Source organism: Vicugna pacos, chromosome 1 (assembly GCF_048564905.1).
Source record: "Vicugna pacos chromosome 1, VicPac4, whole genome shotgun sequence".
In the NCBI taxonomy this organism is placed as follows: domain Eukaryota; kingdom Metazoa; phylum Chordata; class Mammalia; order Artiodactyla; family Camelidae; genus Vicugna; species Vicugna pacos.
The window spans coordinates 55,984,097-57,137,529 of NC_132987.1; the positions used below are offsets into that span (position 1 = coordinate 55,984,097).

General features: G+C 41.4%; 2 protein-coding genes, 7 long non-coding RNA genes and 1 other non-coding gene across 19 annotated transcripts; 5 read left to right on the plus strand and 5 right to left on the minus strand.

The window, feature by feature from the left end:
• Positions 1–41,591: 41,591 nt before the first annotated feature.
• LPP (LIM domain containing preferred translocation partner in lipoma) lies at positions 41,592–670,906 on the plus strand. 8 transcript variants are annotated; one of them, XM_072962654.1, is made up of 12 exons: positions 41,594–41,738; positions 105,168–105,282; positions 202,986–203,046; positions 252,344–252,544; positions 318,872–318,984; positions 347,697–347,819; positions 424,333–425,025; positions 509,118–509,244; positions 559,980–560,149; positions 646,335–646,513; positions 652,009–652,129; positions 655,795–670,906. In XM_072962654.1, exons 4-12 carry the CDS (start codon positions 252,352–252,354, stop codon positions 655,921–655,923), a joined length of 1,848 nt encoding a protein of 615 aa, XP_072818755.1. In that variant the 5' UTR covers positions 41,594–41,738; positions 105,168–105,282; positions 202,986–203,046; positions 252,344–252,351; the 3' UTR covers positions 655,924–670,906. The 8 variants fall into 8 exon arrangements, with proteins under 8 accessions (XP_072818789.1, XP_072818755.1, XP_072818765.1 ...); XM_072962661.1 differs by lacking the exon at positions 41,594–41,738 and adding an exon at positions 41,783–41,919; XM_015236609.3 differs by lacking the exon at positions 41,594–41,738 and adding an exon at positions 93,788–93,924.
• LOC140696834 (uncharacterized) lies at positions 276,802–295,676 on the plus strand. Its single transcript, XR_012073382.1, has 2 exons — positions 276,802–276,940; positions 295,502–295,676. It is a non-coding gene; the product is annotated as an uncharacterized lncRNA (long non-coding RNA).
• On the plus strand, positions 480,421–485,330 carry LOC140696835 (uncharacterized). Its single transcript, XR_012073383.1, has 2 exons — positions 480,421–480,522; positions 485,084–485,330. It is a non-coding gene; the product is annotated as an uncharacterized lncRNA (long non-coding RNA).
• On the minus strand, positions 482,916–497,988 carry LOC140696833 (uncharacterized). The gene is made up of 3 exons (XR_012073381.1): positions 497,846–497,988; positions 489,570–489,686; positions 482,916–483,185 (listed from the first exon to the last, which is right to left on the minus strand). It is a non-coding gene; the product is annotated as an uncharacterized lncRNA (long non-coding RNA).
• On the minus strand, positions 642,640–652,950 carry LOC140696830 (uncharacterized). The gene is made up of 5 exons (XR_012073377.1): positions 652,842–652,950; positions 651,478–651,530; positions 651,038–651,187; positions 646,427–646,591; positions 642,640–644,447 (listed from the first exon to the last, which is right to left on the minus strand). It is a non-coding gene; the product is annotated as an uncharacterized lncRNA (long non-coding RNA).
• TRNAT-AGU (transfer RNA threonine (anticodon AGU)) lies at positions 643,747–643,821 on the minus strand. The gene has a single exon. It is a non-coding gene; the product is annotated as a tRNA-Thr (tRNA).
• Positions 670,907–692,107: 21,201 nt separating the features above from the next.
• Positions 692,108–714,140, minus strand: LOC116282523 (uncharacterized). The gene is made up of 3 exons (XR_012073380.1): positions 713,833–714,140; positions 697,464–697,534; positions 692,108–696,915 (listed from the first exon to the last, which is right to left on the minus strand). It is a non-coding gene; the product is annotated as an uncharacterized lncRNA (long non-coding RNA).
• Positions 714,141–746,797: 32,657 nt separating this feature from the next.
• On the minus strand, positions 746,798–752,200 carry LOC140697292 (uncharacterized). The gene is made up of 2 exons (XR_012074200.1): positions 751,182–752,200; positions 746,798–746,988 (listed from the first exon to the last, which is right to left on the minus strand). It is a non-coding gene; the product is annotated as an uncharacterized lncRNA (long non-coding RNA).
• Positions 752,201–895,244: 143,044 nt separating this feature from the next.
• On the plus strand, positions 895,245–1,020,147 carry TPRG1 (tumor protein p63 regulated 1). The gene is made up of 6 exons (XM_006200969.3): positions 895,245–895,437; positions 922,570–922,800; positions 931,946–932,037; positions 952,644–952,820; positions 1,006,079–1,006,232; positions 1,017,125–1,020,147. Exons 2-6 carry the CDS (start codon positions 922,579–922,581, stop codon positions 1,017,317–1,017,319), a joined length of 840 nt encoding a protein of 279 aa, XP_006201031.1. The 5' UTR covers positions 895,245–895,437; positions 922,570–922,578; the 3' UTR covers positions 1,017,320–1,020,147.
• Positions 1,020,148–1,026,651: 6,504 nt separating this feature from the next.
• Positions 1,026,652–1,028,772, plus strand: LOC140697308 (uncharacterized). Of its 3 annotated transcripts, XR_012074245.1 has the most exons (4): positions 1,026,652–1,027,122; positions 1,027,671–1,027,784; positions 1,028,410–1,028,489; positions 1,028,592–1,028,772. It is a non-coding gene; the product is annotated as an uncharacterized lncRNA (long non-coding RNA). The 3 variants fall into 3 exon arrangements; XR_012074251.1 differs by lacking the exon at positions 1,027,671–1,027,784 and having other exon boundaries at positions 1,026,658–1,027,122; XR_012074231.1 differs by lacking the exon at positions 1,026,652–1,027,122 and having other exon boundaries at positions 1,027,430–1,027,784.
• Positions 1,028,773–1,153,433: the final 124,661 nt, after the last annotated feature.

Genomic DNA, 1,153,433 nt, shown 5'->3' on the forward strand with positions numbered 1-1,153,433 from the left:
TTCCAGTTTCTCCTAAAGACAACTTTTCTTGCTTCCCACAGCCCTGAAGTACAGTCCTGACTTTGTTACTTGCATCAGTCAGGTTAAGTTAAGCTATGCTGCAGTAAAAGACAAACCCAATGTTACAGTGACTTGAAACAACAAAGCTTATTTCTCACTCTCATTACAAATCCACCTTTGGCAGCTGGGGATTCAGCTGCATGTCATTATTGTCCCTATTCTGAGACCCTGATTGATGAAGCAGCCACTATCTTGAAACACTGCTGAGGCTGTAGGAGAGAGAGGAGAGATCTCCAGAGGGTCTCACACGGACAGTTCAGTGTTTGCCTGGAGGTGGCAAAACTACTTCTGCTCACAGCTCATTGGGCAGAACTGATCCCATAACCCCACCCCCAGCTGGCCATGATCATATGGCCAAAAGGTGTGGACCTAGAAATATGCAGTGAACAGCATTAAGGACAATTTCATCACTCTTGCTTAAGAAGCAAGCAGATAACTTCCTCTGGTTTTCAGAATAAATGCAAAATGTCTCCGGCTTCAATATCTTCATCTTCTTCTCTAACTTCAAGTCACTATGCCAGCAGTATCTCCCCCTTTCTACATCACATCACAAGAAAAATAAACTACTTGATTTTAACTGCACAATGGCCCTCATGCACTGCTACCTCATGCTCCACATCTTTTGCTCCTGCTGTTCCTCCCATCAAGTTCTAGCCATTTATTTCTTCAGGCCAAATTCAAATGACGTCCCTTTCAGGAAACAGCCTACAACTCTCTCAGCCGGAATCAACCACTCCTTCATGTAACATCTTTGCAAGGGCCCAGTCTGTGCTTCTTTATGGTACTTAACACAATTTCTCTTTTATTATAAAGAAGAAGAGTTTTAATTAGTCATAAGGCTAAAAGGGACTTAAGAGATCACCTAATCTTTAAATCTTTCACACTGTTACCATCACACCAAGTCTTCCATCATCTGTTTAGGGGAACTCGCTACCTCCCAGGTAGTTCACCGACCCTTCCAAACTTGAACAGCGCTATTTAAAAAGCAACAATCAGAAGCAATTTTAAAGCCCTTCACCATATGAAGTCAGTACCTACATGTCTCGTTTCCAAACGAGGAAACCAAGGCACCATAAGAGAACAGGAAATGTTTTCTTAAGTAGCCAGGAAAGTAGCAAAGGAAAGTTCTGGTTTAATTTATCTCATTGTGCTGCTCAGAGACTTCTTGGCTTCTGGACTGTGATGCAAATAAACTCCTAAGAGGCTGAGAGGGATGGAAAGACACCAAGGCAACCGCTCTGCCTTGTTTACTGGAGAATGCAAGGGTGCCTCTCCACAGCTGTGCTGCGGGGAAGGGGCTAGACAGACAGCTGTGCGGCCCCAGCAGATGTGGCTGAGCCACAGCTCACTGTCACCCTGTCAGCCTGAACTGCTGGAACACCATGCAACATGCTCTGGGTGGCCCTCACAGAACTGTGAAGGGAGCCTGCAAAAGACAACCCCTCATCACCAAGCTAACCGAGGGCAAAAACCTATCTAACCAGCTACATGGCTGACTTCTGGTGGCAAAATACACCACCTCTGTCTAGAAAGCATCCTTGGAATTTTCTCGTGCCTTCTCCAGTTGTCTCCTGGAAGATCACTGTTCTTGAAAAGAACTCAGATTTAGAATCACTGCCGCTTACTTGCTGTGTGGCCCTCGATGAGTCACTTCACTTTAATGAAACTCACCTGTAAAACGGGGCATGTAATAGTTTCTGAGATTGTGATAAGGGTCAATGACAAACAGAAACTGACTTGCCATGGCCTGGCGCAATAAACCGTAGTTCCTTCTAGTCTTGCTTTAGACTAGAGCCACCTCGGCTCCTGGGTGGTCCAGCAGGACCTTGCCCTTTTGGGGCCCCAGACTGGCACACCTCCTGAACTCACTGCTAGAACCTTGCTTCCCCAGGTCTGTTCTTTGGGGGACAAAACATGAGGCTAGTGGGTGCACCCCCTAGACCAAGGGCAGCTGTGTGCATGGGGCAAGGAGGGGCTGGAGTGGGGAGCGGGTTGTGGGCGGGTCTTTGTCAGGAGGCCAGAGCCCGTGCGTTGTCAGTGCATGCATGCCGGGCACTCACACCGCATTAGCGAGCAGGGGTGGGGACAGGAGGAGGCAAGCGGCCAGACAGGGGCCTCATTTTGCACGCTTGCCTTAGACTTCACAAATGTTAGGGGTGGGCCTTATTCCCTGTCTTCCTTGCTTCTAATCCACATCTGAGCTAATCTCATCCAACCCAATCCAGTGCATGATTCTGCCAGCTAGAAGACTTCTTTTCTGTTTGTGGCTGAATACTATCCATTGTAGGTCTATGCCACAATTTGTTTATCCATTCATGCATTGATGAACATTTGGTTGTTTCCACTTTTTTGTCTATTGTGAGCAATGCCACTATGGACCCAGGTGTACAAGCTGCTTGAGTCCCCATATTCAACTCTTTTGGACATGTATGTAGAGGTAGAATTGCTGAGTCATGTGATAATTTTCTGTTTAACTTATTGTGGAACCACCAAATTGTATTCCACAGTGGCTGCATCATTTTACATTCCCATCAGCAATATACGAGGATTCCATTTCTCTCCAGCCTCACGAACACATGTTATTTTCCTTTTTTTTTTTTCCATTGTAGCCATTCTAGCGGGTGGGAAGTGGTATCACATTGTGGGGTTGATTTGCATTTCCCTGTTGACTAATAACACTGAGCATCTTCTCATGTGCTTGTTGGCTATTTACACATCTTCTTTGGAGTAGCATCAGAGATAACTTTTAAGGAGGTAACTGCCATTCTAGGAAAAATGAAAGGAAAGGAAAGCTAAGAATAGCCGAAAATTACTCCTCCCAGGATACCTCTGGGGTCTCTAACAGAGCCAGACCCCATCTTGCTCCTGGCCTGCCTCCCTGAGGCCAGAGGGGCAAGCCCCCCATCAGCAGAACCAATCAAGGATCTCCATGCCTTAGAGTTTGGGTGCACTGAACACCACTCGCTACAACCCACTGCACCTTACTCCCCACTCCCCTCCCCATTTTCAACCCTTGGTATGTGGTCTGGTCTAGGACTCCAACAAAACCATCCCACGGGCTGCCAGCTGCATGCCCTGCGAAGACTAGAATACCCAGGGTTAGTCACGGCCCATCCAGGTGGGCTGCCCCCGGCTCAGCTCCTGCTCGTTTCAACCTCTGCACACATCACTTGAAGAGAGAGTGGCCCACACCCCTCCCCTATCCATTTACCATATGGGGAAACTGAGACTCAGGGGATGAAGAACTTGCCCGACCAAGGCCACAGCTCAACACAAGTTTACAGCTTGGGTCCTCGACTTCCCAGACTTTGTTCCCAGAACACAATATGATACCACCAATGTTTAGATATTCTCTTTTTGGTTGGGGGGTGGGGGTGGGATTAAGTTTATTTACTTATTTTTAGTGGAGGTACTGGGGATTGAAACCAGGACCTCATGCATGCTAGGCATGCGTTCTACCACTGAGCTACACCCTACCCCTGAGACATTCTTAGGCCAACACCACCAATTCAGGCCATGATTTGGTCAAGATGAGTCTCTTCTGGGCCTTGATTTTCTCCCTAGAAAATGAGGCTGGCGATAACTACTCTTCCTTTCCCCTTAGGAGAACTAATAAAGTGTGTGTGTGTTTATATATGCTTTGGGCTCCCTGGGAGGCGGTAGCTATATAAATATATGTGTACGTTTGTACTTACACTTTTTTTCTTCATGACCTAGTTGAGGTGGAGAACTGTTTTGGGACTAGGTGAAAACAGCACATACTCATTCTCCCTGCTTTTTCCTGTGGGGTCTAGTCTAATGTGCTAGGTAAAATGAGTCCCTTCAACTCTAAAAAAAGAAAGCAGATTTTGTCTGATCAGGAGCATTCAAGTCACCCTCTGTGTGAGCCCACAACTGCGGGTCTACACTTGGGACCGGGGTCGTGCCAGTGAAAGTGACAGCTGGGGGACAAGCCACCCGATGGCCTGCCAGGAGCACTAGAATGGTACCCAGAGACCAGGGTTCAAGGACAGATGGGCCATCCAACAATTGGAGTGGAACCTTGAACAAGCTACTCCCTTGCTTGGGGCCTCAGTTTTTCCATCAGCAAAATGAAGGGGTGAGATTGGGCTAGAGGATTTCAATTTTTTTTTTCAACAGCAAAAATTCTCTTTAAAGAGGAAATTTCATGCAGATCTCCAGTATTATCTAAAAGCAGATAAAAATGGAACCACTCTGACTGAAGGGACCCTCCTCCAGCCCCATCTGGAGAGCTCAGCCTCCAGCTCATTGGAGTGAAGCACTTCTAATTACAATATTGTATGGTTCTCTGTCATGAGAGTCACTAGTTACATCTAGAAAAAAAAAAAAAAAGACAGCTCAATAGGGTAGTCAAATGACAAGGACCTGGGGTCTGGGGAGACCAGAGGGGGCAGGTTGTGGGAGAGTGAGAAAGGTTTGGGCACAGATGGAATTCTGAGATGGTAGCCTGGTTTTTCACCTCCAATTTCCCTAGAGGAAACTGAGGCTGGTCTGCTAAGGTATAAACTTTGTAACTTTTTGACCCAGGAAGTTTTGAGAATCATAATAAGGAAATGATTATAGCATGCTTTGAGCTCTTCAGAGACAAGCAGTATTTAAATACAAGGTATTATTACCTCCACAGAGCTCTCTTTTGATTACCACTGTGCTTGAAAATGTGGGCAGACCACTTTTATTTTTCAAAACTCAGGTGTTTAAAAAAAATATTCACATGTACAATGCCTACCCCATCGCCCTTATAAGTTAATTCTCAGCTTCCTTGTCACAGGATAATTTAAATGTTCAAAGAGATATTATACTAGCTTTATCAGCTAAATTGTCAGTCCCCTATTAAAGACGTCTATCCCTTCCAGCTCACTCTCCTCCCAGTATTTGAAGGACTGTTAAATGAACAGTGAAATAATATTATATTGGGGATTTTAAATGTCAGCATCAAAGATCACTCAACAGACGTACTAGGTAAGAACTTATCTATCATAGACTCTGAATAAATCAGGTTAGCCCTGGGGTATTTGGTTCTTTGATACAGAGCCTGCTGTTGAATCTCAGAAGTCATCCCCCCAAATTCAGAATGTTCCTCTTTCAGAACCGAGGGGCTTGAACGCTGAGCTTGTACTATGCTCACAGGACTCAAAGTCAGAAGGTGTGGTTCAAGTCCTATGCACGGACGGGTTGACCTGGGCCAGTCATTTCACCTTTTCACCTCTCTGGCCCTCAGTTTTCGCCTCTGTAAACTGGAGTAGTCTCCCCACCCTGCCGACTTCATAAGGCTGCTCTAATGATCGAAAAGAAGTGAGGCAGAAAGTCCTGGGCGACCGGGCTGAGTGGCAGCTAAGAGCACAGGCTCTGAGTAGAGTCAGACAGATCTTGGTTCAAATCCTGGTCCTGCTAATTCCTAACTACATGACCTGAGTGACCTAATATTTTTTAATTAAAAAAACTTTTTTGTTTTCATATTCATGCTTAAGATAAGTTGCTTATCTGCGCTGAACCTCAGGTTCCTCATCAGAGAAAAGAGGTTATGGATAGCATTTTTCTCATAGGGTTGTTTTGAGGATTGAAAGCCTCGCCCACAGTGATGGTTCAATCAGTGTGGGCACTTATTAAAAAGCTGTAACACTCCATGTGCCCAAGGGGTTACTGTTGTTTCTCCCTAGTTCTGCTTTCAGGGCACAGCCGACCTAAAGATAACCAAGCATCTATTGTCTCAGAGCCGCCTGGGTGCTCTTACTCAAATGAAAGGAAAAAGGAAATACACTGTGGCCCAGAATGGGGCTCCAGAGAAATTCAAACTGAGCTGCGGACTAAAAGCGACTTCTCTCCAAGCCTATTTTTAACCAGCTGTGAACTTCTCTAATACACAAAGAGTGGTGCTGGGCCCTCTGAATAGCTCCGCTGACGAGCTGCTGCCCGCTCCTGCTACTATGTGAATTTATGGAGTTCTGGTCTCACACTTCATTAAAGAAATATACGATGGTACTGAGGCAGGGGCCAGACACCTATAACTCCTGTCCCAATCTCTCAGTTGTAAATCTGAGCGCTTCCTTCACTGAAGAGCAACAACTAAAGAGGTGTTATCACTTGCTCCTTTGTAGTGGGCTCTCCTTTTTAAGCTGTTTGCAACAGACAACTTTATTAAGAGATCACCAAACAAAAGGCCTGGCCCACAACACATGCCCAGATTTGTTAAGAATGCTTTCGGTTGCAAATAACAGAAAACTCAACTCCACCAACTTAAATAATTGGAAGTTTCTTTTTCTCACATAAAATACTCACAAGTAGATCAACGATCGTTGGTGCTAGTTTAGAGGCTCAATAAAGTCATCACAATTCTATTAAGGTGAAATTCTCTGGGCTTTTTCCTCATGGTTACATTCTGGCTGCTGCAGCTACAACCATCATACATATAATCCAGTGAAAAGAAAAAGAAAGGGAAAATGGTGGCACCTAAGTCAGGGAATCAAAATATTTCTAGGACCCCTTCAGCCATTTTACCCATTTACCTTATTGACTAGAACTGGGTCAAATGATCACTCTTGTTTGGAATGTGATTAGGAATAAAAGTTGCAAGTGAAAGTTAGATCAACCAGGAGTGTTTGCCACAGCTCCCAGTAAAAGTCTGCTGTATGAAGGAACAAAAATGAATGATTGAATACTGACTAAAGAAGTGGTTGAGTGAACATTTGAAGTGGACACCTGCTCTTAGACTGACTCAGCTCAACTGTTACTTTTTCTAATCCTCTATCCAGGTGTCAGACATTCCTATCCCCTTGCTAGCTCTCCAATGTCCCATAATACCATTTTCCTCCTGTACTTACCTTCCTACTCACCTGTCTATTTTATTGACTAGTATTTAAGCCCCTTAGCAGCAAAGTGTGTGTCTTATTCATCACTAGTATGGTGCCTGGAATAGACTAGTTAATCCATACATAATTGTAGTTATATTTGTTGAATATGCTCTTAAGAAAAATTCCAGAAAACATAAGTGACATTGCTCAGCACACACATAAAAAAAGCCTTTTAAATCCCTCTTTGGGATTAGTCTACCTTAAAAAAAAAAAAATAGAACCAGAGTTGTTTAGGTGATGTGGTTAATTAAACATGAGAGTATGTTAATGTGGTTTCTCTTGCAAATCAAAGAAGTCACAGAAATTATTTTTATTTTGTTTAGTCTAAAATATTGTATATTTAGTTTCAGTGTTAAATCTGTTCCTGGTCCTGAAGTCTTTGATCTAAGCAAAGAGTAAGGTATCAAAACTGGAGAAATGTGTTAAAAATAAAAATTCATAAGAAGAGCCCTACAGGCAGGGTAGGAGAGTAGGGTACCTGGTAACGGGGCAAAGCGTCCCTGAACTGGGGATTGGCTCCCTTCCTTGTTTCTTTGTGGTGGCCCCCACCCCTTCTCTTCATTTCCCACTGACTCTGTCCCTCACCGGTCTCTTCATTGTGTTGGGCCTTGGGAAATAAGTAGGGCTGAATAAGCACACATGTGATAGGAACAGCATGAGAAAGGGCATGACACCAGGAAAGCACGGGATGAGAATGGTTACCTGGGATTCGAGCACATGAAGTTAGAGAGGGTGTAAAGGAGGAGACAGCTCTGGAGAAGGCAGCACATCAGGCTGGGCCCAACGGTATGTCTTTCCAAATATGGGCCTTCTTCTCTCCATCTTGAATGCAATGTATTCTTTCTGTCACATGATAGAATTTTTAAAAAGAACCCACTTTGGGGCTTTCTTTCTTCCCTCATCTGCAAATAAGGGGAAGTTATTCCAGGCTTGGCCTATGTCCAAAGACAGGGTGGAGGTTCTCCTGGGTCTGCTGGCTGTCCCGGCTGTCTGCCAGAGCTCTTCTCTACAGCCCTGGCCTGAGGGGCGGTGGTCTGTGCCGTGCGCCTCCGCCTCCCTGGCCCAGTGTCAACTGTCGCGTCCGTTCTCTGGGGTGGGCACTGCGGTGCGTTGAGGGGGAAACTGCTGCCTCGGCCACCCAGCCATCTCCCATGAAGAGGGGCGGGTATCTGTCACCTGACACGGTCCACATGTCTCCTCCTCTTGTCAATAACTCAAAAGAGAAAGGTCCAGGGTGCCGATAATTCATGGTGAAGCCGGTGCTCCTGGAGCAGATCACAGTTCCTCCTGACATGACTGGAACTGCCTTTTAATCCATGTTATTCCCTGGGGGGACAAAGTGAGTTTATACAGCAACATGGATGGACCTAGAGATTATCACACTAAGTGAATTAAGTCAGACAGACAAAGGCAAATATCATCTGATATCACCTATGTGTGGAATTTTAAAAAATGACACAAATGAACTTATTTACAAAACAGAAACAGACTCACAGAAATAGAAAAGAAATTTATAGTTACCAAAGGGGAAGATGGTGGGGGAGATAAATCAGGAGTTTGGGATTAGCAGATACAAACTACTTTATATAAAGTAGGTAAACAACAAGGACCTACTGTAGAGCACTGGAAACTACACTCAATATCTTTAATAACCTATAATGAAAAAGAAAATGGAAAAAGATCCATGTGTGTAACTGAAGCACTGTGCTGTACACCAGAAACTAACACAACGTTGTAAGTCAGCTGTGCTTCAGTTTAAGAAAAAGTGAGTTTAGGATCAAGACACCAATGGCCAAGCAACCCTGAATTAAGCATTTTTTCAGCAGTAGGAAGTATAAGGAGGAGTATGACAATTTTACAATTACATTTGGTCGAAACAAATGGGTCAACTCTCACTCCTCCACTCTGTAAAAAAATCAAGAACAAATGTTTCTTTCCAAGCCAGTCTCTTCCAGACCCCAAACCAGCTCTACACCAAGGTTTCAGCAGATGTTTCTGTGTGTGGACGTGGGATTACCCACTGCGTGTTGTCACTTGTAGCTTTGCCCGCCCCCCGCCTGTCCCCTGCCCTCTCTCTGTGTGGAAAGTGAGAAATTAACTGCAATGCTACTTTTTCCTCTTTCCTGCACCCCCACAGCATGCGGTGAACCAGAATCCGGAGGAGAACTTCAGACTCTCTCTGTGATGCTAATTGGGGCAGAGCACTCCCTACTCCCACTATCAGGTAGGTCACCTGCCCTCACCTTCTCTGCTTTCCCACCCTCCTCAGAGTGGCAGGAAAGAGAGAGGTCACGGCCCCACTCAGCTAGTTCTAGCCCGAAGAGATCAGAAATCCCTTTGGAAGCTTAGGGGAGGCAAAAGAAAAGCAAGCTCCTGTCTTTGAAAGGGTCCTAATAGGAAATGAAGCTTGACACAGGAGTGTGAAGTAGTAATAAAAAGAGATGAAAGGTGAGCGCCTCAGTCCATTCTTCAACTGCATCCTTCATCTTTAGACCCTGCTCCCTTCGGGTGGCAACCTAGCAGCTGTCTTTTTTCCCTCTTTGTTTCTTTTTCTTCTTTTCCTGAAACTCGTCTTGGAAAGAGAAAGACTTCCTAATGAGGCAAGACAAGCAAGACATTAGCCTCTAGCACCAGTTCTAGCACGGGCAGTTGAAACATCCCTGTTAGTCGGTGAACACTACCTGCAGGGCCATCTGATCGTCTTCTGAAATGTTTGGCCCTTGCTTTGAAACTTCTTTGGGTATAACCAAGCATCTCTTGATCAAAAGGGCTCTCTCTGGCAGAGGCAAGAGGCTGGGCTTTCTAAATACTCTTTTGCTCTGGGTAAGAGAAGAAAACAATGTTCCCAACTTTGACAACACGTAGTCCTCCATAGCATCTGGTTGGTTTGTCTGTCACTGTCTGAATGTGTGACACGTCCAAGGTGCTGGAGGGTAGAGAACCAGAGATGAGTTAGACACAATCCAGTACTTTACGAGTTTCGTCTGGAATGAGCAGAGAAAAGCACACACACAAATAACTTGAACACAAGGTAGAAAGTGAATGTGAAGCCCCCTCAGGGGCAGGGGCAGAAGAGGTGGGGTAAGAAAGCATTCCTCTTGAAATCACCGTAGGAGCCTTTTCAAAATCTGTTAAATTCCACCCCTCTTGTGCTTCGTATTCAGAATGATTTTGCTTATTTCTTTGTTGATTGTTTGCTTAGTTGAGGGTAGGTGGGGTGTGAGGAGCCTCAGTCTCTCTCTCTTTCTATACAGATGTGTGTGTGTGTGTATTAGAGGTAGATATATCTATATGTATAGATATCTTTATGTACCTATATTTCTTTATATAAATATTCAAGTCATACAGATATGGCCAGGTAACCATGGGAATTAACCCAGCTGCTGCATTCATTTATTCCCTCAAGAAATATTTATGGAGTACTTATAATGTGCCAGGCACTATGCACTGGTCATACAATGCTAACCATGTCTTTTTTCTCATGTGATTCAATATTTTTATAGACTATACTCCATTTAAAGTTATTATAAAATATTGGCTATATTCCTTGTGTAATATAACCTTGTAGCTTATATATTTTATATATAGCTAATCTCTTAATCCCATACTTTTCATACCCCTCCTCCTTTCCCTCTCCCCACTGATAACCATTAGTTTGTTCTCTGTATCTGTAAATGTATTTCTGTTTTATTAATTTTTCATATGTTTTATTATTTAGATTCCACATGTAAATGATAACATACAGCATTTGTCTTTCTCCGCCTGGCTTATTTCACTAATAATACTCTCTGGGTCCATCCATGTTGTTGCAAATAGCAGAACTTCATTCTTTTTTCTGGCTGAGTAATATTCCTGTGTGTGTATGTGTTTGTGTGTGTGTGCGTCTACCATATTTTCTTTATCCGTTCACCTGTTGATGAATACTTTGGTTGCTTCCATATCTTAGGTATTGTGAGTAATGCTGTATGAACATTGTGATGCATGTATCTTTTCAAATTAGTGTTTTCATTTTCTTCAAAAAAATACTCAAGAGTGAAATTGCTGAATCATATGGTAGTTCTATTTTTAATGTCTTGAGGAACCGCCATAGAGTTTTCTGAAGTGGCTGTACCAATTTACTTTCCCATCAATGTATTAGTGTACTAGGGGTCCCTCTTCTCCACATCCTTGCTTGGTGACCATGTCTTCATAGAACTTACACAAGGAATGGAGGAATAGGCTTTAGCCCAATAATTATGCAAATAAATATGCAATTACAAATAGAAAAATAAAATTTTAGAAGATCATAATTGAGGAGGAGGAATTGCTCCCAGACTGGGTATATGGGGACAGATATCCAAAAAAAGTTTCATAGAGAAATGTGCCAGTTTTGACAATTGTGTAAAATTTGGATATTGCATGTTGATTGGGAAAAGGGACTCCATTTAAATGGCATAGTGTGAGTGCAGCCAAACAGGAAAGGGTTTAGACTATGTTCTGGAGTAACGGGAGAGACTGAAGTTTTCTGAGTGGTGGAAACAGTAGCTACATTTGAGAAAATTAGTCTGACAGCATTGTAGGAAAAAAGAAAGCAGGGACAGGCAGGAGGAAGCTAGACTTTTGGGCAGCCCCCGAAATATAAAACAGAAGAATGGCGGCAGTGGGGATGACAAGTAGGAAATGGAAAAAAGAAGCATTGCTGACGTATAATCTATAGGATTTGGCATTAACTAGATGATGAGGGTCAAGGTAAAGCGGCTGGTAAGAGAGAGAGGAATAAAAGATAATCCCAATATTTCTAGCCTGGAAACATAGAGACTTTGGGGCTGGGACTGGGGGGTAGGGCAGTGGATTTATGGAGAAATTCCATCTGGGGAATACCAGCATGTCAACACAGATTCTGAGAAGGGGACACCCACCTTACAGCTGACCCTTCTCCTTGTTTTCTGTCTCTTCTTCTCCCACTTCTGCTACATTGCTCATTATAACAGATAATAGATTATAAATTGTCACAGTTTCGGAGAAATTTAAAAACTTATCCCAGAATATGATCAGTATCTTCATTTCTCATCCAGAGGTCTGGTTAGCAGTGGAGGAGGACTCTGGTGCAATTAGGCAGCCTACACCCAGCCAAGCACCTTTCAGCATTGCTCCATCCACCCCCTGGGGTCTTGGGCAAGTCACTTCACCTCCTGCATTTCACTTTCCTCATGTAGAGGACATTGGGTGTAATTATATCTAGTCCATCTGCCTCAACAGAGTGCTAAGTGCTTCAGAAAGAATCCAGAAGAGGTGATGAGTCTCTGCCTGAACAAAGCCAGGAGCAATCGAGGTGGAGAGCGATAAGCTCTGAAAGGCAGCTAAGTGGAGAGGAGGGCTGAAAGTGTTGTGTTAGGCCAGAATGGAAGGGTTAGAAGACAAGTAACTGTTACACTGAGAGTCCACATGCTTTTCCATTGTGTGTCAAAAGCAGGGTTTGAGAGTAGAACTTGGATTCTCAGAAGTCTATTTTAAAGAGAGAAAAAAAGATGGTCATTATTGGGCCAGAGTCTGTTAATTGCTTCCCAACATCTAGTGTCTCATTTTCAGTAATTACCCTAGTTTTTGACTGGGCACAGAAGCAGTCAGCTGGATTTCCCAGCCTGTCCTGCTGCTTGATGTGCCCAGATGACTAAGTCCTAGTCAGGGAAAAGTCAGCAGATGTATGCATGACTTCCAGAAATTCTCTTCAGAAGAAGAACTTCTCCTCTTTTCACCCTTTCTTCTACTCAGACTGTAGATGTAATGGTTGGAGCTCCAGCAGCCATTTTTGTCCTTGAGGCAACCTTGAGAGTGAATGTCACACATTAAAGCAATAAGCGAGAAGGCGCTTGGGTCCCTGATTCCTGGGACTATAACTCCCTATCTCAGGCTGCCTACTTCAAATGTCTTTTAAGTGATTGTATTAGTTTCTGATTGCTGCTCTCATGAATTACTCCAAATTACATGATTTCCAACATGATTTTTTCCCCATCACACAGTTCTATAGATCAGCAGTCTGACAGGGATTTCACTGGGCAAGATCATGGTATCAGCAGGGGGCATTCTTTTCTGAAGACAGAGGGGAAATTTTGTTTCCTTGTCTTTTCCAGTTTCTAGAAGCTGCCCACTTTCCTTGGATCATGGCCCTCTTGTTCTATCTTCAAAGCCAGCAGTGTCAGGCCAATCCTTCTTATGCTGCCATCACTCTGGGTTCCTCTTCCAGTTCCCACTTCCACTATTAAGGACCCTTGGGATTACACTGGGCCCACCTGGATCCTGGATGATCTCCATATTTTAAGGTCAGTTTATTAGCAATCTTAATTCCAACTGCCTCCTTAATTCCCCTTTGCTACCCAACCTAAGATATTCACAGGTTCTGGAGATTAGGACATGGATGTCTTTGTGAGGCCTATCCCACAGTGGCAGAGAAATAAATTTCTGTCTTGTACACACCACTGTTTTTCAGCTCTTTTTTGTCCATAGCTGAGCCTCATGCATTCTCGTAACAGACACTTGCTGAATACCCACTCTGCACATGGTGCTGCTGGGCCATGGTGGTGCTGGCTGTGGTCTGATAATCCTGGGTGATCCTGGTCTTCATGGTCCTCCAGTGGCTGTGAGACCCATCTTGCAATAGCACGTGGCCTCAGAAGCATCCACACGTCCACAGTGATGTTGCTCACTGCCACTGGAGCAGAAAGAGGCTGCTCACCTATGAACTGACCACAGCTCCTACTCCCCAGCATCTACAGACTTGCCTTAACACAGAGAAGGAAACTGAGGCTCAGAGCCACAAGGGACTTGCCAAAGTTCCCACAGAAGTTCATGACACTGTCAGGACTAAATACAGGTCTCTGAAACCCACTCCTGCATCACATTATTTTCCTGGGTTTTTCAAGGAAGGACATAGTGGGCATACTCCCACAGGTCCATGGTCCCAGGCACCTAGGTCACACATCTTGACACAAGCCAAAGACCATGTTTACCTCTGTCACAGTGATTCATATGGCATCAAATATTTCCAGCACTTGGCTGGATTTTCTATATTTTCCTTCTATCTCTGGGATATGCATAGTGAAATTCTCCGGTGTATAGATTATGTATTCTCCCATCCCTCACGCTCTCATGATCCATTTCTTCTATTTGTTAAATAGGGGCCTGTTAGGACTTAACAGGACTTACTAGGTTACGTGGATAGCTAAAGACCAAGTTAAGGGCTCAGGCTTGGGAAGTTATGCATTCCAGTGCCATCTTTGATTTTGCCCTCCTGTCTCTGGTTGTCAGCATTTCCATCTTTAAAAACACAGGGAAACAGCAAACGTGCTTCAGAACAATTGCAAAGACCAGCTAACCAAACTCATTGTGAAGCATGTTAGCACCATCCGCAGTGTCATCTGACTGCTTATAATAAAACACTGAGTAACTAGGAGTCCAGCTCACCCCATTTGGCTGTGAGTCATACTCCCTAGTAACATTGAGTGAAAGTGATGAGAACTTGAACCAGGCCAGGATACAGAGCCGGGAGGTGCCTGACAGCCAACCTAGCACAGACATATGCTTGAAAGCTAATGGGCTGGGAAGACCTTCACAAAGCCCTTTGCTAAAACTCTTCGCTCTGCTATTCTTGAAGATCTGATTTCCCAAGCTCTCTTTGGTAACTGTTCCTGGGTTACACACTTCAGATAGTTGGAAAGACTTTCCTTACGCAATTGAAGTGCATTTGCTTTGGCTCTGTCTTCAGTGGGAATGGAAAAAAGCTATTTACACACAGCCCCATACCCCAGTCCTTACAGTAATATCCTTTCTGATGCTTGACGGCTGGTATTGAGATAGCGCTTCCGTAGGATTTCCCAATGCTTATTGCATGTAAATGCAGTGACTTTACATATATATATGTTTTAATGTAAGGGGTTTTGCATTGAGTTAAAAATGCTAGAGTCTGAGAATTTCAGAGCTGGGTGAGATCTTAGAGATCATTTCTTCCAAACATCTAGATTTTACACATGAGAAGATCGTGGCTCCAATGTATGTGGTCTTGCTTACGTTTACACAGTTATAGTGCTGAGACAAAGAACTGTGGAAACGGCTGAAGGAATTTTGATAGTAACGTATCACTAAATAATGTTTAACTTATGCTAATTTCTGATTTTTGCATTCTTTGCATAATACCTTCTGATATTTGTAAGGCACTATGATAATTATTTTGAGCATAAGCAGTCATCCCCCCTTCTGTATAATGGCTGTTTGCTCTTCTTCTGTCAGGGAACTCATTTTCCCTCAATTAAGCATAATCCTGCACATTCATGTCAGCTTCTCTAATTCAAGGGGTCGTAGTGAATTGCAATTTGACTTTATCTGGCTTCATCTAGCATTATGGAGCAGCTCCTATAAGCCGGGCACTGTCACATAGCACCTCATTTGACCTATCTTGAGGACATTATCAACCACAACTTAGAGCTGAAATAAAGTGAAGCACCAGGAGGTTAAGCAGCAGAACTGGCTCACCCCCACCCCACCCCCAACCCCCGCCCTGGGCCTCCCACAGTGACTCAGGGCATTGCCACAGTTTTCTGAGGAAGAGGCTAAGCCAACACAAGTTCATGTTGAGGTCATGGTGATTGGGCCTAAGGTCACAGGGTTCATTTGCAAGAGTCAAATGAGCTTTGACTATGTAGCCCTAGAATCTTTAATTTTGGGGGAGGTGGTAATTAGGTTTGTTTACTTATTTGTTATTTTTTATTTTTTTAATGGAGGTACTGGGGATTGAACCCAGGATCTCATGCATGCTAAGCACGCACTGAACCACCAAGATATACCATCCCGCTCAGAATCTTTGTTTTTGAAAATCGCCCTTAACTCACTGCAGGTTGACCATCTAGAGAGACCCGAAGATACAGATTGGCTTCTCCAAGTCCCCTAACCACAATCACTGAGTCCCCAGTCTGTCACTCTGAGCACAAGTGATTTCTTACTATTAATAACAAGCCAGACAATGAAAGCCAAGATCCATTTCTTGAGAATCTCAGTCATTTCCATAGGACTCTGTTCTCCAAACTTGCGGATCACACCTTGGCTGGATTATTAAATACTAGCATCATCTTCCTGAGAGTTTTATTAATGGTTCTTTGTCCCACAAGTGAAGAGCGGGTCAAGTTCTCTAGTAAGAATCACAGGCAAGTTAATCACAATTAAAGCAACTAAGAAAAGAAAACAAACGAATCCTACTTTCCTAGTCACTTCTCCGTGGTCTCCCATGCTTCTATTTCACCAATGCGGCCTACCTCCATGGCCTAAAAATACCCAGACTTTCCCACTTGCAATCCTTTATTCATATCATTATGTCAGCCTGGAATGCCCCCCTTTCCTCATTCTCAGTCTATCAAAACCTTACTCATTGTTTAAAGGCTAGTTCAACATCACCCTGTGGGAAGAGTTCCTAATCCCCCACGTTGGGATGAAATTCTTCTTTCTCCACTTCTTTTTTCACTAAGTCTGTAGAGTGGATTTTTTTATTACATGTCTGTCTCCTACACTAAACTGTGACTTCTTGAGGACCCAAATCAAGTGGGATTCACGTGGGCCGGGTGCACAGGCTCACAATATGCACTTGACATATGTTTATTGAATGAATAAAATTATCATCAAATGCCATTTCCTCCTTTCCCTTTTCTTATCAGACATTCAAAGATATTCAACATCTCGAGTGTCTTCCTGCTCACAATCTGTACCTCCTTTTCTACAAATATTCCATAAGGGGTAAGCAAGCTGCCACTGTTATGAAACACTTGCCAGGGATTGCTAGAAATGGTGCACCGCTCACTAGTTCTGTTACATCTTAAGGGTTTCCTTTCTTTTTCTTTCTTACTTTTTTTCTTTTTTTAATTGCAGTTCAGCACAATCTTTTCGCTCCTTGTTAAGCACTAAGGAGGATGCTCACAGATCAGAAACCCCTGAATGTCAGAACCAGAGGAAAAAATCTAGTAATCTAGCCCAGCTTCTTTTATTAAGCAACAGGGAAAGAGAGTCTTAGAAAGAGCCAGTTACTTGCCCACTTATTTGCTGCAGTCACATAGCAAGTTCCTAGAACGCTGAGACGAGGTTGGAATCTCCTGTCCTCCAGGCCAATCCTCTTTCCAATTCTGGAAACTTGTTATATGGTTTAATCGCTAAATCAATATTTGACCCCATTCTCTACTCCTAGCTGTGAATTCCACTTCTTTGTTTGAGAATAGGGAATCCTAGCTCTCCATTTTTTAAATTTATTTATTTTTAATTTTTCTTTATGGAGGTACTGGGGATAGGTACTGGGCATTGAACCCAGGAACTCGTGCATGCTAAGCATACACTCTACCACTGAGCTATAAACGCCCCCAGGAATCCCAGCTTTCTGATGCATCCTCAGTCAGCCTGATGTTCCCAAGGCTCTCAAAGAGCAGGTCTGGCCAGTCCTGGCTGCCTGCTGCCCCACTTCTCTTCACCACAGCCCTGGCCAGATCGGATGCCCTCTCTTCTCATTGTCCTGTCACTCACACGCACACCTCACTCCAGCCTCCAGGCCTCTGCTTCAGCCCTTCTGTTATCAAGGAACTCCTCTCACCATGCTTCGATCATTTGTTAAACAAACTCATTTATTCCTCACAAAAAACTTATGAATCATGGAGCAGTCTTATCCCCACGTGACGTACAGAGAGATTAAGTCACTTAAGCTCAAGGTCACACAGTTTGCAAACAGTAGACCTGGTGGTCTAAGTTATAAACAGTGGAAAAAACGAGATGAGCCCAGGTCTTCCAACCCAGGGAGGTCCCTGCTTTTTCACATTCATTCCATTCTCTCAGGAGGTGAAATCACTCGTTTCCAAACTCTTCTTTCTTGAGTACATTTGGGAAACCGATTCTTACCCTAGAGAGTCCCTTTCTAGGGCAATTAGATGTGGGAGAGGTGGGTCTTCTGGCTTCAGAATTTTTTTTCCTGCTAAAAATGGCAAGCACAGTCACGATTTTTTAAAAATCTATAAATGGGCTATTCGCATTTCCTCATCAGAAAAATTCACCTTTAGGGTACAGTACTCTATGGAAAATTCCAGTGGAGAAAGGAAAATTTCTCAAAGAGTGGTGAGCAATCGTGAATAGAAATTTTGAAACAGACAGAAAGGCATTTGGTAACCTCTGGTATTTGTGACTGCAAGCACCAGGCCTTGCAGAGAGAATACCTTCAGAACAAATGAGTGTGTTAGTCAGACTTAAGAGGGATTTTGTACTGACTTTGGGTATCGACTTTCACAGAGAAAAATGTCTGATGGCCCAGTTCTTTAGAGTTGTGTTCTCGGACGGGCAAAGAAGCTGAAAGGCAGAATAAAGCATCCTGAAATTAGAGCGATATGTACTAGGTCTTTAGAGTAAGGACACTCTTTGTTCAGTTGATGAGCACCTGCAGCCCTGAGTTGGAAAATTCAGGAAGAAAGGAAGGAAGAAAAGAAGGAAAGGAGGGAGGGAAAGAAGAAAGGAGAGATAGAACAAAAAGAAAGATAGAAAGAAGGAAGGGAAGGAGGAAGAAAATAGTCAAATGCGGTTTCTCTTCTCACTCCATTAAAAATTCTCAACTATTCTAAGGATAAATTCTCTTCAATACTAAATTCTATTTTCCACCCATAATACTAACTCTGGTCTTTGTAACACACACACACACAAACACACACACACAGACACAGACACACACACACACAACTACCCAGGGAAGGATGAATAAGTAGAATTACCCCCAAAGAATGTGTAGTCTGTTTATTTGAAAACCACAGTGATGTGAGCTGCAGCTTATAAAACACCGACACTTTGCTTCGTGCTTGGAGAACCCTTCTTGCAGCCATGACAGGGTTGCACACCTTCCCGAGGCCCAGCTCGGAGTGAAGGTGGCGCTATGCATGGCAGGGCTGGTGCTCTGTGAGCTCAGTTCCAGCCTCTTTCCATCCCACAGCAGAGGGCACTGTCTCTAGTGGGACAGAAAGAACAGGCCCCCAGCGAGAAACAGGAGGTGACATGTATAATGAACAAGATAATCTTGCTGAGAAAGCGAGTTTAGTCTCAGCCTCGCTATCACTCACCTTGAGAGGTTAGGAACCAGTCCCCTTCTCAGGTTGCAGGAAAATGAAGGGGCATGGCCAGAGGCCCATAAGATTCTCTTCCAACTCTAATATTAAATGGTGGTTGTGATTCAAGTCACATATCTCACTGTTGTTGCACCTAGACTATGGCCAAGTTGGACCGAATGACCTCTAAGTGCCCTCTAGCTCTGGGAATCTGTGGCTTTATGACTAAATCAAGGATCACTAAACAGATGTTTGCCCGAACCATAAGGGATGCTCCCGATGCTCTAGCTTAGCCTAAGGCACAAGGTTTCCAGCAAGAGGTCAGAGGGCAAGAAGGTGAGACTTTCCACCAATTGGGCAGAGTGGGAGCTTCCCACATCTGAGATCACCATTCTCCCCCACAGCCCCTGCCTTCAGACCTGCTATTCCAGCAGCCCTGATCATCAGAAGACTGGATGGGCCTGGGTTTCACAACTCCGAGGACCTCCGAGGTCACCAACCCCAAACTTCTTCCCTGTGCATTCCTAGTAAACAGTTTTCCAGTTTCTGCCTGGAGGCAGTTTGTTCCATTTTTAAAGAGCTTCAATTACTGAGAAATGTCTTGGGTCAAGGTGGGGCAAAGTCTGTCTCCCTATAACTTCTACCATTGGTCAGATCTGTCCTCTGGGGCCTCCATGACAATCTATCCTCTCTTTCCCCATGGAAGCCCACCAGACCTTTGGAGACAACATGCAAGGCCTTATTACATCTTCTCCAGGATAAGAAACTCTAGTTCTTCTAATGACATGGTTTTCAGTTATATTACTCTCTTGGTCTGTAAATTCTCCAAACCATCAAAGATGACATGGGACTTGGGAGATAAAAGACCTAGATTTGAGGTGTGCATCTACCAATGGGCTGTATTTCATAAACATGAAGTTTGTTTGTTTGGTTTTTGTGTATTATTTTTATTGAAGTATAGTCAGTTTACAATGTTGTGTCAATTTTTGGTGTGCAGTACAGCACAATGCTTCGGTCATATATGCACATACATATATTTGTTTTCATATTTTTTCACCATAATTTACTACAAGACATTGAACATAGTTCCCTGTGCTATACAGTATGAACTTGTTGTTTATCTATTTTATATATACTAGTTAGTATCTGCAAATCTCGGACTCCCAGTTTATCCCTTCCCACCCCTTTCCCCTCCTGGTAACCGTAAGTTTGTATTCTATGTCTGTGAGTCTCTTTCTGTTTGTAAATAAGTTCGTTTGTCTTTTTTTCTTTCTTTTGAGATTCCACGTATAAGTGATATAATATGGTATTTTTCTTTCTCTTTCTGGCTTACTTCACTTAGAATGACATTCTCCAGATCAATCCATGTTGCTGCAAATGGTATTATGTTATTATTTTTTATGGCTGAATCATATTCCATTGTATTACTATATCACATCTTCTTTATCCAGTCACCTGTTGATGGACATTTAGGCTGTTTCCATGTCTTGGCTATTGAAAATAGTGCTGCTGTGAACACTGGGGTGCATGTATCTTTTTGAATTAAGGTTCCCTCTGGATATATGCCCAGGAGTGGGATTGCCGGGTCCTATGGTAAGTCTATTTTTAGTCTTTTGAGGAATCTCCATACTGTTTTCCATAATGGCTGCACCAAACCGCATTCCCACCAGCAGTGTAGGAGGGTTCCCTTTTCTCCACACCCTCTCCAACATTTATCGTTTGTGGACTTTTGAATGATGGCCATTCTGACTGGTGTGAGGTGATACCTCATTGTAGTTTGATTTGCATTTCTCTGATAATTAAAGATATTGAGCATTTTTTCATGTGCCTATTGGCCATTTATTTGTTTGTTTTTTAATTGAAGTGTTACAACATTGTGTTAGTTTCTGGTGTATAGGCTAGCGATTAAGTTATGCTTATTATACATGTTCTTTTTCATTATAGATTACTAGAAGCTGTTGAATACTGTTCCCTGTGCTGTACAGCAGGACCTTATTGTTTATCTATTTTACATATAGTAGTTAGTATCTGTAAATCCCAAACTCCTAATTTATCTTCCTCCTTTTTATGTAGGATAAATGAAATATTGGGCACAGAAAGCTTGTAAATGATAAAGTGCTTCATAAAAATTATTACTGCTGCTAGATATTACTGAAAATAACAACTACTACTATTAAAACAAGAATATAATCCAGCTGTGTTCCCAGAGTACCGAATAGGAAAGGGAGATCTCCCTGCTCTGGATATTATATTTGTATGCACTCATAGCTATTTTGGTAGGTGGAGTCTCAGAGTTAGTTCATCTTGAGTTCACAGAAAACCAAATACTGAAGATTTGTTACACACACTGTTGTGTTTCCCCACTTCTTGTTATTGTAAAGTTGAGGAATTTACTTTTGTCTCTGACATTTTGTCTTGTTGGTTCACCCTTTTCATACACTTTTGTACTATGATTCAGCCACCAAAAACAGTGCTTTCCAATCCTGGCTTCATATTAGAATCATTGTGGAATTTTTTAATCATAAACTTTCATCTCAAACTCTATTTTCAAGATTTTGATTCATTCGTTCTAGGGAAGGACCCAGGAAGCTATACCTAAAGCAAGCATCTTAGGTGGTTATCAACCAGCACATCAGGATCCATCAGCCTGGAATCCAAGGCATACCACAGCCTCCTCTGCTCATTCTCACTTGCATACCTGATAAGCATGATTTTTTGAGGGAACTGCCTAGAGGGTAAGGAGCTATCAACATGGAAGGGCAGACAATAGCTCTTCCATAGCTCTTGCATTCTGTTAATGTTCTTTTACAAATCATTTATCTCCTCATTCTATAAAAGAATGTAGATACAGCAACCCATAGGTGCACAGGGCATATGGGTTATCACATGCACAGAAGCTTCAGAATATCCTATTTCTTTTCTTTCCTGCCTATACCAGAAGTATGCAATCTGGCCAAAGAGAGAGTCTAAGAGCCAGAGAAGTTGACTATCTCCTTGGTCCATCTCCATCTTATTTTCCCACTGAAGCCCTCAGTTTGTATAACAGTTAAGAGATCTTAAATACATGTATCTTCTGGCTGATAGATGACACATGCAACCACTTGCTACTCCAGTGCCCATGACAGACATGGCTAATCAGTTGTAATCCTCTTTCTGACTAAGGTCAGATATGACCTCCAAATGCCTCCCAACCTAGAGCCCAACTCAGCTACTAGCCAGTAGGCAAGTAAATTGAAAATGATCATCCTCAATCTAGCTAACGCTTGACCACTTCATTTTATAGGAAAGCCTCAGAGAGATGAATTCACTTGCAAGTTCACACAGCCTTGCCTAAAATGATCTGGAAGAATTCTTCCTGGGCTGCGAGGAGCCCTATGTCGTCCTGATTCTGTTCTATAATTCATTTGTTCAGCAAACACCTACTGAGAATCCTCTATGTGCTAGGAAAGGTGGGGTCGGGGGTAGGGGGAGAAAAAGAAAGGAAAGAGTCATAGTTCTTTCTCTCATGCACAAAGTCTACTCAGCAGACCTACAAATAGTGAGCCAAGGTGGGTGGTGGATGGCTACCAATGAAACTCAAGGCAGAAAGAATCACACGACCATCATTTTAGGGAATAGTGTTTGTCTCATCTTTTAGCTAAAAAAATATGAATTCACCACAATAAGAAAATATGGTACATTAAATTCATGTCTGTGTCCATGAGATCCCTTCAAATCTCTTGTAAGGTAGGGACCCCATCACCTCTATTATCTCAATAACACTTAGGGTATTATTATGTATGCCCAGAATTTTGCCTCTACCCTCAGCCAAATCTTCTCATACTTAAGTCTGGACATATAAAAGCACAATTGTATTATTAAAGATCTTTTAAAATGTCTTAGCTCTATGACTACTGGATTTCTTCATACGTATCTGCATTAAAAGGCTCTTCCCCGCATTATGAAGGCTGTGGTCTGCTTCTTATTACGTCCCAGACAAGAACCTCCTTGTCCATAAATCCAGAGACCGTTTCTCTGGCCTGCTCAGGCCCTCAGAGCCCTACTCTAAGACCCTGAATTCATTGTTCTCAGAAATAGGCATTTCATAGAAAACAAGATGCCATTTTGTTTCTGGGGACAGGGCCTAAATTTTTCTTATTGCTTCTGGTGAGATGATATTCTGTTCTCCTTTCTCCATTTCAGTATAAAACATGCTGTAAAGTATGTGCTAATTAATACATCTGTTTGTCTGACAAAGTAGTTGAAAAGCATCTATTTAAACTGTGATTCACATTTTTCCTTTCATCCTGTCTTCAGATTTTTGTGCATGAATCAAATGGGGAGCCTGATTGCACTACTATTTTAAAGAGCCAATTAAAAAGTTCATTAAGTGATACTGGTGTGTTTTAGTGCAGGTAATAGAAGTGTAAAGTTATTCATGCTATTAACAAGCTGAAAGATACGACTGGATTTGACGGCAAAATTCATTTCTTCCCCTTTCTCAAATGCCCTCCAGAAGGAGAACTATGTCTCCACCAGAGACAGGCAGTGGGCATTTGGTCTGGACAAGGAATAATAAGGCATGATTAGGGTACAAAAAAGCAAGCCATATATACGTACTCAGAGAGTTCAGTGACTAAGGCTTTACAGTCACTCCTATAGAAGAAAGACTGGCTTGTTTTAAGTCCTCCAAGTCTAAACCACATCCCTTAAGCTTTAACTAGGACTTAGAATCTTTACTGAATGAGTATAGATGGAGGAAACATTTGCAGGTCAGGCAGTCAGAGCACCTACACAGGCACCAAACTGTTCCTGAAATATGATCTTGATTGTAGATCCTGCCTGTTGCCCAAGCTCATTCTTTCAGCCTCCCACTTATTTTGTGAGCCCCAATATCACTTCAGTATAGTACCTTTTCACATGAGACAACCAGAGTTTATTTCTATTGCTTGCAGCCAACAATCCTGATTAGTTCTAAAGGAGATAGTTCCTCCCTTAGAAAGCTTGATACAAGTGAATGATAGAAAGACTTCCTTTACTCAGTTACAGAGAGACTGCTGTCACGGTGTACTTTGCTGCCTAATTGCTGAACAAGATTGGGACTGGCTGCTACATTAAAGTGTTACATTTCCAGTTGCTAGAAAGGATGCAACAAAGAGGGAACAACCATTTGTCAGGGATGCTCTGGAAGGGATTCTTGGATTTGATTGGAGAATAGACTAGAATCTAGTCAATGGGTTTAATGAAAATGATTTTCAAGTGTTAAAAACCTATAGTCCTTTCAAGCTATGCCTCTCAGCTGGCTGTTCACTGAAGGTTCTCAGGCTGAAAGACTTGGGACCTGGGCTGAGCACTAGTGGGAAGAGCTGAGGTTAGCATCTTTCTCTGGTCTCCTTGAGTCCAGGTTGTTACTCTAAGTTAATTGCTTGATTGTTTGTGAGGGGTAGTGAATCTCGTTCTCAGTGATGAGTGGGTAGTCTCCTGAAGAGCCATTTTTGTCTAATTCAAGGAGTTTTCCAGTTGATTCCTTTCACATTCTCAAATAATACCTTTCTGCTCAATAAAGAGCAAAATCTATTCTGTTCCTGGGGTTGGAATCTTGGATTGGATAATCCATGATGTAGCTTATTCACAAACACACAGTCTACAAGGTGAACTAGACTAGCCCAAGATGACCTATTAGCCTGAAAGGTCCAAAAGACGTATTTTTATATCCAACTCTAAAGAACTGAAGTCTATAACCAACGAATCAAGTTGTGTGGTCATGCATAGGCCATCTTATTAGGTTCCCCGGCCATCTGTCAGCCCAAGTGCCTCCTTTCAGAGCAGAGAAAGGAGAGGGCAGGCAGAACCACGCCTTACCCAACAACACGCTCTTGAGTTGGGGTCCACGCTAGAAAGGCATCTCATGCCTACTAACACTATGCTCTTCCAGATGCCTCCCACTACAGTCCCTGTCACCTCCAGCCCCACCTGGCAGCCTGCTATCTTCTCAGCAAAGCTCTGCTCGCACCCCCTCGGGGAGGCATCTGTGACACTCGTGTGTTGAGGAAGCACTACCTCAGTCCCTGCTTATGCTAGAAACACCCTGGGAATAAACACAGGTCCCCACTCTCACACCTTCCACTCTTACCAAGTCTGCACATGAAAAAAAGAGTTTAAAAATAAAATTCACAGAGGTGGGGATTCTCTGCTATTGAAAGAAATTCCTTAACACACACTACTCAGGTAATAATTTCTTTGATTCCATGGAAATGATTAAGAGTAGAGATAGGGCTTAAGAAAGCAAGTAGTCCAAATCCTTCACTTAAAATGTGAGCAAACTGGAGCTCAGAGCAGAGAAGGGCATTGGGTCAGCCCAAGACGCTTTCCACTGAATCAGAACACTCTTTCCCCTTCCTTGGAGGCCTCCTGAGGTGGGAGGGCTTGCATGGATGGCACAGATTTAGTGGCTACAGAACACTGATAAATCATTCTTTGGGACTCCTGGGAAGAGAGTGAGCTGCTTTTACCCGAGCCTTCCTGTGGGGCTGCTGGGGTGAAAAGTGGCAGCTTTGAGCCAGCTGACCCCTTTTAGCAACGGGACCTGGGACAGGTTAACCTCTCCAGAGCTTCAGTTTACCTGTCTGCCAAAGAAGGAGAATAAAACCAGCTGTCTCTACGGTTGTCTGGAGGATTAAAGGAGATAACTTTTGCAAAGCCCCTAGTCCAGTGCCTGGCAAACCCTCAGGGATCAATACAAATTCCTTCCTTTCCTGCCCACTCCCACCTCACTTCTTCCCACCTTGGCATGAGTAAGAAAACAGAAATAGACAAAACCACAGGAGGGCTATTCCTCTTGTAGAAACCTGTCTCCCAAATACTGAAGACATTTGGCCAAGGGTATTTGAGACCCCTCAAGACCCTACATCTTTGGCGCAGTAGTGTGCACATGTGAGATTCAGCTGCCAGGCTAACTAGTCAGAACAAATGTTCTTTATGTTCTAAAAGAGTCCTGAATAAAGGGTTCCTGAGTGTTTGGAGAAGAGACACAACAGGCCTTTATTGGGGGGACAAGACTTTTCAGAGTCAATAAAAACAGTAATCCTCACTTAACACCAAGAGCCTTAGCTTTTATAAACTTCCTTATAGGAATCTGAGATGTCAGATTACCCAGTCTCCTGACTAGTCCTGGAGTTCCATCTGCATGATTCTGCATACCTTAGGGACAGAAGGTGCCAATTTTATGACAGCAATTAGGTTTAAAAAAAAGCATTTAAAAAATATAAACTATAATCTACCTCCTATCACATCCAACTTTTGAGTCTAACTTCTATACCTCTGGGGTCACAAGGGCAAGTTCATTCCTTTTCTGTGAGTTGCTAAAGAAAGAAAACCATTGCTTTTCTAATATTTGGGTGCAAGGGTTTCTACAAGAATGTTAAAACATAAGCTATTTCATTTGCTAAAAATTAATCATGAATCCTGGTTTATGATGACCATAAATGGGCAATTATATTCACATGGTGTATAATTTTTCTGTGGTTGAGCTTTAACTCAACAGAATTACCAGTTCCCAAACATCACTAGCAAGGGTGAAAGATGTGGGTTTAGAGTCAGTAAACTCATGTTAGAGGCTGGCCCCGTCTGACTGGTCTCAAGCAAGTATCTGAGCCCGGGTCCCTCACCTGTGGAAAGTGGAGATAACAGTGAAGCTGTAGGGTCTGTGGTAAAAACGTCTGAAAGTCTGAGTTCATGTGTATGTGTGGAAGGGGTGAGGACATTCACTTTAGTTTTAGTCTGTGAATGAGCTGTTTGAGCTATGTAAGTGTCATTGCACACATCTGTAGTCACTAAACGCTTCCTTCAAATGAAATCTTAATTGGATCTTCAGCATTTAAAATTGTTAAACAGGAAGTTTGGAGTTACAGCGCCCAGATTATTTCTAACTTGGTGATGCCAAGTTTGAAAACCTCTGAATTTAAGACTCTAATCAGCTGTGAAAAAAATTCTATTCCAAACCACAAGAGATATTATAGTTAAAAAGTATTTGGTAAACTATGAACTGGACTCAAAATATACAAATTATTTTGAATTATTTTGAGCCAAAGCCAAGCCTTTGTAAATTCTGAGTATGTAGTTACTGCATCCTCACGAAAAGCCAGTGCCTCTGTAGTGAAAAATCTGTCCCTCGAAACCACCCATTACATATTTTTTCTCTGTGGTAATCTTGTGCCTACATCCTTATAATGGCCACTTTTATCTCAGACCCTTTTAAAAAGGCTCAGGAGGCTTATCAATAGTCCAAATATCCTCACTGGACCAAAGGGTAGATTTTTTTCCCCAATGATGTGCACTGTGTGTATCAGTCAGTCTTTGCTGTGTAACAAACCAGTCCAAAAATTAAATGATTTAAAATAGTCATTCATTAGCTCACAATTCTCATGGTCAGTAATTTGGGCTGGGCTCAGCAGGCTATCATTCTAATGACCTTGCTTGGGTACAGTCCTGCAGCTATAGTCAACTGGCAGGTTGACTTGGAGCTGATTGCTGCCAGCTTCTGGCTAGGCTGTGTGCCTCCAGCATCTAGCAGGCTAGCTCAGGCTTTTTCAGCTGCAGCTGAGTTGTACACACAGCAAGAGAGGGTAAGACCAGAAGCTGCAAGTCTTCTCGAGGCCTAGGCTCAGAAGTTGCAAAATATTACTTCCTCTGTATTCTTCTATTGATCAAAGTCACAAGGCCAGCCTAGATTCAAAGGATGGGTAAGTAGACCCCACCTCTTTATGGGAGGGATAGCAGAGTCACATGGCAAAGAGATTATTGTGGCCATCTTAGTAAACATATTAGTGCCCTGACCAATACCAGTTATTGCTTGAAGATACTGCCCTTGGTTTCCTTACTCCCTGATATTTAAACAAAGTATAGCATATGAAAAATGCAGTTAGGGAACCAAAACATATACAAGTTGTAGAGAAAGTGAAAATAAATCAGAGTCCTTCACTCATCTGTGCTACTATAAAGCCTAATCTCCTGCCTGCAGCGTCTTCAGGTCTGGCCTGTGCACCCTCTGACCTCACTCACCTGAGGCTGCTGTTAGGATTCCAGTTTGACACACGTCCCCGGGAAAAGACCCGTGAAAGTTCCTCTGCTGGGGGACTCTCAACCCATGGTGTGGTTAGGCCAATGAAATGACCTGTGCTTGCTGCTTGCTGACAAAAATTACATGCCTATGAACGAACTCTGCCACAGAGAGAAGAAAGCGGTCAATTGTCAAAGCATAAAAATAAAACAATGCATGTACTAGTGTATATGCTTTGTAAGGATCACGGAGGGGTCTCGTTTATTAACCTAAATCCATTAGTTCCCCTAGGTCCCCTCATAAATAAGTGATACAAGTCTATGCACGTGGTTATGCTTCACATCAATAGAATTACATGTTTATGGTTTTTTATATTTAATCAGAAAGCAGCTCCCGGGCACAGGCTACCACTGGGGACAGTAACAGCTGACACACATAGCACCTACCACGTGCCAGGCACTCCTCGTGCTTATACATGTTGACTCATTTAAGCTCACAACGAGCCCATGAGGCAGGTACTGTTATATTACATCCTTATTTACATATTAAGTCCACGGTCATTAAGTGACTTGACGAAGGTCTTGCTTGTAAGTGGCAGAGCTGGGATGTGAACCTGGGCAGTCTGGCACGCCAGTGCCTGGGCTCTTAACCACTGTGTCTACCGTCTCTCAAGGGACATAAGACTTATGCATGTGGTCCCTGTCCTTCATGCAGATGTCCCTGGCTCCATATATGAAGCGCAAGGCTTTTTATAATTACAGATGCTCCTTAGAATGGGCTTTAGTGGGACTAGAGTAGGTATTCATAGAGTAGTATAGGGCATAAAATATGAACAGGAAGGAAAAATGTGGTAAGTGTTTTAAAATATAATAAAAATGAAAATATAATAGATGAGGTATAGGAAAAGTGCTAGGGGTATTCAGTAAAGGGAAGATATTTCTGGCTGGAGAGGTGGAGATGTAGAAAGACTTTACAGAAAAAGAAAACTCTGATTTGAACTTGGGCAGTTGAGATGATATATGGATATACTGAATGATCACCTACGGTTGAATGATCAAAATAGAATGTCTCCATCTCTGTCTGTGCAGAGAGCTGACTCCTGGATTCTGTTCTATGTTGGCCATGACAAAGCGTCACAAGCAACCCTCTCTTGCTACTTCTAAACTGCAACACATTTCAAAGTCAACTCAACAATCACTGATAATAAATTCTGGGTGATAATCTGGTACCCATGTATGTGGAAACCACCCATAAATTGCAAAATTGGAAATAAATGTTAGTTATTTGTGTTATGGTAGATTATGGTTACGTATCATCCACAGCTTACAAGGTATAACTATGTACCTAACAGATTATCAATAAAATGTCCATGGAATGAATTAAAAGTTGGTCACTTAATTGGATCTGGAGATACGCATGGTGAAACAAGTGGTACCTGCCTGACTCAGAACTAGTGTGCAAGAAAACTTAGTTGTTGACAGCTTGTCATGACGATAGGCTCTTTCAGAGGCTGGGATTGCTGAGTCATGGGGACTCACGCACAGGCGGGCAGGAGGAGGTTAACTGAGGACATCGCTGGTTGCAGAAGGCGTGCCTCCACTTGAGAAGGTAAACAGAGAGGAAGCCTTTGGCTTTACGTTGTTCTAGAAAGAAAAAAATAATACTGTAGCAGAGACAGGATGATGTGAGAACCAAGAAAGAATCAGATTGCACATGCTTGTAAATACTAAGCATTATTAACAGTTACAGTACTTTGACATTATAATATTTGAAACACAACAACCGAAGTCCCTAAAAGCCAAACTTGGCTTTACCATCGTTTTTAGGATTATAGAAGGTTAGATTTGAAAGGGGCCTTAGAGAGTTCTTAATCCAAACTCATTTCTTCTAATTTTAGAGCAAACAGTTCCTCTGGAGCTCAGGAAGCAAGTTGCCCAAGGCAGGATAGTAAGTTGTTCTAAATAAAGAAAGATACAACATGTTCTTTTGGTGTTTTTCAAAAAGAAACACTTAAGTATTTTCTTGGGTTTTCTATTTGCCAAGACTAAAAAGCTATTGATACTTAAACCACTCAGTTGCTATACCAAACGCACGCAAAGCAATGTTAACACAGCTGGTAAAAAGAGAAGAAATGGCATGATGTTTCCACCATCTTCTGGACCTGCCTCAAATCCTAGGACAAATGATGAATCTGTCACTTAACGATCACCTAATGATGCTTACTACAATTGAGGTATTTTCAAAACTCCAAAAGGCCTTGAAGAGCTCACAGTACAGCAAGGGCATTAGAATTTTACAACTAATACTATTATTACTACTAATAATAACATAATATGATATATAAAGTATTAAAGACCTGAAGAGACTTAGGGACTTGAAGGAGGGTTAGAATCCCAGTGGTTTTAAATATCAGGGAGGTCTTCATAGAGAAGGTGCCACCTGAACCAGCTTTGAAGGACTCTAGGATTTGTCCCCACAGACAGTTCTGGTAGGCTGCCAGAGGAGGATTTCCTGGTTAGCAAAGACACTGAGGTGATGTTACTGAAGGTAAGTCTGTGCGCCAGAAGCACCATGAGGCTGAACAAACCGAAACGTCGGAGTTTGGAGCAGAGAAAGGTTGACTGCAGGGCTGAGCAAGGAGGATGGGGTGGCTCATGCCCAGGAAAATCCCGGGGTGGGGGTGGGTTTCAGCAAAGCATATTTAAAGGCCAGGGGAGGGAGGGGGTTGCAGGGTACGTGATCAGCTCGTGCACAGTTCTCTGATTGGTTGATGTTGAGGTAACAGGGCGGTCAACACTATCAACCCCCAGGCACCAGAAGGTTCTGAGGGCCACATGCTCTCTGATCATCAAGTAGTTAATTTCTTCCCTTTGGTGGGTTTTATCATCTGAAAATCTCAGGAAATTTACATGAGGTACTATTATCTGGGTACTTCAGAGAGGAGCTGCAGCAAAGGATATGGGGGAGGGGTCTGACCCTGGAAGGTGCCACAAGTCCTGCTTGGTTACAGTGACAAAATATGAAGCAGGTTTGCTAGAACAGAAAGCAGGAAAGGGAACAATGAGAGAAAACGCTGGAAAGGAAGGCTTAGGGACAGTATTACATATATGTTATGATTTGCTTCCTGGTTTAGGTATTCTCATGATGCCAGAAAACATTTATTTTTTAAATCTGTAATAATCAGCTCATTCAAAAAATCTTGAAAAAGACAAAGATGTTTTTTAAAAATAATTTTTATTATTTAAAAACTGGCTCTATTTCCTTCCAATATTTTTTTAACAGACAGAGCTACTTTGATTTTTTTTAACATTGTTTTAATCATAATTGTTTTTCTCAATAATAAGCCTTACTTGAATGATGGACCTTGCGAGAGAAATTTCTTGTGTCTAATGAGAACGTTGGTCTCAAAAGAGATAAAAAAATGTCACAATGAAAGGGATACAAGGGAAACTTTGATCCAGACACAGCAGCGAGAGGGCACCAACCTTCCAACCAAACATCCATGCCGTTTCAGATGCTTTGTCCCATCTGTTCAGTCCCGGGTGTTCTTGACTGTGCTTCTCCGGAACCTCCTGATGAGGCGAGGTCTCTGCTGACGATTCAGAGCCGTCTGCCGATCATTTAAACCATCCCTTCTCCATACCTGGGTTCTTAACTTTGGTTCCGTTCTTGGTCTATAGCGTATGTCTTAAACCAGTGTTTCTCAGCATGCATAGGAATTACCTGCGGATCTGGCAAAAATGCAGATTCTAATTCAATAGGTCTAGGGTGGGCTGGAGACTCTGCATCCTAACAAGCTCCTAGATAATGCCGATGCTGCAGCGAGATCTTGGAGTATTTTCTTTCTCGTACCTAAGATGTCTTTCTGTTCACACAAGTAAAATACATTCACCTGGTCAAAACCCTTCTCCCACAAATCTATATAAATCTCATTTTATTTATGTTTAACATTTTATTATGGCCAAAAAAGCTGAGGCTAACGCGGTTTTTATTCCTTGCTGGGTAAACTCTTTTTGCCACCCAGATGTTGACGGGATTCCTTGTTGTTTTGCTTTACTTCCGTGTTACAAACATTTCGCCCTGGTATGTCTGCGTTATTTTTTTGCTTTCGCCTTGAATACAGTGTGGACCTGTATTCAGGTAACCTTATATACTCAAGTAACCTCTGCAGCTCAGGAAAGTTTCCTCTACTTATGCCCTAGTCAGCGCTTCTGACCAAGGATTGTTTCTGATCAAGGTCTTGCTTTCTTCCTAAGGAGTTACTCTCAGGTCGGATCTCTGGCCCCTGATTTACATAGATCATTTTCCCTTTTATTTTAATCTCTTTAGGCTTTTCTCCATAATCTAGGAGAGATTCTCAAGTTTATCCTCTATCTCACTGACTAAATTTTCCTGGGTCATTTCTGCCCCCAAATGGATGTTAATTCTGCTATCGTACTTTGAAAATTTCCTAAAATATTTTCCCATTTTACCCATTTCCCAGTTATTCAATTATTTTGTTGTCTTTTCATACTGGAATCTCTATTATTTATGCCCTTATTTCAAAAGGGACTGCCTTAAGATTTTAGAGACTGCCAGAAACTTCTTTCACATTTTCTTCTGGATAAAGTCAGCGGCCAGGATAGATCACGGGCTTCTCTACTGCACCCTAACGCCTCTCCCTATTCCTTTCTGTGAATTGTGTTCCCTCTCTACGTTGGTTCAGATTTTGCTAGATTTATTGCCTCTTCCCTCCTAAGCTCTTTTCTTATTCTGCCCCACTCTATACTCAGTCCATAATGAACTATTTTTAATTCCCTGATCCTACCATGATCTCACAGTTCTCAGTCTTTGCTCGTGCTCTGTCTCTTGAATGGAGCACGACTCCTTGTCCTGTACTTCTTCACCTAACTAGTGCCTGCTCTTCTTTTGGGTCTCATCTTTCCAGTTGTTTCTTTCAACAAATCTCTGCCTTCCTCCTCCCCAGGACCTAGGTGCTTCTCCTATGGGCTCCTATGCCCCTGGCTCATCCTTATCTTAACACAAATCATCCTCTGTAGTAATTGTGTGTGTGTGTGTATGTTTATAACCCCAACCAGCCTCTAGCAAACCCTCTACCTATGTCTTATTCCCTGTTGTATCCCTAATGTTTAGTCAAGTGCCTGCCTTGTAGTAGGTATGTGAAACTATTTGTGAAAAAATACAAGAATAATTAGAAGTTCCTCCCCAATGCTGAACATGCATAGCAGTTTAAAATACAATGAAGGAAAAAAAAAGAAAAAAGCCTGCTCTCTCTTCTGAGTGAGATGGTCCACACTCTGTCTATAGAGTCTGTATCTACTTTTGCTTTAAACTGAGCACCCAAACCCCACACCTCATGGCCTTGCTCTGGCCTTCTGACACAGCCTGCACTCTGTATATGGAGTATGTATCTCTCCGAAAAAATCTACCTTTACTCAAAACAAAACAAAACAATGACTTTCTTCTTTGTGTAAAGGAGTTATATATGGCTTATTAGACTCTGTTCTTTTAGAGTAGATCCATGACTCGTTCCAGTAAAGGTCATGTGCAGGGGCTTCCACGTTAATATGTACCCAAGAAGTCCTGTGCTTTACAATAACCAAAAAAATCAACTGTCCAGACTGGGCCACTTTTGAGAGTGAAAAGCAGTGGTATTAATTATTTCCCTGAGACAACAGGCATGAAGTTGGGATTGTCCAGGGCTGGTGGGACATATGATTATCTTACTCAGCTAGCAACACCCATTTGCCACATCATTAATAGTTGTTTTGTAGACTTTGATTTAAGATAAAAGGTTCTGGGTCAGGGAGAGCCTCTGGCCTCATACTCACGCTGTAAAAGGACAAATTCAGTATAAAAGCTCATCCTCTAATAATCAAACTGTCAGCAGTGAGTTAGCAACAGGGTCAGATAAACTGCCCAGGATTCTTGAGTCTCTTTTTTCTCTACCTCAGTGAATGCTATTTCCCTTTTGATTAAGGGGAGGAGTATGCAACAGGAGACATTGCAATTTAGATAATTTTTGAACTGTAATAATTAGTCATTAGAAAATAGAAGGAAACAAAATCAAATCTGTTTCTTTTACCACTGCCATGGTGATCAAGTATAATCCTCTAATTTTAATCAGAGGTAGGAATAAAATGTCAAAGCCATGCGCTTTAAAGAGTTTAATTGGAGACTCACCCATCATCCCAATGCAGCAACTGCTTTTTTTTTCTTTAAAGAAAAGCACTTGGGGTATTTAGGCATCAGTTCAGTAATCCTCCATTTAAGAGCTTGATGCTCTAGAAAGTCTTCCTATCTACCATCTATTTGGGGAAACCAAGGCTCAATATATATTGCATTTGGGTCATTTTGTGGTTTAGTAGATCTATTATTATCAGTAGGCTGACAAACCCAGGATCAAATAGACCGTGAGAGAATACTGGAGGCTAACGCTGAGAACAGTGTTGAAAAAGTTCAGTGGTAGGAAAAGCATTGCTAGGAATCATGGAAACAAACAACAATAGTTTCATTTATTTGTATAGCGTTTATAGTTGGCAGTGTGCTTTTACATTTTTTATTATTAGCAGACTTGGAGCTAGAACCCAAGTCTCTTGACTCCTAGCTCAAGCATCCTCCCCGGGCTCAGTTATATGGTTGAGTGCTTCATTGGTGCACAGCATGGGGGCCTAAAAAAATGTGACATGGCTTACTTGGAATTTGCACATGCAACCAAAAGCCATTTGCACTGCTTAGATTTCTGCTCAGGATATCCTGAAGGGTTTCGGTTCTTTCCCTGTTTATTATTCCACGTGTCGTAAGCAAAAAGAAAGCTTAGCATAAACTAGCCTGCTGAAAGGACGCTAGATCTTGTAGTCAGAGCCTTCTCAGTGCCTTCAGGTATCTAAGCCTCAAGTCACACAGATGCATCCACCTGGGTGATCTGGAACTAGGGAGGACCAGGATCTAAAGGTGAGATATTAAGGTAGTATGGTGTTCCATGAGTCAACCTGACAAATGAAATAATACCATGTATCTGACTGGGAAGTTGTAAGTTTCAAATGGATGGTGAAAACACCAGGCCTTTGGTTTTTTAAAAAAAAAATCATTTTAGGGATGCAAAATAAGTTGCTGACCTACTGTTCTCTATGGATATCTATTTATTTTTATTTTTATTTTTATTTTGGTAGAATTGCACTAATATAATATACTCAAAGTGCCTTTGAGTTTTTCTGGTAACCATACAATGGAGCTCCACGTAATGTTAGTGTTAGTGATGAAAATGAAAGCTTAAAGTGAAAATTTTTGCTTGAAATTATCCGTGAAAAATTCTTAGGAAGATGCCATGTTGGAGCCCAACCCAGCCTGTTTTTCCTTCAGCTTTGGGACTAAAAAATGCTCTTGTTTATTGGTTGAGCCCCAGAAGAAGCAGCTGGCTTTTAACTGGGGACCATGCATAACAAAAATGGGTATCTTTAAACAAAATCATAGAGGTGAGAGAGCTGATAACACAGGCAGGCAGAGACTGGGAGACCCCACGTGAGATAGCAGGTTCACATCTCACATCTCCTGCTCACAAGAACCCAGGTGCAGAGGACCACTAGGAGCATTTACGTTGTCACCTTCCTCCTCTCTGCTCTCAGGCTAAATCTGTGAATGCTAAATGCATCAATGATGGGACTACACTGTAATGTAATGAACCTGATCTCATGGAAGGGGACAAACGGAAGGGAACTTTTTAGGGCAGAACTGGCCAGACTTGACAACTCATTGAAGAGACAAACTAGGGGGAGAGAGAGGTCAAAGATGACCCTGTGAGATCTCAGCCAAGTGATCTCACCAACCCTTTCCCTTGGAATTGCTATGATGTATTATCTTTGTGTTAGCATGGAGAACAAGCACTGTGTCTCTTTTTCTTAACACTAATCCAAGGCCTAGAATAGTTAGCAAGTGTATAGTACATACTTATTAGCATAAAAAAGTGATATAAACTGTGTCTGTCTGTGTTTGAGTCTCTGTGAAACTTTTCATTGGTAGAGGACCCAAGACAGATTAAAGCTTCATCCGTCAACATCTGTACTACTGCAGACCAGCTCCCTGTCAGACCCAGCTGCCTGACCTCTGAGGTTTCCTTGGCTTCCAGGCGTGGTGGCAGCTCTGTGTTCTGTGCTTGCCAGCAGACTGGACAAGGCGCTGAGTTGGGATGGGCCAGGGTGCATTCAGATACTCCAATCCTGCGCTCTGGTAAAATGCAAACAATGATTACAGCATTCTGGCTGAAAACTGGGCTGCAAAGTGGGTAAAACTGTGTAAAAATTCACGGGCAGGTACAAGTCCAGGTTGGCTTGATTCCTCTAAATCAATACAGAAAGCTTGTGACACCATTTTCCCCTCAAGTAAAGACCTAGTATTCACAACAGGGAGAAAATATTCATCTAGGAAGCCTGAATATGTATTCTTTTTTACATGAAGATCATTTTATTTTCCCATTGTACAATGAGGTGTGAAGAACAGAGAGTAAACAAATCTTTTGTCAACTGCTTCATTATCTTCAATGCTGCAGTTACTAAAAGCCTACGACTCTTTTAACCACATCAAGTTTTCATCCCTCTACAAAAGGCTGATGCTCACCTGACCCAGCCAGAGGTCTTGCTTGTGTCCCAAGCTGGTACAACAGGCTTGAGAGAAAAAACTAAGCTCAGCTATAGAGCAACTTACATCAAATATTGAAACTGTCACTTGTGCTTAACTTTTCCTGGAAAATGATAACCTCGGGTATCTTTAAAAAGCATTTATTTGATATAAAGATGCAAAGTAACCGTTGCTTTCTGTGTTTCCTATAGCAGAACTATATCCTTAGATTTTATAAAACTGACATATGCTAAATGCGAGAAGGCCTAGAACTGTGCATTCAGGACAACTTGTAACAAATGACAAATATTAATTCTCTCCTAGCTGCCCAGAGTCATGGTCTAAAGTAACATGACAAATCTTGCAGAGAGAGGGCATTAACTGTGTTGCTTTTCTAGCCAAGATGAAGGACTCACTCATTCACTCACTCACTGGATAACATTTGGTTGTAAGTCCCAGGTGTTGCCATGGCTGCTGGGGAGGAGAAATAAAGACCATGTGGAGCCCACCGTGAAGGGCCATACGTTTGAGAGGAGTGGATCTCTGAAACACACTTCTGAAAAATTACAATGCAAGGAGACAATCAAGTGCATGCCTTTTTCAGAAGCTAGAGGAATTGTTTTCATAACAATGGAGGAGACTGGGAGGGAATGAGCCACAGGGAGGTGATTCCTGGAAGCGATATTGGCTGCACAGGTCAACTCTGCATTGGTGGAGGTGAGCCTGGGAAAGTATTTCAAGAAGAGGAAACTAAATGAGAAAAAGCCCAAAGGCAGGAAGTGAAGGAAGCTGTGTGTGTGTGTGTGTGTGTGTGTGTGTCTGTGTGTTGTGAGCGTGTGGTGGTGGTGATGGTGGAGGGTTGGAAGTGCAGTCTACAGTTGGAAAAGCTGATCATGGAACCAGGGAGGGGCAGCTAAGGTGTTTGGCCTTAACGTGGTTGATATCGTGGAACCTTTATATGTTTCAGAGTATTAAGAGTGGGGCGTGCTATGCTTTGGGAAGATGAATTTGGTCAACAGGTTGAAAGTAGTATCAAACCGAAGAACCGGGGGAGTGTTGGAGAACATTAAGTCTATGAGCCTAATCGAATGGATAAAGACACAGCCCAGAGAGGAGGTGACTTGCCATGAGCTTGTACAGCAACTTTAGGACAAGGGAAGGACTCCCAACCTGCTTCTCCTTTGCCTCCCCACGCCCTCCCTGCCTCTCCTTCCAGGTGGCCAGACTCCACTGACTCTTCCTCTCCCTTCCCAAGGGTCTGCTTCCATCCAGGTCTCATCTCTTAAGGACGTTATCTGACTTTACTTAGTGCCCAGTCATACACCTCTGCATCTTCCTCTGCCTTTGACCAGGAAGAAGAAGACCAAGAAGAATAAGAAGGGGGAAAAAAAAAACAACCCACAACAGCGAATGCCTACAATGGTGAAGGCAGGCAGTCTGTTAAAGATTCAGAGACAAATCATACCCTCAGTGCAGTAGTTGAGAAGTAGCAGAGGAGGGACAGGGTGCAGGGAGTGGGGATTCAGAGTGAAGGGAGTGCTCTGTAGGGGCAATGCATCCATCAGAGGTGGTGGTAGGCATAAAAAGTCCTCTTGGAAGAGGTGATATTGAAGGGGAGTCTGAAGAAGCTGGGTAAGGGTTGCCAGGTGTATGGAGAAGAAAAAGGTCTCCCCAGAGAAAGAAGAACCTGTATAAAGGCAGATAAGCAGGGACAGTTATGTGTCTGGGAAACCACGAGTCCTTCAACTGTCTGGAGGGCTGAGGACTGGCAGACCTGAGGCTGAAGGGCTACGCGCACCACACTAAGAAGTTTGGTCTGATGGATTTTGAGCTGGCAAGAGGCCACATCAGGTTGGTATTTACCTTCCATCTTCAATGCCCGCGTTCTTATTATTTCTCCAGCAGCCTCTTCATAGCTTTCCCTCTGGGTCAGCTGTGGCAGATTATGAGTTCTGCACATTGGAATGTTCAGACTGAGACCAGATGGTCACTCAGCAGCGGGGGAGCAAAGAGCCAGGCTGTCTGGGCTCAGAGGTGGGGGTCTCGGCTTACCCATGGACTAGCTCTGTGTTCAGAGCAGGCCATGTAACCTCCCTGGGCTTTACTTTCCTCTTGGGCAAAATAGACAAAATAATGCCAACCTCACAAGGGTTTTGTGAGGGTTAAATGAAATGCAGATGAAAAATCCTTGCAATGTTGTCGGTCACGTGTAAGCAAAGAGGAAGAGCTGACATGAACTTACACAGAGGCCTCTGGGTGAGAGCCTGTCATGGATGCAAGGAAACGGTGGGACCACATGCTCGCCTTGTTCAGTCTTGCGTGCCATCACTGGACCAAAGAGATGACACCTGTAGGCTATTACGCCACATGTATGCAATCCTCCAGTCACACGCCCTCTGCCCCACCCAAAATTCTGTGTTTCTTTCAGTCTGTGAATTGGTAAACCTGTATTTTTCTAGCATTGAGTCTGCACGTTTATACAGCCTTCCTTTCCTTCCCAAGTCCCTGCACGCAGCAGGTTTTAATAGGGTTGTTGAGAAAAGTGAGAATACAAAAGAAACCAGTACAGCAAATGCGAATGAGGCTTTTGATTTGGGTTTGCACTGATGACAACACCGCATGTGGTTCGCCAAGCATCCAATTTACGACTTCGCCTCTTATGCTCCTGGTGAGTGGCCTCATGAGTGGAAATGATCTTTTGTGATTAACTTTATATAATGCTTGTGCTAACACCATGCCCACCTGAGCAATTTATAAATATTTCAGGAGGAGAGACACAGTGATCTTCCTCAACACACTCATACAACAGTTTCAACATAATTGGGAGCATTTCTGGATCTAACACAGCACTCTTACAATGTGTATGATGAAGGAAATGAATGACTCTAATTATACCTTATTAAATCTTATTAATCCTCATTAGAACCTTATTATTCTGTATAAGTGGGTTACTGGGGAAGGAAAAAAAAAAGCAATGCTGGTCAAGTCCCGTTATATCCGATGGGGACTGAGTCAATTCATTCTTACTTTGTGTGTTATCAGGATTTTTTCCTATTAAAGAGCAGACTCAGAATGTGGGTTTGCTGAAATGCTGAGGACAGAGTAAGTGAATTGTGGTGTAATAGAATTTGATCTTTTTAAAGCCCCAGAACAGAATCTCTTTAGGAGCTGATATTTCCCATTTCCAGCTATATTAGTTGCACAGAGAAAAATATTTCATTATTGCATGGAATAGATACTCTTGGCTTTATCTCTCTGCTATTTTCATATTTTTGTCTGAGTAGATGAGACATTGAGAACAACAGAGACTGAGTTATTTGGATCCAGGAGCGTGTGAATGAAATCAAAAACCTTGCAACAAAGAAATGCCTGATAAATGGTTAAGGGCAAAAATAAGTATTTCTGCATGTTTCTTTAACTCATGGTCAAAAAATCCCACCAAATGCCCAAAGAACTAAGTTTTGGAGGTTTCATGAATTGGTAATTCAGAGTGTAGTCTCAACATTCACTAATGGGAATTAGGAGATAGTCTCCTTGTTAGGTGGAAAAAAATCATGAGATTAGTCAGGTGACCTGATGGGGGGAGGTGGGTTCAGGTGCTTGCTCTGTTGCTTATTTTGTGTTGGGCAAGTCATTTTCCCCGAGTTTTTTTCTCAAATGTAAACGGAGGGCTACAATTTGTCCTAACAAGACCTAATGAACCAGTGAGAAAGTGCTTTTGTGAAGCACTGAGGTGAGGAATGATAGTTTAGACATCAGTAGGACAGAAATACAAGGAAATGGAGTCCCCAGCCTTTGGAATGCCTTCCAGGCAATGGCTGCTGCACCTTATAACCCCTTGACATAGTAAACGGTGGCTCTCCTGGTTGCTCACATTTACAAATGTCCGAGGGAAAAAAAATCCGAATCAGACCTTCCATGAACAGGCTTGCCTTTATTCAAACCAGTTCACCCAGTTTGCAGATTTTTTTTTTTTTTTTGAAGTTATAAGCAGAGTAAGCTTTCTGGGCTTCCGGAAAGGACAGGACGGTGAGGTAAACGTTAAACTCCAGGGGTTCGTTTATTTGAGCACCGGACAGAGGAAGTTGCCTTGAAGCAACTGACCGGCATGGCTATTCAGGACTCCCTGGCAGTACGAACTTTCCAGAAACTGACTCCGTCCGGTGCCAAGGGAAGTTCAGAATCTCTTCCCAGGGTGGTCCGCGTTGCCCGCTGACGCTAGCTTGACTCACTGCTCGGTGGGAAGGAGGGAGTCAGGACCCTGCCTGGCGGCGGGAACACAGCTGGGAGGCTGAGCGTCCCCGTCCCGCGCCTGGATCTGTGGCGTGCATGACCTTGTACAAGTCATTTCTCTTCCGAGAGCTTCAGTTTTCCCATGTGTGAAGTGGACAGGTTGGAAGTTGGTCTTGGCCAGGTCTGACATCAAGTACGTTTGAGCCTTGCTGGGAATCAGGGGCGGGGCTCCCCAGCAAGATCTCGGAAGGGGATTCCATGGCAGGAGCTCGTCTGTTCGCCCTAATCTTCCGCCCTAACAGTGGATGCAGGTTCCCCCGTTTCTTCCGCAGCCCCTCGCCCTGGCCGCTTCCTCCTTCTGCGTCTCCTTCCTCTTCCTCCAGTACAGGCAAAGCCTCCACGCCTCCCTTTCCTTTCCTCCCTGGCGAGCTCCCCGCGTACCCGCGTCTCCTCCTCTTCCTCCCAGGAAATCAACTGCCTTCGGTGCGCCCACCTTGGGGCAGGGGCAAGGCCACGGTCCGGGCCGGGCGCCCCCTCCCCTGGCGGCGAGCGCGGCGGCCCCGCGGGCACCCGCCTTCCCATACCTTACATGGACAAATGCGTGCAGGCAAAGTCAGGAATTCAGGCCCCTGACGTCAGCCTCCAGCTCTCAGGGCACCGCACGGGAGACCGAGGGGAGGGGGTGGGGACGGTGGGGAGGAAGGAGGGGGAAAGGCACCAACCAGCAGCCACTCCAGCCCTGCCGAAGTTTCACTTTTTGTCTGTGGGTTCGCTCCCGGGCCCTGCGCGAGCTTTCCCGGGATAAGTAGCTTTAGCGAGCGGGGGAGAGCCGGCCGCTGCAAGGTAAGGGCTGGCTGCGCGGCTCAGGGCGCGGGGCTCGGGGCGCGGTGCGGGGCGCAGGGCCGGGCCTGGCCGGGGCTGGGGACAATGGGAGGGGGAGTGCCCGGGCACCTCCTCCTGCGCCGCTGCCTCCGCCTCCAGCCGCCGCCGCTGCCGCCGCTGCCCCGGCCGCCTCCTCCCCGAGGTATTGTTGCAAATTCTCCTTCCTTCCCCTCACCCTCCGCCCGCGGGCGCCTCGGGAACCCCCAGCCCTCCCCGGGCGCGAGCGCCTCCGGGGTGGCAGGAGCGCGGGGTGCGGGGCGCCGAGTGCGCGCTCGGCTCGGGCCGCAGGGCCCGCGGTGCGGAAGTGCCGGCCGCGGCGCGATCACGGGGTGCACGCATGGGGGAGGGGGACCCCGAATTTTTCGGGAAGCGTCAATTAGGGGCCGGGCGGCGTTGTAACTCTTCCCTGCGCGCCCCCTGCCCCTGCTTTTCTGGGCTCCCAGGGGGCGGGGCCACACCCAGCCGCGTAGAGCTTTCGCGGAATCCCAGTTGTCACAGAGGAAGGGGCCTAGGAACCTAGCCCTCAAGTTCCCCCATTTTCCAGTTGGGGCAACTGATGTCCAGAGAGAAGAAGAGCCCTAAGTCACTCACTAGTGGCCGAGCCGTAATTAAAATAGATGGCTTCCGACTCCTAGTTCCTTTCCTCCAAGCATTTCTGAGCACCCTCAGTGTGCCGGGCGCAGTGCTGGGCTGTTGGGTCAGAGAGACTATCAGGGCCCAGACCCTGACCTCAGGAAGCGTTCAGTCTACCGAGGAGCCAAACCTGATCCCAGATAGAAAAGTGCTAAGTGCTGGGGAAAACGCATGGATAAAGTTTTAAGGGGCTCAGGGAAAGGAGCTTGATTTCCTGGTCCCTGAGGAGGGATCAGAGGCTTTTGCAGGAGAGGGGCGTTTCCTGAAGCCAGCCAGCTGGGAGCCAGGCCCTTTGTTGGAGGGGGAACTACAGAGCAAGGAAGACTAGATAAAGGTGGAGAATGGAGGTGAAACTGTTTCTGTACTGGGGACATGGGAAGGGGGCGTGGGGTACATGAGATGAGATACAGTGGAATTGTGCCTGAGCACTTGGACAGAGGAATGTTTTGGGGACTTTGGGGTCCTGGGGGGCTGAAAGATCTCTGGTTTCCCTTCCCAGGGATCCACCGCCTTCTCTCCCTCAAGACAGAATGCAAAAATTTGGGTTCATGTTTGAGCTTCTTTTCTAGTACCAGACTCACTTAACTTTGCATCCAGTCCCCTCTCTTTACACCTCCTCCCCCTGTTTCTAAATTGCTTGCTTCCTAATAAAACTCTTTCTCACTAAGGTGTTAGTGACTTAATGGCTTACATTCCCCCTGCTCCACTGCATTATAAGAATGTCTTTATGTGGAAGGAGGGAAAACAGCTAACATCCTCTCCTTTCCCTATCCTCACCCTCCCTGCTTTTACATGTAGGGAAACAAAATTAATGTCTCAGAGAAGGTGGGTGCTGGTTCTAAGGCCTGCAGTGAATACTGGTGGATGGTGGGAGGCTGCAACTCCATTAGGGTTCTCTCTACACCATGACAGGCCTTCTCTCAGGGTCCCTGCCTGCCCCAGGCTCAGTTAAAAGAAGAATATCTTGCATTTAATCTGGGCAGGACCCCAACCCCAACAGCCAGGCTTTTACAGTTTAGAATGTGGACTCTAGATGGGAGATGAGTAGTTGGGGTTAGCTGTCTGAATGGTAGGGGTACAGGCCTGGGGCATTCTGGTCAGGCAGCCCCACAAAGTTCTCCTTGTAAGCAGTGGTGGGTGGGCCTAGAGCTGGCTTTGAGGATTGGCAGAGGCAGGAGAAACTGAGCTGTTGGACTGATTACTATGGTTGGGACTGAGTAGGACCCTTCTTGGAGTGACATATTCCAGTGGTCATTGCTCTAGGGGAGGTGGACAGTCAGTTTCAGGCAGTGCTTGGTGGGAGAGGAAACTTCGTTACGAAGGTCCTTAAAAATGCCAGGCTTGGATATGACATGAAGTCTTTGTTTGAGGGTTTTGAGCAGGCCAGGACATGAGTGAAGTGGGGGAAACTGGCACTGGGAAGCCTTCTGCTGCGGGTTTCAGTGAGAGAGGCAATAATTTCAGTAAGAGCACCTAAGAGTATTGTCAATGGGTGTGTGCCTATGTACTCCACGTATGTTAATGGCTGAGTATCTATTATGTGCCATTGGCAAATATGAACATTTTACGGCAGGTTCCTGCATTTTATTGAGACAAATTAATTATGATTCATCAGCACATTTTCACATTTTAATGTCACCGAAATTGGGTTGTTTGATAATCACAGATGTGTCCAGTTGAGCAGTTTTTCATTCTAACTTGATAATGGTATACCTTACAGTTGATAGTTTAGGATTGATGAAATTTGTTAATCATATCCTTTATGAACGTACAGTGCTTTGCACTTTATAAAAGCTTCTCATCTGATATTCCATTTGGATCTCAAAAATCCCCTGAGAATTGGGCCTGGTGACACTGTCATCTCATCTTAACTCTTGTGCAAGGTCACACAGCTCATTAGAGATGTGCTTAAAATTATGGAACTCTGGCTCTAGGTGTTAACATGTGACATCACTCTGCTGGGGAACTAGCACAGGTTGATTGGGAACCACGAAGATTTGATTTGATTTCACAACTATGGCTGAAGATGCTGGAATGATGATGGGTTTAGGCCAAGGGCAAGAGTGTAACTCATGAGGCCTGGGAAGCCCCCAAAGCCCAGAGATTTGCTGCATTAAATAGAAAATGGGCAGGGAGATAGAAGCCAGGTACCATAGGAAAACCAGAGGCCGGAGCACACTGCTATATTCCACACAGAAAGGAGTGGAACAGCGCATGAAGCACATGAGTTCTGAAGCCAGTCTGCTGTGGACCAGGAACTGGCTGGCCCTGGAGGTACAAAGATGAGGAGGACTCGGTCCCTGTTCTTCAGGAGCATGTGGGTCTGTGTGTGTGTCTGTGTGCTGTTCTAGGCATGTGTTTTGGCTGCACTGAGGAGGGTTAACTTCTGGGAAGCTTCCAGAGGGAGGGGTGTCCTTAGAGAGTCTTTAGGGCTGAATAGGAGTTGCCCAAGTGGAAGAAGGTCAAGTCAGAGAAGAACCTGCCAGGCACATGCAGGCACGTGTAGGAAAGAAGGGTGGTTGTTGAGGCTGGCTTTTGAATGGCCAGTGTGCAGTGGTGGTGGGAAACAGAGAAAAGGGAAATTTAAATAGACTTAAGTAGATTCAAATTTATCTTGCTGGCTCTAGGGGACATTAAAGGGATCTCTCGAGAGTTGCCTGAAAACCAGGCTGAGCAAGGGCTCTGGAACCATCAGTGGGATCAGGTACTGGTATGATAATGCAGGACAAAGAGCAACACATTTAGTAACTGGTTGAGTGAAGCTGAGACTTTGACCCCGGGCAGTAATTAGGTGTCCCAGCTCAGCGATTGCACTGGTGGGTGGGGATTTTTCCTGGAATGTGGCATTGGAAGGCTGCCCCTAGCTGGAAGAGACCGAGCTGAGGAAGGGGGAGGTACGTTGTGTTGCATGAGGGGAGCTCCCATCTGGGTGGATATCCGTGGGCTTGAAGGTATGTGTGAGGCAGAGGTGGGGAAGGGAAGAAGGAATGGAAGTGTGCTGTGGGAGTCCACTCTTGATGGCTTGTATGCCAGGAGGAAATGGCAGTATGTTCCTAATGCAAGTCACAGAAATGAGAGAGGACACTGATGTATGGACGAGGACCTCACCTCTCCTGACTTTCTACAAATAGAGTGGATGAGTGGACAGGGGGTTAATGGGATTCACGCTTGGAAACAGGTAAACCAGAAATGCAGCTAGAAAATATTTATCTTTCTTTTCTTCTTTCTTAATAATAGTAATAATAATAATAATAATAAATAATAATTTTGACACCATGCACTTATATAATTCTCTTACTGACTCATTCAAGTAGGTTTTGTGATTATCAGTCTCATTTTGCAGATGAGAAAATGAGTTTCGTTAAATAAGGTTGCACACCTATTAAATGAAATGGCTGAGTTTCGAACCTTTGCCTGATCTGTAGTCTGTCGCTCTTTTCTGGGCCCACAGAACGAAAAGTGCAAATCAACACTGTCTTTCAGTGTTCTTCCTTGGAATTTAATTCAGTGCACCTTGACTGGGTCCCAGCCGGATCACAGTCAAGTCAAGGGTTTACACGGGCGAGCAGGCTTCTCAGTTCCTTTTACTGGTGTTGCCCCGACCCCTTCTCTCTTGAGGTGCTACCATTCCCTCTACCCTTCGGGTGTCTTCTGTCTGCATAGGTAACTGGAGAGAACAGAGCTTTCCTAGCAAACTTCTGCCCTGTTGCCCCAGCATTGCCACCTCCCCAGTCTACTGGAGTGATAATGATTTGATGTACCCCATGCGGAGGCAGTTGAGGGAAGTGATGGAGGGTCTAGATCTCAGTCATTGCCCTTGATCTATGGCTCCTGGGACAAAATTCTCTGGAGTTGAGCCCAGTAGCTCCTGTTGGGTTCTGCTCATCCCTTGGTCTGGCAGACCCCTTCCTCTAAGAAGGCTTTCTGGTTCAGGACTCTGAGGGATCAACTCAGGTCCTTCCTGTGACTACCCACCCTCAGGTGGGTCATTGGCATTTCCATGACTCACAGATAAAACATTGTCAGTGAAAGGAGACAGACCCTAGGAATGGCACCCAGCAAAGCAAATAAGGCCTTGGCTTTCTCTTCTTCGAATCTCTTTCTTCTCTGATGTCCTGAAGGTGTTCAGTGAGTGCCAGTTAAATGAACGTGCAAGGTCTACTGCTGTAATTGTAAGCTCAGATCACCACTTAACCATATATATTTGCTAGACTTTGTCTGTCCCCCACTTAAGCTTCGCGAGGATGGCAAGGATACCTACTTTGTTAATGGCCACATTCCTGGGACCTGGAGGAGTGCCTGGCACATGGTAGGCATTCTGGAAACATTTGTTAGGTGAGGAAAGGGACTGACTTAGTTTACTGCAACCGCAAGATAGTGATGATGGGGGAGAGAAACTTTTTACTGACCCAGAAACTTCGGCCTGTGGGGTCCCAGGACTGGATTGAGACCTCCTATGCTGTGTAGCTGCCACAGGTGGTGCTGGGCAGTCCCACCCTCAGAGTCTAGCGTAGGCGACAGGAGTGTAGACTGAGTGTGTAAACTAGCTATGCCAAGAGTAACTGCAGTTGAAACTACTTTCCCCTTTCCCTCACAGCCTGGTGGTCGTGTTGTCCTTGAAGATTCCTCTGCTTTCTTGTCCATGCCTTTGCTTATGCTGTTTTCTCTACCTGGAGCTCCAAACATCTCTGCCTGTGGTATACCTATGACTTTTTTTTGAGTTCAAGGCCAAAACACACGTTGTGCCATGAAAGCAATCTCAGGCTCCTGGCCCTCTTCTAACCCACATACGAGTGTGTGATCACACACGCCTCAGGCTCTTGTATTCAGCTCAGCACATCATTTTAGGTCCTGAGTGATTACCACATGCTGGACAGAAATGCTGGAAACTCATCTTACAAGGACAGCTAAGGCTGTGTCTTCAAGGATCCTCATTCCAGCATTGGAGAGAGACTGAAATAGAACATGGTAAAGCTCTACTAGAGTGATGAACAAAGAGCTAACGGGAGCACCTAAGAAAGGAGTGACTAACCAACCACCTGGAAGGACAGGCAGAAATGCTTATGGAGAAGACACTGGGTTGGGTTTTGAAGAGTGAGTAGGAGTTCGTATATATGGTGGACAGAAGTAGAAGAGCTTTCTAGGCAGAGAGACCTTCATATATGCACAGGCCTGAGGCTCAAGAGTGTTTGGTGGGGGTGTTTGGGAATCACTGAGAAAGATGGGGCTGGCAGGGATTAGATGGTCAGGGGCTGGCAGGAGGAGCTAGGGATGATGGCAGTGGTGGTGGGAGTCGGGGCAGGAGGGCTTTGGTTACTTTTTGAGGAAAGGAGGGTGTTGTTGGATCTGTGTTTCAGAGCACTCCAGTGGCAGAGTGATAGCAGGTCAAGGCCAGAGGCAGGGACCCAGCTTAGGAGGCTGCTGAAGTGTTCCAGGGCAGGAAATACCGGGCCTGTACCGCGTCAGCAGAGTAGAGAGGGAAAAAGTTGTTTGCTGTTAGAATCTTATCAAGCAGCTTAGTTCCTATTCTTGTCCTTCTAAATGTTTGCCAGTTTTTCAGCCTAGACTGGAAAAACTGTTTTAGGGGCCCCAAAGCTTGTAGGCAGTAGAAGCAGCAGCTGGCAGCCAGTTCATGCCTTTGAAGTGTGGGCTGGGACCTTGGTGGCCAGAGATACCCGATCCCTCCTTGTGCTGGTGGGGAAACCCAGGCCCCAGGGAACGGACCGAAGTGCTCAGTCACACCCTTGTCAGCTGAGCTGGAGTTGGGCGGGGCCCTTACTCCCTTTCCTGCCCTCTTTTAAGGGTGTTTTTGATTCAGTTTCTGCTGAGCCTGGCCTGCGCATTCCTTCCCCACCCCGCCGCCACCCCACCCCCTCCCCGGGGGGCTTTGCTTGGGAGAATTTGGGAGGGGATGGAGCTTGGAGATCACTGTTACTGGGCCTGAACCTTGTGCTTTGCACTTTGCAACAAAATGATTAAGAAGGTTCAGTGTGAGTGAGCATGTGGTCAGGGGTCTTACAGCCATTTATACCTGTCGCATGTTTGCAAGAACCAAGCTTCTGACTCGATGACTTCAAGATTTCTTGTCTGTGGCAGCCCCCACCCCCATTTCCCTTTCTGTTTACTTATCTGTGCTTGCCTACAGGCTTGCAGGCTGCCAGTGTTAGATCATGGGGTAGATCCTGCTGTTTTTCTTTTCCGTCTTAAACCTGCCCTTCACAACCCGTCTCACAGGACCCGTTAGCATTTCACAGCCTTCACAGCACGTTTTTACAGTCGTTTTTATTACTTAGCTCTCAGCTGCCATCCGAGAGATGGGCCGGCAGGATCGCTCTTGTCTCGCAGAGTGTGGGACAGAGTTCCCGTGGGGTGCTCAGCCTGAACTGGCGGAGTGAGAATCAGATTCCCGGCTCCAGCATGCCTGCCCTGCCCCTTCCTTCTCTTCTGCAGGTGAGCAGGAGATAACTGATGGGAAAGTCCTTAGCAAGCCCTCTACGCAGGCGAGAAACTGTTCGTACTGCATGGTGTGCTAATTAGTAGCATTAGCTGCCTGTGTCTGGGACTTCAGGGTGGAGACCCCAGGGCATTGAGGGTCTGGACTTCAGATGTTATCATTTCAGCAGCACCATCACCAGCTTGGTTTTTGGTGTAAGAAAACAGACCTGGGATTGAGTCACCCACTAGCCCTGTGATCTGAAGCAATCCAGACTATTCCTGAGTCTCAGTTTACCTTCATATGGAGATCATATGCTCTATCCCCTTGTGTTTGTGAGAACCAGACATTTCCATGAGGGTGCTTTGTAAAGGGTCATCAGGTGTGTCACGTGGCCGTGTGGTGGGTCTGTGTGGCCAATTCAAGGTGCCTAGCACGGTGTCTGGACCACAGGCATGGCACCGTGTCCTACTGGAAAAAATTGCGTGATGTAGACCCAGGCAGCCCCAAGTTCAAGTCTTAGCTCTGCTGCTTAATGGAGGGTGCTCCCTGGGGTGGTCAGGGAGATTTGGTTTCCCGACTTCCTCATTGTTAGACATCTGATTCACGAGGGCACCATTGTTGAGAATAGTCACTCTGCCAAGTGGGCTGAGTGCCACAGACTTTTGCAGGCATTTCCAGGCAGTGCAGAGAGGTGGGCTGTCACCAGTGAATGGCCATGCAGTGTCCCTCCTTCCGTTGTGACCGCCCCCCTCTCCCGGGTTTTGTTCGTGTGTGTTTGTGTTTCGCTTCTACTGCAGTGATGGCTTCTGTCCTGGCCTCACATGACAGCCCCCTGAAGTTCACATGGGAAGCTGATGTGGAGGGGTGGGTCCAGGCCTTCCTCAGAAACTTGAATGGGGACCTTTCCTGGGGCAGGTCAGCAGGAGGATCAGGAAAGGCCAGGGTTATTTCACTGACCTTTGAGAAGTGTGTGTTGGCCTCATTCCACCCCCAGTATAAGCACTTTTCCCACCATAGCAGTTGTCAGCACTCCTTAGTCATTCAGGCCACCAGCCAGCAGCTCAGCGGCTTAGAGCAGACGGCCTCGAGAGGCAGAGGTACCTGCCCCACTCGGAGAAGATGGCCGTGGATGGATGTAGTGCGAGTTCCCTGGCATTTTTAGGAAACTGCTTTTTGGGTGTTAAGGGAATTCTGTCCTTAATGTCAGCCTGTTTCCTTGTCTGTAAAAATGGCTGTGGCAACAGTTCTTGCTTCAGAGGTCAAGGAACCAGACTCGGATTTCCCTAGGACAGCCCTGGTTTATGCCTGTGTCCTGGTGTAGTATTAACAATGTCCCCTTTCCTTCTCGGAGGTGTTCTGAGTCCCCCTACTCATCAGTATTGCGGGACACCTCATGTGTAAGTAAAAGTGATACGCACAAGGCCAGGCCTGCAGGAGAATCAGCAAACATCCATTGTTTTTGTTGGAGGAGATGATAAGTGCTCAAGAAATATCTGTTCAGTGGACTACTTTTATCAAGGTACAGTTGGAGGATGTTTGAAGAGGATGTCTAGCTTGTCAGCAGTTAGAGTTCATTAGGGCTGATAAACACGTGTTAATACCCTTTAGAATGTAAGATGGTGCCTCAGGAGCGGTACCGGCGGAGGACTTATGGAGTGTGTGAGTCCCCTGGAACGTGCGCACAAGCTGGATACAAGGGCTGGGCCTTGGGTTAAATACTGAAGGACAGAACGGCTTCGTCCGGGATGGGTATTTTAGCTGCGTTTTTAAATCTATTATTTTCCATTCAGTGGCCCATCTTTTTTTTTTTTTTTTTTTTTTACTGAAGTACAGTCAGTTACAATGTGTCAATCTCTGGTGTACAGCACAATGTCCCAGTCACGCACATACATACATATATTTTTTTTCATATTGCCCATCTTGATAAAGATCTCAAACTGTAACTGTGGACGCCCCGTGTGGTACCAGGTACTGTGCCAGAAAGGTCACTAGACTAACCTGTACTTACTCTTCCTACTGAGTTTCCAAAGAAGATGATTCTTGTTTAGTTCCCAGGAAGAAAAAAAAATCTTAATTGGCACCTGAGCTTCTGTTTTGTTTGGTATGAAAAGGAATCATTTTCAGGAACTGCACTGGGGAGTTGCTACCCAGAGGGCGGGGTGTGTGCCCTGACTCATGGGAAAAGCAAACTCTGCAGTGACCTAGAGAATGAACGGCACATTTTCTTAGAATGAGGTGAAAGGCGGGTCAGCTTTCCAGTAGTCTGGTAGTTTTCAACCTGGAGTTCTCTTCTTGGCTACATTAGCTTCGCTGGTAGACTATGAGTGTTCTAGTAATGACAGCTGGACAGGCCCTAAGGCTACATCTGTCCACTGGTTTGATACATTTGTGTCTTCATTCACATGACACCAGGTGCTAGGTGTACCAGTGAACGACTGACTGAAACTCTAGTCTGGGTTTAGGGGATGGAAACATGATTGCTGTGTGATCTCTGCCTCCAGAGGTCATTTAAATAATCAAGAGAGTATGTGAAAGTATTTATGTGCCAAAAATGCCTGGTGACTCTAATTGAACAATGACTAACTCCAGGGACCTGGGGGAAACTTTGCAGGTAAGAAGACTGTCATTTGATTGGACCCAGTAGGATGAGTGGGGATTTGTCTGGTGGACTAGAGGAGGAGGGAGTAACTGAACAAAGGAAATAACATGAACAGGGACATGGAGGTGAGGAAGTGCATGGGGCCTTGGAAAAATGGAGTCACTGGGGACAGACCGCAGACTAGAGCGGCTGTGGAGCTGAGGGAACCAGGGTGGGTTGGGGCTGAGATTGAGAAAGGTCTTGACTGCTGACTGAGGAGGTGAGACTGTGCTCTGAAAGGGGCATCAGTTAGGGAAGTGAGGTGGTTGGATCTGAGCCTTAGGAAAGTGCTGGGTGGATTGGAGGGGGCGGGGACTGGAGATGGTGAGAGGTGCTGCAGTCGTCCAGCCACAAGGTAAGTGGAAGCTGAATTTGAGCTGAGGAGATGGATAGGACGGACAGTTCACAGGTAGAATAGAGGTCACCCAATCTCCTCATTTAAACAAGAGGAAACCCAGGCCCTGAGAACACACAGTCCACAGCCCCAGGTCCAGCATATCCCGAGGTGATCCATCCTCTGCCCAGTGTCTTTAGAAGGGTGACAAGTGCTTAGTTGTTGAAATTGCTGTTTGACAAGAGGATGATCTCCGTCACTTTGTATCTTTTAAGAATTTCATGGAATCTCTTAATTCTGAGTGGAATTGGCTGAGAGTTATTGAATCTCTAATCATTGGAGATATTCAAGCAGTGGCTGGTGGGAACGTTATAGTGAAAATTCAGGCACTGGTCAAAGACTTGGTCTAGAATGTCTTTGAGGTCTATTTACCCTCTTTTTTTATCCCTTCCTTTCTCCCTCCCTTCCTCCCTCCCTTCCTCCCTTGGAAAATATACTTACAACAGTCTTCCCTGAGATTCCTCTATCCATGTGGCTCCTCAGGGTCGTTTTAATCAAGTTGGACAAAAGTCAGAAAGAGTTAAAAATGAGTGATCAGGTGCTAAGAATGGTGGCTATAGATCATGCAGAGTAGTGACGGTGCCAGTGAGTTAATATCGGGGAGATCTTTGTGGCCTAGGCCAGCCTGCATGATCCTGATCAACCATATAGTCATGGAATTCCATGTATGTAGCTATGACACTTTTTACCAGTCACCATTTTTATAGTGCTTTACAGTTAGTCATGTGTTTTCCTACCAGTTACAGGTAAATCCTCACAATAGCCCTGTGAGTAGTTATTATTCTTGTCCAGTTTTTACTGATCAGGAACATTAGGCTGAGATGAATGAAATGACTTGCCCAGGGCCCAAGCTAGCTGGACGCTGAACCATGCCTTCAACTTGAGTTTTCTATTAGCACAGTTTCAAAGTCCTCCTCGTCCCAGCCTGTGCAGATTCCTGGGACAGGCTCTCGCTTTTGTTCATATTCATATCCTTAAATCCTTTGTGGATCCTGATATGTGATGAGAATTTAACAAATGTTTGTTGAATGAACATACAAATGAATAATGTGAATGAGGTAATAAATGACAACTTGACTCTTAAGAGAAGCTTTAGTAATAGAAAAGCCTAATTGAGCTCCTTTAAACATTAATCAAAAGACAATGAGAAAGAACTCATTTAGAATACATTTACTCAACTTCATTAAAAAAAACACACACACACATCAAAAAAAACTCCCACCAAAACTCTTTCACCTGAATTCCGCTCTCTAATCTCTTAGGAGACCATCACCCTGATCTTAATCCCCAGAAGTGCATGTCCACTTCTTTGTATGTGTGCAGTGTTTCCTTCCACTTAGTATTACTACAAGAAAAGCTCTTCTTCTTTTTTTTTTTTCGCCTGGGCTTTAGATTTATCTTTTACATAACTAAAGAGATGTTAAAATTGACAAATCCTGCTTTCCACATTACCCATGTGGGCGCTTGGATACTTTTCAGTTTTTAAAGAAATTAAATGCAATTCAGTATGTTAAACATGCAGCATAAACATTAGTGGACAAATAGCTTTTACTTCCTACTAAATTATTTTCTGAAGACAATTTCTTTGGCACTCCCACTTTCCCTTACAGTGGTTACCGTTTTATTCCTTGTGTTACGTGGTTATGTGACTGTGTATCTTATCTCCTTGGGGATGTAGTAGAAAATGCATATATGGCTGAGGAGTCAGACAGTTGTGGGTTCAAATCATGGCACTGCCTCTTTTTTTTTTTTTTAATTGAAGTATGGTTGATTTATAATGTTGCATTAGTTTCTGGTGTACAGCATAGTGATTCAGTTATACATATATATTCTTTTTCATTATGGGTTATTACAAGCTATTAAATGTAGTTCCCTGTGCTATATAGTAGGATCTTGTTTTTTATTTATTTCATACATAGTAGTTAGTACCTGCAAATCCCAAACTCCTAATTCATCCCTCCCCTCTTCCCTTTTGGTAACCATAAATTTGTTTTCTGTGTCTGTGACTCTGTTTCTGTTGTTTCTGTTTTATAAATAAGTTCACCTGTGTTATTTTTTTAGATTCCACATATAAGTGATATCATATGATATTTATCTTTATCTGACTTCACTTAATATGATAATCTCTTGATCCATCCATATTGCTGCAGGTGACATTATTTCATTCTTTTTTATGGCTGAGTGATATTCCACAGCTTCTTTATCCAGCCATCTTTTGATGTACATCTAGGTTGCTTTCATGTCTTGACTATTGTAAATAGTGCTGCTGTGAACATTGGGGTGCATGTATCTTTTCAAATTAGAGTCTTCTCCAGATATATGCCCAAGAGTGGGATTGCTGGAACACATGGTAAGTCTATTTTTAGTTTTTTAAGGAATCTCCGTACTGTTTTCCATAGTGGTTGCACCAGACACTGCCTCTTGTTAGTCATGTAACTTGAACTGACTACTTAGCCTCTCTAAATCTCTAATTCCTCATCTGTGAAAGGGGATAACATTGCCTTCCATGTAATGTGGTTGTGGAAAGTATTCTGTGGTCATTGCAGGAAGGTACTGAAGCCTGCCACGTGTCTTATTTGCTCTCTGTCACACACCAGATGATAAGACCACCAAGATCTTTTCCCTTGTATTTCCCTGTAGAGTACGACATAGCGGGTAGACCTTAAATAAATGTTTATCAGCTGGTGAAGTAAGTTCTAAGTTCTTTCAAAGGAGAATCGTAGGCACAAAATACTGAATAGCTCTATTACTTTTCATACCAGTTACTATTCAGCCTCCAGAAAGACTATTCTAATTGCAGAGTCATTAGTAGTGTGTGAATCTACTTTGTTACTTCACATCTTCCCCAGGATTTACTTTTATAACTTGCATTTGTCTTTGCTAAGTTAATACGTAGGAAATCATATTTCATTATTGTTTCAATTTACGTTCCTTTAATCACTGAAAAAATTTCCCATGTAGTGATTTAGAGTTTGTGTTTCCCTTTGTGTGAATTGTCACGTGGCAATATTTAAAACTGGTCTGGGCTGGAGAAGCTTCGTGTGCACGGGATAAACATGTTCAGTTTTGAGTTGCGTAAACTTGAGTTTATATATATTCCTTCATTCAGTCAGTCAGTGTTAACTGAGCACCTACTATGTGCCAGGCACTCTTCCAGGGGCTATACATACTACAAAGAAAAAAATAAATGAATAAAGTCAGTGATCTTACTCCTCATTTAATACGTTTAATATATGCGGTGGCTGAGATCTAGAAGAAAGAGGTTAATTACCAAAGTCATTCAGTTTGTTCGGTAGCATAGCCAGCCATTTATTTGAACAGTAATTGTGATTTCATATGTTTTTTATCTGTAGCCTTTTAAACCATGGAAACATCCTGGAAGTTGCAGAGTTGTGATATCTAAACAACATCTCCAACCTGTATCTACATTGAGAAAGCAGAGTCCTGATTTTTGGTTTAGAAAATATGATCCCTTGGTTCTTCAATCTCATTTGTAACTCCTTCCTGGACCTCTTTGCCTCTACCATTTACATTCATTCTTAAATGAGTGAACTGATTATTAAAATAGGACTAGGAAACAAAATTACAGCATCTAAGCCGTTTAGACCAGATATGAAACTTTGTGGACGTGTTTTTGGTAGATGGGAAGAACAGATGACATATTTCTCTATCAAATAAAATAGTTCCATTTTAATAAGGCAGTTATCTTCAGGTAATAAAAATTCAACTAACTTGCCATAACTATCTTGTTTAAAGTCAATTAAGAGCCTCATATTCCTCACTTGCTGGGTAAAATTTAATAGAACTTCAGTTAAGCATTTATTGCTTATTTAATTCAAAATTAAGTTAATCACCACAGTTGGTAATAACCACTGAGTATTTAATTAACATTCAGCAAACTATCTTATTAAGTCTAAATTAGATACAGACAGGTCTTGTTTATCCCCATCAATTTGCAAACACCATTTCCCCACCTCCCACCCCAAAGGGACTTTGGTTTTCCCATGGCTTTCCTCCTCTCACTTCTCATCTTCATTTTCTTCTGGTTGACACCCAACTTGGGTGGAGGAGGGGGAGGGGAAGAGGTACGAGTCCATTGTGTTATGGGAACTTCTGGCTTGGAGCGTAGCTGAGAAATTTTTCTGTTCCATTCCATCCCATTGTATTCCATTCCATTCTTTAAGAATTATTACTGAGCACATTTTCTGTGTAAGACATTCTTTGAAACACTTAGGAAGATATAGAGGAGGTCATGTTGACACAGTTGGTTTTATTTTCTTATCTTAGAAATGAGAGGATTGGATTTAGTGCATTCATTTAACGTGTATTTTTTGCCCCCCAGTTTGTAAGGCACTCTGCTGGGTGTCAGGGATACCGTGATGATTTGGACGAGGTCCTTGCTGTTAAGGAAGACACCGAGAGGCATGAGAGGTGCACTAGGAGAAATCCTGCGTGAGGCGCTGCTGTAGGAGCACTGAGTTCCCTTAGTGTTCTATGAGAAAGGTCTTGTAGTCAAGAAAGCTGGTAAAAGTCTAGGCAGGTTAAACAAAAGTAAATGGGTATCTTTACTGTGGGATTTTTCCAAGTCTTGAGGAAATAAATGTGCAGTCTGACCTCCTAAGAGGTTTGCTCCCAGAGGTTTAGATCCCAGAATCTCTGCATCACCAACCTTTTCTTCCCTGCCTCCTCGCCATCAGGACATTTCTTGGGCTTAGTGTTTCAGCCTGCTTTGGGAAAAGCCACTGTGGGCCACAGATCCTGTCTCAGCATTTAAGCCTAGGAGGGGTATGCAGGCAAGCACCCTCATAACACGTACAGGGTTGGAGGTTCTAATCCGTGTGAAAGATGCGTGGGAAAAGTGGGTGATTTGAGGCATAGGGATTTCTGGCTTGGGTTGAAGGGGTGAAATCCAGGAAGACTTCCCTCACGGAGGAGAGCTGGGCTCTTGAGAGACATACGACTTCTATAAGTGGAGAGGACCGGAGGATGGTCGAAGAGTCATCGGGAACAGACAGAACAGCCGTGAAATTCTGGCATGACTGATTTGGTTGAAACACTCCAACACATGGACACAACTTAGACCAATTTTTGTGATAGCTTAAATCTGGAGAAGTAAGAAGTGGCAGACTTTTTTGGTGCAGAACTCTCTGCTTTTGGCCTTGTTCCAGCTGAGGGACTGCCCATCTGCAGAAGTGATCACTTCTGTGGGGCAGGCATCCCAACGCTGTACCTGGGAGAGCCCCCCTGCCTTGTGAAGAGTGAGCCTCGGCCCCCCTGGGAGACGGCTTCTTTCTGGAGGGTCTTACCCTGTCACAGCCCACTTTCTCCACCTTTCCTTCATCCCAGCGCCCCCTTGTTCTGATGAGTCACCTGTGTCTGCATTTTTCATTCTTATCCATCTGTATCATCCTTTCCATCTGAGGCAAGCTACCCTTTACATTCTTCCTGACAAGTCATTTACTTCACTTAAAATAGTGCTGCCACTTTTTTCTCTCCAGTAGCAACCAGCAGAAGGAACGTGCTACAAGCCTGGTCCCGCCTACCAGGGGGGATTTGCCCTCAGGCTGGGGTCTTTCAGGGCCCTCCTTGTTAACCACAGCTGTACAGAAAGGAGCACAAAGGAGTGGGGGGATCTGGGTTCTATTTCTGGGCATGAGTTTTTCTCTGTTGGAGCCTCAGTTTCTCCATCTGTGAAATGTTAGGTGTAGGTTAGGGGTCCTCGTAGGGTCCTTTTCAGCTAAATGTGTTGTGTTAACATCTGCTGAGTTAGCATACGCAGGGGTCAGTCTGGGTTGTTTGATCGGATATGTATCTTTGAGCCCCGCATTACGAGCAAGTGGGCATTGAGCAGAGCTCTGCGTCTGTCCACACGGAGGAGGCAGGGTTCTCCTGCGCCCACCTCCCACTGGGCTCATTTTCCTTATATCACCTGTGACTTTTTAGTCCTATCTCCTTCTGCTCTGCCACTCAAGCTTATCTGTTCTTTGCCAACATGCTCCCTGCTGTAAATGTCCCTTCCCGTTCCCCAGCTGGATAGCTCCCTCTCTGTCTCTTCCCAGGAGGAGACTGTCTGTTCTTCAGAACCACTTCTCAAATGGATTCTCTTCAGTGACTGAGACCAAGTCTTGGCCTTCGGGAGGCCACCCTGTATCTTTTTTTTTTTTTTAATGGAGGTACTGAGGATTGAACCTAGGACTTCATGCATGCTAAGCATGCTCTACCACTCAGCCATTTCCCTTCCCTCTGGGAGCCCACCTTGGAAGTGAGAAGTTTTCTGACTTCTCTTTGACACTTGATGGAAACCACAGCCAGTGAGGAAAATTATAAATTGGAGAAGAAGGTTTTTTGCTCTCTAGAACTGAGTAATGCACTGTTAGGTTCTTGGCGTGGATTCTTAAGCGTCTAGGAAAACTAATCACTTGGAAAGCTTAAGCTTGTATTGCAGACCTACCTGTTTCATTTCACCATCTACCTGGACAGACACTTTTGCGAAGGGGGAGACCGGAAGCCATAACATGTGCTGGTGGTGCAAATCATCAAGAGTGGTGTGTCAGGGACTCACAGACATAGAAAACAAATTTAGGATTACCAGGGGAGAAAGGGGAGGCGTGGAGGGATAAATTAGGAGTTCAGAATTTGCAGATACTAACTACTGTATATAAAATAGATAAACAAGGTCTTACAGTATAGAACAGGGAACTATATACAATACCTTCTAATGGCGTATAATGAAAAAGAATATGAACAGGAATATGTATGTATATGTGTGTAAATGAATCACTATGCTGTACATCAGAAGGTAACACATTGTAAACTGACTATACTTTAATAAAGAAGAAACAATAAATAAAAGAATGGCGTGTCAGGGACACAGCACAAGCCCAGAGATGTCCTTCACACGTGGCAATGCCATTAGTAACGGCAGTGAGGTTTCGTTCCCCTCCAGGGAAGGTCTTCCAAAGTTAGGAATTTACCTTGCAAGTCCTTTGTCGTCGTCTTCTTTGTATTAAAAAATAATCCTCACCTCGGTCTTTGTGATTAGTTTTTTGGGTTTTCCCAGTTATATATGCTTCCTTGAAAAATCCAGAAAAATTTTGAAAGCTTTGATCTGTGTAGCGCTGGGCTCGAGCTAGACTGCATCCTGGCTCTGCCAGGCTGCACCGTTACCACCTCGACTTGTTACTCAGTCTCTTCAGGCTTTTGCCTCATCCATAGAGAGAATAAGAAACGGACCTGTCTCCTTGTTGTGAGCATTAAGTGAGTTAATACATAACAAGCCCTTAAAATAGAACTTGCCACATGCTAAGCACCCGTTAAATATTAGCTACTGTTACTGTGGGTTATATTTATAAAGTCAGAAAATTGTGATTTGGAAAAGATGTTAGTTTTTTTTGGGAGGGTTTTTTTTTTGTCTTTTAAAATAAACTTCTCATTTTGGAACAGTTTCAGGTTTACAGAATAGTTGTAAATATTGTACAGAGAATTTCCATATGCCCCTCACTCCTTTTGTCTCATTTTGACATCTTACATGACTGAGGTACATTTGTCAAGACAAAGAAACTGACAGTGGTACATCACTATTACCTCAACTCCAGACTCTGTTTAGATTTCACCAGTTTTTCCATTCATGTCCTCTTTCTTTTGCAGGATGCAGCCCAGCCCACATTGCATTTAATTGATATCTCTGTAGCCTAGGGTGACTAAAACTTTCTTTTCTTTTCTTTTTTTAAATTAGCTAGGGAAGGATTCTTGTAGAAAAGACTGTTACAACCTGTAATGCTGAACGAATAAACTGGAGCGGCTGTGAGTGGATGAAATGGGGTAGGATGGGACCCATCTTCCCTGCTTTTTCTGTTTGAAGGGGCTCTGGCAAAGCAGGGCTTAAATACCACCATTATCCAGCTTCCTTGCTTCCAGGGAGGAGACTGAGGCTCCCAAATGGAGAGTAATGTTGTTGGATGAAGGTGGCAGCCTAGAGAAGGTGAAAAAAGGATAGTGGAAATGCCCTGATCTTGTCCCTGTTGTGGGATGGATGTGGGAGCAACAGTCAGCGACTCTGGAAGATCTGGGTTTCAATCCAGCCTCTTCCACTATACGCCTCAGTTTCCTTCCCTGTAAAGTGGGTTCAGTGGTCAGTGATACTTCACAGTACAAGTATTTACCTTGTGAAAGTTAAGTGAGCCAAGGTACTTGCTTTTAGCATAGCCCGAAATGTAGTAGGTTTTCAATATGTGAAAAAAGGAGCCTTCGAAATTAAGAAACTTTATCCTTAGAACTTATTTCAGGAAGATGTGAACACTTCGATGCAAAACAAGAAAAGTCATTCATAAGGAAATCTGTGACATTCAGCAATGGAACAGTGTTTGAGTTTCTGATAAGCAGATATACTGTCTGCGTTTATTCTTGGAGGCTTTTATCATACAATACTACATTATGTTGCAGTTTGACTTTCACACAAATTGGATCCCAAAACTTCTTACAGGAATTAAAAATACAAACTCGTGGGCAGTATGTGTTTTATAAATTACAGAAAACAGTAGTGTAACGACATGGCATAGTAAGTACAGTTAAGCCTGCGGCAGGCGCTGGTACCCAGGAGGAAGACATGGATGTGGCGGTGGAGATGGCCCGGGAGCTGGGAAGTGGGAGGAGGCGAGCAGGTGTGCAGCGCTGTGCTCAGTGCCAGGAGACATGGAGGGAGGCCATCTCCCGCGCGGAGCTGGGTGGAGAAGAAGCGGAGGGCAGAGAAGGCAGTGGCATAATCCTCTGTATATCCTTAAAACATTTAAAAAAATTTTAAGGACCTAATTTTTCACAGTAGTTTTATGTTCACAGCAAAACTGAAGGGAAAGGATAGAGATTTCCCATACACCCCTTGCTCTCACGTGTGCACAGCCTCCTCCATTATCACCAGCTCCCACCAGAGTGGTACCTTTGTTACAACTGATGACGAACCCTGCCTTGACGCATCATTATCATCTGAAGTCTGGAGTTTGTATAAGGGCTCACTCTCAGTGTTGCACTTTCTCTGGGTTTGGACAAATGTCTAATGACATGTATCCATCATTATGTCATACAGAGTATTTCACTGCCCTAAAAATTCTGTCATCGGCCTGTTCATACCTATCTCCCACCCCAACACTTGGCACCCACTGATCTTTTTACTATCTCCACTTATATTCTTCTTATCCTGCCATTTATGGTTGTGTTGAATGGGACCAGCTGACTTTTGGAACTTAACCTCTATTTTCCTCACCCTTGCCTTTGTCACAGCATTTTCTCAGTCTGGATTGCTGCTCTCTGCTGTCATCACCTGTTTGAATACAAATTGATCTTCAAAGTCCAGCACCTCCTCCATGAAGCAGGCCTCGATTTCCACCCTTTGCCCCTAAACAGGGAACAATCCCTTCCTCTTAATGATCTCCCATGGCTCTCTATCTGGACTGTGTGCAGGGCACTGAGCGCCGTTTACCTTCTCTTGTGGTTATCCGTGTGTTTGGATTATTTGGGTCTTTAACTTCTTCAGTGCATTCATTTCTATCTGGAATTTGGCAGACATATAGCATATACTTGTTGAGTGGATGGTCAGATGCATGAATGGTTGGATAAAAACATGGATGGATGGATGGATGATGGATGGATCATCTGTACTACACTCAAACTTGGTTTCCTTAGACTAGGATTTTAACTTGTTCATCTCTAGGTCACTCCACTACCAGCTCTGAGGGTGCCCATTCATTCATTCATTCACTCACTCATTCACTCCACAATAGACTTGCACACGCTGTTTCAGGTTACAGCAATGAACAGTCCATTTGTCAATAGTCTGCACAGAGAATAGAGAATTCTTTGGGATATGTTTTCATACTTGTAAGGTTTATCTGGAGTTTTTTTTTTTTTCTTTGACACAGCAGGACTAAGCAAGAAATGTTTTGTTTCATTTGCACGTGTCATGGTTGTACAAAGCAAATGCTCTCTTGTTCCGTCAGCTGGCTTGGCAGTGAAGGGAGGTCTCTGGGCTTCCAAAGGCACCGAAGTATATGGCTGTCCCTTACAAACTTCCCTTAGGGATAAGTCTTCCAGTTTTTTTTCCCCCCCAAAGGCATGAAAAGATGGACTGTATATTTTTGGAGTTGTATTCACATTGACTTTCTCTAGATCATGGAGTTGAGCCCCACCCGGCAGTTTTGCTTTCAGACTGTTCCAGCGCTGACGCTGGCTTGCTCTCCTTCATGGCTCGTTTTTTGTAGCTGGCGCTCTGGTGAGGGCCACTCGTGGTCTTGTTCCTGGTGCAGCCTGCTGTTTTGTGTCATCTACTATCACCGTGACACTTCTCCCTACTGACAATTATACATTCGCTGCAGTAATTATTTTTCTTTTTAATTTAAAAATATTTCAAGTATATAAGAGATGATAACAGAAATCCAGCTTTTCCACCATCCAGATTTAGTACATAATAACATCTTCCCGTAACTTCTTCAGACACTTTTAATGAAATACAACATTGCAGATACACTGGAGAGCCCCTTAACCCCCAGATCCCCTCAGGGATAAGCACTGGTAGTGTATGCCCACTTCTTCGTGTCTCTGCAAACAATGTGTTTTTAATAATTTACACAGATCTCTTTCCAGTGTTTTGAAAGGTGGTGCCAGGAGGCCACAGTGCTCGTGGTTGGGCTTGCCTGGTAATGTCTCTTAGTCTTATCTTTTTAATATAGTGGCAGGATGCGTACTGCTGAGTTGGTAAATGGGAAGGAGAAGTGTGGTGGAGTCAACTGTCTGTTCCTTGGGGCTTTCTGTATTCATCACAGGAGAAGGTGTCGGACATGGCCAGACCACAGAGCTCGCTGACTTCAGTTCGTGCCAGATCGAAATCAAAATTGGCAAAATTGGGAGGACTTTGATGATGCTGAATTGAGGAGGCTTCAGGTTCTCGGAGTGGTTAGGGCTGGAAGGATCAGATAGGTCATCCAGTATAGGGGTTCTCAGACTCACAGGAACACCAGAGTCATCCCGGAGGGTTTGCTGGAGCCCCATCCCACAGATGCTGATGCAGTGGATCATGAATCTGCATTTCCGACAAGCTCATGGGTTGTGTCGATGCTAATGAGAACCACTTGACCTAGTCCAACTGCTGGTCTGTTTGTTTTTTATAGATGGGGGAATGAGACCCAGAGATAGGGGGAAAGGACTTGCACAGAGTCGCACAGCCGTCAGGGACGAAGCTGGAGACAAAACCAGGAATCCTGGCTTGAAGTCAGCTCCACGCTGTCTCCAGAGACGGTCCAGGAGCAACTTTATTAGTTCTGCTGCAGGGTGGTGATTTGGTTTCACCAGCTTTGCCTAGTCTGGTCACAGATTTGTTTCTTAGGGTCTTCTGTTTAGCTCTCTCCAGCTACATTTTCTTATGCAGCTAACCCAGCTTTTCGATGACTGCTGTGCACTGGGAATTGCATTTGAGCCAGCGGTGGTGTAGCACTGTGGTGATCTAAGGCAAGCGCTTCAGCTAGTCTGACTTGAATAAATTACTTCTTCACTTTCTCATCTGAAAATAGGGACAGTAACACCTCCTAAGACTGCTGGTAGGGCACCGAGCATGTACCCTGTCCTCACTCTGTGACTGGTAGCTCTCACTGCCATTCGTATTGCTAAAGAGAGTAAGATGTGGTCTGCACCCTCTCCTGCATAGGTGGCTTCCTGAGCTCTGCAATTAAGAGAAAGTGGGAATTAGTAGAAGAGACACATGGCTTGGAATTAGAAGAGCTGAGTTCAAGTCCCAGCTTCGTCACTTTTTAGGTTGTGGTCTTGGGCAAGTCACCTGACCTCTCTGAGCGATAATTTGAAGCAGGTAAACTTAGTCTATGTAATAGAAGAGCATAATGAGCAAGAGGAAAGACAGAAATTGGGAAGGAGTGGAAATTTGTCTAGCAAGTCCAAGTGTTGGGTTGATGGGGAATGAGTCTTAATGAGGAAGAGGCCAGCAGAAGGAGTTGGGTGCCTGAGGCTTAGCGTTGGAAGGGGCAGTAGGCTTGGGGGTGGTCTGGTGTTGGTGCACTGGGCTGGCCAGCCCAGAGAGGGGCTTGCTCACAACCCAGGAGAGATGTCCTCACTCCCATATTTGGGTCCCCACCAGTGGAGAGCCACCAGGACTGGGAGGGAGAGCTGGTTGAAGTAAAGTGGGTACCAGCATTGGAGCTTGGCCAGAGTGATGGCATCTGCCTTGGACTGGGGCCTTGAGACACATTCACAGTTCTGCACTCTGGACCAGCATAGGAGGGTGAAAGATGGTGCAGTGATTGAAACCTTGGATTGACCTGACACCTTGATTTCTGTGTTTATTTAACAGCAAGGAGATTAGATTAGAAAGGTACTGGACATGATTGCTGTATTTCTCATGATTGGTTCTGGGAGAGGCCTGGCTAGAGATCAAGGTGGTCCTCAGGAAGATAAAGAAAAGGGCTCCCCTGAGCCTCAGTTTCCTTATCTGTAAAATGGGAGTGGTGATGGTGATTATGTTGATGTTGTCTGTTCTGTCTGGATCCAGGATGGAGGTCCCACTTGTCTGTGGGAAGGTGCTTCCTGATGCTGAAATACCGGAGACATGTGTGATGGTGTATTACAGGGGAGCTCCAGAGAGTGGCAGAGGCATGAGAGATGGAGAGGTGGAGCTGCCTCGGGGGGAGGACGGTAATGGCTGCTGCCCAGGCAGGACAGGGGTGCTGGGAGGCTGTGGCTGTGGCTGTGTGTGTGACGATTTGTTGGGTGTAAGAGTCCATGAAGATGTTGCTTGGCCTGGGCTGGTCCAGTGCACACTCTTTTCCTTTCACAGCCATGGAGCTTTTGGCACGGGTGGGTCTGGGGGCTCGATGGGGCGGACACTGCAGCACCCTCAGTTCACATGGGTGAGACGAGCGAGGCTCTTGTGGTCTCACTTCGACAGGGGTGTCTCGGCGGTGGCGGTGCTCCCGGAGTGTCCCAGCTCTCTATTTGCTTCATAACCAGTCTGTGCTTGGAGAGACCTCTGGGGTTCAGCCCATTTCACAGACCAGGGAGTGAGGTGCTTTGGGAAGTCTGTCCCCCGTCAAGTGCACCGCACGCCCATGGGAAGGGCCTCTGTGCCCCTCCCAGTCCCTCTCCCCTCGTGCTCCTCCTCCTTACTCTGGCAGGTTCCCCTCACACTGTAGCCCATTTAGGCCGAGCCCCATGTCTTCCTTCCTCTGCACGTCTTGACTGCTCTCTTCTCTGCTGCCCCAGGGCTACCTGGGCACCTGGCTGCTTGCTGCCACTTGCTTTTCCAGGGTCTTGGACTATCCCTTTCTTCAGATCTTCCCTCAAGACAATACAGTGTCATTCTTCCAGTGTTTGTCTTCTGCCCACCGCATCAAACCTCCCTCTTCCGTGGCTGGAATGCCATCCCAAGTGATCTCTTTGGTTCCCTCACCTCTGGGTCACGCTGTTGGTGAGCCAGAGTGAGAATCCATCAGGCACAAGGTTTTGCTTGCTGCATGGCCGACTGTGGGGCAGAGGACACGTGTCGACTCCACGTCCATTGTCTGCCTTTCCCAGGTCTGGGCGAAGAAGGTGAATCAGGTACTCTTTCGGCCACCTGGGAGGTTGTGGTCGACACAGGAAGCAGACATGCAAACCAGGCTGGGGCAGCGGGTGCAGCAGCGCCGTGTGGGTGTGCGCACAGTATGCAGAGGAAGCGTCGCAGCAGCGGGGTGATGGCGAGAGCCCGTCAGGGTTGCGGATCGCTGGCCCTATGGGCATGCAGACATGTTTGACCACCAAGAAAGAAAAAGACATTCTGAGAGCCTTGAGGTGGGCCCTGCATAGCCGCAGTCCTCCCTTCGCTGTTGATCGAGGAAGCGGGCTCAGCCCCAGGGCTTTTGAATCTGCCCCCGGAAGGCTGTGCTGAATCTCCTACAGCAGCCTCTCTCTCTGGCTCATATGTGAACCTCAGACGGGCAGCCCTGCACAAGCCAGCCCTGCGATCTCCTCCCGGGCTCTCACCTCAGCTCTGCAGCTCATTTCCCGCCTTGGCCCCAGGGCCCCTGGAGGCTGGGAGAGATGGCCCCTGTGTCCTGGTTTCCCCTGTGGTCGCGGAGTCCCTGTCCTCCTGGGGTGCCCATGTCTGAGACACATGTGTTTGTTCAAAGCAAGCTCTGTGCTTCCAGGTTCCTCCCTTTTTCCCATAGTTCCCCTTAAGTCCGTCTTGAGTGGGTCTGAGTGTCTCCTGTCAGCGCTGTTCCTTCTGGTTGACGGGAACCGCATGTCTCATCCTGCTGGGAAGCCAGGCATGCACAGAACTTCAGCACAGCCTCTCTGCAGCCTCTTCTCTCCAGGATCATGACCTCCGGCTGGAGAGGGGACCATCCCGGGCCTGTCTTATCTGACCTCCCACGTTCCCTACATGGAAGGCTTTCTTCCTCTTCCTCCTCATGCACTCAGCCCCCTGCCTTGGGTCCACTGGACAGAGTGGTACCCACAGGCGGTTCCTGTGCCTGGTGTCTGTGCCTGACGCTCAGGAGTGACTGGGAGGCAGCACAGAGGGCTGGCTGGGTCTAGTTTTAGGAGGGAGTCAGAACGGCCCCTGTTAATGCCTGGGACAATAAAAATGTGCTGGTTTGACTTTCTGATTAATTTTGTATCTAGGCACAAACATATGCACAGCCTTGCTAGGAGAAGGATCCTTGAAGAAGGATTGTTTCGTGAGTGGAACTCAGTGGGAAAACACTTACCTTCCAGTTTTGTCCCTGCTCTGCCCGGGCTTCAGTGATCCCCGCCTCTGCTTCAGGGCGGGTGTGTCTCCCCCAGCTTCCCGGCTGGCTGCCTGCCTTCTCTCCTCCTCCCATGGCCTGTGGGTAAAATCCCTCCCCGGGCACACCTCCACCTTTGCCTCGGTTCTAGGAGCGTCTTCTGCCGTCCCCTGCCCGTCACACTCTATGCTCCAGCCACCGCGAGTGTGTCACTGGTCACCCCGTCTCGCACGCCTGTGTGTCTTCGCTCGTGCTTTCTTCTTGGCTCAGGGCCCTTTGTTTCTAACTGGTGAGCATCTGCTCGTCCCTCAGAAGGTGGCACAGATGTCTCTTCTTCCCGAACCTCCTCTCAATCCCTCAGGAAGAACTGAAAGCAAAAAAACAAACCCACATTTTCTAAGTATTGCTCTAAGCACAGTACATGCTCATAATAAAATATTTCAAAGATACACAACCAAATAAAGACTGTGTCCCTGGGCGGCGAGGGACTCGGCAGCCTCGGTGCAGAGAACAGACGGGGTCACGTGCTGCTCTCCCCTTCCCTCCCATCTCTGCCCTCCTTCCTGGTCCCTGCATTTGGGGCTGTGACTGGAGAGACTTGACACCGTCCACAGCTCCAAGGGGCCGTGGCATCTAATGTCCTTCCCTCTGCAGAGTGGTGGGTGGACAGCACCCTTGAAGGCAGTAGTAAGGAATCTGCGTTCCCTCTGATTTTTCACTGTCCTCTCAGTGCCAGGGTTTTTAATGGGAAGTCTGGTCAGCCCTTGCTTCTAGTCACGCTAACCAGCAGCAAACAGAACGGGATGTTGGCTGAGGCTTTGCAAAGACCTCTTGCGGAAGGGTGGGCAGGCATCACGGAGGGGTCAGGGCTGCGGCAAGCCCTCTGATTCTGCAGCAGGCCGGAAGGGGAAACAGGAATAGAACGAATGACCAGGAGAGCTGCTGTTCATCGAGTGCGCACTGCGCCGGGCTCTCTGCCTGAGTGACATTTCCGTTACTCCTTTAGCAGCCCTGAGAGGCCTGCGGGGGTTCCATGCCCTCCCCCACGTGGCAGGCTGGGAGGTGGCCCCAGTTCTGCTTGATTCCCAAGTCCACGCTCTTAGTTGTCACGTGCCACTGCTTCCCCCACTGGTCCCTAGGAATTTAACTGAAAGGCCCAGGGGCAAAGATTGAACTCAGTATTTAAGAACATATGATAAGAGATGTTAAAAATGGTGTGGACTGCTTCAGGTGGTGCAAGGCTTCCGATCACTGGAGGTGCTCAGGGAGAGATGGTGTGCCTCTATTGGGAGGTTGTCAGATGCGGATTCGACCAGCCAGGATGTTGTGAATCTAACTGGAGGACCCAGTTATAAACAATAAAAAGTACGTGAGGTAAAAATTTGTAGATTGGGCCTGAGCGAGGCACTGAAGTTTTAAGTTTGTATGGCCTGCTTCTAGCTGTGGCAGCTGTGCTGCGGTGGTTTCTGAGTGCCTCCAACGTGCCACGATGGCTAGACGTCCCGAGGGTGAGGACCCACCCACCGGGAGCTTCCCGTCCGCCAGGGGTTGGAGGACACGCTCCCGTCACGCTCCCATGAAAAGATAGACTGTCCAAGACCAGACGGTGTGAGGAAGGCGAACGAGAGTGTGGGGACCTGTTCTCCTGAAGTGCTGGGCTTGGACTGGGCTTTGGAGGATGCTCAGGCTCCTTCAGGTGGAGCTCACTGGCTGTGTGCTGGAAAGGCAGGGCTGGAGGACCTTGGGTGATAAGGAACTGAAGACTGGATCTCTTGGGCTTCTTCCTAAAGTTAGAAAGGGATGTGTTAAAGCGTTTTTGTTTTGTTTTGTTTTGTTTTGTTTTGTTTTGTTTTTTGTTTTTGCAAAGTAGTGGAGAAAGGGCAGGGATGTCTTACCTATTTCTGTAAGCACCTGCTGTGTGGCCACTGTGGCTGGAGCAAGTAGAACTCACCTTATCTAAGGATGAGCAGATGTGAGCTGGAAGGAGAGGCCGGGCAGGGACCTATCGGAGAGGGAGCTGTGTGGGTGGAAGTGTGGGTGAACTGTGACTGTCTCAGTGCGATTGAGATGTGTAAGGGTGTGTAAGGTCCCACGTCTCTTTGTTCTCCTTGATCTTCACCTGGATTCAGTGCCGTGGTATGTAGAGCCAGAAAAAGCTGGAGAATTCTCAGTACTTTGGTCTCCCATCTCTCTGTCTGGTACCTTCTAGTAATTGAAAGCTGAGGAAGAGGAGTGACTTGAAGCTACAGGAAAAGTGCCTTTGTATCTTTATTTCCGCCCCCTCCTTCTTCAGCATGGAATAGATTCCACTGTGTATTACTAACCTATCAGGTGCTTCATCTTCCTCCCACCACTTCCACCTGGGAGACGTGCTAAGAGAACTAAAGTGTGTGTGCAGCTTTCTGTGCGAGCGGTCTGGGGATGCTGGCTTAGGGAAGGTGTGCATGGCTGCCCGTAAGGAGGCTGGGAAGCAGGAGTGGATGGCGTGGCTTTTGCTGTGCCAATACTTATCTAATAATTTGCTTATCCATGACTCCTATTAGGCTGAGTATTTTCAGGGAAGCCTTGATGTGTTACTCAGCTCTGTATCTAGACACTCACACAGCATAGTGTCTACACGGGCTAATTGCTCAGTACATTTTTGCCAGATGTACGAATGAAGGAATTACCTGTACTCATTACCTGAATCTCCTTCTTCTTTTTCACAGTAATTTAAAACCTCTTCCCACTTCCATTATGAATACATTAAAATGTCTTTATAGTATGTTGATGAAACAGATCTGGGGGAAACGTGTCTTTATAATAAAGTAGTTAATTCTAGCTCTCTCTGTTATTCATCAGCTTTTAAAAAATTTTTAAGAATTTGAAAATTATATGTTCTCTCCTATGGGCATTGCTTAAAAAAAGAAAAGAAAGGACTTCCCTCATCTGCCTTCATATGCTTATGCCCAATGGAAGTTACTTCTTACCTTCTGATGCAGTGTAAGACCATTAAGGATGGGTGACAGGATACCTGGGAAGTCCCCTTAAATTCACTGGCTGGAAAGTTTTGAAGAATTCATGGAAAATTCTCGTGGGAGTATCTGGGTAGCTGGTAGCCAGGTGGACACTTGCTAATGTGTGATAGATTTACAAACATGGGCCAAGGCATGCAAGGCACGGCTATATTTAAGTAGCTGATCTCAGTACCAACCTGGGTTTCGATTTCATGATGTCCAAATAAAGGACCAGGAGGGTTCATGTGTCTCCAAGGGTTGAGGTGAGAGGAATTGATCAGTGGTACGATGTAGGGAGAACACACCTCAGGCTGTGTTTCATTTGTTGAACACCAACCTCTAGTTTCTTTTTTGTACAGGATAGCAAAGCAGTGTCCCTAAGTCATGGAGTTACCCCATGTGATGGGGAAACTGGCACCACCAGTATCTGAGTTGGATCTCAAATCTTTATTCCATCACAAGGCCATGATCCAGCCCTATTTGAAGACTCCTTCCCCTGTACCTCTTCTTTTTCCCCAAACAGAGGAAATTTGGCATCACTCCTGTCAAGTTTCTGGGGGAAAGTTTTGGGTGGATATGCAGGGAAAATGAGCAGCTGGACACAGAACTACAAAAGGCAGACCTCCCTGATGCGTGTTTGAGAGACACGTGCCAGGCGAAGCAGCTGTCCCGAGCCACCCACCCAAGAAGCCTGGCTGTGTTTGGAGGGTCTCAGGTGCACGGATGCTGAGAATCCTTGGGCTCCTGACGTCGGCGCTCAGACCTGTGGGTGTGTGGGGTCTCCTGCTGTGTGATCCTTTCCTGCTTAAGGCCAGGACCCTGTGGAATGTCAAACCCTGGGAGATGACGGCTGAGCCTGGGCCCAGGTTGTGAAAGGCTCTAAATGCTGAGATGGTGACAGCTAAGGTGTTGGATGGTGTGAGGGGGAGCCCTTCAACACCGGCACAGCAAAATTTTGGAAATCCCTAAAAAATGGAAATCGTCAGAGTGGTGCTCTGAACTCTGAGAGATGTCCACACGTGGTCACTTAGCCCCCTGGCCTTGTTTGCAGAGACGCCTTCTTTTCCTATTCTTTTTGGTGGCACAGGAAGAAAAGGCGTGGTCTGGAGTTTGTGCCCAGTTTCTCTCCAGCTTCGTGACCTTGAGGAGGTTGTTCCTCCTCCCCGAGGTCCAGATTCTCCATCTTCTTCATCGGTAAAACCCTACTGGGTGGTCGCAGGGGTTGGAGGGAACGCCTGTTGGCAGCACTGTGTGCTTGAAGTTCTGTTTTCGCCCATCTTCTCGGTTGGCTCCCTGCGGTCAAGGTTCAGGTCTGATTCTTCCCTGCCCTCCCCGTGGCACTGGGTGCGTGCCTGGTGAATGGAGGGTGCCCAGGAAATGGGTCTTAGGTGACTAAAGATAAGAAGTGTTCAGACTGATGGCTGACATTCCCCTGGTTTTAGAAACCGAAGAGGGGAAGAAAAAATGGTTTAGGATGGAGTGTCAGGCCTGCGGGTTCCTGTTTCCTCATTCGGGGTGCAGCCTGGGATTGCCTGGAGCCACAGTTCCTTAGGACTTACCACCTCAGGCCTAAATCTGCCTCCTTTAATTACCTCCTTTCCAGGGAGCAGGAGTCCTTGTTGTCTGCCCAGAAGCGGCTAATTATAGCTCCAGCCTCCAGGCCCTGGTGCGCTTCTAGGCCGCAGGACTGCGCAGCCTGAGCTGTCTGTTGATTTTGGGGGCTTCCTCAGGGATTCTTTACATTTTCAAGCTTTCACTGGGGACTGCTTTTTATTTTGAAGCCAGTGGAGAAAGTGGAGGGGCACAGAGTGTTCAAAATTTTATAGGAAAATGTTAGGAGAGAGTTAAGGAGTTTGGGAAGTGAAAGGGAGAGGGGAGTTTTAAAAAAGAGGCCAAGAGACTTAAAAAGGGGACATTGGTTGTGCATTTAGTATCTCCACAAGAGTGACATTTGCTAATGGTTTTCCCAAGAAAGCCCCTTCACATTTGACCTCTGTGACCTCTGGGTCATGCTAGTTGGAGCAATTCCTTTTTCCTTTGAAATATTATTTAAAAAAATTTTTAAATGATGTACAAATAAATACTCACAGTAAAAATTAATAAAATACTACAGAGTGTTGATTAAAAAAAAAAACCTCGGGGGAGGGTATAGCTCAGTGGTAGAGTGCATTCTTAGCATGCACGAGATCCTGGGTTCAATCCCCTGTACCTCCTCTAAAAATAAAAGAACTAAGTAAACCTAATTACCCCCCCCAAAAACCTAAATAAATAAATTACTCTTCAAAAACAACAATAACAAAAAACCCCCAAACCCTAAAAAACTAAAAAGAAGAATTTCTTGTCCATCTCTCCCCACCCCAGTCCCTTCTCCGCATTTACAGTAACCGTTTTTGTTAGTAATTCTTCCAGTGGTTATTGTCATATCTCTAAATAGCTTTAGTTTTTGAGTTACTAGTTTTAGACGTGCCTGTGGGCTTTTACAATAGGCGAGGACTAGATCGTGCATCCGCTGGCGCTCCCATCCCCCTTCCCAGTGTTTGACTACCGGACATTTCTTTTGCTCTCTCTGGGTTCGTTTCCTTTACACATTTTATATAAGGTGCATAGGTCTCCATTTCTTGTCGCGTCAACTTCTGGCAGCGTCTGTTCGCCCACCATTGTGCACGGTGAAGACGCTGAGGTTTCTCTCTCCCTTTCCTCTCCTACTCTTATAATTTGTCAGTTATGTTTTATGTTACCTTTTGCACCTCCCGTTTTATAGCAGATGCGTGGCTATCTGCACTTCTATATGGTTTTGTAACCATAATTGAGTCTTCTGTGCTGTGTCTGTGGGTTGATTTCAAAAGCTGGAAAACAACAACATTTAGATGGTGATTTCTAGGTAAACATTGCTCAGTACAGGGCCAGTCATGTACTGTGGTTTCATTTCCTTTTCCAGGCTTCAGAGGTCACCATCTTTAAGCCTCTCACAGGGGATGAAACTTTACCTTCATCCCAGGTTGTTGTATTTCTGCGATGAGCGGCTTGGCTTTTTTTTTTTTTTTTTTTGGTTAATATTTTTGGGGTTTGTATTTTTTGGATTGGGAGAAGAAAATGAAGTAATAGAGTATTTTCTACCACATCCTATACATCTTTTGATTTCTCATTGTTTTCCTGCCTACTTGGAGTCTGTTCCGTGTTTCTTCTTAAAGTTCCATCAACTTTTTCTTCTATTTTGGACTGGTTTCTCCAAATTTGCGTCACGATTTCTCACGCAACCTTTTGGTTTTTTTTTTTTTTTTTTGGGAGTTTCTGATTGCCTTCTTCTATTTAAACCCCTGTATCTTTATCGTAGCTCCAGATATTTCCAGGCTGTCATGGAGGAGCCTGAGTCATGCCGTTAGCTGTTAGTCATCATCATTATTATTCAAAAGAAGGTATATTATTAAAATATTATCTACCAGTACTTTCTTACACTTATTCTTACTAGGCAGTTTGGTTTGCTCTTTTCTATCCTCCGATCAATATTCATAAACACTTTCAGATTATTTTATAATTCTCACATTTTTAATTGCCACATATTCCGTTGGGTGGAGGGACTATTCTACACTTTAGCCATTTACCTACTTTAGGATGTGGATTATGGCCAGTTCTTTTCTCTTCTAAACAATGCTGTTGTGAACATTTTCATGCATAAGGTCTTTTTCCTTAGTTTGTTTTATGAGAGCCTAGCAGGGAAGGAAAACTGGGAAACCTGTGTCATCATCTTTGAGGACGTATTCCAGTGACTCTGCTGGTGTTGGAGTCTCATAGGGCTCACCTGGCATTTCTTATTGAGAACCTTTTTTTTTTTTTGAAAAGAGTAGGGAAGCAGGAGAGAAGCATCCACCTCTGAATCAGCACGTTGAGTTTTCTTGGCAGCCTTAGGGAGATTTAGTGTGATTTATTGCGGGCCTGATACTGCCTAGAAATCCACTGACTCTTGCCTTCTTTAAGTGAGCCCTTCTTCAAGTCAGCTGTGGCTCGTGACTTAGGCCCGTGACGCTCTTATCACCCCAGGACTTCATGTGACAATTTTCTTGGCCAAGTATTATTCGGCCTGGTTGCCTGCAAGAAGATCACCTCTCTTATTCGCTGGGATTGTCTCTCAGTGAGTGTTGGAAAAATCAGAATCCATCTTCAAAATCAAAGAGTTCTTGCTGATTCCATTCCATTCCACTGAGAATTTTCTATAAGGTCTACAACTACTTCTACATATAGTTTATAAGGAAGGGATTTGAAGAATGGCAGGGTTATTAGAATAAAGGAACCACGGTGAAGAAATCCAGTCACAGGACGCCTGAATTTTGACATAGTGATGGGACTGCTGTATTGTTTTATTGTCATCCTGCAGCATGCATTAGTGTAAACTTCATCAGCTTGGCAGCATTTACTCTTATGTTATTTACAACGTCTGTGTGACATAATTACATACAAATGGGACCCTGGTCTTTAAAAAGCTTTACAGCTCATTGATGAACACTGATCACACAGTAAAGAACATACACCCTGTTGCACTATGGGAAAATTCCGAGCTTAACGAGTCACAGTCTAATTATTTTGGACAGTGGGTGATAATATTATATTGAAGGTGATGATGAGAAACACGCATCCAGCATATCCCAGCTTGGAGAGGATCTGTTCCAACAGTCCCATTTTAATATGAGAAACTGGAGACCAGGAGCAGGGAAGGACTCACTCAAGGTCATGCAAGTGGTTAGTGGCAGAACCAAGTCTAGGCTCCATATGCCCTCGCTTCTAGTCTCTTGTACTTTTCTTAGACCACCTCTTATAATTTAAAACATTTGCAGTTTTATTTCTAGGTGTGTAGATGGTAGTTCACGGGGCTGGAAAAACTAGAGAAAATTCCCATCATCTACAGAGATGCAGAATATTTAATAATGGAGAGACTGCACTTGCCTGGATTGGAATCAGCGAGACCTTAAGCTCTGAGACATAAGGAGTCATTCCTGAGATGAGAGGAAGTGGTGGGCAAGCCAGGGTCCTCTCTTAGGAGGTAACTGGAGCTGTGCTGTTGTTACTGATCTCTGGGGACCTTGGGGGTTTGTTCTCGGCTAAGACACTCCCATTCTCTAGAACACATATTCCCTGTCTATAAAATAAGGGAGTTGAACCTGGCTGGCTGGGCTTTGTAGACCTTTCAGCTCTGAGTTTTGTGAGCCCATGATTCTGTGTTATGGCCTATGTTCAAGATGACTTGGGGGAAAAAAAAAAGACCTTGCTGAATCACTCCCAGCATCACCTTCTTTGGTCTGGCTGGAAAGTAGGTCAGCGCTTGGCATACATGAAAATGTGGTCGTCTGCAGCTGTGAGCTCTGCCTGGGTCCCCCCTTGAAGACACCTGCCACAGGAATGCTCTGGGGGAGGGAAAGTCGCTTGGAGGTGGAGAAGTGCTTATGTGTGGGCCGGGTGCTGCAGGAGGCAGGGTGATGGCTAGGAGGAGACGTAGAGAAAGGGGACTGGCGTTTATTGACTGCTTATCTTGTGCGGAGCACTGGCCAATATTCTTTTTTTAAAAAACTCCTTCCAGACATACTGACAGTAGGTGTCATTATCTGGATTTTAAGGCTGAAGCGATGGAGGCTTGGAGAGGTTTAGTTATCTGTCCGTTGTTAGGCTGCTGGTAAGTGAGGGTGGAGGGAGTCAGTATTGGGTCTGACTCCAAATCCTCTTCTCTTTCACAGTCAAGTGGCCAGGCATGCTCTCATCTAGGTGCTGGGATGCCGTGATGAAGGAGACGGGCAGAGTCCGTGGCCTCATGTGGCTTGCAGTCTAGGCGCTGAGACAGGCAACAGACGAGCGTGAGAAGTGCTACGCGGGAGAATACAGCCGCCTTAGGACACAGCGGGTGACAGAGCTGTGTGCTGAGTTTTTATATCCTAGTCCATAAAATTGTGCATGAAAGAGATGTGCTTACCCAAGGAAACCAAACAGCTCTGGATGGAGATTCTTGAGGTTAGAATTTCAGTCGTGGCCGGTGTGACTCAGCTGTGTTAACGTGGCGAAGTCACCTCCCGTCACTAACGTTGGAGAAAGTATCCTTGTTCTTCCTACCTCACTGGATGATGAGGGAGGAGGAAGTGAATCAATTTGATGTCCAACCGTTTTTTAAACCTCAATAGGTTATAAAAATACAAGGAGCTGTTTTTAACAACTCTGGGTAACTTTTCAAGGGGTCACTTATATATATTCACTGCCCTTTGTGTACTTTGAGGAAACATGTTCCCTTTGGTCGTTTTCTTGTTCTGAGAAGGGGCTCAAGGATGAGGACCCCCATGCCAGTCTCAGGAGAGTGTGGATTGGATTTGTCAGTATCAGGGGACCCTTGGAGGTGTGGAGCAGAGCTGGCCTCTAGGTCGTGTCATTGGAAGTGGGTGAGGATGGCTGGAGGGGGAGCAGCTGGGGTCAGGGACATGGGTTGGGTAGCTGGAGGAGGCGAGAGTCCAGCTGGGCCTGACTCAAAAGCTGCACACAGCAGGGAAGTCGGGCAGCAAGTACTTATTGAAGGCCTACTATGTGTTGAGCTGCAGCTGAGGAGGGAGAGGTGTAGGAGACGCTGTGAACCACTTCAGCATTTGCTAAGGGTTTGCCCCGGTTGGAGTGTTCTAGATGCTGAGGAGTCACCTGCCTTTGACCCCCAAGGAGCATCCTATCCAGCAGTTAATACCTGTCCTGTTCCAAAAAGTCTGTAAGTCAACATTTAGTTTAGAGGTGAGTTACCCACAAACACAGAGGTGATATTTCTATATGTATAGTACCTTGGACTGAAGGGGTACCAGCTCTGAAAGGGAAACTTTTTTGTTGCTGGACTGGGGGAGAGGTTCAAGGGGTTGGAAGGAAGGGATTGGGAAAATTGAGGTGATGTGAGGCTATTTGGGGGCCTCCAAACAGAAGCTGTTTACCGATGGGCAAGGACATATTTACATATTTTAGCAATCTGTGTACTGATGAATATCAGCTTTGCATGCGGTTATTCAACCATCTTTTAGTGTCATCAGTGTGATAATTGATGTGCACACAAAGCACAGAGGAAAGAATGATTGGAAAGGCTTCATGGGGTCAATGATGCTTGAGCTGGGTTTTGTAACACGAATAGGAGTTTGGTTTAAAAAAAAACTTTCTAGGAAAAAAGGGAGAACATAGACAAGAGCACCAGTGTGTGAAACAGCACAGGACTTGACTGAATGGTTGAGGGGCTTAAGGGATTTTGTGTTCAGGTGACTGAGCACAGCTATGCCACTGAAAAGCGGGGTGGGGGATGAGAATAGTGGTAGAGTGTATGCTTAGCATGCATGAAGTCCTGGGTTCAATCCTCAGTACTTTGAGGCATTTAAAAAAAAAATAAGAAAGCAAGCAAGGAAGAAAGGTGCAGCACATCCATTTTATCCTTCCCACAACGAAAGAGAAAATATCCAGGGGCAGCAGGGTGTATCAGGCATTTTTCATTTTTTTATCAGGCTCAGTAGTTCTGACTTATCCACAGACCCCCAGTGGATGCCTGAAACCGTGGATCGCACTGAATCCTATATGTACACTTTTTTTTCTATACGTACATACCTATGATAAAGTTTAATCTATAAATTAGGCACAATAGGAGATTAACAAGAATCACCAACAATAAAACAGAACAATTGTAATAATATGCTGTAATGAAGGTTACATGAATGTGATCTGTCTTCCTCAGAATACATTATTGTATAAATGTAATGCCTTTTCCAACTTCGCTAAGTACTTATCACGCACTGTAGCCATAACTTCTGCAGTTTTGCAGTTAGCGTGGACTTCATTTTCCTTTTTCACAATTTCATGGATGAAAGATTTGTTCTTCTGTAGATCTTAGCAACCTCAGCATACATTTTTGTTTTCCTTATTAAGTAGAGAATTTTTCACCTTCCCACTTAAAGGAAGCTCTTCACGGCTTCTCTTTGGTGGATCTGAATTGCCAGAGTCACTGCTCCTGGCTTTGGACTGTTATTACGTAAAGGAAGGATGACTTGAACACAACACAGTGATACCCAGACAGTAGATCTGATAACGGAGGTGGCTACTGAGTGACTAAGAGGCAGGGTACGCTGGGTGAAGGCGGTGACGTGAATGATTCACTCTGGGGGCGACCGAGCAAGGTGGCGGGAGATTTCATCACGCTACTCAGAATGGCCCACAATTTAAAACCTAGGAATTGTTTATTTCTGGACTTTTCCACTCAATATTTTTGGACCACGTTGACCTTGGGTAACTGAAACCCGGATAAGGGGGAGGACTCTGGTTGCTGCTGGAGGCAGGTCTTAGGCTGTTCGCCAGGTTGTCTCTAATCTCCTGGTAACCCCATGAGGTAGGGTCGTTATCCTTCCCTGCTTCACAGGGTAGGAAGTCCAAAGTCGGCGTGTGACTCGCACAGCATCACAGGATCTGAACTCAGATTGGTCTGACTGCAGAGCCTGAATGTCCCACCCCCTACACTGTGTCGCTTCTGTGTCCCGTGAACTCAGAGTGACATCTGTGGGGAATGAGTGTCTTGTAACTTGTAACAAAACTGGGGGCCATGCATCTGCAAAATGGGGACGGGAGTCCCTGCTCAAGCCTTGGCTGCGCTCAGGGAAGACAGAGCCTAGGTCAGGGCCTCCCAGTCCCCGCAGCCTGACCCCTGTGGGGGCTGATGCTTCAGTCTGTCTTTCCTGCCATCTCTGAGCCTCTGACTTGACTTTCCCTCTCCTGAGACCACCTCCTGAGGGTGACCACCCCCTGAGGGGACATCTGATCCCACGGATGATGTGTATTTCTGGTCTCGTGACAGGGCTTTCTCAGCACAAATCACTAACTTGGTTCCTGGTTAAGATTTTGTCTCCTGTAACTTGACTTGAGGGAGAGAATGTGTTGGTGGTGTGCCCTTCATATTTCTTACTATCCATGATTGTGTTCTGGTACCTCTCCCACGACAGTGAAAAGAAGGAAGACAAACAAAACCAGCTGAGAGGCAGCGTGGCATGGAGGGAACGAGCACCAGCCCGGCGCCAGATTGCCTAGATTCAGTTCCTGGCTCCGCCACTTTGTCTACCCGGGCCTCAGTTTTCTTGTCTGTAAAATGGGAATAATGATAATAGTACCTACTTCCTAGGGATGGTTGGGAAGATTAAGTAACTAGTGTTTGTTAATTAAAAACTGCAGCAACATTTTATAAACTGGTCCTACCGTCCACTGCCAGGATGTATAAGAGCATTTTGGTTTTTCTTTAAAACCTGTAGGTGAGGGGACACATCTGACTTCTGCTGTGTGATTAGCATAGAAAGGTGATGCGTTCACATGTGTGGTCTGGTGGAGGCTGGTTGTGAGGGCCAGTTTGCCTGAAGAACTTTGCTGGCTGTGGAAAACATGTGGCTGAGAAATACCAAGTGGAATGATGATTTGTCTTTTGCTAGTAGAACAGAGTTTGGATGAAATGGCACTTACAGCTAAGTTTATCTGTTTTAAAATTTTTCCTGGTGTTGTCCTTTGCATATCCATCATTTTATCTGGCCGGGTCAGTCGGTGGGTAATTCTTAATTTGGCTTTTAAAGAAATCAGAGGACATAAAAGGAAACAACAAAAGATCTGGATTCTGGCCAACAGGGTTTAAGGCTGTGCCACTCACGTAATGTGACCCCAAGGGCAACCCCCTCCCTCCCCTCCCTCTCCCCCTCCCTCCCCTCCCTCTCCCCCTCCCCTTCCATCTCAGGGCCTCTGCTTCCTCTTCTGGTTCTTATTGTTTCTTCTCCACTAAAATTAGGTGCTGGATGGTCAGATGAGCTCCTTTGTCTGGGGTCTGTGAGTGGCCTTTATTATTGGTCAGTCAGCTGCAGAGTTTTTTGTTTGTTTGTTTGTTTGTTTTTTCCACTTTTTTATTGAAGTATAGTCAGTTTATGATGTGTCAATTTCTGGTGTACAGCATAGTGTTTCAGTCCTGCATATACATACATATATTCCTTTTCATACTCTTTTTCACTATAGGTTACTACAAGATATTGAATGTAGTTCCCTGTGCTATACAATATGAACTTGTTGTTTATCTGTTCTATATATTAGTTAGTATGTACAAATCTTAAATTCACAATTTATCCCTTCCCACCCCCTTTGCCCCCTGATAACCATAAGTTTGTTTTCTGTCTGTGAGTGTTTCTGTTTTGTAAATAAGTAAATTTGTGTCTTTTTCTTTTTTTAAGATTCCACATATGAGTGATATCATATGGTATTTTCCTCTCTTTCTGGCTTACTTTACTTAGAATGACAATCTCCAGATCCACCTATGTTGCTGCAAATGGAATTATTTTATTCTTTTTTATGGCTGAGTACTATTCCACTGTAGAAATGATTTTTAAAAATTTAAATCAGGTTTGTGGGTGGTGATCCTAGTCAGCAAAATGAACAAATTAATTTTTTTTCTTTCCACTTGGCAGTTGTGCCTTTAAGGAGTCTTCATTTCAGCCTCACACCATTTATCATCTCCCCCAATAGTCTATCTTATGCTCAAAAAGAAGAGTGAAATCAAATAGTTATCATCATTCAGCTCTTGGGAGTTGGGTTGAGTGAAAAAAATTTTAACTGTTAAACTGTAAGTGATGTCAGTCCCACACAGGACATTTTCTGTGTCTCATTGTGGAAAAGCCATTGAGCCATCAACCATACCATCTCCTTGGCTTGCCTATGTCCTGACCCGATACATTTAAGTCTCTACTTAAGGCTGGTGGTTTTTGAAAGGAGAAAGGAAGAATTGTGATGTTGGAAATTAAAATACTAATGTTAACATAACCACGCAGAGTTTTATTTATCTATGTATGTGTGCAAGTAGACACGATTCAAATTTATATTATAACTTTGTATGATGTGTGTTTATAATACAGGGAAAGTTTTGGGTGTTACCTTGCTTCTCTGTAATACTTTAGTGTTTTAACTATTTTGAGTTTTCAATGAATCAATGAGATATGTGGAGTTAGGGATATATTTTTATGGCAGGGAAAATGGAGGCACAGAGAGGTAAAGTGGCCTCCCTGAGATCAGTGTGAGTGATAGATCTTCTGACCAGTGTTTGATAGTTGTTTTGCTCTAAGAAAATTAGAGAGATTGACAATGTTTGTCATTTTTAAAGGAAGAGAGGAAGTTTAGAAGGAATGGAAGTTAGGCTGTTTATATTAATATTAAGCCATGACCCAAGACTAGAAATTTAAAGTATAGTTGATAAAGGCAAAGAAGCATAGAGACTTCACCAGTTTTCTCAGTGCAATGACAACCCATCCATCCTTCCATACATCACCTGTCCGTTCACTTCATCATATTAAAAAAAAAAAAACACATTCTGCCAGCTTTCCATGCTGAGTCCTGACTCGTCAAAATTAAATCAGAATGACATGTGGCTGTTGAGCTTTTCAAATACGGTCCAGTTCAAACTGAGATGTGCTGCAAGTGTCAAATACCAGACATCAAAAGTTTAGTCTAACAAAGATAAAAATTATCTTATTAATAAATGTTATGATCATTACTTATGAAACGAATATAGGTATATTGGGTTGAATAAAATATATTGTTAAAATTAGTTTTTGGTGGTTTCTTTTTGCTTTTTAAAATGGTAGCAGCAAGAAAATGACAAATTGCCTTTGTGGCTTACATTATGTGTCTCTTGGGCAACCCTGCTTTCCAAGTTTGTTGTCTCGTAGGGGAGTCAGCTACGTCCCCACATGCCCTTCTCTGACAACACGCCATCCCTCTTCTTTGCATCTGTCTTTACACTTGTCTCTATTTCCTCATCTTCTTTTGGCTTCTTAGCCCATTCCAGTCGGATGGGGCCAAATTCATTTCTTGTTAGCCCTGCTCTGATCTGGCCTTGGTGGTATGCTCACACTTAACTTCTTTTTTCCTTCTATCTTTCCCTCCATTTCTGTCTGTCCTCAAGGTTCCTTTGATGGCCCTTGTTCCTGCTCACATCCCGTAGCTATGGACCTTTGTTTTCAGCCTTCTTCTATGTCTGGGTGCTCATGACTCCTAGGGGGTTATATTGGGTTTGGAACTCCAGTGCTTTTCAGACGCTCTGATTGGAAACCTAATGTTATCTTTGTCTCTTAGCATTGTCACCTTGGTGAATGATATCAACGGCTATCTACTCGTCACCCAAGCCTGGAAACTGGGGCTCATTCTGGGTGCTTCCCCCTCACTCCTTCCCCCTTACCCTCACCTTTCTACCTATTCATCCTCAGATCTAACTGAGTCAAGCATGGTAACTACTCTTACCCACCCACTACAGGTAACTATACCTAGCTATCGGCTTCACCTTTGCTGCCCCACCTCAGTTCAAACCGTCAGCATCTCTCTTCTACAGGGTTGCAGTAATTCTCCACTGGCCTTTGTTTTCTATTCTCATGCTCCTCCATTCCATTCTCTGTTCTTCCAGAGTGATTTTCAAAAATGCAAATCCATTCATGCCAAATCTCTGTTTTGAAAATCCTTCAATGATTTCCTCATTCAGGGTAAAATCCAAAACCCTTTGCATATAAGAGAAGACTCTTAGGAATTTGGACCCTGCCTCTTTGCGTCCTCATCTCTAATCTCCAAGATGGAGCCTGTGCTCCAGGAATAGACATGGGATTCTCTGTAGCCTGCATGACTTCACATACTGTTTCCTTGTCAAAACATCGCTCCTCTCCCACCTTACCAAGGTAGCTCCATGTGCCTTTGCTCTGATACCACCTCTGCTTGGAATGTACCTGTGACCTCTGATAGCCCCGCTTCCCTATTTTTTTGTTATTTATTGCAGTTAGTTGCCTTTCCTTTCATTTCTCTATCCTCAAGTCCAATGTGGATATGCGAGAGATATTTGTTGAATAAATAAATGCTAAATAAAAAGGGGCAGAGACAAGGCATTGTGCAAGTTGTGATGGGAATTCCAGCCAGGTAGGGATGGGAGCAAGGAAGTCCCCAGGAGAGGCGGCCTTTGAGCTCTGCCTTCAAGTCTGGTGGCACTGGGTTAGGAGGATGCAGAGGAGACCCTGGTGGTCATCATCAGTGTGCCACGTTCTACAGCACACAGGAATGTGGAACGGCCCCCTCCCTGGTCAATACCACCATCACTGGAGTGAAATAAGGAGGGCAATTTCAGGGGTCCATCTGGGCCAGTGCCTGTCTTTGGTCCTGGGTGGGGCTGTATAACCCAGCAGGGCCTCCTTCCCTGAGCGCGCAGCTGGCGTGGCAGGCAGGCACGCCGTCCTTGCCGTGGAGGGAAGGAACACAGGATGGTTGCTTGCATCTTACCTTTACCTCTCCTCTGGAGCTGCATTTCTGGAGAGCAGAGAGGTGACCTCAGCAGCCAGAGATGGAAAGAGCAAAATGAGTCATCTCAGGCCCTAATGAGGTGCATGAGCGACCCTTCCTGGGAGTGAGGGTCAGGTGAGGTCATGCTGTGCCTGGGGTGAGTCTTGCCTCGGGGCTCCAGGCAGCACTGGAGCAGAGCTGAGCTAATTTTACCCACAGGAGCTGACTGTGCTGAAGGGCAGGGCTTATGACATTGGTCTTATCCTGTGATGCCCAGAGAGCTCCTGAGGTCCAGCCCCGTTCTGTCTGGGCTGTTCTTCCTCCTCCTGTTTAATGCCTTTTTCCATTAGGTGTGCATATTAGCAAGCAGGATGCCGAGGTGCAGATTCGGTGGGAGGCCATGGAGCTGGATTTGGATTCTGCCTCCGCCCCTTGCTTCCCAGCCATCTGACCTTGGGAAAGTCATAGAAACTGTCTCGGTTGCCTCATTTGTAAAACAGGACTGAGACCTGTGCCCTAAGTCTGCTTCTAGGTTACACACCAGGTGACACTTAGTACGCAGTACGTGTTGTAGCTGCCGGCTTCATAGTGATTCACTTAATCCTCTCAACAAACCTATGGGAAAGGTACTGTTTTTATCCTTATTTTATAAATAAGGAGACAAGGACAGAACAGACATCTCTGGAGGCCTACTCTGTGGGGCTGCACAGAGCAGATGGGCTAGGTGTGCAGCCGGTATGCCTTTGAGGTACTGAAGTGTTCAGTGGCAGATCTGGAAAACAAAGAGGTCATGCCAAAAATTCTCAGCGGAGAGTCAGTCATTATGCTAGAAGCATGCTTTGTTTTATAGGAATTAGAGTTTCTGTTGATCACACACTAGTCGGTGTCGTTCTGCTTAGTTTATGGCACTGCTCCTCACGTCCCTAGGTCCGTTTGGCTCAACACAGCAAAGTGAGAGTGTTTTTCTCCCCTTCACAGAGGCAAGGGAGAAGGTCTTAGGTGCAGACAGGGATAGGTCTTACCTGAGCAGATCAGAACTAGACGAATGGATGGTCAATTAATTGATCTATTGATTTTTCTCCCCTTCCTGCCTGTCCAGGCTTAAATGGAGGAAAGAAATGCCGCATAATTTCAAACGGAAAGGGATTCATTCAGGGAAAGAGATGCTAACAAAATTGTTGGAGAGGCTGGAGCAGTGGGAGCCAGGAGGCTACATCTGTACCAACTGAGTTAAGAATTTATTCCAGGGCCACAATCCAGAGTTAAGGAAGATGGGTGAGGAAGCCCTGCCGAGACCTTTGACACTTTTCTCAGGATCCTCATACTTGGTGGCGGGACGTGAGACTGCCAGACGGAGCGGCATTTTGACTCACGATTCCGAGGTGCTGCTTGCCAGAAGAAAGAGCAGCAGGAGGACTTAGCTTCCCTTCCACCTTCTGAGTCTCACACAAGTGCATTTTATTGCTGGAACCTAATTTACTAGCTTCAAGGCAGCGTGGGGAATGGAGTTCTTAGCAGTCTGCTTCTGCGCTGCAGGAAGGCACTTACGAGGGTGTAAGGGAACTCCGATTGAGCCAATTGAGAGAATATATCTGCTACCGACATGTTCATTAAAAAATACCCAGAGTTATCATCCCCAAATACTTAATGTGTACAATTAACTATAATACCGTAATATAATTGGTATACTATTCTACTTAATATTTGTTTATTTATATGCAACGTATAACATTAATATACTTACTATTCCGAAAAACAGGCCATTTGCTCAGTCTCAGTTTCTGAGATGAGTTCTCCTTCGTTTTGACAGTTCTCCTTCGTTCGGCTGATTTGTAATTTTCCAGCTCAATTTACTCTCCTCCTGAGAGTCATGCCCTGGACAGTTGTCTTGTTTACATAATTTGTTCATAAATGTTTATTAAACACTTACTATGAGCCTGATGCCAGGCTAGATTTGGCAGTGTGGGCAGAGATAAGTCATGGATTCTCCCAATGGGAGGCCTCCCTGGAAAGGGAATATGTCAAGTACATAGTGAGAACCCCAAGGAAGGTCACAATCAATGTCCTAGATAGCAGGCTGAGCAAGTTCAGAGAAGAGAGGCTGTTCTGGCGGGACTGAGACACAAGGGAGGTTTCATGCTGGTGACATTGTGGGGGTGATTCTCCGTTGGGGTCAGCAACATCGCTTTTAAGCAGTATCTGTGAATGTGATGGAGTGTTTTTTTGTTGTCTCGGTGCTGGAGGCCAGACCACCATTGTCATTTAGTGGTCGGGCTAGAGCTGCTAGGTATCCTGTACCATCTGAGACACTGAACAAATAACTGCCTTGCTTCCCAGTTGAGAACTATCAGCATTCCAGTTGAGAACGCTCGGTAGGCCTTGAGAAAGGTATAGGTTATCAGTATTTGACCTTGGCGTGGGGAAGGGTAGTAGGTCAAGCAAAGGCAACAAGAACTAAGAGTTCAGTCTGAAAAGATTATGTGCTGGTGGCAGCGGGGGTACTTTATAGTGGAAAGAGAAGACTGAGTCTGAGTTATTGATAAACTTGAGATATTAGGTAAGGTACTTGGACTTATTCCGTGGCCATTGGGAAGCCACTTAAGATGTTGGTACAGAGCCCTTGAGAGCAGAAACGTAGCCTCATCCTCTTGCTGTGCATTAAGGGGACATCAGTGAAGCGTTTTGATTGAATGAATGCCCCAGACAAATCATTTACAGGAGTTGGACCAGTTGCTGCCTGAGTTTTGCCAGATCTAGGACCTGTGGTCCCGGGAGAGCCTGGCAGTCAGCATTTGGGCTTGAGGAGGCTACCCAGAGAGGGATGGCGGCCTGCTGCAGAGATGCTGTCTCTACGTCCAGGCGAGAGTGCTGTGGTCAGGCAGCAGTTGTAGTTGCCTGTGCTAAAGAGAGAAGCTAGTGTCTCCAGAATCTTGAAGGAAAGAGGGGTTTTTCCATCGCCCTCCCTTGTGGAGCCCACAGGCTGTGAGGCGGGTAGGGCGTGCACTGTGCTGTCTGCATTAAGATGCTTGTGCATCTTGAGCTTATTAAAAATTGCCAGACAAACGAGCAGTTTGCTGACAAGGCTCATGCGCTGTGACCATGACGGCAGTGTTTCTTGGGGAGCGGCTTGCCGGTGTGCGTGGTGATGCTGCTGTCCTAAGTCGTGGTGGCTTTTTGACACTCGGGTCAGTCCCTCTTCCTTCTTTTGGGCTTTTGGGAGGGAGAGCTCGGGATGGAATTGACCAAACACATAGGTAAGACATTACCTTGCTAGTTTCTCTCTAAGGTTTCACTTCTGAAGTCTTTCAAGGGGAAGGAGAGGGGTGTGCAGATGTGAGGGATGACCTCAGAGCCCTCGTTTTATGGCTCAGAGAAGGAAAGTGAGGTGCCCTGGGCCATGCACTGAGCTGGCTGGGAGGCCGGCACCTCTTCTACCAGGGTTTCAGTTGCACTCTGCTCCTGGGGGAGAGTGTGGTGCAGAGGTCTGGAGCCAAAGCCCTGGGCTTGGCTGTCGGCTCAGCTGCTGACTGTGTTCTGGGCCCTCAGGGTCCTCATTTGTGAAATGGGTGTCATGCTCATATCTCACATTAAGCATTTAAAAAGGGGAGCATGTGAAGAGCTTTGTTTACAAAGAAATACAGAAATGTTTCTTCTTATCATGATGTGGGTATTTATGGACCAGTAATTGGTGGGACCATCTTTAGAGAAAGGATGGGACAGTGAAAACATGCTGACCACACTCGGATCGCAGGACACTCCCAAGGGTCCCTCTTCCCCACTGCACAGTAAGGAGGTCTTGCACTCAGATTTGGAGGCATGCCCATGGGGGGAAGCATGAAGTCCACATTTTTGGACTTGGGGGAAACTGGGGGTACAGTCTTCCCTGGAGCCAGGGATTCACCCCACAAATGTCATAGGAGATGTGGCTGGAAAGATGGGTTGAGGCTCGTCCTGGAGGCCGTGAGTGCTGGCCTGAGTGCAGTTCACAGCACTGATGAGGGGTCGGCTGGAAAAGCTGTGAAGTTGGGGGTTAATCTGGTGGCACCCTCAGGATGTTCAGGGAACCTGGGACAAAACTCGGGTGAGAGACAGGGAATCTTGTAGCTGGAGCAGGGGCCTCAGAACAGGGTAATTCTCAAGTTTTGGGCACATTCTAAGTAATTTTTTTCAGTGGTTCAACTTTTTACTTGCGGTTGTAATACAAATGATATTACTTGTACAGGTACAGAGCTGTGAAGCTGTCGAGCGTTTTCACACCCAGTAACTTCCTGGCTCTGTATAACATCACGGGGAGGCAGAAGGCGGGATGGGTCTCATCTCTATTTTACAGACCAGGAAACTGAGGCCCAGAGAGCAGGTGGGATTTCTCCAGCCACTAAACTGGTCGGTGTGGAAGCCAGGTCCTGGGATGCCAGATCTGACATGTTCTTTTGTACCCATGACCTAGGTCACTAGTTTTCTCAGACCCACTTTCTCCAACCTGGACCGTCTTGGTAGACATCCTTGGAGGCCTAAGATGGCCATGAGTTTCAAAGTTTCCAGAGGCAAGATGTAAGATTTTGAAAAATGAGTTACAGGGAATTTGTGTCCACAGTGCTGAGGACACAAAATGCATCCTTCCCTCCAGCTCTCTGTTGCCGTCCGATTGTTTATTTAGATTGAAAATGTCCAAGAGAGCAAGGAAGGAAAGAAATGGACCCCTGTCACTGACTGAGCATCTTCTTTGCCCTGGACACAGTGCTACCTGCTTTTCCATCTGTGGGCTTAGATACACTTATAGATGAAGTGGTCATAGCCCAGTATTTTTGTTGCATTCTACTCAGCAACTCATGCATATTTAATAATTAGTTAACTCTCATAAAAGCCTTAATAAGTCGATAACTATTATTTCCTATTTTATAGATGAGAAAAGTGAGGCTTAGCAATATTTAAATAAATAACTTGTGTATGAGAACACAGGTTCTAAACAGATTATCATCCAGGTTTTCTGATTCGAGACCTCTTTCTTCCCGGTTACACTACGTATTGCCTGTCTCGTTGCTGAAAATGCAGAGCTACCTGGCAAGGAGGAACATCTCAGACCTCGGAGGTTACCAGAGCTGGAAGGGACTGTGAAGTGCTCAGAGGCTGCGGGTTTCCAAGCTGTGCTCCTCTGAGCCTGGGAGACTCTGAGAGGGGCTTTGGGGTTGAAGTGTGGGGTGGGGAGGTGACGAGGGGGCAGAATAGTAGGAGGGAAGGGGGCTCTGGAGCCCAGGCTTAGCAGCTTGGCTTTTATCTTTGTTACAAGCTAAGCACCTGCAAAGCATTTTGCTTAAAGGAAAAGCTTCACTGCCAGGGGGCGAAAGTTTGAAAACCACTGTGCTAGCCCAGTTTATCCTCGCACTAAGGCTGAAGGCAAAGTGGCTTCTTGGCACAAGTCACAGTTGTGAGGGTTCAGGCGCGCTTTCTCTTTTTCAAGGAAATGTGTGTTCTGTCCACTTCTCTCTGAGGGGAAGCACCTCGGGAACACCGCTGCAGGTTCAAGGTCACGCAGCCCCTGAATGGCTCTGACTGCTATCTTTTAACTTGGCTACATCTCCCCTTTGGGCCTTGGGACCCTTGTTGAGATCACTTCCATTTCCATGCAGAAGGGAGTAGAAATTACAGCCAGTACTGTGTTATTTTCCTGGCCGAACCTTCAAAGACATTGTCTAACTGAATAACGTGCAAGTATTGATTGTCCACTGTGTGCACAGCGCTGAGAACACAGGCAAGTTTCCTGATTCCACGGGCTTCGTGGGGAGATGGAAGCAAATAAGGAATTTTGTCAACTGTTTTTGGTGATCGTTATGTTTGTTATACAGGATTATTATGTGTGATAGTGAGGATGAGTCTATCTCCTAGAAACGGGTTGGGGAGGGCCTGGACAATAGCAAGGAGGGTTAGAAATTAGAGAGCTCGGTCTAGAGTTGCAAGGGTTGCATCTGCACTGTGAGTTAGTTAAGCCTGGCCTCTTGCACTTCCTATGTCTAACACTGGGCACAGTTGACTTTTTCTTTAAGCCTTCATTTCCTCCTCTGTGTTAGGGAGCCAGGCTGCCCAGTCCACAGGGTTGCTGGTGGGATTAAACGGGACAGTGTCTGCAGCCTGCTGAGCACAGTGCTCAGCACAGATTAAGTACATTGTAGTTGCCATTGTTGTTATCTAGCAATGAGGAGCCAAAGAGATTAATTTTTAAGTCTGCCCAATGGTGTGATCAGAGATGGATTCTCAAAAAAACCCACTCTGCTTCTAGAAATGGAATCCAGTTACCCCAGCCTACAACAGTCATTTGGCTTCAGTTTACCTTGCTGGCTTCCTGTGCTTGTCTCTACCCACCTGCCCACCTCTCCTGCCAGTGGCCCGCATATCCTCTAAGCTTGCTGTTCACGGGACGTAATTCCTTATTTCCTGGGCTCAAATCTTTTCTTAGCCTGGAGTGTCCTTTATTCCTTTACCTCCCCTTTTCCCTGTCCTGTCCTACCCTCTTTTAATAGCTAGCCCAGAAGTCTGTCCCTCCCATGGAGGGGAACCCTACTGAAGTCTCTTGTCCTGGGTTATGGTCAGCCTTTGTCTTCCACGTTTGTGAGCTCCTTGAAGTTGTGTGCATCTCACAGCCCTTTGCCGTAGCATCCCTGAGGATGCAGGCACGCACCTACGGCTGGAATCGCACATCTAGGCGACACACTGATTTAGTGCCTTTCTCCAACGTTAAGCACAGGGAAACATGAAAAAATGCAAACCGGAAAACAATCCTCACTGAGCTGTGCACTCATCAGCCTTGGGGTTGGATTTCTGGGGAAGGCCTGGCCCCTCCTAAATGACCTTGATGTCTTGGGTCTTTGCAGAAGTTGAAGAGAATCCTGATGCCTAGCGCGTTGGGAGAGCCCTGAGGGAAGCCGGACCTGGGCTCTCAGAGCTTCCTGGGTGCCCTCTGTCCTCCCGGTGCCCTGCCGCGGGACCTCCAGCGTGTACGTGTGCTTCCCTGCTGCTTGGGCTCCCTGAACTCCAGGCGGAGCCTCTGTGAGCCGGGCTGACATTAATGGGTTGGAGATTTCTTTTGGAATCTGCAACTTGAAATATCCTGTGCCCTTGATTAATTCATGCTCGGGAGCTTTCTTCGTGCTCTCTGGTAAATAGCTCTGGACGGTAGGTTTATTTCCCCACGGGCTTGTTGCAGGGAGACTGGAGCCTGTGTTTCTAACAACTTCTCCAAGGAAAACACGGCAGGTCACGTTTCCGGAACCGAGCCTCTCAGGGGGTCTTCCCAACGCCCATCTCTATTACCTCCTTTTGGCCCGGCATTTGAAAAAGGAGAGTTTGTCTTGAGTGGTCCTTTAGACATTTGTGACTTGGCGGCTGAAAATCTGACAGTTGCTGCTGAGTTTCAGCTGCACGAGTGAAGAGCATATAGGCAAAGCCCTTAGAACACTGAATCATTTTCCTTCAATTCCCAGAGCCTTAATGTTTCTTTGTCTTGAGAATGACCTCACTGCTTTGTGTATTTGTAATGGGATGCACAGTCATTGACAAGTAATCACACAATAATCCCCTGCGCTTTTGTAACGCCTCCTGGTTTTCCAGACGGCTTTCACTGGAATTATCTCATTTGATCCTCATAACTGCTCTGAGAGGTAGGCAGAGGGGCTACTTTAATCTCTAATTTTCAGGTGTAGAAACTGAGGTTTAGGAAAGTTCAAACAGTTGGCCAGGGTTCATACATTTTGTCTGTGGCAGAACTGGAAGTGGAATCTTAAATAGTTTAACTCTTAAATCAATGTTCTTTCTACTACTTATTGTCAGCGTGACTTTGGAAATACAGGTAACCTCCCTGAGCCTCAGTTTTCCTATCATTTCATTGGATCTAAACCTCTAGGGGGGAGATGTCAGTAGAGATTAGATGAGACTGTCTGGGAAAGCATTTATTTGCTAAACAGTGAAGGATGCTGCTCATCTGAGACATCATTACTGCATGCACCTTGAATCCAAATAGTGCCATATCAGAACTGTGGCAGGAAAGAACACTTCCTGCTCCCCCTCCCCTTTTGCAAGGACACTGAGGTCCAGAATGGTCGTCAGGGATCCCGAGCTCCCCGCCCTGTGATCAGCAAGTTGTCCCTGCTGCCCTGCCTGCAGGCTGCTTTGATATTCTGAGAGCACTTTTGTTGGCAGGGTCCTCTTTTCCTCAGAGCTCTGTCTTAATGTTCCTTGGAACAGCCTTGCATCCTGGAGACAGTTTCAGGTCCGGGCTGGGGAGCAGGAGAGCGGAACTGGGAGTGGGGTCTGCATTCCTGAGCTTCGTCCACAAAGGGTGGGAATGTGGTGTAGTGATGGGGTCGAGGTGGATGAAGAACTGATCTCGAAGGCCCGTGTTCTCTCTTTTCTCAATGACCAGGATTTAATAGAGTATGTCTTGTGAACGCACAAGGCAGAATGGGTGGTGTAGCATGAACACTTGTTGGAAAAACCCAAAAAGGGTGGATCTCAAGTTGGCAACAGATACGTTAGGAGTTAGTGGTGTGATGTGTTCAGGAAGCAGCCTGAGTGACCGAGGGATAAGCTCTTGGATAACTTCATTCCTATATCCGAAATTCACTGACAAAAATTCCAGACCCGTGAGATAGACATAAGCTGTTTGCATGGTTCGAAGAGGCGGAACAAGGAGCCAGAGGTTGAAGGCCTGGGAGCCATATTTCTTTCCATATAAGGAAGAACTTTCTGTTGGAAAGACGGAATTTACAGCTGCAGAAGATAATGATCTCCACCTCATGGAGACCTCGGGGATGCCATGGGGATTCATAAGAAGGAAGGACATTGGGTTCAGCGACCTTTATGGCTCTTGAGGTCCCAGAGCCAGGGGTGCTTAGTGGTCAAGAGGAAGAAATTCACATATGCGTTAAGGGCTGAAGGGCCCTTTTATGGATGTGGAGACTGATCTTCACATACTGTTAGCAGAGCGCAGGGTGGCTGTAGACCTTCCTTTCTGGTTTATATGCCTCTCCCTGCAGCTCCCTCCTTGGACCTTGGTTGTTTCAGAGTTCCCAGGCCATCCGTGGGCTGCTATGTCCCATGGCATAGCTCTTTCCTCTACTGAAATGCTCCTGTTAGAATACCGAAAGGGACTCTGAGCTCCCGAAGAGAGGGCAATCTTTCTACAGAACCGCCAAGTCTGATGGCTGGTCTCGTCTCAGTTACAAACGAGGACCATCTCGGTCGGGGTTTCGTATGTGGCAGAGCAGCTGCCTTGCTGCAGTCTATTAAAAGTTAGCCCTCAACACAAGGGTTTGTTTATAATGAAAATTAAAACAAACAAAAAATAACAAACGAGGACCATCTCTTTACTGTCTTCAAGCCTGCCGCTGGGGCCTCCTGGGAGTACTGCAGTGGCAAGAATTCTGTGCTGAGTTCCGATTCTGGCACGTGGTGGAAGGTTTTCTGATCCTGTTTCCTTACGTCATTGAATAGTCACTTATATTTGTGTTCATTTGTTAAGCATGCAATAAATAAGAAATTCTTGCTATTTTTTCATGTACTGGTGGCACACTTGCAAAAATAGAAAAGAAGTGATCAAAATTACTGGCAGGACTATTTCAACAGCCTGGGTAGAAGCTGCTTTTAGAGCCCATAGTTGGACAATTTTGGGATATCTACCCAGTTTATAGATGAGAGAAAATAAGTTGCAAGAGGAGAACTGATTTATCCAAAGTGTTATGAAGCGACTGACCTGGACGTAAGGCTTGGAACCCCTGGCTCCCTGACCAGTGCTTTTTGTTTGTTGGAAATCCTCTGGGGATAAGAACAAGCAGCCTTATGTTGGGGGCCCAAAAGCCAGCAAGTGGGCGATGCTTCTCGAAAATGGCTCATCTGACCCACAGAAAGCCTTTGCGGCCAATAGGAGAACAAGATCGTGCTAAGAAACAGAACCACTGGGATGCCAAGACGTGGATTCCCTCTCTGAACAGACCCCTTCCTCCCCACATTCTTATTTCCCCCAGCATCTCACCTCTGTCTCCTTTCTCCTCCTCTAATTCAGTCTGGAGTCATTTTAGACCAGATTCATCCCTGATTGACTTCACTGGTTCAATTCAGTCATCAAACGCTTTTCTGGACCTTCAGATTGGCATTCATCTCACAAACAGAAGGAAATAATCTTATACATTTAATCAGGCATCTCACCCTTGTGTCCCTTCACTCCCCTGCGGTGTTCTCTGGAAGTCTGGTTTTGTCCTGGGTCTTCCTGCCTGGGGTCTATCCTATGAAGAACTCGCAGGACATTAAGTTCCCAAGAGAAGTTACGGCTCAAGGGGGTCAGGGGCTGGGGCCCGAGGGATGTTTCAGGGCCCATCTGCCGCTAAAGAACTGGGAGCTGGATTCTTCAGGTGCATCTTCCGAATCCCTCCCTCTCCCTCGAGTTACTAAATTGACCTCAGAAATGTAGCTTCATTCTAGATGGCCCTGTTCCTGGTGAACTTAAAGCCTCTCAAACCAGGGACTTCCTTGTCTGGGCAGGGGAGTCCTCCCCCTGTAACAGGAGAGCCTGTGAAATAGTTGAGACCCTGCTTCTTTGGGGGTTAATCATTTGCTCCGAGTAAGGAATTCTGTCTTCAGTGGGGCATGTTCTTCAAGTGCCAGAGGAGAGAAGGGTGATTTTTCTGACTTCCTCCAGCCTGCTTCTCCATATATGGAAATGTTTACCCACCACACTGATCTATTGGAAGGGAAGGAGGTGACTCAGGGTTTAGGAGAAGCAGGATTTGAATTCTTGTTTCCAGAAACAAAGTCGCCCCCTCCCCCCGCCCCTCCCCCTCCATTCCTTTGCCCCTTGCTCTGGGAGCTGAGGACAGAATGTCTCAGTGCTGTTCCCCTCAGGCCTGGGGACCACCTCCTTGCCGTGGGACTCAGGGTGTGTGAGAGCGAGTGAGGGCCAGCGGAGGGCCGGCTGCCTGTGGGGCCTGACGGCGCGTGAGTATCATTATTGCCAGAGCGAGTGGCATTTCTGTCTGTGGACGGGGGGCTCAGAGTCGCGAGGGCTGGGTGGCTTGCTTGGGGATGGGACATGTGGCTGGGAGCGCAGGCTCCTTTCCTTTGGGTGTGGACAGCTGCTTTCCCAGGGGAATACTTCTCACAGTGGGGTTTAGAGACGGGCTTAGCCTGAGGAAAAATTCTGTTTGTATGTAAAAATATTACACAGTTATTTCCTCCCACCTGAGGCCTGGCTTGAGTTGGGGAGGAAGATATTGGTGACTTGCTGCCTGTCTGATCGCCAGGGATAAAGCAACATTGTTAGGCAGAAGGGATGTTTGTGGACATTTGGGGAGAGATATTTTATCTTGAAAAGCAGAGTTATGGTCGGACTTAAGAGTATGCAAAATGTTGCTGTATAATATTTGCACAGCATCCACAGTCTGCAGTGAATGCCTGGTGTGCGGCACGTTGGGTAGGTGTGATGGACTGGTGAAGGGGTCTTAGATGCAGTTGATCTGTCTCATTTTACAGTGTGGTTGTGGGCGGGGAGGGGGACCCAGGAGCGCAGCTCACCAGGCTAATTAGGTGGGGTTACAACCTAGGTCTTTTTCACTGTCAGGTCATTCCTCCTTCCACTACACCGAAGCTGCCCCTTTAGGCAAAGGCTGAGAAGAAGCCCATTTGACAGATGAAGCTGGGACTCAGAGATGTCAGAGCTGTCCACACTTACTGATATAATTGGTGAGAAATTGAGAACTAGAACCAACTTCTCCCAGGTCAGACTTCTTTGTATCATGTTACATGGACTCAGATCCCTGAAAAAATTTTTTTTTTAAATTTTACTTTCTTTCCCTTCTCTGGTTTCTACTTACCTTTCTCTGCTTTCGGTCATGTGAATGTTGTTTGAGACTGAGTTGCTATCTTCCAACCTGCTTTGCTGCCTGCATCTCTTTCTTTCCTGAAAGGGGGCGATAGCTTGTCCAAAAGGGTGAGCTGACTAGCAGAGCCTTAATTTCAGTTTCTCCCGTGGGAGAATGATGCACAGGTCATGAAAGACACTGAGCAAGGCTTTCCTTCTAAGCCTCTTCCGCTGTTTCCGAAGCTGTAAGATTTCTGGAGTGTAATTCCTATTTAGAGGTGAGCCCTGATTCTGTATAGATTTTAGACACACACACACACACACACACTCACTCACTTCTTTAGCCTTCTTTGATGTGACAGCAGCATTCCTCAGAGACCAAGAGGGCACCAACCTATCTCAGTTCCCCAAATGTTACACGGCCATCACCAGTAACTCTGTAGTTAGACCAGTTTCCCATCAGCTTGGGGGCCCCTTTCTCCAAGGCAGGGAAGACTCTGGAGACGTGTTTTGGGGAAGTGCTTTGATGCTCCTGGTGTTAGGTGGCAGATCATAATAGAGAGAGACTGTGCTCTGAGACCCAAGTTTGTGTGGTCCGCGGGAGGGGAGGGGTGGGGAGGCCGCTCTCAAGCTGCTCTGAAGCGCTGGGGAGGCAGGGACTTGCCCAGGAGTCTGCACAAAACCTGTCTCCTCCTCCCCACCTGCGTCAGGGCTGTGATTGTAGACGCTGCTCCCCAGGTGGGCAGTAGGTGGGAAGAGGCTACCTTGAAGGGTGAAGGCTTGCGATGTTTCCCTGCTGCGGTGCTGACGACAGGGGCACCTAAGGGGCTAGGGTTGGCCGTGACAATGTGAAGGCTGTTACTGTGAACAAGGGGAGCTGATGTGCACGGACTGCTCTCTGGGTGCCAAGTGCCGGGCTAAGCCCTTGACCTACATTCATCTACCACCACAGCTACCTGTGTGTCGGTACTTTTTAAAAAATTTTATTTTTGATTTTGGTACATTGCACGTAACATTTACCACCTTACCCATTTTTGAGGGTACAGCTCAGTAGTGTTAACTATAGTTACATGTCATACAACCAGTCTCCAGAAGTCTTTTCATCTTGCAAAACTGTAACTCTGTCCCCATTTAAACAGTAACTCCTCATTCTCCCCTCCCCCGGCCCCTGACAACCAACATTCTACCTTCAGTCTCTATGAATATGACTACTTGTGGTATCTTACAGAAGTGGAGTCATACAGCATAGGTCCTTTTGTGGCCGGCTTATTTCACTCAGCATAATGCCCTCAAGGTTCATCCATGAGGGCAGATGTCAGAACTTCCTTCCTTTTTATGCTAGAATAATAATACATTGTTACATACATTATACAGATCACATTTTTGTGTATCCGTTTAGGAACTACTTTTTACCTCCATTTTGTAGCAGAAGAACCTGAGGCTTTGAGGGGTTAAGTAAGTTGCCCAGCGCCTCGCAGACAGTAGTGGAGCTGGGGTTTGAACCCAGGTAGTGTGACTTCAGAGTGCACGTGATCGGATTCAGCTGGCAAGAGTGAAAAACCAGGGTGGTTCTCATGGATGGTGACACCTCCTCTCACGTTACCGGGGCATTTTGGTAGCCAGGTGTTCCAAAGGACTGTACTTCCTCAGGTATTTTCCTTGGTTTATACTGGTGCCTGGGAAGCTCAGAGCCAAATGTGAAGCCCAAATGGAATGAGAGGTGTGGCTCTTATTTCTTGTAACCCTTATCCCTTTCCTTCACCTTATTTTTCCATCCTCCTTCCTGGTGAGCAGAGACTGAAGATGGGATTTTGTAACCTGGCTCTGCTGCAGACTCAGTGTCTACCTTGGGCGATGATGCATGTTCCTTTCTGAACCTCAGTTTTGCCAGCTGGAAGATGGGGTTGTAGTTGATGACAGTGAACGTGTCGCCTGCCGAGCCTTGCTCTAGGCGCTCCGCATGGTTTACCTCCTCCAGTTCTCCCAGCACTCCCACAAGGCAGTGCGGTTGTCCCCTTTTTACCTGAGAAAGGTAAGACCTCGGAAATGTGCCTGAACTCCTACAGCTCCTGCGTGCACGCATCAGTGCTCCACGGCGGACTCCAAAGCCTGGGCTGTTAGCCGCGGTGCTGGCCTGCTTGCCTTCAAGCAACCGTGAAGGTTTCTGTCATCTGTGGCACGCATTCCTCTAGTTTTACTAAATCTTTATTGGATTCCCACTTATGTACCTCGTACTGTTCCGGGCGCTGATCCAGTCCTGGGTTTAGAGTGAAGAAAAAGACTCACAAAACAGTGATCCCTTGGAACTTACAATCTAGTAGGTATGTGTGGAGGAGGCAGTTCATACACGAGCAGGTAAACAGCAGAGAACGGTAGGTGACACTCAGGAAGGTTCACAGAGGGTGGTCGGCCTGTGAGGGAGTGGAGGCAGGGCCCCGGAGTTATGTTGAAGCCGTGCTCTGAATGACAGTTGCATGGAGGAGGGCATTGCAGGCAGAGGGCATGCTCGTTGCCAGGGTGGGGAGTCGGAAAGGGTTTGTTTGAGGAACAGAGGAGCCCAGTGTGCTGGGGGGTAGTGGGCTGCAGGGAGAAGCATGAGATGAGGGCGAGGCAGGGCTGGTAGGTGTCAGTGAGCTGGGGAAGGGGCTTGGACCCTAGTCGAGGGGTCATGGGAAGTGTCTGAGTCATGTTTACCAGTATCGCTCCGGCCACTGTGGGGGACACGGATTGCAAGGAGGGGCAAGAGTAGAAACAGGAAGGAGAGGAGACGCAATCATCCAGGTGAGAGGTGGAGGTGACAGCGATTAGGGCGGCAAGGTGCAGCCGGAGAAAGCGGGTGGGTTCATGCTTTGGTGGGGACTGTCTACAGGATGTCAAGCCCAGTTTCCTCCAGAGAAATGTCAAACTCGAGTGGGCAGAAATCCCAGAGACCCTGACCCCGGTGAAAACACGTGCAGTTGGGGGGTGCCAAGACGTGCCGCTGGTCCGGACTGAGTCTTAGTGCTCGCTTCCCGCTTTGGTTTCTAACCTTGAGCTTCTGGCCGGGGAATGGAGGGCAGTGGCTTCCTGCCTCCGACTTCCTGGCTGGGAGCTGCTGGAACGCCCCAAAATAAGCCCCGCAGAACAAGCCGCTTCCTTTGCTCTCTCTGGGTATTTGGATAAAGCATTCTTTCCCACCAAGAATACGGAACATTCGGAGTGATGTTGACTTTATGGGCCATATTTAACATACTGTGTTTCCTTGATGTGTCCTCTGTTCTTGCAGAGACTCCTGCCTCCTGTAAACTCCGTGGTGAGGAGCCTCAACCACCCTGTACACTGGAAGGCTCAGTAAGGGTCTGGAAGAGCTGGGGTTTCAAAGTTTGGTTTGGGGACCGTGGTCTCAGGGCCCCCTCAGGCCCTCCTCTTTCATTTACACTTGAATTTACACTTGCTGGCCCTTGCCTGCTCCCTCCAATTCCTTTTAATGGGCCTGGGCTTTCCTGTAAATACTCCGTTTTTTAGTGGAGAAACTGGACTCAGAAAGGTTAGGTGATTTAGTCCGTGTAAGATAGTGGCCAAGTCAGATTTGGAATCTTAGATTCCTGACCCAGGCTTGTGCTCTGGCCTTCAGGCCAAAGTGACCTAGCATGAGACCTCATGCCCTTAGGTGTCGGTCTTGTACTGCGGTTGACCTAAGCCTGGGGATGCTCAGAGATCGTAAACTGTATCCTCTGAAATTCACTCCAGAGGCTTCTTCACAAATAGTCTGCAGTCTATAGTTACCAGTTTTTTTTTTTAAACTCTTTCACATCGTCTCTTAAAAACAATGCTTTGTTTTTGCTCACTCGAATTTCTTTTAAAATTTCTCTCATATTACCCATTCATCTAGTCAACAAACATTTACTGAGTTCTTACTGTATGCCAGGCATTGTGCTAGGTGCTGGAGATGGATTCAAAGATAATTTGGAGGCGTGTAGAAGGGGAGTGGATAATTACAGCACAGTGAGATAAGTGCTATAATAGAGGGATACATAAAGAGTTAGAAATAGCGCTCTGAATGGCATCTCCGAACAAATTGCCTTGTTTTTTCCTTTTGGATTATTCCCTTATGTATATTGCCCAAAGTGGGATTACTGGGTCATTTAAAAGATGAAAACAATTTGGCACAAAAAGATGTAATGACTTGCCTGGGGAATATAGCTCAATTTTCAACAGGGGGAAAAATTGTTGGCAATTCCAGATTTAGATACTTCTCCAAGAGGATTGGGTAATTTTTATGCTATTCCTACCAACGTGGTGGCTTTCAAGGGACGCACCTATTCTAAACATGTCACCCTGCATGTAGAAACACATATCCTTATATTTAGTTTTACAGATTTAGTGTTAATGCTCACAATAACCTAGCTATGTTAGTATGATCGTTTCCATTTTACAATGAGGAAACCATGCCTTCGTTAAAAGGAAGTGACTGGCTCAGAATTTTATTTTATTTTACACCTCCCGTCCTGTTCTCAGCGCTCTGTTCATCAGCAGTGGTGGTGGTGGGGGTGGGGGTACTTGTGCTCCAGCTAGGGCCTGGAATTCATTTAGTGATCTGTAGAAACTCTTTTCAAGAAGATCAGGATCCACGAGACAGGTTTTGAAGTCCAAACCTCCACAGGGTACAGTGTCCCTCTTACACTGACCTTCAAGGACCTGAAGGCCCATTATTCCTGACCCTGGCCCAGGTCCTGAAAGGTTAATGTGTGGCTTTGCACTGAAGCACAGAATCCCAAGTAAAGCTGAGACCATGTCACAGTCCTGCTTTGAAACATTTATTATTTTCCTGGTATATTCAGCTGTATGTCCCCTGACCATAGATTCAATTATCTTGTCATTCTTAACGTTTTCCTAGTATTTGGGGCATTTAAGTAAAAACCCCTGCCCCTGGGACTGAGGACTCTTCTTAACCAGACGGCAGTAACTGTCCAACGTGAGTGTCCTGGACGGTCCCACCCATTCATTCTTAAGCCAGCTGCCTGCCCTGCCACTCCCCAGACAGGCCCTGCGTCCTCTCACTTTCATGCTGTAATTCACGCTGTTCTTTTGCCTGAGATGACCTCCCCCATCTTCATCCATAGAACTCCTCCTCCTGTTAACTTTTGCAACGATGCCACCTTCTAAATGAAGTACCCTCTGATCACCATCCGCTCCTCACCATCCACGCTCCCCCACACCAGAAGTGCTCTCGGTGTTCTCTGTTCTGCTAACTCACAACATAATAGTCCGAGGCAAGGAAGTGTTAAGAGTAGGGTGCTTATAGGCATGGGATCTGGATTTGAATCTTGGCTGTGATGCTTCCTAGCTGTGCAATCTGTTGGGTCCATTAACCTGATGAGTTTCCTCATCTGTCAAGTGGGTACAAAGAATCACACCAACCCTCCGGGGCGTTACGAGAATGTGTATGGTTGTCTGTGCTTCTCTGGCACTTGCCATCTCCTACTTTATGTTTTAGTTCTCATTCTAGACTGGGAGCTCTTTAAGGGCAGGAAAGAAATTATATCTCTCTGTGCCTTTGACATCTGGGACATACCAGAAAGTCTCCTTTAAGGGAAAGGATTCTTTGTAATCTCACTGGTGGCATCAGTGCAGGCTCATTTCTAGGCCCCAGTCATGCGGTGCCAGGCCTGGCTGGGAGATCTGTGATATGGAGCTTTGAGCACACACTGTACGTGCTGGATTGGCCTCTGGCTCCTGCTTCGTGAGTGACACGGAAGAGACTAGAGCCTGTGTTTAGCCCATGTTCTTCTGATTCATCGAGTTGGATAGTGCTGGCACTCCCTTGATGGCAGAGTGGGCATCCTGCTTGGAACATGAGACTTGGTTTCCTTCCTGGGTCTTCTGTGGATGAGAGTTCCAGCCTAGAGGGGAGGGTCAGGGAAAGTGTGGGTTTGGGGCAGTTTGAGGGCTACCCCCTCCTCTGACTTCTCTGTGGGTGGGATCACAGAGAAGGAGTCCCAGAGGAAGCTTTCCTGTAGACACTCCCACCCTTGCTGTGCTCGGAAGCTGACCGTGGAAGGGGATTCAGTTCCAAAAGCTCTACCCTTTGACTTTCTCATGTGTCATTTTCCAAAATACAATACCCATAAGTCTCAAGAGCCAGTGTTTTAGCCTGGCACATGAGGTCCTCCATGTTCTGGCCACAGCATTCCTTTCCAGCCTCTGTCCCACCGCATCCCTCCATGTTTGCTGCCACTGGCCTCACCAGATTAGTCACTTTCTCCGAGAACACCCTGAACTCGTCTCAAGGCCTTAGCACGTCGTGTTCTCTGGGCCGATTTCCCTCCTCCTTGTACGTGGAAGTCCTCTTGGGCGTTCAGGCTCAGTTTAGAAGTCATCATCAACAGAGCTCTTTGTGACCCTTAAAAGACACTGAATATGCTGCTACTTTGCACACTTTTCCTGCTGTCTTGTGTATTTGAGTGAGTCTGCTGTGAGCCTGTGTGCTCTTTGAGAGCTCAAGGCATGTCTGAGTCAGCGCCCACGTCTGCTGGGCCCATACACTGTGCCTTCGGAAGAACAGGAGATGTTAGCAGATGTCCACTTTGTGCATCTCTGAATGCAGGGCACCTGACACCGTGTCGGCTAACAGTTGTGCCGAAGGGTGTTCAGAAGCTCATACAAAGGTTACCTGCGACTCGTCTGACCGTGAGTCCAGACATTTGAATTCTGCTTTTGAGTTGCCCTGATATCAGCTGGTTGCTAACCTTTCTCAGGCCTGCTTCCCTCCCACATGCCAGGGAGATGTCTGTGTAGTACCAGGGCTCTGAGCTTTTTATTTCACTTAAGAGCATACCAGGGCGGAAGGGGATGGGAAGGGATACACTGGGAGTCCGAGATCTGCAGATACTGACTGCTATATACCTAGAATAGATAAACCACAAGTTTCTACTGTAGAGTACAGGGAACTATATTCAGTATCTTTTAGTAACCTGTAATGAAAAAGAAAATGAAAAGGAATATATGTATGTATATGTATGACTGAAACACTATGCTGTGCACCAGAAATTGACACAACATTGTAAACTGACTATACGTCAATTAAAAAAAAATGAGGGAAAAAAAAGAACATAACAGTAAGGTGGTATTCAAGATGGATCTATCTGCCTTTAATGTGAACGTTTTTTAGTTTGAAAGTTCAGGTTTTGTTTTTTTTTAATCCCAAAACTCCTTAAAATGTGAATATAACAGAAGAGTTTTTTCAGGTACACATCCACGTCTAGCAGGATGGCTGTCCATATATGGTTGTAAGTGTAAAGTAATAAAACCCAGGTCATGCAGCTTGACTTTGAAGACTTGAGGTCAAGTCCTGGTGTTACCATTTACTAGCCCCCAAATCTTTGGTCAGTTGCCTGACCTCCCTGACCCTGAATTTTCTCAGCAGACCACTGGGAAATCTTTCTCATAGGGCTGATGGGACGTTTAAATGAGGTGCTGGGCATTAAATTGGGATTTTTTTTTTTTTTTTACTGTCTGGTTCATCAACTGGATTTGAAGGCCATTTTTAAATAGCAGTTCCAGACAGTTTGCTTTTGAAGGGAAAATTCCTGGGTGTGTAAGTTTTCATGCATGTGTTTTTTTTTTTTATTTTTTGAATGACAAAATACACGAATTTAGGGGGCACACAGCATCTAGCAGACTTAAGGAGCAAACATGGTTTATAAGCCTCAGTTGTAATCCTAATAAACTAGAACCACAGACCCACAGGCTTTGAGAAATTGTAGACAGAAACTTTGGGAGATGGGGGGTGAACATTGATTAATGCGTACTGCATGCAGGCTCTGTGCTTCCCAGGTTAGGAATGGAATCCCAAGAGGTGATTACATACACCCTGATGGGTAGGTGGTATCAGCCCCATTCTGTAGACAGGGAACTATGAGCTCAGGGGTGGTCAAATAATTTACACAAGTCCCACATCAAAGCCTTGAACTTTGTCCTGTACTCGTGATGGCCGCGAGAAATCCTTTCCCTTTACAGATGTGAGAAGACCTGCCTTTACTTTGTTATCCTTGACTCTCTGATTCCAAGGCAGCCGCAAACTCTGGGCCAGATAAAGCAGTGGGAATCGGCGGCCTTGATATCCCATCACTCGTTCAAGGCATCTGGAAGAGCGGCTTGACTTTTCCTGACAGGAGTCTGTTTTGAGCTCCTTTGGCCATGCTCCCTTATCAGCCTCTCCTTCCTTTTCTCGCTTTTGGGTGACGTTTGCCATTGCCCGGCCCTACTTCTGAGGTCAGGGGTGTATGTGAAGACGGCTACGTATTTTCTTTTAAAAAAAAATTACAGGTGGAGAATAAAATTCGTCGTGTATTTCCCATCATCCCCTCCAACACGTGGTGGTGGGACAAGGTGACGCGGGGCTGGGGGTTAGGGATTCTCGTCTTGAATCTGTCGCTGACCAGGGAGAGGACTTGGGCTCCTTTCCCTTTCTGGGTCTCAGTGCCTCCATCTGTAAACACTGAGGGCACTGTCAGATGACTTCCAAGATTTTAGAATTCTTCTTGTTTTGTGGTGTCAGAACCATCGGCTTCTGCTGAGCTACGTAATCCTGCAGCTGTTTCTCTGATACTTTTCAATCTTTAGGCTTAATCTATTCAACAATGTATAATTTTTTAAAGGGAAGCTTTTATAGATACTTCTGAAATATAAAATGGGGGGGGATAAATGGATGTTAAAAAATAGAAAACAACCAATTAAATAGTATAAAGTATGTAATTCTCCTTGGAAACTTACCACGAAATTGAGGAGCACTTTAACAACTGGTAATTTAAATTGCATTTGAACTCTGCTAATGGTTTGTTTGCATGGGAACTTCAATCATTTCACAGCGGTTCTTTAGCAAAACTGCTTGTTCTCTTTACGGAACAGAAGAAGAAAAAATCTTAAAAGAGAAGACTGCGGTAAAGGGGGACCATGTTCATTTGTGCGTGGAGGGAAGCTGGCAAGTGAAGGTGGAGAGCTTTCCCTTCAGCGGGAGTTGAAGCGTCTGGGACGTCAGCTAGCTGCCCTTTGCTGCCGTTGTAGAAACTGTTCTGATTTGTATCTCCCTCTGCGAGGAGAAGCTTGGGTTTCCTGGGGCATGGAGGTGGGGTCTTTTTTTTTTTAATGAGATTTTACTGTCCACAGGGCCAGTGCTGGCCCCCTCATACTCCATCCCTCAGCAAGTTTGAAATTATGCCTTTCTCACCGTCTAGAATTCCAGGGTCCTTGAAGATCGCTAGCTCTCAGGAAATATATTGCTTTGCTGGGCTCCTCTTGATTATCCTCCATTTTTCCGACTTAGTTTCTTTCTGCTGTCGGGCTGTACAGCAGGAGTTTTGAAGCAGGTGTTCTGAGGTCTGGGTGTGTAAGTTCTCGTTTTGCCCAAAGCTGATTGTGTGACCAAGGGCAAGTCTTTCTGGCCAGCTGGTGGTGGTGACCTCTTCTGTTAAAGTGGCCGTAACTCGGCCCAGTGGAGCAAGCCCCGAACTGGAGCCCTGGACTGCCTGCCACCCACTAATGGGGGGCTCCTGGGGTGGCCACTTCCCTCCTCTGGTCCCTGGGGTCTCCTCCTGTCAGTTGGAAGAGTTGAGGTGATTCATTTTTTAAGGTTGCTCCCAACTTTGAACTTGTATAGATATTTAAAAATTGAATGCGATAACATACACAAAACAGTTGTATGATTGGTTCAATAATGTTTAAAATGACAGCAATGAAAATGGGAGTAGCAGCTTTTTCTGGTATGTGGATCTTCCCTGCATATACAGAACTTTGTAACAACCTGCTACCCTGGAATACTTGTCTGTTGGAATAGATATCGCAGAGCCCTTAGCAAAATAGTAATGGTTCTTAATAAAATAAAGCCAGCAAATGCGGACTTACCAGGAAGCATCAAGATTGTCCAGTCCTCTGCTGCTCGCTGGCTCTCATTTTTCGGACAAGGAAGCACAGCGATCACTAGATCCCATAGTTGGAAATTTGTCTCCAAACTCATATTCCTTGTCTCTTTTTATATACTGTAGTTCAGATTTTGCTGTTGGTTTTTTCTTGCCTAAAATGTGAGTATCTGACTAATTGATTTCTCTCTTTCACTTTCGATACTATGATGAAGCTGTTTCCCACCCGCCCCCAAAAAGCTTATCTATGAACTCTAGGGTGCCAGCATTCTTTTTCCCTATTGTTCTGAGACAAATTAGTGAAACAGAAGTATTGGGAGCTGACTGGGGGCTGAGGAGGGACAGGGGTCAACCACTGGGTTTGTGGGTTTCAAGCCTGGCTTCATTCCCAATCTGGTTTACCCAGCAAGTTCATAAACCCAGGAAATTCTAAAGCTGATGAGATCCTAGAGGTTCATAAGCAACCTCTTCTCCCGTTTCCACAGGTGGGAACACTGAGGAAGCAGAGGCGAAGACGGAACTCAGTCACCTGAGTGCAGTTTAGTGCTCTTGCTGTTGTTCTGCCAGGCGTCGTCGGAGGGAAGAATTTTTCCTCAGTTGGTGAGTCCTACCCAGGAGAGAAGACTTTTCTCTTGTATAATCGATATGCATGTTTTATTGAGATTTAAAAATCAGTGCTTTCCATCTAGAGCATGAGCGCTAGGAACTAGGTTGCGGTAAGAACTAAGAAGAACAAAAATGTTCTTCCCTCCTTCTTGACGTGATGCCATTGGCAAAGGACGTGTTATAATAATGCTCATAAAATGTGTGGCAAAGCAAAGGCAGGACTCAGCTCTTGGAAGTAGCGGGAAGAGAAACTGGAAGAAAATTTGGAGCGATGATGATGTCAGGTTGCCAAGAATTGCACTGCTTCCTTCCTTCTCCTTTGGCATGGCGGGCCGGGGTCTCGAAGCTGGACGACCGGAATGAAAGTGTCCATGAACAAACAGCGCTGTGGGCACTTGCGGGGAGAGGAGGTCGCAGTACTGAGTGGTTCTTGCTTATCCCTGTGCAAGGTGCTTCTTTGATGATGGATCTGCACTTTGACAACAACACTTTGAAGTAGGGGGGGCTAAATTTGTGTAGGCCAGGGCGTGCCCCTCTGACTTAAAGAGCCTGCATGGGCTACACTGGGGTCTGAGTTTGAATCCTGTTGCATACTCCGAAAGGGCAGTGGTGACCCGGGCAGGTAAGCTTTCCCTTGTGTTTTAGAATCATGTTCCAGAAGATGGGGGTGGTGAGGAGACTCGGTGGTGTGGGATAGCATGGGCTGTGGGGGGATCTGAGGGGAACAGCTGGGGCGATCTTGGGAAGGCTTCTGTTTATAATTCTAGATCCGTGCTCTCCATCCCACGGCCCAGTCCCCATGTGCCCCACCTCTGGCTTTACACTGAGTAAATAATATGCCTTGCCATGTTCAGGGTATAGTTTTTCAAAAGTGAGTGGATGCTGTTGTGATGGGTAAAACCTAACTTCATTGAAAAGCGTGGCTGAATTTACTGTCACATTTTGTCACCCTTTCCTTTCTTAATCAGTGTATCTTAAAAGAACAACCGACTTTCTTTGCATCTACGGATCTGCAAAAGATAAAAGGCTGGAAAACACTGCTTTGACTCTTAAACGGTTCAGTCTGTTACCATTTCAAACATGGTCTTGACTGTTTTGCCCAAGTATATACACTTTAGGCAATGAATGTGAGCCTTTCTTATCCACTGTACCTCCTGAGTGTTTTCTGTGCTTACAGTTAAATCGCGATGACTCTGAAGCCTTGTGCTTGGACACAAACACAAAATCGAGTGTGTCATGACAGAGTGGGAGAGAGCACCCTTAAGCAGGAATAGGTTGGGAGAGGCTCAGAAGTGGCTGTTGTCCGTAAGGGGATTATGAGCCAGCAGTGGCCTTTGTCTTCTAAAATGCTGATGCAGCCTCAGATTGCGTGATGGAGGGAACAGCGTGGGTGAGTGACGCTGCTGGAGCCCGGCGAGCCCGGAGGTGAGGTGGGTCTGGTTTGAGCAGGACTCCTCTGATTCTATGCGGTGCTCCTTGCTCTGCCGTCTCCTGTGTGTGTGTGTGTGTATGTGTTGGCTTCACCCTCAGGATGCTTTCCCTCGTAGTCATAAGTAGCTGCCTGCCGTCATCTGGCAGCTTGTCCACTGTGTAGTGGACAATAACTAGTCCCTCAAAAGACTCCCCGGGTGCTGTTAGGAGGCGGAGAGAGGACTCATGCTTCATGGACAACTACGGACCTGCTTTGGACCCTCCTCTCGGAGCTCTCCTACGGTGCTGGGCTTTCGTCCTTGCCTTATCCTCTGAAAGGGACAGGGGCCGACTGGCCTCTCCCCACAAGGATGCTGAGAGGACCGGAAACACATCCCACCAGGAACCATTACAGGAACGAGACCTGAAAAAGGCAGGATGCAGGGCACACATGACAGTGGTCTTTAAGAATATAAAATATGTAAAATGTGGTCAGAAGAGGGATTGACCTGCTCCTGTGTGTATCCACACAGGCCAGTGGGACCTCTGGCACCTCGTAGGTGCAGAGTGCATTTCCTGGGATAGAAAGAATAAATCCAAAGGTAGTGACTGTCCCTTTTCCTGAGGGTGTTCTATCAGGCACTGGCCAATTCTCTGTTGGAAAGCTTTAGGAATTCCAGCACAGATCAGGCGGGACTGCATGGTTTTATGAGAATGAAACAAATGACTTGACAGAAATAGGCTTTGGGGGCCAGTATGGCTTAAGAAGTTTGTAAGCACGGAAAAATGCAGCAAATGTGGTGGGATGGGGTATCCGAAGGCCTGCCGGTTATTAGATGTGCAGCCCTAGACAAGCAACATCCCTTCATCTCCAGTTGCCTGACCTGAGGGTTAGGAATAATAGTCGTTGTCCTGACAACCTCTCGTGTTCTATAGAGCAAGTGGGTTCATAGATGGCAACCTGTTTTGCAAACTGTAAAGTTTGGTCCATCCATGATAGGTCGTTATAGTTGTTTTCTCCTTTAGCTTGAATATAAAGAGTATAAAGAGAAACAAGATCTTGATTATACAGAAAAGTATTGATCATGACTCTGAAGGAACATAAGACAGTGGGCTGTGCAGGTATGTGCTCAGTGTGTGTCCTTCCTTTCAACTCTGCACCCGTCGCCACCAGGGCCGGATGAGCGCTAACTTGTCCTCAGTCTTGGAAAGGAGTTACATCTGGTACCTGGCTTAATGATGATGGCTGAAGTTGAAATGACACTGTGTGTCCTTATTATTTTATATATGTAGATATATATGTTATAAAATATGTATCTATATCTATCTATCTATCTATCTATATTTTTTTGCTCTAGGAAGCAAGAGGTGGAGGAAGGAAGGTAGATTCAAAGTCTTGATGCTTGAGAAATTCCCTGGAAGTTCCAGTCTAGCCATTTGGGTCTTGCTTTGTTTGATTAGATAGTCACACCTTCTACTCTAGGCGTGGCTGGCCCAGCGGGAGTCAGGAAGGAAATTATCTTCCTCTGTTGATACTAGAATACAATTATTGATGGCAGCCAAGGGCTTTCAGTTTTAATATTTCCTCTTTGGTCTTGAGAAGAATCAGGTATTAGTCTCTGCCGGAAGCAAAGCATTGGTCACTTCCGTCAGAGGTGAAGGTCTTGGCTTCCTACGGTCAGTCAATCAGGTGGTTTCCGGGCATATGTGACCGTCTGCATAGCCAGCTTTCATTGCTTTTATGTTATTGCTTCAAAGGTTCTGACAGGGTTTGCTGGGTCTGAGCAGGGACCCCTCCAGCCTCCGGAGGCTTGGTGACTCCCCGGTAAACCAAGGATGTGTTATTGGAGGTGTTTGCTGTCCATGAAAGTAAAAGGGGGAGCGATCTCTCTTTTTCTTTTTTGCTGTCCTCCTTTTAATTCCACATTCTTCTATTTCTTGACCTCCACACAGTGGACTCTACCTTGGACAGGGCTCGGGGATGTCACGTGTTCTCAGGTTCTCCCTCACTGGGCTCCTGTGTGGTAGTAGGGGTCTGATGCCGAACGGAAGGAGAGCCCATGAGTCCTGTATAGATTGCTGCCAAACATTTACTCCTGGTTCACGGAGTGTGTGCTTGTTCTCCGCCTTGTTCCCACTCTTTGAAAGTCAGTGAAACTCAGGATCTTTAGGACATCCTGGTGGATTAGGCATAGTCCCTAACCTTGAGAAGCTGGTAGTCTAGTTGGAGAGAAGGACATGCATAAGAGTGAAATACACTTTGGAAAGGTATTGCTTACCACACACATTCAGTAATCATCAGACATGCTCCAGGTCTCATACCACATGCTCGAGGAATCTAGTTAAGTGAGTTACAGCTGCAGATCTCACGGGGCTTAAATGAAAGGTTGGAGGAGTGGAAAGAATTGGGAACACTGGGGAGGTTTTTAGGAGGAAGGCATCTGATCTCAGAACTCACTGAACCGTGATGCTGTGGTTTGGCTCACTAGGGCTGGACAGGTTCTGAGGGCAGTGTAGCTCATAGAAGAATACGGCTGGGCAGGTAAGGAGCCTCTCACCTTCCACGTGTGCTTCAGCCTCTGGTACATTTCTTGTCAACGTACTGCTGCTGAAAGTGTCCTCCTGACTTTGAGCTGCACCGATATTGTTTCCATGGTCATCTCTGGGTCCCAGAGCACGCCTGGGTATGTGTTCCCAGGCCAGCAGATCTCCACATTCTGGAGACAAGGGCTCCTTTCAAGAGTCCCTGAGAGCGCATCTCTTTAGTTCTACTTCCTAAGCCTCAAGAAAAATGGTGGAGTTTGTCGGAACCTTTAAGATAATCCAGGACTGGGTCTCTCAAATTCGAATGCTATCTTTCTTACCTATTGCCGCCTCACAAATTGCCCCAAACTTAGCACTTTAAAACGAGGAACGTTCATTATCTCTCACAGGTTTTGCGAGTCAGGAACCTGGGAGCAATTTAGAGGGCTGCCTCGGGGCTTCTCCTGAGGTTGCAGCCCAGGTGTCTGCTGACTGGCTTTCTCATCTGAAGGCTCTGCTGGGGCAGATCCACCACCAGGCCCATTCATGTTGTTGGCAGGATCCAGTTGCTCACGGGTGGTTGGGCTGAGGGCCTCAGTTCCTTGCAGACTGTTGGCTGGAGGCCGCCCTCAGTTCCTTGCCCTGTGGCCTCTCCATAGGCAGCTCACAACGTGGCGGCTGGCTTCCCTCAGAGCAAGCGAGCAAGACAGAGCCCCCTAGAAGTGAGCCACGGCCACAGCCTTTTTATAACCTAATCCTGGAGGTGACACTTCGTTCCCTCTGGCTCATTCTGCTTGCTTAAAGCAAGTCACTACAACCAGCCCACAGTCAAGGGGAAGGGCTGCACAAGGGCCCGAATAGCAGGAAGCAGACTTACAGGGGCCATCTTGGAGGCTGCCTGCCACAGACACCCAGCGTTACATGGCACGTGCTCAGGTGCACATACTCAGCACGCCTCTGTGGATCAGTTTTACTGCAAGACTCTTTTTGGGGAGAACTCCATTTGAAACCTGAATCTAAACACTGATGTATCATTGCACAGAATGCAAGACTGGCATGGCTTTTCAGAGGAAGAGCACAAATTTTTAAATAACGCTGGGCTCCTATACCTCTAAATTTTTACCCTTTTTAGCAGTTAGGACTGCTTTGGTGGAAATGTTTGAATGTTCTTGCTTGAGCTCTTTGCTGTGCAGATAAGACACCAAGACTCAGAGAAGGGACAGTCTTCTAGGGCCACAGAGGCAGGGCTGGCTGTGGAGGGACATCTAAGGCACCTTTGGCTCTGACCCAGCACTTTTCCCTCCACTTCTCTGCATAGTCTTTGTCTATGAATCAGTCCACACAACTTGTAGGCATGTTTTCTCTGCTGTTTGCAACCTCTATCCTGTTCCAGAAAGAGATTGGGGAAAATAGGTCAAAATTTGGAGCCTGGAGCCTTGATGTTGTCCCTTTAGTTAAATTTCAGGGTCTCCATCTCCTGTTGAGTCATGCTGTGTCCTGAAAAGTTGCATAAATCAGTATGGCTTGGCTCAGACAGTGTGTCTCTGCAGTTATGAATAACATTTGTATTAAGAACAGTGAGCCGATACACAACATTACTGTGAGACTGACAGGATCAGACAGAGAACCTCAGCCAATACTTTCTGTCTGGCAGAAAGCCCTTTTCCAGAGCATCCGTCTCCTCCCCCCACCAAAATAGTCTTTTTCTAAAACCAAGCTCGGCAGTACATTTTATAGAAGATGACAGGTTCCCTTAGAGCCCACCTTCACAGTCTTAAAAAATTAATGGAAATGGGAGACTTAAAATGATGGTCAAGCTCATTAGGAGCCCTGCAGACAAAATAAGGAAAGCCAGCTGTGGTCACTGAGACTGTCACCGGCCAGAGTGTTAATCCTACTCCCCTCCTTGGCCCCTTTTGGCTTTCCGTTATTTTTTTCTTTTTTAAATACTTTTGGTGCTTTTAAAGTGTTTCTTATCCATTATTTAACTTCTATTAGAAGTCCATAGTAGGAAATAACTTTTCATTGGGTGAAGGCAATGAGGTCAAGCGGAATTCGGAGTAGGAAGACTCATATATTAGCTGCGAATCTGTCTTAAGTCACTGAATCATTTTTAAAACTGGTTTCCATATCTGAAAAAAATGGTGCAAGGAGCGCCTACCTCAGAGACTCTTTTGTGCTCACAAAGCAGCATAATATAAAGTGCCAGTTGCGTGTGGTACTTAGTGCAGAGTTGGTGCCAATTAAACGTTGGTTTCCAACCTCCTTAACAGTCTGTAGCTGCTAGAAACCACCCTCGGTTCTTGTCTTTGTCGGGCCGTTATCTCAATGTCCCCACTTTGCACTGTCCCCTCAGCTTGGACCAGCCTTGCAGCATTTGCCTCTGTCACCCCTGATTTCATCTTTTCCTGAATAAGTAGAAGCCTTAACATTTATAATTTTGCTCGATGGCTCCCAGGAAATAAACACAGACATCATAATATGGTGATGTTTTCTGGTATTATAAACAGTCGTTCTGGGAACACAATATTCATACCCTGTGTTTCATGAGGAAGGTCTATTGGAAAGTGAGTGTTGGTTTTCATTGACGAGTCTGTCTGGTCCAGAGGCTGAGCCCCACCTGGCCGCCATCAGCCACCTCTTCATTTGTAAATGGAAGCTGCTCTGGGGCTGCCCAGGCCCGACCCTCCCTGGTTCCTCTTTGGACTCCTTTAGGATGACATCACCTCCCCCTGCTTCAGTGGTGACTGGCTTGAGTTATATCAGTTATTAAAAATGATCTAATATTTTCCTTGTAAATCTAGGGCCCTGGCTCATTCTATGATTAAGCTGGTGATTTATTTATAATATGGTACGAGACGGCTGCAGCCATCCCATGATGTAATCTAAGAATGACATGAAAACAGAATAGGCTTTTACATAATGAAAGTGTTCCTGTAATACAGTTTAGACCAAGGCTTTTTTTCTCCCCCCATTGAGAATGGAGATAAATTCTTTTCTTTCTCTTCACTCCTTTCTTATCCTCTTCCCATTTGTGAATCGTAAGGCCTTCAAGTCAATTAAAAAAGTCAGCTTTTAAAACACCGCAGAGTCTCTTGGTTGACTCTTGTAGTCTTGTCTTGTCATCATCCTCGCCCCACTGCTCTCCCTGGCTTTCGGCCCCTGCTCTGCTCAAGAGCCCACGGGCTCCTCTCTGCACACCACGGGCCTCACTCTTCCTTTGCTTATTCTCCTCCTGCTCCAGGAAATGCTTCCCCAGTGCTGAATTTTCTTCTGCTAAAGGCAGACCTAGCACACTGGTTCCCACAGAGAGCAGACTTCTTCAGGCCAGCTTGAATGCGCCTTTTCCTCCAGGCCTTCCCTGAAGCTTCTGCCTCTTACTTAGAAACCCTTTATCTGCAATCCTTAGAGAACTTAATACAGCAAGCTCCCCACTCCCCTTGTAAGGAACGCTGACAGAGTATCAGAAAAGGCGAAGGGACTCGGGATGTGGGGGAAGGGGCCTTTGTAGTTCTGGTTCTGCTTCTAACAATGAGACCTGGGGAGGTCGTGACAGTCTCTGAGCTTCAGTTTTCCTCATCTAAAGAATGAGGAGTTTGGATTTTGTTTCCTGTGGCCACATGGTGGATTGGTAGTGGCTCCTTGAGGAGCGGTATTGAGAAGGGTCCTGAAGCTGCATCTGACTGAGAAGGAAGGAGTTTTGTGATACTTTAGCAGTATCTGCTGTGGCTGTGGCAAGGGGAGGGAGGGTAGAGGTATACAAGAAGTCCCTGTGCAATTTTTGGACTGGATGATTTAGAAATCTCTTGTTGTTTTACCTTCTGAGATGCTTTGATTTGTGGACTTCAAGTGTCTTGCCCAAAGTCACACAGGTGAGTAGTGGCGAGAACCCAGTTCTCAGGTCTAGAGATGCTTGAAAACCACCTATTCAATCTCATCTTGTATTCACGCAGGCTGCCCATGGGAGTTGAGAAGCTGGGATCAACAGGATGAGAGGGGCCATGGTTTATTGGAGACTCAAGACCCCCCAGATTCTGTGTGTCCTTGGGGTGGTGTAGGGTCAAGAAAGATTCTTCACCTTCTTTGCTTCCAAAGAATTATAATGTCTGCATGATTCTAATCGGTGTCAAAGATGGCATTCGGAGGACAAGGTCAGAAAGTTCGGTTACTCTGCCAGGGTCCCCCTGGGTCAGGGCTCCCAGGGTTAACCCAAGTTCCTTAGGATCCTCTGTCCCCCTCTCCCCTACCCTAGACCAAATGCTCAGCCCTCTGCAGAATGCTAAATTTCTTGAACACTAGGTCAGCTCCATAAAAGGGCCTGGAACAGTGTGAGAGAGAGAGGGAGGAGGGAAGGGAAGGGGGGAAGTTTAGGATGGCTGATGACACCAGAAACCAGAGCCTCTGAGGGGTGAAAGAAGGAACTGGAAGTGGTTAGTGTGAAGAACAGAGAAGGGGGATGGAGGAGGGAGCAGAGCAGGACTCTGCCATGGAAGAGGACACGAACTCGCTCTTGGTGACCCCACAAGAAGTTCTGGGAGCAGTGGGTGGAAGCAACAGAAGAACAGTGTGAGGAAGAACTTTTTAATATTAAAAGAGCAGACCACAGTGCCATGGGCCTTTTCTGGGGTTAGTAGTTCCCCATCACTGGGAGTATCAGGTGGAGGCTGGTACTGATGGGTCCTCACCATCAGAAGATGGATGGGATGCCCTGTAAGATTCTCTCTGTCCTGAGAGCCTGGAATTTTCTGAAGACACAGTTCGTGTGCAAATTAAATAATTTCCATTTTAAAGAGAAGGCTTTGTGGAGGAAAGCGATTCTTCCGTTCTCCATGGTCTTGGCACACAGAAATGCTGACTTAATTTCGGGCCATCTTTTGTTTCACTTAGCATGATTGATGAAGGAAGGAGGCTAATTGAGGATGGCTCAGTACATGCTTGTACTGCATGTATTTTTGAGGATGATTTTTGTGCTTCTTTTCCTGATAGTTGCAGAGAATTCTGTTCTATTGGCCTCCTTCAATCTGCTCCCCGCCGACTCCTCTGTCCAATGTCAATAGTTTACTTTTTCTGTACTATCAGAGTGCTTTGTTTATACCTCCAGTAGAGCATTCAGGCCACTTTGCTATGTAAGCAGATTTCCAGTCTTCCTTCTCTACTAGTTCAGTTCATAGAAGCTTCTTAAGAGCATAAGTCCTGTCTTATTCTACAAAGAGGACCTGTGGAGCCCAGTGAAGTGGTTTGCAAATAATGATGATGACTCATTAGCATAACAACTGTGTATTAAGCACCTACTATGTGCTCAACACTATTCCAGGTGCAGGGAATAGAACTGTGAACAAAATCAGACAAACCTATTTGTTGGAGGCAGACAACACACAAATCAGTGAGTAAATAATACAATATTTAGGTTGTGATCTCTTTTCAGAAGAAAATTAAAGCAGGTTAAGGTACTGAGGTATGGCGGAGGGGAGGACCAAGATTTAAAATTCATTGGTCCGAGAAGGTCTTACTGATAAGAGTACCCAGGAGCAGGGAGCTGAATGCAATGAGGCAGCAGTAAGGTGGAGACGAAGGGAGGAAGGGTGTTTCAGACAGAAAGAAAGCAACTCCAAAGGCCCTGAGGCTGAACCATGCATGCCTGACACATTCCAGACAAGTGAGGAGCCCAGTGTGGCTGGAGTGGAGTGGCTGTTGGGGGAGAGCGCAGAAAAGGTCACCCATTGTCATCAAAATAGCTGCAAGAACAAATGTTTGTTAAGCACACAGTGAAGGTACTCAGCAGAAAACTTGCCTTTGTAATTTAAAGAATCCACAGAAATCTAAGACAAAAGTTATTTCTGGTTCTCAGCTTCAAGATACAGGGGCAGTGGATGCAGAGCTGGGCTAGTGCCAGGGGGCAGCTCAGGACAAGGCCAGCTGTGACGATACTGGTTTCCCTCCTGGCTATCACCCTCCCTGGCGGAGGACCCTCCTTTCCGAGTCTCTGCTCCTGTGTCTGGCGCACCTGCAGGGAGGCTGGGGCCCTGGGTGCAGATGGGCAATTGCATGCCTAATCACCCATTCAGGCACCCACTTATTTGTTTTCCACATGCAAATAGGGGTTTTTTGCAGATGGATTTAATATATTTGTTGCTTCCCCATTTTATTTAAAACAAAACAAACGACCAACCATGTCAGCTGAGGGCAACAAATAGAAACACGAGTATACCACGGGCTCTGCTGTCCGTGCTGATGACCTGGCTGAAGGGGGTCCTAGGCAAATCAGTCCTTTCTGCGCTCACGTTTATTTTTATTTTATGGTTCCTTCTTAATAGCATTGTATACAAATTAAAAAAATTTTTTCAAGAGGCATGTGGCATTCTTTACCCTAAATCATTTTCTCAATATTTCAGTCTCCGTATTTTTACTGTGTGGTTACAAATTTCACCTTTTTAGTTTCTGAACTTCTGGCCCATTGTTTAAAAAAAAAAAAAGTCATTATGGAATCTCCAAAGGCGCTTGGCAGGTGGTGCCTACAACTTCTTTAGCCTGGAAATAAACAAATAAACAAACACAAATTAGAAGTATTTGCCCCCATCCATGAGCTAATATTACTTATTGTGCAAGATCATGCAAACAGTCACCTCCATCTATCTGGGGGCCTGTAGGTAGACACCAGTACCAGAGGGAGGACTTTGGAGGGTGTCTGCTTTGATGTCTAATGACATTTCAGACCTCTAGAGTAGGATAACAGAATTGGTAGATATTTTGGTATTTATTGTATCTTGAATGCCTCACTTTACAGTTAGGGAAACTGAGGCCCGGAGAGATAACATGACTTGTTCAAGGTGTCAGAGAGTAAGAGACGGAGATTGGATTGGCCAGCTGGAGGTGACTGCCTCTCTGTGGGGGGCTGAAGAGACTGCTGGAGCCCACAGAGGATCTCATCTCAAGGTGAGGTCTGTGTGTGAATGGTGGCCATATGTCCTATTTTTTTGCTCATAAACTAGTTAAAAATTCCTCTTGGTACCAAATCTTGAGCAGAGAAGCAGTGATGGAGAATGTGGGTAGGAATTGCTTGAAGCTTGTCTAAATAACAAGGTTGTGGCTTGGATAGGAGGGATATTGGGGTGAGAGAGAGAGAGAGAGAGAGAGAGAGAGAGAGAGAGAGTGTGTGTGTGTGTGTGTGTGTGTGTGTGTCAGAGAGAGAGAGGATGGAGATGACCAAACTAAGAGGCAGAGGGCAGCCCACTTGGCAGTAGGAACTAAATAATTAGGCGCAGGGTGTCTGAGTCAGAAGGAAGCCTAAAGCTTATTGAATTGGACTGCTTTATTTTGTAGAAAAGGAAACTGATGTCCAGAGTGGTTGAGAGCATTGGCCTCAATCATCCACCTTTAACTGAGTACTTAGAGTGTTAAGCCAGCAACACTCTTTGATAGAAACTTTTATTTGAATTGTTTTTTTCCCCCTTAACAGAGGCACTGGCGATGGAACCCAGGACCTCGTGCACACCAAGCATGCGCTCTACCACTGAGCTGTATCCCCACCCAAAACTTTTATTTGAAGAAGTACCAATCATTACTATCAAATCATATTGACTAGTTAGCCAGTAGGGCTGCTTACGTGAGAGGAAGCATCTGCCTTCTCAGACGTGGTTTTGGCAGGAGAAGATTGTCAAGGGCTGTGAGAGTTCCAAGGACAGGTCTTCTCTGTTCTTGCAGACGCGACAAACAGCTACTCAGATATCAGATGAACGCTTAACTGACCTCCCCAATGGCCAGCTTCCAAATGATCCTCTGAAAAAGCTAGGTTTGGAGGTGAAGGCCAGTTAAGTAATGTCTTGAGGATGTTTTTAATTGTGCCTTAGTATAGGACCCTTTCACTTTTAAATGTTAAACCCTTGAATACTGGATTATGGGGGATGTATGCAAAATCCAAGTCGATGTTTTTGGAGGTAGCCGGAGAGCAGGAAGGTCCGTGTGTATGTAAAGGGCAGACCTGTCAGAATGTGTTGAGAGAGGGTGAACGGATGGTGGCTGCAGGAATGATGAATGGTTCTGGAGATAGCCTTGACCCCGAAGGCCCCTAGGAGCCCAGCGTGGTGCGCAAGGGCAGGACTATTGATAGAGCGTGCATTCAGCCTGCTGTGTCTGCTCCGTGCAGGGGCCCTCTCTGCAGCTGCCCGCCCCGGAGTACTCGCTGCCTTTTTCTCCTGCTGATACTGCGTGGCTTGATGTAAATGCTTCCCACTGTGCGCTGGACAATCTGGACACCTCCAGCAGCCTCTGGGCCCGTTCACACGAAGTATGTTAGGGGCCGAAGTGGCTCCGTCCGTATTCCCGTGTCTTTCTCCCCTCCCCCCTGCGCCCCCCACCACGCGTATCCACATCTCCCGTTGAGAAAAAAAATCATCCGAGTTATTTGGAGGTTCTTTTATGTTGATTTGTTTGTATTTTGTCACTCATTTGTTTCCTGTTGATGTCTCAAACGAATTCACTTTGTGAGACCACATTATAATTGACTTGATTTCTCTTTGGCTCTGTGGTTTTTCTTTTTTGTTTTACGTAAAAAGAAGTATTTTTCCTCCTCTCCTTGGACCTCCAGCTTTCTATAGACAATCTGCTTTTGAGGACTCTTTAGGGAGTTGTTGATTTCATAGAACTACTAGTATAGAAGCAATTCGGATGAGAGAATCCCACATTTTACTTGCTTTGTTCGAAACTATTTTTCTTTAGCTTCAAGGAGTAGCAGTGGGGAATAGGGCGTTCTGAAAATAAGAAAAATGTGCCAAATGAGTTGCTGATTTCCAGCAAGGCACATGGAAAAAAGGATTTTATTTCAGTGACCTCTCTGCTCATTGGAAAACTCTGGGCTGGTGGATTTCGTGACGCCAAGACTGAGTGCTCTCGGGTTACATGAGGGATGAGGGGACATCTCAGGATGGATGATGCTCTCTCACTGGGCTTGGGGGTGTTACGGAGACCTGCTGTCCTTTGGCACTGACACATCATTTCTTCCAGTTGGGTCATGTTTAAGGAATAGTTCCGCCAAAGCCCCAAGTATGTGGAGCACAGAAGGAATGCACAGCGTTTGGAGAGTCAGCCTGAACACAGGTTATGTTAGAGCATTGCCAGCAGCCAAACTTGATGTGTCCTGGATTTGTTCAACCCATTTCTTACGTCTAGACACAGACCTGTGTCTTATGCCCCTGCCCCACCAACCCCTATTTGGTGATGTCTCTATTTGATTCTTCTTGCATCTAGGTCTATATGTTATTATTAAAAATAACACTAAGTAAGAGGGCGGCTGAGCTGAGCTCTGACCTCTGCTCTGCCGCAACCACCTGCAGAACTACCCTCAAAATTTTCATTTATTCAACAAAAATTTAAATGAGCACGTTTTACACATCAGTTACCTGAGATACAAAAATGTGTGAGACACAGTTCTTACCTTGGCTATTTACAGTCAAGGGTAGAGGACCGAGTACACAAATAGATCACAAAGTGACTTCTCCTTTCTGGGCCTCCGTTGTAGCTATGGAAGAGCCAGGGCTGGGCAGGTGATGGTCACGGTCCCATCTGAGGCTTATACGCAAAATTCATGAAACCTCCAACAGTCACTTATCTAACTAAAAATTGGCAAACATTTCCTCTTTCTCCCCAGTTTATCGGAGGTGATGCTGAAGATGAATGAGGCAGTATCTACAAAATGCTTTAATAAGCAAGTTGGAAAAAGACATGCTATAAGTTTGAGGCATTATTATTAAGGGGAAAATGAAAACAAGGGCTGATGTTTTTAGAGAAAGAACAGATGGTTCCTTTGTTTAGAATTTGAGTATAAAGGAGAGAGAAAAAGAGATACTTGCCATATTGTTTAGGCCGTGAATGCGAGTGACTTTAAAATGCCAAAACAATCTGGTGAGGAAAGTCCCATGGATTCAAAATAGCTCCTACACCGATCAAACTATAATTAATTTAACAAAACAAAAATGACAGTAAGAAAAATTCTAATAAGAAATGCCACAGTGACAATCGACAGAACCTAACAAAAAAACTCCCATTTCTGCGTCAACTCTAGAAACTTAATTTTTCTGACGTTTAGGACTTACACCACACACAGCAGAACAAATTAGTGGGAACTGATTTAAAACTGTGTTTCTTTCTAGTCACCCCCGCCCCTTCGAGTTATTTCAGTTTCCCATGACTCATAAAGGAAATGTTCAGGATTCACAAGAAATTGGCAGTCCTCTCCCACCTTTGCTGTTGGATCTCAGGAGAAACACTGTATGAGATGGGGCCATTGAAAGGGAGAGCAAGCCTCCGGGGCTGCGGGGCGGTGTTGCAGAAGGCAGGGTCTGGGAGGGCTCTTTGAGAAATTAGTGGGCAAAGAGTTGTGAAATGGTTTCTTTCTCTCTTCCTTTCTTTCTTAATTTCTTATGATCTGTCTTTGCAATCCAGTTAATTCCTGTATCCTTTTGGTGTAATCCTTGCCCTTTTGTTGCCTGTCACTTTTTTAAGAGGATTTAAAATTTTCTTTGACAGTGTTTTTTTTTTTGTTTTGAGGGGTAAGTAATTAGGTTTACTTATTCATTTGTTTTTTATATATATATAACAAATATATATTATTAAATATTAAATTAAAAAATATATTTTTAATGGCAGTACTGGGGATTGAACCCAGGACTTCGTGCATGCTAGCACGCGCTCTACCACTGAGCTATACCCTCCCCCACTGCCACCTGTCACTCTTGAGTTGACAAAAAATGGGGGCTGTGAGATTGATGTCTTAAGCCACCAGGCCGTTCACCTCCTCTTAGGAGCCAGCTTGTGTGATAATACCTTCCGAACAATGATGGCTGCAGAGTAAACGTAATAATCAAAAAAGAAAGACTGTTTCTTTCTCCAACCCCTATATTTCTTGTAGGTCAAAATAACTGCTTTTGGGTGTGCCCTGCTTTAAAAAAATCAAATAATGGTAAATATATCAAGCTACTCTTCCTGTTTTCCTTTGTCCATGAAATCTTACTATGTTAGGGAAACAGATTTCTGTTATATGACTGTAATTGTTGAAATGTTTATTCAAAGTTTTCCATTTTTAAAAAAAAATTGGCTGATACCATAAAATAGTGTGACATGATGTGAGGGTTTTTCTAGTGGGGAAATGACTTCACGTATCCCTTGGGGGTTCTACCTGCTTATTAATTATTTTGTCATCTCAAGTAAATTTCTTTATCCCTTGTCATTTTTTCATCTCTAAAATGAGTATCAAACAAGTTGATCTCCACAACTTCTATTTTTTTCATTAACATTAAATCCATGGTACCTGGGAGCTTTGGGAAAGGACAGATATTTCTAGGCATCTATTCATTGTTCTGACCTTTAAGTAGAATGATGACTGGTAAACCCATGTAATCATCAAGCTCAGTAACTTTCAGAGGCCTCGAGGAAGCAGACACCTTGCACACCATTGCATTAATTTGTTTGTGATTAACATCCTCTGCCCTATCTCATTTTCCAGGCTCATGCTTTGAAATGTAATTATTGGGTATTCTCTTCTTGCACTAAATCTCTTGCTCGAAGTTACTCTATTGACATCTTACGGCTTTTCTTTCATTTTCTGGCCTTAGTTGAGAGCTTTTGGGGTCTCTGCCTTCTTTGCTAGAGGTTAGTGAACCACGACCTGAAGAGGGGACTCTGACTGTCTCCCGTCACCTGGACAAACCAGAACAGGAACTACATTCAGCCTATACGTAAGACCCAACAGGAAAGCCTCTGACTTTCAGAAATCACAGAGGCGTGTTGGTGTGGAGTGTGGAGCCTGAGTGTGACTAAGCTCAAATCACTTGAGCTTTCTGAGCCTCACTTGATCCATCTGTGAAATGGGGTAATTCACTTCTTTTCTGCATGAAGTGGGGAGGGAGGGTGTGCAGATGACTTCTGGAGAGCTCTTCCTACACTGGGATCTGTGATTCTGTGAGCAAGTACCACACCCAAGGTACTAGTTGCCAGTACTGGTTGAATGGCGGAAAAACAGGTGAGGCTAGTTTTAGAGCCTTAGCCTGTTTCTAGGCTATAAGGTAGCAGAGCAATACCTTTGAAAAGTTAAAGAATACTTTTATGTATTACATAGGAAGTTGATAAAAACTGATATTCTCATATGCGAAGTACCTTAAAATTTATCACTTTTTCTTCTTATAGACTGGTGAAACTGGTTTGTCACTTTTGCCATTTTAGTTTTGTGGAAACTGAGAGAAATAATATGATGCTATCAGTGTCAGTCTAAGGGCGCTGTCAAGCAGCAGATGGTTGAAGTTTTTCCTAGAGCTTAGCTGCTGCAGAGGAGTTTTGAATCTTCCAGTCCAGTGGTTTGCAAGTTTGGCCACCTATCAAAATCTCTGGAGGAATTAAAAAAAAAATGCTTTGCCCCTAAGCTGCTCACCTGAATTAAAATGTCTGACCTTCATTCTAATTTTAAAGCTCTTGGGAGAACCATTGATCTAGTCTTGATCTCCGATCTGTGTCTTGGTGGTGTTTTGGTAAACGTCTCTCTCCCTGGGCCGCACTTCCGGACTGTCACACCCCTGACACCCAAGGGAAACTGCTGGATGGCCAAGAATTTCACCCAAACAACATGAGCACACTAGAAACTCTACTAAGAGGCTTATAAATTCTGTGAGGCCTTGAAATAAATGTGCAAAGGATGAGAAGGAGTTAACATTTTTTAAATCGAGACGTGCTTTCTTTTATGCTTCTAAGAACGTTTAAAACGATTGCAAGGAATATATTTCATTGCTTTAATTGTTCAAGTTCTTTTTAAAGTATGTGCAATAAAATGCCATTTAAGCTAACTGACCTTTATATTTTAATGCTTTTTGGAAAGGAACAATACCTAGTATTCAGCTGCAGTATAATTTTTAATTTCATATATATATATTTTTTTTTTTCTTTTTTTCAGTTAGGGAGCCTGTTTTGGAATAAGAGGGCTGAGAGTTCTCCTGCCTTCCCAGATACTTTACCTGTTTCTGCTTAAACCTCAAGTTCTATTTGGTTGATGGTTCTTGACCTCATAATGTCTAACCTTCATGTCTCTTTTTTTCCTTTCCAAATTTATCTGGCAATGATAATGATTCACATTTTTTCCTTCTTCTGAGAAGTTCAGGTGTGTAGTGGAAGACAGCGCATGTGACCTAATCCATCCTTGGACAAAAGAGTGTTCCCTGCCCCACCCCTCCATGCATTTGGTGATACTTAACCTCAAAGGCCACAGCTGATAGATTTTTAAAAATTGATGCTGGCTATTACATTGTTAGGTATAGCTCATCTTCCAATTCTAAACTTGCTCTTTCTAGAAGGGAAATAGTACTCAGATTGCAAATGTGGTGAACTGGAATTTCAGAGGCTTGCATTGACCTACAAATCTTGTAATTGTAGCCCTGGTTACATATACACTGTGGCCTTAGACGTGGCAGGTATTGTTTACACCAAAGAGTTTTAAAAGAATAAATTATATTTTTTCATGTTAAGAAATTAAATTATACAAAATTCTCTGGGTAGCTATAAAACATATGTTCATATAAGTATTATGTGGAATAAAGTAGTTTGGGCTTAATTTATTTATTAGTTTCAAATCCTATTAGAAAATAGAGCTATTTCTTAATTGCTGTATTTTTTCTTCTCTTTTTTAGTGTTTTTTTAATTTAATTTTTTACTGTGATTTCAAACATAAAAAGAATAAGAATAGACCAAATAATACTTATATGCTTTAAAATTAAAAAAAAATTTTTTATTGAGGTAGAGTTGATGTACAATATTATGTAAGTTTCAGATCTACAACATTATGATCCACGATTTTTAAAGGTTGTACTCCATTTATAGTTATTATTAAATGTTGGCTTTTTTCTCTGTACTATATAATATATCCTTGTAGCATTTTATATATAGTAGTTTGTACATTGCAACCCTTTACCCCTATGTTGTTTCTTCCCCCTTCCCTCTTTCTACTGGTAATCACTAGTTTGTTCTCTGTATCTGTGAATCTGTTTCTTTTTTATTACATTGACTGGTTTGTTTTATTTTTTAGATTCCACATATAAGTGATATTGTACAGTATTTGGCTTTCTCTGTCTCTTTTATTCCATTAAGCATAATATCCTCCAGATCCATCCATGTTGTAGCAAATGGCAAAATTTCATTCTTTTTTATGGCCGAGTACTATTCCATTGTGTATATACACCACATCTTCTTTTTCCAGTCATCTGTTGATGGACACTTAAGTTGTTTCCATATCTTGGCTATTGTAAGTAATGCTGCTACGAACATTGGGGCGCATATATCTTTTCAAATCAGTGTTTTTATTTTCTTCAGATATATACCCAGGAGTAGAATTGCTGGGTCATATGGTAGAATACTCATATGCTCTTACCAGATGCATCTGTTGTTGACATTTTATCCCGTTTGCATTCTCCCCCCTCATTCTATCTTCTTACACACACACACACACACACACACACATACATACATATATTTTTTTCCCTACAATATTTTTTCTATAATATTTGAGAGGAAGTCGCACATGCCACTATACATCATGGCTCCCTACCCTTAAGTACAGTGTATATTTTCTAATGATAAGGATCATCTCTTCATATTCACATTATAGTTCTCAACTTCAGTACACTTAATTCTTTAATCTACTGTTTGTACTCCTGTTTTGTCAATTTGCCCACTTAGACTTTTGACAGCATTTTCCCCCTCTAGTGGAGAATCCAGCCTAGGATCAGCTAGTGCATTTAATTGTCATGTTTCTTTAGTCTCTTTTGATCTGGTGCATTCCTACAGCCTTTCTTCTTTTTTTATGGCATTGCCATTTTTGAAGAATACAGTGCTCCCTTTTAAGAAATGTAATAGTCCTCATTTTGTGTTTGTCAGTTGTTTCTTCATGTTTAGATTCAGTTATACACGCCCCCCAGAATCCTGCATAGGTGATGTGTCCTCCTCAGGAGTCATAGCTGGAGGCTCGCGATGTTGATTTTGACCACCTGGTCAAGGTGGTGTTCAATTTCTCCACCATATGGTTACCATTTTCCCCTTGCAATTATTAAGCATCCATGAGGAGATATTTCATTCTTGTTCCTCATCAAAAATTTCCTCGAAATTCTTGTCTAAACCACTCTTTACTATGATGGTTTTGCATCTTTAGTGCTTCCTTCATGTTTATTTTTTATTCAGCACTGTGTTCTACTTTAAGACTCCTTGTCTCTTTCTCTCTCGCTCTCGCTTGCTCTCTGTTTCAAGTGTATGAACTCCAGATTTCTATTTCAATCTTGCATAATTCCTAGTGCTATGCAATTACTTTGATGCTCAGATTGTCCCAGATTATTCCAGTGGGAGTCCCTTTAAGCAAAAATTCTGGGTCCTTGTGATATATCCCCACCTTTGTTGTTGTTAGTACTTACTTATCTCCTGGGATAAAAAGATGGCCTAGTTTGATCTTGTATCTTTTCTGCCTGAGCCTGAAATCAATCATTTCTTCAATATGTCCTGGTTCTTTTTAGTGGAGGATGGTATTAAGGACCAGTATTTGAGTGCTAGGTGTGCTCATGGCTCCCGTGGTGCCTTTGATCATAGGCTCTTTCAATGGCCAGAACCAAGAAATTTTACACATAAACGTACATAGGCATGTGTGTGTATATATAAAACAGCTTCATATACACATGCTTGTACTATATGGATGTGTATACATATATGTATAGGCAAATAATAATGATGATGGTAATTATTGTTATTATTATCATACACTCCCCAAAACAGACCTTCTAAAAGGAGTTCAAGGTTTGCTTGTGATCCTCTCCCGCAGCCAACCTCACTTTTTTTTTCTTAATTGACGTATAGTTGATTTACAGTGTTGTGTTTCACTGTTTTCTTGATTATCCTTCCTGTGTCTCTCACATTTCTTTTTTTCTTAAACAAAAGGTAACATACTATATATATATATGTATATATATATACACACACACACATATATATTCTTCTGTACTTTGCTTTCTGAGCTTTCTTTCTCTCTTCCTCCCTCTTTCTTTCTTTAGAACATCCTTCTTTCCTTCATTCCTTCCTTCTGTCTTTCTCTCTCTTTCTCCATCTCTCTCTTTCCTTCCTTCCTGTTTTCCATCTTTCTGCCTTCCCTTCTTTCCTTTTTTCTTCCTCTCTGTCTGTCTGTCTCTTTTATACAACTGATCTCCTATACTGGATAGTTGAGTAGTTTACTGCAATGAATAATATTATGCACATTTATTTTCATATTGTTGGAGGTGTATCTTCAGGCTGTATTCTTAGAAGTGGGAATGCAGGGTCAAAGGCAAATGTTTTGTTAGGTAGGTAGGGCCATATTCCTCTCCATGGGGTGTCACGCCAGCATCCTCAACCTTTGAGTGTACTGCTAAGTTTTTGGATTGCTGCCAATGTGATGGGTGAGAAATGATATCTCAGTGTAGTTTCAATTTGTGTATATCTTCTTACGAATGGAATTGAGTATCTTTTCATGTGCTTAAAGACCATATTTGTTAATTTTATAAACTTGAATATTCTGTCCATATCTTTTGCTCATTTTTTTCCATTTGAATTTTGGTCTTTTTTCCCTAAAAAAAACCCCTGTAAATTAGCCTTTAATTTATGAAATATATTATAAATATTTTCTCCCAATGTATTTGATTTTTGACTTTGTTTACAGTGCTTTTCTTTCTTTGTCATGATAAAAGGCAACATTTATTTTTATGTAGACACATTTAACAATCTATTCTTTTATTGCTTCTCTTCTTTGATCATAGTTAGAAAGCATTGCCTGACACCATAGTCCCTCATGCTACCTTCCATACCTGTATGGTTTCATTTTTTATATCTAGATCTCTGATTCATTTGCAGTTTATTCTTGTAGATGATGTGATGAATGGATGTAATTTTATCTTTATCCAAATGGCCATCTAGTGTCCCAACATCAGTTAGTGAGAAAATTCTTTGACCCTGTGATTTGACCTTTTTGCCTTATACCATGACGGGATATGAAGGAGTGTGAATGATGGTAAACGGTCGAGTAGGGTGATTAGAGGAAATTTTGATTCTGGCTAGATAATGACCGAGGGCAGATTGGAATCTAAATCTCCTTTCTACCCAGAACACTTGACCTTTTATACGTCAACCTCCTTAACCCATTGCTCCTGTCAATAAATCGCCTAACATATTTAACAGGAAAGATACTTAAAGCAGAAAAGGGGTTTAGGCATTATCTAGTGCCCTGCTTCTTCTCAGTGATCTGTAACCACTCCTCCTCCCTGAAATAGATTAGGAGAGCATGGCGTGCACTTTTTTGTGAGCACCTGTGACTCTGTGTCAGTCTCTAGCAGCTGGTCACACGCTGATTACTCACTGTGCCCTCTTCTGCCAACTGCCCACGTTTCAGTGGCTCCTCTGTTTGTAGCCCACAGCCACATTGGATGAGATGGGACTCCGGAAATTTGGGGTTTTGAGGGGCTGGCTTTCCAGCTCCATAATTCTCTAGCAAGTTGGAAAATATACCAATGTCTCTTTTTTCCCCTTAGATTTTGGGGAATGAAGAATTCCAAATAACTTAAGTTTCATACCTTCAAGAGTCATCTTTTAAAAATTTGTTAATTTTTATAGAAAGTATAATAAACTTCCCTGTCTTTTTAAAAAAAAGAACTCACCTGGTAATTCAGTTTTGATGGCACAGCCATTATTGTGCATTTTGCAAGCTGAGTTCCACTCAGTGTTAGCTTTCTTTGATCTGTTGATCGGTATTCCAAGAAAAGGGGAATTTTGTGGTCAAACATATTTGGGCAATGCCAGCTTATGCATATTTAGATATATTTCTTTGCTATAGGACGTCTCAGAGCTCTTAGTATGAATTTATCCAATTTATTTAATCAGGAACAAATCTCTGTCTCCCACCCCAACCCATTAACACCCAGTTGATAGCTTTGATACTTTGATGTGCCCAGTCAAGTTTATTGGGGCTGCAGTGTTGTATTATATAGTACCAGGATCCATATCCACTTCTTGGTTTTATTGCTTGCTCCTAATTCTTCTGAACTTACGCTCTGTGAAGGCAGGAACTGTACCTGTTTTACTTATTACTGTGGTACAAACACCTGTGGTGCCTCGAGTATAGTAGGTGCTCATTTAGTATTTCTGAGCTTGACGTGGTCAGCGCTCACTGACCTTGCACCAGTGTTTCTGGTTTGGTTACTTTTCCAAATGTATATGTTTTTTAAAAAGAAGTTTAAAAATTATTTCTTTATTGAAGTATAGGTGATTTACAGTGTTGTATTAGTTTCTGGGGTACAGCATAGTGATTCAGTTATACCTATATATGTTCTTTTTCATTAAATGTGTATGTTTTTAATAGCAGTTTCTTTCTTCTTGCTCTTAACAATCAGATAAACATTTGCAAAGATTTGTGTGTATAACTTCCTGGGCTCTCTAGAGGCGTAAAGCTTAATCATGAATCATTAGTACATAAATGATTTAATCATTGCTGGTTGTCACCCAGGAACAGGCACATAGAATTGCCCCTGGGAGAAGCAGCTACTTTATAAGGTAATGCCTGCGCTTGGGAGCTCTGCCCTTCTGCCTTTTCAATTTAGTACTCATACTGGAAACCACTGTTGGTTTTCTCTGTCTCATGCATCTTCTATGTTTGAATAGCTTTTCTGGTGAGCAGCCACTCCGATGTACTCTAGTTTTAGCTGCTCTGAAAGATGACCACCTGTCTCTTGGAACTTGGCCAGTCTTCCCTGCACCCCATCTCCCATCCCAATCAGGATCTTACAAAGGATCCAGTATTTTAGGTTAGTTGGTATTAACCATAAATGTGTGCTTATATGCATACATACATACACACACATATCTGAGTGAGGGGGCTGAGGTGTCAAATATCTAGGTTGAATACAGAAGCTCTTCAGGAGCTCAGAATTCTGAGCTATTAGTGTCCTTTATTTTCAACATTATATTGGTGCTTCTTTTGAATATACAAGTAATTAACATTCACTGTAGAACATTTGGAAAACATAGGAAAGTATAAGGAACAAAATGTAGATTGCCTGTAATCCTATTACCCGAAAATACATTATAGTGAATAATGTTCTATCCTGTGTGTATGTGTGTGTGTGTACCTGTGTACACTGCAGACTGCTGTGCTGAGGCTTGCTTTTTAAACCAGTCCTCCATTGTTAAATATATCCTGTACGTTTAACATTAAAATTAGCATTTATAATATTTATGTATTGCAGTGTTGAACAGTTAAGCTTTGCTTAGTGCCTACAAGGCAACTCATTGTGCTCCACGAGTCAACGGTTCTATCTTGATTCCCCTTCGTACTTCCAGGAGCCACTGCACTGCCCACCTGATTTCTGCTCAGTAAATGTCTGAAGAATTTAAGAGCCTAGACATTAAACTAGAACTGGATCTGCCCACCTTTTCTTCAGAAGTTAAACTCCACACATGATGTGTTCCAAAACCACAGGAGAAGGTGAGAGCCAGGACAGATGAAGCCGCCCTTATAAGGGCAAGATGAGCTCAGAAAGGTTGTACCACTCCAGTAAGTGTTACTTCTGGTGATTTGAGAGTGTTGGCCGGTTATGAGACAGAGCCTCAATCTGTTGTGTGGTCAGCACAGTTGTATGTGGTCCTCAGCATATTAGGTCTGGAACCTCCCACCCCCTTTTTGTAAACCAGTGACTCAAGGCTTCAGTCGTGGGACGGGGAGGAAACTGCCATCAGGCAGATGCGCGAAGCAGCCCAGGATAAACCCAGTGCGGTTTTCATACATGCCTGGGAGCGGGAGCTTTGCATTGTCTTGCCGGTGTCTGTGCTCTCCCTTGGATGCTGTGGGGATGGGATTGGTTGTGAGAAGCACCACGTGGTGAAGGAAGAATCAGAGTCAAGCATTTGGAGGATCTCAAGGAGAATGAATATTCGCTGCTTTGCAGGCATCTTCCTCTCTGGGGCCCCAGCAAGCTTATGCCCACCAGGCACAGTGGATAGAATCCCTTCCGCACCTCTGCTCAGGTGGAAGATGTGGCCTGTGTAGATGAATGACCAAAAACTGCCCAGGACAACCGTTACTGAAGGATCATCACCTTCCTGGAGTGTAACCTCCCAGCAGGACTTCTAAGAGAAATTGATACCTAAATATTTAGATCCAGGGAGGCTTCTCTTTCTCAGCCACACTCACCAGACGGAGCAGTGTCTCTCTCTCTTCTGGGTCGTGCTCGACAAACACAGTTAAACCCTCACATCCCGACTCAGCCCCACTTCATACTAGGGAGGTTATAAAATCTTTGAGGGGCTTACTTCAGTGTTGTTCCTGTCATGGCTTCTTGGGAAGGTACCTTCCGCCTTGACGGAGCTGTGAAAAGCATCTTGTTTGCTTCAGCAACAAGATTAAGAACCATTTTTTAGAACCATTTGGCTGAACTCGTGTACTGAGCATGTGAATGAGCACTGAGCAAGGAGAATACAGAATGCTGTATCCACAGCAGGGGCCTGTGCTCGATGCTGCCATAGACAGCTTATACAGTCTTTGCAATGCCTACTCAACAGATGAGGAAACTGAGGCTCAGATGTTTTATGTTGTTCTCGCAGGCCACAGAGGTAGTAGTCACAGAACTGAGATGCAGACCAGCTGCGGAGAGCCATGAAATTTGTGACTGTTCCTGTCCCTGCCACTCGACACTTTGTTGCAGAGCATCCCTGTTTCTCTGAGCTAGTTCATAGGTTCTGGATGTGCTATCTTAACACGCCACCCCCTCCAACACAGACTCCGTGCCAGACCTCTGTGAACGTGTGATGGTTAGTTGTGTACGTATTTGTCTCCTGTGCTGAGTCGGGAGTTCTAGGTATCTTACTTAGTGTATATCTGATTCGTGGCAGGCTTTCCATACATACATATTGAAAACTCTAGTTTTTGCTCCATGTTGTGTTTCCACATTAAAACACTAAAAACCTAGAAGTGCCATCTTAGAATTAGGCAACTCAGTTGCCTTTAAGGATACATTGACTTTGGTTTTTGCTTTATTTGGTGTAAAGATGCTCGTTGGCGTAGATCTCTGCTTCAGCCCTTGGAATGGTAAGAGAGCCAGATGCCCACATCATTAACATTTTGGGCATCTCTGAGTTTGTGCAGGAAGTGACCGAGTGCTAACATCACACAGGTTACTGTCATATCAGCATAAAACCATTCGTAATATGAACAAACATGTATTTCAGATTTGTTGTTCATAACCAGATATTACTTTCCAGTTAATACCTAGGCAATTAAGTTAATTTCCAGATTAAATAACCTTCAAATGTAGGAGAAACTTTTACGTGTAATTTGTGGTGAAAAGTCTTCTAAAAGTTATTTATACCCTGAAATTCTACAAATCAATTGAAATAAAAAGGTATCTATAAGAGCAAATTGCAACAGTATTTAATGATGACTGTGAACGCTATTAAATTTATGGGTCAAACAATTATTAAGAACTTTAAAATAGTTAAACAACGAAGGAAATAAATTGATAGTAAACACTAGTTTTAGATTAGTTAAATACTAATTAATAGAGTACATTAGCTAGATAACTTTGGGAAGAACATCATATCCTTTCTTAGCTAATAAGTGTTTATAAAAATATAAATTATAATAGAGGCATTATCGTGAGATTAAATTATATCATAATTCTAATCATTATAGGATTGGTTGATGAATGCACTTATCATTTAAAAAAATGACTATTAGAGACTGTTTTTAAGCTTTAGTATTTAATTTTACTTAAGGCCATGAATCTTTCCAGAAAAGTCCTATTTAAGAATTAATTTTTTAAAGATAAAAGTAGATTGCCAGCTTTATCCCCTCAACATTTTATGATCAGGAAAACTTCCAAAATCATGCACAACAAATCATTGATAAATTCTCTTCAACACAGAGCAATTTCGTATTTATTCTTGTGTAAAGGAAGTTCAGATGATGATGCTAATAGATTTTAGCCTCAGCTTTGGCTTAATATTGATTTTAATAGCCAACTATTTGGTATTTGACCCAAATGGGTAATGGGTACAAATCTTATTTTAATGGATTTTTATGCTTTTGTACTGGGAGGCAACATGTAGGTATCTCCAGGTCAGACTGGCACAAATCCCTCACATGTATCTACCATAAATTTGTTTATAAGTGGTTTCCATGGTCACCATCCACTAATTCTCCAGTGATCCTTAAGGAAGTCAGGGAGTATCATCTTATTACAGAGAGGGAACCTGTGGCTCAGAGAAGTGGAGGCATTAGTTGTGCAGGTGGTGGTGGAGCCTGCGCATTTGACCCCATCTCCATCCCCCTCCTTGGAATCCCCCAGACCTGGGTTTTAGACCTGCCTCTAGCATTGTCCCTGGCACACATAGAGTAAGATGTTTAATTTCCAAACTGCCTGTCTTATGCGGAGACGTGTTGGTAGACTTATTAACTCGGGTGTTTTTATAGTTCTATTCTGACCGTCAGTGGCCTCGAAGTTTAATTAAAATTGAAATTGACCGCCTTGTTGAGGACGGTCTTGCTCCCCACGTGCTGTGTGTCCCCAGCCAGCCTTGGTTTCCTCTCTTACCTGCACAGTAAGGCTGATGGTCATATCAGCTCCAGAGACCTTTCAGCTTTGCATTCTTTTGTGGGACAAGGGCTGAACAGAGGAAAGGCAAGTCCCAATGCCTGCTGGAGTCCAGGCGACCTGGTATTCTCTGTCAGGTACGACTGAGGGCGATAAATGAACATCTAGGTTTAAACAGACTACTTTTCAGTTAGCACTGAAAGTGTAAATAATACTTCTTCCTGGTCTATGAGATGAAAGTGGTTGTCTACCTCATATATTTCTCATTTTTGTCTTCAGTTCACGGTGAGGTCATGGAGTGCAATTTTGGTGCCATTTCAGGTTGGTTTTTTTGCTCAGTTGTGATGGTAATGATGTATTTGCTCTCGTTTAGTGAGCATCCAGTATGTACCAGAGTATGTCCACTCATCATTCTTAATCTTAGAAGAAAAACAACATGCAAGGCATATATTCTAATTTCCACTTCTCAGTAAGGAAATGCAGGATCAGAGAGATGCTTAAGTTCACGTAGAAAGTGGAAGAGTCAGCATTTACCTAATTGCAAAGCCTGTACCCACCCTATGTAAACTTGCACACTGCCTGGCGTTGAAGGCTGGGAACTGAGATGCACACACACTCCTCCTTCCCCCTGGCCTGTGACAGTGGTGGGTAGGACTTTGCAAGGGGCAGTGCTGGCTCCTGCTGCCCAGATGTCCCTGACTTGTGTTTTGATGCGTGGACACGCCTTCTTTGGTTACATGACGCCGATGACCTTCTCGTGGCATCTGTGGACAGACCCAAGGGAAGCTGACAGCCTGCTATGAAGAGCTCACCCCGGACTCCCCAGCCAGAGGGAAAGAGGCCCTGAAGAGGAGCCGGTGCGTGATTAGGGATTACTGTGCTGCGTGAGCTGAATGGTCAGCCTGTTCTTCTTTTATTTGCTGTCTTGCTCTCCTTTGAACATTTTATCCAAACTTTCAGCAGTGACTTTCAGTCCTGACCACACACTGAAATCACCCAGGGAGATGCTCATTATAGCCATGCCTGGGTTCCTCCTGTAGACATTTTGATTTGAATGGGCTGGGGTAGAGCCCTGAATATCAGCAATTAAAAAAAAAATACTCCAGAGGATTTTAATGTCCCGCCAAAACCAATGCTTCAGGGGCAGAAAAGCCCTCTCTCCACTCCTTCGTTGATGTGGTATGTTTTCTTCTGACCCCAGTGAACCTGCTATCTTATGATATTCTCACTCCATTGAGAGGTAGAATTTACTCACCAAAAGCATTCCTGCTTTTTTGAGGAGGCTTAGGCTGCAGAGAGGGTATTACAGGAATGGACACAGATGCTGAAGTCAGTGGCCTTAGAGGACAGGAAGGAGCCACGTTGGATTGGATCACTGGGAAGAATCAGAAGCTAGAGCCATGACTTTTGCCCTCTTCCCTCCTGACGCATCCTCCCTGCCCCCACTAGATGTTCAGCATTGAAGGAATGTGTTTCTGCTGATGGGGGATTCACAGTCATTTCCAACAATTTTACTCCTGAACCTCGTGTGGCTTATTTACACTAGCTTGGATGTATGTTTGTAGCCTCTTTACTTTTTGTTTATCGATCTAATTTTCTACTACATGTAGAAGAATGGCTTCAATTGAGACATCATCGTGCACACAGTCCACCTACAGAGGCACTCCGCCTTGCTCCAGAGGAAGTACACCCAGACTCCCAGCCTGGCCTTCAGCGTTCTCTCCATCATCTGACACCAGTCTTTCTCTCCAGAATTCAGGCCACTCTTTACTGTCCCTGGGCTCCAGCCAGCTGAACTGTGCCCTGGACCAGGACCTGCCTGATCCGTGCCCTTGTTCCTGTCTCGTCCTGCTGAAACATTACCTCTGTCCTGAAACCCCGTCCCTCATCCCAGTGGCCAGAAATAACCATTTCTTTCCTAGAACCCCACACTGCTTTGAGTGAGAACACTTTTAGAATTTATCACATTGTACCTTGAGCTATTCTTATTTATGCGGGTGTCTCATTCTCCCTCTCTGTTAGCTTCTGGAGGGTGAGGCAGCCTCTCAACTTTGATGTCTCCTGCCGTGCCAAGAATGTTGGAGGCATTCCTGAAATGTTTTTTGAATAAATGTGTGACTTTGAGTTCGGCTCAGCAGTTGTCCAAAATTAACCTCCTGAGATGTTGGTAGCTTTGGTGAGCATTTGGAGAGGTCTGCCGTGATGGAGTGAAATCCGGTGACCTAGTTACAGAAGATCCCCTGCAGGCTCCCTGGTGAGGAAGGCTCATGTTTAAACTCTGTGAAAGAAGAGCCTGGCTTATTTATGGTGGTGGTTGTTTACATGTCTTTTAAAATGACCCTCCCTCCCTTTTTTTTTTTTTAAATGTATAAAAGCAGTACATTCTCATGCAGAAAATTCAGAAAATTTCAGAAGGCTAAAGAGGAAAATAAAAACCACCTCTAGACATAAGATTTCATTATATGAAGTTCAAGAGCAGACAGAATTAATTTATGTTTGTTGTCTGCGGGGGGACTGAATGGAAGAGAAAACAGGAGAACTGTTGAAGCATAGAATATTATGTCACGATTGTGCTGTTGGTAATGTGAGTCTATGAATTTGTCAAAATCCATCAAATTGTCCATATAAGATTTGTGTTAGACTTTCTTTTTTTTTTGAGCTGAAGGAATCCACCAAGTTTAAAACTGCTATTCTTTTTTCTGTTGAGATTTATTTGAAAAAAAATGACAGAAAAATACTAAATAATAAATAGCATGAAAGTACACATCATGGGAGAGAAGCTGGACTCTCAAAAGTTAGCCGAATGCTCATAATTTAGTGTATTAGACTTTATTTCTATAAAATATAATAAACCCTAGTATCGCAGGGAAAAAGCCCACCTCTGATTTCTTCCCCGATTATGAATAAAACTCGTTTTATTTTAACAGTACGTGGTGATGTAGGGTGTTGTGCTTGGAGAAAGGAATTTGCTTCCTTGTATTTTTAATAACGAGAGTCAAGGCTGGTGTGTCCCGAGAGTGAGCCATTTTGTATCATTATTATCAGTATCATCATCATCATCATCGTCACTGAAGACGAACCAAAATAGATGTTGTCACCATCGCTACAGCCCCAAGAAGGACTTCATGGGCCACTCTATGATTAAGCACCTTATATTTTCTAAGTGCTTGTAGTTCTTTTTAGCAACTGTGCCTCAGCAACAGCTGTGTGAGGGAAGCCACGTCGCAGATGAAATCAGTGGAGCCGGTGTTGGGAAAGACTTGCCTGGAGGATGACGCTGATGTCCTGGCCGGGAGCGGGCCAGGCGGCGGGCCTGGCTAAGGGCAGCGAGAGGCTGGAAGCGCCTCCTGCAAGAGGCCCTGGGGTGCTTGCGCCTTTACTGGAAGGTGCCCCATTCCTGCAGCACAGATACCTTAGCGTCCATTGTCCTCACAGTACTTTTCACCAATAGTGATGGATTTCAGCTAATTAGGCAAAAAGAGGAGGAGGTGGTTTTGAAGACCGAGGGACCCTCTCTCACAGTGTATCATGTATACACCAGATATGGCTGTTGGGGCAGTAAGATCTGTGTTTAGAAAGTGTGTTTGGGCAAATGTATGGGCTGCTGGGTGCATTTTTATTTTCATTTTTCCTTCTTTTTAGGTTTTTCTTGTTCTGTCTTATGTTTCAATAATTATATTATTGTTTTAGAAAATATTTTCTAAATGTTTCCTAGCACCGAAGAGAATTTGAACAATGCAGAAAAGTACGAAGAAGAGAATAGAAATCTCTCCAAATCCACTCTTCAGTGATAGTCACTGTTCAAGTGTTGGAAACGCCTGTTAAAGCCTCTTTCTCCTCTCTGTGTAGATGTATATAAATATGTATGTGTGTATGTGTAGATACACGCACACAAGTCATATTTACATGAATGACTGCATTTACACTTACATGAATAGCTGCAGGCTTTTCTACGATGTACCTTTTCACCCAACAACACAGGCTGAAAACATTTTAATTTCAGTAAATATAGACCTCTCAGACTCACAAAGAGTCATTTTCTTTAAGAATGGCAGTAATATTTAGTCTTCTTTGCATGTATATGTATATACCTAGAATATATATGTGTATTTATGGCTTCATGATTTAAACATATTCTTCAGGTGTAATTGGATATTACCAGTTAGACCGCAGTAACAGTTCCAGGCAAGATCGTTCGTTACTTGAGGATGTATAGACTAAGCATTTAGAACGGAGCTGGCACCGCGTTGGGTGCAGGGTTTAACAGGCGCGGGAGACGCTGCCTCTGCCCTCCTGGGCGTGCCTGGCCAAAGCGTGCATTCTGCTCTTCATTTACAAAAATTAGAAGCCTGCTCCCACACGGTTAGTGAGCTGCTTGGACTCTCCTGATATTCCCTGCAAGTATGATTCTGGTTATTAGTAACATTAATTAATAGTAAAATTAATTTTTAAAACAGTAGTTCTTTTTTTCATGGTGAAAGTTAACGTGCCTTCATGTTGTAAATTTAGAATGTAGAGGAAAGTATAAAAAGAAGACGAAAACCACGTGTAATCTCACCCTTGACAGGTAACTACTCTGACATTTTATTTGTGGAAGTCTGTTTGGTTCTGTGACTCCAAGTTTTTTACTGACTTCACCCTCCAGAATGTAGTTCCCCGCTCGACTTTATATAACATTTTTAAAGGATTCAAGATTAAAAAAAATACCGCATTTCAACCAAAATGCACTTTCATCCCTTTTGACACCCCCCCAACCCCTCTCTCTCTCTCTCTCACACACACACACACACAGACACAGACACAGACACATATGCACATAAAGGATCGTCAAGTTTGTTGAGAACCAACCTCTCATTTTACAGATAGAAAAACTGAGGACTAGAACTTGTCCAAGATCATGTAAAAACAGTGGCAATCAACCCTTTAGTCCAGGTCTCCTGAATTTTGGTCCAGCGCTCTTTCTGCTCTACAGGGATACCTCCTTACTAGGTCATAGAAGCAGTGGTGGAGAGGGAAAAGGAGAAACACGTCAGTTCTAAAGAGTGCAGTGTTTTTCCCCTGCCTCTTTTCGCTGAGCTATTTTTGTGACTATTCAGTGCACGTACAGTGCCACCCCTCAGAGCCATCCGGCTGGACCAGGAGGCCATTCACTGCTGACTGCAGCCGTGCTGTCCCTCTGTGGCAGGCTCCTTGAAATCCTGGGCCCGGAGACGAGATGGGAACAGAGTTTTTCAATATAGAAATCAAATTTCAGGGTCTGAGTGTACACAGAGACAAATTACTGCACATCCTATTAAACTGTGTACATAACAATGAAACAGTGATAAATGAGTGTGTGACTGGCTGGGCGTGGGGCAGGAGGTGATGGGGTTGGTTCATCTTCATCTGTAATTCATTCATGAGCTCCAATAAATTTATACACAAATGCAAATTATTCACTTGTTATTCCAGCTCCCCAAATCTTCAGTTGTTTCCTTTTGCCTATAGGAAAAAGCATGGATTCCTGCTTGGCATTTGAGGCCCTGTATGATCTGTCCTTGATGTTGGTATAATATGGAGATGCCGTGATGTAGCAGTTAAGAGCCAGACTTTGCAGCTAGGCTGCCCCATCACCAATTAGCAGCCTTACCTGGTCAGGTTACTGAACCTCTCTGTGTTTCAGTTTCCTCATGTGTAAAATGGGAATAATATTATTCTGGGGATTAATGAGTTAGGATTTGTGAAGGTTTACCAGTGACTTGGTCATAATCCATCACATAAAAAGTGATTTATTAATTTATTTGTGTACCTTTCCAGCTCCTTCACCGATAGTGTTTCTCTCAGGTCATTCCTCAGATGGTCCCTTAATTTTCCTGCCTCTGTGCAGTTAGGACCCTCACCTTTAAAATATTGGCTCTCTCATCTCTGCCTGTCCAAATCTTAAACCATCCTTTTGAGGCCAGGCTCAAATGCGTCTTCATCCATTTCTTTCTTCACTCATTCACATATTCTTCATTCCTCTAACAGATTTTTTATAGAGCATCTGTTGTGTGCCAGGTGCCTTATCTAGGAAGGCTTCCATGGTCTTCTGAGCCAGGGGAGGTCCAGCATGTCTGCCACCCTTTGACATATCTCCGTCGACGTTGCTTTCCCGTTTCTGATGGGCTTGTTTGATCTCCTCTACTGTGTAGAATATTCGCTTTTGAGAGTAGGGTGCTTATTAGTAGGTGCTTATTAAGCTTCATTTAAATTGAATAAATGAATGAATAAAGAGTTACCCGTTGCAGGTGTTTATTACCTTCTAATAATGGGAAGAAAATAGAAACAACACTGTGTGTGTGTGTGTGTGTGTGTGAGAGAGAGAGAGAGAGACAGACAGACAGACAGACAGACAGAGAGTGGGAGACAGATTTTGAATGGGAAGAAGCAGGAGGCTAGTTCTGAGGGCAAAGCCGCTTCCAAGTTGAAGAAAGGCAAAAAGACCGGAATGAGAGGAAAGCTGCAGAAGTAGAGAGAAAAAGGATGAGAGAGTAGGTTATCCTCTGAACACGTAAGGCATCCGCTCCAAGAAATGGTTTTCCTTAAGTGGTATAAAATGCGAAGTGAGCTGGGTCTCACTTTTCCTTTCCCTCTTTGGGAGGTTGGAGCTGATTTTTAAAATGAGGTGGGGGAGGGAGGTGGAGTTTGGAGAAGGAAAGTGAAAACTTTTCTGAACCTCTCTCTGCCAAGTCATTCCCCCGGAGAGGGCTGAAGGGGAGGGCCCGCCAGAGCTGACCAGAGGCACGCAGACCCACTGGCTCTTTCTTTCATTATTGTCCTGGTCACGCTCCTATCCCTGTTCTCCACTTCCAAACACTTCCTTCTTTCATTCTTCTTCTTTTTCTTTTTTCTTTAAGCTGTTAAGTATTACAAGCGGGAAGCTGGGGGAAAACTTAAAGCAAAACACAAAGTAAGACCATTTCAGTCTACAGTTAGAGAAGTGATGTGTTTTAGATCTATTTACCTGATCTGGTTCCCCCTGGGAGCTCCCTTCCTGCCACCCCTCCTCATTTATTTTCCCAAACTTCTACCCACTTTATGACTCAGAGCCAGAGAGGAGACTCTGAGCACACAGTGGGATTTGAGAAGGGAGCAGGGCAGTTTTCAAGTGCTGACTCTAGAGGTTTAACATGAGCAAATTCCTGGCCTTTTTCTTCCGATGATTTTTCTGCTTTTTTTTTTTTAATGCCTCTTGAGCTTACTGCTAAAGATGCTTTGCTGTGGAAGGCACAAAGTCTCAGTGATGAGCCTGCACTGATTGAGTGCTTGCTGTATACAGACCTCGAACTCCATGGGGGAGGGGATGCTGCGATAGGAAAACTGGACCTCTGACTGCAAGGGCTTGGGAAGTGTGTGTGTGTGTGTGTGTGTGTGTGTGTGTACATGCACACAGTGGGTGCTGGTGGGAGACTGGTTTCTGGGGTGGGTCAGGGAGCAGGTAGATTGATGTGTGGATGACTGATGATCACCTGGAGGCTGGCTGTAAAGTGATCAATGACACGGGGGAGGGCAGAGGGTTCTGTTTGGTGCCACTGGGGAAGGCGCCCCTGGGGGATGTGGTCTGTAGTCCTGAAAGATGTCTAGGACTTCAATAAACAAGGAAGAGAGACATGTATCTTCAAGACAAAGGGAACAGCTGAGGCGTGAGAAGGCAGAGAGGCTTGGGGGGTGGCAGGCTGCGTCTGGAAGGCGTATGGAGCTGAGGTCAGGCGTGTGTGTTACATCACAGCAGCGGTAAATGCCCCCCAGCAGAAGTTCGGGGCTCGTATCCTCTGTGAGCGGTAGGGAGTGGTTCTGGGTTTTAAAAGGAGCTGCCATAGGATTACTCTGGTGCATGTGTGCATTTTGTTTTGCTTTTCCTTTTTAATTTTCCAAGTCTTTTTAGGAAATGTGAGGCAACCTTAACTCAGGGAAGTGTGCACTGCCTGCCTCTCTCCGTCTTTCTTTCCTCTTCCGGCCTGGCTCTGAGCCTCGTCTGGCTTCTGATCACGCAGTGTGGCAGGGCCGGCTCCTGGGAGGCGGTGTGAGGTCCCTGAGTGGACCCCGGGCCCGCTCTTCAAGGTTCGCCATCCTTCCTCCTCCTCCCCTTTCCCTCTCGCCAACCCCCAGCCGCAGCTGCCACTCTCCCCTCCCTAAACTAAATAAACCAGTCGCTCCAAAAGGTTCCAAGCACATTAGTCACATATCCCAGAAGTTTAATACAGAATTATTTTGACAGCGAGAACAAGAAGTGTTTTCTAGCTGAACGCACAGAACTTGCTGCTTCCAACTGGGCTTTCTGCCGCAGAGACAGATGATAGGGTTTTTAGATGGCTCGGCCGAGCAGGGGACTGCGTCGCTTCCCTTGGAAACATGACAGACTGCTCACTCCCGAAGTGGCTGGGGAAACGATGTGAAGTGAGGGAGAGAAAGAAAGAGAGAGAGAGGGAGGGAGAGAGAGAGAGACTGAAATTGCGTCCTGATTGAGAACATAACTTTCTCCCTAATAACTGCCGTCAGCCACTGAGAGATTTCTGTGTGTTTATTGACTTCTTTGGCCGCCCCTGGAGCTGTGAAGTCCTTTTTTAAACCCGGGCTCATGGGTGTTCTAAAAGATGAGGACAGAGCGAGTTACTGCCATGCGGGTGGCTCTCCAAGCATTCCAGTTGAATAGCTCTTCCAGAAATATTCCTTGACTCACTTATTTAGCACTGTCGGTTGCCGTTACTAAGCAGATTGGAGAGTCCTCCCCGTGCGTTCCCCAGGCTCGTCTCGGGCTGACGTGGACCTGCTGATTCCTGTTTGGCACGCGGAGAGGTGGAGGAATGCAAAGCTGAAGCCCCTGGTGCCCCACGGGAACTTTCACCTGAGCTGCCAGAGCACCATCTTGAAGAGCCAGAGGCAGAAGACGGGTGTGCTGTCCTTTCCCAGCTCCGTTCCCCCTTCTCCTTCAGGGCCCCATCGCCGAGCAGGGAGACCTTTCCACCGGGGTGTGAGGACCCAGGATGAGCTTGGAGGAGAGAGGTTAAGGACGTCCCAGACCAGGGATACCTGTTCCTTCTGGCTCCCATAATCCTTCTCCTCAGCCTTTCTGGGGACCGGGCTGAGCCCTCCAATTGTAGTACCCACTCTCTGGAGCTCTCTGACCTTCCTCGTTGTTTCTCATTAGCCCCTTATTCCCAGGCTTTGGTCCAAGAATTGCCTGTGGTCCAGACGTTAATGTCTGTATGACCTGGACAGTAGACTCACTGGGCTTTGGTGTTTTCAGAACCTTCTCCTTCGTGGAATTCTTTTTAAAACTCCTCATGAAGCACCATGAGAAATCCCAGTACAGGCTTCTCCTGCTTCAAAAGCAGAGCATTTCTAGAAAACCTTTCAGAGGCAGGGATGGAGCGAAGAGAAGAGGCAGCTGCAAACTCTGAGTGCTCTTTTTGCGTTTCGCCTCTTTTTGTGAAAGCGAAAATCCTCATCAGCTTTCTTTCTGTTAGGACAGGTACTCGTGTAGGTCTTTCAGAAAAGGGAAGTGGTGTAAAGAAAACTTTGGAAAAGTAGGGGAGACCTGTATGTAAAATAACCGAAGTATAATTATATGATGGTGCTGTCATTAAATGTCATTAAACGGTTAAAGAGGCTTCCATCCAGGGCCAAGTTATCACCCGGGACTCTGTGCCTCTGTGGAACCCACTTTGAAAACCGTTGTGTTAGAGGTGCTTCGAGAGCTCTGGCAACCCTGGTGACCGTGGTTCTGGCTTCTCAGGCTTTCTGCCTCTCTGGACCTCTCTCCAGGTTGAGAAAGTAGTGCCTGTACAGATGAGGAAGATGGGCCCCGTGGGAGATGTGACCCTTGCTGGCGTCCTCACCCTGGCTGTGAGACCCCGCGTGACGAAGGCCTTTCAGTTTGCTCACTTCTGGTGGTTGCTCTCAGGGGTCTTGTCAGCCCCCAGGCCTCCCCACCTGGGCCTGGACGTGTGCCTGCCTGTGGCCAGCCCCTCGTTAGTACCCGTTACACTGCGCTCAGCGGTCATCTCAGTAAATTCTTGCCACACTATTGGGCTTACAGTCTCTGTCTCCGAAACATGTTTGAGAGGAGTGAGTAACATGGCATTCAAGCCATTTTTAAGGGACCCTTTTTTTTCTTAAAGTGCTGATTTTTTTTTTTTTAATGAGAAAAGTGAAGAACAGGCCGTCTGTCATTCCTCCCCTGATATTTATGCAGAACCTACATTCTGGTGGCACTTTACAGTTCCCCAGAGAAGGGTCTGGCCTTTCTGATCATATTTTACATTTTCACATTGCAAGATGATTTCTAAAGAGCGTTTCCAACTAAGATCTCATTTGAACCTCACAATAACTCAGCAGGACTCAGCAAGGTAATACATGTGTGATCAGAGTTAGGCTCACAGTTCACAGTTAGGTGGAGAGGAATCGTGGGGTGTGAACCTGAGGCTCCCTGACTCACAGCATTGCCCCAAACCATTCCTGCTCCTTGTAGCAGGGATTATGAATGAATATGCTACTGTTTCTTTAGTGCCTATTTACATGTCAAACACTGCTGGGCAGACACTTTGTAAAAAGCTCGTTTAATTTCTTCATCTACTGTCTAAGGTGGAGATGATCATGTCCAGTTGGCAGATGAATCACTGGAGATATTGAGATGACAAATAACTTCCTCAAGGCTCTCCTTCATAGAATCCGTGAACCTCGTATTCTCACTGGGACGGCTTGCCTCCAGAGGCCTTTCAAATAGAGGCTGTGACCCTCTGCCTTCCTTGGTCCTCACTAAGGGGACAGAAGTGACAAAGCTAGTTTGTGGGCGACCACATGCTGCAGGGAGGGCTGCATACGGTTGAGGGTTATTAACGGGGCATTTTCTCTCTGCTCTTGGAGGCCATAATGTCTCATGCAGTCCTTTCGACTTTCTTTTTGTTTTTAATTTATTTTTATTATTTTTGTAGAGTATTTTTTTAGGGGGGGTGGTAATTAGGTTTATTTATTTATTTTTGGAGGTGGTGCTGGGGATTGAACCCAGGACCCTGTGCATGCTAAGCGTGTGCTCCACCACTTAAGCTATATACTTCCCCTGCTTTCTTTGGAGATTTTATGTGCTCTGTGTTGAAATTACCGATCTGCCTGCCATTGGGCAAGTCATTTCTATTTCTGGGTCCTTGGTTTCCCTTTCACTCAAAAGAACTATTCTATCCTCCTCTGGTCATTCTGTCCTTCTAAGTTTGCATGTCTGGGAAATGTGCTTCTTGAGGTCTCTTTGTATAAATCCTTTTAAAAATATTGTTGGGAATTATGGCTGCTTAGTAAATTCTTGATTTAAATTGAAATGATAATTGCAGGTTATCCCTATTTTCGAAGAGATTTTCAGCTTCTGAAATGCGATTAGCAAAAGTTTGAAAGTCTGACACCACATGAAGAGATAGCTAAGTCATATCGGGAAAGATGAATGCCTAATATTCTGATTGGTTCGCTTGTGGCATCCTAACCTTTTCAGTGTTAGTTTTGCCTTTCTAACTCTTACGTTAGGGCCACTATCCTCTCCTCCCCTGAACACATGTGTGTGCATTTCTCACTTCTTGAGAAAGAAGCTCTTTTCTATTTGTTAAACTTGTCACTTTCTCCACAGAATCTGGTTAGCATACCTTTGGGTGAGCACGAGAAAAATCTATTCCTCTGTGCCAAGTTCGGGGTGTGAATCAGTTCCCCCTGCCTTTTGCATTTTAGTAAATGTTTCCTAGATGGATTCATTGGATTTCCAGTAAAGACAAACAGCTCAGAAACCAGATTGCATTCATACCCAAGGCCTGAGTTTTGTGACCCAGACACTGGAGCCCAGTTCCATATATGGCCAAAAGAGAAACAGGAGCGCGGGTGCAGGGAGAATGCCAGACATAAAATGCATTCCTAAGAAATGTGCGTTCGCAACTGACAAAACAGGACCCTCACTGGTTTCCACCTTCTGCAGAATGTGAACTGTGACGTTTGCAGAAAGAAGCCAGTGTTCCAAGCATCTGCCACAGGGAACAGTTTATTTTCCCTTTTCTTTTTGGTCACATGTAGGTTTAATTTGGAGTCAGGGTTGAAGTCAATGCTAGCAAGGATTGAGGACTAAGAAATTATTCTTGGAGTCAGCAGATGTGGGTTCTCAGCCCAATATGACCGCCGTCCAGCTGCGAGACTCTTGCTGGCTTTCTTCTCAGTGTCAGAGTGGCAGGGCTGAATTTGATGATCTCTGAGATCTCTGCTATTTCTGTTTTTGTTGGTTCTAATTTTGCCTGAGATTTTCCAGTTCCTGTGGAATTCCCCACAGAAAGTAGTTTCTAATTCTTCCAAATACTCTCTGTGGTTTGAACTTAAAAAGACAAAATAAAAACCCTGGTCTTGAATTTTTCTTTGTGATTTCCTTAAATATATCTTGGACACATTATTGGCTTTCACTTGGCAGATCACTTCTTGCTGAGGGTGGAGATGATTGTATTTACTGCGTCTTCAAGTTCCTCCCCCTCTCCTCGTCCGTCTTGTTGGAGAAGACATTTGGGCGTGGCCGACGCAGAGCTCTATGGACAGGTGTGCACTTGGCAGACGCAGCCTTGTAATGGCCTTCTTAGTTGTCAGCTTCTCTTATCAATTCCGCCTTCTCTGTGGGAGAAGCAGGACCGGTAGGAGGCAGCTCTCGAAACTTCCTCACATCTCAGGAAATGGAACAAGGGATGTGAAATTGAGGTGTTGGCTTTCCAGTTAGTAATTGGATGAGTCATTTGCCTGTCACAGATGTTAAGAAGGTTAAGAAAAAATAAAAATGCGAAGTCCTGGCCCTAGAGAGGACGCCAGGAATTTCTACTTTATGAAACCATGCATGATTTCTAGTGCTCCTCTTTGCCTTTATAGATTCTGTAGTCTGTTGTCAACAGATTAGGAGAGTCTTGCTTCAAAAGTTTGTTGATTTTCCACTCTTTTGGGAAGGGGTTTTAACCAGAGTTGACCTCTACCCTTCCCGTTCCAAAAGCATGGCTTTAGTTTCTCAGCTGAGAGAAAGGGAGCTTTCTGTGCTCCTGGACGAAACGTTGCAGCCCTGGGATTTACTGTCTTGTTGGCAGCCTGTGCCCACCGGCCACTGAGGGACTGTGGAAAGGCGTTGCTCTGAGGAGGCCACTGTGGTTCGGCAGGCACTCGGGGAGGCCCTTCCTCCCCACTGAGGCTGCGCCCCAGTGCCCCTCTGCCTTGCTGCCACCGTGCTTTTGCCAGGAGCTGGCGTCTCCATAGAAGTCCGCCAAGGCTTGGGTGGAGAAGAAGGAAGCACCCAAGCACTGAGAAAGCAGAGAGCGACCGATCGAGGGAAACTGGGAGCTCAGAGGTCTGTGCTGTGATGGCACCTGGGCCGTGAGCTCGCTCCATGACTTGGTCAGGATGCTTTAAGTCTCTGGGCCTTCACTTCTCCATCTGGACAGTGAAGTGCTGGTGGTCTCTGGAGGTCTTTTCTACCCTTGAAAGCATGAGTTTAATTTGTGTTCAGATTGTCTCTTCGTGTCTCATGCCCCTCTTTCTTAATATCCCCGGTCATTCTGAGCTCGTCAACTTGCACAAAGCTCTGACCGTGCCTCCTTAACGTCAGAGAGAACACAGTCAAGATGTTCTTTCTGTGGGCTCCTGCTCGCTGTACTATTATGGCCAGATTCTTTAGTATATATTGGTCATAATAGTGTATATTATATGTATATATGTCCACGTATGTATGGTGCTTGTCTGTCCCCCTTCACAGTCTAGTTGCCACTGATGTTCTGCGTTGGGGGCTGGGGGCCGCAGCACCCTCTCCTGCACGTGTGGCCGTCACCCTGACTTTGAGCTTGCCGGGAGCCCTCTGGTGCCGTGGAGGTCGTGCTGTGCACGTGCAGAGAGGACATTGCGCCTGATGAGCAGGCAGCGTTCCTGGGGCTGGAGTGGAACTGAGAAGAATGCATCAGGGTTCTGGGGCTCTGTGGTCGAGTCTGCCAATAATTTAGGGGATATTAAAGGAAAGTGAGCAGAGCAGAAGTGAGTTCTGCTTTGGTAAACAGCATACATTTCAATGGTTACAAATGCTTGGTGCTATTATGAGAAAACCACAGGGAAGACCAATCTTATAAACAGTAATAACTTATTGCCAGTGACAAGTCCTTTGGGGAGTGTGATATGCGATGTAGGTTTCTACGTGGCTTTCCAGTGCATGAACCCCCTTCCCTGCCCATTAACTCATCAGATCCTCACAGGCAAGGCGGCAGGCTAAGGCATACACCCGCACTTCACTTAAGAGCAAAGCGATGCTCCAGTAAAGTTGAAGAGGTTGCCCAGGGCCACATGGTAAAGAGATGGCATAGTCAGGATTTGTCTAGTCCTCTTATGCCTGCACTGTGCTTCTTGCATTTTGATTTATCCAGTAAATCAGGATAAACACATACACACATGCACACACCCACTTCTCCCATCAGAGGCTTGTTGAGGCTGGTGTTTAATTAGTTGTGAATTGTGTGAGCCATAATATTTGGTGAATCAGTCTTGGTGATTAGTAAGGTGATGTGACAGTCAGTTTACTTTCACAGATGAATTCTCAACTAGGGCACCATGACAGAGAACAGAACTGAGGATTTTAGTTTTGGACTGTTTGGTTCTTGCATGTGTACTTTCATTTACTTAAGACAACAAAGGGCTAATGATTATCAAACATTTAATATGTGCCAGGCCTGGTGCTCTGTGCTAATCCGTAGACGTGAATCATAAACCAAGGGTTGGAAAGGACTTTAAAATTTATACGAAACACTCCATCTTCCCTCTCATCCATCAGCTCCTCCTCAGAGACTCTTGCCTGGTGATAAGCCCAACTGTACTGGACTGTTACTGTGATCTCTTACAGTAGTGGGTAGTTGCTTTAAATGCTGTCATCTTTAATGTTTAGAGATATAGTCAAACCTCCATCAGTGGTAATTCATGCATCTGTTAAGTGGCTTTACGAAGCGGAACCCTTTCAATTTGTGTTTTCTTCTTGGAGTAAGTTCCTTGGGTTGGCTATCTGCTCTTGAGAGAGATTATTAACTTTCATTTCTCCTAAAATTTCCTCTTATATGACTCTAGAAGTTGAACATTGGGGAAATAAGCCCATGCTGTATTCTTTCCTCTCGATTTCATTTTGGGGACCAGAATTATATCTATATAATTGCTCAGATTTTGGGTCATGTAGGAACATATTCCTGCACATGATATTTGAAACCTATTTATACTTTCTTAGAAACACAAAATCTTCAAGTTGGAAGGGACCATAGAGGTTCTCTCAAATAGTCCTAGATTATAAATTCCTTGAGGTTGGGAGCTGTGTCAGATTTATTTCTGTCCCCTTTCTTGCTGCAACTCCCAGTGCCAAGTGGCCTTGGTAGAAGAGTTGGATTGATTGCATTTGTCATTTTTTTGTGCTTTCTTTGCCCCTTACTCAACTTGTCCGGTCATTGGGAGGAGTTGCATGATGTGATAAATAAGTAAATGATGGGGTTTGCCCTCCTCCATAGGACTTTAGCTGTGTTTAGATTTGAGAATGCTGAGTAACTAATAAAACATGATTCCAAAGCACTCCGCAGATGGAAAATGCTTTACGTGTAATAAATTATAATGGTCTCTCAAGATTAGGAACAGGCCGACCTCGCAGGCTACAGGAATCTCTGACAGACCTCACGGTGGAAGAGTTGATGCTGACTGCTTTCATCATTTTGTAATTAGCTTTTCCATCTTCCAGTCACTGTCTGTTCCTCATTATGGGCAAAATTACTTTCTGAACTAGCTAGGAATTAAACCTTTTCCTTATCCTTAGAAGAGGGACTGAAGGAACACCGTGGAAATTGACACTCGGGTCTTCTAGACCAGACTTTAATTCAGTGCCTAAAGCCAGGCTTTTCTAGATCCTGTCCTCTTCCTCAACTGTTGTTTCTCTGAAGGAGTCTGTACTCACCGCTGCTGCAGTTCCAGAGCAGTGGTGTTGTCCAGAGTGGAAACTGGCATCGTTCTCTAAAGGAGACAGCGAAGTGCCAGGGCCCGTCCTGGCTTTGAAACACCAGTTTCAGATGGGTTCATCTGGGCAGTGGCCTGCCTTTCCTTTGTCCTGAAGTGTAGGTCAGTCTGATTCAAATTTGGTGAATATTTGGTTCCTGCCCACCAGGAGCCATGGCTCAGTATGTTTTCGCCTGTGATATCCCACCTTATTGAAGTGAGGGAACTGAAATATGAACAGAATCTTGCTATTTTTCTTGGTGTCTCTGAAAGCCTCTCTCTTCTCAGCATCAGTCACCCACTGCAGCTGAGCATTACGCAATCAGTAAATATTTATTCCGCACCTACTGTATTCCAGGAGCTCTTCTTGGTGCTGGTTGGTGAATAAAACAAAGCCATGTCAAGCTAAAATTTGAAGGATTTAATGAAAGTATGATTACAAAAAAAAAAAAAGACTTGGCAGACGTATGCTTAAAGAAAGAAATGCGACAAACAACACACCAGCTCTTTCTTTCTGACCTTTCCTCTTTCTCTTGTCTCTCATTTTTTTTTTCTTTTTGTAACCTGACTCAACCCACTTTGTTCTCTCACCGTGTCTTGTCAAAAAGCCCCTATTTTTTTCTCATTCCTTTCTTCATCTCCTCTTCATGTCTGCTTGTAATTTGTCCATAGAGGCGCAGCAGATGAAGCTTGAGGCCGCCTTGATCCCCATTTCCTGTTCCCTCCCTCTCTGCCCTGTGCTCCTCCTCCACCTCTAGGCGTGGGGTGTTTGGCTGTCAATTGGAACCTGGAGGGAGCAGTGGCTGGTGGCTCTGGGGCTTCTGGTTGCCCACCCGGCATCACTGCATTGTCAGGATCCCGCTGAAGAGACGGATGTGGCTCAAAAATCCTAGGTGCCCCAGCAGATTGTGAGCTCAAAGTGGCTTCTCTCAGGAAATCTTGCTTGATTTTTCTCCTCCCTTAATTCTTGCCGTGCGTCTCTGCCAGAAAGGGGCTCAGTAAATTTGGTTTCTTTTCCTTTTCTGAAGTCTCATGTCTCTTCATCTGGGCTTGACTTAATGGGACTTACTCTTTGATTTCATGGCTATTGTGTCCATTTCTTCCCTCCCTTGGAGGCATGGACTGTATGTCTGTGTGTGTCAAAGTGTGTTAAAATGAACTGGAGATGGGGGGGAGCATTTTCCTTCTATAAAAATTAAAAACAAATTCCTTGTTCTGGGATGAGGGTCTTGGAGTCATATTTAATACTCAGTCCTAGATTTCAGTGGTTCACATACAGAGAACTGACCTCTACATTGACTAAGTGGTTGACATTTCAAGTGCTCCTGGATTTCCACTCACATCTGAGGTTTGCAGATGCCTGACCATCTCTGGGTTATTATCATCCACCCCTAAAGTAGATATTTGGGAATGGGACCGTGATAACTTCCTAGTAGATACAAAGTAGAACTTGTGGGAAGACAGAGCTTTTCTTCTCTGTGCCAATGATCTTGACCTCTAACTTCACGCTTTACTTCTTGCCTTCTGTTTCTGTGCTGAATTCCAGCCCCCAGCCTCTCTGGCTAGCATGATAACCCTTGTTTCTTGCCCATGTACTAAATGTCAGGCACTGAGTAAGTTGCTTTCCATACTTCTTTTAATCCTCAAAGCCAGCCTGTAGAGTAGGTACTAGTATTTTCTATGTTGGATGGACGAGGAAACTGAGGCTTAGCGAGGTTTAAGTACCTTGCCCAACATCATACAACATGTGATGGCAGGCTCTGGGTTAGAAGCCAGATCTCTCAGACACCAGCTTTTGATTTCTGAATTACTCTGCTCACCCCTGGTTCCCTCTCCTGCCCTTCTTTGCTCACCTTGCATGTGAGAGCCGAGGACCATGTAGTGGCTGGAAGGGGTGCTCTGTCCCCACTTCTTTCTCCCACTGGCACCTGTAGCCAGAGCCCTTGAGTGTGTGCTCTCTTCTTCTGACCTCTCACCAGGTTTTAAATTGGCTCTCGAGGCTGAATTCGCTGACAAGCACCTTCTAATGGTTCATTGTTTTTCATGGTTTGCTTGGTTTATCACCAGTGAGGGACAGCTTGACATTTACTTTCTTGTCTGTTGGATTCAGATCTCTTCTCGGTGTTTCTCCACACTTAGCAAAGACTCCACGACCCTATGAATTGAAGCAAGTGCCATTCTGCAGATCCGTCATAATACAATATGTTAAAATAAGATCTGGACGCGTACTTGAGGATTTGGGAGCAGTCTAAGAGGTTTGGAGACAGTTGTGGCCTTCACATCTTCTGGTGGATGACGCTGGGCACAGCCTAGCCCCTTAAAATCATCATGCTCTCCAGGGACCTGCCTCAGCCCAGGGCACGTATATTATTGGCGCTTAGCATTTTTGTATTACTTTACATTTGCAAAGTGCTTTCCAGTGATTTATTAGCTGTTCCTGTTTTTAATAGCCCCTGGAGGTAAGCTGATATTCAGCCCTCTGAGAACACAAATGCACAGAGAAGGCTCATCTCATCAGATATTATTGGACCTGGGGTCAGGACTCTGACCTCCTGGGATAAGGCCATTTGGGGTTATTGCCTCATACGGATTAATAGGAGATCAAATGGACTTAACTTTAGCTCCAGAGTCTCTCAGGCAGGGGTGGAATGACGGCAGCTATTTAAGGAAATTGCATAGAAGTCATTGTCAAAAGACCTGGATTCCAGTCCTGACTCGGCTGTTGACCGTCTGTATTGACCTTGAGTAGTCGCTTTGCCTATGGCTTGGATTCACTGTCTGGTAAAACAAGAGCTGTCTCCCGAGTCCCTTTAGATCCAACATTGCATTAAATACAGTTCTATGACTTTGAACCCCTTTTTGGAAGGAGTAGCCAGTGAATTAGACGACAGGGAACCTGGATATAGATCCCAGCCAGGAGGGGATGTGTATTCTAAAGGCATTCACCTTCTTTTTTCCAGGATCCAAGGACAACTTGACAATGATAAGCTTTCACATTCGTTTTAAGAAGTGCATTGTCCTCATTCACTATAAAACTGAGGTAGTGAGCGGAGCTGCTAGAGAAAAGTCAGGCAACAGCCAAGACCATCAATCCTGCATCTTATGGATGTTGTAGAAAGCAATTAGCCGGCTTGATTGTCTCACTGGTTCAACACACGTTTTAGGGATGTGATGTAATGCGAGGAAACATTTAGTTGTCAGATTTTAGGGCTGCATCAAATTTATTCTTGCAGGAAAAGTCTAGTTGTCCTGGCAACCTGAAATTGATTTTCTTTTTGCTCTTGTCAGCTGAAACTGGTCCCCTTTGAATCATTCCTCTAATTTAATATAGAGAACTGTGTGTCCTCACCTGGTGACCAAATCGTTCTTAATGACAGGTAACCCCAGCAAATGGTTCCTCTCTCCTACCTCAGCCAGAGGCTGTAGTTTATTACTGCGTTCACCCTCTGTTGTTCGCTTTGTGCTTATTTATTTGTCCGTGAAGTCAGGTGTGGAAGTAAAGTGGCATTCAATTAATTAAGAGTTCAATCAGGCCTGTAGAGCAATGACGTAATTGGCAGCCAATCACAGCTTTGGCTTCCAGTTCCTTCCTGGGCAGGGGTGGGATTAGAATGGACTCCAGGAGAGGGAGTCCTTTAGCGGGGACATCTAGCATTCTGTGACCTAGGGAGGGTGATGTAATGGCCCAGATGACACAGAGAAGATGGGGGCTTCGTCTGTTTTCTGCCCCTGTCAGTCATCTCTCTCAAGGCAAGGGGGATGATGTTTAAGCTAGGGAAGGTAGAGTCAACATCATTAAGAAGAAATCGATGTCCATGGCAGAAGAGGAGGTTGCAAGAGAGCAGTTCGCTGTACTGAATGATTGCCAAGTTCATGGGCCATACGTACTCATCTCAGGATACAGAGGAGAGCATCTCATGGTGACTGTGGAAGGGCTGCCAGTAATTTTGAGGAAACCTGGAAACCAGCAGAAATGCCAGAAGTGAGAGATGAGGAAACAGGTATCAGTTATTAAAAAAAAAATGTCAACCAGTGTCCAGAGTCCAGAATCTGCTGACTTTATTACGATTCCTGGTATGAGTCTAGATTGGCTTCTTCGACAGATGATTTATGAGTCTCTGAAAGGAAGCTGTGCTCACCAGAAGCCAGAACAGGGTCACTTAGCCACTTAATCTCCTTTTGCTTGAGTTAATCAGCTGGTGGCTTAGAGTGATATCACAGACACAGTGTAGACGGTGCAGGCTCTGGAGTCATATTGCCTTGGTTTCAATCCAGAGTCCTCTGCTTAGTAGCCACCCCACCTTAGGCAAGTTGCTTAATTTCCATGACTTAACTTCCTCTTCTATAAAATGGGGCTAATGATGAGGACTGAGGAAGGATGCTGTGAAGACTCAATGAAATAATGCATGCGAAGTGCTTAAAACAACACCTTGCACATATGAAGCATTTAATAAATTTGCTCTCATTACTCTTAGCAGGGAGATATTTGAATTAAAAGAAACATTTAAAACTCTTAAATATTTATAGATAAGATGGAGACATAAAGTGGATTCTAAAATAGGCAGTGGGTTAATTTTTGGGTCCATGAATGCACACTTTTTAGTAACATGGGTAGAGAAGCTTCAAATTTATGCTGCAGGGGTGAGGATGCAGGCAGGGGTGAGTTTGTGACCCTTCTTCAACTTACCAAACCCCTTTCTAGTCCCTTATCCTTTTTTTTTTCCTCCCAGGAAGAAGCTAGCATTAAAAATCTAGTGTCTGTCTAGTTTTCCCCCATACATTTGTATTCCTATAAATATATATTTACTATTTGGTTTAAAAAACTCAAAAATTATTTGTACAAAGTTTACATTCTTTGTTCTTTCAGAAAATACGGTCAAAATGGAAACAGCCACCTGGAGCTGCGGTGCCACGGCTGACTGAACAGTCACCCTTGTGTCTGCAGGGAGGGTGCTACCTACGCTGTGTCCTCCCTGTGGCCTTGGGCGGCTCTGCGTTCTTTCTTCCTCTGTACCTTCCTTCCTTTACCTGCCCATCCCTTCCCTTCCCTTCCTTCCTACCTTCTCTCCCGCCCTTGCTAACCACCTCCTTACCTTTCTTCCTCTCTCTATTTTTTAAAAATCTCTGTCTCATCTGAAAGTGGGTCTTCGTGGCGACGCTTCATGTGATGTTTTAGGCCTTTGGAGAAGCAGGCTTTGGCCACCTGGTTCCAGCTCTGAAGTGTCAGGCTCCACCAGTATCCTTTCTTGGGCTTCTGTTTCCTTGTCTTCACACTGGAGTTGTGATAACACATCCAGCCTCAAGAGGCCATGTTGGGGCACGAGTGATGCGTGTCTCATGTGGTTCCTTGTTCTGTCGGTGGGTGATAGGAAGTTGGTTTGCATACATACACATATTCCTTAACTTTTTTGGAGGGGTGGGTTTTATTTTGGTGGTGCGCCCTGAGAGTAGTGAGCTCTGAGCCTCAGTCATGAGCCTTGCTGTGTGTTTTTCTGGCCTCTCAGTGTCCTTAATATACGTGATAAGTCTGCACAGGGCCCTACCCGATCTGACTTCAGGCTACCTTTCCACCTGCCGTCTGACTCCTCCCATCCACCCCATGCTCGTACTGTGCATCCTATGTGGGGGGCCATCCTGCGTGGCCGGCCGTGGATGCCAGGCCACATCCTTCCATACCCAGCTCAAACTGCCCCTTCTCAGAAACATCAGCTTTCTTGTTTGGATTCAGTCACTCCCCTCCTCTATTCCCCCTCCCATGTTTTGTATTTTCAGAAACACTTTCACAGACCACCTTGTATTTTAATGGGTGATGTCTGTATCTGAGCTCTGATCTCCAGAGGGCAGGTATCTCCGAGTCTTTCAGGCCTAGCTCAGTGGCTGGCATTTATAGGCACTCTGTAAATATGTTTTAAGTTGAATTACTAAGGAGGCCTGCAGGGTTGCAAGGTTATCAACAGTTAACCCAAGGAACTGCAGGGGCTCCTGGAACAGGTTTAGGAACATGTAGCTTTTAAGAGCGGCTATCAGCTTTTCCCTGGCTCCTTCTTAACCCTGCTTCTCTAGAGGCAGAGGGAAAGGTGACTTCTGCTTAAGATGCTGGTGACACGCCCAGTGAGATTAGGTCAGGATGCGCCATCTCTTCTCTGTCAGGTTCTCATCCCTATCTCTCAACTTGTCAGAGTAGCAACCTTCTTTCTACTGGAAAAGATTTGCTTTTGGAGAGGAGAAAGTGGTTGACAGGACGGCCTCTGAATTTCTGACTTTGATTATGAACCTTCTTGAAAAAGACTTCACAGTTGTCCCTGCTCTAAGGAAGGCGGATAAGCCAAGGTGCTGCGTTTGTGAACCTGAGTGAAATTCCAGTCTTGCTTTGTGACCCTGGCTCTCGGGAACAGCTCAGGGTCAGGCCGGGCTCACATGATGCGCTCTGGAAATCCACCTCCAACCATCAGCGTTGGCATCCCAACACGATTGGTTCTGTTGAAACACCTTTTCCTGACTTGCAGTGCAGATTCTGCATGTACTGTTGAATGTTGCTTCCAGTGACTCAGGCACAGAAAAAACATTTGTGTTTAACATGCCATAGATAGAGACTTTAGGTGGAAAGAAGATGTGTGATGCAGGGGAAAGACAAAAGGGCAAGTCCAGGACACCTGGACCAGAGATCCACTGTGTGGCCTTAGTTTCCTGATCTGTAAAATGGGACACTAATAATTACCTGGAAGGACTGTTATGTAAATGAACTGAGATTATTTAGGTGAAGCGTCTGGCAGGGCATTGGACACTTTCAAAGAACAGGGTATGCCAGTGAACGTGTATAGACTTGGGTAGGAGCTGAGGCTCCTGGAGCCGTTAGAATTAGGGTGATTTACATAACTTCAGTGAGACCGAATTCCTCAACCTGTCCAAGTCCCAGTTTAAATAGATTAAATATACCTTGACTGCCGAGTTGTGAAGATTTGAGAACATCTGTAAAAGGCTTAGCACAGTGGTGTTTCAGCATCTGGCCAGGGATGGACCCTGGCTTGTCTGGAGTGGTGATGTGTGCGCTCTGGGATGATGTGCGCGCTCTGGGGTGATGTGCCTCAGCGGTGTTGACTGAAGTTCCCCTTGTAGGCATCCTTCCTTCCTGTATGCAGGAAGGCACAGAGCCCTTCTCTCTAGACACTGGACCTGCAGAATAGGCTTGGTTATGGAGATGCTGATATTAGGAGGATCTAAGCCAGAGCCTGTATGGAGAAGTGCAGCCAGGAAGGTTGCAGGGTGTTTTATGAGCTCTCACAAGAAGAGCTGCGGAAGAGCTGGCAGTCTTTTACTTAGAGATGGATTTTGGGTGGGAGGGGAGGGTTGAGACTGGTGATGGAGAGATGAATTCGTGCTTGTCCAGGGTGGAGGTGACCATGCCTAACATAGGGGACTGATAGGTGAGAGTGAAGAAGCCAGGCTTAGCAGAGGATGGGAATTAGGAGGCTCAAGGAAGAGGTGGAGGGTTCCAGTCACAGTACTGAGGGCAGAGGCTGGAGATAACTTTGGGAACAGTTAGGGTGTAGCTGCGGGACTTCTCAGGGTAAGAAGGACAGGGGCTGTCTGTTGTCACCATCCCACTAGGGAAAAGAAGGCATGGTCCTAGGTGTGTGTGTGTGTTCACGCATGCATGCATCTATGCATGTACATGTATGTGTGTGCATGAGTGTGTATTAGTAACAGGACCAAAGAGGCTGGGGACTTACCCAAGGCCATACAGCTAGGAAACAGCTTTCATTTGCTTAAAGTGCTAAGTTTAGTAATGACTGTGAGTGACAGAAATGGGCAGGGGGAGCGTGTAGGGAAAGGGCCTCGGCCCCATTTCCTGCTCCCTCCCAGGCAGGTAGTGAGTAGGAGTTTTAAGTTTCACTGTTTGATAGCATCACCTCCTCTGCTTTCCCAGAAATTATTCCTCGAAGTATGACTCGAATCGTTACTCTGTTGGGAGATGTCTCAGTTCAGAGCTGACTTTCTGCTGTTGTTTACGAAAGACATGGTGGCCCTGGCAATTCAAAGGTGACATATTCAAGTGGAAAGAACAGGGGATCTGAGTGCTGGCCCTGCTTTTAGAGACCAGTTAGAATTGGACAAGTGATGACACTTCTTAGTGCCTCGCTTTCTCCTCCTGTAAATTGGAGGATAATGATTCCTAGTTGATACATTTGTTGTGGCAATGCTTTGCAAATTGCAGTATTGGCTCTGGTACAACAGAGATAAAGGGGTGTCTGGACTTGAATTTTGTTTCCACATGTGTGAAGCAGAGGGGAGGTGGTGAATCGGTCTGCTCCATGGCTGGTGCGGGTCTTTTTAATGGTAAATAATACCAGCATTTTCTGATTTTGGAGGCGGGGTGTTTTGGAACACTGTGATTAATGACTATAGAATCTACTGACTTCTTGGTTGACGCTGCCTTGGACTGATCACCTGTCCCAGCATTTCTCCCACTCCCCGGGCTGTGGGCTGAGGATCTCCTAGTTCTTGTGTTATCTGGGGGGAGTTTTGGAACTTCTAGGCCTTTATTTTTCCATCTGAAAAATGGGGATAATAATTAGCTCAGCTTTGTCTGCATTGCGAGGGTTTGCTGAAGAAAGGGATATGAAGACCCTCTGTAAGTTGTACTGAACTCTGTATTTTTCGAGTCTGTTTTCTCTCTCTTCTCCCTTCTGCTAAGGTCCAGGGGACAAGTTTGGTCTTGAAGAGGCTGAACGGCTCAGAGGAAGAAACGGGCTGATAGAGAAGGGTGACTCTCCAGGGCCCCAGACTGAATTGGAAGCCTGGGATCTGTGCCCAGTTTTCTCACAACAGGTCAGATTCCTCCATTCGGTGCAAGCCTGATTTGTCCACACGGAAGACCTAGCTAAGGGGAGAGAGAAACTTCTGGAAGGGATGTCAGCTCCTTGAAGCCTTGAAGTCGAGGGGTGCAGTCTCTGGTATGACTGCTGTGGGTATTGAGGCTCCTGTTCACTGCCCCTCATGTCCAGCATTGACTCGTAACTTGGGTATTTAGGTTTGAGATGTGTCAGCAGGCGCATGACCTGTGTGCACTTGGCAGACGGCTGGTGTTAGTCAGAAGGCAATCTTGAACCTGGCTTGTCTTGAACACAGAACCCACATGATCTGGATGGATGAGAGGGTCTGATGAGACTGGTCTGATCCTTGATTGATTATGGCAGCTTCGGGAACACAAGATTTTCTCTCGTACTGCTTTATGAGGTTCATAGGAGACTCAAAGGAGAGAAGGATTTTTTTGGTGAATAATACTGCGGTATTCAGATAGCATTCATTTCTGCTGCTGAAAACAGGCAGCTGACTTCCCTTCTTTACTCCTTCCCCGAGCTAATATATGGATCCCCAAAAAACCCAGTTAAATTCCTGAGAACAGTTGGTCAACAGTCCAGTCTTTTTTTTTTTTTTCTTTAAATCTGGTGTCTGAGGTCTCTGAATTTAAGCCTGGACCATTTCAAATATATATTGTGGATACTTGGTATGAAGGACCCACGTTAATGTAAGTCAAAGTCCAAGTTCAAAAATCCCAGGCTCTCCCTCCATGCCTACCTAGGCTCATAGCGTCCAGCTCTTCATGAGCCCTGGGGCTTTGGCCCTTATTTTTGGTGTTACCTGGGGAGATTCGCTTCTCCTGGAGATTTGATCATTGTTCTCAGAAGGTCCCTATTTCGGAAGCTGAGGAAAACTGAAGGTTTTCCATTGGGAAACGGGAAAGATCAGGGAGAGAAGCCAGCTCTTTGGATTCTCCATTCCCTGCTCTTTCTGACACATCAGTCTTCTCTCCTGTCAGGTGAAGAGAGAAGACAGATGGTTTGACAAACAGTTCTTGTCGCTGTCAATCTGCCTTCTCTCTCTGCTCAGAAAGGCAGTCCTTACCTTCCCTTTTTTAGGGGGGGAGGCTAGGTCGGGTGGGCAGAGAGGATGCCCAGAGGGTGAAGGAGGGAGACCTTTCCCTGCGGGTGCTTTCTGGGGCAGAGATGACCAGGAGGCTCTCATCTCTGTCGAGAAGCAACGCCAAGGCAATGAAGAATTGTCACCTTGCATTTAAGGCACAACGAGGCCTAGAAACGGCAGGCTGTATTAGGAGACAACATCGATTTCATATATATTCATCTGAAAAAAAACATGTTTAGGATGTCATATCCATAAATACTAATAAGGCTGTCTGATTCCAATTTTCAGGTAAGATTAGCATTTTATTGAGTATTTTATCTGTCAGATTCAATACTCGATGTTCCATCCTCCCAGGCTTATTAGCATAATTGCTGTGCTTAAGCAACAATAAAAAATGCAGCAGTAAAATAGCAGTTAGTGCAGGCAATTTGTTATCAAAAGCTTTTACTTAAGGACAGCTCCAGCCTGCGTTTGTTAGCGAGCTAGGGTTATAATTTATTTTTATTTGGAGAAACAAAAGGAGGGGGAGATTTTGCTTTTTTGTTTTGGAAATAATAGAGAAATTAAAAAGCATTGCCTCTCTGGAAAACTGTCTGCATCCCTTCTTCCTGTGCCGAAAGCAGCCTGGCCTAGGCCTAAATGCCGCTTGGGAGGCACGTGGCTCAGGCAGAAGTTGCTCTCCTCGGACTTGGAATAAACAGGTAGTAATGCCCATTTCTGTTTATACAGATGTTACCAAAACACTCTCACATCTCTTTTGTTGGTTAAGTCTCACACCGGTCCTGTGAGGGCTACCCTCTGAGCCTAGGGGACTGAGTTGAAATGGCTTGTTTCAGACAGGGCAGTTGAATGGCAGAACTGGGCTGCAAATCTGGTCTCCTAGCCCCTGGTGACCCCTCACCCAGCTGCCCCAAAGTCCTGGTGTGGCCCTCTTCCCTCTCCTGCCCTGTGGTGGGTGGTCTGCATCCCAGCTCTTTTGCATAAATACATACATGTGCATGGACATGTGCACACAGAGACACACACCTATACACAGAGTCGCCTGCGCACACGTACAGACATGTTTTTTTTTACTTTCTCCAAAGTTTAATGATGTACTTTTACATCTGTGTTTCCTTTGATGTCCTGGTTGAAGCAATTGAACTTACGAACTTTGTGTTTCTTGCATTTATAATCTCTCTCCCTCTTTCTTTTTCTCTCTTTTCCTCCCTTTCTCTGTCCCTCTCTCCTCTGTCTTGCTTACTAGTGACTGACTCAGGAAAGCCCTGTGACTGCCCTCTGTGAAAGAGTGAAGGTCCTGGTGCAAAATGTGATTTTATAAGTAATGTAGTCTTTGTAAAGAAGACAGACATAAGATTTAAAAATGTTGAGGTTGGGAAATCATTTTTCTTTATTTGTTGAGAAATATATCAGAACTAAGTAAGGACATGAAATTGAGGCTCTTTTGTGTGCTTTAGGCTTCAGTTATGGGTAATAATTTTCAAATTAAAGGTAACATTTTGAGTGAAAATGGACAACTAAAGCTCCCAAACTTTCAGAGAAGTTCACTCAGCGTCTCAGATTTTCTTTCCTCGGTAAGTTCAGAGAAAGATGATACAATCATTGACTCTGAACGTCTCTAGTGTGTGGAATATGTCCTGGCCGCTAGTCCCTGGGGCTTAGGGACTAGATCAGAGAGGGCTGTGAGACTCAAGACATGTTTAGACTATCGGAAAGGAAATTTATAACAGATAAAGGTCATTTTTGTTTTTGAGCAGCTCTTACATGATTGGAACCCTAGAAGGGACTTTTCTTAGGTTATGCCATTTTATTGTAATATTTCATTCATTATAAGTGAATTTTTATTGAGCACTTAATATGTCTTGGTCATTGTCATAATGTTTTACATGCATCATCATCTCGTTTAATTTCGATAACAATCCTCGAGGTGGTGGTGGGTACTATTATCATTGTTCTCATTGGTTAAATGAGGAAACTGAGGCACAGAGAGGCTCAATAACTTGTCCAAATCACACAGCTGGTAAGTGATGGGACCTCTGCGATCTTTCTGTCTCCTAAATGTGTGTTCTTTTCACTGCATCACTTGGCAAAAATGAATGAGTGGACAGCGAGGTAGACAGACAGTGTCCATGATGGTTAGAGGACTGTGTAGTTTGTTAATGTCAGAGCTGGGGCAGAACCTGGATGTCTACAGAGATCACTAAACTTGAAATTGGGCAGGAGTTCAAATCTTACTGTACTTCTTAGTGCACTTCTTAGTGCTTGTTAAAACCTTGGTTAACCTCTAAGGGTCTTCTTGTCTTTCTTTGAGTTAGGGATAATAGAATGTCTCTGCCAGTGTCACTGTGAGAATAAGTTAGAAAATGCATGTGAGAGCCTCCAGTGGCGCCCGGCTCCTGGTGGGTGTTCGGCCATTGTCAGGAGTACCCAGCAAGGGACGGCCTGCGGATGGCGAGGAACAGCCATCAGAGCCAGACTGTCCGCTCCATGAGGTTCTAGATCCTCAGGCAAACCACTCCATCTCTCTGTGCCTCAGTGTCCTCATCTACAGAATGTACTTACCTCATAGGGTCCTTGTGAGGGTCAAATAAGCTAAACAGTAATTTAAAAATACATGTAAAGTGCACCTAACGGTGTCTCCGCAGCAAGCCATCTGTAGGTGTTAGCTCTCACTATTCCATCCCACTGCAGGGAGCAAGGACAGACACCTGCAGGGGAACGGTTTCGGCTTGTTGTAGGACCCTGGCCTGGTCACTTAAGGACTGGGAATCAGATTAGCCTGGGACATAGGAATTGTGTTTGCACAGCCACTCATGACCTTGGAAAAGTTTTGGCTTCTCTGTCCTTGATCTTTGCTTATCTGTAGATCGTAGCTGAGAGAGTGGACTTCAGATGACGGAGTGTGCGTGGGGACTGGAAGGCGTGCGCGTCCTTCATAAACTGCTTCCTGGAGCGATGCCCTGCGGCTCCTGAGGGTCATTTTGCTGATTGATGATGGCCTGCAGGGTGGAGTTTTCCTGTGTCACCTAGGCAGGCTCTGTCTTCCCTGAGTCTGCATGTGCCTGGGTCCTGTCCTCAGAGCTGTCCCTATTTCCCTCATCTCCAGAAGGAGACTGGGGCCACCTCTTCCTTGGACCGTTTCTCCTGTACCAGAAGGAGGTGGGTGGGGGTTTTGGCATATCACTTTTTGAAAGGTGATATGCTCTAACACATTTCACACACCTTCAAAGCATAAGAATATGCTGAGAGACACTAATTTGGAAGTTGTGCTGCTGAGGATAGCGCAAAGATGGAAGATTCTTCGGGATCTGGTGCTCTCTTGGGCTGTTGTCCTACGCAGCACTTATCCTTACAAAGCTCATGTGTGTGTGTGTGTGTGTGAGAGAGAGAGAGAGAGAGAGAGAGAGAGAGAGGGAGAGAGAGAAGCTTCCTGGAACTGGTAGTGCTAATTTTGGGGGGTGTTTCCTTGGCTTATTCAAAATAGAAACAGAAAGGCAAAAGTGTTTGTTCATGTCATTTAAAAATGTCTTTATGGGAAAGGATGTTAAGATAATACCTTACCTTGTGAATACCTTACGTTGTATATGGGGCTTTATGGTTTTCAAAGCATTTACATACACATTTTCTTATGTGTGCCTTATGGCACCCCCATGAGTTAGGCAAGGTGGAGCTTGTCATTCATTTCCCTTTTAGAGGTGATGTAACTGAGGTTCAGAGAGATGAGATGAGTTTTCTTAAAACAGCGATGGATGCAAACTCAGAGCCTTTAACTTGGGGCTGCTTTCTGCTTCACCACCTTCATTCGAGTGTAATGAGGTCATTCGTACCAAGCTCTATCCAGTTTATACAGAGTTGTAATAAACTTGAAAAGTGCTCCCCATTATTTTTTCTTGTTTCCTTTGGTTAAAATGTTAACCATGATTTGATATTAACTTATTTCTCTCCAAGTATAAGCAGCAATGAATCCTTAACACTTTCTGTTAAAACAGCATGTGTTTTTTTAAAAAAAATCAAATGTCAAATTATTTCCTGAAACTCGCTTTAATGAACAAGAGAGGTGAAGGTAAAATCCCCTCCTCTTTTTTTTTTTTGGCATGAGGTAATTAGGAAACAGGATGTACCAAGTCACTATAGGAATTTAAAAAGGAACACTTGTACTGATGTACAAACTGGATGAATATATTAAAGAGAGTTTAGGCCTGGTAGAAATCTTAAGTGAAATAAATTCTAATGAAGTGTATCAATGGTTTTTGGTTTGCCCAAAAACCTAATATGTTGTATGAGTTGGATGCCAGAAAGGTATACATCTCAACAGTCCAAAAAACAGAAGCATGAGCTGGGCTTCTTGTTTTGATTGCAAAATGCCTTTATCTGGGAGCTTAAGTGTGTCCTTAGAATACAGGACAGAGGAATGGAAGATGTTCTTGAGCCTCTTAATGACTAGGAGTCAACTCTATGCTTGCTTAGTGGGTGGGAAGGACTGAGTTCTCTTTGGCAAATGTCTTTGAATCCCTTACTCACATGATACCAGATAAGCCCAGTGTTCTGTTATTAGACTCGTGTACCAGAGTATGGGTTAGATCCCATGTGTTTAGAAGCCTAATTCTTGCCTTCACAGCACATGGTTTCTTAGGTGGCTGCTTCTGAGTGGAATGCCAGCTTCCTGACAGTGTCTTGAAAAGCCTCTTTAGAAGGAAGCAGAAAGTGCCTTGGTTTGGATCAATGCCCCCCTTGAGACTTACCATCTTTGATGGTTACTTTTTTGGTCTACATCATCAGGTGATGTTACTCATGCGGGTGCTGATGTTGGCTCTGATTTTTCCTCCAGAAATAGATCATTTTGTGCTTTTTCGGGACATGGATAGCTATGAATTCTCTATCTCAACAAAAGTCTATGCACCATCTATGACTGTCATGTAATAATTGGCTCCCACTTTACAAATAAGGTTGGGAATGAATTCACCAGCATGGAAAATGAGATGTAAGAAGCTAGGGATTTCCATCTCTGAGTTCCTCTCACACCCTTAATTCTGTGAATCTGGTAGTGATTTATTTGTCCTGTGTGTATTCGCTTGGTCTCTTCTGCTAGATTTTGAACCCCTGTAGGGCAGATGTCGTGTCTCATTAATCATCATGATAGTGCCTGGCACATAGTAGGTGCTTATTACTAAATAGCTGGGTCCCATGTTAAGAAGCTGAACCAGGTGGTTTTCCTAGAGAGAGAAGAGGTTGCTCGTGTTGTTCCATCGGTGCATTTCCAGCGAGGCCGGGCACCTTGGGGAAGGCAGACACGCAAGATCTATGGCTCCTTCCTTAGGGAGCCACCATCTAGCTGTAGCACGTCAGTGACAGCTCTTTGTATTCGGTGGAACCACACACAGATGGGTCATCCTGATGACTTTTAATTTTAGAAAGGCTTCGGCTGCTAGGCTCTGTCACCTGCTTCCACATTTGTGAAGCCCCCACCACAGCACCAGTTACTTTCCATGTCTAATGGTGTAAGCGTGACTGGATTTGCCCATTATCTGCCAAACTGAGTGTGAAATAATCTGCTGTTCTTTGGTAGATGTATCTTATTTTAATTTAAAGCATAGTTGATTTACAATGTTGTGTTAGTTTCTGGTGTACAAAAAATACAGATGACCTTATTTACAAAACAGAAACAGACTCACAGACATAGAAAACAGACTCATGGTTACCAAAGAGGAAAGGGGGTGGGGAGGATAAATTAGGAGTATGGCATTAGGAGATACAAACTACTGTATATAAAATACATAAATAACATGGTAGATCTGTTTTATTTTGAAAAGGTGAATTGTGGAATGGAGAAGCAAAATTTGGTATATCCATAGAATAGAGTATTATTCAGCAATGAAAAGGAGTACAGAACTGATATATGCTACAACATGAATGGATCTTGAAACTGTTATGGTAACTAAAGGAAGCTCGTTATAAGAGGCCTCATGCTGTATGATTCCATTTATATGAAAAGTCCACAACAGGAAAATCCGTCGAGTCCATAAAGACAGCAGATTAGTGGTTGCTGGCAGAGGTAGGATGGGGGTTTGTTTTGGAGCCAGTGAAAGTGTTCTTAAAGTAGATTGTGGCAATGGCTGCACAATGGCTGTGAATACACTAAAAACTGAATTGTAGGCTTTAAATGGGTGAATTATGTAGGGTGTGAATCATATCTCAATAAAGCTGTTAAAAAAATCAGTACATTGCCTTTCAATCTACCATCTCTGAAGGTGGCTTCAGCAAATCAAATTGTCTGTAGTGCCAGGTTTTTAACTCACCTTGGTTTATTCTGGGCTAAGAAGTCATGCATACTCAACAACGGTGACCATTCCTAAGGACAAATTGGTAATACAACCAGAGCCACCAGACTTGAAATCTATTTCCCCGTAACTTCATGCACCATCTTTTCAGGAGCTTTAATATTTTATACTTCTAGAAATCTTGATTAGTGAGATATCTGATAAGAAATAACAGGGTACTGACAGCCCTGATTGTATAAACAGGCGTTTGGGATTGTGTTCATGGTTTGCTTGTCAGTACAAGAGAAATGTGTGATTATTTTGAATGATGGTTAATTTCCTTATCCACCTATTTGAAAAATACAGATGTACGGCTGAGAGACAGGTGCCCAGGGAGAAAAGGAGTCCTGCAGCTTTGGTAACGAGCTCCAGAAGGGAGCAAGTCTGTGTTGAGGAGTTGGCACTTGAGTCCTGGCCAGTATCAGGCAATAGCTGGTGAGTTAGGGAACTGTGGCCAGTACCATACAAAGGACTTACCATTTACTCTTTTTTTGCTTTTTGGTATGGAGGTACGGGGGATTGAGCCCAGGACCTTGCACATGCCAAGCACATGCTGTACCACTGAGCTCTACTTCTGGCCCCTGTCATTTCCTCTTGCTTTGTGCTTGTCTGGACAGCTTCCCCCCTCCTCCTTCCAGATCGTTGTCCCACCCTCTCTGACTGACTGACTGTGTCAACAGTGGGACAAGAGCAGCCAGGGCCTGTGTGTGGAGGCTGGGAGAAGGCTGTGCTTCCTGGTTTGTGTGTGAACAGTTCATACGCAAACACTCCTCTTTGATTAAGTATCCGGTGAAACCAACTCACATGAACTCCAATTAAACTTTAATGAACATGTGGGTGTATTAATATCAGCTGAGTAATGCAGGCAGCACGGATTCCAGTAAGTGACTCACTTCCCTGAGCAGCTCATTCCCCATGCACGGTTAGAGTTACTAGAAAGCTTCCAGCTATATTTGAGTGGATCTGGTCTGGGCCTTGTAACTCTAGCAATCCTCGGGGCTGGTTATTCATCCAGTGACAAAACCACAGGGATCCAGACCTCTGTTTTGAGAGAAAGGATTGGGGTTGGGGAGACTTTTTCATGTTGAGCAATTAGACCCTTCAGGGAACAGTGACCATAAGGACTTTTTATTTTTTCTCCATCATCTTTTTTTTTTAAAGTGAGTTTTTTTTTTTTTCCCTTAAACCTAGGGGCAAGTGTAGGTGAAGGTCAAGGTAGTGAAGTGGAACCCTCCCCTCCATTTTGAACTGAACTGAGTCCCCCTGAGTCTCACTTCCCCTCCCCAACTGCTCTTCTGCCCCAGGTTGACAAGCCACCCATAGTTACACCAGACACGGCAGGATGAGCTTAGCAGGATGAGCTGTGCTATCTGAGCACAGACCCTGTTCTTTCTGGAGAATGATAACTGTACCTACTTCCTAGGGACAATTAAAGAAGGTAATGGATACAGTGCTCTTAGTTTCATGCCTGGTGCATAATAAGTTCTCAATAAATGTCAGTTAACCCGTGCCAGTGGGGGAAGGCGGGGAAGATATGGAGATGACTGGGGCTTAGTCCTTGACAGTGAAGGAACTAAGACTCCCAGAGATTTGACTTACACTTAGAGACGTCTGTGATTACAAAGCGATACAGACCAAGAGAAAATGAGCAGTGAGGATTCATGGAAGGGAGAGACCACCAGGGCTGGCTGCATCTGAGAGGGTTGGGTGATCCTGGCCTGGGAATCAGGGTCGGGCGAGGGTAGGACTTGGAAAGGCTGTTGGAGGATGAACGAAGAGCAGGAGCAAAGGCTGAATCCCTGAGGTCCCTGCGTGCGAGGTAGGGTATGGTCAGTGTCCTTAGACGAGATGCTGTGTCGGGGCTTGAGGGGGTTCACTGGGACTGAACTCAGCCTCCACCTTGGCTCCCAAGCCTTCATTCCAGCTCCCTTTGCTCTTCTGCCTCCTTTTGTGTTCATCTGGAAACCAGTTGAAACTCAGCCATAAAGAAGAATGAAATAATGCCATTTGTAGCAACGTGGGTGGACCTAGAGATTACTGTACTAAGTGAGTAAGTCAGAGGAGAAAGACGAATATCATATGATATCACTTATATGTGGCATCTTAAAAAAATGACACAAATGAATTTATTTATAAAGTAGACTCACAGACATAGAAAACAAACTTATGGTCACCAAAGGGGAAGAGGGAGAGGGATAGATTAGGAGTTTGGGATTAGCAGATACTAACCCCTATATATAAAATAGATAAACAACAAGGTCCTACTGTATAGCATAGGGAACTATATTCAATAGCTTGTAGTGACCTGTAATGAAAGAGAATATGAAAAGGAATACACACACACACACCCACACATACACACACACAAAACGGAATCACTATGCTGTATACCAGAAATTAACACAACATTGTAAATCATCTATACTTCTATAAAAAAATAAAATCAAATGGAAACCAGTTGAAAGTAATGCAGCAGTCAGGCATCTGGAGGTCAAGATCCGGATGCAGAATGGGCTTTAGGCCTAGTAGCTCTGTGGGCTTGTTAACACAGCATCCTTGAATCGCAGTCACCCTCTTCCTCTCAGATGACTTCCACGTGTGACGACTCCCCGCTAGGGGACCGGGCCTGTAAATCCCTACCCTTGAGGAGCAGGGAGGGTGTGCTTCCAGCAGTCAGGCACGTCCCAAGATTGCGAGGAGGGGGCTGAGTTGCACCTGCCTGATTCCTTCTCCAGACTCAGTGATTAGATAACTCACCCCCTTCTTCCCTATGGATGAGGGTGGGTGGAGGGAGGCTAACATGAAAAAGTAAAAAAGGTAAAAAAGAGATGTTCTGCCATCCCCAGGTTCCTCACCTCCCACTCTCACCCAAATCCCAACACGGTTTTTTTCAGGGGCAGCAGTGGCAGGCTAGAAGGTAGGAGAGCTGCACTGTGATGTGAGGGACGGTTTTCTGAGCAGAGGATGATGTAACGTGGTCTGTCATTCAGGCTGGCTAATCTATTTAGGAAACAGTCCTTCTAAGTTGAAGGACACACTTAGAGAACTCAAACTAGAGTGAACAGATCGCCTGTAAAGCTCTCAAGGTCTGTGGTCTAGCAGCATGGAATCAGCCCCCATTTCAGAAACAGCAGCCTTTCTCTGTGTTAACTGCAGATCTCATGAGTGACTGTCGGACTCTTTGCTTCCCTCCGAGACTTCTTTTCAGAGAATGTCATAAGATAAAGAAATCCACAGGGTAAAGGCGTAACTTCCATAACAATAACAGGAGTGGGAGAATCTAATCAAGTAGATGAAGTCCATATTTGGAATTTTGGATAAAGCAGAAGAGAATCTTGCAAATCAGGGTCTGACTAGGTTGGTGATGCAAATTAGGAACTGTATGTTACTTAGAGAAAACAGAGGAATGCATATTAGATTTTAAATATGTTAAGTCCTTAGTTTATTTAGCAATCAGAGCTAGGCATTTCATTATTTGGCAACTGCCTAGTGTATTGTTTCTTCTTCTTTTTTTTAACGGAGTTACTGGGGATTGAACCTAGGACCTCATGCGTGCTAAACATGCACTCTCCCACTGAGCTATACCAACCCCCCTCGTGTATTATTTCCTTTTTCATACTATGGAGGGAAGTCTGTTATTCCCATTTTACAGATGAAACAGCAATAGACACATATGAAGATCATTATCCTGGGACACCTGGACTAGGTTTCATCAGTCAGATTAATCCTTAGCTTTGTATGGGGCTTTCACATTGAAGTGAGACAACAGGATTTGTTTATAGGGATTCATAAGATAAATGAACTGGACTCGGTTTTGACATCCAGAGGGATCAGGGAGATGTAATTAGCTAAGCGCTCTACTTTGCCTTGGCTGAAGAGATTTGTCATAGAACTTTAGCAGCCATGATGGATTATACGTCTTTGATTTGGGGGCCTGTGACAAATTCCTTCCAGTTCTGGGTTTATCCGGATCCTGTTGTTGTTACAGCAGTGTTTTAAGAAATGTGCAGAGGATATCTCATCTATTTTTATCTTGTCATTTTTCAAGATAATAAATTGAATATACTGTATAGATTGATTAATTAGCCTTCTTGAGGTGAATACCTTTTGCAAACCCATCCCTGCAAAACCTAAATCCTGTCCAAATTTCCCTGTTTTTCTCACTCCAGGGCTCCTAAGTGGATCCTCTTTCCTGGAGATCTCTGACAGATCAGACTGCTCTTCCCTCGGGGCATCCGTGCCTTGGGATGCCTGTCTGTTGCTGTCTGGTCCTCCTTTCTTCCCTTTGTCCACCATGAACACAGGTTACCCACTAGCCGCTTGGTCTTCCTGGGGACGGTAGCCTGGGTACCCCATTGCTTTCCTGAATTTCCACGTTGGTGATTGCTTTGTATAGTAGTAGTTTCTCACCTCAGTTTAAGTATCAGTATCACTTAGGGAAGTCTTTACCAGGATTCAGATTTGCACTTTGCATTCCTAAATCTCTGGGTGTGGACCTGGGCATTTGCATTTTGAAAATGTTTTTGGGTAATTCCAGTGGATACTTAAGTTTGCAATATGGTGTTCAGTGCTTAGAATTAAAGCTTTTAAAAAGGCATTTAATCCATGGGTTCCAGGATGGGAAGGATATGCTCAGAGCTTGAAAAGAGAGTCAAAGAAGGTGGAGAGAAAGCTGGATGAGGCTACAAGAGAAACAAGGCTCAGTGTCCTGACCACCTACTTCTCTTATTCCCCAGGCTCATTCCCATAATGAGTATTTATTCTGCCCAGCAGTGCTTTTGTATGAACTCTGTTTTAGAAGTTTCCACAGCAGGGAGATTGAGGGAGGAATTTTTAGCTCAGCCCCACTAAAGATGAGGCCAGTCCTGAGGCTCCATCTTATTCTAGAGGTTCTGACTTTTCTACAAAAACTCAACTCTCTTCTTGTGCCCAGGCCCCAGTCAGACCCAGCCTTTTTCTCTGTATATTTCCCACCTAATTAATCTGTCTTCTGCCTTTAGTGATACACCAGATTTTGTCATTTTCAGTTAATTCTTTAGGAAAAAAGTCCCGAATGGGCAGATTGCGCATTTGCTCCCTGGCTGAGGCGAGGTGGAGGCCAGTGTTTCTTCAGTGGGCATTTGACTCTCCTTGGACTTTTCTGAGTGTACTATGTGAAATCAGTGTTCTGACTTTTCAGTTCTACCTTCCCTATTTTAAAACTGCAGAGTTGACCTTACCCTTTTACTGGGGAGCACCTTGTCAGTAAATTCTAATGGAAAAAACTGTCTAATGAAAGGGGCAGGAGGGCGTAACAGCCCTACTGGTGAGTCATCCCAAGACCAGCAAGATTTGAGCTGTGGTGCTTCTTCGATGCTGATGCTAAACCTCCCTCAGCGTCTGTCGTCTTAAGCGGCTTTCGAATCTTTGTCTCAGATGTCCTTATCTGGGTCAGAATGTGTCTTTTTAAAAATTGTGCCTGGATGTCCACTTCATGGATTGGACTGGTCCCGTTAGGATAACTGGCTTTATATGCTTTGAAAATAGCAACAGTAGCACTTTTGTCCATCTTGAATAGTCTTACCTTCCTACTCTGGGGTGAGGAGCTAAGGAGCCCAGGTGTGCTTCTAGGTGCAGGTTATTTTTTATAGGATGTTGATACTTTGGGGTTGGGAGGAAAGAGAAACAATGTTGGAGCCCCTTTAGAAAAAAAGCCCAAGACAAAACTCTTTTCCTGGGATAAATGGTCCACTGTGAAGAGAGCGGCAGGGAACCAGGAAACCTTCAGTTGGGTCTACTCAGTCCCATTTCGCTGTATGAACTTGACTGCGCTGTCGATGGGGATCTTTGAACTCATCTCGCTGAGGTGTTGAATGGATCAGATGAGTTAATAATGCACATGAAAATACTCTGTAAATGGGACAATGAAACAAACCCTGCCTATTTGTTATTTTAGCATAGGTGCTGGACTTTACCCTAAAACAAAATAAGCCTTTCTTTTTCAGTTATAAAAGTTCTATGCAGACATTTTAGAAATTTAAAATGCACAAACGTATGAAGATAATGAACTCCACCCCAACCCTGTAACCCATCATCCAGAGATAAGCCTTGTTCTGCTTTACACATATAACCACTCTATTCTTTCTTTATTTTTTTCCTGTTTGGTGTGGATTCAGAAAGAACATTTTTGTTTTTAAACTGAAGTATATAGTTGGTTTATTTGTCTTATTTTGTCTTATTTTCTGGTGTACAACATAGTGATTCAGTTATACATATATATATATTCTTTCTCATTATAGCTTATTACAAGTTATTGAATGCAGTTCCCTGTGCTATACAGTAGGACCTTGTTTATCTATTCAGTGTATGGTACTTTGTACACTATTCTTTTTTTTAAAGAGGGATCACATTATACATATTTAGTTTTATATGTTTTCTTTAACACAATACTATAGTGTAAACATTTTCCCACGTCATTAAACATTCTTTAAAAGTACATGTTTTAATCACCACATGATATTGCATTATGTGAGTGGTGTATTCGCATTTATTGTGATATTTTTGACTTTTGTTGCCATTATTAAGTGCTGAATTTTTATGAAGAAAATTTGCTTTGAAACAAGGCAGGGGCTCTTGATACTGTTTTTACAGTAAAGGAATTTGACACATTTTATTTCTTATATTAAGATATACTGGAGTTGAGCAGTGCTTTTAGTTAAAATCTCATTTTAAAGGTAAAGTTACACCGTAGAATTGTTAATTTAAAGAATATCCTGATGGTAACAAAATCCATTAGGCCAAGTTCTCTTAATTAACGTAATTCTTTTTATTAATTAGAGAAACACTGGAACATAGTACAGGTAGTTTCATGAATGTTAGATAAGTTGCCTTACGCCTCTGGAAGACTTTTTGTTTTCTCTTATTAGGAGGATGTGGTAAATTTGTTTTGCCCAGAGAGTGCATTTTCCATTGCTGGACCTGTGCATAATGCTGCAGTTACCACACTTTTGGATGTAATGATGTAATGATGAAGAAAGACCATTGGGTATTTTTTAAAATGGAGACGTGAGGAGCAGTGGGCTAAAGAGGGAACTGTGTTATTTCAATTCCGAGAGTGATCTTTTTGTCACGGATTTACCTCTTTGCCTCTCTTTATGCATTCTGATGTGTCTGCTTAGCATCCTGTCATCTACATTTGCCTGAATTCTATTCCCCTTTGTGTCCACGCCCCCACCCGTCCGTCCTCCCCTTACCCACCCGATCATCCATCCCTGGCCATTCTAACCCCTCCTCTCATTTATCTCCCCCCGTCTTCATCACTCATCCATATCTATCTGTAAGGTGCATGGACACTATTTTGATGGAAGCATATGCATTTCTTTGTTTCATTTTACAGAGGGGAGCACAGGCACCAAAAGTCACAAGAACCAGAAAGTGAAAATGACTAGAACACGATCATTTTCGTTTCACCTTGAATTCGGGGGGATGTTCAAACTGACCTGATTACTTCTTCTTTGACGCTCATCAGGATGTTCTTAGTATATTGCATTTTGGGGAATGTTGTTACAACTAATATTTTGCTAAAGATCAGTCACCAGGAGATAGACTAAACAAGAGCTATTATATAGCTCTGAGTGGTAAGCTCAGAAGGGAAGAGAATTTTCTTGCATTTGAACTAAGAAAGAGTCAAGGGTGTACAAATGACATCTTTCCAAATTTATTGACTTAAGAATGTATTGTTACATTTTCAAGGAATTCATATATATCAAACAAGGGTATTTTTGAGGTATAGAGACCTAGGTTTCACTTGTTATTGGATAAAATGGAGAGGAACCAACTGTTACTGAAAACCTATTTTCTTCTGACTCTGAGAAACCTACTTTGCACTTAACAATCTTCTTAATTCTCACATCAGCCCTGTGATGTAATTTGTGTCATTCCCATTCAGTAGATAAGAAGCAGAGACTCAAAGAGGCTCAACAATTTCCCCAAGTTTCCATGGTTAACGGGTGGCACAGCTTTCTTGGAATCAAGACTTGTTTGACTCTAAAACTGTTACTCTTTGCAGTAAACCATACTGACCCTGTGTCGAAGACTTGTAAAACTGTAGCTGTGTACCAGCTCTCTACTTTAAATTTTATAGTAACTCAGGCCCTGCAAAGGATCCTGCAATTTTCAACTCCTTTCTTGAAAGATGAGAGGGTTACATATGAACATGGTAAAGAAGACACTTCTTAGGAGATGAATATAAGACTGAATCTATAAACTTGGCTTTGGTATTTGACAGAATGGGGTTTTCCTCATGTGCAGCTGTGTGTTTGTGTTTGACTTAACCTGAGTCTTATTAGTCAGCTTGATCCAAAAGACACAGAGTTCCCCTCCACAAGGTGCATCTTAGGATGGCTGACAAACCAATGAGATACAATAACAACTCTCCTCAGACTTTTGTAAGCTCTGGAAAGCCAGAAGACACAGCTATTGTCATTTATTTTGCCAGACTAGCTGTTATGAACAAAAAGAGGCCTGAAATAGTCATGACTTTTGAAGACACAGCATATTCATTCAGTTCTTAAGTTTTGCAGAGATTTGAAAACTTGTCCCCTCTCTTTTTATCATGCTGAACTGTAACATTGCTAGTAACTTTCTGGAAATCAGCTTTGTCATAACTAAGAACAAAAATAGAGACTGGGTAAAAGAGACTCTGCCTTGTGTGATTTTAGTTTTACTTTCCATCTTTCTTTTATTATCTTAGTATTTATTAATTGCTTACTGTCTACCAGGCACTGTGCTGTGTGGGAAGGATATACTGGAACAGGGGTCAGCAAACTTTTCTGTAAAGGGACAGATGGCAAATATTTTAGCCCTAAGGTCCGTAAGGTCCAATTGCAGTTACTCATTCTGCTCTCAGACAATACACAAAATACTCAACAGTGCCATAGACAACACGTGAACAATTGGATGTGGCCACGTTGCAATCAAACTTTTTACAAAAACATGCAGTGAATCAGGTTTGGTCTGTGGGCCACAGTTTGCCAACTCTGGTACTATAATGCCCAGGAAAGGGTGAACTCTGTCTCGCTCATTGCTGTGTCACCAGGGCCTAGAACAGTGCCTGGTGTGTGGTAGATGCTCAGTAAATATTTGTTGAGTAAATGAACTAATGACTGGATGAAAAGAATGAATCATTCATTAGTTTATTTGTCCAACAAATATTTTGAATAAGTGAGACTCTTTTCCTGACCTCTGAGAGTTCATAATCCAAGAGAGGAGAAGAGAAACAAGTGTATGAGAGTGTGGAGGGCTGTGGAGTCAGGGGGTGTTTTAACTGGCTCCTGAAGAACAGGTAAATATAAGTCACCAGCCATACGTGGGAGAAGCACGCTGCAGGCACAAGAAACACACAGAATAGGCAAGAAGCGGGACATTTGTGATGAGTAGTGCGGGGTTTAGATGTTCTGTGATAGGATTTCCCTGACCTGCCTAGTCATCGTAATCCCTTGTTATTAATAATACAGTCCCCATAGAAATTCTCCCTAGAAATTCTGATTTGGTAAAGTTGGGCCAATACTAGTTTATGAATAGAGGTTTGAAAGGAAGCAGTAGTGGGAGATGACACGGGACAGACATACTGGGGTCATTTCTGATGGGACTTTGAAGTTTTACTTTTCTTGCCAACAGAACCAGTATTGACTGATGGCAGCTGGACCTAGAATTAGCCTGTACTTTCTGTCCAGAGAGTGGAGGGGGATCCTTGGTAGATACTAGATATCCACCCTACTTATCTGCCCACCTTCACGTGCCCCCCCCCCATTGTAGCATATTCCAGCTTTTATGATGAAATGGCATGTAATTTAGTCAGCTGTGTAAATGATAATGAAAATGTCAAATTCTGTGTAGCTACTACATTCATAGCTCTTGAATTCTTGATTGACAAACATCTAAGAGGGCAAAAGGATTCAAACGACACCGTAGAGAACTTGCTTTCTGGCTGTAACTCAATTCAGAGGGTCATTTACTTGAATGCCCAGGTTTGTAGACTGTGACCACTGGGAAGGTCTCCTTTTAACGATGGGGGAAAATGAAGTCTAAAATATAGGCGATGACTTGCTCCAGTTCTGTCACCAAATTATTGGCAGAACCAGGGGTATAATGCAAATACCAAGTTATTCAGTATAGCTTTCTTGTCATAGTGCCATGCCACATTTATCAATGAAGTTCCTAATTTACATGATTTCTCTTCCTCTTGAGTCTTCACAGCCTTTTGCCCATACCTCTTCTATGCTGCTTATCATCAAGTTACATCCTAATATCTTCTCTTGGGCCCGTATCTCACTGTTACCCCAAATAAAAACTGAGTTCTGTTTCCCTGGAGAGCTTAACATAGTTCCTGGCACTTTAGCATGTATTCAGCAAGTGATTGTAGACTTGAACTATCTTGAGCATCTTTTCCTTTCTTGTGTGTTTTGACTCAAGTTTCTTTGCAGTTATACTGTCAAAAAAATCAGGCTTTCCCAGAATTGCTGAAATACAAAGATATTTTCTCTTAAACTTCCTTAAAAATTTTTGAATTCCCCATTATGGCTGAGACCTTTCTTAACAGCTCTTTTGATAGTTAAATGTCAGCAACTTCAAAAAAGAAATGTCAGTAAATTATCAGCAAAAGAAATTGCACATTTTTGGAGGGGTAGATATATTTTAATTGACCATTTAAAATGAAGATTATAGCAACATCCTGAGAAATTTCCTATCTTGCAAATTTCTCTCAACTGCCAGTTTTGGTTTGTATCTCTTAGGAGACTTAATTTTTATTTCTTCTGCATTATGGTTATATGTGTACATTTGTTTCTCCCAGTAGATGGTGAGCATCTTGAATCAAAGCTTTAAAAAAATTAATCTCTGCAGCTGCACAAAGCCCAGCTCTGTAGGTGTTTGTGCTAAGTATACATTTACTTAAAGAAACGTGGATAGAACAATCTTACCTTTACCTCTTCACTCAACTCACTCTTACTTTACATCTGACCTTGTATCTGGCTGTGTACTTAATCTTGGTGGTAGGGCTGGATTCAGGAAGGCGTATAAAAGTGAATAAAAGGTAGATTTTTTCTCTCAGGGAGTTCCAGTTTGGTGGGAGGTTGAGACATACCACATAAATATAATGTGATGTAGAAATCTTAGCGGCGAGTAGCCTGTGCTGGAATCTGGAGGAAGGCTAAATCTGACAAGGTGAAGCAAAGGAGGCTTCAGCAAAGAGACAGGGTTTGAGTGAAGCCTGAATGTGTGTTGCTTTTCCATTTTAGTTACCAGTTTTGAGCTTTGCGAACACAACACAGGTCCACACACTTCCACACAATGTGATGTTTTTCCTTTTTGCCGTCTGTTTGGCTGTAGATTTAAGAATAGAACTATGTTTACTTGGGACAAAAAGAATGAGGGAGCAGGTTTCATTGTGTCACCTGCAGGTTTCTCAAAAACTGGAAGACACAGATGGCCTCTGTCATTAGTGGCACGGACAGCAAGCACACTGACCAGAGAGAGGGTATCCTATTCTAAATGAATGGCGTCCTTTCCAAGCATTTCCCATCTAGTCATCGTTCTCAATAGTTAAATTACACTAAATCGTTCCCTGGGAGGGTGGAGGGAGCATCGTCTGGTGGAAGAAGTTTCGACTTTGACGTCAGACGGTTCTAGTTCCATACCTAGCGTTGCCATTGATTATTGATGCGATCCAAGGCTGTTGCTTATCCTTTCCAAGGTTCGGATTCCTCATCTTGAAAATGGTCGTAATGGAAAGTACACAGTTGTGGGATTAAAGGAGCTAATGTTTGCCAAGCTCCCATTTCTGTACCCAGGATATGAGAGGTCATCGCCTACAGAGCCCGGGGAGTGATGTAAAAGAGGGAACAGATGACGTGTCAGTTTCATGCTTTTGGCACAGACACGATGCATTGGCGCAGTTAATAGGCAGAGATCCTTGACTTCCACAAAGAAATGCTTCTAGTCCCTTTTCTTGAAACACAAAGCCCTTCTATTTGGCTTTCCTTTTCCCACTGTAGAGTCTTAGCTACAGGACATCTTTTGTTTTCCTTTTTATTGTAGGGGAAGATAATAGTGCAAGTGTGCTGATGCAGTATGGCTGGTCCTTGGCCACAGTCTAAGTGTGTGTTTTGGGGACAGAGTTGCAGGGCGTGGTGGGGAACATGGAGAGCTTGAGAGGGCTGTCTCTGAGAGGGATGGCCATTGTCTGGCCCTAATCAGTTACTGCATATGCATTGTCAGATTTTTTATGTGAAATATTTAGGTTTTCAAATGTTGGCAATTCATTTAAATGTTTTAAAAAACATCGCAAGAGATACCTCCTTGTGGAACGAGAAAAATGCAACTTACGATCTCACTCAGTACCATCAACAACAAAGCGCTTTAAAAGTCCACACTGTGCTTGGCAGACAAAACCCATCAATAGACCAGATTTGGCCTGCAGCTCCCCAGGTTGCATCTCCTCTGCATAGTTTTGACTGACAAAGGTAGCAGTAAATGATGGCCAACACTTCCTGGGTCCTTTCCATGTCCTAGGCACTCTTCTCTGGGCTTTGAATATACCATTTAATTCTTACAATAACCCAAAGAGGTGCTGTTACTACTGTTATCCCCATCTATAGATAAGGACACTGAGGCTCAGAGAGATTAGGTATCTTTCTTGAGATCACACATTTCACATGCAACAGGTGAGTTTCAATCCCAGGGCCGTTCATCTTCCAAACCAAGCACACCAGTTGTTCTCAGCCCTGAGTGTGTATTAGAATCCCTGGACTACTCTAAAAATATTGCTGCCCAAGCCACCTCCAAGCTACTCGAATCAGAGTATCTGGGGTTCGGACCCAGGCATGGGTATTTTTTAAAAAGTTCCAAATCAATGAGTAGAGGCAGAAGCAATTGACACAACAACCCCTGTCTCCATATCAAGCACTCCCTATATCCTGTACCCTATTTTATTTTTCTTTAAAGCATTTATTACTCTCTGAAAGTTATCTGTTCATTTCCCTGTTTTTGACTTTTCTGCCATCACCACTGGGATGTAAGCTCCATGACCACAGGAATTTAGTTGGGTTTTTGGTTTTGTTTGGTTTTGTTTTATTTTGCTGTATCCCTACCATCTAGATTAGTGGCTGACACACAGTAGGTACTTAGTAACATTAATTGGTATGAATAATGGGTCCTTCACTGCAGGGCACTTACATTCTAGTGAAGAAGACAGATAAATACACACTTGGTTCTCTGAGATTAGCCGATGGCAGTGATGGCCAAGCCGACTTCACTGAAACTTGGCATACTGCTGTTTTTCTCTTAGACGTTGTTAGGATAAATGACCTTGATATGTCCTGAATGGACTGTGGGGCATTTTTGCTCATCTCCTGTGCTGGGCTGGATCCATTCTCTGCTCTGGGCTGTGTGTATGTGTGTGAACTGAGTCAAAGGTAACACACTCATCTTACCCTGTTTGGGCACAGTGTTTTAATAGGACAGCCAGGGATTACAAACAGGGCATTCTGAGTTTTGGTACCCAGAACAGATTCAGGATTGATGGTTGAGGTTTACCCAGTTAAAGGGAATGCAGATGTTCTCGTCTCTTTCTAGGAATGCCAGCTTCTATAGGTCACTCTGCCCCCGCCATCCAGCAGTAGTTCTGAGCTTTTATTCCTTACAGATTCTATAAATGATGTTCATGTAATGGAACACCCTGGACTGTGACCAAGGGAAGGCAGGCTGGGGTTATAGGTAATAACTGGAGACCTAACAGTAACTCTCGCTCTTGCACTTAAGAAAGTCAGAGGGCGCGTGCATGACAGCATCCTAGGAATTACCTTGAAAGAGCACTAGTTTCTGAATAAACACAGTTTATTGGAACTTTAGGACTTTAACAATGACTAGTAACAAATTGCTTGTGACACATCTGACAACAGATGGACCCTGGTGATAGTGAAAATACTTAACCACTGGTACTGCCCAGGCACTGAGTGATCAAAACCGACCCCGCCAGAAAGAGTTGTGCCATCAAGTACGGCCTTGCTGGTGGAGTCATTGCGCGTCATGACGAGACAGCTAAGAGCCAGTGATGTGCGAGGATGGGGGGAGCCTCCGGGTTGCTTTCCTCGGGTTGGGCAGAGAGTGGAAGAGTCCTTGTTTCACGGAGATAAAACCTGGGTTGAGGACCTGTTCTTGCCAGTTATTCCTGGGGGCTTCTGGGCAATTCACTTGGCCCTTCTGAGCCTAAGTTTCTTCTAATACAAAAAGAGGGAGAGTAATTTTGGCATCCTGTATTTCTCAGATGTGATAGAGCAGTTAAGCCCCTGTGAAAGAGCTTCTCAGGATGAGGCACTGTGACCAAAGTAAGGGTGACCATGACGGGGACCGTGACAGCGGTAGTTTTTCTCCTGCTGTAGACTGACAACCCCTTTCCCTGTCCAAATTTAGCCCAAAATGAAGATTGAGAGGACTTTAGGGGAAAGGGGAGAAAAGCACAGGCAGGACTGGATTTTCTTGTGTGCGTCTCTGGAACAGTGATGTCCTGTGGAGTCCCAAAGATAACATTCGGGCAGTCTCTTTCAGAGTTAAGATGGTTTAATGCAATAAACTGGGTCTAAATAGGCTCACACCTCTATGATATTCATGAAAAGTGCCATGTCTGAGGTGGCCTGCTTGTTTTGAAAATGGGCTGATTTTGACAAAGGGGAAAAATTGGGATTCGTTTACTGTAAATTGCAAGTAAGAAACAACAGAAAGTTGAATATTAGAAGAACTTGGCTATCGCAAAAACCACACACTTTCACATCAGTAAAACATGGAGTTCTGATCTGAGTGAAATGTGAAACTCCTTGCAGACCACAGAGAGTAAAAAGGACTACTTTTGTTTCATTATTAATACCATTGTCCTTATTTCTCTAAATGAGAATTGATACCAACCGTAATAGAATCTTTCTCAAAGACCCAACACAGAAAGAAAAATAAAACAAGATAAACAAACACAAAAACCTCACCACCACCATCACCAGTAACACAACCCAGTGCGCCAGGGGTGCGCGGTCTCAGACTAGCCATTGTTAAGTCATCCGGCTCTAGAGAAAGGGCCCACGTGTCTTTCTGTCACCACGGAGCCTTCATTAAATTTTTTCTTTTTTTTCCTCCCTCGTCTGGAAGACTGGCAAAGTTGGCCTTTTATGCCACAGCAAGAAGGGTGATTTTGTCCTCTCGTGTTCAGGGGCATCTGAAGCAGACGACTGTGTGTACTGGGACTGTCCACATTCACCAGGAAAGAGAGGCCAGGGGTGCTGTGCTGAGGGGTGGGCTCTGAGTGCTGTAGAGGAAAGATGGAGCTCGCTGGAGTTAAAACAAGGTACCCTTTAAAAGTAAGAGGCCAGTGGAGTCGAAGGAAAGAGGCCTGCTCTTTGCTGACACATGACATGTGGTGAAAAGTCTGGAATGGAGGTCAATGGACTTGAGTTTTCATCCCTTGGGCCTGTCACTTAACTACAACTGGCCTCTGCTCATGTCTCAGCGAAATGTGCGAGTTGAGATAAATGGTTTCCAGTCATTGTCCTGACTGGTATTTAAAATTGGTGGTTATTTATTCAGCTCTTGTTTCATGGGGACTTGGGATGTTGTGGTGATGGAAAGGGAAGCCGAGGCCAGGGAGTGGGGGTGGGTGTTGGATTGAGTGTACGTGGTTGAGCAAAACAGCGCTTGAATTATTCTGGTTATTATTATTGTTGTTGTTGTTATTCATTTAGGAACAGTCCTTACAGTACCGGGAGCTAACTGTTTTTGAACATATATTCCTTGCCAGACCTTAAGCTAGGTGCTTTATATATGTTATCTTATTTAATTTTCACCACAGCTCTGCTGAGGTGTGAATTTTAGCTTTCTGTTTCACAGCTGTAGACACTGAGGTATTGCAAGAATAAAAACTTCCCCAAAGTCAAAGCTATTAAGTAGCTGCATTAGGCTTCAAACCGTGACACCTTTGTCATTCTCGTTCCCATGTGCCATATTTGGTTGCAGAGTTGGAAGTTTCCAGACCATCTAGCAGGCTTCCTTCCCCTGCATTTGAAGTTCTCATTGATGCATTGTTGGTCAGACTTTCTTTAAAGGAAACTAAAATTAATTTGAGTCAGCAACACAAAAAATATAGTGCAAAATTAAAAAGTTTCAGAAAGACATATAATGAAAAATAAATCTTTCTTTTCTCAATGTCTCATCTCCCTAATCCCCACAACCCTACCTCCCAAGAGGCAAACACTGTTACCATTTCCTTTTGTCCCCTTCTAAAAATAAACTGGGTATAAACAAGCATTATATGTATTTATATTCCTTTTTATTTCCAGTGTATACAGAATATTTACACAAAGGGGAGCGTCCGACACATTATTTGGCATCTTGCTTTTTTCATACAATTATATGTCTGGATGATCATTTCTGTATCAGTATCTTGTATCTGGTTTCTTGTAGTTTTCATTTGTGTTTCTGTTGTTTGGTGACTTTGGACATCATTTTAAACAGGCTCTCCCCATTTATGTTTTCTTTTTTGTGGATTGCCCTTTGCCTCCCTTTCTATTGGGTTGTTGTATTTTTGCTTATTGATTCATGATAGTTAAAAAAATGAACCCCGAGGCTGTGATAGGTGGAGCAATACACCATCATTTTGTGTTTGTCTTTTAACCTGCGGAACAAAATTTAAAAAATATATAGTCAATTCAGTCTTTTGGTTTTATAGTTTTTGGGTTTTATATAACACTTAGAAATACCTTCTTCCCTTTTTGATTAATTAAAAAAATCTAATTCTCCTTCTAGTTATTTCTTCTGATCTCTCTGTCTCTTTTCCATCTCCCGCTCCATCTCTCTCTCTTTCTCTCTCAGTTTCTGTCTCTCATCACTGATTTCATTGAAATTCTATTTTGGTGAAAGGTGTGAGGTAGGGATCCATTTGGATATTTTTTTAGATCCACCTGTACAAAAGCTATTTATTAAGTAGTCCATCTTCTCCACACTGATTTGAAAAGCCACCTTTATTATATGTTAAATTCCTTAATGCTTAAGTACTTAAATATTTAATACTTAGGAATTTGCCTCATTCTGGGTACCTTGTGTGCCATTCACCTGTCACTTCATGCATCATTATCCTGCTTTTAATTATTGTAGCTGTATAATATTTTTTGTTGCCTGATGGTGCTACTTTACTCCCATTAATTTCATTTCCCCCAAGTTTTTGTCTTCTAGCACTTGTTTATTTTTCCATGAACTTTAGAATGAACTTGTCCAGTTCTAAAAATAATGTCCTGTTGACATTTTTATGGAGACTGCTCTAAATGTATTCACTAACATCATACATTATGCATTGTAAGGATGTTATTTCTTTTTCTTAGAACACTATGCCTTCCCATTTGTTGAAGTCTTCTTTTAGGTCCTCAAGAGCACTTAAATTTTTCATGTAGACTATGCATATTTCTTATAGGTTTATTTTCTTAGATATTTTCTGCTTGCTGTAGTTAATGAAATTATTTCGTATTATACCATCTAACTAATTGGGATTGTGTGTGTGTGTATTTGTGTGTGGCCTCTTGGTTTGTTTATTTTCTACCTAGCCTCTTAACTAAATTCTTTCATTGCTTGAATAATTAAAATTTTTCAAAGTTTTTACTTAAGTAATCATATTTGCTAATAACTATAATTTACCTTTTTCTAACTTTTATAACTCTTACAACTTTCTTCTAATCGTATTATCTACTACCTGCGTAAGAGTGGATATTAAATAATAATGTTAAAATGAATGACCTCTTTTTCCTGTCTTTAACAGGAATGCTTATAATTTTCCCTATCAATTGTGATGTTGGATTTTGTTTTGAGAAATATATTGTGTTAAAAACTATCCATCCTTATTCAGAGAGTGTTTTATTATTGTTATTTTTTTTAAGCAGAGACTGGTTGTTAAATGTTTATCTATATCTCTTTGGAAACTATGGAAACAACATACATTGTCTCCTTTTCTCTTTTCTATGAAAATATCTTAGATTTTTCCCTTTTGTCCTATAGATTTGGTGTAATATATGAGCATATTTTTCAAAGAGGAAATCATGCTAGTGTTCCTGGAACAATATCCACGTGGTCATAGTTTGTGCATTATTTTATTTTATTTTTTAGTGTTGGTGGAATCTGGTGATCAGTAATTAACAACTCTTGCATCGATTTTCATAAGTGAGATGATTTGAAAATTCTGTTTGTGTTTATGTGTATGTATTTGTATTGTCAGATTCTAGTATCAATGTTATGCTTAAATCATCATTAAAATAATTTAGAGGGTTTTCTTTTTCTTTCTTTTTAAAATAGTTTAAATAACATTTATATCATTTATATGACTTATTCCTTAAAAATGTAGTAGAATTCCTTGGTGAAATGGCCTTGACCTGGTGCCTTTTTTGGAGGGGTGGAGGTGTGTACTTTTTAACAACTTTTCATTTGTTATATAGTAATTGGACCAATTTTCTTTTATGTTTTTTATGTTGTTACTTTTGTTAATTGTATTTTAAGAAAGTCACCTCTTTCAAATTGATTTGCATGGAGTTAAGTAATTTCTTATAGTTATTTTCATTTCCCCTGTGTTTATGGTGATTTCCACATTATTTAAAGTTGTGTGGTTTTGTGCACCCTCGTCCCCGCCACCCTTCTTCTGATTAGTTTAGCAAAAGTTTATTATTTATTTTAAAAAAACCAATTCTTTCTTTTCTCTATTTATTTCACTTTTCTTCATCTTCTCTTTCAAGTCACCAAAAATACATTTCTTATGCTTTGTCTACGTTTGTTTTGCTGTTTTCCTAATAGTTTGAGCTTGACTTTTAATTCATATATTTTTATTTCTGTTTTTTAATTAATATAAATAAGGTGCACATTTTACTTTAAGGCTTGCTCTAGCTGTCTGCCACAGATTTTGTTAAGCTGTGTTTTGGATTTAGTTCTTTGGCTATGCACAGTTTTTTTCAATGCCAGATCCAGTTATAATGTAAGCCTCGTGAGGACAGGAACCTTGTCTGTTGACTCGCTTTGAGCCTATCATAGTGCATGTCACCTAGCAAATGCTTCAGAAATATTTTTGTAGAAATGAATAAATCCCTGTGAAATAATTGTGGGATTTGTGGCCAGTTCCCTTCTGTTGCTCCTGTTCATCCCTGCCATCTTTGGACAGTCTCTCTCGGAATCTACTAATGTGGAGGCATAAGAAAATATTAGAAATGCTTTATGTTACATTTTCAGAGTATGTTATTCACAGAGTTATTTTTAAAGTCAACCAATATAGTTTCCCCCAAATCAAATAAACCCGAGTTTATTTCACAAAGATTTTTGTAAAGACCAGCCCAGAGAAAATGCAGTTGAGTAGAATCAGAATGTTAGAGCTGATGAGTTAGCAGAGGTCATGCCCATGATTTTTGTGGACTTGGGCCTTTTGTTCAAGCTAAATCTTGGAGACAGGCTCAAATCCAGGATGTGAAATGATAAAAACAGACCTGCTGTAGCAGTGGGGAGGGCATAGAGCCAGGGGAAGCCCAAAACCCTACTGCTGGCTGCCTTCCCTCCTGACCTCCTCCCATGTCTCATTCAAAAACCAATAGTTTAAGTTCAAAAACTCTCAATTTTCAGATGAGAATGAAAACAAAAATGCAAAGAAGGCAAATGATTCATTCAAAGTTACTCAGTGAATTAGAGGCATAACGTGCGACTACAACTCCAGCCTTCTGTCTCTGCATTTAGTGGTATTTCCAGGCTGCCTGGAAGCCTCCTGTACCTTGCTCCTGTGTGTGCATTATGATGGACCTGATATTTGATGACCCCCCCCCCCCCCCCGCCCCGTTTGGCAGGCCCAACAATCCTTGCTAAGGCATAGACTGCTTATTTGCTGATCCTGGAGGGGAAAGCTGTGATTCAGACTCTGAGGTCCAAGAATTGCAGACTTAGTTTCTAGTCTTCTGATGAAACTGCTAATCTGGGTGCCAGTGGTGTTTCTGCCGCACGGACACCTGCCCACACAGCATGATTAGAAATTATAATGACGACGACGATGAGTCTTCCAGGACACCCACGTTCTTTGCAAGATATTTCTGCTAATCGTCGCTACCAGAATCAGTTGGAGAACTTTTTTTTCTTTTCTCTTTTCTCTCTTTCTCTCTCTCTCTCTCTCTCTTTTTTTTTTTTTTTTTTAAATTTTTTACCCCTTTCTAAGTCAACTAAAAATTCTGGTCCAATTCTGATGTAGGTTAAAGATTTGACCTTGACATTCCTGGTGTGTCATTTGCTGTGCAGGGGACCCTAGAACCTTGGATGTGAGGGTAATGGAAAGCACCCTGGGCCACATATGAGAAGATTTGGATTCCAGTTTCAGCAGTGCCAGGAATTTCTTTTGAGCCCCTGGTAGAGGTTACTTCCCATCTCTGCAACTTTGCTTCCCCTTTGTTGAATTTCCCTCTATTAAATTCTCTTGTGCCTGTTTACTAGGATGGTGGGAATGAGATGACGTTGCTACGTAAGGAAATGCTTTATTAGCGCTGCACTGTCAATCAAGAAGGTTGTTACTGAAGTTATTATCGCGTAGTTGATCATTCAGTCTGTTAAGTTTATGTGTAGTATAGTACAGTCAAATGATACAGGTGTGAAAGCTGGGGAAGCATATTGTTGTATGAATCCAACACTGGTGAAGATTAGGTCAGATAAAGGACCTGAATAATGCCTGGAATTTGTAGTATATGGGCTCTGCCTTGAACCAGGAAAAATTACTGGCATGAAGGAGAGGTGCACAGGGAGAAAAGAGAGGATTTCAGGAACTAGAAGTCTCAATGGAGAAGTAAAAAGAAAACTTAGATATGAAATTATAGGAGGCTAGAGTCAGGGTGTGTGATGGCAGAGGAACAACCTAGAGGCGACAAAAGGTCACTAGAAAAAATGCCTGCAGTGGCTTTGGACCCTGTGTGTCTGGAGTGTGGAGGGACTGGCAGACACACATAGAGAGGCTGCAGGGAACACAGCATCCTCAGAGAAGACCATCTCCAAGAAAGCCCTCCTTGTGCCCCCCACGGAGCGTAGAAGCGATTCCAAGACACTGGGTCTGGTGATGGCCTTGTCGTCTCTGCTTGTCTCTGTACCCTCCTGCTAGCGTGGCACTTTTGTTCACAATACTTGCTTTTGAAAAAGAAACTGTTTTGGGCCTTGCATTTTAATTCAAGGTGTGAATATCTGAAGGAATGCTTAGGAGGGGTTCTGACAGGAAAGAGCTGATTTGGGTAATTCTGTTTCTCTTTTGGCGTCACTGTTTCCACACCCAGAAAGTGTTGGCTCCATGACTTGCTTTCTATAATGTTCACTACCTTTTTTGAAGGGAAAACACTTTTCTAAAACAAGGGCTAAAAAAATTTCTCAGTGAGTATGTTGATATTTTTGTGATAATGCTGAAGCTTTGGGAAGAAGTCAAATGTTTCTGAAAGTCCTTTTCCTTTACTAGGGGACTTCAGCTTGTATACTGGGCTCAGATAATCTTAGCTTTTATTCTCGTTATCTGTCTATCTATCTATCTATCTATCTATCTATCTATCTATCTATCTATCTATATTCCTATCAAATAATTTTAGCTTTTATTATTGTTTATCTGTCCATCCATCCATCCATCCATTTATCCATCCAACCAGCCACCCACACACCCACCTACCTACCTACCTACCTACGTACTTACTTACCTATCTCGGAAGATGGTAGAATTTAGTTTCTCTTATTCTTTTGATTTTTGTTGTTTTGGTGAATCAGGTCAACTGAGCTGAAAACAAAACTGACTTTTGAAAGAAAAATTAAAAAAAAAAAGTATCCTGTTTCCTTGAAAAAGATTTTTCCCAGGCTAGGTTACATAGTTTCACAGACACTTGGGATGGGGACAAAAAAGTCTGGACACACGGAATATCTGAAAACCCTGTGACTGTGTTGGCTAAGCTTTTTTTCTTCTTAGCACAGATAGAGACAGACTCTTTTGCAGTAAAAACAGAGCCAATACAATCTTTGAAACTTTCAAACGTGATTTAGGAAGATGATTCTCTGTATAATGCCAGTCCAATATAAAACAAAAAAATTTCAACAATTAGCAAAACTGTGAATTTTTCAATTTCTAGTGTTTTTTTTTTTTTTTTTGGCAAAGTTGGCCTTTCACATTCTATTCCTTTATTTATTTATTTATAATTTTAAAGAAGTCTTTTTAATTCAGCTGATTTCTAGCTTCCAGTGAACCTTTTAACTAATAAAATGCATTGGAAATGTTTTTTAATTTATTATAAGAACACCAAAATGCAAAAGGTCACTTTATGTAATGTCTTTTCTTGTAGTTCAGTGTTGTCAGCTCTTTTCCTGATTGAGGTTTGGTTGGGCTGGAAGCAGCCTGAGGGTGTTCATCCCCAGTAATGTTTACTTGTTGCTGTTGGCAACTCACAAAAATAGTGGAGAGAGTTCCTTTATGCACTTCACCCACCCGGCTTCTGCTAATGTCAATATCTCACGTTACCGGAGTACATTTATCACAGCTAAGAAGGTAGAATTGGTCCACACGATTAATTAACCTACAGCAGTTCCTTGAATTTCCCCACTTTTCCACTACTGCTTTATGTCTGCTCCACAATCCAATTCGGGTACTCCTCTGCATTTGGTCATCATCTCTTCTTAGTCTCCTGTCTGTAACTGTTTCTCAATCCTTCCTAGTTTTTCAAGACCTTGGCACTTTTAATGTGTATTGGGCAGTTATTTTGTAGACTGTCTCTCCATGAATTTACCTGATGTTTTCTCATAGTTAGACGGGGTTGTGGATTTGGGGAGAACCTCCATCGAGGTGAAGCCCCTCTCATGGCTTTGTATCAGGAGTACCTGATATTAACATGACCCATTCCTGGGATGCCAACATTGATGCGGATCAGTTTTGTCTTACCATGTTTTAACTAAAGACTGTTTGCCTGGGCTGTTAACACTCTGATTCCTTGGCATATTAGTGGTGGCCATCACTGACTAGTCTTCAAACTACCAGCTTCATTCTAATGGAAGGCCAAGACTCCCAAAGCAAGTGTCTCCCAAAACTCAATTAGAAAATGTGGTTCGGCCCCGAGGCCCTTGTTGGGGCTTGCTACGACTGCCTCTAGTCCTAACCCTGGGGCTTGCCTGATGGGGAGAGTTGAACCACAGTGCCAGCTTTGTGTATTCTTACCTGGTGAACAGCATGAGGATTGGGGCCTACCTCAGAAACCAAATCTTCACCAGAAAGGAGAACACTAGGGAAAGCAAAAAAGAGTGAGAGACAGGCTCTGCCAGACTTCTGAAGATGCCCCTTCACCTTAATTAGTATGGCTTAATGGATGCTAGCCATTATTGTCCCCCTTCCCATCCTGGAGGAAGAAGTGATGGAGATCGCTTTATAATTTGATAAAGGGAACAGAATCTTCCATATCCATGGACCAAAACCAGAAGGTATGAAAAGGGGAAGAGTTTCTTCTTTTTCTTGGTAGCTTCATACATGGATGCATTACCCATTTCCTGAATTTTCGCCTACCCTGTTTTATTCTCAGAGGATGCACAGTGGGGTTGGGAAGAAAAGTACCGATTGAAGAATCAGAAAACAAACCTTTATTCAAGCCACAAAAAATTGGAGGGTAGACTCTCAGTTCCTCTATGTGATGACACCCCTATCCCAGTAGGTAGAGTGGCTAAGTTGCTGTTTTGCTGGTAGGAACCCTTGGACCTGTTTGGTTTTCCTCATCCTCACATATGAGATGGAGCATTTTCTCTCTCTGACATTTGCCATCACAATGTTCAGCAGTCTCTTGGTCTTGAGTTATAGAGTTGAGAGAAATATTTTGCAATATTGGTTTGGTTAGATCTGCCCGTGAGAGTTTAAGTACCTTGATAACTATTGTAGAACTTGTCTCCTTTCTCCAACACACTGTTTCACTCTTTTCAGTTCCTAGGGGGTAAAGGTTGAGGAGCGGTTGGAGATGGGCTGGTCAATGTGGTAGCCACTAGCCATGTGGCCACTGAACACTTGAAATGTGGCTAATGCCACATGCTGAAAGGATAAAATTTTGTATCTATCTGTAAAGTAAATTTCTTTCTATTATTCTTTTAAAATGTGGTGACTAGAAAATTTAAAATTGCCTATGTGGCTCACATTGTATGTCCATTGGACAGTGGTTAGAACCTGGGAAGAGTGTGGAGCAGAGTGAATTGACCTTGTGTTCTCCTCTGAGTTCTAATAATGTTGGCATTAAAGGGAAAAGCTTCAGCAGTCATAATTTTCATTAAAAAAGTCTGATTCAGAAGAATTGGCTCATTTTACATTATTGCTTGGACTGGAGAAGAATCTGACATTTGGTATTTTCATAATTGAGAACATAACTTGCTGACTTAAAAAAATCACAACATTTTGTGCTTGGCCTTAGGTACCAGACTTTGAGCTCTTTGAAAATAGGGATTGTGTCCTTTCTCTTTCTACCATCCTTTCCCCTCAAACCACACACTAACTAACACACAGAAGGTGGTTAACTGGCATTTGTTGGGAAGCAAAATAACTTTTAAAGAAGTGAAAACCCTATGAAGCTACCCTATATTTATGGTTGGAAGAGAGAAATATCCACCTTTACAAGGCAACCCTTTTTCTTAAGTCAGCCATTGATGCAAATGTTTATTTACTTCTTGATTTAATTACCATTCTCATCAGGTGTCCCTGTCAGCTCTGCTTATGATAAAGAATCTTTTCAAAATGCTTAACCTCACCACCCCTCTGGGTGAGGGGAGACAGAAAAAGATGCTGCTTGTACAAATTAATCCTCACCTTGTTCAGATATAATGTCTAAAGGCCTGAAGACTGGATTATCCTTATTTCTCCTCCTGTTTGATCCTTTTCATCATCTGCCTATCCTGTGGAGGATCTGGGAATAATAATGAAAGATGGGTTTAAGCTTGGACTATATTAACTTTTCATTTGGTTTTTTAATTTTATTCTACTTCGAACTGAGCCAGAGCCTCTGTGAACGCATGACTTACTGTCCCCTACTCTGCCATTCCATTCATTCCCTTGAGTCTTCCTTCTTCAGTACCAGCCCTCGGGCCGGGTGAGAGAGCAGGCTGCGTGTGGTGGTGTTATTTGGCCTGAGCCCTATGCTGGAAAATTCAGGAGCCTCTGCAATTTTTGATTTTTACATCAAGCATGGTGCAGCCTCTGCTTCATCCCTGAGTCCAGACATAGTGAAGGGCATGTTGTCTTGGCCAGAGGCAAGACTTTTGGCATCTATGATGGCTTTGTTGCTCACTATTCCTAATAAAGTCCTCTTGGAAGAAGTTTTTTTTAGTATACACAGCCTTATTTCTAAGAAATATTTGAAGCTTTGATTCTTCTCCTGAACACAATGGAAAGTCATGGATTCTCTTGGAATCTCTTGTGCACAGGGCGTCTATGATGAGTGGAAAGAGCATTGGCTTTGGAGTCAGAAGAGCTGTGTTTACTTCCTAGCTTTGCTGTTTTCTAGTCGTCAGACTTGAGACAAGTAGCATATCATCTCTGAGCATGAATCTCTTCATGGGTCCCTGCTTCACAGGATTGTCAGCTGTTAATGAAGGTGGGGTACCTATTCTAGGGACTAGTCCTTAGACGTTATGAACACTAAATGAATTGTGATGTTGTTGGTGATAGACCAGTGGCCATCTTCTGTCTTCATTTGGAGGTGGGGGAGGAGGGCATCGGGTGATCGTGTGGTAAAATCCACTTTAATTCTCGCTGTGAGAAAAAGAGCAGGGAAAATTGTGGTAAGCAATTGCTTCTAAAAAGCTCGGACTAAAAGCACTTGATGGATTTGTGCTGGCTTCCCGGTAGACTCATCTCTGTACTGCCCGCATTGCACAATTAATAGTTATTACTCAAGAAGGAACAAATTAAAAAAAAGAGAGCAGGCATAAAAACATCCTTTCATCTTCCTGAAGATGGTCCCCCTTGTCAGGTCTGTGGAGCCATACCTGTGAATCATCCTGGGAAAGCACAGTGTGGGTGACTAGAAGGAAGATCTTGTGGTTCATTTCTTACCCACTTCCTGGGCTGGGAAATGTCTAAGCTCATCTTTCTTATCTGCTGATACCTTGTCAATATCTACTACCGTGCACTGCATCTTCACAAACGAGGGCCTCTTTCTCACACCCTCACGCCAAACATCTTGTGTAGAGAGCCTGTTACTCTCTGGGCAGAAGAAGTTGCAAAGCAAAAGCAGAATAAAGTTGAGAGGGTGAGCCTGGGGCCATGGAAAAGCATTGGAGTAGGTGTATAGAGATGTGAGTGTAAGCGTAATCACAGAAACATTCAATCCATGTTTGTTTCACGAGGGTATGAAATGAATCACCGTCCTGCCCCACAGTGGCCACACTGGCTGTGGGAGCTTTACTCCTGTGCTTCTAGAGTCCGTGAGTCAAGCTTTGCCACTTGCAGTCTTGAAGCTTAGTCAGACTAGAAGGAAACCCTGACTTTGGGGATGAATGCTCCAAGGGGACATCTAATTCTCCTTTAGATTCAACTTCATAGGCAGAATGAAGGTGAAGGTCGTGATTATAGGGTCTGTTGCTGTGTTGGAATCTAGCTGAAGCAGAGATTCTGGGAGAGCTCCATCATGTCTTCTGAGTTTCAGATTGGCCTTCGGTGAAGTAGGAATAGGGTTGCTGTCTGTCCTGTAGGGAGCACATGCTGTATTGTGCCTGGCACAGAATGAGTTCTCAGTAAATGACTGGTGTTGTGGTTGTCACTGTTATTTTTATTATCTGTCACCGCAATCATTTTCCTTGGCCCTATCTTATATAGGGATAGTTTGTGGCCACAGGAAATATTAGTGGTGGAAGTGCTTTGTACTAGAAAGATAGGAACAATCCATAGAGTGAACAAAGTCATTAAAGAAAGCTTGGAATCCATTCCACCATCTTCTTTTTTATTTGCACTCAAGGATAATTTGGCCTCAAGTCTTAGATGTTAACTTTTTGGCTACATCTCTGAGATTTTTTCCCTTTTCTCTAATCCACCTATTATCGCCCTTAGACAGCCTGTCATGGCCTCCTGCTTGACTGGTTTTCCTGCCTCCAGAACCGCCCAGATCCCTGGTTCTAAAATGTGGTTCCCTGAGCAGCAGCATTGCCATCAAGCCTCACAGTTTGCTAGATCTGCAGCATCTCCAGCCCCACCAAATGTGCTGAATCATGGGGCATGTTCCCTACCCTGCTGCAGGGCCAGTGTCCAACTCCATTTGCTACCACCTTTGCTCTGAGTACATGCTTGCCAGTGTGTATTTGTTCTGCCTACAGGATATTTCCTGATCTGATTGTTCTCACTCCCTCTTTGCAAGAGATGGTTGAGAGGGTAAGCATGGACCATGGAAAAGCACTGGAGTAGAATAGTGACCCAATCCGAGTCACCATTTATAACCTTGACTGTCACAACGGAGTCTCTGCAGTGGTCTTGGTACTTCTGTGATTTCCCCTCATGACCTTTCTCCACACCATGTGGAAAGATCTTCTAAAGATCTTCATATCACACCCACTGCCATATAGTGGCTTCCATGGTATCTGGAAACATTTGAAAGACCTTTATGTGGCCTGCAAGGCCCTGTGAAGTGGGCTCTGTCTTTTCCTTTATCTCCACCATGTAACCACTTTACTCAGTAAACTATAGACACACTGACCTTCCTAGTATATAAGCCAAGTTTCTTCCCACCTGACCTTCCTCTGATGCCGATGTGGTGTCATCATTCAAGGCTCAGTACAAATGTCATCCCTTTGGAGAGGTCTTCCTTCACCTATAGCTAAGGTAGTACCAGCCCCCACCATTGCTTCTTCCAGTATCTTGTTTTATTTTCCACATTATGGTTCTCCGACAGCAGGGTTAGGATGCCTTGTTTTCCTTATGAACACTGCAAACTCTTCTGGTGAGAGACACCTTAGTTATAATCACAATGGTGAAGGTTTGCTGAGTGTTCACTGTCTGCCAGGCACTGCTAATAGTCCGCTCTAATGGATCGGTTGGATTATTTCATTCTCTTAAAGGATTATATGTTGGTGTCTGTCTTCCTTTTGTCTTAGGATGTCAGCTCCCTAAAGGTGGGAGCCTTGTCTGTTGCCACTGTATTCCCAGCCTGTGGAAGACTGCCTGACTTAGGAGAGACTCTTAGGAAACGGTTATTTAGGGAATGAATGGGTCCCAGAAGATTATCATTTGGGAACAAATCTACATGCAAGAAAAGAACAGAACCTCTCTCATCCTCTATTCCAGACATGTTCTAGGAGAAAATAACCTTAAGTTGATCTCTATCTTTGGTCTATGAGACGGAGCAGGCATTGGAATCTGATTTAGGATTTGTTCTAGTGGCCTTGGGTGCATCTACAGATCCTGAAAATCTGGGAGAGAGGTTCTTGCGTGGCACCTTAATGAAAAAAAGTCCTTTCTAAAGCTTTAAGTTTGGCGCTTGGCCTGGGTGGAAATATAGGGCCTTCTGACATGTACGTTCTTTGTGCGCAAGTTGTTGATGTGCGTATGCGAACCTTTTATTATTATGGACTCAGTCGGCAGTAACCATGGTGAGTAGACCTATCACACAGCATTTTTCTGAGTCAGTTTAAAATGCTGACAATTAAATATACCGTACTCTTTTAAGCGATCCATCAGTCTCCCTTGTTGTCATGGTGACTGGAGTATATTTAGAAATGTGACAAGTACACTGAGTTCAATTGCACTTTTGCCAAAACATAGTTTTGCAGCTAAAATTGAATTTCCTGATTGAAGATCCAAGTGCTGTTAAGGGGGCATGATCGTTTCTATACATTATTCTGGAAGCATAACTTACATCATTCTATTAAATCAGCAGTTAAAGACTTACCGGGCTAGTAAGATACTGACATCAGAGGTGGTTATACTTAGAGTTGATGAAATAAAGTGAAATAAAGGCATCTTTTTTTTCTTTAAAAATGAAATTTGGGCCTCATCAATATAACAAATTTAATGATTAATTCCTTTATATATTTAAAAAAAATTATAGGGAAGTGTACATATGTGTATTCCTCCAGATTATGTTTTTTATTTAGAGAAATTTATCAAGGACCTCCTCTCTCCTACTTGTAATCTATTTTTAGTGATATCAGGGCATCTTTTTTCTTTTTGTCTAACCTCAGATTGATAAGCATCCTGATTTTTCCTCAACCTCATTCCTTTTGGGTTTCAAATGAAGTGGAGTAAAGAGATCAAATGAACATGACTTTTTGCTGAAACAAAGGAAGAATAAAGGTCTCTTTTGTCTAGTCAGGAACTTGGTTGGAACCCTCGTTTGCCTCTTGTCCTTTGTCCTGTCACCACAGTGCTGAGAATGATGCTGAGTGTGAACTGCTGGCTCATTTGACCACAAAACATTTGGGAACTTATGCAGTGGCTGGGTCATTATTTCATCTCTGATTTCATTCCTGGTTCCTGGTGAAAGACAGATTCTTTGTTCTTGAGATGAGAAACAAGTGCTCCTGGATACTTATGCTTTTCTGTTTCCATGGAGCTGAATGCTTCAGTAACAGGTTGATTTTAAGCCCCTGTAATATGTAAGTTAAAACTGTTGTTATTTCTTTATGCATACTTGGCAAATAGTCTGTTTTGGTAAGAGACATCCTCTTTATAATAATAATTGGTAAGATTTACTTAGTTTTTACCATGTACCAGATGCAGTGTATACTAAGCCCTTAGATGGATCATTTCAGTGGAGCTACCATGAGTAGGTCCTATTGTCATTGTCATTTTGCATTGAAGAAATAGGTTTAGAGAGGGTTTTTTTTTTTTTAATCTTAATCAAAAGCATGCCTTGAGTAGTAAAGGAGTCTGGATTCTGATCCATGTGCCATATTAACCAGTGTCAGCTCCACGGAAGGCACACAGTGAATATTTGTTGACTAATGAATGGCCTGCTCCATGGTGAAGTCATACAGATATTTCAGTGTTTCTAAATACTCACTAATATTGCAGCTACATACAGGTAAACTGGTAGCAGGATCTGAAGGAAAGTAGAAAAAGTAGCTCATTTACTCTGTATCTTCTTTAGAGGTTTAGAGGTTTAGAACCGAAGAAAGATACCACAAATCTGGATGGGAATAGACATAAATCCCATCTAGTCCAGTGGTTTAGTCTCGGGACCTATTTACACTCTTAAAACTGAGTTTTTATTTATGTGAGTGATAGTTAATGCTATTCATTATCTTGGAAATTTAACAAAAATAAAGCTGGTATTTTAATGAAAGATATGTGTATGAAAATAAGTACATTTTCCAAAACAAACAAGTACAAAATTAGTGAGGAAAATAGCAACTGGCTTCTTACCTGTGCATTAAATTTGTTGAGATACGTATTTTGATTAAAGTTTACGGAGAAAATCCAGAAAGGATTTACAGAAAGGCTTGGGAAAAAGAAGTGAAAAAAAGAGGTAATTGTGGATTTTATTCTTTGATACTACACCAAAACTTGACAAGTGGTAGTTTCTTAAAGTTTAGTTATAATGGCAAATCTGAAATCAGATCAATAAAACTTTACTTTTTTTTTATCATTTGTTATATTAAAATCCACTGGTCTAATTTTTACTTTGAATTGGTCTTCACCTATGATTATGTAACGTGATTTGTTGGTCATTTGGAAGATACTGGTTCATGGAGTTATGCATATCTTCCAAATGTTGACATGTTTCATTCTTTAGCATTCAAAAAAAGATCACATTCATTACTATGATCACTGATTTTATCAAGAGAATGTTTTAAGTATTAGAAAGTTACAAGTGTACAGTGGTAGAGAAAGGTTTTTAAAATCCTAATTTTCACTTTAACACTTGAGTTTTATCATTGACAATAAGTATGTTAATTGTTTTCCTTGGAATGGTAGGTTCTTTTAGCCTAGTTTTGAGAAAATGTCTGGCATGACCAAGTCTGAATGAGCACAGTTTGTTAGTCATTCCTTCAAAAGAAAAAAAAAAATGGTGTTTCATGCAAAGAACCGTTAGTTCAGCTCTCAATTCAGACAATCATACAAGTGCATTTCTTGGAGACAACCATTATAGTTTGGGGTTCAACAGGAGTTCTTCATGAATACTTCCTGTTATCTCACACAGGATATTTAAAAAAAGGTATCAATCTTACAACAAAGATATAAAAACATCAGAATTGAGATTGAATAAAATTAAGAATGTTTTTAATGCATTAAGGACAATCATAAATGGGACAACCCCCCTCAGCCCTCCCCCCCTTTACTGTGGGTTCTTGGTGATGAAAAGTACAATGACTTTCAGTACATTTTGATGCCACTTCCTTGATTCATATTAAAACTCCAGACATTTTTATTCACTTACTACTTTTGCACCATTGATGTAAATGTCCATACAGTGAAAAAGGTTCGTAACATCTTAGTATGATGAACTTGCAGTCCCCTGTAAAGGTCTAGAGGACCCACTCCGAGTTTGTGCATCACACATTGAGAGCCACTGATCTAACCCAGTCCATGCATTTGATAGGAGAGGAGAGCTGGAAGAGACCTACACAAGACAACTCCCCCACCGCTACTCCCCTAGGTAGTGGTGGAACAGGGACAAGAACTCAGTTGTTAGTGCATTCCTCGTTTTATTTTTCTTTTGATTTCCTGTTTCAGTTTCAGAAATTTCAAGGTAGATGTTTCTGATTTTTTTGGTTAATATGGTGATGCCAATATAGATTTATTGAACATATTTAAGAAGATTTCTATATTTTTTGCATATTAAACCCTTTGTGCATTTTCCCTACTCTGCACTCATCACTGCACCATTGCTCTCTCTTCTGCTTTTCAATATTTCAGTAGTAGCCATTGCTGTCTCTTGAAACAGAACATGCTTTGTCTTTGCCAAGATGGAGAGATGTTAAGGAGCAGTTGACTGCTTATTCATTTTCTGGTTTAGAATTCCAGCTTTGTGGGGAAAAAAGAATCATTGAGTTTGGGCTCAAGCAGCCACTTCCTCCTTCACCTAGATTAGTTAAAAAAATCACAGGAAAGTAAATTGTTCACACAAGCATTATCTTTCATATCACTGCAAGTCATCTCATTGGCCAATTACCCTCAACCTTCAATTCTCTATGAAAGCTTCTCTCTGTCACTCTCTCTCCCTCTCTCTCTTTTTCTCCATCTCTGCAAAGGGGAGGTTGTCCAATAAAAATTACTTTCTATTTTGTTTTTTCTTATGTTAATATTTTATGTGATCTGTTTTCTCCAATAAAAATTGGTCAAATTGTGAAATTGTAATGAAGGATGCTGAGAGAGGCAGTAGAACCAGACCCAGTTATTGCATTTTTCTCTTTAATACCTCCTTCCTGTTGTAGAGTAGCTTTTCAGGAGACTGAGGGTTGAAAGAGGTTGCACTGTATGAAAATGAGTAAATCTGGCAAACCGTGAAAGTAGATTTGCAGACTCTCAAATGTATTGTTCTCTCATTTTCGAGTAAGTTGGATGGTTCTTTTGCAAAATGTCATTTTTTCCTATTTCTCATCCAACTTTTGATCACTTTTCCTCACTTGTGAGCTTTGTCAGTTAAACTTTGTTTTCTAACCTCTGATTCTTCTCCCATGACTGTTTTTGTTACCTAAAAGTGTGATCAGATTTGGCCTTTGATCACGCCTGTGAATCAGCTCTTCCCTAAAGCTAGGCCTTCGGTAACTTCTTCTTCTTTCCACAGAACTGATGTTTCCTGATCTGCAAACCATTTAGTCTTTTTCTTTCTTTTTTAGACTTCTACTTATGGTTTTTCCTAGGCATTTATTAGGCTTGAAAATTGCCTAGCAACAGTTCTAACTCTTCACAGTGTGTTTTCTGCCTCCTTGTTGGAACGTCTGGAGCATGGGGACTGTCCTGTGCTTGGTGCCTCAGAGGAGCTCCATGGATGTGTTGAATGGATGTTATTTTTATCCAGAGGTCTCTTCTTCAAAGGACATTCTTCAGATTTTTATCTAGTGATCTGAGCTGTTGCTTATCTCTCAATCCTGGACAGCTAAATCTCTGAAGCACAGAGCTGCACTGGCCCATCTTCTAATGCCGACTCCCTCCCACTGCCGGGATGTCACGCATGCCTTTCCTGGCAGATGGCCACTCAGCCTCTGCTTGAACACGTCCAATTCTTTGTGAGGCAATTTGTTCTCCTGCTGGACAGCTTCATGTTGAATGTCCTCCTTTGCATTGCTCTGAAACTGGATTTTCCAACATTTCGACCCTAGTAGTTCTAAGTTGCAGATTTTTCAAAAGCATAATATGACTGACATAGGTCACACCCTCAGATAGCTGAAGATAGCTTTAATTTCCCCATCCACCTTCTTTCCTCCTTCAGTCTTTTTTCTCGCTACCTACATCCTAGGACCTAAGAAGGTTTGGATGCTCATATTTTTTATGCCTCCCTATTTTCACAGCACTTTCTAGATTTCCATCCTGCCCTCCCACTCAAAATGCCTCTTTCAGCCCCACTTCTTTTCTCTGTTACTGTAATGAAAGCAGTCTGAGTTTGGGGGCCTCCAAGTTGGGATATGAATTCTAGTATAACTGTGTGAACTTGATCAGGTTACTTACTCTTTCTAAGCATTCATTTACTCAGATGCAAAATGGATATGTAGTGATTTCCGAGAATATTTTTTAAGGATTAAAGTATGTGAAGTGCTTAGCTCAGTTACAGAAGCATAGCATGCTTAAAAAATATTACTTTTAACTTGGTCAACTTTTTCGCCTTTGATCCTTTTTTTTTTGCCCCAACACATGACTTGGTTTTTAGAATTTATTATTTCAAGAATTTCTCCTTCCTCCTTTCTCTTTCTTTCTCCATTTTCTCCTATTTGGATTTTATTTATACCTATAATCTTAAAAAATTCACATTACCCCTAGATTTGTTTCCCCCTTTGTTTTTTTTAATTTTATATCACTTAGCGTGTGGTTTTTCTCTATGTGAATTTTCTCAGCTCCTGCCTACATTTCTATTCATATGTTCAGCCTTTTTAATCCTTTTTGTGGAAGACACTTCTTCACCCCTCTAGTGGGTTAATGATGGCTGGGCCATTGCAGGTTACCGCACCACTCACTTAATAGATTTTAGAATCATTTAATTGAACAATATGTTTTTTTAAATGAACTGATGAATTCATTTCGGTTAACCTATTTACCAAGTGTTTCTTACCTGGCATGTATTGAGCTAAGTGCTACAGGAGTGACAGGGAACACTGTTATCATTTGTTCATGCAGCCATTCCATATACATTTTCTTGAGAACCTTCTAAGGACCAGATTCTGGATTTGGGGTTTGAAATAAAAAACCTGAGTTAGACGAGGTTTCTCTCTTCAAGACACCCAATCAAGTAAAAGTTACAAAACAGTTGCAGTAGTTTTAGTGATCTAGATGTGGAACTAGGCATTGTGACCATCTTCAGAAAGGCCTCTTCACCCAATCTTTTTGGGTCACGAAACGCTTCACAGCAGAGGAGATGTTTAATTGCTGAGAAGGAGCTCAGAGTCCACTGGAAAGATAAGACCCATACTAAGGTTTAGTTATGTCTGGTTATAGAGCCAGCCTCTAAGTACCATGCATTACCCTTGACTCCCCTGCCCCCACTCCCCAGAATTGCATCCGTGCAACATCTCCCTGTTTTCTGTTTAGGGGCCTTAGAACCAACTTTTGGGACCTAAGTGCTGTATGAGTGCGTATTTCTATTTTCCAAAGTAGGACCAATAACACAAACACATAAAAATAATCCCGTGATGGTAGGACACATTACAAAGTCTTCCTCTATCCATCATTCATTCACCTCTTGTAGAACAGCTTACTGCCTGTGGGTTTCCTAAGCGAATGTCTTAAGCACTGTTACTGATAGATATTAGCACAAGAATTAGCACTGAATAATTATGTATTGAGGATTTGCAAAGAATTTTTTCTCTCTTTATTCCTAAGTGATAACTGCTGTGTTGTCTGATTTTATTTAGATCACAAGACCAGCTCTGCCCATAACCAGGTATCAGAGAAAAGTCCCTGTTCCAGTCTGTGCCTCAGCTTTGTCCCTTGTCAAATGGGAATATTGCTACTATTACCAACAATAATACCACTTTCGCCTCATTGGATTGAGGTGAAGAGTAAAATCACTAGTCCATGTGGAAGCATAATATATGCAATGTATCACAGTTGTAAATACAAAGTGTACCTTTCGAGTGACCAGATTGTCAGCTATTTTGTTAAGCTAAGTTCAGCTTAATTTATTTTTCTTGTTTCTGCAAACTTTCTGAGGTGGCTTCATGCCTTACTTTCTTCTGTTTACCCAGTAGGGACTGCTGGCAAGTGCTATATATTCAATAAACATTTATTGATTGATTTTTTTTTTTTTTAAGTACTGATCTTCTGAAGTCCAGTGCTGGAAATTTGTGAGCTACTTAAGATTTCTGCTTAGGATTCCTAAAGCCTCTGATTTAATTTCTAGATTATAAGTTCCATTGATAGAACCCTTATAAATATCACATGAAGAAGTTGAGCATTACCTTTAGGCCAAAGCAATTTACTTCTTAAAAATCTGATTAATTTCAACACAATCAGCCAGGATGTCAGAATATCTCAGTGTCTTTGATAGATGCTGACAGGTGAGGAAATTAAAATCAGGGAGGGAAGCAATTAAATACTGGCAAACATTACTTTAATGAGACAACCAAATAGTTCATAAGCCATGGGGTATGTTGTATTCTTGATAAGTGTCTTGGGTATCAGGTGAGCATGCATTTAAAAATGTTCTTCACACTGTATTTGATGATGGGAGTGAGGGCCGTTCCATGTTTGTCACTTAATGCCTTTGGCCTAATCTCACATTTCAATTACTTTTGGGGTCAGACTACTTAATAATCATGTTTAAGATTAAGACATTATTCAATTTATAAGTGATCCTCTCACCATCACCTTTATCGATCCATAAAACTTGACAAAATTACACAGAAGCTAGACAAAATAATTCTTGGCCTTTTCATGGTGGTTTAGGAATAACCATGTTGACCCACGAAAAGAGAAACAGAAAAATGTATATTTCGTACAACTTCTAATGTAAAAGATTTGGGAATTGTGCTAAAGCCAGAGCCTAGGTTCTCAATCCCCATTCCAGTGTTCTTTTCAGGATAACACCCCCTTATTCAGAAAGAACATCTGGGGCCACAGGACTGAAGAGTTTGGAAGTTTCTACAGGGCTCTGTCAGCTGCTCCTTTGCGCAGCAGCACTTGTAAAGTGGCAAGCATTAAGGGACATCTGTACGTTGGTCTTAGTGAGTCTCATGCCAGTTGGCTGGGATTTTTGTTCATAATGTTAGGATCATCATCCTAGAATTATGTTGCTTAAAAATTGTCCTGGGGTGCAGTGGTCAAATCAAAGGTTACCGTGGTTTGTGAAAAACCTATTGAAACAGGTCTCTCTGCTCTCTTCATTTCCCATGTCCGTCCATTCCTTTCTTCTTTTTTCCTTATTCCCCATCATCTTTCTTTCCATTCTTTCTCTCTCTTTTTCTTCTTGGCTTCATTTGTCTTTCCAACCCCCCGCCCCATATAGTAGAAATTATCAATTATTTTGTACTAGTCCCAGCTAGGTCTAATGAGTCTTGCTTTTGCAAAGATTCTAATTAATAGGTTGAAATTTTGTGAGTTAGACTTTGAACATGCAGTTTTCTTTATTTTTGGTTGAAATTGTTTCTGAAGATGAGAACATTCTTCTTGGGAAAGGATGGGTGATTGGATAAAGGATGCAGACCTGCCAGGTTCTGGGTCAGCAGTCATAAAATACATGGAGGCAGCCAAAGATAACTGGCTTCATTACCGAGACTTTAGAGTGGGATTTGCCAGTCGTCCCAGACGTCTTTCTGGGTCTAGTAGAGACCTCCGTTGCACTGGGAAATAGTCAAGTTACTAAGGACCTGTGCCACTCCACCATGTGAGAAGAGGCCGGTGAGCTTCTTAGCTGGAACTTTGCAGCTTTCCTACAGCGTGAGATGAAACTTAACTGATGCAGACCCCTTCACGAAAATTCAGTGTACCGCCTTCTGTTTTCTGTGGCTTGCGTTTCGATAGCTTGCCCAAGGAGGCTGCAGCTCTGAAACTTCACTGGGGAGAGCTGAGAAAGTGTTCATGGTAACCCTGCCTCGAGCACCCCTCAGCTTAGTAATGTGTCACCTTCTGGTTAGACCACAGATGTGAAGTCTCTCTGCTTTCACTTAACAGTGAAGCAGGACTCAGTACTAAATGTGCTTTGGGGCCTTGACAATGGACTTCTGTAGGGTATATCCTCATTTCACCTTTTCCTCTAACTAGAGCATCTCCTGCAGTAGAAGGGGCCTTGCTTGTTTGGGGGTCGGGGTACAGGGTTAAACTTTTATCTGCTCCATATTAACCATGTGATCTTTGAAGTTTAGTTTCCTGATTGGTGAAATTGGGGTAATAAGGTTTCATTGGGGTTATGTCAAGGATGATTTGAGATGAAATGGTCATGAGATATTTTTCAAACTGTAAAGTATAATGTCAAAAGAGGATTAATGTTTTGATGTTTGTGGCATATGAAAAGAACTTCTTGCAGAGTATTCTATCAACCACGCCGTATGCATAATCTGATTTCAGTTCTGTATGAAGACGGGATATATTAATAAAGCTTCCCAGAGGTCTTTTACTTCTCAATAAACCTATCTGTATGTTAAAACAAACCCCTTTGTTCTTGCAGGCCTGTTGGAAGCTCTGTCTCTCTGAACCTAAGGCACGATCCAGGCACAAACTTTAGAGTGCCCTGCGGTACACCTGCAGCTCTTTCATCTAAAACAGTTTCTTTTGCTCTTTGGGGTTGTGGGGTCATATAATTCTTAAATTTTGAGGCTTTGACACTTGGAACCAAAGTTCTTTGTGCTGCTGTTAGGTGAGGCCATTTAAGATTAACGTAGATAAACAGTGTGATATTTTAAAACTCGGGGCACGAATCAAGGAGATACCCAACCCAGAGATATCCTCTAGCTTTGTGTGCTTAGAGTGTCATTCTTTGATCATATAAGCGTGGGCTCATAGGAAGATTGTTACCATTTTGTATACCATCCCGTCTGTACCTATAGATGTGAAATAATGGAGGAAAATCTTCCCAGAAAAGTTAATTGAAGTTTGACTATGAAGTGGATATTATAAGCCTCTTAACGTATAAGGAAATTGACACTCGGAGTTTAAGTAACTTGCCTAAGGAAGACAAGTCTGACTGGCTCTAAATCCCGTGTGTTTTTCCTACTCCCTCATGTCCATCATATAGCTGGTTTTATTCCATTATTCCCTCCTCCATTCAGTCTAGTAGATCAAGTCCATGAGCTGTTCATCCTTGTGTTTTCTCAACCTCGTATCCTAGGAGAGACTGAGGTATAAAGGAAAGGCCCCTGGACGAACAGGAGGAGCCCAGAGAGTCCGAACTTGCACCTGGCCATGTGCTGCACTGTGCAGTCTTGGGCACATTACCTACCTTGTCTGAACTTCAGTTCTCACATCTCTAAAATGAAGGCAATTATACCCGTTTCCCAGGACGTTTGTGAAGTTAATCAGGAGAGAGAAGTTAGTTCCCTTTTGATCCTCCTTACCCCTCTGTGAGCTTCTGTTTCCTCACCTATGAAGTGAGAAGCATAATCTCTTTCTTCACCAGGTTGTCATGGGGTGAAATGAGATAATGGATATGGAAGTGTTCTGCAAAACAAGAAACTGCTATGCAGATAAATGAGTTTATGATGATCGATGAATAAACAAAGCTTAGAATCGAAGAGTAACTTTTACCTGTTTCATTTACAGGCTAGCATTGCAGTCTGCTGAACCTCGTGTCCACTACCGTTCCAAGAGCTTGCTCTCCAAGGTAAGAGAGGCTTGGCATAAACACATTTATGAAGTGCAAATAGGCATCTTAGCCAATAATGCTGAAGGCTAACTCTACTCCCAACGGAAGAAATACAAAGCTGTTTCATGAGCACCAAAACCTGAAAAATGGCCACAACAGTGAATGTCCCCCCTTTTATGTCTTCTTGATTTAATTTCCCTTTCAATTCCTAGCTTTTTAAGGTTTCATACCAAAAGCACAAACATCTGGCGACACCAAAGATTCAGACCTAACTAATATTTAAGTTTTCATAATACACCATGTCCTAGGATGTTCTTGTCTGTTGCTGTCTTGTGTCCCTGGCTAGTATGTGGCAGGGGGCTTTCTCTCCAGTGTCCTGGCCTTTGATTGAGTGCATTTTTTACCACACTGTACTGCCAGAGTTACCTGGCTCTGAAGGGGCCAAACTTTACTAGTCAGGTCGGTTGCTGTCTCTTAACCGCCCAGAAAAACATCTTAAAAAGACACAATCTAAGGCTACAACAACACACAGCTTTTAAGAATACAGAAAAGCAGCTAGAGTCTTTTGAACCCCAGGACCCATAGCATCTGCACACCATGCTCCTGGGGAACCAGTATAAAGGAATAAGCCTTTGGCAGAAGAATTTATTCTTCATGAGTTTGTCAAGAAAACAGAGACTAGTTTAAAAAAAAAAGTATAATAGTTGTAAAATTTGCAAAATGTGAGTTTTCTTCTTCAGATAACCAGCTGTTATCTGTACTTCCCAGCTAGCTCTGCTCTGCTCTGTATAATCTTCTAGAAGTCATAGCCAAAAAGAGGTGAAGTGGTCAGTATAGTGTTCCTAACTGCGGGCCTTATAGAATAGCAGCTCTGTGGAAGATTTGATACCAGCATTTAAAGGACTTTAAACATTTGTTCGGCTGAATATTTATATTATCCCTTTGGTATGTTATTTCCATAATCTTCAACATGATTTTACTTACACAGACCTTTGAAAGAATTTAGGTTTGCTGCTCCTGCCCCATTATTTGTAGGAGTTAGCAATTTATAATATGAGTGGAAATTTTCACATTACATACGATCGTCAAGGCTGATACTCACCACACACATCGAATAAGAACAGGTCATGTGCAAACAAGGTAGGTGAAGGGACACATGGACTGTAAAATGCCCGTATCATTAGATCAGAGCAGCCCCTTGTGTTGTTTAAATTTTATTCTCATTCCTACAGAAGACAAGTCTATTAAAAACAAGACGGTAGCCACAGATACAGGAATGGCTCCAACTCATCTTTTGGTCCCTCTCCAGTCCATAAAATGTCCTGGAAAAACTCCTTTCCTGTGTATTCATATATTTTCATAGATAAACATATCAAAAAGTATGTACTGTAGACGTGTGATATCGTAGGTTTGGGTAGCTCTGTGAGGCAGAGATCTATATGTTCATTTAGAAACTGCAGTCATTATATTAGCTTTCCTCCAAATGCCAGTTGTTAAATATCATTAGAATAAATTTTGAACAGTGGTTAACTGTGTCCTCTTTGCCACTGATACCCATCTTAAAACTATATACTGGAGTTTAACCAAGATTTGAAAGGTCATGAAAAATTGCCCTTGAGAATTGCCCTTTCTTTCCTTCTTTCTTTCCTTTCCTTCCTTCCTTCCTTCCTTCCTTCCTTCCTTCCTTCCTTCCTTCCTTCCTTCCTTCCTTCCTTCCTTCCTTCCTTAGTGTATTTCATGGGGCAAGAAGGATTAAAAACTCAAATCACCTTTGGAAGACAGAGAAGTAAATATTCTGAACGCAGGCTACAGAAATTTAAAATACTCTTGTGGTAATAACTGGTATCAGTGGCAGTAAAGAAGAAAGAATAACAGTTTAAATAAATAATTAGACTTGACAGTACATGTGTCAACAGGTACCCACTTAATGAGTGTGATCATTGTCTGTCTCGGCTTTCAACGTTGAGCCACTGACTGTGGTGTGTTCCCTGTCCCACTTCCAAACCAAATCTATTTAAAGCTGTACTTCATGGAATCTGAAACTGTATACGCTGTTTACTATTTAGAGCTGATACCCGGTGTTCTTGAACGGGGAAGATCTGAACTTGAGCAAGACCAGGCTTCTGGCCTCGGGTAGACCGTTGATTGTCCCTGTTTTCCATAGGGTGGTTCATTAGCAAGGATGAATAATGCCCAAGTAATTCTTTTGGACTTGTCTATGTAGCTCAAATGAATCGTTTATTATTATTTGATGGAAACACTCCTATTCTGCCTTAAATAAGTCAGTTAGTATTTTTTGAGGTGGAGGCAGAGGCTGTAGTTAAAAGAGGAATTATTTTCTTGGTTACCTCGATCGAATCTCCAGTTTTGCAGAAGTGAAGCAATGTGTTATGTTCTATGAACCAGAAGCATGAGGATGTAATTCTACTCCCAGCTCTGGCTGTGCCACCTTGGACAAGTCACTTTCCCTCTCTGGGGTCCATTTTGGCATCTAACAACAGATAGAGTTGGACCTGTTGGTTATGGCATTACTTCTAGTCAAATGTCCTATAATCTATGTTTTTACTTCTTGGCCAATCTTTTCTTCCTCCTGCTACCATTTCCCCAAAGTCACAGGAGAATCCTGTGACTCTACCACTGAGCCAGTGTGTGAAAATACTTGGTCTTTTTAGTTTTTTGATTCTTGTACATACCAGGAGGGCAGTTAGTGATTTGAATTATATATACACTATGATTGGACATTTATGAAGTGATTGGTCCCTACCTCCAGCAACATTTAGTTTCTGGTTAGAAAGGGAAAAAAAATCCATCTTCCTCCGTGTTTCTCTGCTCTGTAATCTGGGTCTCAGTTTTAGAAGATCTGGGAAACTTCTCCACTGGTAACACTGAGAGGTTCCTCTTCTATTATTTGACTTTTTCAGGGCTGCGTCGGTGACCTGTAAGGAGAGATCAGAATGTCAAGGGTGGAGGAGACTTTGAGAACCAATCTAGCCAAATCCTTTCATTTCAGAGATGGAGGTTTTGGGGTCAGGGAGGGAATCTGATTGGTCTAAGGTTTTAGTGGCAGATCCTGGACTAGAATTCTTTTTTGGGGAGGACTCCATAGTTGTATTTCTGTTTTAGGAGATAAAGCTCTTCATGTGATGTGTCCTTTCTCTTTCCAGTATTTAAAGGGACATTTTCTTTCAGGCAAAACCAATTCCATTGTCAACACAGGGATGTGAGATGTCCTTGAAACATAGGTGGAGGTCAAGCATCTTCCTTCACTCTGTGAGGCACAGAATAGAAGATTCTGGCTGCTTTCTGCTCTCTGTGTCTGTTAGGAGACTGGATTCCCCTGCGGTTCTTCCTGTAAGAGATTACTTGACCCTGATATCACTACTGTTTGCTCCACCCGCCTTTTGCCCTTTTCTGATCCAACGAAGTATAGGAAGCTAAGGATGAGTTCCTAGCTGGCTGTGTATTGTGCATAGTTGGGAACATTAATAAAGAGAAGACAGATGCAGGATTAATAAGCAAGAGGACAGGAGAGTAATAGCCAGCACAGTGAAATCTAGTTCAAGGCCTGTGGTTCCCAGTCACTGCCCTACACAAGATTAATAGCAACATCTCTACTTCTTGCAGACCATTTCTCTGCCTCGTTCTTGTGGGACTACCTGGGCCTGAGAAGCAACTGGAATGAACTTTGCCAAAACCAAACTAATATTTTCATGAGATTTCCAAGTTTAGAGAAGAGAGTAGTAATTATCCGTCAGTTAGAAGATAACTTAGAGGCCAGTGGGTCTAAATATTTACCTTATACCTCATAATGCTGACATACAGAGTATGGAAATCATTTTACTGAGTCTCAGGTTCATATCCTACTTAATTTGCAGTGACTTTGGTGAAGACAGGACCTTCCTCTGAACCTCAGTTTCTCCATCTATGAGATGGGAGGAGGAGGGGGAGTGTGGTAAGATCCTGTAGCAACTTTGTAGCCAGGCTGAGTCTTGAGTTCAGAGCCGCTCTCTCTGGTTTGGAGTGTTCATCATGAGAACTTCCACTGACCGTGCTTTCTCAACTGCACGCTTGTAACTTTCAGCCTTGTTTTATTAAATAAACTTTTTCTCTCTCTGCTGACAATTCCCTTTCTGTCATGGGACTTGCCTAAGGGCCAGTAGTTATTAATGTCTGTGTGTGTATATATATATGTGTGTGTTCAGTGGTAGGGGAGATTATGGAATATTTGGAAATTCAGTTGAATCTATGAAATAGTTGGAAAATGCACATCTGCATAAGACGTTGTCTGTAATTTCATGAGATTTGTCAACCCTCTGAAGGCCGTACATAAGTTCTAGGTTAAACAAAAGATGTTTTTCAATGTGGGAAGTCTGAGATGACATTTGGGTAACATAATTTCCTTTGCTGTTGGATTTCTCACAGTTCACCCATTGTTCTGCTTGGAGTGTCAGACTCATTTATGAGCATGACTCTGGACATTTATATGTTTCAAATTGTTGAATGATGTTTTCATATTGAAGCTTATTCTTCTTGTTTCACTCACTCACTCACTCACTCACTCACACAAATGTACTTTTGCCTAGAATCTGCTAAATGCTGTATATTTTAATGCATCGTTCAATTTAATCTCCTAAAATAAGAAATTATTTTTTCCTGCTTTTCATATGTGGAAACTGAGCTCCAAGACATTGAGTAATCTGCCTGAAGTCCTACAGAAAATAAATGGCAAAGTCTGGGTTCAAATCGAGATTTGCTTCAGTATTTGTGAGTACCTCCAGAGATAACACTGAATATGAATAGGGACAATGAAACAGTTCTGTAAACTGTAGAGATTCCTGGTAGAAGATGGTCAGTGGGTCCTCAAGGAGTACAGTGAATATGTGCTATGGGCGTTCAGAGAGGGACAGGATCACATATCCTGAATCAATTATATGTTAATTCATTAATTAAACCCTCTTCTGGTACCTTACGGCAGACTAAGAAAAATTGCGCAGTTGTGTAAACTGCATTATAACAAACTCATATTTTTCCTTTTCTTTCAAACTTGTCAGGTTAGCGGTCTCGGTTTCTCCATTTTTGTAAGTGAGCAGAGGAGGAGACAGAGGTTCGGGCCATGGAGCTCTGGTCATACTGCAAGTTATCAGCTGAATTGGAATTTCAATACTTTGGGGAATCCGTTTGTTGTTTTCTCCCTGTGATATTGAGCGTGGGATTTTTACCAGAGAGAGACTTCTGGCCATGCACAGATCAGCACAAGTGCAGATGTGAGTAGCTAGAATTTGGATCATGCCAAGACGTAATGACTGCCATGTGTGAAGCTAATACTCAGGGCTTGGTGACCCACTGTGAGTCTATGTGGGAGCCGGGAGAGTGAAAGCTGGTGGGAGACAAGGAAGAGGCCTTGGAGATTGTCAGGTCAGCACTTCCAGAAGGGAAGATGGAGCCCCAAGAAGGGGTAGCAGTGGGTTTATAGTAGAACCAGAACCAGAATTCATACCAGCAGTCTACAGCAATAGTGCCTCAAATTTTGGCTCATCCTTACACTCGATAGGCAGATATACCTGGGTTGGGAACCCAGCATTATTAGTTATGTGACCTTGGATGCATTACTTGATTTCCTTGGGTCTCAGTTTTGTTGTCTGTAAAATGGAGATCACACCCTCTTGGCAGGACTGTTGTGAGGATAAGTGAATGCCATTGTGCTGCACAACACGCAGAAGTATTATTGTCAATATGATTAATAATCCTCATCATAGCCCCACGAGACAGGCACGCATGTCCTGGTTTTACAGCTTCTACCTCCTCACTTCATCTTGATACTTTTTAGGTCCTTGCTTCTCCAAGTTTGGTTTGAAGAGCAGAAGCATCAGCATCACTTGGGAGCTTGTGAGAAATGCAGACCATACTCAGATCATGCTCCTGACCTCCTGATCAGAATCTGCATTTTAATAAGATCCCCAGGTAGTTCCTCTGCTCATTAGAGTTTGAGAAGCATTGTTTTTCATCCTGGACCAGAGACCAACTTCGAGACGGCTGGCCGTGGCCTGTGGATCATGACTGGCTCCATGCCAGCGTTCCGGAGCATGCCTTCCCCGAGCCTTGAGAGACAGGAGGGAGCCCTGTGAAGTCACTCCCTGAGGATAATGGAAGGCAGGTTGAAGGAATCCAGCAGGCTTTATCTTTTCAACGCCCTTCATTTCCTCAGAAGTACTATTCAACAGGGGTCAAAGTGGGATTGCATCCCAAGTCTTCAGGCTCCCAACGTCCATGTTCTTTTCATTACACCATGATGTCTCAGTCAAGAGGAATGCTGGGCTGTGTGTGCGATAACTCTTCATTCCCCGTAGTGCGAGTATTTCCACACTGGCTGTTTCACTCTATTACTCAATTCCTAGAGGGGAAGAATTAAAAAAAAAAATCTTTTTTTTAAAAGCTTGAGTTGAAAGCCAGGATCCTGCAGCTTAATCAGTTATTTTCGTTTTTTAATGAGGGAGACTATTGTGAAATAAGTAATTATTAATTACTCAAACTAATGAAATATTTTAGTTTCCTTGCTAAAAAAGCATATGGAAGCTAAAAGAAAGCATATGGGTGTTTTTCGGGAAGCATATTGGTGAATGGACAAATTACAGTGGTGCCAATATGCCTTTGCTGTCTGGCTGGGGCCATCGCTGTGTGTGCTGGCATCTGAGTCCTTGTGTGTTTAAAGGGATTATTTCAAATTCCCATCTGATGTGTGCCTTGGGTTGCCTCTGGAGTTACACAGCTCTGCCTCATAAATCTTACTGCCGTGCTTTCACTCTGACATCACTAGGGGAGAGTCACTCAGTATAAAGCCTTTGCTGTAGGTGTCTGCTCTTCCTTTCCAGGTGCTTCTCTCCCTCTGCAGTAGACCAAGCGGACCTGCCCAGCCGATGGCTAGGTATTGAGACTTTGTCCATCTGACAGTTTGCCACAGCATCCTTTTAGACTGTAGAACTGGACCTCCTTGCTCCACTGGGCACTGTGTGTGAGAACCCAGGCCCCTCATGGGGTGTCTGAACTGCAGATTTATCCCTATAAAGCTAGAATGATGCTCCCAGTGCTTCTCGGCCCACTGGCATGGCTCTTGATGCAGTTCGTAGTCCATGCCCTTTGTTCCTCCTCTCCTTTTCTGTATGTCTTTTCTCCCTTGCTGCATGTTTACTCCATCTGGTAAATAGCTTGATGGAGGTGGGCTGCTCTGGGGATCGCATACGTCCAGGCTTGTGATGGTCAGGGGCAGCGTGATGTTGTTCTGGAGAATAGGTTCTTGTCTCATGCAGGACAGAATTCAAGTGCGGGGCATGATGCGGTGAAAGCAACTTTATTCAGAGAGATACATACTCCACAGACAGAGTTGGGGCCGGCTCAGAAGGCAGGAGACGTGGCCCTAGGAGATGTACGTTCCAGAGACAGAATGCTGTCCCTCTCGCTCGGAAGGGGGAGCCACCGGGAAGTGGGAGGGAGGTTAGTTTTTATGGGCCAGGTAATTTCATATGCCGACAAACGGGAGAATTATTCCAGCTGTTTTGGGGAAGGGGCAGGGATTTCCAGGAATTAGGGGCCCGCCTTTAACGGCCAGCCTGGGCACTGTCGTGGCGCCTGTGGGCGTGTCATTTAACATGCTAATGTATTACGATGAGCGTATAATGAGGCTCAAGGTCTACTGGGAGTCCAGTCTTCCGCCATCTTGGAACTAGTTGCTGCGTCATTCTTTTAACGGCCGTGCCCTGCCCCCTTCCCTCCTGCCTCAGTATGTTTGAGAAGGTACTTGGCCGAGTGTCAGAAAACCGAGGTGCAGACCAGCCTGAATTAAGAAGCATTTACTTAGCACCTACCAAGAAATGTGTCTTGCTAAGACATTGAAAGAGGGAGCTGGCAGGTGTGTGGAGGTGAGTTTGATTCAGGGCCAGCCAAGACTCAGTGTGATGTGTGGGCTCAGTAATTACACTCTGTGAGTGAGAGAATTTAGGGAACTCTATTTCTACCAGAGGTTTCTTGTAAAACCAGGGACTGGAATTGGCTTTGAAAGATGATTAGATGGACGTCCATGGGATGCTAGAGAGACTCAAGGGGGCATCTGTGGCAAGTAAGAATTAGCTTGAGGAAAGACCCAGAAGCAGGTGAGTACTGGCCATGCCCAGAGAACTGGACACAGATGGCAGAAACGTGTAATTGAGAGAAATCACGTCCTTTCTGGTGGACCTCCGGCTCCTCATCTGTAAACAGTGAGCTTTGAACAATTTGGCTCTCGAGAAGCCTCAGGAATTCCAAGTGGAATTCTACAAGATCTCCTGTTCCACAGCCAGATAAACCATTTAGCCAAACCCTGGCAGCTGGTAGTGGCAGTGGAGCAGGACTCAGAACCCAAGTGTCCTGTTCTCTGTTTCACTGCTTTTCCCACGACCCCCCCCCCCGCCCGAGCATCATGATGATGAGCAGGTGGGATGCCCATTATTATTGTAGCCTTTAATGCACGAAACACAGAATTTTAGAATCATTGAAAACATAAAACATAAGCTGTTTAACCATCTTACATACCTGATGACCCTCCCACTGGAGAGGGCCGGCTCTTGTAAAATGCTTCCTTCCTCTGTTTTGCTTGTATGGGTTTTGCTCCCCTGCCTGAAGGACCAGTACGAATCCCTCCTCCTAGAAAAGCCTTCTCTCTCCAGCCCTTGGCTCAGGAGTGGAGTCTCAGCATTGGACTTTGTTTCACAATTTAAATTTATTTTGCATTGCTGTCTTTTTATGTTTCCTCTTAGCCCCATTCCCCCAACATACACATATTATAAGGCTTCTGACTCCAAGGACTACTTTATTTTGCTTCTCTGAATTCCCTGTAGTTCCTGGCACAGTGCCTTTGACTTCATGCTCAATAAAGAAGCCCGCAACTGTGTTCTTCAATGGTTTTTCCCTCTGCTTTTTGCTTGTTTTTAAGATGGATATGACACTTAGAGGTTTGTCGAATTTCAGAACTGGAAAGGAACTTCGAAAAACTCTGCCTAGTTGAGTTCCCTCCCAGGAAAGAAATGGCTTGCCCTGCTTTGACCTGCTCAGTTAGTGGCAGGTCTGAGAATGGTGCCCCTACCTGACCAAGCAGTGGAGGGATGGCTGGGGCCTGAGCTCTTGCTCACCGGTCAGCGGGCCTTGGCCAGGTGCCTTCTTTCTATGAAGAATGTTAGGAATACAGGTGGCACTCGTGAGGCTGCTGCCGTGTGAAGCAAGCAGCCGCATGCTGCGTGTCTAGCATGGTATACCACGTGGCAGGCCCATGGCCGGTGCTCTCACATCGCTTAGCTTGGTCAGTCGTCATAAGCTGGAATTCCCACTCCTACACGAGGGAGACAGGTTGTGAACAGGACGTTTAGCAAAAGCCCTTTCCTGGAAGCTCGGAAGAGGGCACGGTAGTGGACAGGTGCGTACCTTCTAGGACGGGGGCGGAGGGCTCTGCAGAGCGGCACGTGTGACTGTTCTGAGGGCACCTGATGGGGAAGACAAGTGAAAACAAAGCTGAGGTTGCAGTTACAATTGTGGTGGGAGGACCTGTGTGCACCCGAGTGTGAGAGAGGACTCGTCGCTCCCCCTCTCCTTCACACGTGCCTCTCTGAGTCTTTGGAGGACTCGGACCTGAGAGCCTCCCACTTGGGTGTTGGCGGTATTGGCTTGTACCTGCTCCTGATCCGTCTTACTCCTCCTTTCCCCTCCCCTCCAACCCCAACGAGTCTTTTTCTCCCTCCTATTCATTCGGGCCCCCCCCCACCTCCTTCTCCTGAGTTAACCCTGGGTGGCCTCAGGTCCCGAAGGCTTTCCAATGGCAGAGTCCTCTGGACTGGACTGTGAAAATGCTGGCAGGGAAGACGATACACAAATCTGTTAAATACACAGTAAAAATAGCTTCTGATCTATGGGACTTGGTATTAAGCAAGATGATATTAACGAGGTTTGAGTGCTGTTCTGAAATGTGGCAGCTGCACACGCATCTTGGCTGCTTTTCGTCCCTACCCCTGGCAGCTTGCGAGCAGTGTTGCCATGACACTCCTTGGGCTCTGTTTAGATCAGCTATTTTCTGAAGGAGTGCCTGACCTTCCCCACAATAGAAACGGTCGATGTGGTCATGTCAGTGCCTCTCCTGGAGCTGTGTGACTGGTGGGCCCCTACTTGAGACTTGGAAACCATAGGTCAGGACACAGACATTGAACATTTAGGAGCAAGAAGGGCTTTTAAATATCCTTTAGTCTCCTTTGATGGGTGAGAATGCTGAGGCCCCTTGAGTGGAAGTGACTTGTCCAAGGTCACAGAGTGAAGTAGGGACAAGGCTGGGACAGGAAGTCAGGTCTCCTGATTCCTGGTCCTCTGTACTCCAACTGTGCCACCCTTACCCCTGCCTGAGGGTCCTTTTCAGCCCAGAAAGCTATGGATGGAGATGAGCCGGGCCTGGGGACATGGCTGTCCCTAGGAATGGGCGGAGGAGGTGCAGAGAGAGGGAGGAGCTCAGGACAGATTGGGAAATGAGGAAATGAGGAGGATGTGGGCAGCGCAGGGGTGGCAGAGGCCAGAGTAAACGTCCGAGTTGCTGCTCAGCAGTGCCCGTCCTCAGACTCTTTCCCTCTGGATTCCAGATTGGTCCACTGAGAACTAGATGCTCAAAGGGGCAGGGGAAGAATAAGGTCATGTTCTCTGTTGGTCTGACCCCTTCCCTGCCCTCATGTAAGACCTCACATAAAACTACCATTAAGAGCCATTGTCAGCATCATCCTTTTTTGAGTACTTTATTATATTGTTAAGCATTCTTCAGGGAGTTCCTATGTGAAATGCTGTCTCCTCCACAAGATAACAAGTTCCTAGGACCACAGAGACTGTGACTTACGGGGACCTCCCTCGCTTTCTTTTTCCTCCTTCCCTGCCTCCCCACCCCACCTTTCAATCACGGTGCCTGGCAGAGCCCTAAATCACATATGAGGAGCATCCAGTAAACTTTTGTTGAGTTGAACTTAGATGATTGTGGATAACCTCTTCACATTTTTATTGGTTGGTGGTGAAAGTTGGCGAATTATGATTTGGAAGGAGGGGCAGACAGTGTTCTCACCAATATGGATTCTGTAAGTTTTCTTGTATACTCCTAGTTAGCCTTCATAAAACCCAGTACTCTGTCTAGTATTATACAGTGAAGAAACAAAAGTCAAGTGACCCACTCAAATTCACTTCAAGTAATAAATGGTAGAGATTGGCTTCGCACCTGCATCTTCTGTCTTCATATGTTATCACAGTGATACCCTGCTCTTCCCCAGTGCCTATGGAAGGGGGTTATTCCACAGACAGTGGTTCAGCTTCTGTGGAGGAGAGTCCAATCTTTTAAGGTTGTAACTTACCCCCTGAAGAGTTTGGAAACAATAAATACGAGGCCTCAAGTTCAAGTTGATTTATTATAATGCTTTGAAAACCTTAGGCTGAATTTTTTTTCCCCAGTAAGGCAAGGGAAAAATAGTGCATTTCTATATTCTTTAATTTGCTTAGTTTGAAATAAACTTTGAAATAGAGAGTAAGACTCTTTTAACTTTTAATAAATTTGAATACATCCGGAATATGGGGGAAAAGGCCTTCTGCCTTAAATGAATGGACTAATTCAGCTCAGAACAAAATCAGAGCACTTGTACAAATGAGGGATGCAAGACTCTTTTGATGCTGTAGCTAAGCCCAGCTTTTGGTAAGTACTGATGTTTTGCAGGTTTTTCTCAGTATTTGCCATATTCATTAGGTGATATCCATTATGCTTTCCTGACTTTCACCGGATTTGGATGCATTTGACTGATAACATTCTGTCTCCTTTCTGAAAAACCGTAAATGTGGAGCAGTCTTCTTTTTTTAATGTATGTGATCAAGAAGAACTCTGTTGTCTAATTTAAATTTCAGTACAGAGGCAAAGCTTATTTGTAGTGAGTATAATATCTTGATAAATATAGATCTCATGTTTCCTTTTTGTGTCTAACTTCCCAGGTGTTCAAGGAAAATGAGTTGAATAATAATGGTATAATGTCCAGAGAGAAAATTGAATACATAAAACAAATATGCTTGTGGATCTATTTCTCTGTGTGTGTGTGTGTGCGCGTGCAATTAGTTCATATTCTTTTTGATGAAGTTCTCTATACTTTGAATGTATATAATAACTTTGGAATTACCAAAGAAAAAATTGAAATAAAAACTTGGATACTCAGGAGGATGAATATTTTATCTTTTGTTTTAGAGCTGTAGGTAAAGTGAAAAGTTAGATCATATTGGTGTTAGATGGAAACCAAACATGATCTTTATATTTTCTTCGTGAAGAAAGTTTGGCTTGGGAATCTGAATGTTCTGGCAAACTTTATATATAAATTTCTTCAGCCCCCATTGAAACCCATACTTTGCTGAATTCAGCTGAATCGGTTTACCCTGAACAATGGCTTAGAGAACATGCTATTTATTATAAGCAATGCACATACACACTGAGTAAATAAAGGGGAAAAAGCAGCAGCGCGTTGCACCTTTCTTATGCATTTGAAGCAGTCTGCCTTGCCTTAGAATCGCACATGTGTGTCTGTTTCTTTAAGTAGACTGGGAGCACCTTGAAGACAAAAGAAGTGTTTTATGCATGTCTGTGACAATGATTTTGTGAGCTCAGATGCAGTGAATCAAAACAACTTTGATAACATCCTTTGCTTGGAGTTGATAGGCTTATTCAGAATCTCTTTAGAAGTCATCCTATGACTTTTGAAATCCCTCTGCTTCAAAGATGTTCTGTGGAATGAAGAAACATTATCTGTCTGCCTACTTGCAAGAAAAATGGGTAGTTAAGGGGGAGTGCAATAGCCTGTTTACATACTGGCCCAAACTGTCACTGTACAAAAAGGTTTCGTATACGCTAAAATGTTACAGAGCTAGGAAAAATACACACACGTAACATATAGAGTGAATATATATGTACATATATATATGATCATATATATATGATCTGTTCCTTGTCACAATATTTAACCCAATGTGCTATTTACAGTAATGAATCAAAATGTCAGTTTTAAAAATATGAAGTGTCAAAGTGTTCCCACGTTGCAGGAAAGTTTGATGTGACAGTTTGTTAATCATATGACTGTTATATCAAATGTGTCTCACAGTGTTTTTTTACTCAGTGCTCTTTCTTGTAGGCTCCTCGCACGTTTTCAGTGAATTCCAAGTTCAAGTTACTAACCCAAGGAACACATTTGGGTTACGTGTCTCCCACACCTCACACAAATGCTGCTATGTTTTTCTGTACTTACAACTGAATGGATTTAACATCATTTTAGAGTAGTTTGATTTTGTGCCTGACACATTTATGTATAGAAGCTTTAAAAAAAAACCCCACACTACTGCGATTTTGTTGTTTTCACTGCAAAACCATCACATGAAACTTTAAACTGATAGAATGGGGTGTTTTGTGTTTCTCCAAGCTGGGTTTCCCAAGCTATAATTTAGATGTCCTTACTCTTTGACCTTGGGCACATTTTAGAGTTTTGCTTGGCACGTTGATTATACCAATTTCTTCATCCTTATGAAAGGGCAGAATCCTAGGACATAAATATTACGTATTTGGGAGAAGGCAGCATGGTTTCTTTCAGGAGAATTTGTGGCTCTGCTACTTAATAGTTCTAGGTACACGGACCACACTCTGTCTCTGGGCCTCAGTTTCCTCTGAAGAATTGTTAAGGCTGAAATTAGATTAGACTAGTGAATTTTTAAACTTATGCCTTCAAGGAGCCCAGAGTTCTGGGTGAATGTATGGCCATTCACCATGATGGGGTGCAGGGCGAGTGGGAAGTACTCTGGGTCCTTCTACCTGAGCAGGTCACTCTTAGACTTGTCTTAATTTAGTTTTATATACTATTTCATTTACGTAAAAGGTTCCACAGCTTAAATGACCGTATTGTCCATCTGTCGGCAGCCACTGTACTGGGTGATCTAGAGTCAGCATTCTGACTCTGGGGCTCATTTCCTGAGAGATTTCAGTGGGTACCACACCAACAGGTCTCGGCTGATCTGGCCTCGGGTTCTGCCTGTGCAACTACGTGGCCTCTGTGGAAGTCCTTTCAATGGCAAAGGATTCTCCATAGTGGGATTTGAGGGAAGGGCCACTGACTGAGGTCATATCTACATCTGATTTTAATCCTTGCCTCTTTTGAGTCTTAATAAACTTACTTGCCAGTTTAGCAAATTTTCAGTCTGCAAAGACTATTATTTAGAACAAGTACAGGCAGGGGAAGATACAGAAGCTTTGGCAGGTGTTTCATCTGCTTCTGATCAAGGATAGGAATGTTATTCTTCAAGCTGGAGTGTTTCAGCCAGTTTGGGGAGGAGGGTGAGCACCTCAATTTGAAGTTTTAATTCATCCATCATTTTCTTCTTCCCTCCCCCCCACACACACATGAAACTACCGCTACCACCTTGACACACTGTGCGGGGAATAGTCCTATGCATATTCCCCAGAATGATGAGTCAGGAAAATAAAAAGCTGTGAATTACAAATGAAGGAAGAGCCTGTAAGAAGGACATATGATCAAGGGACATGACTTGGTAGGACTTTAGAAAAGCCTTGACGTATGATCATAATAAAATCAAATTGGAGAAGATATTTCTCATAAATTAAAAAACATAAATGTCCTTAAGATGGGAGAGAGGATGCATGTCTATCTTGCCAGATGCAGAAGCATCATTTTCAGAGTTCCCCAGGGGTCAAATTATGGGATTAGTTTAACTCTTTTAAATTTTGAAGTTTTGAAGGGAGAGTATTGTCAAGTTTTGTCATGACACTTTCTTGTAGTGAAATGCCCCTTTGGCAACAAATCTCATAAAAACAGCATAAGCCCAGAAGCAGTAGCTGAATGTCCAAACAAAATGTTCTTTTATTGAGTCACATATCAGCCACTGGGGATGCGCCTGAGCTTACCGGGCTGGGGTTGAGGGGTGGACAAAATACATGTGTAGGAAAATTAGAAAAAACCCGAGAGTGATTCCTGACTCATCCCTTGAAGAAACTGGTGATGAGGCCAAATGTTCTGAACCAATGTTGAATGCTAGGGATACAGGTTTAAGTGGAACAGGAAGCATTTTGTGTATAGTTCTGGTCAAAGGAGAATGGTGTAACAAATTGTTGGGGCGGAGGGGATGGCACACGGATGAACCACAGTAAACCTCAACACGTTTGCTATCTTCTTTGTTCAGTCATTTTACTTTCGCGTGGACTCCCTCTGCCTCCTTCTCCTCCTCGCTAGACTGTGAGGGCTGAGAGCTCAGAGCCTTGTTAGTCGTCCTCTCTGGTTTCCAGTTGCCTGGAGTCACTCCTGGCTCATCTCTGAGCTCAATAAATATTTACTGAAAGAATGAGCGGTACTGAAAGATAGCATTACTGAGGAAAGAAACATAACATAAATCTGGAAAGTTCTGACCTGGTCACTTCTAACCCTGCCCTCCCTGGGACTTTTATTAAATGCTTATCGAGTTAGGTGTTATTCTGAGCACTCTGCAGCATTAACTCACTTAATCCTCACAACCACCCTCTGAGGGGAGGTATTGTTATTACTGTCATTTCACGGATGAAAAATTGAGAACAGAGATGTTACACAACTTACCTGAGGTCACATAGTTTGTAAGAGGTAAAGCCCAGGGCTTGAACTCAGGTAGTCTGGCTCCAGCAGCTGCTCTCTCAACCACTACCCTACGTTGTCTCCGTACTATGGGTATAATTACACCTGCCTATTCTATGTCCCAGCATGTTGTAAGGCTGAAACAAGATGATAGATGTGAAAGTGCTAGGAAAGGGGCGAACCAGCTGGTGAAGGTGAGACAGCACACACGTAACTGTAATTTAAAGTAGAAAGTAGAGACTTGCTGAGAAGTTTCCGAGAAGAAAAAGAGGGATCGCTTCCAACTGGGGTGGAGGGCAGAGGATTAAGGAAGGCTTCTTGGGGAAAGTGACATTTGAACGAGTGGGATTTTGATAAAGGGAGATGTTTTCTAATTTATTTTATTTTCTTTTTTTAGTTGAAGTACAGCCAGTTACAATGAGTCAGTCTCTGGTGTACAGCACAATGTCCCAGTCATGCATATACATACTTTTGTTTTCATATTTTAAAGGGACATGCTTTCTAAGCAAATGGAGTGAACAACGGAATAGAGGCACCATTCATTGTGCAGCGTGGTGAAAAGAAGCTGTTAGTTCATCAAATGCTGATTAGTTTAGCAGATTCTTTCCAAAACAGTGTGCACTGAGGGAACTGGGAAGGGAAGAGGCTTATGGATGAAGGGGAAGAACTGGTGAGTAAGGTAATGAATAGAAAGATGAAAAAGCATAACAAAAAACTACCGTATTAATTATCTTTCTGGGAGTTGACTCTAGGCAAATAGATGATCCTTGCCTTATCTATATCATGCTTTGAGTCATTGTTTTCTTGTGCATGGTCCATAAATGCTAGTCCAAGGAGATATCACTCTAAAAAGACTGGTCCCCATGAGCCTGGGGGATGTGGCATACTCTGGCGCCCTCTTAGGTGTTGACAATGTACTTTAGCTTGCTCAATCTTTCAGGAAGCTCTGTGGGACAGCAGTCAGCTTGCTTTCATTCGACTCCTGACCTTGGTTTTTCCCTATGAGCAACTCTAATTCACATCCCCTAGTAGACACACTCCTGGAGACCTCCAGCCAACCAGCTGGACTGATCTGTGTCTGCTTCCCAACAGGTCATCTAAGAGTAGAGCTAGATCCATTCTCAGAGCAGCCAAAAGTCCCATCTGAAAGAAGAAGTTACACAGAGCACTTTTGCCAGTAGAAATGGTTATGTGTCATTTAGAAAGAAAGCTGTGCTTAAGATAACCTTGAGAACCTGCAGCCCCTCTGAAAAAGTAAGAGTGAGAAAGCAGGAAGTGGAGGAGCCATAGGTCTTGAAAAGGAATGTGGCTGAGTGTGACAGTTCGCAACCACGGGAACTCCCCCAACAGACTGCCCTCTGAACATTTATGAGAAAACATCCTTCAAGTCAATAGCTTTCCAGCCAGCCTCGGAGAGGGCTCAGTGTCAGCTCACTCTTAGGGGCTGCATTGGCCTGGACAGGAAAGAAAGGCAGTGGACTGTGCTGAGTGTCCCCTCTGTGTCAGCGCATTTGGAGTCGTCACGTAAAATTATCTCACTTAATCCCGTCAGCAATACTGGGTTAGGATTATTATGCTCTTCTCTTATAGATGGGGACGCTGAATCCAGGGTGCCTCACTGGTGCTGAATAGAGCGTGTTGTTTTACATCTTGGAACTGTGCCCCTGTTGCTTTCTGCCCTTGTCTGTCTGGTGAACTTGTGTTTCTCCAGGTTGTAAAAGAGGCTCTCCTCTGAAGACTGTCTGAACCCCATGGGGCCTTTTGTCCTGGGATTGCATAATGCTTTTGTTCCTCAGGTCTACATGCTCTCTCCCAAGAGTCAAACCTCAGGCCAGGTGCCTCTAGAGCTGCACTACGCTGCCTGCTTTCAACCTTCTCTACTGGGTGACTTCATCGGAACTGCATTCAGACCCGTCCTTTACAGGATTCCCTCTCTCTAGCCCGTTGTTCTGGATCTTCTTCGCTGACATATTTTGAGTTTTCTGGACTCTGGGCCTCCTAATTTTTAATGTTATCCCCCCGAGCCTTCATTTTTCTGGAACCTGCCTGTTACCTTCTTGTTATTTGCTCAGGTCTGACCTTAACTTTCAAGCAACACTTTTCAAACTTGATTTGCTTGGAGTTACCTAGGGGTTCTCAGCCTCAGAGATTATGGTCCTGGAGGTCTGAGAACAGTGTGGGAGAATTTGTATTTCTAACAAGCTCTGAGATGACTCTGAAAGTGTCAGTTTGTGGGCTCACTTTGATTAGTATGCCTCTAAACTACAGTTCAAGACCCCTGTTTTCCAGGAAATTTAACTGTCTTTACCCAAAGTGGTTTTTTTTTTCTTCTTCTTCTCCTCTCCTTCTTTCTCTCTTTCTTTCATATTCTAATGGAACCCATCCAATGCCCTATCTGAATTAGATAACTTCTCATTCATGTAAGTCTATGCACCTCCATTATCAACTTCTTATGTCTGCTTAAACACTTTAGGTAAGAGAGACAACGTTGAATGCATGAACACAAGTCTGGATGGAGAATCACAAATCCTGAATTAACATCTTCTCATAGTTTCTTATGAACTGTGTGCTCTGGGGCAAATCACATCTCACAGAGTGGAGTTTCCTCATCTCTAAAATAATTATTCTGTTCCTCTTACAGAAGCTCATGGAAAGCATCAAATGAGAGAATGGCTATATAAAGTGCTATACAAATGCAGTGATGTTCACAGTAAATTATTGTTGGTGTTTTGTTTGTTTTGTGCATTTGACTCATTCACTTCATCATTAATGATGAGACATGAAGGAAATGCTGTTGGTTTTAGTGAGATGTGGAGTGGAGGATGGGGCTGAAGTGATGCTGAGATTTCAGGAAGGCTCTTTTCAGTTCCTGGAAATGATTTTCACACAAACAGTTGTGAACCTTTGCTTACGTCAGAAAAGCAGTGTGCATTTATATCATACTTTTTCTTCAGATAGACAGTGATAACGATTATGAAAATTGTGCTCATATTCTGAACTCATGTAAATTTGAGAAGACTGATGCAATATTAATAGTGGTTGTCACTTACAGGGGTTTGTAGGATGATTGCTAGTGGATGAATTTATAGGGCCTTAAATTTCTGTTTTCTGTAATAAGAATACCTAAGACAGGAAATGTTTTCTTCTAGGTTTTCTTAAGATAGCATATCTATTCCTTAAGCGCCTACTATGAAAAGCCTAGACCTGGCACTGAGGACTAAGAATACAGTTAGATGTAATTTTTTCTTTCATGGAGCATACAATCCAAACACAGACACATGCATAACTAGCTGTTTTACAAAGCAAAACAGCTTAGGTGACAAAGGAGAGGTACAGGTGGCATGCTGTGGGAACCCGGAGGAGGGTTTCAGTGGATGTGTGCATGGGGGAGGGACTCCTGAATGAGGTGGTGTTTGAGCACACCCTGAAGAACTGAAAGGATTTCGGCAATGAAACTGTAGGTCTGAGCAAGCCAGGTGAAGAAAGAGTATGTTAGTACTCTGGGTGTTTTCTGTAATGTTTTACAGCTGAAGTTATGGGAAAGGTGTGGAAGCACAGAAATGGAAGATCTTTGAAGATCCTCTACTGGCATTCTGGTCCATCTGGCTATGCTTATTTTGTTTCCTTTAGTATATTTGTCTCCTCCTTCTTTACAGGGTATTCCTTTTTACCACTTCCTTGCTGGCATTTTCTTTCCTGGTCATAATCACTCTCTCCTGCAAAGTTGACTCCCCCTTGTTACATATCATACTACTTTGGATCACCTGTTTCTCTGGTCCCCAACTATTTGAAAACCCCCTTCCATCCTCAGCTCTTGTTTTGATTTGCAGCATTAACGATGGCCTTTAAAAAAATTTCCCTGTATTGATTGGATTGATGTGCTTGCAGTATGAAGACATTGATTTGTCTCTTCTCCAGGCTTGGATTGCTAAGCCCTAACACCTAGTCTAGGCAATACTTACATGCATCTAGTGCCTATTGTGGCCCAGAGGAGATAAGGTCACAGCCAAAGGAAACAGGTTGTTAAAATCTTTGGAATGAAACATCAGGTGCCAGACTTGTCTGGGAATGCAATGTAGATTGACTTTACATTCTGTGGCTGGCATGTTAGAAGCTTTTGATGTTCAGAACCTTATATTTTGATACTTATAATAATGTAAGTTTATATCAACTGAATCCAGGCAATTTCAACATTCACTACTTTATTAATTCCAGATGGGAAAATTCATTAGGGCTCAAATTTTGTTTGAGGTCCAACTGTTTCTTAAATTATTATTACAATTATTATCTATTTATTTATTTTTTTACAACTGATGGGAAGGGAAATTTAACAGCTGTGTGATTAGCAGGGCATGAAATTAAAAATGTTTTGCACCGAATCAAGAGGTTGTTTACTACAGAATTCCTCATCTGAGAATTAAGTATCGTTAAGATTGGCCACAAGATGCTCCCTTTCATCTTTAAGTTTGATTTTTCACATCCACTTTTTTGCTAAAAGGCCTTTAACCTTTTCTGGGAGGAAAATACTGGCCAAATCATCACAAAGCATGTCGAATGTTAACAGGCAAGGTAACGACCCCATTTCTTTCACTCACAAAATAACAGAGCAACGAGAAGTTCAGCCTCACTGCCCTCAGCAAAGAGTGAGTAAGTTCCCGTTTGAGGAAGTCAGGTAAATTAGAAAAAGCTACAGCCCGATGGGTGGCTTTCGTCTTTTCCTTTCAAACTCCAAGAGTGTCACCTTTCTATGAATGCAGGTACAGACATCCAGAATATGACGTTTACCCTTAAAGTTTTCCTTACTGATATGATGTTACTTCTTGGGCCCTGTTGCAAGAACCCCTCCTTTGACTGGGTTCTGGAAAGTACATCCCTGTTCCTTTTGCAGAAGCAGTAGAGCGCGGTAGTCAAGCACATTAGCTCAAATCTCTTTGCTGAAGTCTGAAGCCAGCTCTCCTCTTTGCTTGGGCACATTGTGTGAGCTCTCTGCAGCTCATCTTCATCCCCTTATCAAATGGAGACAAAAACAGTACTTACTTTCAAGGTTGCTCTGAGGAATATGAGAGTTAATACCTAGAAAATGTTTCAGGCTCTACCTGCCTCATAGCTGATACTCAGTTAATGTTAGCTGCCTCCATTTTCTTTAAAGGCAATGTATTGTTCTGTGTGTGCAAGTCTTTAGTACATATCTGATGTGGACTTGCTTAACTTCTAGCCTGGGATCCTTCATCTATCCCTGTCTTTTTGTCGTTTATAGAGTCATTAATGTATGATAATTATTTATATGCTTCTCTTAATTCTTTCTTTAGACAGATTTTATCTTTATAGTCGATGAACTAACCCAGACCCAGTCTCTGCCCTTAAGGGATTTTTTGAACAGGAGATTGGAATTGATGAAAGTTACTGCAGATAACTTTTATTGGAGATGGACTAGAGATAGTTCCAATAAAAGTGAAGATATTTGGAGAGTATCCTGAAATATCCAGAGGTCTCATTAAGGAGTTTGTGGTTGTTAGAGGAGGGAGACATTAGTTTTGGATGGAGGTGGAGGCAAATGTAGAGAAAATGAAGGAAGTCTTCCTGGAGGAGGAGGGACTTGATCTGGGACCTGAATGCTGAGTGGAATTTGACCATACAGAAAGGGGAAAAAGACTTCCCAGGCTAAGTGAAGGGTATGAGTCGCACTTGGTTTGTCCGCATTTCCCTCGTGCTGACCCCCGGCCACCATCCAGCCCTTTGGAGAGCTGTTACTGCAGATGGGACCTTGATTGGGAAGCCAGTGAGTGTGTGAGGAGGCTTTCATAGTTTACAGGTCTTGTCTAAAAACTGGACAGGGCGGCCAACCCCCTGTGCTCTCTAATAAATGTCTTTTCAAGGGGAGGTAAGAGAGGAAGAATAGGAGAGACAAAGGCAGGAAATGTTGGATATTTGTAGAGGGATTATAATGAAGGCTACTGTGTGCTCTTGCTCTTTCTCAGATCACTTGTAGGGGAGATATAAGTGCTTTTGCTTTAAAAAAAAAATCAAAGTGTTACTCCCCCCCCTTTTTTTTTAAGGAGTTAGTAATAAAAAAACACCCTGTCCTCTGTCCTTAAAAATAAATCTGGATGGGGTTAGGCAAGAGAGTATTTCCTGGAATACATTATATGCTCGGCAGTAGATCTGGGTATTTAAATGCCTTTGCTGTAGGAGGTCAATAGAAGTCGGGACGCCACCAGCAACCCTGGGCTGGTTGGTGAGTGTATTCCAATAGTGTGGTTGCTCTGTATCAGTTCTCTGCCATGTCAAGGTGGTTTTAAATTTACTTTTAGCAAGTGACCTGATGAGACACCATAATGTGCACGTTGCTGGCCAAATATTATGTGGCATGGTTGCAAAGTAATGAGACTGGAGTTTTAGCCAACAGCCTGGAACGTGTAGATGCATGTAGTATAGTCATCCGAGCAGTGCTCCTTGTGGGGGTGCTGTTCCAGCACAGGGAGCATTTTCTAAGTTGCTCCCACTGCTCAGAGCATCCTTGGAATTGCCTTTGGAGATAATGATGAGCCACCCAAAAAAGCTTTAGAATCATGAGATGTGAGACCATGAAATCTACTTACCTCATTCTCAACGTGAGAAAATTGAGGCCCCCAGACAAATACTGTGGTATACAGCCAAGTACTTGTTATTTCTCTCTGCCTGGTATTTTCTCATTTGTTTCTCTGCCTTAAAGAAAATTGATTCTACGTTAAACCTGTGAATAATTGCAAAGAAAAAGAGAGAAAGACAGAGGAGAAAGTTCCCCTTAACATTGTGTAACATCACAGAGTGTACCCATAGCACAGGGAAAATCCAGCCCTCCAGGGCTGAGGCTCCTATATTTTCAAGACAGTCTCAAGAAATAGAAATTACATTGTCAAAGTTTTAAGTTGGTTACAGTTGCATCTATTATAAAATCTGGTGTAGATAAAGATGGAGTTAAACATACAAGTTTCTAATTGAATTGTAGACCTTACCTTGCCGGGGTAGGGTTGCTGTCAGGGATAAAGCCACGTCCTGTTATAATCCATTGGCAACATTTCCTAAAATGTGCTCCCTGCGATCCTAGCTCCACAAACAGTCAAATCAGTTTGGAAATCAGTTGCTTTTGTAGCAATCTCCATTTGGAGTATTCTTCACCCATCTTTAGCAAGATTAACTGAGAAGACCTATAGGTAAAGACAAAATAACCACAACATTCCTTTCTGTTATGTTAAATTCAGGTTTTGTCAAATTTATTTTATCATGGAACTGTTTTGTGGATGATTTTCCAGACTTGTGTTCTGTGGAACATTCTTTGGATAACATGGTTTTATTGTTAAAATTCTTAAGGTTCACATCTGTCATCTTGTAATAATCTTATGTGAAATATAAAGTTATTTGGGCTAAACTATAGACGTCCACCTTGTCTCCCTTCTCCATAGGAGAAATTACAGGTTTATTTCAGGATCAAACACTTTTCAAATGAAATGTTGTCAGGAGGGAAAAAAAAAAACACAAAAATTTTTTAGAGCCTAATAATTACAGAAAGAAGGCAGTGTTATACAAGCCAAACCCCGTTTTGTGAATTAGGGCCTTAACTCAAGAGAGTTGTTCCTGAAAATAGCTTGTTTTTAAGCAAAACTTTGTTGGCTTTTGGTGGTGGACTTTTTCACCATCAAAGGCATGAATATGGGTGAGTTTAAACTGACATGTTTCTTGCATTCAAAACCGGGGCTTGTGGAGGAAACAATGCTTTCTTTAACTTTTCTGAAACAGTTGGCCTGACCATCATGACATTTTTGTTTGTTTGTTTATTTAGGGTATTAGCACTTTTTTTTTTAATGCTGGAAGGGCCCTTTGCTGATCTTGTCCATGCCTGTTCTTGACAGATGAGGGACTAGAGGCCCAGAAGGCTTCAGCGACCTTTCTGGCCTCTTTACTAGCTAGTGATGAAACCAGAACTGAAGTCAGACCTCTCACTTACTGACTTACATTCAGTACAGCTTTTTTTTTTTTAACTGTACACTGCGTTAAAAACAAAGGACTTAATTGCTTCTGTTGGTTAGACGGTAGGTGGTTGGATAGATGTGGACGTCCCCAGATGATAGATGCCCGTAATTAGGACCTCTTTCACCCTCGAGGTAAGAAGACCCTTGACTGTCTCCTCTTTTAAAGAACTTCACCCACCTCAGGCCGGTTCTTTGATGCTGTTCACTTGAGAAACCAGTTCACTTCAATCTATGTTGAAGAGAGAGTCACGCCACACTTGTTTAGTCTGTTTGCCTTATTTGAGTCACTACCGCAAGGTGGTGTTCGGGGTTTCAGCATCAGGAGAACTGGCTCGTCGCCAGACGCCTGAGGGATGCGGCATCGTTGCACACCCCGCGTGGCTGTTTCTCGTGTCTTCCCGTCCCCTCTCTTCCCCCTCTCTCTTCTGTCTCCATTGCCGTGTCTTCAGCAGGAGGGCTGTCTCGCTTCAAAGACAGGAAAGAAAACCCAGCTCCAAGGAAGACATTCCTGCTAGGTTTCGCCCAGCTGTAGCAAAAGCCAAATGACACTCTTTTGCCTTTGAGTTTTCTCCTTTAGCTGAAAGGATTTGGTGGTTAGATATCTTAGGAAATCCCCCCCCGCCCCTTTACAAAGCTACGATGGCGCCTGGGATCTGGTGCTGCTGGTATCTGTGGTGTGGTGTCACATGAAGGCACCGGCAGTAACTCAGAAGTGGAGGATATGGGTTCTGGGCTGCACTTCTCTGTTAACTAGCTAGGGGATCCTGGGAAAACGGAGAACCCTCTGTGAGCTTCATTTGACCCAACCTCTTCACTGGGGCCTGGGGAATCATGATTCCTGGCGCTGTGCGGATTACATGAGATAATGGATATAAAAAGCCTTTTGTAGACTATGAAGCACCCTGTAAGTATGTGTAAGCATAATTATAGCAACCGGGTAAGCAATAATAATAGCAAGCACATCCACGCTGCTGTCATTGAGTCAGGTACCATGTTAAGCCTTGTACATCGATTAGCTCACAATTCTGACAGCAGCTCTATGTGTTTGTGACCAGCACCTGACATCGTAAATCAGCAGGCCTGGCTGCCTACCTGGATCGGCTGGCGATTTACTCGCTGGTTTACTCAGGGCACGTTTCTCCCTTCCCTGGGCCTGAGTTGTACTTTTTGTAGAAGAAGCACTTGAACTCTGGTTGAATGTAAGGGCCCTTCTGTTCTGGTGTTTGCGATTCTGTTAGGCAGTTTTCTTTTGCCCCGTATAGGCTCAGTTGCTGATCAGTAATCAGAGCTCACATTTAAACTGAGGGCTCTCATCATCTTCATTCTACAGATGTGGACACACATAAGCCCAGAGAGCTTACGAAACTTTCCCAAGGCTGCACTGCTGGTGAGTGGTGGAGCTGGGATTCAAACCCTGCTCTGGGTCCCAGAATCATGGCAGTCCCAGGTGTGTCATGCTGTCAGACTCCTCATCTAATCAGCTTCGTGATTATCATTTAGCTCTTGAGGTTTTTGGTGGTGGTTGTGATTTGACTCCACAGTTAGATTCCCAGCGTCTTGATTGCAGGTTTTCAGCGCTGGGATGTGTCTCCAGTGTCTGGCCAATGGCAGTGTCCCCCTGTATGTGTGCCATTTGTCTTCTGCCTGACCTTAGCTTCTTTGAACCCCTCAGGAACCCCTGCCATTGCCATTTCCTGAAACTATGTTTGACAGAGCGACCTTTTCACGTCAGAAGCCAGTTGAGGTTGCCGTGAGTTCAGGCCTCCACAGGGGATACGTGTTTCAAGTCGCAGTCTGTTTTGTGCGTGGCCTGCATGCTCTCCTTAACTTTGCCTGAGTGAGTCCTGGTTGAAGACGCTCTACCGGATTCTTCTGGCTCTTTCAGCTTGTTTAGGCTTTGCTGTTGTTTTATTTTTCTGAAGGCCTGGTTTTCTCTGGCTCTGCTTGGATACAACCCAAGATTTGTAGCCCAGTTGCATCTGGGAAGGGGTCACACGCACTGAAACTGGGAGAAGATTGACTCTTACAGCCCAAGGAAGTGGCCGTAAATCTTCGGTTGTGGACGTCTGCCACCTCTGATTCTGCCTTCCTTGTTTGTGTGGTGCTGTTCCAAGATCTCTTACTGGGAGCGGCTTTGCTGAAGGGTTGCCTTTAACTCATGAGCCATTCAGCGTGCTTATTTTACCATTAGCACACCTCTCCAGTGTCTAGTCTCTCCAGTCCCCATAGGTGACCCACTCTGGAGTGCATTTACTCATTCATCTACATACGAATTCTGTGGTATAACCTACTATCAGACACCATTGTGATACCAAAGTGAATTAGACGCCATCCCTGTTTATAAGGACCTAATACTTTGAAGGAGGAAGACTCACTAGTTTAGTCAAATGGTTTCTGAGTGCCCACCGCGACCAGGTACCAGGCCCTTAACCAGAGCTGTGGATACCAGAAAGATACAAGGCCTCTCATCACAGGACTTCTGGTCCAGGAGTGACAACTACCACATTCACAACTTCGTAGACAGTTGTGTTATTATGACTGTGATAGGTGCTGTAAAGCAAAGGTGCAGGGTGTGGTGGAATATTTAACAGGCTTTCCCCTGGCCTAGCAAGGTATGCCATCCCTAGAGAAGTAGAATTTAGCCAGGGAAGCTGGGCACAGGGGGTGGAGGGGCCTGGCTAGGACAGACATCTCTCATGTAAGGTAGAAAATGATCAATGCTCAGCTCAAGGGCTGCGGAAGTTGAGACGAAGAGGAACGTTTTAAAAGCGGAGTTGATGATAAACTTCTTTCAGAATATTTTCTTGCTATTTCCCTCTATAAATGGTGGGCTTTTATAGTTTCGTGACCTGGTTTAGTAATTGTAAATTGACTTAAGAGAAAAAAAAAACTTCTCTGTTTTCCTTACTACTTCTTAAATGTGTTAAAATAATTCACTGTATTTCATATGTACACCTAAAGTCCTTGAATCCAATTAGTAAGAAAAACACTTTCCATGTCTTTGTGAAGTAACACAAAAATAAATAACAGGTAGAGAAAAACTGAAATAGCAATGCCTGGAGCTTTCTCCTGGAATCTGGGAGTGTCTAATTTTAAGAAATGGTTTCAGATGTATCATTTTCATTCTGCATGAATTTATTTATCTGTTTGGAGTGCCTCCCTTGGGTCACATATTTTACTGGACTGTCGGGGGTGAGAAGGAGAAGGACAGAGCACAGCTGCTGGTTACTGCCGTGCAGATTAGGCCGTGTTCGAGGCAGGAGGGTAAGTGGACTCCAGTCCTGACCTCCCTCTATTTGCCAAGCCAAGACTGGGTGCGTTTTCCTACCGTGCGTCAAGAACCTCTTAGTTAGCCTGGGCCTGGAAATGTCTGACACAGGTTTATTTTTTTCTGAAAGCACTCATAGTTTATTAGGGGAAGCAGACGTGGGGATAACGCAACATAATTACGTTGCCAGCCAGAATGAAATATGTTGACCAGAGGTAGAAATGACTTGCTGAGGGGCTCAGTTGAAGGATTTTAATTCTGATGGGTGTGGGGAGAATCAATTTGTACAGCATTTGAAGAGCCAAGTTGGATGGGAAACTTTTTTCTTTTTAAATAATAGCTTTACTGAGATCTAATTCATATGTCATACAGTTAACTCAAAGTCTACAATTCAGTGGTTTTGGTTATATTCACAGAGTTGCACAACCATCACTGAAATCAATTTTGGAACATTTTCATCACCTCAAAAAAAAAAAAGCCCTGTACCTATTGGCAGTCACTCCTTTCCCCAGATCGCCTTTCACCTAGCCCTGAGCCGCCGCTCATATACTTCCTCCTCTGTAGAGCTGCCCAGCCTGAACATTTCGTATAAATACAGCCACACACTTTTGTGACTGGCTTCTTTCGCTTACTGTAATATTTTCCAGTTTTATCCATGCTGTCACGTGATGAGTAGGTTTTTGATGGCTGGAGAATGGAAGGAAGTTCACCCCCAAATGATGCATTAGGGTGAGGTGAGAGAAAGACCTTCTTAAGACAGTGTGGGCTGTGTTTGAGAGGTTGAAAGTCGAATACTGGGTCTACAGAGTAGGGCCTGTGGGGGACGTTATGGTAAAAGGAGTTGGAAATATAATCCGGGAGCAGATTATGAAAATCAGCAATCAGTTTGAACTTCTTTTAAGATGCAGATGTTTTTGAAAGGAGAGTAACATGACTTGATGAATGAAAGATGAAGAAACATTGGTAATTAAAACTGTAAGGTCCCTCAGTTTGGCTGTGGAGAATCAGTTGTGAAATCAAGAACTCCTCACTCCCAAGTAATTTTCCTTCATATTCTGGTGCCTCTTACTTTTTTATCTTTGTTAGCTGGAGTGAGTAGAAAAAGTACAGGTGAAGTTTTTGTTACAATAATTTTTTTTACAATAATTTTTTTAACTATTAGAAGCATGTGAAAAAGTAAATCTGTTTAGGTTATAATTTAAAATGTTGTTTGTTGGGCACTTGGGATAAGGCGGTATTTTTCATGTGAAGCCCACTGTGTTTATCACATCGTGAGGAAGCAGGCTGTTTTCTGGCCCTTTGGATGCCTCTGCAGTATCCTGTCACTATCGTTCTGAATGCAGAGTCTCTGTTATTACACTTGGACTGCCATAACCAAATACTGGACTGGATGGATTAAACAATAGAAATTTATTATTATTATTATTTGTTTACAGTTCTGGAGTCTGGAAGTCTGAGATCAGGGTACCAGGTTCTGGTGTGGTGTATTTTCCTAGCTTGTAGAAGGTCACCTTCTCCCTGTGTCCTCACATGGAAAGGGGAGAGAGAGCGAACTCTTCGGTGCCTTTTCTTATAAGGGCACTGATTCCATCATCAGGGCCCCATCCTCATCAAAACCCAATTACCTCCCAAAGGTCCTATCTCCAAATATCATCACTTCGGAGGTTGGGACTTTAACATGTCTGTTTTGTGGAGAACACAGTTCAGTCCGTAGCAGAGTCTTACTTTGTCTTGATTTCCTTTGAACTTGTGGCCTTGGCTGTGTTCCCTATATTCATTTGATTGATTCCTGCCAATCAAATAAAAGTCATAGGTATCCCAGATGTAGTTGGCCTTGCTTCTCCTAAAGCCTAGAGAAATTCCTCATTGCTTGTTTCTGAGCTGCTCATGTCACAGGCTTTTGCAGGAGAAGGGATTTTAGAGGTTATCTGGTTCACGGACTGTTAACTTAAGGGTTAGTGATCCATGAGCCTCCTGAAATTGTTTGCATAATTCTCTGAAATGTGTGTGTGGGCATATCCCCTTCCTCCAATACCCATAAGATTCTCATGTGGTTTGTGTCTCTCCAAAGAGGAAGAGTCTCTTACATACTAATCATATTGAGCTCCTTTACTTGTATCATTAAGTCTTTACAACTCATCCTCACGAGTTAGGAAACTGAGTTGTATAGCAGTTAAGTCAATGTATGGAGGGTCACAGAACTAGTAGGTGACAAAACCTAGACTCAGACCCTGCAGTCTGATGCCAGAGCCCATACTCCTCACTCTTATGCATTCTCACCCTGCATATCCTTTGCACCCCTCTATTTTACCTTTTCTTAGACTCTGGTTGACCCTAGGTAGTAGACGATCAGAGAGAAGTGAAACACATTCAAGATGGTGCTGTGATTAAAAACACATAGCTGTCAACATGTGGCAATAATATGAACAAACCTAAATCAAACATGGGACTTAATACCCATTTTAAAATTAAATTAAAGATGCTCCTTTTGGACCTTTGGTTCTGCTACTGACCCTCATCCTTTCTCTTCCCTCTTCTCTTCTTGTTTCCTTTTCCTTTTCCTCTTCCCTCTCCCTCTCTTCATTCCTCTCTCCCCTCCCTTGAGTCCTCCAACAAGCATTACTGAGCACTTACCTCATTGAGCTAAGATGGAATTATTAGTAATTGAGGGGTTTAATGTTCCTAAAATGTTTTTATGGTTGGGGGACCTGGGCACTATCCTACTCCTCTGTGGCCAACACCTCTCTACCTAGAAGGTCCTTAGTGGAGCTGTCACATAAGAAACATTGTTGAGGGAAGGCAATATACCTGAAGCCAATGCCTTTCCCTCCTACAAAGAGGCTCTCTGATTTCTGATTTTGGAGGCTGGCTGGTGCCAGTCACTGAAATAGGCAGTGTTGAAGGAAGCTCCACTGTTAATGTGGGAATAGGGGAGAATGGGAGTTTTTTTTAGCTTTTCACATTTGGGAGTTTTGCAAATAAATTATTGGATGTTCAAGGTTGGAACTTAGAAGAAAGGTTGGGATTAGAGCTGTTAGATTTCAAAGCAGCACAGTGGATGAGGTGGCTCCAGCGACTTTTGAAGGGAAAGAAAAAAGTCCTCTTCCTCCTTTGCTTTGAGAGAGTAGCGTACATTTCATGTCCCATTGCCTTCGTTACAGTGTCCCTTAGTCTCTGAACTCCTGTAAATCTCCTTCTGGGATTTAAACATGTTTGTCCAGCTCACATGTATGTTTACTAAAGCTGGAAGGGAGGTAGAACTCGTATTTATTTAGAGATGAGTAGAGCTGTTCTTTGAATCCAGGCTTTGTTACTTGCTATTTGAGTGATTGATTGACTGGTTCTCTCTCTATATCAAATTCTAAGTCTATAAAATTAGGTTAATAATAATGTCTACCCTATCTGTGTCACAGAGTTGGTGTTCATTTTTTTTTGTCTATTATAATGGTTGTGAAAGCTCTTTAAAAGGAATCTTTAAATAAGTTACTTTTTCCCAATGTTTATAATAATTATGATGTTTGTTTTCACTCTCCAGGTAAGCTCTAAGCTCCTTTGGATTTGTATATCCTTTTTGCTTTTACATACCTTTTTTTTTTAAGCTTCCTCAGTACTTATATGTATTAGATGTTCATTGCACAATAATAATTAGAATCTTAATTCTTTTCTTTTGCTTTTCCTTTTGTTGTTGTTGTTGTAGCATTTATTGAAGAGGTTTTCCCTGTACACTATGAGATGTTAACCTCTCCAAAAGTTTGTTCTTTGACTTTACTCGTCCCCTCACTTGTGTCTTACCCTCAGCTGGTGTGCCCTCCACCCGCCCTCTGGGGTGGGTCTCTCCTTATATCCTGATGTTCTCACTCTGCCCCAGCGATGATGCCATTGGTGTGTCTGCTGACACTTGAAGCCCTACAGGGACAGAGGGTCCAAAGCCTCATGGAAAACTAAGGCCCAGAGAGGGTTCATCCATGTCTGGTGCAGGTCAGCGTGGGGGCTGGTTTCCGATCGCTGCTCCTTGTGTGCTTCCCACTCAGGCTTGCTCGTGTTTAGCTGCTTCTTGCCTTTTCTTTTCTTTCTTTTTTTTCTTTCAGTTTTTAGGATGAAATTACTGACTTCTGTCACATTAAAATTTTACGAGGGTTGTATTTTTGAATCCTGTTCCTTTCTGTTCTACCTCAGATTGCACTCTCTTTTTTACCCCATTGTGGTGCATTTGTTCCTAGACAGAATCAGGGATGGCACCAGGCAGAGAAAGTAGCTTGCCATGTGTTAGTGGAAAATTTATGTGTTTATTTTATCGTGTTTGATGCCAGCAGTATGACCCACAGAATCCATTTTAATTGATTTTTTTTGTAAATAGTATTCTCACTTTACTTTCTTCTCATCTGCTTAGCAGGGTTTGCCACTTCGTAAAATTCATTTTTTTTTTTTAACCAGGCGCTGTATAAGATGCTCTTTGACTTGAAACCATGCTTAAGGGGTAGTTCTTGCCCTCAAGGAGCTTTACATCTGTTGCAAGAGACTGACATTGTAAAAGGAAGTTTCTGATACTGGCTGGGCTAGGATACTCCCACCATTAAAGGCACAAAAGTGTGCACTGGAGTATGTGAGAAGAAAAGATTAAACTCGAGTGGGGACTCTCAGGAAGTTGCCAGTACACCCAACTTTCATGGTGTATTTCACCCCCAAAGTCTTCTTGCTGAGGTAATTCTTTATATATAATACCAAACTTTATTTTAAAATAATACATACACACATATACATATATTTCTTTATATTACATAAAATTTTACCTGGCTTTTGCTTCATGCACTCCAACTCTTCAGTCTTTTAAGATTTATTTTATTGTAATTTGAATAATATCAAAGCAGAATGAAAGACTGGTGCTTTTTTTTTTCAGAAGAGGAACAAAAAAAGATACGAGGATGATTGATATGTATCTTGATGTTTAGAAAACCATGGGAATTAGGGAGAAGGACTCGTAGCATATCAGGAAACAGGAAACGAGCTCACCGTTGCTGGAGGTGGCTGCTCAGACGCTTGAAAAGTGTGCCTTCAGTAGATGATGCTTACATCCTAGTGCAAGTACACACACAAACGTGCACACACATGTCTCTCTAGCTTATTAACTGTTTATTCTCGACTCTCTTTTGTTTGACGATTTCTTTTACCTCGTTCCTTTCCAAATGTTACCTCCACTGGGACCTAATTAGAACCTCTCAGAATTCACAGAACATTAGAATACATGTGGGCTCCAAATGTTATCTTTAGGCATCACAGAGTATTAGAAGCTAATTCTGGTTATCCATTGTGTATACAGGTGTATAAATACCTCTTCAGCCAAATCTGCTGTCAGACTGCAGTGAGAAAACTCAAGGGGATGGTTCTCGTAGCTTCTGAATTTCGAGGGAATTCCCTCCCCTAGAGGGATAACACTGCAGGCTGAGACTTTGCTGTTCTAAAGCAAGTGTCCAAAGCTGAAGTTTTTTTTATTAAGTTAATGCTTAACTCAGCACTGAAATTGCTGTGTGTCTTTATAAGGAAATGACTGTTTCTATTAAACAAGCTTTTGTAGAAAATACATCCTTTGATGCCCTCTACTCTGTTGAATAGCCATGTTCAGAAAGAAAGTTTGATTCAGACTCTGGCATATTAAAGCCTTTTGTAGGATTTTTTAAAAGCAGTTGCTCCCTTAGAGAGGTAACTAAACATTGTTATTCTCATTAACTTTTTTGTAATATATACAAATATTAGAATGACCTCAGAGTTGGCTTTAGAAAAGTGACAACGCAAAATGCTGTGTAGGAAAATATACTACCTCTCCAGCCTGAGTTCCAGTCCCAGTTCTGCCTGTGACTTGATCTGTGGGCCTTAGAAGAGGCAGTTCACACAGCTAAGTCTCATTTTTCCACCTTTAGTCATGAAAGAATTGCAAACGTTAGATCTGGATGGCACCTAAAAATGGTACCCTTTAAAAAAAATTTACATGTTGCAACATTTTATCAGGCTCAGACCGTTGAGGAGGAAGAATGTCACCTGTAATTCTGCCACCTAGATACAGGTACAACCTATCATTTTCGTATATTCCCTTCCAGTCTTCAGCTATCAGCAGAAATGACCACAGTTCTGGGTACAACTGGCATCATATATTAAGCATTTTCTGTATTGCTGTGTATTCTTGAATGATTACAGTTTTAATATCTGTTTCATATTTCATTTAGTGGTTATGCCATATCTTAATTATTCCGTTATTTTTATATATTGTGATTTTTTTTTTACTTTTTTACATAAATATAGCTTATTGGTTCATCAAAAATCTCTGACACTTCAGAGGGTTGAGATCTCAGGGTCAGAGGTTAACGTTTATGGTTATTCGGATTCACTGATGACTTGTGTCTAAAAGGAGTATTTCTGTACCTCTGTAACAGGAAGGTGTGAGTGAGTCAGTGTCTCCCCCACTGTGCCAGCATTACATGCTTTGTCTTCTTGGTATTAGCATGTCTTTAGTTTTTTTGAGGTTAAACATGTTTTCTCATGTCTCATTTCTAGTTATATTTTGTTTATGTCATTTGAAAGTGAATACTTTGTGACCTATGAGAACCTATTCACAGCAAAACAAAGAGTAAATATTTTAATGAGAATTGTACAGGGCTTGTTTAAGAAAGTTCTAGAACTTTCTGAGTCATACAAAGGAGCCCTTGAAGAAATGAGAGACATACCTTATTCCTAAATGGAAGTATAAAGGCTGTTAACTAGTTACTTTCCACTACATTTTATGTAATCTCAATGCAACTCTCAAGTTAATTGTTCTTGAATCTTAACAAAAAAAAATATAAAATTCTCTTGATAGCAAACAGGCAAAATAGCTAAGAGATATTTGAAAAACAAGAGTAATGAGGAACAGGGACCAGCCTGGCCAGATGCTTAAGTAGATTATAAGGGAACCCCAGTTGAAGTGGTGAAGTGTTGGTGCTGGAATAGAGGAAGGCCATTTCCTTAACATGATACATCCAGAAACGGAGCAGGAGCACGTGGAATTGAATATGCAAAAAAGGGACCACTTTGAAACATTCTGAAAAGGGAGGGTTCTTCTCATGGCATTGGGATAATTGGTAGGCATTCTTGAAAAAGTTACATCATGAATACAGATCAAAATAGACTTTGATATGAATTAAAGATCATGCTAAAAAAAAAAAGACACCTAGCAAAAGCCTTTAATAAGAGAACAGGTTTATTATACCTGTTGTAATTGGAAACAAGAACTTTTTTTTTTTTTCCTCAAATTTTAGAACTGAGGTTGCAAAAATTTCCTGTAAAGGAACAGGTAGCAAATACTCTAGGCTCTGAGTTCGGAGCATCTCTGTCACAACTACTCAACTCTGCCATTGTGGCACCAAGGCAGTCATAGACAAGTCGTTGTACGTCTAATAAGGAGCTAGAGAATACATCTGTTTATAAAAAGAAACAAAATATTGTGAGTGTCAGCTTCCTCACACATCTGTTCCCAAAGTGAATTTTATGTATCTTTACATTTTTTGCCAAATTGTGTGTGAAAAGTAGTATCTCCTTGCTGGTTTAATTTGCATTTCTCTGCTGCCGAAGTAGTATACGTGTGCATTTTATTATTATTACCATTTACTGTGTCTGTTTGCCACTGAGGTCTCCTCGTCAGTGAATTACAGGTGGGGTTAATTTGTCTCTCTTGTTTCATCTTCTTATCACCCGATGTCCCATGGCCCTGGAGACCCGTGGTGTCTCCAGACCAGTGCAGACCAGCAGGGCGCCGTTTCGCCTCATGAATTATAGCTCTCCCTCCAGCTCCGTGCTCAAGGGCCCAGGACCAGATTTTCAGTTCAGATCTGACCTGTGTCCCTGGCTGGCTGCTTGCCAAAGAGACTGACACGGGGGGGACCACCTTGTCCCTCCGTCCTGAGTGGTTTTGGCTGTGTTGACCTACTGCTTGGCTGCCCCCGGCTCCTTTAGAGTGCGTTGTTGCCTGAATGTTACCTGAACCTGCCAACGTCCTATGGGCCCTGAAATCCAATTGTGGGCAAGGTCTGCCTTTGCATTTCTGTCCATCCTGGTGAGAAAATCTAGACCTAACTCTAACTGCATGACCCTAACTCTCCAACTGCATTACATTATAAAGAGCGATCAGAATTCTGTTTCGCTCCTGAGTGATGATAGATTGCTCGATTTGCCGAGAGATCTGACTGAGAAGGTGGTAGAGTCGCTTACACAGAAATGCTTGGAGGACGCACGCTGTGAGATTATGGTCATGGCAGAGGCGGGGTCATCGCTTTCTTGGTTTCGGCGTCTCCCTGTGCTGGCTGGGCTGCTTCTGCCCCTCCCCGCAGCCTTTCCATTGCTGTGTGTGTGCTGCAGGAACTGAGACCATCATGGCAGAGCTGAGCTGGTTTCTCTTCTCTTTTGGACATCATTGTTTGTCACATATCTGATCACCATTTCTTCCTCCCGATCATAAAATCGTAAAATCACTGCTATATTTATATTTCCTTTAGCTGCCTGAGCTCGCAAAGTACCCTTCACTGCTTTCCTTTGAAATTCCTTTACTAATAATCTTTCTTCATGTATATGTGTGTGTGTGTGTGTGTGTGTGTATAAAATCTGTTTATGAAATGCTCTAGTGTCCAGTATGTCACTTGATCCTCATAAGCACCTGTGACGTAAGCAGGGCAGAGACTGCTGTGTCCATTTTATAGATGAGGAAACGAAGGCCCAATGAGGTCTGGAAGACCCTGACCGAGGCCACCCTTGCAGCTGATAGCAGAACTTCCTTTAAATGCATGATCTTGACTCTCCTGACATTTTTCTTCCTGTTCACAGAACTGCTTCTCTTTTATGAGTTTCAGGGATTTTCTTGTCCAGACACGAAGAAATTAGTGGCTTTTTCTTGAGCGAGCTAACTGTGATTGCCTTTGTTGAATGCTTCTTGCAGTCTGCTATTGGTCTGAGTACTTTCAGAGAAGACAGTGCATGTAAATATTCCCCTTTTATTGAGACTGTAAGGCAGCATTTTCAAAGAAGACAGAGACCCTGAAGAAACTGTGTTTGTTGTCTGAGATTCCTAACAACCACTGCAACCATGATTTGGGGTTTTTTCCTGAGGTTTTCTAGTTGTAGGCTGCCACAGCACTTAGCATTTGGGGGTCACAGATTCCTGTTCCTATTTTAACACTATGAGGTTTGTGTGTTATGTGACCTTTGTGTTCTGACCTTCAGGTTTAGGGAACTGAAAATTTAGGAAGTTTTGTTAGGACCTGAATCCAAGTAAGTTCCCTGATAAGTACAGAGACTCATAGAGTTGTGGAATGTTAGAGTTTAAAGGGACTTTCATCCATCTGGCCCCCTGAATTTGAAAATGTGGCCAATTAGTGATAAAGCTGAGGCTGAGATGCCGGGGTCGGATTAGGCCTCCTGCTGCCTTGTGCCATGTCAGGACATGCCTCTCCTGCTGTGTCCTCCTCTTCCCGGCAGCTCTGAGGGCTGGCGCTGTGTCTACTCTGGGCCTGGCTCGGCTCCCTAGCGATGAGCAGAGGGCTTTGCAGAGACGTTGAAGATTTCTTTTCGCAGTGAGTGATTTGCACCTGTCTCTCACTGATAAAATATTGCTGTCTGTTGGCAAACAAAATTTTAAGGATATGGGGTGGGGGTTTGGTCAGGGTTGATGATGGGGAACAAATCACTCTAGATATTTTAAACACAAAGATTTTAATACAGGGTGTGAGGTGCTTCAAAATCACTGGAAGGATTGTTTAGAGCAGGCTGTTGGCTAAGCTCCCAGTAACGATCCCAGAACCATACAAAATTACTAGGTTTTCCATGATTGGGATATTGGAGATGCGTGAGGCTACCGTGGAACACAGTGGTGTCCAAGGCGGCAGCACTGTACCTGTGAACCAGAGGTTAAGAAGCCACGATTGGGAAGGTAGTAACTGGACCCTGAAACATGGAGTCCAACTACTCTCTCTGCTGCAGCTGCTTCTTGACAACCCCAAGGCTGAAGGCCAAATATGGGACTGTGGAGGCAGAAAAACCCCCATCTCCATGGCCGTGCTTCCAGCAGAAAGCACGCCAGAACCACGGATCATGGCCTCCACCTTACTTTTGTCTTCCAGGTCTCAAGTCGGCAGGTATGTTTTGCCAGATTTTTTTCGCAAACAAACCCTCCCCTCAAGGCAGCCTCTGCAATACGGCAAGGTCAAGTGCCATTCACCATACCCATCACAGTAAGGGCTATCGTTGTCACGTTTGGGGCATGTCTTCCGTAAGGCTCTGTGTGTGGCTGATACTAAATTGAGGATGGATTAGCACTTATGTTCCATTAGATCTCTATTTGTTAGTGTAATTAATTATATAACAGAAGGAAAGGCAACAGTTTTACTTTAGGGAATCCCTAAGGGGAATTCCTATTTGTCAGAAAAAAAAATGCCATAAGGAGGGAAGATCCTGAGCTGGGAGAGTATTCTAAACTGTTTTGGTTTCAAACATCTTGGAAAGTACTACAAGGAGACGTGCAGTATTACGATACAACAGTGCTTACCATGTCTGGGGGGAGTTCCCTCTTTGGCAAGGGTTGTCAACTTTCCGTCTTGAATGCTTCGCCTCTTCCCCCGCCCCTGTGGAATATACATTTAGACTTTGCAAGGGAAATAAATATAAAATAGCTTATTTGAAGTAAATTAAGTAGATGTATAGCCTATGGGCCTGCATTGAACTCTTTTGACTTCATCTCTCTTAACTCTTGTGTAACCCCTAGTTAAAAATGTAAAACATTTATAGGTAATCTCCTCCACCTTTAGTCTTGTACCCTAGTGAATACATTTGGACACATTTCATTTCTCTTTCTTGTCCACTCTCTAATCTTTCCTGTTCCAAATTAAGAATTAGGCAAACCCGTTGTCTTTCTACTTGAAACCAGGTAGACATGATAAAATCACTGGTAATATTGATGGTCATGGGGACAGGAGTGGGCAGGGGATAAAGCTATAATTGAAGAAAATAGTCTGATTTTCTTGGAATAGGCGATGTTCTTTGCGTCAGGAGAAAGAGGCCGAGTGAGTAGGGCAGTTGGTACCAGGTTCTTCTAGATTTCTGCCTGTCCTGTTCCTCTGCACGATCATTCTGCTCCATTTTCCCCTTCTTACTGGGAAGCATGTGCTTCCGGAGCAGGGAAACCCCCAAGACCTCCTCCATTCCCCTTGCTAGCCGCTCTGCCCTCGTGGCAATTGCAGTAATAAACTCAAAGTGTGGGAGGGCTTTGGCTGTGTGGAGAAGAAGCTATGTGCTCAATATTCTCTTGGATGCAGTGACCAAAACCTCATTTCTATCGTGTTAGAAGTAAAGTGACTGTGTAAAAGGCACTGCCTACATTGGGGCACTTTTGAGAGTGAAAGGGGGCACTATTAATAATTACATGGCAACAGCAGGCGTAAGTTGGATGTATGGTCACCCTAATTATAAGGGATTGTGGAGAACAGTGTTTGAAATGTGAACTGATATGATTCAGAAGCAGAACATAACTCTTTATATTCCCAAACCTTTAAGCTTATCTTCCCTTTTTCATAATAATCACTTGCTATGCACTGATGACAGAGTCTGTAGTCGTAGACGCCATTTTTGTTCTCTGTTTCCTCACAACCACTGCAGTATTTTAGAGCAGTGGGTTTTCAGCCTGTCCTCTAGCATAGTTCTCATAGGAGGACCAAGGAAGTAATACATTTTACACTCCCCCCACAACTGAAGTGTATGCTGCCGAAGGACGAAGATGGAAATAAAGTCCGAGGAACTGTTCTCTCAATTTGTCTGTTTTTATTCTTGAGGTTTTCTTACAGATTGGGCATGAAGAAACAGTCGTTTTGCCACAGAAAAGTCTGAAAACTACTGGTTCGAGATTTTAAATTTTACGTTATTGTTCTAAAGCTGTAAGGCCAATTGGGAAAAAAGAGAATAGGACTTTTTAAACTTAAAACACAGAAAAACATTACGTAGGAAAGCAAAGCAGTATTTTGGTTACCTATCCAGAGGGCTGCCATGTGTAAGTGGGCTTGTGATTCCAAGGCAAAGGCAGGACCAATCGGTGGCTCCTAGAGGAATGCAGGTTTCAGCCTTGGGTAACGTTCTAGTAGTTACAGCTCTTCTGCCATGGAAGGAAGGGGCCGGGCTGCCTTGTGAGGTAGTGACCTCCTGGTCACTGGTGTGGACAAGGAAACTCACAGAGGGTGGTTGCGTTTCAACTTCAGCTCTGCATTAGAAGGAATACCTTCATCAACAGTTTCTTGCTTCTTGGGCATTAAACTTCTGTATTGGCGAATGAGTCGTTGGCTGTCACCTCACATATGTCTGAAGTGTGTGTGTGTGTGTGTGTGTGTGTGTGTGTTTTATTCCTAATTTAATACACTCCTCATCTGTGGCGTTGTCTTTTTTGCGCGGTAGTCAGTAAACATGAGCACTCTCGTCGAGAGAAATTTGAAAGGGAATAGCATCCACTCATGTCATTCTGAAACTGATCCGAAACAGCCTGGCTCGTTTTTACTCAGCGGCTATTGGTCGATGCTTTTACAGATTTTTTTCCCTGTTTCAAAGTCTTGAAATAAAAGTGGAACAACTTCCAACACGAATTAAGAAGGTCCCTGATTGAAAATGGTTTCAATTGTTTTGCTATTAAATGTGAAGTTGCAAAACTAGACCCTCTTACACAGTTTGAATTTATAGCACATTCAAATGAGAAGCCTGTCTGTTTTTCATACCATTTCAAATACTGAGAAATTTCTCCAGGCTCTTGGATTTGTGATAAACAAAAAGTATTACTTCAGAGTATATAATGCAGGAAGTTGCATCTCTTTGTTTTTTAAAACTGTATCTCATGGTCCTTGAAGGGTGAACATTTGTACCTCTTCTCCCCACTTCCCCTTTATTTTTCCAATGACTGGGTATTTTAATTTAATTTAGCAATATCCTTATATTTTAACCATAGAATTAAATAGATTTTTGAGTTTAAGATAAATTTAAGATGAAAAGTAAGTATTAGAGAAATAAATTAATTTGGAAACTTTAATTTATAATAATCATACTATCTAAATTCAGTAATGTTGAATTGATTCAAATTGTAGTGCCCAAACTCTATGCAAAGGCCCTGAGCTAGTTTACAACTAGTAGTTGAAACAATAGGATACAAACAGCACGGTTGATGGGTGACAGTTTTGTGAGCAATATAACGTTCAGAAGGGTGAAGGGTGACGGTTCACTCTCTGTCCTGTGGCTGTGATGACTCTTCGCAGGTTATGTGGCCTGAGTAAACATTGCTTCACAGAGTCACACGTAGTAGTGTCAGATGTAAATATGGCCTGAGATTTGTCAACACTCTTATCTTCATTGAAGACAAAATATTTCTACTTTTTCAAATTCTATCTAACAGAGTTTTTTTCCCCTCTTATTCAATCTACTTTTATTGAGATATCAAAGTGAATTTATAATAAAGGAAAGTCCAAAATTATTTAAAAAGTTAAGATCAATGAAAACATCCCTCAAGTGCTAGTACTATTCAGTGACCTGTGTTAATGGTACAACAGACTTGTACACAGATAACTAATAAAATATGGTGCTCATGTGTTTTAACACAAGTTTGAACAAGGTGCCAAGGGAACGCAGACAATGAACAGCAATTCACTTGTGGACCTGCCCGCTTAGCAGTGAGTTTGGAACGAGAGGATTCCAGATACTACCAAGGAGACTGCCAGGCCTCGTTAGAGGTGATACTGGTGATTTTTCCCATGGCCACTGTTTCATCCTAGTGGAGGGGCAAGATATAAATCAGGGTTTTAAACCCTTGTGAATCAGACACTCAGATTCTCATTTTTGTAAATCCAGATTTCCACTTTTGGAAGTAGATTTACTGAGCTCCAGGGGCTCAAGGTATTGTTTACCTCTTTTTTTCTCGGCCTTGTACAGAAAAAGTCTGTTAGAATCAGGGACTTAAAAGAAACCTTTAAGAATTTTTTTTTTTTTTATGAGCACAGCACACTCCAAGACTAGCCATACCACTATAGAACATAACATGTTGAAAGAGGGTATTTTGGAGATCATCTTCCTAATGCTTGTTATTTTAGAGCTAGAGAGTTTGAGGTCCGGAGAGGGTAAATATTTTCTTGGTCACTTAGCCAAGGAGACCCATTGTCATTATATGTGACCTAGAGTGCAAGGTTGGGATCTCATGACTTCTGTGCTGATTTTCAGTGGTGTGGGTGCTGACTGTTCTGGAAGAGAAATTCTTTACTCTTGTGTCTATTTCTATGCCTCTTTCTAGTTATAATCCAGCCATCAGTGGAGCTTCTCACTTGTTTAATGAAACTTTGCCACTGCACATGCTTTCTGGAAGCAGAACAGCTGGGTTTGAATCTAGCCTTCAGCATGCACTGGCTGCTGTGTTACCTGCCATAGGCTCCGTCAGCTTTTCTAAATCTTGGTTGTTGAATATTCAAATTAGAAGGAACAGATTGGTCCCTAAGATTTCTCCAAGCTGTGACTCCCTGTGACTTCTTGGCCATGGAGTAGCCTGTCCTGGGTGTTGTCACCTGGTTGTGGCAAATAAAAACCAGCGAGTGAGTAATTGGTTTGGTTCTGTTCTCTCCCCTTTATCTTCTCCTGCAGTCCTGGTCTCCCAGTGCTGTTGCTTCCCTGTGGGGTTGATTGTTCCCTTTCCATGTGGCATTCTGAGTGTGAAGTGACAGTGCAGTGTGGAGTATGTCTCTGTTCTGCCTCACTTCTTTATCAGAGACAAGTGTTCACTTACATGGACTGACTGATGCCTCTCTGCTTCTTAGTTTACTGGGATCTGCAAACGTAGTTGGGTTTTTCTTGCCACCAGGTGTGTTGCTGGTTGCTGGGATGGTGCCGTAGCATTGACTTGTGTTCACACCAACTGGGTGCAAAGCAGGTTGGCATTTAGTATGTTGATTCCTTGCTTGCATCCCTTCACTCTACAATTGCTGGGCAGTGAGGTTCACAGGCGTGAAGACAGGTTTGTAAGAAACCTCAGCTCACTCAGCTGGCAGACGTGGAGGAGGAATCATGGAACGTGAGAGCTGGGAGGAATGGTAGTAGGCATCTAATCTTTAGTGCAAACACTGAGGCTCAAGGAGGTCAAGGGACTAATGTCCTAGAGCCAGTGCATGGCTGAGCTAGAAATTGCGCCCAAGTCCTCTGCCTCTCAGTCCGATGTTTTTTCCAGTATTTCCAACTGTCTCTCAGATAGTCTATATAAAGGTCTGGCATTTCTGTAGAGTGGTTCTCTAGTCACCCCTTCCGAGTGACGCCAGCTGTCCATGTGGAGAGCGGGGCACTTAGCCAGGGCCGGGCCAGAGCTGCCTGGAAAGAGGAGTAGAGCGAATGCACTGACATTTTCAGCCCATGGCTGGTCCTGCTTTGCCTTTCCGGCTCTCATCCGACCTGATGCTTCAGAGGAAGAGTGATTAGATTTGCTGTTCAACTAACAATTGTGTGCAATTTTCAGCCTGTCTTGTTCTTGAACGTTGTCTTCCCATGCTTCCATCACACGCCACAGAATATCTGCTTCGTAATTACACTTCTATGGTCTTACCTCCACCAGTTGGAAAAGGTTTGCCAAAAGTACTTATTTACTTGCACACAATAAATCTTGATTGATACCTTGGTAATCTCTGAGATCAATCTAAGATTCCCTCCCTCAAGGGGGAGGATCGAGGAGTCAGAGGAAAGGGTGACACAGAAAGAAGGGAAAAAACGGGGACCATGCTTTCTCACTGATGAGCTAAGAGGAGAGTTACAGATGACTTGGCTCTGTGGCCGACTTCTGCTTGTTTCTGTCCAGTTCTGCAGTCAGGGCCTTCCTTGGACAGGTGACTTTGTGAGTAGAGTCGCTGTTAATATTCATCTAATAATCTGCTGCATCATTTTTGAAGGAGGACACCGTGATCCCAGAGAGAGCAAAGGCAGCACTGTGAACTCATGGCATAGCTAAGACTGGAAGCTGCGTGTGAATTCAGAAGGTCAGGCATCCTCCAGCTGAGGACCAAGTTGCAGAAAAGGGTAATTAGCCCTAGCTTAGGGAGGGCAGCACACTGTACCATTTTAATAGACCCTTAGGAAAGCAGTTTTGAAATTCTAGGAAGACACTGACTTTTATATAAAGAGGGAAGATAGTGAAAAATCTCTGAAGGTAAAGGAAAGTGTTATTTAAATCTTAATTGCTTGTTTAAGTGGAGAAAATGTCGCTATGGAACATGAATCCTAAACTGTAGTTGGCCGTCAGCTACTTCTGATGTTTAAGTCACAAAGCCCCGCGGCCTCTCAGTTCTTCTGCCAATAAAATAGTGATGTTAACACCCGTCCCTTCCTTCAATATCGTTCATTTATTCAGCAAACATTGACCAAGAACCAGGCCTTGGGTTAATTGCCAAGGGAGATTTAAGGACTAATGCAACATGATTTAAAGATTAATATAAACGTTCTAAGTCAATTATTTGCAACCCTTTAATCAAGATACAGACATAAAGATTTCCTGATGAATCTAGTGTGCAGTTTTGAAAATCCCTTTTTTAAGCTCATCATACTTGGTGTTAGATAATACCATGCAATGGTTGGTTGTTTTTAAATTTTGGTGATCTGTGTAAATATTTAAAGAGTATGCTATTGATTTTAGAAAAGCAAAACTGGAGCAAACACTAGTTCATTCTATTTTTGTGGATGCCAGTGATTTGTCACTCACATGCTATCTTTTTTAAGTATTACATGTCACTTTCTCTGTAGCCCTAAGTTTTCCCACCTGTGGAGAAAGGGTCTTGGTCATCACATGGCCTTTTGCAGTTGTTTGCGTTTCGTTGTGCCAGATCAGGTTGGCCAGACTTTTGGATTCATCAGTGTGTGATCATCAGGGTCATGACAGCAAGATTTGACGGAAAGAAATAGAGAAGACATTATGGCAGGAAGGAACCAGAAGCTGGGAATGGAGATAAAAGCAAAATCTGCTGTTTCTCAGTGATCACTTTCTTTGGATTGTGATGTTTTCCTTTTTCCTCCAGATAGCTAGTAGTACCATGGTGAAGACCAAGGATTTGGGGTCAAAGACTTGTGCTCAGGCTTCAGCTCTGCTATTTGTTCAGCTTTGAGCAACTTGCTTAATTCTTACAGCCTTACTTTCTGTATCTGCTAAACGTGGAGAATGGTAACCCTACCCCATATAATAGTCAGGATAATTACATGGCCATTAGAAAATTGCTCGGCATACAGTTAGTCGTCAGAAAACACTTGCTGTTTCTATTCAGCCTGTAGCTTTCTTGTACCCACTGTACAGCTAGTAGGAGAAGACAGAAGAGTGACAGAGCGGCAAAAAGTGAAACCTCTTAGGTTCTTCTTAATTGCTTTGCATCTGATGACAGTTCCTGAAAGACCAGCGGTTCGGGAGCCCCAGCTCTTTAACTCGCTTCGGTTGTAGGCATCTTGCTTAGCTGAGGGCCACTTCTCTTGTTTTCCTCTCTTCTGATGGTGTTTGTGCATTTTCAGAGCCCCTGTGGAGATCTTCCCTTTCACTTCTTGCTTTCATGATGATTATAAGCTTAGAGTGAAACCAATCTAGAACCAGAGGAAGTAAGAGCAGGGTAAGTTTTGGTCCAGCAAAACTAGCTCTCACCAGTGCTTGTCTTTGTGTTTACAATGGGTCTCTTTCTGAGAAGCTGAGAAACCCCAGGGAAATGTTCTAGTTTGTCCGTTCACTAAACTTGTAAGGTTTTCTCAAACACATTTATCAAAATGAAGGGCTGTAATTAAGATTACAAGGAAGGAAAGTGCTACAGAATATTAGAGCTGATGGGGACTTTACATTCATTCTGCAAATGAGTATCCTCTCTTGTTAAAGGTCACACTGTCAAAGCTGCAACTGGAACTGGGGTCGCAGGGACTCTCTGTCTGTTCAACTGCATTTATCACCTTCCTTGGGTCCATCTTGCATGGATTTATTTTTCTTACGTAGAGTTTTCACTCCTGTTAGATTCCTGGTTCAAAGATAAAAATTCTAGCTTCTTACTTCTCTGTATAAGACCTTTAAAAAGTAAAGCTCATTTAATCTTCCCAATCTCTTCCCCCAGTATTTTCTTGAGTCCCTCATTTTGATAGAACTGGCCTGCTCCCTGTCCCACAGAAATGCTTTGCTTCTCCCTTCAGTTCACAGTATTTTTAGGCATGATCCTTGTTGCTTGTTCCATTTATCCTTCAGAGCCAGCCGGCTTTCAGAGTCCTTGCTAATGACAACCCCCGTGCTGGGATCCTGCGACGAATCGCAGTTGGTGTTTTGTTGTTGTTGTTGGGGGTAGGGGTATACCGTGTGTTACTCTCTTTTTACATAGAAGAAATGCGTCTTCCTCAGATAAGCATTATATTCCTTGAATACAGGATGACAATCTGATTTATCTGAGTACGGGATGAGACTTTGCTTCATCTTGAGTTCCAGTGCTAGGAATAAATGAATAAATGACTGAATGAATAAATAATGAATGAATAACAAACATTTTTATTGAGTGCATATCATGTTTTGGGCCCTGATTAGAGAATGATAATTACTTCTGCTCTCAAGAATTTAAGAGTTAATTTTGTGATAGGCAAGCAGAGAGACAGAGTGACATGTGATGAGTGTAATGACAGCAGTGTTCCGGGTGCTGTGGAAATGTGGTTAAAGGGTACATAACTTGAACTGGAGGATGGAGAATGTGAATTTTGCCTTTAAGGACTAGTGGGAATTGATGCTCAGGATCCAAATGATGCATAGTAGATGAGACATCATTTTACATTTTAGCTTGGATGAAGGGAATAGAAGTAAAGCCTAGAGGAAATGGATGAATTTCCAGCAGAATATAAAACTGAAAAATGATCTCAAAAGAAGTATAAAACTGCTACAATTATTGTAGAAGTTGTTGGAAATACAATTCAGCTCTGTTATTAAAGTCACACACCTAGGTGGCTTTCCACTGAATTCTGATAAACCTTTAAAGTTCAGATAGTTCTAATCTCATCATTAAACTAATCCAAACATTAGAAAAGGATGCAGAACTGCCATATCAAAACCTAACAATGATAAGTAAAACAAGTGGAGAAAAAACCACTAATGATCTTTACCAATGAGTATATGTACAAAAACTTTATATAAAAGAGCATATTTAATTCATCCATTTACCGAAACATTACAACTGTGACCGAGTAGGATTAATTGCTAGGAATTCAAAGATGGTTCAATACCTGGAAGTCTATGAACGTGATTCAGTTCACCCCTAAATTAAGAGAGGGGTAAAAGGGATGATAGTGTCAGTGGATGCTAAGAAGGGAGATACACAGATTCGAGAAAGGGAAGAGTAACCAAGGAGATCAACATTTATTCATTCACGCATTCATGCGTAACATATTTCTCTGAGGGCCTCCTTGCCAGGCACTGTGCTGGTATAGTGAGAGCACTTAGGAACTTCCAGTTTGTTGGGGCAGATGAGCAGGTGAATACCTAGCTTACGTGTGGACTGTTAGTATGGAACAAGTACTAGAAGAGCCTGGGAGTTAAGCTACTCTTTTTGGAGAGAGTTAGGGAAATGTTCACAGCATCAGGGTCATTTGAGCTGGGTCAAGATAAAAAAAAAAGTGGAATCTGGTAGAAAGTGAAGGGAGGTATATGGCATTGTATATGGTGGGCACAGCATGAGCAAAGATTCAGGGGCATCAAATTTCCTTGTAAATCCTGGGAATGGTGTCACTGGGTCATTGTTAACATAAGAAGAATGGTATGAAAAGATGCTGCTAAGGTCAAGTGGGGCAGATTCTTGGCCACACCCTGGCACATGCTGGAGATGTCACTGGAGTTGCCTGCAGGGCGAGTGCAGTGTCGCAGGGGTAATATATGGTGCTGGGGGTAGCTGAAAATATGATAGAGGCTATGCTTTGCATATGGATGCATACGTTTTCATTTTTCATACTTTCCCGGAAGTTTCCTGTTCCTTTATATGTATGGAATTTCTGAAAAGGCCAGGATTCTACAGTCGATTGGCAATGTGAGATTGCTCTGGAAATGTGCCTCTTTGCTTCAGAAGTCACTGTATCCTATATTAAACCATTTTTAATGTTTCTATTTTGGAATAACTTTAGATTTATGGAAAATTTGCAAGGATAATACTAACCCATTTAAAAAATCTACCAATAAACTTTCCACTACAAATGTGCGTGGTGCATTCACATTTCCAAGTGTTTATTTCATCCTACTTGTTCTCCACTGATACTCACCTGAGTCTTGTTGACAGTCGGACAGACACTTTATCCCTTTCTTAGAAGACTGAGGTTCAAGCAAGCAAATAAAACCAAAGTTGCTGTTTCTCAGCCTTGAGAGATGGGCTTGTTTTTGATATTGATTTAAAAAAAACTCAAAGAATTCTAAATATTCAGCCAGTTTTAAGAACCAGAAGTTAACCAGATTCATGGTTATTTTTCCATATGGGTTTAAGGCTGTATAAAATACAGTCCCCATGCTTCCAAAAGACTCTCAGTTGACCAGGTGTCTACAAGGTACGGGGAAGGAAGAGAAAAGAAGGCCCTGTGACCAGAGTGAAAAGCCAGTGTCACCACTGGCTTAGGTGACAGAACCCTTCTGATTCCTAATTTAGAGTCTTCCTCACTGATTCCTGTCATCCTCTTTCATTGAGAAACCTACACCTCCAACAGTTCTTCTCTGCTCACTTTGCTTAGCAGTTGACAGTATATGAAACAGTTTAGTGTTGTTATCTCATTGGTTGTTACAAAACTTGAGTTCAGGAGGACAAGGAGTGGAGGCAGCTGGTGCATCAGATGAAGGAAGCGGGGCTGTCAAGGGCATGTCACCCTCCTGCTGTGGCCTAGCGCTACCCAGGCAACACTGGGCCCCATCTCTCCCCCTTCACCCCCTCCTTCCATGGCCCTGCCATGTGCCGAGGACTTTATTTTCTCCTGCGTTTCCAGTTCTCTTTGTCATTATAGACATCTGGAGGTAATCATGGAGCCCTCTCAATTAATTCAGTTCAATTAATAAATTACTGGGTGGATTTGGGGCTGGGAGTGGGTGAGGGAGCCTTCCGGGCCTCCCTGCATTGGAGAGCTCTTGCAATCAGACTTGGAGAGCCCTCCTGAGCGGCAGTCTTTGAGGCTCAGCTCCAGCCTGCAGGCTGTCTGGAGGGGTGGTTGGCTTACCCTGACACAAGATGTCATTTTTTTTTCCTCACGGAGTGTATTTTAATCTGAGTAGAACAGCATCTGGGTTGGCTCATTTATCCCCTTCCTAGTTCAGATTTTCCTAAGGGTCCAGTATGGTATCAGCTAAAATAGCTCCTGATGGGTGTCCTGTGGGATGCCCTTGTATTATAGGGGTTGAATTTTAGCCCCTGGGCTCTAAATACCAGTACTCATCCCAGGTGTTGTGGCAGTGTCCTCTCCCCCCAATTTCCAGTGCTCCTCGGTGAGGAGCAGCACTGCTCCTGCCAGAGGGATCGTTGTAAAGTGTCCTGCCATGCACTTGCTGTGTCGTTATTTCAAGAAGAAGCTTTTGATGGTTCCTTAATGCCTGCAGAACTCAATCCAAACTCCTCAGGCTTGTGCACAAAGCTGTGCTTTGGTTGCACTCCCCCCCCCCCATTTTTAGTTCTTTTGCTTGCTCCTTTTCTGTATTCCCCCTCCAGCCACACTCAACTTGAGTGCCGTGTACTCTTCTGCGCATGCAACGTTGCCAACATTGTTCAGGCCCGACCTGTACTCAGCACTCAAGGCTCGGTCTAACGGTCGCCTCATTAATGAGGCCTTAGTTCTGCTCTGAGCAAGAAGTGACCTTATCTTTTTCTACATTCCAGAAACACTTTTATTTACTTTTGACCTCATTTAGATAATACCACCTCCCTTGGGTAACTTATATTGATGTGGGAATCATTTTAATAGATTATTAATAAAATTGAAGCTTTCTGCCAACCTTGCTCATATAAGATTCTCCTACCATAGAAGCTTCTTTAGGTTGGGGACCACTTCTTACTCACGTCTGTTTCCTGAAGAATGCTAGGGCAGCTATTTGCTAACTGTGGGGAGAGACGTATTCAAGGTTGGTTGAGGGGAGTGTTCAATTTTTCTTTTCCTCCAGTTAAGGCAGGTTTTTCATAACTTCCCTCCTTCTTCCTTCCTTCATCTTCTCGCTTCCTGTTATCAGAGTGCTTTTCAAGGTTTCATTAAGTACGGATAAAGAAGAGGTAACAACGATGTGAAGTATGTTGCCTTCATTTTTTCGTCTTTCTTCAAAAACAACCGTGTTTATTCCTTTTTAATTCTAGATTGCACAATGTCGCACCCATCTTGGCTGCCACCCAAAAGCACTGCTGAGCCCTTGGGCCATGTGCTTGCACGGATGGAGACCACCCATTCCTTTGGGACCCCCAGCATTTCAGTGTCCACACAGCAGCCACCCAAGAAGTTTGCCCCAGTCGTTGCTCCAAAGCCCAAGTACAACCCATACAAGCAACCTGGTGGTGAAGGTGAGTGTGAGGGTTGCGGAGGTGGGTGCCCCTGATGGGAGAGTTCAATATAATAAAAGTGATTTATATACAATTTGCTTAACAAAAGTGATGTGTACTATTATATTGTAGTACAACGTGATTAAAGTGGTTGGTTGTGTCGGGGAAAGGTAGCTCAAGAGTTTGCAGTGTGGCTGTCAAAAAGTATAGACTCTCAAAGTTGGAAGAACACCTAGTAACTGTCTAGGCAACTCTTTTAGGTATAAAGAGACTGAGACCTCTCAGGGATTATGTGACTATGGTGAGTTGGGGCCAGAGCTAAACCTAGAACCCCCCTCTCTCCATTCGTAGCTCAGTGCCCTTCTGCTGCTGTATCCTCCATCCCTGTCCCACTGTCTTGTAGAAGTGTCTACCACCCCCCCACTGCCATTGGACGAGGGTCCCCAAATGCTACCAAGCAGTGGTCTGATGGGAAACCCATACGAAGCGAACTGAGTAAGGCACCCAGAATTGTGCTGCCTTCTCTGGTTACTTTTCCACTCGTAGGCTACTGTGGCATAAAGTCGTCTGCAGGGCTCTGTGTGTTGAAACTCAGAGAACTTTGAGTGAAGCCTAGTTTTAGGGGCTTAGTAGTGGTGGTACATTTTACATCAAGGGGGATTTGAGGACCTCCGTGATCTCAGCACACCCGGTGTATCTGCATGGGCACAGCCACACGGTGGACCCCACAGGCAACGTAAAGGGTGCTGTACTCTGGTTGAAGAGGTTCCATATTTTTACCTATCAGTGCCGGCAGCTCATCCAAACCTGTGAAACACTAACTTACAGCTGTCAGTAGGTCGTTAGCCTTCTGGTTGCTGAGAGAAGAGGTGGTGAAAGAAGATTCAGCCCCCCTCTCTCTATTTTCTCCCCCATCCTACTTTTTAAAACAATCACCTCACCCTCTCCAAGATGTCTCTTACTCCTCGGATGACTTTCGTGCGTTTGTTTCAGCGATTTTGCATGTGACTGTTTCACATTCTGTGATACAGTTCAGTCTCTCTGTTTTCTTTCTACTCCTCTCCCCACCCACAGTGAACACTTCTCCAGTCTATTAGTATTTTAGGACCGATGTCCGAGACCTAGTCCAGATGTGTAGTTTGTGTCAGGTGGCTGGACCCTTAGGCAGGTGGTTGGGAGGAGGTCAGGCGTCGGCATGCCGCCCTGAGCTGTGGCCGTGGACCTGGGGTCTGCTTTGTCTGGAGAGGGCGAGGACAAGCCCGCCAGGCTGCTCTGGGGGAGCAGTCCATGCGGCCCGTGGCTCTGCGCAGCTCCGCGCGGGTCCCTGCAGCTTCGTCGGCCTCGCGGGAGCCCGCACCGCTGCAGTTAGTCAGGGGCTTGGCAGAACTGGTTTCCTCTGCCTTGCTGTTCTTTAGCGATCGCGGGGCTCAGGGCTGGGATGTGGGAGAGAGCCCCTCTAAACAAGACAGGAGGAGCCATTGTTGGCTTCCTCATCTGTTTTCTCCGTGTCTCCCTGGTCTCCTTACTAGGGGATTGTTACGTTGTCTCCCCATTTTTGGGGAGAGCTAAGATGGACTTCCTCTAACATGAAGGGAATAAGGGCAGAGTGTCCTAAGGAGGCAGACGTGTGAGGAAGGCTTAGTGGGTATGACAGTCAGTGCACACCCGAGGGTCAGGGTGGGGCAGGGCCTGTGTAAGAGGGAGGAGAGAAGCAGACTATGGTCGCCCTTCAGGCCCCTCCGCTCCGACTGCTGTGAACTGTGTGGTGGGTTGGCCCCCTGGCTGACTCCTCCGGCATTAAGATGCCCCATCCTCTTCACCGCACCACGCAGGGCTCTCCCACTGCCTGGCGTGTTCTCTGGGGACACTGGCGCCCTCTTTGATCCTCTGCAGCTCTTTGCTCAACTCTTTCTTTACTTGCCACCCACAGCCTTTTGTCACCTATCAAAACCCTGCTTGTGTCGCCTTCCCCAGTGTCCAGACATGGCCCAGATCAGAGGTGACAACTCCCTTCCCTGGGTTTCCACGAGCACCTTATGCTATCACGCTTCTACTTCTTTTGATGTTCCTCCTGCTCTTACTCTGCCGCTTGTGACTACACATTCCATGGGAGGCACTCTGTTTTTTCATTGTCATTTTAATATCTCCTCCTCTAACCCTAAGAACTGCTTTTGTTTTCACATAAAGTAATGGAGGCTTAGAGAAGAGAGGTGACATGCTCTCTGGTTTTGTGACTAGGTTTCCCAAGTGAGGCTGCCATCCTCACGCAGTGTGCTGTCCTGCTGGTCCCTGTCTTCATGGCATATGTGGCCCCATATGATGGTGATACTTCCCTACTTCCTTATAAGAATGTAAGCTTTGTTTCCCCATTTAAGCAACAAGACATGGTTTCTCACTCATCCTTCTGTTCCTCTTGGCTCTTATTATGCTACTGTGTTTTTAGTAGGAATGATTGTGTGTGGTCAAATGTATGTCTGTATGTTCTTATGTGTATATATATTTGGATGGGTGGCGGATGGCTGGATGGGTGAGTGCACTGCTCAGTAATTCTTCTCTTGCAATAAACAGTTTTGAATGTGGCATCCTCATTCGAAGCAACTCAGTCTCATTTAATTTCTGAAGTTGATTCTTGCAATTCTGCCGATCTCTTTCTCTCTTTTAATATAACCTTTTTTGAATACGTGAAGGAAGAAACTTCCCTTGCATAAATACATTTTAAAGACAAACATGGGTAAAGTTTCATGGATATTCAGACTTTTTAAAATGTAGCTCTGTCTCTTCATCTGCTATATATTATGACATGGTATTTGTTAGAGGTGTAAGATTTGCTTACTTTATATTTAATTTAAATGTTACTGCATCCTCTGTTGCTCTCAATGTTTTTATAATTCATGTTACTTTTTGTTTAATTTTTTATACATTTCTGAAGTTTATATCTATTTTCTTTTTCTTTCTTTCTTTCTTTTTTTTTTTTGGCCCATTTAGAATGTTCTGTACCATTAGTGAAATCCCCAGGTAGTAGGTAACACAGTTTTTATTTACAGGGTGAATTGACGATGCTAAGATCTCGTGCCTCAGCTCACGCTATTCTTGGCCTCTCGTACACACTTGCCTTCAATTTCTAGCCCATCAAGTCTTTATATTCATAGCTTAATTCAGAGCCTGGCTTCCAGGAACCTCAGCCACAAAGACAGAGCATTAGAACTGATGGAAATCATGCAGTCCACCCTTTTCTGGTGTAAAGGTGAGAAGTGCTGTGCAGACTATGTGAGTGATTTGCTTGGAGATGCACGGCCTGCTCATGGTCAAGTGGGCACCAGACCTCGGGTCCCCTCTGAGTCCCGGGTTATCCAGGACCTTGTGTTACAGTCTAGTGAGGATGTTGCTGCACCTCATAACCTCCATTCATCTCATACCATCCCCTTCACAACTAGCTCTAGTAGATTTACTTGCATATGCACCTGTCTCCTTCTGTAGACTTGGACCTTTTGGAGGCAGGGGCTGCCTGAGTCATGCCTTCACTCCAGACAGCATCCAGCAGGACACCTGACACACAGTAGGTCCTCAGTGATGTTTACTGTGACAGTTAAACCACAGCAACACAGATTTGAGCTTCTCATCGACTTGCTAGGTTGTGTGGTTCTGCAGCGCAGTGTACGTGTTTAAATTACTTTTACTGCCTCTGTCCATTCCTTGAGCTTTTAGCCCAGGATTTGTTTAACCACTGCTACCTTGAAGTTAGCACTTACATTTCTCACCATAATATAGGTATTATGTCTGTAATCTCTGGGGTTTGCTTTCTCATTTTTAAATTCTGACTGTGAAAATAGGAAAAGTACCCACGTGTTTTCCACATCGACTTATATTTACGTGATACCATGTGTTACAATTTTCTTTTATAAGGTATTCTGCTAATAACTTTCTCTGTGTGGCTTTGGCACATTTTAAGTGGGGTGTGCTTTTTTTCCCTGTTAGTAGCTCCTTAGGCCTTAGGGTCCTTTTATTTCACTACAATTGTTCTCATTTTTCATCAAAAAATTTTTTTCAACAACTTGTGTGTTTTGGAATGCCCCTGCACTTCCAAATCCTTTTTTCTGTCCTTTACTATATCCTTATGAGCCCATGTATATTTTTACTGCTTTGTTTTTTCACCATGTTGAGTGTCTGTGTCATTTTTTATGGAATAATGTTGGTGTGTATGTATGGTTTTGTCTCATCACCTTCTGTTCTAGGCTGATGAGTGCAATAAGATGATGCGATTTTTCTTCTGGTCTTTAAAGTACTAGCCAGTGGTGTTCTTTATCCTGTAATCTGAGTCCCCTCTCTGCTTCAGATTTGAAAAAAAAAAAAAGAAAAAGAAAAAGCCCAAAGCCTTAGACTTTGATGGCAGATCTTTCTTTTACTGTCCAGTAGATACCAAAGTCAGTGAGCTTTCCTACTTTACTAGCACATTATTTCTTTAAAATTGTTTTGAAATTTTCCCATTGTTACAACTTTGGCAAATGGAAACTACACCCACCTCCCCCCGCCCCTTTCTCTCTTTCGGTAATTTGGCTGAATGAAATTTGATAATGTTTCGTATCCATTATTAAAATAGATTATCATACAGAATGATTTGTAAATTTTGCAAGTTCGTAAAGTTAGGGTTGTGTTGTGGTCTAGAATTGACTTTCTCCAATGCCTGAAGTTTCTTTTAAGAGATACTTTTAATGTAAGATTTTTCTTAAAAAGTGAATCCGTAGGGTACAAATTCAAGGTAACCCTTTCAGTAGAATTCTTATCTGTATTCTGCCTTATGGTTTACCTAGCACTTCCATTTTCATTGCCGTTTAATTCTGAAAAGAGACTTCCTGCTGTAGCTCTCTGAGTCAGGTGAAACAGGTGTCATTGCAATTGTGCGGAGTGGTGGACTACCAGAAGTGGAATACCTTATGCAGTAATCGCATAGCTAGTAAAACTGTAGAGCTAAGCTCTAGTCTTTGTCCCTGGGGTTCTCGCTGATTTTAAAGGGCTCCATCTATCGGAGATTGGGCTAGACACCCTCACCTGTTCTAATTCCACTACTTTGTTACGGCATGGTTCTTCTTTGAAATTAATTTCAAAATGGTTGCTCTTTTCTCAAACTTGTACACGTCTATGTAATATAAACGAAACCATTGTTTTCCCGCTTTGCCTACAGTGCTTTACCTGGACTCATTGGGTCAGATCAGAATAGGTGAAATGAATTCTGTGCAGCCAGGGTCCTAAGCCTGCACATTTTTAGCTAGATCTGCTACTTGAGGTTATTAATCCGTCCTATGGAGAGGGAATCGTTGTAGGTGATCGCAGACTCACTGAAATATCAGGAACTCTGCTGAGACCCAAGTTTGACTGGCGTGTCCCTTTTCCGGTTCAGGGTAAGTGTCTTGGGCCTCCTCTATCACTGTGGAGTGCAGTGCACAAGTTTTAATTTTCAGAGCCTCAGGGAGGAAAATGGACAAGCTGTTCACTCATTAAAGGGTCAGGTAGTAACTGTATTAGTTTGATCTTTACATTGCATCTTCCTGAGGAGAAAATGACTTGTAATTCTTTGGATGGAATCAGATCTTCCTAAATATTCATAGGCCTTATTGATACTTAGAAGAGCCAAGGTTTGGTGCTGACTTGATGGTCAGGGCATTTACTTTCAAGCCCCAGTTTCACCACTTGATCTTGGGCATCACAATTTTCTATTCCACATTTTCTTAATTTATACAACTCGCTGGTGAAATAGAACACTGTAAACATGTTTTATAAAGCATAAAATACCTTATAACTAGAAATTACTATTGCATACTTATTCCACAAACATTTGCTTAAAACAGATTTTCTACAAGGCACTCTGAAGTAATGAGCGAAACAGAGATTGCTTTCTGCCCTCATGGAGTATACTTCTTGCTATAATTAAAATAACTAGTTGTTTTTATTAATATGAAGTAATATTGATAAAATTATTAAAGTATTTACTTAATAAGTACATTTCATAATTTTATACACAGTTACTAGAAATTATTCTAAATTATAATACTGGTACTATAAAAATAATACGTATGTAGTAATACAAATGTAATAATTACTAATGATTACTAATAAAGGTATTTAGCAATACTGATAAACAGTATTGACTTCTAATAACACTGATAGAAATCACAGTACCTTGGTAGTTTATATGCATATATATCATATATATAAAATGAAAGTACAAAATATAAATGTATAAAATATAAAAATATATTCATATATTATATAAAATATAAAATAAGATAGATATTTTTATATACATAAAATAAGATTTTTGAACCAGGTGAATCTTAACACTTATCTAATACAATGCCTTCATTTCTTTGGTAAGGAAGTTAGTTCCCTAATACATTTCTAGGAGGTGTAGGGCCTTTGCTCTAGGAATGCTGTAAATAACAAATCAGAATTGGCTGAGTACAAGCAGGAGTTATTACCTCGGTTTTAAAGGCTCAGAGAGGTCAGATGGCTTGTTCAGTGTTACAGAACAGTATGTGGTGAGGCTGACCCTGGATTCTGTCGACTGTCGACTCCTTGCATGACTGTCACAGTTCTGTGTCAACAAAGTGTTGTAGGTGACTTGTTTAGAATCTATAGTGATAGAATTAATACGTGTGCGCAGGGTGGCTTAGATGTTTTAGAACAAAAATAATTCATGTGTTGTTGACAGAATCTTGTTTATTTTGTAACCTATCAGCTTAATTAACTGCTGAGGTGAACTCCTTGATGAAGTGGTGGATTCCACATCCATATCTGACTCCAAAAACTGTGAATAATGCACTATTGAGTGGTGAGATGCTCTTTAATCGTCTTCATTTGTAGATTATATGAACGTGTAATACAATTTTCACCCCATATTTGAAATCTGAACACAGCTTAATTTCTTTTTCTAGAATAAAAATAAGTATAGAACAACAATAAGATATCACCACCCATCTATTAGAACAGCTAAAGTAAAAAATTGTATCATATTCTGGCAAAGATGTGGAGAAGCTGGAGCTATCATATATTGCTGATAGTTATGTGTAAAATGGTATAACCACTCTGGAAAACTTTTTAGTACCTTTTTTTTTTTTCTGTTAACCAAAGTAAAGGTGTATAACCATATGATCAAGCAGTTGAACCCCTAGGCATTGAATCTAGAGATGTGAAGAGTTATGTTCACCAAAAGAACCCTGTACATGAGTGTTCATGGCAGCTTTTTCCATAATGGCAAAATGCTGGAAAAATGTCTTTCGGTGGGTATATGTTTAAGCAGACTCTGGTACACCCATACAATGGCATAGTACTAGTCATTAATAAAAGGTAATGATCTATTGATACATGAAACAGCCTGGATTGATCTCAAGGGCATTATGCCTAATGAAAAAAGAAAAATCAATCTTGAAAGATTACATATACCATATGATTCCATTTATAAGATATTCTTGAGATGGCAAAACTCAAGAGATGGAGAACAGATTAGTGGTAGTTGGGGACAGAAAGGGGGATGGAGAGGGGCAGGGAATGGGTGCTCATACCAAGAAAAAGCAACAGGAGTCTTTCTGAGGTGGGGAAAGAGTTCTGTATCTCAGTTACGGTGGTGGTTACAGGAGTTTATACATTGGCTAAATTGCATAGACCTATATATACACACAAATGAATGCAGGTTAAAATATGGTGAAAACTGAATAAGGTCTGGTTAACAGTAAGGAAACCGTCGGTTTTCCTGACTTTAAAGTGTATTATATCCATATCAGATGTTACCACTGGGAGAAGCTGGGTAAGTGGTGCCTGGATCTTTATACTATTTTTACAATCTTCTGTGTCTATATTTCAAAATAAAAAGCTTAATAACAATAAGATACATACATACGTATTGATTTCTTAACTGTTTTCTTCTCCTTTGCACGGTGTTGTCTTATATGCACCATGCTTTGAAGATCACTGTTATAACAGTGATTTAGACCAGTGGTTTTCAAAACTGGCCAGACATCAGAAAAACTTGGGGAACATTAAACACACACACACACACACACTCACAAAATCCCTGGGCCTTATATCAGTCCTGCAGAATCAGAATCTCAGGGAATGGGCCCCAGAAATCTGCATTAAAACAAAATAAACTACAGGTCTCTCAATATTTCTGATTGATGCTCAGCCAAAGTTTAGGAACCATTTGTTTATTTCAGTAACTCCAAGGGCCAGTGTTTTAACACCCTTGAACCTTCTCCAGGTCCTGTGGATACAGGCTCTCTCCTTAATTAATGATAGTGGCTATTGAAGTCTTACGCATCTTTTATCATATGAACAACGTAGAGATTCAGGGACTCCAATCATCCTTCAGGTTGCTGTCCTTTCCGCTCCGTGCTTGCATCATAAATACCAATTTCCTGCATATATTGTCCCAAAGAATTTTAACGAGTCCAAAAACAGAAGATGTAAATAAAAAAAGAAAGATTCTTCTAGAATGCCTCAGTAATGCCCAAGCTTCTGCTCATAGAGCACTTGGTATTGTATAACTTCAGGTAGCGATGCCTGAAATCCCAGCCGATTTTGGGTCATGACAGGCCTATGTAAATCGTCTATAAATGGATTCATTATGGATATTACAAAAATATATCCAGCACCTAAGCCTTTGGGCAAATACACCTTTTAAAGAAATCATATCTTGGAACAATGAATGACCCCAGGAGCTGTAAAAGAAAAAAAAGATATGATGGTATTATATTTTTATCACCCTTCCTTCAGTTTACAGTATTCAGGGACAGGACTGCTGACGACAGCATTAGGGACAGAGGAGCACAGGTCTCTGACATGTGACACCTCGAGCCTCCTAGCATTTTGGCCCGCTAGCAGTCTCTCTTTGTTATCCATCCTGTGTGTTGTTTTGTATGTTGCTGTTTTCAAACAGAATAAATGGTCTGCTAGACATGTAATAGCCACCATATACCCATGAGGTTGCGTTCTGCAAATTAAGTACCATAAAAGAATACGAGGGATGTGTTGTAGGAGGGATTGGGGAAAGTTTCACAGAGGGGACATCTGAGCTAAGTCTTGGAGAGTGAGTTAGTGGTAAGCTGGGCAGAAAAGGGCAGTGGACAACATGACACACCAAGCAAAGGGAACAGCATGTGTGAAAGCAGAGAAAGGTGTCCGTTCTGACCCTTGTAATTCTAGCAGCTCTTTGCTGACGTCCTAAGGCAGTGCATCTGGGCTTTTGGGAGCTTTGCAATATGAGCAAACTAACTTCACTCTGAGCAGACTCAACATCTAGTGTGCTTTAACACATAGCTCTAGGAATAGCTCCAGGAAGTTGGGTAGCTACGGGGGGAAGCACCAAGAAACAAGAGCACACCTACCGATCTTATTACATACAGCATGGGCGAGCGGTACCATCCTGATGGTCCTGGGCAGAAGGATCATGCCACTTCAAGTGTCTATCGTGCTTGAGAATGAAATGTTTCCATATGTACAGATGCTAAGACAAAAAAGCAGGGGGCGGAAAACCAGTTCTCTCTTAGAATTCTCTCCAAACTAAGTCAAAGCAGCCTTTTTACCTAGGCAAACATGCGTCCTTAAGAATGTGAGATGTGAGCCACCTAAAAAAAACTTTTTTCCTGTTCTGGTTTAGCTCTTTTTTGGGGTGATCCTGGGAAAACAGGAAGCAGTGAAAAGCAGTGAAAGAAGGGCTTTATTAAGAAATATTCATTATAGCTTGCAACTTTGTGTGTGTGTGAAAATAGATTTCGAAGTACTTTCCCACATAATATCTAATCTAATCACCACCATATCCTATTAAGTTATTATAGTTCTATATTATTAAGGTTCCTAGAGTCAAATTAAAAATCTGAGATTCAGAGGACCCATGGTGAAGCTTATAAATGTAGAAGCCACATTTGACCAAATCTGAGTATTTTCCTGTAAGTGAAGCATCAGTAATATAGAGTAACAACTGTATAATAATTGTTTATTAGCAGACAGTTTACTAATAATTGCTATCAGTAAAACAATTTCTGTGGCAGAACGTTGTTGTAAGGATGTGAAACTTCTAAATGGATGTATTAATCTATTTCATCTGAAGTCTACTCTGCCTTACTGTTCACCTAATCTTTTCTGTTACACTAGAAAGGACAGGGATCATGACCCTCGATCTACAGAGAATATAATACAAAGTGAAACAGCCAGCGCAGGGCAGAGCTGGGATTTGAATCTTTGCTTCCTAACATCACCAGAGCTTCAGAGCTTTTCCTTGGTATTCCACTGCATCTCATGTTAATGCTATTACTATTTTTTATTATAAAGATGAAAAAAATTCTCACCATTACTTTTCCTGATCATTATCATTCAGAGCTGTCTGGAAATTAAATTTGTCCAAATAGCATGTGGAAATTACTTAGAATCACCTGTGCATGGATGTGTATAGGATAATGTACGAAAGTATAAAACAGTCAGAGTAATCTCTTTAAGTCATTACCAAGAAGACGTTATTTCAGAAAGCCTTTGGAATAACTATTTGAAATTTCCATTAATTCTGAGGAATTATGTCATATTGCTTAGACTTGTTGAATATCACTGGCAGTTTTGTTCGCATTAAGTGAAATTAAAATGACACTTAAATTTGCTGATATTTTTGCTATTGGTCTGTTTCTATATTATAATGACTGTGGATTTTTAAGTGCTTCCTTTGTAGAAGTTATTTATTGGGAAAGAGATCTCCAAGTGATATGATGTGTATCTAGAAATATCACCATTTGAAGTGTCATACATACCCACCCAGCGTGGTTCCCGGTAGATTGAATTTACGTTTTTCGTGTCTCACCCTCCGCATTTACTTCTGTTCCCCTACCCGGCCCAATTCATATGCATCTCATGCCATTTTTATTGAACAGAGCTCCATGATAGATAGGAAAAGAGTAAAAACACATGCTAGCCCTTAAGCAGTTTATATTTGCATCAGAACCCTGACATATGAAAATGATTAGGTAACTAACAATATAAAGCTATAAATTCTGTTTGTGAAGTGGCTTTATGGTTAACTTCTCAAAGGGTTTGGAAAGAAGAGTTTACTCGGGGCCAGGACAGGATCGGCAGGACAAGAAGGGGAGGCAGTGGTTAAACATGTAGACTCTTAACATCATACAGATCTGGGTTTGAATTTTAATTTTACCCCTGACTTCTCTAGGAACTTGGGCTACCTAAGTTAAGTAGCTACTGAAGCTCTCTCAATGTGGTTGTTGTTTTGTTTTTTTTGTTGTTCGTTTTTGGTTTTTAAATGGAGATACTGAGAATTGCACTGAGGACCTTGTGCATGCTAAGCACGTGCTCTACCACCTGAGCTATACCCTCCCCTCTCTCAATATGTTCTAACATCTAAAATAGAGATACGTGTATCTCAAAGAGTTGTTTTCAAAGTTAAGTGAATAAATTGATATAGTATGTGGCACAAAATAATGGTTAAGTCAGTAGAAGCTGCCACCATTAATGTTACTGTATTGTTAATTAAAATCAAAGTGTGAACATTAACCCTGAGGGTAATAAGCCATAGTTTTTTAATAGATAAATTTTTAATCTTAATTATCCAAATATAACTCTTTCTGGGCACTTCTGAAAATAACCCTGGTTTTATCCTTTTTTGTTCTATGGTAACGTTTCGCTAATTGACATTTTAGGACCAGCTTGTCTTATTCCTGCTGGAATTATGATGTGGATGATATGTCCTTTTCTGTGTTTGCAAAACATCTTTCTCAGAGAGAGACTTTACTTGGATTGTGTCAATATGGAAGAAAAATAATAGTCATATTTATGGTATCTTTTTAAGAAGGAGCACTTTTATTATTGAACTAGTATTACAGATAATAATGTAAGTGAACTTTATATAAGGCAAGTTGTGTAAGTAAACCAGTGATTTTTATTAATTTTTAAAATCTTTTGTTTTCCAAATTATCAAATGAGGCCGAGAGATTTTAGAGATGTTATTAATTATATCTTCACGGAAAAAAATAATTAATTAATTTGCTTAGGAATTTTATCTTGGGTTCTATTCATCTCTGGGATTCATACTTGGAATTTAGCCAGTCTCCTGAAATTGCGTTTAAACTTGGTCCATGTGTATGTCTATTTCAGAGAAAGGGTCCGTATGTCATCAAACCCTCAAAGAGTTGCTTAACTCACTCATTAAGAAAGATAACATCCCTTGCCTAAGAGGTCACCAGTCTCCCAAGCCAGTTATGTTAATACTGCTTAAATAAAAGCCAGGTTTTCATCTTCCTCTTGCCAAATGTAGGCGACATTCTCTCTAAAGAGAAATGAGTGTTTGGTGGTGATGGCAGTGGGGGTTCTAATAATTATACTAGAAAATACAGTGAATGTACAATACAACGTACAGTGTGTATGCACAATTATATCATGGTGTATGGTTTTGAAACATGTTCATATCTATTTGCACACCTCCTCCAGGTGGTATATATGTAAGCTGAGGCATGGAGATGGACAGGGCGTGGGTTCTGTCCTCTGAGAGGGAGGCCACGCAGAGGTATTCATACCCATTTGATAGTTGAGGAGTTGGAGGTTCTGTGATGAGACTGCTTGTCCCCAGTCCTACAGGTAGAAAAGAGTCAAGAGGGTATTCTTGAGTTCTTTTTAGTGCAATATACTTTCTGGTGCCTAGTATATAACTATTGCCCCTGCATTTTTACTTATTTCTCTTATATGTGAATTTAAAATGTCATATTTGTTCTGCTTCCATTATTGCAGTTTTGAATGATGATTCATCAGTGCAGTGGCCTATTTTAGTGAACCACAATAGCTTGGGTCGAAAGAAAAAAAAAAGATTTAACATACTCAGGAATGGAAAGCAGCCATCTTTTTATAGCTAAAATTGCAAACATCTGGCAATTACTCTAGTCTACCTCCCTTCATAAAAAGAAGACTCGTCCCTTCCACTGGAGCCTGCTGCTGTGTTTAATCAAGGCAGTTCTGCACGCCTCAAGGAGCAATAGGTTTTGATTCAAGGAGGCTATTGCCTAACCCAGTTGGCCAGAGTCTCTTTGGAAAGGATGCCATTTGATACTCCCTGTATGCTACTGTGTTATATAATGATAATAGTGGTAATATCGCAATTAATGACTGTAGAAAATCCCCTGTTGCCTTCCCGCCCTGGCTCATTTGTGGTGTTCTTATGGCAGCTTTTACATTTTGGAAGTTGACTGTTCAGGTCAAGCATGCTTCTCTTCATCCCCTGGAGCTTTCTGTGCTCCTGTACAGAAGGTTCAACTCCATCAACGCAAGCCACAATTATGGACTTGATTTTATTATAAACTGGTCTAGTAAAATGTTGAAGGAACAAATCCATTTCTTTTGAAAGCCTGACAGGGTTCTCATAGTCAAAAAGCAATCTCTCCGTGGTTATGATCCTTTCCTACCCCACCCTTCTTTCTTATTGTGATAATTGTTTGTGAAACTAGTTCTTCCCTCCCTGGCAAAAGTCAGCTCTGTTGGCAGGGGAAGTGAGAATGGCTGGTGGTTTGCAATAAGAGCTGAGAATCAGAACTTCTGCATTTTTTTCTTGGGGCCAGTGCCAGCTTTCACTCTGGCCTTGACCAATGCACTTACCTTTCTATTCCCCATTTACCTTTCTCTTCCTCTGAGCCACTGGAGGCGAGAGGTGAACTTTTCCCTTCCCAGGTTCTGCCAACCTTATTGCCACTGTTCCCTTTGGCTGTCGGGTATCTTGGTCAATAATCATTAGTAATGGTGGAGGGATGGAAAAGATGTAGTATGAATCAAAAAAAAAAAAGGTTCAAGGGCATGGTGATTTTCAAAAACAACTTCAAGTACTAAAAATAGCCTGTTTTCTAGTGTTATAGTGTTAGCATATTATGGTGCTTGGAAATCATCGACATTCAGTGGGGGCCTTGAGCTAATTTTACATTTGCTTTTATGCATTTGGTAGAATTGTGTTTCGTACTCAGAGCCACAGCTTTACTCTTGATATACTAATTTTGCTGAGCTCTCCCTCCGGCCAATCTTCCCAAAATCCCAGTGAATTTTGCAAACATCTCATTTACCTGAGTGCAGCTTTGAAAGAGATGAGATTGTGACTAGGGGGGTTTCTGGTTTAAAAAAAATAAATAAGAGAAGAAAAGGAGCAAAAACTCCTAACGACTCAGAACGCAGATCTTCCTGTCTCCTCCGACAAGGGGTTTCTCTGGCTTTTCTTGAATATTTCTAGTGCAGGAAACTGAAACTGCCCTTTCTGTCCTTGGGCAGCTCTGATGTTTTAGGCAAGTTTGTCTTTATTTTGACTTGAAATTTACTTTCATAAAATGTGAGCATATATCTTAGTCTTGTAAATTTATAATCTCTAGCCATGGAGTTTTGTTAGTACTTAAAGTTATGCAAGCTTGCCCTCGGGCGGGGGAGGTGGGGGATCTGTAACAATCTGATCGTTTCTCCCTAATTGTCATCCAGTCCTCATTAAGTAGGACCTCTCCCTTCACTCACTTTTGAGTTACAAATCTCTGGGAAAGGAATGGTGAAGAGCAAACAGAAACAAATAAAACAGGTGCTTATTCTAATGAGACATCATCAGAGTCATCTTGCCAACTAGCAGCTTTGGCCTTAAGAGCAGGGACTCTCTGATGGTCACCATTAAATGCACAATGTCTAACCCGGCTGAGCTGCAGAGGAATCATTCAATGAATATTTAATGAATAAATAATAAGTATGTAGTTTATTAAGGTGGCTCAGTTCAAATTAAATATACAACAACAGATAGCTTTAAATATAACAATTATTTAGAAAATATGGTGGTACAAGTTCCCTTTTGCAGAGAGAATAAAGCTCGAAATACTTAGGCATACATTTAATGAGAGATAAGAAACCTCTGCATCCACACAGCAGCAACAAAACAAAACAATAACTCCCAACCTCTCTGGAAGGACATAAGACTCAGCAGCAATTCCCCCGGTGCAGATCTGTCTGTTTAAGCAATCTCAAGTTTGCCTTGGCTTCAACATGTGGTGGAGGGAGTGGGTGTATTTTATTTATAGAGACACTCATGTTTCTTTTGAATTAAAAGATATTTTTCCATATTCAGGTGAACCCTGCTGCTCCACAAATCTACCTTTGGTCCTTGTACCCTTGCAGATTGCAAAGAAAAGTCCTTTTCCCTTTATGAGCCCTTCAAGCCTTACAAGATAGCAATGTGTTCCTCACTCCATCTTTGTGTATGTCCCTCACCGCACCTTCCTCCCCTCCTTCAAGCTGAACCGTTCCATTGCGCGATTCCTCAAGCTTTTAATTATTTTATTCAGCGTGTCTTAGAAAGCCTCATTTATCAGGACCCAGAACTGAATTTAATACTATTGGATGCAGATAGAAAATGGCAAAATTCTCTGAGGAATTCCTTTTCCTTATGAAAGGTGCAAGTACCAAGAATTGCCTTTACAATTTCAGCACAGGTTTTCAGGCTTACTTATAGGACTATTTTATGTGGTATTATTGTGGTTGACTTAAAAAAAAACTCATTATATTTTTGAAAATACTCTTTTTCCTTCACTTTAAGTGGAAAAGAATACAAAGCTTGGGGGAGTAGTAAGGCCAACAAAAGAATTTAGACCTTTCCTGTGATTAGGTTAAGTAGCTCAATTACAAGCTACTTTGTGATGGGCAAATAGGATTTATAGTTAAATAAATAAGTGGAAGTTCTCGGAACCCAAGCAAGTCTAAATTTTGAGGAAACAAACTGGAAAAGTTAAGAGTTCAGAATGAGTCATAGTGAAGGCAAAAGTAAGACTATTAAGAAGATTGTCAGAATTACTCATGTGATTTTTTTTTTTTTGTGATAGCTGTCCTTGGTTTAGCTTCTTCATGGGTTTAAACTGTTTTACAGTTATTTAATTTTTCTTCTGTTTACTGCGCTTTTCTTGAGAAAGGGCAGTCTGCTGCCTTCCCTCTGTCTATGCCAGGGATTTGTAATTTGGGTCTCCCAGTTACGTGCTATCCCTGCCTGGTTGTAGCATTCTTAACGCATGGGTTAACTGGAAAAGTGAGCATCAAAAACTCTTAAAACACAACCTTTAAGTGGAAGATGATGAAGTGGCAGCAGTCATTCCACAGTTATACTTACTTTTGTGATTTATAATCTCATGCATTTGTTGAGAATGTAAAGAACACACAGAGTAATAGGGGCAGGTGAGTCAACACCTGTAGATATGTGGAGAGAGGTGGTACAGGAGACATCATCTCTGCAAACGTCTAAGATCTCTCTGTGGCAACCTAAGAAGGCAGAGGCATAGCCATGGGCTTCAAACTCAAAGCCAGACAGACAAGGCCAAGTTCAATAAAGTTGAAAACAGTTTCATACCATCACTGATGGCACTGAGCCCTCCACCCTGCTCCTCCACCTCGATTTAGGTATTGGGGGGGGTTATATAGATTTTATTTGTTCTGATATTTCTCTTTCAATTCATCGAACCATGTCATAATTAAGTTTTTTTCTCCTCAGGCTTCCTGGATGCCCAATAATGTTATGTTTCAGAGAGCTTCAGCCATAGTTCCCTTTAAAGATAGAGTATTTTGAGGCATCACCTTTTGCAAGTAGTGCATCTATGGCATTCCTCAGCAGTGTATCTCACGCGGTTTGCTCTACATGGGATACAGCCCAGATGAAAGACAACCTGTATGGAGATATTGTCAGTTCTAGACTGAATTTGTTACGGGGCATTGCTGCCTCTTACCCTAGAGAACAGTCTCAGTCCAAGACTGAGGAAGGAGGCATCTTAGGACCTGTGCCCATTTTGGGGACCACCAAGGAATCTTCCTTCTCTGAAATAGCTGCCAGGACACTTGTTGGTAAGAGATCAGTTAGTTGGGCGTTTGCTGGAAGTTGAGGAAGCACAAAGCTAGGGTCATACAGGGGATCCCAGGGCAAAAGGCTCTTAGTGAGAATCTGGGCACCATTGTTGGAGTGTCCTTTAAGCATCCTGTTTTCAGAAATAAACTCACCCCTAGTAATATCTGTTATTTCTTCCCCAGAGTATGAAGAACCCAAATCTTAGTTAATAGCTAGGATCTATCATAAAGTGAGACTTTGTTTTGAATACAACCTCAGAATTGTGTGTACATGCTCCATTGACAGGAGAGAACAAATAACCTGCTAGAATAGAGGAAATTTTACCATTAGCTCTACCAGAAAGGAAGTGGTGGCTGGTCCAGAAGGCAGCCACTGTGCATGACAGGAGCTAAGCGGAAGGACATGTGGCCCAATGGAAAGGACATTTCTTCGTGGCACACCTATGGCCTACGTACATCACCAACACTCAGGATTGGTTTCCCCAATCGTAAGACAATAGATGGAACAATATTATCTCTTCACTTCCTTCCTGCTCCATATGAAAGTATGATTCAGCCACAAAAATTGCATAAAATTGGTTAATCCTGAAAGGCAGGGAGTACAATTGTTCCTGTAGAATATCATGATTGTGGTAAGGCTGTGAAATGGACCACACGCTCTCCATTCTGTGTGCTCTCAGCGTGTTCCTCTGCTGCCCCCATGCCCTCTCAGCTCTTCCATTCTAGGTTAATACCCTCAAACATTCTTTTTTTCTGACACCAGAGAAAAATATAAATTCATGTTCTTAACTACATACAGTTCACGAGGAAGCTAATATTTTATTTGTATCTACTGTATGCCAGGCATCTGATATATCATCTTTACATTGCTATTTGAAATGTGGTAAAAGTGGTACTATTATTTCAAATGTTCAAATTATGAAATTGAGGCTCAGAGAGAGAATCAATAAATTGCCTGATGTCCCATGGCTAATAAATAATGAATCTTTGGTTTGAATCCAGCCATCTCTAGATCTGAATTTCATGATCTATTATATTTTGTTTGCTGGCTCCCAAAACCTGTACAAGAAATATATGTTAAATGTGCTCACACTGAGATACAGGTATACAGATATATATCTATATCTATATATAGCTAATCTACCTATAGCTATATATTCCTGGCTAGCTAGCTAGCTATCCAAAAGACAGAGGTCTGCATCTTTGAGAGTGTGCCAAAGTGGAACTTTGCCAGAAGAACTTCTATTTTTAATAGAAATCAGAGCCTTAAATTGAAGGCATGAAGTTCTAATGGTAAATGTTTGGATATCAATTAGGGGAGGAATCTGGGGGGCATATACTACAGATGATATATGAACTTGGTCTTCTGGTAAGAGCATGTTAAAGAAAAAGTTCTTCCAAGTTAACCTCGTGGTGGGGAGAAGAGGACGGATGAGTGTCTGTCTGCCTGATTCTTATAGATAGTACAAAGGAAACATTAACTAGGGAAGGTACATTGGATGAAGATTCAGAATCTTTGTTACTTCTTTAAACTATTTATGTTTTTAAAAATCCTAGTCTGTTTTGAGGACATCAAAATCTTTTTTTTAAACATTTTTTATTGATTTATAATCATCTTACAATGTTGTGTCAAATTCCAGTGTTCTGCACAATTTTTCAGTCATTCATGGACATATACACACTCATTGTCACATTTGAGGACATCAAAATCTTTAGAGAGGAATCTGTAACCATTTCTTTTTCCTTTTACTGAAATGTGTGGGTTGGGGGAGTGGACAGAGCCTCCAGAGATGAGAAGAGTTTTTATCTGAACACTCATTTGTTTATTCATTCAGCAAACATCCATTGAGCACCTGGGACATTTAACGTGTCCCAAGAGCTGTGTAGGATAAGATAAACAAGCTGTGCACTTTACTTTGGCTGTGTGTTGGAGAAAAGGAAGGTAGACTGGGGGACTCTGGCCAAGAAGCTATTTAAGAGTTTCCTTGCAACTTTGCCTTTATCCAGGCTGGTGATGAACCCAGAACATTTTTGGTCTATTTGTTTACCTATGAAACAAAAAATTCATATTTATATATATTAACATGTGTTTTATATATATATATATATATATAAATAAGGAGGTGCCATGGAGCCTTTATTGAAAGGTATTTCAATATGAATATTGGCTGCTGTAATAATGAGTACAGTTGATCCATCATGACCACTGTTTAAATGAAGATGGGGAATCCTTAGAACCTTGTGAAAAATGACCCTGGAAATCTTGGTCCAATGGTTGTGAGAGGGTTAATGAGAATCCATCGTTTTATAGCCAGGCCCAGCGATCTTGCATGAGCCCTGTCAGGATGTTGTCTGCATGCCGTCTTTGCTGATCACAGTAATCGGGTCATAGGAGAAAGAGAAGTGATAGAGTGTCTCTTAGCAACCAACCCCGGGAGAAAGAGAAAATTACTCAAACCCGGCCATCCAGCCAGGGAAGTAGGAAAAAAATAGTCTGAAAGTCTGCTGAGAGTGCTCAGGAACATGACTCCTATGTGATGCCTCCCATAGGCTGGCGTGAGTCTCTTTAAAAAAAAAAAGAAAAGTAGGAAATAAATAAGAGTCAAATAAAAAAAAATTCTCTAAAACTGAAACCTCTTTTCTTTGCCTTCCTTCCTCTCTCTTGTGGTAATTTTTTTTTTTTTAAACTTAGAAAGAGGGAGAAAGGGGCAGAGGGTGGGCAGGGACCAAAGAATCTTTTTCTCCTAAAACAGGAACTTGGTAGTCCAAAGCACGAGTGCATGCTGGGGGTGGGAGGTGGCGTCACTTCACTGTGCCCGGTGCTTCCAGTTGAGAATTCCTGTGCAAGGAACAAGGATGGAAAGTCTGTAATCATTTTATAAGACCTGCTTTTGCCCACCCTGCTCGTTAACTGTATAGCAGTCAGCTCTGTCGATGTTACTATTTATCACTACAGACTTTGGCCCAAGTAGTGGCTTCCGAACTTTTTTTGACACAAATGGCAGTAAGGAATACATTTTACATTGATAATTACACAAAGATACAACAGAAAATTTTGCTTAACATTTTTCTATTCTATTTCACTTTTAAAAAATACTTTAGGCGATCCAGTAAACTGACTTTATAATTCATTAATGAGTTGCTTTCTCCGGCTTGAAAAACACTAGTCTAGGGTCAGCGTTTGCCTTCCATTTTAATTGTGTTAGAATGATGCCAAGCAGCAAGTCCAGCCCTGGTGAAGAGCCCTTGGCCAGCATTGTGATGTTCAGAGTAATGGTTATTTAAACCACATATTTTCTTGTTATGTGTCAGATAGATGCATCCTAAGATCCTGGCTTGAAATATAGGGAAATAAACATGAGGCATTTCCTCTTGTCTTCTCAGCAGTTTAGAAAAGGTGCCATAGTGTGTCCAGGAAGCCCTGAACTGGACTCAGGAGAGTTGGGTCCACTTGGACATACTCTGTTCTCACTCAGAGCCCCTTGTTTAGTGATGGGACTGCTTTAGATAATGTCATAAATTCCTTCTGACTGTAACATCTTGGAATTTACAGAAGGGGCCCCAGAAGCCATCCAGTCTAATCACTGTATTTCCGAGATTCAGCTGGAGGAAAAGAACACTGATAGACTTTCAGGTTCTGTGTTCGGAGCAATGTCCACAAAAGACTGTGTCCTGGTTTCTCATTTCAAAGTCTGGCCTTCCTAGAATGGCATATGCGTAAAGACAGGTACACAACTAAGTTCCAAAAAAGACACAATTTCTTACACACCACAGTGAGGGCAGAATTAAAATATAGAAGCTCAGAAGAAAGGCTAATTTAATCGGATTGGGAAGGTAAGGGCTGAAGGTACAGTAGTCTAGGAGAAGGAAGCTTTTGGGGGAAAAAAAAAGGTTCATACATGGAGAAATTGATGAGAGTGAGACATTCAGGTAGACTAAACATTGTAAGTAGTGGAAGAATGGCATCTCGGTTGCCTCCTCTGAGTTACGTTGTGTGACCTCTATGAACTCACCGGTATGAGTTCAGTACGGTGAACCCAGTACAGTGGGTTGATTCCTACCCCCAACCCCACCCTGAAATTTTCTCCCCAACTAATATGTCCCCTTAATAATGACCCGTTGCCCACTGCCTAGTGATAAGGCGAAGTTTGATTACATAATACCTGTACAGCACTAAGGAGTGCTGCTAAGAGACGCATGCTCGTATAAATACAAGGTGTTATTACAAAGCTTTCCCCCAGGAGTGGGGAAAGTAAATAAGGAGTTGCAAATTAACACCTATGATTTTTTTTTTCAGAACAAATAATGCTTGAATATTTTTCTTTTTCTGTCTTTTTTTTTTTTCTTTCTTCTTCTTCTTCTATTTGAGGCAGGACCTTATTTAGTTTGAGCTGATCTTTTTAGTGGTTTATAAGCCATGGAAATGCCCTGCACTATTGGGAATATTGGGAATAATGTTCTCAGTGATGTCATTTTCTGAATGAGACTGGTTTGGTTAAGTCAGTTAAGGGAATTAAGTGCAAAAGCCAGAATAAATCTGAGGACTTCATGCCTCTAATTTTGCTTCCATTTTGTGCCTTTCCTTGAGGAAGCTCCAGACACTCACACATCTTACTCAACCATCCGATTCTCTGAAGTTTTCTTATTGGTGCAATGAGACAGAAAGGCGTATTGGTCTCTTGAAGTTCATTTACCGATCAGCTTTCTCTCCATAGGCCTCTTCTAGAGTAACAATCCTACAGATTTTACTCCCCAGGCTTCCTCTGGCCCAAACTGAATATTAACAATTACAGGACTAAATAAAATTCCTTAATATTATGTGGGATTTTACATTCCAAGCATACATTCACAGCCATTATTGTATGTGATCCTCAGAACTCTTCCCTGATTGGCAAAGGGTGGGGGAGACTCTTCTTATTTCGTAGGTGACTAAGCTAAAGTATCCAGAGGTGATGTCATCTCATATCACTCACCAACCAAGTCGTGGGACCAAGACCAGAATAACAGGACTCCTGACTCCTGAGCCGAGGGAGATTGGGCAGATCGTGGAAGGTCACTGGTGACATACGGTTCAGTTGATCTGCTTGAATACTTTTAATTTTGCATGGGGAAACTGAGGCTGAGAGAAATGGAGTTAACTAGCGCTTTGGAGATCGGTATACAGGAGCAGATCTTTGGCTGCCTGTCTCCTGTGTCTGACAGTACCTCACAGAGTTAACTCTCTCCAGATCCTTTGTTCTGGTTACAGCAATGTACGGTGCTGGTATTACTTGAGAAGTATGTGTGCATTTCACAAATAACTCCTGTTTATGTTTGATATCTTTTATGTATAATTAATGCTCTTTTAAGCACATATTTACTCAGGACCTAATATTTGTCCAGTACCATTAATTGCATTGGGGAAAAACAGCAGCAGAAACTTAAGCCCTGGGATTTAGATCTGAAAGGCTCTAAAGTGCTTGTGGTGAGATTTAAAAAAAAAAATGATGAGCCAACTAGAAAATAATCCAGACTTTAAGTTCAATAGGAATTTTGAGAAAGAGTGTGTATTTCTAGGCCTGGATAGACAAAAGTAGGTGGGTTTTGAAGGTTGAATAGGTCTAGACTGGCTACGGGGTGAGCAACGGGGAGTGGGATGATAGGTGGTAAACAGGCAGAAACGGGGTGGAGTGGGGTGGTCCGTTGGAATACAGACCTGTGACTGTGATGGGAGTATGAGACGAGGCATCTCAGCCTGCAGGGGGTTCTGGTCTCCTGGGTGTGGAAGGGGTGATCAGAAAGAGGGCGGGTGACGATGCTGCAGCCTTTCAGCCTGGAGCCTAAAAGCACTGTGTGCGTTAAGGGTGTAAACCCCTTGGAATTAGGGACCACACCTCATCCAGCCATTGACACAGCCACTCACACAGTAATAATCAGAAATTAAGATGATGCTCTTTGATGTGAGCACCCTTCCTAAAGAGCACTTGAGGCTGCTGATGAACGCAACTTAGGCACGCTGCTTCTTCCGTGGGCTTCAGGCCTAGATGGATCTGGGAGGATATGAGAGCTTCCGTTCCAAAGTGCCTGCATTTGAGTGACATGCCAAGTAATGCCTGGATTTAGTTTTGGGAGTACTTGTGTATCCTTCAGAAGGGAAAGTTCCTGCTATTAGGATAATTTGTTATGCACTTGAAGTTTTCTAAAGCATTTCAATCATATAAATCCTTCTTAAGATGTTCTTTTCTTCATGGACTTTAGGTAAATTTGGAGATTTTTCATGTATATTTAAAAATGTGCATGCGTTTTTCCTAAGAACGAGAAAAATAAATTCATTAAAAGATATACCCACAATCCTGCCTTCCTAACACATCAGCCCTATTCTCTATGTACCGATTTAGGCTTCAGCAATATGGGTCTCTAGTTTTTAACAGTGCGTAATCAGAAGAGACACAATTTTGCATCTTTTTTTTTCATTTAATGTTATAGAATAAGAATTTCCTCTACCGTATTTAGCAATGGCATTACAGTCCTTGAAGTAGGTACTTGAAGTAGCAGAATTCATCCAGGTGTTGCCACTGTCATATGTGTTACTTCCAGCGTTCTCTGTTAGAGAACATAGTGATGGTCTTTGTGGCTCCAGCGTTTTGAGGAGACACCATGTTGAAGAAATTGGGAACATATTTATAACTAGCTTATTACTAGTACTTGCCAAAATATCCCTTTAATTAAATTCCATCCTGCAGTAAGTTCAACAGCTTCAGTGAGGTACTTAGGGGCCAGAAAGGATGTTTGGAACTGGTTAGTTTAGACCATTTTTATGTGTTTGAGGTGGGTGAGGATGGGATGGACACGTTGTTTCCTTAGCTGCACGTACTGAATTTAAATAGGCAATGGAGGCAGAGCAAACACAACGAGGGAAAAGTGGTCCAACTAGACTGCTTGGATATAATGTCCTTTGGGGCTGGAGCACGTGGTTCATTGTAGTCAGGACGGCAGGGCACAGTGATGCGTCTTAAGTGAGCGAGCAGACAGAGGCCAGTTGGCATGGAAGACCAGGGTTATAGCTGTGCAGCTGAGTCTGTTCCTGTGAAGAAAAGCCCTCCTCTTGCAAAGTGGGGTAAAAGTAATAATGAGAATACTAGTAAAATTTATGAAGTGTTATAGTCCAGATACTGTTTTAAACATCTCCTAATTACACATATATTGCTCATTTCATCCCCATATGAAATAGTGCTGTTATTCATTTCCATTTGTTGGATGTGGAAACTGAAGCACAGAGGCGTGAAATAACCTGCTGTTAAGTCACATGGTTATTACGTTGTAGAACTAGGCTTTGAACCCGGGCATTCTGGTTCTAGAGTGTGTACGCATGGGGAAGACACTGCGAGGCTGTGAAGTAATGAAGCTCTGAAGGCAGATGGGTTATGCCTTTAGAGTAGGACTAGAATCCCTTAGGTTTTTAAGCCTATTGGATTGACCTGAGGTTCTCAGCACTTCCTGAGGCTAATCTCTTTGCCTGAATGCCGATATAACCTGCAAACAATGTGAAGAGAGTTAGCCACAACAGTGAGCAGAGTTCAAGACATTTATTATAGTTATTATCTCCTGTATTTAGTTCTTTGTTTCTTAGGGAATATGAATCTGGAACATAGTGGCAGGTGCCCATTAAATACCTATTAACTTAAGGTTTGAAGGAAGGAATGAATGGATAAATGAATTATTTAATGTGTATGTCTATTTCTTGGAGGTCTCATCTTGACTTCAGAAACTTGGTTTAACGGTAATTAGCCCAGAGTCATTTTTTGCTAAAGCAAAATCTTCATGTAGGATTAAAAGTGTAGGATTGAGAGTAACCCTGCCAACTGTGAAAGGATGCTGTTAACTCGTTTCAAAATGTGTTAGTTAGTCTGATTTATTGTTACCTTTTTCTGATAAAGAAAGGGAGCAGTCTCCCCAAAAGTTTAGTGATTCAGTCACCAGCCGTCTTTTCTATTTTGGTAGTTGTGGTAATTGATGTTTCCTGGAAATTTTCCCCCCGTTCTATTAATACTGTCAAAGGGGGTTACAGCCATGAGTCACTTCAGGAAGTCAACCATCATTCGCTTCCTCAATCTCACCAAACAGTCCCCATGTACAAAATCAACGACTTCTGCAAATGAGTTATTTTCTAGCTCTCAAGAAAGTTCTAGATAATACAGCTTTTGTGGTTCACTCCGTACTTCCTGCCATAATGGGGAATAAAACAAAAGCTCATGTTTTGCTTCTTGGTATTCTTCAAATCACTGACCAGTTGGGTCACCGGTGTGGTCTCTCGGTTAGAGAGCTCCCACCTGCTGTCTAGCAAAAGTCCCTTGGCACTCATGTTTGCAAAGCTACACCCGGGTGCGGAGACTTTAGCAGTCAGGGAACTTGAGTTCATGAACTCCAGCACGGTCTGTACTTCTTAACAGCGTACACCCAGCTTTATGTTATTGTAGTCTGTCATTTGCTCTCTTTTTAATTAATTAAGACATTAATTCCTTCAACCCCTATTTCCATATTTCTTGAGCATGACTGTGTAGTAGACACCACCTTAGGCGTGAGGATACAGTGCAGACACCACCTGTCCTCAGGAAGCTTCCAGCCTCCTTACTGTGAACCGTCCTACTGAACCACCCACCCAGGAAACAGACGTGGAGAATACATAGCCCATAGGCTTATCCTTAAGAAATCAAGCCCCACTGACATATCTAAAGTTGTCAAGAGTAAGGCTATTCATTTAATTCTGTAAGTTTTTCTGCCTGGAAATCATCTCATTGCTGCCCTACTCCAACCCCGTCCACATATATATATAAACAGTGAGGTGGAACTTAACTGTGCATTTCTTGTGGCGCTTAACATTTCCTGCCTTGGATTATAGTGATTTATGCTCATGTCTTAGCTTTGCTGCAGATTCCGTGGGTAGAAGCAGTGTGTGACTCATTGCTGGACCAAGGATGTCTCCCGTTTGACTTTCCCCCTCCCCCACCTCTCCTGGCCTCCTAGCATCGTGTGGGATAAGTGGTGTTGTACAATATGTTTGTTCAGTGCTAGCTGTGTGATCTTAGACAAGTCAGTGGACTTCTCTGAATCTCAGTGTTCTCTTCTATGAAAAAGAGTATAATGCTCCCTACTTCCCAAGTTGTTGTGAAGGTTGGGTACTGTATCAAAAGTTCTTTTAATACTGTCTGGCACGTTGTAAGCACTTACTAAGTGTTATCGTGAATAAATGACTTTACTGCTGCTTATCAAGTGCTAGCATTTCCTTCTAGGATTTTCTTGCAGTTCTTTGTGATTGATAGAGGAGAGACGCAGTCGAGGGTTTTACGTCAGCCTTCTTTATATAGGAAACTAGATGTAAATGTACTGTTTCGGTTGTGTACATCTCGTATTCTTGTATGATTGCTGACGAAACATCAGGTGAAAATTATGCTAGCGTTGCCCCTCCATGTCAGTTCATGGTGTCATTGAAGTCTCAGAGTTTTTCCAGATACTTATTGCTGACAGCAGTTTTATAAGAGGTTATGTTAATTGGTGCCGTCATCTCGTGGTGCAGCTTGACCTTTGAGGTTTGACTCAGGCCCTTGGTCCTTCGTCCTTTGTTTATTCTTACTGTGAGCAGGGGAGTCAGGCAGAAAATCTTCAACATCCTGTTACCTCCCTCTCCCATCTCCTGCTGCCAGAGAAAATGTAAGGAAGAACAAGAGAGTGACTGAAAAATTGCTGTGATGAAAAAAATGTGTAACATAATGTGAAATCCAACTATATACATAATATGTATAAATACATGTATATATATGAGTATATGTGTGTATTTCATGTGTCTGTATATATCTCAGACTTTGGGGCTGACATATTTCTGTGTACCCGCAATATGCACTTTCCAAAATGTGTTTATACTCCACCGTCATCGAATCCTTGCACATCAACGCTGTCAAGTTGTCACAGCGGAGGTTGTGGTCTCCCTCTTACAGGCTGGAAGTTCAGAGTCAGCATCTAGTGTGTCCTAAGCTGAACCCAGAGCTTCGAAGTGTCCTGAGACAGGTGTAATCTTTTACCATGTTGTGTATCAGAATATATCAGATGACAATTTGGAAGCATGGATGTAGGCTGAAGTTGAACATTTACTTCTTCTTTTGTAATGTGGCTTAAGTTCCTGATCAAAATAAAACTGCAGTGAAGCTGTATGTGCCATGATTTAGGGGCCTTCACATTCCTTTTCTTATTTTTAACAGTTGCTCTGTGTTCTGATGATCGGTCCCCAGAAGGTTCAGTGTTAGAGTTGAGTGGATGTTTTCAAATCCTCTTAAATGTTTCCATCACAGCACTTGCCACAGTCTCTAACTGCTTATGCGTGCAGTTATTTGATCACTGCCCAGACTCAACTGTAAACTTCACAGGGACACGACTGCATCTTAGGGGTCTGAGCACAGTGGGTGACAGGCAGTAGGTGCTTGATAAATAACTGTTTGGTAAATGAATGGAGAAAAGACTGAGTGAGATGGATACACGCATCCTGAATCCAGAATGTTAGTGCTACAAGGAACCTTTGAAGTATTTAAGTTCAACTTAATAAAATATTACTAAAACCCTCCTCTGTTCCAACCACTGACATAGATGCTTTGCAGTTTAAATTGAGATATAAGACATGATTTCCATCCTCAAAAAATAATAATTTATGGGAGGGGGGTGTTAAAAATATGTGAAATGAATTCTAGCAGAGCTCCAGGCAAAGCCTGCTGGGAATAACAGAGAGCAGTAAGCTACAACTTCTCATCAGGGACACGGGGCAAGGCTTCCTGGAGATGTATTTCATCTGGACCTTTGTGAATGGGAACAATGTTAGGAAAGAACGGTATGTTTAGTTAATGGGTCATGGGGATGAGTCACTAGATCATAATGGAGGGACGATCAGGGCTCGGAGTGACTATGCAAAGTTAAAATGTGTTCATTATTCTTTCTCTCTCTCTCTCTCTCTCTCTCTCTCTCTCTCTCTTTTTTTTAAACAATTATTCTGTTTCTTTAAGCCCTCTCTTAACTGCCCACACCATTCTCGCCTTCTCTTCTCTCCCTCTGTCTTCCTTGCCACAGTCAGATACTTAGGTTGTTCGTATATTAACATGACAGGTGGGTGTCCTGGACAGCAACACACTTTCTGTAATTTGTAGCATGAGGCCAAGTGAGGTGCTTCCTGAAGTAGGTTGCTTTTCTTGCTCGGACTATTACGTGGCTTTGGCTTCAGTTCATACTTTCACTGTGCAGAGTTTCCCAAACTTCCGACTCAGGCTCTGCGTATGCAGTTTTTTATACAAACCCCCTTTTTAATGGAAACTGCTCTGCCAAGACGCCTAGTGTCTTTTACTGTCGTATGTCAAACTGAGGTGTTTTGTCCTGAGGATGCCACCTGGCTTTCCAAAGCAGCGGAGCATCTGAGTAACTCCAGAGGAACTCCCCCTGGCTCCCAGGGCCTCCTTGCTTCTGAACACACTGAAGGGGTTCATGTGTCTGTAAAACCGTTTGGAGATGACAAAAGGCGCTCTAAGACTGATACAGTTTTCTCCTGTTTCAAAGGCAGGCTGGAGGCCAGTGGATAAGTCATGAAAGCATGTTTGTGGTCTGTCCTCTCAGAACTTGATTTTCACTACTTGAACTTGATTTTCCATGCGTTTATGACCAATGCTCCTGTACACAAAGGAGCGCATATTCCTTGCTGAAAGTAGAAGAAGCCATTTCCATACTTGGGCTCCATGTTCTGCTTCATTCACTTACCCCTATCCCGACAACAGAAGCAGTGATCCCCGTTTGCTACTGAAAATATTGTAAGCAAAGTGGAAAAGCAAAAGGCAAGTTCTCACTGGTGCTGTTATTTAGTGCAGTATCTTACGGAAAAACGAAGTATTGGCCTGCTTTTGAGTCCTGGTTTTGTCACCTGCAGGCTCTGTGACAAGGGAGAGGTCGCTTACCCTACTGAAGTCGGTTTCCTGATTTATCAGACGAGGGTAAATAGTATGTTTCAGATGTTCAATATAGTTCAAATGGTAGTTGTGTGCAGAAGTGGGTTGTAAATTTCAAGTGAGCTGAACGCAGATGAAGGGCTGTTATCTTTTCGCTCCCTGGCTAAGGAGAAAATGGTAGAAATGGTCTTATGTACCTTTCTCTGCTATTTTGACTTCAGCAGCACAGAGAGCGTCAGAACTCCTTTTGCTGACATTCCTAATTAGCAATGCCGAATCTCAGCCTTGTATCAACCCTCCCTATCCTTAAGATGGAAACAAGTGTTCCTGTTATAGCTCTACCATGTGCATGACAGGAAAGAATGGTGTTGCCATCAGAACCTTAATTTATCAATCTTACTGACTTAAATTTTAAATTTGCCAGCTTAAGATGATTCATTAACAAAAGTATTTTTTTTCAAGCCTTAGCTTTTTCTCCAGGGAACAAAAGGCAGTGGCTCACTCTCGCACTTCTAATAAGCTCTCATTCAGCAAAGGATGGTGTGCCCTTAATTTTGTCAGCATGTGTATAAAGGATGTACTTTAAGTAGAGATTCTTCCCTCTGCAAATACAGTGCATAATTTTTCAAATACGCCTTTAAATCCGCCTCAAACCTGTTCAGAATGTGAGTTTTTCCTTCCTTCATGAAAATGTTCCAACCTGGAAATTTTGTCTTTAGAAATTCAGACATTTTTCAGTTCTTTTGAAGAGAACAACTAAATGATTTCAATTCTTTAAACTACAAGGATGACATGTTTTAAACCTGTAGAGCATTGATGAGGTTGAGCCGTATTCTTCTGATAATACAAATAATCCATTTGTATCTGTGTGGTTTGAATGTATATCTATGCAAGTATATCTTGAAAAGGTAAGTGGCAGAGAGGAAAATTTTGAGAAATTAAGATACAATGATGGACAAAATAGTCTTGTCACTTTAGCTATGCATCGAAATCCTAAATTTGAAATCAAAAGATTGTGTCTGCTTCTTTGATTACCTATTAAATAGGAAAATATATCTGTTATACTCAAACTAGATTGTTCTCAGGATTTTGTGAAGGAAAAGATGCAAGCATAAATTCATTATGAAAAAGAAAAAAAAACATTAATCCATTTATTTATCAGGCAATGTTTGAGAACCCGTTATGCACCAGGCACCACTGTTTTAGGATTGGGAATAAGCAATGAGCAAAGTTCTTGCCCTCCTGGATTTTACATTGTCAAAAGGAGAAGGACCGACTGTAAAGAAATAAATGATAATGGCTCAAGTGGTGAAAATCTCCTCACACACACGTAACACACACAGTGTGCTAGGCCTCAGTGCAAGAAGACAAAGAATGCCCCAGTCATTTGTGATTATAGAATAGACGTGATGGTTTGCCATCAGTTCTATCATCCTTTAGGGCCTCTCTTCTTGTAATGAATTACTTCATTTGTTCCTTCCGTGACCCATCTAGTGAGGAGTGGGAGTTGTCTGCCACCTTGGCACCTACTACTTTTAGTTTTCAGTAGAAACAGCTTTCTCATACTCTGCTTCAAGGTAGTGACCCTGCACGTGTGTTTTGTGCTTAATAATTTCAGGAGAGTCCTGTCCACAATACTTACCTTAAAAAGGCTTGTGGGGTACCACTGAAATGACTAGAATCAGCTCTCTTTAGTAAGCACCCTGGGATCATCTCATCATTTGAAGTCAGCCTACAGGTTTGGCTTCCCTCTGCTACTCAAATCTCACCTGGCCTTTATGAACCAGTGAAAGTAGCAGGTGGCGTTTGGCTTTTAGTTTTTCTGAAATATGTCTCTTTCTGCTACTCTCCAGGCTCTGTGCCAGTGGGCTATCAGGTCAACACTTCATGAGATGGACCACAGATCATTTCAGCTCTTTCTTTGTCAAAGTTTCTTTGTAACCTGTTGGTTACTGGGGATGACATTTTACTTCTCTACCTTTAACTCCACTGCTTCTACAACACGTCTGAAAGCTTCTTTGGGTGTTCTTTCCCTTTCTTTCTTTTCTTTTCTCTCTTTCTTTCTTTTCTTTTCTTTCTTTTCTTTTCTTTTCTTTTCTTTTCTTTTCCTTTCTTTTCTTTTCTTTCTTTCTTTCTTTCTTCTTTCTTTCTTTCTTTCTTTCTTCCTTCCTTTCTTCCTTTCTTTCCTTTCTTTCTCTCTCTTTCTCTCTCTCTCTCTCCTCCTTCCTTCCTTCCTCCCTCCCTTCCTTCCTTCCTTCCTTCCATCCTTCCTTCCTTCCTTCCTTCCTTCCTTCCTTCCTTTGGTTTGCTGTTTGTCTTTTTCATAATCTGGGCCCACTCTGTTTTTCTAACCTCATTTGTCTGAGCTTTCCTAATTTTTTACACTGATGAAGATATTGTGCTTGTTCAAACCTTGTCGGTTTCTCTCATTGTGCTGCATCCTTGCCATTCTCCAGGTCCCATCTCCCCTTCTCCGTCTTCAAAACCCTCTTCTTACTAACAGTTATGTTCTCCAAATGACAGTGAGGTAGTGGTCCAGAGTAGGGCTGGACAGTTTTTATTGCTTTTTTATTTTTAACATTTCTTCCATGCCCCCTTTCACCCTAGTTATCATTCCTAAGCTTTCTAGAAATGCCACAGAATGTCACAGAACTGCTGAACTGCTGTTTTCATGGTTGTTTTCTGAACTGCAGATGCAGGTGGTCACATGACTCATGGAGGAATAGATGGTGTCTCTCCTTTGATTATTGGCCTCAAAGAGGCTTTCTGAAGCACGGAGCCATGGGCGCTTCAGAAAGCTCGAAGTGGTGTTATGCCCTGATTCTTTTGGGTGGAGAACTGTATAAAGTCTTGAGAAAAAGTGGACGATCATCTGGGCCATCAACCCTGGCTATACCTTAGCATCAGGAATAGAGCTTTTATGAACTGTAAGTGGGAGGGCTTCTCCCTCCAGAGATTCTGATTTAATTAATCTGATTGAATTGTTCCGCATCAGTACTTTATAAAAATTTCTCATATGATTCTGTGAAACCAGGTTTGAGAAACACTTGAGTTTATCTCACCATCTGGTTTCACAGGTCCAGAGTGAAGGTGACTTGTCGGCTCCCACAGCAGTATGACCGTAGAGTAAGGACAAGAACTCTGTCTCCTGAGTTGCAGTCAGCACTGTTTTTTACTGCATCTACTACCATTTACTCTCATTTGGTGAGTCAGGTTGTCTACTCTGGGACTGGGTGATGGAGAGAATTCCCGAGCCTCCACCACACAGGAGAATAGACTGCAGGTTGTTCAGCGTTCCAACTATACAACGCTACAAATAGGGAGAGTTTGTGGGCTGTTGACTCAAGATGTAAGGGAGCTCACGGTGAAAAAAAAATGTGACAGTGAATATATATATGTTCATATATAACTGAAAAATTGTGCTCTACACTAGAATTTGACACATTGTAAAATGACTATTACTCAATAAAAAATGTTAAAAAAAAAAGATGTTAGGGGAATCTGGATGACTGAGTGTATAAAGACTTCCAAGGAGTGGTTCATAGGATTTAGCTTTAGGGTTTGATACTTCAAAATATGTGATGTGTTCATAAGAGGTATTTATGGTATATTGTAAAAATATGGGATTTTTTGACAAATATTTTGGGTGGGTTCAAGTTATGATTCTGGCTTTTTGAGGTCTGGGAACTTGGACAGACTCTGTTTCTTTTGAGCTTTCCATTTCCTTTTCTTTATAATGGATGTAAAATTCCTTTCTCCCCGGGTTTTAGGAAGTTTCCGTGAGATGACATGTGAAAGTTGACAGATGATAGATAAGCAGCGTTGATTGATTTGGGAGTAAGGCAGGTCTGTCGAACACTTGGCAGCAGGACTAAGTGTGTGGCCAAATCCCAAGGGTGTTTCAGTTTTGTCTAGGACATTCCCTGGGACTTGTACGGATAAGTCTCACCTCTTGAAACATGCCTGGCATGTGGTGCCAATGGGAGGAAGCAACTGAAACTCTGAGGCAACAGAATCTCCTCCAACATTTATATCACAAGTGCATTTTGCACTGTTTCTTAGTATAGCTGAGGCTTTTTATGTTCATAAAGAGCTCAGTGAGTCCTAGAATCATGCACTTCTTAGCGAGTTCAGCCTCCCGTCTAGAACTTGTATGCTGGATAAATGTTTGCGTAGACTCTGTTTGCACATCCAAGGTGATAAGTGATTCATTACTCCTCGGAGCCTGTTTATTTGTTGGGTGATTCATGTGCTGGAAACATATTTCTTTTACTGGGTCCTTCCTTCTTAAATCTTTTGCCTTCTGAGTTAACATAGAGCAAGTCTGCTCTCTTTTGCACTTCACGGACTGTCTTAGTCAAGAACTATGAAGTAGGAAGAAACAGAAACTAACTCACACTAGCCAAGGGAGGGTTGGTTTGCTGTATTCTAGAAAATCCGAGCGGTACAGAGCCACGGAGGTGGCGACCGTAGTAGCTCTGGCGTCCTTGGAAACCGGGATTTCAAGACTTTCACTCTACTGCACTTCTGTTGCCTGACGCCATGAGTATCTCTGCTCTTTCCTCCTCATATACATCAGATCCTTTAGACTGAATTAACTGTATGACTCCAAGGATGGTACATTTTCATGACTAGTCCCTGAAGAGCCCCTCTCTTGTTTTGTTTTTATTTTTATTTATTTATTTATTTTCATTTTTTTCTTTTCCTCATCCTTCATCCTCATTCCCATTTCTCTTCCTCCCCATAGATTCTTGCTTTAACATGCTTGGACTAGTCCTTATGTACACATGAGTCTTTAGAAATATATAGTATTTTAATTTACCTAATAATAATGCCTAATGTTTATTATCCATTTCCCATAGGCTAAGCTCTGTTCCAAGTCCTTTTCAGGTACTAACTCTAGTAATTTTCACAATAGATTCTAAAAGGCAGGGACTATTATCATATGTGTTTTATAGATTAGAAAACTGAGCACAGAGAAGTTACCTTTCCCAGAGTCACATAGCTGGCGAATTAGTAGCTAAGTCAGGATTCGAACCCAAGCACTCTGACTCTGCACGTCTCCCTCTTGGCTACTCTGGCTTCATGCCTACAGATCATGGTTACGTGCTGTAGACCTAGTCCTGTTTCTTATCTTTTTTGCTATTATTGTGGCTCAGCATGGTCCTGTTTTGATCCCCTGATTAAGTAGTATTTGTATTAATTATAATCCATTGATAACATTTGTAGACGGTTTAGGTTTTATCAGACATTATTTGTATGGGTTAGATTATTTGATTTGAATAGTTCTAAAATGTTGGTATTAATTTTTTTTTAACAGATGAGAAAAAATTGCCAACACTTCACAACTGGGCAAGCATGTGTGAGATGTATTTAATCCCATACACACTCAACACTCAGTGGGCATATGATATTTAGGACCCCTGCAGTATCTCTGATACATGCTCTGACCCCCAGAGTGGGAACTGCTGCTCCACTATGACTCACGGGTTAAACGCTTACATTACTTTGCATTTGTCTGTATGGCCAGCGTAGTCTTCTAAAGATGTATTTATACTCCAGCCCATCAGGGAGGGTTACTACTTCTGACACTGCGGAGTATGCCAGAGTGTGTATTCACTACATTTCAGGGATTCATTTTCCTCAAATATTTTCCTTCCTTAGACCTCAGAGCTGCCTCCGACTCCCTATTCCCACAAACCTGTGACCTGCAATGACCACCTTTGTACAAATGCTCTCAAGGCTTGGCAGCACTCAGCTCAGGTTTGTGGCTGCGAGCAGCGCACTTGGGCACAGTGCATTTTCGTACTCCATTTCACCAGGTTCTGCCAAGTGTTTTTACTTACAGGCTTCATTGGGATCCATTTCCCCCAGTAAAACATGAGATTCTTGTTTTCTCCAACACACGGTACCATGTGACTTTATAATTTGCACTATTACGATGGGTGTAGAGGGCTGACTTCCAGTTTCTGCTTCTGTTCTACACGTGATAAGCTGACTCATTCTGTCACAATTACTGGGGTGACACGTTTGTTTCCTAAAGGCGAAGTGTCCATTTCTGGTCAGATCGATCTCTAGGAGTGTGGTCATGAGAGGCGTGGTGCCAGCAGGGTTCGTGAGTGGGAACAGATTCTCTGAGAAGGTGGTGTTGTCGGGGCGGGCTATTCCGCTCACTGAGGGTTCCTGAGGGGTCTTTATTTCATTCCTCCATAGTTTGTTTGTTTGTTTAATTTATTGAGTGACAGCCATATCTGAGGAACTTTTCCAGGTACTTGGAAACACAATTGTGAGTGAAATAGACATGGCCTTTGATTTCTTGGAACCTCTAGTCTAGTTGTGGGAGAGCTGTGAATTGAGTACTCATGCCAGCATGAGCCGTGACCAGTGCTGTGAAGGGAAAGCAGACGCGGTTCTGCTGGGTAGTAGGGGTCACTGATGTACTTGTGCGCATTTGATGCAAGTGGATGCGGTTGCTGCAGGTCGAGAAAGTTACAGGATAAGGTGAAGTGGTGGGCAAGAGTATTCAGACAGAAAGGATGGTCTGTGCAGAGACTCAGAGATCAGAAGGAATCTAATATTGTCAATGAATGGAAAAAGCAATGTTGTTTTGCAGTCTTTTATTTGTTTATTTAGCACATTTTTGTTGGGCGCTTACTACAGTCAGAATATGGCAGCCGGCACGACATAGTGCTAGGGGTGAGTGAGAGGAACCTGGAACACAGGCAAGGGGCTGGATCCTGCCTCATCTACCTGATTTTCCTCTAACTCAGGCAGCCCATGTTCCAACAATCTTTTGTTTATTTGTTTGTTTTTTTAGTGATCTGATTTCAGATCTCTGTTAATCTTCTGTTTACCTTGATCAGGAGGTAGAACAGTTTGTCTTAAGACCCTCTTCAACAGGCCTATAAGATTTAAAGTCTTCCTGTCAAGAAGAGATGTATTCTTGACATTAGTTACGTTTCTTTGCTATTATCAGCAAATATCACTCCTTATCTTTCTTATTTTGCCATCAGCCCAGCAATACATTATGTGTTGTTCAAAGGCACATAATCTGTTTGTGTGGAATTGCTGTAAAAATAGATAGCCTTTGGGTTCTGAGCCTGCTGACTGATCTCCACACCTCTTGTTTCTCCTTATCCCCAGAAAAGCCACGCTTGCTACAGGGCGAAGTCAGGCTGTTTTCTGCTCACTCAGTATTGTCAGACAAAATGCTTAATAGTTCTTTGAGTTTATTTTTCCTTTAGCCAGGGGTGATGAAGTCTCCTTTTATTTTAATTGACATATGGTGTCAAGGGAAAACAACAAATAAATTTTGGGAAAACAATTTCCACCCACTTTTGACTTTCTGAACTTATAACTTAATGTTTTACGTCTACCACTTCTGCCCCCTGCCATCAGCTTGTGAGTGGAAAATGGCTGACGCGGAGGGAGGGAGATACTGTTACTGGCCCTTACTTCATTTCATAGGGTCAAAGTGTACAGAACACCTAATGCAAATAATCCGCATCAGGGGATAGAGCCCCATGGTTTTGTCTTGTCTTGTCTATTTGGTGGAGTTAGTTTGTGTTCTGTGAAGAACCCCTGCTTGGTCCCATCTTATTCATTCTCTATATCTCCTAAGTCTCTTTTCTCCAAGTACTCCCACAGTCCCGATTCCTTCCTTGATCCTGGATCTTTAGGTTCAGACTCACCTCTAACATTAAGTTAACTCACATACTCTACACGGGCGTGGTTCTCATTTGTGCCTACTGGCTTGCAGGAGGTAGACTGCAGTTGTCTGTTTAAGATTCCTTCTTAGATGGACCACCCCATGTGGGTTCTTTGGTTTCATCTCTTTTAAATCAGCTCCTCCTCAGGCATCTGTTTTTGACACTGCACAGCTGCATCATTTCTCTTTGACTCTTCCTTCTTGCTCGGGTGTTGAGGTCCACTTGCTCTACCCCCCACCCCCCCATCATTTCTGCTAATCCATGACATCACACTTCTCTATTTTTGGCAGCTGCTTTGTTTGGACCCTTTATGGACTCTGGAATTCCTTCTTTCCAGGCCCTGGGCCTCCAATTCCTCTGCACCTTGCACAGCTTCTTCTGAAATATTGACCTGATTCTGTTAATGCCTTCTTGCAACCTCTGTTGTAGCCACACATCTGTGGGAATAAGTCCCCATCCAGCTGAGAATCTGTGATCCCTTGCCGGTGGAGTCGGCTTGTTTAACCTCAGCTCTGACTGCTTCCCTTGGCACTCTGCACGGCCAGATCGGATTGGGTGCTGCCCTCTGAACACACGCCATGCTTTCCTTCCTCGCGTCTTCGCTCGAACGCTTCCCTCTGTCCAGAATACACTTCTCAATGTTTCGGCTTCCACAGATCTATTCTCAGTCTTTATCAAAATAATACCTTCTCTATGAAGCCTCCACTGATTCCTCAGCTGAAAGTTATTTTAATTTTCTTTGAGTATCTGTTACATTTTATGGAGGCTTCTGTTCTATTTCTTAGCATTTTACAGATGAGGAGGCAGGACTCTGTTTAAAGAACTCCAAGTCACAAATATAGCAGGTAGGAGTGTGGAGGTCGTAATTCACACTTTAAAGAGAAATGCCATATTCTGTCCACCTTACCTCATTCTTCCCATTTCACGTAGTTCTACCTTATGTAGCGCAGTTGAGGGCAGAGTACTGGACTAGTGAGCGCCTAATATATTCCAGACACTGCTTCCATATTTTATGTTTATTTAATCATTATAAAAATTCTTTAAGGCAAGTGATCATACTGTCCCCACTTTACATATAAGGAAGTGAGGCAGAGAGAGTTTGAGTAACTTGTGCAAGATTATGTAACCAGCACGTGACAGTCAGAAAGCCAACCCAGGAGTCTGGCTCCACGGCCTATGCCCTGAGCTTCCCTACAATGCTGCAGGTGAAAAAGAGCTCAAAATAGAAGCCTAGAGCCACTGACATTTTCAGTTAATAATATTTGAGAATTGTAGGCTATGCTATTTCTCAGTAATTTATCCCAATGGAAAACTAACATATTTCTTTGATTTGTGTTTCAAGACTTTAATATAGTCAAAGATTTCTCAGTTGTGGAATTTGAAATTTATAATTTGAGATAAATGAATGACTGTAACTTTTCTACCTGCAAATGATTCAGCCATAAAATCTTTATTTGCATTATTCAAAATCAACTGTAGTTATTAGGCATTATACACAAAGATGAGCTATTTGTCTTATGTTCTGGAAGGTATTTACAACATGTTATTGGAAAGCATTTGGAGAAGTCTCCTTTGTACAGGTGAGATGACGCAGATTGTTAATACCCTGTTTTTCTGTTTGTCTTTACAGGAGCTTAGCTAGAGCAGAATCATAGTTCTAAGGTGATACAGTTTAATAGGTAACATAGGTGCTACTCCATCAAATTGGATAGTTTCAGGGCAGTTCACACAGACCAGATTTTCAGTTGAGAGCCTGATAAAATCTCAAGACCAGTATTAACAACATCTGGGGACAAGCAAAGTGGTACCATGATAAGCACAGCCGAGGAGGGAAATGGAGAGGTACTGATCTGCTATTCTTGGCCTTCTGTTCCTAGAAAGATTTCTATATAGTTTATATAAAATGGAATCTATACTCATCCAGGAGAATGTGATTTCCTAGAAGCTGAAGACTAGGTTTTACACATTCCTGATAATAGGGCTCAGTTAATGTTTGGAATAAATAAAACATACTCAGAAATTATCATACTAAGGGCAGGAAGTCAGACAGAGAAAGACAAATATCATATGATATCACTTACATGTGGAATATAAAAATAATACAAATGAACTTATTTACAAAACAAAAACAGACTCACAGACATAGGAAAAAAAAAACCTTATGGTTACCAAAGGGGAAGAGGGCAAAGGATATATTAGGAGTATGGGGTTAACAGATACACACTACTATATATAAAATAGGTAAACAACAAGGATTTACTGTATAGCACAGGGAACTATATTTAATATTTTGTAGTAACCTATAATGGAAAAGAATCTGAAAAATAATATATATGTATTTATGTATATATATGTATATATATATATATATATATATCTCCCCAAATTACTTTGTTATACACCTGAAACTAACACAATATTGTAAATCAACTATACTTCAGTTAAAAAAAAACACACACTCAGAAGAGTGTTTAAATCGTTGGTTTCTTTGATTGGTGAAGTCATTGATATCATGTATGAAATTTAAGTCAGTGGAATTTTATCAACCACCTGCTCTATGTAGGACATAGGATATGGTTGAAAACAGTAGATACTGTACTTGATTTAAATATGAGGCTTAAAGTAAACTCTTTATCCTAATACACTGACTTGAGAAGAAGAGGGGCCATGTTGGTGAACTTTTTAGGGTAAAAAAATGAATGAGACCTGCTCTGGATATGGTAAATCTTAATAAACCCTATACTACGTACTACCAAGAGTGTTGGCAAAGTGCATCACAACCAATTAGTAGTTCATGTATCAGGTTAGTGGATTGTGATATGACCAGCAAAAATAAACACTTCACATGTAGTGAGGATGAGTATTGTTTCGGAAAACGTTCATTTCAGTTGTGTGTGTCGGGGGGGAGGTGGTGGTGCACCACGCACATGTACTAGGTTGTACTGGATCTGTGTAAAATACTTTTCTTTTTCTGGGTCACGGTCAAACATATCTGAAAAAGTGCTATGGGAGGACATATAAACTAATCATCATTTCCATCAGCAGGGAGGTATAGGTACAATTACAAGGCAGAAAGTGAAATTTCTATGCAGAAGACACAGATATGTACCATGAGAATGCCATGAAAACAGAAAATAATTTGAATGAAGAGCTCAGCAAAGGCTTGAAGGAGGAGATGACTTTCGTGCTGGACTTGAACTTTGGGTTAATTCTGAATGGGGTTTGCTTTATGGGAGTCAGGATGGGGCTTGGTGCGTGTCGATGTGGTTGAAGGCATGAAAACATTCCGCAGTATTTCGAAGAAACGTTGCATTTCTTTTGGCCACCGATGACAGAGCTAACCTTAGCTTCTGAGTTTAAGAAGAATCTGAGCACATTGAGCACATCAGTAGGCTGAACCAGTGGAGCTAGGACATTAGGAAATGCTGTGATTTACGAGAAGAGCAGCTAAGTCCAAGGAAGAAAGTACGTGAAGTGACATGATCATGGTCTATAGTTACTTTTAGGATTGCTTGTGTAGAGGAGGCAGCAATCACTTAGTCCCTGATTCTCTGAGGAAAGGCAGGAGGTAACAAGTCAGAGCTCCTTGCACAAATTTAGGCCGCTCTAGTATTTGCATTAACTCTTTGGAAACTCAAGCACTACCCTTTGGTATCCAAACCAGAAATTTACTAAAGAGTCACAAAATTTCACATCTGGAAAAGAACCATTTGAGAACCGTTAGAAAGAAGCATTCAGTTTTCTGAATAGATGGTCAATCCAAATGAATCTTTCCCAGAATTTGGTCCTGTTAAAAAATGGAGCAGGGTTCCCCAGAGGGTGCTGAAGTCTTTGGTATGGACAATACTATTCTGGGTGAGCTAGGAGAGCAGTTATTTCAGGAAGGTAAGAGGTTGGTGCCATGACATTCAAATCTTTTCTTACTCTGTAACTCACCCCATCCTAAATTCACTATCTTATTGTACAGTAAAACAATGTAAGTTTCAAAGGTTCTTAGTACACAGGAAAGATGTACTGGAATACTGAGGCATTTGGGTGCCAATCTAATTTCCATTCCATTTTTTTTTTAAAGAGAAAAAATCTTTAAAATGCTAGAATTTGCCTGTATGGAGTTTTCCCACTGAGAGTGAAATACTAGCTCTTCACTATGGTGGGTCTAAGTACATGAAATACTCTCAAATTTGGAATTGCATCGTTTAAGTGTCGTTTCTTCCAGCACTTGCACTCCTCAGGGGCGTGATTTGAGACTCAAATCAGATTGTGTTCCCCTCATCCTCTGAGGTCACTGCACCGGTGCTATACAAATAATGATGGTAATATTGATATAATGCACAGTGTATTGGAATTAAACTCTAAGCTGATATGTGGAGCAGTGGAGACTGTATTTTTAGTTCATTTCCTTAGGCAAATGCAAATACTGTACTTGCACAGTTACCTCAGGCGTTCACAAGTTAGAGTTCCAGTGCAAATGTTTTCTAGTAAATATGAACCGAGTGGTGCTATTAGTTTTGCATCCACCAGGCACCTTTTTAAGCTTCTGGAGAGATAATTGAAAGAGAGCTTGGATATGGGGTAAACTGGGTGTGTATATAGAAGATTCAGCAGGGATTTAAGGCACTTCCAACCTACATGAAACATTAAACATACTGGCTGAGACTGGCTTGAAGTTGGGCTTTTTCTTGATCCTGAAGAATTGTCTTTTTTATTTTGTAAAACAGGATGAGGGCAGCACATTTCACTAAGAAATGAGGTGAACACAGTTAAGCTGCATTACTTTTCTTAGCCTTAGGAGAGTGGGGCTTGCTATCATAACTTACACACTTTTCATTTTTTAAACAACTTACTATAGAAAAATTCGAACATACACAAAAGTAAAAGAATACTGTAATAAACCTCCATGAATGTCTTACCAGCTGCGGCAATGATTTGACTCAGGCCAGTCTTGTTTCATCTGTATTCCTTTCCCTTGAGCAAGATTATTTTGAAACTAACCCCAAATATTGTATAATTTAGTTTCTGTTGTAAAATTTTCACCGTTTGTAGTTGAGTCTAAAAAATTTCTGTCAACCATGAAGAACATGTTAGGAGGCCTTTTGAAAAATGTTTATTGATCTTGTGGCTTTTGTATGGGTATAGGAGTGGTACTGTTTTATGGAAGAGGAGATTAGAAAATGTGGTCTTTTGTTTTGCCTGTTTCTCCGTTTTCTGGAGGTAGGCTTAGCTCTAGGGGCACAGTGTAGGTGTGTTACAGGATTAGGGTTTAAACTTCAAGTGGTTGGGAGGGACAACAGGTTAGTCTAAGTTGTACTTACCTAGTCAGGTAAACTAGATTAACATTAGAGATTCTTTTGCATTGAAGCCCAAACAACTAGCATTCTTAAATTATCTAGAATATACTTTAGTATTACGTTTGTAGCAGAGTTGTCTTAATTTAAAAAGCACTGTAAGTAAAGGTACTGAAATAAGCCCAGGCTGAGCCCATTCTAAGCCTTGGCTACAGTGATTCCTCCCATGCCCTAAGTTGAGGAAGTGGGTCTTCTGTACCAAAGGAGGTGTCTTAGACTAGAACACAGAGCCTGAGGCAAAAGTGTACGTATGTATGTATGTTGCTTGATTGGAGGGAGCAGACCCAGGGAAGCAAGAAAGGAAAGCAGGGAAAAAGAAAAGTGAGACATCAGAGACCTACTGTAGAGCACAGGGAACTATATTCAATATCTTGTTATAGCCTATAACGGAAAAGGATCTGAAAAAGAATATACATATACACACTGAGTCACTTTGCTGTACACCTGAAACACTGTAAATCAACTACATCTCAATAAAAAAATTAAATTAAAAAAAAGAGATGGAGACACAGAAGGAGGGAGAGGGGCTATAAAGGCCACGTTACCAAGCTGGCCACGCTTTCTAACAAGTGAAACTGATTGCTTGGTTTTATAGCATGTCTTCACAAAAGCCCCCCACACCAGTGGGTCTCAGGAGAGCCCACTAGTAGGAGGAAGGGAGAAGAATTTATATAGTGGTTCCGCACGCCCCTGGCTCAGAGTGTGTTTCTATTGACTTTTCCAGGAAACCTGCTTCATTAGCTCTATTTTCCAAAATATTTTTTTTCAGTATGGCTTTGCCTTTTTGCTTTTTAAAATAAAACCATGGAAAAGGAAATTCTGGGAATCCACATTCATGGGGACCTTTCTAATCTAATGTGACCTCAAGGGAAAGATAGGGTTTCATAATATTGCACACCAGACCTATTTCTGAACTTTAATATCTGATTATCATCAGTAGAATCAGGTTCAGAGCATACTTATTTTCCCTTAGTAATATTTGTTGACTGTTCACTGGGGAATCCTTCATTTTGAGACCAGGATAATGCCCCTGTTAAATGTCCATGTTTTGTCTTAGTTAACAGTTTTTCATCTTTCTTGTGTTCATGAATCTCTTCCTAGAAATTGGAATGTCTACATTCAAGGAGAGATGGAGAGTTCGTTGATAATCTTACAGCAGCAGTTTGATGAAATCATTTCCTGCACATTGACTAATTGTGTAAAATTTCTAGCTTTAGTTTTGTCTGCCTTATGATGAAAATTTTTGGAAAATAAAGAGCTTCCTCATTAATTTGAAGACATCTTTCTATTCATCAACACTGACACCAACTTTATTGACTGTGCCTGCCTTTCCCCATTTTTTAATCTGAACAGGATCCATAAACAAAGTGTATATAGTTCTTAGAGTAGGGTGGGGTTGGAGTGCAGATATCAAGGCTATTCAGAGCTTCTCTCACAAATCATCCTTGTGCGCTTGCGAATGGCATCTCTACTTGAGATTCGGTTACTTCCATCATCTACAAAGAGACTGAACAAGATACTCCTTAAGTATTCTCTCTGCTTTGGTTTCTGAAGACTAAAGGACTGATCTCTGGATTAAACATCTCCTAGAGAGAGTAGTGGAACTTGAAAACCCAGCTTTGTCCGCTGCAGAAGACTTAACATTTTCAAGGGCCTGTGTTACCAACGGAACAGCATTCTTGTTAATCCTTTGCCCATTATCAGCACTGACTTTATTCCAGTGTGCAAGAATAGGCTATTCCAGATTCTGCATCTGTGAATTAAAAAGCATGGTAAAATTTCAGGAAACTGTTCATAGTTTCTACAACCATATGTGTAAGATTCACCTCTAAATTTTTATTTTGAAAGAACGTTGGTAAAGTGTTGAAGCAAGGGACATGATGAAGATGATAAGGAGCCAGTGGGGGCGGGGATGTCTGAAAGTGTGCGACTGGGCGTGTGTTCCTTGGATAGACGTGATAAGAATCAGCAGTACAGAGCAAGGGGAGTCCGTTAATGGAACAGAGTTTGCCTCATGTCTTAGTACACTCTCTCCTAGCCTGACCTCCACTGGGAAACTTTGGCATTCAATTCTAAGCACTCCAGTGTAAAATAGATATTGTCATCCAGAGAAAGCCAGCCAAGATGGAGAGAGTGCTTGACACCATGTCTTATGAGGAACTGTTGAAAGAAGCTGTAATGTAACCAGGACCGTACAGTGTTACCAAGTATTTTTAATCCATGTTCTTCATTTTTTGAGGCTTGAATAGCAATGCTTTCCCTGTGGATGACTTTTTATATATGCCAAGCCTTATCAAGTAAAGTAATTACAGGCAGAATTTTAATGTCCATGTAACTGGTATTCTCACATAGGAACTTCAGGTTGTTTTCAGTTTTTCACTATTGAAGTCTTTGGGCCTAGCTTCCCCACCCGCTCCATTCCCATCTCCACCCACATCATCCCACCCAGTATTTCAGATTGACTCTCATTTGTGGAATTATTAAATCTAACGGTAGGATGCATTTTTAAAACTCTGGATTAATTTCCCCCAATTTTAATCCTAAATTTAGTAAATTATGCTTCTATTAGTAATGCATGATAATGCCTATTTAACCATATGCTGGTAATGTTTTTAAAAATATGCTAATTTTATGAGAAACTTTTTTTTTCTTTTCTTGAATTATTAATACAGCAACTTTTCCCACCTATTTGTAAACCAGCTATACATTTGGTATGTATAGTCAGCTACTATGCTAAATTCTCTTTATTCATTACCTCTTCTACTTCTTTAAATTAACTTTTAAAATATGTGCTATTATTATTACTGTTACTTTTCATTTTTCTGATAGGGAAACTGAGAAACAAGACACTAAGCAATATGGCCAATGTAATGAAGTGAATTGGTGGCATGTTTGTGGTTCTAAATTCTATAGTCTTTAGCCTGATATTCTACTGTCCCTCATATGTTTATCCTTTCCATTGAAATTTTTTAAAATTGTGTATTGTTGTGTTAGTGTCTTTAGACAATTTGTGCGAGCTTTGTGTATGTGTATGTGTGCATTACCTTGCTGGGTGTTTATTTCCAATTTTGTTCCAATTTGGAAGCATGTACAAATTGATTTCCTTTTTTATTTATTTATTTTTAATAATATTCAGCTTTTAATCAAACTGGAACTAATTTTGGTTTAAAGTAAGGATCTAAATTAATTTTTTAAATGACTTATATGTGTATGTTTTTGCAGTTCCATTTAGTGAGTAAACTGACCGTTACTCGTTCACTTTGCTGTCTCTTTTACTGTTATGTGTATTTAGTGTGAATGCATGCATATTTTGTTCCGTTAATATCTGTCTGTCCTTGTGTAAACACCTCATCACCAATTCCATTTTAGATTTTCTTAGCCATCTTTGCAGTGTCTTTAAAAAGAAAGAGGCCTTGCAAGCATCCAGTTCTGCCCGACTTAGTTTTACTAAATGCTCTCCTCTGTGTGAGAGGACGTGAGCAGTGTGCTGGCTCGTCATGGCTAGGATACGACCTGGCTGAGTAGGATCTTTACACACTGTACAGACCTCTTGCTCTTCTACCTTTTGGTGAGATGGGTGGAGAGTAGACTCTAACCAGCCTTTGTTCACTGCCTGCCCTACGCTAGGCTTTCCTGAGAAACGCTTGCATGTTTTCTGTAACTTGATCGTCAGAACAGCCTCCTGAAGCGCGAGTGCCGTCTTGTGTGCTGTCTCAGGTCTACGACAAGCCGGGGCAGGACCAGCACTGGCACCTGTGCTGCTTCTTTCTTGTCATACTAGGACATTCACAGCCTCTCATTTGTAAGTGTGCTCAACACAGTATTGGGTCTGGAGCTTTGAGAGAAAGGAAGATGTAATTATTCTTCCCAAAGGTATTGCTCCATTTAAATAAATGGAAATGTAGGTGTGCATTCATGTTTCCAGCTCTTAACTTAAAATCTTTATACGGTTCAAGTTACTTGTTATTGAAATCTTGATTCAGATAGGAAAGTTGGATTTCTTGTTTTCATAGCAGAATTCTTTTTTTGTGGGGATGGGGAGTGGAACAAACCATTTTAAGTAAAATATGACTAAATATGTGAGGCCTGATGTGGACGCTGCAAATTTGAATTTGAATCTAAGTTAGTTAAACTTAAATTAAATTAAAAAATTTAGCCTCTCAGTCACTAGCCACATTTCAAGTGCCCAATAGCCACACTTGACGAGTATTGATTGACGCAGTATAGAACATTTCCCAAATTGCAGAAATTTCTATTGTACAATATTGGGGTACATGATTCTGCAGATGAAAGATTTAAGAAAAAGGGAGAACAAGTATTGAGGTGTACCTTACTGGTTTCTGTCAGTTTTAACCAAGGAACCCTTTCTTTGTTGATTGATGAGACAGTGAGATGTCATGATTTCACATGATTTTGCAGATAGTAATCAACAGAAAAACAAGATATATATACAGCATTGACTAATAGGATAGAGCCATACTTACACTTAGTTTATAACTGACGGGCTTACGAGGCACTCCACAGCCCAGCATTTTAGATACTAGGGAAACAAAGGCTGCTGGTGTTTGAATAAAATGTTGAGGTCTTTTTGTTTCTAGAAATGTGTAGTCTTCTTACAGTTGTACCTCTGATGGTTTGGGATGAACAGTCATTCTGAGCCCTTTAAATGTTAAGGAAGCTTAAAATGAGACTCTCAGAATTCCATACACCTGTCTAATTTCAGACCCAATTCAAGGCTGCAAAAGCCTTATAATGAAAACCAACCAACAGAACCAAACTAGAACCCAAGTGGATGCCATGATGTTTAATCCATGATCTTTTATTCAAAGAAAAATATGAAATTAGGACATGTGATATAATATGTTCTGGGAATTTATTATTTTAAGAAGATCCTGACTGAAATTTAAATAAAAATAAAACCAAGAGTATATCCCCCCTTTTAGGGACAGATAGAAAGGAAACCTCGTAGAATTCCAGCCACCAGCTCTCAGGATCTGGTGTTTGGTTTGTGACTAAGATGAGTGGGTGGGGGTTCACATGAGAAATTACACAGTGAATGAGTTGGAACCATTTGGCATTATGTCCAAGAAAGCTCACATATCCTAGTTAAGGATGTGTGAAGTGAAGTGGACCCTCATAATGTGGTGGCCCCAAAGATTGGGTTTAATCCTCTGGTGTTAAAGCTTTCACAAGTCTTTTTAAGAGCCTAAGCACCATAAAATACTCTCACAAAAGCCTTCATTCCAAAGAATGTGTGTGTCGACTCATGTCAGGAGCTCTTAGCAAAGAACAATGTGCCTAAAGCCGTAATCTAATAAACAAACATAATCTAGTTCAGTTTTGTCCAAGTAATATAATGTCTCTATCCAACGATTTCCTGCACCTTTAGCTCTATTCACAAGGAAAGTGTTCTGCGTGGGAACGTGTGTGTGTTTTCTCTGAACAGGAGGGCGCTGAGCGTCTGTGACTGGATGTCTTGTTTTTCCCTCCTGGGTAGCTCTAGTTGTTTACGGTGGGGATTTTCCGTCTTGGTAATTTGGTATTTTACTTGGTTTTATTGTAAGGGGTGGAAATGTGTACACCTTAATTTAAGAAATATCGTTGCATCACCTCCATCTCAGTTAACAAGGGCCAGGTCAGAAAGTTCTCACATGTTTTGAAGCCTTTCTAGCAGATTTTTATTCACCTATTAAGTGAACAAGTTTATGGATTCCCGAGGGAGAGGATTTGCAAGAATTGACAACCTAGGTGCTCCCCTTCACATCATTTGGTGAATGGTCATTTGTCCTTTGGAGAATTATGGCCTTACAGTGAGTAAAATACAACTTTTGGGGGAAATTCTGAATACAAATAGCTTCATTTTCAATGAGGCAGCGAGACATGGGAGTCAGGATCAGACCATGGGTTCTGTCTACATTACAAGATGCTTTTTGTGTGATCTTGCTTATTAGAGAATTACTTCCATGTCCTATCCTCAGTAAGCACCTACTTATAGTTAGGATAAGTGTCCTATCGAGGCATCAGAGGGCATTTTCTGACTGTACCCATGAAAAAGAAACCCGAGTCTCTTACTTACTGCCATTAATTGGCTCTTATTCTTTGAGTCATGGAATCATAAACTACCAGTGTTGAAAGGGCCTTCAGAGAACATTGACTGGGTCTCTTGAATTTGTAAAGCTCAAATCTCCCTTATAATGTTCACATCAAGCAGTCTTCTCGCCCCTACTTGAGTACTTCTGATTTTTTGGCACTGACGCGTTCTCAAGCCAGATACTTTCTCTTCAGTTTTCACTTTTATGCCTTAGATTTGTAAATGCAGCTACGCTTTATTGATAGACCTTAGTTAATGTTTCTGTGAAATTCTGAATATTTTTTTCTAAACAAATACAACTTCTCTTTCTAAATCGTAATAACAGTAAAGACACGTATTTTTATGTCTTTTAGTCTCAGTTATATTTTTGTCTGAAGAGCTAAATATACTTGAAATGTTTCCAGCATCTCAGGTATATGCTGGATATATCTCCATCATTTTGCTAAATCATAATATTTACTTTTCTCAGAATAATAGATTTTCTCACCCTCCTTTTTAGGCATTGCCGTGTAGATCATTATCTTGAAAACACTGCCCTAACGTTCTTCATTCTGCTTATGTGGTTCAGAGAGATGAAGTCACTTTCTGTAGGCTTTAGTTGGGGTCTTTGAGGGCAGGTTCCTTGTCTTGCTGAGTTTCCTTATCCACAAAACTGCCCTAAGAGATGCAGTCCCACAGGGAGACTGTGAAATTCTAACTCAGACTTACTGTCTAAAATTCCTTACTTCATATTTAATTCTTTTCTTAAATGTGGTACCAACATGATGGTTGTAAAAAGAAAAGGACTATGTGTATGGAACAAAATGAAACTATTTTAAATAATACATTTAAATTAAAAAACATGGTGAAATATGATGGTATTTTTAGAAACTGGCTGGGAACTCCAGAAGACTTGTACCACGGAAGGGCTTTGTCTCTTGTCTACACTGTGCCCTCTGCTGATGCGTTGTCCTTTCAGGACATAACACTGTGTGAATACTTCCCTTCTTCATGACACCTTATGGTTAGCACAGTAATGGCTCCAAAGATGTCCACATCGTAATTTCCTGTGACTATGTCCGATTACATAGCAAACGGGAAAAAAATTTGCTGATGGAATTAAGGTTGCTAACAGATAACTTTAAGATAGAGAAATTACCCTGCAGGATCTGAGTAGGCCCAGCGATATGCCGAGGGTCCTTAGAAATGGATGGTGGAGACAGAAGAGGTCTTTGGGGTGATAAGATTTGAGAAAGAACTCAGTAGCCTTTGCTGGCTTTGAACATGGAGGAAAGGGGCCACAAGCCAAGGAATGAGGGCAGCCTTCAGAAGCAGGAAAAGACAAGGGAATAGGTTTTCCCTAGAGATTCCAGCAAGGTAGGCAACCCTGCTGACACCTTGATTTTAGCCTGGTGAGATTCATGACAACCTTCTTATTTATAGAACTGTGAGATAGTAAATGTATGTTGTTTTAAATAGTTGTTTGTGGTTTATGCAGCAACAATAGAAAACTAATACAATATTATGTTGAAATTATCATGTGTATGTCTGTCCTCTCCTCTAGACAGCAAATTTCTCAAGGGCAACAATGCTGTCTTTAAAAAAGGAAAATCTGAGCACTGTTCCACATTAAAGGAACTTAAAATTTCCTGTCAACCACTGGACAGATCTAGTATTTCCTGAGTGTGTATGCACCATATGCCTAGCATTGCCCTGATCATTGTGCTTTGGATATTTTACTTACTCCCTAAGAACAGTGTTCAACCTTACTGAATTTTAATCTTCTCATCTGTAAAATGAGTTCAAGGACTAGAACGGAGTTGGCAAATTTTTCTGTAAGTCTAGATAGAAAATATTTGAGGTTTTGCAGGCTATAAGTCTTTGTCTCAGTTACTCAATTCTGCCAATAGAACACAGACAATAAAAAAGCCATAGACAATAACTAAGTTAATGATTGTCGCTGTGTTCCAATAAAACTTGATTTACAAAATAGGAGTTGGTCTGGATTGGGCCATTTGGCCATTGTTTGCTGACCCATAGACCAGCAGAACCTCCTTATTCCATTCTAATTTCTTTCTAATCTGAAGATTTTGTGAGTTTATACAGTTGTACCATTCATGCCAGTTAAGCCACGAAAGTGCCAGTAGGACTTGGAGAGGTAATGCAAATAACGGGATGGTTCTGTTTATAAGAAGCAGCGTGATACTGCAGACTCAGGTGCCAGGAAGGAAACTGCCATCATGTCCTTGGCAAATGGACCTGGGACAAATGCTCTTAAGGATGAGACGTAAGGAGAACCTTGAATGCCAAGGCTGAGCTCACTGAACTTGAAACTCAGAGAAGTGGAACTGGTGTTGGAGAAATAAAAGAGAGCCATAAATCCGTTGCCCTTTGGAATGAAAGCCCTTCCGAGGCAGCTGGCCCAGTGAAGCAGGCAGGAGTAGGGGGGGAGGTCCGCACTCAGCTGAGTTATGTTTTTGGGCAGCCGGACCAGGTCTGCTGAAATAACACGGTGCCTGAACTTCTGCCCAGAACACGTCACCAAGCTTTGCATTTGTGAACTGTCTCCTATCATGTGACTTCCTAATCTGAGGAAGTGGAGAAAGCGGACTGAATGAAATACATGGAATGAGGTTTTTCTTGGAGTGCCTCCCTAGGGACGAAACTTGATTTATCAGGAGATTATGTTTTGAATTCTCTATTCTAATTAAAAAGATGTAAGTTCATGGACTAATAGATTTTGGAGGGCCTTTGGGGTTTGCCGGTGATGCTGGGCTTGCACGTTGGTTGTGGGTGTGAGGGTGTCGCTGTGCGTGTCCGCGTGGGCCATGACACGCCACCCAGAGCTGCACAGAGGGCGCTGGGGTTTGGGGATGTTCCTGTTCGTCTGGCTGCCTGGTAGTGGTGGTGGTGGTGGTGGTGGTGGTGGTGGTGGTGGTGGTGGTGGTGGTGGTGGTGGTGGTTTCGCCTTGGCTGTCTGACCGGGTGCTCAGGACAAAACCGACCTCTTCGATTGATTCATCACAATAGCTTGTTTATGTCTTACAAATTGTTCAAGAACAGTTTGTCCATAATAAAAGTGACCTCGTAATACTCCGAGACCCAAGGAAACGTCGGGTTAATCAGTAGCAGAAGCACTTGATGTGCCAAGTTAGTGCCACCTCAGGGCTCTCTGTGTGGTTCCTTTCCAAGATTTCTAAACATTCCAGAGAGAGCAAAGTGTTTGTTTATTTGGCTGCTAGGACTTCATTTTGCTATTGTTTTAGTTACAGTTGTATGCCCCTCTCTCTGTCTCCCTCACACACACACACACACACACCCACCACACACATACACCTATTTTGAGATTGATGGCCACTCAGGTTCGTCCTTTAAAAAATAACTTAATTTGGGTAGGATTCAATTTGTGGTTGTCAAGAATCGTGCATATACCACTCCACACATATTTTCTTAACTCTTTTCCGTCTCAGCTCTCTGAGGCATGGGAAGAGGTACTTCTGAGCTTGAGCGATGAATCATACATGACATGTGCCCTCAAGGAACACACAGTGCGGGTAAACGGCTCCCATATTCTCAGTAAGATGCCTCGTGCACATGCTCTAGAGGAGCTACAGAAGTGCCTTTGTCAGGGGCAGCTGAGGAAGGCTGGGTAGGGTTGGCAGGCGACATGCGCCTCCAGGAATAGCTTGGGTTTTGAAATGAAGACACGGTGAGGAGGGAAGTCCTGATGGAGACAAAGACACGAGCATAGTCTTGGAGCCAAGGAAGGTAGTGGGATAGATGACTGGGTAGGTGGCTTAGCAAAGCGCACATTGTGAAGTGCAGAACTTGCAGAGCTGCCACTGCAGCAGTCATCTCAGAGAAGGCATACTCACCGGAACTCTCTAGGAGGGTGGATGGTGGAGCAGACTTGTCAAGCTGCTCTCCGTGTTCTCCAAAGAGGCCCATCTTGTTTCAGGATTCTGCCTGTGAGGGATGAGGTCCTTTCAGGTCTTGAAAAGCCTGGAGCAGGGGCTTTACCAGCACTCTGGTATTCCCAAACCATCTAAAACTCCAGCACAGCTGCCACTGACTCAGTTGGCCATGTCTGTGAGGGTTTGTTTCCAGGCTCTCTGTTCTAATTCATTGATCCTTAAGTCTGCCCTCATCCCAGCACCACACTGTATTGATTACTGTAACTTTGTGGTGAGTTTTGAAACCAGGAAAAGAAGAGTTCTCCAACTTTGTCCTTTTTACCCCCAAGATTGTTTTGGCTATTTAGGGGCAATGGAAGTTTTCAATCTGGCAACAATGTGTAAGATTCGCTGGAAAAGACTAGGTTGGGAGAAATGGAAACTATTTAGGTTGTTTCATAAGTCTGGATATGAGTCCTTAGTATTTTGGTGGCAGTAGAGTTGGAGAGCAGTAAATGGGTTTGAAAAATTTGGAATGATTTAATATGGCTTGCTATAGTCAGTGTGAATGAATGAGACAAGAAAGGAAAAAGGGGTTTTCTCCTAACATTTGTAATTGGGAGAATTGTCCTGAAGTAAATAGAAAAATAGAGGACACAAGAGGAGGTGAGCAGGTCTGTGGGTTAGAGGATCTGAATTCAGTTTTGAGCCTTGAGCTAGGTTCAGACGAGGATGCCCAGCCATCGGTTACAGATGCAGACATGGAATAAATGAGTGCTGTGATTATTCTGGGTCTTCTGTTGCTTATAAATGGCATGTTCATTTAGAATTGCTTTTATAATGTGATGCATTTACGGTTACCATGGTGGCAAGAGCCAAATGAAGGGACGTGGTTGGAGAGAGCAGCAAAGATGGAGATCTGGGAAGAGGTAATTTCATGAAGCTTCTGTGTGTTGCCTTAGCTAAAAGGAAAGAGGATGCTCAGTGCTGTTGACATGTGTCTTATTTTGAAGTGACTGTTATTACTAGGGTCTGCAGTCCTTAGCCTTGATCTCTTGGAGCCTAATGTTCCTGTCCTCCAGCTGAGAGAGACTAATTCACCATCTTGTGTTGTAAACACTCGCTCATTTTAACTGATTACACCTCCAATGATTCTCAAATCACTAAAATTACTAATTGCTATTCCTTACACATCAAAGAATGAATCCTGAATAATTAACCCCAAATAAAATTAGATGAATTGGCCCTTTTAATTAGAGTCCCTGCTGCTGTTTGTTCTGAGCTTCCTTTTCTTACTGTTAAAGAGACTTTCAGAATGATTAAAACTGTTTAAGACTTAAACAGCCAGTGACCTTTTAATACAATATAAATCCGTGAAAGCAATATTTCAGCTAGCAGGTGGTGAAGTAAATTTTTAGAGCAAGTACCTGTCAGCTCCAGTATTCTTTTGGAAAAAAAAAATCCATGCCAAAAAACAACCACCTTGAAATGAAATGGGTGTCTCTATTTGATTATTTTTAAAACATTTATGCGTTTGCTAAGCCTCAGTCTCGATGAAATGGCAAGGATGAAGGAGAGTGAGTAATGGTTGGCATCATTTTATATAAATAGTAACAAGAATTTCTCAGCGAGAAGAATTGGAAGTCATTTGTGCACGAAAGATGAAGCCTGGAGAAATCACAGAAGGGCCCTGGTCTCACACAGCCCTTCTTGTCCTCAGGATGTCTCCTGAGGCAGGGAAATGGGCTCCACTAGTGGGGCCAAGGAAGCTGGATGGGATTTCATCACCTCTGACCGTGGAGCTAGGGTTCCGGGCCTGTCCGCGCTGTGCTCGGCCTGGATGTTACTGAAGGCATTTCACGCCTCTCTGATCATCTAATCCAAATCCCATTTTCATCGTCTTCTGAAGCTGTAGAGGCCGACCAGGTTTCCCCCTCATTCCTGAGCAGTCTCAGCTTCTCACACTGAGTTTGCCACGTCTTGTGGTAGAGGTGCCCTCAGCCCGAAGTTAGGAGGCAGAGGGTCGCAGTAGAGTTCCTGCTATGGTTCTACATACTCTTTGTTTTTCTTTAACCACACTGGTTGAAAGTTTCTCTGTCTGTGCAAGAAAGTTATTGGACTAGACCAATGCCTAATGCATAATGTTTCAGTCATACATATACATACATATATTTGTCTTCATGTTCTTTTTTCATTATAGGTTACTACAAGATTTTGAATATAGTTCCTGTGCTATAATAGAATTTATTATTTATCTATTTGATATATAGTAGTTAGTATCTGCAAATCTCAAACTTCCAATTTAGCCTTTTTTTCCCTTAAAATTTAAAAATAAAATTTTCCTTCTCATTTTGAAATGATTTCAGACTCGACACAAACGTTGAAAAATAGTATAAAGGGTTCTCACTTTTCCCCAAATGTTGATATCTTACATAATTATAGCACAGTTACCCAACCAGGTGATTAACACACTGACACAGTACTTCTTGCTGATACATAGAATTTATTCAGATTTCATCAGTTGTCCTATTCATTTCCTTTTTCTGGTCTAGGATTGTATCCAGAATCACATTTAGTTGCCTTGCCTTCTTAGTCTTCTTTAAGCAAGGATAACTTATCAGTCTTACCTTGTCTCATGGAGGTCACTGGCTCTGAACCAGGCTGCATGTCAGAATCTTGCGAGGAGCCTGCCAAGGTACTTGTGTCTGGGTCCCAGCCCCAAAGATTCTGCTCTAAGCATTCTAAAGTGGGGCCTCACTGCATGTGCTAAAAGCAAGTGCTTCATGAGATACTGATGCATACCTTTGTTTAAAAATCAGAGCTGTTTCAACATTTTAAGCACTAACATTGTGGGTTTCTATCCATATGACTTCTCTCCTTCCACTCCCTTCATTTTTCTGTTCTTCCATTATGGGCAGAAACTTGACCCTCCAAAATTCTTGGAGGATTTGAAGGAGTCTCTAGATACCTTGTGGGATATAGTCATTATTCGGACCTGTCTACAGGCCTTTGATTGCAGAAGAAAGATCAAGTACAGTGCACATGCTTGCAGTGATTACTGAGGCTAAGGTGTGCCCTTAACCAGGGGTGACTTAGGGACGAGAACTTAGGGCCTGGATCCTGAAGACCTGCTCTGGTAAGTTAATGTGTAAAAACAATGACAACAACAGTGACAACAGTAACAACAGCAATGTCGTTACTAGACCGATGTCATTAACAGTCCATCTGTGAACATCCTGCAGGACCTGTAGCCCACCAGCGCTGTAACATATTGGCCTCATGTCAATCACTGGAAAGGGGCAAAATGGTCCATGGTGTAAATACACACGATCATCTTTTCAGAGTTCAATTCAGTTTATAGACTTATAATAATAATCATTTATAATGGTAATATTACTGCTACTTACCATGCATCTCCTATGTGCTGTATATGCTCCTTAAAACAGACAGCTTGCCCTCAAGGTGCTTATAGTCTAGTAGGAGAAAACAACAGATAAGCAATTAAATTAGCAGAGGGCAGAATATGTGCTCCAATAGAGCAAAATCAGGAAGGAGCAATATGTTGTCCCTGGAAGTGAGGATGGTTCGCTCCACCCAGACATAGCAGGAGTGGAATAAGCTAAGTGAGCTATTTAAAGTACTTTTTATTCTGAAACCACATTCCTTCTGGCTCCATTACCATCTTTGGAGGGAAGGTAACCTTCTGGCCTCAATGACCGCCACAGGATACTGTCCCATCTCTAAGAAAAAAGGATATTTTTGAAATAGTCTCTCAGCACACTGTTATTTTTTTGCCAGCTTTCTTTTTCAGCGGTAAGTTAAGATTTTTTCTTTTGTTTTGTTTCCGTAGATTGTTGCCTAATTCTCTGTCCACAACATGAAATTTTTATTTTAATTTTATTTTTAAACTGAGAGAATTTCACTTTTTGGTATTGGAGCTGAAAGTGTCTCAATAGCTGGTAGAAGACTGATGCTCAGGCTTAAATCATTGCACCATTTATTTTGAATGCTCATCTTTGGAAGTCAAACTGTATGGTGTGGTTTGTTGTCTGGGTGGCAGTTACTTCGTTTTTGTAAGACGAATGACAGTTGGTGGACTCACAAATGCTATTTGGTTTTAGTCCATTTGCAGAACAAGACTCTCCTCCTGATTTCATATTACTTGAAAATCATTCAATGTTTTTTGACTAAGAAATCAAATTTATTTTTCAGCAAATAGAAACCACTATGTGATAGAGAAATGCAGTATGCATGGATATGATGCCTTAAGGTGTTTCACCTTCACACAGAGCGTTTATTTGTACTTAAGCCTGAGGACTGTTGAACTCAGTGAAGATATAGGGATTCTGTATTAGATCGATATAGAGTGAAACTGTCCATTTGAAAATCAGGGAGACTTCATCTACTTTAGGATAATCATTCTTGTGCTTTTAATTTGAGAATCTTAAAGAGCATTTCAAGCTAAGTTATTTAGAAAGATGACGGAGACATTACATTTTGGCTTGGGTAAATATAGTGGTGCATTATAATTAAACACTGGCTTAAGTAGATTCTGCAATTCATTTCAAAGTATCTTCCTTTTGATTTTTAAAAAAATGCATGCCTATAATTCACATTTATTGTATAATAATTAAATCCAAAGGAGAACGCATTAAAAAACAAACAAACAAAACACTTGTCATCCCATGAGCTATAGACCATTGTTAACATATACAAACTGTTTATACAGAAATTATGCCATATGATAAACACTATTGAGTAGCCCACTTTTCCCCTCGCGAGCTAATATATCAGAAACAGTTTTTCATGTTCTCTTCCCAGGTACTCCATGACTCACACCCTCAGTAGATTTAATTCTTCGTTCAAATATCACCTCCAAGAGGCATTCTCCCACCTTTCTCTTTAAACTGGCAACATTCCATCATCACCCTAGCAGTCCATTCCCCTTTCCTTGTCATATATATTTGTATAGTACTTATCAAGATTTGATACTAAGTATGTTTTATGTAATTTAATTTTTAAATTAAATTGAGCATTCTTCTGCTGGAGTGTAAATTCCATGAGTGCAGCACTTTGTGTTTCTTTTATTATTTGCTTGTTTGATTTTTTTGCCTTCTTGTGTCTAGAATAACACTTGGCACATAGAAGACACCAAATCAATGAAATTGGTGTCAGATCTAGATCAACATCATCATTTTGATGGCAACACAATTTCCTAGTGTGTGACTGACAACAAATGACTTTTTTGTTTTGCCAATACTTTATTGATTAACAGTCTGATCGTTTCCATTATATTTCATTGTGATGAAGATTCTTTAACATACTTCCCTGTATATACTTCAGTTAATTCTTTGGTAGGATAATTTATTAAAAGGGCTTAATTTCCAGAATATATAAACAGCTCATACCACTGAATAACAACCACCTCCTCCACAAAAAACTCAACCCAATTCAAAACTGGGCAGAAGACCTGAACAAGCAATTCTCAAATGAAGACATACAAATGGCCAATAGGCACATGAAAAAATGCTCAATATTGCTAATTATCAGAGAATTGCAAATCGAAACCACAATGAAGTATCACCTCACACCAGTCAGAATGGCCATGGTTAGGAAGTCCACAAATGATAAATGTTGGAGAGGGTGTGGAAAAAAGGGAACCCTCCTACACCGCTGGTGGGAATGTAGTTTGGTACAGCCATTGTGGAAAACAGTACGGAGATTCCTCAAAAAACTAAAACTAGAGTTACCCTATGATCCAGCAACCCCATTCTTGGGCATATATCCAGAAGGAACTCTAATTCAAAAAGGTACATGCACCCCAGTGTTCATATCAGCACTATTTACAATAGCCAAGGCATGGAAACAACCTAAATGTCCATCAACAGATGACTGGATAAAGAAACTGTGGTATATTTATACAATGGAATACCACTCAGCCATTAAAAAGAATAAAATAATGCCATTTGCAGTAACATGAATAGACCTGGAGATCATCATTCTATGTGAAGTAAGCCAGAAAAAGAAAGAAAAAATACGATATGCTATCACTTACATGTGGAATATAAAAAAAAGACTAATTAACTCATTTATAAAATAGAGACAGACTCACAGACATAGGAGACAAACTTATGGTTACCAGGGGGTAAAGGGGATAAGAAGCGCTAAATTGGGAGTTTGAGATTTGCAGATACTGAGTACTGTATATAAAATAGATAAATAATAAATTCTATTATAGTACAGGAACTATATTCAAAATCCTGTAGTAACCTACAATGAAAAAAGAACATGAAAACAAATATATGTATGTATATTTATGACTGAAACATGCTGTACATCAGAAGTTGACACAACATTGTAAACTAACTATACTTCAATAAAACAAAACAAAACAAAGAGCTTCAAAATAAAAAAAAAGTGTTATTGCTGCATGAAAGTGTAGAAATATTTTTAAGGCTTTTGATACCTATTACCAAATTTTCTTGAGAAAAATTTTATCTTTAACACTCCTACTTTATACAAGAAGCATACAGGAGTGCTGAATTTCCTGTATCACCTTATACCTACATTGTGCTTCATCACTATTTTTAATCTTAGTCCTTTCATTTAGGAAACTAAGTACTATCAGAGTCAACAATTTTTTTTTTTTAGTTAAGCAGCTGAAAATAAAAATGGAAGAAAAATAAGAAGGCGCTTTTCTAATGTATAATTATACATAATAAAAGCCTGAACTCCAAAACTGTCTAGTGTGAGAACTAAAGAACTGAAGTTACTTGGTTAGGTTACATATCTTCTCATTTATGGAACCAGGGATTCCCTGCCTTGCCCTGATAATTATCACTTCTCCCAGAGAGTCCTCAAAAGGGCTGCATACTCAGGGAACAGGAGCAAAATGGGAATCCAGGAGCAGCCTCTTTATTGCTGAGCACTTAATCTATAAGACAGAGGTCTGTAGTCACGCTGAGATGGTGCTTAGGCTTTGGCTCTGGAATTAAGCAGGTTTTGATTCTATCTCTAATAAGAACAACACATTGAGTAAATCAGAGCAGTTCCTTTTATGTTTTTAGTTATAACAACCAATGGGCAGTAAATAGATCCAGAAGGAAGAGAGGTGATGCTTTAAATGGGACTTACCCTCAGTGATTTCTTGACCTCTGCCTATTGCGGTATTTCCTGGTGGTTTTTAAAATTTTATTCGGCTCAATATTTGCAGATGACACATTCCTAGATACTGAACATTCTCTTGAATTGTGTGCATGTGTTACTTTAAAATTTTAAGTGGGTAGAACAATGGCAGGTTAAAATTTTGTATAATGGAGAGTGAATTTCTCTTCCAGTCTTGTTTCCCAGTTACAAAATGTAGCTGCTTCTTAGAGGCCTCTTGCTGGTAACAATTTTGGGGGAATCTACTTAAAAGATAGTCTGTGATAATATAGGCATGTATGTATATGTATTATCACATAAATAACATTTACATGCTGTCCTAAACCTTGAGTACTTCACTTTAAAAATAGTTTACTCAATCTGCTTTCTGATGTAGTTTTCTTGGTGGCACATGTGTTTTAATGCTAAGTAAAGATGGATTGGAGGGTAAACTTGTAAATAAAATCTTCAATTGCTCAGTTAAATAATAAATTGCCTCTCGTCTGTAGGAGAATGTTGCGGCTGTGACATAACTCTCACCTTACGGAGACCATCACTCCTGTTATTTACATCTGTTTTATCTATCCACTTGATCTCTTTACTCAATCTTGCTGAGAGAGGTTCTTCTCACATTTGTTCTCCTCTACTATTTGAGCAAGTTTAGACTCAGCTGTCATTTTGTGTATAAGTGAAAAGGAAAAAAAAGATGTCATTTATCAGGTACACATTGTACAAGAGTCTTACATATAATTTAGCTTAATGGTGTTCAGACTGTTGGTTGAGACCGTTTATGGTCACAGTCACTTTAGTGGGTCACAGGCAACACTTTTAAGATCAATAAACAGAAAATGTTAATGTACATTACATGCAATACACACGGCTTCATGAAACCCTAGTTTCAAATACACATGTACTTAATACATGTCCAGATAGTAGCTTTGCATCATGACATAAAAGGTTATTTGTTTGAGTTGTGGTCAAAAAAAAATTTATAGACTCAGTTTTAACTGCTTTCATCTGCAGAGTGACACTGTGAAGTGGTCAATGTCATCCTCATTTAATGGGTGAGGAAAACTGAACCTCAGATGGTTGCATCGCCTTTCTGAAGTAAGAGGTAGAAAGAACTAGGGTTTGTGTTTTAAGTTTCAGGGCTTGAAATTTTGTACTATATTCTTTGGAACTTATTTCCTTTCTCTGTTAGTTACTATTAGTGGAAAAGAATAACAATCTTTCCTTGAAGCTTAGATTTGGTCACCATAATTAATTTTATTTCACGTGTTTGTGTGTGTGTGTATGTGTGTTCGTGTTCCAACCCCATCTGTTGTGTACTCAGGATTTAAACTCTTAATTTGAGGAGCTCCTAAGTGACTTTATTTATATTTACCTTAAAGTTTAGGTTTTCCTCACACAACCAAAATTCTTCACTTAAAAAAGTGTGAGGGCCAACATCCGCCATCTGGAAGGGCCCTAGAGCAGTGCTCCTCCGTGTGCAGTCCACACATCTACTTCAGCATCACCTGGGAGCTTGTTTAAAATGCAGAATGTCAGGCCTCACCCTGGACCTGCTGAATCAGGCTCTGCATTTTATCTAGATCTTTTTAATGATTTGTACATTGATGTTTGAAAAGGATCTAAGGCATTAGGTCAAATTAAAAAAAAATCAATTGAGTGATTATATGTCTGTTTATTTATTTAGTTGTTCAACCTACGTTTGCTGAGGGATGGCATGGCGCAAACCTCATGCCAGCTGGTTATAAAGATAAATTATGAGTGAGCTCTGCCTGTTAGGAGCTTAAGTTCTAACTAGGAGAGAATGACCGTAAACACATAAATGCAATTAAGTATTCTAGGTGCTCTGATAGAACTGTGTATGTGGCACCATAGGGCTGTTATCTAAATCTGTGTGTAGGTTTACATGGACATTTGGATCTAGAAGAAAGAGAATGATGCTTGCTTTTATTTTTTTTTTAAACCATAGTAAATGAATCCAGACTTCATTGATGATGTGAGTTTAATTACTCCCTTGTGTTTTTGCACTACAATCATGCATAACCAGTAAACTTACCACCTTTGCTGGTAAATTCTTGTTATTTTTTTCCCTCTGATGAGGGACTTTGTCATGAAAGCCTAGGCAAGGTCTGCTTTTCGGTAGTAGATGCCTTTCGTCCGTGCCTGAGCCGTGTCACTAGGGCAACCACAGTGGGTAATAATCAGCTACTGCCAAGCAGCCACGTCTGCTTCTCGATGCCACTGCCTGTTTACCCCTAGACTAGGAAGGGTAGCTTGGGAAAATACGCATGCCTGGCTTTCTGGGAATTTTTCCTCACTCTCTTCTTTTTAAGTTGATGGTATGCATAGCAGTCTATTTTCTGATGCAAACTGGCATAAAGGAGTGTTTGGGAGTCAGGGATACAGTACTTTATTTGCCAGTCACCCTTTAACTGCCTCATGGTGCCACATCTGGCACAAAGCAAAACCTTTTGAATTTTAGCTGAATGAGGTGGGATGGTAGAGAGCAAGTCAAGCAAGATCTTACCTAGCTTCTCTCCAAGGCCTCGCAAGGATCTGTTTCCAGCTTTGTATTTCAGTAGCTGTGTAACTTTGGAGTAAACCGTTTTACGAGATAATCGGGGAATAAATGTGTTTTGCCTCTTGGGTTGGCTTTGGATGATAAGAAAAAGGGTAAGGAGGGAACCAGGCTTATAGACACAGGTCTGTGACTACCCCACTTCTTATAAAACCCAATGTTTCTCTCTTAGATTTTATGTATCACCGCACTCCCCAGTTGCCTGATGGCGTGTTCTTTTTTCGCTTGCCTGTTTCCTTTACTCAGTGATGCTGTAATTCACAGTGTCTGGCAGTTCACTTGGATTCCCCCAGCAAGCCTAGGCTAGGCAAAGCACGCACTAATGCCAAGGGCTACAGCTTAGCATTGCTGGTTGGAAGGTACTGTGGCTGATTCCTTTCAGATGCTTTTCTCTAGGAGGGTCACCACCCAAGCATGCAAGCCAGATGCTCTTTTATTGTTTGAAGACATCTACTAGATAGGGAAGGATCTCCCCCCACAGCCCCCAACATTTATGTTCTTTTTATTTTGCCATCTTCCTTAAACATGGAAAATGTGTGACTTCTCTCTTAAGCTAAACTTATTCTTACTGCAACTTGGAGGCCTTTCCCTTTGTTGATTTGTCTGTTGAAAGGCCAAGCCTTAAATCAGAATTCCCATAATAGTTCTTAGACTGATTTAAAGTAGTTATTAAGAATTTTTCATTTCAACTATCTTTACTAGTTATGCTTCCTTTCAAAGGACCTATTTTATATCCTTTACCATGTATCCATTTTCTAGATATTTACCCATTCCTCTACCTTGTTTTAAAATGTGAGCTCTACTGTAAAGAATGTAATGAGAAGCCTATGATGATTGAACTTGAAAACTGAAAAACTTTGGCAAAAAAAAGGAAAACCTTGGTCTCACTTAATAACTGATCAAAATAGGCATATAATTATTATGAGGTTATTATTATGACTTTAAAATTCGCCTAATCTTACCTAGAATACATGGTCTAGATTTATGTTGTTTTCAAGATATTTCTTTTTTTTTTGTAATTTTATTTTTTATTGCAGTGTAGTTGATTTACAATGTTAGTTTCAGGTGTACAGCAAAGCAATTCAGTTCTACATGTATATAATACATATTTTTCACCATTGTATGTTATTACAAGAAACTTGAGTATAGTTCTCTGTTCTCTACAGTAGGTCCTTGTTGTTTATCTATTTTATATATAGTAATGTGTACCTCTTAATCCCAAACTCCTAATGTATCCCTCCCTGACCCTTTCTCTTTTGGTAACCATAGTATTTCTTTTAAAAAAGACATTCCATGTTCTTTTTCAGCTCCTTTTCACCCTCTCAGGATCTCATCAACCTGTACCTCACTGTATTTAATTTCTATGACAGAAGTATGGTCAGGATGGGTATAGTTTGAAAGCACCTCAGAGACAGGCAGTTGTGCTTTTTATTCTAAGACAAATCTGCTGTGAGAATTTGGACTGTTCATGTGGCTTTTGTGGGCCTGTTTTTACCTTTATAATAGGATCTCCAAGATTTCATTCAGTCTGACTCAGTTTAATGGTTTGACAATTCTCTATGACAGAAAGAATACGGTAAAGTATAATAAGGTGCTCAAATATCCTCTTTTAAATTGGGTATGAAGAAGACATAGGTCCAGATAGAACATTCGAGCCTGAAATTTAAGCTGTGAAGTAGTATTTAGTTGTTAAGTCTCCATCAGCCTAGATTTCTTTGCCGATCACTTGAAACCTTATTTTGAGCTTTTGTCTCATACATTATGACTTTAAAGGTAGAAAAGATCTTGGTGGCAATTCTTTCTAGTTAACAGGTGTTAAATGTTTTTTTCAGGGCAGTGTTTGGCCAAATGAAGGCCAGTGAGTTTCTCAATCCTGGACGCGTGTTGGAATTATCTGGGTTTTAAAGGAATACGGGCATCTGAGCCTTCTTCCCCATTCCCTTTCCTCATCCCCAAGATGCTAAATGCGTTGGTATCAGATAGAGTTTTGGCATCAACGTATTTAGATAAGCTTCCTTGGTGATTCTAGTAATGTAGCCAATGATTAGAACTACTGGGTAGAGTTAATAAATGTTTATGAGACTTATAATCTTAATAAAGATATAGACAAAGTATGTCTCCAGATGTGCACATCCAGGAGGATAAGAGGAGTAGAAATTTTTCTATATGACATATTATTGAACCTTTCCAATCCCATGGGTTCTAAAGTAGGAATAATACAGTACTTTGCTTTTATGCAGTGGTTCTCAAAGTGTGGTCCTAGCATCACCTGGGGTTTTATTAGGAATGCAGATTATTAGGTCCCAACTCAGACTTACTGAATCAAAACCTCTGGGGAGTAGTACCCAGCAATCTGTGTTTTAACCAGACCTTCTAGAGATCCTCATGAACTCTAAAGTTTCAGAACCATCAGCATAGAGAGTTGTGGGAATAAGAGGCAGCCTAGGAAAATCCTACCACAGTGCCTGGTGCATAGTGAGAGTCTAAAAAGCAAATTACTCTAAAGATAGCGTGCTTGACTTTTTGGTAGTCTGAATATGGCTAGGAGCTCGACTTGACAGCAGTTAGCTACTCTTCCAACTCTAAGACTATTATTCAGAAAGCAAATGGAACTCAAGTGAGCAATCTTAAAGATGTATCAGAAGAACCAGCCCAAATCACCGTCCTTCCACTATGGGATGTAGGCGCTTTCTTTTCTGAAGACCTACGTTGTCTTGTTTCTGTGCTATCCAGAAGTGCCTCACTGAGTGACAGACACTGCAGCTCTCCCACTACGTGCTGAACAGCTGAAATGCAAGGAGAAGCTGTTTACCCATAGAGGAGTACAGTCCCTCGAAACATCAAAAAGGAAAAGGACAACTAGAGAATTTTTTTTTTAATGAATGTTTTCTCTTTTAATAGAATTTGTTGCAGAGAGTATTTTAAAAGATTCCATACCATGAACCCATAGCGCTGTTGGGTTTCCTGGTATCCCAAAGCCTGGACTGTATATAGATTTCTAAGTTGGATGCTTTTTAATTCCGGTTTCTCATAATCTGTCCTGCACATACTTTTAGGTTAGTTTTTAGTAAATCGTAGTCTTACAAGTGTTTCCTTCTCAGAAATCCTTAACAGACCCTCACTGCATGCATGTTAACATTCAGACTCTTTGCTTTGCACTCAGTGTGCAACACACGTAAAAACTTATTTTCACATTGCTTTAATTTTTATAACCTACCAGTGTTATTTTACATTCTTATGTTTATGCTATATTGTAACATGCCCTTTATTTTTTAGGTCCTGATCTGATTTCTTTTTATTTTTTATTTTTTATTTTTTTTACCATTATGCGTTCATTTCCCTTTCTGCCTAGCATGGGCTTGCTCTCTTCATCATAATTTTCAGGGACAATTTAAATGCTCCAGTATAGCTCCCGTGCTCTTCCAACTGGAAGTAAGATTTCCTTTGTCCCAGCTTCCAGAAGAGTATGTTTGTAGATCTTAGGAGATTTTATCTTGTGTTCTCCTTACCTGTTTACACATTTCCCCCCTCTACTTGACTGAAAATTTAGGGCAAGTAACAAGTCTCAGACACTTCAGTAATCCACCACTTCAAGCACCTTCTCTGTTCTGACTGTACTCCATCCCTCTACACTAGCTTTTATGTCACTTCTCAGTGTCAAATCTGGTTCTCATTCTTCTGAAAGTTAGACTGCTAATTAAACTGAAGAGAACTAAGATAGAGAATAATTGCTAAGCAGGACAAAAATTGTGTGTCAAAGCCAATTGCAAAGCAGCAAAATGCCAGCTAATACAGATCTTCCTTGACTTGCAGTGGGGTTACATCCTGATAAACCCATTGTAAATTGAAAATATTGTTAAGTTGAAAATGCATTTAATACATGTAACCTACCAGATCATATAGCTTAGCCTAGCCTACCTTAAACATGCTTGGAATGCTTACATTAGCCTACAGTTGGGCAAAAATCATCTATCACAAAGCCTATTTTATAATAAAGTGTTGAATATCTTATATAATTTATTGGACATTGTACTGAAAGTGAAGAACAGAATGGTTATTTGGGTTCAGAATGGTTGTAAGTGTATTGGCTATTCACTCTTTTTGTGTGTATATATATATTTTATTAAAGTATAGTCATTTTACAATGTTGTGTCAATTTCTGGTGTACAGCATCATGCCATGTGTAGCAACATGGATGTACCTGGAGATGGTCATTCTAAGTGAAGTAAGCCAGAAAGAGAAAGAAAAATACCATATGATATCACTTATATGTGGAATCTGAAACAAAACAAATGAACTTATTTACAAAACAGAAACAGACTCACAGATGGAGAAAACAAACTTATGGTTACCAGGGGGACAGTGGTGGGAAGGGATAAACTGGGAGTTCAAGATTTGCAGATACTAACTAATATATATAAAACAGAGAAACAACAAGTTTATACTGTATAGCACAGGGAACTATGTTCAGTATCTTGTGGTAGCTTATGGTGAAAAAGAATAGAAGTAGGCTGTTCACGCTTGTGATCCCACGGCTGGCTGGGAGCTGCGGCTTGGTGTCGTCACCCAGCGTCATGAGAGTATTGGGCTGCACGTGGAAGCCCAGGAATAGATCAAAACTCAAAGTACGTTTTCTACTGAATGGCCACCACTTTTGCAACACAGTCGAGTCAAGAAATTAAAGGTCAAATCATCGTAAGTTGGGAACTGTCTATGTTTTTTAAGAGTGCTGTAAAATTGTGTCCTGTTAACTTAACGTGTGTGTTTCCTTTCTGCAGGTGACTTCCTTCCACCCCCACCTCCACCTCTCGATGATCCCATTGCTGTTCCTTCTGGCTCTGGAAACTTCCCTCCTCCACCACCCCTTGATGAAGGTGCTTTCAGGGCACAGGTAAGATCTATGGTTAAAGTCGTGTGTTTATAAGCCATGCTAGGAATCATGAATTCTGAGATTGTTTCTGTGGTGGATAAACATTTATCCAGAGCCTACAGAGAGCTTTACAACTCACAAAGAGCTAAGGCACTTTAATGCAAAATGCCCAGCTCAAGCTTCTCAGAGTTCTGCCGGCTTGCACTCTGAAGCCTTGGAAATCCTTTTACCTACTAATTTTATTTTGAAACTGAAAGCCATTCTTTAGGAATGCCATTTGAGAAGTTCACATTTCCTTGTTTTCCTGGGGACACACAACCATGCTTTTTCATTGCCTCTTTTTCTCTATCCATAAACGGTTGCATTCTAAATGAGTAAGGCTGGTATTTTAAGGCTCTGATTGGTCACAGTGGGAACTAATTGGTCAGCAACATATTTTTAGCGGAAGCAGCAGCAAAAATTCTTAGCGTTTCTCCTCTGAGTGAGGTCAGGGATGCACAGGTTAGTGTATATTGACACTTAGAAGTATTGTGCTCCAGGGAGTGTTGACAGCAAAGTGCCTCAGAGCTGGAATCAGAAGCAACAGTAGAAGTTCTCAGCCTGTGATCATTTAGGGGCACCGGTGACCAGCAGCCACTGTTTAGGCAGCTAAGTACCAGTTATGTCAGGAAGGAAAATTAAATAATAATGTCATAGAATTACTGTCATATTTTGGGGGTGATGATGTTAATGAAGATACGTTAAAGAAGAAAAATTCTTAGTTTTTAGAGAAATGTCAGCAGGATTTGTGAATGAAATGGAATAGTGTCTGGTACTTGCTTCAAGATAATAAGAATAGGGAGCTACTGAGTGAGATTATAGGTGAGAAAAGATTCGCTATGAGTTGATAATTGTTGGGTGCATGGAGGTTTATTTCCTTATTTGTCCTACCTCTGTATGTGTTTAAAATTTCCCAGAGTAAGTTTTAAAGAGGAAAAGCCATAGAGAGTAACTGCTGTAATAGTTCAGTTGGTTGTCTGGCTTTCTTTCTCCTAAATTTCAGGGTGGGGCAGACAAAGGAAGAAAGGATTCATTCATTCATTCAACAAATAGAAATTGTATAGCGAAAAAGACAGACAGGGTTCTGCTTTCATGAGACTCATATGTTAGTGGAACGAGTGGAACAAAATACTTGCGTTACAAAATCCATCAGAATGAGATCAAGGCCATGGGTCATGAGAAGGGGAAAGTGATATGGCCTACTGAGGTTGGGCATGAGGCGGTGACATCTATACACAGACGTGGAGGATGAGAGGAAAGAGCAAGCCATGTGGATTTCTCGGGGTCTGTGCTTTCATCTAGCAGATCTTAAGCAGTAGAGTAAGCTTTGGGTATTATCGGCCAGTTGAAAGTCGGAAGTTCCACTTATAACCAGTAAGCAGCTCCAGTTCAGTCTTCTAAAGGCTATTAAAAATGGTATGTCTTAGACACATATGTCATAAATTTTCTACCTTTTATCTTGCCATAGCTGTGAAGATCAAAGATCATGTGCCAGAAATGGACAACAATCCTACAACATATCTACTTATTTTATGCATTAGATAGATCCCTTGTCAAATAAGAATTACATGATTGATTTCCATTGTTTTCAGTCATTTTTTAAATTAACAGTGAAAAAAGAAAAAGCTTAAAGCTTGCCTTTTATATTTCTGTGCTCTCATTTTGTTGGGAGCTGTTCTTTGCCATTGTTTAATTTATACAGTGAAACACTACTTTGTCTTCTCTCTTGAATCGTTATGGGACTATTTTGTAAGCAGTTAAAATCTTGAGTTTTAAAAATTCACTTGACCTTGTGACAGAAGACTTATGTTTGTATACTGGTTGAGCCGCTCATTCTAGTCACGTGATCTTGAGCAGGTCACACTAAGATGCAGTTTCCTCATAATTAAAAATAAGGTAACTGTATCTAATAGTTACATGAAATAGAGAGGGATTTGAAAGTGCTCAAATATAATCACTGTACAGATATTTTGATGTTATAATTGTCACCGTATAAAAATAACGGCTGTAAGAATAATAAAAAGGCTTGCCAAAGGGTTCCAGTAAGAAAAATTCAAACATGGGGCTTTCATAAAATTGCAAGAAGTCTTTTTCTGTATGGACCTTGTCCTGGTAACTATCTCAAAACCGTGACTTTGTTTTTGAAAAAGAAGGAAATAAACAAAAATCCTGTTGCCATGTTGGCTTATGTTCTCTGTAAAACAGAAGGAAGAAGGATAAAAAATAAAATAGAGTTTGCCAAATGGAAAAGGGCAAATCTGGTAGAAGAGGCGTGTTGTTCTTGAATATATGGAAGATTGTTGGCAAGTTCAAAAGAAAATGGTCACATCCTTTCCTTGGGTGGGAGTGACGTGATGTGCTGATGGCGTGGCCCCACGCTGGCCGTATTCGCACCCCCTTTAACCATGAGCTACAGTGGAGCCCAGGGTAATCTAAGCACTGGAGAGAATCCTGCACTTTTTCCCCTCAGCCATGGTGAAAACTCTTGTTGCCAAGCCCAAATTATAGCTGGTAAATGTGTGTTTTTATGTAGAAGTCTGTTTATATTTCCAGCCAGATTTTCAGGTCAGAGCCAGAAGTACGTCTACTAAGTGTGAGTATAAGAATTATAAGATCTTCAGAGCTGAAAGGGGCCTAAGGGATCATTTAGTCGAACCCTGGCACCGGTCATCTAGTTACAGCCTTCGCAAGTACTTGCCAAATGAGTTAATTCCCTCTCTTTGCAAATGGGGGAACTGAGACCCAAGAAGGGGTCGACCCTGTAGCTTCTGACAGAACTCTTTGGAGAAATCTTATGTCTCGATCTGTTCTTCTGCTCACTGGGCACATGGTTTTGCTTCAACCCTTTCAAGGCTCTGAGGTTCAGACGAGGGGGGACATGCTTTCGTTTGGAAGGCCCAGGTGTTGCTTGACTCAGTATTTTTGATATATGGTGTAAACGTTTTCTCTTATCAAAAGGCAGATATCTAGTGTCAAGAATTTTTGTTTTGAGAATTCTCATTTTTATAGGAAAGTATGAATCTTAGGAAATCAAGGAGACATTTTCTTTTCTGTCAGTATCAGTTTGAACTCAATGCCTGTCAGGTCTGGGGTGACCATTTAGTAGTTACTTCATTCAATCACGATAAACTAAATACCTTCTACAAGTCGGGCACATGTGCTCTAGGGGTGATAGCCTTCCCACTTGGCATCACAGATCTAGTGCCCTGAGTCCCAGCTTTGGGGCTATTAGACTTGTTCAAGCTGATGCCACAGTTGGTAACTTTTTCCTATTTCAGCCACCCAGTGGGCAGGTATATAGCCTTGTTTAAAGTACTTTCAAAGGGGGAGAATACGTCCTAGAATTTCAGGTTTGCAAGGGAATTTGAGAGCTCATAACTCAAGTGCCTTTCTGTTGTTTGAATCTCCTAATTCTTTTCAATTTAGTGAAATGTTTCTGGGTGACTATTACTGGTAACGCAATGTTGAGGGATAAGCAGTGGATCAGATACAACCTCAAGTTTGGGAGATGCATATATACACAAATTCCAAATTAAAATTAAATTATACCTTAGTCATCATGCTTAGCTTAGAAGCACAATCTAAGTCCTATATTGTGGTGGAAGGTGAGGGAAATAAATTAACTATGACTAGAGACATTAAAGAAGGAATCTTGGAAACAGTTTCAACTAAACTGAAGTTTCATGGCTAATTAGGATCTTAATTTTCAGATGGAGGATAGACTTTAGGCAATAAATTAACAAGAATAAGAATACAGAATATTCCTAAGAATATTCTGAAATCATTCCAGTGTTTGCTATTATTTTAAATATAAGGTTGACATACATCCCCAGATCTGTTGTCGGATGTCAAGTGGTGCTTTTAACGCACCATCAGACAAAATAAACTGCCCTTGTGGGAAGCCCTATGCAAATAGCTCTGAGTAGTCTGGTAGACTTCCTTGAGCTCCTCCGGAATTTACCTGCTGATACCTGATGGCTTTGAGTTCAAATGCCCCATACTTAACTTCCTCTTTTCATGACATCTTTGCTTGACTTCTGTTCATGAGCTCTAGTTGACGCCTGCTCACTCTGCTTCTCTCATTGTGACCCAGGTTGCTTGCTTTTATGTGTCTGTAGTCTTACCCTTCCTGTTCTCATCTCCTTTTCCATTCATTCCGGCAGGGTGGCTGCCTTTGCTAGTCTGACTCCAGCCCCTCCTTCTCAGAAAACAGACTGGTTTGTCCATCTCTGGTTACTCCAGATATTAAAAACCTCTTTTCTCTTGTTGAACTGAGATTTGCCCCTTTATAACTTCCTCACACTGATTTTCTTCCTACCCTCTGAGAGAGTGATACACATTTAAAAGGACAGTCAGGCCAGGTGAGAGAGATGTGGTAGTGGCCTCAAGGGGGTGGGCAGTAAAGCTCCTGCAAGAGGTGAGCTTTTCTGAAGAGAGAGTGAAAACGGTCATGTGAGCTGGGCACCGACCTTGGGGAAATACCCAGAGTTTGTTGAAAAGAGAAGAAGAAAAATTTCTGAATTCATTAATGGTTTGTCTTCAAATCAGTCTTTGAAAGTTTGTAGGCCAACTCATTTCTATTCTTGTGAAGACATTTCAAAGCTCTTATTTGTGTTGGGTGAACAGTGGATTATAGATTATAGTGTATTAATCCACTTACCCATTTTATGTATTGCATGTATCAATAGCAGCTTAAAAATCTACTGATGTTTTAATAGAACTGGCCCTGGAATCTGTGTCTTATGACTCTTAACTAGTACCATCATGGTAATTGGTGTGAAATGATAGCATTTTACTTGTAGACATAGGGAACTCAGGCCCACAGCCATGGGCATAGTCATTCACGAGCTTGCAGAAAGAGGCAGCTGGCCTTGGTTTATATGGTTTGGATGTACCCCACCAGAGAGGTCACCCCTTCTTCTGCCTGGTAGTGGGGTGAGGAAGGAAGAAGCTGGCTGAAAAAGGAGATCCAGGCTATAAAAATTAAGAGTTGAGATGCAGTATTGCCAGAGCAAGACTAGAACAGTCAGCAAAAGCTTTAGTCCACTCTGAAGGCTTGCCCTTCCTGTGCAGTGAGGATGCAAGGACGTCTTGGTCCATGGAAACATACCAATGGAGTGCCTGGGAGGCTTATTTCTTCCTGGCCCTTTGCCGTGTGTCTTTGGGCCTTGGGTGAGCAAGGAGCCCCAGCTGATCTGTAGGGGTGTTTGTGACCGTGGCAACGGCAGGAGCAGCAGCTTGCTTTGTGATTATCACCTCCTTTTACGGTCTACACATATAGGTCAGTGTATGTTTAGGGACTGGTGGGTTCTTAGGCGTGTCGCTGGCTCTGGTCAACGTGACTTTCTAGAAGCAAATGTCAAAGTTTTCCTGTTTGCCTTTCGCTCTGAATCATCCTCCGATTGGGTATTCAGACGAGAAAAGAGAGATATTTTTGGAGTCTAGACTTATTAAAACTTCTTTGAAAGTAGCAGACTAAAGCCGATAGGAAGTATTTCAATGTTTCATTTAGTAATTTGACCCTTTTTCATGGAATGTCATAGTTTCTCTTGTTTTTTAAGAATCTATTTTAAAAGGTGAAACTTTTCCCTGGGATCAGTAGTGGAGTATGTGTACACACACACTTGTTCAACCATATCAACCCAATTACCACTGCTGCCACCACCTTGAAATAATCTAGGACTCATCGCATGCTTTCTGCAATGGAAGACTGGCTGATTGCTGGACAGGAAACGTCTTATGGGGACAGTGGTTGTGGTCATTTCTGCTTGTGTGTTGGGATAACCAGTGAGGTTAAGTTTGCTTTAACTCCTGAGTTCCTTTATAGGGAGTAATTTACAATATTTGCATATTTCAGAGAAGTTTCTTTGCCCAAAGTTAAGTGAAACTTCAGTTGGTTCTTTCTGAGTGAGTGAGAATTTGTATCCCATTTTGTCTGCCCCGTCAAGAATCTTCATCATTCCTTCAAAACTGAAATACATTTGTTTTTTCCTATGTCTAAAAAGTAATTCATGTTTTTTTCTAGTGCTAAGTAAATCAAATGGTATGGATTACCTAGTTTCAAACATGTTTCTCTATCAAGGAAAATTTATGATATGTGCATATGTAACTCCACCTCCAGTATATTTTCCATATCAAGTTGGAGCACTCTTCTCCCTGCTTCATTCAAAGTATTATTAACACAGTTTGGAGAATGTGTTGAAATATTTTGAACTTTGTAACACCTCTTTTTAAAGAGTCATCTCTCACATTAAATTGTACCACCACATTATTAATAAACTATAGTGGTCATTTGTTTATTGCATCCTTTCTTGTTTGCTGTTTCTTTTTTTTTTTTTGAATTTATTATCCTGATTTTCTTCTGTTTTTTTTTCTTCCTCCTATAGTAGTACTTTATTAAATAATTTTTTAAAGAAAGGCTACATGGGTGATATATTTTCTGAGCCCTTGTGGATCTGAAAATGACTTTTTTTAGGTGAAAGTTTGGCTGCAAGTAGAATTCAAGGGTCAAATTTCCCTAGCCTCAATCAATATCAACAAAGATTTCTATATTATCACTGAGCATCATTTAGTCTTTAGTGTTGCAGATCAGAAATCTGATGCCAGTCTGATTCTTTTTCCAATTTAGAAACTTTTTCTTATTTGGTCTGTAATCTTTATTTGTGGGATTCAGCAATTTTACTACTCTGTTTCTCAGTGCAGTTTCCCTCACTCTCACTCTGGTAATTCTACTCAGCATTCTGTGAGGTCAAAATAAAGGATGGTGGAAGCACACAACACAACAAAATGCAAACAACAAACCTAGTCCTTTCGAGAAAACTCCTCAGGGTCCCCTGCGTGGTTCAATCACGCTGCTCATTAAACGAGTCGTTGTAATCCTGTCAGCCCAACCTTCTAGGTGCCAAGATTTCCTTTTGAAGAGAAAAGGGTCTTGGTGGGCCAGCTTTGCAGAAAGGTAAACATTTGGAAGCCAGGAGGGGGTTTTCTGGTGTTGAAGATCTGGTTTCTTCTAAATTGAGAGGCCCTCCCCCTCAACCATACACACACTTTTTTGGGTGGTTGAAAATATTTTTAAAATTTACTTTAATTTTTTAGTTTGTGACTGATCAGAGTTAACTTTTATTTAGCTAAGGGGAATTTTTTTGTGGTGTTGGGAAAATGTATTCTAATTTTTCATTTGCCTTTTCTTCCTGATGGAACTCCTGTTTCATGGTTTTAGATTTTCTCTCCATCCTTCACAATGGTATTCTTTTTCAGTAGTTTTACTATATGGAAGAACCCCTATGGCTTTCTTTCTTTTTTTATTTTTAATTTTTGTGGTGATGGTGTACTCTCGACTTATAAATCCTATATACTTCTGAACTTAGGGAGAAAATGTGCCTCTGGGTGGCTCTGGATTTGTTCTGGTAGACCTAGCTAGCTTGCACTCCAAACTTTATCTTTTATCTAGGTCAGGAACATATAGTCCTTTAAATACCAGAGCTGCCATAGGGTATGTGCATCTGGTCTTCGCCTGTGTGTGTAACTAGGGGAGGCAGGCCAGGGAATGGTTTCCCTTAGATACACAAGCCAAGAGCTGAACAAGTGTCAAGGCTGTTTATTAGTTATGAAGACCCACTGGCAGGTAGTAAAGCCCCTATTTTACGTGCCCCGCGTATAGGCCCAGTGAGGGCAGCAGTAGGCTGTGGCCAGCCCTTCTGTGGGGTGGTCTCTGCTGAGTTCTCCAGCTTTTTCCTCCCTCTCTATTTCCCCATTCATGCCTTTTGATGACTGTCACCAGGAGTGTCAGGGAATGTGGCAAAGTATCTTTTATTAGAAAGGATGAACTCATTATGTGATTTCACTGCTGTTCTGTCTGGCTTTTATTATAGACCCCAAACTTGCTTTTCGAAGAGGCTCCCCAACCCCTTACTTTTTTTGCTGTGGCAGCTTGAAGTCAGCTTAGATATTGCTACCCTTTGCTATTTATCTCAGGCTCAACCTGCTGCCCTTGAGGGCACCACCACAGAAAAGCCCTCCCTGATTGCATCATCTGGGCCAAGTAAAACCTCAAGGACAGCACAGAATGATGACAAACACTGTTAAGTGCTGATCCAGACTTCCCGAGTTCACACGTGGCTTCCCCACTCACTAGCTACGAGACCATGCCCATGTTATTTAACCTTTTCATGCCCCTGTTTGCTTGTCTGTAAAATGAGAATAATTACTATTCTTACCTCTTTGGGTTGTTGTGAGGTTACACAGAGAATATTGTATGTCCCTGACACGGCCTGGGGCTTAGTACATGTTTGCTGTTGATGCTACTACGGTTAGACTGTCCTTGGCTGGCTGATCGCTGCTTCGTACCCCACCTCCCCACGTTTCACTGATGATGCCATCCCTTGCTCTTACATGTGTGGAGATTTTAAGGCGTTTTATCAAAGAAATACTTCCACGAACTCTTTCTGCAAAATGAATGATAGAATTAAATAATTTTTAGATCTCTTATGGCTCTAAAATTCAGTGCCTTGGTAATAAAATATTAGCTCTTTATAATTCCGTAGTTACTTACAAACTGCAGAACACTTTGTATTACCAAATTTGATCTTCTCAAGTAAGTATAGCACACATTTAACAAATACAAAAAATATTAAGGCTCAAAGCATTGAGGCGACTTGTTTAGATTGCACAAGTGTCATGGAAGCAGTGATTTATTTTTAAATGGATAAAAAAGCAAAACAAAATGCATTTTGGGGACTTTAAGCCTCTTGGCTTCGTATCAATTCCCTTATAAACGAGAGAAGGCAGATCATCTTTAAATTCTCAAGAAGCAGCCAAAGTCCTCAACAATATGTGTTCATGGCTAGTGGCCAGGGGCCACCGAGGTAGCTTTCTTTGTACTTCTTTGGTGGAAACAAGCGCATCTTCCATCTCCGCCTCAGGCATGTTCTCTGACGATCCCCTCACGGTTGTACCATGTACTTCTTATCCATGCATTTGGTAAGGAAGCCCTATTGGGCTCACAAATCCTTTGTAATTTACATAATCCACTCAATATAGGCACAAAACAACTTTATCTGAAAGAAGGGGTAAAAGTGGTAATGAAGGATGCCAAAACCGAAAACCTAGGGCATTAATTAAGTCATATTTTATTTTTGAAACTCTAATGTTTTAGGGAAGTTTTCTGTGCATTACTGATTTGAGTTGATCCACTCAAAAGTCACGTATTTAAAACTGAAAGTATCTTGTTGCAGGCAATACTTATATGAATCCTTAAGGGGTGAAGCTATTATTACCATTATTTTATCATTAACTTCTGTGAGTTTGACCTGTCCAAGACTCCTGCCCTGTACATTTCCAATTCCAAAATCGATGTTGAGTTTTCTTCTTTCTTTGTTTAAATGAAAGACTTTCATATACTTTATCTCACTTGAGCCTTTGAGTAACTTATAAAGAGGAAAGGTAGGGATAATTCTCTACCCTGTGCAAGTGAAAGGACTGGGGCTCAGAGACGTTAGGTGATACTCCCAGTTTTCATGGTGTTAAGTGTCCTTGGTGGCGATGACACCCTGCGTTACTCTGAGTCATGCCAGTCCATTTCTTTCTCTTTTGTCATCGTTGCTTGATTGTTACTCTTCCTTTATGTTGTTTTCCAGTGAAGGACACACAACACCAGTTGTCATCTTCCTCTCCAAGTAGTTTCATTAATCAGTAGCCCATGCTCTTATGACTTCTGTTGTAGAATCCTCTATAGCCTTCAGCCTTTTTAAAATTGTCTGTAGCTTTACAGATTGGAAGAATGTACTTTGACATTAAAATATAGGAAAGCTATTTGTAGATCTTTAAAACGGAGTTATTTCCAAACTTTTGTTTGTTTGTTTTTATATTTATCTTATCAATTAACCTAAGTAACGTTATCAACTTGTGTTACTGTAGAAGAAAGTAAAATTGGTGGCACCTGGAATAAAAAATGTTTCTGTGGCAGTTTTTTTTTTTTTTTAATGGGGGATGAACTAACATAAGAGAGAGGATTTAAGTTGTAAGAAATATAATTTTGCTGTTATCTTTGGAGGTAAAGGGTTTGGTTCATGAGAGCCTCCCACTCACTTGCACTGCCCACCTACCCCCCCGCCAAAAAAAAAGAGAGAGAGAGAGAGACATAGCAGGAGCTCTGACATCCCTTCTTTCCCCATAGTTTGTTTCATTCCCTTTAGCGCTTAAAAGAGTATGTGCCCGTCCTACAGTCACCTTTTTTTTTTTTCTTCAACTGTAAATGACACAACTAGATGATATGTGATTTGGAGCAGATCATTCCTAAGAGCCAAATCTCTCAATTTTTCCAGTCCTAGATCTAGTATAATATTTCTATTTCTTTCATCTTTTGGGATTTTTTAAAACATTTTTTATTGATTTATAATCATTTTACAATGTTGTGTCAAATTCCAGTGTTCAGCAGAATTTTTCAGTTATACATGAACACATATATATTGATTGTTACATTTTTTTTCTCTTTGAGCTACCATAAGACTTTGTGTATATTTCCCTGTGCTATACAGTATAATCTTGTTTATGTATTCTACAATTTTGAAATCCCATCTATCCCTTCCCACCCTCTGCCCCCTTGGTAACCACAAGTTTGTATTCTATGTCTGTGAATCTATTTCTGTTTTTTATTTACGCTTTTTTTTGTTTGTTTGTTTTTGTTTTTTAGATTCCATATCTGAATGATCTCATATGGTATTTTTCTTTCTCTTTCTGGCTTACTTCACTTAGAATGACATTCTCCAGGAGGATTTTTTGACACTCAGATGAACATTAACCCTTTGATAGTACTTTCTAAATTAGAAAGTAAAGGATTTACCTTAAAATATGTATATTTTTATAATATTATTTTAACATCCTTGAACTTTAATTCTTTCTACGGAAATTATATATTTGAAGCCATGAATAACTGCATACCTTAAATGGTATAGTTGATGACTGACTTGTCTCACAAAGAGAATGGCAAACTGTCCCGAGAACTGAGACGTATGGATTCAGCCATAGCTTACTATGATATGTGCACGTAAGAGTCTCAGAACTTCACAGAGTAATTGTCTGGCTCAGACTGAGGTGTCTCATGAAGAGATGATTAAATAATTACGTAAAAAATACAGCGACCAGAAGAGAATTTCACTGTGCACGTCCAGGAGACTTCATCATTTTTACTATCATTCTACATCAAGCCATTTTGTAAGTTGGAATGTTGCGTTGTTTTCATTTCCGTTCAGCTCATTGAAAGTCATACAGTGTCACTTCAGTAATTCTCTTCTGACCCAGTGGGGATAGAAACTAGTTTGGGGCCATGGCAGCTACTACAGAGAAGTATTCCCATAGTTACAGATTCAGTACCTAAGGCGCTCCTCCTTCCCCCCACCTCCACCATGTTTTTCTCCGTAACCAGGGATTTGAGTCAGTGACCTACCATGAACTTGTTGCAACTCTACTGAAATGGCTTTTGTACCTGTCTGCCACCCGCTCTGTTCCCCAGTGACTGTTATTTTTCTGACACATTCTTCTTCCTTTTTCAGGTAAGGAACACTCTTGAGGATTTCAACCTCCTTGCTTCCTCCTTTGATTTTCATTAAAAAGAACTTCCTAGTTCCTAGATCTGCAGCTATTCCTTCTCTCTCTCAGAACCCCCTTCTTTGCTTCTGCCCCTCATTTTTTAGGTGCCCACTCAGTGCTCTCCCTTCTGACTTTCTATCTTCTCTCAGTAGAATTCACAACTCTTACAACGTCAACTCTGGTATCTGTCTAATGACTAGAACTGGTTAGGACTCCTGGCACTGTGTCTTCCTTTGATGAAGATTGTGCCGTTTATCCCTAGAAAGTCTTTCCACAGGAAAAGCCTTCACATTCATCACATTCAACTTGCGCACACATTTTACTCATTGTCTTCTCCCAGTTAGAGGTACCACCACATCTCCTTGTCTCCCCAGTTCTAAACTCTGTGGTCCTTGTTGATATGTCTAAATGTATGTTACCAACAGCTTATATTTTTTGGTTCAGTGACTCTCAGGTTTGCTCGAGTCTCGTCATTTTCCAGTTTGATGTCCTGGCTCATTCTTTTCCCATCTCGCAATAGACTCATTGCTCTGTGCTGCCCCCCAACTTCCACCCCCTTTTAGCTGCATTTCCCCAAGCAATTAGTCTTCCAAAAATGTTATTTCCACGTTTCCCTCTCTTGGTTGATTTTCTGAGTACTTCATGACCTACCTCATTCTTTAAAGTACACCTTATCCCCCACTGTGCTCTTTCCGTGTTTGCTCTCGTGAGGCTGATGTCCTCATTGTCAGCGTCCCGTGTCTTCCTTGCTGCCTGAAGCATCCTCATCTCTCAGCTGATCAGAAATTCTTCCATTTTTTAAAAGCCTAATCATACCTTTTGACACTGCCGTCTCATCCCGATCTCTCCGTTCTTTGCATCCTGACTCTGATGTCTGGGTGGTGTGGTGTCGTTGCGTGAACCTGAGGCTTAGTGCCAGGAAGCCCTGCTCTACTGATTACCAGTGGTATTACCCATCTTTACATGCAAACTAGGAATGATGGCTTAGAAAGTTATTTTGAGGATTAATTAAGATAAAGAGTATAAAGTATGTAGTAGTATCTGGTTCATAGTAAAGGCTGCAGTGAGTCAGTTAATGGATAAATCAATCAGTCACGCTTCATTTTCCTTCCACTGAATACGTGCCTTTTTGTGTAATTGAGCATGTGCCTCTAAACTGTATGTTGTAAAGCCAGAATCAAAACATGACATGGAGGAGACCTGTAGGAGTCACTTAACATCAAAAAGCATAGAGCCTCAGCTTTGAAAGGATCATAGTCCAGCTCACCTTTCCTGTGATGAGGAAATGGGGGCCCAGATTTCTTAAGTCAACTGCTCAATGTGACACAGTACTTAGTGGGAGAGCTGGCTCCAACCCTGACTGGAGGTTTCTGAACTCCCCGGTTTGAATGCTTTCTATTATTCTATTATCCTCTTGTTTACCCCATTTTAGAAACTGAATCCAGTCTGAAGGCTGGATTATAGCTCACATTCCTGTATAATCCATAGGGTTTTTTTTTCCTCATTGAGGAATATTTGGTTGAAATTTGTGGATTGATTGATTCATTCTTTGTCTTGGCAATTAAAGAATTCAATAGAAACATCTATGGAGTTTGTGCTGTCCATGGGCTTATCACCCTTTTGCTGCTTTTGCTGCTGATGTAAACATGCAAGGGGTCCAACATGTACGCCACTGTGCACTAGCTCGGCGTTGTGGGGAAAGGAAACTGGAGAGGAAGTTATATACATCTTGAGCAAATCAAGCTTTTCTATTTTTAGTCCTTGCTACTGTTTGGAAAGTACAGCCCTGCTCATGGCAGTCTGGCATGCGTTTCCTTAGTGCCATTTCCAAAAAGGAAAAAAATAAATACGGGAATTTTTTGTAGTAAAAATAGTTACTCAGTGAAATCACATAAGTTCCTTCTTTTTTCTCTTGATGAAACCTCAAACCCACTAGGCACAGATTCCTCAACCTCAACTATGCATGTCAAAGGCTCATGCAGAGGAGGAGACTCGAGTCAGCAAAACCCAGTACAGCAAGATGTACTCTGGTGCCTGAGGGAGACGGCAGAGAAGGCAGGGGAGGGAGAGGGACACTCGCCATCCGTGGCGTCTTGGTCGGCTACCAGATGTCGCTCCCTGGAGAAAGCTGGACCCTGAACTACATAAAGAGACACACTGTTACAGCCCTTGCGTAAACTGTTCCTTCTACCTGAGTGTCTCTCTCTGCTCTCTTTCTTTCCCTGAGTGCCTTACAGCAACTCCCTGAGTTCAAACAAATGAATTACTTCTCTTTAGTCCTTCACATGACAGTTTGGGGGTTTTCCTAAGGTGAAGATCTATTGGTTATCAGTAGGGGATAATAAGCAACCTTATGAAGGAGGATAAAATTATCTGACCTCTGTTTAGATGGATTTCTATAGTACAGCAAGCCTTGACTGGTCAGAGGTGGCAACAGTAGAATGGTTTGGAGTCGACTGCAGGAGTCTAACGAGGCAGATCAGAGCCTGAACTGGGGCGATGGCCATGGCCATGGCGAGGGGGAGCTGGAATCCAAGGCGATGTGGGAAGAGGGGGCGATGGGAAATGGAGGAGTCCAAGGTGCTTTGCAGGATCCTGATTTTATTCAGGAAAGAGAGATTTGCTTCCTGTCCTAGTGTTTGCCAAGCAGAAAGTTCCTCTGAGAAATCAGAACTCCATGGCAAGTGTAGTGTGAACTTGATTGGAGAAAATGTTGATACCCCTGAGCAGAGACTGGCCTGCCTTAATGCGAGGGAACATAACCTGCTGCTGAGCTAAAGCGGTGCTGCCGGGGTGAGCGGAGTCCATGCTGTAATGCATGCTAATTTGTGGGTGTCGCTGCATTGTTGTCATTGGTTTTTAATTGAATATGTATTAAGCTCCAACAGGGTGCTGTGAATAATGCCAACTTGTAGTTGATTTATGAGAACACTCAGAAGACTCTATAAACACCAGTAAATGGAAACTCACAGCACCCCTTCGAGGTGGTAAACGCTGTTGCTGTTTCCACAGATGAGGAGGAGTGAAGGGGATGGTGTTTGCTGGCACCGGGGATGAGAACACAGAACTGTGGGATGAGAGCGAAGTCTTTTCCCTGTTCCCGGGAACTGGGTCAGAATACATCAGTAAAGAGTGCTCCCTCAAGGTGTGCAGAGTTGCAGGACTTTAATTAAATCGCGCCAGGTACTGTTAGCACTTGCACTAGCACTTGATAACCAAATTCTAGGCCAGCGGATTTGAAATCGAGTGTGGGAAAGAATTGGAGGGGGAGGGCAAAGGGCTTGTTAAATGCAGGTTGCTAGGCTCACGCCCAGAGGTTCAGGTCTGATAAACCTGGAAGAGGTTTTAGAGAATTTTCCCGTTTAATGGGTGTCTGAGCTGCTTCTGTCCTCAGAGGAGGCTCAACTTCCCTTTAAAATCTTAGCCTTTTCCTTCTTATAGGATCTGTCTTTCGCCACCAAAATCTAGGGTCACTCTGAGATCAGGACTTTTTAATTTAATATCTTATTAAATTGAGGCCTAATTATTTAGGGCTCTTAGAACTCACCCAGTATAATCTTGCAGTCCTCTCATTTACAGAACACCCTATGAGCCAACACTCACAGAAGACCTACTGTGTTCTTAGCATTCTGTAGGACACGCGGTTCTCAAGTGGTTTTCAAAGTGTCCCTGTGGGGTTTGAATTATTATTCCTCTATTTCACAGTGGGCGCTAAAGCTGAGAGGGGATATGACTCGGTGAGATATCTCATTGCTTTCAGTTTTTGTGATTTAAATCCAGATGGGGCCCAGATTCCACTTTGAACAACAGATGAAGACAGGACTTCTAGAAGTGTTTAAGTGGAATGTGTCATAAAAGAAAAAGCTCAGGGTGGAGTAAGGATGAGGACGGCAGGAATGGCAGAAACGGCACATGTGGATTTTCATTATTTCTTGGTTATTTGTCCTGGTTCTTTAATATAGACTAGGTATTGAACTGTTGCTAAGTAAATAGTAGCCAGTAAATATTGCTTGACTTTGAATAGCCTATGAAAAGGAAACATTTCTCAGGAAAGCCCGAAAAGAGGCATGAGCAGAATTCTGGAATAGAGGGAAGCTTTTTAATTGGAAATGAGAACAGGGAGGCTTGAGGTAGCACCATCTTTTGCTTCCTTTGGCTTCTTCACCCTCTACCTGGAGACATGACAGTCTTTTTGCAGCAGTCTATTAATTTGTAGTCCCGAGGTCGAAGGTAGAAATGTTTGTTGTCCTGTAGATCTCCCATTCATTCCCCATTAAGGTGAAATCAACTTTCTGCTGTGATTCTGTACTTTCTCTTTATCAGTGGTGACCTTTCTGTAAAAATAGGAACTCCTCCTGGGAGTGTCACTAATGTAAGTTGTCTGTGCACGGCCTAAAATATGTGTAATTCATGCCATGTGTCTGTTCCCACCTCAGCACTAGGTCCCAAGGTATAATTACCCTGCCCACTCTCTCCTTTTGTCTTGAGGACCGTGTTTATCCTTTGGATATCTGTACCCTGGATACCTGCCAAGCTCCTTCTATGCCTCAGGTTTGCACACCTGCATAATCTGACCACAGCTGACCCTCTGAGCCTGACCTTCCTCTGTTTCTACCTGAAAGAGCACTTGTATTTGCCAAGTGTTAGTGCACGTCGCGGTGTTCCTCCTGTATTTTCGTGCTCGCATGGTAAATAATTTTTCTCCATCCAAAATCTCAATTCTCATTGCATCCATGTAGTACTCTCTGATTTCTCTATTTTTTTTTTTTTGCTCTAGCGTCTTGTGTTTTGTGTACTTACTTGACTTTATTCAGCCCTATAATGTGGTTATTTGTGGACAGACTAACCCCTATAATGCAATTGTAAGTACCTGAAGGACAGAGAACCAATGATTTTCCTTTTTAAAAAAAAATAATTCCTATCCTTTATATCAGTGTACACTGAATATTTGATATGTACTTATGGAAAAGTGAGTGAAAACTGTGCTAAATGGGGAAGTAGAAGGAGAAAGAGAGGGTTGGAGCTTGACTCTTAGCTGTAGCTGGAGCCATGACCTACTTCGTGGTAACCTAACAGGCCCCCATAAACTCCCTTTGATGCTTGAAAAGACGACCTTGCCCCTTTTGCATTTCCAGCCCAGTGTCATGGAAAGTGCAAGAGTTAGAGCTTTGAAGCGAAATGTTTGAGTCCCAAATTCTAATGCTTCCCTTTCTACCTGAGCGACATGGAAAAGTCTCTTTTTCTCTGACTGTTGGTATCCTCTTTTGTAAAATAAGAATAATCTCTACTAATGTGTAGCATTGCTGGGAGAATCCAACGAGATCATTTGCACGAAAGTGCTCTTCTAAGCTGAGGCAGTCGTCTGTTGCTAGTGGCAGGAGCTGAGCCCAGGCTGCGCGCAGTGGACGGGGTGGCTGGTCCGCAGTGCTGCTGGTTCATAGGATATTGCCCAGAGCCGTCTGGGAACAGAAAGCTTGACCAGGAGAAAATGGGGAACACATCTGGAATGAGTATTAGGGAACTGATGCATCTTTTATTGTTAGAAAATATAATTCCTGCCATTTTAGGTGATTGCCACCCCTCCCATCTTTCACTGTTAGCCTTTGAGATGAGACAGAATATCTATTTTGTCTTTTCCTCTACTGTCTGCTTGCTGGGTTGGTGTCACTCTCACCCGTCTTTTTCTATTTCTATTAGTCAGCTAGTGACTCTGACGACAATGCCGTTTCTGCTCTTAACAGTTATCAGTAACTCCATTTTTGAAATGGGTGTTTCAAATCCTATTGTGTTAGCATCGACGCTATATCTTCTGTATTTTCAACTATCAAAGTACACTTAAACTAAATAGAAACAGGGTAATTTCGTTCTAGTAAGTGGTGATAAGTGAAAAAAAATATCAACAGCAACAATGAAAAGCTGTAAACGCCTTATAATGTTAGGTAGATTGTATTTATGTGAATGTGTTAGAATAACAGAACTTCTAAACTAAAAGGAAACACAAAGATTGAGTCTGAACCCACCATCTTGTCATTGAGAAAACAGCTGAGAAAGGGAAAGCGATTTGCCCGGGGTCGCCCTACTGAATTAAGGCAGAACCAGGACAAAATGCCTAGTTTATTTCTTCTCTACTCTCCTTGCCAACACATTCAGCTCCCTGCTCACTAAAAGGAATTCTGTGGTTGGGCTGGGTAGGTAATAGGTCACTTTTCTGGGTCAACGTTTGTAAATATTCAGTCATCTTCTGACATCAGGGCACTTGTGAGTTTCTTAGGAGAACTACAATGCTGTCTTCTTTTGCTTGACAGTGAGCTTTGAGTGGGACGACTGGGACCAGCAAGCACTGATTCAGGTCTCCCTGTCCCATCCTGATCACCTGGTTGTTTCACCAGAGTAAAGCACTTATGCTTTCTGGTCCTCTGTTTCCTTCTTTGGTACGATTATGGTGTCATAACAGGTGCTAGCTAAGGTTCTTCCCACCCCCAGTATCTACGGACCCAAGTGTCCCCATCCGTTCTGACGTCTCTCTTCTAGGAATTTCCGTATTGCTGGTTTGCACCTGTGTGCCAGTACTGCACCCTCAGCCTGCTGGAGGATGGGCTCTTCCCCGTCTTTAGTTTTGTTGACCGTGTCCCATTAGTGAGACTGGAGACCCTCAGACAGCGCCTGTGCTCCTCTCTTACACCGAGTTTCCTCATCTGGAAGATGGGGCGAGAGTAACTTCCTGCTCATTTCATAGGTTCTTAAGAAGAACAATTGAAGTAGTATATGAGAGATTGCTTTGGAGATGTTTCAGAGTATAAAGTGTTCAGATTTTAGACCTATTTCAGTCCCTTCACTGTCCCAGACACCTGAATCAGTTCTCTGAGGGGGATTTTATTATGGTTAAATAGAAATATTGGAATAACTGCTTAAAGTCCCCTTCAGTTCTAATATTTCATGAGACTGAGTTACCTTTTCTGTGCTGTTCATCTATAATCTATTCACACTTTCCCAAACATCTTTGGTCTGTAAGTCGTGGTGGATGGTGCTTAGCCCGTAGAATCAGATCCACAGGAGCTTAGAGGAACTTCTTACCCCTTACCCACTTCGATGACATGGCCTTTTGTTTTATAGCTTTGGCTGCCAGACATGGAATCCTTGACTTGGGAACTGAACACTTTCCTTGGTTTTCCACTTTGGCAGCATTTTGAGGGGTCATGAAAGGATTCAAGGGAAAACGGGTGAGGATAATAAGCCAATATATAAAGTTAATATCAAATGTCTAAGTATTTGAACGTCTGCTTCTGGTTATTTCTATTGCATTATTGGCGAGTGTGAGAAAGGGCTTTCTGGAACTTATCGTGCCCCAATTCACTGGTCCTGGGTTATCAGAATGCAAAGTAAAAAACTGTCTTCCCTGAGGTTTTGAGAGAAAATCAACAGCAAGAGTACCCGGCACGGTCTGTCTTCTACCGCACGCTGCCGTGCGGCCCGAAGACGGCGCCGCCATTCTCGCTGTTCCATAGGTTCAAACAGTTACGGTTCTTCTCCTCCCTCCCCGCTCCCAAGTGTTGTTTCCTTCGTGGAAAACCAAACTCGTTCTTTTGCTACCTTTTCGAACTTCTGCTGGTATTACTCTGTGTTGATTGTGTGAGGCGCCGCGCCCCTGGGACCAGGAGCACCGTGTGATTCTATGGATACGTGTATAGTTGTTCCAGGCGGGTGTCCCTGCTTCTTACATGCACACAGGCATGCAGAGTGCAGACGGGGCAGCCTGGCAGAGTGCTTGCTGAGCTGTGAACGTGGACTGACTGGCAGGGCGGCTCATTTTGAGGATGCTGCTTCTTCATCTGTAGCTCGCCCAGAAAGTCTGCAGCAGTGATCTTCCAGCCACCTTTCACGGAAGTGCTTCAGGAGGCGTGACTGGAGGCCAAGGGAAACCCCAGTGGGTTGAACCCTGTGCTTCCTTGCTTGTACTTGAACCAGAGCAGCTGTTTTTTAATCCGTTTTAAATAATGGGGTTCCGTGTATGACTTCATTTTTGCCGTGGGGTTCTGTTACTTAAAAAAGGCGTGCCCAATGTCTCTTTTACTGTCAAATAATTAATCTTATTGTGGTTATTTTTATGGTTCTTATTTTATTGATGGATAGATAGATACTGTGTGTATTTTTCCATCTTATTATATAGCTATTCTCATACAAAGTAACCTCTATTTTAATTGTAAGGGATTACTTTAAGAGTACATTATCAATATTATTTTTATTTTGTAAAGATTTGAATTCAGTAAAAGTAATTCAATGAGTAGATCAATACAATGAAAAGTGAAGTTTTTTTTTTCCTAATTTGTGGGGGTGTGTGTGTGTGTATATTTTGCTTTCTTATCTAAAGAGAGCACTGAACAAAGGGGCTGCCTGTGTGTTCCCAAACACAGACCGCTTTAGCCATGCCTCTGTTCTTACTTAATCTGAGTTGGCTTAAACTCTGCGTGGGCCTCACTCTGCTGAGTTTGGGTCTGGTTGCCAGTAGGCAACAAAGATAATGGCTGACAAGCTGTGAAATGTCATTATAGAGTCATGCAATATGAGAGCTATAAAAAATAAAAAAGGACCTGGAAGGTTTGTACCCCTCATTTTACAGAGGTAAAAGTTGGGTTTCAGAAAGGAAAAGTGACGGCGTCACAAGTAGACCTGGCCTCCCACTGTCATCCCTGTGGATGGAAGGGTCTTGTGCTGGCTGCTTCAGTAAGGCTGACTATGGCGCAGAGGCCCCTTGGGGTGTCTGTATATAAAAGAGTTTATCTTGAGGATCCGTGGCTGAGACCTGGCACCAGAAGGCTCAGGGATGGGGCCATCTCTCTCTCCTTTGCATTCTCCCTTTTCTCTCTCCCTCCTTCTCCTCCCTCTCTGGTCCTTTGCTTTTCTGTTATTTACATGTCCATTATTTTCCTCTCTCCAATAGTTGCATCTTCTTGCATGTTCTGATTATTGGCCATGAACATGGCCCTTTTGGTTTCTCATCGTCCCCATGGCAGGTTTGGCACCTGCTGCTTGTTAGTTCACATTTATAGGGAAGGAGGTTTATTAGCCTAGCTTGTCTTTCTGTCACAGGCCACATTTTGGTTCACCAGCCTGTTTGTGGACAGGCTGTCCAGCCTTGCTTCTACGTGTCACAGTGTTTTGAAGAGGAGTCTCATGGCTCTTGGCAGCAGGGCTGGGACAGGACTGTTTCCTTTAAAGAGATGGAGGCTGACCAAGTATTACCCACTTTGGGTGAGTGCGCTAACACTGAAGAGGGTGGGATGATAGGGACTAAGAGAGAAAACATCGAGGCGTGTAGCGAGCCCAGTGTTGACGCTCTCCCGGGGTGCTTTTCACTTCAAGTGTACTAGGACCATGACAACACTTTGTCTCCTGTCGCTGCTTTCTGCTTATTCATCGCCAGGCTCTCGGTTGCCAAGCTATTATTCTGCTTTAAATTGTGAAAATGTTGTCCCTATTTTGAGTGTTATATTGCTTGCTCCAAAGATGGCTTTTTGTGGCACCTTTTCTCACTGTCCTTAACCTGTGGGGTAGATAATAATGAGACTTGAGTTTTCGCCTGGCTTTTGTATGTTAGAAAAGTCGAATTATATTTCTGTCAGCCGTTGGATAATAAGCTTCTTAAATCTCTGTCTCCTCCACGTGGTTTTACAAAGACTCTCAAAGAACATAATGTATCTGATATCACTAGGCAGATGTGAGAGTCATGTTAGCCAGTGGATTGTAACTTCCTCAAGGCTGAGGATCGTGCCTTCCGCAGGCTGTTTGCTGCTTAGCACAAACGATTTCACGGAGCAGCTTGGGAGAAGAGCCACTCACAGGAACCAGCAGTGGGAGCTGCCCTATGAGCAGTGCTGTCGGAGAGAACTGGACAAAGAAGAGTCATTTATCAGATAAGCAGGGGCATCAGTGATGTCTTCACGGAGGAGAGTACGTATGATAAGATAGAGGGGTTTTTGAAAAGGTATGTCCTTCAACTAAGTGACTGGGAAGAAGAGTGTACAACCGTGAACTACAGCATTTTTTTTCTTTTCCAACATTTTGGGTCTCTTTCAATAAAGTGACATTTCTTTTAGATAAAATTGGTCATGTTTTGTGTAGTCTCACTACTGAATGCTGCCTGTCTAACTCAACATTGCTGGAATAAGGGTGCTCGTATTATTTAGCATGGGGGATTAGATTAAGAAACAATGCTAGTTTCCATTTTATTTTTGTCCAGATCTCTCTTACCCATTATATGAATTGCCTGTCGGCATTTTTATGGCTTTCTGAGCCATGTAGAGCACATACTCTCACCCTTTTAAATGTTCGTTGTGTTAGAAACGTCCTTAGAGCAGTGGTTCTCAAAGTGTGGTCCTCAGCCCAGCGCCATCAACATCACTTGGGAACTTGTTAGAAATGTAAGTTCTTGGGCCTCACCCAAGATACACAGAATCAGACACTCTGGGGTGGGATCCAGTACTCTGTGCTTTAGCCAGCTTTCCAGGTGGTTCTGTACAGGCTGAAGTCTGAGAACCACTGATCTAGGAACATGTTCTTCACAGTTAATTCCTAGCACCATCATGTGTTAAGAAGCACAGGGGCACCCAGCTAACTGAAGGCCCTGGCTGGTGATTTTTACGTTGAGTCAAATTCTTTTTAAAGTCACATACTCAGCTGACTGACCATGTTAGCCAAAATATTTATTTTGAGACTGTGATCAAGGTAATAATTGAGTAGCTGTTGTTTATTGAGTGCATAAGATGTGAACAGTACTTGACTTGTATGAACTCATTCAGTCCTGGCAACAGCTGTGTGACAAACTGAGACCCAGAGAGCTCAGGCCGATTGCTGAAGGTCCCAAAACTGGCAAGCGGCAGGTCCAGGTTTCAAACCTTTCCAGTCTGACTCCAGACCCTCTACCATTATCTTTTTTTTTTCCTTCCTTTTTTGGTTAGAGGTGCTTTGGGGGGAAAATTTAATAAAAATGATCACAAAGAAATTCACTGATTATATTCTCAAGCTCATCAAAGATAGAAGGATGATAGATGAACGATAGACACTTAGTTTTGTTGCTCAGAGATGATACAGTTTTCTCGTAGCCCTTTTGTTATCACCGTTTTCTTTTTAACATTGTTATTAGAAATAAGGGAATAATGAACTTTACTGACCATAAATGAAAACAAAAATGAAGCAAAATTCCTGCTTTCTCACTAATACTCAGACAGTACTACTGAAAAGAACATCAAAATTGCATGTGAAAAGAATACACTGTTTTGCACTCCTAGCCCCCTAGGGCTCTTTCAGATGAGATAGTTTTATATTCCTAAACTGTCCGGGGGAGCTTTCCTTTTTCTGATGAATCACAGGGAACTCCTGGCCTGAGCAGAGGTGGAGATGTCACACATGGTGTCACACATGGGGTCTGCCCCGAGGAGCTCTGTGAGCTTTGTGAAGCACAATTTAAATATCACAAATTTAGTACCTCTAACGTCAAGTTTTCTCTCTGATTATTGGTTCCTTTCTCAGGTATATTTTTGAGCAGTCACACTCAGATCTTGGCCCCTCAAACCCCCTTCTGTGATGTGTCAGTGTGATGGCCGGGCCACCTCAGAGCTTCTGGAGGCTGCTGAGGATTCGGTCAGCCCACGTGTGTTTTGAGTGTGACACTGGGTATTGGCTCTAATTCTAGGATGTGAACTTCCTCAGGCAGAGAATGGTTCTTAATTAACTAGACCATCTTCTGATCCTTTGTTTTTCTTTAACAGCCTGAACAAGAACTCTCTCTTTAACAATGTTGATTTGATCATTAGGTTCCTGATGTTTTTTCATAACAGAGGACTTTGCAGTTAGCCCTGTTCCCTACCTCAATATGGAAATGAATACTTAACAAGTAAATTTTTATGCTAAGCGGGGTCCATTTAGTTCCATTCATCAATAATGTCTTCCTCCTGAAGACATCACTGATGACACTGCTTATCTGATAAATGACTCTTCTTTGTCCAGTTCTTTCTGACAAGAATGCTTATAGGGTAGCTCTCATTATTGGTTCCTGTGAGTGGCTCTGACCATTTTGCAACCACTAGTGTAGTCATCCATTCAGTCAAGGATTGTCTCTGGATGATAAAACCATTGGGTAAAAGTGTTCATGATGAGCAGAGAATATTGGCAGAGCCTCAAAGTGTCACCCCACGATAATGTATTGATTTAGAAGAGGCATTTGTGCAATGGGGAAATCTGGCGAACACTCCTTAACCAGGCCATCAAAGTTGTCACCACCAAATGGCCAGACAGCATCATGAGCTTCCTGATGTGACACAATGGGAAGGAAATGGCATCACGCATCGACTTTGCCTGCCAAGATGGTGTAATCTGAATCTAACCATCAGACAAAGCCAGATTGTTCACATTTTATAAGACACCTGGCCTGAATTCTTTTTAAAAGTCAGTTTCATGAAAGAAATAGGCTGGGGCCTGTTCTAAATTATAAGAGACTAAGAAGACATGTCACCTCAATTTGTGATCTTTGGTTGGATTGTGGATGGAAATTACCAACAATAGATGAAAGGACATTCCTGGGACTGCTGGTGAGACGTGAGCATGCGTGCATGTTAGATAACTGCACCCATGGTAAATTTCTTGGGTGTGATAATGGTGTTGAAAAATTAGGAGTTCTTAGGAGAGGCCAGCTGAAGTGTACAGAGGAGGAGTTCCTGCAACTTCTTGCAAGTGGTTAAACTACAATAACAAACAAGCAGATATATTTGTATTTGTTATGTTTGGATGTGAAGAGTGAATAAATGCATCAATATAAATGAATGCTGTTTCATGACTCAGCACTGGTACTCCTGGCAGTGAGTGGATTAGCAGTGTGACGCATACGGCATCGCATGCTGTCCATTTTGATTCTGGGCTCTGTTTTAAGGGTATTCCTACATATTTACAGTGGGGGAGACATCATCCCTTAATTCTACTAGTGGCACTGAGAATCATGATTTTCCAAATTATAATAAGCCTCAATTGTGATTTGGTGAGCTTTTATTATATACATATTTATTGAATGAATGAAATTGTCTTGTAGAAAATAATATGTAATGAATGGCTCATTCACACGAGCTTCATAGCTGTTAGCAAAAGTACACAGTCCCTGGACACCCTCTGTACTCTACCTGTCATCCTCTCGTCCCACCTTGAGACACGGGTCATTGCTACAGTAACCACCCCTGAGAGGGAGGACCTGGCAGCACCTTGTCTCAGATGCAAAACCCTTCTCTCACTTTCCATCCTGGGACTTTTCTGCTAGCACTGTGCTTCCTGGGGCAAGTATGAGGGCGTCTGTGACCCTGTAGGTGATTCTAAACCAATGGAGAACTACAGCCAGAGAATAAATACTCTGTTCTCTCATTCCCTAGGTGGGAAGATCTCAGGCACATTTCACGGGACTCCTCAGAGGGCTCCCAGGAGAATGGAGCCCTGGTTGTCCATATTGGTGACCAGCTCAATTCAGCACCTTTGAATTGACTTTCCCTCGTCCCCTGTTTAACTCGTCCAGTCCTTCAGTACTGTTTCTGGGGAATCATTCCCCAAATCAGTGGCCTGCACACAAGTCTTTGTCTTAGGCTTTGTTTTTGGCAGAACTTGGACTCAGACAATGGAATCTCTCTGGTTATGGTTGAAGAGTGTGAGAATCTAAAGATTATTACAATGACTGCTTTATGGGTGATCGGGTGGTATTTAGAAAAAGGATTAGGCAAAGAGTTAGGACACTTTCCCTTGTTGTTACTTGGACTTGGGCAGGTCATTTTACCATCAAGTGACCTGCAAGGCTTCAGTGATAGGGAGTTAAGGAGAAGACACTTTGTAAGTGTAGGATTCTGTTGCTGGTTAGAGGACTGTCTCCTCTGGTATACAGTGGAAAGCGTTGAGAAGAGCAAAGTAGTTCCTGGATCTAAAGGTGCTGTGGTGGTAGATGAAGTACCAGGAGAAGGGCTGGTAGGACTCGGGCAGGACTTTAGTTATTTGAACTGAGATATTAAATAGAGACTCAGTGGTGAGAAGGAAGTCTGTCCTAAACCGGAGAGGAGATGGAAACGTAGAAACAAAGCCATTATTAGAAGGCCAGGTAGGGCAGCAAGGGGCGATCTTGGGTGCAAAATCTCACAACCTTAAGCTGGAACTTGTTCAATTGCATCAACCTAACGTGAGAAATTAGAAATGGAGAGTAGTCCTGACTCACAGGGAAGGGAGAACGAAGTGGTACGTGCACAGGCTGGTCGTACGCTATAATTACTTGTTTCATTGCATGGCTCAGGGTGATTCTGTGACTTTGGACTCTCCGTGGTATCCAGTACTTAGGGCTTGGGCAGTTGCTGTGCTGTCTGCTAAAGTACAGATGTTGAAGACCTGATTAAATCCTGTCTCTTTATGGATCCCCCAGGGGAACACTTAATGAACGATGCTTCCCTTAAGAAGAATAATTAACAATAGGTATATTATTCATATTAATTTATAGTTACTGGTTGCTATAATTAACACTATTTATGAAAATCATCATAATTATAGCACTTTACAATTTATGGAGTATTTTCCCATCCATTTTCTTATCTGAATCTTGTAACATCCCTCTGGCTTAGATAGGGCAGGTGATATTCTGCTACTTTTATAGATGAGGGAATTTGGCCCAGGGAGGAATTTAACCAGGCTCCAGTCCACTGCCCTTACTAATGTTTTGTCCTGTCTATGAGTATATGGAAATACAGTGATCAAATTCATGTTAGTAATAATGTTTTATATTTGTGCATAAGAGAGTCCAGTTCACACAGTTCTCAGTTGCCTAAGCCCTACTTTTCTTTGTACCAGAATCCATTGCCAGAATGTTCCCAGGAATTTTAAATTTTTAAGGGATTTCTCCTTAATGCCAGAGTATTTCATAGCCATTAATACTCAGTGGGGTACAGGTAAGACAGAGGGATTAGCTCTTTGAACTTCCCTCGTCCTTGGGCAAAGACCCACTGGCCTTACAGCGTTTGGTCAGACCGGAAATTCAGACTCTGATAAAACATGACAGGCTGTCATTTCATTGTTTCCCCATTTCTGGCTATGGCAGGGGAGCTGAGAGAAGCCTCTCAGTTTTCACAAGGACGACCTTCACGTCTGGGCCATACCGTGTGAAATACACAGACACACAGAGGTGTGCGCGCGCGCACACACACACACACTCTCATGCACGTGAGCCTTTTGCTTCTGTTCACACCCACTGATCCTGTTGTACCTCCAGCTGCTTTTACTCACAAGTTCAGTGAAGAAGGTTACTGGCTGGACCTCTTGCAGGGTCTGTTATTATTTATTCATTTATTTACTCAAATTGTTGATTGAACATTTCCATGGATTGGGAGCAAGATTCTGAGAAAATAGCGAGGAGGGAAACAGTCGCGTTTCTTGCCCTCATGAAGCTTACATTCTCCTGGGGATACTGATGAGAGACAGACAAATATACATAAAAGATAATGGTAGATGGTGATAGATGTTATGAGAAAAATAAGCAAAACAGGGTGAGGGGATAGGTTTTCTTAGATGAGTCATACAGGTGCATCCAGGATGAGAAAATGATGAGAAGATTGTTTTAGGTCATGTGATAAAAGGTACCCTGCTTAAAGCGGGCTCACGAGGAAGGATGCCACGGGCTCTAGGCCAGGCAGCAGTCTCTGGGTTTGGCTCCGAGGGGCTGGGCTACAGCTTCACAGACCGTGATGTTATCCATGTGCCTGGGATGGATCAGGTCCAGACGGATTAACTCATTTGGCTAAATTTTCAAGAGATTGACCAGAACACGAGATCCCATCAGAGCCTTTTCACAGAGAGTTAAATTAGTTTAAGGATGCAGGGGAGGCAGGAAAAGAAGCCAGTGGCCTCCATGTTCTCCACAGGCAGTGCTGTTACGCTGTCACTGCCTGGTGCGGAGTGCTCATTAAAAAGGTGCATTCACTTAGAGAATTGCGAGATTTCAGTGCTGCCTTGTCAGGGTATCTTAGTTTTTGTTGTTGCTGAGGAAACTCTGGTTTCTTGGCTCTTTCTAATCTCTTCCAGACGCTGTGCTGATATTTATCCTCCTGAGACAAGGTCGGTAGGGCGGGTTAGATTACACTAACTCCCGTCATTTCATCCCTGTTGGGCCTTAAATGCAGATTCACTTTGATTTCTTGCTGGAGCCATAAGAGACACACGTCCAAGATCATTATAACATTGTCACCTTAAAATATGATTTTAACTCACCCTGCTTCCAAATTCTAGGGCTGCCTTAATATTTCCTTTGTATTTCACAGTGTATTTCCTTGCCTTAAGCTCTAGGCACACTGTTGGCTTGCTTTTCCCAAGCATGTTCCTTCTTCTTAGGAGTGCCCTTGTGGTGGTGTCATTGCCCTCTGGTCATTCCATGTTGATGCTGAGTGTAGATGAAAGTTGGTGTTCCTGACAACATGGGACAGTGGCATGTGAAATCCGTAGATTCCCCCAATTCATAGTCAGTGGTCACCGCCACATGCTTCCTCTGCAGCCTGTCGGCCAGGACCCTGAGCAGCCTTATTCTAGCTCGTCTTTCAGGGGCATCACTTGGAGCTTGCCGTCTCTCTGTCATACAGACACGCCTAGTCCACTGGTCTCCCACGGCTTCCTCTTTCTGAACTGGAAGCTCTCACCCTTGCCCTTTCCTGCTCCAACTAAAATGTCGTCATTCTGTTTGGTGGTTTCTGAACATGGAATTTGCAGTGTCTCCCCATTTGGATCTGTTCCTTGAGTGCAGGAAAAGAGACATCTATTTCCTTTAACTTGTATATTCTTCAAAGAAAATATCCTCTAAATAAGAGCATGACTTTAGGAGAATCACCTGATATATTTCAGTTTTCTTGTTTATCAAAATGCGATTGTTCTACTGCAGCCTTCATCAGTGAGATTTTTTTGAAGCTAAAAATAAAATAAAATTTAAAAATATTTTTTAAAAAATGAACTACAGAAAAGCTTGGACACAGCCACAGTATGACTTGAGAAATTTGAACTCAGACTGATATGGAAACTGAAAATTTCCCTTTTTAACATGTCCGTGTTGCGTCTAACAGGGAAATCCTGGAGGCAAGACCCTTGAGGAGAGACGCTCCAGCCTGGATGCTGAGATCGACTCACTGACGAGTATCTTGGCTGACCTGGAGTGCAGCTCCCCCTACAAGCCTCGGCCCCCGCAGGTGAGAGCTCTCCACAAGTGTGTCCCCATTGCCAGCCACAGATAGCCTGCAGCCATCTGAAAGAGCAGGCTGCTTCTGTAGCCCTTCCGTTTTCTCTTGGTTTCCTCAGAGTCAACAGTCTAAGTTGTCTTTTTATTTAATATCAACGTATGTTAGTCAACACACAGAAACTTCTTAAACTGACTTACTAGTATTTTCTTTAAGGTAACACAGCAGCATTATACAAAAATGTTACAAACATAGAATCTCTTCTTACTCCATTGCCCTGCTCTTTTTCTGGCTTTGCCTAGGTACGGTATTTTGTTACATGTTGGTATAATCTTCACAAATAGGATTTAGCATGGCTATGGTGAAGTTAAGGTGAGGGCTACATCTTTTGTAAAGAAATTCCTTAAGTTGGATATCGAGGTGGCTTCCCTTTTTGGGTTGTTGTTGTAAATAATGCCACAAGGGACATGTTTGTGTAGCTTTTCTTTGGAGCTATTTCCCTGCTTCAGATTTTTTTTGGAATGGAATTTCTACATGGGGGGGTTATGATCACTTTTTTTTTGCAGGAAGGGGGAGGAAGTAATTAAGTTTTTAATTTATTTTTAATTAATTAGTTAGTTAATTAATTAATTAATTATATAATTTATTTAACGGAGGTACTGGGTTTTGAACCCAGGACCTTGTGCATGCTAAGCACACACTCTACCACTGAGCTATACCCTCTGCCCCATGACCATTTTCTTTACTTTTCTTTCCAGGGGTTGTGAATAGCTTATACTGGTACCAACAGTTTGAATATGTCAATTTCTCCTCAGTCTCACGAGAATTTGGTGGCAGCCATTAATCTGATTTTTTTTAAGAATGCAAATGATATCTGGTTATCTGTTCTTCTTTGCATCTCTTGGATTACTTTGGAGCTTGGCTGTTCTTCTGCAGTTTCATTTATTATCTGCATTTCAGAAGCTGATCTTCCATTGCTAGTGGTCATTTCCTGCCCCTCTCAGGTCTTGAGATAGTACTGGCAAGTTGATTTCAGGGCTTGTGAGTCCTCAGAAGACAGCCAGCAGAACTCTGCATGCAGACCTAGGACTGGCACCGTTGTCATGGTGTTGTTTGACTCCTGTGTGGTGTTCGTTTGGTTAAGTGGCAGTGCCTGCAGCACTCCCGTTCTTCAACAGCAGCTCGTCTGTTCACAGTGGTTCCTTTCATGAATGAGAACCAGTCCTGCCTCTCTGCTGTCAGTCATTTCAACACTGAACTGCATAAGGTGCTTTCCTCTGTAGACATATTGATATTACCTTTTCTAGACATGTAATGGGACTGTCAGCTCTGTGGGGGCACAAGGAAAAATACACTAGAGCTTAGCTCTTCCACAGCTGCCATCACTCTTGGCTCCACTAGACCTGTCAGTAGTGAAAGTGCACTTTGTTTCTGTAAACACGTGCTGAACTGCAGGTAGGGAGCAGGAGCTGTGGTCTTGTAGGGGGACTGTTAGGAGAAGGAAAGAGGATGGTTGAAAGGGAGTCAAATAGGACATGGTTGTTATAAGTTATACAGCAGCAGATAGAATCACAAGGAAAAGACTGAGATATTCTTTTAAAGGTGGCAGCATCTGAGGTTTATTTGAAGACTTGCATGTTCAGCTGAGAGACGGGGGAGTAACGATGTTGGTTGAGACAAGTGGGGAGAGAGCAGCCTGAGCCACAGGGCAGGAAGGCATTCAGAGCCCTGCAAGCAGCCTGGTGGCTGCAGACGAGGCCACTGAAGGCCTCAAGTGGGCCTTGGGCCTGGGAGGTTTCCTGTTGGCAGCCTGTGGACAAGTTTGAATGCCAGATTAAGATATTGGCCTGTCTTTTATAGATAATGGGAGATAGTTGAAGATTTCCAAGCAGGGCAAAGCTACAATTCATTATGAAAAAGTTGCTTAGGTAAGAAGACAGACTCTGGAAAGATGTGAGAGGATGGGCCCAGATCTCAGAAATGTTCCCCAGCACCCCTTGCTTGCTTTATAGTTTCTAACCATTGTTTGATGTTAAGCATATTTTCAGTTCTATCCAAGCAAATCTCTCAAGCCCAGTTTCTCAGGAGGACAAGACCACTGACTTTGCCACTGGACGTATCCTAGTTGAACTTAAATTCTTTTATATGCCCTCTTCCATTTTTAAAATAGAGTTTTTGTTTAGTCTTTTCCTTTTCTTTCTTTCTTTTTTTTTTTTACTTCTAAATTCTCATACCCTAGTATATACTGGGGAGATTTGGCTTAGAGGTTTTTGCTCAATATGGCCTTCATTCTTTGAGGCTGTGTCTACACATGCCTCCTGTAAGCCACTGCATTTTAATGGGTGTATTCAGCAGCCACATTTCTGTTTGTGCAATCTCTCACTGTGCACGTGGGCTCATCCTCACCGATGTTTGGACAGTGCTTTCCTGATGGTGAAGCACTTTCACACATACGCAGACGAGTGCAATATAGATGCCTCAACTCTGAGATACAGGTAATGTGCTTGTTTTGTGCATGAAGACGCTAAGAGTTAGCAAGTAAGTGACTTGCCCTGTGACGTATCACTGCACTGTGAGCACAGCTGGACCTTGAACTTAGGCCTGTGTTTGGTTTTCAAATTCTGCAACCGGATGGAACATGTCCCTCTGAATGTTTTTCTTTTTAGGAGGAAAGCTGCACTCCAGGGACACTCTCACTCATGTGACCGGTCAGGGTCCCTTGAATACGGCTTTCACATAAAAAGAAAACCATCCAAATGGTTAAAACAATTAAGGGGGAGGGGCATTACAGGCGTTGGGGAGTGGTTGGTACAACTCTTGGGTATAAGATAGGCTCAAGGATATATTGTACAATGTGGGGAATATAGCTAATATCTTGTAATAACAGTAAATGGAAAGTAGCCTTTAAAAACTGTAAAAAATTTTTAAAAATAAAAAAATTAATTATGATAACCCTTAGTAGAACAAGTTGATGTCTGCTTTCCATGTGCCTGCTCCCTTCAGAAATTAAAGAGCGAACCATTCTAACTTCTTTATGATTCTAATTTTGGAAAGCAAGAGTTAATTGGGAGATACAGCTCATTCTTCTGAATTATCTTCACTCTGATGGAACTGAATTAGATGCGTTAGTATTTATTGGTTAACATAATTATATGCTGTGAGAACAATAATCACACACTTACAATATTAAAAATGCGTGCCAAGAGAAGATGATTCTGCAGTAGACTGTGTTGTGTTGTAATTAAAAGGTACTTGAAAAGTCTTGGAAATGTAGACTGTTAATGCCCAACTTTGATGTTTCCATTTTTGATCCAAAGCAAATTGCAAAACCTGTTGAGTCACCTGACTGACTACTCAAAGTAGGCTAGTAGGTCTGTGATTTCTCATCATTTGAGCACGTGTTGTGTGCTTTCTCAGCCCCACCTCTGAGTCACCTTTGTAAGGTTGCTTTGACTTGTGGGTCCAGGAGAAAATGATCATATACATGGAATGTTTGCACAGTAAGAGGTCCAAAGTTGCTCTCTTCACATAACAACTTCCAAAAATGTCTGAGCTCCTGAAAATCAATTTTATGGGATATTTTCTTTTTCCAAAGGAGCATTTTCTCCTCTCAGATTTCCCGACTTTATTTCTGTTCACTTATTTACTTGTACTGTTATTTGGGAAGTATGGCTTCATTTCCCATTTTCATTCCTTTGACTAACATTTACTGAGATCCCACTGTGGATTAGGCATTGGAAATACAAAGGTTAAAATCAACATGGCCTTGTTCTAGAGTAATTCCTAGTCTTACAGAAGTGACAAGCACATGAACAATTCAAAAGGACACAAGAGGAGGGCTTCGATGTGCTGCTACTGTAAGTTATCATGTGAGTCACCAGATATTGAAGTTGTGGGGGAATCAAACATAGGGATATCAGCTGTATTCTTTATGCTTCTCTAGGGAAGTGTCAGGCAGGAATGCACAGGGCAGGCAGAGCTTGAATTCCCTTGGCAGCATGTGCCGTGGGAAGGGGCATGGGAGTCAAGGTGCGAGAATCACAGGAAAGAGAAAGTCAAGGAATATTGAAAGTGAATGCTTTGTTGGAAGAATAAGATAGTTCAATGTGGTATGTGGTATTTGGAGTTCAAAGTGAATGGCAGATGAAATCACATGCACTATTACCTTCTTGATGCTCGAGGACTCTCATAGTAAGAGGGGAAATTTGGTGGGGGGTATAGCAACAGGGTTTTTGGCTATAGTGGGTTTGGGGGTAATGCCTTTAGCAAATTTTACAGAAGATATAAAAATATACATCTGTGCCAGCCACTGCACAAAGTAATGAAATTAAACTACCTTAGTGTTTAGCACTGAAATTTCTAGTCACTTTAAAACATGGGTATTAGGGAGTAGTTTTAGAAGAACAGGAGTGAAAAGTATGGAGGTGCTTGTGGGGTGAACTGCAGACTCACTGTGATCTTAGAGCGTCACAGCTTAGAGGTCTTGTGGCCAAACTCTTCGTTTACAGAAGGAAGATTTTGTCTAGAGAGAGAAAGAGAATTGCTCAGTGAGGCTCAATCAGAGGCACGATCGATGATTTTTGTTTGTTTGTTTTCCCTGAACTGTGACATAATGGTTCTCTGTGGCTGCTTAGCTCAAGCAAGGGGCAGTTTGGGTCCCTTTAGTATAATTAGTTTATTCCAAAGTGTCTCTCTTTTGTGGTACTTTCTTTAAAATACCGCTTGGAAACAAAGAAGTGGGCAAATCAAAAGCGTAACTTAAAGGTAAATAGAAATTTTATGACAGTATATAGTGTCTTTGAATTAGCGTGTATCTAGAATTAGTATATATCTAGACCCCAACCACCTGACATCCTGCTGTTAGTAAAAGTGCAGCTGCAACACAGGAAACTCTCTTGATTTCTTAGAAGACAAAGGGTAAATCCATGGGCTTATGATTTCATTTCGCTTCTCTTGACAAAACCAGGGCCGGAGTGCTGGTCTTCTAATTCCTGCTACAAAGCTGCCTTTTCTTCCCTGCACTGAGTTTGGTAGGTTGAAGCTGGTACCTAGGTGACTTGGAAGAACTTTCAGATATTTTGTATTAATGGTAACTGGAGATTTAGTATTTTTGGATCAAGTTGCTTTGGAATTGGACCAGTGTGATTTCACTATCCTCATTTAGGCTAGTATTAAAAAATTTGGAGAGATTCCGGGGAAAAGGATAGGGTTGAACATAGTTTGATAGCCTAGACCCCACATTTGCCATTAAGAGGAGCACTGTCTTCTCAGTTGCATGTGGTCACCTCTCTAAAAAGAGCTCCAGTTGTGCAGATTCTCCACATCGCCAGTCTGAGCTTCCTTTTCTTTACTTCTAAAGTGAGCATGCTAACTACAGTTTTTCCCCTTTGGCAGAGATACCATATTATTCTAGAGTTACAAGGAGTAAGATGTTAGCTTTGAGCAGCAGTCCACTCAATCCTTCCCATTCTGTTTAGGGACTGTTAGCTTGTGTCTGGAGCTTACTTTAAAAGCTTTGGGTCTTTGAAGGTTTAGGGCTTTTCCTTTCTGAATGCTGGGCACCCTGTCAATGATATATTTATTTTTTTCATTTAAAGCATTTAAAAAATATTATAATTTCTTAGTCTGTCTGGAAACTGAGTGCATACATGCTGTTTGGTCACATGGACACGTCTTAAATTGCAACCCAGTGCTCCCACACTGAGTTCCTTTCTTAAAGCAATAATCTATGAAGCAACCTGAGAAATTATTTCAGGTGTGTCTGTGTTGTATGGAAGGCTTTTTATTAGGAATTCATGTGGCCTGAGGGCTTGCAGGCAGCATAATCAGGGTGGAGTCTTGTGGTGCCATGGATCTGTTCTCTTGTGCTCCATGTTCTAGCTTGTGAAAGCCATGAGCAGCTGCAGGGGAGATTAATTAGTAATTAAATGTTTAATATTCCATATTATTCTGTGCAACCCAAACATGTTGGCTACTGGGAGATGAAAGCTACAACTGGCTGATACTATGTAATGAAATGTGGACTGTCCCTGCAGATGGGACTTGCTGGTTCTTTGTTTGGTTTCTTGGGAATGGAGATAGGAATGGGTCTTCTACTATTGAAAAAGAGAGACATGTGAATAGTGTCACCATCCTTTTCCAGTATTCCCCTGGGAAAGAAATTAGGTGCATACTGTGATTTGCTTTAAAACAAAAACAAAAACAAAAACAAAAACGCCCAGATTTGTCTATGTGTCTGTATTGTCTGCTTACTAATAGCTTTCTTTGAGAGCTATGATAGAGGTTGAAATAGTGTAGAAACCTCATGTATAAGACACTAAATGGAGCACAGTAAAATAAAAGTTGCAAAAATACCATTTTAAAAGAAAAAGGGGATCTCATTCTTTGCAGTGTCCATATTTAGAAGATCTGGGTTATTTTGAATTAGCCTGTACTTGCCAGGAAACCTCAACAGTTAAATAACAATGAGGTGGGGGTGGAGGAGTGGTTAGCTGACTCAGAGCTGCATGCCAGGAGTTTGATGACGGGCAATTAATTTTTAGATTGTATATAATTGCATCTCAATAACATTTATACCTCCTCCTCCTTTTTTAGAAGATGATGTTTGTGTTTGTATCTTGTGTGACGAGCATAATAAAGTTAGCTTTTAATCTTTGTTTGGAGTGCCAGGAAAATATAACATTTCAGCGTGGAACTTCAGGATGAACATCTACCTTGGACTGCACCTTTACAAAACTTTTGCCCCCAAATGCCCATTTTACTCGCCCCAGTGAGTGTGCGGTGTTGGTTAGCTTCCAGTAGTGAAAAGGGAGGAATTAAAGCAGGCAGCTGCTGCTGAATACCCAGGAGAAGCCAGCTCAGTTGGAGCCTAGGGTGAGGAAGGGGGTGTCTTCTGTCGTTCCCTGGCCATGGTCCCTGGGGTAACCTTTAGCTGTGACTTGTTTGCAAGACCTTGGCCCAGAGATGATTGACTTAGGTTACACTGAGTCACTCATTCCAGGCACTGGTTTAAAAAGAAACTCACAAAGCTGCCTGTTGAGTGTCTCCATTTTACAGCAGCATCTTAGTGGGAATAATTAGCCCCATGCCCATGCAGAAGCACACATCACATTTGTAAAATTAAAGGGCTTTCCTGCCAGGACTGGTGTCCCCACTCCTTTCCTCCTCTCCCACCGCTTAGATACCTGTTTTGGTAGGAGCCTTGGTCTGAAGCCCCATGGTCCCCTTTATGTCCTTCTTCTTCTTCTTCTTCTTCTTTTTTTCTTAATTTAAAAGCAAATAAACAACAAAATACAAATCCAGCTATACTTTTTTTTCCTTTTAAACTCAAGATGATTAGATTTTACCATGGCAAATACATAGGAATGTTGTCTTAACAGAAAAAGCCATATCTCAGATAAGATATTGTTACTGTTTTGTGGACACCCGATTCCTTTATATGCTTTATAGCCAAACTGAAGTATAACGATGAAATAAAATGGTCTCTCTAGACAGAAGGTTGGAGGTGGTTAATAACCAATCCTACATATCACCATTTGTCATGGTGAGTAACTGGTCTGTCCTCCCCACAAAATACCACTTTGGAGTATAAGTGCTAAGGCTCTTTTCACACCGTGGAAAAATTATCCAGAAAGTTACACATTGCCTTTCAGTGAATACACTAACTACAAACACGACACTTTAATTTGTTATGTTCCGTAATGTGAACATACGTATTTCCAGTTTACATAAAACTGCAAGCTGGAATTTTCTTGAAATAAGAGATACAAGTTGGGCACTTACTGCTGTTGAACTAGCAGGTGTAATTTTCAGTGCAGACAGGGCTTGGGATTTGGAATTTGTCTCTTTGTGAATTTGACTTCTCTGAGGTCCCTGGGCCCTCACCCAAATATGTACCCAATTTTGCTGTCATATTGGGGTTCAAGACCCCAGAAGAGAATTGGATTATGTTTTGTTGTTCTAAGTTGCAGATTACTCAAATGTAAAGCAAAAATTCTAATGACTTTACCTCACAGAGTGTACCTTATAGAGACCATATAAAAATGCAGAATGCCTTAAGCTTGAACAGCAGAGAAATAATTGTGATAAATACAAGACTGTGAAGTCCTCGAGGAGAGATTATCTGTTGTTTCCTGGCACACAAGGGGCATGCAAATTCATATTTGCTGAATAAAGAAGTAAATGTTGTCATCAAATCCGGTAATGCTGTCAGTATTCATACCCTAGAAATCTGCTAGAGAACCCGAACCGGAATTGCCACTGAGTTAGTGCATGACATAATTATAACTGCTTTCTGATTTTTCCATAATTAACAAGTATTTGCACCAATAAAAAATTAGTCCAGCTGAGGCAAATGAGTTTTGTAAGGACAGCTTAATGGTAGCTGCTGAATCAGCTAAAATGTTTACACTGCCTTATATCACTTGAAGGCAGTGCATTTGGTTGAAATGATGATGTTATCAGGGGTTATAATTCAATACTATAACCATTCTCTTAATATTGGGATGATATAAAAACAGACATCAAATTCTTCTCTGTATCCTCTACAGAACTGCTAAAAAGAGAGGACCATTATGTTACTCAGTGTTTCCTAATACAGAGATCAATGTGGTAAATTCTTTAAATTCAAAGATAAGAGAAAGAAAAGTTACCTAACTGATAAACCGATATATGCTTCCTTTCTTCAGAAAAAAGAAAGAAAGAAAGAAAGAAAAAATCTGCAGAATTATCATGACTCATTCACTTGAGCCTCCATGATTCATCTCCTTCCTTTCCGCATTATTTCTGATACCTCCTGACCCGATGTTTGAAACGTTATAAGTATATGCCAATTATAAGCCATTTCAAAACTAATTAATTGGCTTAATATAATGTGTGCTTTTAAAAAGGAAATAAATTTTCTACCTATATGTACCCATGAACATCCTTAAAACTATGTAACCTTCAGACTTATTTTAAAGAGAGAATTTAATTCTAGATGGGTTCTTTGCATATATTGATGGTAAACAATGGGTCCATTAAAGTAACATATTCTGCTAGTAGAAGTAAAATACAAGAATTAAAGTGGTCTAAAGAGATAGGATATTTAGTTGTCCCTTTTAAGAAATGTGTTTCAGAAAGCTTGAAGTACTAGCAGGCGGACGTTTAAGCCCATTACCTGAATCATTTATAAAGCGTCTTGAACCGTTTCTGATCCCATCTTGATACTGTGCTGGTTGTATGAAAATACTGAAAAACGTGACTTCTTAGGTACTGCTAGAGGTGCTAAGCTTCTTAGCAATGAGGAATCTTCTGGCTTTCTCTGCCACCCAACCTGCACAGAGTGATGGTTCATTTCCTAAATGGCCGGTTTATGTTAAATTGACCCTTACCAAGGCAGGCGAAGCCAGAGAACAGATTTTATTAAATAGCATCCCGGATGACTTAATATTCTATGTAATCCCAATTTTAGGGCTCCTTTTCTCCCCAGCCAGCCTAGCATAGCTAAATGTTATGATGCTTAACATTGTTTGGGGGAAGTCTACAACTAGCAAGTAGAGAGAAAAAGAGGGAGGGTCTGGGTGATCTGTTTGCAGCTGTGTTAGAACAAGTGTCGTGGAGTACCTTCTGAAGAAAGGGTGTGAAGGGAGGTGCGTCGTTCAGGTCATCACCTCTCTACCACATTCCATCATATCAATGGACAGGAGAGAAAGAAACAATATAATTTATGATAAAAAATTTCAGGAAAAGATTGAAATGTATCTTGAAAACTGGGACTAGTAAAAGGTGGCTTCCTGAAAAGAGAAATGTGATTTCAGAAGGTGGCCACTGTGTACGTTTTTTAAGAGCTGCTTGGAATCTCTCTCTCTCTCTCTTTTATTCATTGATTAGTTTGCTCACTCATTTATTTATTTATTTTTCTTTTAGTCACTGATTATAACTGAACATAAATCTGTTGAGTTGTTGCATGAGATGAAAGAATACTCAGGCAAATGGAAAGATGCTCTGTGTTCATTGCTTGGAAGACATAATATTGTTAAGATGGCATGTTCCCCAGATTGATCTGTAAATTTAATTCCTGTCAGAACTCCAGCTCTCTTCTGTATAGAAATTGACAGGTGAATTATAAAATTCATATGGAAATTCAGAGGACCCAGAATAGCCAAAACAGTTTTGCAAAAATATGTAGAGACTCACACCTCCTAATTCCAAAACTTATGACAAAGTTATAGGAATCAAGCAGTGTGGTACTGGCATAAAGTATACATCTAGGCTGATGGAATAGAATTGGGGGTCCAGAAATAAACCATTACATTTATGGCAGTTGATTTTCAACAGAGTTACCCAGATATTCAATGAAGGAAGAATAGTTTTTTTTGTTTCAACAGATACTGCTGAGACAACTGAGTATACACAAGTAAAAGAATAAAGTTGGATTCCTACCTCATAGCATATATAAAAATTAACTTCACGGATCAAAGGCATAAATACAAGAAGTAAAACTATAAAACTTTTAGAAGAAAACACAGGAGCAATCTTCATGATCTTGGATTAGCCAGTGGCACCAAAACCACAAACAGCTAAAAAAAATTTGATACATTGGACCTTTTCAAAATTAAACACTTTTGTGCTTCAAATACCACCATCAAGGAAATGAATAAGCAACCCATAGACTGGGAGAATACGTTTTTATATCACATATCTGATCAAGGATTTGTATGTAGAATATATTGACTCTTACAACTCAATAAGAAGAACACAAATAATGCAACTAAAAAATTAAGAAAGGCTCTTAATAGACATTTCTCCAAAGATAAACAAAAAGCTGATATGCATAGGAAAAGATGTTTGATGTTATTAGGCATCCAGGAAATAACCAAATCAAGACTATAATGAGATACCACGTCACATGCACTAAGATGGTTATAATACAAACGACAGACACACGTTTGCAAGAATGTAGTCAAATAGGAATTGTCATACGTTGCTGGTGGATTGTAAAATGGTGTAGCCACTTTGGAAAGAGTCTAGCACTTCCTCAAAACATTAGACATAGAGTTATCATATGATCAAGCAGCTCTAATCTTAAGTATATATCCAAGAGAACTGAAATATTTATCCACACAAAAACCTGTAAATGAATGTGCATAGCAGCATTATTCATAATAGCCCCAAAGTAAAAACAAATATCCATTAATTGAAGAATGAACAAATAAAATGTAGTATGTCAATACAATTGAATATTATTAATCATAAATTATAATGAAATACTGATACATGCTATATAACATGTATGAGTCATGAAAATTATGCTATATGAAAGAAGCCCAACACAAAAGACTTCATATTGCATGGTTCTATTTATATGATAGGCTGAGGAGAGACGAGAACAGGGAGTGACTACTAGTGGGGACAGTGGTTATTTTGGGGATGATCAAAATAGTCTGGAAATTAGACAGTGCTATTGATTGCACAATTCCTTGAATGCACTAAAGACCACCGATTGTACATTTTTAAAGAGTGGATTTAGTGATATGTTAATTATATCTCACTTAAAAAACTTTAAAGTAAAGCTCCATATTGAGCAGTATGCCTGGAATACAGATACAATTTTGCATGTTCCCCACTTTAAGGAAGCTCACAGTCTATTGGGAGAATACAGACTGACAATTATAGCATGGAGCGTACATGATAAGAAGGAAGCTCATATAGGATGCTGCTTGATGAGAAAGAGGTAGAACTCATCCTGGAAGTCGTGGAAGCGTTCTGTGCCTCCTACCTTACTTGGATAGGAATCTCTGCAGATAGTGTCAGGCTTCCATGGAGCTCAAGTGAGCAGAACAGAGACTAGTATTTAGAAGCCAAGAGAGGCAGTCAGCACTATAATATAAGGAGAGTACCTTCTTAACTGTAAGGACGGTTGAAGTTCAATGTAGGCTGTCTCGGAAGATGGCAAGTCTGCCTTCTTAGAGCCATTTGAAATGATACTCTAGCATTTACCAAGTGAGTTTTTTAAACTCCCTAAAACCTCTGTTATTAACCTGAGTTAATACTACATCTTAGAATTTAAATGAGGACTAGATGAAATAATGGGTGTAGATATAATATGTGAATATGCTATCTTGCACATAATAACACTATTATTATTGTTGCTCTCACCACCATCATTATCGATGAATTTTGGCAATAATGCTGGGAAAAGAATTCAGGCAACAGATGGGAGAATTGATTTGGATGATGCTAGGATTTTATGGTACTCTCATTCTTGGTCACAGGGTTTGGAGTTTTCTGTTCCCTGATATAAAACTTGGAAGGAAAGACAGACCTTGGTTCTATTCCAGGCCTCCAAATTGACTATTTCTGTGCCTAAGGCAAACTACTCAGCCTCAATAATGATTTTTTGCCATTTGCTGTGATAGCTAGTATAGATAGATGTGTGATTTATTAGAATTTTTACTGACAAGAACCTTCAATGACCTTGGAAGGTGGTCATAATGAACATCAGTAGAGCTCTGGTGAATACTGAGAAGGGTTATAGATGAACCAGAGTGAGGATCAAGCAGAAAGAGATGACTTCTTCAACCTTACAAAAACATGTCACCTCTTAAACAAGTGGAACAACTTGGTTGCACCACTAGAAACAATTATTTAAGATGTTTTAAGAGGTCCAGAAATTCTGTGATTGGCCAAGAGATCCAGTGGATAGTCCCTACCTCTCTCTGGGTCTGTTTCAATATCTGTAAATTGGACCTGACGAATGAGATGATCTCTCATGGTGATTCTAGCTTTGAGTTGATATGGCTTTTGCCTTGTTTTAAAAGAAGAAAATACATATTGATTTTTCTTTCTGTCTTTTTATTCTTTCACCATAGAAGATTTTTCTGTAAGACTGGGTTGAAGTTGTTGGGAGTCATTATGTGCAACCAGAGGGAAGTGTCTGCAAATTGAAGGGACGAGTTCATGTTTTTCAAGATAATGCGGAACCAGATTCATAGTGTTCAGGATGATTTGGAGCCAACCTCATAGAGTTTAAGATTATTCACATTGGAGTATATTGTAGTGATTAAAATCATGGATTCTAGGAGCAGACTGCCTTTAGTTAAAATCCCAACTGTACCACTTTCTGTGTGACCTAGGATCAGTCATTGAAACTTTTTGTGCCTCAGTTTATTCATCTCTGTAATGAAGACAATTATAGTATCTATTTCATAGGATTATAATGGGGAATAAATGAGTTACCATGTATAAAGTACTTAAAACAGTGTTTGGCATATAGTTAGCACCGTTTGCATTAGCAGGTCTTATTGTTGGGAATTAAACCCTTATTTTGAAATTGTCTGTTATTGCTTTTATGTAAGAAGATTGATTTATAAATTTGGTCTGTGATAACCGTACAACTCTCTGAACAGGTTATCTCTGTCACATAAACTGAACGTCATTTTTACAGTACCCCCGAAGAGGGTGGGTCTAACTGTTTCTGAGCCTTTGTCCAGTCCTTTTGTTTATTTTCATGGCTTCTAATGCACAGACTCCAAAGCCAAGACTAGAGTGATAGCGTTTCATTTGACACTGCATGAATCATCAACATCTGTTTCTGTGGATTACAAGGTAATCCCTCTGATAACTGAATAAGGCTCACTTTAGAAACAAAAATCATGACTCATAGATTGTGAACTTGTCACAATGTAATAAGCTAACCTTGGACTATTGATCTAATTTATTCTTATAATGTCTCACCTGCACAGAGACTGAGCGTGGACATCTGTGGTCAAGTTGCTCTTCTTCCAGATGCCCTGGAGGGCTTGTTAAGCACAGAGCGCTGGCCTCCACTCCCTGAGTTTCTGTTGCAGTAGGTCTGCAGTGGGGATCAAAGATTTGTATTTCTAAGAAGTTCCCAGATGGTGCTGATGTTGGGACCACGCTTTTGAGAAATCTTCAAAGCTGCTTGTCAGTCAAATGTTTTGTAAGCAGCATCCTCTTCCTCGTTTGTCTCATGTCTACAGCTGTATCCTCAAGGCTTGTTCTAGCATCAACAATGGACACTAGTCTAACATCTTCATTTTCCAGAAGGGAAGTCCCTAACTCAGAGAAGTGTTTTCCCCTGGTTGATTGATAGAATCTGGAAGATTTTATTTTTAATTGAGTAAAAATTCTTCCATTCTTAGACTAAACATTTAGGTTTAGAAGACTAGCATTCTAATTCCAGCTCTGCTGTGTTAGGAAGTATGAATTTCAGGTGCTTTATCTCTCTGAACCTCATTTTCCTCATCCATGATATGAATACCCCTTCTACTTACCATATATGGTTTTGTGAGGGGTAAAAGGCATACCGTGCATTAAAGGGCTTTGTAAGATATGAAGTGCTATACAAATATTTTTCAAACTCATCCCAGTTATCACATGCAATAGTATCATATTAAACATAATACATTTTGTTATAGGCACATCATTTTCCCACTCATCTAAGGTAAATATTAACCTTTCTGTTTTTGGAAGGAGGTAGTACATTATAAACTTGTCACTTTTTTGCGTAGAATTTTTTTTTAATTTCCTTCCTACATTGATTCCCTCCTAATATACTTTTGAAAATAAGCAATTATAATTTGTCATTTAGCTGTTGATGCATCTGAATACTTACCATGCATGGGATGTGGTCACACACATATGCACATACTATGAATTTTTCTCCTAGTATCCTTTTGTGTAAGATACCCTACAAGTCCCATTGATTAAGAATGAAATAAGTGAATTGCTATTTTGCTTGAAATGAAATTTTTTTTTTTACATTTGCATTGGAAACAACTGAGTTGACCCAACAGAAATGGATTCTGCTCCCAGTTCTGCAATTAACAAGTTGTGTGAAGTCAGTCGGCTCCTCTCTCTAAGCCTCAGGTCCCCACTTGTAAATGAGGCCAGATCTTACTCATTCCTTCCACTCACACTGTCTACAGTATTAGAATTAAAAGGCAGCTTTAACATTTTGTCCCTCACCTTCTTGATCAACTATGAACAAAGTATCCACAGTGACCTGAGTTTATTCTAATAAGATATTTTCCTTTTTATGCCTCAAGTCTAACTGCTATTTTCATTTCATCCAGTGCAGTAAAACTCCTCCATACCTTTCCTTCAGGATATGGCTGGCTTTCTTAGGGCTGTGTTTCTGTTGGTATGATTGAAAATATAACAAGACTGTGTCTTGTTTTTGATCCCCTGAGATGGAGATGTTGGATGGTGGGTGTGGGGACAAGCTTTCATGTTTTTAGTGAGTTTTTCCCTTCAGTGATACTCCGAAGATCTCTCTTATGCATAGTAAAAAATATTAGTTCTCTATTCCTGTGCCCAAAGTGCTTAAGAACCTAGATGCCTAAAACATGCACACATGCACTTGCATGCATGCACACACACACACTTTCATTATTTTTTGTGGGCCAGGAATCTGGACACAGCTGTTGGACCATTAGTTCACAAGTCTGCAATGAAGGTATTGGCCCAGAGTCTACAGTCTCATCTGAAGGCTTAACTGGGGAGTGATTTGCTTCCAGGCTCAGGTGGTTGTTGTCAGGCTCCAATTTCTCCTGAGCTGTTGCAGTGAGGGGCTTTGCAGTTCATATAAATACAGATGATTCTGTTTCTATTCTCCACATCAGTCATCTATTGGTACATGATAAACTACTCCCAAATGTATTTTTCTCACAGAGCTACAATTTTGGTGGTGGTCCACGAGGATCGCTTCTCTCTGTTCTGTGAAATCCGCCCAGGTGGCTTGACTTGGGGGTGGAGGATTCACTTTCAAGATACATGACTGTTGGTAGGCAGGTTGGTGCTGGGAGCGTGGCTAGAGCTGTTCATTGAAGATCATTGTTTGTCCCCATGTGGATCCACAGACTACTAGGGCTTCCTTAGAACATGATGACTGAATTCCAAGAGCAAACGCCTCCAGAGAACATGATGGAAATGCATGCATTTTTTTATGACCTTATTTTAGAAGTCAGATATAGTGTCATTTCCACTGTACATTGTGGGCTGTGCTAGTTGCAAAGACTTGTCCCGGTTCAAGGACAAGGGATATAGATTCCACCTTTTAAGGCAGTTGTGGCAAGGTTCTAGAAGAGCATATGTGCAAGAGATAATGATCGTGGCCACCTTTGGAAAATATAATCTGCTGATGTGTTGTGTTGTAATCGTACTGTACTGTATTGTTTTGTATTGTATCATGTTGTAGATTATCCTATCATATTAAGATGGCTTATATTATATTATGCTGGCTTCCAATGTTGAGTACTTACTAAGTGCCAGACGTGTGATAAGTTCTGTAATTCTCATAGAGTTCACTTAATTTATACAACAAACTTGTAAGGTAGTCATTATTCTCATTTTCCAAGGTGAGAAAACCGAGACACAAAGATGTAAAGTAAGTTGACTAAGGTCAAAGCAGACCATAAGTGACTGAATTCAGATTCTAATCCAGGTGATGTGGTTCTGAAACCTATACTTTTACTCACTCTGCCAGATCACTTCTTTGTTTTTATCTATATCTCAAATCCATGTCCATACCATGCTCTTAGCCACACCTTTCCCCTCCCCATCTTCATCAGTCTGCCTTAAAAAGAGTGAGTAGACAGAGAAGTGGACTTAGTAGGTAGGAATCACATGCAGGAGCAGTATTGCCTTTGACAGTGATGGGTCCAAGCCTACCCCTAGGTGCTCCAGGAGCCAGCTCTAGGAGACTCAAGAAGAGAAGCAACATGCCACTGCTTCCATCTAAAGTTTGCAGTGGTCATGATGATTTGCCTTTAATTTAAAAAGACATTTGGGAGCTTTGATCATTAAGAGAAGAATGGAGAAATTATAGCTTGTGGGCTTTGGGGTGTGGGACCGGGTGGTGGCTGTTGAAGGGTCACTTTCTGCCAAGGAAGTCATTCTCCACTGAAAAAAGTCATGTCTGATCCTGGCCTTTATTAACTGGTCAACTGTAGGCATTCGGTGAGGCTGGCTGGCATGATGCTCCAGGAGCAGAGATCTCCAGCATAAGCAATTTCAGGAAACCCCGAGCAATTTAGCTTTTCATTTGGAGTAGAGTACAAGCAGGAAGAAATGGTTAAAGTTCAAGCTGGAAAGATGTAATACCATCCTGAAGATCCTTGCAAGTCTGGTAGAAAAGCTTGTGCAGACAGTTTGAATATTCACTGATTAACTGAGAGAAAACTGCACTGTATCCATGGAGCCTTCCCATCCCTGAGCTTCAGTTTCCTCATCTGCCAAACGAAAGTCTTTACTCTGTGATCTCCAAGTTGTGACTCTGATCTCTGATGTTTCATTATTCCTTGAATTATTTAAACCTTAACTTCCTACTGAGAGTTATTTATTCAGTGTGTATCTGTACTAGAACTGCAGTGATTTCTACAGTACGTCTACAGCACCCTGTGTGAGGTGCCAAGGAGTTGGCACTGAATAAACTCAAGTTATGAGAAGTCCAGTGGGAACTGGGGTTGGGAGGATAGTCATGTATTGCTGCTTTAAATATGATCTGGAAAACTCTATGAGAAGTAAGTAGAGGATGCTCTGAGGACCATTACCTACTCATGAAGCACCGTGAGCAAAGGCCAGAAAGTAGATGTGAGCTTGGTGTATGTATTAGTTTTCTGTTATTGCTATAACAGAATATCACCAACTTGGTGACTTAGAACAACCAGTTTATTTATTACCTTTTGAGTCTGTAGTCCAGAACAGGTCTCCATCGCTAAAATGAAAGTGTGGGCGGAGCTGCATTCTTTTCCCGAGGCTCTAGGAGAGAGTCACTTCCCTTGCCTTCTCTAGCTTCTAGAGGACACTGTATTTCTCGACTTGTGGCCAATTTTTCTCAAAAGGAAATTCCTATTCCTTTCAAGGCCAGCAACACTGCATCTCTTTGAGCATTCTTCTAGAGTCATGCTGATTACAGCTCAGAAAGATTCTCTGCTTTTAAGGTCATGTGATTAAATTAGGGCCACCTAGATAATTCAGGATAATCTGTCCATTTCATGATCTTTTGTCTTAATCACATCTGCAAGGTCTCTTTTGCCAAATAAAGTAATGCGTTCACAGGTTCCAGGAATTAGAGTATGGACATCTACAGGGGAACCATTATTCTGTCTACCACAGTCTGTTTATGGAATGTAAATAATTTCACATTGCTAATAATGCATAGAGACTGAGGATGTGAGTGAGAAAAGATAAAGTAGTCAGATCATAAAGTGTGTTCTGTGCTTTATGTAAAGAGTTCTAAAGTTATCCTGGTGGCAACAGGGAGCTCTTCAATTCTTTTTAGCATGAGAATGTTTAATCTATAATGGAGTTGAATTATTGCAGTAAGTAGCTTGGTGGTACCCAACAATTCTTTGCATTTATTTCTATGGGAAAACTAACTCTTATTTTTTGACTTTGTATACTAGGACACCTTTCAGTGTCACGTACATATTATTGTGTTCCCCATTCCTTTTCTTTTCTACCCTCTCCCTCTACTTAGTTCTTCTGGAGCCTGAAGAAAGCCATTCATGGTCCATGATTTGTTGGGTGAAAAGTTCAGCATGGCTTTCATTGGTCAAAGATATTTCAGATTTTGGAAACTGGAACTTGGTAGCAGTGAGGAGTGCCTAGGAGGACAAAGAGATGCTCACTCTTTGGAATAGCAGTACCTCGAACTCCTGCTTCTTGGAACTGACAGCTTGAGTGAGGAGGTGGATGGCCTCTTCACATATTCAACCCAAGAGCAGCACCCAGCCTTCTCTGAGGTCCCCAAGGAACAGATCTAGGACGTCTAATGAAAGAATTAGCATTGCTTCCCTATACCTTTAATGTAAAAGTGGGCAGTTAACTTGTGTGCTTGTGCAAGAATGATTCGTAATGCCAAGGAGGAGCTGGTGACTAGAAGGAGCCTCATAAATTACAAGATTCTCCTGATGGAACAGGGAAATTGAGATTTATTGTTCAGTCAGTTCCAATTACCCTATTGTGTTGTAGAGGAGAGCAGCTAAACAGGATGTTGGCTGGTAACACCACCAAGGTGGAATCAACCTCAGAGGAGATGGTGTCAAAGCCATGTTCAAAGCCTGAGCTTCTGCTGAGTGAGTCACTTGTGAGAAGATGTCCTAACACAGATAGAATCAAGGTGCGCACATTATATCTGATCACAGAAATGTTCATGCAGAAGAGCAAACTGACTTTGATCTTCACGGGATTACAGGCTGGGGAATAAAGAAGGGGGTGCATTTTTAAAGGTCATCTCTACTACTTATGAGAAAACACATTTTGTGTGTATGTGAGACTGCATATCAAGAATGGGAAATGAGCATATTTGAAGGAAAACTGCAAGTTGTTTTCCATGTGTGAATTTCGTGTGCATGTGTGTTTCGCACGTGTGTGTGCATGCGCATATGTGTGTGTGTGTGTTTCTGGAAGAGTTTCGCATCCTGAATATGCGTTCCTTCTATGTTGTAGTTGATAAGATCTAACATCCACTGTGGTAGAGGGAGAGGAAGAGGCTCCTGCCTCCCACTTTAGCTGTTAATTACATAACGTATTTTTTCAGAAAAGGCATGCGGTTTCAAACGTGACTTCTTTCCTGATTTGCAAGTAGATTTGACAACAGTGAAATGATCTTCTGTACACAAACTCAGAAAGGGTATGTTTTGAACAAGTGGTAGTTGAATTTCATACCAAACCATAGCACGTTAGAGATTTGAGGTACATTGTTCTTTATTGGTGAACTAGGAGAGCCCGCAGGGTGAGGCTGCTTGTCTGAGGTCATGCAGTAGGTCAGTGGCACTGCCAAGGCTGGAACCATCATCACCTAACTCCCAGTTACTTTCTTTCCAGTCCAGCACAGCTGCCTCCCAAGTTTAATAGTCTATGACTCACAGTCCAAATCTATGGTGACATATAATATGTTACTTTGATTCTAAATCAACAAGCCACTTTTAGAAGTGCTTACACTGCTGCATTACTTTTTATGCTATTGGATTCTTCAAGTTGGGTCTTATTTCTAGAACTCCAATAAGAGAAACAAAAGAAGCCATTTATTCATTATCATGACAAGTATTTATTGAACACTTGTTGGGTGGCGAGTCTCTTCCAGAGGGTGAGGGTGCAGCTATGAATAAAGCAAAGTTTATTTCCTCAGAGAGTTCATTTTCCTCAGGGAAGAGGCAAAATCAGCAGATAAACAAGTAAATGCTGAAGTCTGATGGAGTTAAGTGCTGTTAAGAAAACTAAAGCAAGATTAAGAAGAGAAAGGGTGCTTTGGTTGGAGTGGAATGATTGTTGCTGTTTTACATAAGGCAGTCAGAGAAGGCCTTGTGAAGAGACAGATATTTGAGCAGAAATCTCAAGCAGGTGAGGGAGTGAGCCATGCAGGCATCTGGGACAGAGGGAAGTGTGCTCCTGGCAGAGGAAGGTGCAAGTGTGAGAGCAGTGGGGGAGAAGCCTGGTGGCAACTGGCTTGATTAACTAAGAGAGTGAAGGTGGGAAGGGAAGCTGGAGCTGAGTGGTCTTAAGGGGAGTAAGGAAATACTAGGGCAGGGAGGTAATGCGCACCATTACACAGGGCCATGTAGGCTGTCATGAGGTCTTTGACCTTTACTCTGAGTGAGGTGGGGAACATTTGGAGTCATGTGACTTACATTAAAGATCACTCTGGCAACTTTATGGAAATTAGAATGTAGGCTAGAAATAATCACAGATTGGTTGGTATGGGGCAGGTGCTAAGAAGAGATGGGGTTCTGGATATATTTTGTTGGTAACACCAGCAAGTTTTGTGGACAGATTAGATGTAGAATATGAGAGCAAAAGAAGAATCAAGAATGACTGCTAGTATTCCATTTTATATGTACAACTTCTTTATCTGGCCATCTGTCGATGGACATTTAGGTTGCTTCCATGTCTTGGCTATTGTGAACAGTGCTGCTGTGAACATTGGAGTGCTTGCACCTTTTCAAATTAGAGGTTTTTTTCTGAATATATGCCCAGGGGTGGGATTGCTGGATCGTAGGGTAACTCTAATTTTATTATTTTTAAGGAATCTCCATACTGTTTCCCATAGTTGGTTGCACCAATTTACATTCCCACCAACAGTGTAGGAGGATTCCCTTTTCTCCGCACACTCTTCAGTATTTATCATTTGTGAACTCTTTAATGATGGCCATTACTATGTATAAAATAGATAAACCACAAGGTTCTACTGGTAGCACATGGAACTATATCAATAGCTTATAATAACATATTATGAAAAAGAATATATATATATATATATATAACTGAATTACTATGCTGTACACCAGAAACTAACACAATGTTGTAAATCAACTATACTTCAAAAAAAAAAAAAAAAGACTGCTGGGTTTTTTCAGCCTGAGCAGTTAAGATGAAAGAAGGATGGACATGCCATTAGAAAGATGTCAGGAGGACAGCAAGATAATTAGTTCTGTTTGCTTGTTTGTTTTGAGTAGAAGGGTGATCAGGAATTTGCTTTCAGATATGTTAAATTTGAGCTAACTGTTAGCCTTCCATGTAGCGGCTGAGTAGACAGTTACATATTTGAATCTGGAGTTCAAGAGCGAAGTATTGACTTTGTATAGGTTAGATATAGGAGTCAGTAGGTGTAAATTTAGAAACTTGCTCTTGAGTGACATTATCTAAGATGATGGATTAAGCCCTGGGGCCAAGACTTTGCTGTCTCTTGGAGGAACCATTAAAGATGTCATGAACAGGGACATTGAGGTAGGAGGAGGATCAAGAGACAGAGCTGTCCAGAAGTATAATGACAAACAGTACTTTAGGAGTGAGCGAGTGAGCAAGTTATCTGCACTGTCGAATCAAATGCCATGAGGATTAAAATTTGCACCACTGGATTTAGACCTTTGGTGGGGGTTGCCTTGAAACAAACAGCCTTCACCATCCTTCGGAGCTGTTGGCTCACACTTGTTTTACTTTCCCTTTGTCCAGTGGAGCCCACACTAAATAATATGGTTAAGTGTGAGGGCTCTGGAGTGACACTGTCTGGAATCCAGTCCTAGTTCCTTGTTACTAGTTGGTTAAGCTTGGGCAACTTATTTGCCCTTCCTCTGTGCTTCTTTTTAAAGGAAATAAATGATATTATCCAGCTCATAGGGTTATTGGGAGGACTGAATGAGAGAAACACTTAGCGTAGTACCTGTCACCTCATAAATGACCCATAAATGGTAGCTCTAATGATTAGGAGTAAAACAATCCGTGAAATTAACAAAAATAAACCTGCCTTTGACACAACATTGTAAAATGATTATAAATCAATAAAAAATGTTAAAAAAAAACCTGCCTTATATTTTTCCTCTTATCCTGAAAATCACAAAACCTCTCTCTAGAGTTGAGCCTGAATTGATTGTCCTACTTTATGTCCTCTGGTTTCTCTTTTAATTTTTTTGGGGGGGTGCATTTGTCTCATCATTACACGAATTGACCACATTGTAATTTTATGTACTTCCATGTAGTTCTTCCCTCTAGATTGTAAGCTCCCTGAGAAGCTCTATCCTGTTCATATCTCAAAACTTTTGGCACTTTGGGCTCCAAATGAAAGTTCCTGAGTGTCCTGGAGCTTGATCAGAGTGTCACCTGCAGGGTCGTTCTAATGCTCAAGGTAGTGATGCTAGGATTGAAACCTCATTGCTGGAATTTCTTAGAGAGGAATTGTAATTTCTTGAAATAATTTCATAGTGTCTTTTGAATTGTATTCCCTTCCTCTCCAGGAAATGTATAAGTGAAAACGCATAAGCAAACCTGTTTAATGTTCTCACCCCTGTCAAAATGGACCCTGAGCTGCTGCTCAGCAGGCTGGCCTGTGGGGTGGGAGGCTGCCCTGCGATGAGCCCCTCTGTGCAGACAGCACTTTCTCTTCTGAGCACCTAGAACTCAGAGTAGCCCTCGCTGTGGATTCTCCCCCTCCCAGTTCCAGAAGCTCAAATAACAGGGTCTTTGACAGTTTCGGAAGTGTCTTCATGAATTAGAAAAAAAAATGGTAGGTTTGACATTGGTTTCTTCTCTCTTATTTGAAATATAAAGGTAGCTCTTTACAAATTCGAAATGCACCAAGACCGTGTTTACTGCATTCTTACAGCAGTTTCTAAATCTGCATCACCCTGGGCTGAGGGAGGGCACTGAGCAACAACTCCAGCAGTGAGTGATGCATTTTAAGAGCTGTGTCTGTGGACAGAATGGGATGCCATGAACAAACACCTGCCCAAATTCCCGCACCTTCACTTCCCAGCTGGAAAAATGGCACCAGGTGTTTCTTGCCTTTTTTTTAAGTAGCTTTCGGCTGGGTGGTAAAGTAGTGCCTTCATGTCCTCACAGCACTCCCTGGTGAAGAGGCCGTGTCTGCACTTCCCACCGGCCTGTCCTTCCTCAGAACCCTGTGTGCCCCACTGCGCAAGCACAGCTCACTGGCCCCATTTTCCTGAGGATGAGTAAGAGTCAAGAAGAACCTGGAGGGAGTCAGAGATTGTAAAAGTCACATTTTATTGTTGTTAATGCCGTAACTTATTCAAGATATTATCGAGTCCCTGGAATGTGCTTATGAGCGCTCCAGTGTCCTCTTTCCTGTGCTTGTAATTATACAGTAAGCAAAACCTTAAAGGACATGAGAGTAGAGGGGGACCAGTTTCAAACTTTCATGTTGTAAATCGTCAAACAGGTGCCAAGAAGTGAACTGCCTTGTGCCATCAACTGATAGCCAGTGGAGATGATCGGTGTTCTGGAGCAGAAAGCATGCAAGTGTGTGCGGACACTTGCTTGTTCATTACCCCATAGACATTCCAACAAAATGTTATCTCCAGTCCTGGCCAGGGAGTTTCTGTCTGTCTCCTCAGTTCTTTTGTCCTTCTACAGAAATACAAGCCCTTCCCTTAAACTGACTCTTTCATTCGGGGTGAACTATTATATACGAAAAACAGCAGATGAAAACCTGTCCCTTCACACCTTGCCCTCCCACCTCACCGAGCTGGACTTTGTTGAGCCCGCAGTCTCTCTGACAGCGCACCTGTCCAGTGGGCTTTCTGATTTTCTCGCTCCTGGACTTTCCTCTGTCAGCGTTTTCTGTCTATCATGTCTCTTTATCACTGTCTCCCTGCCACTCTCGTCCTTCACCCTTTCCTGGACTTTGTCTCCCACGCCATTGGACTTGACTTCTCTGGCACTTGTCACGTTCTGAGCTTTGTGACAATTGTGGTCAGCCATGTACTTTCTGCTTCTCTGACTAGACTGGAGATGTGTTAAGGGTAGGGATGTGTTTCTAGGTTTTCCATCGTATGTAACACCCTGGTACTTGGTATGGGTTAGGCTCTCCGTGGATGTCTGCTAAACACATGAAGACAAAGGGGAGGACAAATTAAACGTGCAACTCTTTTTAAAACAACTCAGTGAAGGAGCGTTACCTGGACTGCCAGGCCATAGTCCCTATGACATTTTCACCTCCCCTTTGCTGTGCTAAATGCAAACAAAATAAAAGCACTGGTTCTCCAAAGGTTAGAAATGAATGCGATCATTTAGAGGATAATGGGCCACACTGACTACGTTTGACTAACTTTCTGTCTTCCGAGGGAGGTGTGCATAGGACTCTGCTTGTCTCAGTGTAGCAGAACCTTTGTTCTACTCTGAATTCATGGGGGAAAGAAGAGTTATTGATACAACAAAGCGCTTGACTTTTTGTCTCTGATGAGAGACAAGAGGGTCTCACAGAGATTAGGAAACAAAATACATGTTCTGCTGTGTTCTCTGCCTCGGCCCTATGTGACTTTCAACATGTCCCTGCCCCGTCTGGGCCTTAGTCTCCCCAGATGTAACGTGAGGGAGCTCAAGTAGTTAATTTCCACTGCTTCCTCCAGCCTGGAATTCTCGGATGGGATTGAGGAGTAATCCCTTCTGGTGACACATGGCCCAGCCTTCAGTTCTTAATTGGCCCTCCATCATGATCACAAGTACCTGATTATTCACGTATTTTTGAATATATGAACTGCATAAAGCTGTTCAATGATGGTGAAAATTGAGTCCTAAATATTCTTATCAGATGTGTATGTAATGTAACCTCTTCAGGATCTCAGCAGAGTGTAAAACGGTAAGTGAAATACGCACCAAGCGAGAAAAACTCGGAGCATTACGATGAGGGAGCCATACGGTTTGACTTCTATGAGGTCCAGGGATCGGGACCTGGAGCTGGAGTCTGTCATACTGTCTCTGGTTAGGAAACCCAGTGAGGAGGCGCTGTTTTCATTCTTGTATTTCTGTGCTCACAGAATCCACGATTTCACTCAAAACTGGAAAACAAAGTTTCCTGCCAGCCCCTTTGTCCAGGTCATTCTGGCTCCTTACTCATGCCGGTTGTATTTATAGGTGTGCATATTTTATTATTCTTTTACCACAGCAGTGCCACAAAGAGAAATATTTTTACTTTGAAAAAGGTACCCAGAATCCCCCAGTTTCTCAACAGAGAAAATAACACTTACCTCGCATAAACTCACTTCAGAAAACATGAATGTAACACTGTTCCCAAACCACCTTCTCCTCTGCATGCCGGCTGTCCACACGGCAGCTCTCCTGACCTCCTGCTTCTGGCCCCTCAGACCCTTCCGCCAGCTGGGCTGGGACAGGGATGGGGCCGCTCACGTGGCAAAGCACCAAGAGCTCCTGGTCTCACTCTGGCATCTGGGACTTGGATTCTTGTTCTACCACCGAGCAGCTCTGTGAGTGCTGGAAGGATATTCAACTTCTCTAGATCCTGATTTCCTCATTGGTAAGAGAGGAATGATTGCATTTACTTTTTGATGTGTCTGGACTATAAGAAAGAATGCACAGAGAGCATCCATCCTGCGACCCCTAGGATGTGCAGGTGTGCGTCCCCTCCTTCAGATGGCCTGTGGTCTCTGTTGCTTCACCTGGTTTTTCTCTGTGCTACACTATTCCCGAGGGATAAGATAGGAAAAATGGCCGGCAGCCATTCCTCAGGATCCCATCCAATTTAATGAGGCCTGAGATCAGTCCCCAGCAGTTCCTGCAGCACTGTGATGTCAGTTTCCTTGTGTGTTTCTCAGGCTTCTGTTGTTTCATAGTGTCCATAATGTAGGGTGGGATCCACCAGACCTGGACTCCAGGTCTCAGATTAACCTAGTCTTTGACCTAAGCAAACTCATTTCCTTTTACATATTTAAATGACAGTCCTATCCCTTACATCTCACTGGAGCTGCACAGATTATTAATTTATCCTTTTGTTTTTTGGCTATTGAAGTACAGAGGACCATCCCCTCTTGTCTTTCCCTCCTTTCCTAGGATTCACAATTTACATGTTCCCACTGTTACCTTTGAAATAGTCTTCAGGTAACATTTCTCAGCCTGGCTGATGTAGGCAGCTCTTGAAGGACTGATCTTTCTTCCTGATAATGATAATTCAGTGTTCCCCCTTGATAGCTTAGAATTTACAAAATATCTTATTCCTTAGTATTGAAGTGTCACAATAACTCTCAAAGATGGGGATTCCTATCCACATCTTAGACATGAGGAAATGGGCTGAGAGGTGAAATGGTTTGCTCAGGGGTCCTAAGTAGGTGCTGCACAGCCTCAACTTCAGGCGCCATCCTTCGTCTCCCAGGCCAGTGTCCCGGCCTTTGTTCTCAGTGCAGACAAGACTTCCAACCTGATTTAGGGTGTCTGTGTGCTTATTAGTCCCCGAACAAATCTGTCTTTTCTTAATGAATATAAATTGAAACTTTCAGACATTTTCTGACGCTTATAGGATCTACATTCCCTCCTTCTCCAATCTATTCCTAGTTTTAAATTCCTTGTTAAGATCAAAGGACATTTTACTCCACCATAGAAATTCACTGTTACCAGTGGCTTGTGCGGAATTCTTAGGAGAGCACATCTTTTAATTCTGATGGGCAAGAGAGGTCCACTTGGTAGCTGAAAGCACACTGCCTTGGGTACAATCTCAAGAGGCAATCACTGTAAGAGAAAGCACACTTGTTTTAATAAGCACCCTTGGTTTTTCTCCCTTCTGTTTAATGGAGTGTCATCCCATCCTTACTGACCCACTGAGCTTGTCAGTACATGTCCCTGTCATTACTCAAGAATGTGAGGAACAGCATGGTGTAGAAAGAGCGAGCACTGGGCTCAAAGTCAGAAGAGCAGATTTCAAACCCTCCTCTCCCACTAATTACTTGATTTTGGAAAAGCACTGCACTTATCTGAACATCTAGTTTGTCTTTTATAAAGTATTGAGACAGATCATTTCTAAGGTTCTTTTCCACTCTAGTGATCGGTAAGTTCACCAGTATGTTGTTTTCCTTCCTAATTTTGGAATGCTATCCTTCATTGTTTTTATTTCCCAAGGAAATGCTTGTTATATACAAAATTAGGCTTTGCAGCCACTTACTGAGTACAGACTATGTGAAATATAATTAAATTATCATAGAAGTTTGGAAGAGGGAGACATCCAGAAGAGGACACTATGAGTAATAATGGGACAGTCTGAAAGCACAAGCCTGCTGAGAATGGGGCATCACCGAGCATCAGTATGCGTGAAGGGGAGCAGCTAGAGATGAGGTTGTGAGGAAGGATGGTTTGTCCTGAGTTTGGAGGATCTCTGTAGTGTGTATGTACTACATGCATGTGTACACACACACACACACACACACACACACCCCTTCTCAGAATCTCCTGACTGTTGCTCTTTTACTTTAGTAAGCAGATAAACTGCCAAGATTAAGTAGATTCTTACATTTGAGAAGTAACTCCTTTAAAAAGATGGGGAAAATCAGGGATACCAGCATCTGAGCCATGTGAGTATCACTGGGGGGGTGTAAGAGTTTTATCTCCCCTGGTAACTGTGACTTCCTGCAGGACAGAATTTTTAAATATTTTTTTCTTGAATTTTCAGCCTTAAGCATGGTTCCACCACGGTTCGTTGGTACTCGGTAGTAAATGCTTGTTGCACTGAATTGCTGCCTGCTTAAGTTCCTAGGAAGGACGGGAGGTAGGTAGGTGGTTTTTCATATATAGAATGACTAGGAGAATTTTTTTTTTTAATGAGCTACCAGTAACAAGATAAAACCGCCATGAAGGAATTGAAAGCCTGGATCTGTAATCTGCCTGACCGGACAATTAAAAGAACTTATTACTGTGTCAGTCTGCCAGATGGATCTCCTTGAAGTGCAGCGTGAGGCGCATCTGAGCGCGATTCAAGTGCAGGCTTCCTTTTCTCCCCACTTTCTGTTTGTTGAGCTTGGGAAAGAAGCAGTTTTATGTGAACTAAACCCACTCATCTCAAGTGTGTTTAATGACAGCAGTATGTGACAGAGAAAATAAAATCCTACGGCCTCATTTGATGTTTGTTTTAATTTCAGACCTTAATGAAAGGAGGCAGAGGAGATAAAACAATGTGGCTCAAAGGGAGGGGTTTAAAACAAATTATCTCTGATCACAAACCTGTCTGTTTCTCTCCAGAGAAATTTGAGAGGTCAAATAATACAAACACTTCTAGTGGTAGCTGAGATTTATAGAGTGCTAGGCAGCTTGTAGAGCGGCTTTCTGTTCATATCTCTTCCCATCCTGACATCAAGTCTGTGAGTTTGCCTGGCCAGAAATTACTGTCCGTTTACTACATATAGCATTGAATGGATTGCTCCCAAACCTCTACTTCTAAAGTGGTTCTGTTGATTCTGACTTTGATTTTGAATCCAATGATGCCTCCAATTTTCCATGCTGGCCCAGCAGTCAAATAATGTGTGCAGTACACTGAAGGCATCCTGTTCCTTAACTTTATTGAAACACTTATATGAATGGAGTATGTACATAAATCCTCAACACAACATCCCCCAAATCAGAAATACATTGGCTAGAGCTTCAGAGTCATCCCTCACTGACCACTCTATTTATTTCTTCTCTAACTTCACCAACTCCACACTTTCTTCATAAAGTAATCACTGTAGTTTTGTACATCTTCCCAGCTTTTTTTAAAGGTGTTATTATCAGCACTTTTATTTTTTTATCTTTATTTCTTGTCTTTCTCTGTGATTTATTTCACTGAGCATAGTCCATCCATGTTGTTACAAATGGCAGATTTCCATTCTTTTCATACTTTTTTATGACTAATTGTATATTACATATATATACCACATCTTCTTTATCTATTCACCTATTGATGGGCACTTAGTTGCTTCCATATCTTGGCTATTGTAAATAGTGCTGGTGTGAACATTGTATCTTCCCAGCTTTTTACTGCTGGATTAGTATATACGGCTACAGCTATACAAGTAGCATTTATTCTAGACATCAGTGGTATATTATCGCTTATCTCCAGTTTGCTCTTTTCCTTCTAGATCTTTTTATGTCAGTAAATAGAGATTTGCCATATTGTTTTTAATACCTGTATGCTCCATAGTTGGAACGTACCTCTTCTGCACTGATGGGCATTCAGGATGGGCTTCACCTCTTCTTTGTTATAAATAACGTTGAGATGAGCTTCCTTGCATGCATGTCTTTGATTTTGTGCGAATCCAGGAATAAATGTCCAGAATTGGAGTTGCTGTTTTTTGAGGTTTATCTGAAGTCACTTTCAACCACCGTCCCAAATGTTAGTATCCTCAAATTAGCTCATGTTATAGACCCAAGCTTCCACTCAGTTGTTCAGGGATGTGTTTTTCAGACCAATCTAGACACTTCTCTAAACAGATACTTGTGGCCAGGAGAGTTAGTGTTGGGGAGGTGGTTTTCCATTGCTCTGTGGTTTGGATACAGGCGGTGCTCTCCATGGAAGAAGAGCAGGGCATTCTTGTGACAGTTTTGTTTACTTAAAACAGTCACATTCTTCACTCGTCTCGAATAAGGTACTTAATGCAGTAAAAATATCTACCATAATTAAAAATGCAAATGGTGCCATGCACTAAAAAATACCGTTAGCTTATTCTTTGTTAAGAAGTACGTATTTTGCATAACCAAGCTTGAAAAAATGTGATTAAACTTAGAATATGATTAAACTTTCTGTACCAATTGTATGCTATGAATGTCCAGAGAGTCAGTTCTGCCTCCCAAGCCATCCTGTCTTTTTCCACATTTTCTCACTGCTTCCTTCAGAAGAAAATTAATAGGAACTAAAATCTGAGAATGTGGGTATGGAAGAGAACGGAGCTCTTACGTGGTATTATAGATTTGCAGAAAAGCATTCTCACAGGTATTTCCAAAATCACAGATAATGTGTTGCAAGCAGAGACACAAAATAAACTGCCCCTTCCCCATCCTTCTGTTTTCTTTTTCATCATGAAAAAGCTTAGTTATTTTTAAAACCATAACATACGATATGGGTCAGAATTGTGTTTGCCCAAGTTCTTTTAAAATAAAGAAACTGTTTCTCAGATTTGTTGTCTGTAGGTACCTTCCGGTTGCAGGAAGCCAAGATGTGCTTAAAGTTACCTCAGTTGATATTAGATGATGAGAATTTATAGTAAGGATGCAAAGAGAAGGAGAGAAGTCCAAAAACCATGTCAGCAGCCAGACAACCAGGCCCCGTGGAAACTTGGAAGATCACGGAGGACATGCCAGTAGCTGATTTTGTCATCCCTTCCAAGTAAACACCCTGTGTTTCTCGATCCGGCGGGTCTCCATTCTGGAGACTTAGCTTCGCTCAGGTTTCTCTCTGTTTCCTGCTGCTGCTGCTGTTGGTGATTCTGTTTAGACTTTTCCTGGACACCATGATGTTCACGATGCAACGCCGCCTCCCGCTTTAGGGCTTCCTCATACAGCTCTGTGTATGTCTCGCTTTTGCTTCATTCTGTTTCTGCTACCAACTGTTCTTTCTCTGTATGCCCTGCACTCAAAGCAGTGGGACCCAGTATTTTACCTGGTTCCTGTCCAGTACAAACTGGGAAGGACTTCTTCCTCCAGCACATCTCATGGAGCTGGCTTTGGTTCAATCTCTGATCCAGTGTGTTGTGGGCCGGATTCAGAATTACCTGTTTACAAAGCTGTGGTAATGGACTTATTAAAAACAAACAAACGACTTTTTGAGGCTCTCGCCTTACACAGAGCTGTGGGTGTGGTGGAGACTCAGCGCTGTATGCACTCCTCACCGTAGTGCGGTTTTAACTCAACCAGATGGAAGGGGTTGAAGGCGCAGCATGCAAGTCCACATGCTCAAGAGACATTCAGAAGACTTAGATGCTGGTCCTCATGTTACTCTAACCAGCAGTGGAATTTCTTTGAGTTTAGCTCTCATTTCTAAGTTTTAGTTTTTTCCATTTTTTCAAGAAGTTTGCTGTGAAAAAGGAAAAAAGCTAGCTTAAGAGAAGGGGAGACTAAGGCTAAGTGCCCACTGTTTTCCTCCCCCAAGTACAAGTGAGACCTGTGCTCACATGGGAAGGCACTGGTGGGGTGGGAGCCGTGGAAGATACTAATGAGCGTGCAGAGGGGGTGAATGAGGGAAGCGGGTTCTGGAAGACGCGGTAAGGGCTGGAATCAAGAACATGGCTGGAGAGATGTGGTTGGCGTGGAGATTGGGCATTCTTTCCTGTGTTCCTGTAGAGAGAGACAAGTACGGCTGTGGAAATAGAGAAGGCGTGACTAGGGGAGAACATTTATAGTACAGAGCCTCACTCTTCTTGGAAGTAGGGAGGGAAGTTATGTGTGGAAAGAGGGCATGGAAGTGTGTGAGGTGAAGGACATTTAGATAGACCCCTGGATATGCAGTGAAGGGATCCATGGAAAGGTTGTGGTGTAGCATTGAGGCCCACTTGAAATCTGATGACCATGTCTGCAGAGTTTCTTGGCTTTCTCAAGAATCTGTACACTCCATGAGCTACGGCGGAGGAGGAGGAAGAGGAAGAGGAAGACATTGTGAGTGACTGAGTTAAAGGCTAGCAGAAAGTCTGTGTGAAAAACAAGGGAACAAGGCTCCTTGAGAACTCACTGTTGTGATTTCAGGGAACACAATAAATACACACAATGGCTTCTCTACCCATGTTCAGAAGCCACTGAGGAATAGAGGAATCAGACAGATGGAACCCACAATGTCAGCCTCGTGACGGATAAAAGCACTGGGGACGGCTGGCTCTGGCTTTAGGTCCAAGGGAATTACTCCTGCTTTACCTCTGCGTGGACAGATTTGCCCTTTGATAGTGGTCAGCACTGGTCACCTGCAGCTGCTCCTGTGGTGGGGCTTTCTTTTACCACCTGCTCCCCTCCCCCTAAACAATTTAGAGTCTGAAGAATTAGAGAAGGCATGATCTTGCAGGCAGCAGATTCTGAGCAGGACTCTGAAAGGGGCTGCACCGTGCCTGCCCTGTTTCTTTCCTCAGAGTCCCCAGTCAGTTCAGTCGCTGCTCCTCATCAGGAGGATGAGTCGGGCAGAGACTGATGCTATGAGTGTTTCTCCACAGAAGGTCCCTCCACGTGGAAGACTCGCGAGCAGGGACTGAACCTCCCCCTTCATTTAGTGATGGCAGTTGCGGATGGGGCTTTCAGGGACTAGACAAGGTGGAGCGATTTCATAAAAGCAGAGAGACTCCCAGTGGCTGAAGCGAAGATGATTGAAAGGGGCACCTGTTCTGGTGGTGGTGTTGTGAGGGGTGGAGGTGAGGTCTGGAAAGTCGCTGGGTGGTGCTGCTGAGCAGACACCAGTGGCCAGTGGGGCAGGAAAGAGGGAGGAACTACGAAGTCAGGGCGAACCAGCAATCTGCGGCGGGGCTCCTCCCCAACACTTGCAAGTTGGCAGGTTCTGTCACGTGGAGATCTTCTCTCATTTTCCTGCTGCCTGTGCCTCTGCCTTGGGCTCCGTGTTCGTGTTCCGCTTGTGCTCCGTTTTCACTGTGGTTTCAAAACCTGTGTATCTCTGACACTGCTGGGTAGCAAAGACACCAATTTTTTTATGTTTGCTGAAAGGCGGTGCAGACAGTATGATTTTTACCTAATGTTCCAGTTTATACAAAAGCACGCGTGGGCTTGCCTCCAACGGCGGTGTCACCTCACGGCCTGGTCCCCTTATCTGCAATAAGATGTGTCTACTTTCACAGACTTTAAAGTGAGTTTGTAAAATAGTCATTTTGGCTGATCCAGACATTAGAAGAAATGCTTAGGTTCTGATGTGCAGTCTCGGTGAAATGTAGCTAGCATCTAAAATGGAAATTTTCCCATAAGAGCATGATTAATAAAGGAAATTACTGTCATTACTAAAGATTTGTATTTCAAGTAGTGTTCACATCTTAATGACTCTTTAGGGTGTACAAGAACAACTTTTGATAGTTGCCTTTTTTACAGAATGTAGAGCTAACAGCCAAAGAGGTTTAGTCAAAGCTCATATAGTAAAATCCTTGCAGGAGAAACTGGCTCCCCTGACACTTCCGCATTATGAACTGCATCGTGTGAAACAGCGAGTTCCTCACCGATGGAGTGTGCCCCTTCACACACAGACACACCTGTGAACGTACACCTATGTGCAGAGGGCAAGTGAGTTCCTGTCCAAGTAAACCTTTCTTTGGAATGCCAATATTTTTTAAAAGGGATGAGTTAGCAAGACACACGCACTTTGCAAATTTCCACTGAGGAGAATCAGCACAGGGGGGAGCCCCTTAGAAAACCGCCGTGAGGCAGCCTTAGGGCTTTGACACCTCGCCGAGAGTTGTAGTTTATTTCTGTCCATTCAAAGCAGAAATTTCTAGTAGTAGTTTTTGAAAATGATCAATAGAATTTTTATTTGTTCACAAATAGGTTATCGAATGCATCATGTGTCTGATGGATTGTGGGAAGATAATCAAAAAACCAAATAGAATGAGACATATTTGATATTAAAGTAATTGAAAGCAAGCAACATTTGATGACTCCAAAGAGGCTTTTACTATGCCTTAAGGTTACTTCTATAAATACATATTATTGGAAAATGTATAGGAGTTCCTTTACCCACAGACTTTCGGACTTTTGCAGATGTGGGTGAACCTGTTTGCCAGAATGTGCAAATCGTCTCCACCTGCCACTCAGAGATGGTGTGGGGAGGGGATTGGGTACTATCACTTGGGGTTTAGAGACAAAGGGATTTAGGAATGGCATCTAGTTCTTAACCTCTGTATGAGGATGGGGATTTTTACAGTGTAGTTAATAGAACTTCTCATGTGATAGAAAAATGGATTCCCAAGGTTTAAATTTATATTCTCAATAACTTTTTAAGTAGCCAAGATCTTTGATGAGGACCAATTACAGAAGTAAACAATTGCATTTCTTTTCAGTCTTCCTCTATAAGACAATATGAAGGGCCTTACACCTTGATTGCTTTTCCTAATAATTATGTTAGCATTTTACAGGTGATTTTGAATCAGGACTCCACAAACAACTTTACTGTACTTTGAGGGATTTCACACGTAAAAGAACATTGTTTTGAAAATGAGCATTGATGGGTACTGTGCTCTTTTTACTGTGCCATATTTCATATGTTAGGTTCACTAGCTATTTCTTGTAACCTCACCAAATAACTCAGAATTTTTTTTTTAATCTCAATTATGATCATCAGCCTAAGAATAATGATCAAATCCTGGTACCATCACAGTCACATCTCTGAACGTGTTGTATGTGTTGTTTTTGACTCCTCTTCCCCCACCATACCTACCACACCCCTGGATTTTTTGGTTTAGTACAAAAAGTCGAGCTCTCTCTTTATGTAAATTACATCAAGATTGCCACTAATCATATTCGGGAAGCTAACGATAATATATGCTTGAGTTGTGTTTTTTTTATTTTTTAATATCATGCTGAGAGATAGGATGCCAAATCAGATCTCCTTTTTGTTTTTAATTAGTCAGCAATGTTTATTTAATGCCTACTAAGCTCAGAGCAAAAAGGGTGAAGAGTAGGGAAGGGCAGAAAGTAGATCTAAACCAAATGGTCTGCCATCTCCAGAAGAGCTGCCTGTGTCTTTATGGATACAGAAAACAGATAAATGAAAGGATTAAGAAAACTTAAGAGCAAAATCTAAATGAGTGCAAATTGGTCTGGGAAAAACTGAGTTATATAAATGCAAAGAGTATGCAAATTAAGACAACTTGAAGTTCAGTATTTAAAACTGGTGTCTTTCTACTTTTATTTTTATAATACTTTGCCATGAGAATTGTTAGAATTCTATACATCATACACAGTGAGGGATGTTTCCTGGTTCAGTTGTGTCATTTAGAAAAGCAAACCTAATTCTTGATATTTTATGGAGAGCTGAAGTTGTAGACTTTCACGAGTCCCTGTTAATCTTTTCTCATCATCATTAAAACTCAGTGTGTAACCTTAGACAAGTTACTTAACCTCTCTGTCCCTCAGTTTTCACATCTGTAAAATGGGGATGATAGTAAGGCCTATCTCATAGAATTGTTAGGAGTATTAAATGTATAAAACTCTATTTCTTCTATTTTATGAAACACCCTTTTTTCCCATGGTTTAATTTCCTTGAGATTGATATGTAATTGATTTGATAAAAAAATCACTGTTACAGATTAATGGGCACTGATTATTTCTTTCTTAGTAAAAAAATAATAATGTATCTGAAAATAAAAGGTGTCATGTTGCATGTGTGAAGTGCTTATTAGAACAGAGCCTGGTCCACAGTAGGCCTTATAGTGATACTGTTATCACTGTCTGAATACCATGGTTGTAGTTTGTAAGACTTTTGCACCTAACCTCATTGATTTCTGCACTATGAGGCAGATATGCTTCTGATTCCTGATTTTTATTTGAGGAAATCGAGCCTGGAATATTTGCCAGAGATCACACAACTGGGAAGTGAAAGACCTAGGTCATGAAGTCAGGTTGTTTTATTTATACTACAGTTATCTCACCTTTACTGAGTCCTGTGACGTGTGAACTCTGGGTTCAAAGGATGAGAGGTAACCAAGGCAGATGAGGTTTTTGCTCTGACTGACCTTAAATGCTGAAGAGAGGTTAGGGGAACGTAAGACGTGAAAGAGTCAGTAAACAAGCTGAGACAGTGAAACAGGATAAAAGGTGCAGATGGGAGTCTCCGGAATGATGTTTGCCGGGAAGGTTAGGCAGTGCTTCTCTGAGGAGCTGGCTTCTGAAGGGACACCTCAGTGTCGAGTTGAGAACTTGCACTTGTGGAACAACGTGTGTGCCTGAGACAGGAATGAACTTGGATCCTTTAAGGAGCTGGGGTGGGCTGGGGAATCGATGCCTACAGTCAGTCCTAAGGTATAACAGTGATTTTAGACTTCAGATCGCAGGTGCTGAGTTTTGTCTCTCAGGAGTCAAGGATTTGGGTCTTCTTTACCATATCTGATAAGCTTGTAGGTTTTGAGTGCTTTAGGGTGGTTCTTACAGTCCAGAAAGAGATGTGACATCGTAGATTGTTTTATCCTCTTTTCTAGATGAGTACACTGAAGAACAAGACATGAAACGACTTCCCCTAGTTAGTTCTCTAACGTTGTACAGTACTACTGACATCTGGTTGACTCACATATGTACACCTAGGGTCAGTTTTGGAGGATTTTTAGAAGTCTAAAATCTTCCTAGTGGAAATTTTTAATACTACGAATCCTTAAGTGGTAATTTTTCACAGTGTACAGAATTGTTCCAATAAAATAAATCATTAGTGATTTTTTTCCACTTCTGTGGTCCTTTGGTATTGCCTGTCTTGGTATCAGCCATTTAGAAATATCAGTTCTGTCTTGAAATAGCCCATCAAGTAATGACTCATGTCAGCCAAGAGTTTATTTCCCTTTTCATGATTATCAACACCTGTTTAATCTGATCACATTTAAAAAAAAAACTGATGATCTATTTATTTCCAAACATAGCTTTTAACACCAGTATTTGGTGCTGGCATAGTCCACACACATAACTAAATCCGACTTCAGCAATGGCGTGCATCTTTCTAAGTCAGACACCATTAATGATGTTGATTTGGGAGGACACATTCTTTTGGGATCCTATCCACATGATCTTGGGTAATTCACTTCTTTTACTGAGACTAATTCCTTATTTATAAAATGTTGATGTTGAAATAAATGAATTTTCTGGCTGTATGATTTGTGATATTACTATTAATTTACTTACTGAGAAGCATCATATAAATTGGTCATTTGTAGAAAGTGGTTCAGTGGCTAAGAATCTGGCATAACATTTCTATTAAATCTCAGCTGATATAATTGAGTATCTTCTAGGGACCAGGCTCCACAATAGGGATGCAAGCATATAAGACCTCTGTCCTGGAACTGAGAGGTTAAGCTACAGTGAAAATTATAGATTGGTAACTCCAATTTTTTTGTAATAGATTTTTTTTTGATACGTGATTCACTTACTGCTATGCAAGTCACCAACTCAAATTATTTTTAAAGGAGATGATTACTACATTTACTCAAGTGTTTTATGAGCACCTGCCATGTGCCAGGGACCTCCTCGGTTCTGGGGTTGTAGAAACTGACAGTAATTCTGCAAAAGCTGACCTTTCACAGAATGTCCATCAGCACTCTTTTCTATACGGTGTTGAAGAGCAACAGCTGGGTTCAGCAAAGGGCTCTCTGGGAACACATCAGGGGGACAAGGAAAACCCATCCTTGGGAGGCCTGGGGAGGTGTCTGAGAGGTGGTCTTCTCTAAACAGAAGGCTGAGAAGCCCGTGGGGGTTTGCTGGGTTGATGACCTGGGGACAGTAAAGGAGAAGAGTTTTTCAGGAAGAAGTAAGAAAATAACGCCATCATACGGAGGTAAGACACAGGCAAGCCACAGCAGCTCAGTAGGCTTGGAATGGGAGACAGTCTGGGAAGGAAGTTTCTCCTGGGCCTGAAGGTCAGAGAGTCTGTCAGCATGGGCGTTCACAGACATGCCTGTGTCTTACTGTGAGGTCACAGAGGAGGATGAGGTCAGCTAGAGGATGTGACATTTGAGCTGGGTCACAAAGAATGTCTAGGAGTTTTCTGAGGTAGTCCTGGCTGAAGAAACTACAACTGTAGAGATAAACGTGTGTAAAAGAATGGTGTTTTCAGCTGGGAAAGGAATGGAAGTACTTGGAAGATGAGGTGAGTGAAACAGAAAGAATATAGCCCGAATCATACATTGGTGAGGGTTGAATGGCAGCTTATAAATGGATTCTGGGCAGTGCAATGGATTTGTACACTGTGCTCTTCATCCTGCCGGCAGCCGAGGGTGGTAGGGTTTGAGAGAAGACAGGAACATTTGAAGATTTTCGAAAAGAAATCAGAAGTATGCTTTAGAGAGAGGACTCTGGATATACTTGAATTGGAGGAGCCCTGGATCATAAATGAAACTCAGAAGTGTGTCTTTCTGTCATTCAGCATGGTGCTTACCTGGTTAACATTGCCTATAAGATTCTACCTATCAGTTGTCCTTTGCAGCAATGGTCAGTCATTTCTGCTACTAAGAAACTATATTTAAACATATGGAGCAATAACGAACATTCGTTGAGAACTATGTCATGTCCATGTATTAATTCACTTGATCCTCACAACAGCCCAGTGAGGCAGCCTGTCCTTCCCCCCGTTTTACAGATAAGGAGGTCGTGGCCCAGAGACATGAAACCTGGAGCTAGTGAGTGGCAGACCTGGTGTTTGAGCCACGACAGTCTAACTTCTAAGCCTAGTTATATGAATCAATGACTGAATGCATAATCAAAAATACTAACAGTAGTTGTGTGGGTGAGGAGGGATCTGGGGCAGTTTTTCGTTTGTTTTTTTACAGCTCAATGATTCAATGATTTTGCAGCCATTACCCTGACCTAATTTTACAGCATTTCTTCCGTTCCGAAAAGAAATCTCACACCCGATTGTAGTCACCCTCTGTTCTCACCTCCAACTTTATGTAACCTCGAATCTGCTTCAGTGGTAATCAGTCTTTCGATGAATGTGACTTCAGTTTAGTGACAGTTTGTTTTGAATGGCAGCCATCTAATAGCCTCACTCAGTAACTTGGGAGTATAACATAGTTTGAAATTCTAATTTCTAACATCTGCATGCAAGTAATGTCCTCTGTTCATAATTTAGGGTAGAGAAGGGTAAAAGTGCCAGCCCTGCATCGGTCATTGGTCACACGCACGTGAGTAAGACTGTCCCAGGCCCCACACTTGAGTTCTCCATCTGTCCTTTGGAGAGGCTGACACTTGAATAGACACATGATAGAACAACACTGGAGAATGGAATTCTTCTAGAAACACAGGACTTGTGTTAAACTTCTTTCTGCTGGAAGCCACTGAATTGTTTTCAAAAATCTAGTCTGTACGAAGCATTTGGAATGCTTGGCATTTTGAGAATAAAACCCACCTCAATTTTAAATAAAGTAAAAATTCCCCATCCACAGTAGAGTAGTAATTGCCAGACATAAAATAGCCCAGCTGTGGAGTGACTTAAGGACAGTTGGTCTCAGACAGAGAGCACCAGATAGGTGGCTGCTACACAAGGAACTGTAAGGCCTGAATTACTGTACCTATTTGGTAGCACAGACGTGTAAAATGGCTTAAAATAAAAATTGCAAATGTACCAGATTTGATCAATCTTAGCATTCTTTTTCTTATTCTCTCAGTCCCCAGTTAAAAATAAAATCCGCCTGCCTCATTTTCCTGTGCGCAAGTTAGTTAGGATTAACTGGAGTTCTCAATAGGAAAGCAGTAGGTACAGTAGACGGCATTGTGTAGTGGGTGAGAGCCGGTAGAGATAATTACACAGTCACTCCCACTATATTACCCTTCAAAGAAACTGAGCCTAATATTCTCCTCCTAAGCAATTTAACCAACTTCGGAAAAAAAAAAAGGTGGAAGATATTATTTAGAGAATGAAATAGCTACTGTATATAGTCAGGAGGGAGAATTATAGCAAATTATAATACTCATTTGGTAAGTGTATAAAGAGCTAAGCTCAAAGCTTTGTGTTGTACCTCTTAAGTAATTGTTCAGTTGTGCTGTCCTTTATAAAGGAGAAGAGATAAAAAACTGCTAAAAAAAATCAATTGTTATACTTGTTCAGTAAGCTTGTCCCCTCTGGGCATAGATTAAGTCTAATTTCATGCTCTGTGAGGATCAAGCACACATTTGGTCTTCAAATATTTAACAGTGGTGATTTCTTTGCTTCTCCTATGATAATATCCATGTAGGAACATAGACACTAATAAAACTAAATACAATAAAAATGTGTTTTAAGAGCTACAGCATGCATGTCTGTGTAGGTATAGATATCATATATCTGTGTTCATTGCACGTACATCCCAATATTTTACAAAGATATTTAAGGCTGCATGCAGATTATTTCAGTAATTCTTTGACGATAACCAAAAGGAGGCCCAGACATCTGCTAAATTGTCCATTTAGTATATAAAAGAATTGGCAGTAATGCAAGAGTCGATTTCCCTTTGGTTTGCTTTAAACAAAACAGCCCAATGTGTAAACTTTAAAAGACTTCAGTGTTTGAGCACTTTCCTTTGCACTCATAATTCTTATGCCTCCACTGTCAAAAAAAAAAAAGTACTTATCTGATTGCTGTAATGAGAAGCTGTACCACGTAGTGCCTACGAGCAGTTACTCAAAAGATGGTTCTGGATCCTCCACTTACTAGCCTTGTGCCCTTCAGCAGGCAGCGGGTATCTTCTGCCTCAGTTCGACATGGCTGTGCTAATAGAGTGCCCGCTACATGCCCCTGTTACGAGTAGTCAGTCACTACTGTACATAGATCGGTAAAGCGCTGCGTCTCTCACATACTTACATTTTGTCAATTCTAAAGCCCATATTCACAACCTGAACATTGCTGACTAATTACTGTTGGTGAGTAATTAACAATAACATAGTTGTCATTGTTGCAAATGCACATCAAAACTTCTTTGGAAGAAAACCCTGTGGTGATGATGGAACCCTCTTTTCTTACTGCTCTTGAAGATCCAGAGAACATTTTTATGGGGAAAAAAATAGAACTCCTATGATTTTCAGCTGAAAAATGGTTCAAAGGGCTGAACTCTAAATACAAAGAGACTTTAGAAATACTTCAATTTGTTTCAACTTATATATATTTTTGTATATATGCAGTGAGATACGTCTATGATTTTAAGAAAAATTGTCTTATTTAGTTTCTTTCAGTATAACATAAATTCTACGTAGTAGTTAAACACTATATCATAAGTTACAGTATTGTTTGATTCTTGTGGTGCAGTGGTACATTTTATAATCAGCGACACCTTTTTTGATGGGACATTGCAGTAAATTCTCAGAAATGTTAGCAGTTCTAATTAGTATTTGGGTTGAGGTTAATGTGGGTAGGTACATTGTCAAAGTTAAGGGTCCTGAGGCCTTTGAATCTGAGTTGAGTGGATTAAAAGAATACCTGGAGTTTACCAAAAGTCTCGAGAATTTGCCTTGCATCTGTATCAATATGACTTGACTTGCCCACATTCATTCAGTGGATATTGCAATAGCTTGGGCTGAAATTCACATCTGCTAAATACATATAACGCTGCCCTTCTCTCTTGATTGTGAGGGTTCCATTGAATAATAGAAGTGAATGCACTTTGTAAGAAGTATCAGTCAGGGATGGTCCAGAGAATGCTGTGCTCACAAATATTCTCCAAATTTAGCTTTTCAAACAAAGGTTTATTTTTTTGCTCATGTTACTTGTTCACCGTGGGCCAGAAGGACTTCTTTGCAGGTGACTGGAATATCTACCATCTCTAACACTGCTGGCCCCCTCCCAGAGTAAAAGGGCTCTCTCAGGGTCGTGACCCAGCAGGTGCGTGCTCTGGCCTGTAAGTACCACATGTGGACTTGTATTCACGACTTGTTAGCCAAAATGCTTCACACAGCTCCACCTCGCCATAAGGGAGCCAGAAAGCAGAGAGCTGGAAATATTTAGAAAGCAGCCCTGATGACTACCACAAAGTTTGTAGTGATAATAATAATGATTAGCAGTCGATGAGCGCTTCCCATATACCAAGAACTATTGCAAGTGCCTTTCATGTGTTGCGTCCTTCAGCCCTCATGAAGTAGGTATGCTCTTGGTCTCCATTGTACAAGTGGGAAACTGAGGCACAAAAAGGTAAACTAACCCGTGCAAAGAGACAACAGGGCTTTTGCAAGATCTGTTGTATTAATATGTATATCGTTGAATGATATATTTTGAATTGAATGTATCTTTTTAAACTATAAGGGGAATTGAATGTATCTTTTTAAACTGTAAAAGGAAGATACAGTTGAGAATTCTATTCTGAAAAATGGAGACTGGACTACGTGATTCCTAAAGTTCCCTAAAATTTCACCTGAATCCTAAAATGACCTATACAAAAGGTGACTCCCATGTTTCTTTGGAGCCTCATCTTCAGAATCCAGCACACTTCCCTACTATCTCAGGAGAGGAGTGTTGTTCCAGTAAATGGGCTGCTAGAGTTTCTGTGAATGTTCCCCCTTTAACTTCTTCCAACTTTCCATTTAAGAATTTCAAACATACGTAAAAGTAGAAGAATATAGTGAATCCAATTAACCAGATTATCAGTTATCCATACACAATTATCAATGCCCACACAATCCTGCTTGACTTAGCTTTGTAAGTTACTGGCCATTCCATCAAGGAGAGCTTTGAACACAGACTGAGTGCCTTTGGGGATGCTTAGCGAGGGAAGACGTGGGGGCGACGGGATAGAAGAGATCCATTTGCAGAGAGGGCATTGCTAATCAATACCTTGGACAAGTTTTCAAGCTGAGGATAAGTAATAGGTTAATCATTCATGGGACACTCTTGCAAGGTAAGGGGAGCAGGGAGAGATTTGCTGTTAATGTGTGTCAAAGTTATTACTTTTCTCCCCAGCTAAAACTGTAATCTTGCCTGTCACTGAGATGGTTAATAAACAGAGAGAGCTGGCCATCTGACATCTGTTTTGGGGCAGCACAGGAGAGCTCTTGCCAGGCAGAGAATCCACTGAACTAGAAGGCACTGTGCCTGACCATCCTGACCTCCCAGGTCAGTGACATCCAGGGGGCCCTGGGGCACTGAACCTCCCTGTCTCTTTTTGAAAGATGCGTATACTAACCGCCCTGGTGCCCCACCAACCTATTATAACATTCAGTTAACAACTGTTCCTCAAATGCTGTGAGCTCCCTGTTCGAATAGATGTGACTGAAATGTAAAGTACCTTTCACTGCCTTATTTATTGCTCCAGCGAACACGCTATATGTTGGCACCATTTATCTTCATTTTAATTTTATCTCCAACAAATATAGGCATTAATTTAAATCACATACAGAACATAACAGTTTTTATAGAGGCAAACTTATTCCAGTGAGCTGCATTTTAATATCACACTTTACCATCTTTTCTCACTTGATTCAAGAATAGTATCTCTTCCTGCCTCAGCATTTAATCTGAGGACAACAGAAACTTTTTTTTTGTGCGTGCGTGTTCTTGCTCTCAAACTTCACCGCTCTGCTGTTGGCTGCCTAGAAGTTTGTGAGTGTGAGCACAGGCGTGTGTTAGTGATTCTCTTTCTCCTCTGTCAGCTTAACTTCCCGTCGGGGGCTGCGGAACCCAATGTGATGGGTTTTAGAGCTTATTCACCATCGGGTACCTGCTCTAACGGGAACAGAAGCAACGCAAGGTACGCCGCTCCTGAAATTCATGCACTGGATCTTTTTAAAGGGTTCCTGTTTTCTGATCTGCCTTTCATTCGAAAGGAAAATCTCCCTCTTTCTTCACAGCTGTCGCTTGTGCAGCAGCTCATTCTTTCCCCGGAGGGGAAGCAAGCTAAACGGGCGGCTGTGTTTATGGCTGCGAACCATTCCACTTGGCTGCTACCCCGTCAGTAATGGCGAGTTCCCAATCCTTAATGTGTGGCCTGAAAAGCTGCGTCTCTCCTCAATTAAGACTTGCCGGATTGCCTCTGACGTAGCAGCGTCTTCCCAGAAGTCAGGGCCGTGGGGGCAGGAACAACACGAACACGACCGTGAGACAACATGGTTTTAAGCTATTCCAGGCTCCTTTGAGAAGCTCTGAGGGACTTCCCCTCCAAAGCAGTACACCGAAAAAAATACGAAAAACAAACAAAGCCTTATTTTTCTAGTTTGTCAGGCCTCTGAATATCTAGGTTCAGAGACATCTGTCAGAGCCCCCTCCTTTTTTTTTTTAACATTTAGTTGGGGTTTAAAGTGTACCAATTACTGTTTAAGTTCCCTTTTTTATCCTTGTAACAGCCCTCTGAGACAGACACCATGGTTATGCTCATTTTACAGATGAGGAGACAAGGCCCAGAGAAGTTAAGGGTTTTTTTTTTTTTTTCTGAATTCCCCAAGCTGGGATGTGGCAAAGCTGGGAGTTTTGAATCCAGTCTGCTTTCACTTATGTGCTTTTGGTATAGCTAGCTCTCTTCAGCCTGAATTCTTGACCGCTTGTTTGATGCTGACTTTCCCCAAACCCTTAATCTTTGTGCTACTAGGTGCATTGTATCTATGGCAAGAGTTTGGTTACCCTGGAAACCCTGTAGCTAGAATGGCAGCCCAATTATAGCAGCCCCGCTCTGGTTTTATTAAATCAGCATTGCTGGCGACATGGGCTTCTTGATGGAAGGACGCTAAGGTCTGCGTTCTCACCAGTTGTTCTTGCCTCTTAGGACCATTTTGTATCATTCTTTCCTACTCCACCAAACAAACAAAAAGATACTTCTTTGAGTGATTGATTGGATTTGAGAGATACGTTAGGATTGCCTTTCTGGACCATGGACTTCCAGCAGTGGCTGGAGATGCATTCAAGTGCGTGGAAAAGAGACCTGACTGGATTTGCCTGCCCTTTGAGTCGCCTACCCCACCCCACAACAGTCTGCTGATTTGGGGCGCTGATCTGAATGGCTGAGGCTCATGGTCATCTGTTTCCATGGTTCTTATTCCACTTCAGCCCATGAGTTTATGTCCAGACTTGGTGCAGGAAAAGAGGCAGCTTTTTGATATTCTTTGGGCCTTTGCAGACTTCAGATGGACCAAGAATTTGTTGTGATTCAGTGAGTTTCCTTTAAATACACAGAGTTTAAATAGAATTGAATATAGTTGGTGCTTAGTCCAGAGACACCAGCGTGGAGAAAATGATGTTCTTTATGCTAGTGGGCTGTTGGCTCCTTGAGGTGGTAACTGGCAGGCTGGTAGAATGTTGTGTTACTTCCTTCCACGTATCACACACTGTGCCAGGCGCATTACCTGTTACCTCTGTGAATATCATCAGCTCTATTATTAGCTCCATTTTACTGAGGAGCAAAGGAAAAGCTAGAAGAGATGGTTTGCTCATTTGCAGGGCTGTTCAGTGATGGTGAGATGTGAGCAGAAGTTCCTAACTTGCAGTCCAGTGTTCTTTTCTTTATACTGTAGTGTGTCAAGGTCGACTTCTATATCTCAGAAAACAAAACGAGGATTAAAAACACAATTCTTGAAGTTCTATTACTGGAATGATTTTTGTCTTGAAAAAATGAATGTCTGCACGTCCTGTCTAAAACAATAGGACTCAGAGGAGACGGGGCTGCACCCTCCTATGCACACCTGGGGAGGTGATGTTCCCGTGACTACCTCCCTCACCAGTGAGCAGATTTCCAGAAATTCAAAATGGTGAGGAGAATTATGCATCTTTAAAAACCACTATGCATTCTGTGTTAGCTCTTCCACCTGTACATAGACATTCATTGAAGTCCTGGCTCCACCGTTTACTGGCTTGGTGACTTTAACTAGTATAGTTGGTGTCTCCGTGCCTCATTTCCTCATGAGAAAAAGTGGAACAATTATGATATTGGAGTAAAATGCTGACTTGTAAAGAAATGAGTGAGAAGCGTTTTATCAGCTGCAGAGTGGGAATCTCATGCGAGGTAGCAGTGTTACTCCCATGACGACCCAGCCGTCTCCCACGTTCACTCCTCTCTACCCCAGTACCTTCTAGTCGTATAAACTTAATCTGAGAGTATCTTGGATATTCCTTACGTATAATTGTAGGGACTCAGAGGTTAAAATCCTAATTCTGTTTTTGTTTCCCTGACAGTAGCAAACTTTTCTCTAATTCACTCTGTGAAAGGAGAAAAAAGACCCTAGATACTTGCACATCTCTTACTTAGAGATGAGTCTATGTATTACTTGAATTGTGACATGTATTTTCATACACATACAAATACATATGTGTATTTTATAACATTTAAAGTGATAGATACACTAACAGTTATTTCTGGGGTCATAGGAGATAAGACTTCTTATACTTTTCTGCATATTTTTAAAACTCCTATAATTAGCCTACTTTACTTTTGTTTTACATGTATATTGTAATTTATAGAAGTGGTTTGGTAAGTGTATATGTAATGTTTATTTTCATAAATTTGTGTAAGTATCATATGTACGTACATACACACATGCAGTATTTTAGCAAAGTAAGACACCTTTTAACAATAAACGTCTACAAGGGTGAATTAAAAAGCTATTAAATTTTTCCATCCTTCGCTCTCTTCCTCCCACCCTCTCCTTCCCTTCTTCCCTCTTCTCTCCAAATTGTCTTAGCTATCTATCGATCGATCTAATCTATCTAATCATCTTTCTTTCTATCTTTCTATCTAATCGCTCCCTCCACCGGTTTTCTTTCCTTTGCCCCTGCCCAGCACCTTTTTAACACCTTCCAGAATAGAGACTGAAACAGTCTTGATCTTAAATACAATGTTTTAGAAAACTGGAGAGCATTTTTTGAGTGAGGCGGCTTGTCCTTCTATCCACCTATCACTGTCATACTTGAACTTACCTCAGAACAAAAGTAGAACTATGATTTTTAACACTAATTTCAGGATTTAATGAATAGAATGCCTTTCCTTCCCAACCACCCTGATGAGAGAGAACAGAACACTTAGCGCACATCTGGTGGTTCTAGTAACACACTTCCAAGCTGAGGGCCCTTTATGGTCCCAGCAGCCCTTATGATTTCTTTTCCTTTCTTTTCAAGTTTGTAGGATCGTGGTTGATTTGCTTTGGGTCCCAACAACTAAAGCGTACACACTTTGTTTTCTGTCTCCAGATGTCTGCTCTGAGTGTGAATTTTATTCCTTCCTCCTGGGACCACCATTGGGCTACTGATAATTTTTCTTCGTGTGATGCTTCCCTCATCAGTCTAGGTTGTGCTGTTAATTTTAGTTATTATATTAATTTAATCCAGAGTGAAGGGGGCAAGTGTTTGTCTGTCTTTCTGAGTTTTTTAAGGGGAAACATTATTTCCCACTTACAGAGACTGACTTCAGCAGTCCATCCTCTCACCTTTTTTCTTTTTTCAATTTGATCTGTCCAACTAAGGGGACCACATTTAGTACTTGCTAGTTGAGACTTGTGTTCTACAATTCTGAGTGAGTTCCTCCTCTGGCCCCCACTCCCCACGGTGCACTGAGTCACAATGCGATCACCAGCTGCTTGTGTGTTGTGTACGCGGCACATTAGATAGTGGGGAAGCCGAGGTTCAGCCTGGGAAGTACTTTCAGGAAAGGGTGGAGACTCATTCTTCACTCTGATTATCTTTGAATGGCTTATTGGAGCTGGTATTAGTGATATAAATGATCATCCCTAAGTCTGTCTCAGTTCCAGCCCAGATGGAGTTTTGATTTTAGAAAATCATTCAGTGAAATGTATTTCCTGTGCCTGGTAGTCAATGATCACTTACCAAAAAAGGGGGTGGTGGGAGAATAAAAATAAACTTATGATAATTCACATACACTTAACCTTTACCGAGTGAGTAATACCAAAAAGGGAATGAAGTAGGCTCTGCTGACCAGCATTTGCAAACGGATTCCAGGAATGTAGTTAGAGTTGCCAGAGCCATCTCTGAAGCCTGCCAAAAGCATCCCTTGGGATTTTGTTAAGGGTAGGGAAGTGGGAGATATGGAGGTGTGTATGTGGATGTGTTTTAGAGCTTTCTTGCCCAGCAGTGTGTGGTGGAAAGAACACTGGCAAAAAGCTGAGAAACTTGCATTCTGGACCTGGTTTCGTTTCACCTAATCTTCATCATACTGGAAGCATCACTTGGAACTTCAGTTATCGTGTGCCAAATCAAGATGTCAGACTAAGATCTTTCATTATTGACACTCAGATTATTCCCTAATAGAAAGGCCATGCATGTCCATCATATCTGTTAACTACACTAAAATAAATGGCAAAAAAAAGCAATCGCATTTTTTAAAAATGAAAAAAATAGTATTTCTAGTTAGCCAAGACATAATTCTGAATCTAACTAGATTTTTAAAGGCCCTGTTAAGAGTTCAGGTTCAAACCATGACTATGCCAACTGTAATACTGTTTTCCATACAATTGACAAGGCACCAAGGGCTGTTTTGCCAAAAGTCCTCTCATATTTCTCAGGAGAGTAATACTACAATTCTTTTTCTCAATAAATCTCTCCTTTCCCAATTAAAAAAAAATGACCCAAAGCATTCAGTGTATAGTTATAATTATAAGCAGTGATAACCTATAAAGGATCGATGCATCAGTAATGTCTATTACCTCTGCCTTTTCAATCATATGTTTTTCTCCATTGTTATTACTGTTATTCCCCTGTTCCTGATTTTAATTACTCCACTTTGTATGTAGAGTATGAAGACTTCTTTTTTTTAACCTTTCTATGTCTTGTAATTGCTCCCTCCCTTCTTGAGGGACAACTGAAATCTTCCAAAGGATCCAGGAGTCCCCATCTTACTGAAAAGCCCTTGGGGAAATATATTCCTAGTAATTTTGGCTTATAGTAGGAAAGCATTTTTTTTTCCCCAGAAGCAACCTTACAGTCTGTTTAGGGTAGAAATCAGCGTGCAGCAAGAATGGTCTACATATAGCCTTGCAGCAACATTAGCAGACCTTATGAATGTTTTGTTTTCTACCAAAAGTCAAAGATCAGACAGTGGGACTGGGGATGCCTATTAGTCAGTGTTTTACCAGAGCAGGTAGGAGATAAATACCAAGAGGTTTATTGCAAGGAATTAGCTGACATGAATATATGGGCTGGCTTGATGGTCCCACTTCTGTACTGAAGGCTATGAGGAAGGGCAGGCTGCTACTTGACTATAGGAGCTGATGTTAGTGTCCACAGGTAGGATTTCTTCTCTTTTAAAGAAGTCTCAGCTTTGCTCTCAAGGCCTTTCAACTTTCAGTCAGGCCAACCCAGATTATCTAGGATAATCCCTCTTACTTAAAGTCAACTGATTATGAACTTCAATTACTTACACAAAATACCTTTGCAGCCATACCTAGAAGAGTGTTTGATTGAATACCTAGGGATACTGTACTAGAAAAATTGACACCAAAAACTGATCATTCCAGAAGGCTGGCCATTTTCTACAAAAGATCAATCTGTGGTCCAGAAACCATGGGCCCTGAGAGGTCAGTAACAGGAAAAGTAGAAAAACTGTGGGAGAAACCCTGAGACTGGGTCAACACTGGGACTGGTGGCTGGAAGTGATGACAGACGTAGAGGGCAGTAAATGTGGACAAACTAGTGTTCTTACCTCACGCATGTTGAGACCTGAAAAGGCTTTGCCTACCTACCCTGGGAATAGAACTATTGCTTCTCAGATAGTTCCTTTGTGTTAGTTCTAAGTTCCAAACAGCAGAGTTGATTGCAGTTTCTTTTGCTTTCTTAATTGATTTGTGATTTAGTAACATGCATATGCTTCTTCAAGGTTGAAAACATTTGACTAAAATGCTTTTTCCTCCAGATTACTATCATTGCCTAATCCCCTGATCCTGGCTGTCATTCACTGACCACTTGGCAAATGGTCCTCTGTCTCCCCTCTGTGTCCAAGCTTTCAGTCTTGTTGGAAGATTTCAGGGCTCAACTTGTTTTTGGTCCCTTGACCTCTAATCTCCTGTGACTCTGATTTCCATTCAACTGTAGCCACCACTCCCAGGGTTCCACACCTGGATCTTGTTGTTGCCTGGCCCGTGAATCAAAGAATTAAAGAAACAAAACAACAACAGCCCCCTGTATTCTTCCAACTTGGTTAGGCTTCTACTCTACTCCATTATTTTTAATTCTATTTCCCCATCAGTCTCTGCCTGTATTTCTTCTTACCCAACTTAGACTGTATGATTCCATACTTGAGCCTACTCTCCCCACTGTTGACTTTCTCTCCTCCCAGAGTTTCACTTTGTGTATCTGCCCTGTTTAAGCCTGCAGCACGCTTAGGGCATCTGGCCAACTTTTCTAAGGTTTTGCACACCGTGCTCTCTTGGTTTTCTTCCTACCTTTCTGAGCAGTTCCACTTTTAGGAATCTTCTTAGTTCCTCTTCTTCTGCCTTCCCTTGGATGTTGTAGATGGTGGTTTTCTTTGGTGGTGGTGATGGTTGGGATGAGGGCATCTTTCCCAGGATCTCTTCTTCTTCTACTTCCCATATTTGGTTTGGAGACTCTCGCTTCTGCGGCCTCAACTACCTGTGCTGTGATGTTGTTATAAAGATCTGTTTCAGCAAGTTTTCTTGCAGTTCAGATCCAGACCTTTCTAAATGCTTCTTGACCAGGGGCATTTGCATATATCACAGAATACTTAGTCTGAACATGCCTCAAATAAATTCATCAACTTCTCTCCAGAATTCCTTCTCCTTCTGTGTGGTTAAACTGAATAGTGACACCATCCAACCATTTCCCTAAGCCAGCAGCCTGGGTAGTATTTCTACACTTCTCTCTTTCCCTTATGGTCAATTTTGCATCCCAAGTATTCCATAAACCTTTCTACTTCTCCCCGTGTCCACTGCCTCTGAAGGATTTCACATGGACCACATTTGCATGGCATTGGTAATGCACTCCTCACTGGTTTCCTTGTAGCCCCTTGCCTGCCACCCAGTCTCTCTTAAAATGTACATCTCACTGTACTATTGTCTTGTCCAACATCTTATTTTTTTCAGCCTGGTCATATAACAGAGTGATTAAGAAAACAGATCTTGAAAGCAAATAGAAGTGGGCTTAAATCTCACTTCCATGCTGTGTGATCTTGGACAAGGAACCGTTTTTGGCTTGTCCCCATATGTAAAATAGGAAGAGTAATAGCACTTTTTTAAAAAATATTTTTTAATTTTATTTTTAGGTGTTTTATGCCTTTTGGCTTCTTTTACCACTGTCTCTCTTACGCTCCATGAAGACACACTGGACTTGTCTCAGATCGCCGAGGGCACTGCGCTGCCCCTGGACAGTCCCATGCATTTCCTTTCCCTGGGACACTGTCCACACCCCCAGCCCTCTGCTCGTGTCTCAGGGTTGGTGTCACTTCCCTTGAGAAATGTCCAGCAGCCTCCTCTGCTCTTGTGCAGTGTCAGTGCCCTTGCTATGGGTTCCTGTATCTTTTCCCCTTGAACTTCCTCATCCTCACACTTTCTTCCCTGTCCTGTAAGTGCTCCTTTACTCACCGCCTCCTCCTCCCCCCGAGCGATCACTGTACACCCACTGTAAGTTCCAGGAGGACGTTGACCCTTGACCTTGACCATCCTGGTGAACTTCCTGTCCCTGATGCCCAGGGCCTCTTCGCACAGTGTCTAGCGAAGATTGGGCACTCAGCAACTATTTGATGAATGAATGAGACCTCACTAATTCACCGATGTTTCTGACAAAGTGATCACATTCTTGCTTCTGCGGGAGAAAACGGACGATAGAAATATGTTTCCAGCCTGGGTGATGGCTCCCTAGGAACCTGCCTGCTTCTAAAGGGCTGTTTACACAATCAAATCAAGTGGTATCCTGCTAGGAGGGAAAGCCCCAGGACAAGTCCCTGGTCCTGACCGCAAAGTTCTGTGTTTTCTGCCTCTCCTCTTGAAGTCTTGGTTTCAGCAAAGTAGCATTTTTTATCTTCCCCCCATAATCCTGTAAATGTAATATAGAAATGTGTGTACACTAAACCCCCAATAGATTATAACGTTAGGCCTCAGGCGGGGCAGCAGACAACAAACCTATTTTTAGCATTACTTGGAAGGAAGTTTCTAGGTGTGTAGCTAAGGAGCGTTCATGGAGAGCGGCTTTACTTTTCTGTTGAGCTTTTGGGGGATTTTTTTTTTTTAACAGTTCTACATACTGAAAGAAAGTTCACAAATTTTAAAAGGAAATGTGGCCCTTTTCATTAGCTCCTTTTACCTCATGCTGAGTCATGGATGAGAGAGAATTTGTAGGCGGCTGAGCTGCAGGAAAAGTCATCCTGTCATTTACACTTGCAGGCTGCTATGCTTTCCAGAAAACTTTTTCCGTAGGTTGTGAAAGTGATTAATCTGCTGTTAAAACTGACAAAGAAGGTTCTCTGATAAGAGCAAGAGTTAAATGAGGGTTTTTTTTTTCTTTAAAAAGTAAGCTCCTATTTCCAGTTTTAGGCCAGGAAAAAATAGGTTTAGATGTTGTTTTTTCCTTTTAGTCTTTTTGCGTCTGTGTGAATTTGGTCACGGCTTAAAACTATCACAGGACACTTTCTATTTAAATTATGTCTATTTATTGGCATGGTTCATGCCTTATGTTTTATATCTAAATTATTCATTTCTACATCCTGTTCCTTTGGGTTTTTTTTTTTCATATCTCTATATCTGGATCTTACTTTTTAATACTCTACACATCATCTTACTTCTCAAACCCAGATGTCTTCAACCAACTTCTTTTCGAAGACGGTCCCCATTCCTTCTGTGATGTGAACTCCTCCCTCTGAAAATTTGTGTTCATGTAACAGTTCTACAACCATTTACAACCCTTGAACAAAAGTTGTTTGGTATAATTGACATGAAACATCATTGCCTTAAGAGTTTAAAAAATATATTTTTATCTTTTATTCACAAAATGACTCTGAGATGTCAAGCTTTTCCACTGAGTTCTGGCAAACATACATGTCAGTTGAACTTTTCTCTTGGGTCCCCACATTTCACTACCAACCTAAAGGAACACATAGATAAATCACATGGCATAAGTTAGACTTTTTATAATTCCACAGAGAAGCAGTGACTCATTTAGAGAAATCAGAGTCCTCAAGACAGTTAAATAACATGTTAAAAGTTTATTAAATATGCTACCTTTAGCATTTTAATGCCTGTTTGTTTATTTTTAAATAACAAGTTCATATGGGCAGTTAAAATGCACTGGCTGGACCCTCTTTGTTTTACATTTTCCTTCTTCTAAGCCTGCCATTTATGTTAGGACGTGTCAGGTTATTTCCCTTTTATGTTCTTCTTCTTCTCCTTATTTTTTGAAGACTGACTTCTGAGCTTGAGCCATTCTGGCAGCTGGATGGATTCCTGGGAGTAGAGTGGAAAGAGGATTCTCTCCTAGCTCTGACGGCAGGGCCCCCAGTGAGACAGAGGAACTGTCCCTTCTCTAACCAGGTGGACCAGTCTAGGGGACTTGGCATTCTTCTTTCAGGCCTAACGTCTGAATATATATACTGCTTTTGCCCCTAGGCTTCAAATTCAGGTTTTAAAATTCTGAAGTTGAAAATGTCCAAACTGTTTACAGTTGAAAACCTGTTCACTATTTCTGTGTATTTTTATGGTTATTTCATGGGGGTCAAAAATCTAGGATATGTAGAGGTACTTATTTTGTATCTGAATTGCCAAGATTATTTCTATTCCTTCATTAAATGTGTGTGAAATATGTGCAGACACGCACATAAACACGTACCTGTGTATTTCTCTGTATTTGTAAATCTACACAAAGAATAGCATTATTAGGTAACACTTGTACAGTTTCTTCATCCATCTGCAAAGGCTGCCACATACTGCATCTTTTTCACTTTGGGGGGAGTTGGGGCATTAGGTCTATTTGTTTATTATTAGTTTTTTTTTTTTTTAATGAAGGTACTGAGGATTGAATCCAGGACCTTGTGCATGCTAAACACACACTCTACCACTGGGCTATACCTTCCCCCCACATTCTGCTTTTAAGAAGAGCAAAGTCATTGCTACCTGCAGAAGTGCCGGTTTTCACAGCAACATGGAATACCTTTTAAACCAGGAGGGCAAAAAAGCTTTTTTGTTGTTGTTCTTATTATTGTTGCTGAGATGAACTGATTTAATTTGACTATAGTGTTTTTAAATTAGGCACACTTTGACTTGGCATTTTTAAAAGGAAAAAGCTCTGTAGGTTTTATGGAAAAGTCTTTTTCTTAACCAAATGCCAGTGACAAAATGTAGACCAGAAAGTAGCCGTGAAGCAACAGTAGTGAGAGATGATCGTGGTTTAGTGGGAGGAAACGACCCTGTAGGGAGCGGTACAAGCGCAGTGAATTATGAGTCGCTACTAAATAGGTTTCATTAGTCCACCACTGACTGTGCTGAATTGATGTTAGAAAGGATTCTGGAAAACTTTGGAAAGTATGTGTATGAAACCTTGGTGTTCAGCTAAGAAGAGTCTTTAGAGTATCTGTTTTAAAAGTTAGAAGCAGTTGATTGTGTGTGAGGGTCCACAAGGCAGGGCCATGTCACTGACACATGCTTACAGGAAAGCTTTTTACGTCTCCTAAGAGAAGTGGACCCGCGGAATGCGGGGCAATGGAACACGTGACAGCTGCAGATGAGTTTCTCCCTTCATCCTAGATATTTCCCACAAAATATAATGGACCTTGAATGTTGCTCTGAAGTCAGTTGACTCTGCTGAGGACTGGAACACAAGAGGGCATTTATAGTGATTATTTTTATGTTGTTACTCTATGTGGTCTGCACAGCCCGGGTGCCAGATGCTAAATTCTGTCAACATAATGTATCTTTAATTAAATACTATATTTGCAATGCAATTAATAATGTGGTCTGTTTCCATAACTTTATTAAGAAATTACCATAATTTTTGTATAATAAGGTAATAAAAAGGCAGTGTGGTTTGAAGCAGCCTTTCCTAAAGTGGTTATGTGCTTTATGTCTGTTGAATTTTGAATTTAGGTTAAGAGACTGATGGCCAGGATTATCTGATGCAGTGCAGTCAAGACTTTACATTAGTAGGGGATCTTGTAGGATCTCATATTATTTTTTCTTTCTTTAAAATAAAATAGATTTCTTGCTTTTCAGTGGGCTCACTATTTAAATAAGAGGTGAGAAAATAATTCATCTATTGGCTTTGGGCTCTCTCCCTCCTCTAACTCTGAAAACCCCAAGCAGTATCAAATAATGTGAATTTTAAGTAGCATACAGTGCATTGGACTGTGATGGTCCCTAATGAATGGAAAGTCATGCTTCTGGTTCTATGGCTATCCTTGATGTTGTTTTAGTTTTCACAATGTGTTAACATGATAATTAAATTTCCCCAGTGTCCTGTGAGGAAAGAATTTTAAATGGCACCACACGTGGAGAAAAATCTTTGATATTTAAAAATAATATTATCTTTTAAACTGAGCTCATATGTGGATACAGAATAGTGTACCTAGCTATGACAATAGGGATTTATTAAAAAAAATTTTTGTAAGCTGCCTTTTTCAAGCTGTTTGAAAATGTCACCCTCAGCTAAACAGAAGCAATTTGCATCAGAGGTGTGTGTGTGTGTCCTTACTCTTAATGAAACAACAATCTCTCATCAGAAAGTAATTGTTCTCCTTGCAGTGCAGTTTTTTTCTCAGCACTGAGTGTCCCTCTCCTGCCCTTCTTTTGCCCTAAAACGTGTCCCTTAATTCTATCAGGTTAGTTGTCAACTAAAATTAAAGGCAGATGTTACCCTTCACAATCTGTCCTGATCTAATTTTGCTGCCTTGTCTTAGGTACTTACTTTTAGTGTAGAAGTGGCTAACAGAACAACTTTGGAACCACAAAGTGCAGGTTCAGACACCAATGTTAGATTATTCTGTGACCTTGGACAAATTGCTTAAGCTCACTAGACCTCAGTTTCCCCATCTATAAAGTGGGAATAAGAGACCCTTCCTCCATTGAAGGGAAAGCGCCTAGAAAAGGACTGGCTCATAGGATGTCTGAGCTGTTATTAAATTCCTGCCGCACTTGATTGCTCCTTCTGTGTGCCCTATCCTTTTGTCTGTGTTTCTGCTCACATCTTTTGGTTGAAACAGAATCCACCCTCCTCCTCCTCAAGGCGGGTGCGTGCAAATGCATAAGGTGAAGCCATCTTCATGTTCTAATTCTGCCCACCCCATGAGACAGCTCAGAGAGCCCCTCTCTGCCTGCCAGTTTGGGACTAATCCATCTGAAATCTTAATAACTTCTCTTCTGTTTCTTAGCATTCTCAACTCTAATGCTGTTGGCATTTACTAGTGTTATTTTGTCTCTCTTCCTGGTATGTGGACTGCTTGAATCCAGGGAACTCATGTGATGAATTTCTCCCTCCTCCAAAGAGCCCGCTGCCTTGTGATCTGCTGTGCCTATTAGCAAAGAGTGCTTTTCTTTACATTTTATTTGAAACACTTTTGAACGTACATGATGTGTTCTCTTATTTTTCCATTAATCCTATCACTTCTGGGCATTGACAAAGGTCAGAAAATTAGGAGGAACAAAAATAGACACTTTTAGTCCATTTAAGCAATACGCGAGTTCCTCTTGTGTTTCCTTCCTTCATTTAGCTCTCGGTAGTTTCGCAAAAGAATGACGAATTCCTTATTAAAGGAAAATGAAAGCAAATTTGTTACTTCTATTGTATAAGTGACATTCTTTATCAATTGATAACTAGGTATAATATTTAAATATATACAGTCAATGCACATGTGTACTGTATTTATGAAGACTACAAGAAACTCTGAGGGCTGTATTTTTTTTTTGCAATTTTTTTCTTGCAATGTTCATATGGGTTATAAACCAATAGTTACATTCTGGAAACTCTAATTATGTCTTTAACGTAACTCCGTTATGTCTTTAAAATATTATATTTGGAAATAATATTTTAACACTATATTCCACGATAAAAATTATGTTGCATTATTTCTTTACTGCTGAAAGCTTGTGAAGCTTAAAATAGTTTAATCTTTGTACATTAAAGCTCTTGATTATATTTTAAAAACAAATCATGAAATCATTAAACAGGTTAGTTTTGCCAGTTCTATTGGGAAATATTTTATTATTAGACTTTTCAAAGATGGTAGACTATTAAAAATAACAGATTTTGAATTAAAGACATGAAATGCATTACTTGTATAACTCCATTTAAAAATATGAAGGTTTTAGTATTTGCATCATTTTGGCTTGATTTTATTTTTGTTTCCACTTTCTTTTGCATTGTTTGTTTTTGCAGCAGTGTTTGCATGTCTTTTTCTTGTTTCTATTGCATTGCACAGCACTCTTTTACATAGATTTAAATAACCATTATGTTTCCGCAGTGCTCAGTGATAGTTCATTTATTCTAGGGCAGTCATTTCAATATCATAGATCCAAGTGAGTGATCGAAGCAGACCAAACAGTATGGCTTATTTCATAGTGTTAGGTTAGGTTAGGTTTACTCTTTATAGATGCTTCTTGTTTCCGTAGAGTGCACTTAAGAATAATTTACATTTTCTTCCATATTTCTTAAAGCAAATATTTTTTCTCCATTTTTTAAATAGACAAGTTATTACAAAAGAAATATTTCACTTTTATTAGAGGAAAGACCACACTGTAAGCAATGAGATAAACGGCACCTGAGATAATGAGATAATTGGCACCTGATTTCTGGCTGGGGAGCACTCCTAGGGGTGGTGGGGCATTCGGCAGCTTTAACCAAAGCTGCATCGTAGCAGAGCACTCAGTGTTGCTAGATCCCTGGGACTGAGTTCTGTGTAAATGGCCTGTGACCTCTGAGACCTTTCATCTGTGAGATGTGACACCACTGGAAAACAGTCCGTTTACTGCTTTATTTAACAAAGCCAAGTTGATCAGGCTTTTCTATCTCCAAATCCCAATTTTAGTTAAACTATTTAGATGAAGTCTACTAAGTATGTGAAATAGATATGGTATTATTGGGGGGGGGGTTCGCTGTTTTTTGTTTATTTTCTCCTTCCTCTAAGGGTTTACATAGGAATCTCCACAACCAGATGATAACTCATCAAATCAGAGGCCAGATTATATCTTTGGATTTTGGCCAGAAGGTAGATCATTCAGGTCACTTGGACACATGTATTGTGCTTCCCCACTAAATTGTCTAACCCTTCTGTTCAGACACGTGCATGACTACTGTAATCCTTGAATTTCCCAAGAGAAAGAAATCACCCTCTCTCTTAATGGGACCATAGACTACTTGATGGGAATAACATCACTTGATTCTGACTACCAGAATTGAAGCCTTCACTTTTTACAGCATGATTCCATGATTCCATTTCTCTGTATTCAGACACCCTAGGTATCTGAACAATGATTGTTTTCAAGCATATTTTCTTGGTTTCCATTAAATTGGCCACACCATTGGATCTCATTTGCTGTGTACCTATTCATATTTGGAAATAGCATTGTACAAAATAAAAGATTCCAGAAAAAAACGATCTGCTGGGACACAATGTGTACAGGTGTAAGCTCTCCAGTTAATGCTCTGGGAGCCTTTTTCCTCTGAGCTTTGTCTCTCATTAGGGCCTCACCACTTCTTGCCTGGATTATTGCCATAACTCCTCATCTGGCTTCCTTTATGCCCTTTATAAACGTATGGCTTCCAGATTAAGAATTCTTCAACACAGCCCTGGTCCTGTCCTTCTACTTTTGGCTTCCTAACAATCTACCTGTTTTGGAAATAGAAGGAATGTGATACTCATAATGGTAACAATGATAGTAACAGTAATAATACCTGGATGCTCTTAGATGCTCCATCTCAAATATCAAGTGTCTTGAGACAAGGAGAGTTTTGGAATTCAGTCTCAGAGGGTTTCACATTGAGGTATTTGGCGTGAATCTGAATTGCATGTGTCTAGTGTGGCTGATTGAAAGGAGATCATCTGATGTACATGAGAAGTGAGTAGGTGGGGGGTTGACATTTTGGTAGAAGTGCTTGCTTGGAGTTTTGATAAACCACTGCACGTCCTCAGATCTTTGTTATCAGAAACAGACTTCTTTGCGAAGAAAATACAGCATCATTCAGGACAGTGGGAAAATCTTAGTGCTTTCCATCCTGGTCTTGGTTTTACAATTAAATATATATGCTAATTGGTAAGTTATCATGTTTGAATGTTCATATCTGTTAAAGCAGATTGACTACTTGGTTGCCACATTTAAATAGCTTTTTTGAAGAAGTTTAAAATTTATTATCTATGATATGTTAAAAGAAAAGGTAAGATATATAAAAAAAAGCATTCATATTTAAGCACCAGCACTCATACCAACCACACATATATATGCACATGTGCACACATATACACAAACATACTCAGACACACACACACACACACACACATACACATAAATGCATAGGGGAAAAAAGCTTGGAAATTTACTGAAACTTAACAGTTATTATTAAGGTTTTTAATTATGAGTGTTTTCCAGTTTCTTTATTAATCTTGTTCTTGTTTCCCCTATTTTCTACAATGAGTATTACTGTTTTGATGAAGAAACTGAAGCTTAATGAGGGCTTGCCTAACACTGCCACTCACAACTCAAAGAAACAGTGAATGATATCATTTTGTTCAACCATTGCTAAGAAATCATGGAGAGTCATGGAAATAAATATAGTCAAAGTTGAATTATATCCTTATAATAATAAAATAACTTACTGAATAGTTCCGCTGCCTGCCATCTATGAAGATTATTTTTGGGAAATTGTATGTTTTTCTGCTTTTCTTTTTAGCTACACGGGTGTTGAGTGAAGAAACCTACCAATAAAATGAAAAGCTTTATAGATTACATCTCTAATGCCTGGGATCATTTGTAATTTTTCCCTTTTTATTTTTGTAATTTTCCCCTTTTCTCACCAAATAGTGATGTAGTTGGTGCCCAGAACTCACAAGAGCAGACACACACACACACACACACACACACAATAAAGAAAATAGGGGATGACTTCATACTTGAATATATTTATTCATTAATGCATTAATTCCTTAATGATATTTTGATAGCCTTTTGTGATTTAATCTTCACGCTACCTTGTTCTAAGTGTTACGAAAGGATGAATAGATGAGCAGTAGAACACGGTCCCTACTCTCAACTTACATCATTTGTACAACTCCAGCTAAAGAATGCGTAAATTACCTAAGATGATGGCATTTATCTGAGATACATACTATATCAGAGGAATAACAGACTAGGGTGAGATGCTAGAATTCAGCTGCTTCTGTGATGTTCAAAAAAGGAAGCATTTCTTAGCCAGCATCTGGATGGGGATGGAGCTGAGGAATGGAGAAGACAGCCACTCACCTAACGTCTTTCAGTAGTTTCAGAGCAGAGTGGAGGACCCTGGCCCTTGGTCTCTGAAGACAGTGCCTTTTGGCTGGCTAGAACTCAGCTCTATGTTTAAAGAATGAATGGGTTGCAGTAGAGTAATGTCTTCCAAGTAGAGTTTGTCAGACTTCTGGGAATCTGAGAAGTTTCCACTGGTTTTCTGAATGTTTACCCCACTATAGTTGAATTCATTAAGACCAGGAACCATAACTTGTTACCTAGCAGTTGGCAAAATCCCTGGTATTTAGAAGGTGGTCAGTTAATGGTTGATGACTATATGAATGACACCATTTGTCAAGAAAAAATTCTAAAGTCATATATTCAGAGGCAACTAATATCATATTTCTTTGCTTTTGGATGACTTGGGGGTGATTCAGTATGTTCTTTAAAAGGAAAAGATATTTGGAGTTATGATTCTTTGTAAATAAAGCTATTGTATTTTAAATATAAGTATATAAGTTTATTTTATAAAAGAAAATGAAGGGGGAAAATAAAACCTATATTCTTAATAATAACCACTCAGTCGTTTTTGTTTTTCTTATTCAAATATTAGATTAAAATCGTGCTATATGTACAAGTTTATGTCCTTTTATTTTCTTGGAACTTTATAACAAAAGGGGTTAAGCATTCTGTAACATATATGGATCTTGAGATGTATCAAAATGAATCTTGCAGCAGTATCAGAATGAAAAGTGTCTCAGTTTATATGCCATTCCAGAGGACCTCGGGTATCAGAGTTCACAGGATCAAAGGCGGTCCTGGGATGTTCTGAGCTACCAGAGGTCTTTGAATTCTTCCATTCAAAGCCCTTTATCTTAGAAAGAGGAAATTGAGACCCAAAGAACAAAATTAAATGGAATTGTTTCGACCCAGAGCTTTCAGATCTTGTTGTCCCAATTTAAATTCGGGTCCTGAAGAATATTTGTCTTTGATATTGTTACTGTTTTCTACTTTGTATTTCTAAAAAGAAAGAAAAACGGATAAAATAACTCTTCATTTTACCTTCAGAAGGAAGTTCCACTGGAGAAATGAGCCCCCAAGTGTTTGAATGGTCAGCCTTGTGTAGGATTTCAACTGTTGAAGGATTTCAGTGGTGGTGCTCATTCCCTGATTGTGGCCTAGCCACCCTTCTCTTGCTTTTCCATAAAGTGTGGCCACCGTGGGCCGTAGTCAAAATAATGGTGTCTCTCCCATAAGCTATCCTCAAATTTCCAGCTGATAGTGTCTTACTAGAAAAGAAAAAAAAAACATAAATTCTCAACTACTTCAGATTCCAGCACATTTAGTGCACTGCATGATCTAAAACATCAGATGGACTCTGTCTGCAAAGCTTTCACAAATATACACGGACAAAATAGCAAGGGGTATTTGGGGACCAATCACACTAGGACTACTGTCCCTGTTGTCATTGGTGTTTTTAAGAAGACCTTCCATAGGTTGCGAAACACTGTGCCAATTTCTCTTCACTTCTGAGGTTATAAGCTCAATCCTATTACCTAAGTCATTGCCCAGAGAAAGTGAGAAGGGAGCTACCTTAACTGTGTACTCTGTGATTGAGTGACAAAGACAGGCGTGAGAGAGACCTTTGCTTCCAGCTCAACTCCTCCATTGCCTCGCCCTTTTCAGGCCACACCAACTACCAGAAATGAATCTACCCCATGTGGTCACTGCAGGATTTATCCGGGCATTTGCTGAACCTGCTTGCAATTTATTTTTATGTCTTCCGATAGACATGGATTTGGCACAGGAGAGTGAATTCTTTCTGGAACAGCAGATGTGCCTGGTACACTCATTTGCTATAACCATTTGTGCTGTGGTTGAAAAAAAAATTTTTTTTTTAAGAGTGCAGAATTGTTGAAGGGGGAGGGTTAAAAAACCAGAACCATTTTAGCGATTATGCAAAGTTGGAATGTGAGTAATTTTGCTGCAGTTAGTCATTATGTGCTTTCATAGCTTGTTTTACAAGGATAAAGGGATATATACAGGTTTGGTGAACAGAGCTCTTATTTGTCCCTAATAGTCGCTTTTTATGAAAACATTTTCTACCCTGTCTCCTACTCTGTGGCAAAAGTGCTTTCTCCTTAGAAATTATACCCTTGTGTGATTCAGCCCTTTTATCCGTCTACAATAAGTGGACAAACAGCCTCCATTTCTGAGAACAAATATGTTAGGAGAAGAGAAACTTCATTTTCCCATACAATGTATAATGCAGATGATGTATGTTTGACTCATAATAATCTAGTGATCATTTAAAAATGAGCATATTTTCTGCAAAAATAAAAAAAGTAACTGAGCAGACGTCTAGTGGCTGTGCTCTGAGCTTAACATGCTCTAAATATGCTGCCCTTCCAGCGTTTTATTTGACAGATTTGGTCGTCTTCGCGAGTTTGGCTCGCTGTGTTCTCCGAGGACTGTAACACACCACCTAGTCCTTTTTTGCTGTGCTTTCGGTCACCCAAATTCCTTTGGACATATGTGAACGAAGGTCTGTTTGTTTCCACTGAAGCAAATATAGCCACTTGCTCACACTGGTGGCTTCCCTCGCTGAGTTCCACTACTATTTTGGAAACTCCTGTATGAAAACACAGCAACCCAACCTGTCCCCGCTGAGCCTTGTGGGTGATTTCCGTGCCGTGCTGCCCAATGTCTGTAAACTGAGGTTCACTTTTGTTAAACAAAACTGGGTTTGTTGCCTTTTTGTAGGCTTGTTGCTAAGTCAGGTCATTTCTGGTGTGATGGCAGGAACGCTGCCATCCGAGTGCCAGCAGTGGTCTTGGAGAACTGGGTTCTGGTGCTGACCTATCAAGGCCGTATCACCTTTGCCGAATCTTTCCTGAGTCTAGTTTCCTTGAGGAGATAGTAGACATTTATAACCTTCAGATTCCTTCAAATTCTAATACTTTGTGATTCTCTAAAGAATAATGCGTATTTTAATGATGTACAAATAAGTCAACTTTATTTCTTCCTTCTCAGTATTTCCTTTGTGCCTGAGATCACTCTTTTCAGACTGTCTCAAAAGTGGCCACGTTTTAACTTCCACCCTTAACAGGCAAATTTTCACAATGAGAAACCCTTATAGGACTTGGGGGTTTCCTGAGAGAAGGGTTCTTACCCTTTTATTCATCTTTTTTTTGTCTTTTACTGGCTTCTGAGAAGCAATAATAGACTGGAATGGCATGGTTGGTTCTATTATGTTAGTAAATTATAACCAAAAACTACTGAACCAGGCTCACCACATTTCCTGTTACCTTCAGCTACAAAACCTGAAATGCATAAATGAACTCAGAATATTTTTAAAAATTGAATTGAATTACAAAATCCTCTATCATACTTAAATACTTCTTGGATAAATAACTAAGGGTTTGGCTTCACAAAGTTGGCGGAAGAATAGAAAATGTGAAACAGGTATTATTTAGCCAATTGCTGCCCTTCATGTTTCATTTTATTAAATATCTCTCATAGAATTTATCAATAATGCATTATTGAAATAATTTTATTCATTAAATAAGTACACGTGGTGTATATGTTTGCTGAACACTAAGGATATTGTCTTGGATGAGAAAGACAAAGTCTTTGCGCGTACGAAGCTTAGAGGGGATGAGAACATTAAAGAAGTAATTACAAAACAGTAGGCAGGGGTTATCACAAGAGAAGGACAGTCTCTTAAGGGAACACAATGATGGGCACTGTACCTAGACAAGGAGGCTTGGGGCTGGCTTTGAAACCTGAAGGCTGTGTATTAGGAGTCAGGAGATGGAGCGTGTTGAAAAGTGTTCATGTCGGGTAACTGCAGGAAGACTGGGGCACAGTGTCTCAAGGGAGGGAAGGAAGAGAGGAGGCTAGAAGGCGAAGTGATGGTTCTATCAGGAAAAATATTTGAACTTCATCCTAAGAGCAATGAGAACCTTTGGGAGATTTTAATAAAAGATTGAGTTGGGCTTTAGAAATATTCTCATTGCCGCATAGAGAATTTACTGGTGAACAATAAGAGGTCATTAAAAATAACGTATATCAACATATGTGTATGTGTGTGCTCTCCCTCTCTCTATATATATTGCAGTAAACTAAGGCACTAAAGATAGTGGACAGAACTAGGGTTTCAATAAGTTGACAGTGAGACTAAGAAGATTAAAGGTGATTAGGAGACAGAATCAACAACCTTTACAATACCAAGGGGAGAAAAAATAGTATGGCCATGTTTATAACGGCCAATCATATTACCATACACAACGCTTCGGAATACCTACTAACCGTAATGTGTTCCTGGTTTATAAAAGTTTTATCCGTATGCGTATGCACCCTTATTTTCCTTTACTTTGTAGGCTGTTATTTCTGATACATATTCCCTTGCTCACCAGCTGCATAACATTCCATCAGATCGATGCACTGTGATTTTTCTCAACCATTCTTTAATATTATTTTTAAACACACAATCAACACAGGTTATGGGCATTTTAATGGCTCATCATTGCCAGTTTACCCACCAAAGGATTATTCCAGCTTCCAGTGCTGCCAGTCATGTTACAAGGCGCTTGTACTATCATGTTCTCACAGAGACTGTTTTATTATTTCCTGAGTCATTGATTCATCTCCAGGTGCTTTTAACTACCCCCTGGCCTGACTGTAGGAAAGTACATTGGCCCTTGAGGGGACGGCTCAGCGTGAGAGCACTTGCTGTGGAAATGGGCTCCTTTGTCGCTGCATCCCTAGGTGATAGAACACACTCAGGTTGAATTAACCCTCTTCACAATGCATTTCAGCCAGGGCCAGCCTCATGCGTGCTAGGGACTAAGTGTTCTGGGCTGTATGGGTGTTTACATAAATGGGAGCCTCGGAGACCTCCCCAGTTCGAAACTGTTGACATACCAACTCATTGGATGGTTACTGAGGGGAAAAACACTCCTTCAGATACTGGCTTTCTTGGTTTTCACATGATGGCGTGCTAGCTTTATGAGATTATGGGTGCAGGGCCCCACCTGGATCCTTGGTTCTCTGTTTACTAGTTAGGGATTAAGAAATGAGGATGTAAGGCAGCAGCTTGGTGTTCGCAATTGCCTTGATCTTATCTGTGGGAAAACAAGGTGACGTAGTGGCATCCACGACTTCAGGAGTCCCGGGAGCCACTTGTCTTCAAAGTGTCTTACCTCCATTCAGAATGTTGTGAATATTAATTAAGTGGAGAAGTTTGTGAGACAAAAAGTGCTTTGGAGAACTACGCCAGGCCACACTGCTTTTGCAACATCAGTCTCCGGAGGGCTTGAGGAATGCCCCTCGCTAGATGGTGTGGGTATTGGCGGAGCGCCGCACTGTGAAGTGAATGAGTGCTGATATGCTGCGCGGAAGGGAGACATCTTTGTCTGCACCTCTCTGGCAGGAACTCTTTGGGGCGCTTGTCAGATGTACGTGTGTAGTTTAGATGTCCATCAGTAACGGAAAATCAGTGTAATAGTAGTGTCCTTGCGCTGGCAGCAGTATTTTGAACTCAGTGGCACCAATTAAAATCCTGTGGTTTTAATTTCAAAGGTAACCTTTGACATCATTTTAACCCCTGTTTTCATCTACCATTCATGAGGTGACTTTTTTCTTTAATGTAGAAAATACTGAAACATGAAGATGAAAACAAAAATTTCTGTTAATTGTATCAGTTGATGCAATTTTTAAACTTTTAAAGGTATTTTTAAATCACTTTAAATTTTTTACCATGTCCCTTTGTTTTTTTCTACGTACACACACATACGATACTACAATATTATTTTTGGTGTGTATTAATTTTAAAAAATAATTTATTATTTTATATACATTATTTTAAAATATATTTACATATGTGTGTGTATGCATATATACATACATCAGAGGAAGATTACGTATGTCTTTCTCCAGTTAAAAAAGTAATACGTGACTGTGTTAGACACTTTGCAAAGTAGGAAAAGTATATACTCCAAAGTCACACCCTTAAAATAACCATGATTATCAATTTGAGAATAAGCCCTTCTAGCTCTGTAAGTACGTGTGTGTATGAGAGATATAGATAGAATGCATTTATTGATTAACAGACATAAAATTATATTCCCTAACCTGAATTTAAAATACATAAAATTGTTGATTTTTACTTCTCTTCCTTCCTTCCTTCCTTCGCAAAGTAAGCTGTATATAACAAAATTCACCACCTTAACCATTTAAAAAAAAATACGTTTAAGTGACATTAAGTGCATTCACTTCATTGTGCCATCATCACCACCATCCATCTCAAGAACTTTTCTTTTTAATTTTCTCAAACTGAAAATCTTTATTTATCAAATAATTACTCCCCATCTCTCCCTCCCCTGACCGCCTTGGTAACCACATTCTACTTTGTCTTCATATATCTGATTGCTCTTAAGTACCTTATATTATCGGAATCAGTATATGTCCTTTTGTAACTGGCTTAATTTATCTTAGCATAATGTCTTTGTGGTTCATCTGTGTTTTAGCGTGTGTCAGAATTTCTTATTTTAGGCTGAATATTACAACGTTGTGTATTTGTACTGTATGTTGTTTGTTCAATCATCTATCAGGTGGTGGCTTCCACGTTTTAGGTGTTGTGAACAATGCTGTGTGAACGCGAGTGTACAGATGCTTGTTAGAGCCCCTTCCTGCCTTGGTTCTCTGGGGCACATATCCAGAGGTGGGATCGCTAGACCGCTGATATGTTTTGAAACATGTTAATGATAATAGTTTTTATTTGTTGTGTAGTATTCTGTCATATGAATGTACTATCATTTATTTAGCAGCCCCCATGCATTGATTATTTAAATTGCTTATATTTTATTTTTATGAATTTACTTTGCCATGAACATTTTTTGAAACTAAAGATTTATGCTATCTGTGGTTATTTCCTTAGGTTAAATTCCTAGAAATAAAAGGTATGAGGGGGCAGGTGTAGCTCAAGTGGTAGAGCACAAACTTAGCTTGCATGAGGTCCTGGGTTCAATCTCTGATATCTCCTCTGAAAATAAATAGACCTAATTACCTCTCCTCTGCCAAAAAAAAATAAAAATATGGACTTTGTTAGGGCTTCTGTTACATATCACCAAATTAACCCACAAGTTGCCCATAAGAAACAAATATTACCTTGGTGCCTAAGTCTAAGTTATATAAACATTATCCTTTGAAGACAATGGGGATAACCCCCTCCCATCACTCATAACCCCCAAACCAGTTATGGGTCCCTATTCTACTTTAACAACAGTACCTAAAAGTGTGGTTCTTAATTCTGGTTTCAACAAAAAAAATCATTTGTTTCTCCCCTTTTTCATTTCCATATTTCACTCTCTAAGTGGATAAGTCTAAAATCATTAGTGTCTAAGAAGTTCTAAATGAAAGATACTTTGTATTTTAAAAGACCTCAATGATTTTTGTTGTGCAGTCAGACTGAAAAAGTACTTCTCTATATGGAGTAGTATATTCCTATATTGTACTCTTAGTCTGTGGGGTTGTTTCCTAGCTCATAGGGTCAGCTATCAGGTGGACACTGTGTGTCCCAAATGAGTGAGGAATGGAGCTGTGTGTATTAAATCCTGAATTATGGAAGATAATCAGTGAGGGAACTCAAGAAAGCAAAATTAAGTTATTCCTCTGTTACGGACTTGGAGAAAATGATGAATTTTTATTAAGCAAAAACCAAGTAGCAAATAATGTATGGCATTATGACTGAAATAGGTAAGCCGTATTTTCACTTTTTCACACTGTACAAACCCACACACCAAGTCTGTCCATTCATCTATCCAACTGTAAGTTAAGTGTTTCCCGGTGTGAATCCTTAGTGATGAGATCAAGCTCTTTCTGGACATTAAAACTCATTGCAGATGTACAGAATTTACTCTTGGAATCACTGGATTCTGAATGCCATTACATCTTCTATTGTAGAGGAAGATTATTAAAAGAACAAGAAATATATGGGTGTGTTCTCCTCTGTCCTGTGCCTGATCCAGTGAAGCTCATTTTTAGAATCTGGGTTATAGGAAGCCTCTTATTTGAAGAAAAGAATGACTACTCATTTAAAGAGGAGAAGGAGAAAAGAACAGTACTCCTAGGTCTTCTTTTTTGTTCAGATGAGGAGTCAGCCTGGGGAAGTAGCATGAAGTTTTCAGTGTTGCTTAGCTCTAAACAGTGGCAAAGCTGGATTTCCCCACCCTGGAGTTCCACCACGTGACCCTTCAATTTAATTGATCATCCTCCCTGGTGCTATTTCTACTTGTCAGTGTTCTTAACTTAGAATGGAAGTTGCTAAAAGCACCTCATGCACTACGGCTGGCCAGCAGACATCCTTCGTTTGGCTTCCTGGTGTTTGCAACAACAACAAAAAAAGAGCAAAGCTGTAAAGTCAGAAGAGGAACATCGGATCAATTTTTCACACAGTAATCAGCTGGCAGAGAGTAGCAGCCGCCTTAGAGTATGACTTTTGTTTCATGCAGTCACTCTATTGTTTTCCAGATAATGATGCCGAGTATCACTGGCTGTCTGTTGCCCCATTTACTCCTTTATTTTTCTTCTAGGAGAGAAATATTTTCCTGAACCCAAGTAGACTGCGAGGGCCTCTTGTTGGACTTTTTCTCCCCCATCACAAGTAGTCTGTTTCGCTTTGTCTTTACCTTAGCGAGGTAGAATGGTTTCTAAAACTTCAAACTGCAGAAGTAGGCTACCTGGATTGAATCCTGGATCTGCCACCTGCTGGCTGTGTAACCTTGGGCAGTTACTTAATTTCTCTATGCTTCAGTATCTTCATCTGGAAAATGGGGATAGATAATAGTTTCCATCTAAAGGGTATTTGTGAGTATTAAATATAAACTATGTTGAACACAAAATGTTTACACAAAGTAAATGTTACACAAAGTAAATGATGCATAAATGTTTCTATTACCATACTTTTTTTTTTGGATACCAGTAGGTATTTTAGTTTGTTTTTTCTGCCACAAAGATACACAGACAAAATAGAAAACTACAAGTGACAAATGGTGATCGATCAGGTCTGGTTCAAATGACTTAAAACAATTGTCATGAAAATAAAATTGAAGTTGAAATATTCATAATGCTTTCTTCTACCAAGCCAATCATCTCTCTTTCCATAGTTTGTCTAGTCCTTGTCCATATGGAAATACCATTCTGTGTAGCCTCAACTGTATTGCACATATGATTGATGTCACATTCTGTGTTTTTCATTTAACGTTTATATTTTCATTTAACATCTTAAGCATATTTTCATGGCTTTATAAATAGCTGGAATCAAAATGCAGTGAAGGGGCTTTGAGTTTTATGTTGTTGTTTCTATGTTAGGCTTCAGCTTTTGTATATTTTTTCCTTTCTGTTACCTTAGAGAGTTTCCTTTCTAAATTGAAATCGTTTTTGCTCATTACAGAAAATTTTGTCCAAAAAATTAAACTAAGAATTCTGTGAGTGTAGTGACTCCGATTCCCTTTGTCTTATTGTGGTTTAGCAGCTAGCTTAGTGCCTGGCACATAGCAGACGTCTAGTAAATTTTTATCGACTAAATAATTTGAATTTATTAAATTTGGGTGTTTGGGGTATTGTAATTATTTGATAGTTAATTCAAAACATATTTCTTTTCACTACGTGTTGTTAAAGATTATTGTAAAATGCATTACTCTCCTTTCATGATATGTTTATTTAAAATTTGTTTCTTGACTATTTCTGTAAGAATTTGAGCCAGCATCATGTAGAACTTACATATACAATCTGGCCATTAAGATTAAAATAAGCATCTCAAATGCTTCTTTGCAAGATAGTAGTATTAATAAATTCAAAAAGTAAAGTTCTTAAACTATTTAGAGGGAGGGAGAGACTAATAGATTACTGTAATTAAGTATGCATTAAATGTATCACAGATTCCTTGATTGGCAAATAGGAAGAGAAATGAAGGAGCTCATATTTTGCATATTTGGTTGCAATCTGATAAGAGAAATGCATTTTGGTGGGGAGACCATTACTTGTCCATTCAAATGTTTGTTAAATGCCTGCTATGTACTACGACTTGAAAAAGCCAGTGGAAAAGCAATAGTGAATAAAACGGACAGTCCCTAACCCTGTGAACACAGACATGTACAAGTGTGACGTGTGCAGAAGGGGAGGGGGGAGAGTGCTCGCTGTGCCAGAGGACTTGGGCAGTGTCTACTGAGGATCCTGACACCCAGGCTGAGATTTCAGGGGTTCTTAGGAATTAGTTAGACATAGTGTCCTGAGAGAGCTGGGAGAGCATAGAGGTGTAATCCACAAGATGGGAGAGAGCCTAGCACGTTGCATATGAAAGAAAGTGAGCGTCACGAAGTGACATGGCACGTGCCTCTTAAGGAGAGGCAGAAGAATTTGAGTCCAAATCACTGAACTGAATAATTGAAGACTTTTAAGCAGGAAAGTAATGTGATTGGATCTGCATTTGAGAGAAATCACTCTTTCTACAGAATGCAGGATTCATTGAAGGGGAACAAAGACAGACACTGGGAGACCAGTTTGGATGCTGTTGGGTAACCCTTGGTGAGAGTGGTGCTATCTTGGAATTGAGCTACAGCCAAGGAAATGGTGAAATGTGGACATATTTGAGGGTTATAGAATTTTGTACTTGGGGAATAGGATTGACAGGGTTTAGTGCTTGAATGGGATGTGAAGGAGAGGCTCAAGAATGACTCCTAGTGTTCTCATGTGAACAACACTGGGATGGATGAGAAAATCAGATGGAAAGCATGAAAAGCAGATTCAAGGAAGATGATAAAATGGTTTTTAACATCTTGAGCCTGAAAAGCATATGAGGCAGTCAAGTAAACACATGAAATAATTGAATATTTGGGCCTAGCATTTTGAATACAGATGGATTCTAGAGATAGAAAATCAAAAGAGACTTCATAACATAGGAGGTATTTCAAGTTGTGGGCATGGTCCTAGAGAGAGTTAATGAAGAGAGAGGAGAGGAGGTCCTGTGTCAGATAAAGAGGATCATTATTCAGGGGCCACTGGGCAATATGTTGACTCATGTTGTCAGGAGCACTTTTATAGAAAGATCAGAGAAGTACTTCTAACAGAAAGCTAGAAAGAGCCCGAGTCCCTGCTGTCAGTGCTGAGCAGACACAGTGGCTCTTGGCTGCCCTTTCTGTTACAAAAGACAAATCTCTATCTGTTTCAGACCATGATAATTTGATTTTCTGAAGTTTAAAGTTTAACTTCTTCCCAACTTGTAAAGCATGCAAGTCAATTATTAAAACACCGTTAAGGTAGTTGTGCTAATGGAGGCATGTACAGGGCTCACTGGGAGTGTAACTGAAGGACCATTAAAAAAAAAAAAAACTTAAAGTCGTTCCAGGGGATTGTAATGTATGTTTATTTTTTTTTATTTCTCCATTAATTATTTGCTAAGCGTCTTCAGCATGTAAACTTCAGTGAGGTTAATGGGAGGAGGACAGTGTCCTAGGATGTCTCACTTTCCCCAAGGAGTTTATAGTCTGGTTGAGGGGTTAATACATAATAACAATTTAATGGATGTTTCCAGAGTTCCAGAAAGACGTAACAGAAGAGGCACCATTTGATCTGAGGCTTGAAGAATCGGGAGGCAACTGCCAGGCAGAAGATGGCTATGTCTGAGCGGCAGGGGAGAAACATGGTGGAGAATCCTATGGAATGAATCCTCACTGACAGGAGTCCACACGTGTGTGGTCTACTCCAGTCTCTACATAAGCCTGACATTGCTGGAGTGTATGCTGTGCGTGATGGAGGAAAGAAGGAGGTGGCTGGACAAAAGGCAGGGCCTGGATTAGAAGGTCCTTATAAAGCATATGAGAGAGAGAGAGAGAATGAGCAATATCATAAAAAGAGTTCAGCACAGGGCAGAGTCATTGGCAAATCTGGATCAGCAGAGCGCCGTATCAGACACTTGCGTTAGAGAGATCACTGTGACAGGGTTGAGGAGGAGATATGGGAGAGGAGTGAGGTTAGATAATGGCAATAAACAGCTAGGGAAGTGATGATGAGGGCCAGAACCAGGGAGAAGGTGAGACTGGGGTAAAGTACAGAGATGTGAGAAATAATCAGGGCATGGTAGTAGGTTGGGCTGGGGGTGTGTGTGTATATGTGAGCATGGGGCTGTGTTCAGGGAATGGGTGCATCAGAGGTAAGACAGAGGAATGTAAGATGTTATCCTGACTTGGGCAAAAAGGAGGCTGAGGACCTGCTCCCAACTGAGGAGAAGTGGTGCTGTCACAGCTCCCTGTCTGTTCCTGTCTCATGGCCACAGACAGTTCTGCCTGGTGATGGGGACATCTCTTCAACAGCTATTGATTGTTATCAGCCCCTCGACTAGAATACAAACTCCTGGGGGACAGGTAGACACACACTATTCATCCTAGGACACCGTCCTCCCATTACTAACCTCGCTGAGCTTTACATGCTGAAGATGCTTGGAAAATAATTAATGGAAAAATACAAACATAAAAAGACTGCTACAGAGATTCAAGTCGCAGGACAAAAAATATGTATATACATATATATGTATATCCATGTAAGTATAATTTTTAAAATGTGCTTGATTTTTAAAATGAAAATGTTAAATCATGATAAAGCTTCAAGAGCTCTTGCAAAAACAAAAAAAGAAATGAAATGCCAAAAATAAATATTTGGAAGTGCCAACTAATCCGTAAGTAGAAAAGATTTGCTGTGTATTTAGCTGAATGTGCGGGCCAGGAAGTGTCGCCATAGCTTTCTTTTACCATGAAGAACATAAATAAATGTGCCTTAACATCATTCCTGCTCTTTACCCCATCCACCTCCAGTGAGGTAAAGAATTTCAAATCACAGAGCTGAGGTGGGTAGAGGGGAGGAAGACATAGCTAAACATACTATTTTCACACACGTTATTATGAAACAGAAAATACTCAGAAACATGCCAGCACAGACAGAGCAGAATTCATAATGAAGTTGTGAGAAACCTTCTCATGTAGTGAGATATTTCCTAGACGAAAGCACTGGCTCCTGAAACTGCACCCTGATGCCTCCCTTCAAAGACTTTAGGGATGTTTAAGTAGTGTGTGTGTGTGTGTGTGTGTGTGTGTGTGTTCACCAACAGAGAAAAAGTGAAAGAGAAGTTTGTTGAAAAAAGTTACTTCTAAGGAATTAGGTCTACACTGATTATTTTTTGTTTACTTTATGAATGTGATTGGTTTTCATCTTTAGAGTATGAGACTTTTGAAGTGTCTGGGGGCAGACTTCTGTACAGCTGCGCGGTGTGTCTGTCGTGAGTCCAGTTGCTCAGTCACTGTCTCCATTTATAGTTGGGTTTGTAAAGTGTTCAAAATAGGAACTCTGGGTTTCTGCTGATCTTGAGTCATCAAAGAAAAGCAAAGCTTTATTCCTTCTTACATTCAATTCCATCTATGCTGACATTTTTTAGGACTGACATGGCTAACTAGAAAAATCTAACCTTACATTTTTTTCTAGGTTCAAACTAACTCTTCCATGTTATCTAATACAGAATGTCAGGGTCTTATTGAGTATTTATGTAGGAACTTCTTCAGGATATATATTTTAACACACTGCTTAATGTGGAAACTGCATCTCCTTCTATGGGGTACTGTTGGGACCACCCTCACATAGAAGAGAAAGGCTACTCCACCAGGAAAAGAATACTCAGGTTGCTTAAATTGCAAAAGTAAATGGCAAGATTGCCTCCCTTGAGAGGCTACCAAAAGCGGGGTGGGGAAGATAACTCTATTCAACAGCCTTCTGTAACTTAACAGAGAGCTATATCTAAAATTACAAAATCACTAGAAAAGGACAATTGAGATAAATATGTGGAAAAGACAGCTGTCACAGTCAGGATCCTAACCAAAATGATAGCACACTGAAACTAGCTCTTCTCCAGGAGCTGATTTATAAATGCATTGTGTACATTGTCCCACTTGGTTATAGAGAAGCCATAAGGCACAAAGTGGTAATCTGGGACTAGCAGAGTCACTGCTGTTGTCTCCCTTGGCTCAAGAGGACCCAGAGAAAGAGCAGTTGTTTGAATAGGAAGGAGAGAGTATCATAGAGGAGAGATCCTAGAGAGGACCAGTGACCCTCCTTGGCTGACAGCTGGGAATTTCACAATCAGGTTACCAGAAGACATGCAGCTCAAGAGTTTATTGGTGTCTCTTAACAGGGAAACTGTCATCATCTTGGGCTTGACAATGATGTGTTTTTGCCCTCTACCCATTTAATGAGAGTAGCATCCCCTATGACAATAAAATATACCACCACTCATTTCCAAGCTCTCCCTGGTCACTAGATGGTTTCCTCTCCAGTTGAGAACCACTCTGTGTTAACCAAATGTCCCTGGGAATGATTTGATCTTTATCTCTGGATCAACCTACATCAATAGAAAGCTATCCTCAGAAAGCCATATGCCTAGATCAATAGACTTGTGTAGGGGGTGGGGGCAGGATAGCTGCACCATCTCCAGCCTCACAGCCACATCCCATGCAGGAAAGAGGGCAGGGAAGGAGTAGGAAGGGATGATGTTATGTCAGGAGAGCCCTAGTTTTTCCAGTAATTCTTAGCATACATCTCATAAAGTAATCTTGGGAAGTATGGGCACATTGCTGACAAATTGAAATTCTTTGCGTAACAAAGAAGGGGAATTTGTATGAGGAAGAATTAGCACCTGCCCCACTTGTATATATCCCTAGGGGCTTGGTGTGAGTAAATGACACGAGTAATATAAAGTCTTGCATCCCTTCTTCCTATACGTAGTAAAATTTGCCTGGAAATTAATAAACAACAGAATTAGAGTGTGGGTCATTCACTTTTTATATCAACAAATCTAATCATAGTAACTCAGAGCAAAATTAAAACACTGTGTCACCATCATGTTTACAGATTCCCTAATAGACTAATGCCTTAGAAAGAATGTTTGAATCTCTAAGCCTTCCCTCAGCCTTTAGTTAACCCCAGCCTAACCAAGACTTCTCAAAGTTCAGCAAATGTCTTTTCGCCTTTGTGCCCTTAGAACATTTTTAGGGCATTCAGTAAGTTCTGAATTGAACAAATGAATGTGACAGAAATCAGGAAGATATAAAGGAGGCAGCGGCTGCATTTATCTTTGGTAAATCACTCTTTGATAGGAATTTTTGATCTAAAATTTAGCATTTCTTTGGTTGTGCCAGGGGTATTTGTTTCTCTCAACACCCGTCTTTGCTTTCTTTGTTCCCTCTGCCCAGTCCCTCAGCTCTCTATCTCTAGTACCTCCTTTTAGCAGTATGGTGACTGACTCTTTTGCTAGTTTGACTGAAATCACATTGTTCAATTTATCTATTTTCTTTTGGTGCTGGTACTTTATATATATATAATGTCAATGCCAAATCCAATGTCATGAAGTTTTTCCTCTGTATTTTTGAATTATATAGTTTTGAGAGTTTTATAGTTCGTAGCTCTATAAATTTAAAGCTAAAATTTTGGGTTACTTTGTATATGGTATAAAGTAATGATCCAATTTCATTCTTTTTCATGTGAATGTCCAGTATTTCCAGCACCATTTGGTGAAAAGTGAAAATTCTTTCCTCATCAAATGGTCTTGGCATCCAGATCAAAAATCAAATGACCATGTATGCAAGCAAGGGTTTATTTATGGCTTTCTATTCTATTCTTTTGGTCTATGTTTGTCTTTATGCAAACATGTTTTGATTATTGTAGCTCTGTAATAAATTATGAAGTTGCATAGTGAGACCTCCAATCTTCTTTTTCAAGATAGTTTTGGCTATTCAGAGTCTCTAAGATTCCATATGGATTTTTTTCTTTTTGCAGAAAAGTGACATTGGGGTTTTGACAGGGATTGCATTAAATCTATAGATTGCTCTGAGTCGGATTAACACTTTACAATATCAAGTCTTCCAGTCCATGAACATGGGATGCCTTTCCATTTATTTTTGTCTTTTTTAATTTATTAGCAACATTTTGTACTTTTCAGTGTATGACTCTTTTGCTTCTTTGGTTAAGTTCATTCTAAGGTGTTCTTTTTTTTTATGTTATTGTAAATGGAATTGTTTCCTTAATTTCTTTTCATTGATAGTATACAGAAATGCAACTGTCCTTTGTGTTAGTCTGTGAACTCTTAGAAGGCAGGAACGAAGCCTTATTTGTATTTTGCAATGTTAATACAAAAATAATAATAGCAGTTATTAATAATTGTTCACTTATGTATTTTTCCTTTTCATTATTAGTAATCTTTGTCTCTTTTTTTTTTTCCTCCTTTTTCTCTCTTCCACTTTAGGGCTCTGTTAGTTCAACAACAGCTTCTCCTCCCGTCTCCACCCCAGTCACAGGACATAAGAGAATGGTCATACCAAACCAACCCCCTCTAACGGCAACCAAAAAGTCTACATTAAAACCACAACCTGCACCTCAGGCTGGACCCATCCCCGTGGCTCCAATTGGAACACTAAAACCCCAGCCTCAGCCAGTCCCAGCCTCCTACACTACGGCATCCACCCCTTCAAGGCCTACCTTCAATGTGCAGGTGAAGTCAGCCCAGCCCAGCTCTCATTACATGGCTGCCCCTTCACCGGGACAATTTTATGGTCCAGGGCCAGGGGCCCAGGGCTATAATGTGCAACCAGTTTCTATCCCTGGGCAGGGTCCACCTCCTTCTACACGGGGAGGCATGGATTATGCATATGTCCCACCACCAGGACTTCAGCCTGAGCCTGGGTATGGGTATGCCCCCAGTCAAGGACGCTACTATGAAGGCTATTCCCCAGCGGGGCCTGGCTATGGGAGCAAAAATGACTCTGATCCTGCCTATAGTCAACAAGGTCACCCAAATACGTGGAAGCGAGAACAAGGGTATACTCCTTCTGGAGCAGGGAACCAGAACCCTGCTGGGATGTATCCAGTTCCTGGTCCCAAGAAGACTTATATCACAGATCCTGTTCCAGCCTCCTGTGCACCACCACTGCAGCCAAAGGTAGGGGACTCATTAACATAGTGATGGGAATAAAGGGGTACCTATCATGGGCTGCCTTCTCCAGAAAGCAGAGCCTAAGGCAAAAGTATTTGTACTAGTTTTATTTCATTACAAAGCACAATCCTAAGAAAGTGCACGAGTGAAGCAGGAAAAATAGGGGATCCTGTTTGAGGATATGGGGATTTGTTACCAATAAGGCTCCTGTTTAGCATCGAGTGCAACTAATTGTTCAATCTTGAGGAATCATCTTCCAAAAGACCATATGAACCATAGCAGTTCAGGACAGTCTTTTCAAAGGGAAGACAGGAAAATAATTTATCTTCTAAATCTTGTTTCCTGTTGGTCACAGCTTCCTTTTGTGGGTCAGAGACTTTCTCACCCTTACATGTTGCATTTACTTGCGCACCAAACAGATCTGCAGCATTTTATGCCTCAGCAGGCATAGGGAATCCCTCGATCTGGGGGTGAGAGAGGTGCAGGACAGCATGTGATGAACTGCTGTCAGGCTGGGCTCATGCGAAGGCAGTCAGAACCCAAGCATTGTTGGTACCACAGTGACTGCTGGGGAAGAACAGGTGGATAAGGGCCCAGGAGACAGGTGAGGCTAAAGGAATCTAAGGTAATACAGGTACTTTGTCTAGTTTTCTTTGGCAGGGGGCTGCAGTATAATAACACTTGTTTGTTACCCCTTGTGTATCTACATTAATGATCCTCCAGGAAGAGTATTACTGTCCAATTACTTGCCAACACTCTAGGCAACTTTAAAAATTATTTATTATAGTAATCTTTTCATTTTTTTAAGAATTTCAAGCATGTATGTATTTTAAGTCAACACATTCAGCTACTTCCTGTGAATAAGTTAGATATATTACTATACACACCAATTCACCTACAACTTGGATTTTTTGTGAGTACAAGAACCAACATGATAATGTTTCCTCCCACCATGAAAAGTGCAACCAAGGAGAGTTATTTGGAAGGAGCGAGATGGAGAAACTAATCTAGTTCTCAGCCATTGTGTTAGAACTGAGCCTTCCCTTTCTTTTGTTAGGGCTGTAAGAAATCAGAAGTTGAAGCCCTTGATTAGCTAGAAGTTCAGTGGTAACTTTGGGGGATGAATTGGGCAGAAGATTGGACTATATGTTTGTTTTATTTTAATCCTTTGCACATTAGAGATTGTCAATTTCCAAGCATCTCCAATCTCATTTTCAACATTATAACAAAAGTTAGTGAGGTCCTTACTCTCTGGGTAGTGAGTCCACTAAATCACTTTTCTCACATGAAAACATCTGCTCTGTTAATGGTGCAGATGGATTTTAGTTTCCTTAGAGGAAAAGAACCCTTTCCAATAAGTGGGGCTTGTGGGTAGCTGGAGGCATCCATCAACCTTATGAATGTCCATTGCATGAAAGTGGACCAGCCATGATCATTTTCCAACACAAAGATTCCAAGTTAAAATGTTAAGTGTTTTCGAAACATTACTCTTGGAAGGGCTTTCTTTCCACAATCTCTTTATGAAAAGAGATGTTATTAAGGGGTTTTTGTTTTGTTTTGTTTTTAAAATAAATATTGCCCCAAATAGCCCAACTGGACAGCCTTGCCCTTTGTTAACATTGCAGCATATTTGCATTAGTCCCTCCTGGCCCCAGAGCAACCAGTTCAGAAAAAAATGAGGTTATTCAACTTTACCTCATTTTGGTACAACCGCAACAAATTCCCTTACAGAAGATTAAAAGTTTAGGTTGGGACAATGGCCATCAGCATTTAAGTTCAGATGGTATGAATTTTTTCCCTGTCCAAAACAGCCCAACTGACAAATTGGCTGAATGATGTTCCTAAGGGGAGGAGATGGGCCCTGAGTTGTTTAAGGATCCTCTTGCCCGACCTGGGGAAACAGACATGAGACAGAGCAAAAGTATGTCTAGGTGGAGAGAGTGATCTGGTGAGAAATACTGAGCCAGTCTTTGAGTTTTCCTGTTTTCCCATCATGTCACTGGGCACTCTGGAACCAGTCCAGTGGTGTAGGGAAGAGCCAGCACCCACTCCAAGACCTGGAGCTAAGATGTTAGGTGCAGACACATCACTTGCATTTGGTCTGTCTTCACCAACCTACTTGGGGTGACAGAATGAACTTTTATTAACCGTGCTCCATAAAACAAAAACTTTATTTTCCTTCTTACTGAAATAAGATAATTATTCAAGATGATCTATTACATTATTACAGATTTTGGGTATCAGTGGATTTCATGTCATTTTCTAAAATTATGAAATGTTTGTTTTTCAACAGTGTCATGTGTTTTAACATCATATTGTACATTTAAAAAATGAAAATCAAATCACGTACTTTTTTGCTGTGATTATTAAGGAGAATGGTTAGAGGTTGATATTTAGCCATCTGTCTGTGTTTTGGGAAAGGGGGAAGAGGCTGATGAAGCTACGGATACAGTCTGTGTGTGTGCTGGGGGCACTGGTGGGTGAAGAGGTGGGCTCTTTCACAGTTGGTCTTTGAGCAGAACACTGCCGTATTCAACCACACCTGTGCACAGAAGACCTTATTGTCTCAAATACTGACTTTGCTTGGCTTAGGGATGTGACTACTGGCTTGAGAAATGAGCTCCTAATTCTAATCCCAGTTCCTCCCTTGACATTCTTCTTTCAGTTTGAGGAAAGCCTCCAGACCTCTTTATGTCACGCTCCCAGCCTCCGTAAAGCAGGATGTCATCTTCCTTAATTAATGAATGATTGCAAAGGGCTTGGAAATTTCCAAGGGCTGCATAATTGCCAAGTGAGGACTATTCAGCTTTTTCACTTGGCTTTCATTTATTTCTCATCTTTTTGTCACTGATGGAAAACTTACCTTCCTGCCTTAAAACAATGATCTTTTGTTACCTTGAGAAGTTCTTAGCAATTTGGCATTTAACCCACTGAGGGTAAAGATTTTAAACGATGAAATCTATCTATCTCCCTTATATTTGAGATGAGCTGCTTTAATTTTTTAATGTCATAGTGTAATATAAAAGAAGAAGGAGAAGAAGGGAAGGGAAAAAATAGAAGGAAAGAAAGAAAAGGAATAAAAGGAAGGAAAGGAAGAAAAGAATGAAGAAAGGAAAGAAATGGAATCAGAGCCTGCAAGACAGGGGATCGATCATGGTTATACTTGTGTTCCCATAATGAATTTGTATGCTGCAGGAGAGCATAATGTGTTTCCTGGACCCTCTGGGCTGAGTTCCTTTAAAATATTGTTATAAGCAAGTCTTTATAAGAGAGAACTGTTCCCTTCTCACTAGAAATCCTCTTAAAGACACAGTGAAATCTGTTCTCTCTGCCATTTTCTAAAAGCTAGTAGCTGCTGGTTGCTGTGTAGCTCACAGAGCTCTGGTCCAGTGCAGTATCTTCACATATGTATCTTCTCCACTATTCAGATAAGCCCCGGGGCCAGGACCTGCAGGCCAGCCATCACTCTCAGGTCCACAATGGCAGGTGGCTTTAGCTTCCACTTCCATGTCATCAACCTAATCTGTGTCAGCCTTGGCTCTGGTAAAGAGACAGGCATTTGCTCTGTAAATGGTAAAAATCGCTGGTGTCATGCATCTCAGGCAAGTTGCTAGAGGACACCTCATGTGGGGGTTAGGCTCCATTGTAAAATCATCTATTAAAATTTCCTTGGAAAATTCTTCAAGAAGGTGAGACCTGGGAGATCAATGAACCACCTTTCAATAAATCCAACAGGAAGTTTTTCTTATCCAGTGATAGATCAGATCACAGCTCTTCATTTAGTGTTTGAATCTGGGGGATATTTTATGGGTCAGAGAGGATAAAGAAGGTAATGAACCTCTAGGGTCAGTGTTGAAGGGTCCCCAAGATTGGTCAGTTGTTGAGATTAAGAAAATATTTGAGAATGTTGATGCAGTAATGTTTTAAGTATTCAAATAATATCAACATGTTTAAATTTCATTTCATTGTAGAAAAGAGAATGATGTACATATTGGGTGTACTGCAGAGAATTGGTGACATTTGAGAGAAAACTGGTAATCTTTTTGCTAAATACCGCTGAAGTCCAGGATCAGAGAAACAAACAAGAGAGAGTTAGGGTGGGGAGAGGGATGGATGCAGATATGGGCCTCAGGTCAGATGCTGATAATATCTGGACATGTATAAAGCTGAGGATAAAAGAGATTGCTTGAGGATGACAGTGACTGTAATAATAGTAATTCCCCTTTCCACAGGGTTTTTCAGTTTCCAAAGTGTTTTGTGGACCTCACAAATCCATGATCGTTAAGCACAGATCAAGATTTCTGTCTTTCACTGATGGGGGTTCAAAGGCTCAGCAATGAGAGTCACTCACCTGAGGTCATACGTCAGATTCATGTGCGAGCCACGGTCCAAGTCAGGTCTTCTGAAGATTGTCCTCGTGCTTTCCATCTGGTAAACGATGGATGTTGGTTTGGTGTTTGGGTGGGGCGAGTGCCATGTCAGCATCACCACCACTGGATGTGGCTCCGCTGTGGGCCAGGTCAAGGCAGACGTGGGCTCAGGCAGTCGTGGTGCTGTGTCATGAGATCGACAGTGGAGGGGAAGCACCGGTTAAGTCCCTGCTGGGTTCCCAGGCTCCGACCCGAAACGGTGGAGCTGTGCTTCCTCTTCCCCATCACCCATGCGCAATTTATCCCGGTCTTTCTCCCTTCATGGTATCTCAAATCTACTTTCTTATCTAAATCCCCTTGCTACTGTCCTGGTTCAGTTGTCCTCCTTTCCCACCTGAGCCAATGAAATGATCTTTTTTTTTTCTTTTTTGTTAATTGAAGTATAGTTGATTTACAATGTTGTGTTAGTTTCTGGTACAGCAAAGTAATTCAGTTATATACATATATATATATTCTTTTTTCATATGCTTTTCCATTAGAGGTTATTACAAGACATTGAATACAGTTCCCTGTGCTATATAATAGGTCCTTGTTGTTTGTCTGTTTTATATATAGTAGTATGTATCTGCTAATCCCAAACTCCTAATTTATCCTCCCCCCACCATCCCCTTTGGTAACCATAAGTTTGTTTTCTATGTCTCTAAGTCTGTTTCTGTTTTGTAAATAAGTTCATTTGTATCATATTTTAGATTTCACATAAAGAGATATCATATGATATTTGTCTTACTTCACTTAATATGATAATCTCTAGGTCTATCCATGTTGCTACAAATGGCATTATTTCATTCTTTTTTGTTGCTGAGTAGTATTTCATTGTATGCATATACCACATCTTCTTTATCCAGTCATCCAATCATTCCAATCAACAGTGGACATTTAGGTTGCTTCCATGTTTTGGCTATTGTAAGTAGTGCTGCTGTGAACATTGGGGTGCATGTTATCTTTTCAAAGTAGAGTTCCTTCCAGATATATGCCCAGAATTGGGATTGCTGGAACATACAGTAGGTCTATTTTTAGTTTTTTAAAGAAACCTCCGTACTGTTTTCCATAGTGGATGCACCAATCTACATTCTCACCAATAGTGTAGGAGGGGTCCCTTTTCTCCACACCCTCTCCAGCTGAAATGGTCTCTTTATCCTACACCAGGATGAACCATTCTACCAGATTAATCTTTCTACAGCTTTGTCTTTGTCACTAATTGCCTTTTTTCAAAAATCTTCAGAAGTTCCCAGCCAGTTATGGAATTCATTGAAACTGTAGCCTAGATTTCCAGTTTTCTCTCCCCACTTAAGCATCCCAGCTTCCAGCTGAGAAGTTACATTCCTTCCTAGGCGTTTCTCATCTATATAGCTTTTCTCTTGGAGCTTCTACTTCCTAAAATGCCTTCCCAGGCCTCCCCCCAAATAAATGAAGTATTTGCATATCTGATGTGACCCATTAAGGCTGAGCTAAACTGTTCATCTCTCTTGTGAAGGCTTCTCTTTCTAAAATTAACTTGTGCATTATTTCACCCTCTCCTGTGGAAATGTTCACACTCTTACTGTACTAGAGGCATTTATCTACCTGTATTCCACCAAGCTGTGCCCCAGCATATATTATACTCAAGATTTAGGGAATGTAGATGGTATCTGAACACTGTTTCCTCCAGAGGAGCTAAGTATTTGATACATTCTTGTTTAATGAAGATACTTGAAGAAACTTACTATTTCCTAATAAAATCTGCTTTAGAACTCGGCAGATTGTTCATCAAAATGCCAAAGCCGAAGCCTATACTACCAAATCAGCTTAGGTGAACTCAGTAACATGCACATTATCACATCAGAAACTCAGTATCCAAAGTATCTAGGTATTTTCTCATGTTGGCAGTTGTGCTAGTATTTTACATTCTTTCTGGGATACCTGTGTGTATGTTGTTATGTACACAGTCTTTTTTACTTTCCGCATGTGCCAAAGTCCATAGAATTTGCTGATTCATATTCTTTAATTACCTTTTTGAGGTTAATTTATATAGAATTAAATGTGCCCATTGGGAATGCATAAGGCAGTTGTATGCACCTGGGTAACCACCATCACAGCCAAGATAGACAACATTTCCAGTGCCCTACGGAGCTCCCTCAGGCCCTGTTGCAGTCAGCCCCCTTTACCCTCAGCCCTAGGCACCCTTCCTGCTTTCTAACATAGATTATTTTTACCCTTTCTAGAATTCCATGTAAATAGAATCATCAGTATACACTCTTGCGTCTAGGCTCCTTTTAATCACTGTAATTTTTTGCAGTTCATTTATATACATGTCCGTTGTATGAGTGGAGTGCATTTTGTTCATCCATTCACTTGTTTGGGGACAGTTATTTTTTTCATTTCTAATTATGAGTAAAGCTGCTATGAACAAGTCTTTATATGAACATAGTTTTCATTTCTCTTGGATAAATACCTAGCAGAGGTCGCATGGTAACTAACTTTGGAAGAGACTGCCAAACTGTGTTCCTACATGTACCATTTCAAGTTCCCACTAGCCAAGTCTGAGAGGTCCAGTTGCTCCCTAATTCTGACAATACTTGGCATGTTGGTCTTTTTGATTTTACCTGTTTTCATGGTGTATAGATGTATCTGATTGAGGGTTATGTTTACATATTCCTTTTGGCTAATGATGTGGAACATTTACTAGTCACGCACTTACTGGCTATTTGTATATCTTCTTTTGTGAAGTATCATCAAATTTTTGGCCCATTGTTTAATTGGATTTTTTAAATGGTAAGAATATATTATATATTCTGAATAAAAGTCCTTAGACATACGCATTGCTAGTATTTGTTCCCAGTCTGTGACTTGACTTTTCATTTTCTTGATGTTATTTTCTGAAAGCAGAAGTTTTTAATTTTGATGAAGATCAATTTGCCACTTTTATCTTCTATAGTTCATGCTTTCTATTTCCTTAGACATTCGTGTCTTCTCGCAAAGATTTTATTCTATGCTTTCTTTTTGATGTTTTACTGGTAAATGTAGGGCTTTAATTCTCTTCAAATTAAACTTTGTGTATGGTGTGAGATGAGGGTCAAAGTTCATTTTCCCCCCTTGGGATAACAGTTTTTCCATCGTTATTTGTTGAAAAAGTCTTTTCTTCCATTGACATACCTTGATACCTTTGACGAAAATCAACTGAGCACGAATGTGTGGGTCTATCTGGACTCTATTCTGTTCCGTTACTTTATATATCTATCCTCAAGCCAGTACTACACTATCTTGATCACTTTTATAGATTTTTTGATCACTCAATGTAAGTTTTCTATCTTGTTCTCTTTCAAAAGTGTTTTGATTGTTCTAAATATTTTGTATTTCCTCAAAAATTTTAGCATCAGCTTGTCAATCTCCACAAAATAGCTTGCTCTGATTTCGACTGAGATCTTGTTTAATCTACAGATCAATTTGAAAACAGCTGAAATCTTAACAATATTGAGTCTTCAACCCATGAACGTGGTATAGCTCTCATTTTATTTATGCTGTTAATAATTTCTCTCCACAATATATTGTAGTTTTACACATATTTTGTTAAACTATTTTGTGTTCTGGGTGCTATTGTAAATGGTATTTTTTAAAAATTCTTAATTTGCAGCCATTTGTTAGTATACACAGATACCATTGATTTTTTAATACTGATCTTGCATTTTATGACTCGTTAAATTTAAGAGTTTTACTAGCTTTTTTAGGGCTCCTTAGGCTTTTCTACCTGATCATTTCACCTACAATAAATTCTTGATTCAATTGTTCATTTCCTTTATGGATAAGAGTCTATTCATCAACTTTCTACGCTTGGAATATTTGCTTCTTGATTGAACAGTTTCCCACAAATTTGAAGGAAGTAAATTGGAAAATATAATAAATCTTTACTCTCTGCTTCCCTGGACTAGCCTTTCGAAGCTGTGAGACATCGCTGTTATCTTCAGAATCACTGGGTCATAATTCCTTCAAATTACAAATGGGAAAACTGAGGCCTGAGGAGTTGCAGTGACTTGGAGAGGTAGTTACACAGTTAGTCAGTGGCACATTTGAGGAGAAAATTAATGCTTTTTTCTAAATCACGATTTTTCCCTGCTTCAGTTCAAGACCAGTGAAAACAGGAGTATAAACGAGCTTTAAAAGGTGTAATAACTGTTGTCAAAAGGAGCTGATCCCCCAGCCCTAGACACCCACATCAGTTCTGTGCGGCCTCTGAATGACAGAAAATGGCAGCCGTTCTGCTGTCCTCATCTCCCGGTTGCTCCTGTGAGAGGACGAGTTCTGACGGTCCATGTGGTTTTAACTCAGTCCATCATCTCTCCTTCCCCTGATTTTAAAAGTTATATGAGGGTGGATGTCCTCTTATACTAAGACATGTCTGTGAATATGATGTATTCATTTTACTTGTCTAATCCTTTTCATAGATTTAGATGTTTAAAAATATCTCAGGTCCCTAGTCTTTTTAGAACATTTAGGTTATTTTAATAAACGATCCTAGCATTGTGTAATTTTTTTTGTGTGTAAAAGCGAGAGAAGTCATTTTGCAAGTGGAGTCATTGATATGTCCCTCTAGGAACCTTCTTTCCTTCTTGGCCAGCTGAACACACCCCTGCTGTCCTATTTCAGACCAGAAATGATAGTTGTTCTCCCCAGCAAACAAAGAAACTTGACTACAGTTGATGTACAATAATTAGTGATGAATATAAAAACTGTGGCAGACTGCGCACAGAGTATTGGGAAGTATCTCAAAGTGAAAGTCAAATAGTTGACTTTCCAAGAGTGCTATTGTCCTAAAAATATATACTTGTTAACTCTTTGATTTTCAGGAATATGGAAAACCCAACTTTCAGACATAACCTTAGCAAATAATATGGTGTTTGCTCTACTTCATCCTCAGAATTCAGTCGATCTTCTTCAAAAAATACAGTTTGGTTTATTTCAGAAGATTACTTAAATAATAGCATCTTAAATTATATAATATTAACATGTAACATTTTTATAACCCCTTAAGAAAACTTACCAAACACTTTCATATGTGGGGAAAACTCTGTAACATGCGGGAGGCAACTTGCCTAGTAACATACCAATACCTAAGGTCAGAGGAAGGATGAGCTCTTAGGCCTTCTGACTGCCAGACCACTGTTCTTTCCACTCCGTGACACTTGCCTCCATTCACAGCTGTCTGTGTTTACACGTGTTAGCTCATTGTACAGTTATCCAAACACCAAATATTCCTTGGGCTCAACAGTTTAGGGAATAAAACTTTATAGAGCTGTATTTCTGGGATATAACATGTATTTAACCTTTGAAACCCAAGATTCAGTCAACACTATATCAAGAATCAAGGAGTTGAAACTATGCCCTTAATACAAGTTCCGGATAATAGACTCTGTTTTATTCAGTCTATAAATATTTGGTGTATTTATTCCTCCAGCGCAGACACCTTGTTCATTTTTGATGTGGCTTTAGAGGTTATCGTGAAAAGGTCGGATAAGAGGGTGTAGGTGTGCTAGTTGCATTCTTTATGGATCTGTTAGCTGTTACTTATTTTTCATGGTGCATATATGCAGTCTTTAACACAAATCTGGATAGAGTTCCTATAACAATGATACTTTTAATCTTTACCAGATGAAATCGTATTTTTAATCCTGCTATTCATCCTATCCAAAGGACACCAAGTATTAGGCAGGCTGTGTAGGAGACAGCTGAAGCTGGTGATCCTTGTGGAGGCAGGAAAATTGATAGTAACCAGCAGAGAACCAAAAAAGAGCTAAAGAAGGCAGGTGGGGAATATGAACTAGGACTAGCTTATGGGCCAGATCTCACCTAGCACCTGGTTTTATAAATAATGTGTTACTGAAACTCAGCTATATTCATTTCTTGTATGTTATCTATGGCTGCCTTCATACTACAGCAGTAGAGCTGAGACAGCGCAACAGTAGCTGTTATGTTACTGTGTGCAACAAGTTCATACATGTGCTTTTTACAAATTGTCATGATCTAAGTTTTGTTTGGAAAAAAAAATTCTTCAAAAGCCCCAAATATTTACTATATGCCCCTTTATAGAAAAAGTTTACCAACCCCTTATCTAAAATATGGGAAAAACTTTGCAAATTTAGGTTCTTATTAAAATTGATTGAATATTTCTCAGCTATTTTTTTCTTACCCAGTATATCGTGCATCAGGAGCTAGAGGTTGTTTGTGGAGCTTTGAGGGGAACAGAAGAATTAAATATCTAAACCAAAAAGTAACCTGCTATTTGCAGAATTCTGCAATTTGTAACCATCAACACTATCAATTTTCTCATCCCAGAAAAAAACTCCTTACTCATCGGCAGTCACTCCTCGTTTCCCTCAAAACCTCCAGCCCTTGGTAACCCCTAATCTACTTTCTGTATCTGTAAATTGCCAATTCTGGACATTTGGAGTTATGCAATATATGGTCTTTTGTTACTGGATTTTTAACACAATGTTTTATAGTTCCATAAATGCAGTAGCATGTATGAGTACTTCATTCCTTTTCATTGTTGAATAATATTCCACTGTATCAATCTACTGCACTATGTTTATTCTCTCATCAGTTGATAGATTCTTGTTTTTTTCCCCACTTTGACTATTATGATTGATGTTATCAATATTTGAATACAAGTTTTTGTATGGACATTTGCTTTTAGTTCTTTTGGGTATATTCCTAGAAATGGACTTGCTGGGTTATATGGTAACTTTTTGTTTAATCTTTTGAAGAATTGTTGGACTGCTTTCCAAAGGGGCTACATCATGTTGCATTTTCACCAGCAGTGTGTGAGTATTCCATGCCCTCCATATTTTCACATCCCGTTTGATTTTAATCACATTATGTCTACCTTCCCACATATAGACATCTATGTTCAAGAAGGGTGTGAATCGTGTATAACTCAGCTTTATTTCTTGTACACCTCACATAATATCTTGCATGTGTCAGGCACTCATGAATCAATCAATCAATCAAGGTGAAGTGACATTGACTTTATGTGGACCCACATACAGTTCTTATTACCTAGAGTTCTTTATGTGTTTTTTAAATAATTTTGCTTTTACAGGTGTTTTATTTTTTATCCCAGTTATGTTCCTGGTCTCTTCTAGTCTTTGGCTCCTAGCTTATACTAACAATGGATTAATCCTTCACATGCAGCCCATTTTAGTCCCTGAGGCTAATTTCCCAGCCTACATTCTTACAGTTTTTCTCTTTTTTGCTGTGGTCAGTTAGAACTGCTCATCTCTGTCTCACGCAACATGTGTGATATGTAAACCTGATGAGGCTTTTTTCCATCTCTGAGGGAAATACGGCCTTCTGTCCTCACCCCTGCCCAAGCCTGCTCCTGCACAGGGAGTTGTGGCCCTTTTCAGAAACGATTCTGCTCTCCCAAAAGCTCAGGCCTAGAGCATGAAGTCTTGCTTGTCTCCTCTTTTCTCTCACGCAGCAAATGCATTCATCTCCACCTTGAAAGTCTGTCTAAAATCTGATTTTGTCTCAGCGCCTCCATCGCCTGCACATGCCCAGGCCCCATCCCATCTTGCCTCGGTTACCACCACCCCCTCCCCCTGCTCTGCTCTTCCCATCTTTGTCCCACCTTGACCTGTTTTCAACACAGAGTGATCCTAAATGTCACATTCTTTCACTGTCCTGCTCAAAACTTGACAGCAGCTTCTTGCCTCAGAAAATCCGTGCTCAGAAAAAACTGCTCACATGGTCCAACTCTGTCTGATCACATCTCCCCCTCCCCACCCCACCCCCTCTTCACCCTCCTCCAGCCACACTCCTGTTTCAGGGCCTTTGTTTCGCTGTGCCCTCTGTCTGGAATGCTTTTCCCCAGATATCCACATGGCCTGTTCTCTCACCTCCTGCAGGACCTCACTTAGAGGTGACTTTGCTGGAGACGTCTTCCCTGACCACCCTAAAAGACGTCCCCTGCCCCACAGTGTCCCTATCCAACTTTACTTCATTTTTACTATAACAGTTAGCACCATCTAACATACTTTATATTCTAATCATTTGGTTTTTTGTTTCTCTCCCCCTAGAATGTATCACAAGAGCAGAGTGTTTTGTTTTGTTTTGCTTTGTTTTGTTTTCTGTTTAGTTAACTGCTCTACAGAGAACAGTACCTGGCAAGTAATAAGTCCTCAGAAAAGATGTGACAATTAATGAATGAGCAAGTGCTGGGCACAGACTCATTCCCTCAGATAACTTTCTTATGCAAGTAACTCTGCAGTGGTGCGACAGTGACTTTTATTATCTGAAAAGGGTGCAAAGCCTCAGGGTCCTCCAGTCTATGACTCCTGCTTTATGCATGATTTCCCCGAAGTGTGTATCCCTTGTCCCTCCCACCTGCTACCACCGAAGCTCCTCAGCCCTCCTTTTACCACCACATGTTGTCTACTTTGGTGATGTTTACAGTTCCAAACTCCAGAGAAAGTCGGATGTGATGACAGATGTAGACGTACCCTGTCTATAAAATACTACACCTATTTAAGAGGTTACTATTATATTTTAAAGGACTTAGAATAAAGGTGGGGGACTAAAAATCTATGTGATAGATGGGGCTGTTAAGTATTTTAAAGCTGTATGGATTAATAGCTGCTAACACTGATTAAGCATTGTATCAGGTACTGTGCTAAGTGCTTTCCGTGGATGAGCTCATGCTGTCTTCTCAGTAAGACTTGCAGGGAAATAGAGTTATTATTTTCATTTTGCAGATAAAACCTGAGTCTTGGAAAAATTAAGTGGCTTGCTCAGTCCAGAAACTCTTTCTTCTATAAATTTTCATGTGTAAAGGCAAAGTTAAGTGTTAAAGCAAAGAGTATCTTTTTCATTAGATGCCAACATGTGGTTTTGTTTGTTTCTTTGTTCATTCATTTAAAAATTATTCAACACCATACTAGCTACTATATATAAAATAGATAAATAAGTTTCTACTGTATAGCACAGGGAACTATATTCACTATCTTATAGTAACCTGTGATGAAAAAGAATATATGTATGTATATGTATCTGAAACATTATACTATACACCAGAAATTGACACAACATTGGAAACTGACTATACTTCATTAAAATTTCTTGGAAGCTCAAAAAAAAAAAAAAACAGAGCGAAACTTGAAAAAAAGTATTCAACGCCTGTCTTTGGGTGCTGCGTTAGAGTCAGAAAGAGGTTAAGACTGCATTCCTCTTAAAGCTTATAGTCTAATAACGTTTTCAGAAGAGAGGCAATAAGATGTAATTTTAGGCAGTGATACTTGCTCTGAATGAAATAAAAGATTTTAATAATGGAACAGAGAGTGACTGGTTTTGGTAGCCAACTCAGGGAAGTCGTTGAAGAAATGACATTTAAGTTGAAACCTGAATAATGATCAAGGTCCAGGTATTCTAAGATCTGTGTGAAGAGTATTCCAAGCAGAGGACGGCAAGGATGAGTCCTCTCAGCTTGGCATTTACAGGAATAGAAAGCAAGCCAGTGAGGCTGGAACTTAGGTGGCAGAAGAGAATGAATAAAATGAGGTGGGAAAGGTGAGGAGGGTCCAGATCTTATGGACCGTGGTGAACAGTTTGTCCTTATTCTAAGCAAAGTGGAAATTCACTGGAGCGTTTTTGCAAGGGAGCGATAGGGTCTGGTTTTGTTTTAAGATAATCCCAGCCTCTGTGTAAGATCAAAGTGGATGTACGAAGATTTGTTAGGCTCTGATGCTTCTGTGGTTTCCCTTAAAGCTATTGAAAAGATGGGCTTATGAACTTCTTACGAATAAAGATAGAAATAGAAGTAGAAGAGCTTTTATATTAAGAAATGTGAAGGTATGGGCCACTTTATTAGCATAGATTTTATATCTCCAGATTCCTATAGTTGTATACTTAAACAGACACAGCCTCCCGTTCTGGGAGCAGTGGAGGAGTATGGTTGTTGAATGAGAAGTGAAAATAGAAAAGACGCACCACTTACTCTCTCACGAGTGGCAGGGAAAGTCCTCAAGACAAGTAGTAATGGAAGCCATGATGGTTCAAAATGTAAGATTTTGGGTGATGAACTAGAGTCTCATGTTTTTATAAATGTTCTGGTTTTAATTACTTCACCAAGAATGATAAAGTATGACACTACTCCATTTTTTTTTAATGGCACCTCAGCATTTAAAAACTGAGTATTCTTAAGTGAGGGACAGCGTGAACACAGGTGAGGGATGAGGGTTTCATCTACTTCTGCTGCTATGACAGGGTCAGTAGGTTAGCGGGAACATTCTTCTGAGAAGCCAGGGATCCTACTGGTCTTCTCATCCAGTCTCCACCTCGGGTGGCAATATAATCAGTAACAGGCAAATGGGTGGCATCTCTTCTTCAAGACTTTCTGTTCACATCATGTCATTCGCCTTGACGTGTACGTCTCACCAGCTGAGTTTCTTTCGCCCTTCTCTTTCACGTTATCCTTTTCAAATTATCCCTTTGCCTTGAAATGACTACTGCAGTACTTTGTAGTCTTCATAATGGTTCTTTGTATAATTGGCCTGAAGTGTTTATCAATAGGGGGTAGCTTTTCCAGCATCTGCAATTTTGTGGCATCTTAAGGTCTTTCTGTGCAGCTCAAGAACTGCTTACAAAGTACCAGTGTCACTATATTGCTGTGTAGAACTATTTTTCTTAAAATTTTACTTTCAATATATAACTTATTCCATCTAGATGCCATATTTCTAAACACCAAAGGACATGCAAAAATCGATTAAAATTTAGCTCATCATCAAAGAGCTTAACATCTGATATGGAAGATGAGATAGATATTATTGGTAACACTGGCCTCTGACTACTCTTACCTTCTTATTGATCAGTGTGAAATATTATACAAAAAAAAAAATAGAGCTAACATCCCCACTTGTTTAGAGAGTAGAGCATTTCCCGCCATGATCAGATTCTTATAGACAGATAGTTCACACAAAACAGGCATCGTAAATGTTAAAAGAAAGCCCTTGAGAAAGTTCTAATGATCTTCAGAAGAGGTGAGTGAATCAGTTTTGCAAAGGTTCATGTTGGACGTGACCTCGATTAGTCTTGAACTGATGGAAATGAAGGGTGAGAAAGTAGGCAAGATCAATTGTGTAATTGTCCAGAGCCTCTAATGGCTGAGGCATAAAAGATCTTCCTTAACTTAGATTTGTTTCAGTATTAATTGACTGCCATTCTGATTCTCCATGTTTCTAGCCGTCTACCTCTAAAAATGAGATCAGTTTAAAGTCTGGCCCACCATTTGTATCTTTGCATGTGATAGCATAAAGACAAGCGTGCATAGTAAAGACCCTAACATAACTTTTGTTAATTGCCAAAGTTAGTAGGTAAGTAATACCTAATGAATGTTCTATATTAACAAGAGTGATTTTTAATTACTGGAAGCCCATGTCTCCTTAGGAAGCATATTCTAATCACTTGGGGAACTTCATGCTTAAAATGCTAGTGTGGAAAAATGGCTGTGTAGTCTGAAGTTTTAAAACCTGCTCTGAAGTATGAATACTAGATACCACCTAAGACAAGTTATGATTTTTCTTTGTAATGCTTTCATGGTTACTGGCTCATTCAGTCTTTGCAGAAGGTATATTAGAAAATACTGTTAATATCCTGAGTTTTCACTGAGTGGGAAGCTGAGACAGAGAGGGATTATGCTGCTTGCCCGAGACCACATGACCCAAGCTCTTATTGTGATACTGCACTGTCTCTCTGTGAAAGGTTGTTAGCAAGCATCCTCACCGATGTGCAGCAACCCAGATTTAAACCTTGAATCAAGTTCTCTTCTGATCTTGAGTAGGACCCATCCTTCTTCTTAGCATGAGGCTATTGGGAGGTTATCTGCCAGGAGATCTTCCTAATTATTTTCCTAGTAGATGACTTAAGCTCATCTCTTAGCTCATCTACTGGTCTGTCCTGCCAGGCACTTATGAAGCAACTGGCAGCATGAGGGGTGTGATGGTGGGTTATGGGATTGAGCTAAATGAAATGTCATAGATGAGAATCCAGCCAATAACCCTGAACCTCAGGGAGGAAGGTACTACTGAGCTCTGAGAGATGCAAGACAAGTTGCATGAAGATGAAGGTCTCCTCAAAGCCAATGTGTGGCATCAGCACAGTGTTTCCAAGTGAGGAAGAAAGACGTGTAACAAAACTAACATGCCCAGGTTTTCAGGTGTGATATGATTTCCCCCAAAACATGTGAACTGCTTGCCAAATGCCATGGGTGACACTGTTTTGTACATTTGCCTGAATAATTGATGTTGTCGGTGAAGAGCTGGTCAGAAGAGGGTAAGCAGAAAGAAAACGTTAAAAATAAGCTGTAAAGCCCAGCCCATTTATATCTGAAGTGTAAAGTCAGATGAAGTGAATGTTCCATTTACTCATGATGTTCACCATTGATCCACGATGAGCCTGTCCTGAGAGAGGATTAAATCCATCAGTAAATATCCCAAACTGTCCTTCTTGAAACCCTTGGGGAGAACACTGAGTCGCATTCCTACAGAAGAAATGCCAACTGAGTGAGCCTAGGCCAAGTTTGGTTGGAAAGCCTTATTTAGACAACCGTGGAAGTGTGGACTTGACCACGTGAGACACCAGGGCTGTTCAGCCTTCTGCGGCGGTTCTGCACGTTCTGGTACCGGGCTATTAATAGGGAGTCAGGCACAAGTGCTGTTACTGCTGCTTGCTTTCTTGCCTTTTTTTTTAACTGCATGGATCATGTTTACAAAGAACCCTCTCCTTTTGTAAGACATTATCCTGTGAGGACGTCATTGTTCTCCATTTTATATCCTCTGGTTCTATGCTTATATCCATGCTTTTAATGTTAGCATTTTCTATTAAAAACAGAAGTCTAGTTTTCTACTTCAAGTGTTAACCAATTACAAAGTCAAAGGGACATAAAAATTTACTACAAAAGTTTTCTCAGCGATGAGGAGTTCATAGATTTTTTTAGGCTGTCGGAGATGAAACAAATGTGTTCCTTTGATTTCCTAAGAAACCATCCTGCCCATTTACAAGAAATTAAGACCCAGAGAATGACTGTCCAAGGTCTCACAGCAGAGGTAGGACTTCAAAACAATTCTTAAACCTCTAAATTTGGGAGACTGAGGACGATTCTGTGTCTACATTGATAGGTAATTTATCATTGCCTTTGATAAATTAACAGTGAACTTTTAAATGTGACGTATTTTCATATCCATTATCTCATCTGCTTCTGAAAACAAAACAAAACTTGTTGAGGTGGACAGAGAATAGACGGTTACCCTCTTTTACAGATGATGACACAATTTTGGAGAAATTGAGTCACTTCCCAATTTGCGCACTATGTAAATCATAGAATCCTTATTCCTTATCTATAAAATCCATGGCATGAAATGCAGAGCTAAAAGAAATTGCAGTTCCCAGCGTTTTTGTTTACAGAACGCCTCCTTTGGTTGCTCAACATTTAGACTGAAATATAAGAAATTCACTAAACAGGACAGTGAGTAAAGGGCTTGGGCTGATATCTGGTGATAGTACTTGGTCTGAGAAGGGTCTGCGGGCAGTGACTCTGTAGATGATAAGGTTACACAAACCTCAGAAGCCAAATAAACCTTTCGATTAAATGATTGAACCCTGTTGACCATGTAGTGGTTACTACAAAATAAAAGGCTGTTCAGGATGGAAAGATTTTATCAACAAGTGTGTATAACAAATAAGAATTTCTGACAAAACAGCATTAGCTTTAACCTCTACAGTTAATATACCGAAAGGTGAATAGTGAAGCATGTGTGTGTGTGTGTGTGTGTGTGTTGAGATATATTCAAATTCTGTGGGACCTAAACTCTGAAGCTTACCACTTTGGGGGCACTTCTTTTAAAAACACAAAACTGTGATCAGAAAGTCACTGCGTTAGCTTGCTAGGGCTGCCATAGCAAAGTAGCGCAGACTGGGTGGCTTAATCCACGGAAATGAATTTTCTCACGTTTCTGGGGGCTTGGATTCTGAGGTCGGGGTGTTGGCAGGATTGGCTGCTTCTGAGCCCTCTCTCCTCGGCTTATGGAGGGGTGTCTTCTCGTGGCCTCGCTTGTTCTGTCTCTGTGTGCACCTGGGTCCTGGTCTCCTCCTCTTAGAGTGACATCAGGATCAGGCCCAACCTCATAATCTCATTTTAACATCATTGTCTCTTTGAAGACCCCTTTTCCAAATTACAGTGACATTCTACAGTCCTGGGGTACTTCATATGAATTTGAGGGGGGACCTCATTCATCCCATAACAATTATGTTAGAAAAGGAATATTTATTTCAAAAGAGAAAAGCAAATGAAACACATTTTAAATTGATTTTAAAAAGCTGTGAAATGTGACCAACATCATAAAATCCAGAAGAATATCATTTTAGTTAATTAATTAAATGTCGGGTGACTTTTTCTTACATTTTGTGGCTACATGCTCTCTGGTTAGCTCTCCATGAAACCTAATTTGGCAATATTTTCTGTGGGAAGAAAGATATGTAGAAAGATAATTTTACCCTTTCCTCTAGCATGGTTGATATAAATATATTACTTATTATTATTAAAAGTTTGGAAATCTTTCTTTAATCTGTACAACTTTTATTGGTAATGTCATAAAACTTAAGATGATTGTCAAATTTGGGGAAACTGCTATCAAGTTTCTTTAACCTGAAAGCTGTTACAAAAATACTTGTACTATTGCTGTGAGTTCATACATGGATAAATTCCATTTTGTGAAATCCACATCACAAAAGAAAATTGTCAGTGGCGCATTTATAATTGCTCCCAGTGCACTGTTGAGGCCATTCCTGATAAGAGAAAGCATCCTTTTTTTGCATCACTGAGTAGAGTCGTCCTCCCTGTGTGTCTGCTTTTACACATCTGACAATTGGTAGAACGTTCAACTGACATAGCGGCATAGCTTCTGGCTGCATACATTTCACACCCTGTTTCTCTCCTCTACTAGCATAATCCCTATGCTGGGTGTTATAGGACACATTCATGTCATTTCTGGCTCCAGATCCCTGAGTCCTATAGCTGAGAGAGGAGTAGGCCCAGGGGCATTAATAGTATGCCAGGAAGTCGTTCCTACACAGTAATCATTGGCGATACCTGACGATCACACCATAGTGACAGCAAACCATGTAAATGTATCCCACTATATGCTCAACTAAATGCGCCCTCCACTCATCTCATCAGAATGGAAAGAGACAGCAGGGAGTGCACTGCTTGGGCCCCTCCCGGGACCTTAGAAGGGGCCAAAGGAAGTGAGGGGCCCTGAAGTTTGATTTTCTTTCTTGTCAATCTGCTTTCGCTTGAAGGTGTTTTTTCTACTCTGGGTATTTGCTTGGGAAGAGTTACTCCCCGCCTTCCCTCCTCCTTCCCTCCTTGCATATCTCTCTTTCTCAAATATTTACTCCATGCATCCCACATTTCAGACCCCGTGTTGGGAGAGATGAGACGCATATGATGATGTCTACAGCACAGGTATAAAGTGATGGGTAACCAAAGCTGTTAAAGATAAAATCTACTGGCATCAGATAATTTAGGGTCACATTCAGCGGAGTGATCAGGGAAGGCTTTATGAGGAAGCAGCATTTGGACTGGCCTAAAGGATGAGTGGGATTGGGATTGGTGATACTTGGAAACCAAAACAGCCTTCCAGAGACCTGATGCTGCAAATGGCTGCACCTCTACAAAGTTTTCTGTGTCTAACATTGCAAGTTTTGTTTGGTTGCATGATCAAAACAAACGAGCTAAGGGAAATCACTGATTTGGTGGCCACTTCAGTGCTTTTGAGAAGTGTCCTCCAGGGTGTGATGCCTCTTTGAAGACTCAAGGTTCAGGACATCGGATCACATCCCATAAGTCGTTTCTGCGACAGCATCTGAAGGAATTAAGCTAATAGCTTTGTCCTCTTCACCAGAAATAGACTTCAGACAACCCTTTCACTAAGACCCCGGTTTCAATGCTAGCACCCATGGAGGAGTAGAATCTATTCTTTGATGATATTTGGTAGCAACATTAATGCTCCATTTTTGACTTGCTGTTTTTCTCTCTCACTTGTTCTCAACTCTCCCAAGTTTAGCATTTGCTTGTGTTGTCTTCTTTTCCTCACCCTCCTGTGCTCCTTTGTTTTGGATATTCTAGTAACCCTTCTCTCTCCCATGGAGTCCAGGCATGGCCTTCTTTCTGAGCTTTCTGTGGCCCAGAGGGAAAACAGTCTAGCTAAGTGTCACATCCACATGCCGTGTGAGGCAGGTGGTTGGCCCAGCATCACCTCGTGTGACCTGGTCTCAGAACCAGCAGGAACCAGAAGGGACCTGTGAATGTTCAGTCATCTTCGCATGATTCTGCCAAGTCATATAGAAATGTTGGTTACTTTAGTCTTTGAGAAAAAGGCGTTTTGCTGTCAACATACTAGATTGTGAGTCGCTTGAGAGTAAGGAACTGTGTGGTGAAATACACCGTATCTTGGTGAGTGGGAGTGCACAGGCACCAGCCAGTGTAAACAGAACCCGGCCAGGTTGCCCCCCACTTCACTGCTGGAACACAGGTCTTTGCACAGAGCATGTGTTCAGCAAATGTATTGATTTTGTCTTGGCTTCCATGACTGTCCTTACTGCAATTTGAAGAGTAAAAGTAATGATGAATCAGTTGCTGACAAAACTAGTATTGTCAGGTTTAATGGTGACAGATAGCAGACCTGTGAGCACTGTTAATACTGCTCTTTGGTGAGAATGGCTGTCTGTGTACTGAGTTTTTAGGACTAATAATAGGAAGGACTATCCAGAGACTACTCTTCCATTTATAGTGAATGAACACTCTTGTCTCAGACGCATTTAGATCTTACATAATTTTACTCCCTGTGGTAATTTTTTTTCCAGATAACTTATTCTAATGGCATGAGTACATTAAAATAAAGTTGGGTGGGGTGAAGGGAATATGCCAATAAAAAGAATCCATCACTCTTCTGACAAATGGCAAGTCATGCAGTCACAATATTTACAAGTAAAATGGCAGGGATATAATTGAAAAATGTATCCGTATATCACTCATATAGCAATCCTTCAAACTGTCACAGGTCTGTCTTTGATGCCTCATCAAAATATTCTATAATGCAATACAGCGTTCTTCCTTTTCACTCTTTCGCTCTTGGTCATGCGAATTTGTTTAAAGGCTTTTAGCTCTGTGATCTCATGTTTTGCTCTGTTCCAGACATGGCTCACTCTCTGCCGTGGGACTGGCAGATAAACCGCGCAGCTCGATGAGACCGGAACAGTACTGCCTGCTTCCATCAGTCTAGCGGTTCAGCCCAAGATACTCTCTGAGGGAATCTGTACAAAAGACTGAATGAAAATGTTCCACGTAAAGTGTAGTTACATAAACCGTAATAAAAGAAAGGCACCGGGAAGCACTTAGGGCCTCAGATTCCGGAATCCAAGCTTTCTTCCTTGTCCTCCCTTTTCCCCGACATTTGAGTAGCCACCCTGATATTTTCTGGACTGAACTAAACTTGAGCCTGAGAGAGGGGTTTTATGCAGCTGGGTGCTGCATGTACCCAAATGGAGGAGATACAGTCCCTGCTCACAGATGTCGGTCGGTGAGAAGTAGGCAAGGAAACTAATGCTTGGAGCCATGCGCTCCAGGCCACGTAGGCGTAGAAGACAGACCGGAGACGAGAACAGGGTCTCCCAGCCCGCCGTTCGGCCCTGGCTATCCGCGGCCTCTCCATCTCCCTAACCGAGGACATCGCAGAGACTTTGTAGCTGGACTGAAGTTATTCTTGTTCCTGGTTACAAACTTCATAGGCTCCATGTTGAAACTCTGCACTTAAAATATGCATTCTTTTGTGTGTGGTCAGTGTTCATTTCATAGACATCTGGAAGGCTGTTGTGAGCTTTCAGAAGCCTCTGATCTCACATCCTGGGTTGTTAGAAGGTTCCCTTTTGTGACAGAGCTCCTTGGGTAGCTTGGAAAGCCTGCATTGCCTCCACCCAGGCAGAGTTTGGATGTGTTTTGCAAGCACTTTCTTTTGAATTGTGGAGCATGGGTCTCACAAGACAGCTTGTTCTCGAGAGGTTCCCAGTACGTTTGGTTCTAGTCCCCCCCTAAATATTGTGAGGGCAGGCTTTGTCAGACTATTGTGACATGCTCAGACAGGGCGTTCCGAACCGTGTGAGGGCTGAACACGTGCATTCCAGGGAAATACAGACAACGCTCCTTGAGTCCCTGGGGTGCTCCACTCCGAGTATGCAGCGCCTGGGAATTGCCTCAGGAAACCAGCATCCCGTATACCATTTCTGATATACTGAAATATAGAAGTGCTCTTTTTTTGTAATTTGATGCCATGAGGAATGAGAGGATGCCTTCAGGGATGGAAGAATGGTGTGTACCTCTACTGAAATAACAAACAGTTATTCCTCAACTTAGACTCTCTCAAATGGCACAGTAAACTCTCAGTAAATGTTGGTTAAGTCCATTTAAATACTGGTTAAGTGACCAAGCTGAATTTACAAAATGAAGTGGTGTGGGATGTAGGAAAGAGAACTCTTCTATTTCAAAAGTCCTGGACTCTAGTTCCAGTTAATAATCCATAAATGATTTTAGGCAAATCATCTCTCTTTTCCACTGTTTTGTAAAACAAGGAGACCGGACACTTTTCTTTTTTTAAACAAGTGCCTAAAGAAGCGATGAGTCTACATGCTTAGTATTTACCTCAGATTCATTGAGAACTTCTGTAAGTAGAGTACCAAGGAAATAGCAGTGCTAATGTGTCAAGTGATGCTATTCTAGTTGTTCTTTTTTCTTTTTAAGTTTTTTATTGACATGTAATTGATTTACAATGTTGTAAAAATCCATAGTTCTTAACTTCTTATAACCAAAGTCCAGGTTTATATCTCATTTCATTCATGTTTCTAGTACCTAGCACATTTCTGAGCACCTAGCCAGTACCTCGTACACATTTGTTAAATGACTACAGTGGAATGAGATGATTGTGATTTACCCCGTTTCCTAAACGCAGGCCTATATGAGACTACACTGAGAAGCGGCAGGAAAGTGATGGACTCTTTTGTGTTTGTGGTAGAGGGACAATATGCTACTAGTCACCTGCTCTACCCAGTGCCTAGCCCGGGTCTGTGACATGAAAGGTGAATGGTATTACAGATTGAGAGCTGGATCCCTAATGACAGCCCATGAAAGTCACCTTAAAAGGTGAAGTTCAACCCATTCAACTTGGTTACTTTTTTTTTTACAGCATAAATGATTTACACAGGAACACTTTCAGTGGAAGAATTCTCATTGCTTTTCGGACAACTCCATTTTTTACTTGAATCAGTCAGAATGACAGTAACTTGCAGCAGATAGAAGAAAAAGCTTTAACCTCAGGTCAAAGACCAGTCTTTTGTTGTTATTGTTGTTTTTAATTTTTTAAAAAAATCTTTTTTGTAGTTTTTTTGGGGTAGGGAAGGCAGTATTAAGGTTTATTTGTTTGTTTATTTTTAATGGAGGGACTAGGGATTGAACCCAGGACCTCGTGCATGCAAAGCAAGTGCTCTACCACTGGGCTATCCAGCACCCACCCCAGTACCCCCCGCCACCAAAGACCAGTCTTGATGTCCATACCGCGCCAGAGATTATTAATAGCCCAAGATTCCCTCACCTCGACCACAGCTTCCCATCTAGCAGTTACTCTCCATTTGTGTTTTTCCTGAGTAAAGAAAGTCTAAATGCCATGATGTGTTTGTTTAGAAAAAGTAGAACATACTGTTAAAATGATATGAGTGCACGCTCTATCTCATCCCAGTTTGTTCCACATGAATAATCGGAAGTTAGTTTTCTAAATGTCGCCAATCTCAAGGGAGGAGGGTACATTTGCAGTGGATTTTTCTCAGTAGGTTAAGTCTAAAGAAGTAATTAAGAATCCATATTTCTGATTTGCAGGAAACGGTATTATGCATTTCCCTTGGATGAGAGTAAGTAAGGAGGATAAAGGAAGACTCTCAAATTGCAGTCTGTGTGACCTGTTTTTGAATAAACATCATCATATTCCACAGTCAATTATCTCCAAAGTACAGTGTGTTCTCTAGCCAGAGAGAGAGGGAGAGAGGGAGAGAGGGGGAGAGCTAGAGAGCGAGAGAGTTAAGGATAGAAACTGTCGATTAGAAGTGGTTAGAGAAAAGGACACATGCATTGCAGTGTACATTAATCTATTGTCCTCAGAATAATTTCATACAATTTGGGAAGGAGTAATAGGGAAGATTATACATGATTTTTATGTGATTTCATAAATATCGAATTGCAGTCATCAGTGAAAGAGACAAGCATGGCTAGGAAAACAAAATGAGGTATGTTATGTTCAGCACAGTAAATAGGGCTCCTAATACCAGAGGAAAAACAAGCCATTAGTTACAGCCATTGAATGGAAGTGGTCTAATCGGAGCAGCAGGATAAGTATCCCATTTTATTACGGCTTCGTTATGTGTTTTGCAAGACTCTCTGGCTCTCCATTAAAATTATTTTCTACAGCAACACTGTGCGGGTTCAGAACCCATGAGCGTAACTATTATTTTTGCTTACACCACGCTGCTCTGCTGGGAGAGTAAGTAGTATTTTGAGTTTTGTTTGTTTCTTTTATCCCTTTCCTTTCTCTTCATCTATGAAAAGATCAAAGTTGGAGAGAAGTATTTGTTGGAGAACGATCTTAAAAGAAGCTTAAGTTTGATCAAAATAGAGTTGGCCACAGTGAAGACAGGTACCTGACCATTGCCTCTATAATCGGTTCAGGTTGTTTTTTTTTTCTTTTTCTTTTTCTTCTTCTTCTTCTTCTTCTTCTTTTTTTTTTTTTTTTTCCTTTTGAGGTAAAGTTGGCAGCAAAGGAAGGTTTCAGATGGACAAAGGGCAGACACAAGGCTTCTGTTAATTCACGTGGGGCAGGGCAACCTCCCACAAAAGCTATGACATTTGGCCTGTTCTGATAGAAACCCTTTTCTTTCTGTGTGGCCTGGGATTTGAATCTGGAGCCTCTGATCCTTGGCCTCTCTCCTGGCTGGTTGCTGGGTGGGGTGACTGCAATCATTCGTTCTCCCAAAAAGGCCTGTTACCATCAGAAGCAAACCACATGTTTGCTTTTACAGTAGTTACGCTTGATAATGATTGGTGATACTTGCCTCTGCCTACTCTTACTTTCTTATTCCTGAGCCCCAAAGTATTATTTAAAAAAAAGTTAGCATCTTGCTTTTGGGGGGATTAGAGCATTTCCCCCGCATTAAACCCTAAGGTTTACTGTGGAACACCGACAGTGGAGAGTGCCCTGCTCATTTGCCAACAAATCCTCACAAATTATTTATTTCCCATTTTAGACATTGGACAGTGACTCAGTGTGCCCTGGAAATACTATCACTGTAGTAATTTTCTTGTGTGGCTCAGCTTAATGTTAGAGAAATGGGTAGTTACAAGTCCAGACACTATAAAGATGGAGCTAAATATTCTTCTAAAAATAGGATGTTTGGTTAACGTTTAGTAGTCAACAACTTTCCTGCAGCCACACACAGTGCAGGACTAAGAAATGGAATAAATGTCCTTTTGCAGGGTTTGGTAAGGTCTCTTGTTTGGAGATTAACTTTGAATATTAAGGATTTGGGATATGTTGGCTTCATCTGTGAGGCTTTGCCCTATGGCATGATGCTGTTTTTAAATCAAGGGATCGGCAATTGGCAGGGAACACATTGCTTATGCGTGATAGATGGCATGAAACTGACTGGAGACAAATTCATTGACTCAACAAACGGAAAACCAGTTCTTTTGAATCTTATGTTTGTTGGGACGATCCATTCCTAGGTGGCTGTGGCCAGATGTAGGGTGCAGAGAAGAGAAGGAACAAAAAGAAAGAAGTTAGTCTAAATTTTAAAATCAGGCAGAATTGGGCTCAAAATTTTCTCTGCCTTCTATTAACTGTGTGGCATTAAGCTTCAGCTTTCTTTTTTGTAAAATGGCATCATAGCATCTACCTATAGGATTACAATAAAAATACATGTAAACAGCCCAGTTTGACACATACTGTATACTCAGTTAATGGTTACTTTAGTTATTATAAACTTTATTATTTACAGTGATGAGATGTTTATTACCTTCCAAAACAATTCATCCCATCTTTTAATAGATCTATTCTGCTTTTATTAAGTTGAAAGTTTTTCCTGTTATTTCTAAACCTTGGTCCTACTTCTAAGCTCTGGGACTTTTTTTTTCTAATATTGGAGGAGGGAACAAAAGGAAGGAAGGAAGGGAAAGAAGGAAGGGCGTACATGTCTACATGACATTCTTTTAATATATTGAAGACAATACTCACAAATGCCTTCAATGTTCTCTTCATCTGGGTGACCACTGCCAGTTCTTAAATGAGTCTTTATTACTGTGGTTTTGAGGACCATCGGTATTTAGGGTATTGTTCTCATCCCTGTTAAGGAGTGTATGGCTCAGAATCAGATGTCATCTTTGAGGTGTGGACTCACCAGTGGAGTGCAGTGTCACTTTCTTCTTACTAGGTGATAGGTGCCCAACGATAGCTGTTGTGTAGGAATCTGGATCCTTCTAACATCAGTTTTGCCGTATGATCTCTTGCAACTGAGTGTAGCATCAGTTAACCCTACTGAGCCCTTCTCTCCTGCTCATAGGAAAATATTTATAAAGAGCTAGTACATTTAGAAGAAATGTGTTGCATACATCCTTTACCAATACCAAATATCATTCCTTGAATAACTAAAAAGGAAGGGAATCCTCCCCACCTCCCCAAAAAATCTTGTAATAATTTAGATCAAAAGAATGAATGTGGTTCTAAACAAAATGGGCAGAAAATAAAATTTTCTAGCCATTAGGTAAATGTTGAGTACCAAACTTATCTTTATATCATATATCTTTGCCCGTATCTCCCAAACTTTGGATTTCCATTTTCCTAAATTTAAATAAAGAATTAAAATTAAATCATTTCTAATCTTTCTTCTGATTTTGACGTTAGATATGTTCCCTTACTTGTAAAGTGGAGAAAATATTCTTTCCCTGTATCAGAGGGTTGTTGTCAGGAAGGAATGATATTGTTGATACGATAAAATATTATGCTTGGGAAATACACCATATAATTTCAGTCATTCACCCTAGGATCCTGGTAGCTATCTGCCCTCCATGTTCCTTTAGGATTTACCCAGGGGAGTGGCCAACGATGGCCAATCAGAGCCTCAGTCAGTTACCTGGAGCAGCATATTTCAGATAGAACCATACTCAGCATTCTGCATACTGACACAATTCTGGAACCCTACAAGACAACCTTTGGAGGAGCAAGAATGCTGATAATATTTAGAAAATAACTCGTGTATACCACGTACTTTAAACTTATTTGATGCTCCCTGCAAATTTGGGCTAGTTAAGGTAGGATTATTATTGTCTCTATTTTACTGGTAAGCCAGTTGAAGCTCATGGAAGTAAGGCTGCTCATAAAGGTAAGGATATCGAATGGAGTCACCCATGGTAAACTGGTATGCTGTGAAGCATGACTTCAGAACCACTGGTGGCTTGCTGCATTCAGGTAGAGAAAGCCTCTGGAGTTCCATAGAATTGGAACATTACTAGATCTGAAATGTTCCTTAGAAATCATCTCATCGGATGCTCCCATTTGGTAGAAGAAGTCCAAAGAGTTCCTGAGATGGAAACAAAACACATGTTCTTGTTATATCACATTGTGCTGAGGGTTAGATGCATAAACCCAGGAAATCATCAGGAAACTATAAAAGCACCAAGGACAGTCTTTGGAATCATTGGGACCTCAGTGCAAATCTTATTGCCACTTCCTGGGCATTTCTGTATAGCTAGGTTGCTTCCCCTCCCTGAGCCTCAGTGTGAATAATGTGTGCCAGTGGGGAGGGCATAGCTCAAGTGGAGGAGTGCATGCTTAGCATACACAAGATCCTGGGCTCAATCCCCGGGATTGAATCCTCTAAAAATAAATAAATAAGCAAACCTAGTCCCTCTCCCCCTGCCCCATAAATAAATTAATTATAAAACATAATGCATACCAAGCAAATTGTGGGCCTTTATTAAGCGAGATAACATGTTAGTGCCTGGCTTCATGCTTGGCCCATAATGGATGCTCCACTACTGTTTACTTCCTTTCCTTCCCTCATTCCTCCTCTCACACTATTAGGATGGCTGTTTGGGGCTATTCATTTCTGGATTTCCCTGTGTAACCTCACTTGGGGATGAGCACAGTGTGCCTCCCATGCCCCAGCGCCACCCTGATGACTCTGGTCTGTTCTCTTCGGGACACTGTCTGCCTTGGGATGCGAGCTGTGGTCCTCATGCACTGTTTACCGTGTCAGGGGGCCTCGCCCTTCTGGCTAAGGGGCTTCTGCTACAGAGCCTGGTGCAAAGCACTTACCTACATAGGAGATAGGGCTTTATGAATGGGTCTTTCATTGGTGACAAAATATTTGCCAGGAAGGACTGTAAACAGAAGAGAAGACTTGATTCACTTGCTCCTTTTCTCTTGCCCTCTCTTAGTTTTTGTTTAATTTACTGTGTTTATACCTCAGGACACAGCTGGTACTGAGGCTCTTCCAAGGGTAAGAGAAACCTTTCTCTGCCATCCCCCCGCATTCTGTCCCCCCGCCTTTGGACATCTTTAAAAGACAATAAAAGAGGTATGAGTATGAGACAGAGTGTGTGTTCACATGAGTCCTGGTTATTACGGGTCCTAAGCCCAAGCATTACCTCCCTCTGGCCACAAAGATTTAATAGAGACCATCTGAGCACCCGAATTTCCCTCAAGCACATTCTTTTAAGAAAAGGGTCATTGCCGGTCATTTCCCTAATGTATCACTGCTGTCCTGACCTGATCCTTTTCTGCTCTGCCTTGGCTACCCAAGCATATTTTTCACTTCTCAAAAAGTGTTACTCTTTCATAATTAAAGACGAGGCAGCTCCGGCAAAGAGAACGGGTCGGTTTGTGGCCAGCACACTGGGCCTGTGGTCAGAAGATACGACTTCAGTTATTTGGTCTTATTGGGCTTCGATGTTTTGACTTGGAAATCCGGGGTACTTATATTTGCCTTGTCTATTTCACTCTGCTATGGGGAGGTTAAATGTGAGACTCGGTGAGAAAGTGCTTCATAGACAATAGAGCACTGTATAAATAGGAAAAGTTTTCCTGAGCTTCTCTTGTGTTCCATTAATACATTGGCACTCTGCGTCGATCTGAGCACATGATGCAGTTGACTTCAGATTAAACTTCACCTAAGAATTACTTGGAGAAGATGAACTGTCAGTGTCCTCTGTGGGCTGTGCAAACCAGACAAAGGGTGGTGAGTTCTTTCCACCCCCAATGTGAGCCCCCAAAGGACTGTGCCCTATTTCCACCCTACAGATGATGTGCACAGGCCCCTGGAATCCACTGAGCTCACAGGGATTTACCTGATGCCTAATCAGGATGGGAAGTTAGATCCTGGTTAGTGCTCACGATTGGCTCATGGGGCCTTGTCAGATAATGAATATTCACCAAGGAAGATTGCTGGGGAGGGAACCACAAAATAATTGTAGGCCTGACTCAGCTCATCAAGACCTCAGCTTTGGCCATTGCAAAGAAAGCTTTGTCCTCTGTCCTGTGGTCTCCCTTTTTTTCTATTCCTCCTGTTGCTCTCTGCAGCCCCCATGCTTCTAGAATTGTTTTGTGCGTGGTGCCCGTATTTTAAATAAATGGTATCCTCGTTTAGGTATTTGTTCCCAGTGTTTCTGAGGCTGGGAGATTTCTCCAGAGTTTACTGCTGACTTTGGTGCTCAAGCACCGAGAAGATTTCCACTTGAGGTGGCTCTGGCATTAGAGGCTTTATTTTTCTCCCTTTCTATTTTATTGTTGGCCAGTTTGGGCCAGCATGTTGCTAGGTTGTATTGGTTTCTTAGCTCTTACAACTAAGCTAAGATGCACATGTCAAAAGTGTGTTTTCTTTCTCTCTGAAAAGGTCTTCCCTCTTTTCTGTAATGCTTCAGGATGGGAAAAGGAGTGTTTGCTTCATTCTAATTCTGGCATATGAAGTGTTTGCTGTAAAATGTTTGTATCACCCTGTTATCTTGTCAAAGTGCTATCGTCATTGTCATTTTCAGCCTAATAGCAGGAATGTTCTATTTGTATCAAGGGTATTACCTATTTTAAGTCAATTCAACAAAGGAAATTTCAAATGCAAAAAAAAAATTGATAATGAGAAGCTAATTAGTTTTATAGTCCTCAAAACCCTAAAGTTAAAATAGCTTTAAGCTGCCAGTGCATCATGCTCTGACAGGACCATTTACAGGTAAAAGATGATGCTTCTTCACCCAGACTATTGTTAAATTGTAAACTACTCAGGCAATCAATCAATCAATAGAAATAAAATAAGAGGTGTGGTTAGGGCTATTTGCTTGGAGTGGCCTTCAGGCTTTGGATGACAGTTGAGACACTTCGATTTAATGCTTCTTTAGTTTTAAGAGTGGCAACCAAACCAGCCTTCTTCTCAGCTACCCCAAAGGAGATTGGCCTGGAGCACAGGAGAAGTCAGAGCTCCCACAGTGAAACCCAGCTCCTGTGGGACATGATAAACGCAGGTGAAATTGTGAGCTAGATGAAGGCCGTCTTTCTAGAACTAAGGTGACAGCAAAATCCCTATGTTCCTCTGTCAGGCATCCAAAATCTTTTAGTCTTCAAATAATTACAGAGGCATTTACTATATCAGGCCTTGCAAAGAGCCACTGAGACAGAGATAGAAGATGAGACAATTATGATTCCTGAGTCAACTCTGATTCCTGTCTTCGGAGAGCTCATCATCTAGGACATGCGTGTGAACTGCTACTTCCAAATTTGTAAACTAAGTATAATGAACGGGATGTGGAGGAACCATATAGGAGACTGATGAGCTCTTCCTGAAGGAATTTGCCTCAGCCATAAATTATCTTGTCTTTTTTCCATATCTCTATGGCCATTTAATATTTGTAGCGTATCTATCTATCTATCTATCTATATCAATCAATATCGAGTTACTACTTAATGATAGGTTTCCTATTGGGAAAGATTTGTCACTTCATAACACAGTCTGACTGGTACTTTGCATCCATCTATCTATCAATCTGTCCATCTATGCATCCATCCATTCATCCATCCTTTCATTCTAGAAAAGTATATTCTCTCTATGTGACACTTTGCTAAATCCTAAAGGAAATAAAGAATTTGATTAGGCAGTAACATATAATTTAGTAATGGAGACACAAACGGCTGAGTAAATGGCATGGATCCATGAAAGAGAAAGAGACATGTAGAATTCTTGAAGGTGATGTCATTATAATCATCAACTCAGGCAGTTCCCACTGAGTATGATGCCTATGAACCAGAATCACGTTTTCTCATCATCTGTCCATGAGTGTTTACTGTGGATTCGTTCCCAGTCAGACACCGCACTAGCATACAGTGGGGACATACATTCTCTGAGATCATGAGACGTTGTTTCTAACCCTGAGTGCTTCCCGTTGTGATTATGCCTTTACTTCTGCTCCTCCTAGCCAAGAGATGTACACGTTGGCTACAGTTTATCTTTCCTACAATCCTCTGTCTTTGTGGTTGGGTTTCAGTGGACATACACTAGGTGCTGTCAGAAGATAAGAGACTAAAAATCAAGACACAAGCATTTTCACAAGTGTTAAGCATTTAGTTGCAACTTAGGATTGGCTGTTGGAGCAATAGGGCATTTGATGCATAACATTTCACATTAGCTAAGTGACAGAACTGTTGGAAATAGTAGAAAAAATGATTTATGTATCTAGAGCAGGGGTCAGCAAAGTATGGTTCATGGGCCAAATCCAGTCCACTACCTGTGTTTGTAAATATTTATCAAAATTCAGTCATACCCATTTGTTTGTGTGTTGTCTGTAGCTGATTTCTCTCTACCCAGAAGAGTTGAGTAGTTGGGACAGAGACCAAATGGCCCACAAACCTTACAGTATTTCCTGTCTGGCTCTTTATAGAAGAAGTTTGTTAATCTCAGGAAACTTATTACTCTCTGAAGGAGAGCAAACAAAGAAAAAAAAATTCTAATGTCCCAAACCATACTTTTCAATTTATGCAATGTGAGATTCTGAAACTCTCCATCAATAAAACTCAGAACAATTAAAGAGAGGAGGGAAAAAAAAAACTTTAAAAGTCCAAGCTAAGAGATGATGGATAAGAAATCCATAAAATACAATTACCCATCTTCTTCACCCAACTTTTTCTGAGGTTACTGTATGTTTCAGGAATTTCTGCCAGATGCTGGATATCAGGTAAATGCAATACAATCTGAGCTCTCAGTCTGTTGGCAGAGATGGACATGTGAATCAGCAAATGCCCCTCCTAGTGATAGATGCTATATGGGAGGTAGGATAAAGAGGCATAGACTAGGGGTGGCCTGCCTTCTTGGAATTCCGGGAAAGATATCACAGGGTTATTGAGATTTCACTTGTGTCTGAAAGGATGAACCTTGATAGATGAACAAGCTTAGAAACAAATATTTTATTTCTGGTGACTTCAGTTCTACCTTGAAATAATTTGGTAAGCTGATAACTGCATCACAGTTTATGAAATGCTGTTCTCATCCATTATCCATTTGTCCTTATAGCAGAGGTTGGTTATCATAGTTTTTTACATTTGATTAAGACCTGAGGGTTGATAAGGGCAGGTAAGTTACTTGCTCCAAGTTCTATTGCTTGTAAACAGTAAAACTGACCTGCCTCTTACTCTTCTGGCTCCAAAGCCACAAGACTGTCCCCTTGAGTCAAACTTCCCTGACTTATGTCTACAAATATTCCTTGGAACTTGTAATTGGTCTGAAAGACAGGAGAAAAGGGCCTTTGACTTTACTTGCACTAGAGTAACCTGCTGTATTTCAGACACTGCCAAGAAATGTTTCTTGCACCTGAAATTATTGCACATGCTGCTGACTGAATTAGCCACAGCCTGGACTCCATATGCCTTCCTCTTACATACGTAGGTGTGCCTTCGTTAGGTTGTCTTACGGTTCTCTTACTCTCAACGTACTTGGAGATTTTTCTACTTTCAATCCTCCTTTTCCCCTCCCTTGATGTAGCTACTAGCTCATAGACCCTCTACACCCGTTGTGCCCCCTCATCACACAGTTCCCTCCTTCACTAATGGAGGTTTGGACAGTGGGTGGGGAATCTGTTGAAATGCCAACACATTGGGGTATGTGAGAGAAGAGGGTGGGGCCTCACCTCCCACTGTCACCCGAGTCCCATTTATCACACTGCTGGCAACCGTAGACTCCATCCTTATGTTCACTCCCCTTACCAAGTACTATTTCAGATGCCTCTTCGACATTTATGTGCTCAGTCCTCTCTCCAGATCTCTAGCTTCAGATTCAAGCTCTTCACTCCCCAGAACCTCTGTTTTCTCCTTGGCTGTCTGACGTGGGCCATGGAAACACTGCACTGTAAATGTGTGTTGGAAGCGTCTCTTTTCCTACTGCTCCTCCACAGCTAAAGGTACAGATTCTCTTGCCAATTCTTGCCCCAACAAGAGTGGTCTTGCAAGTTGAAGCTTTCAATACATGTCTCCTTAGCCAGAAGTAATAACGCATAGAAGTTAAGCCATGGGCTCTGGAATTAGACTGTCAGGATTCCAATCTTGCTGCTTAACTTGCTGGCCGGGACCTTAAGCACCTCTCCTAACCTCTCTGGGCTGGACTCTCCTTATTGGGCTGTTGTAAGGATTAAATGAGTGCCCTGTAAGTTCTCAGAGCAGTTCTGGCTGTGTAAGTTTTGGTTACTATTGTTATTAACATTATTTTCCTCTTCACCTCATACAGTGTCTCTATTTTGGGTTCAGAAAACATGGTTCACATACTCCCAGGTTTAATAGGGCTTTTGGATTAGACTTGGAACCTAACCTCCAACTGTAGCACTGTCTTTATGAAGGGATGAATTTATGGTTTCCAGGAGATGAGTTACAGGGAAACTCTTGGGCTGAAGTCACTCATCTGGAAGAAATGGTCCAACTTGGAGAGGGAGCCTGATGGTGAAAGACAACAAAGTCTGCGAAACTTTCTAAAGCACCTCTCCCAATCATGGTCATGTATACGGTCCTCAGTCATTTGTTTTATGAAGTGAATTTATTTAACTTGCTATTTTTTGCTTTTATACACTTTGATCTTGTCTTTCTCTCATTTATTAGGAGATGATAGTCAGCAGTGGGATGGCATCTGCTCATTAGTTTCAAATATAAAACCGACAGGTCTTTAACTGGTTGTCCTATCATATCTGTCCTCAGGCTTGTAAACTGAGCTCAGTTAGTGATTTGCAGCCATTGTCATTGCTCAGGGCTGGAATGGAGTGAGAGACTATCATATCAGCATCCGTGTCCTCTGTGAGCTTAGACTCAAAGAAGATATTTCACTGCTTGCTTTATAAAATGTCCATGACTCTTATTTTATACTTTAGAAATAAAGTCGTGCTAGATTTTCTGAGGACCCCATGATATGCCTGGAACTAGAAAAAATACTGTGGTTTTTGCAAAAGATAAAACCAATTGATTTGCACCAATCCACAAATGCATATAGAAAGTCAAGTGTATCAAGTACCACCAGGAGGAACGATGTCCTTTGGGGGTTGAGAGGGGTTCAAGAGGGGAGTGGTGTAGATGGGGTCTTACCGACTGAGCTTGGGCAATCAGCGACCTCAGGCTGGGGAGCATTAAGAGAGTGATGTTCCTGACAGAGGAAATAGTATGAGTACACTTAGGGAGGTGGGAAATTCTGGAGATTAAATTGCCTGTGTTTGTTAGTATGGCTTACAATTGGCACCTCTTATTAATATAGCCACATTTTACTTCAAGATTCCCAAATGCTTTAGGGTGAAAATCAGCAAAACCCTTAACATACAAACTCTCTGTCTTTGAATTGTGTGTGTACACGTACACGCACACACGCAAACTCCACGTTTCCACAAATCAATGACAATACCAAATGGAGCAATTTTCCACAATTTTCTGCAGAGAACTGCCTGCTTAAGCACTGCACTCAGCAAAATGATGAAGTCCATCAATATTTCTCAGTCCTGCTGAGTTTCTTCATGGTCTGCAAAAGCTTAGCCAGTCCCTTCCTGGATTCGTGGCTAAGGATAGGAGATTCTGCATCAGCAAGTGCAAGGATCCCTTCACAGGTGAACTTTCGACCGCGCCAACGCGCTGCACGTTTAATCAGCCAGTAATTAAGAAGATAGCTTCAATTTGGTTACACCAGTAGGGAGAAAATAATCCTAATCATACTCAGAGAGCAGACCAATAGAATAATTTCAGTCTAGGAGTTTCATGGTGTTGGGCTGGCATCCTGTAAAAGGGGGGAACTGCCCTGGGGTCAGGTGGGAGGGGACATAATTTATATGGAAGAAACATATATAGCTATAAAATAAAATGGTAGAAGTGATTAACTGGGGGAAGGCAGGTTTATTATTGGGAAGCCAACTATAAGCAGATGATAGGAAATGAAGTATTCTTAGGCGTATGTTTTGTTTTGCAGTGAAGGGGACGAGGTTCTATCCCTTTGACTGACACATCGGCATGATCTAGTCATCACTATCAGTGTGGGTCTAAAGTTTGCCCCTGTGCCTCTCTTAACTTCAGAAGAGAAGTTCCGAAGAGAAGGTCTGGTTCTTGGTAGCATCTAGAAAAGAGCCCAGAGCTTGGTAAGCACTGTCAGGCTCCAGATGAGGGGAGGATATTAGAAAAGGATAGAATTAGAAAAGCCCAGTCCTGCTGGGCTTCTAGGAAGGAAGGAAGGCTAAAGCGGGCTTTAAAAAATGAGTAAGACAAAATTGGCAGACAGAATTAGAGATACTGCTTAATAAATGTGACAATATAACGGGGATAGGTGGAAGGGGACATGGAAGGGACATAGATTATCTCAGCGACAGGAAAGCCAAAACATAGCTGTCTGAAAGAAGGCTCCGTTGCTCTTGGAAATAGTGAGATTTCCACCTCTGGAGAGGCTGGAAGACTGCACTGGGGATGCACCAAATGAAGCAGAGCTTGGAGGTTAAATAGATCACCACAGAGGTTGTTTCCAGCCTGTAGATTCTAAAATTCTAGTAGTTTAATCAGAGTTCTTCTCAAAGGACAGAGAAAGATATCTGCTAGAGGTTGGAGAGAATTGGCCCAACTATCAGTTTATTTATATTAGATAATCCTGATATTGCTCTGAACTTTTCAGGCAAAATCTACTGTATGCCCCTTTTAACTGTGACTTTGGAAAACATCACCCTGTGCTGTTAATGTTTCCTTGCACAAACATCAAGCAGTAAAAATCTCACATTTGGAAAACACTTTGGTTTAAGAAGAGGCCCCGTGCCAAAGAGGTCCCAGACGCTGCCAGGCCTCTAAGTGAGGATCCTGAAGACAAAACTTGAGGGCTCCTTCCTCTTGCGACGCCTGCAAATATTCGTAGCTTTAATGCTCTCAGTGTCTGACAGCTCGCTGGTTTCGTTTCTTGAAGCTGATCTTCAAAGCCGTGAAGCAACAGCAAACTGTTTGAGATCCCAAATCAAAGAACAGATTGTGTAGACTCAAAAGAAGCAAACAAACAATTACGTTTAAAAACAGTGTTGGGGAATAACAACGACAACCTTTTTGCTCACCTGCCAAGGCCTCGCAGCTAAGCTTCTGCTTTTCCCCAATTACAGCAAATGACATCAGACTGTGTCCTGCCGACAGGTGAGCCATTTGTAGTGGTTAAATCTGGAAGGAGTTTGGAACCTTCACTTTTAATGTGACTTTCCCACTGGCTGGAGGTATGACGGTGAGCCAGTCAAGCTCATTTTCTCAGTTTGGGATGATGGTTCCATGAAAGCTCTCCACTTGAGAGACTTTCTCTGGATCACAGGACCAGTAAAGTATGGAGCAGAATTCAAGCCCAGACTTCCCAGTATTGCATCACTTGTTCTTTCTGCTACATGACCCATGATTCTGTTCCTAGCTAGCCACCCATTCAATAGCTCTTGGAAAGGAGATTCTGTTACCTCCTTTGAAGATGATACCTGATTCCTACTTTCTCACAGGGCTTTCCAAAAACAGTCCATGCTGGCCCATTTCCATGGGATATTTTGCAGGTTTTCAGGTATTTTATTAATTGCCTAATTGTTTGAGTGGTTTAAGTTATCCCAGGATATCATATCTGAATTCAATTATTTCTCTCCTCTTTCCCCTCCAATGCGCACATTGTCCTTAATACTCTAGTGGTGTGTTCGTTTCCCAGAGCTATCAAGGAATGCATAACCAAAAACAGAGCATGGGAAACATTTGTAATAGTTGTTCGATCTGGGTAAGAAACAATATAAAAAGGCAAAGAATTTGGTGACTGTCATTACAACCTTAACTTCAAAAATGTTTGCCCTGATTATGTGCAACACTTGGCCTTCTTCAGTGTTTTACATCATTGGTCACAGGCTGGTATGAATTCAGCCTTACTACCACTTACTTTATGTTTTATATGCCGTTTCATTTTGCTTTAGTCACTCTGCTACTCATCACTTTAGCTTTGAACAGCTTCCCAGGACCATGGCAGACGCCTGCACCCCAGGGCCTGATAGCCGTGGGCTCTGTTGCTGCCTCTCCAGTCTTCCTTCCTGATTTTCCTTCACAGTCCCCACAGTTGCCCCAGCCCAAACAAAGAGCCGGTCCTTAAGCACGCTACCCCATCCCACCCATTTCTCTGCTTTTAATCAAATTGTTCCTCTGTGGAGAGTACCTTGTTTTTTTTAATGTAGGTTAGCTAAGCTCAAAAATGCCACCTCTGTGACACCTTCAGGGACTTCTTCAGAAGGAAATAATTTTTTCCTTTGCAAAATAACCACAGTCCGTTCCCAGACCTCCCTTATAGCCCTGTGAGAGTGTGCTCCGCAAACTCAACAGTGGCAGATAGTGAAATATAGCTCTCTGTGTATGGAATGGTGTGCCTGACAGGGAGACAGTCTTAATAGCCCTACTAAATGTTGATAATTTTTGACCTCCTTGGGGTTACCTGGCATATTTATTTATTAATCATCGCAGTAACAACGATGATGAATCAGCAGCCAATGCCCTTTTCATTTAAATGGTCCACGTTTCTCATGGCCTTTTTTTCTCTCTTTTTTATTAAAATATTTCATTCTCCTAGTTTAACAAATCTAATAGGATGGATGGGTGTAAAATAAACAGTACCACTTTTATGCCCCACCCCTTTCCAATCTCCTGGTCCTACTTTGCAAAAAAACTTTTTATCTGCTTCTCCCCAGCATTTGCATCGCTCCATATTAAAAAAAAAAAAAGGCATGCTTTCTATCTGAGGACTCAGGAATTTTAGACAGTATCTGTGGATTAACAATTCAGAGGATAGGAATGTCATCTCTGTGTGTGTGTGACTTTTTAGAGCCTCCTACTTTGGGCTACGTTAGCCCTGCCCCCTCCAAGATCGGGAGGCGGTGACCTTTCTTGCCCCTGGCTTCATTGCTGACCTGCTGACCTGGTGTTTTAGGCTGATTATGGTTGCCTCTGAGCCAAGAGAGTTCCTTGATGACCCTTTAGGGCCCCTTTTCCGCACAGCATTTAGGCTTGAAAGTTGCAGGAGAGATAATGGTAGGACGACTTGGAAATTCTGAATGTCCTCACAAGAAACACAGGGCGCTCTTCCCACCACAGAGCTGGGGGCCTGGCCTGCATCTCGACTTTGTTAACAAATAGTCTGGATACTTAAAACATGCTACCAAATAATAGTGTATCTTGATAGATTCTTTATGATATAAAATAAGCTATTAGATATTGGGAATAATTAATTATATGCGATATATTTCTCTGCCTCCCGGGGACTTAATGATTTTTGTTGACAGCTGATTGGAATAATGATACAATGGCTAAAATATTATTATTTCAGTCCAGAGACCTGGACTCAGCTGCTTTCTAGCCAGGCGATCTCCACATGTTTCATCTTTTTTCAGTGCCCCGGTTTTCACCGATAAAGTAGAATTACTAATCCTTTCCCTGGAATCATGTTTGTGCGACGGTCAAGTGAGCTAGTATATTTGGTTATCTCTGTGGCTCACAAGTTGCTAATGAAGGAAGGAATCTGGGGTGGCCTTTAGTACATCATTTTGCCATTCATTTATTCATGTATTTAACAAATGTTTCCGCTCTGGTCTTGCAAAGTTCAATTTATACTGAATAAGAGTCTGGCAGACAAGCAGGTGTGCTGGGAGCTTGGGGAGAGGCCAGGCTAGAACCCAGAAGTGCAGCCAGAGTCTTGCCCACCCGGGATTCTCCAGATCCTTCCTCCATCTCATAGCTTGACAAAGGTTCTCACCAGAAGGCCTCCTGTGTTGCCCAGATAAATATATGAGTAGTTTATTCAGTTTTAATTTTATATCATTGGTTCTGCCTTGTGGATTGCCTACCCACACACTGACACACTCTCACATGCCACACACAGTTTGAGAGCTGGGAAGGGTTTTGCAATCCCCCTACCCTTTGTCTTGAATCCGTCTTGTTTCTCATTTCCCTTCATTCTTCATCTCTTGCCCAAGTGGTTTTCACTTTACATGGGACAGAAGTGAGTTGATTCTTGATGATGTTGGTTAGATCTTTTAAGGCATAAGGATGTGAGAATAAATAGATACGGAATGACACGTGGCACAACTCACTCACACACATGTGCATTTGTGTACTCACGTTTCCTTTTACACCCCCAACCTCCTTACTCCTGCCTCCGTCCTCAGGGTGGGTGAGAATCCTTCTCAGACCACCAATCACTGGGTTGTCATTCCCGCCTCCAGTTTTATTTCCCCACAGTGAATTCATGATATCTGTTTCTGCATACGCAAATGGAAAACCTAAGCTCTTTGGAACCAGTTCTTTAAGGAAGTTACAGCAACCACCTAAAAGCAGAACCATTCAGTAATGCATGCGTGCTTTGAAGTGTGTGGAACATGTGTGTCCATTATCTCATTTTCATGCTCAGAAAATTCCTTACAGGTCAGTATTTGGTCCTATCTTACAGATGTGGAGATTGTTAGAGAATTTGTTAAACAGCTAGTGAAGATCAGAACCAGAAGTCAAATCCATCCTTTCTCTCTTAAAAACCCCTTTCTTTCAACTATTTTAAGCTCCAATACTAACCATCATAGTGTTTCTCATCCTTCCCTGAATGAAGTGAATTTCCAAAGATATGCATGTGTGTCTGTGTATGTATGTATGTATGTATTTTAAAAAGACTTTACGTTTTGTAGCAATTTGGGGCTCACAACAAAATTGAGCAGGAAGATCAGAGACTTCACGTACCGTCTCACTCTGTGCACACACAGCCTCCCCCACCATCAACATCCTGCACCACAATGGTATGTGTGTTATAATCAGTGGACCTACGTTGATACATCACAGTCGCCCAAGTTCATGTAACATTCACACTTGATGTTGTACAGTCTCAGTAACCGGACATGTATATAATGATATGTATCTACTGTTATAGTGTCCGACTGAATAGTTTCACTGTTAAAATAAAAAATCTTCACTAAAAATCCTCTGTACTCTGTTTCCTCTGATTTCTTCCATCCCTTCTTCCTCTAACTTCTAGCAACCGCCCACCTTTTTACAGTCTTCATAGTTTTACCTTTTCCAGACCGTCATATCATTGGAATCATACAGCAGTGTAGCCATTGCAGACTGGCTTGTTTTCCACTTGGTAATATGCACTGAAGTTTCTTCCATGTCTTTACATGGCTTGATGTCTCATTTCCTTTTAGTGCTGAATCATATTCCATTGTCTAGACTTACTACAGTTTATTTAGCCATGTACCCCCTGAAGGATATCTTGGTTGCTTTTAAGTTTAGGCAATTATGGATAAAGCTGCTACAAACATCCATGTGCAGGTTTTTGTGTGGACATAAGTTTTCACATCATGTATGGAAATACCAAGGAGTGTGATTGTCAAATCTTAGGGTTAAGAATATGTCTGTTTTTGTAGGGAACTGTCAAACTGTCTTCCACAGTGGCTATACCATTTTGCTTTCTGCAGCAACGAAAGAAAGTTCCTGTTGCTCCATTCCCTGGACAGCATTTGGTGTTGCTGTTGGTGTTTCAGATTTTGACCATTCTAACAGATATGTAGTGTACCTCATTGTTACTTTAATTTGCAAATCCCTAGTAACTTAAGATGTTTAGCATCTTTTCATATACTTATTTACCATCTGTATATCTTTTTTTTTGGTGAGGTCTCTGTTCAGGTCTTTTGCAATTTTTAATCAGATCATTCATTTTCTTATTGAATTTTATGAGCTCTTTGTACATTTTAAATAAGTTATTTTTTTAATCAGAGATGATGTTTGCAGGTATTTTCTCTCCATCTGTGGCTTTTCTTCTCAAACTCTTGACAAAGATATGTTTTTGGCCACCCATATTTGCTTCAATATACCCTCCCTCATCTGTATCTTATACCAACATAGGTTTAAAAGATTAACTTGAGAGCAGCTGACTTTTCTTAGAGTACCTGTATTCCTCTTCTCTTCGATTCACATAATAGACAGCAGCCTTGGTGGGATAAAAGAGTATTCTGATGCTCAGTGAGTGCTTCATCTCTTTTTTTTTTTTTTAACTCTTGAGTAAAATTCTTGACTATCGTTACAATAATCCAACTTGTACACACATGATGAGATTTCACCGCCTGCTCTTAGTGTCATCAGAAAGAGAGAGGGGAGAGAGAAAGGAAAAGAAGGGAGAGTCATTGCCTCAATCCTCTGCCTATATGGAACATTGATAATATTTAAATAATTGCTCTCAGTTACGCAGACAAGTTTCTTATTTATTTCTTCCGAAACGGTGAGCTCCCAAAGAAAGGATTTATCTCAGAGAATCTGAGTGCCCAGCAGGTCCTAGGCAGTTAGGCAATGTCTCTTAAAGTAGACTGGCTAGCTTTACATATTCTAAAACGATATGGCATCGTTGGGCTTGCAGTTACCATCTTAATAGGCTCAACAGGCACAGAAGATCATAAAGATTCGAGGGAGCAGATGGGTAGTGCGTACTATGCATTTCCCCGAGTTCCAGTTTTTTCAATTTCATTATACTTGGAAATCCTTCCTTTTGGCAAGGTTATGTGATTGAGGATTGATACATCAATTAATATTTGTTTCATTCATGTTTGTTTTTATTCTTCAAAAAAGCATAATAGAAAACCCCTGCTTAATGAGATAACAAATAGAGGAAAATAACTTTGAAAATTGAACTTACTATTTAAATTTAAAGGTTAATGTTATTGTAGCTGTTAATGATGGCAAACATCTTATTAAAAACCCAGAGCTTAATTACATAATGAACTTCTTATTGCCACTCCCCTGCCCCCTTTCCTTCTCCATCCCCCTCACAACACAGACACAAAAATCAAAGCAGTTGAGGGCTCTGTGAATCAGCATATTGCCTATATCGGATTTATCTTTCCACAATGCACACATTCCTGAATTTCTCAAAGGCATATGACTTTCAAGGATTCTTTAAATATGTAAATAATATCATAAAGTCTCTGATGAATTCCAGACATACTGCATTATTCTAGGTGTCTCAGTGATGCAAAGAAAGGCTCAAATTCCCTGCTGAATTACCCGTTTCGCATGTTACATTAATAAACATCAGTCAGCTTGCAAAAATGGTGTGTTATCTGAATTTAATGAACTTCTGAACTGAACGGAGTGCATCTAATTGACAAGGAAGGTGTCATCAAATGGAACAGAAGACAATGTAAGTCCCCTGAAAAACCACAGGGAAAGGAGAAGCAAGAGGGAAAAAACCTAGGACAAACAGTGGGGATGGGATGAAAATCCCTGGAAGGCATCTCTGTCTCTGAACGTGGACCTGTGCACGGATGCCGCATTCTTGTTTCATGTGCAGGCATCTCAGATCTGGATGATTAAAGGGCCCTGATGTCTCTGGCTGTGAGGCTTCCTATTTCCTTTCATTGCAGTATACAAACTCCAAAAGGGAGGGGGGAGAGTCACATTAGTGTTAATCTGCAGTAAAGATTTCAAGCTGTTAGGTAAATGAAATACTTCTAAAGGAGGCTTTTTTTTTTTTTTTGGCTTCCTAAATCCCTTTGCACCTAATGAATTATAGATAAATTCTTTCAAGCAAGTATTTGTTATTTTCTTCTCCACCCTATTTTGTCATGTTAAGTATCAACCACATTGCTGGTTAAAACTACAAGTAGGACAGCTATTATACAGGATATGTGTGCACATAATAAGTACTACACGTATGTCCAGAACGCAATGCTCTGGCCTTGTTTTCTGATGCAGTGTGAAAAACTATCTTTAAGTGGGGAAACGCAAAATACTGTCATTTGTGTCTTCAGGATGATTTTTTTGAAGACTGTCATTGGGGCAAATGAATTTGTAAGGTACCAAATGAAATTAAATTGGCTGCATAATGTTTACCGTTAAATGTTACCTGGTTTGCGCACTCAGTTCATTACACGTATCACCACATACCATACTAGACAGCGTGGCAGTGGAGGGGTTTCAGTGGGGAGAGCAGGAAAGTTTAGTTTTCAGGTGCCACCTTGCCTGTAAGCCTTTTCAGGTCCTTGCCCTAGAAGTGAATGTCCCCTCTCTGAATCCACGTTGCCCTTGGTCATTCACCTTTGGTGGAAGTTTTCGTCTCCTGCTTCATATTGAAGTTATGTGCCTGTATGTCTTACCCTTCTTAGACATAAAGCTCTGTGAAAATGAGCTTTTTACTGACTCATTTTGGTGTGCTGCTAAGTGCCTAGAACCTAGAAGGTGTTCCATAACCTTGTTTGAATGAATGAACAAAGAAAATCACATAGTGTTTCAAGTTGACCAGTTTCTCTGACTATCAGGATGTCTGCTTTTATTAAAACTGTGAAGTTCAAGGCCTGTGTATTCAACATTTTCATATACTCAGTGGCCTGATCAAAACAATTTTAAAAATTTTACTTACTCATACCATTTGAGAAAGAGAGAGAAGTGGGAAGAGAGAGAAACCCATTGACCCACTGGTTCTGTCCCCTAATTACGTGAGAAAATTTTAAAAACTTAAATAATTTTAAGACTGTTGGTATCTTCCAGTTTGCATTTTGTGTTACTGGTCTTTTTGATCAAAGATTGATTTTTCAGGTGAAAGGTGTATTAGGGTCTTCCAGAGAAACAGAAGCAACAGGATTTGAAGGAATTGGCTCAAGGAATTACAGTGGCTGAGAAGTCCCACAATCTGCTGTCTGAAAGCCAGAGAACCAATAGTGCTGGTGTAATTCAGTCTGAATTTAAAGGTCTAAGAGTAGAAGGGGATGGGGATGGGAGGCACTGGTGGTCTGAGTCCCGGTCCGAGTCTGAAGGCTTAGAACCAGGGGCACTGGTACCAGAGGGCAGGAGACGGTGGGTGTCCCAGCTCAAGCAGAGAGCACTCACCCTTCCTCCTTCTTGTTCTGCTCAGGCCCTCAGTGCCTTGGGTGAGGCCCACCCATACTGGTGAGGGCAAATCTTCTTTGCTTGTTTACTGAGTCACATGCTCCTGTTCCAGAGACACCTTCACAGACAAACCCAGACAAAATCTGCTACCAGCTATCTGGGCATCCCTTAGCGCAGTCAAGCTGACACATCAAATTAACCATCACAATAGCTACAGAAATATAACCAGGGATCAAAATCATGGAAAACTGGAGAGTAGTCTGGTATTTTTCAACTGTTTACATTAGGGCAAGAGACTTCCTTATTTTTTGGCAAAGTCTGGTGTGTGGCAACACATTAACATTCTTGGTCCCTGCCCACTACATGCCAGCACACACACACCCATTGTGACACCGCCAGGGCATGAAGCCCCCGGGAAGCGGCGATCCTCTCACTCCCGTGTCTTTGGAGAACCACTGTCTGGATCTGTGGAGCCCTAAGACTGATTGCGATTAAGGGTTGCCTGAGGACAGTGCCCTGTTTTTCTTTTCTCTGAATTCCTCTCAAATTCAGATTTTGTTACTGTGTGCCCTGTTTGACCCATCAAACTATCATTTTAATGGAATTGAATGTGCTGAGTGTTACAAATAACACATGCCCTTTTTCTGTGCTGAATATTCTTAAATTCTAGAAAATATAAAATTTCCAGACAATCTAAAGGGTGAGATTTTAGGACAAAAGAAAGGTTCTGGTGAATCACTTGATTTCATCATAGTTCCTACAATTCATGTTTGAGTAGTTACTGTTTTATTAGAAAATTGTAATTTCCTCTAAATATAGCTAACATATTATTTCTTTCCTAAACACAATTTTAAAAATACACGTCTTGAGGCCAACTCTCCTTTTCCTTTGTAACGTGGATCCATTTTGTTGAAGAAGTAAAATGAGTGCCTATGAATTTTGCATTTAATGCATAATTTTATCTTAATCTCTGCCTTATTTAGAAGGATCTGACCCATCATATAATTCTGAAGTCAGTGTTTTCCCAGAAATGCAGTCATTTACATTTATCCCGCTAAGATTTTATCATTCTTATTCATTTCTCCAGTCATTCAGTCTCAAAATGCCAGCTATACCAGACACTGTTTATCAAGCGCTGGCCAATCCACTCATGAGTAGGTGAGTAATGCCCTGACTAAAGGCGCTTACGAAACAGGAATCATAATGTCAGTCACTATTAATATTTCTCTAGTGTTGTAGAGCTTACAAAGCAAGGTCACATATTCCCATCTGTACTCAAGAGACCCGAGAACACACACATTCTTACTTCGCCATTGACTCACTTACGACTTGATCTCTTTTGATCCAGGGACTCTCTGAATTGTATTTTGAACCCATCCTTCCAGGTGTGGAACTTGAAAGACCAGAAAGATTCACAGCCTTGTCTGTGGTCAAATTAGTTGATCCATGCCTTCCAACTTGTAAGGCTCATCGAGGCATCATGGCTTAGCAGAAAGAACAGAAAACTGTCAGTGGGGTGGGATCCTACTTCAGGCACTCTCTGGCTACGCAAACTTAGGTAAGGTGCTAATTCGGAACATGGTGTTTTCTCATTTGGGAAAGAGCATACCTCACAGATCTTTAGGACAGTGATTTTTCAATAGGGAAGAGAGAAAGGGGTATAACTGAATGAGCCTGTCACTTCTTTACCAGTAATAAATATTTTTGAGTGCCTCTTCTAAGCACTGGAGATACAGTATTGAACATAATAATAAAAAAATACCTGCCTCCTGGGAGCTTACCTTCTAACTGTGTTATATTGGGGGCCCCAGCTTTTCAAAGGAACTGGTATCTAAGTCCTTGCCCAAATCCTAAAACCTCCTCCACTCCACTCTTCCCACCTGCCCATCCGCAGTGGAGACGTCTCCCTTTAAAGGCAGTCACTGTTTCTGGTCATTGCCTGTTCTGTCCCTCAGGTGTGCCCACACAGAAGATGTATTGATGAAAGGTACCATCCCAAGGTTTTCCTAAGATTCTCTTAAAATTGATGTACATTATTTGTGATTGAGCAAAATAAAAATTGTGTTCTGGTTACATAGGATTGTTTAAAAATCCATGAAAATTTTTTGAAATTGAACCTGAAGGGGAGCAAGACTGTTCCCTCCATTTTATCGTCAGGTGAACTAGGCTCAGGCACAGGAAGGGGAGAGCGTGCACCTTGAACGCCTTGGGGGCGCTTTATTTATTCTGACGCCTCCTACCTCGCAGCTCTGTGCCGTAGTTACTGGCAAGCACGTCTTGCAGATACGGAAACTGAGGCTCAGAGATACTATGAAGCCAGTTAGTGGGGGAGCTGAGGTGAAAACTTAGGGTCTCCAACCACCGTCCAGTGCTTTATGTGTTTTCTCCGGGAACACGTATCATCTGTGACCTGCTGAGACTGAGTTAACTAGAGGCGTTTTCATAGCTGTTCTCTTCCCTGAATTCTTCGTGTCAATTTAAAACATGTACAAGAATCTGAAAAGAGAGTTTCTGAGAAATTTGTGCAGCTCTTACTTCAAAGAAAAGATAGATTTCTCTCGAAGCCTTGATGGCAGCAAATTTAGACAAAAACTGAAAGCAAAACAGCCTACTCAGGGTTAGACAGTGACTCAAGTCATTCCATGCTCTTAAACAATATTTAGGATGACCCCGTGTAAACTTGCATTATCACTTAAAAGCCAGCATAAAAATACTCCCCATCTGCTGTGCTGGTCCTGCTGCCGCCGCCGCCACAGTTCTCTGACAAGCTGTTACCTCAGTATAGAGAGCGAGTATACATTTTGAAATCCGGAGTTTGAGTTTGGAAAAAAAATAAAATGGTATCTGGTACATATGGACTAGGTTCTGCTCTTCCAAATGTAGATTTGTAACCTCATTTATTCTCAAAGATGATGTGTTAAATTCAGGGCTTTATTTATTTTTTCTATTTCCTCTTTCTTTGACTCTGAAGATGGAAACTCTTGTAATTGTATGCCCACGACATGAACAAGGTACAGTGGGGGGTCATTTAGTTTATACCCACCGTGTGCTATGCGGAGTGGGGGTTGGGGGGGGGGTGTTTGTCTCAAACACAGTAACTAAGTGGTGTCGTGTCCCCGTGAACTAGGTAACTTTTCAGGTTTTAAATAGCTGTTAGGTGAATTAGGAAGTGCAGTGTGTGCAATCACTTACAAACAAGTGATTTTCAGTGCTGAACGACTCTTAATTCCAGAACCACTGGTGGCACTGAAACAACCAGGATGTAATAGGCCTCCTTAAAGGTGTTTGAGCATAAGAGGCAAGCCTGGAAGTTAGGTCCTCAGAGCTCATCCTTGTGTCTCTGATGCATGATCTCTGGATAAAGCCTTCCACTAGGAATCACAACCTGGCTGGAAATGCAGGATCACTGAGTGATTTGCTGATTCTTCCATGGGACAGTTACTTCTTTTTGTACCAATTGCCAAAGAAATATCCAGAAATAAAATTAAAAAATCATAGGAGCAGCAATATAGAATCTTATTTGGTATTTATTGTTAATACTTCCTTCCAGATTTTTCTGGAAATATAATCTGCTTTGTTACTCAAAAACTCTTGACATTTCATTCATTCCTTCACTCCACAAATATTTGTCCAATGACCATTATTTGTAAGATCCTGGACTAGGAACTCTATCAAATGCAAACGTGAGTCTAGCAGAATATTTAAGTGGTATATAGACCAGGAGAGAAGGAACATGTAAACGTATAATTTTAGGAAAACTGCCAAGGAAAGTAGGGAGCCTTTTGATACCAGGCAGCAGCAGTGGGATCATAATAGAGAAAAAACATTTTCAATTCCATGTTGACCCTGAGGCGGTAGCAGAGTCTTACCTCCTCAGAGCATGCAGCATATGAAGTCAGATTATTAGAGTTAAAAGACCTGCTCGAAATTGTCTTCTCAAAGCTCCTTGTTTACAGATGAGAAAAGCAAGAGTCTAGGTGAGGAAGGGATTTGCCAATGGCCACATAGATGTTGAATATGACTTAATGAAAAACACAGGATGAGAACCCAGGTTTCCCGTCATTCAAGCAAATAGTCTCCAGCTGCTTTAGTTTTTTATTTGTGTCCACTGTTAGCCAAGGCTACTTCAGGCCAGCCAGTAGGGTTTGAACCAATTCCAGATGAGGGCATTTTTGAGACAGGGATCTCCTGTTGAACTAAGCTCACCTCCTTGTTGGCATACACCTTACTTCCTCTTCTCTTTATAATTATGCTATTGGATATAATGCATGTGGTTGGAGCTAAGACCTTTACCACAAACATATTTGAAGATTATAGTTATTTTTGGATGCAGCTTTCTTTGCCTCCAAACTGGATAGGGATGGGAGTGGAAGAATGGGGAGCAGAATGAAGTCAAGGGATTCTGAACTGTCACATCTCATGGCCACAGGCTTTTTATTTCAGTCAGTACTGTTATTACTGCTGGCCCCACTGCCATCCTCAGTCTTCCCTAATTGTCTTTCATTACCTTCTTGGCTTTGGCTTCCATTGGTGCTATTTGTCAGGTACATGTTTCTAACCTAATGGGCCAGTTGCAGTCTCCCTTGCTCCCCACGTATTCCACATCAGTTGCCTTTCCCCCACACATTTGTTCATGCAGTTTAACTCTCTCTGGATTGCTCTCTCTACCTTTTAAAATCCCTCCAGTTATTAAGTCTCAGATCAAACACCACCCAGGCTAAAATAGTTCTGCCTCTTTATGGCCTTTATTCAAGCCAACCTTGGGTGATAGTTGTTGTACTGACCCTGGATATTGAAACCTTAAAAAAAGAAATAGTTTGTATTCATAGTTACTGTCCCCATTGGATGTACCATTGTCTCTTTTTCACCTAATAAATACATGGGGGATCAATTATTTTGGCATAATACGCCTCATTCCTACAAATTTCACATGACTTTCCTTGCAATCAAATTAAAAACTCTTAAAAGTTGACATCTAGATGTGTTAGCAGAGCTGTCAGCATGTCCTTCAGTTTATCATGCTTCAATATTTACTTAACCGAAACAGAAAAAAATTAGCCATTTTCTCAACAAAAAGCACAAATCCAGTTGATTAATGCCCTCCCCCTCCCCCTTTCCTTCACAACAGCAATAGGAAAAATTGCATCTTAACATAATAAAAGGAGAAACATTTTTGCTGATATTAGTCATTTGTCCCATTGCCCCCTTCATCCACAAATTCATGAATTCTAAGAATCTAGCCTGGATCACGCTTCAGACTTGAGTGACACTAGAGTGAAATGGGTCAAGGCAGCACTGATCAGTGTTAAATCTCACAGCTTCTCCATCAGAACTGCTTGATTAGACAGTGGAAGTAAAGTGGTATATTCTGAAAATGTAACTTTCATGCCACCTGAAATGAAGGTTGGTCTAGGGGGTCACTGAGGCTCTGTGCAGCTCTGGTATCATAAAGGTTATTGGATTAATATCACTCTTAATAAATCAAATGCTCTTGGCCTTCTCCTTTTAGTGATAACTAACATTATAGCCCTTAGTGGCTGATCTGATTGCAGCTTCCTTGAAAGGTGTCTAACATGCATGCCCTAGTATTTTAGAGTTTATATGATCTGTAGTCTACGCATAGGCAACCCTCATTTTCTGTTTTGCCCTTTTAAATGCATTGAGTATTACAGTGCCTCACACAAAGTTGTCATTCAATATGGTTTGAATGAATGAATGCCCTTAAGACCCAGGAACTTGATTATGTTGTTGGTTGAATGCTTTGGATGCTACATCCATCCCCACCTTACTTGTCTAGATCCTTCCATCTTTTAAGGACCTGAACTAAATTTTAGCTCCTGCCGTATGGTAGGCATTGTCCTAGGTGCTGAAGTTTTCACCCCAGCAGTGAAAAAATTAAAATTCCTGCTCTCATGGAGCTTACATTCTAGAGGGTAGAAACAGTCAATTGAAACACACACACCCAGTGGGTTCAATGATACTAAATAACAGAAAGAAAAATAAATAAGAAGATGGAGCATGGATGCAGTAGGGTAGATTTCAGAAGTGCTGTTTTGATTAGGTGCATTTGTACTGAGACTAGAATGATGTGTAGGAATATGAAGTATCTGGTGAAGAGCATGACAGGTAGAGGAAACAGAAATGCAAGGCTCTGAGGCCCAAGCGTTTGAAATATGCAGGAGCAAGAAAAGCCTGGTGCCTGGAATGCAGTGATGGAGGAGAATTGCAGGACACGAGATCAGAGAGGCAGCCAAGAGCCAGACGCTGTGGGGTCTTATAAGACAGGCTGAAGACTTGGATTTTATGTTGAATGAGGTAAGAAGGTATTATTATGTTTTGAGCTGAGGCATGACATGAGCTGACTGATTTTTCTCAAGGGAATGCCTGGCTGCTCTGGGGAGAATAATCTGTAGGGTTAAAGACCAGAAGTGAGAGAACAGTTAAGAAGCTATTACCATAGACTGAGCAAGAGCTGATGGTGTCTAGACTAAGGTGGTCGCTGAGGTACTCAGATAGACAGTGGGCATATTTCAAAGGTAGATGACAGGATTTGCTACTGGAATGTGTGTGGGATGGGAAAGGCAAAGAGGAATCAAAGATGTCACCATTTTCTGCACGAGACTGGCAGAGTGCCTTCTTATTCTGAGTTCTGTAGTATTTTTATAGATGTTTAAGATTACTTACCACTTCCTATCTAATGTTCCCAGTAATAACTGAGTTTTGGGAAAACCCTAGGACTAAAACGTAGCTGTGGGACACAGACCCTCTCTGTTGAACAAGTCGCTGTCTTGTCCCTGTACTTGGACACTTCTGCAGTGACTGGTGTCACTCGTGTCTTTTGATTCCACGCACAGTATTATCTAGCACAAGGTCTTTTGCATGTAGAGGTGCAATAAGTATCTCATAAAAGAGTGAATTAACTTGAATACCCATATATTACCTATTTTTTAAAAGAGTCCTAGTAATCTGCCCCATACCAAACACAATTTGCCTTCTGAAGTGAAGATAACATAATTAACACTTTCACTGAGCACGGGTATGCACACGTGTCTGTGTGCAAATGTGTTTGTATGGATGTGGGTTTAAATAAAGGAAATAACTTACTGGAAAACAATGAAGAGATAGGGCAGATGTTATTTTTTGTGGGGGAAAAGCTTTACTTAATTCTCTAATGTTTCTTATTTGCATTTTGAAATGTGACTGATGTAGCAGGGTTGACCCATTCTCTCTGGAAAACAAGAAGTCTGCTTGAGACAAATTACTGGAATAGGCTCCTGCATTCAATGAAATACAGAACCCTTCAGGCTTAGAATGGCCGTGATACCAGAGGTAGCATTTGAATGTAACGTCAACTAATTATTTAACCATAAATGACAGCTCTGAACATTGTGCTCTTTTTGCATCATTTACTGCATTTGTGGGACATCCGATTATGAAAAAAATAAATATTCTTCAGTGTCTCTAGCAACACTGCCACAGAAGAACAAGAACACACTCTGTGCAAAACATTGTTTAAATAGAAGTGCTTGAAAATCCTCCATTAATCTTCATTTTTGCATTTTGAATGCTTTCCTGCTCGCATTTTTGGTATCAAGGGACTGAACGAGTCTGAACTGACTGTACAAGAATTTAAGTAAGAACTTGGAGGAGCAGAAATGAGGAAGCTATTTGCATTCCTGGAAGGCACAAGTCAGGTTTATTACAATCTTTCATGGCACTTTATAAAAGGCAGTCTGTTTTCTAAATGCTGTTTAGGGTGAGCCTTTTGTCTTTAATTTTAAAATTGTTATAAAAGATAATTTTTTTAATCACCAATGCAAAAAAATACATGAAAGAAAAAGTGGGAGACTCTCATAGCCCCCTTCCCTCCCCAGGGTTCGACCCTTTTGAATTTGGTGTATTATCTTCTAGGCTCTTATTTTGTCTTAATATATGCAACTTTTTTGATTAGTTGATTTGTGTTTGTTTGTTTGTTTGTTATTGTATGGATTCAGTTAAAAGACCTGAGTAAAAATACCTTTTTTTAAACAGTTTTTATTGATTTATAATCATTTTACAATGTTGTGTCAAATTCCAGTGGAGAGCACAATTTTTCAGTTATACATGAACATGCATATATTCATTGTCACATTCCTTTCTCTGTGAGCTACCACAAGATCTTGTATATATTTCCCTGTGCTATACAGTATAATCTTGTTTATCTCTTCTACAATTTTGAAACCTTTTGTCCGTTCTCACACTGTGCGTGCCTGTGTAGGGTGAAAGGAGAGTGATTTTACGTGCGCCATCTTGTTTCTGTTTGCTGCTGCCAACTCCCCTCCCCCCAACTCCGGGAGCTGCAGGCAAGCGCCTTTCTCCTTCTCCCTGACACTGAAGCTCTACGCCTTCACTGCTCTTCAGTCACCTGTTCTTTCCACACAAAAGTTTGTTCATTCTCTTCACTGCTTTGACAGTACCTTCTGGGGCTGCTCTCTGAGCTTCCGCAAGGTGATAGCAAGGTTTCTCTTCTAACCGTCTGGACCCTGATGGGAGAGGAGCTGGAGGATCTGAGTGGGTACAGTGTATGAATCGCTGTAGACTTCATTACATAACATCAATTCTATATCTGAGGACAGAACTTTTTTTTTTCATATTTTTGGTTTTGCTTCCATTCACCACTCCTTTACTGAGAATCCCCAAGCTGTCTCAAGTCCCACTGAGGGCACTGATATGGAGACAACCTGGTCTGTTTGTTCAAATAGAAGAAATGAAATATCATATAAACAACTTTCCTACAAGGGATGAGTATGCTGGAGGACACAAATAGAACAACCTGTGGAGGTCCAAGCGAAAGAAGGCTCTTTGCTAGCCGGGAATTCAACTTGAGCTGAGCGAATTTGTGATGAGGAAGGCCCTCTTTTCTTCTTTTCACTCTGAGGGCCCCTGGGAGCTTGGTCAGCTTACATCACCTCTTGAATGACTGAGGGCCCTCCACATGGAAATACACAAACAATAACCAACTATAGAATAGCGGCAAAGATAAAGATGTGTTCACCCATATCAACATTTGCATAAATTATTAAATATTTATAAAATGGATTGACAGTACACAGCCCGTACAATTAATGGACATAGCACCCTATGATAGCTTCTCATCTTAAATTAGGATCAACAGTATCATTGATAATTACACTCGTGTTTTCTGTGTCTCTGAAGCTTTGAAGCCATCATGGGGGAGAAGTCACTTGGTAGAAGTCAGTTACCAGCTAAGGGTTAGTTTAACCCATTGAGCTTGACTACTCCAGCTCTCTCTGAAGCTGTGGTTCTGGATTCTGTGCTCCTTCTTGCCCCTCCTAGGATCAAAGAAATGGACCATGTTGCTGCTGCTTTGTATTGAGGACAGGAAATGAAAGCTTAGTGTGTGCTGCTGAAACTGGAGTGAAAGGTGGGGCGGGGACTGGTGGAGTGACTGAAAGAGGCAAATTGGAATATGGCGAAGACCAACACCCAATCTCTTGAGGAAAATTAGAGCCTCCTTTTTTTTTTTTTGTAATTATTTTCCTTTTCTTTGTCTTGCCTTCAAAGAAGATTGAGTAAGATTCAGTCTCTCCAGGAGATGACTGATGAAATATATCCCTTGGGGGTTTTTGCATCTCATTCCTGTGGAGTGTAAGGAAGAACATTCCTAAGCCATTATCGTCATGGGCATGTCATAACAAACACAACAGCTTTTTGGAATATACTGTTGAACTCTTGGTCTACTAAATTAGCTTAACAGCCCTCCTTATTTAACCATCCCATTCTGAGCCAGTCATCTTTGGTTCACTGAGTCCACTCTGGGACTCTAGGTTTACAAAAATGTAGCTGGAAACTTTTGAACTCTTAATTTTGGCACAAAGGATTTCCCAACTTTCAAGTTCCTAATAATCTTTCTTACTACTACTGTTCAGTTTGTTTCCCATTTTCTTTCTTGTGAATGCTTTGGGTAATTTTTTTTTTTTACTATTTTATGTTTGATTTCTTTCCCTTCTTTCTTCTCACTTTTCATTTATAGCAGAAACGACTTGGCATTTCTCCTTCTTTTCTATCCTGCCTGGAGACACAGTAATGCATTTACATCTTTTAGCTTACCACAATGTGATTTAGGTTAGGAAACTTTTCCTTTGTAAACCTCACTTGGTTTTATTGATAGTTCTGTGCCCAAATTCTGAGTTAACTTGATGCCACAGTCTCAGTAAAGATAAGGAAGGGAAGCTAACATATGAGCACCTAGTTTGCAGCAGACATTGCAGTAGGCTTCTTCTTATACAGTTTCTTATTTAATCTTCATGGTAACCCTGCTAAGCCTGGGGTATTTCACACTGCAATTTCACATTGCTATGTGGAATCTGCAGCCCGGAGATATTAGGTGTTTTGCCTGAGGATACATGTCTAAGGTAAGCTATGAATCCAGACATCTTTGACTTCCAGGTCCATGCTCTTTTCACACCACAGAAAACCACACAGAAGACCAAGATGGAGCCTTCAGAGGTTATGGCATGTTTATTACTCCAACATCTATCATTCCAGAGCATGAATCCTGCTTTAGCAACTAGAGATATGTAAGTGAAGTATTAGTGTTGTGTTGTGTAAGTCATTGGCACAATGGCCATTTTGGTGCCATTCTGATTTTGTTTAAAATAATTATGGATCATGAGGGCATCAGAATAATCAAGAAATTTTACAGCAATTCTACATGCTTAGTGTTAGGCTTAGTTATTTTGTATAATATAAAATAAGAAAAAATAGCCCTTCTGGAGGGTAAATTAACAAATGGAAGTCCTGAAACAATTAAATAACTTAACTGGTACTGATTGGGTTCATTTATGGAGAGTAGGCAGTGTGTCAGGTCGCTCATGGCTGGGTGTAGGGAGAAGGTGGGTATTAACCAGTCTTGAGGAATAGTGAGATCTAAAAATGTACCCGAAATCTCCAATTCCATCATTTGACTTCCTTACCTGCTCAAAAAGTTGACATAAAAACACAGGTGGAAAGGAAGGAAGATAGGAAGGGAAGGAGGGAGGGAAGGAGGAAGGGAGGAAGGGGGAGAGGGAGAAAGAGAGAGACTGAATAGCACAAGCAAACTGGAGAAATATCTTCAAGTCTCTGTTTCCTGGGGTATGTATGTATGTTTGTGTATGAAGGACAACACATCACAAAGTGGTGGCGGCAAAGTCTGTTAAATCTAGAAGCCAAGTGTATTAATTTTAGCTCCAGCTCTACCATCAAGTTACTTTGTAGTCTTAGGCAAGTTATATAACCTCTCAGCTCCCCAGTGTCCTCCTGGAATTGTAAGGATTAGGCTAGATGATCATAAACTCTTATTTCAGCTCTATCTAGCATTTAATAATTTTAAATTTCTTAATGTGCTTTGATGGCCCATTGCATTACATGGGCATATATTAAAGTCTACATCAAAGAATTGTGCTCTTTCTCCTCAAAAATGTAAAAGGTTGATCTTGTTATAAGAAAATAGTCTGTAATCATGCTTTCAAAATTCTTAATTTTCAGTTTTCCTTCTTTTACAATAATGTCTCTGCTGCTGTGTTCCTCTTTCTTACAGTAGAAGCCAGTTTTAAGTTTTGGTATGTTCTTCTCTTTTACATTGGAAGCCAGATTTAAGTTTCGATGATTAAAATCTCCTTTTTTTGTTAAAGAGAAAGCATACTAGGAGCGGAAGATTACTCATCTCTAATTCAGAATTTGAGATAGACTGGACAAAAAGATAGTATTTTTAAGAGGAAAGCATTAAAAAAGGCAACATGTTGGAGAAAAAGTAGATAGCAGTCACTACGATATTTGGATGGAATCCAGTCTTTGAATTTTTGCCTATTCGTGGAATGCTCTAGATAAAATCCTGCCTTATACTTTTTGAGAGGATACACCACGTTGTTGAAACAGCTACATTTTATCCCAAGGGCAGGTTGTACCAACTCTCAACTGTTTTCACTCATCTACCTGGTGTTTCTCATCTCTTAGGTGATTTGAAGTGGGTACAGGCCTGGCCATTAGCACTGAAGTTGAGTCCAGAACTGGACTTCAAAACAGAATTAATACATCTTTCAAAACCCTTGAGTTTTCTGACTCTGCACAGAGGTTATACTGTGAAGCACTTGAAACAAAAACAACAACAAAAATATTTTCTCCATTCTTTATCGTGTGTCTTTGTGCTTAGCAGAGGAAAAAAATACCTGTTCTGTATCAGGCAAATCATGACAGGATAAAATCTTTAGAAATACCATCAATTTCTTCTCAGAAAATGAAAGCACCTCTCTTGCATTTAAGACCACTGCGACCTCATGGCCAAATGCTTACGCAGAAGGCAGGGAATGTCACGGAGGCATGCAGACCCTAAGGTGGCTCCCAATTACCCCCACGTCCTGGTGTTCACACCTTTGTGTTTGTCACTGCCCTTGGGAGTGGACAAGACCTGTGACTTAGCAACAGAGTAGAGCAAAGGTAATGGCGTGTACAAGGTTATTCATACAGGAGTATGTTTCACAAGCCTGTAACATCCATCCTATGAGAAGACTCTCTCCCTTGGTGGCTTTGAAGAAACAAGCTGCCATGTTGTGAGCTGCCATTTGGAAAGGGCCACGTGGCAGGGGGTTCAGGGCAGCCAGGAGCTAAAAGAAACTGAAGCTTTCGGTCCAGCAGCCTGTAGCCAGCAACCATGTAAACCTGACAGCAGACCCTTCCTCAGCTGAATCTAGGGGTGAGACCACAGCCCAGGCGGACAGCTTGCTTGCAGCCTTGAGGCAGAGGAGCCGGCTAAGCCAGGCTGGTACTCAGGACCCACAGAAACTGACATAATAAATGTATGTTATTTCACTCCGCTAAGTTTTTATTGTACAATGATAGATAATGAATGCAAGCATGTTGTTTTTAGAATCCACCACTTTTTTCTTCATTATTCATTCTCTTTAGAATAGTTACTAAGTGAAAGTGGCTTTTTTCAGCATCTTCAAAATCATTGAAGGTATTTTTATTTAAGAGTTGGTTTATCTGTGGCTTTGTGTTGGTCATAAATGTGCCCCTCAGTTTCTGGTATCTCTTCAAAGGAGATGGCCCTTGGCTCTGTTTTAAAAAGAAGTTGGATAAGGTTGAAAATTACTGATACATGCTTGCTGAATCCAGCTGCATTATGTGAAGATGAGTTTCTCTGAGAGCCGTTTTTCAGTCCTTCTGTTGCTGTGCCTTAGATGGTGTATCATAACTTCTCCTGCTGGGAAATGGGGTGGGGAGATCATTCTCTTAGTTTCTCTGTTACTTTCATTCTAGTGAATTCAGTTTAAAAACATCATGATCATAGGAGCCTTAAAATGAAGCCACGATCTTACAGGGCCACTCTTGAGCCAGAAGAAAGTTCTGGAACTGGACCAGGAACCATACTGGCCAAAAGAAGGATGTGTCCGTATCAGACCTGCCTCTTTCACCTCTCCCAGAGCGAGGTGACCCCCTGGTGTAATTTGCTGGAAGACAGGGACGTGACAATTTGGAAATGATGGAGGACCCTAATACTCTGAAACAAGATGGGGCCCCGTGTGATCATGCCTCTTCTAATTTACATGGGAAATTACCAAACCCTCAACCATGCTCTCTAGTATTTCTTTATTTACCCAACCAAATGGAAGATAAAAAGCTATTTGGAAAGTTCCCAGAAATAGTACTTTCTTTATAACTCTTATCTCATCTTTCTAGCTTCTGTTTCAGTATCAGCCCAAGTCCTTCTTTTTTGGAGCCTCTGTTTCCATCACGGTGCTGTCTTACAGCAAGTTTCCTTCAATTCTGAATGAATGAGTGGAAAAAGGAATGAATGAGCAGATGAGGATGCTTAAATGTTACTAAAACAAATCAATCCCTTCTTCCCTTGAGGGACATTACATTTGGTGTAGCGACATATAGCTCAGATCTATTTAATGAGCTAAGCATTTTGTTAAACTATTTCTAAAACATTCTGAATGGGTCACCCAACAGAATATGGGGAAATCTATTGGACTGTAGCTTGACCAAGAAAGTATTGATTATCTCCTGGGTTCAGAATATGTCATATAGCTCTGCATCAGCAGTTAGCAGAGAACTCCTGAGGCTTGTGAAGACTTTCCCAAGGACACATAGCTCAAAATAGCAGAGAAGAGCTATAAAGCCTAAATCTCTCTGATCCCAACTTTCTACTTTTTCCATTATGCACAAACATATATTCAGTGAGATTACAAATCTGCTGACCTAGTTAGGTGGCTTGACCTTTCTGAGAGCTGTTCCCTCGTGTGAGGAATAGGGGTTAATAATCTGCTTTCCAGACTGGTTGGGAAGATTGAATGAGAAAACGCGTGAAGTGGTTGTCATTGAACAGACAACCCCTAATAGGGTAGCAAGAGGAGCTTTGGGGGATCTGCAGTAGAGAGGCCCCTGAGCAAGGCAGGAGCAGTGCTGGCCAGAGGAAGGTGTGCGGTGGGAACTCAGTGACCTGGACTCCCGTCACCCAGAAGCCTTGTGACTGGGGCCGACGACTAGCTGCACAGACACCTCGGACAGCTAGGTGGGAAATGGATCTCACTGGAAGGCCCAGCTCACACGGTGGTTAGAAGAAAATGCAGATGTGACTCAGGTGTGGTTGTAAATCCTGAAAATCGATGTGAAAGTTCACTTTATTTATTTTTTTTTTAACTATCAGGACTATGATGGGAGCCCCTTTCTCTAAGATTGTGTTCTTTCACCCGTTTTTAAAATCATGGCTATTCCTACATCCACTCTAGCCAAGCAAAGAGCATTCCTGTCTTTGTCATTATCTTACTTTAGTTTGCCAAGACTTTTAATACTGGTGTGTGTGTGTGTGTGTGTGTGTGACAAAGAGAAAGAGAGAGAGAGAGAGAAATATATTTAGCCTCAATGGGGAATTGGTGAATTTGTATGTACTCACAAATGTGTTCTATATGTGCTCTGTAAAGTCACTGTGTACCTTACACTTTAAAGCTTAAGCTTTCTCTTCCATCAGAGACAAAATTAATAATAATAATAATAATAATAATAATAATAATAATAATAATAATAATAGTAAGAAATTGTAATGGCTTATTTTGAAAACCTTATTAAAATGCATTTCCTATTTCTGTCCTTCCATAGAGGCCATGCGAAGCATTTGAAACCTCTTGATGAGTCAAGGTCACCGTCCTGACCATCTATTGTTGTGCTCTGCTGGAATGCAGTAATCCCTCTCTCCTGTCCCCTCAGGCTGTCAGCTGCCATTTCTGCTGTCACTGCTCTGCCTCTCACAGTCTTTCCCACCACCTTCTAATGTTTATTGGTTCTAATCTCCTCTGGTATGAGGAAGCAGCGGCAAAATGGTCATTAAAATTGTTGGTGAATATGAGCCAATAAGCACTGAATGCTCATTGCTCCCGAAGGAGCATCCATCAGAGCGAAGAATCGCTTTATTCTGGCTTTTTTTTTTTAATCGCTGTTTTACAAACACAGAGCTGAGGCTCCCCCTCCTTCCCCTCCTTCATCATCACCGTCTTTTTCCTTCCTCTTCCATCTCTCAAGGAAATGGGAGTCGTGGGCTCTGACAATATGCTTTCCTACCCTCTGCTCAGGTTTCGTTCTTAGATCCTAACAATTAGAGGAGTGTCTCTAAATTGAATTGCTGCTGATTGTCTCAGTTCGCTGTGGCTTTAAGAACAAGCTGGTCTGAAGCCACATACTGTTGGCAGCTTTCAGCCATTTATTTGGACTATCAAGCAGGAATGCTCACAATCTTTCAAATGAAAGAAGACATCTTTATTTCCAGTTCACACCCTTCATAATAAGAAGGGTGTTTGAAATAAAGCCAAAAAGCATAACTTCTCTAACTTCACGTTACAGTAATGGAAGAACACTTCCTTACTTTACTACCCGGCCTTCTCCCCAAATCAGCGGAAAATGACAGTGATGCCTTCAGGCTCAAACAGCTACAAGGGAAAAAAGAGAATCATTTGCTTAAATTTATAGGAAAGGCCTCGGCTTTCCTGAAAGTCTGTCTTTAGGAAGTAAATAGAGGTGCCGACCCAAGAGAAGAAGATGCCTTTACTTGTCACTTAACTTCGAAGTCATCTTTGAAAGGGCCATTGTGCCTTTGTTACTGAAAAGGATAAGGGTTACCAAAAACTTTGCAACTGGGGAAGGCTCATTATGAGACACAGATCTTGTTTCACTCTGGTTAAGACCAGAACTTGGAGGCTTCAGAGCTAAGTTCCCCAGCAGAAGCGAGGACTTTCAGTTGCAGGGCAAGTGGAGCTGAGAACATTACGCAGGCTGATAGTCCATGCTGGGGCTGGCGGATACCCATGCCGTCCTCCTAGGTTCATTTCCCTTTTAGTTACTGGGAGCCAGCCCGGGTCCCAAGTCCACGTTAGGACATGCTCCTACTGCTTCCTCCTTCCATTCTGCCCGGGACAGCCCTCCCACCCCAGGCTTTGCCTCCCCCTCACCTCCGGGAACTGCTTCCCGAGCGGTTTCCCTCCCAAGTGGAAATGACCTCTCTGTGGGGAACCTCCGTGGCATTTGCCCCCCTCTTCTCTGTGACAGCTTTTATCACCATGTATCTAGGATGGCGGTAACCAATGCAATGCCTTCTCTCCGTGCCATCTGCAAGCTTCCTGAAGGCGGGAGCTGCTTCTAATGTATCTGCTTCCCTTAGGAACCTGCACCCCAATGCAATTCTCAAAGTACACTTTTAACTAATAGTTATGGAAGGAAGGAAAGAAGGAAGGAGGGAGAGAGGAAAGAAAGGATGCATTACAAGTACAGAAAGCTTACAGCTAGGGTTCTAATGCAATAGTGCTAGATAACGCTTTTGTATGCCATTTTACCATTTAGTTTATTCTGCATGTATTTCCATAGCATCTGTCACTTTGCTGGTATTGTGTGCATGGGTGTATAGTGTCTATCTGCACATGTGTCTTTTTAATGAGTGTGTATATTGCTCCTCTCTCCCTCTCTCTCTCCCACACGCACGCACACATTGTGCACACAGGTAAACGAAAGCTCTCTGAGGGCAAGGACATTGTTGCATTTATGACTGTATCCGCAGCTCCTTGAATAGCGCCTGACAAAGAGGGGGAAATCGATGAACATTTGTTAGATGAGTGAATGAAGATAATCACCTCTGGTCTTCGTCACAACTTTGTGGGGCGAATACAACACCATGCTATGTCTTCCTATTTTGCAGATAGCAAAACTGAGGCTTTGCGACCTCCCAAGGTTGCCTGGCTTGTTATTGGCAAAATCAAGGCTTGAACTCAGATTTTCTGTTCCCATATTCTTTTCTTTCTGTCTTCTGGGAATCTGCTACATTAGTAGCAGAGCAAGAAATGTCACATGAGGAAAATTTGTTTCCAAATTTAAATGCATGATGCGTACACAAGAAATCACTGACTTTCCGATCCAATGATAACACAGATTGTGTGATTTTTAGGAGGAAAGGCCTTTCTTTCCCATCCTCTTGCCTTTATTAGCATATGTGTCAGTGCGCGCGCGTGCACACACACACAAGGCAGCTCGCAGCTTGTGCTTTTCCAGTCTCTTGTTACTCCCTCTTATAGGCCCTCCCTGCCCCGACCATCCCAGTGTCCATCAGGGCCGCTGCTTGGTCAGGCCAAGGCCACGCGACGCGCAGCAGAGTTGTTATGATCCGTTTGCCAAGTGCAGAGGGCTTGTGGGGATTGGAACAGCCGGCAGTTCAGGAGTGGGACCAGGCTGGGCTGTTGTCGAAAGTTTATGTTCACATTGGCAAACGAAGTAAATATCCATACAAATTACTGAATTGTACTGAGTGTCCCAGGGATGTCAACAATCACCATGAGATCCGAGTGAAATACCATTTTCTAGTGAAACCGAAGCCAGGCACCGCACGCCGTCTCCCCCTCTCCCTGCAGACAGACTTGGTGCGTACACATCAGCCGGGAGAGGACACCCCTCAGGGCCCTAACGCGTGGAAGGAAATGGAAACACTTGGCAGCAAAACTGAGGCGTAGCAACAGTCACTTTCTGTTCTCAGGCACTGCTCTGTTTTCTTTTATCTTAGATCAGGCTGACTACAAAGGGGAGGAAGGTATACAGTGATGCAGGCGCCTGCATTAAAGTGCGAGAGAAAACAAGCATCGCTCGTACCGAAGCCCATGCGGGGAGAGATGAGTCAGTAAAACCGTACAAAGGAGCTCTTGAGTCTCGCATTGTCACAGACTCTGCGGCAGTGGCAGTGGGTAGCCCACGACCTCCCCAAGCCTCTTTTCTTGTTCACTCAGACAGAAAGGGGTGAAAGGGTGTCTGCACACGTTCAGGAGTCTGATTCCCCACTTGCCCATGAGTCAGGCTGCAGTCCATGCACTTGGGCTGCTCAGTCCCTTTTCCTTTCTCATAAATGACTCAGGAGACTCGCTGGAGCCCCACGTGTGCTCCTCTTTCCGGAATTATCGCTGTGGAAGTGCATGTCCTCCGAGCTTACTGGCTTCGCCCAGTGAAACACGCCTCCGCTGTGATTGCGTGGGGTTTGCAGAGATGGGCTGTCGGGGTTTCCCACTCGTCCATGACTCGAAGTTTCTATTTCCACATTTTGACTGCCAGTTCTATATTTGGTCAAAATCCTGCTTTTTGCCTGGTTTCCTAGGGAAACAGAGTGTCAAACTGCTGCTTTTTGTCCATCTGCCTTGCCCACTTGGGTTTTTGATGGTGCAGTCTGATTATTTCCTAATCTGACAGAAAGGCACAAGGCCCAAACTGAGGGCAAAACCCTTGAAATTTCTTAACATAAGTTGATGAAAACGAATGAATGGTCGGTTAGGAAATCACAATCACTTTAGGGGGGTAGGGAGGACGGTGTTCATGTGTTTCTCGTTGTCTATATGTTTACAGCAAGTAAGCCAATAAGCAAGCAGTGGGGGGGGGGTTAAGAAGTCTTCTTCTATAGATGCAAAGACATTACACGTAAAATATAAGCAGACACAGTAACATCCCTGCAGGGACCATCCAGTCAGAGGTATCAGCTATTGTGCAGTTAAACTCCAAAGTCAGGAAACCTGCGTTTTTGTGCCATTTTAATCTCAGGCTAGTTCTTTTCATCAACACAAGGACCTCGTTTTCCTTTTGGAATTAGGACCCCTCGTGCTGAAGATTCTGTCCACAAACTGCATTTATTAAGGAAATGTGCGTTCCTTTTTCCAGTTTTTCTATTCTGAGCACATACACATCAACCAATCAGAACTGTGTAGAGCGATGTAACCAATGTCACTGCTACATTGAGTTGATAATCTATCAATTAACAGTCTAACTCCAGATAAATGTCTGTATATATTTAGGCTTTTTACAATTTGAAATCAACCTGAAGCTTTATTATACAGGTACTGTGGGCACACCAGTCTCTGGGGGCAATAGATGGAGAACCAGGAACCTAGACAGCTTCCGAAGTCTTCTCCAGGTTCTTAGTTGCTAAATTCTCTCTCGAACTTTTTTGGGGAGAGAAAGCTGGCAGAGAAGGAGAAGGAAGTATGCCTTCTTACATTATGGAACACACATGTTGACCTTGCCCGTGGAGTTAGGTCAGTGGGTCTAATGCCTGCCAGGTTCTTGCACATACCTAGGATAATTCTGTATTCCTGAAGTCATCAGGGAGCCAGGTCCTTCACTGGGGCTCATGGATAGACTGTCTGGGGGAGCAGCTGTCCAGGTCTTTTTTCAATACATTGTCACACACCTAGCATTGGAAACAAAGCCCTCAGCAGATAGAATCTGTTGTTTCACTTAATTACTTTTGAAGATGCCATTACCAAAAATTTTATGTAAATACATATTTTATCCCCTGAGGCATGTTAATATGAGACCAAAATTATACAACATCGCAAGGAAAACAAAATTTCCCCTTTGCTAGTTTTCTGCTATATGCTATTGGGAACATGCTAGAGGGTAAAAAAGATGCTCAAACTTAGCCAGGGCCTCTTTCTTTGCTGTTCAGTTTGCAGAACCACAGGAATGTGGTATTGATGTTCAATAGTTGAACACAATTCAATTCAGTGAACATTCACCGTTTGCCTTCTCTAGGTCAAGTGCTGAGTCCATGTTGTAAAAGTCTGGACACGACTAACGAAGCAAACACTCAAGAGTTCGCATAATGTGCCACAAGCATGTAACTACACCACTGGCTAGACACTAGTTGTTGCCACATAAGAAATACTTACTTATTTACCGAGTACTTATACTGCACTTCTTGTCTGTCAGGTACAGTTCTATGTAGTTTGTTAACTCACATCATCCTCGGAACAGCCTTTTGAAATGTGAGTGCTGTCATTATCTCCATTTTTCACTGATGCACAGAGAGGGTAAGTAACCTGCCCAAAGTTACACAGTTAATAGCAATGGGTCCAGGCAGTAGGCTCAGGTGTGCATACTCTTAACCACTCTGTGCTGCTCTGAGAGGCAAGAGGAGAAAGAAGTTGCTTAGCGTTCCATGGATCAAGAAACGAGGCACCTGAAGGAGCATTTGAAGTCTAGTAGCACTAACCCTCCAGAGGATGTTTGGGAATGCCTGGCCCTTGGCGTTCATCCCAGTGGACATAATATGGATGGTAGGCTTGAAGTGGAAAATGGTCTCCGTGGTTGTGTTGAGAGAACAGTAGTGGAAGATAAGGTTGAAAATAAAGCTTAGTGCCAGAATAGGAGGGACTTTGAAAGACAAAGATCTTATCCACCTCATCTAATTTGTCTCCATGGGGCCACTAGGCAGTTGTAGGTCTGAGACCGGCATGGCGAGCAGAGCACGGCTGTGTCCACTGCAGCACTCTGCTCCGGGTCAGGAAGCTCACTGCCAACACCTGCGGCCCTTAGAGCACTCTCAGCTGCATAAACCCAGTGTACAAACTGGACCACTTCCTGAAGAAGTACTCACCTCTCCACTGGTGAAGGAAGCTTCTCAAATTCAGCCCATTTGCTCTGGTACAACCCACGCCCCATTGGAACCAAGGAATTCTGAGTTACAGACATTTATTTTTGCTCCCTTGGTCAACCTTCTCTACTATTCTTAAAAGAATTTCTGGGTCACCCCTTCCTGGGTAGGGATAAGTGTCCGCTGAGAAAAGGATAGCCAGGAGAAGGAGCCCACCGGAGGGGTGCCCGTTAGCAGGGCTCAGTGCTGAGGAAAGCCTCTGCCCCCCACCTTCTTCGGGGCGTCCGTTGTCTTTGCTCACACACAGCTGCAGCCGCTCTTCCTTCCTCCTCGGAGCTGGCTCGATCAGCCAGCAGGATGAGCCCACTGCCTGGGAGCTGCACAGCTCACCTTTTCACATGCCTCTTGAATCTCTTGGAAACACACTTGATATCACAGCCTGCACTGACTGTAGCCGCCATGCTTACTTTGTCACCTATGCTTTAAAAATATCTTAACTTACCAACTGATTTTCCTCTACAGATTTTCTTTCTTCCCCCAACCACCTCCTCCCTTTTCTTCACTCATTTACCCTTCGTTTAGGCCAGGGCCAGGGGTGTTATCTGGCACCTGAACAGGTCCCAAGGATGACTTCTTACTCTTGGGGTCAAATATTCCCATCCTGAGGTCTCATTTTCCCTCCATCTTTGTGAAGACAGTGATGCAGTCAGGGTGTCACCACAGCTAACATATATGATTACCGGCTTTGGAGCCACGCAGCCCTGGGCCAGAGTGTATCATCCATTGTTCACTTCATTGAGCCTCAGTTTCTTATCTGTACAATGGGGATGTTAACTATACTTGCCTCACAGGGATTTCTGGACTAAATGCAATAATCTGTATAAAATACGTAGCCCAGTGCCTGCACACTCTAAGTGTCCAATAAATGTAGCCATGATTATTATTGAAAACAGCATGAAGCTTTGAGGATGAATCATACCAGTCAAGGTACATGGCTCTTCTCTGGATGATTTTATTGTAGCCGCAGACCTGTACCAAAGGCAGTAATGATAAAGGGAAGTCATAGAAAGTGCGAGGCTCTTTTAAACTAAGGTGGTGGCTCCAGTTTGTCCACATGGCCACTCTTGCAGCTCTTACCCTGATGGATGTCTCTGGGGAGAAATCTAATGGGCATGATGGATGCAGGGGGCACAGATGCTTCCCTGCAGAATGCAAGGCAGTAAACAAGAGAGAAGCTGACTTGGTGTATGACTCCCAGTGTTCAAACCAGCACTCACTCTTGTCCCCACGTGCTTGTCAGAATCATCTGGGAAGCCTTTTAACCACACCAGTTCCTGAGATTCACCCCCAGAGATGCTGATTTAATTGTTCTTGGGTGGGGAGTGGGCATTATTATTTTATAAGCTTCCTGGGTGATTCTAATGGACAGCCAGGCTTGAGAACCCCTGACTTAGAGGATGGGCCAGCCGAGGGAGGAAATGGAAACACTCTGCCGGCAACCACGAGACGAATCAACGCGGGACACGCTCACCAAGCGCTCAGCGAGCTGGGACGCTGCTTCTGTCTGCTCTCTCATCTCGGTGCCGCGTTTGCAGGCAGTACAAAAAGGGGGGCGGGGGGAGACATCAACATCAAGGATGTGAAAGTTGCTTCTAATCTTCAAATAGACTTTAGGCAGGGGCTTTCAGACTTTAGTCTGGGGACCAGCAGAGGCACCTGGTATATGCGCGCTGAGGTGAAATAGATGTACGGATGTGAGAACTCAGTGTTGGGCTCCATGAAAGGACAGAGGTTTTCTTAGCTTTACTTGCTGTCAAAATAATAAAGGAATGTTGTGGCTTTCTTAGAAGGTTTTAGAGCTGTATGCTTGGTTACATACAGCTTGTCTCTTTTCTCCACGCTTTCTTATTTCCAGTTTCCAAATTACGGGAATTCATCAGGTTCAGTTCCAGCTGCCTCATTTTAGAGCCATCTGACAGCCTGATAGGAGCAGACCTCTTCTGTCCTCGGGCCGTGCACCACGGTCTACTCAATACCAAGGTCAAGGATGGAAGGACCAACTTAGGAGTGTCTCCAAATTTCTTACTGTCTCTTTCTGATTTCTTGACCAAAACCTGGAATATTCTCATGCCTAACCAGGTGTCTTATTTTCAAAGATGGCTGAAGTTTCTTCTTTTTGAAAACTTAGTTCTTACCTTAACTGCCCCAGGCACCACTGCAGAGGAACCATGACCTTGCTGAGAGCCACTGCATGCCAAATGAGACTTAATTTTCCCTAAGTACTTAGGAGAAGAAAAACAATGTATATGATGGGCTTTTGGCCCGTACCCATATCCTCTAGGAGAAGATAGAATTTGGCACAGCTCATATTCCGATTTAAAGAAAAATGTTTTGTTCTGATGTCATTTGTGTAATTAGTAGTAAAAAGGGATTGAGTTTTTCCTATGCAATGTCATCTAGCCTTTGAGATTTTAAAGTAGGGTGGTTCCAATCAACTGTCTTCTGTGAAGCCTCCTAAAGCATATATCTAACCTTGGTGTTCACAAGGCATGATTATATTCAGGGCAAATACATAGCACAGATCTATCCCTTCCCATATGTGTTTGTTCATTCATTGAACATCAGTTGAATACCATCGAGATGCCCAGGTGGTCAGAGGATAGGGAGGTGGTATGCAGGGCATGTGGAGGGGATCAGATTGTGGAAGTTGAGGCTGCGAAGGCAGGACCGCAAAGAACTTTTTAAAGTAATTCTCAGGGAACTGGCAAAGAGCAGCCAGCAGAGGTGTGTGAGAACAGAGAACTGATACAATGAGACTTGTATTTTAAGAGACAAAACATCTGGTGATGGTTTATCCATTCAGCAGACACTGATTGAGCACCTTCTGCATGGTAGATTCCACACTTGGCTCTGAAGATACAAGAAAGAATTTTAAAAAATGGCCCTTGCCCTCAAGGAGCTCACAGTCTATTGAGTTGCCTTTCTGCCTTTCCCACTAGATTTTGAGCTCCTGGAGGGCAGGCACGTTTGTTCAACTGAAAAAAAGTGCAAGTTTCAGAGTTAAACCTGGATTACAATCTCACTCTGTTATTTTCTCTACATGCCCCTCAGTAACTGATCTGTAAATCAGGGCTAAAAGTGCCTGTCTCACTGAGGATATGGAAAGATTAAATGGGCGGATAGGATGCATTCAGCATCTCTGGAGCTTTGTAAAACTGTTCCTTTCTTTATCATAATGCCTGGCACATGGTAGGCATTCAGTATACGTCTGCTCTCTGTCTGGAGGGCCTGTGTACTTTGGAGCCTGAGGGTTGGGGACATTTCAGCCTGTGTTCTGTAGCTAGCAGATTCCTTCTCGGCTCTGTCAGTGGTCAAATTGCTTACTGTAGGCTGTGAACTACAGTCAGGACTTGTGTTGGGTTCTGAATCCTTAGTTCTTGAATCTCAGGCATGCATTTTGCAAAAAGTCAGGCCCAAAGTCAAAGGAAAATGATGAAATTTTCTCTGGGTCCAAAATACTAACATTTGACCAAGGACAACAAATCTTGGCAGGAGAAGTTGACTTGCTTGTGCTTGTATAATCAACTGTCTTTGCAAGTGATTGAGTCCTTCTCACCGAGGCTTAAAGACGTGGTGTTGGCTGTCCCTGGCCTTTGTGTGACGTTTCGTTGTTTTCAGAACATTTTCACAATTCATGATCTCATTGCTAATAAAATCTCTCTGAGGTCCACAAGGTATGACTTTGTACTCTGCACTATGTTCATTCAGTCTCTAGGGAGCTTGACACCTGCAGAAGGAAACTGACTTGCCCAAAGTCATCTAGGTGTTTGTGCTATGTGTTTGTAAGAGGTTTGCTGTTACATCAGAGAAACCGTGAGAAAGGTATCAGTACTTTTTTGTCTTGTCTTCTTAGCACATGGTGGTATATCAGGAGATCTGAGTTCATTTTTTGGCTCAGTGTGTGAGTTTAGGAAATGCAGAATGGGATTCTTAAGATTGATAGGTTCCTCTGACCTGTGAAATCACTGTGTCTCTTCCCCTGACTGATCACAAGGTAAACCTATTCCATCATAGGCCGTGTCTTCTATTCTTGATATTGTCAATATTTTCATTTGACCAACCCTTAAAGATTTATAGAGTGCTTCCAATTGTAGTATCTTTAAATCTACCCACCTGGTCCAGAACAGGCAAGTGAGGTCTAGAGAGATGATGTGGCATGTGCTAGGTCATGTGAATAGTATGTGGTCGATTTAGGGCTGAAATCCTAGTCCCCGGCTTCTGAGTCCCACGTTTGCTATGGCACATGACACCCAGTCTCCATCTGATCGCCTTGCTGTCTCCTGTGGGTTGGGCTTTTCCTTTGGAAGTTAGAACTGAGTAAACCTCAACCTGTAAGCTTCTAAATTTGCCATAGCCATGCTGGTATGAAGCACCCTTCAACGCGAAGAATACATTGCTTCAAAGGGACTGCTCCAACTTGTTGAAAGAGAAGTTTCCATTTGTTTCCCAATTTTACCTCTAGTTTTTTTAATGTCCCCCAAAATGTTCCAGGTTTCTTTAACCTACAAGTTGGAAGTGAGAGGTTGGCCTAATTTCTGTGTTCCCTTCAAGCACAAGCAATAGCACATTTTAAAAGATGATAAATAGCGGTGTGAAATATAGATGGGTTCTATAAATACTCACCGAAGTCCCTGTAGTCAGAGCCAGGTGGAATAAGAGAATAGTCACAGCCTGCTTCTCTCCTTCCATGTCACCCTCCCTCTTCTCCAGGGAGTTTCGTGGTCAAGAGCACAAGCACTGGAGCCGGCCAGACCAGGATCTGAGTCATGGCTCTTCCTGTCCCGCCTGCAAGACTTTAGACAATCTACTTAGCTTCCCTGGGCCTCTGTTATCCTCATGTGTAGAAAGAGGTCTGATGATACCCTATGTAATTTGTAGAACATTCATTTAGTACAATGCCTGCACCTTTTTGGTTGGTAATTATGGTTACCTCTTATCGCTGTGTTTATCTTCATCCAAGATCCTTTTTTTAATTTTTTTTTTAAGGGTATGTCTAGCCATGTCTTCTCCATAGAGAAGAAACAGTGTTCCTACGTCTGACGGCAGTTCACGCTGCTGGGCCGTGGGGCGTTTAGCGTTTCTGATTGCACCCTCCCCTCTCTAATCCAAGTGCTGACTGACGCCGTGCCTGCCACCTTGAGCCTGCTCAGTAAATATGATCTGGATAAACAAATTTCAACTTTTAGTTATGAGAGCAACATAAAACATAGCCGAAGTTTAGAAAACAGAGAAGAGAAAACAGACACCCAGAATGCAGCACTTACAGTAGCACACGGGGGTAGCAGGCACGGCCACGAACTGTCATCGTGTTTGAATCCTGGCTGCAATGCCTGAGCTCTCTACGTACAATCCAGGGCTTCAGTGTCTCCACCGCTGAGCAAGGGCAGTAGGAGGAACTGCCTAAGCAGGGGAGTGGGGGATGAGGTGCATTGAAGCATCGATTTATTGACTGGCTTAAAGAATCCTTGCTGTGATGATGATGAAGAGGAGGAGGATAAAGAGAATTTGTGTGTTTCCTTTATGCTTGTTCTGTTCCCAAATTACTCGAGTAATTTTACTTCTCTTTCCCCCTTTGTTTGCCACAAGGAACATATGCGTTAGGAGATTGAGGAATATCCCCACTGGAGGGGACCAGACCCAGAGAGGAGAAATTACTATCTAGATTGCACTCAGCACGTTGATGGCAAAGTGGGATCTAAAACTCCCCACCACCAGGCTGCTCTGCCCTTGCTTCCTGTTTATATTTCTTAGTTGGGGTGAGTAACTCTTGACTCCTAGTTACTATCTGAGACTGCAGATTGAGCTCCAGAGACAGTAAAGCACACTGAGGTTTTCCAGTCTGGTTTTTATGGTGATGTGGACTTTGTGTGACAGTGTTTCACATCCATGGTTTAGGACAGAGATACAAAGGGGCAAATGGAGGGGACTCCTGAAAATGTACAACCAAGCTTTATATAAAGACAGCACATCCCTCTGTGGAACCTGGAAAACAAGCAAGTAAATAAATAAACAGCTTCCCTCATGATTCTCATCTCTGCTGGATCGGCACAGCCCTGGCAGCAAAACCCCAGGGCACCCATGTTTCTCTGTCCTGACCTTGCTCTAAGCACTGAGCTGTTAGCATCAGAAACAATCACAGCCACCTCGATGCTCATTTTCTTCAGCCTCTCACAATAGCAATTTTTTTTTTTTAAAGATCAGCCAAAAGCAAACATTTCAGGGAGTGATGTTGGCCTGAGTTTGGAGGCTTGTAAGCTGAGTCCGTAACATTAAGCATCGTCAGAAAGTTCGAGGCCCTGCTGAATGGCCCCGGTCAGTCACTGCAATGCACCTCTTGATTAGAAAAAGAACACAGCCAGTAATAACTTGCTTTCTGCCTATTACCGAGGGTAGAACGACAGAGATGGTGAAACATACAGAGTTTGATGATGTTCGTGGTGGTGTGATAACAATAACCCTTTGTGGGTTTGTGGCACTTAATTATATCAAACCTACGTCTTTCTTATTCGAGTGGCACTTTTGAGCCCATCCTTCCGGGTCTCAATCTCCAGTTACTAGAACTTGGGGGGCGGTTTGTAGAGTCAGTGTGGCTGAGCACAAATCCAGCTCCGTGACTTGCAGCCAGCCCTGTCGGTTCTCTGTGTCTGTTTCCTCATCTGTCAAGTGAGATAGCCACAGTACTCTTGTCCCTGGATTATTTCAGAGGTTCAAGGAGATAAATCAGGTACAGAGTGGTGACTCCATGGGTGTTACTGTTGTAATCCCCAGGCATTGCATCAGGTCTTGGGTCAAGAAAATTCTCACCAGAAAGAAGTAGTTCTTTCTGAAAGACATGTGTGTCCTTAAGAAACAACAAATAAGACAAAAAGAGAAGGGAGAGATTGAGGCCAGCTTGGCTAGGACTCTGGGCTCACCTGTAACAAGAAGTGGCTCAAGGAGTCTGCGTCACGTGAGGAGAAACAGCCTTTGTTAAGTCGAACAGGAGACCGGCCCGGGGACGGCACCAGCACAGCCAGCAGACTCCTCTGTGGACCACATCTGTTCGTGCCAGCTGTTGTCAGTCTGTGTAGGCTCGCCGAGAATAACAGCCCTGATTTTCGCTTTACAGCAGCTTCCATCTCGGGATCTCAGAATGCTGCCTCAATGCAGATGAGGGCTCCCAAAGTTCTGCCAAGAACAAACATACTTTGTAGGGCATCGAGGATGCATCACTGTTCTGAGTGACTCTTTCCTAGTGGGAAAAGAACTCTCTCGTTTCAAAATAACCCTACTTTCCTGATCTGAGCCCTTCTTCTTGATTCTGCCTCTCATTTTCCTTGGTGACCTGGGACAACTCAGTTCCCCTCCTTGACTCTCAGTTTCCTCATTATAAATGAAGGGATTCCTCTACCACTGAATGATCTCCAATATGTCTTTTGTTTTTGAAATGCTCGGAGAGTGCAAGGATCTACAGTTACCTCCCAGATAGACGACGGGGTAGCACATGTTGGTGGAGCCCAAGTTTTTGCAGAACAGAATATTTCATAGTATTTTATTCATGCCTATGCTGTAACCCAGCAAGGAAAAAAAAAAAAAGATTACTTCGGTCACTAGGAAGTGGTACTATCTTTTAGCTTTTAATATTAGAGTATTGGTGTCCCTTTATGTGACTTTCCCTCTGCCCACCTCTAGCACGGTGCTATATATTATTTCCTTTTACCCGTTTAAGATTTAGCATTTTCCCTCCAGCTCATATGGATATGGATATGGATATGGATATGGATATGGATAAAGGAAGCAGTCTTTGGAAGAGAAGTTCTAATTCTCTTGCTGAATCATGAGTGAGGACATCAAAAATGGCCATGTCGCTCTCAGTCTTGTCTGTGTCAATTCTGTCGACCTGTGTTAGAATTACCCAGGGTGTTTGTTGTTTTCTTGGTTGCCATGTTTCTACACAGGTGAAATCATGTCATAAAATGTAGTACTGGTCACTACGGAAGTTTCCTTTGGTAGCTCAAGATTTATCATACAGGGTTAAATTCTCCTAAACATAAGGAGATAAGTCATAAAATTCCACTGAAAAAAAGGTAAGTGGGCTGAGATGCTGAGGTGGTTTGTGTGATGGTTAAGCTTGCACTTTCTAGAGCTGACGACTAGATTCAAACTCCAAGTTCTCAGCTGCTGGCAAGGTGATCTCTGTGCCTCCGTTTTCTCATTTGTAAAATCAGACTGTGCAATCGGATGGGGTTGCTGTGGTGATGAAGTGAGTTAACGTAACATTTTGAACATTGTCTGGCCCCTGCTAAACCCTCAGTCTACCTTAGTTTTCAGTCTCATAAACCAGAGCTCAATCAATAAATTAAACACCTGTGTGTTTCTACCTTTCAGAGTGTAGGGAAAGGGATAGTCCTTCAATAGAATCACTGTTGTTTGAATCAAGGTTGCTGCTCAGTTAGAAACATTAAATGCTTTTGGCCTTTAGAGTCAGTATCAGAGCACGCGCTTTCTTCCCCTCTGCCGCAGTGCCGATGAACAACACTGAGTCATTCATGTTCCCTCATCCACCTTCCTGCCACATTTGAAAGGCCTCCGTAGCTCAGATTTGACAGACTGCTTATGAGCATTTAGTACAGGTCATGAGCCCCTATTAAATATTAGCACATGCTACGTACCATCTCAGGTATGACTCACATGGCCCTGGAATGGAAGCACCCCCACTTCCCTGCCTGCCCCCGACCCCATTTACTGATGGAGACATTTATGCTAAGACAAGTTTTAAAAAACTTGTGAAATGTTATGCAAAACAAGTCATATAACTTGGCATTTGAACCAGCTTTTTTTCTGCTTCCGAAGCCCACACTTTCTCCATTACACCACAATCAGTGTTTCTGAAAGTAAATGGGACCACATTGGTCTCCAACCTCTGGTGTAATTAGCATCATGCTTTAATCAGTGAGGTTGACTGTCTTGATTAACCTTTATGACAGATCATGTAAGTTTCATATTTCTAAATGAATATATAGAGGCAGCTGGAAATTAGTGGAAAAACACTGAGCTTGGATCGGAAGACTCATGTTTTAACTCCTGGCTCTGCCGCTGCCTATGGGTGTGATTTCCACAAAGCTACCTAACATCGTCACTTAACAAATAACTAACTTGCTTTGTCTCTTTGTACAAAAAACACATTCCTGCTTTGGAAAGTATTCAGTGAAATGTAGCGTGAGTGTTGCACACACACTTGTGGCCTGTAGAGGAGCATGGAAATGTGAAGGCTTTTCTTCCTTTCCTTCAAGTCCTAAGCCACCCTGCCCTTATCCCACCAGCATGTTTTTGATAGGCTCCAGTCTACTGTCTAAATCTGTATCATCCATTGATGTGGATCATGTGATGTCTATCACAGTATGACAGATCTTTAAGGATAAGTAAATGTTCTTAATCAGCGCAGGCAGTAAATGACTGACATAGTCCATCTCTTTATTCATGAGGTCAGTCCTAGTGACCCCACTTTATGGTTTAGGCAACTAATATTTAGTAAAAGGAAGCATCTTTCCCTGAGTCACACAATTTGAATTAGTGGATGTAGGATTTAAACCCAAGCAGGTAGCCCCGAGAGCCTACGCTCTGAGCCATGTTGAACTGTCAACGATCAGTTTTCATGCTTTATTTCTCCCCCTACATGGGGAGAAATACCTTGATTTCTTCACTGGATTATAAGTTCCTTGAACTGGAATTTTAGTTCCAGTAATTGGGGTATTGAATATATCTCATTAACTTGTTGACTGCCATAATACCCAATTTCTAGTGCTTGTGGCTGATTTAACTTAGGTGTCACCAAGGCCGCAGTTTTCCACACTGTTCCAACACCCGGGAGCAAGGACTTTCGACGCCTTCCTCTTCTGTCTCCAGAGGCTTGTCTTCCCACCGTGTTGCGCTACTTTGATTTGATCTTCACAGGTCAAACAAAAAACCTTTTCTCCGTTATTCCCACGGAGACGCTGCCTGCCTCCCCACCGAGGAGCAGAAATCCAGTGTGATCAGCGCATCTGTCAGAGGGCGGACTTGTTTGCTGCGGGTGGCATTGTTACTGAACAAAACACATGCCCTTTCTTAGCATCCAAAGTGCCTTGGATCGCTGAGCAAGAACCTTTCTGACTCAAATGAAAACCACCTCATGTTAGGTGAAATATGGGGAGTTAACCATTTGTTTGCCGGCATGCATTTCCCACGAAAATCTCAAAAACAGAAATTTACCTCAGCCATGGAAAGTGATGTGCCAAGCGTCATATTTGCATATTAAAACCGAAAACTGATTTGCATGTTATTTCAGTGTCTTGTGTCACGTTCAGGCATCTGTCAAGCCCACTTAGATAGAAACAGCTTGTATAGTAGGAAAGTGTTTCTGTGCATATCAGACTGAAAAATCTAGGTGTCTGTATTTTTTTGGACAAATTGTCCCCACTTTAGGTTGTTCATTTTCTTCTGGCTTCGTATCTGAAAATACTAAAGAAAAGACTGAAATCCTATGTTTTATGTAGTTGTTATTTTCTAAGAGCCATTCATGTTTTATTATATTCTATTTAGACGATTTAAAAATTGAAGAGAAAAAAATGAACTTGCTTGTATGCCCATGGCCCTAACATGAACTCTTAACATTTTGGTATATTTCCTTCTAGTATCTGGCTTTTTATACCTCCACAGACATACACACCAGCTCTCTTAGATATGTACTTATATACTCTTGTAGTTATCGACTAGTATTATTTTAATGTCCTCCTGGGTTTTACATAATAACCAGAATTGTGAGATGATCAAAATATCTAACAATAAGGAATTGGTAAAACCTCATTTTGAACCCAGTGAATTAGAGCCATGGTGGGGGCTGGAGCCCTGGTAGAGAAATGTGAGGATGTCTGGTTGAGGATAGCTTTTCCACAGGACAAAGTATGGAAAGCAGTGCAGTGTGGTAACACCTTTCTTCCCAGTGTTGGAGCAGCTGTCCTTTTGCATCATTCCAGGCAACCGAACAAAGATGTCTTATCAGCGGAAGTCGCTGCCAAGTACTAGTAGGGCATAGCCAAGACCAAGACCTGGGTTTACTTTGAAAACACAGCCATGAACATTTCATCCCATTCATCAAACTTTTGTGTCTTGAGCCTTGTTGAGGTGAAGGCTGCCAATGGAAATAATGTCTTATCATCGTCTTGCCTTTGTTATATCAAATCCCTTGTGTGTAACACACATAAAGCCTAATTAATGGGGGAAAGAAATGCATGTAGGTTTTAGCTGTAGTGTGATGGAAACAGCTTCTTTTAGCCTTGTGTAGGAATCATGTAAGGTGGTGTATAGGACGGGAGCAAATTGATAGAGATCTTATCACCTGCCACAGAGGCCACTGGCTTTCTCCTTTCAGGAGGGTTTGCCTTCTTAAAGTGTGGAGACCACAGAGAATATGGGAATATGGAGAGGAGCAGCCGTGAACTGAGAACTTGGATGTAGGCTGGCGAGAGATCTTTGCTCTGGCTTCTCCCTGACCCTGAGGACCTGGGGCTCCTTCTTCTCACCTTCCCTACCTGCCTCCCAGGTGGGAGAGCACCTGCAGTTGTGCCGTTTTTTGCCTGGAGCTCATCTAGGCAGGAACGCATAAGGGAGGCTGCTTCGCTCTTAATAACCAAACATGAGCTCTGCTTCACCATTCGTCTTTGGCACCAAAGGCTACGGCGTAGAGAGTATAGCGATTTGAGGAGCCAGCAAAGCACATATTCCCCAAATGTCATGCATTTGAAGGTTTCTAGTTAAAAGAACTTAGAGTAATTACATCTCTTTTACAAAAATTGTAATTTTACAATTAATGTGAAATTCAAATAGATTAGACTGAAGTACCGGATCAGCAAATAGAAGAATGATGATTTACTGGAGAGACACTATCGCTCTGCAGACATGCCACTTCCAAGAAGAAAATCATCTTTGTTGGTGCTTTGTAAGGTGTCCTGCCTGGTGGTTGTAACTGTCATTTATTTGATGTTTGATATTTTAGAAAGATTCTTCCTATGAATTAGATATTATTATCTTCCAGTTATAGATGCGATAAACAGTAAAAGAGAATCAAGCCCTCAGGGAACTGAGATGGCACCTAGACATCAGGCTTAGGAGCAAGCATGGTCCAGGCCAGGGCACTCTTGAGGCTTCCCTGATGCTTGGGGACTGAGAGCGGTGGGTGCGGAGGGAGGCCACTTTCTCTCAGCTCAGCCCGCATCACTGTCACGCCCTGGTGTGCAGACACCACCTCCTCTTGGTGGGCACCCATACTTCCCTGGCTGCAGTGACGTCCTGCAGCTGCACCATGTCACAATTCAGAATCGTTAGTCCTTGGCTATGACTCCACATCTGGCCTGCGAAAAGTGATTTAGGGGCATCAGTGCATGGCATGAGAAAACAAATATGAAAAAGAAGTTGTGAAAAATCAAGCTTTTGAAAGTTGAAGACTAACTGGAATGGATTTCCAAGCTAGAATCAAATTTTAACGTCATATTTTCTGGGTGGTCTTCGTTGTGCCCATACCATTCATTCTCCAAGAAAAGGGACCTTAGCAGTAGAAGAACTAAGAGCATGGCTTTCTGCTCCCATGAACCTGGGAGAGGAATGTTCATTTGTGGGTTTCTGATTGTTAATAGGTGGTTCTCCTCCGCGCTTCCTTGTCTGTGACTCATTGCTTTACACGTGAAGTGGGCCAGGTGTCCAGCAAATCTTCTGCCCTTGGCCTGAGGTGGGGCTCCTTCCACTACCCAGTGAGACGTTATGCGTAGAAGGTGATAATTCAGTTAGAGTCAGAAAGTAGAAGCAGCCTCAGGAAGTTGCAGACTCCAAACTTGACACCGTTAAATAGGGGAAGAAAAAAAAGGACGAAAATATCAGAAATATATTTTTTCTGGCAGGCTTTCAGCTCCAAAATGGGGCTAATTCTACCTTTTGAAAGAAGATAATTTCAATGTTTCTTTTTTTTCAAGAACACATAATTGAAGTTATTTTCCCTCTGAGAGAAGGAACCTCTTGTACATCATCGCAAATGGACAAGAAAAATGAGCAGCTCTGGTACCCAGAGTGGTAGAGTATTCATTATCACGTAATCTCTCTGAATATCTTGGCTGCCTTCTCCTGGTGTTTCATCTGCCTGGGCGGTGCTTTTCTGGTAAGGTTCAGATTCGCACTAAGTTCAAGTTACCTGGCACTATGCAGCTAGGAAATCAACCGCGGATAAGGACTCCGGGAGGAAAATGAGCCACGCTGAGGTCAGGAGCAGAGTCACCCAGGAGGCTGATGTGATGACAGGTTGGGCAGCCATTTTGTGAAACGGAGCCTTAGCACACACCTTTCCGTAGTTAAACAGGTGGTGGCAAAGATTCCAGGTGGGGGGTGTTTTCCTGGGGGTCTTCGCTGTTAGCATCTTTCGTGCAGGCTGTTTACCACGCTGCCTTTTCTCTTCAGGAGGGACGGAATTCTCCTTTCTCCAGCCACAGAGGGGCAGTGGTCGGGAAGGGGGGTTAACCTTTGTGTGTTCTTGACTTCATGCCCCACATGTAGTGAAAGTTCAGCGGGCTGCAGAAAACCTGTGACCTGCCCGCTGCTTGCTCAGACTCGGAGTGCTGAATGAGGTTCTAGATTGTTTCAGGGGGTGCTGACAAGTGGTCTGAGTTCTCCTGTAAATGGAAATCTCTGTAGTAATGAGGTTTCCACTTACTCAGTGGGTGTCTGTTTCTGTAAACTACAAAGTATTCATAAATATGAATATCTGTGATTTCACTACAAATACCTGTAATGATATGTGTCTTGCCTATTATGGGCACAAAACTGTGACAGAGCAGAGTCAAAGGAGTCTTTGAAAACGCTATTTTGCACATAGAGATACCGAGGCTCAGGGAATAGAAATGATTTGATCACAATTACTGGACAAGTTAAAAGCAGAACTAGGATCGGAGAGATGAAGCGGCCTCTTGTAGGTGCCCAGGGGTTCGGATGTAGGAGTTCACACAGCACTTCCAACACATGACAGGTATTGTTTCTTGCGTCCTTCTTAACTGGGTGGAGTGCTCTCGCTCACCAAGCAGGTTCTGTCCGTGTGCATTTCATTTAAGGGGACCGTCCTCACTTTGGTGCAGTCTCGCCCATAACCTTGACCAGGGCCCTAGGCCCAAAGTTGGCCGCAGTACTCATATTAAGCCTCCCCTACGATGATAATCAGTTGGGTCCCTATCAAGAAAAGAACCATGGCAGAGAGAAGCTATTGTAGATACCAGGACATTTGTTTCCTGACACTTTCATGTCAGAGGGAGAAAAAAAAAAAAAAAATATATATATATATATATATATATATATATATATATATATTTCACATCTGAGGAAATATCTTCATTGTAGAGAAAGGAAAATATTTTTTAAAAAAGAATTTAAACCTCTGTCACATCACTATCACTTTCAACCATTAATCTCTGAGCATATTTCTTCCCAGGCTCCTTTCAGTAAGAGACAGGCCAGCTGGTCAGTGGATTGCTCGCCTCCACAGCGTAAGCTCCTTCCTTCTTGTGCCGCCTATGGCCGCATCTAACTCCAGGGGAGAATGGAAAATGTACTCTAGCTATGTGCTCAGAAGAGGGAAGAAACAAATTTTGGCGAGCAGTTAGCAGTCTCTGCCTCACTTAGTAAACATCAGTCCTTTTAAAGCATATTAGCCATTAAATTGCTCAGAAATACCATGACGTCTGGTTGCATTTTTTAAGGCATCGTTGGCTTTGGTGTTAAGATGTTTGCCAGCAGTCACATTTCAGAAGCATGACTTTAGTAAAGTCAGCCCACCATGTTTAAATCTCCTAATGATTCTCTGTTGCCTAAAACAGTCCTGACTTTGACCACAGCTCATTTTTCTAGCCTCATCCTAGCTCCATTCCTCCTCTGTTTCTTCACATATTTGCTAACCCACCTGTTCCTTTATACATAATGTTCTTGGAATGGCTTTTCTTTCTTTCTTTCTTCTTTTCTTTCTTCTTTTCTTTCTTTCTTTCTTTCTTTCTTTCTTTCTTTCTTTCTTTCTTTCTTTCTTTCTTTCTTTCTTTCTTTCTTTCTCTCTCTCTCTCTTTCTCTCTCTCTCTCTTTCTCTCTTTCTCTCTTTCTCTCTTTCCTTTCTTCTGGTGAAATCCAGTTTATCCTTTAGTATCACACTAAGTGGTCACCTCCTTTCTGTTCGTTTCTCCCATCACAGAACCCTGGATCACACCTGTGTTTTAGTATGTGCACTTTGTTGTAATTGTCTGTTTTCGTATCTCTTTCTTCCTAAGCTGAGTAGTCGGGAGCAGAAATCCTGAATAATTTGACGTTATAATGGTATTGCTTAGTGCTTGGCATTTCCTAAGGAAAGGTGTGTTAAGAGAATTTTGAAGGAGTTCTCTGAAATTTATTTCTCAATAACTGACCTTTGGGTCATATAATGTTTTTTGCCTTTAGTAGGGGTCAGGTATTTCAAAGAACACACATATTAGTGATGAATACTGATACTTATAAGAATGTCTTTTTCTTAGAAAAGGCTAGAGGCTATGTTTTTATTTGTTTTGCAGTGGTTTTGTTTCACTATTTAGCAGTAAGCCTCCACTCTGAGAAAAAAAAAATCTTTGCATAGATAATATGGTCAGTAGATTAAAATCCAAATTACTACAGAATAATAGAGCTAGTGGGCTTGGAGGCAATAGCATGGGAACCTGGAGAGGCATCGAAGTGGAGCAAAACACGCCCAACTCAGCACATCCGGTCTCATCTCAGTCAGGGCTCCGCCGTCCTTCAGGGCTGGGACTTCACACAGAGTGGCTCCTCATCTTCTCTGAGCCTCACTTTCCTCATCCATAAAATAAGAGTATATATTGTCCAGGGCTGTTGTATAAATATTCGTGATAACACATATATGAAAGCTGGCACCTTGAAAAGGGTCATACGGATACAAGGAATTATTATTTTGTCACAATGAATACATTGCTGCTTCTATTCACATTTCTACCTTTGAAGAAATAAAAAGAAAAAAACAAAGTAACATACAGCATCCCATGCCAACCCTCTCCCACCCCCACTAACAAATTTTCAGTCGTGTTCTATTGCCCAGACACAATTTTAGAAGCTGCTTATTAAACAATGAATTGGACACACTTACTAATTTTTCTTAGGATGTATTGAGTCTTAAGAACTCCTGGGAGAGAGAATTGAAAGAGATCTCATCATCCCAGTGAGAAAAGTATTAAACTACTGTTTACGAGCTTGAACCCGGAAGAAAGTCCTGGGTTATATCTTCCCAGGTGAGAGAGACAACTGGAAAGAGCCTATTTTTCACCGCTGTCGATTCCACACGTGTTAAGTATTACGCACCAGAAGTGGGAGGTGGGGAGACTTCTCTAGCCAAATAAGGCCCAGAAACACTGGAAGAGGTGATCTCTTGGGGTCTTTATTCATAAGAAATAGTAGGAATCCAAGATCAGTGTTATGTGAGATTAGAATCTAAAAGAAAAGAGCCTTTCCAAATGTGTTATTTCAGAAAGTATCACAAGCAAATGGGAGGGAGTATTTGTAGAATAAAAGGAATGATATACAAATTTTTTTCTTAAAATCTGTGGAATACTGACAAGGTAAGTGCTTTGAAATTAGACCTCTGCTTGAAATGTAGGTGCTCAGGGTAGAATCTGAATTACTGTCTTTTAGATTTACAGAGGACAGACTTGGCTTTCTTGCTGCCTATGTTTATGCCTAAAAGGGAAGCAAGCAGGTATTAGGGCCAAACAGTGATAAATTTGTGTCCATTCCCTGAGGATTCACCCTAACCCTGGAAGCAGGAGTTGTCAGATTTTCTTTACTAGTTAATTTAAATTAAAACAGCTAATACTATAAATATTTCAGACTTTTCTAACACTTAGTCTATGGAAAGCAATGCTTGGTTGGAAAAAAATGCATGGAATTTGGAATCAGATGACAACAAATACGGGGCTCACGATCTTTCTTAATTGCAAACGTGCAAAAAAGGATGTAAATGCTTTTCCCATCTCATCTTCAGTGTTGTCACCTGAACTAAAATAGTCCCCTCCCTCAGAGGCAGGTTGGGAGATCCAGAGACCCTTTGTTACCATGGCTTTAAAGTAGTTAAGCTGTATATGGTGTGAAATGCAAACTATCTCATTGTATTCTCACAAAGACTATGGGGTAGCATTGGCAAGCCCGCTTTACAGGAAGGAATCTGAAGCTCTGAAAGGTTCACAAACTCACCTAAGCTAAATCTGTCTCCAACCACAATGCCACTATCACAATGCATATCCACAAATAATTTTATGTTCTTATTTGAGTATTTCTGTAACATTTTCCTGAAAGTGGATAGCATATAAGAGCAATCTGAAGTTTAATAATACTAGGAATCACCCCTCCAATGTCCATATCTGCATACACTCCCACCAATAGAGTGTGCTTTTTATAATTAATCACTTGTGTACATTTCTCACCCCTACTAGACTCTAGGCCTTTCAAAGGCAAAGACTGTCTCTAATACATCTTTGTATTCTTCCCTGATGCTTGCAGAAGGTACACAAAATAGACGCTGTAAGAACGTGCAGATAAACAAGTAAACAAAAGAAATATGAATGATTTGAGAACATTTTTAACCCTCACACTAACTCTATAGGGCAGGCATTATTTGCAGTTTAGAGGAGTTTAACATTTAATGTTTATAAAATACATAAGTGACTCTAGGATGGGCTCTTATCCTGGCTTTATCATAATTAGCCCTGCCCTGATTTTTTTGGGTGTCAATTTCTTTATCCCGCAATGAAGTAGATTGAGGTAATGATTCTTCAGATGCCAGCATGCAGCTCTATTTTTTATGTCTCCTGCATCTTTTTTTTTTAATAAATATGCAACTGGCTCATAGTCACTGCTTAGCAGTGTTGAATGAAATAGAGTCCCGTTCTTTGTAAACATGGATTTCTAAAGCCCAATAGATGGCTCATTTGGATAAAGCAAGTGAATAAGGCGGTGCCTCCAAGGTCAGACACTGAGCAGCTGATAAAACCAATTTTAATCCCAGGCCTCCTAACAGCCACGTCCAGCGCTTGCCCCTCTACCGTGCAAACATGCTTGATTGCCTTGGTTGATGTCTAGCTTGCACTTAAAGGACTCTTGTTTTCTGCCTTTCAGGGTGGACAGACAGGGTCCCTGGGGCCTCCGGCGGCACCCCCCTCATTCCGCCCTGAAGATGAGCTTGAGCACCTGACCAAGAAGATGCTGTACGACATGGAAAATCCACCCGCCGATGAATACTTTGGTGAGTGGGGTCTGGAGCCGACTTTCCGAGTAAAGGTGCTGTTGTATTTTCCGTAATCAGTCACTAGGAGGGTTATCAGCTCCACTGGTAAAGGACCGGAGTCTGGACGCGCTGGAGGTGGCCCGCATGCGCTCACACCTGAGTGTTCCGGCCGTGGCTCTGAGAGACTGCCATAAATGTGTCTGCATGGCTTGTACTGAAATGGTAGGGCGATGTCGAGTTTCTTAAGATACAAATTTGACTTAAAAAATTAACTTTTGACAATTTACTAGCTTCTCACTGAGCAGGAAAATGGTTTCTGTGTGGGCTCAGGTCTCTCACTGATCTAAATATTTATTTACAAAATGTGGAATTGGGTACTATCTAAACTCTGTTCTCAATCCATTCCCAATTCAAGTTCAGGGAAAAATGTTCCTTTTGTATCTTTTTTTTTCAAATTCTCCCCTCTTCAAACCTGTGAATAATTATCAGTGGTTAATCCATCCAGTCCATTTCTGTAATGTGAGTTTATGAATTATATGCCAGTTATGAGGTGTGAAAGATATATAACCTGTCCTCAGGGAGGCTGTAATTATTCAGAAAAGATAAGAAGAATATAAGAAAGATAAGAAAAACACACAAACACATGATCTAGGTGGAAAGTTATAAGAGGCATAAGAGAGGCTTAGGTCAAGTGTTTAAAACTGTAAAAGCTCCATTCATCAAGAGCATCAGGATGCTTTGGAGAAGAATTAGTGGTTCTTGAACCTGGACCCTTTAAAGCAGTGCCTTTCGAATGTTCTGTTTCCTCCCTAAGCTGTTGAAGACCAGTATTTCCACAGAGTACAATTATAGTTAGTTACTAAGAAAATGAAATAAAAAATACAAAATGGAAGGCTGAGTTTTATCCTGACTAGATTTAACAGGAATAAATTACTCAATCAGATTACTATGCTATTTTTTAAACACTGTCTGTTTCTGTATTTGTCTCGTCAGAGTGTGAAGTTGTTCTTAGATAAGCATCTGTGGACCGCATTCCGAGCAGCACTGCTTTAAGGACGTGGAGAGAAAGGATATTACATTTGGGAAGCAGTGGGAGCAAAGGCACAGAGGTGGAAAAATTGCACAGAACTTTAACTTTTTCTAATATTTCCTATTTTCATGTTTTCCCACTGCTTCCCATTTGGGGATATGACGGATAATGATGGGTAAACTGATGGTGCTAGTCCAAGGCCACACCGTAAATGGACTGGGTTAAAATATGAAAGCCATGACATTTATTTGTATGCAGAAGACAGGGTAGCTTAGCTGAAAGAACACAAGAGTGGGGATAAAGAATCCTGGTTCTAGTTCCTTTTCTGCCTTTCACCAGCTAAGCAATATTGGCGCATTCTTTATCTGCCTCAGCCCCATTTCCCATCTTGGTAAATCAAAGATGAAGAGCAAGTATTCTCTAGTCTGTCTAGTGTGTCTGGAAGCAACATTAATCCGGAGGGTATGACAAAAGCTAAATGTGAGCAAAAATGCATGGAGAATAGTAAGAAAAAAAGTATCTAATTATATTAAAATATACGAAAAGTATATCATTGGCTTGTCATTGACATGAAGATGGGCATATATTGGAGCCTAAGATAACTTTTTAAAAAAGTATATTAAAATTGAATAAGGTTTCTGTATTAAGGTGTATTAAAAACAAAAAGCTAACATACCAAACATATATGCTTCAATTATCATAGCCACAAAGTAGATAGCAATAAAAAGCATCGAATGTAGATAGTAATTGTGTTAATGAACATTATTAAGCATTCTGGGAAACAGATATAATTAAGTATTATCTTTGCCTTCAAACACAGTCCTAGCTCTACAACTCACTAGCTTAGACAACTTAAATTGCTTACTCTCTCTATATTTTTGTTTTGTTTTATCTATAATATGGAAATAATGGCTAGTTTATACTGTTGCTGTGAGCATTGAATGAAATATTTATGGAAAGCACTTAACTAAGTTCTTGGCATGTAGAATATGCTCAGTAACCTAAGGTATCCCATGCTTTACTTAAGAAGACAAGATATGCCCATTAAAAACCCATTAATAATACTTGATTTAAACTTAAGTTCTCAGCAAAAATAGAACATATGTCACCAGTTGGTAAATAATCATTGCCAAATGAGTATTACAAACCATGAGAGAGAATGTGGAATAATGATTAACTTTCATTGAGTGATTACAATATGGCGGCACAATTATACAGTGTGTACTTTATAGGAATTAACTCATTTCATCCTTCCAGAAAAGACTGTAACCCTGTAAAGTAAGTGCTATTATTATTTCCAGGTTAGGAAATCAAGGCACAGAAACGTTAAGTAATCTGACCAGTATTAACAGCTAATAAATTGAAGGACTGGATTAGAATCCAAACTCTAGGTCTACACATTTTTTTTTCCATCTGAAAGCTTTTTCCACGGCTTTATTGAGGCACACAAAGAGCTACATATAATTAATGCAAACAATTTGGTGGGTTTGGATGTATGTATATACTTATATTGCCATCATCACAATCCAGGTAATAAACATATCCATCACTTCCAAAGTTTAGTCTGGGTATTTAGAAAAGGTTTTATGGAGGAAATAGAAAATAAGAGAAGGGTGTTCTCTTCTAAGTGGATAGAATGAACAAAATATGAGTTAAGGCCAGGATTATTTAAGGAAAATCACTTTATATGGACAACATTCGCCAAGGACCTACTATGTGCAGGCTACTCTGCTAGGTAGGTGTTGGAGGCACGTGGGGATAGGTAGACCTGGGTTGTACCTTTAAAGGTTCTTATAGTCTGATAGAGGATAGGTGCAGTGTGATTGCATCTAATCACAACACAAGACAGAAAGTGGCAAGTAACTTAATCTCTGTCCAGCCAAAGTCTTTTGAGAATTCAGAAAAAGGAGAGAGGACATTCCGAGACAGGAATGGAGAAGTGGTTATGGAGTGGATAGTCTTTGAGTTGTTTTTAAAATTATGGTAATAGAGATTCGGAAGCGGGATGAGAGTAGCGAAGTGATGTCATTTCTGATGAGTAGAATTTTAACATAATAGGGAATAAATTCATTGGAGTGAAGCACCCATGTGGGAGGAACAAATAAATACTGGGAGACAAAGTTGGAGAGATAGGTTAGGGCCAGTGTGGAGAAGTCTTTTAAGGCCTAAAGACTAAGGACTTTATCTTGTATAATGAGCCCTACATGTTGAGATCAAAGGTTATGGGACGGTTGCAGGAAATGTGGTTAAGAATGTGGGCTCCAGAGCCAGAATGCCTTAGTTCGAATGCCAGCTCTGACTCTTACGGGCTAGGTAAAAGCAGGAAGCAAAAGGATGAGTTAACAGAACTATCATTTGCTATTTCACTCTTTAAACATTAAACATTTCCTGAGCATGCCTGCCACTGTGCTGGGTGCAGGGAACGCCCAGATACAGAACCTGTGTCCTGAGGAATTCACAAGTTCCTGGGAAGGACAGGAGAGAGGCAGGCATGGAAGGGATGTCAGTGCAGCAAGGGATGCAGAGCAGTTTTGGGTCTGCCTGAGACACTCGGTGAGCAGAGAAGACAGAGTTAAATCTGCCTGAAGAAGAGGGAAGGAAGGTATATATATCAGTGTGTTCGCCATAGGAGGGCCTGACCCCGGAGAGATGAATGAGTTCTCCCTTGTTCTCCATCAGAATTTTACCTTCGTTCTTACTCTAGGCTAGAAGTAGCATAGCTACTCGCCACCCTAAAAGAACTTCTCGCTCTTGCATTAACGTCCCCAGCCCCACCTCAACCCCATTGCTACTTACTTTTTCTGTCACTTTGCCTATTTAATGCTGGAATGTTCATTATTTTTTAAAATAATACTGGAATTTTCATTGATACTCTAGCTGATTTGCTGAAGGTCACTAAATGCTTTCATGTCAAAGATCTCCTACTAGACTATGAGCTGCACCAGTCAGTACGAAGGAATAAAATGTAGATGAATGGTGTCAAAGGAGTAGACTCCTTTGTGGTCATGTTTTTTTGTTATTTTTCTTTGTTTTCATGCAGCCCCTATTTTCTTTTTTTCTTAAGTGGAATAATTCATGAATATATTTGTTTGTTGTTTTGTTTTGTTTTTCATTATAGAGTTTCCCATCACTCTTAGCAGTTTTTCTCTGTAATCAAAGAATAATAATTATGGTTCTTCCAAGTATGAGGAGGGTATCGAAAAATCACATCACAGGTGACTCAAGTACAAAAGTGTAAAGATACCGTCACAAAGAGAGAGTCTGGTGGAAACTTTCTTAATCCAAGTGATGAAGCTTAGCATCGCCAATAATGGGACGAACTGACAGGTGCCAGCTGAAGTGATGCAGTAGAAAGTACACAGCATCACCTATGTGATAGTCTCACTGAAATATTTAACCTGAATCCAACCATGAGGAAGTAGACAAATCCAGATGAGGTGCCATTCTTCAAGACATCTGTCCTGAATTCTTCAGAAATGTCAATGTTAGATAAGACTATTCAAGATTAAAGGAGATAAAAATGACATGCCATTCAAATGCAAGAAATGCATCTTGATTGGATCAAAAAGACTAAAGAATTTAGGGCAAGGTTAGAGAAATTTAAATGTGAATGAAATATTAGATAATACATCAATGTTAATTTTATGGGTATGCTAATGGCACTGTGGTTATATGGGACAGTATCCTTGTTTTGAAAAACAGAATGTTGAAGTATTTAGGGTGAAGTGTCATTATGTCAGCAACTTACTTTGAAACAGGAAAGGGAAAGCGATAGATGACAGATGGATATAGAGATACTGTGGGGAGGGCAGAATCGCTTCAGATCAGAACAGCAAGAGATGCTATAACTGCACAGCTACACAGGATATCCTTTCCCCACAAAGTACTGAATCCTGCCACAAATGAATTATCTTAAGACTCCCTTCTTGGATGGGAGGAGTAGAGAGTCATTCCTGTGTCTTCCTGTTTTGATGTCTACAGTGGACCTTTAAATTTTTCCTTTCTCACGTATCTGGTCCCTTGTTTTCTACTGGACACATACACTTTCTGTTGTTGGTGCAATGATAACCATTGTGGTGGTGATGACAGAAGCTGATATTTACCTAAAGCTCTACAAGTTTAAAAAGTTTACTCACAGCTGTGGTCTGACTGATGGGTCTGGCAACGATGTCTTCATTTTTCAGTTGAGGAAATGGAGATTCTGAGAGGCTCAGTTGTTCAAGGTCACATAACTAGTAAGTTTCAGGGTTTGGACTTATTCTTCTGATTTCAAGTCCATTTTGATTCATTACCATTACAGAAAGGCATATGCTGTTTCTAGGGTTGGCTGTTCCTGCCTCATGTCGTCCTTTTCCTTCTGAAGTCATGGCCTTCAGGTAAGAGACCACCCATTCCCAGGGCCTTAGGTTTGGGAGCCTGGACTTCAACATCACCAGCAACGTAGTTTAACTGTCTTTAACTCCTGAATTAACTGATGTGACACTAAGCATAGGCTTTTTGCCATGGCTCAGATGCGTACTGTAGGGAGACGGCACACCTAATACCTCTTTATCAACCGTGTTAGCTGACTGTGGCCCTTCTGTTGACCTTGACCGAAGGCAGGTCACTACAGCGACAGTTCATCTTGTTTTCTCAAGTCATCTCCTGGTAAAATATTACAAACTGGAACCTTCAACTGAGCCTCAGCTGACTTTTTTTTTAATGATTTCTTCTGAAAAGTTGCTAGTTTTAGTGTTTCCAGGTCCTTCCTTTTCCATCTTTCATCAAAAACTATAACTGTTGCATTGCAGTATTAGGCAAATGGTAAATTTACAAAGGATGAATCATAATAGAGCAGTATGGTAAGTCCAGATTTTGAAAGGAAGATAGCCTCTCTTCTGTGAATGTTTTCCATCTACTTGGACTTAAATTTTGGCTATAGCAGATTCCCAAGTATCTTTCTGTTGGCAATAGTGTACTTGAATGGGCCTCAACTATGCTGCAGGGAAGAGAGAGGAAATATAGAAGACAGTTGAAGATAGGAGAAATTCTCATCTAATTCAGTTAATCAGGCAGCAGATCTTCAGCCCAGATCATTTGCAACAAATGCCTTGGTTCAAGTGCTAGCTAGCATCTTGGAGCAACCTGTTTCCCTGGGCAACTAGAAAACTATGTTTATCCTAGAGGAGACTCCCCGTTCCAGAGACAGATACATAGAAAGAACAAGGGATGATGAACTATAAATTATTATAATTTATGGCAAAGTTTAGAACCTAAGATTGGAGAGGTAGAAATTTTAAATTAGTCTGTTAAAATTAATGGAGAAGAAAGGTGTCACTGTAGAAAACTGGGGAGCTGACAGGGCTAATGGCCAGCACTGGGGCTTATATTTTTCAAATAGTTTTGTGGGGGAAATATAAAAACAAAAGTTGAGTTTGTCTCTAGATATCCTTGAGCCATCTCTGAATTTATCCAGGGGTTCTCCATGTTGCTTGGTATACCCAGAGCCTCCAAGTCTTGTGCTTTCATTCATTTTGAAAGAGAGAGCATGCTTCTGTAGGTGAGTGGTTCCACATGTCTTAGTCTGTGACCGTGGCGTGGTTCTCTCCAAAATAATGGTGTTCTGGCTGTGAGACCCTAAGGCAGAAGACAACAGTCTTGGAATACAGCATCACTGGAAATGAATAATGTAATATATATGAGGGTGGACTGAAAATATCTACCAGCTTATTTTTAAGCATGAAGCTGTAATTATCTTGGCAATGTTTATATGGTGTTGTCTTATTCGTTCTTAAAAAATGAAGTGTGTGAGTCTTAAAATTGTTTAGTGAGCTATTTGAAGAATCCCTGTGTCTTTAGAACAGCACTAGGTAATTGTCTTCACAGAACTTGGTATTTATCTAAAAAAATTTTTTTTGATTTATCTCTTGAGTATTGTTAGTGAGGCATATTGAGAATCTTTGCGCAAAGCCAGAAGTTTGTTCTAGGGGAAATAGAAAGATAAGAGGCAGCGAGGACCTGGCGTGTGTTAAGCCTTAAGAGAAGAAAGGCATGGATGGGTGTGTGCTGTGATTATTTTACTAATAAAACCACATCACCATACTTAGTAGTATGTATATTCTTGATTGAGAACAAAATGGAGGTCCAGTGAATGTTCCTGAGTAAAGGCAGAATTCCCCAAACAATGGGGAAGATAATCTATTTCTCTTCTATACTAGTAAGACCAAAGGATAAGTGAGCATTTCTGCAGGACTTGGACTAAGATGTTTAGAAAACTGGAAACCACTATTTAAGGTACAGTTGGAGGTGTGGAGGAAAGAAAACCTGGAGCCCTGAATGCTGCTGGTGAACTGCCATGTTGAAAAAGAATTAAACTTGATTTGTATTATTCCAAACTTGGCAACAAAGGCAAGTGAGGGAAAGCTGGCAGATTTTCATTTGGTATAATGAACTAACTTTTTTAACAGACAGAAGAAATTTCTTGGAAGAGTCTAGGCCAAAACCCAACAACCCCTTCCTTGTTGGGGAAGCGATAATAGATTTTCAAGCATCCGATGGGCTATGAGATTAGATTTTGAAAGTGCTGTCCAACTCTGCTACTCAATGTCTTAAGCATCAAAACTTGCCTGGGTATCAGGCTTTTGCATCTAATTTCTAGTGATAACCTCAGCTTATTATTACTACAAGATTATAGACATTTATATAATGCTTTGCAAAGCACTTTTGTACCTGTTATATCATTTAAGCTAGACAGCAGCCCTGCAAAGCAGACAGTAGGTTTATTTCCATTTGGCATATGAGGAAACAGAGGACCTGAATGATTAAGGGGCTCCCCACTCCTCAGAGCCCTCTACCACCCCTACTAGCCGTAGATCCCATAAGCAGTGGAAGTGCACAGGGGCCCAGGCCTACTGGCTCCAGACTCTGTTCTCCTTCCAGCCCATCACACTCTCTGAGCACCATGTTACTGGATTGGTCATAGACTATGAGATAAATCAGTGAACATAGTCTATGTTTTAGCGTCTTCGTTGGTACAAGGAACAATATGAACACTTTGAAAAGTTTTTAGAGGGTCTCAACTGGCAGATGCTAAGTTATTTGCATTTCATGGTTTTTATAATTTTGTGTCAAGAAAATGTTTTCCTAAGTCCTCCTGTCAATTACAGACTACGAAGTGATTCCAATTGGGAGCTGCCTTTAGTACAGATAGAACCTAAGGCCTTAAGGATCTTATTTTCACAGAAAAATGACCTAATTAATTAAAAACCCCAAAACCACAATGGAAGAATAAGTAGAAAATAAGTGGTGTAGAGAAAAGGTGGTATTGATTTGGAAAAAAAATGGATTTCTTGGTTTTGCTTCTCTCCAGCTTTTTGTTTAAGGTATCTATGGGTCGTGGGAATAGAATGTTTTCTAGTTAATGAGACGTGTTAGATATATTTCCTTTTGTGGTAGTGATTTCTGGTAAAATGTTTGCCCCAGGCAATATATGATTACAGCACTAAATAAATTATCATCCTAAGCATCTTGTGTGTTCTATCTTAGTATACATTAATTTTTAATTAATTTGGCTGCATAGTGTGTTTTTGAGCATTGATTTGGAAACCTCAGCTTATAGTATCATAAAAAATAATTTAATCTTAGATACTATCTAGGACAACCTTTCATTTTCCAGAAAACTAAAGCCCAAATGACTCGTTCAAAGTCATACAGCTGAAGAGTGTTTTGAACTCTATGGCCAAAATCTCCTTTCTGAACAAAGAATAGAAATGAGTTGTTAGCAGGAAGAGGATTGTCAGGGCTGTTCACAAAGTTGAGGAAGTAGGTTGGGCCTGCTATTTCTGTGAGCCCAGACCTGGTTACTTTACACCTTATTCAAACTTGGGTTCAGAACACATTGCCTTTAAAATGATAAAAATGAAATAAACATCTTATAATGGCCTATGTACTTGTAACAGTCCTATCCCAATCTCCTTGATTTTCAAATATAAATGAACAGAAGAGATTGTCATTACCTTTTTATTTTCTCACACTCATCAAATTACTTACTTGCAGTATTGATGGTCTGCCTCACTAGAATGTAAGTCTGATGGAAGGCAGTTTTTGTTTCGTACACCACCATGTCCCCATCTTTGGTCCTAGAAAAATGCCTGGCATATAGAAGATATTTAATATTTCATTAATTAACCTATGAATAAGAATTGTGACCAGACATTCCATATCCACTGTGGCAGCACATGGTATATAGTAAACTACAGAGGGAAAACACTTCATGTACTTGGCAATATTTATTTAACACCTTATGGAATCATAAAATATTAGAGCTAGAAGGAATTTAGAGACTATCTAGGAAAATCCTCTCATTTTTAGGGATTGTGAAAATAAGGGGGTTTTCTAGGTTCACAAACTACTTAGTGACAGAGCCATGGATTGTAACTCAGACTTTCTCATTCCTTTCTGAAATCACTTAAAGGCACTAGAGAGTGGCTAAAGTACAGTAACACATGGTTGCTACATTCGTTGAACTTCAGTCACAATTAAATTGATATCCTTGAACTTGAGCTCTTTTGCGTGTATTTTCTGTGAAGATTAAAGATTGAAATTGGTCTGTGGATAGGTTACACAGTCTGGATTTTCTTTTTTAAGTTCTAGATCACATTTTTCCCGCTACAGGGTTTCCTTTGTGGTCTTTAGTTCCTAAGACAATCTCTTAACCTTCTCAATTTTCTTCTAATCTAATTGGGTCAGATGGGTAGGGCATCACATTGAGAAAAACATACTTTCCCCATGTTTACATGTGTTTACCATAGCAACCAGTTGTGAAAGGTCATTCTCTTATATGAGGCCCCTTCAAGGCTGGGAAGCGACATCCAGGATTTGTGTTTCATACTGTCTTCATACGTACAGCAGATACCCACTCATTCAGTTGCATTGGCATCACCATTCTCTTTATCAAAGAACGAAAAGTAGAAAAGAGATTTTTTTTTTAACTTTATAATCAAACATTCTTTGCCTTATAGCTATGGAAACAAGCTTCGTATCCTGGGAGAGGAAGAGCTGGTGGGGCGCACACTGTGTATGGCAAAAGAGAGTTTCAAGTCGTAGGTTGACTGTGGTTGTGTATTGAGACATGGTATAGCTGAGATCTGAACCTACAAGCGCTAATTATGCATTTTCTGATCTTAAATACACAAATACAGATAACTGTGAACTCAATCCCCTTTCCCCTCCAAACCACCCTTCTTTCCCCCAACCTGAACTTTCCCCACAACTTTCTCTAAAACATACAGATAATCATCTCCTTCCAGACTTTGAAGTGACATTAGAATTGTCAGAAGGCATAATTAATTGACTGTCAGCAAAGCCATTGTTTGAACATCTGCAGAGTTCTACTTGGTAGGCATCTGTTGTTCTTTTAATTGAACGATTCACTCATCTACAAATATTTATTGAGTGCCTGCTATACACCAATCATTGAAGTGTGTGCTATGGGAGATAAAAGAAATAAGGTAGCATAATGGCCAAAAAGGGAAAGTATTTATTTAGTTCTCTAGCACCAGGGACTTTGATGGAAAACAGATTTCATAACTGGCAGTGGAAAATACATTCTTTTTCATCCAGGTTCAGGGGCCTTTGCCACTACTGCCAGCTGACCTGTGCCAGATAAAATGCCAAAAGAGGCCATATAAGAGACACTTGTTGCTGGGGAATACACTGTTTGTAGATAGAGTTCTCAGCAAAGGCAGTTGAGTGCTTTAAAAGGAGAAGCAGAAAATATCCGAAGCTCACAACCTGGGAAATCCCAGAAGCTTATCCTCATTCTCTTTCCGACTCTGACTCTGACGTCAGTCATGTTACATTACATTCTCCCAAATTCATTACGGCACCGCACAGTTCTGATCTCAGTTCCCATTTGGTTCTCCGACTACAAAACTTCAATTTATGTGAGTCCTGGACCTGGCTCCACTCCTACCTGGAAATGAACATCATTTGTTATAAGTCAACAAGAAACAACAAAAACACTGTGCTGGAGTGAATTATTAAAGGAGGCTAAGATCGTGCAGTAGGCAGGAGGTAACGGAAAACAGTTATTAACCTCTATTGTGTCACTGTATCTCTCTGTTTCTCTCTCTTCTTCTCTCTCTCCCCCATCTCCTCACACACACACACCATTCAGCACTAGGATCATGGCAAAGTTAGAAAGCCAGTTATGAATCTTCTGACTTCAGAGCTTTCCATTCTTTGGTCACTGGAGGCCAAGTCATATTTCACCATATATGTAAATTATCTGTGCTATTATTTGCTTAATATTTTCGGTCAAATCAATTAATTTTTAACCTATTTTACCTTCAGCCATGTCGATAATACCATAATTTGATTTTACAGATTAAAAGACTTATATTGTTTTTTTCCCCTGACAGAGATAAAACTGGATACCATAATTAAATTGAAAATGTTTGCCCATGAACCCTCTAGTGTTCAAAATATTGAGCAATGTGAATATAATTCAACACCAAGACAAACTGATGGAATATTACAGTGAAACGATGTCCACGAGGTTTCCCATGAAGTTTTATTAAAAAACAATTTTTTTTACACTCAGCATCATGTTACCATGAGAGGCAGAGTAATGGTATACAGAGTCAGGCATCGAGCAGAGACCAGATTCTGGGCCAGCCACTGTCCCATTGATTTGCTGTAACATCTTGGGCCAGCCCCTTTTCCAGAGGCCTCATCTTTCTTGTTAGGAGATTAGACTTCATATATTAGGATTCTTTGGTCTTTTAACATATTTACCTCAAACACTTTTCAAATGTTGTCCTCTATACACCATTAAAACATAAGTGAATAGGAAAAAAAGCTGCCCTATGTAAAATTACAACATTGCTTGCTTCAAAAGAGTTGAAAAAGAAACTCAAGAATTATATTTCCCAGACCATTGTATACTCTTCTTAGTACTGTTCCTCATTTCCTATGGTTTATGAGAAATTTCACATCATTTAAAGTGGCTTCAAGTGTCAGTTAATAAAAATAAAATATGATTGTAAACGTAAGGAACACTGTGTACTGAGTTGGCTATTCTAGCATCACTGTTTAAGGATTTTCCTGGTTTAATATGTGTTTGCTAATGATACTTTGCATACACAAATAATATTAATATTGGTAACCATTAATGTGACAATGGTCTAAAGTGTGTATCATATAGTACTTTCATAAAAATAATTTGTCTTTTGTTACATGGCATAGTGAAACTAGCACTGGACTTGGAGTCAAGAAATCCATGTATAAGTCCTGTATCTTCTCTGTGTGATATTGGTGACATTTGACATTTGCAATGTGGTTTAGAACATATTATGCATTATTTTAAAAATATTCTTTTAGCAGTTTTAAGATTAGAGTTATCATTTTGCTAGAGAAATCAGTTTATCCAAGGACAGATTAAGAGAAGGAACCAAATTCTTAACGTAGGTTTTCTGGATTAAATTACATATACTCTAAGCAACTTTATATAACCTCTTAACCTTTTTGAGTTTCAGTTATTTCACTTATTAAAAAGATATTATCCCTATCTATTTTATAAAATTATTGTGTGGATCAAGTTAAATAAATAGATGTGAAAGTACATTCTCAACCGCAACAAATCAAAAATTTAAGAGATGCTAGTATTGCTTCCTGATGCAGCATCTAGCTTGATTTATGCCACTTATGATTAGTGTGTAATAATCAGCCCTTCTGAATTTTTAATGTCAGTGTTTGTCTCTATTTGAATTAACACTTCGTGTTTTTTTAATGATGTTCTCTTGTTATTGTAATATCATTACAAAAAATGTTTTTCAGTCATTGTGTGTGAGAAAGCAACACACACAGACATACCACAGTGTTCTCATTTGCTGAGCAAACTACTCTTGCTTTTTAATGTGGAATGCAGAAAAGCTAATTGAAAAGAGACAAAATATGTATTTTGACTCAGGTTATGCAGGATGAATCATAACCCACTTTCTCATCTGAGATGTGAGGAGGAAAAATTATAAAGCCAACCACCACACAGCTTTACTGTCAGTGTCAGCATAATCAACATAGAATGTTTTTTAGCAGAACAAAGAGTGCATTACTACTAGGCAAAGAACTGCAGATAGTAGAAAACATAATTGATTTTTTTCTTTGTCTATAGTCTGATTTTTTTCTTTGTCTATAGTCTGATTTTTTTTTTCCCTGCCTTGGTTAAAGCATTCCAATCAGGAGAGTTTGGGACCCTTCAGCAGCTGTCGTCCAGACCATTCAGAAATATACCTGTGATTGCTATTGAACAATTAGAGGCCAGTCAGAGACAGGACAAGCTTGGACCACATCTGATCCCAGCTTCCTTTTGTCAGTTCAGTAGGGAGCAGGGAGAACCCGGCCAGGGTAGAATTGCTGATTCTTTGAATTTAACTTACTTGAGTTATTGTTGTGAATGATTAAAAAAAAATGAAGGCTTTGTCCTGCTAGAGTCCAGGATCCAGATGTATAATCTACCTTCCTTGCAAATGTAGCTTGTTTTAAAAAGGGTTTTGTACAGACAAAGAAGTACTGTAATCTACTGTAGGATGTAGTCTCCAATTCCTAAGTCAGTTAATTTATTTTTGATTTTTGTTGCTGTTGCATTTTAGTTATAATTTTATGGCCTTTATTTCTCCTCTGTATATCCATACACACATATGTATACATGTTATATATACTATATGGTATCCATAATATATGTATATCTGTTTGTACCTTCTACTTTACTTAAGAGCATTGTGAAGGAAGACTGCATCTTCCTTATCTTGCTCTTCCCCGAAGAACAGCACAAGGAGACAGAGCGAGATGAGTTCTTAAATCTCTCTAGGCCATTCTATCAAGACCTTTGCTTGCAGTAGAGTTTCTCCAGTCTGACTTGATTCTAAACATTCTCGCTAATGGATCTGTTTAGCATAAACTGAACACTTGCTATATACTACAAGTTTTACATGCATTACACATATTTCTTGACTATACCCCTGTGAAATGTAGGTACTGTTATTTACAGATGAGAAAACTGAACCAAAAAGAAGTTAAATCATTTGCCCAGGGTCTAGTAATTATTGGAGTTGTTCTCTGAACCCAGAGCCTGCCTCCTAACCACTATGTGTCCTTTGTCTACAACTATAGGGTGCAGTAGGTCAGCTAACCAGGCCTGGCTGAAGACTGGGGCACGAAGCCTGCACTCATCTTGTGACTTCCTTGCCAAATTCCCTTCTATTTCTCCCTCTGCTTCTCTCGGGGGACTTTTTTTCAGTGTGATTTGACTTCCTCCGATTGAAGGGTCCCACCATTGACCAGGCAGCAGGTAGAAATCCCCGCACACCATCATTCTGTTTGCCCTATACCAGATGTCCGCAGGGACGCGGTCTCAGATCCCCTGTTACAAGGGTAACAGTGTCCACGTGGGCCACTTACTCCACATGATACAAGACGAGGGCTGAGGGTAAAATTATTTTTGTTAACAGCATTTGAAATATACATTTCTGCTCCTCTGTTCTCTTCTTGAACTTGAAACCTGGTTCTTGTGATTTTAGCATGATCTAAATCTAGAAACTCCCTTCTCCCAATGCTTCATCCCAATCCAGTGAAGCTTTCTTCTAATCTAGTGTGCCTTAAAAAAAGCCAAGTTCAGCCTCACTGCCAAAGTAGAAGTGAGAGAGAGCAAGGGGAAGGGAACTCATCTTCAAAATAAGGTCACCCTACTGACATTTCATCAGGCAGAAGAGTTCAGTGCGAGAGCTAGCGATTGGCTCACTCAGTCGGAAGTGGATGCTATTTTAGGCCGTCAGCAGGAGTGTCAACGTATCTGTGAATTTTGGCATTTTATTTCATTAAGATGGTTCAGGAAGCCAGACACTGATTAACTGATTCTTCGACTTAGTTCCCACTCCTAATTTTGGATGTGTGGTGTCTTCAGGCAGCTGCTGTGACACCCTGATTCTAAAGAAAACTTTTCTTGTGCTTCTAAAGCAATCCTGGGAACAGTCGACCCCACATCCTACTACCCTGGAATCTCCCACGCGCTACACCTCTGGTCTCAGGTGGTGTGGGGGTTCTGCTGCTTCCACTTCTACTCTGGCCGGCCAAGGAAATACGACTCAGGTGTGTGCATCTAGTTACCTTTCATAATTTGTCCGTCGTAGCAGGATTCTCACTGGTGCGTTAGCCTCAAGGTGGATGTTCATTTGGAGCTCACGTAAGAAGGTCCCTGTGGAAAGGATGGCCTCAGCACTGTCATTACGTTCAAAGTCAACAGGTATTCTAGACAGGCCACGAGGTGTGTTTACATAAGACTAGGAAAATTCTGAACTTTGTCTTGTTGTAAGGATTTGGGTTCTGATTTATCTACAAACATGCTTTAAGTGAGAATGATTTCTAGATAGGACATTTATGGTATTTGTTTGTTCCTTCGTTTCTTTATTTAACAGTTATTGAAGGCCTGCTATGTGCCAAGCACTGCGCTAGGCATGCCCATTAAACATTAGTTTCTAAAATTGAAACAGGAGCTTTCAAAATAATGGAATTACAGTATGATAAATGTATGACTCAAGTTAGTAAGAAGTACTAGGGGAGGGAGAAAGATAGAACGGCTTACTATGATTGGAAAAGTTGGGAAAGGTTTCCCAACATAGGTGATGTTAGGGCTGAATGTGGTGTAATTTCCCAGGTAAACCGTGAATTTAAGGGCATTTCAGACAAACAATTCAGTAGGTACAGAGAGACCAACAGAGACTTAGGAAAAATGCGGTATAACTAGGGTATTGGAGGGGAAAATGAGAATAAAAGGATGATCAGTGCTCCTGCTAAAGAGTCTGGAGTCTGTCCTGAAGGCCCTGTGGATCTATGAAGGATTTAAACAAGGGAACAACTTGACCTGATAGACATCAGCTAGAGGTCATGCTGGGTGCTCTTGGGGAGGTGGGTGTCGAGCCAGAAAGGATTTGGGAGACTGAAGGTTATTTGCATTAGTCTAAGGGGATGATGAAAAGCCTGTACCAAGGCTGTCATGTTGTGGCAACACAGGGGAGAGTAAGGGGAATGAGTGGAGGCTTAATCCTGGGCTTCTGTCTTAGATGGGTAATGACATTAAGTGAGGTGAGAAGACAGGAGAAGTTCAGTAGTGACGTGCCTTCAATCCCCAGAGATCCTCACTGGGAAGCAATGTAGTTCTATCTGACAGTGCTTATCGAGCACCCACTGCATGCTGGCACGGTTGCGGGCGTTGACGCAAAAGCAGGGGATAGAGCAGATGTGAAGCGCCTGTTACGGGCTTGCGTTCTAGTAAGGAAGGACAGCACATAAATAAGTCAAATGCACAGCATGTCAGTTGGTGAGAGACCCCATAGAGAAAAATTAAGCAGAAGAAGGGAGATAGTGAATGCTACAGTGGTGTGGGGGGTAGAAGTGACACAGTGAATAATGGGACAGATGTAATTGGGAGGCCCCTATCACTGGTGAAATCTGGTCCACCTAATTTTGTTTCCTTTCCATTTGTGTTTTATAAATGATGATTTCTCCTAAACAAAGGAAATAAACAGCAACGGCAGCATAAACATTTACAAACACATGAATGTACACACAGTGATTTGTGTTGCCAACATAACACATGCCAGGAAAAACAAAAGGAAACAGCAGCTAAATAAGTAAAAAAAAAAAAATTTAAGGAAAAAAAAATGGAGGCTCCCTCAGACACTAATCCTCGTCATTCAAAACACTGGATAGTATAAATTAGAAGGTCACAGAAAGGAGAGAGATAATATTCAAAACAGGATAATAATTCTGATATTTTAATGCTAGAGAACTTTAGATTCAATCCGAGTCGTTCAGCTTAGACAGAGAAACCATAGACCCGGAAAGAAAGCAGCTTATTTGAAGACACCTAAGTAGGTCTAGAATTCAGAATTCAGGTTTCCTTGGCAGCTCACCTAGGGCTCCTACCATTATCCACCGTACCAGACGGGCCCTCAGCTTGGGATCTGGGATCTGGCTTCTTGGGTTTGAATAGTATTTATGCTAGTGATTAAATAAGTTACTATTTATGTAAATTACTTACAGCTGTGCCTGACACACAGGTAGTGGTTTAGAAAATGTTTACTGGGTAGTGGGTACCCAAGGGTATTAGAATATCATGATATAGATTCTTTGGGCTTTGTGTGTTTGGGTGTAAACTCGAAGCCAATCTCTGGTAATGGCCATACATAAAATCTTCTAGAATTTCCTGTTAAGATATTAAAATATTAACCAGTTCCTCTGGGTCACCGAGTAAATACAAAATACATTAAGATAATTTTGATATTCATTTCACTCACAGTAGTTCTAGATATTTCATTCTAGAGCTGAGTTATATGAGATTCTGAACCAGAAGTGGAAGCCTACCCTTTCAAGACAGAGATACGTCTGATGGTGAACATCATGCACAGACTGGCCTTGTAACTGTTGACAGCCGGGTAGTAAGTACTGACTATGTTCCAAGCCCTACGCTGAATGTCTTACACAGCTGCTTATACTTAATCCCACTGCAGGGAGGCATTTGTAGCTGGATTTTACAGATGAAAAAATTCAGTCCACAGGCAGTTGAGTGCCTTGTGCCAGGTCACGCAAATAGGATAGTCAGAAGTACAGCTTAAATTTTCCTAAACCAGTTTCTGCTCTCATTTGCTTAGCAAACGGCTTTTTAATGATATACTTTTTTCTTAACTAGCTACCATATTCTGCAGTTAGTCTGCATTTTACACTCCTGACCTTTCTGGGCCACTTGTATCATTCATTCATAAAATAATAGAATCATAGATTGTTTTTGCTGGAGGGGTCTGGAGGAAGTTTCCCAGTTCTCAACTTGAAGACTGAGAATCACCTGAGGGAACTTCATCATTATACCTACACACCCACCCACACCCACCTTGTACGTATGTTGTGATTCTGACGTAGTCCCACCTCCACTGAAAAAATGCTATTTCTCTGAGAAAATTTAGCTGATGGAGTATGTCATATTGTGCAGGTGTGAAGGAAAGAAAAAAAAAGTTTGAGAATTACTGAAATTTTCATGTAATCAAACTTGAGAACCAGAGAGTAACAGTAACTTCCTCAAGGCACAGCTCGTTTGTGTCACATCTCTCTGTAGAACCGGTCCTTCGGACTTTCGGTATTAGGCACTTTCCTTGTTTATTCCTCAAAACTGCCTTTGTGGAATGTGCTGTGTCCTCCTTGATGGTTCTAGAGGACTGACTAGAGGACTGTAAGGCCAAACAAAGGGAGTGATTAATTTGCCCAAGATTTCATAACAGATCAGTTGGACAAGTGAGGATCAGTTCATTGTGATGCTGTTCTACACCTCTTCACCTGGTTCTAGTTAAGTAACAGCTCATCAGTGTGGAACGCACATTTTCAAGATAGTAGGTTTGTGGGTTGCATAGCTTTTTTTGTGTCTATTTTCAATTTCTGTTCCTTTGATAATGGAACAAATGGCAGAGATGATGAAACTCAGTAGGAGAATTATCTCCTAGATTTTCTGTGATCTTTCTTCTGTCATGAATCAGTATGTCTAGTAATGACACAGTAGATTATTAGGTTATTTGGTTTGTTTGTTAAGTAGGTTTTTATTGAGAGCCTACTATACATCACTGACATAGGTGGGCCGAATAAAGAGTTGCTATAAATCCATTCTGGAAAAAAAATGTGCTATAAATAATGAAATTGAGAAATCTCTGCTCCCAATTAATCCATAGACTACTAGACGTTAAAGAATCAAAACTATATAATGATCCTTTTACTATGTGATACGTGTTATAAAGGAGCTTTGTGCATGTGGCTATGAGAATGTCTGGGGGCCTTTGGGTGAGTCAGGAGATTACAGGGTGATCTCTGAGCCAAGTCTTCAAGGAGGGACAGAATTGTTTCAAGTAGAGAAGGAAGGGAAAGATGCTAGAGAAAAAACAGCATGTGCAAAAGGATAAAAGTAGGATGGCAGAATGTATTGGGGAACAGTAAGTTGTTGTAGATTTCAGAGCAGAGGTTCGCTGGGACTAAAGCAAAGCTGAGTTGAGAGAAGAATAGGACATGGGAGGATAGAGAACCTAAAGTCCAATGATGAAAGATCTGGTATGATACATCATAGGGTCTTTTGGATCTTTTCCTGCTGCAAAAACAGGAAATTGTTGACTATCATTACAAAGAGGACAATATCAGATTAGTTGTTTATAAAAAAATTGAGAAGATGGCCACTTTGATTGCCATGTAACACTGCTGGTGGCCTAGATAACTTTACAAAGTCACTTCACAAGGGATAATGGGGCTGGAAATTTCATGAGAACAGATTTAAGTGACTTGTGGCGGTGAGAAAACAGATATGGCTATCTTTTTACTCATAGTTGAAAACAGGAAGTGCGTAGGTATGCAGAAATGCAAGTCAAGTCAACTATGTTTTTGGTGTGTTTTGTGTGTGTTTTGCTTTTTGCACATCAGCAGTAATGTTGCTGAATACTGTGTGAAGAATTCACCAGATTCAGCTGAAGGAGGACCATCAGATTTTAAAAGTTGCATCATATGAATTTACACATTTAAAAATGACTCTCAACTTCCAAAAAATACACAGATCCTCAGAAAATCCTCATGTATCTGTGTGTGTGTGTGTGCGCATGTGTGTTGTTTGTGCTGGTCCCACCTTCAAGCAGAAAACTTTCCAAGGTCTTTATGCCTCCTTAAGAATTTAGAGTAGATGTAGTTATTTAGAGTAGAAAGCACCCTGAACTCATCTCCTAACTGTTACTTTTTTTGATGAAGAAAATGACATCCAGAGAGAAGCAGGAGTCCAAGTCATAACCACCAAGTGACAGTGCCCAAGTTAAAACTTTGTTCTTTCCATTATTGTAAATTCATTATAAAAAATTGAAACCTCATTTTTTTTGGTATCACTTATTTGCAGAGTGGTAGTTATGAATTGGGTAAATTATCCGAAAGTAACAGATATCTTGGTACTCATTTGTAAATGTAAAAACTCATTTGTAAATGTAGGTCAGAAGTGCAACAAGAGTCTCAATGGGCTAAAATAAAGATGTTAGGAGGGCTCCATTCCTTTCTGGAGGTTCCAGGAGAGAATCCTCCTTGCCTTTCCAACTTCTAGAGAGTGCTTGCATTCCTTAGCTTGTGGCCCCTTCCATCTTACATTTCTTTTCTTCCATCTTCTTCCTTCCATTTCTTCCATCTTCAAAGCCTGCAACATAGCATCACTGATCATTTCTCTATAGTCAAGTCTCCCTCTGACCACGGCTGGGAATGGTTCTGTAATTTTATGACCTGTGGGATTAGATTGGGCCACCTAGATCATCTCAGATCATGTCTTTATTTCAGGATCCTTAACTTAAACACATTAGTAAAATCCCTTTTTATTGTATATCATGTCATAAAATATTCACACATTCTAGGAATTAAGATATGGAAATTGTTATGCTTCCTACCAAAATTCCCTTCTGCTAAATTTCTAATGGTCTTCTAGAGATTACAATGCCAGGCTCACCCTTGCGACATGCATGGAGGCATGACCCCCTCAAAAGCCTATCTGTTAAAGGACCCAGCTCTTATAAGGATGCTAACCTTGGGGTAAAAGGAAACTTGAGATTTTCCTACAAATGTTATGGTGCTGATATGTCCACTGTGAAAAAAGTTATTCTGACTTAAATAACCATATGAAGGTCCTAGAGTATCTAAAACAAATTTGCTGATTCCCCAGTAAGCTTGATCCTTTTTTTTTTCTTTTTTTTTAAACAGCTTTATTGTGGTATGGTTCCTGTACAGTAAACTACTCATAGTTCAGATGTACACTTTGATGAGTTTTGATAGATATATATATACCAATGAAACCACTACCACAATCAAGATAGCTAACATTTCCATCACTCTCCAAGAGGTGCAATTTTCAAATTCCCAATTTATCCCTTCCCACACCCTTTAACCCCTGAAATAAGTTTGTTCTCTATGTCTGTGAGTCTGTTTCTGCTTTATTAAGTTTGTGGGTTTTTTTTTCAGATTCCACATATAAGTGATATCATGTGGCATTTTTTTTTCTCTTTCTGGCTTACTTCACTTAGAATGACAGTCTCTAGTTCTACCCATGTTGCTGCAAATGTCATTATTTTATTCTTTTTTGCAGCTGAGTAGTATTCCATTGTATGGGCTGTTTCCATATCTTGGCTATTGTAAATAGTGCTGTTACGATCATTGGGGTGCATGTGTCTTTTTAATTATATTTTTCTCTGGATATAAGCCCAGGAGTGGGATTACTGGATCATATGGTAACTCTATTTTTAGTTTTTTAAGGAACCTCACACTATCCTCCATAGTGGCTGCACCAATTTACATTCCCACCAACAGTGTAGGAGGGTTCCTTTTTCTCCACACTCTCTCCAGCATTTATCGTTTAAGCTTGATTCTTTTGATGGAACATTTAAGCTTATGTTATTAGAAGCCCTGCTTTGGTCTCCCTCAACTTTAGTCACTTATTTCCAGCCCTTCTCATACGGTATGTATCTAGTCTCTTCCTGTCCTTCATTTTTTCCTTCCTCCCTCCCTCCTTATCTGCCTTTCTTTCCTTCTTTTTATTTACATAAAAGCACTAGAAGAAAGGAAGGAGAGGATTAAGGGTAGAAAGATGAGGGGAAAATAAATGTTTTAAAGAGTAAATGGGTAAAGAGACGAGGTCAAGAGGAAAGGGTCACTGTCCCCAACCCCATGCCAGTCCCAGGTAGTCCTATAAAACAGTTTCGTCTTCTGAAAATAGTTAAGCTGAGAGTTCCAGAATTGAGCAGTAGCTCTATGGAAGACACTAAAGGGAAATAAGGAATCCTGTGGCTGATACCATGGGAAAGGGTGTGTTCATCAAAGCATAGGTTCTTTCAGACTTAGAAAACAAACATGGCTCCAAGTGGAAACGTTTATTTCCAACAGTAGGAATCAGGTCAGACACAATTCACAAATGAGTAAAGTTATCCTGAGATCTAGATTGGAGGAGAAATAAAGGGAGTGTGTTCTAATAGTCCTCAAGTTACATTTGGCATTTACATTCCAAAATTCCCTCTTCCAGGAACCACTACATTATAAATTGCCATGTTAATGCTGACTGATTATGATGATTAGACAAACCAATATTGATGATAAAAGAATATCCTACTGAAAAGAAAAGACAATAATGTTTAAGGTGTCTAATTCACATTTCTTCTTCATAAAATAAAGGTCAACTATATCTCCTACAGTACTGAAATATAGATCACACTGAATAGTATCAGTGAAAATGCTCTTGAGACTATTAGGGAATTATAAAAGTTCTATTTTCTGCTCCTCTTCATTCTAGTATCTCACCTTAGAGATAGTTTATTTTCTCTTACTTGGACCAGATAGGAAAGTTGGACTAGCCACGACTTTGGCCATGGGTATCAAAGTGGGAGAATCTCAAGTAGAAGTCAGACTTGGTGGGAAAGCGCCAGCACTGCCGTCCCTGAGGTCCTGCTGCCACAGTCGTGCGCACAGAGGGTCTGAGCTGTTGCTTGAGGGGTGATTACCTTTACGGAAGTCCTAAATTTTCCAGTCCAAGTCTCGTTGTTACTGTGTAATAGGCACGGCCTAAAGGGAACATTCGTATATTTCTGTGCTGCCCTGTGGCTGTATCTACAGTAAAGTATCCTCACCCTATCTTAGGAATTTTGTTTCCTTTCACCAAAAGTGTGTGTATATGGGTATACATATATATACTAATATGTATCAAGACACAAAAGTCTCTATAAAAACTGAGCAATTCTGTAATAATTCTCAAAAATGGTTTACTATTCGCGTGTTGCCCCATAATTCTGTACTCAGAATGTGTCCCCATAGATCTGTACTAGAGTCAATTTTTTAAAAATTAGGCTTCCCCATGGTATTCTTGCCCATTATTTAAATTTGGTTTCGTGCCCTTCAATACATTTTTATAATATTCTTCATTGAAGTCACATACCTTTCCTCAGTAACCTTATTCCAAGATAAATCAGTTTTTGTTGCTATTATGCAATCTTTTGTTTGTTTCCATTTCTAAATAGTAATGGCCTGAATAAAAGGAAGCTCTTGACTCTTACTTATCTGTCCAAACCCCCTACTGTATTACGTTATTAGTTCTATAACTCTTTTGTTGGGGTCACTTGGGTTCTTTTAAGTATATAGTGTTATTTACCAGTTTTGTATGTTCTTTCCCAGTGTTTATATTACTGATCTCATTTTCTTGTCTTACGGCTTTACTGTATTTTTTAAAATATTATTGAATGATAGCAGTGATATTAGACATCTCTTCTTGTTACGTATTTCGATAGCAATGCCTTTAGTTTTTCCTGTGTTGATGCATTTACTAGTAGCTTCAGTCAAATTTTTTTTTTATTATAGGCTACTTCATTCTACTTCTCTCTTACTTGGATTTTTAAAATTAGAAATGGCCATTAAATTTTACTAAATTTTTAGATTTACTCAGCCTTACTTACATTTTTTTCTTTTATCTGTTCATATAAATGATATATGTTAATGGAATTCCTAAAGTAGATCCATCCTTACCATTGTTCGTATAAGTTCTACTTTATAATTTTTACCACTTAATAATCTGATAGCTTCAAGTTGTTAATGCTATTCATTTAGAATCCTGTACCCATGTTCATAAATTATGATTCACCTATATGTTTCTTTTTGCACAACATTATATTTTGGTGTTAAGCCTAGGCTAACCTCCTAAAATCAGTTTGCAAGCCTCCCATTTTTAAATATCGTCTAGAATAGTTTGGTTCACTTAGAAATTAGATCTTCCTTAAACGGTAAAGTGAACTGACCTTTGAAGTCATATCTTTTTTATTGGTAAACCCTTAACAGACTTTTAAATTTCTTCAGTGATTATTGGGCTAATGAAGGTTTTTTTGTTTTTGTTTTGGTTTGGTTTCTATTTTTAAACTTCTAATGGCATTCACTCGGTAGTTTATACTCAAATGCTAGAAAAACCATCTATTTCATCAAGATTTTTAACTGTGTTAGCGTGATATAAGCATATTACCCACTTATAATTTTTAAAATATCTATACCTCTTTTTAAGAATTTTGTCTATTTTTCCTCTTTTCCTTTTAGCTAAGCTCTTCAAAGAGTTTTTTTATGTATATGTGTTTGTGGAGTTTTGTTTGTTATCTAGCGCAGTCCTTTTAGTGTGTAGCTTTATCAGTTTCTGCTTCCTACTTTAGTTCATTTAGTTATCCTTTGTTGTAGCATCTTAATCAGAAATGTTGGTTCAATTGTTCTCTGACTCTTTGTTTAATAATAAAAGTATTTTTTTGTAAATATCCCTCTAACTTCATCTGTGTCCATTGGTTTTGATATGACTTTTTAGATTTATTATAAATTTTATAATTCAGTTGTTCTTCCATCTATGTATTTATTTCCAAGTTATTTTTATCTTTTTATTTTTAGAAATTTATTTAGAAAATCATCTCCAACTTATTTTTATCTTTTTATTTTTCCAATTTTTTTTTAATTGAAAGAAATTAAGTCTTGGAATGTATTGCTGACATGTAAATTCCTGACTGAGCATTGTAAAATGTGTTCAGCTCATTGCTGAATTTGGTATTTTGTCAGCTGGGAACACTAAATACCCCCACTTAACTTGATATTTGTAAAGCTCAGAGCAGCATTGGGGTTCCTGTACACTTTGGCAATTGCCCCATGGCTAATCTGGCCAATTTCCAATTCCTCAGGGAGAGACAAAGAGTTGTCTCATTGCCACCTGCTATTAACTAAATACTTAGGATTCAGTGTCCTACGGGTGACTGGGAGACAGGGGAATGGATTATTGTGGCAGCCTGTGGAACCTCCTTCCCTGGGGAATTTTGAGAACAGCAAAGAACCATCTGTCTTGGGTGGTTTTAAGAGCAGCCCTGCCTAAAGGCAGGTGCACGGATTAGATGACCTGTGAAGATTGTCATCCATCCCAGTGACTTCAATGGAAAGGATGCATTTGCTGAGTTTGAAAAGAGTCCAGGAGAAACACTGATAGGTTTGAGGAGCATGTGGTCAAGAGCTCGAGGGTATTCAACCCTTCTTGAAATTGGAGCCACTCAGTGTCACCCTGTGCCCTGAATTAAAGAATACCATCCTCTGCATGTGAACCCATTATCCACTTATTCCACTGTACACTTTTGGCAACAGCCCAATGGCTAATTGAGAGTTATATGCATATGGAGTTCAAAATGGAGTAGTTTGAATCCGTGATCACAAGCAGAATTCTTTTTTTAAGAGATAGCTCAACTGATCCATACACATACATTTAAATGCACTGTTGAGCTTGACTCTTTTGGTTAAACCAGATCATCATGCACTGACCCGCTGACCTTGACTTTTCTAAACTTGTTCCTCAGAGGTTATTCTGTGTTTGTTTCAGGCAATTAAACGGCCTGATTAATCCTTCAGCAGAGCTGCCCTAAGTATATCAACAATAAATATATTATAGGTACAAGTTAAATCACCTGAATTGTGATCCAATTTTCATTGTATTTAATGTACTAATCAATTTTAAAGTCATAAAGGAAGAGAAATACCCCTACATCTTTCCAGCATGATATGTCAGGCATAAGGATTGGAGTTAGAAATCAGCAATGGACAGACAGCAAAGGTAGGAACGGGACAGGCCAACCGACTCACTGAGCCATTCCAGCAGAATTAGAGGGATTATGACGAAGGGTAGCCCTGCGTGCAAGAGGTGGTCCTGATGAGCGGAATGGGAGGAACGGACTAATTAGAAGAGGTAGACAGGACCAGCCACAAATCTCTCCTGAAAGTTTGAACTACTTTAAAAATAAGAGTTACGGCTTATCCAAAGAGTAGCACTTTCAGGAAGGAAAAAAAGAAGATAGTTCCATAACTCATAGTATCTACTCAATCCAGATGGATTAAAGAATTCAAACAACAATTTTTTTAAACCTAAGGTGAAATGTAATCTGAATGAAATGTAATCAGGTCTGAATTGATTTGATCTAGTATTGAAAAAGGATTTGCTTCATGCTTTATGCTTATAAAGCAATAAGGAACAGTAACAAAAGAAGTTACCATAGATTTGAGAAAAAAATGTAAAGTGTTTGTAAATGTCAGAGATAAAATTAAACAAATAAATGGGAATTATATTTGTAATAAATATGGTAAATAATTATTTGCAACACATATGATATATGTGGTATGAAAACTTTTACACAATTAGAGAAATTCCAGTAGGGAAACACAAAGGATGCAGACGGTTCTTAAAGGAGTAAATACAATGGATATTAACTTAAAAGAAATTTCATTCTCACTAAAATGAAAGTTAAAGCGTCTGAAGTCTAGTTTTTCATCTATGAAATCTGCAAAGATTTAGGAAAAGAAACTACTCTCATTTGCAGCTGGTAGGAGTGTAAATTGGCCCAACGATTCTAGAAGATTATCTGGCAATATTCCTCCAGAACTTTAAATGTTTCATAGCTCTCAATCCAAATAGACAGATGGACAGGCAGACAGAGAAATAGATGCCCATATAAAGAGATATATCATCTATCTATCCTAAGGAAATAGAAACATGAACAAAACCTGTTAACAAAGATGATCACTGTGGAACAATTTATAATGAGAACTAGAAAGTCTAAATGACCCAAAATAGGAGACTTGTTTTATAAAATATTGTAGATCCCAAATGGTGAGATATTATTACAATATTATATTTGAAGAATTTAATATACTTAGGAAAATGCTCTTCTATGGAGGAAGAATGGTTTAAACTTACGTATTTAGTATGATCAAACTTAAGTAAAAACACATTAAAATGCAGGCTGTTTCTCGATAATTAGATCGTATGAATATTATTTTCTTGATCATTTTTCTTAATTTTCAAATTACCTACAATGAACATGTGTCATTTTTATATTCATAAAATATTTGGGGGTAAAAGAGAGAGAGATAGAACTAACTAGCAAAATAAAAATGTAGGAAAGAACAAGGCAGGGAAGTTCTGAGTGGGATAGTGAAGAGATCCCTAGACTGGGAGTCAGGGAGCTTAGATTTTAGACTCCAGAGAGATCTTTGAGACTGTCTCTTCTGGCTCAAAGGTTCTGTGAGCCAGCATTTTACCCAAGAGCCCTTCCGTGTGTACCCATGGGCCTGCCAACTCTGGTAGACAGTAAACAGCCCAGATTAAATTTCCTGTGGATGAATTTCCAAGCTCCTGCCCATTGGGCATCCTTTTTTACTCTCCTGGAAGGGATCTAAGAAATTACTGGTGCCATGTGCCCCTTTCCCACTTCACGTCAGCTCTGAGATGGGGGAAGCACACATTCGGTAACATCTTTGGTCTCAGGCAGTTCTAGATCCAGACACCACTTCAGCATCAGGGTGTTTCTGTCTGTTTGTTGCTGAATATACCTATCATGGAGTTTTGAAATGTTTAGTGGCCTTCAGAAATGTGGCAGTGCCCTCTAAGTATGGGACTGAGGAAACCTAATTCCACTTTTTCCAACCCTGCCATTCAGATTGAAATTTTAGTCATTGTGTCCAGGCAACCTTTAGTTTAGAAAAATCCATGCTGCTTGAATAGTCTACAGCTTAGCCGTCATTTTAGCTCCTTATCAGCTCCAACCTACCTGTTCTAAGATATGGCCTTATTCCATTTAAACTGTTCTCATTTGCTTTTTTTTTTTTTTATATTCCAGACGTAAGTTGAAGTATCTTGTCTGTTGGAGCCTCCCTCCCCAACATTCATTCTCTTTTTCTTCCCTTTCCCCCACCCTCACTTTTTCCTGTTACTATTTTGGGTACCTGTAGAGTAGAGTCTGGGAGTGCATTTTTGTTCTTAGTCTAGCATGTTGATCGGTTATTATAAGGAAATTAAATTTTATAGCAAACAAGTCCTCAGCAGTGTGATTTCCAGATCATAAGGATCAGTCATGCAGGGAACCCGCAGACTCTCTGACAATAATAATAATAATAATAAAGATGCATTTATAGATTTTCGAGGTGCTGTCCAATGTTCTTTTTATGCATTGACTTATGTAATTACCACAGCAACTCTGATTAAGTATGATTATATCCTTTTAATATAAATAATATTTAATAAATATTAAATTATATATTTAATAATATTATTAGATAATAAAGCATTACATGTGTTTTACAGGTGAGAAAACTTATGCCCAGGTAGGTTAGGTGACTTGCCCAAGGACATACACCAGTAAGTGACAAAGCCAGGTTTTAAAGGCAGAGAATATGACTTCAGAAACCTTGCTCCTAAGTGTTCTTCTCTAAATATAGTAATGTGACTGAGACTCGCTGGAGAATTTTGGTCTACCCTAGTGGTGACGTTAAAGCTCTGTATTTTACTGTGGTGATTTATACAGATATGAGAGATCCCCATTTCTAAACATAGTCACTTTCTAGAATGTGGGCTGCTTTTAATGTAACTAGTTTCTTAGCTGCTAAGCCAAGCTTTCTGATGTCCCCCAATTCTTACCTTTGAACACTTAATTGGATCCCTGGTGCTATGTCTATTTGACTTTTGTTGTGAAAGTTATGTTCAAGTTACTCCTTCATTTGACACTGTCAAGACATAATTCCTATAAACCAAGCAATGATGTATCTTTCAGCTGTCACTATGAGAACATTAACTGGCATAAATATCAAACTGTTTCCTTTCAAAGACTTACTGTCCTGATTGTTTAAAAAATTCTCTTAAAAATGATGGTTTAGCACTGTTTATACTTACTTGAAGTCTTCCTGATATCAGGCATTGGTTGGGATCCACGTGGAGTGCGTGAATGAATGTTTTTGCTGTAAGGTTCCTCAAGATCTCATGGTGGGGATCAGGCAATTATACAAAGCCCTGTAACAGGATCTGAATTAGTATGATGTCCTGAAAAGAGTTAACATTTCTACAGTAATTTGAAGACATTAGATGTTCTGTATATTTTGCAAGTATAAAGAAAGGGTTCCTGAATAACCCAACAGAAACATGGGTCAAAATTTTAAACAGGCAATTCATAGAAGGGGAAATACTGCAGCATTTAAGAGAAAGAGAGTAGGAAAGGAAGGAGAGAGGGAGGAGAGAAAGAAGGAAAGGATTCTTGGCTGGCTTCTGTTAGAAAGCAGCATTTGAGACAGGACTTGGATAATTGCGGGTAATTATGATTGGTGAAGTCAGGATGCCGGGGCATGGAGAAGTAGGAGTAACATGAGCAAAGACATGGAGGCTGGGAAACGTGCAGCACCTGGGAAACACGTCAGGAGGGAAGCTCGCGTAATTCCCTGTGATGCTGAAGGGTCTGTGCTGGTTCTTAGGAGAGGCACAGAGATCACATTTTACAGCCCCGTAATGGAGAGCTTTTAGTTTCAACTGCCTGTTGTTGCATAATCCCTCAGGAGATAGAATTCTGGAAACTAGGGTAGGGGAGGGGGAGTGGGAGGGAGGATGATAAGGTAAATCTAGACGTTCTTGAAAATTTGTTCCATCTAATAGAAGAGGCTTATCACTGAAGATGGGAATTAGTTACTTCAGGGTCACAAATATTCTTGACAAACCAGTTTTGCATAGATGTAACTGTTATCTATGAGCCTACTAAAGACTAGAATTTTCCACAGCCCTTTGAGTTGCCTATCTTTATCTCCTGCTGAAGGCCGGAATCTGGAGTAATCCCTTACTCTTGCTTGATAATAAAATAGTTTGACTGACAGCAATGCCTTTTTATAATAATCTCTGAAAGTTGCTTCTTCGGTCTCCATGTGTATCTCACACTTCATGAAGGTAATGACCAATGATTATCATTCAGTGGCTATCATTGTCTTGAATTTGTTGATACTAAAAAGTAACTTAAAAAATTGGCTTTTGCTTCTAAAGCTGAATGTCCACAGAACTCTGCAAGGGTGTTATCTATATGTGTCCAGAGCCAAAATGTATTTCCATACGCACTAGCCGACTCCGGAAGATGATTTCCTCCAGGTTGTCAATAACAGAGCTAATGTGGACGTTAACACGGGCATCATCAAGCCAGTTACTCTGTTTACTAAATGCTACTTTTGCTAGGTACTGCAAATGGTATCTAATGGGCCCTGAGCCTTAATTTGCTCATAATAATGACAGTGAGTAAATGGATCTACCTGCAGACTTCAGAGTGTACTCCTGCATTTTAGGACTACAAGAAAAAAGTAATAGAGTAATATGTTTTATGCTCTGCTACATTCATATTTTCTATTAAAGCGTATCTTTCTAAGTCCAGTATCTGACATCAGTTTTGATAAGGAGAAATTACACTTAATTGTGTCTCTATCCTTTCACGTTAATCCATCATGAATATTTTATTCCACAGAATTAGAAAAATTACATTCACTTATTAGTAAAGAATATTCCTTTATAAGGAGTGCTTTACACTTCAGAACCTCATAACTTATTTTAAATATTTCAGGCATGATAAATGGTAAGAAAGGGAAAATAAGCTTAAATTCATTAGGGTAAAGACCATTTAGGAGTCTTTTGTCTTCAGATTTTGATCATACAGTTAAACTTATTTGATGTACTCAGTAGGTTGAAAAATTCCTATCTTTCTATAGTGATTTATGAGACATGGCTTCATCATCCTGAAACTCTTTTAAATTTGATTCTTATCACTTGTAAAGTGATTATCATCTTTCCCATACCAGGAAACAAAAAAGTATGTGGTTTTGTTTGTTTGTTTAACATTAAAAACCAGGTACCAATTCTGATCTCTTGACAGAATGTAAAATTTCTCTACTGATCATCTGACTCTACTCAGTTCACATGACCATGTATAATTATTGTTTTTAAGCAAATAAAAAAATTGAGGGAAAATATTAATTTATTTGAGAAGATATATATACAAATGTTCTTCTGGGGAAGAAAATAAATTAAAAGGCATTAGTATGTTTCATGGGTATGCACCTTTAAAAAAAAATCAAAACACTAATTTTTAGTATCTTTATAGAAGTTAGTAAAGGAAACATGATTTTTTCCTGACCATGTTATTTAAACAAGCAGCCTTGAAATTTTATAGAAAATTTTTATGGAAAAGAAATACAATAGAACCTTCTTCAATGCATTTGGGTCCACTGAGCTAATCAAATGACACTTTGAATTGGGGAATCCCAGTTGAGAGAAGAGAGAGATTACATAATTTAATTTTAACATTTTTATTTTGGTACTAGTCCCCCCACTGTTTTAATTACTGTAACCTTAGAAACAAATCTTTTTTTTTTCATTGAAGTACAGTCAGTTACACTGTGTCAATTTCTGGTGTACAGCACAATGTCTCAGTCATGCATATTCATACTTATATTTATTTTCATATTCTTTTTCATTAAAGATTATTATAAGATATTGAACATAGTTCCCTGTGCTATATAGAAGAAATGTTTTTAATCTGTTTTTATATATAGTGGCTAACATTTGTAAATCTCAAACTCCCAAATTTATCCCTTCTCACCCCCTTTCCTTGGTAACCAAAAGATTGTTTACTATTTCTGTGAGTCTGCTTCTGTTTTATAGATGAGTTCATAGTGTCCTTTTTTTTTTTTAGATTCCACATATGAGTGATATCATATGATATTTTTCTTTCTCTTTCTGGCTTACTTCACTTAGAACGATGAGCTCTGAGTCCATCCATGTTGCTGCAGATGGCATTATTTCATTCTTTTTTATGGCTGAGTAGTATTCCATTGTATAAATGTACCATAACTTCTTTATCCAGTCATCTGTCGATGGGAATTTAGGTTGCTTCCATGTCTTAGCCATTGTATATATTGCTGTGAACATTGAGGTGCATGTATCTTTTCAAGTTAGAGTTCCTTCCAGATATATACCCAGAAGTGGGATTGCTGGATTAGAAGCAAATCTTGTTATCAGAAAATGAAAGTCCTCCAACTTTGTTCTTTTAAAAAATTATTTGGACCATTCTGCATTCTTTGCATTTCCATGTAAAATTTACAATCAGTTTACCAATTTGTACCAATAAAATCTGGTAGGATTTACATTTGATAAATCGTACTGGGGAGAAATGACACCCTAACAATACTGTCTTCTAATACGTGAACATGGCATATTTTTCTCTTTATTTAGATCTTCTTGAATTTCTCTCAGCAGTGTTTTATGGTTCTGATTGTAAAGGTCTTGCACATATTTTGGGTCATAGACCTAAATGTCAAAGCTAAATTATAAAACTTCTACAGAAAAACATAGAAAATCCTTATGATGTTGAAGAAAGCAAAGATTTCCTAGAGAAGACACCAAAAAAAAAAAAACCCAAAAAAGAAAAACATGATCAATTGGATTTTATAAAAATTTTAAGACTTTGGCTTTTCAGAAAAACCTCAACTTAAAAATGAAATGAAGTTCTGGTCCAAGATGGCAGTGTAGGAAGGCCCTGAACTCACTTTATCCCACAGATATCCTACAGTTCCTCCTAAAGAACAAAGGACTGATTGAATGGCTTCTGCACAACAAACAATAGAGGGACCACACAGAGCTGGGTAGGACAGACAGAGATACAGGTATCGACAGGAACCTCACTTCCAAGGCAGCAGCCTGCAATGGGAAAGAATATCACTGAGGGGCCTACACACAGACTTACCCACCCTGAAGCACAGTTATAAAAGAGCAGTTTAAAGGGCACTTAGAGTACATGTGAAAGAAATCTATTCACTAACCCTAAAGCATCTGCCAAATGGCCAAGGAACTGCTTGGAGTTCCTTGTCTCTGTCCCAGACTGTCTCTGGAGTCCCAGAGAGTGTCATTTTTTGTATTCCTCCTCCACTTTATAGTACACACAGGAACATGGCCCAAGTGCTCTCACCCCAGCATGCCCCAGGTCCCTGGCCCACGCCAGCTCCAGCTGTTCCACCAAGGCAGCCCCCCATAGGTGCCCTCCCAGGATCACTCTGGCTTGTGCTCACTCCAGGGATCCCACCTAGGTGGTCCTGGCATGGCATGCTCCAAGACCCCTAGACCACGCCCCTTCCAGCTCCAGCTGGTCTGCCAAAGCCAATGGGCACATGCAGTCTATACAAGGCCACACCTTCAAGATTGGGAGAGGTAGCTGTCTTGCCTAATTAATAGTGAAAAAAACACAAAGTCAAGCAAAATGAGGAGAGGAATGTGTTCTAAATGAAAGGACAGTATAAAATCCCAAGGAAAAAAATGAAATAGAGATAAGTAATTTACCTGATGAAGAGTTCAAAAATGGCATAAAGATGCTCACTGAGCTGAAGAGAAGAGTGGATGAACTCAGTGAGAATGTTGGCAAATAGAAAATATTTTTTAAAAATCAGAACTGAAGAATACAATAACTAAAATGAAAAATATACTAGAGGGAATCAACAACAGATTAAATGATACAGAAGAATGGATCAGTGATCTAGAATACAGAATAGTGAACTTGCCTAATCAGAACAGCAAAAATAGGGGAAAAGATTACTGAGGATAGTTTAAGGGACCTCTGGGACAAAATCAAGCGTACTTACATTTCCATTATAGGGGTCCCAGAAGGAGAAGAAAGAAAGGTTCAGAAAACATATTTGAAAAAATAATGGCTGAAAACTTTCTTAACCTTGATTAGAAAACAGATGTCAGGTCTAAGAAGCATAGAGCCCCAAACAAGTTGAACTCTAATATAGCTACATCAAGTTATGTCATAATTTAAATGGTGAAAGCTAAATATAGAGAGTGTTTAAGGCAGCAAGACAAAAACAACTAGTCACATACAAGGGAACCCCCATTAAACTATCAACTAGGTTTTCAGCAGAAATTTTTCAGGCCAGAATGAAATAATAATGTATTTAAAGTGCAAGAAAAACAAAACTTGAAACCAAGAAGAGTCTTGCAAGGTTATCATTAAGAACTGAAGGAGAAATAATACTAGTTTCCCAGACGGAAAAAACCAAAGGGGTTCATCATCACTAAATTGGCCTTGCAAGAAATGTTCAAGTGTCTCAAGTCGAGTAGAAAAGCCATACTAGAAATAAGAAAATATATGACAGAAAAAAATCTCACAGATTAAGGCAAATACATAGTAAAGGCAGTGGATCAGCTACTTAAAAAGCTAGTATGAAGGTTTAAAGACAAAAGTAGTAAAATGAACTATAACTGCAATAAATAATTAGGGATACACAAAATTAAAATATGTAAAGTATGACGTCAAAAAATAAATATACAAAATTAAAATGCAGAAATTTGTTGCATTTTTATACACTCATAATGAACTATCAGAAAAGAAAGTGAAGAAAATAATTCCACTTACGAGTCCATCAAAAAGAATAAAATACCCAGGAATAAATTTAACCAAGGATGTGAAAGACCTGTTCTCTGGAAACTATTAAGACATTGATGAAAATAATTCTTATGGAAGAATACAGAAGAAATAAATGGAAAGATATACTGTGCTTGTGGATTGGAATTAATATTGTTAAAATGTCCAAGGCAATCTACAGATTTAGTGCAACTCCTATCAAAGTACCCATGGCATTTTTCACAGAAATAGAGCAAATAATTCTAAAATTTGTATGGAACCACAAAATACCCCAAATAGTCTAAGCAATCCTAAGAAAGAAGAACAAAACTGGAGATAACATCCACCCTGATTTCAAAATATACTGTAAAGCTATGGTAATCAAAACAGAATGGTATTGGACATATTAATCAATGGAATAAAGCTTAACTGGCCAATTGTCTATGACAAGGAGACAAGAATGTAACAATGGAAAAAAACAGTTTCTTCAATAAATGTTGAGAAAATTGTACAGCTACATGCAAAAGAATGAAAAAACCACTTTCTTACACCATAAACAAAAAGAAACTTAAAGTGAAGTAAAGACTTAAATATAAGATCTGAAACCATAAAACTTCTAGAAAAAAATCGGTCTTAGCAATATTTTGGGAGGATCTGTTTCCTCAGTTGAGGGCAACAAAAAGCAAAAATAAAGAAATGGGACTACATCAAATTTTTAAAATGTTTGCGCAGTGAAGAAAACTAACAAAATGAAAGCAACTTAATGAATAGAAGAAGATATTTTTAAATGATATGCTGATAAGCAATTAATATCCAAAATATATGAAGAACTCATACAATTCAATATCAAAAAACAACCTGTTTGAAAAATAGACAGTTAATCTGAATAGCCATTTCCCAGTGAAGAAATACAGATGGCCAGTAAACACATGAAATTACATTCAGCATCACTAATCATCAGTGAAATGCAAATCAAAACCACAGTGAGAGATACCACCTCACCCCTCTCAGAATGGCTATCATCAAAAAGACAAGAAATAATAAATGTTGGAGAGGTTGTGGGGGAAAGGGAACCCTGGTGCACTGATTGTGGGAATGCAAATTGGAACCGTCACTTATGGGCAACACTATGCAGTTTTCTCAAAAAATTAAAAATAGAGCTACCATACAATCCAGCAATTTCACTTCTAGATCTTTATACATAGAAAACAAAAACACTAATTCAAAAAAATATGCATCCTAATGTTCACTGCAGCATTATTTACAACAGCCAAGCAATCTACGTTCTTTGATAGATGAATGGATAAAAAAAAGAGTGGAACATTTCACAGTCATGAAAAAATCATGAAACCTTGCCATTTGCAACAGCAAGAATGGACCTAGAGAGTATTCTGCTGAGTGAAATAAGTTAGACATAGGACAAATACCGTATTATTTTACCTCCCTCCCCTCTTTAACCATCAGTGAATTTTTGATATTGAGCATGTTGTAGAGTATACAGATGTAGAAATATAATGTTGTGCACATGAAAGTTACCTAATGTTATAAACTAGTGTTACCTCAGTAAATGTATTAATGAAAGCTACATACAGGGAGAAAATAAGTGCAATTTATATGTATCTGACAAAGCACATATGTCCAGAATATAGAAAGAACTCTTAGCATCTCAAAATGAAGGCAAACAATTCAATTAAAAAAAAATAGGCAAAATATTTGAACAAATACTTATCGAAATTATACAAAACCAATGAACAAATAAAATATGCTCTAAATCTTTAGTCTTTAGAGAAGTACAAATTAAAATTTCATGAGGTACCTCTACACATTGATTAGAATGGCTAAGATTTAAAGGAATGACATTACCAAGTGTTAACTAGTACATGGAGCAACCGGAACTCTCATACATTGCTGGTGAGAATGTAAAATGGTACAATCACTTTAGAAAACACTCTGATAATGTCTTGAGAAGTTAAACACATGTTTATCATATGACCCAGCATTTTTCCTCCTATACTTTGACCCAAGGAAAATGAGAACTTATTTCCAAAGACTTATATACAAAAACTCATAGCAGCTTTATTTGCAATAGCCAAACCAACTTAGAAGTCCCTTAACAGGTGACAGAACAAGGTGTGCTATATTTTTAGAATGGAGAGCTTCTCATTAGTAATAAGGACATGAACTACCAATAAAGACAATGACATGGGAAAACCTCACACACTTTGTTGAGTGAAATGAACAAGATACCTCATGTCACCCCCCTCCCCACCAAAAAGAGTATCTACTATGTAATTTCGTTTTCATGAAACCATAGAAAAGGCAAATTTAGTCTATGTGACAGAAAGCAGTCAGTAGCTTTCTGAAGCTGGGAGAGATGTCTGACTCTAATGGGATACAAAGAACTTTTTGAAGTAGTAGGAATGTTCTAGAACTTGATTATGGTGATAGTTACAAAAGCCTATGAATTCCTTAAAATTTATCATAGTGCACATTTAAAGTGGGTTCATTTATTAGACATCAATTATATCTCAATTAAGTTTATTTTAATAAACAAACAACAAAATGCACATTTCGTCTTTTTTATTTTTTCAAATATGGACAAGACATTTTTAAATGAGGGCTGTGGGCTTTGCATCAGATGTGTGTCATAGTGCATAATGTTATAATGGGTCCTCTACAATTTACAATTTGGGTTTCTTCAAAGGAGAGCAGGAATTTAAAGACACTTGTGAAATGTTGTGAGTGCAGAATGCTTTACAACTTTTAAGGTTTTTTCTCCTAATATTTTAAAGTTGCTTATCCATACCTAACTGAATTTTTTTTTCCTAAGTGAAATGTCTCTATGGAACTTTTCTAAAACATTCTATTTAGATGTTATTTTTTAAAATAAAAACATTTTCACTGTTTTTTGTTAATTTACATAATAGTTAATTAAACAGTGTAATTACTATAACAATTGCAAATGGTATGAGTAAGTTTGAGATCAAATCCAGCTGACTCTGGTAGCCAGCTGGAGCAGGAGTCAGGCCGTGCTCATAGCAGTGTTAATGGGTTATGTACAAAGCCCCAGGACTGAATGGCTAATGGGATGGAAACTGAAGATCCCTAGCTTGACACACAGTGCCTGGCATAATAGTATGTGCTTGATATCTGCTTAATTTGAATGTTTACCTTCTGTATTCTCTCTCACGAGTCTTAAGGATTTCATAGCAGGTGTTCAATAAATGTTGAATTAAATTATTTTCAATCTCACAGGGAGTTACTTGGGTTAAGCCTCTATTCATTTATGAATGTTTGGCAATCCTATGTTAAAAATTACATTTGGAACATGGGTTCCACAAGGGCTTATCTGCCTTACAGCTGTGTCAGCTACATTGGCCCATAATAGGTTCTCAATACACATTTTGTGAAAGCATAACTTTAATGAGTCTCCTGCCTTCTCAGGAATCTTTTGAATAATAATGAGTCTAAAACCAATCTCTAATAACTTTCTCAAACTTTTAAGTCAGCAAATTCCTTGTGCAACCTGTTTTTTAAGTCAGTAAATCTCTGAAAATTTATTCTGAGGAAGCTGATGGTATAGAGATGAAACTGGTAAGAGGGCTCTGGTCTGTCACTACCCTCCTCCACTCCTCTTCCTATTCTAAGGTTCCGACATAGCTGAATCCTCAAAATCCTTAAGATTCTTTGGCGCATACTTTAAAATCTCTAATTCTGGCTCACACTTTAATTTACGAAAGAGGAATCTGAGGCCCCTGGGGGTTAAATGACCAGAAGTCACATAGCAGTGTAGGTATGGTAAAGAAAACCCACGTCTTCTGACTTTTATTCTGTTGTTTTCAGCTACCTTTCTGTTCCAATTTTGCTGTGTCCCATAGATAACATCTGATATATTTAAAAGTTTTCCTTCAATGAGAGTTTCTCTTCTCTTTAAGATACACCATCACTCCCAGTTTTGTCACCTGGACCATGCTGAATTATTCCTCGGTGTTTACACCTGTCAAGTATTTATAGGCCGTCATCATGACACTCCTTAGTCATCCCTCAGCCTCGTTATATGTCCATATTTAGCTCCTCTAATCTTTTTGTACAAATCAGTCTCTCTAGTGCCTTCATCATTTGTACCATTCTTCTCTCTAGCGCCTGTAAAAGAACAATTTGAGTATATTCCAGACGGGAAAAAAATAACCCCAACATGTTGTAACAGGGGGCAGAAAAACACACTGAATAGATGAAAGGAACAATCTACAGGTTAATTAGTAGTATGGCCACAAATATGTGCAGTTTTGTTTCAGAAATAAAGCAAGCTGTATTTGTTGTAACTATCTCTTCTTTGAACTTAACAGAATGTTGATAATGCCAAGCTGTGTTTACAGTCCACATTTTTGCTAAAGACCTTCAACTTTGCACTCCCCTTGTGTGGTATCTCTTGCCTAAGACAGAACTACAAATAAAAGTGCACAGCAGGAGCTGATGCAAAGACCCATTACTGGGCTTATCTGTTTTGATACAGTTGCTGTGGATTTACTTGGCTTCTGGGAGCGCCCTTTAAGCCCCAGGAAGGGAGAGCCCTTGATTTATCTTACTAGATATTAGGCACTTGGGTATCAGTCATCCTGTAAAAATTAAATGTTTACGGAATATGATCATCTAAAAATAGAAACTTTAGTACAAGAGGAATCATCCCGAAATCCTCTGCTGACATAAATAAGAACATTGCCTATTGCCTGGTTTGTTTCATTTCATAACTTTTATAGTTTTTCAACAAATTTGGAGTCTTGAAAAGCTATCCAAAAATTATCATTGAGCTTATTCTAATCCTTACCCTCAGGCAGACTTAATCTAACTTCAACTTGCATATTCAGCTTACAAAATTTATCTTAGAATGAAAAATCGAAGACTGGGAAGGTGCTTAGAAAAACACATGTTATAGAAAGTGATAGAGAGTGTATGCCCAGGTCCGTTTAGGAAATGTTCCATTTTTGTCTCAGACTCTCATGTGGTCCAGAGAGTGTTTCTTCAGACCCAACCAAATCCATCCTGTAGAATTTACTGTGCCTTTCCCATGCTGCTCTCTCATGACCTCACGGGACTATAAGGTTCAACAAGGTAGAAATGTGATTTCTTGTTCTGTTCTCTTTATAAAACATTGCCCTGCACCTCAGACATGATGACAGCCAGCAGAGTTTATTAGAATGGAATTTAAACTTTTGTGCCCTTAAACCCAGTGATTGTGCTGTTCTGGACGTGGCAAAGAAGGGTGACTGTTTCCTCTCTCACACAGAGCAAGATTGTGAAGGGACTTATTCTCTGAATGAAAGGAGAGAGGGGAAAAGTAGGAACCTTCTCATGTTTTATTCAGATGTTAACAAAGAAAATTGAGAAGTGTGTTTCCTTAAAATCGACACCATTTTTATCCCAAACATTCTGGTAAGTGATAGCAGACAACTGTGCAAGCTTTTTGAAAGAGAAGAGTTTCTCCAGGAGCTTAGTCCTGGTGGGAAGTATTACCTAAAAGCAGTACACTAATCACTTTCCATCTTGCATATTTTTGCATACTGTGTGCATACACACATGTATTAATAACTGTTCCCAAGACGTCACTTCAGCGCTCAGACAGCTCAGTGTTGCTATGAGAGAGCGAGAGATGGAATCCATGCCGACTGCAGTTTAGCAACAGGGACCTTACAGACACGCAAGGGCGACGATGGCCTGAGGTCTAAGACTTTGTGCCTGGGTCTCCCTCTGAGCCCAGACGTAGCATCATGTGTCAAATGTTCATGGTATCCATCTGCCTGAGAAGAGAAATGGCCCTGCCAGCATTTCCGAGAAGCTTAGATCCTTAAAATCTATCCACTCACATCCGTTCTGCATTCCTTCTGGGGCTTTGGCATAGGAATTCCTTAGAATGTGATCTCTGGATGCGAGCCCCAGATGTAGAAGTATTTTCTGTTCTATTGTACATGTGATTTGTATTAATATTCATAACAAAACTTATTTTACAGTGATATATTTTGAAGGAATTCCTTACATTTTATTGTCACTTGTAATTTAATGCATGTATTTCTCCCAGTATCACTTTATGAGTCACCTTGTTGCTTGCCCAAAATCACAGATATATATATGGTAGAGTTAGGGCTAGAACCTAATTCTTCTAACCGCGAATCTGCCACTTACTCTACTCAACGGGTTTGTGTCCTTAAAAATAATAATAATAAATAACAAAGTAAAACTGGCCATGTATCAAGTAAGTAATAAATATAGCCCCTTGTACAGAACAGATCAATTCAGACCAGCTATGGTCAGACAGGAACCAGAGCCTGGCCTTTTTTGGTCCCATCAGTGAAACCCAACACCCACATCCTGCTGCCATTTTTTTTTTTCAGAACACGCAAATGTTTAAATCCAAAATATACCCAGTGTTTCAGAGAGAAGTGGAATGATTATGCCGGGTCAGAGGGTAATGGGTGAGTTAACCTTGTTCTGGAATCATGTAGGCATCATCCTTGTGGCCTGCAGTTTGCCACAGGTTACTTCCATTTACAGTGAGACTCCCCTGTGTGGAGGGAGAAGTTCCTTATGCTCAGGCAACAGCGCCTACTAGTGGAAAGAAACTAATATTTCGCGGTCGTACACTGGGGAATAGGTTTCACAGCTGAGATCCTGCACTATGCTGAGAGCTGAGAGGCCCAGGTCCAGGTCTCCCCTCTGCTGTCGGCTTGCTGTAGGATCTTAATCAAGGCACTGCCTCTGACTGAGCTTCTGCTCTTTCATCTGTAAATGAGGCTGGACTGGATAGTTTCTACATTTTCACATGCTCTTACATTTTAGGACTCTTTTAATCTTCTGACAGTGACTGTGGGCAGTTCAGCACTAAGCAGGAACCCAAGCGAGACTAATTGCCTTCCCTGGGCTGTAGTGTCAGGCGAGCACATCACCCACTTCTGGGTCCAGCACCACGCATACACGTAATGTGGTCCAGCTCAAAGATCCCTGGATGCGGGGTTCGATGAACTGAGCTTAAATTCCAGCTCTGTTATGTACCTCTCAAGTCACGCACAAGATTATTCCTGAGTTAGCTCATTTGTTAAAAAAGGATGATTGTCTTATCTGACTTTCAGTTGTGAGATTCAAATGAGAACGTGGGAATGATGAAGTTTTATATGAACTTGCAGGATTCCTCTCCATCTATCAGAAATGTAAAAGAAGTGCTGTTAGTTATAGCTTTGATTTTGCTCCTTTTGGCGGCAGCAGGTGAGAAAGTGCATTCCCTCTTGTAAGTCAACAGATGAGAAGAGGAGAAAAGAAGGTGGCTATTGCTGTGCCCTGAAACACAACAGCTTCGGAGACACCCAGCATTAGCTTCGCTCTTTAAAACCCAGAGCACATTTGGAGATTTCCCACCAGTAAAACTGAAAGTAACGGGGCAGACTTTGTCGCTTTGCATGGAGCCTGTGGGAAACACAGATTCCCACGAGAGATGCCGCAGAGCTCATTCTTATCTTGTCACCAGTAATCCTTGCAGTAGCAGTTTTAACTGTACTCGTAAACAACGATTTTTTTTCCTGTTAACAGATCAATCCTGAAATAATTTTTAAATAGAGAAGAATAGATTAAGAATTCAGAGTTGAAAGTACAAAAATGCCCACGTGTCAAAATTAACTTGAAAGGGAATCTTGCTCTAGCCCAAAATACGTAACTAACATTCCTGTTAGGGTGGTTGTAAGGTTGAGGCAAGCTTGCTGCCGGGCCAGATGTTTTGAAGAATTTTGGAATTCTAAAACCAAAAGCCGGGTTAGAGGAAAGTTGAAGTGGGCTTTAAGGCCAAACTGCTTGGGCCCTGCTTCCAGCTTTGGTATTTAACTCCGTGGGCAAGTTACCGAATCTCTCTGGACGGCCACTTTTTCAACTGTAACGGAGATACTGAGAGGACCTGGTCATCAGGCTGTTGGAAGGATTACTTGGGACAATGTATTTAAATACTTAAACAGCGAACGATAAGTGCTGAAGAAATCTTGATGATTTTCATCACGCTGGGGTCCACAGACTTTTTCAGGACTGGGACTGAATTTCTAGCACTCAAAATTCTATTGGCACCATACTGGTAAATATGAATCTTACATAACTGCGTCACGGGCACAGCTGCCTCTCACCCCCACACCGACCACTGTCTTTAGAGGAGGGTCCGGAGTGCACATCTCTGGTTGTTGTCATGATGAGCCCTTCACTTCCAAGTTGTCAGAAAGAAGCAGGGCCTGTACTTGGCACTTGGCCGCTGTTCCTGTCACTGAACTTGGTGCCAGGTCATCAAGGCTGTCGTCATCATGGCCTTTCCACAGAGGCTGAGGAGAGGTCACCACTGTGCACAGTCCTTGGCACAGAATAGAGACTCAGTAAGTGTGTTTGTTGAAGGGTTAAAAGAACAACAGGACAGATGACCCAGCTACTTGTTTTGAAAACAAGGGACTTCAGGCTCAGAACATCTAGGTAGCTTGTCTGGGCTCCCACGGCTAGTGACCAACACAGGCAAGCCTCACAGCGTCCAAGGGGCACCGGGTAGCGTATCCCACACTGCGAAGCAGCGTTATTTCCTGTTTTGCTTTCGTTGTTGTTGTTTTCTGGTTGTTATGTTTGTTCTGCTCTTTCCGAGAATGGAAGTTGTTGTGAGAAAGTGATTGTCCTGACCACCGGGCACGTGTATGTTAGTTTAGGGAAGGTTGGGACCAGGGTGTGTGGTGTCCGGCTTGGTCCCTCTGTCACTGCTTTCTAAGAGCACTCTGGGGCAAACTCCACTTTGTAGAACACATAAGCACATGCTTCCCTTTAGAACACTGGTTCCCATCCCCACTGCCCTAGATTAAATAAATCAGACTCTGTGTGGTGTAACACGACCATCGGTATTGTTTTAAAAGCTTTCCTGGTGGGAAGCCAGCGTCGGAGGTTCAACACTTCAAGCTCTTCTCCTCCCTCCCTGCACTGACTTCCCCATCTGTAGCCGATCGTGACACCTTACTGAGCTCTCCCGAGGCTCGGGGGCGGTGGGGGGCGGTTGCTTAGACAAATGATGCTGTCCTGGCTCTGTTTTCCCTGGGAGTGGGAGCGGGCACGGGCCCCACTCCTAAGCGGTGCTGAAAACATCGCAATTACGACTGGGTGACGGCATGGATTCGTAGGAAACCACACGCTGGTTGAGTCGATGGTGGGTTCTAGAGGTCTGTCCTGGTTCCGACCCCAGCTCCACCTCATCTCCATCTCATTCTACCTCGCTCCTTGGCTGAGTAACCTAACCTCAGGTTTCTTATCTGTCAAATAAGCATAGGTAAGGGTTGATGGACTAAATGAGAGAATGCATGTAGCGTGCTCCAGGCAGTGCCTGGCACAAAGGAAGAAATACAGTAAATTTCTTTTATATTTTTGTGATGCTTCTTCGCAGTGCGGTGTACTTAAACCAGTGAAACATGCTTGCTTTTGCAGCCTTATGTGAGACTCCCCCTCCCAATGTACGTCCTTACCTGAAGGTCCAGCCTAAGCAAATATGTATCTATAAGTGATGTTTAGATCTCCTAATGACTTCCTTTTACCGGTAGGTGACTCGGTCCTCACTGCATCTCCTCAGGTTTGTCTCCCAGCTTCATCCACCCGTTCCTGAACCGTTCTCTCTGACGGTGTGGGGGTGTGTTTTCTTTATTTTGTTTTCTTGTTACTCAGCTTAATTTCTTGTTTTGTACTAAAACGCTTCTTATGTTGTCTTTTTCTGAAAGCTTCGTATGTCTGCCTCCAGTTCCAGTGCTGTTGTAGTCATTGCTCCTTTTCCTGTCATCTGTCTGTGCACGTGCATGTGTGTGCATGAGGGAGAGGGAGAGAGAGGATGAGAGGACAGGGGAGAGAAAGACAGAGGGGAACAGCTGTGTGCCACCTGCTTCTCCTTCCCATCCATGTGCCCTCTGAATCTGCAAGGACCGCCTAAGCAATAACCTAGTGAAGTAGCATAACACAGTGCTATACACACAGGCAGTGGCAAAATGAGAGGTGTCCTGCAGTCTGGCTTTTAATATATGATAAGGATTCCAGGATTCAAAGCTAAATAGCACTAGCAAAGGAAACGGAATACTGCTGCATTATTTAAAGGCAGAGTCCAAGAAAATAGTAAAAACTCGATTTGATGTGTGATGTACTGATACCACACCTTCAATGTCTACCCGATGGCATTCTTTGTGTATCCTGTATTGTTCAGGCTCTACAGCAGTGCCATGTGATAAATTTATTTATGACACAAAGGAGCCTGTTCTGTAGGAATGCTTGTAACCAATGTATGTGAACTGCTCTCTGGCTCAATGCTGGCTAAGTATTTTATGAGAAAACGTAGCTGATTCCGTTCATGTATGTTACCAGTGGGTGGAAAGCCACTGGGAACTCTTTAAACTAAGACATAAAGAGATAGCATCAGGGGAGTCACCGTTGTTGGTAAAAAGCAATATATGTTATGATGCTACAGAAATTAATTTTTTTCAGCCAACTCACTGTTAACCGTCTGTCCCCTAACTGTTTTGTATGAAGATGAAATCTGGGTGATACTTGTCAGCTGTTATCCTGACAGGCGGTACAGAAATAGGCACCCCTTGGAACAGTGGCTCAACTTGGCTGAACATTACAGTCCCCTGGAGTACTTTCTAAAATGCCAACCCTAAGACATCCCACCTCGGCCAAGGAAATCAGAATCTCTGGGGCTGGACCCAGAGAGCAGGATTATTTTTTTAATTCCCCAGGTGATTTCAACCCTCAGGCAAAGTTGAGAATCACTGTCCTAGGACTTAAGCAGTTTAAAAAACAGGTTGTCTATTATTATATGCATTAATATTACAGGATTCCATAAAGTAGAAGATTTGGTAAATAGACAGTGCCACCATCCTCGAACCCTCAGTGAGTGTCATGGACTTGTCACATGGAGTGCAAACTCGTTCTATTGTCCTTTCATACCTTCAGTGGAAGATAATTTCTGAATCAGCTTAATGGAGGATGACTCCAGTGGACAACATGTAGGATAAATTGGCCCAAGCTTTGTTTCCAGGGACAATTTGCCATCATTTCATGACCCTGATATGACCTTACTGATTCAACTTTTGAAACAGGACTTTGTTTGGGATATATTTTAGAAGGCACTTAATAAGAAAGCTGATATATCATACATTGGCTTGCAGAGTTTCAATTCATTACGGTATTTAAAGATAGAATATTAATTTTGCTTATACTTAAAATTGCTATTGTAAGTAGCAAAAAGGACATGAAGACCAATGTGACCTGGCTGTGTGTCTGCATGAATTTATTGTTTTACTTTTGATGTTGAAGAATGCACAGGTTTGGAAGTATGCCACTCCCCACTCCCCATCACCATGGCACCAGCTCTCAGAATGATATGGACATTTGTAAACAAGCAGTGTTTGCAAAAGAGGGTCTATGGCCTGTTGTATTCACGGTGTACTGGTCACAAGAACATCATGTTATTTATTTTTATTTTTTTGTGGAAGTATAGTCAGTTTACAATGTGTCAGTTTCTGGTGTACAGCATAATAGTTCAGTCATACATTTACATACATGCATTCTTTTTTATATTCTTTTTCATAATAGTATAGTTACCTGTGCTATACAGTAAAAACTTGTTGTTTATCTATTTTATATATGTAGTAGTCAGTATCTGCAAGTCTCGAACTCCCAGTTTATCCTTTCCCACCCGCTTCCTGCCTTGGTAACCCCAAGTTTGTTCTCTCTGTCTGTAAATCTGTTTGTGTTTTGTAAATAAGATCATCTTTAAATGGTATTTTATTTCCATATTACAAAATAAATAAATTCACATTGTGAAAAGAGAACGCTGGAACCAGTAAGTATGCAAACACACGTCTCACTCTTTCACCTCCCTCTCTTAACTTGTTGATTTGCCGGTCATGTCACCCTTCACCCATGCCATTCCTAAAATGACTTGTTCAAACCCTGTGTAAACTTCAAGACCTAGCGCAAGTACTGAGACGGCCACAAAGCCTTTCCATTTGTAAGACGAAGTAAATTAGAGACAGCAGAGCAATCAGGAAGCCATTGCAATGGCCCGTGAAAGATAAAGAGCCCAATGTGGGCAGCAGACGTGTGGTGGGAAAGAAGCATTTCAGAGACACTGCAGAGGTTGCTATAGTTGTAGTTGGGGGCGGGGTAGGGGATGGGTGAGAAGATTGTGTGACTGGCTCCACAGTGGGTATAAAGCAATATATATAACAAGTAGTAATATATGGACAAGCTTTTATGGGTTCAGGCATCTCAGTTCACTGACAAAATTCTCCCCAGGATGTCTAACCCTCTGTCATTGGATTTTTTTAAGTGACTGTGCTAAGCTTTGCCACTGAGTTCCTCCTACCAGCCCTGGGTCTGAAATTGACGCTGAGTTTCCCACTGGCCCCTAATCAATTGTTTCCTTCGTGCTCTGATGGCTTCAAGTCTGGTACCGCTCCCCTGGTTTTTCTTGTTGAAAAGTGCTGAGACACCTGTCTGCAAGATGGGCAGCAAGCAGGGCTGTGGGATGCTTTTAATGACGTGTAGCACAGGCCCCTCTAGGGGCCAGGATGCACTCTGCATGAGTGACTTTCCACTGTGAATATTTCCCTAAGAGGCATGGTTTGTAAGTTTTTGTTAATGCGAAAAGGGAACATTCGGGCACCTTTTCTGTCCTGCTGATGTGTAGGGCTATTTTTAATTTTTGTTCTTCACTCTTTTTCTGGGCTTGTGATTTTAAGGTGCCAGACTGACTGTCCTCGAGCCTGGTGTCCCCAATTTCTCCCAAGAATAGGAAAAACATGGGAGGCAGCAGAGTTGGCCGTGTCTGGGTCCAGCACATCAGCCTGACCCACTCAGGGAGAATATTCTCCTGGATATAAAGGAGAAGATTGTTTCTTCTGAACACCGTCCACCTGCTTTCATGGCCGAGAAGATAAAACCTTGTGGTGCTGCCGCCAAGTCACTGCAGGGATTTTGGATCCAGTAAGCTCAGCCACCCATCTCCTCTGTGGAAAATCGAGAATGTTTTCCTCTCTTCCATCCCCACCTGTCCAAATTCCATCCTTTAAGGCTGATCTTAAATGCCTCTTGCTCAACGAAGCCTTTTCTGAGCCCTCTCACACGTGAGTTTCCTCCCACATCTCCGTAGCCCTTCCTCATGTGACACCACATTTTGTCATGGGATTGTAGGGTGCATATAGTTTCATAATTGATGTAAAAGGCACTGACACTGTCAGATTTATTTCTGTGTATTGTACAGAATAGAGTACTGGGCAAAGAGTAAACACCTGGGGAATGCCTGTTTAATACAAAGAGAATTCCAAAGCTTAGCTTTTCGTCCTGACCTTTAGGGCTCTCCTCTGACCTTTCTCTCCCTTTAATCAGTAACTGAAATTTCCTCCCGGATCCTCATGGGTAGCTCTCAAACTCTCCATTAACCATGTGGGCTCAGTCTCCTGGATTCCAGATAGTGCAGCTCGGGCCACCATGGTCTGGATCATAATTGCTACCTCCACCTGCCTGATAGACCGCCATGACCGAGTGTCAGTAACATTTGGCTAGAACAATTTTCTTCCAAAGTGTAGTCCGCAGATCACTGGTAGTCCCTGGCAGAGTTATCAAGGAATCCAGTTTGATGTCGAGAGAAGAAAAGAGTAGTAAAAGTTATTTTGTAGATTTGCATTTAACAGATCTGAAATGTAGAAGTACAGTATTCACAGGAATCCAACATGCTCTTAATCAATCACCCTGTTCTTAAAGACTGCACGCGTACCACAGAACCTGGCGGCGCTTAGCCCGTGTTCAGTAACAGCGTTGATCAGTGTTGCTGATTGCTGCTGTTTACCTGATGTTCAGTAACAGTGCCATTCAGCTCAGAGCATTTTCATGTCATTAGTGTTTTTCTCTGCTGCTGTAAAACCTGCATTTTTTTATCATTGCTATTGTATTACACTGTTTCTTCAGTTCACCAAATAGATCAGTGATTTGAATGTGATTCTTAGAAGAAAATAGTGATAAAGAAAATGCCATAAATACCACTTCAGATTAATATTACAAAGGTAAATTTTAGTGAACGCAATTCCAATGTAAATATTGGAAATGAATCTGTATACACTGGGGTGATATGATGATTTTACACAAGCAATTGAAAAAGAAAACTCTGAATGCTCTGAGGATGATGTAATTTTTAAATTATATTTTATGGATTGGTGGTCCATTTGCCCGAAATCTCCAGTATGTTTTCTGTAATGAAGTGTTGTCAGATAATAGCATGAAGCTCTTAGAATTTTTAGCATCTTTTTTTTTTAATGTAAGTACTGAGGATTGAACCCAGGACCTTGTGCATATTAAGCACACGCTCCACCACTGAGCCATTTCCCTCCCTGCTAGCACATCCTTTTCAAAAATAGTAGAGTGAACTTTCTAGTAAGCCAATTAAGTTTTTAGAATAATCACCAAAGTAGTGCCATGTGGAAAATTTCATTTTATTACCAAAGGCAATGAAAGTCCAAAATTTTAAAGCACCTTCCTAATGTTATACATCTTATAACAAAAACAGATACAAGTTCACTCCTGAATAGAAGTTTGCAAATCAAGCCAGAAAGTTTATTACAAATATATAAAAGTTTTTATCAAATGTCGAGTATGATATAAAGACTGCATAAAAATATTAACTATGGTGGAGGCGGCTCCATTTCTAAGAGTTTAACCTTTTTTTTCAGCACCTGGTATTTCTTATTAGTTAGGGGGAAAACGATCTATAGTGTGGGCTGTATTTTAAAGATGCACTCAAATCCTGCAAGAAAATATACAAAAATACTTTCTAGGGCCAACACAACCTGAGAGAATTAGAAATACATTTGCTGCTTTTCTCCCAAGTTGAAACACGGAAAACTCTCCCCTCTTTTAGGTGTGAAGCGGTTGTCAATCCAACGTGATGGATTGCTGAAAGCAGCCTTTAGTGAGAAGTCTCTCCATAGTGCCAGCTGTGTTCAGTGCTGATGCACAGAACTCTGCAGAGCCAAGACAACATAGTGGTTAGGACCACCCACCCTGACGCTAGACTGCTTGGGTTAAAAGTGAGCTAACCAGTTTTGTAACCCAGTTTCCTCATCTGTCTTTTAAGGCCTCAGGAAATATGTCTCATAGTTTACACTCGACATCCACAGGAAAATCACAGTACCTGTTGTATCAGTTTTTGTGAATGTGAAGTAAGTTAATGCATCTGAAGCACCTCGAAAATGCCTGACACTTGTGCAGCAGGGGTGAGCTGTATTGTAGCTTCTCTGTAAAAGCCTGCCGGTTCTTGCTGACATTCCCAGTGACCTGCAGTTACTTGTTAAGACTTTTAACCTTTGTAGAAATAATAAAAAAACCTGAAAGTGGACCTGACCCGCGGCTCAAGATTCCCACAGTGAAGCCAGATCTGGGTACAGACTGCAGCCAGCGTAATGCCTCTTACTGACATACAGGGTTTCCTTAAATGACATTTTAATGTTATGATTCAAAACTTAATACATTTATTTCAACCTAAACACAATATCTGTTTGTGGTCAGAGGCCCCATGCATCAAATTAATGGTCTGGAAGTTTGCAAAATGCTGGGCTGGACAGTGACGACCAAGGTTCTGAGGGACTCAAAATTGTACTGTGCGTGAAACTGTTGCACAATTTAGAGCTGTTCAAACTATGAACAGACTTGGAGGCAATGATAACTAAACTGTAATATCTCAAAGAACGTCAAGTGTAAAAGAGGAGACGTATTTCATGAGGCCTTAAAAGACAGAACTGGAACTATTGGGTAACAGAATGAGGCAGCATTCCAGCTCACTATGAGAAAGAACTTTCTAGCAGTCAGCACTGCCTGGAAATAAAAGGGACCACTTTTTTATCTGTCTGTCACTGAGGGCTGGATGCAGAGATTTTGCAACCCAGGCTTTTGTGAAAGGAGTTGAAGTTTGAGTTTGGACCCAGTTCCCTGACAGTCACACTGGATGCAAGGTCTCTCCAGGGAGAAAGACTTTCCTGGACTACACCTTCCACGCCTACGCTCCTGAGTCATGTTCTCTTAACCCTTGTGTGTGAGACTAGAGGCAGAGCCCTGGCATTGACAACAGGAGACCTGAGTTCTTCTCTGTCACTTTCTGTGGGACCTTTGCTGTGATGGTCAACTCCTCAACTGACTCGTACAATCCCCATCATGCTGGCCTTGCAGGGGATGGTGGTGGCTGTAGTGGTCCTCTTGCTCATGATGTTGATGGTGGTATTGGTGGTCCTGTGGCTGCTGCTGGCATTAGGGATCTGCTGTCTCCTCCAAGCTGTCTTCTTTAGAAGGACAGAACATGTTCTTAACAGCCAACCCCCTTTTTCTTTCAGGCCGCTGTGCTCGCTGTGGGGAGAACGTCGTTGGGGAAGGTACAGGATGCACTGCCATGGATCAGGTCTTCCACGTGGACTGTTTCACCTGCATCATCTGTAACAACAAGCTCCGCGGGCAGCCCTTCTACGCGGTGGAGAAGAAAGCCTACTGCGAGCCTTGCTACATTGTAAGTTCAGACGTGGTCCTCCGGGTACTGGACAAAGACAGCTTCTGTCACTCCAGATCAGATGTAGCCATCAGATCTTTACTTCTCATCAGATTTCAAAATGTGTGTGTGTGTGTGTGTGTGTAAATTTACATACCTTCATTTTCATCCATACATCCGCTGTTCATATGAAGTCAAAAAGGTGCATCGGATGGGGCTACCCTTCAGTTAGTGGTCTGCTGAGAACACTATCACCCCCTGGCTTACAAGCATGTATGTACAAGCTAGCACGTTTCCCCTTGAAGCGTCAGAAGGCTTCCTGAGTAGCAGAGTCACCTCTAATTATTAAGTCTAACTCTATATTTGAAGCTGTAGAGAAACATCGCAGGGCCTTGAGAATTGTGAGTGCTCTTTCAAACTCCCGGGTCCTTTGAATCACCTTCCCCCCCCCCGCCACACCCAGAATGTTTCTTACCTGTCATACCCAGCAGGGTTTCAATGATGCATTTAGAGAAACTCTTTAGGATAGAGGACCTTAAAGGGAAAGAAATAGTCATGCTGACTGAGCGAATAGTTTTCTTTTTAAAATATGCAACTATATGTTAATAACATACTGGGCTACTAAGAAATCCTCGCAGTCACATTATCTTAGCTGTTTGCCAGGCTACTTAAATCTACACGCTCAGGTATCTTCTGACAGAGCAAGTTGATGAATGAACATAAACTTTTTAAATCTAAAGTAAATTTTCTTGCTATCCTGCATGACTTTAGCTCTCTGTTTAACACTTGTTAGTGGAAAAAAAGTAGTACTTTTTGCAAATCCACAAAAAAAGGGCATGATTTGGCCCTCAGTGTCCAGACATTTCAATATAAGAGAAGCCTCGGGTGCAAGCTATTGAGAGTCATACGTAACTTTGAAAATCCCCAAGGTTGAAGTTTATTGCAGAAGTTTCTGGCCTCATTGGTATTTTCCATAATCTGACAGCTCTAACTCATTGCAGCCCTGGAATCTGTAGCACAGGTCTGAAATTTCTTCACGAGTAAGATCTTACAGAATTAAATATTGTTTTGCATCTCTTAGGTTCAGTTTTATTTCACTTTTCTCCCCAAAGGCAAGGTAGACGCATACAGCATCATTATAGTGCCACATTATGTTGGAGCTGGAGGAAAAACAAAAAGCTTGAGATCATTTGTCTAACTCCTCTCTTCAGAAGTGAGAATACAGAGATACAGAGAGGGAGAAAGTGACTTCTTATGTTCTTTTATTGATGTCAGAGTCAGGACTGTATTCAGATGTTCAAACTCCTGGTCCCATATTCCTTGCAGACACAAGACTTAGTTTTTCCAGAACACAGGCACAAACATGGTGATGACCCATTGATTTGGAAGCAACAGTTGCATATCAGGGGAAGTCTAGTGCACAAAAACTTACCTCTGTAGGAAATGAGACTATTTCAAATATCACTGTTTGAAATCTTTGTTGAAAGAGAAAATTACAAAATTCCCTGCCATTGTAAACAGACTGTGTGACTGCCATTCACAGTGACCTAGGACCGCAGTGAAGTTATTTACGGCAGTGAGCTGTGGCAGTGACGTGAGCAGAGCCTCTGGAAGCACCTCCAGCTGTCTGTACACTAGGTGACCGCAGCCGGCTGTGTTTTTTTGTAGTTCTTGTGTCTGTTTTTCACCCTTTTTTTGACCGCATTGTTGATTCTTGCTACTTGAATGAGACTCCTGTGGCTGCCCCCTTCAGTTTTCCTTTTATTTCTTATGAGCCAGGAATCACATGAACAGTACTGGGAAACAATGTAACACTGTATGACGACCGGGAGTTTGAATTTGATTCCATCACTTAATACTTTGTCTCCTTGGGAAGGCGACATGATCTTTCTAAGCCTCAGTTTCCTCATACACATAGCGGTGACTGCAGGATTCTCCCCAAAGGCTCGCAAAGATGAAATGAGGCAGTCCTTGTAAGGCACACTTGGCTGGCTGAGGGAATGGTAATGGAATGAATGTTATTCTGAGATTAATTTTGAAAAGATTTCTGGCCTATTTAGCATTTCTGAAAGTGAGGACCTTACATGTTCAGTGAGATGCATCGGGCTTTGGGAAATCGTTCCAATCTCTCAGACGTTCTTAGATGCTTTGCTTGCTCTGTGGGTTTCTGCTGTGCTGAGGTGAGGTCTCCATCTCCACTCCGGGCACAGCAGCTCGGCAGTTCTTGAGGATGCATTTCCTTCTGCTTCGGTTACCCGTTCCTGTACTGTGCTCATGACAAGGAGCGCTATCTGGGTGATGTTTAATCACATCCTTGCAAGAAGTGAGTGAATTCAAGTAATGGAATTTCTTACCATCCTTTTTGACTTCACTCCCTCCTAAGAAACTTTAATCAAGATTTTTCTTTAATGAAATGTATCCGTGGTGACTCTAAATGTAATTTAATTCTTATCAGAATTCAGTTAAGCTTTACTCAAAGACCCTTGTTCGATACTGATTTCAGAGTTCAGCACAGACCCTCGAGCCTGCAGATGGATGTTTTAGCATTTTAATGTCTTCTGAACTTTCCTAAGTGCAATGAGCTACCATGCTAAAAATGTAAAGAGTTTCTCTTCAGGAGGTTGGGAAAGCTAGGAGAATAAAATGAGACAGCTTTGTTTTGAAGATAGAGTTTGTGTTAAGGAGGACCCTAGGGCTGTGTGACCTTAGACCAGGAAGCCCTGGGACCAGGAAGCACCCGTGATGTCATCCAGTCAAACTGCGTCTTGTTCCGTTAGTAGAAGCAAGATGTCTGAGACGTCCTGTACAAAGCAGAGGAAACCTAGGCCCTGGGCCTCTGTCTGGGCGCTTTTTTTTCATTGATAGAATCAGCATATTGAAGTTCGTTTAGTTAGTTAACTATTTCTGTGTAAGGACCACACTGTTTGATGCTCTGAGTTCTGGAAGGAGACCAGTCTGATACAAATTTAATTTATTTTATTTTTGCTTAAATTGGTACTGAAGAACTTAAGATCATGTTTAAATTAAATGTTTACATAATGTGGAGAGCAAATATACCAGCGATGGCTTTATCTTTGATTCATTGACTATTTGCATTTTCCTATGGTCTCCTGAATCCTTAATCCTTACATGTACATAGCTGTAATTAAACAAATTGGACTCAGTAAGGCATTGTAATTCTCTTTAATCACTTTATACATGCTTTCTTTTGAATTTTCCATTGATTGACCTCATATGAATATGTATATAGCTTTCCGCTGTTAATGATTTCCATTTTTAGCTTTTTATCTGCTAGCTGTACCTTATGCTTACATACTACATTTTAAAGCCATTTGCCACTAGAAAGATATCAGATATTCTCCAGTCTTTCAGTATTGTAAATAACATGCCTATAAGTAACTGAGTAGAAGTTTTTAATGTTATTTTACTTTGAATTACTTCCTTAGCATAAATTCTATGATTTATGCTACCAAGTTTACTTTATGGCAGTTTGGAGACCTTTTACTGGATTTCTTTAAAAAGATTTTTCCAATTTACAGAACCACCAGCAATAATGAGACCAAATGTTAAACTATACCTTATCCAGTGTTGAAGGGGTTTCTTTATGTTAATATTGCACCAATTTAATAAGTGAATTATGCAATAGTTATTTCAAGTTTTATAATTAGCAAAATCAATGAGATGCTTTTCTGCTTTGGTGATGGATCTCTTAAAGGCTTAGTTTTGATTATTCTTATGAGTTTGTAAGTGAACAGATTAAAATTAAGAGCACCAAGCTTCCTTGAGAAGAAAAGTGATGTAAATAGAATACATTGCTTTTAGTCCTTGCTCTCCTGGTGTGACGTTAGATAAGTCATTTAATTTATGAATACCAGTATCCTCGCTTATTAAAGGGAGGTGCTAACTTCCTCTCTGTCTTCAAAGGGAAGGAGTAAACAAGTGTAGTATTTTGTATATCATGAAGAAATTGTTTACTAATAGAAGGGCTTAACCTGGTTAATAACATTATTATCATTGCTTTTTCCCTTAGCGTAATCTGATAGAATTTAGAAATCCTCTAAGTTTGGGGTAATTTCGTAGCTGCAGTTGCTATGGAAATACTGAAATAAATAGATGTCATAGAAGGAATATGAGGACATACATGAGAAGAGGTTCATGTCTTGTTTAAGAAGATTTTTATGTTGGTGTGGGCAGCAACAGTGCCTCCCACTTCCATGTCCTTCTGCCCTTAATGAAACAGGTTTACTCATAAGTACAGATTTACCAAAGAACTGCTGTGTTCGTAACGTTGCCAAAGAGTCTGGGCCTAGAGACACAGTGCATCAGAAATTCTCAGCAAGTCTGTTTATGAAATGGCAGCCAAAGATCTTCCCCTAAACCAGGGCTCTTACTCAGAGTGGATCAAATCCAACTCCTAGCACTCCAGCAGTGGAAGTTGGTACAGACGTTTTTATTAGAGTTACAATCCAAGTGATTAAAAGACCTCAGGAAGTAGGAGGCCAACTCCACAGGAGACTAAACACTTTAAGGTTCCTGAATTTGATGCATTAGTGGCCAACACACTGACGGCCTTTTGCTCCTTATGTCACTAAATGGCTACAGTTAAAACATTCTAACTTTTCAACCTGCATTAAGAGGTTGGTTTTGTACCTCTGCAGGAAAGTTGTCCTTTTATATGCTCAACTCCTCCTAATAAAATGTTTTAAAAGCAGTTATGGCCAGTGCTTTATGTGGGTATTAGGAAAGGACCTGAGAGTTTGGACTGAACTTGAAAAAAATTCACATGAACTTCCCTCCTCCCCTCTTTTTTTACTACCCACCTCTGTTCTCTCATCTCCAAGGAGTGTTTGTCTGTCTGTCTTTCCCTCGCACTAGATCCTGCACACCATACACACACACACACGCATATGCACTTTCTTCTTAATGTTATGTTGTCATCCCACAAGCACTCTCCCAGGAAGGAGAAAAAATGATTCAAGAGAGAGGAAAATTTGTCAAGTAGTTCTTAACCGTGCTAACTGCTGTGAACAGCTCTCTCTTCCATTTGTGCAGCCCTGTATATTTTACAGTGTTCCTGGGCCTCTATTCCTGCACCCCACCATCCCTGTCAGAACCTTGTGAAGCAGACAAGGGGGAGGTTATTAGTCCCCTTTACAGCGGCTTTGATATTTTCAAAGTAAAAGACAGAATGAAGACTAGGGACAGCTCCTCTAACTTGAATTTTATGGCTGGATCCATACGACTGCCCCGCAGCGAGTGTTGAGCCTCCTAAAACTGTGCAGCTACTGACAGCCCCCTGGGAGTATAGCCATTGATTCTCACGATTTTAATTGACAACCACATGAATCATACCTTCCAGTATTACAGAACCTGAAATACTGAACTTCTACCAATGTAAAACCAAAGCCCTCGTCTTTTCTTAAGCATTTACATATTGCTCTCCCTGAAATGCCCCAAGTTTTAAGGCAAAAGCCCCTTTTTTATGGTTAAAAATAATCATAGTAATAACTAACATTCATTTAGTGCTTTAACTTTTTCAGAGCACTTTTCTTTTTCTCCTGTCACTCTCTAACGGTCTTAGAAAATAGGTACAATTATTATTTTCCTTCATTTCCACTATTAAGAAGTTGAGTTTTAGGGAAAAAAAAATCAGCTTGCTCATTTCCAAAGAATGTGAGTGTCAGATTCAAGACTTGACCCTGGCCTTTGAGTCTCAAGTCCAGCTCTTTCCACACATCCAACAAATCCCTGGAAATCTCATTTATTATTACTAGGTTTCCTTTTTTCTTATTTTTTTCTGTTACCATATTGAGCTTAGAATACTTTTTCTTGTAGTAGTAATTCTTTAAAAAATAATAACAAGAAACTCAGTTTTTAAGTGTGATAGGCTTATCAGAGAAAAATTAGAAAATATTTTTAAAAGGTATGTAACTCTCCTATCTAAATATTATAACAGCTTACATTTTACCACATATTCTTTTTCTATTTCAATGTACCTATGTATGGATATGTGTTTATAGATATAAGCGCATATTATGTAAATGTTTGCACACACACACTGAAATCATACCATCCATACTAATTAATAACTTGCTTTCATTATCTAACAGCATATCAAACTGCCTTCTACAGAAATAGTTTCTTTTAAATATTCCATGGACATTCAGAAAAGTTGTATATCACTTACATATCCTTTCTGAAAAACTGACTCAAAGAAATATTCCAGCAAACCAGTAAATTAATCAAAAAGTGTGTAGGAAGTCTGGAACAAATAAAATGGTGATAAGCCATGAATCAATAAAAGTAATAGTTAAGGATGTAGGGAAAGATGCAATGGCAAATTTAGACCAGAAAAAAATAATATTAATTACCTAGTAACTACAATATTAATAACAGACAAAGTACAATTCAGGACAAAACTATCAAATGAGCCAAAGAACATTATTTTATTGATAAATGTCACAGTTCCTGAAGAATAGCCCTGAGCCTTTTTTCATTAAAATAGCCTTACATTGAAATATATGATACAAAAATATTGAGGAAATACAAGATGAAAATGGTAAAACCATAGTCTTTATAAAACTTTAACACATTTCTTGCAGTCTCTGACAAAGCAATTATAGAAGTTGAATAATATGGTTAATATGATTGATTTAATCCATACAACCAAAGAGATTATATCTCTTTTCCAAATCTTCATGGAAGGTTTAGAAAAGCATCATATCATAATCTAAAAGGAAAATGTAGACAGTTCCTACTTTGGCTGGCAGAGCTATACATAGCAGTACAGTATGACAAGAAGTCTATAAAAAGATAAACAAATAAACACATGAGGTAAACAATTGTTGGAAAGTAGTGATAGTGGTAATGCTGCATGACAAGGAGAATGACGTGCAGCCAGAGTTGAATTCCAAGTAAAGGTAGAATCATTCATTGTAACAAAAAAAGAGTGCAAACATATGGACCTAAAAAAACTAGAAAAGGACAACAAAATTAACCCAAAGGTAGAAGGGATTAGTTAAAATAAAAGCACTTATTGATAAATTGAGAAATAGTAGAATTTTTAGGTCTAGGAGATGGTTTTTTGAAAAGCACAATAAAATAAACATCCAGTGAAGATAATCAAGGAAGAAAGGGAGAAACAAAAATTACAGAAAATTAGGAATGAAAAAGAAGCTTTTAGCATGGGTGTAGAAGACATTTTAAAATTATTGCAGTTAAAATTTTATATAAAAGAGGCTATTTTCTGTGTAAATCTAAATACAGGGGAAGAAGAGTTAAATAACCTCATAAACCTGGATGAAATGCAGAGCTACCGCCTGAGAAAGAACCAAGAAATTTCACTAACAGGATTCTTCAGATCTTTGAAGAACAACTGATTTCTATGCTATTTCAACTTCCAGAGCCCAGAAAGAGAAGATAAGCTTTTCAAATCATCTTGTAAAGCTAGCCTGATCCCGATTAATAATTCCTAACCTAGTTTGGCCCCCAGAGAACACTCTCTGCTAATCAACCTTTTATAAATGCAGAAATTCTAAATGAAATGTTAGCAAATTGAATGCCACGTAATGAAACATCCCAAGTTATTCCACGATTCCAATGTTAGGACAATGTCAGGAATATTGTAACATAATTCATTGTATTGATATATCAAATTTAAAAAAAAAAATAACAACCCTAGATAATCATCCCCATAGATGTCAAGGGGACATTTAACAACATTCATCACAACATTCTTGTTTAAAAGCAAAAACAACTGCAAAAACTCAACAAGCTCTAAGTAAAGTAGAAGAACAGGACAGATATGTTAAGTTTAAGGGAATAAAACAAACCAATGATAAGGCTTCTGCCTAGATTTTCCCAGGAAGGCACAAGATCCCTGCTATTAATATTATTCTTAACATTCTAGCCTTTGTAATGGAAATTTGGAAACAAAGGATATATACATATATATGCTTTTTTGTTTTATATATGTTATGTTTCAATTATATAATATTTCTAACACATCTAAAGATATAAAACATAATAAGATGGAATTCCATGTATCCACTATCTAACTTAAGGAATAAAATATTAGGAATTTAGTTGGCATCCCTTAGGTTCTTGTCCATAATCACAGCCTCAAGACTCCTGTACAGAGGCAGCTACTATGCTATGCTATGCTAAATTTGTTTTTTATCATATCCCTGCATTTCTTTATAGTTTTACACATATTTGTGTGCATATATACAGATATAGATAGATAGATAGATAGATAGATAGATAGAGTGTTGCTTATATATTGTGTGTTTTTTTTATTTTTATCAAAGTATAATTGATTTACAATGTTAGTTTCAGGTGAATAGCAAAGCAATTCAGTTACACATATACATACATATATATTTTTTCTTTTTAGGTTCTTTTCCATATATGTTATTACAAAATACTGAATATAGTTCCCTGTGCAATACAGTAGTTCCTTGTTGTTTATCTATTTTAAATATAGTAAATATCGTGTTTCTTAATTTTAAGTGAATTGCATTGTATCATCCCTACTTTTCTGAGACTTTTTCACTGAAAATTGTAAGACTAGGATGTATAAATATTTATAGATCATATGATTATTCTTCAAGGAAATTTAAAGTATCAGACCAACTAAAGTTTAGTAACCTAAGAAATTTAAAACTATAAATTTAGGTTTAGAAAATGTAACAGGAAAAAAAATCCTTACACAGAAGCAAACAAAAAGATAAAATACCTATTACGCTTTAAAAGCGTAAATGATCTAAGTGAAGAATGCTATAAAATTTTACAGGGATAATTAACTCATGAGCAGAATGATTTGGGGGTTGAACATGCTTTGGAAAGCACCTCTCACTTTAACAGGCATTTATATCATCACCCTGTAATTACACAACAGCCAGGCTTTCAGTGGGAGAATAGTTACTGCACCGGCCTTTGCTAATGGTTTTTGTTTAGCCCTTTTCCCCTAGTAGCTCCCAGCCCTTTGCTGATCTCGATTTCTGCCCCCCGCATCCCTGCAGGCTCCAAGGCAGTCTTCAGCAAGGACAGCGAGGCTCACGCCTGGAAGTAGACGGCCCAGAAAACCAGAGACCTGGCCGAACAGAACCCTTTCCTCCTCCAATTCCTACCCCAGATTATATTCATTTCAATTGTCATAGAATTAGAATGCTTTTTAAGGGCCAGGGGAAACCTTAGAAATTTAATAACGTCATTTTATAGCCGAGAAAACCTAAAGCCCGAGAAAGCTGACAGATTTGCCTGAGGTTATATGGTTTATTAATGTCAGAGGCAGGAATAGAAACCAGGAGCCTTGATGATACCTTCAAAGAACTGCTTTCTTTGGGACTGACATGAAGAGGTTTAACCATATGTGGCCACAGGCCCCAGAGAAACATCCCTAGAAAATGTTGGATTGCGTAAATTTTGGTTGGAGAGTTTAGAAATAGGACAGCCTTTGCTTCAGCCTAAACCAAGACAGAGAGTCTCAGATTTCCAGGTTAAATGCCTCTGAAACTTTATGCTAGAACCTTCCCGCTGCCCTAGTTTGTTTATTTTTAAATCAAGCATGAACTCACCACTCGGTGTTTGCCAGAGTTTGGATGAATGTCAGCATCAGGCCACTGTAATAATGGTTTAAGATTATTTAATCCTATTACTTATACACTTCATTAGGCTGAGTGAATTGTTGGCAGTGGTTCAGTAAACTTCCTACTTTAGAGATAAAAGGATGGAAAGAAAATAGGGAAGAAGTCTGTTCCTTGTTTTCTTTCATATTTATAACTCTTAAAGGGTAAAGGAATGATAAGTGCCCAGCTACAGCTTGGAGTCTGTATTAGTAGGGTCTTGTGAACTGTGCTGCACCCTTAAAAGAGAAAAGTGAAACATATTTTCAATTAGAAGAAAAAGGATTTGGCCAAGGAGTGTGTATGTGTGTGTGTGTGTGTGACAGAGAGATTATACTTTCGAATTGGTCTTAAAAATAGACATGGAAATAAGTTCAAGAGTCCTGGGTAAGACATCCTATCTTTCATTTAGAGGGCCTGGTGTGAGGCAGCAAATTATTTTAAAGAAAGAACATGGAATTTAAAGGCAGACCTCGTTCACACCCAGCTTGACCAGCTACTATTCTTCATTCCCCTTACTTCTTTTAGCTTATATTGCCTCACAAATAGAATGGAAGTGATATTTCTTACCTCGGTGGCTAAGTGAGGGTTCAAAGAGGCTGACAGAGCTAAGTAAAAAAGTAGGGGAGGTTTGAGCACTAAATAACTGCCCAGATCAAGCCTCAGGGATGTAGATACAAAACGTGCAAAGGAGAAGTTTGCCTCACTTGAGTCACCGAAGGACAGTTATCAGTCAGCATTGCAGTCTCCAGAATGTTACCTGCACACGGCCAGTTTGAGAACTCCAAGAGTCTGAGGGGCAGTGGCAAGTCATGAGACTCTGGAAGCTTGGTTTTCCCAAAATGTGTCATTTGGAATCATTACTCCATTATGGAAGCCCTCATTAAAAGTGAAACTCTGGACCACTCCCCAGAACTCCTGCACAAGGAGCCAAGAAATGAGCATCTTTTACGGGCTCTTGGGAAGATCCTTCTGCACGCGTAGGCTTGAGATCCAGCCCAGCTCATGTAAGAAGTAGTCCCCAGACACTTCTCTTTACCCCATCTCTCCTCTAGTTCCTTTACAGCACTTGGCCAAATGGACACTTCTCCTGGATGTTGCTGTCTTAGGCTGCTCTGTCTGCACCCAGGCTACTGTCTGTCTTGTGCCTTTCTCAGTCTCCATCATTTGGAAATCTGTGTCACTCAACCTGAAAAAGCTTTCCTGGAACTTGTCCAAATAGATGTGGCCTTTCCTGAACATGCAAGGCTTTTGTTTCTCCCTCTCTCATAGGATTTAACCCTCTGCAACTGATATTACAGTCGTTTGAGACTTAAGCACGTTCCCTTATTGATTTAAAACCCTTAGAGGGTGTGTGTATGGTGGGAGAGGTGTAGCACATTTTACTTTTTTTTTTTTCTTTTCTTTAATTCTTGCCCCAGCAGGCGAGCCTCTAACTATTTTGATACTTACGGGGAAGGGCAGGCTAGAGAAGGGCAGGGCTCCCCCCAGATCCCAGTGGCTCCTGAGAAACTCTTTGACTCTTTACCCTTTGCTATACCTTGGATTTGGGACTCTGTGTATATACAAAGCAAAGAAGAGAACTTGGCTCGGGAAGCCTCTGATCAGTCGTTGCTGAGATGTAAATGCGAAAGACTGAAAGGAAGGATGTGAGAGGGAAGCCAGCTGTCTGTCTTCCAGCTGTAGAATTATCTTAAGAGCCACTGCACTCAAGGTCAAACACACAGGCCCAACTTGCAGATGAAAATTGCCAGGGGGTTTGGGTGGAAGTTCTCTGATGTTCTTTGATGACTTTGAATGGGAGGTGGTAATTCCCTCCCACAGCTGAGCCTACTGAAAAAAAAAAAATCTGCTTCCTGGATCTCTCTTTTGCTCACCTCCCTGCAGAGTCAGGGGCTGCCAGGTGAGGTTGGCATCACCTTTACAGCAAGGCAAGTCCTCTTTTTGAGTACTTAATAGTGACTAGGCCCTGGTGTATCTGGTATAGCTGGCAGGTCTTCAAAACATACTTATTTTTTAACTTGAAGATTATTAAATAATTCAGTCTCCTACATTTACAGTTTGAGACAACAGGATGCTGAAAGAGGGAGAAAGACTTGCTCAGGGTGGATGATGCATCGATGATGCACTGAGAACTCCAGGAAATCTGAAACTCACAAATGCACATATGTGATGAGTTTTAAATTATCTTAATTTTGTTGGGTAATAAACATCTTCCACAGAAGGTGTTTTTGCTTTATGGACTCTTTAATAATGCTGAAAGATTTTTGAGGCCATTTATATCAATAAAACCACTGGAATACATTAGTTAAAATGAAACTGAATCTTCTAAAATGTATCTCCCCTAGAAAGTTAAAGTTTATATTTTTACTCTAGGCAAAAATTCTAAATAAATTATATTATAAAAGCATAACAAATACACAAATAGTTCTCCCACAAAATGAATAGCGTGGAGTGTTCTGGAGCCTCAGAGGAAAAACTGGGGGAAGAGAGTAGAGACATTTCGGGAAAAAGGAGAAATTTAACAAGAGTGTCTTCGTAGAGGAAGGGGCCTGTACTAGTGGGTCATATGGTAAATCTTAGTTTCTCCTAATACCATATATTCATTCTTTTTCTACCAGACAGGCGAGTAAAAACTGTTACTATCCCTTTTTACAAATTAACAAAATCAAGGCTTAGAAAACTGAGAGCTTTGGAAAATGAGGGGTTAGCTTAGGATTAAAGCAAAACTTTCAGCTCGTGCTCTCTAAATCTTAGCCCCTACCTTTCTCTTAAATAAATTCAAACTAACAGATGGCCTGTCATCCATCAGATAGGACTTTTTTCAATCAGCAAGGCTTTTCTTTTCACAGCCCTCGGGTCTCAGTTTGGTTACCACTATTTTGAGAATCCTTCCCCACGTCCTTCCAGCTGAAGATAAGCACGTCCTCCTCTGTCTCCCCCGAGCTTTTCTCTATACCTTCGTTTTAATCATTCACCTTTATTTTAACCCATTGCTGTCTCTACCTTATATTGGCAGGCAGCCTCACCCACATGCAGATAGACTGTCAACTTCTTAAGAAGCAAGCTCGTTTTTTCTAGTTTACTTTGTGTCCCTTTTCCCTATTCTTGCCCAAACCTTACTCCACATCTCCCCAAATAGTGCCCAGTGCAATACTTCTCACACTGAGCAGGATTGGATACTTAAAAAAAAAAAAAAAAGAATGCCTTAGTTTTCTCAGGTTGTCCATAGACTGTATGGCTTAAAAAACAGAAATTTCTCACAGTTCTGGAGGCTAGAAGTCAATGATCAAGGTGCCAGCATGGTGGGTTTCTGGTAAGCATTCTCTTCCTGGCTTCCAGAAGGTCATCTTCCCGCTGTGCCCTCCCCGACAGGCAGAGAGAAAGAGAGTGCCAGCTCTCTGGTTTCTGCTCTTACGGGGGCACTAGTTCCATCCTGAGGACCCCACCCTCTTACCTCATCTAAACCTAATTGTCTCCCAAAGGCCTCATCTGCAAATACTGTCACATTGTAAGTTAGGGCTTCAACATATGAATTTTAAGGGGACACAATTCAGTCCATAGTAATGAATTACACTTTTTGAGCACAGGTCTATAAATGCGTTCTGGGTGCTGGTTGGTGGAGTGGTGATTAGAATATCCTGTGTTTCTAGATACAGAAGCGATATACTGAGACATTTAACAGGTGTTTATTGAGTTCCCTGCTGCCTTTACAGAATTTGCATGGACCCTCAGTAGGGCCCTGATAATGATTAAAAAAAATCATATAGCTCTGATGCATTTGCCTTTAAGGTTATAATTTTACCCACTAGATCTTACCTCATTTTTCAGACCAGAGAAAAGAGAAAGACTTGGGTCTTTGGAAGGTTGTTGCACATTCCTATTAGATCATGAGGAAATTGGCACAAGTGGCAGGAAGCCAGACTGGCCCGCGTCTGGCCGGGCAATGTCTGCAGGTCATTCCAGAAAATCTGCCGGAATAACAATGTGTTCTCCCATAAAGTGCTTCTTGTCAAAGTCTCTTTTGGAGTTAACTCCTCATGCACAGATCAATAAGCCTCACCAACTGGCCGATGCAATTAAGAGGTGGCAGGTTAAGCATTACTATTAAGTGCAAAGTGAAATACAATGAAGAAGGTTGTTTTTGTGAAATTGTGTTGTCAGATATTGCTCAGGAGTGTTTCTGAGTTTTTATAGAAGAGAGTCCAGGAGACAGAGGGGATAACTGTCTCCCATTGCCTTGGGAAAAGCGAGCATTTAAATAGAGATCTCTTGAATATCTTTAACTGCAGAGTAGACTATTGGCCGATTGTGAGAGCCACCAAATGAGCACTATCTGTGTACAAAGGGCTGCATTCAGTGCTCTGGGGGAGACGAGCAGCTTGCTCCCACGGAGACTTCAGATGATCGAGAAGCACCAGACACTCACACGAGAGTGATGTAAGTCCCAGTCTGCCTGTGAGAGAGACCTGAGCAGTGATGAGAGCTCAGAAAGCACGGGGGTGGAGGGGACCAGCGCCAAGAAGGCCCTCCCAGGTGATGCAGCGGTTGAGCTGGGCCTTGAAAGTAGAGTCGGATATGATAGGAGGAAAAGAATGGCCCCAAACAATTCCAGTTTCTAAACATTTGTTTCCCATGTTAAACTCCTTTACAACTGCTGGGATAAAAGGAAAGGAACCAGACTGTTGGTAAATAAAGATTTGTTGAGCATTCGTTAAAATGTGGGAGCAGAGGAGGTAAAGAATATTTTTCTGGTTCATAGGTTTCTCTGCATATGTGACAAGAGAGTCTTGGACTCATTACCTTCCTCTGATGGCATCTTAATGGGATTCATTACAAAAGCCAAATTCCTTTCTCCCGAGACAAGAACCAGAAACCACGGGAGTAGCCATGTTGGTGCTGTCCTTCTTTCTCTGAAGAAGTGGATACTTCTTCAGAGAAAGAAGTGCTACTGTACCTCCAGACAGTTTGTCTGTTTTGTCAGTAGGATTGGGTGCAAGTCAATGCTGATGCCCCTGAAGCTGGAAAGGACCTTGATGACTCTCTATCCCAAGCCCCAGTTTTTGCACATTAGTGAACTGAAGTCCAGTCAGAGTGCAGTTTTTCCAGGTAGAAGAGAGCCAAGCGAACTTCCTAAGTCATTAGCAACCAGTTTATTGTCAGATATTTATGTTGCCTTGCGTGGAAGAGAACGATTATGCTTTCAGGAAGGAATAACTTCACTCCCGATTCCCTGAGTTACCATTGGATGGTATTAGTCAACAACACTTAATAATCTAGCTGTGTTGCACTATGATAATTATATGTCTTTTAGCATTTACCACCTGTACCAATTGCTTAGCATAATAATACCTTATACTTACATGCATGTGCCCAAAGTACTTTTATAGCTGTTTTTCATTTGATGCTCACAACAGTCCCGCAAGGCAGGTGCTATTCCTAGATTAAACATGAGAAAACTGAGCCTCAGAGAAGGCAGCCCATAGAGCGGAGAAACTGAAACAGGCGAAGAATCTAGTTTTCTTACCTCGGCATCTCAGTTGCCTGACTCAATGGTCTTCAGTCCTTTATCCTTCTCGTGAGTATTTACTGAGCGCCCTGTGTATTTCAAACATTGTAGTGGCCTTCGGGGTACAAGGTTAAAAAAGATACAAGCCCAAGTCCTTGGGGAGCTCACCGTTTGAAAGAGTAGCATGTTAAGTGCATACTGCATCTTTCAGGGAGGTGGGGACACGTAAGATTGGGGGAATAATTTCGTAGCTATTTATCTAAGCATGCCACAGTCCTGTCTCCCCAGCTAGATTGTGAGTGTCTTACCATGTCCCGTGTCCTGTTGCCTCCCCGAAGGCTTCTTGTACCGGCCTCGTACTCAGCTGGCGTTCACTCAGTATTTGTTGATGATGGTGATGACAATATAGATGATTTTTCCCTCGGACGTTTGCAACACTGGAGGTTTTCTGCTGGCCTTTGGGTATATTAGCATTTAATTTACAGGTCTGAGTTAGCCTTTTAAAAATCATTTTTAAGGAAAATAAACAACTTTCTGAGGTAGCTTCTAAAAACTAACATACTCAGTATAGCAGTGATACTGTTTTAACCAGTAGGTGCCCAACATTTGCAGTTTAGAGGGTTGTACTTGTATGACCGTTCTCTTCTGTCAGTGAATTGTAACCTTCATTAGCGGCCGTTAACACATCAAAACAGCCTTTAATCAGTCTTTAAGAATTCTAATTATTCCCAAGTATCTAATCATTACTGTTTCATTGATATTTTGAGTGGTATCAAACATTGCAACTGTTTTCCACAGGAAGAGGATGGAGTTCAGTGCTATTCGGTGGCAAAGAACACCCATATTTTCAAAATGATGGGGAAATTTTTCCTCCCAGCGAAGTTGTGATTAAATGTGTCAGTTGCACAAGCTTGGAATTCTGCTTCACAATTTCAACATTTTGTATTGCTTTAATTTGGCCATATATTACAAGCAGAGTATTTCCGAGCTCATTTATATTTCCTGGTTTCTGAAATTTTACTGGAAAGCTTTGTGAACAAATATTAACTTCAAAGATACTAGAAATAAAGCGAAAATGAGGTTTTCCTCTCACGTATCTAAACGAATTTCCTTTAATCATTAAATTCCTGATATGTAACTAGTCCAATTCTGCTTTAGATAGGAGCTCATCATAAAGGTTCTAGGTGAGCAGTCTTTCTAGCAGAAGTGACCTTTTTGATTGTCTCCCAGCATTTCCTAAAAATACTTGTATAGAGTGAATTGCAAGGTAAATGAGTAAGTCAAACACCAAGACTCACATGCATGTGTACACAGGAACACAAGCACAAGCACCACAGCCAGCAACCCTACCACAGAGCAGAACTCCATTTACTCTAAGGACAAGTAAAAATTTATGTCTACTACAAAATCGTTTTCTTGAAAAATAGTTTAGAAATTTATAAACAGACACTATGGCACTCATTTATCAACCAAATAACAATCTAAATGGGACTAGAAAAAGAGAAAGTGTAATTTAAATATTTTTGAGGGTGGTACTGGTTAAGAGTGTGTGTGTGTGCGCGCGCGCGCGTGCACGCACACGTGTGTGGAGGGATGTGTTGAATTTGAGAGTAATTTATGGAAAGTGCTGCCAGCATGGTATTTCAGATGCTCCACAATTTGAATTTAAACTGCTCAATGGGATCATTAAGATTATTATGCATGTTTTCCAAAGAGTTTGAATTCAAACGACAACTTTAAAAGAAAAAAAAGATGCCCTTTAAAAACTGAGAAATGTTACTGCACTTACAGAAATTCATGCAGTTTGAAGTAATTTGCTACCCTCTCTTCTGAAAAACTACCTGATGATAATGTTCTCAAGAGATGGGGATGTTGGAGAAAGTTCATATTGCAGACACATTCCCTTGATGAGGAAACCTAGATTGTAAAGCAGGCTTTATGGACAATGAATTATTTCGTCTTGTACAATGGACAACAGAAAAATCAGGAAGGGTCATGGATCAATGAAGGAGGGAGCCCAGAGATCTGAGGATGGCAGAAGCTCGCTTGAGTAGAACTTAGAAGCCCCTTTCAAACTCATCAAGTGTGCATTTGGTTCTCTTCTTTGGGTGGATCTCGGCATATAGAAGTCTACTTTCATTTTGTGCCAGTTAGCCAAATGAATGATTTATAAAAGAAACAAACAGAAGGGTGCTTACTCACTTTTGAAAAGAAGTCTTCTTGTAATGGATTTTGCAAAGTTGTTTTGCAATGGATTTACCATTATATTCTTTTAAATAAGCAGAGTTCCAATGATGGGGAATTTACTAGCTCTCAAGGCAGCTTTTCCTCTGTTGAACTCTCTAAAGGTTATAAAGTTACTTCTTATTTTGGATGGAAATCTGTTTCCTTACAACATCTACTCATCTCTCCACAAAGAAGACAGCTAATACATCTCCCATTCAAAAGCCCACTGGGTATTTGAAGACAGTTCTCAAGTCCATCTGAATATTCTCTTCGGGCTAAATTCGTCTGTCCTAATATCAAGGCCTCTTACCCTCCTGGCCACTTTCTTCTGGATTCGTCCAGCATATCAGTATCTTTCTGTACCGTAGTACTTAGAATTCCTGTTGTCTTTAATAAAGGAATTGACCCATCGAGATATGTAGAACTTGATTAAAAGACAAATAGGTAACAACATCAAAACCAAGACGATTCTGGGTTATGCATGTATTCAAGTTGAAGGAAAGTCTTGCCAGTTCTGGTGGAGTAGAAGTAAGATTGCTTGTTAGGTCTCGTTCTCGTCAGTCTGTTTTAAGCAGAAGTAAAATGAGATTTATGATGTTTATCATTTTCTAACTTACATTAAAGTTTATGTTTCATCTCTCTGTCCAGGGGTAGCTTACTCATTTCCCTGCACCTTTAGCCGTCAGCACTGTCTCGGTATAGGTGACATCCGTAAATTGTCTGGTGCTAAGAACAATAACAGCAGTAACTGCTTAGTGTTTTCCAGTTTATGAAACATTTCCAGTCTAAATTTGAGCTTGATGTAGGTTTTGTGTGTGTGTGTGTGTGTGTGTGTGTGTGTGTGTTGTTGTTGTTGTTGTTGAATTAGAGGAAATCAAGGCTCGGAAAGCTTGAGAGACTTGCCCAATAACAGAGAGCTGGTCAGAGGATTTGAATGTAAGACATTGTGGCTCTAAACTTTGTCATTTAGCCCAGAGTATCTGTTAGTCGATTATCACTTCCTTAGGTTTTGCCTGAGTAGGATGTATTTATAAACGCTTTGAGTGAGGGAGAGCTTTGATTTCTGCCCCTTGTCAGAGGTGTTATGCAAATTCAGGGACTTTGGCAAAGTTGAAGGCAGTCCTTTGGGTTTCTAGGCGCTGCGTTAGAGCAGCATTTCTTTGGAGCACCGCGGTCTCTCTATCCTATCCCAAATGAATCTGCAGTAACATGGGGACGGGCAGTCTATGAGGACCAGCACTGAGACAGTAAATAGAGCCTCTTTAAGGGTTGCCAGCAACAGGCTCATCTTGTCTCTAAATCCAGAAGCACAAGTGGAAGAAATGAGGCTTCGGTGAAGAGACTGATGTTCCAAATAAATCAGCTGTGGAGTCAGGGGAAGAGCTCAAGCTCGGAGCTCCGAGTCTCCAGTCAGTTTTTGCAGCTGCTGGGACACAGTCCTGTGGAAGCCCAGACTTGTGCTTAGTCTGGACGTTCAGTGAAAGTCCCGTGTGCCTACCTGTTTGCCCCTCCCATGGAAAAAGCCTCCTGCTCACTGCCTCCCTGACCTCACCACCGTCACCCCACACCCATCCCCGCTCAGTGTTGCCCGGGCACCTTCTCATCACACCATCCTGCTTCTGAATCCATGGACTTACCAAGTTGGGGCCCACTGCTTCTTTCAGAATGCTCCTGACAATTTCTGTATTTGATTCAGAGAACCAGTCATAAAGCCTTTTCCAGTAATCCCAGCAGTCCCAGTGCCAGTAACGGAGGAGACACTTCCAACTGTTAAGCAATGGCCACCCTTTCAAAGGAGATTGAGCAATTTCATTTTCAAGTTGTGTTTAAAGCATGAATCTGGAGGCTGAAAGGCCCTCCTGGACCCTGCCTGACGGGGCTGGAGAGCTTTCGGGTGAAAGGGCTGTGAGGCTGGCCCTGTGTGTGCTCATTGGGTAGGACTCACCGGGAGAGGTAAACGGGGTTTCCACTTCCTTCATTGTGCGAGATTACTATGATAATATGAAGGTTTTGTGAATATCAAATAGAACTTTTTAAGACAGTGGCTACTGCCTTTCATGAGACGTATTTTTGCCCTCAGCAATATGTACTGCGTTAAAAGGAAGGCAGACACTTGAGAAATACCCAGAGACTGAACAGACCATGTGAAACAGAGCATCTCGTCACTGGGGGAAGAGGGGCAGGTCTAGATGACCCCTCACCAGAGATGTGGTGGACAGGACTCTTGTCAAGGAAGGGGGAGTGGAGAAAATGTTCAATACCAGTCTCTTCAACATGGAATTGGAACACGGGGAGAGGCCTGTTTTCCATAAACCCCCGGGCATACTTGCACCAATGGCCCACGTGGTATATGTATCCTATCTTCTTGAAAGGTAGCAGAGTTATTCACATGCCCTGGATGGAAACTGTATGGCATTACCAGCCAATTCCTTTTGCAGTTAAGGGGCACTTAGCTTCACGTGCAACTGCAGATTCGCATCAGGAAGCATCAAGATGAACCCTCCAAACTCCCTGTCTCGTGACATTCAGACCGTTCTTGTCACTCGGCTCAGTTTCCCTGCACCTGAGCTGAAGGCCGCAAGGCAGTGCCCAGAGCTCGGCGTCACATCAAAGCAGAGTCTGAACCCAGACTCTGCTACTCCGTACTTCGTGACGGAGGTCAAGGTTATTCGGTTTTCTAAAGCAAGGCTGTAAAAGGACATTGATAGTACTTACTGTGTTGGACTCCTGGGAAGGTTAAATGAGTTCGTGTAAGTGCCAAGTACAGTGCCTTGCTCCTAGTAGTGGTTTCCTAGGTGCTAGCTGTCATTTCTGAGATTCGCTCAGTAGACGTTTACAATACCACACCTCCTCTGGAAAATAGATTTTAAGTATACTGTTAAGAATTTCCATCATAATGTCTTCCTTCTCTCAGTCCTTAGCTTTTCTCTCCTGTCCCTCTCTCCTGGCAGTACTGCAGTCTGGATGAACCCAGCCACTCGTCTTTTGCTCACCCAAGCAGCTGAACATTGCTGGGGAAAAGCACACGGTCAGGCATGTTGATATCAATGAGAAGTTGTGACCAAACTTGACCCTCCTCAACGCCTACGTTCTTACCCACTGCTCTCAGCATTTTCTACTCGACCCCGATTTCTAACTGCCACGCCATACCCAGTCCCTCCTCCCCAAGGGACGCGTGCCTCATTCTCCACAGCGAGAATGAAAGCCACCACATGACGCTCCCTCAGCTGCTGCCATCAAGTCTGTGCTGTCCTCTCTGTTCCTTCTGCTGCAGGGGCGGAAGAGCCCATCAGATTATCAAATACCGGGTGATCCAAACGTGTGTTCTGATCCCGTTCCCGTCCCCTCAGGACCCCCACCCCGCAGGTCATCTAGTCTTCATCCTGGATCCTCCTCCTGTCCTTCTTCCTGGACTCTTCTCATCGGCGTCCAGTTGTGTCCTGCATGGCGATCGTGTTCCCTCCAAGGACTGCTCAGCTCTCTCTGGCTATTGCATTATCTCCTCCTCACAGCCAGATTCTAGGAAGTTTTTCATTACACATGTTGCCTCCTTTTCCTTTCCTCACAGAGTCCTTCCTCCTGCTTGGCTTTTCTCCGCAGCCCTCCTTCCTCAACTACCCTGGCCAAGGACATCTGTGACTTGTGGCTTCCTTACTGCCAAAACCATCAGTCAGTATCATTGTTCATCTGACAGGACATCTCTGGGGGGATGGAAATTCATCCTTAAAAAACTATCCTCCCAGCTTCCTTGACATCGCCAGCTTTCTGATTTTCTATTTATCTACTTCTCATATTTTTTTTCCTGTCTTGCTCCCACTTCCATGCCCCCTAAATTACCCAGTTTTTCTTGACTGCATTTCTCCTCCAGTTCTCTCTGTAGTCACTGTCATTTCCTCCCAAGCTTTCATGTACCATCAACATGCTGACATGCCTCAAACAGGTGCCTTGATGGTACTGTTACTGTTTTTCACTTTAGCCATTCTGATGTGTATAGTGATATGTCATTATACTTCTTATTTCCATTTCCCTATTGGCCAGTGATGTTGGAATGCTGGAAAGGATGTGAATAAACTGGTACTTTGGGGATATAAAATGGTACAGCCACGCTGGAAAACAATTAGGAAATTTCTTTAAAAACTAAACACGCAGCTACCATATAAGCCAGAAATTGACTTGTGGGCTGTTATCCCAGAGAAATGAAGATGTATTTACTCAAAAATCTGTTCATAGCAGTTATATTCATAATAGCTCCAAACTAGAAACAACCCAGATGTCCTTCAACAGGTGGTATCTTTTTACCCTGAAATACTATTCAGCAATAAAAGGAGTGAATTATCGATACACACCACAACTTGGATGAATCTCAAGAGAATTATGCCAAGTAGAAAAAGCTAATCCCAAAAAGTTACATACTGTATAATTCTATTTATATAACATTCTTGAAAGGATGGTAGATACAGAGAATAGATGAGTGGTTGTCAGGGGTTAAGGTTGAAGGGGAGGAGTCAGGGGCTAAAAATGGGTAGGAGTAGATGTAGTTATAAAGGGGAAACAGGAGGGATCCTTGTGAGGGAACTGCTCTGTATCTTGGCTGTGGTGGTGGACTTATGAATCTATACATGTAACAAAATTGCCTAGAGGCAAGTATGTGCATATGTGCATGTGTGTACATGCACACACACACACATGTGCACATACTCACACACATCCAACTTTTGTTCCTTCTGCTGTCTCACCTCCTACTTACTACTCACCCCCTGCAATCCGGCTTCTGTCCCCACCTCTCCACTTACACTGCACTCCTCAGCATCACCAGTGGCCTCTTTGAAGCTAAATACACTGGGACCCTTCAGTCCTTATCTTTCTTGAGCCCTCTGTACCATTTAAAGCTATTGATACTATCTCCTCTAAACACTGTCTTGATTTGGCTTCTGGGACACCATCCACTCTGGTTTTTCCTCCTACCTCTCTACTCACAACTTTCCGCTCTTTTTATTATAACTATTATTAACAGATTTCCTTTCCCTTCTTCATTCCCTAAATTCAGTGTTTTTCTGTGTTCTGCCCTAATCCCCTTCTGGGCTCACTCCACACTCGCCCAAGTGGTTTCATCTGCTCCCATGACTACAGGGATCATCTACGTGCTGAAACCTCCATGCCCAAGATCTGCAGCTGAGGTCCCTCTCCGAGCTCCGGACTTTGTGCCTGCCCACTTACCAGTCTTCATAAACTGGCATAAACTGAACCCATGATTTTCCCTTTAAACCCGCTCTTTCCTGTCTTCCTCTTTGGTGAATGGCACCACTTGGCTGCCCTTGACTAAAAAGGCACAGAAGCTGTCCTGATTCCTGGTCTTTCTTCCCTCTCTCCTCTTACCCCCTCGCTCACCAAATTCTGATAGAACACTTTAGTTTTCTTTATATCTACCTTCAGAATCCTTCAGTGACTTTTCACTGCCTGTGTGTGAACGATGAAGTTCACACTCCTCCGACTGGCATGCAACACGCCCATAGCCACTTGCATGCATGAACACGTGCCACAGACACACACACAGACGCACACACGCTCGCTTCCAAGACAGGGAAGCTGTCTCTTACCTCGGGGGCTAAGCAAATACTTTCCCTTCTTGGAAAACATGACTTTCTCACTTCCATCTCCATCACCTAGCCAAGAATACTCCTCCCTAAGCCTTCACTAGACATGACTTTTCCCTCAAAAGTGAATGTGATCCTCATACCTTGGCCTCTCCCTGCTCCCCCCATGCACTGTGACAGCATCTCTTGCTTTATCCCTACCCTACCTCTTAGAAGATTGTATTTAAATTATCTATGTATTAGCTATAAGCTCCCCCAAAGGGCAGGGATGATACCTTGTTCCTCACTGCATCCTATAGTAAACACTCAATAAGTGCTTTTTGACCAATAGGCTGGACTGAACTGAACAAAGATGAGATCACTGACTACAAAGCCGTCCGCATAAGCGCTGAAGGGGCGGCCCTGGGATAAATGATTCCCTGCTGCACGGCCCCTGATTTCCAAACCTCTTAGTCATTTCCTCTCGGTCTTGCCAGCACTCTTCTCAAGTGCTTTTGCAAGTTCTCTCCTACACTGTATAGACCAGAATGACTCAGGGTCTACCAGTGCTGACAGTGTCAGCATCGTGAGTCTTTGGAGCGCCTTCTCTGTTTCTGTGGCTGCAGCTCTGAGGACTGGCTCATCGCAGTAGGGCCTGCTGGTCCTCCCCGTTGGTGGTCCCTCCAGCCCCCATGGTTACTTCACCAAATGTGTTACCCCATCCACAGTGAGTCTTTTGTTATTATTGTTTTTTAGTAGTTATTATGACACGTCTAGCATAATGGAAAGTACACCGAACTAGAAATCAGGAAAGCTGGGTCCAACTGTCCCTACACTGACTGGGGGGCTGCAATTAACCTGGAGTAATTGACCGACCATGCCTGTCCCTTTAAAGGGTGTCTAAACACCTATCTCATTGTGTCCCATCATGTGGCCAAGTTATGTATGTGCAGTGATTTGAAACACTCCAGTGAAGAAATCTTTTTTTTTAATGTCATTTTTTTTTCAGCTTAATATAATTTATTTATTTTGGAGGGATTTGGGGGAGGTAATTAGGTTTATTGTTTGTTTGTTTGTTTGAATGGAGGTAATGAGGATTGAACCCAGGACCTCGTACATGCTAAGCACACACTCTACCACTGAGCTGTACCCTCCCCCCGGAAATCTTGTAAAATGCAAGAATTACGTGTCTGCTGTGCTTTACGGTTCTCAATGTTCTTTCATATTCGTTATCTCATTTAAGCCTCACATTTGGAAACTGAGGCTTAGTGACTTGTTCATGTAGAGCCAGTAATTTTGATTATATATAAAGATCCCATGAAAATTGACTTAAAAGCATTGTCCATTAGACAAAAAGAGTGAGGACATCAATGGCAATTTGTAGAAGAGGCAATAAAAATAACTACAAAATCTATGAAAAGATGTTCAACTTTATTGTAGTTAAAGAAATGCAGTTTTAAATATCATTTTTCCCTTATCAGAATGGCCACGATTTACAACTTTAATATCTGGTTTGGGCAAAGGTGTGGGGAACACGTACTCTCATATGTTTTTGATTGGAGTACAAATTGATACAATCTTTTGGAAACAAAATTTAGTACTATCTTTCAAAATTTTAATTGTACCCATATTTTGACACTATGATTTAATTTCAAACAGTATGTTATTTGACAGATTTGCACAAGGGCACTGGCAATACCTGGTCAAAAATACACACTGTGGCATTGTTTGTAAAGTTGGAGAGATTAGTTAAATACAATTACAAAATAAATAAGTGGTGGGAAGGGTATAGCTCGGTAGTAGAGTGCATGCTTAGCATGCATGAGGTCCTGGGTTCAATCCCCAGACTCTCCATTAAAAATAAATAAATAAATACATACATACATACATACATACATACATACATACATACATACATACCTACCTAATTATCACCCCTAGAAATAAATAAATAAATACAAAATAAATAATACATGGCAAATTTATAAAGTAACATGGTGGCTACTAGAAAAACAAGGTAAATCTATATGTACTATAAAAAAAGATTCAAGAAAAACTAGTTTAAGAAAAAAACAAGGAGCAGAACAGTACATAAAGGATCTGATTTGTGTTTAAAGAAAAACTTTTTAAAAGGATGCTTATGTGTTAATGTGTACGTGTGTCCGTGTGCACCCACACACCCACCACGTTTGTACAAGCATAGAAGAATTGTAGGAATTGTCAACCCTTTTTGGTGGTTACTTCTGGGATGGTTTTTTTTTTTTACTTTTTGGCCTTCTATAACAATTTGACTTTTCAATGAGTATACATGTGTATACATATAAAAATTTGAAAAGCTATCATCCAGCTTAGACAGTTTTTCTTATTTCAGTGAGCTATTGTGGCTTTCATTGGTTTGCTCAATATAATTGCCTCCAAATAGAAAAACCTAAAAAACAAACCAACAACTGCTTTGGAAGCTTTAGATTAATATGACTTTTAAAGTAAAAAAAATTAATAATCCCACTCAGCAAGTCGGAATTCCCACCTTCACCCATGACAGCAAGCAGGTGACTGATCTTCGGCCTTTCCTGGTGACCTGTCAGCATTCATCGCGCGAGGCCTCAGAGTGGGAGGGCCACCCGTCACCTCTCAACACCAGCCTCCTGCGGATCAAGGCTCTGCATCTGAAACAAATGAGTGCCCATCCACTCTTTGCTCCCTCTGGCCCCTTGGCCACCTAGATTTGTGTGCTTGCTCCCTACTCCGGAATATCTTCGCGGTGGAAGAACGAATAACCTTTCTAAAGTTCAGACTTCGTCACGTTACTCCCCTATTTCAAAGCCTTCAGTGGGTTCCTCTTCCTAGTGCTCCCTGTCCCTAGATATTCTACATATAAAAGCCAAGCTCTTTAACATATTTTAATGTGCTTGTTCACGTGCCCTTTTGTCACTGGCCTTGAGCCAGTCACACTTGAATGAGTGTGCTCCTGCGACGACGTGGCTGAGATACAACAGACCTTTTGTAGCTCTCCAGTCTCACTCCGTCACTCTGCGCCCTCGTCACACTGGGCTGCTTGCAGTTTTCCAGGGGCACCGCGGTCGGTCCACCCCCAGCCCTCGGTGCACGGTCTTCTTCTGTCTCCGGTGCTCTTTCCCATCCCGTGCTTCAAGTCTCAGCTGGCTTTTCACTTCCTCCGTGGAGTCTGCCTGCCTCTCAAGGCTGTTTTGCCCTGCTGATCTGTGCAGTTCATAGCACCCTGGGTCTCCCTTCAGAGTACCCGTTACTTTTTAGTCTGGATTTGAGCTTTGCTTGTCCGCATCCCACCCTTTGAGGACGGGGAAGGTTTCTGTCCTCTGGTTGTACGAAGGCTCTGTCATATCCCCTGTCATGACCTGGTGCCTGACACATGAAGATGCTGTATCAGCGTGAACTGAGTGAATGTCCCAGACGAGACAGACCCCACGTCTTCTGAGCCTGCACTGGTTCTCTCCCACTGCCTTCCTCGTGTTCTGTTCCTTTGGCCCAAGCACTGTGCCCAGCCTCATCCTGTACATCCTCAGAGTTCTCAGGACAGGATAGGAGTTGACAGCTTAAAGTCTTTCAAGATTTTAATGGGGAAGGGATAGAATACTTGGTATTGTTCTCACTTTGAGAATTGTTCTCCATCCTGCCTGGTTTCCACTCCAATCCGGCGGATTCATTATGTGCCAGTCCTTATTTATGATTCTGGAGAGTGGCACCGTAATAACTTTTTCCTCCCACCCAGTGCAGGCTCGTTGCCCCTACCTTGGGTTGTATTGGGCATTACTGGTGTTGTCACTGGTGAGGAGTGGGGCCCATGAATCCTACCTTTCTGTCTAGGGTTTCAGTAAACCTCTTACTAAATCGTCATAAGAATTCAGATTTGCACTGGCAGGATCGTAGAGTGGCTTGTTCCCTCTTCTTCTGAAGGGCTTCTGTTCCTCTGGCAGGACCAACTTCTCCAACACAGTACAGTGGAAACCATCTAAAAGTTCACAGATTTCTTCTAGGAGTGAAGAAACCTACCTGGCTGACTCCGAGGCAGAGGAGAAATAGCCAAAAGCAAACAAGAATAGATTAGATGAATTTGACCCTCCTCTTCCCCAGTCACTCATAATGTGTGTTGAAATCAGAAATCAAGTAAAATCAAAGTAAGTTCCTCTGCTCAGTCACCCTAACCTGCCAACAAGGTCTCTGGGATACACAGATCTCCCATAGCCCATCCCTCCCATATGCACAGGTAGACCTCTGGGATTCATGAGACAACACGTTGAAGTATTAGCTGTATCTGTAGTGTAAGATAAAGGTGACACTACCTTTAGTTTAAAACTTCCTCACTTTCTGATGCAAGGGAAAATTTTTATAAAGAGTAGAAGCCACAGCATCTTGAAGCTTCTGTAGAGGGGAGGAAGTCAGGGCCGTGGACTGTGAGTGAGTGTGCCTCTAGTCCCTCTGGTGGGCACTGGTCCACATCACAGCGAGTCCAGCTGTGGTGGCTGTCAGCGTCAGAGGGGCTGGCAGACAGCAGTCAGAGGCACAGAAATGTTTCTCTGTATTTAGAACTCCAGGAGGACGAGATTAAAAAGATAAAGGACTCAAGTCTCCCTTTTCCATTGTGCTGGTAACAAAATCAAGGCCCAGAATGCGGGATGTAGCCTATCATTTCACTGATGTCCTGAAGCCATAATAACCACCAGCCCGCCCTTTAAGTGAGCCTGCTCGTCTGGGCCATGTGAGCTTTAATAATTAGCAAAGGGGCGTCCAGCTCTCTTGGAAGCCGTCCTCTTCCCCTGTGAGTGAGTGGCAGCTTTTCTAGTCTCTTATCCAACTGGGTTCAGTATCATTCAAAGAACCTGTAAAAAGACTTTGCACCGTTAGGTGCTTGGGGGCCAGTATTGTGGGTGTTGGAATAGAGTCAGGAGCAAGGTACACTGGTCCTTGCCCTCCTGGAGCTCACATCTCTTATCAGTGAAGAGCTCTGGGCTTCTCCTTGGCAATATGTAAAATGACTTGTTGGCATAATTTCCTCTGGAGGTGGTTTGCAGGACAAGTCCTTGTCTTAGCTGACCTCCAGCCAGGCCTTTCTCATCTCATTAAGACTCATCGTCAGCCTCCAATCTAGGGTGCTTGAATAATAAGTGAAAATCATGGCAAGAAAGTATTCTTTTCTTTTCTTCAGGTGCTGAATCTACCCTTAATTTAGGGGCTGTTTTGGACAGGAATCTTTGTAAGCGGTCTTACATGTTACTCCCAGCAGTATTGCTATCTAGATAATTTATACTGATAGTTGGCAGGTAGAGACGTATCTCACCATTTATCAGCTCGGGCTGTGCATTAGAATCATTAAAAAATTAGATAATTTTTTTAAACTGACGCTAAGTCCCATTCCAGAATGAAATCAGAATATTTAAAAGTCAGGCCCAAGCATTGGCAATCGATTACTTCAAATTACTTAATAATCAAATATCATATAAGGTGTTTAACGACTCATTTGCAAGTAAGTTCCCAAATACCACCAGCTTAACAGGCGAATTTTGATTTCTTTTCTTAAATTTTTTGGCATATTCTGCAACTGTAATTTAAGTGACCTGGTTGTCCCCTACCACTTTATCTTCCTTCCAATTTATGTTTAGCTGGATTTATATTAGAAGTGAAGGAGGAGCATCAGAGTTTTAAAACCCATTTCTTTAAGTATTGAAAGAATAAATTCATTGGAAAAAGCCATAGAGGAGTTTTGGGGTTCAGCCTAAGAAAGAATTTTGTAACAATTAATACAGGCTGAGAAGAGCCACCTCAAGGGGTCCTCTTGCGTTCTCTCTTTATGAAAGTCTTGGGCTAAGGCTATTGATAATCTGTGATGATAAGGATTGCTTTCTGCATTGGCTCAGAGTCAGACAGAATGGCCTTAAGATTGTGTCCAGTCCTGGGAATCTACAGTCATTGAAAAAGTGGAACAGTAGAACTGGGCAGAAAAGCCAGGTTACAAGTATATTCAATATCTTTAATAACCCTATAATGAAAAAGAACATGAAAAAATATATATGTATAACTGAATCATTGTGTTCTACACCAGAAACTAACACAACATTGTGAATCAACTATACTTCCATAAAAAATTTTTTTTAATTAAAAAAAAGCAGATTTGGAATCTACTCTTATGTTTTCACCTCAAATATTATGGAGAAAGATAACTCTAAAAATATAATTTTCTTAATGTCATGCCTTATGTATCAGTTTGGGCAAATAATGCTGACTGCTGTAGCCAATAAACCCCCAAATCTCAGTGATTTGTTTATTTCTCTTTGATAAAATCAGGTATTTGGCAGGTGCTTTCCATTTGGGGAATCGGAGGCTCTGCTTTATTCCATCCACCGGCTCTACCATTCCCTAGAGTTGGTGGGTCCTGTGCTAGATTCCCTGCATCTGTCAGATGAGAGAAGAGAGCACTGAGGATCTCCTGTGCTGGTGGTGAGGGTGCTTATGGACCAGACTGGGAAATGTGGTATAATGTTCCTTTCTACTCACATTCCAACTCAGTCATTTGGCTACAGTTGCAAAGAATGCTTGGAAATGTAGCCACTCTGTGCCCCAAAAGAAGAGGAAGTGGTCTGGTGTACATCTAGCTAGTCTCTGCCATGCTTTCAACATCATCATCATCGGTATACTTTCCTGGAATTTTCCAAATCCACGGTGGGTGAGTTAGCTTAACAAAGTATTATTTTGATTCCTCTCTGTGTTTTCTAACTTGGTCTGATTGAAAATAATAACTAACAAATTGATTCCATTTGCCCCAACTAGATCATTTAACCTCTCACTCCTCCATGTCTACAATTGGAGGATGTACCGTATTCACAGTGTTTGTTTAGTTATTCAACAAACATTAGAGGAATGCCCACCACACGTCAGCGACTGGATATTCAGTGGTGAGCAAAAGCACAAGCAGCTTGCTCTCAGAAAGTTTGTGTTCTATTAAGGGCGGTGGGCAGAGTGCTTTAGAAGAATATTGTCTTAAAAGAATTAAAACAAAGGATCCTGACCTAGATGGAGAGGTCAAAAAGCATTCCTGAGGAAGTGCTTCTCCACTGAGCCAGGAGGCCTGAGCAGGGTTTAGGCATCTCAGACGGTAGAGTCTGCTGACTTGAGGAACTGAAAGAGGCCAGCGTGGTTAGAGCTCAAAGGCCGAGGGAGAAGCATGATGTAAGATGAGTTTTCAGAGCTAGACCATGAGGGACTTGGGCCATGCTAAGGATTTTGGCCGTTCTCCCAAAAGTGAAGGGAAGCCCAGCCATTTCATTACTTCTTACACCACTCATCCGTCACTGGCGTTTCCTGAAAGGTCTTTGGCAATAGGGGAGATATGGAAGCAACGCCATGAGTCAGTAAATGGTGGTACCTTTCCCCTAAGTGCTGTGGTTTTTAGCCACATGTCTTGTATTCTCCCTCTCTCCAACCCCCCTCATCGTTTCCTAGAGCTGAGAAGAAGACAAGCTTGAAGGAAACATGGCTTCGTTAAGAGCACCACCTCAAGAGTGAAAGGTTTTCCCTCTTCCAAGTGTGATCCATACCTGCATTTTCTGCTACATGACTCAGTAGAAAGACACATTGGATTTGGAGTCATATGCCCAGGCCTTCCTTCCCGCTGCCAGCCAGTTCCATCTTATCAGCAACTTTCCAGTTCTTTCCAGAAATGGGTCTAGATTACAGCCTTCTGATTCTTAATCTGGTATACTTTCCATTTCTCCCCGCAGATCCCAATTGTAGCTCTCCCTTCTCCATCATCTTAAAAACATCCCTTCTGATTGAACCAGGCCACTTATTCTTCAGCCTTTTTTCTCCCCACTGAGATGATCTTTCTTTTCCTTCTAAAACTTCAATTAACTTTAAAATCGGAACTCAAGTCTCTCATCTCCACAAAATCTTCCCTGACGACAAATTTGTTTATTTTATTCTCCTCCCAGTAAATCGAAAAGCTGCTTGAAGGAATTGCCTTCAACTATTTTTCTTGAAAATATAACCCTGGGCTCTAGTGGGGAGTGTGGGCTTTGGTGATGTAACGAAGCCGGGGAAGACAGAAACTGACAGGACACGCGAAGGCAGTCTCTGTCTTGGATTTGCTAGAAAAGCGTGGTCAAGCGATTGTGTGTTCTTCCCCAGTTTAATACATGAGCTGGCGCATCCTGTGTACTACGATTCACACATAGTAATACTTCCTGTTCTAGAGGATTGAGGTTCACGGTGATTAAACGGTGGTAAGACATGTTGCAGTTAACCCAGTCCATCTTGTCTGTGCTGCCTGATGACTGTTTGTTTCTACAGATTAAATGTTGCCTAAAGGTTAAACTCATGGGATCTTCTAGACTTCTACTAGATATGGAAGAGTCGGGGAGGTCAAAGCCTTGCACGTGAACTGAATTATCCAGTCTCATCTCATCTCACAGATCTTACACTCCAGCCATCCTGACCTGCTTTTATTCCTCAAAAAAGCTCACCCTTTTCTGACCCTGTGCTTTTGTTCATTCTGTGCCCTGCGTTTAATTGCCTTTCCCCTCATCTTTTGCCAAAATCTTACATGGCCCGCTGCGGTGCCACTGCATCCCGGAAGTCCCCTTTTCTCTCACCAGGGGAGGTAACCGCTCCTTCTCCCGCTCACGTTGTGATGCGGCTCGTCTTCGTCTGTGTACTTAGTGTTTGTATGCATTTATGTGTGTATGTCGTACATTCTCCATAAGAGCAGCTTTTGAGAGAAGGGCCTGTAACTTATCCTCATGTTTGTGTTTCCTAGAGCTCCTTCTAGTGGGAAAAAGTGTTTTGAGGTCAGTAAGAATTCAGTTCAAATAGAGTTCTGTGACTAAAGCATGTATTTGTGGCCTGGGACAAGACTCTTAACCTATCTAAACCCCCTAAGTTCCTCACTAGGGGACCCTCAGTGGTAAGGAACAGATGAGAAGACTTACAGGAGAACTCCTGGTGTGGGGCTTACCTAGAGGAGACACTTAGAAAGGGTACTTTATATCCTGCTTACACTGATGCGGCTGTGGTTGGTGTCTAATGTTTATGCTTATATGTTAATAATAAGAATTTTAATATTCAGTAAACACTTACGTGGTGCATTTCATCCCATGAGGTGGGTACTCCAATCCATCCTATTTAATAAAGTAGAAAACTGAGACTTAGAAATACTTAGTAATTTGTCCAAAGTTGGCACGGATATTAGGGGTGGTGGAACTCAGACTCCTGCAGTCAGACTCTGGGACCTGTGGTCTTGACACTGCTTTCTTGATACTTTTTTCCATGCTGAATTATCACTCGAATAGACAATGCAACTCCTAAATCTAGCCCTGTCCAGGGGCATAATAAAGTCTGTTCACTCTCCCAGACATCTGAAGATAAATCTCAGTTCCTTCCTGCACTGCCTTCTCTGCAGGGCAAATAGCCCAAGTCCATCCATTCTTTCCTCACAGGTCAGATTTTCTGCTCTTTTCCTGTGTTCATCTTAGTCTCTCTGCCCTGGACAGGCTCCAGTTCTTTTGTGTGCCTCTTAAAGCGTAAGATTTAGCTGCTTTGAAATACTACTCAGAGAAATGGCAGAAACAGAAGATGCAGCTCCTGTTGTCAAGGAATACTTTCAGGAGACCCTGAAGTAGCCGCTCGCTGACGTGGGACAAGCGCTTACCATCACTGGGGCAGCCCAAGTGGGAAGATGCTGAATTGAAATAAGGGAAGGATGCTTAGGACAAGAGAGACTTCACCTCTGGGAAGCCTCTGCAGCTTTAGGTTTTATGAATGCTGTCACTTGCTAGGGAATGTTCTTGCTCAGTATGTTAAAATACAGCTGCGGTTGGGTTTCCACCCTCTTGACTTAGAACGGTGATTAACCATTTGTGATGAATAATTATTTAATTGCCAGTTCAGCTACATGTGTGTAGCTGTTTTGCTTCTTTCCCCTTCAGTGTAAGCCAAGTCTTCTCTAGAAAAAAAAAAATCCAGAATTAGTCAACTGCCTTTTAACAGGTTTTCCTTCAGCCTGGCACAGCGAGAAGGTTCCAATTTTACAACATCACCTTTAGCTGAAAAAAAAATAAATAAGAGCTCCCTCTCAACCAGGGAGTTTTTTTTTTAACTCTCACAACATCTTCTGTAACTGTTAATAAAGTCTTTACTTCATCTTGGACATCTTCCTCTAGCTCTGGATAGAAATTTCATCAGAAAGAATTACAGCTCCTTTAATACCCATTTAACCTTTGTATTCACAACGGATAAAAAACCGCTTAAAACTTAAACCTCTCTTTTTATGGGCTTGAACGCTGATCCTGTTCTGCTCAGAGATGTTCGTCATGAAGAGTTGTAGAAACATGACATGAGGGTCACTACAGACTTCCGGGCTCCACCCCTCACGCCCTCCATTTCTTCCCCTCTTCGCCTTATTATTTTCATAGTGCCTTGCTGTTTTAAAGAAGATCTTCATTAAGGCCACTGAGTCCCTTTCATTCTTGTTGAGATCCTTTTCTTTCCATCACAGAAGTGTTTAATGTCTCCTGTCTCAGAATGCGCAGAGGGCTTAGAGTCCCATACAGTGTGCCTGCCACACTTCATTTTACAGACTTTGCCAGCAAAAGGGTATGGAAGTGGGGTTTAGAACAGTCTTTTGCACTTCATGTATAATTTAGGTTAATATTTCTTCATTGAAGCAATTTTTATGTAGAAAGGCAGCATGCTATACAGTAGAATTATTTTTTTTAATTGTAAAAGTAATTGATCTTTTAGTAAAAAAACCAGATTCTGCAGAAATATCTGAAATAAAAAGTGGAATTCTTCCCAACTCCTCTCCCTAGAAGCCATTGTGAACAGTTCTGTGTATGTATTTTCAGAGTCCAGAATTTTTTATTCATTATAAACTCAGATGTGTACATATGTATTCACACAGAGAGACGTAGTATATACTACATCTCACTTCTGCTTTTTCCCAACAATGTATTTTTTATATCTTTCCAAAAGTAGTAGTAACATACATGTCTACCTTTGTCTTTGTAATGGTACTGCACGCACCATAACTTAGCCATTTTTCTGCTGATGGATATTTACACTGCTTCCATTTTTGCCATTAAAAGCAGATATCCTTGTGCAATTATCTGTATGCAAGTTTGAGGCCTTCTGTGGAATAGATTTCTAGAATGAACTTGCTGTGTCTAAAGTGTATGTGCATTTCCATTTCAACCCCTCCTGGAGTAGTCTTCCAAAAAGGGAGGTCCCGGTTGTTTCTTCTCCGTAGAATGTGAGAATATCTGATTCCACACACCCTCACTGACCTTGTACACGTTCATCTTTTGAATTTCTATCCCCCAGATCGGGTTCTCTTGTTTTCCCTTTCATGTGTGTCATTTTTAGTGGGTTTAGCATCATTTCAAATGCTTAGTGGCCACCTGCCTATTAACACCCTTTGTCCTTTTTTTCTTTTTTTTTTTTTTAATTGGCACGTCGGAAGTTATATGAATTTTAACCCTTGTCAGTGGTTATTTTGAAGCTGATCCACAGAGCCCTGCGGGTTCCTTGGAGAAGGGCCTGAGACGGGGAGAAGAGGCCTGGCTGGCCTGCTCTCCAGGGCCCTACCTGTCCCTTCTTACTACACCACACAGAAACACTGATCAGAGTACCCAATTTTAACTTGCATTTCATGTGGGACTTTGGGCTTGAGATTTTTTTTTTTAAAGGCTCCTGGGGCTAAAAACATATTGAAAAAACACTGCTGCAACAGAAAGAGCCCTAGAATTGTCATAAAGTGATTGTCTCAGGCTCTACAACTTAAGCATTTTCAAATTAGACGAGCCCATAGAGAGTGAACACTAAGTTCCAGTTTTATTACAAACACCTCGGTCATGCAAACTCTACTGTTAATATACGTTGATGCACATAACATGCTGACGGGTAGCTGTCATGAAGTCCATAATCCTTATGCTAATAAGCATTTTAGTCTTCGTAATAGCTTCAACATATATTTGAAGCTAGATGTATGCATGTGGCTACAGACAATGCTCAGGCCTTAGTATTATTATTTTATTTATTTATTATCTGGTACTCTACTTAGTCCATAGATGATGCATTCATTCATCTGAGGACTCTCCTGACTCAAGGCATAGCAGAAACCTGCCGCCCAGTTGTGAGTAGCTGATTGGGGCTAAGCCTTCAATTCTGTAAGTGGAGAGAGAATCTTTGAGGGCCTTCAGCTAGTTAATACCAGAGTGGCCCCAGGTCGTTGGTGTCCTGACCCCTGTTGCAGTGTACTTTTCCCCATTTTGCCGTTCTCTGCTGGTTAATCTTGGACAGATCGTAACATCTCTAGACCTCTGTTCTTTTCTCTCCCTTTCAGTGAGAGCACTAATGCACACATTATCCTCCAGACTCGGGTAAAGTGGAGGCATGATGAATGTTCTTGCCTTTTGTGACTAGCATAGCACCTTAGAAAACTGTGAGGAATAATCCAAGTACCTATTACCCTTTATTGTGGTGTTGAAAGAAGGACTGCACATTTGAACAGTAACTGCAGTAATTAAATGTGTTTGGTTTTTAATATATTCCCGTATCATGCAGACTGCATTGATATTTTAGCACTAATCTCCTCTGAAATGGGCTTGATTTTTCCTAGTCATTTTTTTTTAAGATTTGAAAGAAAAAAATATACAAAGAAAGATGTAGCTATGACTTTCACTCTTTTATTCTCTCCGAAATAAGAGTGGAATAATAACTCTAAATGGTCCAGGTAGTAGCCTGAGGGCATTCTTTTGACTGCTTCTTTCTGTGTTCGTTCATTTAAGAAGGGGCTAATTTCTACAGTCATCTACAGGACTCTTTTATACCAGTTTATTCATTAAATAAGACTTTGTGTAACAGACTTATTCAAAGACATATTTAACACAGATTTTTAAAATGGGAAAGTGGTGGATATTTTTATTATAAGATAATTTACTCTTGCATACTCAAAAATCTTCTTTATTCCTTTAAAAAATAGTTATCTACAGTCACTTCCCAATTACTCATTCAGTTCTTTCAGCAGGTACTCCAAGGTCTTTGAATGCATCAGAGGACAAAACAGCAGAAACCTCTGTGCTCCTGGTTCTGACATTCCAACAGAGAAAAACATACAACACATGATAAACCTAACATGAAAGTAAATTATGTAGCATATTTGAAAATGATATATGCAATGGAAAGGGCCGGGGGAAGCAGGGTGAGGGGAATCAAGAATGCAGTACAGGTGGAGGTTGCAATTTTTGACTAGGTGGTCAGGGTCAGACTTGAGAAGACGAACTTTGAGCTGTGTGTGGAAGATAAGATCGGTTTTGTATATGACTCTGTATTCTGTGACCTTATTAAACTAGTTTGTCAATTCTAATAGCTTTCTTTTTTAACGTGGGGGGATTTTCTGTGAAGGAGACCATTTATTTCATTTCTTTCTTTCAAACCTATGCCTTTTCTGTTTCTTGCCCTATTGCACTGGCTAGAACCTCCAGTGAGATGTTAAATAGAAATAGTAAAAGAGGACATTCTTGCCTGTTCCCAGTCTTAGGAGAAAGCTCTGAGTCCTTTGCCCTTAAGAATAAGGGATACTCTTTACCAAGTTGAGAGAGGTCCTCTTTTGCTTCTAGTTTTCTGAGAGTTTTAATCATGAAAAGGTGTTGAATTTTGTCAAATATTTTGTGCAGCATTTGGAATGACAATGATGTTTTTCTCCCATAGCCTATTAATATGATGATGTCATGATGAATTGTTTAATGTCGTATTAGCCTTGCGTCCCCAAGATTAACCCCACTTGGTCATGTTATACTAATCATTTAATGTATTGGTAGATTTAATTTGCTGGCTTTGTTAAATAAAGATCTTTGCATCTTTGTTCATGATGGATACTAATGTATAGTTTGTTGTTGTTGTTGTTGTTGTAATAGTAATGTGGTTGTCTGGATTTGGTATCAGGGTAATACTAGTCTCATAAAAGGTATTGGCAAGTGTTACCTCCTCTTAAATTCTGGAACAACTTGTGGAAATTGGTATTATTCCTTAAATGTTTGGCAAAATTTGCTAGTGAAGCCATCTGGACCTGGAATTTTCTTTGTTAGAAGACTTTCATCTACAAATTTAATTTATTCTAAGTGAACTTTAACAGTTTGTATCTCTCAAGAAATTGGTCTGTGTAATCTAAGTGGCTGCCATGTACAAGCACAATGATGGCTTGCAGTGTTCCCTATTACTATTTTAGCGTCTGTAGGAACTGTAGTATTGTTTTCTCTGTCATTCATGATATTTAAATTTGTGTCATATGATTTTTTTCCCTTGATCAATCTGGATAGAGTTTATCAATTTTATTGATTTTTCTTCTCAAAGGAATCAGCTTTTGGTTCCATCAATATTTTATTTTCTCTATTGTTTTTGTGCTCTCACTTTTATTGATTTCTGCTTTATTATTTTGTTTCTCTTTCTTGCCTTGGTTTTGACTTGCACATCTCTATTTCCTTAAAGTTAAAGCTTCAATCATCAGTTTGAGGTCCTTTGTCTTTTCTAATATAAACATTTAATTGATAAGGACTACTTCAACTGCCTACTAGAAATTTTGATGTGTTGTGCTTTGATTTTCATTCAAGATACTTTCTAATTCCCCTATGATTTCCTTTTGTCCCAGGGGTGATTCAGAAGTACACTATTTAATTTCTAAATATTTGGGTTATTTTTCTTTGCCTTTCTGTTAATGGCTTCTAGTCCATTTCCTTATAGACGATGAACATACTTTGTATTACTTCAGTTCTTTTAAATTTGTCAAGTTTTGTTTTATGTCTCAGAATGTGCTCTGTCTTGGTGATTATTCTATGCATTTCAAAAGTATTTGTATTCTTTTATTGTTGGGTGGAGTGTTGTGTAAATATCAATTAGATTAAACTGACTGATAGTATTGCTCATTTTTTTCTAGCCTTACTGGTTTTTTATCTGCTTACTCAATTACTGAGAGAGGAGTATTGAAACCTCTGACTATAACTGTAGATTTACTTCTCCAGTTAGTTGTGTATTTTTTGTTTAATGTATTTTGAAAGCTTGCTGTTAAGTGTATACACTTTAGGATTATTATTCTTTCTTGACCCTCAAATTGATCTTATTATCATTATATAATGTGTTTCCTTAATCCTGCGAATATTTTTGTTCTGAACTCTCTCATATTAATATAAATTTCTTTGATTAATTTTCATAGTATTTTTTCCAGCCTTTTTTTTTTCTTATCAATGCTTTTATGTTTGAAGTAGGTTACTTTAAGACAGCAAATAGTTGAGTCCTGCTTTTTTATCCGATCTGATAATCTCTGTATGTTAATATTCATGATATAGTTGGATTAAAATTCACCATTTTGTTACCTTTTTTAATGTTTTTCTGTCTATTCTTTTTATTTTCCTCTTTCTACCTTTTTTGGATTGCATTTTTTCACAATTATTTTATTTTTACTCTTTTTCAATTATTTATACTCTTGATTTTAATGTTAGTGTTGTCCTTTGATTTGCAACATACATCTTAGTTAATCAGAGTCTACCTTCAAATAATAATATATCACTATACGTACAGTGTTAGGACTTTCCAGTAGTATATTCCCACTCTCTCCTTGCCATTTTTTATCCTCTTACCATTCTTTTAACTTGCAGATATACTGTAAACACACAGCACGTTGCTGCTAATTTTGCTTTAGACAGTTTTTAGAGCAATTAACAATAAGAAAAAAATGTATTTATTTAGGCTTTTCTAGCACTCTTCCTTTTGTATGTTGTAAATCTGGATTTCTGTCTGATATCATATTCCTTCTGCCTGAAGAACTTCCTCTGACATTTCTTGCAGTGTAGGTCTGCTGGAAATGAGTTCCCTCTTGATTTTTTTTTTTTTTTGCCTGAAATAGTTTTTAATTCTCCTTCAGTTTGAAAGACACTTTTACTGAGTAGAGACATATTCACAACATTTTTCCTTTCATCACTCTGAAGATGTCACTCCATTATTGTCTCACTTGCATAGACAAGAAGTCTCTGTACAGTTTTCTTTCTTGCTTTCTATGCAGTATGTATTTTTTCTCCTCTGGTTTCAAGATTTTTTTTTCTTTGTTTTTCAATAGTTTGAAAATGTTATGTTTATAGGGGTTTTTCATTTATTTGTTTAGTTTTAGTTTTTATAGACATCCTGCTTGGTGGTCCCTTAATTTCTTGGATCTCAGATTTATACTTTGTTGTTTATCCTCAGTTTTGGAGACACTCAGCCATTATCTCTCCAAATTTTTGTGTGTTGCTTCGTTCCCTCTTTCTTCTCCTTCTGAGATTCTAACTACGTGTACGCTTAATATTACTGAACAGCTCTTTGGTGCTTTGTTCTTTTGCGCACTTTCCTTCTGTTTGTATGATTTCTACTGACCTATCTTCACCTTTTTAATGATTCTTTCCCCAGTTGTTGAGAGTGTGCAGGAGCCTATTGTAAGCTGTGTTTCTCATTTCTAGCACTTTCATTTTATTCTCATAAGAGACAACAAACCAGAATCTCATAGGACATAGTTCTGTGTCTGTTGATCATGCATATTTTCTGCCTTTTCCACTAAAGCATTTAACGTTAATCAGTTATTTTAAATTCCCTGACACTTCGGACATCTGTGTTCTGAATCTGTTTCTGTTGGTTGCTTTGTCTCTTGACAATGTGTTATTTTTGCTTTTTATATGCATTGTAAGTTTTTCCTGAAAGCCAGACGTCTTGTTTAGGATAGTAGAAACTTTGGCCAGTATATTTGCTGCCTGTAAATAGGCGTGTCTCTTCTTCTATCAGGCCTTTAGTGTAGGGTGTTTGAATCAGTCTAGTCATGAGCTGCCCTTAGCTTGAGGTATTTTTTTGTTTTTTTGCTTTGGTTACCCTCAGTGCACCACAGGTTTCAAATTCCTCAAATGTTGTCTTTGCAGTGGGGAGTGGTTTGCCAAAGGGATTTTCTCAATATCTGCCCCACCCTCAGATTCAGGTCTTCTCTTTGTGCCTGTTTCTCAGAGAAGTCTCGCTCTTGTCTCTTTCCCAGTACTATACTGCTGGTATGTTTTACTTGATGTTCATAAAGCCAGGGGAGTGCTCTCCATTCTGTTTCAACCTCAGTTTTAGGGAAATGCTGTGTCTCTGCGTCTCAAGAGTAGGCTGTCTCAATGATCCTGCCTCTCCCCAAGGACTGGAGTCTTACTTTATTTCCTTCCTTAGTCACAGTGGGTCTTCACTGGTGTTCTAAGGGCAGCGGGATTCACTGGCCTTTTCTCGGGGGCTTAAGGCATTGGTTCTGAAGGGAAACGTGGGAGAAGGATCTGGGCAGGGCTTTAAGCCTTTCACAGAGCTGCTGCTGCTGTCAGGACTCTCACCCTACCTCAAATTGTTCTTATGAGAAGCTGGTGAGAGATCAGCAGAGAAAATCCTGCAAAGCGGTGAAGGGGGCTGTGAATCAAACTTCCCTTTTTTCTGCACTGCCCAGGACTTCTACGTTCTTAAACTAGTCCACAACCAGCCTTAAACCATGTGTTCGTAATTTTAGGTGACTTCTTCTTACCAGATAGTATGGCATTCAAAAGCAATTCCCTCCACTAAGCAAGTGCTCACGTGTCCTCTCCTTGGAGGCATCTGTCTTTCCCCAGATTTCAAGCTAATTGGTTACTCTGCAGCCTCACTTCTCTAATGGGTTCCAAAAAAGTTGTGGGTTTGCAGACTGGCATATTTTGTTTTGTGTGTGTGTGTGTGTGTGTGTGTGTGTGTGTGCATGTGTGGTAAGGATGATAGCAGTGGTCCTTCCAGCTTTCTTTATCTCATGCAGAAGTCATACATCTCAGTTTATTCATCGTCACATGTGTATAGCTTTCCATTGTATGAAAAATACCACAATTGTTTCTATTACTAAGAGAAATCTGTATTATTTAGAGTTGGGTCCATTACTACAAATAATGCTTCTATGATCGCATGACTTTTGGTGCACACATATAAATATTTCTGTAAGGTACAGACATACAAGAATTGATAGGTTATAGAGTACATGTATATATATGCATTATAAGGTATATATGTATAATTTTGATAAAATATTTTATAAAAAGTTTCCATGATGTATAACTTATAGAAAAGTACACCCATCTTAAATGACCACAGGACATCTTTTAAAATATATAGATCCATGGCTATTCACATACTCAAACGTTAACTGAGAACCTTTTACATAATAGACACTTAGGAAATGAAAGGTGAAGAAGTCACTGCCATTGAGAAGCTTAAAAGATAAGATATGATCAAGTTCTGTACAAAAAAAAAAGAGTGGGAAGAGAGAAATCATGACTGGGAAAATCAGGAAAAGCATATTGGAGAACACGTCATTTGATTTGGATCTTCAAGTATAGTAATATAAATATCAGCTAAGAGCTGGAATCTGGAAATTTGGGCTTGGATCCTAGTTCTGCATATCCTAGCTGTGTGAGACTCCATCTTCCTCTCTTTAAAGTGTGAGTAATCATAAAAGCAACATAAATTAAATAATGTACCATCATGCACATCTCAGGTGCTCAAGAATGCTTAACTACCATCATCTTTATCAGCATCAGCATCATCCTACATTGGTTTGATCTTAGAATCATCTTCTTCAGAGATTTCATAGAATTTAGAGTCATTATGTCAGGAACAAAACATATGACCGTGTTTTATAGGAAATATTGAGGATATCTGGGGCTTTTATTCCTGGAAGAAAATAATCTTAGAACCATTCATTAAGAAATTACAGATCCTTAGGGATCACTGGGTCCACTAATCTTACTTACAGATGAGAAAACTAAAGCCCAGAGGAAAGAAGGGACTTGCCCAGTGTTGCACTCAGCTGAGATATGTACTTGCTGAAACTCCCCAGCTACGTTCAAAGTTCTGAGTGGTGAAACATTGTCTTTCTCATCTTTCTATTCTTCACAAAACCTTGTGTAGTGTAATTTGTGATTGTAGAAATTCTTATTCCCTTAAAATGCCCCCTGGCCTGTTCAAGGGCAGGGGTGAGCAAGTTTTTAAATACTTTGTAAATATCTTTTGTTGTCAAAACCAAGTGTAGTTTATACAGATGATGATCTAGACAACAGAAAATAAAGTAAAGCTTGGAGAATCCTGGTTACTCTCTTTTTCCTCTGTGTGTTTCAGGTACAAAATTCTTCATTATAATGCTTCCCAATTCCTTTTATTGGTGCTTGCGGTGCCAGTGGGCAAACAACATTCTTCATGCAACCAGAGAATTCTGAAAGCTTATTTCTTACAGATAGTATAAATCTCCAATTCCACAATGGTAGCAATGGTGTATTTTACCCAATGTTTTAATGGTGAATATAAGCAGAATGTAAAAAGATCTAAATGCATACTTTGAAGGACTTTGCAAGGATGACTAGGAGGATCCCAAAAAGCACAATTCAGTTTATTTCTTTTGCATCTGTATTTATTTTTTCACTTCTCTTGTGCATATTGAGGACTTTTTCAAGATTATATTTTAAAAACCAAGTAAATAGTTTCCAAAATATTCACTGATGAGGTAGATTAGGGTCTGCTTTGTAGATGTGATTATTAAATAATTCAAAAGGCTAACCCCAGAGTGACATTTTTTTTCACCTTATTCATGGGCAATTTTTAGGATTTCCTTCACTTCTAAGAGTCAATTATATTTTAGTGTTTTTGCATATTATATCTAACAAATTTTACTCCAGACAGCTAATGTTCCAAGTACAGGTTTGACTCAAGAGAAAAATTTATACTTCTCTTAGTGTCCTTGAAGTTTTCTGTTTAAATGAAAGTATCAATCAGTGAATGAGGGCAGAGGAAGAAGAGAATAAACCCAGACGAATAGGGGAGTTGGTGGGTGGTTCTGAACAAAACATAGCCTCTGAATCAGTGTGAAGTTTTCTGTCATTGCCCTCAATATCTAGAGCCAGTCCCAGCAACAGATGTAGCACTGAAAGCTCAAAGACTTGTGCCACCCAGATATATACGGAGTTCATGAATTAAATTTAAAAATGGCCTTTGAATAATAAGAATTATACCTGCATATAGTCTTAAATGCACGAACTTCGCCGCCAGTGAAATTAACAAATACTTTACCTATTTAATTGCAGTAACACCAACACCCATTTATTCAGTCATGCATGTCCCTCTGGGTTCTTCAATAACATCACCTACTGCATACTTTATTTTTTGCTAGTTTTTGTGCCGAGATTTTGCCTGCCAGCTTTTATTTAATTGTATCAGTGATCTATTAAATCAGCACCATTATTATGATTGTTTACTTGATATCAAAAGAGAAAAGGAGGTCACTGTTAAGTTAAAAAGCTAATAGGTAGTGAATTCTTAATCAGTACTCATTTGTTCATTCAGTGTATCCTTGGATGCCTACTGTGTGTCATGCAGTTCTAGATCCTCTTCTAATTGCAGTAATAAGCTCTCAGCTGAATAACTCTAGATATCACACAAGGCTACACCTTGCCTCTTGGAACCGCGAGGCTCCACAGGGTTAATGCTGCTGCAGAGTTTGGCTCACTTGAATGAAATGCAGCTTATTTTAAAGGAGCTAGTTCCCCGAGGGATTCTGGTTAGCAAAGCAACCATTTACTGTCTGGCATGGGCAGTGCATCCCAATATCACCTGAGGAGATGCTCACGGGCCTTCACCAGGGAGGTCATCTGGTCTAGCTTTCTCATTGAGTACGCGGGAAGGTGTCCAAAAGTGTACACTGAGGTGGTGACTGGGAAGACTAGCCACAATAAGGAGTCAGCTTGGGAACAATTCTACAACCTCACTTTCCCAGTATCATTGTATGGCACTGACTCAGCTCAGAAGTAGAGGTGAAGATAATTCGTACCCCAGAAGTAAATGTAAAATCTCCCTTCCCTCTCTCTCTATTATACCCTCACAGTATTACAGTCCACTCTTACGGAAATGGCGCTAGGTTAAAGGATTAAACATTTCTATTTACTTTGAATTGAAACTTCACTTAACTGCCCCCTCACCTGGATTCCCCATATTCCCTTCCAGATAAACTAAATGGCTTCTCCTGGGTCAAGTGGGATTAGAATTCCTCTTTGTTTTACCCCAATTCTTCCTTCCTCATTTGCAGTAGATTCGTTCTGGCTTGGATGAGAGTTGACTGTCCACATATGTTGTCAAAGCCAAAGTCTGCACATTGCATAAATCAAAGCAGAAATGTGAGTTTATTACAAGGCTTTTGACTTGCGGCTGGGGAAGCTCAAGGCTACAAGACCAATGAGTCCCAAGTTATTCGCAGGCTAAGGCATTTTTTGGGGATAAATGTGGAAGTTATTTGGCTTTTTCAGCTGATTGGTTGCCTAGTGGCCTTCTTTCTTATTTGGATCAGGGTAGCTGAGCCAGGGGGACAAGGAAGTCCAGAGATGCTGTGAACAGACTTGGCATTTGGAGATTGGCTGGTGTTCTGTGCTGATTTCTGAAAAGAGCTATAAATTCCTACAAGGTTAGGTGAAGTTTCCTTTTTGCATCTGTGTTGACCACCTTCATGTTGTCCGTGACGTAAGTGACTCCATTTTAGTTTGATTCTACAGTGTATTCTCCATCCCTCTTTCACTCTAATGTGCATACACCCACACATACGCACTAAGACGTAGACTACTCTGTAAGCTCTTGGAAGACTGAAATAGTGCTGATAATATGTCTTCCTTCCTTTAGGTAATTGTGAGGATTCAGTAAGAAAATACTTGCCAGGCAGTGCCTAACACCCACTAAGAGCTTAAAGAACATTAGCTGTTATGAAAATCACCCAACAGATATTAATCATCTGCAAAGATCCAGGCAGTTATTAATAAGTATGTATTCAGTCGACTAGAATTTAGTGCCCCTAACTCTGAATTCTGATGGCCACCATATGGATAACAAAGCTTCATTATGCCGTTTGGATTTTATTTCAAACCCAACCCTACCTCTTGTACTCAAGACAACTCCTAAGCCACCTGGATAACTTTTCTGGTATTTCGATAAATATTCTGATGTGATAGAGGCATAACTAGACTTTGCATCTATTCCCACAAGTATTTCGTAAGGAAAGCCAAGATGTTCGAGGGCTACACAGCCAGGTATAGGTTTGCTATTAAAGTACTTCAGCATAGACTCATTTCCCTTCTGGTCAATGTTGGTGAAAATAATCTAACTCTGGGCTTAAGATTATATCTCTGAATGAGACAAAATAAGAGGGGACTCTAAGTTCTTTAAAATACAAATAAGCAGTAATTGACTTTTATGTTTAGGCCAGGACTCTGCAGTGGATTTGTTGAAAACAGCAGTTGTTTTCATGGTTGTATATGGCAGTGTGGATTTTCTGTTGTTGCATGCATGTTTTGAAAGAAGACTGGATAAGCATTGTGATTTTCCAAGCAGCTAGTCTTCTCCTGGCATTGTGACAGGGTCAGTCTATTTCACTCTGATCAGACCATAATGTCGTAAACTGCTGGCTGTTCCTCTGGCAACTGTTCAGGTTAGACTAGCCACTTTCTCTGCCTTGCACCAATGGTGGGCTGCAGGCAGGCTCCTAGGGGCCACAGGGAAGCATCCACCTATCACTTATGTCCACTGTATTCAGAGAGAATCCAAAAGTAAATTTCACAAGGAAAAAAAAAGATGGATCTCTATCCTGACTTTATGACTTTTTAGTTTTGTGAGGTTTTTAAATTTCAAATAAGTAAAATTTCTGCCCACTTTTGACCTTGTCTTCTAGTGAGATCATTGATATGAAATCAGAACAATGATTTACAGGATTAAGTAATAAAATAAGTTTTATATAAATCAATAAAATGTCCCATAGGTGCTTTTCTACCTCATAGTCTTTGCTATCTCTCTTTCACTAAGCTGGAGCTCAAAATATCTCCTCGTTCCCTGGGAAGTCTTTCTGACTTTCTCTTCCAATTCCACCTCCTAAATCAGGCAGAGCTTATACCTTCCTCTACATATATTCAAATCAGTATAAATGAAACCTTTTTCTGCGATCTCCTTTTCTAAATCTGATGCCATTTGGCTTCAGTGTCAAACAAATTAATGTTGCTGTTTGTTTTTGTTTTAATCTACCTGCTGGGACATGAACAAAGCTTGAATATATTTGCAACGCTGAGACTGATATATGAAATAACTCATTTTGTGTTCCAAAATATAGTAAAAATCTTATGTAATCCCCAACACTTAGCACAGTGCTAAGCACCCAGTAGGGGTACCAAAAGTATTGCAATAAAACATTGGTAACAACTCCTTCATTGATAAAAGAAAAGCCACTCTCAATCTTTTTTCTCCTTCAAAACTAAGCCGTGAGAAGCAAGCGGTGCCCTGCTTCTTGGATTGTAGCATGGAAGCAGGCATTTGTAAATAATGGAGAGGGGGAAATGTAGCATCTTGAAAAGACAAGACTGTTTTCAAATAAATTTGAAATGAACTAATACAGAAACCAACACAAAGTCTTTAGGGCACATAAGCCCATTTCCTGTCATCTCTTCATTATTTGCAACCGTTTGTAGGAATGACCTGTGTTATGGGCATTGGCTACCAGAGTGGTGTGGTTGGAGGAGATGCTGGTACAGTTCCGCAGATCCTCCCAGCAGCACTTCCCCTGTTTTCCCAGAGCTTTAGCAAAGTTTGATGCAGACTCTGGTGTACAATGGGCCATGACCTCCCAGATGACCTTCCCGAACAAGAGCTAGCTTGAGCCAATGTATAGCTCTGAATGAATGGAAAACCCATTTCAGAAGGGCTGCTAAAGCACTTAGCTCTGTGCTGTCGAGATACATACATGAATATAACAAACTAGGTGCTACATCTGCAGCTGTTTCAGTGAGTATGCCAGGTTTTTCCATCCTTGCTACTCCTGGCAGCTCATCCCTCTTCTGCAACAAAATCACACTTTCTTCCATTTTACGAGTATTTTTCCCGATCCTGCTCCTGCTCCTACCCCTCCCCAGCCCAAAACAAAACCCAGCCCTGTTAGAATTCTTGTGGGCTTGTGGGATGGAGAGGAGTTCTCCTTGAATTCGAAATGGTGGTAACTTCACTTTGTATATAGAACAAAAGTGGAAAACCAGATCCTGTGTTTGTCTCACAACTGAAATTCCAAATCCTAACCGGAAGTGGAGACGCAGATGCTACGGTGCGGTGAGCTGTCTGGGCTCCCTTCAAAGGACAGCAGTGAGGAAACCACCTGCAGACGCCTACTTTAGGAGTTTACGTTCTTGGTCTTCCTTCTGATTCTTAACTTAGCATCAACAATGAGCGGATACCTTTAGGAAAGTGGTGTGGCTCATAATTTGATGCACATCAAATCATGTTCAGAGTGCAGGCATGAGCAGAGTCCGTCTTCATTGTGAGTGAGATCTTGTTGGTGTATCAGTTGGTAGCCTCAGGCTCACAGGATGTTAGACCCAAAGGGCGCATTGGAAATCATGTAATCAACCCCTTTATTGAACAAATGGGCAGCAGCAACCACTCAGCAAAGGAAAAGACAAGATACCCCAGCCAAGTCCGTGGTTTTCTGTATGAAATCGGAGTTTCATGACTGCTGATCAGTGATCTTTTTTGTTTTTCTAGCACATCTACTGATGCTTTTTTGTGCATAATAACATACAATGCATGTAATCCAACAGAGCTATTTAATAGCCGATGTCAGTAGGCGTCCTCACTGTAATAATTCTCAGGCTCTTCTGAGTGCTGTGACTCTTTCTATTGCTGTTTTCTCTCCTGAGCTATTTTGCCCCTTAAGTCTCTAAGCAAATGCCAGGGTTTTGTGGTTCCATGTCGATTGGACGGGTGTTGCTCTAAAGTGCCACAAAAAGAAAAGGTAGAATGAGAATCATTCTCTTTTCCTTCTTCGGCTAAATTCTTAACTAGGTGTACGTGAGAGGCAGCTAGGTGGAGTGGACAGACTATAGTTTTTTTTTTTATTCCATAGCCTAGGGTTTATACTGTTTTCTAGCAATGTGGCCTTGGGCAAATTTTTTACCTTTCTTAGTTTCAGTTTCTTCAAGTAAAAAAGGAAGATGGGGTTAAGTTTCTTCCTTGCAGTGTTACTATTGGATTATGTATGTGAAGTGCATGACTCCTTGTAAACACATAATACATGCCAGCTTCCTTCCCATCCTTGTACAGTCAGCATTTTTTCCCAACCCAGTTTGGGCTGTAGGAAGAGAAGGTCATTTGCCATGAAGATAATTGCCTGATAGTTGTCGTGAATTCAGTTGAAGCTAAGTTTAAGTATTTGTTTGCCTTCATCTCTAAAGAGTGGCAGCACATGTGTTATTTCTATATATGTGTAATTTATGAAATTTTTGCCATCTCTATTATTCCTCAATGACTCTATTTGATTAGTCTGGTTTTAAAAATCCAAGTACATTTCTTTAAAAAATATGTACTAAATACCTGTAGGGGCTACAAAACCCCACATGACAGGGTCGGCCTTTTGGGAGTTTGTAAGAGGAAGGAAAAAACTTAAGTTGTTTACCAAAAAAAAAAAATTTGAATTTGAAGGGTGTTATAATAGAAATATAAAATTGGGTGAGAATGGGATTCATTCTAACTAGGTACGCAGGGAATACTTTGGAGAGGAGGTGGGAACTGGGTGTTAAAGACAGTAGAAACTTCTACACAGAATGTTGGATGGAAAGAAGGAGAAAGACTGAAGAGGCTGAGCCAAGGTGTGGAGGTGGAAAAGATCAACACATGGGTGGTGATTATGCAGCCAGCAGGAACACAAAGGAACACAAGTAGGAAATAGAGGTAGGAAGACCATTTGGGGCTGGTTCAGGGAGGGTCTCGACTGGTGTGCTGGCCTTCAGGGGTCAACAGGAAGTGGAGAAGCATGACCAAACCTGGATTTTAAGCAACTAACTCTGCCAGCCATCAGTTTAAAAGCCTAAAGAGATTAAATTGTATATAGAAGAAAGAAAAGAAGGAAGAAAGGGAGGGAGGGAGGAAGGAAGGAAGGAAGGAAGGAAGGAAGGAAGGAAGGAAGGAAGGAAGGAAGGAAGAAAGAAAGAAAGAAAGAAAGAAGAAAGAAAGAAAGAAAGAAAAGAAAGGAAGGAAGGAGAAAGAAAGGAAAGAAAGAACAGAAGGAAAGAAAGAACAGAAGGAAGGAAGGAAGGAGGAAAGAAGAAGGGAAGGGAAGGGAAAAAGGAAAGAGGTAAGAAAACGAAAGAGGGAGGGAGGGAGGAAGAGAGGAAGGAAGGAAGGAATGGGGCTCTTGGGCCATCTTATCGGTCAGGTTGATTTTAGCAGATTTTCCCAAGGAAGTGCAGTAAGCACATTTCTAAAGCCCTCACATTAAGTACTGTTAGCAATAAATCATTGCTTCTGTGTGTTAAAGGTCAAAAATTTCCCTTCCTGGAACTTCCTTACTGTACTCCCTGGTGTGTTTTGCTCTCCTGTAAACCTGTGTGTATGTGCGGGAGGAGTGTGTGCACAGTTCGTGCATGTGTGTGCGTGTGCAGCTGAATAAAGATCAGAGGAGACTCGAGTTGAAATGTTCAACTTATTTCAAGTCAAATGTTTATAAATATATTTTGGAAATTACCACTGAAAAAAGGACACACGTCTAATTTTGTTTACAGCCATTTGAATCTGAGTGAGCCAATTCATATAAATGGTGGAGAGCAGTTCTCAAAAGTTCACATTGAATATTCTTTCCCAAAAACCTACTTTCATATTTGCTGATGTGAATTATTACATTCTCTGTTTGTATTTGCATCTCCCCGTGACACCCCACTCCCCAGTTTATCCCCAACTTAAATCTCCTAAATCTGGTCAATTTACATATCAGGAAGTGCTAAACTGAGAAATTAACTTCTGTGTTACAGATACATGGAAGTTCAATGAAAAGGATACACATTTTAGTCTTCTATGTTCTTGAATAAGCCTTTTTATTAGAAATAAATTATATATTATTAGAAATAAATTATATATTATTAGAAATAAATTATATATTATCATATATAATAAGTCCAGACCATTTAGCTCATTTGGCCACTGAAATGTTTCACAAAATTAAAATCTAACACTTTATATTTTGCTTTTATTTTTATCTTTGGCTTTTATGATAAGTTGGTGTAAGAAACTTTTATAAGAAAAGGTGTCTCTATTTTTTGAGAAACTGTTGTTAAAGATGTTTTCCACAATGTCCATGTCATTTTTTAAATGTGCAAGGTGATTTTCTCTTAGAATTTAGTTGTAGGCTTCTGTAATAGAAATTAATTATTTTTATTTTATACTAAATTTCCTCTGTTCTGGCCACCAGGAAGCTCCAGCCTAAACTTAATGCTGTGCTACTGTCACTGTCTTTTTTAAGTTTCTGGCACAGTTCTCTCTTTCATTATTCTCCTTAGTCTCATTTTTTTTTCAGATTTTAATTGCAATGATCCTAATGCATGTTACTTTTACTTGTACTACAAGTCAAATTCTTTTTGAACAGATATATTTAAAAATAAATAAAGCAAATGGTTGAAAAGAAACATTTTTAAAACAGTGGTTCCAAATGATAGCTGAACATTAGAATTACCTGGGTGCTTTTAAAGTCCTGATACCCAAGCCACATGGAGGTGAGTTCTAGGTAGGCATTAGTATTTTTTAATGCTCTCTAAGTGATCCCAGTGTGGGGAATTAGTCGCTTAAACCTTTTTTATTATGATCACCATTTTTTTTTTACAGAAACACATTTTTTAAAATACAAGGAAATTTCAAATTACATATAGTTCCATAATTCACTAATTACTATAAACACTTTGGAATAGCTCCCGTGCTAATCTTTTTTTTCCTTTTTTTAAAAACAAAATTGCAGTCAGGTATATTATGTATATGATCTTATCTTTATATATTACATAAAATTTATATATTTATGCTTATACTAAATACATATTTACATATTTAGGTGTAAATTGGTTATAATGTGTGTGTGTGCTTATTCCAAATCTCTGTTATTTCCAGGCACATTTTCCCATATATTCTGAAAAATATTCTCTAAGAACCTAGTTCTTAACAGTTGTGTAACATTTGTACTACATGATTACACCACGATTTGTTTATTCCTCTATTCTTATACATTAAGATTTCAGGAAACATCCTTAAACGATCTGTGGGCATTAATCCAGGTTTTGCCTTGGGAATATATTGAGTGACCTATTGATTCCTTTCTATGTGGACTGCCTTTTTCACTGGAAGGAGAGTAGGAGCTCCCTAATTGCTCTCTGGTGCCTCATTTCTTCCTGGCATTAAAAGGAATGGCTGTTTTCTGCTCTTCCTAAAGACCCAGAACTTAATACAGAACTGCCCTGAGTTTTAGAAGCATTGAACCTTGGCATTGAAAGAGTCCCTTCTAACTGACAAGGTTATCTTGGAAATGATTAGCTACTTTCTCCTCTGAGAAAAGAAACACAGCTCACGAAATGACAAAGGACTCTTTGAGGTGAAGTGGAAAAATATTGGGGAATGTGTCATATGAATGCTGTCTTCTCTGATATAGAAAGTTAAGGCTGTCTATTTAGACTAGGAGAAGTGAGCCTGAATTTGGAGGCTTCGGGCATCAGGAAGGTCTGAACCAAATTCTGGGAGAAATGGGTCAAGAGTGATAGAGGGAGCAGCAGATTGATGGGAGCGGTGACATTCCACGGGGTCTTGGGTCACCTGAGTTTCACATGGAAGCTGATTGTCCACTTGGAAAGTCATGGTTTAGGGTAGTGTATGATTCAGTTCCAAATTCAGTAGAAGAGTGTCCTGGTGGTCCCTACTCTTTACCACTCTGCTGCTCTTTCATTTGGCACAGCCTCCTAAACACTTAATTCTGTTCTTGTGGTCTCACCCCGCCTGATGCATGGCTTGTTTTTAAGACCATGTGAATGGGACCAAGTTTGTCATTGTGCCTGGGACACAGTGGGCATTGAGTAGATGTTTGTTGAATGAAAGAAGCAGGCACAATCACAGCTTTCCCTTCTGGTGATCTGCTTTATGATACAATTTCCAGGAATGCATTGTGTCTAAAATTGGGGACCATATGTACAGGAAATTCTTTCTTATGTCAATGTGAAATCCCTCCAAAGTAAATCCCCCATCATAGTTGTGTGTGTGTGTGTGTGTGGTGCATATGTGTGTGTATATATATATATATATACACACACATACATATATATGTATATATCTATACATACACACTATACACACACACACACACACAGAGAGAGAGAGAGAAAACTGTAAACCTTATACCAGAGTAGCTTTCTTGAGAGGGGAACAGTCTTGCACAAAGACTTAGGTGCAGGTTAGATAGTCTGTCTTTTTCTGTGAAAGTCTTGCTTGAACTTTTTTTTAATTGAATTATAGTCAGTTTACAATGCATCAATTATTTCTGGTGTGCAGCATAATGTTTCAATCATATATATACATACATATATTCATTTTCATATTCTTTTTCATTATAGGTTACTACAAGATATTGAATATAGTTCCCTGTGCCATACAGAAGAAACTGGTCATTCATCCATTTTATATATACTAGTTAATATTCACAGTCTTGCACTCCCAATTTATCCCTTCCCACCCCCTTTCCCCCAGTAACCATAAGATTGTTTACTGTGTCTATGAGTCTGTTTCTGTTTTGCAGATGAGTTCATTAGTGTCCTCTTTTTTTTTTTTAGACCCCACATAGGAGTGATATTATATGGTATTTCTCTTTCTCTTTCTGGCTTACTTCACTTAGAATGATGATCTCCAGGTCGATCCATGTTGCCGCCAGTGGCGTCATTTTATCCTTTTTTATGGCTGAGTAGTATTCTGTTATATAAACATACCACAGCTTCTTTATCCAGTCATCCATTGATAGACATTTAGGTTGTTTCCATGTCTTAGATATTATAAATAGTGCTATTGTGAACATTGAGGTACATGTATCTTTTCAAACTAGATTTCCCTCTGAATATATTACTTGGGCATTTTATAATTCAATTACGTACTTCCTTCTGAGAGTTCTGTTTGGAATTCCAGACTATCTGTGAGTCAGAGAGGAGCAAGCCAGGATTATAATCAAGATAATGTGGCCAAGAGGTGTGAGATTTCTCAGCCTTTCTAGAAGAGATGAGTGAGAAAAAATATTTTCAGGATCATAAGCAGCTTGCCCTGGTAGCCAGAAAGAGAGCATCCCAGACTTTGCTAAAGCTGGCCCTTCTCCTTTGACGGATCCTCTCCCAGTGCTGTCAAGGCTTGGAGAGCTCAGAGGGCTGCAGGGTGGTTTATCTCACTGTGTCAACTGTAAGTGCACCCGAGCATCAGTGTAAACCTTTGTTTTAAGGAGGGTTTACCAAGGGATATAAAATAAAATGGGATTTGAATGGAAACTTGGCATCCCAGTTTGGAAACATTTTTTATTGAGTACAGATTTGGGCGGGGGAAGGAAAAAACAAACACAATTTCTATGTTGTAAATGTTAATAAAACAAAGAACAAGTAAAACAAATTAAAATGGTTTGTTTTTAAGAGGCTTTTTTTGCGTTCTCATGACTCCTAAAATCCTTTTTGATTTTAAGACAATCCATAACTGCTTTTAGTATAGAAAGACGTAGAACAAATGAAATTAAATCAAGTCAGCAAATAGCAGAGGTCAGGTGCGGAACCATAGTAGGCAGCTGGCAAATTTCTAATGGGGGGGTGGGTTTCAGCATGTTTTTATTAGTCCCCAAAATTAGGCCATTAATTAATAATTTTTAATTTAGGATCCTCAAGTTATGTCTTCAACTTGCCAGTTTTGTCATTTGTTAGTCATAAAGTTTTATTTTCTGCCCTCTGTGTATCTGCCCGATCTTTGTGGCTGACCTTTTTGGTTGTTGTTGCTGCTGCTAATTCTTAAAACCATTAGATCTTAAGTATACTTTCCTATCAAAGTCATTGGTGTTAAGGAGAAAATAGGAAACTGATGGTCATGATTGGGCTCGTAATAATCTATTTGTATCATAATTTCATCTCAGAAATATGTAGTTAAGTGGAAGAAGAACCACAGTAATCAGGAAGTTTGTCTTATAATCCTGTCTCTGTTCTGGAACGGCTGTGCAATTTTAAGCAAGTAATTTACCCTCTGTAGCCTCATGCTGTCCTCTGGAAAGTGCATTCACTCATTCGAGTGAGGTGAGGTTCAAAGGAGCTGACTCATGGGAGGAGTAGAATGAATACGCTAGTCTAGACCCAGAACTGCATTGTTCAACATGGTAGCCACCAGCTACATGCAGCTTATCTGAATGTAAATTAATTAAAATTAACAATTCAACTCCTCAGTCCCATTAGCCACATTTCAAATGCTCAGTAGTCACAAATAACTAGTAGCTACCATGTTGGACAGGGCAGAACTCTTCCATCATTGCAAACAGTTCTGTTGGACAGCACTGATCTAGAATGACAGACCCTTCCAGGGGTTTTGGGAATTGCTCTGTAAGTTTGGATTCCATTCTGAGTCGGTCTGTGAGCCACTGGGAATAGAAAGAACTCTGTCTCTCCTTGAGCCACGTGCAAGATCGTGAAACTGTGGTGTACGGGGCAGTGGTTACGTTGTGTGAATGGCAGGTCAGCTGCATCAGCACGGGTGTGAACTCGGTGGGCATGCTCACTCTGAATTCCATCAGAATCATTTTTAAGTACCATATGTCCAGTGTCATCTTTGGCACACTTCTCCAGCTTCATCTGAGTTCCAAAATGAAGCCTCACAGTCTCCTTCATAAATTCAGCCATCAAAGGCCAAGGTGAGGGTGACGTACTGAGCTTTGGAAGCCTGAAGCAGAGTGGGATAATGGTTCTGGGAATGAGGGTTGAGGGGGCATCTGAGAATCAAGTTGCTATTATGGCTTGGCAGAAATTCATCTTAAGTGACCTGAAGCAGCTACATAATAAGCAGAAAACGTTTGCCCTTCTGCTTAAGGTTTGCTGCCTCTCCACATTCTATGCAAATGTCTGGTTTTGAAAGTTCTTTATGAACTATACAACCATATACCCAAGTTAGTATAGATTATTAATATCGTTAATTTTTTCTTAACAGCATTATAGTAAAGTTACAGAGCAGTGACCCCTATGCTGCCTTTACAATCTGAGGTTCATTTCAATATAGACGCAGTGGTGCCTGGGTATCTCTGGGAGGGGGGGTGCGAGAGCACACATACGCACTAGAGCTCACGTGTGTGTGTGTGTGTGTGTGTGTGTGTGTGTAAAGGTACATTTTCTTCTTTATGCACAGCAGCTTCACCTCTTTTTCCCAGAATGAACTGTGAAATTGTGTTCAGTTCCCAGTTCCACCACAGACTAGCCAGGTGGTCTTGGCAAAGTTACACACCTTCTTGATGTTTTAGTTTTCTTATCTAAAATGAGGATAGTAAGAGTTTCTATAAAAGGATTGGTATGGGGATTAAATGAGAGTGTCTGTGAGTATATGTGTCTACAAATACATACGGGAGGATTGGTTCCAGGACCCCCAACAGATACCAAAATCCACAGATGCTCATGTCCCTTATATAAAATGGCTTAGCGCACACCTCCTCCAGTATACTTTAAATCATCTCTAGATTACTTATAATACCTAATACAATGTAAATGCTATGTAAGTAGTTGTAAATACAATGTAAATGCTATGTAAATAGTTGCTAGCATGCTGCAAATTCAAGTTTTGCTTTTTGGAACTTTCTGGATTTTTTCCCAAATATTTTTGATCTGTGCTTGATTGAATCTGTGGATGTAGAACCTGCAGATATGAAGCACTGACTGTATATTCATACATATATACTCATTTACAGACATGTGTTTATATATGTGTGTATGTTCACATACATGTTTCTCAGGACAGTTCCTGGCACATTGTAATTGATATTAAGTATTAGCTGTAAATTAGCCATAATTCACTAATATGTTCACTAGAGGACCTACAAAGTCCATTGCTTGCTTTCTCCCCCAGAACCTTATGGTCTGCTGAACTGAGGAAGATAGCAAGGTGTCTGTCTCCATGTCCTGTCTCTGGAGAGTGTGAGCCACCTGGGTTGAGCCCTTCCTTTACAGGATATCCACTCAACCCTTGAGCTGATAGGATGCTACCTTCAAAACTAGGTAGCCCCAGTGCTCTGGGACCTTCACAATACCTCTCTCTGAACTTCTGCATCGTTAGCTTTCTTCACCACCACACTCCACTACCACCCCCACCAAACACACACACACGCGCGCGCCCTTGAACACACACATTCCAACTCTTTTTTCTTTTTCTTTTTCTTTTTTTTTTTTTTTTTTTTGCCAGATGCTTAAGATTTAAGGGCCTTGGAGATCTCTGCCCCTACCTTGACTGAGGCACAGAGATGTCCTGTTCCCATGCTGTTGATGTTGACAGAAGTAGGGCACGTTTTTCTTCCATGTGCCGCTGAACTCTCAAGCAGAATGTACAAGATGTTTTCTGGTTACCTAGGCTACGTGCTGGCATAATCCTACCTAGCCTTTCTTTCCTGTCTCCACCCCCTCAGCGTCTCCTCTCGCCCTCTCCTCCCCTGGGTCTCTGTGTGCCGCTCTCGGTGGAGTACAGCTTGTGCTCCAGAGCCTGCCACTTATTTTGGTTCAGAAGCAGCTGCCAGAGGACTAACTGAAGAGAACAGGACACTTGCAAACACTCCCAGACTCTCCAGTGGACAGCTTACCTCTTGAGAGAGAACAGCTCCTGCTTTCTTGTAGACTGAGGGGGTTTTGCCATTTGCAAGTGCATCCAGTTTGTGCTTGGTTTGGGTCGGGGTGCCAATAAAATACTCTCTGGTTTCCGCAGATTTACTTATCAGAGACATCTTGCTGTCCTCAGTGTAGATTCTTGCCCCATTAACTTTCAGTAGTAATTAGTTCAAGCTCTCATCTGGAAAGTTCTGCCCTATTAGTCCTCCTTGGTCAGTGTGTCGTAGGATAGACATTTTAATAAGCAGAAGACTGCAAAGAGGAATGTAGCTTAATGTATGGTGTCAAATGATATCTATCACATAATATCCAGTAATCCAGATTGGCATTCTAGGTCCTCCATGATCTGACTCCTAACTCTGCATCCCTGACTACCTTCATACTTCCCTCACATTGGCAATTAGTTTTCCCATCACTGTGTCTTTGCTTGTACTGTTGTCTCTGCCTGGAATTCCTTCACCAACACCACCATCACCACCGCCACTGACATGTATCTTATCCCTTAAAATCCAACTCAAATACCTCTTCCGCTGAAAACGTTTGGCCCTAATTTTTATATCTGAAAGTGACAGTCCTCTCCTCTGAACTCCCACTGTCATCTCTGTATCTCTCTCTTAAGAAATCTTCAACCACGTTTTGTCTTGTGTTACTTGTTTCCCAGCTGAATATGCCTTACCTCTCCTACTAGATATGAAATTCCTTGAGATGATGGTAGGAGCTCATCGTATCTTCTCTTGCCCCCTTCCTAACCAGGTCTAGGGCAGATTTATTTCCTCACAGTGTGGCTGTTCAAAGGCTACTGATCCAATAGGTGTATGAATAAATGGCAGAAACCATTTGTAGAGTGCTGGAGCAAGCAGTTGTATTGACTGGGGCTATTGAAAAGAGATTGATTATATAGGAGATTTGAGAAATGTTATTAATAATGGGACAGAATATTGGAGTTGGCTGGAACTTAAAAATCTAACCACCACCTCCCCTATCATACATTTTCGTTTTCAAGCGAGGAAACTATGATTTATACATGACGGGTCCAGATCACTTAGTAGGGGAATAATAGAGCTGGGACTTGTAGCTCAGATCTGGCAACCACCCAGGATATTCTTTTGAAACAAGGCTAGAATAAGTGACATAAACACACTACCTCCCAGACACATGATTGTGAGTAGACAGTCTCCCACCCCACAGCACACCACCCCATATATTTGTTACCAAGTAGCAACTTAAGAGGGGAAAATGATGACTTCCAGCTATGGTTGTTCTGCACAGCTGAATCAGAAGCCCAAGTAAGGAGAGAAGACAAGTCTTACTCAGTTCTGCACTTGGTAAAAGACTTCATGAGTGAAGTTCAGGCAGCCAGGTCATGGGCCACCAAAAAGGAAGTGGTAGCTGAGCTGGCTGACTTTCCCACGACAGGTAGAGGAGTAGAGAGGATGAAATGCTGGGAGTCCCTGCACTTCAGCCGTAGGAGGAGATGAGGCAGGAGCCAAATGGTAGGGCGGGAGGTGCGGGGATTCCTTCCTCCAGCTATGTGGCTGGGTTACGTGAGTGAATTCAGAGCTTTGAGTGTGTTCTGAGCTGAGTGCTTGCTGGAATGTGGACTGTAAATCTCTCTCATCAGCCTTTTCCTCACTGACCTGCAAACAACCCCTGTTCCTCCCATCTGCTTCCCCACCACCTGCTCTCAGTGTTTCTTTATCTACACAACTTTTTCCATTCTCTTCCTTTCCTCTCCGTCTACCTTTTCATGGTGAATCTCGTTCTTCTCCCAAATGTTTCCATCCGGCCACCTCTTCCCCAGCTATGAGACCCACAGTAGCATAATGTGATCTCTTAACATGTATTCATTTATCTGCTCGACAATTATTACTGAGGCCATTCTCAGTCCCGGGTGCTCTTCTAGTCTTTGAGATGATACAATGGTGAGCACAACAGTGAGCGGAAGAGACAAAAACCCTGCCTCTGGGGAGCTTCCACTCATAGGGAGAGATAACAAACCAAACAGCCATAAGTTATACAGAATCCTGGGGAGGCAATAAGTGCTAAGAGAAAAATAAACCAGGAGGGAAGAGGGAGAACTGGAAGAGAAGGGACAAGAGGTCTCAGCACCGAGTCAGACAGCTTGGGCTGGGGGTGATCACAGCTCCATTCGTCCCAGTGATGTGACCGGGCAGGTTAACTGACCTCTCTGGGCCTCAGGGTCCTCGTCTTCGTATCGGGGCTTATAAGAGAAATGGGTATCTTCTTCAGTTGCTGTGGGGATTACATGAGATGATACTTGTTAGGCACTCAACACAGGGCCCGGTCCCCTGTAAACACTTAATGATTGTTAGTTTGCGTTAGTGTGATATTGGCTATTGTGATATTGGCTATTGTATAACATATAAACATCATGCATTGTGTGTATGTTGTGTGCATGGTATTGCTATCTCACTTTGTGCCTGTAATATTCCATTGTTCTCAAAATTCCTGTATTTTTGTCTGTGTCTCTCCCCCTGAGATGAACCTTGGAAGACAATGACCACCTCTTTTGACACCTCTCTCCCTCGTAGTGCCCTGCACATCGAGGATTCTGTGTCTGCTTGCTAAATTAGAAACAAATGGGATATCCCTTTCCTAGACACAATGATCTTTTGTTGAAGCCAGTTTTTAGAATCCTTCCCTAATTCTCGCTGTTCTCATATCACATGTAAACAGGAACTGCATTCTCTTTCTACCTTTAACCACCATTCCTCCCCACCTCTTACAGAATGCCAAACTCATGGTCTGGGTCTCACTGACTTATGCACCACTCTGCTCCTTCACAGAAGCTTCTCGAAGATCATTTTACTATGAATCTAGCCAGTTCCTGTAGCCTTATTCCACCTTCACCCAGTCCTAACCATTTCTGTCTGTTGGGAGTCACTCACTTCCCTGCCAAAACCCATATGCATGCCCTATACCTCTAGTAATAATGTTTTCTACAGCTGTTTGACATTTTCTAGTAGAAGACCAATTTCATACATTTTCTCATTTGACGCTAAAAACAACTGTATGAGGTACAGACTTCAGATATTATCAGCTGCATGTTTCTGATAAGAAAACAGAAGCTCAGAGAGGTGAATGCAAGTACACATGGCTAAACATGGCAGAGTCACACCCGAATTCCTATCACCTGAAGCAATAATACTAAATTTGAAAACGTTCATGCCTGCCACTTGGACTAACCAGAATTCTCACCCCAGTTTTTCCATTTACTCACCTATGATCCTGGAAAATGCCTTAAAGTCTCAGTTGTGGCCATCAAGTGAGATAACGTCTATGCAAATGTTGTTGGCTGCACATCAGCAAATGATTGAAGGTGATTATTACTATTAAAATAATAGTCATTTGACAGTAAATATTTGTCAAAGCCGGTCCACACTTATGGAGACAGGCTCTCCAGGGAAGCTGCTGATGTGAAGATAGGGAGGAGACAGCCCCCGTTTGGAGTTGCATCACCGATCCTGGATTCCCCGCGGTACATTTCAGGTCTTGCTTCAGGAATTTGTTTTTTGTTTTGTTTGGAAGGAACAAGAAGGCCCTGGAGCCAATTATGTTGTCATCAAACTTCGTTGGTAATTAGGCTCCAAAGCAAACCTGTGGCAGCGAGATAGAGTTGAAACTTGAATTCCTTTCCACAGGTGGAGGGTTGGACCCTAGAGGCAGTGTATACAGCTTGGCTTTTTGTGTGCTTCTGCATGCAGGAAGGTTCAGGAGAATCTGGGGAGAGCAATTAGCGACGCTCTGTCTGCAGGCAGAACTGGTTTGAACATGTTCTTGAAGGGCTGTTGGAGCCTTGGCAGTTCAACTGATGAAAGATTTCACTAAGCAAAATGTCTTCACTTACAAATCCAGCCACTTTACACTCTCAGCCAGCCCCAACTCATTTATTTTCTTTAGAGTCCTTCCCACAGCCACGAACCACGATGAAGTACATTAATCCCCAGGAGCTCAAGAAATTATGAGGATGTTTAATCTGTCCATTCGGGGCTATCCCAGCAAAGCACTGCTGGTTCTTTTTGTTCAGCCTATTTATGTATTGTGATTCACCTCATTTAGAAGAGAAAAATGTTTATACATGTATTTTCAGGGTCTATGTAGTACCTATGCGTATATTGTATTACTATTAGAAGTATCACTACTTTACTGTAGATTTGTTCTGCCCACTTCAGGAAGAATAAAACCAAGGTCTTATTATTAAAGCCAAAATCTTCCACAAACCACTCCTTTTAAAAGCTTGGATTAGAAAAGGTTCAGTCAGCCAAATATCCACATAGCGTTTTATATTGGTCCCACAAAAGTGTTTCCTACCTTTGGTCTGAATCTTACCTGTCTCTGTACACACCCTGTTTCCTTGTCAGCATGATGATACATGTTGTGGTAGCAAGTGGCGGGAACGTATAGAAATGTGCTATCGGTTCTACGTTGTGTGTCTTAACTCTTTATCAAACCTACTTTGTTATTTCTTTGTTGATTTCAGTTTTCATTTTTTGTTTTTCTTGGTCTTGGGTTTTGGTTTTGGTTTGCTTTGCTTTGGTTTTTAGTTTGCAATCTAGACCTGAGGTCCGGTGCTAATCTGAAAGCTAGTATGAAATACATGCACCTGGTTCCTTGGAGTTCTCTGGCTGATGATCTCAGTTGTTCAGATGTCGTGCTACTGGCCTTCCCCACCAGAGAGGTTACCTGCTTCCTCATCTTTGATCCTAGAGAACTTTTCACCAACCTACCGTAAGTCCCATCTTGAAATGTTAACTTAATTCCTCAGTTTCCCCCACTAGGTGGTGAGCTCTTGCAATGCAGAGGACCTCCTTGTCGAGTTCATTACCACCCCAATGCCTGGCACAAGGCCATACAGAAAGCTGATGCTCCATAACTGCTCATATGTTCATTGGTTATACTTTTCTCATGGCCCAGAGAATGCAGTCTTAATTTTTGCTGTAGCATCTAGGACACTGAGTGAGAGGATCTGAATGGTCAGTGATGATCCGTGTGGGAAGCTCGCAAATTACAGGTGGATGATGTCCCAGTCCTTCAGAGATGAGTGAGTGTTCCCACTCACAGACCCTGACAGAATTCATTTTAGCCTGCCCTTTTCAGAGAGGAGGCAGTCAATCCTGAGAGAGGCTTTGCCTCACTGAGAGCCCTGGGAAGACTTTGTGGCAGAGCCACTTTCTACTTGGTTCAGTATATTTTCCTTTCTGTCTGTCCTCATTTTATCACAGACACATATCAATTAGTTGCATCCCTTAGCCGACAAGGAAACTCATCTAATCCAATGTTAGGTGAAATCTTTAATCACGGGTCCTGACGCTACTAGAGAATAAGCTGTAAGGCAAGTGAGAAAGAGCTCCAGCAGCCATCAGTGGTGGCAGCAAGAAAAGACATCTGCTGCTGCGAGGAGCGGCTCCCTGCACTGCGATGTCAGCGGAGCGCGCGTGGGCGGGGGGCTGTGCCCATCCCTACCTAAAGGGAGAGGTGTCTAATAAGGGAGCAGCTCTTGCATCAAGGGCGAGCCTCTCTGCCCAGTCCTCATAGGCAAGGACAATAGTTTGTGTTGCAGGGAAACCATTATAATTGCCTGACATGTGCATCTTGTTCCTGTGCACGTCTTTGCATTTTTGACAAAGAAAACAAGGGCTTTGGAACATATCTTGTGAACACCTGTCTGCCAGGATTTAGAACAAAGGCTTTCAGGCAATTTTGCCTTTTATTTCAGATAAATTTCATATATTACTTCTGTCCAGAACTGTAGGGTCATGTTAGCCTTTTCGAAACTCCAGGAAATGTTTATTTTCATCTTCTTTAAAGAAGGGGGAGAATAAAGAAAAATGTATCAAAAGCTTCCACTGCCAAACTACTGTTTTCATTTCTCTTTGTGTGAGCTTTGGCTTCCCCACATCTTCAGCCTGATACTCTTTGATGTTGTCCCTTTAAGCATAAAATAAAAGATAACTCTCTTTGGTCTATAGGCTTGGAGGAGGGCAAACACAAAACATTCCTGCGTGTTCCTATTTCTTTAGCAGCTCGTGGTGCTGGTCTTAGCGCTTTCCTATTTGCCCTAGACTTAGACAATAAGCATCTGGTGTGTGTGCCATGACTTCTCAGTTTTGCCAACTTTCCAGTGCTGTACGGAGTTCCTTCGTATTGTTTCTCTGTGAGCAACTTGACAAGGATGGCATCCATGAGCTGAATCCTCACTCTATCCCTGCGGTGCTTATAATTATGCTTTGCACACAATAGAGGCTCAGCGCATGAAGGAACGCATGGATGAATTTTCCGTTTGATTCTAGGAGCTCTTTAATTCTATTAGATGCACCACCTCGGTTTTCATAAGACATTTAATTGGTACATATTTCTTACTGCTCTTTAATACCTAAATAAATGGTTTGTGTTACTTTCAGTAGAGCCCAAATGAATAGAAATTAAAATATTTCCAACTATAGAGTTAATCTTTTCAAGATCTTCCCACAAATGGCATTGGGTCCATGAGACTCGATTCCTGGGTTTCGTGGCCAGTTTGGTTGCCTAATTTTGTGTTCATGTGGCAGAAAATCCTAAACTCTCGGAGCTGCACAGGCTTTTAGAGATCCTGTCTAAATCCTTATCATTTACAGATGAGGAAGCTGACAAATTTGCATTCTTTATGGTTAGTGAATGAATTAGGAGTTTGTACATTCCTTGATCAAGATATTCTGTGTATAGTCACAATATGGTTTTCAATAAAAATGTCGTATTACTCTGTTTTGGGGCTGTTCCTAGACTGACTGGTTCTAGTGGTAGAGAAGAACAAAGAAGCAATCTGGGCTACCTGCTTAACTGGCCGCGTTGCTACGCCCACTGTCAGGCAGGACCTCTGTCCTTGGTGCCTTTAGCTACATTGGGGTTGCTTTTGGGCAGGTGAGAGGAGAACAACAGTCATTTTCATCGTCAGCCGAGAAATTCAGTCTGTCCTGCTGTCCGTGTTCATATTTTCTGACAAATCTTGAAATTGCCCTTATTTCAAGCTTGCTGGCCAGTGACTGAGTGTTAAAGCCATCGTTTCCCTGTCCATGCCTGCAGCCCTGCTTTCCAAAATCTGTTCCACCTTAGAGGGCTCTCTAAGTATTGGCATTAGTTGGAGAAAAATTAAAAACTCGACAAGAGCAAGTAAGGAAATGTGAAGGGATGTGAAGAAAGGGAGGCAGAGCGGCTGTGAAATGAGTCTTGCTTGGGTTTATAAGATCTGGGTCTGAATCCTCACACCGTGTCCTTTTGGCTTTATGGCTTTGGGAAAGTCAGGAACCCAGGAAGCCTGGTCTCCCTGTCTGTCTCGTGTGGGAAAGTGTGGAACAGCTTTGGACCAGAGACCAACCTATGCAAGTTCATAGTATTAAAAGCCACTCTCTCTAGTGGTTCCTAGTCTGAGTCTTGTTTGGTCGGGTAGCTTCTGACGAGTAACTATCTCAAATGACGGTCAACATTTACTTAACACTTTATGGCTTACAAAGTACTTTATTAAAAATTTATCATTCTACTATTGCTAATATTACCTAGTGATATTCTAGTATTAAAATACATGTTCTCTTTTACTTTAATATTCTACTACTGAATAATAGAATGTACTAGAATGTTATATAGATATATTTTCTGTTCTACATAAATCTAGAATGTATTAAATAACAGAATGTAGTAGAATGTTGGATGTATTGTGATCTACATTTCATAGATAAAAGAAGAGAGATTCTAGGAGAATAAAAGACTTTGTGACATATTTGCTTCTGAATAATGGGGGAGATTGAAAGCCACATTTTGAAACTCCTAAACCCATATTCTTTCCTAAGGCTATGTAGGTCCTAAACATTTGACATGATCAGAGTCATACAGAAAGGTTATCCAGCCCCTCACCCCTGCCTGTCTCCTCTTTCTCTCAAAATACTCCAGAGAGGACTTTGTTCTTTGAAAATGTGCAGCCTTAAGTTGGAAATAGCTCCATTTCACATTAGTGGATTTTATTCCCCATTTAAAAATGTGAAATTCAGTTTCTTATAAGACTTTGGAAGTTAAACCTGGGGGGTAGGAGTCACGGTTTGCAGTGGTAGCTCCCACACCTCTGTCTGCTCACGGCTTGATAAGAATCTCCAAAGAAGATGTCTTCAGGAGAGAGAACCCTGACTGCTCCTACGAGCAGGGAAAGGCAATCGGGCTACACAAAGCCTCTGTGAACTCTGAAGCTGGTGGACAGTCTGGTGTGTAAACGGAGAAAATGTTTTATTGGTGCTTTTAATAGAGTCTTATCTAAATATCTAAAAGCTGTCTGCAAGTGTCAGTTGTTACCCTCGGTTAGATTTCAAGGCCTATAGCTCCCTTATGAAGCCAACGAAGATAACTGATGTTTATTCTGTACTTAGAGCCCCCAAGCCTCCAGCAAACATTTTGCACATCACTTCCAGGACTAGCAGTAAATGTGGTAATCATTGTCAAGACTGTGCTCACACATCTGCTAAAAGGGTTATTTTTTGAGTCAACAGCAAGAGAGAGGGGGGAAGCCATAAGACTGAATCAGACAGGCCTGCATACAAAACCCAGCTTCACCACGTAAATGTTAGACAGCTCATCCAGGATAAGTACTTCACTTTTCTGAACTTCAGTTTTACTGTCCACAAATAGTAAATGATAAATGTCTGCTTTACAAGATGTGAGGAAAAAAATGCACCAATCAAGTTACTTTAGGCTGTTCAGTGTTATTCCTGTCCTAGTTCCTAGAATACCCAAAACATAAAGATTTATCACTAGACAGACATAGCCCCACCATATGTTTTCCTATTCTTTCATAGTCTAAGAAACTCAAGATTTCCTTCCTTCTTCCAGCTCTTGGTAGAGGCAGGGAGTTCAGGTCTTTGTCTACCTGGGAACCAGTATCTGTGAATCCAAGGGGTAGTTGGGTGGGCAGCTGTGTTTTACCTACATGCAACCATGTCTTGCTCTCAGAGCTAGGGGACCAGACGTTGCAACTGGGAGAGGAAGCCATAACGCTGTTCCCCAGACTCGGGGAGATGTTATGCCACCCCTTGTCACAGTGAATCCCTGCCTGTGTAGAGGGCTGGACTTTGACTTCCACTGTGTCCTTCAGTTCTCTCCACCGCACAAAGGGACACTATTATCCTCGTTGTACAGATGAGGAAACCGCAGTGATGCTCCCTGCCCGTGATGTGAAATTGCATGAGCGAGTACTAGCATCCCGGCCTACGCTGGCATCCAGTAACGTTCTTCCCCACCTCCATCCAGCCTTGTTCCCGGCTCCCTCGGGCCCCCAGAGCAAGCTCAGGCTCAGTTTGCACCGAAGATGGAGCAGTCTGGTGGGGTGGTACCCAGACCTCGTGGGAAAATGGTGCTGTCTCTGGGATCTGCTTTTCTTCTTCTCAGGTCCCAAGGCGCCGTTACAGTGGGCTGTGGGGCCGTCACACCGTCCCTGGCCTGTCAGGAGAAGTAGGAGAGCACCAGGGCTGGCGTTACACTGCAGTTCCTTTATTAAGGCCAGCCTGGCAGTAAAATGTGCTTGTGAGTCACAGTCTGTGTCAGCTCACTTGGAAGACACATTAGAAAAGCAATCTGTGTAATTGTACGTGGATGCTTCTAGTATTCTTGGTGACAATGCTTTGTAAAGCTGGATGTCTGAAGGCAGGCTAGCTTTAAGACATCGCCCAAGGCCATGGGCCAGTGTGGTACAGTGAAAAGTGCTTATCCGAAAAACAGAAAACCAACTTCTAGTCCTGCCTCTTCTGGGGAAGTCACCTGCCCTTTCTGAATCTGTTTTCACAGCCACCCAGTTTTGTGCTTGAACCAGATGATTTCAAGCGTCCCTTCCTTCTCTGAAATTATTCTTTAGCTTTTCTGTGTAAGGAGTTGATTGAAAGAGCTGATTGAAAAAGCTGCAAATCTCATTATGAAAAAAGGTTACTTTATGAATAGGAGCTATTTAAGGCAGCAAAGAAATAGAGCGTCCCTTTCTAATGATGTCCGTCCTTAAAAAAAGAAAAAGCATAATTTTAGTTTCTCTCTTTGCACTTCGAGAGTTAAACCCTTGCTTAGCAAGGACATTCATTATGTTAAATGGGCTGTAAAATTAATGGTTTCCCTATTTTTATTTATTTTTTTTATATTTTGTATATTCTATAACATTTATTTATAATATCACTTGTTAATATCTTTCTTGCTTTCTTCTTGCCTTTTTTCATTTTTAATAGAGGCATAATTTACATGCAATGAAATACTCAGTTTATGAGTGTCTCTGTCAGTGGCCTCTAAACTGTCGATGAGATTTGACAGTTGTATCACCCCAGAAATTTCCCGCGTGACTCTCTCCAACTGATACCCACTTGCCATCCTCAAAGGCAACTACTTTCCAACCTCTGTCACCATAAATTATTTGTCTTTTAAAAGAACTCAGATAAATAGAATCATACCCTATTTATTTTTGCATCTGGATTCTTCATTCAACGTGCAGGTTTCTGAGATTCATCCATCCATTCATCCATGCTGTTGTATCATCAGTCTGTTCCTTTTTATTACTGAGAAGTATTCTACTGTATGAACATACCCCCAATTCCTTTACCCATTGTCCCCTTTTTTTATTTGGTCATGAGTTTATATAAGTGGGATATAAGTATTGAAACTTTAGGGCAAATCCACCTTCTGTTCAGTCCCAAGGGTCTCAGGTGTTGTCATGAGGAGCCCTGACAGCAACCTCAGCCACTAGGCATTTGCCTCTGCTTCTTGTAGTAGCTGTTTATTACTTCACTGTTTCCACTAGTGTCTCGTCGAAGTGGGAAGAACATTGGCCTGAGAGTCAAGAGACCTGTGTTCAGACAGCAGCTCTGTCCCCACTCAGTGGTGTAACTGGCCGCTTCATCACCAAGCCTCACCTCTCCGTCAGTAGAACAGTCTGGTTGAATTGGATAAGCCTTCAGCTCTTTGAGAGCAGCGATCCTACGGTTCTTTGCAAACCCCTCCTCTGGGCTCTAGACACCTCACTGTTCTCCATCAGTCCTGGGATTTCACTCCCTTGCATCTTTGTGGTGAAGTATCCAAGGCATCAGATTATTCAAGAAAATACCTCTGGTCTCTCTTCCTCTCCCATGCTCCACTCGCCCCTTTTCTAGACTTGGAGCAGAGAGAAGAAGTGTTGTCTGGAACTTGCCACAAGAAAGATTTCTCTTAAAAGTGTTGGGTCGTAAATTTTTACCTGTTTGTCAGGTTCTTAAATACTATTTATTTGCAAAGCTAATCAACGATGTCATCCTTTATTATAGCTTTTATTCTACTTCAAAACTACACTGTGAGGGGAGGGTACAGCTCAGTGGTAGAGAGTGTACTTAGCAGGCACGAGGTCGTGGGTTCAATCCCCAGTACCTCCATTAACATAAACAAACAAACAAACAAACAAACAAACCTAATCCCCCCCCAACAAAAAAAACCCCACATTGTGGATGTGTTCTTTCTGTCTCCCTCCCATACTTAACCATTGTCTTTGGTGGCAGCTTCTAAATTATTTTCTTCAGTGTTTTCCTTCTGTTTGTGCTAACAGTTGTGTCGTCTGAGTTTAGACACCAGCGTCCAAGTGCTGGTCTACCTGCATGTCAGCTGGTCCTGGGCTGGTACTATTCTCTTGGCAACGTCTGTTTTACTTTAGAACTCCGCTTACTAAATACCTCCTCTCCTTCTCGTCACAACTCACAGGGAAAAGAGCCTTTGAAACACAGTCCCTCTCCCTACGGGAAGTGCTTTCTATGAATTTTTTATTTTAAAGGCAAACTTTGCTTTGATTTAAGAAATAGTATCTGTCCCTGGAATGAAATGAGCTGGAGGGAGTTGGGCAGTGAAAGAGGAGGGTGTTTTTCCAGCTTTCCTTAAGTCAATAATATAATTATTTTGGAAACCAAGGGAGTTTAGAGGTTAGTATATTTACCCGTACATAGTGGAAAATTCAGAATTGCATCTCTAAGCAAAAATGGATTTGGGAAGTATCTATCATTTTTATTATCCATCTCCTTGGATACATTCTTTGCAGTAGTTTGGACAGGAAAGAGCATGGACTTGCAGAGTCAGAAAGGCTAATTTTTTATCTTGGCCCAGCTATGTTCCAGTTGAGCAAATTTGGAAAATCACTTAGCCTCTCTCAGCCTTAGTATTTTTATCTGTTAATTGGGAATAATAATATCTATTTTTCAAGGTTGTTTTGAGGATCTTAGGTAATACATATAAAATTCATGGCACGTAAGGTGGGAACCAGATGAAGGCTGTAATGCAGTTGCTTTGGAGTTGTCATTTCTGCTACTTCTCATTATGACATCAAAATTAAAGCCTAGAATTTTAATCTCTGACCTTGGAACTTCCAAAACAAAATTTAAACTTCACACTCACAGAATCTAAGACCTTTCGTTATTGTCTGATATCTTACCAAATTGTGATTAGCTCCAGAAGATCATATTTTAAAGGTTTTCCAGGGAAGGACCAGGAGGGCCGCGATCAGAATGTTTACTGAGTCACCACGCTCTGTGCTTCACGGCAGAGACAAGACCTCTGTTTGGGTAGATGTCTCCCGATTGTGTAGTTGAGGCCCACACAGCCCGAGCATCTGAAAATCACCCTCCTGTCACTCGAAAGTGTGAGGGCGGATGGTAAAATGCTTGGGAGAGATTTAAAAATTCAGTGGGCTTGAGGGAGGATTAGAGTGAATTGCAAAAAAAAGCCACACCATAAAGTGAATTTTTACTTGCAAGAGACGCATTATTTATCTGGAATTTTGGACTGTCCTCTCTTCAGGTCACTGTTTGGAACGCTTGTCATTTGTTCTTCTTGATCGCACACAAGTGAGACGCATATCTAAGCAAGTCTTTACATCCAGCTTCTTTCATAAATTTCCTCTGGTGTATCCTTGACAAGAAGAGCGCTGTTAATGGAGACAATGTGCTCTGACACGGGAGCTCTCTTGTCCCTGTCAAAGGCTGACTCTGTGACCCAGGAGCAAGTTGATTCAGACACAAGGTGAAGAAGGCCCTATCTGCAGTGGGCTGAGAGCCCATCCCAGAAAGATGCTGCCCAGCTGCAAAGTGTTTACTGTTGTGCTTGCCTCAGACAAGGAAGGTGGTTATAACTGCTGCCCGGACTTCCAGGCTAACCTTATGTCTTCTACGCCCAGCTTTTCTAGTTTTTACCAAACCAGAGGAGGATTTACACTGTTAACCTCAACAAAATCAACATACAGGCTTTTTTGCATTTGAGCTTCTATTTAGTCATTCATTAGTCAAAGTGTTCCTATTGCATCCTTGTTGTTTTGTACCAGACGCTGTGCCTGGGGAAGCCAAAGACGGGTAGGACTTGGTCCCTTTTCAAGAACCTCAAAACAGGGTGGGAGGGATAAATGTACACAAAAGCAGAACACAGTGTAAAAATACCACAAAAGCGTACCTGAAAATGTTTTATGGATGAAGAAGGAGGTAGCAGCCAGTTCTGCCTGAGACGGACTAACTCAGGGAAGACATCAGAAGAGGGCACATCTGGCTACCAAGGGGGTAAGTTTAGGACACGTTCAGGGAAAGGGAAGCGTCTGGTTTGGCTGGAATGTAGGTTACATAAGAGGAGTGGCTGGCTGAGTGTCCGGTAGTGTCAAAATTGTGAAAGTTCTTACCATGCTGCAAGGAGCTGGATTTCCCCTGTAGGCGTGGAGCGATCTTTTTATGGTTTCTAGGTAAGGCAGAGATGTGATGCTGTCCATGCTGTAGGAATACACTCAGACAGGGTAGCCCAGGGGATCAAGTAGAGTAGGGCAGAGGTCACACACTGGCTGCTGTCCTGTCAGATTCCAGGGGGATATGTTTTGGTTGATATTCCAAAGATTTTTTAAAAATTGTTCAACTAATTGCAAACTAAAATTTTGGAGATTTCACATAAAAATCCAGATCTCCAGCTTCTGCTAAAAAGCAGCATTCCCGATTTCTGCCTGGCCACAGTCAGCTAGAACTGAGAAGCACCTTCATCTGTGGCGAGGCAGGCATTCTGCAATTTGCCACAGTGCTCCGCCCCCACGGTTTATTTCTTACACATCACTCACTGATGTCTTTCTGGGTCTTGTATTTGAATATGAGACTTCTGGAGTCGAGCAAACCCTGTGTCAGAAAGACCCTTGATGGATGACGTTGCAGTTTGACAGCCAGGAATGATGGGACCCTGAATAGGGTGCAAGCAGTGGGGATGGAGAGGAGGACAAGGACGGATTGACTGATGGCTTGGATGCGTAAGGGATGGGAGGGATGAAGTCAAAGAAGACTCTCAGGTTTTTGTTTCGGATGATAAGTTGGATTCCCATAAAATCAGAAACACAGGCAGAAGAGAAGGCTTTGGAAAGATGACAGTGTATTCAGTGTGACCCTTTGTAGTTCAAGGCTTGGGAAAATATTGACAAGACTATTGAAAATACACTTGTAGGTCAGTAGCCTAGCTGGTTAGAAAGTACTGTACTAAAGGACAAAAGCTTATTATTATGACCGAAGGAGGCGATACATTTTTTCATTGTCTGTCTCATACCCTTCGTCTTGAACTCTAACAGGTTTTTCAGGGCAAATATCTGTCCTTGAAACCAAGAGAACAAGTAAGGAAACGGGGAGGTGTGAAATGCCCAGAGTGGGCTTATTACTGTAAATGATGTTTCATAGTGGAAACAGCAGAAACGGCCCTTAGTTCAGATGATGTGAAAGAAATGGGCAATGTTAAAATACAAATTTAAAATGGGTTATAGCTATTAGGCAGAATTTCTTAGGGGGGAAATATGTTAATACAAAACCTGCAGCAGGGCTGGGACTAGGGTAAGGGAAGCGAGGTCCCTGGGAACCAAACTGAGATTCTCAGGCACTTGGAGGACCCTGAAAGTGGCACCTCCTTAAATTTTGCTCCCTAGGTGCCTGACTTGCTTCACCTAATCCTGGCCCTGATAGGGAGATTTTGAACATGAGTCGTAAATGTTTATGATCATAAATCATAAAATGTTACTCTCCATCCCATGAGATTCCATGGGCATTGATTGCAATTAATCATTAGAGATTAATGATCTTGCCTAACTGTTATGTGTGTGTCCACCATGGAGTGACATAAACTTTGACTTGAGACCTATGGATACTGTTAAAGCCTCAAGTCTTACCTCATACGTTTCCAGGTGGGGCCTTGCCCGGTGCTTCAGTCTAGTGCTGCAGGTGTTCATTCCCATCTCCTTCCTCCTTCCTTCTTTAGATGTCCTCTAAGACAACCTCAGTTTCCCAGAAAGTAATTGAAAGGAATCGAAAATCCTTAACAAAACTCTTCTCCAGATACCCACAGTAAATTTATCTAAATGCACTCTCAGTTTTTTTGTTTGTTTGTTTGTTTGCTTTACAAAAACTCAAATTTCAGGCCATCCTGAACGGTCAGGAAGTTCTGGCACAGTCGGAGGACTTTTTTAAAGTGATGGATGCTTGAGCCCCGACCCCAGAGGTAATGGTTAAACAGGTCTGGGGGTGGCCTAGGAATCTTTCATTTTTAAAGCTGGCGGATGAGTCTGATGTGCTGAGATGTGGTAGGCAAATCAACACGGTGATAGGCTGGAGTAGAGAGAAACAGGCTGCTGTGATTGCCGAAGAGGGAGATGATGAAATAATATGGTAGAGACAGAGAAGGATGGGTGGAATTAAAACACGTAGTGGGCAAAAGGATACAGAACCTGGTGCTGACGGGACATAGGAAGAAGAAAGCCATGCTGACTTTTGGCGTCAGACATCTTTCAATGGTAGGAAAGTATAGCTCTTGAAGTTTATCTGACCTGAACTTACTGATTTAAGGTAAAGGGTGGGAGGAAAATAAACAAAATATGGTCACTAATATTACTAAAGCTTTTTACAAACATATGTATGACATATGCATGACTGGGACATTGTGCTGTACACCAGAAATTGACACACTGTAACTGAGTATACTTCTATATGTAGATAGAACTATATATATATAAAACTAAAGTTTTTAGTTATCTGGATCATGTCAAAAAAAGAAAAAAGATTTGTAGGAGAGACAGTCTGACCCCAAGATCAATAATAATAAGTGGGACCACAGAAAAGGAAGTGTACTCCACGGCTGCACTCCTGTAGAGAAGAGGAACCTGCGGCTCCTGGAGTCCTGTGTTTATTTCCGGGCCCCACACAGTGAAGGGAATCTGTGCAGAGGAGGGCGGTCAGGAGGGCAAGGCGACAGAAATCATGTCCCATAAGAAATTGTTGAAGGAATCCAGGTGTTTAATCTCAATAAAGAGAGGACTGAGGAGAGGGACGATTTTTTTCAGTACTCTGTTACATAGAAAAGGCAACAGACTTGTCCTTAGAGGGCAGCCAGCAGGGCTAATGAGGCTAACATTAGACCTACTGAAAGAATGGACACCTTCCGAGACGGTCTGCTGCGACTGGACGTGATGCAAGCAGTCCCAGGGGCTGGACGAGTGTTGACTGGCTGAGGATGTCACAGAGGGGATTTATGGATCAGATTGGCTGGGGCAGATGTCCCCTAAGGTCCTCCTCACTCTGGTGTTACTCCATGTTTTCTGTGACATTTTTAATTTCTTTGATTGTACAGTTAAATAGATAAGTCATCTTTATTAATTGATACCAATGCTAAAAGAAAGCGTTGTCTTTTCACATGTAGAGATGCTAAGAATAGTACTGGAAACTTTTGAAGAAAAGGAATTCTATACATATATTCAAGTACCAATTTATGCTCATGCTATTACTGGGAATAAACAGTAGCTTGCCAGATTTGAAAAATACATTGTCCCTTGTATGGAGGAGGAAGATCTATTTTGCATTCATATGGTTTGGACATTATTATTGCTCAGAGTGCCCTAGCTGTATAAACTTAACTAGCCTCATAAAGTTACAAGATGTTAATTTATGTGGACGTGTCCAAAAGTTAATATTCTTTCACTCAAGTATTTATTCAATAAACAATCTCTTCCATGTTTCATTCACCCTCTTTAGGGCTAGATACATATGTTTTAATCCTTATATTTGAAGAGCTCATAATCAAATATGGAAACTGTACTTACGTTTCAATTACTATGGCTACATGCCTAACCACTCTGAAGCTTAGTGGGTGAAGAGAACAATCACCATTTACTATCCCTCACAGTTTGGTGGGGCAGGAATTTGGTAGCATCTCAACTGAGGAATTCTGTCTTGAGGTCTCTTGTGAGATTCCTGGGTCTGAGTTCTCTTAAAGCCTTCTTCAGTGATATGTCTGGTGCCCCTTCTGGGGATACTTGAATAGCTCTTCTGGAACAACCAGGGTTCTCCAGGCTTCTCCCTCCATCTACATGTAATCTCCTCAATATGGCAGCTTCAAGGTAGCTCAGCTTCTAACATGGTAACTCAGGGCCTCAAAGGTATGTGTCTCAGAAAACCATATCACATTTATGAGTAGTATCAAGAGTCATAGGGCGTCACCTTTACAGCTTTCTATTGACTGAGCAGTTACAAATGCCCTCCCAAGCATTCATCTCTCTATGGACTGCCGATGTCACACTGGAAGAAGACTGTGTGGGATGAGATGTGTGCTGATGTCATCATCTTTGGAAGGTGCACTTGGTCATAGCGTTTTCCATAACATATAAACAGATGGACTACAGACAGAGTCCCTGATACAATGGCGGTGTGAGCAGTGCCGTGAAAGAACAGACAAGTAGGGGAATGATTAATAGGGGAGGTTGCATTTACGTGCCCTGGGCCTTGAAAGTTGAGCCAACTAACTTGTTAAGACATTTTCAAGGCAGAGACAATAGTGGATGTAAAAGCATGCAAGAACAAGGTGTGTGAAGTGTTAAAAAGCTTGGATTGACAGGAATGAAGACTGTGTTGGGGGAATGGTGGGATAGGTGCCTGGAAAGAGGAGGTAGGACAACATCCTGAAAGGCCTTGAGTGTCAAGCTTGAAAGTGTGGCACTGGGGAGCAGTCACTGGATTTAAGAGCATTGGCACATAGAATGATGTTCTTGTGTAATCTCTTCCATCCACATTCTTTCCTGCCTTTGATAGTAAACATATCATCTCTGTTAAAGTTTGCTTCCTAGCTTAAACTGAACACAGACTCTCAACCACCAAATCACTTTAGTGTTTTTTTTTTTAATCCACCACAAACAACTCTAGGATGGCATGCATTTGAACAAACCAAAAGTGATTTCGCTCTTCTAATTTTCAGTGCTTTTGGCTAGATGCAGAGTGAGAAATTCATACCTTTTTCAAGTAGCGTGGGTTCTTTTTTTTCCCAATTCCTCTCATCCATCTGGTTCTCTGGAGGTCTTGGAATCCAGGAAAGTGTTAGTTCACTGTGCTGAAATCCAAAAAAGACTGCTAAACTGTGAAAGAAAATTTGCATTCCAGAGATGCTGAAAGAGTTCGTCCGCCACCCTTTTGTAGCAGCAAAGAGAAAACATCTGTATTTTCTGTCCCCTTTGTGTTTCAGCAGATGCAGAATGGAAAACCCTATACTCTTTGTCTCTGCCTTTCTTATCTACTTAATGCAAACTATTTTTGGCATGGTGGGGTGGAGAGAGGAACAAAAACATGGAATTATTTTATTTCTAGTGTCAGAAAATATTACATCCAAGATACAGTTGAAGGGAAGCAAATCACTTCACCAGCTTCCCTGTGGGCTCTTAGGAAGGTCATGTTCTCATGAAGGGGTGCCAGAGCCCAGTGTTTGACTTACACGTCAGCAGTACTCTGCTCAGAAGGAAACTACACAGTTGCGGCCATGATGTTGGCATGTTGTTATGGCCTTTCTAAACTATGGTGCTGTCTTTTGTCTTCCACTGGCAGGAGTATAATTAGAAGGACTTGTTTTCAACAGAAGCCAAATCATTGCCAAATCTGTTCAAATGATCTCGGGAGAATGGAAGTTAGCTCATGGCCCTCTGGCTGTTCTCTTTGCCACTCCCAGGAGTTGAAGGCTTAAAGTTTTCTTTCTTTTGAAAGTGGATCACATTTGGTTCAAACAAGTTTTTCTGTTATCCCCAGAAGTACAAGGAGAGACCTTCTGTGACCTTGATTGTTTGGCTCAGACCACTTGTGGCTTGTTATAATTTAGGAAGTAATTGCAATTCATAAAGCCAGGTAGAAAATAAACATCTTGGCAGAGCTGAGTTTCAGGCAGCTCTGAAGGGAACCGACACGTGAGCGGAATGGTATTCTAGTCTCTGCTTGCAGATCTTGATTCTAATGGATGATTCACAGTGGATTTAATTCTGATCCAAAATGTGCAGGTGGGCAGTCATTACTATGTATACATGCAGCTGAAAACATCATCACTTACACCCAAGTTTTAGAGTTTGCCCCTGGCTGGGTCAGTTACCCACAGTAGACAAATACTGTAAGTCAAAAGACCATTGTCTTACCTAGTGTGTTGTGTGATTAACTTTGGATCACTTAGTAAAATTTGTAGCAATAATTTTTCTGAGAAATATACTCTTGCTGAGATAGAACCAAAGAACTCAAGAGCTGGAGGAGACCTTAGATGTTAGGTAATTTAATGTCATTTACTTTTTTCATTCAACAAATACTTTGTGCCTGTTCTATGTTAAGCACTGCTCCAAAGGCTGTGAGTGCAGTAGGGTCTTCCACAGACTGGCGGGGGGGGGGGGGGGGAGATAAGGAATACGCACGTCAGCAACATGCAGTTGGTGATATCAGACCGTGAATAAGGACTGTGAAGCTAGTACCAGGGCCAGAAGATCAGGAGACAGAGTCTGACTCAGGAGAGGTGGGGTGCTCACATAGGGTGGTGATGGAAGGCCATCTGAGGATGGTGATGGAATTTTGGGTATGTCTGTGGGAGTAGGCGCACTTGGATGACTCTTGGGAGTATTTATTCCCAGTCACTCATTATTGACTTAATATTTCTTGAGTTCCTTCTATGTGCCGGTCATTTTTCAGTGAACTGGGGATGAAGCAGTGAACAAGACACAGAGCCCTGCCCTGTTAAAAGTTCTGTTCAGCCCTCAAAGCTTCGAGGGACCAAGAGGTCTATTTACTTAAGTCTCTTATCTTATAGAAGAAGGAATTTAGGCCCAGAGAAGCAAATGCTTTGACAAGCCTCACTGCCAGTGGCTGGCCTCTGCAAGACTAGAGCGCAGCCCTTGGCTTGCAGTCATTTCTCTTGGTCACTGTACCAAACAGGGTTTCTATAAACATCTATTTTAATAACTCCAGTTTCATATTGTACTGGGGTTAGCATTGGGACCCAAAGAGAAGTCATTTCCCCATCAGGGCCTCCTGTGCACTCTAAATTGAAGACAACATTGAGGGTTGTCAAGATGGTGCCTCACGGGCACGGGGATCGGGGGCTTAGTTGATTAGCCATTAGCTGGAGACCCTGCCAAGTATGTGGTGGTAAACTCTACGAGACTTCTCTGTATACATTCTAAATGCATGATATGTAACTGGTCCATCACTTATTAGGATTTCCAGGTATGTAAAAATATAATAAGAAAAATACCTGTTGAAAATAAAACAACAAAAATGAAGGAAAAACACTATTTCTCAAACTCAGTATGCACAGGACGGTGGATGTCTGTGCGTACACATCGTGTTTTCTTCTCTTCAGTAATAAGAGTAATGCAAAGTAGGCTCAGTTGATTAGTCAGAAACTGAGGAACCAATAATTAGGGTCTCTCCTTACGTGAAACAGTAGTTTTGCCCAGAGAAAAGAACTGGATAACAGTATTTTTACATCTCTTTGCATTCTTGAAGAGTACATCTTACATTTCGTATCGCATTTAATTATCACAATTCTGGGAGGTGGACAGGACAGAATAATTATATCTCATTCTATAGACGAGAAAATTGACACTCAGATAATGGAATTTTGTTCAAGATGCTGTGAAATTCCAGCTACTCTGGAAAGTGTCTGCCTCAGTGGAACTAGTCTGAGTGTCTAATAATAACCTTTATTTACAAGTAACAAATAGCAAGAACTAAAAGCTGGACCCAAGACAGACCATAATGCTGAGTTTAAAATTAGTTCCTCTGCGTTACTGGCCGGAGAACACCCGTACTTATCAGTGTGAGACAACCGCCTTGTTTTGACAATGGCAAAAACCCAAGTAATGTAATATCCTCAACCTAATGATTTTCCACTGGCCATGTAAATAATTGTCAATAACTAATCAACAAGAGTTGTCATATTCTTATTGTTAACAAGGGCCAGAACACCAAAGAGAAGTTTTCATACTCCGAAAAGCATCTAGTGTGGGGTTTGGAAAGAGCACAATCTAGAAACCAAGGCACTGGGTCCTGACCTCAGCTCTTTCACTAGTTTACAACTTCAGGCAATCAGCTTCCTGAGTACAGTGTCCTAGGATGTAAGGGGAGGGAGGTGGACAAGATGATTTAAAAGTTTTTTTAAGCTCAAGCAAGCTATGTATCTGTGAAAGGCTATAGCTCAGCAGTTTGCTAAAGACGGATAACTGCATTCAGTGTGCAATCGCCATCACAGGGAACTACATAGAAAGACACAGGGAAGACTTGTTCATTGCAGGACAGTGCGGCATCGAAGAATGAACAAGGTTGTCTTTGGACGTAAAAGACGCAGGTTCAAACCCAACCACGTATATAGCCATGTGGCGTACAGCAGGGATATGAGTTCTTCCATTCTGCCTACTATGATAGCTTGTTGTGGAGATTAAATGAGATCCTGGTTGTGTACACTTAACTAAACTTCAGTTGTCCCAGAGTACCATACACAGGATTCCTTGAAGAATCCTTTTTCCCCTCTCACAGTAATCTCAGTGGAGTGCTGTGATCTTTTAATGTAGCTCTGGCACGAAGGTCTGACACACTCCTCAAATACGAGCTCCCTCACCCCAGCGTCTTTCAAGGGTTAGGAGATGTTCAAGGTGAGTGTTTTGGAAACACTAATGTCCTACAAGGGCTACACATTTTAAGGTAAAATAGCACCTCCCTGGGTCTTTAGATACAGACAAACTAAATGTTCTTTAGTGTTTTGTTTTGTTTTTTAATTCACTAAAGCTCTAATTGTAGTCCCAACTCAAGTGCTTCAGAATAAACAACAGGGCATTATTTACTTTGTGAAGAATGTGATTTGTGGTTCATGGCAAAATTGAACAAAATGATCTAATTGTCCTGATTTTTTTGTGCTTTCTATTGGCTTTTCCCCTTATGGTTTTAAGACACATTTCTTAATCTTAAATCCAGTTTATTCAGTCCAAGTATAAATAGAAACTCTTATAAGAATTGTTTTCCCAAGTTACTATGTTAATAGTCACGCATGTGATTTGTTTGTGTTAGTTTAACATATAGACAATAATCTCTGGCAACATTGAGTTCCCCTTCACCAATGTTGCCCAATATACTGATTTTGTTACAATATTCTTCCTGTGAAATGAATTTTCTCTTAACATAGGCATATCTGGGACTTCATGTATAATGAAGACCTTTATTATAACACAACATTAATTCCAAAGACTGTTAGAATGTGTTTTTTTTCCCCAAGAGCCAACTCAAATCCCACCTGGAACAGGTTCCCAGAATCATATACCACAACCATATCGCCTGTTCCCTCACCATTATAGGAAATCACTCTCTTCTCTGTGTTCCCATCACACATTACTCATTCCTCTGTAATAGCAATTTGTTGTGCCCTGTGCCTCTAATCAGCTATTTACAGAAGTGTCTACTTCTCCTGGTCCGGGAACCTCTGAGGGCAGCAGTGGTGTCTTTGTCTGTTCTCTCTTCCTCTGTCCCTGACAGGATGTGGAATGCTTTGTTCCCCTCTTTAGGCTTTCTGCAATGCTGAATTAAGTGGGAGGCAGCTCTGCTCATCAGAAAATCATGTGAAAAGTTTCTTTAAAGGGGATTTTTCAGAAACCTGAGATAACATAGGCTTTGGATGCCAAGAGTTGTGCTCGAAAAGATGAGCAGAAGTGAACGAAAACTAAGACTGTCAGAGTGCTTTCATAAATCATCGGTTACCTGTTTCATAGCTGTCATTTGTGGGGGGGGGTTAAATCCATCAGAAGAAAATACCTCTTAAGGGTTTGATGCCTTTGGATGAATTGACTCAAATTTTTTCCCTGTTTTGAAGAATCACAATTCCCATTAGCAGAGGAGGAATTCGCTTCTAACTGGAAAGCCATAGTCATAGGGATGGGAAGTCGCTAGGCTTACTATGACTTTTTTCAGTCTGTTTTAAAACACACGGTAGATATAAATACAGATACAATTGATTTAGATTAAGATATAGAAACAGGTGAAGGACACTTGGAAGGTGCCAGGAAACTTTCAGTAAGAAATGCCTGCCTCACTGGGGGGCAGAGCTGTACTGTAGGCTTCTAAGAAAAACTACCAAGATAAAATGATGTCTCCATCTACGAAGGAAACCCAAAAGTACTGTCATGATTTGTGAAGCCTTGATTATCAGAATCAAGAATAAGTTTGTATTCCAAAATTAAGATAGGGAATACAGTCATTTGAGCTTAAATAATGTCAGTGGCATTTCAGAGGAGCTTGCTCAGTCCCGGCCCTGTTCTCGTCTTCCTGCCCCGCATTGCTGTCGTGCTGCGAACACCTAGACTTGGACCGTGCTTTCCAGCCTTTTTTTCCATCATGATGCGTGTGGGAAATGACGGCCTTCACTCAGCACACTAGAATAAGTAGATGAGGCTTCTCCTGGCCCAAGGTGACTGCTCAGGGCCGATGGAACCTCCAAGTGTGGGACGCCCAGAAGCCACTCGAGGCACACTGTGTCTCAGCCTCCCCGTTGAGAACTCTGGACTAGAGAGCTGTTTTGCGTGGTTAAATAGAATAGTATTTTATGTCGAGTACTTATCCGCAGTTTATTAGCTCCTGAACTGACCGGTATTTGTGGAGCATCAGTTTTAGGCAAGGGTACTGTCATAGGTGCTGGGGATCCAACAGTGAGTTTCCTGCCTTACCCTGGCGGAGCCAATGAAATTGGCAGCAGACAGACTGTCTTCAGATTTCAACCTGTTCCCTCGATTTACATGCACGTAGCTTGCAGGTCGTCAGCCTGAATACCGTCTGTTTGTAATATGGAGCATATCTACTGAAATGTGTAGTAGGTGCAGTGTGATAAAGTACTGGGATCATCCACTGGGTGTGGAACTGGGAGACCTACACTCTAATTCAGAATCTCACACCAGCTCTTTTCTCTCTCTGCACCTTCCTGAATCTGGTAGTTGGACCAAATGGATGGGTTTTAAACTGTATTATCTGGATCCCTCATAGGCTGCATCCTTTCATGCTCTTCATGCAGAAGTGATTTTGGACACTCCTGGATGTGTTTCCTTGATAAACTGTTTCCCTGAACAAAGGATTGTGGAAAAGGGAGGCAAGTGAGGGGAGCTGAAAACTCTTGGACTAGAATAATCTCTAAAGACTTTAAAAAGTTTAGTATTTTATAACTCTCTCTCTTTTTTTCCCTCTTTATTCTTATCGCAACAAGACCAAAACTGTATCTAGAACATGAGATGTCACCCTTATCTTTCCAAGAGTCTTTTCTGTTCCAGTATTGCTTTCGTACCTAAAAAAAACAATAAAGACTGAATATAAGATCACATTTTAATTTTATGAAATGAAAATTTTAACATTTCTAAATGGCAATACTTTATAGTCTTCCAAATCTTCAAATACTTATGTCTCTTGATTTAAAGTACTCAACATTGAACACACATACACCTAAGAAATACATAAATTTTAGAAATACTATTTTCTCCATTAACTAGTAGTCAGTGCTCGTATTACCTGCATACTTCATTTATATTCACATGATCTCTCCAGCTCCTCTGCCTGTGAATTAGAGAAGTTATTTATACAATATCCAAGGATAGAAAAGCTACAACCAGATTGTATCTCAATTTTAAAAACAGTTGCACTTGGGAGTTTTATGTACAAGATTTGTTTGTGATTTGCTTTTTATTTTCACTTAACTTTCTGTTTTCAATCACAATTGTATTGCTATCGTTTCAGAAAAGTTGTGCCTTTTAGCAGTTACATGTTTTCTGCTACGCGAACATCTCTCTTTAACCATGCTTTCATTAGAGTAACTGCTTAAAACACTTCCTAAAAATCCTCAGTGTCTAGAATTTTTTAAAAAACATAAAATATAGACTCTTCCTTCAGCTTAATCTAGAAGGTGTTTCACATCTGATCACCTGCTGCTTCACGTGTGTCAGGGACGATGGAGGCCCTGGGCGGGCCGGGATTCTTCCTGCTGTGGGAGCTGGAGTGGTAGCCAGTTCCCTTCAGTCCTGGCTTGATGGTTCATAAATGAGTCCCTCTCTGGTAACCACCCTCAACTGACAGGAACTCTCCTCTTTGCAGGCAGGCTGTGTCCATTGGCACCGGGGTATAAATGCCCTACCCCCTAGCTTCAGGGGAGGACAGCTCGGCAGAGCCGCCTAGCCCAGAGTTCATAAACCCATCAGAGGCCTTAGTTGTAACTGCATCGTGGTTCAACTCCTCCCTCCACGCGGGTGCTCCCTGCTCTCACAGACACTCTTCAATAACTTCTTTTGTGCAGATCCCTGTTTCCCAGGAAACTCAGCGTAGGACTATGGCTCCGTATGGGGAGAGCGGGGCGGCCGCTGCTTGGTTGTGGCGGTTGACGTAGGCCGTCAGTCAAGTACGTTGCACTCGCTGACGGGGAAGAAGCCTCGCACAATCCGATGGGAGTGGCAGAAGCGGCTTGTTTTGCTTGGAGTATAACAAAGGGAGGCTTAGGAAAGGCTTCACAGAAGAGGTCACACTTGGGCTCAACTGTGAGGGAGGAGGAGGTATTTTCTAGACAAAGGAGGATGTGGGGCCTGGGCTCATAAAAGAACGCAGCTTGCTAAAGACGCAGCAGAGGGCGCAGGGTGGCAGCTGGAAGGTGGGGTCCACGAGAAGGGGCCGCAGAGGTGGCCGTGTCACGAAGCACGCTACTGATCTGGAAGGTGCTCTTCCTTCCTGACCCCCCGTCTAGCACACCTGGGACCCCTGCTTCACATGCAGGATGTGACTGAGTAGATGTACTTAAGAGACACCCTTCTTCTGCTTATTTGCTTGAAGACTTATTTCTCTGTCTATTTTCTTACATACTATTTTATTTATTAACCATTTCTTTTCACCTACTTTAGGAAAACCTCATGTTTATATAAAGAGTGCATCTTTTAGTCTGGCTTTACAATAATCTTCTATAAGAAGACACAAAGATCTTCCTTTATGGTGTGTAAAGTTCTACCGTTAGCAATTACTGGAGTTCCCGTTGTAAGGTGAAGTGAAGGTTGGGCTGCAGGCCAGGTGTCTCACACACGAGCCCTCCCTTCAAGCCTTGGATGAGGGGCTGTCCATTTGTTTCTAGGATGTCTCTAGTGATGGAAGCACTGACCTTTACCTGTTGTTGTTAATGCTGACATACCAGAGAGTAATACATTTGCAGAGCTGGAATTAACCATTGTTTTACAGATGAGAAAACCAAGGTCTAGAGAGAAGAAATCATTTACCTAAGGTCATCCAGGGGACGCTGACAAGTCCAGAGGGACAGTTCACATTCTTCATCTAACAACTCTGTCTCTCTCTCTGGCTACATAATGAAGGATTTTCTCCTTTCCATCTTCCACTGGTTCACCAGGACCCTCTGACATATCTTCTCTTAGAGGAAGGATAAAGACTCTTAAATACTCTAAGAGGAGGGCTCTGGGAGCTCCTCTAGTCCAGGCCTCTGATTTCATAGGTGAGAAAACCTGTGGACCTGGGGACTGATACAGCTGAGACCTGAGTCTCAGGGCATCCATCCTTTCCCCTTCATTACGGGGGGGGGGTGGGTTATTAGGTTTGCTTATTTATTTTTTTAATGGAGGTACCAGGGATTGAACCCAGGACCTCATGCATACTAGGCATGCGCTCTACCACTGAGCTATACCCTCTCCCCCGATTATGTGCCCTTTAAACAGCACTTCCATGGACTGTGAAGTCTTTCCTTAGAAACTGACTTTCCTTAGAAACTATGTTGCTGCTGGTTTTGAGTAAATGAGCTCAATTTTGCAGCCAGGCCTCAATGCAAACAAAAACATTTTCTGGTCAAGCATTTTCTGGTTTGTTCAACTCTGTTACAGGACTGGCTTTAAAAAAAATAAAAGTTAAAGCCCGCAGAAGAGCAAAACACAAACCCTGGGAAGCCAGTTTCCAGCCACATTAGCTCAGATCACCCGGGCAGAAAAGAAGCAGGGCCGTCATTGTCCAGACCATCAGCATCTCCAGACTCTCATCGTATGTTCCTCTGCTATTTTAGTTTCACCACTTCAAAATTGGGGGGGGGGATAGGTTAATAGTTTCCATGAGTTTAGACTGCGGCCAGAGGCGCACTAAGCAGTTTCAGAGCCTCCGACAACCGCAGCTCTGAGGAGAGGTTGGTGGCGTATTCACTGTCCTCTGGATTCCAAAGCTGGGGAGTCAGGCCAGCCTTGTGATGCCAGGGTGGGATGTAAACAATATTCATTTCTTCGTTCTTTTCTCACACACTCATCCTGGGTTTCTGTTTATTCCAGGTAGTGTACTGGGGGTAGCATGGGACAGAGAAATAGATTGTTAAGACATAGTCCCCACCCTTGAAGAAACTGCAGTATAGCAGAGGAGATGGACATACGTGCAGATAATTGTGAAACAGTGATCACTGTGAGTGCTGTAAACAGCACAAACTAAGTGCTCAGGAAGGAGAGAAAAAGAAGAGATTTAGTCCAACGGAAGGCACTGAGGAAGGCTTCCCTGGGGAGTTGCCTTCTGACCCATACCTTGAAAGGCATTAGCCAACGCACCAAAGTATGGAAGTTTCTCATAGGTCTGAAGAAGAGTGAGCAGTCTGAGACGTTAGGGGATCTGAGCCTAGAAAGGGAGGTTGCATGTCCGGTAAAGAACTAGCTCCGTGAAGGTTTTTCTAGCAGGAAACTTACTTCGTCACTTCTGGGTTTTGGGAAGGAAACTGGAAGTTTCTCTGAGGATGGGGAAGTGTTACAGGAGGAGACATGGAAACAAGGAAGCCAGTCAGAGGCCATGGCTACAGTTGAGTTATCAGCACACTAGTTACCTACCTACAGCGCTCCTTGCCTCTGCCCATTTAAATCTTCTCATAGGAAGAGGGAAATTACTCCTTGATTTCCACATCCCCTCTAGCTCTGTATCCGTCTAATCCCCATGCCAAGTTTAATCTAGCTTGTAAACTCAGTGAATCAGTCCAGACATCTCAGTTGGAATATAGCTTATTGCACGTGAAACATGGCTGTCTGCTAAGAGGGTACGGGATTCTAGGCAAGGATGGGAAGTGAACAGCTAATTTTATTGATCTTTCTGAGTCTTCTCTCAGTAAATGGTATCCCTTTTTAAGGGGGAGGGGATTTATTTTTAAAGCTGAGCATATTTTTAAAGCCAGATACATTGACTTTCTTAATTACCTTCTCAAGACTGGACCCCTCTAGGTTCAACATTTCCATCAAGGGTTCACAACACTAAGCTTGGTGACGGTGTTTGAACCAAGGCTTTAAATGATCACAAGCCTCGTTGATGATGCTGAGCTCTGACTGGGTTCTGCAACTAGCATGCTCTCTGCCAGTCTCAGTCATCAGACGAACCTCCCTCTAAAAATGTTAAGGTCCTTAGGGTTTTGATGACCACTCAAGTTCGGGAAGTAATAGTGGGATAAATTAGGACTTTGGGACTAGCATGTACACACTACTCTATATAAAACAGATAAACAACAAGGACCTACTGTATAGCAGAGGGAACTATATTCAATACCTTATAATCATCTATAATGGAAAAGAAATACTTTATATATATTGGAATCACTTTGCTGTGCACCTGAAACTAATACAACATTGTAAATCAACTGTACTTCAGTTTTTAAAAATTTAAAAAAAAAGAGAGAGAGAGAGAATAATGAAGTGTACTTCCAGTGGAGAACCCGGATTGTGTAGCTCAGGGGTCAATAAACTATAGCCATGGCCAAATCCATCCTGCTTCTGTAAGTTATGTCTCACTGGAACACAGTCATGCCATTTACTTACCCACTGTCTTTGGCTGCCTTCACACCTAACCAACAAAATTGAGTTGCTGTAACGAAGCCAGAAGTATTTACTACATGAGTCCTTACAGAAAAGCTTGCCATCACCCCTGCTATACTAGAAAGGAACAAGGGTAGAAGTCAGACAACATGAGTTCTAAATCCCAGCTAAGCCACGCAGTAGCTGGATAGCCTTAGGAAAGCCACTTGCTCCATCTAACTGTTTCCATCCCTCTGTAATAAAGATACACACTCTGCCTTCCTCCAAATGCTGTGATAAGCACAGGAGCCCGTGGGTTCTGCAGCAGTGCTTGTCAGGCTGTAAGTTACCACATAAATGGAGCTCAAGTCCCAGTCTAACACTGGCATTTTTCTTTTCCTCCCCAGAACACCCTGGAGCAGTGCAGCGTGTGCTCCAAGCCCATCATGGAGCGGATCCTCCGAGCCACTGGGAAGGCCTACCATCCTCACTGCTTTACCTGTGTGATGTGCCACCGCAGCCTGGATGGGATCCCGTTCACTGTGGACGCTGGCGGCCTCATCCACTGCATCGAGGACTTCCACAAGTAGGCAGCCACCTCTCCCTCCTGCAGCCCGCCTCGGGCTCTGTTCTTGCGCCTGGCGTCCGCGCTACCCATTCTTTCCTGGAACAATAGCGTCTCAGGATTTGGTGGGACCTTGAAAAGAGCTTATTTATCCCCCCCCTCCAATGCAGGAATTGCTAGCAGGTAATCCATATGGTCCTCCGGCCTGGCCTCTGCTTCAGGGCCTCCCTGGGGCTTGTCCATCACGTATTTGTGTGACCCTAATTGTAAGAAAGCTGACTCAGCCACAAAGTACGTGTATTGGAGAGAGGCAGGATCCTGGAGTAGCCCTCCCTGGCTGAAATGTGAACAAGAGGTGTGACAGTGGACAAACTGCCCAGTTTCTCTGAGCTCTTCAGTTTGATCATTAGACCAGGCCCGGTCTTGAAGCTTCCCATTTATGACAGCCTAGGGTTCTCTGTAGAGCTGACCTCTATGTCTGTGCCACTCTGCAGGTAAGGTTCTGGGGGAACTATTCAGTCTGTCTTGCTGATGCAACCCTCTTGCATATTTGGAGGCTGTTTTATGCCATTATCAACATAATTACAACCCCCTCCCCCAAGCTCCTCCCTCAGCCAGGTGTTCTCTTCCCCAGGATATGTTCTAATAAAATAAGTGAATACAGCGTGGTAGAATCTTTTGAGGATGATTAGAGAGTAGAACCTCAAGGTCAAGACCACTTACTGATGGGCCTGGAAAAACATGTCCCCACGTTCTCACTTCTTTCATGTGGAGATCCCTCTTTATTACAACTGGGATTTTCATGCAAGCTGTATAGTTTTGCATTTTACTTATTTGTATTTGGCCAGTTTGTTGGTCAGTGAATTGGTGGATCAGATTTGTTGCAGATTTCTAGGAACCATGTGAAAGCTATAGATATGATCTGTAAATGGCAGGCACAGAGGTTTCTGGCTTGTGTTTGCTGGACAGTGGCTTTAAGGACAGCCTGAGGCTCTCAAGGAGGTAAAGCTTGCATGGCTCACCAGTTTGGGTATCCGTTCTACAGCCTCCAGATGTGCAGCCTTGTGGGTTAATTTTCACCGCTCTGTTGATTGTCAACAACTGGGAAGTACTTGCCACAAGCAGTTTGGGGATCTGAGACTCCTATTTTAAAAAAGAATTTCCTGACCACTTTCCAAGTAGCAAAGAAAGTGAAAAACCTCACCAAAAAGATGTGAGGCTGAATGAATGAAAAAACCCCAGAGGCAGGAACTCTCAACCTGAATTAGACAAGGAAGGGCTCACTCTGAAAGGGCAGTCACAGCATAAATTGTACTTCACGTTATTGATATTTTTAGCTTGTAATTATACATGATAAAAAAAAAAAACCTGCATCTATGTAAAGGAGGTGAAAAGACACCAATGGGGAGTGGTTTCTGTCACTGCTTCTCTCCTTCCTTAGACTTACCCTCATCCAAGGAAGACTGATAGATGGAATCAGAGCACAGATGTTTCTGTTGCTGGAAAAGACTGATATATTACACCCCTCAGTTAAAACAGGAAATCAGTTCTGACACATGCAAGTTTATATCTATGCCATTTACCTTTCATTTCTAGGAGTGGGGGGCATAATTAGAGACTTGTGCCTGGTGATGTGTGTGGGTCTGAACGCTCCAGGAAGGCAGACTTGAGCAACTATAAGGGAAAAAGTAATCTGAAACCCCCAACTCTTCCCCGCCACCACTAATTCAATGGCCAGTTAAAACACATTTTTTTTTTAAGTTGTCAGCATGATTGGCAGGTATGCAGGAGGAAATGCTTTTTTATCTTTTTCCCATTTCCCAAAGAAAAATAAGAGAGAAACTTTACAGAACTCTGTTTCAGAGCCTTAAAAGTAGTGGAATGCAAAGCGGTTGAAAGTCCAGCCCAGGGAGGGCATCGCCAAGCTAAGGAGACGGGCGTACAGGTGGAGGGATACAGCCGCCTTCTGCAGATTCTTGGCCATAGTGGGCCTCCCTTCTGTGAGCTTTGGGGAAATGTATTTGAGTTCAGTGCAACTGCATCTATGAAGAGCCCTCTGTGTGCCAATCCCTGTGCTACGTGCTAAAGGACAGAGACCCCAGGAGAGAAACTCCACATCTCCGTAGCGAGGGGCCCTGTCGGTGCAGAGCTTGCCAGGAGGAGGGGAGAGAGTGAGTGTAGACTTTGTGTGGTATCAGGCAGAAAAGGCTACACGTGCCGAGGCGGGCACAGGCGAGGGCTCGAGCTGTCAGAGCCAGAAGAGATTACTCGGCCCTGGGGCCAGAGTAGGCTTCTGGAGGCAGAGTGTTTTCAGTGGGAAATAGAGATTCCTGGCAGGAGGAATAACGCAGGCAAGAAAGAAGGGTACAGAGTGAAGAAAGACTTCTCTACATTCAAGGAAGATCTGCTTGGCTGTAACTAGAGCAGCCTGGGAATAGAAGCTACAGCGAGATGCAGGAGGCCCAGGAGAAGGGATTTATCTCGCCTGCTTAGAATCCTGTTCTTTAAGCCAGGGCTTCCCAAACTTTAGCGTGCTTCTAAGTCACCGAGGGATCTTGTTAAACTGCAGACCTTAGTTCAGTAAGTCTGGGGTGGGGACCCAAGATTCTGCATTTCTGACAAGCTCCCAGGTGGTCTTGGACTGTACTCAGAGTAACGAGCATCTGAAATGCTATTTTTAAAGCCTTGCTAATGGGCCATCCCCTCCATAACCACTTTCAGTCAGCGTTGGCCCAAATCCTCCATCCTATTAGGCAGAAACTCTTTCCCATATGTCATTTCAGATGACTGCTCAAACTAGTGCCCTGGCCGACTGCCTGTATCCCACCCTCACCCTCAGCACGCGCACGCGCACGCGCACGCACACTCTCACGGTTACTTTCCTGTTTTACCTAAGTGGCCGTCTTTCAAGGACCCACTCAGTTACCATCTCCTCTAAGAAGCCTCCTGTGATCGCAGACTCTCCCTGTCCCCATGCTTGAATTTGTATCTCCTTTATGTTTTATAGTTTTGTAAATTTACTATAGATAGCACCCAGCACAGCCTGATTAGGAATAAAGAATACACATACACACAAACAGCTTTACAGTAACCACCTTAAATCATTTTTGCAATGTGATAGGATGCAATAGAACAAACGCAGAAATGCATAGAACTCCCTCACCCGTCTGACTGCCGGAGTCCTCATTTGTTTCTGTGTTCCCAGTGCCAGGACAGTGAGCTCCGAGAAGCAGATTTATTTAACTGACCCTTTCATTGTGTTGAGCCTTTATTCCACTCTCTGTGCTTTTCTTATCAGGGATGTTACGTGCATCCATTTATTTGTTTAATCAGCATTCATTTGTTGATTGCCAGAAATGTGCCAGGACACAAGATGATTAAGACCATTCCTCTCTAAGCTTTGGCTCCCAAAGCAGAAATGATAAAAGTATTTCTTCATAATACTGCTATCAGTAAAAAATAAGGTCAAGTGTATAAAGTGCTTAACGAGGCTCGGCACATAATAAGCACACAGTACATGGCCGCTATTTTAACCATGAGAAGTGTTTTTATCAAATTAATGTTATGATTATTGTCTGCTTAGTGAGCTGAGCCCTGAAATAGACCACCTGGGATTTTTAACAGTCCTCAAAATGCTGGCCAAGGAACACTGTAAGGACTGTGGAAGCCACGTTCTGTCTCTCCACTTTGCCTTTTCCCCTCACAGAAATGAGACCAATTGGTCAGAAGGAATCATTACTCAGCAAGAATACAATTTGCGCCTTTCCAAAGAGGAAGGACCTTGAGATTGAACATAAAGGCACAAGCAACGTCTTTTTACGAGAAATATGGCAAATACTTCATTTCATTAGATAGTGCCTGATTCTCTACTTTCTGCACCAGTCACAGTAGTTATTTCTAGAGACTCAGAAATAGAGCAAATCCTGTCCTTTGGAAGCTCACAGTTTTGAGGTCCCCAAAGATATGCAAATAATTAGGACTAAAATAGGCAAATTCAGTGAAAGCTATTTTATCCTAGAGGAATAAGTAATCCATCTTGGGGACATTGGGCAAGGCTCACAGACACAGTGATAGGCAAGACGTCCTCCTGACCTCACAGTTTACAGTCCCAGTGGGTCTGGGGAAAGGAAATTTTGCAGCTGATTCCAAAAGCCTGCTTATTTCACTACTGATGACCCAGATTCAAAACTAATCAGGTAGTCCAAAGCAATTTTTTTTACCACTGCGTATAAAAACTTCTTGCATAAAATACCAATTATAACAGCTCTGATTACTGCCGCAGTTGTACCATGATCCTTTTAATTTTTCTTTCATAGCAATCAATTGATCTGCTGCTTAATTCGTATTTATTTAGATTGCAGCCATACAGATGCCTTTTGGGTGCTGCCAGGAAAATTAATATGTACATATAGAGTATAATGTATGTAAAAATGCTTTGACAACCATAAAGTGCTCTGCAAAGTGTTAGATTACTATCATTATTTCTTTTTTAAGTCTCACTGTAAATAGATAAATTTTTAACATCATTAATCTTAAAACCATTACCATGAAAAAACTGTCTTCCTTTTCTTTTCATCTTTTCAGTGCTTATCCATGTCCATTTCAAATCTTGTCTTATTTCATACCTTCATAAATGCCACACCTCATTTCCAGAAGATACGGATGGATGTCTTTTTGTAGCCTGTTAAGCTGCTACTAGAAAAAAAAAAATGTTATGGCCATTGGTCATATTAAGGAATATTAAGAGATTAAGAAACATTAAAATTCCTCACCAACAGTTAACCTCAAGAACGTATGTGTGAGTGTGTGTGTTGTAGAGGGTGTTCACTCACACATACCTTCTGGAAGTGCTAAAATTCTTTAAAGGGCAAAGAACTGGACAGCTCTTTAACTTTTCTCTTTCAAATCAAAGTTTAACACAACCAAAATGTAAGAAGTGCAGACTTGGCCATAGTAGGTTTGGCATAACGGGGATTTGAACTCACCAAACTCTGCTGTTTTGAAAAGATATGCACTTGCGGTTTCTTGAGTTCATTTCCTAGAATGCAAGACACATTTCAAAGAAAGAGGCTTTAATCATTGGGAATGAGGCAAAGTTACCAACCTCAGAATATCTGGACAGGGCCTGGGGGGCACATACAGAGTCTAGGAGCAAAAGTCAGAAACAAGCAGGGGCCTCGAGGACCTGTGTTCTTCCCTCCGGCCGACCTGCCCAAGCCCCTGGTCTGTGTTTGCCATCTGTGCACAGGTGAATTCCACACCCCCTCACTCACTCCCCCACCTCACCAAACGTCATGAGATTTATGATCTGGAAGGACCTCAACAGTCTAAACCTCTTATTTCACAGCTGAGGAAGCAGGCGCAGGGAAGGCAAGTGATTTACTTGCTGGAGGACACCGAAGATGGCAGACCAGGCGGCCTGCCCCTTGGTGTACACCTTTTCTTTTCACCTCTGGGCCTCTCCTCTGTCGGTGTCTCTGCTCAGTGTCTAACCAGAGGTATCTTTTCATTTTTAGGAAATTTGCTCCCCGCTGTTCTGTGTGCAAGGAGCCCATCATGCCGGCCCCCGGCCAGGAGGAGACTGTCAGGATTGTGGCTCTGGATCGCGATTTCCACGTCCACTGCTACCGGTGTGAGGTCTGTGCTCAGCGCCCTCCAGCCTGCCGGGGCGTGGCAGGCATCAGAGGGACTCCTAGAGCCGGGTTTTCATAAATACAGCAGTTACTGCACCTGGGAGGGCCCCTTGGGTTTTAGATCTGATGCAGACATTCCATGCTAGGGACGTTGGTTAAGTCACTTCACCTCTCTCATTCTCAATTTCCCCACCTGTGAAAAGGACTCGGATTCTTATTAACTCCCCCAAATGCGGCTGTGCAGCTAAAACGCAAAGCTGTATGTTAAAGGACACGGTAAATCATAAAGAGCCAGAGATATGGTATCATCATGGTTCTTACTGTCATTATACAGAGACTCTGGCTCTGGTTTAGGACAGAGATGCCATTGTCACCCGCTGAGAAGAGTAAGAATTTATTCCTCTCAGAGGGGTTGGAACTTCATGTTCAAAGTCATGGAGATTCATTAATTTAGCAGGCACTGACCGAGCACTCACGGTAAGGGGTCAGGTGACTGCTGAGAGCTCTAAGAGGGTCAGGCACAAGGTGTCGTGGGAACACCTACCAGAGACCCGTAATCCAGCTCGAAGTGACAAGGAAGGCCTCTTGCCTGAGGGCCGTGTCGTCATTTATACAGCAAAAGGCAGCAAGTTTCTCCCCTAGAATCTAGGTAACCAAAGGCATCACATTCAGAAAGTGATTTTAAATCATTTTCCTATCCTAGTTTTATGACTTACCCAGAGCCCCTCTTTTGAAGCAGTTTTCTTGTTTTCCACCAGCTCTTCTCAGTATCGCAGGTATCAGCCCCCTCTTCTATCTGTGAGAGATGGTATGAACCTGCTTATTACCACCTCCTTATGAGACTGGCTCATCTAGTCCTGCTAGGAGACTTTCCCAAGACACAGGCTGGTGGCGCTGGCGGGGCTGGCGGGGCTGGCGGGACTGGCCGGGCTGGCCGTCTCCCCTGCCCTCCCAGACTGCAGTCACCCCGTTCCCTGCCTTAGCTGTGACTGACCAGCTGTTTTATGCAGTGTGCTTTGTTTTGCCCTCCAGCCCAAGTTACCTGCCTCTCTGACCTTAACGTGAGCAAAGAGAATAAAAAACTTCGGCTTTTACATGAGGTTTTTAGGACTACAGAGAAACAGTGATGTCCAGCCTTAAAACTGACCTGAATCATAAGTGTGAAAGAGCTAATAGACACCTTAGAGATCATTCTGCAGATCGGGAAACTGAGGCTTAAGGCATTCCAATATTCTTCCCACACTTGCTCTGGCTACATACATGCTTATTTCATGGTTTTGTTTTGTGTGTGAAGAGTTGCATGATACGTACCTTTTCTCCTCCCAAACTAAATGATAGCAGAGCAAAATAAGTTTGCTTTAAAAAGATAGTGCTTTTTTTCCCCTTTTTTTAACCCCAGAAACAACACTGTAGAATGGCAGGTACACTGAATTAAAAGTTTTTTGAAGATGCTCCATACTGTTCTACACAGTGGCTGCACCACCAGCAGTGTAGGAGCGTTCCCTTTTCCCACACCCTCTCCAGCATTTATTGTTTGTGGACTTTAATGATGGCCATTCGGACTGGTGTGAGGTGATACCTCATTGTAGTTTTGGTTTGCATTTCTCTAACAATAAGCGATGTTGAGCATCTTTTCATGGGGGGTGCTGGAAATGTTAGCTATCTTGATTGTGGTGGTGGTTTCATGGTGTATACATCTATCAAGATTCATCAAATTGTACATCTGAAATATGTGTAGTTTACTGTATAGAAATTATACCACAATAATGTTGTTTTAAAAAATTTTTTAAAAACTTAAAAATACCATTTTAACTTGTCAAATAAACAATATGAAAAGAAAAAAACGGAAAAAATATTAAAGAGGGCAGGACACTGCCTAACACTGGACGAATCACTTCCCTCTCTGCTGCTCGCTTCCCTGCCCATAAAGCCAGGTGGTTTTGGATTCCCCCATTGTGGCTCCTTTTGTTTCTAAGATTCAAGGCATTTTGGTTCCAGTGGTTGACTCTGGGCTCTTTAGAGTGCCCAGGTGACTGTCGGCATTCATTCATTGAATTCTTAAATCCATGTCATTCATGAACTTTTTTCTTTTTATTGCAATGAAAAGATTTCATTTAGCTCCATCGCTCAGTGTCCCAAATGCGTCTAGAGCTGCAAAATATCTGCCTATTCGTTTGGGTAAAGTTGACCTTCCCAGGAACATAACTATTGCTGCTGGTGCTGCTGCTCTGAGCGACACCCTTTTTGAACTTAAACTTCATTATCTGTCAGATTCAGATAGGAACCTCCATGACCCCCTTCCTGTCATGGTAGGCAGCGCAAGTGAGGGACACAGGCCCTGTGGTCTTTTAAAAGAGTTTCTACGAAATAAGTTCATTGGTGTCTTTTTTTTAGATTCCACATATGAGCGATCTCATATGGTATTTTTCTTTCTCTTTCTGGCTTACTTCACTTAGAATGACATTCTCCAGGTCCATCCATGTTGCTGCAAATGGCACTATTCCACCCTTCTTTTATGGCTGAAAAATATTCCATTGTATAAATATACCACAACTTCTTTATCCAGTCATCTGTTGAGGGACATTTAGGCTGTTTCCATGTCTTGGCTATTGTAAATAGTGCTGCTGTGATCATTGGAAATTGACACACTATTGTAAACTGACTATACTTCAATTAAAAAAAAAAAAGAATAAAAAAAGACTTTCTACTAATGGTAGCAAGGGCACACACCATGAGATGAAGCGCTATATTTTTCTTTTCCAAAGAAACTTCTGTTTCCTCCAGAGGTGAAGGCCAGCATTTAGCTGTCATGTAACACTTTCCAAAATGGATGCTCAGGGGTGCTGCCAACAGCAGTATAATTCCTTACCATTATGAAGCTGTTTGCATTTTTTTCAAAGGACACTCACACCCATTTTCCTCCTTTGTTCTCGCAATAGCTTCATAAGGTAGGAATTGCAGGAATTATTTCCAGAGTGGCTGTTGGCCCTCCTTGCCAGGACAGAGCTAGGGTGGTGCCCAGGGGCCCTGTCCCCCAGCCCCACCTTCATTCCTCTACACCACACTGTACCCTTTAGAAAGTATGACAGATCACTCCTCCCCACAAACCTTAGAGTTTCATCTTCTTTCTCAAGTTGGAGTGGGCATGCAGACCCACTGGTGGCCCTTCTGCTTAGCAGGAGTCCCTCTACAGTTTCTCTTTTACCCTGGAATTACCAAGAAATTCTGTCCCTCCATCTGTGTGTGTGTGTGTGTGTGTGTGTGTGTGTGTGTATATATTTTATTTTTTGAGAAAACCATAAGCTAATGTCAGCGGTAAAGGTGAGTGAAGTTCAGGATCTATTCTTGTTTTATTTTCTCTGGTTCTTGCGGCTGTTGCTGTTCGGGCAAGGGGAGCAGCTCCACCACTTGGAGACTTAGACCCTCGGGCTGGTCTCTTCCTGGACCTATATTCCCATTAAGTGACCTCAGGAGGGTCATTCCATTCACATTTATGTCCCTAATCTCTACTTCAACTTAACGCAAGACATAGCGTGCTATATCCTGGGGAAGAATTGGGGGGGTTGGTGGTGTGTGAAGAGGAAAGGTAGTAATTGGCCTTGAATGGAATGCAAAGACACATGTTAACATTTGCACTGACATCCTTGTCCTGTGTCTTCATTTTTCCAGGATTGTGGCGGTCTCCTGTCTGAGGGAGACAACCAAGGCTGCTACCCTTTGGATGGACACATTCTCTGCAAGACCTGCAACTCCGCCCGCATCAGGGTGCTGACCGCCAAGGCGAGCACTGACCTTTAAGTTCAGTTGCCTGTTTAGCCGTTAGTTGGTGGCTCTGAGAAAATGAGGAAAATGAAACACAAGAAAAACATAAGAAAAGATGTAGGAAAAGAGAGGAAAGGCAATCAAGCCATAGGGTGGTCTCTACTTCATCCACTATTAACCTTTCTTTAGAAACACACACAGTCTGAGACTTTTTGCTGTTGTTAAGTTCTTACCAAATACACATTTCACATTTAATCATGTAGGACCTTGATGGGCCTTTGTTCCCAAGGACTTCCACATTTTTGCACGGATTATGCTCCATCCCATTCACTTCTGCATTCCTTTAACTTTTAATCCCTGTGTTTGTCTCACTTTTCATCTGGTTGAATGGCTTGTTTTAGTGTGGTATTTGCTGTCACACAGTTTTCCCCGGGTGAGTCTGCCAGCTCACAGGTGCTTTTAGGCTTGAAGGCTCCATCTTATCACTTCCACATTGCCGGTGAACATAAAAGATAGCCATTCTTTTTACTGTGTATTGAAAAATAGATCTTTCTGTCACTCTAAACTGATCGTGTCCCTGGGGGGAAAATGCACAATTATATGTCAGGCTATAAAGCGTTTAAGCTACAAATTACATAGATTAAAACAAGTCCAAATTTAATTTACAGCCCTTTAAATTCAAAGTCTATAGTGACCAGTGGGGCCAGGGTTCATTTGAAAACAGATATTGGTGAGAGAAAACCAAACATCAGTCTTTTTCTAAAGAAACTATAGATGAAGTGTGCTGGATAAAGTGTTTGGGGCTTACATTTGAAAAGCTCATTATTACCCCCAAAATATGGATCTTAAGATTTTCCTTTTCCGTGCTAGCTGGACATAATAATACAAACTTGGTTCTCTCTAGAATGTAACATTTCCAATACTGTCCCACTTTTTCATAGCAGAAATATTGCCACTTTTTTTTCTAATTTCTAAACACAACTACCAAAATTGACTTTTTCTCTAGAAGAAGATAGCTATAAAGCACAGTTCAAATTCTTTTTTTTTTTTTTTCTCCTCCTGGCCCAGGTCCTTTTTGCTTGACAATTGCAAATCAGAGCACATAAAATTGTGTTAGTTTTCTTTAGTTTACTTTAAAAAGACAAGAAAGCTTGAAAAGATTGTGAAACCACAGTTTCATTATTTTTATAATCCTTCTGCAACTCAAATTACATATTGCAGAAGACATTTTCCTATCTTCGATGTGACATTTATACCACACTTTCAAAGACAATCACTGAAAAAAAAATGCCTTTTTGAGCTAAAAATATGCAGAGTCTCTGCCTGGAATCTTTATTCAAACTCTTATTGGGCAGTGGAATGCTTGCCTGCCAACTGCAGAACCACATCTGCTTTGTTAGGTTCCAACGTGTTTCTTTTAAGGAGTGATGCCTCTCTTAGTAGCAGGTTACCGCTTTGTAGACTAAGTATTTTGAATTAAGATTAGTTAAACTTTTCTTCAAACCTTCCACAAGTATATACTTTTAAATTATAAAGTATTTTAAATATACACAAAAATATAAATAATAATATAATGAATCTCTGTGACACCCAGTTTAAGAAACAAATGTAACAAATATAGTTAACATTTCCCTTTAAACCCTTCCCTGATTCCACAGGTATCTTTTTCATGATTAGAAAAAAGTGATAAAGTCAGTTTTCTAGTCTGACTTTTTTTAAATTTTTACTGTTAACACTCAGAAATGAAAAATTATTTGTGCATGTTTTGAATTACAACACTGGCCACAAGAATCGCGGTTAAATTTACTTTAGTAGGAATAATCATAAGGGTGGTTCCAAAAAAAAACATTTTTTTTTTCCAATGAGAAATTCTTAAGCCTGTGGCTCTTCTGAGTTAATCTGTGGCTCATTTGCTGGGGTCACCAGTTTTATTTTAGAGCCACCAGAATTGTAGCTTTTCAAAGTTTCCTTTGACCACTGCCCTTTCCTTACCTCGCAGCCCTTATGTCTTATATTTCTCATCATGTGAAATATAAGGGATTCACTACGGGCAGTGTGTGAATTTTAAGCTACAGTGGCAACTGTATTTCTGAACTTCTGATTTCCAAATTAAAAGCCAGAGCATGCTGATGACCTCAAGGAGCACTGATTATTAGACAATTGGGGTGATAATGTAATCTGCTTGAATTGCTTCAGTGACTTGTTTCCTATGACCTACTTGGAAGAAACTGTCTTTAGGTCAAAAGCAAAGAACCCGACTTATTGAGGGATGACCTTTATCTCTTGAAGTGCAGTCATCCCATTATGAATTTTGCCAAAAGAGGGAGAATTTATGAAATATTTATACTATAAAATGCAATAACATTCTACTTGTTTGTTACATCTAAGTCCTTATGTAACTGAATGTTTACATGCCAAAAAAAAAATGTTGTGAGAAATGCTGTCACAGACCCATCCCTGTGGCATTGCCAGAATCTGCTTGCTTACAATCTTTATAGTGCATTTTTATCACATAACCTCAGAGTATCTTTACCAAAGATTTTTAAAGTAAATCTCTTTTTAACATAGACTTATCATACTTTTATAATAATGAATGTGCACACAGACATATACAGAATATTTAGATTTAGATTTTTTTTTCTTTCACAAGGTATAATAAGGAAAGGATCCTAAAATATTTTATTTCAGGATTTCTTAACTCTATGATTTATATCGCTATCTTGTCTTCTATTAATTGTTTGGTGTCAGCAATGCCAAATCACTCTTTACTGTTTTAGTTACATGAAATTTTGCCTATAACAGAGATATAAAGATCTATCACCTTAAGGTTTATAATTCTATCTTTTGATGTATTGCCTTGATGGTTATCATTTAAATACATAAATAATGGAAAAGAATCAGAGAGTCTATAAGAGAAAGTTTGTAAAAGTATACTGATTTTTTTTTTTAAATTGTCAAGAACACAAATATTTGGTAGTTCCATGTAACGTGAGAGACGTTGGAAAAGGAAAAAAAACCCACTATGTCCTGGGCTCTGTGGACCATTTCAGAATGAGATTTCTCCATTGCCTGGATCCCCAGCTCAAGACAACTCTGTGGAGTCTTATCTGCAAGCAAATTGGCCTTTAAGACTCAAAAATAAGTCTTGTGTCCAAGCAAAATGCATGAGGGCTTTGAGATCTCAGATGTCTCTGCAGCCCAAAGATAGGGGTTCTTTTTCCTCTCATTAACACATTGTTTCTGTAGGAGCAGCTTCTCTGATCAAAATTACTTCATTGAGTGTATGCTGATTAACACAGTGGAGTTATCAGCCCTATCACTGTTGTCCCACTATGAAAGATTCTGCAAAGATGTTTTTGATGTTTCAAGTGTATAAAACTCTAACTCCATTTCAATAAGTATTTTATATTTGGGTGGAGAAGAAGGAAAAGAGCATTTTAGCACGGGGCTGTCAAGAGGGTTTATGGAATATGGACAGGACTCTGAAAGCACAACTTCCAATGGTTTTCCTAGTTAGTAAATATCCTATTAATGTGAACCAGCCAGGAATAACAGTGTTATTTCTATTTGATGTGGTTGGGGCTTCTCTTGTCAAATCTGCCTCGGCTGCCCCTTGGTCCCTCCACTATCAGGTTTTGAAGAGTGTTGGGGAAATGATGGCAGCTGCTAGGGAGATCAGGGAAACACTGATGTGACCTCACAGCCTCTCGCCGCTCCTCTTGGCTTGGGTAGGCCTTTTTTGCCATATACATTTCTAGAAGTATTGCTGTTCTACCTTAGGATTTCACATTTGTAGTTTAAACAAGCGATTGTCCATCTGTTGCCTGGAGCTACAGGACATGTGTGTTATGAATGAAATATGACAGCATGTTCCATACCCTGCTTTAGCCATCTGTAGGAAACCAGGAGGCTGAAAAAGATATACCTCTGTGAAATGTGCCTCAAGTCCATTTCCTGAGATCGCTCTTTTGGTGCACTTTCATGGGAGACAATCAGAGAGCCACGTGTACTTCTGCCTTATTTTTCAAGAACTTTACATTACTATGAATGCTCCACTCAAGTGTCTATCACGTAAATTACCACCCGCACATCTCAAAGATACACTGATCAAAAAGTCAAAATCCAGAGAAGTCTGAACCCTTCACCTTCGTGTATGCTAACAGTATTTCTGTCCTCGCCGTCTCTTGGAAGTGCCTTGTAGATTCCTAAACTAGGAAAGCATCCTTATACCACGAGGTGTGTCTTGGATGTTGTTGATGATTGGGTGGCCTGCCTTGGTGGCCTTCCTCTGGTTTTGTCCGATAATGAAGCCAGAGACTTCCGCTTGCGCCTTTAACACCCGTTCAGCCTATCCACTTCTTTAATTGCCATAACTTTTTGATTTGTCTGTTTTTGTTTTGTTTTGTTTTCTAATTTAATGGTGGACAGAACCAGCTGAGGATCTTGGTTCTGAGTCATTTTGATGGTGCAGTCATGAACATTTCAGGTCAAATTATTTCCTCCACAGGTAACTTTTCTTATGAGGCTGTTGTTAAGCTGACTTATTATTCCAAACCTTTAAAAAGTGATCTGATTAAAGCTATCTGACTTGATGAGAGTCCTTCCTCTTTCTTGCTTTCCCTCGTTTTCTCCCTCCCTCTTCCTTTCTTCCCTTCTTTCCTGCCTCCCTTTGTTCCTCCTGATTTCTACTCATTGATGCTATTCCGCTTGGACTGTTCACAAATAAATTAAATCAATGCATTAGGCTCCTTATGGAATTACGATCATATTAAGGGAAGACTTGTTCTACTGCAAGATATATGCAACCTCCACAAATCCTTCCTTTAAAAGGGCATATTTTCCAGATTGTGTTTATTCATAAAGTGAGGTGAGATAATAGAGTCTTTCAGTTTTATTTTAATGAGTTTTCGTCAGGGATTCAGATCATAGAGTTCTTGGCAAATTCACTTATGACTGCCCTACTTTTCCCAGCTATATGCAAAATGATCTTTCTAAGACTAGGTTAAGGTTCTTTTTTTTTTTTAATCCAAAGCATTTTGACCAACAAAACAATCATGTTTTTAAGTGGTGGCTGGTTATTTTAGATCAGTGAAACTTGAGAATTTTCCTTATGGCAGGGAAAAACGATTATCCTTCTAGAATTTTTACACATATCAGCCTTTTTCCCCGACAATAATATTACATCCTAATACTTGAACACTTGAAAACCTAATACACAGTATTTTTCAGGGGGTGGGGCAGCAGCAGAGGCTTTCCGGAAGCACAGATGACAGGCCTGCAGTCTGTTTATGAAAACAACCTGAGAAGAACAAGCTGGGTCTCTCCGTCAAGCATTTAGGTCTGAGATTCTTTTGAACTCTGACTAACACTGATAAAAACATGTCCTTTCTATCCATTTTTTTTAGTTTCTTTGGAAAAAGCTGATGATTTTAGGAATGTGTTTCCATTTTTGGTTTCTGTCCTCAGTTCCATTTTCTCCAAGTTGACCTTGATTTTCCTTTTTGGGAGGGTCACATGTGAGCAAAGTAAAAGCATACCCAGTACATACATAATTCAGCACATACGTGAATCTGCCCAGAATTAACGATAGTCTCAGTGGGTGTGTTGTTTTGATATATAGGCAGAGGTCGTTGTTTCTGTTTTGTTTTGTTTTTTAACCTGTCTCCAAGAAGAGAGGGACTCAGGAGGGAAGGAAGAATTCCAGTGAAGGGGCAGGTCAATTAAAACGATGACAAGAGAATTCTTGCATAGTCCCACTCTGAGAGTTTTCACAGGGGTTTTAATGATTAGCAATCATAGTTGTTTAAACACATAAAATATTTGTGTTTCCAAGTTTATGAGGCGTTTAAAAATCATTATGGCTAACAATGTATTTTTCCCTTGTCAGAAGAGAGTGAAATGAGAGCATCTTCTCAGCCCCGTGGTATGGCCGTAACTACATAGAACTTTCATAACCCACGTCCTTTCATCCCTCTGCGGGAGGGCTGTAGCTCAGTCTCTTTCTGATGGACGGCGGTGCGTGTTCTTACCTACTCTTGGGCAAGCCACGCTACACCCGAAGCATCTCGGAGGGTCAGATGTTTCTAGTTTCGCACCGCCGGTGTTTCATCCCTTTGCAGTGGGCTTACCTGGTGAGCACAGCGAGCAGTTTCTTCGGCCTGGGGTCTCTTGTTTAAATCCAGTCACCCGCTTTCTGTAATGTCTTGCCTAAACGGCTGCACTCGATTTGTACTGCTTTTCTCCTTTTTTACTTAAAGCACAGAAAACCAATTTTACCGTACTAAGTTTAAAAAGGAAGAAATATAGAATAACACATTTTCCCTTCAATCTAGACAGGGAGAACACTTACTCCTTTCTCTGTTTTACTTCCCCAGCCCTTCTGCAAAAAGTTGTAGACTCTATTTTTAGTTATTCAACATGCAAGTGGCTTATTTCATAGCCAGTTGGTAGAAGATGCATTTTATTAAACTCATTGACTTTTCCCCATTGATACTCCACAAAAAATTACTGGAATCTTTGCCCTTTATTTCTGATTGCTATTTAATTTACAGCAGTTTCTAACCAAACTATTCAGTATCTCTCATTCTAACCTTTGTTATAAGCATAAATTGATACTCTACTTGCAAAAAGTTATATATACTAGAAGGAACAGAGAAACCTACAGCTAATTCCTTTGTGATACTTTAAGATGGTTGCATAAGTCCTTCTCTGTGTGTGTCTTTGTTACTTTTTCCAAGATGCTCATCCATGTATGGGCAAGGGAAAACATCATTCATCTAACTCTGATACATTTACCTAACACACACAAATAGAAGTCTTATTAAATGACACTCACATTCAAGCAACTTGGTACTGAACACAGCTTCTAAATTCAGTTTTCAGCCCCAGGAGTAGAATGATCTACCAAGATTGAGCCAGGTTTCACTATGTCATCTTGTGTTCTGTACCAGTGTAGAGGGTCATAGCTGACCCCAAGCCCCAGTGCTGTTCTACACATAGACTCATGGGTCCTTTAAGGATCTGAATCTCCTGTTATTTTCCTGGCAAGTCACCCTCCCACATCTTCTAGACCTGGCTGGTATGTAGTACCATTCACAGCAGTCCTTTCTACCATTGGGGCAGCTTTTTCTATGAAAATTCTTCCATTTGTTAAATGAAACTCTGGCTCTGAAGCTACAAAAGAAGTCTAATGCCTAAATCTTGGTCTCTAGGTTGGATATTACTACTCTTTCAGCTTTCCTCATTTAGTGACATGGTATCAAGTCCGATCACCCTTCTGCTTCTCCTTTGAACAGTTGGACTCAACAATATTTCCTAATTTTATTTCAATCTACTCAATGAAATGTAGCAATCATTTTGGATCAGACCAGATAACACCACTTTCTTCAGGGCTGAAAGTAAGTAGAATTGGAATCATCCAAAGGAAACTGGCATTCAATGTGGACATCCTCCCAAGGACTCAGACCCAGGAGAGTGGAGGATGGAGGAGGGTAGGTCTCCCATGTGAGCAGAACAGGCATGGCCTTTACTGATTTTGATGTTACCAAGGTCAAAGTCAGTCTGAGACTAGGAAGCGAGCTGGTGCTTGTGTCATCCATGAAATTCCCACTTCTTGGTCAACGTTCACAAAGTCTTCCAGCCTTTTCCCTTTGTCTTTGTCTTTTCAAGAGTAAGACCTGTCTTGTCCATGTGCCCGTACTGCATATGCGAGAAGAGTCCTGGGTACTTCAAAATTTCCACATAAATGTTTCTGGCTGATTGATTTTTGAGACTAGCTTTCATTCTTCTTTGAACAAATGTTTGTATCTGGAGCTGCTATACTTCAGATCAAGTGAGCAACTTCCCTGCTCAGTCAGTCAGGAAGCGTCCTTAGCAGTCCACATTTTCTCTATACTTTTTTCTAAAATCTTTATCTTTTACTCATCTACTCAATTTAATAATCACTCTAAGGGAATCAGCCCGTAAGTAACTTCGATTCAGGCCAACTGCAGTGAGATCAAAGAGGTTCAATCTGTACTCCAGAGGAAGGAATGTAGCATCAGCAAAAGTAATTCTTCCCAGTGGCATCAGTGAGGCTTCCTGGAAGAGTGAAATTTATTAAGAAATCTTGTACTGATTCATCGGCTTGATTTAGAAGTTGAGAGAGGAATATTTAAGGCACCAGAAACAACAGGAGAGCATAGGTTATACCCATAGAAAACCCTCTGCTTTACGTATCACAGATTCTGGAAGGTCCTTATCAGGAGAAATGGCTTCCAGATACTTGGGGTCAGTGAGAAGTGAAAAGCATAGAGGAAGGTTGATTCAATTGTTACTTGCTTTTCCATATCTATATAACTGTAAGATAGGAAAAGCTGTCAAAATATAATCCAGTACATACATCATGAATCAGAAGCTTTTTTGATAATATACAAATGGATATTCGTATCAGCTCATAGCTACATACTGCACTCGTGAACAAACACCCTGTCTTTGAGCCCCCACAAGACTATGAACAAGATGCCTCTTTTCCTATTGCTTCTCGGTCCACTTGATGTTACAATTCCCTTACAGATTTATTGCTAAGGGATAATCCAGACTCTACTTAAACGTCACCTGCATCAAGAAGCTCATTACTTCTTAAGCTCTTCCATTTCCTCCATCCCACTTTGTTCCAGGCTCCAGAACCAGCCTCTGGGGCTTAGGTGCTCCTTGGTGCCACACAAAATTAATCTTTAGTACATAACAAAATGTGCTTCTTCCCTCTGTTTTCTTTCCAAATATATTTTGTTTTTAGCAACACATTTAAAAACAAAACTTTGATTCTTTTTTTTAGCTGAAGGATTATAAATATCCTTAAACATCCTTAAAAATAGTCTGAAGGATTTTCTGAGGGTCAGGTTTTGGAGGTTCTGAGTTTGGGGTTGTGGTTTTTACGTTCTTATTCAAAAGACAAACTGTTCTGACACTTGTTATGTAGCTCCTCCCAGTAACTAACCCATGGAATACACTCGTCATCCCACCTGCTGATAACGACCCTGAAAGGTGAGGAAATGTCAGTGTGTGATCTCCACTTCTAACAAGGAAAGCGCCAAAAGCAGAAGATCATGGTCCTGCTGAAATATATTACTTCTGGCCAGTCGTTCCGTGCGAAAGACGGAGGTTCTATTATGTTCTGGTTTTCTGCAGAAATGTGTAAATTCTTTCATTACTGTCCTGAGTTCCTGTGGAGCTGCAGCAGCATCCTCTGGTCTCTGAGAGAACCAGGCCTGCAGACTCTTCCACCCCTGCCTGGAATTCGAGAGCCCTGATGTCAGAACCTGTCACCAGTCCCCTGGGCAGGACCGGGAGGTGGCTTTCTGAGCTCTAAAATAATAACTCCTAAGAGAGCTTACAAACTGCTTTCGCACGTAGAACAGCCCTGGGAGGAAGGTTATTAATAGCCCTATCCTGGAAGAGAAAGCTGAGGCTCAGAATCGTTAAGTGACTTGCCAAAAGCGATAGAGCTGGTAAATGGCAGATTTGGGGACGCCCCCAGGTCTTGGCATTCCCGTGCCCTCTGCAGGCGTGGCTCTCAGGGCACAGAGAGCACGACGTGTGCGTCTCACAGACCCCCGTGCCCCCACAGGTCACTTCGCTGGCAGGTGGCACAGCCACGTGCGCACCGTGGTGTTCGAGACCATCTGGAGCTTGCGTTCCTTTTCTGTGTCATCCTGTGGGAAACTGCCAGGTGTTCTGTCTGATGGGCAGCGCGGTGGAGTCAGCGAGGACAGGCCACTGCTAGGAGCACACACAGCAGCCCTGAAGTTCACTGTGGCAAGTTTCCCCAGAGACAGTGGTTTGCTTTGCATTAACTGAAAAATTCTCTGGAAATGTGAGGTTCAGAATATCAGCCGAGACCGAATCATTTAGAATTCAGTGGAGTGTGGAGGTGACGTGACCCTTCAGACAAGCCTGTCTCCGGTGGGCCAGGGTGTGTGCCCCACAGAGGCAGGAACCACTGTGGGTAAACAGCGCAGATTCTCTCTCCGGCCACGCTTATTCGAGGCCCACCAAGAATATGACAGCATCAGGCATGATCGAGCCGACCGACCGACCCTGACCTCGAGATGCCTGTGAACAAATGCCCTGGGACTCGTTGCAGTCCTGTGACTTGGCTTTTGCCATTCGATAGCCTGGCTTCCCCAGCTGTTGTCGTTCTGTGATTTGTGTGTGCTTATCACGGGGAGTCTGGTACTGCGCGTTCCCAGCGGACTGACTTGGAAGCCTGAGCATGTTATTCTAGAGCCCGTTCCACGTGGCAGGTCCACAGCTGGGCGGTCCTTCCCTTGAGCTGCACCCCTCAGGAAGCTGTGACTTTTGATGTGTGCACTGGGGTTGTATTTCCTCCCCATGTCTCCTCATAGTTGTTTGGCTTTAAGTTAAAATCTGCTAACTGATAAATAGTATTTCTTTATCTGAGTCAAATCTACTGCAGGGAACCTTTAAGATGATCTTACCTATTAAGCTTTCTAAGCATTTTCCCTTCCTAGATCCACCATCCATCATGGAGGTCTCATCATCCACCTGCTTAATTTCCCTGGGATTCACGAGGGGCAGGTTGAATAACAGATGGCCTCTCACCCCTCTCCAATCTTCACACCTGGGAAATACAGGAGGTGCCGGTGGGGCCAACTAGGGAGTAGCCCTGGCTGAGCTGGCAACATTCAGACCCTGGAAAGGTGCTGCATCTTCCCGTGAGGTTTAATGAATGTTATGATTGACAGAGCAGAAAATGATTCCTGTGGAAGAAATGGCGTACCCCCAGCACAGGAGTGGCTTAGTAGAGGCAGCATTTTGAGAAATTTTCAGAATTATCTAGGTGAGTACTCCTGAGTCAGAGACTCACTTGGCTGGAACCTGTGATGTCTTGTTGGAATAAATGTGAGGCTGTGAATATGAAAAAGCAGCCCTTTAAATAAAAAATAAAAGGCGCCATAAACTCTGACTTATCTTTACATAGTATAAAAGAAATTACTCTTTTTTTTTTCCTTCCTCCATTCTACACAACATTGCCCCCCTCCTACTTAGGGAAAATACCACAGTGCTGTCTTCAAAATACACACCCATGCACGTGAGTGCCCACACGTGCACGCACACACACAAACTCACACACATACACACACAGGCATCTTCCAAGAGAGCTGATCTTTCAAAAAGGAAATCTTATTTTAAAACACTTGGATTTTTCAGGCCAAGAAACTAATAATTTCTAGACCTGACCCATTTTTGTGGCTGCCAAAAAAGAAAAGAAAAAGCTATTTAAATTTTGTATGGCTCCATTTATCTCTTAAAATATGCCAGAGCAATTTGAGGTGGGGGTGGAAACGAAGGTATTTATCCCTCCTGCTTGATTCTCTCTTTACATTTCTATCTGTTGGGAAAAGGATAAAGGATTATTCCTGGGCGATTAGTGTTGATGCATCGTGTCGCCACTTTGTTCGGGGTCTGCTTCGCTTCAGACTGAGGCGTAAGAAAAATCGTTGCTTTTTGGACTCCTTTCCCTCCATCACGAGGGAGTAAATATTAAGCCTGAATGTCTTTCCACGCCAAATTATTTCACTCCATTTCTGACGTCATTTAGAAAATGCAAAAGAGGGCGAAGTAGCTTTTCTTGGATGTATTTCTCCTGTTTTTTTTCTTTCTTGGAGACAAATCTAAAGGGAAAAAAAAACCCAGTTCCTTTTGATCTCTCTTTCTCTTTGGGTGACAGTGATGATCACTTAGTAATTATAAACCAGAAGTAGAAGAGCTCAGCCAGGTTGTGATGTATCTGCCAACATGTCTCATTCCTTCAAATACAGACTTTGAGAGGAAGAGATTTTATCATTTACATGCCAACAATAGGAATGGCCTCATATTTTAACTTTCAAACAGTAAAAGGCGAGTTGATACTTGGGCAGTGTTTGCATTTTACTAGGCCTGTACACCTTGTGCTGAGTGTGTAGGCGAATGCCACTCCATCAGCCTGTCCGGGTGAGCGTGCCAGGAAGTGTCAAAGTGCCTTGGACTCTCCTCACAAGGTGGCAGATCAGAACTGGTGTAGACTGTGCCAGCCTTCTTACTCAACTGAAATATCTGAACTGAGCTGTATCCTTGATGAAGGATATTTAGGGCCCTGGAAGCTAAGTCTCATCACCTACCAACAGTTTATAACGAAGCAGTCGCAAAGCCGTGGTGAAATGACTTTCTTCCTTTCAGTACCCGTTTATTCTGTTGGGAAAGCTGATGAACAAATGATCCAAGAATTATTTCTTCTTAAAGTGAGAACGCACACCTCCCCAATCTCTGAATTAGTCCTCATTCGTGTTCAGGAAGCAGATGAAAGAGCAAACAGAATTAAGGATGATATCGATTGTCTGATTATTTAGCATTAAAAAAATTACGTGATCTCATGTGCCTTAAGCAAAGATTCTAACTAGATGCAAAAGTGTCACCTCTGGATGTAGGGTGGGAATTTTACTATGTTACCTATGCAACTAATTACTCCATTTTTTGTTTTGCCTTTTAAATTTCACCTTTATTGTTAGTTTTGCAGATTTGGGGCTGGCTCTTTCTCTGCTGGGATTATGAGACGCGCCCCCTCAAAAAAGGAAGGGAAAAGGAAGAACTTTCTGGGTAGCAACTCTGTGCCGTCAAGTAGACGTGGCACAAAGACACAGAGCCTGAGGATGGTAATTTTCTCTGAGCCGCACACACCAGCTTTTATTTCATGGCTTTGTCACAGGCTTTTCTCCTTCTGTGCTGTCACCTTTGAGAAAAACGATTGCACCTTCTCCAAGTCTGCCTTTTAACAGCTACAGTTGAGTTGGCAAGACTTCCCCAGCTCTGAATAGAGCCATTTGCCGACTCCGGCCTCTTTGCGAGACTGACTCAAATCTGTGATCTTCTGTTCAGCATACACATCAGCAAAGTGAGAAGATGAGCACTAAATATAGGCTCTATTAACTTTACTTTTAGATTTACTGCCTTCAAAAAGTGCCTATTCTGAGAAACATAAACGTTATTCCTACATAAGTCTGTACACACGGCACCCAGAGTCAGACCGTGAAGCCTTCAAAAACACACCATCGAAAGGAGTAGGTGCTAAGATAAGGAAGCCTTGCCAAAGGGAAGAAAGTCACTCATTTCCAGTATCGCCTCCCGAGTGGCACCGTGGAACAGACTGCAAGCTCATTCCCTGCGCATCCCTTGCTGATACAGCCACTTTGTATTTATATCCTCCTGGATGGTGGCACAGCGCTGAGGCTTCCTGTCCTCTCCCTCAAGGGAATATGTGCTTTCTGGAATTGGAACATTCAGTCAGGAAAAAGAATTGTCGAAGAGAATTAATGAGCCAGGATCTGTATTAGGATATGTGTCATATGTGTGTTTTATAAACTAAGCATTGGTGGGTTTAGCATGTCGGCACATCGCTTCCCCTTTCCTCTCTCAGGCTAACGTCAGTGAAAACTAAAGTCTTGGCTCTGAGAATTGGAGGCTCAGGGGGCCAGATGCCCTTGCCAGATCCTGAGAGCATCTCTCTACTTTGATTCTTCAAAATAGTAGCACGTGTTGTCTAATGGCTTTTGTTTCCATGGTCTGTCCCTGGCACCGTGGCTGCAGCTCTTGTCCGTGGAGCAGGAGCACAGCCTAGGAAGACGGATTCTCCCCCAGCTGTGGCAGTGGGAGAGGGCTCCAGTAAGTGGGACGAGGTGGACGGTGTGTGATTTTAGGAAAAGGGTTGAAGGGAGGACGTGCTTCCAAAAAAGATCTTTCTCAATGTGTCGTCTGACTCAACCAGCTGGCAAATCCCACTTGCCAAGTCGCTCTCTTCCCTTCTAAGTCAGTTGGCTCCATGTTCACTTGGTTCCGCCTCTGCTTTGGGAAAGCAAGATACCTCCAGTTAGCCTGTTCCCAAGGAAGCTCTTGGCATCCTCTTGGTCGTAAAGTTGTCTCCTGTCTCACCCAGTTTCACCAAATGGAGGGGAAGGAGGATAAGGGGTGGAAGATGCTTTCTATGCCGTTGCAGGCAGCCTCCTTCTGTTTGCCATCTCAGGATCTCCACTACTTAAACTGGGGGGGGGGGGGTCACCGTTTCATTAATTTCAAGAAGATGGACCGCCTTCTCTGAGTTGTCATGTTATGAGACCATTTGTCTCCTTGGAGACAGTGATACTCTTCACAAAATCTGTCCAATCTTCCTGTTGATGTTCTTGTTCTGTTCTTACCTTATGCGATTTCAATACTAGTCAATTTCTACTTTTTAGAGAGATGTTAGTGTTAGATAAGAGCTCAAAAATCTCTATGTGATATCAGAAGGGGCATCAGGACACACAGAGTTTTTCCCACACAGTTTTTCCTCCTTGGATCCAAGATGGACCGGGAAAGAGCATCGCATGGCTTTGCTCCAGGTTTCAGTCTGATCGTGACTATGAGAGAGTTTTACGTTAAATGTTAAATGGTATTTATAAGTGGATAGATCAAGGAGAAGGGGGAGAAGAGGAGAAGCCAGGTTTTCTCTGTATTAAATGTGTCAAAGAGCAAGAACTTCCTCCTAAGTACAGGCATAGCCCCGCCATGATCAGCTGCTGGTCTGAGTGACATTCTTTGACTTAGAGAAAGCCACACAAAAAACATACACGGAATATGCCTTTTTTCATGTGTGTGCTACTGGCAGGGCCATGGTATTCCCAGAACACAGATTTCTCTTTTTTATTCTTAGCAAATTGCATTTCGCCACTACATCATGAACCATCACTGATCTACCCAAAATAGGCCTCCTGGTAAGAGAATAGAACCTGTTATAAGCAAGTGATTTGGGTATTTTCTTTTGTATTTATACATTACCAACTATATTAAATCACGTCTCTATTTACTTTCTATCAGTTTTTTCTATCAATTATGTTTTTCCAACGCTGTATAAGAATACATATGAAAATTATATTCCTTTTTTTCTGTTAAAGAATCGCAACTACGTCATTATATTTAGAAATCCAATAAACTCACTACGTTTACTTGCCTGCGTGTGGAATTCTTTCTGAGTGGGACAGCTCCCGCCTCCTTCCTTCCAGCCTCTTTTACTGTGATTCATTTTTTTTACCTCATTGCTTTCCATATGTTCTCCTGAGAGAGGGAACGTCTCTCAAAGCAAATGTGATGCCAACAAGCGTACGAAACACCTACTCTTCTCCACTCTTGAGCACAGACCTTCAAGTTAGACGTGTTCTAGAATTACTTGACCACTCTTTGTCTTAACCTTTCAGGGGAAGAACTTTTCCCTTTTAAAGTCGGATCCAAGTCAGTCAGTTCCTGTGAGGGGTGGGGGTAGGAATGAGGGATTCTCCACCTGCAGCGCTAACAGCTGGTTGACTTTTCGCACTTTTACTCCATCAGTGCTATGCATACTTTTCCGACCCTGAGACTCTGCTCTGTGCTAGGCATCTTGAAGGAGATGGATATAAATCAGACATCGCTCCTGCTTTCAAGAAGTCTGTAGTCTAGTAGAGCTGATGGTATGGATGCAAATAACTGGGAAGAAGAAAGGAAGAATCAGACACATGGGAGAGTGTAACTCAGCATTTTTTAAAGGCTTCACTGCTTACTATTAATAGCCCTGTGATCTGGAATGAGTTTACCCTCATTTTATAGATGAAAGTGTTAAGAATGTGAGAAATAAAGGTAACAACCCAAATGACCATACATATTTTTTCCCCTTTTTTAAAGGAAGAGGTCTGCAAGAGAAACCAGTACCCCGACCCCCAGCCTAGTCTGACTCAAGAGTGACTAGCAGTAGAGAGAACACGAAACTCCTTCCGTGACGTTCAGGAAAGGAGAGCCTTCTCCTTCCCACTTAGGCTTTGGGTTGGCTCTCCAGCCTCACGTTTCAGCCTACTAATGCCGAAGGGTCTGAGAGCCCAGGGGCCAGAGCTCTGTGAGGCGCTGCCATTTTCAAAGGTGCCAGGTGCACACAAAGGGCATCTCTGAAGTAACAGATGAGAGGAGCGTCGCTGGGGTGCGGGGAATTCGTGCCAGAAAGTTTTACACAAAGAAGAGCATGTAACATGCCCCCTTGGCTTTCCTTTCTCTTATTTTCTCAGGTTACTCACTTTATGTTCTTTGCCTCCCCCACTACTCCATATTTTAACACTGTACATACACGTATTTGCCCCTGTTCGTCAAATGTGAGAGCTCGAGGGTCCTTAGCATGTTCTCTGATTTTGTGAGGAAACACTAAGTCCCAGAGATAGGAAAGGATTCGCCTAAGGTCACAATATAATTTAATTACAAGGCTGGACCTTGTGTCCAGGGCTGACTCCCAGTCCTGCGCTATCATACTGACAACTTTAATAATGTGGAAGACAGTAGGAAAAGAATTTTATCTACAATTTCCATGTCTAAGAAAAAGAAAGACATTTAAAAAATGAACAAAAGCCGAAAGGGCTTAATGTCCATAGGCCCTAACTAAAAGGAATTCTAAAAGATACATGTCAGGAGGAAAGAAAATGAACCAGGAAGGAACATTGGTGATGCAACAAGAAATGGTAAGCAAAGACACTGGTAACCATACAGTTCAATCTCAAAGAAGCTGAGTTTATAGTTTATCCCAGGAATATGGGAGAAGCTAAACATGAGAACGTTGATTAATTCACCACTTTCACAAAACAAAATGGAAAAACGTTATGATCATAATTTCCTAATAGATGTAGGAAAAGAGTGTAACACAGTAAAACATTCATAAAAGAGCAACCCCTTAGCAAACTAGGAATAGAAAGAGACTTCCTTGACCAAAGTCTACCTATGCAAAAGCGGCTCCACGTAGTGAAACCTTAGAAGTAATTATTTCAAATCGTAAACAAGAGGATACCCGCTGTCAACACTTCCATTCAACTTTGCACTGAAGATTCCAACCAGTACGGTTATAACAGAAACATGAATAAAAGATACAAAGAAAAGAATGCAAGAAGCCAAACTGCCATTGCTCATAGATGATATAACCACAGAAAACTATACACAGAAACCCAAATATAACACACCAATAATTAACATTACACAGACTTATAGATCGAGCAAATTGGTGATGGCAAGAGGGGAGGGAGTGGGTGTTGGGTGAAATAAATGAAGGGGACCAAGAGGTACAAACTTCCAGTTACAAAGTAAGGCACAGTAACATACAGCATAAAAAATAATAATACCCTGGTAACTTCGTATAGTGACAGATGGTTACTGGACTTATTGTGGTGATCATTTCTTAATGCATCTGATTGCCAAATCACCATGCTGTACACCTAAAACTAACACAGTATTGTACATCAAGTATAATTTAAAAAAAATAAAAATTAAGTTTAGCAGGTTTGCTGGATATAACATTAATATACCGTAATTGCATCTTACTTCTGTGCAATAGCCACAAAGAGTTTGATAATGTATTTTTAACAAACCATATATAATGGTGACAAAAAAAGTAAAGTACCTAAGAATATCTTTTATAAAATATAAAATACCTTAATGAGGAAAACCACAGAACTTCACTGAAAGATATTAACGTAGATCTAAGTAAGTGGAAAGATATACCATCTTCAAAGATAGGGAAATAATGTCATAAAAATGTAAATTCTTCCTAAATTGATTCACAGATTTAATAGAATACTAATCTAAGTTTATGGACTTTGGCAAATTGATTCTAAAACTTACTAGGAAATACCCTACCCAAAATACCCAATAAATTTTTAAAGAATAAGGAAGGGTAATTTTCTTTACCAGATATGACTTTCTATAAAGCTACAGTAATAAAGGCAGTGTATTATTTGTATTAAAAAAAAAAGACGTATATAATCTAAATGGACGACAGCTGAGAACCTAAAATAAGACCATTCATTTACGGTAACAATATATGACATAAATGATATTGCAGATCACTGTGGCAAGGGGAGATGCTGGAATAACTGGTTTTCATGTGGAAAAATATAACACCCAGTGCCTGACTCCTTAAAGACAAAACTTTAAGACCTATTTAAAACGATCATGACCTTTAGGTTACAAAGGATTTCTTGAACCAAATAAAAAACATTAAAGCTGTAAATAAAATAATTAATAATTTAAATGCCATTAAAATTAAGAAATGGAGTTAATCAAAAGACTCATAATAGCTTCAAGCTGGGAAAAGCTACTTGCCAGACATAAAAAGACAGAGGATTACTCTCCAGAATATAACAAAGAATTTTTAAGAAAAAGAAAACTCAATAGAAAAATGGGCGCACGAACAGACATTTTAGGGAAGAGAAAATACAAAGGGCCAATTGACCTATGAAAGAACAATTACATTCGTCCTTAGGGAAATGCAGATGAAAACCAGTGTGGGTTACCATTTCACACCAACAGCAGCAGCAAAAATCTAAAAGGCTGATGATGTCAAGTACTGGAGATGATGTGGAGCAGTGGTATTTCTATACAATATCAGAGGAAGTATAAATAGCTAAAATCACTCTGGAAAATAAATTAGCATTATCTAATAAAGATGAAGATGTGGCAATCCAACGACCAGCAATTCTGCTCCTGCCCACGTGTCCCAAAGGCTTGTACCAAGATGCACAGAGTTGTCCTGTGAGTAACAGCCAAAAGCTGCAGATAACACAAATGCCCATCCAAGGAGAACTGCTAAGTAAATAAGAGTCTGTCTGCACCAGGATAATGTATAACAGTGAAATGAATCCACTACTGTTGAATAAATCTATATGGTCAATTCTCAGAAACATAATTAGAAGAAAGAAAGTCATAAAAGCATAGATATATTCCTATCATAGCATTTGTAGAAAAGTTTAAAACAAGCACAATCAATTATGCTAAGGAGATACATATACAGCCATACCTATCTATACAGATATAGAAATAGAAATACATCCTGTGGAGGCAGGACAAAAGGAGGGAGATGTGATGGGTGAAAGACATGACAGAGCTGTTATTAATGTTAATCTAATACGAATATTAGATTTCTTTAGCTGGATTGTAGGTTCATAGGCGTCCATTTTACTACTATAAATTATAGTTGGTATTGTGTATCATGTATTTCATGACGTAATAGTTAAAAGAGAAGGAAAGGGAAGAAATGCTTTCTGATAACTCCTTTTTCCGCTCCAGTGCAGAGTCAAGTGTTCAGTACAGCCTTAACGACCTTAAAGCTGCCTTAAAGGAACGCCAAGAGAAGCCCCTGTACTTATCCACCCTTTTTATATGAAATCCTAGAAGTAGGCTAAGGACAAATGGGAAATGGGGAGCAGAGCTCCCCATAAGGGCCATGCACTTAGAGGACACTTCCCCTCTCTCTTCCCACACTTCTCTGCCCTTGGCATCTTCTACAAAAACTTTTTCTTCCATAAGCTCTTTCTTTATTAAAACTGACTACTCCTGTCCTCTGTATTCCCATTACAGTGCAAACTAGCATACCACCGTTCCTCGTTATGTGCATGTCTGCACACCCTGTGTGACCCAGAGGACGTGGCAGACTGCTGGCATGACCATCCGTGACACTCATCATGATTTTTCTGGGAAGGACATGGTCTTATTAATTTAGATGCCCCCGAAGTATCTAGCACAGCCTGGCACATTACAGACCCTGGGTGAATTATTACCCAATGGAATTAAATTGATCTTCTTTCATTTTCACCCCAGATTCATGTCCAAAGCAAAGCATTTCACTTCTTTCTGCCTTGGCTATTACACTCGGGCGATAAATAAAATATTCATTACTTCCCTCTGATGACGTGAAACTAACAACGGCAGACAATTCTGCGTGAAGTATCACAAACAGGATTCCTAAATAGGTCAGACGGCTTCCTTCCTCCCAGCTCTCTTACGAAGGGAATGAGCCTGGTAAATCAGAAAAAGGAAGAAACAAACACAGCATGGTCATGTCAGCAGTCTGCCATGTCCTTTGGGTTATGCAGGGTTCAAACCTCAATTTTGTCCCAAATCCCTCCCTCTTCTTTCCTTATCTAATGACTCCCCGTATGCTGTCCCCTCCTTCTCAAATCCTCTCTCCTTCACTTTGTCCATGCTTCTTTCATCCGTTTAGGAAATCACCAGTCACCATGTATCTCTCTGTTTCAGTCTTTCTGAACCTAACACCGCACCAACCCTCTTCCACGGAGGCCAGCCTATTTCCAAGGCAAAAATTGGACCACGTTGCTTAACTGTCTTGGCCCAGGATTCAATCCAAATTCCTCAGCATGACCTTGAAGACTCTAGGTTATCTTTCCCTACTCATCTCCTCCCCCTCCTCCGACACACTGGCCGCTACACCATGTGCCATTCCCAAACAACGTACCTACTCACTTCTCCGGCCTCCGTACTCACTCCTCTGTGTGTACGCTGCCACCTGCCCTCCTGTCTGGCACGCTGAGGACTACAAAAGAACTCGGGCTCGGAGCTCCTTCCAAATCGCAGCACTAAGAGACTTGACCAACCCTAGCACGGCTGCTGGCGGCCTGAGGGTACATCCCGGGGAAAACTTTGAGTTCCTGTCTGCACAAGCTCAAAGCTATGAAAATGACTTAACTGTTTGTTCTGGCCGATACCTGCCGGTAGGCCCCTGACCTCCTCTTTCTTGGAGAATTTACTTTGAAAAGCTTACAATTGCAAATTCTTCCTCTGTCCTTTTGAGATATCTATATATAGATATATAGATATCTCTATATATTTATATCTCCAACCTGAGTGTCTTTCCCAAGGAAGTGGAAGCCAGCCCTCTGTAATCGTTAGGAAGGACGAGGCCGCTGCGGGAGGGTAGAAACCGCCCTCCGATGGTTGCCTCCAGCAGGCACAGCGGGCTCGACCACTTTTACACCCATCAGTCCTCTTACTTGCTTTTTGTAATTTCGTCCTGCCCCTGATGTTAACTGCAGCCCTGTCCGCTCCCCTCCCTGCTAGCTGGCTCTCCCTCTAACGTGCCCAGTCACCACTGCACCAATGGGAAGCTCTTGCCCCGCTGTCGGTAGTTACAGAACAAAATCTCTTTTTTCCACTTGAACTAACATCTGCCTTTGTTCACCTTTGATGCTACTCCCCCTTCCAGACCCAGAACCCACGTTACCTCCTCCAGGAATTTTTCTGTCTTTGACTTCCACTACGGTATTTGTCACGCTTACGTATGTAAGCCCATATGACTTCAGACAGACATATGGGAGGATGCTTACTGTATTAAACTAAAATTTTCCTTCTTTTCTTCTAGGCAGATTTCCATCTGGACTAAAACCCTGAAGGTTGGAAGTTGTGTTTTGCTCACCACTGGGCACATTGAGCCAGATATGTAACAGGCCTGAAGTACACGCGAACGAGGAGGAGGCTGGGTGAATGCACGGATGAGGGAGAGAGTGACTCCGCGCGATGGGAGGGTTAGGATAGGCTCTCTTTCTAGAGTTGTCCCTAAAGGAAACGGGCGCCGAGCAGTGTGGCTGCAGAGTCGGAGGGAAGCAGTCACACTTTCCCAGCAGGAGAGGCAGATGGACCAGTAGGGAGTTGCCCTTTCTGCCGCGGAGACATCTTCCACTCCCAGTTTCCTTTCCCGAGTCTTTCTGAGTTTGTACACAAATCTTTTTCTTTCAGCGGCTGTGAAGAACCACTTTGTATTCTTACTGTAACACAGGGGCGGGGAGGAATCCCTTCAAATACGGGACAAAATCTGCCCATTGAAAGGACTTCATCTAGTCCACAACCAAATGCAAGGGTGTAATGTGAAGCCAACCTAAACTATACCATTGTTTTCAAGTGTGACTAAGTACTGGTGAATATTACTTCCTCTGGCACTTTTTTTCTTTTTTTTTTTTTTTTTGACTCAGTAGAATGGAAAAGTTCCAGGCTGTTGTTACACGTCGCTATCTGGACAGAATGACTTCCTGCACCTCATAACCGCTTGAGAAAGAAAAACAAAATGGAAGAAGAAGGAAAAAAACTTCCCAAGGGGTCCCTTAAGTTTAGCAATGGTTTTTTGATCTTGGATTTTGTTGTTTTTGTTGTCCTGTGTTATTCCCAAAAGCAACAAAGAATTCAAGAATCCGAATTGGAAAGGACCTTGCCCAGGACATCTAGCTAGGAACGGACATCTTCCCTGCCCGTCCTGAGAGCTAGAGTCACCGGGACATCCCCGCCAAGACATCCCCACCCCACCCCACCCTCCACCAGTCTGTGCCATGTAAACACTCTTCCTTCAGGAGCTCCCTTCCTTCCAAAACAAGTCCTCACACCTTTGGGCTGCTGGCAGTTCCTCCGCCTCCCTGCAGACCTATTCCTTTTAGCTCTGCCTTCTGGGAAACAAGCCGTGTTTGCAGAGAGTTCAGGAGACTCTGAGCCTGTTCCACGGGGACTAGATCACCAGGGACAGCACGGGAACGACTTCTGTCAGAGAGAGAATGGAGACGTGAGCAGAACGCAAGCTCTGGCAATGTCTTCAAAGTGGAGACACAGAGGATGGACACCCATCAAGTGTGCCTCTGGAAGGTCGGAGGCGTCCCTTCCCCCTCACCATGGCAGATTATGGAGAGCTGAACTGGTCTAACCCGAGCCTCTCAGTCCCGGTATTCCCTCCGCTCTTGCTCTCCTTCCCAGACACGGGAAGCTGTCAGCCCTGCCGCACCCACATTTCTCTGGCTGCTGTTGCCGTCAGCTTCCACTTTGGGGCTTGGTTCTGAACAGTCAGCAGCCTCCGCTTCTCCTCTCCCCCAGCCAGGCTGGTGGCAGAGGACTGTCCATGCTACCTGCCATCCCCGGGCAAGGAGGAAAACTGCCCCCTCTGAGATTTTGCTCCTTTCATTGCAAGAAGCTGGACGCATTCACAAGGAGGCGCAGCGCTCCCCACCCCCCAAAAATCAACCAAAGCCCCTTCCAGCTGTGGGATGCACCTTTCTCACGGTGTGAGTCATTTCTATAACCTCTGAGTTTCCACCAGGTTTAGGGTCAAAGGAAAACCCGGTCCCCACAGGGCCTTTCAGCTCCCTGGGAATTGGGATGAACGACTCATTACATGGCAGAAATGAGCGCCTTTTTCTTTTCAACTATGATTGGTGGCCCAGAAACCACAGCCATCAAATACAGAGGCTCTGCTAAATCATCACTATTTCAGCTACTAATTAGGACTAATGTTCACGGCCAAGGAGTCTGTGGGGGCAATAAACCACTTCTTCAAGTGATTAAACTTCCAAGCAAACACACTTTGATTACCACAAGGACCATTCCCTGACAAAGGTCCTCCCAGGTAACTGCATCCTCAAGACATGGCTACACGAATGGGGGATAGGTAGCCCAGAATTCTGGGTGTGCAAGGCACCCCATCTCCTCTGGCCAGACCCCTGCTGCACCTCTGGTTCTGTCGCAATGCCTTGGGGGACCACATCCGTGACAATGTGAATAGCAGGTTCACTGGGTCAGCTGTGGGATGACACTGCCCAGAGGCTCAGAGCATGCAGGCAGAATGAGAAGGAACACCGCTGGGGAGAGAGACATTTGCTACTTCTGAGGACAGGGCTGCCTGCCCCTTGGCCCCAAGTTAGAGGACTGAGTTGAGAGAAAGTCACCGTGGTGGTGAAAGAACCGGAGGCACTGTGCTAAGTACTTTCATGTGAGTTAGCTCAGAGCAAAAATATAGGTATTTGCACCAGATCTTTTCCGAAAGTATTCTCTTAATGTGTTTACAAAAATGAACAAAAAGCTACACATGAACTACATGCTCATTGTAGAAAAAGTAGAAAATAAAGGGAAGTGAAAAAGAGAGCGTTAGTATTCCCTAAGCCTGTCATCTAGGGGAGGGCTTCTCGACCCCAGCACCACTGCCATTCAGAGCTGGGTGACCCTTGGTTGAGACGGCTGTCCTGTCCACTGTAGGGTGTTTAGTAACCCATGGCGTCCACCCACTGGCCGCCAGTAACACCCTGTTCCCACCCCACTAGGACATCAGATAGGTTCCCAGTCATTGCCATGTGCCGCCAGCAGCAAAATTACTCCCATTAAAAACCAAAACTCTAGGGGTGGGAATATAGCTCAAATGGTAAAAGCATGTGCTCAGCATACATGAGGTCCTGGGTCCAATCCCCTGTACCTCCATTACAAAAAAATTAATAAATAAAAAAACCAAAACTCTGGAGATAACCAGTAATGCCAATTTCCAGTCTTTCCTGCATACCAACAAGTGATCCATAGTTTTAAATAAAACTGTAATATATACGCTGTTTTGTATTTTCATTTTCTGCTTAACCAAAGATCCTGAACATTTTCCCATGTTGACACCTGCTCTTCACCATTACCATAACCTCTCCATTGTGCTCCATTGTCTGGTGGTGACATGACTTATTTTGCCTTCGATTTGGGGACACTTAGATTATTTCCAAGGGTAGTAAGAGTATTAAAACAAAAACCCAATGATTGTGCTTCTTCGGCCTTCTAAAATGGGAAGAGGTTGAAATAATGCGTATGAACGGAGAAATAAATCCTTCTATTGTATCTTTCCACTCACAGACACCACTGGGGAAGCAAGAAAGGGAGGTAAATCTTAAGACTCTTCGGTGCTGTTAATAGGTAAGACACCAAGTCGAGTCTACTCATGAGTCTCTGGTTAGTATGGGGTAGGAACTGGGGAGGAGAGAGCTGGATGAATGTGAGAAGTATTAGGGAGGAAGAGTGGCCTAGGGGTGAAGAGGAGGCCAAGAATGAGGGATCCTGGAAAACAAAGATGGGAAAAGGCTTAGAATGGAGGGATAGGTGCTGAGGAAGGTGGTTGTCCGCTGAACCCTTCACTGTCCAAACCCTTAGGACAGCTTGACCGCGCTCCTCGCTCCATGCTTCTTGCCAAGGTACTTGGGGAGAGAAGGGTGCCTGGGGTGGACCGTGTGATGCAGAGTGGGACTTTGCAGAAGAGGGGCTGCAGGTGCAGGTGCAGAATGCAGAGCAGGGATGGGGAATGAAATAGATTTTGGAGGAACTCACAGGACAAGAACCAGCAGCGATACTGGGATCAGGGTTACAGGGTTTTCCTTGCACATGAGAGGAGTGCCTGAGCCAATCTTGAAAGGCCAAAACGACCTCAGCAGGATGACGGACTTAGGGTGCATCCAGTCAGCAGACACTTAAATTACATTCTTTTGTTTTGGCTTTGACCAACACGAAATAGAATACCAAATTAGTAACTACTTGCAAACAATACTTATTTTTTTCTTTAGGCTAAATGTTAGAAATGAATTACTAGGTCCAAGAGAATGTACGTCCTCAAGGCTTCCAGTACGAGTTGTCAAACAGCCCTGGCAAGATTTTAATCCTAATTTGTGATTTTTGCCATACCGCCAAGAGTGTGACAGGTGCCTTTCCCCATTATTTCCTCAGCATTAATACTGTTCTTCCCATTTTACAGGAGGGATAAATGGGGCTTGTCCATGTTCACAGAGCCCACAGCTTTCCAACTCCAGTCCCGAGCTCTTCTCTGTCCACCATGCTGCCTCCTTTATCTGAACTGAGGGTATTTAACCCTTAAAAGACTCAGCCAGCATCAACCCTGACCCTGCTACTCCTCTCCTTAACCTCATCACTCTTAGATTAAAGCCTAAACTCTTTTACTGGCTAGGAAAGCCCTTCACAATCTAGTCCCTACTCACCTCTCCATCCTTCCCCTAACTGGAATTTTAAGCTCTTGCCATACAAAGTCTCTTTAAGTTCTCAAGTGTACATTGTTCTCTCTATCGCCTCAGGGCCTTTACACCTGCTCTTCCCTCTCTCCCGAGGCATCTTTGCCTGTGTAACTTCCTCTCGTCCTTCAGAGTGAACTTAAATATCAGAACCTTCATGACCTTTACATTCTGAATTATGAACCCCCATCACTCACATGTGCCCCTAGGGGACTCTGTACTTGCCCACGATGGTACCTACTGATTGTGTTGTCATTCTAATTGCCTGACTTCCCTCTTAGTGCTTCAGCTGAGGAGAACAAGATCCATGTTTGCCAAACCGAAACCAGTTCTCGCCGAGTAGAGCATTCCCCTTTAGACGCAACAGTGACACTCACAACCACTTCTGAGGGTTTCATACACAGTCCGTCTCACTCCTCTGGGTTCCCTGCTTGGCATCTGGAGCCATCCGAGTGCACCATCCTTGCAAGAGACATAGTTCCCGTCAATGCCAGGAAGAAACTTCCCACGTGAAGAGCTGTCCAACCACGGAGTAGGTCCTCTCTTCATGTTGCAAGATGATCTCCTGCACGTGCTTCTTAGTAACTCCCAACGTGACTGGAGGAGCCCGCCGCCCTCCCCACCAGGCCACCCTCCACGTGCCAGGTGGACTCGGAGTGTGTGTGTGTGGAGCCAAACTGAACTAAAAGACTGTCTTGGCAACAGATCACTTTCTCAGATTCAACAACTTGCTTCCAGCCCAGCCAAAGGCTTGCCGCTCCGAGGCAAATGTCACTGTGGTGGAGTTGTCTTAATGAGAAGGCATGCTCGCTTCTCTTCTGGGGGAGTTTCCTAGAGCAATGCTCTTAGAAACTCCTTGGCAGCAAGCCTGAGCCAGCCTTGGCATTGACAGCGTCCTCCTGCTGGCATTAACAAGCCTCTTATTTAAATGTAAATGAGCTCTCAGTGCCAGTTTGTGAGCGAAACACATCACTTGTGTTAAACCAGAGCTGGGAATGCTACAACACACCAAATGTCGGCTTGGTTTCCACTTCCCCACCGCACCCGGGGCTCTGGGGGGAGCTCTCTGTGCCTGGCCTTCTGCAGAGTTGTGCGTCCTCAGACAACCAGGAGAACTGTGCAGTCCGGGGGCCCCACTTATAGCCCTAAATCTCCTTCAATATGACCTTGATCAAGTGACTGAGAGTTGCCCCCCAAAGTTGGAACACTGTAAAATTGGGGTCACAGAACAAAGCCGAGTCCACAGAGAGCCCCACGAGGTCCTTCAGGTCCAGCAGAGGGTGTGAGCTGCCCCTTCTGCTTCACTGGCCATGTCAGCCCCAGTCCGCCGGGGCCTGCCCCGGCTGGAGGTGCCCTGATCCTCCGTGGGCTCTCCTGTTCCTCCTGCCTTGGTTCAGTTGCCGCCCAAATACACATTGTTCAGTGATCTTACCCCATGTCTGGCCCTACTTAGCCATCTGCTGCCCACTCAGTTTCCTCGCCTTTATTTGTCCACATGATACCCAATTTCCTGTTTGGGCATTTTTTTTCTTCATTTCCGATCTTTCTGGAATTGACTTGTGCCCTGCCGATGTCTGGATTCTAGCCATTTCTCCCCCAGACGCCACTACGGCCAGCATTTTTTCAGCATGTAGCAAGGTAGATGCTAAGTTGTTTCTGCTTTCATGTGTCCTGCACAGTTGGACATAAGTGCACCTAGAGGCCAAGGCCTGGGTCTCATCCATGCTGGTAGCCCCGGATCCCAGCCCCAGTCCTAATGAACAAATAGATGAAGGTGTGAAGGGGGAATCAGAGAAACTCCATGTTCCCTGGGATCTTGCAACGGGAAACCAACTAGAGCTCTGTCCCATTTCACCTTCCTTCAAACTGGCATATGATTTTTAGCCAAATGTTCATCTGGACAAAATCCACAGCATCAAAACAATTGAGTTAGCCTGGAGGAGATGCTAGAAACATAAAACACATGTATGATGGGGCCTCCCGTGGGAAGCCCAGAGAGCTGCATTTAGTGAGACACGCAAAGTGATAGGAAGGAAGCCCCCGACAGATCATGGGCAGTTTTACCTGCGGTGCTTTGAATTCACCAAAAAGTGCCTTTGTTACGAGGAGCAGCAAGGTCATCCGCTTTGCTGCCTAAACCTCTGAGTTTCTCTGCTGCCTCAGCCCAGGTCCTGGTGAAAAGTCACACTTCTGACTGCCAAGCCTGGACCAAGGTGGTGGAGACACCATGTCACACTCCCCTAGTCCCAGTCCTCGCCAACGACCCTTCACAGACTTGGCCCGGGGCCCGCCTGGGGAAGGGGATGCACGGAATCAGCGGTCCCTGCTGTCCTCACCAGCCCTCAGGCTGATTTGTGGCTCCGCTGGAGAGAAGGGCTTGAGACGGCAGGATCGGGAGGATTTACGCAAGCCTTTGTGAGACAGCACAGAGGACAGTGCAGAAGGCATGGGGGAGGGAGAAGACGCTTGCCTTCCTTCTGGGAATGATCTTGAAGCCTGCAGACTGGAAATATTGGAGACAGCAGTCTTGACGCCAAACTCGATGCTCTTGCAATGGCGGGTGGAGTTGCCGGGAGGTTTCTGCAGTTCTTTCTACAGGAATCAGTCATGGGCAGGTGGGAGGAGGGGCAAGGATTAAGACCCGTGCATGGCGGCTGTTGCAGACAGTCTGCTTTGTGGGTCCTGGTGACTCTCCTCTTCGGGGACTCCCAGCGATAGATGGGGGATACCTTAACAGAAGCTGATTTCTGGCAACCAGGCCAGTAGGAGTTTCTATTATCATACTTTCAGTAAAAATAAGCAGCACCCCCCAGCCTTTGCTTTTGGTAATCACAGACTGGTGAGCCCGGAGACTTACGCTGTCAGTAACACTCCAGGAGTAAAGAAAAGCAGCAGGGAGAGAGCCCTGTGTTCTTCTCCTGGAGTCAGAAATCTGGTGTTCAGTGCTGGCTCAGCCTCTAAGGACCGGGGTGATGCTGAGCAAACTTCTTTCCCCCAGGAATTCAGTTTTCTCATCTGTGAAATGAGGCAATTGAGCCACATAAGCCCAAAGGAGAATCTACTGAAAAGCAGACTAGAAACCAAATGTTCATTCATTCATTTAACCAGAAACTAACATAGTAAATCAACTACACAACAATAAAAAATTTTTGAAACAAACAAACAAACAAACAAGCAAATATTAAGCACCTGCTCAGTATCAGGGAATGTGCTAGGCTCTGGAGAAAGAATGGTGAAGAGAAGATGTGAGCCTTGTCTCTGTGAAAAGTTCAGTCAAGTGGGTGAGATAGCCATTGATTGAAGAATGAAAATAAGGAAAAAATCATAACTGTGATGATGCTATGAAGGTGAGAACGATGGCTTTTAGGGACTGCATATATATATAGAGAGAGAGAGAGAGAGAGAGAAATGTCAGGCACATGTATTCATGGTTCAGGAGAGCGAGAACATAGATGGTGGCAAGAGGGAGACAGGGTCAGATCAGAGAGAAAAAAATGGCGTCACCACAGCTGAGAGGGGAGAGTCCGACGTGAGGGGTTCAGTCAGAACTTGATGGGAAGGACTCTGTGCTGCTTTTTCCTCACTCCCCCTCTTCTCCCCACACAACTACGAGCGCAGTACAGAGTGGGTACTCCACGTATGCTTCGGGGAGAGATACATTCTTCTTAGCTATGCAAACAAGACCCAAGGGGAGAAATCAATTGTTCAAGGTCACTTAGTCTGTTGGTGGCTGGAGATAAAATTGACATCGAACTTTGAAATCACACAGTGCTTTAGAACAGAATTGTTTTCACAGCTGCAACCTCACACCCGATTCCTAAGCAACAATTCCACCTCCCCTGGAGGCACCAAGAGGAGAGGATCGTTGGACAGACAGCTCTTCAAGAGGCACGCACACCCCCTTCCTTCCTCGCTCCCTTCGACTGCTTGTTAATGTCATGCTACCACCTTTTGCCTTGTTCACCGACAGAGGAGGAAAAGGACCTTGCTGGAGACCGTCTCCCTCATCTCTGGCGCACTTTTTCTCCTCCTAATGGGACATCGGAGAGAAATGCCGCCTGGAAGCTGACAGCTGGGCAGCCACCAGATTTACAGCAGCATAGAAGAGGTCAGAGGCTAAGTGGAAAACTGTGCAGATATAAAACATCCGCTTCCTTGAAACAGTGTCTTCCTCTGTGAAATAGACATAGGAAGTGATCTGTGGTCTTTCGTTCTCTTCACTTAAGGAATTTCTGCCTCACCTTCTAAAAGCAAAACCTCCAAGCGGGCTGATGGCGGTTGGTCTGGTGAGGGACCAGGTCCTAGTGCTTCTGCAAACGAGAGCAAGAGGAGATGAGAAGACCCACCTCCGAGAGATCCCAGCGCAGCCAGGCTCAGGCTGTCCAGTCAGCCTTTGGTTTGAGCATTTGAATTATGGAAATGGCTTTCATATCAGCGGCTTTCATACTTGAAAATGTGCAGTACAGCCCGCTGTCCGTTCCATGTCCCTGGAACACCTCTGCTTCTTGTACTTTTCCAGATCAAGCAACTTTGGCCAGACAGCCTAAGAATCTACCTCACAGTTATTTGCATTCAACTAAATTGTATCCTCCAGTTGCCAGTATGGCACAATTGAACAATTTATCATCTGTGGATGTATATACATACAAACATATATAAAACATACATATATACATATACATATGCATATATATACATATGTTCATCCTAGGATGCGGATGTCTGCGGAGGACTGGAGGGTCTGTGGGGCAGATCAGCAGGTGCCTATTGGCAGCAGTGACCAAGAAACCTGCTGGGAAGGGAGGTTTCTAAGGGACAAGAGAGTAGGGTCCTCTAACAAAGGTCTGTAGAAAATGAGCTTTGGGAAAGGAGAGGGGCTATTCTCAGAACATTGTATCCATTAGTCTCTGGTCTGCCTGCTGCCTCAACTCATGCTGAAACTCGGGAGAGAAGATGCTCATAATAAATCGAAACAAGGTTTTACTAAAATCTGTTAGGATTAGGAGCACCAGGCAGCTCCAATATGGGGCCCATAGAACTTCGTCCTACGAAACAAAAGGAGGCAGCCCAAGCTCGCTCTCGTGCTCTGAGGGTAGACCTACGCGTGGGGTCTGCACCTTTGACAGCCACGTGCACTTGAATTTGCGGTGGCAGTGTGGAGATTGTGCCTCCAGTTCACTGTCAGAGTCAACAGAAGGAACTGGAAGGAGCAAAATGAAACCTTCCACACGATGCTGTGTATGAGAGCCCGTGTGAGTCACCCCCTCAGGCTGCTCGGATGTAGTCCAAGAGCACTGGATAGGGGATTCTAGACGTTGAGGTGCAGGTGCGACCAGGAGAGGACTGCCTGGGAACTCAGATCAAGTCCTCACACTTACTGCAAGGCTAGTGTTAGATGGAAAATGTGGGATTTGTTAGTATTATTATTGTTATAAATATATGCAAAATCTTTAATATAGTGCCTAGCATAAAATTGGCCAATGTTATATAATATCATAAAAATTTCTAATACTGACACATAATCAATGTGGATTTATTCCTTTGTCCAAAACTACAAGACACTATTTGCATTTGGGAACTATTTACCTTGTCTGTATATAAAACATATATTATAAAATACATAAATATATAATACATATTATATTCAATATATGATATAATATAATTATACTTAATGCATGTTATATAATTAATTAATATATAAATATATTATATAGTTTATACATAATTATTTATGAATTATTTAAATATATAACTTTCATATATATTTTCACATAAATATGCATATATATATTTCATATGTGTATTCATATACATATTCTTTAATCATTAATTGCATGCTGTGTTTCCTCCAACTGGAGCAAGAACCATAGCTCCCTTAGATGATCTACTAGGAATGATTTGACATGTGGTCTTGTATTTCCTTTTGGAAGAACATGATTAAAGTTCATGAACTTTAAAAATTGATGAGCTTCACAGAATCCCAGCTCCCATGTGCCTCTGCCTGACTTCCTTCTACCTTTCTCCCTATAGTAATATTTAGGAAAAAGAGCAGGAAATTATGGTTTTCATGGCAGCCATGTGGTCGTCACCGTTTGGGGATATGGTGACACTTAACCAAGGGAGGTGTGAACCTTCCCAGTACATCAGAGATGTCCCCTGCACATGTTTAGGAAGATCTCTAACATCTTCCTTTCTGGCTGCCACAGATCACCCAAAGCAACTGGGGGTTATGATGTAGAAAGAGAACCACGCAAGGACTCAGAGCCCAGTTATCACTCAAGAGCCATCTTTTACTAACTATGGCCAGAGCCACATCACTTAGCTTCTCCAAGTTTCAGTTTCCTCTCCTGTAAAATGACGATGATGACACCAGCCCCTGCTGCTTTACCAGACTGTGGGAAGATCTCACTAAAGTGTGAATGTGAAAGCCCTTTGAAAACTATAGCTTACCGAGGATGGAACACAGCATCACCATCCCTAGAGAAGCCCCTCGAGAGCAGCTGCTGCCTGTCTGGTACTATGGGGGTTTGCTGCCTGCTTTCCTATGGGAGGGGTCCTTCCCTGGTGGTCTGGTGCTTCTTGTCAGTCTGACTAGGTCAACATTCAAAACCTGATGACCGAGGTTCCCTTCCTTGTCCTCTGCCCTCCAGCAGATGTCCGAAAGCTGGGGCCCGGAATCTTGAAGTGTGGGATGCATTCTCAGGGTTGGAGAGCTCCGTGCTTCCCAGATGTCTGAGGACTGGGCTTCTCTCTTATTTTTCCTTTATTGCCAGTTCCTTCGTGCTTTCCCAGCTAAGTGGGTAAAGGTCTCGGTTTCAATCCTGCCCATTGTGTTATCCCAAATGAGTCATTTCCTAACTCGGGTGCCTCCGCTTCCTCAACTGAAAATCTGACCTTCTGCCTGCTGGCACCAGAGCAGCCCCACATTCACCTCTTTTTACAGAGGGTTGACTTTACAAAAAACTTCACGCAAAAAAGAAGCATTGCTAATTTCTCTAAGCCATTTGGACTAGATCTTTTTGTAAACCACAACTGATCTCTGATACCGTGGTTCCGCACATGTGGATTATGTAATTCCTTCCTGGGAAACTCTTAACCAACTATAAAATGGGGGTATTTGTACATTTTTAATTAACCAAGTTTGGAAGTAATGGCTGTGTAAGCACCCATGTGAAGGATCATTCTTATCAATGTTTCTCATCCCATCATGTTCTTCCAATGAATTTCAGTCTAACAGAATCTTGCCAAGAAACTCATAGGAAAAGCTACGCTTTCCCTGAAAATACAAAGATGTGTCAACCTCAGTGGGTTGGTTAAGTTTTCTGTTTCACTCAGAGTCTGGCATCAAATCCATTTAGCTTTGTGAGGCTTATCCATTAAAGACACTTGGACGATTTTACTGGCCACTGTGGCAAAGATGTAGTCCTTCGCAGAACATGCAGAATTTGGAACAATGAATAGTGGCCTTCTTATTGGTGTCCATATCCAAGAGATGATTTATCTTCCAGGGAACAACCAAGTAAATAACACATCAGCAGAGCCAGTATCCCACTGTGAATAATTATGGGGGCCTTTCAGATTTTAATTTGTATGAAAAGACATGGGAATACAGGAGGCTCACTCCTTTGCTCTTAGTCTAAACTTGACCTATAATTCTCTTTAACAGTCTCCTGGAAATCATAGTGTAGGGACAGGATGAGATGCTGTTTGTATTAACCCAGTGCATAGCAGTAATGCAGGAGGAAGAAGGACAGGATCTTCAAAGTTAAGATATCTGGGCACATTCTCCTTGGGGCAGAGACAAGTCCTTGCAAATGAGCTCAGTGTTGGTCTTTCCCTCGTGCTACAAAAGGAAGACCACAGTCAGAATCACGGAATTTCAGCTTTGGAAAAGTCTTAAGTAGTCAAATTGTTCAGCTATAACTGGCAGCTGGAATTCTTCCTAAAGCATCTCTTCCAAGTGGTTGTTGAACCATTGCTTGGTTATCTCCAGTGATGGGAAACTCAGCTTCTGAAAAGCTCTACTGTTGAACGGTTCTACAAAAATCATCTTTTTAGACTGAGCTATATATGACTTGAATTTCTACCCACTGATTCTAGTTACATCCTCTGATGCCACAGACAAAATAGCAGTTTGACAAACCTGCCTTTTCCTCCCATTATTATTAAACTTACCTTGATTTGAACATAGGGAACATCCCCTTTTAGGGAAAGAAATGAACTTTAGTAGGAAGAATTTCTACTATATGCCAGCTCTTACTGTTGCTTTCCATCATCCTCACTATTTTTGGATAGGGTTGGAATTACCAGTGTTCATTAGCCTAGTAAAGCTCTGAGAGGTAGAATTCTGCAGGGCCATCCAGCTTGAAGATGGCAGCTCAGGAATTCAGGACCAGCTCTGGAAAACTCAGATACTTTCCATCCTTTTTTGTTGCTTCCCAGCACAAAGGATCCTAGAAAGACCTCTGGACTTTTCTTTTTACATTTCCTACGTCAAAATAAACAAAGAAAACTAGAGAAGACACCTAGAATTCAGTGGTGGTCCTGACTGCCTATCTTGGTGTCGGAGATCCTCCAAAATCTGAGGGTCTGGAACTGGGCAGGAAACTCAGATACAAAATTCTGCTTGGACGCCAGCTCAGAAGGTTCCATTTCAGAGCTAGGCTGCTGCTCTCTGAGGCAGTAATCATTCTGTGGCAATATATGCAAGAGACAGTTAAAAAATATCTCTTCCCCATTTACTGCTTTAGAAACAGAATCCACTGCCTAATTGAGAATCCTTTCTGCCTAATTACTCCATTCCCAATTTTTTTTTAAGCAGCAGAGTTGCTGTGGAATTATGTACTGTATAATTTCATCATTTAGCAATATGTAAATTAGGAGAAGAAAGGAAGAGGGAGAGATGATCATCCTTCTGAGTTTCTATGTGCAGAGATGAGGGGTGAGATACGTGGACACAAGGACATGGCCACGTGGCAGAGCTGGGTCTGGGTTCCAGTTCCCCTGCTGGACAGCTCTGTGCTCCTAGACAAAATCCCATCATCTTCCTGAGCCTGTTTTCCCCTTTGCCATGTCTTGCACGTGTCTTCCCAGCATCTAGCCCAGCTCCTTGCCATTACCTAGTATCTACCCGGTGAATGAATGAGTACCTGTTTTGCCTCCTTTGCAGAGTTATTAGCAGGGTGAAGTGACACAAGGAATATGAAAATATCTAATAAACTATCAAATGATGACCGTGTATAGAGCGCTTTAAGCACTCATGGAGAAAATACTGTTTAATGCCAAAAATCAGAAAACCCCTTTTTCTTGCCTTGTTTATTGGAGAAATGATCTACTTCTTTAGAAGTAAGATAAAACAGTGATGTTCCAATATGCTGGTGTCTGTCAGTGATGAAATCACCTTTAATTGCCCTGGCTGCTCTGCCACGCTTTACAGAGGAAAAGGTGGGGGAACTGAGACTGTCTTTTTTCAGTGAGTTTAGGGAAGAAATCAAGTCCTGTGTCCCCTGGAGGCTGGCTAGATCTGGGGCTTTCTGGGTGGGTCCTCCCCTGGGGGCACCACTCAGGTTTACCTGTGGGCTCAGCCTGTTTCCAGCCCACCTGCACAGGGAGAGGCAATGGGGAGCTGGGGGCAGAGACCCTCAGGTTGTCCCACTCCTCAAGGGATGTGGCTTCAGTCCCCCTGGGCTCCTGATAGCATCCTTGCTGTGGGATTTGCTCTGAGGGATCTAGGGTTGCACTGCTCCCTCCCCTCAACTCCCTGAGATAAGGGCCTCTTATTCCTTGTTGCCTCATTAATTCAGGCTTTCCCCACCAGGTCAGGGCAAATGCAGGCCAGGCTCACATTTTTTTCCCTAAAACAGGAAATCCACTTTTGATTGCCCTTGTGTCTTTGTGAGACACTGAGAAGTTACGGTACAATGACTTAAATTAGATCTGGATTTGGGAAAACTCAAAAGTTACTTCCTCTTTGAGCATCAGTTTCTCCATTTCTGGGAAATGAGCTAAAAGTGGATGATACCTAAGTACTCTTATGTTTTCCACCGTTACGTTCTCACCCTCTGTGGCCAGAGACCCTGGGCCTCACTACCCAGAGTATTGACACGGTTGGACTGACCTTGCATTAATAGAGAAAAGAATTTAATGGCCCAGTGAATGCACCTGCTAAAGCCTGCATGAGAGAGGCAGCAACCGCAGACTGGAGAATTTGTCTTACACGCACTGTTTCTCACACGTACCGAGCTTTACCTGACTGGGGGCTAAGACTCTGTGAGGTCTAATGGGAAAGCATAGAACTTGGGATCAAGAGACCCGGAGTTTCGGCCACAGCTCTGTGACCCTGGGCTAATCACGTTACCTCTCTGAGCTTTAAGTTTTCTGACTTGTACAATAAGATAACTATAATTTCCCCTCCCCCACAGATGGTTGCAGAATCAAGTGAAAAATGCATTTTTTCTTTTTTTAAATTGAAAAAAATTTATTTAAAATTTTGTTTGAGAAAATGCATTTTCTTTTTTCTTCTCTTTTTTTTTTTAAGGGGGAAGAGGTAATTAGGTTTATTTATTTTATTTATTTTTAGAGGAGGTACTGGGGATTGAATCCAGAACCTCCTGCATGTTAAGCATGCACTCTCCCGCTTGAGCTATACCCTCCCCTGAGAAAATGCAACGATATATCAAAGAACAAGCCATTGCAGTAATGACGGGAACTGAAATTTCTATTTCTTTTCAGAATTTCCAAGGCATGCAGAATGAAATGTACAGTTGTACAGTTAGGAGAGAGAGAATTTTCTTAGAAATCATCCTTCTTACTTTCTGTTGTTTTTCTGTCTTATAGGTAGTCAAACACTCAGTGACTATCGAGTACCTAGAATATGACAAACACAAAATACGGAGCTACTGCTGAGAATCAGACAGGCAGAGTTCCTGCCCTAAAGATGTCTCATGCGTACTGGTTCAGCAGGCTTATGCCCCAGGGCGCGCTATTCTAGGTCTCTTCACTATGGTCCAAGTCGTCAGCACAACTGAGTTCAATAATAATTGGCTGAGCTCCAGCCATGTGAAAAGTATCCATAAGGGATGCTTTGGGAGTTTAGTAAGAACGGACCCCTGCCCACAAGGATGTCACACAAAGTCTGTTTAGTAAAGGGCGGGAGAGAGAGGAAGGGATAACATAAGTGCCCAACCAACTATTTTTAATCCATTCACCCTGCATTTAAGGAGCACTGACGGTGTTCAGGGCGTTATAAGGGGCTAGCGCTCACAGAAATGGATCAGGCGAAACCTACACTCTCAAGAAACTCTGAGTTTGGTGGAGAAGAGAGCCTTAAATACAAAAATGTTATAATACTGATTGCAATACTTATTAACACAGATGATTATACTAGATACTACAGGCAGGAAATCATTTAAAAATATAACTGGTGGTAGGGAGAGAGTATTATGTCCTTACAGGTGAATCATGGAAGGCTTTGCAGAGGAAGTGGCATCTTTCCCTTGATGGGAAAGAGAGAAAGCAATCTAAGTGGAAGGAGAGGCAATCGATCATGGAGGCAGGAAAGTAGAAGAGGGGTTGGGTTGAAACCCATACATGTGGAGGGGAGGGAACCCCCCCCCCAGATAGCTCTGTCTTCTCACCCACTCTTCCCTGCCTCTGCTCACAGCCTGAGCCCTGCACAGGCTGGCTTTGATCACGGGGACACAGGGGCTCTGTTCCTGTTTCTTTGAAGACAGCACGCACAATTGCTCCCTCATTGTGGCCCCCTGGAAACGTCATGTCTGAGAATCGCTAGCCTAGGGGTGGCAGTGCGTCTTCTTGTCATGATTCCTTTGATTTTGAGAACTGGAATTTCTGCCACATGATGACAATTCTCAGCACCTCATTTAAAAACTTATGTTAGCCGTGACCCTTGCACCAGACAGATGCGTGGCCGCCAGTGGTAAGTGACCGTCCAATTCTGAACCCCCACCGACCTGCTGGCATCTCCACTTGTGATGCCCCACAGGCACCTTGAATTCAACAGCATGTCCTAACCTGAAGCCCTCCCTTCCTCTCCCAAAACTCTTTTTCCTATACACACTTTGGCTAATGGTTCATCTAGTACAAGGGTATCAAGTTATTGTATTCATAGCTCTGTTTCTGCCAGGTTCCTCCTTCTATATGTAATTTAGCTCTTCAGTGTCACTATACCTCCCTCTCTTTTCCAGCCCCATTGCCAGTGGTTTAGGTCATCATCTTTTGGTCTGGCTACTACAACTTCAAATGGATTGCCTTACTCTTCTGCACCCTCATGTTGTCGTTAGAAGGACAGGATATTTCTAAAAAATGTTTGAGGACTCCCTGCGTAAAGAACACAAATAGATAAACAACAAGTTTTTATTGCATAGCACAGGGCACTATATTCAATATCTTGTAGTAACTTATGTTGAAAAAGAATATGAAAACGAATAAATGTATGTTCCTGTATGACTGAAGCATTGTGCTGTACACCAGAAATTGACACAACATTGTAAATTGACTATACTTCAATCAAGATATATTAAAATTTAAAAATTTTTAAATAAAAATTTTAAAAAATTTAAAAAAACGAACACAAATGGTTTCACGGGGCACTGGCAGCGATCCTCAGTTTGGCCTTGATGATTCCAGTAGCCTCTTTTGCCACTGCTTCCCTCCCATGATCTTGTATCTTATATTCTTAGATCTTATATTCCACTCTCACCCGATTATCTGTCATCATTTCCTTGGTCTTCTTGCCCTAGAAAATCCTACCTGTCCTTCAGGATCAATCCAAATGCTGCCTCCTTTGTGACGCCCTTCTGACCCCAAGCATCTTGCTGGAATTCACCGTGGCTTTCTTTGTCCTCCCAAAGCTTCTAACTGTTCCTTTATGTCCTCGACAGAATGATGGTCCCGGGCAGCGCCCATGTGCTAATCCCCAGAATCTGGGATCATGTTATCTCACCTGGCAAAAGGAAGTGTGCAGATGTTCTTAAATTAAGGATCTTGATTGAAATGGGAAAATTATCCTGGGTTCTCCAGGTGGATCCAGTGTAATCACAAGGGTCCTTATAAAAGAGCAGCAGGAGGTCAGAGAGCAGAGAGGCTGCTCCACCGCTGGCTTTGAAGACGGAGGAAGGAGGCAGGGAGCCAAGAAATGCAGTTGGCCGCTAGAAGCTGGAAAAGGTAAGGAAAGAGATTCTCCCCTGGAGCATCTGTAAACAACGCAGCCCAGCGGCCCCATTTTAAACTTCTGACTTCCAGAGCTAGCTGTCTAACAATAGATTTGTGTCAGTTAAAGCCATTAAGTGGGTGGTAATTTTTTAAAGCTGCAAGAGGAAACTAATATTCTCTACTTAACATTTATTTATTTGCCTGGTACTATCTTGTCTTTCATAATATAGCAAACTCCTTGAAAGCAAGGACCAATCAGATTAGTTGTCTTATCCCCTGGGCACCCAACACAGAGCTTTTCACATGTAGATACCTGCTATGCTTTTGAATTTAAATCCAATGCCCTCTTTGGGGTATTTGCATTTAAATCAAATAGTCTTTTGGGTGAAGTCCCAGAACTAGAATAAAACTGTTGTCTGTGTGAAGCCAGGTGGGCTGGAACTGCGACAGGGCGTCATTTCAGGTGGCTGGGTTTCCAGCAGGTTCGCAACACTGCGTTGCCAGGCCTGGTGTGGTGGGGGCACATCTATGCAGCATTTATTAAGCAGTGCCTGATAGTGATGCCTTGGGGCTTACGCCACTATTTAACCTTTCGTCTTCCAGACTCCATGATGTTTTTGTTCTCACTGAACTTTCTGAGAGAATACATATTAGAGGTCCGATAGGGAAGGATCCACAGAGACCAAGTTCTTGGCACCAAGGAGCAGGTTATCTCAGTTGAGTTGCATTTCCTGTCTCCCCAGGTCCCAAGTCAGTTGCGTCTTGACGTACCCATTTATTCCTCTATGCACACATGAGTTCAGCACATACCGCACACTGCTGTGTGCCTGGCAGTGTAAACGGCATTGAGGACACAGAAAGAAAAGATAAAGTCTTGGACATCAAGAAGGTTCTCATATCGGAGCAGCAGGAGCCGACAGACAAGGCAGACAGTAAGCGTGATTTAGGAGCAATGCCGGAGGTGCATCTACACGGCCTTTTGTTCATTCTGTTCCATTGGTTCTCTGGCATCTGTCACGTAGGTGAGACCACGGCAGCTGTGAAAGTTGTCCACTCTGTGCTCAAGGCTCAGAGGTGAGAATCTCCCCTTTTAAAGTGTTTCTTTAAGGCACATCCCACATACACAGCTGGGTCTCTGGGAGTCTTGACTCCCCATTCAACAGTGCAGCCTTCTAATGTCTCCTTGCTCAGGAGGATGGACAAAACGCATCCCTTTCTAAAGGGAAATCCACACCCCTCTTCTGTGGGACTTGGTGGGTCCAGATGACTAAACTTTGCTCCTCTCTTCTCCCAGCTCCAAATCCTGGCTGCTCTGCCACTAATTCACTGTGACTTGGGTGACCCACTCCTAGCCCCTGGGCCTGTTTCTTCTTCTGTCAAATGAGTGTGGTTGCCATTGCTGCCCTGCTTATGAGTTTTGTGAAAAGCAAATGCAGTAATGAGCGGTGAGACTGTCGTAGGCTAAAAACCGTTTACATCTGTTAGCTGTCCTTAAAATCATAGTAGTTATTGGAATATATATGTATACTAATAACTCCCACTGCTATTCTTATTATTTTTATCACTATTACTGTCGTGGGAGAGTTGTTAGCTGCTTCCAAGAATCAGGCAGCTGTCATTGCCAAGTGACTCAATCACCACATGATCAAAAATAGGCTAAATTAGGATGTGTTTGAAGCCCCCTTCCATAAAAAGCCATAGTCTTGCTTAGAGCTGCATTTTGCACAGCTTTCTCTCCCTCTCAGGGTCACTGTAGCCAGATTTAACGTATTCTGAAAGTGTCCTTGGTGGAAGGGGATGACCTGTCCCGAGTCTCTCCCAGGCTTGGTCCTCTGTCCCCCATCCAAATGGAGGATGCGCCCACAATGACCAGGGCCTTCTACGAGCACCTAGTTAGTCCTCCCAGCACCCAGTCTTACCGCACTGCAGACCCTGCTGATGTCAGGACGGGCCACACAGCTTCACTTTTGTCCTTCTGGTGGACATGGCAGACCTGCTTACCTCCTCAGCACCAGGGCTGCAGAGGAGGCCATGCTGGGGCATCCCAGTGTTATGTGATTCTCAGGAAGGAGATGTCCCTCTTCTCTTCACTGAGACCTCCAACTGCTGCTGGTTCCTCAGGAAGTTTTTGCTCCAAGTTAATTGCAGGTCCCAGACTAGCCTCTTTGATGACCTCCATCTCCCCGTTGATGAACTACGATCAAGGGAGTGGCAGTGTTATATGTGACGCTGCGGCTTAGCAACTGGGGCTCTCGCCCTTCACCCTGGAGTTCAGTCTACAAAGGCGACTGAGGAGAGTGTGGGCACTGTCAGGATGAGCGGGAGCTCCTGGGTACAGGGGCCCCTGGTGGGGCCCGAGCACTGACACAGCTGGCTCTTGGCCCTCCCTCTTGCTGACAGTGTGGTTATTCACTCCTCTTTTCTCCGTGTCTTCTGTAAAATGGGCATACACGACATTCTTCACAGTGAACATTGGATTATATGTGTGAGACTGAATAAATAATTAGACAATGCCATGCCACTATTAGGTAATATTAAAAGAGTCTGTTCTGGAAGATTTTAGAGCTTAAGATCAGACAGACGCTTATTCATCATGGAGCTTTCCTCCTCCCTGTCCCCATCAGTGGTGGGCCCGGGGGTGGGCAACAGTGGGAGTTGTTAGGAAGACCAAACAAGATGATAGAAGTGGAATATGTGCTTGGGGTTCCAAGAGCTTGGTTCCAACCATATTATGCTACTTACTCACTAATGTCATCTTGCCCAAGTGTCTCCTTTCTGAGCCTCAGCTTCATCATCTGAAAAAGGCTCTGCTACTAAAATAAAACAAAACAAACACTAAATAAGCAAATATCAGTGAGAATGTCATTGGACTGAACTATTTCTTAAGTCCCTTCCAGCTAGATAATAGAGTAACTTAAATAAAACATTTCGAAGAAATCAATGGGTTCTATGAAAATTTCATCCTTAAGTCTAGTCATGACATTTACCAGTTAGAGGACAGTTTGAGCAGGTCTGTGGCGGGCACAATTCTGGTCAGCTCATGATTTTATTTTTATTTTTAAATTTTTTTAAACTTTTATTGTATTTTATTTATTTTTTTAAATTGAAGTGTAGTTGGTTTACAATGTTAGCTTCTGGTATACAGCATATGAGTTCAGTTATACATATATATATATATATTCCTTTTCATACTCTCTTTTTCATTATAGGCTATTACAAGGTATTGAATATTGAATAGAGTCCCCTGTGCTCTACAGTAGGACCTTGTTGTTTATTTTATTTATTTATTTATTTATTTTTAATTTTCAACTTTTAATTTTTTAATTGAAATATAGTTAGTTTACAATGTTGTGTTAGTTTTTGGCGTACAGCATAGTGTTTCATACACCACACACACACACACACACACATATATATATATATATTCCTTTTCACATTTTTTTTCATTATACACTATTACAAGGTACTAAATATAGTTCCCTATAGCTTACGATTTTAGAAGCTCAGTGCCCTACAGAGGATGGGCGGGCAGACCTCCTGGCCCTGAGTCCAAGAGTAACCCTGGGAGACGCTCGGCCTTAAGTTTTCTTCTCATCAAACCAGAGCTTGGGCTCAGTGTTCCCTGGGGGGGTCTTCAGTCTGAAAGCCTATAAATCTAACTTCTGTGAGGCTCGCTTCTCACAAGTCCCGGGCTCAGGGAAGGGAGCTGGCCTCCTGTGTGCCGGAGACGCGCCTTGCTGGAGCAGATGGAGTGTGTCTATCGTGGCTGCGGAGTAACCAGTCTGGTCACTTCAGATGTCTCTCCAATTAACACTCGTGGCGGCAGCCAACTGCTCAGGCAGCAGAACGTGCTGGGGGAGAGGATGGCGGGGACTCCTGGGCCCGCTGCCACACCTCTTATCCCAGCCTGGGAGTGGGAGGGTCCGGCCAGACTTCGGGGTGTGTGGGAGGTGGGAGGAGGGGTGGGGAAAAGTGGGAGGTGGAGTGCGTGCGGGCAGACTTCTTTAGCTGTCGAGTCCTAGAAAGTCAGAAATGGAGACGGCTCCTCTACTCACAGCCCTTACTCTAGTCTTCGAGTTTGCGTCCTCTTTCACTCCCATCCTGCCTGGCAGGGGTGGCGACACCATCACCTCCCGTACTTGTTTCCTGAGTGATCTCCTCGCCTTCCACTTCTTCTCCTCTCCAAACCACGCCCTACAAGACAGCCAGCTTCGATTTCTAAAATACGAACGTGATGATCGTGTTCTCCGGCACTGCAGCATTTCCCCATTGCCTTCAGGAAAACGACGACAACAGGAAGGAAAGAGCAAAGCCCAGACGCTGAAACACAAGGAGATCTGATTTACCTCACCTCTTCCCTGCCTGCCCTTCTCACCCCGCAGCGCCTCGTCCTCCAGGAATTACTTGAAACCCTCCAGCCCACCAAACTCTCTCCTTTTCGTATTCTTCTCTGCATCTCCCTTTCCCTGCTCAGTGCTCAGCCTTCAAAATTCAACTGAGCTGTGACTTCTTCAGGGGCACAGACTGGAGGACCGGCCTCTCTGTGCCCACGTCACAGCAGGGAAGAGCTAACGGGGCATTCACCACGCTGTTAGGCGGTGATCCTTGGCCATCACACTTCCCTTCGCTGCACTGCGAGCTTACGAGGGGTGAGAACACCTCTCATTCATCTTCCTTCCAGAGGCAGGACTGCCTTTGACATCAGATACCCTGCTGACTCCAGAGTGAATTCCACTGATGGGGCTTCCATGCCATCCCTTGAGCTGTGAACTTGGTCAGGGAGAACCACTTCACCAGAGAGCAGGCATGTGGTCAATACTGGTTGAGAGAGTGAAGGCTCTCCCACATTTCATGGGTGAGGAAACAGGTTTGGAAAGAGGAACTGAGTCACCAGCCCTCACAGGGAGGGAGGGTCCGTGGGTGCTGGCTCCAGGGATTTCCTCTTCTGACTCCTGGCCTAGAGCTCACCCTGCTACCCGACAGGCTCAGATGGTGTTAACCAATCCTCCTCTTGGGTGAGGGGCAGCAGAGTGCCCTCTCTGAGTGGTGTGTGTGCCCATGACGGAGGCCCCCAGTTCAAGATGGACTTGCCACATCTCCAAGCAATTGTGGAATTCCTGGACCTGTGGGCTGGGTGTTGTCAGGTTGGCAAGTGGGAGAGCAAAGCCATTTAAAATATGTCAGGAAGCCCAGAGCCTTGGCCAGAGTGGGAGGTGTGTAGAGCAAAGAGAAGAAGCAGGGAGGAGCCATAGGTGCTGTCTCAGGTGTGGATCTTGTCTGTGCGTCTCACCGGCTGGACCGTGGCGTAGAGACCCAAACCCTTCATCTCTCAGCACATCGAAAATCCCTGCCTGTGTTGTTTTTGGGAGGGAAGGCTTGGCTTTGAGTAGATTTTCCTGAAAAATCAAAACAACTCGTCAGAGTGGGCCCGGCTTCCAGGGACAGCCTGGGTGTTAGCGCGCAAGTGTCTGGAGTGGAGGGGGCATCTGAGGGTCACACAGCAAGGAATCCAAACCTCTGAGCCTGATTTACAGCTCAGGGCATCAAATCTGTTCCCTCCCAGCCCACATAAACCCCCCAATTTCCTCCTCTGTGCGCCAGCCCTCCTCTGAGCTGGGAAATGAGATCGAACCAGTGGCTTTTTCTGGGCTTCTGGATGGCTTGTTCCCTGAGAGGATGGCAGGAAGGAACAGAAGTGGTTCTGGAAAATGTGGGCAGAAGAGTATCGTGGTGAGTCAGAGAAGAATGAGACCGAAGCAGCTTGGAGATCCTCCAGCTCAGAACCCTTGTCTTCTCTTCTTTCTTTCCTTTCCTTTCCTTTTCTATTCTTTGTTTCCCCCTTTCCTTTCCTTTCATTCCTTTTCTTGTTGTGGCTTCTCTGTAAAATCTTATATGGAAACCCAATGTGTCAAACTTAAAAATGGAAGTGCTCCAGGCAGCTGTGGGTAGGGGGTTTCTGGTCTCCCTTGTCTGACTCCCATAAAGGCCCATGGGCACCTGCTCAGATTGCTGGGCTTCACAGACAACAGTTTGGAAAGCTCTGCTGTGACCCAGCACCCCCTTTCACTCATGAGGTCTCTAAGGCCCAAGCTGGCGATGAGGTTTATGAAAGGCCAAGCAGGGATCTAGTGGTGGGTGCTCCCAGGCCCCTCCTGGCTCTCCAGCCTCCTTCCAGTAACTTGTACCAGATTCCACATAGAGCCGGTAAAGGCTCAGCCTGGCTCTAGTTACTGTGGTACACGAATCTTGTTTTTATTAAGGAAAAAATCAGTGTTTAAGAAGCCCTGGGTCAGTCGCTTTGGGAAATAAGCCCAAGGCAGCGTGGCTGCGCGTCCGCTTTGGCCCTGGTGCTGCGATTCCTGCCCTTAGAACCTAGGTCCAGTCTTGCTCTTCCTCCACCCGAGATCCTGCCTTCAAAACTCTTGGAATGGAATCCTGTCTTCCAGCTAATATCCTTGACTTCTCTTCCCCATCCTAGTGGGAGCTAGCCTGCCCCCAATCTGGCCCAGGTGTGGGAACTGTACCTGCCCCCAGGTCCCCCGACGCCCAGAACTACCAGAATCTCTGCTCACAGCTTGTCCCCAGTCACACAGCCATGCTCTGCTTGTCACCTGGGACCCGCAGGACCTCCCTGACTTACCACCCGGCCGGGTAGTTTTCTGCCTTTGCTTAGACTTGTGTTCTCCTGACAAGTGGGTTTCTTGTAGCCTTTGGGGGAAGAGATACGGAGGTGGGAGGGGTTAACTGTTGCTTGACCCTTCCAGGCCCTCCCAGTCTGTCCAGGACAGCTGCCCTAAGTCGTACTCTCACAGTCTGGTCCTTCCACCTGTGAGCTCCTGGATTTGTGCCATGAGAACTTGGCAGGACCCTGCCCAGCAGTGACCTCTCCTGCTTGACCCAAGAAAGCCCAGAATGAGGGACCTGTGGGCTTATTTCCAGAGACTGCAGGGAAGGAAGTGACTCCTGTAGGCCTCCAACCGAGTCCAGTCATGTTCCAGGCATTCCCCAATCCTTTCCCTCTCTCTGGGTGCTGGAGGATACATGGATTCTCTCTGAATGGCCTCCAGTTCAGATTGGTGCCCAGAACCCTCAAAGACACCTCAGACTTGAGGCCTGAAATTCTATGACTGTCCCTTTTCCTGCCCCAACCCTGCAGCCTTCACCCTGCTGAGGGGCAGTTCCTGCCCATCTCCGGCCCCAGAGATCCCTTCCATGGCCTGCGTACGGAGTCCCAGCCAGGAGCCCTGCCTGCCCTGGCTGCATCCAGTGGCCCTTTCAGAATGCCAGTGTCAGACTTAGATCCTTATTAGCCGCCGCCAGGGGCCATGGAGGCCAAGCTGCTCCTCCCTGAAGGCCCAGAGGCTGAGGATACAAGGGGCCTAAGCTGTAGCTTCTGCCCATCCCCTCCACATCCGTCCTCCTCCACAGCAGCCCTGAGCTGCTCCCCTCCGGTCCTCAGCCCTTCCTAGCTGTGCCTGGCCCCAGGTGATGGGCCCAGGCCTCAGTGCTGTTTTACAACCCAGGACCTGGGCCTAAGGTCATACAGCCGCAGACTGACTCCCTCAAACCCAGACCCGGAAGTCCCCGGCCGTGGTCGGAGAGGTGGGAGGAAGCTGTGAGCTACAAGCCCTCAGAGGCTCATGTCCCTTCCTGTGGCCCAGGTGGGAGCTGGAGAGCCCAAGGGCTGCCCTGAAGCATAGCTGTAGAAAGGGGAGCCACCTGGAGAGAGGAGGCCAGAGCCCTCTGCCAGGCCTGTGGGGACACCCACACCCTCCACTGGGGGAGCAGCCTGTGCTATCTGGGAGCCCAGCCTTGCCTCCAGGGCCTCCTCCAGATTCAGAGACTCAGTGAGATTCCTGGCATAAGGGTGTCTAGAGCCAGTGTCTCCTAATCCTTAACAGGAATCTACATCAAGTGCCCAGAGAGTAGAATGAACTCTGAGAAAAAGATGGCGCAGCCTCCTGAATCCTTAGAGAATGTGGCGGTTGCTTCACCTCCAGGATGACAGCCCTCTCTCCTGAGTCCTACCTTGCCCACAGACCAAAAGACCCTTCTAGAACCTATAGTAATGGTCCTCAGGTACACGCAGGGAACTGGGGTGCTCTCAGGTGAGGCCCTGGCCGGCTGGGAACCTGCACGAGCCGTGTCTGCCCAGCCTGGGTGAGACTGATGCTGGTGCACCACCTGGAGAGGGTGCCCTGCCACACGGAGAGCCTGGAGATTTGTCCTGGGTGTCACAGTCCCTGGCTGTATGCCCTTAGGCCCAGGTCCTGGGTTGCAAGGGCCCCCTCAAGTGGAGAAACCAGGAACAGACCGGAGAAGACAGACTCTCTGGACGTCTCCCCTAGGCTGGCAGCTGGGTTAGAGAAGGCCCTCCTGGAAGCCTCTAGAACCCCCTGGAGAGCAAGTGCTTTGCAGGAAGGGAGGGTGGTGGTGGGCTCACCACTTCTGGCCCAGCCTAGCCTGGAGCTCGGTTCTGATCCCCCATAGCTGGTTTCCTGGTCCGGTCACCACGAAGCCCAGGAGCTCAGACAGAGGAGATCTGGGCCTTTAATTCCAGGCAGGCTTGAGTAACTCACTTCGTCTTTCTCCGCTTCAGTCCTCATCTTGACAATGGGGTGAGAGGCACACCTGCCTCGCAGAGTTGTTGGGACTCAGCTAAGTGCCGTGAATCTCCCCCAGAAGCAGTAGGCCTTCAATGCCCATTTTCTGAATCTGGGTCTGAAAGGTGAAGCCCGAGGAGAGAACACAGGAGTCAGCACGGCTGTGCTCTGGGGTCCTGCGGGGAGGGCCTGGATTACAGCCCGCGGCCCCTCTGGGCTTGCTATTAAAGCTCACATCTATATGATGCATTCTATTCTAGAATAATGTGCTGGATTTTAACAAGTAGGACAGGAGGCAAGAGGCCAGAATTCCTCCCTGAGGGCTGCCCCAAAGCTGCTGACTTAGCTGCTTTGTGACTCAAAGTTCCAGACCAGGGGGAAATAAAACGATTCCTCCTCTTTGCAGCCCAATGTATGATAACAAAGGTCTCAAAATATACAGAGCCTCAGCGCGCCCCCAGTTGTAACACCCAGGATCTCCCCCGTTGATCACCAGCACCCTATGGGCTGACAAGGCAGGGTTTTGTCCCCATCTCACGGGGAGCAGCAGCCTGCCGTCCAGAGAAGTGACTCGTTCAGGGACCCGCAGCCACTGGGCAGCAGAAGCAGGCTTGGAGCACACACCCTCCTCCTACCTGCAGCTCTTTGTCTCTCTTCTTTCATTTCAGGCTTAAACGTTTATTTTGGCCTAAGCTGTGCCATCTCCAGTATGGCATGCCGTCCTTGCTCAGCCTCAGCGTCAGGCTAATCTGATGTGTCCTGGGCTCGGTCTGTGGGTGCTGAGAGCGAAGTCCCAGGGCCAAGGAGGCCTGAGACTCACGGTGGACGGGAGGAGACGAGGGGTGGGGTAGCTGGGGACTTCAGTGGACTCTGGGCATAGGTTCATGAGAAGATTGATGGGAAAAGGACTTAGTAACCATTCTGAAAGAAACAGCGTTGAGCATGTGAAAGGGCTGTGTTCCTCTCTGTTGGCGTCTGTTTATTTCTTCCATTCGGCGCGTTGTTCTAGGCTACAGGAAGGAGAGTGAAGAAAGAACTCTTGCTGGAGGCTTTTGGGCTTTTGTTTATGATGCAATCCAGAAACCACCAGTGGCAAAGCATAGAAGCTGACTGATTTGTAAAATATACTTAGTGTTTGGATTTTTATTAAGGTTAATAGAGCCACATGGTAAAAGCAACTGCAGGTAAAAACAGGGGTGACTTCGTGCTCCCCAGTGAGTGGTTTTTAATTTTCAGATGGGGAAGGTGTGGTTATCACAGCTAGAAAGGCCAAAGAAAGACTTCAGTGGGGACTAGGCTGACTCCTCCCTGAAGGCACATTATAAAGGCAATAGACTCCTGATTCATTCCTTTCCCTGCATGAGTCATTTTACTCAGAGGCAATGACTTCAAACCATCCTTGCTCTAGTCTTGATGGTGATTACCTCCACAACTCTAAATAATATGTGTATTAATACTATTATTTCTTATTTATTTACTTCCCTCGACAAAAATATGTATGAAGCATCTTCTGCGTGCTAAGCTATATTCTAGGCAGCCGAGGAGCTTATGTTGTAAATTGATGTTCTACTAAATTAGATGGAGATCTAGCTCAGTGAGAACAACCCCTCCTCTGGGTACAGTTCTGTCACTAATTTCATTGTAAAGGAAGGTATTTGAGAGAGGAAGGCAGTTCATCATGCAGAGGGAAGGTGAGAGGGAGGAGTGGTTCAGAAAGTAAGGGCATAATGTTATTTCTTGAATGTAGGGGACTTGGAGAGAAAAATTGGAAATAAGGCTCTGAGATGTCATCAGAGGCCTAGAGAACCATGGATGCTGAAACACCCTGGGGTCTGCAATTCCACAGCACTGAAAGTAGCACTGAAAGTCCTAAAGTGTGCTTGCCCAAGTGAGGCTGGAGTGGCACAAATAGTATATACACAGGCCTCAGACAAGGACCCCCAGGCCTGGAGAGGAGGCTGCTCACCTTACAGGTGTACCTTGGGAGGTTTCTGAAGCCCTTGGTAGTGTGTATTAGTCCGTCCTGGCTGCTGTAACAAATCAACCATAGACTGGATGGCTTAGACAACAAACATTCATTTCTCACAGTTCTGGAGGCTGGAAGACCAAGAACAAGTCTCTAGTGAGGGGCCTCTTCCTGGCTCATAGATGGCTGTCGTCTCCCTGTGTCCTCACATGGATGAAGGGTTAAGGGGTCTCTCTGGGGCCCCTTCTATAAGAACACTCATCCCGTTCATGAGGATTCCATCCTCAGTACCAAATCACCTCCCAAAAGCCCCACCTCCTAATACCGTCACACTAGGGATTACGTTTCAATATATGAATTTGGGGGTGGAGGGGACACAAACATTCAGTCTATAGCACAATGCCTGGGAGAAGAGAACCCAGCATATAGTCAGGGGTCCTGAGTTTGAGACCCAACTCTAGCACCAAATAATTCTTCATCTCTTTGCCTGCTTGGACCCTGATTTTCTTATGTGTAAATTGACAATGAGCCCAGCTTCTCTGGGTTGCTATAAGGATAAAATCATACACTGATGTACCAACTGTAAAATAGTACAGAGTAAATTCTTATTATTGGAGAGTATGTGCAAAGAATGCCTGAGTAAGATTCTATAAATACAATGTAATTGTGCGCTATTAATTTTCCTTTCTATAAATCCATGACTCCTGCCACTAATTTATCACAATAAAATGATTCTTATTCATACTCTGGATAATAAGAGGAATCACAATCACGTGTTCTGGTGGAATGACTCCTTTAGTCAAGTAAATCTCCAGAGGCTTAAAGAAGAGTTTTCCCTCTGGCTCTCTGAGATGGCTGGCCTGATCTGTCTAACAGTCACTTGGAAGACGTTTATTGGCTGGTTTAGCCTTTGGGGGTGGGCTCTCAACTGAAGCATAGGCAGGAAGTGATTTCACTCAGCTGTGTGAGAAGCGCAATTCAGGTAAACCAAAATTTACTGAAAGCTTCTTTCACAAGGAATTGTGTTGATGAAGGACTATGAGGATGATCAGAGATGAATGTGACCTTCACCCTGCCAGTTAGGGGTTTGCTCTGGTGAAGGGAGCAGATACACACACACAGTGTAACTAGAGATGATCAGTGATCAGTTCTAAAATGGAAGTAAAGTTTTACACAGTGGGAAACTCAAGAAATGTTAATTCCGAATTGAGGGTATCTGGGACATAGACGTGGGGAAGTTCAGTTTAAACAGTCTTGAAAATTTACTAGCACATCCACAGAGTGGAAAGAGGAGGGACCTGCCTGTGCAAAGGCCCAGGGGCAGGAGGACTCTGTGAGTAGCTAGGGAAAAGCAGGGCCTGAAATGTGGTGGAAGAGAGTATTGGAGAAGTGGTCTGCAGCATGGGGAGACAAGTGTGGAGGACCCTCGAGGCCCGGCTGAGGTTTGTTTCTATTTTCGCAGACACCAGCACCTTGGGAGGTGTCAAAGTAGAACTGATCAGAGTGCAGCTTTTGTGAGATAAGTGAATCCACCATAAGCAAATGCAGAGAACGTAATTTCCTTTCATGCTCCAGAGTAGGGTGGTTTTGGGGGGCAAGGCTGAGCAAAGTCTTCTGGAATAGTTCTGCTGGCCACTCCCAGAACCTACTCCCGACCTTCTCCTGTAAATACCAAATTACCTGTTCATTTCCCCAATTATCTAATCAGTGAAATCAAGTCAATCACTGTTAATTCTAACTTTAATAAACATTCTTCAGTTTACACATATAGGATGTGCTTCCTCAAACCATAAATAACTGCGTGATGTGTGTGAACTTTGCAAAGGAGGTTTCGGTGGGGGAAAAATAACACTCGATTAGCAAGCTCGTCAGAAGCTGAGTCATTATCAATGACAGGAAAGCACATTTGCAATAGTTAAAAAAAACAACTAAGTAGAATGCATTTTTTCTAGAAAGCCATTCCATAGTAATAAAGGGAAAAAGCCTATGTATCACATATCGGAACAAAGCAGGACGGTCCCCTGTGGGTTAATACCCACAACCACGGGATGCGCTACAGCAAGGTGGTGAGCGCGATGCTTCGAGTGTCAGACTCCCTGCGTTGAGCCCCGATTCTGCCCCTGTGAGTCACCTGGCCCCAGGTGTGTGCTTGGCTCACTGAGCCTCAGCTCATGCATCCATCACATGAGGATGAAAACAGTTGTGAAGCCATATAGGTAAGACTCCTAGCATGGGGCCTTCTGGGTCATAAGTGCGATTACTACTATTGTTGTTGTTATTGCTTCTTTTCTCTGGCCCTTTCAGGAAGGAAGGAAACCCATATGTTCGGGGACTTCCTCTGTGACAGACACTTTCACAGTTATTATCTCATTTAATTTAATGTTGATGACTCTTTTCCTTGGTTATCATTATTAACTACATTACATCGATAAGGAAATTGTGAGAAGTTAGGTCCTGTGTTGGAGTCACCTAGCCGAAGTGGCTCACGGAGACTGGAACCCAGGACGATCTGGCTCCAAGTTCCCATCCGTCAGAATGAACTCCCTTTATTTGAGAATGGTCCAGGCAAGGCGGGCTGATCCAGTTTTCTTTGATCAGCTTGACTGTGCTTCGTTGTGGATTATACCAATGGTGGGAACGAGTCTGCTTTCTTTCCTGTCTTATTGCTCTAACTTAAGCAGCGTGAGCAGCTCTCACAGACCGGAAGTGATGAGCAGTCCGGTGGTCCTTGGACATGTCAGTTTCATTGTAGACAGAGGCGGAGAGAAGGCAGCTGGAACAGGGAGGTCACTGTGTGGTCCTCAGAGAAAATGGAGCAGCAACTGAGGTCAAAGAAAATCCACCAACAGGCTTAATCAGTGCTTGATTATGATCTCTGATGTGTGGAGCACCCAAGAGCACAAAGTCCTTCGCCATATGCATATATCACCTAGTCCTCGGGACAGCTTGAGGACACTTAGCAGGGAAACCAAGTGGCTAGCGAGTGGCAAGGTGGGTTCTGAACTTGGGCCTTTTCCCGTCCAAATTTGCTGCCTCCCGTGGTAAGGAAAAGAATACCAACATCAAAGACAGAAATACTTTTGAAATTGAGACGAAAATAATGGGCAACACTTTGAGAGGTGAAGAGGGGTACTGTGGTCCTGCCCTAGGGTGGTGATGTCCTTGCTCCCATAGAAAGGCTCAAGCTGAACCCTCTGGGGCCTTAAAAAGAGCAAATGGCTTCTGCTGATCGTCAGCCACTAGGCAGGATCCCCGTTCGCCCCCGAAGTAGTCAAGTTTTCCAGGATATCGAGTGTGGGCCAGGGTTCAAAGTCACTCGCCTCTGACGGCAGACCCCCTTCTCTCCCTGCGCTCCTTTGATTCGAGCAGGAAGTCATTCTAGGAATTTCTGAAGCCGTGTCTTTGTCAGGAGTCATTTCAAAGCTTCCCTCCTGGCAGGTCTGTGAGGGGCGACTTCTGCAGCAGCAGGCCTCCCGAAGGAAGCAGCTGGTGGAGTGCTCATCCTGCCTTTGTTTTCTCTTTCAAGGAAAATCTCCTTGAGAGCTGAGCGTGTCTGCATCTGTCTGGCCTCACCCTCCCGGTGCCTGACCCTGGACGACTGGTGAGAAGCAATGTTCTCTCTGTCCACTGTCATGACGAACTAACCGTGGGGTCCCCCTCACCTTGGCAAATCCTTCCACACCAGTCTGACACTTGGCTGGGTTTCCTCCTTGTTTAAGTTTGAAAACACCTAGGGGTATAATCTTTCTGTCAGTCAAGTTCAAATTTCTACTGTGGGGAGAATTTTTTCTAGCTCTGTGTAGGGTTCTTGTTTATTTTTTTTCCTCTCCCAGGTTCCTCATTTCCTTGATCAGGACCCACGGCTCAGCATGGTCAGGGGGGACTGTGCTCTGGATACTTGGAGTGTGGGGTGGGAGAGAATTAAGTCTGGGTGACCCCAGGCTACATACACAGGTTGAAAGGGCAGAGCAGGAGGAGAGACTGTCAAAAAGCTCTTCAAATTTACAAAGGCAATTTTCCAGGATGTGAGAGCCATGCCTATAATTGTGCCAATAACTGAGTGACAAGCAGGTGTCCTCTGTTGCTCTATTTCCAGCAAAGGAGGCAGAAAGAGGGTTCTAGCATCCTGGAAGACTGGGGTGGTTGTCTGAGGCTCAGGCTGAGCGGTGGTGCAGGGAAAATGGAAGGGCATGTCCCAGGCATTCTCATGTAAGACTCACCAACTCCAGTACCCGCTCTGGGCAGCTGTTGCCTAAATCCACGTCTTAGTCCGGATCTCATTTCTGCTGCTCAGTTCCCGCCGATGGCGCTTCAGCACCTCAAACACCAGATGTCGATATCAAACTCTCTTACTTCATTCCCAAACTCCTCCCCCTTTTGCTGTGTTTACCATCTCAGCTCACAGCTCCATTCCCTTCAGCCAGACTCCCAGGTAGAAACTTGAGGGTTCTTGCTGGATGCTCCTTCCCCTGTCTCCTCACGTCTAATTCCTTTCACTCATTCTGCAGCCCTGTCTTTGATCTTTTCATTCCTACCCAGAGCTGCCCTGCTCAGACCCCCATCACTTTCTTCCCAGACACTTTAGCTGCCTCCTAACGATCTCTTTCAAGTTTCTCTTTCCACCAATCAATCCTTCAGAAAGGTTCGTGAGCCACTTTTTTAAGTTCCAGCTCTGATAATTTTATTTTTTTCCCTCAAGAACCATCAGTGGCCTTTCCTTGGTGTGTCATTTGTGGGGAACCCTGGTCTGCTCCTCCGGACCATTTCAGTCACTTCTGTCTGCACTTTTCCCCTTCCTTCCTTCCTTTCTTCTGATCATGCTGTTCCATCCTCCAGGCATTCTCTTCTTCTAAATCTCTCTTTGTCTGACTCTTTTTTCAAGGTCCGGCTCTAATCTGGAAGTGATGTTATGGTGATAAATAGGATTTAGCAGAGAGTATCACTGGGGAAATGGGTGTGTGAGGATCTTGCAGCAGGAAGGGAAGATTCTTGCCAATCCCTAAGGTCGGAATTGATTGCTCCGTCTCTTCTGTGCTCAGAGCCTCTGGCACCTGGGTGATCACGTGTATTGCCACCTGCTCTGTGTTAGACAAAACTGCCCAGTTTTATGTCATCCACCAGACCGAGGATTCTGCTTGGATAAGGACTGTGTTCTACTCATTTCATTCAACAATTCATTGGTCCAACAAGTTTTCAGCACACCTGGTATTTAGGTACCAGAGGCAGAAGTAGGCACCAGATATACCACGGTGAGTGAGGTATCCCAGTGCCTCTCACAGAGATTCAGTCTCCGTATCTACAGGACTTGGCGGAGTACTGATCACACAGTAGGGATTCAGGAAGAATATGGAACTGAGCATCCAGGAATACGTGCTTGTGTGATAACAAGAGCTTGGCTTCCCACTGAAACTGCTTATTAAAAATGCCCCGCACCCTGCAACAGTCTCCACTCCTCTAGGTCTTTGTGGAGACAAGGGACCCGGAACGTCTTGCAGAGGCCGCAGGGGCACATCCCTGGTCCTCTGCTCCAGTCTCCTGGAGGCACAGGCACAAACAGCCCCTTGGAGAGCAGACTGGCTGCCAGTTTCAAGTTGTTTGACCATGTTCTAGTCTGAGCTAATTTTGCAAGTCAAATTGCTTAAGAGTGAATATGAAATCTTTGACTGGAGCCCAAATATATAAATACCCATCACATTTCCTTCCTCCCCAATTTTGCAATCATCCAAAAAAGCTGTTCATGTTGTCCAGCGTAATTAGTTATTTATACACCCTCATGTGGTCCATTGTTGGGAATTAAGTTGTCTGGTGTACAGAGTTTCTCTTGCAAGGCTTGTTTTTGCCATTTTGCTGCTTTTTGGAAGCTGTTTGTAAATACGTCCTTGGGGAACCCTTGGGGAGACTTCTGAGCACCCCAACGGTTGTCGAGGGAATGAGCCAGTGCGTGTAAGTAAACGCGCCCTCCCGATGCCTCACACTGTCCTCTGTCGCTGAGCACAAAAATCACCATGCATTACCCATCCTTTTCTTGAAGACCCAGGGGGAATTCGAATGAACACAAAAATAGTCCCAGAGAGGTAGACGCGGACATCATCATGGAAACCTAGTCACTAGATCCTAGTGACTCCATTTTGCCCAAGAGGAAGCTAATTCCCAGAAAGGAGAAGTGAAAGGGTCTGGCCCACAGCCTCTTGTGGGTTAGTGGTGCAGCCAGGCCCAGACCCTCTTCAGCTGACTCCCATGCTCTTTCTGCTACACCACTGGGTGTGCTGTGGCAGGAGGGCCTCAGGCGGTCCTGGGCTGGTTATGCTTTGCCCCTGAACTGGATGGACCTGGACTGCTATGCTCTGGGCTCTTGTGTCTGTATTTTATAGCTCTTTTGTCTCCTCCCAAATGGCCTGGCAGCCAGTTATTACTGATGAGTGTTGCCCAACGCGAGGCAATTCTGCTTTCTCCTCTGTTCATGCTGTGGTCAGAGACTCCAGATGGCCCATCAATTTTATGTAAAATGAGGCTTGTTTCTGAGCGAGGGTCTGAAGGTCTCTGCTTCATGGGAGACACCCAGAAGGTTTATCACCCAGGATGTAGTCTATCTTGGTGAATGTGCCATGTGCACTTGAAAAGGATCTGCATTCTGCTCTTGGTGGGCAGAGTGTTCTATAAATGTCAATCAGAGCCAGTGGTTAATGATATTGTTTTGGTCTTCCACAGCCTTGTTGGTTTCCACCCATGAATTTTAGTTTGTGAAGTTTGTAACATTATCATTGATGGTTCAGAAGCCTTTTAAAATTTTCTTTCCATATGAGAGTATAAGAGCCTGGTTCTTAAAATGGGACTTTCTGGCCAGCCAGGTGAGGGATCGAAAACTGGATGTTTCTGGAATGTTTGGCCAGACACTGTGATTTGAAGAATCCTGAAATCTACCTCCTAACACACGTGTATTATCTGTCAGTACGCAAACCTACCACGACATGAACTTCCTATCTGAATCTCATTGGCTTAAGATCTACTATTTTACCTGAGAAATATCACATCAGCTAGCCAACACCATAACTTTTAAAACTCATTATCTTCCTATGTTATTATTCATAAAATCTCTAGATTTTCTACCATGATTACATATTAATATAAACGTAATTTATTAGATTTTAAATACACTTATTGCTTTATATTTTTATTTTAAATTATTAAACATGTAATCATACAGAAAAGCTCTAACAGATGTCATGTACTCACCATCAGAAAATGAACAGATGCTAACATTTTGCCATATTTGCTTCAGATCTCTTTTTTCTTAAAAGAAATTAAATGTAACACACATAGTTAAAGCCCCCACCTCCCGTTTCCTCGTCCTCCCTCCTCCTTTTCCTCCTGTTCTCTACCAAGCAAAACACTGTTTGAATTTGGTGGTTATCATTCCCATGAATGTTTTGGTACTTTGGCTCCAAATGAATGTATCCACAATTTATGGCCAAGACGATTTCATGGTTATTTATTAGTTTTTATAATCAGAGGGAAAAAGACTCATCTGTCATGTTCAGAAGCCCTGGGTCCGTTTAAATCTCTATTCCTTCCAACTGGATTTTGCTTTAATCCTGGTTTTTATGCTCTTTTTCTGCAATCTTCCCACCCAGCCTCATTTCCTCCTAGCTAACATCTTGTCTTGCTTTTACCAGAAATGGTGACTTGGACCTTTGTTCCCATGATTTGACCTTTCTGAAGCTGTGATCTATCTGCCCTTGGCTTTGCCCACCTCAAATCCCTGTACTCTGGCCCCTGGTTAGGACAACTCACTAGCCTCTATACCTGGATACCTGGTTGCCTGGTCTATGAATGGAGGTAGCCATTGTTGCCAGACCTGACCTGTTTGCTCAGCATTCCAGCACCAGTAGGTGGATTCTGTTCCCAGCCTGCCTTTCCTGTTCTGCTTAGATCTTCCAGGATGGGAACCCAGCCCCTTGAGAGAACACGTCAGGGGAAAGCTGAGACTGGGAGGGTGGAGGCTGATGAGTATAGTGATGCTGATTGATAGTAGCTAATATTCTTGAACAATATAATCAAAATGGTTAGACCTAAGGATGTGTTGTTCACAACCATAATAGCCTCTGTTTACAGAGCACCTCCTGAACATCGAGTGCTATGCTAGGTACTTTTGATCTTATTTATTCCTAAAAACAATCTCATATTTTATTAGACGAGAAGTCTGAAGCACAGAGAGGCAGTGTAGACCATGTTAGAAATTAATGGGATTTAGAATAAGACAGACCTGGGTTCAAACTGACACTGCCTTGGACCAGTTTCTTAACTTGTCTGAGTTTGGCACAAGATAGATGCCCAGCAATGAGGCTATTGTTACTGGAGAAGATCCAGCTTCTTGCCTAAGGTTACCCAGCTAGAGTGTGGTAGAACTGAGATTCAAGCCCAGGTCTGCTTCTCTCAAAGCTCCCCCCTTTTTTTTTTCAGGGAAAAAAATGAATGTTATATGTTATCATATGAACATTACTTCATTAAAGGGGGTATCATGGAGTATGGAAAGAGCACCTACCTTGCAATTTGAAGCTTTGGGTCCTGTTCTCCATCACAAATGAGCTTGGGCGACTTTGGACAATTCATTTCCTCTCTTTTTTTCTTTGGTTTTCTCATTTATAACAGAAACGAGTTGAACCGGATAACCTCTAGGTTCTGTTTGTTCCACCTTTGGCCTTCTGTGCCTCTGATCAAGAAACACAGCACCAAACTGCCATCCCGAGAGAGAGCGAGAAAGGCAAAGGCATTGATGTTTTAAAGAAGACTAAGATCAGAGAGCAGGCAAAGCGTCCATCAGCCAGATGCTTGTCCCAAATCCTGAACAACTGAAACCAGTTGGATTTCTTTTCTGCTTCCCAACTTGAGCTGGGAAGGGATCCAGGTCACAGAGGGTTTTAGAAGACAACAAAACCAGATCAAAACCAGTTGTTCACACTCATAACTTTCTTGGGTAACTTCTTTTCTTCCCTCTTTCTTTGGTCCCTTCCTTCTCTTCTTTTTTAATTTTTTTTTATAAAGAGAGGACTGAAACTAGAAGATGGCTAATTAAGGTAACTAAGTAAGAGATGGAGACTTATAGGAAGAATTTTATTTCTGCACCAGGTTTCTTCTTTTCCCTGTCCTCCTAGTTCTTTCTGATTTTATTTTCTAAAAATAGACAAATCTGAAAGATCATGAAACAAGTCCTGCTCGCCTGTTCAGTGAAATTTTAAGTCTTCTCTGTCATCCTGGGGACACCTGTTTGCTGAAGCGAATGGTAGGAAAAACTTTAGAGAATCCTTTGATGGCCTTTGGACCACTTAGGTGGACCATTTGGCCTCAGAATCAAGGGAACATTCATTTGCTCAGCAAGTCTTTATGGAGGTCCTACTATGTGTCAGTCTCTGTGGCCGACATGGGATAAATAAGAAAGTAAAGCCTCATACTGTCATCTCAAGGTAAAGAAAGAAACACAAAAGTAAATATACATTATGAAATCTGAGAGGTGCTATGAAGGAGTAGGAATCCACCCCAGTTCCTGCTGTTTTAGTTCTGACCCTGGAAAAACATTCCTCTGTTGTGTTTGCACTTCTGCTACCTGGGATTCTGCAGTCTGGCCAGGAATCATCATCCTGAGACTGTCCCCAGCACACCTTCCCTCCGTGTCATCACTGAGGCTCACAGGGCCCTCCTGGGCTCCCTGGAACTCTGCTGCCTGGCCTCCGGCTTACCTCCCCAGCCCTTCTCCGCCAGGCCATGTTCTCTGAAAGCTGGCCAGCTTGTGATTCTCCAAATATCTCCTTTCTATCCCTGCTTTGAGGTCTTTGCTCTTTCTGATCCCTTACCAGGAATGTATTTTTCTCACCTCTTGTCCACATCCTGCTCATTCATCCAGGTTGTGTTTATGCCTCTGTATCCTGGCTGCAGCCATTCCTGAACTCCTCTTTCTGCCTTGGGTAACTGCTTGTCCTTCCCTGATGCCTCATGGCATTTGGTTTATTGTGCTAATCAGAGCACTTATCACCCTCTGCCTGGTATTATATAGTTACACCTATCCTAGGCCTTATCTGCACACCCCCACCTTGAAGGCATGAATAGTATTTATCTCTGAATCTCAAAGAGGAAGCACAGTGAACACACAAGATTTACTGAATTGGCGCCCCAATAGTGAAGTTAATAATAAAGCATGTGAACAGCCCTATATAGTTTTACAAAGAATGTTCCTGTATGTTACCTAAGTTAATCCTCAGAACTACCCCGTGTGGGGGGAACTTTCCTAATCCCCTCTTACAGATAAGCAAATAATAATAGTCATTATTATTACTGGGTGCTGACAAGAGTGTCAGCTAGGCATTCTGCTAGGGGCTTTCCATGTATTACATCATTCAACCCTCATCTAATTCCAATAGAAAAGACAGCCATCTGTACTGAGCACTTACTGTGTGCCAGGCGCTATTTCCAGACCTTATCCATCAACTCATTTAATTTACACAACACTATAAGATAGGTACTTTTATTATCCTCATCTTATACATGAAGAAGTTGAGGCATGTGGTGGTTAAAACACTTACCCAGATTCCATAGCTGAATGTGGATTCCAAACTAGGCAGTGACTGTAGAGACATGCACTCTCATAGGAGCAGTCCCTTCCTTTCCCAGCTCAGCACAGCAAGTACTGCTCTGCACAACCTCTATGAAGTGCAGTCATGCCCATTTAATAGATGAAAATACTGAGAACTAGAGAGACCAAACAACTTCTCAGTATTGTACACCTGATCAAGGCAGAGCCCTGTCTTGTATATGCAAAGCTCATGTTCTTGAAACACTCATCTATGTTACCAAAGATATGTGACAAGGGCCTTCCTAGGTCCAAGGAAATACAAACTTCCTCGGCCATGTGAACGTTTTATGACTAACATTTCTGTGGGTCTGCTAAGCTCAGTGCATTGGGCTGGACTCTGTGTGTTGGGCAGGGTGGGGATTTACAAAGACTAAGATACAGTACCTTGCTTCTAAGAGGCAAATGAAAATGAAAATATCCTTCCCATCCATTCCCTGTCTCTTCTTTTTTTCAGCACGGTACTTGTTGCTACTTCATTATCCATCCATCTGGTGGAGATCTTGAGGGCACAGGGCAGACATAGGCAAAGAGGTAAGTTCAGAGTGGTCAGCAAAGGTGAGGGGCTAGGATAAGTCCCAGAGATGAGGAGACTGGCCTTGTTTTTTGGAGTCAGAAGCAGTGAGTGGGCTTGGAGACGTCTGGCCCTAGAGAAGGCAGCAGCTGTTCGTGCTTAGTTTCATGAGAGGGACTAGGATGGAGGTGAAAACATGGAAGCAGCGACCCAAGGTCATGGGGAGGGGAGGCCAGCGGCCAGCTGGACATACGCAGTTCACTTCTCTATACCTAGGTGGATCCTTGCTCCCTCTTGCAGACCACAGCATGAGTACTGGCCAAACGCAGGACAGTGGTGGGAGTTCTGGGTTTGGCTTCCAAGCTGGCCACTTATCCGCAGATGATGGTGAGCAAGTCACTTCCCCTTGTTGACACTCCGTTTCTGCAGGGACTCTGGGAGATGGACACACGACGTTCTACTGGGCTTGTGTGGCTTGGATTAGGTCACGCTACTCATGTGAGCACTCCGCTCACTGTGAGCCCAAGGCGCATGTGGGATGCTGAGGAAGACAAATCCAGGTTTCGCCTCCTCCGGAGTTCCTCACAACGCCGTTATGCTGACGGGAGGGCACATGGGGCTGACTCACACATAAGTGACAGGAAAATGAGCATGGTTTTCACGTTACCCAGGGTCCAGGCCTGGAACTATTAAACCTACCATTGAGAATCAGCGGGCACTAGCAAATGTTCTGTGTGGGAGTGGGTTGGAGATGGGGGCAGGATTGGGAGGAGTAGAAATACAGGTGCCAAGGATCCATGCATGGAAATGAATGTCACTGAAGTGAACCCCGCTCAGGTTCCAACTTAGAAAGGGAAAGGGAGAGGCCATGAGAAGAAGGGCTCTCCCAACTCCGCACTGACTCATCACATCACGTGCCCCGCGGTACATCCCAGAGTCTCTCCCAGCCTCAGTTTCTCCGTCTGTAAAGCAAGATGCTGCTTTCCCACAGCTTGAGAAGGCCCAAGGCTCTTCCCACTCACGGGGAATTTTCCAAGGCTGAATGCGAGACAGGAAAGGCCCCACAGTCTCTGTCCCAGGGCCCAGGCCTCCTAAACTGATTCCGGAACCACCTCCAGGGCGGGGGTAAGGGAGAGCCAGAGGATCCGTGCGGGTCGGTGAGGGTGCGTGCGTGCCGGAGAGCTTTTAAATGAATCACTTTGTATCGAGCAGGGCAGCACCTGCTCCTCAGCCTCCAAAGGCAGCGCGAGCAACACGATCATTCAAAAGCTGCCGCTTTCCATTCACGTCTATAATTAGCGCACGGGCTGCGGCAGCAGCTGGCGTCGCAGGGGGAGGGGCCTTGGGGCGGGCCTAATCCCCGACCCCGCCCCCTGCATTCCGCTCTCCGCCCTCCCCGTCCCCAGTCTCGGGCGGCCCCCACCCCACCCCACCCCACCCCCGCCCCGGGTCGGGGACTTGGCTTCAGCCGCAGGATGCCTTCTCTTATTGCCTGGACGCCAGGGCCCTCCGCACCCTCCCTTCGGGGTCGCTGTAGTGCAGTGAAGAAGCACCTTGGGGCTGCGCGTCCAGGAGGGCGGCTCTGTTTGAGGCGGCCTCCCCTTTACCCCGCCCCGCGGCTCCGGCGTCCCGCCCTCCCCGCTCGCGCCCGCTCCTCCTCCCTCCCCGCCGCCCCTCCCAACCTCCTCTCCCTCTTTGTCGCATTACATAGTAATCTGAGATGCATTGGATGAGCTCCAGGGAACAGAATGTACTTGGCAGAGACGCGGGGCTTGATGTCTGCAAAATGTCGGAAACGCAGCCAAGAGCTGCTAACTGGGTCATTAACCTCCAAAAGCAAAGCGAGGACTGTAGGCCCGCTCTGCCTCCCTTCATCTCGCCAATAACAGTGCCTCAGTGTGAGGGGAAGAAAGAGCCCCAGGTTGGCTGCTTTGATTTCTAGGCACCAAAGGCAGGCCCGGCCCCTCCTCCTGGCCCGGGCCCTCCGGCCGCCCCTGCGCGGCGTCTCAGTGTACAAGTGGGCTTTGAAAGGCCGGGCCACCCCCCGGGGCCAAGCTCGCGCCTCCGGAGAGACGTTACCCGGCAGCCCTTCCCTACCGCACAGCCTCAGGCCCATTTTATTGGGTCCAAGAGGAAAAATGGGAGTGAGGGGGGAAAGGATTAAGGGAGAAGGTTCTAGGTCCATCCCAGGCCCCACAACTAGAATGAAGGGTTTTGCCATCTCTCCTCTCCGATGCTGCCCATTCTTCCTCCCCTCCTCTCACTCCCCCTCCTCTCACTCCCCCTCCTCTTCCTCATGCCCTTCCTCTTCTCGCTGGTCTCGTTTCTGAGAGCAGGCTGTGGGGTGGCTGCCTGGGTGCATGGCCTGGCTCCAGGATACTTGAGCTCTGTCACTTGCTGTGTGACCTTGAATGAGTCACCCATTTGTCTGCTCCTTAATTCCCTTATATGTCAATTCTTGGCCGTAACACCTTCCTGACTTATCTCACAACATTTGTGAGGCTCAAATATGAAAGTCACAAACTGCAAAGCTCTGCCTAGTGTCACAGGCACAGGCACAGACTCCTCTGAAAGCCCCAAGGGCCACACTTCTGGACTCGACTGTACTCCTGAGAAACAGGAATATAAACAGCCTCACCACGAAGCGTCAAAGGTTTGAATACTCACGAGGGGATAGCCCCTAAAATCCACCCCCTGGAGCTGTCCGGCCCAGTTGGGTTGCCAAACAGACACTTCCCCACAATGTCCAAACCCACTTCTCCAGCGGCCGGTTGGAGAGAGAAAGTGCTTGGTACTGAAACCAGAAGAGGTCGTGCGGTTCCTCAAATGCTATCTCCCTCGCTTGTGGGAGGGAAGACAGTTGGCCTGGTGAGAACGGTGGCAGCCTATGCCCTGGGTGTCTGGACATCTGCGTAGTCTCACCCAGAGTCCCAGCCCGGGAAGAGTGATTTATGCAACCCCACCTAGGAAAGGAAGACAGCTCATCCCTGGTGGTGTCCACAAAATTAGAACCAAGTCCAATCGGCCATCAGCATTCTTCCTGCCCCATCCCAACCTGGTCTCACTCTGCCCCCACTGCAGCCACAGCAGACAGACTCTGCCCTTCACCATGTCCCACAGAGGTCTGTGCTGCCCTGCCACTGGGCCTGGCTGAGACTTCTTTTTAAAAATTGCCTAGAAGACTATTTGCCCTCTCATTACCACACATTAAAATCCTTTGCATCTCTCAAAACTCAGCTCAAATGGGACTCCACTCTCTAGATGTGATATCTTTCAATTCTTCTTGGGATTTTTTACTAAATAGTGTAACCAGCCAGCCTTGGGTAATGCCACCTTTGTGCTGATTATGCCCTCCTTATGGAGTGGATATTTCTCTATCGATAGGGACCCTTTATGGTTGATTTCAACTCTGAAGGTTAAGGTGACCATTTATCCTGATTTGTCTTCCTGCTTTACGCCTGTTGCCCTGGTATGGTTATTAATAGCTCCCTCTTTCACCCTGAAGTGCTCTGGTTTGGATCATACATTCTGTCGACCCTTAAGTTACTGAGGGTCTCTGTCCAAGTCCCTGGCGTGTAAACTTGCGAACTGCCATGAAGAACATGCACGAGCTGTTTCTGACCCGATTCCCCAGGGCATTTGTTTCTCTTCCTCTTCACTGGGGAAGAACGACAGAAGGGACCTGGTACCACTTTCTTTTTGACAAGCCTTTCCAGGATTACAAAATGCTCTAAGCTGACTAGAAGTGGCTTACCCCGGCTCTTCCCATGCCTCTCCGCCCCTAACAGTCAGACAGCTGTTGGATGTTGGGAACAGGTACCGAAGGCCAGAGAAGGTTACCCGGGCTGTGGGATGAAGCCCTCATTGCCAACCTCAGCTGGACTTGTGGTCTCGCCCAATTTCTTTAACAGTCCGACTCTTCAAAGTTACTTTCATTTATGCAGTTAGTTGCCTTAGGAGGTCACAACTTGGAAAACTCAGAGCGGCTTTATTACAAAATATGGTGTTAAACATTCTAGGTACAGCTCAGGGGTTAGGAAAGACCTGGTCTCTTGCTCTTTTTGTGTCAGAAGTTTTCTCAAAAGTAAGCCTGTTGGGCTGAGTGTTTGTTGACTTACTTTTGAAGATATCAAGCCTTTGGAAATAACAGCAGGCAAGATGCCTGGCTTTGAGGATGGAGCGCCGGCGTCAGGAAGCCTGGGTCTTCTTTCTCCTTCTCCTCTGACTCACTGCTTTCTGGAGCATGAATCACACGCCCTTTCTCAGCATTGGGTCTCACTTCCTTCATCTCCCCTTTAAAATGGGTGTATCTGCCAGTCCTGCCACACAGGAGGGGGCTCAGGCTTTAGGAGGCCTTGGTAATTAAACAAAAAATATTGAGAGTGAAAATGTGCTGTCGGTGTATTTTGGACTCTCCGAAGAGGCACACATGGAGGGTATGTGAGGCCGTTTCAGGATGCTGCTTTAGTTTCTGGGAGACCTGGGTTCCCTGGGAACAGCCTCTCAGAAGCTGGAAACAATGAGCAAGAGAGTCAGTCTCAAGGTGGAGGTGGGAACAAGTCTGGTCTGTCTGGCTGGGAACTGGAGTCCTGTGAGCAATCAAGAAGGGGAGCTGAAAGCAAACAGGATTATTCTGTGGAGGGCTTCAGTGCTGGGTGGGACACTTGCACTGTCTCCTGAGGGCCATGTGAGATAGGTGCAGGGGACTGAGCAGGGACATGACACCATCTGCAGTGGACACATCCGTCGAGGGAGAGGTGGACTCAGGAGTTGGCATCTGTCACATCCCAGTTTGGCCTTAAGCAAATGGTGGCTCCCCTTCATCTGAGCTTCCGTTTCCATCTCTGTAAAATACATGGGTAAAATGGCCCCAAATAGCTTTAACATGCTGTGATGAGATTCTGCAGCTTGCGTGTGTATGTGTATGTGTGAGGGGAAGAGGAGGTGACTGCTCTCTTAGACACAAAGCCACGTCTGGCAGCCTTTTTCTTCACGGAGGAAGGCTGACCAGTCTCAGGGTCTCCAGCAGGTCTGAAGGGCTCGCTGTGTGTCTAGAGCCCAGAGATCTTTCTTCAAGCCCCAACACGGCACATCTGTACTTAACGGCCTGGTCAGCAGCCTCTGTCTAGACTTGTCTGCTGCCTACTTCCCAGTCCGGCTGAGACAGCTGATACTGGAGAAGACTGTGTTGAGGTTCATGCTAACCAGCTGTTTCTCGAGATGCTTCAGCTCTCTCCTTATCCTGTATTAGGTTTCCAGGAAGCCTTCTACCACCCAGGACTACATGGCCTGGGGCCTCAGAACTCTGCCTTAAAAATACAACTTGACAACATGCCTTTGACATTTACCAAGGTCCACTGTAAGACTGACATGCAGAAGTTTCTTTATTACGAAAGTGTTATCCAGATATCATTTGTTAACTTATTTAATGGTTCTTATGTAAAGACATACACAGAAAATCCCTCAGTGAACTCATACAGTAAGGAAGAAAATATCATTAAAAGTTTGGGTTTTTATTTTGGGTCATTTAGGGGTTTGCAATAGTTCCCTTAGGTTCAAGGATAATTGCGTTTATGTTTCTGTCTTATAGTTGGGTTTAAAGTTACTTACGCTTTTTATTGTAAGCTTCCTCTAATGTTTTTCCACCTAGGTTTATTTAAGTAAGTAAGTAAATAAATAAGGGTTCAGTTGGACCCAATTCATTGTGTGAAGTGGAGAAATAAGCCCACTTCTGATTGGTGAACTGACAGGAGCCCCCCGGATTTCAGGTGAAGCAAAAAAGCCAAATATCAGAGCATCACGGGTGAAAGCAGCTGTCACTCAAACTTTTTTCTTAGTGCATTTATGTTTGACTTGCAGTTTGTGTGGGAAGATTTGAAGGGTTTGTGATTACCTATAAGCAGTACAAGGACCCAATAATAATTGAAAGAAGAAAATCTAAATAGTCCTGGACGGGACATTTAGCCCATAAGGACACCGTAATCCAGGTTGATTCTACCAGTTACTATGTTTCCTTGAGATCTACGTCTCAGCACTTATTAGATGATCAGGGGGGAACAGCTGAACTTCAAGGTCTCTTCTAGTGCTTATGGTCCATTTGCCTCAAAGTCAGAGTCTTATGTGAGTTGGTTGATCCATCTCCACAATCCATCTTGGAGTCCATAAACCAACTAAGAAATTAATGCTCTCTCCCTTACCCGTGGCTCCGCATCACACCCCCTCTGCTGGTGGCTGAAGGGCATATATGGATGGTCATGGGGATGTGGCTGGACACGTGTGCACACTGAATGATGAACTACTGAATGAATGAACATCTACCCTCCACCCAACTTGTATTTCCTAAAAATATTTTAAATGGTAATTCTAAGATTCTAGAAACCCACAGACTCAGAATATAAAATGTGAAGTGAATCTGACAGATTGTGTGGCTCAACTTCCTCACTTGATAGAAGAGGAAACTGAGGCTTAAAGAGACTTACCCGAGGGACTTGGCCCAAGACACAAAGCCAAGAAACCTCGGAGCCAGGGCTGGACCTCAGGTCTGCACTATTCCTCGGCACTCATTTTTCTCTCCTAGCTGGAGCTCTGTCTCTGGATTGCAATGGATAAATCTTTTGCTAGGCGACCTAGTTGCTAAGCTCTGATTGCATCATTCTTGGGCTCAAAAACCTTTGTGGATTTCTGCTACCCATTCCTAATTCAAGGTTCATTTTGTGTCATTATTTAGGCTCTGTCCATAATATCAGCCACCACTTTTTAAAAATTTAGGCATTCCCTTGTGGATGGTGAGGTAGGGAGAGGCAGACAGGTGATCTTGCTTAAGCTGCTTAGACTGTCTCTGACACACACCGAGCCTGGTTAACCTTTTCCTGATTTCTCAATTTTCAGCAGCTTTTCTGTGCAACTGCCTGGATGTCACATTTCCTAACTCATTTCCTATCTCTTAAGGATCAGTTAATTTTTTTTTTTTTAGATGGAAGTCATTTTTTTCTTGATAATGGAAGAGATGTAGAGCTGGAAAGTGGGGTCTTCAGCAGTTTAACTGGACTATGAGCAGAATTCTATTGGGCAAGGCAAGAAGGATCAATGATCCTTCAGGTCAGCCCAGAAGGCTCAGAAGATACTATGCCAGCCCTCTGGCGAAGGAGTTTGAGATTGTCCTCCCAGAACTGCCACCACCGTCCTTAATTCTGCTCCTAGAGCGCCCTCTGCTGGAATGGAGCAGGACCCAGCAGTCTCAACCATCTTGGAAATGGGGCCAACAGGAACTCTGAAAAGGATAAAAAAGGATCGGGGTTTCCTTGAGAGGTAGGTTCCCCATTCAGGGAAACACTGAGCTGCCCCTATTTAAACACAAGCTCAAAATAAGATGGAGCCATTCCATGAGGTGCTTTTGCCTCTCTATTTCTCATTCCCTCAATTTCAATTTCTTTCTCTTGTCTCATCTTGCTGATTAGTATCTGGGGAAAGAATCTGCTCCGGTAATTCAACCTAAAAGATCATCTTGTGGTAGAGAAATGGGATTTAAAGAGGGGAAAGGGGGTCTGGTGAAAAGGGCATAAAATTATGAATTCTGCTTTCTTCTTGAGGCCTAATGACCAGGTTACAAAAAGCAATTTCTTGGAATAACTCAATTTCTAATCTCAGATTGTATTACTCTTTAGGTTAAAAGCTTTCATCAGCCATTTGTTGCTCACTTAATTAAGTCAACATTCTTTACCTTACATTCAAGATGTATTTATAAATTCATAATGCATTATTTTGTTTGCATTTCATTTATCAAGGTTAATCACATGCTTATTTTAAATAGGAACTTTACCTTGATCTAGTTCTTAGGAAATGAAAATGTATTGAAATTTTCAAAAGTATATTTGAATATCAAAGTCATGCATTTCACATTAAAAACCAAGCTTAGCAAATACTTGATCTGCTTATAATTTTGAACAAGACAAAAGACCTTGCTTAAATAATTAGCTTTTTAAACAGAAGCAATAATTGATAGATTGAATCCTATCTTTAGCATCGAGTTTAGTGCTAACATGTTCTGTAGGAGGGAAACAAGGTGAGGCTCATTTGACATTAGAAAGTTTTGGAGGTTGATCATCTTTGAAGTACCACATAGACAAAGGGAGAGGCAGTGGCTAGGAATACACTTACTGAATAAACAGAGGCAGTAATGTGGTAAACACTGAAATGATGCCAAGAAATTGAAGATTAAAGGCGGATGAAACTTTAGAGAGGACTCCACCCTCTTATAATCTGGATGGTGTGATGAGACCTAGAAAGAAAAAATTTCCCAAGAGTTCATGGGCAGTTATTGGAAGAGCCTGAATTGGAATCTGGGCCATCTGATTCTCAATCCAGAGGCCTCACCACTCCCCAACACTACCTCCCGACAATGGCATGAAGGACGCACAGGTAAGAGATCTCAGCGTGAGTTTGGAAACGGCTGCCTAAATCCCAATGAAATCCAAAAGCATTTCCTAACTCAGGCTCTGTCCCATTTCCCCGTAGGCTTTAGAGGCTGAGAAATGAGGCATTCAGATCTCTTCATCACCCTGACCCTTCACTCTGTTTACACATGGGCTGGCCAGATGTTGGAGAAACAAAACAAACATTTGCAGCTGTCATGGGTGCTGGGGTAGGGTGGAGCCCACGAGGTTTCCAAGTTTTGATCCAACACATCACATCAGAGCACTTCTGATTTGTACTGCTGGCCTAGAGTTTACTGCCTTTCACTTCCTCTGTGAAGCCTGAAGGTTGTCACTTCAGGCTGAAGCCTGCCCTGAGAGATGCCAAGGGTTTCTGGAGCTAACTTCAGCCATTATCACAGTGGTCCAGGTAACCAAGGCAGCTCCTGCTCCATCACAGCTTCAGGGACCCCGCTCTCTCTCCTCATCCTCTGCATTCCCTGATGCTGGTTCTGTGGTTCTCCCTGGGCAGACAGAGGCCAGGAGGGGCACTGGCTGAGGGACAGTGCATTCTAGTCAGCAGAACATGGGCTGTGGGGTTATGTAAGACCTAATTTTAATCCTGGTCCAGTCACTCACTGGTCATGTGATTTTGAGTTAGCTGCCTTAAGTTCAAGCCTTATTAGTCTGCTTTTCTTTAAACTGGGAATACTGATACTTATTTGTCAAAGGGAACAAATTTAGCAACATAATGCATTTGAAGCTTCTAGTATGCAAGAGTGTCCAATATGTCATAGCTATTATTTCCTACGGGTTTTTCCTTCTTCCTGGAATCTATATGAATGATGTAGCTACTAATTTGTGAGAATCTAGGGACCAGCATTAGGCCTCTTGTCCTCATGCTCTTTCTTGAGAGCTTAAAAGATGTGATGACTTATTGTTATGATCAGTAATAGTCTCTATGTGTTAAAATGTTTTTCAAGCACTCATTTTTTTCCATTATATTGTGAAAATTTTTAAATCTGTAGATGAAATAATTTTATAGCACCCATATACCCACTTCTTAGAGTTTACTGTTAACTTTTTACCAAACTTGTTTTATCAGTTATCCATGCATTTATCCATCCATCAGTCTACGTTTCAAAAGTTATTTGCTGTAATAGTTTACTGTATTTCAAAGCTATTTGCAGACATCAGTACGCTTCTTAGATTCTTTGGCATGAGTATCATCGGCTAGAGATCAATATTTGTTGACTTTTTCCTTTTAATAAACATTTATATACAGCGAAATACACAGCCCTAGTTATAGAGTCATCGAATTTTGACAGCTGAGTACATCTGTATCCTGACGTGCTCTGTTACGGCATATAGCACATCAACATCACCCTGTAAGTTTCTCTCATGTCTCCTCCCAGCCAATCCTTGTCGTCCCCAACTAGGGGGGAACTCTGTTCTGATTTTTGTCCCCATAGATTCGTTTGACCTGCTCTTGCACTTCATACCAATGGCTTAATACGGTATGCACTTGTGTGTATAAGTCTTCTTTCACTCAGTACCATGTTTTTGACACTCATTCTTGTTGCTGGATGTACTGGCAGCTTGTTCATTTCCACTAAAAAGCTATCTGTAGTAAGTGGGTGTGCGTATCTCCTTGAGAATACTGAATTGGTGGGTCAAAACCAAAACCTTGGGCATGTGGACAAAAAGAAAAGATCTGGAAGGATAATCACCAAAATGTGTATAGCCTTTACCTCTGAGATACGCAACTGGAGCAAGAGGAGGAAATGGGGAACTTTGTTCTTGAATGCAGACACTTTTATATTGATTGAAAATTTTACACATATACAGAGATATAAAAATATAGAAAATAAATATAAGTATTTACAAATAAAGCAAAACAACTGAACTAAGGTCCTCGTGGGATGGGAAGAAGCTGCGGGTCTCGTGCTGACCTGAGCGGAGGGGCATGTGTCCGAGCTGTCCCCGTGCTCCAGGGGGGAACAGAGCCCAGAAAATGAGTAGAGTACTTAGAGAAAAGGTGCATCCGAAGCATAAAATATGGACTGGTTTTGAGGGGAACAAACGGTATAAAGCATCACTAAGATGGCTGAAAGAAACAAATCAGAAAGAAGGCTACTAGAATTAGAACAGCCCACCAAGCAGAGCCATGGGATCCTACAGCCATAGGCCTGTCAGAGGCTGTAAGGGATATTTACTGTGACTTCTTTGGGAAGGGACAGACTGGGGTTTCAAAATTGTAGAATAGATAAACAAGATTATACCGCATAGCACAGGGAGATATACACAAGATCTTATGGTAGCTCACAGCGAAAAAAATGTGACAATGAATATATATATGTTCATGTAGAACTGAAAAATTGTGCTCTACACTGGAATTTGACACAACATTGTAAAATGATTATAAATCAATAACAAATATTTAAAAAAAGCGCAAAATGAGGCCCTACTTAAGAAAATGACATGTAATCTCATTTAATAATCAAACTTTAGAGCTGACACCAAAGCTCTTGGAGATCATCAAAGTTCCCTGAGGACTGGTCCAAGTCTGTGTTTCCTGTGAACAGTGCCAGGTACTTAGGGGCTGTTTACGGAAAAAGTGAATCTAATCCTGGACTCCCATTTTACAGATATGGAAACTGGGGCATAAACTGACACTCGCTTAGAAGAACACGTATCTTACCCAGAGGATAACAGCCAATAACTACCAGTGTCTGCTGAGACACCACAATAAGAGATAGATTCAAATTACATTTGCAGGATCTAGGTTAAATATAAGGAAGACTTTCTTGGAAGAGAGGTTTCTTGTGAAATCTGTTTCTTAGAAATCTTTACGAATATAATAGTCTCCCATTGAAAGAGTTTAAATGTGACATTACTTACCAGGCTGGAAGATCTCGCATTTTCTCCCAATTAAAAAAAAAATGAAAAGAAAAGAAAAAAAAAAATCCCAGATTGGGTTCCTTCTTGCAAGTCTGACCCCTAGTGGTCATCATCTCTGGGTCATGCCAAAGGGAAGAAGGCCAAGAAAATGAAGACAACCCAGACTTTATTTTTGGAATAGGAAATGAACCTTAGAAATTTCCTAATTGTCAAATTGTCTAATGAATAATCAAACCAAGTGAACAGAAATGATTTCCAACATCAGTGACTTTGTAGGAAAGTTCGAAGTGGAACCCAGGACCTTTTTACAGTAGGTCCTGTAGTTTCAAGATCCAATTCCTACTTCTTCCAGAGTCTCTCGCCTTTATTGAATCTGGAAGCTGGACTCCGGCCAGATATTTGGGCTTCAAATATACTATGGTCCTGTTCACTTGCCATTAAAAAGAAGTTATTTTCTTAAGCTAGTGGAGTATAGAAAAATAATCTATTCTGTTCTGAGCACTGTCATGGGCAGATGACCTCAGACAAAGTGCCGCCCAATTTGGGTCTCAATTTATTAAAATAGAGGAAACCTCGCGATTACTAAGGGCTGGTCCAGAGCAAACGTTTAAGATTTTCAAGCGTACATTATATCTTGGCTGAGAGTTTCTCACAAGCGATGGTAATATTACCATTACAGAAAACACTCTTCCCTTTTAGACAGTAATCCCTACTCTGGGGTCAGCAGAAGCCTGTAAAATCAGGCTTCACGAGGAGATCAACGAGCTCCCTGAAGCTGCATGTCCATGTTAATGCATCTGTGCATTTCCTTGGAGGCAAACCTCCTTAGGTTTCATCAGAAGGGTCTAGCACCTCCTCAGCATTCATCCCAATCACTGAGGTAACCTAGGAATGAGGTTTCTGAGAAAGTGAAGGACGCAAGCTCTCACTCTTTTCAGAGTCAGACTTCGTGTCTCTTTAGCCGCTTGTTGACCGAGAGACAGCAGATACACACTGCTTCTGCATTCAGGGCACAGGAATTCCGTTCTCCTTCTCTCCTCCTCTTCTGTGCTGAGGAACGCTCATTAGTAGGAGTCACTCTGTAACTTAGCTGCAGAAGCCCTCCGTCCGTTTGTAAAGCGTTCGGACAGATGCGCGCAGCACACTAAATACTCAGGGCTGTTAGGCTGCTCTCTGGTGTTCTGGTGCCCGTCTCCTCCCAACAGCTGAGTTGTATGCTTACCAGGGGTCAGTTGATTTTTTTCCCCCCAAACCTGTTTATGCTAATTGCATTAGTTAGTGTAATTGTTTAATTCAAGTATTATGCAAACAGATGAAGTATGGGTGAAAATAAAAGATTGTTTCAATGAAAATTTAATCAGTTGCTTTGAAAAGGCTTAAAGGGGATGAGTTGCTCAAAAATACTCTACAATCAGTTTGTGGGTGAAGCACCTGCACAGGATGACGAAAAATTAAAATCTAGAAGAATTCGGCAAGTTTTTAAGGATTTCCTCTATTAAGACAAATAAAACCAAATAAAATAAAATAAAAACAAAACCACTTCTTGAAACTGGAAATAATGGAGGATATGTAATGGGAGTGGTTTAGACAAGAAAAATAAGAAGGAACTCATAATTGGAAGATGCATGCTTAAAAAAAGGGACTTGGCCTACTTGGCAAATGAACATCTTAAATTAAAATACATGCATTTGGGTGATCCCCAACTTTAACCGCCTTTTCTGATTAGCTGACCCTGGTGGCAGTGTGTTTCTTTAATATTAAGATAAAAACATCAAAGTGAAGTCCAAGAGCATCTCTTGAGGATTTGATTTTTCTAAACTTCCCATAAAGTTTCTTTTTATTCTTGTAAATCTGTTTCTTGCAGACACTTCTTCCAGACCTTTTTCCCCTTGACAGTCAAGCTTTGCTTTAGAGTCAAGTACCAAGAATTCAGCATTAAAGTAGTGTTTGTTCACCTTAGCAAACCAGTCATATTCACTCAAAATCTCTAGCCAGATTCATTATTCAGTGTCTTTAGATTTCAACAATGCAGGACCATCTGTGGCCACTGTCAACATTATAGTTTCCCTTTATAAATTGTATGAGCCACAAACGTGGACATGCCCTTTGCCTCAGCCTTGCCTTCTGGGGAATGCATGCTGTAGAAACAATATATCTGATAAGAAAAATGAACAGCACAAAGATGTTCACTGCAGCATTATATATAATAATAAATACACCAAAAACTGCTTAAATAATTTAGCGATGGGATAATCATTTTATTGTAATGAATTGGCCAAATATCATTTGGTAATTATTGCTGGTTGTTTATGTAGTCATGAAAATGATAATTACGAAGAATTTTAGCCATAATTGTTGAAAAAATAATATGATAGTAAATTAAGTGAAGAAAGAAAGATGCAAAATGGCAAAAAGCCTCATGATTATAAATGTAATAAATGTATACATGAAATTGGTAAGCTGGGGAAGAGTTGGAGTTTTTATCTTTTGCCTATTTTTCACTTGTTTCATTCTTTCAACAATTAGAAAATCCCACGTTATGCAACAGTTCACCAGTTTTCCAGCCTTGGTGTCCTGGGAGGCCTTGAGATGTCTGAGGCTTGACATAGAGTTGCTCAGGACCACAGAACTATCACCCAGAGGAGTGAGGATTAGGCCAGAGCTTTCTGAATTACAGGTGAACTGGATTGTAAAGTACCTCTGAGTTCATACTCCAATCCTCTCATTCTACAAATAAGATTAATTATAGCCCTTACTAACCATTTGACCTGAGCAAGTTACTTATCCACGCTATACCTTGGTTTCCTCATCTGCAAAATGGAATAATAGAAGTATCTATGCCCACTGTTTGCTGGGAGGTTCAAATGATATGAATACAGCGCATGACACGGACGGGAGTAAATCCTCAACCAGTGTTAGTTATTCACATGACAAAAGTTAGTGGTTGAGCCAGGACCGGAATTCAGGTTTCCTGACTCCGCTACAGGGGCTATTTCTATTGTACCCACACCCTTCATCTTAGTCCAGGCTGCAGCCCTTTGCTTTGCCGAGTACTAGGCAAGAAGAAGGCTATTCCAGTAACACTGAGGATACTGTGACTTCACTCAACTCTTGCCCATCAGGCGGCCAGCAGCATACACTGCAGTCAGGACTATGTATGGAAACTGTCAGGGGTATCGTAAGAAGACAGTACCTACGGAGCTGAAAATATGCTTGGGCTCAAATCCTGTGATTATTTGTGTTCTGCTTGACTTCTTCATCCGCTCTTGCTTTTAGGAGCCTTGGTTTTCTTGTTAGCAAAATGGGGATTAGCAGGGATAATCCTTCCCGGGCATCTGTGATGTAAGCTGCCATATGTGAAAGGCCTTTACAGGATGCAAAGTGGGAATACAATTCAAAGTGATGATTTTGTTATTTAAAATTATTTTTATTTTAAAAACACTTATATAGTGCATTTTATGTGCCAGGCCTTATTCCTAGGGCTTTACAAGAATTAATTAATTAAGAAGACTGTCCATACGGTCCTGTAAAGTCCTACTACTGTATTGTATTATGTCCTACGATTGGCCTAGCTTTACTCACGGAGGCACACGGGGGTCAAGAACCTACGTGACAGAGCTGGTAAGTGGCAGCACTGAGATTTGAACTTAGGGCCTAGGAGTCTGACCACAGAGTCCATGCATAGTTCTCAGCCTGCTTTACTAGCACTGAAGATGCCTTGACCTAAAAGTGAAGAGCTGGAGGTTCTAGGGTCCGCCCTCCTTCCTCACAAGGTTTAATTTCATATAGTCCAGTCCACTGCAGTCCCATCCCATAAGATCCAATCTTACTCAGTTCAATGCATTTGAACGCGAGAAACACTCTTTTAAATGTTTAGTTTGTGCCAGCAGTCACTGCACTAAGCGGTCTGGGAGTTAACAGAGAGGAGTAGGACCCAAGACACTTGGGTCTTGATGATCTTAAAATATAGACTGAATAAATTAGTCTCAAGAAAGGATGTCAAAGCTGGAACTGTGAGGGTCAGAATAAAGGGGCTTTGTAAAGTCTCACCTCTTCATTGTTCATTAAATAAAAACGGGCCCAGCCAGCGGGGAGATAGGGGTCTCCTGGAAACACAGAGTCTGGGTTGGAGAGGAGTTGGAAAAACAGGTACTCTGGACCCCTGGAAAGTAAACAGTCTTTGACTGGGTTTATGCCTTCAACACTGGGACCACTGCTGTCTGTCTGGTTCCAGACCTTGTTGCCAGCAGCCTTCATGCTGAGCTAAGTCATCTCAGTGTCCTGGTATGTGTGACTTTTTATTCTTCCTCCTCCACCAAGCATCCTGAAGGAAATCTCATATGGAAGGGATATTCTATCTTTTGAACATCAAGAGAAACAGTCCATATAAAGCACCCTGCAGCTACCTTGCCCAAAGTTGGTGCTCATGAGGTGGCACTTATTACATCATCATCCTAAAAACGTCATCTGATGCTTTCCCGTAATTCCTTCTGAGAGAGTCTGAATGGCCTCGCAGGCCGGGCTGCATAGGACAATCACTTGTCTCTTTTAGGGAGTTCTGTCTTTCTGTTCCAAGGCAAAAAGTGGGACAAACCAGGCTAAGCATTACAGATCATGCTCCGGCTCGTCCAGCGGTCACACGGCACAGAATATGAATATTCCCCAAGGGTAAACTGTTCCCTTACACAACATTTTTGATGTTACACAATTAAAAAGGCTTGCACATTACATTAAAATTTAAGGCATGTGTAAGAACCTCATAATTAACTGCTGTCTGTATAACCAGACAGCTCCAGCAAGTTAATTTGGTGTCTGTTGCGAGACTTAATAATTGTCAGTGATTTTTTAAAAAACAATTTACTGGTATAATCATTAACTATCCCTAGATTATCTTGTCAAATTGATAATTAAATGCCTCAAAAATTCATTACAGAGTCAGCGTATTAATAGGAATGTAATTAAGTAATATTTGCTTATGTAAGCTAGAGTTTATTATTTGCACATTTATTTATCTTTTCTACACTTACCAAATCTTCCTAAGGGCCTCTTCGGAATCAATAGAAAACCAAGAATCAATAATATGTCTTATTAGATCCAAATGAGCAACTTAATTGAGAGACTGTGAAATAAATGTGGGTTTTTCATACTTGAAGAGGGAGGAGAGATGGTTCCTGTTCCACGGTAGGGTTATCGGTTGGGAAAACAGAGACCACTTCATTCCTTCTTCTGTGTCCTCCTCCATCTTTCTTCCTTCTTCCTTTCCATCCCTTCTATCTTCCCTTCCTTTTCTTTCATCTTTCCCTCTCTTTCTTCCTTATTTTCCCTTTTCTTTCTTTCATCAAACCTTTACGTGCTTGCTATGGGCCAGCCATTGTGGGAGATGCTGAGCGTATATAAGGTATGATTCTAGTCTCTTATAGCCAAGGACAGAAACCTGTAGAAAACTACAGTGCAACCTTTATAGCTACCCTGGAGGTGTGCACAGCGCACTAAGGCGGGCACAGAGGCAGGAACAAGTAACAGCACTGGTGGTCGGGGAAGAGCTCTCAGAGAGGATGACATCTGAGCTTGCCAGAGATCAGGATGTAGGGGTTTTCCAGGGAGGAAAAGTCTGAGAGGGGCATTCCAGGTGCAGGGAATCGCATCTGCAGCAGAGAGCATGGACCACTCCGGAGTTAGATGGAAAGGGGTGAGTTTTACACTGCTGAGCATCAAGAGCAGAGCTGTGCTTTGAAGGACAGCTTTGGAGGTAAAAGGAGCTCTACCTGTAATTCTTACTCACACAGTTACAGGGTCCCGTAGCTTGCCCCAGGAGCCTTGAGTCTGCCAGATATGCATTCACATTGCAGCCCGGCTGGCCCTTCCCTTCCACATCCTCTCCTGACGCTCATCATGTGCCCAGGGTTTTACAGGTACATCAGATTTCTGCTCTGTTGTCACCGCAAAGATACTCATGCTTTTCAGATCACGTGCCCAAATTTTGAGTTGGATGCAAAACAACGTATTTCGACTCGGGCCTCCAAAAAGAGGAATCTGGGGTTCAGTTTGGTTATTCCCAGAAACTCTCTGACGTGCCCAGGAACAACAGAAATCAAACTCAAGGATATTTGGTTATATGAACAACCCTGGATAAGATTTAGGCGGCAAAGAGCCTCAAATGTAAATTGAAACTTTTCAAACCTCTATATAGAACTCAGTCACTCATCACCTTCTCAGCCTTCATAACTACTGAGACACACAGGAGCCAGTGGTGATAATTTTTGTCCTCACCAAGAGACAATCACTATAAAGTGTCTGCCTGTGTGCAGTTTCCCCTGGCAAGAAGGCTGGGTGTCTTTTGGTGAAGAAGGAAAAGACAGAGAGAGGGAGGGTGGAAATTAAAAGCAGATTATGATATTTAAAACTATACTGGCTACACTCGGCAGGTAGAAAATGTGTTCAAAGTCTCTGAAGACTTTCTCCTGATGCTTGGAGATCAGTCTCATGTCCTAACACTGTTCTCAAGCTCAGGCCCAGGGAAGAGTCTGCTTGGAGGGCTCTGCGGGTCCCAGGGAGTAAGGACGGTGGTGCATTTCTGACACCGACGTGCTGTGTGTGCACCAGGCCTCCCTCAGTGATGTGTCCTGTGACCAGCAATGTTTTAAAATGACTAAGATGATCACATTAGATGATCACTTTAGACAAGGTCAAGAGGGGATCAAAGGCAATGGCTAAGTAATCCTGAGTACAAAATTCTCTGCACTCTGAGCCTGAAAGCATTTGGAAGTAACAAAAGACACTCTATAAATTACAAAGTAGCTTTACTTAAAAAAATATATAGGTTTATGGAAAGCAGAACTTCGAAATCCTACTCTGAGATCTCTTATGACACATCTGCAGGTTTGACAAGAGAGGGTAATTCAGTTTGTTAAAGCTTCTAGTCCAAGATGCTAGATGATATTAATGAAGCCTGGACCCGAGTCTGATGATCTGGTCTGAAGTCCCTGATCTGCTACTTACTACACTTACTAAGTGGATGACTCGGGGCCAGCTGTCTTCTTTGGACCTCAGTTTCCTCAGATGTAAAATGGGGATAAGCCTCCTAGCCCCACTAATCTCACATCGCTGTTGGATCAAATGAGATCCCGAGTGTAAAATACCTTACAAACAGGTCACAAAACCCTACAGAAACATGAAGCGTAGTGTTATGATCGGAGCTAAAAGGTTGTAAACATTTAAGAGGAAAATATTCAGTCCTTAAGGCACATGGTTAGAGTCAGGTGCCACCTTATGCATCAGATGCTGGCTCCCAGGCACAGGTGAGCAGACTTCCCTGTTTCCGTTCTTGAGCGGGGTTACTCTTCCCAGTGCTCTCCGTAGAGGCAGTTTCTGTAACTCCCTGTAGACCTGTCTGCATCCTCGGTTAGTCTGTAAGTTCTGTGGGAGGAAGGATCCTGCCGGCTGGCAGTCCAGCATGGTGGTAAACCTGCCTGGTTTAGGGACAGGCAGCCCGGGCCAGTCCTAATCCCAGCCCTGGCTTTGCCACTTACTGTGTGACTCCGGACAAATTACTGAATTTCTTCAAGTCTTAGTTTTCTCCCCTGTAATACAAGATTAATAAATATGCCTACTTCATAGTGTGGTAAGAAGATTAAATGCGCGAGTACACGCCAAGTGCTTAATACAAAGCCTGAAACACAGGAAGCGCACGAGGAATGCTGGGAACTTGTTATTATTACTATCGCCATCGCTATTGTTATTCTTCCCTTCGTATCTCTAGGGCCTAGGACAGTGTTCAGCATTAATCGGTGTTCAATAAATAGGTCACAGAAGAATCAAAAAGTAAGCCCTTATCTCAGCAGATACTTATACTGAGATGGATAAATCCTAAAGGTCAGAAAATAATTGGAGAATGAGTGTGTTGTGTGGGCTGAGGGTTCAGACTTCGGGGCTCTCTCTACCATTATCTCTCCTGGTAATGAGAGCAGTTCTACCGTGCTAGAAATTCGTAGTATTGCTGTATCACTTGAGAGTTTATAAATAATTTTTAAAGGCAGTATCAGATTGGGTTCCCACACTAACCCTGTGGGACAGGTAACATTATATCACCCACTTCACAGATAAAAACACTGAGGTTCAGAGCAGGGGAGTATCCTGCCCATCCATCACGCCTCTGGTAAGAAGGAGCATTGAAATTAGGTTTTCTGGCTCATTCTTCTTTCATCTCCCTAGGAAGAGACTCAAGGCTGACCCACCCCAGGACTGGGTCTCTGATAGTGGCCAGGGAGAGTGTTCTGGAGAAGGGCCTGCTTTGTACTTTGGTTTTGAATCCTCATTTCCTTCACCTATGAAATTTCCTTCACTGTCATTTGAGCTTGGTTCTCCCCACTGAGAGCTAAGGGGCTCCAACCAGTCCCTGCTCTGAAGGTGGAAACCAGAAGCCCCGAAGGTCTTCCAACCTAGGCCATTTAGGCAAACCAGACATGGGAGTGTTATTACACCACTGTTCAACTTTATAAATCCCCCAGAGTGCCTGCAGGAAAAGTATTTCTCTCGAGAAATCTAAAACCCCTGATCATTTCTTCTGAGGAATTACCAGCACGTTGCAAAACTGGCATGATTATCCATTGTCTGACCTTTACTCCAGTCCCATTCTCTTGTATCTCTGCAGCATTGCATACTTTGGACACTCTCTCCTTCAGTGTTTCCTGAGACCCAGCATTACTCTGGTTCTTCTCAAACATCTTCATCCTGACCTTCTCCTGTTCTTTCACAGCTCCCTAACTTTGGACATTTCTCAAATCTAAGCCTGTGTCCTCTGTTTTTTATTGTCTCACTCCTTTCATCAGCTCTAGAGTTGCTTTTAAGCCAGGCACTGGGTATGTAAAGATGAATAAATTCGAATACCTGGCCTCAAGGAACCCACAGTCTGGTAGAGGGGAGATGGATGAGATGGGTGAGCAAAGACCACTAGGTCTAAAGAAGTGCTGTGCTTTGGCAGGGCTGCTTGGGGCTTGACTGGAGGGTCCAGTGCAGGGTGAAGGGCAGAAAAGTCTCTGTGGAAGGTGTCTTCAGGGATGTCTTAGAGGACAAGACGGTGCTCCTCATTTGAATAAGAAAAGGAAGGGTATCTGGGATTCTTGTACAAAAGAATCAAGGCGGGGGGAACTCTTGAGTTTTGCTTTCCAAATCTGAAAACGAGATAATAATATTTAACTTGCAATGCTGATAATGCACGCAAATAGAGCCGGGAAGTTAGTAGGTAATAAATGAATGGCCAATGAAGCAACAACAAGAACAATAATAGCAAGTCCCTTTCTCTTACTAGTCCTCGTGTTTCCTATTTTTGAGGGGTGGGGGTGAAAAATGGAATTGGGCTAGAAGATTTTTTTCTTAAAGGTCTTTCTGGATGTGACAGCCCAAGATGCCTTAAAATCCTCTGCGAAAATTCAACAACAGTGCAATTCCTTCCCCTCCATACATTTTCCCAGTGCTGGGCGAGCCTCAGCACCCCTTCCCTTGTGAGCACACAAAACATTTACTCTAAGAACCATCAGTTTTACCGACACATAAATGCCACCTTGTTATATATATTTCACCATCTCATGGACTGTCAGGTTTTGTGTGGTTGAGTTTTATACATGGCTCTCCTTATCTTCTCTTCTTGATTGTAACGAGGACAGGTGCTGCTGGATTTAGAGCCAGAACACAAGAGTCCAGTTCTGGCTCTGGTACCTACTGGCTCCCAGAGCTTGGGTCATTTCCTTCATCTCCATTTTCTCATATGCAAAATAGGGAACGTGATAAGGGCCAACTTTGGGAATTTTTATAATATTTAATGAGATACTATATATGATGATACTTTACAAAATCTAAAGCATTGTAAAGATGGAAATTTCATATTACATTTGTCTCTGCACCTGCACCCATCAAGACTCTTCTGATTGCAACTAACAGAAACCCAACTCAAAATAGACTAAGTGAAAAATCCCACTTTGGACACAGAACTGAAAAATTGCAACAGGGATTGTGAGAAAATCAGGGCAATGCTTCCTCATCTTCCTTCAGCTATGCTTTTCTCTGCATTGGCTTCTTTGTCAGGCATCTCTTTTCCTTTCTTTCTTTTTCTTTTTATTGATTTACAATGTTGTGTTAATTTCTGGTGTACAACATAGTGATTCTGTTGTGTATATATATATACTTTTTCATTATAGGTTATTGCAAGCTATTGAATATAGTTCCTTGTGCTATACAGTGGGAACTGTTTATCTATTTTATATATATTAGTTTGTATCTGCTAATTACAAACACCCTGTTGATCTCTTCCCTGCTTTTCCCCTGATGTTTCTCAGAAGCTTCATGTTTATATCCTATCAGTTAAAAAACCTTAACCAAAATCTGAGGTGTTCCCCCCAAGTAATTTTGGCAAAAATTCCACAATTAACTCTGCATAGACTGATACAGGCGTGTGCCCTCCAGTTCAGTCGTGTGGCCGGCAAGTGTAGGTGTGCGGATTGACCAAGCCTGGGTCTATTCCATAAGCAGAACCTAGAGGACTGAGGTCAGTTCCTCATGAACCACATGGATTGAGAGGGGGAGGGCTGGTTCTTTAAAGGAAAAGTCAAGTGCTGTTGCCAGAATAGGAGAAAGTAGGTGCTGGAAAGGCCAAAACAACAGAGATACTCTGTAGCACCCTTCACCACAGCCTGACCCATCAAAGCCACACACTTAAAAGACCTTAAAAGGCACACACTCTGACACCGCCACGCCGCACATGTAGGGAAGATACTGTGGCGAAGCAGAATATCAACTCGCTCCGCCACAACTCGGAAAGAAGGCAGGTGGTGGAAAGTTCCAAGGCGGGGATATTCGCAGGGCATACATTGGGAGTCCAACCAATGTTTAATAGCTTTGATTTTTGTTGATTTCAAACTGGCCTAGTTTTCTTACCCTGGCGTTGGTGAGCTGAGACCGTATTTTTAAACAAAGTCTTTTAAAATAAAACTTCCACTCATTTGAATACCTGTCTGAAAGCGGGAGGGCCTCTGATGAGTTCACCCCAGGACAAGCTCGGGGCTACGGAGCCAGGCCGCCGGGAGGGAGGCAGGAAAGGGCAGAGCCCAAGCGACAGGACCGTATTGTTTCCTGCCAGCTGGGGCTGCTCCCTCCTGCCCCGAGCCTCCAGGCAGCAGGGCCTCCTGGCCTTGGGTGTCCTTTCTGCTGGGCCCGGCGGGGGCTCACCTGGGGGCCCACGTTCAGTCCTCCATCCTAGCTCTGGTGACAACTGGCTAGATTCGCTGGCAGCCACTGGATGGAGTCTAGCGGAAGACTCAGAAAATGCCAGAAATGGCCCTGACCTTGAACTGCTGATACTCTGGGGAAACAAACTAAGCTATGAGAAGTTAGGGTCCTCCACGTCTCCTTTCTCTTCCTCCCTTCCCCACCTCCTCCCTGGCTTCCTTCTCCACTAATTTTTCTCCTTTTTCCTCCTCCCATTTGCCCCTTCTACTAGAATGAAATCCCCTTAAGGACAGAATGTATGTCTTAGTTACAGACAAAGGCCTGGCTGGGGGAAGATAGTAAGACAACTAACATGCGGATCATGTCTTTAAACGTCCACTGTATTAGCGGGAGCAGCCCCAGTGAAGCCAAACCAGAGGCAGGCAGTGGTGACCACCCCACCTCACTACAGGCACATCTGGTGGCTTGGGAGTTCAGGGGCAGAAGTAATTTCTGCTGAGAACTCCTGGGATGTTTTCGGAAGCAGGTTTTACTTAAGTTTTGAAGAGCACTCACTGAAAAGATACAAGTAAAACCTGGCAAATAAGAGCCAAGGACATGGGCACATCTACAAGAAAGCCTTAAGTTTTATGCATCGATGATTCTACAGCCTGCTGTTGGGCTACTGTCCTTCACTCAGAGCTCGACTAATTTTAGTTTGTACAAACTGCTAATGAATTTGGTTATGTACAAGTATCTATGAGACCCAAACCAGCAAATTAAAAGTGGGGAAGGGGCTACCACAGGCAGGCTCCTGAAAATGGAGAGACGTACAAGGCGGGCAGCTTGATAAGAGAGGAGGCAGGAAAACCAGCACAAAACTCCACCACAAATCCTCGAGAATCAGAAGATCACAGCGATGCAGATGGGGTGTGGAAGTCAAGCCGTCCTCTAGGCTGAAAGAGTCCTCTAGAGTGTCATCACACATTAGAGTTCAGTGAAGAAAAGGACAGCCTCCAGTCCCTTCAAAAACGGCTGGATTATATTCTTTATGCTTTGTGGTAGAGTACAGACAAATGCATAATCGATTTTAGAAAGAGTTCCATCCCAATTGAGTTATAATAAAATTTGTATTAAAGCCATAAACCTGCAGCATTTGGAATGCTACATTCTGGAGAAGGAATAATGTGGTTTGACTTTTAATAAACCTGAAAGTGCTGTGAGTCACTTTAGGTCCTACCCCCATCTCCTCATCATTTCTGCCTCCCTCATCCCTAAGGTTTCTTTTCCTCTTTCCCCAACTGTGGCTTTCAGCAGCTGGCTCCTGAGTCTGGCACACTGAGCCACTGTTGGTCCTTCTTTTGTAGCTTTTCCGGTATGGCGGGGAGGGGGTGGGGAGGGGCAGGGAGGGCGCGGGCGGGGCGCAGCGGAGAGGCCTGGGGATCTGGGCACTGGGCTTAGCTTCCCACCTAAGAGCTGGAGATTTTTGAAAAATCGCTTTCCTTCTTTGAATCTTTGTGCTTCCATTTGGAAAATGGGAATAATAACCCTTCTTCATGGAGCTGTTATGAAAACCAAAGACATGAATTGATGTGAGATTAAGTAAACTGCGCAGTGGTTCCATTCTCAGCCTATACATTGTGCTTCTAACTGCCCCCCTCCCCCCAGGATTTGCACACATGTCTGTCTCTCACATTTGATTGTTAGCTTACTTGAGGTTGTGTTTTCCTGGACTTTTTTTTTTTTGGTATCTCCTTGAAGAAAGGCTTTCTTGAATGACTCTGTAGGTCATGTGTACTGCCCAACGCTGGGGAAGGACAATACTTTATATGACCATGCTGTGAACAGTGTCCTCTGTGGCTGTGTGATGCATGGGCTCTGACCAGAATGCCTCGCAGGCTGCTGTCTCTGTACATGTTAAACACCAGCAATTCTGTTTTCTATTCCTAATACTTACTCCCTGTCCTAGGGCATAAAATAGGATTCAATACAGTATTTTGGGCACTGAATTGAAAATTTTGCACTCTATTATTCAGTTTTGGGTCCAGCTTTCAGCCTTGCATTTCACCTTTGATTGGACTGGACTGGCCATACCCTTGGCAGGATTTGCCAGCCACAGACGTTTTCTGGGGAAGAGAAGTTTCGGGCCATCAGGACTTCAGAGTCAAAGTCAGTAAAACACTTGGCAAGCCTGGTGTTTGGACTTGGGTGTTTTAATCCCGAAATCTTTGTAAATGAGGATATCTCAGCAGCCAGGCTTGACAGCAGGGGAAACATCACATATGTCTCTCCTACACGCCCTCACCCTACTCCAGTCATTAGGGAGATTTTATCGCATCGTGAAATGTTGTAGTCTGACCTCCGCTTGTTTCTTGACGGGCTTCCATTTCCTCATCTGCATATTGAGACAAATCATATGCTAAAGAGATGTCACACAAACACTTTGAGACACAAAGCTTGACCCCTATTACCTGCTCAAAAAAGGTAGGTGAATCAGACAACAGCCTTCCATTCTCTGGTAGTGTTTTTAGTTGTTGGATAGCTTTGACATAAAACTGTCTACCTCACAATGAGAGGGGAAAAAGAATCTATTTCTGGGTTACTTCCGCCTAGGAGACCCCTGAGCAGGGGAGAAGTGTCTTCTCAGTTTCCTGGCCTCCCCACTTGTGAGGACAGACAGCTGGGGGCTGCTGTGGTCAGAGGACCGAGGAGCCAGACAAGCCTCTGTGGTTACGCACTTATTTATTTCCTTATTTATTACTTTTGCAGCTAACATTTTTACAATCATGTTATTTTGTGGCTTGTTTGCAAAGCGCATTGTGAGCCAAGTTTGCTTCAAATGTTCTGAGTTGGAAGAGGGTTGCATCGGGGAGCCCAGTGAGAGGTGAGGGGAGGGCGTGAAAGCAGTAACCAAAGCATTATACAATTGATGTGTCTGTTCACGATCCTTTCTTTGTGATCAGGCTACCCAAGGCAGATGGAGAAATGAAAACTGAGACAGGCTCGTAGGCTCCAGGGTAGCAGTAGGAACAGACCCCCAGACCTCCGCAGTGAAAGGGGGCCGGCCTGGGGGCCTGGGGAGACAGCCCAAGGGGAAGCCCCACGCCTGCTTATGGACTCCCATGTGCCACATTGACACGTATGGAAAGACGCGGGGAGAAGGTAGAAGTTGGTTCTAGAGGAGTGATGAATAATGAATCAATTCATACATGTTATTATTACGGAGTCTATTATCATCAGTTTTTGAAGATTTTAAGAAAAACAAAAACCCAGTTTTCAGAAATTAGCTGAAACGGGGCTCCAGAGATGCTCTCCCTGAACGGCTTTTCTTTTCACCTCTGTACCCTTCCTTCCCTGCCCCCCGGCAATGGCAGATTCCTGAGAGGATGCCCTGTTGTTGCTGAAGCCCTTTTTGACTGTGTTCAAGCCTGTTCTTGTATTAGTCCATCTGGTTGCTCCCCAAACCACTTTCCTTTTTCATCTCCTTGTAAATATTTACATAAGAAGGTTTTTTGAAGGATTCTATACTGGTGGAAGGGCGCAAAAAGAGTCTTGATGTGCTTTATTCCTTTTATGAACAATTTGGTTAAGTGGATTTCCTCCCAGCTCATTAAAAAAAATCCTTTCGTTTTAATAACACCATCAGACACTAAATAGCATCAGAGGGAAAAATAAGTTTGCAATGTACAGCCTGGAGTGGCCATCGCTGTGTAGCTGTTAATGGTTGATGCAGGAACTGGTCATTGCCTGGAATGCCGCGTGCTTTTAAAGTCCTCCTCTCCCTAGGTGGACAAGGATCCGTGCTGTTTTCTGGGTTGGCTGGGTGGGTAAGAGATCAGATGACCAAATCAGGAGATCAAGATGCAGTTCCCAAACTTCAGACGCCAGCTCATCTTGCCACCCTCCCTAAAGCTTGGTCTTTGTTTGCTTTTTTTTTCTTTTTCTCTCTGCCTGCCCTCCGGGGCAAGTTTATCCTTGCCCACGGCTTGTAACAAATGCCTCTCTACAGTTAAAATCAAACCTCTCTCTTTAGCTTTGACCTCACTTCTGAACCCCAGTTCTGTACTTTTGGTGCTTCTAGACATTACAGCAAGAACCATCGCTACCCCAACTCAACAGGACCAAAGGCAACCTCATCTCCATCTGGGCCTGGTCCTCCTCTGGCTCCTGTGAATACATCCTCCCACCTCCACCCAGACTAGCAGCATTCCTCAGACACTTAGTTCCCAAATGGTCACCTTTGACTTCACCCTCCTTCTTCCCCAAATCGGATCTTCCCCAAGTTACTAAGTGCTGTTGATTTTCGCACCTCATGGAGACTTACCCGGGTTTATCTCTGTTCCTATCCTGGCTCTCAATTGCCCTAGGTTTCTTTATACTTTATAGATTTATTTATCCATATGTTCATCCGTTCAACACAGAAATTGATTGGATATATCCTCTGTGCTAGATTTCCTATATGCAGGTGCTGGCGAGACTGAAGTGGACAAGACAAAAAAGAGTCAGCACTTGCTCTCATGGGGGAAGATACATGTTAAACAATTTTAATCATAATCAGTATATTTAGTGTGACCACAGGGGAAAAACAAGGGAGGTCGTAGGTCTCTCTGTCCTCTGAATCTTTCAAGATCCTGCAACATACTGGTGCCATATTTACGTATCAGGCTGTGTCATATTCCTTCTCAAAGGCCATCAGTGCTCTTTGCCATCGCTCACTCATTTCATACCATTCATTCAGTCATCATTTATATATTCTCTCCCTCACACTGTGCTGTTTATTGCTCAGACTCTTACTGCTGTGGTTCCTTCTTCCTGTGTTACTTTCTTTTCCCCTCGCATCACCCAGCAATTCTTCACTTGGTTCATTAAATATGCCTTCACGAATGCAGGTATCAACGCTTCCAGGAAGACCTCTCCACTCGCTGCGGAAGTATACCATGCTCCCGGCTTCTCCCCCTTCCCTCATCCTGCTTCTTGGGCAGCTGTTCGGTCTTTAGGAAAGCATGATAGCATTGGACGTTGATTAATTCGGCTGTGAGCACTTGGTTCTGTGACACTAGCTTTGATCTAAATTTGGTATTTGCAGAATGTCTTCCTTGAGTTAAAACCCCTGCTATCTCTAACACACAGCCTTAGTCACTTTTGCCTGGGGTTAAGCCTGCCTCCTGTAAGCTGCCGTCCGCAGAAACTACTGTTAGCCTGGGCTCCTTGGTAAGTACTGCACTGTCCCAGATCCAAAACATGCAGAAGAGACAGTTTCCATATGACTCTCTCCTGTGTGACCTAGAACAAAAGGGCATTATAAAGCCGGACAGCAGTATCTTCATGAGAAATACTACTGCTCTGTGTTCCTTCTTTCTATTTGTCCAATTTGCTGATGGGGAAGGACACAGTGTAAAGAGCAGTATCTTGTATGTGTTAAAACGAATCAGAAGATATCAGAGAGGTGTTAGAAGTCAGTTTTTATGAACCTAAATTTTAATGTTTGACCTTCTGGGTGCATGGCTGCAAGAAAAATTGGTTAGCTGATGCAATGTTTTGTCCAGTTAGTCTACTTTGTTTTGATTCCATTCTATTTAGTATCCCCTCACCCCACCCCTTTTCGAAAAAAAAAAAAAAGATCAGGATTCCTGAGAACACAGAGCATCTGCTGTGGAGACATTGTGAACACCAGAGCAGCCCGAGGCTGTTGAGTAACACCTGCCTGCAGCTGGACCAAAGATGGGACTGGGTTCTGAGAAAGACTGCGCACTCTCCCTGTTGGAAAGACAGACATCATTTCGGGAAATATTCAATAAAAAGTTTTTGAGACACAGAGTCCCATTCATGGTAGGAGGGACTGAAGGGAGCTGTTTTCCCTCTTAAGGCTTGGCTCAGTCTGGAAGCATGCTATTTAACGTAACCCAGACTGATTATTTTGTTGATCATGTTTCAAAACCCCTGCCCTTTAAATGAGTTCCCAGAGTAAATTGAATGCAATTGTGGGAAGTTTAACTCAGAAGTAAAGTCTTTCTTTCTTTTTTTTTTTTTTTTGAGATTTGAGGGAGAGATTGACAGGAGAGGGTGAATGGAAACCTGCCCAAGGACCGAAAACAAAAAGGGGCTGGGGGTGCGGACGAATAGAGCAAAGAAAGAGGAGGATTCTGGGTCGGAAACTCTTGCTGAATGAGTCATCCCTCAGGGCAAATAAAACCTCACTCATCACCCTGTCTTCCTTCTCTGGAGCGAGAGAAGCAAACAGTGGGGCCCTGGAAAAACATCAGCGACTTCTTGTAGCATCTGTAGGTGGGGAAGGCTTCCAAGCCACAGAGAGGGCTGTGAACGCGCTTACCGGGGCTCCAGTTTTTCTCAGCCAAATAGGAAGAACCTCCAAATTGACCTTGGAAAAACATACTCACTGAAGGAAAAAAAATATTCTAAGCTCCCCCTGTGTATTTGTATTAAGAGATTTTTTTTTTTAAAGAAACAAATAGATTGCTTTCCAGTTTTCCATGAAAAGAGTCTGAATGCTCTCAGATTCGCAGTGGTGGAATCCTTGAAGTGGGTTATGAAAGGCTGCAGAGAGGACTTAGGCCTTGTCCCTTGTTAATGAATACAAGGTCATCACATAGGACAACCGTATTCATATTAAAAAAGCCAAAGAGGGAAGCATTCATGCCACTCCTTTCTGCAAAGATCGCAATTAGCATTTTTATGAAGAACATAAACTCTCTGTGTATCAAAGATGCACTTTTATGACTCTGAAACTGGCTCGAATACGCATCCCGCAAACGTTTGGCTCTTTCCCTTCCAGGAGGAAGCCAATTAAAACACAGTCTGTCTCCCTGCCAGCCCCTACCCACCCCTCAGTGGAGTAACAACAATACTGAGATGGTAGCGTTGGCGCCCTCAAAAGTGGCTGTTCAGTTATTGGACACCTGGAAGGAAAGTAATGATCCCTTGGCCGCCATCACACACGTACACACAAAAACAAAAACCCAGGGCTCATTTTACTGTTCCCTCGTCACGCCAGCTCTGAGTCGCTCAGTTCAGAAGGATGAACTTGCCACCAGTTGTGTCAGCTGTTTTCCCACCTCTGGGGCAGCAAGGCTCAAGGGAGAAAGGCAGTCGGCCGTGTCCTGGTGGCGCCCACAGGCTTTTACGCAGGGTAATTTCCTCTAGAAAGCAGCCCGTGCCAGTGGGCTGCTGCCTGGAGCAGAGACTCGCAGTTGCGCGGTCCCTCTGTGGCCACCATCTGACTGGGCCTTTTAACGTTCTTTCTTCAGGTATTTTCTGATGGGACCAGTGTGGGTTTCCTCTTCCAGGTGGACGCTTTATCATGGAGTTGGGGCAGAAGGTAGAAGTAACAGTGTCTGGCTGCTTTGCGAGCCAAAGGTACCAGGCCAGGTTTTACCTCATTCAGTTGGTTCTATTTGTCAGCCAAATGGGTCTCGCTAAACTATTTAGCCTCCATATGCACAATAAACAACCTTGAACCAGAGTCAGAAAAAAGTATAAATAAACCCAATATCCCTTTCAATGAAAACGCAATGAAACACAGTGTAAGTAGGTGATGCTCGGGAAATGTTTCAGGAGTGAACTGGTGCCCCAAGGCGAGGGAGGGACGACCTTCTACCAAATGACTTTAGATACATTTTAACGGTATTTTCCTAGTGTCCCTCTGTCTAGTTCCCTCCATTTTCTGAAATGTGATCAAATTCATTGTGGTGATTGCTATACTAATTTTACCTCTGACAAGGAATCTCCTGGATTTCAGACAAAGAGCTGGACTGACTTTATATGAAAACAGTTAAAGCTATGCTTGGAGGTGTGACAGGTTTGATGCTTTTGGCTGTAAACAGAGAAGACCTGTCAAAGCCAATCCAAACAACTCAGATTTATTAATAAAACTTACAAAATAAGGTGTCCAGAGATTATCAACTCTGGGGTTGGATCAGCAACTCATCAGTGTCCAAGGTGAAGACCAGTGTTCCTGGAATTTTCTTTTTCTTTCTTTCATGCTTTCAAGATGGCTGTTACAGTTCCAAGCATCGTGTCTTCATTGAATAATGTCTAAAGCACAACATAAGGGTTCTCTGAAAGACCTAAAAGATCTCTTGTTATACCTAATTCTCTGTAACAGGGCCATATGCAAAATATAAACGACTTTCCAGGATTGATTTAGACCCACTGGACTCGTTTCCCAAGGCTGCCATAACAGAGTGATGCCCGTAATGACACCTGGGTGGCTCAAACAACAGAGGTGCATTTTCTCATAATTTTGGAGGCTAGAAGTCCAAGATCAAAGTGTCATCAGAGTTGTTTTTTCCCAAGGCTTCTCTTCTTGGCTTGTAGATGACTGTCTTCTACCTGTGCATTATGTGGTTATTTTTTCTATGTGTGTGTGTGTCTCAGTCCCCTTTTCTCACAAAGATACCAGTCATAATGAATTAGGGCTTATTCTAATGCACTAATCACTTCATTTAAACTTGATTACCTCTTTAAAGGCCCAATCTCCAATATAGGCACTTTATGAGGTAATGGGGATTCAATATAGTCTGAGTTCTTGGGGGGCATACAATTTCGCCCATAGTACCCATCATGATTGATCCTTTGGGATTTGGCATATTACTACTCAGGGAATGCTCGGGTTTGGTTAACAAGAAAGAGGGAAGAATGATTGTAACTGATATCCTCAATTATTAGCATTGTTATTTTTTCATGTAATGATTATTAAGATGCATTTATTTCCCCCAAACAGAACCAATTTTAAACTGGTTGTAAATTCCTTTCTCCAGTTATCTGTCGATGGATATTTATGTTGCTTCCATGTCTTGGCTTTTGTAAATAGTGCTGCTGTGAACATTGGGGTGCATGTATCTTGTTGAATTAGAGCTTTTGTCTTTTTAGGACATATGCGTAAGAGTGGGATTGCTGGATCATATGGTAGGAGAGGATATACTTTTGTGTTGTGATAAGGAAAATAAATGGATTTCTTTAACAAATGGCAGAATTTCTCTTAAGGAAGAAAATGTCTTTGTTTAGGAAAATTCTTGACAAGCTGTTTATTGGAAAAGTGATACTCAGAGGTCATGGGCTACCAGGAGTCAAGACAACAAATAAGAAGGTGAAACTTCTTTGAATGAATGATGAACAGGAATTTGGGGATGTGGGGAGAAAAGTGGAGGAGTAAGAGGAAAAAGACAAGATGTTAGAAGGTAGCATATAGCTGAAGACCTTGGGAGAAAAGTGGACGGTGACAATGCACAGTTGTGGGAGAATCAAAGGCTTTCTAGAGCAAAGAAGCCTGGTATTCAGTTTTAATATATTTTTATTGGTGTCATGTCATTCTCTCTGTAGCCACCTTCACCTGATCATTAATAAAACATACTAAGCACACATCTATCTCAAGAGAGTAGAGTTTTAAAGAAGAGGCTGGGCTGCAACACATTGGATATGTCATGAGCAGAATTGGTAGATGACCACAGGTCGAACTGATTCAGTCAAACCAGGACTTTGAAACACAGGCATCTGTGAGCTTGAATCACTTTCTGCTCCTACCTCCAGGCAAGAGCAGAAATCTGGGGGAGACTTTCAATTTTTATAGAACACCACGAAGGGCATGAGAGTAAGGATGTATTTACTCAAGCTTATGCACACTTTAAGGGGCAGGGTGATCCCAGGTGTCATCTAGGTTACATATGAATTGTAACATCATTACTTTTTAGAAATAGTGGTTCAACCTTATCTGTACTATGCATGACTTTAAATGTTTCTACATTTATTATTCTTTATCTTCTAAATCTTTAGCTTTTATCACATATGATTACTGCAATATGAGAAAAACAGAATAAACTTAAAAAATGTTATATATTTATTTAAAAATTTATTTTGAGATAATTTAAAATTGACATGCATTTGTAAAAAATACAGCAAGATCCCATATACCCTTTACCCAATTTCTATGGATAACACCTTGCAAAACTGTAGTATAATATTACAACCAAGCTTTTGACATTTAGAGTCAAGATACAGAACATTCCATTCTCACAAGGATCCCTCTTGTTCCCCTTTTAGCCATACCCACTTCTCTCTTGCCCCCTCACCTCCTGCTCCCTATTTCTACAATTTTGTAATTCTGAGAATGTTATATAAATGGAATTATACCGTATGTAACTTTTGGGGTTTTTTTTTTTTCATTTAGTTTAATTTTCTGGAGACTCACCCAAGTTGCTGCCTGTATCAATAGTTTTCCCCCTTTCACTGCTCAGTAATATTCCATGGTATGGATGTACCAGTTTGTTTAAATATTTACCTATTGAAAGACATCGGGGTTGTTTCCAGTTATGAGATATCACAAATAAAGGTACTTGTTATGAATTGAATTATATCTCCCCAGAATCCATATATTCATGTCCTAATGCCCAGTACCTCAGAATATAACTGATCATTAGGCTAGGTCATGATCCAGTATGACTGGTGTTCTTGTAAAAAGGTAAATTTGGAGGTAGGCATGCACACAGAGAGAGAACCATGTGAAAATGAAGCCAGAGGTTACGGAGATGCTTCAGCAAGTCAAGAAACACCAAGAATTGCCAGCAAACCACCAGAAGCTAGGAAGGAGTCATGGAACAGTCTCTCTCACAACCCTCAGAAGGAAGCAACCCTGTTGATACCTTGATCTTGGATTTCGGCCTCCCAAACAGTGAGACAATAAATTTTTGTTGTTAAGGCCACCTAGTTTGTGGTACTTTGTTATGGCAGCACTAGAAATGAATACAGTGCCATAAACATTTGTGTGTAAGGTTTTGAATGAATACAAGTCTACATTTCTTTGGGATAAATGCCCGGGAGTGTGACTGCTGGTTTGTATGGTTAACTGCGTGTTTAGTTTTGAAAGAAATAGACAAGCTGTTTCTAGAGTGGCTGTGGCATTTTACAGTCCACCAGCAACACATGAAGGAACCAGTTTCTCTGCAGCTTGCTTCACCAGCATTTGGTGTGGTCACTGCTTTTTATTTAAGCCATTCTGATAGGTGTGTGGTGATATCTCATTACGGTATTATTTGCATTTCTTGGCAAATGACGGTGGACATCTTTCATATGCTTTGTTGTTTGTTTTTACTGTTGATTTGTGAGAGTTTTTATATACCATAGATAATAGTCCTTTGTTGTGTATGTGGTTTGTGAATATTTTTTCCCAGTCTGTAGCTTGTTCTATAATAGCCTAAATAGAGTCTTTCCTGGAGTAAGAGTTTAATTTTGAGGAAGTCTACTTTTTCATTTGTTTCCCATTATGGACCATGCTTTTAGTATCAATTATGAGAATTCTTGTCTAGCCCAAGATATCAAAGATTTTTTCCTATATTTTTAAAATAAAAGTTTTGTAGTTTTCTATTTTACATTTAAGTCCATCATCCATTTGAGTTAATTTCTATATAAGATGTGAGAATTATATTGAAGTTTATTTTATTTTGTTTATAGGTGTCCAATTACTTCAGCATTCTATGTTGAAAAGTGTTTTTTCCTTCATTGAATTTTTTTTGCATCTTTGTCAAAAATCAGTTGGACATATTTCTGTGAATCTAATTCTTGGTTCTCTATTTTATTCCTTTGATCTATGTGTCTATTCCTCCATCAGTACCAAACTGAGTTGATTACTGAAGGTTTATACTAAGACTTAATATCAGGTAGCATGATTTATATCACTTTATTATTTGCTTCTTCTCTTTCAATCTTTGCCTTTTATTAATATATTTAGCCCATTTACATTTACTATAATTATTGATATCCTAAGGTTAAGATTGCCATTTTTATCTGTTTAGTCCATTTTTTATGTTTCTGTTTTTGCTTTTCCTGATCTCCTCTGGATTAGTTGAAAGTTTCTTAGAATTTCATTTGGGTTTTTCTAGAGCTTTTTTGAATGTTATCTGTTTGTATAGCTGTTTTAGTGGTTGCTCCAGGCTTTATATTATATATAGATAACTTATCACTGTTTACTGGTGGCATTTTACTAGCCTGAGTGATGTATACAAACCTTACCTCCCTTTATAATTCTTAACCTTCCTCCACTTCAAATATAACTTTCTTAAATATTTTCTCTACATACCTTTAGATCCACATCACACAGTGTTATGATTTTTGTTTCAATTGTCAAAAACAATTTAGAAAACAAGAGTAATATAGAAAAAAGAGGGAAAATCTATTTTTATTTAACTATAAACAAACAAACAAATAAGTAAATAAATTAAAAAATACATGCTTACCATATACTTTCTTCCTTCCTGATATCCCAAGATTCCTTCTGTTATCATTTCTTTTCTGTTTAGAGAACTTCCATAGCCATTCTGTTATGGTAGGTTTTCTGGTTTCAAATTTTCTTAATTTTCCTGTTTCTGAGAATGTCTTGATTCCTCTTTCACTTTTGAAAGATATCTTCACTGGACATTGGATTCTGGATTGACAGTTCTTTTCTTTAAGCAGTTGAAAAATGTTGAGCAACTTCCTCTGGCTTCTGTGATTTCCTCTGAGAAATCCACTGTAACTTGAATGGTGTTTTTCATAGAGGATTGTTTTGTTTGTCTTTTGCTGCTTATATTTTTCCTTTGTCTTCAATTTTCATAGCTTTGACCATAATATGTCTTGTGAATGTCTTTGGGTTTTTCCCCTTTGGGTTTGCTCAGCTTCTTGAATCTGAAGGTTTATATGTGGTTTTTGTGTTTTTTCATTTTCTTTGAAAAATCTGGGAAGTTGTTAAGCATTAATTCATGAAGTATATTTTCACTTCATCCTTTTCCTCTTTTTCTTTTAGAACTCCAATTACATGAATGTTAGAACTATTGTTATATTCCCACAGAGATTTGAGGCTTTGCTCATTTTTTCTAGGTCTATTTTTCTCTTTCATTTAGTTAGGTAATTTCTACTGTAGTTAAAGTTCACTAATTAATCTGTCCCCTCCGTTTTTCTATTGAATTCATCTATTGAGGTTTTCATTTCAGTTATTATATTTGTAAGTTATAAAATTTTAATTTTTTTTGTATTTTTATTTCTTACCTAGACCTTCTACTTTTTGCTGGCCCTTTCTATTTTACCATGTGCTTGAACTGTGTTTATAATTGTTCACTGAGGCACTTTCATGATGGCTGCTTTACAGTATTTGTCAGATAATTCTAACGTCACTGTCATCTCAGGGTTGGCATCTATCGATTTTCTTCTTTCATTCAATTTGAGATCTTCTTGGTACTTGGCATAAATGTTTGTTTTTTAAAACTGAAACTTGGACACTTTGGTACTGTGTTATGAGAAACTGGGTCTTACTCAAACATTCTGTTCTAGCTTTCTTTTTATGACTCCACTTAGGCAGGGGGAGGGGAGGATGCTGTATTGTTACCGCCGCGTGGAGTTCCGAACTTGGTTTCCATTGACACACAGTGAGTGGGCTCCTCATTACTGATGGGTAGAACTGGGAGTTCCAGTTTTCTTTCCTTTTCCTTCTGGTTTCTCTCTCTTTCCAATTTCTTTGAACCATTTGGGAATAAGGTGCAAAACCTAACAACTTCTGTGTGTATGTCCTAAAAATAAAAACATTCTTTTACATAACCATGGTATATTATCAGCGTCAAGAAATTCACATTGATACAATATTATTTAATCTTACAGTTACCAATTGTACCATTTCCATTCTTTGCAGCTCAAGAAAAAATAAATCAGACATTTTATAGATGAGTGTGTTCTCTCATGTTGGATCCTGTATTTACTGTATTATTTTACTGGGTAATCAATCCTCTGATTCTCTTTCTCTTTTGTTCTTTTTCTCCATCAAACTCACCCTGATTCTTGATCTTTGAGGGTGGTTTATAGTAAACCAACCTAGAATCTCTTTACCTGTATCTTACTGGATCTAGACCTATACAAGTCTTTGTTAGAACAGGAAAATAGAATCAATGTAAGCAATGCAGGAAAATGCTTTATATAAAATATAAGTGTACACAACATTGAATTACATAGAGAATGTATGGAGTATTGGATTCTACATAGATTATAGAATAATATTTTAATATAGGGATTAGGGATTTTCTGGGAAAGGGAAGGTTGGCAAGGGTATAGTTAAAACATCAGCGAAACAGCCTGAAACCCTATAGTGAGTAGTTACAAAAATTTCACCAGGAAACGGATACAGCTCTTGAGTCTCAGGGAAAGCTCCCGAACAACTACATGATTGCCTATGTGACCTGCCTTTGGCCATCTGTGTGGTCACCTTGACCTCCTAAGCCACTCCTGCCTTCCAAAATCTCATGTGAGTTTGTCTCATTGGCAAACCTCTAGAATTATATAGCAAAGGGGATTCTGAGAAATGTAGTTAACTTGGGTCTGGTTTATCTAAATCTTCCAGATGAGTGAATAGTGCCCCATAATAGAAGAATAATGGACGAGAAAACATCCAACTGGCCCAGACAACTATCTTTCTGGAAAATCACTCAAAACAGTTAGAAACGCATTGCTAAATTTTGCCACTGAACCCATGATAGAGATAATTTGATATCCCTTTTTCACCAGAATGTTGAATTTGTTTTTGTTATTCTGACTTTATCCAAGTGATTCACCTTAAATTACTATCTAAACTAGGCACCTATAGTATTTTCTAATCTACACTCTTCATTTCTTTGTTTCTTCTCCCATTCCAACCAATTGGTTTTAGTTGGGACTACCATGATTTTAGTTAGGACTACCTGATCCCATTCTTGGCCATAGTTTATTGGTCCATGGATAGCATATTACTCAGATTGAGGCAGTCAGGGTGTTTTCTTATGTGGAAATGATTTATTGGTCTCAGTGTGGGTCCCTGATCAGACTAGGCAATCAGAATTATTTCTAGAATTTCTTGAAGTGTAATTGAGAAAGAGAGTAAGTCTTTGTCTTCTGGTGGAAAAATTCAAGACATCTTGGCAGCTCTGTTTCCTGTTCCAAACAAACCAGTTTGCAGTGAGAGGAAAGGAAAATGACACATAGAAAATAAAGAGCAAAAAAGAAAAAGACATGAAAAAGAGAGGAGTGTGGTCATGTTCAGGTTCCTGATTCTAGTTGTTCCAAAGTCCAGCTTCATCTCTCCTCTTCTCGTGGTTTGCTTACTCAAATCTTGCTTTATTTATATGAACCAATTACCATTCTCCTCCCACCTCCTTCTCTCTCTCTCTCTTTTTTTTTTTTTTACTTAATTAGTTCAAACCAGATTTCTGTCACTTGGAAACCCATATTATCATAACCTTGGAATAAGTGCAATATAACTCACATTTGTGAAGCTTCCTGAAACACTTGAAAGTGGTCATTTGGAAAGTGGTCATTTGTCCTTCTCACAAATATCACCTCTACATTTTCTGAAGGGTTCTGTCAACGATCAAAGTTGATGCTTCAGGTTTGAATGCTGTTGGTGTATGATGTGGACACTATATATATACTTTTATATATGTTATTTAAATCTCTTAACAAGCAAAGAGGTAAGTATTTTTGTTTGTATGTTAAAGATGAGAGGAAAAAAAGAAAACTTTAGAGAAGTTAAGTGATGTCTCATAGGACATCCAAAAAGTGCGATCAGCTTTCACATAAAGCACTTTTGTGTAAACTGGAGAAAGGTATCCACTATTGAGCACAGCACTGAACCTTGATGCACACTTGGTGAGAAAAGCATGGATTAGATTTTACACGTCACTTGTTCTTATTAGATGGTTGTCCTTGTGGATTGTAAAACCTTGGCAATCATTACACGATACCTGGCAGAGTTTATGTCTTAGCGTGGATTTGAACTTTTGACTTTAAGTTCAGTTATTTCTTTTTACATTCAGCCATGCTGCATCTGTTTTTCATTTCCACAAATGGCTTAATATTACGATACATCTAGAGCAAATGAAAACTATAGCAGTCAGTATAGACTAGGATATGCTGTGATAACAAACAACTCCAGAATTACAGTAATATATCAAAACAAAATTTTATCTAGTGCTCATTCAGATTCTACTAGAAGTCCTGGTGTTTCTCCAGGGCAACTGTCCCTTATGTGCTTGTTCAGTATCTTAGGCTGTTTAGATCTTATGGTATCTCCATATGGTTACATGTTTCTGCAATTCCTGTGGCAACAGAAGAGCCAAGCGATAGATTCAAGCATCTTCAATTAGATGTTTCTCCATGAAGACTATGCTTACCACTTCCTCTCACATTTCACCGTCAAATCAAATCACATGTTCATGCCCAACTTCAAGAGGCAGATTAGTGCAATCCTCCATGTATTCAGAAGTAGAGGATACCTAGCTATTGATGAATAGTAGTGGTCACCATATGAACTTATGACTATTCAGGTGGAGCTAATGATTAAGGTAAATGATAGAGTAATATTTATGCAGCCTACCACAAGAGGTTGTTGTAAACCTCAAATGAAATAATGATTACAAAAGGGCTGGGAATACTTTAATATTTTAAGGCTTACTGTTTTCTCTTTGGACTTCCATCAGGTGAATCTCTGATGGCTTTTCAGCTGAAAGCTGATTGGATGATCTGGCAGAGGGCACAAACCATTTCCAGACAACCTAAAGTCTCGTTTGGCAACAGATTCCCATAAATATTTATTTATTCAGTGGAAAACCTAGTTAAGTGTAGCAGGGTGGAATAGACCTGGGGTAGAAGGTTAAGAGTGATCAGGACAAGTTGGTGATAAGGGTGTGGCTCAGATGGAAAAATAAAGCATACTAGAGTATAAATGTGAGCCTGCTGAGATCTGCTCTGTGATTCTCTTTAATAACTGAGTCGAGAAGTGTTAATGAGCATGACACAGGGCACACAGCCATCAAGTGAATTAGTCATAGCTTGATTCTTTTATGTGCCTTGTCTAATGGCAAACATTACCCAGCAGTCACGGCAGCAGCACTCTCAGATGGAGCAGAAGGTGTGGAAGGGAGTAATGAGGCTGCCTAAAAACTGTTTTACAGAGCCTTGCACCAATTCACAACAGATAATAGAACTTGAAGCCAGACAGATAATAGAAGCAACAGCCATTTATTGCTAAGAGACTGTCTGAATATTTGTGTGTAAAACAGCCCACTCCAAGCTCTTTAATCACATTTCCCATGAAAAAGTGGCAAAAAGGAAAGCCACGTGGCAGGCTACTTCCATTAGTGTATTCTAAATGAGTATAAAGAAGGGGAATGAGTAGATACAAGGGAAAAGAATACTGACAGAGATGGCAGATCAGAAACAGAGCTCGGCTGTTTAAATCTAGCAAATTGGAACATGTTCTACTTGTGGGTAGGGCAGAGTATTGGGAAAAGAACTCGTCCTGCAGTTCTTTGATATTCAGCATTGTTAAAGAATCCTAGTTTACAATTCTTTGATTCCTGAAAGAGAGGATGGCTCATTCAAACCTCATTCTCTCTTACTTCATGCCTAGATTTTGGCACTTTATTTTTAGCATTGTGGATAGTGAATGGGGACAGATGTCTTTGGTTAAAGTCTGAAGGATGAAATGCACAGTTCTCCATATGCTTTTGTAAAGACTAACAGTCTTGTCTTTTGTCAAAAGATCTCCAAAAAGACGCCCAAAGGAAATATAATACAGGGCCCCTCTAATACAATGTGAAATTCAGAAACTTTGTTTTTCATATCTTTTCCCACTCCATCTGGCAATCATGTGCTCTGTTCTAGTGCCATATTTTAAGAGGGACATTAACCAGATGAAGTGCATCCAAAAGAAGATGTCCAAAACATCACTGAATGTGAAATCATATCAAATGGTAAGAGGGCCTGGAGAAGACTTTGACATGGGGAAGATTATGAGTATTATGACAACATATTCACAATAGCTAATTTCTTTCTTGTGAAAGAGGAACTGAATATGTTCCATAAGACTAGGGAGCAGAAAAGGTCAATAAAGTGAAGAAGAACTGGTTGACCTTAATCTAATCATAGGAAATGATGTGTCAGTGATAAGTGCTGTCTAGGAATTGAAAGCACTGTCTGGAGGAGTTGTGAGTTCCCTGTCAGTGGATATGTCCAAGTAGAAGCCAAGTAACCACTTATCAAGGATATTGCAGAGAAAAGTTAAGCTGGAGAGTGACCCAAATGATGGGAAGTCCACCTGAATCCATAAAGTCTGTGATATTCCTCTTGTTGTTAGTCTCCTCAGGGAAGTCTTTGATGTACTGTAACCTGGACTCCAGGAGATGAGCAGGGATGAAAAAATGGGAACTTTAAAGACTGTTTGAAATGGTTTTTCTTCTCTTCTGAAGTCAGAAAGACTTCAGGTTTTACATTATCACGGTTATAGAAGTAAGGGTTATTGTTGAGATAAATAGTAAATCACGATTCCTTGAGGTTTTGTACAATTCTCTGGTTTTCCTGGAGTTAATGATTGCCTTGTTTATTCATTTTTTTTCATTTTTAAGTATATATAACGAATTAACCCCCACATGCTCTAACAGCTTTGTAAAATACTCTGCATTATTATTTATATGTAGTCAAATGCACTAAGTCATCCACCAAGTCCACATGTAACAATTTAATACCAAGAACTATTAGCTGTGTATCTAAAATCTTCTCCCTTTCTTTTTTATTAATGGAAGCCTACTATTTGTTTAAGGAAACAATAAGTACAGCTTAAAAAAATTATTTACTGGTCTTTCTTGCAGCAAATATTGTTCATAAGATACTTGTAAGATCCATAAAATGCTTCCCCTTCTCTTTATCCTCTTTTTTTTTTCCTTCCTTCCTGAATATGCTGGTTTTATGTAAGGGATCAAACATCCTTTATATGACATGAAGCAACCAGGAGAATAAAATATACAAGGAACAGAAGACTAGAAAGAGACTGGAGTATTAATGACGTTACAAACCCCAATCCAAGAATTTTTATATTCAGATTTATGGTTAAATGTGGGAAAAAATCAAAACAAAACATCTATTTGATTTAATCACTTTGCCCAGGTTTCTAAGGTATTCAGCTAAATGTAACCCTAACTGATACCAATAACATTTCAAACCAATGAATTTCTCAATAAATTACATGGGGACAAGTACTTATTCATTTGGGAAAAAACAAAGTGGAATCTTTACTCCACTTTTTAAACAAAAATTAGTCTCAGATGGAGTAACAATATACATGTTAAGAAAAGTTTTAGAATAAAATGCAACATTCTATAAAATCTTGGATTATGGAAGGCTTGCCTCAATATTAACCAAACTTCTGAAATAAAACGACCACTAAATTTAACCACATAAAATTAAAAATTTTTATATAGAATGCTCAAATAAAACAAATGATTAATTAATAGGAAAATGGTGACCACACTGAACTATAGATCTAATATCCTTAATATATAATTTTTTAATAGCAACAAGAAAATTTTTCAGACAAATAGAAAATTTGGCAAGGAAAACAGACAATTTCAAGAAAATAGAAAAATGTATTTAAAAAGTCTCTCACAAAACAGAATAAATAAATAAATAAAATAACAAATACAAAGGAACTTGAAAAAAAAATCAGGCTTAATGGAAGAAGCCAACTAAAATATTTAAAATAATTTTCTCAGAGAGATAAGAGAAAATAAAACATCTTGGAAATAAGAAAACTATATTTCATATATTTGAAGACAAAACAAACAAAAACAACCAAAGAATAAGACAGGGCTTTTGAGAAATCAAAAATATGGCAATAATAATGTCTGAAAAATAGTTGAAATACCAATTTAAGAAAATAAGCCAGTAATTAGAATAAAAACACAGAGAACATCAATATAAGAGAAAACAAAAGAAAATTAGAAGACTAAATCATAAGGTCCATCCAACAACTAGGAACTCCAGAAAGACCAGAGTAAACAGTGGAGAAGAAGTTATTCAAGTAACAATTTTGTCAAATCACCCTAATCCAAAAGACGTGACACTTGAGATTGGAAGTGTACTTATGGTGCCCATCGTAATGGATAAGAAAGACCCAAAACATTGTGGACAAACAAGTATCTAAACGTTGCTAGATGGTAGAAATTATCATATACGAAGTATCAGAAATCAAAATGGTATATCCATCTATTCCTATTTCTTATTTTAGTATGACATTTAATCTGGAAAGAATGTTGAAATTTATCAAATACATTTTCTACTGAAATTGAATCTTAAATTATGAGAAGGTGGTCTTGCTGGTATTTCTTAGCTGTGAGCAACTGGACCACAAGAGAGACTTTGTGTGAGAGGGCAGATTGACTGGCATAGATTCCATCTTTATCAATAAGCTGGAAAAACAACTCAAAGGAGTTGAGGTTCATCAGTGCCAGTATGATATGCTTTTAAATTCAAATCATTTATCACTCTTTTTCCCTTGCTCCATTCATTTTTTTTTTTTCTTGTCAAACATCTTCAAGATTTGGCATGGGCAGGAGAATCTCTAGGCTGAGACGCACCAATTCTGTTTCCCTATATGTCACTTTCCCCCAGGGGCACTCTCACTGCAATCACACTGACACCATTGAGTGGTCTCTTTTAAATATTCTTAATTTCTGTATAGTACAGAAAGTTGTTCTTGGGATTTTTAAAAATGTCAAACTCTGAGGAAAGCTACAGGGAAATAAAGTCAAAGATAAATACAAAGTTTTGCTAACGAAGTACAGTGCAAAAGTTCTGATCTTTTAGGGTGACCAGTTGTTCTAGTTTGCCAGGCACTGAGGAGGTTTCTGGAATGTGGGGATTTCAGTTTTATAACTGGGACAATTTCAGGTAAACTGGTATGAGTTGGTCACCCTAGATTTTACCCAATTAGCTCACTGCCTAAGATCCTCACCCTCCTCAAAGAACTAGCACAACCCTTCAGGTTCCAGAAAAGAGTTCTTACCTCTCAAGCTCCTGGTAATATACCCAGGGAAGGAACATCTGAACAGCTGCCGTCCAGGAGCTGTCTCCTGTGCATCTCGTTGCGCATATCACCGGCTATAAAGAGGGAGGCTTTCTCCTTTGCAGTTCATCTGCAATCTTCCTTGTGTCCTCACACCCCCCACACCCCCCCGCCCTTCCCCCCTCCTCCTTCCCCCCGCCCTTCCCCCCTCCTCCTTCAACGTCTGGTTTGAGACATGTGACTCTCCTTTTCTTCTAGATAGACATAGACCCCTTTTCTACATACCAGGGCTTAACTTTACTCTCAGAAGTTGTGACATAATATAAAAATGTACTTGATCTTTGTCTCTGTTCCTGGCCTAAGAGCTCCCCAAACCCATGGGATTTCCTCAGTAATAGAATGTCTTTTATTTGTTCATAACACCTGAGTTTATGCTAATGAAGAGATTTGGGATAGGGCCCCTAGATAACTTAAGGATGGGGCTGGTCACAAGAAAGACCAAGAGAATAGAAGGCTGGGACTTTGAGCCTCACTCATGAATCTCCAGGAAGGGGTGGGTTGAGGCTGGAGATTGAGCTCTGTAATGATTTTTGAACAATGAGATTCAGAAAGCTTCCAGTTTATGACTCCACCAAGGGACTGGGAGGGTGGTTTGCCTGGAGAAGACCTGGCAGCTCTGTGCCCCGACTCCACCTTGTAATACTTTGTCCTATGCATCTCTTCCATTTGGTTGTTCCTGAGTTGTAGACTTTATAACAAACTGATAATAGTGAACAAAGCAGTTTCCTGAGCTACTGTATGTTGTTCTAGCAAATATTGAAACTTGTGGGGTGATTGGGATTGGGAAATGGTGATGGGAGCCCTCAAACTTGTATTCAAGTTAGAAGTGTGGGTAACTTGAGGATCCAACACCTGCGGCTGGCATCTGAAATGGGGGCAGTCTTGCGGGACTCAGCCCTTAAACCTGCGGAGTGTGACGCTAACTTGGTCAGAACTGAACTGTAAGACATCCAGTTGATGTTAGAATTGGTTAGTGTGTGAAAAAACACACATTTGGTGGCAGAAGTTTTGTGAGCGAAAACTGTTCAGGGGCAAATTTAAACAATCCATTTTCATTCACATTCATTGATTCACTCATTTGTTCATCTAAAAATGTATGGAATTTTTACTATGTGCCAGACACTATTTTAGGTTCTAGGGGTTTGATAGTATATATATATATGCTGCTATGGATCTTATGTTCTTGTTGGAGTGGATTAACACACAAACATATAAGTACAAGAGTAGAATAATTTAGATGTGAATAAAATCAAATGGTGAGGTGGGATAAAAAGTAATGAGGGGTATTTTAAATTGGATTTTAAGGAAAGACTTTTTGAGGAGGCAGAATTGGGCTGTGTAGCTGGACATTAGGAGGAGAAGTGAGTCTTGAGAAGATCTAGGAAAAGGAAGAGTGTGTATATAAAGACTCCCAAATGGAAAGGAGCTTGACTTGTTTGAAGAGCATTGAGAAGGTCAGTATGGCTGGAACACAGGAAGCAAACATGCCATTTTATGATATTAGAAAGGCAGGGAGGAACCAGAGCATGCTAGGGCTTTGACAGCCATAGTGAAGAATTTGGGGGAAGACACTATACGATTTTGAGTCAGAGAGTGATGTGGTCTGAATCACATTAAACTATGTCTTCTTGACTGCGGTGTGGGAAAGATCATAGGAGTTAAGAGTAGAAGCAGTGTGACCAAATTAGGGAGGTATTGAGATTGTTCAAAAGAATGTGGAAGCTGACTTGCTGTAGGTTAGGAACAGTGGAGGAAGGAAGTGGTCATAATTGGGTCATATCTTGGGCTCAGATAGTAGAACTTGCTGTTGGACTGAATGGGGAAGGGGTGAGAGATGAAGAAGAATGAAGGATGCCTCCTGAAGTTTTGGTGTGAGCAAAGAAGTGTCTGTTGGTGTCTGAACACTATTCATTGATTGTAGCACTCGTGGCATGCCTATAGAAAGAGCTACCAAAAAAGAGATACAATTCTGAAGTGAGGAAAGCATTTCTGCCTGGTATTAAATATTCCGTTACCACAATGTGGTCTTTGTACATGATGATTAAAAGCGGTACTATTGAACAGCTCTGCTCGACTTTGTACTCCATCCTGCTACTTACTAACTGTGGATCTAGGTCAAATTAACTTCTTTGCCCCAGTTTCCTCATGGAGGATAATAAGTAATATATATCTCATAGGATTTTGTGAGAATTAAATGAGTTAACACATATAAAGCCCTTAGAAAAATGTCTGGCAAGAAATGAAAGCTATTACATTTATTAAATAGCTTTAATGACACTATTATATCCATTATATGAATATCTTTCAGTTTATATAATTGATCTTCCCCTTTGTCAAAATTTAGATTATTACCAATAATCTCTATTAGCTATAGTTCTATAATAAACAAACAATACCTATTTTTCCATTTTAATTATATATTTAAGATAGATTCCCACAGTTGGATTTGCTGGCTCAAATAATCTGGAAAATGCAAGATTTAAGGCTTTTGCTACATATCGCCAAAGATTATACCAATTTTACTGCCACTAGCTGTGTATTTCCTCACACTGTAGGCAAATTTGGACAGTATTTTAAAAAAAAGGAAACACATTTACCACTTTGATGGAAAAAAATAACATGTCCTTATTGATTAAACTTATATTTAAAAAGTATTGAATAAACTGAAAGCTTTATATAAAAATTAGCCATTGACCATTGTTTTATTAGAGTATTTGATCTTTCTTTTTCTATTTGTAACAACTGTCACAATTGTGGAGGAAATATTTTCCCAATTTTTTTTTCTTTTGTGGCAAAATATCTCTCACAGAAAGTTTACCACCATCTTAACCATTTTTAAGTGTACAGTTCAGAGGCACTAAATACATTCATGATGTTGTGCAACCATCACCACCATCTGTCTCCATAACCATTTTCATCTTGTAAAACCAAAGCTCTTTACCCATTAAACAACTCCTCATTTGCCCCTCCTTTCAAACCCTAGCAACCACCAGTCTCCTCTGTCTCTATAATTTTGACTACTGTAAGTAACCCATATAAATGGAACCATACAGTATTTGTCTTCCTGTCACTGGCTTAATTCTTTTAGCATCATGTTCGGGTTTTATCTATGTTACAACATATTGAAGAATTATCTTCTTTTTTAAGGTTGAATACCATTCCATTATATGTATATACCACATTTTGCTTATCTGTTCATCTGTTGATGGACATTTAGGGTGCGTCTATGTTTTGCTATTGCAAATAATGCTGCTGTGAGTATGGGTGTACAAATCTCTCTTCAAGATTTCTGTTTTCACTTCTTTTGGGTATACATCCAGAAGCTGAATTGCCAAATCATCCATATGTTAATTTTATTTTAAGGTTTTTTTTTTTTTTTTTGAGGAACTGCTATACTGTTTTCCAAAGCAGCTATACCATTATAATTACCCACAAACAGTGCACAGGGGTTCCAATTTCTCCACATCCTCACCAACACTTGTTGTTTTTGTTTTTTGATAGTAGTCATTGTGTGTGTGAGAGTTTCAATTTGCATTTTTCTAATGATTGGTGATATTGAGCATCTTTTCATGTGCTTATTTATTATCATATGTCTTCTTTGTAGAAGTGTCTATTCAAGTCCTTTACCCATTTTTGAATTGAGTTGTTTGTTTTTTAATTGTTGAGTTTTAGGGGTTCTTTATATACCCAGGATATTAATTCCTTATCAGATATATAATTTTCAAATATTTGCTTTGCATTCCGTGGGTTGCCTTTTTACTCTATTGATGTTACCTGTTACTATATATCTTCATATACACATTTAAAAATATTCATGGAGTTCAATTTATCTTTTTTTTCTTTTGTTGTTTATGCCTCTTATGTCATATCCAATAAATCATTGCCAAATCCAATGTCATAAAGCTTTTGCCCTGTGTTATTTTCTAAGAGTTTTGCAGTTTTATGTCTTATGTTTAGGTCTTTGGTCCATTTGGAGTTCATTTTTGTATATGGTGTTAGGTAAGAGACCAACTTCATTCTTTTACATGTGAATCTCTAGAGCTATTTGTTGAAAAGACTGTCCTTCCTGCATTGAATTGTCTTGTTGCCCTTGTCAAAAATCAATTGATCATATACGTAAGAATTTATTCTTGGGATCTCTATTCTATTTCATTTGTTTATATGTCTTTTTTTATTCCAGTGCCACATTGTTTTGATTACGGTAGCTTTGTAGTAAGTTCAGAAATCAGGAGTCTTGCTTTGTTCTTTTTCAAGGTTGCTTTGGCTATTTGGGGTCCCCTGAGATTCCATATGTACTTTATGATGGGCTTTTCTATTTCTGCAAAAAAAATTATTGAAATTTTTGATAGAGATTGCATTGAGTCTGTAGATTGCTTTTGTACTATTAACATCTTAACAATATTAGATATTCCTATTCCTAAACAGAAGATTTGTTTCCATTTATTTATGTCTTTAGTTTCTTTCAGCAATATTTTGTGCTTTTGTTGTGCAACTCTTTTATTGTGCAAGTCTTTCACCTATTGGTTAAGTTAATTCCTAAATATTTTATTCTTTTTGATTATACTGCAAATGGACTTGGCTTTGTATTTCACTTAAGATTTTTCCTTCTGGTTTACAGAAGTGCAACTAATTTTTGCTTATTGACTTTGTATCCTGCTACTTTGCTAAATTTATTTATTAGTTCCAGTAGATTTTTTGTGGCATTGTTAGTGTTGTCTACATATAATATTATTTCATCTGAGAACAGAGATAATTTTACTTCTTCCTTTCAAATTATTGCATTCTGATTTGTTTTATTTAGAAGTGGTGAAAGCGGACATCCTGGCATTACTCTTGATCTTAAGGGGCAAGGTTTTACTGTTCCATCCTTGAGTATGTTGTAGGTTGTTCATATATGGCTGTGGGTTTTTCATATATGGCTTTTATTATGTTGAAATTGTTTCCTTTTATTTCTAGTTTGTTGAGTGCTTTTATTATGACAGAGTGTTGAATTTTGTCATATGCTTTTTCTACATCAATTGAGATAATCATGTTTGTTTTTCCTTCATTCTGTTAATGAAGTGTATTTTACTGATCAGTTTTCATCTCCTGAACTAACTTTGCATTCCAAGAACAAATTCTACTTGGTCATGGTGTATAATCCTTTTAATGTGCTGCTGAATTTGGTTTGCTAGTATTTTATTGAAGATTTTTGCATCAGTGTTTGTAAGGGATATTAATCTGTTTTGTTTTTTTCCTTGTTTTGACTTTGTCTGGCTTTGGAAGCAGGGTAACACTGGCCTCATAGAATGAGTTAGAAGATGCCCTCCTCTTCAGTTTTTTGAAAACTTTTGAGAAAGTTTTGAATTGGTTATTTAAATATTTGGTAGACTTCATCAGTGAAGCTCTCAAGTCCAGGGATTTTCATTGTTGGGAGACTTTTGATACTGATTCAAACTCATAATTAGTTATATAGATCAATTCAGATTTTCTATTTCTTCATGATTTAGTCTTGGTAGATTCTGTATTTCTAAAATTTGTTCATTTTATCTAGGTTATCAAATTTGTTTGCATACAATTATTCATAGTACCCTTTTATAATCCTTTTCATTTCTGTAGAATAGCTGGTAATGTCTCCACTTTCATATCTGATTTCAGTAATTAGAGTCTTCTCTCTTATTTTTTAGTCAAGCTAGCTAAATGTTTGTCAATTTTATTAATTTTTTCACTTTCAACCTATTTGTGTCTTTAGATTTAGAGTGAGTCTCCTATAAGCAGCATGTTGTTGGATAATTTTCTTTTATCTTTAATGATGATCTGTCTTTTGATTGGAGAATTGAATACATTTACATTTAACCACTGATAAGTAAGGACTTAAATTCTGTCATTTGCTATTTGTTTTCTACATGCCATATTTCCTATATTACTATCTTCTTTTATGTTTAATTTTTTTTGTATAATGAAATGTTTCAATTTTTCTCTCACTTCTTTTTGTGTGTATGCTATAGCTATTCTCTTTGAGGCTACCATGAAGATTACATTTTACATCCTACAGTTATAACATTGTTATTTGAATGTATACCAGTTTAATGAATTTCAGCTATTGATAGATGTACAGTTTAAAACATGGAGCAGAAATGTGACACTATAGGCACCAGAGATCTGGGTTGAAAATGTAATACTTTAAATCAAGGTGAATTTTTCAGTTTCCGGATTCACAGTATATAGGTAGGGCTACTGGACAAATTCCACATAATATATGGGCTTATACATATAGAAGTACCCCTATTTTATAGATGGAAACAGAGGACCAAAGAGGTAAACTAATTTTTCAAGGTCACTCCATGCTTCATTGAAGGATGATGCAGGCAAACCCTAGTTCAATGACTGGTGACCTGTGGAAGATTGAGTTCACTGAGAAGCACATTCTGATACAAAGATCAGTTACCAGGATATTTACTAGGGAGCATCTTTGGGATCAGTGCCTATGGGAGGGAGGGGGGCAAAGCAGGAGTGGCCAGAGGGAGAAGTTCCATGGGGGAACTCAGTTGACTAATAGTTTCAACTAACACCACAAGGAGCTCTGGAGATAAAATGGTCCATCAGAGTTGTTTCACTTTAATTGCAATGGTGAGTCCTTTACAGCCCAGCCTCCATCAATTCTTGGATATTTGCCACAGTAGGAAGGGAGTCATTTTGGGCAAGGCAGCTCTGCATGGGAGGCAATCCTGGGAGGGCTGACAGTGAAGGCGATCTGTGACAGCAATCTCAGCAACTTGGACGAAAAGACCCAAGTTGAAGGAATGGGAGGATTGGAGATTGTGTTCAAGTGTCAGCAACATTTGGCAGACTTGGATTTGAAATCAGGATTCTCTGGCTTCTAGTCCCTGTCTTTACCACTGTCCTTTGCTGTTAGAGTACAAACTCTTTTTTAGGAGTTTGTGATTTGGAGATATTTGTTATTCTTAAATACCAACTGTTGAACTGTGGAGAGTCTTGCCAATACGGTTGATTCAGTCTTTTTATCTTCATGCTCAACCACCACAACAAAAACATTTAAATCTATCCCTGAAGGTTTAATAGCTCTAGCTATAGAACAGAACACTTAATACCAGGCTCTCCAACTGTCTCTCCAAACTCCAAAATTGAAAAACACCAAACCAAAAAAACAAAGCAAAACAAAACTCTGCTTACTCCATTCTCGCTGTAGCTACACGTCGATAAATGATGATGAATGATGACACTAAGGAGTTTTTTGAATCTACATCTTTTGTGTCTGTAGACATCATCCTTCATCTGATGAATATTGAAGCAGAATTCTCCAGTACCATAAAGGATTAGAGGACATTTTGAGATCTTGCTCTGAACCAACACAGACTTCAGCCAAGACCTAAATTCAGTCGTCATATCCTACCTGCCCACTCCGTCGACATGTCAGTTTCTTGTTTTATTTTTAGGCACTTGCTCAAAGGCTACTTCCTCCAAGAGGATTAAATGACTTAATACATAAACAAACACTTAACCACACCTAGCATACACATGTAAGAATTCAACAATATTGCCTACTATTATTATCTTTTTAATGACTTTTGAATCTTCCAAATAAGTTCTGTAATGTGCACCCTACAGCTTATCCCCTTAGACGTGTTAAAGGCAAAATAGACACAAAGCGGCCAAGCAGTCTACTCCACCTCTGGATTACTGTTTTCAAACTTTCTTAACTGGGGACCCAGCTTTACTTTGGAACTCTCATCTAGCCTCCTAATTCTGTTCTTTGGTATCATATAGACCAAGTTTCTGCCCTTTTCTTTGAGATCATCCTTCAGAATTCATAGAGACCTATTGCAGTTAATCACTTTAGAAGGAAGCTGTAGAGCTGCGCTTTGTATGTTGACTGACTCCAAAGGAAAATCGGTGTTGCCTAGCTAACTGCCTCATTTTTGGTGTCCGTGTATGAACTGGAGGTTTAGTTCGCTCCTTGGATGGGTTGGTTTCACAGTTCCCTCTTACAGGCTAGTCTGGGAAGTCCTTTCTCATTCCCTCTGCTTACCCCAATGTGACTTTTTAAAAAGACCGTTCATGTATGCCAGAGAAGGCCATGGGTCAAAACTCACATCTGTTTCTTCCTCAGAGTTGTCCTTGCTACAATATTTTTTTAGGGATACCTATAGCTACATGCCTAGCATTTGCCATGCCTCCTCTGAGGAGCAGGGAGTTATAACAGTAGGCTAAGGATTTAGGAGTAAATCTTACCATGCGGTTCTTGCTCCAGATTTGATCTGCTCACATTTTTGTCTGAGCACAATTGAGTGAAAATAAACATTATCAGCAAAGCCCACAAAAAGAACTGATGGAAGGCAGGCTACTGGGATGCATGTGAGCACAGATTTTCTGTATGTTCATTTTAAAAGTTGCTATTTTGGGGAAATAGTAATACAGTTTTGCATAATGGTAAGAATATAGTAATGTGTTTCAAAAATCCAAACAGTGTTAACAGATATAAAAGGAAAGTCTGGCTTCCACCTTGTGTCTGTTCACTCTGTTTTCCCTTCCTCACTGTACTTTTTTTTTTGTACTTATTCTACCACTTACTTTTAAAATGACAAGCAAATATAAATGCATATTCTTATTTCTCCTATTTTTTTTTTTTTTTTTTAGTTTAGCACACTGAGTAGTTCCAGCAGAAACCAGTAATGCTTGCTAACGTTCATGCTCTCCTCCATCTAGGAAAGACTTTGAGTGTGTGTATTTGCGTGAGACACCGACAAGAAGCAAGTAATAAACTTACCAAGTTTTCTAGTGCATTGTAATGTCAAAGAAACTGTGACCCAGTATTGAAAAATGCCGTTTTATTTTCTTCAGGTTCTCCTATATATACCAGTAGGAAACTGGGTGTGAAATTTGGACTGCTCCAACAGAGCACAGACATTCACTTCAGACGTGGCCAGAGGGCGCGAGGAAGAACTTCCCAGAGGAGCCACAGTCGTAGAAACAAATGGGTGGGCAAGCTCTCCAAGGCAGCACCGACATCGAGTCAACACTTCTGCCTGGCTCCCATCTGTAGTAGGTGGTCTTCAAAGAGACTTCCTAGAGGCGTATAGGAATTAATAAGAATCCATCGTTTCTGCATGTCTCTTATTTTTCTTTTTTTCTGAATGAATATTTCTATTTTGGTAATCCTTCCATATTCTACCATTAGATATTCCACGTAGCTCATAGGTCACTGGACCATAAGGAGAGAGAGATCCAGAATGGTCAGAGAGGATGTATGTATGTTTAATACATTGAACAAAAGAAGTTTGACGGCCAGAACAGCACACTGTGGCGGAAGCTGCTGGTGTGTTAGTATTGATTTACTCTCCTCTTCCTGAGCGTATGGATACGTTTTTCTTGCCTTCCTGTGGTCCAGGGTGACCACATGAGTTACGACCAATGGAGTAAGAACAGAAGTAACGCGTCTACTTCCAGGCTTGGCCCTGTAAAACCTTTCTCATTGATTCTGTCTCTCCTAGCACTCACCCCCGGCTGAATGGTGAGGACCCCAGGGACGCAGAGGAGGGAAGAGTCACAAGACAGCGTGGACCCCTCAGTGACTGCATAGAGCAGAGCTTTCAGGAACCTGCTTTTCAGACTTCCTTTGGAGGCAGCTGGGGAAGCTTCCTCTTCATCTAGCCTTTATCTCCTCAAATGCCTGCCCAGAGGCCAGGACTCAGTAAAAATACACATACCCCTAGAAGTCTGGAGCTAGGGATTTGCCCTCAAAAGCTTTCTCTGCCTGTCCTGGTCCACCGTGTGCGTGCTTGCATGCTCTCCCTCCCTCTCTCTCTGGAATTTGAAGCCAGCGCCCCACGGCATACTTTAGAGTTTGCTTCAGAATTGTACATCTGCTCTTACTCATTAGATCATAAGCTGCTTGAGCTCATAGATCAGATTTTTTGCTTCTTTCCTCACCTCAGTGTCCAGTAAAGTGTCTGATACATCGTGGGGACTCATAGTCTTAATTAGTCAATTGCTGATTTCCCGGTGGAGCAGGTGAGAGGCGACTGGGGGGCTTGAATGAGGTGCCTCCAAACTAAGCTCTGAGGCGGAAGTTTTTGCCCTCTCCAGAGCTCTCTAGGGGTGTTTTGAGGTGTCCTCCAAGAAAAACTTTAAATCAAAATGAAATTATCATTTTAATTGATGATTCAGCCAAAGTTGAGTGTCTACTAATCGAGAAAATCCAGCTGTCTTTTAAGCATTAATGATTCTATAAGGAAAAAAAATATCGGCTGGGAGTTCTGTTCCCTCATTTAAAGCAGTTAACACACGTGTTTTGGGCATGTACACTTGGCTAAGGAGATTGACTTTGAGTTGGGAAGGAAATTCCCTCTATGCATTGTCTTTTTAAAAAGAAGTCATCTAATTTTCCTCTACCCTTGGGGAAATTTTCATTACTTTTAAAAGCTTTATGGTAGAAGGAAATTTTAAATTTAGGCCTATATAAGCAAATCGTTAGTAAACTAGTTAGTTAAATTCATTCAGCCTTAATTTAGCACCTGTTAAATTAAAGGCACTGTACCAAATACAATGAAGCAGACAATAGTGAATGAAAGCATGTGCAGAGTGGATAAGCAGCAGCAGCGATATTCACAGTGGAAGTAACAGCAGCTGCCATTGGAGCACTTATTAACTTTAGGAGTGTTCACCGGATGGCCTCAAATTCTCAAAATAATCCTGAAAGGTGTGTGTTTACTGGTATTCACATTGTTAGAGTTAAAGAAACAAAAATTCTGAGAGGTTGAATGACTCGCTCAAGATTACAAGTTACCAATTGAATTTCTTTTCTTTTTTTTTTTAAACATCAAAAACATTTATATTTAGAATTAGCCAGCTGGATACAGTTTGGATGATCCCAGTTTTGTTGGCAAAACCCAAAACACCGTAGTCAGGAGCCAGTCAAACACATGCCTTCTTCTCTCCATCAGGTCTGGTCTGGAAGCGTGTTGACCTTGGCTGCATCAGTGTCATGCAGCTTTTCCACGGCCTGTTTGATCTGGTGCTCTTTGGCCTTGCCATTCAAGATGAATGTGAGTGTGCTCTGGTCTTCTAGTTTCTTCCTGCCCTCTACCAAGAGAATTTGAATCCAGCTCTCCCTGAATCTGCGGGCAGTTTCCCAATTTCCCAAACACACTGTCTTGCAATCACAAGATCTGGATTCAAGTTTAGACTCTGCCTCTTAATGTTCAGTCATCTTGTTGAGTCTCGGTTTTCTCATCTTAACGTTCAGGTGGTGATCATCATGGCTCTACCCATCTCTCAAGGGGGTGTTCCAATCAAAGGGCCTAGTGCATATGAAAGAGAAGGTGAGCTGTAAATCACCACACACATGGCAAATGATGACAATAACAATAATGTAGTAAGTAGTAGTAATATTAGTTACCACAACTGTCCTCCCATTGCTTATGACCTGGAATGGGAGATAGAACAGGTAAAATAATAGTGTGAAAAGTGGCGTGTGATGTTTCAGGTACAGGGAAGGAGCTGAAAGCTTGCAGAGGGAGAGACCTCCCTGCTGGAAAATCAGAGAGGTGGATGTGGGCTCCTGGGGAGCAGCCATAGCCTTTGTCCTGGAAAAGTGGCTCAACTCAACAGCAGGAGTAAGCAGAGGAGAAGTACTCTGCAGCAAGCAAAGGCACTTGGAAAACTGTAACAGAATTCTTAAGATCACTGGTGTCAGAATCATTGTAGTGCCAGTTTAAAAAAAAACACATTTTAATTGCTTTATATGTCTTAGAGACTCTAAATCAGGGGTCAGTGAACTATAAGCTGGGCGCTTATTTTTATAAATAAAGTTTTATTGGAACACAGCCATGCCCATTCCTTACGTATTTTCTATGTTTTCTTTCTTGTTGCAATAGCACAAGTTGAGTAGCTGCTACAGGGGCTGTATGACTTACAAAGTCTAAAAGATTTACTGTCTGGCTCTTTAAAGAAAATCGTTAAAGAATCCTGCTCTCAATGGAGATAGCAGTCATTCTAAATAAACAACTCGATAAACAACAATTTTATACTGTACAGCACAGGGAACTATATTCAATATCTTGTAGTAACTTACGGGGAAAAAGAATATGAAAACAAATATATATATGTTCATGTATGACTCAAACATTATGCTGTACACCAGAAATTGACACAACATTGTAAACTGACTCTGCTTCAATAAAAATATATATATACAAAAATGAATGAATGAATGAATGAACGAATGAATAAGCAACTCATGCTAAGCATGTACCATCACGTATGTGAGTTGAAGGGGGCAGAGAGGGGAAGCTGGGGTGAGCAATGTGGGCAGGATCTACTCCTTTGTTCCCTGTCCGTGGGACCTACCTCCTCGACCATCACTAGGAGAGGCAGTACACTGTGATCAGTGGTTTGCAGGCTTGGTTGCATATTAGAATCAGCTGGGGATCTTTTAAAGCTCTTGGTACGCAGGCCATAGTCTACACCAATTAAATCAGAATCTCTTGGGGTATGACTGGACATCAGTAATTATTAAAGCTTTATAGATTCCACTGTGCAGCCAAGGTTGAGAATCATTAATGTAGTGGAAATAACCCTGGCCTGGGTTTCTGAAATATAGTACTAACCCAAGCTCTGGCACTATTTTATTTTAGCTAAATAGTAGAATATTTCGAGGAGAAATTAATTGGTATTCTATGTCTTCTTCCTTCTAAAGCAAGAATTTTTACTGACTTCCTCAGGCTGGGAGGATGCCTGGGAGGTGCTAAAGTAATGACACTCTTATTCTGGGTTTGCTCTTTGCTGTCAGAGATTGTTCTTGTTCCGCACACAAGGGATTGCAGAGTTTATGGACTCTGGAAGGCATCAAATGGGTATGGAAAAGGGAACAGTCGTGGGCAAGTCCATTTGGAATTTAAGATGTGCTAAGTCAAACAAAACAAAACAAAATCTGTTTGTTTGAGTAGAATCCTTAAGCACCAGGCTATATTGTCTCCCAGCAGAGCAAGGCGGAGGCATTTCAGTGCCCACTTTGTCTCTCCACGGCCTCTGACTCTTCCAGATTGAGAGTGAACAGATCAGCAAAGGTGGTTATGAGGAAGGTTAAGGGAATCAACTAGGGTTTTGCGGTTTGGTATGTGCTGTAGCTGTCTGTCTGATACCGCGAGACTAATTATTTACACCAGCACAGAGAAGAGATACTGAATAAGTGACCAGATACTGAATAGTGATTAGATGGCTGGTCTAGTCTCCCCCACCCCAACTTTCATGGACCACTGGCTAGCTCCAGGGCTAGAAAGTCCAAATTTTGTGAGTGTTTTGAAGACAGAATCAAAATTCAAATATATTAATTAGGGTTGTAGAGTACTTAACCCTGCTAACTATGGCCAGTTTATTTGCCTCACTTGAGAGAGAGGACATTGGCCCAGTGAATGTAAATGATGCTAAGGGTGGGTGCTAGACTAAGAAGTAAGGCTAGAATGGTGCTAACTGGGGAAGGCAGACCTATTGAGACCCTATAAGGAGGGACCTGGGAGACTGGATAGCTAGGGATTCTGTTCAGTGAGAATTTCTTCCCCCTTGGCTCCCATGAGTCCAAAACTAATACTTGATCACTGGAGAAAATTTGGAAATGCAGGGAAACACTAAAAAAAAAACAAAAAAAAAAACAAAAAAACCCCCACTAAACTAAAATCACCCTGTAATCTTTCCTCCTATCTATCAACCAGTTTTGGTCCTTTCTTTCTATTCCTTTATTAATGCAAAGTCCTTTGCCAACAGAAGTAAATTTAATATTTGTTTCTAATATTTACCTATCGTGTTATCTTGTGACTCTCAGATGGTCATGGCCCTAGTGCAGAAACTCTAAGCCAGTTTGCTGGTGTGCTTCTCAGGGGTCCTGATGAAACGGGAGCAGTGTGCTCAAGTGTGACGTGACTGGTTGCATGGACTCCAGTGACCCACGTCTCACCTGAAATCAGGGTAAGTGCAGGGAGCAGCTCGCTGACAGAGAGAGGGAAGGGACGTGGCGTAATCTAGCCTGTGCTCATCTTCTGGAATGTTCTCTAGAATATGTAAGAAGGTTGTCTTTTAAATATTTTGGAAAGCACTATCAGACCAGTCAACATGTCTACAGTTAAAAAAAACCCGAAACAACACAGTGCTGTATAATGACCCAGGAAAAAACACAGTAGACATGATATTAAAATACTGCAAGGTACTGTTCTTCCTCAGAAGTGCCTGCATTGTCTTGAATAGTGATTTTCTGAGGTTTTTTTTTATCCCTTCAAATTTTAGTCTGCTGTTAGTGCATTACCAAAATTTAAAGGCTCAAAAACCATCGTTGAACATAACATTGAGAATCCCTACCTTAAGAGGAAGAGAGAGGGCATTAGTCTGCTTGGGCTGCCACAGACTGGGTGGCTTGAACAAGGGAAATTTATTTTCTTATACTAGTGGAGGCTGGAAGTCCAAGATCAAGGTGCCAGTTGGTTTCTGCTGATGCTTCTCTTCCTGGCTCGCAAATGGCTGCCTCCTTGCTGTGTCCTCACCTGACCTTTCCTCAGTGTGTGCATCCCTGGGGTCTCTTCCTTTTCTTATAGGCACCAGACACATTGAATTTAGACACACCCTTATGACCTCATTTAACCTTAATTACCTTCTTAAAGGCCCTATCTCCAAATATAGACACATTTGGGGTTAGGGATTGAACATGAATTTGGAGGGATGCAATTCATTCTGTAACAGAGAGCATGCAGTTTTTGCACATTGGAGGGCAGGTGAAGTTTAGATTAGCCTTGGTCTTAAGGAGGGTTTCTTTTGCCCTGTGGATCAGATCATGGACTCAGGAAAATCAAAACCATGTTTTGGGAATGGGCAAGTTTAAGTTTAGCTGGAACATAAAAGTTGTGGAAGGAGTGATGCAGGAAATAGGTTGAAAAGGGAAGCTGAGAGAACATTTTAGAGCCTTGGGGTAGCAGGGTGAGGGTGTATCATTTGATCTGAGAAGACAGCTGAGAGCCACTGAAGAGTTTTGAGCTAGGGAATGATATGGGTCAAAGACGTCCTGCAGGCAGATCACGCTGGTAAAGGATGGGTGGAAGGTGGGGCTGTTAGATGGGCAGTAAGGAGGCCAGTTAGGAGGCCACTGAAATCAGAGATGGATGGTCCAGGGGCAGCGCGGTACAGTGTGGTTGTTAACAGCATCAACTCTAGAGTCAGGCTCTCTGGTTTTAAACCTGATTTATGTACTTGTATAACTGAGTAACTTCAGGCAAACAACTTAACTTCTCTGGGTGTTTGTTTCTTTGTAAGAAAGATGGGGCTGATGAAAGTGGTGTGAGTTTTAGACGAGGCAGTTTGTGTAAGGTGGTTACAAAAAGTACGCGGCAATGCAGAGCTATTTAACTGTTTGCTCATAAAATGAAGGTGGGAAAACACAGAACAAAAATCCCAAATCAATACTTTCTTTTTCCCTTGATCAACCTTACAAGGAAAGTTTTCACTTAATGACTCCTGTGGTTGCTGCAACATTTATATCAGGCCTGTTTTGTAAACAGTCAGATTTCCACTCAGCCTGCCCCACTCAGCCTCTGCTGACCCTGCCAAAAGAAACCCCAAATACAGCCCACCAGGGTTCAGAATGCTTGTAAGCCACCAAGAAATCCTTTGCATCTAAGGGATGCAGCTGTTCTAAAAGTTTACATCTGGACTAAGTGAGGTATGTAAATAGAAAGTCAGAACTATGCTTAAAAATCTCATTTTTCTTCATTCATTTGAATAACCAGGCTGTAATGAACCAAAACGTGGTACACCCTGCATAGGAATATAAACACAGGCATGGTGTATGCAGGACAAGCTCACAGAGGCAACATTATTGTGATTTAAAATACGGTCAGGTTGCAGTTTTCACTAGGTTTTCAGAGCCACAGAGATTTATGTGTTTTATATCCAATGCAACATTCCATGCTGCTGGTGGATGGTACTTGGACTCAGTTTGAGTCAGTCTATGTTTAGGATGAATTATGTAAAATCCCCAAATCATCTGTTTTGTAAACATAAGAAAGGAAGTGATTCCAATGAATGGGAAAAGTTGTTCCAAATTGGGAAAATGGAAAACCAGGGCCAGATGGAAGTGCGTTGGAAGGCTTAAAAACACTAACATTGCGAACAGTGAGCTCGGATCCTCCTCATGCCTTGAAGTGAAGGGAAATCTTATTTACATGCCTGAGAACTGAAGAAAGAGTCACATTTTTACTGTCCATTCATTTGCTCATTATTTTATCCGAGTGTTTATTATTGAGAACATACTGTGTGCCGGGTGCTGGGTTTCTCAGGAAACTCATATGCCCATCGATTATAGGAAGATACAGCTGGAAGAAAACTTAGATTCCGCACTTTGACCTCCTGCCTTTACCGATGGAGATGCTCTGGGAAATCACCGTCTCAGGACCAGGCTTCTAGCTCCCCAACCCCCATTCCAGTATCCTACTTGCCACATAACGCTGACCCTTAAGGTAGACTCTTGGGCATACTTCACACTGGCCACTGTGCAAAGATGGGGAAAACAGCAAAAGCCCAGGTGATCAAGTGTTGGAAGATGACCAGTGGTGTCTGTTAATGATCTCTTCTCCAGAGTATGTGGTCACTCTCTGCTGCCCTTGGAAGAGCGTGCTCTGCTCACGCACTCCTTGGCATTAAGTGAAGGATGGAGACGGATCACAATCGTGATCTCACATCTGAAGTCTTCACCCATTATAACTAATGATTAAGAGAACAGAACATGTGGAGCAAAGGATCTAGATTTAAGTTTCTGCCCCAGTGTTCTCTAGTTGTTTTTAATTACCCCTCTCCTCAAACCTCAGTTTTTTTTTAACCTGTAAGTGAGGTGTACCAATATTTCTTACTACTCAGTATTGTGACGTACTTTGGATAAGATGCCAAGCACGTTACCTGAAACCTGGTAGGTGCAATAAATGGTTGTTAGCCTGATCATTTGTTTCTGTGAACAGAGCGGTGCTAAACAAATGTAGTAATTTTTTATTACTGTATGTGTTAGGGTTCAACATAGTGCCCGCCCTCAGGGAGCTCCCATTCCAGCAGACAAGGCAGACACTGGCATAAATGACTTGTCTACAGAGAGATTATGACAAGCATTTCAGTGAAAACACCAAGTGTCTTCTAATAGAAGAACAAGGGAGACTAATTTAACTTTCTCCCTGTCCCCAGTCACGGTCTACTTCTTATTGAAGATGGAATTGAATAAGTGTTTTCAATGAAAAAAGCAAAATGATTTAGTGGGTTGGATGTGAGAGTTTATTTTAGGTAAATTGAACAGTTTGGGAAGAGGTTGAATGAAAATTGAACTTTTTTTCCTACCCTGAAGTTGTTAATATGATAATGTCCACTATCCTATGCTAAGCGAGCCCGAGGAAACAATACCTTTTTTATTGACATTTAACTGTGTTCAAGGAGGAAAAAAGAATCAATTTATGTCTGAGACGTGGCTTCTATAGTTGAAAACAGGCACGTGGAAATGTGGTTCACTTAGGGGTACAGTGTTTTATGTTGCTGCTGCTTCTAATACAAAGAGCAGAGAATAACCAGTACAAAATGTTGGTGCTATAAAACATCCCACGTGAGCTAACATCAGCAGAGATGAATAGAGTTTTAGCATAATTAATGCCACCCTGCCTTTGTGCTGCCGGTCATTGTAGAGCAGACAAAAGCAACTCAATAAGCTTTTCCGGAGCAGGCCTGTGGGATCCTAATTAATGGGTTAATGATTTTAGAAACAACAGCAAAGTAGTAGAGGTCTTCACAAATGACTGGGAAGCTGGATTCCAAGTTTAAAAAAGAGATTTTTGGATAACTGGGTCAGGGGATAAAGATCAGAGATGCTTCTCCTCATTTTACTTGTTTTTTTTTTAACTGAATACTCCTGACATTCTTTGTGCTTCACTTACGAAAAGACATCATAGGACCTGGGTTTGACTCTTGGATCTCATTTGCTAGATGTGGGAGACTTTATTTCACCATCAGTGTCACAGTTTCCCCATCATAAAAGGAGGGAATTGAATGAGATGATTATTGGAGTTTCTGCGTAGAGTTGTCAGATTTAACAAAAGACAAAAACAAAACTAAAACCAATGCACAGTTAAATTTAAATTTGATTTTAACTGAGCATCCTGTATTTCATCTGGCAACATTATCTCTGAGGCGTCAATCATATGCCTTTCTCAAATGAGTTTTGAATAGTCAGTGGACTCAGGAATCAAAAGACAATGGGCTTAGCTTTTTATTTTCCCTAATAAATCTGGATTGGATAATTTGGCTTTGAGTTGAAACCAAATGCAGTTTCCCATTCTTCCAATCATTATTCCCAGTTAAACTGAATAAAAATTAAATGTGGGCTAGTCTTTTGCAGGGGAAGAAGCAAAGAGAGAGTCTGGAAGGGTTACTCCAGTCACGCTCCCATGCACCATCCACCCCATTCCACCCCATTCCACCCAGGGAGTGGAGGGGACCACCTCTCTTAGAGGCAGGAGGAAGAGTTAATGACAGATGGCCATATGTGACAATCTCTCACGGGATGGGAGAGATTCCATCTTGCTACTGCTCATGCAAACTGTAGAGTAAAGTATAAGGGAAAGAAGATTTAATTTATTTATTTGAAATTGATTGAAGGCTTCACAAATGCCATTTTAAAAAATAATAACTAGCACATATAAAGCTTACTACTCACCAGAAACTATTTAAGTGCTCTGTGTTTATTAACTCATTTAATCTGTTCATAAGTCTTATCAGCTAGCTCCCATTATCACTATTATTCCATTTTGCAGATGAGGAAACTAAGGCATGCAGATGCTGAGTAGCTGGTCTAAGATCATACAGCTAGTAAGAGGCAGACTCAGCGTCTGAACCCAAACTATCTGGCTCCAGTGTCTGTGCTTGGAACCACAATATTAGAGGGCTACTGTCATCAGTGCCAGGACTTCAGCACCAATTGCTGGAGAAAATATTCAATACAAAATTAAAAGGGATACAGAAAACTGTGTAAAGTTGAAAAGTGGGCAAGACAAGTCCTATCAACCTTACAGGATACATGGTACACAGGTACCTGATACATGTATGATTGGTGTTATATATATATTTACACATTTATGTTGAGCCTTTTTACATGATGTGGATAGCTCTGGAAGTCTAGACATGCAATACTGAGAGGTAAACGAACATCTTCTCTAGTGTCTACATCCCTTATATTGTTGGCTTTTCCTTTTTCACGGTGGATGTCACATAAAGACCAATTCAGTGCTTCATTCGGCAAACTTTTACTGAGCAAATACTGTCTTCTATGCTTTGTTTTAGGCCCTTGAAATATAAATATGCACAAGATGGGGTTCTTTATTATTAATGCTATTGATGATTGGCTTGGTGGAGAGGTGGTTGAGACTAAGAAAGGAAGTTTCAGGCAACCCTTGATTGAGAAGTTGGGAGGCTGAGACTGTGTATGACATATTAAAAAGAGTTTTCCAAAGACCTTCTTCGCAAGCACTCTTGGAAGTAGTATCTTAACAAGAAAAGAAACAATAAAAAATAACAAAAGAAGCAATAATTAGAAGAAATTAATAGAATTTGGGAAGTAAGGAAATACTAGAATTTGGGTCTAGCTATGTGTCTGAAGTAACAGTTATTTAAATAAGGTGTTGTAGGTATAATAATGGTCCCTTCAAAGATCCTAATCTCTGTAACACATGAATATGTAACTAAACGGCAAAAGAGACTTTGCCTTTGGGATACAGTTGCAAATTTTAAAACAAAGAGATTGTCATGGATTCTATGGGACGGCTCAGCGTAATCACAAGAGTCCTTATAAGAAGGAGCCAGGCGGCTCAGACCAGAACAGGACATTTGATGACTGAAGGAGAGGCTGGAGTGATACAAAGAAGGGTCCATGATCCAAGGAATGCAGGTAACTTCTAGATGCTGAAAAAGGCAAGGAAATAGATTCTTCCTTAGGACCACCAGAAGGGATATGGCCCTGTCTACACCTTGAATTTAGGACTTTTGATGTTCAAAACTGTATGGTACTAAACTTATTTAATCCAGTTAGATTGTTACAGTTAGTTACAGGAGCAAGAGAAAACCAAAATACAAGAGATGAGTTATTTTTCTCTCACAAAAGAATTAAGTGGTAGTGGTCCAGGGTTGGTGAGATGGTTTTGCTTCATCAGGTTGCCAAAAATCCTGGATGTTTATATCTAATTAATCTTTTCTCTTAAGAATGTTGCTACCATTGATGGTCAAAAATGTCTCTTAACTAAAGTATGTTTCAAATAGCTGGATGAAAGAAGAGAAAAATAAAAGTCATGTCCCTTCTTTTAAAGAAAATGTTCCAAAATTTGCACATATCACTTCTCACATATCTTTGGCCAGAACTTTATCACAAAGTCATGCTTCAGATGAGGCTGGGGAATGCAGCCTTTATTTTGGGAGGCTGTGTGCTGAACTAAAAGCCAGGGGCTCTCTCACTGCAGGAAAGAGGGAAAATGGATACTAAAGACAACTAAGCAAGTAACTTAGTAAAATTGCTACCTCTTTTAGTAAAAGAAAAAAGTTATCAAGTAATCTATATATATGATGCTAACAAGGCTTGAGGAAATGCAGGAGGAGACAAAATGTTCAGAGAGCATGTAAAGTCATGGAAAATATATAGATATTCATTAGCCTTTAAAATGTTAGTGATTTAAATATAGGTATGTGTCTTGATAATTTAAGAATTATTTCATTATTCTATTTAAAATACAATGTATCATTTCCAAGTAACCAGAAGAAATTTTGATATATTCAATGATAGCTATATTGGGAGAAAAAATAGGAAATAAATAAAATTTTTATAAATAAAAAAACTGCACACAACAATTTGGCAGAAGTTAGTTCTAACAAAGTAGTAATTATAATAAATATAAATGGATTATACTCATCCTCCCCAAACAGATCTTTTCAGTTTGAATTAGAAGTGCCCATTTATTATCTATATAAGTTATATTTAAAGAAGAATATACAGGAATATTGAAAATAAAGACATAAAAGATACTAGACAAATACAATCTGTTAGTCAGAATAGCAATTTCAATTTTGAACAAATTAGAAATGGACAAAATTATCATCAGGAAAAAGGATAAATGTAATATACTGGTAACATGAACAACAGATGAAGATATACAGCAATCGTAAATATATTTGCTTCCAACATAACAACGTGTGTTCAAATGTATTAAGCAACAACTCACAGAACTATGGTGGAATAAAGGTAAATTACTGTCTGTAGATGGGCAGTCTGTTTCTTTTTCTTGAAAACTGTTAATTAAAATGGATAAAAGAAATCAAAAGCATAAAAGATTTAAACAACCACATTTAGAAGGAAATTTGATGTTTTAGAAACATCTATGAAAATAAAAACTTAAAGAAGTTCTCCACTGAAGAAGTAAAACAGCAACAGCTTAACATTATCCTATATAAATGATCAAAAAAAAAATAATAAAGAGAAGATAAAATTAATGAAATAAAGAACAATAACAATATATAGATGAGGACAAATAAATTTAAGTTTTAATGTTTAAATTTAAAGTTTAAATATGATATATAGGTACTTGGTAATACTGATAAAAAAAAAGAAAATGAAAATCAGCAAAACACAGAATGAAAAGATATACCTCTAGATGTAATGAACAGATGCATGATCATTATAAGTGTAATGCATAATTATAACATATAATTATAGGTGTAAAGGAGATTACACCAACAGCAAATACTATTAAAACCTATAAACTGATAAACCTAGATAGAATAGATACATTTTTGAAAAAAAAATTTCAAAAGTAGCAGAAGTAGAAATAGAAAATTTGAAATTAAAAAGAATTCCAAATTCAAACATCATTAAAGAAATTGAAGTGATTATTGGAAAAGTCCCCAGTTTCTATCCTCTACTAAAATGGTTTGTAAGTGATTTTGTTAAAAAAAAAAACCAAAAAACAAACAAAAGAAAACCTCTTTATACAAGTGTCCTAGATAATGAAAGAATAAGAAAGGCTGAGGTGCCTGAACTGCTTTTTGAGGCTAGTGTGGCATCAATTTCTGACTGTATAAAAATGTTATCTGTTAAAAAAGGCCAATTTTATTTATAAACATAGATGTGAAAATCGCAAAATAAGCATTAGATCACAATTTACATCATTTTTGGGAAAAAAATCACAATCTTATATGGTTTATCTCAATAATATAAGGAGGTTTTCACATCAAAAATTATCAATGTATAAAGAATTTATGGTATAGATACATAAAAGGGAATACTATTCAGCCATAGAAAAGAATAAAATAATGCCATTTGTAGCAACATGGATGGACCTGGAGATTGTCATACTAAATGAAGTAAGTCAGAAAGAGAAAGCAAAATACCATATGATATCACTTACATGTGGAATCTACAAAAATGAAACAAGTGAACTTATTTACAAAACAGAAACAGGCTCACAGACATAGAAAACAAATTTGTGGTTACTGGAGGGGAAAGGGTGGGGGGCATGAAGGAATAAATTAGGAGTTCAAGATTTGCAGATACACACTGCTACATATAAAACAGATAAACAGCAAGGTCCTACTGTATAGCACAGGGAACTATATTCATTACCTTGTAACAGCCTATAATGAAAAAGAATATGAAAAAATATAGATATATGTATAACTGAATCACTATGCTTTACACTAGAAATTAACACAACATTGTAAACTGACTATACTTCAATAAAAAAAGAATTGAAAAAAGATAAAATATAAAGTCAAAACAATTATCAACGTAACATACCATATTAATTTACTAAGGAAATAAATCATATGCCTAATTCAATAGAGGTTGAAAATTATCAAATAAAATTCAAATTTTGCTTATAATACAATTTTTTAAACAAAGATAGGCACAGGAAAGTACCCCATTAACTAACTAAAAGCTATATATGAAATATTTCCAGCGAATATTTTACTTAAAGAAGAAAATTTAGATATATTTCATGTAAGACAAGAAAGCCTTATGTCCCCACTACTAGTTAACTTAATGCTACAGAATATAACCAAAACAATAAAGCAAGAAACACAATGAAGTATTAATATTGGGAGGAGAGAGTTTCAGATGACATAATCATTTATGGAAACTAGCGCAATCTTTTACAATATTTGGTGTAAAGTCATAATTTGGATAAATGATGATCTTACAAATAACCAATAGCATTCTTCACACCAGAAATGAATAAGTAAAATATATTTGCCATTCACAGTATACCAATACAACTTTAAAATATAAATATGTTAACCTAATAAAAAGTGTACAAGATGACTTTGGAGACATTGATGTCTCTATCTAAAGGCATACAAGGAGATCTAAATAAAAGTAGAGACAAACTATCTTCATGGATGGGATAACTTAACATTTTAAAGATGTCAAATTTTCCCAGATTAAATAAACTGCACATGGAATTATAATCAAAACCTCTGCAGAGAAACCTGAAGTACTGGGTCCAAAATATATTTTGAAAAATCAAAGTCCCTAAGTAAATGATAATTTTGGAAAAGAAAAGCCAAAGGGTACATTTGCTCTACTCTGTATTACTATATAACCATAAAAGAAAATAATGTGGCCTATAATATAAACAGATAAATAGAATAATGGAACAAATTAAGGAGTCATAAACTATCCCATATGAAGTATGGTATAAAATTAAGGTGACTATTCCAATGTGTCTAGCAAAGTCCTAACTTTGTGCCTGTTGGCCTAGCAAAATTACAAATAATATCCCCTTTACTCTCAAATGTTTCCCAGTTGGGATTATAAATTATAAGATGTTCTTATATGTACTAGGCTAATACAAAAAAAATCAATGGAGGAAAGATGGATTTTTTTTCAGCCTATTGTATTGTCAAAAGTGGATTAATAAATAGGGAAAAATAAGAATCAATACAATATCTAATGCATGGAACTCCTAAATGTACAGATAAATTATAAACTAGTAAGAAAATATTGGAGGACAGCTTGGTGACCTTGAGGTGGGAAATGTTTCTCAAACAGAACCCCAAAAGTTCAAACCTTAATGGAAAAAATGGATCTGACTACATAAAAACTAAGAATTTCTCTTCAATGAAGGGCACTGTAGATAAAGGTAACAGATGGGAGACAGACTGGGAGAAGATAATTACAACATTTAAAACTGACAGGGGATTAATATCTAGAATAATTAAGCAATTCCTGCAAATCAACATCAACAAAAAAAGAGGAGTTGGCAAAGACTATGAATAGGCAATTCACAGAAGGGGAAGCCCAAATTACCTACATGTTCATGAAGAGATCCCCAACATCAGAAGCAATCAGAGAGATATAAATTAAAACCACAGTGAGACTCATTTCACACCCATCAGATTGGTAAAAATTAGAAAGTCAGATGGTACCGTTGCTGGCACAGATGTGGGGACACGAGAATCCCCATGCACGGCTGATGGGAGTGGAAACTGGTGGGCCATTCTGGAGAGCAATCTGTCAGGAAATTGAGTATATGTGTATCCCACGACCAGAAATCCCTTGTCTGGGTCTATACCCTAGAGAAACTTGCACAGAGCCATAGATGGTACATAGAAAGGTAGTCGGAGCATCATATTTTGGGGCAGGAGATTTTGCTCCCTGGAAACACCAGAGAGAAACAAAGCATAGTCAAGCTAGAGCTGGCTCTCTGAGTCTGCAGGCTTGCATTCTTTGCTGAATCTTTCCGCTCGGTAGGAAGGTGGATGTCCCATTCCACCTCAGTCCTAAGGGCATTGTCCACACCCACATATTGCCCCTTCCCTTGCACCTTCCAACTTTTCAGTGCTCTGCTGTGGAAACTATCTGGGAAGGTAACTCCATCAAAAATATTAGGAATATAGTGAAATATTTTAAAAAAGTGTTGTTACCACAGGATGAAGCCATGGTGACAGAATATAGATTTTAGTGACAGCCAAATAAAAGAAACACATGGCGTCCCTGAGAGCGGACATTTGGCGGCTCCACGGAGGTTTGGAGACCCCTTCCGCTCTTTCCCTTAAGGTAGAAAAGGGAAGCAACTCCACAAGTGAATATGGCTGTGAAAACGTGTACCCGGAGCCACAAGGGTTTTTCAATTTTAGCAGAACTCTAGTTTTGAACAGCAAGTTATTAAGAGAGAATTTTCACTTGCTTTCCTATCGTTTCAGGAAAACTAGAAAATAAGTGATGTTTGTCCCGACTCGGATGGAACCGCAGGAAGGAGCTCATTCTCACATCTCCCTCTCACTCCAGATTTTTCGATTTTTCGATTTTTCAAAGAACCACAGAACATTAGAGCTGGAAGCGGCTTTCAAGAAGTTAATTAACACAGCTCTAGCCTGCTGGGGAATTCTCTCCACCAATAGCCCTCCCCTAGCAAGCCAGCTGATTAAGTCGGCCTCCCTAGCAAGGCTCTATTGGAACCAGGCCATGGATCCATTACTTTAAGAGACATCCTCCCATCCTTAAGAGAGCTGTGTACACTCTGCTTGATAGAAGCTGTGACTGGGAAGCCACCTACCTGCTTCTCTGGGACCAGGTTATAAGTCTTGGATCTCACCTCCCATAAAGTGAGATCATGTTTCTTATAAATCTTATCTTCTACAGGACATCCTCATTGTGGTGGATGAATGAGATGAATTTTAATGAAGATGAGTTAATTTTAAAGAAGATTAAACAGACTTCCCTCTCTCCATAGGAATTCAAGAAAACAGTGAGATATTGGATGTCGACTCCTCTCTATCCACCCCCTCCCAGTCATTTCTAGATGTCCTCAGGGGTGCACCTGTGGATGCATAGATAGCTTCCTCGGTCTTGGCTGCCGAAGTGCCTGCTGCCCTGGTAGTTTCATCACTGTCCCTGTTGTTGCATGCTCTGTGGGCTGTGCCAAGGGTTCTCTTGGGCTCTCTCCTTGTCCCCTAAATCCCACCTCGGGCAAATTGCTTTGCTTCCTTGGCAACTGCTAATGGTATCAAAATGTCATGCTGTCCACCATTAAGAGGACTTCCGCGGCTTCCCTCTGAAGCTGATGGCGCTGCTGAAGCTGGTGCTACCGCTGGTGTCTGTAAGACGGAGGAAATCCCTCCCTCCCTCCTTTGTCCCCGTGGTGGTGTGACCCCTTACTCCCAAAGCCTTATGGGGACGATGGGTGAAAACACCCCATTAAGGGTTTACTTGCAGGTCTTCTTTCCCCACTATCTGGGCACAAGTCCTAAGGGACTGAGCTGAGTGAGGAGTCTATTCCTCCTCTCCAGCTCAGATGCAGTTTCAGGCATCTCTGCCTGGGCTCTGGCGACTATTCCTTAGACTGACTTATTTCCCCGGGGAGGTCTATTCAGTCCTGAGCACTCCCTCTAAAGATCCAGGATTCCCCAGACTCATCTTAATTTTAGGCTGAAAGCAGCGGCAGCTCGGACTGGGATCCCTTAGCCCTTTATCTGGATAACATCACAGCTCTGGGTGTGAGGATGAAGACAGAATCTGGGAGGGTGCTTGCAGCACAGACCAGCCTAGGCCACCTTAGGATAGCATGTCTCCTCTGCTTCCTCTCCCTTCCCTGCTCCCTCCCACTCGGTTAAGGAGGAGCTCAGCTCCCCCTGGAAGCTGGGTTATTTCCCAAGCTGCCTTCTCACATAGCATGATCGTTCCATTTCCTGAACTCTCTGCTGGGTTCAAGATGAACTAAAAGCTGTTTGAGTTATCCAGGAAACAGGAAAAACCCAGCCTTATGGCTAAGAATTTGAACTTTGAAATCAGAGTCTTGGATTCAAATCTTGCTTCTATCTCTTTCTAGCTGCGTGATTTGGGCACATTGTTTAACCACTCTCAGTCTTAGTTTTCTTATCCGTAAAACAATAATAGCAATAGTAACTCACAGGACTACCGGAAGGACTAAGTAAATAACGTATGTCATGTCACATCCACTATGTGGGAGATACTTTGTTATAAATTAGGGAGAAAACTGAAATCACACACAGGGCATGGGTGAGGTGCTCATGGCATCAACTGGTGGAACTTCCTAGCCTGAATCTTTCACTCAGATGCTGACAATTCTGCCCTATTACCTGGTGATGGGGCCCTCTGGTGGCAGAGGGGAGTGGCATTTCTCAATTTGAGCCGAATGTCTGCTGGGCTTTCAGATGGGGAGGAACCCAGCAGGTTCTGCAACTGCCCTGCACAGAGCCCTCACATTCACACACTGCGCCGTCTTGCTCTTATTGCTGCAGGCCTGTTTATTGCCTTATAATGCTGAATGGCAGATGTGACAGGAGTCATACATTTCAAGCCTAATAGTTTGAATTCTGATATAAAAGTCAAATTCCCCTCCCCCAACCCTGGGATGCTTCTGGGTCATTAATGCCACCCTTAGAGACCTGTTTCTGACAAAGAGGGGTGCTCCTTAAACAAATATTGAAATGAATTGAGTTACCTGAAGGGTATCAGGGCTGGTTAATTCCTTAAGAGACCCAAGACATTGGAAAACTAAAATGTTCTCGTCTTTAGGAATTGGGAAATCATCTTAAGTCATAAAATAAGTATCAGGAAATCAAAAGAAGATGAACTTTGATGACTTGATGACAGCTTTAATACATTTTTTGAACTATCGAAATAAATTTCTTTGCTAACTTTATGCTTTTTGGTTGCATTTATTTTTCTACTATCTTAGCATGTGTTTTAATCCCTCTGGGTCATCCAAGTCTGCTAGACATATAAGAAATTTGAAGTCAGAGGTGAATAAAGATATTGGTAATATTTTCCATCTATAAAGTATTTAATAATTTATAGTTTGTATAGTTTAGTTATAGTTTGTATAGTTTGTTTATAGTTTGTTTAGTTTGGCTACATCTCAAAAACCTCGCACCAACTGTGGTCCATTGTAGATTTTCAATAAATGGATTTTGAATGAAGAACCAGGAGGAAGGTGCCATCTTATGTCTGCAAATGAGAGGACAGAGCCCAGGAGAGGAGGGGTTATGTAAATAACTGGGCTAGCAGGTGTCAGAATTGGCCCTCACGTCCGAGGCTTCTGACTGCTTCTTTATATCATATCTCAGCTGCTCGGGGTACATATGATGATCCCTGGTGAAAATAATCTCAGCCTTGCCTGAAGAAATGTGTGCAACAAAACGGAAAATGAAAATCATTTCTTCAGGCATTTAGATAAAGCATCACATCACACCACGGAATCTGCTAAGGCTGGGAGGAACCTTACTTTACAGAGGAGGAAACTGATGCCCAGAGAGGGGAACAGTTGCTTGCATGAGATGCATGGTGGTTCACCAGCAGGACTGGACCCCTGGCCTTGGCACAAAGACCTATATAAAGGGGACATCGGAAACAAGCCAGATTAGGCCTGGTTCCCATCACCCCTTGTGACTGGTGACACTGATGGTACTGTCCATCCACTGTTTGTTCTCCTTTGCAAGGCAGAGGGGTATCTCTCGGCACCTACTAACGCCAAGGCCTTTCTGCTTTCACTTGGCTTTGGAGGTCACAATGAAGCGGGTCCTGCTCAGAAAACAGAAGCAGGAATAAATTCAGAGTAAACCCAAACTAAGAGATGAAGTAAATCTGAAGCATAAAATACTGGCTTGAATATAGGGCCAAATGATGTGAGTTTTTATGAAAATAACATTCTTTCTTTTAGGGGAAAATATGGAGAGGGTACAGATGGAAAGGAAGGGACACAAAAGGAGCATTGTGGAGACCCTGAGACTAGGGGTGAGGAGTATGAGGTTGTGGGAGGCTCCCAACACTTCCACTGGCTTTCTCTGTGACCCGGAGCAAGCAATTTCTTTCCGAGCCTCAGTTTTTCCGTCTGCCAACATGGCAAGGTTGGACCACGTATCACGCGGGCCTTTTATGGGCTCTGACCTTCTGTGACATTAAGTGTTCTCTTTATTTTTCATATTTTCCCCAGGTGAAAGAACAATTTGTTGACTTACTAAGAAGCAGACTGTCACCAAAGTCAATCCTCTGCTTAGCCTGTTGAAATTTTTTTGGGCGACAACTTCCTCCAGGGACTGGCTTGTGTATATTGAGAGCATGCCATTCACCACCTCAATTTCGGCGCTGGAATGGCCTTGGAATTCTGTGACGCCCACTCTTTTGAACTGGAGAAGGGCACGGTGACATTGGCATTTCTGCTTGGGGCTAGTGGTTGAATTGCCCTTTAAAACTAGTAGTTGGGTTGTGATCCAAAGATGGCCACTGACTGGAGCCAAAAGTTTCCACAAGGATGTCATTACGAAAAGTGACTTTCATTAGCAGAGGAGAAAGCCGGCTCTCTCTTGAAATAATGAGCTCTCTGAGTGATGAGTGCCATCTACAGCATCTGAGCTATTCCCGCGAGAGGAAATGTACCCACGGAACTCAGCTTTTTCTCAAGTCCCGTTTTTCTATCTCATGATCCAGTATTAGTGGTTTACTGGTGTCTGTTTTTTTCTATAAATGGTAGAACAAGGCAGATATCCAAGGAACGTTTAATAAATAAATAAATCTTGATGTCTAAAATCAGTCCACCTCCTCAAAGAGTTAGCAGTAAAAAGGAGGAGATGTACATAAGCTAATAAATACAAGGGAGCCGATGACCTGTCCTACAAGAAAGAGACCAGTATCACAGAGACTTCGGAGCTGGCAAGATTAGGAGGGACATCATGAAAAAGAAGGAATCCGAACTGAGCCTTGAAGGACAGGTATGTTTTCCATATGAAACGATGGTGAAGAGTAGGAGAGGATACCCAGGTTAAGAAAGGCAGAGCAAAGGCAGGAAGGAACCACTGTGTGTAGAAAGGAGCTGTGGTCTGGGAGGCAGGAGGTGGAGGAGAAATTTAAATCTGGCAGCTGGTGGTCTTCTTGGGAAGAAGCTAGAATGATAGAATCTGTGGACTTCTATCGCAAGTGGAGAGAGCCATTGGCTGTTTTTGAGAAGGGGCACAATGTGATCCGAACAAACATTAGAGTTCATTCATTTAAACCTATAATAGTACACCATAAAAGGGCCATAGTATTATATTTTATGTCAAAATGTGATTGCTCTTTGAAAGTGTAATGCTCATCCTGAGTGAAGAAAATGAACTCTTCCAAGCAATCAGAGTATTCATTAATATTCCTGGAAAATGACCAAATAAAACTCTGCTACCCTGAAAGATCTAATTTATCTTGCATAAGCAGAAATGTCCCCTTAGTGAGTTTATTTAACCGTGTCCTTCATTGGCTAAGGTCTATTTTTAATCAACGCTTGTATCTGTATTTTTAAAGCACTACAGTAAAGATAAACATCCTGCATGGCAAATATGATATTTCAGTTCTAAGAATGCTAAAGGACTTCTCAAACACATATGATTCTATTTTCAGCACTAATGCAATCTAATTGCCAACGCATAGCATTCTATTGCAAGAATTACAGTAGATTCATCTAGGTCCAGGCCCGATTTTTCATTTCATCTGAATGGACAAATGGTTTGTATAATTGCTATTCATCACTAGGAGAAAGAGGGGGTAGAAGTCTCAAAATGTTCTTCTAAGTAGCAAGATCAGAATTTGTACATTTTGCGGTATAAGTGGAAAAGAGGACAGCTATTGGGATTAGATGTCAGGATTCAGTTTTGACTGTCATTTATTAGTAGTAATATTGGAAGAGGTGACTTGACCTTGCTAAAGCTCAGTTCTTAATCTGTCAAATGGGAACACATTTGTATAGTGTGTGGGAGAGGAGCCGGCACAGAGTAACTATCTGTCAAACTGTAGGATTTTCATCGCTATCACTGTCAGTAATATTACATTGTATATCCACAGAGTGAAATGCTATTTGTGGGAATGGCTGAAACCATGTTGGGCTCCTGGGTATATATGGATCACAGTACCACGGACCGCGGTGGAGGGGACACATTTGGGATGGAATGGTTGGAGGCTGAGTCAACCTGTCTGCTGCTTTGGGCAGGCTGTGGTTTGCATTCAAGGGTGCAGTAGCCACACCAAGCTCAAGCAGGGGCTGGAGCCAGAAAGGGAAGGCTAAGGAAGAAGGTGGACAGTAAGGGAAAATCCAGCAGCTGGGAGGTGCTGCCCAGAGTTAGGCGGAGAGGCGGGATCTGGAGAGGGTGGGGCCTCAGCTAGGGCACAGCTCCCCTAACAGAACTGGCAGACAGATCAGCAGACTCCTGGGGCCTTGGGAAGAGGCAGGGTGTGGGGACTAGCAAGTTGTGGAAAGTGAGGCCAAAGCCTAGTTAAGTCTTGGTTGGGGATCAATGATTTCTCGTGTGTGCACTGCACTTCTAGGTCAGTGACAGCAAGATTTAACTTCAGGGTCTACTGGTGCTCTTGGACACTGAGTTACCCACAACCTGTGTGGACTCAGAGAACACAGTGCAGACCCAGAAAGGCTGATGATCAAGTCTGCCTCGCAGGACTCTTGCTAAGATCTGATGATTAAATATGTGAGGCAGAGCTAGCTGTTGCTCTGGGAAATATCTAGGAAAATTTTCCTGGCCTGAGTTGTGGGGAGTCGTTATGCAGGGAATTCTTTAAGTCAAAACCCCAGTAGGGAAATACAGTGAAAGGGGAATGATTCATCTGAGAAATGAGGGAAAATTCAAAGATTGTGTAACAGAAACATCACAACAGGGTTTTTTAAAGCTTCTCGAAAAGATTTACTGGTTTCTCTAAAAATGTTTGAAGATTCAAGATATTTTCCATTCTGTTCTCCCTGGGGTGGAAGCTGTCCAGGGAAGGCAATTTTTGTTTTATGGTTGTTAGTCAACACTTTCAACTGCCTCCCTCACCACCACCTCAGACCACCACAAAGAAAAACTGATACAAAAAGCCTGACTCTTTGTTGAACCCAGAAGGGAAGAAAAAAAGTGTCAGAACAAGGACAACTACTATTGAAGGCAGGGACAGATCTTGGAATCCAGGTAGTTTTTTAATTTAATTTAATTTTTTTCCTGAAAATATAGATATAGCTCTTTCTGTTAAGGCCAACCAGATGGAGAAGGATACTATAAAAATTAGTATCAAAGTAAGAGATTTAACATGTGTATTACTGAGACATGTGTGCATGTGTGTTCTTTTAAAAATATCTATTTGCCCTAACTAAACCATCTTTTCAAATAAAGTCTTACCTTGTATTTAGTTTTATAGTTCCTCTGGACCAAATTGAAGGTTCTATGTATGAAAGAAGAACTCATACCAGTCCTTCTCAAACTCTTCCAGAAGACTGAAAAAGAGGGAATACTCCCAAACTCATTCTATGAAGCCACCATCACCCTGATACCAAAACCAGGCTAAGACACCACCAAAAAATAGAATTAAAGACCAATATCACTGATGAATATAGATGCAAAAATCCTTACCAAAATACTAGCAAATAGAATCCAACAGCACATAAAAAAGTTTATACATCATGACCCAGTGGCGTTCATCCCAGGGACACAAGGAAGTTTCAATATATGCAAATCAATCAATGTAATACATCACATCAACAAGAGAAAGGACAAAATCCTCATGATCATCTCAATAGATGCAGAAAAAATTTTTGATAAAATTCAGCGCCCATTTATGATAAAAACTCTCACCAAAGTGGGTATAGAGGGAACATATCTCAATATTATAAAAGCTATATATGACAAACCTACAACCAGCATAGTACTCAATGGTGAAAAACTCAAAAGTGTCCCACTAAAATCTGGGACTAGACAAGGCTGCCCACTATCACCACTCCTATTCAACATAGTCTTGGAAGTCCTAGCCACAGCAATCAGGCAAGAGAGAGAAATAAAAGGGATCCAAATTGGAAAAGAAGAGGTAAAAGTGTCACTATATGCAGATGACATGATACTATATATAGAAAACCCTAAAAGATCCACACAAAAACTACTAGAAATAATCGAAGAATTCAGCAAGGTAGCAGGTTAGAAGATTAACGCTCAAAAATCAGTTGTATTTCTTTACACTAACGATGAATCAACAGAAAAAAAAAAGTAGACAAACAATCCCCTTTAAAACAGCACCCAAAGTAAAAATACCTAGGAGTAAATCTAACCAAGGAGGTGAAAGATTTATACACAGAAAACTATAAAACACTGATTAAGAAAATTGAAGAAGACTTAAAAAAATGGAAGGATATCCCATGCTCCTGGATTGGAAGGATCAATATTGTTAAAATGATCATACTGCCATTTAACTGTCAAAAGGTAATCTACAGATTTAATGCAATCCCTATCAAATTACCCAGGACATATTTCACAGAACTAGAACAAATCATAATAAAATTTATATGGAACCACAAAAGACCTAGAATTGCTAAAGCATTACTTAAGAAAATGAAAGAGGCTGGAGGATTCCCCCAGACTTCAGACAATACTACAGAGCTACAGTAATCAAGACAGCATGGTATTGGTACAAAAACAGACATGTGGACCAACGGAGCAGAATAGAGAGCCCAGAAATGAACCCACAAACTTTTGGTCAAGTAATCTTTGACAAAGGAGGCAAGAATAAATGATGGAATAAAGACAGTCTCTTCAGCAAATGGTGTTGGGAAAACTGGACAGCAGCATGTAAAGCAATGAAGCTAGAACACTCCCTTACACCATACACAAAAATATACTCAAAATGGATCAAAGACTTAAACATAAGACAAGATACAGTAAGCCTCCTGAAAGAAAATATAGGCAAAACATTATCTGACATACATCTCAAAAATGCTCGCCTAGGGCAGTGTACTCAAGCTATAGAAATAAAAGCAAGAATAAACAAATGGGACCTAATTAAACTTACAAGCTTCTGCACAGCAAAGGAAACCATAAATAAAACAAAACGACAACCTACAGAATGGGAGAAAATTTTTGCAAATGAAACTGACAGAGGCTTGATCTCCAGAATATATAAGCAGCTTATACGACTTAATAGGAAAAAAAACAAACAACCCAATCCAAAAATGGGCAGAGGACATAAACAAGCAATTCTCCAAGGAAGAAATACAAATAATCAATAGGCATATGAAAAAAATGCTCAATATCACTAATTATCAGAGAAATGCAAATCAAAACTACAATGAGGTTTCACCTCACACCAGTCAGAATGGCCATCATTCAAAAGTCCACAAATGACAAATGCTGGAGAGACTGTGGAGGTGGGAATGCAGTTTGGTGCAGCCACTGTGGAAAACAGTACAGAGATTTCTCAAAATACTAGGAATAGACTTACTGTATGACCCAGGAAACCCGCTCCTGGGCTTATATCTAGAAGGAATCCTACTTCAAAATGACACCTGCACCCCAATGTTCATAGCAGTACTATTTACAATAGCCAAGACATGGAAACAGCCTAAATGTCCATCAACAGATGAGTGGATAAAGAAGAGGTGGTATACTTATACAGTGGAATACTATTCAGCCATAAAAACCGACAACAAAATGCCATTTGCAGCAACATGGATGTTCCTGGAGAATGTCATTCTAAGTGAAGTAAGCCAGAAAGAGAAAGAAAAATACCATATGAGATTGCTCATATGTGGAATCTGAAAAAAAAAAACCCATAAATACAAAACAGAAACAGATTCATAGACATAGAATACAAAATTGTGGTTGCTAGGGGAATGGGAATTGGGAAGGGACAGACTGGTATTTCAAAATGTAGAAAAGATAAACAAGATTGTACTGTGTAGCACAGGGAAATATATACAGGATCTTGTGGTGGCTCACAGTGAAAGAGAATGTGACAATGAATGTTAGTATGTTCATGTATAACTGAAAAATTGTGCTGTACACTAGAATTTGATACAACATTGTAAAATGACTATAACTCAATAAAAAAGTTTAAAATAAATAAATAAATAAATAAATAAATAAATAAATAAATAAATAAATAAATAAATAAATAAATTCGTTCGTTCTATGTATGGACACTTAGGCCAGAAACTGGAGGTATTTTCTGAGGTTTCCAATTAGCTGTGGGATAACATCTCCACACTCCTAGTCTAAAGACATTGCTGCTGGAGTAGACTGCTTTACCTCTGGTAACATCTCACATCCCATCTTCTTTCTAAAACCATTCTAATGTTCCCTACTTGGGTTGGGATCCCCGAAGCAGACTTGGTGGCAAGAGTTCAGTTTTAAAGAATTAAAGTTTTAAGGATGTATTCCCAGGAGCAACTAGAAGGACCTAGAGAAAGTGGGACCCAGAAGGAGTGGGGGCCAAGCAGGGTACTTCACACCTACTCCCACTGCGGTAATACCAGAGATATTGCTGTCCTTTCTCCCTCGTGTGGATGCAGCTCCTTCTCGGCAGAGGGCTGAGCCCAGTAAATAGGTCTCAGTAAATGCTGAGCACATGAACGAACAGGGCGCCAAGCCTCCTTGCAGTTGAAGTAATCTGTCTTTCCTATGTGATGACATAATTTCCTTTGAATCATAATTATTTGTATGCATGTGCTAAATCTACTGCTGGTTTACAAGTTCCTTGAGATCAAGAATAATGTTGACTTCGTGATGGAGATTACTATGGGATTTTGAACATGATGGGGCCCAGACATTCCTAACTGAAATGGTTGAAACATTCTCTCAGTGCTGACAGATGGACAGCTTGAATGCAGAGTCCCGGACCAGGATGGAATTTTTAGTTTTCATTCTTGTTCACACCTATTCCTTTGGGGCTACGCCTTCTTGGACTACTAATCAAAATGATGGCAGAACTGTTGGAAAGCATCAATGCCGCACGAATACTGAAGAAGATACATAGTCTCAGATGCCTGTGATTTTCTACCCCCATTCACTCTTTACTCTTCCAACAGCATCTTGAGATTCCCCCTCCCGCCCTACCCAGAGGGATAATTTTTGAAGAGTAAGGATTAATCACTCTTGCTTCCCCCTTGAAGCATTGCTAAATTAATGGCTTGACATCTCATCTATCATGCTTTCTTTAAACTCTCTAAGGTCCACTAGGATTGGGGAGTTGCTGGGAGCATAGTACAGGCTGAGTAAGAAAAAATTCCTTGGGAATCAGTGAGTGAATCCAAAAATGCTCCACGCGCAGTGGCGTTCCAGGCCCTGGGCTTATTGCCGTTTGTGCTGCCAGCACGTGATACATGCTCCAGCCATGAGGGGCTTGCTGGTGTACCGTAGCCCTTTGGGTCTCAATCATTAAAGTGGAAAATATTCCCTCTGGGCTCGACCATGAAAGAGAAGATTTTGGGACTGGAAATGATTTTGTAAACCTGCAGCAATTTTATTTTGTCTACACACAAGGTAATAAAATGAAGGAAAATCATCAGAGATGATAATAAGATGACACGTGCAAGAAGATGTGCTCCCTACAGAGCCACGATCACTTTTTATACATTTTGTGGCCTCATTTCTACAGTCCCATCACCTGCAGATTCTTCAACCACACTCCTGTTTGGCCCAAGGAAATACTGTGGACATATCTTTCACTGAAAAAAGAAATTAAATAAAATGCCAGAAGAAATCGATCCACTGATAGAAGACAAGAGTGGGTTATTCTCATTTCTGAAGCACAGTACATATTTCTATGTGGGTATTAACAAGAAAATATATGTTATGTCAGGAATTTCTTCTGGACCTCCAAAGTGTAATTGAAACTCATTTGGTTTGGGCTATTCATTACCTGGACAGTGAGTACCCATAGATGGTTGCCCAGAAAGGGGCTTTAGAGATTACCTAATACACCCTCGCCTACACAACCCATACAAGAAGAATGAGGTCTTGAAGATGGCAAATGATTTAAATATTTGCTAGAGCCAAGGTTTTAACCTAGCATCCTAAGATCTTTTTACCACCACATATTTTGCCCTCTTTGGAGCCAGCTCTAACCAGTTTAACTCCTTCTGTGTGATCAAGGAGTGTAATCTTGGGACACAGCAAGTCTCTACAATGTAGTTTGGCTTCAACTGACAGGCAGAAGGTGAAGAATTTAGCTGTTTTTTAGCATAGCACCAAACACCCAATGTAACTGATTCAATTATGGGGCCCATAGAGCATCCTACTGCATCAATGAATTTAGAAGGGTTAAGCCTTTTACAGTCTCCACAAATAAGGATCCCCAAGAAAGAGGCATGCATCATGAAACTGTTTTAAGAAAAATAATCCTTAATGCTGTTTTTTTTTTTAAGCTGATGCTTTCTTGGGAAAACAGTAGGTTGTCTGTGAAGGTGATTTACCAAGGATGTGGCTAACTTACAACAGCTATATTTAAAACACATATTCAATCTTTATCCCTGAAGCTAGGGGAAAGATGGATGATTTATGCTCTTACCGGTCAGGCTGAGTTGGTGAAATGGGCCTCAAAATGTATCAACTAGAAGACACACTCAGAGGCTTTGAGAAAGACTCATATGTACAGAGATCAGTTCACAAGCAAGATTTAGCAAGCTCAGACTGAGGAAGTCTTCTTTACACAATACATCTTCTGTGAGCATATCTAGTTTTGCCCCTCTGAGTATCAGCACCAAGACTCCAAGATCATCAGGATGTTTCAGGGCAGATATGGACCAGATTTGGCTCCATCATTTACTAGCTCTGTGATCTTGGGCAAGTTATTTAATCTCTTCAAGCCTCAGTTTCCTAATATCCAAAATGTGGATAAGGATGTTATTTAATACACAGGGCTATTGTGAGGATTACATGACATACTCCCAAGTGTCTAGCACATATGGAGGTCTCAACAATAGCAATAAGAAAGGGGGGAGAGTATAGCTCAAGTGGTAGAGCGCATGCTTAGCATGCATGAGGTCCTGAGTTCAATCCCTGGTACCTCCTCTAAAAATAAGTAAACCTAATTACTTCCCTACCAAATAAAATAATTAAGTAATACACTAATAAATAAATATAAAAAAATAACAGTAGACAAGATCACTGACAGCAATAAGAATAAGAATAAAATTTACTGAGCACTTTTTATGTGCTAGACATAGTTTTAAGTGCTCTACATGAATAAACTCAGTCAAATACAACAACTCTGTGTCAGAGAAAACATTATTGCTTATTTTACAGATGAGGAAATTGAGACACAGAGAGGTTATGTAATTTACCTAAGGTTGTACAGCCAGTTGTTGTATAGCTGGGATTCAAACCTTGACTGTCTGGCTCCAGAGGCTCTTAACTGTTACTTCTTCTTAGGACAATATATAAGAACAAATTTGGACATTATGCTAATTGCATGTAGAGTAACTGAGCATTTAACAAGCCTACATGGAGGAAGGGAGGTTTTTCCAGCTTCAGGAAGGAGAGGGTCAGAGGAGTTAGTAGGTCAAGAAGAGTTGGATAAGCAAAGTATTCCAGGTGTGGTGTATCTTTGTGGAATATGGGGAGTCTGAGTTGACAATGCCTGACGTCATAGTCACAAAATGTAGGAGATAAGGCTTGAGAAGTCTTGAAGTTCATGAAGATCTTGTAATATGAAATCCTCATAAGGCGTCAGTCTTACCCTGCATTTGAAGAAGAATCAAGGAGAGGTGAGACTTGGTGAGAAGGAGAGGCTGGGTTGCAGTCACTCCATCTGAACCACCAGATCCAGCCGTGGCTGAGGTTTCCCTGTGAGCTTCCTAGTTACTGAAGTTAACACTTTTATTTGTACGCTGGTGCTAGATTGAGTTGGATTTCTGTCACTTGGGATGTAAAGAACCTTGACAAGACCAATCAGTTCAAAGACTGTATTATTTCAGGTAAGAAAATGTGAAGGCAGGATTTAGGTACGAACCAAAAGAAGACTACAAATTAGAGAAGTAGTTATTGAGTGTAAGGGGCTGATGGAGCCGTGCAGAATTCTTTAGGGGAATTTCTCTCCTCCATCGTGTGTAGCCTTGAAAGGCAGTTAATCAGAGAGCTCTGCTCTCTTTTGATCAAGAAATAGGTCCATAATAAGTGTAGGCAGAGGAGCATTTTTTTTTCTGGTAATTTGAGTCTTATTAGTAAAACCCAAAAATGGAACAAAAAATGTTTCCTTGTTAATTTATTTCAATAGTGAGACTGATGAGGTTCTCAGGATGTTTCTCCTACTGAGACTTCTGGAGTCATCTGTTTATGACCTATCAAATCCGATTCCTTCTCATGCTTCCCCCTTTTTCCCATTCCATGAGTGATCTGAAATAAAATTCTTAAAAAAATTTAGTTAGTCAATTTATTTTGCTCATGTCATGGTTCTAAGGGATATAGAAATTAATCCAGGAAGTGAGATGTTACAAGTGACGGACCAAAAGAAAAAAAAAATGTAGAACTGGCTGAGTTGGATGAAAGACAGAGTTCTTTTACTTTTCTGGGAAGTATGCAATACTTTTCTTGATGTTGTAGTCTACTTGCTAAATGTGGCCTCTAGCAAAGCTCTATAAGAAAGAGACCAGCGGAGATTAAAGCTGGCCTATTGGTGAAAAGAGAATGACACCTGGACGAGATGAGACAGATTTTATTCCTCTTTGCTAAACACAAGTATAAACCCTCTTACATTATTTAAGAGGCAACCAAAAGGAGAACTCTAAGGGGGTATGAAAAAGGCAAACTGGTTTAGGACCCCAGGACTGGAGGAAAAATACAGTGGCAAGATACCATATATTCTTCTCCTCACCAACAAGCACACAAAAACAGAAAAAAGAGACCCAGAATTTTGTGACCTCCAACCTGGTAACAGAGGGCAGCCCAGGTAGGCTTCTTCTTTTCTAGATTAAATAGGAGTCTCTGTGACAACATCAGGTGTGCTGGACATCACCAGCAAGAGCGACTGATCTGGAGCAGCTGAAGGAAGTGGTCTTTCTAGCTAGGCTTAAGAATTTCTTCCCCTGCCTAGACACATCAGGGTGTGCAGGTGGAACCAGGGAGAAAGACTTAGCCAAAAGAAGAGATCTGGCCTGGGGAGCCTCTTCGAACCTGAGAACCCACGATTCCCCTTTCTTGCCCAGAGACGCTGGGGAGCTGGGGAGCATGGGTAGGGAGATCTTATCGTAAGTGCCTGGATGGGAGAGCCTTTTGGTGTCCACAGGCCTGAAACTCTCCTCTCCTACCAGGAGACACTCAGTGGACCAGTCTGGTGAAATCCTTCTACCGCCTCAGGCAGCAAACTAGTAGGGACCAATAGAAGCCCCAATAACCACAAATAAAACAAACAGACAAAAGTAACATTGAAAGTGCTGTGCAAATTACACTATCATTAGAACTACAGCCCCCAAAGGTAGGGCAGAACCTACCAGCATGCTTAATCTAAACAAAATGATAATATTAAAAAATGTAATTAGGTCCTAGATTTCCCTAACAAAGTAGAAACAATGTCTAGAATACAGCAGAAAGTACTCATCATACTTAGAATGAAGAAAATCACAACATGTATGAGAGAGACAATCAACTGACACCAGCTCTGAGATGAATATGATGTTGGAATTATTTGACAAAGATTTGAAAACAGTCACACAAAAATGATTCAATATCAACTACAAATTCTCTTGAAACAAACAAAAAAAATGGAAAACTTCAGCAAAGAAATGGAATTTACAAAAAAGAAGTAAATGGAAATTACGGAACTGAAAAATAAAAGACATAAAAAAGCTTTATTAGATGAGCTGGAGAGTGATGGAGAATAGAAATCAGTGAACTTGGGGACAGATTGAGAGAATTCACCTAATCTGAACAACAAAAAGAAAACAGACCAACTGAAAAAAAGAAAACAAACAGAGCCTGTATGGGCCTGTATGACAATAGAAAAAAACAAAAAAACAAAAAAACCCCACCAGTCATATCATCAGAGTTCCAGAGAAGAGAACAAGAGAATGGGGTTGAAAAGAATATTCAAAGAAGTTATAGCTTAGAACTTTCCAAATTTGGCAAAAGCAGAAACTTACAATTTCAAGAAGCTGAGCAAATCACAAAACACAATAAATTCCCCCAAATTCACATCAAGACAGATCATAATTAAATTTCTGCAAACTAAAAACAAAAATCTCTTGTTTTTAAATTGGCTTCAACATCTGGAAAGCAGCCAGAGAGAAATGAGGCATTACTTATGAGGGACAGTAATCTGAATAGCAATAGATTTCTCATATGAAGCCACAGAGGTCAGAACAGAGGCTCCACATTTGTCAAGTGTTCAAAGGGAACGCTGTCAACTGCATATTTTTATCAGGCGAGACTGTTCTTTAAAAATAAAGAGGAAATTAAGACATTATCTGATGAAGAAAAATTAGGAGAATTTGTTGCTAGCAGATCCATTCTTTTAAAGATTGGCTAAAGGAAATGATAAAAAAAAAAAGAAAAATCTTAGAGTATTAGGAGGGAAAAAAAGAGCAAAAATATGAGTGCATTCAATAGACTACGTTTCTCCTCCTGAGTTTTCTAAATCATAAATTATGACAGAACAAAAATTCTAATATCATCTCAGGACAATGATATTTAAAAATGAGGAAGGTTAAGGAACCAAGTGGAAGAAAGGTTGCCAAGCTTCACTTGAAGTAGTAAAATGATGCCAGTAGAATGTGATGTGCTGTATGAGTTTGTTGTAATATCCTAAGAAACCCTACAAAAACTATAAAAAAAAATACTCTCAAAAACACTACACATAAATCAAGATGGAATCATAAAAAATACTTACATAAACACAGGAAGGCAAGAAAAGAGAAGCAGAGAAATAAGAACCAGAGAAAACAAACAGAAAACAAATAATAAAATGGCAGGTGTAAGTACTAGCATATTAAAAATTATCTTAAATGTAAATGGTCTAAATATACCAATCAAGGGCAAAGATTGGAGAATTAATTACAAAAAAGGAAACAACCCACCTATATGCTGTTTATAAGACGTACACTTCAAATTCAATGACATAGCTATATTGAAAGTAAAGGGATGCAAAAAAGACATACTATGCAAACATTAAGCAAAACAAAACAAATAGCACGAGTGGGTATATTAATATCTGATAAAGTGTAAGAAGAGTTAAATTATATATGAAAGGATCAATCTGCCATGAAGACATGATATCCTAAGTGTGTACACACCAAACAAAAGAACCTCAGAATACACGAAGCAGAAATTGATGGGGATGAAAGGAGAAATAGACAAATCTACGATTCAGGACTTCAACACCTCCTCTCAGCAACTAATAGAACTCCTGGACAGACAATCAGAAAGTTTATAAAATATATGAATAACACAATCAACCAACAGCATCTAATTGACATATATTGAATAAAAAACCTCCACTCAGCAGCAGCAGAATAAATTTTTTTTCTAAGTTTCTGTGAAACATTCACCAAGACAGACCATATCCTGGGCCATAAAATAGAATTCAATACATCGACAAGAATTGAAACCCAACAACATGTGTCCTTTGACCATAATGGAATCAAACTGGAAATAAATATCAGGAAGGCAATAGGAAAATCTCTAAATATGCAGTTAAATACTACATTTCTAAATAATTCATTGGTTAAAAAAAAGAAAAATCTCAAAGGAAATTAACAAAATACATAACCAAATTGTATTGATAAATATAATACATCAAAACATGTGAGATGCATCTGAAACAGTCCTGAGAGGAAAATTTATAGCATCAAAATGCTTACATTAGAAACAAGGTGTGTCAGGGGTTCCTAAGACCACCCCAGGTTTGGAGATTCACTGGAAGGACTCATAGGACTCAAGTTGTTATACTCATGATTCCAGTTCATCTTTATCCCTGGACAGAAGCAGATTCAGCGAAGGGAAAGGTGTATGGGACAAAGTCTGGAGGAAACCAGGTACAAGCTTCAAAGGGTCTTCTTCTGGTGAAGTCATAAAGGATGCCCTTAACTACTCCAGGAATGAACTGTGACTGCATACGTGAAGTGTTTACCAAGGATACTTGCCTGAGCCTGAAAGTTCAGTTTTCATTAGGTCCCTATTGGTACTGAAAATCACTCCAAAGAAAATGAAACACTTACGTGGATACACTTAACAAAACATGTGTTTTTCCCCAGTTTAATTGACATATAAGATTTCTAAGTTTAAGGTGAAAAACACAATGATTTGATATATGTATATGTTGCAAAACGATTACCACAGTAAGTTTAGTTAACATCCATCCCCTTGCATAGTTACAATTCTTTAAGAATATGAAAATTATAAAATGTTGATGAAGGAAATCAAGTAAGACCTAAATAAATGGAGAGGCATACTGTATTTATGGATTGGATGACTCAACATCTTAAAGATGCCAGTTCTCCTAAAATGGATCTATAGGTTTAATGGTATTTCTTTCAATATTCCAGCAATGTCTTCTGCAGACATAGACAAGCTTATTGTAAAATTTATATGGAAACCCACAGGGTCTAGAATAAGTGAAGGAATTTGAAAAGAAGAATAAAGTGAGAGGAATCACTCTACCTACTATTAAGGCATGTAGCTATGGTAATCATGTTAGTGTGGTATTGGTAGAAGGACAGACACCTAGCTCAGTGGTACAGAACTGAGAACTGACCCAAAGCAAGAACTTCAGGTCAGGGAACCCTGGGTATTTCTATTCAGTGGCACTGAGCTGAGAAGCATCACCACCAGGTGTGGTTCCCCATTTCCTCCTTTCCCAGATGGAAATTTAAAGCTCATCCTGGACAATTCAGTTAAATGAGTCAGTAAATGTCATTTTTGCCTAAACAATTTTCAGTTTGGTTTAATGTCATTTGCAATTAATAGATCCTTAATAGGTATTTGTACATCTACTTTATACTCAGCAGCGTGTAAGTTATATACACGTACATACAGAAGTACAGCCATGTAGAATCATTTATCCACAGGGGGTGTCCACACATCTGCACAGAGGCACGAACCCATACCTACAAGCACAGCGTGCATCTGTACACACACACGTATATGTGTGCATACACTGCCGAAAGAGACAGTCACACAAGTACAGAAAAATTCATTCACGGTGGCATGTATGTATACATACAGAGATTTCTCTACAAGAAAAACTATGATGAGTCATTCTCTGCCTCACGCCTTTGGTGTATCCTTAGCCTCAGGGCATTCACAGGCAGAGATGATGCACTTATTGCAATAAATTAATAAACAGAGCCACCCTTTTTTTTAGCTTCAAAAGATGATACGGGATTTTAACATAATGAAAGTTTCTAAGGTTCAAAATCTGTTAATTAGGTTGTGTGCTCAATCCAATCCAGCTTTGGTTCCTACGAATACAGTCAGGACCTGGATCTCCATGAAGGAGTCTCCATGGAGCTGGGTTCAGGCAGGCTGTTAGAGCCTTGTAACATCTCTCTCCTCCTTGGCGTGTGCATGAAGAATGAGGCTAAGCCTCAATTAATTCAGTAGTAATCAGGGAATGTGAGATGTTGGCCATATTGGACCTGATCAGGCAGCCTGGATAGCGGTGAAGGTGAAGGGGAAAAAATGAATATTTAATTTGAACTTGGATTCTAAAATACATGGAGGAAGAGGCATTATTATGGGCTTATCGCTCAAAGATTTCTCTTCTTCCATCAATATATTGAGGAAATTTAACATCGATACAATATTTCTATCTACAGATCATATTCCAGAATTGTCAATTGCCCTATAATGTCTTCAATGACTGTTATGTTCCCTCCAGTTCAGGACCCAGTCTACAGTCATGCATTGCATTTAGGTGTTGTGGCTGTTTATCTTCTTTTAATCGGGAACAGATCTTCAGCCATTCTTTGTTTTTTCTGTCGTTAATAATTTTGAAAAATACAGGTTCACTGTTTCAAAGATTATACCTCACTGTGAATTTTTCAGATGTTTCTTCATAAATGATATTGTGTCTTTCTCAGGGCTTTACATCCAGATGCATGCGATGTCCATTTCTCCTTCTTTGGTAATGTTAATTTTGATCACTTGGTTAAAGTAGTTTCTCCAGCTTTTTCCTTTTTTTAATTTATGAATAACTTGTGGTGATTACTTCTAGCCTTTGTAAGTTCTTGTTCCTATAAAAATACCTTCCTCTAGCCAAAATCCATTGTTGTTTTTTTGCCTAAATTCAATTTTTACTATAATAGTTTCAAATTATTTTCTGATTTCATCATTCCTTCTATATTTACCAGTTGGCATTCATCCATAAAGAAGCATTTCTTCTATTTATTTAACTATCTACCTATCCATCATCCATACATCCATTTATTTCTATCTATCCATCTACCTATTTATTATTATTATGGACTAATGGATTCTTTTTATACTCAACTTATAATCCTCAACAGTCCTGATTAATTTCCACACTCAAATTGTCCTAGATTTTAAAATGGCAGCCTTTTCAAGCAGGCCTCTGTGTATTGGTATATGCCTCCATATTTTCAGATACTTTTTAACTTTCTGGCACAAGATGTTCCATACTTATTTTGTACTTTCTCTGTTCCAATTCTTGAACCAGCCATTTTCCCAAGGAGCACTGGTTTCTTCAGTGAGAATGATATTTAGAATCCAAAATCTGGGCACTAGGTGTGTTCATTGCTATGGGAGTGTCATTATTTCAAGATCTTCCAGTGGACAGGTCCAGGAAATAGATATCCATAGGAAATCATGATTTTAAACTGGTTCCTCCAATTCCTTTCCACCCCAACAGAATTCTTCCTTACCATCCCCTGTTCCAGATTTGTATTCCTTCTTCCAGATAAGAACTTTAGCTCCCCCAACATATCAATATATTTACTTCTTTTTTTAATCCTGTAACACACACAAAAAATTTCAATATTGTTATAACACTGTGGAAACAAACCAATTTAAAAAGTTCAAGATTTGCCTTCAGTTCTTTTTTTTTTTCTTTAGATGAAAGGAATATAGACAAAGGACCATATCAAAAGTTACTTGAAAAGCTCTTCTTCTTTTCCACTTAGTGTGATTATGTTATTCACTTGATAAACACTCACATTCATTTATTTCTCTTTGTACTTGATTTTATTGTTACCTTTCCCATCTTTGTTGTTTTAATTTTATGTTTTGACTTTATAGGTGATTAACATGATCTCATGTGTTAAACATTACCCAAAAAGTATACTCATAGAAGTGTCACACTCTCCCTTGTCCCTTGTGCCCCTTGTAGATAAACAATGTGATTATTTTCTCATTTATCCTTTCAATGTTTCTTTTAGGGAAAAAAAGCATGAAAATGTGCTATTTCTTCTTTCTTATACAAAATATACAAAAAAGTAATATGTATGTTGCTGTATATACTGAAAAAATAGTATATATGCTACCATTATTTTCTTTTCCATTTTCCTTTTTGTACTTATCAATACATTCTAATTATATTCCACATTACCTCATATAGTTACCCTCATTTTTGAATGCTAGTTTAACAGAGATTAAAATTATGAATTTACTGTTTATTTTCATCAACACATTTAATACATCACACTATTTTTTTTAAATCTATTCATGCTGATGAGAAACCTGCCAACAGGATAACTGTTGCTATTTGTGGAGTTTGGCCTTTCTCTTAGTCCTTAAAATTCTGCAGAGTCATTCAGATGTGTTGTAGTATAGATTTGTATTTATTAATTCACACTGGTACTCTGAGTACTTTATATTCCAAGAATTTATTTTATGCTTCAAGTTGGGAAGTTTTTCTGGTAGTTTACTTGATTTTTTTCCATTCTCTTCTTCTGTAACTCCTATTAGTTGTATGTTGGCACATCTTTTTTTTTTTTCTCCATGGTTCTTAACTGTCCTTTGATAGTTCTATTTTTTTTAAATCTCTATACTGTTCTCTCTTTAACTATGTGTATATTGTCATCTACCTATCCTTGTATTACTTATGATTTTTAATATCTTTGGTTCATTTTAATTGTGTTATATCCTCACTTCTCTCTGTTTATCCTAACCTATCCTATTTCACAAAGAGTTAATCCATGTTCTTTTTTCCTTTTTTTTTTTGGGTAGAAAGGGACTATTGTTTTCTTAAAGTGCTTACAGTGTAGTCAATTCACAATGTTGTGTTAATTTCTGGTCTACAGCATAGTGATTCAGTTGTTCTCTTTCATATTCTCCTTCATTATAGATTATTACAAAGTATTGAATATAGTTCCTTGTCCTATACAGTAGGTTCTTGTTGTTTATCTATTTTACATGTAGTAGTTAGTATCTGCAAATCCTGAACTCCCAATTTAATCTCTCCTTGTTTCCTTTACCCCCTGGTAACCATAAGTTTGTTTTCTGTGTCTCTGAGTTTGTCTCTGTTTTGTAAATGAGTTCATTTGTGTCTTTTTAAAGAATTCCACATATAAGTGATATCAAATGGTATTTTTCTTTCTCTTTCTGGCTTACTTCACTTACTCTGATAACTTCTAGGTCCATCCATGTTGCTGCAAATGGCATTATTTTATTCTTTTTTATGGCTGAGTAGTATTTCATTGTATATGTAAGTATATTTATATATACTACAACTTATTTATCCAGTTATCTATTGATGGAAATTTAGGTTGATTCTAGGTCTTGGCTATTGTAAATAGTGCTGCTATGAACACTGGGGTGCATGTATCTTTTGAATTAAGAATTTCCTCTGGATATATGCCCAGGAGTGGGATTACTGGATCATATGGTAAGTCTATTTTCAGTTTTTAAAGGAATCTACATACTATTTTCCATAATGGCTGCACCAAACTACATTCCTACCAACAGTATAGGAGGGTTCCCTTTTCTCCATACCCACTCCAGCATTTATTGTTTTTTTGATTTTTAATGATGGTCATTCTGACTGATGTGGGGTGATACTTCATTGTGGTTTTGATTTACATTTCTCTGATAATTAGCGCTGTTGAGCATTTTTTTCATATGCCTGTTGACTATCTGTATGTCTTCATTGGAGAAATGTTTGTTTAAGTCTTTTGCCCAGTTTTGTATTGTTTTTTTTGTTGTTGTTGTTATTGAGTTGTATGAGTTGTTTGTGTATTCCAGAAATTAAGCCCTTGTTAGTCGCATCATTTGCAAATATTTTCTCCCATTCTGTAGGTTGTATTTTCATTTTGTTTATGGTTTTCTTTGCTATGCAAAAGCTTATAAGTTTAATTAGGTTTCATTTGTTTATTTTTGCTTTTATTTCTATTGCCTTGATAGACTGCCCGAGAATATTGCTACAATTTATATCAGAGAATATTTTGCCTGTGTTCTCTTCTAGGAGGTTTATGGTATCTTATGTTTAAGTCTTTAAGCCATTTTGAGTTTATTTTTGTGTATGATGTGAGGGAGTACTCTAATTTCATTGATTTACATGTGCCTGTAGTTAACTCGTGTTCTAGTCATTGATTTCATTGGTTGTCTTTATTGACTCCAGATTTCATCATCAGTTTTAAAATTGGGAATAATGGGCCCATTTGAGTCAGAAGGATTATTTTTCTCCCTAGTCAACATTTTCTTTAGTTTTACAAGTATTTGAAATGCCTTCCCTCCAGTGAGTCTAGTTTTTGTCACGCGTCTTACTTAGAACACTTTCATCATATTATTCATTGCTACTTCTGACTTCTAGCTCTGGAGGCCAGCAGGTCTTATGTTTTAACACCCCTCACCTCCCCAGTTTACAGTTCTGCTCTATTCTGAGTAATATGTTTATTGTCATCAACCTCAATTTTCAGTTGAGGATATTAAAATGTTAAGATGAAATGACTTGTCTAAATCCACATGGTTAATGAGTGAAAGTGCTGGGACTCAAATCCAGATTTCCTGGCTTCAAATCCACATTTTGTTGTATGTTAATTATACCACAATTGAAATAGAGAAACTGATATGTACTAGGCTCTGAATACAGTTGAGCCTGTCTATTGCTAGAGAAAAAAATTCACACCTTACACTTTCCAAGCACTCAGTATGAGTTAGATAGTTGTTGATTGATGTTTATTGATTTTCACTGAAATGCAAAGTGTCTCTTACTTACTAGATGTCTTCTTGGACTTTGTTTTAGTTGGAGAACAGAGAAATTACACTGTCAGCTTTACACCTGAACAGATCAAATGTATAGTGGTTCAAATGTAATGTGGTGTTCTTGAAGCAAAGCCAACATCTCTTCCAAACAAAGATGATCACAGAAATTTTCTCCAATAATCTTCTCTAAAGAACGCTGTTGATCTCATAACATTTCTCCTAAAACCATTTTCCTTGTGTTTCTATTAGAATGTCCTACAGATGCATTCTTGTTTTCCTCCATATCTCCTACTGAATAATGGAAGAAGAGGAAAATGAGATTAACAATGAAAGTTCTTTCCCCTGGCTTACTAAGTTCTGCCTTACTAAGTTCTATAAGCTCTTTATTGCTGTATAAATTCAGGGTTGTGTTGAAGTACAATAATCTGGTGGTGATGGATATATTGTGCTGCATTAGGTAGTTAGTAACTCCTGGCTCTGAATTTAGGCATACTTGGGTTTAAATATCTTGACTCTACCACACACCAGCTATATCTTTTAGATAAGTTTTCAATTTTCTGAATCTATGTTTTTATTTATTTACTTTTGTACAATAATAATATGTGATAATATGTTAATATTATCTGTTATTATTACCAAAAGTACCAAGTACCATAATTATCATCATACTGTGTTATTGTTTGTTTACTTATTGGTGTCCCCTACTAGATTGTAAGCATCTCAACGGCAGAGACCAGGATTTATATTTTTTCACTAGCACACCGCATAGTTCAAAAATAAATGCTCAATAAATGATTTTTTTTTCATTTTAAGAATCTCTTTTCATTATTAATTCAATAGCAATGTATCCTAATAGTAATATTTAAAAATTTAATGTTTGATCTTCAAAATCTTTTTGTTTTTCTTGGTTTTGTTTGACATTCTGTACTTCTACACCACAATACTGCCATATGTAATTCCTACAGTGAAAAAATAAACCAGCAGATATTTATCAACCTTCTGGACATAAACTCAGTCCTCTAAGCACATATTTAAAACCTCATCTCTTAGGGGAAAATGTTTAAATATGAATAGGAATTATTTTCTGTTACATTCACCTGTCCCTTAACAAAGTACTACTTTTTGTTGGTGCTTAACTTGTTTGTAGATACATTTTCCTACCCCTAAGATTGTAAATCCTTTGTACCCAATAGATTTTTGTGCTCTCCATCAATCTCCAAGACCTGATATGGTTGAATACACACTATATATACTAATAGACATCTATTGAATGAATGAACAAATGAGAAAAATTATTGCACAATTCCAGCCCGTATTTAGTAAAGGGCTACATTATGTGGTAACAGACAAAGACTGTTTGAACTAGAAAGGATATTTAAAGTTATCTAGTTCAACTTTGCTCAAGTCTAAACAGGGAAGCAGAAATGCTAACTCTTTAAATGGATGGAATTTCAACGTAAGAAATTGGTCATACCTGTGATAGAAGAGCTAAGAAACCAAACAGGGGCTGTTGAGGCAACCCAGAGAACAAGAACCACCCTTAGACTATAAGGACCAAAGGAAAGAGGTAGTTTCCAAACTTAAGAAGCTGGGACTGTCCATATTAGCTGAAGCCATGGAGGGGAAATAGCCATTGCTCGAGAAGCCATAGAGAGAATAAAAGAAGGAAAAGAAAAACACTGGCTTGCCTTCATCTTCTCCTTTAACCTTTTCCCATGCATCCTCAGGGCCAAAGCTACCTAAAAGCTAGAGGGCAAGTAGCCCTAGCAGAGAGAGCAAGGGAAGGGAGTGGATGATCCACGGGGCAAACTGGCAACTGACCAGCAGAGGTTCCTAAAGAAAGAGGAGCATGCATTAGGTCTTGAAGGTAAGTTGAATTTCAAGACTTGAAAGATCAAGAATAAGGCACTTGTGGAAAACGGGACCTATATGAGCAAAAACAAAGAGATGTGTGGCATATTTATCAACGGCAGAAGAAAGCCACTCTGGGTAGCTTAGAAAGTGCATGTTGAGATGTATTGGGATTAAACTAGTCAGACCATGGTATGGTGTGCTTTGAAAACCAGACTGAGAGCTTCAGAATTGTTAAAAAAAATAAAAAAAGGAATCATTACAGATATTTGAGTAGAGGAGTGACATGATGGAAAGGGTGTTAAAGGAAGAATTTCTGGCAGGGGTACGTGGGGTGGATTGGAGTAAGAAGAGATTAGAGACAAGGAAGCCACAAATCAAGCCACTGCAATAACTCACCTGTGGACCAGCAAGTCTTGGCAAGGGAATGGCAGTAGGTATAGCGAGGAATAAATAGACTTCAGTGTTTAGCAAACTTTTTAAATTACAGGAGGTGAGGATGAAGAATAAACTAAAAATGATGCCAATTTTTCAGCCTAGCTGGAAGAATAATTGTAATTGAGGTGAGCTGGTGAGAGAAGATGATGAGGACTCTTTGGATGAGTTGTATTTGAGCTAATGGAAAGATATGAACAGACAAATCTAGGAAAACAAAGAAGACATACTGGTGGTACATGGTTGAAAGAACAGAAGAGGCAATGTGGTTTTGGAGGTCATCAGCTGACTAGGAGAATGAAAAGGGAAGGAGAGAGCATGGGAGAGGGGCCGTTGTGAGAGTAAAGGACTAGCCGTGGCTAACGTCATAGAAGAGGCAAGAGACAAAAAGGAGGAGTTAGTCAAGGAAACAGAACGTAATTAAAAAGGCAGGAAGACAGATGGAACTTATGAAGGAGAGTGAAAAGACAAGCCAGGGCAGTTTGGGAAGTCAGTATTGCACAGGAACAGGAAATATGGTTCAATTAGTGAAGTATACTCACATAATGGGTAATCCAACATTTGTGTTTGAATAAAAGAATGGAAGAAAGGCAAAAAGTATGGTCTTAAACTGTTAAATAATAAAGAACACTTGATGAAAATACAGACCAAGAAGACATTTCACTAGATTTACTCTGTATCTTTTAGTAACAAAGACTAACTCTCTATTCTCATGTTTTGTTAAAATGTAGTGATGCATTTTTTCCATTAAAAAAAAATCCACCACATACACATACACACACTCAATATAACTATCTTCTCTTCCACCGTTTCTTTCCTTCTGAAAACTCTATGTTAAAATGTACATAACTTCCTAGAACATTAATGGGGTTACATTTGGGGGGTAATTCTGTGTTGATAAAACTTTCTTTTTGGAGAATTATGTATCTGTCTGCAGAGGTTGGAATTTGCCTGGAAGTCATCTAGGTTCAATTAATTTTTGTTCTGAGATCAAAAGAGACTTAGTAGGGGGTGAAACTCATTTGTAAAGAGTGGATGAGAAGCTGTCTACAGTCTACTGGCTCAGTGGCAACAGTAGAATGTAACTGTCTCTCCAGGGAGGAGTGCGCTAGTGGTGAGTGACAAGAGGGGGGCACTCATGGGTGAAAAGAGGGGAGAGGGTGTGTCTCATATGTGGAAGATGGTCTGGAGGTACATATGCGCACTGGAAAGCCATGCTATTTCACGTGAGAAGACCTGAGTCCTTGCCTGGCCCTGCCAGCCCTGGTGCATGATTTTGGACAGATCATTAATTAACCTCTCTGGGCCTTACATGACTTTTGGGAAGATTAACCAAGGGAAGATGAGTATGTGGACCATTTTTTAAAAATATGTACTTCATCCAGGAAGACAAAAACCTAGAAGTCTACTAGGCTTCTCATCAGAAGGTCAGACAACAACTAGTGGATTCTGCTGCCTACCTCCTCCAGGTTGCAGGCAGGCTTCTGGGCTTTATCTCTACACACCCCTGTTAACGGAGTCCCTACAGCTGATTCCAAGTCCAGGTCAAGACTTGTGACAGCTTATTCTTGAGCAACAGAGACAAGTACTCTCAGGGACTCTGTCACTCGCTGCAATTTGGTCAGACTGATTCTGTTTCAAGCTTTATAATTTACCTTGAATTTCTTGAGCTCAAAGAGATAAATTCCAGTGGTTAGAACTTTTACAAAGGCAGCTGTAGTAGCCATTAACTGTGTGACTGACACGTAAAAAGGCCAGCATATTAGTCCCAAGCATAACAGAATATTTGACTGCTTACAACATCCCTGCTGCATTTAAAGACATACACACACACACACACGCACACACACACGCACACACACGGAGCAAATGTTTATCTGTACTGTGTCCCATCACATGTAGCTGGGGGAAGAGAGGTGAAGTTTGGGTGGGGACAGAGCCTGGGAAAAGAAAGACAAGAAAAAGAGAGAAGATAGCCTGGTTCATTTCTTTATTTTTCCATTGACTGGGTTCGAGTGGCTATAATTAGTGTGGACTGGGGTGGGGGAGGGTGGGTGGAAGCCGGCAGATCTGTTTAAAAAATATTTTGTGAGACTCTTGGCATAAGCAGAACCTCTGAGGCCTGAGTGACCAAAGGTGGCACTGAGCTGGGGAGGAGGCGCTGCTCGCTGACGCTGCCTGGAAGCCGGCACAGCCGTGCAGACAGAGGCCTGGAAACTTTGACAGCTCTGGCTGGAAGGCTGGGTTCTAACTAGGACTAGAGCAGCAGTGGTGAGGCTTCTGGAGGGTTCGTGGGCCGCAGTGGAGAAGTAGCAGAACCCACAGAAGGAGATGGAAGGCACGGGTAGATGTCCCGGTCACTGTAGCTGAATGGCTAGTGCGTGGCTTGTCCAGGGACCTCTGGAACAGCTGCAGCAGAGATCATGAGGCAACTTTTCACATCCGTTTCGTCACTGACTTAGACCCTGTTGCCTTTGACAGGTCATCCTTTCTTTCTGGATCTAAGTTTTGTGGTCTAGGAAATGAGGAGTTTGGATCTGACCTTAAAGAACCTCCTAGGTCTAACAGTATCCATCTCCTAAGTGTATTGTTCCATTGTCAGTTAATTCAACAACTCCTTTCCAAGTGCTTATGTCAAGTTACTATTGACAAATTCTAGACGTGGAGTCATAAGCTCGTCGCTACCTGTGATGCTGGGCAGGTCCAGCTTCAAGTCCTGGTCTTGTCATTCACTGCTTCTGTGACTTGGGGCGAGCTTCTTCACCTCTGCCACCCTCAGCCTCCTCATCTTTGTCATAAGGATAGTGACACCTCCCTTCAGGTCGTTAGTGACAAACATACAGTGCATCTAGCACATAGTAGGTGGCCAGTAAGTGGTGCCCACTGCTAGTGTATTTTTAATTAGATATTCTAATAACAGACACTATCAATCTATGAATAAACATGTAACTTTATAAAGTGTACAAAGATGACTCATAAAATGGAGCTTCACAAGAGGACTTGCTAAATCAAAAAATTTTCTCCTGATGATATATTCTGTCCCCAAAATGAGGAGACATCCTTCTAAAATGCACTGCTCACTAGATATTTTACAATTCAACTTTGCCTCAGAATTCCTCTCAGGTTGTCACGCCTCATGTTTCTCTCAGCAAGGTCTCCTCCGTCCCTCCTCTGACAAGAATCTGAACAAAGTCCAGGGGTCTTCTCTGCCTTTGAAATTCATATTTTCCTCAACTGCATCCAAGTAGCATTTGCTTAATTAGGCTACATATAACTGCTTCCACTCCTGGTCAGCCTCTGAGGAAAGTGACTCCTTAGCGAAGGTTTCTGTCTCTCCCTGTGCGGCTCTCTCAGAACAGCCACCTCTCCTCACGTTTCTCAGGACTCTCCCTCCTCCCACCCTCCAGGCAGAACCTGCGACGTGGCCCAGACTGATGTGAGGTTCATAAGGCTGTTGTGATATCCTTACCAGATGCCAAGAGAACAGGGTACCTAGTAAATCGACACAGTTGCTGCAAATATGATGGTCTCCCTCCTTGTTTCAGGACAGGCTTTACATCCCTGGAGGAAGGCAACCACATTTTTGTCATTTTGGTTACCTCATAAATAGTAGTTGCTCAATAAAACATGGTAAATTGCGGTAAGAGAGAGTCCGTGCACACGCTTCACCGAGCATAGCCGTGAGCACTTTCTCGTGTGATCCGCACAGCAACTCTGTAAGGACAATGCTGTTTAACAAGTGTGGACACAAAGACTGAGTGATTCTGTCCACAATCACATAAATCATTAAGTGGTGCAGCCTAGACTCAAAAAACGAAAACATGACACAAAGCCCGGAACAGACTCTGTTAGCATGCGGGGCATATGTAAATTACAGCTCTGTGGGTGGAGAGGAGTGCAGGATCCACGATGCCCAGAGGCAAGTGTCTCCAGGAGCTACTCCAGAATGAGCTCTTCTCACCAACCAGAGACATACGACTCCTGTCCCACCGTATCTGGGAGCGAAAGGGAAAGATGGCTGGTAGTGATGGGTCCATAGTTTGCAGGAATGTTCTGCACATTCTTTGTATGTGTGTGTTTTTTTCTACCAAATTCCAGTAACTGGATGCCGCAGCTGAGCCCAGACGAACGTTTGCTTCACTTGCAGGAGATGGTTGATGACCTTGTCCTGGCTCATCCACCCCCGCTTCCGGGTGAGTCCCAACACACAGTTCCCTCCCCAAAATGGCTGGGAACTACCTTCCTCAGCTTCTTCCAGGGTCATCTGAAAAGTGGATTTCAAATACTGGACCAACAAAAGGCAGCATGTACCCTAAGATGACTACCTTCTGTCCAGTTTAAGAGTGGCACCAGTAGCTTTGTAGTTGAAAGATTTTCACTGCTCAGGAATAAGTGACTTGATACATATTGAAATATTGCTCCCTTTAGAAAACAAATTGAAAAAATCCACCCACACTTGGGAATAGCATTTATTTCATTTATTTTGACCTTAGTAAGAATCATGATATCATGAATCACTGAAGGGATTTTGTTCCTCGGCTGGAGTTGAAGCAAAGGTGGGTTTAGACAGTGCATTTTCTCCTTTGACTTGGAATTCAGGGTCCATTGGGGGCTATTTCCAAATTATACTTTGAATTCTATCTCCTTCTAACTTTCAAATGGAGTAAATGGTCCTTCCCAGATATGCGTTTGTATTCCTACCTTTAAAAAAAAATGCTATTCCATCAGTTTGAAACACTTTTCTTCATGTCCATATACACAAATCCTACCATTCTTCAGGATCAGCTCTAATTCCACGTTTTCTGTGCAGCCGTCTCATCTCTCTCCAGCTGAAAGAAGGCTCTCTCCTCTTCTGAACACTCTTTTCATTCATGCTATTCTCACTCTTCCTTGTGCTGTTGCTATGTCTTTTCTGTTCTCTCTTTCTTTTTTCTTTTCTTCTTTTTCTTAAACATCTTTTCCTCTTACCAAGTAGTAGACTCTTAAGAGAGGACGTTATCTGATTCATGTCCTCTTCAACCATCGCTGTGGTATAACTAAATTCTGCTAAAGGAAAACCTTGTGCTCATAGGAGTCATTGTTATGTGGGAAACACGTATATTCTGCTTTATGTATTTACCTGGAGGGGGCACAATTTTGAAGGATGTAACTAATTGTAATTGCTACATTGCATGGCGCTTATCACTGAGCCTAGCACATAGTACATACTCTAAATATTTGTTGAATGAGTAAGTGCATGGAAACAGCAAAGATGTTGGGCTACATTTTTTTTTTTAATTTTAATTGAAGTATAGTCAGTTTACAATGTTGTGTCAGTTTCTGGTGCACAGCACAATGCTTCAGTCATACATGAATATACATATATTCATCTTCATATATGTTTGATTATTTTTTAAACAAATCTTGGTATCCGACTTACAAGGGATATACAATCTTTTGCTTTGATTAATGACATTTTCACAATTGTTTCTTCCATTTTACTTTATGCTTTCCATTTATTATGAAGAGCAGTAGAGCAGAGTGTTATATAACCTGGCTCAGAGCTGCGGAATTTTCATACTGGATTTGTAACATTAGTTAAGGTACGTAAATTCTCTGTGCCTCAGTTTCTTCAATGATAAAATGAGAGTGACTATAATATCGCTAAATTCATTGACTTGTTGTAGAGATTAAGGAAACTGTTATATGTAAAGCATCTAAAACTCTGCCTGGGGAGGAGTCAGTCCTGAATAAATGTTAGCTATTTTTATCCTTATGCACTTTTTTCCCCTCAGGTGTATTTATTGAGTTAATCAAGATCGCTCCAACCCTCTTTTCTTCTTCTAGTGTTTTGGAAATGGTACATCCGATTTTTATTCTTCGAAGTTAACTTTGTACTTGTGACACATGCATTTATTATTTATTTTTATGTATTGACGTATATGGTGTACAGCATAATGTTTCAGTCATACATATGCATTCATGTATTTGTTTTCATATTCTTTTTCATTAGACACATGCATTTTTAATGTCAACTTTGTTGAAGTATCATTTACAAGCAATACAATAAATCCATTTATACACGCATTCAATCTTCACCACAATTGACATATAGAGCATTTGCATCACCCTCAGAATACCTTGTACCACTTTCTACACAGTACGTGTCCCACTCCCCACCCGTCTCCAGCTCCAGGTAACCACTGACATGCTCTCTGCCACTATGGATTAGATTTGTCTGTTTTAGAGTTAAATAGAATAAAGTCATACAGCTTGCAATCTTTTGTGATGTATATTTAAATGCACTTGCTATTATTACCCAGTTACCCAATACCTCTGTTTGCCCCCAAATGGGACCAGAACCTAAGCAGTGTTTCTCTTCCCTCCTCTCTCTTTTCCCTCTGCCACCTTCTATTTGGAGATTACCTTGGATTTTAGTTATAAATATTTTTAAATTATGTATCAGGAGTTATTCAAACCTAATCTAGGTTTCTTTCTTTATTTACTCAACACTCGTTCTTGTATCTTATATATTATTTAGTGTTTGATTTATTTCCTTCGTGCTTCACACAATTCTCCCCCACCCCACCCCGCTGCACCTGACCCATAGGGTAATTTTTCTGGTCTTTGCTAAATACATCTTTTTTTCACTTTCACTTTATTGATAATTTATATAATAAATACAGGATTTTCCTTTAATTTATTTTAAAGTCTAGTCTTGTCAATGAGAGCTCAGATGCAGTACTAAAAGAAACCACTTTGACTGGGGCTTTTAACATGCTAATTTTCAATTTAGCTAAATCTGGTTCTTCTTTTCTGCCTGCCAGTCATCTTCTTCCAATGATCAAAACTTCCAACACCAGGCCCTCTAACACAGGGCTCTACTAGCAGCAGTGGGCGTACAAATCACTGGTGTGTCTTGTAAAAATCCAGTTTTTGTTTTAGCCGTTCTGGGGAGAGGCCTGAGATTCTGCGTTTCTAGCAAGCTCCTGGGTCATGGTGATGTGGAGCACACTTGGAGAAGCAGGGCTCTGGCTGCTACTTTTTCATGGATGTGATATCCTCTTTAATCTTTCTGAGGCTATGAGTCATGAATTTTAAATGTCTTCCTCTGTATCCTCTATTTGTTTCTTGAATGTTAATACTTGTATTTGTTAAGTTTGTGGTTTCTCTCTTCTGATGTTGGTTTTTCTCAAAACTTATCTCTCCTTTCCTTCCTTTCCCTTTTCTTTCCTTCTTTTCTCCTTCTTTTTAAAGTTCTTGATTGTCAGAGTTACCTATAGCTTACCTGCTTCTGTGCATTGGCTGAGAAGCAAGCCTTCTACTTAGAGGAGTACGGGGTAGCGAGGATCGAGGTGTGGGGGTTCTAAATCCAGTCCTCTCCCAACTTCAGAGCAGACATTCACTGCTTTAGCACATGGGCAAAACCACTGCTACCAACTGGTTAGCACAAGCTGGGGGTAGGGCTGGCCAGCATGGCTAAGAGGTTAGAAACAGTTAAATTAACATTTTCAAGTGTCTGTGGCATGAAAGGCACTACTCCACGTGCTACCACGGATGAACTCATTTAATGGACGGAACTTGTCAAACTTTGAAAATCTAAAACACACCAACTCTTCCTTTCTGTACTTTCAGTCCCTCTAACTTACTTAGATTGAGAAGCACAATTTGTCTTTATTCTCATCATAAACTCTGCCTTCTTCATTTCTGAGAGTAAATGGAAGGATGCAGAAGACATCATCATTTAGATGAAATAGATCAAATATTCCAGGATGACTGAATAACATTTCAAAGCTAAACCCTGTAAAATGTGGAGGGAACAGAGTAAAGAGAATAAGAGAAAGGAGGAGAAGAGAGAAGAAACAAAAAGAAGTCAGAGAGAAAGTGTCAAAGAAGAGGAGACAGGGAAAAGAAAACAGAGTGAAGGTAAAATTTGCACAGCAGTGGGGAATTTAGCTGTGTTTTGCTTGGTGTTAGTTTTTGACCTTCCTTAAGTGCTTCCAAATCTCTGCAAACAAGAAGATTAATTGAGTAGCCCTTGACATTCAGAGAGAGCTCTGCTGTGGTGACCTTACAGACATAACCGGGGAGAACAGGGGGAATATTAATTTTGGCTTACAAAAAGGCAGATTTTCATATGTTTATAGGAGGGACATCTTGTTCTGTGCTGTATGGATTATTTCTGTGAGCTGAATAAAATGGTCTCTTATTTTGTGAGCGTATAGGGATTTCATTGGCAATATTTACCTAGATGCCAAAGAGGAGGCTGTTTAAATCTGAGCACCTGACTGATTTGAACTTGCAGCTTAATGTGATCTTTCATCTATGGGATTTTTCCTATAATTTTCCAGATGTGGATGGACAATCGAGAGACAGGTGAAACCATCTGTATTTTGGACTCAGGCTACTAATTTCCAGTATGTTGTGTTCTGGGAATTCTGAAGCTCACACACTTAAAAACATTTCCCGTTTTTTTTAAGGTATTTGTTTTGCAAAGGAAACACAATCCCAATTTTCTATATTTATCAAAATCTATTTCTTTAGAGTTTGATATTTACTGTGCCTCCAGGAGCTGTTCTAATTGTTTTTAATTAAGATCAAACAGTATCATTTTTAGTAAAGAAAGCATTCCAAAAGAAAGATATGGTCAGAGTAGCCCTTGGGCTGCTGGCTTTGTGTGCATCTACCTACACTTTTAATCAACTGTTCATTTTTCAGATTGTCACTTGAGTCTCACTCAAAAGACAGCCTTTAAACACACTGAGCTCCTACCATGGGCTTAACCCTACACTCTAGCCCTGGGACACAAAGATAATTTTGGGGTCCTCAGAGTCCTATAGGGAGGCAGACCTGGAAGTGGAGTGCTACGTATGACACATTATGTGTGCTGGAGGAGGGTTATGCACAGGGCATCATATGAGACAAGCAGAGTGAGGGGTCCTTCCTCCGCCTGAGTAAGTGAAAGTACAGGACAGACAACCTTCCACATGGGTCTCACAGGTGAATAGATGTTCTTCAGTACAATTAGGTCTTCCTTATACTTCCTCTTATACTCCATAATTGCCCCCGGCTTCTCCATAACTGCCCCCGGCTTCTCCATAACTGCCCCCGGCTTCTCCTGCTCACTCCTCTACTATCTGAATCCCCCACTTTTAAAGCTTTGTTTATAAACAACAACAATAAAAAAACCTATTGGAAGTGCTCTAAGATTATCTTTTACATGGTGCTTAGGAAGTCTTGGGTTGGACCAGACTGTTTCAAGCCCATGATTTTGGGATTCAACTTGCTATTTATCCTGCTGCAGTCCCTCTGCCTCCTCACTGATTCCTGCTTGCATCTTAAGTTTGCGTCATTTGTTCTGAGGAACACGATTCTGTGAGTTATGGCACCGAAGTTCACCTAGGCGTAATTAATTATCTCCTGGTGTCAGTTGTGTGGGTGGCCGATCCCTAAAAGGGGAAAGGTTTTAAATGTGAGTGTTTTTGGAGATGATGGGTAGGGCTGAATCTCTGTGCATGTCAGTGCTGTTAGGGGTGGTGAGAGAAGCACACAACATCCCTTTTTACGAGTGATAACCCCCTCACTGTCATCCATCACTGAAGCCTTCCTCCTTGCTCAGGTCAAGGTGGGGAGCAAGCCCATCCATCCTGGAGGAGCATACGGGGCGACTTTAGATGACTGGCATCAGTTCTGCAGGTTGCTCCTCCAGTTCCAGGGCATCATATCCGTCCTGTGTCATGTATATTGATTGTAGCCTTCCTCGCAGAGAAGCTGGCTCACAACTAGGGTACCAGCACAATTATTTTGGCCCCTGCCTGTTGAGAGAGGACAATGAGAGAGTGACAGAGGCTGTGTGAAGGTGAAACAGAGACTTGATCTGCAGTGGCTACTTGTCTCATTTGTCCTGGTTACCTACAAGGCTCTGTCTGCAGTGACACAGGTCACCTTGTGCCTTTTGATTGCCAGTTTAGGAGAGGCTGCCTGCAGTGGCAGATTTGAGTCCCAATCACTGACAAGATTTCTAATGGTGGGTAAGGGGAGAATGGGGAGTCAGACCAGAGCACAGATACTGTGTGGCATATTCCAAAATTGGGTCTTGGAAATGGCCAAGAGGTACATGAAAAGATGCTCAACATCATTAATCATGAGGGAAATGCAAATCAAAACCATAATGAGATATCACTTCATGCCTATTAGAATGGCTATTATCAAAAAGATAAGAGTCAAGTGTTGGTGAACCTGTGGAGAAAAAGAACTCTTGTGGACTGTTGAAGGCAATGTAAATTGGTGCAACCATACGAAAAATAATATGGAAATTCCTCAAAAAATTAAAAATAGAACTACTATATGATCCAGCAATTCTACTTCTGGGTAGATAACCAAACAAAATGAAATTACTGTCTTGAAAAGAGATCTGTACCCCCATGTTCATTGCAATACTATTCACAATAGCCAAGACATAGAAACAACCTAAGAGTCCATCAACATATGAATGCATAAAGAAAATGTGATATATATTTACAATGGAATATTATTCAGTCATAACAAAGAAGAGAATTCTGCCATTTACAACAACATGGATGGACCTTGAGGGCATTATGCTAAGTGAAATAAGTCAGACAGAGAAATACAAATACTGTAGGTTCTCCCTTATATGTGGAATCTAAAAAAAGTCAACCTCAAAGAGATAGAGAATAGAGTTGTGGTTGCCAGGGGCTGAGGGGTAGAGGAAATGGGAAGATGTCAGTCAAAGGGTACAAACTTCCAGCCAGAAGAAGAACAAGTTCTAGGAATCTAATGTAGAATGTGATGACTGTAATTAACAATACTGCCTCATATACTTGAAAGTTGTTAAGGGAGTAGATCTTAAAAGTCATCACTGCACACAAAAATATTGTAATTATCCAAGGGGATGAAGGTGTCAACTAACCTTATTGTGGTAATCATTTTTTGCAATATATATATATATATCAAATCATGTTGTATGCCTTAAACTTACATATGGTATATGCCAATACTGTCTTAATAAACGTGGAAAAAGCTTGGGTCTTGGTAGCCTATCTCTCCCTCACCCTTGCATTCAGAGTAGCTCATCAAACATTCATGGAATGTCTTCATTGTGATAGGCACTGTACTGAGTGTTGGGGACCCAGATACAAAGAAGACAGACTCCCACCCTTCAGGAGAGTTTGAATTCATGGATGAGTTCTCTGTATCTCTGTGTCTAATCAGTCTTCATCCTTTCAAAATCTCTTGAATCACTCACATCTTTTCCATCCCCTCTTGGAAGCTTCATCCTCCATGGTCCTCCCTGGGCTTTGTTTTAGGGCAGCATTACTCTCTCTCTGTCATGGTCGGGTGGGTCCCTCTCCCCTGATGCTTTTGTTCAAGAGTGTATGATGAAAAGAGGCATGTGTTTTCATCCCTGAGTTCTCATTGCTCCTCTCAGGGAGTGGGTGTTCAGAGGAAGTGGTTCAAGTGATAAATCTCAAAGCTTGTGTCCATCTCACCTTCTTTCATTCAGTGTCATTTCCAAGTCAGGACAGAGGAATCTCAGGCAAGACTTGACTTCAGACGAAATTCTCTGGTGACGGAGACCTTGATGCCAGGAGAGGGGAGATTGTTCAGGGCCCAGGTCTGCCTCTGATTTTCGCTTTGTATGAATCATCTGACTTTTCTTGGCTGCTAGTTATATCTGCAAAATTTTCTCACTTCCATTGTGGAGTGGGCATGATAAGACATAGACAAACCCACTTATGGCTTGGTAAATTCTTATTTTCATACATAGATTCATCTGACAAACATTTATTGGGCACCAACTGTCTAAGAGGCTCCTCCCATGAAACTTTGCATATGGAATCTCCATTGCTCCTATCAAAGTGCTTACTCTCCAATCAATAAATCTTCTGCTCTCCCGTCCCCATGCTCTTCCCTCTGCTTGGCAGGCATCAACCCCTGCCCAACCCCTCTGCCTCTATTTTTATTTTTTTTCCCTAAATGCTCAGTTTCTTTTTGGGCTTCTCGACTGTTATCTCCTCTGTGAAGACTTTTTTAGATCCTCTTTTTTCCACTCCCAGTGGAGCTCTGGTGGCACTCCATTTCTTCTCTCCAGTGGCACTTATGTGCTCAGTGCAGTTAGGGACCTTCATGTCTTACCCTCCTACTAGACCATGGGGTCAGTAAGAGCTGGCTCCCCCATAGGATTTAGCACTGAGCCTTACCCATCGAAGATGCTCAGCAATGAGTGTTGCACTGATTTATCCCTGCTTCCTCCTAGGACAGTCTACAGCAGTAGCACTCAAACATTTTGGCCTCAGGACTTCTTTGCATTCTTTAAAGTTACTGAGGACTCTAAACGTTTCTGCTTATATAAGTTATACCTACTCATATTTACTCTATTAGAAATTAAAACTGAGATGTTTAAAAAAAATCACCAATTCATGTATTTTCAAAAGAAAGATATCTTATTTTACATTTTTGTAAATCTCTTTAAAGTCTTGAGACTTGTCATTTTTCTTATCTTCTATTATATTCAATCTGCAATAATATGTTGTTTAGTTACAGTAGATGAAGGAAATTCTGCCTTAAACATACATGCAGAAGGGGTGGAATATTTAAATAATAGTGTTTTCAGATAATTGTAGATCTTTTCCTTTGCTACTACATCAAAAGTTCAGTATGTGGTGGTTTCATAAAGTTAGTAGCACTATGGAATCTGGAACCAATTTTGTACTCAGATATGTTAAAATCTACTAATCTATCTCGCATTTTAAGTGGACATTTTGCCACTGCATGGTTTTGTAACACCATGCATTGGCCATTTGGAAAATATTGGTTTACTGATGTATACTGATCTTTTAAATGTTGACACATTTCATCCTGAAATTCAAATAGTCACAGTTGTTACTATCACCATGGACCTAATCAGAAAAGTTTTAAGTATTGTGAAGCAGTGAAGTTTATGCTGGTGGATACACATTTTCCAACACTCTACATTTTGATCGAAAGCTTGAATGTATGATTGGCAAAAGGCATTGTCAATTTTGCCCTTGAAGTGACATCCTCACTTCGTTCATTATTAAGAAAACATCTGCCAAATACTGAGGTTTAAACAACCACAGTTTGTCAGCCCTTCTCTCAGGTAAAATTAGAAAAAGCAACTGGTGTAGCTCAGTTAGATCATATCACTACTTTTCCCTGAGACAATTATTATAATTAGGTAGGCAGCAAAAGTGCTTTACACACATTTCTCCTTTTGTCATGGAATAGAAAAAGATGTGTACTCAAGGTCCTAAGTTTAATAAAAAACAATTCTAACTGCTTCCTTAAAGGCATTCTTAAGGAAATTTATTTTTTTTAAAAAGTGTTGTTTGAAAAAAACATAGCAATGAAGATGACAGCGACGATGAGTCCAGTTTGCTTTCAATGCCCTGATATGTGCTAAGACCTCAGAAATTCGTCCTCACTGTGTTTTCTGTACCATTGATTCAAATATTGACACGGTGAAAATGGTAGATACTCTTAGCATTATGGTGAAAACAACTTTGACCTTGTAGGCCCTCTCAAAGAGTCTCAAAGTCCCTCAGGGGTCCTTGGATGATACTTTGAGAACCACTGATCTACAGGATTGGCATCTATATTTTGCCCCCCTTATATATGCATCTTTACTAGGAATGAAGAGACTCATTTGTGCTAGACCTCTACTGAAGATCTCGGGGAGAGAGATTTTTATCCTAGATTTGACTACTTTCTGCAATTTCATTCTTTCCTTGGTTTACACATTACATCTTTGGATTCAACAGGACCTGGTGACCTATTCAGAGGACCCCAGAGCTAAGACTTATCAAGTGACTGAGTGCCTGAGGCACATGGCGCATAAAAGAGTGGGGTCAGAGAAAGCACGGAGGAAACAAGGTTTGGAGAGAAATAACAGGAAAGACCTAAGGAGAGAAGGCAGGAAGGGAAAAAATGAAGAAAAAGACAGTAAGTGGAAAGAACAGAAGACAAAGGGAAGAGGGGCTCCCAGGGTGAGAGGCACGACGCAATCTGTTGAAAGGTCTGAATCTGGAGGTTGGGTTCAGTGGGACAACTTCTAGCCTTGATCTTTGCAGGAGTCAGCATCCTCTCCGGACCACACATTTCTCCTTCTGCAAAAGAAGGGAAGGAACGGTGCTGGAGGTGGACAAGAACATCCACAGATGGGCTCCAGGGGTCCCTGCACTCCCAAAGTTGTGAGCAAGATCTTGTGTATCCATGGGTTTTTTGTTTGTTTATTAATTTGTGTTTTAGGGCAGGGAGTGGGTTGTTTTCATCAGACACTCAAAGGTTTCTCTACCAATCTGAAGAACCACCAATTTGCTAGGTTCACGATCTTTTCTAGCCCTAAAACTTTATGATTCTTTTATGCAAGGGGACTCTGTAAACTGATCCTAAAATTGTTTCCCGACCTTAGAGGTTCACTTCCAGTGTCTGTGAATGTGAAATCTCTGGCCTCTCTAATGATTTGTTTTTTCTTATGGAGGAAAAAGGAAAGAAGCAATCCCTGGGAGTCTCGGACCCTGTCGCACCACAGTGCCCCGTAGGTAGGGCGGGTGGGGAATCCGAGTGTCCGGGGGCCCCGGAGCACAGCTGCTGGCCACGGTGTGCAGGCGAACAGAGATGGCTTTCCTCCGCGTGCCAGGGCTTCAGCTCCTCCGGTCTCAGCTTGTTGACTTAGTCCCAGGGAAGGAACAAAGCTGGCCAAGTCCAATGAATGGCCGGCAGTGGAAAAGCAGTGCTGCTGTCTGCTGGCAGCCGGGCGGCCGACACCACACGTGGTCGGCGCCCCCCCAGCGGCGCTCTCCCTCCCCCGCCATGGCTGGCTTTGGCAGGCGCTGCCAGGCCTGAGAATGCAGGAAGTTTTGGGTCACGGTGACCTCTAGTTGCTGATGCCAGATGAAATATGCCCTGGAGGTTCTCCAGGGTCACATGGTGTGTGGAGCAAGAGAAGGCAGGGCTGCTCTTGCGCTGACAGAGTGGATTTTGGCTCCAACATGGCACCCCTTGGGGAGTAGGAGGGGCTGTGGGTGGGAAAGGGAGGGCGGCCGGGGTGGTGGCGTGACAGTGGGTAACAGGGAGAAGCAGTCTTGCTTTCTTTTACCCTCTTTGGCCTCCCGGGAAGCCACTTGGTCCTAGAGGTGAAGACATAGCCCCCAGTCTGTGGCACAGAAACTCAGGGAAAGGTTTCTATGTATTTTTGTTGTTTCTATGACAGGATGGGCGAGCTTCTGGCTTTGTTCATGCTGGGCCTCATAGCTGGAAAAAAGCTCTGTAATAAGTGGGGCTTGACTTGCCCCTCAGGAGCTCAACTGCTCAACGTGGAAGGAGCACGGAGCACGCCCGCCCGGGGATCTGCTCTATCTGGTCCTGGACTGGCCTTCAGCCACCATCTGGGCAAACAAGGTCCCTGCCGTTCCTCCCTGCTGAATCTCTCTTCACCTTGTTCTTACATGTTGGGTTATCTAATCCCCTTCTTCTGAACCCCAGACCCCTAGAGGAGGCACAGCTGTACCCGAACGAGGCCTCCAGCAGAAGGCCAATGACGGACACCTGTCTTCCATCCCACCTAGACCCATGGCGCCCCAATACCACCAGTCCCTTTGCCTTGACCTGGGCAGAGGGAGGGAGCTTGGCTACTTTTGCTTTCAAGAATCAGGAACAGAGGCCTAAAATGGAAACAGCTGAGAAGAAAGACGCCAAGTCAAAAACAAGATCCAGCTGGAGGAGGTCAGGCCCGATAAGCAGGCTGACCACAGACTTGAAAAAGAGGTCAGGCCCCAGGAGCTGGGCTGGAGCAGCACGCAGTGTTTTTGCCAAGGGAAGACAATGGCCTGTGAGGTAGGTGGGCTCTGCTGTCCCACCCCACACCTTCTGAGTTAGCACAGGGGAGCCTTGCTGGTGTCCCCGTTCTCTGCTGACGGCCCGAATTCCTCATCTTGGTTCAAAGGGAGATGGGAAGGGTACGGCTGGGAATCTAGAGGACAGGGGTCTATGGGGAAAATGAAACACATCATTTGAAGGCCAACTCCACCTCCAAGAGCCCTTGCCGTGTCACTCCCCATGGGTCCTGGCTTCACCTCTCTACCCTACTCATTGTACTTCATAGTTTGTGTACAGCATATGACTCAGACTGTCACAGAGCAGATTATTTGGTAATAGTAGTGACCAATATTTCTAATGTATCGCTACTAGAATTTGTTTTCTTTTTTCTTTTTTTTAATTCTTTTTTTACATTTTTTAATTGAGTTATAGTCATTTTACAATGTTGTGTTCTTTCTTTTTTTTTTAACCGAGCATGACTTTAATTTTTTAAACATCATGGTGTGAAACTAGAAATCAACCACAGAAAGAGAAATAAGAAAGAAAAAAATAAAGATTGCATGGATTCTAGTAGAAAAATTGATTGCTTTTGCAAATATGAACTCTTTTATCCTTCCTCTGTGATGACCCTGAGAATCAGCTAGAACAGTTATTGGTAATCTGCTTTAAACAGAGGCAAGGTGGGAGGGTATATAGCTCAGTGGTAGAGTGCGTGCCTAGCATGCACAAGGTCATGGGTTCAGTCCCCAGTACCTCCACTTAAAAAATAATATAAGTAAGTTGAATTACCTTCCCCCACAAAAAAATAAAAGTATATAAAATAGAGGCAAACTAGTACAAAAAGCACAGATGTTGATTCCATCAGATAAGGGTTTGAATACAAATCTTATCCCTGGGTGACCAGGTGTCCTGGTCAATCCAGGCAGCAGCTGGTGTCCCCAAGAGAGACCCGTGCCTTCTTATTTGTTAGTGGAGTCACTAGCTTCCCCCACAAGCGACATTTTTGGTAAAAGAAAATCCTGCCCTGTGCATGCAGAAAAAGATTATTTTGGAGGTGTCGTATTTTTACCAGCATGCTGAGCAAATGCCATGGTTTTCTAGCATCAAAACAAGTTTATTCCAAAGTTTCTTTTGGAAATGTGAAGGCAGTGAACTCTGCCAGTCTTCACATTACAGCTCTCCTTGGCACCTGTGCCCCTGGGTCATTACCACTCGTCTGGACACATCCCTGCACCCCTGTCCCACTTTGACTTGTCTCTCTTTTCCCTTCTGTATGTTACCCCTTCCAACCATTTGCTTTGCTCCCTTGAAGCGTGCCTGTCCATGCTGACAAACTCACATTTTTAGTCTCTTCATTGAGTTACTTCTTTATTTTCTGCCTTAACTGAAAGCTGGTCTCGCCCGGGGGTACAGCTCGTCTGGATGTGCTCTTACTTGAACTTCCCACACTGTTTTCTTAAGTCTTACCCTGAAGTTAGAGCCTTGTGAACTTTTCCTATACCCCACAGTGCTGCCTCCAAATCATTGTTCTTTCTCCTATTCCCTGTTTCTTTCAAAGAAACACAGTATTTGGCTACACCATCCAGTTCCTCCACATTCCACCCCCACCCGCACTGCCAACCATGGCCCTCTTAATCTCTCTCCCCACTCGTTGGAGACTTAGGCACACAACTGCTGTTCTCCCTCCTGCTCTAAGTCCTGCCTCTGAACTGGGTGGTCCCTATCTAGAGGGCTGTCCAACTCCTTGACTTTCACAAACTTCAGGACTTCTTCCTTTGACCATAAACCTCTTATCTTTCCATCTCTCTCCCAGTTATATATATCTATCTTCAAGTTGGTCCTGCTGATTCTAATGTTTCAGTTGACCTCATTGCCTAAATTGAGGCCCTTATCACTTCATATCTGAACAATTGCAATATTTTTCTATGTAAAATTCCTGCCTCTACTTTTTATAGTCCTGAAAGATTATTAAAGAAAAAAAAGGAATCAGATGATACCTGACTGAGGATTTTAGGCAGATGATTTCTGCCTAAAATTCTTCCATGGATCCCCAAAGCTTTCAGGATAAAGGTTAGATTTCTTAGTGGATTGCTCCCCCCTGCCCCTGATATTCTTTTTGCTTCTCTGCTTTGTCTTATTTTTACTACTCTCCTAACTTTTTACTTTTTGCCCCAGTTGGTGGGAACTATTGGCAGTCTCTCAAGTGCCAGGGTCTCTCAAAGCTCACTGCATTGGTGAATGCTGCTTTTCCTAAGTGTTTCTTTTGCTGTGGCTAATTTCTGCTTGTGTTTGTTTAAAGACTCAGCTCAGGTACCATCTCTTGCAGGAATGTTTTTTCCTGATGCTCGTGGGATAGTTTGGTTTTTCCTCTGAGTTTCTAGATCACCTCACATCATGGTTCTGAACTTCATTTTGCCCCTAAACAACTAGACCCCAGAGTTGGTAAACTATGGCCCATGGACCAAATCTGGCATCTCAGTTGTTTTTGTAAATAAAGTTTTATTGGAACACAGGCACACTCATTCATGTATATATTCTCCATGGCTGTCTTGAGATTATAAGAGCAGAAGTGGTTGGTTGTGACAGTCTCCACAGTCCACATAACCAAAATATTTATCACCTGGCCCTTTGCAGAAAATGTTTGCAGACCCTGACCTTGCATCAGTTACTGTACTTCACTATAGTTGGATTCGCAGTCAGAGACGCCCATGCCTGGAAGGAGGAAGTGGATTGAGATCTTGCAGAGGATGTGTGGCAAGGGAAAGGGGTAGTGGGATGACTCAGATACATAAAGTAAGGGATCATGTCCCCACCCCACTGATAATGTTGTAATAGTCTATGTCCACACACATGTCCTTATGTAATACCTCTTAAGACTGTCATAAGGCAGGGACTGTGTGCTTTTCATCTCTGTGTCTTTCTTGCCTAGCACAGTAACAAGTCATTAGAAAGCTAATAAAGAAAAGGCAAGCTTAAGCAGAAAGACTTTTTGAAGGATCCTGGGATATGCTCATGGAGTCTAAGGTGGGTGACCAGAGAAAGACACAACAGTGGAGCAGACAGATGACTGCCATCAGGATCTGGTCTCTGTCTCATATCTCTGCTGTTCTCCACTGTGCCAGCTTCATGTTTCCCTTTCTCTGTGGACTTCTACCAGCTGGCAAAAATCATAGCCCACCTCAGCTCATTGGTATTTCACCTTATAGTTCCCAGCCATTGACCAGACTTTATTTTGATTTTCTCTTAGTCCCAAATCCCAAAATACTAAGTTAGTTGACCATCACTTGTGGTCAGAGAGTAGGGTTGGGTGAGAAAATGAAAGTTTGAATGATAGATAGATAGATAGATAGACAGACAGACAGACAGGCTGGAGAAAGGGGATGATCCCAAAATAAAAGTGGCACTGTTCAGATGAAGGGGTGCTGGACAGATAAAGCAGTAGTTACCTCCCATAGCAGCTCCCGGTAGGTTCCCCCTGAAGTAGCACCTGATTCGTGCCCCACTCTGTAGCTGCTTAACCAACATATGTTGACTCAATAAATGAATGACTTAACAAAATGAATAAGGAGTTAACCTCTCTGGGTCCCTTCTTCCTCTGCAAGATGAGAATAATTTTTATCTCACAGGCTTGTGTTGAGAATAAAGTGCTTACACAATACTCGGCAGACAGCAGACACTCAGTACATGCTGTCTACATTTTCAGTCCCTCGTCTGAGTTGGAATTGGAAGGGAGACTTAGGGGCACTTTATCATACATAGCATATTACTTTTTAAAATTTCATCAGCATGATACCCTGATAAAATCTCTCTTAGCCTCTTTGTCCCATCTTGTCTCCTGATCATACTCACATCAACATAAACAAAGCTCAGGACTCGCCCTTGACTCAGACTGAGTTGCCACATTGCTTAAGAAAAACTCTGGGGCATCACAGAACAAAGCCCTTGTTTGTACCAAAAAGGTACTATATTCATGTGTTCAGAAGACAAATAGAAACTCAAGGTTAAGAACCCCCGACCTACTAGATCAATGTTTATTTTTTCATGAGCAAAGCTCTAGCTTTCCTGTTCACCAAACGAGCTCACACAACGTGCACCCAAACTATTGATTCTTGCACTCTCTTGGATCACACTTGCTCTTTATTTCACATTAAAATGCCTTCTTCTGCCCCATTACCACTACTTTCGTTTGTAAAGCTCTTCAAACTTCAGTGTCTGCTCTGGCTCTGTAACTTTCCTGACCCATCACCCACCTACCTCTAGAAATTATAAAGCAACTTTTTCCCAGACCTGGTACAGAACACTTCTGCTCCTGACAGCTACCTGGGGCTCTCACCTCCTATTCCAATTTCCATTAACAAACTATTTTTTTCTAAATCCATACTGGGTAATGCTAAAGAAGATTTCTGATGAATGAAAATTCCTCCTTATTGATAAATACTTTGTAGAAACCATTTAGTGTTTACGAAACTCTCTACAACTCTCCACTGGTGGTCACATTACGGCCATCCTACTCTTGATTCCAGTGCTGGTCTCCTAAATGATTAAGAGCATTGGGAGATGAGGAGGAAGGATATAATTCAAGTGGTAAAGCACATGCTCAGCATACACAAGGTTCTGAGTTCAATCTCTTGTACCTCCTCTAAAAAATAAATAAATAAACCCAATTAAAAGAATATTTAACAAGCCTTTGGGGGGGAAAAAAGAGTTTTGGGAGATGAAACTTCTGTTTTACTGAGAATAGTTTCTTATATCTTTCTGTTAAGGAGGCAATTTTCAATGGCATCTCTCAGTGCTGGAAGACACTTTAGACAATGTCTACTACAGTGGACTTTACAGATACCTAAATCTTCTCTACATGTCCCAGAGGGATGGTCTAATCTGTCTTACATTTATGATTTACTTATGACTTTTAGAGGAATACCTTATTTTTCCCTCTGCAAAATCAGGCATCTCCCATTCTTATCCAGTTCTTTCTTATACTGAGGAACGTTTTGCCCTCTTGGAAACTGTAACCATGAAACCCTCCAGTGTCCATTGACAGCACTGGAAGTCTCCTCTTCTCCACACAACAGCTTGAGTAAGTGTCTGGGAACAAAATTTCTCTTTTCCGGCACCACCAACTTAGGACCTTACATTGTTGCTTACATGTTATAGTTTTGGGTCCACCTAGCTTTTCTCAGGCTAGAATCTGATTAATTTTCTTGATAAAATTCTTAATTATAACAGGCTGACTTTCTCTTTGAAGCCTACAGAATAGAGGACATGTAAAACGTCCTTTAGGCATAAGAAATACTAAATATACAGGGATGAGGATTTGCATTGGTTATAGAGTGTTTCTAAATTGGAAACATTTGTTGAGGAAAGACAGTTTAGCCTAAGTAAAAATCAGTGTGTCAATGTTCATAATTGTTCTAGTCTATTCTCAAAAGCAGTATGAGATCATCATCATGGGGCACGAACACAAAAACCGTCAATGGCAACCCTGGCTTTCTGCTAGTGCCTTGAATATGTAAGCTTTTTTTTTTTAACCTCAGGGCCTTTGCACATGCTTTCCCCTTTGCCTAGAGTACTCCCTGCAACCTCTTCCCCTCAAATTTTTGGCTGCCAACTCCTCATGCTTCAAGTCTCTGAGAAACTTTTCCTTGATGTCTTTACCCACCTTCCCCCCACCCCCCAGTCCCCATCTAAATCATGCCACCCATCATGATGTATTTTCCAACTTGCATTTAACTCTTCCTTTTGGCAAACATCACAATTTTAAATATGTTTATTTATATGATTATTTAGCACCTGTCTTCTACACTGCACTGTAAACTCCAGAAAGGTTGCAATTTTGCCTGCTCCATTTACTATGAAATTCCCTGGCACCTGGCAGAGAGCCTGGTTTATGTGGGGAATTCACGTATTTACTGAATGAATAAATGAATGAATGAAAGATTCCTGCAGCATACTGATTTCTTTCTTCCCTGCTTACTTTTGTATAGGCCTTGTTGCTTTCAAAGGGTTTTCGTGTTTCTGTCATTTTAGGTAGGGGAGGGTGGTTATTACCATCCCGATTTCCATCTGATGGAACTGAGGTCCAGAAAAAGGAACTGAGTAACACAGAATTACTCAGCTGGTGGCATGTGGAGCTATTATCAGAAGGCTGTATGTTGACTCTTAGTCTAGTGCTCTTTCCATCAGTAATTTTAAAGCATAAGGAGTTTCACTTAGAAATAACTTAAGTGCCCATAATGTAATTTTTTTTTAATCTTGGGAAAAATATTATCTGCTTCCTGGAAAGATCTAGATAAAATACAATCCCCTGAATTTTTTTTTTCCTAGTGAACTTTTTTGTTTGTTTTTATGTTTTTGTTTTTTTGAGGGAGGGGGGAGGCAATTTAGGTTTATTTATTTATTTACTCCTCTTTTAAATGGAGATACTGGGGATTGAACCCAGGACCTCATGTATACTAAGCATACACTCTACCACTGAGCTATACCCTATCCCCCAGACTTATTTTTTTAGAGCAGTTTTAGGTTCATGGCAAAATTAAACAAAAGGTACAGAGATCTTTTTCCATTTGCTCCCCACAACCTCATGACTTGATTTCTTCATATGACCTGTCGTAGAGAAGAATGTAAGAGGGGTATGTCACTGACTTAAGCCCGTTTCTTTGGAGTCCACAGGGCTTCAGGCAGGCTGTATGTAATACATACAATTAAAGGCAGGAAACAATGTCTCCATCTGAACACATTTAATGTATCTTCTTATGAGAGCAATTGGTCAAAATGAAAATATTAGTTTTTATCAAACCAAGGGCTTTAAACATTTAAAAATGCTCTTGAACAAAACTTGCGCTTCATAATATGCTTATTACAAATGATGCTTTTTCCTACGGATTCACTTCACTTTATTAGTCATTACATTTACTATAACACGTAGACTTGAAAGCAGTGCAACATCATTCCTTTACAGAAATGCCATACACCAGCCTTCCTTCCCCACTGAATTGTACTGCTCTTTCATGATTTCAATTACTAAAATCTGTTGTTCATTCTTTTGCACTCAGAAAACCACAGAATCCCAGAACGGTTGTGTAGCACACACTTACTTCAAATGAAAAGTTGTGTATAGCACAAATATTTTGCTGAATTGTTTATATTTTTTAAAAAAACCCTAATTTATATACTACCTCTGATTTATATCTTGGGTTATACAGTTTCTGAATAGGATATCATTATTTTCATTTCTGTGTGGAATCAGCCAGGCTTTGATTCATTAAGGAAGAGAAGTTTCCCATAAGGCAGGATTTTTTTCTCACTTCCTTGAAAAAAGGGAATTTCATAGACCCGTGAGGTCTTAAGGTGGCAGGAGATGTTCTAGGTCCTTTAGAACAACTGCCTTTGAATCTGCTCTGCAGTGTGTCCTCCGAAGTTGCTTCTTGCCTGCTTGAGTACTTTGGGACAGCCACTGCCTCGCTTCTAGTGTATACACCCAGGACGAAGCCAAGTTGGTTGCTTACCCAGCTAGATGTGGTCCCTCTAACCCACCAAGCTGCTGGCTTGTGAAACATGGGGCTTCATTATGTCCGAAGAGTAGCTTCCCCGAATCCCAAACATCTGGAGAGTGGGCTCTGCACTCACTCGGAGCCAGTGTGCAATTGTTTAGACTGGGAGCAGGGCAGGCTGACTTCATTTGGGGCTAGAGGCAGGGGTAAGCTGACAGCAGCTTCCAGAATATGGAGATTCCCAGCTAGCTGCTTGCCAGAAAAAGAATGTTTTAAGTGAGCTTAAGTTACCAGATGTCCCCCTCAAAAGTACATGATTGCCATTGGGGAGGATTAAAGAAGGAGAATATGTAATATGTGAATTAATTAGTCTTTTTCACTGATGATTTTTATTTAACGTTTGGCAGCACAGCTTTCATAAATTTTATTTTGTAGAGTCAGTCTCTCTTTCTTTCTTTCTTTCTTTCTTTCTTTCTTTCTTTCTTTCTTTCTTTCTTTCTTTCTTTCTTTCTTCTTTCCTTCTTTCTTTCCTTCTTTCTTTCTTTCTTTCTTTCTTTTTCTCTCTCTCTCTCTTTCTTCCTTCCTTCCTTCCTTCCTTGTTTCAGAATAATTGTGCAGTGCTGATAGACCCACAGTTTTTCGTAGTATGATTTTATGCTCATTCTTTTTCACTCATTGGTTCACATGTTATTCCTTATTTTCAAAAATCTTTCTGCTTTGCATTCCGTATGATAGCATACTTTTGTAACATAATAACATAATTTTAACCATGTCAGATCAAAACCCGCATTTATGATACCTTGTAAAATGATGTAGTTTGCTTGGGTCTGTCCATCTTCCTGTAAAGGAAACTGCAATAAAGGTAGCACCTTTAAAATTTTTTATCCAAGTGAGATGGAGTAATATTTTAAGATATCAATCTTATGGGGTTTTTTTTCCTACCAGTGTTTCCATTGCTCCACGCCTTTTCTGCACCCCCACAAGTTAACTCAGTACTTGATTGCCTGCAGGGAGGCAAGGAAAGGGCTGAACTCAGAAATAGCCTGCTAGGTTTTCTGACATTTGTCATGGAAAAGCCTAAGCCCTCAGGGGAACTTTGAGAGTTTTGTGGAGAAGGTAAGAAGTCGGTATTTAAGGATAGAGACAAAAGTATTTTGGCAGAAACAAGCAGCGGAGAGAGCAGAGTATTCCTCTGGGCACAGTGTAAGCTTGTGAGGGTGTGTGGATTGGGAGAGGAGGGGGAGGGAGAGAGAGGGAGAGAGAGAAGAAAAAGGAGAAAGAGAGGATGACTCAGAGAGCTCTGTGATCCAGAGAGAAAGACCCTGCCCCTGACTTCCCAGCAGCGCTGATGGGGCAGTAACGAGATCCTGCAGAGGAAATGGCTGCCTCATGCACGGAATACAATCTGAAAACTGATATGCAGCAGCCTTGCAAGAAAAATTCCCTTTCCCCAAGAGTGACAGGGAAACAGGGAGGCTTACCGGACATAATGAGCCATGCAACACGGGGCACTGGATGCAGAAGCTTGTGTGGACTTGCGACTATAGCTCTACTGTAACTGCCCTCTCACCCTGCTACTGCATCTGGAATCCTAACTACGGCATAGGCTTGGGAGAGACAGGATAAGGGGATGAATCTCAGGAAGAATTGACAGTGTTTGTCCATCCACCCAGCAGAATTGAAACTCAGGGTAGAAATATTACTTTGAATTATGGAAAATGAAAGTTGAGAGTATACCTGAGTTTGTAGACTGAGGCATACTTCATGTACAATCAAAAATTACTTTTTTCTCACTTAAAAAAATTAAGGTAAAATTTACAAATAGTAACATTCATCCTTTTAGTATACAGATCTGTAAGTTTTGGCAAACATTTAGTCTTGCAGTCACCACCACAATCATGACCTGGACAGTCTCTCACCCCACCAGATCCCCCAGTGTGGCTTTCTTGTCAATCCCTCTTCCCTGGAAATCAGTGATCAGTTTTTCTCTCTAAAGTTTTGGCTTCTCAAGAATGTCATATAAATGGAATAAAAAAAACTGTTGAAGACTTTAAATTTCTTTTTTATGAAGTATAGTCAGTTTACAATGTTGTGTTGATTTCTGGTGTACAGCACAATGCTTCAGTAATACATGAACATACATATATTCATTTTCATATTCTTTTTCACTGTAAGTCACTACAAGATATTGAATATAGTTTGCTGTGCTATACAGTATGACCTTGCTGTTTATCTCTTTTATATATATTAGTATCTGAAAATCTCAGATTCCCAGTTTATCCCATCCCACCCACTTCCCCTCTCCCTGGTAACCGTAAGTTTTTTTCTGAGTCTAGCTTCTTTCACTTAGAATAATGCATTTGGAATTCATCTGTGTTGTTGCATGTATCGATAGTTTTTTTTTTAAATTACTGAGTAGTATTTGATTGTATGTACCCATCATGGTTGTTTACAGTTTTGGGTGACTGCAAATAAAGCTGCTATCAACATTTACCTACAGGTTTCTGTGTGGCCATAGGTTTTCATTTCACTTGGGTTAAGACCTAGGAATAGGTTTGCTATATCGTGTGCTTTATGTTTAACTTTGTAAGATACCGCCGAATGGATTTCCAGATTGGCTGTAACAATTTACATTCTCATCAGCAATGTATGAGGAGTCCTACTTGCTCTATTTTATATTACCAATTTTTTTAAAAAAAATTTGCTAGTCTAATAAGTATGTAAAGGTATTACATTTTGGTTTAATCTGCATGACTTATTTGCCATTTTTATATCTTTCGTAAATTATCTGTTCAAATGTTTTATACACTTTTAAATTGTTTTTTTATTTAGTAGATGAATTTTGAGAGTTTTTTTTTAATGTATTCTGCCTACAAGTCCATGATCATACAAATCACTTGGAAATACTTTCTCCCAATCTATGCCTTGTATCATGCTCTTACCAGATGTTGTAAAGAGCAGAAGTTCTTACATTTGATAAAGTCCAATATATCAAAGTTTCTTTTATGGCTTATGCTTTATCTAAGAACGCTTTGCATATTCCAGAGATGTAAAGGTCCCCCTCTTCTCCACCCCCACAGACTTATTTTCTTAGAAGTTTTATAGTATTTGCATTTAAGTCTATGAACCATTTTGAGTTAAGTTTTACATAAGGTGCAATGTGCCCTAGATTTGTTTTTGTTTTTGCAAGTGGACATTCAGTTGTTCCAGGACTGTTTGTTAAAAAGATGACTCTCTGTTGACCTGCCTTTGTACCTTTCTTGAAACACAGTTGACCACGTGTGGATCTGTTTTGGTCTCTTTGTTGTGTTCCGTCAATTTATAAGTCTAACCTTTCTCTGATACCTTTTAGAGAATATCTTTTGACTATTATAATAATTGACTATATACAATATTGTAGGTTTTATAGTAAGTCTGAAAATTAGGTAGTATAAATCTTCTAGCTTTGTTTATTTTTTAAACATTGTTTCAATGCCACTTGTTTCTTTGCCTTTCTTTGTAAATTTTAGAATCAGTGTGTCAATTTCTAAAAATAAATTCTACTGGGATTTTGACTGGAATTGCATTAAATCTGTAGATCAGTTTGGGGGAAAATTAACCTCTTAACAATGGTGAGTAATCTGATCCATAAACAGTATATATCTCCATTTATGTTGGTCTTCTTTGATTTCTTTCATCAATGTTGTATACTTTTTAGCAAAAAGATCTTGCAGATAATTTGAAAGATATAAAGATATATACATAAGTAGTTCATGCTTTTTGCTGCTACTGTAAATAGGACTTTTAAAATTTAAGTTTCTGATTATCCATCATGTATTAGTTCTAGTAGCTTTTTTGGGTACATTTTGAGTTTCTCTCTTTAGGCAATTATGTTTCTTATGAATAGAGACTCTTATTTCTTCCTTTCCACCCCGTATGCCTTCTTTTCTTGCCTCGCTGTGCTAGTTTGTACTTTCAGTATAATATTTAATAAAAGTGGTGAGAACAGACATTCTTGTCTTGATCCTGGTCTTAGGAGAAAAGCATTAGGAGTAACGTATTTTATTATTAAGAATGATGTTAGCTTAGCTCTTTTGTGGGTATTTTTTAGCAGGTTGTAGAAGTTCTCTTTTCTGCTGAGAGTTTTTTTTTTTTAAATCAAAATGGGTGTCAGATTTTGTCAAAAATTCTCTATTATTTTTTGTTGTTTATTCTGTTGATATGATGAGTTACACTGACTGATATTTAAATGTTGAACCAGCCTTGCATTCTTTTGGTAAACTCTACTTGGTCATGATGAATATAAAAAGGATAATTGAATCCTTTTTAAACACTACTGAAGTCTATTTAATAGTACTTTGTAGAAATTTCTGCATCTATGTTCATAAGAGATATTGCTATATGATTTTATCTATTCCTTCTTTCCTTCTTCCCTCCCTTCCTTCTTCTTTTTTTTTTTTCTTTCTATCTTTTCCTCTTGTCTGATCCTTGGTATCAGGATACTGTTGGTCTCATAAAATTATTTAGAAAATGTTCCCTCCTATTTTATATTCTGGAAGAATTTCAGTAGAATTGGAATTATTTCTTGCTTAAATGGTATTTCTTGTGATGAAAACAATTCAGATATTTGTCTGGATTTGTTAATTTTTTTTCACATATCTGGCAGATAGCTAAAGTACCAAAAACATTTTATTATGGAGTTTATATCCATATAACTTTACTGTGGGGTGTTTGGGGAGAACACTAGTGATTGCAACTCCAATGGCACCACTTCTAGGGCAAGTTGTGCTGATTTTGATAGGGAAGGAAACCAATTTCTTGGCCACAAACTTTGTGCCAGACATGTAGGTGCTGTGTATTCTGGTTATGTTTTTGCCTTCAAAAATTAGACAGTAGGTACTAGTATTTCTCCCTTTTCATAGGGGAGGAAACGGTACCCTATAAAATCTGGTAATTTTCTTCTTATATGAACTTCTCCAAGTGATGGTACTACACTCTATTTTTTAAAAAATGCTCTAGTGTTCTTTTCTGATTTTAAAGGTAATGCATAGTTGTTATAGAATATTTAAATTAAAAGTAAAAATGATACATTTTATAAACTGGAAACTTCTAGTGTGATATACAGCAAAATTGCATTTGGAGATATTAAAGTGGGAAATGCTTTTATCTTTTTTAAGTTTTCCAGAGCCCTTTCCCAACCATTTAGGCAAAGGAGATAACTTTTCCTAAAGAACAAGATAATACTTTGAGAAAGTAAAGTGTATGTATGTTTTAATTCCAAATCTCTTCTTTAAATAACTCGAGCTCAAGTCTGAGAGAGTGAGATTATTGAGTTTATTCCATGAATGACACATAGGGTAAGAGTTTTCCACTCCAGTTTCCCCCAAATAACAGTTTGATGGACTGTCAGGAAGAAGAGGACGAGTGATGCCAAAACTAGATTCACTCTTGGCCTGTTTCATTGAGAGGGAGTCCAGTATCCCATTATTCACTTTGTCTAAGCCTTGATTCCTTGTACTTGGCCCATAAAGGTGGGTGACAGAAACTCTAGATAGATTATAGAGGTACATGAGAGCCAAATAGATTGTTAACTAGATTCCTCAGTTATAACCTTGAGGGACTGTAAGATTCAGACAAAAATTTCGACTGTAAGAGGACCACTGAGCTAAACCGTAACTATGGCTGAAGGAAGATGTAAGGAGAATTCTAATTCTACTGTGTGACTTTCTTAGAGATTTCTGTTTTTGCAAAAGGGAAGAGAGCACTTATCTTTGCTCCATGTCACCTACCCTTGGAGAGACTTGAGTGCAGGACAGACATGCCCTCTACTTTGTGGGAGCTTGTGGTTATATTCTCCGGCTCTGCTTGAGGCAGGCTATATGTGTTCAATTCAGGACTGGAGCATGAAGCTGAGGAGGAAGATAAGCCATTTCTATATGGTAAAACTGATGTTTTCATCTTTGATCATTCCTGAGTTATTTCTCAAATAGATCAGGTTTTGAGAGGAGAGAGAAGTGTTACATATTGCCTCCCACTGTGAAATCCAACATATTGGCACATGGGCTGGGAACCTTGAGAAATTGTCCCAAGGGCTAATATTTGGAGGCTGACCTCCAGGAGAAATTGATCCTTACACAGTAACTAAGTCAATTAGTGTAGGCTTTGATACTTTGGTAAGCCAAATTCTCTTGTGTATTTGACCTAGGTGATTGGCACTGGCTTATGTTTTATCCATATGCTGGATTTCCTCTTGTATAGACATTTACAGATTACCTTGGACCAAAGAAGGCATGGATTTGTACAATGCAGTTGTGCTTCATTATACAAGCCTTTAAAGTATTAATAATTCACCAGTGGTTCCCTGCACTGCATATGTTTCCAGGACTGTAGGTCTGCACTTTAAAATTACAAAAACTAAAGCTAATTCCACAAAGCTACAGTGGACGAGACATGGTGTCTAAATTGCATTAGGTGTTAGCATTTAGCATTATATCAACCTGCCTTAATTCTGTTACTCTTTATCTTATTTGGAAATGCATTCAGCTCTGGGGCGAAGGAGAGAGCAACAGAGTTCTAACTCTTATCACCATCCCTCTCTTTCTCTGTGAGACTTCCTTGGGCTCACCACCTATTTGAATCTACTAACAACTAAAAAAATCTCTTTTAAAAAAATCCTCTCAGGGAAATGCAAATCAAAACCACACTGAGATTCCACCTCAGACCCACTCGGTTGGCTGCTATAAAATAAAGAAAGAAAGAAATAATAAGTTTGAACAGGGATGAGGAGAAATTAGAGCACTTGTACACTCACTGTTGGTGGGAATGTAACATGGGGGAGCTCCTGTGGAAAACTGCATGACAGTTCCTCAGAAAATTAAACATAAAATTATTAGATGATCCAGCAATTCTACTTCTGGGTATATACAAGCAAGGTTTCAAAGAGGTATTTGTACACCATGTTCATTGAAGCATTATTCACAATAGCCAACGGGTGGAAGCCACCCAAGTGTCCACTGACAGGTAAAGGAATGAACAATGTGTAGTATATACACACAATGGAATAGTACTCAGCCTTAAGAAGAAAAGAAAACTCTGAAACATGCTCCAACATGCATGAACCTTGAAGACATCATGCAAAATGAAATAAACCAGTTGCAAAAAGACAAATGCTGTATGATTTCATATGTAGACTTCAAAGAGTTGAATTCATAGAGACAGAAAGTAGAATGGTTGTTGTCAGAGGCTGGGGGAGAGGGGAGTAGAGAGTTCTACAATGAGGGTAGAGTTGCAGTTTTATGAGATGAAAAGAGTTCTGGAGATTGGTTGCACAACAATGTGAATGTACTTACCTGTACTGAACTGTACGTTTAAAAATGGCTATAAGAGAAAGAAAATGCCATATGACATCATTTATCTGAGGAATCTAAAACGTAATAACAATAATAATAAGGACACAAATGAACTGCTTATTATTTATAACTAAGATGACTGATCTCTTGAACATGCGTAAGCACTTTTGACTGTCCTTTATGATTGCATTACCGCATTCTGTTGATTCTTATTTTGTAGTTGGCTTTATTCCTTTGATACCTATGTAAGTTTAAAAAGCTAAAGCTCTAATCTGTTCTTAGAAACAATAATTAGTACACATATATAAACTAAAAAATGTGCAGTATACTACTATATATATGTATTGACATGCAATATAATGTGTATGTGCAGTCCAACTAATAATTCTACATAATAAAACTGAAAAAAAGAGGAAAAAATAAATAAAAACGGCTATAGCACGGTAAATTTTATGTTCTACATACTTATCACAATTTCAAATAAAAATAATTTTAAAAAACACTAAAAATATTCTTCTCAAAGAGAAGTTAGGCTTGGCTGGATCTCCTTTTCCTTTCATATCAACTTGCCGGTCCTCCAAGGTCTCCAACCTTTCCTTAAGGAAATCTCTCTTTCTCCAGTTCAGTCTTACTTCCCTTAACCGAGGCAAATACTTTGCTGGGAGGTACAATCTCAAGCAGAGAGAGTGAAGGGAAAGAGGGTGAAGAGGAAAAGAAGGGAAGCAAATACAAGGTGGGAGTTACTGAACTCTCTACATCTTCATAAAAATCACCAATGATTAGCCAATCATGTGAACCATCTCTGGAAAGAGGAGCCGAGAGGAATTTATTTGCCAGCAATTCAGCACCACCTGTCACTCAATAGTCAAACTTCTCATTATAGAGAGAAATCCTTGCATTTTTAGATTGCATCGCCTGGCCCCTTTAAAGGAGCAGTCCTTGGGGAAACCAGTTTCCATGCCCTATGAGTTAGCACTGCTTGCAAGTTCTGGAGTGGGAGAAGGAACCAGCATCTTTGTGAGTTGGACCAGGTCCCAGTCCTAGAGTCTGGCTTCAGGAGCTACTCTGGTTCCAGCCACAGGAGGTGCAATGGAGGCCATGCCAGCAGGTGAGATGTTGGAGACTGCAGTGGCATCCTGAGCACCCTATGAGCAAGTAGCCAAGTATCTGGGAGACAAGTAAGAAAACATTAAACCTGGAAGGGCATTTTAACTGTGCCAGACACAGGGACAAAAAGGAAAATCCAGGAAGTCAACAAGAGGTGGTGTCTAGGCTTGATATAAATACTGATCTGATGAAACAATATGTTGAAAATGTGACCATGTGATGCTGGGAGATGTGGGCAGACCAGATGATTGAACATAAATGCAATTGGAAAACTCAGAACTCATGACATCATGACTTTATTATTAGTAAGGGTAAGGGATACCAGCTGCTGTAACAAACTCCCAAATATCAGTGTTTGGGTTCTAGATACTTTTACCATAAGCATCTTTGCTGCCAGCATTTTTGCCATAAATATTTGTGCTGTAGATATTTGTGCTATAAATATTTGTGCTAATTAGCCATAAGACAATTCTGCCATAAAAGATAAGATAATGAAAAATAAGACAGGGAATTAAGAAGGACATAGTGAAACATGAGAAATGAATAGCAGAGTTAAAAAGGCTTAGTTGTGAAATATAAAACGTTTGAATGCAGTTAAAACTTGTGGAGAATCATGGCACTACAGAGCCAAAAAACTGATTTTATTTTGTGGCTTGTACCTAAGCATTTGTCTTTCAAGTCTTTTGTTTGTAGTATTTATACTTTCTTTTTTGGCTTATTGATTTGACTTCTGGTTTGACATCACACTTTTTCTTTTTTGCTAAAATTTCTTCCTTCATTAAGAAAGATATCAGCTTCCAAATACTAGAATGCATGTTTGTAACGGAGCTTCCAATTGCATTGTGAGAATCTGTAATGTTTGTTCTTGGCATCTTGTCACATGTTTATTGACAAACATTCCAGAGTTCTATGGGAAATGTGGGTTCAACTCCGCATCCTTGAGGCCTGCAGCCTCTCTCCTCCAATGCAGTGTGTTTCAAAATAAGAAACCAACTCTTGGTGCAAACCATTGTCACCTGTCAGCTCGCTTAAACCATCAATAATGTCACTAACTGGAAGAAATATTAACACATTTCAACCAGCTGAAACCAAACTGTCAAACCAAAAACCATCAACCAGTTATTTTATCTTTTACAGCAAAGTTGCCGTAAGGCCGATTTTATGCAGTGTAATGTTTGGGGCAAAAATGTCTGTAGCAAAGGTGCTTACCACAAAAATAGCAGACACTCAGTGTTTGCCAGAGGCAGTGGCAATAGCCACTATGCTTAGAATGCCCGCTTAGAAGGGGATGTGGCGGCTGTCACTCCCAACCCAGTGCTGGAGTACCAGGAGCATGGGTGCAAAGTAGAGCTGGATATTTTTAGAGGCTTAATATGTTGGATTGACTAAAACAAACAAACTCAACAATGACCTGATGCCTGCAGCTGTTACCACTGAAAATTTCTAAACTTTGAAAAAAAAAGCAAGAAAAGTCATTCACTCTTTGAAGAAAAGTTGAGAGTATACATAAGTACATTCTTCCCACATGCAATTAGGGTAAATATCCTTATTCTTAATATAATGATAAGATATTTTATTCTTACCAGGTATAAGTTTCACGTTTTGTCCAGAGTAGACTCGGGACCGAGAGACTGGTACAGCTAAAAGGTGTGGATATTATTTTTTCTCTTTACTCCCCTTTACTCGGGTATCCTGGTTGTCTGCTTGTGTCTTCGCAACAGCTATGTGTGTCTTAATGTTCCATACCTTGAGATCTAGGGCATCATTTTGACTGGGATCTTTGTTCTAAGGGCTGGGATTTTTGCTTTTTTTTTAAATATATTTTGAGGGTGTGGAGCACCCTCAAAATATTTATATTGTGATAATATTTATATCTATTAACTTCCTGATGTTTTTAGCTAGTGGGGCAAGAGAAAATCTTGATTAGATTAATTTAATTTGAAAAGCATTTAAGGAACTACCCCTATTCTATTAGATAGTTCAGGCTGAGGATGATACAGGAACTCAGGCTCTGTCCAGGGTTCTGAGCCATCCGACACTCTGGATGAAATGAAAAAAGAAAAAAAGCATAGGGATGATTTTGTTTCATGGCACAAAACTTACAGTGAGAAAGGACATTCATTTCTGGACCTGGATTTCTCCATGAGAATTTGATAACAGATTGAAATTGTTGTTCAAATCTGGAACATTTTCATATTGCATTTTTCTTTTTAGTAATCTTTACTTTGACATTTATCTCATTGTCTCTATATGTACTGAATGATGCTAATAGGAACAATTCAGAATAACAAGAGGATGTTTGGTCTACAGTATAATATGGATTCCTTTTCTTATCTGTTTGAGTCTTTTATAGGCAAAAGCTAAACTGCCCACCTTGGTCCCAGACGATACACAAAGGAACAGCTTGGTGGATTGGGAGTAAGTCTTATGATGGTAGAAGCTTTATTATCACAAGAGTCTGCTGGTCTGTTCCCTCGAGGAGAATGGCCAGTCTGCCTTAGAGTGACCTGTAGAGAGGCTTGTGAAATGGTTAGAAGACTTCTCTATACTGCAAGTGTAATAATAAACAATATTCAATTTGAGTTATACACTATCTTGTGATTTATCCAGGAAAAGGACTGCTATCTCTACTTCCAAAAGAGAATAATCAAACACAGGGAGTAAGAATTTGCCAAAAGTCATGCATCTACTTTATTGTCTCTTAAGTATTTGTCACTGATCTTCTTAAGCAATTAAATGAAATGGGAGACAGACTAGGAACAGAGACTTGAAGGTAAGATTTGAATCAATATGGACACACGAGGACAGATTTGAAGATATAAAATCCTATTGTATGTTCAGATATAAAATTCTGCTGTATGTTGTATCTACACTGAATTCAACATGCATTTATAGGACATAATATCTACAACACATATTCAGGAGTCCCACTATGCATAGGGCAGTGAACTAAGTATTGAGAAATATACTGAATCAGAGCCCATTCCTTGTCTTTACGAGTTCACCATCTATTTAGAACCATAAGACAAAGACACTATGACACAAAGTCACGTATATTCAGTGCTATAAGAAAAGCCCAAAGCATTGTATGTGCTGTGATTGGAATATGATCACTTCTAATTTGAGGTGACCAGAACCAGCTTTGTGAAAGAAGAGATGTTTAAGTTTGCCTTGAAAGTCACCTCCCTTTTCCAAAGTTCATCCTTCTGAAACTTTCTTATTCCCATCTGCACGAGCTTCAGTTGTGATCACCAATTGCCAACACTGTTTGTCCTCCCTTAAAGGAATCTGAAATTTATTTAGCTACTACTTTTCCTTATTCATGCATTCATCTACTCATTCATTCAACAGACATGTTTTGAGGATCTAAATGGCTCTAGGAGATAGAGACACAACCCACCACCATCATCACTGCCACCACAACTCACTCTGTGTGTCAAGGAGCTTATAGTTCAGCGAGGAACACTGATCACCTGTCTATTTGCCACCCCCCCCACCAATTGATGCTTATAACACAGAGTGTGGCAAATACTGTGAGAAAGGTAAGAGCAGTGTAGTTTGAGCTTACATAAAAGGGACACCCAAACTGACTTTGGAGGCCAGGAAAGTCTTCCAGAAAACAGCGATACCTAGGTTTAGACCTGAAAGATGAATGAGGGTTGGTTGGCTAAATGGAGCTGGAGAGGCAGAAATGTTAAGAGAGCTCAGGGAATTTCCTCTAAATTACAGCCTGAGAAGCACACCTGGTCAGGATCAATGATGTGGGTCAACTGATTTCAGGGTTTTGAAATCTTCTGAATTTCTTCCCATGGTCAGACATCCCTATCTGACCCTAGGTTTTGTTGGGATCTCTGCAGTTTCAAAAGATGTGAGGAGAATGGGAAAACTTGATGAATAGTAAAGCATGTTATTCCATAATGAGAAAGGAGATCACCTGGTGGAAAGCTAAGGGTAAAGCAGTAACTTGTGCAGAACTGTGTATGCAAGTCTTTTGTCTCAGAATGAGGTAAGTGATGATTAAACCACAGATCTATATATTCTTATTTTCTTAGGGGGTGAAACCACAAGAACTGTAAGAAGAGTTTAATTATGGGTGGGTTTGCTCAGTTAGGTAGAGAACCCTGAGTGTGAAAAACCTCTTTCAATAGGATAGGTAATCTAATTTAGGTATCAGTTCTTGTGGCTTTGAGTTCACTGCACAACTTCCTCTTCCTGAATACCTTAGAAGGCTCCATCTCTCATCCTCCCCAGGGTTAGATTAGGACTGAGTTTGTGAGACTGAGTTTTAACCAATGGAATGTGAGTGAAAGAGATGTAAACCATAGGGTCTAAGCTTGGCCTGTAAAAATATCTCATATATTAGGTCTCCCTTTCTACAATATTATGCTTCTTGTAGCTAAAAAGCAGAAACAACTTGAATCCTTGACTCATGGCTTAGAAGAACCCCTGAGTAGAGCCACCCTGCACTGGATTGTAACATGAGCAAGAAGTAAATGTTTGTTGTGTTAAGCCACAGACATTCCAGGGCTTATTTGTTATTGAGTCGCAGCCTGGTGCATTCTGACAAATGTACTCCTCCGCTTGGAGGTCTTCCCATGCCCTTATTTGGGTTTCCTGAGGATGATTTACAACAGTAAGGTTTGATAACTCATTGGGCATAGAAGGTGAGGGAGTAGAGATCAAGAAAAACTATTGTGTTTTTTGGTTTGTATAGGTAAAATGGTGAGTTAAGATGAGTACATTTGAGGATTAAAGGTATTTAATTTTGGACATGTTATGCTGGAAAGATATTTCACCTTATATCACGAGTAATGCTATAAATAGGAGGGTATTTTGTGTATATACTGGTGGTCTTACAGTTTAATTCCCTGTAGAATCTACTACCTACTGTCTATATAACACCTACATTTGTTGATGGTTGGTTCCTTCACAGCTCAGCTGAATTCTGGAGGAGATTTCCTGACTTCTCCGGTCAATGAATTCCTCTGAGAGCTTGTGAAGATGCCTATTCTCTCTGTGCCTGGAATTGCCTTGAGTGGTCTACACACTCAAGGGAAGTAGCTTGTCTAAATCACAATAGCATGTTTATGCTGCTCCCCAGCTCCCCAAATCTTACATTTTCCTGAACATTGTTATGCAGCATTCTTTTGCTCTTTGTAAGGATATTTCTCATTAGGTAGATGGTCAAAGCCAACACCAAATATCAAATCCAAGTTTGTTGCACAAGCAGTTTGGAAGGTCAGAATGAGCTCCACAAGATGCATACCAGCAGCTAACTCAATTTTTGATTCCCCAAATGACTTTTTTCTTGTGAAATCTGGTTTTCAAATCTTCCCATGCTTTTCCCTTAATTGCCTGCGTTTATATTTCAAAAAACAAAACAACAAAATAAAAAAAAAACAAAAAAAGGGAAAGAAGCATTTTAGAAAAGTTATTGTTTTTGTTTTTCCTTGCAATCTCTTCCGTTAGTCCTTAGTGTTTTTCCTAGAAGAATATTTTGCATAAAGTGGATACTAAATAAGTATTTGTTGACTGGTTTAGAGATCTTAGTCTGGGCTGGAAAGAAATTTAGGGATCTAGTCCAAACCTGTCTGTTTGTAGGTGAGGAAACAAAAGCCTGGAGAACTGACATGTTTTGGCCAAGGTCACACGGGCTGATTAGCTGCAGACCTGCTGCTGTTACTAGTAAAAGCTACTCCTTTAATTATGTGCATAACTCAACAGTTCCACAAAGCCATCATTTGTCTCCTCTGATCCTTATAATAACTATGTGAGCTGGAAAACTCAGGCATTATCAGTCCTTTTGGTTTTTTCACAAACAAGGAAATTGAGGCTCAGAAAAACCAAGTCAAATTATTGAATTATCTTATTCATTTATTCCACAAATACTGACTGAGCCCCTGTAGTGGGCCAGGGACTGTTCTTGGTTTGTTTTGAATACGAACAAAACAAAGTCTCTGCCCTCCTTTTATCAGCGAGGAAGAGAGAGAGAACATTGTAATAAATAATCGTCAAAATGAACAAGCTTGCCTCTTGACTCCAATCCAGTGGTGTTTTTCTCTACATTTTTGTTAATTAATTAAAACAAATGAAATTTCTGATGGCTTGATTAATCCTCTTTTACTAAGGAGAAATAACCCCTTTAAAGAAATTATCCTGTAAAGAATGCAAAGCATTTCAGATGCGGCAATCAAAGGAGGGCTTCGGAGAGTTATATAATTTTATGTGCTCAAGAGAATATGGGAAAACATCAGTACGTGTTCCCTTTCTCCAGCTTTCAGATTTATGATTGGTCTGGTACAATAATAATAACAACTGAATACTGGCGCAAGAAATGTATTGGATTCAGTGGGCAACATCTGACAGCATTAACTTGTGAAATGTCGAGAAGTTCTCACAGGAAGCGCCGACAGAATATGTAATACACAAGAAGGTATTCAGGGAGCAAAAAAATAAAATCAAAGGAACCTGCTACCCAATCTGTTTCATTAAATATGAAAATTAAAATGCCTTAACAAAATGCTTTCTCTTCCTCTCTCCTCCCAACAAACAAAAGCTTTGGGAGGCAGCCTGAAATTGCTCATCAAGGAAAAAGACCAGACTCAGATGCTAAATGGCTTCTTTTGAATTAAGCAATTAATGCTAAAAGGAACATGTTGTCTCCTCAGCATTTGTAAGGTGAAGCATTCATTGTATTTCCTGGCACTCTCAAGACTTTCCTTGGCCAGAGCCAGCAGAAAAATGGTTTGCTGCCTGTGCTCTTGACCTCTGGTAATCAGGAGGACTTGGCTGATGAACTTGACAGCAGCCATTCTCCTTAGGACTGAGAACATGCCTGGGAACTCTTCTCTTGGGTCCATCTTGCCCAGACCCTGACTTGCTGGACTTGGCAGGCCCATCAAAGCTGGTGTCTCCTCCATTTGCAAAATAGAGATGTTACCCTGGGACGGTGGAGGCTTTGAGATACATTCGACTAATGCAACAGAACGTTATCTTTACTTAACTGTATTGGTCAGATCAGATTTTTCAAGAGTATTGCCTCTTTAAAGAATTTAAGACATTATCTGTCCTTTTGGTTTTTTCACAAACAAGGAAATTGAGGTTCTCTCACTAATTCATGTTTCCTCAAAACATGTAAACTAATGAATTCCAGAGTCTCAGAGACAGCGTGGGGACATAAAATAAAACACAGGACCTGTCCTCAGGGATTGCTTTGTCTGGTGGTGGGGAGTCAGGCAGGAAAATTCCTCATGACAATAAAACATGGTAGCTTAGAAGCGAGGCAGATGCAGTGCCACGGGAGCTCACGTGGGTGGAGGGTGCTCTCCTGTACAATGAATAAGCAGCGGTCCCCTACATGGACTCTGGCAGGAGGAGGCTGGACATGGGATGACCAGGAGGGCTTGGATTGCTCTTGTACAACCCCAGCCACCTCCTCCCTGCAACTGAAGACTTCCTCTTTTACTTACTTCATAGATACGTAACTCTTACAAGTTTTTTAGACCAAAGGGCTTTATCCAAAAATAGACACAAGCCATATAAGTGGTCTTTATTAACTTATTTAATGCTCTAATAAATATATCTAGTAGTGGGAGGCAAGGTCCTCCCCATTTTACATATGAGGGAAATACTCATCTGAAATAAATATTTGTTATTTCATAGTCAGGGCTAAAAATAGTGATCCTTGTTTCTTCCTCCATGAAACCACCTACTGAAGTATTTTCACATTCACCACATGTATTTTATTAGCCTTAAAGTTAAATAGACTTTCTACCAAAGCAACAATAGATTTTGCAATGAGATCCTGAGGGACTCACTTTGCTTCAGTTTAGTAGGTGATCTTTTATCACCTGCACTAAATGTTGGCTTATACTTTCTCTTTTCTGATCTTAGATGGTAGAAGTGGATTCTATTCATTTAATTAACTCCCGTGCAACTGCATAAAAAGTGTGCTGTTGCTCCAACAATAGGTGTTATTGTTTTCAACATTTATTTTATGATAATCATGTTGCACAATGAGGTGGGGGACCTATATTCTAGGGACAGAGAAAGTTGGTTCAAATTCTTGCTCTGCTACGAACTAGCTGTGTAACCTTGGCTGAGTTTCTCTCCTTCTCTGGGTTTTAGTTTTCTCAGATGTGAAATGGGGCTAATCCCCGCTGACTTCCCTTGCTATTTTTGAGAATCGAGAAGTGGTCTCACCGGAAGTGTACTGTGAACTATAAATAAAGCGCTGCATGAATGAAGGGGCTTATTATTCGTTGAGCCCTGGGCCTGCCAGACCATATGATCTTTTTCAGGGTTGTTTGTTTATAGTCGATTAATTCCTCCCCCTCCTTCTGCTCTTGGAGGTCCACAGAGGTGGGGGATTGGCAAAGAAATGAAAAGTCACAGTTTCATGTAAACAACTTCTCTCCCACTTAATCCTCCTTTGGTCTCCCTATTCATATGTCTTCTTAATCATGAGGCACAAAGGAAAGTAGCACCTTCCAGCTCCACGGCAGGATTCTGGCAGTTCTAGGGCCTCTGATCTCAGAGAAGACCATCCTCTTCTTTTGCAGGATTCTTCATGGCAGACTTTAAAAATATTTTTCAGTGAGAGATGTGATTGTCTGCTCAGAAAATGGAGCTTCTGGGTTGTTTTTTGTTGTTGTTCTATTTTGCTTTATTTTTAAAGTGTCTTAAATGATCAGCAAAATGCTTCCGCAGAAACTCACCCTCGTGATGTTCCATCTTCAGGGTCTCATGTTGGATTAACTTCCCTGACCAAGTGCAAGGTGGAGTTCTCCCTCCCAGCCTGACAGGCACTGCTGATGCCTGGAACAGAGCTCGGCTCTTTCCCTCAGTTCAGAGCATCGTTACAGATAATAAAAACTCTGGAAGCAGGACTTTGCTGGCAATTTAGGTTTAGGGGATGATGCATGAGACAGAAACGTCCATTTTGGGCTATGAGGTGCTGACATCAGGCAAACTCCTCGTTACAGATGAAATAAGTCAATTTGACTCAGAAGACACACGGAGGAGGCAGCCACACTCTTGTAAGGTGGCGTGGCCTTCTTCTAGTATTAACAAACATACAGCATTCTATTTTCAGACAGAAACTGAAGGTTATGCCTCTTTCTTTAGTTGAGGGAATCTGGTCATGGAACCAGACAACGAGTTTGGCTCCAGGTTTTGCCATTTTCTAGCTGGCCAAAAGTAAGTCTGATCTCTGTTTATTTATCAAGTGGGAATGAAAATATCTGCCTTATCATCCCCTGATGTGTGGTGAAGATGAAGTGACAGTTCCTTCATGGGGTGATGCTTTCTGACTTGAAAGCATTTTTACATGAGAGGAGAGTGCTTGAGAGCAGGGGTTTGTGGGGCAGCTTTATGTGTCTGAATCCCATTCCAGTTATTTCCCAGATTTGTGACCTTGTACAACTTGCTTGACTTTCCTGAGCATAGATTTCCTCACTGTTCAAGTGGGAATTGTAATACCAAGTTTACAGGGACATTAGAAGGATTAAATGACACATGGGAAGTCCTCGGTAACTGGCTGGTGATGGGCACTTTGTAAGCAGTTGCTAGTTACGTCTTGTTTGATTTCTACCCAATGCTGTGAGGAAAGAAGACCGGCTCTTCTTCATATGGTTTCCATTGTGAAACGATTGGTAACTTGAAGACCAGCAAGAGGAAATATGTTACTCTACTCGAATCCAGCAGGAACATCCCGTGGAGCATCATATAAACGTAGAGCTTGCGACTGCTGTTACTTAGAATAAAGCTGCATCTTCCCTTTGAGGAAGCAAACATCCTCCCTGAAGGTGACCTTGGGGAGAAGACACTCAGAGATTTCATGCTGTTGGTTCACAGGCAGTCTGCTACTGCTCGCTCAGTGGTGGTCTTAGGGCCTGGGACATCCCCGAGAGAAGGTTCTTGCTTTTAATCTTTCTAATACGGCTCCAAGGTGGCAAGAAGGAACAGGGGAGTCTCAGCCAAAAGAGAGATTGTGGTATCTGTGGGAAGCTGTTTTCAGTAGCCAGAAAGGTGTTGGCAGCACCAGACCATTACTCCGATGCCTGCTATCCCAGATGTCAGGGTCCCAGAGTTCAGAAGAGCAGAACTGGAAGAATCTTAGAAATCATCTAGACAATTATGCATGTGAATAAACAGATGGTATTTACCAATGCTAAACTCGTACCTGTAACAGTATGTGCTGTTACTAATGTGCCAAGTTAGTGGTTAATCTGAACCAGGACTTGGCCTCTCCACCTGGTTTAGAAAGTCTCACCTTTGCTTTGGAGGCACCATAGGAAATCTTGGCAGGAACATGACACAATCTTTGCCCTCAAAGCCAAAAATGGAGATACAAGGTGGATACATGTGGCTATAACCCCAGGTAAAGGTCTTAGTTCTTTTCAGAGTAACGTAGAGAGTCAGAAAAAACAAACCATACCTGCTTTGGAGAATCAGGGATGAAAACTCACGAGAGAGGTGGCCTTTGAGCAGAATCTCGATGACTGGATGCTATGGACAAGAAATAAGAATGGATGCAATGCAAGGCTTAGAGCAGAAAGATGGCTGTTTCCTTATGGGTTAGAGAGAGTCGGAATTCTTCAGCCTCAGCTTCTCAGGAAGGTGAGAATGGGCAGCCTGCCCCGTATGATCAGCTGGCATCTGTGAAAGTGTTGTGCTCCACTGCTCCTTCGTTTTCTCTTTCCCTTCTCCAACCACACACCCCAGAGATGGGTTATGGTGGTTCTGATTTCTCTTTGTGACTTAAAAATCTGCAAAAGACATACCATTGAGCTGTTTTGAGGGGTGAGTAATAGAAATACCCTAACAGTTTTAAAATACATTGTGCGTGATCACAAATCACAGAGAGAGAGAGGAAATTCTCCTGAGTCACACATTCCCCGTGAACTCACTTTGCCAGAGCCAGAGTCCTGATACTGGCTCACCTTCGTGGGTCTCTCCTGGAGCGTGTGTGATTCCCACAGCACTGTCACTGCCATGGCTCCTTCATCTCTGCCACCTGGAAGAGTTCCTCACAGTAGTGCCTGGTCTTTCGCGATCTTAACACTTTTGAAGAGCACCAATGAGTTATTTTGTAGAATGACCTTCAGTTTTGGCAAGTCTGCTGTTTCTTGTGATTGGATTGAAGGTTTTGGGAAGGGTCATGCTGAGGTGCTGCGTCCTTCTCAGGGCACATCAGATTGTGATAGATATGATTGGTAACACTAACCTTGATCACTTGATAAAGATGGCATCTGCTGGGTCTCTCCACTCTAAATTTATTGTTTTCTCCTCTGTAATTATTAAAGAATTTGAAAGGACATGCTTTAAGAAGATATAAATATCCTGTTTCTATTTAAACTTTTGCCAACTAATTTTAGCATCTCTTGCTGGATCTTGCTTACTGCCACAATTATTGTGGTATTCTGGTCATTTTCTATTTTTCTTATTCCTTCTATGTTTATTAATTGAAGTTCATCTGTAGAGAAAAGTTGTAGCTTCACTCTCATTTAAACGCAGTTATTGTAATTCTGAATTTATTGCTCTTGTCACTAACGCACAGGTGAAGGAGAATGTGAAAGAGTTTGGGTTACTGTAAAGGTCTGATTCTTTCAAGTACGCAGTGGAAAGGGGGTGGGTATTATTTTGTTCATTTCACAAGTATTGATCAAACCCTTATTTCTATAGAAGGCATTGTATGAGGCACTGTGAAGAAAAGAAAAATGTACACATCTCAAGGAGGCTGATAAATCAAAGATTATTACTTAAGGCACTCTTTATAAAAATGATAATGAAACTTTTCAACTGAATATTGAACTGATATATGATTACTGTGATGGTTATGGCAAGGACAGGTGTATTCATGATGCAGCTAGCAAGTCCTCACTGCAAGGTCAGCTCTGTGTGGTGTAGAACATCCCAACCAGGTGATCATGAGGTATATGCAGGACTTGGGTGCCTTAGTTCATAGAGTTATAAGCCCCTTAGCCTCTTTCTCCTAATTCATAGAGAGAAGAACCCAACTAGAAGATAACCTTTTGACTGTTTTGGGGACCCACCATTTCTTTCCTGCCTGAGGCAGACTATGAGGCTGCAGAGAATTCAAGCATTGATCCTCATTAGGAAACTGGGAATTAACTTATATATAATACTTGGAAAAGTTAAACTTCTGTTCTTGGTGTTTTCTTTCTTAGCAGGTGACTGGAACAGACCATTTAGGTATAATCCCAGTGACCCAAATATCATCAGAGGACGAAGGACTGACGTGGGCATACAATTTCCAAACCGTAACCTGTTTTAACCAGCAGTCAATAAAGCCAAAGGACAGCTGTAAAGCACTAGTTATTATTTTATGTGGAGCATAATGAGGTCCTTCTAGGGGCACATGTGGATTCTCCTTGTGCGGGTCAGTGGTTCACTATCGGATCTCCTGTCAGAGGGACCATTTGCATATGCAGGCATAGTGTGAATTGCTGAGGGCTCCCCATGAAGAAGGCTGATGTGACGAGAACCAGCTCTAACACCATTAAAAAAAAACGTCTTCCCAACAGTTGGGCTTATTTCAGCTACAACAGGCTTTCATTTACATTTGCACTTAAATACAGGTAAATCTGACACGGAGGTGATAGCCTGCATCTTAAAGATGCGGTTCAATGCCATTCTGTTATTTTTGCTAACAATGATGGATCCTGATCTTTGACCCGAATACTCTAATTCCGGATTGTGTATTTTTTTACCTTATGCAGTACTGCCTGTGGTCGGTGATGTTTCTACAATTTTTTATAACTGTAGATAGAGTGGTCACATGTCCCACTTTGCCCAGAGCAGCTCAGATTTATGCTTCTTGTCACAGCATAATGATCAATAGTATGACTTTCTACTCAAAACACATGCCCAGTTTTGGACCAGAGAACATATAGTTACCCTGTTTCTAGGAAGGCTCAGAGAAATTCCAACTTGGGCTACATTCAATCTTTAAACTTATGTTAAAGAAATCACTAATAAACTACTTAAATATTAAAAAAATAATTATCACTTAAATATATTCTGATGCATTCTGATGTTGGAATAGTATGCAGATATATAATGTATGCACACACACACATACACACACATAAAATAAAATATTTGATGACCTGGGAGAAAAAGCTCACACAAAAGAAAAAATTATAGTAATTTGGTTCTCGTATAAGCATGTGGTTATAGCTGGGTAACGAGATACAGTTCATTTTCTTTTTTAAAAATACATTTCTGGATTTCCAAATAGTCTACAATGAGCATGTGAAAAAATTTGTTTGCCAAAAATAATGTTCAAAATCTCTCATTTAGAATTAAGGGGTCTCTATGAACAGGAGAATATGAAATCATCATGTTGAAGAAAACAAGACCCCCACACGTAGGAGTCTAACGACATAATAATCCTTCTCACGAGTAGAACAGAGCTCTACATCACCAAGAACTTTCTGACCTTATTTTCTCATTTAAACTTGATAAGAATGCTCACAGTCAGTAAACTAATTCTCCATTTTGCAGGTGAAGCCAACGTGCAGATGTAGAGTGAATGAGGCCAGAGTGGGACCTCTGAGGTTGTCCTAGGTAAGACTCCACACCATTGACTTTTGTGCTAATCCTATTTCGGCTTTTAAAGCTATCAGTGAGCCACTGAGCTTACAGTTAGAGACTAATTCCTTTGCTTGCACCACTAGTCCCACCTCATGGGCAAAGCTAAAAGGAGAGCATAACGCTGGCATGGTACACCACAGGGGAGGTTAAGAGAAGCTTTTCCTTTCTTTAAGCCACCATTTGGCCAGCTGTTAATTTCCATCTCGAAGCATTCAAAAGTATACTGACTACTACTTAGGGACTTAGGTTCCCTGCCTGAGTTTGTTGTGACCGTGTCTGCCCTGTGATTTATGGTGACTTGCTTTTTCCCTCTGGTCCTGGATTTCTTCATCTGCAGAATGAGAGCTGGTAACCAGATCATCTCTATGGTTCTCTCTGGCTCTGATAGTGTGTGATTCCAGGCTTCCGAGCTTCTGGGGGAAAGAGTGGATTCCAAAGCTGTATTCCAGAAGCGCCCCGTCTAACTGGGGCTCTACTTTTCTTTGCATTTGGAATGAGCCCAAAGAAAAGGTCATTTTTGCAGACATCTTGAGGTTGTGCTCCAATGTCCTCATTAAATAACAGGAGGCCAGACTGCCAGGCTCAGGGGAATATTCAATCAAGGAGAAAAAGGCCAAGTCATTACCGGAACCCTATCATCAGGGCTGTAAACACATGCGTTTGGTCCCGGGCTTTAGCTGAAAGTCTGTGCAATCGTGCTCACTCTCTCCTTATACAGGTTCCGCTTGTCAAATGTGTGCGACCGTTCCGATGTCACCAGAGGCGGAGAGGGAGAAAGAGAAAGAAAGAAAATTGCAAGCATAAATAGACTCTGAACAAGAAAGATCAAAATAGACAGCCTCTGGCTTTGCTGAATGAGTCACTGCTGCAGCCCAGACCGCAAAAACAAGCGTGGCTGCTCCACGAAGCAGCCGTCTTCCTGTCTGGAGAGGAAGCGCTGCCCTGATTGGAGGCATTGGCCATTTTACAGACTTCAAAGCACCCTAGGCAACTGAGCAGACAAGAGGGGGAACAGGTAAAACAGCTTCTCCAAGTGCTTGTCTGGAGAACCAGCTACTCAACCCTGATTTGAAGCAGCATGGAAATGCTTTCATCTTCAGCTAACAGGTTTTTTTTGTTTTCTTGGTGTTTTTTTGTTTTCTTTGTATTTTTGATTTTTTTTTTTAAAGTATGGTGTTCTTCAGTTCTGGTATAGTGTCTATACCTTTCTTTCCTAAAATAATATGTTATTTTCCGGCTGAGACTTGGTTTTCAGGCACTAAGCTAAGTGCCGTGGGGGATGGACATGAGGACCATCTAATGAGGAAGTGGAATGAGTATACACATTATGATATTATGAAAGAAAATGTGTTCTGAAAAAAGGAAAAACATGAGACTATGAGGGTACAGAGGAAACAGAGGTGGACCTTGGTGAATGGTCTACCAGGGTGAGAGATGAGTGTGAAAAAAGACCCACGTGTACTCAGGATTCAGCAGTGAGTCCAGGTTTAGCTTGGCATGTGGTGTACTTAGGGGGGTTTAAGAAATAAAGGTTGAAAGACAGAGTAGAGCCAGATCCAAAAGGAGTTTTAATGCCAAGATGCAGCTTTGGGTCTTGTCCCGTATGCTGTGGAGATGGGGAGGGGGAGAAACAGTGATACTATGGGAAGATAACAACGCCAACTCTGGGAGAATAAAAGATGAAAGAAAAGCAAGATCCAGGAAGATCAGTTAGGAGACACTTGCTTAAATAAACTTTGGCCCCTGTGGCATAATAAGAAATATACACTATTGGATTTTCGTCCCTGGTTCTTGGCATAGAGCTCCTAAAACCCTTGTAATTTCTTGAGTAATAGAAGTGATACGAGCATCTTGACCTTCTGACACTCTGCATCCTTGGAATCTCCTGGGTGATAGCAATGTCTCTTTTTTGTAATGAGTTAGACTGGTGAATGGGGGTTCCCAGAGAGCTTCAGGATGAGGGCTGGTTGCCAGGGAGATCAAGATTTGATTAGAGGGTTGGAACTTTCAGACCTATCTCCTAGCCTCAGGAGAGGGAAGAGGGGCTGAAGCTTGAATAAATTGGGAGTTCAAGATTTGCAGATACTGACTACTGTGTATAGAACAGATAAACAACAAGTTTCTACTGTAGAGCACAGGGACCTATATGCAATATCTTGTAACCTATAATGAAAAAGAATATGAAAAGGAATATACATACGTATATGCATGACTAAACTCTTATGCTGTATACCAGAAATTGACACAACATTGTGAACTGACGATGCTTCAGTTAAAAAAAAAAAAAAAAAAAGGCCATTGATTTAATCAACCCTGCTAATATAAGGAAATCTCCATAAAAGCCCCTGAACAATAGGGTTTGGTGAGCTTCCAGGCTAATGGGCACATTGAGCTCCTGGGAGGGTAGAACAGCCGCAGGCATAAATGTCCCATGCTCCTCCCCCCATAAGTTATCCTATGCATCTCTTCCATCTGGTTTTTCCTGACCTGTATCCTTTATAATAAATCCATGATAGTAAGCAGTGTTTTCCGGAGTCCTGTGAGTTATTGTGACAAATTATCAAATGTGAGGAGAAGGCTGTGGGCACCCCGTGAATTTCTAACAGTTTGATCAGAAGTATACGTGGTAAGACTGGCATCTGAAGTGGGGACAGTCTTGTGGAAATGAGCTCTTAAACTGTGGGGTCTGCCCTAACTCTGAGTCGTGACTGTTAGATAGCTGGAGAATTGGTTGGTGTGTGAAACCCTCTCACATACATTTGGTATCAGAGTGTTGTGAGTGAAAACAGCTCATTGCTCCCTACCTAGAACACTCCCTCTGGGGTTAGAGAGGAGAGGATCTGCAAGAGAGGGTGAAGTTCGTATGTCTGAAGTTCTAATCTAGTCAGTGAGGAGATCAATATAAAAATGCTCACCATCATAGAATGTGTTAGTGTGTGTTGAAATCATTGAGCTGAGGAGTCAGGGTGACTCAGCTGTGGCCAGCGCAGTTTGACACAAATAAAGGAAGATCGCTCACTTTGTAGAAATGTGGGGCAGAGTTTGAGCTGGTCACTCTTACCTGAGCAGCCTTGCTTTGCTGAGAGGTGTTCTGAATACTATATGTTGGCTACTCAGCCATTTTTCTTCCCAGCCATGGTCCCAGCCTTTTTGGTCTCTGGAAGCCAATGATGCTTGGAATGAAGAACATGCATCTGTCTGCTGACGCTGCTCTGCTACCTGTCTGACCTTGGGTAAATCACCTCCCCTCCATGGGACTTGGTTTCCTAGCTGTAAAACAAGTCTGTTCCATGATTCAGTGTCCAGGGTGCCTTGAAGCCAACAGCTTAAGATGCATATTCAGAATAGGTGATCTTCATAGTTGATGTTATCTCTCTCCAGACAAACTCATCTCATTGAACCCTCCTGGCAACTTTGGGAATAAGAAGTGCAGGTATCATTATTTTAATGGGTTTCACAGATGTATGAATAGAGGCATCGTGACACATGGAAAGTAGGTAATTTTCTGAAGGACACGAGGTGACTTAATGATATAAAATACAGTCAGGACTGGGACCACGGCTACCTGCCTTTCAGCCCAGTGCTGTCTCAGCTCTCCCAGGCTTCACAGACACCTAGGAAGGGTCAATGAAGTGCACTGCGAGGAACACACTCAGTTTCCACGATGCCTCTTGAACATCCTGTATTTCCATTGTTCCTCCCAGTGAGGCTAGGACAGAAGAAACGGAGCCGTTTTACAGAATCATTGCAAAGTTTTACTAGTGAAAGACATTTCTTTAAAAACCACTTCCGTTCCCTGGGATGGTTGTGCAGATGGCAAACTCCTCTGTGGTCATTACTTCCATGACCAGCTGCAAGAGGTCATGTGCTTGCATGGGATCAGCAGGCAGAGATCGGACTGTCTACACTCCTCAACGTTGGGCCCTCTGGCCATAAAACCATACTAGCTCTGGGCCAGAAGGGACCTTGGAGTTCATCTGATCCAGTGCCCTGTCCAGTGCTTAATCTTTTCTATAATAGTTGGCCAGCATCATCTTGAACTACACGCTCACTTCTGGAACCTACCCCTGTACTGTCAGCTATTTGTTGATAACTTCACATGATTTGCCCAGAGTCAGCTCACATTCAACAGGACTGAAGCAAAACCTGTGTTATCTTCCTCACATATGTCTCTTCTCAAACTGCATTGCTATCCATTCAGTCCAACAAGCTAAAACCTGGTCCTTTAAAATCCGTTCCTCTTGGGCATTGCATCCTGATTATGTGTCTCTGAGTCTCTCACACGCATGCCCTTCTGTACTCACGTCCACTGCCCTCCTTCAGGTCTTCCACCATATTTCCTTGGACTGTCTATGTAACCTCCTAACTTATTTCTTGGAGACTTTGATAGGCAAACATGTATTTAAAATTTCTAAATGGGAATATAGGATGCATCTCCCAAACGTATTGGCCTTAGAACATTTTTTCCCAGAGCATCTTCTGGAAAATGCTATTTTAGCCTTTCCAGATGAATCGAACCTCCCCCTGCCCCATTGTCACATTTGTCCACCCCTCTTTGTCACGGCACTTGTTATTTCCTCTGCTTAGAATGCCCTTCTCCCAGACTCTTGCCATCTGGGGAAATCCTACGCATGTTTCACGGCCCAGTTCAAACATCTCCGACTGTCTAAAGCCTTCTTTGATCCTACGTCCCAGCATAACCTCTGAGCAATCAGAGAGCTGTGTACTTGTGTCAATTACAATGTTTAAATTGTATTCTAGTTGTGGCTGTTTGAGTCCATCTCCCAACACATTCTAAGCTCCTTAAGGGTTGGGAACTACACTTGACTCGTTTCTCTGTCACAAGTCCGGAACAGTTCTGTTTTCTTTCACTTCCTTAACATTGACTGAGTAACTTATGCTGGATGCTTGATGAATTTCATGCAATACACAAGCTTACAATTTTCGCACCCTGGTCTCCAGCCTCTTGACCCCGCCCCCCGCCTCTATTACCTGGTCTAGATGGCAACGGGTTGGGGTTATGTTGGGACATGGGGACATTGAGAAAGGCAGCTGGGACAAGTATCTTGGCAATTACAATACAAGATCCATTTGGGAGAGGACTTCTAGGAAAGGACAGCCATTCCTGGAGAGCAGATATTAGGGGAAATTCTGGAAGCTTCAGTATCTTACATTTTCTGAGCACCCTGCTCTGGGCAGGGCATTGTGCCAGACCTGTGGGGAAACATGCATTCTCAAGGAGCTTCTAGTAAGTGGTTGGATTGGTAAAGACGCCTGGTTTCCATGAACAGAAACCCAACTCTGCTAGCTGCGCTACAAAGGGGAATTCATTTCAAGGATGTGGGGGTGTCAGAATCCAAGGGCAAGGAAGTAGCTAGGCCTGGAACTGAGCTGGAAGCAGGGGATAGAGAGCCACAGGGCACCAAAGAAGTGGCTCTAGTTTTGCCCCTGTTCTCTCTGTGTGTCTGTTTTCATCTTTCTTACTGGAGAGCGGTGTCAATGCTTCCAGCTGTTTGTGACTCAGAAAGCTGTGTCGGAATGTGGCAAGCACTGAATATCACATCTAGCTGAGTTACCCTGGACACATCATCTTCTTAGTTCTCCCATCTATGAGGTGAAAGATTCGACCAGCTCAAACGCCAGCTGGGATGGTCTATTTTGGCAAGTTCTGCTTTAAGTCATTTTTCAGACTTGGTGGGATTAAAACTACATATAAAACATATTAAGAAATAATGACTCCTTGGGAAAATTTTTATCTGACTCTAGATTCCAACGACTTTGGCCAACCAATAAGATCTATTTTGCTAGAACAATTGAGCATAAGATTCCACTCTGATGCATAACTCTTTCCTGCTTAGGAGCATCCCAGGTCTCTCTCACACACTCTCCTCTTCTCACCTCTGTTAAGATAGCAAGTACCTCTCTGTCCTGTCTCCCAGCTGCGTTGCATCCCTGGGCCACTCCATGGATATTACGCATATTTGATATACATTTGCCAAAGTATCTTTCAGCATCTTAAGATAGCTAAGTAACTCTCGGTTTGGGGCCAGCCCTTGCATTCCCCATCTGTGCACTGAAAACGCTTTCCTGTGTATACCACTGCACGACTTTAAAGTATTTCTATATAGATGACTTTATTGGGTCTCCATATCAGCCAGTCAGTCGCTGAACAGTCATTAGTTTTTTGAGGGCCTACAACATACTAAGCACTTGGTACATTGAATTTTGAACAAAATAGACATGATCTCTGCCCTGATGGCACTTACAGTCTAAAGGGACAGAGTTCATAGTTTTATTCCTATTTTAGAGACAAGGAAACTAAGGGGAAGTGATGTGTCCAAGGTAGGTGGCATAGCTGGGACTCCCCTGGGCTGCCGGTCCCACCCCAGGACTCTGATTTTGCCATCTTTCTTCCTCACTGCCATTGGAAAATCCCTGAGCACTCTCTAAGAGTTAACGGGAGAAAAAAAAAAAACAGCTAATGCCGATGCAGATGGATGTGAGAGGGACACACAGAAAAGCCCACAGTAACAAACAGAAGACAGTAAGAAAATAGATCAGCATCTGACAATTCCCCGGGGGAGGGGAACAGATCTCAAACCAAAACAAAGACTAGCAGCACCAGCCCCTGGAGCTCTGGAAACAAGACCGTTGCGTTCCCTCAGAGCTGGAGCCCAGCAGGTGTCCTTCAGTTGTACAAAGCAGTGTTTGATGTGAGCATCGTGCCCCGTTGTGAACACGGCTCTACATCAAGGCAGACTTGATTGACAGACTGAGCTGGACTCAGATGTGAACAGGACACAGCTTTGCCTTGTGTCTTTCACAGGATGATCAATAGGGGTCTCGGTGGGGTGGCAAAGGGGGACGGGGTGAGCTGGGAGAGGGAGGAGGCCTCCATCCCCAGAGGCATCCTTTATATGCACAACACATTCTGTGGGCTTTTTTCAGGCCGGGACCCTCCCTGTCCTCACATCTCTGTAGGTATCAGGGCAGACCTCAGTTGGTGGATGCATAGAAAAGAAGATACAGTCTTTCTTTCCCTGAGCTGTAGTGAGAGACCCTGCAAAGGTAAGTGGGAATTTACATTTGCCTCTGTGCTCCTCCATCTTAAAGCTGGAGAAATAGCCCCCGGGCACCTCATCCTGCAGAGGATGGATAGAGGAAAACAGAAGCAAAAGAAGAGAAATGCTGTCTCAGACATCATTAAGGGTTTGAATGAGACAGTTTCTCTGCCTTAGGTGGAGGGAAATGTATGTTAACCATAATTCTGCTACAATCCGATCAGGGGCATGTACAAGTTTTGAGAAAACTCAAAAAAGAAAGTCATCAACTCCATCTGAGGGGCTCCTCAGAGCTGAGCCCTGGAAGAGGAAGTTTGCTCAGGAGAAAAGTATAGTTGGGGTCGAGGGGGGGCGGTCAGGCAAGCAGGGGAAAAAGTCACCATGGAAGCAAAGGCCTGGAGATGTGAACGTGCCTGGTGTCTTCGGGGAGGGATGGATGAGAAAACACACTGTATGTAGTGAGAAATTCAGTATCTTGTAATAAACTTTAATGAAAAAGAATATCAAAACGAATATATGTATATATATGCATGACTGAGACATTGTGCTGTACGCCAGAGATTGGCATGTTGTAACTGACTGTACTTCAATTTAAAAAAGATAAAATTAAAAAAATAGATGATTGCTTAGGTTTTAAGGTAGACTAGCTCTTTGACAACGGACCAGTTAACCTCAGTGGGTTGAAGAGTAGACTTTGCATTTCTCATTCAGTGCAGAGCACAGTGCAGTGCAGGCTGGCAGGGGGTTACACTCCTCGCAGCCACTCGGGGCCCAGGTTCCCTCCATCTGTGGCTCTGCCCTCCTGTGGGTCCCTGAGTCTTTGACACTCCACTAGTGGATGGAGGAAGAGCAGGAGGCTGGATTGTGCAAGTGCAGGAAACTTACAGGTTAAGACCAGGAAGGTGTGTATTTCACACCTGCTCACCTTCCTGTGGCCAGAACCTAGCCACGCCTGGCTGCAATGGGCTTCTGGGAATCAGCGGCTAAGGGGAGAACAGGTACTGATCAGCAGAACCACCTCTCCCATAGCTGGGAGTCTGGAGAACAGGAGGGTAGAGAGAATAAAGGCATTCTGCATCCTCGATGGGATTTGATGGAAGCCTTCTAACTTCCCTATGGGAAAGGCATGTGATAAAGGAGTCAGGGCAGCCTCTAGGTGAGAGGTGACCTGTAGCCACACTCATCAGAGAAGATGAGTGATTCTAACTGAAAAGCCCTTGTACCTAGACAAAAAGTTCTGCTCCGGCCATGAGATTATGGACAAGAAATCATTCAGCTCAGCTCTTAAAATGGGAAAAGAAACCCAGCCAAGTATACGGCTTATAACCCCAACATTTATAGAGCACCATGTGTTTACTGTATGCTCATACACCAGTTCTCAGCTGATCTGCACAATACCCTTGGGAAGAGAACCTGCTTGAGTCTTATCATCCCCATTTTAATACTCAGAGAAGTTAAGTGACTTATCCAGGGTTACACAGCAAATAAGAGACAGACCTGCAACTGAAACCCATTTTGTGTTCTTTCCACAATTCCACAGCTCTACCTGGGGATGGGGGAGATGCTGACCACAATGTGGGAAGCTGACCCAGATCCAGTCCTGGATGTGAAGCCAGGATCCTGGGGAAATTCTCCTCAATCACCTGGCCTTCTGTCGGCCTGACTTTTGGAATCCATGAACTAACTCTTCATTCAGAGAGCATGTACATGTTAGCTGTCAAACAGCGCATGCAGCCCCTGACAGCCCTAATATCACTGTTTGTATTATCAGACAATTACCAGCCGAGCTCGTATTCATAATTTGACTAACAACTCGCGACAATGATTATTTTTCCTTTCCTGGCAAAACAAATATAGCAGCATTTTCTTTTCAGCATCAGCGCTGATGCTCCTTGGCATTCTATCAGCTGAAGGATTTTTTTTTCGGAAAAAAAAAAATGTTAGTCGTACTCCCCCACATCTCGCTAACTTTACAGTCCCCCATGGCATCTGTGTGCAGTGAACTGAGCTGTTGAGACTAAATGTAATTTGCAATCAAGCTTCTGTTAACATGGAAATGTACCGGCTGGTCTGCTGCAATATGGGTTCTCATTCTGTCTAGCATATGGTTGCATTAAATCCAGTCTCCAGAATGTCTCTTGTTACCACATTGTCAATCCGTGCAGAGCAGAGAACCCTAAAAAACCACTAAAGGAACATATTTTTGGAATTGGCTCTTCTATTGGATCTTGACAAGAGCTGTCCAAAGACATACTTGGTTACTTGAAATGAACCAGCCCTGTCAGATCTATGCGCACACACACACACACAGACACACACACAGACACACAAGAAACTTGAAACCCGGTTAGATGCTCTGTACTCACGAGCATAGGAATTACACTGGAGGACAAAGGAAGACAGAGGGCCAAGGACTCATCTCCATTAGTTACATTTGAGCCCTGTTTATTGATTTTTTTTTCCTTGATCTCTCCGTATTCAAAAAGTCCAGAATTTCCGATTGGCAAGGGACTTTAGCAGTCTTTGGAGCTAAGAGCCCCGATCTGAATTCAGATGAACCTGGGCTTGAATCTGGAAGCCATCCCTGGCTTGGTGGCCTTGGGCACATTCTGAAGCTTCATGTGCCTCAGTTTCTCCATGGGTGAGATGGAGGGTAATAAGAGCACCCCCACAGCTCTGTGGAAGACCGAATGCCTAAGTGCACACCTGAGTCAGTCAGTGACGCTCGTGAGTGCCCGCTGCCTCTGTCCCCCCCCCCCCCCCCCCCCCCCGCTCCCAGCTCGATGCTTAGGTGTCTCCTCCCACATCACCCGCCATTGTTCTCTTGTTCTGGTCCTGTGCCCCTCCAGTGTCCAGGATGTCAGTCCCTCCCAAGGCAGCCCATTCTCTTCTGTACAACCTGTTTCACAGTTTTGCCTCATATTAAACACAATCCTTGATTGATCCTTTTTTCTGGGACAAACAACAAAAGTGGGGTTGGGTGGTAGCCCTTTGCTATTTGGAGAGGCTGTCAGACACCCTGCAAACACTCTCTGCTCTCCTTCAGCCCATCTTTTTCCTTCAGCTTCTTCACCTGGTGCAGCACTGAGTCTCCTGACAAGCCTGGCCTGTCTCCTCGGCCACGTCTGCGCTACCCTGAGCACGGTGTTTGGAGAAGACTTGTTATCAGCTGGGTCCTACCTGGCGGTGAGTGACAATCTGCCAGCTTACACTGAGCTTTACAAAATAGGCCTCTCCTTGGGAAATTCACGATGAGCAATGTTCAGTAAGTCCCGTGATGCTGTAAATTCAGTGAAGGAGGGGCACCTCATGCCTACAGTCTCTGCTGCATCCTGGGGACAAAAGCAATTTTTTTCAAGGAAGTCGATGCCCTTGTTGTGCATCTACTCTGTAAATCTGAAGTTTTATAGGTTTCACTGGATGTGTTCCAAACAGGATCACAGGCACAGAAAGTATAATATTCTTTCAGTATTTGAAGAGTATTTTGGAGGATCAGAACAGAATGGGAAAAGAGATTCTACTCATTCATTCATCCTATTAAAAATTGTTTGGGTGCCAGACACAGTGCTAGGTACCGGGGATGCAGTGGTAAACGACCCATTCCTGCCACAAGGAAGCTGGCAGACGGATTGAGCCAGTTAAGGTGTGGGGTGATAAGTTCTACCACAGTGCTGAGTGTGAGATGCTCTGGGGCCACCTCACCCAGTCCTGAGTAGCTCAGAAATCCAGAGATGGGGATAAATATGCAAGGAAGTTATTGCACTGCTGTGGAGTAAGGGTTACATTCAAAGATTGTACAAAGTACCCGAAGCACTTGGCAGGGAGAATTCGCTCGGCAAATAGTCACTGAAGGCCCGTGTGTGCTGGGTCTATGAAGAACCAAACATACAGCCCTTGAAAGTTATCAAAGTTATAGTCTTGAGTATTTGTGTGGACTTTAAAAAGTCTACACACAATTTCTTACTTATTACTCACTTAAAAGCTGCTGTAAGTGTAATGAAGGAAGAAAACAGGAATCTAGCAGATGATAAGATGGGGCTGTGATTTAGATGCAGCGGGGCATCAAGGAATGCTTCTCGGTGCTTTATTTAAGTGAACACTCGATAATAGCAAGAATGGGAGAGATCCAACAGTGCACGTGCGAAGACCTGGGGGAAGGGATGAGCTTGGAGAGCTTGAGGAATTGGGAGAAACACGTTGTCAGGAAGGAGTGATCAGGAAGGGAGCCCCACTAAGGATGATTCTTCAAGCCCAGAGGGAAAAACAGGGCATTTCAAAGAGAAGGGTCAGAGCACACACACACACACACACACACACACACACACACACACACACACACACGGCATGGTGTCGCGAGGGGACACACCGGGTCTGAGAGAAGCTCCATCCACGCCCCTTGAGTGCGTTGGCCAGAAGCTCAGGGAGTGGCCAGAAATGAAGAAGGAGGGATTGATTATATAGAGAGACACCACAGAAGCACTGAGGATGTTCTAAATTGTCTTTTAATTTTTAAAAATCATATCTATTTCCTCAACTTGTTCAACAGCTTGTATGAGGAAGGCAGAGGTATGCCTTTTACGTCTCTGTATCCTGCCCCACCTCCATGCTTCGTGAATGTTGATTAAATTAAATTCCATCTCGTCTTTGACACTTTGTTCCCAGCTCGGCTCCGTGATCTGGAGTGGCTTTCACTTTGCAGTTCTCTGTACCTCGCAGTGACATGGCGGTATTTGCGACCTGCTCCTGCTTTCTGATGGATGGGAAGGTTTCACCCAAAGGTGTGAAGGATGACTCACCCCATGACGCAGGTTATCTGCAGCTGCCAGTTGGCCATCTCTTACTGAGATCACAGAAATCTGAGGTTAGACCGCTTCGCCCAGCACTCAGGCTCAGTGGAGAAACTCGTTAACTACATTTAATTAAGGAAACCAAACACTTCCAAACCTACTTTACTGTCAGCCCACTTCCCACCACCTCATTAATATATTTTTAAAAATTTTGCACCTTTAATGTGGTAATGATTGCCTTAATTCTTTCTGCATCAGAACTCCATAGATCTGAGATATTTAGCTAGGCAACATGTAGAAAAATTATACAAGTGGTGGTCAGAATTCTTTGAACCAATATCTTTTGATATTACTAAATAAAACATATTTGGACTCAGGCTTCTGTGTGCAAGGTAGACAGAGGCAATATTTCAAGTTTACTCTTATACTATTGCAAATAATAAGAACATCTTAAAAAAATTTCAGAGCATTTTACAGTTTTCAGAAAGCTTTTACATTAATCAGTTGATTCTCATAAAATGCTGAACCCCAGTGGGGCAGGTAGAATCATCTCAATTTGACAGATGAGGAAAGATGTCTCAGGATGACAATTACGTGAGTCAGGTCTCTTCCTCCTGTCCCTCTCCCTCCTCAGCGTGGTAGGGGTTTGACAGTGAGACACAGATTTCAGGCTCAAGTGGCTTGAGACACAGTTCTATCAGTAACAGATAGGGATGACTGATTCTCTGCAAACAATTATAAATTCAGCTTAGTACGTGCTGAGTTTCAGTAGACTAGAGAACCCGGAGCTGGATGCATATCTGTATGGCTTTGTCTGTCTTTTCAGCCTGATGGGGATCAACGTTCTCCCTAAGTCAGAAACATTTCAAGTTTGCTCACAGGTAGAAAGTGGTCTCTTAATCCACCCTAACTATGTTCTTATTACCCACTGCTCTTCTCTTCAGGCTGACCCCCAACACAGACGCAGGTGTAGGTGGCACTGATTTGATAATGTGCTTTCATATTCTTAACCGCATTCGATGCTCATGGCACTTCTGTGAAATGTGACTTCTTGTTTCTGTCCCATCACTTAGGATGGAGTCCCTGCTGACATGTGAGATTTATTCGATGGCAAGCAGCCGATAATGAGCACCGGGGGCTTAAACCTTGGACCACTGTGACTTATTCTATTGCTTCCAGAGCAGCTCCCCGACCCTCTTACTTTTCCCTCCACTTTGCTTTCCCTGTAGCCTCCTCATCTTTCTTTAGAAATCTCTGGGAACACTTCCTTCAGTCTTCCAACAAGACCTGGTTTCTAGGAAGGCTCGAACCTCAGTCATATGTATTTTACTGTGAATTTAGAACTTTGAGCTCCATCTCCTAAAGGTATGTGTATTTTCATATTTTTATTTTTTAGTCTACAGCTGTTGCACCTTCCCCCATGTTCTGTAACAAATACTTCTCGAGCACTTACTATGCTCCTGGCACTGGGACCACGATGATGAACAAGCAAATATCACCCACAATCTCCTGGATGGAACATGTTGTGGCCAGAAAGCTGTTTTCTGTAAGTGGACTTCCGAGATCCACAAACCTCATAGGCAACGATTTATCCCTACAATTTTAAAAAGTTCTCAGCCTTTAATTCTGGGGTTAGGAAAATTTAGCCAAACACTCTGCCCGGTGACATAAAGGCACTTAAAAAAAAAAAAAAGGAACATGTGACATCACGCACCAAAATGAAGAAGAGGAGGTTCTGCCATCCTGCTGAACATTTGATGTTACTGAAGATGTTTCTCCATCGCCCTGGGAACAGATAGCATTTTGGCAAGTTCGTAAGAATTTCTCCTCTTAATGAAGGGATTAACTTGGCATCTTATCACAGGACTAAACACAGGACCCAGGAAATAATACAAGTTTTATCTAGATTCCTACTGAAATTCTGGAACAAATCACTACACAATTGATTTGTGGGCATTTAAAAGAAAAGACACTGATCCCTAGAAGTTAATGCAAGTTTACCACTAACAAGTCATGCTAGACACACTCCATTTCCTTATCTGATTGTGCCACTAAATCGGTAAACAAGCAGGATGAGGAAGTTGTAGCAACAGACTTCACATGGCTTCCTGTGATGTGATTGTTTACAAAACGGTGACATATGAGCAGAATCATGTCTTATTCACAGCTGGGTAAGAAAAATGTCTCTTAAGGGTTGCTAACTGCTCTACGTTGGCTAGAAAGAGGTCTCTGGTGATGAACAAAGCCCTTTTTCCTGGACAATATTTTTTTTCCAGTTATACATATATATACCCACACATATATATGTATTCTTTTTCAGGTTCTTTTCCATTATAGATTTTTACAAAATGTTGAATATAATGCCCTGTGCTATACAGTAGGTCCTTGTTGTTTATTTTATACACAGTAGTATGTATCTGTTAGTCCTCAACTTCTAATTTGTTCCTCCTCTCTTCGCTTTGGTAACCATGAGTTTGTTTCCTATGTCTGTCAGCCCGTTTGTTTTGTAAGTAAGTTCGTTTGCATCATAATTTAGATTCCACATATAAGTGACATCATATGGTGTTTGTTTTTCTCTTTCTGACTTACTTCACTTAGTATGATGATCTCTAGGTCCATCCATGTTGCCGCAAATGCTTTTGGCCAATATTTTTTATTCATGACTTGAAAGGTTCTCTAGAAGAAGAGATGTTCACATTTACAGATGACACCTAACTAAAATGAAAAGCAAATGCCACAGACTGGCACAAAAAGACAGCTTCGTACATACAGTGGAAGGAGCGCTGGCCATGGAGGAAGGCTGTGTTGACCTTGTCTCTTGTCTCTGACACCTATCAGCAAGGTCACATTGAACAGGGGTTAATCCCTGACGGCTCAGTCTCATCATCTGTAAAGAAGCAATATAGTCACTTGCCTTTTTAGTTCAATGAGTATTTAAAAAGAAGCCTAGTTTCAAGCTTAGCATATGTCTTTAATATATTAATGCAATATCAGTAATAACAATGGAGCATTAGTATCTAAAACGGTCTAGAGCTTCTAGAACATAGGACTGAAACCAACACAAAGAAATAAATTAGAACTTAAGGTATGCGTATGCTGGTGCTGTTGGGGGTATCAGGACTAAATTTATGACACTCAAAAAGCTGCTCAGAAGCACTCAGCATATGCTAGGCACTTAAAAATGTGTGTTAATGATGGCTTAATTAGCTGTGTGTGAAGAGAAAAAACACAGAGGAGAATTGTATATTGACATTACATTTGTCTGATGTCTTCATATATGTGAAGGGCTGCTGTGTTGAGGAGAATATGTATTTATTCTGCATTGTTCTAAAGAGCAAGATCAGGCTGAGATAGGTGGGAGTTCAAGGGAAGGGAACTTGGGATGACATTAGAAAACTTCCGTAGCAGTAGAGGTTTCCTACAACGGATCTGCGTGACGCGGCAGACGGTGGACCTTCTGTCCAATGAGCTAGTTTCCCCTGGGTCCTGGCTGAAGGGAGGGCAGCGCTGGTGGCCGGGGCTGTCTTCATTTGCGCATCACCGTTGCTGAATGACAGTTTTGTGCTGGCCACTGAGTCAAGTGCTGGGGGCCAAAGTAAAAGTATGTGGCCCTCATTTTCAATGAGATCACAGCTCAGCAAAAGAAGCCCCCAAGTCTCCTGGGGGCGGAGGCTGAGGAGGGCTTCTCGCAGGATGCCACCTTTAGGCAGAGGCTTGGAGGATTGGTAGCCTTTTCCAAGAAGGAGAGTATTCCATTAAAGTGCCAAGGTTAGAGGTATGAGACATCATAATGTATCCTCTGGAAGACAATTTCTTCTGGGAGTAGACACCGCCAGGAAGGCAACGGTTAGAGCGTTAAGGACTGACCATGCCTTGCAAGGTGCGTTGGGTCTCAAGTTCCTCCCCTCTGCATCTGCTGTATCATGTCCATGACCAGGTCAGAGCACGAATCCCACTGTAATATAATGGCTTATGGAGGGGCTCGTCCATGCACCGTGAGCTCCTTGAAGACAGAGACCATGTCTCATACATCCCGGTGTCCTCATGGCCTCCCCTGAATTTGCCACAGCTTATATACTCAGTTAAGTCCTCCTGAATGAAAGAATAAGTAAATGAAGGCAATACAGATCTCGTTTAAGGAATGAGTTCCGACATGATTCACGGAGAGCTTTTGGATTCTTGTACGTTTCAGCAGCTATGCTGAGTGCAACGCCATGAATTACTTCTAGGGAGCTGCGTCTTCTGTGGGGTATTTCTGCTAATGCTAGTTGCTGGCATTTATTTAGCACACCTTGCGTGGGTACGGAGCTAAACACTTTGCACGCCGTTATCATTTAATCGGCGCCACATCCCTCTGAGGTATGGAGACACTTTTCCCATTCTATAGATGAGGAAGCTAAGATTTGGAGAGGGTAGGCAATCCACCCAGGGTCAGTCACCCTGCTAGGATGTGATGGAGCCAGAATCCACCCAGATCTGCAGACTCCAGAACTTGTGTCTTAACCACCTGATTCTCCATTGGTTGAGGCATGTTGCCCAGGGTGGGGCAGGATTAGCCATCGAGTCCCATCTCCTGGGGAGAACCCCTTAGAACAGAGAGCCTTGTTTGGGTAAAAGAAGTTGAGCTCTCCAGAATCTTCTTGGCTCATAGTCCACTATAACCTCCTCTCTAGCACTGAAGGAAGGAGAGAGGTCCTTATGAACAGAACACCTCAGGAGGAGCTGGAGCATCTTGGACGATGGTAGAAACAACATGGAGGATCTCAAAGTTGCAGTCAGTGTAGACTCCTGCCTTCCTGGATGGTGGTGAGGAGAGAGATACACAGAAACAGAAGGAAGTGAAAAGATGAGGCTTTTTTTTTTTTTTTTTTGCCTTTGCTTTTTCAGTTTGGGAGATCTTTCAGGGATGTTTCTCATTGCTTTTCATTTAGACTGGGGACGTCTTTCATTTGGGAGTCCTTTGCTTCTGAGACACTCCGGAGCAGAGTGCACGTCCCCAGGTGAAGAGGTGAGGGATTCTGCACTCAGAACCCTTGCAGGTCCCCTGGCCTGACCAGTCTGCTGCTCTGGAGTGGGGAAAGAGGCCGGAACCCAGGGGAGATGCTGTCTTCAGAAGAAAGCTGGTGTGTTTGGCTGACTTTTGCTTGCTGCCTGGGTCTGACAGGTGGGGGTGGGCAGGGGGTTAAGGAACCTCAACAGACGGCAGCAATCAGTGGGTGTTGGTGGCCATTTTTCCTAAGTGCTGGAAAGATGGTCACCTTGTGCCTGTCACAGGCAAACTCAACGCCCAGCTCCTCCGTCTTAGAACACAAAACAGTATACTCGTTTCTCAGCCTTCGGGAGGAATGCTTTCGGAGAGCGGCGGTATCTAGGGAGCATAACGGCCGCCTGAGGTTCTGATTCAGCGACGTGAGTTCTCCCGCCCAGTCACAAGTCCCCGTGTCTGCAAAGATTTGTTTGTCCGCAAGGACAGAGAGAAAAGGCAACTTGCCGGAAACCGTCCCCTCCCTTCTGATTGGTAAGGGAAAAACGTCCACGCACTGCCATCTGGTGGGAGCTTCTGGTCGTTGCAGCTTGAATGAGAAGGTTCCCTCCACAAGCTCTGAGAAGGGGCCAGGCTTCCCTTCCGCTGGTTACCGAAGCAGCGATGAACAAAATACGGATCCTGCCCTTGAAGAGCTCCCAGCCTAATGGAAGACCGTGACCTACTGCCAAGTAGTTATGACTCGAAAAGCACCATTTTAAGAGTGCAAAGTGTGAGTTGTTAGTAGGCCGGCTGATGAGAAAGGACCATGGGAAAGAAGCTATAGACAGAAGCTGGAAGAAGGTTCGGCACCTGCCACTCTGGAGGGTCCCTTAGCTGACACGCTCATCCCTGCCCTGGTTTTTAGACGTAACTACATCCTGTCCCTCCTATGACATGAGTCTTCATATATTAGGTTCTAGATCTTTTTTCTGTCTTTTTAATTAATCAAAATGTTGTAATTTTTTATTTATTTAAATACTGCAATTTTTAAGAGTAGATTTATGTTCACAGCAAAATGAAGGGGAAGTTGCAAAGATTTCACATACACTCCCAGCCACCACACGTGCAGAGCCTCCCCCATTACCCTCACCCCTCACCAGAGCAGTACATTTGTTACACTGATGGACCTCACTGACACGGCGTGATCAACCGAAGTCCACAGTCTGCGTTAGGGTTCGCTCTTCGTGTTTCGCGTTCTGTGGGGGCGGGCAAAGGTGTAGAGACACATACCCACTACTACAGCATCATATAGAGCGTTTTCACTGCCCTGAAAATATTCCTGTGCTCTGCCTATTCACCCCTTCCCTACTCCTTGGCAACCACTGACCTTTTTACTGTCTCCGAAGTTTTGCCTTTTTCAGAGTATCATACAGTAATGTAGCCTTTTCAGATTGACTTCTTTCCTCTCCTTTTTACTAGAGCTGCTTGCAGTTCTGAAAACCTCATTTTATGGTAACCCCCATTTTATGAATAAATTAACTTACTTAAACTCATAGCTTATGTCCCCGAAGCCCGGCCCTCATTGCTAAAGGGCATATGTGGGAAGATGACTAAGGACCAGCCATCTCCGCAGCATCCTTTAAGCATCCTTTGTCTACCGTCTGATAGATTAACTCACATTCAGTATCTACAGCATAAGAGCCATCCATAACCCACAGACCATCTATGACGGAATTTTCAGAAGGCATCTTCTGGCTCTTACTAATGGCAGGCAAATTGTTTCTTTCATTCTAAAACTTGCACTCTGGGAAAGTGTTCAAGAGCCTTCTGACGAGTGGCTGAATGATGGAGAGCTGCAGGCCTTTCTGTTCTGTAAAGACATGTAGCCTCCGGGTGGCATTTGCCACCAGGAGAGAGATTTCAGTCCAAGGACTGCTCAGGAGCGACTGGCTCCCTGATGGCCAAACGCTGCTTTGCTGCACCAGCGTGGTTATCTTCCTGCCCTTTCTGATCTCCGCTTTCAGATGCAAAAACACAAATTCCACCCACCCGACAGCGTTTCCTCTCAGTCCTTCTCATGCTCCCTGTCTTTCCTCACGCCTTGCCCACTCTTTCTGCTCGATGGGGTCAGTTTGCTCTCACCTTCCCACACTAACTTCTCTGCTTCAAGCTTGTGTCCGGAACTGCCTCCCTCTTGCCATCTGGCGGTTGACATCTGCCACATCTTTCCAGCTCAGGCCCCCACCTTTTCTTGGAGGCTTTCACAAAAAGCTGTTCACGTCCCCTCAGACTTTTCCCAGTGCTTGATGGTTGACCCAGGATTTTTCACGTGGTCGAACCACAACATTTGCATCCACTCTTGCCTGCATCACTAGAGCTAATTGTTATTTTCCTGAGGACATGCTGGCCAGTGTCCTTTTAGGTACCCCGTGCCAAGTTCAATAAACATTATCCGAGTGAATATCACATTTTAGAATGAGTGGGTTAGGGCTTGTCTCTGTTTTATTAGAGAAAATGGAAACGAAACAGCCTATAGCCCTGGATGCGGAGCAGCAAGGCGGTGGTGGGGGGTCGCTGCTAGCTCGACGTTATGAGAACACCCGCCTCAGTCTCACTCACTTGTAACGGCTGTTTTCCACGCTTGTCTCTCTTCCTGAAACTCTCAGCTCCCTGAGGGAAGAAGATTTCCGTGCTTGGCTTGGAAACTGGCTTACAGTACGTGATCAATAACTGCTTAGTCAGTGGATTTTCACTGTATTTATAAGAACCCATATGGATATGGAAGAATTTGGACCCTCGGTAAAGTTTCCTTAACACCAAATGGGCACTTTTTTTTTTCTGGAATAATTTTGAAAATCAGTAAGCTGGGGAACACCATGCAGTGCTGGTCACATAATTACCCAGGGATGTTCAGCTGCCTCCGTAGCTCCCTGAGGGCGGGGATGAGTGGGTGTTGATGGAGAGAGCTGGGGCTGGATGCTGTGACATTTGTATTAGTGCCCTGGCTCTCCCAGTTTCTGCACACATGCCCCCAGGTTAGTCACCCATCTTAGGACCTCAATTTTCCCGTTTGTGAAATGAGGAAATTGATTTTCCAGGACCTTCCATCTCTGACAATGCCATGGATTTCTTTGGTTTTGTCTCAGGTATCAAAAAAGCCCCCATCTTTGGATTGAAACTGCTGAGTAATTTTCAATTAAGAAAAGTCCAGTGTTGGCTCCCATTCTTTTCTTGAAATGACTAGGCAAAGATCAGTGCAAGTAATTCAAATGGCAAAAGTACCTCCAAAATGAGTCCCTTAGTGCGCTGTGGGTCCTTGGCGCCCAGTGAGTCTGAGCGTTCAGAAGAGCAGGCGGGTCCTGCAGCCCCAGGACACTGCGTTGTTAGGCGCTCACCGATGCAGAAGAGGCCAGTTTGACTTGAGAGGCAGAGCTGACATTCCCGCATCAGTCTTCTCACTTCATAATGTAAGGACGTTGGAGATGTATTATGAAGAGTCAAAACTGGCCCTAAATACAGCTAAAACCAAGGCGTTGCAAAGGGCTTTAGAATAGGGCTCTACGTTGTACCTAGTTACTAAGCCTGTTAAGCTCCCTTGGTTGTGAGAAAGGGCATCTCACTCCAGGTAGATCGAGTCATGAAGGATTATTATTATTTTTTTTAGCACAGGGAACTATATTCAATGTCTTGTAGTAACCTATGATGAAAAAGAATATATATATGTGTGTGTGTAACTGAATCACTACGCTGTACACCAGAGACTAACACAGCATTGTGTGTCAACTGTAATTCATAAAAAAAGAAATCAAAGGATGAAGCATTAATTTTAAGGCTACGCACACATGGAAATAAGCCCCTGGGTTTCCTGGAAGCCAGGCAAACCCTACCCATCAGGCCTCACAGTGCCTGGAGTGGGCAGGTGTTCTGGACCTGCCAGACGGACCTAGCCCTGCTCCAGGGACACACCTCCCCTGACCTTGGGCTTCACCTTCGGTGCAACTCGGCTACCATCAGTTCTGCTTCTCATAGAACTGACTCTTTTCTCTTCATGCTGCCCAGCTTCGTCACTTAGTCCTTGTTACAAAGTCTGGAGAGACATAATCTGATGGCTGCGTCAATTACCAGGGCGGCTGGGTGGGGAGGTTGCTTTCTTCAAGTTGCTGATTCGCCTATATTTTGGCAACCCCTTGGGTCACGGGCACTTCCGGGTCTAGTCAGCTTCAGCCAGAAGCAGGTTCTAGCCTATACACATACCTGCTCCTAAACGCGGAGGGAAACTCCATCACTCAGTGAAGACGGCATGAGGGCAGCTTCCTTTACAAAGGACTGTGTGATGGTGAGGCCGTCACATCTGCTCCACTAGGCATGTTCACTGGGTGATGAGAACACCTAAGAAAAAGCTGGATTTCTACTCTACTTCTCTGCACAGCTATCTTATGACAGTGGTATCAGGCATGGCTCAGATCACCCTAGAGGGGAGAAACACGACAAAAGAACATGGCATATATTGGGCCAAAACTTTTCAGTTAAGGAAAATATTTCTTCTGACCGTCAGAGCACAACACAGATGGGGTGGGAGTCTATATCAGACAGTGAGTTTACGGTCCCCAAACTTTTACAAATATCATCCTTAGCACTGATTGGGCATTTATGTGCCCGGCATTGGCTACTATTGTTTCAGGTAAATATTTTATTTCTCCTCATCTTGTTGTCAGTCGAGATCTGTCTTAATTCCGGTTCCCTAGAAGCAGAAACCGAGACGGGATCTGAGTACACATGGCTCATCGAGGGCATGCTCTGCAGGACAGATCTCCAAGAGAATGAGGAGAGCAGCACAGGGCAGGGGAGAGCCGAGCAGCAACGTGATCGCAAGTGACCTCGAGATTTGTTCTGATTCGGGGGTGGTCTGACGTATAATTCATACTGGAGAGCGGTGCCAACTTGAAGCAAGAGGCCTGGGCTTCTTGACTCCTGGATCTGCCAGTCACTGAATGTAAGAGGTGAGGGATGGGATGACTTCCCAAGTGTCCCTGGGGGGTTGAAAATCAAGTGTGTAAGCTGTTGGCTGCATCGCCTGCAGGGGCTGGGCTGCAAGAGGGTGCCCCGGCTGGCAAATGGGATCTAGGTGGGGCGCGAGTCACCTCTATTCAAGGGCCCCCCACCCCGAGTCTACTGCAGGCGGCTTGACGGCAGGCAACTCAGATTCTGCTGGTGTCGACCACAGAGGAGCTAACTGGAAGGTTTAGAAGGCTGACTGATTCAGGAGAAGTAGTAGGAGCCAATTTGGACGGTTGGCAGAAGTCAAAGCAGCCTTAGAGCGCCAAGTGGACCTCTTAATGGCCCAAGAGGACCAAGTCTTAGAGGACGCTCAGTGCGGTGAGGGTCTTTCAGCCGTAACTGACCAGCCAGGAAAGCACCGTGTCCAGATGCCACTGGACCCTGCCAAAGCCACTAGGAGTAGATCCTATCAACCTTCCAAAGCCAGTCCTCTGATTAGAAGCGCTTGTTGGCCAAATCTAGATCATATATCCATTAACCAAATGAGAGGGAAACTCCTTTATTTCTTGAATGGGAAGAAGGCATTTCATCTCATCCATAACTCACATCGTGGGACATTTTTCAGAAATAGGAAGAAAGGTTGGGTGCAGAACACCTCCTGAAAAGCTTGCGAAATGAATTATTGTGACTCCCATTTTCCCCGTTACAAAAACTGAGGCTCAGAGAAGTAACTTCATTCATTGATTCAGAGAGGTTAAGACCCTTTATTTATTTATTCATCAGATATTTGTTGAGTGCCTACTGTGTGTTAGGTGTTCTAGGTGCTCATATTTCAGCTGTGAGCCAACGGGCAAAAATCCCTGCCCTCGTGCAGGCTGCATTGCTCTGTGCCTGTGTGTCTGTGGGGAGGGGAAAGAGGCAGAAAATAGCATATAGGTAAATCCTGAAGTATAAATCAAGATAAGTACTAGATAAAGAAAAATACTAGAAAGATAAATACTAGAAAGAAAAATGAATCAGGGAAGGAGAGGGGGGAAGTGACTGAATCATGAAGATCTTGCAGTTTTCAGTTGGGCAATCAAGCTAGGTCTTGCTAAGACAGTGACATTTCAGCAAAGACCTGCAGGAGAGACGAGGAGGGGCCGTGTGAGTCTCTGGAGAAGAGTGTCCCAGGTGGAGTGAGCAGCAGGGGGGGTCTGCTACGAGGCACGGGTGCACAGTCACACGTAGGGACCCACATGGAGGCCAGTGTGGTTGGGGCAGAGTGAGCAAGGGAGAGAGTGGCCAGAGAGGGGGACTGGGCCAGGTATGGGGGTTCTGGAGACCATAAAACATATGCAACAGAGGACCGACATGATCTGACTTACATTTCAAATGAATCACTCTGCTGCTGTTTCTAGAAAAAATCATGTGTGCACGGGGAGGGCAGTGATGGTAAAGGGATAGCAGAAGCAAGGAGACTGGTTAGGAGGTTACTGCAATAAACCAGGGGAGTGACGGTGGAGGCTGAGATCGGGGGAGTAGCTGTGGAGGTGCTGAGGAAACGGATCTGGGCTTTGTAGACTGAATCATGGCCCCAAATGTGTCCATGTTCTAATCCCCAGAGCCTTATGGCAAAAGGACTTTGCAGATATGGTTAAAGATCTTTGAGGTGAGGAGGTTGTTCTGGTCATTGGGTGAGCCTAATGTAGTTAATCGCAAGGTTCCTTACAAGAGGAAAGCAGCGGAGTTAAGAAAAGAATAGACGATGTGAGGAGAGAAGAGGCAGAGAGAGAAGATGCTATGCTGCCAGCTTTGGTGCTAGAGGAATGGACCATGGGGCCAGGAATGGAGCTGGCTTCTAGAAGCTTCTTTGAAAAGCCAAAAAAGAGGTATTCCCCCTCAAGCTTCCAAAAGGAATGCAGCCATGCAGACTTCTGACCTCCAGCACTATAAGACAAAAGGAATTGTGTCAAGTATAAACTATATTGTGGCGTTAAAGCCAGCAAGTTTACTGATGGAACTGATGCAAAATGGGAGAAAGAGAGAGTCGGGGGTAACTTCAAGAGTCGATGACGGAGCAACTGGGAGGAGGGAGTGTCCTTGACTGTGATGGGGAAGACCTGTTCTGTGCGACAGTGAGACCAGGTCCATCTGGCCGTGCCCTTTCGCTCGTGCTATGCCAGGGAGCTGAGCCAGGATGACATTCATGGAAGATGCACCCAGCTCGGCTGGTCAGATGGGTTTCTCCGCTGCCATCACCCTTCCCTGAATTTCCCGGCAGAGTTTCACACTCTCCCTGCAGCTTCTCTCCATCAGCACTTCCTCCCGTTCTCCGATGGCAGCAGGCAGCACTGAGCTGGATGAGATTAGACACATATATTTTATTTTAAGGCACAACTGAGAAAACACTCAGGAAATAAAAGTTGTTTTGACGTAAACTGTATTATCTGGAGGCCTGTTGATGGTCTGCTGATGGGATTCTCAGGCTGTGGGGTAGAGTCTTTGCACAGAGCATCACTGAGATGGCCACTTACAGGCACCGCACCTCTTTGGCCATCCTCAGCCAGGGATGAGGGTCACAGGAGAGTAGTGAGGGGAGCGACAGGCCAGGGAGATGGGATGCCCGGTTCTGACTCTGGCTCTGCTACTCCCCTGCTGTCACTCTCTCATTTGCAGCCTCAGTTTTCTCATCTGTAAATTGAGGATGCCTGAGCCAATGCTTTCCACACCCCCCTTGAGCCTGGTTCTCTGGTTGGCACTGGTATCAGCTGTGTGTCTTAGAGAGAAGCTTAAACGAGCATTCAGCCAGCTCCTCTGCTGACTTGGGTCCCGAGGAGCAGGCACTTTCCTCTTTTTCTCATCTCCTCTTCCCTGACATCCTATTGAGCTTTATTCTGATCCTGGAGCTCGCATTTCTTAGGCTGCATCACAGGGCTTGTTTCTATTCCAACTGGTCCATGATTCACACATCCGCAGGGCTGAGCAGTGAGACTCTATTCAATACAGTCCAAGGCAGATGGCCACACTTCCTTTCCAGACTGGACATCAAATGCCAGGAGCTCAGTGAGGGGCAGCCTCCTTCTGGCCTGGAGCTCCGTGAGGCAGACACGCAGGGCAGGTTCCGGCCACCTCCTGTTCTGATTTGCCTCGTGATGGCTTTTGGTGAAAGATAACAAGGAGTGGAAAAAGCAAAGAAGAAAGTGATGAGTCTGTCTAGGGAGTGCGGCAGGCATCCTTCACCCTCTGGGAGGATGTTTCCAGGAAAATAAAACACAAAACAAAACACTGTCCTGCAGCTTCCCGGGAGGATGGGCAGATCTGCCTTGTGCACATGCTCCCCATCTCCCCTCTGGGCCAGGTGGACACGCTGCAGCCTGCTGGGGCTACGTGACAGGAGCTCTCATAAATTCTTCCCTTCTCTCTCCTATGTGGCTGGGGGACCTGACCTGTCTAACAGCACCAGAGACTGAGTTACTGGTGCCACGGATTGTGCAATGCATTTTCTCCAGACTAATAAAGGCTTGAATAAATAAGCAAATGGATTAAAAGGATATTATCTATTTACTGTGGGACCTCATTAATGTGGTATCCCTCTTCTGGTTCTCAGGGACTGTATTTATAAAACAAAGGCTCTGGCCAAACCTTTCATAATGGAAAAGATACTGAATGTCAGCATCATCGTCATTCACCATCAGCACTGAGGAGTCCCTTGAACCAGGTCATGTAGGAAACAGTGACCAGCATTGTTTCCCAGTTTTCAAACTCTCCTTACTGATTTTTATCAGTCCCTCAGACAGCCCTTGCCAACTGGGCTTCAGTATTACCCTCTTTGAACAGCTGGGGAAACTGAGGCTGCAAGAGGTCAAGTGGATCTAAAGCCTTTTAGTACCTTCACATGGGAAGAGCAGGCACCACCTCTTTTAACCTATTGTTCCTCCTGACACGGAGCTGACCTGGCCTCCCTCTACTCAGCTCAGCGTGCCTCCATCACGTCAGGTTCCACCTCTTTCCCTTCTCTTCCCAGCTCTGCTGTCTTCTTTTCTCATCCCCTCTTCTGAGGAATAATTCAAATGACTCCTGTTTTCCCTGCAGAGCTTTGCCCACCTCCCTGAAGCTGTCCTCAGAAACACAGTTTCTATCCCAGGAGCCTATCAAGGTGTTTTTTTTTTCTTTTTGGCCTAGACAAAGGCAATTTTCTTCTGAAAAAGGTTTATTGTGAAAGCTGTTAAGATAATAAAGTTGATTGTCTCCAAAATTTTCTTCAAAGGAGCTGGCAGTTATTCCTACAATGATAAAATGTGCTTCACTCACACCACGTTTGCACTCTGCTGCCCGGGGTCTGTGCCAGTCTATGCTCACAACTTTTCCCTTCAATGCTAAATCAGAGTATACTCTTTAAAAGATACTTAAAATGGTAATTAATCTGAGCAATGCACTTAAATTAAGTTTCTTTCCAGCCTTTCAAATAAAAAGATAAGAAAGGGAAAAACCAACTCTGAGAATTACAAAAGGTTTCCCAGGGAAGAGGTCTGAGAGGGTAGCACACTTCACCAGGTAAAGGAAGAGATGGAGATGGCGTTTCAGGTAGTGGGAAGAGGAGGGGCAGAAGCAGAGAAGTGTGAATGAGCGTGGTATGTCAAGGTAATAGACGGGAAACGAGGGGGAAGTGAGAGATGGTTCTGGAGGAGCAGGCTGGGTAGAAGGAACGGCAGAGTTACACGCCCTGTTCTGGTAGTTTCTTAGAACGGACGGAAGGCCCAGTAGAGATGAGAGGTGGGAAGCTGTCATAGATTATAGACGGCTGCACTAACGCAGGGCGGCAGTGTTTGCTCACGCTGACACTGCTATCTATATGTCCTTGTCACGGTTATTACCAGCAACCTGAAGTCAGCCACGAGCCCCACCAGGAGTGATCTGATTCAGTGGCTGGTGTTCTGTAACTACTTTGTATGTTGTTCTTGGTCTTAGAAGTGCAACGTGGGACGCGAAATTAGACAAAGGACATCTGTTTTTCTCAGGTACTACAAATTCATACCCATGGCCCTGGGATAAACTCTAATACGGTAGGTGACGCTTTGATGGAATTTTTCTGTGGGGTTCATGAGTTGCAAAGATCCACAGCCATCTGTCTTGTGCGCATTGCAAAGGAGTACAGGAGGTGGCCTTCTCAGACATTGCCACACTCTGCTTTGTATCATAATAAACTCTGAAATTCAAGTTCTAAAGGAAGACCTCTGTGGTGGATGGGTGGGCAGATGGGTGAAGGGCTCGACTGAGTGCTGAGAAGGAAGTGGGTGGAGTTGTCAGCCTGAACCAAGACGGACTGCAGACTTGATTGGGACTTATCAATGTCTGGGCTGTAAGTTAGGACCTCTTGGCAAATGATCTATGAGTTGAATTTTTTAAAAGAAGAATGAAATTGAGTGGAAGGACCCTGGGCAGTCTGTGAGCTGATCCTGGGGATTTGATTGGGTGATTTCTTCTTCACTGTAGGAAGATAAACCTACATGGGTGTCAAGGGGGACCCCCTGCCAGGTGCTTGTATACTACTTAAGATGACCTTTGGCCAGGGGAATGCAGTAGAATTCGGTGCTCAGTAAACCCCTTCTTCGATTAGAAGCCTTGGGATCAGTCATCCATGCTGTGCTGTTGTTATTCGCTTTATTTACATTCAGGTTTTTCTCACTGTTTGGTAAATTTCATCTTGAATATGTCAGCCTGTCTCAGTTGCGCTAAGAAAAACAAGGAGAAAGATTATGCTCACCTTGAGCTGAGAAAAGAGAGGAAGTATTTCTTTCTCATCCTCCCGCCTCCTCAACCCAGGGAGATGGGGATTAGCTTGGTGGTGGCAACAGGAATCAAAATAAAAGAACTCCAGGGGAAGGTGAAAGCTCGGAGGGAGCGCTAGGACGTGGTGGTGTCCCCTCTCTCCTCCTGCCGGGCCTGTTTCCATGTACATTTTTCTCCGGGGGACAGAACTTTAGATCACCAAATGGGAAAGTCTTATTATGTCCTTCATATTCAAGACAATGAGTCCAGCTAGGGTGATTTTTTTTTTTTTGAGCTTCTGTATTCCTTTAATACAGCACTGATGCCTAGAATCTGTGGAGAAGAGGCAACGAGGTTTTATTAAAAGAGCATCTCTCTAGAACCGGGTTAGATTTTTGGCTTTGCACTGTGGCATGACCCTGGACCTATCACTGCACTTCAGATTCATCCGCATAATGACGTTTGTAACACCTACCTCGTGGGATGGTTGGTAAAATTTAGGACCATGTGTGTAAAGTACCTATTCGTGGACCAGCACATGGAGACACATAGGAGGTGTTAGCTTTTGTTTATTTATTACAGATAACTGCAGAAGTAATCTGGTGTGTGATCCTCGTGGAGGGCAGGGTTAGGGGAAGAGGCTTGCCTCTCTCCTCTTTCTTTTGTTACAAGAAACAGTAAACTAAGGGGAAACAGCACAGACTTTAGGATTAGACCATCTGAGTGCCTTGGGCAAGTTAGTCACTCTTGTTTCTCCAGCCATCAGCAGGAGAGCTGTTGTGAGAACCAAATGACACAAATACATTAACTGCTCAACAGAGCCTTTGCGCCCCACACTTAGTAAATAGTAAGTTCCTCCTTTTGTTTTGCTCACCCGCATCTGCCACCTCCCCTTACCAACGACTTTTTTTCAGGTACATGACTATACAAAATATTTCATTCCCTTGGTTCCAAAGCCAGGCAGTAGGTCTAAATGCAATGACTGTGCTTAGGTCTGGATCCGTTTTTTCACCTTTTATTTGTTCCATTTTGCACCGTTCCTTTCCATGAAATAAATGTTAATTGAGGACCTATTATATGCCAGGGATGACGGGGCTCATGGTGACTAATGTGACATTTCTTCTCTCAGAGAGCTCGCAGGTTAGTCAGGGAGTGGCACCGTCCAGAAATAATTATGAGACAGAGACAGTATGCGCTGGAAAAGAGATGAAAGGTTGTAAACAGTCAAAGTTCAGCAGGGAGCATATGAGCAGTAGAAGGATGGTGGCCATGGAGGAAGCTCCGTGGAGGAGGTAAGCTGGGAGCAGTCTTGGGACTGGGAAGGATTCCTTCAGCTGGAGGTGATGGAGAGGGACTCCAGGCAGAGGGAGCATCCTGAGAAAAGGCATGGGTATAGAAGCGTGTGAGACATATTTGAGGAGTCGTGACAGCTTCATTTGGCTGGAGTATATGAAATGTGAAGGGAAGTAATGAGGAATAATAGAGACACATTGTTGTTGGGCCTTTAATGACAGGGTGATAATTTTGTACTCAGTTTGATTTGCAGAGAGGAATCACTGAGAGCTTTTTTGAGCAGGACAAGAAAGGCACAGTAAGCTGTATCAGAAGTGGTGTTTATATCTGGCTCTAGCAACGGCCTGGTGATGGTATTTATCTGGGTCTCTGGTGGCTGATACAGGACAGAGAGAGTCACAGCCTTTCAAGTTCTAAGTCAAGGGGACAGTAAGGACACAGAGGTGGGAGGGCTTCAGGAATCATTTGAAAACAGATTAATCCAGGCTGCTATGAATATAAGATACAAGTAGGGGAATTTGGGCAGATGAACTTACAGTAAACATGATGGGTTTCTGAAGGTTCATATAAATGGTGCTGCTTTCCATTTTAAAGGAGACCAGAGTGCACGTAAGCCTATCAAAGAACCTCAATACATTTACTTTGATTAGTTTCTTTGAAGTCAGGTTTCTTGGAAGGTTCATGTATTATTAAAGTTTTTTTTAAATTTTTAAAAATTTACATAACACATAATTACCATTTTAACTATCAAGTGTATTCACATGTTGTACAATCATCATCTATTTAATTCCAGAATTTCTCCATCATCCCCAAAGGCAATCCATAACTATTAAGCCCCCTCCCCACTCCCTCCAGCCCCTGGCAAACACAGATGGATGAACTGATAAACAAAATCTGATATAGTCATACAGTAGAATATTATTCAGCCCCCAAAAGAAATGAAGGACCTGTATGTGCTACACCATGGTTGATGATCCTTGAAAACATTATGCTATAGAAGTTTTTAAACTTGGGGTTTTTCCTGCAATTTTAATTTAAAAATTACCACTTGCAATCTCAATTTTTATGCTATGCAGTGATAATTGACAGTTCAAAATATTTGCATAGGTCACAACAATTACATTTTAACTTAGTGATTTTTGAATAGGTCTCTGCAAACTCTTGGTAGTTTTTGATGTATTTCAGAGGTTCATGACAGTATTGTTTCTGTGTTTTTGTTTTTTTCTTATAAAAGGAGTCCATACATTTCTCAAGTTTGAAAAACTCTGAGGGTTCTGACAAAGATCTCTTGCCACAGGGAGCCTCTCAGAGCATCTTGTCCAAGAGCTCAGGCTCAGATGCTTTAAGGAGCAACACAAAAGCATGAAGCCGGCGGTGTGTGAGACGATGGCGAGGCAGGAACTGAGGCATCCTGAAAAGTGCGTGCCTCCTCTAAAGAGGGAAGCCTTTACCAGTCCTGAATTTTTCATTGAAATCTCTCAATTATTAGATTTTTGCATTTCATTCCAAAAAAAATTGTCAAAACACTGCAGGCAAAACAAGCAAAATCTGCAGGAGTCAATGGAAGGACTCTGCCTGAACATACATGATGTAGTGAGATAAGTCTGGTTTTGAATTCCAGCTCTGTCTTTTAGGTTCCATCATTTTGGGCATATTTTATAACCTCTCCGAGTCTCTTCCTTCAGCTGCAAAATGAGTCTAAAGACAACGTCTCCCTAATGGACTTGTCGTGTAAGTATTAACTCAGTGCTGGAGGAGCACTAGGGGAGTAGGTGGTCCTACCAGCTGATTGTTGACGATGAAATTAATGGCACTGATTCTAATTGATTCTGCTTGTGGGGGATCTTGGAGTAACTTCTGAGGAGTTTGGTGAAATACTCCTGATGGTGACATAGCATCCTTTATGTGGGATGTGACCTAGGACAGTGTCTTTGAGACTTGTCACACTGAAAAGCTGTGTGATAGTGGTAACTAAGGGTTACTTAGTCTCTTTGTGAGCAGTTTTTCTGCCTGTAAAAGGTGATGACACATAATACCTTCCCTCTTGTGTTGCTGGGGGGGATTCAATGGTTAATATTAGTGTAGAGCGCTGACAACAGTTCCCAGCATGTAGCAAGCACTGCCTACGTATTTGTTAAATCATTAGAAATAAATAGATAAAGGACACAAGTTGATCCAACATACGATTCTTATTAATACTTTTTCCTTCCGAGTGACTACTTCTCACTAAGGCATTGATTCAATTTGATGGCACCTTGCTTTAGCTGGGATTTTAAAATAAACTGTAGAATGTGCTAGCTCAAGTTATGTGTGTTGTGATTCAAGACGGAGCTGTGATCAACACTGACATTTTCAGCTACTCCGGAGACCTTTGAGAATGTCAGGCTTGTTCAGCGAGAAAAAGTTTTGTAATTTACCTTCAGTTTGTGATGATTTCTTCGTTGGCTGTTCTGGTTATTTTAGTGATTTACTAGTCTTAGGCTTAGGCCAAAACATGTCTAGGAGCTAAACAAGCATCTTTAATAAAATGATGAGAGTTCTGTGGGGCAATGAGCTCCAGTGGGAAAAGAAATACTGGATTGAAGCTAAAATACAACATATGCCTTTGTTGAAGTCACTTCTCCGTGTGTCTCAGTTTCCCAAAATGTACAATGAAAGAATTAGGCTTCTTTGTGCGTTTTTTGAGGCTCCCCCCGACTTCTTACAAGTGGAATATTATGAGTGCCTCCGGTATACACCCAGGGAGCAGCAGAGGTGCGCTGACTGACTCGGGACGGTACCCTTCAGCTCCACTCCCTTGGGCTCAGTCTGCGTCCTGTGGTCACCCACCCCGCACTGAGGCATCTTGGGGGGCCCTAGGGCTCCCTGAAACTCACTCTGGAGACAGCTGGGTAAAAGGACACTTTAAGCTAACAGACTGTGATTCTAAAAAATAGATCTTTTTTTCAAGTAAGGTAAACTTCTTTCTGCATAATAATTAAGTAAATAATAAACAAATACCTCCGTAAGTAAATTTACATGGATTTTACCCAGAGTTGGTGATTTTTCTATTTAAATGGGCCCCATAGTAAAATGAAGCACTCCTGCGTAGTATGAACGGCTCCTCGATGTCTTCTAAGTTCTGTGCTTTCCTCTTCCTCCTAAAGTGGGGCGCTCTGGGCATGAAACACAGTTGTGGAGACTTAGGAGTCTCGTTGCTCTGTTCAGTTGCTACTTTTCGAGGCACTGGCATTTGTCATTCTTTTTACCTCTCTTCAAAATCGGGCACATCTGAAAGAAAAAAAAAAAAACTTCCCTTTTTTTAAGAAAAAAAAAAAGGTATCTGAAATTTCCCAAAGTGTGCTGGCATCACAGCATCCCATGAATATTTAATCGTCATCATCAAGACAGGAGGCTGGAGAGAAAAATCAGGTTGTGATATTTGGGAACAGCAGGTGTGGGAAGGAGGGTGTTGACACCCTCTGAAAACGGATATGGCGTGTTGGGTGGCAGGTTCCCGCTGCCGTCCCCACGTCACCTGTGTGCTTTAGAAACCCTACGGAGCGGGAGCTTGTCCTCACCGGCCCCAGGCCCTACGCACAGCGGAGAACCTCCCGGGACGTGGGCGGCTGGCTGAACGCCTTCCTATCGCAAAAGCCCTCAGGCTTTCTCTTCTGTGCACTTTGCAGGTGGCTCCGGTCCCTGCCCCATGCACTTTTCCCCCTTGTTATCGTTGCTAAGTGAGTACCTCTCTCTCGTGTATAACAAGGCAGTGAGAGAACAGGTGTCCAGCTATCAGAACCTGCGATGGACAATGTTGGAACTGTTCACCTGGGAACTCTTGTATCCTACAGTCAGCAGCAGGACAGAGATAAAGGGCTGGGGATGCCTGTGTGCACGCTACTTGTCTTCTAGCTTTACCACACACCCCACTCTGCCTGCCGTCCAGCTGCATGGGTTCCACCCCCGCTTCCATGCAGCCGGGGCTGATTTCAGCCTCCAGGCTCCTGCCCCTGGGTTTTCCGCAGCCTGCTCCACTTTGGAGTTTTCTGACTGTCGATTGAGAATGTGGAATACACCATGTCTCAAACTTCTATGTGCATAACAGCTAGCTGGCAGGACTTCTGCACCTGGAGATTCCTGGACCCACCCTCCAGGGGTTCTCATCTAGTAAAAATCAAGGATGGGGCCTGAGAACATGCATTTTAATGAAAAGTTCTCAGGCAGGTGGTGCAGAGACCGCCCTCACATCAGATGTTATCCTCAGGCTTATCTTTCCTGCTAAAGGATGCCCTGGGGTGAAGGTCTGGCCTGGGACTGCAGTCACAAAGCCCACAGGGGAGGACTAGCTTTGGTTACTGATGTGCAAAGTCCCTCATGTTGTGGGAGTGTGGCTGAGTCAGGGACTAAGATGCACAGAAGGAACACGCCCTTCCTTTCCACCTGGGATCTGTGGAGGCTATTTGAGGCTGTCTGTTTGCAGTCTGGTCACAGCTCTCAGGAACTCATCAAATGTCAAGATAAATGAAACACAGTGCATTACAAAGATGAAAATTAAGAACAAACTTCCTGGCCTTGTGTTCAAGTCCCTCAGTAACATGGCCTTGGCCTCAGAGTCCACTGTTCTGTTCATTCTTCACGTAACAGAGCAGAATGACAGTTCAAGAGACCGAGCTTGCAGGATTGGGGATCGGGGTCGGTTCCAACTGAATCATCCAGGAGTGGGAGCCTCATTGCCCAGGGCCCCTCCTTGGACACCGGAGCCCTACGCACCCTGACGTGCTCTGTCACCTCAGGGTTGTGTTCTTCTCTCTTTGGCATCAGAAGAATTCTATAGAAGTTTCTTCTCTGGGTCACTCCCTATAGTCAGAAGTTCACTTTTTGAATTGAATTTTTTTTGCTGCTTTCATTATTTCGCCATGCCAACTTAGGTTCTAGAATGTTCTAGAATGTGCTCGTTATTTAAATGAAATTTTTTTATTTTACTTTTTTTTTTAAATAGAGGTACTGGAGATTAAACCCAGGACCTCGTGCATGCTAAGCATGTGCTCTACCACTGAGGCTCTGTCCCTCCCCTCTAGAATATGCTTTTACCCTGGAAATCAGTCTTTTAATCACGACACTGATATGGAGGTGATAAGACTTGATACTGAGAAGCACAGGATGCCAGCTCTGAAAGGGACTTCACTTTGAGTGTGTCCCATATTCTTCATATTGTTGACCAAGAAGCCAAAGGCCAGAGAGAGAAATTTTCCCAGGGACAGCCTTGCCTAGGAACACCCAGAGAGGTAGTGAACTTGGACTCTGAAGCAACTTTTTACACCCACACAGAGGGAGACTGCCTTTCATCCGACTAGTGTCCTTCCTACCTTCCTTAGAGTCTCAAGGTGGCCAAAGCTTGTCTTATTTGCACTGCAGTTCATCACACACTGTTTATTTACATGCTTACATTTTGTCGAGGTTCGCCTCCTCCTTTGATTTCCTTCCTGCTGAGATGTATGAAATGACTCAGACTATTAGAAAAACTTGGGAGAGGAGAAAAGAGCCATTGGTAATAATTTCATCTTGCTGCCCTAAATATATAGAAAGGGGAAGGAATCCAAAAGAGAACTGATGCTGAGAGCAAGCAGCCTGGCAAACCGGCTCACGGGGTGAGCTTGGGTCAGTCCCTTCTCTCATCTGGAGCATGTGTGTTTGTTTTGCTGATGAAGGAAGGGGGTTGTGGTGGCTGCCTGGGCTCTGCTCTAAGACCCTGTCCGGTTCTGCCATGTTGGGCAGTGTCTGGGTGGTTTCCCCATCTGCTCTGGGACAACCCACGTTTCCTCCTGCGCCCTGGGAGCAGGGAGGAGCCCAGGGCTTAGCAGGAATGGTGAGTCACACCCTGGCGTGAGTCAGACCCCCAACCCTCCCAAGTCGGAGAAGGGTGAGAGGGGTGGGGCCTATGGCAAGTTTCATGTCCTCCCACCTTGTCCTCTCTTTGGTTTTATATTCACAAGGAGGGAGTTCCATGGCAAGGCTCTGCGTTGGGGCACTGCCGTTCATGGCCGGCAAGCTGCACCATTATTTCCCTCTTCCTAAGGCGTCTTAATTTCATTGCTTTGAGGGAGTTGGGGTGGAAGCCAAGGGGCAGGACTAGCTGCAGAGTTTGTGGCCCCAGTGCAAAGTGAAAATGCAGTCCCCTTGTTCAAAAATTACAAATAATTTCAAGATGGTGACAGCAGAGCAAAACCAAGCATGGGATCCACCCATCTGCTGGTCCCTTGCAACTGCTCAGACTGCAGGCCCGTGAGGCTGCCCTGGGTTGGGGTGGCTCAGGGAGTGGGCTGGGGGTCTGGAGTGGAAGGTGAAGGGGCTGCTTCACTGGACCAGTAGACACCTGACCATCGCCTCGATCCGAAGCCGGAAGTGTTGAGGATTCTTCTCCGTCCGCACTGAATGTGGAAGATGGAACTAGGGCTACCACAGAACAGTGCCCTGGGGTTTCAAGCCGTTGCCCTTTGACTCTGTGCCAGTCAAGAGCAGACAGAATTTTGCAAAGGGGAAGCAGCCCAGGATCAAAAGGGTGATTCACTGAAGGTCACATCGCTCATTAGTGGCAAGTGGGAACTGCGTTTCAGGACTTCTCACTTCCGTGCCCCTCCTAGCCTTTGGGAAAGCTGAGACACAGCAAAATTGTGCTCGCTCGTTGTGGATTAAATTGGAACTTGGGACTCAGCGTGAGATGCAGGAAGGGAAATGAGATAAATGAGAATCGGATGGTGAAAACAACACAGTGGAGAATGCCAAGGCAGTTTGTCTGACTCCTATCTGATGCACAACACACAGCAAAGCAGACAAATGTCGGTGCAGCAAAACAGAACTGGAAGAAGACGCTATTTTCAAATAAAATACGCATATTTCCAACCAGCCTTGAGCTCATCTGATAAGGGACAGATTGTCCAGAGTAAATAGAGAGAAGAGAAAAAGATGCTTTGGGCTGAATTTAGTTCCATGTCAAAATCACGGGGGAACTTATTGCTTCTCTCTCTTCCGTTTGCCGTCTCCCCAGCGGCAAGGACTCCTAGAGCCGGAAAGGGAAACAGAGGAGATGGTATATTCCTGCATTTGTTTGTTCTGTCATCTATCCAACATCTCTTGAGCACCTCTGTGGCCTTACTGGGTGGCACTTCTAGCTCCTGGACCACGCTAGATCTTAAAAAGAATGTTTAAGACACTGCCCCTACCTCTAAGGAGAGTAGACACATAGGTATTGAGGGAGAAAACGAACCACAATAAAGAGTAATACTAGTGATGCCTGCTGTGCGCTATTGGAACTCAGGAGAAGAGAAAGCTCATGCTGCTGAAATTCCTCAGTTGACAGCGGGCTGCTAGTTTCTGTTTGCTCCAGTGGCTGTTGCCTGGATCTGTGCGCCGTCACTGTGCTCCTCTCTCCAAACGACTCCCGGGGAGGGTGCCCAGCTGGACGGCAGGGATGTGGGATTCTCACAGGCAGAACCCATTCACCATCAGTGATGCGTGTCTGTGGACCAATCCTCTGCACCAGAAGCAAACCAAGGGTGGGAGGTGGTTCCAGTTCAGACACAGTGAGAATCAGTACCTACCTGTGCGTTCCCCTCTCCCAACTGCTGCCCCCAGCACATCTGTAAGAGAACAGCCCTGCTGAGGCCAGGGTGAGAGCTGGCTGTGTGCTCATGGGGTGCTACTCCATCCGCATCTGAGAAACGGCAGGAGGAGAGGAGGTCTACTAAACCAGTGGTTGGAAACCCAAGTAAGTAGCAACCTACATTCTCTCTCAGGGATGACAGGATTGAAACAGAGGAGGAAAGGGGGCTAAACAGTAAAGGCTGTCACAGAAGAGAGAGAGGGGGCAACATACCAAGAGAAATGATCCCTAAGCACCTGCTTGTAAACATTTTCTCTGATTCTCTGCTCCTTGGCGTTGAGCGTGTTGACCTCCACCAGGAGATGTGTACGCAGCCTAGGACGTAGCTGGAAATAGTGGACACGAGATGAATCCCCTGATATACCCATCGCCATAGCACTGCTTGTTCATGCCTACAACCAGCATTGACAAAGCCGGTGAATTAACAAAGCTCCAGAACCTCACTGTCTCCCTCAACAGCCCAGGGAGATGGGTGGGTCTGTATGATAATTCCTAGTGCAAGGAAGAGGCGACTGAGGCCTGGGGGAGACTGAGCTATTTGCTGCTGATCCCAGGGAGTGGAGGACGAGGGACCAGAGTCCTTGTTTTCTCTGTGACATTCTCTCTTCTGCTTGTGTCCTTCCTGGATGTACTGTCTCCCGCTCCAGTTAGCACAGGGTGTGGGGGGACAGGAGCGCGGTGTGAGCTGGGAGAAGCGTTCAGCAGCCCCTGGAAATTAGTGATAATTAGATAGCTGCTACACGGACGTGCAATGTCTTTGTGTTGAGTCTCTTGCCCTTTAAACGAGCTCAATCCAGCAATAACTTCACACAGCAATGCATCGTTTGGTCCTACTCTTAAATGATCAGGCTGGGATCCAGCATCTCTCCGTTCCTCCTGCTTTTTACCCCCAACCTGAGCCATCATAAAGACATTTGGAGCTGAGTGGGCACAGTATTTGTTTCACAATTACTTCTAATTGCCCTGTAGTTTTGTGGCGTATAAGTGGTGTGACCTACATACCAGTTATATGAAACTCTTTTCATCCTAGAGTCTATATTAAGGAGGAGATAAATCAAGGAACAGTGGCTCAGTCCATCTCACAGTTAACATTTATATCCCTGCCACCATTGGTACTTGCTGAAATGCCAGCTCTTCTTAACAGCCCAGATCTAAGGCTGCCTCTTCCTCTGTGAAGCCTCCCTGGATTGTTCCTTCTTTCGGCTTCCCACAGCTCTTGTTCTGATCCTATCTGAGGTGCTCATCATTTTCTGCATATTTCATCTTCCTGAACTCCTTATGCCAGAGATCGTGTCTAGTTTATTTTTCGATCCTGCTCTGCTCTGAGAACTAAGAGTAGCCGAGGTCGTTGCTCAAATAGCAGAGGAGGAGGTCGTCACTCAGTTAAGCACTTACTGAGGGAAAGCATTCACCAAGCACGTTGCAGACATTGAGGGGGCTTGTGAAAAGAGCCGTGGCCCTGTGATCCTTTCCACAGTTCATCTTACTGTACACTGACTCTCGGCATACAGAAGTCTTACTTGGGTTTCAAAATCAATTCGTTGAGAATCAGTTAAATTTTCTAGCAATTGTTGCTGTATCAGGTCTTATCTTACGTTCATTTTCATATGCTGCCTTTCAGCTCTTACCTCCATCTCTGAAGGAGAAATAATATCCCCAATGTACAGAAATATCAGCTCAGAATGGTAAAAACATGCCTTGCCATAGGCTGTAAAGCCATTGAATGCAGATCAGGATTCATTAAATAGATATTGATTAATCACCATTCACTCAAAAAAATTCAATTTAGTGCTTGCCACATGCTGGGCACGGGGGGGGGGCTATATGGGAGAATAAGGTGGAGTTGTTACCTTCAAGGAGCTCACAGTCTACTGAGAGGGGCACACACTTAAATGGAAGCAACTGCGTGTGGCAAATACTCTAATGAGAACACTGACCTGAGACTGTTCTCATAAACACGTCCTTCTTGCTCTACATGACCTCCGCTCTCCTGATGTGAACGTGGTGGTGATGCTCAAAGTCACAAGTGTCCCCCAAATCAAGTCATCAAAAAAGAATGTTAATAAAGGAATATAGTCTTCAGATTTAAGCTTTGGACAGAAGCCTGCTCCTGCTCACCCCATCCGAAGATTTTCATCAAAGAGGGAGTTGGCAGAAAAATCTAGGACTTCTTGAAGGAGAGGATGGGAGGGAGAGGTGTGTCAGTCTGTAGAATGAGAAAGGCCCCGCCCGCTGCAGTTCCCCGTCTCTGACAGGTGGAGTTCCACCCTGTAAACACCCTCATCCTTTCGTGTGACCCTTTGTTGGAGGTTGAGCACTTCACTCTCAGCCGTCTCGGTGAGGCAAGGTTCAGACCGAGCTGGGTGGCAGCACGAGCGCATCCTCTTCTTTGGCTTCTTCTGGACCAGCCACACCAACACTGGCCACTGTCTGTGGTCTGGCCCCCTTCGTCCAACAAGAGAAGAAAATCCTTGAGGACCGGCCACAGTCTCGCCAGGTAAGGCCAGGTGGCTTGTCACTGGTTCTGCAAAGAGCTGGGGTTTTTCTCTCTGAGATGATTCCTCCTGTCCCCACCCTGTGTCTCTGGTCCCCTCCGCCACTGCCTCACAGTCCCATCTAGGCACCGGTTCTCCATGGCCCCGTGAAACTTCTGCTCTATCCTTTCTTATGTCTCAGGGTTGACGAGATTTGCAGACCAGCTTTTTTCAGCCTACAAACTCCCTGACACACCTACCTCTGTATTGATTTTGGTCTTAACTGCCCTGTGAGGACGGCAGGAGTGGTATAATTTTCTCTATTCAGTGGCTTAGGAACTGAGGCTCGGTGACTTGAGGTGATTTGTCTGAGTTTGATCTGAAGACTGAGGCCAAGATTAGATTTGATTCCTCCTTTTCTCTCCCTTTACCACCCCACCTAGCAGGTCATACCTTATCTCAAAAAGCCAAGAGGAGTGAAAGGGCTTCCTGAACTGTCAAATGGCAAACAGAAGGCACTCTTTTCTTGTAGGCAGATCGGGAGGGAGATTTTTGAATTCATCTGAGAGAGATTTTATCGTGACATATAGGCTCCATCAAATGTACTCTTTGGGGGGAACAAATGAGCATGTGTATGGAAAGAGGCCTTGGAAATTGAAAACCGATGTGTAACTTCCAGAAGATGACTACGTGGAGCCTGACACATGCTCTGGCTTCTATTTGGGGCTGAAATGACACTCTCCTAATGTTGACAGCAGTCGTACAAGGCGCTGATCACAAAGGCCCTGGGGAAACACTTTAGCTTATCCATCTTACTGTGGTGTATGGAAAAGCAAATTTCAATGGGGAGGGACACCCCCAAATCCTTTCAAACTGACTCCTGCAATTTCCTCTCTGATGACAGCTATCATTATACGGCATTGTTCTGCTGTTGTGAGAAAATCTCATCTTCAGTGATTATGTCGTTTATTTTTTAAGATGCTAATTTTAGCTATCATTTTTCTCTTCACGCTGTAAAGGTTGTATCGTTCTCAGTTGTAGAAGGAAATGTTTCCTTTGTGTGTGCGTGTGCGCGCGTGTGTCTGTTTGAGTTTGTTATGACAGTGCTAATGTTCATACCCCTGGGCCCCCCACAAGGCAGTGGGTTGCATTGCTACGTAATCTTTAGCAGGCTTCTGTATATTCTTAGTGTCTTTGTGGCTGTAAGGGTCTTGATGAAATCACTTAATCAATTATCTTATTCGAAATAAAGTAACCGAAGCCCAGAAAGATGACATGATGTGCATAAGACCAGGCAGCCGGTGATCACTGAGGCTGTAACCCTTACGTTGCCCACCACATGCAGTGAATGGTGCTGGGTATCCTTAAGTAGAAGCATGAGTTGTGTGCCGTTTTGGGGTCTGTACAGATGCCCTTTAAGACTCCTTTCAGTTACATGTTTTCGAGCACTTTGACCATTTTTAAGCATCCAGTGGAAATGTCATCCCACCCTGCAGAGTCGGGGACTTCTCCCAAGAAGCGTCTTTCCTTATTAACTTGACTCTTGTGAAATATTTGTTTTAACCAAATTTTGGAACTTCTCCTTAGGTATAGGGGTGGGAGATGGGCAAGCAATGGTGGTGTCTTCAATTGAACTAGTAGCAAATATTGACCATCCAGGAAATGTCTTGTAGAAGTTCAGGTATCTAATTTTTCAGGGAGATCGGAAGACCCATCAGCAGTGGCTGCACATTCGCGCCATCCGCTGGATCTGGGCAGCATGTGGTCCTTGTGGGGGGAGCCTGTGACCCCCAGTCCTCCACGGTCCCCATGGGACCTGACGGAGGCGCACAGGTATTTGGGTTTGTCGATACTTCTCTCTTCCAATCTCTGATGGGTTCAAATCATTCTCTTTCAAGGGAAACCTAGTTAGTTCCACATAATGAAAGGCCAGACCACAGATCAATGACGCCAGGGAGGAAATGAAATTAATTCTTTGGCCCTAACCTCTCATTATTTAAGAGGTAGGAAAAATGATGACTTCAACAGAATATGCCTTTGGCCCTGGTACCTATGCAGGATATTAAGCCAGATATCAAGGCTCAGTGACTTGAAAGCAGAAGTGTTAAACAAGATGACACAACTCCAACATCATCTCCAGGTTCAAGAGAAAAAGAAGGAAAATTGACAAATGATGAATAATACTCTACTCAATAGATCAATGACATAAAGATGAGAAAAGGTATTATGATGTATGCAAGCACATGGATAACAGCACAGTGCCTATATTCCCAAAGAGAACAAAACAAACTGCTGAAATCTTGGAATCTAGCCCAAAAGTCTGTTTGCTATAATGCACCCACTGATGACATCATCACCTCCTGATCACTTATGGTGGACATCACCCTAAGCACAGGGACTCAGGGATGAACAGCAATGACCCTTCCCCACAGGGGCTTCACTGGTATTGAAATGGTGTGCACACATAACTGCAGTCCAAGAGAAATAGGAGACATGCTGCAAGAGGAAGAAAGCAATGTTGCTTTACTGAACAAGGAGGGACTCATGACAATAGTCAGGTTGCCATTATAGGGGAGGTTGCAAGGAGGAAGTGACATTTGACCTGGGCTTTGGACAGATAGAGGTGAGAAGAGTTTCCAGCAAAAAACAAATTTAAACAAACTCATAAGTCAGTACTGTCTGAAAAGTACTTGAAAGATAACATTTACTGGGCTAGTGGGACTGACGGAGGAATGAGGCTGGCCGTTTGGGTCTGCACCAGATCCTGGGCGCTGAGTGGCAGGCTTAGGGCTTCAGACCAGGCATCACAGAGTGGATTTGAAGAGCAGGACAACTATCGGCTAGACATGTAGTTCAGGTTCATGACTATCCACGTCCATATTTTGGCAGTGTCAGAACACGTGTGTGGATACCACTGAGCTCAGCCTTAAGTTTTTCAGGAGAATTAACAGAAAAAAAAAAAAAACCCCACAGAACTGAGCACTTCTGAACACAGTGGACAGTATCAGATACTTAGCAAGGGAGGCCAGGTGGTAATATACAGTGAAATTAGAAAGATGGATGAAAATATTTTAAAAACACATTGAGCAACTTATAAAGGATATTTTATGAAAAAATATAACCAAATCTTTTTTTAGTAAGTCTATTCTGCTGGGTTATCTCAAAGTTAGAAAAGTGATATTGCATAAGTTCTTAACTTGTAGGGTGTGGTGAAGGCTTACTTTAGGTTGATAAGCTTTGTCATTTGGTCTGGGAACCTGTCATCTGGTAATGAATAGTTATAGAAGGTTCATGGATGCCCCAGGCCTGGCCTCTGCCATAATAAACACTTCTGGAGGACTTCACAAATATGTGAACACTTCGTTGTGGTTTACAGCATCCTCATGAGCTACAGGGAAGGTTCTCATCTTGTGAAGGACTCTACCAGTCATCAGAACAAGAGTTACACAGATATATTGGGTAACCAAACTTTTCTCATTTTCATGCACGTGGTTGTATGAGATTGGTTCAGAATTATCTCTCCTTGGTCTCTGCTTCAAGGGAACTAGGTGGGTGTTATGGCTCAGAGTAAAAGGAAGTATTTGAATAAGATTCATTCATTTGAAACTGTTTATTGAACATCTGTTCAATAGAAACATCAAGTTTCATTCATTCAAATCTACTTACTGAATCTGTGTTCTAGGGCTTGCAGCAGTGAAGAAAAAGAAAGTCTGTGCCCTCAGGTGGCTTATATTTCTAATGGAACAGATGGAAAAATAAATAAAATCAACCATTAAAATATATAATGTATGAGGTACAGAGGAAAAAGGACAAAGCAGGGGATAGGAAGTTTTGGGGAGTTGAGATTTGGGAGATGGTGCTTAGGGAGAAATAAGCTGTTATTTGAGTAAAGATGTTTACAATATGAGAGAGCAAAGCATGTAAATAACTGGTGAAACAGCATTCCAGGCAACTAGCACAGCAAGTGCAAAGGTCCTGAGGCAGAATCATGTCTTCTTGGCCCCTTTGAGAAAAAGGCATAGATTAAACTGAGAGACAAAAAAACCTTTGGAAATCAAATTAGAAAGATGATGGTGGAGTGGGGATGCCACAGTGACATGCAGGGTCCTGTGACAACCTGTGACATTCACTCCAAGTGAAATGGGAGCCATCTGCAAATTTTGGACAGAGGAATGACTTGGTGTGACTTCCATTTCAAAGGAATCTCTCTGTGTGTTGAGAATAGATGAAGGTGGTGTGGGGAGAAGGCAGGCAGAACGGGGAGATTCATTAGGAAGTTATTGCTATAACTCAGATGATTGCTGTGGAAGCTTGGGCACACACATAGTAGTGGAGGTGATGACAAGTTTGTCGATCTTATGTTTGATTGACTGAATGGGGAGTCATGAGACAGGAAGGAGGCAAGTAAGACTCCAAGATTTTTGGTGAGCAACTGGTAGAAAGGAGAGGCCTTTATCTGAGATGAAAACCATGAGAGGAACAGGTTTTTGAAGGTACATCAGGAACTTACTTTTAGACAGGAGGCCATCGGAGATGTCGAGTAGTGACTGAATATATGAATCTTGGATTCAGTGAGGATATATCTGAGCTGAAGATAAAAGCAGGAGTGATCGATACATACATGACATTTACAGCAAAGGAACTGAATGAGCTCTTCAAGGGAGTTGGTACAGACAGACGAGGGAGGAGGTTTCAGAGTGACCTTTGGGGTGCTGTAACATTTTGGGTTAGGAAAGTGGGGAGAATCTGGCCAATAGTGCACTAAAGGGGAAAGGGCATGGTGGGGGTGGTCCCATACTAGCAAAGGGAATTTTATCACTGACATTGTTTAGGATCCCCAGCACAAGGTAATAATGAAAAACATTTTCATTTACATTTTCTGTAGACAACAAACCCACCCCTTTGTCCTCTGCACCCTGGAGCAGACCACTCCTCCCACCCTCTCTCCCCTCTGGTTCCATGGGAACCAAGAAAGGAGATAGAGGAGGAGCAGCTGAAATGGTGGGTGAACACTAGGAGAGAGTGCTGTGTGCTGGGATCCCAAAGAAGGAGGCTTCCAAGGAGGAGGGGGGTCGGATGGCACAGATGCTGCCGAGAGGTGGAGGAGATGATGTCCGAGCATGGATCACGTGGCAGCACAGCATGGCTGGGTTGGGTTCAAGAGAGGAAGGGAGAAGGAGAAGTGGTGAATACATACTTGGCTTTCAAGGCTTGGCTCATTTGTAATCGGATCCAGAGAAATTGCGCGCAAGCTAGAAGGGAAAGACAGAGGCTTCTTTTCCCCTTAGGATGAGAGAAAGATGATAGACATACACTTCGGTAGAGACTGTGGCTTGATTGAAACAGAGATAAAAGCATTTGATTTTATCTCTTCCACTGCTGTAAGCAGTCCTGATAAAGGTGGTTGTCTTATATTTTCTCAGGGAAAGAAAATAAGGCTCAGGGGGTTGAAGTCACCTGCCCCAAATCCCACAGAAAATTAATAACAAGTAGGACTCAAACCTGGGTTCAAAAAGACAAATTCTCTTCACGGCCACCCCCTCATACAGATAATTCAGGGATCATTTACAGCTTTGGAACTCTCTGTGAAGCTCTGGAAACTTTTGCTTTGACACTGTTTAGGGACCTTTCACAAATCCCAGGAATTCGTGCTTCTCAGGTATGTCTCCCGAGCTGCAGGTGCTGTTGAACCAGAAGCAGGATGTCTGGGGCCCTGGGAGGGAGCTAGAACTCAACATCCGCATCCATGAAAACTTGACACTGTTCGGAAAGAGTCCTTCAAACATGGTCCTCACAGGGCTTCAGGGTGAGCCATCTGGCGCTGGAGGACGGGAACGCACGTTCTTACGCTTGTAACCTTGGACTTATTGTTGCATTGGCCTCTCCCTTTAGTTGTGAATTTGCATCTACTTACTGACATGATACGTCCTTAATGCTGTCTGCTTTCTGTCACTCGAGAATCACACGTTGTTAAAGCTCTGTTTACGCAGAGCCTTAACCACACCTTTTAGGGTCAACCCTGCCTGACCCCCTGTCGGGATAGTGCTAATATAGCTACTCTATACACAGGGATAGACTGAAACACCTATTATTTCATCCAGCCCAGGACAATGCATGTTGTTAACCAAGATTTCAGAAATGGAGACCTGACTGAAATAAAGAGAAGTTTATTTGGGGGTTGTTAGGACCGCAGCCTAGTTGATGCAGATTCGCAGACACTTGAACAGTGTTCCGCTGGACAACAAAATGCAGGAAGCTTAAAAAGGAAGAAGCCACAAGGCCGCTGTTGGTTACATAAGTTGTTTGTCAACAATCATAAGCAGCCGGCAAGAAGTGAGAATGCTTGTTAGGCAAGATCGGTTGGGGTCTAAAATGGTTGCATAGCTACGAGAGGGGACCTTGAGACCGTAAGGTGGCTGCTGGCAGATGCTGTTTGAATATGGCTGGTGGTGTCCTGGGGTAAAGAAAGTTCAAATTCTCAGTGATGCAGAATGTGTCTGAGACTAGGTCCTCAGGGGCCACCCGGCTCCGTTTCTGTGTACCTCAACTATGATTATTCCATTATAATTTCAACTTGACCTCAAGGTCCAGAATAGAAAGCTGTACACACCATTTGTCTCCCCGTGACTCCCCAGCCTCCTGTCTGGTGGCAGCTGTGCTCTTCAATCATTTTTTTTTTAAATTGAAGTATAGTCAGATTACAATGTGTCAGTTTCTGGTGTACAGCATAACACTTCAGTCATCCATCCATATATTTATATTCCTTTTCATATTCTTTTTCATTATAGGTTACTACAAGATACTGAATATAGTTCCCTGTGCTATACAGAATAATTTTTAAATGTATTTTATATATAGTCATTAATATTTGCAAATCTCAAGATTCCAATTTATCCCTTCCCACCCTCTTTCCTCCCAGTAACCATAAGATTATTTACTGTGTCTGTGAGTCTGTTTCTGTTTTGTAGATGAGTTCATTAGTGTCTTCTTTCTTCTTTATTTAGATTCCACATATGAGTGACATCATATGATATTTTTCTTTCTCTTTCTGGCTTACTTCACTTAGAATGACAATCTCCAGGTCCATCCATGTTGCTGCAAATGACATTATTTTATTCACTTTTATGGCTGTATAGTATTCCACTGTATATATATAACACATCTTCTTTATCCAGTCATCTGTTGATGGACATTTAGGTTGTTTCCATGTCTTGGCTATTGTAAATAGTGCTGCTGTGAGCATTGGGGTGCAGGTGTCTTTTTGAATTAAGGTTCCCTCTGGATATATGCCCAGGAGTGGGATTGCTGGATCATATGATAAGTCTATTTTTAGCTTTTTGAGGAATCTCCATACTATTTTTCTATAAAGGCTGCACCAAACTACATTCCCAACAAGGTGTAGGAGGGTTCCTTTTTCTCCACAGCCTCTCCAGCATTTATCATTTGTGGACTCTAACGATGGCCATTCTGACTGCTCCCATCATTCACAGCACCAAAAGGAAACTCCTGGAGTGAAATACAACCCTCACCTTTCAGTAGCAGGTCGTACTGGGCCCTTGGTGTCTGCTTTTCTTTGTGCAAGAGCTCCTTCGATCCATGTGTGTCCGGACAGCTCAGTGTGACTCTGCAGCCCCTCTGCAATGCTTCCATTGCACTTTGTGCAGATTACTATCTAGGCTTCATCCAGCCGTCTGGTAATTATCTACTTGCAGATCTAATTCTTTCACAGCGTACTCCTCAAAAACAGAAAGAAATTATATTTGTAGATTTTCTTCTACTCTATACCTCCCTCTCTTTTCCCTTGGCACAATGATTGGCACAGAGAAGGTCCTGCCCAAATGTGTGTGAATTAATCAATCTGTACCATGCCCCAGGGTTTCACTATGGAGGTTAATCTAAGTCATATAAGAAAAAAAGTGGAGTATCCAAGTTAAGATGTTCTTATAGATAGAATTAAGAAATCAGGACAATCAAATCTACAATTTGGAAGCCAACTGACGTGGTTCGTTTTGCTCAATAGTCAGGGAGATGTAAACTTGCGTAACTGATGTGTCCATTTTGAAGTTTCACACCATCGTTACTCATCCCTGGAACCCTCACTAGTGCCAGCACAACCATAATCAGTAACAGCTATTGATACCATAAACAGTTGTTTGATTGTTCATGATTTAATAAGTGAGAAATTCTTGTGGATGAATGAGACAAAAAAGATGAAACTAATGAAAATGTCCAAACATACACACTTCGTAAGCTTTTAAACTCACAACTCAAAGAAAAAAATTGCAAATTAAAACAAATATTGACTACTTTAAACTGTTAATTACTATATATATATATACACACACATGTATTTTAAATTATAAAACCCTCTCCAGACCTGCAGAAAAATGGGTTTAATGTTCTTTTTTATTTTTGTAATTTTTAAAGTATTGAGGTAAAATTGGCATCTAACATTATTTCAGGTGCATAGTGTAATGACTTGATATTTGTATATACTGGGAATTGATCACCACAATAAGTCCAGTTACCATCCATCACCACACAGTTACCATTTTTTTTCTTGTGATGAGATGTTTTAAGAGCTGCTTTCTTAGCAACTTTCAAATATACAATACAAATATGCAAATATGTATATACTGTGTATACAGTGTGGTGTTCATCATACTGTACATGACATCTCCAGGACTTACTCATTTTATGACTGAAAGTTTTTTTTTTTTTAGGATTCCAGAAATGGGCTTCATATTCTGCTGAGACTTAAAATGCTACAACATTTCTGGGAGGGGTAATTTAGACATATGTACAAAGAACCTTTAATCTTTGACCCAGCATTTCCCTTTCTAGGAATTTATACTACAGAAAAAAATAAAGGATTATGAAAAATTTACCTACAAGGGTCTTCAGTGTATTGTTATTATAGAAACAAAGGAAAAAAAGGAACATGAATAAGTAATGATAAGGGATGAGCTAACTAAATATGGGTGATCGTGTAATGGAACCCTATTGGAACCATCTTCATCCACTAACACATTGTTGCAGGAAATTATTTGTGAACTGAGGAGTGTAGCACTGTGCTGGAAAACAGGGGCTTGAGGTCCAAGAGATCTTTGATCAACTTAAAGCTCTTATTGCTGACTGTGCGACTTTGAACAAATTCCTCAACTTTTCTGAGTTTCAGCCTATTAATCTATAAAATGAGGTTAATTGTAACACCTGGACCATAGGGCTATGGTGAGTGTGAAATGAGCCAGTGCAGTTAAAGCCCAGTGTTGGGGCCACAGTAAGTGCATAATAAACATTACTACTATCATCAGTATCAGCATCCTCTTCAATCTGCTAGGTTAAAGGGCAACTTTTGGAGCAATACTTACAGCATAACTCAGTTTTTGAAGTAGAATAAATGACATTTACAGAGAAATGTAGAAGCCTGAAAGGATATACATTATAACACTTTACTCTCATTTTATCTAGATTTAAGGAAAGATTTCTTTTCCTTCTTTTACTTTTATGAGTGGCCTACAATGTAATAAAAAAAGTTAAATGTGTTGAAATAATCATTAACACCAATCTCTAGAGATAAATGAACTCTTATCAACGCAGTAGTCCTTTGCTTGTGTTATGACCCTGTTTTCCTCATTGTCAAATCACCAAAATCTCTCCGGACCATTGTCATCAAGGCCTGTATCCAGCAGCTGGAAGCTCTAGGTGATCACTCCAGGCCCCCTTGCCCCTCCATCCCATCCTTCTGCCATAGCCCACGTGGTGTGCATCAGAGACATTTACTAAGCGTCTGTTCTGTTCAGACACTTGGTGTTGGCAGTGGGGCGGGGTACAAAGCAGCCCAGAGGGTGGTTTCTGACCAAGAGGTGCTTGCAGCGCCCTGGAGGGGAAGGACACTTGCATGATGACGCATTACTCGCTTTGCCTTATTGAGAAGGGCCTTCTGTCGCAAGGCAGCTTTGGTGGCGAGGGGACACGTCTTTAAGGAGGTAGGGCTGTACTATTAGATGGGCTTCATTATTGTTATTTCTTATTTTTTTCAAGTTTTTTTGTGGGGGAAGTAATTAGATTTATTTATTTAATTATTTCCTTTAAATGGAGGTACTGGAGATTGAATTCAGGACCAGATGCACACTAAGCATGTGCTCTACCACTTGAGGTGCCCCCCCCCCGCATGGACTTTAGAAACAAGTACATTTCCATGGCCCACAGGGACAGTAATCTCTGACTAGGATGGAGCCCTTCCAAGCCCCTTATGTCACACTACCTTTGATGAGACTTTCTGTATGATTGCCTCTTGACCCACCACTTTCTGGGGGTCTTAGATTCTTACTCTCGTTCCGTCAATCCTTTTGTACCCATAGCCCAAGAACTCTGACTTGTATTCACTTAGTATGTTTCCTTGAAACATTTTCCCCTCAATCATAAGTACCATGTGTGTTTAATGCAAAAAGTAATTGGGAAAATTAGAAAGATGTAAATGAAAGTATAAATTATCCGCAAGCTGGTCATGCAGGGATAATCGTTTATAACATTTTGGTGCATGTGCTTCCAATGCATGTGTGGGTGATTTGTCATGTAATACTCTGTAATCTGCTTCATAATGATATGTCTTTTTGTGTCAATTAATATTTGTTTATACAATTATTATAGGACATTTTTTACAACCTCCCTCTGTTAAAGATAAACTCTTTTAACACTTCAATATATTAATTTCTAATACTTTTCTTTTGCTTATTTATATATAGTTTTGGTTTTGAAAATAAAACCATAGGGTATGTATAGCTTAGATCCTACTTTATCACTTAGCGTTATTCTGTAAATTTTTATCTGTCATTCAATTGTCTTAAAATATGATTCTAAGGGTTCCACTATGGATGTGCACACATAGGGTGAGGCAATAAGTACTTCTAATTAAGAATTGATGCTTAAATCAGTATCTCCTCTTCTAGGGTCTGAACTCCATGCAAGAAGATCTAGTTTTGATTCTTCTGTGAATTGTTTTCGTGTAGTCAACTGACAAAGATAAAATCCTTTGTTCTAGATGAGATGTGGAAGCTTTCACAGTGAGATGGGATTCAGGAAGCTATGACTGGGTAATTTCAGAGACCGGAGAAGAGGCTGTGACTCACAGGGCTGTGGCTGGTTGGGTGGGAGGGAGGATTTCACTGTGAATGGACCAGGTCTAGCTGGATGATGCCCCAGCCTAGGAAGGTCAGTCCTCTTTGAAGTGCCACTCTCACTGGTTAGGAGAAAGAGCTAATGAAACCAAACAAGAAGTACCTACCACCAACAACAAACAAGTACCCACCATCCAGTGTCCTCACCTGTTGAATTCAAAAACAAAAACAGACCAGGCACTTGTTCTCTTGTTCTCATGGATTTCTTATCCAGAGTGCTCTGTAAGATGCAATTTTCTATAAACGTATAACCAAGGACTAGAAAGTTTTGGTGTGTAATGGAATAAAGCTGATAAAATTAGATCTATTCCAACCTTATAATTTTGGATATTTGACCTGCCTTGTAGATGACCTCTTAGCTCTCCGCCTTGATTGAGAATGGAGGCTCCACACCAGGTCCTTGTGGAGTCCTAGACTAGCTGAGCCGGAAGGAAACTTGAGAGCCTACTAGTTCAATACCCTCCTAGTACATGTGCAAAAAAAGCAGTGCCCCAAGAGAAGAAACGACTCACGTCTGCACCCAGATTTCCTGCCTCCTATTACTTTAAGGCATTTCCCACCATCACTAGTTATCACACAGTCTTCTCCCAATTGTTCAAGTTGCTCTAACATAGATTCAGTTGATTATTAAACTTCTTCTAGCCTTCTTTTAAAACTAAAAAACTTTAAAACCATTTTGCAACCCCACTATATTTTAAGTACTTTGCTGGGCCTTTAGATCCATTAGTTCCTCTAATTCTTATACAGTCCTGCAAGGTAAATATTGGCTCCACTTCAAGTTTGAGAAAACTGAAGCTCAAGATTTTTAAATTGCTTCTCAATCTCAGTCAGCTGGTAAATTGCGGAGTCTGGGTTGCAGCCCAGGTCTGTCTAACTCCAAAGGTTTCTGTACTATGCCAGGCTATTTCCTGATACAGGAATTGATTACATGAAATGAATCACTTTATGACTTTACTGTCCTTTGTCCATTATCTTGTGGAAATATTGGCTTAATTAATTCTCCAAATGTATTGTGCCTTTGAGTTGTAGGTGAGTGATCTTGACACATCACCCACAAAGTTGCGTTTAAATCAGAAGTAAAGGCATCTTTCACGTTCCAATGGAGGAAGCTAAACTGTGCGGTTTGGCCACACCTACAGATTGGCTGAGCTCCCAAAAAGGACTGGAGCTGAACAAGCAAAAACAAACAAGAACTGACGTTTTGCAAAAGCCGAAGAGAATCAAAGCATGAAAAGAAAAGAAAGACAAAACCTTGTTCAGTATAGGTAGCATCTCTACTAAGAGAGAGAATACGTTTTAAGGAAAATCACGGATGTCAGAAGAGTCATGCAATAGTTAGTAGACGTGAAAGAAATGCAGGGTTAAGTTTGGGGATATGAGTTCCTTTGGCCAGGCATTTTCTCTTGACCTTTCCTCGAAGAAAGATGGGCTACATTATGATTTCTAACTCTTGGCGTGTCGTATGAGGAAAGAGGGAAAGTGTTTTACTCTAGTTGGTTTCAGACCACTGTTTCTGAGGCTGGCCTAGGTCAAGATCAGGATGGTGGGGAATGGCTCCCCTCCCCAGCTCCAAGATGACCCCTCCCCCCAATCACTCTTTAAAACAGGGTCATTGACACCCCTTCCCTCTCCAACTCCACAGTACTTCTGTGACCTTTTGCCGGAAAAAACTAGAACTTCTGCCAAATTATTCTGCCCAGTCCATCTGTAATAAGGGCTTTGTTCTCAGAGGATCTGTTCATTGGAGGCGCACTGGATTTATTTCTCTAAGATAAATATTTCTCCTACCTTTTCCCATTGCATAATTTATATAACGAGTTTGTAACTTCTCAGCCTACGTGGCAGTTTCATAACTCCTTGTGATAAAAGTTACCCAAGAGACATTATCTTTCTCCATCTCTCAAAGCTTCTTTGATTTTATTTCCTGAATGCAGCTTTTGCATATTAGTGGGCAGATTAAAGTTATCCCCCAATGATGCAACTATCTGTGTACCGGGAAGTCTTTATTTGGGTGTGAATTTTAGTCTTCTTCTGACTTTACTTTTTGAAGACTTTCTGAGGGCCAAATTTTGGTGTACTTACTGTATGAAACAACTTATTTTTAACTTGTACTGAGAATGGGAAATCTCTGATGAAAATGTGAGTGCCTCAAAAACCTTTAAGCCTTCAAATGTTTTTACTAGAGCTAACACTTTTTAAAAATTATATCCTCTTTATAACATTTTCAATGTAGAAAATTAGAAAATATAATTAAGTAAAAAAAAATCTGTAATCCAAATTATCCAGAGAAAACCGATGCTAACATTTTGGTGGATATTCCTGTAATACATATGTATTAGTTATACATAACCATATTATATTTTTAGAAAAGACTAAGATCATGCTATGTCCTATTTTATAACTTAAGAAAACATACCATGGATGTCTTTCTATTGTATTTGTACACAGTTGTTATAACAACCACATAATAGTCTATCTAAACTATGTTTAGGTAGCTTAGCTATTATAAATAGATTATGAATAAAAGAGTATTGCTGTTTTAAAAAGGATATTGGCATAAGGAATGCACTTGGGTTTGCCACTGAAAGATGAGGAATTGAAAACACAACTAGATATATCACTTGTTTTAAATAATCTCTATTTCATATGTTAAAATATACCAACACAGCTTCTAATGATGTACTAATTAATCCCACTTCCTTTGTCACGAGACCTAAATCCATAGATAGGTTACATTACTAGAGAACCAAAGTAACCATCTTAGCGATGCCTACTGGATGTGATATTGAACTAAGAGGCCAAAGGTCACTCCAAAATTAAAGTTTCTACATTCAGTCACTCCCAGCAGAAGAGCTGGTTTTAGCACTACTCTCCGTAGCATTTTCTAATACGTTTATTCACTGGCTGGGCTTTCATAGAGAATTACCGAGTTTCACCGTCGAATATTAACAGCATTTGAAGCCTGGTGTGGCCTGTTGGAGGTGGGGTGCAGGAGAAGAAGTCACGAGTGATATCAACGAGGAATTGTGCCGGATGTTGCGGAGTGGCCCCAGCTCATTAAGAAGGGAAGACAGAACTCCCCTCACAGATAACAGGGAATGTATTTTGGAGACGTGTCAAACATTTCAGTGATCTCTTTAAACACCGTGCTGTGTCACAGTTGAAGTTCTTAGATGCAGAGATACTGCCAAACAGTTAATACTGTGAGCTAACCTACTTTTGATGACACTTATCTCAAAAGAGAAGCGCTAAGGAGTGGTGAAACTTACCCACTCAGTTGAATTTCTCCATCACAAATAGGACACATACAAGCCATAGATTTTTTTTTGCACTGAAGGGATACTCGAGAGCAGGAATCGACCCAGGAGGTGTGTGTAGCAGTAACTCGGGCCGCATCGATTCTGGCCTTGTGGGCTTTGGTTTCTGTCTGGCCCCTGGGCTGGGTGGGGAGACGGCCTGCTGGAAGGTTGGCACATCCCTGGTTGAAACACCTTGCCTCTCCTGGCTATCACCCTCATACCTTCCCAGTAGTTCTGACTTTGTCAGTATAGAATCGACCACCTCTGAAAGCTTTGGGCTGCGCCACTCTCCCTCTGGCATCTTTGAGGGATTGCCAACAGCTCCTGCTCAAACACTATTTTATTGCCTCCTCCTCCTGTGATAATACACTAATGGCTCTTCAGAAGATGCACGATCAAGGCACTCCATCATTTACGAAGTACTTTCACAACATTTTCATTTGATCATCACAAAAGATCTCAGGAAGTAAGCAGGGCAGGTGCCCACATGCACATTTTCACAGATAAAGGAGTTGAGAGGATTGTTACAACATACTTGAACACTTCATATATGAAGATGACATGACTGAGCATACTTCATAATGGCTATTTTGGTTGCTCTTTCTCTGGTCTGTACTCCTACTCCTGTCTTGATTGCTCTGAATAAAGTCATACATTTACAGAAAGGCTGATCAAAACCAAACCTTATGTCTCCCCAGTAAACCAGCCTTGAGACACACATTCACAGAACCAAGGAAACGTGCATATCAAGCCAGTGTCTTAATTGTCTCAGCACATTTACTATTTATTCTGGCCAATGTTGCTCATTGCTTTAACAGGAGTTGTGTCAGGTCACACATAAGTATGCATGTATCCTTACTTTCTAATATTAGGCACTTATGTTCATATATAATTACATTCTTTAACACACACAATTTCCGTTTTGTTTCCTTGCTGAAATACAGAAAAAGAAATGGCTTTTATTGTGTGTGTGATGGATGTTATTGTTCTGTGTCTGTGTCTCTTACCTAACCACCTTCAGCAAGCTACTACAATTTTTTTTTAGTTTTTATTCCTTAGCATCCTAAATGGTCCACTTTTCTTAAACCATCTTCTAATGAATCTGAATGTCACTCTTGAAACAGAACTGCTTTCGTTTCTCCACACTGGCTCTCTGGCCTTCACCATTCGCAGGGGAGCCGTCCGTCTGCTCTAGCTCTCCTGCCTTCTCTCTCTCTGGGTAGGGCTCTGTGCACCTTGTAGAACCTCAGGTGTTTATATTCTCACCTAGAGGGAGTGAAAATGGGTCAAAGTTGCCTTAGAAGATTAGTCTAACACTTACTTATATCAATTGTTTTGTCCAATTAGGTGTCTTGTGTTGCATTCAACATTTTACAAACTCAGTGTATATTTCATTACTAAGACACAGATTGTCCTTCAGTTACGGTGACTGACAAGACGAGAAGTTAGCGGCATTGTTTTTATGACCCAAGGCTCCCCTTTCTGGTCTTGTTCTGCCGCTTTCAGGTGCCTTTGGTTTTCGGATAAACATTCCTCTGTTGCCTCCCTTCCGCTCATGAGAGAGGCTCTCATATATCTCATACCCTGCAGGGTAGCTTTAGGCAGAAGTAAGTTTTCCCTCATTCTGTCCATCTCCTGCAGTGCAGACATCTTCCGTGACATCCTCTGTGACTGAGCTCATGGTGCCAAGCACAGGGTTCGGCATTCTGTGGGCGTCCAAGAAGATGAAGGAGGGCATGGCTCCTTTCCTCATGGAGCTCACCATCTGCTCGTGGAGATCAGTTACAGGCAATGACTAAAGAGCTGGTAGGCAGAAGATCACGGTGCCTGGAAAGCACAGGAAAAACTGCATTTCGAGATTGCCATTTATGTGAAGCTTGAGGGACTGGTTGAGAAGGAAGGATTTCCAATCATCCTCTGTTAGGTCTGGTTCCATCACATCTGAGGAGAGAGACTCTCTAAGCTGAATCTGCTTTGCATTTTCGGCCACAGGTGATCCACATTTCCATGGAGTGTGGATTTTATTACTGATACATTTGTTCAGCTGATACATAATGGATGCTTTCTATGTGCCCTACTCGGTGCTGAGGCTACTGTAGTGAAAAGAAAGCCCTGTCTCTGTCATCCAGGATCTTATGTACTAGTGATGAGAATGTAAACATTAGGGCAAGTTTTTAGGTAGTGGATGAATACTGTGATAATGATATACACAATCTACAAGAAGAAACAGTTACATACATGAGGCATGTAACTCATGAGATGAGATTGGCCAAGGAAGCTTCTAGTTGCTTTCTAAGCTGAGACAAAAAAGGGAAACAGGGGTTAATCAAGTAGAAGAAATGAGAAGGACGTTGGTGGATTTATGAGACTAAAGGTAGAGTCGCATGGCTGAAGCACAGGATATAAGTGCTGTGGTGGGGCGAGAAAGATGGGAGAAGAAGATGGAGAAGGAAAGGGAGGGAAGAGACATGGTGAGATGGTCACCTCTACAGGTTAGTGGGAGTTCAGATCATGAAGATCTTGCCTACATGCTCAGGAGTCAGATTTTAATTTTGTGGGCAATGGGGATGCTTTGAAGGGTAAGTGGCCAGTGACACAATATGATTTGTATCTTAGGAAGATCAGTCTTCCTCCTGTGTGCTGCATAGATCGGAGAGATTAAAATCAGCTAGAAGACCTTTATGATGATCCTCAAGAGATGAACTAAGGCTGTGGCAAAGAGTGAAGCAAAGTACAGAATTCAGTGGCTATTAAGGAATTAAAGGCTGTAGGACTGGGTGCCTGATTGGTCAGTATTGGGCAAGAAGAGGGAATCAGGCAGCTCTCTGTCCTGGGCAACTGTACAGCTGTGATCTCATTCACTCAGCTTGGAACAAAAAGAGGGGACCAGGTCTATGGGGGAAGTGAGGAGATGATAAGTTCATCTTTGGACAAGAAGAGTTAAAAGTACCTGTGGGTCAACAAAGATGACAGGTCTAGTAGACGGTTGTGTAGATAGATCTGACTGTAGATATAGGTATAGGAATCATAGATCATAGTCATAGATCTACAGATTATGGTTAAACAAGGGGGAAAAAGGGGGATTTCTTAGGGAGAGCATCCAGAGTGATTTATGGCAAACAGCAGCATGGGAGATACGAGGGGATCTCCAAGAAACTACCAGCCACGAACCAGGAAGTAGAAAGAAAACTGGGAATCTGTCATTCCAAGGAACAGAAGGAAGCAAGCGCTTCAAGAGGCATGAGTCAGCGATCAAGACTGCCAAAGAGATCAAGGCGATAGAGAGTGCAAAGTGTCTATTGGATTCATTTATAAGAACTTCTGGACTGAGAAGAAGATGTCTGCAGATTAAGGTGTGGAGGAGATAAAATTAGAGACTTTTTTTTGAGAAGCTTGATCAGGAAATAGAAGAGATCCATTCATCCTTGTGATTTCTAAGGTCAAATGAAACAAATGTGCTCTTTTTCTCCTGGTAAGAATTTAGATATCTGAAGAGAGGTGAGAGAGCAGAGTTCTCCACATTTTCTCTCTGAACTGAATTTCTCCAGTTCCCTTTGCTGTTCCTCCTGTGGCACAGTTAGTGATCCCCACCAACCATGGGATAACTTCCTTAGCAAAGAGGAAGGTCCTCTCACAGGCCAGGTGTCCAAATGACCAGCCTGGTATGGAAACAGAAGAGGGAGAATTTGAAGTGCCTCTGTTGATCATGTGAAGTGTCTTTTCATTAATGCACTTAACAACTAGTTTACTGTGTGTTGGATATATACCAGGAGCTCTGACATAGGGAGGTGATGGTTTGTGTGGGTTTGAGGGCAGTGTCTTCAGGACAGCTTCTCAGAGCCTGGCTTTATGGGGACAGGAGAGAGCTGACCTCAGACTCCTGGAGAAAGGAGTCACCAAGCAAGTTTCTCTTACTCCACAGGCCAGCTAGGTCTTCTTAGGAACTGAAGGCAGTGTAAACAGGAAAGAGGAGCCTGGTACCCTGATACGTCCTCTGACTTGCTTTGTGACCTGAGGTAGTGACTTTCCTGCTCCCACGGAAGCATCTGGTTTCTTATTTATAAAATGAGGGTGTCGAGTTAAATGATATCTCAAATGTCTGGCAGCACTCTCAGATTCCATCTTGTGAAACCAACTGAATATTCACTCTGAGAAGAATAATTCCCTTGGGGTGCCAGTAATATGGTATTTCTTGATCTATGTGATGGTTCCATGAGTGTGTTTATTTTCATGATACTTCACTGATCGGTACATTTATGATATTTTGAATGTGTGTCATACTTCAATAAACATGTTTGTAATAAAAATGTCATTAAAAAAATTAAGGCTGTAGATTTTATCTGGAGGGGTGGGGAAAGACTGTCGTCAGCATTGAGATGAGTGTCTTCCCCTGAATTTCATGAAATCCGTACGGGAGAAGTCACATTTGGCATGCCTCGCAGGAAACCCCTTCTTTGGGGGGACTTCCTTAGGTAGAGCTCCCAGCCAGGAGCATCTGGTTGAGGAATGTAGGCTGATGGCCCTCCCTGGCACCAGGATTAATGCTGAGTATGTAGTCAGCCCCGGTACACATAATCCACACCCTCCCCTGGTATGTCCCAATAACAGGGGATGAGGCTGTTGCTAATTTCTAAGCATTGTCCCCATCTAGTTTCTGAATCAGCAAGTTCGAAATCAGGGATCTTATACATTTTGGAGAGAGAAGAGATGCTGTCGCAGGCTGATTTGTTGATCTTCATTAAGTTGTTTTTTTTTTTTTTTGATTTCTCTGCTTTTTTCTTTTTCATTTATACAGGAAAAAAAATATTTGAGTGTTTCGAGGCTCCAAAGTACATCGTTGGGACCAGTATTTTTATCCTGGTCAATTCCTTGCATGCTGCTTTGTTCTGTCTTTGGAGGGTGTAGGGAGGTTGATGATTTAGCCTTATTCATTGTCCTCCCCAGGAGGAGAATGCCACCGCTCTGCTGTGCCCTCCCTGCCTTGGGATCTTCCTGGCCAGGCCAATGGCAGAGTAGAAACTTCTTCCACTGTCTGAGAAAAGTCACTGCCCCTGACATCTGGTTTACTTCCATCTACTTTTTCAGACATATCTCCAGCCAGGTCTCCCCTGACTCACACATCCTGGTACAGGTTTATGTTAATAGCTACCTTCAGAATTTATCTTGGTGGGGGAATTCCATTTATTTGGGGATGTTGAAGGGGAGAACCCGGGGGCCCTGGATATGTGGATGAAATAGATATGTATCTATGTTTATGTCAAATAAGAAACACACACACAGAAAGCAGAAATTGTTACCCTGAAAAGAGGAGAAACAGATGAATGGTGCAAAGTTGCACCATACACAATATGACTCACCTCTCCATGGCTTCTCTGTCTTTAAGGAAGTTGTTAATCTCATGAAGTCCTTGAGACAAGTGGAATCTTGCAGAGTTAAGCCCAGACTCTGTATCTGGGTTGACTGGGGTGGAGGGGGGAGGACCTACCCATATGGGATGGAGGAGCGAGTGCAGAGACAAGGTAATATAAAGGACGTGTGAGGAGGGTTTCAGGCTGTCATCCTGTCAGAGAGCCGTTGTTTTAACCAGGTGCTACCAGCTCTTCAAGGAGCCAGGGCTGAAGGTGGGCAGCTATGTCTCCATTACATTCCCCGTGTTACCTGGCATCCTTTGAACAAACCCTCCTCTTCACACTTCACACCTTTGCTGGGAACATCCTCTCCCATCCTCTAACAAGCAGTCAGTTCCAAGGCACCTTTCTCTGCCCTCTAACTTTCCACCCTCTCCCCCATCTCTCTCCACTCACCCTTGTTACTCCCACCTTTTATTTCCATTGTGTTTTGCACACACTCTCCCATTCTGGTTCTATCACTTAAGTCTGCAGTCATCCCGTTTACATTTTCATCACCTCTACTGGGCAATGAGCTTCTGTGGACGAAAGACTGCGGCACATGTTCTGTCCGATGTGTGTCTGCGTGAGTGTGAGTGCACATGTTCGGAAGCTGTGCCCATTCATGCCTCACAAGAGCTTCATTACTCAGTCCACAAGCATTTACTGAGCCCTCTTGCATGAGGGCTGAGGTAATGCGCAAACCACAATGGATCACATGTTAAGACTTGTCCGCTGGTCTCAGACCCAACAGAGAAACAAGCGAGGCACCGTTCATCCGTCTGAGGACTTGTTCTTAGCGCCTGCTCTGTACCCTGCCCGTGGGCACCGTGCCTGTGCGGAGTGCTGGCTATAAGGGTGAGTGCAGCAGAGTCCCTGCCCTAGAGATGCTCACGGCCCAGGAGTGAAGACCAGAGAGTAAAGAAGATGATGGTTACAGAACAGCATGACAAACGCTACGGGGGTCAGGAACACAAGCCTTATCACAACCTTGACTGGATGAGTGGTGGAAGGGTTCATGGAAATGCGCTAAGTTAATTTCAAGGGCTCTGTCATCTCACTGAGTTCTCTAGTCAATGTCGTTATCTCAATCAACTCTTTTCTGTCTGTTTTTGAAGAAAGCCCACTAAAAATTTCTATTTTGTGTGAGAAGCTTGGCAAACCTCTCAATGTTTCCCTTCTTAGATGTAAGAATAGTTCCTGAGGCTTTAGCATGTCCCTGGCTCTGGCCCTGGCCCGGGTGGGGAGTCCAGCATCCCACTGTGGGGGTCCTGAGCATCTCTGGTGACTGTGGGTATCCACTTGCATTACAGAGAAGCCAGAATCTCCATGAAGCACACCCAGATTCATGACTACCATCACAGTCCTCCTCCTGTGACATCTCAGCGTCTAAATCACAAGGGAACTAACATACTCAGTTGGAGAGAAGGTGGGGTAAACCATACTGAGCAACCTCTGTTGGCTTAGATACAGAATATTTGGGGCACTAGAGAAAAATCAGTTAACTTTTGAGGAGTGATTGAGCTGGAAGGCAACATAGGAATAATTTAGTCCAACGACTTTCAGACTTCAACACATTTACCCCCAAAATGAGAACTTTGGAAGTCCAGAAACAGATACATGGATCAGTTTTGATTGAAATGGGCTATTTTTCAGGAGTACAATTTGCCAACCATAGAGTCTGGCCCCTCATTTTGTATGTGAGAAACCTGCCATGCGGGTGGGGAAACAGTTGCCCAGGGTTTCCCAGTGGAAGGGCGTGGGGACCCGCATTTCTTCATCTTGGCCCTGTGTCCTCCCTTCACCCCTTCCTCCGTCTGAGTGAAGGCTCCGGTGGCAGAGCAGAGGGCCCCACGTGGCAGAGGAGGAGCTGGGAAGAGAGAGACCCTCCATCAGTTCCACTTCCTCCCAGGACGCAGAGCAGGCCTGCTGGCATGTTATCACGAATGCACAAAACGGGAAATTGGAAAGGATTGTTTGCCGATTTTCTTATCTCAGTTGGCACAGAGGAGGGCTGGTTGGAGAGTTTCAAGGTGTTAATAGTTTATGCACTGCACATCCCTTGGCTGTTCGCAGAGAGACTCAGGAAAGGCTGCACACATAAATTCACATAAATTACCTTTACAAAATGTCAAAATTAAAAGTGGATTTTTATTTCGGGGATGAGCCTTAAGAAGGTTAACCCCTTCATGTGGGTAGAGATGTTACCATCAGAAACACACAGCTGACATCTTTGAATGCAACCCAGGGAAACGACGCCCACGCTTCCCCCCAGCCCAGCGCCGCCTCACCTGCCAGAGGGCGGCAGCACTTGTGAGCACACTGTAGAATTTTCTAAGCTCCTGGTTGGCCCACAAACATTCCTCTAGATAGTATATTTTTAATCCTTGGTGGCCATAACTTCATTCTTTATTCTCTTCAACTTTTTAAAAATTAAACTAAACTGAGAGTTCAGGGGACATATCAAGGCCTCAATTTCCTCGTTTACAAAACATACAGGTTAGAATAGATGAATGGTTCTTAACAAGGCATTCTGTCTTTCAGGGCTCCAGAGAGGTAGTAACAGGCACTATAAAATTTAATTTTTCTCTTCTGATGTTGAAATACATTAAAACACTTCCTGGGCCCCTAGAAGTTTTGTGGACTCAGGCCCTGGGCCTCACGTGCCTAAGAAAAAGTCAGCCTGATGTCCGGTGAAGGAGGAAGCTTAGCCCACAGGGCAGGATGCGGGGCTGCTGGTGGGGGGGGCAAAGCTGGGGAGGAGCCCTGCTTCACGGGAGCTGTATCTCCCGTCCCAGAGCAAAGCAAAGTGGACTGGCTGCAGATATGTGGCAAAAGTGTCTTCAGTTCACCCACGTGTAAGTTTGATAACTGTTCCTGCTTTTCTTCTAAAATGCTACCACTAGAAGCAGTGAACTAGAGTCCAGGAGTCTGATTTCATGTTTTGTTTCTATTTAGCGGTGTGACCCTGGGCAAGTCTTTTACATTAATGCTCTAAAATTTGCAAAATGAAGGAATTGGACTAGACAATAATTCTCCAGCTGTCATTTACTCCCCTCTATGCTTCTGAAATAGTCTTAGCAAAAGTCCCACGGAGATAGATGAAGGCATATACCCAGGGAGGCAGGTATACTTAGACCAGGATCCAGAAATAAGTTAGTTATTCCAATAGTGTATTAAATCTAGCTCTGAAATTGCTGGCAGCCGAAATACACAGAATTCTTACTGTCTGACCGAAGGAAGGGTGGCAATTCTTTAAGTATTTGCTTGGCATTGTTGGAGGAGGTCATCACGAGGAGTGGTTGCTAGTTGACCAGCAAGCTGGACTTGGGCGATAGGAGGCCTGTCTCCACCTGCCCCGTCCTTGGAATGTCCATTCTACCCATCGTTCCTTCAATGGGAGCCCTTTTCAAGGATGCAAGCTTGAGAGAGAAGTGTGGTGTTGGGACCATCAGGATTGAATACGTAACTGAACCCAGTTAAGGCCTCTCTAAGAACTTTAAAGATTCTGACGGACCAGTGTGAATCATCTTGCTGCCGTCCTAGACACGCCTTGGATGGAAGTTCCCTTGCTGATTAAACCTGCCACCTGCCGACCTGGAGTAGCCTGCCTCTTTCTGTAGTCTCTTCTGGCCCTCTCTGTGCAGGGGCCAGTTACTGTTCCTGAGTTTGTGAGCCAATACATTTATTCACACATTTTATTTTTTATTACAAAAGCCACACTAACATTTTAGCATGATTTAAAATTCGTTTAAAAAGCAAAAATTTAGGTGTAATCCAACTACCTCAATAAATCTAAATATTTCCCTTCTAGTCTTTACCAATGTAAAAAAATAATCATTTCCAGAGAAAAAATTCTTTGTTTTTTTTGGTTTTCTTGGCCCAAGAAGATACATCCTTACTCCACGATGCTGCAGTGCATGTACATGTCATTGTAAATGTCAGCTCCATATCAGGTGGGAGCTTAGTAATTCCTTGGCCATTAGGTGTTTAGTTGGTTTCCAATTTTTTATTACTACCTAGAATATGCAATTAATATCATAGGTAGTTCTTTTTTTTTTTAAGGATAATTTTCATTACACGATTTCCCTGAAATGAGAAAATTTGGTCAAAAAATATGGATGTAATTCTTTTCTAAGCCTTGATCCTTTGCTTCCCTTAGAAATTTATACTGCTTTTACTCTCCTGGGCACCACATGCTAAGATAAATTTACTGGGCAGTCTTAGGGAACAATGATCCTTTTCAATTCTAAATGGCTCTGGATGGGTCTGTTGCAAGGCATAATTTATCACTGTACAAGCTTTTAATATTTCAATGTATATAGCCTGGTTAAGCAGGGATAGGAGGGCAGGTTCTTACTGACTTGGGAAGAAGCGTGGTCTGGGCAGGTGGTGATGAGGGATGGAGGGGGCTGCTGGGAGGCACGGCACCCCTCTCCTTGGGGAGGTTGTTGTCATTATGTTCATTGTCCTTGTGAAGGTGTCCCCAGGCCTGAAACAGAGCTGGAATCCTTCCACGGGGAGATGGCTGGGCTCAACTCTTCCACTCATCACGGCTGTAAGAGTTTCGCTGGAGCTGAGGTTCCTTCTTTCCTGGACCTCAAAATCTCAGTCTCAAAGTGCCCTGCTTCCCTTCCCCAAGTGTTTCCAGAGAAGACAGCCTGAGAGAGACGCAGTGGTGCTAATTAAATCCTCCCTCTGTTTTCCAGGCACTGGAGCCTTTCACAGATGTCTGCTGTTAGGTTCCAGTTCCCAGAGTGCGGCAAATACAGAAGCAGGCTTTCCTTCCCCAAAGGCACAAACCCTCCTTCACAGGTTACAGGGAACTCTAGAAACACACTTCCTTCCAACACCCACCACAGCAGAGGTGGCAGACCTGCATAAACATGGCATGAGGCTGCCGGGGAGGCCACACACACTCACACACGCACAAAATTTCTCCTGCTTCTCCACACATGCCCTTGGATTTCTCACAGGCCAGTAACTTTAAAAAATTATCTGAAAGCCCAGTGAAGCCCTTCCCACTGTGAATCAGCCTGCAGCTTGGTGGAGACGTTGGACTCAGCCTGGTTGGAAGTCCTGGGTGGGAGTCCAGGTGCCGCCAATACTACCCAAGTGCACCTGGGTGAGTCCCACCAACCTGGGATCCCCAGAGAGATGGAGATGAAACCATCCTCCTAGGGCTGCTGGGAGAATCAGGCAAAACCACCTGCAGTGTGATCTGCCGGGGGCTTTTCATGGGGGAGTCCCCTAACCAGCTGTGTTTTCTGCTCCATTCAAGCCCTTTAGGGGGACTGGGTGTCCACGTTTGCCTGAGACAATGCCGGTTCACTCCCATCGCCCTGGCACAGTGGTTAATAGCGCCCTTTTCATACTCAAAAGTGTCCCGGGGGAGGCAGTGAACTACATGTTCATCCTATTTTTTATCTCTCTTAAGTAGTCTACTTATTCCCAGTTTCAATAACGTACACTTGCTGTGGATGGTGGCTGTTTCTCACTTTCTGGTGTTTCACAAGAACCGAGGAAATGGAATTTTGTCCCGGTAAGAACACAGGGACAGCCCTGAGAGTAGGATGGCATTCCCAGTCCCACGGTGCTGCTGGGCGGGCGGCCCTCCTCCCTTGTGGCATTGGTGGTGCGGCCGTGTGGCCTCAGCTTGAAAATGGCCACTCCACCGCTGGTGCTTTTCAGTAGCATGTGTCTTTTATTTGGTTTGGTTTCTTTGTGTCACTATATATTTATAAAATATACATAAATCTATTGTGTTTCTATTTATTTTAAATCAGGTGTAAGTCATTGTAAGCATCCAGAGATTTATGAAAACAAAATAAAAATAAAAATAAAAAATAAAGATATACCATATCATGCAGAGATAATCTTTTTTTTTTAAGTAAGGTATAGTAGATGTGCAATATTATACAACTTTCAGGTGTGCAGCATAGTGATTCGCAATTTTTTAAGGTTATATTTCATCCATAGTTATAAAATATTGGCTATATTCCCTGTTCTGTCCAGTATATCCTTGTAGCCTATTTATTTTATACATAGTGGTTGGTACCTCTTATTCCCCTGCCTTGTCTTGCCCCTCCCCACTGGTAACCACTTAGTTTGTCAGGGACAGTTATTGCTAATATTCCATTTTATTTTTTTTCCAGATTTTTTTCTAACCTCTATCCTACACACATATGCAAATCCAGGTTATTATTTCTTCCTTCCTTTCCTCTCTTTCTCTCTTCCTTCCTTCTTTCTTCCTGAATTATTTTAACAAATTTCAATAACGTTCTCATAATGTACCTTTTTTTGCATTGACAATATATTTTGGACATGATTCCATGGTAAAAATATATATCATATTTGCAATGACTACATGACACTCACTGTATGGTGTAACATGTCTTATTTAGCCAGTTCCTTACTGACAGATATTTTGTTTCACTATATTTTTTGTATTAGATGTAATGTTGTGTGAGTATCTACTGTTGCTATTAGACACAATGTTTTGCTATTGGACATTATGTGTTTTTTCTGCTGTTAGACACAACGTTGTCATGCACAACCTTCTATAGTTATGTCTTTGGGTATTTGTCTAAATTAGTTCCTTAGGATATATTTTCATTTTTTATTAAATTTTTTTTAAATTGAAGTATAGCTCACATACAATATTATGTAAGTTACAGGTGTACAATACAGTGATTCACACTTTTTAAAGGTTATACTCCATTTATAGTTATTATAAAATATTGGCTCTATTCCCCATGTTGTACAATATATCCTTGAGGATACATTTTTAGGATTGCAGTTTTGCAGTTGAAAACACACTCAGTTCTAAGTGCTTTTGTGCCCTTTTACTTCCCAAGAAGTACATAAGAAGGTGCATTATCATTGCTTTTAACTGTCAATGAAGCTTGCCGGCTGGTAGGTTTTCAAGCGAGAATGCTGTGAAATCTCAAAGAGGAATTATCTGATGATTATTTCACACCGGTCTTCCCTTGTGAAGATTCCTGTCCCCTGCGGTTAAAGATGGGGGAAGTGGAACTACTTGCAGCCTCCTTTTCTCTGTCCAGAGGGTCTCTGCTTCTTTCCCCTGGTACGTATCCCCGCAGGATTGTGGCGTCTGTGTTATCGAACTGCCGCCATCAGTGCCTCTGCTTAGCTAATGTGTGCTGTTGGGTGAGTTGGGCCGTTTCAGGAATGTCATTTGCTCATCATAGACTGTTTTGCCATAGCTAGGACACACGTGACTCTTTTTTTTTTCTCTGATGAGAAGATTGTTTCTTCTTTTGTTTTAGGTTGAAGACATGTCAACAATTGGGGATTTTGAAGGATTCCAGCCTGTGTCTCTGAAGCAAGAGGGAGATGACCAGCCCTCAGAGACTGACCCGTTGTCCACGGAGGAGGGAAGCTCAGGCAAGGACCCATCGCCAAGGCAGATTTCAAGGCTGTCGAGTGTGACGGAGTCGGCACTTTACCCCAATCCCTATCACCAGCATTATATCGCACGGAAGTACTTCGTTACACGGGTAAAACTGTAAAATCATTTGTGTTCTTAAATACTACGTAAGTCTTCTCCTTAAAATTCCCGAACATCCTTTCACGTACCACGTGTTCGACCAACTGTTTTCATATTTGTTGTCTTGTGTAATTGTCACAATAACTGTGACGTAGGCATCCTTATCCCCATGTTGCAGGTGAGGATCTGAATTTCAGAGGTTAAGGGTCTATTTTTGATCAGCAGGTAGGATCAAGGAGAAGCAAGTCCTCCAGCTTTTTTACTGAGGAGTCTTCAGCTCCTCAGTCCTGTATCCCTGCTACACCTGACCTTAGTAAATTGATGCTCTGTGAAGAGAACCAGACTGACTAGAGTGTAAATCCCTGAGCCCAGAGTATTTGGTGTACGTTTGGAGAAGACATGGGTGATGGAGTGGGAAGGGTTGCTGAGATTAGGCTGGACCTCAGGGGTCTCCACGGGCATGCTGGCACTGCAGTGTGGGACCAGGCACGTTAAATCCCAAACCTATAACTGCAGCCTCGAGCTGGGCTTCCCTGTGCATCAAAGCTGGGGAAATAAATGGATGGGTGTGTAACAAGGATGGGGTTTGCATATCTAGATATTAAAAATGCTCTAAACTTCTCACATTTGGATCCCGTAGAGTGTACTCCCTTGGGTTCTGGTACCTTTCTCTGTCTTGAACACTCCTTCCTACTTACAGATCTCCTCTCCCAGTCCTTCACCTTTCTTGTCAACACGGTAGCGGTGAGCTCATAGGTACAATCAGTTAGGGGGAAAATTGCAGGCTGTGCACTGTGGCAACAGAAACCACCTGAATTTTCAAGTGTATTTGGAACATCTTTTTGTTGAAACATTTTTTTTTTCCCAACTCAATCTCCTAAATAAGCGGCGACCAAGAGTTTGGGACAATTAACAATGCTTTAACTACTGACTCCTGATTTGTTAGGTTTTAAAACATATCTTTGGTTAAGATACAGTTTTAACTAAAGAGACTCAATGTGTGTGTGTGCGTGGGCACACGTGTGTTTGAAGATACATACCCATATTACTCATGTTCATTGACTCTTATGGGCAAAGTGCTTTGGTACATTCTATAGTGTGTATGCGTTTATGTGCTTTTTTGCACATGTAAAGCATTTGGTTTGCTTTCTAAAGTATGTGAACTTTATTGAATATACAAAGTGAATTTGTAAGGTATAGCTGTGAAGGAAATCCAAGCATCCCCTAAAGTGTCCTTATCTTTAATAGTGAAAATGTATCCATCAGTGTTTGATAAGAGAATTAGCTGTGAGTAATATAAGAGAGGAGGTTTATCACTGGAATCTGGTGCAGCTAAGAGAGCTGCCTGAGAAGTCTGTGCAAAGCTGTTGTCTTTGCATCTGATGATGGGCCTGAAGTTGCTATAGATCGACCAACTGGCAATTGTGAAGTAAGAATAGGGAATAGGGGAAAACTGGAAACTGTATGGACAAACTGGAAAGCCTTATGACCAAGTGGGACGCGTGAAGGAAAAGTGGGAAGCAGGTCTGTCTCCCACGTCTGAACTTGAAGATGTGAGTCCCTTTCAGGAGAAGCCAGTGCTCTTCCCCATCGAGCTGCACACTTCCCCAGCTAGCGAGGGGGGTGGTGGATCTGAGGGAGGGGGGCTGACTCTAACAGAAGGAGCTGTGGGTTTTGGGGCTGCCCCGTGCCGTCAAGTGAACAGAAGATGGGCGGCTGTGAACTTGAGCTGTGTCGACGCCTGGGGATCTTCAGCAAGGAACGTGACTGATGGTCCACCTCTCCCTTTCCAGTCTGACACAAATGCCTCTCGTGGCCAACCCTAATTTGGAAGTAGACAGGAAAAGGAATTCTAGAAAATGTAGCTCCAGCTTAGCTCAGCTGACACAGTCTAAAGCCACAACGGAGTATTTATTTATTTGTTTACACAATGCCCTTATTTGTGTGGCTCTGTGTAGCTTAGAAAATACAGCCCCTTGGAGCAGCACTGTGAGGTAGGCACGGAAGGGCTTATCGCTCTTGTTTTAATGGTAAACATCCTGAAGTTTCAGAGGAGGGAAGTGACCTGTCTGAGTCACATAATATTAGTGGAAGAGCTTTGGCTACAATCTGCATCTTCTGTCTCTGAGTTCAGCGTGCAGGGCCAGTTGAACCTAAGGCCCCTTTGTAAAGGTTTTTAACGACTGACTCCAACTCACGTGAAGAGCATCTTCTCCATCAGGTGTGTAGGAAACAACTTTCAGTTCTCAAAGGCTTGGGGGAGGAAAACCTTCTTATCTTATCAGTGAGTCCAAAATAGACATGTGGACTCTTCACGGGGTAGCTGTAAGGGCTGTATTCCCAAGGCACTCAGCCTTCACTTTTTTCAGACTAAAAGAGAAAATATGAATAGTTTTTTTTTTCCCATGTGAGTATAATGAACGTGCTTTAATGCATGTGAGGATAATGAAAATACAGTTGTTGGCTCAACTGAAACTTATAATGAGAAATATTATTTTGAATACATAAAGGGATGAGCCACCTTTACTACCTTGTAAACCACAGATCTGCTGATGTGGTGGTAGTTGAGAAAAATGTGGGGATGTATGTATGTGTGTGTGTATGTGTGTACACACATACGTACACATATACACACACATACACACACATATGTGTGAATGTATATGTATATATAAATTTTCTCATCTTCAAAGTGTGGATAAAACAGCAGTTTGACATGGGAATTTCAGTAAGCTAATCTTGTAAGAGTTCTTGTACAGTGTATGACACTTCTATTAACACGTGATAAGCAGCATTATTGCTATCCTAAATGCTCTCTCCCTCTTTTCTGTTGCTTTGGCATTCACATTTCTGTAATTGGTAATAAGGAATGATATTAAGATGCCCATGACCTCCAGGGTGAGACAAAAATGTAGACTTATAGGGTCTGTAGCAGGAAAGAGTTTGGAACAAAGGAAGCTAACTCATTTTCTCAAGGGATAATTAAATAAGATCAGGGCTCTGAATGACTCAGATCTATGAAACATTCATCATAAGGTATCACTTCTTAGAACTGAGATGGGATCTATGGATGATCTGGTCCAGTGCTTCTCAGTCTTTATCATGCAAACAAATCACCTGGAAATCCTGTTAAAATACAGGTCTGATTCAGTAGGTCTGGGGTGAGACCTTAGATTCTGCATTTATATGAAGTCTCTGGCAGTACTCATGATCTCTGTCCACACATCACACTTTGAACACTATGTGTGTAGTGAACACTATGTGTGTAGTTAACACTCACATTTTCAGAGGCAGCTAAGGCCCAGAGAGGAGCAGTTGCTCACCCAATGTCATAACAGTTAGTGAGCACTGACTTACCCAAGAGGCTAGTAAGTGGCAAGGCTAGGGTTAGAGCCAGTGTTTCCCAATTCTCATTCATAGTTCTGTGATCCCATGTAGTGATGAAACGAATCAGTTTATTACAGTGTAAGAACTTAAAAAATGCATGTTGCAAATTCAGAAGAGCAGTAAGTAACTAAGTAGAGAAGCTCCTTGGTCAAGCATTTTAGTTTATCAAAAGATTTTAAAATAATTTCACAGGAGGTGGTTTATTGAAAAAAATTGGAAAATGTGGCTAAGCAAGATTAAAGTCACCATATTTCCATATCTCAAAGTTAACCAAAATATATGAATGTGCTTTTATATATACATCTTGGTGCATATTTTTTCTTACTTTTTGTCTTCTATGTACATTTTATTGTGCAAAAATAGGATTATATGCCAAAAATTTCTGTCAATGGCTATACTTCCGTAACATCCTTTTTCACACTCTGTAGCATTTGCTCTGAAGATGTACTAAAATTTTTTTAAGTTTTGCTGGATACTTAGGCTGTTTCTTGTTCATATCCTTTACCCTGGGAAGGCAAGTGGCTTGCTCTGGCAGGATGGCCCTGAGCTTTTCAGCTGCCAGGAGTGGATGCCCAATGCTGTAAAAGCCGGAGGATCAACTACATGCATTTCAGGCTGCTTATGCAAAGATGTGACTGGTACGGAAGTATAAATCAAATTTAGGAGAATTCAGGACAAATATGAGACATTTTTAGCATCATAACATCCTGCATTAGATCACACTTTTGAATACCTGATCATAAAATTTGTCAGTCTGGTCCTTTAGATCTCTGGTGTTCTTTCGTGGGTCGCTCTGGGCTGTTGTTGTCTTCCCTCAGGCTTCCAGCCAATTATTTATTTACTGCAGCTTTGCCCTTCCAATATAGCTTAGCAGCATTCTTGCTAAGTTAGAGCCAGGAGTGACCTCAGAGAATATCCAAGCCCACTGCTAAGACGCACAAAGGAGATATGATTTATCCAAAGGCAACCAGCGCCTTTGGGGCCCTGGCAGGCCTGGAATCTGAGATTCCTGGCACTTCCCACCACCCATCCACTGCCTGTGACCTTGGACAATGAATGAGAAGTCACAGCAATGAAGGTCTGAACCACTCGTCATCCGCCTGCTTGGATAACCTTTTCCTCCTATTTTTTGTTCATCCGCTATTAATCTTTAGACATCTAAAAATGGCCTCCTGCCTTCTCTCAACAAAAGTACCCCTCAAGGCTAATAACTCGAGGTATATTATGATAATCACTTCAGTTGTGGAGAGTGATATTCAAAAGCAACTTCTTATGAAAGGAACAATACTTGATCTGCATGGGGAAAGATATATTTAAACTCCCTGTAGGACTCTATATTTGCAGACACCTTATCAGAAAGTTGAAAGCGATTAGAGATGGGGAATTATCTCTAAATTTATACTTAAGAATGTAAATTACATACAAACTAATGGGACTAAAACTATTTGATCTTTTAATATTTAATTAATGGTTCCCCATGGCCTTTTTATAGCCTGTGTTCTATTGTGAGCAACGAGACTTTAATAAGCAGGTTTGGGACTTCCCATTGTGTGGCAAGATGTCATTGCCTTCATGACACTAATTTGGCTTTCATACGCTCTCCTTTCCCCCTTCTCTCACCATAGGCTTCCCCGTGTCTCGCTCTTGCATTGGGAACAACTAAATATATTAGTTATATTGTTTTTGTCTGAGCTTCTCTGCTTTAGAAATTATATGTCTCTCTGGGCAAAAGATTTCTTGACTCCCCTCCTTACAGCGAAATCCTTTGAAGATTGTAATAAAGTTGACGTTTCTATCTGAGGGCAGACAATTAACAATAATAGAATCAGATGCATTTCCTTCATTGTCAGGGAGAGACCAATTTGCCTGGGATTTACCAACCACATTCAATTTAGAGCCGGTTTTCTTACCTTGTGGATTTTCCACAAAGCCAACCTGCTCTGGACATGAGGATGCCCATGAGAGCGCTCTCACCTTGTCTGAGCCCCCAGCAGCATCCCTTCTAGACCGCCCCCTCCTCTCACTGTCTACTAAGGAGTCCAGCCCATGGGGAAATATTAGCAGCCAATATGAGTGCCGTTCGTGTGACAACTGGCTCCAGGCTAGTCTAGCTCAAGGAAACACAAGGAAACGAATTTCCTCAGTACATTTGTTTTGACTGAAAATATTTAGGGCTAGACTCTTAGAGATGATAATGCCCATTATGCTATGTAGTGACTTATAAATGTGGATCCCCCGAATGACTTTTTTCTTAACATTTTATTTATTTATTTATTTTTAGTATTAGAAATGTATGTGTATTTCCTTGCTAAGCTTTCTTTTATCGGATGATGAGTACATATCATTCCATCACACTTTCCTATTCATTTTAGGCTGCAAGGAGTCTCAGAGCTAATTGTTCCACTGCAGCAACCATTTGATCCCCAAATCCCGGTACAACAATTTCCCTTCTATTTAATATTAACAAGAAGAATAATCATAAAGTCTGTTATTATTCAGCATTACCAAATGTTTTTGGAATTTCCTAGCTGCTCTAGTACAGATAATGTTATCTTTTCCATCTAATAAATGATAAACTGATGCCTGGAATGACAAGATGACTTAAGGTGGGTGTCACAGGAAGCAGAAAGGCTGAGATTTAAAACCTTGTCCTGGACACAAGGCAAAGTGTTCATGCACTGTACTTCATTTTTGACACTAAATAGCTGGAGTTAATTTATTATGGTAATCAATATGTCAGGATACACTGCACAACTGCTCCGTGCAGGCATGACTGATGCTCCTGCTGAAGGTAAGAATGCAGGCAGTGAGGACACGGACAGAACTCCAGAGACTTCCAAACCGTTCTGTAAATAGCACACTTCATTTTTAATGTTTAACTTTTGAAAAGGTGTACAGTAGAACAACATCTCCATCCATCAAGTTCCTTCCCTACCCTTAGGGTACCACTGTTAGCATTTTCTACATATCCTTCTACAGTGGCATGTACAAACAAACTTAAATACTTATTCTTATCCATTCTCCTTTTTACACAAAAAGGTAGCATACTGACCCTTCTGAATACTTCTGTCTTTCACTTAGTAATAAATTTTGAAAAATTTACCTATAAGTGTGTTTCTTCATTTTGTTAAACATATTTATCATATTTCATTGCATGGCTGTGTCCCATGATGTTATCTAACAAGTTTCCCATTGATAGATATTTGCATTATTTCCAAATTTTTGCTGTCCAAAAACAAGGCTACGAAGGACACTTTATACTTATGTCATTTTGTACACATGCAGGAGTGTCTACAGTATAACTTCACACAAATGGAATGTGTGGATTGAAGGACAGATCATTTTGGTAGATTTTGCCAAATGCTTCCCATAGGGAAGACAAGTAAGGTTTTGAAAAATTCTGCATTCTTACATTCATCTGCACATATTTTTGGCGAAGTGCCTGGTATAAAAACATTCAACAAAATGCTTATTTTAGGATTATTTCATTATTCTTCAGTTCCACTCAAATTTTTTCCTTCTAAAAAGTATTCATTTCACTACCAAGTTATATTAGCTTGAGGCAGAAATTATGTGACTATAGAAAGAGAGACAGGAAAAACAGCCATGATGAGTCACCAAAGAAAGTGTCATTTTTTAGAGCACTGACCAGTGGGCCTGGTAAAGCCAGGCTGCGTCACGAGGAGCTGAGGGTGGGTGACAAGACAATTGTCACGGAATCATAGGAAATATGCCTGCAGGGTAGACCCATCCTACTAGTGGGATCACTGGACATCAGTGATGTTGGCACAACCTCCTCTGTCAGTGGGAGCTCAAGGCATATTTGATTCATGTCTCAGAACTTACTGATTTCATGACACACAGGTTTCGGCAGGCCTAGGGTACCACATTAGCTCCCTGACAACTATTTAACCAGCAGCAGAGGATGACAAAAGAGTCAGAAATCATTCAGCCCACTGATTGACTGTCCAATTCAGCAGGAAACTTGTTAAAACTGAGAAGTCAGAATATCTTGGTATAAAGGCTATGATGGTATTTTCTTAAAGATTCCCAGGAGGTTTTGCTCATCATCTTGGCTCAGAAACTCTTGGTTCAGTCTACTCAGTTGTCTTACAGAGAAGGAAATGGAGCCCAAGTCAAACAATTGGCCGTAGGCCACAGAATTTATTCATGACAGATCTGGACGATGGACCCATGTCACTCAACTGTGGTCAGTTGTCCCGTCCATTTCCTGGATGACTTGGGCTGGGTGGTGTGAATTAGAGGGAGGTGGGGAGCTGCACAGATACAGTTCTACACCGCCTTCCACCACTTCATCTGGAGCAGCTTCATTCTTTTTCTATACTTTACACATGGACTCGTCTAAGATTTCTCTTAACCAATGCACTCTGTGGCCAACATCTTTCAAAGCCTTTTATCATAGCCTGAGAACACAGGCAAACCAGCATCCTACAATCACCTCCTCTCTGGGAGGAAAAGATACCTGCATGGGTCCTAGCCAGGCTAGTATCCCTGTTTCCTTTTGGGAGAGAACAGTCTCAGGCTAGGAGGGTTAGAAATGTTAATATTTATGGAAGAGTAGATATTTAGCATAAAACCCTTTTGTATAGAGAATATATGAGCACTTGAGAAGTACTTATCCCAGGTTTGGGCATGAGGCCATCACTGTGTTGTAGGCCTGGAAGTGGGGTGTCTGGGGTGCCTATCTGGTCTCTGTCACTTTTCAACTGAGTGAACTTGACAAGTTACTTCCCTACACAGACTCCTTCTTTCTGCACCTATAAAATGAAACAGCTTGTGATAGGTAAGCTCTGGGCTGCAGGGGTTCTCAGCCTTGGCTATACATTGGCGTCCTCTGGGATGCTTCCAGAAATCCTGATGAACTGTTAATGTGGGTCCCGTCCACTGAGTATCTGATATAATTGGCCTGGTGCACAGCTTGGGCATTAGGATCTTTACAAGCTCCCCTGGTGATTCTGATGAGTAGCCAAGATTGAGAATATCTGCCAGAGAACAATGGTTCTCATAGAAGAGTCCACACCCACAGCATCACCTGGGAACTTGTTGCAAATGCAGATTCTCAGGCTTACCCGAGAACCACTGAACCAGAAACTCTAGGGACAGAGTCCAGAAATCTGTGCTTAAAAACACACTTCAGGTGATTCTGATGTGCCCTGAAGTTTAAGAATCATTGAGCTAGAAGACCTATTAATTTCTTATTAAGATAGGTGTTAATCCATTTTTAAGCTAGAGATCGGCTCATCATAGGAATACCTATTTGGAGAAGGGTGAAGAAAGAGAAGTAAGGACACAAAAAATGTTCACTTCCCAGAGCCAGCTAAAAGTATACTCAGTGCACTGGAGGAAGGTTTCCCTTTTGTGTTTTAAAGCCATATACTCTTTGAAGAGAGGACAGTTTGATTTTTTTTAATGTATATATTGCTAAATGCATTGACCTTCCTGATAAACATGTTGTTTATCAGAAAAACTTGTTCCCTGAAAATGGCTGTCTCCATTTCTATGGGAAAGTATGAGCCAGATTATGGAAGCCTCACAGGACCCGATCACCTTTGACCCAAGGAGAGCAGCTTAATAAATACCAGAGTTTAAGGCAGCTTTCTGGAAGGCAGGGCCTACGAAAGCAGGCAAACCCAAGAACTACCTTTCCTGGTCAGCTTTCTGGAGGAGCTGCAGGGATACAGTAAATGATCATAAGCACAAAGAGAACTCAGTCTTCTCTAAACTAGGTATTTTCTTTTCCCACTCAGCCAGGGGCCATTGAGACCGCCATGGAAGACTTGAAAGGCCACGTTGACAAGACTTCTGGAGAGACTATTCAAGGCTTCTGGCTCTTGACAGAGTGAGTAGTTATGACTAAGCAAAAGGCAGTGGGAATCTACCATTTTCCTTGACAACACCATAATAGAATAGGAGATGGGTGTGTGGAAGAATTTATCCTGGATACTGTACTGTGTAAGGTAATCAATTGACATGCCCAGTTGGAGAGTAATGTTTCATGGTGCCTTATGGCTGATGGTACGGCCAGGTTTGACTTCTACAGCTGTTTTCCAGGCTAGTTGCTTCACTCAACCCCCCCCCCCAAGCCTACCTTAGGTCAGGCCCTCATCACTGCTCTCAAGGGCTATTGCATTAGCTTCCTAACTGATGTGTCTGGTTCCGTCTCTCTCTCTCTTGTAAGCACTCTTCCTCCAACCTCAGCAGGCTACTTACCATCCCACTCTGGGTACAGTAGAAATAAGCGTTAGGAAAGAGGGTGAATGAGGTCAACGTATTAGTTTGAAGTTTATCTTACGTACGGTAACATGAGCAGCAAAACAAGGGAACTCATGAAGGATAGGGAAGAGGGGCCACCTGTCCAGAGTTAGGATAAAAACCAAATCTAACGCTGACGTCCTATCCCTTTAATAGCTGCTCTCTTCACCCCCAATGCTTATCTCATCAACAGGGGTTTTCATTGCAAATGACACCATGAAGATGGTTACCTTTCTGTCCTATATGAAACTCTAGTGTCTGGGTGGCTTTTTTTTTTACCCACCAAGCAAATATTAGGATTGTCATGGTCTCTATAATCATAAGTAAAATATGTACATAATAATGGTAAGAGGCACCTCTTTTCTTCCACAGAATCCATACTATTAAATGAAGAATACAATTAGAACTCTATTTCAGATACTTAATTGGTTCTGTAAATTTCTTGTCAATATGATCATCACAGGTTCCAACAGAAAACTCAGTAATTTCTATACCTTGAGTGAAGAATCACTTAATCTTTCTCCTCTGGGCAGGACATCTTTAACTAAGTTTTAAGAGAGCAACACTGGAATGTTTAAACATCCAGGTGAGCAGAACAAATCCCTCAATGGAACACAGAATTAAATAACCGGTTCAGTCCATCTGTCTGACCACTATGTTGTATTATTGTATCAAATGAATTCCAAGAATTGAATTAAAATAAACTTTTGAAAACCTGACAGGTTCTGAGTACTTTTGTCTTCATCTATAAATTGGAGATAATGATATATAACTGAAGAGTTGTTATGAAGACTAAACAATATAACACTGTGAAATTCTAAACAAAGTCCCCAGAACACAGCGGATTTTCAATGGGCAGTACTGTCCTTCCTCTCATAAGTACTAACCATTGATAAAAGGTCCTTTTCTTTTGGTAGCCTCTACATTTATTTCTATCCTATCTGTCTCTATCCCTATCATCTCTGGGTTACCCTTTTTTTTTTTATTTGAAGTTATCTCTGGGTTACCTTTAATGAAAAGTCTATTCAGGCTTTTCATTTATTCACTTTTACCAACCTACATTTTATTCCCCACACTCCACCTCCCATTGCAGAGTGAAATAGGGCTTGTGCAAATGAAAAGTCTCCCTTGATTAGGACAAGTATCAACTTAAATGCTGAAGGACACATCAAAAGTAAACACCTGCTTTGTCTCTACAATGTATCTTACTTAGAAGAAAGAATGCACAAATGTGGTCTTTCAAAATCCAGGGTGGCAGTTTTTGAATTCTCACATAATAGAATCAGTCATTTCTTTAATGGTGCCTTTTTTTTTTTCTTTCGTATAGAACTTTGACTTGGTTTTTTGTTTGTTCGAATGTTTTTGTTCAGTGATTATAATGGCCTGTAGACAGCAATTGTCCAAATACAAATCTGATTATGTGATCTGCATTGAGGCTTAGCACCACAATTGTGTGCTTGATATAACATCGACTAGGAGGATGGCTAAAACCAGCCGTTTTCAGATAAATACAAACAGCTTTGCCCCAAAGACCCAAGTTTTGTATGTAGCTCTGCACCTAACAGGAACTCAAAGAGTTGATGAGGACTCTGGCAGCCAGTTTTCCATTTCTCTTTTGTTTGTGGTGCCCAATTAAATTAAGATCAAAGTGAGGCATACAGCCTGTGCATATAGAACTTCAAGCAATCACATTTGTTTATTTGTTGTCAGACTTTCTTCCTTTGCTCATTGGAACCCATCTCTCCTCTTTAAATAGTAATACTTTTGTGTTTGTTTTTGGTCATCCTTTCCACCAAAATTCTTTTACTCCTCCCCAAACCCTCCATCGAAGGGTACTTTCAAGAAAAGATCTGATTCCAATCATTTCTACCATAGTAAGAATCTGCCAGTTTCTTTTCCTTGCCTGTTAATTCTTAAAGCTGGATCAGACTGTATTCTTGTAATGGACAGAGCTACCGGTTGTAAAGAAGATGGTTCAGGAACCTGGGCTAAGTGAATAGGCTCCGAGTCACTGTGACTGTTTAAGCAGAAGATGGGAGGCTATTTATCGAAGGAGGGTCATGCATATAGGTTTTGAATGACTTTTCACACTTGAGTCCTGTTTGTTTGTAGCACAACAACATAGGGAAAGGCAGAAACAACAACAGCAAAAAACAATCAAACAAAACCCAAAACCTCCAGAATAACAACAGTAAAACTAAACAAAACAAACAGATAAACACACAGGCTCAGAAAGATGAGTGCTTGGGGCTGCTCCTGTCCGTTTCCTCTTTTTCCTGATGGACTGAGACCCAGCCACTCAGCTCTCATGAGTTACATGGCTGGGATATAGACCAATTTCCCCAGCACACAAGACTCTTCAATCATAACCCTTTTTGTATGTGTCAGAGATGACTGGATTTTATGTACATTAACTTTCAGCTCCTTTTGGGAAGATGAGAAATCCCTGACTGCTCATCTGGTGGGGTAAAGAACATCTGCTTTCAACCCAGGGTTCCTGTTTCAGAAAGATAAGGAGTAAGAACCTTTAAATGTAATATATAGCACATTTCAAAGTATCTTCATGGCCATGAACTTGCTTTATCTTCCCTGCATCCTTGCTGGTTTATGGTTCCCATTTTACAGATGAGAAGTGGAGACTAGGGAAGATGAAGTGGCCAGTTAAGATCACATAAGTGATGGAGCAGAAAAGATAGACTATAGCCCTGCATTATCTCAGTTCTGGTTCTTTCCCAAAGGATGTAAGATGTAGGTGAGGCGTGACTAATGAGCCCAGTTTAATCATTAGTCATGGTTGGCCAAACTCCTGGAGGTAGCTTGGTACAGGAGGGCCAGGTGGAAACTGTTGAGAGAGGAAACTTGAAAATTGTATCATGTTTAAGAACTTTGAGTCTATCCCTTAGGTGATAGGGAGGCATGGATGGGTGAGAAAGTGTGAGTGTATTTATATTTTTATGAAGATCACTAAAGGTCTACAATCCCTTATTCAAAATCCTTGGGACCACATGTGAATCAGGTTGAGAATTTCTTAGATTTTGGAAATGTTGTTTCTAAACAACAACAAACGATACATACATTGTTTATTTTAGGCCCCAGTGGAGATCTGTGCCAGCCCCCTACCTCAAACATTAATATCTTTGCTGGGAAACATATGATACTAAAAATAGAAAAAAATGGCCTCAGGCTGGTTCAGATCTGGTTTTACCACAAAGTGAGTTTGCACCAGGACTGCAATTTCAGAGCTTTGCTGAATTTGGAATTGGGAGTGAGGGTTTGTCGTGGCCTGTGAATAACTGAGATGTGGAGCATCAGTGAGTCAGGGGAGGCCAGGTGACGATTAGCTAGCTACCTGTGCAGTGCTGGTGAGGGACTGATCCAGTGGCGTGCCGGAGCTGGTTCACGCTGGCTCGTGAGAGGTGAATGCTATGTAGAACTTTGAGAATTTTAAAAGAGTCAGTTGTTAATTATTAAAATTGAATTATAGTTTCACAACTTAAGATTATACATAAAATCAAACTAAATTCACAGCAAATACATTAAATTTATTTATTTTTTTAACATTTTTTATTGATTTATAATCATTTTACAATGTTGTGTCAAATTCCAGTGTTCAGCACAATTTTTCAGTCATTCATGGACATATACACACTCATTGTCAAATTTTTTTCTCTGTGATTTATCATAACATTTTGTGTATATTTCCCTGTGCTATACAGTGTAATCTTGTTTATCTATTCTACAATTTTGAAATCCCAGTCTATCCCTTCCCACCCTCTACCCCCCTGGGGGTAGAGTACATTGGGGTACATTAAATTTAAACAAAGGTAATATACTCAAATATACTCAAAACCCCTCATCTTCCGATGATTTGACTTCGTTTTGCTGTTAGGCATGCTCTTGGGGTTATTTACGCCTGTTCTGTTTAGGGGTTGGAGATGCTATAAGACAGTGTGCTTCTGCTCACCTCTTACCAGCTGCACACTCAGTGAGGTCACGTTGGTAGCTTGGCACTGGCCCTGGTGGCAGCGACTACACCATGGAAATAAGCAAACCCTAGAGATCAGAGTTTAATTTACTGTTTTGTTGATCGTCTGAACTCAGGAAGGTAAAGGAAGGCATGTTAACAGCGCAGATTAAGTTTAAAGGTGTGTCGTGTCTGTGGCTGTGACATTGTCAGAGCACAAAATAAGTTGAGGAAATATCCTTCCAGCATTCAAAAACTATTATCCTGTTCAGTAAGAAAGTCAGCATTTTCACCGACCGTGAGGCGAAGTCTGGACAGGCAGCTGAGGAGAGATTAACACCAGGCAGGAGCTGCAAGCTTGCAGTGGGTCTGGGTTCGGGACCCGTGGCTGGGGCAGAGGCCATTGGCTGTTCTTACAACTTGTTTGTTATAGAGCATATCCTGAAGGGTGCGTTAGGAACTGGGAACTGACATGGCTGGACTTTGTGGATCTTTGTGTTGAATCATCTGGGGGAAGGGGTTCAGGGTAATTCTCAGGCTTTGGTCTGGAAAACAGATGGGTTGTCTGTGCCACTGTTCCAGGTGGAGAAGGGCATGATAACTCTACCTTACTGAGAAACCGCCATATGCCAGACACTGGAGAAGAAACTCTGTGCTCACAATCTCACTTAATCCTCCCAACAATCCTGTTATTCACTTTTTACAAAACTTGTTGAGTATAGTTTTGGGGGGAAAAATGTGTCTGAAGTGTTTATAGAGCCTCTCATGGTGGTGTTGAGTAGATGGCTTTACATTGGGGTCCAGATGCCATCTCCATTAGTAGTTTTCAAAAGAGATGGTAATTCTGACACATTTGTGTAGCCTTGCCTTTTATAGAAGCTAAGGACATGAAAAGTCATTCAGTTCGTCACGGCGTTTTCCAAGGGATGAACCGAATTGGTTCAGGTGAGCTTCTTTGTGATGTTCTAACTTTACACAGATATATCATTCAGCAAAATTATAAAAATGAGTTTGAAGGCACTTGGGTGGAGAATATGAGAAGGATGCACAGAGAGACCAAAAGGAGAACTGGAGAGATGGAATCAACTCCAGCAAGATCCCAGTTAGCTGAAACCAGGAAGGTGCCCTGTGGAGGTTCCAGTTAGGAGCCAGGTCTCCAACCAAGCCCATCTGGGAGGCTTATATGCCTCTGTAGCTATCATGACAGGATGGTGTTCAGCTCTCCTTTATCGCCTTCTCCCACTGTCTTTCTCGGCCCTTCTGGGAAAGGAGTTTTAGAATAAATAGCGTGTTCCCTTTTAGAAGCGATCCATTAAGCCAGCACCGAGGAGAACATCTTGACACTCCTTGGAGTCTCAAAAAGCACGATACAATGGCAATGAAGTGGCTCTTCAGTTGAATGTACTCAAGACGTCTTTGTCTGCGGCAGTTAAGGAGGTGGGAGGGGATGGGCTCTTCCCTCCACACACATTAGTGTGAAGTGGTGGTGGGGAGGATGCTGTTCTTACTCCTCTTATTCCTGAACGAAAAGACTTGCCTCTCGTGGCCGGGATCAAGTAGCTCTCGCTCTTCATCTTTGTAGAAGAGTCTTTCAACATGCGCCATTGTCTACCCCTCCCTAAACCCACCGAGGTTTCTATCCGAGGTCTTTGGTACAACGACTATGTGAAATCCAGCTAACTATCTGTGTTGAGCACATAGACAGCAGAATGAAAGCGAAGTCAAGGAAGCAGCCTGATGTCATAGAAAAGAGTCCTGAGCTTGGAATGAGATGACTCGACTTGGATTCCCGGCTCTGCTACTCATTATCAGCGTAGCTGGGTGAACTTGAGTAAGCTTTGCCTGTTTTTTTAAATTAGTGAGTTTTTCTTAGTAGATTCTTTACTCCATTAGAACGTCACTGCTCTTGAAAGAAGCACAATCACTGTTGATTTTTGGTATGTATCATTCCGGCTTTTCTCCACGCATTTTTGTCAAAGATGATTATAGCATTAATAGATAACGTTTATCGAGCACTTAAATTATACCAAGTGTGTGATAAGTGCTTTGCTTACATTTGCTTTTATATTGGTATAATGCATATAATTTTGATGATCTCTCCACAGAATTTCTCTTAGGTTTTGTCCCTCATATTTTTCTTGGTTATTATGTGGTTTTTGTAAAGTATTGGACAATTACTTTTAAACTGTCAATGGTGACACTAACTTAAAGGTTTATATTATTCTTTTGAAATTGAAACATCAAGTGAGAGATATTTACCAGTGGGCCAGAGTAGCATTCCACAGTGGGAAAGAGAAACAAAAATGTATAAGGCATTCTCTGTTGATTTTTTATACAAAATAATAAGCAGTATTTCTCTAGCACTTTATAGCTTAAAAATTACTCTTCTTCATCTAATTCAATCTTCACAGCAATTGTCTGAGGTAGGAAACATTAGCTCCAGTTTGCAGACGAGGAACTCCAGGCTCAGAAGCATAACGCAGCTCTAAAGTAGCAGAGCTAGAAATCCAATGCATTATGCTGCCCTGATTTTTGCTAAAATGGTCCTTTTGCTATTGTGCCCAGATTCCATGTGTGCCTCTTATCAGATTGTAACCTGTTGGAATAAAATCAGAAATTTTGTTTCTTGGGCTTGGTGGAGTAAGTGGAAGTGTGTAGGGCATCTCTGCTTAATTTAGAATGATTTCCCAAAAGAAAGAGTTTTCCTAAATGTTTAAAAAAAAAAAAAAAGAAGCATCCTGAGAGATGCAGGAGCACTGAGGCACAGGGAGACTGGGAATGATTTCCCAGGTACAGGATATGTCTGAAATGCACTGATCCCCAAATCAGCAATGCATGTGTTTGCTTTACACCTGCTCTCACATTTGATCCTCAAACAGACCCATGGGAGAAAGCAAGGAGGAACTATTGGCTTTATTTTATGGATGAAGAAACCCAGAGATTAAATGACCTGTCTGAGGGCAGCCACTTATTAAGGGTCACAGGAGGGCTCGACTTCACGGAACTTCTGTCCCAGCCTTGCTGTCTTCTCATTGCACTGCTCCTGCTGCCTTTTGTGATTTTTCATCTCCTGACACAGCCATCACCGCGGTTTAAATTGTTTACATGATCTTTGTGCCTGTGTCTGGTTTTTCTGTTGATTGTCTATTGTTTGCAGAGAGGAGGACAGAGCTGTTGGGCAGGTTCAGAGACCTTTTCCTCTTTTCCTCTCCGGATCTTTCTGGCCCTGTGTTGTGCATTTGACTTTATTTAGTTTTTCTTTTCCCATAATCAACTGAAAAAATCAGATACCTGCAGGGAATGCTGGATGTTGCTCTTGGGCTGAGGTCAATCATACTTTTATCTTGTGACATCTAATTAGAAGGTGTGCTCAACTACTTTTGTAATGAAAAAACTGCTCCTAATAATTAAAAACAAAAACAATCAATCAAACAAACAAACAAACAAAAAAACAAAACCCAAACAAATTGGGAGTCAGGGATTGCTAACCTTTTGGTCATGAATAGTAAACATACACAAATTAACAACCTGAAATGTATCTACTACCCAACCTCACTCATTTTTGCAAAGTGCCATCTATTCTAGGCTTTGCTGCTCAAAGTGTGACCTTGGAACCAGAAGCAGCAGCAGCATCTTGGAGTTTGCTAGCAACGCTGACCCTCAGGATCCACCCCAGTCACACTGCACCTGAGTGTGCATTTTCACACTGTCCTCAGTTGGTTCCTGTGATTAGATTTTGGGAAGCACTGGGCTAGATCACTCTCATGCTCATGACCTGAGGACATTAGTGGATTCTCACCACCTACATAACCTTCTGTGGCATCTTTAAGGCTCTGCATGCTGTAGACTGAATTGCCCTTTCCAGCCTTATTTACCATTATCCACTTAACAAATTCTATCAGTCAGCTTGAACTGCCTGCTGTCCCCTCAAAGTTCCTGACACAATGCCGTGGTCTCATGATTGTGCTCATCTGATTTGCTCTCTCTGGTATGCATTCTCTCCCTCCTGTTTATCCAGACCTTTCTTGTCCTTCAGAGATACTATGGCCATAAAGACTTTCCATATTAATTGAACTACCATTATCATCTCTCCCTTTTCTGCGCTCATGTTCTACAATGTAGAACAGTTCATTATGCACATTGTAAGGAAAGCATTCCTCACGTCAGGGCTTGGTTCTGGTTCACCTTCGTCCAAGCCCATCTCTGCCCGCCTCCCAGTACTTAGTATAGCGTCTGGCACAGGGCAGGGGCTCAAACCTATCAAGGACTTGACTTGCATTTAATTCTGATAGAGTCCTTTATTGTTTGAAGCTCATCCCTGACACTAGCAGGGCCATCCGTCCATCCATCCATTGAGTCCTGCCTCCATTACCCTGGGCCTCCAAGCAGCTCAAACTGCCACGAGGCTCCTCCATCCTTGGATGAAAGCACTCGGGCTGAAAAGTGCCTCAAATCTGTCAGGATGTTAATGACCTGTGGCAGGACTCTGGCAGCAACAAAAGCACCTCTGTTGCCAGAATCCATTTATACTGGGTGGGTGTTTTCGACAACCACTTAATTAAACACATTGCTTTTCTCTATAAATTCCCCCATGGCATCAGCCTCATCCAGATAGCTAATGGTCCCTGAGTAACTTGAATTATAGGACAATGAGGGCATTTAGTTACTGCAGTCACAAATGTGCTTGGAAGTGTCTGTTTTCCCAAGACTGCTACGAATTAGGGAGGAGTTGGGAAGACCCAAGAGGTGAAAAAAGTCAGATGCAGCTAAATGTTCAGCTCCACCACTTACTAGCTACGTGACCTTGGTTGTGCAAATCTTTCACATCCTCTGGGATTCAGATTTATCATTTGTAAAATGGGGATGTAAAAAGGGATATTGATTTAAGGATTAAATTATTGAATATATGTGCAATGTTTACACCAATTTTTGCCACACAGTATGTGCCATGTAAGAGTTGGCTTTATTATTATTATTATTATTATTATTATTATTATTATTAATATTCACTCATTTATACATCCATTTATGTATTTACAGAGCTCTTTCCCTAGGCCAGACACTGCCCTAAATGGTGAAAATACAGAAACAAATAAGACAAAATTTCCATCTTCAAGGAGCTCTCGGTCTTGTGGGGAAGGAGGATGTGTAAATGAAGTCAGAACATAGTATGATACATGCTGATACACAGTCCTGTAAATGATTCCGTGGGAGCACAGAACTCACTGCGTCTGTATTATTGACATAGGTCAAGGGATATCCAGGATTAAGGAATGAAGATAAATTTCCAAGAAGATATGATGGGGAAAAAAACATTCCGGGAAGAGAGAAGACTCTGTGCAGAGTGACAGAGACAGGCTCAGGGAACCACAAACAGTTCAGTGTGGCTGGATGGCAGTGAGAAAGAGTCAGATAACTAGAAACAAGCTGGAAAGGCAGGAAGGAGCCAGAAAGCAAAGACTTTTGAATGCCAGGCTAAGGAATTTAGATCATATTTTTTTCTGGAGTCACAAAGTGGAGATCCAGAAGCAATTTCCACCCTGCTCAGTATTTTTCAAAATTTCAATTTGAATGCTTTTAGATAAGGCATATGCCCCCAGTTTGCCAACACCTTACCACTCCCTATTGCCTTACACTGGTCCCTCTTCATATCCTGTGTGCTGGGCTCTCCCACTCATGGCAGCCAACTGTGCGTATCTCTTCAACTCCATGTCCAGTGACCTCACTTTGGTATGTTGACAGTCATGACAGGAGAATTTATAGCAAGGAAATAAAATCAAGTCAACATCATCATCATTATTATTATTATTATTATTATTATTATTATTATTATTATTATTTTAGAATGTGTTTACCATTTATACCACCCCACTGCCTTTATATTTCCTTCATGATCACTATATAGGCATTTCTGTCTTGAGTTATCAAATAGAGTGTTGACATTATTACAAAGACAATAGATTTCAGAAATAATCGGCTCATAATTTAAACTTAGTCTTGATTATTTAGGGGACTACCAATGTGTGTTTTACTAAAGAAAACAAGTAAGACTTGTATCTTAATATTGAGGCTATCAACACATGTAGGCCACTACAGCTGTTGTACAAACAACTATTATAATCTGTTACAAATGAACATGCTGCCTGATTCACAAACAGGAACTTGTCTCCACTCTTTGGGGATCCTGGGTTGTCCCCAAATGCCCCGTTGTGGGGAAAGTAAGTTGAGTCTGAAAAGAGTAATCAACGTGAAGAGGAGGGAGTATCTGCTTCCACTAGTATGTTCAATAGAAAGAAGTACACAGTTGAAGAATTGCTGTGGCTTCTGAAATGCTGTGCTATGAGCATTAATAAACGTGTAGACCTCTGAGCCAGGAAATTACCAGGGAAACTGAGAGGAAACTGCACAACATAAAAGGGTCCCTCCACCAAGAAGACAGAGCAAGCTCTAATGTGCATGCACCAAACAGTAAAGTTGCAAAAGATGCAACATAAAACCGATAGAACTGAAATGAGACATAGATAAATTCCTGATTACAGTTGAAGAATTCAAGGCCATTCTTTCAATAATTGGTATAAAAAATGGGCAGAAAGTCAGCAAGGATTTAGAAAAACCAAACAACACTAGGACCCAATCAATATTTATAGAACAGTCTACCAAGTAAAAGCAGAATACACGTTCTTTTGAAACACCCACGGAACATGTACCAAGATCTACTATGTCCTGAATCACAAAACAGACCTCATCAAACTTAAAAGAACTGCAGTCACACCAAAGTATGCTCTCTGATTACAACGGAATCAAACAAGAAATCAATAATAGCAAGAGAAAAGAAAAACCTCCAAACACTTAGAAACAAAACAACATACTTCTAAATAGGGGTACATTATTCAGGGGTCAAATAGAAAGCCTCAAAGGAATTAAAAAGTGCATTGAATGAAATGCAAATAAAAATACAACACATCACAGTGTGTGGGAGAAAATTAATGCAGGCCGGAGAAAGAAATTTCAGCACTAAAGGGAAAGTGCTCGATATAATTGAGGAAAAGTCTCAAGTCAATAATAGAAGCTCCTGCTGCAAGAAATTAGAAAAAGAAAATTCAAGGTGAGAAGAAAGAAGGAAAATAAAGATAAAAGTAGAAGTTAATAAAAATCAAAAATAATAGGGAAAATTAATGAAGCAAAAAACTGGTTCTCTGAAAAGTTCAATAAAATTGAAAAACTGCTAGCAAGGCTGACAAAGGCTAACAAAAAAAATTAGATACAAATTACTAATATTAGGAATGAAACAGGGGATAGCACTACAAACTCTGTTTGACAGCTTAGATGAAATGAACCATTTCCTCAATACACACAAACTACCACAACTCACCCAAGATAAAATCGATAATTTGAATAGCCTTATAACAATTAAGAAATTAAATTTGTAATTAAAACCTCCACAAAAAGAAGTCTCCAGCCCCAGATGGTTTCACTGGAGAATTCTATTAGATGTTCAGAGAAGAATGAATATCAATTTATATAATCTTAATAATAATAGAGGGAAACCTTTTTAATTTAATAAAGAACATCTTCACAAAACTTATAATTAACATCATGTAGTTGGGAAAAGATAATTATTTCCCCCTAAGACTGGGAACAGGACAGGTGTCCACTTTCACTACCAAATTTAACATAGTCCTAGAAGTTCTAGCCAGCATAATAAGGTAAGAAAAGGAAATAAAAGGCATACAGATCAAACAGGAAGAAATAAAACCTGTCCTAATTATAGATGGCCTGACAGTCTATGTAGAAAATTCCAAGGAATCTACCAAAAAATTCCCAGAACTAATAGATGAGTTTAATAAGTTTTCAAGGTACAAGATCAACATACAAAAATTAATTGTATTTCTACACACTAGCATTAAAGAAATGAAAACAAATTAAAAATACAATAACATTTATAATCATTCAAAAAAAGAAAAATAAGTGTAAATCTAAAAAAAAATGTATAGGATTTACACATTGAAAGGTAGAAAATACCGATGAAAGAAATCAAAGAAGATATAAATGAAAGGAGAAACATACCAAGTTCCTGTATTCATAGATTGGAAGGATCAATATAATAAAGATGTCAATTCTCCACAGATTTGACATACAGTTTTAACATAATTCCTTTTTATCGCAGCAAGATTTCTGTAGGTATAGACAAGGCAATTGTTGGAAAGATGAAGGAGTTAGAACAGTTAAAACAAGTCTGAAAAAGAATAAAGTGCTTCTCATCTGCAATCCCTCTTTTCTACTATATAACTTCAGCCCCTGGCCATAGCTGACTGGACAAAGAGGGGCTAATCCATTAGCTGACTGGAGACCCAAAAGACAACTCAAAGGAACAATCTGGATGAATGGAATGCCCTACCTGGAGAGTCTGAACTGGGAGGTGCTAGACTACAGAGGCTGGTTAGCTATAAGAGCAGACTGAAAATTCATGTATAGTCAGGACTAAGGAAACAAGGAAAGGTCCTCCGCAAGGCGGAATTAAAGAGGAACAACTCTGGCAGTAAGCAGAAGGAGAACATCAGACCCGAGGACCCAGATGAGATTTGTAGAGGGATACACAGAAATCAGGGGCGAGACAGCCCCCCACCCCCGTTCCCGAGAGTAGATTTCATTCCTTGTGACTTTCCAGGTTTCATAAAGCCCAGCTCTGCTACGGCTCCTGTTCTCAGGCTTCCGTGGCATTCCTCCAAGTATTTTTATAACACATCTCCTCTTCTTGGACTTGCCTGATGCGGGCTGCCTCCCCTGTACCCAAGGAGATGTAACTAACATAGTACAGTGAGCAAGTCTCTCTCCCATTTAAAAAAAAATTGAATAAAACAATAGAAGGGGCAAGATGTGAGCACGTGTTGTGTCTTGTCCCTCTGCTCTTCCCTCTCTGCCGCCTCCTCAAAATTAGTCCTCGTTCCCCTGCCAGCTTCTCTGGCTTCTGATCAAGTGAATCCCCTGAAGTGAATTCAGGGAAGCAGGGGAGGAGACAGCCCCTCAGGGGGTGGGTCTCTTGTTAGTGCCTGGTGTGCCTGAAGGACTTGAGCTTTTCAACAGCTATTTGGTCTGTTTGTGGGAAAGAGAGAAAGGAGGATGGGGTGTGCCCAGAGTCTTTTCTTTTGTGTAGGGTTTAAAATATCTTACTGATGGTACTGTGCTAGGGAGAGCACAATTGCCTGGCTGCAGAGACAAACTAAGAGGGAGAAGCAGCTTGATGGAGTGTATATGGACTGGGCGGGGCGGGGCGGGGCGGGGCGGGGCAGGAGAGGGGCTTTCAGAAGAGCTGGGTTCTCACCTTGGCTCTGTCATTCGTACCAGATGCACGTCTCTTTACTGAGGCATGGTCCCTCCACCTTTAAGTGGGGGATAATAACCATGTAGTGCAAAAACATTCACAAATTGCAAAGAAGCTGGTTATTCCTACATGTGATGTGGCTTCAGTTTGTATCTCCTTCCACTCTCCCCCTTGTTCCCTCTGCTTTAGTCGCACTGGCTTCCTTGCTGTTTCATAAAGCATGATGGAGCCCGTCTTGAGGACTTTGTTATCCAGAGGGAAAAACTGACCATTGTTTTTCTCTGCAATCAACTAGAGCAACATGAGAATTCAGCAAGGTAGCAGGTTACAAAATTAATGTTCAAAAATCAGTTGCATTTCTTTACACTAACGATAAATCAATAGAAAAAGAAAGTAAAGAAACAATCCCCTTTAAAATAGCACCCAAAGTAATAAAATATCTGGGAATAAATCTAACCAAGGAGGTGAAAGAATTATACATAGAAAACTATAAACCATTGATGAAGGAAATTAAAGAAGACTTTAAAAAATGGAAAGATATTCCATGCTCTTGGATTGGAAGAATCAATATTGTTAAAATGGTCACACTGCCCAAGGCAATCTACAGATTTAATAGAGCAATATGAAACTCCACAGTAGGACTCTTCTTACTCAAGAAAAAAACAGTCTTTGTGGGCACAAAATGGACGTTTCCAGGTGCATTCTGTCCATGTTTTATGGGGACGCTCCGTCCTATAGTGACACATGTTAAAGAGGTGTTGAAGAAATAAATAAATGTTCCTGAGATCTTTCTTTGTGTACGTTCCAGAGACTCTTCCGTACTTGGCAACTTGTGCTTTTCCAACACTGAGATCTTCACCAAAGAGCAGGAAATGAGATGTGGATAGGAGGGTGTTCTTTAAGAGCATCAAACAGATGCCTGGGTGCCTGCTCCTCAGCCCTGGGAGCAGTGGGCTGGGAATCAGGGTACCTGAGTCTGTGGACTTGTCAATCTGTGTTATCATTATGAAGTCTCATCACATCTTTGGGTACCACATTAACTCCTACTCTTCCTTAGATGCTTTTACCTCACATGTTAGAGAACTACATATTCTGTAAGATCTGAATGCTTCCCTCAGTCTTCCCAGCAGTGAGCACAAGGCCTGGTACCTGACTGGCTGCATGGGGTAGTGGGAAAAAAATGAACCACAGGAAGTCAAGTCAGGGGACAGGAACAGGGAAGATTTGTGGACATGACGTTTTTATTAGAACACTGAGTTTACTTGGAGGGTCCCCTATTTTAAACAAATTGGAGAGGCCCAGGGAAAGAGTAATCCAATGATTGAAAGAATTGCATGCGGGTTATTTAGCTAAAGGTTTTATAAGATTTCACTTAGTTCAGGGGGAGGGCAATTGCTTTGCTTCAATGCCATGCATTTTTTCATGTGTTCATGTTTGAATAGCAAACTCAAATTGAGTTCTCTTCAGGGCCTGGAACCCAGTGGGTACTCAGAGAGTAAGTGTGGAATGAATGATGCAATGTTTTCCTTCTGGGTTGCAGATTTCTGGCTGGCCAAGGTACTGTCTTCCTCTTCCAAGGGCTGGGTTATGTTATGCTAAGAGGCTAGAGGGGCACAGGACAGAAGACTGATTTGTAAATCAGGTATAATCTCTCTATTCAATATTAGGGAAGATTTCTTTACTGAGTGTTTGTGTGTGTGTGTGTGTGTGTGTGTGTGTGTCCGCTCACAAACACGCATGCTTCTGTGTACGTGTTCCAGGGAGTAACATTAGAAAAAATATTTTGGGAAGAAAAATCATTTCCAAACCACAAACTGATTTGACACAACCTTAAAAGAGCAACTGAGAGTATTGTTAGGCGTGGGGCTGGGGCCACTGGGGAGGCATCTGGGGCGATTTGAGTAACTAGGCGGGGGTCCTGGAAACTTGCTCCCATGGGTCCCGTCCCGCCTGTCATTGCTAGTTCGCTGTTGCCCTCTGCTGGCCAAATTGTTGTAATCCCCGGAAACGGAGGCAAGTCTCCCGGAGCAACTAGATTCCCACTTCAGTGAGGTCTAGGCCCCTTCCCCATCAAGCCGGGAAATGATGGCAGTGCTGAGGAACAGCGGCGGCGGGGAGGGGGATGTGGCAAATCCTCTGCCAGGAGAGATCGGCTTTCATCACTGAGGGGATGAATTTCGTGAGTCTTAGGCTTTATTCCATGCTCTGCTCAGTCGCTAAGACCATGCTCTCTCTTTGGCCTGTGCTGAGCCCAGTGAGGGGACCCACTGAGGACTAAGGCACTGTCTCTACACCAGAAGGTCTCCCATCAAATGTGGGGGGAATGGGGATACAAATACAGGAATCACCGTAATTTAAAGGAGACTGTGACCAGGGCCACAACTGAGGCACTGACCGAGGCTTGTGCGTATTTAAAGAAAAGGATGACTTCCACTTGCAGGTGAGGGAGGCGAGGGAAGGACCTCTGTAAATATTTTGCATTTAAGCTGGGAATCTGAAGGATGGGTGAACTTTTTATTTAAAAAAAATCTCTTTTACCATCAAAGTAGAATATGTTTATTGTAAAAAAAAAATCAACTCTGGCTAATAAAAGCATGAGAAGAAAGTCACTTGAAATCCTACCACTCAGAAATCATCAGTGTTAACATTCCAATCTATGTATTTTGTTGTTGTTACAAAATTGGAAGTATACTGAAGGTAACATCTTGTATCCTGCTCTTTCTCACTCTTACTGCATGAACAGTTTCCCGATGTTACTGATGATTTCTTGAAAATGTGCTACTTTGAGGGGGAGCGTTTCAATATGTACACCTGAAGACAGCATTCTTCAAGCAGCAAGAGGCAAGACATATAGTATGCACTGCACAAGAATAGTTAATTCTTCACTAATTCTTTTCAGATATATATTTTGGACACCTATTACCTTGGAGACACAATGTTAAGAACTGCTTCTGTCTTTGTGAGGTTTACAGGATAGAGAGGAGACAGACATTAATTCGGTAATCGTAGAAATAACTGTAAAATTGCATCTGGGATAAGTACTGAAAATGTGCAGTTCTATGAAAGTGTACATTAGAAAGAAAAGAAATAGTCACAGAGGGCTGGGCAGGCTTGCCAGAGTACGGAGTAATTGAGCTGAGCACTACAGGAGGTAAATAGGTAAAAAAAGATCAGGAAGAACATATCCCGCAGAGGGAACCACATGTGCAAAGTCCCTTCCGTACAAGTGGGTGTGGTGAGTGTGAGAAGCTGAAAGAAGGTCGAGGAGAATGGCATGTAGAGGCTTGGCTGGAAGTGAAGTTGAAGAAATAGGGAAGATCTGACCCTGCAGAGCCTCTTAGACCAGGTGAAAAATTTTTGTTGTCTCGTAAGAGCTATAGAAGAACCATTGAACTTTTTGAAGCCAGAGTCAGGGGGTAAAGGCCAGATTGTTTTTAAAAGGTCTACCTCATTACAGAATCATGGCAAGACTGGAGGGGAGCTGAGAATATGTCCATAAATCAAGTCCAAGGGACTAGTAGCCCAAGCCCACTGAGAAAGTCATTGCAATAGTCCAGGCAGGAGATATGGGAAGACTGGATTAGGATACTGAAAGTCTGGAGAGAAGTGGATGGTTTTGAGAGATGTTTAGGCAGTGAAGTGTTTAGGACTTGGCATATGAAGTGAGGAAATGGGATGGGTCCAGAAGGACGCCCGAGTCTCTAGCTTGCATCACTCGATGGAATGTGGGTTTTTCCCCTACGATAGGGAGCACTACTGGAAGTGGTCAAAGTTTAGAGGGGCCAGTCAAGGATAGTGTTTGGAGGGAGAGGTTTCCCACAGAGAATAATTTCAGCAGTGGCAGAGATCATCGCATCAGCTCCTTCCAGAGGTGGCTTTTACCATCTTCACATACGACACTGAAGGGTCCTCTATCTGGGGGGTGAGTGGTACCAGGGGTAAAGCCAACACTATCCCTGGATTTGGGGTCTCCATACCTGTTTGAGGTCTTTGAACTACTTCTTGCTAGGTGTAAAACATCAGGCAAGTCACTTTAGGGGTCTCTGGACCTTAGTTTCTTGTCTTTAAAATGAAGGTAAGTCCAAAGGATTGTTGGGAGGATTAAACGAGAGCATTGATGTTCAAGGGCTTTGTAAGCCTCCGTGAATGGCACAAAGAGTATATTCTTGTTATTCCTATGCCTCTGTTTGTTCTGGATATTATCACCAACCAAACATATTAATATTAGGGATATAAAATTCAGTGTTTTCTCCAAGAGTTCTTTGGGGGAAAAAAGGTGTGATTGAAGTCTAAATAAATAAATATACCACCCAGGAGCTAGAGATGGTGGCCCCAAACTATTTATAAGCCTGTGTGTTTACTTGGATTCAGACTTTTCCCGACATGTAAATTATGCAGTCTGTGTCACAGCAGAGCACTCTGTGTTCCTAAAAAGAATTCTCTTTTTTTTCCCTCCCCTCAGAATCCATCCTTTACCTTTTAAAATAAATCTCATTATGGAGTGCTGACATTTTCAGTAAAACCATTCAACCAAAATTGGAGGATTTTTTAGACTAAAAACAAGTCTGGTTTATTAGGCAGCAGCTTATAACTTGCTGCTAAGTAGATACAATCTATTTAGAGAAATGTATGTAGATATCTGATAAGACGTTTCTGAATCCCTGTCTCTTTCTGACTAAGACTGAGAGTGTTAAACAGATGATCAAGATTTCTCTCCTTCTCTCTGCGGAGTGGGAGTTGAGAATTGCAGCGTTGTCGGAGTGGATGGAAGCCACAGAACCAAGGTTTAAACTAGATCTCTCGGCGGCTACATCACTAACTCTACTACCGGATTCTAGCTGATTGATTTTAGACGTGACCTTCCCCAAAGGGTGGTGGGGACATGTAGGGCTAATACTTGTGCATACCTGATAGCTGGCATGTGTCATATAACAAGGTCTCCATCCATCTCATCTTTCTTTTCTTCCTTCTTGTGTTTCTCCCTACTTCCTCCTTCTTCATCTCCCTTTTTCCCTCCTTCGCGTCTCCTCCTGTTCCTCCTCCCATTGATTTAACTCCTAACTCTGTCTTGCCTGTCTGTCTCTTGACTACATTGAAGAATGGCATATATTGGGGTTACCCAAGGTCACCTAGTCACTTAGGTCCCTGCCAGTGATAATAACTGCTAATTTGCAAAGCCTTGGCTGAGAATCATATCCCTTAATTCTCTCCCCAGACTTGTGAGATGGTCATTAGTACCGTCTCCATTTCACAGATAAGGGATGTGAGCTACAGACGGGCTCGATGTCCAGTCTTACAGACTTAGTAACTGGTAGAGCTGGAAGTTTTCACCCCCTACACTCACCCAGCCCAAAGGCCTCCAAAATGGTTATGATTGACACTCATTTATTCACTCAGCAGATACTTATTTAGTGCAGGCTATTTGACAGGAACAGAGTACAGAGCCTCACAGGCAGTCCTCCTAGAACAGACACACACACACACACACTCACACACACTCACACTCTGACACATAGGGGTTATACTCAGACCACACTCACTGGCATTGCCCCACCCTGTAAACTGGGTGTTCATTCTGATTCGTCAGTGTTTATGTGGTACCCACTGCTGAACTTTTTACATATCATTCCTTCTTACAAACCATAATAGGTTTGGAAAAGGAAAAAGGATCAGCATGCTTTGAGAGAGTGTAACAGAGGGACGAGTTAATATAGGGGTTTAAGATAACTTCTTTGAATGAGGTACTTGAACCATGACTTGGACAATGAATTTTCTCAGTGTGCTTTGAGATGACGCTGGGCAGAGGCCAGACCATGCAGCGACCTGTAGTCCATGTCACGTAACTTGGATTTGATCCTGAAATCAGAAAGATGCTACGTAATACAGTAAACAGGGGAGTGGTATCATTCCTTTCATATTTTAGGAATAGCACCGTGATTACTATGAGAATGGATGGGAGCAGGGTGCTCAGACTATCTTTACATTAGATTGATGCTGTGTAGTGGGGATTCAGATATGAATCGGTCACAAATCATCCTTTCCAGCCTCTTAGGGAAGACGAAACATGTACTGAAACAATTATAGTAAAAGTCACGCAGTGCTATATACTAAAGGCTGCAGCAGACAGACAGCAGAAGTGCTGTGGCTGAGAGGAACTGCAGACCCTGCTGACTTTCTTTTCATCAGAAACCATTGCTTTGACATCTTTCTGTCCTCACTGTCGGAGAGATTCTTAACTCTCATAATTTTCCATGCATACCCTGAAGGGCTGTCAAATCTGAAGCAAATCAATTCAGGAAACACTCATCTATTGTCTGCTTTGTCTTTGGCTCATAAGAATCCTACTTCACTAGTTACACTATATTTCTACCACAAGAAATGATACAGTGAGTTTGAAATAGTGATGGCTTGGGTGGCAGTCAGCAGACCTGTATTCAAATCTCCCTTTTGTCTTTGGTTAGCAGCGCAAACTTTGGAGATTGGCATAAACTAGTGCTTAGTGAGTTGTCCAGACTGAGTTAGAACAGAGAGATATTTTTGGTGTCTTTGAGGAAGATGCACTCTATGAAGTTTTTCTAGAGAGCTGGGAAGATGTGGAGGAGCATGAATCAGTTGACTGCCAACATGATACAATCTTGCTCTTCCCCACTGGATCGCATTAATGGTAATCATCTCCGAGCTCTGTGTCCATAAAACATTTCCCTGTTATCTTCCACCTTCCTTCTCCCTTGGTCATGGGAGAGTGAGAGAGTGAGAGAGAAGAAATGGCATTCTTCAGCTCCTCTTTCTTCCAAGACGGTCCAACCTCTTCATTTCTCATGTTAGCAGAGATGTTTCAGTGAATGCCGTTATCTTTAACTTGGAAAGATTATGCCATTGACTTCTCTTCTCTGTGGTGATTTTACAGGATAGACCACTGGAACAATGAGAAGGAGAGGATTTTGCTGGTCACAGACAAGACTCTCTTGATCTGCAAATATGACTTCATCATGCTTAGCTGTGTGCAGTTGCAAAGGATTCCCCTGAGTGCTGTCTATCGCATCTGCCTGGGCAAGTTTTCCTTCCCTGGGATGTCCCTGGACAAGTGAGTATGATGTCTCAGACTTGAGAAAGTGGTGTCGTAGGTGTGGGGCTTGCGGGAAAAACAACCACGTAGTTCAGTTCAGTACTGTAAGCTGGGAGAACCCAGGGGAGAACAGTGAATATGTAGTTGAATTCTTTAAACAATCCTTGAGTTTTTAACTGTATGTCAGACAACAGGGATACAATTTTAAGTACATTTGCACTTTAATATGAGAACCTGACAAGTGAATGGTTACATGTAAAGTGGAACGAGCTGTGGGGGCATGGAGGAAATGTTCTCAACCTAATTTGCGTGGCAGAGAGCAGAGCAGCTTTCCCAGAGAAGCACTTGAGTTAATATTTGACATCGGGCAGGAGTTAGCCAAAGAAGAACAAAAGTTGAAGAACATTCCAAACAGAAGGAAGAACACAACCAAAGGAGGGGAGGTGGGGAAAAGTGTAATGCCTTTGAGCATGAAAATTAGTCTGTAAATCTTAATGGGCAGAACCCAAGATGGCTAATAGCGCTTCTTAAAAGAAGCCCCTTTGTGATCTCACCTAGAAGCTTAGTGGGGGGCAAATCAGGTCTCTCAGAGGTGTTGACAGTCCCCACGAGACCTGGCGAGGTCTGCAGAGGAGGCTTGCTGAACTGAGTAAGTGCTTGTTATGGTCTCAGAAGGACTTGACGTTCTTCAGCATTTTAAATCTAAGCCAGAAGGACAGCCGTCTTTCTCCTCAACCTCCGACTGTGAACTCTTCCCATGGCACTGTGAGCTCTTGGAGGGCAGGTACCTTTGTTGTCATTGTCAATGTTATTAAAGCACCTGGCGTTGGGCCTGGTATGCAGTAAGAACTGAAAAGTCTTTCTAAAATACTGAAACAAGCATAGGTGGATTAAATGATTGGTTTTCCTTACATAAAGCATATCACATCAAAGAACTGTTTTTCATTTGCTCTTTTCATGGATACTGGAAATGACTGATATTGTTCTTTAACTCCTTGAACTGGTGGATTTCTCAATAATACATGCACATTGTACATTTATTTTTCAACTTCACAAAAATTATTTACTATCAGAAAATCTCTCTCCTGCCCCAGACTCTCAGTTCTCCACAGGTATCTCCATAGGTAATAGTCAGCAGTTTCATGTTTTGCTTTTTTTTTTGAGAAACAGTCTGTAAATTTATAAGAATAAAAATGTCTTTATTTTTTATTTTTCATCCAGATGGCAGGCTAGATTTCTCAGCATCGTTTGTTTGGTACTCCAGTATCTCCCCTTTATCATATATATTTTACCATGTGTATTTGTGTCTATTGTTGGATTATCTATTCCATTTACCTGCTTATTAAAGTACAAAATGGTTTTAATTATTGTAACATTTTATTACATTTTAATATCTGGTAGTTACTCCCCTATCGTTTTCTTCTTTTAAGAATTTATGTTTACTTATGCATATTTATTTTTCCATCAGCTTGCCTAATTTAAAAAAGTAAGTGCTATTTTTATTAGGATTTTCAAATATCAAATCAACCTTGAGTCTTAAGATAAACACAGTTAGTCATGATGTATTATTGCCCTTTCTATATATCGCTGAATTCAGTTTGCTCGTATTTTATTAAGGAGTTTTGTGTCTACGTTTATGAGGATATTAGTCTACTTTTTTTTATTCTTTTGTAATGTTTTGGCCAGATTTTGGTGTTTGGGTTATGCTGGCCTCATAAAACCAGTTGGAAAGTGTTCCCGTTGCTGTAGCTTATTTTTTGATGTGCTGTTGTACACAGCATATAGTTGAATTTTACTTTGTGATCCAACCTGAGGGTCTTTTCTTTTAATTGTTAAGTTGAACCTATTTACACATTTTGATATGACAGTTACGATCTTAGTTCTGCCATCTTGATTTCTGTATGACTGTATTTTTCTAAATATATTACCATATTTTCTATATACCTTTTTACTTTTCATTGTGTGCAGTTTTCATTTAATAAGACTTATAGTCTTTTTCTACTAGTGACTATAAATGTAACTTAACACAGTATTTTTAATGCTATCTTTTTTGAATATTGTCTTTTGACTTCCTAACATACACTCATTTACAACCCATTTTTTCATCTTCTTTTTATACTTCTCTATCGTTCATTTTTTCAAGTTGCTTATAATTATCATCATTAGTTACATCAGTGATCAGTTATTTACATAATATGCTTCCCCTTGATATGCCATCATCAATAATGTATATTAAATCTCCATTGTGAAACATAAGGACTTTGCATAATCATACTATCCTCACATTCTCTCATCCTTCACCTCCCTTCTTTCATTAGCTTTATCGGACAAATTTCATTTTTTATAACATATTTTATTTTATTTATCATGAGGCACCCAGTTATTACCACAGACTTGATGTAATTCCCGCCCTCCTAATTCACTTGTGCTGCTTGATTCAGATTTTCATTCTGGGGTTAGAGTAAGGGAGCCTGTGCCAGCGGCTGACATGCTGTTAAAAATTAAAGGGTTTTCTTTGGGCCCCCGGGGGTAGGAACATAGTGTGATAAAGGGGTGGTTTTTAAAGTTCTGCTTCGTTTTTTTTAGCAAGCTTCCCTAGTAGAGCTCTGGACTTGGGGTAGAGTCCTGGATTTCAGCCCCAGTTTTACAGCTGTGAACTTTGTTCCCTTACCTCTCAAAGGTCATTCGTATTGTCACTCTTCTTCATTAACAGGCTTGTTGGGCGGCTCCAATGAGATAGCTTGAGAGCACTTTGTAATATGCCTCATACATATCAGGTGTCAACAAGTTCTGATTTTCTCCCAGATAAAAGCCTTTGTTAACATGGAACTAAGTAGATTAATTTGATTGCTATCGTTATTTCCAAGTCAGTTGGCCCTTCTTGGTTGGGTATTAAGTCACTATTATAAGTCAGAGGCCAGGCAGCAGCAGGCAGAGAAAGGAGGAAGAGGCAAGGGAAAACCAGCTCCTAAATATTTATAAACTGACTCCAGAGGAAAGCCTCAACAGAGTGAATAAATTCCCTTGTTAAAAGAAAATGCAGCGACAACATTAGCACCTGCCGGCTGTGGGTGGTGATGCTGACACCGTTCGTCAAGAGCTTCTGCCTCTCAACGCGACTTGACCTTCAACACCAAGAATAACTACCGCTGACTGACGACATCTTAGAGATGAGAGAAGTGAGACCAAGAGGGGTTCAGGGATTCAGGCACCATTAGTATTTAGTATTAGAGTTAGGTTTCAAAATCAGTTCTTCCAACTTCCTGTCCAGTGTTCTTTTCTTTAATAAATACTATTTTGTCTCCTTTATTTCTCTCTCTCCTCCCCTCCTTTTCCCTTCTTTGCCCTTCCCTCCCCTCTTTTTTATGATCTTGCCTCTGTTTTTTCATCCTCTGTCCTCTCCTTTCCTCCTGTCTGTCCCTCTGGGTGAAGATAACCTTTTAATGCAGCTTCTGCTTCTCTTAAGAAGCCACAGAGAGGACTGTTGGAACTTAGCAGCATATGCACCAGCGTATCCCAGGTACTTTGCTGACAAAACAGAGTTGTTTTGTTTTATTCACGGTTTTGCCTTTGGCTTAATGTGAAGGGAGAGAGTGGTGGCAAGAGATAATTACAGGCTATGGGTCATTTATTTGTGAGCTGAAGGAATAGTCCCTTAGAATTAGAACATTCACCAGACACAAACCAGGAAATGGGAAAAGGCCTGGTTTATCCTACAGGGTAACTTGCTTAACTAGTTGCTAGTATGTAGCTTTTGCTATTGTTCCTTATCTAAGATGAGAACACTAAATCTTACTTGTATCATAATTGGATTCATTCCCAGATTTTAATTAAAGTTGAATTTTCATAATCCTGTTGTGTCTGTAACCTCCCGGAAAAATGGAGGAGGAAGAGGAAAACTCAGTTTCTACAAGATTAACCGTGAGGTTAAAGCTATGACTAATCTTAACCACACCAATTTTCTCACTGTTTGAATTTGGACAATTCACTTTAATTCCTGGGCTCTCAATTCCCCATCTATAGAATGTCAAGAATAAAAATCCCTGTCAAGCCTAACACGTAAGTCATTATAATTTAAATGATGGATGTAGAAGTCTTTTGTAAATTGTCAAGTGCTAAAATAATTGCTACTTGCAGAGTTCTAAAAATCCGTATTTGCTTGCTAACTCTTCTGTTTTTTTTAAAATATGCCCACAAGAGACAATGGTAAGGAAACTGACTCCGAGTGGTCAAGGATCTTGTATAAAATCATGTAAATGGATGATGGTGAGGTCTGAACCGTGAGATCCTCGGATTCCAACTCTTCCCTTTGTCTTGTACCTATTTTGTTACTGGTCTTCAAATGTAATTGTTGAAGGTAAGTGGGACCCGTTTCGTGACCTCTGTTCCCATCTGAAGTCTGTAATGAGGAGGCCGAGTGTAGCTAGTCTAGAGCTTAGAGAGCAGGTTCTGAAGTCAAGCTGTCTGAGAGCCAATCCTAGATCTGCATCTGAGTGACATAGAGCAAGTCACACCACAATCCATGCCTAGGTCTCCTCATTTGTAAACTGGAGAGGGTACTACTATCTTAGTCTGTGTTGAGGATTAAATGAGATAATGCATATAAAATGCTTGGAAAAAATATCCAGTAGTTAGAAAGCACTTGAAGAATGCAAGCTTCTGCGAGAGGTTTGGGGGAAGGACACTGGTTTAGGATTCAGGGACCTGGGTCCTGATCCACTTTCCTGATCGAGAAAGCCTCCTCCCCTTGCTAAATTTCAGTTTCCTCCTTTATAAAAATCTCTAAAATTTTTTTTTTTGCTTTTTTGGTTTTGTTTGTTTGTTTTGAAATCCATGCTTTTGTGATACTCTCTTGTAGCAATTTTCCCCCAAATCATTCATCTTAGAGGGCTGAGTGATTTCACCTAATCAATTACTCCTAAAAAAATGTCTCAGAGAGGTTTTCTGCTGGAAAATACTGTTGCTGTCACAATGAGATGCCAACAAAAGCTGATAGGGAAGGTCAGGCTAACAGATGTCTTCCTGCAAGAGTAGGCATTGCATATTTATCTCTCCACACTGTTTAAAATTTGCATTCTGCAAAAAATGAGGGCTAGGTGATGCTCCAGGAGCGAGGCTCGGAAACCACTGGAGGTGGTCCCCCGTCATCCTGTCTGTGGAGATGCTGGTGACAGCGGGAGCTAGGAGCTGCACGAGGAAGGCGGGAGGAGGGCATCCCAGACATTACTCCATCATCACGTCAGCCTTGCTCCCTTGGCTCCAAAGGCCAGCGAGCTGCTCCGTGCCCCCAGAGTTCTAATTTGGCTTTCCTTTCTCAGACAAGAGCTTCAAAGGGCCTCTGATCGGCTCTGGGTGAAACCAGCCCGTGGCCCAGGCGGATTCTGCTGGCTTGGCGTCTGTCAGTGTGTTCTAATCACTGTTATAAGTGTGGATCTGCGGAACACCTTGTAAAATAGTTCCTTATTGCTCCAGCAACATCTCCTGTCTAGACAATCTAATTATGAGCACAGAGCAAACAACTGAAGTGTTTGCCGCCCCCAAGGGTTGCCTAACTCCAGGAGTGGGGGTGGGAGGACTGCGGAGGGGGTGTGGATGGCATTGGTTACCTTTTGTTGACTTGACCAGAAAATTGAGTGCTCCAAAAGAATCCCACTAACTTTTAATTAAAAAAGAAATGATCTGGTGGAAGCTGACGTTTTGTTGTTTTTCCAAACTCAGTGGAGGTTTAAAGGTAGCGATTCATTGCCCTCCAATCACATCTTTTTCTTGGCTTCAAAGGTGGTTTGTGGTCTCTTTGCTTTCAAAAAAAAAAAAAAGCCACTGATTTAATAATCTGTTCTCCCAGCAGCATTTTGAAAATAAAAAGCAGCTCCCTAAATGTATGTTCTTTCCAAGTAGTAATTCGATTACTTTCACTGTCTTTCCTGAGCTCTGGTGACGTGGCAGGCATGATGATGACAAAGTGACAAGACAAGGACTCTGTCCCCAGGATGTGTACGATCTCAGGGGAAGGCAGACACCCACACACTGACAATTTAATCCGGCTTTGATTAGTCCTCTGGTGGAGAGCCAGCCATGCTGTGGGCACAGGAAGGGGAGAGAGGATTTCTCCTGGGAGATACGGGAAGGTCTTCCAGGGCTGTGGAATCTGAGCAGACGTTTATAGGATGGGCAGCATTGGGGCAGAGAAAGAGTGAGGAGTAGGGCAATGCGGGCATAAGCAGATAAATGCCTGACTTGTGTGATCATGCCAAGTCTCCCCTGGGGCTCAGGTACAGCCACTGAGAAGGTATGGTGAAAGTTTCTGAGTGGTTTTGGATAATAATATGAGCTGTTTGGGCTTTAGTCATCTTGAGATCTGAGATGTTGAAGGTTTGGGAGGAGGCTTCTCAAACATTTGGCATTTTGCTTCAGGAAGGATGGTGACAATGTAAGAGATGATTTGGAGGAAACAACTAGAAAAAATGGGTGGCTAAGGGAGAGAGTCTCAGATTCTCCCAGGGTAGAGTTGGAAAATTCTAATGACCTGAGCTGGACCAGTAGATGAGAAAAGAAGGGCACAGGTGTGAGGAGACTTGGCTGCAGTAGAACCTTTCACATAGGATGACCCAACTGGGTGTTCCTGGTGTGGGAGGGGGCGAAGAGGAAGGGACCATGAGCCCATGAGTGGAAGATGCTCTTCATGTTTATTATTTGAGGTACCTGCTTGGCTATGGGAAAAGTCGATGGTTGGGATAAACTATTCACACAACTGACTTTATTGAGCATTTGCCATTACCAAGTGCCGGGCTGGGCACTGGGATGCCATTGTGCTAAAGGGGGAGTTTCTGCCCTCGTGGAGCTCACAGTCAAGGGGCAGTCAAATCGTCATACCAGTAAGTATAAAATTACAGCAGTGAAAGTGCTTTGCAGAAGAGATACATGGGGCATGTGAATTATCGATTGCTATGCAGCAAACTTATTTCAAAACTTGGTAGCATAAAATAAAGATCATTTGTTATTTCTCTGTTTCTGGGTTAGGAATATGGGTGTGGCTTAGCTGGGTCCTGTGGGTCAAGTCACTGGGGCCATAGCATCTCAAGTCTCCCTTACATGGTTGTCAGCAAGCTCAATTCCTCGCTGGAGGATGGCCAGAGATACCAGTTCCTGCCATGTGAGTCTTTTCTAAGGTACTTACAACATGGCTGCTGGCTTCCCTCTCAGGGAATAAGGGAGAGAGTGAGAGAAAACAAGAGAGGCTGAGCAAGGTAGAAGCCACAATCTTCAAGTAACCTAATCTTGGAAGGGACAGCTCATTACCTCTTCTATGTCTATTCACTGGCGGCAAGTCTCTAAATCCAGCTCACACTCGAGGCTGTCACACAAGGACATGCGTATTTAAATGTCCATCAGCAGATGACTAGATAAAGAAGTTATGGTATATTTATACAATGGAATACTACTCAGCCATAAAAAATAAAATAATAAAATAATGCCATTTGCTGCTACATGGATGAACCTGGAGAATGTCATTCTAAGTGAAGTAAGCCAGAAAGAGAAAGAAAAATACCATATGATATCACTCGTATGTGGAATCTAAAAAAAAAAAAAAGACAGACAAACTTATTTACAAAATAGAAACAGACTCACAGACATAGAAAACAAACTTTTGGTTAACAGGAGGGGAAAGGGGTAGGAAGGGATAAATTGGAAGTTCAAGATTTGCAGATACTAACTAATATATAAAAAATAGATAAACAACAAGTTTATACTGTATAGCACAGGGAACTATATTCAATATCTTGTAGTACCTTATGGTGAAAGAGATTATGAAAACAAATACATGTTTGTTCCTATATGACTGAACTGTTTATTGTACTGTACACCAGAAATTGACACAACATTGTAAACTGACTATACTTCAATAAAAATATATATAATTTAAAAATATTGTCTACAAGAAAAAGCTAAAAGAAAAAAAGAAAGAAAGTAGCCATTGTTGGAGGCCATCTGAGAGGTAGCCAACCACATACTGGAGCATTTAGTATAGGATTTACACCAAATTGGAAGGTGAAGATGAAGGAAGTTTCCTCTAGGGAAGGAATTCTGAAACTGGGATTTGAAGGATGAATAGGAGTTGACAAGGTGAAGGAGGTTATGGAGAGTACCCAGAGAGAGAGAAGCATGTGTGTGAAGGAGGGAGGGAGACTGGTACCTCCGAGGAACTCTCAATAGGCAACATGGCCTGCTAAACGTAAAAGGGGAGGGACACCAACATGGAGATGAGTTTTGTACTGAGATGTCAATAAGTGTTTTGAAGGAGTTAGAGTAATTCTGCTGTTTTCTGTCACTTGCACTGGGCATCTCTTAAGAGTGAATGGTTTCGCAGTTAAAACTAGTTTAAAAGCCCTTGCTCTAAATCATAGGACAGTTCCTGGAACTTCTGGGAAACGGGTCTGACTCAGTAGGTAAAATGAATAAAATTGCCCACTTATCTCTTAGGATAATTACTTTTTGTGTAATGAGATAATGTTCATAAATCACCCTGGGCTTCTTGGGGAAAGGCATTATATAAACACAAGGCCTTATCAGTGATAATGGAAACAGATTGGCGGTATTGAAATCAGATGTGCCTCTTGATGGTGTGACATTTTACACCAAACTAAGAGACCTATGAAGTTCCCATAAGTTCATGAGAAGGGCTTCAGTTAAGGCATGGAGGCAACACGTATGGGAGGTGGATGGAGTGGGTGTAGGCATGGAGAGGTAGGATGGGTGATGGGGAGGGCTCTCTTTTTAGCTCATTCACCCTGATATTTTTTTTAAACATTTTTTATTGAGTTATAGTCATTTTACAATGTTGTGTCAAATTCCAGTGTAGAGCACAATTTTTCAGTTATACATGAACATATGTACATTCATTGTCACGTTCTCTTTCACTGTGGGCCACCACAAGATCCTGTATATATTTCCCTGTGCTACACAGTACAATCTTGTTTATCTATTCTACATTTTGAAACCCCAGTCCCTTCCCACCCCCCCATCCCCCTGGCAACCACAAGTTTGTATTCTATGTCTATGAGTCTGTTTATTTTTTTCCTTAAATTTTTTCAGACTCTGCATATGAGCGATCTCTATGGTATTTTTCTTTCTCTTTCTGGGCGACAACATAATGCCATTTGCAGCAACATGGACGTTACTGGAGAATGTCATTCTAAGTGAAGTAAGTCATTCACCCTGATACTGAAGAGCACTTGCCTTTGTTAATCCTGGGTAAACGAGTGTGACTACTTAGAATGTAACATAGGAGCTCTTCCTCTGGGCTGAGAATAAGACAATCTGAATTCTTATATATTCTATCTTCAATGTTCTTGTCCTTGAAAAAAGTTGTTTCCCCTCTCAAAACCTTATTTTAGGTCCATGTAACATGAAAGGGGATTAAATTAGATGATCTTTAAAGTCTCTGCCATCTTGTGGACTGATTTTTTTTTTTCTTTTTGGATAAACCAAGTTATTTAATTAATTAATTTGTTTATTTATTTTTATTGAAGTATAGTTGATTTACAATGTCATGTTAGTTTCAGGAGTACAGAAAAGTGATTCAGTTATATATATATATTATATTATTAATAAATATATATATTAATATATATATGTTTCAGATTCTTTTCCACTACAAGTTGTTGACTCTAGTTCCTTGTGCTATACAAAAGGTTTTATTTTTTTATCTATTCTATATATAGTAGTGTATATGTTAATCCTAAACTCCTAATTTATCCCTCCCCCCAACCCCTTTCCCCTTTGGTAACCATAGTTTGTTTTCTATATCTCTGAGTCTATTTCTGGTTTGTAAATAAGTTCATTTGCATCATTTTTTTGATTCCATATATAAGTGATATCATATGATATTTATATTTCTCTCTTTGACTTACTTCACTTAATAAAATAATCTCTAGGTCCATCTATGTAGCTGTAAATGGCATTATTTTATTCTTTTTTATGACTGAGTAGTATTCCATTGTATTATATACCACATTTTCATTATCCAGTCATCCATTGATGGGCATTAGGTTGCTTCCATATCTTGGCTATTATAAATAGTGCTGCTATGAACACTGGGACATGTATCTTTTCCAATTAGACTTTTAGTCTTTTCCAGGTATGTACCTAAGAGTGGGATTACTGGGTCATATGGTAACTCTATTTTTAGATTTTTTAAGGAATCTCTGTACTGTTCTCCATAGTGGCTGCCCCAATTTACATTCCCACCTACAGTGTAGGAGGGTTGCCTTTTCTCCATACCCTCTCTAGCATTTATTATTTGTAGACTTTTTAATGATGGCCAATCTGACTGGTGTGAGGTGATACCCCATTGTGGTTTTGGTTTGCATTTCTCTAATAATTAGTGGGTCAATGATTTTATAACTGAGATTTTATAACCTCCTTTCCAGTATTGCCCCCATGAAATGAGAACAGTGAGTCAAGGAATATTATGACCAATGAGAGTTTTTCTTTTGGGAAAGTTTGACATTGGTGGCCAAACTTGAGCTTTTATGCATGTATTCTGCAGACCAAAGGAAAGATGGAACCAGAGGAGAGAAAATAGGCCAGAGCTGATGTTTGATAAGTATTTTTTTCCAGCTTCAACTAACATATTCTTCTCCTTTCTCCTCTTTTTTTATCCCCCTGCTCTTCTCTTAGTCTAAACTCTCTGGACCCAGCCATATAGTTCATATTTTTAATTTCATATTATTTCTCATTTTCTCTTTATTAAAAACATCCAAATAAGTATGAAGTAGGTTAAATTATTCTTTGTTCAGATTTGCCTGACTACTAGATTATCCATCCAACAGAAGTTTACCTCACCAAAGATGGTATATATATATTTTTTCACTTTTATTGAAGTGTAGTTGATTTACAATGTTAGTCTCAGGTATACAACAAAGTGATTCAGTTATACATATACATACATATATATTTTTTCAGATTATTTTCCATTATATGTTATTACAAGAAATTAAATATAGTTCCCTGTGCTCCACAGTAGGTCCTTGTTGTTTATCTATTTTATATGTAGTAATGTGTATCTGTTAATACCAAACTCCTAATTTATCCCTCCCCCACCCTTTCCCTTATGTGAACCATAGTTTGTTTTCTATGTCTGTGAGTCTATTTTTGGTTTGTAAATAAGATTTGTATTATTATTTTTTGGATTCCACATATAAATGATATCATATATTTGTCTTTCTCTGTCTGAGTTAACTACACTTAATATGATAATCTCTAGGTCCATCCATGTTGCTGCAAAAGGCATTATTTCATTCTTTTTTATGGCTGAGGGATATTCCATTGTATGTATGTGTGTGTGTATATATATATATGTGTGTGTGTGTGTGTGTGTATATATATATATGTGTGTGTGTGTGTGTGTGTGTGTGTGTGTGTGTGTGTATACTACATCAGGTGGAAATGAGGTGAGAGGTGGACAAGAGTCCAGTCTTCTGTCTTTCCTAAGGAGTAATTCCCTGGCTTCTCATCCCTTCCTTCCTCCAAATACTCTCTCAGCAAATAAGAGAATGTGGCACAGTACTTTTCTTTCCAAACTAATCATTATTTATGGAAGTAAGTCTACACTCCACAGGACTCAGGATTAGAAACCCTGAGAACAACTGAAATCCAAGAGAGATTATAGACAGCACTGGATTACCCAACAGGCAGGCAAGTGCAGGTGTGTGGCGACTGCAGAGCACAGCCAACAAACGAGGATAGAAGTTCAGTCTTATGTAACTTATTCAAAACTTTAAACCTATAAATCTTGAAAGAACCTTTTTCCTTTCCAGCATTCATGAAAATTTCCTGCTTTTTGTTTTAGTTTTATTTGTATTGTGACTCATACACAAGTAGTGAAGGCTGTCATCCTTACAGCGTGTACAGGGTCACAGAGTCCTCATGCGGCTGTCAGTGTGAGGAGGGTAGTGGGACTCGTAGGGAAGTGAGCCCTTGCTTCTGAAGGGTGGCATCAAAATCTAAAAAGAAAAAGAAAAAGACACAAATGAACTTATTTACAAAACAGAAACAGACTCACAGACATAGAAAACAGACTCATGGTTACCAGAGGGCAAAAAGGAATAGGAAGGTTTAAATTGGGAGTTTGAGATTTGCAGATACTAACCACTATCTATAAAATAGATAAACAACAAGTTTATACTGCACAGCACAGGGAAACATATTCAATATCTTGTAGTAACCTATAATGAAAAAGAATATGAAAAGGAATAGATGTATATTCATGTATGACTGAAACATTATGCTGTACACCAGAAACTGACACAAGATTGTAGACTGACAATACTTCAATTTAAAAAAACATTACAAGTATGGGAGTGAATAGCTCAAGTGATAGAGTGCATGCTTAGCATGCACAAGGTCCTGGGTTCAATCCCCAGTACCTCCTCTAAAAGTAAATAAATAGACCTAATTGCCTCCCCCCCACCAAAAAAATAAATAAATAAAATATTTATTTAAAAAAAAGTTACCAACCATAATTTTTTTAATTTAAAAAAGTTATATCAATGAAGACAGTGGAATAAAGTTATGTTAATGAAAAAAAAAAAAAAAGAATGGCATCAAGCTAAAGAGTGTCCCAGGGTTGCCTCATCTTCTCCTTCCACTCAGGCAAAAGCAACAACTTTTACCTTCTCTGTAGAGCGTCTTCAGGCATCAATAAAAGAGACCCAATTTTCTTTTTCTACTTTTCCCCTCTGCATTAGAATCATGAAAATTCTGCCTTTAAACCTTTAAATTAGCCTTTCGAGCAGGAGAAATACTGGCTAAACACAAATGGCCCGGGGTAATACTCTCCCATTTCTCTGTCTAAGAGGATCTTTCAATTGTTGGAGGCAGTTGTGTATCTAACTGAAACACTGCATTTCTTAGGCTCTCCTGAAGCTAAGTGTGCCCATTTGAGTACATTCTGGCCAGTGAGATGTAAGCAGAAGAAATGAGAGGCTCTTCTGAGAAGACTTCTCAAAAGGCAAGGAAGCACTCTCCTCTGTCCCTTTCTACTTCCTCCTCCTTCTGCTGATAACGTGTATGTGATGCTTCAGCCACCATCTTGGACCATGGATCCAAGGATCCAACCTAGAGGTGGCAGAAGGGGAAGCTGGAAGGAGCCTAGCTTCTGAATGACTTTGCAGAGCTGCTGTTCCACTCCTGAACTGCTCATTTCTGATCTTCTTGTATCGAGAATGTGTGGTTCATGGTAGTTGGGATTTTTCTGTTATATGCAGCCAAACATCCTTTTAATTGACAGAGCCATAGACTAGGAGAAGAGCTTCTGCCAACTCTGGAAGGCTGGGGATGGTGGAGGTGGCAGTTTCGTGTGGAAAAATGTTCATATGGCTCAGGATCCCATAGTCCCTGGTTCCAATTCCAGGCCTGTCACCTCTTTGCTTTACCATATAACTTTTCTGAGACTTGTGTTCTTAGCTCTAAAATGGAGTTAGTCATATCCACCCTGTAAAGTTGTGAGGATTAAAGGAGAACACTGAGCACTGCCAAGCTGGTGACTGCTATGGGTGCTCCAGACATATTATTTCCTTTCTACTTTCCAATTTGCTCTGATTTTTTTTTTATTAGGAAGGTGGCCCTCTACATGTATCCTTCAAAGTATTACAAAACACTCAGACATGGCTCCTGCCTGAACAGCAACTGGGTCCCTGAGCGGGGCATTGAGGACCAGAGATCTGCGTTGTAAGTTCCACAGGGAAAGAATGTGAATCATTCCCTCAACTCAAGGCCTGTTACTCCGTGGTAAACGAACGGAGTGTTGGAGCCTGTTTCCCAATAGGACAAGAACTCAGTGAGTTGTTTTGAGAAAACTCTGTTAGTGGGAGATAGGAGTCTATTTCTGAGAGCAGGGGAAGCGCAGGTTAAAATACTCCCAGGAACGAGATGATACTCCCAGTTCAGACCAACCAGGAGGCACGAATAAGAAGGGATGACTCCACAGGGATGCACAGAGAAGTGACCTTATACCCAGTACACGTCGCCTGCAACACCTAGGGTTATACTTTTTAAAATCTGATGGGGCAGCAGGTGGAGGAGGCTGGTTCTAGTGTAAAACCTAACTTAAAATTAAAAACATTAGGTAATTAATAATTTTTGATTTTTTCAATTAAAACATTATTTCAGCTATTTCATATAGTTATAGTCTTTGTGTGTTTCCCTTGCATTTTTTTTCTCCTTAATGGTAAATTGGATATTGCTGCACCCAGGTCCTAGAAATAAGATTTAGTTGTAATCCCAGTATTAATGTGATAATTCAACAAGTGGAGGACAGTAGCCTAGTAGTCTCTGTAGGGAAAGAGAGATGAATTATTTATCGGTCTTGCCCTCAAAAAGCCTGAGATCTAATTGGAAACAGAAAAAGTAAATCTAGTTTTCATAGAATACATAGCATGACCCTAAATGACCTAAATAAACCCTAAATGAAAGGTAGAAGCAATGAATTACAGGGACAAAGATGAGGTAATGGTTTTTTTTCAGGGTGGGAATTTTTGCTAAAGGGACAGACTGCTGAGTTTTGGTAGAGAACAGTCAGGTGCCGCGTACACTGGGGGAAGAGTATTATCAAAAGGTGTGATAATATAAAAGTGTGGAAAGTTGTTTCAGAAACCATGGCTACGTTCCTAGGTGGCTGGAGTATGCAGAGAGCGGTCGGGGAGGGGAAGGCTGTTCATGGAGAGGGTCAGATGGCAGAATAAGGAGGCTGTCTGTATTCTGATTGGCTGGTGGCAGTCGCAGAGGCTTCACTGCAGAGGTTTTATGCATCCTCACGTCCTTACAGCCTGCAGCACAACATCAGTCCGTGGCAGGTGCACAGCTGTGTACTCGGTGAACGGCGAGGACATGGTGAGGACCTGATCAAGACTGGTAGTGGTGTGTGGGATGGATTGGAGCACTGAGAAAAATCTGACCAGATCTTTGAATCAGTCCTGGTGAGAAGTGTTGGATGCTTGATCTAGGTGTAGAAAGGACAAGTCGTATATAAGAATCTGAGTATCATTCACTTGAGGGCAACACTGATTAATGGCCTCAGACTCCAATGGAGCAAAGTCACTTGAGATTTGCTTGGACGGAGATAAAGTCTGAAACCAGAATGGCCTCGGGGTTTACGGACCTACTACCCTCAGCAAGTATCAAGTTCCATCACACACTGTGATGAGCTGGGCAGCAGGCAAGGATTTTGTCACACATGCTCTTGACTTTGCCTTTGGGGATCTGTGCCAAGAATGCCCTGGATTTGATCTTGGGTGCGGTGCTGTCCACTCACTCATAATGCCCTGGGAGGCGTGTTGACAAGGATGGGTGGATGGTGGGGTTTTGCTGAGCTATTTCTTGGCAAACTTCTGGGAGGAGGCGTTCCCCAAATGCCACAATCCTGTTATTTTTGAGTAATGGACTGAACCCAGGTGCCTGATTGGACAGGGCCACTCCCAATTTCTTCTAGATAAATATTTGGTTGCCAGGAGGTTATATTTAAATGAGAAATACCTCCTTAGGAAGTTATTACCTAGGAATTCCTGCAGAGGGCAGGATCCCATCCCTGCTGGGAGATGCCTGAGAACCATCCCAAAACTTACAGGGCCCTCACTGTACACTTGGTGTGAGAGCATCCAGTTTGAGGTTCTCTGAAACTCTGCTGCTCTGAATAACAAGAAACCCCATCAGCGTTAGAGACTGCATTTCTTTGGGGGAAATTCTTCTGGTCTTTGGTGTTATCATGACAGGACTCTGAAGCACAAATGGAATCCAAGTCAGGGATTTGGCTTTAAAGAGAGAAATCAGTTCTCTGAAAAAGAATCTGATTCTTTCTGGAATCCAAACACAGAGTCTGGGAAGCCAGGACATTGGGATCTTTCAGACATAAGGCACTCTTGACTTTGTTTTGCTACTTGTAATCAGTGTTTGAATGTTGGTTTTTCAGGCCTCATTAGTGTAGCTCTTCTGGTCTCTCTTTGGGGATAAGTCTCTTATTTTATGTATTTTCTTTCCATTTTCACTGAATGAGACTATTAGGACCTAACAATTAAATCTTATAACTTTTTGGGGAATCATCTGCCTTTAGAAATTCGCAGTTAACATCCTCAGTGTTTTTGTTTGTTTGTTTGTTTGTTTTGTTTTTAAGAACTCAGAATGGGGCAGGGGGAAATAGCTCAGTGATAAAGTGTGTGCTTAGCATGTACGGGGTCTTGCGTTTGATCCCTAGTGCCTCCATTAAATAAATAAATAAAAATAAACTTAATTGCTCCCCTCTGGAAAAAAAAAAAGAACTCAGAACAAGACACATATGAAAACACACAGCAAAAAACAAGGTATAAGCAAAAATACAAGTAAAAGACCATCCCTCTAACGTTCCAGATCAAAAGTTACTGTTTTTGGTCCTCCTATCAAGAATCTGTCTTAAACATACATTCTCCCTAATAACATGTAGCATCAAACTGATATGCTATGACTCTCTCCATGATTTTCTGAATCATCTCTTAATCACCAGCCATATGTTATTTTTTGTTTTTAACCCTTTGGATGTTTTTCCATTAGAGGTTGTCCTAATATCCACCGACATAGATCAGCTCAGAGAGAGGCGACCTTACCCATGTGTACCAGCTTAAATACAGGTGAGGAGGGGCTTGTGCAACAGGTTGGACTGAACCCCCAGGCTCTGTAGGATCTGTTTTGGTGAGAATCCATCTGGAGGAATGACTGGGGGACACTTGACAGAGTCAAAATTCAAGATGTGTTTTTTCTGATTTACTGCAGGAGAAACTGCTGATGGTGATGTGTTTGAATTCTTTCAACTTGCTCTTCTTATAACTCAATAAATGAGGATGAGTTGTCAGAAATATAGGTTTTTGGAGTAGGAAAGATGTTTAGGTATCTAGGTCAATTGTCTTCATTTTATAGATGTAAACTGTGATCTTGGGGGACTGTGGTCCAGATCCCTGATGGCAAAGCTGAGCAGAGCTTAAAGGTGGGTTAAAAAAAAACTAAGGGGGTTGTTCATTCACTTAAGTCTGTAAGTCCTAACATCTTTAGTTTTTCTTCTCATTACATCATCAGAAGACAGGGAGTCGGTCTAGGGAATGGGCGCACTAGCCTGGTGGATAATAAATGTAGAGTAAAGGTCTTGCCTTTCCATAAATGAGCTCCCTGACATTACTATTGATTATCTTCTCTCTTCTCTGGACTCTTCTCATTGCTCTGGTTCTGTAGAGCAGTGAGAGCAGTCTCTGATCTTCCAGGTGTCCCTCAGAGCTAAAGTTCTATAATTTAAAATTATTTTCTGAATACTCTCAATAATAATAATAATGGTGATATACTGAGGCAAAAAAAAGTCAAAGGTCCAGGTAGTTTTACAGAAATTATCATATGGAAGAGAACATGCTTGGATATCAGCGTCAGGAGTCTTGAATTTGACCCAGTCCCAGCATTTAACCCCTCGTGCCTTTGTCAATTGTCACTGCTGGGGAAGAAGGTTTAAAAAAGGTTTCCCCTCCTCGCTTCTTAGAATTTTCCAATTACTATCTCTTGAAATTCTACTTTTCTGAAGTCCATGCAGTTCCCCTGGGCAGTTGCTGGGTGGCAGCAGACATGCTGAAGTGGTGGCCGATGAAACAAGCAGAATGACACAGTGGTAGTTTTCCGAGGCACATTTAGCCCTGGATGGATACCCTAGTCCTCACAGCAAGTGAGTGATGCAGCCGGGATGGTTGGTGGGGCTGGGCCTGGCAGGTGGGGGAGGAATCTTTCCTTTCCCATTGTTTGTCACTGGTCATTTGGAAAGGGTGGTCAATAATTACAGAAACCACTCTGATTTACGAAACAGCTGCCATGGACCAGACACTGTACTAGCTCTTCAGTGATGTTATTGTGAATTCAAATATCCCCATTAGCAAGATGTTATTATCCCCACTTTACAAATGAGGAAACTGAAGAAAAGAAAGATCATCTGAAATGTCCTCAAGGCCACAGAGCCGGCCAGTGCTTTATCTGGGATGAAACAGATCCTTATGGCACCAAAACCTACGCTTTTCCTACCACGAGACCACTGAAAAAAATAACAGATAAAGCCAACAACAAAAATTTCATCTCTGTTTCTGAGGGCGAGTGAATCCATAGGTCAGGCAAAATTTTGGCTCGAGAGACTAATAATGTCAACTCCTAGTACTTTAGTGTCTTGGAATCTGCAAGATCCTCGCACACTCATTATTTGATTGCATTTATACTGACACACACATACACACACAATCTCATAATAAATGCAGGAGGGTTGGTTAATTTTGAACTTTATAAAGGAAGAAACTGAGGCTCATTTGAAGGTGAAGTCATCTGGGCAAAGGCCTCAGTAAATACTGCAGAGCTGGGTCCCTGATCCCTAGGCTGGGACGTTCTCACTCAGCCACAGTGCCTTGAAGAGATGGGTGGTTTTCTCAACACGGGCTCTCCTCTAAGGTCAGCTGGACCAAAGGTAGAGGGACAGGCTCAGGCCTTAAATACATAGAATTGAGATGGTCTCCATCCACTTGATGACCCTTGTCTTCAACACTAGGTGACTGGTCTACATTAATGATGATGCCTGTGTAAGCAACAGCTGTTTACAGCGCTCTGTACACAGCCTATAGCTCACTTAGGCCAGCCCATCCTGCACATAAAGAATGGTGAATGCTCTGCTGGTGCCAACAACAGACAAACTTAGCTCAGTGAATCCTGGCAGAAAATATAAAAGAAAGTAATCTAGAAAGTTTGAACAGTGTGCACACTTATATTTTACATTTTTTGTTTTGGGATAGAATATATATAAGAGCTTATTTCAAATCTTGAATACTGGAAGTCGCATCAGAGAACTTCTGGAACTAGAATGGACCTTAAAGATGATGTAAGTCCAAAAGAGGGAAAGTTATTTAAGTCAAACTCATTCACGCAGTCCTGGATGTCCTGATCCCTTGGGATGAAGCTTGGACTTGAGAACCAAATAAGTCCGGATTTGAATCCTGTCTCTGTTATTTACTGGCAATATCACAGCAGGTTAACCACTTGATGTCTCTGAGCCCCAGTCTCATCTTTAAAAATAGAGAGAATTATAACTTGGCCGGGTAGTCGGTCAGTCTAAGTAGGCTGGTCTATCCAAAAGCCTTGTGCTTGTGCGCTTCGCCTTTCTTGTATACTCTGATGACCCAGTGTCTCTCATTTATTTGGTTTGGATTCTAATGAGATCATGTGTTTTGGAGTTTGCAGCACTGATGAACTACACGATACAGGATTACAGCTCAGGCCTCGATGGGAAAAATACGGTGCAATCAATCCGTTTACAATGTGCTCACGTCATGGGTTAACCATGTGATAGCATGCTTTTCCCATATGTAGTTTTAGCATCTATTATTACCTTGGGATCTGCTTTGACTTGTATTTCTGAACCTGTATAATTAAGTGTTATATTATAGTGGGCTTCACAGCATTGGGTAATGAAAAGAATTCTGGCCTGTAATCAGCGGAACTTGGTGCCAGCTCTACCAGGCACTAGCTGTGTGATTGCAGGCGTCTCCTTTGAGGACTGAATGTGAGCGTTGTAGTCCAGGTGATCTGTCAGGCTCTGAGAAGGTGTCCAGTTTGATCTGTCTCTGTTTCCTTCTACTCGTAGGTTTTGAGACCTCTCTGTAACGCTTCTAGTGGGCTGTGGGCAACTGTCATCCTTCTAACTCAAATCAACTCAATAGTAGAAAGACTCAGCAACATCCCAACCATACACCTCTCCTGCTAAACTGGGTGGGGTTTGGGGTTGTTTCTGTTTCTGTTTTTTCTTTTGTTTTCAATCGCACAGCCTCAATACTGAATAAGACCAGCTTGTTCACTAGCCAGCTCAGGCAAGGACAGATCTTTACAAAGTGCCACAGGTTACAGGAAGGTGGCACTAGAGACCCTTGTCTCAGAAAAATGATGAGGACTGGGATCTGGAACGGAACAGACTCATGGAATCCCTCAGTTAAAGACCACCCGAAGCAGACACCTTCTCTCCAGCAACCCTGACAGGTGGTTATCCAACCTCTGTTCGCAGGCGTTCTGACTTCTTGCCTTGCCTGTTCCACTCTGGTTAGAATGATCTTTCCTGTATTGAGGTGAAATAAGCTCCTCTTGAAGCCATCTGCTGTTGGTCCTAGTATTTTCCTCTGTAGCAACACAGAATCAAGAGTCGGTTCATTAATGCAACAAGTATTTAGTTCCTATTAGAAGTCAAACACTGTGCTGAGCTCTAGAGAGGCAGAATATGGTATCTTTTTTTCCCCTCAGGGGCTGATAGTATGGTTGAAGAGCAAGAAATATAAAATGTCAGTTACAGTATGATGTAGCAATTGCTGCTATGTGAAAACACGGAAGTCCTGTGGGGACCCAGAGGAGAGCCTCTTACTCAGATGAGGAGAGCAGGAAAGATAGTCTCAAAGAGTTTGAAAATCAAGTTTTTGTGTCCTCCTTCATCGCTATCCTCTGCAGGTTGACTGTACCTCTAGGATGTGACAGGCAGTGCAAATTTGGAAGTCACAGACCAACTCAGGAGACTTGAGGTCTAACGCCAGTTTTTCTGTATTGTCCTTGTGAGACATGGAACACATCAACCCATTTCCCATGGTAGAGGATGCAAATGGTACCATTTCGTGTACTAGTCCTTGATATGTTAAAATGAACAGTCGGTGCACTTATCTGATGAATCTCCCAGTATTGTCCTCCTCTTTATTTCTATTCCTCACTGGTCAGCTAGAATAGCAAATCAGCCCTTAATTCTCCCTGTATCCTGGCCTTATCAAGTCTCACTGAGACAGCTCTTCCACAGTTTGTACCTGCATTGGGGTGACCCTTAGCTTGTGCCTGAACTGTTCTCAGTATTAAATTAAAAAGCATTGAATTAAAAGCACATTTAGAGAAACCCACAGAAATTTTAAATGTGCCCAGGCAAATGGCAAGTTGCCCCTGGGATCTTTCCATTGACCAGTACAAAAAAGATGACTAAGGCAGTGTCTGCCCACTCCTATGTGGAAATAATGTTGTGTTTGTCTAGAAGCCAGTGAAAAATATGTATGTTGAAGATGGCCTGAATGATAGGTTATTTTGTACCCCAAATGCCTTGATCCCTCAAATCCTTTTTTTGAAAATTCTCGCACTACAATTTTTTCCCACTCATCCTTGGAGGGATTTTTAGAGAAAGGGCTAATGCCCCCAACTCAGGGGTCTGAAAACTCTTTGAGACTTGAGAAGTCATTGAGAAGTCTGAATTAGGTATTACTCCTACCTGCTTCAGCCAAGCTCTTCCAGCTAAAGTGAAATGAAAATATTGGGTGAATGGAACATCCCACAATCACTGGACAGAAATCCTTTCATAATGAGATGTGGAATCCAGTCTCCAAGTCCTGTTACATAAAATATTATTTTCCTAGGAATAGGAAAAAAAATATAATTGCCATTTGTCCAGCCTATGTGGGTAAATTTCAAGGTTATCACCTATCTTTCTTGGGAGTTTTTTTTGAAACATCTTTATTGTGGTATGGTTCTTATACAGTAAACTATACATATTTCAGATGTACAATTTGATGAATTTTGATATATGTATACACCAATGAAACCACCACCACAATCAAGATAGCTAACATTCGGGAGTTTTTTATATTCTGCAGGACTGCAATGAGAACATGGACTCAAAGGGACAGTGAACTCATTGATTTTCGGATTTTGAATGACTCATGTGTGTGGTGGGGAGAGTAGTAATTTAGGCATGGGACTGAGGTAGGAGCAGTGAGTATTCTCTGAAACTATGTCATCAGAATATAGATTTCCCAGTGTAATTTCAGTAAACTCTCACCATTGATTCAATTTTTTTTTGCCAAAGAATCCCCAGGATTTGCTACCTCCTCTTATTTTGTCTTCCCCTCTAGATTCAGGGAAATGAAGCTTGTCCTTCAACTTGGCAATCAGTATTTCTCATCAATTGTTTTGGAGAGAGTTGACTCATTTTGATCATATTTGATAACATAAGAATAGCTTTCAATTCCTACCTTACAATGAATTGTGATCTATATTTCTTATAAAACAAATGAGAGCCACCAAGTTTTCTCAAGAGCCTATCTTGGGAATTTAGTGAATTTTGATGTATGTATAAAAGTGAAGGTCATTATTGACTGTGATAATTATAAGCCACAGAACTATTCATTTATCAAATATTTATTGAGGGTAAGGCACTGCACAGATTTATGGCTTTTGGCTCTAGGAAGAAGAGAATGGGACACACATCACCCACAGGGAGGCTTGAAACCTTTTCCGTTTTGACTGAACTCCTCCAAAATCAAGCTTCTGTTTGATAATTTGGCTCAGATAATGAGCAGCATGCATAAAAATAGTATTTCAAGCCAGGTTCAAATGATCTGTTCAGATAGAATAAGCATGCATTGGGTATGAATACATGTGTGTCACTCTGTTGCGTGTCGTAGTGACATAGAGCTAAGGGACATGGTCTCTGCTCTAAAAGGTGCATTTGCAGGAGCTAACTTGAGTATATGAACAACTCTACTTTAAGGTGAAGGAAGCTTATGCTATTGAAAAGGAGCGGACACCAAAGAGAGAATCCATACAGCTGTGGCTGTATTTGGGGAACATAATGGAAGTAATATATGACACGACTTTGAAGAAAGGGAGCTGGGATGTAAAGAGAGGTTTGGGGAAGAGGTTGGCCCCGGTTGAAGGTGCAGCAAGAAGAAAGCCACGTGGTTAGGAAAGAGCAGCAGAAGACAGAGAATAGTGAGTGGATGTAGTTTTGCTTGAGTATAATGAATGCATAGGGAATGATAAGGCTAGAGATGGGGCCAGATAAAGGAGGGAGGATTTGAACGCCAGTATACAGTGTTTGTACTTGCTTGGTGGCAATGGAGCTACTACTGAATTTTACATGAGAAAGTCCATCCATTTACCAAAAAATTGTTGAAATGCCCTGTATATGTCAGGCAATATATAAACTATTGAGAATTCAAAGAAAGAAAATGGGCAATCTCAAACCTCCACGTCTTCAGCAAGGAGAGGCAAATACACTTATTTTAATATAGTTATGAGTATTAAGAGGGACATCTTATTCATATAACTAGGGGATTATGGAAGGTTTCTTAAAGGGAATGAACCTTAAGGATTGGATAAGGATTATCCAGCTGGAGAAAATGAGTTCTGCTCCAATAAGACCTTGACATAGTTTACATGATCATTGACACAAGGAACACTGGGAAGAGAGAGCTGAGCGTGGGGATGGGACAGGGGGATGGGGGAGGGAGGCAGGGAGGCCACTTAGGAGGCTGCTGTAACACAGTAGGTAAGTGAGGATAGCCTGGACTATTGCGATGGCTGTGAGGATGAAGAGGTGATGACCGCTGTGGAAGAAGCAGCAGCTGCGGATCTTGATTTGATGCTGGAAGTGAGGAGGGGGTAAGAATTGCAGGAGTGGAAGAGAATGAGGAAAGGAGTTAAAAATGGCAACAATTGGAAGTCTGGGAGGCCAGGAAGACCATGCTACTATTGTTGGGGAGTGTAGCAGTCAGGAGAAGCTGGTTCAGGGGAAGTATGTGGACTTCAGTGCTGAGTGACTACCGAAAAGCAGAAAAAGCAAATTCCATAAAACCGGGCCGTGAGCAAAATGCTTGGGTTATGATGTCATAGTTTCACCTTCTTCTCTCCTGGAAAGTTTCAGGCCATAGGATAAGTGGCCAAATATAGCCTGGAGCTCATTTTAAAGTGTTGTTGTCTAAGGCCAAACGATCACATATATTAACTGTAAAGTGTAAAAACCAGATCTTGTTAAAAATTCCTTGCCTTGGCTCTGGATGTTCTAAATAGCACCTTGGGACTGTTTATGATGACAGGTTTGGCCCTCTTCTCGGAACATGTGCATGCCCCCTTAAGCAAACTGCTTCCTCAGGAAGAGACCAACAGAGGCAGAGTTTTCTTCAAACACCTAATTTTCATTTCTTTCTCCTTTTTTTTTTTAACTTAGTGGGTAAAATTAGTGATTACTGGACCACGTACGTACATTTAATGACCCCACATGCTTTAGGGATGAATCACAGTGGCCTCCTCTCTCTGCCTCCTCATTACTTCACTTCCAACTCCATTTCTGTCTCCACTGTAATTGCAGCACTGGGTGAGACGCTGCTGGAGGAGGAATTAGCTGAACTCTGGTGGTTTGGCAACAGAAAGATAGAGAGGAAATAACATGGAACAGGAGGTCTATGTGAAACATGTAGCCTTGTGGCTTTCTGCCCAACCAAGGCAGCTTCCCCTATGGTTCCCAGCCTTCCTAGGGCTTTCAAGGCATTGAGTGTGAGATGGTGGTAAGGCCATATGCTGCTTTTGTCCCAACTATAATCATCTGGCTATGAAGGGCCACCTTAAAGATGCATGTATGCACACACAACACCCTCTACTCTGAGATCCAGGGGGATTTCAAAACCATGTACATGTTTCAGAAAAACACTACATTCAAAGTAAGGAGAAGAACTGATGTGGGTTGTCGGAAAGTTTGGTGGAGAAAAGAACGCAGATAGTAGGGTGAAGTTAAGAATGGGAACACGATACTGCTCTACTCCAGTAGAAGCAAACTTTTTTTTTAATGTGTGTTTTTTATTTGTAACTCAAGCCTCCCCAAATCAAAGTGTGGCAGTAACTAGGACTCCACAGTGTGCACATGTTAAACCAATGGACAGAATATAGAAGATTAAATGAACATTTATGGCTTGAAATACTCCTGAAAGCACATTAATCCACTTGGGAGATCAATTAATGGAAAACCATGTATGGGCAACCTCAAAGCAAACGCACTGAGGGGCATGGGTAGCATCGGTCCATGGATTAGAGTGTACTTTTCAGCTTTACTAGTCCGGGTCCATAGTCTATGTTGGAGTCGCTCTTAGCCGGCAGAGGGAGAGTCGTGTCTGCTCCGATGTGCTCAGAGTTGGGGAACTCACTACCTCCTCAAGCAGCCTGTTCCATTTTTAATGACGTATAACTCTGAGAAACTTCTGTTTTGCCAAATCTGCCCCATCAGGGCTTCTTTTGCCTCTGTAGCCAAATGGAAGCCTAACTCTTCATATCCGTAAACGTGTTTCTGATTTGGGAGCATATGATTTCTCAGGCTTTCTGTCTCCAGTCTGACTGACCCTCTTTGAAGAGGACAGTCCCGTATATCACAGGCCTCTAGTGCTGTGCCCTTCCTCATGCCCCTGCTTGCTTGATTTAGGCTTGGCGCCTTCTAGTGATGTTCTGTCTTTGTGGAGAAAAATGGTGCCATGACTCCAAGGCTCAGGAGCAGCAAAGGGCCTGGGTAACTTACTGTCTGGATCATCAGATCAAGTGTCCCTAAGGCGAGCATTTGGGTGGTGGTCGCCACTCTCCTGGGTGAGGTGAGAGCAGCAGGGATCCGGGGATCAGCAGGAGTCTTGGGTCTTCTAGCCCAGGGTGAGGTGCCAGAAGCTGAAGCTGGGAAATGGATTGACTTACAGACTGAGCACATTGTCCATCCGGATCCATAAGGCCCCATGTCAGTAATGTGGGAAATGAAGCAATGAGGAATACCTGTTTCTCTCCATCTCATTATCACCCATGTGCTCGTTAAATCAGGTTGGATGTGGCATCAAGGAAGGACAGAAGTGTGAGCACCTCTGCTCGGTGTTCTTAGGAAGTGTGTACGTCGGATAAAAAAACCATAAAATTCCACAAGTCCATTCCATGAAATTCCAAACCTTTCAAGATATACCTGAGGTCAAGTATGTTCCAGGCTGGAAGCCAGCAAACGTTTTCTCTTACTAAAGGATTAGGTCGTAAACATTTTTTACTTTATGGACCATAGTTTCTATCACACGACTCAACTTTGCTGTTATAGAGTAAAAGCAGCCATAGACAATACATAAATAAATGGATGTGGCTGTGTGCCAAGAAAGCTTTTTTTCAATAACAACAGGCAGTGGGACAGATTCAGCTGTAGACCTTGGTTTGTCAACCCCTGCTCTAGAGGGTGGACAGTTAGTGCAGTGGAGGGTAGTCCTGGCTGCTCAAAGCAAGGTCCTGTTCTGTCCTGTTCAGCATTCCCGTGCATGATTCAGCTGAAGGCAGAGGGCACACCGACCGGGTAAGTATACAGATTTCAGGCAATCGAGGATGTTCTCTAATCTCTTTTGCAATGTGATTAGGGTGCAGCAAAAGGCAGGTATAACCCAGTGGCTAAGAGCACTGCCTTTGGAGTTAGGTGGACCCATATTTAAACTGTGGCTCTGCCACTTTCTGTTTGGAGGAATTCTTCCTAGATCGTGTGAGTTATTTAGCTTCTTTGAGTTTTATTTTCCTCATCTGTAAAATAGGCATGTTTTTCCTTGTCTAAAGGGTTGTTGTAAGGATTAAGTAAATGATGTATATAAAGTATTTAATATGTCAGGCACATAGTAAGCCCTCAATGAAAGGTAGCATGAAAAACCTCACTGATTCAGCTATGAAAACAAAGGAAGCTGTCCAGTCTGGAGGAGAAATGACGTAAGCTGATTCATCACACAGCGGCAGAATCCCGACTGCTTACTCCACACTGTGTCTAGAGACATCAACCTGTAGATTGTAACTTTGAATGGAACGGAGAGGTGATTTCCTTCTTAGCGAGGTGTTTAAGGAAAGTTACGGAGAAGGAATGCATGAATGAAAGGATAAACTGTGTGTAGTCCTTCAGATAGGCAAAGCAATTAGAAGAAGAGATCTCTAAAGAAGGAGTTAGAATATTCTGAATATTCTATTTAACCACATGTCTTCATCCAGAAGGTCTCTGAGCTGGATCTGCAGCTTCCTGTGATCTCAGTGGTTGGGTGGGATTCCTATTGCAGAGGACAGGAAGGATTAGTCGTATGAATACACTTTCTTTTCTGCTACTTGGGGATTTTGCTGTTACTATAAATCCTATATCAGTGCCAGCTGTTTACGGAACTCTCACCATGTTAGACCAAAAGATATTTCAGATGATGGAGTGAGTTCTACATAGCTTTGGGCCCATCGAGCCTTTCAAAGTATAGGGGGAAAAATGTACTTGAAATAATAGTTAGGAAAAAATATATATCATAGCCCATGGGATGCAGTAAATTTTAGAAGGACATGTGGCCTAGTCAGCAAAGCTTTTCATATGTTCATTACAAAAAAGAAACTATTTAAAAATTACCTAGTTCTCATATTTGTAAAACAGAGAAACAACATTAAAGTAAAAAAGAAAAGGAGAGAAAATAAAAATTAATAAAAATAACAGTAGAAGTAAGTGCAATAAACAAACAAATCATCTAAAACTTGATTCATTTTAAGGGAAAAAAAGGAAGACAAAGCTATCACTAATATGAAAGCAGAATATTAGGCGCAAAAATCACTAATGTGAGGCAAAAATTGCTAAAATTAGGAATGAAGAAGAGACAGGACCACTGTTGGAGAAGAGGTTAAAATAATCATAAGAAAACAGCACAAACGATTCCATGGGAAAATACTTGACATCTGAAAGGAACAGGTGATTTCTTGCTAACATATAAAATGCACACACTAAGTCAGGAAGAGGAGAACTTGGTAAGACTTATCATCATGGAATATATTAGAAAAATAAGTCAAGGTCTATCAAAAGTGCATCAAAATTCGTATCATTTCTTTCTTATTTGTAAGCACCTAAGATACTTCTGATGCCTTTTCAGCTTTTAGGGAAAAAAAATGTGAGTGTTGTGAGTGAAATGAGGCTCAAACCTAGTTCGTTTTATAGATGTATTAATAATAAGAACTGAAGAACTTGCGGCTCTTTTTTATGTCCTTCTCACCCACTTCTCCCATCTTCCTACTATCCTAAGTTGTAGCATAGAGACAAGGACGTACATCCTTTCCACACAGGCCTGCCTAGGGCTAAAGGAAAGCTGTGCAAATGGAGACTTGGAGAAGCCTTGGACGGTCCACTAAAGTGGAGCTGACGGGCATAATGGCGAGAACACGGGACTTGCAAGCAGCCTGGTCTAGAGTACCAGCCCTACCATTGCTACTTCCATTACCTTAGGCACGTCAACCGCTCTGAACCTTAGAGTCTCTGTAGCATGGGGATGCTGAGATCTGCGTTATGGGGCCGTAATAAGGACTGATGGGTGTGATTCCGGTAGCAACCACTGTCAACTGCCTGCCCAGCCACCACTTACCCTCTTCATCTATTCTAGGTGGAACCAACTTTATTTACTATTGATGTTCTTCTGAGAAGTTGTGTGATTCAGAGCAGGTGATCTCTAGCCCTTGAGAGGAATGACTGGCAAACGTCCTCTCTTGGTAATGAAGGCTTGAGGCACGAATGTATGACCCAATTCAGGCCCAACAGCTAACACATGGTAGGACTTGCTGTGGACCAGATGCTGTTAGGAGGCTTTACATACATTTACATACATCCTACGAGGTAAATACTATTAATTAACCTCATTTTGTGAATGAGGAAACTGATGAACAGAGAGGTTAAGTAACTGATCTGAAGAAACACAGTTAATAAGTAAGTGGTAGATCTGGGTTTAAACCCAGGAGTCTGGCCCCAAATTCTGTTCTCCTAAATACCAAACAATACTGCTTCTCACATATGTGGAAGTCTGGGAGGACCATATATAATTTTATAAATATAAAATCAAAATGTAATTTTTTTTCATCTTCAGTCCTTTCTAAATATAGATCAAATATTCATTGTAAGCCTGGGTTTCACAAGGATGGAGCACTAGTTGAGTAGGCCAATTTTGTCCTCAATAACTTCAGCTTTCTGATTTGATTCTTTTTCCTGCTCAGGTGTCTACTAGCTTTATATTTTATCTTCTTTCCCCTGGGTCCAAGCCAGCAGCCAGGAAAGACCTTGAAAGTCACCCACAAGGAAATTATCAATGGTTGCAAACAGGCTAGAAGAGTCCCTAACCCAGAGCCATGTCAGTAGGCATCACAGTGCTTTCCAAAATAAATGAAGCACAGACAGCGGAACTTTAAGCATCAGCCAGTGGATGAATGGTATTATTTTGGGCAGCGGGTCATCCAGGCGCTCCTGAAGTCAAATCTTGTAGGCGGTTTGTGTGCTCTTTCAGGATGCCAGGCCAACTCTGGTTGCTGCTTCTGCACACCTTAATCTGCCTGGACACGCAGTTCCAAAAACAGAGAGTGTGGGGGAGAGGGCATTAGACACGTGGTTTTCAGCCTTATTTTGTTTTTGTCTCATTTCTCCTTGGATCTCTTTCCTCTATCTTATTCTTTGTCTCTAAGCCTCTTTTGGCAGTTACTTCTCTCTCCCCCTCTCTCAGTCATCCTCTCACTCTCTCTCTCTCTCCCTCGTTCTCTCTTCATCTCTCTCTGTTTCAATCTGTCTTCTTTTCTGCCTTTCTTTTGTAGCTGCTCTAAAGAAATCATAATTTCTAGATTTTCTACCAAACTATCTTGCGGGCACTTCAAGGACTATCTTTCCCATCTCCTTGTTTTGATTACTGCAAATAGGTATACACAGCTGGCCCCTTTTCTTTTCCAGTGAAACCACAACCCACTCAGCAAATCACTGCCTTTCGTTTTGCTGGCTGGAGAGAGAAAGGATCAGATAGGTGAGATGAGGATGTGGAAGGGCGATGGGAAGATAATGACAGATTTCATGTTAATTAATATTTTCTGTGTCTGAATAGTGAAAGTCCCGTCCAAGTCCCCCAGCCAAGCCCAAGTTAAACTCTTGGTGTGTGGGTTTAAGAGCTTTGCAACCTGGCATGCTGGGGCTGGTTTAGAGGGAGTGATGCTGTATACGTGGAATTTTGTGGTTGTCTTTTATTATTATTACTGAGTAAACCATGCATATCTAAAAAGGAAACTTTAAGTCAACCCACTCTCAAGGTGAATTAATGTATTCAGTCTGAGTTACCTCGCCCATAATTTAAATTACCAGAAGGTCTATGTCTTAATTATTAAAGGCTTTGGAGTTCCTCAATCATTCACTTTCATTTTTATATCAAACCTCAATTATTTGTGCCTCATGTTTGTGCCTATTTTTTGAAGTAGTGGGACATCTTAGACCCGACAGACTGCTAATAATTTTCAGTTCCGTTAAATAGGTATTCAGCTTCTTTCAGAGTTTAGTACTTGGAATGCCTCTTATGTGACTCTTAGGTTTTATTCTGGATTTTCTTTCAAAAAGCCAATGAATCTTTTCTTTTATATCAATAATGAAAATAAATGAACAAAATATGATTTTGTTGTAATATGATTTTTTTTTGGAAATTTCAATGCTATGAATTAGAATGCTTTATTTTTTTAATTAATTTTTTATTGAAGTATAGTCAGTTAAAATGTGTCTATTTCTGGTGCACAGCAAACGTCCCAGTCATGTGTGTATATATACATGTATTCCTTTTCATATTCTTTTTTATTAAAGGTCACTATAAGATATTGAATATAGTTCCCTGCTAGAGTGCTCTATTTTTTAACAAATATGCTTTACTATTCTACTATATAGAGAGTAAGTGAATGCAGTTAGAGTTTCCTGATTATGAAATTTATGTTTTCAACAATTTCCTTAAAAACAATATTGAATACAGTCATGGAAGTCAAGAGAGAAGATATTTTCATGATGGAGAATGGTTGGCAGTGGCCAGTCCGTCATTCCATGAACATCTGTTAAAACTGAGCATAGTAGTCACACCCACTGTTTCATTTAATCCTCATGACAACCCTGGGAGCTAAAAATTATTCTCTTCTTACTAGAAACAAGAAAAGTAACGCATGGGGAGATTAAGTAACTTGCTTAGTTCACAGAGCTAGAAACTAGCAGAGCCAGGATCCAAACCCAACTTGTGTGTGAAATAAATCAAAGATCTGGAAAGAGGGATTAATGCTTTAGACTCTGCCGGTTTTTTTGCAACAGATGAGATTACTGGAGACATCCTTCATTCTCCTATGACCAGAAGCGTATTGAAAGCAGGGCAGATCAAGGACATTCAACAAAAGATGGATGCACAGGTATTACGAGGGCAGGTATCCGATGTGGTCCAACTCATGTTCCTTAGTTCTTGATCAATGTTGTTCTGTTAACTTCAGGAAGAAAACTTTCCATGTCTTCTCCCCTCATTTTTTTCTTTCCCTTTCAAATTCCCCACTTTTTCTTAAGTACAAACTTGGTTATTCTTCTATAATACCAGTTGTCATGTTGTTGGGAGAAGAAGGGTGTTACAAGAAGTTTGAAAAATGTAGATGGATTTGACTTGTCAATCTTTCTCTCCAAGACCTGCCAGGACCCAGATCTTTGGACGGTGGATCTGTGGTGCTGCAGGGCTCCATTTGGTGAGTCCACTGCAGCTTTTCTGTGTCAGAGAGGGAAGAGCTCTTCCAGAATGTCCAAACCCATGTGTTCCACAGAATCACACACCTAAAAGAGGTGTCTGGTTCTCCAAGTCAATGAAGAAACATTAGACTGCATAAAGTCGGTTAGATCTCTTCCTGATACCCATCCAGAATGTCATTGGACTAATGTGCGTTGAGAATGTCTAAAAGAGAGAAAGCTTTCCCAGAGTCCTCTGATCATAGAACACTTTCTTTATAGAGACTTTCTGTGTGCAAATACCACAGGCACTGTGCATAATTTAATTTATGTCACTCAAACAGTAATCTTTTAAGGTGGGTGTTAACTCTGTTATACCTGAAAGTCAAAGAGGGTAATGCACTTGTTCAAGGTCCTGTGGTTCTAGTGGTCCAGGTAGGATTTAAACTCAGGTCTTTAAACTCATGACCCTAAAGCCCATGGCCTACCTTGTATTTAATTCTGCCTTGTACTTTCTCTGTAGAAGAGTTCTCTAACACTCCACATACGGTGATCTATTTTTTCTAAGTACTTTAGTCTAGTTTTATCAGTTTGTATTAGCTTTTTAAAAATTTTTTTTATTGAAATGTAGTTGATTTACAATGTTAGTTTCAGGTGTACAGCAAACTGATTCAGTTATACACATACATACATATATAATTCATATATTTTCAGATTCTTTTTCCATTATAGTTTATTGTAAGAAATTGAATATAGTTCCTTGTGCTATGCAGTAGATCCTTGTTGTTTATCTATTTTATGTCTAGTAATGTGTATCTGTTAATACCAAACTCCTAATTTATCCCTCCCCACCTTTCCTCTTTGGTAACCATATTTTGTTTTCTGTATTAGTTGTTGTCCTGCCCATTTCAGTCTTGCTTGTGTAAGGGCTCTGCTTTCAAAGGTGGAGCTTCAGAGGGCACAGTCTGACCCCTAACTTGACTTATCTGCTATAACTTGCCCCCTAACTCACCCTGCTGAAGATATGCTAGCTTCTTTGGTGTTTCTTAAAAAATGCCAAGCAAACACTCTCATTTCAGGGTCTCTGAATTTACTGTCCTTTCTGCCTTGAATGCCATTCCTCAGATAGCTTATGGATCAATCCCTCATTTTCTTCCAATTTCTGTTTAAATATCACTTTCCCAGAACCCAGATCACCTTATGGAAAAAAAAATAATTCTCCCTGTTGTATTACCCTTTTTTTAATACCATACATTTCCACCACAGATTATATATTTGTTTGTTTCTTGCCTGACTTTATAAGCCGGGAGGTGAGTTCCACAAGAGCTGGGACTTGTTTCAGTTCACTGTTGTGTCCCCGGTGTCTAGAAAGTGCCAGCCTGGAGTAAGAGCTCAATAAATAGTAGTTGACTACAACTAAGTGAGTAAATGTTTACTCTGCATTAGCCCCATACCCGGGTCATGGGAGCAGATATCTCTTCCAGGCAGGACCAATCTTATTCTCCCATCCAGGCATTAGGAATTGGGACTGAGAGACACTAGGTGGGAACTGAGAATCGGGATTGGTAGTAGAGTGAGAAAATACATGGCACCTCAGACTTGGAGGCCAGCCATGTGCACGGAGGCAGGAAGGTCTCTGGCCTCTTTCCAAAGAGAGAATAATGATGAGGCTGTGCAGAGAGTTTAGTCATAACAGACCATGTGGCCTGGGACAGAGGGAGATGGGACAGGTGTCTGGGTTCCTGGGTAGCTTTCTACTTCCTGTTGTCTATTTCTTAGGAAGCCAGGCTGCGTTTCTCTACCAAGTTTCGGCAGAGATCTCTGTATCCTTATAATAAGCTCTTTTTATTCAGGTGAGCTTGAGTGGCTTCATTGTAGGGATTTTTGTAGCGAAGATTATCAGTGGCTTTAACACTGAAAAGTTCAGGGCTGGCATCTATGGTGGCTCCTGAGGCCATCAGGCATTCAGCCTCCTTTCGTCTTCTCATTCTATGGTACTTCACTTGAAGACCACAGCATTCTGCTTGTCACCTCATGGGAAGGATGGCGCTGCACCTCCTGGCCTCACTTCAGACAGGAAGACAGGAGAAGGAGGAAGAGGCAAAGAATGTTTCTCCCTTTGAGGCTTTTCCTTTTCATTCTGGGAAGAAAGTCTTCCTCGGGGAATTCGACCTTTATCTCATTGTCCGCAAGATTGTCTCATTCCTAAACAAAGAAATCAAGTATTTTAACTTTTTAGATTTCTGTATGAGTTTGGCTAAGGAAAAGGAGGTTGTAAATGACTTTTGGTTTGCTAGTCAACAGAGTTTGACACAAATAACAGCCCCCAGAAGCCTGTTTTGTACTGCAGTGTTCAGCCTCAACTGCCCTCAATTATTTTCTCTTTCCAATTTGAATGCAGGGCATTGGAGAGAAAAAAAAAACATATCTAATGCTTCTTCTGTGGCCTTCAGAGCACACAGTACAGTACTGGACATAGAACATGTATCTATATGCAAATGTGATTATGGATTTTCACTTGGTCTGAGAATCTTATTTTTCACAAAGGAAGGTTCAGCTTTAACCATGTCAATTGCCATTGTCTCTGACTCCAGCAGCGTTCCGTGGCTAACTTCGTGCCTTGATTCTTCTACAGCTCCATTGTAAGTACTTACTGGTTGCCCTGGGCCTTAACTTTCTTTTACACATGTCTAACACAAGGCCATTCTTCATAGTCAGTGCTCAATGGATTCTTAATAAGTGAATATATATGTCACTGAGCACCAGACCTCAGACCTCTCTGTGCCAGAGGGCCAGTTACTTACTTTACTTTATTAGTAAAGTTTAATTTGTTTGTATATTTTTCTAGAATTCAGATAAAAGTAAGGCATATAATTTTCCTATAAATACCACCAAATGCTTAAGAGTCTCTAAAAAGAACAAGACTATCAACTTTGCTGAAAGGTATTAACATATCTTATTTTAAGTGGTCATTTGCCAACATTGTGATGACAGACCTTGGATATGAGCACAGAGGAGAGGGGAAGTGGAAGCCAACAGATACGATGAGAAAAGAAACAAGAACTACCTTAGAGCCCCCAGGCAGTTCAAAGGGCATTGTGATTCCTCCAGGAAAGCGTTTTTAATACCTGAGCCTTGTGCTCTGGGTCCTGATGATTTCAGAGGGGAAGTAGCCCGAACTGCTGGTGTTGCTGTACTGTTCCAGGTGCTGTGGGCATCACAGTATCTGTCAGTATGAATGTCGGTTTGGTTGAAGATGCTGAGCTAATGTTGCCTAGAAAAATCACCGGAGTTTTGCAATGAGTGTTTAAGATTTTAGCCTTTTCAACGTGGAGTCAAATCTTGAAAGCATGACTCAAATGCATTCATCTTTGTATATCTTCCCCCAACTTAAGGTATGATTTTTAAAAGAAAAAAAAATTAGGTGGGAGTATGGGGAAAGATTAAGACAACTGAGTTCACAGTGATGAAGTAGGACTGTATCACCTAAGTCTGTATTTGGGGAAGTTGGCATTTTGATTTTTGGACAGAGAGTTTATATCAGAAAGTTTATATCAGAAACAGTGACAGAGAAGAGAGAGAAAGAGAGAATGATGTGTACAAGGTGTGTGTGTACACCTCCAAATTTCAGCTAAATAATAAAATTAGCTTTCAGTTTTTTTTTTTTCAATTTGGACCAATAATGTAGCTACTTCACTTTTTCTTTTTTTTAAATGAGTGATGTATTGTGTGTCACAGGCAGATGCTGCCATTTGGGAAAAGCTGAGGTAGCAGAGTTTTATACTCTATTTAGCTCTTTCTGAAATCTGAAATGAGATTGCAGTGGGAAGTAAGAACAGAGCTCCACAGGTCAGCATATATTGCAGGAGGAAAGGAAAGATTAGTAAAGCAGAAAGAACTACTATGAAAAGCTACACTATTCTCCATGTAATTCTGGATTCATGCTCATTTTTAGGAAGGGCAAGCCGGTCAGCCCACGATCACCAATCCCTACTAACACCCAGAGCCAGCTGTGTAAAGGACCCTGGGGGTGTGTATTCCACCTCTTCTTTTCTTCTGCCAACCTTGGGCCCCTTCCCAATGTCTTCTTTTTCAGGGAGCAGGGCAGGGTAATTAGGTTATTTATTTATTTAATGGAGGGACTGGGGATTGAACCCAGGACCTCGTACATGCTAAGCTCACACTCTACCACTGAGCTATATTGTCCTCTTTTGACTTCCTTTTCTCTTCCCATCTCAGCCAGGTCAGGGGCCCTCTTAGGCCCAACCCTAGGCAGAGGAAATCATTTTGAGCCAATCTGCCCATTCAAAAGTCCTAAATAGACTTCATTATCATGCAGGAGCAAAGTCACCTTTAAAAGAGCAGCTTGCTGCAGGGAAGCAAGGGAATTACTCAGACATCACTGCATGGATCCTCAAGCCACTGATTCACGTGCCTAAGACTCTGAGTTTGGAAAATAAGCAGCTGAAGATGGTTTTGAAAGAGATTCCAGCTTATTATGAGGTGGCTGAGTTTCTGGGTGCCTGTGTCTGTCTATGAGACTTTTTTCTTTTTCCAGTTCCAAGCATTTAGGGAAAATTTTGTCCTGTGTCACTCACCAATGTGCATGGTAAGCCTTAGACTGAACACCTAGGCTGAAAATAGCTGATTGGACTTTCAGCAAGTGTGGGGGCCCAGGGATGGGAAACTCTCACTCCACACCTGCGTTTCTTCCCCTTGTCTGTCTCCACCTGTGTGCCCTGTGGACATCCCAGACTCAGCACATCATCTTCCCCCATCTCTTGCTTCCCCAGCAAACCTGCTTCTCTTCTGCAGGCCTTTATTTATGAAGATGGACTCATTATCTTCCCAATTATCCCAGCTTGGAAAAAATCAGTCATCTTTGACTTCTTCTTATTTCCCCCAACCTAATCAGGTTGTTCAATTTTGTCAAGTTTATCTTTGCTGTATTTCTTGAACCTAACCCTGTCCATGTCCACTGTGGGGCTCTTCCTTTGGGTCTTTTTTTTTTTTTTAATAGAAGTATAGTCAGTTACAATGTGTCAGTTTCTGGTGTACAGCATAATGTTTCAATCATACATATACATACATCTCACTTTAATGATTATGTCTGCTTCCTGACTGTGTTTCAATGTGGTGGTTAAGAGCCTAGACTTTCCCCAGCCTTTTGTGCTGCTTTAAGTTCAGGTTCAGTGACTTACTGACTCTAGAGTCTTCAGAATGTCTTTTATATTCTCTTTCCTTTGATTTCTTCATCTGTAAATCGGGAATGATGATATTTTGTATTTCATAGGATAGTGGGAGACTATTTAAAGAGTCTAATACAAAATACAACACTAAATAAATATTAAGGACTATGAGATTATTAGATCTTCCTGCCTCCAGGGTCCACCAGTCCTCAAAGTCATGCAATTTAACACTATCCGATTATCTTCTTAAAATACCACTCTGATCAATTCATCACTCCACTCAAAATTCCACCAGTGATGCCCCAATTCCTCATTATGCTTTACAAACTGGATTATAGACGATCTCAGGTAACAGAGTTAGGCTAGGGGCCACGAGAAGCCACAGGATAAACATGGCCCGTCTGCCTGAAGTCTCAGTTGTGACCAATGTTAAACGGTTTCAATTTTAGATTATTATTTTTTGTTAAAATCAACTCTGCAAGTTAAATGCAGTAGGAAACATCATTATATGATTTTGATGATACAACAAAACAAGAGATTGCAAATACATTTTCTGTTTATAGCCAGTGGCCCTGCCCTACAGCACTGGTGAACTTCCGCTGGAAAATTGTGAGAAGCAGTAACATCCAACTTCATAGCTTGATTCACAAGACCTTTGCAGTATGGTCTCAATCTAATTTACTGGTCTGTCTGTTCCTAGATCCCCTTCATGTAATTTAAAACCTCGTCAAATCAGACATATTGGTGTTTCCTATACATGTCCCATCATTCCTCTGCCAAATAATGAACTCGCCTGGTTCCTTCCTTGTGAACTGCTCTAAACCAGTTCACCACCCCCCCAACACTCACACACATCGCGTGTACTTTCCTTTGGTCTAAATTCACTCATGTCTTACAGCCCAAGACTTGATGAATTGCTAAAGAGAGGTATGAAAGGTGACTTGAAAGTTCTGATCATTGAGCATCTTAACAGAGAAAGCTATGTCTTAAGCTCTGTTAGGGCTAAATAAACAGATAAATGTATTGCTTGTCATCAGTGGAATCAGCAATTCAGGGGCGGGTACTGATTAAAGAGAGGTTGAATCTCTTTGGAAGGAATACGGTTTTGTGAAGGAGAAATCTCTGAATGATTCTGGGGCAGACAGTTGCCGTGTTTGATTGCAGACTGTTTTAGGTAGAGAAGAGGTTGGGTTGAGGCCATTTTGGAGAACATTTGCAGATATCTTTGGAGTTATATAGACTGAATTTTACCTGATTTTGGTCTGACTTCTACAAATTTTGTGACTTTAGGTAAATTGACTTTCTGGGTCATAGTTTCATCATCCAACAAATAGAAATAGTAATGAGGGTATAAGAGTCAAATGAGATGATCTGTTTATGTTTTAAAACACTTTATAAATTTTAATGGCATTTCTTTATCTGTGAAATAGAGATAATAATATATCTTCACATAGCTTATTTAGAGGATTAAATGAGAAAGCTATGCAAATCATTTATAAAGTGTTTGAAAATGTGATGCCAAAGGGAATAGGTATTAGTCATCATTATTTTCATCATCATTTTTATTACTATTCACAGTCTACACGTATGAAAAGGTCTGATTTTATTATGGTAGCATTTCAATTATGGCTTTGCCACTATTTTACAGTTTAGGATTTCCAAGGGGTGCTATCATGACTCCCTGAACACCTTGGCAAAATCTTCATCTCTGAAGTCAAGTTCTTAATTATTAGAGATTTTGACAGCTATCTTTCTTTTGCATAGTGCTTTGTTTATTTCAAAGGGCTCTCATAAATATTTATCTCATTAACTCCTGGAAACAACCCTGATCATTAAGCAGGGTGAGAGTGATAAACACCAGTTGGGAGATGGACACATTGTAGCCAGGGGCATTGTTTTTTGGCCATGGTCACAAAACAAGCTTGGGGTAGATACGTGAATCCCTCTGCTGTCTCCTCAGAGACCTCCCAGAGCTCTGGTTATGCCTCTACTGATCCACAGCTGCCACTGCAGGGCAACTTCTGGGAAACAAGTACTAAGAGAGCACCGAAGCCTTTTAATTCTCCAGACATCAAGCAGTGTTTCAGCCCATAGTAGGACCTGATGACTACTTCTCAAGTTCACTTTTTGAAATATGTAAAGCTATCCTTCCTGGTTTTTCTCAGTGATTTGGAATATAACAAGATGTGATTTGCTTGAAAACTTTCTGCAGCATCAGTGCAGGAGCTCCCAAAAGGGAGTTAAAACTTCTGCAGTTGCAGGATTTACAACAGAATATTAAAAGGGATCACCTCTGGGTGGTGGGATTAGATGTAATTTCCCCGTTTTTTTTTGCATTTTTTTTGCTTCTCTGTACTTGCTACTTGTTTTTTACCACTCCAGTACATTTTATGTAAAAATAGCAATTATATTAGGTTGGCAGCAGTACCACACTTTGGAGCTGGTGTATGTCTCCTCCACATGCTACCCAGGTGACCTTGGAAAACTGCCTTCTCCTCCCTAATTCTCAATGTCCTCATCTATGAAATATGATAATAATAATCTTATATAGCTCATAGAGTTGTGAACGAATGAAAAGAAATAACTTAATATAAAGATCATAGCATATGATAGGTGATCAATTAATATATATCCACCGCTATCCTAACTTCTTCTGGACTCTTCAAACTTAACAATGGCTTTACGCTAGAAACGAAGTCTATATGGAATAGAAAACACACGTTTACAAAACCTTAAGTGAATGCTTTAAGGTGACTAATTATCCTGAATCTCAGTTCTTTCCCATGTGTCCTTTGGCGACAGGCTCTTACAAGACAGTCTTATTAAACACGGCATCCCAAGGAGTGGAGAAGCCCGCCTGCCAAGTTATCGCTGAAGGGATGTCGGGAAGCAGTGTTCACAGAGACATCCCCAGCGGCGAGGACATGGATGAGCGTGGCCTCCGCCGCGTACAGTGTCAGGCTGTCTTCTGGGACGGGCTGGAATCCAAGCATCCCAGTGTCCCACGTCTGCTTGTTTTGGCCCTTGTTCAGATCTTCCCACCTAATGGGAACCTGTAGCCTCTGTTTCAGCGCTTGGGCTCGGTTCAGGCAGCTCTCCTAATTGGTTTATGTCATTCATTAGGAATTTCTTTTCTTTAAAGTTGGCGACTTGAAGTCAGATTGTGAGAAGAGATTCCATCCCACCCATATCTGTTTTGATGTTCCTCGGAGTTAGCAGTGAGGTACTGTGGGGGCTCCTCTGGCAGTGTCCCTAGCTTGGCTCCCAGTTTCCACAGAGTTGGAGGCCGGGGCTGTTTGGATGGGGGGCGCTCACCTTCTGCCTCCACCTTCGCGGACTGGGAAGGGTGGCAACGTGCCTGCAGAGAACAGCTGTTTTCTTTTTTCCTTCTGCACTTCAAACTGAGGGCCTTCTGATCTGGGGCATGGATAATTCAAGAGCTTTTTCACTCCTGGAGAGGGCTTGGCTGAGGGAAGATGGGGAAAGATGTGATCGGAAAGGGAGCAAAGAAATGTCCAGGTCCATCCGCGTTGCTAGCAGCAATGTTTCTTCTCATACCAGGCCATGACTTACCGGACAGAGCTTGCCATGTGTACACTGCGTGCTTCTGGACACAGCGTGACTGCTCCCTCTTCCTGTGCCACTCCCAGTCACTCACCCCCACCACACACACACACACACACACACACACAATGCGGGGTGTGGGCAGAGAAAATTTCTCTTATTTTAGAGCAGGGAGCAACTGGTTAGAGACTTCAGCTCGAAGACAGTTCTCAGCATTCACCCCACCTATGCTGAGAAGCAGGAAACTCTGACAGTTTCCCACATCCATGCCTTTGTAATCTGTCCTTCTACTTGGATTAACCTTTCCCATCCTTGGGTACCCACTCTTGATTACACATTCATGTTCCAATTGCTGCTTCTTTCAGGATTCACTGATCCTCTAGGAAGTGGTGGAATCTCCCTTTCTGCTTCTCTTTTCATGGTTTTCTCCACTTTTCTTCCTTAGAACATCTATGTCTTTCCTAGCAGACTGTGAGCAACCGAATTCAGAGGACTTGCCTGGTTTATCTCCAGTAATGCTGCCGCGGTAGTGTTTGAAGCACAGTCCCACAGAGCTCACATTTACTGAGTGGATAATATTGTTGCTAAGACAGAGTTCAACCCTTTACATCTTTAAAACTCCATTCTCTGTGGCTTTAAATGGCAATTCATGTTTGTTTAGTATTCCGTACTTGGTTAACATAAACTCCATTGGGCATCACTCAGATTGCAAAAAGGGCCTTGGTCTCTTTGACCTTTAAATTATTATGAAGAAACTACCTTGATATTCTGAGACTCATTTCTTCTCTGCAGAAATATGTGAGGATATGGTAGAAGGCTGTGGTTGGATGCAAAGCGTCTTTAGGGGATTGTATGTATGTGCAAATTTTAATTTCAAAGATTAGAAATTCCCAAGGATGCATGCTGCTGTATTAGGTGTGATACAGGATTAATTAAAGACCGTGCTCAAACTTTGTCTTTGTGGCTCTTACAGACTTTTGGATAATACTCATAATACAAATAGAATTAATTTTGTCAGACACCGAAATGTTCTGCCGCCTCTTAATTATGCTGTGGAAAGATGATTTAGCTGGGTTCATTTTTTTTTAAATTTTGCTTTTTATTGAAGTGTAGTTGATTTACAATGTTAGTGTCAGGTACACAGCAAAGCAATTCAGTTATACATATATATTTTTTTCAGATTATTTTCCATTATGTTATTAAAGAAATTGAATATAGTTCCCTGTGCTGTGCAGTATGTCCTTGTTGTTTATTTTATTTATTTTCATTATTTTTTAAAATTGAAGTATAGTCAGTTATAATGTGTCAATTTCTGGTATACAGCATAATTGGGTTCATTTTTAAACTGTTTCTCTCTCTCTCTCTTTTTTTTTTTTAACACTTAAGCCGCTTCTTAAGCTTCGGCCAGGATAGGTGATCTATCTGTCCATCTCCTTCTCTCATCCGTCTGGGCTCTATCCCCCCTTATTCAGGAGTTATTTCTAAAATGGAGGTACATTTTATGAGGAGGTGGTAATTCAATGCCTGTCTTACCAAGATATAACACACTGAATTCCTTTTGCTTTTGCCTTGAGCTTTTAGCCTAAATAAGTCATCAGAAGGGTTTGTTTGTTCTGCCTTACATTTTCTGATCAAAGCTTCTTTATGAAAGATCAGGTGCCAAAGGTGGAATTTAACTATGAGCTGTATTTTCCATGTCTACTTTATCCAAAAGTCAATTTTAAAAACTTGACTCTTCACAAAGTATTTCAGCAGCGGCAGGTGTGAAAAAGACTCAGAAATTAGAAACTACTTGACGGTGAACTCCAAGTGAGTCAGCAGTATGGTAAGTCACTGACACAGCTAATGTTGTTGGTTAAATTAGCAGATGTACAACTTCTAGAAAAAAGGAGGGGGTTGTCATGGTATATTCCATAGTGACTGGATCACTGTCAAAGTCTTGTTTTCCTTTCTTGGCCACATACTTTAATAAGGATATTGTAAAACTGGAACATATTCAGAAGAGAGTATTTGGCTGGTCAGGGATTTTTGACCTTATCAATTGAGGAATGCTTGAAGGAACTAGATATTTGTTGCCACTGATGTTGCTTTTATGTGTATATACGGAGAGAGAGAGGGAGAAAGATTCTATGACAGAAGGTTTAATCGCTGTAAACATTTGACTAATGTTCAAGCAAACCTAATACAAGTCTATTTTCTTGATGAAAAATGAATTTTCTTGGGGACCTCTAATTGGCAATTCCACAATATGATAGAAAAACTATCTAAATTGTAGCCTTTGGATTTTTCCTGTAACTATAGTATACCAATAGACCCCTCCTCTCATGCCTGGATGCAATTATGTACAAACCTTTGGGCCTCCCACCAGCCAACCAAGACCCGCGCTGAGACCCTCACTGTAGGCAGCCCTTCTTTGACCCTTACCTAGCTGTGCCCATCCCCACAGGCTGAGAAGCCCTTAGGGCCACAGGGATATGCTACCCATAGCCTGTGTCCTTCCCTCCCAGCTGCTTGTTACTAGGACCCGTGGCACCAGGGTCACCTGGGAGCTTGTTGGAAGTACGGTCCAGAGCCTGAAGACCCACGCCACCAACTAAATCAGGATCTGTATTTTTAACAGGGTCCCCAGGTGATTCAAATACACATTAAAGTTTGTCAAGCTTTGCTCTGGGCCATGCTCTGGGTACCTGAGACCCTAGAATTGTTGACCCAAATGGCCCCACAGCGGCTTTTAGAGCCTGTGTGGGCCCTTCATTTGGTTTGTCTGTTCAAGAGCAGGCTGCCAACGGGCATGCACTTAGGCCTAAAGGAGTGACTAAGAGGTGGCCGTTTGGGGAGCAGACCTGTGGACGGACCTGGGAGACATGGGCTGATGGTTCTCACGTATGCAAAGCTGCCACACTGAGGGACAGGACACCAGGACTGAAAAATAAGAGAGAGAATCCTGGGTGCCATTCTGTGTTGTTGCTCTGGGCCCAGGTGGAAGCATAAAGCTCTGTGGTAGAGGTAAATCTTAAGTAAAGCAAAATTGCAAAACCCCAAGCTCATATGAATGCAAAGCAATACTATTGCAACATGAAGATAAATCAAAACCCCCAAGTAAACCCTGCCTCACTTACCTCAAAGCAAATACACCCTGTGGAATGTAGGTAAATCAGCTCTATTTCAGGAAATGGCTGGAATTTCTTAACTTTGTGCAAAGCTTAGTATTATACACCATGTCCTTTCTTTGACACATACCCCAAACCCCATCAAATTTATGATTTGGCAGATTTTGGTGGATGCAAAAGAAACTAGCAGGAATGCAAGAGAATTCAGAAATTTCTTTTCTTTTGATTTACTTTGTAGAGCTCTACTGAAGGAGTGCTTTAAACCTGTGTTGACAGGTCCCAGGTACTGCACATATAGCCCTATATCGTTCTGCAAAGCAGGCATTCCTAGCTCCTTTTTGCAAACAAGGTAACAGAATAAGGGTTAAAGTGACTTTTCCAGATCATGTGGTAAATGAAGACACTGAAATTTGAACCCCGGTCTGCATCCTCTAAACTTTATGACTTCTTCTACTACATCCACGTACCTCATTAAATAACAGTTTTGTTGTTGTCTGAGTTTCACTGGTGGTAGGTAGAATAGACTCACTTTGGACAGGGACGGAAGGGCCACTGAGCACCCAATTCTTGCTGGACAGTTTGAATGGTTCACATTGACCATGACCAAGAGGAAAAAAATGTTGTGAATCGTGGACAACCTCTGTACATGGAAGTTAGAGATGGACATTATTGCTTTGCCTAAATAATGTGCTGTGTTTTTAAATACCATAAACAAACTTCCCCAAGAAGTGTTTCATAAACTGGAAGGGAAAATTAAATAAATGTAGGGCATATAACCTCTTGAAATGTATTCTGTTTCAATTCCTCCGAAGTGGGAGAGGAAACACATTCGCAGCCATTGGCGCATGACCCAAGGGGCCGTGTTAGGAGGGAAGAGCCTGGTCCCTGCTCCGCCCGTCAGAGCCCTCTGTGCCCACTGCCTTCCTGGGCAGCCCCGGTTGTTTCCCGAAAGGCCCTGGAGAGTGGGGCCAGGAGTTTGTAATGAGTCGTCTCTCTGATTGCCTTTTCATGTATTCCAAACCATCGACTTGCAATCTCTCTTGAGAGGAAATGGAAACAGATAAGATTCAGAAAATATTTTTCTCAAAAGGAGCTTTTTTTTTTTTTAAACTTAGCTACTTACTCTGTGCCTGTTGGAACTTGGTTACTTGGGGTGCTCAAAAGTAACTTCCTTTTAAGAAAGGAGACAAAAACTTAGCAAACCTGAGGCCAATGCCATTTGCCAAATATCTCAATTTATAATAGAGGGAGTTGCCTCAGAATCATTTCCTGTATTATGTGGCATTTTTCTTGGTAGCTGTGCAAGAATCACCCTCTTCTCTGGACATATGGCAGCCCCTTGGCACAGAAGGGCCCCTCCAGATGGAACTGGCATGCCAGCATCTGCAGCACAGCACTTTCAGAGCAGAGGCATAGACTACCTGTGTGCAGAGTACCAACCCTGCTGCCCTGGGCGTTTCTCTAAAAATCTCATTTTATGTATACCTCCAAATGGATGGACTCTCCCATCTCCCTTAAACAAACAGAAAACAATCTAAGAGCTCATTTTAAAACTAAGAAATTGAAAAAATGTAAAATAATGAAAGGCAAAAACAGCAGCCAGATCCCTTCTGGTCTGAAAAATGAGAATTTTTGTTTTGTTGTAATTTGTATTTTTTTTTTAACAGTAAAGACCATAGGTCTACTCTTTTAAAAACTGGCCACGTAGTACAAGGTGGATATGGTGAAGGCAATGGGCAGGGTTTGGATATAGACCTCATTCTTGAACAGCTCCCAGTTCACTTGATGAACAAGTTTACAGAATAATTTCATGTTGGTGAAATTATTGTAAATGCTGTAAGAGAGGCCCAGCAAGTTGAATTGTTTGGTTGGAGACTTGAGGAGTTGGAAATGAAGCCTAGAACTGTACTGTTTGAGGCCCTGAATGTCAGGCTGGGAAAGTGTTTCTGAGTTTGATGCAACTGGAAGTCCCTTGAAGTTTCTGAAGTTTCTGGGTTGGATCAGCAGTGTGGAGAAAGGCAGAGGGTGGATTCATTTAGATGAAGAGAGAGTAGAGGAGGGGCTTCAAGATGGTGGAATAGAAGGAAACTTCTCTCACAAATTCAGATGAAGAGAGAGTACAAATGACAATGTGAGCTCTAAATTGACTGTCTGGACATTGGCTCACTGGGCAAATGAACAACTGATTGGTATAAATGCCTCTTTTCTCCCTTGTCCTGCACATTCACAGGGTACCATGGGAATGTGAGGGGCTGAGGAACCAGAGAAACCTAAATTCTAATCCCAGCTCCACCACTTACTACATAGTGGCTTTGGACCACTAAATGTCCTCTTTGTTAACCAAGCCTCAGATCTCTTCTACGTTTATATCTTTTGAATAGAGCTCAGGAATCTGGACTGTGAGATCTAGGTCAGAGTCCTACCTCTGGACCAGAAATATCTGGATGTAAACCATGGCTTTCGACTGAAAGGCCATGTCTTCCTATGTTCTATGTTTTTGGGCATTTTATATCACCTTTCTAGTTTTCATGGAAACAACAGTTTCATGTGGAACAATGGAATAATGGAATGTTTTGTGTGCTGAAAGGCACTGTCCAACCAGCAAATATCAAGTGCCTATTATTCACTATTAAAGACTTCATATTTTTAATTCAATTTAACCCTTAAAGTACCTTTTAGAGAAAATATTACTATTTCCATTTAACAGAAGAGAAAATTGAGGTGCATAAAGATTGTGAAACCTCTCATTCAGTTAAGTAGAAACCACAATATCAGTCCATTGAAGATACGTGTAGCCCAACTGGAAACAAATAAGCATCATAAAAATACAAATCAAGGCGCATACACTGAATTTTCTGTTTTTCCCCCAACCCCAACCCAACTTGTCTTTGCTCTCATGATTTCCTCTGTCTTCAATGCACTTAACACTATTCTTTGTCAGTCACCTTCTTGGCTTATCAATGCCCTCACATCCATCAGACTCTTGCTAAAAGATCATCTACTTTACAAAGCCATTAGACTGCTCTGAGTTTCTTGAAGACTTGTGTGTTCTTCAAGCTCTTTGCATGGTACTTGGTACAAGGCTGAAGATCAGTAATCATGGATTAAATAAATGAAACCTTTTTGATACCTTCCTGCCTCTGGGTCCTAATGACAATTTCACCCAGAGCACTTTCTCTGGGCTTTATAAAGGAGTGTTAATGGGGATTTGCTGATAATTTTGACACTCAGAGCCATTGTTAAATATTGTGGAAGTTACACTCTGAAAAGTTTGAAGGAAGGATTGGAATATGAGGCTCCTTGTGCAGAATATGACAATGCTAGTCTACCAGAGTTTGTCTCGAAAAATAATCAGTGGAAAGAAGGTTATCATTTTTAATCATGAGATCACATTTGTTTCATTCTGACAAGCATGGAGCTCCAAAAGTACCTTCTAAAACACAAGCATTTAGTTTCCCATGACTAAAAGAACCATGCAGATTCTTCTCCTTTATCTAAAACCCACTTACCCTCAAGCTTATGGGATTGGCCTTTCACTTAAATGGCATCTGTGAAACCAAAGTTTTGCTATAAAACACATACATTTCTCTTTAGGAAAGGGCTTGAGGAAAGGTTCTTTTTTTTTTTTTTTCAATTACTTGCCCATAGCTCTTCTACTAATGCATCCTTCCTTTACCTGTCAATAGAAGTTTGGAAATGACCAATTAGAAGAAGAGCTGCTGGAGTCAGGGATGTTGGTGGCAACAAGAAATGACAGCCTGATGGGGAGGGAAGAGAGAGCGGACATAGAACTAATAAACTTGGCAGTCAAGAATCTTTTAGAAGTTGGGTAATAGACTTACTCTTCATATACAACAGCTGGCTTTCATACAGGAAAACACTGGAGGATAGGAAAGTATTATGGGTGTTTGTGTATTAATCTAGGTAGCCTCCTAAATTTCAGGCCTTGTTTTGTCAAAATTAAGGGGTGAAGGCTATAGAACATACATAAATAATAAATCCTTTCCATGTCTTAAAATCTGGGATTTGTAATGACTTTTACAAAGCAATGACATAACTAGCTATTTTTGATACAAACTGTTTAAGAAAATAAGAATGTAAGTTTCAACAATTTCCATCCTAACAATCCATTCATACCTGTTTTGGAGAATAAAATGTTTTTAGATTTCATTTAAGGGAAACCCCGAAGTCGGTAATCCTTGGCTCTTTGTGGTCAGAAATGTTAGATGCATGAAGAGTTGGAATGTCGTCCAGAGAGTAGCTAATCTGATGCATTTATTATTTTATGAAGGGGGGGAGTCTTAGTCCTTTTGGGCTACTGTAACAAAACACCAGAGACTGAGTAGCTTGTAAACAACCAAAATTTATTTCTTACAGTTTTGGAGCCTGAAAAGCCCAAGGTCAAGGTCAAGGTGCTGGCAGATTCGGTGTCTAGTGAGTGTCTGCTTTCTGGCTCATATATGGTGCCTTTTCTCTCTGTCCTCACATAGTGGAGGGGATTAGGGATCTCCCTGGGGTCTCTTTTATAAAGGCGCTCATCCCATTCATGAGGACTCTGCCCTCATGAGCTAATCACCTCCCAAAGCCTTCACTCCCCATGTGCCAATAAACGGTTAATCTCACTGAGCCCAAGGCCCTGGAAACTCCTGGGAGGGAGCCAGGTGAGCAAAGAGAGCAGATAAAGGCAGCACCTGCCGATGGGTTTGGAACAGCCTGGGGACACGGAGAGAATGTAAACACGTTCTGCAAATCTGATTGTCTGACTCCGTGCCAGCGTCTTTTGGGTTCTTGTCATGGAAAATATTTCGTCTGAGGTCATTCATTGAGCAGAGGAGCGTTGAATCCCCTCCAGGGTGCCAACCCAGTCCCCCTTTTGTCCAGATGAAATCAGCAAGGGGCGAACATTTCACTGCCCAAGAAGGCCCACCTTTCACAGTACAGGCCGGAAGGGAGGGAAAAGGAGACACTTAGAAAATACATCGTGTTGTTCTGAGCTCCTCTCTCCCCCTGGCTGCCCGTCCTCCGCCCTCCACCCTCCTCCCTCCTCCTGCGCGCCTCCCTCTGTTTGCTCACCCGGACTTACAAGCACACGCCCTGTGTTTAGAGCAAGAGTTAATGTCTGTGCTTCCTCGTAAATCTCAGTTTGCTGCCTGGAGCTATGTTTTTAATTCCATGGTGGAGCTTTGAGATTTGAGATGAGTAGAAAGGAGGGGCAGCTGATGGAGGTGATCATGGAAGCTGCCACTTCTCCTGGGAAGCCATCCTCCTCATTCTGTTCTTTGAACAGGTAGTTTATGCCTTAGCGTCTGGAAAGGCCAGGATGGAAGGAGACAGGGAGAGGAGGGAAAGGATGTTGGCTCTGTTGCCCTGTGTGAAAGGATGCATGGCTTCTCTCCGAAGAGAGAAAAATGTGTGGAATGAGCCAATTAACCCAGACTGGTGACTGGCTGGCCTATTTTTCTAGTTCAGCTAAAAAGGACTTCAAAGAGAGGAGTCTTTCTGATGAAAATAATTCTTGTCTTACAAAGCTTGTTATTGAAGAAAGTTTTCCCTCCACGCAATTTGAGCTCCTTTTTGTGTTGTTAAACTGTCTTTATTTTCCATGATTGGTCCTGTGGCACTTGCATGATAGCTTCTTCTAGATAAGCCTCATCTCTTTCACACGCCTTCACTATTTTAGTGTAGAAGGCAGATCTTCTCTTGGGTTGCCGTGATGGTTTAAAGCAGTAATTGCTCGGGCCTTCCAACTTGCCAACTACTGTATTTGAGTAGAATTCCGAGTCTGAGTCACCGTGTAGAAGGTATAATTAACATGACTAAAGGAAGAACTCTGGTCTTTGAAAATTCTGGTCCTCAGTTTATATATCTATAAAATGAAAGAATGAGAAACACACCTCTAAGGGGCCGTCCAACTCAGTGTAAGATCTTAAAAATCTTGAGCTGTTAACCCTCTTCCTCCGCCGAGTCCTTATGAGTCTTAATGATTCCTTCCTTCTTCTTCTATGCCTTTCTGTGAGGTTTTGAACTTTGCCAGAAGTGAAGGGTACGCTAACCTCCTTGCTTCCACTACTGTGGGAGTGGAGCTGGTTCCTGGAGGGTGGGAAGTGACAACAAAGTAAGCTGTAATTGGTGAACTACTTCTCTAAGGAGAATTTCAGGTTTCTATTTGTACATGTTTTGATCTGGGAAGCGGAGGTTAGTAAAACAGGCCCAGAGACGATCAGGTTCTGGGCTTCAGGGATTGAGCCTTATTCATTTCTCAGTTTGCGATAACGCATCACACAGAGAACGGGCAACTGAATGGTGAAATCCAAGATAGACAACCTAGGAATGTTTCAGAGAAACACCTCTAATGTGATTTCAAAGATTACTTTTAACCTATTAGAAAAATTTTACAGAGCTATGCTTATTCAGTCTGAAGAAGGAGAATTGAGGGAGTGCTCTAAGCTGAATGAAAGTCTCTGATGGAGTTAATTATATACATCAAAGCTTTGATGGGAGGCAGAAATTGAACACAGAAGAAATATCCTGGGACACAGCATCAGGTGGAGGAAAAAGGACTGATAGATGAAGCAAAACACAGAAGATTCCAGCACCTCCTCCGTGCTAAAGATTTGCTTCCCTGGTTTTGTCCATGTTCTGGGATCATGGTGTTTCTCCTCCCCCTTTTTAATCCCCTTCTGCTGGTAGTTCTTGACTTGGTAATCTGATCACGTTCTTTATCTAATTTCCTGCTAACTTCATCTATTTCTATCAAAGAAGTAGTTTTTAAAATTGCTTGTAAGGGTTAAATAAAGTTAAAAATATAACATCTCTAACAGCACACAATAAGCATTCTAGTACACCAAAGGGACTTACTATGTGCTCGGATAGTGCCTTCCAGCGCATAAAACATTTTCCCATCCATTATCCTCTTGTCCCTCGTGAAAGTGTTGTTACCTAAAGGTCAGAAAGATGGTGGGGAATGCCCCAGAGATACAGCTAGTGAAAGCCAGTGTTTACACCGAGAGTATGATACTGAGAAGAAAGTTACCAAGTCTTTCTTTGTTAAATAATTTGATTTTGGCATTCTTTACCTGAGACTACACTCCCACTTTGATTAATTTGACCATAGCAGCTCAGTAAGAAAGACCTGATCTTCTTACTCTGATGACACGACATTTTTGTAATTTCCCTTTACGCTACTAATGCTCACTTATTTTCCTATCATCTCATAATTGCTGATATTGAGATATATATATATAAAATGTACAGTTCCTTTTGAAACAGAGATTTCCTTTCAACCTTTAGCTAGGATCCCTGGGCAGGCTTTTTGCCCACAGATTATGGCAAGTTCCTTAGGGCAGTTCTTTTAACTCTGTGCCTATTGGAAATAAGACTGCATTGTGTAATGGCAGGAGCTTAGCTTGGAATGTATTTTGTAACAATAGCCCAGAATGGTGAAAAGACCCCCTACATGAAGTCTTGAGAGGCCAGGGCACTCACCAGCTCAGCACTGTCTGCAGTGACACTTTCGGGAAGCCCTAGTTCTTTCTGAGTTTCTGTTTTCTCATTTCCAGAAAGAAGGCTCTGGGCTATCACTTCCAAAAGCCTTTCTAGTTCTGACATTCAACAGTACATAAACTTTAAACTACTACTCCACCAGATGGTGGCTAATTTGTGCCTTTCCATGTTTGTGAAATAGCTTAGTGAGTGCTAAGATTCCCAAGGAATGATGGGACGATACTTGGTGTGGGCTTTGTAGCAGATGTGTTCTGCTCAGGGAAGCTAATTCGATGCCCCCTAAACTAAAGAAGTCACAACCCAGAGGCTTCTTACGGGTCCCTTATATCCTGCACTGGGTGAATGCTAGTAGCGTCATGACTATAGCTGTCTACAACATTCACACAGAGTTATCGAGGTCATGGGACGTCACCACATGGAGACATCCTGAAGGACATATGGGAAAACTGAGATTCAGGAAAAGAAATGAGCTTGCCTATAGTCACGTAGCATTCAGTGTCAAAGCCCAGACTTTCACACAGGGCTCCTTGACATCCTGTTCATTGCATTTTATACCCCGTTCTGTCACGTTGGATGACAACTTTCACAGTAAGCACGAGTAACTGTTAAATAAAATGTTCCTGGTCATAAAGTCATCTGTATTCTCCACAATTGCCCTAATGACATTCGACAAAATATGATAGATTTTTTTAGCACTCTAGTACTTACTGAGATTTACTTGCTTGTTTTACCTTTCAAGAGATGACTTAGTCGTAGATTTATCTTCCCAGCTATCGCCTTTGGAGCTCAGGAGAGGAGACTGGCGGAATTTGTATCCTTAGAAGCTCACTAGATCTCTGAGAAAGGGCATTGCCATGCTCATATTGATGGGCTATTTAGAAATAGGGCCCCTCTTGAATTTCATACTTAAACTTCATTTGGCATTTCCCTAAGGTGAAAGTATATAAACTGTATTTACTAGGAAAGCTAGCTTGGCAGATTTTCATGCCCTTTGGATAAAAGCAAAATTGTACCCAGCACATAAATTGACATATGAAGCGGTAAATAATTGTATGATGCAAGTTGTTTTAATGGACTCAAGCCAGAGTGTTCCATTAACCAGTATTCATTCATCAATATTCGTTGAGCTTAGGGCTTATTGTGAGGCTAGGGGGAAAAGAAAAGAATGAAGGAAAGTATAGGAGTGTGATGAATGTCGGCATAGCCGCTGAGGAAGTGAGAGGTTACAAAGGGAACTTTAGAGATATTTACAATATTTTTAGTTTTTCTCTCTCTTCTTTTGTCTTTCTTTTTTTTAATTAAAAAAATTTTTTTTCCTTCCTAGGCAAAGGATTAAGTACAAAAAAGGCTGGGTGTCAGCCTTTAAATACAATCATCAAAAATCTGAGAACTGGGCAACAGAATGTGCCAGGCTCTTTTCTTACTTTCCTTTTGTAAGAAGCAGCTCAGAGATCAGCCAGTTCGGGTGTTACATGTATATGTGTGAGGTTGTGTTTATATATATTTCTATGTGGATAAACATTCAGAAACCACAATGGCATTCCCAAAGGAATCCTTTCTTAATACAGGAAGTGACAGCTTTGTGAAGGCACCACAATTGAGCTCTGGTTTTTCATTCTACATCCCAGGATTTAGTTTCTAGAAGAAACGAAAGCTCTGTGATGTTCCATGGGGCTGCTTAGTTTTAAAGCTTGTCAAATGCAAAGCACCTGAGCTTGGCTTCCAGGGAGCTCTTTGCATTCAGAGATGTCTAAAACCACAAACCATAAACTCTGATGCGTACATGCAAAAGAAGAGGCCACAGAAATTACAAACTTGTTATTCAGTGTGGCCACATTCCCCTGCCATCATTACTCCCAAGTTGACTTTCTCTTGCTCTGCACTTGGGTTTACCAGATGACCAGGCTTGGGCTCTATCAGATAGCAGCTGCCTCCCACATACTGGAGATCAGGATAGTGGGTCAGGACTGTGACCAGGCATAATATTCCTATGAACTCTGACATGTTTGTTGCTGCAATTTCGGTAGCTGGAATGAGTGCAGAGAATAGAGAACCATGAGATATGGAAGCTGGGGTCACAGAGCATTTTGAATTGGTCATACACACCCTCCTATCTGGGAAGCCCCAATGTCTTTTCTCAGTCATTTCTTGCTTGTGTTGACTGCTTAGTGGATATTGTAGTTGTTGTCATCTTCCTTCTCCTCAAAACCATCTTCCAGGTTGACTGTCTTCATGTTTCAGTTCTTGCCCCACCTCCTTGACTGTTCCTTCTTCTTTTCTCTTTTAATTTTGACCATCAGAATATTTGCATGAATTCACTATTCACATTTCCAGCCGTGACCTCTATCCAGAGCACCAGAGTCACATTTCCAACTAGGTGTTTACACACAGAAATCTTAACAACACCTTGAACTCACATATTTGAAACCATCTTTTCTTCTTACCTCTTAAATTCCATGGCGCAGTTCAACTTGCTGGTAGGTCAGCCGCTTATCTCAACAATTAATCTAATGAAAATTGCTAATCTAAAGGAAAACTTGTTTCTCGCAGGAGACCAGGAGAAGGACTTAGGATCTACTGGGGGAGACCTGAGCAGCAGTCGCTATTATCCCGCTGGAACCCATGGTCCACTGAGGTGCCTTATGCTACCTTCACTGAGCACCCTATGAAATACACCAGTGAAAGGCTTCTTGAAATTTGCAAGGTAGGAGGCAGCTTGGGCATCATTCTTTGGTGATGCTAAGTGCTTTTAAAATGTGTACTGTTTAAAAAAAAAACAAAAAGATAAGCTACAACCTGGGGTTTATAGAGATAAAAACTGTAATAGGTTTATAGGATGTTTTTTAGCAAACAGTGGAGCTGTTTTATAGATAAAAAATATATAATACTTCTATTAAACATATCATGCTGTTTCTGCTTCGCTAATTTCTTAGCAAAGCAATTATGGTGTAATATTGTTTAAAAGTTGCAGTACTTATGTTTATCTGTGTTTATTGCTTACAGAGTACATATAATTTTCTGAGTATCATTAAATTCTTTTATTCAGGGAAAGAATGTGGAAAAGTGTGAAGTATGAAGTCAGATATGGCTCTGTGGTCGTGTTTAAGTCACTTTTTTCCTCTGGGCTTTGGTAGTCTCATCTCTAAAATGGACATAACAATGGTCCTTCTCCACCTCTTTGGGCCATTGTAAGGTTAGGTGGGATACAGTATATATAAATGATCCATAAACTATAAAGCAATTAATACTTACATGTCTTTAAATCTCATCTCCCCAAGTAGATTTTAAACTCATCAGTGGCAGAGAGGCCCCCTTCTACTATTGTTTCATCTTCCCCAGGGAGACTTAAGCAGTACTAAGATCCAGAAGTAAAACAGTTGGAGCTATACATGCGGTGAAAGATCAAACTTGATATTTTCAACAAAACCAGATATACACATATGAGTGTTCCTAAAAGTCTAGAAATTCTTGCCTTCTCTGTCCTCTCTCTGTTTATCTTTATACACTGCCATTCATTTCAGAATATCATAACTCTTTATTTGCTATAAATTCAAAACATGGCAATCTACATCTAAAATCCTCCTGTGGTTGGATGGCATATATTGTATTTCTCACATTAAACACACTTATTCATACACATGAAGATATATATGCATACATGAATAGTTTTACTTGATAAGTCCCCAATTTTAAAAAAGGATCTGAGGGGAAATATATGTAATTAGAAGCTAGATGGGCTCTTCATTCCCCCTAACCTGCAGGTAAAGTTGGTTTGAATCTTGTTCTGCTCTCAGCAAAGGTCAGTGGTCCTCTCAAGATTTATGCAGATGTCCTCAGGGGCTGATGGTCTCAAGGGTTGCCTCTGATTCCCAGCTATTGCAGGCACTAAATTAGTTCATTATATGGATCGCATTGCTACTTTCTCTATGTGATACTCCTATTTCACAATACTTGAACCCAAGCATCGACATCAGCCCTGAGCCTGCCTCTTTACCACCCAAAGTCAACAATGACACACACACACACACACAAAAGAAAGAAAACCAGTAAGAACAACATAACACTGACACAAAGGCATTGATGTGAGGGTAGACTCACTGAGGACTTCAGGGAGATAGAGTGAGCGTTTATCTCACAATAATGCCCCAAACCCTGAATGGAATATGGGATCACCCTATTTCTAAAAAGACTTTATTAATGATAATGCTCTGATGCATTGCTTCATAATCTTCTCTCCTCTCCTCTCCATCCTGCTCTTGCTTCTTCCCAAACTCCTGTTCCTTTTCTCTATTTTTATTAACAGTGAAGAGTTGTTTATCTGCTTCTTTTTTTTTTAACCCAACTGAAAGAGTTTAACCATGTATGTTTCCAAAACTACTCCCTGCTTTTAAAGGAAATCTGGTTCTAACAGTGAATATAATACGTATTTTGAAGTACCAGTAATTATTTTTTATTGTAAGTCAGAAATGAATACAAACTGCCTTGGTAAATAAATACCAACTATCACTTCCTGGGCCAAGTCTTCTCTTAATTCCTCTTACCTGGTGCGTTTTTAGCAACTATTCTCTAAGTGCCCTTTGCTGGAAGAAGTATCAGGTGAAGGATTGAAAAACAAATTCTATTAACTGCATTCCTTTAATACTTGATAGTGCTTTATTTATTCTGTCATAAATAAAAATAAGAACAAATAATTTAAAAGGAAGATGAAAGATAAAATATCAAAAGGGGGATAGAATAACTATTTCCCAAATACCTGTGAATGCAGTTAAGAGACTGGAGCATTAAGTTTTGCCCAAGACCACCTATTACCCAAGGCTAAAAGGGGAACTTGATGTTCATATAGCTCTTGTTGGATGGAAGTTAGAGCAGTGTGTGTGTGTGTGTGTGTCCATGCTTGTGTGCACACATGTGTGGGTATGAGCATGATGAGTGGTTGGTTGCCTAGTTGGTTGGCTTTCAGTCAGACTACTTTGTGAATCTGTTAAGTGTATTTCCTTTAACACTCTTCTCATTAAATCATTCTTTCAAAGTCTTGTTTTTTCTTCCTGGCAACAATCTGCAACTTGCATTTGATAAGCCATTTCTTAGTCAAAGTCCACTCTAAGTCCTGGCTCTCTAGGAAAACAAGTGATCTCAGTCTGGGACATGAGATGATGAGTACTTTGATCCAGTTCTTTGAGTCTTAGTTTCTTTTTTGCTGTTGGTTTTTATGTCACAAAATTATTTGTGTTTTGGACATTGTCCAAAATTGGCTTTGATTAATACTCAGTTATATTAATATAAAAGTATAAATGAGAAGAATGATAATTTTGGGAATGTAGAATCCTTTTGATATGAATACTTCAGCATAATAAGATTTTTAAAGGTGATATAAACTGGTGTTTCCATTTACCTTATGAATGAAATAGGAAAAAGTAAGATACGGGGGAAATGCGTAACTAAATGACATACTTAAAGCCATTTAATTCAGTTTAGCAAACCTATTATGGCAGAGGAAAGGGGATCATGTAGCCGAGTTACCTACAATCAAACGTTTCAAATCATTTATAATCTAATAGAACAACTTATTTTTAAAAGCATGTTTATAAAATTATTTTTTGTTTGTTTGTTTTTACTCAGCATCTTTTCTTCTGCAGCACCTGGAATCTCTCTATTCAATAAAATGTTTTCTGGCACCGACAAAGTGCAGGTGCTATGATTGTTGTTAAGGATACAAACATAAATGTGGCAAGATTCATGCTTTCTGGAAGGCATTGTGTAAGACAGGGGGCAGAAAAAAAATGCAAATATTTTTAAATAAGTACTAATGGACTGAGACAGAATTCTGAATCAAATGAAAAGAAGTGTAGGCACTTGGAGGTATATGGAGTCTCTTAGACACAGTTTAGATGGACTTTAATCTTGTATATTTCCCATCATAATTATAATGGCTCAGATGATAGGTATAAGGGCCTAAATTAAGATAAGGGTGGTAGGAATGGAGAGTAGATGAAGAAATTTTGAGATATTCAGGATATCAATGGAAGAAGGTAACTGGCAGGATATGGTAGGTGGAGGAGAGGAAGAAGCCAAAGACGGCATGTTCTGGCTTGGGTAGATGGCGATTCCATTCATTTGAATGGGGAAATCTGAAAGAAGAGTAGGTGAAGGGGTTTAGTTTAGGACATGTTGAATTAGAAATTCCTGTGGCATGTGGGGTTGAGTTGGTTGCCAGGCAGTTAGAAATTTAGGTCTGTCTGAAGCTCAGAAGGGAAAGCTGAACTGATAATGTAAGTTTCAGGTCATACTATGTGGGGTCAAAGCTGAGTCTTGGGGTTGATTGCTCAGGAAGGTAGCCGAGGAAGTAGCATTAATGGGCAGAATTGCATTCAAATTCAAATTTATACTATCTCTAAGTCATTTAGCACTGATCTAATAAAATCACTGTCAAATGCATGCAATGCTGTGTCAAAATACATTACTTCTTTTACCCATCCCACTAACTCTACACCACCTGTACATCTGGTAAGTATGATGGTCAAATGGACTCTTCCCAGGCATTCTTGCTTATCTCTAAGTCTTCTTACCAGCACTTTTCGATCTGTGCATGCACATACTTTGCATTACTCATATAAAAGGTTGTGAAAAATAGAAAGTAACATTTTTGGCATTGATTTTATTATTATAAGACATAATAATATCATGTGAATTATGTAATTATATTTTATAGTTATTGATTACAGTTTACATGTTTTCATGTAATTCAAGTAACAAAAACTCTTTGAGGTCAGAATGCTGTCTCCACTTTAAAAATGAAGATACTTAGTGATTAAGTGAATTAGGCTGAGGTATCATAATAACTATTTCCACACCCAAACAATTTGCCAATAATCAGGGGAAAGGGTAAAACCCAGAAAGAACTCTGTGTGTGTGTGTGTATTCATAGTTACTGCTGTGATATAAAATGATATGATACTTTGTAACCAAGGTTAGTTATCCTTAATTGTTTAATTCACTTAATATCTCCAACTTTTAGCCTTTCTTCTTTTAACCGTTTTCTTTTTTTCACTGAACCAGGTTCATTTGTCCAATGTGCAGCAAGCCAAATGCTTAAATGCCAAGGTTCCCAGCAGAGAAAGGGTTTACTCACAAGGGATCCAAGCCAGGAAAATGGGGGAACAGATCTCAAATCTGCCTTTCCAAATGCAAGGGGCTTAGAATATTTACGAGATAAAGATGCAGAGTGGACCAAGACATGGAGAAGGTGATTGGAGGCAAGAAAAATCTGAAGTAATCTATATTCTGTGCAGGTGTATCTGAGTTACATGCTTTTTCTTAGGATGCATGCTCAGAAGACAGCAGAGTTAGCATGATATGAGTTTCTGGTCCTCTGCCATTAAAAGGTCATCCTTTGGACACTTACACAGGCCCAGTTGAATGGTTGGTGTTCTCGACCAGTTCGAACTGGGCAAGATTAGCTCCATGTTCCCGAAAAATAACTTAAGCAACCGTTTCTAGAGTGACCCATATGTTAGAGGTGTTATCTACAGAGGGTTATTACAGGAACCTTGTGATATATTCTATGACCTACAGGAAGCTTGGAGGGCATGCAATTCGCAGGAACAATTAAAGTGAGTTTCGTCAGTGAAGGCAGTTACAGGCTGTTATTTATTAAGAAAGTTATAGTTCAGGGGATCTAACTGATGATGCCCTCAGTTGTCTTAATGGGCTCTTGGATTGCGTGGAGAGTCTGGTTGAGAGGGCCTGGTGATTGTGCCCAGAGCTGTAGAATGAATTGTGGATGTTCTACAGACAAATCGAAGTGGTCTACACTTTTTACTCTTGCCTGGCATCTTTATCCTTATTTTCAAAGGAATTATGAAAGTGAACCAATGTCTCAGCAATCAAATGTAACTTTCTGTCCTTAACCCCTTGGTTTCCCTTCACATCAATTCAACAAATATTTATTGAGTACCTACCGGGCGTTGGATACTACATGGTGAGCAGTGTTTTAGTATAGAGGGAGAAGGCAAAAAAGGTCATTAACAAATCGGAATTTAATGCGGAAATACTATTGTTAGAGAGATTCAAAGGTTTTATTGGAACTCAGAAGAGAGAACAGGTATGTCCAAAAGTTAACAAATGAGGTGACATTTGATGTGAAACTCCAGGGATAAGTGATTTAAGCATCAAAGCAGGTGGGAAAAGACAGTTTCAGTAAAAGAAACATGGTTAGAAGCTGCAAGTGGCAAAGAAATATAAGATGTTCTTGGACAAAGAGTAGTTACGCTAGAGTTTAATGTGTGTGTGTGTGTGTGTGTGTGTGTGTGTGTGTGTGTGTGTATGCTTGCACATGGGCATGCATGTATTGACGGGACAGGTGAGGGAACGAAATAGAGGCTGGAAATTAGGATGTTTTGAAACGTCCCTTCTGTAGGAAGAAAGCTTCTGCCTCCTCTTTCTTCCCTCTGTACACCTGAATGTACCCACAGTCACGATGTCTCCATAAAGATAGTTCCAGGTAAAACGCTCAAGGTTGGTGTAAACATTCTGTTCAGCTGTGGGACTTCCCAAGTGGTTTTCATTGCTGGATGTTGGATGGACTTACCCTTTATTCCAACATGCTTCACTTACCGCATAGGGAGGCTGAAACCTGTAGCCTGAAGGCTTGGAAAACCTGCTCAGCTAAGGAATGTGGGCCTGCAGGCGTGAAAGCCGGTCTCTTTACCCAGTGTAAACAGGAAGCAAGTGATGGCTGTAATAAGGAAAACTGAGACTCGAGGCAGTGAGCTGCTGGCAGACAGCACCTGAAGCAAACCTGGGGCCCAGTCACTCAGCTGGTAAATAATCGCTGTAAAGTCTAGAAGAACATTCACCAAACACACACACACACACACACACACACACACACACTTTACCCGAACCGGCACACAGGCCCTATGTAACTGGAGTTGTTAAAACTTGACCCTCTGTTTTTGAGACTGGAATAAAAGAGGGAGCTCGGGGTGGATATATAAAAGCTTTTAGAGAGAAGTATGTGGCTGTTGGCATTCATATCAGATGACACCGCGTTCCTGTCACACAGATTGAGTTCAGGTGTTTGAAATGCTCAAGAGCCAGCTCGGGGACCTGGCCTTTTGTCTGCCTCTCCTTCAACGCACAGCTTGTTGCTCTCTCTGTCCCCATGGCCCCTCCTCTTTTTAAGAGGCTCACAGAAATGACTAGAAATGAAGTGCACCAGACGCTAATGAAATGCCAAGTTCACGGAGTATGAAATAGTGCCACCTTTTCCTTTCCAGCACTTTGATTCTGAGAATATTCATGAAATAAACTTATGATGAGGACTGGGAAGGCACTCAGTAACCCAAATTAACAAATATATATTGATCTACGAAAAGCTATCATGACTGTCCAGAGAGTGTTGACCATGGAACTATTGAGGTGAATTGTTGCACTTTGGAATTTAGGAATGACTTCAGTGATGACAATGATGATGTAGTTAATGATTTAGTGACAACACTGGTTATTGGCAATAGGCTTCCTTTAATGCTTTTGCAGTAAGACTCCAAATTCCAGTCTCATCATATTCCCCTTCCCAAGCCTTCTGAAATACACAAGCACTTGGACACACACACACACACACCGACTTTATTATAAACCCCTAATTTATTAAAGTTATTTTAATCTTTACAGCCAATCTATGAATTTGATGCTATTAATATCCTTATTTGGTAGAAGAGGAACTATAAAATTCAGAGAGGTTAGATTACTTGCCCAAGGTCACACAGCTAGTGAATGCCTTATTTGCAGTGTAAGATCTGGTTCCTCTTAATACTCCTGTTACAGCATACTATATACTTCCTTTAGTTCAGTAGTTCTCAACAGGAGATGATTTTGCCCCTGGCGGACATTGGCAATATCTGGAGAACACTTTTGATTGCCCTGCCTGGGGTTGTGGTGCTATTGTACCTGGTGGGTAAAGCCAGGGATGCTGCTTAACTTCCTGAAATGCAGAAGACATAATCCCCTGCAGCAAAGAAGTATCTGGTCCAAAATAGCAATAGTTCCATGGCAGAGAAAGCTTGGATTAGTTGTATAGACAGACAGCCATACTAGTGACTCTAATTCTTAGAAAACTGGGTGAAATATTTGAGTGAACACATACACAAAGTGCAATAGAATAAAAATTATTTTTTGCCTTGAGTATTTGGGAAGGCGTTGTGGAAGAGAGAGGATTGGAGCTTGGTTTTGCAGGTTGAGTTAGAGTGTGGGCACTATACAGCTTTGTGGATCGAGTAGACTGTCAGAGCTAGAGGTTCTTAGGCAAGCTTAATACAGTGGGTTTCTCAAACAAAAATTTTAACAGCTTTATTGTGGTATGGTTCCTGTACAGTAAACTACACATATTTCAGATGAACAATTTGATGAATTTTGATAGATGTACACACCCATGAAACCGCCACCATAATCAAGATAGCTAACATGTCCATCACTCCCCAAGAAGCACAATTTTCAGATTCCCAATTTATCCCTTCCCACCTCCTTTACCACCTGGTAACCGTAAGTTTGTTCTCTATGTCTGTGAGTCTGTTTCTGTTTTGTAGATAAGTTCGTTTGTGTCCTTTTTTTTTAGATTCCACATATAAGTGATATCATATGGCATTTATCTTTCTCTTTCTGGCTTACTTCACTTAGAATGATGATCTCCAGGTCCATCCATGTTACTGAAAATGGCATTATTTTATTCTTTTTCATGGCTGAGTAGTATTATATAGAAAAGATCTTAGGACTTAAGTCAGGAGACATGGATCCAAGACCTTGCTCAGTTGCTTACTAGCTATTTGGTGTTGGACCAATCTTCGGAACACTTGGACCCTCAGTTGCCTCTAATGCCTAGGATTTTGTACAGCAAAAGTTTTCTAAGTTTGTTGATTTCAACCCTTGCCCTCTATCCTATTTTGTTTAAGCTGTTAACTTCCCTTTATGAATATTGTTTTTGACTTCTGGATCTTTATCATTACAGATATTAATTATAGACATAGACTTTTGATCTGCTTATTTCTTCGTTCTCCAGGCTCATGTATCCAGCTGACTATTGGGAATCTGTAGGATGCTAGACACCTCAAACATGTCTAAAATAAAACCCTTGATTCCTGCACCTCAACACCTCCAACTCCTCCAACCCCCAGCCTTCCCAGCTCAGTAATGATGTCACTATCTAGCTAATTGCTCAGAACAAAAATCTAGGTGTCATCATTGCTTTCTCTGTTTTCTTCATCCCCCTGTGTTCAATCATACCAGCAGGTTCTGTGACTCTACCTCTGAAAACTATCCCCAGTTCAGCAGTTCTCATGCTCTCCACTGCTAACCTGGTCTAAGCCACTGTCATGTCTTGCCTGGACTAATGAAGTGACCTCAAGCTCACCCTATCTTCCTGCTTCTATTCTTGGCCCTAACAGTAAATTCTTCATGCAGTAGCTAGAATTATTTTTTAAAAGTAAAAAATCATGCAATGTTGAACTTTTCCCTAAAATCACTTCAATACATACTCCTTAACATGGCTTACAAGATTTTTCATGCCTAGTGCTCCAACCTCTTTCTTCTGGTCACTGTAATCCAGTCTTACGGGCCTTTTCTGTGTTCCTTGAATAAACTAAACTCATCCCTACCTCAGAGCCTTTGCAGGTGTGGTTGTTGTCTTCCTGAAATAACTTCTTCATGTGATTGCCTCTTTTTCAACACTTGGACCTCAGCTCAAGTTTTACTTCCACAGGAAGACTTGTCCTGAACACAGTCATAAAGTAACCTTCAATCCCCTATCCCTTTACCACATTTTATTTTCCTCCTAGAATCCATCACCATCAAAATACGTATCTACTTTCGCTTTTTGTCTCACAGCGTAAGAGTGTAAGCTTCATGAGAACAGGGTTCTTGCCATTCTAGTCACAGCACTGAGAACATTTCTGGAGTATAGACTAAGTGAATGTTTCTTGAAGGATTTTAGATGCCCTTTCATCTGCTAATGACACAGAGAGTTAGTTTACAGTACTGACTGAAATAACCCATATACACACAGAAAATTAAAGCAGCTAAAACAAAAATGACACGTGGTAAACTTAAATAGCTGATAAACAAACTGAAAAAATTACATATTATTTGTGACATTGAAAAGCAAAATTTGGCCTGAGCCAAGTCAGTTTTGTTAAACATGAGGTTACATTAACAACTAAAATCAAACTCAGGAAAATGGTAATATTGAAAATTATAACTGGGAGAAGGAAACGTATAATGGCTAAATTTGAAATGGATAAAAATCAAATATTTGTTGTAAAAGTTGCAGAGACAAGAATCCATCCAGTGGAAAACCTTCAGAAAATAAATTTATCTAAATGGAAAAAATAAAAAATTCTTTAACTGTTTCTTTCAGATGGAAAAGTATTCAATGAATTCAATTGTCTCAGTGTAATTCATGTCAGAAAACACAATCTTCATGAAAATTCACTAATGCTTGTGTAGTTTTGATATAGAAATAAGGAAATAAGTAATAATGTCCTCTTGCACCTGCCTTTTTTTTTTTTTAACCTTTCTCCTGGACTATCTGTAGACGTTAGACGACTGGTTAGACACCTCAAAAAACATGTTTAAAATAGAACCTTGCAATTCAGATGACTTTGTGGAGAATTTCTCTCTCCTCACGTCTTAGGCCTTTCACGTTTGTTGGTTTCAATCTCAGTCAGGTTCTCACTGTGTGTGTGTGTGGCACAAATGACCATAAATACCTCCAGGCTTGGATTGTATCAGTTTCACACCACACTGGCCAAGTGCCCATACCTGAACGAGTCTCTGTGACCAGAGGAATGGATTCCTCTGATTGGTTAGGCCTGAGTCATGTGATTATGTCAGCTTCACTTAAACTATTTGGATTAAATGGAAGAGTGTGGTTCTCCAAAAGAAAGTCAAGGTACTCTTCTCTTGGAAGAGAAAATTCAAATGGAGGAAAGGATGCTGGGTTGGAAAGAACAACAGCTGCCAACTAGGCTCTTTCGAACCTCATCTCATTTGTTGAAATCCTATTATCCCTTCAAGGACTGTCTCAAGAGTCTCCTTTTGAAGTCATTCCTGATCCTCTGACCATGTGTAGTTGCTCCCGCTTTTGTGTTTCTTCAGCATTTTGCACCTCTTTTTGCTGTTTAGTTTTGTGGGCTTTGTACAATCATTACAAGTTTGTCTTTTGTATTATTGCAGCACAGCTTCTCTGAGGGCGGAGACTTCATCTCAATCGTCTTTAAATCTTCAACAATGCCTGACAGGTGTCTGATTCATAGTAGACTACCAGCAAATATTTTCTAAACTGACTTAACATTGTACAAATTATGAATAATGAAAAATAAACAAGATGCCACAGCTAATTTTATTATGTACATAATTTATTTACTGATTAATTTATTAAAAGACTAACAGAAGCGATGTTAACAATTCTGAGAAGTGATTTCTATTTAAGAAGTAAGAATAACCACAGCACCAGGAGAGCAGTCAACTTTCGTGGGGACCGGCTGGGGAGGGGCTGTGTCTGGACCTACCCTGCACTCACTAACTTTGCCTTCTTTTCCTCTTCAGTTGTCTGGTTTCACGTCTAAGCTTGTTCCAGCTATCCAGAATGCGCACAAGGATTCCACTGGATCTGGAAGAGGAAAGGGATTGATGGTGATAACTGAACCCATTTTGATTGAGACCTACACGGGACTGATGTCATTCATTGGAAACCGCAACAAGCTTGGCTATTCCCTTGCCCGTGGGAGTATTGGTTTTTGACACTTTTTTTGGTGGATAAGTACATCACCCACAGACATGCCATTATTGAAGATTCTGTTTCAGTCCATCATATTTTTGGACCGAAACAATTAATTACTTTTAAATAGTATTACATGATATTGAATATTTAGAACCTTGGGAAATCTAAAAGCTTGATTAGACTGATAGATGCATGCTTCAGATCTCATTAAGAATAATGAAATTTCCTAAAACCAGAAAATAAGTTCTAAGCCCATCAAATAATATCAAATTAATATCTGATCATAAACTTAGGGCAGACCCTCTGGGTTTTTGTTCCTCTGTCTTCTAAATGTAGGCATATTCTGGGTTTTGATCTTCAGCCCTCTGATTCCAATCTTCTCTCTCATTAGGGTCTCAATCTGTATTATTTTAGCTATCTTTTTTATGAAGGTGACTTCCAAATCCATATTCCCATCCCCACTATTTCTTCAAGATTCAGTTTTGCATTTGTCTGTTGATCATATATCTATATCAGTGTTCTGATGACCAGTTACATTCAATATCTTTAAAATCCTAGTTCTCTCTGTAGTGTTTTTATGGTCCGTCATCATCTCTAAAATCCATCAGTTTTGATGTCTTTAAATTCCTTGCCAAATGCGTTTGATACAGTAGCTGTTTAGTCTCTTTGGGTTGCTATAACAAAATGCCATAGACGCGATGGCCTTCATAACCAAATTACCCAAAGGCCCCCCAACTCTTAATACCATCATATTGGGTTTTAGGATTTCAACATGTAAGTTTTGAGGGGACACAAACATTCAGACCATAGAAGTACCACTGTCTGTGACTTAGCATTGTACCCAATGCCCAGATGTCAAACTTAAAAGTTCATTTTTCTTTCAAAATTGTTCACATATTTCTTCTCCTTTCCATTCTCACAGGTATACTATTAGATCATGTTTCAAATTCTATTTACTTGGATAATTGTTGTAGATTTTTAATTGGCATCTTTGCTCTAAAGCTGACCCTTTTATAATCCATTTTGCACTTGGTTGCCAGATTCCTAAAGCACAATTTGATTGTCTCATTCCCTTCTCAAGAACCTTTGATGGCTCATTGCCTGCTACAGATTTTTTTTTAATCTCACACATTTTGCTTTGTCAATAGCAGATTTTCCTTCTAATAAAATGTTTCATATGCCCGATATGAAAAACAGAAGTAGGGCCACTATGATTGAAACAGAGTTGTAAATGCCATTGACTTCCTCTTTTTTGGGGTCTCAGAAGTGTCCCCTGTGGGATGTCTCTGGATCCAGAAGGTTTTAAGGAGATGTTTCCAAAAACACTGTCCTAACTCACTGTTTCCATTTTCCTTTCTCTCGCATTTCCTCTTTGTCTCTCCTTGACTTTGTCTAATATTGAACAACTCAGGAGATTACTTCACCTGTTTTCATCTCTTCAAGTTTTTCTTTTTCAATTTCATCTATTTTTAATTTATTTTGAAAAGAAGCTTTTAATGTTGAACACCATAAACATGATTATAATCAAGGTTTTGCCTGTCCCTAGACCCAAAGTTGAGACACCTTGGCTGGAATTCAAGTTAAAACATTCCAGCTGATTTTTTTTTTTTCTTGCTGGGGGGAGCTTATGTGAAGTCTATTTTTAAAGTCTTTTCTTCAAAATGCTTACTTCCTCAGTTTCAAAGATTTGTTCTCTGATATTTTACAAACATCAAGTTGATGGAGGTATTCAAATCTTTGGATAACCCTCATTTTGTTTTGCCTTTGTCTTTATTTACTTCCATTAATATTTTTCTCCCTCCCTCTCTTTCCACTTCCCAGCATCTAATTCTCCTCCTTCCCCCCAATGGCAAATATTGTTACAGTCCCCAAGGCAGGGAACTTCTATTCAGACTGTAAAAGGAAATGTTGAAATCTTTAGCTGTCCTGTCAACAGTAGTGGAATGAAAAGTCATTGGGTTATTTTGGCAGTGGTTCTGAAGCAGGTACAATTGGCAAATTATTGTAACACTGCTGCCCGAAAATCCCCATTTGCCTCAAGATAGTGGCATTTGTTGGCAGCAGCCTCTGAAATGTCCAGCACATTCTCTCTCTCGTTACCATTTAAGGATCAGTCTGACAATTGGCTTCTTTCTGCATATATTTTCCCTCTGTAAGCTAGTGGACTATTCCCAACGGACCTTCGAAAGGATACAGGGCAACATCATCAGTGGAAGCAAATCAGAAAAGATGAGAGGAGGGAGATGTCTCCTAGCCCTGATGGTCAGGGTACCACAGCTGTTAAGTGCGGAGAAGAGTGATCCCAGAGATGACATGAGAACCATCTTCACATTTCACACAGACCATCCTGTGGGATATTCCAGAAGCTGATAAATGGGATCTAGAAAGCTGGACTATGACCAGAGAATAAGAGGATTCAGGAATTTGGATTGCAGTTTAAGATAAGAAAGAAAGAGGTCCTTAGAGTTAGAAATGTCCAAAGATGGGGTGGGTTGCTCCTTGAAATAGGGAGTCCTCCATCACTTGATGTGCACAAGTAGGGACTAGATATAGTGGGTATTGTGAAAGGGATTGCTGAGGAGATGATAGATAAGATCCTTTAAAGCCAGAGACCGCATGATTCTCCAAATAATTGTTGCTAATGACTAGATAATAGACACTTTTTTCTTTGGAAAAAGTTGAATCAGTCATGTGAGACCCTGGAAAATTACCTTAATTTTCTAAGTTTTAATTTCTTCATCTGTAAAATAGAGACACTATCTCTTCTGCCTACTTCATGAAGATCCTGTGAGGACTCAAGGAAATGAGGTTAAATTATTTTATGAAATAAAAATCACTGAATATCTGCCTTCAGGGTGATGTCATTTTGGCAGCAGAAACTGGAACGACATCCAAGGGAACTAAATTCAGTTCTTCTGGGAATTGTTTCTTGATCACTATGGGCTACTGACCATCCTTTCCCCATTTGGCACGCGGTGTTTTCACGAGGGCTCCTTGTCCGTGAGGTCAACAGGCAGCCACAAAGCACAAACCTGGAGACTCACAGGTATGCCTGGGCTTCTCCTTCAGGCTGTCATCTGAACTGTACCAAGAAAGCTTCCCAGAGAGGCATCATGAGTCTGATTGGGAATAAGATTAGATACGACACAGAGGCCTTAAACACAGAGCATGTCATCATAAAAATGTCGTGGTTGGCCATCTTCTCTATCTGATATTCGTCCATTCAGGAAATCTTACCAGAAAATCCCCAAAAAGTCTCCTTTCAGAAACTGTTTGAACAACTCTGTTGACAGATTGCTCACAGTCTTCTGATCCATTTTGGGCAGTTCTGACGGTTAGAGAGTTCTCTTTCTGGTGATTGAGATTCTGTAGTGTCCAGCTTCAATCTCTTTCATTTAAAAATAAAATTCCTCTGCTAGAATAGGTTCAGCCTGGGTTTCCATACCTAGATGTGGGACATCTGGGTTACAGAAGCTAGGCTGGTGGATTCTCTAACATTTACAGAAAGAGGAGCAGTCAAGAATCACCATGCCTGACCCCCGAGTGTGCCACTGGACTTCTTTAGGAGCCTGCCCTTTGGCCATCTTCTAAGGCAGGAAAGAGAAGCCAGAGTCCCAGTCTCATCGTCCCTTTGCTGAGGCATGACTCAGGAAGCTGACGCTTGGAGCCCTGGGGCCAAGAAAGCACAGAAGCCATCTAATCCAACACTTTCATTCACAGAACAGGAAGTCAGGGCCTAGGAACTGGAGAGAAATCGCTCAAAAAGCAGGTGGTGAATTGTTGGCACTACTAGGATTAAACTCTCAATGCTTCCAATCTCCTATTCCTGACCCATACTCTTTCCATGTGTCTCCAATCCCAGGAAAAGACACTTCATCTCAATCAGGGTGTCATAATTTCTGGGTTAATTCTGAGGCGAGAAAACAATAGGTCACCGTTGTTTAGAGGGAATTTCCAGAAATTGCCTGTATTTTCTTAAAGGCTAAGGTCACTCATAGAGCTCTCTGATTTCCTATCTGATCAAAAAGCCCAAACAAAGCTGCGGAAGCCAGCAGAGCCAGCGAAGATTTTGTAAGGCACTTTGACCCCTGCCTGGCATTTTGTGGGGCAGGGGAGGGGAGGGCAAAGGTATTAAATTAAGGCTTAAAAGCTCCTCAGAAATTCTTTACACACAAGAGACCCAAGCTGGAGAAAAGAAGATGACTCGTGCCAAAGGGAAGAAAGAGAGAGACTAATGCCTGTGGTTTTCAAAGGTTAACAACAAAAAAACCCCCAAGTATTTGCACAGGGATGAATGCTCATTGGCTCTTGGCCAACAATTATACAAGGGCTGGTGCCCACATCCTGTAGCTGTGGTTTAGGGACGCTGCTCATGAGTGACTTCTTATGCTTAGTGGCAGGAAACTTTAGTCACTGGTGTGTAAACTCACCTTTGGTCTGCACCTCCCACAACGTGCTCCGCAGGCACTGAGGGACCAGGCCTCCTGATTTCCTAGCAGATAGCAGGTCCTCAGAGGCCCAGGAAGAACCCAGTGTGAGGCCCTGGGAGGGACTGAGACTTGCCTTATTCCACTCGATGGTAGCAATGCCTCAGGACAATTTTGGAGCCACAAGGAGGAATTATGATATCCTCTGCTGAATCCTCTCACTGGCCTCAAAAATCTAAGTCCTTTCAGGGCTACAGTGTGAAATACGAGAGGCAAAGTCACGAGGCTGCTCCTGAGCCTAGATCTTGTATCTGAGGAATTATTTTACACTCAGTTTTAAAAGGTTCCTAGTAAACAGCTCACAAGTCTCCTTTTCAGTGAAGCCAAATGGAATTTGCCAGAAATTAGTCAAAAAGCAGGTGGTGGATATTGGGCGATACTGGGAGAAAATGCTAAAGCTTCCATCTTTCCGTTCCTGGCCATTGCCCTTTCCGTACACCCCTATTCCCCGGGAAAGGCATTTCATCTAAATCATGTGTCATAAGCTAATTTGAGGTGAGAAGACAGTAGGTCCAGTTTAATTCACTCTTGTGTTTTCAGGTAGAAATGAGATAATGAGATGCTCCATATTGAGATAAATTTCTCAGAACTGCCACCTTGTCTCTCACATCCTGTCCACAGTGCCTACCCCATGCATCTCAGGAATCACCTTCCCTTCCTGTTATATTCCTGCTCACTCTTCTTGGAATTATTGAAACTGAGATTGGAGGGGACCTTAAAGGTCATGTAGTTTAGCTTCCTACCTACTGCAGGAATGCCCTCAACCAAAACACACACAGCAGATGCAGACTCAGTTTCTGTAAAAATACATTGTCAGGGCAGAGAATCCCTTGCTTGCTACAACAGTTCTTTCTACTGCTAAGCAATGACAGTGAGTAGAAGGTTTTTCTAGATATTATATCCAAATCTTCCTCCCTGAAAATATATCTGTTTGGTCCTTGATCTTCCTTTGAAGTTACTCCAAGTAAATCAGTTCCCTATTTCATGTGGCCGCACTTCAAATAAAGGCAGACTGACTGGTGCTCGTCCAACAAAGCAGTTTTATTTTTGTTTGTTTATTTTTTGTGTTCTTTTTGACAGAAAAATCCTAGTTACCACAACCATTCTTCATATGATGGATTATCCAGAGCCCTTACTTAACTTATCTCTTGTTTGTGGACTATTCTGTTTGGTTAGCATTTAAAATATTATATTCAACTCTGGCATGGCAGTTCAAATATAATCTGACCAGTGCAGGTTAGAACGTAGTTGCTTTTTATTTGCCAATAAATTGTTATTAATGAAATCTAGGTTTTCTTTATCATACCATTTTTTTTCCCACATGAAGCTTATGAGCAAATTCATTCATGCTATCTATAATATATAACATCTTCTTTTCTGATTTAGTAATCTCACTTAAGGAACAAAGGAGGCCACTTTCGTATGGATTATTTGTAATGAACTTATATTAGCTCATAGTAATCACTCCTTTTCTTTGTTGAATTTTAAATTTACTTGTTAAGTTTTCCCTAAAGTATCTGTTTAATATTTTATCCCAAGTCAGTGTCAAACTTATTTTTCTGTAGTATTTGGCAACCAACATTCCTTTTAAGTGGGATTTTTTCCATCTTCAATCTAGAGGACAAAGTGGGAATGGTTACCATGATTGACAGCTGAGCCAAAGCAGTAATCAGAATGATTTCATCCACAGAGATCTTTGGTCTTGGTTGGCTGAGCATTTTGTCCCCAGAGCAAAAATGGATGGGCAGTCCGCTCAAGTCTTATTCAGTGTGTATAAGCTAAAGTAAACCGAAGTCTGATTTGAATCAGCGTCTACCACCCCATGATACCCTTATCCTTACTGCATTCAGATTGCCCAATTCAATGGCAACAGTTATCACTGTCATTTTTGGCCTACAGGGAATAGCCACAATGAAACTGTTTAAGAATGTTGAGTTTCCCCTCACAAACATACTTCTCATGGTCTCAGTGAAGAAGTGTCTCTGGAACTTCTGAGGGGGTATTGTTAGGGGGTAACTGAGGAGTTCTTATATAATAAATCTGCTTGAGCATCACAATCTCCCTAACCTTTGTCTGCCTTCTTCTAGCATTTCAGCTTCATTCAGTATATACTTCCTTTGGGTCCATGTTTCAGTCAATTAACCAAGCAAACTCTTGGAGCCATTTTTAGTGACTCAAACACACTGAATTCAAAATCTATTCTGGTGCACTCTAAACAATAATTTTTGTTTGCTCCAACATTATATTGCTTCCAACTTGATCTAACACCCTTAGGATCAGCTCCCATGTATGTTCTCCAGTTATCTGTAATTATTTAGGGTCATATTACACCTTCTCATGAATAACACTATTTTACTTATTTATTAGAAGTTGAATTTGGTTATAAGTCTAGAAACAATGCAGAATGAGAATGGATTATCGTACATTTAATCAGGTACTGACTCTTACACTCTTTGATCCAGATGTGGCTTTTTGTTGGTTGGTTGGTTGATTTGTTGGTTTGTCTTTGCTTGAGTAAAATAATAAGTTCCCTGGTACCTGGTATGCAGTTATTGATCTGGCAATTTTTTTTTTCTTTTTACCTGTTGTTAAAAAACCATTAGGGGCAGTTTACTTTCAGATGTTAGGACCAGCAGTGTACTCAGCAATGTACATCAACCTTCCAAACCTGTGTCACATTCTAACCAACAGGAAACTGGATCACCTCTGTGTTCTGTAAGTCATCACGCTGGTCTGTTTTACTGATGATATCATGTGTTGATACAACCAGGTGAACAGGAAGTAGCAACGATTCCAATACTTGTGTGACACATACATGGAAATATATCTCTCCCAAATTCCAAGGCTATTGTCAACAAAAGTCACACTAGTGACTATTCTAGGGCATCAGTGGTCTGAGACATGTCAAGATATACCTCCTAAGGCAAATGGAAAATTTCTGCCCTACTATTACTAAGGAAGAGTCAGCATGCCTAATAGGGTTCTTCAGATTTTGGAGGCAACGTATATCTCATTTGGGTTTGCTATTTGAACCCATTAACCAAGTAACCCAAAAGCTTGCTAGCTTTTAGTGGGGGACAGAACAGGATAAGGGTCTGGAATAGCTCCAGGCTGCTGTGGAAGCTACTTTGTCATTTGAGCTATATACCCAGTAGATCCAATGGTGCTTGAAGTATTTGTGGCATTTAGAGATGCTACAGTGAACCTTTGGCCAGCCCCTCTGGGTAAGTCACTGGATAGCCCTGAGGGTTTTAGGCAAAGATATTCCATTCTCTGAGATATCAATTTTCCCTTTGGATTGCTACTGGGTCCTAGCAGAGATCCAGCACTTGACCGTATACCACCAAGTTGCAATGCAACTTACGCTGTGCATAACGAACTGGATGTTATCTGACTCACAAAGTCATATACTTGGGCATGCACAGTAGCACTCTATTGTCAGTTGGAGCTGATATGTACCTGACAAGGCTCAAGCAGGTCCTGAATGTCAAGCAAGTTGCAAGTAAGTGTCCCAGAGAACTAGGGTACCTATTCCCACTACATCTTCTCTTGCTGAACCCACACTTAGGGTTTCATGGAGAGTTCTCTATAACCAACAGATTGAGAGAAGAGAAACAAGCTTAATTTACAGATGTTTCTGCACGATATGCTCCATCATCTGGAAGTGGACCACCGTGGCATCTACTCCATGGTGGCACTGAAAAAAGATTGTGAAGGAAATTCCTCCTAGTGGCCAGAATAAATGGAATTCCATTTCCATGTTCTGCTTCAAGACTACTTCCCATTTTATAACTGAGAAAACAGATCTGGAGTAGGGATGTGATCCAGTTACTGTCACACATACCTCACAAAGCCACGGCAGTGTCTTAAAAGTAGAGACATGATGCTGTTTCTTCCATTTTGCCTATATCAGGTTGGGTTCATTTTCCACACGATATAAACCATTTCATCATTTTAAACTCAAGGTGTTTTAATATATGGAATTTAATATATGGGAAGTGATTCCCATTATGACACTGCAAAATTGGCCCACCCAAGGATTGGTTATCTCTTGCCACATGTTCTTGTCACACACAAGAAGCTAGGCAATCAGGAAGTTGCTATCACAACAGCAGGTACCAGGATCACACCACCGTAGCTACCACTCAGTGATCAGGAGCTTTTACTGGAACTGTTCCAGAGCCATGTTGCATCTGCTAGATCTGTACCAGCAAAATGAATGTGACACATTCTGCCCTCTTCCTCCTTACTTATTCTGAAGCAGGACAAGAGAAGGACATTCCATTTCTTCCCCTTAATAGTAATTGTAAGAATTTATTGAGTGCCTATAGGTCCCAGGCAGTGTGCTAAGGTCTACACATTCATTATATCAATGAATCCTCAAATAAATCTCTCAATATAATATCAAAGTCACAACCTCCATTTTGAAATGAGGAATGTGAAGGACAAAGAGGCTATGAAACTTGGCCAAGATTTTGTACTAATTGATAGGGATCCTGGATTAACTCAGAACTTAATCATATCCAGAATCTAGCTACAAAGGGATCTGAAAATTGTAATGTTTAGCTTTATAACCTCTGTGGTAAAAAAAAAAAATGCCTACTAGAATAAGGTCAAGAGAGGTGTTGAGCTGGCCATTTTACTGAATCCACAACCTAACTTACATTTAAAATAGTGACTGTTAAACTGTTTCCCCCCTTGATTGTAAACTCAAGGTATCCAAATTTCTCCTCTACTAGAGACTTTTACCTATATTAGGTGATCAGAAAATGTCTTTTATGATGCTGATGCCATAGACATTTTGGTTTCAACCCAGGTCAGCAGCACATGTCTAAGCTTCCATGAAACCACAGTCTTTTTGTGGTCTGATTTTACAGAGCAGCAGACCAACTTAGGTCTTTTCCCTGACCTCAGGAAGAAATAGTATTTGGATTTTACCAAAGGTCGTTTTATTCCCCAGACTTCTCTGTGGTTATATCAAAAACACATAGCAACACTCAGTACGTGTCATAATTACAGAAAGTGAGGAATGGCATTTTCCTGGGGTAAAAAAAAATTTATATCATAAACAAAACTAGCTGAGTGATGCCCAGAGCACCAGTCAGGAGTTTGTCGGTTTTAGAACAGAGCTAGGTTAGCAGAAGTGTAAGCCATGCCTAGAATAAGTAGAACATGATGACCTAGCAGATATTCTGGCCAGAAGAAGTATGTAAGGAAGAAGAGATGAGCTGAGGCTCTCCCGTACTCCCTTCAGTTTCAGGGAGTGTAAGCTGCAAGCGGTAGAGATCAGCCATCGGATTCTACTGACTTTTCAGATGATGGTTCCAACAGTAGAGGTAGGAAATATAGGAAGTAAACATGACTTCCACAGGAAATACAATGCATTTGAATTTGGATAATTTCAGTATGAAGGGCTGTGGGACCTCAAATGAAAATATTTCTGTCTAATCAACAAGCACATGTGAAGGCACGTTGCTCAGGAGATAAGATCTTTGGCCAGAGATAAAGGTCAGGGAGTGATCCAAGAATGAGTGGTAGTTGAAAGCTCAAGTGCACATGAAATTGCTTAGAGTGAGGATATAGAACTTTCTGCAATAATGGAAAATTCCATAATTCTGTGTTGTACCACATGGTAGCCATTAGTCATGAAATATGGCAGATAAGACTTAGGAACTGAAATTTTATTTGATTTTAATTAATTTACATTTTATTACTTTAATTTAATCTCATATAGCCACATGTGTCTTGTGGCTCTCCTGTTAAACAGCACAGGTATAGAGTGAAGAAAAAGATGCTGAAAATGGAATACTTAATGATACAACATTGAGTATTTGAGATTATATTGATGCCAACAAATATAAAAAAGAACACTTGCCTTTTTCAGTTTTTTTATTCCTACCATATTTTACCAAATGGGAAAGAAAATCAAATGATGCAGACGAGTTGTGTTGGAAACCAGCAGCTTCCCTATGCATCTCTTCCCTTTTCCAGCTGAGTGGTAACTGATTTTAAGAATTTTCCTTCTGATTCTGCTGATAGTTACCTTCATAACTGAAAAATATGTTTCTATGTCTCTTTATTGATTTATCAGTGTCAGATATTATCTATTGACTTCCCTTCTATGAAAGAACCAGACCCACTTCACATACACTATACTTCACACTTCTCTTTGCTCCTTAAATATTTATTTTCACTTTTCTGTGGATAACATTTGTTACTTCTGTTCCCCTATCAACTTTAGTTTCTATCTCATCTCCCCTCTATGAGCGTAAAGACGTTAGCAAGACAACTCTAGCTTTCTGGAGCAACTCTTATTTTTTCTCTTACCTTTTTTCAAATGAGCGATTACTTCTAGATTACCCAGGTTATAAATATTTGCATTCTGTTCTGGAATCATTAAGCGTGTCACACTTGTCTGCACTTAGCATTTCTGAGGAAAGAAGTGATGGGGCTTGCAGAAAGAGGAATATGAGACAAACTATCTGCTACTTTCCTTTCATTCTCCATCTTACTTTGCTGGTGCAAAAATAACAACTCATTGTCTATATGTCTCCAAATTTATCACATATTATTTTGTGATTTTTCTTACAGGCCTATAAATTATTAATATCCTTCTTTTGCAGGTAAAGAAATCAAAATCATAATAGATAGAATGACTTGACCAAGGTCATGCACCTGCAAAGTAGGGAAGTTGACAGTCAAGGTAGGTTTTCTGATGACAAATCACCTCACCGATCTGTTCATGGTAAAATTTCCTAAATACTCAAGTTTGCAAAAAAGTAATGGGTTGGTTTTCTTGTTTCAGGTTTAAAAACCTATGGTTCATGTTGGAAAAGAGAAATTTGAAGTTTATGTACTGTGACCACATTTTCTTTCAAGGAACTGGAGAACTGCCTCCGGGCATCTGGGTGCTTCATGAACCCAAGTTGGCAAATGCTTACCTATCAGTAAAGAATCACCCAAATTAAACTAACATTTACCAAGCACTCATATGCTAGTTTCTGGGTTAAGATATTTCATACTCATTATTTATTTACCACTCACAGCAATTTTTAAGTAGAGAACATATTAGACATGGAATTGAGTAATTTGAATTTCAATAACTCATCCCTGTCATTGAGCCCGCTCCTTCTGTAAAACAGCTAAAATAACCTGTCCCCCAGACATATCTTGCAAATGTGCATATTTGGAAGGTGATTTGAATTCGGTGAAATGAAATGAGGTGAAGTGTTTTGGTTGCTTGGGAGATAAGGCAGTATACAAACACAACACTGATGAGTAATAGTAAAGTATTATAAGGCTTTTCTCCTGTTACCGGTAATGAAACTGACCCAGATGAATCTGGCGTCAGGAATTGTTCCTGTGCGTGATGCAAATGACTCTGAACACCTTTCTTCTAAATTGCTAAATTCCAATGAAGATTGTGCTAGCGTGACTGTACAGTAATAATGGATTCCTGATCCACACAACACACCTAGGACATTTCCTATTATTTCCAGTAATCCTGTGATTAATGAAAACTCATTAAAGAGGTATTTCAGGCAGGAGACAGATCCAGATTCCATGCAGCTTGTATGATGGAGGGGGTTCTCCTTCAGAAAAAAGAATATAAATTTATAAATACAAAATTAGGCACAAAAGTGAACATTTTTGAATGATAAAATACATCTCAATCAATTAAAAATACAGATATGACAAACCTGAAATTTACTACAAAAATTAAAAATTCAGAAAGTAACATAATGCCTTTATTAATTAATAATACTTTATTTATACCCATTGTTGACTGCATATTGGTTGACAACTTCTATGACAATACATTTTAAAAAGTTTTTCTACAAGAATAGATAATTCAATTTTTCTTCTGTTTATTGAAATGTATTTTAATAAAGTTATTATGACAGTTGAGAAAAGTTTTATTCAGCCCTACAAGTCATTATTGATAACGGAAAATACCAAGTTTCTCCCACACGTGTAACGTGAAATTTGGAAGCGTTTTCACAGACTAACCTCCTGGCTCTGTGTAGTTTAATCATTGTTCTCCACTATCTTCATCTTTCCTGTGCCAGAAGCTTTAGGGGTTATTAGCATCTTCATAGGAGCTGAACTTTGGCCTTATTCTTCCTTTGAATCTTGGTGCTAGTTTGTTATAGAAGTAGAAGCCAGTCCTACATCAAGATAAAGAATAACTTAACTCTTCAAGAAAGTGCCTAGGGACCATTTAATTGTATCCTACTGTCCCCAACTAAATGCTAACTTACCTCAACTTCCCTTTAACCATATCTCACAAATGCCCACGGTCATTCTGACATCCAGCTTGAGGGGAAGAGTGATAAAAGGGGAGACAGAATGGAGAGGGACAGCATTTTTAACCAATTTCAGTTAAATAAAATTTACTTTTGAAAATTAAGGGAAGAAAAGAAAAGGAAAATGGCCATGGGAATATATTGCTAGGGTCCCTCTTACCGCCTCAGAAAGGACACATTAAAGGAGGTATTTTGAAATTTAACTTTTATTAGCTTTATATAAAATCCAGTGACCCAGGATCGTGAAAGAAACAACAGGTCTGGAGTACGAAATCTTGATTATAGTCCTGGCTTTCCCACTGCTTCACCATATGGGCCTTGGACAAGTTCTTCACCGCTGAACCCTCAGCTATTTCCGTAAAAAATGAAACTTGACTAGATAGCACTCGAAGTTCTCTTCACCGTCTGACATTGAGTTGCATCAGTGGAACTGGCTGCAGTGGCAAAATTCACAGAAATGGGGACCTTTCTGCCTTCACAGTCTCAGGGCACTAAACTCAGGAGACAGAAGCACACCTAACTATTTTCGCTCCATCTTGGAAGCAGTTGCCTTGTTTTTCAAGAGTGCAGTCATCTCTTTTCAAGGAAAAAGGTGTAGTCTTTCCAAGGATTCTAGTCCCCTTTGCATCCCAGTGACCTCCTTGTGAGTCACTACTTGACTGATGAGGGGCTGTTTCCATGGTGACCACTTCTGCTCTTCCCAGCAGCTGGAGGGCTTAACCCAGCCCTGACACAGCTTCCTCAGCTGGGCTGGGCATCCACTTAACCAAAGCATTCAGGGCAGGACTTGACAGCTCTGCACTTCGGGCCTTGGAAGGGATTCCAGAAGGGAGAAGGGTGGGGGCATGGTGAAACCACTCATCTGTGGTCTCATTTTTTCCATGGGTTAAGGTCTCAAGAGGTTATGTCCTAGCTAGAAAGGAACGTTAATGGCCAAGGAGTCTTGAGGGGCCCTCAAATGCTGAAGGAAACATTTCTTGGTGGGTGCAGTTGTCCAGCAAGACTTCCCCATACCATTTGCTTCTGACCTTTGTAGAGCAGTCTTCTATCTTCTCTGGTCCATAGGACACATCTCAGGCTCAGTAAAGTCCACATCTTTCACCACCAATCAATTCTTTGACAGTTTCCAGGTCTGTCCTCTTTTAGCTGCCTTTTCCCCAGGTCCGTCAATTAAAGATCAAGAGCCATTTGCCTGAGTGGAGAACCATGCCTACAAGTTAACAGACGGTCACAGCTGTGTTAGAGGACTCAGGCTGGAGCACATTCTAAAATAGAACTCGGCCACAGAGGGCATGGAAACACGCTGTGCTCAACACTGCCAGGGAATGCAGCCCTGAAGCTTGAGTTTTTCACGCCTCAAACTCATTAAACCCCCAGCCTGCATTTCACACATCATGTCCCTCCGGTATTTCTGGCTTCCTTCCTTCAAACATCACACCCTTTTCTCCTTCAGGTGGCTTTTACTGGTCTTTTGTTACTGATACTACTATTCATCTGGAATTTTCTGAATGCCGAGGCAGAATGTCCTAGGAAACAGAACGTCCCTGTGGAAGGAAGAATTGATCTAATTATTAGAATTATTGGGTTAGAGGAATGCAGAGCTGGAGGAGAGCCTAGAGGTCATTTATTTCTACCACCATCACCCTACACTTTGGGCAAAAAGAGGACCAAAGTGTACACAGTGAGTTTGGGTCATTACCAACAAAGTGGAAACTGACTCCTTGCCCTGTACGTATTTCTATTAGACCATTTGAAAATCATTATTCTTAACACCAAATAATTTTGTGAAGGTACTTTTAAGTTTTATTAAAAGTAGGTACCCAAATACGCCACACTGATGAAGGATGTTGAGGGTAGGGAAGTATATATGTATGGATGGGGAGGGTTATGTGTGAACTCTGTATTTTCTGCTCAATAAAAATAAATAATCAAAAAAAAGAAGTAGGTAACATCTACCACAATCATCTAGTCAATTGCCTTGTTTGCTTTAGTTTTAGAATAAAGCCTAAATGTGTCAAAGAAATTATCCCCAGAAATCCACAAACATCCTGGATATTTGTTTTCATTATCCAAATCTCCATATACAAACATCATAGTTCATAGCTAGGAGCATTGATGGATTCACATGTTCCTTCAAGAGGCCTTCAAACTACAGACTGTGTGCAGGTGCTGTCTCTGGTCCTGTGGAGTACTGACAGAGGAAATATGATGTAGCTGAGATGGAGTTCCCAGCACAGGAGGCGAGCCAGGTACGACCCCCCCCCCGCCCCAGTCCTTGCACGCTGTGACTATAGAATAAAGCAGATTGGGATATCTATTTTTTAAAGGTATAAGCTTGCGAGGAGAAAGGAGGGAAGGATTAATTTAAACTAGATGCCCCTGGAAGGCTTTTAGGGAAGGTTGTATATGAACTACTCTAAAAGGACGGGTAGGAATTTTACATGCATACAATGGTAGGGCAGTGACAATCTAAGAGCGGGAGATAATGTGGACACAGCACGGAGGGAGGAAGAGTGTTGAGAGTGTTGGTCTCAGTTTGTGGCCAAATGATGCTACATCTCCTGGCTAAGTGGGAAGGAGGAGGAAGCACAAAGCTCTATTCAGATGGAGGAAATTCTCACATTTATACCTAACTTTCTGTGAATTCTTCTATCCCGAAGAAACACCAAGTAGGTAGAATTTTCAGATTTTGAGACTCCCTCATTTTAGCTATTTCCTCATAAAGAAGTCTCAAGATCTTCCTGCTTGCCTGGGTTCAAATCCTGGCTTTATACTCGCTAACCCAGAGATCTTAGGCAACTGACCCAATCTTCTTAGAGCCTCTGTTTTCTTATCCATATACCTCGTCCAGGGTGCATGTGAGAATTAAAATAACATAAAGCCTGAAAATTGCTCAGAATAGTACTTGGGACAGGTTAATATTTAAGTTCTTCCCTGTGAGCTGAGTCTCCCAAAGTATGAAGTATAGTGACCAGACTAGCTGGATCGTTTCTTGAGGCTTGGGTTTAATTGTTAACAAACAAGAGTCAGTATAGTTATGTGTAGGGTAACCAACTGTCCTGGTTTGTCCAGGACTGGGGAGTTTCCTGGAACATGGAACTCCGATTACTAAAACTGGGACCATCCCAGGTAAATCAGGACGCACGGTCACCCTGCCGTTGTGGTTGAGATTGGAGGCTCTAGAGCCAGACCATTTAGGTTCAAGTCTTAGCTTTGCCATCATCACAGGCATAGCCTTGGGCACGGTACCCAATACTCTGTGCCTCAGTTTCTTCATCTGTAAAATAAAGACTGAAATAATAATGCTTGTTGTTACGAAGTTTAAGTTGTTACGAAGATTAAGTAAGTTAATATACATTATGTTAGCTCTGATTTGTACTAGAAGATACCAAACTTTCTTTGTATTTACCTGCCTAACTCTAAATACCTTAGATGATATTTTTTAAAAAAATCACTTGTTGAGAGGAATCAAATTAATTTCTACTTGTAGATTTACACACTACCTGTCTTCTCAGTGGATTGGAGGTGAAATGAGTTTCTTCTCTCAGTGTTCCTGGCACCCTGGGCATGCCCTGTCCTCATTCACTGCACCGAGTTACTTGGCCTTTTGCACCATTGGGTGCAAATGGAAAACTATGAGAGTGTTTGTGGGGAGAATGTGGTTTATGACTCAGGTCTCTTCTCCTCACTCTGAAGTGGGTGGCATAATGAAGTGAGAAGTGCTCAGGGCTAGGAGTCAGGACACTGGGCTTGTCACAGGTTTGACCTTGGCCACAGCCTTCCCTCTCTGGATCTCAGTTTTCTAATTCTTTAAATAAGGGGTATAGGGGCATGATCCCCAAGGTTCTTTGGTTTCGAGTAAAGACACTGCATGGATGCATTTTCTTTTTTTCCCTTCTTTTCTCCAGCACAGGAAACAGAGAAGCAGACAACAGCAGTCTCCTGGCATCTCCCAAAATGTCTCTTGTCCCCAGGAGAGGAATTCTGAAGCCTCACACAAAAGCTAGAGTAGGCTCTGGCCCCTCTAATTATGGCCCATTAAGGCCCTGGATCCCTCCTGTCTGCAGAATGTGCTATTTAACTTTGTCCGTGGTGGTGCCTTGGCCAAGGACGCAAGCCATCACCCTCACTTCTGTTGATGTTTATATTGAGAAAGCAGATAATCCTCACTGCAGTGACAAGTTGATTGAAGCAAGTAAAAACCAAATAGGGTTTAGAATTCTAATTGCTGACAGATTCATAATGGTTTGTGAGCCTGGTGTCTGCCTGGCTGCCCTGCTGTTCAGAACAAAGTGTGAAGTTAAAGAGTGTATTGTTTCTCATATGAGTTTCTCAACCCCAGAATTGTTTCTTTTCTGAATGGAGGTGGGGGAGAGAAGCGTGGCTTTCCAAAAATGATGAAGAAAAACATCCAGAGGACTTAAGAGGAAAAGGACAACTAGGTGGGGTTTTCCTAGTGAAAAGATAATGTGGAGATGGGTGTAGTGGGGAGGACACCTGGGTTCCCATTGGATGGTGACACTATATCACTTGAGGCAAGTCACTTAACTTCTCTGACCTGTCTGTTAAACAGGTGTGTTAGATTGAAATTGTTTCCAATTTTATTGTCTTACAGGAGCTTTCTGTTAAATATTTCTAGGAAGAATAATAAACAATGAAACAAAATCAGAATAGTTTTGATGTAATATTCCTGCACCCCTGGCACAAGCTGAAAATATACTGTCCTTTGATACCTATACGTGTATGTGACATTATACAAAGTAGATTGCAAGGATTCACAATACATTTATAATATTGGCTGTCCTTGTGTTGATAGGGAGGGAAGTAAGATTAGGGGTTGGGGAAAAAGTATTTCAACTGTATCTACATAGTTTGATTTCTTATATAAAATATTTGAAAGAAATATGAAAAATATAAATTATCAATTATAGGTAGTGGGAAATACAGAGGTTATTATAGTTAAGTACTTTCTGTACTTCTCTTATTTTTCTCAATTAAAAAAAGTTGACTAAGTATTTGTTGCGTCTTTGAATTCCAGTACTTTGTAATTTTGTAATATTTCCTCTTTGAACCTCAGCTTTCTCATTCATAAGATAAGAAAGTAGGTCTAGGTGATCTCTACGATCCTTTGAATCCTTAGCTTCTATTTCTGGTAAGAAAATAAAAACAAGATGGGTGATTAACACTGCAGGAAGAACCAATTTTAAGCACACATGCTGGAAGATTGTGTTGGGGTCTTCTTGAAAAGAAAGATGATGATTTTGTCTTTCTTTCAATTTCCAGTAATTCTATATAGATATGTAGTTCCCAAATGCAAATTTAAACATCTAACATTTAAGAATTGCCTCCAGTGTTTTTCTGCCTTTGCAGAAATTACCACTATAATTAAGGGGAGAGTGGTGATTATTTGAGAGGAAGAATGAGCTCTTGGAATGAAGTGTGGTTTGGGAATTTTAGAAGGTCCAGGATTTTAGTCCTATCTTGGGTACTCTCTACTTGGGTGACACTGAGCAATTCATTTTAACCTCTCGGGCCCCCGGTTTCCTCTTTTGTAAAGTGAATGAGTTGGACTAGGTAATCTTTAAAGTCTCTTATATAAGAAAAAAAAGAAGAAGAAGAAACAAACATTTTACTTGATAATAAACAACTCTAAGAGAAAGGTGGAAGACGACAGATCAGGAACACCATAGGTAGAGCTCCCAGTGATTATAGTGGTTAGGCCAGCTGTCACCAGTCTTCAGGTCATCCAGAAGCCAAGAATTCCATGGTTTTATTTCAGGGTGGAGTCATTCTTTCAGTTCCTTCTCTCTGGACTTTTTAATGTCATCTTCTCTTTAGTATGTCCACCATGTGCTGCTTTGCTCTTGTGCTATCCTGGGCTCCTGTATCCTTGTATCCTGAACGTTATTCTTCTTGATGCTCTGATTATTCTCCATGAAAAACATATATATGTGTGTGCATGTATATATATATATATATATATATATATATATATATATATGTGTGTGTGTGTGTGTGTGTGTGTGTGTGTGTGTATTTGAGATTTCTCAACCCCAGAAAAAAATATTTTTTTATAGCTCATGGTCTTTGTCTGGTTTCTTAACCACTTTCTTTTTCAGGACTATCCCTCAAATGTGCACTCTGAGTAACTTTCCAAAACTTTGGTGCTGAAAATCCTTTGGAATGGATAACTTCTTCCTTATAATAAATAATCCCTTTACTCACTCATCAGTTGTTAATATTGGGTGGAGTTAAAAATGGTTTAATGCCACTTAAAATATAGAATGCTTCTTCTCAGAAATAAACTTTAGTTCGGCCCTCTAATTGCTATACTGTTTTGTCTCTTCAAATCCTAATCTCACATCAATCTGACTTTTTTGGAATTATCTCCTGAATGTATACAAGTCTTTCTCCAGTGAGATGGTGAAAAGCTTCAGGCTCATTATGAGCTAATAAATTGACAGTTCCTAGATTAAAGCAAATGCAGAGACAATGATTAAAGAGCTTCTGCACTAGTAAAGTGAATAATAAGCACTCAGAGATTGTCCATGGATAAAGGGTCCCCGTGGGCATATTTTAAAGTCCACTCAGTGGCCAGGGGTTGGAGAGTTCTACAAAAAGAACATACCATAAATCACTTGCTCTTCAGATTGTTTTTTTCTAAGGCAACAGAGACTGAAGCCATGACTCAGGCTTGCCAGGATTTTAAACCTGTGGTTCCATGAAGTCTAAGAATTCTGAAGCTGAGACCACTGAGTTATGTTTCCCAAAAGCCAACTGAACCTTGGCATCCTGGCATCCTGAGAACACTAAAATGGAATGGTCCTCTGCCCTTCTCTAGCTGGTTTTTGTTTTTGTTTTGCTTTTTGCCGATCAAGACTTCCATTCTGTATTACAGATGATGGTGTAAATTCAGGAAAAATTCCCTGTTGGCCACTCCAAATCCAACAAACACAACTTAGCCAGTATTAACACTGAATCCTTTGTTAGTTTTTAACACCTGCCTTTTCAGAGCTGTTGATTTTTCTTTAATGAAAAGTCTCACCCTGATCAGCTTAAAGTGTAACTGACAGAGAGAAAACAGAGCCTGGATTATTGCCTCTGTCGACAGACCATACAGAGGACAAAACCTGATGACGGTGACATGTTGGGGGAGAAGTTCCACTGATATTGTATTTTCTGATCCACTGACAATCAACATGCGTTTATGCAAATCACCATGTCACTGGATTTCCAAACCTTGGGAAAGAAGACTGAGAGAGTGAGGGGAGAGAAAGGAAGATTTGGAATTGTCCCTACAAGAGATCATAAGTCAACTCAAGGGTTGATGTCTTATAACTATTTCTTGCCTTAGGAACAGTACGAGTCAAATGGCTACCCTGAACTACTGTTTTTCTACTGACATCTATGAGAAATACAGTCTCTTAACGTTAGAGCAGAGAAAGAGGATTCAGGATTATGTAGCTCATTCTTCTTATTTAAAGACAAGGAAACTGGAGACTGAAAGTCCACAATCACACAGTCACTGAGAATCAGAGTTGGAAATTGTATTTGACTTTTTTTTCCCTCCCAAGCCCATGTTTCACCTGAACTTTGGAGGCAGGCTGCACTGGATTTAAATTCCAGCTCCTCTCCTTAAGAATTATACCCTATTGGGCATGCTACTCAATCTCTGTGCCTCAGTTTTCTCATCTGTCAGCTACAAATAATAATAATATCTAGTTTGTAGGGTTATTGTAAGGATTCAATTATATAATTCAAGTAAAGTGCTTAATGCAACTCCAGACGTATGTTAACACAATAAGTACTAGCTATTATTATCATTATTGTTACTGTTACACCATGCAGCTGAGGGCATCGTGAGTCAAATGTGTAATCCTTGGACAGGGAGGTGTTGTTTTATGGTAAAAAGCAAGTGGCAAATCTGATCCCATCACCCACTGTCATTGAGAAATTTTGAGCCTCTGCACCGCCTTCGGATTGTGCCTGACTTCCTTATCCTCAGGAGAAGGCTCACAAGACCCTTCCTGGTTGGCGCTGGCTCATGTTCACAGCCACTTCCTTGGTCAGCTTCGCTCACTATCCCCCTGCCTACTGCTCCCCTCCCCAAGCTTTGATCAGTCTCACTCTAGTGTTCTCAACAATCCATGACGTCTCTCATCTGCAAGGCTTCACACTTGTCCCCTCGACCTGACAAATGCCTCCTCTAAGCTCTTTTCCTGGCTAATTCCACTTACCCTTCCAATTGCTTTCCTCCACCTAGGCAGCCTCCCCACCCCGTTGAACAGTCTGTACTTACTTTTATTGCATCCTCGACACACGTTTAAATTTCCTATTCCTTTGTCTATCTATCTGGCTTGACTAGACATAGATCCGTGAGGTCAGGGACAGTATTTTTTTCACTGTTTTATCCCAGCTTTTAGAGGAATGTCTGCCTTGCGGTAGCTGCTCAATGACTATTTGTTGAATTGAGCAAATGATATACAGGTTTCTTTTCTCCTTACACAAAGAATCTTGCAGCCTGAACATAATGAAAGCTTTTGTTCTACTCCAAGTTGCTGGTAAACGGGAGCTTACAGGTCAGTATCAAAATCACTGAGGTAGCAGTTTCCCAAGAGAGACCCATCCAAACCCTCGACTTCACATGAACAGGGTTTAGGAGGGAACATCGCCTTGCCCGGGGAGAGGACTGGGAGATCAACAATTAGGCCATGGGAAAGCGAAGAGGATGGTGATTAGGTCTCGGTGCTAAGCGAGGGACTCGAAGATGTATGCTTTGCATTGTCTCTCTGGGTAATCCTCCCCTACATTTTCTCATGATTGCCTGCAATAAGATTTCTTAATCGTTTGGTGGGTTTAGAGTGTGATCCCTTGAATGTGTAATTATCTCCATTATTCAAAACAAAGAAGACACGTGCCAGTCAGAAAAAAATAAAACTAAAAATGTAGCCTCCAGCAGAAAACCAAGCTCAGCTCGCTCCCCATTCCCAGAGTCTTCTTTTTTGTTTTCTCCCATTGCCCTCCCTCCCTCACATGAAGGGTCCTGCACTCCTATTTCTGTGGGCTCTGAAACTGCAGCAGCAAGGTAGCAATAAGAAGGAGCAGCTGCTGGGTACCGGGACCAAAAGATATGCAGCGTTCAGCTCAGACCAGAAGGTTGGATGGCCACATCTCACAGCAGGACGTGGGCTGGACCGGAATGACTTTGCCGCACACCTTTGTAATTAGTTTCAGTGTTGTTTTTTTGTTTGTTTATTTGTTTTTCCTTCTCCTCTCCTTAGGAAACACGTTCCTCATTTATGCTCCTGAAATCCTGAAATGGTGGCTCTGGTTTCTACAATCTATTCAGTCACTGGCTTGCTCTCTGTATTCCCTGTGGCCCCCCATCCTGTCCCCTGGAGTCAGGCCATGTTTACATAATGAGAAAAGACTGTAGATGGGGTTCAGATGATTGAGTTCTAGAGATTTCTCTGCCGGATGCCAGTGGGTTGAACTTGAGATCTTTCTTCTCCTTGGGTTTTAATTTCCTCATCTTTAAAAGAAAGCATTAGTTTACATGAAGGATGGACATTTTTTTTTTTCTATACAGGGTCTGATGGTGGATACCTCAGGACTGGGGGACCACATGATTTTGTTGCACACACACCACTCTGCTGCTGCAGCACAAAACAGGCCACGGCCCATAAGGTGAGTGTTGGGCTCCAATCAAACTTCACCTGAGGACACTGAAACCTGAATTCCATATAATTTTTACATGACATGAACTATCATTCTTCTTTTGATTTTTTTTTCAGCACCATTTAAAAATGTAAAAACCATTCTTCACTCACGGGCCATATAAAAGCAGGCTGCAGGCCGTGGTTTACCAGTCACTGATCTATATCTTAGTTCTCCAAGGAGGGTCTATAAAAGTTCGAGGGAACCCAGTGACATGAAGACACAGCAGTGCACTCTGTTCCATTGATCTGGTTTGCCTTTTTGTTACCATCTTTAATTTGCTTTGAATTCCAAATGCAATTAATGTGAGTGTGTGATTTTTGTTTGTTTGTTTACCAAAGGGAATTGGAAAAGATTGAGGTAGTCTTTTAATTTTGAATTTGATTCTTTCCAAGGCCTTCACATTCATACTCTAGCTGCCCCTCGAATGGGTTGCACCTGATCTTCAGCTTCTAGGGTGATTCTGGGCCACTGTGGACCAAACAACATTTGTTAAATTTCATTTATTCATGGCCATGACAGGGAGCTGAGGCATGAATAATACAAGAGTGGATAAAAAATCATTTATAGTGCATTCGGCTTTAAAATACATCACAGATATTATTTTCCCTCTGAAGATTTACCTTCTTAATCCCTTTTGCTGATATGAAAATGAGTTTGCATTACCTGAGCTCACAGTGGATTATGGCTGAATTGGGATGCAGAAGAGAGATGTTCTAGGAATGCAATAAAAATGACATCCCAGGTTCAGTCTTCCTCCTCAAAGTCTCTTGACTCTTCCAACCACTGAGATTTCTCTTCTTCACCAGTTCTTTCATTATTCCCTCTCATTGGAGCCATAATATTATCTTTCTTCTTCTGACCATTCACCTTAGCCTGACCTCAGTCCTGGGACTTCCCTGGCGTTCCCCATGTGCCAGCACAGCCCCTCACTCACCTGGCATAGAGGCCAGAACCTAAAAAACACTGCACAATTTGAATAAGGAACCGATTAATAATGATGTATCAATTTCAATTTTTAAATTTTGTGAAGGCACTCTTAGGGTGGAGATCTGCCTTGGCTTACATGTGAGTAGAAGTGGACTAGCCCTTTATTTTTAGGCACATTTTTTCATAGCATCCTCCTTTTTCACCCAGAAGGATGTCACTACTTGCCAGTTTGGCATGCCACAATGATGTATGAATGCAATCTGAACAGGCCTCACTGCTTCCTTTCTCTCCATCCTGGGCCTGCCAGTATTCCCTCCTAGTATGCACCCCTAGGATGGCCTCCTGTCTCTATAGTGATGTGATTCTGCACTGGGCTTCTAATAACTACCTGACAGTCTAAGGGCCAAAAGGAATTCTTGCGGCTTACACGTGAGTATTTCAACTCACCTAGACAGAGATAAGTCAGATAGAAATAAGCTCTATGATTTCACCCAGATGGGAGATTGATAAAGTGGGAATAAGGCATCTTACGGGGTCTTCTGAGCACGTGTCTTAGACCCTGTAGCAGGAGCACCTGGATGATTTAAAGGTTGGAGATATGAGAATTTTGGGTTAGAAATGCTTTTTTTTAAATTGAAGTATAGCCAGTTACAATGTGCCAGTTTCTGATGTACTACATAATGTCCCAGTCATGCATATACATATATATATATATATATATATTCATTTTCATATTCTTTTTCATTAAAGGTAATTACGAGATACTGAATATATTTTCCTGTGCTATATAGAAGGAATTTGGTTTTTATCTATTTTTATATATAGTGGTTAACCTTTGCAAATCTCAAACTCCCAAATTTATCCCTTCCTGCCCCCCTTCCCCTGGTAACCATAAAATTGTTTACTATGTCTGCAAGCCGGTTTCTGTTTTGCAGATGAGTTCATTAGTGTCTTCTTTTTCCTTTTTTCTTTCATTTTAATATTCCACATATGAGTGATATCATATGATATTTTTCTTTCTCTTTCCGGCTTACTTCACTTAGAATGACATTCTCCAGGTCCATCCATGTTGCTACAAATGACATTTTTCTTTTTTGTTGCTGAGTAATATTCCAATGTTCATAGCAGCACTATATACAATAGCCAAGACATGGAAGCAACCTAAATGTCCACTGACAGATGAGTGGACAAAGAAGTTGTGGTATATTTATACAATAGAAATGCTTTTCAACCGCTCCTTCCTGGTAAGGAATTCAAACCATTCTATCTTCTGGAAAGCTGAATAAGACTTTAAAATATTAATTAATGTGTTTGCATCCTTCCGATTTCTTGGATCATGGGACTAGTCTCTTTAGCCTCATAGTCTCAGTGAGTTGTTACTACCAAGGTTCAGAAACAAAGGAGGAAAGGCCCAATATTTTAGCTTCAAAATAGGCTTTTCAAAGCTTATGATGGAGATGAAAGCCTTCAGAGAAAATGCTGTGGGACTTATAAGAACTTGAGTATTTTACAGGAACCCCACTCCTGGGCATCTACCCAGAAGGAACCCTACTTCAAAATGACACCTGCACCTCCGTATTCATAGCAGCACCTTCTACAATAGCCAAGACATGGAAACAGCCTAAATGTCCAACAACAGATGACTGGATAAAGAAGAAGTGGTATATTTATACAATGGAATACTATTCAGCCATAAAAACTGACAATATAATGCCATTTGCAGCAACATGGATGTTCCTGGAGAATGTCATTCTAAGTGAAGTAAGCCAGAAAGAGAGAGAAAAATACCATATGAGATCACTCATATGCAGAATAAAAAAAAAAACAAATACAAAACAGAAACAGATTCATAGACATAGAATACAAACTTGTGGTTGCCCGGGGGACAGTGGGTGGGAAGGGACAGACTGGGATTTCAAAATGTAGAATAGAAAAGCAAGCTTGTACTGTGTAGGACAGGGAAATATACACAGGATCTTGTGGTGGCACACAGTGAAAGAGAATGTGACAATTAATGTCTGTATGTTCATGTATAACTGAAAAATTGTGCTCTACACTTGAATTTGGCACAGCATTGTAAAATGTCTATAATTCAATAAAAAAAAGTTAAAAAAAAAGAGCCTGGGTCTTTTAGAAATGTATAGTGAAGGTTCTGACATAGATTGCCTTTGCCATAGAAGCAATAAGCCTAGAATGGTTTCCATATTAACCTACTGACCATGGTTAGATAAAAACCTGGAAATAGAGACAAGAGGTAACAAGCTAGTGAGTTTCTGAGAAAGTGACTTCCGTTCCTCAATGGTTATCTCAGTGAGACTTAGGAGGTGAGTGGTTAAGGATTGCACTTCCCCCAGATGAGGTGATCTGAGATCAACAGCTGGCCAGGAGCCTACACACTGAATTGATTCTGGCAGATTCTAGGGTACTTTGTCCAGCACAGGGGAGCAACAATGAACAAGGATTAGGGCTGTATCATGTCTGGGTGGAAAAGACCAAAGATATACCTCAGAAGTGTCTGCAGCCTCAGAGTGGTATAGAAGGTGTTGAAAATGATCCGTGCATTCTCTTTGGAGGGTTCAGAGATGGCAGCCTGTGAATTTGGAAAAACCTCATGGTCAGGAGAAAGCAGTGTCAAAGCAGAATGTGACATGGAACATAGGCAATTGTGGGATTTCAGTTAGTGAATGTTTATTGAGTGCTGACAAAGTGCCAGATACTGTTCTAGCCATTTTGGATAAAATAATGAAAAAAAAAAACCAGATGAAAACCTCTACCTTTATGAAGCATTTTGGTGATGGGAGTGAGGGGAGAGAAGGGGAAATACACACAACAGAGGAACACGGAAGAAGTTGAAGAGAGCTATGGAAAAATAAAGTTGGGTGGAGAGGGCTGGAGGGAGGGGGTTGATTCTGGATACAGTAATCAAGGAAGGTCTCATTTAGCACAGACTTGAAGAGAATGATAAAGAGAATCATGGGGATCCTGAGAACACCCAGTGCAAAGGCCCTGAGGCAGGAATGTGTTTAATGCATTTAAGGAACCAAGTTGGCCAGCATACCTGCAGGTAATGAGTTAACGAGAAAATAGGAGAAGTCGAGGTTGGGCAGGCCACTTGCATCTAATTCCCACTGAGCCATGTGGGTGACTGTAAACTTTGGCTCTTACTCTCAATGAGATGGGAAGTCTTCCACGGTTTTGTACAGAGGGGTGACATGATCTGACTTAATTTTTAACAGGATCACTTTAGTTGCTCTGAATGAAAATAGTTTCTAGACGTCAAGGAGGAAACAGAGGCAGCAGGAATGAAGCTAAGGCAACAGCCCAGGTGAGCTATGATGGTGGCTTGGATCAGGGTGCCACAGTGTAGATTAATATGAGTGGTTGGACTCTGGATATGTTTGGAAGTTGGAGCACCAGCTCTTTACTATAGGATAAATATGGACTCTTAGAAAGAGACAAAGTCAAAGACAAGGCCATACGTTTTGGCTTGAGCAACTAGACGAATAGAATTGCCATTTCCAGAGCTTGGGAAGATTGAGAAAGAAGAAGGCTTGGGGCTATAGGGTATTAGGAACTGATCTGGGATGTGTTAAGTGTGGGATGTCCATTTTGCTGTTGGGAGGTGGCAGGATCTGGTGAATAAGTGAATGGGTTGGTTAGGAAGAAAGACAATAGAACACATGGCATTGAAGGTGGTAGATAGAAATGCAAACAGCTTAGCTAATAACAGCTTGCACTGATAAAAGTCTGGGCCCAGAGGCTTTCTGCATGATGTAACATAAGCCTTTTCAGAGCTCAGAGGCACCCTTGCAAAGAACAGAAGGGAAATCATGAAAGAACAGAGTTTAAATTTAAAGTAACTAAGTTTACCCAGAATGGCAAAAATTGTTATTTTTGCCACTAGGCAGAACTAGGACTTCAATGAAGATTATAAACAAACATATTACCATTTTCTTTGTATATCTATGTTTTCTGTGTTGGAAATACCGTATGTGCTACACATTTTAATAGCGCGGGTGAAGGACGGACAATATAATGAGCGTACGAGCTTCATGAAAGAATAAATGGAGAGGTAACTTTGAAAGCAGAATGGAACATATAAGATCAAGGAATGAGCTGGGGGGCTCGCATCACCTGATGAGGGAGACAGTCAATGGTCCTGCTCTTTGTGTTTCATCAGAAAATATCCAGCTGGCAGGTCATCAATCTAGGGACCAGACTTTCAAGTGACACCAACAATCAGAGGAATCTCCAGGGACCAGGACTGAACCCACTTCCTGTGAGGGAGTCACCTGCAGATCTAGTGGAATCAGCTGTAGCGTCTTCACACATCTGAAGAGCTGGCACGCGGAGGGGGTTATACCTGTGCTCTGAGGGTTAGATTAGGGCCGATCTTATGGAAGTTCCAGGAAAGGTGATTTCATAAGGTCAACTAACCAGTGTTGTTCAAAGATGGGATGAACTGCTCCTAGTTAGTAAGTTCTTTGTAGAGAGAGTTTTCAAGCACCAATTCCAGAGCCATTTGGCAGAGAACTGTAAAGAAAGGATCCAACATTAGGTTCCTAGCCTGAGATGCTGTTAGTTAGTAATGGTGCTGTGGAAACTTCGCCTGAGACAGACGCTGTCTCTAAAGAATCAGCAAGCCATGGGGAAGACCGGAAATGAGGACAAAACTCGTCGTCATCCTATGTGCACTGAGCAACACATAATGACTGGCCACACAATCTAGCACAGACCTTCACTGGCTGATTTGATAGGAAGATTTTAGGTTTATTTTAAACACAGAGACTTGAATATTGCCTAAATATTGGGTAATTTGGCAGGCAAGTGTAGCTTCGGAAGAGAGTTCTTATTCTCGCTTTTTTATAAACATACACAAGCAAAGAAAAAAAATGTTTCTAAAGGCGGTTTTAAAGGATCAGAAGCTGGGATTGAAGAGGCAGCCACAAAGCTCCATTTGGCTGTGGGGTGTCATTTTTCAAATGGCTCCTAATCACATTCCCGAGCCTGTCTGGAAGGGCCAAAATATTCGTGTTCTTAGGAGCGAGGCAGTTAAGTGATTACTGTCTCATGCAAACGCGCCTTGGTTTCAACGCTGAGGTCGACACAGCAAAATTACAGACTCTGTCCTTAAGTTGGCCTCCGACATTTTTTTGACAAACAAAAAGGCTACAATCATGTCACTAAGGCATGTGTAGAACTCAGGGTAGAACTTAGAATCTTGTCTCCATTGCAAATCATCCTCCTTTGAACACAGAGTTTAGACACTGGCCAGTCAGCTTTTTTGTCCAGAAATGTCACATTTTTCATCCATTCATTTAGCAAATTATTTTTTAGTACTTCCTATGTAGCAGCTGTTGTGTTAATCACTGTGGGCTTAGAAGACGATGTGGGCAATGTCCTGGCCTCAGGGAGCTCACAGTGGGAGTGAAAATCCAGGAAACCAACAAGAAAAAAAAAAAATGCTGTGCTCTGTGTTACCATGGAGTCCTGGGAGCTGTTAGTGGTAGTGATCAACCTCAGGGGGTTGACACAAGCCAACACTTAAAGGTTATTAGATTTTAGGTAAAAAGGCAAAGATGGAAGATTGTGTCTGGCAGAAAAAGTAAAACGTATTAAGGTCTGGAAGCACAGAAAAGTATGAAGGATTGATATCTCAGGCTGGCTAGAGGCAAAGTTGGGTGGATGTAGCGGGTGACAGATGAGGCCAGATGGGTAGAATGGGGCCAGATCCTAAAGGACGTTGCGCACCAACGGGAAGAGTTAGAATTACATCCCGACTTGAATCTTTAGCGGAGGTACTGGGGACCAAACGCAGGATCTTGTGCACGCTAAGCATACCCTCTACCACTGAGCTATACCCACTCCCCCTAGAATTACATTCTGAAAGTAATGGAAGTCATTCCCATTTTATAGGGTTGTTGAAAATGCAATGAGATAATACGTGTGAAAATGTTTTATAGGAACATGTGTATTTAGAAATCTGTTTATATTTCGGTGGCTTGAATTTTGTGGGGGAAGATCGTTGGACCACAAGACAACACAAATCAAAAGACTGCAAGAAGAGATAAGTGCAAAGATTTCTGCGTCAGGAAAGGGCTCAGTGAGAGACAAAGCCAAGGTAAGCTCAGAGTAGTGAGGCAAGACAACACCCTAATGCCGTCCAGTAGCCCAGGTCTGATGTGGACACCTCAGAAGCAAGCACCTGTATCTGCACAGAATGTGATTCCTTTCAATTTGCACTGGACATTAAAGATTATAGACCAAGTTAACTTTCTTGTGTGGCAACCCTGGAAGAGTCTAGGCGTGCCCTGGTGATTGAGATTTCAATTTTTAGAAAAGTGTAACATGAAAATAAAATAATCTAGAAGAAACTATTGTGACAGGAAAAAAAATACTAGAATCCAGAGTCAGATAGAATCTGAACTACATTTGAATCCTGGTGACCCCCTTTCTGCCTTATTCTTCTTCATTGTAATTGAATGTATTGAGATATAATTAGCATTTCGACAAGTAAATTCACCATGTAACCACTACCTCAGTTAAGGCACAGAACATTTCCATCCACCTAAAAAGTTGCCTCACGCCATTTTGTCCACAATCCACTCTCACTTCCAGCCTCAGATTTCTGACACTATGAATAATTTTGTTTTGTCTAAGATTTCATATAAATGGAATCATAAGTATTATTTTTTGTATGACTTCTTTTATTCAGTGTATTATTTTGAGATTTATCATGGTACTGTGAACATCAGCAATTTTATTCTTTTTTTTGTGGCGTAGCTGTCCACCTCGTGGTTGTACCAAAATTTGTTGATCCATGAACTGTTGATAGATAGATGGATTGTTTCAAATTTTTGGCTTATTCTTTTTTTAGTAAATTCTATTTGCCAGGATAACAGAGATGGGGCTTCCAGGCACGAAGTGTCAGTCTTACTACAGTAGTTTAAAAGGAGAATTTGGTAATACCTATTAATTTTAAAGTTTCCATCATTTTTAATTTTTTATTTAGCAGGTCTACTCTTTACAAAATATTCACACAAGTCAGTAGGCCATTAGTATGAAGCATTTAAACATTTTTTCTACATTTAGTCCTCTAGAATTTCCATCCTTTCTACACAGGGTTTTTGTTGTTTTTTGCATCCTTACCTTTTACTCCTTCCTGGTGCTGCACTTTTTTAGCTGAACTGGATGGTGATTTAGAAAGGAAGGCATTTTTTAATGTACCCATTTCCTTATCCAAAAGAACCAGATATCTATATATTCTGTGTGTTTATAGTTACATCATTAATATCTGGAGGTTTTGATTACTTCATAGCGGCTAACTTTGGTTTGCTTTTTCATCCAGGATTCTGAATTTGTCCGGAATGTAAGAAATCACACAGGGAGTTTGTTAAAGCGGGCCTGTTGAAAATGTTAGTATTTCTTGCCATTCTCTCTGGCATCCTGGGACACTCATTACTCAGCTGCATTTTAGCCAAATGCTTTTCAAAGCGTTTTTTTTTTTTTCCAGAGTCATCTAATGAGTTTACCCTGTTAAGTGTTCACTATAATTTTTCTCATTTTACAATTGATGGAATGTGGTCATGAAGCAAACAGATATCCTCCAGAGAGGAGGACCAGGCAATGGCAGAGCACTGGGTCCAGGGAATGCCCGGCCCAGTCTTGGCATCTGCACACTCCCGCTGTCCACCTGAGTGCACGTCACCAGGCCCAGAATGTCTACTACCATCCACAAAGAGTAAATTTTTAAGGCAACTTATACAGTTAGTTGTATAAGTCAATGACATAAGCCAAAGTCAGATCCTGGTAATAGGAGAGTCTAGATCTGAAACTTCCTCTCCCATTATTATATACGAACTCAGTCATTCATCATTTTATTCAAGCATGCCTTTCCTGAGCGCAAAATGTGAGTATTGTTCATCTTTCATGCCCAAGCCCAGGCCTGGTAGGTGCATCAGAAGCAGGAACACTGTGACCTGCCAGAACGCGAAGGATTAATCGTGTCCAAGGAGTTGGACCACAAAGCAGTTACATTTTTCTTAAACAATTATCATTTAGTCATCTGTCTTCAAATCAAGGGCTTCTCCACCCTGGCTTGGCCAAAAAGAGATTGATTTTGGATCCAGATGTCTTCCCCCTTTCCTTCACAGGAAAGAAGAGCTGGGTTGAAGCAGGTTGTGCAAAAGCAGTTGAAGGGATGAGACTCGGTCATAAATATTAGTGGCCCGTGGTTCCCTGTGGTAACTCCACAGACGCTCAGGAGCATCCGTGTGGTCTAGTGCATAAAAAATTCCCATCTCAAAGACCATCTTCTCCCATTTCTTTAAATAATAAAACCACCACGATCCTTCTGAGTTTGCTCCCTTGCCGGGGAGATTCAGAGATCTCTAGAGCCTGAGCCTGAAAAGCTCATGCAGCCTCTCTGATTCACAGGCCCAGATATAGACCCTCATCCCTGGCCCTCTGAACGTTTGCACACTCTGTTAGAGAGAGGTTAATTGATTCATTAAAAGACCACAGAGCTACTTATTATGACTTTTTAAAAATGAGTTCCTCCCAAGCACACGGAGCTAATGTGAAATTCCCAGGCATTGACGATTATTCTAGAATTTGAATCATGATCAGATTTTCCTGTCTCATACAGGAGAGCTAAGAGAGTACTCTAAACTTCTAAAAACACAGATACTGTAGAAAAGAGGGTCATCTTTATGAACCAAAAGGTTAAGACAATAAAAATAGGCATAGTTTCTAGTTCCCCTGTCACCCAAAGTCCTGCTGGACCAGGCTTTGTCCCTTCCCAGCCCGAGTATTAAATTAACTGCAGGCAGCCCAGAAGCTGTATCTATTTCAAGGTCGCAGCCTCGGCTGTGCCTTTTTTTTTTTTTTTTTTAAATCTGAACTGTTGGGAGGGAGAGGGGTTTGGGAGGGTGGAGAGACAGAAGGTAGAAGAGGAGAGAAGGGGGGGTTATTTCAGGCCTTGCTTCTCTAAGCCTTCAGCGTCTGAGCCCCAGGACAGACCTTCCTGTTGTGAAATACTGGACCAGTTGTTGCGGTCTGAAGATAAACAACATTCCAGTAGTTCCCCTAGAGGCTACCCGAGGCCTTGTGCTTTTTAACGTTTCCCGGGCCCTGCGACAATCCAGGAGCCCAGAATTACTGCATCACCAGCTGCAGCACACACAGCAGTTCCGTGGTCTCTGTGCTCTTAAACTGGGTTATGGTAACGAGCCCAGGGTGAAATGGGGATGCCTCTGCCGGGTCGTTAAGCCCATGAAACACTGGCATCTTTTGTGTAGCTTTGGACGCCCAGCTGCACTGACTGGAGGTTTGTTAGAACAAGGGCTCCTTGCCCTGATGTGCGAGGTTTCTGTCTTCATTAAAGTTTGAGGCTGAATTAGGACTCACCGGGGTTACGTAAGGGCGCATTTGGAAACCAGATGCAAGCTGTTAGCAAAATCAAACTGGGTTCATCACAAAAGGGTTGGGCCCCAGGTTGCTGTGCCCAATAGAACAAGCATTTCAAATGAATTTCTCATAAGTTCTTGGTTCTTATATGAGTAGGCGTGGCTTTAAAGGCCATAAAACCGCAACAAATCAAAGAATAGCTCAGACTTGCCTTTCGCTTTATGACTGAGGATTTGAGGGATGATTCATGGACTGTGAAAGTCGGCCCTGGTCCCTGGCTTAGCTCTACCTGCAAACACCATTGGGGCCAACAAATTCAGGGCCACATATTCTCTCCTTTCTGGTCACTTTCTAGAATTAATCAGTTGTACTCAGACCCATTATTATAATTGCTCCCCACAATCACCTATAGGGCATATAAAGAGGGTATTATCAACCTCATTTTAATAATAAGAAACTGAAGCTCAGACAGATGACTATTTTTCCAAAATTTTTAGAGTATGAGTAAAATAATTTTAATTTTTGTTGCCATTAGTTATTATTTTACCTTTTGTGTGTGTATATGTATGTATAACTACTAATTCAATAGGTTTAAGATGGTTATGGCAGGCAGACATCTAAAGTGCCCCGCTGGGATTTCTGCCTCCTTTACTCTTTTATAAAGAGAAAAAAAAAACATTTTGGGGGGATGTAGCAACAACTTTACTAATAGGTTCTGGGTGTTGCAATATGGGATAGTTTGAACAAATGGCTTAAAGACTTAAACATAAGACAAGACACTATAAACCTCCTAGAAGAAAACATAGGCAAAACATTCTCTGACATAAATCTTAACAATATTCGCCTAGGACAGTCCACCTAGGCAACAGAAATAAAGGCAACAATTAACAAATGGGACCTAATTAAACTTATAAGCTTTTGCACAGCAAAGGAAACCATAAGTAAAACAAAACAACAACCTACAGAATGGGAGAAAATATTTGCAAATGATGCAACTGACAAAGGTTTAATTTCCAGAATACATAAACAGCTCATATAACTTAATAACAACAACAACAAAATAAGCAACCCAATCCAAAAATGGGCAGAAGACCTAAACAAGCAATTCTCCAATGAAGACATACAAATGGCTAATAGGCACATGAAAAAATGCTCAATATCACTAATTATCAGAGAAATTCAAATCAAAACTAAAATGAGGTATCATTTTACACCAGTCAGAATGGCCATGATTCAAAAATCCACAAACGATAAATGCTGGAGAGAGTATGAAGAAAGGGAACCCTCCTACAGTGTTGGTGGGAATGTACTTTGGTGCAGCCATTATGGAAAACAGTATGGAGATTTCCTCAAAAAACTAAAAATAGACCTACCAAATGATCCAGCAATCCCACTCCTGGGCATGTATCTGGAGGGAGCTCTAATTTGAAAAGATACATGCACCCCAGTGTTCATAGCAGCACTATTTACAATAGCCAGGGCATGGAAACAACTTAAATGTCCATCGACAGATGACTAGATAAAGAAGCTGTGGTGTATTTATACAATTGAATACTACTCAGCCATAAAAAAGAATAAAATAATGCCATTTGCAGCAACATGGATGAAACTAGAGATCATCATTGTAAATGAAATAAGCTAGAAAAAGAAAAATACCACACGATTTCACTCATATGTTGAATCTAAAGAAAAAAAAAAGAGGACACTAATGAACTCAGCTATAAAACAGAAACAGACTTGCAGATGTAGTAAACCATCTTTGGGGGCAAAAGGGTGGGAAGGGATAAATTTGGGAATTTGAGATTTGCAGATGTTAGTCACTTTATTAAAAAAAAATTAAAAAAACAAATTTCTTCTGTATAGCACAAGGAGCTATATTCAGTATCTTGTAATAACCTTTAATGAAAAAAATATGAAAACGAATATAAGTATGTATATGCATGACTGGGACATTGTGCTGTACATGAGAAATTGACACATTGTAACTGACTGTACTTCAATAAAAAAATTAAAAAAGAATTGAATGCAAAATTTCCCAAAAACCCAAAACATCATAAAATAATAGAAAATGACTGAAAAGAAAAATGACTATTTTAATCATTAACAAATAAATGCAATGCCATAACCAGCATCTTCTTAAGAAAACTTGGGACCTGTCACGCCCAATTTTTGAAACAATGACATAATAGTAACAAATTACAGACAACTGAGAAAATAAATAGTCATAATGAAAGGATTTACTCAATTATCAAGCTAAATGGTCATTTATTTCTAGGGCATAAAAACAGTTAAAGAGAGCAACGTCTGTAATGCGATGGCAGATTCACATTATAAGGGGTAGAGCTTGAGGAGGAGGTTAAAAAAAGAAAGAAATATAATCACAGTAAAAAGGCCTCATGTGTATAATGCCATATAGTTTTCGAAATTACTATAAGTGATTTCTTTGAATATTTACAAAAATTCTGTGATGTAGTGAAGGAGGCAAGGTGGAGGTTATTATTTCCATGTTACAGACATGGAAACTGAGGACCAGAGATGTTAATGGTCTTGTCTAAGGTCAAAGGAAAGAGAAAAGGCTAATAATTAGATCTTGCACTTGGAGCTTTTCATTAGTTTTTATGCATTTATTGCTTAGCATCTTATAACAGTATGCATGTCAAAATCTATATGTGCTTGCAAACGTATAACAGAGTTTTGATGGCCAATAAATATGGACATATAGGAGAAAAGTGAGATGTTAAGTTTTTAAAGCAGCAATGAAGTAATTGCAAAATAATTTTACTTTCCATTAAAAATCAATAAAAACTTTTCTAATTAAACTAGCATTTGAATAATTCAAAAACTGTGTCATATAAACCCTTCTTTTCTCTCTTCTTTAAAAAATGTTTAATATTCGTTTTGTTTTTAGGGATGAGAAGTCCAGCATCTATAAAATTTGCTTATAAAAGGGGATTTTTCTCTTTATATAAAAATCAAAGTCAGGTAAGGATTAAACTGAAGATGATTGTTTACATTCTGTTTTTGAAATGTACGCTAATGTGTGATGTGGACTTACCAGACCACCAGGCACATTTTGCCAGAAAAGGTGTGATGAGAACACATTGAGCAGACAGCTAGAAGGAGGGTGTGGCACTTGGTGCTGGGGAGCCAATAGGAATGGCAGCCCCGACCCTGTAACTAAGGGGAAAACAGAGGAGTTCTAACTCCCCACTCTAAGCCGATTGTCCAGGGCCAGTGGGATCAGTAGATGTCAGAGTTTAAAGATCCCCTGGTTCATTTATAGACAGAAAAATATGAAGCTAAAGAGAGATACTTGCAGATTATCAGGAAGAATAACCATTTTCCATGACTTCCACCCTCAGCTTCCCCCGCCCCCTCATATTTAGAGGAATAACGTAGGAGCCGGTGGTGAGAGGAGCAAGAACTGGGTGTGTGCTATGTTACTCCTGCGGCCTCTGGGATCTTCCCCACCCCTCCCATCTTTCCCAGGGGCAAGTGGGATTGACCTATATACAGCCCACCATGCAGTTCCTTGCACTGAAACTTGCTCATCCATCTCCACGATCCCCTGCCTGGTAAGCTAGTGTCTGTCACTGTGATGTGAGGGAAAATGCAGTGTGTTCTCCACGTTCCACCTGTGAAATCCAAGACTAGTTCCTTAACCTTACAGGGCCTTAGTTCTTTTCATCCCTTACACGAGGTTAAACAGTTCCTACCATGACACCGTCCCACATTTTATGAGGATTAAATCAGTTGGAGGGTATTAAGGTTTGTAAACCCTGAGGGACAGCATAGGTGCTAATTAACACCATCTCTTCCCGAGGGGAGTGTGGAATAGTGGTTAGATGCTCAGGAGCTACAACTAAACCAAGTTTGCTTGAATGCTGCTTTTGCCACTTATAAGCTGTTGAAACTGACGCGCGTTGTGCGACTTTGCTAAATCTCAGGTTCCTCATTCTGAAATGGCAGTAACAGTAATAGTTTCTACCTCCCCTCCATGGATTGCTTTGAGGGTTAAGTTAGCCAATGCCACCGTGGCCGACACAGAGTGAGCAATCAGCACGTGTTTCCATTACTGTGGCATCACATCTACCAACTGCTGTGATTCTCAAAATCTGGAAAAATCTGGAAAAGCAGGCCTTTCTCGAAGTCCACACTAGAATTCCTTACACCGAGGCAATCGCCCGGGTGCTCTTTTGAGCTAAACCCTAACTACCCCTGGGAATTTCATTACTCCTAAGGTTTTAGATGCAGTTATTTTTATAGTGGGCTGTCGGAGTGAAAAAAAAAATCAATAGAATTTTTTCCATATATTTTCTTACTTCTGTATTACCTCTAACTTTTCCTGGGAGGATCATGCACTTTGCGGGGGTCGGGGTGGGGGTGGGAGTATCTGAGGAGAGGGAACGAAACAGACTGGGGAGATCACCAGACTGGGGATCTAGTCCTAAGTCTGCGCCTAAGTCGTGGTGTGACCTGTCACCTTGGGTTTCTTTCCTGGGAATTCCAGTTTCCCATTGCTGGAATGAGGAGGGTAAGATTAGAGTTCCTCAGTGAGGTATAATAGTCATGGAGGAGCATCTAGCAAAGTTTCTGGCACATTCTCTCCTTCTTTCCTTTTACAGGAATTTCTAGTTCTCATATTCTGTAATTTTAGAATTGTGTCTTTTGGCAAAGTCAGACCCCTCTGTCTTAGCTATGTAGAGGTGTTTTAGCATAAGGGCAGAACATAGTGGAAAAGGTCCCAGGAAAACAGGTGGTTTCTTGGTCTTAGAAACTCTTTCCTAGTCTACCTCTCAGACAGTTCCTTTCATGATAATTTTCTGATATCTTTCCAGTTGAGGCCATGATACTCTTGGATACAAAGCCATACGTCCTTTGTGTCATTCTCCCCAAAGAGGTGATCCGTATCCTGATGGCCAGTCGTACAGAATAATCCACCAGAGTCCTTTGGAAACCAATGTTTTTAAAGGAGGGTGGACTGCACTGAGCCAGCCCTGCAGACCACACAGAGAATCGAACTTAGACGCCTCGCCTAATTAATTGCTCTAATTGGCTCTTCTAACCAGCCAGCAGCTTCACTACAAAGATAGTATCTGTGAGAGCTGAGAAAGAATCTTAGATATCTTCTCTAATCAAGCTCCTCATTTCATAGGAAGGGAAACCAAGGATGAGAGAGCACAAGTGACTGCCCAGGGGTCAGAGGTCAGTAGGAGAGGTAGCCATGAGGCTGGATCTCCTGACTCCCAGCCATTATAGCACCAGCACCTTAAAGTCATGTCACATGATGGAGAACAAGTTTTCCTTCATGTTAAACTTATCTTCCTTCCACCAAATTTTCCAATTTTCCAAATCTCCTCCAGACACTCAAGTTTAGTAACTTAATGGACAATGTTTTGTACTCCTTAAACGAAAGGCATTGCCAAGGCTGTTTAAAATGGCCCGGAGATGGAGTCTGCTGTCCTTGCACTGGTCCCATCTCTGGTCAGACACCATTCACCAAATGGCATCTCAGTGCATGGATTTCAGGGTTTTGTCCTGTGGATTTAGTTGGTTTGCTGTCCCTGCTGCTGGAGGTACAGGTTATCCAGTCTTTTGCCTCTGTTGCCCCTGTGGGGAGACTTGTGCCTGGTAATGTCAGGGTGTGGATCCTGCAGAACCCAGGTAGAACAAGGTGTGAGAGGTCATGGGGATGCCTGATGAATAGGGTGATGGGTTTGTGGAGAATCCTGAGGAAGCTGAAGAATATTGTGTACACAGAGCAGAGGTTCTTAATCAGAATCACCTAGAAGGCTGGTTAAAACACAGATTTGGGGCCCTACCACAAATTTTCTGATTCAGTAGAGCTGAAGGGGTCCAAAAATTGCATTTCTATCCCTTTCTGTAGTGATGCTGATGCTAATGGTCTGGGGACCACACTTGGAGATCCACTGGCCTACAGTGTAGTGTTGATGTGCACAGCTGATATCCTGCCACACACAGCTGATGTCCAATAATTTGAATGGAATATAAAGAATTCTGGAGGCTCTCTCTGTAATGGGCTCCCTGGGCAAGAACTTCAGCTTTTTTCCTTTGGGTCAACTTGGGTCTTTAATGATCTGGCTAGCATTTAGAAAGGCATCTGATATTCTGGTTTTAATGTAAACACTTCCCACCTGTCCCAAGTATGTGCATCCCTTTCCAAGAGCTTCAACATTTCTGACATTGGCAGAACCCTAATCTCTATCCTCCCTCCTCCCTCTCTCCCTCTCTCGTGGCCAGCATCTGTTCTTTTCACAGCTGTGGCTGTTTCCTTCTGTCTGCCTCTTTCTCCTCTTGTCCCCAGCCTCTCACCGGCCCCTCCCCCAATTTGGATCAAAATACTCTGTTTTTATTTATTTACTCCACAGCTGTCAGTGTTGTGTCTGGGTCACTGCAGTGCAACTTGCAGGGAAATGCGATCCACGAAGAGTCCTTAAAACTGCAGATGCTCGTAGTGACTAATGTACCCACACTCAATAACAGACACCTTCCTTGGTCCTTAGGTGGACCTGAAAATGGCTGGCTTAGGGCTGCGTGTCAGGGTGACGCCAGGAGAAATGAAGCCCAATGGTCCTAGGAATTTACACTCAGCCATTTAAAGGTATTGAACAATTCCGAGTATTTAAAACTTTAGCACGAGAAAAGGAGATGGAATTGTTCAGGAAAAAGAGCTCTAAATTAGGAGTCCGGAAACTAAAGTTCTAATTCGGGCTCTGCTACCAATAAGCTAAGTGACCTGAAGCAAGGCACTCTCTCTCTCCTTTCTCTCTCTTTCATCCTTAAATTGAAAATAGTGGACTTGATAATTTCCAAAGCCCCACCCTCATGGGTCTAAGCAATAAAAATGTGGAGACTCCACTGAGTGTTTGATTTCTATTTGGTGGTTCCGCATAGTGTACATAGTGAGCCCAGGTCATGGTCTAGGGAGTTTCCAATCTTTCTCTGAGGTAACTGCAAAGCTAGAATATAAGTTAACAAATCAACCAATGAGGGTTTATTCAGCAAGCAAATGTCTAAAGGAGATTTGAGAGAGGCAGCTTGACAGGCTAATTTCACTAGTGGTTGGAAAGGCACTGACTTGGACCAGCCATAGGAAAGGTAATGGATATGAAAGACAAATCATCGTGATACAGAATGAAAGTGACCAGACTCTGGGAGTCTTGTCCTGTCTTTTGTCCTTCATGTGCATGTTCTGAACCAAACCAACCCGAAGGGTGAAAAGCAGTCATGCAGATAGTAGTGCAGAAAAGACCCAGTGGGTGAACTGAATATTGAATACTGCCTGATAAGATGTTTTTATTCAATTGCACTGATTTCTCACATTAGTAGGTAATCTTTCTGGAAAGAGGTTAGTGTCATAAAGGCTCAAGGGAAAAAAATTCTTCTTAATGCCCAAAGTGCAATCCTCTGTAAATCTTATTTATGTTTTCTTCTTAATGTCTTAATATTTTTTGCTAGTAAGTGGTGACCACCAAAAACAGATGAAAGATTGCATTAAACTATAATTTACTTTTTAGAGCCGATTACAATTACAGTACGCAATCACACCATCTTTTTCATTTGATTAAGACAATAACCCTACAAGGTTGCCAAGTAATCATTATTCTCATTCTTCACATTAAGAATCTGGGATCAGAGAGGATTGTGGACTTTGTTCACACAGTTAGTGAGTGTGATAATGTCACCAAAATACAGGTTTTAATTTTCATTAATTTAAAAACATTTAATATCTCTTGGAAATAGGACTTCCCGGTGTGTGTGAAGATAATACGTTTTCTGTCCTCAAAGGCAGTTCAGTGAGGAGAGTCAGGGGTGTGAATGAGTGGGTGTTAACAGTGAATTCCAGATGCTGTGATGAAAGTACTGTGTCAAGGAGGTGCACAAAGGTGGAAACTTCAGGAAAGGAAGTCACACTGTTTTCTGTTAATCTCTAAGTTATGAAAGTTTCCTGTCTGACAGACATTCAGGCTGCATTTTATTATCTCTATTCCTTAACATCAAACAACTCAATATGTAGCGTCCATACTAATAAAAATTTATATAGAATAAATGCCTTCCTCTAGAAATACTGACTGTGACACCCATTTCTATAAAATAAATACAACCAATCACGTCACATAAAGTATAAATCAAATGTATTTCTGTGATGAAAAACATCTCAAAATATGATTTTGAAAATATTTTACTGAAGAAAGAGTAAGGAGAGGGCCAGTTCCAGGCATTCTATGCCATGTGAAGCTATTGGTCTATGGCCAGCAGGTCACCTTTCCTTCACAGGACTTCCTCTATATTGCAGAAACTCTTCAATTTAAGTATTTCCCCAACATGTTAATCATTCTCCTGCCTTCGTTTATCACCCTTTATTTTATGTCTTCCTTGTTGGTAAACTCTTAGCAGAAAAATTCCACTGTGAATAGAGGCCACTTCAAAAGACAGGCTAGTTGTCTTTTTAATATTGTTTTTCAAGTCTTTGACTCCTTTCAGAGTCATGTGTATTTATTTTTATAGAGCATTAGGGCATAACTTTACAAAGATTATATGGAGTATGATTGTTTGTAAAATAAATCAATACACCTGCTTAACATTTCCTCATTACTTTCTTCCAATGAAAGACATGCTCTGAACTTTACATGATGAAAGAATCTTTCCCTGAACATATGTGCAAAATTTCTCCAATAAATACTTATTGAGCAAGTACAGATATGCTGGGTGAACTAGTGGAGTTCTCAGAGGAACCTTAGGAATGATTTAATTAAATACTTTTATTTTAGAGAAGTTCAGTAATTACCATAACTTCCCCAACAATTCAGAGGCAGAGATAGCTCTAAAATAGGACACCGCTGATTTCCATCCTCAGAGGCTACTTTCCTGTAACTGACTTAAGGTCAATGGTATTTTCAAGCAGGTAATTTTCCCAGTCCCACAATTTCAACACAGATTTAATTTGATCACAGATTCTTTAGAAACTTCTAGTTCACCAGATGCTGTACCAAATCCTGTTGAAGCTATTTGAGAACAGTGATACTTAGAAACCTCAATCAGATATTTACAGAGCTCCTAAGCATATAATTGACAGCGGCATTCTATAGGGCAAAGATCCCTGGTTTGTCCGTCAGTAAAGAATCCCACTAACAATTTTCTGGGAGCCCTTAAGCAGGTCTTCATTTTTCTTTAGTAAAATTATGAGACTGGTTTAAAGATCTCATTTTTTTTCCCTTACATTTTGATTCTATAACTCAAATTTGGCTATTGTATAGATAGTCAGGATGATAATGACTATATGAGTCTCATTACCTTAAAGAGTATTTCATGTCATGTGAATTTTAATTGGTGTCTCATTGTTCATTGATTTAAGTATTTTATATAGAATTTTTTAAAATTTTAACAGGCATATATACATATATGTATATATACATATATATTTCTTTCTATCTATACTCATCGATGTATGGGGATTTTGAATTGTGTTTACCCAAAGGTAATTGTCCTGTGAAAGAAAAATGTAATCTTTTCCATGGAAAACCAGTCCACTTAAATCTAACTGTAAATAGACCAGTAACACCTCTATGCTTTTGTTTATGAAACTGACAGAAGTTTAGCCTTGGGTAAAATCAGCTCAGTGCACAGGGAGAGGAATGTGGTGGCCTACACCAGCACTGAGAGCAGACTAAAAATTCCTCTTAAGTGGCCTGCAGTTGGAATGGACTGCTTCGTAAATTCTTTCCATATCCAATTCTCATGATTCTGCAATAACTCTATTTCCTGAACGTAAAAATAGGCTGTTAGCAGAGCGGTGGAATGGTGACTCCCTTCCACCCTAGGGAGGAAGGGTCTCTGTTGGGTGAGTGACGTACAAAGCTGGACAGGTCTGATTCCCAAACAGATTTACCTTTTTTTGACTCAAGTGAAATACCCTCACTTGACTTCTTTTTTAAACCACCTAAATTTTGAGGAACTGATATGACTGCGAATGCTGAGATGTAGTGGACACATTCTTGGAAGTGAAAGGTACTCTAAAAATACAGATATCATTGACCTGGCATCAATAGGCTCTCGCTCCATCCCTTCCTCCCCCTCCCCCCACCTCTGCAGTCTATCTTCAGTAAAAGTGCATCCAAATATAAAGTAGATGGGTCGTGTCCCATTCCATGGGATCTTGAAATGTCTGTACTTAAAACGGGATGAGGCTAAAGCTGTATTTGAAGTGTCCTAAACTAGGGCACCGAGAGCAGCTGCTCTTATTTCCAGCTGGTTCCCTCAGCCTGGCAGGGAGGAAGGGCAATAGTTACCTTGACAAATTCTCATTTCCAGGCATTTGGAGATTCAGCTGTGTAGACTGCTCAAGGCAAAAAGCTGACAAGCTCAGAGCAAAAACAAAACAACAACAACAAAAAAACACTAAGAAAAACAGAAAGCAGAATCAAAATAATAATAAGAAGAATGATTCCAACATGATTTTTTAAAGGAAATAATCCATCTAAAAGTGTAAATAAAACACATCCCACAATCTATACTCTTCAAAATGACAAATTTGTATATCACTGGATAGCTTGTTTAACTCTGCTGCTTCTGATGTTTGTAGTTGTTCATACTCACAAGGAAGAGACAAGTATTCAAAACTTTTCAGGGAGTCTTTGATGACTACCTTTGGAAAATGAGACATATCTATGTAGAGGCTCAGTCTATAGAATCAGGCTTAAAGTAATGAGAAATAACTTACAGTTACAGAAAAATTCATCATTTGCTTTATCATTACTATTGCTATCTACCATTAACTGAGATTCTACCTTACATCAGGGATTGCATTAAAATCTTTACTTACGTTATTTCCGTTTTTGCCACAAGCCTATGAAATAAGGCATGATTAGTGTCATTTTACAAATGTAGGAAGCAAAGCTCAGAGAAATTAAATTAACCAAGTTTACACAACTAGACAATGGTGAATCAAGGATTCAAACTCAATCAAATCATACTATAAGCCTGTCTTTAAAAACATGACATTATGCGGCAGGAAAAATATTGAAATTACAACTGATATTTTAGTTCCTTAACCCTAGAATTCCCCTTGATGCCATGATGCTACCCAGCTGAACTAGGTAAATCTAAATTTATTAATTAAGGAACGAAATAGCAGAGCAAGATGAGTGAAAAAAAACTTATTTATTTTGGCTTCTGAGCTTTGAAACAGTAGCCCTTGGAGAGAGGCAGAGACCTGCTGATTTGATACCAATCCCAATTTGTCTTATTCCCAGCCTCCTTTGCAGTTAGGTGTTGCTATGGAATATGAGTTGAAGTGATGTTCACTGTATCCAGGACAGGGGCATTAAAAAAATAAACACCTTGACATGGGATAATCCGTGCTCCTTTTCCCTCCCTGCTGGCTGGCTGACTGGAATGAGACCTGTTTGGCAAACTCAAAGGGTGTTTGTCAGATGTGATGGAGCCCAGTATGTTTGCATGGAGGAGAGCCACAGTTTGGAGGATCAGCAACACCTGTTTCAAACTTTACTTGAAGAAATAAATTTTTATGGTGTCAAGCCACTCCAATTTGGGGTTTATGTATCACACACTAATATAGATGAAAATGGGAAAAATGTTTGAAAAATAGATTTAGGAAGATATTTAATAAATATTTATATGGGAGTGTGGGGCAGGAAGCAGAGTTTCCCCACTTGGAGTCCAGATAAAGATTTCTTGAAAACATACAGGATAAATGACCTGGTTTCTTCTAGAAAAGATTGTTATTCTGTTTGTTTGTTTGTTTGTTTGGGGGGAAGGGCAGTGGAGGAAAGGAAGGTGTATGAAGATTGATGGAGCCTGCTTATAGATAAAAAATAGATTTCTAAGACATAGCGATCAACAGCAATAAACCTTTCTTGTTTGAATCAAAATTCAGACAAATTGTTTAAAAAACAAAATATTTGTTAGACACTTTAGGTGTGAAATATGTGAATGCTAAGTAGATATTCGATGATACAAGGGAATTATTTTTTTCACTCTAATAGTACATTTTGCTTTTTAAAAGAATTCTTATCATTTAGAGATTGTCTAAATGTTTACAAATGAAATAATATGTTGTCTTCCTTCCTTCCTTCCTTCCTTCCTTCCTTCCTTTCTTTTCTTCCTTCCTTCCTTCCTTTCTTTTCTTTCTTCCTTCCTTCCTTTCTTTCTTTCTTTCTTTCTTTCTTTCTTTCTTTCTTTCTTTCTTTCTTTCTTTCTTTCTTTCTTTCTTTCTTTCTTTCTTTCTTTCTTTCTTTCTTTCTTTCTTTCTTTCTTTCTTTCAAAATACACCAGTGGGGAATGGGTGGGATTCTAGATAGGACAAGATTGGTTTTGGGTAGATGATTGCTAGATCTGGGTAATGGATACATGAGGTTTGTTATATTTTCTTTACTTTTGTATATGTTTGAAACTTTCTATAATTAAAAAAAGTTAAAAAAGAAAAGAAAATATTTCCTAAATTGGGGAGAGAACTAAGTTACAAAACTATGAATACGTAGATATTATGAGACCCTGAAAAAGTTCTTCTGCCATTTTTTTCTACCCCAGATTAAAACCTTGAGAAAGGTCATGGAGTCCTCATACAGGTTTGTAGAACTAGAGAGCTGAGAGGTCTATGCCTTGCTTCCCAGGAAAGCCTGGGCACGAAGCAAAACCCAGTGTGGAAATGAGTACGTGGTATGCGGGAATAGAGCCCTGGCCTCACAGAGTCCCCTCTGGCTCAGTGTGGCTCGAAGCAGCGAAGGAGACCAAGGAAACACCGGGAAAGAACCAGACCTCTTGGCCATGAGCATGAGGGGTGACCTAGTGGTGACCTGTGTGGACCTAGGGGCATTAATCAGGTTCATGGTGGGTAGCTCAGTGAATGGTTAGATGTCATTAGAGGACCAGATGCCTTCTGGTGTCTTAGCATAAAATAAATCCTTCAGAACTTAGCTGGAAACATGGGACAAGGAGAGAACCCCTAAAGTGATCGAGATTAAATTTCCACCACCTGGTAGAATGGGAATACAACATATACAGTATGTTCAATTATCTAAAAATAAAGGAAATGAAAAATTTGCCCACCTGCATGTTTGAACTACAATTCATATACACTACAATTATAGTGCCTTTCAAAAACCCAGTGATTATTTCCACCTCGTTTAAGTACCCCAGATGAAGCTTGAAACAGATCCTAGTTTCTCTATTTTTCTTCATTACCTTTATCTCAGCCCTTTAAATCAGTTAAATATTTAAATTCTTAATTCCTATAGGAAAAACTCTCCCTGGGAGATAAGGGCTCTGGGTTGGAGCCTGTGCTCTGCTAGAAACTATCTGTGTGACTGGTAGATGAAAATAATTTTCCTTTCTGGGCCTGAGGCTCTTCTTTAGTAAAATGAGGCTTTGACCCTAAATCTACATTCGGATTCTCTTTAAGAGTGGGTTTTTAGAGTTTTGTTTTGTTTTTGTCCTCTAGGGTGCCAAGAATGTCAGGGAATGTGAGACTATGCCATACAGATTCACTAGTTGACCTCCTGTGATGAGGTTTCATGAATCATAGTCTAAAACAAAATTTTAAAATAGAATTCTCAAGCGATTAGGGGTTAGAAGTAATCAGTATTTTATGGGCATAATATTACTGGAGAAATCATGAAATGACAAATTCTAAATACTAGAAGGGATCTTAGAGATTATCTAGTGCATTCTTCTTTGACCCAGAGAGACAGAGTTACTTATCTGATATTACAAACAATTGTGGTAAAGCCCCACTTTGAACATGAGATTTTTTTTGTTTATTGTTCAGTTATCTTTTCACTGTTCCTTCTAGCTTCAACTATATAGCTGTAGATTTCAACATAAGTATTTTGTTGTTTAATACCAAATACCATTACTGAGCATCTGTGGTATACAGAGTGCTGTGAAAGCTTCTGTGTGAGTTATCGCCGGAGAGGTGGCACTCCCTTTGCGAGGAAGAGTCACCCATGTTAGTTAATTACACCAGCTAATGCAATTCCAAGTGGGCTTTGTTGAGAGCTTTCTTAGAAGCCTTAAAGAAGTGTTGTGAAGGTAAAGTTGAAAAAATCACAGTTCTGGGAGAAGAGTATTTGACCTGGTTCTTGCAATTTGGGTAGAATTTTGTGAAACTTGGGCTGGGAAGGGTTAGGAAAGATACTTCAGGGGGGAAAAACATCATCAGTAAAGTCTGAACGAAAGAGAATGTAGAAAATCGGGAGGAAACTTCTATTATACTGATGTACCCAGAATCATGGCAAAGCTGCAAATTAGACCTGGCGTTTGGACTTTACCATGGAAGGAGTCATTGAGTGGTCAGTAAAGGAAATGGACAACGGTGTGAGTTCTGTGGATACAGAGTCTCCTAGAATCAATTTTGGCAAAGTTAACCAGATCCCTGTTTGGACAGGTATGTTGTTTGCATGTTTCAGTAGTACACCTGAGCATGGCAAAGTGATAGGGAGAAGCTTTCTCTGAGTCCCTAAGGAGGTAAATGAAATTGAGGTTAGCTTCTTTGGGAACATTAAGTTTAAAATCTGAATTCAGCTAGGTACCCAATTAGGACTGGGAAGATGCTGGCTTCAGGCCAGAAATCAGAAATACAATGATAAATTAACTTAAAGCAGTTAAAGTAGTTCTACATAAAACCATTTGCCCATAAGAGCTTTGGGCTGAAATAATTCACAAGTTCGAATTTTCAGTGATAGGAGCAGCTGACAATGTCTACCCTGGTTTTCCTCCCAAGGGCTTGTTTTAACAGTCTCGCTTTTGCAGCATGTAAGGTTTAGCTTTGGTAATGAAAACCAAAAATCAATTCTAAAAAATATGAGGTTTGCCAGACTCTAGGGTTTTTGTCAGTGTCCATCTGTGTTGCCTCTGCCTTTATATCCGGATGAAACTTACCAATAATTGTTGTCCCCAGGGGAATCATTTATGACCTAGAAATAGAAAAATAAATGAAATCTGTATGCTTCCTATGATAGCATCTGGTCTTGCAAAAATTCCCTCCACGTGTACTTACTTAAAATGTGTTAAGTCTTTAAGAGTTCTGGCTCTGGAGCCCAATATCTGGATTTTAATTCCACTTCTACTACTTTTTTGGCCTGAGACCCTGGCAAACTTAACTTCTCTCTACTTAGTTCCTTCATCTGTAATAAAAGTAGCTATCTCATGGAGCTGTTTTGAGGATTAAATGCGTTTTCTTATGTAAAGAACTTAGAATGGCGCTTGGCAGATAGTATCAAAAGTGTTAGGTATAATAACAGTAATACATTTTATTAACTTACTTATTTCTTTGCATTAACCACTATTCTCACCCTGTCCATTGTACCCAACTATCCTGGACTACCTGCTCTTCCCAGTTAAGCCAAGCATGTTCCCATCTCTTCACTTACACTTGAATCATTTGTTCTGATGAAATGAACTTCCCTCACTTAAACTCTTAATGAAATGTTCTCATTCTTTATCATTCAGATCCTGTGATCTTACAGTTGTGGTCTCCTCACACCATGCTCTTTAGTAGCAACCCTTAGCAGAATTCACTACAACCTCTCCTGTGCTCCCATGACATTCTTCGTATTGGATCATGCTTACATATGTCTCATTACTAAAGTGGGAGCTTCCTGAGTCCGCAAAATGTCATCCTTTAGTCTCTCTCCAGAGCCTTAGGCAGGATCCTGACCAAAATGAACACTCTATGTATAGTCATCAAGTGAATTAATTAGATGGCACTGTACATTACTGATACCAGAAAAAGTAAAACCATTAGAAATCATGAGAATTCCAACCAAGATATCACTAGAGTTTGTCGAACTGTCTACAAATAAGAATTGATGTAAATTAATAGCACATGCAGAATTATAACGGATTAAAAAGGGGCTTTTCAAGAATGTTATCCTATAACTAACGCCAATTCATTTTTATTTTTATTGAGTAAGAAAACAATTATGCCATAATTTCCCCCTAAAACTATCACAAATTAAAAAATTGGTGATGATGTATAGCATGTTATCTCACTATATTTCAAAAGCTCACACAATTTTATTTATCTAGTCCCAAACACTTTGTGATACCATATTTACACACACATGCATGGGTACGCACACATGACCAGCACCACTGCTACATACCAAGAATGGAGTACATATGATAATGCTAATGGTAAATGCTGCAGCATGCCAAGAGCAGAGTACAACCATAAACTTGTAGTTGCTAAACACTATTGTCTTAAAATACATAATTCACAAAGTAAACTGGGCAAATTCATAATCACTGTGGGCAATTCTTAACACCCATGTATCAACAACTGATTTACGAGTCAGATAAAATTTAGCCCTGAGTATAGAAGATTTGAAGACAAAATTAACTAGTTGATCTAAACTAGTTGTTTGCTATGATCCAAGCAATTAGTCACAAAGGCAGTTTTACCAAATTTCAGAGTCAATGTCACGCTCTTGAACCAAAGCGGATTTAAATTAGAAATCACCTGTATAAAAGAACGCTTACATCCACTCTCAACAGTAATGCATGTTTGCAAGTGAAGAAATGCATTCTAAAATAAATTATAACTTAACAGGCAAATCATATTCAACTTAAGAAACTACAAAAGAGGAACTATGTAAAACTAAAGAATTTGGAGGAAGTAAGTACAAATGGCAAGAGCCAAAAATAGTTTAAAACAAAACAGTAAACAGCAAAATCAAAGACCAATTCTTTAAAAAAATAAAAATTAACCAATTTTAATCACATAAATCTCTATTGAAACTAATCAAGAAAAAGAAAAGAAAATGGATAAATGTACTCAATATTCAATATTAAATTTTAATAAATCATTTCAAATTGTCAAAAAATATTAGTAATAAAAAGAGGAGACGACTGTTTCCTAGAAATATATTAATTATAAACTTGATTCATGAAAAAATAATAAATGCATTGAATGGCAATTATAAAAACTGGATTGATTATCAAATACTCCCTTCAGAATATACAGAGCTTGTTTTGAATATACAGAACTTAACTATATGCTGCCCACAAGCATGTAGACCCCAGATCAGCTGAAAACCTCACTACCAATCAGTCAGAAGAATGCCTGTAGGTTGATCACCTACCCCAAAACCCTCCCTCTCAGCATCTTTAAAAAAACTTTTCCCTGAAAGTCACTGGGGAGTTTGGGTCTTTTGAATATCAGCAGCCTGGACTCTTTGCCTGGCACCCTGCAATAAATGCTGTACTTTCCCTCACCACAACCTGGTGTCAGTAGGTTATCTTTACTGTGCGTGGGCTGGTGGACCCAAGTTTGGTTTGGTAACCCTGTGTGTCACGCACTATTTTAAAAGTGGTAAGACAGAAATTCTTCTACACTGCTGGTGAAAAATAAGATTGTATAACAATTTTAGAGATATCCAGTAAAACTGAGATAAACATATTCTTTGACCCCTCAATTTCTCCCCAAGAGATGCCTGTGTGTTCATGCCCTGGGATGTGTATTAGGATGTGCATTGCAGTGCTACATCAGTGAAGAGTTAGAAACAACACAATATCCATCAAAAAAATGTGCAGTTGGTATTTATAAACAAAAGCCATGTATCTTAATATAGATACATCTCAAAGGCATAACGTGGAGTTTGGACAGTAAAAATAGAGTGGCCTACAGAGATTTGATAAAACTCAAAGTCAAAATAGAGATTCTGTGGTGCTAGGGCATGGGATTAGAATCAGAAAGAGAATTATAAGTAGCTGAATTATATCTGTAACATTTTCTCTCTCAGTAAAAGAAAGAAGGCAGGAAAAAATCTGAAGAAAAATAATAAAGGAATTGTTTTAGCATCCTGTTTGAGAAAGCAAATCTACAAGATATAAAAATCCAGGCCAAAATCAGACATAGCTCCATGACATTCAATTCTGGATTGCGGTAGGGCAGTGTCTTCAGGTTTCTAAGGAAAGAAACTGTGACTAAAGGATATTCTCCTCGCCAAGACATCATTCATTGTATAAAGGCAGTGGTAACAGGATGACATTCTGTCCCATGAAAGCATCCAGGGAGTATTTAAGTATACACGAGCCTTTTTGGAAAACATTTCTTGACAATGATATCTAGCCAATTAAAGGATGACTCAAAGAACACAAAAATGAAAAAGGCATTATTAAAAAAAATAATAAAGATGACTAGTAAACAGTGACTTCACTTAAAAACAGAAGAAATGCCAAGCAATTTTTCTAATTATGATTACAGGATAGAAAATATATTTTATAAACATTAGCAGTGTAAAACTAATGGAAACCACAAGACTGAGAGGAGGATTTTAGGCAGTAATTTTCAGTCTTCATATGCTCATGTTTTTAGACAAGGGATTCACAACAGTGTCTACATTCAAAGTATGTAGTTAAAGCATAATTTCACCTATTTTTTCATAACTAATGTTTTTAAATCTAGAGGAATCTTTTACAAAAATAGTATTTCTTGTAGCAAAAAAACATTGAAAAATATCAACAACTTCAGGTTAAGTAAAGCACTTGTAATTATTGTTAGCACTTATTATATACTATTATAGTAATTAATAACTTAAAATTAAATAGCATTTTTTTCATAAAAATTCTTTCAATTTCTCTAGTTGTGTTCCTTTGTCTCTCTCTTTGGTCAGTATCTATGAACAAAAAAAATGTCTGAGATGATTTTCATCTAATGTTATCTGTGGTTATAGGATCTCAGGTAATTATTTTATTATTCTGCTTTCCTGAATAATAAGTAAAATAAAACTGCACCAGTTTTACAGAAACAGTAAGATCATTTTTTATTAAAAAGTAAACCTGATCAGTATCTTCCCCTTAAGCTGCTTAAGAACCTTAGTTTCATTCCATTCCCCTGCACCCAACTTTCAGACACATCTTATATTAAAAACATCTTAGGTTTTACTTTCAAATATGTATTAGTTGTATTATAATAAATGCTTATTTAGATTCTAAGTTTACTGATTTCTGTGTTTATCTATGTTCCTTGAAACTCACATCTTCTTCTTGGTTTCATTTTTTATTTTGTGGAGCACATCAACCAACAATTCTTTTTAATGAAGTTTTGCATTGATAAACTCTCCAAGCTCGCACATTGGTAGTGAATTTATTTTGTCCTTACACTTAAATAATAGTTTAGCTGGTAACTGAATTAGAAAATCAAAATAACTTGTCCTCAGATTGTAAACACATTACTTAACTCTAGTGTCCAGGGTGGATAGCCTGATTCTTGCTTCTAAGATGTCTACTTCTTCTCTCTGGAAGATTGGAAAATTGTTTTTTTCCACTCTTGCTTTTGATGTGACTAAACTGGGGACTTCTTTCTTTATTCTGCTTAATAACTGGCAGACTTTTCAACATGAAGAATCCTGTCTTCGGATCTGGGAATGCCATCATAGCACTGTTATCAAGTTTTACGTCCCTCTTCTCTTTCTAAATTTTTGAGATAATTATTAACTTTTCTTCTATACTTTATCATTGACCTTTCCCCTGTCTTTTGGAAGATTTATTAGCTTCATCTTCAGCTGTAGCTGCTCTACTATTCAATCAACTTACTGTAATTTTAATTTTGGTAATTACATTTCATCTCCAAGATATCTAATTGATATTTTTTCACAAGGGAGTTATTGATTCATCAACATGGTAAACCCTCGTTACCCTGAAGACACTAATTATGATCTTCAGAGTCTTTTTTGCACTAGGAACTCTATTTCCTTGAGTGCCATTGTCTCACGTTTATTGAAAGTGGTGACTCTCTCTCTTTCTAACGTTACTGATTTTACTCAAATATTGATAATTCGGCTTGTCTCTCCATTTTAATGTTTAACTTTTTTGACAATATGATTTCTGTGTTTTCCAGCCTGTCTTCAAAATTATAAAAGAGGGAGAAATGTGCTGTCCGTTAGGTTATACCAATAGCTGACTTTGCAAATATGAAGATTTCCTTTTCCTTTTAAAGGTAACCAATCATCCAAGGTCCCACCCTGTGTCTCAGGTCCAAGCATTCATAGTTACTGCTTTTGCTTAGAGCAGAAGCACTTTTTTTTTTTCTATTGTCTATAGCCTGAGACGTGAGAGATGCAGAGAGGAGAGCTCTCTAACATATTGCCCTGAGGATTGCTGCAAAGATTTCCCTTCAAACTTGGCAAACACACATCCAGAGGCATTTTCTTTTATAGTAGTGGTCCCTTTTAAGTGTATTGAACTGTGATTTTCTCAGTAATCAAATCCCGTGTGTGTGTGTGTGTGTGTGTGTATGTATATGACAACAATCTAGTATAATTTCTGTTAAACAGAGATAAATCTTCCTTGTTTTTCAGCACTGTAACTCATTTATATTGATTCAAAATTCATATATATAATAGATATAAGACAACATATAATTCTATATTTATAGTTTTGCATATATATACACACATGCATACATGCATTTAGTGATTGCTAAGGGTGTAAAACATGGAAAGGAGATACGTACATGCACTCAGTTCACCATTTATTTCACTTTCACTCAGTATCTCTTTAAGTTGAGAGCATAATCATTTTCTTGCTTTAAGAAAAAGTTATATGTAAAAGAAATTCCAGGAATTCAAAATAGCACAGGTCAAGCTTGTATGTGCCTGTAGGTTAAGGATTTAAAAGAATTCTTAAATAAATAAATATCACTAATTACTACTCTTTATATTTGAAAAATAAAATTCTGAGTTGTACCCCACGCCCCATAACCTTTTTATCAACACTAGGATGCTGGAGATTAGACTTAATTTATTAGAAGTCTAATTTTTAGTTTCAGAAATCTGATGAGTTACTGGCATTTCATTAATATTTTATGACATGCACATTGTTACAGGTATAAATAAGCTATTTAATGTCTTATCATCAGATACATTTCAGAATTAAGAATATAATATTACCTGTAATAAACCGCATCATTAACCGTTCTTTTATTAACCTCTCTTCTGGTTCTCTTTAATGGCAGTGTTGTTAGTGGCATGAGATTACTACGGTTTTACCTCGTAGACCTGCTAGGTTTCTCTGAACTACCGACCTCAGGACTTCTTGTAAGAGACAGAAAACCCCTTACTGTTTAAACTACTTTTGACTGGCTTTCTGTGACTGCAAATAAATGCGCCCTAATAAGAAAAAAGAACTAATTTTTTTTAAAGTTACTGGTAAAAATGCTATTTTCCTTTTTCATTTAAGGAGATCAGTTTTTTAACTTATAAGTTGACTTTGTTGTATATACAAAATAAATTTTATTCATAAACATTTATTTTGTCTTTTACTGTTGCCTGATAATGGTTGAAATGAGTTCTGAGTGCTATTCTGGCTTACGTGATTCTGAGGGCAGTTCCAGAATGGAGTTAAATATTAACCTTCGCGAAACAACCCAGCCTAGCTCTCAGCCACAATGGCTGAAATGAGCTAAAATATTTAGCATTGGTAAGTTACTTTTTCAGGCTACATAATAATGAATTGCTCTCAAACTCATTATGTGGATCCAGGAAGATAAATCTGCTCTGGTCGTGAGCTTTGATCTATTACATATACTGGCCCAGAGATAGATCTGCTTGGAAACAGAATAAATCTACTTTCTTGTAACAAAAAACAAAAACAAACAAACAAACAAAAAAATTCCTGCACTAAATTAGTATGAACTTACTTAAAACAAATCAGATTGAACCAAACTTTTTATTGACCAAGTGAAAGGAAATTTCAAAAAAAAAAAGGACACAAAAGTACACTGAATGTTTTACAGAAAAAAATTTTATCATCTCTCCTTTCTATCTTCATTGTTCAAAGAATTATATACAAATTTATACACTTTAATTTTTATTAATTCATATGTTAACCTGAGGAACAGATTGAAAAACATTTAACTGGAAACTTGCATCTGGTAGATAAGTAGTACTGAATATATTTTTGAAAGCCAATTTTCACTGGTAGTGTTTATAGCAAATACCTTCACATAATGATCCGATGGTCTCAAATCTACAGGCCACTATTTACCTAGAAACAAATCGACATTTAAATACACAAATACTATTCAGGACGGCGAGTGTCAAAATGTGTTGCTCCATGAGACTAAAGCAAATACAACAAGAAATGGTTTGAAATGCGCTGTAAGTAATATTTAACCTATTGGATTTAGAATCAGAAAACCTAGGTACATGCTTCCATTTATTACCTTTGAGACTGTGGGCTTCAGTTTCTCATCTCCAAAGAGAAGACAGTAGTGGTAATGACAATGATGATAATAATAGTAACAATGACAGCAATTTGTTTTAAACTATAGGAGAACTTTTTTGAATGAAAAATTTATTTAAAAAATTTAGAATGTTCTGAATTGCTACGCGATGGGCCATGTAACATATCAGCTAAAAAAATAAATAAAAGCAGATGGCTCATTTAACATTCATTCTAAGAAGAGTTCTGTTTATAGTTTTGACTTTGTGATAATTTTTTTGTTGTTGTTATCTGGGATTACCCCAAGGCGATCATTTTTTTTTTTTTTAAGTTCTTAACCTATTCCATGGGTCAAATGTTTTTTGGGGGGAATCCCACAAGGCCATCTCTATAGAGTCTTAGAAGCACTGGAGTTGGAATTTCAGAAATCTGGGGTCTGTTTATAGCTGTCACATTAACTGTGTGGCTTTAGGCAAATCACTTTAACCAAACTGATTCGGGGCAAACCCAGAGTTTTGTGAATACCAAATGAGGTAATGGATATGAAAGTGCTTTGTTGACTGAATATGCTTTTGGTTCCCTTTGTGAACCTGAACACACTGAGTTCTCTCTCTGGATGACTCAGTTTTCTCATTCGTAGAATAAATAAGTTGGATAGGATCATCTCTGAATTACTTCCAGTGTTTCTATTAACTCAGTCCATAATTCATACTTAAAGAATCACATCTTAATTTTTTAAGTGTTCAAACATTTTAGGAAATGCTAAAGCATAAGATAAATATTTGTTTTTATCATTGGGATAGGTAGAGACTAAGAAGATACAACTGGCAAAAGGATAATATTATCAGGGTCTGATATGTTTTTTATTATGTTTTCTCTACCCTGCCCTTCTTTTCCTCAGCATCCAGCACTATGGTGACAAGATGACTTGGGAAAACAGACACAGAGAAACATCCACATGCTGACTTTCCCTCCCTCTACTTTGTTTGTTTGTTTATTTGTTGGTTTGTTTTTAGTTAAGTCCAAAGTAAAGATGAAACATAACCTACCAAGGACTTGCATACTAGGCACTAAATTTAGACTGGCCCAAGATCCCTAGCCAATGAAGAATTCCCAACCTCTTTATAGTGTAAGTGTGTCTGATTATACACTTTTGACTTTCTCCAAAGAATCTACTTGAAAAAAATATATAAAGGGCATTGGAGTTTTTTTTTTTTAATTCTTAATTTTCCTTAGTTTCTAGCAGCAAAAACCCTTTATGAAACTTTCAAATTTTTAGGTGCCCATTTCAGGAGATAAGGAGAGGCTCTATAGGACATCAGAGAGGAGCGAAACATGGTCCTATACCTCAGGTGGTATCATGGAAGGGTTTCCTCAAGAAAAATGGACAGGATGGGTGATTATGGAGACAGGATGACTGAGAGACGTCCATGGGGCGTTCGTTCTGGAAAAGACACTATGTCTCATATTTTCCAGATCCCTGGTGTCCAGTGGTTATACAGTCCCTTTGCATTCTCACTCTCTGTCCTCCTAGACCCAGTTAGCATGATCCTGAAGTCCCCATCTTCCACCTCAGGAAGGTTTGGGGGAGATTTTCCAAGCACTCCAAATTAAAGTCCATTTTCCCACACAGAGTTGGTGGTATTTTATAGTCAGTTACTGTAACTATTTTGTACAGTGTTACAGGTGCATTATAGATAAAGTAGCTTTTTGTGAGGTAAACCTGGATTCCTAACCAGTATTCATGCCATGGTTTCTATTAGAAATTTGGATCTCAGTTCCAAACAACTGCTTGGTCTCTACATTAAGGAAGAGTTGAAGATAATTGTTTTTTTTAAATATGCTCTTCCAAGTTGAGGAGAAGAGGCACATGAGAAATGACGGTTCAGTCTAATCATGGTTTGGTGCTTGATATCCTGAATTTTGGGAGAATGGTTTGAACTTCCATTTGCTTGACAGCAAAGTGAGATGGAACATTTCTACAATGAGCTGACAGTGACACACTAGGCATCTTCTGATAATCTTTATTTTTAAGTCTGCACTCTGGCCATATGGAATTACTGATTCCCCAGAACAGCCATGATGTCTCACACCTCTGATGTTATACTCCCTCTGTATCCTTAAAGATGCACAACACACACACACACAACACAGTCCCCCCAGAGCTTCCACGTGCCTTGTGCTCACCACTGTCACAGCATATAGCTCACTGCATAAAATTTATCTTTTGACTTTCCATCTTTCCCTTCTTTAGAACAGGGGTCATGTTATCTGCCTTTGTATATCTGAACATTTGCACACCTCCTGGCACATGGCAGGTAATCAATAAATAGCTCTTGCATAAATGACTGAATACATGAAAAACAATGAGGATTTTTCTCCTGCAGAAGCAAATCTCTCTCTCTCTCTTTTTCTTTTTTTTTTTTTTTACACTGAGTGATGCCCCTGTAATTCACTGCTCAGCTTACCCGGGCCAAGCATATCTCGAGGTGGGTGAGTAATCAAAGCTGCTTCATGTCCCAGAACTCGTTAACGGGAGCCCTGCAGGGTGAAACCATGCTCCTTCCCCCTCATTCACCCAGCCACACTGACAAAATTCGGGAGCTACGGGAAGCGCCCAGAGCCCACGCCCTTCCTTTAGACTGTGCCTTGGCCCCTTAGGCACAAAGTGTTCCCAAGTGAAGTCTGAGTCAGCCACTTCTGCCCATCCGCACGCCTGGCTGCTGTCCAAGACTTAGATAAGAAACCACCCAGGGGCTCAACCTCAGAAAACCAGCAACAAGGTGGTCTGGGCCAACAGAGACCAAGTTAACCGAGTGCAGAATAAAAGAGGAAGTGAGCCCTACCCGAGAGCCAGGAGACTGGGTCTAGTTCCTTCACTGGTAATCTGTGCGACCTTCGGCAAGTCACCTCCCTCTGGGCCAAGTCACATCACTGGGAACGAAGTGGGTTAGGGTTAAATGATCTCTATGGTTTTCTCCAATTCTCGAGTTCTAGGTTCTGAAATAAAGGGCAGACTGAAGATTTCCCACACCTAAAAAGATAGTGGTAGTTTCCTGTAGCATCCTTATCCACAGGGAAAGGGGCAGGAGGGGCAGCTCAAGTTCACAGTCAGTGATGATTCAAAATGCATGCAAGATACTCTCTTGGCCCTCCCTCCATGAGGCTTGCTCTAAAAAGGCTTAGTCTCACAGCCCCTAATTATTAGCAGTGGGTAATGCTGTATTATCACCATGCCTGGGCCATAGTCTAGTGTGATCTGCCACTTAAACAAGCACCTCACTGCTCCATTCTGCACACCAAGTGTGACTGCACCACCCCCTCTGCACCGTCTATCTGCTGAGTCCCCACCAAGCCCTGCATTTATGCCCTGTAGGTAGGGTAGGCTCAAATTCTGATTTATTTGGAATAGATCAATAGGAGGAATACTAATAATAGCATCACTTCTACCAAGAGTACCACCTTTTACTCAGCGTTTAGTGCTTCCAAGACTTGTGCCGTATGCTTCATATGTTTATTCATTTTGTTCTCATAACCACTCTGTTAAGGCCATATTTTTATTCCCCTCATACAAAAGAAGAAACCTGAAGTTCATTGTTAATGTCATTCAGACAATATGTATAAACTTGCTGAGAAAGGCTATATGACAATTATAATCCCTCCCATTTGCATAGCATTTTAAGCTGACAAAGACCATTTTACATCATTCTGTTTGGTTTTCCCTACGATGTAGTGGCTGAGTCATGACAATTTCCACTTTAAGGAATGGAAATTTGAGTGAGGTTAGGAGATGATAGTTCAGGTTCCTTGATCCTCACTCCTGAGCCTTCTCTGGAAACCACCCATCTCTGCTGGGATTCCTCAGAAGTGAAGAGGGGCCCAGGGACAGGGGGTTTCCTGGAGAACTAGTTCAAGGTCAGACATAGGGTGTGATGGTGAATTTCCGGAGCTTAGATTGAGATGGTGGATGAGGTCAGCATATAAACAAATGTAGGGACAGAGGGAGGACAAGTGGGGGAGAATCACTTTGCTCCTGGTTTCCTGGACTATATGCACATAATGCCAACAGTGCGCCGTCAGACCTGCGTTTGCCCAACCTCAGCAGCACAGAGGAAGGCCCCAGAGTGTGGTAAGAGGAGAGGTTGTTCTGGGCGGGGACATTCTGTTTCCGCAGGGGCTTTTGGTGCCTATTTAACCTGAAACTTCTCAAATAACTTGCTAGGATGGAATAGCAGGTGTTCACACTTAGTATGTTTGTGTGGCCTCATCTTATCTGCTGTTCAGTGGCAATTTCTCTTCTTTTATACCTATTGTCGGGTCATTAGTCAGATAGGGTGAATCATCCACCATGTTTAGAAAGGAATCCACCATGTATCTGAATCCTTAGGACAAGGAAATTTGACATCTCAGGTCCTAGGTAAAACTAAGCTTGCCAAACAAAGTTGGTGGCGATCATCCTATCATTGGGTGCAAATCAAAACTTAGAACATTCAAGATTGCTCTTATTTTATCAAAGCTTAATTCACAAAAGAATTGTAGGTAGAATTCACATTAAGAAACTACGGGATCTACTTATCTTATGCTTTGGCCCCTCTTAATTTAGTTCTAGAAGTCTGTAATTGCAAGCACGATCAAATCAAAGTCATCCTTCAGCACTGGGTATGTTCATGAAGCTACGTGTGTCCCAGACCCTGAGTCAGCCTTGACTCTCTCCTTCTGCCTTCCTTGTGCATTCAGTGATTTGCTCATTTCCACTGATCCTGCCTCTGAAATGTCCTCAGATTCACCTTTCAATCTCACTTCTATGTCTTTAGAATTGTCCCATGTTGTGATTCCTGTCAACTAGTGCAATAGTCTTTTAATCATCATCCAGACACCAACCTGGGCCAGATTACTGATACTATACAAATAGACCACCTCCATGTGTAAAATCTTGCATGGTTCTGCAACCTCAGGGTAAAATTCCAAACCCTGCACATTCCGCCCCCTGCGCCTCTTTGCTTGCCCATCAACCACACATTTATTTAGCCATATTGACTTTCTTGCAGTTCCTGGAACATACTATGCTCTTTTAAGCCACCATGTCTCTGATTATCGTGATTCCTTATTCAGAATGAATTTACTATTCTTGCCCCGCTATTGATTCATCACACTTACTTCATAGATTTCTTCTCCCTGACCGCTCCCATCCATCCCTGACTGCTCCCTCCCCCAGGCCTCCACTATCCGTTTATCCTTTGGCTATTTACACAATCTTCTCAGTTCTGATTTCACTGTAATCTCAGTTATTGGCACATACATTTGTTTACTCATCAAATTGAATTTCTCAAACACAATAGCTGTGCTTTTATCTTTTCCCCTCTATAGGAAGACTCAACAAGGATTATTAGAATACATACTTAATAATACATTTAAAATGTCTTCCCAGTGCAAACAGGGTAGTTACTCATATTCTTTTTTTTTCCTTTACTGAATGATACATGGAAAGCCTGTATCAGCATACTAATTTTTTAAAATTTTCTGAGAATGACCCTTGTTTAGTAATAAAGATTTGTCCCTTCAAAATTGTTTAATTCAGAGGTCCACACTGCTGGAATAAATGGATGTCTGAGAATGTCCATGTCTACCCTCTTTACTATATAACTTCTGGGAATAATTGCTTGGGATAATAGCCTGGCTGTATCGTCTCTTAATATTCTTCCTACTTTTAACTTGTCATTCAGTCTTTACATCAATGCATTGTTCATTCAACCGCTGTAGAAAAATTTGAAAAGAAATCATTTTAGTTTATACCACAAAGAGTTAAGTTGTCATTTTATAATGAAACATCATTCTTGTTTGGAGATACTGATGATACATTGGGAGGGTAAACATGTTTCAGCTTATTTATATTGGATGTGGAATATAAATGCCATTTTTATCTGTTCCTTTTCATTTATAGATAGTATTGTAATCTGAAAGCCTTTACTTGGTATTCTGGCTCATCTGTAAAGTAGAGGTCCAAATTATACCTGACTCACAGGGTTACTGAGAAGATTGAAAGATATAATACACACCAAGTGCTAACGTCTGGAACACAGTAAGTGATCTTTATTTTGAATTTCTTTCCTTGGCCTTCCTTACCTTAGGTCACTCTGTCTTGTAAAAACTAAACTGTCACTTTCCGATCCTGGAATCTTGTAAATGCTGCAGGGTACAAACGTGAAATTGTTTTGGTCACCCTAGATCCTTTACATTCTTAAATAAATTTTAGAAATCATCTTTCAATTTTTTAAAAGAGCTTGCTGAGAATTTCACTGGGATTGCAGTAAATTTAGAGATCAATTTGGGGACGGAAAATATGAACAATGTTGAGTTTTCCAATCCATGAATATTATATATCTCTGTTTTTTTTTAGATTGATTGATTGATTTTTATTTCAGCAATTTTTTTTTAGTTTTTAGCAATGATGTCTTGTTAGATGTATGCCTCTATATTTGAGAGATTTGACGATATACTAAATGGTATTTTTAGAAATTTAATTTCCAGCTATTTGCCACTTTTTTATAAGAAGACAATGTTTGATCAGTTACTTTGTGTCCTGTGAAATTGGTAAGTGCACTTATTCTAGAAGTATTTTTGTACATTTCCTTGTGCTTTTAATGTTAATAATTATGTCACTTATGAATAATATTTTTATTTTCTTTTTTTCAGTCTTTATTTCTTCTTTTATTTTTCTTGCCTTACTTCACTGGATAAGATTCTTACTAAAAAGTTGAAGGCAAGTGTTGAGGAGGAATATGACCCTCTTACATTCAAGTCCTTCACAGTTAAGAATAATGCTAACAGTATGTTATTTTGTAGACGCCCATAGTCAGATGGAAGAAGTTTTCTTCTATTGCTGGCTGTTGAGAGCTTTATCATAACTGCTTGCCTGAACCTATGGAGATAATCTTTTGATTATTCTCCACAGTCTTATTTATATGGTAAATTGCATTGATTGGTTTTCTTATTAAACCAGGTTTTTATTCCTGAGTTAAAAGCCACTTAGTCATGAGGTATTTATTGTCTTTAAAAAAATATTATTGGATTGGATTTGCAAGTATTTTGCTAAAATTTTTTATTTTTGGTCATAAGTTTGTTGTTCCATAATTTTATTTTCTTGTAATATCTTCATAAGATTTTGACATTAGGATTATGCTTATCTCATAAAATAATTTGGAAAGTGTTTCCTCCTTTAATTCTGCAAAACTGATACTATTACCCCTTTAGTTGTTTACTAGAATTCACCATGAAGCCATCTGTGACCAAACTTCTCTTTGTGGAAAGGTTTTTGATCAAGAATTCAATTTCCTTAATAGGTATATGAGCATTCAGATTTTGTATTTCTTCTTATGTTTATGTGAGTAAGTTGTGTTTATCAAAGAATTTGCCCATTACAATGTCAAAATTATTGGCATAATGTTTTTCATAATGTCATCTAATTATTTTTTTTGTTTGCAGTGTTATCCCCTCTTTTGCTATTGATATTGCTAATTCGTTTTCTCTATCTCATTTTCTGAGCAGTTCTGCTAAAGTGCTTACCAAATAATCAACTTTTGCCATTGTTGTTTTTTCTTATTTGTCCAGTTTCTATTTTATTAATTTCTATATTTATTTTTTATTTTTATTTTTCAGTATTTCCATTTTTTTTAGTTTGCCCTTTTTCTAGAATTTTTATGGTAGAAAGTTAGCTCATTGATTTTACACCTCTCTTTCTTTCTAACATGGCTATTTAAAACAATAAATAAATAATTTTTTTATTCCTCTTTCTATTCCCTTTTCTTCCTGAACCATCCAGTCCAAAGAAAGTCTGGTGTTTGTATTGGTAAGAGAGGAAAAACTATAGTGCCCCAGAGTAAGATGTGAGAGCCTAACTAGTGTGAGAGGCATCCAAGTGCAGGTCTGGGAGCTCAGCACACGGTGTTGGAGACCAACGGGCATGAGGAGTGTTTCTGCATGTCAAGAGAGGGACAGCGCAACATGCAACACTGGAGTCCTGGCAGGGGAAAGTGGGCGCACGTGCCAGCGGTGGAAGAAATATTTTGATATACAAGGGGTTAATGAAATAAGCAAACCTGTTAAGTATAATGGGAGCCAGGTGCTTCACTGTTAGAGAAGGGAGTTGCAAATATGGACAAAATGAAACTATGGTGTTAGATTAGAACTGAAGATAGCAGTGTGAACTCATGATTTTCAGTGTAGATAGATAAATAGATACAGAGACAAACACATTAATTAATAGCTATATGAACATAGGTGTAAGTGAGCGTGGGCGTGCATTCCCTAGCTCTGTTCACTAGGAGGGCTCGGGAATGGTGATAGGCTTATATAAATGAGCACAATCATCACTTAGATTTTGATTTTGAAATATAATTCTCCACTAGAAGAAACCAGGGATCTTTGAAGGAATGGCTGCTTCTATGGCTTGGGCAGGGAAAACACAAGGTGAGCCTGGAACATTTTGTAATGCTGAAAAGTAAAGAAATATTCTTAGAATGATGGGTTCATGTCAAAAGGCCAGAGGAGGTAGCTTAAAGGGGTTCCCATTGGCAAAATCTAGGTTAATTTAAGCACCCAAATGAATAATCAGATTGGCTAATAAACATGTAATAAAATACAAATCTATGAACCCAGAAAAATGTAAATAAATGGTAAATGCAAAGTTTAATGTCATATAAAGTATAAAATTTAAAACAATGCAAAATGTGCTAAAGCACTTATACTAACAAAGCTTGTGGTAAAGAAATATGTAACAGTAAATCCTTGGATTTCACACTCTGGTTATACTTTAAATATCTTAAATTTAATCTCCATTGTATTCAAGTAATATTATATTTAATACACTTTATAAAAAGTTATGATGTAATATAATTTTAAATGACATATAAATAACATATAAGCAATGGTTATCTCTAAGAGATAGGAATTATTTTTAACTTTACTCTTTCAAATTTTCTCTACTAAAAAATAAGTATGTTCCTTTGTAGGCACCTGTGTGTTTTCCCAGGCAACTTTAACATTTTTAAGCTTCCCACCTTAGGGAGTAACTGAGTTGGAATTTTCTGAGCTTCTCCACATCAATTCTCCACCATCTTCCACCCAACCCTGTGACCTATGAGGCTGACCTTTAGATGTCACTGTCTAGGATCTCATGTGCTGAGTCTTCCAAATAGATTTAGCCAATGGGAGGCATCATTGGAGATTGAAGGGAAGGTGTTTGTCTTGCTGACTAGTTTTCCATAAGGTGAGGGTTGGGCAGTGTTTCCCATCTGTGACTATCCCTCCTGTCAGCCATGGCTCCTCTGAGTGACCTTCCCCTACAGCTATAGGTCACGCCAGGTACTGGTAATTGCTTCTTCCACCTGCCCCTTGATGTAATCTGGGTACTTTATCATCCCTTATTGTTTTACCTAAACATGGCCCACAGTTTTGTAAATTGCTTTTCATTAAACTCTCTTCAACAACAGTGTGCCATCTGTTTTCTGCTCAGACTCCAACTGACACAGTATCTACTGACTCCTATGAAAATTACACTTCCTCTCACCATTGACTCACAAATTTATAGATCTTAATTTCCTGTTACCCTGCTAGATACCTTTCTAATTCTAAATAATAGACTGCAATTTCTCTTTCTTTATTTATACATTTTAGATATCCGCAATAGGAAAGGTGAATAATTTAGCAGCCCTACAGTCCTTAAGGGAAGGGATTTGTCAGATAGGAAGGAGCTGGGCATTCTTACAATTGTTAACAAAAAAAAAAAATCATGTTAAAACTGCTTTTGACCTTGTTCTTTCAATTCTAAATCCTTCATTTCAATTGGAATTTTATTTTCTGATTATGTATAAAAGTATATAGCATTTTAAAAATAGTACTTTAGATATGATATATAGTACATATCAAATGTTTTTCCCACAAATATAAAATGTATTAAATAACAAAATAATTAGAATACAGAAATATCTTATGAAATAAAGTCTATCATTTAGATAACTCTGGCCCCCTTCTGTAGGTAACCTTATCAGGAGATAAAGACCTTTTTAGAAACATGTTCTTTTCATACTGAAATATGTGAGCAGCCATTCTGTTACCACAGAATTCAACAAAGCACAGAGCATGCGTGCTAGACCTGGGTTAAACAGTGGATTGAACAGAACTCTGATTCCTTTGAATTCCTCAGCTTTTGCTGTTAGCTGTGATCAGTGAGCTGGGGCACTGTCAGTTGGAGGAGCATGTATCTCAGACTTAGTCTGTCTACAGGCTTCCTCAAATAATGGCAAAGCCATCCTTCCAGACCCTCAGACTGAATACCTTCAGGTTGTTCTTGACAGCTCGCTTTCTCTCACCATTACACGCCATCAGTAAAGAAATTCTGTTGGCTTTTTCTTCACAATGTACACCAAGTGACAGAGGAGGTAGATAGTATTGTTTTAATTCTATTTGGAGACTGAGGAGACTCAACTAGGTTGAGCGTTCTAAGACTAAAGTCACATAGCAAAAATGTACTCTGAAATATTAGAAGATGTAAACAGGAAGATAATCAGCCATACAGATTCCTCCCTGACCTGCAAATCCTACCTAGTGTCACCTCAAAAATATTTGTTATAATGTTTGACTGTGCTTTATGTTGATGAAGGCATTTTCTTATTTAGAAAAAGCATTTCTTTTTTCTAACCGTGGGAGTCTCCGGAACTGAGTTCATGATGTTTGAACCTGTTCCTGAGTTTCGCTGTTGGCATTTTCAATTGCTCTTTTATCGTACTTTTACCAAGATACTGATGCTAAGAGTTTTGTGTTTTGTGTTTATAAGTCTATTTATGTGGATTATAAATGGGTGAGGTTTAATTCTTTTTAAAAAAACGTTATAAAAATACTCTAGCATCAGCTTACATTAGCTGTTATTACACTGAACATGACCGGCTTGAGAACATATTTCAGGTGTGTCTATGATAAAGGCAGTTCTCACTAGCCTTCATTTGTTTTGTGTGTTTGACTAGTATTTTTGTGATTGGGATTGTTTAGATAAAATCCCTTTGTCATCCCTGAATCACTCCTCACTTGTTTATTTTTATCTTTTCAACTTGGTTAAATAAAGGGAATAATCAGATAATGAGTCTATCTCCTTTATTTTAGGACTAGGTTGAAGCTCTAGTAAAGTGATTAGCTTTTTTTTTCTCCTCTCTCTCTTTTAATTGAGAATCTGGACAAATAAAAATGAGAAAATGCCAAAGAGATAGCATGGTAGGAATTCAACAAAGCCAAAAAAAAAAAAAAAAGCCTTTAAAAAGGTTTTAAAATAATGTGTCAATGACCAGGTAGTTTTAGAAGGCATTAAAATAAGGAAAAAACAGCTTATGGAAATAAGAAATCTGTTGACAAGAACTTTGGGGCAGCCAGGTCTTTTGTAACTTGTGTTTTGTTGGTGTGGAGTGAGTCTCAAGAGTTACATAAGGCAAATTACAGTGCATCTGATCGTTGATGTAAGGTGTAGTATGAAGGCAGAGGAAGAGTCTGGATTGCTTCTATGTTAGAGGTTTATGTTTCCTAACTCTTAAATTACAAATGGGACAGGGGGGTCATGGACTTGGTATAGATACTTGAATTTGGGGAGTTTTAGTTTGGCTCTATCAGGACTAGCTCTGCTACCTTGGAAAAGTCATTTCCTGTCTGTAGGGCTCAGGTTTTTATGTGGGAAAAAAAATACTAGTCCTTTAATTTATCTTTCTTATCCTACTTCTTTTCAGCTGACAAGTATTCAGATTGGCTGAACTGTCTGAACTAAAATGGCAGAAAACCCTATCTGTAAATGTTTCAATGCTTCTAATGTAATGCATATTTTTGGAAGCGAGTAAGACCCAAAGTATTTTGGTTCAGCCTTGCGTGTTAAGGGATATTATAACTTTCAAAATAGCATATTATTTTGCTAAAATAACATAAATAATGTTTATTTAAACATCCAACTCTCACCTTTTATCTACAAATTCATGTGATAACCCACAATTAAAAATATGAAGTATGTTACAATATAGCATCATACTCTGTACCATAGCTATGAATTATTGAGCATCTAGTGTATGCCAAGAATTTGACACTTCACATACAATTTGATTATAACACCTTTGTAAAGTGTAATATTATCCTCAGTTACAGATAACCCTTAGAGATATTTAGTGGTGTAAAAGATCACACATGCTAATAAATGACAGAAATTATTCCATATTCTAATTTTTAAAAAATATCTTTCAGATATGAATTAACATATGAATTTGGCTGACATTAAAGTATGTATTCTTTTCTGTAAACTAAATTGATAAGAACACGGGTCAGAAATCCCATTATTTTTCTCTAATAACGTACGCTATCACATTGAGCAAAGCATTTCCTTCCTCTAGATCTTGGTTATACCCACCCTAAGTGAAAGGATTAAGCCAGGTGATCTATTTTTGTCTCCATAGTCTTAACATTAAAGTATTAATGCTCTGAGCTTGTATCCCTTTTTTCTCTCTCCATACATGTGCAAGTTATCATGAGACCATATTTTTCAGCATTATGTTGTGACTTTTACCCCTAGTGTTTCTTTTTGACTCTTCCTCCATTCATCCAGGTAGGCATTCTTTATACGGCCTCAAGGAAGAGATGACAAAGCAGAAATAAAAAAGAAGAATAGAGCTAGCCCTCAGCTTTTGAGTTTTGAAAGTCTTAATTTCATGGGGCTGAGTAAGAATCACATGCTTAAATCAGATTACAGAGACAATGGAGTGGGAGGGAGAAGAGAAATGCTTTTCATTCTGGAGACTTCAGCAGATCCCTTGGGTTGTAGGGGAAAAGAGAGAGTGTGCTGATGTGGTAAGTGGGGACCTCAGAGGGTCCAAACTGATTTCGAGTGGCACAGAGAGTAGCAGCATCAGTAGCTGAAGACCTCCAGGTCCCATCCATGCACGCACGGTAATCACGTAGAGATTGAATGAGAGCCACAGCCACCCACTCAGTTTTCATTAGATTGAGGAAGGCATGCTGCCTGGGTTAAGGAGTTTTGTTACCTGGCTTTCTTACTGGCATCCAGCTAACAAGACAGCAGCGAGCAAGCTGCCCCACTGGCTGCCCAACAGGAATGTCATCCCGCCTGATGCTTTGCTTATTCCCCATCTGACTTGCCCCATTAACAGACATGTTAACGTCCCCAGACATTTAACGTGCCAGAATGTTCATAAGCGCTCTGGATAGAGAATTAGGTCAAGAGAAGAAGGAGGACAGAGCAGCATAACAGACAAGGCTCCTCCCCTCTCCAGTCAGACGCTCTTACTTGTGCATGGGCAGCCAACTCTTGGTCTGCTCCACAAACTGGTTCTGTTAAACACACCTTGTAAAAATTAAGTCCTGTGTGTTCAACTAGAATGTATTAAGAATCCAAAATAAAGAAGATTTTCCCTTAAGGAATGAAACATAATATCTGAAGCACGTTCCTCCATTAAGAAAAATTATTTTGAATGGTGGGAAAACGCCCAAGGCACTGTTGCCTACCGTAGTAGTTACATCCAAGATTGAAGTTATTTTTTACACATTTAATTAAGCTTCATGGGATCTCAAAGCCCTGAACTTTATTTACCGCCAATATCAATTCACTTCTACCCAGGACAATGTGTGGTAAAAGGTAAGGTTCATTAACTCTCATTTCTGAAAAAAAAATGGAAAATCAGATGAAAATATGTGCCGGAGTCTCATTATTTAACTATGAATTTTAAAAGGGACATCCCTTGATATTTAGGTATCACTGGTTTTGCCCAAGTGCATTCATTAAAGAGTCTTTGAATACTTAAATGTGTGTGTGGGTTTTTTCCAGAAAATATCCCATGATGCATTGTTCACAGATGGCATTTGCTAATAACTTGACTTCTCAGGTAAGCATAAATATATGTAATTCAAAAAATCAAGCACAAACAGTAACCATGATCAGAGAACTTACAATAGTCATAATTACTCTTTATTTAAAGTACTGCTGGTGATGTGTACATATTGTATTGAAGGAGCAAGATGAGGTCTTCGCAAAAGAGAAAAATCTATGTGTTTTGAAACACTCTGGGATTAAGATGTTGGCAGCTAAGACATTTGAATGTCAGCTCATGGTACAGTCTATTATCCACACAATGCGTTTTCATCTGAGTTCACTATTCAAAGTGGCTAGTTGATGGTTAGAACATTAGCAATAGCTCCAGTTAACTTTTATGTTCCAACCAAGAAATATTTCCATGACATTCTTGCCTCAACAACCGGCAAACAAGGGGTCTTCACCTTCATCCAGTTTCCCACCTGCTGCTCCATTATTCATCAAACATTTATTGATTACCTGTGAGAGTTCTTTGTCTAGGGTGCAGTGAGATTCCGAGGTGAGTAAGGTATGATTTCTGCACTCATCTGCATTCAAATGACTCTAGCCCTGTAGGGGAAGGACAGGGACTCTGAATCATATGAGATAGAATATCCAGTTCAACCACTGATTTTTATAAACTTGATCTTTTTCGCTGTGATACCAGATATTTCTAAGAATTAAATCTTTCATCAAATAATAAACAGTGGCTAATTTTATTCAAAAATATGTGTGATGCATGTATCAAGTTACGGTCAAAACTGAAGACTGGGCCCTTAGTGAGCTGACAGCCTGATAGCTAAGGAAATCATTAGTAATGTGCCACAGACTGTGTGGAATGCCAAAGAGGAATCTTAAATATGTTTTGAATAATAGTAGCATTATTAAAATATCTATAAACTGCTAAAAAGACTACTTTGAATGGACAAAAATAAATCCATATTTACTTCGAAATATGATCTATGGTCTGTTTTGAAAAAAAATGACAGTATATCAAGGTACAAAAGACACTGTCCTTGGAATCTTGAGATCTGGCTTTTAGTCCTTCTCTTTGGGGACTCTTTTCCACTCCAGACCTTAGCCTTCTGTTCTGTAAAATGAAGACGTTTGACAGATTAGTCTCTAATGTCTGGGCCATTCCAATGAATACAACTGTATAGAAATCACAGAGTTGACTTCTTCAGTTGTCCATCTGCAAGGTCAACGGTGAAAAAAAAAAAAACTGACCATGTTGGTCTAAAATGACAGGGCCAGCTGTATTAAGAGCTTCGTAAAATGAACTGAGAAATGGAACTTAGAAACCAGAGGGACTTCCCAGGGAGCTGGTGAAAATCCCTTCTTCCCCAGAGCCCGGTTTCTAGCTCCCATTTCAGACGTAACAGTTTTAATGGAAAGAAAGGCTCCTGAAATGAACCTGTTTGTGACGGCAAATTCTTTAGGATCCAGGACATCCTAATCCCTTGACCCGAGGCTGTACTGAATAGAGGGATGAGGGTATTTGATGTGAAAGGTGAGACATCCTGAGCTTAGAGTCTCGAGGTGATATCACTGGTTGGCTCCTTGCTCATGAGACCTCAAGCAACTTCTGTGCCAACACAGGGCAGATTGTCTCCTTCTTTGGTTTGTGATAAGTACTGGACGATCACATCAGCTCTTATCACAAACAAACTACGGAGAAAACAAAACAGTTGTTTGTTTGCCTAATGTTTTCCCTTGAACCTCAATGGACTATTGCAAAAGGGATGGTCCAGATACACACGCCACTGCTACCAGCTTTCCTATGGGAAATCATAGCCCCAAATGATGAGCTGTCTTTTGTCTGGTCTACCTTATTTCTCCAACTATTGATTTGCATTAACCTTGGCTAACTCTTATTGTTATTTTTTCTGATGGATGTAGATCATTGGGTTGAAAATTTATATTCCTGATATTTTCATTTCCTTGCTATAAAAAAATTATTCTATGGCTGTTTCCACCAGAACCAGTTTTATGGACAATTAGACACAGAATGAATAGAAGAGAGATGATTTTCTTATATATTTGCACTGGAGAGTATCCTGTCTTACGTTTATATGGGACTTTCGTTATGATTGGTCTGGTGCATGATATTATTGGGGCAGACTCCTCACTATCTGGTTCTCAGACACGCCAAAAAAAGAAAAAAAAAAAAGCTTCCTAAGCATTAGTTCTCTCAATGCAAAGTGAAATACACGATGAACTTTACTCCTCCCACAGAGCAGCAGTGATGTAACATTCCTTGGATTATCAAAAGACCAATATATTCTCTTTTTATTTATGTTTTTCTAGCCAAATATTCTTTCTCGTGTGACACAGGAGACTTTGTACTATACAAAGGTTTTTGTCACTAGAGGGAGATGTAATCACAAACTCCCTTGAGCAGGTTGGAGTCCATGGGACAGATGGAAAGGCACATGAGCCAGGAAATGACATGGTCCTATATCCTGCCAGAAATCTCGGTGGAACAGAGCTGCAATGGGTATCTGATGTTAAGCACACTTGCTGGTATTCTGATGGCTACTCACCAGAAAACAGCTCATCCATCCAAACCTGCAAGGACATCTCTACTGAAAGACTGGCAGTCTTAAGGGACCACAATTTCCATCTGTGTTTAAGTAAACACCTGTTACTTTTAGATGTCATAGGTTGTCGAAAGCCTAGGCTACTTAATAGTATCATGAAATATAAATATTTTAAAGAATATTTATAGCCCCTGTAAATACTTTTCTCCTTAAAGAAACAGAGTCTGGAATGTCAAAGGAGAAGGAAATTTATAGGTTATGTAATTCCCTCCCCTCAATTTATAGATGAAGGGACTGGGTCTCAGAAGAAATTTGTTCAAAGACCCTACTTGACAGCTACTTACTGAACTAGGATCTAGGTCTCCTCACTCCTAATTCAATGTTGATTTCACCACCTTCCTTTCCACATTTCTTGAGCACCTACTATTTCCTAAGGTGTGATACAAAGATGAGTGAGAGCTGTCTTTGACCTAAAGGAGCATTTGACTTAGCGGAAGAGGAGGCAGAAATACAGTAACAATTATCAGAAGACTATGTCAGTTTCTACAGTGGAGGGACACACAGCAGCCGTGTAAGGAGCTAATTAGCACACGTGGTTTGGGTTGTATGCATCCCAAATACATTTTGTGAAGGAAATTTTTCATTCAATTTCCCTCTCCAAATCTTGCGTCTCTAGATAACTCTTCCTGTGAATTTTTATCAATTTTAAACATATTAGCAAGTGATGTTCAATGAAAAAAAAGTGTATAAAAATATAGGTGATGTGTCATTCTACTTATATAACAAAGGACATATGTACAGAAATGAAAGGGGAAGTAAATAGAATGTTAACAGTACTTGGTTTGAGGGCTAAAATTATGGATGACTTTTACTTTTCTGTCTTTTTATTAATTATTATAGAAGTAATAGCTGCATATATTTTATTATAAAAATCAAAATATCAAACTTAGAACTATAAAAAATTTGAAAGAACATGTAGAATATGTTGGTGATATTGGAATTAGGAAGGATTTTATAAACAAGCCCCAGAAAGTACAAACCATAAAAGAAAAATATCGATAGTTTGACTACATTAAAATTTAAAGCTTCCTTATGGCTGGACTGTGTGAATAACACCAAGTCGAAGACTGAAAGAAGATTCTTGCATCTCAAATAAATGATAATGGATGATGAAAACCATGTTCAGAATTCATAAAGAACTTTTAAAATTAATGAGAAAATGTCAGATAACCCAATAGAAATATGACCAAATGTTAAATAGAGGAATTTTGAAGAAAGAGAAAACTGAGAGGCCAATAAATACCTGAAACTCCTCTAGCAATCAGAGAAATGTTAATTAAAATCATAGTGAAATTCATAACCATCAGACTAGTGAATTAAAAACTTGGAAAACAGCAAAGATTGATGAGGATGTGGTAAAAGGAAGCTCAAATCCTGGTAGTGGGAGAGCAAATTGAGAAAATCACCAGCAACACAAATTGACAATATCAAATAAATTGGAAATACTGTATTCTATGACTGAGAAATCCATTTCTAGGAATATTCTTTGGAGAAATGTTCACATATCTACATAAAGAGATGTGTTTAAGAATTATCATTATGATAGAATCTGTAAGACTGAAGTTGGGATAACGTAAATGTCTATCAGTTAGAGAGTGGATATATAAACACAGTGAAATTCTAGGCAGTGATTAAAATAAATGAAATTAATCTTCATGTATTAAGATGGATAAATATCAGAAACATAATGTTGAGGGTAAAAAGACATAACTGGGTACATACACTCTATTAGCATTTAAATTTTTAAAAACTAGTAAATTCTACTATTTATATGTGCTTATGTAAGTATTAAACTTACAAAGCATATGATGGGCAGAATATATATTAACAGCAGAACAGATATGATCTCTAGGAAGGAAAAGCGGGGAATACAATTTTAGGGAAATGTAGACTAAATTTGTTTCATGAGCTTTTTGTTTTTCAGCATTTTTATGTCTTTGAAAACATGCTGTATTTCTTAAAGAATGATTGTGCTTTTCCTCCACAAAATGTGTATTTATTTCTTTAAAATTCTGAAACCAATATGGCAAAATATAACGACATATAAATCTGGTTGGTATTCACATGTATGCCTGTTAATTATTTTCCATATTTTTGAATTTTAAATATTTCATGACACAAATTAAAACATTAAAAAATCAAGACATGATGGATAATGACAAACTAACAAACTGTAAGAAAGTGCATTTATGAATCTTTTGGAATATTGAACACTGACTGGATATTTGATGTCATCAAATGAGTAACTTTAAAAATCTGGATAATTATCTTGTACCATATGAAAAAAATTTACAGATAATATTATGTCTGAGACGTTCCTCAAAATGATCTATAAAGGGTGAAAATGGGTAAGAGCAGAGATACAATCAGATTGGCTTGAAGTCGATAATTATTAAAATTGGGGGATGCATACATGGGGGTTCATTATTTTAGTCTGTACTTTCCCACAGTAAGAAGTAGAAAAATAAATTCAGTCTGAAAAATAAGAAAGTCATAGAAGAAAAAAAAGTTGGTACGGCTTGAATTTCCCTTTTAATCAACACCACACTGTTGTCAATTTCTGACCTATTCCCTGAAGTCCTTTACGCACTTGTACCTGTAGAAATGGAAACGTATGCTTCTTTCACATGTTAGCCCGCTGAACATATTCTGTAGCTTCCTTCCCCTCACAAACATCTGTTGGAAATCCACCTATGTCAGTACAATTGTCCCCACATAATTATTATTAAGGCTGCATTAAATTCCATAGAAGGACATAATACATTTTCTAACTGATTAAAAGTTTTTTTAATCTAATTTGAAATTTTATGAACATACTGCAATTAATATCCTTTTGTAAACATTATGGACATACTTTTAAAGACTTAATTTTAAAAATTTCTGCAATTAGTATCTATTTATAATTAAAGATTATATGCACGTCAAGAAAAATAAAATACACAAAGGCTTCCAATGACAGTCACAAGCCCTCATCTTAGCCTTTCACACCGTCCAGGACACTGAGCCGTTCATGAGTTTGTTCATCTGCCGGTTACATTCAAAGCCCTAAATGATATGCTCGTACCGCCATTATTTTTATTTGTTACATGACATCTTTTGACTTTCTATTTTTACAAGGTGACAATTTAACATCATTACACTATTTCTCATTTTTTCCCAACATTAAGTAGTTTTTTTCAGTTCTGCTGTTGATTATATTTGTGATCTTAAATGCAAGTTAAATTACTTAAGATCTTACACATGTAATACTTACACCTCTGTCCCTGTTTTCATCAGCCTCAGACAGTCCTCCTGTGCTTAGTTTTACCCACCTTCCCCTTCCAAATCCCAACTCCTTTCGGCCATAGCTTTCAAAGTTAAGATTTGCATTATCTTTTGAAGTTAAAGATAATGAGTCTTGTACTTTGTATATAAATTAACTCTAAAAATCGACTACCATATGCAGATGGCATTATTACGCTTCTATAAATCTTGGTCATTTCAGGGCTAAATAAGCAAAAGTGTTTTAGGATGCGTTTTCTTTTCTAGAAATCTAATGCAATGACCCCCGGAGAATAATGGTGTATGATATTCTTAGAATCGGTGTTAACTGGATTCACTTTATACCCCATCAATTGCTCAAAATAATGGCTCATTTTAATTTACTTTACATTTACACCACAACTCTGTATAAGTTCTTAAGATTAGCATCCCTTTATTCTTAAAAATCAATAGTATGACTTCACCATATCCCAACATTTTTCAGTCTCTTGATCATACAGTCAATTACATAGAATTCCCTTCTCTTTCTTTTTTCCCTTGAAATCCCCTCTCCCGGCCCTCTGACAGCCCATCACAATCAGGACTGCTTGTCCTCTATGACTGCTTGTGAAGATGTCATCCTGGGCCTTCACCGTGGTCCCAGAGCAGAACCTCTCTTTCTTAGATCCCATATTTTTTTATTCATTCACTATTTCTTTGTTTTCTTGGAGTATGCTATTAATTAACTTGCTTAGGTAAGATATATAGGAAACAAATTTAGGGGTTACTGTATGTCTGAAAATTTATTTTGCAGCCACACTGAACGAACAACTTGCCAGGATAGAGAATTCTATGTTCATAATCTTCCCCTAAACCTTAGAAGTTATTTTTCCACTCCTTATAGTTTATAAAGCTGGATGCTGAGAAGCCTGAAGGCAGCCTCATGCTCATTCTCTGTAGGTATACTCTCTTTCTTTTCTCTCTGTCCAGGATTTTAAGCTTTTCCCTTACCCTTGATATCCTCCAATTCTGAAGGTGTAGATAGTAGGTATATTATTTCATTCATCCTCGCTCTCACTACACTTCGAGCCCTTGAAATATGAAGACTGGCGTCCACTTTTAATTCTGTGAAATATTACTCTGTTATTTCTTTGATAATATGTTCGCATCACTTCTCTACTTTCTCTTTCTGAAACTTCTTTGGTGGGTGCCATGCTTCCTGACTGCTTTGCCCTGTACTTGTATTTTCTTTCATATTTTCTATTTCTTTACCTCTGCATTCTAAGTTTCTTTCTGTCAAACTACTTCAAATACTTTTTAAAGCTTTCATGCCCATGAATTTTTAATCTGTAACAGGTCTTTGTAATCCATGATTGTTGGCTTATTTTTTTGTCTTCAGTTTTATTTAATAGATGAACTGTCTTCTCAAATCTCTCTAACAATATACTTAAAATAAAAACATATTCCTATTTCCTGTGTCATTTATGTGTCTTTGGGGTCAGTTTTTCTTTGTTCATCTTTGTTTATTATTTGATGGTATTTCCTAAGATTTTGTGCTACTTTGTTTCTATTCACAGATAAATACGAAGGTTTTACTTGGGATTCAACTGGTTGTTTGGGTTGATGAACGTTGCTCAGCGCATCAGCAGGTTTCATCTGACAGGAAACTGTCATCCGCATCAGAAAAATCATTTCTGTATATGAGAAATTCCTAAATGCAATGTGCTATCCTAGATTTGAAACAGAACAAGGATATCAGTGTAAAAACTAGTGAAAACCAAACAATGATAGTAATGTATTAATGTTGGTTTCTTGGTTTTGGCAGATACACAATATATCAACATTAGAAGAAACTGGGTAAGAGGTGTGTAGGAACTCTTCACTAGATTTTCAACTTCTCTTTAAATCTAAAATTACTTCAGAATAAAGTTTACACATATAGAGTTCTATTCCCTATGTTTCATTTATTGGCCTGGGCCATTTTATCAGGTTTATTGAGATTTAAATTTATTTAACAAATATTTATGAAGCACCTACTATGCACCAGACATGGTGGTAGATACTTTCAGGACATAAAGATGAATATGTTTCAATTTATATTTATAAATTATTCCATTTTCAGAAAGACATGAATACCATGTATAATTTCCCATTTATATATGCTAAGCTGATCGCCTTGACTTTGTAGAATGGAGTAAATTAAAGGGCCCACCTTCTAGATGAACAACTAAAACTCATGTCTTACCTTTAACTTTTGAATTATCCGAGTCATTTCTTGCTTACAGCAGATGCCCACAAAGATGAAAGGTGTGCTATGTTTGTGAAGGTAGGAGTAGCCTGTGATTCATCCTTAGTGCCTAGCACAGTATCACACGTATAGTAGGTCTTTGAAGATGTCAAATGGAAAAATGAGTTCATTTTATTCAATAGGTAGATAATGCATGCCTACTATGTGCTAGCCTAGCTTTTACGTTTGAAGAAAATACTGGAGTGTCAACGAAGAGAGGTGGTCTATCTAAGGTAGGTAAATGGGTGACAAATGTAATCATGTGTGAAATGCCTAGAATCCAGAGTCCATAAACTAACATTTGAAATTGGCTCTGTCACTTACTATCTGCTGTCTCTGTCCTTAGATCTGTCTTGTGTCCAGTGGGATTTATAATACTCACTTTACAGGTGTTTAAGTAAAACAATATGTCTTAAAGCATTTTGGAAGTAAGAAAATGCTAATCAAAGCAGGCACTTTAATACACATAAATCCAAAATAGAATAAATCTGATTTTCCCTATTTATTTTCTTGAAACAATTTTGTTGAGAAAAACATTCATAAACACATTTAGAACATATTTTTAAATATTTTTAACAAACTGGAAGTCAATTTTTGAAGCATTTTTAAACACTGTCTATAATGGTGAGTCTAAAAAATTCCAATTCTATATTGCAAGAACAGTGTTGGCACATAGTGACTTCATTTCAAGGTAAAAAGCAGGTTCTGTCATTTTAATTGCTATCAAAGCTGTCACGTGTCAGTTTCCGAGCTGCTCTCCTTCATGTCTGAGAGGATACTTTGCGTTGCTACATGACGCCAGAGGGTAATGGCCTTTGACAGCTCCCGTCATAAACGACTGGGAAGCAAAGTGACCAACAGCCTCTTGTAGCAGAGACGGTTCAATGCGAAAAAGTCAGTATTCCTGAGCGGGTCATTCCTGAGTGGCTTGCTGCCTTCCTTGAACAAGTCACTTCCCCCTTATGAGGTATGTCTCTTCCCTGTATATTAATTAGGGATGTGGGACTCAATAAAGTAAGACTGTATCAAAATCATTTCACAAATATTTTTTGAGGACCTTCTGTGTTCAGGGGCCCATCATAAACCTTTATATAATGCTTCATAATGCAGTTTAGCAAACATTATCTCAATAAATTCTCAGCAAAATCCTGAATCTGTGGTGCTGATAGGTGGTTGTTCTCAGCATTTCACGGAAGTGGAAACTGATGTTCAGCGTCTCATAAGTTTTAGGTCATAAAACCAAGATTTGAACTCAAAACTCTTGAGGGAAATCCCAGTTTCCATGGGACTGTACCACAAATGATTCCTAAGAAAGTTTCTGTGGGTAAAGCAGAAATAATGAGACAGATTCTATACTAACGATGCTCACAGTCTCTAGGATATAAGATCTTTACCTAAACTCTGCTCATATAAAGCAGAACTTGAAAGCTATAGGAACACAAAGTGTAATTTTAAAAATATGAAAAGCAATCAAAAGAGGGAGGGAAAATATAAGCAAAGTAAGGAGAGATTTCATGTAGCAGGAAATGTTTGATTTTGGTTTTGAAGACAAGATTTTTCTCTTTTGGTGTGTACTTCATCCCATTTTTGTGCGTTCTACTTTTTAATCAAAATATTATTTATACGAAGAATATGTACATTGTATTTATATGGATTAAAGAATAGTAACACAATTATTACTCATACCTTTAAAATTCTCCCAGTGTTCTTCTTCTATTAAGTAACCTTGTTCCATCACTCTCAGAGGTCACCGTTATCCTAAATGTTAATTATTCTTTACTTTCTTGCTTCTCTTGTAGTTTTCTCAGATATGTGTGTCCCTAATTATATATTGTTTTTTGATCTTCATATAAATGAAACCATACTATCCATGGTCTTCTGTGACATTTTTTATTTGACGTTATGATTTTTGAAATTCATTACTATTGATCCACGCAGCTGTAGTTCGCTCACAGGTATGTTTGGATTGTTTCTGGTTTATTCCTTCCTCTTAACAAACAACGCTGCTATGAATGTGCTTGCATGTGACTGCTAGTCGCACACCTGCAGTACTTCCTGCATTTGTTCCAGAACTTCAGGTGTGGAAATGCTGGGTCCCAAAATATGAAATCACATCAGTAAGTTTAACAACTGATCAGACTTCCTTTCCAAAATGGGTGTGCCAATTTATTCTCCCACCAGCAGTGTGTGACCATTCCCATTACTTCATACACTTGAAAGCAGAAGCCATCTTTTTCAATTATGTGTCCTGACCCCATAGCGTGGCACTTGGCCAATAGTGGGGATGGTGTGATGTTTGTTGATCAGGTGAATGAATGAGGAGATCTGATGCTTAAGCAAAGCCAGAGAAAGAGGATGCAGATTCTTTCAGGGATTGTTATAGAACACACTTTTCTTTTCCCTTCCAATGGGAGGAGACAGATGACTTTACTGATAAAGAATGCATTGGTAGGCAAAATTACATTTTTTGTACCTACCATGGTAAGTCATGCTGAGTCAGTTTCCAGCTTGTGCTGTGATTCTTGCTGACATCATTCCTTCCTTTCTTCCTGGCTTGGACAACACCCTCTTTCTTTTATCATTTTTAGAACATAAGGAATGCATGCTCATGAGAGATGAATAAGAAACCATAGTTTAAGACAAATTTTTTTACATTATCATCTGAAATTGTACCATTATGAAATAACCACTATTAACACCTTATGGCTGCACCACAATCTATTTAATTGTTACTGAGGTCATTTTGATGTTAGTGACTTCAGAGCTAGAGGAAGTAGCCTTTGGGAGTGTCCTTATCCACACAGAATCCATAAGGAATGACACAACTTTTGGGTTTTAAAAATAATCAGACATTCAAAGCAGTAGCCTGGACTTTCAGAACGTCAAGGAGAGAATCACAGAACATTTAAATAATTCCCTCATTTCCATAAAAGGAAACAGAGCCAAGAACATTAATTCCAACAATAATGATTATATTTCCTTGCTCTGAAACTTCAGATTGCTCCTAAAGCATTGAAGAAAGGTCAATGTCCTCAGCTGAACATGCAAGAACTTCTTAGTATAGTGTTTTTTCTAGTATGCCAGATTCAGTCAATAAAAGATATTTACCACCCACTATGTGCCAAACTCTGTCAGAGATTTTTTAGAATTTATGCCTAATGATAACAGTGGTGAAATTGTTTATTGCTATCACCACCAAAACACCATCTGACTTTACAAATGAAGAAACTGAGGCTGAACATCCAGCATTGCTGAATTCTCAGGGCAAATCACCACTGTGACTTGATAAGCCAAGTGCCCTGATCCCTAGGACACTGTATTGAGCTAATTCTATTCTGAGAAGTATCAATCACTTAACACATTCTACTTTCATTGAACCAAGGGCAAGTGACACCTAGATTTTCCACCTGGCATTGTTTTCCCCCATTAGGCCTGTCTCTCTTCTTCAGCCACTTGTGGATGGCTTTGATTTCTTACCTTCAGCTTGTTTCCAACCTGACAGGTGGCTGTGACACATGAGGCAAAGAAGGGTGGGGGCAGAGATGGGGAGTGTGGGGTGAGGGGGGGGATGAAAAGTAGAGGACTGGGTACTGTTTTGCTACGATATCATTGTCCAGTCAAGATCCAAGACGCTGTCCCTCTCTTGTTGCTGTGTACTCTTTGCTTTGTAATGCAGAAGTGTTTATCATGACAAGCTGTGAGCAGATGGACTGGAGAGAGCAGAGAAATTTGACCCAAGAAAGATGTCACTTGAACAGCTGAGGCTAGTACTTCACCAGATGTCCGAGCATTTAACCCATTAAGGGCTTTATGAAGGTCAGTAGCAATGCTTCACTTGCTGAACTATTAACTTTTTTTCTACTACCTTAATGGTAGTGAGTATTTGCCTATTATAAAGCATATTTTATATTTAAAGGCATTTGTATTTAGCAATCTCGTGGATGTGTTCATCAATCCAAAGAGATGATCATGATAAAATATTATTACTTCTAGGCAGATAGCTAGATATGAGCAGAGAAAGGGGGACACGGGCCAAATGGTAGGAAACCATACATCTTGTGAACAATGGGGGTCCCTGGGCAGAAAAAGAGGACAAGAACCTTTGGACTGATAAGAAATCACACATTTTGGGGTGACAAGTATCTTGGAGGGAAACAAAGAAAGGTGGGAAAAGCCAGGAATCTCCAACTTCCAAATGTAACCTTTTGCTCATTATGGCCTCATAACAACAAAATTACCCTTGCAGGTAAGAAGTACCCATCATGTACCAATGACCATGACATTTCTGATGCAGATTAAATAAAGACAAAAATCCCTCCATCCCTTGGGAAGGTGGAGCTGGGATGAAAATCAGAAGTTATAACCCCAAACTCCTCCATCCCCAATTTATATTCTGTCCATTCATTTTTACATTCTGTGTAACAAACTTGCCAGAGAAACTCAGGGCAGCTGCTCACCTGAGTCTGTCCACAATTCCTTTGAGAGCATATTATTGCTTTACTTTCTTAACCTCCATGTCTCATCTCTGATTTTTTTCTGCAGTGAAACAAGAACCCAATCACTGGCAACACTAGTTTACAAAATAGGCAGTTGAGGCCCAGTGTGTCCAAAACCACATGGAATGACAACAGAAGAGCTAAAAACCACTAAATATTGGGAAGTTGGGAGGGGTCTCAGCAGTTACTGAGTCCAACACCCATACTCAACAGAGGAGAGAACTGAGGCTGAAAGGCGTAAATGACTTTTTGGGGCTCTCTAGAGCATGGTGAGTTCGTATGGGACTTGAACCCAGGCCTCTTCTTGCAGCCCCAGGATTTCCTCTCCCAGTCTTTCAGTTCCTTCCTTTACACTGTCCCAACATGCCTGCCTTACTAGCTGGCAAAAAAGCAATTTAATGTGCTGGCTGAAGATGAAGGGAAAAAGGGACTGCCGTGTTCTACCCAGTCATCCTGCACAATTGTATCAAGCTTCAAAAGCCCTTCTGATTCTTAATAAGTAAATGGGTTACCTGAAAAAGATTGAAATCGAACATTCCTAGTAATTTTGAGAATTGCTTAACTTTCTGGGTCTAAAACAAACAAAAAAAAGATTCATCTCTCTGATTTAATCACTCTGCCAACATTGGAGAGAATAGAAAAAAAATTCTGATTTTAAATTCTCCCTAAAGGAAAATAGAGGATTAAGAAAACTAGTGTGGAGTGAAGAAAAGAATAATGGATCAGTAGTCAAATGACTAAGTTTTGAATTTCAGATATGTGTTCCTCTGAATGTTACTTTGGTTCTCTGAGCCTCAATTTTTCTTTATGTAAAATGAGAATTAATAACAGTCTTATCTACTTCCTGAGACGATGGTGAGAGTCTGTGGCTAATTGTTGTGATTGCTTTCTGTAAATTTACAATTATGCTATACTAACATAAAGTAGTATTAAAAATTGCATTAATGACCATCCCTCCTGTGGTATGGTGAGAGAAGGAGAGCTTAACAGCTCAGAGAACAGACGGGGGAGATGTACTGTCTGAGTTTGAATTACAGTTTTATTATTTACAATCTGTGACATTGAGCAAGTTACCTAAGCTCATCAGTAAAATTTGGATAATAACAGAGTATCCCCTACTGGTTTACTATGAGGATTAAATGGGTTAATGTGTGAGCCATTCTTAGAGTAATGCCTTTTGTATGCTAAGTGGTTATTAAATAAGTTTTTTTTAAAGATATTGGTTACTTCAAGGCAAATATATGTTCAGGACAAAAGGGGTGTTTTCTTGAGATTTCATTTTTGCTGTCTTCCTACCTCAATTTCTAGCCACAGGCCTTTGCTTATATGAATAACAGCCCACCTCCAGGGAACTTATATGAAGTCCTGTGCAAACTTCCTGGAAAACTGCAAGCAGAGGACCCTTCTCTTGGTTTACTGAAGGGGTCAGAGTGACTGGTCTTCCGCGTCGCTGGTGACCAATGGCCTTGAGAGGATCTGCTGGATCAAAGCACAGGTCCCGCACTACTGAGCACACTGCCTAATGATCTCAACACTGCTCTCCTGGCTATGCAGGAACAGGGAGGGTATACCCTGGGAAGTCTGAATCTCCTTCAGTTTGAGACCAATGGCCCATCCCCTATGGACCAAGACAGACAATATCTGCTCTGAGATGAACTCTTTTATAGGCATCTTGATGCATTAGGTAATGCTTATACTTCTTTGAACTACTGGTCTCTTGACACTGGGCTAAAAAGTCAGTGTGTCTTAACTTACTTTTAATGCTTAACCCTATGTGGTAGACAGTATTATAAAAACTCATTTTATAGATGGAGGAACTGAGGAACAAAGTGTTGGATAACTTGTTTAAGGTTATCTAAGCTTGGACCCTAGAGAGTCTGGACAGTACAAAGAGCAGCTTAGATTAAATCTACCCCCATTCTGTTTGATGGAACTTAGTCATATGGCTCCACCTAAATGCAAAACAGGCTGGGAGTTCACTTCCAGTAACAACTCCACCCGAAGGAAAGGGAATATGAATACTGGTGCACAGTTAAGTTTTCCTTTATAAATCCACATTTACTACTAAATTATTTAGGATGATTTTTCCCAAAATATAAAGCACAATGGATGAATATTTTCATGCATCACTGAAATTTACTTTTTCCTTAGAGTTCAAACAGTGATCGATAGGAATGTGTACTTCACTGCACCTTGGATGGCATTATGAACTGTCATTAAAGTGCTTTCTAGTTTGGTGGTTCAAAATTGCATCTCGTTTTAAATTGCCTTTTCTGATTACTAGTGAGAGGAACATATTCCCATGTTTGTGAGCTAACTTTGGTTCTTCTTTCGTTATAAGTTTATTTTCCCTCCATTTATTTTAAGGCACTTTTATTTTTTATATTAATGTTTATATGTTTATCAACAAATATTTATTTCTATCAAATTGTCAGAAACTTTCTCCCAGGTTATTTTATTCTTATTTGTTGTTGTTGGTTTTTCACTTTAACTATAAAAAAATGGTCTAAGATCCACCTATTACCTGTCTATGTAAGTTCATGACATATACATGTACTTATTTTTAACTATGATTACATACTAGTCTTTACAAATATTATTAATGGTTTGCTTGTCTAGAAGTAAAGAATGTACAGTCTGAGTAAGAATCTAAATTATTTTTATCCAGATGGCAATCATTATTCCCTATTCTGTACATTGATTAATACCTTCTCTACTTTTGATTCTCTCTTTTTTCTCATAAAATCTCTCTACCTATAATGGGGTTTATATATGAATAACTTAGTCTGTTTCACTGAAATATATACTCTTGTGCTAATAACACATTGTGGCTTTATAATATGTTCTAATAGCAAGTTAGAGTTTTTCCCCTCTCATATTAATCTAATTATTCATAGTTTTTAAAAACTACCCCTGATATTTTTTTCTTCTAGGTAAACATTAGGGAAAAGTTTGCCTAAATAAGGTATATGGCAAGGTTTATCATAAGCTATAAACAAACATGAAATAAATAGTTGCAATATAGCATAAATAAGTACTAAGCCAAAGTAAATTCTAGTAGAAGGGCTCAAGGAAGAGGAAAGATGTCACTTGGTACTTTGAGAATTACCAGGAGTTTTTCAGACAGAACAGGACACAGTCATAGTGAAAAACTTTAACATGACATTTTAAGTTTGTAATTATAGAAAGATATCAAAAATAATCATACAATACAATTAATTAGGCAGCATTATTAGATATCTATCCAGCTTTGAATACAAGAAAGAAAATGCTTTCTGAAGACTCCAAGTATCATTCATAATAATAGTAGTAGTAATAATAATAATAATATTTAAAGAAGCTGTATTATATTAAACTAATATAAAATAATCAATAGCATGTAGAATTTTTTAAAAATTTCACCTAATAAATATTGAGTAAAGGAAAAAGAAGCAATTTATATGTGCATAAAAAATGCCTAGGTAACAATATTTGTGATGTAGACAGAGATAAAGAGATACACCACATGTTTGTGTGTATGTGTGTATGAAAGTCTTCCAAATCCTCAGAACAAGGCTACTTTTTCTCTTTCGCTGCAGAATACATTCGTGCTTCCCAAGTTTATTTTTCTATTTGCCCTAAAATGAAGAGAAATCTCCATAGTTTCTATGTAGGCAAAAAATTATTAAGATCTGAGTTTAGCCATTACAGGTATCAATAACTGGTCAGTTGATTTCTGAATTAAATATACAGTAATAAGAATAAAGACAATATATGGATTAAGGAGAATAAAAATACATGCATGCCTTTTTAGAAGGATTTTTCAGAAACATGTTTTTTAAATGAAGTATATGTACATACACATTGTATTCATTATATTCTGATGTAGTGCCAAGCCAAGGCTCGTTTCTAGTTTCAATATCTTTAAGATGAAGCAAAGAAATTATAAAACACCTGTGAAGCACCAAGAATGCAGATGTTAAAGAGTTTTATAATTCTCTTTCCCCACCTGCCACCCCCAATTTTTCAGCATTCTCACCTGACAGGCAACTAACGTGATACTTGTTTAAAAAAGGAACATTTCTTTGGGGGTATTCCAAAATATGCTACTTAGCTTTTAGAGAAAAACAGAACAAACTCTTTTCTTGACATTTGTATTTCACTAGTTACCAAATTTGAATTAAGTTACACGAAAAAGAAGAGAATCCTAAACACATTTGGGAGCAACGTATTGATCCTTGATAACCCAACTGAAGGGAGCTCACTGTGCTAATACCCTCGAGGTGTGGGTCTCAAGTGTGGTCCCTGGACCAGTAGCATCAGCCTTACCTGGGAATTTGTTAGCGATGGAAATATAGTAAGGAAGAACAAATCTGACTCCATATTAGATTTATTTTTTTGGCTCTAACCCTGTGCTCTGTTTCCTGTGCTTAGTCATGCTGGTTCTGCACCTTTTGTAAAAGAATTTTACCTATAGCCTGAAATATATAAGACAACCTATTCTCAAAGCTCTGATCTTTAAGGGTATAACATTGTCCCATTCATATAAAGATAAAAAGTTGCAGAATAGAAAATAACATTTGTCTTCTTGGAGGTTTATAGGAACATTGTGACCTGACCTACTGGGACAGCTGCCTGAATTCTGACTTGGGTAAGATGGCTCTTTAGGACAATTGTTCCCCATCTTCTTGATCTGCTGGCTTTCCGAATACAGTTGTTAGTCCTTGCTCCATCACCTAGTCTACCAATTTATTAGCCTGCCGTGAGGTGAGCAAAATGAGTTTGGTAACAGAAATTACAGTGTCTCTCAAAAGACCTACTGAATCAGGAATTTTAAGGTGAGACTCAGGAGTCTGTATTTCATTTGCATTTTTACATGCTTTCGTTTTATATTTTATTGTTGAACATTATCTTTCTGACTTTTGCCTTTTAAAACTTCTTGAGCTTATCTTTGTGGCTTTGTATACGGTTTAGTATAAGTCTCTGTAAATCTGGTGCACGCTAACGTCTCCTTTCTGCTGCTGGACCACCAACAGACAGATCACAGAGAGCTTCTAAACTATCTCTCTGCTCTGTTCCCTGGCTCAGTGCCATGAGGTCTGAGGCCCGTTTTGTTCTGCACTCGTTCGCTGTGTGGAGCTGGGATGGCCCAGTGGGAGGCAGTGGTTGTGCACTCTGCTGTCCATTTGAATCACTTGAGGAACTTTTGAAAAATACTAACGCCCTCGTCCATTAAATTAGAATCTCTGAAGATGTCACCCTGTCAGAGGTCTTTTTAGAAAGCTTCTCAAGTGATTCTAATGTCTGGCTTGGGCTGAGAATCATTCGCAGAGGAACGCAGTAAGAACATGCCATCAGGGGCTTTGTGCCTCCAAGTCACAGGTGAGCAAACTGAGCCCCTTTGAAAGGTTCCATTGCCTCGGGCCACTAGCAAGTGGCAGGACTGGAATTCGGAGTCTTTCTAGCTAAAATTCCATGCTTCCTGGAATCTGCAGTAAAGTCTACATTCACAACCCTGTGAGTTAAGACAGACATGACAATTGGTTGTGGAAAGGTGCTACGTGAGTATTGAGAAAGGAGCAATTAGTGATAAATACAAAAAATCCAAAGGGAAGCTGGCACACACACAGAATATATTCGATAGAATAAGGTTTCTAATGCATTCGGGCTTTACATCTGAAATCCTAAAGGAAATGAGAAAGTGTGCTCCATGAGCTAAATGCTCCTTCGTGCTTCCAGAATGGAGTCACTTTTAACTGAAGGCCAATTAGCAAGCTCATGTTAGTGAGCCAATGTATTTTTTCATTTATTTCCTGAGACTAATCTCTTAACAAAGTGTTACCCTTGATGTAACTCATTTGTGATTCTTTGCAGAACTAAAACCCAGTATTCCAGCTCAGGAAGATTTTCTTGTAGCTTTTCTTGTCCTCTTCTCTTAATGGAAACCCTGGTTCCTAAACCAACTCATTACTGAAGTAATTATACCCTCTGCCTCTGTAATCAGCGCCTGATTATCCAAAAATCTAAAGTTATCTCTTTCCCCCTCCAAAAAAGTAGAAGACACACTCATTCTCTCAAAAGTGCTGTTTTCTCTCTTCTCTCTTTCCGTTCTCTCCTCTCTCCCTCCCTCCCTCTCTCTCTCTATCTCCCCCTCTCTCTCTGTCTCTCAAAAGAACCGTTGGTTCTGAACTTGGAGTATTACACTGGAGTTTCTCCAGAAGTCCATGAATCTTTTAAAGATATGAGTTCTTTGTCAAAGGGAGGGTTTTCTTTTTCTGAAGTGGGGTGAGGACAAGGTATGCAAGGAAGGGCGTTTCCAGTTCAATTTGCTCAGTGCCCAGGGAGCCACCTCATTCTCCTGATGAAAACCCTTTGATGACTTCCTATTACCCTCCGGCTTCTTTGGCATTAAAGGCTTTTGCTTTGTCTTCTGTCTTCCTATGCAGCCTAATCTTCTGGCACATTCCTTTTCCTTTCAAACTTCATGCCACTTACTGGAAATGGAAATCTGTACATCTCCTTGTCTTCACAGAAGTTTCTCTGTTATTTCCCTGTATGACTTTCATCTTGACATGTTCATGATTAACTGCCTTTTCTTCCCCCTACAAAATCCAATTCAGTCATTACCTCTCCCTGGAAGTCTTTCCTGCCTTTACTAATTCTCTTTCAATCCCAACCTCATCCCTGCCCACTTTAAAAAAAAATACACATATTTCACTTAGGACCCTCTTCTTTGTGTTTTCACGATACTTTGTACTACTCTTATTATCAATATTTCAATTTCCCCCTCTCTCTCAATCACTGCAAACTGTGAGAGATGGTATCTTCCTTGTCTACCATTCTTTCAAATAGCACCTTGTCTGACACTAAAGAAGCTCTTTAGACTTATAAAGATTAATGTTAAGGAGACATAAAGCACAAATTCCTCAGACACGTTGCTGGTAATGATGGTAAGCTAGGACACTCTTACTTCCACTTCTTCATTCCTACACCCCTGTATTCTACCTACTAGAGACAGTACCATGTAAAGACCATTCACTAAAGCGTACACTGCTTCCTGGAGGATGCCTTCCTAAGCTCACAGGTGTCATCTCTAAGCCAGTGTATCAGCTGTATCATTATTTCATCATGTCAGCAGTGTTTGGGCCACACTGTATCCATAAGACCACTGACTGTGTACTCATTACTGCAACACACTTGCTGCAAATATGAATCTTTTAGTCCTTCCTGGTTTGATGCTTTCTGGGATCTGTATCAGTGTATAGGATGCTCTATAAACCCTTTTACATGATGTTGTTGAGGACCCTACAGGCAGAAAAATTTGTCAATTCCAACCAATTTGAAATTCTACGTTTTCCAAGATGGAATCACTTATCACCAAGTGATATGGACTTGGTCTCAAGAAATGTAGTTATATTTGGAGCTCAGCTTTGATCTCTTCTGGAACGTTGGGTACTAGACAGTGGAAGTAATTAGATCAGACTTGGTGAGGGAAAGCCAGTGGACTATTTGGTCTACTCATTGCCTCCAGGTTTACTTCTGCGGTCTCCCCTTTCCCCCGCTACCAAATGAACACATAGTGTCACCAGGCAGGGTAAGGAGAGTAAAATGAATGATTCTGGCTGATATCCTCTGGCCAGGAGACTGTCTACTTGGTTGTTTACTGATTCTTCTGGGATAGGTGGGCATTAACATGCAATGTGAAGTTCTCTACATTTGTTGTCTTTCCAATATGTCCATCACAACTTCTTCCCCAGATTTCCTTGTCTTGATTTTCCAATCTTCCTCTATTCAGGGCTCTGACCTGTCAGCTAAACCATTTAACACTGACCATGAATCTGTATATATTCTTACCGCAGACTCTTTTCTTTCCACACTCTATTGATGACTAGGTATACTAACTCCAAGCTTTGTCCACTAGAAAGATTTCTACTTACAAGTACCTTTCAAGATTACTCTTTTATTTTTTAACGTTTTTTATTGAGTTACAGTCACTTTACAATGTTGTGTCAAATTCCAGTGTAGAGGACAGTTTTTCAGTTATACATGAACATACATATATTCATTGTCACATTTTTTTTTCGCTGTGAGTTACCACAAGATCTTGTATATATTTCCCTGTGCTACACAGTATTATTTTGTTTATCTATTCTGCATATGCCTGTCAGTATCTACGAATTTTGAAATCCCAGTCTGTCCCTTCCCACCCCCCACAACTTTGGCAACCACAAGTTTGTATTCTATGTCTATGAGTCTGTTTCTGTTTTGTATTTATTTTTTTATTTTTATTTTTTAGATTCCACATATGAGCGATCTCATATGGTATTTTTCTTTCTCTTTCTGGCTTACTTCTCTTAGAATGACATTTTCCAGGGACATCCATGTTGCTGCAAATGGCATTATGTTGTCATTTTTACGGCTGAGTAGTATTCCATTGTATAAATATGCCACTTCTTCTTTATCCAGTCATCTGTCAATGGACATTTAGGCTGTTCCCATGTCTTGGCTATTGTAAATAGTTCTGCTATTGAACATTGGGGTGCAGGTGTCATTTTGAAGTAGTGTTCCTTCTGGATATAAGCCCGGGAGTGGGATTACTGGGTCATATGGTAAGTCTATTCCTAGTCTTTTGAGGAATCTCCATATTGTTTTTCACAGTGGCTGCACCAAACTGCATTCCCACCAGCAGTGTAGGAGGGTTCCCTTTTCTCCACAGCCTCTCCAGCATCTGTCATTTGTGGGCTTTTGAATGATGGTCATTCTGACTGGTGTGAGGTGATACCTCATTGTAGTTTTGATTTGCATTTCTCTGATAATTAGTGATATTGACCATTTTTTCATGTGCCTATTGATCATTTGTATTTCTTCCTTGGAGAATTGCTTGTTTACATCTTCTGCCCATTTTTGGATTGGGGTTTTTTTTTTTTCTTATTAAGTCATATGAGCTGCTTATATATTCTAGAGATCAAGCCTTTGTCGGTTTCATTATTTGCAAAAAATTTCTCCCATTCCGTAGGTTGTCATTTTGTTTTACTTTAAGTTTCCTTTGCTGTGCAGAAGCTTGTAAGTTTAATTAGGTCCCATTTGTTTATTCTCGCTTTTATTTCTATAGCTTGGGTAGACTGCCCTAGGAGAACATTTTTGAGATGTTTGTCAGATAATGTTTTGCCTATATTTTCTTCTAGAAGGTTTATTGTATCTTGTCTTATGTTTAAGTCTTTGATCCATTTTGAGTTTATTTTTGTGTGTGGTGTAAGGGAGTGTTCTAGCTTCATTGCTTTACATGCTGCTGTCCAGTTTTCCCAACACCATTTGCTGAAGAGACTGTCTTTATTCCATTTCTTGCCTCCTTTGTCAAAGATCAGTTGACCAAAAGTTTGTGGGTTCATTTTTGGGCTCTCTATTCTGTTCCATTGGTCCATATGTCTGTTTGTGTACCAATACTTTGCTTTCTTGATGACTGTAGCTGCATAGAATTGTCTGAAGTCTGGGAGAATTATTCCTCCAGCCTCTTTCTTTTTCTTCAGTAATGCTTTGGCCATTCTAGGTCTTTTGTGGTTCCATATAAATTTTATTATGATTTGTCCTAGTTCTGCGAAATATGTCCTGGGTAATTTGATAGGGATTGCATTAAATCTGTAGGTTGCCTTGGGCAGTGTGACCATTTTAACAATATTGATTTTTCCAATCCAGGAGCATGGGATATCTTTCTATTTTTTTTAAGTCTTCTTTAATTTCCTTCATGAATGGTTTATAGTTTTCCATGTATAAGTCTTTCACCTCCTTGGTTAGATTTATTCCTAGGTATTTTATTACTTTGGGTACTATTTTAAAGGGGATTGTTTCTTTACTTTCTTTTTCTGTTGATTCATCGTTAGTGTAAAGAAATGCAGCTGATTTTTGAACGTTAATCTTGTAACCTGCTACCTTGCTGAATTCTTCGATCAATTCTAGTAGTTTTTGTATGGATCTTTTAGGGTTTTCTATATATAGTATCATGTCATCTGCATATAGTGACACTTTAACCTCTTCTTTTCCAATTTGGATCCCTTTTATTTCTCTCTCTTGCCTGATTGCTGTGGCTAGGACTTCCAAGACTATATTGAATAAGAGTGGTGATAATGGTCAGCCTTGTCTTGTCCCAGCTTTTAGTGGTGAAGCCACCATCACCCTGATACAAAAACTAGGCAAAGACACTACCAAAAAAGAGAATTACAGACCAATATCACTGATGAACATAGATGCAAAAATCCTTACCAAAATATTAGCAAATAGAATCCAACAGCACATAAAAAAAGATTATACATCATGATCAAGTGGGGGTTCACCCCAGGGCCACAAGGGTGGTTCAACATATGTAAATCAATTGTAATACATCACATCAACAAGAGAAAAGACAAAAACCTCATGATCATCTCAATAGATGCAGAAAAAGGATTTGATAAAATTTAACACCAATTTATGATAAAAACTTTCACACAGTGGGTATAGAGGGAACATACCTCAACATAATTAAAGCTATATATGACGAACCTACAGCCAGCATAGTTCTCAACGGTGAAAAACTCAAGATTACTCTTGAGTGGAATTTTAGTGCAGCTGCTTTCCATTTTCACCTTGTATCCACATATAGAACCAACCTATTCATAAAGTAAGCTCAGCTTCTTCCATTTTCTATCAGGTGACAATAAAAGTGCCCAGGAAACCAAAGGTGTGAGTGGAGGGAGAAGTATTGGTGCAACCATGGTTAATAGCATGGGCTTCTGAGCTACTTGCTCATGTGGCTCACTCGTGTCTTTTAGCCCTGCTTGTGTTTAATTGCAGGTGTAAAATCTCCAGGTTATGAAGGACCATTATAAGATCTACTGACTAAATAATCTGTGAGTCTGATGAAACCCAGCTCATGGTGGGCAGCCCTGGCTGCATGACCACATGACGCCCTGTAGTCAAACATTTCATCTTTGCTAAGGCGCAGAAGAATTGCAACAGTGAGGTCTAGGGAAATAAATTATCATGAAGTCAAAAAAAAAAAGGACAATTAAAATACACAAAAACAGAAGCATATAAGTCAAGGGTAAAGGAAAAGTTTCAAAGTCCTAGATTATTCAGAACAAGGGTAAGTGTACTAATTAAATATATATTATGAGATGATGATTCTGCTGTAACTTTTTCAATAGCCACAGAAAGAATAGAAAAAGAATGTGTTACTCCCAAAAAAGTAAGTAGCAAAATATAATTAGAAAAAATTTCAAAGGAAAGTCAAAAATGAGAGAGAAAGTATATAGAAGAGGGGAGCAAATGGAAAGGATGATAGTAATGTATTAGAACACTGAAATGTAAATGAATTAAATTAAATAATTAAACATAAAGCCATCATATTAAATTAGAAAAAGATATAATTAATACTATTAAAAAAGAATTTATATAACATAAAGTTATAGAAAGTTTTAAACTAAACAGATGGAAAATGGTATACTGTGAAATTACCCACTGAAAGATAATATCGTTAATATCAAACAATAAAGTATAAGGTGAAACCATTATTACAGTAAAAGAAAAAGATCATTTTATAATGATAGGCATTCTAATCCACTAGGAAGTTAATAATTTTTTATTTATATTCTGCTAATAACACAGCTTCAAAATATGTAAAGCAAAACTCAGCAGAGTTGTAAGATAAATAAGTACACAATCACAGTGAGGTATTTTAACAAATCTCTCTGAGTAATTGGTAGATTAAGCAGATCAGACCTAAATTCAGTAAAGACGGAGTATAGTTAAGCACTATCACAAACTAGACCTTAGGAACATACAAAACATTGTATCCAATAACTGAAGAACACTCTTTCTTTCTCAGTATCCAGTAATATAACTGTTTATAAAAGTTGACTTTAATTTGGGTAGCAGGTTTAACAATTGTTCAAGGATTAAATACATCCAGAACATGTTATCTGAAGACAATATAATTAAGCTAGAAATACATACTTTAAAGAAAACTTTTCAAAAAATCCAAGTTTAGAATGAAAAAGACATTTCTATATCAGACAATAAAGAAGAAATTAAAGGGAAGTTAGAAAATATTTTGAACCAAGCAAATGAAAATGCTACATTACATAGTAAAACTTGTGGGATGCAGTGAAAGCTGTATTTACAAAGAAATGTTTAGCCTTGAATTGCATATATTAGAAAGGAAGAAAGATTGAAATTAATTAAGCTCAATGTATGTAATTAGAGCAACACTTTCTTGTTGGTATACCAGATAAAATCCAAAGGCCTAGAAACTTAATAAAATTCGATCTCTACTGTGTGACAGTGAAGTGTGAGTATGACTGATGAAGTGGCAACCTGTGCGGCTTTCAGGTACTAGGCTCCTTTCATTTCGTAGTTTGCTCTCCTGCAGGTCCTCAGAGCTAGTAAGTAGAAAAAGAGAGGGAGAAAAAGAGCGATGGCATGCAATTATTTGACAGATCAGTCCTAGAAGTAGCATGTTACATTTTCCCCTAAATTCCATTGTAGATACTGACAGGTCTATACAGAATAGATGAACAAGTTTACACTGTGTAGCACAGGGAAATTCATTCAAGAGCTTGTAGCAGCTTACGGTGAAAAAGAATATGAAAACGAATATATGTATATTCATGTATGACTGGAAAACTGTGCTATCCACCAGAAACTGACACCACATTGTAAACTGACTATAACTCAATTAAAAAATTAAAACAAAATTAAAAATAAATAAATACTCTAATTACCTCCCCCCAAAAGAAAAAAAATTTGCACTTTTAAGTTTTATGTTTTCTTCTGTGTGTATGTCTTCCGTGTTTAGGGAACCTGTATATTTTATAATGACCTATGAGGCTTCCTTCCCCTTGTTGAAAAGGAAGAACCAGCCCCTTCTTCCAAGGCTCTTCACTACATGAACATCCTTGAGAACATATTCTGGAGCCAAGGGTAGTTAGTGTCTCCGCTCAAAGGACGCGCAGAAATGTGGGAGACCCGGGGATGACTGTCTCCTAACAATCACTGCAACTTTTCTATCTTGAGATTGTCTGTGAATGAGGAGAGTGAGCGAGGGCGGCTGGAAATGCCTGATTTGGGGTAAAGGCAGGCTCTTTCCCTAAACAGAGGCAAGATACCACTCTTCCAAGGACAGATGCTTAAAGAAAGATGGAGGAAATCTACAGTCCTGAGAATTCAGAAGCCTAGGTATTTCCAAAGCACAGATTTACAGATTTAGAGTTTGAAGCATTTTTTAAGGCCCCATTGCCCTGGGAGATATGTCTTGAGAGAGTAGGCTTTGGAGTAAAAAAGTAAATCTAGAAAGGAATCACCCAGTGAATTAGTAAGCACTCACTGTAGAAATATCAAAACAGAAAACGAATCAAAAAGTATTGCCCGAGTCACTGTCCTCAACATTTCTGAACTGGTAAACTACCTGTATGACTAACTGCTGTTTCTTATTCTTGGTACTTGGCCAGAATACATGCGAGTAGAACTTGGTATGTCTCACTTGTCTCACTTAGTCTTTCCTCTAAGGGGCCTTGTTCCTCATCTGCAAAATGAGGATATGGGACTAAGTTATCTCCAAGGCTCCTACAGCTCTGAACTGATATGGCTACGTTATTTATTGAAACTTCCCGTTCTCAACACTTACCTCTCTCTCCCCAGCTTATAAAATATTTACCCCCATCTAACATTTGTGAACGTCTTTAAAGACTGCAAGCATTTTGAATTTCCCAGTTTTCCTATCAGGTAGACAAAAGTGGTCATCATTTGTCAACTGAAACAAACAAACGAACAAAACCCTGCGCAGAGGGATCGAGTGACTTGTCTACGGTCATTTCTTTAGCGCAGACATATATTTAGAAGGTAGCAGAGGCAGTTCTCAGAGGTTGAGTCTGGACTCTGGGACTTGATATCCTCCTGAGTGTTGCCAGAGAATTCTCAAATTCCCTTCCTGCAAACCAGGAAAACAATCATCAAGGAAGGTCATTCCCTGGGTTGCTGTGATGGTGGGAGATATTCCAGAGTGTGAGAATCCAGTTGACTTCAGAAATGAGTTAAAAATGATGAAACTAAGTGGAAACATTTTTTCACTCTGGGTTACACAATTTCATCCAGCCTTTTGTGAACCTCCCCCAGTTAGCCTCTCTCCATGTGGAAAAGTAAGTGTAAACAAAATCCAGTAAGTAAATATTATTATTCTTGTATTTCCAATGATAACCCTTCTTTAACTGACAATTATCTCTGTAAAGTCTACCTCTGCTTGAACTTTTCTGTCAATTAATTTGCTCCTGTATGAGGATGTGCATGAGCTCACACACACACAACCACTTGCTGGGAGTAAAAGGGAAACTCTCATTTGACTCATAACTGGAAAAGTCATTAGAGATCATCATACTGAGTTATTATTGGTTTATGTCTGCTTCCCATACCAGGTGTCACAATCCTTGAAGCAGGAATCATGGTGACATCCAACTCTATAACATCAACTGTAAGCATATGACTTGGCATTTGATAGGTTCCAACAAATGGTGGTTGAATAACAAAACACGGGAATTGTCCAGTCCAATCTTCTCATCTTACAGACGAAAACAATGAGGCCCAGAAAGATGACAAGTCTATGTTTATACAACTAATTAGTAGCAAAACCATGTATAGAATTTAACTTTTGACTTTCTCAAAGTCCAGGCCACCTTACCATTTTCAAATTGTATCAGAAGTGTCTCCTATAAGGATGCAGTTAACAGTACATAATTAAATTAAGGTGTGGGAAACACTGAGTACCCATAGTCTGGAACAATATCAGCACCTCATTTAAGATTAGCCACTGTGAGTGGGAGCTGATTATGCTTAGCTGTTTACTCTTACACAGAGATTGAAACGCAACTGTAGCCCCAGTGTTGCTTTGAAAGAACAGTGGCCGTATCGAAGGAAAATAAAGCTCTATTCAGCAAAGCCTTTCCTCAATTAGAAGAGAGACACCCTAGCAATAAGGACTTTCTTTTCAGTAAAGAAAAAAATAAGAGAATGTGCACTTGAGGATAAAGAGGAAAATAAATTTGATTTCAATGAAAATCGTCACAACATATTGACAAGGAATCAAACAATGCAAACTGGAAATATGACATTGCATTTCAAAAGAACATTTCTTTGCAGATGTTACAGCTGAAAGTACATATGGTCTAACTTACCTTTCCTCCGGATGGCAGGTCAACAGATGAGGGATAGAGAGAAGGAAGCAGGAAATAACTGGTAGTAAAAAGGAGAGGAATCTCCATGGGAGACCTATTCTTAGGATCAACTGTTACTCAACTCAATGACTTGATTTACTTTAAAAAATAGTCCTTAAAATCACCCTTTTATGTGTCCCATATATTCTCTTTGGTCTTTCATACTGGTCAATATTCTGATACAGAGAGCAGATTTTACTCTAGACAATTTGAATAAAAGGAATTATTACAGCAGTTCGGACGGCTTACAGACGTACTAACATGAATAAAAATCTGTAGGATGAGATGCTAGAATCTACTCTCAAGTCTATACTGCTGAGCCAGGCTGCCAAAGGAGCGGCTATGCCTGCCGTGATCAGGAAGCAGCTCATCAAATCAGGAGGCAGCCCCTTATCACAGGTAAAAAAGCCTCAGTGGGAGCTGCTCAGTTATCTACAGATACTGGTTCTCAAACAGCATCCTTGTGCTCCAATCAGGAAACCTCACATGCAAAATCGGAAGCTGCCACTATAGTTTCAGGGTCCCCCATCACGCCACCTCTTCTACTAACAAGGTCATTTTCTGCCAAATCAAGCAAGCCTCACCACCGGTTTGTCTCCAGAGCCATGCCACATCTGCTCTAATCCACACTGATAACACGCTATCCCATTCCTCTCAGTTCAAATTTCAGGTCCCATGTGATTACATCTTATATGGAACCTGAATCACACCTGGATCACCAGCTGAAAATGAATTGGGAAATTTTGTTGCAGCTTTCGCCTCTCCAGGGGAAAGTGAGATCACACAGGAGGACGGCTGGAACGGATACTCGAAACCAAACTTCCATAACTGCGTAGACTTTACTCCTACTTCTCCACGTTCATCTTTGAAATTTTTCAAATTTTCTTTTTTCGTTATACAAAGAAATATATATATATGGTCCATCTTCGAGCATAGTCCCAAAGTCTAGAACATTCTTACGGCAAAGAAGTGCTTAATAAATATTCACTTTAAAAAAATGCAGAGGTGCTTTAAACAGACCAACAAGGCCTGATATTTCTGTACTGCTTTAGACTTTGTGTAAAGTGTTCTCACCTCCATCTGTTAACTCCTTTGACGTCCTCAAACAGCCTGTAGAGTAGGCAGAACAGTATTAATAACCTACATTAAAAGGGGAGGAGCTTAAAATTTGGAAAACTTTAGCAATGGTCTTACCTTAAGTTCTTCTAAAAAGTAAGTGGTTCTCTAACCTGAGGATCGGACATTGCATGTGATTCCACCACTGACTAGTTGTCTGACTTTGGGGCAGTTATTTTTCAGATCAGACTCAATTTCCTTTCCTTGTCTGTATGGTGATACACAACTGTGATGATTGAAAGAGAATTGCCTAAAATGTATAGTGCATGCTTAATAAACGGAGATATCATGTCCTCTAGTTATGTCCTAAGTATTGTGTGAGGTTGTATTGTCACTAATAATGTTGGCAAGAATCCCTTAAGTTCATCGGAAGAAAGACGTCACGTTTTTCAAATGGCAGTATTATTTGCGATGAAATTTTCACACGTACCTTCCATTAGGACAACTGTTTTTATTGTGGAAACTGGTGAAGGTGAGAGGAGAGGGTTACTGGTGGCCCAGATAATGAAGTTACACTTTTGCATAAGAAAACCTGAAATCAGTTGCAAAGTTAAAGCAAATCCATAAAAAAGAAAAATGAAGTTTGTTTTAGTGGCAGTGGACTTACTGCATTTTCCATAGTGCAGTTCCAAAACTGAGCTCTATCCTCAAATGAGCGCAGGGGACAACGGGACTTGCTAACTTTCCATTCACAGTGTTATACTGGTCACAGCGACCAGCTTAAGCAACACAAGCAAATGATATCCTGGATGCCTCCTTTTCCCACATCCCAGTCCTGGGATAAAAGTCGTTCATTTGGACACACCCTGGTTTCCCCACTTGCCAGATATGTGATCTTGGCTGAGCTTACAAGTATTTCTGAGCACATATCCTCATTTGTAAAAATAGGGGCTAGAACTTTAAACTCTAAGGCTTGTTTTGAGAATTAAATGCAGCAAGGCATGCAAAAGAGCCCAGCATAATACCTGGTGCACAGTAGTTTCTCCAAAAATGTTTCCTTAAAGTTGAGCAGCTGCCTGTCCTTAAATTTTATAGCAATTACCAGGTTTTTGATTATTATAGATCTTGTTTACTTTTTAATATAAATACAAAAATTATATTTATAGTCACTTTATTTCTATCAGACATCAATAAAATATATTTTTAAAAGAAAATTACTCATATAACACATTACAACAAACAATAGGATATTATAATAATCTATATATTATATTATTAATAATCTATTGATGTATCTAACATATAATATTTATATAGTACACAAAATACATTGATACATCTTAATATCAAAATAATGGGGATTAAAACTTAAAGTTTTAAATGCTGAAAAATAAAGTAAAAATCAATGTTTCAGTACAAAATTTAATGAAAATACATGGAAAATTATGCAAAGAAGACTAATGAGCTAAGCCAACTCTTTGGCTTTTAGTAAATGTCATGGAAAGCAAGCAATTTATTCCCAGATGCTAAGATCTCTGGTACCTAATTTTTGGAATAATGAATTTCTAAAATAAGGAAAAGACAAATATCTAAGACATAAACTATGAAAATGATCAGTGCAATTACTAAGCTGAATAACTAATCATAGATGATCAAAGAGCAAAGTTTATTTAATTGGTAAAAAACATTCAACAGCAGTAGCTGTAGTACAGGATAAATAAAATAGTTTGGATTCCTGTGTAATCTAGAGCAAGTGACAAACCCTGGCTTAGTTTTTTTGTTTGTTTGGTTGGTTTTGTTTTTGTTTTTGTTTTTGTTTTTTGGTAGAGTACATTTTGTTTTTATGGCCAAGATATAGAGATACCAATTGTACAGATATTTATTGAGCGTGAAATAAGACTAAGGTTTGTAAACTGTAAAATAGAATACAAAAATAATTATCTTTCCCTTTTCATGTCTATGAATCGTTATCTCACTAGAATTTGACCTATTTTTTCACTCATGGTAGATACTCACCAAACATACATGAAACAAGAAAACCAAATGGAGTCCAAGTTCATCTGAAGTAGTGTCATCTCAAGATCATCTTGCAGCTCCAAATCTATATCCTCTAGCAACTCTACTTGAACTAAAGAGAATGAAAAATTTTTCAAAGTCCAGTTTCCTTCCATTTCCTTTCCTGAAGCCCTTCCTGACCAAACCCACAAAAAATACTATTTTTCTACTTTAAAATATATTGACACTTGCTGCTTATATAATTTTTAAAAATAACTGCTTATTTACCATTTTATGTGTAAGTCTAGCATTTATCTCAGTAGATTATAAATTCCTGGCGGTTAGTCAAGGGTTTGCATCCTCCATAGGGCTTTCCTCGCCCACATTTAATCAATAAAATAACGTTTATTACATTAAATATCTGGGACTCATCCCCCTCCCAATATGAATCAACAGAGACATGGTGCCAGAAACCAATAACCTTTGTCTTTCTGTGATGGAGGACCAGTCCTCTTGTCACAAAGCTCACTTTTTGCTAGCTCTCTCCACTAGTTCTTCTTAACAGTAGAAATTTTCTTCAATTCATATTCTCTGTAGGAACTAGCACCATTCCTGGCTTGTCCAGTTTCAGTAAATATTTGAGGAATGATGATGTGGCGTGACAGAAAGTACTAACATTCAGTTCTTCACCCTGGCCCACCAGATAAAATCCTTCTACGCCTCTTTCCATTTTACTCTCTTCTAACGAGGAAAGATTGTTCTGACTGAGAAGGAGATTAAGTTGATCTACATAATAAAAGGCCTAAGAGAACGGTATTATAGGAGTTGCAAGATTAAGGAAAGTGGCTGAAATTGTGTTGAGTGTTGCTTTGGATTGGTTAATTGGGGCCCCGTCTAAAGTCCATATATGGATAAAAGTAAAGAATGAAATTCCTTTAATTGCTTTCACCTGTTGAACTATGCTGGTTGACCTTGACGTGGCTTATGTACTGAGCCACATGGGTCTCCGAGTGCTTTAGGACTGTAATTAAAGGGATAAGTGAAACTGTGGATCAATTAAAGTCTGAGAGAGTCTTGGGGCAGGTTGTTTAATAAGCAGGAATTTTGGCAATGGTTTATTGTGGGCTGTAATAAGCCCAGAGAGCTGGCAGCTGTAGTTTCTGTCCTTTACTTTTTCAATCTTCCTCAGTTTCCCAAACCTCTCACAGTCCAATCTTGGGTCTGTTGGCTAAGTCTGAGAATCCAGATTCAGTGTCACATCTCACAAAGTGGAAAGAGGACTCATTCTAAGAAAATGAACATAAATACACACAACAGAAGAAGAGTGTGCACTAGATATTTGTCCCTGTGTGGTAAGTAGTAATCAAGAAATAGATCCTAAGGTCCAACCGAGTAGAACCACAAATGTTCTAGCTCTGTAATGTAGTAATCTGTGACCAAATAATTATGCTGTGAAAGAAAATTTACTAGCATGAAAAAAGTTTTAATATATATTTAACTTAAATTTTACATTGGTTCTATCAAATGATCCATTTAATGTAGGTATATATATATATATACACACACACACATATATATATATACACACACACACATATTCATATATACAATTCCAAAATTTCTACATTTATATATGTATATATAATAAAATTTCCAAAATTTCTACAGTGAGCATATTACTTTTGTGTCCATGGGTGGGAAATAAATTCTTAAAAGGGAGAGGAACACATTGCATACTTCTTTCTTTTTCTTTATTGAAGTATAGTTGAGTTACAGTGTTGTGTTAATTTCTAGTGTACAGCAGAGTGATTCATTTATATATATATGTATACACATTCCTTTTTGTATTTTTTCATTATAGGCAAATAAAAGGTATTAAATACAGTTCCCTGTGCTACACAGTACGACCCTGTTGTTTGCATACTTATTTCTTTAGTAGAAGGAGAAAACTTCATACAATTATGAAGAGAAACACAAGTAAGAATTGCATACTTATTTCTAAAGATCTACTGTGGAGAACGCAGTATTGTAGAAAAGTGCATGTTACTTGAAATTAAATCCATAGACTCTGTTAACATCCGATTTACCCCCAGAAAAGAAAGAAAAAAAAAATCCTTGCCTAGGGCCAGGAGAAGGAGGAGAGAGAAGTGAAAAGGAGGGAGGAGGAGGCTCAAGACCGCTCATGTGTCCAAGTGGAATCTGCCTGAGCATGCCGTGCTTAAGCTGCCAAACATCTTCTCTCAAAGAAATATTGAGGAGCTGCTGCTATGGCTGATGAAATCAACCTGACCAGTTCTTTTTGTCTGCCTGCCTCCTCCGCCTCCAGTGCATTGTGCAAGAGAAAGCTTAAACCATCTTCCTGTCAGGTGGAACGAGCGGATAAGCACCAGGTGGCCATGCTCTTGGTCCTGGGGCTCAGGGTGAAGCTGCTGGGTAGAGAGCCAGGTCCTGGCCCAGGGCACACACTGTCCCTGCGCTGAGGGCTGGCTAGGCACAGCATGCTCACATCCTGTTCAAAAGCCAGAGTTTTAGGTTTGAGGAGCCAGATTCTTGTGCTGTGGGGCTGAATGACTATTAGGAATGCAGGGAGCAAATTAATTATTTTGCAGGAGGAATTCTACCTGGCAAGTTTAAGTTAGAGACTCTTGAGTGACTGACCGTAATGGAGTATGGGAAAGAGATATGGAATATCAGAAGGTTACATCAATTCAATTGATCATTGATTGGGTATTTAATACGGCAACGTGCCTTCCAGGTGTTATGAGATAAACAGGGACTCTGTCATCTAAGACCTTCCAGTTCCTGCCTGGGAGACACACGTACAAATAACTCATATGATTTGCCAATGGTGAAGGAAGACCCTGGGTGAACTTTGGAGATGCAATCAGTCATCCATTTCTCTAAGATCAACACTACTTAAATGTGAATACTGTGGCCTTCTGCATTCTTGTGCAGTTAAGTCAGTAAAAGGATAGTTAAAAGAGCAATTGCAAGTATAGGATGCCCTGGATACCAGGGTAAGTGGTCTCATTCCTGCTTTGTGATTTGGGGTGAGCTGCTCCCTTGCACCGAATTTCTTTTTTTCTTAAGCTCCACCCAGTTCTAACATTTTTTTTTAAGCTTTTGTTTTTCTTTTTTTGTAAGGGGGAAGTAATTAGGTTTTTTATTTAATTTAATTTAATTTTATTTTATTTTTGTTTGAACGGAGGTACTGGGGATTGAGCCCAGGAACTCATGCATGCTTAGCATCTACCACACAGCTATACCCTCCCCCGACCTAACATTTTCTTATTGCCATAAAAACAGCAAATCTGTGAAAGTCAGTGAAGTGTAGCCATGTTATAACTGCATCCTCTCAGCTAAAATCACAGAATTAATCATAGGTAGAAGACCGTGATGGTCTTTGATTTCTTTCTTCTCTTTCTTGTTCCTTATCTTTTTAATTCCTCCCTGTAACCCCATTCAAATCAAGCTGTATTGAACTCTTTTCCGTGTCACATTCCCCAGTGATGCCCACTGGCATGCAACCTGGAATAAATAAAAACAATTCTGCAAGTGTGCTCCCTCATATAAACCAGGAACTCCGAAGCTGGTTTGACAGAGCTGTCTGCCCATTTGTCTTCTGTCTGGTTTCTTCCTGCTTAACTACATGCTTACTCATGTCAGTCTGCTTCTGGTCCAGCCCAATTCACTCTCATTCACCACGGAGCACGCTGGTGAGTGAGTACGGACCTGGCCTTCTGGTTACTGAGAGTCTAGCTGAAGAGCAATGACAAATATGTACACAAATGACCAGATAATTAGGCAGGATAAGATTAGTGCCCTCTTTCTCAAGGAAAAAGGCAAAATGAATGTGGAGTTCAAAAGATGGTCACATATCGGGCTTGAGAAAGTTGTAATGGGGCAGGGGCCATTCAGGCTACACCTTGGAGAATAGAATTGTGTTTTCGTAAGACTGGTGTGGAGGAATAGGGCAGGACATACTGAACAACTTAACAGCATCACCAAGGTCTATGCATGGGCAAGGCAGGCATGGAGAATGGTGCACGGTTGCCTTAAGTGAAATAGCTGATTGTGCTAGATCATGGAAGACCTCTGACACCGGTGTTTAAAAAAAAAATGGTCTATGTGGTAGGCAGTAGAGAGCTTCTAAGTGTTCCTGGTTAGAAATATGGAAATATTAGGGGAAAAATGCATGGTGAAATAGCTTAGAAGAATACTTTAAGAATTAGATATTTGTCTAAGTAAACAATGCTGATGCCTAAGTATTATAGGAGTAGATATTTCAAGGGGAAAATCTGCTGGACTCGACCAGTGATTAGCAATAGAAGTCCAAGGAAAGAAATCAGAATTGAAGTATAAGTTTTGAGCCGAGTTAACAAGGCAAATGCTGGAAGAGCCAGGGAGGTCAGGAAGAGGCGCTGTTACAATGGAAGGGAATAAAGGCAGAGTGGGTCACCTTGAGATTCAAGGACTCAATGCAGATGTTGATTAATTCCTTAGGAAAGTGAGTTGGGAGTTGAAATCCCAGTTCAGGTTAAAATACCTGAGGTGGTCACCGTCATTGTTAGGTGGTGATTGAAGCCATAAGTGTGCACGAGAGGTAGGCAGTGAAAATGAGGTAAGAAGAAAGAGGAGAAATGGCTTTTCTGCCTGAAGCTTCCCTTGGGCTCTGGTGGGTGGGTCTGGCCAGCACACGTAGAAGCACAGATCTGTGGGTTTCTTGGAAACATTCACACAGTGACTAGTCCATGCCAAAGCCTCAACAGTTGGTTTGGATCAGAGTGTGACCGCAGGCATCTGATCTCGGTCAGAGTAGCTCTAGAGGTCAACTCTGTTTCAGAGGGGGCATGGAGGGGAATATGTCCCAGCTCACCTTGCTTCTCTTCCATATCATCAAGCCCTGGCTATAAAATTACAAGGTTGAAAGCACAGTTTCATTCATATATATATGAATAAAGCATCTATAAATGCTTTGTAGATTATAAATTATTATACCATTATTATTATGGTTGCAGATAGTAGAAAGAAGAACTATAATTAAAATGATAGATCACTCAAAAGAAACCTACTCTTGGCAATAAACCTGCTGGGCCCTCATGTGTCCTTACAAAGATCAGACCCAGAGAGAGGACAGCTTGCCTGAGGTCCGGCAGAGCCCGGGGCAGACCTTAAGCCTTTGGGCTTTTTGCTCAGAGCCTCTTCTCTTTTTGCAGCCAAGTTAATTCCTCTCCCAACCCTTACTTTTTGGCAAATTTAACACAATTGTAATATTTAGTAGTCAAGTGGGTCATTTCTTCCTTTCCATTTTCAATTCTAAGTTTGAGAACATTTTGGAAAATTTCCCTGCAAGTTGGAAAACGGGGAAGAGTTGAAGGAATAGCAGAAACTGAATTTCATTCAGCTGACTTTGAGGATTGAGGATTTAATCCAATAACGCTTTTCCTAGGTGCTGTGGGACAAGGGGAGTCACAGGGGCTCCACGCCAGGACCTCATGGTCCCTGCTGCGGAGGCAGACGTGCAAAGAGCTAAGGCAAAGCTGAATGAGATTAGAGTTGCCATAGAAAAATAAACAAACTTAATATTTTTGGTTTAGTTCACTTCCTGAATGGCTAGAAAACTGGAGGTTTTGATGTTGGGCACCTCCTACGACTTGCTAGGAGAGAGAAAATGTCCCCTATAGGCAGGCCATTTTTCCACAGTCCCAGACATGCTAGGATCATTTATTTTACAAAGTGGAACAAACCTCTCTCCTCAATGGTCTTGAGAGACTCTCAAACTCCAGGGACCTTCACCGTAGACTCCGGGAGAGGCAGTGGAGCATCCCAGGACAAGAAGCTACAGGGGTTTTGGATCACTGCCAAGCTGCAAGATGAACCCGATAGGGTTCCTAAATGACAGCAGGGCCTCGGCCTCGGGCCTGGCTTCATGCTATTCCAGTCGTGTGACCTGTCTCCTGCACTGATCTGAGATAACACTTATCACAGTCTGCTTGGAATCAAGTTACTGGCGGGGGTGCCTGCTTCCGCCGCTAGACGCGAGAGCAGTGACCGAGCCGCCCTCCACTGTGTCCCCCAGAGCACTTGGCCCAGGCCCTGGCACTCGGTAATGCCCAGTAAGTGTGCAGGGTTGGCTGGAATTTTGGCTGGCCTCTTCATTTTTCATTGGTAAAACCTCTGGCTCGTCTTGCCCGGTTTGAGAAGGATAAAGCACACCTTGTGTTGAAAGCTTTGGACGATTTCAGAGACCAGGGCGGTAAGGAAATGCAGATCTGCAGTTGACTCCCTGTGGCGCTGCGGGCCAGTCCTTCCTTGGGCCACACCTGTGTTTCTGTAGGTGGTTAGAGGGGTTAATGGATGCTGTTCTTTTAGTTCTTGATTTTGGTGATTCTATCATTTTGTTAGGTAAATTCAACTGTAAAATCCCTTTTGGTTCAATTTCTCTTTCTGTTTCTTAAAGAATAGTTGATTCACAGTATTGTGTTCGTTTCTGATTACAACAAAGTGACTCAGTCATACAAACATGTATATACACATTCTTTTTCGTATTCTTTTCCATTATGGTTTATTACACGATATTGATTATGGTTTCCTGTGCTATCCAGTAGGACCTTGTTTATCTATTTTATATATAATTCAATTTCTCTTTCTTTATCTCTACTGATCCTTGATATGACAAGATGTAAATTAGTCAGATATTGTTCTAAACATAGAAAGATTCATTTTTAAAAAAGGAGTGGAGTAAAAAGGAAAGGACACTGCATTATTATTGAACAAGAATAACCATTCATTTACACGTTCTTATTCCAACCTCTTTATCAAAAGTCCTTTATAAGCATGGAGGTATTTACTCCTTGCTACAACCCTGAGGTGAACTTTGTTCATTTTGATTGGCAGATAAAGAAGCAGCTTGGGGATGGTAAGAAAATCTCCACTGTGACAGAGGCAGTCAGTGGTGGAATCAGAATCCCAGTTCAGACTGACCTCCCATTGTACCTCTCTGCTCCTTGCATACACTTTGAACAATTCATTTAAGATCTCTGGGTCTCAGTTTGGGTGTAAAATGGAATTAATAATACTTCATAGCATTCACAGAAAATTAAGATTCTGTATGTAAAACAGCAACAACTTTAGAAGCCTGAAAGAGCGAAACAAATCTAAGTGATTATCACATTATTAAATAGTCAGTGTAACAGCCCAGGTTACCAAATCCTGCTTTCAAAGGAAGGTGAAATTCAAAAGCTGTGGATCTCTCAGTAACTGAAACCTCTCTGTCCTGGTTTTACCACGTGCCTTGACATTTTACATCCTTAGATCAAGTCATTACATTGAATCTCTCATGAGTTCAAAGTTCCTTGCCTACACAATTAGAGAACTTAGAAGAAAATTAAGAAAATCTAAAGATCATCCTTTGATTATTCTTCAGTTATTCAGTTAGCAAAATTTTTCAAACTGATAATCCTTACTAGGAGACAGTGAAACTAGTGCTCCCATATATAGGGTGCAGCAATAGGAAGTCTTTTGTGATTCAACCTGTCAATATCATCCATCAGATGACAGTGTTCTTATATATATACATTTTGCACCTACTAGTTATTTCTTTAGTAATGCATTGTAAAAAGGGGTGATAGCCTTGAAAATATATGAATATGCTTATCTCTTGCCTTTTCATAGAACTGACATTAACCCAATCAGCCTGAAGCACTTTCTTACTGTTTACGGTGATGCTGAGGGGGAAGTTCAGAGTGTAATTAGTGTTGGTGTAACAGGACTGCAGAGAGAGAAGAAGTTAATGTTCAGTTTCTAACAACCAAAATAGGAATCAAATGTCCACAGAAAGGTAATGAGATATAAGTAAAGTTCGTTAAGAGAGAAAAAGTTTTCCTGAATTCCCTCATCTTCTAGCTTAAAGCCTGAAAGACTTATTCTTACTTTTTAAGGAAGATACTGGTCATATCATGAAAAGAAGAAGGGGATAGCCCATTCCTGCCAGTTTTAGTGATTGTAAGAGAGAGAAGAGAAACCGAGATCAGGTACCATGTTTCTCTTCCCCATCCTCTAACCATATTGACGTGTGCAGAGATGTAGGAGTTACCTTAGAAATACCCAACTGAACAGGGGGAAGGCCAGAGACAACTGGGATCACGGCCTGCTTTCATATTCAGAGCATGATGAAGCTTAAAGCTCTGTAGAACTTGTGCCACCTCCAAGATTGTGCAAGCAGTGAGGATGAGACGGCCCAGCAAGGTCGGCGTGCTGAAGGCCATGCATGTCCATTACTACACTGCCTACGATGGCAGAAAGGTCCACCTAGGCTCCGTGGCTAATAATAAGGAAATGTTTAAATATATTGAGGTACCCTCTTTTGACAGAGTTTTGTGAGAAAGCTGACATGGAATATAAAAAATACTAGAGCATGGAAATCTGAGCTTTTTTCTTTTTGCACTGCTGGCCATCCACTGATTTTTGAAATTTTTGAATATCGAAGATCTATTTTGCAGATAAACCTGTGCTCTGCAATGGCATTGAGCTTTTTGTAAATGAGGCCTATACATTTTATTTGCACTTCATTCAAAATCAGGCGGAAGTTTTTGATCTAAATATTCAGTGAATGAAGCAATAAAAAACTTCAGCTTTGAAAATTTAGATAAATATAATTATTGAAAATAAAGTTTACAAACAGGAAGATGTTGAAATTTTTCCCTATAAAAGCAAAAGAGAAACAAAATAAACTGAATGATGGAAGTTCATACTGTAAAAAATTTAATTTTGAAATTATTTAATTTTGTTTTAGAATATGTAAGCTTGTAGAAAAATAATTTTAATGAAGTTTCTGTTCGTATTAGAGAAATTTATATTCTGTTTTAGAATGAAATATAATAGAGAAGGACTTTTATTTTACAGAATCTAAGTTTGGTGAAACCTTCAAATGAAAAAAAGAAGACAACATATTGAATGAGTTTTGACTCATAAAAATGTTTATTGAAGAAAGGTATTCTAAACAGAGGTAAATACATATTTTCAAAGATATTTGGGCTGAAATATTTATATATTTTTATATAAAATATATTAGAACAGAAAATACCTTGCACTTTACAAACTTTGCAGTATTTATCAAATATTTCAACTGCTATAAAGAGTATTTTCTCAATTAAAAATATGTCTGTAGAGAAGATTCAGTTGAAAATGACAATAATTTCAAATTTATAAATTGTAAAATGCAACTTTAAAGAACTATTTCAGTTAAGTGTCAGAAAAAATAGTATCATATTGAAAAAAAGCCGTTCTTCAAAAAACACCAGTGTCATGGTATTAGAAACAGATGTAGCTAAGAAAATCAGTGAAGTTTTTGAACATGTACAAACAATGGTCATTCAGGATGTTGAGTTCAGATATTAAAATGAAAACTTTTCTTTCCAGCTTTAATGTACGTGGATACGTGTTCCATTTTTTAGTGGAACAAATTCACTTTTATCTTTGAATGTAGATTTTTGAATAGTACTATTTCCAGGTATCATACAGCATCATATAACTATCATATAACATTTTATGGATCAATAACTGGAGATTTCAAAAATATTTATAATTAATTTTAACTCCTTTTTTATTCTCAAAATTGCCCTGGATTGAACATATTTTATGATTGCCTTTGCTATCGTAGAGATTTCTCCACATTGCTGCTTTATACCCAGAACAAAGGCTAGCGAGAAAACACAGTTCTGTTTTTAAAAACATAGGGAAAAGACTGTGAAGAATTCTGTTTAAGTATTAAAGTAATTGTGCTAGGGGGTGGAGATTCTGAATTCCTTTTTCTTTTCTAATTTCCATTTTAAAAATTGAGATCATGTTATTTTTACGTGGAGCAAATGTACAAGGAAAAAAAAGAGAAGAACAGAAAAGTGTTTGGAACTTCCTGGAGAAAGAGGTCACTTGAGTCAGTATGGCTTCCTCTGCCAACAGGACTCTGAGGGCAGCAAAGGTGAGGACGCAGCTGCACCATGCCAGCTTCCTCCACATCTCGAGAACACACGCCTCTCCTGCATCTGTCACGCCATCAGCTAGTCAAGATGTTCTTCCCTTGCCCTCCAGACCCAGTCAAGGTAGTATTGACAAATAAGGTCAGCTTCAGGGGCCGAGGTGAGTGAAGCATTTTATATTTATATCCACAGACACACACTCCTGTGTATGTTCCAGTGACTTCAGGGGACTTTCCACAGCCATGGGTGTCCTGTGTCTGGTGTGAGGTAACTTCCTGGCCCACTTACTTCTCTAGATGCAAAGCCCCAGGCGAGGGGGTTCCAGGGCTCATGAATTGAGGTGTTAAGAGTATCTCTCTCAATAACACATCTCCCTGTTCTAAACTATCTGTTCACTATTCACTATGCTGGTAACTTACGTGTAGCACTTTTTGGTGGGGTGTTTTGTTTTCCTCTGTCTGTGATCACTAGCTCTAAGATTAAGGGGGGCATGGAAAATGTGACTTCATGACTTTCTGGGTGATTAATTTAACAAGGGGGAATAAATAAAAAAAGAAGAGTGCTTGGCACGAAGTCAATACTAGATAAGTATTGGTATTACTTTGACACTTTATGGAGGAACAAACTGTCTAGTGGAGGAGTTTCAGTGGAGACGAGATAATGATGAGAAATGGTATGAAATAACAAGATTTAACAATTTAGAACATGTTGAGCACGTATTATGTGGAAGGCACCGCCTGCGACTCCAGGAACAAAATGATGAAGAATATTCCTGCCTTTAAAGAATTGACAACCAGATGATGAAATTTAACTGAGTTGAATGAATGCAATATCTCTCATTTCGTGCAAAATTCTAGATACCTAGCATGTATGTTCTGGTATGTGCGTTCAAAGGAGCTAAAAAATAAAAGTTGACCAAAATTCGAGCAGTTGGGGGAATGGTGGATGTCCTCTCATTCGTATTTGTTTATATTTAGAGAGCAGTATCTGCCTCCTGGACTCTTTTCGACCTGACGTCATCTAGCACAAAGGAATGGTTTAAAGGAAAGGAAAGTGCTATATGCTTGTTGGGGAAGACACTGTTAGATTACCCATCTAGTGTCCCATCTCTTTTTTTATTAACAGAATTTACTTCTCTTGGGGTTTGAGTTAACAGTATGCTTAGGAAGGATGGCTCCAACCTTCAGTAATCCCAGAGGGTGGACCTTATTTAAGGCTAACACTTTTGCCAATGTCTTTCCCTTTTGCCACTGATTGGTTTGGAGTGGCATGCAAATCTGTTCTGGCTAATAGTAAGTGAGGAAAAATGTGTTGGAAATTTCAAATGAAGGAGTTTGAGAATTAAGATTAACATGAAGGGATAGACGGGATTTCAAACTTGTAGAATAGATAAACAAGATTATACTGTATAGCACAGGGAAATATATACAAGATCTTATGGTAGCTCACAGAAAAAAAAATGTGACAATGAATATATATATGTTCATGTAGAACTGAAAAATTTTGCTCTACACTGGAATTTGACACAACATTGTAAAATGATTATAAATCAATAAAAAATGTTAAAAAAAAGATTAACATGAAAAATCCACTTGACCAACGTGGAGAAAATAACTGGCTATGTAGCCTTCTGGTTAGCACTTTTTCCTTCAAGGTCTCGGTTTCCCCATTATATTTATCATTCTTGCCCTTTCTAATTAACAGGGTTATTGTTAATATTATAGAAAATAATGGATGTTGACATGATTCCCTCATTGTAAATGCCTATAATATGTAAATCATTACTATAAAGTATAAACTACTTTGAAATCTTTGCATTTAAATTATTATCCAAATAAAGCAGTGATACCATGAAAATGCATGCTAATACACCAACCCTAGGAAAGTGTGCTTTTTATTTAAAGAAACTTAAGGTAGATATAATTGTATGTAAAACACTTCCCAAGCATTTATTTATGTGTATGTATTTTATTTTCATTGCCTTAATTAATTTTTCTCAAAATTGATTGATTGGTTGATACATAGGTTTCCAATTATTTCTTCTTCTTTCTTCTTCTGTTTTTTTTTTTTTAATGGAGGTACTAGGGATTGAAACCAGGATCTCGTGATGCTAAGCAGTTGCTCTTCCACTGAGCTATACCCTCTCCCCTCCAATTATTCATTCTTAAGAGCAATAAACATATTTTGCATATTTCTTTGCATAGATGTGAGAATATCTCCCTAGAGAAGTGGAGATTCACTTCTGTGTTGTAGCTTATCCATGACTCTAAATTTCGTTAAATGCTGCTAATTGTTCTCCAGAGTGGTTGTGCCAATTTGCAGGCCCACTTACGCAGCATAAGAACCCCTTTGCCTTCTCTGCTTCACTCTTTGGCGTTATCAAACTTGTTGATTGTGCCAGTATGATGGTAGGGGATTTGAAAGTGACTGTTGTTTAATTTGCAGTTCTCTTTTTAGAAATTAGAATAGCTAGAAATAGGTATGATGGTAATCAAAAGAATTCATGATAACAGTGATTACATAATTGAGGTTTATTTTTCTCACATAAGAAGTTGCTAGCATTGCGTCTGCAGATCATTAATGTAATCAAGAAAATCAGGCTCAGCCATCTTTCTGTTGCATTATCCTAAGTATGTTGTCTTTTCTTCTTCATGCTTATCATCCTATGGTGGCAGAATGAGAGCCACTACATCACTTCAATGTTCAATAGAAGAAGGGAGAGGCAGAGGGATGGCTTGTACACTCTGCTCTTGAATCTGTTGCCTTTATGGGCAAAGAAAAGGTCACTAATCCTCACTTCAGCAGACTTTCTTATGCAGTTTTTGCTCAGAACTGTGTTAATTAGCCAGCACTAACACATTGTTCTTGCAGCTTTAAAAAAAGCTAGAAAAAAGATAAGAGTATGTCCCTCACTTGTTTTCTTATCCCAAACTGTCTTAGCTTCTCAAGAATCTCTATTGTTTGTGACTTTTAGGATCAACTAGTCACATTTAATTTTAAAAAATTCTATAGGATTTTTATTAGAATTGCAATGTTCTTTCCTTTGAGAGAAATTTAAAACTTTATAATGTTATAAACAGCAAACGGTGGATCCTACATTTTAGATTCAATCTAACAATCTCTGCCTTTTACTTGAAGTGTTTCGTTCCTTTACTTTAATATAATTACTGGTGTAGTGTTTAAGTCTACTGTCTTGGTCATCTGTTCTTCATTTCCTCTTAATACTTTTATGCTTTCTTTTGGCTGAATAAATTATGTGCTATAAATACATTGTTATTATTTTGGTACTGTAAGAAATGATGAAGACAAATTTGATGGGAGAAAAGGAAATTAAACCAGCTGGAAGCCCATATCTTCAGGAAAGAATGAAAAATATCAGAAAGGTAAATACCAGGAAAAATATGAAAGATCTTCATTATGTTTTATTACATAAGCATTGAAATATTTATCTTTAAACTTGTTTAGAGGACTGTTAACTGTGTAAGACAAAAATGATAATATTTTGTAGTATTCACAGCTTTTATATGAATAAATCAAAAAAAGCACAAAGGGTGCTTACTCTCATTTATGGAAGAATCCTCTAACTCCTACCGCTCTACCAGACATGAAAATAGGGGTGGCTTTCTTATTCTAGTAGATATTTTAGTTTTAGTATTTGTATACCTTCAAACTTCTGGCAGGATTCAAAAACTGATTTTGTAGCTTACGTGGCTTGTTCTATTTGTTAGCGAGTTTTGAATTTCTATATCCATCCTAACCAGAAGCAGAAGTATATCATTCACTTTCACTAATTATGAAATTACTATAATCCATAGTTTATTTTGAAGTGTGTTTTTTAGTTTACTAATATACAAGGACTTTGATATTTCTGACATTGATTTATAATTTTGCTACATCATTCATTCTATTACTTATTTGACTTTTAGAAGTGTTCTCTGTGGTTGGCATTACTGAGAAATGGTATGTGGACCTGAAGCTGCTGCCTATCATTTTTTCCATAAGGATATAATCTACCTAAGAATGAAGCCAATATAGAATAGAGAAATAGAAAAAGAGCAAGGTCTAAATATATTAGCCCATAAATCAAGTTGCTTCTAATGTTTTACTTGGACTTTCCAACTACATAAGTCTATTATTTCCCTTCTCGTCTCAAGTCAGTTTGGGGTGAATTTTTTGTTATTGTTGTGTATAATCTGACTAAGAGAAGAAACATAATTCATTTTTTAGATACATTGAGTTTGTGTCATGATGGAACATAACGCAGCTCAGTATGAAGATGTTAATATAGAATAAAATATCCAGAAAGAGTTTAGGGTCATAATGCCCTGGGGCTTATCAGCTATGATCATGTGTAGTGAGCTAGTACTACAATAAAAGTCTTTATCATCTGAAGTCCTGAGCCTCCTGTGATGGTTAATATTATGTGTCAACTTTCCTGGGTCACAAGGTGCCCAGTTATTTGGCTAAAAAGTATGTCTGGGTATTTTTAGATGCCATTAGCATTTCAATCTGTGGGCTAAGTAAAGTGGATTGTCCTGTCCAGTGTCAGTGGGCATCATCTAATTCATTAAGAACCTGAATAGAACAAAAGGTGGAAAAAGGGAGAATATGTCTTCTGGGCATGTGTCTTCTCTTAACCCCAGACTAGGACTCACTTACGCCATTGTCTCTCCTGCTTCTCAGGCTTTCAGACTTGAACTGAACTATATAGACATAGATATAGATATAGATATAGATATAGATATAGATATAGATATAGATATAGATATAGACATAGATATAGATAGGCACACCTCCTTTTACTGAGCTTTGCTTTATTGGTTTCACAGATATTATATTTTTAACAAATTGAAAATTTTTAGCAACACTATGTCAGGCAAGTCTATGGAAGCCATTTTTCTCCAACAGTATTTGCTTACTTTGTGTCTCTGTGTCACATTTTGGTAATTCTTAACAATATTTTCTTTCTCTATTTTATGGCGTTGGAAATTATATACTATACTGTTGCTTTCATTACTCAAGACCTTTTGTTTCAAGCAAAACCTTTCTTAAAATGTCTCTCTTGGCCACTTTTTTGGTTCCTGAACCAGTTTCTGGGGTGTGTGTGTGTATGTGTATGTGTGTGTGTTGGGGTGGGGATATTCCCACACAACCCCAAGCAATTCTCAGCCACCAGCAGGTGACATCATTGGTGGTTGAACACAATCTTCAGCCCCTCTCCCCTCCTCCTCGGAGGTCAGGGGTGGGACTGGAAGTTTCAGCTTTCTAATCAGCAGTTTGATTGTCTTGGCAACCAGCCCCCATGCTTGGACGCTTTCTAAAATTCACCTCATTAGCATAAAAAAGACAACTTGATTGCTCTCAGGGTTTTAGGAGCTCTGTACCAGAAACTGGGATGAAGATCAAATCTATATTTCTCATTATAAATCACAATCTCACACCTACCATTCACATTCTGAGAGCAGTGCTACATTGCTTGCAGCTTGGTATCACCAAAGAGAAGACACACTGGATCTGGCGACTATTCTCAACATTTTCCTGGCCATTGCCAATATTTAGCAAACAGAATTGGCTTTGCCATGGTTGCCAGGAAATCGGTGCCTGTACCCATCTGTCTAAGGCTGTAGTGTCTATACCTGAGCATGCATATGCCAAAAGATGCCTTGGTGCTTGCAACCTGCAGCATTTCTGGGAACAGCCACATCAGGTAAGATTATTTATAATTATATCCTACATTTTTTCAAGAGAAAATAAAAGCTCTCTGCCAGAACACTTTTTCTTTTTTTTTTTTTTAAATAAGAATTGAACCAGAATGAACCCTTGAGCAAGTCATTTCAGGATAGTTTAAATAGCCCAACCTGCCTCTGAAGGGGACTTTCTGTGCACCACCTCCTTTCCATTCTCTGGACTGCTGCATTTTGCTCAGGTCCTCAGTTCCTCTTTTTTACACATTTAGTAGCTAATCTTTCTATAATTGCTTAAGGTTTGCATAAAAATTATATCAATTAGTCTTTTCAATAACCCTCTAGTGTAGGTGATACTTCCCCCATTTTGCCAATCGTAAAGTTTAAGATAAGAAAGATTATCTCTCCTAGTTTATACTGTTTTTTGGTTTCAGAGCTCAGACTTCCCACCATAGCACTTGATATGCTTATGGGTACACGTTATTTTGACTCTGACACCATGGTTGGAATTTGGCTGAATTAGTCCTTATAGGTAAACTACTCTAAAACTCCTAAATCTCAACGAGTAACAGAATGGAAGCTTATTTCTCCTTACATAAAAAGTCAGGGCTGGTGGTCTCCTATGTAGTCATTCAGGAACCTCGGCTTCTTTCATCTTGTGCCCCTACCAGTCTGTATGTTCTCAAAGTCCTCTCCTTTCAGCTGAAATAAGGAAAAAAGAGGGAGCATGGAATCACCTGTTGGAAGTTTATAGCCCAGCCTGGAAGTGATAAACATCACTTCTGCCCACTTTCCATTGGTCAGACTCATTCACTGGCCACACTAACGGCAAGGAAGGCTGAAGAATATGGTTTAGCTCTGTGGCCAGGAAGGGGATGTTTCTGTGGTCACTTTGATTTATCTACTTTGATGCAGAGATACGTGGCTTAAAAATACTACACATTAAAAACATATTAGCTCATCGACTCCGTATTTCAGATTTACTCCTTTCTGATCATTATCCTTAGGTTACATATCAGAGACAGAATGAAGTTTTGGGCAAAAGTATGTACTGGGCTGGAATAAAGTAAGAAGTCATGCATATTATTTGGTAATCAAAACTAGGATTTTTAGATCTTGGTGAACTCTGCTTCCCAAGATTGGTCAAAAGAGCTACATCAACGTGTCCCATTAAACAACTCATGTTGCAACAGATAACTCCTACCTTCTCCTCTTATTTTTTTTTCTTTTCTTATTCTTTTAATATGTATTTATTGAACATGGTTATACAACACACATTGAACCTAGGAATCAGTGATAAGCAAAACCTTCAAGGTTTCTGCCCCTGTGGAACTCATAGTCCCTATCTTCAGTATTTGCAGTTCTTTTTTGACACCTTTTCAGGACTAATCATCCTAAAGAATTATTTGCATGATTCTTTCTCACTAAAATAAATAACACTTAAAGATGCAGTGTGCATAGTGGTTAAGAATAGACAGACTTGGATTTGGCTTCCAACTTCATCATTTACTAACAGAATAAACTTGCAAAAATTATTTTTATCTAAGTTTTCTCAGCCTTAAAATAAGGATAATAATATCTAATTGATGGAGGTATTGTGATCAGTGATAAGAATAATAATTTTAAAATTATTAACAATAAATAAGTTAAAAGTTCTTTTTATGTCATTTAAGACTATTCTACCTAACTCCAAAAATTTTAATAGATTCATTTTCCAACACCCTGAGCTTTAAACATATTAGATTATTTGCTCTTTCTGAAACATACTTTCTGACTTTATTTGTGGCTGTTTCATTTACTCTCTTTTATACTTCATATAATTTTCAATTTTTTTAAGGCCCATTTTAGACACTATCCACTTCATAGAGTTTTTCCAAGTATACTGGCTAGAATTAATTTATATGTCTCTTGTGTTTTGATAGCACCCATTCTTCACTGTTACCAAAAGTCTTATCACATTATCATATCATTAACTATATTATACTTACTATTTTTATATTTAACTATTTTTAAAAATAAAAATTACTTTCATCCCAATCATATAATTTTAGACAGACAATAGTTTAGGCATTCTTTCTAGATAACTCAGTTGCTTCCTGAAAGTCTAAAGAACATGTTAAGTTCTTCAGACTTCTAGTCTGCCATTCTCACCCTGACTTCTCTTCAAAGTGACGTGGATGTTTGAATGAGAAAAAGTAGCTAAGTAGTCTCATGGCTATAAGAGTAATAACTCAAGTGGCATCTTCTGTATTCTTGCTGATATGGTGTGTGAAGTCAGATGGTTTGTGCTGCTCCTTGGACTGGTGATGATTGAAGTATGACTTGTCATGCTTTTTTTTTTTTTTTCAATGAGGAAACATGCTGGTGTCAGAGGGAAGAATCCTTCCTTGCCTCTTCCTGCTTCTGGTGGGGGCCATTCATCCTGGGGCTCTTTGGTTTGTGTCTGCATCGGTCCAATCAATGCCTCTGTCATCACATGGTGCTCTCTCGGTATGAGGATACCACTTGCAGTAAGTTAAGACCTACCCCAACGATTTCATCTCAACATGATTAAATCTGCAAAGACCCTTTTTCCAAATAAGGTTATATTTATGGGTCCTGGAGGTTAGGAACTCAATATATCCTTTTAGAGAGGACAAAATTCAACCCATAACGGTAATCATTATGAAATATACCCAGGACCTTCATAGCAAAAGCCTGTGATTCAGGAGAAGGGATTTTTCCAGGGCCTTAGCACATCTGAGGGAAGGGAGCTCCTCCCATTGCAGGGCCTTCCAGCCTTCTGCTTCACTTAAGAGAAAAAGTGATAAAACATGCTCAGCAGGCATTATGGCTTCAAGAGAACAGGTTGGAGACGTTGTTATCAGGAAAGGCAGTAGGGGACAGGTGGGAAAAAAACAAACAAACAAACAAACTACACTACTGGAGAAACATTTGTGAAGGTTACAGTCCCAAGACACATGCCTACAGAAAGACTAAGATTTTAATCAGAGGATTAAGAAACAGTCTCCCTCCCATACACCTTATCACCACACCAGTAGCACTCGGTATAATAACAGTGGATTACAGCTTTAAAAGCTGCAAGGCACAGACTCTCTCTTAAGAGGAACACTTAAGGAAGCCCAGAGTCAAGAGAGGAGACAAAACAAGGACACTAAAGGAATCTGAATCTCCTGGCACTTGCAGTTACTGCAAACATGAAACCCAGCCCAACTCCTAACCAGATTAACACAAATCCTCCCACTAAAGGCCTGTTTATCTCAATGGCTATTACTCAATAAATGTATCCAGCTTTTAGAGCATGCCAAAAGGTAAGGAAAAACACAGTCTGGAGAGACAAATCATCCTCGGAACCATCCTCAGATAGAACGCAGGTGCTGAATTTACCACGTAAGAAATGACCCTGCTGGAGATCTCATCCTCAAAGATACCTTTCCCGTCCCAGGCAGCGAGGGACCTGGCACAAGTTCAACATGCATTTCTGATCGAGTTTCAGAAATCTCAGGTGATGGAACCATTTGTGACAACTACTTGGAAAGTTTCATTTCTTCACATACCAAAGTGAACGGTGGTCACAGACGCTGTGATGTACTTCACTGTACCTTTGGTCACCTTTCTGAACTGAGGTGCTCATTCACTCCCCTGGGTGCCGAGAGTGTTAGCGGAGTCCTCTCAGCTCACACCCTCTCCTGGGACTGCTCCCTAGCTAAAGAGAGCTGTCTCACCCAAGATCCTCATTCCTCTTTCCTAGAAGGAGCCCTCACAGAATGACTGCTCAGAGTGGAAGGACGCATGTGTAGCTCCCTCACTCTAATTGAGACACCTCTGAAGGGACAACCCAGCTCCAAAGCTTTCTTTCTGTAGGACTGCCTGAAGCCTTCGATGCGACTAGATTGCAGTTCAACTCCCCTTCTGCCCAGTCCTGTTTTCTTTGCTCCCCTGGAGGTTTTCCTCCTAAAAGCACTCCCTAGTTAGCTTTCTGTGTAAGTTGCAAAAAGAAAAGAAATCTCTATTTTTTTTAAAAAAACTGTATGTCAGACTCTACTTCGTGGGGAACCTAAATTGTGAAAAAGGTCCAAACTTATTTGTGTACATTGTTCTTGCTTAGTTGGAAACCTCCTATAAGGCACTAACATGCCTGAAGTCCTCCATCCTGCTCCATCACAATTCTAACCTCATCCAGTTACAGCTGGAGAGCTGTAACTCCAGCATACAGATCTTAATTTCTGGGTAAAATATCTGTTAAAGTTAAACATATACATATACTTCTAGGGATATACTCAATTGAAGTGTGTCCACATATTTATAAAAGACACATAGTAGAAACTTTGTAGATACACTATTTATAATTGTCAATTACTGAAAATACCTATTAACAATAGATGGGATAAATAAACTGTGGTGTAGTCCCACAGTGGAATACTATACATCAATGAGAAAGGATGGTCTAAAATTACAACCAGAATTATAGATGAGTCTCACAATTAAGATTTGACTGAGAGAAGCCAGACATGAGAGAGCATAAGCATTATTTAATTTAAGGAGAGACAAGAGCAGAGAGTATTTATCTCTGCTGTCAGGATGGTGGTTGTCTTTGGGGTAAGAGGAAAGTCACTAGACAGGAAGAGAAGACACACCAAGTAGTATGATATAAATAGTCTTCACAGTTAAGAAACAATAAAATAATTTATTCCCAGAGTATCTGACTAACAAAGGATTAAAAAGTTGTGGAAATAGAAGGGACCCCAGACATCATCATCACTCTCTTTTTCTGGATGAGGCTGAGGCCAAGGGCATGACTTTCCAGGGGCCCTGACTTGGGTTAAATTTCTAGTTCCCACACAATCACTGGGTGACCCTGGGCAAGTTACCCACCCTCTTTCTGCCTCAGTTCCTTGGTCTGAAATCTACTGTTAAAAATAGCCACCTTAATGCATGGCTTTGAAGGTAAACGTTAAAAACCTGGGAGCATGTCTAACGTACCATCCAGCAACCAGCAGTTCCGAGATGACTTACTCTTTCTTCCCTCAAGGTGATCCGAGGTGAGTGACTCAACGTCCAGCACCCTCGCTAGCGTGCTTCTCTAAAGAGGTACAAACAAGACATAGAGTGTTAGGTACACTGGGGGTGTGCAGGACATGCTACATCAGCCCTGTCCGCTTTCCAGGGAATCTGCCTGTAGAGCGTCTGTGTTTCATAACCCGTGGGTCTGGAGAGCCTCTGGCCCAGCAGGGAGGCAGGGGCTCTCCCTGGTGTTGACGGCACGGCCGTGAGAGTACACATGAGTCATCCTTTCTGGGAGGAAAGCAGATACAGCAGCCTGGAAAGCACACGTTCGGGGAGGCTGAGCAGGAGAAAGGAGCTTAGATGAGCAAAGACCACCATCCTGGGTGTGTGATGCAAAGCCTCGGGAATGTGTCCGAATCCAGCCCAGCGGCCGTCCTCATCATGCTCTGTAGTCCTTGGAGCCCTGGCAGCTGTTACCGTGGCTGATGCATGACACCCTGACCTTTGCTGACACTGTCTTTCCTTCTTGTTTTCCACCCACTGCTGTCCCTGCTTTCCACAGACACACTGATGCACGTCTGTGGAGCTGCTCAGGGAGAAATCTCAGTCCTCACGATACTTGTCCTAGGACTGCAATTTCCCACTTGTTCAGGAAATTGATGGGAACCCTCATTTCGGTAAAACACTGCCTGAACTTCTCTGTAAGAGTCCTGCCCTGCACCAGTCATTCTCCTTATGTTTTTAAAGGAGGACCAGACTCTTCAAAGTGTATTTCCTACCCATGAGGAAGCTCCCATATATTTTATAAAGCATCTTCATACAGTGTACTTCATTTGCTCCTCAGGACAGCCCTTGGGAGAGATGATCCAAACTGCTTTCTTCTCACTGCAGAATAAAGTGAGGTTCAGAGTGGTCTCCTGAATTGCCCAAGGTTACGCAGCAAAGTAAGTGGCTGTCAAAATCTGAACTTGAGTCTACTGAAAACCAACCCATTGCCTGACACTGTGCTGGCTCACGAGTCCACAGATTCATCTCTACGGCTCCTACCGCTTAGCGGTCTGTTTTTTCCTAATGTTTGTGCCAGAAGGGCTGCCAGCAAGAAGAGCTCTCTCCTGTCCTCGCCATACTCCATGAGACTGAGGAAAGGGAGTGCGTGGGCCAAACGGACAACAAGAGTTCGTTTTGAGGGTCATCTCTAGGAAGCTGTATCTAACACCCTCAGCCTGGGACTGCACCTCTCCCTCCTTTATGTTCTCATAGCGCCCTGTGCCCACATTTGCACTGCAACTGAGTCATCTACTTCTGCATTTCTCTCTCTCCCTTATATATAAGATCCTTGAATTCAAGGACCATGTCTTATTCATCTCTTTATTTTCTGGCATGTGAACATGGTCAACACAAATGTTTGACTGAATGAATAACTGAATAGAGAATCATGTAGTCAACAGTATTGAGAGTCCAGAGGTATCTAAAAGGTAATGTGCCTTGACCCTCATTTTACTGAGGGGAACAGTGAAGCTTAGAGGGTACAGAGGACATATTCAAGGTCAGAAAGTGTAAGACACAGGAACAGGGACCACTTCTCTAAAGGCTAGTCAGTGCTGCTCAATTCTGGATTTCTACTGTAACACTCAAGTTCTTTCCTTTCGAATCGCCCTGTTTGATTTTATTTGAAGAAAATAAAAAATACCCCAGTCTACATTGCTGGAGAAGTCTCCCCTTGCAGAAGTGCCTCTGAGCACCCCTCAGAACTGTTGACATGTCCTGGTTATCTAGCTCTTTGGTTCACCCTCTGCAGTCTCACTGCCACATCTGTGGGCTACTTGCCCCCTCCTCTTAATGGCTCCCCTAATCACGTTCATGTTCTTCTCCTATTCCCCAAGCACTGAGCGTGAGGCACAAAACATTTACCAAAGACATGCAGACAGCAAAAGGGAACTGCACAGCCAGAATGAGCAAGCTGGGTGTTGGCTGTTAGACAGCAATGTCCTGCGAGGACCTGCCCTTCAGAGCTGCCTCTGCCACATCCTTTCCCTGAGGATCAGGCCCTTGCCCCTAGTTCTGGTCTTCAGTCCTACAGGAAGAAACCTAACATTAACTCTTCACATAGAAAGGAAAAATGTTTGAGAAGATGCAGCTCAATTTCCATGATTCGTTAAGCAAAATCTGCCAAGACAGGGCTGAGGAATCTGCATCTGCATCCCTTCACCAATACTGGCTGCTCAAAGACCAAAAAGAGAATGTACTCACATGTGTAACCAAAACTTTCCACGTGGTAAACCCTCCCAGAAAAGTGTGCCTCAAAGAAAAATTCTTACTTCTTTACTGAACCACAACAAGAAAATTCACAGTAGGCTTAGAACATCTATTTTGTTCCAATGTCCATCAGTCAAACATTTAGGTCCAGCGCCAGAGCACTGTTCTCAAAACGTGGAAGCTATCTGATCAGGTACAGTTCGCCGCTGGCAAATATTTGAGACTCGTGTGTATTATCAACAATAACTAACATTTATTGAGTGGGTACTATATGCCAAGGACTGTGCTTAGCACTTTACATGCATTTTCTTATTTAATCCTCCCAAAATCCTATGAAAAAAGGCACAATGATGCACTCTGGGTGTGGTTTAGGGCGCGGCTGGTTTGGTGCCCAAATCCTACCATTCATCCGTCCACTTCTCCAGAGTTCTCAGCCAAAGAGCATATTCACCAAAGAATCAGCAGCCAAATAGGAAAGAAAGTGCTGATATTAATAATGTCTGGGAAAGCCCACAAAGGAAAACTCTTATGAAACAGAATTGGAGAACACAGCTGAGGCCTGAGGCTTAGGAGATGCAGACCCAGCGTCTACTCACCCAGCCTTCAGCCTGAGTAAAGACTAGAACAAAGTACAGAGTGTGGTCAGCTTCCTGAACGGATGCCAGGAGTGGAAAAAGCGGTCATAAAATCTGAATTTAAGACATTGCTTTTCTGCCCAATGGCCCTCTTAGGTTCGGACCAGTCAGATTAGCAATCCCTGCTCCCTAAAACAAATCCAAGGAGGCCAGACAGAGGGCTGTGATATGGAGGAAGGAGGGTTGTCCCCACTATGGGTCAAGCAAGGCAAATCAGTGAGTTCAGAAAACACAGAGCCATCCATGTGTCCCCTTCCCCTATTTTACAGAGGAGGAAATTTCAACTTAGTCAGGTTAAATATCTTGTTCACTACCACAGGGCTAAAAAGTGGTTTTCCAAGTGGGTTCTTCAGCTCCAAATCCTTAACTTTTAACAGCTGCCTAATGATGCCACCTGTTAATCACTGACTCTTGCCCTCTTCAAATATATAGGACCTAAACTCTTTCAAAGTTCTCCCCCATTATTTCTAGGAACCTCCAAGGACTAGCTCTCAGCTGTGTTTATGAACTTGGCTTGCCTTCCTCACATCGTCCCTGTCGCTGCTTTTATTTTCTTCCTCTAGCATCATTGCAGGTGTTACTCTTGGTGAAGCTGCTACCTTATCCTTTTTCATGGTCTCTGGAGACCTATGGGGTTTCCCTGGAAACCGTCTTTCCCTCTACTGGCACCTATACACTGCAAGTTTCAAGGGGCCCAAGAGGTCAGGAGTCCTCCTGTGCTAAATTCATTTTGGTTTCTCTGTAAAGGTAGAGACAATTTCCTCCTTACTATTTCTTTGCCACGGACTCTGAGGAAGTGCCGCCATGTTTCCAAGAATTTTGGAGCAATCTGTCCCTTGAGTTTCCGAATACTGAGTCAGACAGTGCTTATGAGACAGGTCAGGATGAACAAGACCAAGGCTGTGTGCCACTCAGCCACCCCTTTCCATTTTTGTGTCTGATACTTTGAATGAATGACCTTGTAGTTTATTTCAGGTGCCCACCCCTAAGATTTCAAGATTTTATAGGACATGTCTTAATCCCAAGTCGACCCCATTTAACTCAACTGGGAAGGCTTATTAAGAATTAGAACTATTCCACTAATCTTTAGAGGGAGCTGCATGCCTCTCATTATTAATGTTCAAGAAAGAGGAAACTAAATGCAAAAGGACCATGTTGTTACTGGCCCCTCAAGTGCTACCACCTCTTCTACACATCGTGCCTTGGGAGTATGCCTAGGCGGCCGTGGGCAACGGCAGTCCTCTCGGATAGTTGCTGAGGACAGGAAGTCTGACCTGCCACAGTCTCCCCTACTGCTCATTCACTCTCTTCTCTATCCCCTCGCTCTGTCCTCTGTCCTTATAATGCCAGCTTGCTCAGGGTGACTCTCTGGATGGAGATACTGTTTCCCCAAACACACGATCAACTCTTACCTATGTGGTCACCCATCCTGCTGAATTAGAGACTTTCTCTATGATTGTTAGCTTCGTGGGATGGACTCAACCCCTCACAGCCCTAAAACAAGGGACGGGTTATTATCTACTCCTGGTGTTTGAATATTCACGTTTATGACTGTTTGCTGCTCTGTAAACAAAAATAGAAAACAAAATTTAACAACCTGGATTTTTGGTGTATCAAACCAGCATGACTTAGAAAAGAAAAGTGTTATTTAATAAGTTTGTTCAATCCTCTTTTGTTAAGCACCTTCTCTATGGAAGCTCTCGCCATGTAATGGTGGTAGTGAGCTGGATAAGACCCAGGACTTCAAAGAGTACTTATGGAGAAATAGACATGTATTGAATTCTGTTCAGAATCATTCATATGGATACTTAATATGTATCAATAACATAAATGGCTAATTTGAAGGCAGTATGATGTAAAGGCTATTCAAAGATAAAAGAAGTGGTTATTCCAGCTGAGGTGATCATGAAGGATCTGAGAAATTTGCATTACATTTTGATACATGACGAGTGGAGAATAGTGTTATTTTTAAAAGCAGTATTCTTCTTGCAAGGACTCCAGTCTTTACTTGCGGAGAATTGAATTTGGTGTTCAGTTTTTTTAATCATTTAGATTTAAGAAAAAAAGTGTTATAAGCATAGATACACACTAAGGGGATAGAAGCGGAGAGCTCAGTTATTGATGCCAAAATTTTCAAACTCAGTCTCATAAGCAGTGTAAGAATGTTTGAAGTGTTCCGATCAGGGGAAACCTGTGATTAGAAAGTGATTTTTAAAAGAATCTATTGGCAGTGTGGAGAATAAAATGGGAGACGGACAAGGAAAGAGTCAAGGAGAGCAGTTGGAATCCTCTCTGAACAGCCTAGAGCTCTCATATGGACAAGCGCAAAAAGAAAAAAAAAATGTTTGTGGGGTAAGCCTTTGTAACAAATAACATCTACTTCTTGTTTTCTTCTTATAAAATCAATTTTATCTCATTGCAAAAAGTTGGAAAAATACTGAAGAAAAATAAAGTTAATCCACAACTTCTCAATCAGGAACATGGTAGTTTATATTTTTGTCTACTTACTTCTAATCTTTTTGTCTGTATAATTAAATTTTCCAGGGTTAAGATCATAACATACATGTAATAGTGTTTTTCGACTTAATATTATAAGCATTTTCCATACATGTTTATTATTGTCTTAATCATCTTTTAGAAAAAATGATAAAAAATTGAATAGAAAAATACTCTTAAGTGATTATAACTGTTAATCATGTTTAAACATTTTGAAAAATATAAAGGCACAAGGAAGAAAATAAAATTCAGCTATGAAACCACCATTTAGATATAAACAACAATGAGTGTCATTGAAGTATATTTTAAGCATAAAAATACATTAAAAATTGGGATAATACTGCGTAAAATGGTTTCAAACTTTTTTTGCTTGGGATAAAAAGCATTTAGAACTGTTCCAAGTGATGTATAATATTACATCATGGAGATATATCATGATTTATTTATTCATACCTGACAATAACTATAATAATTTATTCATTGATTCAGAGCCAAAACAACACTCAGAGGCAGACTATTTCTTAATGCTTTCATTACAAATCAAGAAAGTAAGCAAGTACAAAAGATACTAAGTTACAAAGACACCAAGAAAATGAATGTGAAAAAAATAGTAGGAAGGGTTAAATAGAAGCAAAAGCAAATACCACTGGATGGGGAAACAAAAAAAACAATAGATGATAAATTAACAGAACTGGAGCACTGCCCTTTGAGACTAACAACTTTTGTCCCTTCAGTCTGGGATTCGTCTTCCAGCTCCACTGACAACTGTCTCAGGAGAAACTGCTTAGTCAGGCCTAATTCCTGGCTTTCCTTTCTCCTCTCCATATGAGTGACTTAAAAAAAAATAATCTATACACATGCAATTCATTTGATGGAGATTAAATATGTTGAGCTTTTGGAAAATTGGGATGTTGTTATTTCAACTTAAAATATTTTAGCCTAAATTAAAACATATCTTGGGAAAGTCAGATCTCACATATATGAAGGTTATATCTCAAAATCCCAAGGATGCATTCCAGAGTTATGGGCCCTTGCACAAGTTGGACATTTGGGGAAAGATCTTAAACTTTCTTCTTCGATTATTTCTGTGAGGAGCACACTATACAGATGAGTAGTCTTGACTCACAGAGGAAGCAGCTGAAGGAGGAGCTTAATCAAGGCATTGTAACGTGAGTTCAAAGTCAAACTCCTGCTTTCATTTTGTTTCTCCATCACTTACTGCCCCATAGTCTTGGGTGAGCTGATCTCTCCGCACCTGTTTCTTCAAATGTAACATGAAGCACTGAGGATGCTCTGCTTTCAAAAGACTGAGAGAAAGGATGGGAAAGTACCATTTTAAAAAACATTTACCAGCAATGATTTTAATGATTTACTACACACGAGATTTACCTATTCTTCATAGCCTTTAAAAAAAAAAATCTTTACAAGGCTAGCTTGCTGAATTTATAAAATTAGCTTTGGACAAGACACCAAGAACCAGCACAGCACAAAAGCACATTTGGAATCTTGAAGGGGGTTGATTTATACCTGTGATTTCTTGCCGCTTCATGTTTGCAGCTTCAAATTTCTCTATAACTTGACCCAGATCTTCTTTATTGAGGTTACACTTTGAGATCAGAAAGTTTTCTATGAGGAAAAGGCAGTCATACCTAAATCTTTCTTTTGTTTAACTGCAAGAAACCCATTTACTCATTGTCATTCATTCAATAAACCTAAAAATGTGCTTGATTATCCACTTCATTAATACTCTGCAAGATAAAAAATAAACAAGCCATGGTTCCTGCTCTTGGGACTTTCAAAACTTAGAGCAAGGAACTTAATACAAAGCACAGAAAAAAAAAAGATATGGCTATTCAGAGAATATTTTCATCTGAGCTGAAGCTGGGATGCTTCTTCGGGAAAGTGGTAATTGAGCTGTACCTTGAAGAGCATAGGATTGTCGAGAGTTTTATGGGATGCGGGAGAGTATTCCACCTTGAAGTGGGGTAGAGCTTGAAAGCCTGATTCCAGTGTTCTAAATGATGAGGGTGTTTAGGATTCATGTGAAAATTGGTAGCATGTTCCAGCCTGCATTTTGGGAATGTTATTTTGGCCCCTAAGTGAGAGATAAGGAGCAGGAAGGTGGTGGGGCATAAATCCCTCCCCGCTAGGGCAGAGACGGGAGGGCCTGGAGAGGAGCGACGTTGTGGAGGGGGCACTTAGAGGCTTGTGAGTCCCTGTGTTTTACAAACACTACCAGCAGAAAGCTTCCGCTTTCATTAATGCCGTCTCAGAGATGTAAAACTCAGTTTGCTGGCATTGATTCGCCTTTATTTACCTTCCCTAAAACGCTAGCAGGTGCCGCACAGATGATATCTTCTCGGCATGTTAGATCGCTGGGCCATTTTCTTCCCTCAGTGGGTAAATGGGCACGTCTGACTAAATTTGGAAAGTCTTGTTGCCTGAAATGCAGTAATGCGTTCCACAAAAGCCTGAGAGGGGGCCACGTGCTCGTATCTTTGTCATTGTCCTTGTTGTTGTGATAAACTCACAGTGTGGCACTCGCTCTGGAACTCACCCAGCCCTCTGCCTAGTTGTGAGCTCATGCGAGAACACATCAGCACCTAGCCCCACAGAAGGACTGGAAGTTTATTTTGCTCCAAGATTGGAAGCCAACTAATGTTTGAGCAATTCAGACAAAATGGCTATTTTTAACCACAGTACCAATAGAAGCATTTTTTTTTTCTTTCTGTAAGTCGTTTACAGGGAAACGGTGGCAGCTTATTTTAGGAGTAATCAGTTTTATCACAAGTAGTATAACATTCCTGAGTACAAATTCATTATTTCCAAAGTTTGAGCCTTGCTCTTTGCTAAATTTTCTTTCTGTGCCAACCCCTAGCTAGTACTGTGTAGTGTTCAGTGATTGACTTTGCCATATTTCTATCTGCTCTGAATTAAGAAATGAGCATGATAAAAATAAAATAGGCATATATAATTCATTTACGTATGTATTTACTTATTCCAGAAGACCTTTAATGATTGCCTACTGAGTTTCAGGCATCATAATAAATGCCAGGGTGGACTTAACATGGATGGCCCTTGCCCTCCAGGGCTAACATTTTCCTAGGCATCTAAGGCAGGCCCACCGATGTCTCTACTATAATTCCTAATGTTATATGGGTCTATGGGCAAAATTTATCACGAGTAGTATAACGTTCCAGAAACTAGAGCACAGAGAAGAGAATATTTATTCCATTAGAGAAATGGAAAAAAATATTCACAGAGAATGTGCCATTTTAGATGGGCTAAGAAATGGGCTGATTTGAACAAGTAGAAATGGAAAGAAGTTTCCAGAATGAAGAAAGAGTATGAAGAAATAAAAGTGCAAGGTTTCTTTAGGAAGGCAGCATGGGCAAGCAGGAAGAACAGGGAGATACAGACTTGTGTCTGAGCCCTGCTCACTCCTCTGGTAACTGAGGATCCTTAAGCAAGTTACCCAACCTCTCTTGAAAACTGAGCTAATAGTCAGTAAATGTGGTCTGATGTTACTCCAGAGGGACATGTTTCCTTGAGTAGAGTACAGGGCGTGTGGATGAGAGTGGAGATGGGGCTGAGGCTGGAAACACTGGTTGGGACGAAATCATGTGAAAGTAAAGCTGAGTAGTTTAGATCTCATTCTGAAGGCAATCAGCAGCCATCTCCTTTTGAAGCAGGTCTTGGCCAAGGTCAGATTTTTGTTCTACAGAGATCAAGCTGAGGCAGGGAGGAGAATTGATTGAGAGAGACAGAAGCCAGGCTTAGTCTGGAAGGCTACTGAAGTGATCCGGGTCAGAGAGGCTGAGATTTAAACTCTGCACTGGCCAAGGGCTATAAGGAAGAAAAGGATCCACAAAAACTGTAATGCACATGCAGAGACCGAATTGACAAGGTTTAGAGACTACTGAACGTGGAAGTGAAAAATCCCAAATTATCTCTCAGTGAATCTCTAGGAAGCACGGGCAACTTTTAATTTTCTTCTACAGTAGCACCAATACATCTACTTACTTGTCCAGCTGCTTGGAGTTGGAAGAAGCTAAATCCACACTGAGAGGGACGTGGTTATTTTCCACTGCTAAATCATTCCTAGGCACGTGGGAGGGTAGATGGAATTTAACTGCACCATCTCCTAAACCTTTTGGTGTTTATTGGCCCATCCTTGGCTTCTTGGAAGATGAAGTTGAATCGTCTAGTAAATTCCCCTCTCATTTTACAGCTCAAGAAACTGAACTCAGAAATAAGAACTGACCTATCTGAGTATCAGAGCATCCAAAGCACCAGAGCCAAAACTCAAAGTCAGGTTTTTCATTCTTAGCCCTTCAGACTTTTCTTTTTACTTCCTTGATATGGTAAACTGCTGAGAATGCAGGCAGACATCTCTAACAGTTCAGGAGTGAGAATTAATTTATTCCACCTCCAACTACCCAGAGAAGTAATTGTTTAGCTTTCCTTTTGAGGCTGAAATGCCTGTTGAAGGTCAATCAAATGGAGCTAAAACATCCTGTAGTTTAAATGTAAATTAATAGTAAAAATTAGTTTATTTATGAAAAAAATGCAAACCTACAGGGGCACATTGCTGAGTCAAGTCAGGCAAAATGGCTTGTAGAATTTTTAGTTTTGATTACAAATTCATGGGGACTTTTTTTTTTTTTTTTACAAAATGATGAACTACAGGTTCCAGTTAGAATTAGCTCAAGAATTATTCTCCATGAATAGAAAATATTAATTCCCCCAAATCTGAGGTATATTGGCAACACAACTATTATTAAAACACATTTGAAGTTAAAATTCTCTGTCCTTTACAGTAACTCATCATTTATCCTTTCTGCTTGGGAACAAAATACCGTATAGAACATAATTCTAAATTATTGAGACTTATCTTTTCAAGGGCCATCTAAACAAGCATTTTAGATATTAGCTATTTTATGTATTTCTTACACAGTATATTTGGGAACCATTCCAGAATAACTGGGTTGGAATCATTATGAATATGGAATTACCAAATTTTAGATCTGGAAGTGTCCTTAGATGTGACCTATTACTTGTGATCCCCTATGTGGTGAATGCAATGTTGTGGTCCTGAGATCTTCCAGAAGAAAAGGCAGAATTAACACTAATCTACCAGGGGTCTCCAGTTTAAAGTTGGAGCTGTCTGTTGTATCCTCAGCGAGATAAGAGTGTTTAATGTTGAAGAAAGTTTTGAAAGTGGACCAAATGCAAAGTGCAATAAACATTGCTGTCCGAGGCAGAGAAGAAAGCTATGGACTTGGGGAGGAAGAGAGCTGGGTTCTAATTCCCCTTCTGTCACTGCCCTGGGTTAAGTCTCTCTGTCTGGTGGTGGTGGTGGTGTTTTTTCTTTGTTGATTTGTAACCAGGTGATCACTATGAGTGTCCCTTTCAAGTCTGACTTATAATTGTGCCATTCTTCCATTGAGGGTGGGTTACTTTAAGCAGAGTTCAGGACAGGCTGAGTGATGAGTAGCCAATTTCACTCAGAAAATCAAACATTCAAATCCACCCTTATTTAAACCTGCTTTTTATTTTAAAAAGTTACATTTAGAGAGCACTTGCTAAGTGCCATAGTATGTGCAAAGCATATTAAATGTGTTCACTCATTAAATCTTTCAACTCTATTAAGTCTTAGCGACTTCTTAACATCACAGGATATTTTTGTCGTGTATCTAATAGGAAATTTAAGCAGGCTTGCTAGTGTTACTGTAAGCAGGATGTGAATCCAAGACAGCCATCTGAAAGCATTACCAGAGCATCTTTCTTGACTAGAGAGAGCTCATTGGCCACATGGGTCCCTGCTCTGACCAATGATACACCCTCCTGCCCAGAGTTACCAGTATCACTAGGTTGGAAACAAGTCTTAGGAAGTTTACATCATCCCTATATTTTTGAAGTTACTAAATGTGAAAAATATCATGACCTCAGTGTTCCCTTGCTGAGCCAGATTCATAGCATTACCACCAGCTGCTCTTCCAAAGGTTTCCATTTAATGCAGGTTTAAAAATAAGGGCTCTGAACTCTCTCTTGCTTTCTTTAGAGAAAAGGTGTAAGTCTGGTTGGAGTGTTTAAGAAATTCCAGGGTGATGCAGTGGAAAGAACTTGTCTCAGCTCTGCCACATGACCTTGGGCAAGTCAACCACGCAGGCTTTCAATTTCCATCTCTAAAACAATGGTTGAAGAAGGCAATTCAGTTGGAAGAGAAACGACCAGGATTAGGTTATGTGTCAGTTTATTGATCTTTAACATTCACACAAAATCTTTAAAACTTAAAATGTATACCACATGGTAAAACGTACACTAGCTAATGAAATGAGTAAAGCAAGTGATTTAAAACCTTTAACTTCCCTTTGCATCTCCCTCCCTTCCCTTCTTCCTTTTATTCCTTTCTTCCTTCCTTCTTCTTTTCCTTTTTTTTCTTTTTTTCCACCCCAGTGCTAGGGATACAATTGTGTAAGAAAGAGACAAGGCTACTCCCGTCATGGAACAGACATTCTGGTGGGGGTAAAAAAGACAATAACATATAACCCAAAATAAGCAATATAAAGTTGTAATGGGGCCATGAGGCGTATACAATGGGAAGATGGATTTAAAAGTGCTGGTTATGAGTAGGGACTTCTGTATTTATAGAGGGTGTTTGGGATGAGTTTCTCTGAAAAGGGAACATTTTACTGGTGTTCTGGATGGTGAAATGGAGCTAACATTTTTCTGAGAGGAGAACATCACTGACAGAAGACATGGCAGGTGCAAAGGGGCTGGGGAAGGCATGAGCATGGCCAGTTCAGAGAACAGAAAGAAAGTCTAAGGTTAGGGGTGTGGTGAACATGGAGGAGAGTGGAAGAAATGAGCTTGGAGAGGTGGGCATAAGCCAGGCCATATAGAGCCTGTTAAGGAGTTTGGTTCTTATTCTAAGCATACTTGAAAAACCACTTTTAATTTGCAGTAGGATGTATTTCCATTTTTTGAGTTACTGCTCTAACTGCAGTGGATTTTAAGGGGCAAGAGTAGAAGCAGAAGAATAAGTAACAGGAAATCCAGGATCCAGGGAACGGGAGGAACCAGAAGACTTGTTGGAAGAAGTAAAACTTGCATGGGAATCTGGCTTGAATGCATCCAGTCACAGGCAACCCATTACCTTTTAAGGCAGCCTACTCCATTTTGAGACAACTATCTCTCAGAAAGTCCACGCTGGAGTCACTCACAGTAGACAGTAAGTGCGCAGCAGGTGTAATTTCATGCATCCGTCCTAGATTCATCCTTTGTGGTCGCACATGATGACTCAAAGATCCTGATTAAAACCCACTGAGTGTACAAAGACTGACCGAACGTTTCAGTTTCCTTTTATCAGTCTAATCGTGCGCAACTTTATGCTGGCTTAGTCATAAAACAGCCATTACCCCTCCCCCACATCCTAATTACCATAAGTGTGCAATTCCTGTTAACACACAGGCTAGGATTGTGCTGTGATTAAACTCCTAGGCTGCTTTGCCTATCCATATGCAGTGAGAAGGAGCCGGGTGTGTGGCTTTAGGCTGCTAGTTGCTAGAGAAAGAATGTCCCTCAAGCTAAATCAAGTGGACTGGCCTTAACTGGCATTAGTCACAGAGTGACCAGAAGCCCCACGTACTAGATGAAAAGGGGCATGTTTCCAGCCATACGGGGTTGGATGGGGCTCTGGAACGCAAGGACTCTATAGCTGCAACACAGCTGTGTTGGGAGACTGGGTGTGTGGTGGCTCAGGGCTACAATTTTTCAAAGCCCATTAACTAATAGAATCGTCAGATATCCATACAATGTAAGGTAGATTTTCTTCTGCTTCTTGTCCTTTGTTCTCTTCCAATTGGTCTTTAGTACTAGTAAAGTAATTTTGAACAATTCTTTCTTATCTCAGCTATTTACCAGGGAGCCAAGAGATGGGATATGGAATGACTTTTGGCCTGGAATATTAACAAGAACATATCTCATCTCTGAGATGTGGCATTTTGAGGGAAGGAGTCAGCAGGCGTCCCCAAGGGCATGGGGCTGGACTAATGGTGAGCGTATCAGGTGATCCTTATCTCTGTCCCTTTCCAGGTAAAGGTTCTGCTTTGATTCTTACACCTTGTATGTTGCTTTCAGTAAGTGAAGACATTTCCCTTGCATTCTCACCATCCTGGTCCGTCTTCTACATAGACGCTTCAATTTCATTGTTTTTCAAAAGTGTGATCCCCAGGCCAGGAGATCAGCAATGTCTGGGCATTCTTAGAAAATGCAAATTCTTAGACCCTAGCCAGGCTTTCTGAACGTGGCACTCCTGGGGTAGGGCCTAGCAATTTCTGTTTAACAAGCCACTCCAGATGATTCTGAAATACATGAAAGTTCAAAAATCTCTGCTCAAATTGATCCTAAAATGAGGACTGAAGTAGAGTCCCACTCTTCACCTGGGGGAGGTAGTAGAGCAGGAAGTCTGGTGGCCTCCTGTGGGCTGGGCGTAGATCTAGGATTGGAAACCAGTTCTCTGGGGCCCCAGTCACGACTTTCCATTACGTCTTGCTCGGAACCTCAGTCCCTGAGAAGAATCGCAATACTAAAAGTAACTTGAAACAGTATCTTTTCTGAGTTTTGTAGGATTACCAAACTGAAAAAAAAAAAAAAGCAGTTATTTCACACCTAGAATTAGAACTTTAGAAACTAAGCAGAGATGTGCCCACAAGTCTGCATACACAGATATTTACTATCATTTATGACAAAAATTTAAAAATAAACTGAAACAACCTAAACGATCAAGAGTGGGGAAATGGAATAAATAATTTTATGGTACAGCCGAACATTCTCATGTGATAGATGCCAGGATCATGCTTTCAAATGCTACATCCTGATATAGAAAAATACATGCTAAAAAATTACAATGGCACAATATAAAACTGTGTATATTTGTAATAATTCGGATGTTTTAAACAAATGATTAAAGAGTGTATGAATAGAATGTATGTGTATAGGAAAAAAGGGAAGGAGATGTACCCACATTTTTAAAAAGTTTTAAACACAGAGTAATGGTTTAATGATGACTTTTTCTTCTTGCTTTTCTTTCTTGTTCAATATTTCTTCAATGAAATAATTTTTTTCAACTCTATTATTAATTTAAAAAAAAAGCTCGTGAGTGTATATCCTTTCAAGCATACCTGTGCTGGTTTCTTATTTCAGTATTAACGCTCAGATGCTGGATAAGCTCTGGAAACCCAGCCTCTCTGTGTTCTCACTTCCTCCATCCTTATCGGAGATATTAATCCACAAGTACAAAAGGGTTTGTTTGTATAAATAACTCTGTCAGTATTAAGAACCATTAGTAAATATGATTATTAATTATGAAATCTCTTGTTTCTAGTTATGTATCTCAACAATACTAAATTCTAAAAGAGATGGAAGTCGGAACTTCATTTTCACTAAATAAATCCCAGGTTGCTGTGGTTTTGCATATTCATTCTTAATTTATATACACAACGGTAACAGACAATCCTTTAGGCATTATTAGGATCTTTTCTCTCATGATTCCTTGATCAAGTTCTTTTCTTTTTCAACATGGCTTAACTAAAGTTAAGAAAAAGTTTTGTTTTTATAACTTCTAAGAAATATACATAAACCTGTTTTTCAATATAAATAATAGGAATTAGAATCATAGTAATAATAAACATTATTATCAGGAGAAATGCTACTGTCTGCAGCTGCACCTCATCCATATACCTATAATCTTCGTCAAAGAGAAAGAGAGAAAGAGGGAACAAGAGAAAGACAACTGCGAACTCCTGGGAATAAATTCATTCATGAATTTTAAAACATTCATTGAATGACTGCTCTGTGCCAGGGACCATGCTAAGCCTTACCATCAAGAGGTTTACAGTCTAATAGAAGTTATAAAACATTATTGGACATGAGACACTGGACATGAAATGGAAGTCAAGAAAGAAATTGGATCAGAAGGGAGTTATATGTCAAGGGTTTTGAGCATTCAGAAGAGAAACACACACTACCACTGAGATTTGAAACACTTTTGGCTTTCAGTGTTGGAGACATGACGAATGGGAGGTCTTTCCAAAGAAGCATCAGCAAGGACTTTGGAGGGGAAATGACAAGTGGTTTTCTTTTGCTGGAGAATAGATCCTCCCTTAGAGTGCTATTCTGAGGTTCACCAACCTAGAGCAGCGTATAGTAAGCCCTCAGTACGCAGGAAGTCTTTCGATTACTACACATGGA

Coding starts and splice junctions, on each gene's coding strand:
- LPP (XM_072962654.1), top strand. CDS start 252,352: ATGTCGCACCCATCTTGGCTGCCACCCAAAAGCACTGCTGAGCCCTTG. Junction 318,985..347,696: donor AAGGTGCTTTCAGGGCACAG/GTAAGATCTATG, acceptor TGCGTCTAACAG/GGAAATCCTGGAGGCAAGAC. Junction 347,820..424,332: donor ACAAGCCTCGGCCCCCGCAG/GTGAGAGCTCTC, acceptor CTTCCACTTTAG/GGCTCTGTTAGTTCAACAAC.
- TPRG1 (XM_006200969.3), top strand. CDS start 922,579: ATGTCAACAATTGGGGATTTTGAAGGATTCCAGCCTGTGTCTCTGAAG. Junction 952,821..1,006,078: donor CCTGGGATGTCCCTGGACAA/GTGAGTATGATG, acceptor TGTTTCTCGCAG/GAGACCAGGAGAAGGACTTA. Junction 1,006,233..1,017,124: donor GGCTTCTTGAAATTTGCAAG/GTAGGAGGCAGC, acceptor TTTCCTCTTCAG/TTGTCTGGTTTCACGTCTAA.